Source organism: Homo sapiens, chromosome 17, assembly GCF_000001405.40.
Source record: "Homo sapiens chromosome 17, GRCh38.p14 Primary Assembly".
In the NCBI taxonomy this organism is placed as follows: Eukaryota; Metazoa; Chordata; class Mammalia; order Primates; family Hominidae; genus Homo; species Homo sapiens.
In genome coordinates, this window is record NC_000017.11 from 80,459,003 (window position 1) to 81,535,508 (window position 1,076,506).

Genomic DNA, 1,076,506 nt, shown 5'->3' on the forward strand with positions numbered 1-1,076,506 from the left:
ATGGGGACAGCACTTTACAGGTGACAACCTGGGGCACCTCTTGGCAGCTGGGTGCCTCCCTGTGACCTCAGCTGTGACCTCAGCAGTGACCTCAGCTGTGTCTCTCTGCCCTTCTTGACCCCATCACCTCTTTTCTTCCCCTAACTCCTGGTTCCATGGGCTCTCACCTCCTCTCTCCCAGGATGTCTGAGAAAACCACAGTCCCTCTCACTTTTTGTCCAAGCAGTCCAGCGCTCTCTGCCCTTCACCTTCTCCTCCGGCCTGGACCCCTGAAGGCAAGGGAGAGGGTAGAGATCACCTCTCAGATCCAGAAGATCCAAAAACACCCCTGGGGTGTAGGAGTCATGCTGATTCCCTCGGCTGTGAAGCAGTGCGTTCTTATCGCAAAGAGCACTTCTGTTTTTTTCTTCTTTCTACATCTGTGCTAACATTCTGTGATTCTTAGAGAACGAAAATTCTGAAGAGCAAAGCCCAGAGCCAAGAATGTTCAAGCCAGAAGGGATTTCTATGAGGAACAAAACAGACAAGGCCTCTGCCTGCAGGGTGCATATCCCGAGTGGAGAGATGGGGCTGTACAGACCCAGAGAGCGTGGCTCGCCCTGGAAGGGAAGGTCAGGTGCGACGGGACAGAATGGCCAGGAGGACTAGTTTATACTAGGGGGTGAGGGTCAGGGATGAGCAGGATTTAGTGAAGCAAATGATTTCAAACATCAAAAGCACAGGAAATAAAAGGAATATAGATCAGACCTCATCCCAATGAAAGCCTTCTGTGCATTAAGGACACTATCAATAAAGTGAAAAGACAACCCATAGGGTGGGAGAAAATACTTGCAAATTATCTACCAGATCAGGGATTAATATCCAGACTATATAAAGGGCTTCTACAAATTCACTAACTACAAACCTGATCCAAAAGGCCAAGGATGTGAACAGACATTTCTCATGAGGAGACACACAAATGGCCAATGAGCACATGAAAAATTCTCACCATCACTCACCACCAGGAAAATGCACATCAAGACCACAATGAAAGGCCGGGCGCGGTGGCTCACGCCTGTAATCCCAGCACCCTGGGAGGCCGAGGTGGGTGGATCACCTGAGGTCAGGAGTTTGAGACCAGCCTGGCCAACATGGTGAAACCCCGTCTGTACTAAAAATACAAAAATTAGCCAGGTGTCGTGGCAGGTGCCTGTAATCGCAGCTAATCGGGAGGCTGAGGCAGGAGAATCGCTTGAACCCAGGAGGCGGAGGTTGCAGTGAGCTGGGATCACACCACTGCACTCCAGCCTGGGTGACAGAGTGAGACTCCATCCCAAAAACAAACAAACAAACAAAAAAACACACCACAATGAAGTACCAGTTCACACCCATTAGGACGACTACTGTCTAAAAACCAGAGAATCACAAGTGTTGGTAAGGATACGGAGAAATCGGACTCCTGTGCACTGCTGGTGGGAATGGCAAACAGTGCAGCTGCCGTGGAAAACAGTTTGGCAGCTCCTCAAAAAGCTAAACATAGAATTTTCATATGACCCAGCAATTCCACTTCAGAGTATATACTCAAAAGCAAGGACACCAACAGACATTGGTACACATGTTCTTAGTAGCATTATTCACAACAGCAAAAGCTGGGCATGACCCGTGTGTCCCTCAACAGAGGAATGGACAGACACCACGTGGTTTGTATACACAGAGGAATCTTATTCTGCTGTGGGAAGGAATGAAACACTGGCGCTCACTGCAGCACGGATGGACCTTGGCAACACCATGCCGAGTGAAAGAAACCAGGCACCAGGGCAGACTGTAGGATTCCACTGCTGTGAGGCGCCCAGAGCAGGCAAACTTGTAAGGAGAGAAAGTAAAGTAGAGGTTCCCAGGGGCTGGGCTTTGGAGTGGAACAGGGACTTAGTTACTGCTTCATGGGGACAGAGTTTCTCTTTGCAGTAATGAAAAAGTTTTTGAAATAGACGGCGGTGATGGTTGCACAACATTGTCAATGTCCTGAATGCCACTGAATTGTACACTTAAAAATGGGTAACATGGTAAATTTGGTGTTATTTCTATTTACCACAATTTTAAAAAATTAGTACTGTACTATAAAAGCCATGGAATCGCACGCTTTCCATAGGTGAATTGCATGGTTTGTGAATTATGTCTCATTAGAAGAGGAGCATTTAAAAGAAAGAGGGAGGCCAGGCACGGTGGCCCACACCTATAATCCCAGCACTTTGGGAGGCTGAGGCGGGCGGATCACCTGAGGTCAGGACTTTGAGACCAGCCTGACCAACATGGTGAAACCCCATCTCTAATCCCAGCTACTCAGGAGGCTGAGGCAAGAGAATCGCTTGAACCTGGGAGGCGGAGGTTGCAGTGAACCGAGATCACGCCACTGCACTCCGGCCTGGGTGACAGTGAGATTCTGTCTCAAAAATAAAGAAAGAAAGAAAGAAAGAAAGAGGGGCAGCAGCCCCCACATGCAGCCCCCATGCAAGAGCCCCCAAGGAGAGGCTTGATGCATCAGAGGTGCTGGGTGGTCTGGCAGGCTGGAGCCAGGCCACTGGGGAGCTGGGAGCAGAGGGAAGTGTGTGGAGGGCAGCCCTGCCCCGGGTTCTGCAGCAGCCCCCGCCTTGTCTGCCTGCACTGCTCTCGGCTGGTTCTGTGCTGAGCGCAGCCTCTCCTTGGAAGCCAATTTTCTGCACAGTGAAATGTTTTTTTTGTGCCCACTTTAGCAGATGGCCCCCCACCTTGGCCTGAATTGGGAAGCACAGAAATGCAGCAGGGGACAGACGGCTTCTTTGGCAATGTCTTACAGGCACACGAGCACGCAGACTCATACCCGCCCCCCACAACTCGCCTTCACGGACTCTGGGCTGCAGCCGGCCTCCGGAGACCTCTCCTCTTCTGCTGCCGACCAGCTGCTGGACGCCTGGCCCAGGTGCTTGCTTGGGATGGATGCAGATGACTGCATGTCTCCAAGGCCGGGACCGGGGCGCTTCCTCTCCTGCACCCGCCCCTCTCGGCCAGTCCCTCCACTCCCCCTAATGGGAGAATGCTGAAGGGATCCTGGCAGGGACTCCTGACCTCCAGTGTGGAGACCCCGCCCCAGGCACCTGTCTCAACCCCATTTACAGGGTAGCTGAGAAACTTCTGGGGAGACAGCCTGACCTTGGCCCACCACTGGAGTCCAGACCTTAAACCCACTGTGGTCAGTAGGCAGGAGTCTGGCCTGAGGTTTGAGGAAGGGCAACAGAGTCTCCAGTGGGGAAGTCGCCATTGAGGAAAAGTCTAGTGAAAGCAGATCCTAGGCCCACGGGACCAATGGTGTGTCAGGGCCGAGTTCCAGGGCCAGCAGGGAGGAGGGGGCTGGTGCAGGGAGGGTTGGTAGCCTCCACAGAGGGATGCCACCGGTCCTCATGGGTTGGAGCCAGCCCTTGGGCACCAGAGAGAGCCTGAAGGGGCTACAGAGACCATCTGATCCTACCCTGTTGTTCTAATTTTTTTTTTTTAAAGACGGAGTCTAGCTCTGTTGCCCAGGCTGGAGTGCAATGGTGCAATCTCGGCTCATTGCAACCTCCACCTCTCAGGTTCAAGTGATTCTCCTGCCTCAGCCTCTGGAGTAGCTGGGATTACAGGTGCTTGCCACCACACATGGCTAATTTTTGTATTTTTAGTAGAGATGGGATTTCACCATGTTGGCCAGACTGGTCTCAAACTCCTGACCTCAAGTAATCTGCCTGCCTCAGCTTCCCAAAGTGCTGGGATTACAGGCGTGAGCCACCGCGCCCGGCCCTAACCTATTGTTCTGTGCTGGGGTGGGGTGGGGAAGATGGAGGCTTGGGAGGCCACTGCCCACTCCTCATGTGACCAGGTCAGTCTCAGGAAATGTAAGTGTCCTTCTTAGAGGAACTGGGAGACAAAGGGATTTTCAGGTTTCGTTTTTGTTTTTGAGACAGGGTCTCACTCTGTCACTCCAACACACCTCAGCTTGCAGCTGTGTCCCTCCAGCCTCTGACTCCATCATCACAGGGCCGTCTGTCTTCCTCTGTGTCTCTTCTTTTTTAAAATTTTTTTGTTTTTAAAATTTTTTTTAGATGGAGTTTCACTCTTGTTACCCAGGCTGGAGTGCAATGGTGCGATCTTGGCTCACCGCAACCTCCACCTCCTGGGTTCAAGCAATTCTCCTGCCTCAGCCTCCCAAGTAGCTGGGATTACAGGTGTGTGCCACCACACCCAGTTAATTTTTGTATTTTTAGGAGAGATGGGGTTTCACCATGTTGGCCAGGCTGGTCTCAAACTCCTGACCTCAGGTGATCTAACTGCCTTGACCTCCCAAAGTGCTGGGATTACAGGTGTGAGCCACCACACCTGGCCTCTCCTTTTCTTATAAAGACAACACATCTGCAAAGACCCTGTTTCCAAATACAGTCAAATTCACAGGCACCATGGTTAGGACTTGGAGCTGTATTTCTGGGGGAAACAGTTCAACCCATAACAAACCAATGTGGGGGTACTTTTTTTTTGACACAGGGTCTTGCTATGTCACCTAGGCTGAAGTGCAGTGGTAGGATCATGGCTCACTGTAGCCTCCACCTCCCTGGCTCAAGGTATCCTCTCACCTCAGCCTCCACAGTAGGTGGGACTACAGGCACGGGCCACCACTCCCAGCTTTTTGAAACTTTCTGTAGAGATGGGGGTCTCACTATGTTGCCCAGGCTGGTCTCGGACTCCTGGACTCAAGTGATCCTCCAACCTCGGCCTCCCAAAGTGCTGGGATTATAGGCATGTGCTTCCATGCCCAGCCGATTTCCAGGTTTTAAGGGTCAAACTGTTGGAAACATTTATTTAAAAATCCAGTAGGAGGGAAATGTGTGACCAGTGAGTGCAGAGGGAGTCTGTGGCATTTCCAGGAAGCACCCCAGGCCAGGCCTTGAGCATCTGGGAGAGGAAGGATGTTCAGGCCACGGGGCAGACGTCTCCACAAGCCGAGGCCACAGGGACTTAGCTGTGCGTGAGTGTGGGTGTGTGAGCAGCCAGCTCCTCGAGCTGAAGGAGCTCGTGTGCCAGCGAGAGGGTGCTGCTGGGGATGAGCCCACCCCCGGCTACCTCGTAGGGAATGGGCACAGGGAGAAAGCAGGACTCCCTCAACTGGGATGCCCCTGCTCCAGGAGCCCACAGCTGGGCTCAAGGCCGTACACATGCCCGGCTTCCTGGAGCACCAAAGACAGGAAGAGGGCAGCTGGGGGACCTGGAGCCGGATGCCCTTTCCCAGGATAAATGTAGGGCTTCCAGAGGCCTTGCATTTGCAGGGGGCCACTTTAAGCCACATCCCCAGACCTTCCAGGGCTTGGTCCAGCTTCCCCTGCTGCTGCTTATGGGACCTGGGTGGGGGATTTGACAAGTCCTGGAGCAGCTCAGTGGGTGGGGAGGGAGAGATCCAAGGACAGGTGGCCTGCAGTCCTGCGTGGGGGCGGGGGACGCAGCCTTCAGGAGCTGAGAAGGGGACCTCCAGACATCCGGAGCTTCCTGGTATGGATGACATGGGAGGCACTGGAGTCCGAGGGCTGCAGCTGGGGTGCCCCATGGCCCAACCTGAAGGCAACATTTCCCAGCTCCCCTTGGTTCTTTGGCATCCCAGGAGGGACTGGTGCATGGGGAGGGGCCTGTGGGCAGTGGGGGCGGCGTCCGGCCTTCAGGAGAGGAACCTGGAGGAGGGTATCCTGGCATGGCAGAAGGTAGTGGGGTCTGCCCCCAATTGTACCTGCTCGCACCAGGCCCTGTGCATATAGCTCCTCATCCCATCTTCACGGCCCTGAGAGAGAGTACTGCCAGCCCCACAGCACAGGTCAGGACCCTGCTGTTTAGCCAGGCCAGGCGAGAACACTGAGCTGGGAGTCAGGAATCCTGGATTCTGATTTCTGGATGTCAAGCTGTGCAACTCTGAATGAGCCACACAGCCCCTCTGGGCCTCGGTCCCCTCATCTGAACAGTCGGGGAGACAGACTAGACGACCCTCAAGGTTCTCCAGGCCCAGACATCCTGCAGGTCTTGGACGTAGCATCTCTGTCCATAGCGACAGAGACAGAAGTACCCGCCATGCAGGCAGGCTGCCCCTGGCCCAGTGCAATTTGAGGAGGCTGCTGCATGGGGGCAGAGCTGGTGAAGACTGAGGGACCCCCGTCTTCCTGTGTTGGGACAGATGGGCAGGAGCTGTAGCTCAATGCAAGGAACCAAGCATGAAATGACAGAAAAAGAAGAGACGGGAGCGCAAAAGAAAACTTGCCGATAGTCAGAGCCGTCTGAAAATAGGACAGACTACCTCTCTGGGGTAATGAGCTCCACATCACCAGAAGTGTGCAAGCCGAGAACAGTTTCAGGCACCTGAGAGGCTGCTGAAGTTAATGACTTCCAAGACACCCTCTGGCTTTGACTTCTTGCGCCCGTGTCCCGCTGCCCAGACTCCCACCTCACTCCACCGAGCTGCAAGGCCCGTGGCTTCTTTCCAAGCAGCTGTTCTTAGCTCCACGGCCCCCTGAAGGCATTCATGGATGAGCCAAAATCAGGCGTGAGAAGTGCAGAAAGTACTTTGCATCTAATGATAGTTAAGAACCCAAGTGTTTGAATGAGCTCTCACATAGAGATTAGAAATGTATGCGTGACGTTATCACAGACGTAACTCTGCACTTTCTTGAGTGGGAGGTGTGAGGCGGTGTGTCCATTGGAGCCACTGGAATCGGGCATAACCCTGGGCCCGACCGTGAGCGTGCACCCTGGGGTGAACACCACCCAGCGAGAATGGCTCTGGGAACACAGGCCAGGGGCCTCCCGCCTGGCAGGGCCTCTGTCTCCCGACCAAGGCTCTTCCTGCAGGGACACAGGGGGTTCCCTGCCTGCTTTGCTGAGGCCAAACCTTCTCCCTCCACACCATCCCAGGTGACAGGTGGCTCACTCACACCCACTAAACCCCCGCTCCTGAGTCCTGGGAACACCAGAGCACCGGGCAGAGAATCCCCGGGCGATGCCAACAGGAAGCCAGAGTGACCAGTCCCTTCCGCCAACCCAGTGTGTGTGTGTGTGTGTGTGTGTGCATCTGTGTGTGTGAGGTGGGGGGCACCAACCAAACCACCGGGCAGGTGATTTTGGCTCCATGTCCCCTGACTTCAGGTTGTAAGTGTGCTAGAATCACTCACCCCAGGGCACTTGGGTCCTGGTTACTCTGTCCCTTGGAAGGAACAGCTCGCAAGCTCCAAACACATCCAGAGTCAAGCCAGGTCCACAAGGGGGACAGGGAAGTAAGCTCAGCCCAAGGCCCAGCGTTCCCATGGCTATTTATCCCTTTGTAGGGACACTCTCAGACACTCTCAGACAAGTGCAGGGAAGGGGCCTGGGACTCTGAAAGCGGGAAGGCAACCACACGTGGCTAAGGCCCCGCTAGCAGAGGCTGAGGCAGAGAACTGCCAGAGTTGCTTGGGCACGACAAGCCCGGGCCACCTCGAACCCGGACCCAGCTGTGGACCGCGAGTCCACCCAGGAGGGGAAGGGGAATGCGGAGTGACCCCACATCCCAGGCCGAGTGGCCTCACTGAGTTGGGGAAACACTGGGCCACTCTCTGCCTCTGCGTCAGCTGCCCCTGGGAAATGGAGACCCCTCCACCCAACATCCAGCATCACCAGACGGTGTGGGGTTGTCAAAGGGCACAGGGCAATGCACAAGCGAGGCACACACCCCCTGCAGGTGAGGGTCACCTGCACCTGGCTGGGGAAGAGGGGTGGCTGCAGGGGGAGGTGGCATTGGCAAGCCTCGGAAAAGAAGAGACATCCTGAGGAGACCACAGTCTTTCTCCACTCTTTACTGTGTAAAAATAAACTCAACAATTCATGTCATTTCAGCAAGAAAATGAAAAAAAAAAAAAAAGCAAGAATACCAGTAGAAATAGTGCATTTCCAGAATTGCTGATGGGAGGTGGCAGGTCCCATGGTTTTGACCCATTTGATACCCAAAAGGCTGCAGATCATATGAAAAATGTACAGCTTTGGTTAGCAAATAATGAAAAAGTGAGATACATCGATTCTCTTTCATATTATACAGTATATACATTATAACAATATCAACCATAGGGGGTTTGCTTTTTTTTTTTTTTTTTTTTTGGCAAATGAGACAAAATTGGGACTCTAAGTATTGGGCTTTTTTTTTCTCTTCAATGACTTGTTCCCTTTCAACAAATTGCACTTCAGTCCACTGTGTACAGAAGTAATACATTTCCCATCGTTAGTTGAATAAATTTACACACTGTGTTTAAGAGATGAAACCACGACTTCGTCAAGCCACATTTGGTTGCCATAAGATTCCAAAGGATTCTATCCTCTTAATGTGAACCACATGTAACCCAAGGTTCTTCTATCAAGGTTAGAACTGATATTCAAATCCTCGGCTCATTCCACTTAGTAAGTCAGCTCCAAGACACAGGTTCACCATAAATGGCCAGTTTTACCTCCTGGTCCCCAACATGCTTTTGAGAACAGGTGGCCCCTCTTTGGAGCTCACTGGAATGACTGAACCTCATGCCAGCCTCTCCTCACCCCCTCACTGCCCACAAGACACCCCCTTGGTCTCAGGTCCCAGGGCTGGTGACAAAGTGATCTTTGCAGTCTTAGAAAATAAACTGGGAATCTACAAAAGGAAAAGAAAGCATACAAAATGTATCTCTTTCTTCCAAAATACATGCTTTCAGTTCTACGTTTTGGTGGAGCCTGAAAGTATTTTCAAGGGAGATATAGGTTGAGTTAATTTATAGGTTTGTCCTTTTCTTTCATAAAAATACTCTTGTTTGGTAATAAACTTTTTCTTCTACAGTAAGAGAAATAATACTGTGTTATCAAAAGCAAGAAGGCTTACGACTCAAGTGGGATCTAAGCCCCTGAGGGCCCGGAGAGCTTCTGTCAACAGCTCTCCCACCCCGGACACCCAGGGAGCTGTCGGACACCAGCTCGGCAAAAGCAAACACTGCCTCAACAGTGCTTTTTATCTTCTTGTTTTATAAAATGGCTTACCTGAGAGAGGCATGTATTATTCAGTGCAAGAGGGAACATCAATCAGATTAAGGAGTAAATGGGAACTACGTGGATTAGATTTGCGGCTGTGTCATCGACCTTTCTCGGGGCCAGCAAAGTGCCAAGTGTCAACACAGTGAGGGAGTCGAGGGGCTTGGCTCAGACCCTAGCAAGGGGCAGGAGGGAGCTAAAGGTCAGCTTCGGCCCTGGCACCATGGGTGGGTCAGAGGAGGGGTGAGGAAGGTGAGCGGGCCAGGAGGCTGCAGGGGTGGAGGCGTAAGCACTGGGGTGTGCTCTGCCCCTCGCTAGTCAGGGCAGAGGATGGCTCATGGTCCTGAACGGACAGCTCCCACCTGGCCCACGGGGGCAGAAGGTGGTCTGCGGTCCAGTAGATCGGCAGGGGCGGGGCTGGCCGGAGGTGCTGGCAGGGGAGCACCCCACACAGCCCGCACCGGGCGTTGCCTACACAAGGGCTCCGAGATGGCTGGAGTGAGGGTGGGGCTAGATCTGGTCTAGAGAGGCGACTCCAAGCTCTCTTGCTGGCTCCCAGCTGTGGGAATCCTTTAGGCTTGTTCTCAACCTACACGTTAAAAATGCTTCTTGGTGTGTTTGGGGAGGGGGAGAGGGAAACTGAGCTCTCTCTTGACCTCCTCCAACACCCTTGACTTGCTTACCCAGCCATTTTCAGTAGCTACACGGGTGGTCACAGAACACTGGGCGGCACTCGGCACACAACACAGAACCGGGGCAGTCCATGCAGGTGCGGGAACACATGTCGGACCCAGGGAGCAAGGAACACGCCACCCCGAGGAACATGCAAACGGAGAAGATCCCTGCAGATCCAAGGATGCCACAACCCGACGGGCGCTGAGGAAGCACGATTATCTAAGAAAAAGCCACTGTTGAACAACAACGCGCAGCACGGCGCCTGATCTGCACCCCCCTCTGCGGGAGTGATGCATTGCAGAACGGCGGCCGGGTACCGTGCAGACACCCACGAGAACACTGACACAGAGACACTGACAGACACACACAGATGCACTAGGTTCTTGACACAACGTGGACCTGTGTTTAAGGGGACAGGTGGCCCTAGAAGGAACAGAAGACAGAAACACCTGCTCCTCCTGCAGAAATGTCTGCAGCTGCAGCTGAGCCAGGCAGTGCAGTAGAATTTCTAGAAAGACTTGTCAGCGGTTTGCTGATGAGACTCCTGGAGACAGAGTCGGGGTGCCCTCAGGGCGTGCGACCACCAGATGGTGCAAAGCAGGAAGCTCCTCCTACCCTGGGCAGGGCCTCCCGAGCCTGCTCTCTTTCTCACTTAGCGCACACACACACACAACACACACACACACACACAAATGCACATACACTTCTCTCCCCTCCTTGGAAGGACTAGAAGGAAATGTCCATGTTGCTTTTCACGGGGAACAAAAAAAGGCAAAAAGGTTCTGGACACTGCTCAGGTGTCAGTGTCGCCGGCCAGTGGCAGCTTGTGGGCTGCTGTAGGCCGTGAGCCCCATGAGATGGAGGAGTGGGTTTCAGGCCCCTGCCCTGGCCAGGCCTGGCTCCACACGTGAGGTCTCTGGAGTACCCCTGGAGGGGTCTGAACCAGCTCACCTGGCGCCTGGTGTGCTGGGAGGGATATGGCTGTCAAAGTCCCCCAAAAAGGACCTTCCCACCGATGGGCTGGGTTGAAGTCCCAGTGGCCCCATGTGGCCAGGTCTTCATCGAAACACGGCTTCTTTCCTTAAAAGGTCCCCTCTGGTCTGCACTGCCGGAGGCCAAAGGAGAGGGGTGCTGGGGCCCGGCTTCCCGGGCTGTGGGTGGCACGCTCCTCTCTCAGGGCCCTCTGGGCTGAAGCAGTGCAGCACAGCTCCAGAGGTGAGAAGGGAGGGGCAGACCCCAGCCTTGCAGGATCTGAGGAGGTGGGAAGGTCGAGGGCAGGGCCGTCCTGGGGCAGAGCTAGCTGAGCTGGGCACACAGGCCGACCTCCCAGGCCCCATGCTGCTCTCAGATGCAAACAGCAGGGATGGATGCTGTCTGGCCCTGGGGTAAGGGCCAGTGTCCTCAGCCATCCCCTCTCCTCCACGGGAGAGCACAGGGTACCATCCCAGGACGGCCTGCCTTCACCCTTCAGAGACAGTTCACTTCTATTACAAAATAAAAATTCTCTGTAGAGAGCCCCCGCCCCCGGCCTTTGACAAACCACTAAAAGACATTTATTACATCAATATAAAGATATGTCGCTCTGAGAAAGGTTTGCAAACAAAGACAAATGCGTGTACTGAGGTTGCACCAACCCCAAAGCACGCACGCAGCTAACAAAGTTGGCAAATATGAATTTTCATCATGAGATTTTTCCAAAGCCAGAAGAAAGAAGGAAATGAGGTACGTCCTCAAAGAAAAGGCCTCCCCCAGCCACGCACGCACACACGTAGACACACACATGTAGACACGCACACACAGATCCTCTCACCAACTTCTGCCTTGTTCAAGACGTTGCAGCACCCACTTCAGCTGTGAATGGGGCATGCCTGAGAGAGTCCGGGCTCCTACAGAGAAGTGGGGCTTCCTCAGGGACAGATGGGAGCAGGGGCTGCTTCGTGTGCATGAGGACAAAACCAGGCTGTGTGCGTGTGCGTGTGCAGGGGCGACGGCCTCGGTTCATTCCTGGGGAAAAGGGAGAGAAGAGACGCACAAAACAGATCATCGCCGCACAAGCAGGGGGCGAGGGCGGGCGGGCTCAGCCTGGCCTGCCGTGCTCAGTTGATCTGGCGACAGGCCTCGAAGGTCCACTTGGTGGCCCCTCCGTAGATCTCGATGTGGGATTCAGCCCAGGCGATGACATTGCCGGACAGAGCCTTGGTGCTGCAGGTGGCCAGGTTGTACACCTCCCCGGGGGTCAGCTTGCGGTCCCAGATGTTGAAGTGGGCCAGCTCACCCACAAATGCCTGGGTGGCATCAAACCCACCACCCAGAGTGTCCTTCAGAGAAAAACAGAGGATGAGAGTGGAGGGGTCGCCAGGTGGTCTGGGGGCCCATCCCTAGGCCGGGGATCTGAGTGCCTCTGTGCCTGCCCGATCACGGACTCTCACGGACACTCCTAGGTGCCGTTTCGTCTCCCTGTCCCTGACTCTCCAGCCCTACATCCATCCCTCCTCTGGGGGAGCCCAAGAAAAGGGATGGCACCGACCACCTCTGCCCTGGAGCTTCTCCTGGGGGGACCTGGACTCTGCCCCTCCTGCAGCTGGTCCCTCAGCCATGGACAACCACAGCAGCTGGGCCTGGGGCCCCTGCCCAGACATCACTCCATGCCAGCTAAAGCTGCCCAACAGGGACAGACGTCCCCGATTCTCCATCCCTTCGTCTTCCTCCCAGGTGCCCAACAGGAGACAAACCACTTCACGGGAACTAGATTATGCATCACTAAAAGCAGAACTGGCCTTCCCATGCCAAAGAAAGTGTTGCTGCAGCTCTGAGAGCGTTGAAACCAGAGCTCACTCCTGCAGGAAGTTCAAGTGCATGTCCACCCAGGGCACAGGCCTTGCCCAGCCTGCTCCCCGGGCTGCTTCTCAGGGGAACCACTTCTCCGGCTACCTCCCTCCCTCCTTGCTCCTCTTCCCCTTCCCAGCCTCTGGTTCTGAAGCTCTCTCCCCTTCCCCACCACATCCAGCACAGTACCTGCTCCTGGCCCAGCACCAGCACGCCCTGGGGCTTGATGGGGTGATAGGGCGCCAAGTTCTCGCCACTGCCACCCTGCGTGCCATCCTGGTAGGCCTCCCAGACCCCGTCCCGGGTGGTCCAGGTGACACAGATGTGGTGCCACTTGCCATCATTGATGACAAAAGGCAACTTGGCCACCTGGGAAGGAGAATGACAGACGCCAGCTGGTGAGTACAGGGGTACAGCCCAGAAGCCATAATCTTCACTGCCTCAGTTGTTCCTATCTCTACTTGCAAAGTAAATGTCAATAACTATTACTGAATTCTCACAGCACCTACTGCCCCAGACTTCAGCGTCTGTCAGCCCCGCCTGGGCGTGGGGCACAGAATCACACAGGAAATGTAAGGCTCTACCGAGGGAACCCCCAAGGGCCATGTGGGTGTGCAGTCTCTTCACTCCTACTCACCCTCCTCCCTCTTTGCTAGTCTACACAACAAGCCCTAGTCTACACCAGGGAGAGCCGTCCCTGGTGTCTGAGTTCACTGCTGCCTCTCAAGGCTCCGTGCGACATCTGTGCAGCCTCCTTGCTGGCCTCTCCTCTCTCTTCCGATGTCCCATCTCTAGCTGTTACACCCTCTCACTCTACAACACGGCAAGCTTTTGCCGAGGATCTGAGAGATGTCATGGAGCACGATGCCTTTTAAAGCTCAGACCAGCCTCCAACCTGGAATTTCACTCTCCCACTGCCATTCCAGGTCGGGAGGATGACGGTCCAGCAGACAGTGAGGAAAGAAACTTCACACCCTTTCCGCTTGGGGAAAGGGGGCCCAGAATGGCACAGCCCTTTGTGGGGAAGAGCAACAGGAACAAGGGCGTGGAATCCACTTCCCAGCCCAGGTTTTAGCCATTGACTACCACTGCTGGCCTGGACTTGAGACAGTTTGAAAGCTGGCAGCTAGTTCCATAGCTAACAGGGGAGGATGGAGAATGTTCACTAGAGGGAAAGGCTGCCTGTGCTGTCCTGTTCCAAGGGATCACACAGACCTGTCCTCCTCCCGAGAGTTAGGGGGCTGAGTGGGATAGACTTGGACTCAGGAAAAATCTCTAAGGACCCCTCACCCCGCTAGAGCATCTCTGGGTCCCTGCTATGGAGGGGCAAAGCCAGTTCCAAGGCCAGCTGGTGGAGGAGTCCAGATCACATCATCGGGCAGGGCCAGGCCCCATGGCTCGTTCTCCGCCATCTCCCGTACCCACCCCAGGAGGCATCCGGGAAGGTCCAGCTCTCCCTGCTCTCCCAGTACAGGTGAGGGGGCTCCTACCACTTCTCCTGGTCTTCACCCTCCCCCTCCCTCAGTCCCACCTGGCAAACACTTTCCTTGGGGCCCCATCAACATCTGAGGCCACCATAGCCCTGTCTCCGCATGCAACATGAGCTGGGGCCCTGGGGCCTCGCCCTGCCGCCCTGTGAGCCCGGGGGCTGCTCTACCTTGTCATTGATGAGGATCTCCATGGGGTTGTTGCCCCACTCAATGAGGACCAGCTCGTTGGCCTGGCCGGGCACAGCGTAGGAGAAGGGCGTGCCCACACCTGGCGTGGCGCTGGACTTGAGCCACATGCAGACAGTGAAGGCGTACATCTCTGGCAGGCTCTTCTTCACCTTGGCATACATATAGTTGGTCCGCAGTGGGAATGTGAGCTGGAACTTGTCTCCAGGGCGGTTGTCTTTCTGACCTGCGGAAGACACAGTCCTGACATCTGCACCTGCGTGAAGTGCTTATCGGTGTCTGAGTTGAGTTCGGTCCCCACCAAGCTCTGTGATGCGTGGCCAGGGCAGGCTCCGGTCTCCATTCTGGAGACGCAGAGCGGGTAGCTTCCCAGGTCAAGTACTTTGCCCCAAGGCACAGGGCCAGTCTGTAAAGAGCTGACCCAAGCTCTTCATGCTCCAGGTCTGGCCTGCTGTCACGCCCATGTGCTGGCATCCTTGGGGAGATGGGGGTGGGGGGCAGTGCCTGGTGGGCTGCTGCATCAACACTGGGCTGCGTGGTGGGCATGAGAAGGGAATGGGGACAGCCGCCAAGCCAAGTCAACCCAAGGAGCAGGGGTGGCTGCAGAGGAGGAACGAGGCTAGCTACCCTGAGAGTAACCGACCTGATTCCAGGATGGGGCGGGGCTCAGAGCCTCTCCTCGCTCAATCCCAGGCTCTGCTCCTGCCTCTCCCCACCCGACAGCCAGGCCCTGGTGCCCACACACTTCCCTCCAGGCCAGATGTGCCTCTGACCCACCAATGCCTCTTGGGTGTGAGGCTGGGCAGCTCCCCACCTCCAAGGCCCTTCCTTGGAGCAGGGACTCTGCCTGGAGCTCTGCTGAGAGGGCAGGGCAGCAAGGAGCTGGGAGTACTCTGGGCGCCAGGGCTCCCCAAGGTGACTGCTCTAGGATGCCGCCACACTCTCAGGTGAGTAAGTGTCCTCACAGCTCAGGTTCCAGGCCTGGTGGCCTCCCTTTCCACAAGGCCCACCTTCTCCCTCCCCACCGGCCACTTCTCCCGTAAGCGCCAACCCCCATAGCCCATCTATATACTGTGGCACCCTGGGTATGGTGTGACTGACTCCAGGCAAAACATTCCTGGCCAGCAATGGGCACAGTAGCAGGCCCAGAGCCCAGGAACACACACCCCTTGGTCAATCCCTGGGTGAGCAGCCGTGGTCCTGCCAGGAAGCCCAGAAAGAAACCAGTTCCCCAGGCCAAAAATTATTTCTAGAAGACATCCTGCCCGGTCAGCAACCACCCCCTCCTCTAAACCAACTGGCAGGGAGCAGAGCAGGGCAGGCCCCCTCAGTGCAGCACCCCAGCGGCTACCCCAACCCATTGAGGCCTGCAGTGGGGGATAGGGAGGGGCCCAGCCCCTGGCCTTTCTCCGGGTGTTTTTCATTCCCCAATCTCCGCTCCTTCCCTCTCCCTCCCTCCTGAGGTCCTTCCTTCTGATCTGTTTTTCAGTTACATAACAAGCCTTAAGATGGCACTGTTTAAATCTGTCCGGCACATTTTGCGGTCTGAGCAGGGTCACGTGGCCTTGCTCCGCACCGGGCACCCCCCCCCCTCCCCTTTTACAACCTTGTTTGATTTCTGCGACTTCAAGACAGAGCCTCCAGCGCTCATCCAGGCGCCCTGGGTGATAGACTGGCTGGCCTGAGTTGGTGACTGAGAAACCTCAGGGATTTGAAAGATGCCAGGACTTGGGTCACTCAGAAAAGAAAACCTCAGGGTAGGGGTTCAGGACAGAAGTGGGGAGGAGCTGGAGATCCTGAGAGGACACCGGGGGCATGGCAGCCGGGAAGAAACCTGCTTAACAGCCTCAGCGGCCCGGGGAACGAGAGCGCCCAGCCCCAGCCTGCACCCAGCTGTACGCTGAGGCTGGGGACCAGGGAGAGACAGGCTTTCTTAAGCAGGGAGGGTTTGAGCCAGCGACAGCCACTGTGCAAAGTTACTGAGGATTAAACAAATCAGACTTGAAAAATCCAGCGAGTGTGTGAGTGTGTCTGGATGGGGGAGGGGGCACTATGCAATCCCCTTTCCCAGAGACAGCCCCAGCCCAAGGCACCCAGCCCTGATAGAAACACCGACTAGAAGCCCAGAACCTGGGAAGGGGTGCGGGGAATGAGAAAGCGGTGCAGGGGTTGGGGGTAGCGGAGCGGCTTGAGGCTTGCACAGTGCAGAGCTGGGCTGTTAGGGATCGGGACCGAGGCAGGGTCGGGCAAGCAGGTGCAGGCAGGCAGCACGGCTCCCCCTGGCCCCAGTACCTTTCTCGAGCTCGCTGATCCGCTGGTGCAGGGAGGTCAGGGCGGTCTCGATCTTGACCCTCTCCTCGGTGTCGTTCCTGGGGCCCCCCTTGCCCTCCTCCAGGGTGTTCACCCGGGACAGCACCTGCCTCTCCAGCTCATCGATCTTGCTCTGCAGCAGATCCTTGAGGCTGTTGGTCTGGCTGGAGGAATTGAGGCGGCTGTACTGCTGCGGGGTGCAAGGGCGGGGGAAACCACACCGTTAGGCGAGGCGCGGGGACCGTGCTGGAAGGCCCGCGGCGCGGTCCCCTCTGGGCGACTGCGGGGGCGGCCTGGCAGGGAGCTGGGGCGAGTGGCCGCCGCGGGGCCTCGCAGGCGCGGGGAGGCACCGGCCGGGCACCCGCGCGGCTGAGGCGAGGGCGGGGGATGCCTGGCCGGGTAGGGAACGGGGTGGGGGAGGGCAGAGGGGCGAGCGAGCCGGAGGGGGAACCGGAGCCGAGGGCGCGCGCGGACCTCGAGGTTCTCCAGGCGGGTTTTGAGCGATTGCAAAGTTTGCCCGAGTTGGCTGAGCGTCTCGGCGGCCGGTGTCCGGGACAGGTCGCCCATGGTGTTCTTGCCCGAGCCGGGCTGCTTGCGGCCGCCGCCCGCCCGGGCCTCGCCGGCTCCGGGGTCCAGCGTGCTCTGGCTCTCGCAGCGGCCCAGCTTGGCGGTCAGCTCGCGGATGGTCTCCTTCTGGCTCAGGATGGTCTCCTTCTGCTGCAGCACCGTCTCGCGGAGCTGCAGCACGCTGCTCCGGAGCTCCTCGGCGCCGCCGGCGGCCACGGACGCGGCGCACATGTCGGCGTCCACGGGCACCGAGGTGCAGATGAAGCGCGTCGGCCCGAAATCCTGGGCCCCGGCGCCCAGGAGGCAGAGGGCGAGCAGCGCACAGGTGCGCGCGGCGCGGCCGGCCGGCATGGCTGCGGGCACCGGGCGCTCCGGGCCCGGCTCGGCTCGGCTGGGGCTCGGCTCCGGCTGGGACCCGGCTCGGGCTGTGGCTCCGCGAGCGGCCCGCGCTCTGGGCGCCGCGCTCTTCGGCCGCGCGGTCCACACCGCCGCGCTATCAGGCCCCCACTGCCGCCTGCGCTGCGGAGCCCGCGCCTTTTATGCCGCCGCGGGAGGGGCCTCGAGCCGCCGACGTCAGCGGGGGAGGAATCCCGCTTTAATTGTCCGCGGCCCGGGCCCGCGGCGCGGCGGGGGTCTCACGAGCGCGCCACCGGGGCTGCCTCCGCTCGCGTCCCCCCCGCCCTTCTGGGAGCTGCCGCGGCCCCCTCCTCCCCCGCCCCCGCCTGGGCCGGCGCTGCTGCCCCGAAGGCTCCGAGAGCTCAGGGGGAAGGAAGTCGGGCTCCGGCCCCGGACTCGAGGATGGACCACCTGCGTGGTGTCCCCGAACCTCCGACGGGGCTCCAGGCGGGCGGGAAACCACCGCGTCCGGGAGATAGAATTCGGTTCGGCCCTCCTGGCTGCACTGAACACCCTTGGGCCGGGGTCGTTTGGAGCCGGGCTGGGTGCCCAAGGACCCAGGTCGTCAACACCCGAGTGCCCGGTGGTCAACGGCTCGGAGTGGGGCCTCGCGGCGCCACTAAGTCCAGAGCGGGGGTCACCGGGCCGCCCCGCGTTTCTTAGATGTCCGTGTGCTATTGAGAAGCCGCCGGGCAGCCTGGGTACAGGGACTTCCCACGGGTCGGGGCCCCCGGCGCCTCCCCTCCCCCAGCTCCCGGGCTCTGTGGACCCGGCCCCGTCCCCGGGGGACTGTCAGTCCCCACCCCGTGCGGGCGGGGCGCTGGGGACTTCTCGGAGGCAGACCTAGCTGATCGAGCCTTTCCTGTCCGCGGCGCCGGCCCGATCGCGGGCAGGCGGCGTCGCCGGGGCTGGACGTTCGCAGCGGCGCTTCGGAAGGGGGCCCCGCGGGAGCAGCCGCCCGCGTCTCCAGCAGCTTCCCCTTGCCAGGCGCCGCGCGCGCCCGGTATCCCCGGGTGTCCACCTGTGCGTGGGGGGCTGTTTCCCGTCTGTCCAGCCGCGCCCACTTCTCAGGCCCAAAGGCCAGCAGGAAGGGTCCCGGAGGTGGCTGGGGGCGTCCACCTGAGAAGCTCCGCTCTCGCTCAGACACCCCACCCGGCACCCGCGCACTCGCGCCTTCATCTGGACCGCGGGGCTCGGCTCCCGAGATCGCGGTCCGGGTTCCGGCGCCGGGCTGGGGGCTCAGGACCAGGGCTGGCGCAGCCGCCCCGCCCCGCCCCGCCCCGGGGCTATCAGAGCGGTCAAAGCCTCGGAAATCCCTCCGTCCACGCTCCCGTGGTACAGAGAAGGAAACTGAGGCTCCGAGACTGCGGGGCCGGGCTACAGCCGTGGCCCCCCGACCCCTCCCCGCCGCCCCCGGCTTCTCTGGTCTCTGCGTTCTGCAGCCTTTCCCTGCGCGCAGCCGGGGGCTGGGGGTCCCCAGCCAGCAGGGACCCACGGGCAGTCCCGGGTGCCGGGATCGGGCGTCCGCCCCTCGGGCGGGAGCAGAGGCCGGCTCGATGGAGACCTTTTTGAGAAATGGCGGCCTCTACCCGCCCCCCAGCCCCCGAGCGCCCGCCGTCTGCGTTCAGCATCTCAGCTTTTAAGCCTCCCTGAGCCGGGGCTGCGTTCTCGTTGTCTCCTTCGGCCGCCGCTTCCTGGCGCCAGAGGGACCCCGCGGCCCGCACGGGCCTGTCCTCGGCTCCGCTCGGAGGGTGTGCGGGTTCCCGCTCCGCTGGCCCCGCTTGCCCACCACGGCGCGCCCAAACCCACGCGGCCCGCGGCCCCTTGCGTGCTCTGCCGACCCCGGGCCGCAGGAGGGGTTAGCCTCGCCGGTCCCCACGCGGGGTCTGCGCCGGCAGCGCCACGGGCTGGAACGCGCCTCGGGAGAAATTACCCGCGCGGGGTCGCGGCGTCTTCTGCCCCAACTCCCGTAGGGAGCCGCTAGGCGGGTGCCCTCCTGGCCCCAGCGCTTTGGCCTCGCCGCCCTCCCGCACGCGTCCAGTGGGGAGGCCGCGCCCGTCAGGCCTGGAGCCGGACCGTGCCCAGCCGAGAGCGCGCGGGCGCGGGAGAGGAGCCCTGCCCTGCCCAGGGCAGGCTGTTTAGACGGGGCGGGAACCCTTAGCCTGGCCCCGCGTCTCTATCCCCAGCAGCCGTGGAGCCTTCCTAGCCGCCCAAGGCCAGGGACCCTGCCTGGCTTTTCCTCCAGGGCAGCAGATCTCAGCGGCCTGGCACCTCGGCACAGAGGAGCGTGTCCCCCTTCCGCAGAGGAAGGGAGTGGACGGCGTCAGAAAGGGAGGGGAGCCTGGGGCGGTGTCTGGGGCTAGCGGGACCTCTGGGCACTGTGGGGCCCCAGGAGAGGAGACCCTCGGGTCCAGCCTGCAACTGTTGTGCAGGAGGCGCTGGGCGGGACACCTGCAGGCGCTGCACACACACGCGAGGGCCACCATGCCGCGTTTCTCCTTCACAAGACCCTGGGCAAGCGGAGGGTCGTATTTAGGATTCCCTCGGCCTCCCCAGTGTTCTGAAAGTATCTGAGAGGGAGGGAGCAGGAAAACGAAGGGCCGCCCTGCCCAAACTCATCGGGGTGTCTGGTTACTAGGTCGGAAGAGGGGGGATGGTGTTGTGAACAGCCAGTGATCCCGGCCCTGCCTGAGTCCCACACCCCAGATGCAGCTGGGGTGAGGGAGGCGATCCCGTAATATTCCCAGCCGCGTACATTTGTGGCTGCCTGTGACACGACCTCACTCATTGGGAAACCATGCACACTAGCACACTGTTATTTTATTTTTGAGACAGGGTCTTGCTCTGTTGCCTAGGCTGGAGTGCGGTGGCGCAATCACAGCTAACTGCAGCCTCGACCTCTTGGGCTCAAGCGATGCTTCCTGCACCACCACACTTCAGCTAATTTTTTTTGTTTTTTTCGTAGAGATGGTTGAACTCCTCTTGCCTTGGTCTTGGGACTACAGGTGCAAGCCACAGCGCCCGGCCTAGCACAATAGTACTTATTATACTACTCCCACCATAACGGTGCAATAGATGTGAATAAAACTCAAAAGCATAGACAAGGCTGGGCGCAGTGGCTCACGCCTGTAATCCCAGCACTTTGGAAGGCCAAGCTGGATCACATGAGGTCAGGAGTTTGAGACCAGCCTGGCCAACATGGTGAAACCCCGTCTCTACCAAAAATACAAAAATTAACCAGGTGTGGTGGCACACATCTGTAATCCCAGCTACTTGAGAGGCTGAGGCAGGAGAATCACCTGAACCTGGGAGGCAGAGGTTGCAGTGAGCCGAGATCGAACCACTGCACTCCAGCCTGGATGACAGAGCAATACTGTGTCTCAAAAAAAAAAAAGATAGACAATAGTTCAATGTAAGAAAATAATTAGAAAGTGATGAGTTTGTAGTATTTATTGCCCATTTAAAATATAATTTATTTAATTATAAGTTTACTTAGTTTAAAATGTAATAGTGGCTGTGTTTAACCATCGACCTGTGAAATTCCTGCAAATGCCACCATCAGTGGGTACTGGCCGGCTCAGCTCACTCCTGGTGGAAGGGCACGGAGAGGCCTGCAGAGGTTAGTTGGTAGTGGGAGGGGGAGTGTAGAGAAGGCAAAGGGGGCAGGTGTCCAGGAGAGGCCCTGGTTAGTGGCCAGTATGGAGAGGGTGGCCAGGCATAAGAAGACTAGACAGACCGGGTGCAGGGGCTCACGCCTTGAATCCCAGCACTTTGGGAGGCCGAGGTGGGTGGATCTCTTGAGCCCAGGAGTTTGACACCAGCCTGGACAACATGGCAAAATCTCATCTCTACAAAAATACAAAAATTAGCCAGGCATGGTGGGGTGCACCTGCAGTCCCAACTACTCTGGGGACTGAAGTGGGAGGATTGTTTGAGCTCGAGAGGTTGACGCTGCAGTGAGCCGAGACCACGTCACTGCACTCCAGCCTGGGCAACACAGCAAGATCCTGTCTCAAAAAAAAAAATTTTAAAAAAAGAAGGCTAGCCGGGTAGGTTGGGAGGTATTAAGAGGACCTCAGTGCCCATCAAGAGTCTTTACTCAGTGGACGGTGGGAGCTCATGCAGGGGTGTGCCTAAGCCTGGTGGGTGCCTGTGCCCCTTGCTCATCCTGCCGTATCTCCCCGGCCTCTCATCTTCCAGGCCATGCCTTGAGCTTATCTGGAACCTCCACCCTTAGCAGGAAGAAGGGTGAGCAATGGGTGGGTGCTGGGAGAATGCTGGGAGGGCCTGAGAGCACTGCGGGGTGCTAGGCAGAGGCACCCTTCTCTGCCCCACTTGCCTCAGCCCTTCCCGCATGATGTTCCATGCTGCCTCTGGAGGGGTGAGGCTGGGAGGGGAGGGTATGGTGGGGTGGGAGAGGCCCTGGTCCCCCACCCGCAGAAGAGAAGCAGGAGCCCTCGATGATCACAGCCCTGGGATAGACACAGTGCCTCAGCCAAGGGTCAGGTACATGCCCCTCTGGAGGACAGGCTGTACCCCTCGGAGACTCATTGCATTGGCAGCTGGTCTAGGATGTGGGACAGTCTGCGGTAAGGTGAGTGGCCGGGGTTTTAGTGTGTGAGATGTGCAACGCCATTTTCACCTGCATCTGAGTTTCCAGCAGCTCGCAGGGTACCGGCCATATTGTTTCTCTATCTGGGTGCTGATCTCATGGGGTGTTTGTCTTGTGACCATTCACTGGGCTGTCCAGGTGCAATCTGTGCACCTTTCTCTGTGGTTCTATGCCTCACACAGGGTGTGCAGGGCACAGCATCCGCAGGGTGTCCTGGGCAGAGGAGAGGGGCTTCTGGCCGCACCAGGGGAGAAGGCACAGGGACCTCTGGCAGCCCAGCCCTCAGGACACAGTCAGGCCACGTGACCTTCCCCCCAAGTGAGGCGCCCCTGGACCCACAGGGTTGGGTGTGGGGCTGCTCTGACGGCAGCCAGTCCCACGGGGCCTCTGAGTCACAGCCTCAGCCCACCTGTGCCTTGGAGTCACTCCTGACAGCCCCACCCACCAGCTCTGTGTGATAAGGGACAGGTCCCTGCTCCCCGGCTCTGCTGAGGGAGGCGCCCCACCCGAGCCTTCCCCTCTGTCCTCTACATGACACCCCTGCGGTGGTAACCTAACTGTGTCTTAAAAACAAGCACTTGTCCCCTTTCCAAGTCCTGGGTCCACATTCACGCATTTGCCTTTCAAAGGCACAGCTGGGCTCTAGTCCTCGCTCACCACAGAGGAAACACAGGGAAGCCCAGAGAAGCCAAGGTCGCACCGTCGCCCAGCGAAGGCAGAGCTGGGGCCAAGCCCTGGCCTTCGCACTCCATGTGGCCACTTTATCTCTGCCCAGCACAGGAGCTGCAAGGAAAAGACTCCAGGAGAGGAGCCCTGAGGGGACAGTGCCCCAGCCCACCCATGTCCAGTGAGTGGGCAGGGCAGGTGGGGCTGCGGACCCCAGGCTCAAGACCTTCTCACCAGCCATCTTCAGAGGAGAAGCCAGCCCTGCCTCACCGCAGGACTACGCGCTTCTGCCCACTATGCAAGTGTGGCGAAGCCTGCAGCAGCTGCAGCCAGGAGCTGATGGGCCGGGGCAGTGCCCCATTCTCCTGCGACAGCTGAGCTCCCACCCCAGATTCCCTGCTCCCACCAGGGGCTTCCCCACAGCAAGGACCACCTTCCTCCTCTGAGCCAGCCAGGCGGCCACTGGCCCAGTCTGGCTGGGGACAGGGCCCTGGGTGGTCTCTGTCCCCACCCTGCCTGTTCCTTCTCTTGGGCTGAGCCCAGTGCTGGGGTCAAGGATGGGGAATGGGTGCTCTTGAACTGCTGACTCACTGATCCCAATCAACAGGAGTTTGCAGGGGAAAGGTGAGCCCTTCCCACCTGGGGAAGGCGTGTCTTACTCTCCAAGTAGGCATTTCATGGCACCAGGCAGATGCTTGGGCATTTGCCATAGTGTAACTGTTCAGAACAGTTGCTCTCAGTTGAACAAATATTTCCAGAGCATCCACTGAGGGGCAGACCAGGTGTTGGGGCCAGGATGAGTAAAACACCATTCTCCGTCTCTGAGGCCAGGCGATCTGGCAGGCTAGACAGGGCTGAACACACCTTGGGTACCATGCGTGAGGGCCACAGGACGGGAGAGGTCCTGAGCCAGCACCAGGCGCATGGGTTAGGGTCCAGCCATCAGCTGGAAGGGTCTCCTGTGGAGGTGATAACAGGGGCTTGAAGAGTGAGCCAAGGGGGCTGGCACTAGCAATGCCAGAGCAATGAGGGGCAGGCCGTGGGGAGACGGACGTAGTTCATCCTGCCAAGAGTGAGCTGCAGGGGCCAGGGTAGATGTGGGGGAGTTGTGGGCAAGGTGGGCCAGGACCTTGGGGAGAACCCACAGTCCTGTGGAGGCGCTGTCTGGGAGCCCTTGGTGAGGGCGGAGCTGAGCAGGAGCAGGGCTTGCAGAAGAGACCTGGAGGGTGATGTCACAGGAGCCAGGGAGGAAGGGGACTGGGCTTGAGAGGCTTGAGGGCATTTGGGAGATTCCTTGGCAGGGGCTTGGTGATGGCTTGGGCGTGGGAAGTGAAGGAGAGGGAGGAACCTGGGAAGATCCCCGGCTTCTGGGCGAGGGGGTGGTGGTGATTCTGCCTGCAGAGAAGGGGTGGGGAGCCTGGGAGGGCCTGGAGGGAGGGAGGAGTCCACAGTTCACACTAGGACGCCTGGGTTTTCCAGTGGCTATCTGACATCCGGGAGGAGGCCAGAGCCCAGCACACGGAGGCTCTAGAGATTCCAAGACGATGAGGAGGCTGGTCCTGAGCTGACCTGAGCGGAAGGGGCCTGAGGGTGCAGAGGGAGGACGGGGCTGACAGCAGAGTCCTGGGAGCATCTTTAGAGGCCGTGGACCACAGCCAAGCCAGTAGGGAGCCCATCCAGGGAGGCAGTGGGTACAAAAACAGAAGAAAGCTGAAAAGAGCACCCTGGGACTCCGATATTCAAGGACCATTGTTTTAAGGTTTCTGATCTCCGCATTCAACAGTGACAAGGGCAGCAGACATCGGTACTCTCAGGCATTTGTACAGCACCTTCTGCACTTCAAAATGCCTTCCCTGCACCCCCAACACAGGGCTTGCAAATACAAAGCCAGGTGAGGAATGGCCCTAGGGCCCCCGTCCCAGCCCTCCCCAGTTTGCATTCATTTGGTTCCTGAGCTAGGACGCTCCCTCCAGCTACCGGCATCTGGCTGCTGAGGTGGGGGCCGGGGGCCTGCCAGCCTGCTGTGTCCTTGCCCATCAATTTTACCACCTGCGAGACGCCAGGAGAGGGCACATGAAATATAAAATGAGTTGAGGCATAAAAGTGTTTCGGAATAAAAATGATGTGTACTGGCAAGAGATTACAGTTATTACAAGGACCGTGCGCTGCCGCCATCACTCATACCTGGGAGAGGAAGAGTGTGGTCGCCTGCCGAAGGAGGCAGCAGCCACCGTGCCTCCTCCTCTGGGGACAGGGCCGCAGACTGCAGGGTGCCAGGCTGCAGGATGGGCTGAAGCCAGCCCTCCGGGAGCATCCAGTGCTCTGGGGGATGAATGACACTCCCATGTCACAGTTAGGCACAATGCAGGGCCGGGCGCCGTGGCTCATGCCTGTAATCCCAGCACTTTGGGAGGCCGAGGCGGGTGGATCACCTGAGGTCAGGAGTTCAAGACCGGCCTGGTCAACATGGCAAAACTCTGTCTCTACTAAACACACAAAAATTAGCTGGGCATGGTGGCAGGCGCCTGTAATCCCAGCTACTTGGGAGGCCGAGGCAGGAGACTCACTTGAACCTGGGAGGCAGAGGTTACAGTGAGCTGAGATCACGCCACTGCACTCCAGCCGGGCATCACAGTGAGCCTCTGTCTCAAAAACAAACAAACAACAAACAAAAACTATTAGGCATGGTGCAAATATGCTCCTTTTTCTGTTACATTTTCCAAGGTGTCTTGGACGTTTACCAGACGGCTTTGGCAGGTGGCATTCTTTTTTTTTTGAGACGAAGTCTCACTCTTTTCCCACAGGCTGGAGTGCAGTGGCGTGATCTTGGCTCACTGCAACCTCCACCTCCTGGGTTCAAGTGATTCTCCTGCCTCAGCCTCCTGAGTAGCTGGGATTACAGGTGCCCACCACTGTACCAGGCGAATTTTTGTATTTTTAGTACAGACGGGGTTTCACCATGTTAGTCAGGCTGGTTTCAAACTCCTGACCTCAGGTGATCCGCCCACCTTGGCCTCCCAAAGTGCTGGGATTACAGGCGTGAGCCACCGCGCCCAGCCGGCAGGTGGCATTCTTATGTTTGATTCTGCCCATTCTGCAGAGGAGTCAAGCAAGGCTCACTGTATGTTAGTGCCTTGGCCTAAGTAGCAATATTAATTCTAGTACTGCGAGTCTAGCCTTCTGAATTCCATTCATTCATTCATTCATTCATTCGTTCATTCATTGGATGAACATTCTTCCAGGCCTACTATGTGCCAGGAACTCTCCCAGATGGTAGAGACACAAAGATGTTTCCAGCTAATTATTATTATTATTTTTTTAAGACAGGGTCTCACTCTGTTGTCCAGGCTGGAGTGCAGTGGCACAATCTCGGTTCACTGCAGCCTTGACCTCCTGGGCTCAAGCAATCCTCCCACCTCAGCCCCCTGAGTAGCTGGGACTACAGGCGCATGCCACCACACCCAGCTAGCTTTTGTATTTTTTGTAGAGACAGGGTTTTGCTATGTTGCCCAGGCTGGTCTCGAACTCCTGGGCTCATGTCCCTATTTTTTTTTTTAAGTTGATGGATAGAATTTTCTTGGTTTTAAGTTTCTCTTTCATGCACTTTTATTAAAACATTGGCATCTGTTATCCGTAACTACATTAAGATCCCTCTAAGATAGTATCTGGCTGGGCCCAGAGTACCAACATTGAATGACCTGTGGTTTCCTAGGGCAGGATTTCGTGGGATTTTGCAGAGAGACCCCTCACCCCGGCTCTGGGCCACCCTGAATAACAATGTCAAAAACGATCTGGTGGGCACCCTCTGGAGCAGGGTAAGGTGAGTTGGGAGAGAACATGGCTCTCTGCAGCCAGACTCAGTGGCTCACACCTGTAATCCCAGCACTTTGGGAGGCCGAGGTAGGCGGATAATGAGGTCAGGAGTTCGAGACCAGCCCGGCCAATATGGTGAAACCCCATCTCTACTAAAAATACAAAATTAGCCGGGCTTGGTGGTGTGTGCCTGTAATCCCAGCTACTCGGGAGGCTGAGGCAGGAGAATCACTTGAACCAGGGAGGCAGAGGTTGCAGTGAGCCAAGATCATGCCACTGCACTCCAGCCTGGGCAACAAGAGGAAGACTCCGTCTTAAGAAAAAAAAATGGCTCTGTCTGCAAGCTCAGGTGTCTCAACGTCTGGTTCTACCACTACCGGCTGTGGGGCTCTGGGCAAGATGGGAACGTCACACCAGATGGCCCGGGGAGGCCCCAGGGGAGTACCCTGCTCACAGTGAGCACACACTCCACGGCAGCTGCTGTTACTAGGATGATGTGATGTTGTTGTGTTGTTGGTAGGACTAGGCCCATCCAGGGAGGGTCTCAAAGCTGGGTGGGGAGAGCTGGCGTGCCACTTGGGGAGCAAGGAGCTCCGTCTCTCAGCTGAGGCTGGACGTCTACCTCTCTGACACTGCAGGTGTGTGCGCCCCCTCCCTCCTGGGGATATCATGAGGATGAAGCAGAAGCACGCATTGTGTGTGTGCATGTGCAGGGGGCAGGGTGAAGAAATCTTACAATTTTAAACTGCTCAGGTGTCTGGGAAGTAAAGAAAAGAAGGAAGGAATGAAGCCCTCCTTTTGGGATGTCTTGGGGTCACAGAGACCCTTTTCTGGGAAGATTTTTCATTTCCCCATCTTTTTTCATTTATTTGAGACAGAGTCTCGCTCTGTAGCCCAGGCTGGAGTGCAGTGGCACGAGCTCAGCTCACTGCAACCTCCACCTCCCAGGTTCAAGCAATTCTCCTGCCTCAGCCTCCCAAGTAGCTGGGATAACAGGTGTGAGCCACTATGCCTGGCTAATTTTTGTATTTTTAGTAGAGACAGGGTTTCTCCATGTTGGCCAGGCTAATCTCAAACTCCTGACCTCAGGTGATCTGCCTGCCTCGGCCTCCCAAAGTGCTGGGATTACAGGCGTGAGCTGCAGCGCCCGGACTCCGCACCTATTTTCTGCTCTGCGTAGGGACAGCCTAATGCATTCTGCAGCAGGGAGCCATGGCAAATTGGTAACAAGCCGGCCCCTGGCCTTCATCCCACCCCTCCCCGTTCTCAGACCTGCCCTGTCAGCTGACAGTCCTTTGAGCCAGTCTCAGCTCACAGCTTGGCCTTGGCAGTGATCATCCCAGGCTCTGAGAAGGGCTGGCCCCTGCTAGTCTCGCAGGAAGGACCCTGCTGGCTGTGTGTGGTGTGCGCCGCGCTCACTGACCCCTCCGGGCCCCCTCCTTCCACCTCCCTTGCTGCCCTTCCGACGGGTGAGCGGGGAGAGCAAGGCATGAGCCCCCAGCGCGTTCTAGTCCTTCCTGCGTGGCTGTTTCCTGAGTGCTGCCCACTCAGCATGCACTACCCCCCCAGGCCAGGATGATGCTGGGCACACCAGGGAAGCAGGGAGAGAACCTGTCCTTGCCTTTGTGAAGGGGGAATCGTCGTAAGCAGGGAATGATTGCAACGTATGAGAGACTGTGGCATGGATTGTACCTGTCACCTCTCGGCCTCACCTTTCTGAGCCTCTGTCGGCCCTCAGGTCTATGCAGACTGCGCCTCTCCCTCCCCCTCACCAGGCAGCCAAGCAGCCCCTTGCTTCTTCGTCTGCCCTGGGGCCTCTTGGACCTCACCTGCAGGACGTGCTCTGCACAGTTTCCTGCACACCTGCAAGTGTGTGGGGGCCTATGCCTGTGAGCCACCCTTGAGCAAAGGTGTAAAGACCGAAGGACAAGGCCCCCCAGGCCCCTGCAAGTGGGTGGTTCATGAGCTTCCTTGGAAGGTCCCAAAGGACGGAGCTCCAGCCACCCCAGCAGTAGCCAGCTCCATGACCCCCGTTCCCTTCCACTCCTGTGTCACTCCCTATCCCTCAGGGGAATGCAGCTAAAGCAGCAGTGTCTGGGGAGCACCCAGCAGGGCCGTGACTCAGGCTGGGGATCAGGGAGGGACTCCCTGCAGAGGTGACATTTAAGCCAAGCTCTGAAGCAGGAATGGGAGTTGTCCGGGCAAAGAGGCATCCTGGGTGAGGAAAGCAGCCTGTGCAAGGCCTCGAGGTAGGTGAAGCTGCTTGGGAGTAGCAACGGCAGGGTGGGAGGAGTAGGCAGTGGAGAGGATGGACACGGTGGAGGGGAGGGATGTGGTGGAGAGGGATGGACACAGTGGAGAGGAGGTACATGGTGGAGAGGATGGACGTGGTGGAGGGGAGGGACGCGGTGGAGAGGATGGACGCAGTGGAGAGGAGGGACATGGTGGAGAGGATGGACGTGGTGGAGGGGAGGGACGCGGTGGAGAGGGATGGACGTGGTGGAGGGGAGGGACACAGTGGAAAGGATGGACACAGTGGAGAGGAGGGACATGGTGGAGAGGATGGACGTGGTGGAGGGGAGGGACACAGTGGAAAGGATGGACGCAGTGGAGAGGAGGGACATGGTGGAGAGGATGGACGTGGTGGAGGGGAGGGACACGGTGGAGAGGATGGACGCAGTGGAGAGGAGGGACATGGTGGAGAGGATGGACGTGGTGGAGGGGAGGGACGCGGTGGAGAGGATGGACGCAGTGGAGAGGAGGTACATGGTGGAGAGGATGGACGTGGTGGAGGGGAGGGACGCGGTGGAGAGGATGGACGCAGTGGAGAGGAGGTACATGGTGGAGAGGATGGACGTGGTGGAGGGGAGGGACGCGGTGGAGAGGATGGACGCAGTGGAGAGGAGGGACATGGTGGAGAGGATGGACGTGGTGGAGGGGAGGGACGCGGTGGAGAGGATGGACGCAGTGGAGAGGAGGGACATGGTGGAGAGGATGGACGTGGTGGAGGGGAGGGACGCGGTGGAGAGGGATGGACGTGGTGGAGGGGAGGGACACAGTGGAAAGGATGGACACAGTGGAGAGGAGGGACATGGTGGAGAGGATGGACGTGGTGGAGGGGAGGGACACAGTGGAAAGGATGGACGCAGTGGAGAGGAGGGACATGGTGGAGAGGATGGACGTGGTGGAGGGGAGGGACACGGTGGAGAGGATGGACGCAGTGGAGAGGAGGGACATGGTGGAGAGGATGGACGTGGTGGAGGGGAGGGATGCGGTGGAGAGGATGGACACAGTGGAGGGGAGGGAAGTGGTGGAGAGGAGGGACGTGGTGGAGGGGAGGGATGTGGTGGAGAGGATGGACATGGTGGAGGGGAGGGAAGTGGTGGAGAGGATGGACGTGGTGGAGGGGAGGGACACGGTGGAGAGGGATGGACACAGTGGAGAGGAGGGACATGGTGGAGAGGATGGACGTGGTGGAGGGGAGGGACACGGTGGAGAGGATGGACGCAGTGGAGAGGAGGGACATGGTGGAGAGGATGGACGTGGTGGAGGGGAGGGACGCGGTGGAGAGGATGGACACAGTGGAGGGGAGGGAAGTGGTGGAGAGGAGGGACGTGGTGGAGGGGAGGGATGTGGTGGAGAGGATGGACATGGTGGAGGGGAGGGAAGTGGTGGAGAGGATGGACGTGGTGGAGGGGAGGGACACGGTGGAGAGGGATGGACACAGTGGAGGGGAGGGACGCAGTGGAGAGGATGGACATGGTGGAGGGGAGGGATACGGTGGAGGGGAGGGAGGAGAGGGGAGGGACGCGGTGGAGAGGATGGACACAGTGGAGGGGAGGGACACAGTGGAGAGGATGGACACGGTGGAGGGGAGGGAAGTGGTGGAGAGGAGGGACGTGGTGGAGGGGAGGGATGTGGCGGAGAGGATGGACGTGGTGGAGGGGAGGGACACGGTGGAGAGGGATGGACACAGTGGAGGGGAGGGACGCAGTGGAGAGGATGGACATGGTGGAGGGGAGGGATACGGTGGAGGGGAGGGAGGAGAGGGGAGGGACGCGGTGGAGAGGATGGACACAGTGGAGGGGAGGGACGCGGTGGAGAGGATGGACACAGTGGAGGGGAGGGAAGTGGTGGAGAGGAGGGACGTGGTGGAGGGGAGGGATGTGGCGGAGAGGATGGACGTGGTGGAGGGGAGGGACACGGTGGAGAGGGATGGACACAGTGGAGGGGAGGGACGCAGTGGAGAGGATGGACATGGTGGAGGGGAGGGATACGGTGGAGGGGAGGGAGGAGAGGGGAGGGACGCGGTGGAGAGGATGGACACAGTGGAGGGGAGGGACACAGTGGAGAGGATGGACACGGTGGAGGGGAGGGACGCGGTGGAGGGGAGGGACGCGGTGGAGGGGAGGGAGGAGAGGGGAAGGATGCGGTGGAGAGGAATGGATGTGGTGGAGGGGAGGAACGCATTGGAGAAGATGGACACAGTGGAGGGGAGGGACGCAGTGGAGAGAGACGGATGCATTAGAGAGGGATGGACGTGGTGGAGAAGATGAGCGTGGTGGACAGGGATGGATAAGATGCTCAGCAATGGACGCAGTGGTCATCGGCGCCTTCTTGGCAGGCCACAGGGAGGAGTTTAGACTGCGCTAGGGCAAGGGGGAGCCACACAAGGGTTTGGAGCAGGAACTATTTTGGCCACTTGATGGAGACCGGATGCAGTGTTGGGGCCAGAGCAGGCAGGGAGACCCATTAGGAGGCTGTTCCGGTGACCCGGTAGGACGACAAGCAAGAACAACAGTGGGGGTGGGGAGAATACCCCCAAATTGTGCCATAGTCAGCTTCAGCATCTCATTCCGTGTGAATTACGAGGCTGGTCATGGTGAGTGTCGGGGCCTCCATGGATGCTCGGGGTGATTTCTCATGGATCCTGCAACCACGTCTCCCCTTCACAAGCCTCTTGCCAAGCCCTGCTGGCCCTGGTCCTCTGTGTTCTTGCTCCTTAGGTCAGTCTCAGACATTCCTGACACTTGTGCTTCGTGGCCCTTTCCCAGCCCTGGCTGGCATCTCGCGATGTAGAAGGGAGAGAGGCCAGAAGGAGAGCAGCTCAGCCCACGAGGAGGTGCCCATGGAGGCTGGCAGGGGCCCAGGGGCCCCCCTGCACTCTCCCCAGTTTTGAGACCTTAGGGCAGTCTCTCACCCTCCAGTCTTGGTTTCTCCACCTCTGAAAGAATCACTTTTCCTTCCTGCCAGGAACTGAAGTCAAAGGCACGGCATTATTGAGACACATTGGGGAGCAGTGGGCCCAGCACTGGGACCCATGCTGGGTGTCCCAAGAGCACAGAATGTTGGCAGGGAGGGGCGGGGGCCAGGCAGGGAGCTCCCTGCTGCTCTACGGCTGCCCCACCTGCAGCCCTTCCCTTCACCCCACGCCCCAGTTTCCTCTGCTCTTGGGTGGCCAGTCACCCAGGGGTGGTATCCAGGGAGGTTCTTGCAGGCCCAGCTTCACTGGCCTGGAAGGGCTAAGCTACCTGGCCCAGGGGTGTGTCCACTTTGTCCTGGGCAGGCTATGGGCATCCCACAGGTGGAGTCCCATGGCAGGGCTGGAGCCAGGGGGTAACTCGGCAGGACAGAGGCCCAGCCACCAGGAAGCTCGCCTGCTGATGGCCAAGCTCAGGACACCTTGCACCACTGTACCTGAGGACAGGCTGTGACTGATGACAGTGGCTTCATCCTCAGAGGGGAAGTGTCCTGGAGGGATGTGGCTGGAGGCACCCAGCCCTGCGGGAGCCCCTTTGAATGAGCAGATACCTCGGGAAGCAGGGTGAAGGGGGCAGAAACTGGGAACTCTGGATTTCAAGACTTGAAAGAAAAGTGCTGCATTGTGCGGTGGCATCTGCTTGTGGGGACAAGGGCTCCCTGGTGAGACCTCTCCATCCCCTCCCTCCCTCCCCCTCTGTCTCACACTCTTTCTCTCTCTCCCTGTCCTCCTATCTCGGCCTCGCACTCGGGTCGTGTTTGGTCTGTGATGTCACCACTCCCCTCCCTGTGGCTGCCATTCAGAGCTGGCAGTAATGAAAAGCACAGGATTCCCACTCACTGGGCCCCAGCAGCACTACAGAGACATGGAGCCCTTTGTTGCAAATAATTAACTTGGTCCCATGTTGCATAACATCCTAAAAAGCTTTCCTGAGCGAGCACCCGCCAGACACTGTGATCTCATCAATACTGCATCGCATCGGACACTACTGCTGTGTGATTTCATTAAAAATTTAATTTGTGTTTTAAATCTGCAGTGTTCCCTTTAAAAGGATGGCGAGGGCGGGGGATGAAGAGAGTGACAGGCTTGGGTCTGGGGGTGGGCATTCCAAAGCAGAGGAAACCCCACGCCCCACAGGAGGTGGGGGCGGGGCTTCCCACTGGAGCAGCGGCCCCTCTCCGATTGGCTGGGCTTGGTCTGTGGCCTCTCCTGGTGCTGGAGGGAGAGTGATGGACCATTGATGGAAAATGCTTTTCTGAAGCTTAATGGTTTTCCCTTTCTCTCGGCCACCTCAGGCAGAGGGCTGCTCCTGGGAACCCAGACACAGGAGGATGGCCAGGTGGTGGTGCAGGTGGTGGTGCAGGTGGCGGTGCAGGTGGCAGGGCAGGTGGCGGTGCAGGTGGCGGGGCAGGTGGTGGTGCAGGTGGCGGTGCAGGTGGTGGGGCAGGGCAGGAGTGCCAGGTGGCAGGGCAGGTGGCGGTGCAGGTGGCGGTGCATGTGGTGGGGCAGGTGGTGGGGCAGGGCAGGAGTGCCAGGTGGCAGGGCAGGTGGCGGTGCAGGTGGCGGGGGCAGGTGGCGGTGCAGGTGGCAGGGCAGGTGGTGCAGGTGGTGGTGCAGGTGGCAGGGCAGGTGGCGGTGCAGGTGGCGGGGCAGGTGGCGGTGCAGGTGGCGGTGCAGGTGGTGGGGCAGGTGGTGGTGCAGGTGGCGGTGCAGGTGGTGGGGCAGGGCAGGAGGGCCAGGTGGTGGGCAGGCGGTGATGCAGGTGGTGGTGCAGGTGGTGGTGCAGGTGGCAGTGCAGGTGGTGGGGCAGGGCAGGAGGGCCAGGTGGTGGTGCAGGTGGCAGTGCAGGACGTGTTTTCCGGAGACCCCGTCCTCTGTGCCCCTCCAGACCCAGTGCCTACAGTGGTCAAGACCAGAGCTGCAGCCTCACTCCTGCCCTCCTGGCTGTGTGACCTCAGGCAAGCTGCTTGTCCTCTCTGAGTACAGATCACTGCCCGGAGTGTGAGTGGGGGCCTTGCCTGTCCCCAGCTCCAGGTTGCTGACAGGAGAGTGTGAGTGAAGGGCCTTGCCTGTCCCCAGCTCCAGGTCAGCACCCGCAGTGTCACTCTCACCCCCGTGTGGCTATGGAGCAGGCAGCCATTGGTGACTGGGTAGCAGACCCTCCGGAAAGGCTGCGGTTCTGTTTTCTTTCTTTGTCTAGACTTCACTCTCTTCCAGAGAGGATTTAAGCTGGCCTTCATCATCGGTGCTGCCTGCAGACCCGTCCCTGGGATTTCGCTGCGAATGGGATCCTGTTGTTTCTAGACAGGGACCTCCATTGTGTTGGGGGGGGATTGGTTTCACTCCTGTTTCCAGTGAGCGGGGAGGGAAAGAGAGCTCAGGTTCTGGTTGGGGGAGGAGAGAGAGGAAGGTGAGGGGAGCACGGAGAAGGAGACTCTGGGGCAACTTCGTGATGCTGCCTGCCTGGCTCTGCCTGGGGACTCTTTGGTCCCGCCCGCCCTGGCCAGGCCAATTGTTTCCTGCGGAAGGCAGGGATTTGTGCATCTCCAACTATCTCCTGACAGTATGCCAGAGTGATTAAGCTAAGCCTCCCGGGGCCAGCAGAAGAGAGGGGACAAATTGCTTTGTGAAATTGATTTGCTGCTGTTAGCATTTACAGCTTGCCCTGGGTACGCCCACAGTGTGAGGCGGCTGCGTGGGCGTCCTGCTCCCCCTTCCCTCTCCCGCAGCACACGGGCTCTCACTTGGCACCTGCGCACACATCACCTGTCGTGTGTCACATAGCCAGGCCTCAGGACCTGGACTTCAGTACCACTCACCTCAGGGCACAGGTCCAAAGTGTCCCAAATGCCCATGGAGGCAGACGGCCACCCACAGCTGCAGCCTGCAGAGAGAATTGCCCCAGAGACTCTTGGATAGGTGGGTTTCCCCAGGCCAGCGTGAGAGCTGGGGCCACGAGATCTGAGAGGACACCTGGAGGCCCAGAGAGGAGGCGTGAGCTAGCCCTGGGCCAGGGTCTCCCCATCTCTTTTTTTTAAATTTGTTTTGTTTTAGACTGAGTCCCAATCTGTGGCCCAGGCTGGAGTTCAGTGGCGTGATCTCGGCTCACTGCAACCTCCTGCCTCAGCCTCCCGAGTAGCTCGGATTACAGGCGCATGCCACCATGCCCGGCTAATTTTTGCATTTTTAGTAAACACTAAAAATGATTTCATCATGTTGGCCAGGCTGGTCTCGAACTCCTGACCTCAAGTGATCCGCCCGTCTCAGCCTCCCAAAGTGCTGGGATTACAGGCGTGAGCCACTGTGTCCGGCCTCTCCCCACCTCTTGGGGGGCCCCTTCTGCCACACCGGCTGCCCTCCTCCATTCCAGGGGAAGGAAGACAAGGAGAATATTGCCCTGGTCAGCAACAGTTCTCATAGAAGCTGTATGAACTCAGGTGAGCGTCATGAACCCACACGCCTGGGTGCTGGGGCCATTCAGAGAAGAGGCGGTGCTGGGACTGGTGGATCCTTCCAGACAGAGAAATGTGGCTGAGCATCACCACCCAGGAAATAGAAAGCACTGACAATTCGCCCAGGTGGGTCCCACTATGCATTTCAAGAAATGCGTGCTTGGTAACGGAGGCAGCATGGCCTCGGTGCACCCCAGGAGATGGGAGACTCAGGCTACGGGCGCTGCTGGGTATAGTAGCCTGCTTTCAGGCTCTCCTTGGGCACCAGCTCTGAGCAGGCTCTAGGCATGACTAGATGGTGGGAAGGGGGTCCAGGGAGCCATGAGAGGAGCAGCCTCAGCGTCTCTCCTGGGCTGGAGCCAGGTCCATCGCTCAGCTGCTGTGTAACCTCAGACAGGTGACTTCACCTCTCTGGGCTGTGGTAAGGGTTACATTAGACAAACCCCACAAGGCTCTTAGAACAGTGCCGGTTGGTAGGCGGGGCACGGTGACTCACACCTGAAATCCCAGCACTCTGGGAGGCCAAGGTAGGCGGATCACCTGAGGTCAGGAGTTCAAGACCAGCCTGGCCAACATGGTGAAACCCCTTCTCTACAAAAATCAGCCGGGAGTGGTGGCACACACCTGTAATCTCAGCTACTCAGGAGGCTGAGGCAGGAGAATCACTTGAACCTGGGAGGTGGAGGTTGCAGTGAGCTGAGATCACGCCATTGCACTCCAGCCTGGGCAACAGAGCACGGACTCCGTCTCAAAAAAAAAAAGAACAGTGCTGGTCAGTGGAAGCATTTGGCAAATCCTAGTTGTGACTGTTGCTGTTTTCCCCTCCCTTGAGATGCTCAGATGTTTGTCATCATACAAGGACGTGAGGGTGGGGCACACCAGCAGTGCTTCTGAGGTTAGGGGGCTCTTCAGTCCCAGGCCAGGGGGAAGGAAGGAAAGTGGGTCTCTCAGCAGCACCACAGACTGGACCCTAGCACAGCAGGCACGTCCCTTTAAAAATTTAAATTAAAAATATTTAAATGGGGGTAAAATATACATAACATAAAATGTACCATGTTAACTGTTTTTGAGTGGAGCGTTCAGTGGCATTAAGCACATTCACGTGATTGTGGGACCATCACCATGAGTCCCCAGAACTCTTTTCATCCTCCCAAACTGAACTCCGTCTCCATTAAATACCAACTCCCCATTCGCCCTCCCCCAGGCCTGGGCACCCCCCCATTCTACCTCTGTTCCAGTTAAACCAGTGCCCAGCGAGACTCATGTAAGTGGAATGATACAGTGTTTGGCCCAGGAAGCCTTGTGTAAGTGGAATGATACAGTTTTGACCCAAGGAGGCTGGTGTAGCTTCTACCTTTCCTCTATAATGAATAAGACTGCTGTGAACACGGGTGTAGAAATAGCTCTTCAAGACCATGCTTTTACTTCTTGTAGATGTGTACCCAAAAGTGGAATTGCTGGATCATATACCTCCCTTTTAAAACAAATGCAGAAACTGAGGCTATACAGAAGGGCTCAGAGGTTTGCCGAGGGTCCCAGCCACCTCAGTGGCGGAGCAGGCAGCATTTCCCCACCCCAACTCTGTGGGTCGCTGGCACTATGCTCTCCCTCCCCAGCGTCTGTGTGGCCTGTTTTATTCCCAGGCTTTATAGAAGGCTCTCTGGAAGACATGAGCTGTGATGGATGCACCAAAGGAGGGTCATCACCATTCCTTCTTTTTTTTTTTTTTTTTTTTTCTGGAGACAAAGTCTCACTCTGTCACCCAGGCTGGAGTGCAGTGGCGTGATCTCAGCTCACTGCAACCTCCGCCTCCTGGGTTCAAGTGATTCTCCTGCCTTGGCCTCCTGAGTAGCTGGGATTACAGGCACCCACCACCACGCTCAGCTAATTTTTTGTATTTTTAGTAGAGATGGGGTTTCACCATGTTGGTCAGGCTGGTCTCGAACTCCTGACCTCAAATGATCCACCCATCTTGTCTTTCCAAAGTGCTAGGACTACAGGCATGAGCCACCATGCCCAGCTGAGTGTCATCACCATTCTGAACTAGTTTTACTCACACTCTGACACCAAATGTGTGAGGGTTTTTTTTTTTTTTCCTACATCGACCAGTTCTTCAACTTTCCAGACAGCTGGGTGGCCTACAACTCACTTCAATTCTTACACTGACTACCTGTAGTTAGCACAGACCTCACATTTAAGGGTCAGTCCCACAAGATTGCCCCCTCCTTCAGACACCAATGACAAGTCCCAGGTTGTCACCAGTTCTTCTGGTTGACTGGCTATAAATCAGGGTTCCCATAACCCCCATCTCAGGTTCAACAGTTTACTAGAATGACTCACAGAGCTCAAGAAAGTGCTTTACTTACTATTGCTGGTTTATTATAAGGGCTACAACTCAGAAACAGCCACAAAGAAGAGATGCATAGGACAAGATACGGGGGAAGAGGCACCAAGCTTCCATGCCCTCCCCAGCACCTTGACCTGTTCCCCAACCCAGAAGCTCTTTGAACCCCATGTTTAGGGCTTTTTACGGAGGCTGCATCACACAGTCGTGCTTGATTAAATCATCCGCAGTTGGTGATCAACTCAATCTCCAGCCCCTCGCCCCTGTCCAGAGCTCATTGAATCGGGAGCCTTAAGAACCCCCCACCCCCAGTTGCTCTTTCTCTTCCCTCTGGCATGGTGGCTAGATCCCTAGGTGATGAAGTGGAAGGAGGCCTCCTGCTGATCCACGATGAACCTACTGTGGGAAAGAACCAGAAAGAACAGCTGCCGCTTAGAGCAGGTGGTATCTCAAGCCTGTGTGTTACTGCAGCAAAACCTATGGCCGCCTGGGTCCTGACCACCTGAGGGGTACAGTGTTCTCAGGGGCGCATTTCTGCCTTCACGTCCCTGAGCCTGGGGAAGTCCTGCCCAAACTCGGTTCTCCTGGAGTCTCTTTCATCTTTGAGGCAACCACTACCTTTCCGTCAACTCCCTCTTCTGCTTCAGTTAACCACAGGTAGGTTTTGCTCCTTGCAACTGACAACCTGGGCTGATGGAGGAAGCTGTTTCAGCTGTTATCAAGCAACACCTCGAGCAGGTGAGTCTGTAGCTGGAGGCCTCCAAGGTGCTGGTGTCTGAAGCAAAGATAGGTCACTGGAAAAAGAGGTGGCGTGTGTGTGTGTGTGTTTAGAAACAGAGTGTAGTTGTGTGTCTGTGCATGTAGAAAGAGGACATGGTTGTGTGTGTGTGTTTGTGTGTGCGTGTATAGAAAGAGGATGTGGGGCCAGGCACAGTGGCTCATGCCTGTAATCCTAGTGTATAATTGGGAGGCTGAGGTGGACAGACTGCTTGAGCCCAGGAGTTCAAGACCAGCCTAGGCAACATATCGAGAGTCTGTCTCTACAACAAAAAATAAAAAATTAGCTGGGCATGGTGATGCATGCCTATAGTCCCAGTTACTCAGGAGACTGAGGCAGGAGGATCACTTGAGACAGGAAGGTTGAAGCTGCAGTGAGCTATGATCACGACACTGCACTGGGTAACAGTAAAACTCCGTCTCAAAAAAAAAAAGTGTTTTTTTGTGTTTGTGAGCATGTGTGTGAGTGTATAGGAAGAGGATGTGGTCATGTGAGTGTGCCTGTGAGTAATGTATATGTGAGTATACCTGTGTGTGTGTGTTGTGTGTATATGTGAGTGTGCCTGTGTGTGTGTGTTGTGTGTATATGTATGTGTTGTATGTATATGTGAGTGTGCCTCTGTGTGTGTGTTGTGTATATGTGAGTGTGTGTGTTGTGTGTATATGTGTGTGTTGTGTGTATATGTGAGTGTGTGCTGGGGCAGCATCACAGGAATTCGCCTGCCATAAGGCCGGGCTGCGTCACGGCTAAGGCCGCAGTTCCCCCACCGTGCCTGGGTTTGGATCCTGGCTGCTCCGGTCGCCTGCTGTGGGTCCTTGCACACATTAACCTCTGAACACCAGTGGCCGTATCTGAAATAGCGCGAGAACAAAACTCAGGATTGCTGGGGAGCTGTAGGAGTGGAATTATGCAAAGCATGGCATGTCGCCCGTAACAGACTTCCGGGCCACCGTGGTGGTGCCGACACAGGCCGGCCGGGGCGTGCGTGGGGTCTGGCTTTGTCTTCTTGTCTCCCTCTGCTCCTCCCTCCTCCCCTGGCCGAGGGAGCCCGGCCTGTCTTCCTGGCCACAGTTCGGGAGGCCGCCGTCCTCAAAGCTGGGCACCAGCTATGGCTCAGTGTCTCCAGCCTCCAGGATTCCTGTGGTCGGGATCCAGCGTCTCTTTATCGTTTTTAAAGTGTTTTGCTGCTGGGAAGCCTCAAGCCTCTCCGCAGAGGGACATAAATAAAGGCAGGAACTTGGCCATTAGTAGGCTTCATGTGGCGTTTCCACCTGGGAGCGCCCTGGCGTGCTGCAAGCTGCCCTCACTGGCCAAGAGCAGGGCGGGAGGGGAGCCTCTGGAGTTCTCCGGTTCTGGGTTAGGTGCCTCTTACTCTCTGGGCTGCAAACAGACGGGGGTGCCTGGCAATGTGCCCCGGGCGGAGCACCCCTAACAGTTGCAGTTCAAATTTGGAGCCAGGCTGACCCTGGTTCAAGTCCTGTTGCTGTGTGCTGGCCGTGTCCCTGGACGGGTGGCACAAGGTCTTGGTCTCCAGTGTGCAGATGAGAGATGGTGATTATCTACTCCTGGGTGCTGGGCTCAGAGCCGCTGGCACCAGCCCTGGGGGCTGCCAGACATATAGCCCTCGGCTCTGTCACGCCCGGAACTCAAACCTCGCAGGCAGTCAGGGGAGAGGTCTGTGTGTGGAGCTCAGAACTCAGTGAGCACCCCATGTGCCTGTAAGGCCTCGCCATCTCCTACCCAACCCAGATGAGGCTCCTGCTTCCCACCCCTGGCAGGGAGTCTGATCTCATCCTAGCTCAAAGGTGGAAACTGAACGTGGGCCAGGTGGCAAAGTTCCCCAGTGGGTTCAGCTTCCGCCGGGTGGAGGAGGTGGGAGGCATGGCTGGAGGCCTGGCATCAGGCTGGATGAGGTGGACCCCTCAGGCTTGAATCCAAGAGGGCTCAGAGGGTGAGTGGGGCCCCAGGCCACGTCTCCAACAGCTGCCCACCTAGCCTTGCGCCTCCGCCTTCCTTCCTTCCTTTAAAAATGGCTACAGGCACATTTTCTTTGATTACTTTTATACTGAATAACACTATCCTTTTTAAAGCAAAAAATACATGCTCATGATAAACAAATGGAACCGGACAGATCTTTATCAAGGCCCCCGCAATGTGACCTTGTGACTCCAAGACAGAATAACTTTCCATGTGTGTTTTCAAGAGGTTGTGGGGAGCCGCTGAACCTGGGAGCAGTGAGGGCACAGGCGAGAGCTGTGGCCAGGAGAGTCACAGGAGCGGCAAAGACGAAAGGGAGTGGGAGATGGGAGGCCAATCAGAAAGCAGTGCCCGAAGCTGGGTGAGGAGCAGCAAAGGCGGGGGTTTCCTTGAGGATACCTGAGAGCCATGCTAGGGTGGGGAGGTCTGGGGGGAGTTGTGGGCTGGCCTTGAGTTTGAGATTGAGGCCCAGGCTGAGAGCGTGGTGACCCCTGCACTGTGGGTCTGCTCGAGCTGTGTGCTTCCCAGGAGCAAGAGCAAAGAGGCCAGAGGGAGGGGGGCAGAACAGGCCAGCAAGGGAGCCCCCAGAACAGGACACGCGTTCCTTGGCCCTCCCCAGGCAGCCCTAAGAGGGAAGAGAAGCTCTGCCCCCTCCTGCCCCCTCCTGCCCTCTCCTGTTCCCTCCTGCCCCCTCCTGCTCTCCTCCATGGAGTCAGGGGGCCCCAGGTGGCCATGGCCAGCCCATTCAGGGATCTGAGCCCCAGAGCCTGCATGCCAGGGTGAGCAGAGCCAGCTTGACTGCAGCCATGCTGACCCCGCAACCTTCCCCGAGGTCTGAGGACACCACGCTCCCTTCCTGCCGGCAGGTTGTAATTGGGTTTCACACGGGGCCTTCTGGCGCTGACCTACATGTTCCGGTCCGTGCCTCCTTGGTTTCTGAGTGTGTGCCCCTGATGGTTCTGGAACCTCTGGGCGTGGGCCTCCTTCCCTCCCCGCCTCATCAGCTGCTCTGATTCCACCGGGCAAGGTCAGGCTGGCAAGGAAGGAATTGGAGCTGCAGTCTGGGCGCCAGGCCCAGAGTGTGCTTCCCAGGGGCTGCCTGTGGGGAGGCTCCCGATCTGCCCACTCCCGAAATAAGAAGGGGCGCCCAGAGAGGAGGAGACTCTGGATGCGTGGTCAGCAGGCACCGGCTGCCATCCCCAGGAGAGTCATTGCCTGTGAGGACGTTGACCCTGGTAGGACCCGCCTCTCTGAAGCTGTCTCGGGTGTGAGTGAGGAGGAACGGGGTCTCTGGGGACTGAGCCCTCATCTCCAGTGCAAAATGCAGAGGCATGGGAGGGAATCAAATGAAACAGTGTGTGTGGAACAGAAGGCGCCAAATGGGAATGTCCCCCTGCCTGTCCATCTCCCTCCCTCCCCCGCCTCCTTATTTGCAGACGGAGGGACTGGATATCCTGGCAGAGCGTCTTCCGTGATGCGTAACCTCCCAGGAGATGCATGTTCTGGGGTTCCCCACTTACAGTTGAGAATACAGAGGCTAAGAAGGGTGAAGGGACTGCCTCCGGGTCCCAAGGCTGTTCCAAGTGATCTAGGACTCAGCTTTGGTCCTCCTGCCCTCAGCACCCTTGGTCATCACCTCCACTCGGTGTGCAGGAGGCTCCTGCTGTAGGTGCCCAGATGTTCGGCAGCTTTGTACTTAGAAATTTCGAGGGGGCGGTCGGGCGCTGTGTCTCACGCCTGTAATCCCAGCACTTTGGGAGGCCGAGGCAGGTGGATCACAAGGTCAGGAGATCGAGACCATCCTGGTTAACACAGTGAAACCCCGTCTCTACTAAAGATACAAAAAAATAGCCGGGTGTGGTGGTGGGCGCCTGTAGTCCCAGCTACTCGGGAGGCTGAGGCAGGAGAATGGTGTGAACCCGGGAGGCGGAGCTTGCAGCTAGCCGAGATCACGCACTGCACTCCAGCCTGGGTGACAGAGCAAGACTCCCTCTCAAAAAAAAAACAAACACACAGAAATTTCGAGGGGGCAGAGGGTGTCCTAACCTTGTCCCTCAGCAGGTCTTCACCCTGGCACCTTCACCAGACACCCGCCATGGCTCTCGGCTCAGCGGGTAGCTGAGTGTGTTCTCTTTGGGTTCTGACAGGTTCCAGCTTGTTTTTTGAGACCTTGTCAGCGTGGGGCCTGCCGGGAAGCAGGTGCTTGTCTTTAATGGGATGCCTTATCCTGGGCTCCACAGGCTGCACGGGGCGTTGTTCAGGTGACTCCTACACGCCGAGGCGTCTCTAGAGGAGGAGCCTCAAAAGGACTAGCAGGGGGTGCAGATAACTTTGTTTTTAAAATGAAGCCAAAGCTTTCACCACATCTCAGAGACAGAGTGACCCGAATGTGGAGGTTTGGCTGGAACCAGGCAGGTACCATCCACTACGGCTCCCACCTCTCCTGCTCGGAATCCCCCGCTGCCCTCCCCCAGGCCCTGGTCTCTGATTTCAGACTCGCCTCTGCTCTGTTTCACGTCTCCTGCAAGCAGACAAGCATGAAGCCTGCCCTCCGAGGCTGCATGAATAATAGAACTGAAATCATCCCTAGTTAAAAATAGATACTCTTCTTAATAAATATTTTACATACTGTCTTTAGGATATACAGGTCCCCTGGCTGAAGACTTAAAGCAAACCCTGTTATCGAAACCAAAAGATGTAGGAAAGGCTCTGCCCGGGCTCTGCCAGTGTGTTCCTGCACCACGGCTCTTGCCTCAAAGCCACCCACTCTGCGGTGACGTCCGACGCAGACAGCGCACACACGGATTACGTTGGAACTCATAGCCAGGAGCGGCTTGGGAATTCTTGGGTGTATTAGTCACTTGTGAATTTTATGGAGGCAAATCAATTATAAAGTGCCCCTTGGTTAGTGAGGCTTGGAGTTCAGAAAACCCAAAAGCAGGTTCTTACGTTACTGCTGCGAGGCAAGGCCTTCACCGTGAATGGAAGCTGGGGTGTCTGGGGGCAGCTGTGTGGAGGAAGAGAAAATTCTGGGCAGAAGCAGTTGGAGTTTAAAGTGCTGGCCCATTTCTGAAAACTTTGCAAACTTTGCAAAAACTTTGGATCGGACGTCACTGCAGAGTGGGTGGCTTTGAGGCAAACAGAGCAATCTTGAAGGTCTCCATTAATGAAGGCATGGCGTGGTCTGGATGCAGCAAATGCATTTGAATGATCTGCAGGAAGGCCTCGTAGCCTTGCTCCCCCCACCCATGTGCTTCCCCAGGAAGACAGGGGCAGCTAGGAAATGCTGGGGCCTGCCCAGTGTGCAGACCGCTTCCAGGTGACCCCACGCTGCATGGCCCAAGGCAAAGGCTGGAGCGTCCTTATTTAACAGGAGAGGAAAGTGGATACTGGAAGGGCAGAGCGTGCTGGGGCTGGAACAGACAAGCCCCAGGCTGGAGGGCCCATGTCTCACTCCCTCTGCCCCACACCTCAGCTGGTCTGCCTATGTGGTATTCTTGAACTGAGTGAAGAGACCCTTCTCTGTCAGGGCCACCTGCCCCACAGAGGGGCTCTTGTCTTCCTTGTGCTCAACATACCTTGAGGACATTTTGCTTTAGCACCCAGCACCCTGGATGGCATGTAGGGGTCCAGGTGTGTCTCTGCTCCAGACAGTGAATCCTTGAGCACCTGGCTTAGAGCTGGGCCCCTGGTACATGTTGTTACATGGATGGGTGGGTAGGTGGATGGGTGGGTGGGTAGGTGGATGGGTAGGTGGGTGATATGATTTGGCTTTGTGTCCCCACCCAAATCTCATCTTGAATTGTAATCCCCATAATCCCCACGTGTGAAGGGAGGGACCTGGTAGGAGGTGATTGGATTATGGGGGGTGGATGGGTGGATGTGTGGATGGAGGGATGGGTGGATAGATGGAGGGATGGAGGGGTGGATGAATAGTGTGTATGGATAAGTGGATGGAGGGATGGGTGGATGGGTAGATGGAGGGATGGGTGGAGGGGTAGAGGGGTGGATGGACGGATGGATGGGAGCATGTATGGATAAGTGGATGGAGGGATGGGTGGAGGGGTAGAGGGGTGGATGGACGGATGGATGGGAGCATGTATGGATAAGTGGATGGAGGGATGGGTAGATAGGTGGATGGAGGGATGGGTGGATAGGGGGATGGAGGGATGGGTGGATGGGTGGATACATGGATGGAGGGATGGTGGATAGGTGGATGGATGGATAGAGGGAGGGGTGGGTGGATGATGGAGAGAGGGATGAGTGGATGGATGGATGAGTAGATGAACAGATGTGTGGATAAAGGGATGGGTGAATGGGTGGATGGAGGGATGGGTAGATGGGTAGATGGAAGGATGGATGGAGGGGTGGAGGGGTGGGTGGATGGATGGATGGATTGTTGTGTGTATAGATAAGTGGATGGAGGGATGGGTAGATGGGTGGATGTGTGGATGGAGGATGGTGGATAGGTAGACGGATGGATAGAGGGAGGGGTGGAGGGATGATGGAGAGAGGAATGAGTGGATGGATGGATGAGTGGATGAATAGATGGGTGGATAAGGGGATGGGTGGATGGAGGGATGGGTGGATGGGTAGATGGAAGGATGGATGGAGGCATGGAGGTGTGGGTGGGTGGGTGGATGGGTGTGTGTATGGATAAGTGGATGGAGGGATGGGTGGATAGGTGGATGGAGGGATGAGTGGATGGGTGGATGTGTGGATGGAGGGATGGTGGATAGGTGGATAGAGGGAGGAGTGGATGGATGATGGAGAGAGGGATGAATGGATGGATGGATGAATGGATGAATATATGGGTGGATGAAGGGATGGGTGAATGGGTGGATGAATGGAGGGATGGGTGGATGGAGGGATGATGGATGGTAGGGGTAGATGGGTGGATGGAGGGATGGGTGAATGTATTGATGGTAGGGTGAATGAAGGGATGGGTGGATAGATGGCTGGGTGGAAGGATGGGTGGATTGGTGGATAGATAGGTGAATGGATTGAGGGATGGGCGGATGATGGATGGTGGATGGATGGGTGGGTAGGTGGATCCATGGATGGATGCACAGAGGGAAAAAGGCACATTGTATCAGACTCCAAAGGGAGAATTAATTGCAGCATAAAATGGGAGTCCAGGACCTCTCTTATTTCAGAGTTCATCGTGTAGATGGGAACAGTGTTTAACCCTTCCCTCTCCCACTGCCCTCTGTCAGCTGCTTCCCAGTTCCTAAATTATTGGCTCTGAAAGTGGGGGCTGGGGGAGTGGGGAAAAGAGTGGAGATGCTGAGACTTTCCCATGTGTCCAGCTTCCAGAGGCTTCCAGGACAGACTGTGGCACCATGGTTAGTAGCCAGGAGCAGGTTAGGGCATTATGGTACCTCCCCAAACAAAGCAGGGTGCTCCAGCTTCAGGCAGTCAGGACCCCATCTGCTCAGTGAGTGTCTGGTCAGCACCCACTCAGGCCAGGCTGTGTGGCAAATACAAAAGAAGTTAAAAAAAAATAAAGACATTCCATTATTTCAATAGAAAGAATTTTTTAAAAATGTGTCACTGGAGGTACACTTGCTTTACATTTTTTGCTTTGGAAGATGTAGGGAAAAAAGTCATGAAATGTTTTCATTTCTCTGTGATTGAGCAGACTCTTAAAATATTAAACTATTGCTTAATAATTGATTAAAACTAATCTCTGTGGGAGCCAACCACCCATTTGGTAGGATCTCTTTAAACTTTTAGGGGCTTTTAGCTCCCCCTGGCCGCCTAACCTTTCTCTTGTCTGATTCATTCTGGGCTCAGCAGACGTTTGGTCTCTTGTGGATTGATGATGTCAGGATGCTTCTGTCGGGCCGTGGGATGGCTGATGAGGCTGGATTCCGAACAAGGAACATCCTAGGGACACAGTGTCTGGAGAGGCAGTGAGGGAAGAGGAAAGAAATGTCTGTGAATAATTGTACTGCAGCTTCTAAAACTCGGGACGGGAGTCAGAGAAAACAGCCCTGTGGCCTTCAGAGCCGCTTAAGTTGTCTGTGACTTGAGTTTTTCCACACAATGACAATGGTGCCTGCCTCTCCATTTTCCCAGGAACGCTAAGCCATCGAGCAAAGTGGTTTAGAATGTGGGCGCAGGCATCCGAGTGTCTGGCTTCAAAACTTCCCCAGCAAGTTACCGAATGTGTAACCTTGGACGCGCTTTTTATTTTCTCTATACCTCAGCTCCTTATCAATAAAATGAGGATAGTAATATTAATAGAAACCCTCTTCTGTGCAGATGAGGTGAGGCAATGCATGTAAAGTTCTTAGCACTGGCCAGGGCTGGGCAAAGGCAGGGCTCACTATGCATTTAAGAGCTCAAAGCCCGGGTGAGCTGGCTCACGCCTGTAATCCCAGCACTTTGGGAGGCCGAGGCGGGCGGATCACCTGAGGTCGGGAGTTCAAGACCAGCCTGGCCAACATGCAGAAGCCCTGTCTCTACTAAAAATACAAAAAAATTAGCCGGGTGGGGTGGCACACGCCTGAAATCCCAGCTACTCCGGAGGCTGAGGCAGGAGAATCGCTTGAACCCGGGAAGCAGAGGTTGCGGTGAGCCCAGATCACGCCATTGCACTCCAGCCTGGGCAACAAGAGTGAAACTCTGTCTCAAAAAAAGAAAGAAAGAAAAAAGCCCAAAGGAGACTCTGAATTTTAAAACAACTACTTTGAGGCCAGTCACGGTGGTTCACGCCTGTAATCCCAGCACTTCGGGAGGCCAAGGCAGGAGGATCACTTGGGCCCCAGGGTTCGAGACCAGCCTAGACAACATGGTGAGACCCCACCTCTACAAAAAATGTAGAAATTAACTGGGTGTGGTGGAACATGCCTGTAGCCCCAGCTACTCAGGAGGCTGAGGTGGGAGGATTGCTTGAGCCAGGGAGTTCGAAGCTGCAATGAGCGATGATCATATCACTGCACTCCAGCCTGGTGACAGAGGGAGACCCTGTCTTGAAAAAATAAATAAAACAAAAACAACTACTTTGAAAAAGGGATCATTAGGTGAACAACTGAAGCCTCTGAAACTAAACAGTCTCAGCCAGGTGCGGTGGCTCACACCTGTAATCCCAGCACTTTGGGAGTCCGAGGCGGGTGGATCACCTGAGGTCAGGAGTTTGAGACTAGCCTGGCCAACATGGTGAAACCCCGTCTCTACTAAAAATATAAAAAATTGGCCGGGTGTGGTAGCTCACGCCTGTAATCCCACCACTTCGGGTGGATCACCTGAAGTCAGGAGTTTGAGACCAGCCTGGCCAACATGGCAAAACCCTATCTCTACTAAAAATACAAAAATTAGCCAGGTGTGGTTGTGCATCCCTGTAATCCCAGCTACTTGAGAGGCTGAGGAAGGAGAATCGCTTGAACCTGGGAGGCAGAGGTTACAGTGAGCCAAGATGGCACCACTGTACTCCAGCCTGGGCGACAGGAGCAAAACTCCATCTCAAAAAAGAAAAGAAAAGAAACGAAGCAGTCTCAAAGAAATGTTTGTACACTTGTGTTTATAGCAGCACTATTCACAACAGCCAAAATGTGGAAACAACCCAGATGTCCATGGGCGCATGAATGGGTAAAGCAATGTGGTATGTACGTACAACGGGGTATTATTTAGCCCTGAAAAAGGAAGAAAATTCAGAGGTCGGGTGCAGTGGCTCACAACTGTACCTATAACCCCAGAACTTTGGGAGGCCGAGGCAGGAGGATTGCTTGAGCCCAGGAGTTCAAGACCAGCCTGGGCAACATGGTGAGATCCTGTCTCTATACAAAAAAACAAAAAAAATCAGCCAGATGTGGTGGCACATGCCAGTGGTTCCAGCTACTTGAGAGGCTGAGGTGGGAGGATTGGTTGAGCCCAGGAGTTGAGGCTGCAGTGAGCTGTGATCATACCACTGCACTCCAGCCTGGGCAAGAGAGCAGGAAAACGCCTCCCCCAGCATACACAAAGGAAGGAAATTCTGACTCGTGCTACAACATGGATGAATCTCAAGACATGCTAAGTGAAATAAGCCAGTCGCTGGCCGGGGGTGGTAGCTCATACCTGTAATTCCAACACTCTGGGAGGCTGAGGCAGGCAGATCACTTGAGGTCAGGATTTCAAGACCAGCCTGGGCAACATGGTGAAACCCTGTCTCCACCAAAAAATACAAAAACAAACAAAACAAACAAAACAATTAGCCAGATTTGGTAGCACATGCCTGTAGTCCCAGCTACTCAGGAGGCTGATGCATGAGAATCACTTGAACCCTGGAGGCGGAGGCAACAGTGAACCGAGATTGTGCCACTGCACTCCAGCCTGGGCAACACAGACCCCGTCTGAAATAAATAAATAAATAATAAGGCAGTCACAAAGGGGCAAATACTGTATAATTCCACGTCTATGAGGTATTTATTTTATTATTGTTATTATTTTTGAGATGGAGTCTCGCTCTGTTGCCCAGGCTAGAGTGCAGTGGTGCAATCTTGGCTGACTGCAACCTCTGCCTCCTGGGTTCAAGCGATTCTCCTGCCTCAGCCTCCTGAGTAGCTGGGATTACAGTAGCCTGCCACCACACCCAGCTAATTTTTGTATTTTTAGTAAAGACAGGGTTTCACCACATTGGCCAGGCTGGTCTTGAACTCTTGATCTCAGGTGAGCCACCCGCCTTGGCGTCCCAAAGTGCTGGGATTACAGGCATGAGCCACCATGCCTGGCCCTATGATGTATTTAGAGCAGCCAGAAAAATAGAGATAGAAAGTGGAATGGAGGTTGCCAGGGCTGGGGAGGGGAATGTGGAGTTGTCATTTAATGGGTGCAGAGTTTCAGTTTTGTAAGATGAAAAGAGTTCTGGAAATGAATGGTGGTGATGGTTGCATAACAACGTAAATTAACTTAATGCCACTGAACTGTGCACTCAAAAATGGTAATGATGATAACTTTATGTGTAGCTTACCACAATTCAAAATAATAAAAGGATGGGTGAGGTAGCTCACGCCTGTGATCCCAGCACTTTGGGAGGCCAAGGTGGGTGGATCACTTGAGGTCAGGAGTTTGAGACCAGCCTGGCCAACATGGTGAAACCCCGTCTCTACTAAAAATACAAAAATTAGCCAGGCGTGGTGGCGGGTGCCTGAAATCCCAGCTACTTGAGAGGCTGAGGCAGGAGACTCACTTGAACCTGAGAGGCAGAGATTGCAGTGAGCTGAGATCGTGCCACTGCATTCCAGCCTCGGCAACAGAGCGAGACTCCATCATCCTAGGCCTTGCACAGATGAGGTGGGGCCTTTGATTAAGAGCTCAGCGGGGACCACCATGCCCCCTCCCCACCTGCCCCGAGACATCCTCAGACCAGCCTCAAAGGCCCACAGCTGGATTGGCCAGCCTCAACTTTGCATGCTGTCGGTGGGCGTGGAAATGGATCCAGCCTCCTTGAAGGTGCCACTCAGGAGGATGTCCAGGAAATCTTAAACGTGAGTGAAGGCAAGAGCTCCTGAGTGGTGGGTTGGGATCTGAACACAGCCCCACCTGGTTCTAGCACAGCCCTGGTCCTCATTCTTCTTGGTCCAGCCAGGCACCGTGGGCTACATCATCCTAAGAAAGGGGAATAAAACCAGAGAGGGTAGAGTCAGGGCCTGGATCCACCCTGATTAATCTCCCATCCAGAGAATACGAAAGGCAATGCCAGGAAGATGTTCTAAGGTCAAATGAACCATCTATGAACTCACGCTTCCTTCTACAGAGCCTGTGGCTTACAAAGCACTTTGGCTGGGCGTATCTCTTCCATTTCCCTGGAGCTGCCCTGACCTGGGGAACACCAACCTCGTCTCCCTCTCTACAGACTTCTCCACTTAAAATGGCCAAGACAGGGGCTGCCTTTTCTGGGGGTTCTGGGGTATTCCTGGGGGAGATCAAGGCTGGGGGCAGGTTGATGGTGGAGGTGCAGGGTGCCCTGAACTGGGAGTCACACTGTAGGCTCCGCAGCAGCCGGAAGAGGGCTCAAAATACAATAAGGATAAATAAAACTCAGGCTTCCTTTCTCTCTCTGTCTCTTTTTTTGAGACGGGGTCTTGCTCTGTTGCCCAGGCTGGAGTGCAGTGGCACAATCTTGGCTTGCTGCGGCCTTGACCTCCCATTCTCAAGCGATCCTCTCACCCCAGCCTCCCGAGTAGCTGGAACCACAGCACATGCCACCACACCTTGCTAATTTTTTTCTATTTTTTGTAGAGATGGGGGTCTCACCATGTTGCCCAGGCTGGTCTTGAACTCCTGGCCTCAAGCTATCGTCCTGCCCTGGCATCCCAAAGTGCTGTGGCGTGAGCCACACTGCACTTGGCAGCCTTCGTTTTTTTCTTTCCTCTTTTTATCAGACCAATACAGGCAGGTGATTTTTTTAAAAGTCAGATTTTTAAAAAACCTGACAGTACAAAGAGGTTTATAAAGAAAAGGATTCCCTCCTGCTCCGCCTTTCTCATCCCCGGAGATAACCTCTTTTGACGGTTTCCGTTTTAAATCATGATGGTGGTCACCTCCTCAGGTCCAAATAATATGGCTACAGTGCTGTTGCTTGATTTATGGACCTTAGAAATGGCCCACCGATTTCCCGCTGCGATCGATGAGGACTCAGCTCGTCGGCACTGCCACTCCCAGCCCCAGTTCAGTTTCCGAGTCTACCTCTAGTTCGTCTGCTGCTTACTTGCTAACTTGGAATTCCATCTGAGACCCAGCCTGAGGCCGTCACCTGTGGGCAGCGTCTGCTCTCCTCCTTGGGGATGGAGGGTACCACCCTTCCTGGACCCTCCCATGGTTTCCTCAGCTCCTGTCTGCTTTTCTCTGCCAAAGTTGGAAGTTCTCTCATCCTGCTCTGCAGGGCAGCTGCCTCCATGCCTGGTGGGCAGAGCGGGTCTTTCACTCCACAGCGTGCGCTGAAGTGTTCGCAGCGGGTCCTGCACGGCCAGGCATGTCCTCCCCACGTTCCCAGCTGCGCACTGGACACACCCAAGTCACACTGGACCCTTCCTGATGCGCCACCGCCACGGAGGGTCCAAACCACTTCCGGCTTTAGATGGCTTTCTGCTTGGCCCACGCCTTCCTCATGCTCACCCCACTTTGTGGGGAGTAGCAGCTGTGGCCCTAATGTGCCCCGTGCCACCCTGACTTTAGGTCGTGGACTCTGTCCAGGCTTCTCCTCAAAGTTCACATCAGCATCTTCATATCTGGACCAAAACTTTCTGGCGCAGACTTTTGTTGTTTCTGGGTTTCTAATGGCCTTTTTTTTTTTTGGCGCTGCCTCGTTGGTTGTGCCCTGGAGTCCTGTCGCCTCGTGTACTTCAGCCTTCGGGTTGAGGCTGAGGTTCCTGTTGGACTGGGGGTGACTTTTGTCTGCCCACGTGGGTGGCAAGTGAGGAGCAGCATGGGGTTGGCTCTGGCCAGAGCCGAGATCTTCAGGGCAGTGGCCAAGCCCTGGGTGCAGGGGCCGCCCATGCCACCAACCTGACACCTCCACTTCCAGAAGGGGAAGCTGGTCCGAGTTTTATGGCCGTTGGCTGTCGAAACTGGACCCACAGAGCCAAGACCCTGTGCTGCGCCCGCTGCACCCTGAGCTGTCCAGAGGCCCAGCCCCTCCCTACACTGTGTCCTCCATGGCCCAGAAAGCACTTATGCACATGCTCACACAACACACACACCACACTCAATCCACACACATCACACACTACACTCAATCCATACACACCACACAGCACACACCAATCCACATACATACACCACGCTCAATCCACACACACTATACAGCACACGCCACACTCAACCACACCTCCCCCACACACACCACACACAACACTCATACCTCACATCACACAACACGCTCAATCCACACACCACACACACTCACACCATGCTCAATCCACACACGCCACACACAACACTCATACCACACATCACACACCACACTCAATCCACACACACCACACATCACACACTATACTCAATCCACACACACTACACAGTACACACCATGCTCAATCCACACACCATATGCACATCACACTCAATCCACCTTCAATCCACACACACCACATACCACACTCAAATCCACATACTTACACCACACTCAATCCACACACACCACACACACTCATACCACCCTCAGCCACACACACCACACTCAAATCCACACACATCAAACACATACACACAACACACACACAACACACAACATTCCTACCACACACCACACATACATACCACGCACACACACACTCACACCACCCTCAAGCCACACACACACCACACATCACACACACACTACACACAACACTCATGCCACACACATCATACACACCACTCAATTCACTCCCACACATTCACACACCACTTACACACACACCCCACACTCAATCCACACACACCACACACACTGACACACATACTACACACACAAACACACACACATACACGGCATGTGCCCCTCTCCCTGGGCTGGTGGGAGCGGAGGCCCCTCGAGAGGAAGGCAGGCCCTGTGCCCAGGAGCATCCCGTCTGCAGAAGGAGTCTGCCCTCCAGCGGGAGGAGTGAGGTACCGAAGCCAGGGCCCCGTGAGACCCCGGCAGGTGGGCGGTGAGCGAGTTCGCAGGTGAGGAGGGCGTGGGCACTGCAGGGCAGCGGGGACAGCCTGTGGAGCCGCCAGGAACCAAGGCAGCAGGCCTGGATGCCGGGTGCAGGGGCTTGGGCTTCATGGAGACCAAAAGGGCTCTCTGGAGGGTCTTGAGAAGGAAAGGGCTGAGGCCAGACTCCAGCCTTCTTAGAGCTCGTCCTGGCTCTGGGTGGAGAATGGGCCTGGCAGGTGAGGGAGCTGCCTAAAGGCAGTGTGCGCTGAGGCCGCTGGCCAGGGACCTGGACCACCTGCCATGGAACAGTGCGTACTGAGGCCGCTGGCCAGGGACCTGGACCACCCGCCGTGGACAGTTACACTGCTTCCCTCACCCATCCTCTGGTGACACATCCTCCGGTGACACATCCTCTGGCTGCTGTTAGAGATGGAATTTCACTCGGTCAGGCCTGGGGCAAACCACTCAGAGGACACAGGGGGCCAAGGGAGCCCAGGCAACTTCCTCGATTCGCACCTCTGTACGGGGGATCCAGGTCACTCTATTTTCTCACCATTTGAGGGGCCGGGTGCAGCCATGCCGCCGTTGCCCTGCATAGAGACAGGTGGCTGGGCTCAGTGGCTCACGCCTGTAATCCCAGCACTCTGGGAGGCTGAGGCAGGTGTATTGCCTGAGGTCAGGAGTTTGAGACCAGCCTGGCCAACATGGTGAAACCCTGTCTCTACTAAAAATACACAAATTAGCCGGGCATGGTGGTGGGTGCCTGTAATCCCAGGTGCTCAGGAGGCTGAGGCAGGAGAATTGCTTGAACCTGGGAGGCAGAGGTTGTAGTGAGCCGAGATCACACCACTGCACTCCAGCCTGGGCGACAGAGCGAGACTCTGTCTCAAAAAAAAAAATAGAGACAGGGTTTCACCACGTTGGCCAGACTGGTCTTGAGCTCAGGTGATTTGCCCACCTCAGCCTCCCAAAGTGCTGAGATTACAGGTGTGAGCCACCGCGCCTGGGCCCTTTCTAGTCTTCTTAAAATTCAGTTTTCTGTCAAGAGCAGCAACCCAACTGTAAATTACTGTGGTCAGGGACTAAGTCACCTTGGTGTCATCCTGGTGTCACCCTGATGTCACCCTCGTGCCCCAGCACCTAGCATGGCGCCAAATTGGTTTTTGCAGCAAGAATAAGTGAGTATGGCACTTACAATGGAAAAAAACCCAATAGACTTTATTTAATTAAAAACATTAACTTTCTCTGGCAGTCAAGGTTGGAGCCACCCGGGAGAGCCGGGCGTGGCAAACACACAGGCCCGTCTGGAAAGCTCTGCCAGCGGGGCTCCTGACCCAGGTCCAGCAAAAGCAGCTCAAGGTCAGCCTCAGGGCCTGACATCTCCCAGGAAGAATCCAAAACACCCCCGCTCCTCAGCAGCACTGTCCTCACTTGCACACCGTCCTCGCCTGCGCACCGTCCTCGCCTACGCACCGTCCTCGCCTGCGCACTGTCCTGCGCCCTCCCAACCTGCACTTAGCAAGGTCATGCCCTGAGGTTTCAGAACAAATCCAACTTTCAGGACAATTTGACTAGAAAATACAGGCCAAAAATCCACCCTGGGATCTTTGCTGCAGTATAGATTTTCTTGTTTTTGCCCTGAACGAGTCAGTTAACGATTCAGATTAACAAGAGATCTGAGCCTGGGAGTATCTGGGAGTCATAGAGAGAACAGCTACGGGCCAGGGCCATTAGCCAAGGGGCTGCTGATGCTGGGAGGCCTGGGGCAAGTGGACGGGCTCACAGGCCAGCTTTGAGGGGGATGGGGTGGATGACTCTGAGCCCAGACCAGACATCTCCCCACCTCAGGCGCTGTCTCACGTGCCGCCTTGTGGGGTTAACTTTGAATGTCAAAGCCCAGAATTTTCACTAGGGTCGCCTTCCATCCTGTCCCTTCATTTGAGAAGCGGAAAGCGAGGCACCTGTGTGGGACTGGCCCAGGCTGTGCAGTGGCTCCCCAGGTGTCCTGGTGGCACGTGGGGCAGGAAAGTCGCATCAGTCAGGGTTCCCAGAGAGGCCGAACCACCAGGATGTAACACACACAGGGATGGATTGTCAGGAATGGGTTCATGCACTTGTTGGGGCTGTAAACCCGGAGTCTGCAGGGCAGGCTGCAGCCTGGACACACCCGCGGGAGTTGATGTTGCTGTTCCTAGACTGGAGGCAGGTTCCCTCCTCTCCCAGGAACCGCAGTCTTTCCTCTTGAAGGCCTTTCTTGTTTTGTTTGGCTTTTTCACAGTGTTGGAATGTACATTTCCTTTTTTTCTTTCTTTCTTTTTTTTTTTTTTTTTTGAGACGGAGTCTCACTCTGTCACCAGGCTGGAGTGCAGTAGCATGATCTCGGCTCACCGCAACCTCTGCCTCCTGGGTTCAAGCGATTCTTCTGCCTCAGCCTCCCAAGTAGCTGGGACTACAGGTACAGGCCACCACACCCAGCTAATTTTTGTATTTTTAGTAGACATGGGGTTTCACTATGTTGGCCAGGATGGTCTCAATCTCTTGACCTCATGATCCGCCTGTCTCGGCCTCCCAAAGTGCTGGGATTACAGGTGTGAGCCACTATGCCCGGCCCTGGAACGTACATTTTCTTAGCAGAACTTATTAAGAACATAATTACAAAAGAATTTCAACAAGTCAATGATAGCATACAAAAGAAAGAAGGGAAAAAATATATATTTTATTGAGACAGAGTCTCTGTCACCTAGACAGGAGTGCAATGGCATGATCTTGGCCCACTGCAACCTCTACCTCCTGGGTTCAAGGGATTCTCCCACCTCAGCCTCCCGAGTAGCTGGGATTACAGGCACCCACCATCATGCCCGGCTACTTTTTGTGTTTTTGTAGAGACTGGATTTCACCATGTTGGCCAGGCCGGTCTTGAACTCCTGACCTCAGGTGATCCGCCCACCTCGGCCTCCCAAAGTGCTGGGATTACAGGTGTGAGCCACCACGCCCAGCCAAAAATATCTTTTAAAGTACTCATTATTTTCACTTTGTTGGGAAGGTAGGTATTTATATTTAATAGTTGAGGGAATATCGAATGTTTCTTTTTAATAGATGCTAAGCAGGATAGTTAGTAACCGACATGTTTAATATTCAAAGTTAAAATACTTGAGAACAAGTATTAGGTATATAGGAAAATGGAATGGAAGTTTCTCCACGTTTGTCTTTCCATAGCCAAAAGAGGCAGAAACTTTTCTTCTGAGTCTCTCAGAAGAAATTCCAAGAAGACTAGAAGCCGCTGGCATGAAGAGTAAACGTCTAACTATCAAAACCATGGCACGAAAGCCGGGGGCCCCTGTAGAAACTGCAAAATTTGGAGGCCGTGGAATTTGTGATAATATTGCCAGGTGAGCACATCTCAAAAATGATATTGGCAATTATATTTCAGTATAGGTTGTTATAACTAACAGAAATGAAGAAAACCCGCGAGCCGGGACCGCGGGGGAAGGTGTCCCCGGCGTTTGCCGCCTGCCGAGCGGTTCGGTTCTCGGCTCCCTGGCAGCCGGCCTTCAGGTCGGGCGTCTTCGTTGGTGACTTCTGCTTTGGCCCTCCCGGTGTGGCCGCTGGTTGGGCTGCACTGCTGTGACCCATCATCATCTCCTGAAGCTGCATCCTGTCCTGACTTGCCTCCACGCTTGCACACTGAGAAATGCAGCACGTTGATTCACTTGCTTAAGGAATGTCACACAAATCACAGCATTCTGAAATTTCTTGGTCATTGTAACCATCTTGATTGGGAGATGAGAAAATGCCTGAAGAAGGAGTACATAGAAAAGAGTTCTGGCCAGGCACGGCAGCTCACGCCTGTAATCCCAGCACTTTGGGAGGCCGAGGCAGGCAGATCACGAGGTCAGGAGTTCAAGACCAGTCTGGCCAAGATGGCAAAACCCCATCTCTACTAAAAATACAAAAAAATTAGCCAGGCATGGTGGCACACGCCTGTAATCCCAGCTACTCTGGAGGCTGAGGCAGAGAATTGCTTAAACCTGGAGGGGTGAAGGTTGCAGTGAGCTGAGATCATGCCACTGCACTCCAGCCTGGGTGACAGAGCAAGACTCCGTCTCAAAAAAAAAAAAAAAAAAAAAAAAGAGTTCAAGACCAGCCTGGCCAACATGGCGAAACCCTGTCTCTACTAAAAATTAGCTGGGCGTAGTGGTGCGCACCTGGAGTCATTCCCCAGAGCTGGAGGTGGGTCCTGAATCACCACAGGCCTCATGGATGTCCCGCTCTCCCCTGTGTCCTGAGTCTCTGACGGTCAGGCCCCAGCACCCAGCCAGGCCTCCTCTGAGGAATGGCCACAATGGCAGGTTTGGAAAGCGGCCCAGACATCACAGATTTCTGTAATAATTCGAGATCATTTGGGGTCCAGCTCCCAGGCACTGTCTCACTTCATTCCCGAAGTGTGAAACTGTGATATTAGGAATTTGAATACAGCCAGTCCCTCCTGACTGCTGGCGCCTGTCCTTTCAGGAGGGTGACGCAGGCCACTCCGCATCAGGGTGGATAACTCTGGGACCTGTTTTTTAACCCTTGATATTTACCGACTTTGGTCAGTTCACCAATCCCCAGTCTCAAATTTGCGAAAGTAAATGCTATGCCCTTTTCATAGAGCTGTCATCCATAAAAACTGCCACTGTGTTCCCTCACTCTGTCCCCCAATGAGCCCTGCAGCAGGTGGCCTGCTGCCACGCTGGGAGGTGCTCTGAGGACAAGCCCATGCGTGCTGGTGACAGCTGCAGCCCCTTCCCTCTGTGGTCCTGCCTGGCTGCTGGTCCAGAGCCCCTTCCCCAGCCCAGGATGGCTCTCCATCCCTTTGGGTGCCTGAGAGAGCAAACACCTGGTCTCATATCACCGGCAGTTGTGGACTGGCTGGACGGTGCTGAGAGCGGGAAGGAAAGAGGGGCAGAGGGCATCTGAGCCTGGATTCCTGCTCTTTCTGCCAGCTCTGACCTGGACCCACACCTCCTCCCAGCCCCCATCCAAAGCAGAGAGGAGGCACAATCAGAAAGGGAAAAGTAAAAGAGGAAAGAGGGGTGCAAGGACCAAAGAGGCACGCTTCAGGTACCACAAAGTGATGAGGCTGCACCCCAAACCCCATCACCATAATCATCTGCTATGGACTGAGCATGTTCATCTGTCCACCACTGCATCTGGCTCTCTGTATAAATTATCTCACATACAGAAGCAGGTCACAGCCCACCTTGTGCCTCCCCTCTCTTCTCTGCTGCCCCCTTGCAATCATGCAAACTCATCGTCCATCTTAAAAATACGGCTGGAATGGGGAGCATACCCCTTCAAATATCAGTCTCTTAATTGAAAGATGTGCAAAGACACAGTTCGTACTCAATGCTTCATTCTGTTAATTTCTGCATTGTTGTCTATTTGTAAAGTTCTGTGTTCATAACAAACTCTTTTTTAATGTTATGATTTGGTTTTTTGTTTGTTTGTTTTGTTTTGAGACAGAGTCTCGCTCGGTCACCCAGGCTGATGTGCCGTGGCACGATCTCGGCTCACTGCAATCTTTGCCTCCCAGGTTCAAGCCATTCTCCTGCCTCAGCCTCCCAGGTAGCCGAGATTACAGGTGCCTGCCACCACGCCTGGCTAATTTTTGTATTTGTAGTAGAGACGGGGTTTCACCATGTTATCCAGGCTGGTCTCGAACTCCTGACCTCAGGTGATGTATCTGCCTTGACCTCCCAAAGTGCTGGGATTATAGGCATGAGCCACTGCACCTGGACTTGTTTTACTGAAATCACTGCAGCAGGCTTTGAGTGCCTATTAGTGACTCACTTTCACTGAGCAAGAGGTAGATTTTAGGTCTGCAACACAGCACATGCCCTTGACAAGCTCACAAACTTGTAGGAGGGATAGGCCTAGACCTGTAGACCATGTGTAGGAGGGACCAGGCATAGCTCCCAGGGAGGGGGCTGCCCATAAGGTGGTCCTCTTGTCCAAAGTGAAATGGCTCATATGACGCAGCCTCCACTGTTCTGAATTCTGCCTCTAAAGAACCCAGAAAATGCTGTCCCGCAAGAGGATTCCTTAGGTAATGACTTGAGTCCATGAGTTCTCCTAGAAGCATTTCTCAAGTTAGACTGAAGAAAACATTTTCTTTTGAGCCAAACTTCCTTTCATTGGTATAATCCTATATAGGTAGCCAAAGCCCTTTTACTTGTATCATCTACTTTTATTCTTACAACAACCTTAGGGAGTGGGTAGGAAAAAAACCTACTCTCACCCCATCTCACAAATAAGGGAAATTACAAGGGTATTGAGTGGTGAATTTTGGGAAAGAAAATCTGTTCCTTGTCCAGAAATTCATTTATTCATTTATCTTTGCATCCATCCATGCATCCATCCATCTACCCACCCACCCATCCACCCATCCATCCACCCATCCACCCTTCCACACGTTCACCCATCCATCCATCCATCCACCCATACATCCATCTACCCACCCATTCATCCATTCAACCATTCATCTATCCACCCATCCACCCACCCATCCATCCACTCATCTATCCATCCATCCATCCATCCATCCATCCATCCATCCATCCATCCATCCACCTACCCACCCATCCATCCACCCACCCATTCAACCATTTATCCACCCATTAAACCATCCATCTACTCATCCATCCATCCACCCATCCATCTATCCATTCACCCACTCATCCACCATCCACATTCATCCAACCATCCATCCTCCATATATGTGTTGGGTGGGTCCCTATTAACCAGTCCCAGGGCTATATGCTGGAGGACGAAGGAGGCCCTAGCTTTCAGATAACTCCCAGTCTGGAATGTTTGGATCCTGGAGATTATGGCAGTGGCTCATTTTCTCCTTAACAACTCAATATTATTACCTTACCCAAATACAGTCTGAGGACAGGCAAAGCAGGAAGCAGATTCCTTTCGTTGGATTTGGGGTGTGGGTGCAGCTGCAAGCAGTAAGGCACAGAGAAGAATACTGGTGTCCCATAAGCCCCTGAGGGTCACCACACTAAGTGCTGGGTCGTAAGTTGTATCAAATGTACTGCCTGAGCCTTTAGTCAATCCTGTGAGAGGATTTCTGGTCTCTCCCTCAACACTAAGAGGTAGCAAATCTTCTCTTGATGGATTAATGGATCTAAGAGTCACGAGGGCTCCTGATTTATAGCCTGCATTCACGTCTGCCCTCTGCATAGCCTGGCAGAATCTTAGAGGAAAGTTCTTGGGCAGCAGGGTCAAGTAAAGGTTGTTATTTTAAAGAGAGGGGAGAACATTGTGTCAACACAGGAAGGATGTCATGAAGAATGGGACTTGGCAGTTCCCTGCGGCTGGGAGGAGGGTCCACATAGTACGACAGCTCTCTGCCTTCCCAATCCAGTCACTCATCCCTTTTAGAGCTCAGACTCTGGCAAACAGACTCATAATAACCCAACTCACAAGAGACTGAATGATGGCAATGTGCTTCTTCCTAGTAGGAGGTAGGTTCCCAGATCTGCAGCCAGGGCCTCTGGCCTGCAGTAGGTCATCCCCACTGGAGCCGAGCCAGGAAAGAAGAGCCTTTCATGTATGTTACCACATGTAAGCCTCTTACAGCCAACTCCTTAAGGAGCTATGACTGAGGTTCACTGAAGGGGCAGGAAGTATCCCAACGTGGCCCAGCTTGCCAGAGAAGAGCTGGACTTTAACTCAGGCCCAGGGCTATTTCCCGGCCTGCCTTCCTTCTTCTCTACCTGGCCCAGTGGCCCACCATAGCCTAGTTGTTAGACCCTAGAGGTCAATAAACCTAGTCTCTTCCCTGGAGACTGAACTGTAGTCCAGAATTGAGATTGTGCGTATGTGACATGTGATTCCTGGATACATAAGACAACACACAGAGCAGAGGGATTGATCCTTACATTTTCGCAGTCAGGGAGATGCTGAGCTGTGTCTCTGACGGTGAATATAGAATTGTAACCAAGGGAGCTGATGTTCTCAGGAGATGTTTGCAGCCGGGTGGAGAAGCTCAGTGCATGCTTTTGGGGCTACTTCTGGTTAAATAATAGAGAATAAGTGAGCCCACAATGTAGAGATAATGTGAGCGAGTGTTTTGTTGCGTAAGGATGTGAGAGTCTGAGGGTGTGTGGCGTGGATGCAGAATGTGAGATTATTGCAGAGAGTGAGGCTGAGGAGGCTGCAGCGCAGGCTTGGGGGATAATTGGAGGATGCAGTTCCCAGGGAGAGAAAGAAGGAGTCCAGTCATGGTTAGAAACACCAAATGATTGTACTCATTATTTCTGGCTCAGTAGCAAATTACTCCCAAACTTAGTGACTTGAAACAACTTTGGTTATTATGGCACAGATTTGGCAGGTCAGGAATCTGGCTGGGAGAGCTGGTCCCTCTGCTCCGTGTCCCCCCAAGGCCGTGGTCATCTCAAGGCCCCTCTGGGAAGGACCCTCTTTCAAGCTCATTCACACGGCTGCTGGTGGGTTTCAGTTCCTTGCAGGCCGCTGGACCGAAGCCTCCCTGGGTTCCTTGCCATGGAGGCTGCCCCGTAGAGCATCACACAACACGGCAGCTTGTGTTGTCAGAGCACGCAATCAGGAGGGCCAAAAGAGAGGGGACCAGTAAGGCGGAGAGTGACAGCAGGATGGAAGTCATAGCCATCCGTAACTTAGCCATGGAAATGGCATCCCATCAGCTTTGCTGCAGTCTCTTCCTAGAAGCAAGCCACTAGGTCCAGCCCACGCTCAAGGTATGAGCAGCAGGAATGGGACCACTGGGGCCTGTCAGAAGCTGCCTGGCAAAACGACTAAACAGGAATCAAGCATTTGCTGTGTGGTGGACACCAGCTAAGCCTTTTATGTGCACTCTGTGCTATGACCCTTCACAAAGCCCTACCAGGAAGAGGTCCTGTTATTATTCTCATTTCATAGATGAGGACATTGAGGCTCAGAGAGGTTGGGTAACCTGCTCAAGGTCACACAGCCAGAGAACAGCAGAGCTGGAACATGAACCCAGGCCTGCTGACTACAAAGCCAGGACCTCTCCAAAGCAGAGGTCTCCCTGTCCTCCCTTGCGAGCTTGGACAGGAAGTGGGGCGAGGTGGGGCCGGGAAAGCCGCCTTCCCAGCCAGCCTGCCTGCCCTCTGGCTCCACCGTCTCTGATCTTTTTCCACTGTCTTTGCTCGTTTGACTTTTCCCCTGTTGTTCCTACTTTCTTCATCCAAACAAATCCTGTCTGCTCACATTTCAATCTTCCAGCTGGGTGCCAGCCAGAGTCCTCCCTTCCCTTGAATATGCAAGATTGGCATGCCCCATGCAGATTTGCCACAAGCAGAGTGGGCTGCTGCCTCCGCATGGAGCAGGGGGCACCAGGGGACTCTCTTGCTGTCCCCAGTATCTCCCGAATGGCCTGCCCCCACGCCTGGGTGGTCACCATTAGCAATCGCTTCATTTGGGTTATAGCAGCGAGGATGCTGGCGGTTCCTGCTGAAACCAGGGGAGGCAGAAGCAGCAGGCAGGGAGGCCTTTCCCTACGCACACCTGAGACTCCCAGATTGCTTTGGTAGCCAACAGCCAGCTGGGAGCTGGGCCTCAAGGAGTTGGGATATAGGACAGGTCACTTTAAAAAAAAAAAAAAGTGTGGTAAGGGCCGGGTGCGGTGGCTCATGCCTGTAATCCCAGCACTTTGGGAGGCCAAGGTTGGTGGATCAAGAGGTCAGGAGTTCGAGACCAGCCTGGCCAACATGGTGAAACCCCGTCTCTACTAAAAATACAAAAATTAGCTGGGTGTGGTGGCGGGCGCCTGTAATCCCAGCTACTCGGGAGGCTGAGGCAAGAGAATTGCTTGAAACCAAAAGGCGGAGGTTGTAGTGAGCCAAGATCGCACCACTGCACTCCAGCCTGGGCAAAAAAGCGAAACTCCATCTAAAAAAAAAAAAATTGTAGAAACATACAAATAACATAAAATGTACCCTTGTACTCACTTTTGTGCACAGTTCCGGGGCATTTGGCTCATTCACATGATTGTGCAGCCTTCACCGCCATCCTTCTCCAGAGCATTTTCATCTTCTCAAACAGAAACTGTCCCCATGAAACATAAACTCTCCACCCCACCCACCGCCCCCAGGCCCTGGCAGTTTCCATTCCACTTTCTGTCTCTGCAAGTCTGACTGTGTTAGGGGCTTCATGCGAGTGGAAGTTGACAGGATTTTTTTTTCTTTGAGACGGAGTCTTGCTCTATCGTCCAGGCTTAGAGTGTAGTGGCTTGATCTCGGCTCACTGCAACCTCTGCCTCCCAGGTTCAAGCGATTCTCCTGCCTCAGCCTTCAGAGTTGCTAGGATTACAGGCGCCCGCCACCACACCCGGCTAATTTTTGGGTGTTTAGTAGAGACAGGGTTTCACCATATTGGCCAGGCTGGTCTCAAACTCCTGATCTCAGGTGATCCACCTGCCTTGCCTCCCAAAGTGCTGGGATTACAGGCGTGAGCCACCGCACCCAGCTCAGCATTTGTTCTTTTTTATTTGGCTTCTTTCGCTTAGCATAATGTCCTCAAGGCTCCTCTGTGTTGTAGCCTGTGTCAGTGTTTCACTGCTTTTCGAGGCTAAATAAGGTTCCATTGTATGGAGACACCAAGTTTTGCGTATCCGTTCACCTAGCAATGAACACTTGGGTTGCTTCTGCCTTTTGGTTGTGTATAAAGATGCCAGGAACATGGGTGTGCAAATATTTGTTCAGGACAAGTCACTTGGTGATGAACCAAGAAGGGGACAGGTGTGGAGGGTGGGGCTGCTGGAGCTGCCAGCCTTGGAGGGAAAAGCAGAGTGGGGGGTGGTGGGCTGGAGGAGGTCCGGAGCCTGGGGGAGGTGCAGGGGAGGGAGTAGGGAGTGGGGATGAGGTGGGCAGCAGCAGGGATATCTGTAGGAGACGCTGCCTTCCCATGATACCACCTGCCTTGGGCAGAACTATGTTTTCTCCGTAACTGGGGTCTCCCCAGCATTCCAAAGAGGTAGGGATATTTGGGGAACCTGAGAGCTGTCAAGAAACAGCTGTCAGGCAGCCGAACCTAGACTTGCTGGCCCATATTCAGGATTGCTTCCAAGGTCGGGATCAGCCAAGCCTGGCGGGAAAGAGGCAAATGCTGGTCACTGTCTGGCAATGCATGATGTGGCAAAGGGACTGGGCTGCTGTGATACAGAGCACTGCTCATATGCATGGGTCAGCTAATGCCTGGTAACAAACAGGACCTCAGGGGCTGCACTAGCACTCAGGGCTTAGCAAGTTTCTGTATTGGCCAGTTATTGGCACAATAATGATGAATGCCAAACCAGTCCCAAGCTCGGGGGCTAGCTCAGCATCACTGATTTCCTGGGCCTGTGGCTGGCATGGCTCTGCCTCACACCACAGATTGGGCTGGGTCTCCCACCCTCCTGGGCTCGCTCGGCTTACTGAGGCAGCTTCTTGTCCTGGTGACGGCAGAGGCAACAGAAGGCAAGCCCACCCACGCACGCACGTCTGCAAGCCCCTGGCTTTGCTCTGCCTGTCTTGCTGGCCAAAGCTAGCCTCAAGGCCACACTGGACGTCCAGGGTCAGGGAAGCAGATTCTGCCTATGTGGGAGGAGCTGCAAGTCACATGACAGAGGGCAGGGACACAGGGAGGGGTGGTGAGAATTGGGGCAAAGCTGCCACCTTTCTGGAATGTTCCAAAAGAAGATGGACGACTACTGCTCCTCGGCCCTGGAAGGGAGAGTTCTTTTTTCCCCACTATAAAGTTTTCTGATTCCAATTCCAAAATGCTATGACTCTTAATCAATGCCTGATGAACCATACTTGAGCAAACATAATTTATTCTCTGTCAAGATCATCCTGAGGGGATCGGGTGTCTTTGTTTCCCTCCTAAATCCCCTGCGAATTCATCTTTTTTATTCCAGGCTTACTAGGAAATAAAAGATTTTGTCTGAGGGCTGATGGGTATTAGCAGAGCTATATGGAGCTTGAGTTGAAACTTGGAATGTTTGTGGATCAAAACCGAGCTGTGCTGGCAGCGTCTGGGAGGAGGGTGCACTCGCTGAAACTCTGCCCGAGTTGTGGCTGTCAGCTGCCTCGACTGCCAGACCAGACTCGCTGTTTTGGGGCCGGGTGGGGGGGACGGCGGGGGGAGTGTTGTTACGGATTGTGCTGGAAGGTTTTCTTGCTCTTGGCTTTTTTGGTGAAGGGCCTGGATTACTGCAGAAAATCCAGCTTATGTGTCCAAGGGCAAAGCAGGCCTGTTTATCTTTAACTTTTACATGCTTCACACATCTCCTGAGGTTTGACTCTAAGCAGGATTTGTGTCTTCCCTGATGCAAGAAAACAGGAGGCAGGCGCTGAGCTTGCAGGAGGCCACACAGCCAGTGCACAGCTTGCCATATGCTTAACGTGGCTCTGAGAAGAGAGGGTTGTTTTTTTAATATTAAAAATGGCTATGGGAAAATCTGCCCTAATGCTATTAAGCAGTGCTGATATGAGATGTGTGTGGCTGTAACTTTCTGATTGGATTTGGGATCTAGGCTGCAGCCAGCCAGACGCTGGAGACACATTCCTGAGCCACCTCAGCCCTTGCCTCTTTGCCGAGCTGCGGCTATTCTTTGGGGCACGCAGGTAGATGCAGAGAGACTGAAGTCTTCAGAGGTGGGTGTGCACAGAAGAGTGATTCCCAGATCAGGGAAGACTTTGGCCCCCAGATGACATTTGGCAAAGTCTAGAGGCCTTTTCAATTGTCACAATTGGGAGGAGGGAGGTACAGTAGCATCTGGTAGATAGAGGCCAGGGACGCTGCTCGACGCCTACAGCAGATGGACTCACAGCCAAGAATCATCTGCCCCTAACATTATTCAGCCTTAACTTACAAAGGAAGGAAAGTCTGGTGCATGTGTGCTGTGGTTTGAGTGTGTCCTCTCCAAAATTCTGTGTTGAAACTTCATGTCCCTGTGTCCTAATTGCCTTAAGAGGTGATTAAGTCAAGAGAACGCCTCCCTCCATAAAGGGATTAGTGCCCTTATAAAAGGGCTTTGAGGCTGGATACAGTGGCTCACGCCTGCAATCCAGTACTATGGGAGGCCGAGGTGAGTGGATCACTTGAGCCCAAGAGTTCAAGACCAGCCTGGGCAACATAGTGAGACCCTGCCTCTAAAAAAAAAAAAACTGGGAGTGGTGTCACATGACTTTAGTCCCAGCTATTTGGGAGGCTGAGGCGGGAGGATCACTTGAGTACAGGAGGTCAAGGCCATGGTGAGCTGTGATTGTACCACTGCACTCCAGCCTGGGAAACAGAACGAGACCCTACCATAAAAATACTACTACTAATAAAAGAGCTTTGGTGAAGGGAGTTTGTCCCTCTTGCCTTTCTGCCCTCCACCACGTGAGGACACAGCGTCCCCCCCACCAGGAGGAGGCAGTGCTCCAAGTGCCATCTTGGAAGCCAGGCTGGACCCTCTCCAGACAGCGAACCTGCTGAGCCCCGGATTTCGGACTCCCAGCCCCCCTGGCAAAGGCCCGTGTTCTCTTCCAACATGGTCTAGTGGCTACATCTTTGGGAGGGGGCGAATGCTGAGGCCTCACATGGTGGACCCACTCCCTCTGGCCCTTTGATAGGGACCCTAATTCCATCCGTGAAGTCTCCACCCTCGTGACCTCATCACCTCTTACGGTGTCACCTCTTAATCCCATTACAATGGTGAGTAAATGTCAACATATGAATTTTTGAGGGGACACCATCATGCAAACCATGGCAGTGGTGCCGGCTATGTAAGTAGCTATGACTGTGCAGAGGTCACCATGGCCATCTCACATGCATGTCACTCAACCATCAAAACTCACCCAACAGCAGTTGCCCAAAGCCCCCCACCCTGCCCCACTTGTACCCACAGGCACTCCAGTCCCAGCTCCAAATTACATTTGTGCAGCCTTATTTCTCCAAGTGGCTTCCCACAAGCTTGAGATGCAGGTGGTCGTCAGGGAAGGTCCTCATCTCTCCCCATTGGCCAACTTGGTTTTATATCACCTGCCCTGAAGTCCCTCTGCCAGAGGAGAGCCAGTGACTGTGCCAGGTGCTTCCTTGGACACACCCAAGCTGCCGTCTTAAAGAATCACCCCGTCAAGCTCTGCCACGTTTTGTCATCCGGCCCCACATTTCCTTCAGCTGTATCTCCCACCGTTCCCAAATCCAACAACGGCGCCTGTGCGTGGCCAGGAGCGCAGAGAGGCAGGGGTGGGAGTTCCCCCAGAGCCTGGCTCCAGCTCACAGCTCAGACACCCCGTGGCCCTCCTGCCCTGGGCCCGGATGAGTCGGGAATACGGGACTGCTCTCCAAGGTCCCCCCTTCCCCGTCTGCAGCCAGTCAGCCTCTGAGTCCTTATCATCTGTTTCCCAAATAGTTCCAGATCCCTCCCTCTCTGCCCTTCCCCCCTCATGCCCAGGTTTGGGCCACTATTACAATTTACCTGGATTACCTCTGCAGATTCCCAGGCTGCCGTTGGCAACAGTGGAAGGTGCAGATGGGGGCGAGGAAGATGGTGGCGCACTGCCTCTGTCCTTCTCTGCTCTGAGTTGGAGCCAACCCCGAGGTCTCCTTGCCCCTGGCACGCCCAATCTCATTGTCATGCACCAGAGAAGTGGCCGGGAAGCTCCCCGGGGCCTGGTCACTCGGCTTAGTCGGCTCTGTCACTTCCCCCCCCGCACCTGCTCAGCCCATTGACTCTCTGACTGCACCTCAGCCCCTGCCCCCCGCCAGGCAGTCACCTGCACTTCTGCATCCTCCAGGGGCCTCTCTTTCCCACCTCAGGGCTCAGTGCAAACGGTGCCTTCTTTCTCGAATGTGGATAATGGAGGAAAAATGTTGCTTCCCCACGAAGCCTTCCCAACCGCCTAATTTGGATGCAGTGTCCCATCCTGGGCCCTTAGCCCTGTTGCAGTGCACGGTGGTTGACGGCCCATCATCCTTCTCCCCTCAGGACAGAGGCCATGTCTTGCTTGTGGACCCTTGATCCTGTGTGAGGGACACGTGCCTCCCAAATGCCTGGGCTCAGCCTTCTCTGGAGGCTTCTTCACTTTGTGGGGATCCTCTAGGTGTGTCGGCCACATGATTCCCCTTCACTGATTCATCCAGCAAATTCATTCCCCTCCACTGATTCATCCCTGAGCATTGACTCTGATGGGCACCAGGGCCGTAGCAGGCCCAGGCAGACCTCGCTCTCACTGGCCTCTCCTGCGGAGGAGAAGCAGACGATAAACAATGGCTGGGCTATGATGGGCGGTGGCGGCGCAGTGGAGAGAGATCAGACAGGGGGAGGGCACAGAGAGAGGCTGAGGGGGCTCTTTTGGGAGCAGCCATAGAAAACTTCTCTGAGTGACGACGTTAGAGACCTCAAGGAAGTGAGGGAACAAGCAAGTGTTGCTGGCGTTGGGAACGGCAAGCGCCGGGCTTGGGGTGGCCCAGGGAGAGCACGGGTCAGCACGCCTGGAGTTCAGCAGCGTCAGGGAGGTAACAGGGTCGGATCCTGTAGGGCTTAGGGGTGATGTTAAACACTCTGGAATCATCCTGCATGAGATGGGGTCATTGGACGTTTTCGAACCCTTGGGGTTCCTCCTCTGATTTAAGCTTTGAGAGACCCACTTTGCAAAGTTCCCGCTATACACTCTATCATTACATCCTCACAAATTGCCTGGGCACAGTGGCTCATACCTGTAATCCCAGCACTTTGGGAGGCCGAGGTGGATGGATCACTTGAGGTCAGGAGTTCGAGATCAGCCTGACCAACATGGTAAAACCCCGTCTCTACTAAAAATACAAAAAAAAAAAAAAAATAGGTGTAGTGGCAGGCACTTGTAATCGCAGCTACTCGGGAGGCTGAGGCAGGAGAATAGCTTGAACCCAGGAGGCAGAGGTTGTAGTGAGCCAAGATCATGCCACTGCGACAGAGTGAGACTCCATCTCAAAAAACAACAACAACAAAAATAAATCAACATATGGGTAATCTTTTCCCCATTCTACAGTTGAGAAAACTGAGGCTCAGAGAGAAAGGGTAGTGACTTACCTGAGGGTGCAGAGCTTGAGTGTGTTGAACTTTGCTGGAATCTGGCTCAGATTCATTCTAAAGGCCCCACTCCAGCTGCCCTGCAGTAGGAATGGCTTGACCACTCTGCTCCACAGGCCCAAAGACAGGATGGGGTCAGGGCCAAAATGAGTGGTGGTAAGGTCCAACTCGGTTCTTCGAGAAGTAAATCAGCTCCTGAGACGTCGATCTTCCAGCTGCACCCTGTCACTATTGAGACCTAGCCAAGCACTTGGGGGCAATTATATGGGTGGCTGTGGCTGTATTGGAAGGCCTGAGAGAGGAGGGAGTCACAGGTGACCCTCTTGAGCAGGAGACTCGGGCCCAAGATTCAGGGACTGCCACCTTGGTGACAGTGTCAATGTTGGATGATTTTAGGTAAATGATGCCTTCACAGAGGCCTTTAACCCAGCGGAAACCAGCTTGGCAGGTACATGCTTTTTTCCTTCCTTTTCGGTTTCATTCTACCAACCTCCCTGATTGGGTTATAGGTGGGGTTCTCCGAAGCTCCCTGGAAGGCCCCTCAGGCTTACTCGGGAGTGTGGAGGTGGAGGGGATTATTTGCTCACTCCCCAGGAGCAGAGGAGGGAGACTGTCCCTTGATTGGGGGATGCTCTGAGAGATGCCGTCTGCTGTGAGGCGGGAAGAGGAGGGGCTCCCCGGTCCTCCCGGCTGCTCTTCCCACCTCTTTTGGGAGCATGGGATGGAAGATGCATAAAAATTCAAACCATCCTGAAAATAAATGAAAGGAAAATATATATATCCAAGAAGGAGATAACCATAGCAATCACTTTCACTCAAAGGTAATAAAAATAAGGATCGTAAACATAAACTCAGAAATTGCAAGCTGCACTCCCTGCCGACGTTTGCTGCCATGAGAGAGCACATTCCGAGGGAAGGCAAGGACTTTCCAGACTTTCCAGGACACTCTGGACATGTCTCTCTGATTGAAACCTCCAGAAGGAAAAATATGGGAGGAAAATAGTGAGTTATGGGGGGGAAATAAGGACCCAAACTATAACAAAAATGGAGAACACAAATTATGTTTACAAACGTTTCCCTGGCTGACAGAGACTCTGCCTGGAACAGATCACATATCATAAGGTGGCCACCTTCCCAGGGGTGGGGGCTCCTGGGTGAGTACAGAGTGTTCTGTGAGTGACGGCCCCCCCTCCCTGCCCGCCCCCCTCCGCCAGCCTCATGGAGCTGCACTGGAGATGGCTTATTCTGAGCGTCAGCTGCCGCCTTCCTCCTCTGCAGCCATCAGACCGAAGCTGCCGCTGTGACAAGCAAACCAGACAAGATGGACCGCGGCAGCTGGGCTGTCTGCAGAGGGCCATCCAGGCCTCCTTGCTAGAAACATGCATTTTAGATGGACAAACGGAACATTTTGTCCTCTTTGCCTTCTGATATTTGTCTTCTGCCAGAAGAGAGCTAGGACCCAGGCATCAAACTACAGCCAGTGAAATGTTCCTAACTCCCTGCTTGGGTTGCATCCTGCGACGGCTGCTCATTGCCCGACAAACGCTTCGTCCTGCCTGGGCATCATCCTTCAGCTGTAACCGGCGATGCGATTCCCAAGCACTGTTTAAACTTTCCAGTCAAAAATGAGACACCACTGCTCACTTATCAGATTTGCAAAAATCAAGATAATAAAGCTAAGGAAGGCTGGGTGTGGTGGTTCAGGCCTGGAATCCCAGCACCGTGGGAGGCAGAGGAGGGACGATTGCTTGAGCTCAGGAGTTGAAAGTTGCAGTGAGCCGCGATCATGCCACTGTCCTGCAGTGTGGGTTACAGAGTGAGACCTTGACTCAATAAAATAAAATATAAAATAAAATAAAAAATAAATAAAGCTAAGGAGGAAAACCAAAACATGGCTAGTCAGTTTGGGGAAGGTGGGACGACACGGTGTCCTCATGCCGGTTCGTTTGCAAACTGGAATGATCTTTTCGGAAGGAATGTAGGAGTGTCTCAGGAATCTGTAAAAAGTTCACAGCCAGGCATGGTGGCTCACGCCTGTAATCCCAGCACTTTGGAAGTCCACAGTGGCAGTATCATTTGAGCCCAGCCTGGGCAACATGGGGAAACCCTGTCCCTACAAAAAATACAAAAAATATTTGCTGGATGTGGTGGTGCATGCCTGTGGTCCCAGATGCTCAGGAGGCTGAGGTGGGAGGATCCTTTGAGCCTGGGAGGCAGAGGCTGCAGTGAGCCATGATTGTGCCACTGCACTCCAGCCTGGATGACAGAGTGAGACTCTGTTTCAAAAAAGAATAAGTTCCCCACCTTGATTTGCTATGAGCTGAATTGTGTCCCCCAGAAATCCAGTTCCAAGTCCTAACCCTGGTGCCTGTGAATTTGACTTTATTTGGAAATAGGGTCTTTGCAGATGTAATTAAAGTTAAGATGGTATGTCTGCTGTCTTTATTTTATTTATTTATTTTTTCTGAGACAGAGTCTCGCTCTGTTGCCTAGGTTGGAGGGCAGTGGGGCGATCTCAGCTCACTGCAACCTCCATCTCCTGGGTTCAAGTGATTCTCCTGCCTCAGCCTCCCAAGTAGCTGGGATTACAGGTGCACATCTGGCTAATTTTTGTATTTTTTTTTTTCCAGTAGAGACAGGGTTTCACCCTGTTGGCCAGGTTGGTCTCAAACTCCTGAACTCGAGTGATCCGCCTGCTTCGGCCTCCCAAAGTGCTGGGATTACAGGTGTGAGCCACTGCACCCAGCCGTCTGCTGTCTTTATGAGAGGAGAGACACATAGGGAGATGGAAGGCCCTGTTAGGATGGTGCCAGAGGTAGGAGGGATGCAGCCGCAAGCTGAGGCATGTAGGAGGTTGCTAAGGACACCTTGAAGCTGAGAGAGGGGCACGAACAGATTCTTCCTGGGAGCCTGGAGGCAGCAGAACCATGCTGACATCTTGATGTTGGAATTCTGGCCTCCAGAACCGTGGAGCAATACACTTGTTGCTTTAAGCTACCCAGTTTGTGGTACTTTGTTACAGCAGCCCTAGCAAACTAAGACACTCTATTTTTATGTTTTTTGAGACGGAGTCTTGCTCTTTTGCCCAGGCTGGAGTGCAGTGGCACGATCTCAGCTCACTGCAACCTCTGCCTCCCGGGTTCAAGTGATTCTTCTCCCTCAGCCTCCCAGTAGCTGGGACTACAGGCTCCCACCACTACGTACGGCTAATTTTTGTATTTTTAGTAGAGACAGGGTTTCACCATGTTGGCCAGGCTGGTCTTGAACTCCTTACCTCAGGCGATCCACTCGCCTGGGCCTTCCAAAGTGCTAGGATTATAGGTGTGAGCCACCGTGCCGGGTTACAAACTAATACACTCTTTTTGGGCTTTTACTTTCACTTCTAGGAAGAAATATTGTAGCTCATTATTTTCCACATTTATTTTTATTTCCACATAGTCAGACTATATTTCCCAGTGTCCTCTGCAGTTAGCTATGGCCATGTGATCGAGTTCTGGCCAATAGAATGTGGCCAGAAGTGACATAAACGCCAGACCCGGCCAATGGAAACCTTGTGCTCCCGTTCGGGGGTCTGTGCCCCCAAGGTTACCCCCTAACACCTACTGAACTACTGTATGTGTGAAAAATGGCCTTCTATTGATGCTGGGGAGTTACTGTTCCAGTACTTAGCACAGCTTGGCTAATACAAGGAAAAATCAGAGATAAAGAAAAGCAAAGATTCACAGGCCAGGATGTTTCCATATTCCACATCATTTACTGGGGGCAGCAGCCGGGGCACAAGACAAACTCACTTTTCTTTTTTTTTTCCTTTTTTTTTGAGACAGAGTTTTGCTCTGTTGCCCAGGCCAGAGTGCAATGGCGCGATCTCGGCTCACTGCAACCTCCGCCTCCCAGGTTCAAATGATTCTCCTGCCTCAGCCTCCCTAGTAGCTGGGATTACAGGCATGTGCCACCATGACTGGCTAATTTTGTATTTTTAGTAAAGACGGGGTTTCTCCACTCCATGTTGGTCTGGCTGGTCTCGAACTACTGACCTCAGGTGATCTGCCCACCTCGGCCTCCCAAAGTGCTGGGATTACAGGCATGAGCCACCACCCCTGGCCACTCACTTTTCTTTTAATATTCAGGGCAGCATGACCCCAAGTCTTTGTCCTTTATATTTCTGGGCAGCCATTCCTTTTGGGATGTCATAGGGGTCCCTTTAGGCCCTCCCCAGATCAGCCTCCTGCCCCACTGCTCCCTCCATCTGGGGTTTATCCCATTGCTGTGGACAGAGAGAGTCGTCAGTATGCCTTGGGGCCAGTGTTCACTCTGGGCTGTCTGAGCTGTTCAAACTCTCCCTGCCAATGTGTGTTCCCTGCTCCTGTTTCTGCTTCTAGCAGTAGCTCCTTGGGGTCCTGCTCATTGGAGTCATTTGACAATACTGGGCCAGGCATGGTGGCTCAAGCCTGTAATACCAGCCCTTTGGGAGGCAGAGGCAGGCAGATCGCTTGAGGTCAGGAGTTTGAGACCAGCCTGGCCAACATGGGGAAAACCTATCTCTACTAAAAATACAAAAATTAGCCAAAAATCGCTTGAACCCAGGAGGCAGAGGCTGCCGTGAGCCAAGATCGTGCCACTGCACTTCAGCCTGGGCAACAGAGTAAAACTCCGTCTCAAACAAAACAATACTATGTGCCCACACTGCATACCAGGCGCTGGCTCTCTGCAGGGGGTAAAAGGGAGAATGAGACAGATATGATCCCTGTCTTCGTGGAGCTTCTATCTGGCGGGGCAAAGGGACATTAAAACAATGTTTAATTAGAATAGTGATTAGTGCAATGAATACAATGTATAGGGTCCCATGGGAGTGGATACAAGGTAGGGTGACTATGTTTTATCATCCAAATCAGAACACCTTTGAGAATGTAAGAGGACACTATTAATAATTATGCCAGAGGAATGAGTGAAAACCAGGGCTGCCTCAGGGAAGGCAGAACCTTTGGCCACCTAGGAGGAGACCAACCCAGTCCCCGACAAGCTGTCTCTGAGCAGCTCCCTCCCAGCTTTGGACCCAGCCCTGACCAATAGCTCGGGGGAGCCCACACAGCTTGGATGAGTTCTCCCAGGCTTGACTGAACCTCACTCTTCAGAAAACACCTTACCACCTCCTTCAGGGCCCAGGTGGGCTGGAAACAAGTTCCCTGTATGTGATTAACACAATGGTTGAGAATACAGGACGAAGCTGTGGGTCTCACAGTTTGCTACGCATGGACTCACCTGGGATTCCAGGCTGACTCTGGGCTGCCATCCCCTAACATTGTGATGAAATGGGTGCAACTGGGGCATCTGGAATTTTATTGATTGATTGATTGATTGAGACACAGTCTCACTCTGTCACCCAGGCTGGAGTGCAGTGGCATGATCTCGGCTCACTGCAATCTCCGCCTCTGGGGTTCAAGCAATTCCCGTGTCTCAGTCTCTCTAGCAGCTGGGATTACAGGCCCACACCACCACACCTGGCTAAGTTTTGTATTTTTAGTAGAGACGGGGTTTCACCATGTTGGCCAGGCTGGTCTCGAATTCCTGACCTCAAGTGATCTGCCCGCCTCTGCCTCCCAAAGTGCTGGGATTACAGGCGTGAGCCACCGCACCCGGTCATTATTTATTTATTTATTTATTTATTTATTTTTGAGACAGTCTCACTCTGTCACCCAGGCTGGAGTGCAGTGGCACGATCTCCACTCACTGCAACCTCTGCCTCCCAGGTTGAAGCGCTTCTCCTGCCTCTGCCTCCTGAATAGCTGGGATTACAGGCATGCGCCACTACGCCCAGCTGATTTTTATAGTAGTAGAGATGGGGTTTCACCATCTTGGCCAGGCTGGTCTCAAACTCCTGACCTCAAGAGATCCGCCCGCCTCGGCCTCCCAAAATGCTGGGATTACAGGCATGAGCCACTGCACCCAACCGATGATCTTTTATTTTCAAAATGTTTCAGAATAATTTTTTTTAAATGTCAAATAATTTTTAAAAACGTGGCAAAAAGAAAAGGAAAAAAGGAAATTCACAAAATCAGAACACTGATTCCTCTGCTTAACTTTTATTTTCTTCATTTTTGGGAACATTTTCCAATTTCCTCCAACAAGCATCTATTACTTTTTACTTTTAAAATTTAAAATAAAAATGGTCAAAGTATGACGTGATGCTGTTTAAAATGTCAAATGGTATTTCTGGGATCATAATACCAGTGGGTCCCTGGCCTCCCCATTTCTGGTCCTGTGACCCTTGGTCCACATGTCTGGGCAGAGTGAGATCCTGTCTTTAAAATACATCTCAGCATTTCTACACGTGTCTACGGTCTTTTTCTTTGCGTTTTAAAAACCAGGTTACAGGCCGAGCATGGTGGCTCACGCCTGTAATCCCAGCACTTTGGGAGTCCGAGGCAGGTGTATTGTTTGAGCTCAGGAGTTCGAGACCAGCCTGGGCAACATGGTGAAACCCTGTCACTACAAAATTAGTCGGGTGTGGGCTAGGCGCGGTGGCTCATGCCTGTAAGCCCAGCACTTTGGGAGGCCGAGGTGGGCAGATCACTTGAGGTCAGGAGTTTGAGACCAGCCTGGCCAACGTGGAGAAACCCTGTCTCTACTAAAAATACAAAAATTAGCCGAGTGTGGTGGCACACACCTGTAATCCTAGCTACTCGGGAGGGTGACACAGGAGAACTGCATGAACCTGGGAGGCGGAGGTTGCAGTAAGCTGAGATTGTGCCACTGCACTCCAGCCTGGGCAACAAGAGCGAAATTCCATCTCAAAACAAAAACAAAAACAAACAAGCGAACAAAAATGTGATTGTGCTACAGTATTATGACCACTACAGCCTCACTAGGTGATAGGAATTTTTCAGCTCCATTGTAATCTGATGGGACCACCGTGCTATGTCTAGTCCACCTTTGACCACAACTGTTCTGCCGCTCATGAGTGTTACTTACAACATCCTTATGAAATAGACACTGTTAGTTTCCCAATGTTACAGATGAAATGGGGCTGGGGTAAGTCCAGCTCCTCTCCCAGAGCCTCAGGGCAAGGAATTGACAGAGTGAAAACTGGAACTGAGGCCTGTGTGACTCCCAGCACAAGCAGGCGCTGGAGGGCCCCCGGCAGCCACTTGCAGGCTAATGGGTGCTCTTGCCCCATGCTGGGCACTGTGCCACACATTGCGAGGGTCTGCGCTTAGCATCAGGCAGCTGTGCTTGGAATCTTTGCCCAGACTTGGTCAGTGGAGAGATCTTCAGAAAGTTATTTCATCCTTGTGCGTCTCAACTTCCTTGCTGATACAATGGATCTAGAACACAAGCTCTTCCCAGGGGTTATTAGGAGGGTTACAAGTGTTAATTCTCAGGAAAAAGGCTTGGCTCCCCATCAATACTCACTAAGTGTTAGGATTATCCTATTTTACTTACAGGCATATTTCTCTAATCTCCCCTATGAAAAGCAGAAGCAATGGTTGGCCTACCTTTGTCCCCTCAGGATCTACTGTTCAGCTGAGAGCTTGAGAATCACTGATGTTATGTAAATAGTACATAAAATAACAAGTGGGGAGTTTAAAAAGAGACAGTTGGTCACATTCTTTGTATTTTCATAGATTATTAAAATGAAGGGTTACAAAAATTCATTTTGCATATTATTATTATTATTGTTATTATTATTATTATTATTGAGACGGAGTTTTCGCTCTTGTTGCCCAGGCTGGAGTGCAATGGCATGATCTCAGCTCACTGCAACCTCCGCCACCTGGGTTCAAGCGATTCTCCTGTCTCAGCCTCCCGAGTAGCGGGGATTACAGGCATATGCCACCACGCCTGGCTACTTTTTGTATTTTTAGTAGAGACGGGGTTTCAACATATTGGTCAGGCTGGTCTGGAACTCCTGACCTCAGGTGATCTGCTCACCTTGGCCTCCCAAAGTTCTGGGATTACAGGCGTGAGCCACCGTGCCCATCCAGTTTGCATATTATATATTGGATAATAAATTTTCTCAACATAGTCTCAATCATATAAACTTTCCTCCCCCACCCCATTTTTCTTTTTTTTCTTTTTTTTTTTTTGAGACAGAGTCTTACTCTTTCGCCCAGGCTGGAGTGCAAGCTCCGCCTCCCAGGTTCACGGCATTCTCCTGCTTCAGCCTCCTGAGTAGCTGGGACTACAGGCGCCCGCCACCATGCCCAGCTAATTTTTTGTATTTTTAGTAGAGACGGGGTTTCACCGTGTTAGCCAGGATGGTCTCGATCTCCTGACCTCGTGATCCACCCGCCTTGGCCTCCCAAAGTGCTGGGATTACAGGCGTGAGCCACTGCGCCCGGCCCCATTTTTCTTTTTCTTTTCTTTTTTTTTTTTTTTTGGAGATGCAAGTTCTTTTATTAAATTCTCAAATTACCCAATTTGTGTGGGCCATCTGTTTCCTACCTGGACCTTGACACATTCAGAAGTCAACAGGACACTGTCCGAATGGGTTTTGGTTAGTAACTTCCTTATAGCGTCTCTCACTGTGGCTCACCCATCTGTGTTGTTCTCCTCATCCATTCAGGAAATGAGATTTTTTTTTTTTTTTTTTTTTTTTTTTTTGAGACAGAGTCGCACTCCATCGCCCAGGCTGGAGTGCAGTGGCTCGATCTCGGCTCACTGCAAGCTCCGCCTCCCCGGTTCATGCCATTTCCCTGCCTCAGCCTCCCAAGTAGCTGGGACTACAGGCACCCGCCACCACGCCCGGCTAATTTTTTTTTAATTAATTAATTTATTTTTTTATTGATCATTCTTGGGTGTTTCTTGCAGAGGGGGATTTGGCAGGGTCATAGGACAATAGTGGAGGGAAGGTCAGCAGATAAACAAGTGAACAAAGGTCTCTGGTTTTCCTAGGCAGAGGACCCTGCGGCCTTCCGCAGTGTTTGTGTCCCTGGGTACTTGAGATTAGGGAGTGGTGATGACTCTTAAGGAGCATGCTGCCTTCAAGCATCTGTTTAACAAAGCACATCTTGCACCGCCCTTAATCCATTTAACCCTGAGTGGACACAGCACATGTTTCATAGAGCACAGGGTTGGGGGTAAGGTCACAGATCAACAGGATCCCAAGGCAGAAGAATTTTTCTTAGTACAGAACAAAATGAAAAGTCTCCCATGTCTACTTCTTTCTACACAGACACGGCAACCATCTGATTTCTCAATCTTTTCCCCACCTTTCCCCCTTTTCTATTCCACAAAGCCGCCATTGTCATCATGGCCCGTTCTCAATGAGCTGTTGGGTACACCTCCCAGACGGGGTGGTGGCCGGGCAGAGGGGCTCCTCACTTCCCAGTAGGGGCGGCCGGGCAGAGGCGCCCCTCTCCTCCCGGACGGGGCGGTTGGCTGGGCGGGGGCTGACCCCCCACCTCCCTCCCGGACGGGGTGGCTGCCGGGCAGAGACGCTCCTCACTTCCCAGACGGGGTGGCTGCCCGACGGAGGGGCTCCTCACTTCTCAGACGGGGTGGCTGCAGGGCGGAGGGACTCCTCACCTCCCAGACGGGGTCGCGGCCGGGCAGAGGCTGCAGTCTCGGCACTTTGGGGGGCCAAGGCAGGCGGCTGGGAGGTGGAGGTTGTAGCGAGCCGAGATCACGCCACTGCACTGCAGCCTGGGCACCATTGAGCACTGAGTGAACGAGACTCCGTCTGCAATCCCGGCACCTCGGGAGGCCGAGGCTGGCAGATCACTCGCGGTTAGGAGCTGGAGACCAGCCTGGCCAACACAGCGAAACCCCGTCTCCACCAAAAAAATACGAAAACCAGTCAGGCGTGGCAGCGCGCGCCTGCAATCGCAGGCACTCGGCAGGCTGAGGCAGGAGAATCAGGCAGGGAGGTTGCAGTGAGCCGAGATGGCAGCAGTACAGTCCAGCTTCGGCTCGGCATGAGAGGGAGACCGTGGAAAGAGAGGGAGAGGGAGACCGTGGGGAGAGGGAGCGGGAGCGGGGGAGGGGGAGGGGGAGGGTTCTTTTTCTTTTTTATTATTTTTTGAGATAGGGTCTCTGTTGCTTAGGCTGGAGTGCAGTAGCGTAATCTCAGCTCATTGCAGCCTCCACCTCCTGTATATAAGCAATTCTCATGCCCCAGCCTCCCATGCAGCTGGGATTACAGGCATGCACCACCACACCCGGCTAATTTTTTTGTGTTTTTTACATAGAGACGGGGTTTCGTCATGTTGGCCAGGCTGGTCTCGAACTCCCCACCTCAGGTGATCCGCCTGCCTCGGCCTCACAAAGTGCTGGGATTACAGGCATGAGCCACTGCACCCGGCCCCTTTTTTCTTTTTAAATCTGCCATGGGTACAGACCACATCTTTGTGATTCTACCTTTAGGATCTGGGGGAGGAAGGAAGGGACTCCCAATAATGGGATGTTTGACCTCCAACGGACACTGTACCTTCATCCCTTCTCCACAAAGAATCCGTAGGGCCGTAGACAGCAGCGTCTGATGCCGTAAAGCCTTGCAGATGGCTCCCCAAGTCCATCCGGACTCATCGGTCAGGGCGCCCAGGCTGGAAGGCCACCCAGCGGGGACTGGGCCTGGGCACCTGCTCTCCCAGCTGCTTTGCCCTTGTCTTGCTCCACATGGCAGGCGTCTCAGAGAGGCTCTTCACTGCCCTTCGCAAAACAGCCCAGGGTGGGAAGGAGAGGCTGGGGTGCAGGTCCCAGCTCCGTGTTGGGCTCTCAGGCAGTCCCCTCCCTGATGCATCTCCTTCTCGGCTCTGTCTTTGCCGTGTTTTCCTTGGCTGGCTTTTTAAGGCTAGGGCTATGCAAAAATCCTCACTTCTGAAGGAAGAAATGTGGACAGTGGGTGAAGTTTATTCAGTAAGAGGCACTTTTCACCACAGTCCCTATGCTACCCAGGGACCCTTTTAAAAATGGGAATAACTTTGTTTCTGCTAATTGATCTACATGCTTATTATATAAAAAAATGAATAAAATAGAAAGGTGTGCTGTAGAAGGTGAAAATCACATGCATAAATACCACCATATTTTTAGACGGGTGGAGAGGGGGAGACAGCCTTGCTGGGCTCCTGGCAGCCTCACATTCCCAGCTGAAGGCAATGCTGTGGCCGTGTTACCTCCTTTTCCTTCCTCTTCTCACTTCACTGTCAACAAAGCATCTGACCTGCAGGGGGGAGTGGCTCGGGTTTTACTAAAAACGGAGTCATGATGCTCAGACAAAAGCGACGTTCTTCATGTCTATTTTGGTTTCCTTTAAGTTAAGCATAGATTTTTCTGGAAAGGACCGGAGCTGGCTGTTCTCCCTGCATGGAAAACAACAGCTCAGCGAAGCACCTGGTTTTCTCAAGTTCCCTGACCTCCAGCCTTGCTCCTGATTCTTGATGACAAAACACATTCAGTGCCCTTGATTGATTTAGCAGAGAAGTGGCAATGCTGCCGCATGGAACGCAGCCCATTCTGCCTGTGAATGGAATGCCTCGGCTGTGATGGTCTTCTGTTTTGGGAAAAGATTAGGTCAGTTGCAGTGGGTCAATGCTGAGCTCGGAGACTGAATATCCAGCCACCTTAGTTCTTCCTGGTAAAGGCTATTTATCTGAGCCATTTATGCAACCCCCACCCCCTGCATTTCTCCCTGCATTCATTTCTGCCTTCTGTCATATTTGCCCCCCACACTCAGGTTTTTATATTTGTTCTCTTGCTCACTTTGCTGTATCTTTAATTCCATTTGTCGAACAGTCTAAGTTTTAGGGTAAGAAGGAGTCACCTGGTCTACCTTTACATGGTAGGACAAGGTGCCCCACTCTGTTCAAGCAGGTTATTCTGCTTTTTTTTTTTTTTTTTTTTTTTTTTGAGACAGAGTTTTGCTCGATTGCCCAGGCTGGAGTGCAGTGGTGCAATCTCAGCTCACTGCAGCCTCAAACTCCTGGGCTCAAGCCATCCTCCCACCTCAGCCTCCCTAGTGGTTGGTACTACAGACGCATGTCACCATGACTGGCTAATTTAAACAATTTTTTTTGTTGTTGAGGCCAGGTGTGGTGGCTCATGACTGTAATCCCAGCACTTTGGGAGGCTGAGGCAGGTGGATCACCTGAGATCAAGAGTTCAAGACCAGCCTGGCAACATGGTAAAACTCTGTCTCTACTAAAAATACAAAAATTAGCTAGGCGTGGTGGTGGGCGCCTATAATCCCAGCTACTCTGGAGGCTGAGGCTGGAGAATCACTTGAACCTGGGAGGCAGAGTTTGCAGTGAGCTGAGATCACGCCACTGCACTCCAGTCTGGGCAACAGAGCAAGACACCATCTCAAAAAAAAAGAATTATTATTATTTTTTTTTTGTCGAGACAGGGTTTCCCGGTGTTGCCTAGGCTAGTCTCAAACTCTTGGGCTCAAACAAACCTCCCACCTCAGCTTCCCAAAGTGTGGGATTACAGGTGTGAGCTACTGCGCATGGTCTGTTCCACTCTTTTTGGATCCTAGCTGGGCCTGGAAGCCCCTTCAGCCCCACATCTGCAGGCTGACGTTCACCACCAGCAGGAGGCTTTCGTGGCATGTGGTCTTACAAACACCTCTGTGTTCAAGTCTTGAATAAGTGACTGTAAGAGACTCATGGAGCAGGTTGTTGCCAACACCCTCCCCCACTTTCTTTCTTAATTTCTGCATTTTTTAAAAATTAAGATGGGATCTTGGTCTACTGACTAGGCTGGAGTGCCGTGGTGCAATCATAGCTCACTGAAGCCTCAAATTCCTGGGCTCAAATTCCTGCTTCAACCTCACAAGTAGCTGGGACCACAGGTATAAATATTAAATTTTTTTTTTTGGTAGAGACAGGGTCTCACTATTTTGCCCAGGCTGGTCATGACCGTTTTCATAGCTTGAATCAAACCAGGTTTGTGTGTTTTCTGAGATTCCTAACATTTTGTTTTTAAGATTAAAGTATTTTAGCTGGACACGGTGGCTCATGCCTGTAATCCCAGCACTTTGGGAGGCCAAGGCGGGTGGATCGCCTGAGGTCAGGAGTTCAAGACCAGCCTGGCCAACATGGTGAAACCCCGTCTATACTAAAATTACAAAAATTAGCCAGGCGTGGTGGCGGGCACCTGTAATCCCAGCTACTCGGGAGGCTGAGGCAGGAAAATCGCCTGAACCCGGGAGGCGGAGGTTGCAGCGAGCCAAGATTGCGCCACTGCACTCCAGCCTGGGCGACAAGAGCAAGACTCTGTCTCAAAAAAAAAAAAAAAAAAAAAGGATCTTATTTAAAGTCTCTGTGGACAATAGATGTCCTTGCTTGTGAAGAACTGGAGACATTGGAAATTGGAACTGCAGCCCCGAGTGGCCAGCCCACCACATGCCACAGTCATGGAATCACCCAGGTGAGACAAGTCAGCCCTTGAATTTCCAGGCTGCCATTACTCACAGATGCTCACTGCCTTTCAAAAACCTAGAGCCACTTCCAAATGCTTGGCTGGGACTTGAAGAGAATCATCCGTGACATACTAGAACGAGGTTTCTTTTAAATGTCAAGATGCCATAAAATGATTCAGGCCCATCCTTGAACCTTCAGGGTGAGAGCTGAGCAGTCACAAGCCCCTTTCTGGTCTTTACATGAATCACAGAATTTCAAACTGGAAGGATCCTTAGAAATTCGCCTTCTCCAAGTTCCTGATGTCACAGACGTGGAGACCAAGGGTGGAGGAGGGCAGAGGCTTTGCTGAAATCTGCAGGAATTGGTGGCAGGTTGGGGACCATAGAATGTGTGTGTGTCTTCATCCTCAGTCCAGGACCCGAGTGGACCCCTGGCTCGGGGTCACATGTGTTAAACAGTAGAGGGTGTGTTTTGTTCTGCTGTTTTGAGGAGAAGGTGAGTCTCTTTCTGCTTTGTCAGATGGAAGTCTGGACAATTACTTCATAGCATTCATTCATTTGCCACACATATTGATTAAGGGCCCAATATGGGACCCGAACTGAATCACTGCAGGAGACTTTAGAGCGAATATTGTCTAAGACCTCCAAGTCTGCCTGGCTGTGAACTATCCTCAGAGCGACCTGATTTAAGAATTCAGATTCTGGCTCTCTTCCTTGGCGCTGCCTATGGAGGGGGCAGCCATCTCCTCCTTGGCATCATGGCCGCCCTCAGACCCCCTGTGAAGCCCAAGATCATCAAAAAGAGAACCAAGAAGTTCATCCGGCACCAGTCAGACCGATGTGTCACGATTAAGCGTAACTGGCAGAAACCCAGAGGTATTGACAACAGGGTTGGTAGAAGGTTCAAGGGCCAGATCTTGATGCCCAACATTGGTTATGGGAGCAACAAAAAAACAAAGCACACGCTGCCCACTGGCTTCTGGAAGTTCAGTCTACAACGTCAAGGAGCTGGAAGTGCTGCTGATGTACAACACTTCTTACTGCGCTGAGATCGCTCACAGTGTTTCCTCCAGGAACCGCGAAGCCACCACAGAAAGAGCCGCCCAGCTGGCCATCAGAGTCACTGACCCCCATGCCAGTCTGCGCAGTGAAGAAAACGAGCAGACAGCTCATGTGCATGTTTTGTGTTTAAATAAAACTGTAAAAACTGCAAAAAAAAAAAAATGCAGATTCTGAATCCCGGTCTCCCTGCTCCCCGATCTGGGGCTCTGGGTTGGAAGCTGGGCATCCTGAATTTTAGTTTCCTGGGCGATTCTGACCACCTGGTGGGTTTGGACTTCAACGTGCTCACTGACACCTTCGTTTAGAATTTCAGATACGAAAAATGGATTTCCCAAGGTCACACACGTTATAGGTGAGGAAACTGAGTCTCACACAGATTCAGTGGGCTTTCCCAGGTCACAGAGCTAGTTAGGGATGAATGGGTTTAGCGTTGCTGCTTTTCTGTAACTGTGACTTCCTGCAAGAGCTGCTGGAATGCAGCTGTCTACAGCCACCGGAGGTGGGGAGCAAGGTGACAAGGCAGAGGACAGGAGTGATTTTGTTGCCTTCAGATGAGAACGGGGTCTTCCTAAGACCCTGCATCCCTGAAGCCTCTGCTGGTAACTGTGAGGATAGTCTCTGCCAACAGAGAGGGTGCCCTGAGTTTCAATAGGAGAATTGGCTCCATGGGGTGTAATAACCAAACGAATGTGCGGAATGACAATGATTTAATCCTGTAGCCTTTATTAAAGGCTTGCTTTGTGCTGGGTGAGAAAGGTCTGGGATTGTATTCTTCATTCTCATTTTGAAAGGAACACAAATGCCATCAAGATTTTGATATGGATGGCCACATGTGTCTAAGCCCCGGAAAACCATCCTGAGAGATCAAGACCATCTTGGCCAGGATGGTCTTGAACTCCTGACCTCATGATCCACCCACCTCAGCCTCCCAAAGTGCTGGGATTACAGGCGTGCACCACCACGCCTGGCCTCGTTTTATTCTTATTTATTTATTTATTTATTTATTTATTTTTGAGATGGAATCTCACTCTGTCACCCAGGCTGGAATGCAGTGGTGTAATCTCGGCTCACTGCAACCTCTGCCTCCCAGGTTCCAGCTCTTCTCCTGCCTCAGCCTCCCGAGCAGCTGAGACTACAGACGCACGCCACCACGCCCAGCTAATTTTTGTATTTTTATTAGAGACGGCGTTTCACCATGTTGGCCAGGCTGGTCTCGAACTCCTGAACTCGTGATCCACCCTCCTCGGCTTCCCAAAGGGCTAGGATTATAGGCGTGAGCCACGGTGCCCTGCCTACATTTGGTTTTATAGTCCACCTTACACAGTTCTCTATACATTGTAAATGAGCCAAATTTCCTGAATTGAAAAAGAGAGTCACACAAGAGGCTTGCCTCCACGCACAGACATGTAGTTTTAGATGTCTGCACGTGAAGCTATATCAAAATAAGAATAAACTACTGCTACCAAGAAGTGGGAAAAAAATTTAAAAAGGATAAACTGCTCAGAAAACGAAACAGATTAAACAAAAAATTGTATTAGATGAAATTTTTTTTCATCGAATCTTGCTCCAGACTCTTCTTCTGTTGCTTCAGACCCTTCTTCATCTGAAGAGTCTTGCTCTGTCTCCCAGGCTGGAGTGCAGTGGCACGATCTTGGCCCACTGCAACCTCCGCCTCCCGGGTTCAAGCAATTCTCCTGCCTCAGCCTCCTGAGTAGCTGGGATTACAGGCGCGCACCACCACGCCCAGCTAATTTGTGTATTTTTAGTAGGGACGGGGTTTCACCATGTTGGCCAGGCTGGTCTCGATCTCTTGACCTCGTGATCTGCCCGCTTCGGCCTCCCAAAGTGCTGGGATTACAGGCGTGAGCCACGGCGCCCGGCCTTTCACTTGGTTCTCTATGAAAAAATTAAAGAGAAAATCTGATTGACACTGTGGAGGACACTACACTCCAAAAAAAAAAGTACTATATTTTCTAATATTATCAGTGCTTTTTAATATTTTCTAATATTATCAGTGAAGCTTTTGCCGCTTTTTCAAAATCTGGAAGAAACAAGGCGGTTGATTCCTTTAATTTCAGGAGCATGTAACTTCATTTATAATGACAATGTTTTTGAAAAAATAAATTAAACCGACAGTTTCATTTGTAGGATTGACTTTAATAACACGCCTCTACTGAACAAATGGCGATTAACTGGGGAAAACGGAATTATGGTAACCGAGGTAACGGGGTCGGGGACTCTTTCTCCTTCGCTGCATGCTGGGTGGCGGGGAGAGACCGCTCTGAGGAGGTTTGGTCTGTCGGCCACGCCGTAGGCCGCGGTGCATTCTGGGTCCTGGCAATATGGCGTCCTCCTTGATGGGCTGATGAGATGAGTTTCACTGTAGCTCCAAACCAGAGGGCAAAGCTCCCATGACCCAATAAGCCCACATTGTCCCTTTCCTCCGTGGTTCCGTGTCGCCCGTTTCTCAGGACTCGTTCTCAGGCAGGAGAGAGCCTCGGGGCTGAAGGCCAGGACCAGCCAGGCCGCGCGGACCTGAGGTTGAGGAACCGGGTGCAGGCGAGCACGATGGGCCGGTCGTGGCTCTGGTTGCAGCAGCTCAGACGAGTGCGGGACCCGCAGGGCTGAGAGTGGCTGGAGGAGACCCAGGGCCCTTTGAACCCGATCCCTTGGCCGGAGACCTCAGCCCAGTCGGCCCAGTGGGCGAACCGGCACCAAGAGCGGCCTGCCTGTCTTCGGAACTGCTGAGGCGGTGGAGGCCGAGAGCAGGGTCATCGTGAGGCCTGAAGTCTCTTACGCTTTTGGCAGCTCCCCTCGCAGCCCCTCTGGAAACGTACAGCCTCAGGAGCAGCCAGTGGCTTGGGACCTGGGGTGGTGTGTGTCTGCGGAGCTTCTTGGGCTGCCCCATTTCCTAGCGGCCCCCACCTCCCCACTTCCCGCTCAGAGTTAGAGATAAGGATCTCAGACTTTTGCCTGAGTAAGGGTCTCCGCACTCTTTATCCATTTGGTTTTCGATTTCCCGTTTTTGTTTCTTATTTCACCAATTCTGGTACACGCTAGTTTTTAAGGCTGGAGGTTCTCGAGCGCTTGCTGCCAAGGACTCCCCCACCCCCTCCCCCACTGATGGAGTCCGAAATGCTGCAATCGCCTCTTCTGGGCCTGGGGGAGGAAGATGAGGCTGATCTTACAGACTGGAACCTACCTTTGGCTTTTATGAAAAAGAGGCACTGTGAGAAAATTGAAGGCTCCAAATCCTTAGCTCAGAGCTGGAGGATGAAGGATCGGGTAAGTGGATTCTGAAGGCACCCCTTGAACTTGGTAGTTTCCCCAACAAAGAAAGTTTACAGCCCGAAAAGTGTCCTTGGGAAAGCGCCGACATTTCCCCCTAGCCACACGTTGTAAGTCAACTAGAAAGCAAAAGCCATTTCAGACTGCAGTTTTTGGTTGAAAATGGAAAATGCTGTTTTGGTTAGTCATTATTCACTGGGTAGTGTTAATTCAATTCCAACTAAGTTCTAATTCAGATAATAAAAGTTAAGCAAATTTGAAAATAGAGCATTGCGAGTATTTACATGCTCTTTGGCATACTACTTAGTTCTGTAAACACTTAGAGGAAGGACAACGTGCGATATAATCTTTATACCCACATGATTAGTCTACTTTTTAAAATATCCAAGCTGGGTGAAGTGCAGAAGTCTGATATACTATGCTAGGAAATGAGATTACTGGAAAATGTTCAACTAGTAACAAATTAGTGCAAAGTTATTATAAAGTTACACTGAACTTCATTCTAGTCTTCTAAACAATTTCTCTTGAAGCTAGATTTTCCTCCTTTTATGTAGTGTCCTGTTGCTGTAACTTGGAAACAGGATTTCTTTAATCGTGAGTTAGGGTATGAGGCGTCGAGACTTGGGTGCAGGTTTTAGGGTGTCCGCATGGTGTTTGGAGTGTGGAGAGTGACTCACAAGCAGCTGGTAGGAAAGAAAACAGCCGAATTTTGTTGGATTTGTCCTTCATAAAACACCCATCTATTTCCTGGCCTCAAAAGCAAAAGGGTAGTACTGCTTCTCCTCTATGCACACTTATAATTTGTCTTTTTGTAAGTTATTTTCTCCCTCCAGGCTGCTTTTATTTGCACATTTCAGTGGTATAAAAGAGGAAGTTGGTGTTACAATGTTTGATTTTCTCTAGGCTTATGTATATGTTTATGGAATATTATTGTTTTTTAGTATATGATGTTGAACATATATAAGATTACACTTCTGGGCTGGGCGCGGTGGCTCACGCCTGTAATCTCAGCACTTTGGGAGGCCAAGGCAGGCCTCCCAAAGGCAGGCGGATCACCTGAGGTCAGGAGTTTGAGACCAGCCCGGCCAACATGGTGAAACCCTGTCTGTACTAAAAATACAAAAATTAGCTGGGCTTGGTGGCAGGTGCCCGTAATCCCAGCTACTCGAGAAGCTGAGGCTGGAGAATCGCTTGAACCTGGGAGGCAGAGGTTGCAGTGAGCCGAAATCGCACCATTGCACTCCAGCCTAGGGGACAGAGTGAGACTGTGTCTCAAAAATAAATAAATAAATAAAACTTCTGGTAACTCTAGTCAGTCAGTCAGTAGTAACCAGTTAGCTACTGACTTGGCTTACTTCTAAAAGGTTAGGAAAATTTGTTTCATCCAAAAGCATTTTAAGGAGTTAAATAAGTTAGTCATTGGGGGAGGTTGTATAAATTCTATCTTATGGACATCTTTAGTAGTAACTATATAGTTAAAAGCTTTTGTGGTTGCTATACATATATGAAAAGACTTTTTAAAAAATTCTTTGTGGAGGGCAGTTTTTTTGTTGTTGTTATTTTGAAATGTGGTTCTCTCTGCTGTCCTAAACCTATGTTCCAACAGTTTGAAACTGATTAATGGGTATACGTTTGACCTTTTAATTAAAACATTAATTTGTGAATGATCAACATTCCCTAATAAGCTTTTCACAGGTTGTTAAGAGAAACAAAAGTTCTGTGACTCTTAGTGACTACTGAGATTGCTGCTTAGAAAGGAGCTGGGGAGAAAGTTTGCTGTATCTGTTTTTCGGTGGAGAAAATCAGCAGCTAACATCTTCAGTTGAGTGTGTGGGAGTTTGGAATCTTGTCATCTCTTCCCTCTTCCAAAGGTCAGGTCCTTTGGAATCTTGTCATCTCTTCCCTCAAGGACCGTATCACACATGCTATAGGACAGAAGTTGCAAACTCAAATGATATTGAGTGGGGATGGTAGCATAAGAGAATGAAACAGGCCACATTTAAGAAGAATAATGGCATAGGTTCAAAGATAAAGACAAATGGCAGCTGACATTTGGCACAGTGTGTGTGACAGTTTCTGGAGGGTGGGAACAGGGGCTCCCTGATGCCATAACTGAAGGGGCAACTGGGCTATGGCCAGGCCTCTCTCTTTGTCTTTGAGAAGTCAGCAAACTTTTTTTTTCTTTTATTGTAAATATTCATACTAATTCAGATTTATTACCAAACACACTGTAGTCCAACACTGCAGGCTGAACAACCCCATTTGTGGAGTGTTTTTCTGTTTCTTTTTTTTTTTTTTTTTTTTTGAGACAGGGTCTTGCTCTGTCATCCAGGCTGGAGTACAGTGGTGAGATCACACGGCTCACTGCAGCCTCGACCTCCTGGGCCTGAGTGATCCTCTCACCTCAGCCTCCCCAGTAGCTGAGACTATAAGTGTGCGCCAGTGTGTCTGGGGTTGGGGAGTCTCACTGTGTTGCCCAGGCTGGTCTTGAACTCCTGGGATCAAGCAATCCTCCTGCCTTGTCCTCCAAAAATGCTAGGATTACAGGCATCAGCCAACACGCTCAGCCTGGGGTGGTTTTTTTTTTTTTTTTTTTTTTTTTTTGAGATGGAGTTTCATTCTTGTTGCCCAGGCTGGAGTGCAGTGGTGTGGTCTTGACTCACTGCAACCTCCGCCTCCCAGGATCAAGCTATTCTCCTGCCTCAGCCTCCCAAGTAGCTGGGATTACAGGCGCCTGGCTAGTTTTTTTTGTATTTTTAGTGGAGATGGGGTTTCACCATGTTGGCCAGGCTGGTCCTGAACTCCTGACCTCGGGTCGTTCACCTGCCTCAGCCTCCCAAAGTGCTGGGATTACAGGTGTGAGCCACAGCACCTGGCCCTGGGGTGTTTTTTGACCAGTGGGTTACCTACGTAAGAATCTCTGTTACCCAGGCCTCCAGGCCACACAGTCCCACTGTGCTGGACGTAGCCTCCAGTCTGGTGGAGCAGCATGTTTGTAAAGTGAAATGTGTGGGCGTGGTTGTTCTGTGCTAGGAGCTACATCAACTACTTCCTGGTGGCCACTGACTGTCCTAAATGCAAGCTGAGATTTTGCTTCTTCTTGTGGTTAATGTGCAATTCCATACGCTTTTATTTTGTACATATATTCATTAGTTCTTACTGGCTCCTATTTAGTAGCCTTGCTACAGATTCCTCAAATTGACATCTTTACCAAAGTTGACTGACTGATGACTCCCAAGAAGTTTTTTTTGCCACCCAACACTTGGCATCCTTCCAGAGCTACAGCCCTTGCCCGCTCTCAGTTGGGATTCCTGCCATCTTTGTTTTGAATCAGTCTTGGTTTTCAAATGCCACTTTTACCACATTTTAATTTCTAAGTTACTGTTACTTTAAAATTATTATCAAGTTAGTTTGTTGTTTGGTTAATTCTACTATGTATAGTGAATGAGGCATATATGTATCCATAGTGTTTTTAGCTTGCAATTTTCAAATAACTAGACATATATGAATTGTAGTTCAAAATGAATCATTCACAGACCTTTGGCTAAAACAGATACGTATATATCTCCCCTATTTGTGTTTTTGGCTCACTGCAACCTCCGCCTCTTGGGTTCAAGCGATTCTCCTGCCGCAGCCTCCCGAGTAGCTGGGATTACAGGTGCCCACCACCATGCCTGGCCAATTTTTTTCATATTTTTATTAGAGACGGGGTTTCACTATGTTGGCCAGGCTGGTCTCAAACTCCTGACCTCAGGTGATCCACCTGCCTCGGCCTCCCAAAGTGCTGGGATTACAGGTGTGAGCCACCGTGCCTGGTCTAACTGTGATACTTTATAGTTATCACAGAGTTCATTTTCCTACTGGAAAGTGGACAGTGGGGATAACTGGTCTCAGATGACTCTTTTGCCTGGAATATGTGGGATGGAATGACGGGTGCTTGAGAGCTATTGCTCTGAAAGTGTTGACAGACATGCTATGTCTACACACATGTAGACTGACAGACACTCTGTCTACATGCATGTAGCACCCCTGGCAGACACATTCTGTGTACACATGTGTGGTGTCATTGTCAGACACTATTTCCATGCATGTGTAGGACCACTGACAGGCATCCTATGTCTACATGTGTAGGGGATGAAACGGTTAGATGAAGAAGGCTATTTTGTAAACCATTCTCTAGACTCAGTTGCATTGCTCTGTAGCCATACTTTGCCCAGGTCATGGAGGAAGCAGAGTAGATCTGTTCAACTAATACATGGACTGCCAAAGGTTTATGCGGTCTTTTCAGCAAGGGTAATAGCAATCCTTCATAATCTACACTACCCCCTCTGCTTTCCTCACCTTGCGTCCTCTCCACATTCCAACTGTGCCCTGTTCCACTCCCCTGAGACTGGTCTCCATATGGCCCCAGTTTGTTGCTAAATCTAAAGTTCTCTTCTCTGTCCTTCTCTGTTCTTATTTCACCTCTCAGCAGCATTCCACAATGTGGACCATGGCCTCTTCATAAAGCTCTTTCCTCACTTGCTTCTGTGTCTCCACGAAACTCGGATTTTCCTCTTAGGTCACTAGTTGTTCCTTCTCAGACTCCTTTGCTACCTGACACCTAAATGCAGGGGCACCCCAGGAATTGATCTTGGACCCCATTCTCTGTTCTGGGTGTGCCCCTCCCTAGCAGATCTCATCGGGGCCCATGATTTTAAATAGTGTCTACATGCCAGTGATGCTTAAACCCCCAATCTTTAGTTCTGATCTGGCCTGAAATTTCTGTCTCAGATGCCTACTGCCTGCTTTTTCTTAGTTTTCTCCATCACCGCTTGCCACAACCACCATCCACTCAGTTGTTCAAGCTGTAAGTTTAGAGTTTATCCTTAATTCTTTCCTCTCCCTCTCTTTATCGCCCCATCCAATTCATTAGAACCCATCAGCGTTACTTCCAAAGCATGTCTTACATTGGCCTGCTTCATTTTGTCTCCACTGATGCAGCCCCAGTCCAGGCAGCCACCGTCTCTTGTCTGGACACTGCATTTGTGTCCTGACTGGTCTCCCTATGTCCATTCTTGCCCTACAACCAGTTTTTCACATAGCAGTCAGAGGGATCTTTTATTTATTTTGAAATGGAGTCTCTCCTTGTTTCTCAGGCTGGAGTGCAATGGCGTGATCTCGGCTCACTGCAACCTCCACCTCCCGAGTTCAAGAGATTCTCGTGCCTCAGTCTCCCGAGTAGCTGGGACTACCAGTGCATGACACCATGCCCGGCTGATTTTTTGTATTTTTAGTAGAGATGCGGTTTCACCATGTTGGCCAGGCTGGTCTTGAACTCCTGAGCTCAAGTGATCCTCCCACCTCAGCCTCCCAGAGTGCTGGATTACAGGCGTGAGCCATCACACCTGGCCAGAGGGATTTTTTGAAAGTGTGAAGGGGTGGGTTGCCCCTCCACACCTGTGGGTGTTTCTTGTTAGGTGGGACGAGAGACTTGGAAAAGAAAAAGAAACAGAGACAAAGTATAGAGAGAGAAATAAGGGGACCCAGGGAACCAGCGTTCAGCATATGGAGGATCCCGCCAGCCTCAGAGTTCCCTTAGTATTTATTGATCATTCGTGGGTGTTTCTCCGAGAGGGGGATGTGTCAGGGTCACAAGACAATAGTGGGGAGAGGGTCAGCAGACAAACACGTGAACAAGGGTCTTTGCATCATAGACAAGGTAAAGGATTAAGTGCTGTGCTTTTAGATATGCATACACATAAATATCTCAATGCTTTACAAAGCAGTATTGCTGCCCGCATGTCCCACCTCCAGCCCTAAGGCAGTTTTTCCCTATCTCAGTAGATGGAACGTACAATCGGGTTTTATACCGAGACATTCCATTGCCCAGGGACGGGCAGGAGACAGATGCCTTCCTCTTGTCTCAACTGCAAGAGGCATGCCTTCCTCTTCTACTAATCCTCCTCAGCACAGACCCTTTACGGGTGTCGGGCTGGGGGACGGTCAGGTCTTTCCCTTCCCACGAGGCCATATTTCAGACTATCACATGGGGAGAAACCTTGGACAATACCTGGCTTTCCTAGGCAGAGGTCCCTGTGGCCTTCCGCAGTGTTTGTGTCCCTGGGTACTTGAGATTAGGGAGTGATGATGACTCTTAAGGAGCATGCTGCCTTCAAGCATCTGTTTAACAAAGCACATCTTGCACCGCCCTTAATCCATTTAACCCTGAGTTTGACACAGCACATGTTTCAGAGAGCACGGGGTTGGGGGTAAGGTCATAGATTAACAGAATCTCAAGGCAGAAGAATTTGTCTTAGTACAGAATAAAATGGAGTCTCCTATGTCTACTTCTTTCTATACAGACACAGTAACAATCTGATCTCTCTTGCTTTTCCCCACAAAAGTGTGAATCAGATTCTGTTACTTCCTTACTGGTGGTCTCCATTGGCTTCCTCTGTGCTTAAAGTAGAACTCAGACTCCTCTTGCTGGTTCACAAAGCCTTCATGATTTGGCCTCTGCCTGCCTTTTCTGCTTCTTGGATAGAAACTCCTGGAATGCTTTTCTCTCTGATCTTTGCACACCTGGCCCCTTCTCGTCGTTCATACTTAGCATCTAGGTCCCTTCCTCAGAGAGGCCCACCATCACCCCATCTGAAGCAGCCACCCTGTCACTCATAAACCCTCCTGATGGCTATTTATTTCTCTGATATTTTTCTCCCTACTTCCTCCTGGAGATGTGAGCTTTTCATCATAAAGCAAGGACCTAGTCTAGTCTATGCTAGTCCATAGGGCAGTGCTTGGCACATAGTAGGGATTCAACAAAACTATACTGATACAAAATGGATAGTTTACAAAAGGCTTCCACATACATTATCTTTAAGGCTCAACAGCACCATAAATTACCTAGGGATCATTCTCTCCGTGTTACTGATGAGGTAACTGACGTTTTAGTTGAATGGCTTACCTAAAGTTACATAAGTAACATGGCTAGCAGTGAGAGGAAGTGGAACCTGTGCAGAGGGAGAAACAAAGTTTAGTTCAAAACAAAACAAAACAAAACTGTATCATAATGTCTCCACTGAAACATTTATGTTAAGAGGTCAGGGGGTTGAAAATAGCAGACCAGCAGACCAACATTCAGCAGACAGAGAAGGATGCTCAGTCTGCTCACAGCATGTGCCCTGTGCACTGGGGCTTCTCCTAGACCCTTGCAGGGATCCACAAGGTCAAAACTGTTTTCATAATAATGGAACACCATTGGCCTTTTCCACTCTGTTGATACCTGCACTGACAGTGCAAAAGTGATGAATCAAGACAGCGGTGCCAAGCTGTACTACTAGTTCCTGATTTCTTTGCCATGCACATGGAGAGAATGTCCTTGCTAATAAAGCAGTGAAAATGATGACTTTTACTAAATCTTGACTGTTAAGCACACATCTTTTTCAGACTGTGTGTGCTGCTCCTTCTCCTGCAGGCAAAGCCCAGTGGCTGCCTGGAGGAGGAGCATCTGCTGCCTTCATGGACGCAGCACGTCCCAAAGGAATCACCGACAGGCCGCCTCTGGATGTTGAGGCCTGTGTCCACGGCAGACGTGTTTTTGAAAATGAACTTAGTGAGCTGTCACTTCAAGGAATACAGCTGACAGTATTTGCTGCCAGTCATGAAATTTGAACCTTCAAGTGAAAATTGGTTTTGGAAAACTTGTATCTGCCGCTGTGAGCCTGGCAGCTTCCCAAGACTTAAAGATGTTTCTGGTGAGATCCATAGTGATATTAATGAATGGAATTAATGTTGTAGAATGAAATGTGCCCACATTTGGAACAGCTGCATAATTCAGTGAACAAATATTTCCAGATGACCAATCCATGATATTATAAAATCATCCATAGGTAAAAGATCCGTTCAATGTTAGACCAGTGGATTTTAATGTAATAGGGTACAAAAAGTTCACCAGAGGATAGGTGTTTTTTTTTCTTTTTTTTTAAGACGGAATCTTGCTCTGTTGCCCAGGTTGGAGTGCAGTGGCGCGATCTCGGCTCACTGCAACCTCCGCCTCCCAGGTTCAAGCAATTCTCCTGCCTCAGCCTCCTGAGTAGTTGGGATTACATGTGCCTGCTACCACGCCTGGCTAATTTTCATATTTTTAGTAGAGATGGGGTTTTGCCATATTGGCCAGGCTGGTCTCGAACTCCTGACTTCAGGTGATCCACCTGCCTTGGCCTCCTAAAGTGCTGGGATTACAGGGGTCAGCCACCACACCCCGCTTGATGTTCTGTTGTGTGCGTGTGTGTATATTTTTTGTTGTTATTTGTTTGTTTCACAGTTCACTGCATCCTTGACCTGGGCTCAAGTGATCCTCCTGCCTCAGCCTCCTGAGTCGCTGGGACTACAGGTGTGAGTCACCATGCCTAGATTTTTTTTTTGGATTTTTTGTAGGGATGGGGTCTCACTATGTTGCCTATAGTGAGAGTTTAAATATTTTATTCAAATAGATTGCAACAGATCTTTAAGAAACTACCACTTACTCAATTTTGTTGTAATATCAAATAATAATATTCTCAATTATTTGGATATTCTGATACTCCTGCCATTATGTATCTTTGTGAGGCCAGATTTTTCTCACATACTTCAACCAAAACAGTGTATTTCAACCCATTGAATGTGGCACCAAAAATGAGAATCCAAGGTGGGGTGCGGTGGCTCACACCTGTAATCCCAGCACTTTGGGAGACTGAGGCGGGCAGATCATGAGGTCAGGAGATCAAGACCATCCTGGCTAACACGATGAAACCCCATCTCTACTAAAAAATACCAAAAATTAGCCGGGCGAGGTGACGGGCGCCTGTAGTCCCAGCTACTTGGGAGGCTGAGGCAGGAGAATGGCGTGAACCCGGGAGGCAGAGCTTGCAGTGAGCTGAGATTGCGCCACTGCACTCCAGCCTGGGTGACAGAGTGAGACTCTGTCTCAAAACAAAACAAAACAAAACAAAACAAACAACAACAACAACAAAAAAAATGAGAATCCAGTTGTCTTCTATGAAGCTGGATATTAAAGAGATTTGCAAAAATCTAAAAAAAGCCACCTGAGACAAGTGACAAGATAACTGACAATTTTTGAAAATATAGTTATTTGTAGAAATGTTATTTATTTGAATATATAATAAGTTTGATTTTTAAGTGAATTCATAAATATATCAATTATGTTTTTCTGTTTTAACCTTCAATACGGAAAATGTTGATAAATGAAACTCATAAAAAAGCTCTTTGAGGGTCTTCAGGAACCTTTAAGACCGTAAAGGGGCCCTGCTGCCAGATGTTTGAGAGTTATTAGTGTAGTTAGAAGAAAGTGGGCCTCATCCTTAGGAAGAAGGGCTTGAGGATATCAGGTGGCTGGTCAGAAATGTCAGGCAGGGCCTTGAAGTGACATTAGATAAGAAACATAAAGGCCCTAATCTGTTGCCCTCTTTCCATTCGCTCTGCCTAAAGAACTGTTGAGGTCTCTGGACTTGGAGCTGGGAGGATGTTTGTGAAGAGCCTGTGTGATTGTGAGGGCAGTGGCCTTACATGTGGCCACCTAGCCCTCCATCAGGTCCTTCTATTGCTCCAGATTTCTAGTGTGTGTCCGGAGGGAGATGCACCACCGCCCACCCAGTAGCTCTTGTGCTGGGAGTGGAGGAACACCCAGTCTGTCTGGAGGAATGTCCACTCTGTCTGGCAAGGAGGAGGTGGCCAGAGGTTCAGCCAAGGTGGACAGCTCACGGGAAGTGTCCTGTCTCTCCAGGGCGCTGCTGCCTAGACAGACTGACAGACACGGTAGCACCAAATTACAATACGCAAGTATAGGTATCAATCATAGTAATTACAGGTGAGAATGACATTATTACGGGGAGCATCTTGATTTAATATTAAATAAGTAAATCATTTGCATTGAACTGCATTTATGAAAGAAATCATCCACATTGACCAGCATTAAACTCCCAGCAGCCAGTGACTTCATGTAGTTGGTGATGGGGAGCTGTCCCAGGATTCCAGCTGGGGAGTTGTTGTGCATAAATTTGTGTTTTGAAATACCTTATTGGCTATGGATGGAGTGGGGTGATTGGAGAGGGGCGAGACTGGAGGTGGGGGCACCAAGTGGAGAGGAGTTGTGCTAATCCAGGTGAGAAGCCCTGGGGGCTGGGCGTGGTGGCTCACATTTGTAATTCCAGCACTTCGGGAGGCTGAGCTGGGAGGATCTAAAAAGTTTTTTGTTTTTTTTTTCTTAAATCTAGGTAGATACTTTGTGGTTCCCGAGACTCACATGAGACACTCACATCAGCGCTTGTGTGATTGTAAGGGCAGTGGCCTTACATGTGGCCACACAGCCACCGTCAGGGCCTCCTATTTCTCCAGAATTCTGTCTCACCTCTCCAATCCCTCTACTCCATCCACAGACAATAAGATCTTTCTAAACACAAATTTATACACAACAATTCCCTAGCTGGGCTCCTGGGCAGCTCCCCATCACCAACTACATGCTGAGCCCAGGAATTTGAGACCAACCTAAGCAACAAAGTGAGGCCCTGTCTCTACAAAAAGTAAAAAATAAGCCGGACATGGTGGTGCGCACCTGTGGTCCCAGCAAATTAGGAGGCTGAGGTGGGAGGATAGCTTGAGCCTGGGAGGTTGAGGCTGCAGTAGTAAGCTATGATTGTGCTGGTGCACTCCAGCCTGAGTAATAGAGTGACACCCTGCTTCAATAAAAACAGCAAGAAAAGAAACCTTGGGAGCCACAAAAGAGGCGGCTGCAGTAGGAATGGACGATAGAGCATGGATCCTACTGATTTGAAGAAGGTAGAAATAGAATGTGAAGTGGATGGGTTCCAGTGGGTGGAGTTTGTGGGTGTAGTGTGGACTGGCTGGCTGGTACAGTTCCGCTCTTTTTATTTGCTCTTGAAATGGATATACTTTTCATTAGTGAGTCTCATGTGAGTTTCAGGAGTCACAAAGAGACCATCTACCCAGATTAAAAAAAAAAAAAAACTTAAAACATGCTGGCCAGGCACGGTGGCTCACGCCTGTAATCCCAGCACTTTGGGAGGTCGAGGCGGGTGGGTCACCTGAGGTCAGGAGTTCGAGACCAGCCTGCCCAACATGGCGAAACCCCGTCTCTACTAAAAATAACGAAAAATGAGCCGGGCATGGTGGCGGGTGCCTGTAATCTCAGCTACTTGGGAGGCTGAGGCAGGAGAATCGCTTGAACTCAGGAGGTGGAGGTTGCAGTGAGCCAAGATCTTGCCACTGCACTTCAGCCTGGGTGACAGAGTGAAACTCTGTCTCATTGTTCCATTCTGAAGAGCTGTGGAAGACTCTTGAGATGGATAAGAACATGTCCTCATTATCACCCTGTGGAGTTCTAGAGCTAGAGTTTTAACAAGATAGCATGTGGATTACACATAGGAGGTGTCCTCCAGTTTCTGACTCTATCCTCCTCTTATTCAAATGACTTTAAAAAGGAATTTTGAAGGCTAAGGTGGGAGGATCACTTGAGGAAAGGAGTTCAAGACCAGCCTGGTCAACATGGTGAAACACCCATCTCTACCAAAAATTTAAAAATTAGGCGTGGTCGTGGATGCCTGTTATCCCAGCTACTTGGGAGGCTGAGGTATGAGAATCGCTTGAACCCGGGAGGTGGAGGTTTCAGTGAGCCAAGATCATGCCACTGCATTCCAGCCTGGGTGACAGAACGAGACTTTGTCTCAAAATAAATCAATAACTCAATAAATCAATAAATACAAAAATAAGGAGGTATTTTGGTCATCTACAATACTTGTTTCAGGAGAGCTGAAGTTTGATACCTTTTTCTAAGTCTAAATATATGGAAAATGGCCAGGCACAGTGGCTCACGCCTGTAATCCTAGCACTTTGGGAGGCTAAGGAGGGCAGATCACTTGAGGTCAGGAGTTTGAGACCAGCCTGGCCAACATGGTGAAACCCTGTTTTCTACTAAAAATCCAAAAATCAGCCGGGCATGGTGGCAGATGCCTGTAATCCCAGCTACTCGGGAGGCTGAGGCAGGAGAATCACTTGAACCCAGGAGGCAGAGGTTGCAGTGAGCCGAGATCGTGCCACTGCACTCCAGCCTGGGCGACAGAGCGAGACTCCGTCTCAAAAAATAATAATAAATAAATACATAAATATATGGAAAATGCCATTCCAGTAAATATTTGGCATTGCAAATCAATGCTTTAACTGTGTTCTAGGCTGGGCACAGTGGCTGATGCCTGTCATCCCAGCACTTTGGGAGGCTGAGGCAGGTGGATCATTTGAGCTCAGGAGTTTGAGACCAGACTGGGCAATGTGGTGAAACTCTGTCTCTACAAAAAATACAAAAAATTAGCCGGGCATGGTGGCATGTGCCTGTGGTCCCAGCTACTCGGATGGCTGAGTCAAGGGGATGGTTTGAGTCAGGGAGGTCAAGGCTGCAGTGAGCTATGATGGTGTCACTGCCCTCCAGACTGGGTGACAGAGCTAGACCCTGTCTCAAAAAAACCCCTGAAACCCTTAAACTTGTCACATATTGGTGGGTGTGACTGCAGAGAATTGTCATGCCTTCAGAGGCCGAACAGGAAACAGCTGAAGAGGAGACAGTCGCCGAGAACAAGTTTGAATTTTACCCAGCTGTCGGTATATTTTTCAGGTGCGTTTATTGTTCTTGACTAGTACTTTTTGTATTTTAAAATGTTGATGTAATTTCAAACTGACGGAAAACCTGTAAGAATAGTATCATGAGCTTCCCTATAGCCTTTGCCCAGGTTTGCAGATTGTTTACATCTCGCCTTGTTTACTGTCACCCTCCATTTACATATTCAGACTGAGCTGGAGATGCTGTCCCCCTTCTACTCCTAAACACCGTGTCTGTCTCCTTAGAGGAGGCCATTTTCTTACGTAAGCACAGTGCAGTTGTGAGAGTCAGGACCTGTATCATGGATATGTGCTCCCGGCCCTCTGTAGTTCAGAAGGTCAGGTGTTGCTGCCTGCCCAGCAATGCCCTCATTATGCCCCGCCCGTCACCCAGGATCACACGTTGCATTTGGTGGTCGTGTCTGTGTAGCCTACCTTAATCTAAAGAAGTCTCTCAGTCTGTTTTAGACTTTCTTGACCTTGATTTTTTTAACTGTGAATTTACCATCTCAACCATCTTTCAGCACACAGTTTAGTGGCAGCAAGCACACCCACATGCTTGTGCAGCCACCACCAGCATCCACCACCAGCAGCCATCTCCAGCAGCTTTCCATCTTCCCAGACTGAAACTGTCTCCATTAAACACCAACTCCCCATTCCCCTTCCCCAGCCCTTGGTAACCGCTCTTCTGCTTTCTGTCTCTGAATGTTTTGGCCTTGCATGTAGTAGAATGTCCTGAATTTGAGCTGCCTAGTCTTTCCTCATATTCACACTGAGATGGGGCATTTTGGGTAATGATGCACCTTTGTCAGTGAATCCCATCAGGAGCACACGACGGTGCTTTGTCCCAGTACTGTCATGCTCATTTGATCCATTACCTTCAAGCCGTTTCTTGCTGAGTGGTCGCCTCCTGACTGATGCTGCCCTTTTGCCATACCTGTTTGGGAGCACGTCCTGACTTTCCAGCACAACCAGAGGGCCCAAGCTCACTCTGTGCCCTCCCTGCCCCAGTCCTGGAATTAGCCTTTTCTCCAAGGAGCCTGGTTCCTGTTAGTGGCGAATGGCATTGAGAAGCCACGAACGTGTGCATTTAGAGCTGGGCTGTGTGCTTTGCCCTTGGTGTGGCATGCGTCTCCCGTTGGTTGGCCCTCTGAGCAGGAGAGAGAGGATGGCGCTCTGTCTTGTTTACCTCTGTTTCTCTGTGTATGCTGGAACCATGGATGTGTAGAGAGAGCTCCAGTCCAGCTCCTCACCATGATATGTTCAGCCCTTCCCACTTTGCCTGCTACCACTCCCTACCCAGCCATGGGAAACCAGCTCCATTGTCCTCATTTAATCATGGGCTCAAAGCTGGAATGCACAGAAGGGAGCCTCGGAATGGCTAACGCTGGCCACTTGGGAAAGCAAATGCTGCAAGAGGTTGACTTCCTTGTTTTCTGAGGTAAACGTTACATATGGTGAAATGCACAGACCCCAGCTATCTGAACAATTGGCTCATGCTGTCTAGAAATGTCAGCATTAGTCAGTGTTTTGTGGGAAATCACTGTTGTTTTACATAGATGGCACTGCACGTAGGGTGCATGGGGTGAAGGGGACGGAAGACGTGGTCATGGCCCTGTAGGAATTTACATCTTATAAGAGAAAAACAACATCCTTACCCACAGCTGAGTGAAAAGCACAGTGCAGTCATGATCTGCCCTTGAGTAACAAGGTAGCGATTTCAGGAATTCTGCAGCTGGACATTGAGATGGTGTCTGTTCTGCACCAGAGACTTGGCTGAGCTCCTAGCTGGATGGGCTGTGGAGTCCATGGTGGCTGGACGAAGATCTGTGTGCTCAGGTGGAGTGGTTGCGGGAGCAGGGCGGAGGATGGACAATGAATTCACAAGTGACTGATGTATAGAATTTAGTCATTCAGCTACTATCATCGAGCCCCTTCTCTGTGCTGGGCACTGGGCTAAGTGCTGCGGATACCATGGGGAGTAATTCCTGCGTTGAAGGTGTTTTCCAGTCTATCAGGGCAGATGGATGACAGTGCAGGAGGCAGGGTGTGAGGTGGTGGTGGCTGGATGGGCCGGACGGAGAAAGGCCTTCTGGAGGTGGGAGCTCTAAGCCAGTAGCTGAAACAGAATGGAAGGGAGTGGGGTGGAAGGTTCAGCTGGAGGAACGGGGACGTGCAGGAGCTGAGAGGTGAGTGAGCAGGGTCTTCAGGGAAACGCCACTGGGGGCCTCCTGCAAGGGGCCTTCCCTTGTGCTGTGGGAGCCGCCTCATGCCCACCCGGTGCTCTGTGCCTGCCATTCCCTTCCCACACTGCCACTCCCCAGCACTTGGCTACGTGTTCGTTTTGTCTCCCCACTAGGATGTTGTATAGAGAACAGGGACTCTGTGTTCACTGCTGAGCCCGAGGCTGTTCCCGGGGTGACTGGCGGTCAATAGGTGATCAATAACTGTTTGTTGAGTCAAGGAAGGGAGCAGAGACCCTGAGAAGAGAAGAACTGAGAGATCTGTGAGCCGGGGGGCTGGACAGGACAGATCCTGACCGGCTTATAAGGCCACAGGAATTTGGATTTTATCTTAAGCACAAGTAAGAAAGCTTTTAAAGCAGGGTGGTGACATGTTCAGAATGGCATTTTATTTTATTTTATTTTTGAAATGGAGTCTCACTCTGTCACCCAGGCTGGAGTGCAGTGGTGTGATCTCGGCTCACTGCAATCTCCGCCTCCCGGGTTCAAGCAATTCTCCTGCCTCAGCCTCCTGAGTAGCTATGATTACAGGCACCTGCCACCACACCCGGCTAATTTATATATATATGTATATATATATGTATATATATATATATATATATATATTTAGTAGAGATGGGGTTTCACCATATTGGCCAGGCTGGTCTCAAACTCCTGACCTCGTGATCCGTCAGCCTCGGCCTCCCAAAGTGCTGGGATTATAGGCATGAGCCACGCACCCAGCCCTAGAATGGCATTTTATTTTATTTTTATTTTTAGTTTTTTTGAGGCAGGGTCTCACTGTGTCACTGAGGCTGGAGTGCAGTGGCACAATCACCGCTTACTGTAGCCTCGACCTCCCTGGTCTCAGGTGATTCTCCTGCCTCAGCCTTCTGAGTAGCTGGGACTACAGGCATGTGCCACCATGCCTGGCTGATTTTTGTATTTTTTTGTAGAAACAGGGTTTTACCATGTTGCCCAGGCTGGTCTTGAACTCCTGGGCTGGAGTGATTCACCACCTCAGCCTCCCAAAGTGCTAGGATTACAGACATGAGCCACCGCACCCAGCCCAGGATGGCATTTTACAAAGATCCCTGTGGCTGCAGACTGGGGTGTGTGAGAATGTGTATATGTGTCTGAGTGTGTACGTGTGTTTGTGTGTGACTGTGTGAATATGTATGTGTGAGAGACTGTATACATGTAAGTATGTATGTGAATATGTGTGTGTGTGAGTCTGTGTGTATGTGTGATTGTGTACATGTGCTTATGTGTATGCATGTGTGTTTATGTCTGTATGTATGTGTGTACATGTTTATACGTATGTATTTATGTGTCAGTGCATGTGTATTTGTGAGTATATGTGTGTGTTAGGGAGGAGCATGGTGTGGGGTGGGGAGTCTCTTGAGGGTAGGAGGAGATGAGGGTCTGGTGGCGGCTTGGGCTGGTAGTGACAGGCCCGGCAGCCCCAAGAGCCCCTGGAAGCAGAATTGCGACCCTTGGTGACTGCTTGGGTGCAGGAGGATGCAGGGTGACACGCAGCCTCCTAACTGGATGTAGGAGAGAAAAACAAGATACACCAGGCATTTGGAAAGCCAAAGAACACGTGTTTGCTTGTGAAAACTTAAGGAATGTTTTGGTGGGATATGTTGAAATTGTTGCCTAAAACGATCGCTGATCTTGTGCCCCTCAGTGTGTGGCCTTCGTTTACCCCTGCTTCCCCTCACTCCCCTGCTTGGGGGCTGGGTGGTCATGACAGCCTCCCCAGTACACAGTGAGCATCTTTTAGTTTGATGTTTTCTTGGAGAGCTTTTTATTTTATCCTTAAAAGTAGATCAGACAAGGCCGGGAGCAGTGGCTCATGCGTGTAATCCCAGCACTTTGGGAGGCTGAGGCGGACGGATCACTTGAAGTCAGGAGTTCGAGACCAGCCTGGCCAACATGGCGAAACCCCGTCTCTACTAAAAATACAGGAATTATCTGGGTGTGGTGACGCACACCTGTAATCCCAGCTACTAAGGAGGCTGAGGCAGGAGAATCGCTTGAACCTGGGAGGCAGAGGTTGCAGTGAGCTGAGACTGCGCCACTGCACCCCATCCTGGCAACAGAGCAAGACTCTTGTCTCAAAACAAAAAACAAAAACAAAGTAGATCGGACAAGCAGTTTAAAGATATATCAAAACAAAAGTACTGTGAAAAAGTTAAATCAGATTTTTCCTGCATTTTCTGTAAGTCCTTGCTGAGGTCCAGATTTAGTTTTCAGCTAGGTGTGACCGTCGCCTGCCTTGCTGCCGATGTCCTGAAGATGCTTCATGTTGGCACATGTGGCTTCATCGGGTGGGCTACCATCCTGCATCAATAGTGGGCCGTTTCCATGGTTTCTGGTCTGTTGCTGGTCTGGCTTGGCAGGTGGCAGAGCCTGGGTCAGACCCGCAGTTTGGCCTCAGGGCTCAGGCTCCAGAGAACCACTGTGCAGCCTTTTACTTCGTACACACAGCTCTTTTCACCAAGATGTGTTTTTACTGGGTCAGCAGGCATGAATGTTTTCCCTGAAGAGTTTTTTTTTTTAATTTTTATTTTTGAGACAGGGCCTTGCTCTGCAACAGGCTGGAGTGCAGAGGTGTGATCATAGCTGAGGAGGCTGAGGCGGGTGGATCACGAGGTCAGGAGTTCGAGAACAGCCTGGCCAACATAGTGAAACCCCGTCTCTACTAAAAATACAAAAATTAGCCAGGTGTGGTGGCGGCCGCCTGTAGTCCCAGCTACTTGGGAGGCTGAGGCTGGAGAATCACTTGAACCCGGGAGGCAGAGGTTGGAGAATTGCTTGAATCCAGGAAGCAGAGGTTGTGGTGAGCCGAGACTGCGCCACTGCATTTCAGCCTGGATAACACAGCGAGACTAAGTCTCCAAAAAAAAAAAAAAAAAGATAATAAATAAAAAATAAGGGAGATAAAGTTCTGTTTTCTTTTTTTGTTTTGAAATCAAGATATTTGTTTTAGTCAGGTTCTTTTGGTTGCAAAGAAGAGTCTCACTTAAATGTCCCTAAGCAACTATGTTGCCTAAGGATGCCCAGTGCATCTTAATTGCTGGATGAGTTGCCACAAAGTGAACACTCTCACAACCAGATCCAGAAACAGAACAGCCCCGCCTTGAAGATCCTCTGTGCCCCCAGTCGTGCCCACCCCTCCCCAGGAAGCTGTGCTCCTGATGTCCAGGGTTGTGTGACCTTACTTTTGCTTTTGGTTTCTCTCGCTCAGCATTGTCTGTGAGATTCATCCATGCTGCTCTAGTAGCCATGCTCATTCACCCCCTTGGACCGCAGTTAACTCACCTGCTGATGGACATTTGGGTGGTTTCCAGCATTTCGGCTACTAAAATTGTGCTGCAGGGAACATTCACATGTCTTTTCTTTTTTTTTTTTTGGAGACGGAGTCTCGCTCTGTCGCCCAGGCTGGAGTGCAGTGGTGTGATCTGGGCTCACTACAAGCTCTGCCTCCCGAGTTCACGTCATTCTCCTGCCTCAGCCTCCCGAGTAGCTGGAACTACAGGCGCCTGCCACCACGCCTGGCTAATTTTTTGTATTTTTAGTAGAGATGGGGTTTTACCGTGTTAGCAAGGATGGTCTCAATCTCCTGACCTTGTGATCTGCCCGCCTCGGCCTCCCAAAGTGCTGGGACCACAGCTCGCATGTCTTTTTGGGAACATGTATCTAATATGTCTCTGGTGTTGATTCCTAGGGGTGGAATTGCTGGGAGATAGAGAATACAAATGTTCAGCTCTAGGAGATACCGCCACACCCTTCTTATTTTATTTTATTTTTTCATATTAAAACAACATTTATTTTAGGTTTAGAGGTACATGTGCAGGTTTGTTATATAGGTGAACTCACGTCACAGTGGTTTGTGTACAGATTATTTTGTCAGCCAGGTATTAAGCCTAGTACCCAACAGCTTTTTTTTTTTTTCCGGATGTGCAGGTTTGTTATATAGGTGAACTCATGTCACAGAGGTTTGTGTACAGATTGTTTTGTCAGCCAGGTATCAAGCCTAGTACCCAATAGCTTTTTTTTTCAGATCCTCTCCCTCCTCCCACCGTCTACCCTCAAGTAGGCCCCAGTGTGTGTTGTTCCCTTCTTTGTGTTTGCATGTTCTCTTCATTTAGCTCCCACTTATAAGTGAGAACATGCGGTGTTTGGTTTTCTGTTCCCGTGTTAGTTTGCTAAGGATAATGGCCTCCATGTTCCCACAAAGGACATGATCTTATTTTTTTGTGTGGCTGCATAGTATTCCATAGCCTATATGCACCACCTTTTCTTTTCTATATGTTGATCTCTGGCATGTACCACATTTTCTTATCTGATCTGTCATTGATGGACATTTAGGTTGATTCCATGTCTTTGCTATTGTGAGTAGTGCTGCAGTGAACATAAGCATGCGTGTCTTTATGGTAGAAGGATTTCTAGCTTTGTGTGAGAGTCCCAGTTCCTCCACATGCTTGCCAATACCTGGAACGCATGTTATCTTGAAAGTTTTGTAGAAAAACACCTACAGTCCTTACCCTTGAGACTTGTACAGATAATACTAGGAAGTGTCTCTTACATGGGAGAGTCTTTTTGTAACTGTTGGATGACTGCGCCAATGCCATCAATGACTTTGTGAGGTTTGGTGGAATAAGGAGCTTGGTAGAAGCTGGATTGCTGCGGAATAATTGTTAAGAAGGCAAAGGGAAGGGGAGGTGGTGGTCACACACCATGGGGGGTGTAGGAGGAGCAAGGTGGGCTGGTGACTGAAGGAGGCCACAGTAAAACAATGTTTTCTTTGAGAAGGAGCCAGTGCAGGGGAGAGTCAAGGCAGGGGAGAATGTGGTGAAGCAAGCGGCACTGCTGAGGAGGGGTTAGAGCCCCAGGGCTGGGAGGCGGAGGGAGGCGTGCACTGCTGTGGAGGGGTTAGAGCCCCAGGGCTGGGAGGCGGAGGGAGGCGTGCACTGCTGTGGAGGGGTTAGAGCCCCAGGGCTGGGAGGCGGAGGGAGGCATGGGTGTGGGAGCTGTCTCGCTCTGTACTTTGTATCTCTTTATAATTTGCAAACATTTTAAAAGGTGGATTAATTTCCCTAATCCTGACAAAGGCCCTAGCAGGCTTATTTTGTTACAGTTGAGTAAACTGAGGCTATTTGGAGAGCACAGCCAACCTTACCAAATTCTTTGGGTGTTAAGCGGCGAGCCAGGAGCTGCATCTAGCGCTGGGACAGCTTTGGTGCCCGGTTTCTACACTGCTCTTGCTTAGTTTTGAGTGCAGCCTTTCTGGCAGTTTCTCATTGGTTTAAAGTCCCTCCTTATGTGGAGTCAGACAACTTTGATGGACTTGAAGAATTGAAGAGGCAACATAGTTTTTATCTAAGAGAATGGGATTTGGAGTCCCACTGACCTTTCTCCAAGCTGGTTCCACGGCTCTCTACCTGTCTGCTCCTGGTCTGAGTCTGAGTGTTTTCATCAATCAAGTGGGTCTAAGACTCCTCCTGCATAGCGCAGCTGTAGGGATTAAGCAGGATAATATTGAGAAATTCCCTGGGACTGCTTGACTGTAGTTTAAGAGCCCAATGTTTGGTGCCTGTCTCATGCCGTGGTCAGCTTCTGTGCAGCAAATAGAGATAGCGCGGTAACTCTGTGTGTGCTGTTATGGAGAGGTTTCCCAGATGTTACTAAGTAAAAACAATGCAAAACAAGGCACAGAACAGATTTTATGGTATGAACCTATTTGTGTTTTTAAAAAGGTATATGTACACATAAATAAAATAATTATATAAAAAATTTATGGAAGGTATACACTTATACACAGGTATGGGAGGTAGGGGTAGGTAGAATTATAAGAATGTATATTTTCCTGGCTGGGTGCGGTGGCTCACGCCTGTAATCCCAGCTCTTAGGGAGGCCGAGGCAGGCGGATCATGAGGTCAGGAGATCGAGATCATCCTGGCTAATACGGTGAAACCCCTCCTCTACTAAAAATACAAAAAAAAAATTAGCCCAGTGAGGTGGCAGGCACCTGTAGTCCCAGCTACTTGGGAGGCTGAGGCAGGAGAATGGCGTGAACCCGGGAGGCGGAGCTTGCAGTGAGCCAAGACCGCGCCACTGCACTCCAGCGTGGGCGACAGAGCGAGACTCCGTCTCAAAAAAAAAAAAAAAAAAAAAAAAAAAAAGAATGTATATTTTCCTGTACTTAATTTAAAAAACTTCTGCATGATTATTTTAGTGTTAGTTTAAACAGCAACAACAAAATATTACCCTTATGATATGTTCTCTATTAGCTTATTAGCTGTACCTCTTTTTTTTTTTGAGACAGAGTCTCACTCCATCACCCAGGCTGGAGTCCAATGGCATGATCTCGGCTCACTGCAACCTCTGTCTCCCAGGCTCAAGCGATTCTCATGCCTCAGCCTCTCGAGTAGCTGGGATTACAGATGCATGCCACCACATCTGGCTAATTTTAGTATTTTTAGTACAGACAGGGTTTCATCACGTTGGCCAGGCTGGTCTTGAACTCCTGACCTCAAGTGATCCACCTGCCTCAGCCTCTCAAAGTACTGGGATTACAGGTGTGAGCCACCATGCCCAACCTATACCTTTTTGTTTTATTTTATTTTTTTTTTTGGTGGTGGTTCTAAGATTTTCAATATTACATCTTTAAGTTATCACAGTGTACCTTCAAATGATATTATGCCACTTCACATGTAATATAAGAACCTTATAGAAGAAGGGTGTACTGCTCTCCCCCGTCCTTTTGCTATCAATGTCATACATTTTATTTCCACACATTTTAAACCCCACAGTACATTGTTATTACTTAAAAAAGGTCTGGCCGGGCGCGGTGGCTCACGCCTGTAATCCCAGCACTTTGGGAGGCCGAGGCAGGCAGATCACGAGGTCAGGAGTTCAAGACCAGCCTGGTCAACATGGTGAACCCTGTCTCTACTAAAAATACAAAAAAAATTAGCCGGGCATGGTGGCGGGCGCCTATAATCCCAGCTACTTGGAAGGCCAAGGCAGGAGAATTGCTTGAACCCGGGAGGCGGAGGTTGCAGCGAGCCGAGATCGCGCCACTGCCCTCCAGCCTGGGTGACAGAGTGAGACTCTGTATCAAAAAATAAATAAAATAAATAAATAAATAAATAAATAAATAAAAGTCCATTATCTTAGAAATAAATTTTAAAATAAGAATATCTCTTATATTAACCCACATATTTCTATTTATTTTTTCTTTTTTTTTATTCTGAGACAGAGTCTCACTCTGTTGCTTCGTCTGGAGTGCAGTGGTGTGATCTTGGCTCACTGCAACATCTGCCTCCCGGGTTCAAGCAATTTTCGTGCCTCAGCCTCCCAAGAAGATGGGACTACAGGCATGCGCTACTATGCCCAGCTAATTTTTTTGTGTTTTTAGTAGAGATGGGATCTTGCCATGTTGACCAGGCTGGTCTCGAACTCCTGGCCTCAAGCAGTCTGCCTGCCTCAGCCTCCCAAAGTGTTAGGATTACAGGAATGAGCCACTGCACCCAGCCCACATATTTCTGTTTCTAGGCTTCATTCCTTTTATAGCTCTGAGCTTGAATCTGGTATATTTTCCTTCAGTCTGAAGAACTTTAACTTTGCTTATAGTACTGGTATTTTGGTCACATGTTTTCTCAGCTTTTGTTTGTCTGAGGTTGTCCTTATTTCACCTTTATGCTCCTAGCACTTTAAGGATGTTCTGTTGTCTCAGGCTTGTCTTGTTCCTGAAGTCTGCTGTTGGTCTTACTTTTGTTCTCTAGTATGTAATATTCTTTTTCTCCTCCAGCTACTTTAAAGATGTTTTTGTCATTGGAATTTAGCAGTTTGATTACAATGTACCTTGGTGTAGTTTTCTTTGTGATTAGCCTGCTTATGGTTTGTTGACATTCTTGGATCTGTAGGATTATACTTTTCACCAAAATTTTGGAAAATGTACTGCCATTATTTTTCCAGTTTTCCTATCTCTCCCCTTGTTCCTCCTCAATCTTCCAGAGCTCTATTTACATTTATTTTAGATGCTAGATATTGTCCCACTGAGGATCCCCATTCCCTCCATCTTTTTTTCCTCTGTGATTCAGTTGAATTGTTTCTGTTGCAATGTCTTCGCGTTCTCTCATCTATTCTTCTATAGTATCTAACATGCTCTTTATTTTATTGTTACAGAGACAGGAGGATCTCACTATGTTGCCCAGGCTGGTCTTGAACTCCTGGGCTGAAGTGACCTCCCATGGTGTCAGGATTACAGGTGTGAGCTGCAATGCCCAGCCCTACCATGCTCTTAAGCCAACTCATCCGATGTATTTCAAAATTTCAGATGCTATTTTTTTTCTTTAAAAGTTCCATTTGGATTTCTTTCTTCGTATTCATGCTCTCTTTTAAATCCTTGAACAAATTTGTAATATTGTTTTAAAAATCTTATCTGTTATTTCCTCGTCACTCTCATTTTTGGGTCTAGATGGACTGACTTTCTTGTGGTTGTGGATCAGGCTTTCCTGCTTTTTCTTACCTCTAGTAATTTCTGATTGGATGCTGGACATAGGGAGTGTTACGTTGTTGAGCATCTGCGTTTTGTTTTCTGCATTTAAACAGTGTTGAGTTTTGTTCTGGCAGGAAGTTAGTTTACTTGTAGATCAGCTGCCTTCTTATAGGGCTTGTTTGCTGTCTTTTAAAAACAGGTCTAGGCCGGGCGTGGTGGCTCACGCTTGTAATCCCAGCACTTTGGGAGGCTGAGGCAGGAGAATCGCTTGAACCCGGGAGGTGGAGGTTGCTGTGAGCCGAGGTTGTGCCATTGTACTCCAGCCTGGGCAACAGAGCGAGACTCTGTCTCAAAAAAATGAATGAATGAATGAATGAATAAATAAATAAAAGCAGGTCTAGGTCAGGATTGGAAAACTATGGCCCCTTGCTTGTTTTTATAAATAAAGTCTTCTGGAACACAGTCCCATTGTTTGTGGATGGTCTATGTTGATTTCATGTGACAGTGGTAAAGTTGAGAAGTTGAGGCAAAATCTATATGTCCCACAAAGCCTAAAGTATTTATTATCTGCCCCTTTACAGCAGGAAATTTGGTGACCCCTAGTCTAGAGAAGCCTTTACTTTTGGTCTAGTTTAGCCCTGTGCCTAACGTTGTGGCCTTTCTGAGTCTCCGTGAGGGTCGTGGGTGCTTCATGAGGTCCCTTAATTCTTCCTCGTTGGAGCTTGAATGTTTCTCACCCTGCTCCGCTTCTCCTGCCCCTGTGGCTGCTCTTTGCCTGGCCTCCTGGAGTCTCACCAGCAGCACGCCCTGCCTTGCCTTCAGGCAGGGACTCAAGGAGCCCAGCTCCGTTTCTGCCTCCTCCGTGTGGCTGTCTCCTCCTTGTTACTCTGCCGCTCTCATTCTGGCTGCTGTGGCCATCATGAACTCAGACCTCTCTCTCCTCAGCTCAGTGACTGTCACGGTCTGCATGGGCCCCTGTCTCCATGCAGAAAGCTCCTGTGTCACGGGGCACACCTCATTTGTCTTCCCGCTCAGGGACCACGTTCCTGTATGACTCGTTGTTCAATGCCTGAAGAAGTGTTTTATGTATTGTGTTCAGTTTTCTAGTTGTGTATGGTGGGAGGGCTAGGCTGTTCCTACTTAGTCCATCTTTTCCTGGAAGTGGTAGTCCCCCCAAGTATGATATAGAAGGGGCAAATGAAAGAAAGTGCCAGATAGATGAATGATGCGTGACGGGATCACCTTTTATTAAGTAGGTTAGAGTAGCTGATGGTTGATTTTTTTATTTTTATTTTTTATCTTTTTGAGACAGAGTCTCACTCTGTCACCCAGGCTGGAGTGCAATGGTGCAGTCTCGGCTCACTGCAACCTCCGCCTCCTGGGTTTAAGCGATTCTCCTGCCTCAGCCTCCGGAACATCTGGGACTACGGGTATCCACCACCATGCCTGGCTAATTTTTGTATTTTTAGTAGAGATGGGGTTTTACCATGTTGGCCAGGCTGGTCTCAAACTCCTGACCTCAAGTGATCTGCCTGCCTCGGCCTCCCAAAGTGCTGGGATTACAGGCGTGAGCTACCATGCTGGGCCTGATGGTTGATTCTTTACAGTGAATAAGTTGTTATGTATTAATGAGTTGTTCTTTCACTGAACCTAATTATCCCCCCCAGTGGAGTTTCACTTTCCAACTTACACACAGCATTAATATTTAAGATTACATTGGTGTATCACATTAATAGTACAGATTAAAGTTTGGAAGAGTTCAGCTTTCATGATCCCTAGACAACTAATTTGCAAGGCTAGATTTAGAGTTTCTCCTTTCTCTGATAGAAACATTTGCATTTCACTTGGGCTTTATAACGCCAGGTAGGTCAGAGGTTGAAACTGAAATAATTGTTAAACACGTAAGAGGATTTAAGGATAAAATCCTCCCCTGTTTTGGTGTTACAGATCTAAATTGGGCACTCAGTCATGTAGTGCCAGAGTGCGGGATTTGGCTGGCTACCTTAAAGGTTTAGTTAATTATACAGAAATCCTCTTTCAGTGTTAATCATTGTTCATGTCCTATAGAAAATGGTCTAATTGTTCTTTTCATTTAGCTATTTTGTTTAAGAAGGTCCTTTCTAGTCTGATTTGATTTCTTTCTTTTTTGAAATTAGGAAGTAAAGAATACAGAAAACATCTATTTACAATTCCATCAGTATTTATAAAAACATCTGTGTGCCCCCAGCCCAGTCAAGATATAGAATATTTCAGTACCCTAGGACTTCTTTATGTGTTGCACCTTGATCCCAGTTACTCCTTTTCTTAAAGAGGCAAATACTTTTCTTCCTTTTGTTGGCAATAATTATCTCTTCACTTTTCTTTTGAGATCGGGTCTCATTCTGTCTCCCAGACTGGAGTGCGGTGGTGTGATCATAGCTCACTGCAGCCTCGACCTCCTGGGCTCAATTGATCCTCTCACCTCAGCTTCCCGGGTAACTGAGACTGCAGGTGCACACCACCACACCAAGCTAATTTTTGCATTTTTTGTAGAGACAGGGCTTCACCGTGTTGTCCAGGCTCCTCTCAAACTCCTGAGCTCAAGCAATCTGCCTGCCTTGGCCTCCCAAAGTGCTGGGATTATAGGCATGAGCCACTATGCCCAGCCTCTTCACTTTTCTTAATGGTTTTCCTACCTGTGCGTCTCTAAAAGTTGTACTTGCGTTTTCGTGTGTTGCTTCTTTTCTCAGTATCGTATTGATAAGAATCAGGTGGTTGAGAAAAACATTTAGGTATGCTGTAGGGATAGAGTAACTATTTTAAATTCTTTTAAACAAAAAAATCAGGTGCTTGAATATATGTTGTTTACTTCTATGTAATATCTCATTTCATGTGTACATCACAATTTACTTATCCATTCTACTGCTGAACAATGTTGAAATTAGCATTACATATTTATTTTAGAGACTGCGTCTCACTCTGTCACCCAGGTGGGAGTGCAGTGGCACCATCACGGCTCACTGCAGCCTTGACCTCCCACGGTCAGGTGATCTTCCCACCTCAGCCTCCCAAGTAGCCAGGACTACAGGCAGGTGCCATCATGCCTGGCTAATTTTTCTTTGTATTTTTTTGTAGAGATGGGGTTTTGCCATGTTTCCCAGGCTGGTCTCGAACTCCTGGGACAAATGAGCATTCTTATATATTCTGGTACACCTAAGCAGGCATAGGATATAAGATAATTATATATTTTCTTCTTTTTTTTAAAAAAATGCCTGTTCAAGTCTTTTGCCCAGTTTTCTGTTGAGTTGTGTTTTTCTTACTGATTTTAGGAGCTTTTATATATTTTGAATATGTATTATAAATACCTCCCAGCCTGGGCAACATAGTGAAACCCCATCTCTCAAAAACAAACAAACAAAAAAAGTAGCCGGGCATGGTGGTGCACACCTGCAGTCTCAGCTACTTGGGAGGCTGAGGCAGGAGGATGGCTTGATCCCAGCAGTTCCAGGCTGCAGTGAGTCGAGATCGCACCAGCACACTCCAGCCTGGGTGACAGAGTGAGACCCTCTCTCTAAAAAACCAAAACCAAAAACAAATCTCAAAATCTTTCCACTCGGAGGCTTGTTTTTTCATGTTCCTTATGGGGTCTTTTGACATTCTCCATTTTAATATGGTCTGATAATCAGTCTGTTCCTTTAAAGGTTGGTGCTTTTTTTGCATCTTATTTAGGAACTCTCTTTCTCCCTTGATGGCATGAAGTTAATCTGTATTATCTGTTAAGGCTTTATGCTTTTTCTTTCCTGTTTAAGTTTTGTATAAACTTTGTGTATGGTTTAAGGTGGGGATCTAGTTTCCCATGTGGATATCTAGTTGTCTTAGTAGATTTTTGTGAAAAGCTCATCCTTCTTCCTCAGTTGCAGTGCTCTGTCGTAGGCCAAGTAGGTCTGTTTGGGACTTGCTGTTTATCCCATTGATCTGCTGGTGTCATTGGTCAGCCCTAGCACCACTCTGTCTGCTTTAATTACTAGGGCTTTATAAAAAATGTGTGAAGGAAGCACTTGTTTTTCTTGAGAATGTCTTGGCTATTCTTGTTCTTTTGTTCTTCATATAGGTTTAACAATTAGCTTGACGAGTTCAAAGAAAGAAAATTTGGGGGGTATTTGATTGGGATTGCACTGAGCCTATACATCAATTTGGACAGATTTGATATCTTTTCAGAATTGAGACTTCTGGTCCACACACATGGCATATCTCTTATTTAGATAGGTCTTCTTTAATTTCCCTGAATTAAGTTATATGCTTTTCCCTGTAGAGGTGTTGCCCATCTTTTGTTGGAATTCTTTTAAGTACTTGATATTATTTTGATGCTGTCCTAAGAGGCAACTTTAAAAAATTTAAGTTTTTAGCCTGTTATTTGGTAGGTATATAAGAGTAAAAATTATTTTTTATATTGCTTTATATGCAGCATTCATGATATCTCCATGTCATCAGGAGCCCTGGCAGCCATGCACACAGCTTCCTGCCCCCTTGATCCTGAAGAGTGTGTAAGGCTGCTGGGGATCGGATGCAGTTATGTAAGGGGTGTGGATGCAGAGGAGCCAGCCGTGGTTTCATGCTGGTCTTGAGTGTCATTCTAATCATGAGGCCACCTTACACCCCTCTACTCCAGGACATCCCACAGATCAGAAGGCTCATGGGAACCCAGATGGAGAACCAGCTCCTAGCACTGGCCTTCCCCATTTATCTTAACTGGTGCATTTCCAGGGCAGCAGGGCTGCAAGAGTCAGCCCTACAGCTGTCTGCCCACATGCCTGGGTCGGGGGAAGTTTTGGGCTTCATGTCAATTCTTGAGTTCCCGAGAGTTCGTGTCCAGGTTGGGAATAACTTGTCCCACAAATGCCTGGTAGAACTTGCCCATAAGGTCATGTAATCCGAAAGTGTTGTTTGTAAAAAAATTTTTAAAGTTCTGATTTAAGCTTTTAAGATGGTTTTTTTTTTCTTTTTTCTTTTTTTTTTTTTTTTTGAGACGGAGTCTCGCTCTGTCGCCCAGGCCGGACTGCGGACTGCAGTGGCGCAATCTCGGCTCACTGCAAGCTCCGCTTCCCGGGTTCACGCCATTCTCCTGCCTCAGCCTCCCGAGTAGCTGGGACTACAGGCGCCCGCCACCGCGCCCGGCTAATTTTTTGTATTTTTTTAGTAGAGACGGGGTTTCACCTTGTTAGCCAGGATGGTCTCGATCTCCTGACCTCATGATCCACCCGCCTCAGCCTCCCAAAGTGCTGGGATTACAGGCGTGAGCCACCGCGCCCGGCCGGTTTTTTTTTTCTTTTTGAGTCAGTTTTGGCAAGTTACATTTTAAGAAGACTTTGTCTATTTCATCTAGGTTTCAAATTTATAGGCATAAAGTTGTTTGTAACATCCTCTTGTGATCTTTTTAAAGTCAATGGGACTGTAGTAATGTTTCCTTTTTATTCCTGACATTGAGATTTGTGCGTCCACTCTTTTTTGTTGTTGTTTTTTTGAGACAAGATCTTGCTTTGTCACCCAGGCTGGAGTGCAGTGGTGCGATCATGGCTCACTGCAGCTTTGAACTCCTGAGCTCAAGCGGTCTTCCCCGCTTAGCCTCCCAAGTAGCTGGGACTACAGATGTGTGCCACCAAGCCCAGCTTATTTAATTTTTTTTTTTTTTTTTGTAGAGACAGGGTCTTCTTATGTTTCTTAGGCTCATCTTGAACTCCTTGGCCTCGAGTGATCCTCCTGCCCTGGCCTCCCAAAGTGCTGGGATTACGGATGTGAGCCACCATGCCTGGCCCCCTAGTTTATTTTATATCTTATTATTTCCTTTTTTCTACTTTCCTTGGGTTTGTTTTATTACCTTTTCCGCCATTCTTGAGGGGGAGATTCTTGAGATGAGTACTTACCTTATTAGTTTTCAGCCATTTGTCTTTTCTAGTGTATGCACTTAGCATTTAGAAATGTAAATGCTTAATGGCATTCAACAAGTAGTAGTTTTTAAAAATATATTTATGTATTTCAGAGACGAGGTCTCCCTGTGTTACCCAGGCTGGTCTTGAATCCTGGCTCCTTCCGCCTTGGCCTCCCAAAGTGCTGGGATTATAGGCATGAGCCACCATGCCTGGCTGGATATACAGTATTTTTGTTCAGTTCAAATTATTCTCTAAATTTTATTTTGACTTGATCAATTTATTATTTAAAAGTGTTGTAATTTTTAAACATAGAAGACTTTTTCTAGGATTTATTTTTGATTTCTTAATTGCATTTTGATCAGTAGACGTCTGTCAGCAGGGCAGTAGCAGGTGCACCGCACGTCTGTAGGGGGAGCCATCCACACCGTTGCCATGTGCGAATGGCGCCCCCTCGTGTTGTGGATGGTGTAGGTTGCACCGCTGTGTGCACACGTGTGCATACATGCATGCACACGCTTGGAATTTCAGCTGCTCTGTCCCTTATAGGCCCGTGCGTGGTCAGTTTTTGTAAATGTTCCCTGTGTACTTGAACACGATGCGTGTCTACAGCTGTTGGTGCCACCTTTTATACGTGTCCATTAAGTCAAATATTTTATTTGTGGTGTACAAATCATTTACACTTTACTGATTTTTTTGACTGTTTCTATCAGTAACAGAGAGGTGTATTAACACTTCTCACCATCATTGTAAATATGTCTATTCTCCTTATTAGACATATTTAGATAGAATTCTCTGCCCATTTGTGCTTCATTTATATTTTGAGGCCATATTGTTGTAAAACTGTTGTATCTTCCTGGTAAATTGGAGTCTATATTGTTGTAAAGTGACTCTTTATCCCTAATAAAACTTTTTGCCTTACAGTCTGTTTTGTCTCAGGATAGTTACACCAGTTTTCTCTTGGTTAGTGTCAGTCTTGTTTATTTGTCCTTTTATATAAGTCAACACTTCTGTAGCCTTGTATTTTTCATATGTCTCCTATAAACAGCTTGTAGTTGGATTAAAACAGATCAGTCTGATGATTTTTGTCTTTCAGTTGGAGCACTTAGTCTACTTACAGCCATTGGGGCCTAAATCTGCCATCTCTTTTGTGCTTTCTATTTGTCCTTCCTGTAATGTTTTTTTAAATGCCTTTTTATAGATTGAAAATATTTAATTTCTTCCCTTTTACTATTTTTGAAGCAGTGCACTGTTTTTCTCTTGTAATGGTTTCTTAGAAATTACAGTAGGAATACTGAAAAAAGTACAACGTCCGTCATGACCTTTATTCTTTTCTTAGACAACCCAAGACTTAGGAAATTATTTAATCCGTTTGTTTCTTGTATGTGAGTATTGCTGTGTACAGTATTTTATTTTTAACATCCCAAGTTACCATCCTTGTTTTCGGCAGTCATTGTTCTTTCAGGCTGATGCACATGCTTTTGACTCTTCGCTCTCCTTTCCTTTAGCGTCTCAGAACTTTCCTATGGGGCCACCTACTTTGACTGAAAGACTTCAGAATTCTTTTCTCATGACGGTCTACTGATGCCACATTCACTTCGTTAGTCTGAAAATATCTTTTTTGTTTGTGTGTTTTTGTTTTTTTGAGACAGGGTCTCGCTCTGTTATCCAGGCTAGAGTAAAGTGGCATGACCTTGGCTCACTGCAACCTCCACCTCCTGGGTTCAAGCCATCCTCCCAACTCAGACTGTTGTGTAGCTGGGACAGCAGGTGTGTACCACCACACCCAGCTAATTTTTGTATTTTTTGTAGAGACGGGGTTTTGCCCTGTGGCCCAGGCTTGTCTCGAACTCATGGGCTCAGGCGATCCACATACCTTGGCCTCCCAAAATGCTGGGATTACAGGCGTGAGCTCCCATGCCTGGCCTCTGAAAATGTCTTTATTCAGTCATAATTCTTTTTTTTTTTTTTTGAGATGAAGCTTCGCTCTTTTTGCCCAGGCTGGAGTGCAGTGGCACGATCTCAGCTCGCTGCAACCTCTGCCTCCCAGGTTCAAATGATTCTCCAGCCTCATCCTCCCAAGTAGCTGAAATTACAGGCATGCACCACCATGTCTGGCTAATTTTGTATTTTTAGTAGAGATGGGTTTCACCGTGTTGGTCAGGCTAATCTTGAACTCCTGACCTCAGGCAATCCATCTGAACTGGCCTCCCAAAGTGCTGTGATTATAGGCATGAGCCACCACACCCGGCCTCAGTTGTCATTCTTGAAAGGTATTTTTCCTAGGGATGGAATTCTAGAGTGATGTTTTCTTTTAGACTTTGAGGACAGCTGGGACCTACAGGTGCATGCCACCACACCTGGCAAGTTTTACATTTTTTTTATAGAGCTAGGGTCTTCCTATGTGGCCCAGGCTTGTCTTGAACTGCTGGGCTCAAGCAGTCCCCCTGCCTCGGCCTCCCAAAATGCTGGCATTAGAGGCGTGAGCCATTGCGCCTGACTCTCCAGCTTATTTACAGTCCTTTCCACGGAAGTCACTGAAGAATTGGATAAGTGTACAGTCTATACTTTTCATCAAGCAATAGATAAAGAGGTAGCAGCAGGGTGTCATGGCCAGGGTGTCAAACTGTGTGGAAGCTGCAGTCCAGCTCTGGAGCTGGGCTTCATGCCCATCTCCAGTGCCATTCTCTTCGAAGGGCCTTGGACCTGCAGCCTTCCTGGAGGGAGAGGGTGAATAGCCAAGATGCAGAATGGGCTTTCTTTGTAATCTGGAAGACCTACGCTTAATGAAGCAGTGTCAGTTTGAACACTTCTTAGGCTTATGCAAACATGTTTAGGTTATTTTAGCTGATTGAAGGCAAAATATGGCCTGACGCTGTGATGTGCGGCGCAGTCAAATGCGTCAGACCCTGGCTGTGTTCACAGAGTGCAGCATCCAGACTGAGGGCGGAGATAGCCTCTCTGCTCATGAGCTGTCTCTAAAGAAGCGCCCTCTTTAAAAAGATTGCACGTTACATTGGAATTTATTCAAGGTGCGTGGCTGAGATAGTGAAGGGATGCAAACCGTCATCTGAGGAACTTAAGTCAGGGAGCTGGGTTGTTTAGTGTGGAGTAAAGGATCTTTCATGAGTGAGTGGTTGGGGGGGTGGTACATTTCACTCCAGATGTCAACAGTCATTGCGATGTTGGCACTGCTTTGGTCCTGAGTTTCAAGGGAGGAAATTGAAGGCTTGAGAGGTGAAGTAATTTGCAGAAGGTCCCCTGAACTCAGGCCTGACTGTCTCCAAAGTGGCGTGTCAGCTGAGGGAACACAGGGTATCTTGCAGTCGTGATTTCTGATCAACACAAGCTGTCCAGCTTCCCAACATGGCCAAACAACAGGACAGACGTGGCTGCTTTCCGTGGGCTCTGTTGCTTCTGATTTATGTGTGTCTTTTCTCTTTGAGTTGAAGCATTAGAAGGTGTATCCACCAAGATCCAGTAAAGAAGACAGAAAACACACCAGGTATCTCAACCAAGCGGATTTAGGTGGGGAACTGGTTTTACAGGCTTTCGAGGGGCTGAAAGGGCCAAAAGGAAACCTTGACTGAGACGGTAACTACAGGAGGCAGGTGCTGCTGCTAGGGCTGGGGGAACAAATAGAAGAGGCTGGAGTTACTTAAATCTAGATGGCTAGAGAAGGGACCCAGTGAGCTGGGGCTTGGGCCACTGAGGTAGGGACACAGCCTGGCGCTTGCTGGCACCGCTGCTAAGTGCACAGTGCAGGGGCCTGGGAGCAGAAGGAAGCAGGAGGGCATGGGGGCGGCCGGCAGCTGGGAAGGGAACCATCCTCCCTCCTCGCCTGCCAGCCTCCCTGGAGGGTGCTGGACAGGTTTGAACTTCATGTGGTAGCAGTAATTTTAAGGTTTTGTTTTGTCCCCTTGCAACTCTCCTTACTTGCTTTGTCCCCTTGCAACTTATAACTACCTTACACAGGTACTCTGCATTGGTACTCTGCACAGGTACTCGGGGTTATTATTTACATATGGGATCTGAGCCTCCTGTGCTTTGCCCGAGTTAGGGCCTCAAGGACTTTGTGGATCCCTTCCTGATCTTTTATTTATTTATTTGTTTATTTATTTATTTATTTATTTTGAGATGGAGTTTCGCTCTTGTTGCCCAGGCTGGAGTGCAATGGTGCGATCTCGGCTCACCGCAACCTCCGCCTCCCGGGTTCAAGCGATTCTTCTGCCTCAGCCCCCTGAGTAGCTGGGATTACAGGCATGCACCACCACTCTGGCTAATTTTGTATTTTTAGTAGAGGCAGGGTTTCTCCATGTTGGTCAGGCTGGTTTCGAACTCCCGACCTCAGGTGATCCGCCTGCCTCAGCCTCCCAAAGTGCTGGGATCATAGGCGTGAGCCACCATGCCCGGCCCTTCCTGATCTTTATGGCAAGAGGTTTTTGCCACAACAACACTTCACACCTGACTGAAGCCCAGAGAAGCCCACGTCACGATGGCTGGAGGCAAGGAAGAGGATCTAGTCTTTTCTCTCTCCCAGAGGCGGGAGCCTTATGTCCACATCACTGTGAGCCTGCTGGCCTTGCCCAAGGACTATTCTTTTAAACTAAGAGAGTAAATTAAGATATTTCCGAGGGGTCTGGGATCCATGTAAATGAAAAAGTTCAACCTTTTTTGTAAGCCATGTTCTTAAAAATCTGCATGTGGGGTAGTTAAGTGTCACTTACTAGAGTCGAGGATTTCAGCGCAGGTCTTTTTGAAGTTCTGAGATGAACTTCTCCTCCTCTTTATACTTCTCATTCCAAGGATGCTGAGTGTGGGATTATTCCTGATGCAGTGCTGCCTAGGGAGAGGAGCCTCAGCACGGCATCTATCATGGGCTGCTTTGCTTCTGTATTTAGAAAGAGAACTAGAATTTTAAAATAATTGACTTACAACTACTTAGAAAAGAAAGGGCCAAATACTATGTGCAATCATGGCTTCCTCACGGTCAGGCATGTTTCCTGATCTCATCTCCTTTTTCAGGAGACTCTTTGGAAATACATGCATATATTTCATTATTGGGAATTACCAATAATTTAACCACTTTTGTGCTATTAGACATTTAGGTTGCTTCTGATTTTTTAATATTATAACTCATGTTATGATGAGACAGTGTATAAATCTTTGTTCAGATTTCTGGTTATTTTCTCAGTATGGTTTCTGGAAGTGATAGAAATAACTGGATAAATAATAAATAACCTTTAGGGGAATTGGCACGTTTTGCAAAATTGCTGTTTGGGAAGTTTGTCCCATTTTATGTGCCCGCTCGTGGGGTCTGAGGGAGGCTTTTTCCTGGCTCGGCTGCCAGCCCTGGGCATTGCCATTTGAAAATACCTTTGCAATTAAGTAGACGCTTGACCGTTTCATTGTTTTAATTATACTTTTCGATTATTAGTGTAGTTGAGTATTTTTACATATGTTTATGGGTCAGTTTCATTATGTTTAATTGTTTATGCCCTTCGTCCACTTGTAAGTAAAACAGTGAAGAGTGACCCGTGTGGGGTTTTTTGTGTTTTGTTTTGGAGACAGGGTCCCACTCCGTTGCCTGGGGTGGAGTGCAGTGGCATAATCACAGTTCGCTGTAGCCTCGAACTCCTCAGCTCCAGCAATCTTCCCACCTCAGCCTCCCGAGTAGCTGGGACCACAGGTGCATGCCACCATACCCGGCTAATTTTTTATTTTTATTTTTTGTAGATACGGGGTCTCCCTATGTTGCCTAGGCTGGTCTCAAACTTCTGAGCTAAAGTGATCCTCCCATCTCAGCCTCCTAAAGTGCTGGGGTTGCAGGCATGAGCCACCATGCCTAGCCTGTGTGGCCTTTCATACTAGGTGAATCTGTGGCCACCCACATCCTGAGAATTGTTTTGTTCCTCTTCCAACCTAGAGGAAGGTCCCCTTGGAAGTGTGGCTTGGGGCTCTGTGATTGAACCTTTCCTATTCATCATTTTCGTCAGTGTGTTGGATACAGATTTGGAAGGCGTGATTACTGAGTGCTGATGATATAAAGCTGGGAAGGACAGGTACTAATGTAGATGAAAGACTCGTGATTTACTCCAATCTTGAAAGGATGACATGCTGGCAGATTGTGGTAAAATATAACAGAGATACTTTGAAAGTCCTGCATTTAGTCTTCCCTTTCTCTCCCTTGCTCCCTTCCTCCCTTGCTTTCTTTCTTCCTTCCTTCCTTCCCCCTTTATTTGTCCCATCAATTGCGTAAATGCAGGTAAACATTTAGCCATTCCTGTGAAAGCCGCTGTGTATGTGGTGGCCTTAATCATTGTCCATTTTTGGGCCTGTGGATCCCTGTTATTCTCTGCAGTGGAGACTGCACATCGGGCCAGTGCATGCCTGCTATTCTCTGCAGTGGAGACCGCACATCAGGCCAGTGCATGCCTGCTATTCTCTGCAGTGGATACCGCACATCGGGCCAGTGCATGCCTGCTATTCTCTGCAGTGGAGACCGCACATCGGGCCAGTGCATGCCTGCTATTCTCTGCAGTGGAGACCGCACATCGGGCCAGTGCATGCCTGCTATTCTCTGCAGTGGAGACTGCACATCGGGCCAGTGCATGCCTGTTATTCTCTGCAGTGGAGACTGCACATTGGGCCAGTGCATGCCTGCTATTCTCTGCAGTGGATACTGCACATCGGGCCTGTGGATCCCTGTTATTCTCTGCAGTGGAGACTGCTCATGGAGCATCTGATTTTCTTCTGGACCTTCTATTTTGAGCTGCATTCACAGAGCACACCTGAGAAATGGTGGCCAAGGGGAGTGATCTAGGACCCTGAGAAACCTGGAAGCAGCTCCCCTTAGGGAGAGTTGCAGAGGGCTGGGGATGTTGAAGGAGAGAGAAGGCTCTGGAGGAACTTGGATACTCCTTTCCAGGCTGAGAAGTGCTGCCCTGGGCACTAGAGAGGGAGAGCTCTGGCCATGGCTTCTGAGGGCCAGCTGCAAGTGGACACTGCCATGGGACAAACAGCCTCATCTCACTCATTGAACATTCCAGGAGGAACTAAATGACCCCTCTCAGGATGTCACGGGATTTCTATGTTGCTGGAAAGATGCTTGTGGTGGAAGCGTGGTTACTAGGTGGACCTGGATTCAGAGGACAGCTCAGCTGATTCCTGGCTTGTGGACTTAGATGGGTTGAACCTTTAAACACTCAGAACATCAGTTTCCTGTAAGGTGGGGTAAGAATGCGTGTGTACTGTGATTGATGTGAATAAAAGGAGCACTGTTGCCAAGTCCCTGAGTGCAGACCCAGCAGGTTGGAACCACTTCTTTTCTGTTCCCTGAACAATTGGACTGTGTGGACGCAGATCCTGCTTCCCTGAGCTGCACGGCCCTCTCTGATCGCACATACATGTGTGCATCTGACACATATGCTTGAGTGTGAGGGTGACAGCGGTCAGACAAATGGGCTTTTTTTTTTTTTTTTTTTTTTGAGACAGCGTCTTGCTCTGTTGCCCAGGCTGGAGTGCAATGGCGTGATCTCGGCTCACTGCAACCTCCGTCTCCTGGGTTCAAGCGATTCTCCTGCCTCAGCCTCCCGAGTAGTTGGGACTACAGGCGCCCGCCACCATGCCTGGCTAATTTTTATATTTTCAATAGAGACGGGGTTTCACCATGTTGGCCAGGATGGTCTCGATCTCTTGACCTCGTGATCCGCCCGCCTCAGCCTCCCAAAGTGCTGGGATTACAGGCGTGAGCCACCGCGCATGGCCAAATGGGCTGTTTTAAATCTATTAGAAAAATTTTTCACAATTTTTAGTCTCTATTATTCTTTCTTTTTTTTTCTTTTTTTTTTTTTGAGACGGGGTCCCACTCTATCACCCAGGCTTGACAGAGTGCAGTGGTGTGATCTTGGCTCACTGCAACTTTCACCTCCCAGGTTCAAGCAATCCTCTCACTTCAGCCTCCTGAGTAGCTGGGACCCCAGGCATGCGCCACCACGCCTGGCTAAATATTCTCAGTTATACTTTCAGTACACATAAAGGCAGTTGTCAACCAAGCTGTTTGTTAGAAAATGCTAACTGTGGTCCCTGTCCACTGCCTCTTTCCTGTTTTTTTTTTTTTTTTTTTTTTTTGAGACAGAGTCTTGCTCTGTTGCCCAGGCTGGAGTGCAGTGGCGCGATCACCGCTCATTGCAGCTTCTGCTTCCTTGGTTCAAGTGATTCTCCCCTGCCTCAGCCTCCTGAGTAGCTGGGATTACAGGTGGGCACCATCATGCCAGGCTAATTTTTCTACATTTAGTAGAGATGGGGTTTTGCCATGTTGGCCAGGCTGGTCCCAAACTCCTGACCTCAAGTGATCTGCAAGCCTTAGCCTCCCAAAGTGCCGGGATTATAGGTGTGAGCCACTGCGCCCAGCTGTTCACTGCCTCTTTCTGAGGCCTGTCCCACGTGGGACCTTGTGAGCTGGTGGAGGCCTCTTGAGGGCTGGCAGGAGCCTGTGCTACCTCTGGGCCCAGCACCTATGCTCCCGGGAGCCGTCCCGCCTCTTGCCTTCAGTCTTCATCTGTACTGTGAGGATCATCCACTGGCCTCCCAACCCGGTAGTGAAGGGGGAATAACAAGGACGTCTCTGGAAAGTGCTGCAGGTTCCCCTGAGGAAAGCTATTGTAGAGTAGAAACGAGAATGCACCCCCGGAATCAGCTCTCCGATGATATGCAGGTGCAGCTGCCTCCAGCCCTGCCGTTGGTCAGGAGGAGGCAAGGGGTACCTAATGTGCTCTTATTTGGCCCATGATGAGTGGAGAAAGAGACCTTTGCCCAGGTGTCCATGTCACTGAGGCAGTGGCGGAGGGTGTCCCCCAGCTCTGCAGTGGTCACCCTCTGCCTCCTGTCCTCGGGCAGCTGCCTGTGGCTGCAGGCGGTGAAGGTGCTGTTGGTTGTTTGCTCCCAGACCTGGCTGTGGGGCCTGCTCTGCAGAGGTCAGGGGCATGGCGCAGGGGGACCCAGCAGGGAGCTGGAGCCAGGCAGTGCGGGCTGAGCCAGGCCGAGGAGACCCCCGCTTTTATCTTGAGTGTTGTCATCTGATGCTGAGTTCTTTCTCAGCAGTGAAGGGGAATCAGTGTCCTGACTTGAATTGCACTTTGATGGGGTTTTTAGTTTCTGTGTGTTGGATTTTTACTGAGAGCTCTAGAGAAACTAGTCACCTGGGGGTTTCAGAGGAGGGTTGTGAAGTGCTGAATTTTTCTTTGAGCTTTTAAGGTCAGAACTCAGGGGAGCTAAAAAAAAATGAAAAAATAATAATTTAAACCTTATAAGGTGACTCATAAATAACTGCCTTTCAAGATGAGTGGAATTCTTCTGGGAAAAAGCCCTGTGGAAATTCTCCTGACCACCGAGAACAAAGAGGACCACTGCTATAAAAACCTCCAGAATCATCATCTGCGGATGGAGGGAAGACTCTGCCAGGAGTGCGATTTTTCCTTTATGTGTTACTCCGTTTACCATGTCTCAATAAAATGGCAGAGAAAGTCCTTTTCCTGTGTTTCATTTTTCCCACAACCTTTCCCCTTTTGACTTCTTTGGGGCTTCCCCTTATCTGAGACTGGCCCACCGCAGAATTCAGCTTCACGGGCCTGTCCGGATGGAACGTGGACGCCATCATGTGTTTACTGCTTTTATCTCTTAGCCACTTAGAAACATTGTTACCATGAGAAAATGGGAATTATGCTTTGATCCTTGAGTTAAATCGAGGCTGTGGTAGCTGGTGAGTTATGAGGCTTTATTAAAATAAATGATCTTGGATGTGTTGGGTATTCACTGGCAAGATGTTACCAGAACTCAAACATTTAAGATAAGCCACATATTATTTGTATGGATTCATAAAATATAGAAAGAGCGTGAGCTGGCTATGGCTGGGTTTTGTATCCTTTCCCCCAACTCTGTTACACTTTTCTGAAAGAAAATGAGACTTTGCTTTTATGTGAATAGCTGTAGAAAGCTAGGGAGGGGTGCCATTTGGAAATTGAATTAAAACCAAATTATGTAAGAATGTGGTTAGTTTTATAATATCCTGTTCTTGTTTCAGTGCTTTGGTTTATTATTATTATTATTATTATTATTATTATTATTATTTTTGTTTTTTTTTTTCCTGAGATGGAGTCTTGCTCTGTCGCCCAGGTTGGAGTGCAGTGGTGCGATCTCGACTCACTGCAAACTCCGCTTCCCGGGTTCAAGCGATTCTCCTGCCTCAGCCTCCTGAGTAGCTGAGATTATAGGCACGCGCCACCTCGCCCAGCTAATTTTTGTATTTTTTAGTAGAGACAGGGTTTCATCATGTTGGCCAGGCTGGTCTTGAACTCCTGACCTCATGATCCATCCGCCTTAACCTCCCAAAGTGCTGGGATTACAGGCGTGAGCCACCGCGGCTGGCCGGTTTATTATTTTTTCCTCAGTGCCGTGGAGGCGCACAGGGCTGCTGCACCCGTTAGGGTGGCCCTGGGTCCTACAGCCCCGGGCACACGGTGCACAGCACTTGCGTAGGGTGGTCCTGAGTGTGCACGCTGCTACGTCGCTCAGGCTTATGTGCCTTAAGCAGTTGCATAGTTTAGGCACAGTGCTGCTTCTCAAAGTGAATTCTACTTGGAGCCACTTATATATAGATTAGATTTTATAATGTGTAATATGAAGAGGAGCCTGGAGGTATACTTAATTTAGGAATTATATTATTTTTGGTTTGGGTTTTAAAGTATTTGAATGCCTGTTAAACCAATTCTGTAGTGGCTAGAGGTTCAAAATTTGTAGTATTTATGAAAAATACTCATTCTAAGTCTGCTTCCTTTTATAATTTAGGTATATACACTCTCTGTTCAGAATTCCTCAATACAACGCATTAAATATTGTTCCGAGGTCTTCTGAGCCCCGTTCTCAGTGGTGGCCGTGAGCTAACATTTCCACATCTGTCACAATGTTGTTTGCAGTTTGTCGGGAGGCGCTCTGCAGCCAGGCAGATGGAGGGGCCGCTAGGCAGGATGTTGCGAGTCTGTGAGGGCATCAATCCCCCGTTTCTGGCATAGATTTAATTGTTTGGTTCAACTGGGAAGCCATATATTAACTTCTACTTCAACCCATCCTGATCTCTCCACAGATGCTAGTTTTATACAGGCCTATTTTTCTCTGAAATTGAGCCTGAGAGACAAAAATCCACACTTGGGCTGTCATAGATTTTGGTAAATTGAGTCTTGTGACTGATTGGTGCCTCCTGCCTGCCCCGTGATCCTGTATGTAGTAACCACGTCGTGATCACAGGTCATGGATTGGGGAAAGTTGCCTCCAAAGATGTGGGTGTCTGTTTTTCACTCCACTTTCCATTTGGCCAAAAATTCAACACTTCAGTTTCTGTTTCAAAAAAGTAACAAAGAATTAAAAGGAAAAAAGCAGTAAGAAAGTTTGGGCCATGGTGGTGCTCTGGTACCCGCCTTCCTGTTTCTGCCTGTGTCGCTCTGGCTGGGCAGGGTCCGGGCATGGCAGCCCTCCCCTCTCTCCTCCCCCTCTGCCATGGGGGCCTGTGGTTCAGCTGCCAGGCGGGAACTGAAGAGCAGCCCCGGGCGCTGCAGCTTCCTGTCCTGCCCATCACGGTCAGGGACGCCGGTGTCCGTTCCTTCTACTCCAAGTCTGTCCCGAGTTTGAATGTTCAGATGCCACCAGCAGCTCTTTAGGGTCTGGACCAAACGTCTGATTTTTCCTCTACTAACCTGATATGTTTCTCATGGCCTTTCTCGCCTTTTTGCCATGTGTGATAGCTGTTCCTGTTCCTTGGACTGGATTTTCACGGGCTCGCTGGCAAGCAGGTCCTGCATAGCATGCTCAGCATGTAGCTGTGCTCCGCGTCTGCCGGATGAACACACGAGCCGGTCATGGGCCACGTCAGCAATGTTCTCGACCTTTGTAAGCTTCGAGAATGTGCTGTGTGTACAGAAGGACGCGCAGCCAAGTATGCGGTGGAATATCCAGAAACAACACGGGGCTTGTCGGGTGCAGACGGGGCGCCTCACCGGCCCGGCGCAGCCCCGCTCGCCCCTCTGGCCTCCCCCGCAGTTCCCCTTTCCTGGTTGTGCAGCATGCACTCGCTTGCCTTTTTCTTTTCTCACAGTTTTATCAACTGTTTGTGCATCCCCGAAATAATACAGCTTTGCCTGGTGTGGAAACGTATATAAACATTATCATAGTATCTGCGCTCTTTTGTGTCTTGTAAGACACCCGAGATCGATTCTGTTGCCGTGTGTAGCGGCGGTTATTCTTGCTGTTGTCGTGAGCCATTGAATACAGTGTCGAACACTTGGGTTGCCCAGTGTGTGTGTATGATGAATAGTGCTGCTATAAGTGTTTTTATATATGAATTTTGGTTAGCACCTGTGTGGATTTTCGGGAGGTAGTTGCCTAGGAGTGGAATTGCGTAGTAATCGGGTTGGGTTTTAGCTGAGGTTGTTTCTGCTGCACCACACTCCGGCCCACACTGTTACGCATTTTTACTGTGTTCATTCCTGTGGGTATGTATTATATCATGGCTGTAATTTACTTCCCCCTGGCCCCGACTTTGAAAAGTTGTATTTATTTATGAGATACAATGTGATGTTTTGATAGATATATACATTGGGGAATGATTAAATCGAGCTTATTAACAACCATCACCACACATATGTATCTTTTTTTTTTTTGGTGGTGAGACCATTTGCAATCTCTTTGCAATTTTAAAATATATAGTGTTATTAACTATAGTCAGCATGCTGCATAGTAGATCTCTGAACTTACTCTCTGTCCAACTGAAGGCTTGTGCCTTTTGACCAACATCTCCCCTACCCCTTCCACCCACTAACCTCTGGTGACCACCATTCTACTCTGCTTCTGTGAGTTTCGTTTTTTTAGATTTCTCATGTAAGTGACATCATGTGGTGTTTGTCCTTCTGTGGCTTATTTCACTTAACGTAATGTCCTCCTGGTTCATCCATGTTGTTGCAAATGACAGGATTTCCTTCTTTTTTTTAATGGCTGAGTAGTATTCCATGGTGCATGTATATCACATTTTCTTTATCCATTCTTTTTTTTTTTTTTGAGATGGAATCTCGCCATGTCGCCCCGGCTGGAGTGCAGTGGTGTAATCTCGGCTCACTGCAACCTCCGCCTCTCGGGGTCAGGCAATTCTCCTGCCTCAGTCTCCTGAGTAGCTGGGATTACAGGTGTTCACCACCACGCCTGGCTAATTTTTGTATTTTTAGTAGAGATGGGGTTTCACCATGTTGGTCAGGTTGGTCTCAAACTCCTGACCTCAGGTGATCTGCCCTCCTCAGCCTCCCAGTGTTGGGATTACAGGAGTGAGCCACCACGTCTGGCCTATCCACTCATTTTTTGTTGGACACCTTGGTACATTCCATATCTCGGCTATTGTGAACCACACTGCAATGAACATGGGTATGCAGATGTGTCTTGAACATGCCGATTTCAATTCCTTTGGATATATATACCCAGAGGCAGAATTGCTGGATTCTATATGGAAGTTCTGTTTTTCATTTTCATTTTCTTCATGACTAATGAAATTACACACCTTTTCATACTCTTACTGGTGATTTTGTTAGGATCTTTTGTGATGTACCTGTTGAGGATTTTTGCCCTTTTCCTGTTGTATTGTTTCTTATTGATTTGTAGGAATTCTTTAAACATTCTGGATAACGTCCTTTTAAAATGTGTTTATATGTGGAACATTTCTTGTCCTGTGAAACATCTCTGTGATGCAATATTTCAGTCTTTTTATGGTCTCTCTTGATAAACAGAAATATGTAGTTCTATTCTAGTTTAATGTGTAAGTGCTTTCCCTGTGTTTTATGCTTGTGTTGAAATATTTTCCAACCTTAAGGTCAAGATTTTGTCCCATAATGTACCCTAAAAGCTTCATAGTTTTGTTTTTTACATTTAGGTCCCTAACGAGGGTGACTGCCAGTCCCTGTGTGCCCAGGGCAGTCCTAGGGATGAATAATTACCATGTATTAATAATCACGCCAGTCTATGGCCCATCCGGCATTGGCTTTGCATATGGTATGAAGTAAGGGCCCAGTTTTGCTCTGTTGCATATGAATTTTAATTTGTCCCAGCTCCTTTCACTTGCAGGGACTATGATGACTCCTCTGCAGGCCGTCTTTGCGGGAACTAAGGGCTGAGACGCGCCTGGGTCTGTTTCTGGCCCTTTGTGCTGTTCCGGGGGTACTTCTCTCTGTGTGCCAGCTTCACACTCCTGTCTCTGTGGCTGCTGATGGTCTGAAAAAGCACATCTCCCCATTTGGATCCTCCAGAGTTTCTTGACTCCCTGTGTCCCTTTGCATTTCCATAGAAATTTTAAAATCGGTGGGTCAAGTTCACTGAGAGGCAGAAAAACATATTGAGGCTTTGATTGTGATTTAATCATATCTGTAGGTCCATAGATCATTTAGGCAGAGACTTGACATCTTTTCAATATTAATTTTTCTAATTTTTCATGTAGAAGTTTTTCACATCTTTTGTTAGATTTATTCTTAGATACTTTTGTTAGATATATTCCCAGAATTTTAAAATGCTATTTTGATGAGTCTTAGAAATTGTGTGTTGTTTGTTCTGGTGCATAGGAATGCAGTATACAGTTTTCGTTTTGTTTTTTTTCAATCGACTGATTTGTATCCAGCAACCTTACAGAATATTTTAATTTGAATATTCACATATTTATTTGGATTTCTATAAACACAGTCATGGTCTTCTGTAAATAATGACAGTCCCTCCTACCCCATCTTTATACTTTCTCTCTTTTTTCTATCTGTGCTACACTGACCAGGACTAGTGTTGAATAAATGTGGGGGCATCCTTAACTTTTTTCTTATCCCAAAGGGGAACACATTTACCCTATTAAATACGATTTTTTGAGCTAATTTCGTAGGCAATCTCCATCAGATTAAGGAAGGTTTCTTTCTTGCTTATAAGCGTTATTTCTTTAATGAGTGGTTATTGAATTTTAGTAAATGCTTTTTTGTGCATCTATCAAGATGATCATATGCTTTTTCTCCTTTAATTTGTTAGCATGGTAAAGTAGGCATGCAGGTATGCGCACATGCGTGCACACAGTGTCTTTAATGGTTGAGCTGTGTGTTAGCATGGTGAAGGAGGCATGCAGGTATGCACACATGCGTGCACACAGTGTCTTTAATGGTTGGGCCGTGTGTTAGCATGGTGAAGGAAGCACGCAGGTATGCGCACATGCATGCACACAGTGTCTTTAATGGTTGAGCCGTGTGTTAGCATGGTGAAGTAGGCATGCAGGTATGCGCACACACGTGCACACAGTGTCTTTAATGGTTGAGCCGTGTGTTAGCATGGTAAAGTAGGCATGCAGGTATGCGCACATGCGTGCACACAGTGTCTTTAATGGTTGAGCTGTGTGTTAGCATGGTGAAGGAGGCATGCAGGTATGCGCACATGCGTGCACACAGTGTCTTTAATGGTTGGGCCGTGTGTTAGCATGGTGAAGGAGGCATGCAGGTATGCGCACATGCGTGCACACAGTGTCTTTAATGGTTGGGGCTGCCTTGCATTTCAGGTATAATCTGTCTACACTTTTTATGCATTTCTGGGTTTGGTTTAATATTTTTGTAACTCTTTTTTTAAAGTAAGTGACCTGTAATTTTTTCCTGTACAGTTTTTGTTGGGTTTTAACACCAAGGTCATGCTATTCCAAAAATATGAGTTTGAGGAGTGTTTTTCTATTTTTTTTCTGCCTCTGGCTTTTAGCAAGATTTGTAGAACTTCCAGTTACTCATCTGGGTCTTGAGTTTTCTCTGTGGAATGATTTTTTTAAATTATGATTTGTTTCTAAAATGATTATCATGTCTTCTATGCCTTTATGAGTCAGTTTTGGTGAGTTGTGTTTTTCTAGTACTTGTCTTTTTCTTTGTTACTTAAAAAGTTTAGTGGCATAGAGTTGTTCAAAGTCACCTCTTGTCAATGTGGATAGTTCTCTCTTTTAGAATTCTGTACCGTGGTTTTGCCTGCCTGCCTGCCCAGCCCCCTCCCCTCCCCTCCCTTCCCTTCCCCTCCCCTCTCCTCCCCTCTCCTCCCATCTCCTCCCCTCTCCTCCCCTCTCCTCCCCTCTCCTCCCCTCTCCTCCCCTCTCCTCCCCTCTCCTCCCCTCTCCTCCCTTCCCTTCTGTTCCCTTCCCCTCCTCTCCTTCTTTCTTTTCTTTCTCTCCTTCTTTTTTTTGGAGACAGAGTTTTGTTCTTTCTTTCCTTCCTTTCTTTTTTTCTTTTTTTTTTGGAGATGGAGTGTTGCTCTGTCACCCAGGCTGTAGTGCAGTGGCGTGATCTCGGCTCACTGCAACCTCTGCAACCTGGGTTCAAGTGATTCTCCTGCCTCAGCCTCCCGAGTAGCTGGGACTACAGGCGCACACCACAACACCCAGCTCATTTTTGTAATTTTAGTAGAGATGGGGTTTCACCCTGTTGCCCAGGGTGGTCTCGAACTCCTGAGCTCAGGCAATCCACCTGCCTTAGCCTCCCAAAGTGCTAGGATTACAGGCTTCAGCCACCGTGTCCAGCCTTTCTTTCTTGATTAGTCTTACTAGAGCAGGCATGGGGATGATAGTGAAAATGTTGCTTTTTATGAATAAAGCACAGAAGTGTGTGCAGTGCACAAACAGAAACATCATATACCTGCGATGTCAACATTTCATGGGAGGGGGATTAGGGAAAAGATTAGGGGAAAGATTGGGCGATAATAAAATAGAGGTTGAGAGTCACTGCATGAGAGGCTGGTTCTTTTCAGGGAACCAGCTTGTGGCTTTGTGGATCTTCTTTGTTATCTGTTTGCTTTCATTCTGTCAGCTTTGGATCCTTCCTTCCTTTTACTTTCTCTGGGTCTGTCTTCTTGTGATGGATGCTTACTCATCCTCAGCTTTCTTTCTTCTCTTACATTTGTATTAATGGCTATACTTTTCCCTCCCAGTGCAGCTTTGCTTTTTCCCACTGGGTTTTATTTGTCTCTCTCATTTGAAGTAGGCTGGAGCGAGTGTGGCCTAGTTCAGAAATAGAAGGCTGGTTTGGCTGTAGCTGTGAGTGAGGAGGAGAGCAGTAGATTAGGTAGGAGAGAGAGGCCTAGACTAAATTGTGTCTGGGCTTGCAGACCTGGGTAAGGAACTAAATACAACTCAGGTGTGCTAGAGATCCGCTGTGTGGTTTCATGCAGGGGGTGTTGTGATCTGCTTTATATTTAAGAGACTAGAGTAAGGGATCGTAGGGGTAGGAGTGGAAGGGAGAAGAGTGCTCAGAGGCTGCTCTAGTGCAGGGGCAAGACGCTGGAGGCTTGCCCTGGGTGTGATGGCGGTGGGAGGACAGGTTCTGGATTTGTGTGCATCTGGGAAGGGAACAGGATATGACTGCCCAGTTCAGCAAGCTCGTTTAGGATACTTTTATTGGGCAGCTCATTAACTGTTCTCTGTGGCCCAGTGGATCTCAGTAAGCTGGAGCTTTGTAATTTTCACTTATCTCTATGATTGTTTAGTGTCCTAACAGAATGGGAGATTTATTTGGGTAAAGAGGGCCTAGAAACATTTAAGTATTCCCGTGATGCTGGCCATAAATACAGAAAATTTGGTGCAGTATGTCTTCACATTCCTACAAATTTAGTGTAGTTCAGTTCTCAAACCATGCTGGTAGTATCCTGGGGGTCTTCAGGACCCTTTTGGGGGTTTGTGAGGTCGGTTGCTAGGACAGGCCTGCGTTTCCCTGGCGCCTGGATCTGCACTGATGGCGGGCGCAATGGCGGGCAGTGCTGTCGGAGTCTTAGTGGCTCCCAGTTGACCCAGTCGTTGCATCCATGATAGCCTCATAACTGGCCGCAAAAACACACTACTTGTGTCAAATCTGGGCCCTTCTGCACGTGTTTTTACCCCACTGAGTGCCTTTGCACAGACTGCGATCTGCTGGTTGCTGAGGGACAGGCACTAGTGGGATCCGGGAGGGGCCTGTTGGTTTTCCCCGTGGGATGCTGCTTTTCCCTGAAAGAATAAGAGACAGGATGAAGTGAGCTTGTCACTTCAAGGAAAACAACTGATGGCAATTGTTGCCAGTGATAAAAATTGAGCTTTCAACTGTAAATTAAATTAGAATTTTAAAAAACCTGTGTCTTCCACGGTGAACTTGTCAGGTTACCAGCCTGTTCTGAGGCCTGTTCTGATGAGACCGCGGCGGCCATGCTGGGTGTGTTTGATGCTGCAGAAGAGCTCTGCACAGCTCGGTGAGCCCATCTTTCCACATGACCAGTGCGTGCTGTTACAACACCATGTGTGGGTAAAGAGCCACTTCAAGCACCAGCTAGGACAGAGGGTCTCAATGTAACAGAGTATGAAAAAGCTACTGAAACAGTTTCCTTATCCAACAAACCGCTTGTGGAGTTTTGGTGTGTATCAAACAATACTGACAATTATTTCAAAAGACTACGTATACATGTGCAGCTCCATATGTGATGCTGGATTTTCTTCCTGTGCTTCAGTTGAATCAATGTATTACAGCAGATTAAATACAATTGCAAAGGTGAGAATCCAGTGACTTCTATTCCTGAGCCAGACAGTAAAGAGATTTGCAACAATGAAAAACATTGCCACTCTTTTCACTAAAATTTTTTGTTTGGGAAAATAGTTTCATTTTTAATAAAAATGTCATTCATGTTAACCTGTAACAGGCTTTTTATTGTTAATTTGAAATGAATTAATACAAATGAGAAGACCCTCATTTCAATGTATAACATGGTAACATTTGGTAGTGATAATTGGGAAGGGGCGTCTTTGGACTCCTCCGTGATTCTAAAGAGTGTGAAGGGACCTTGAGACTGAAAAATCCGAGAACTACCGGTTTATAGAAGTGGAAGCATTTAGTGATATTGCCGTTCGTTCCTTTCTTTCCTTCCTTCCTTTCTTTTTTTCTTTCCTCTTTCTTTCTCTTCTCTTCTCTTTTCTCTTTTCTTTTCTTTCATTTTGAGACAGAGTCTCGCTCTATCACCCAGGCTGCAGTGCAGTGGTGCGATCTCGGCTCACCACAACCTCTGCCTCCTGGGTTCAAGCCATTCTCCTGCCTCAGCCTCCCGAGTAGCTGGGATTAGAGGTGCGTGCCACCATGCCCGGCTAATTTTTGTATTTTGAGTAGAGATGGGGTTTCACCATGTTGGCCAGGCTGGTCTTGAATTCCTGACCTCATGATCCACCCACCTTGGCCGCCCAAAGTGCTGGGATTACAGGCGTGAGCCACCACGCCCGGCCGTGCAGTTCTTTAAACGTAGGAAATGACCTTTGAGTTTTGAGTTCGATACCAGCGTTTCTACTATTAAAGGTGGACTTTCTCTGTCAATGTTCTTGGAATCTTATGCTTTCCACGAAGTCCTTGCACTTGTGCAGAACTGTATCCCCTTAGCCATGTGAACTGCACGGAGCAACGCTGTTGCAGGATTTCCTTCTGCCTCACTCAGAACATATGTGCTCTGTGTGTGAAGAAGCTCGTCAGGCTGTGAGCACAGCACAAGAATAAAGCCTTTAGAACTCAGCAGAGAGAACCAGCCATTACTGAAAATGGAATGTTTTAATTAAAAATATCCATCACCGGGTGGCTCTTCTTTTCCTTTATTTCTCAAGTGTGGCAAATGTTAATAACAGTGGCTGCACTGTGGCTCCATGGTAAATTGCCAGTTGGTGAGTAGGATTTCTCCCATGAAGCTTAGAGATGAACCCCTGCAACATCTGTTCTTGTGACAACGAATCCCTTTTTTACTTTGGCTTATGCATATTTCAGAGGTTAGAGACAGGAGGCTCCTTCTAAAAGTGTTCAGTAACTGCCTGGGCTGATGTGTGTGCCTGAGAGTCAGAGAGAGAGAGGGAGAAAGAGAATGGGGGCTAAGGGGAACAAGAAGGGAGAGAGAGAGAGAGAGGGAGAGAGAATGGGCACTAGGGAGAAGAGAAAGAGAGAGAGAGACGGGGAATGGGTGGGAGCATATGAATTCATTGGTAACCCTTTCACTTTCTTTTCTTCCTGTATTAATTGATGGGTTGACCTTATTAAGTGGGTTGATTTTGGGGTTTCTACTGCAGTGTAACAATGAGCATGCAGATGGATTTTCTGATTGTTTACAAGGAAATCAACCTTTACACTAGCTCCAGCTTTTTTCTTAAACATCTAGTTCTATTAGAAAAAAAGCAAAAGCACAGCAGATAGAAGTCTTGAAGCCTGCAGTAAAACACTGTGGCTTTCCATTGTGAGGACGTGCCTGTTCTTTATTACACACAGGCTGCTTCTGTGATCTGCTGAGTTGGGCAGTGTCATCTTAGCAGACAGGGTTTTTCCCCCCCCTTAGATGGGGTCTCGCTCATTCGCCCAGGCTAGAGTGCGGTGGCATGATCATGGCTCACTGCAGCCTCAACCTCCTGGGCTCAGGTGATCCTCCCACCTCAGCCTTCTGAGTAGCAGGGACCACAGGTGTGCACCACCAACATCTGGCTAGTTTTTAAAATATTTGTAGAGACCAGGGCTCTCTGTGTTGCCCAGGCTGGTCTCAAACTCCTGGGCTCAAGCAATCCTCCAACTTCGGCCTCCCAAAGTGTTGGGATTTTGGGCATGAGCCATCGTGCCCAGTGGCAGGAGGGTTTTTATGTACATGTGCTTGCCCTTTGTCAGGGGGGTGGGGTGTGGCTTTGGTTTTGATATTTTCACTGGTACTGCCAGGCTATTTTGATTCTTCTTATAGGAGTCTTGACCGTCAACCACCTGCCATGCTGTTTGGGATGCAGTGTTTTGAGGATATCCCTGGGGACTTTACTAAATGGACCTATACAAGTTGATAGGCCTTGACAACTTTTCTCTTACTGTAGTTTTTGTTTTATTACCATTTAAAACTAAAGGCTAGGGAGATGAGCCGTCCTAGATTGAACGTGCTTATTAGCGTGGATATGTTGTGAAGAAATGCACGTTGGAAAACATGGTCCTCCAGAAGCAATTAACTTGGCAGCTATTTTGTTTACATTTTCTATGATTAATATTTACATTTTATTTTAAGAAAATTGGTTTTTTGCTGCCTTGATCTCATGCTCACATTTTCCTGGTTGAGATTGGAACCAATAAGTAAAGAAAATTGACCTATCAACCCTTTTAAATGTTAGAAACCTAAGTCAGAGAGAACTGTGTTAAAAGAACTGTGTTTATCTTTTTGGTTAAACCTGTTGTAACACTGTGTGGTTAAATTTTCCCTTTGTGCTCTCTTCCCCTAATCGTTCAAAGGATAGTGGGCACTATTAGGTTCGACTTTTTTTTTTAAATGTTTATCTTAGTGGTGGGTCCTCTTATGGGCTAGTCATTTGTGGGCATAGGTTGGGGTGTGCAGGGTTTATGGCTAATTATAGGATCATATGTAGTGGTTCTCTGTGATCAGGAGAAGGATACCAAGGTTTCTATTTTACTTATTTATTAGGTTGTGTAACTTTTTTCTTTTATTCTTTTATGCTTGATGATGGTGTTGGTGTTTAGGAACCCCTGTTTAGAAAGCATTTTGGAGAAAACCTGATGCAATTTTAATTTTGATGATGTCAATATCTCATTAGATAAGGCCTTGATAAAATAACACCTTTTTCTCTTATTTCAATGGATCCAAAGAGAGGCTAGCTTGGAAGTGGAGTGGTGGTGATCAGGAAGGGACTCACCACCACGCCACAGGGTTGTCACATATTTTCCTCAAAGCAAAATGTAATTTCCTCTTAAAAGAGGATTTAGATCCTGGCATTTTAGCAGCTGTTTTTAAGGCCTGGAGCTTTGGTATTCCTGGCTGTTTTGGGAGGCAGTGCTGGACAGCCGATTCGTTCAGCAGGTGTTGATTGTGTGCTGACTTTTGTTTGGCAGTATTTGGTCTGACATGGGAGGGAGTTTGCAAGAAGCTTACAGCATCATTTCATATGGTTGGAACCCCAAGTGTGGGACTAGCACACCTAAAACAGGGACGCACAGAAAGGGAAGGCAGCTGTGATTAAACCTTGAAGCTCGTAGTACCAAGCTCAAGCCTCGGCATTTGGCAGTAGGAGAGGTGCAGAATGGTTGGGAGAGCCTCGTAGAGGGGATGGAACTTGAGCTGGGACTTGAAGAAGGCTGAGAGAAGGGACAGGGAATGCGGAGTTTAGGGAGGGTGTTCACAGAGATTTTGAGAGGAAACCGAGCATGGCTTTTTCATGGAACTGTGTGAGTGTCTGCATGGCTTGGGTGGGGATGACTAACTTGACTCAAATTACTCATCCCTGGGCCAGACTGCGGTAGCCTGGGGACCAGGTGAAGGAATCTCAACCTTATATTGTAAAGGCAATGGGGAGCAGTGAAAGTTTTAAATAGGTGAAAGATAGGCTTTGTTTTCTCTTTTCTTTTTCTTATCCTTTTTGTTTGTTTTTGAGACAGGGTCTTACCCTGTTGCCCAGGCTGGAGTGCAGTGCGATCTCGGCTCACTGCAACCTCTGGCTCCTGGCTCCTCAGCTACCTAGGTAGCTGGAACTACAGGCATGTACCTTCACACCCAGCTAATTTTTTGTTTATTTTTTGTAGAGACAAGGTCTCACTATGTTGCCCAAGCTGGTCTCGAACTCCTGAGTTTAAGCCATCTGCCTGCCTTGGCCTCCCAGAGTGTTGAGATTACAGGTGTGAGATGCTGTGCCTGGCCATGTTTTTTTTGTTTTTGGTTTTTTTTTTCCTAAAGATTCATCTGACTGTATGTGGTGTTTCACACCTGCAATCCCAGCACTTTGGGAGGCTGAGACCAGTTGATCCCTTGAGCCCAGCAGTTCAAGACCAGCCTGGGCCACATAGTGAAATGCCATCTCTACAAAAAAATTAAAAATATTAGCTGGGTGTGGTGGTGCACACCTGTAGTCCCAGCTACTTAGGAGGCTGAGGTGGGAGGATCTCTTGAGTCCATCAGGCTGAGGCCACCGTGAGCCGTGATCATGCCACTGCACTCTAGCCTGGGCATCGGAGTGAAACCCTGTCTCAAAAAAAAAGATTCGTCTGCTTGAGATGTGGGGCGTGTGGAAGGAAGTAGACCAGTGGATACGGTCACCCAAAGCATGATGGGAATTCCAGATACTATATGATGCCATTTCAACATGGAGGAGTAGAAATGGTGATGAAGGTAAAGAGACCACAGCAGAGAGGCGTCTAGAAAGAAATTAATGGCTCTGACAACTTATTTAATAGAAGTGGTGGGGTGTGGGGCAGCCCAAGATAACAAATGTAATTTTCAGGGCAATTCATGGATGGAGGAAGAATCAATTCAGATTTCTGGGTTGTACTGTTTTTGATATTGTATTCTAAGATGGTCATTGCTTCTTATTAGGAGACAAAAAGGTTTTTAAAAATGTGAAGGTCATCTGCAGTTTTTTGGGGTGAGAGAGTCCTCAGGAACGTTCGCATTTGCAGATGCCCAAGAGCCTTGAGTCCAAGTTGCTGATCTTTTGCGCAGGGTGGTTCTGCCGCAGTCTGCGAGGCTTCTGGAGGGCCTCGTGAGCTTGCAGCTCTGTGATCCTGCTGACAAACTGGTTTCTTTCCACATGTGGAATCTGTGTTTTCCCTGCATGGAGCAGTGAATGGGGATGTGAAAGGCACCGGACATGAAGCTGATACCGTCACAGTAGAATCCAGAAGAGCTGCTCAGTAAAACAGCTTATACATTAACTGTTCAGACGCTAGAAAAGGCTTGTATTGCTTATTGACCTTAAACTTTCTTGATTCTTTCTATCTATCTATCTATCTATCTATCTATCTATCTATCTATCTATCTTTTTGAGACTGGGTCTTGCTCTGTTGCCCAGGCTGAAATGCAGTGTTGTGATCACTGCAGCCTCAACCTCCTGAGCTCATGCAGTCCTCCCACCCCAGCCCCCCGGGAAGCTGGCAGATGGTGTTGTCCTCACATGGCCACAGGCAAGCTCTTCTTATAATGTGACCTTGACACTTCTGCCATTGTGAGTAGGGTCCCTGTTCCCTCCCGTTGAATCTGGGCTGACTCGGGACTGTAGACCAGGTTATAAAAGGCTCTCCCCTGGATCTGCTGGGGCGTGTGCTGTGAGGAAACCCCGCAGCCATGCGGTGAGGCCCTGTGAAGGTGAGCCACCATGCAGTGATTCCAGCCCCCAGAAGACACTCACCCCCAGACTTAAGTCTTCCCAGCTGAGGCCCCCTGAGACCTGTGGCGCCCTTTCCTAATTCTTGACCATGGGACCTGTGAGCATAATGAAATGATTGTTTTGTGCTGCTAAGTAAAGGGAGGTTTGTTAAGCAGCAGTGGATAACTTGAACATGTTTTGGAAGCTGGAGCCAGGTGTGGCCATAATCAAATCCCAATGCCTGCAGCTCTGGCTTTGGGATGGGGTGTTGGGCAGAAGCCTCCGGGCCTCCAGGAGAGTGCTGCTGGCTGCCTGAAGGGCCTCCTAGAAGGTAATAGGGTCTAGTATTTTAGCCTGTGGGTGGCACATGATGACTGTCCCTGCTACTCTGCCAATGTGAGAAGGCACTGCAGACGGTGTCCACCACATGGGTGCCCTGGATTTGGTCCTCAGCAGGCTGGGCTTGGCCTACTGGCTGCCTTTTGCCTACCCCGGAAGGAAAGGAGGGAACGTGTCATTGCACGCTGGAGGAAAGGGGCCCCTTGTTAGGTGGTGGTGGGAAGCCTGGTGTCATTGTTGCTGTGGGAAAGAGGAAAGTATGTGTGTATTTAATGAACTTGCTCATCTAGTTTAGGAGATTTCCAGGCAGAAAATTCAAAGTGCCACCTGGCTTCTCCTTGGTGTAAAGGAAGAGGACTTCCTGGGTTCAAAAATAAGACTGTTTCTCATTCCCAGCCTCTTCTCCAGGCTCCTCAAGTGAAGAAAGGGCTTCCGGCAAAATGCATCTGGACTGGGCTGTGAGCTCCGTTCCTAAGGCTTCAGATTGAGATCCAAGTGCAGTGTCTGGCCTTTCAGCTGGAGGAGAGGCCTGCAGATTCTTGCATTAAATCCCGTCTGGCCTCTAAGAGTCCAAAGGGCGTTGTCATGCCACAGCCTCTTCTGGGAGCCCAGGAGGTAAAGGGCTTGTCTCTTTATGGGTGTGGCTTGTCTAATGGAGGAGATTATGAGTTAATACACAAAAAGGCCACCAAGTGTTTTTAAAGAAATTATGTGTCTGCCTGGACTGAAAGGAGCAGAGGCAATACAAAATGAAAATAAGTCTTTGGGCCCCCAGACTTCTGTGAGGAGGAAGCAGGCTGTGAAAATCACCCAGCTGTAAATGTGGGGTACTTTTCATGGAAAATGAAGTATATCTGAGAAGGCGGAGCTGAGATCCCAGAAAACAAGCCCCAGGTACCAGGACAGAGCCCTGATGGAGGTGCTGGCGCTGTGTGCCTGCCTCGAGTGGCTGTCCTGGGTGGGACATTGTGTGTGGGGTGTGGGTGTGTCTGGGTCAGCTCTTTAGACCTGGATTGGGAAGAACGGGGATGGAAGAGGGGTGGACTTGAGGAACTGCATGTTCCTGCACACAGGCTTCTCAGCTGGGCAGGGTTTAGGTGACGAGACCCCAGACTTCAAGCTGATAGCAGTAATCGGACAGGCCTTGGGGGCCCTGGGGAGGTGTCAGGTTCATTTTGCATGTGGGAGGATGTGACGTGTGGTGGCCAGAGGATGGACAGTGGCAGATCGTATTTTCCAGAGATGACCGCAGCAGCATCTCCCGCCGCACGTGCCCTCTCTGCAGTGTAACTGTGAAACGCCTCCCAAGATGACCGCAGCAGCGTCTCCCGCCGCACGTGCCCTCTCTGCAGTGTAACTGTGAAACGCCTCCCATTGAGAGGCGAAGTTGCTGTTCTTTCCCTTGGATCTGGATGGGCTGTGACTGGATGGGAAATGGCGCTCTTGGCTGGTGTGCTGAGGACGACATACCGTTCACCTGGTTCTCTCAGAACCCAAGACCAGCCCCATCGGAGAGGCTGCCAGAGGAGGCCATGGGAGGAGGTGGTTTCTCATTAACAGCGACCACCACTGTCAGCCGCCAGATGTGTGAGTGGTGAAGCTTCTGGTGGTGCCAGTGCCAGCCACTGAGCCATCACCGGCCTTTGCATCTTGCCTGCTGAGGACCCGGACATTGTGGAGCAGAGACAGGGTGTCCCCTCCCTTCCCTTCCTGAATTCCTGCCCCTGCAGGAAGGAGAAAATGATTGCTGGCCATCACTGAGGGTTGGGGACCTGGCTGTGCAGCCGCAGCGCCGGCGGGCCGCTCTCCCACATCTCAGGGGCACGCAGGTTCCGTGCCAGGGATGGCTGGTCAGGCCCCGCAGATGGGCAGAACTTCTCATCCCACACATCCCAGCCTTCTTTAAACTTCCCTGGCAGATTATTTTATGGTTTTGCTGCTGTTGGTGAAGATGGTTCAGTCTTTTTTTTTTTTTTTTTAAATTTATTTTTTTATTGATAATTCTTGGGTGTTTCTCACAGAGGGGGATTTGGCAGGGTCATGGGACAATAGTGGAGGGAAGGTCAGCAGATAAACAAGTGAACAAAGGTCTCTGGTTTTCCTAGGCAGAGGACCCTGCGGCCTTCCGCAGTGTTTGTGTCCCTGATTACTTGAGATTAGGGATTGGTGATGACTCTTAACGAGCATGCTGCCTTCAAGCATCTGTTTAACAAAGCACATCTTGCACCGCCCTTAATCCATTTAACCCTGAGTGGACACAGCACATGTTTCAGAGAGCACAGGGTTGGGGGTAAGGTCACAGATCAACAGGATCCCAAGGCAGAGGAATTTTTCTTAGTGCAGAACAAAATGAAAAGTCTCCCATGTCTACTTCTTTCTACACAGACACGGCAACCATCCGATTTCTCAATCTTTTCCCCACCTTTCCCGCCTTTCTATTCCACAAAGCCGCCATTGTCATCCTGGCCCGTTCTCAATGAGCTGTTGGGCACACCTCCCAGACGGGGTGGTGGCCGGACAGAGGGGCTCCTCACTTCCCAGTAGGGGCGGCCGGGCAGAGGCGCCCCTCACCTCCTGGGCAGGGCGGCTGGCCGGGCGGGGGGCTGACCCCCCCACCTCCCTCCCGGACGGGGCGGCTGGCCGGTCGGGGGGCTGACCCCCCACCTCCCTCCCGGACGGGGCGGCTGGCCAGGCAGAGGGGCTCCTCACTTCCCAGTAGGGGCGGCCGGGCAGAGGCGCCCCTCACCTCCCGGACGGGGCGGCTGGCTGGGCAGGGGGGCTGACCCCCCCACCTCCCTCCCGGACGGGGCGGCTGGCCGGGCGGGGGGCTGACCCCCCCACCTCCCTCGCGGACGGGGCGGCTGGCCGGGCAGAGGGGCTGGTTCAGTTTTCTTTTCTTTTTTTTTGGTGGGGGGGAGTTTTATAACTTTATTTGATGTATTTGATGATCAGCGATTAGTTCTCATCCACATTGACTGTCTGTAGATTTTTGAACATGGTAACAGGTACATAGGTAACCAAAGTATAGAACTTATTTGGTGAATCTTCATCCTCATTACATTTTCTGGATAACCACGCACGGATGCGGTAGGGGACATTCCTTATTCCTTTGGCCCAGACAGCTTTGTTGAGCCTGGTGTCAATGCACACATCTGGAGTTGCCATCTCCTTCATGTCAAATTTCCGAATCTCTCTGAGTGCCCAAGGGGCACGCTTCATGAAGCCCACTCCGTGGACGCGCTGGTGAATGTTGATGGTGTCTTCTCGGGTCACCACCTCGCTGATTGCAGAATGGCCGTTTTTCTTCTCGCCATCCTTTTCTGCGGGAGCCATTCTGCCGGGTCCAAGTTGGAAAGGAAAAGGACAGTTGAGTTTTCTTGGGTTGTCCATTGGATGATCATCCCAGATGGGTTCTTTGTACTTCTCGTGTTCACATGGTTTAGGGATGTTTTTCTGATGAGTGGTGGAAAGTAGGAACTATTCATGGTGGCTGGATTTGGCGCCTGTCTCCCTCATCATGCTGTTTATTTTTGTCATGAAAAACATCTTTATCAATAAGATTAATCTCACTTTTACCCAGACAATGTAACCTGTAGACTTCGTTGAGTAAAATTGGAAATAATTTTAAATCTAATTTATCTTGTTGTCAAACCAAGAGAAACCTATCAAGAAACCGCTAAAGCAGTGAGAGCTCAGAATGAGGAGGTCGTGGCATAAAAGGTGATTTTTCTGGGAGCTTCACATCTAGGCGATGGTCTAATTTGTACTAAGTGCGAACACGCATTGAATTCAGGGAACTGGGAAAGCACGCGTGTTTGACCCTGCGCGCTTTGCAAGAAGCTCGTGGGGGTTGGTGCATCCTTTGAAGGGTTAAGGGAACGAGGGGTGAAAAGTTGATTATTGTTTGGTTGTGCAAATGTGGTGCTGGGTGGAGTCCCCAAGACCACTTCCTGCTTCCAGGATTTACTGGGAGTACTCACAGGACTCAGGATCTAATACTCATGGGCATGATTTATTACAGTAGAAAGATAACGAAGCAAAACCAGCTAGGCGAAAGGGTGCATGGGGTGAGGTCTGAAGGGAACCAGGCACAAGTTTCTGAAAGCCCCGCCCCCATGGAGGCTCACAGGAGGGGCTAATTTCCCCCAGAACAAGGTAGACCAATACAAGGTAGTGAAATGTTGCCAGCCAAAGAAGCGCATCCGAGACTTAGCCCCCAGGGTTTTTACTGGAGGCTGGTGACAGGTAGCCTTTGCCAAAATCCCAGCCTTCTGGCAGGAAAGCAGGCATTCAGCATAAACCATATTGTTGGAAAACAGTTGAGGCACAGCGAACCCCACTTACTAGTTAGGGTGGTGGGAATCCTCCAGAAATCCAAGTCCGCAGACCCCAGCCACGGGCCACCCCTGTAAGCAGGGCTTTGAAAGGAGGGCTGCTGGGGCCTGCTTTCTTAACCCTCTTCTGCACAGATACCAACTTATCCTTTCCTTTCTGATTAATGTCTCTCAAACACAGACGGGGGAATAAAAACCTGAAAACAAGCGAATATTGACATGTACATCACCACTTTCAATCAGCTATTTTCAACCAAGTGCTGAAGTATAATACAGTTGTAGTCACAAAGGGGAAGTAGCAGGTATGTTGCAAGAAAAAACTTATTAGAATTGTATGTTAACTTGGATAGAAACAGAACTTTTCTGAGCTTATGTGCTGTGCAGATACAGAATGCTGGCAGAGTTACTTCTGTGAGAACATCATTGAATTACAATTAAATATTAAGTACCTATAAAATATCTTTGCATTACAAAAGTGGTTAAAGTAACTTTCTCAGTCTTCATAAATGTAGATAGTATCTTTGGACAAAATAATGAGTTAGTCTTTTGATGGAACAGGAGAAGCAGGAGAAAATTGTTCCAGGAGCAGGGTTGCTGACGATGCTGTCCCTGTTGGTCCAGAAGGTAAAATCCTCCTGTATTAGTCTGTTCTCACGCCGCTAATAAAGACATACCAGAGACAGGGTAATTTATAAAGGAAAGAGGTTTAATGGAATCACAGTTCCTCATGGCTGGGGAGGCCTCACAATCATGGCAGAAGGTGAATGAGGAGCAAAGTCGCGTCTCACATGGTGGCAGGCAAGAGAGCTTGTGTAGGGGAACTCCCCTTTATAAAAACATCAGATCTTGTGAGACTTATTCACCATCATGAGAACAGCACAGGAAAGATCCATCCGCGCGATTCAATTACCTCCCACCAGGCCCCTCCCACGACACGTGGAAATTATGGGAGCTACAATTCAAGATGAGAACACAGAGCCAAGTCATATCTTTTTTTTTTTCCCCTTTTTTTTTTGAGAGGGTGGGTCTTATTATGTTGCCCAGCTGGTCTTTAGCTCCTGGGCTCATGTGATCCTCTTGCCTCGTCCTCCCAAAGTGCTGGGATTATAGGTGGGAGCCACCACACCTGGCTGATTTTCTCTTATGGGTTGGAGTAAGGTATGGCCAAGACGGTTAAGACGATCCATGTCCTGTGGGATGGCCCATGTTTCACCAGCACTCAGATGCCCTGGGGCTCGGGGCTTATGGGCAGTTTTGCTAATTCTCAAAGTTAAGTTTTCAGCTGGGTGAAGAAGGAAGAAAGGCTGTTTCGTTGAACTCAGTGTTGAGGAGAGCAGTGACTGACAGCAGTGGATGTGCTCTCATCCTCCTGCTTTTACTGGGAGAGGGGCTTTGTGATGGCAGGTGTATAACCTCTCAGGTTTTATTTCTTTTACATTAAGAAAAAAGAAGGTGGGGAGGTGGTGGGTGACAGAGCAGGTGATACGTGAGAGTCAGTGAAAATGCACTGCTGGGAGCTAGAGAGCCTGCGCAGGGTTTTTCCGTTACTGTGTCCGTGATGAGTTGAGGAAACCGTGTCTCAGTTCTGGACCATGGCCGAGAGGAAGTGCATAGTCTTAAGTCTCTTATCTAGTGATCATCAACACAAATGGGGCATACCGGCTGCAAAACAGAGTTGGGTACCAGTGAGGCCTAGACCACCTGGGCGTTTCTCTTCCAGAGCTACAGTTCCTAGGTGTAAAATAGAGCTGGTGATATACACCTTGCCAGGTTATTTGAAAATGCAAAGCACCCAGCACAGTGCCTGACACATGGGAGGCAGTCACAGACCCATCTGTGCTCAGTTGCTCATGACGAATGCCCGTTATGTCTCAGGCACGGACTAGCTGTGCAGTAAGAGGGAGCTCTGAGTCAGACGGAGGGTGGATTTGCTCTTTGGGCACTGGTGTAGCTCTGGATCTGATTGTCCTTCATTATCTAGGTTTTGGAAATGTGAGTCATTATGTAAAGCTTGAGGTGTTGGTAGGTGCTAGGTGAATCAAGTGTGGTGGTGGTGTTTTCTATGCGTGTCTCTTACCAATAGACTTTTGTTTTTGTTTTTTGAGATGGCGTCTCGCTCTGTCGCCCAGGCTGGAGTGCAGTGGTGCGATCTGGGCTCACTGCAAGTTCCGCCTCCCGGGTTCACGCCGTTCTCCTGCCTCAGCCTCCCAAGTAGCTGGGACTACAGGAACCCACCACCATGTCCGGCTAATTTTTGTATTTTCAGTAGAGACGGGGTTTCACCATGTTAGCCAGGGTGGTCTCGATCTGCTGACCTCGTGATCCACCCGCCTCGGCCTCCCAAAGTGCTGGGATTACAGGCATGAGCCACGGTGCCTGGCCTTTTTTTTTTTTTTTTTTTGAGACAGGGCTTTCTGAGACTCCAGGAGTGGTCTATCATGCCCTGCTAATTTTTTTATTTTTTGTTTCTTTTAGAGATGAGTGTTATGTTGCCCAGGCTGGTCTGGAACTCCTGGTACCAGTAAACTTTTTAGGAGGTTTCCGTTAGCTTTTGAAAATTTTTTACCTGATCTTTAAAAATGAATGCAGTTGTGTAGCAATTTTTAAAGTGATTGACAGTTTTTTCCCACCCTACCTTTTCTTGATTGAAGCAGTTGATTAAGGATTTTGGGAGTGGTCCTATTGTTTCTTGTATTTTTCTGATTTTTGTTTTAGTGATGACACTGTGGGAAATCATTTGTCAGGGGCAAATTTCAATCTTCTGTCTGAATGGATCTGTCTACTTATCTGTCCATTTATTTGTTCACTACTGTTTACCTGTCTGTCCAACCACCTACCTACCCTTCCGTCTGGCCATCCATCCATCCATCCATCCATCCATTAAAGTTCTTTTTGGGGGTGTGAGTATCCGTTTAATTGCACTGCATATCTACCTACAAGTCATACCTCTTAGCAATCAGCAGGCAATGAATCGGGCCATTCCCTGGTTGAAATTCAACTTGAGATTTCTAGAGGGAGCTACTCAGGTTAAGGATGCATTATCTAACAAGAAAAATGAATCTACAGTAGGTCGTATTACAGATGCAGCACATGAAGGCGCCCACACATTACTTCTTAGCAGCTGAGTGTGAGGTGCATGCATGTGAGGCTCAGACCCCACGGTCTTAGGGCATCCTTCAACTTTTTTTTTTGAAGAGGAGTCTCACTCTGTCTCCCAGACTGGTCTTGAACGCCCCCCTTGCCTCAAGTGATCTTCCTGTGTCAGCCTCCTAAAGTGCTGGGATTATAGGCGTGAGCCACCGCGCCCAGCTTTCTTCAACCTGAAAACTATTTAAACATTTTATTACTCTGTAGCTGTTGGCAGTACCAGATTTTATTTACAACTGAAGGTAGTTTTGGATCTAAAACCACAGTTTTGGTAATGTTCAAAAAATGGATCATTTAGTGGTTTTAATGTCATGTATCAATCGTTTTCAGAGTATCTTTTATATTGCTCTTCTGTATATGTTAGCTTACTAGTTGATTAGTGTTTCTGTAACCTGTCCTGCTTTCTAATCTAGCCACTAAGTGGTTGGATCAGGATTTATACTCAGCTATGCCTCCTTTAAAACTGATGTTTTGTCCCTCATCTCCCTAAAGTTTTTAATGGCATATATGTGTATATATGCCATTTATATATATATATATATATAATTATTTTTAAGTTCATTTTGCTTTTATATCTCCCCGATTTTTTGACATTGTTTGTTTAGAGAAATTTGGCCACAGTTTTTAGCACTGGGTGCTGCAGGATGAGGGCTGGACCTGCTGCTTGGAGCTGCAGTCCTCATCAGGTACCTGCTCGTTGTACCACCTGCACCACCACCCACATGCTCCCCAATTTTTTAAAGTTAATTAAACCCCGTACTGAAGGTAAAAATATGTATACATAATTTTTATTATAATGCTACTTAAACATATAAAACCCAAGGCTAGGCATAAATTCCTTATGGTTAGAGGAATTTTGTGCAGCTGTAAATCCCAAACATACAAATTCAGTCCAACTACAAAGGCAGTAAATGAACACAATTAATTTAATGTGACAAAAGGATGTAGTTTTGCTGACGGTGTATTGCTAATGTTGGGTTTCATGATACAGTGTATTTGTATTTAAGATTTTTGCTTGCTGTCACTTAATTCTTTTGATTTTGAGAGTGATAGACTCTCTCATTTTTCAGTTTACTGAGCAGGGTTCCCCCACTCCTGCCACCTGCCCCTGCCCGACGGCGCAGCACAGTGACAGCGACTTTTCTTGTGTCCATCTCCCACTTTGTTCAAATGGCAGCAAATAGGAATTTATGATCTCATTTCCCTCCTTTCCTTAGGAGAAAAGTAATATTCTATATGCATTATTCTGCAATTTTCTTTTTTCATATAACAGAATATTCTCGAGGTCTTCCCTATGAGTGCATGGAAAACTTTGTGGGCCATCATTGGAGTTGCCGTCTTTACAGCCGTTGTTTTTTCTAACAATGTATACTCTAATCTCATTAGAGGTTTGTCACCGATAATCCAGATTACGTCTTCTTTGGCCCTCAAACAACCCTCTGAAGTAGGTGGCGGTGGGGGTATCAGGAAGAGAAGAAACTGAGATTCAGAGAGGTTAACGGACGTGACTGAGGCGACAGATGGAAGTGTGTGGGGACGTGGCCCACCCTAGGTCTGTGTGCCTAGACAAAGGCTGGGTGCATTGCTGCCTTCTCAGGGCCACTGCCGCCTGCTGAGTCCAGCATGTTCGGGGCACTTTCCCCCCTTCTTGGTGATGGTGCGCTGAGGCCCACCCGCAGTAGCTGACCGTGTTGGTCTTGACCGTGTTGGTCTTCAGAGTCCTTTGGTGTTTATTGAGTGCCCTTGGGCAGATGCGGGAACAGGTGCTTCTGCGCGTGGTTCAGATGGAACCGCTATAGTCTGCAGATAACTGAGCACGAAGCTGAGGGTGGTCAGACGCCTATTAGTCGCAAAATTTGCTGACCCAATGTGAGAGTCGGGAATGAACAATGCCTTTTACTGACCTAGGAGGTGTTACAATGACAAGAAGAAGTCAGAGTGGGCAGGAGGCACTAGGCCAGGAGAGGAGAGAGTTGGGAGGAGGAAGTGGCCATGCTGCAGGTGCCCTAACAGATCCAGGGAAGCATGGAGAGCACAGCGCGACCCGTGTGGAGAGGGCATCACTAGCCTGCCTCGGGCTGCAGGGGGCGGGGAGCACATGCGGCGTGCAGACCTTTCCTTAGGTTTGTGCTGGGTGCTCTGCTCTCAGGCCCACAGAATTCTGCACTGTGAGCAGCGCAGGTCGGAAGAGGCATTTGGAAATGACACGCTCTGTCCAGGAACTGCAGTAAACGTTCTAGCTGTTAATATTCTTCCTTCTGGCAGATGGTGGGTTTCACACTGAGTTAAGTAGCTTCACGACTGCTAGTGGCTGGAAGCTTCCAGATTAGTAGTTTAAGCCAGAAAACAATGTTGATACGTCTTGAGATGTGTATAAATCATTTGATTTGGCTGGGCAGGGTGGCTCACACCTGTAATCCCAGCATTTTGGGAGGCTGAGGTGGGCAGATTATTTGAAGTCATAGTTCGAGACCAGCCTGGCCAACATGGTGAAACCCCATCTCTACTAAAAATAGAAAAATTAGCCGGGCATGATGGCGCACGCCTGTAATTCCGGCTACTCAGGAGGCTGAGGCATGAGAATCGCTTGAACCCAGGAGGTGGAGGTTGCAGTGAGCTGAGATTGCACTGCTGCACTCCAGCCTGGGCGACAGAGCGAGATTCTGTCTCAAAAAAAAAAAAAAGTTTAAGGTGTTGGTTGTGTGTGTGTGTGTGTGTGTGTGTGTGTGTGTGTTAAGAGAGCCATTGTAGGCTACATGCATGTGGTAATAGACTTTAAAGGGTAAATGGAAAATGGTAGCTTACAACTGACATTTAGCCAATTGAAAAGTGTAGGCCAGGGTGTAGATAGCACATTCCCCTGCAGTGCCTGCTGGGTCCTGGAACGAGGCCTTCCAGCAAGTCGGTTCTCACGTCAAGGGCATGTCCTGAGGGTTATGGGGCCTTGGCCATCAGGGAGAGAATAAGGTTTTCTCATTTTCGACTTCAACTAATGGTCATAGAGTTGCTTTTCTTTTCATTTATTGGTTTACTGTCCTTTCCTCATCCTCCTCTATCTCTGCGTCCTCCTTTATCTCCAGCTCTTCTCCTCCTCCTCTTTCTCTTCCTCCTTCTCCTTCTCCTTCCCTCCTTGCATTTGTTCATCTTTACCACATTCATTATACACCCAGCAAAATGTGAAACCTTTCATTTCCTGTTCCTGGTACATGCAGCAAAAGCTTGATTATACAACATTATGATGATATAGACAGAAAACACGTCTGAATTGTGTTCATGGAATATGTAGCATTCCCATGGTTGTCAATTACTGTAGCTCATTACGGTGAGCAAGTATGTCTTGTTAGTAAGAAGGTTCAGGGAGTTGAGATGACGGGGCTGAGATGCTGCCTGCTGTCTCCATGGTATGGGCAGGTAATGGTGCAGGGGGCGTTTATGAACTGGTGTGGAGGTGCCTAATAGGGACCCTGTGCTTGAGGAAAGGGCAGAAGGCTGATGGCCTCGTGGCTGTACTCCCGGGTGCTTCTTGCTGGGCGGCTCTCACTGAGTGGGAGTGAATGGGAAGGGAAACTTCCTGATGTGATCCTTCAGCTGAACCTAGGGATGATCTCCACGACAGTAGACCCTGAGGAGCACCCCGTGCCACCCACCAGGAGAAGCCCAGAGGAAGTGATACCCTCCCTGACTTGTTAGAGTGCTTCTCTTGAAGGAAAGAAAACCCAGAAAGTTCTTTTTGACTTCTGTCGTACTGAAGGTATCATCATCTTAGACACCAATTTAGCATGAAGGGAAGATAATGTGTCAGACACTTGAATATTGTTGCACGTCTGCTTTTCCAACTGAATTTTCGAGTGCAGATATATGTGCAGTCTGTTTAATATAATGGGTTTTCGATCTTGTCCTTTCTTGGAAAGTAAAATGCTTTTTATTACCTGGAAACTAATTTCAAGCAATAGATTGCATTTTTCCTGGGAGTCTTGTGGTCAGTTTTGTTTTTCCAATGCAGATTGCCTCCAAATCTTTATTTTGAAAACTTTTCACACAATTGGAAGACCTGAAAGAATGGTACCATGAACACCTCACACTCACCACTTTGACACAAGGCTTGTTTGCATTTTGTCGTATTTGCTCTTTCTGTCACACTTTTGTTTGTTTTTGAATCATTTGAAAGTAAGTAGCACATGTTATTATTATTATTATTATTATTTGAGATGGAGTCGCACTTTGTTGCCCACGCTAGAGTGCCGTGATGCGATCTTTGCTCACCGAAACCTCTGCTTCCTGAGTTCAAGTGATTCTCCTGCCTCAGCCTCCTGAGTAGCTGGGATTATAGGCACGCACCACCACACCCAACTAATTTTTTATTTGTACTTCTAGTAGAGAGGGGGTTTCACCATGTTGGCCAGGCTGGTCTTGAACTCCTGACCTAAAGTGATTTGCCCAACTCGGCTTCCCAAAGTGTTGGGGTTACAGGCGTGAGCAGGAGTGAGCCACCATGCCTGGCTAGTGATTTTCTTCCTGAATACTCCTGCACACATCTCATAAGAATTCAAACATCATTCACCCGTCTAACCATAATACCAATATCACTCCTAAGAAAATTGACCATACTTCCACAATATTATCTAAATAGTTCGTCTATATTGAAATTTCTTCAGCTGTTTCAATAACATCTTTTATAGCTGTTTTTTTTTTTTTAAAAAAAACAAAATCTACTCATTATGTTTGTTTCTTTAGTCTTTTCTAAATGCAGAGGTTTTTCCCCCCCTGTAAATGACACAGACTTCTTGTGGAAGGGTCCTGCTGCTTGTGTTGGAGAATGTCCCACTTAGGTTTTGCTGAGTGTTTCCTCATGGCATCATTTCACTTGTCTTTTCATTCCCTGCATTTCCTGCAAACTGGAAGTTCAATCTAGAGGTTTGATTGTATCCACATTAAGTCTTTTTGGCAAGAACGCTTCATAAGTGTTGTTGATGACTTCACATTGCATTACACCAGGAAGTGATCAGTCTTTAACTTAGAAGATTTGCTCTCACTCTAAAATAGGATAGTTTTAAAAATAGGCATCTTTTTTAAGGGAAGTGTTCTCACTCTTTCACCCAGGCTAGAGTACAATGGTATCATCATAGCTCACTGTAACCTCTAACTCTTGGGCTCGAGTGATCTTCACACCTTACCCTCCCACGTAGCTGGGACTACAGGTGTGCACCACTATGCCTGGCTAATTAAAAAATTTTTTTGTAGAGACAGGGTCTTGCTGTGTTGCCCAGGCTGGTCTTGAACTTTTGAGCTCAACAGATCCTCCCACCTAGACCTCCCAAAGTGCTAGGATTGCAGGTGTGAGCCACTGTTGGGCCTAATATATGAATCTTAATGTTTACTCTGTCTTCACACATAACTGATTGTCTAGTTATTAAATTCTGTGTTGTAAATCTGACTTGCTTAGCTTCCAGTGTCGAATTATCTGAAGCCATTCTGATTTTCAGCCTTTGCTTTGTGGCTCATTTGTTCTCTGAAGCCTGTGTCTTATGTACAAAGAAAGGTGTAAATACTCTTCTTCGACTTTTAATTGAAACTGATTTGGAAATCATTTGTCACAACCTGGGCAACATAGCGAGATCTTGTCTCTACAAAAAATACAAAAAAACTAGCTTGGTGTGGTGGCACCCACTTGTGGTCCTAGCTACTTGGGAGGCTGAGGTGGGGGCATCACCTGAGCCCAGGAGGTTGAGGCTGCAGTGAACCGTGATCACGCCACTGCACTCCAGCCTGGGAGGCAGAATGAGACTTTGTCTCAAAAACAAACAAACAAAACTTTTGTCAAAGATGTAAGGCCATAATGTGGATGGAAATTTTAAGGGGAAAGTAAAATATATAAGCGTGTATGTATAGTTATAAAAAGAACCTAAAGCATCTCAAAGTCCATAGTCCGTCAGCATCAGCGTCTGTCCACAGAGCCAGGGTCCCCCCTTGGATGCATCTCCTGTAAGATGAAGGCCCCCCTGCCCTGGTGTGATGTGTGGCCTTCAGTGATCATCATCATCCTGTCCGAGAGTCCTGCTGGCTCTGCTTGGAGAACCTGGCCACTTTCCTGCCTCTGCTCCTGGCAGCCTCCGTGGCCCGTCACTTCTTGTTTGCCTGTGAATTCTCTCTCCAGACTCGAGTGACACTTTGCCTTGCAAAGCTTTCCCCAGTGCTGTCAGACAGGGTTAGTTCTAAGTCTTTCCTGGGAGATCTGTGGCACTCTGGGCATTTCTGGAAGGAAACTTATGTGTGTCTCTTGTCCCTGGAAGGGACAGGGCACATCTTGTTCATCAGGGCACCGCAGCCCCAGGACCTGACTCTGATGCCACAAGCATTTAATGAAGACGTTCAAAGTGAACATTCAGAATCTCTGTCTCTTCATACTTCTTTTCTTGTGCTTATATTTAGTATGTAGTAACATTCATATATGGACACTTTCAAGAACTAACAGGACACAGGTGCTGTCTATGGTTGAATGACGCTGTGTTGGACTCGGGCTGGGCTGTGTGTTGTGTGGACACAGGTGCTCTCTATGGTTGAATGAAGTGGTGTTGGACTCGGGCTGGGCCGCGTGTTGTGTGGACACAGGTGCTCTCTGTTGTTGAATGAAGTGGTGTTGGACTCGGGCTGGGCCGCGTGTTGTGTGGACACAGGTGCTCTCTATGGTTGAATGAAGTGGTGTTGGACTCGGGCTGGGCCACGTGTTGTGTGGACACAGGTGCTCTCTGTTGTTGAATGAAGCGGTGTTGAGACTCGGGCTGGGCCGCGTGTTCTGGATAAGTGGCTGTGGAGCACGATGAAGCGTCTATCGCAGCATCATCTCTGCACCCAGATGTGGCCGTGCTGAGTGGATTCCTGCCCCAGATCTTGGGAAGAAGGTTGGCTTTCCTCCTGGTGTTGGTGGAAGGCCTCCCCGGCGACACTGCTGCACTCCACTGGGGCCTTTCATTGTCCTGTCCCTTCCTGACAAGGAAATGGCTGGACACTCTCTTCATGTCAGCACCCCTAGGTGCTGGGGGCTCAAAGATAAGCCAGGCCTGGAAGACCCACCCAGAGCCAGGGGAGCCCACCCCCAATACACATACTCACCAAGCCACATGCTGCGGTTGGGGGTCCCAGAGGTGTGCTCAGGCCAGCCTGTGGGGACAGCAAAGTGGCCTCCCCGAGAAGGGGGCCTGTCCTCAGTGTTTCAGAGGCCTCACCTTGTCTCATGCTTGAAATATTTCCTGAAGAATGCCATTTTTGAAATTTATTTTCTAAAGAAAAAAAATCCAAATATTGAAAGGCTCTGCTTGAATTTTTGTCAACAATTACTATATCAAGAAAATATTTCTGATTTAGGTGGCTCCTTCAGAATATCTGATTCCTGTGTTGGCTTCTGCGTTGCCTTTGCAGGCCTGTGTCTGTAGGTGAGGTTTTCCTGTTCAGATGGAGCTCTGTGGTGGTAAATGTGGCCTTCCTTGTTTTATGTTACGTGTTTCTCTCAACTTCATGAGATCAGACCAGATAGAGAATGTTAAAGAAAAAATATTTCGGGCAATTAGAATTGCAAGAATGTCAAGAAGAAATATGTGTAGTGAATAGCAGGCTGTAGAAACCATCTCACTGCTCAGATCTTAAAATCTGTAGCCAAGAGAGGCTTTGAAGCACCCAGGGAAGATGCATGTGCCACTCTGCATTTTGTAAAATTCTGAACCATGGACTTTATTGTAGTGCTCGCTTTGCCGACAGCTGCTTTAGTCGTCGATAATCCCCAAGGATACTTGCGTGTGCTGTTGCCTTCGTCACCAGGACTTGGAGGAAACTGCAGTGTTGCTATTTGTTATTTCACGTTGATATTTCCTTCCACCTTTGGCCTTGTCCTGCGGTAATTCCTCATTTAGGATTCCTTTGAATAGTTGGGTCATGGGGAGAGTTCTGACGTTATTTTACTAAGGTGAGGTTTGCTAAGCCATCATTCTTACGTAGATGGCAGAAAAAGCCATTCGGAGAAAATATCTGAGTCTGTTCCCGCCAGGTTAAATAGAAAGGGGATTTGCCAAGGATCTCCAGAAGACCCGAGAGCCGGTCCCTGACGTTATGGTAGGCTTCAAGGGGGCTTCTGTAGCTGCTGAGCAACTGAGACAGTGGAGGAGTCCTAGAAGACCTGCCACCGCCTCCTGAAGAGCCAGGTGCCTCTGCCACACAGCTCACAGGGTGCTCACCTCCCTGTGGAACGGGGGCCTCGAGTCTCAGGGTCTAGAATTGGATCTTGTAGGTGCATCTGATCATAGGAACCCAGGTCACATGCTGGCCCCTTAGCTGCAGGAGTCAGGACACAGTCTTTTTTTCCCCACCTTAGTAAGCTATGAACCGTAGCATAAGAAATTGTCAAATATATGGAAGGTGTTAAGAAGATTATGGGGAACTACAGATGGCAGATGTCTGCCGTGGTTCCCCATGGGGCATCTTAATGGACGGCTTATTACTAGGTTTTCAGCTGTGCAAGACCTTTGATTCACCCATGCCTTTCATCTCTGATACCCACTTAGCAGCACATGCTGTTACCTATTCTCTTTGAAATTGAGATTTCTTTCTTCCTTGTCCCATTCCACTCTTGCCACACCTAGCTCAGGCCTTCTTATTCCACCGTGACAGCTTCCTGGCTAATTTCCCTTCCTCCATTCTTTTTCTTCCCAAGTAAATGTTAGCCCTTGTCATTAATGTTAGACGTCATCTTCCTGAAAATATCCATTTAGCCAGGTTTATGCCGTGGCAGCTGCAGTGGGGCCCGGAGGCCTTTCTTCCAGGCCTCTGTTATTGGAATCCACCTCCCGCGTCTATTTGGAGCTATGGGGCCTTTGGAACGGCTTCATGAGATGCGTTGGCCCAAGCAGAAGGCTGGTACAGAAGCAGAACAAAGCTCTGAGCATTCTGAGAGTTTTCTGTTGAGAAATGCCATGGGCTTATGTCTTCAGCCTGCCTGGGAGCCCTGCATATTTTTACTTGCCTTGGGGTTGATTTGATGAAGCCTGTACCATGGGTAACATATTGCTGGATAATGAAGAGTGGAAGGAAAATTAGCCCTGAATGAATGACTCAGTCCCATGATAATGTGGCTAATTTTAATTTGCATCAGGAATAGTAAAGCTGTGGCCCAGTGTGTTATCAAATAAATCTCTAAACAGCCTTGAAATCAATCCATTTATTGAAAATTGAAAATCTTTTTTTTTTTTTTTTTTTTTGAGACGGAGTCTCACTCTGTTGCCCAGGCTGGAGTGCAGTGGCACGATCTCAGCCCACTGCAACCTCTGCCTCCCAGGTTCAAGCAATTCTGCCTCAGTCTCCCGAGTAGCTGGGATTATGGGTGCACACCACCACGCCTGGCTAATTTTTGTGTTTTTAGTAGAGATGGGGTTTCACCATATTCGCCAGGCTGGTCTCGAACTCCTGACCTCGTGATCTGCCTGCTTCGGCCTCCCGACGTGCAGGGATTATAGGCATGAGCCACCGCACCCGGCCTGAAAGTTGAAAATCTTGTTCCATGAAATAAATTTTAGAAAATTAGCCAGACATGGTGGCGCATGCCTGTAGTCTGAGCTACTCGGGAGGTTGAGATGGGAGGATCCGTTTGAGCCCTATTGAAGCAATAGGCTTCACTTTGTATCTTGAACTGGGAAGGAGTGGAGAAAAAAAAAATATTAGAGCCCTTTGCTATACTTACTTTACGAAGACCAATTATTTGTTGGTTTTTAAGGACCAGAGTTCCCAGGAGTAAGTGAAACACGACTCGATCTCTTAAGTGTGCCCAATACTGCCAGCACAACATTCCTCACACCGGTCCAGCTTGCTAGTTACCTTGGATACTCGCCCAAGCTTCAGCTGACTGCGCAGGTTATTTTCTATATCTTCAGGGTATAAAAACAGTTGTATAGACATACATGCACAACCATGAAAAAAATTTTTGACTATTGTGGTAAAGTCATTTTTATCCCCACTTCTGCCCCCCCATGCTTATAGAAATAACATGTTTATGGTAGATGGAAAGTGCATACACAGAAGGGCCAGGTACAAAGAAGAAAAGAAGAATCATCCACGTTCCTCTGAAGAGGTCAGAATCACTCATGACATCTTGTGTTTTCATTTGGTACGACCTTATATTTGGAATCACAGTTGTGGGTACAGTTTTGTACCCTCCTCTTTTCAGTTATGTTTGAGCATGTCCTGTGCCATTTAATATTCTTTGAGAACATATTTTTTAAACAGCTCTACTGAGATACAATTCACATACCCCAGAGTTCACCCATTTACCAACAGAGTTCACCAACAGTTGCAATCTGAAAGTATGTTTTTGTAAAGGACATATACTATTTTATCATGTAACACTGTTTAATATACGCCATTTAATTATGCCCTTCAACGTGGAATTTTAGGCTTCCATAGGATACAGTTTATCGTATTTAGATTTTATGCTGTTGAATGACTTGGAATTAATTTGTAAGTGTAGAGAAAAATGAATCCTAGGGCTCAGAGCACTGCAGCAGATCACGTATTTTTGCTCTGTGACAAAGTATTTTTATTTTCACTTTTTCTTTTTTTGTTAATTTCACCCCATAAGGTGTTTCGGGTAGAGGCAAATCCCACAAGTATCCTTGGGGATTATCGACGACTAAAGAACAGCAAAGAAATGGTTCCTAGCTCCTCACGCAGTCCTTGGTGGGCGGTGGGCTGACTGGCTGCGCACGCTAGGCCTCAAGGTAGAAGCGGTTCATTTAGAGACCCCCAGGCATAGTCGCATGGCTTCACACACCCGCACCAGGGCTGACCATTTGTTTTTGGAGGAACCACAAAAGGATTCAGTATGGAATTCCTTAAGAAGGGAGTTTCTTTAGTTTGCTTAAAATAGTTACAACTTTTTTTTTTTAAGACGGGGTCTTGCTCTGTCACCCAGGGTGGAGTGCAGTGGTGTGATCTCGGCTCACTGTAACCTCCGCCTCCCGGGTTCAAGCAGTTCTCCCACCTCAGCCTCCCGAGTAGCTGGGACCATAAGTGCGTGCCACCACAGCCGGCTAATTTATTTATTTTTATATTTTGTAGAGACAGGGTTTCACCACGTTGGCCAGAGTGATCTCAAACTCCTGACCTCAGGTGATCCGCCAGGCTTGGCCTCCCAAAGTGCTGGGATGACAGGCGTGAGCCACCATGCCTGGCCAAAACAGTTGCAGTTTCTATAATAAACTTTTTTTCCCCCAGAATAAAACTAGCACCTTTAAAGTGAGCTATAACGATTCCTTTTATGAAACTTATTTTGTATGCAGTTCTTATTTTGACTTTCAGAAATCTAAATTTCTCAAGGGTCTGTGATGTTGGAACTAAACTCATACCAAGTCCCTTGTGCAGTTTGCGTGGTGCAGGAAGGGGTGAGCCAAGTGAGGACTGTAGCACTCACGTGTGCGAAGGTCGCCGTGGGCGAGGCCTCCTCATCCCTGAGGCCGAAATTTTCCTCTTCTCGTTTCCTTTTGATCAGGATGTTCTACAGGGGTGGAGGCAGATTTTAAAAGCAGTGATACATAGACAGAATTTGGCCTAAAAAAAGAGTAGTACTTAAATCTAAATGAGGCCTCTGGCTCAAGGTAACGAGCTGAGCTCATAGATTCAAGCACCTCTCCCCTCATTCCCAATTCCCATTGAAATGAACAAAGGAATATAAAAATAGAGAGTCTCCCAAGCTAACACAGTTGCTGCTGGTGATGATGATCTTGTTTTGGACTGCAGGTTTTGGTTGCAGAAATTCAGTTGGATGTGCTTCCTGCGGGTTTGGTGCTCACTTTGTAGCAGTGCTTGGGGATGGAAGTGAGGGGCAAACTGGCTTTTCCTTCTCTTGGACAACTTGGTTACCCGCCTCCCCTTCCCTGCGAGGTATATCTACTCTCTTTGCTATGTGTTCTAGTTTCTGACTCTCTTTATAAATTATGCATTTGTGTAGCTTCGGCTTTGCTCCGAGTTTCTGCTTGATGCTGTGAATCCTAATGAGCGCTCCCGGGAATTGGGTGGCTCTGCCTTCAGACAAACCAGGGGATAGTGAATGTTGTGACCTGTGTGGCCAGCCCCAGTCTTGCTTTGTGTTTATTTTCCACAACTCTCAGTTGTTGATGTTGGGAGGATAAGTGTGAGCCACACTCTCAGTGTGGGGGACAGAAGGCAGTGATTGGGCTGCTGAACATGTTTAATTTCTTCATTCTGCATGGTGACTTAGGTGTCACTGCACGTCAGCCTGTGAATTTATACCCAAGCTTGTTTGTGCCACCTGATCACCTGTATCTTTTTAAATATATATGATTTTATCCAATCAGTTATGAAGGAAGACTCTAGTAAGGAAATCCCTTGTGATTTGCTTTGAATTCTTTGGGAGGTGACAGGCGTTAATAGGTTTTTCACCTGTGAGGTGACATGCTCTGAGCTTACAGGCCTTCGAGTGGAGGTGATCTGGTCTGCAGGCCCTGTGTGCAATTCTGAAACCCAGAAGCTCTGAACGCTGGATTATTTCCACAGCTCATTTGGTGGCAACGCTTGGCCTGAGCTGGGGTGAGACTGGACACTCTTGATTGATTCCATGGAGAGTGGAAATGTTAACGTGGTGAGTGTTGGGTGCTGCTCCAAACCCTCCTGGGTGTGTTAACCCTCCTGGGTGTGTTATGTGAGATGGGGCAGAGGGATCACATTATCCTTTCACCAAGCTGAACACTGTGGAATTTCAAAACCAAGCTGGCACCAAAGGAGCATCAAGAACACTGCCCAGGCTGTTATAATAACATCAGGACCCCACTGCTTGACGGCCCCCAGCCTCTCCCACCTGGAATCCAAAGTGCCGTGGAGATCTTTGAGCCGGGGCACAGGATCCTTAGGCGTGTGCTCCAGCCTTTAGTGGGTGCCTCCAGGATGGCTGGGAAGACCAGTCATGAGTCAGAACTTCAGAATCTGAAAAATCCTTAGCACCTGAGAGGTCATCTGTCTCCACCCCCTCACTTTAAGGATGAGGAAACTGTTCAGGAGGGATTGAAATTTACCGTCATGTCCAAGGCCATGCATTGTTAGTGAGCATTTATAGTTTTATAGTTTCTCAAAATGATACTCTTTTCAAATTCAAAATTAACCTATGGGGATATAACGATGTCATCTTAAATTACATTGCATTGGAGGAAAATGTCTTAAAGTCAAAAAACTTATGTAATATTATGCAGTTTTTGGCACATTAAATTTGATAGCCCTTACATTTTAAACATTCTGTAACTGTTATTAAAAAACATTAATCAAGAGTTTTTGAAACGAGGTTGCCATAGAAATGAAAATACAATGCCAAAAAGACATTTTAGGTATAGCTAAGAATTTAAAAACTTACTAAATTTGAGGCCAGGTGTGGTGGCTCACACCTATAATCCCAGCACTTTGGGAGGCGGATGCTGCCAGATCACCCGAGGTCAGGAGTTCAAGACCAGCCTGGCCAACATGGCGAAACCCCATCTCTACTAAAAATACAAAAAGTTAGCTGGGCATGCTGGTAGGCGCCTGTAATCCCAGCTACTTGGGAGGCTGAGGCAGGAGAATCGCTAGAACCCAGGAGGTGGAGGTTGCGGTGAGCCGAGATCGTGCCACTGCACGTGATCGTGGTCAACAGAGCAAGAGTCTGTTTCAAAAAACAAAACAAAAAACTTACCAAATTTGAAATTAGGCTCACAGTGTTAAAATCTGCAGAGGAGCAAGACGTATTTTTTTTGGCTTAAGGATATGTGATAGTACTGTCTTTTGCCCAGTTTTGGAGTTAAATTGGTAGCTAGATATTAGAGCTAACACGTTGTTCTAGTTCATGTGTGAGTGTATTCGCGAGGTGCTTTTCTTGTTTTCTTTAAAAGTATAATGCAGGATGTAGGGTTAGGTGTGTATTGTATAAACAAGATGAATGAAATTAATTTATTTCTTGTCTTCATTCTTGTCTTTGTATAGTGTAGCTACTTTCACACATTCCAGCTGAGGGCCATGCCTTCCTATTGCTGGCCTGTAAAGAAGTCAGAAATGGTCTCTCTAGGTAGCATTTGGTGAGTCAGGAAGACCACACTTGCTGACAGGCACAGTGAGGTGAGGCCCCTAGCCATCCCATGGGACTAAAGGATGATTCTTGGGCTTCTATTAATACTTTTGTGTAAGGGACTCAGAGATCTTCAGAGATACTTTTATAATTAACTAGAGCTACTCATTTGACTGAGAATGTTAAATTTTAAAAATTTAATTAGCTGCATTTGTAGAGGTGGAGGGAATATGACTTGTCTAAAATGACAGCCGAGGTAGCAGAAATAGGAATCAGTCAGAGGTGTTGGGAATGCCGTATCACCGCCCTGTGTCGGCCTCTGCCGCCTCCCCAGCCCCGAGACGCAGAGGAGGAAGCAGACCCAGCAGCCGCAGAGCCTCTTCACCCAGCGAGCTTGCCCTAGTCCTGGCTGCCCCACTTGCTCGCTCCCTGGACTTGCAGCCGCCCCTTACTCCCTGGATTCCTCGCTGGGAGGGGAACGCCACCACCTAGTTCATGTCCCTGTGGTGAAGGATGAAGTGGACTGTGCGTCTACACTGCACGGCTCAGGGAATAAGCACTAGCACAGGGAGTCACCATTGATCCGAAGTGCTGGGACTGAGTCCCAAACCTGGCTGTGAATTTCCCGGGGGCAAGAAAGAACAGGGTTGTGTGGGAAGTTACTGAGCATACATCAGCCCAGAAAAACAGCTCTGCCCACCTTTTCCTGGGGCGCACGGAGCATGTGGATAAACGGGGAGAAAGCACTGCCAGACAAGCCCCAGGGCAGCGGCGGTGGCACTTGGCCACGGGAGCAGCAGGTGGGTGTCTCAGATTCGGCCCGTTAATGCTGTTTCTTCCACGGGCTTTTGCTAGAGGAGCCTAACATCAGTTTAAGGCCTATTCTCTTTGCAGATTAGGGACAAGATAAGAAGCCAGTGGGGAACCAGTTAAGCTGTGGGGAAGCACAAGGTCTATTAGAAGGCTTCCCTTCCCACAGAGGGACCCTGCAGATGACTGTAGGCAAAGCCAGCCTCTTCCTTTAGGAAGCAACTTGGAACTTGCGCCAGGGTTTGAATCAATCCCTCTCCATATTACAGGGCATGAAAGGAACACCCTTGATTTAAAAGTGTTGTGAGGCAGGTGTTAACAGCTGTTCACCATGGCCACAGGAAGACCACAGAAACGTTTCCAGGAAATGTCTAGTTTTAAGCAGTTTATCCTCAAAGGCTGAGTTTGCTATACAATAATTGGGATTTGGGATTATGGATACTGATCACTTAAATATTGGAGGATGACTAATTAAATACAGTGACTTTTGTTGTTCTGATTTTTAGTGCTTTCTCCTGATAATAGATGAAGGGGCCATTTGTCTCTTACGCTTCATAATGGAGGCTTCTGTTACATGTCTGTGGGAAGACATTCTTCTCCTAGTATATCCACGGAGGCAGAGATGCAGTTCCTTTAGAAAGTGATATTATTGGCTGGGTGCAGTGGCGCATGCCTGTAATCCCAGCACTTTGGGAGGCCCTGGGCTGGTGGATCGCTTGAACTCAGGAGTTGGAGACCATCCTGGGCAACATGACAAACCTCATCTCTACCAAAAATACAAATAAAATTAGCTGGGTGTGGTGGCACACCCTGTGGTCCCAGCTACTCTGGAGGCTGAGGTGGGAGGATCGCTTGAGCCCAGGAGGTGGAGGTTGCAGTGAGCCAAGATTATGTCGCTGCACTCCGGCATGGGTGACAGAGTGAGACCCCACCTCAAAAATGAAACAAAACAAAAAAAGAAAGTGATATAATTAATAAATTTTTTTAACTGTTAAGAGAGGAGGCACTAAAATGCTTCCTTTTTCCTATACAACTTTAAATTCTGTTTTGAATAGAGAATCTTATCTCGATGTGATAAAGATTGTACTTAAAATCAGTCGCCAGCATCATTCTGAACAATGAAACATTTATGTCTCATGAAAATCAACTGCAAAGATCTCCACTGTCATCATTTTGTTATTATTAGTGTTATTTTAGAAGTTCTGGTCAATACGCTAAGATCTAAAACCGAAACAGGAGGAATGATCTATTGGAAAGAATGAGACAGACTTATTATTCTTAGATAATATAGCTGTATACTTTCAAAACCTGAAAAGAATCACCAAAAAGCAATTACATTTAACTAAGAATTTAGTAAAGGAACTAACCATTTTTCTTATATATCAGCAATTATCAATAAGAAACTGTTATGGGGAAATACATATATTTCCCTGAAACACTCATGAAATATCTGGAAATCTTAAAATTAAAAATTAAAAATACTTTTATTGGTGATAATTTTTTACATTCATATAATCAAATCAGAGTAATTGAGATACCTATCACCTTAAATATTTATCGTTTTCTTTTTTCTTTTTATTTTTTTTGAGATGGAGTCTTGCTCTATTGCCCAGGTTGGAGTGCAGTGGTACCGTCTCGGCTCACTGCAAACTCTGCCTCCCAGGTTCAAGTGATTCTCCTGTCTCAGCCTCCGGAGTAGCTAGGATTACAGGTGCACACCACCACGCCTGGCTAATTTTTATATTTTTAGTAGAGACGAGGTTTCACCATGTTGGCCAGGCTGATCTTGAACTCCTGATGTCAGGTGATCTGCCCGCCTTGGCCTCCCAAAGTGCTGGGATTACAGGGGTGAGCCACCGTGCCCAGCCTATCTTTTCTTTATGCTAGGAACATTCGAATTATTTTCTTTAGGTATTTAAAAAATGATTTATTCATTTATTTATTTTTAGAGATGGGGTCTTGCTGTGTTGCCTAGGCCGGAGTGCAGTGGCTGTTGGCAGGCACAGTCATTTCACACTGTACCCTCAAACTCCTGGGCTCAAGTGGTGCTCCTGCCTCAGCCTCCTGAGTAGCTGGGACCGCAGGTGTGCACCACCACACACTTCTAGCTGCTTGAAATGTACTCTCAATTAAATTAATGTTAACCGTACTGTCAATTAAATTAATGTTAACTGTCATCGCTCCACTGATTTATGGAACACCAGGTCTTAGGAATAATCCTAATAAGAAAGGCACAGGACTTACTCGTGAAGAAAACTATAAAAATGTTACTGAGAACAGTTAAAGGTACATTTGAATAAATGGAGAACCATATTATGTTCTGTATAGAAAAATAGAATATTATGAGGATGTTACTTCTTAACGTTAAGTTAAAATTAAACTTCATTGCAATTTTAGTTCAGTGCAATTTTAATAAAAATCCCAATGGGATTAAAAGATTGAAGAACTGATTAATTTGAAAAAGATAAGTGAATATAAATAGCTAAGTAAAATTAAAATTTGAGGGTGAAAAATGACCCTTCCAAGTATTATGAAATATAAAGATAAATTAGTTAAATTAATGTAGTACTAGTAGAAGTATTGGTTGATAGGTTAATGGGATGAATTTGATTACCCAGAAATAGAATTTTGTCTCTGTGAGAATTAATACATATATCTGTGCACACCTGTGAGTTTGGGGCAGATTATTTAACAGGGATTGACACAACTGGCTAGTTTTATGAGAAAAAATTAATCTTTATCTTGTATCATATACCAGAATAACATCCAGACGGCTTAAAGGGTCAATGTAAAACAGAAACACTGTACCAAAATACATGTCTTCCCTCACTCAGCAGGTAGTTAGCACCTGGTCCAGGCCAGGGTTTTGTTCAAATGAGTGGACTTGAGTCTCTAGCCCACTGAGGAGCATCCATGGGCCGGAGCTCTGCCGGGAGGAAAGGACAGGTGTGATCGCAGCGTTCCCCAGCTGGCTCCACCCCGATGGGGAGTGTGGAAGGTGTGTTGAGGGGTATCCAGAGAAGGCCTCCCCAAGAAATTGATCTTTAAACTGAGATCTGAAGAGAGAGTCAGAGCCGGCCAGGTGACCCGGGGGAGGGGAACTCCCAGCAGAGGGAACTGTGGATTTGAGGGCCGAGAGGTGAGTGTGGCCAGGCCGCAGTGTAAGTACGAGGAATGAGTAGTGAGTAGATGGTCCACGGAGAGTGAACAACGCAGGCAGTGAAGGCACTCTAGGAGAACCAGGCAGCATCACTGATGTGAACGAATGTAAACTAAATCAATACGACAGCTTTTCTCATTAAATGATTGATGGTTTTAAATAACAAGAATTTTACATCTGGTTTAATATCTGGTGGGAGTGTAAATTTGTGTAATTTTTTTTGCAAAGGAATTTGGCAGAATGTATTGAGTGCGTTAAAATGTTTATATCTTTTGATCAAATAATTCCATTTCTGGAGATTTATCATAAGGAAGCCTGAGAATAGCCCTTCCTGCCACGTCCCTCTCACCACCTGTCCCCTTTGCTGTGAAACCCTGCCTTCAAAGAAGGGCGTTACTCCTGCACTAGGGCTGGGGTAGCCAGGTGACAGGCGGAGGACTGGCTGGAGGGCAGGTGGGTAGGGAAGGGGCTCAATGTTCTGGGGGACATTTTAAAAGCTGGAAAAACACATAAACGAGTTCCATATTGAAATATTTATTTATTTTTTTCTGTTGTGTTTTCAGATGAAGACAGTCAGTGTTGCCTTAGTTTTGTGCCTGAATGTTGGTGTGGACCCTCCCGATGTGGTGAAGACCACGCCCTGTGCACGCTTGGAATGCTGGATCGGTGAGTATGCCTCCCTCACGCGCTGCCACAAAGGCCGTCTGGCCGGCTCTGGCCTGGGCGGGGCTCGCCAAGCCTGTGGTCTGGTCCAGGGGCCCGTCTCCAGCTGTGCAAATCTGAGGGGTTTTTCTTTCTGGAGTCACATCACCTTTGAGTAATTTCCGATGCGCTCACCTGTGATTGGTAGTGGAGAGAGTGTTTCCAGAAAAATCAATACAGTGATGATTATTGGCTTATATAATTTTCTACTTTATTTTTTTATTTATTATTATTATTTTTTTGAGACAGAGTCTTCCTCTGTCACCAGGCTGGAGTGCAGTGGCATGATCTTGGCTCACAGTAACCTCTGCCTCCTGGGTTCAAGCCATTCTCATGGCTCAGCCTCCTTAGTAGCTGGGACTACAGGCACCCGCCAACACACCCAGCTAATTGTTGTATTTTTAGTAGAGATGGGGTTTCACCATGTTCGCCAGGATGGTCTCGATCTCCTGACCTCGTGATCCGCCCACCTCAGCCTCCCAAAGTACTGGGATTACAGGCCAATTTTCTACTTTATTACACGCCCGGCCAATTTTCTACTTTATATTTGTTCTGTCTGGCACACATAGTATCTATGTACACTTAAAAAAAAAATGGAATGACTGATACCTGCATGGAAATGTAGAAGAGGTAAATGGAACCACTTCCAGCAAAGCATCACATAATGGATCATGGCCCATAATAATAATGGCCATCATTTGCTGAATGCTTGTAGTGTGTCAGACGCCACTGGAAGCACTTTACAATGCTCACAACAACCTTGTGTGGTAGGGTTTTTGCTAATCTCCATTTGAGAGCTGAGGAACATGAGACATAGAGATTAGTAATTTGCTCACGGTTGTCCTGTAGAGCTGGAATTTGAACCTATGCAGTTCAAGTCCAGAGACTGTTTTTTTTTTTTTTTTAATTGTGGTAAAACATAGACAACACAAAATACCATTCTAGGAATTATTATTATTATTATTATTATTATTATTATTATTTTTCATTCTAGGAATTATTAAGTGTACAATTGAACGACATGAAATAATTCATAATGTTGTGCAAGCATCCTCACTGTCCATCTCTAGAACCTTTTCACCATCCCAAACAGAAACTCTGTCTCCATTACACAACTCCTCATTCCTGCCTTCCCCTAGCCCCTAGTAACCGCCATTCCACCATCTGTCTCTATGAATTTGTCATTCTAGGGACCTCATATCAGTAGACTGATATTTGTCCCTTTGTTTCTGCCTTCTTTCACTTAGCATAATGCCCCCAAAGTTCATCCATGTCGTAGCATGTGTCAGAATTTCATTCTCCTGCCGCAGCCTCGCAATAACTGGACTTATAGGCACCTGCCACCACGCCCAGGCAATTTTTGTATTTTTAGTAGAGATGGGGTTTCACCATTTTGGCCAGGCTGGTCTCAAACTCCTGACCTTAGGTGATCCACCCGCCTTGGCCTCCCAAAGTGCTGGGATTACAGGCGTGAGACACCATGCCCGGCCAAGATACAATTTATATACAGTAAAGTTCACATTTTTTAGCTGTACATTTCTTTAAGTTTTGACAAATATGTACAGCCATGTAACAAATGCCATAATCAATGTATAGAATATTTCTGTCACACCAAGGAAGTTCCCTTGGGTCCCTTTGTAATCGATCCCCTCTCATTTCTCTGGCCTCTGGAAACCATTGATCTGATTTTTTCCTTTTACAGAATGTCATTTAAGTGGCGACATATAGTTTGTAGTTTTTGTATCTTGCTTCTTTCCTTTAGCAGAATTTATTTGTGATTCATCTGTGTAGCTACGTGCATTAGTAGTTTTTTTCCTTTATTCCATTTTTATGGCTCCCTCACAATTTGTTTATCCATTTACTAGTTGACAGACATTTGGGTTGTTTCTAGTTTTTGGCAATTATGAATAAAATTGCTATAAGCACTTGATCTTTGTGTGGACATATTTTCTCTGGTTAATATTTAGGACTGTGATTATTAGCTCATATGTTAAGCGTATGTTTAAATTTTTTTTTTTTTTTTTTGAGATGGAGTTTTGCTCTTGTTGCCCAGGCTGGGAGTGCAATGGCACGATCTTGGCTCACCACAACCTCTGCCTCCCGGGTTCAAGCGATTCTCCTGCCTCAGCCTCCCGAGTAGCTGGGATTACAAGCATGCGCCTCCACGCCTGGCTAATTTTGTATTTTTAATAGAGACAGGATTTCTCCATGTTGGTCAGGCTAGTCTCGAACTCCCGACCTCAGGTGATCCACCCACCTCAGCCTCCCAAAGTGCTGGGATTACAGGCATGAGCCACCGTGCCTGGCCAAGTGTATGTTTAATTCTTTAAGGAACTGCTGAACTGTCGGTTTTTTAAAGATCTTTAAAAATAATGAATGTCTTTTATATTTACCTTCATATTTATTGTTTTGAGGACCATTCATTTCTTTCCGCAGTTCCAAGTTTCTATCTGGTATCATAATCATTCTGCCTGAAGAACTTACTCTAACATATCTTGCAGTGCTGGTCTGTAGGCATTAAATTTTCCTAGATTTCTGTTTGGAAAATTCTTCATTTTGTCTTTGTGGTTGAAAGGTATTTTTTCGGGGTATGTAATTTTCTGTTGACTCTTTTAGCACTGTCTTTTAAAACAGTCACCTGTTGTGTTCTGGCTAGCAGTTTCTGAGAAGTCTGCTGTAATTCTTTGTTTCTCTGTATATTTTGCTTCATTTTTCTCTGGCAATCTTCAAGATGTTCCCTTTATATTCTCAGTAGCTTTATCTATAACCTATTAGTTTTTTGTTTGTTTGTTTTGGAATTTATTCTCCCCACCCTTTTTTTTTTCTTTTAGAGATGGGTGTCTCTCAATGTTGCCCAGGCTGGGCTATACTTGAACATCTGGGCTCTAGTGGTCCTCTTGCCTCAGCCTCCTGAGTAGCTGGGACTATGGATGCCCAGTACTGCACCTGTGAAATTTATTCTTTTTGGGTTTCTGTGAGCTTCTTGGATGTGTAGTTTGATGTCTTCATTTTTGAAAAGTTCCCATTATCTTTTCAAATATTTATTGTTTGTTTTCTCTCTCTTCTGGGACTCAGCTCTCTATGTATTGTGCTGTTAGACATTGTACCGCAGCTCTTCCATGTGTCTCTCTCTTCTGGGACTCAGCTGTCTATGTATTCTGCTGTTGGACATTGTACCGCAGCTCTTCTGTGTGTCTCTCTCTTCTGGGACTCAGCTCTCTATGTATTGTGCTGTTGGACATTGTACCGCAGCTCTTTTGTGTGTCTCTATCTTCTGGGACTCAGCTCTCTATGTATTGTGCTGTTGGACATTGTACCGCAGCTCTTCCGTGTGTCTCTGTCTTCTGGGACTCAGCTGTCTATGTATTGCGCTGTCGGACATAGTACCACAGCTCTTCCATGTGTCTCTGTCTTCTGGGACTCAGCTCTCTATGTATTGTGCTGTTGGACATTGTACCGCGGCTCTTCCGTGTGTCTCTCTCTCCTGGGACTCAGCTCTCTATGTATTGTGTCGTTGGACATTGTACTGCAGCTCTTCCGTGTGTTTCTCTCTTCTGGGACTCAGCTCTCTATGTATTGCACTGTTGGACATTGTACCGCAGCTCTTCTGTGTGTCTCTCTCTTCTGGGACTCAGCTCTCTATGTATTGCGCTGTTGGACATTGTACCACAACTCTTCTGTGTGTCTCTCTCTTCTGGGACTCAGCTCTCTATGTATTGTGTTGTTGGACATTGTACTGCAGCTCTTCCATGTGTTTCTCTCTTCTGGGACTCAGCTCTCTATGTATTGCGTTGTTGGACATTGTACCGCAGCTCTTCCGTGTGTCTCTCTCTCCTGGGACTCAGCTCTCTATGTATTGTGTTGTTGGACATTGTACCGCAGCTCTTCCATGTGTCTCTCTCTTCTGGGACTCAGCTGTCTATGTATTGTGTTGTTGGACATTGTACCGCAGCTCTTCCATTGTGTCTCTCTCTTCTGGGACTCAGCTCTCTATGTTTTGTGCTGTTGGACATTGTACCACAGCTCTTCCGTGTGTCTGTCTCTTCTGGGACTCAGCTCTCTATGTATTGCGCTGTTGGACATTGTACTGCAGCTCCTCCGTTTGTTCTCTCCCATGTCACAATGAGCTTTTGTTAGTCTGCTGATAAACCAGCCAAGGAAATTCTTTTTCTCTGATATTGGGTTTTTTATTTCTAGCATTTCCATTGACTATTTTAGTTTCCATCTCTAGGGGAAATGCATATTGCCTGCCTTTCCTTCTAGAGCCTCTGCTGTGTTCATCATAGTTACCTTAGAGTCCTTGATCTATAGTTCAGAAAACAGGGTCAGCCCTGAGTCTGAGTCTCCTAATTCCTTTATCATCTCTTGACTGTAATTTGCTTTTCCTTGCTTTTTTTGTGCTTTATAAATTTTAATTGCATGCTGGACATTGTGTGTAGAAGAACAATAGCGAATGAGGTAAGTTGCATAGTCTATAGTTTAGTAAGTAGTTAACTGGGGTTAGAATTTGTTGTTGTAATGGTTATACCCACTGCAACAGCACTCTTAGTTCTTAGAGTGATTAGTTGGTGCTTGTGTCAGTCAAGGTTCTCCAGAGAAACAGGGGCAGTAGATGTGTGCCTGCATGTGTGTATAAGTATGTATGTATGTATGCATGCATGTCTTGTGATCTTGAGGCAGAAATTTCTTCTTTCTCAGGAAAACCTCAGTTTGGCTGTTAAGGCCTTCAACTCATTGGATGAGGCCCCCATATTACCAAAGAAAATCTCCTTTACTTTAAGTTAGCTGATTGTGGATGTCACCACATGTATAGAGTACTTTCACTGTGGCACCTGGGTTTGTGTTTGATTGAATTGCTGAGTGCTACGGCCTGGCCCAGTGGACACATAAAGCTGACCAGCACAGTCCTCGTGCATTAGGGTGGGTACAGGCAGGCCAGGGGGTTTTCCCAGGGCTCCTGCTCCACCCCTAGCCTGAGCTGTGCCTGCCCACGTGCCTCACTGAGTGGTCCCTGGCTTTGCCTGTCTCCTGGCACAGGATTTCCATTGCTAGTTACTCAGCGCCAGGCTGTGGAGTGGTGGGAGTTCTCTGTGGTCCTGGTCTCTCTTTAGTCTTAGGCAGGCCCTGGGCATCTGGGCCTTGGGCGTAGTGCGGTTGCAGTGTTTTCACCTGTCCCCCAGTGATGGCAAACGTCTGCCTCGATTCAGTGTAGAATTCTGTGCCCAGGGCGTGTTCTGCTCCTATCCCAGGAGTAGGCTGTTTTGCACCTTCCCTCACCCCATCCTCCATGCTCTTCACCTGTGTCTTGGGACAGTGTGTTCTATGCCCATGGTGAGCAAGGTAGGTTTTGTCTGTACCTCCTCCCACTCCCCAGGTACAGGAATGTGTGCCTGTTCTTGTGGACTGAGGGTCTCCTGCTTTGCTTCCTAGGGGAGGAGGTCTCTGGGGGCAGGTGGACTTCAAGCCTCTCCACACTCTGTGCTGCCTCCAGCAGATGCTTCTCATGAAGTGGGGGTGCAGTGGGGGTGCATGCAGGAGAGTGTGAGTGCCCCTTGTGCCTGGACCCCCTGTGTTTCCACACGGATATGCAAGCGCACACTGGGGCCTCGAGGACACATTACCATCTTAGCTGGTTTCTTGTGCAGACCTGCGCTCTTCAAAGATGGGCTGTGCATGTGCCCGGGCTTTCTCGGAGAGGACGGGCCTGTGGGATTCGGTTTGTCTGCCCTGCGGTCTCAGCTCCCTTATGAGCTCAAGAAAAGTGATGATGTCAGTGATTATTCAGCTTTCTCATGTTGATAGGATTGGAGCCACTCTTTCCCCCCAGCTTTCTACATCCTAAGCAAAAGCAGAAGTTCCCTTTATTGCTTTAACAAAAACTACAAATTATTCTCAGCCTGGGCAGCATAGTAAGAGACCATGTCTCTACAACAAATCAGAAAATTAGGAGGGCAGGGTGGCTGATTTTGAGATGACAGGCATGCCTGTAGTCCCAGCTACTCTGGAGGCTGCAGCAGGAGGATTGCTTGAGCTTGGGAGGTCGAGGCTGCAATGAGCTATGATTGTGCCAGTGCATTCCAGCCTGGGCAACAGAGTGAGACCCTGTCTCAAAAAACCCCAAATTCTTCTCATCTAAATCTCATCTAATCTGAATTGGAAATAAATGTTGTTTTTCCTGCATTATTTGGCTGTCACACTATGTGAGGGTGTTTTAGGATGACAGTTCCCTCACCCCTTCCAGGCTGCTTGTCCCCCACACCCCATGATGGAGCAGCTGTGTTTTGTGGCTGATTTCTTCAGATGCTCTCTTGGCTCACTGCTGGCTCCCGGTGACTGTGCTGGTTGAAATTGACTTCTTATTAGCCACCATGGACTCTTTCCACTTCATCCGTCCCTCGTCACAGCTGAATGTAATCAGTTATTTTCTCTTCCTCTACAGCAATGCTTATGTTAGGCTTTTCGAACAAGCCTTCCTCATGCGGATCCCTGTGTGTGCTCCGGGGACGGGACGCGCAGGCCCTTCGGGGTTGTGTAGGTGTCATCTGAGGATCCAGTTGCTCTTCCCTGCCTGAGGAGCCTGAGCTTTTATCAGAGCTCACCGCCCTCTCCCACACAGTCTCTTTGATCAGTATTTACACAATGTTAATGAGAATGGAAAAACTCCATGCTTCTTTCTTGGTGTGAAAGATCCAGCAAATGAGATTTCTAAAACTTGAGTTTTAAAAGTTTTCCTGCAGTTTAGGAATATCGTCTACTTTCTAATAATTTCAAGTGAATTTTGAGTTTAGGAGGGCATGTGCTTTTTCTAAGTTGGAAAAATTTTATTTGGCCTTTATTAAAAAATGGGTAGGTTCCTGGTCCTGGTGATGGTGGTTTTAACAATATGGCATAAGAGAATAAGAAGCCTAGTGATTTGAATCAGCACATTTGCAGGAGTGTGTAGCAGCCCACTTTTATTTTTTAGTTTATTTACTTGAAAATTTTTATTTTTGTGAGATAAGACCTTACTCTGTTGCCCAGGCTGGAGTGCAGTGGCGTGATCATAGCTCACTGCAGCCTCAAACTCCTGGGCTCAAGCCATCCTCCTCCCTCAGCTTCCTCAGTAGCTGGGACTGTAGATGTGCATCCCCCACGCTTTTAAAATTTTTTATGGAGACAGGGTCTCACTTTGTTGCTCAGGCTGGTCTCGAACTCCTGGGCTCAAGTGATCCTCCCACCTCGGCCTCTTAAAGTGTTGAAATGACCGGCATGAGCTACCACACTAGGCCCATTTTTCATTTTGAAAAAAAAGTTCCAAAAGTTGCAAGTATAGTACTAAGCTGTTTCCTTTCTGATTCTCTGAGAGAAGGCGGCTGACATGGTGCTTCAGCACCTCTGAATTCCTTAGTGTGTAATTCCTGCCAGCCGGGAGTTTCTCTTTCCAGATGACAACGCAGTCACCAAAATCAAGGAGCATTCGCGTGGACGTGTGACTGCCACGTAAGCGTCCGCTGCATGCAGGTTTGCCAGTGTCCCAGGAATGTCCTTTGTAGCGCCAGGATCCTGCTCAGCCATGCGCCATCCTAACTTCCTCTCACTCAGTCTGAAGCAGTTCCACAGGCATTCCGTGACCCTCCTCACCCTGGCGCTTGAAGGTGGCAGTCTCTTTGTTTTGTAGAATGTCTCCGGTGTCTCCTAATGATTCCGTTTAGGTCATGCTTCGCTGGCAGGAGCATCACGCAGAGCTGCCTGCTTCACGCGGGCTGCACCAGGTGATGCGGGGCTGTGATCTATCCATTACTGGTCATGCAGATCTTCTCACCTGATTCAGCTGGCGCCTGCTGGACCTCATGTGAAATTCCCCTTTGTAGTTGATAGGTATTTTCGGGAAGAAGTGCTTTGAGATTGTGCAAATATTCCTTTCCTCGTGACTTTCAATTTCTTCATTTTGAACTCATGGCCTCCATTTTCATTCAGTGGATTTAGAATCCAGTGTTATCCTTTGGTGCCGAGCTTGTCTCCCTCTGGTTGTTGGGAACCCATTGGGCCGGCTTCTTTGGCTTCTGTCTTGTTTGCATCATTCGTGGAGCATGTGCTTACTTTGTCTCATCTAGTCTTTTTCCCAGCCTCATTCCTCTTAGTGGAATGTGGTGTTAGAAACTGAGATCTGGGTGCCAGGTGTTCTCTTTGAACTGGCGTGCTATTGCTCCCAGGACCTCTCTCGCTGGACAGAGCAAGGAAATGCATGTGTGTGCATACTATGTATGTGTGCATACTGTGTGTGTGCATATTGTGTGCGTGTGTGCATACTGTGTGTGTGTGTGCATACTGTGTGCGTGTGCGTACTGTGTGTGTGTGCATACTGTGTGTGTGCGCATACTGTGTGTGCATACTGTGTGTGCATACTGTGTGCGTGTGTGTACTGTGTGTGCGTGCATACTGTATGCGTGCATACCGTGTGTGTGCGTACTGTGTGTGTGCGTACTGTGTGTGTGCGTACTGTGCGTGTGCGTACTATGTGCGTGTGCGTACTGTGTGCATGTGCGTACTGTGTGTGCATACTGTGTGTGTGCATACTGTGTGCGTGTGCATACCGTGTGTGTGTGCATACCGTGTGTGTGTGCATACTGTGTGCATACTTTGTGTGTGCATAGTGTGTGCGTGTGCATACTGTGTGTGCATACTGTGTGTGTGCATACTGTGTGTGTGTGCGTACTGTGTGCATGTGCGTACTGTGTGTGTGCATACTGTGTGTGTGCATACTGTGTGTGTGTGCGTACTGTGTGTGTGCGTACTGTGTGTGTACTGTGTGCGTGTGCGTACTGTGTGTGTGCATACTGTATGTGCGTACTGTGTGTGTGCGTACTGTGTGTGCGTACTGTGTGCGTGTGCGTACTGTGTGTGTGCGTACTGTGTGTGTGCGTACTGTGTGTGTGCATACTGTGTGTGTGCGTACTGTGCGTGTGTGTACTGTGTGCATGTGCATACTGTGTGTGCATACTGTGTGTGTGCATACTGTGTGTGTGTGCATACCGTGTGTGTGCATACCGTGTGTGTGTGCATACTGTGTGCATACTTTGTGTGTGCATAGTGTGTGCGTGTGCATACTGTGTGTGCATACCGCGTGTGCATACTATGTGCGTGTGCTTCTCTCTGTACACATTTGTCTCAGCGTTTCTGTACCTCTCTACATGTACATTCATGCCTCCTATTCCACCTCATGGGGGTTTTCCATATTTGTAGCTCCATCTTCTGACAGTGACAACCTTGGTATCCTTTGTCCTTATTGTATTGGCTAATGTGGTGCCTCCTCCTGTGTGAACCCTCTTCTCCTCTCTGCCATTGCTGCTCCTCTCAGACCCGGTTATCCTTTGCCATTTCACCCCAATATCTGCCTTTCTCACTGCCCTGGTCCAACACCCATATGGTCACCTTTCTGCAGCCACACCTCTCCTTCTTCCTCTGCACGGGCTCAGGGCCCAGTCAGACTTGAGAGCTCATTCCAGGCCAGTGTGGCTCCCATCATCCTGAGACAGATGCCAGCTTTGCCCAGACCCACCTTGTGGCTTTAGGATTGTTGAAGAAGGGATTTTAGCATTTTCAACAAGTGCTTTAGGTTTCAGGCCTGGTCAGCCGAGGGAAGGATGATACACCAGTAACCAAGACTGGGACGGGAGCTGGGCTGGCTGGCAGATGGTGGGGTACCATTTCGCACATGGTGAGGTGCTTGTAGGAACCTCCAAGCGGAGCCACCATCCAGTGGAAAGTGGATCTGGTGGGAGAAGAGGGCTCATTGTAGACTAGAGGACCCAGGGGAGGTCAGCGCCTAGTACGAACTAGACCAGAGGGTATCGGGCAGAGGCAGGGCCCTGAGGGTGCAGAGAGGGGTGCCAAAGAGGAGGACCAGGGTGGTTCTGGATGAGTGCGTGGAGGAGCTTCTGGTCAGCATTGTCAAGGCTGAGGTGGTGTCCAGGCTGATTGTAGCAACCTGAAGAGTGAAGGCAGATGAGGTGGTGAAGCTTGTGGGGCAGCTTGGCCAGGAAGGTGAGGAGTGGGGTACTAGTGTTGGGGCTGGGCTCAGTGATGGGTTTGCTCTGCCTTCCTCAAGATGAGAATGACGGGGGCCATGGAGGAAGCCAAAACAGGGATTGGTGCAATCAAATTACTTACAAACATGTTACCGTTTAGAAGGCAGACCTCAGGATTTTATATTTGGTCTTAGCATTTTGAGGTCTATTACTAGAAATCGAGATTTTTGTGTTAATCAAGACTCCAGCTTTATTCCTTCCAGCTGTGCTACACATTTAACTGTTTTGGGCCTCAGTTTCCTCATCTGTAAAGTGGAGCTAGTGATGCCGTGTACCTCATGGCAGGGTGGGGGAATTAACTGGGAGCAGAGACCTGGTTTGGTGCAGAGACTGGTCCTCACCTCCGCCGCCCCAACTCTAGTCCCTACTTCTACCCCAACATCACAACACCTCAAACACCCCGACCCCTACGTCACAGCGCCTCAAGCATCCCGACCCCTGCAACACTGTCTTAGTCTGTTGTTGCTGCTGTAACAGAATACCCGAGACTGGGTAATTTACAAACAACAGAAATGTATTTCACGCAGTTCTGGAGGCTGAGGAGTCTAAGATAAAGGCACTGGCAGGTCTGTTGTCTCTTGAGGGCCCTGTCCATCTTCCAAGATGGGGCTGTAACACTGTGTCCTGTCACGGTGAAAGGGACAGAAAAGCAGAAGTGTGCGTCTAGTTCCCTCCAGCCCTTTTATGAAACACGATCGCCTCCTGAAGGCCCCATCTCTTCATACTACCACATTGGGCTTCCGTTCCAACACGTACATTTTTGGGGACATATTCAGAACATAGCACTAGCCCCAGTATCCCCACTCCAGATCACCCACACCCCCGCAACACGCCCCAGTACCGCCACTCCAGATCACCCACACCCCTCCCCAACACGCCCCAGTGCTGCATGGGGAGCAGGGGCCAAGGTGCTGCATGAGCTGCTTCCTGAATCCGTGCCTCTTCCGCTGCTTTCTGTAGGGCTGACTACGAAAGAGGGCTGCAGTGAACACACCTCACTGAGCCCCACTGCCGGGCATGTAGCCTTGCAGGACGGCCGCTCACTCAGGGTTGAAGGTCTCCAGCAGATTCTGGGAGTAGATGCACGGTGCTGCTTATTTCGTTTTACAAATTAAACATCCAATATGCAGGTAGCAATGTGTGTGAATCCCCAGTGCTTTATGTAGAACCCTGAGTATGGGGTTCATTTTTGGGCAGGGTGGGGTGGAGCGGAAGGTGGTCTGTGCTGATGTCAGAGGGGTCTGAGAAGCTTGAAAAATAAGGGTAACTGTGTGTGCCTGAACCATGCAGGAAGACAGCACTCCTTCCAGAGATGAGGGAGAGCAGACGTCATGTCTGTGAGCAAACAAGGGGCCCATGCCCAGCGTGGCTCTGGGTGTCATGGCCTCCCTGCTAGGTCATCCGGATGAAGCCTGGGGCTGTGGAGTCAGCTCGTGAGAAATGGGATCCAGGTCCTGAGCGTGCTGGAACTGGCGAGACGGGGTCACAGCACACACCTGCGTTTCCAGCCCTGCCCCTGCTGACGGCCAAGACCTCTTTTCCCACCCCTGCTCCGCCCCCCTCTGGATAATAAGTTGCTGTTCTAGTTCATAGAAGTGACACTTGTCCCTTTTCAGAGAAGCAGGGGAGAGGCTGTTTTGTTTTATGGCCCGACATTAAATACTACAACAGTAATACTAAAAACAATCCTGCTGAAGAGCTGCGCGTGCCCCACTCTTGGGGAACTCTGCTGTGGCAGCAGAGTGCGGATGAGCTGCATGCTGAGCAGGGAGTGTCATTTAGCGGAAATGGTTTTGTGTGCCAGCTAATGGTAGCTGTGTATCAGAAGAGGTGAGAATGCAAAGGTTTGTCAGATGTGTGGAAATTCTGTCATCCCAAGGGAACGTTTGGGAGGTCTTAGCTTTGTTTTTCTCTTCTTAATGCAAACACGTGAGCATTAAGAGACCTTGGGTAGATGAGCTGAAAATAGTCGTGATCGCCCTTGGCGGCGGCTCGTGGGTTTACAGAGCACTTGCACAGACTTCGTCATTGATTCTTGCAACCATTTGGGATTCATAGACCAGTCAAGTTGGTTAACAGATATTGATTAGGTGGAAACGTATATGTTAAGCATAGTGCCATATACAAGGAACTGTAAGCTGTGCTCTTGCTTTCAAGGCACTGATAGTACACCTGGGGAGGTAAGACTAGGATCCATGCAGTAGAACAGAGACCAATACGAGGTCAAGCTTGAACGGCCTGGAAGGCCAGAGAATGCTGCGGTAGAGACGTCAGGGCAGGCAGTGGGAGGCAAGAGCAAAGAGCTGAAGGAAGAGCATGAGCCCACACTCTGAGGTCCGAGGGGCTGGGTTTTCGCACACCAGCTGGGCTCCCTTTGGGCCTGGGGGGTCAGTAGCACCCGTTAGCCACGGCCAGTCACAGCCGTATGCTCTGTGCACACAGCTCTGTGCCCACAGCTGAAACCTTGGCTCTTTGGGGCTTATGGTTTAAAATGCTGTTTTCTTTTCTTCCTTTCTTTTTTTTTTTTTTTTTTGAGACGGAGTCACATAGGCTGGAGTGCAGTGGTGTGATCATGGCTCACTGTAGCCTCTACCTCCTGGACTCAAGCGATCCTCCCACCTCAGCCTCCTGAGTAGCTGGAACCACAGGCATGCACCAACACGCTGATTAATTAAAAAAAAATTATTGTAGAGACGGGGTCTCATTTTGTTGCCCAGGTTTAACATACTGTTTTCTCTGCCAGTTCCATTGGTGTCTCAAGGTGGTATCTCTGCTTCCCCTCTGAAGGAATCTGAAAGAAGGGGGTTAACTGCTTGGAGCCCACCTCTCTCCTGTATCTACTTTCCAAAGTGAGGACAGTTTTTTAAAACAGGACATGTTCATCCCCTCATATCTGCTGAAAATCCGTCTAGCTCTTGGTTTTTGTATAATACAGCAATAGGCAACACAGGAACGTAATTTTGTAGCTATGTGAGGAGTGAGGCCTAGTGTTAGAACGGGGCCAGACTGTAAAAGATCTCGCTCCTGTACGGCTCCCGTCCTAGTCCCACAGACGCTGCAAGGGCCGCGGGTCCCGGCCGAAGCTTTCCTGTCCCAGATGCCTGCAGCTGTGTGGCTCCAAGCTTTGCGCCTGAGCTGAGGAAGATCACACGCCTCTCACTGTATACAGGACTAATTATTACAAAATAGACAGGGATGGCATTATGGTTAGGAAAATATAGACTCATTAAAAATCATTTCTAATTTCAAAGTAGCCCCTTTGCTATTATGTATTTTCTCAGTCAAAAATGAGTTGTTTAAGGCTACACAACTAATGAGTGGCAGAGTCCTTGAAAACCACACAGAGAAATTTGCACTTCATCTAGTAGGCAGCACTCAATATGTCAATTAAAAATGTTTATTAAGTGTCTGCTAAATACACGGTACAAAGAACTACAAAGATTGTCCGAGCAGTGAGTGCTGGATGGGGCTTTCAGTGTGAACTTTTCACTGAAGGATAGCACACAGAGGAAACTGCACCTAACCCGGGTGTATCCTAAACTGATCATACCCATGGACCCCAGATCAAGGAACAAGATGACCATTGGCCCAGAAGTCTTATCTTGTCCCCTTTGGGTCCCCTCCCCCAGCTGCACTGCTGGGTCTCCACTCTTGGCAGCTTTCCATCTAAATGGAGCACACAGCCCGCACTGTGGGCTTCTGAGGGGAGGGGTCAGCCTGCGCTCATCTTCAGGGTGGACTGAGAAGAGAAAGACTAGGTCATTGGTGGCCCTGTCTGTGCCTGGGGCACCACTCTTTGGGGCCATTGGGCCAGATTGAGGAACCCAGCTGGGAGGTGGGAGAGTCTCAGTAGCATCGTGAAGGGCTGCGGATTGGGTGAACATGTTAGCAGTGGCTGGTGGAGTGCCAGCTCTTTGGAAGGTGAAATGGATAGGATGGGTAATCAAACTGGGTACATAGGAAGAAGATGGAGAGGTTTAAAAAGAAAAAGCTGCACCCCTTCAGGTTGGCTGAATGCCAGCACTATCAATAACCTTGGAGCAAGTCATTTGACTGCTTTAAACTTCAGCTTGCCCTTCTGTCCCATGAGGTGGGTTGGACCAAGTTCCTTTCAGTGTAAAGTTCTAAGTATCTTGAAATTCAGAGGGGTTATGCTGAAAATCTTGCAAATAGGAAAATTTATAAAGAACTAAAAGTTTTATGCAAATACCATTTACCATCTCCTTTTCCATCCACCTACCCATCCATTTCATTCATCAATTTACCCACACACTCACTCGCCGCTGAAGTTTCATTAGTTCTTTCCCAGATTCCCCTTAAATAGGAGCTCATAAAGGAATTAGAAGAGAAATGTTTTATAAGACACAACTACAGTTTTACATTTATGATCTGTCCACTTCACCCCACATCAGACTGATACTGTTGTCAATAATATCTATCGGGGAATTTAATTTTAGTTTATTTAAATTATACTTAATCAAATGCTAAATGCATCGTTTCATTTGACCTCATTCTTTCCCGTCTCTTCCTCTGCTTCTCATTTCAGCTCTCCCACCCACTGCCCTATTCTTGGAAGGGAACCATACAATTAACTGACCACAGGGATTCCCAGTGGATAGGCGGTTATAGTGCCATGTAGCTGGTCACGGCCTGGTGAGCAGCTGACAGTGGTTTCACCCCTCCTGGGTGGGCAGGTATCCTGACCTGAGTCAGGGCAGGGAGAGTGGGGCCCCTGCCAGGCTGTCTCTACTAACGAGGGCCGCCATGTCTCTGCAGGATGTTGTGAGGGATGCAGGGAAGTGGCTGCCTCCTGCCAACACTGGGGAGAGGGTGGGATGGGAGAAGGGCCTGGACTTTCCAAGGGGTGAAATCCAAGGAGGGGGTACTCCTTGAATGGGAACTCCCTCCCTTCTTCCTCTGTCCGTGGTTCACTGGAGAGCATGCATAGTGTGAGCCACCGCTGACCGTCGTGATGCATGGACAGTTTTCTGACCATAGATGACAGCCGCGGGCCGCGACCATGCTGGTTGCTGCAGTTAAGTATGGGTGACTGAACTCAACGCCTTCCAGCCAGCCCTGTGCGTTTACTTTGCTCCTCCTCATGCATGCGGCAAGGTCGCTCTTTGGCATCTGTTTGTTAAAGCTGTTTTTTGCTTTCCTTTGCCTTGTTTGTGTACTTCGTGGCCCCTATTTTTTGTTTTTCAGATCCCAATCCAATCCTATCTTGTGGGTCTGATCACAGCACAGTTGATTTGGGTCACTATGATTTTTTTGAGACCTTAGAACTTTGTTCCTGAGAGAAATGAAGACCAAACATGTAACGTCTGAAGTCACAGATTACGGATTATAACAAATTTACCACAATTCTTCCAGAGAAGTTAGATATTACCTGGTTTTTACCAAGCTTTTCTCAGCCAGAGGTGTCCATTGAATTAGAACCATTGAATTAGAATTTCCAGAAGGTTAGGGCCTGGCATCTCTGTTTTGAAAAGCCCTTGATGACTTTGACCTATCTATGGGCGAAGGCCCTTTCCAGTTGTAAAATCTTATTAACGTCATGATTTTTATTTTATTTTTTTATCAGAGTAACATACATATAGCTAAAAAAATAATAATTAAATAATGCCAAAAACTATACAGGTGGCTCTTGGAGATCCTGCGGGTGTGGCTCTAGACGACTGCAATAAGTGAGCTACATGAACGTTTTGGTGTCCAGTGCATATAAAAGTTACGTTTACACTGTACTGTAGTCTGTGAAGTGTGCAGTAGCATTGTGTCCAAAAGAACATACACACTTTATTTTAAAAACTGAAAAATGTTAATGATCACTGGAGCCTTAGCGAGTTGTAATCTTTTAGCATTTAATTGGCTGACGGAGGGTCCTGCCTCATGTGGATGGCCGCCAACTAATGGAGGAGGGGTGGTTGCTGAAGGTAGGGGTGACTATGGGAATTTCTTAAAATAAGACAATAACAAAATTTGCTGCATTGATTGGCTCTTGCTTTCACGCAGCATTTCTCTGTAGCATGTGGTGCTGTTTGATAGCATTTTACCCCCAACAGACAGACCTGGAGTAGTTGGCAGATGTTTTCTGGAAAATGAATGACATGAGCCTGTCACATTAAGGAAAACAACTGACAGTGTTTGTTTCCACTGATAAAATTTGAGATTTCAAATAAAAAAAATAAAATTTGGAAACCTTGTACCTACCACTATGAGCCTGGCAACTTCTTTTTTGTTGTTGTTGTTGTTGTCTTTGAGATGGAGTCTCACTCTGTCGCCCAGGCTGGAGTGCAGTGGCGTGATCTCGGCTCACTGCAACCTCTGCCTCCAGGGTTCAAGTGATTCTCCTGTCTCAGCCTCCTGAGTTGCTGGGATTACAGGCGCCCAGCTAATTTTTGTGTTTTCAGAAGAGACGGAGTTTCATGTTGCTCAGGCTGGTCTCAAACTCCTGACCCCAGGTGATCCACCCACCTTGGCCTCTCAAAGTGCTAGGATTACGGTGGTGAGCCACCACACCTGGCCGAGCCTGGCAACTTCTTAGTACTTAAGACATTTCTGATGAGCTCATGGTAATGTTAATGAGTGTGGATTCTTAAAAAAATATTGGGGAATGAAATATACAAGATCTGTATAGTTCAATGAGCTGATATTTTCCAGATGATCAATGCATGATGATACAAAATAATCTATGGGTAAAAAATCCACTCAAGGTGCAGCAAACAGCAGTGAATTTTAATGTCATAGCATACAAAAAGTTCGTTGATGTGGTTTCAGATACTACATCTCATATAATCTGAAGGAAATTACCACTTGATAATTTTTGGTGTAGTATCAAACAAAAAGAGTCATGATTATGTAAAATAGCATTTTAAGATACTCTTCTGTTTTCTAATGATAGATATATGTGTGAGGTAGGGGTTTCCACATATGCAGTCACTGAAACCATGAAATGCCACAGGCGAATGCAAAAATGGATGAGAGTCACCCATCCTTGATCAAACCACATATTCCAGAAATTCGCAAAAATATGCAAAAATGCTGCTCTTCTACTAAACTTTTTTGGAAAAAATAGTTATTTTTGTAATAAATATTTATGTTAAAATATAATGGGTTATTGTTTTTAAAATGAATGAAGAAAAATATTTAAAAAATCTTAGCTGAATTTCACATAGAGTAGATATTGATAGATTCAACAACATAAACCAAAGCTCTTTGAGGTTTTCAATAATTTTAGAGTGCAAAGGGGTCCTGAGACCAAACAAGTTTGAGAACTGCTGATTTAGAGTTAATTGCCCTGGAACCCACTCCTGAAATAAATGGGTAAATCCTGGACATGAATGTACATTTGTGAAACGGATTTTTTTTGTGGGAATACTGAGTGCAGATGAAAATTAATTAAAAAGTATCACTTCTTTGTCTTTTTCTCTCCTCCTTTTCCTGTACCCATGAGAGCCATAGTTTGAACAGGAGGAAGCATATGCTGTCACTGCAGAGCTGCCTTCTCAGAGAAAGCCTGAGCAGGAGCCTGAGAATAAAACAGTGCAAGTGCGGGAAAGCTGCAGGTGCCGAAATACAAATGAACGTGGGTAGAATAACAGCATTCACTTGCCCGTGATGTTAAAACACTGGCCTTCACGGCGTGTCAGCTTGTTTGAGCACCTTAGCTGTTCAGTAAATCTGGTTAACACTGATCAACCTTAGGCGTTGTGTTACTTTTAGTCAAAGGTGACTTTGAAGTGTGTTATATAAGGAGAAACTGTGGAAGAGAGGCCTAGCAGAGGAGGAAATGCAGACGTAAAGAACTTTCTCTTTTCCATTGCTTCCTCAGATCCTCTGTCGATGGGTCCTCAGAAAGCTCTGGAAACCATCGGTGCAAATTTACAGAAGCAGTACGAGAACTGGCAGCCAAGGGTAAGTGTGCTTCACTTGCTCTTCCCTTTCCTTCTTACAGGGAAACTCCAGTTCCTTGGTTTCCAACACTCTTTGGATCCAAGTGAGAATTCTGTGCACACCCTGCCCTTGTGTGGCATGGCGCCTGCGCACTGCGTTTCGTGTGCCTGCGTTCTGCCTGCTGGCTATTGGTGGCTGTGTTGTCTTGACAGCGTCCGCATTATTGTGAGTCTTGCATTGGACAGTCCAACTTATTTTGCTTAAGTTTGTTCCAGATTTTTAGAAAAGAAAAAGTATTCTTTTCGCTCTTAACCATGGTTTTAATTTTTCTCAGGAAATGTATTTTCGATAATTTTTCTGCAACCTCAACTAGTTAACGCTATTCCGCGTGTCTTCAGTTTTCACATAGTTGAGAAAAAAACACCCAACAGTCAAAAGATAACACTTATTATATGCTTTGCCTTTGATTCAAAAGATAAGGTTCTTTTTAGGGAGCCAGTTACCAATTAGTGTGTGGGTTTTTTTTTTTTTTTTTTTGGCTTATATCTTACAGTTTTTTGTTTGTTTGTTTAAAGAAAAGTGGCTTAGAATATAACTGTGTCAAATTGCCTTTAAGATCTTAAGTTACTTGTAATCCACCCAAAGACCTTTAGCCTTTCTTATTAACTGGTTTGGAGATTTAATAAATTTAATAAAAAACTAAGAATCTGGGCACTTATGGAAGTGCCCTATATTCAGCTTTGCATGATAGATGGACTCGAGTTACCTAAAGGAAATAATGAAGAATGCAGGTTGAGAAGGTGCGCGTCTCCTGCAAGTTTTACTCTCCCCTTTTGGATGAAAGCCTCATGAAAACACATGATTTATGGAACCTTTTGAACACTTATTTGGTTGGAATTTTGATTTGTGGATCATTTATCCACATGATGTGGGATTTAGAGATTCCTTATACATTATTTACATTCTTAGAGTAAGAGAACAGCCAAAAATGAATTTTTTCCTGCCTTTAAAAATGCCCTTAGGTCATTTCTGCTGTTGCTTCCAGTCATGAGCTAATTGTTAGGAAGCATCTCTGTGTCTTAGGGTGTACCTTTGTGCTTGCATTGCCAACTTGTCAAGTCAATAACAGCAGACTTTTGTTCTTTAGAAGGCAGTGGCTTCATGGGTTCTTGACTGATGCCTAATGGCTTGACTTTTTCCTCTCTTAAATTGGTTGCCTCTTGATGGTTTGTGTACACATGCTGTAGCCTTTTTCTTGAGGGCGCAGTGCGTTTGGGGATGGCATGAGGACTGGAGAGAGATTTGGATGGTGGAGTCCTGTAAAAATGTAGTTGAGATGCCTCGTGTTTTCCATAGATAATAGCTTCTTTGAAGACTTTGAAGGTACCCTAGGGTCTCAGCATGGTGAGACGGGCACTTGCAGGAGTGTGGGGCAGAGTGGCAGTATTAGAAGACATGGCCGTGTTGGCACATGGCATGTCGTTAACCAACACTATGGGAATTCAGAGGAATGCCTTTCTGGCTACTTCTGGCCATCTCCTGGGTTTGGCTTTGTACCTTTGCGTTTTACTAGATACCTTTGTTTAAAAAAGAATGTAACCCAATAAATTCAGATCTACCAATTGTGTTCTTTCTAGAATGAGTCTCTGCTATTAAAACTAGTTTCTTCTTTTCCAAGAATTATTAGATAAGGAAATATAGCCTTTCAGAATACATGTGTTTAATATTTCAAGATATTGTATGTGTATTCCATTTGCTCTGATTTACAATTGTTTTTTTTGAGTGCTAAGAGTTGATTTACTGCTGGCTTTATTATTAGTTTCGCTTGGTAGATATCAGCTAGTTGATGCTAGCTGACAGGAAATGGAATCTTCTAAAGTGGCATCTGTTATTTTTAATCTAAATTTCTGTCTACGAGCAGATCTCTCCATGGCATTGAGAAGCGGCATCATGATGTAGGGAAGGTGACCTTTACATGTAGGTCAGTGATGACAGCCAGAAAGATGACAGTGTAGACTCAGTACAGGATGGAGGATTCCCTGCCCATGACAGTGGCACAGTTGTATTCGGACAGCGAGCACAGGTGCAAAGGGGTGCAGTCCTCTGAATGATCTGTAGTCTGGGAAAATTTGTTAAAGTTGGCCAGATTTCAAGAATGGATGTGCAAAATAATTCTCTGAGTAAGAGATCGTTTGAAGGGCTGGTGAGATGGAGAATGTGTTAAGATTACAGGATGCTTCGGAAAAGGTACCAGCGCAGGCGGGATCCCATCTGGGCTGGTTTATAAAGTGGAATCTGGAATAAAGTATCCGCTGCAGCCTAGAAGGAAGCTGTTCTTGCACACAGAGTGGGATCTTTTGTCCCCATTCAGGAAGCAAAACCACAACAATGGACACCTAATATTTGCTTTTCGAATGCCAACACCATTGCATTCATTTTTTAGTACAATAAAAATGTTTAAAAATTTCCTGCTACTATCCATGAGCGGGCCTCATCTATTTTAGAAATTAGCCTAAGGTAACGGATGTCACAGGATACCTCTGACCGGCTCCCAGGTGTGAGCGTGGGGCTGTGCCATATGCACTGGGTAATAATAGCACTTGCCCCGGTGCGCGTGGCACACTGCTCCTCACAGCTTTCCGTGGGTTACAGGACAGAGGGAGGGAGGCCTGGCATAGATAGCGTGGCTCTCAGTGTGGGGCAGACCTCATGCTGCCTTCTAGAGTTTGCATGAAACAGGAGGCACTTAGCAAACTCAGATGTTTGTGTGCAAGGGGCCTGGTTCCTGACTGTAAATCAGGGTCCTTTGAAACATTGCAAGGCTAAACACGCACCACTTGATTGCACTCTACAGGGCTCTTGAGTTTCTGCAGTAATAAAGAGAGGTTGATGTGCCATCTGCAATAAAACAATGGGGGCGTTATTAAATTTCCCAGACCTTCAGTGGAAAGACCCATATATCTGGTTTTCTCTTTCTCTGTGTCTTTATTGCAAGAGTGGAAAACCTTGGGTCATTTAATGAAAATGAGATTATTTTCATTAAAGTTTGTCGGAGTCGTTGCCTCCACGCTGGCATGGATGGGAGCAGAGTAGGAAATGCCTGTTTTCTCAACGGTAGCGTCCATCCAGGAGGTGCAGAAAGCCAACCCCGGAACCCCCGTCGGCTGCACCAGAATGGTGTCTGGAAGCCTCTGATGATTTCCTTGCTGGTGCTGGAACGCTTGGACTTGTTCTTCATTTTTCTAGCTTTTGATATAGGTGATTCCAGTTCAAAAGGAATTGAGAGAAACCATGGTGATTATATTTTTTTCTGAAGGCTGCCAGCCACTATCTGGCCCGTATTTCCTTGCTTAGGCCCATTGAGCCCTTTTCTAAATAATTTATCAGTTTGCCACTGATGAAATGTTTCTTCTGATTAAATTTAAGGCTTTGCCTTATTACCTTGTAGGTGTATAAATTTGTGTTCTGCCAGAGATTGGAGGAAAATGCCGACCGTTGTTTCAGTGGAAAATTCTGCAGTAAAACCTCACTCATTCCATCATAAGTCTCAAATGAAAGTTTTATTGGGAAATGGGAGTAGGAGATTATTATAAAGCTGGGACCATACAGTGAAGAATTTATCTTTTTAGAGAATTTTTCTAACAAATTGGGGCTACTGGCAGTTTAGTACAGGATGGAAGTTAGGAGCTGGAGCCTGTGGAAAAAGACAAGCAGGAGGGGCCTCGCTCTCTGTGTCCTTCTTTCCCCAGAGAGAGTGGACAACACCAGAAGCAGAGGCCACACCTCTTTACTTGGGGTGAGCTTTAATTCTTCTGGTGCCTTAAAAATAAGTTTCTATGGGAATATCTATCATTTACTAAGGAAGATGAAACAGCATGGCGGTGCCTCCACTGACCAAGTCTGTCCGTCGGGCAGGTGTGTCTAGGGGAGGAGGCGGAAGGCGCTCCTCAGTCATGGAGCCACGTTGTTGTAGGAGCTCATTCTCATCTTGTCCAGGTCTGCGAGTAGTGAAGGCAGCAAGTCCTGTGTGGCGGCCGTGGGGCTTCCAGGGAGCTGAGCGGTCAGGTTGAGTCAGTTTCCATGTGGTGGACAGTTCTTACTTATCCATGCACAGCCCTGGTTTGTGGATTACAGTGAACAGATTTTGAATGTCAGCTTCCCTTCAGTTCACCGTGCTTCTCAGATGTGTCACAGTTAATTTGTGGTTAAGGGATGAAAGTTGGTTTTGCCATTAGATAAACATGTTTTTTATAGTGCCTAACCCCAAGCAGAGTATGTTCAAGGAGAGAACAAAACAGCTCCCAAGATCTGGTCCATTAGCCCAGTAGAAATTGTTATTGCATTTTAATGTAAATGACAGTCATCCTTTCGTGGTATTGATAATAGAGTTGTTTGTGTGCTTTTATGAGATGCTTTGAATGAACCGAAGCTGATGACTATACCTCCTGTTGGGAGGAGGGGGTTTGGGGAGCAAGGGGGTTGAGAAGGCCAGTGGTGGGCAGTTTTGGTTCTACTTAACAGGTGTGTCTTTTGGATTTTAGGCACAAGTGTTATTTGCAGAACTGAATGTTTATGTGTAATTCCATGTTGTTTAGGGGTTTGGAGTGAGGATAATTGGAATCCAGGCATCTTCTCCTTGTCCCTGAATGGGGCTGCTGCTTGACCTGTCCACCTCACAGGGAGTGTCATGTGGCCATGTGTGACAAACTGTGAAACCCTTGGTATTGAGTGCTCACACTGCTAGGTGTGGTGGGAGGCGCCTAGTCAGGCAGCCGGGTTGGCTTTGGGGAGCACTGCATGGATGGCTTCTAAGATCCACTTGTCTTCTTTCCCCTGGGATGATTAGACAGGCCTCTGCTTTGTGGGCAAAGCAATTGGTATCAGCACAAGTCACTCGCTTCCTTGTGCCCCCCACCCCCAAATGTTTTGGAATGAATTTTATAGATGGATGCTGATATGGCTTGGCTGTGTCCCCACCCAGATCTCATCTTGAATTGTCACTCCCACAATTCCCACGTGCCATAGGGGGAACCCAGTGGGAGGTAATCGAATCATAGGGGCGGGTCTTTCCTGTGCTGTTGTCCGTAGTGAACAAGTCTCACGTCCCTGCACGAGCTCTCTCTTGCCTGCCACCATCCATGTAAGATGTGACTTGCGCCTCCTTACCTTCCGCCATGATTGTGAGACCTTCACAGCCATGTGGAACTATAAGTCTATTAAACCTCTTTCTTTTGTAAATTGCCCAGTCTTGGTTATGTCTTTATCAGCAGCATGAAAATGGGCTAATACAGATGCAGTCAAGACGCATAAATCAGTGGGTTCTACCTTTTCTTAGGATTTTCAGGCTCAGATATGGATAATCGGGGAAGAAGCAGCTAAGTTGCCCTAGGACAGTACTCCACACCTGGAGGTGCTCCAAAGCTATTCATGGAACAGCCCAAGGTGGACCGTTACTCGCTGTGACTCCTGCTTGGGGCATTCACGTTGCGACATTAGTTCCAAATTGACAGTCCAGTTCAGCTGGTGAAAATGGCCCTATAATTGCGATTGGCAGCATCCCTTGGCGTGCGGCCCTGATGCCATTACCATTCCATCATCCATCCCGTCTTGCTGTCTGCCCTGCCGCCAGCCCTCCCTCCTCCTGCCCAAACTCACCTGACTTTCTTCTCTGTGGGTCCTAAGGTTGGGCTTCATCCACCTTGAGTTTCTGTGACAAGCTGCCAGTGAGGACTCATGGGCAAAGGCAGAACTGTGGGTGGATGGCTCACAGCTTGCATAATTCAGTACCTGGTGTGAAGCACTTTGCCTGTGTACTCATTAAATTTGCAGGACGGTACAGACAATATCTTCTGGTGGTCTTGGGGTTAACTGTGGTGCTTTGACAGTTTCACTTAACTGCTTACTGCCCAGAAAGTTAAGAACTGTTCCTATGATCAATGTTTTTACTTATATTTTTGCCTTGGCCTCAGCAGTGCTCTCCCACTTCGTCTTCCCTCCTTTCTAGTGCTTCTCGCCTGAAAGCTTTTCCACGTGCGTGCCGTGTTCAGTGAGAACTCTGATTCATGCTCTTCAGCCAGAAGCCTTCGTAGTCAGCCCTGCCCACGCACTTCCTGCCTTGCCCTGTCCCCAGAGGCCATGGTATTGGAAGCAGCTTCCTGGAAGCAAGCTTAGATTATGCGAAGCAGTTTATTCCGGACTCTTTAGACCAATTGCACCAGAGCATAAAGGTGTTGTCACCTACTGCTATCCCTCCGAATACCTTAGTGACATGACCTATAAATTCTTTTAGGCACACCAAAGACATTACAGAAAGAAGAATGAAAGAAAGGCATGGTTCTGCAGCCTCCTGGAGGATGGCAGCCTGTTGTGACTAGACTCCTCAGGGTTTCAGTCCATTAGAGCTGGTCCCAGAGGGGACCCCTGCTGGCCAGCCCTGTGTTGGACTCTTGCTCTCCGAGGCCACCTAGGGGATTCACTAGAGAGCCCATTTGGGATTGAAGAGCACGCGTGTTGACTAGAGTGGGTTGCAGCATGGGCCGCAGCCTGTTTAAACACTGCCTAGGGAAGATTGGTGGAGTCCGCCTCCTCCCTTCTGCCTCGTAGGTCCGCAGAGTCGTGCTGGGCTCACCGCTCCTTCCCTTTCTGGGCGGGAGCGCCCCTCTCACTGGTAGGGGAGCTCCCTGGGAAATGTGGTCTCCTTTCTACCAGTGCACTGAGGGGTGGGGTGGGGAGAGCTTAACTGTGGAAAGAATGCGAACTGGTTTAGTTCTGGCTTTGCCACTTCTTAGAAATGTAACTCTGGACAAATTACTATTTAAACTTTTAAAATTTGTACATGCAAATGAGAGTTAATGGACAGAATAAAAGTATATAAAGCATTTGCACCAGGGAGGCCATGGTGGTTGGTCATCAGATCCTTACTTCCCATCCCTTTCTGTCCCTTATCCCTTCCTCTCCCTCATGGTTGAGGTGGTGGAGGCCCCTCCCAGAACATTCTGCCCAGGAGTCTTGCTGCCTTAAGCCCCTCCCCATCCTGCCTTATCTCTGGTTTTATCCTCTTGCGGGGATAACTGCATTCCTGACTCTTCCTCTATTAATTGACCTACTTGAAGTGTAATACTTTTAGAGAGAAGTAGGGGCTTAACTCTGTCCTTAACAGGCCTCTCGAGGATATTATCTCTCATCATCATGTTCCCTTTAACAAGGGAGTTGTCTGTGTGTATGACAAATTGCAAATGAGGACCCCCCACCGTCAGGCTGGGGACTAAAACTGTAGCTCAGCTGTTGTCGTTTCACAGATCTCACGTGCCATGTGTGTTTCCTGAGTTAACTTGGGGACCGTGATACAGAGCGATGCGGAGATGGCTCTGAAGGACAGGCAGGTGCCAGGCGAGGGATGGAAGTGCTGCTTCTAAGTCAGAAAGTGGAAGGTGTGATGTGTTAAAGAATGGAAAGCTAAATTTGGAGGTGACGATGAGGAACCCACCGTATGCTCGCCATATGCAACTAGGAAGAGTTGTAAAATCCTGCTCCAGCCAAATTGGAAAGTGCTGATCAAGGGGGAAACGATCAATAACAGATTGGAGGGGGACGGCCACTTCAAAGTGTCTGCGGTACTTGATTTCATTTTGCAGGGGAAACCATATGTCACAGTGGTGTTCATGAATTTGGGTGTTCACAAGGGCTTCTGTACAGCTCCCTCCCAAATGTCCGCGATTTACTTGTTGGTATGACACATAATGGAGATTTTTTTAAAATGGACATACGAAGCACATAACGTCAAGTTCACCATTTTAAAGTGTACAACTTGGCTGGGCGCAGTGGCTCGCGCCTGTAATCCTAGCACTTTGGGAGGCCGAGGTGGGCAGATCACCTGAGGTCAAGAGTTGGAGACCAGCCTGGCCAACATGGTGAAACCTTGTCTCTACTAAAAATATTTAAAAAATGGCCAGGCACGGTGGCTCACGCCTGTAATCCCAGCACTTTGGGAGGCCGAGGCGGGTGGATCGTGAGGTCAGGAGATCGAGACCATGGTGAAACCCTGTCTCTACTAAAAATACAAAAAATTAGCCGGGCGCAGTGGCAGGTGCCTACTGTAGTCCCAGTTACTCAGGAGGCTGAGGCAGGAGAATGGCATGAACCCGGGAGGTGGAGCTTGCAGTGAGCTGAGATCACGCCACTGCACTCCAGCCTGGGGCGACAGCGTGAGACTCCGTCTCAAAAAAAAAAAATTAGCTGGGCGTGGTGGCGGGTGCCTGTAGTCCCAGCTATTCCGGAGGCTGAGGTAAGAGAATCGCTTGAACCTGGGAGGTGGAGGTTGTAGTAAGCCGAGATCACGCCACTGCACTCCAGCCTGGGTGACAGAGCGAGACTCCATCTTAAAAAAAAAAAAAAAAAGTGTACAACTCAATTGGCTTTTAACATCTTTGCAATCTTGTGCAACTGTCATAACTGTCATAACTGTCTAGTTCCAGAACACTTTTCTTACCCCAAAGGGAAACCCAAAGCCCATCGGCAGTCATTTCTCCTCCCCCAGGCCCAGGCAGTCACCAGCCTGCCTTCTGTCTCTGGAGATGCCTGTTCTAGGTACTCCACACAAATGGAGCCATACAGTATGTGGCCTTTTGCGTCTGGGCTCTTTCCTTAGCATCTGGAATGTTTTCAAGATTCCTCCATGCTATTGCATGTATCAGTAATTTAATCCTTCTTGTGTGTGCATGTGTAGAGATAGGGTCTCGCTTTATTGCTCAGGCTGGTCTTGAACCCCTGGCTTCAAGTGATCATCCTGCTTCAGCCTCAACTCTTTCTATAGCTGAAAAACATTCCATTGTATGGCTAGTCTACATTTCTATTTTATGGGTTCATCTGTTGATGGACACTTTCATGGTTTCCACCTTTTAGCTATTTGAATAATGCCGCTATGAATATGTGCATGCTAGTGTTTGTGTGGGCCCCTGCCCACTAGTGGGGTTGCTGGGTCATATGGTGACCCTGTATTTTACCTCCCTGAGGCACTCCCAATCTATTTTCCACAGTGGCTGTACTATTTGTCCATGTCTACTAGCAGTGTATGAGGGCTCCAGTCTCTCCACATCCTGGCCAACATTTGTCACTTTCTGTATTCTTACATTGTTATTATTATGATAGTCCTAGTGGGTATGAAGTGGAATCTCATCGTGGTTTTGGTTTTCATTTCCCTGATGATTAGTGATGTTGCCATCTTTTCATGTGCTTATTGGCCATTTGGAGGAGTCTCTATTCAAGTCCTTTGTCCATTTTTTAGTTGGGTTGTTTGTCTTTATTGTTGAGTTCTATGAGTTCAAAATGGAGACTTTTAAGTTGAATAAGGTATAATTTCTGTTGTGAGGACTTGTTTCCTTTCCAAATAATATGTGTGGTGTCTGCTGAGAGCCTCATGGTAACATTTAATTCTTAAAAGAGCCTTTGTCTTGATAGATTGGTTTCATAAAACTGTTAAGAGGTTCAGCCAGGCACCGTGGCTCATGCCCGTGGGAGGCCAAGACAGGAGGATCCTTTGAGCTCAGGAGTTGGAGACCAGCCTGGGCAACATAGTGAGACCTTGTCTCTAATTAAAAAAAGAAAAGAGGTTCTTTGACTATTGACTATACTGATCATATATATACTGTATAATTTAATACCAATCCCTTAAGATTCCTGTGTGTTTTTGTTAGGAGTCTTTTGGTTTTCTTAGAGCTGTGGTCTCTCCACCTGGAGTGTATGTCGGGAGAAAGCTCCTGTCGGGGTGAGTGCAGGCAGAGTGGCCGAGGAGCTGGGCCTCTGTGAAGTCTGGGTGCAGCTTGGAGGCTCATAGTGGACTGGGAGCTTGGCAGGAGGGGCGGTGCATGTCCACACCAGTGCCCGGTCTCCGCCGTGCTGCGGCCCTGTGGGTCTCTGCTCCCCACTCAGCAGTTACGCTGCAGGACGTTCCTTCCCCTCCCTGTGTGTGAGGGCTGGGTCCTTCCTTTCTGATGTAGTCATCTTTGATGGGACTCCATCTGCTTGGGCCCAGGGGTCCCCACAGGAGCCAGCTGTGTTCACATCCTAGTGGTCCCTGGTCCTAAACCACCTCCTGACTTTCCTCTGTTGCTTCAGCTTCAGCTCTCTGCCCACTGCATTGTGTCGCTGGATTTTCAAGATTAAATTCCCCCCACAAGAGTGTTTGATGCTTCCCTGGATGGCCAGGCTGTACGGCCAGTGTTAAAAGACAGACAAGTGCCACCCAGGGGCAAGGGGAGTGTGTGGTTCAAAGTCCCTGAGAACAGATGCCAGATGCCAGGCTCAGGTGGTGCCGTTTACTTCCAGCAAGAGGAGAGAGAGGGTGCACTTGATCCAGTGCCGGGTGATGGTGGCCCCTAGGCCAGGGGGTCGCACCCTCACTTTGGGCTACAGTAGAAGGAGATTCCCCCACCCCGTGGGGTCTTAAACACAGAAAACTGGGGGCATGCCTGAGGGCCACTGATGCAGGTGCTAAGGCACAACAGAGGAGCCATGGAGGCAGAAATCGGGAAAGACCCCTCCCAGGTGAGGGCTGCACGGGCTGTGGTGAGGGTGCTCCCCTCGGTGGGCTCTCGGCCCAGCACGTGGAAGACGGCGCAGTCCACTGCCTTCCCAACCCAGAGAGGCCGATCAGCTCCGCTTAGCTTCACGTGGTCCTCCGTGTAACTGGCCCATCTGTGGGTTGGTTCTGAGGGAGTGAGGCTGCCCTCTAGAATCACCTGTGACTGGAGGGCTGGGTGGCAGGATTTAAAGCGCATAGCAGAACCGGGAGGATTACCCATGGCTTGTATAAGGAAGAGTCTCTTCTAAAGGGTTGCATGTGTGGCAGGCTCCTTAATCAACATGCTGCTTACCCCGGACTGGAACATGCCCTGAAGTCAAGTCATTTTTGTGTAGAATTTTTAATTATAAGTTTTATTTTTATAAACAAAAATCTTAGCTGAAGTCCAATAAAATCCAAGAAGAAGGCACAGATAATCAGGGAGAAGTAACTCAAGATTTGAGGAAATCAAGAGTCATAAAAGAGTGCTTTGCAAAACTTTGCAGATAAATTGGAAAACTTGTATGCGATGCATAATTTTCTAGGAAAATATAAATGACCATAATTGACCTCAGAAAAGATAGTAAAGAAAAATAAATGGATAAACATAGAAGAAAGAGAAAGTTACCAAACCATTCCTCTTCTAATCCTCCTCCCTCTGAAGGATTTCAAACTTGAAAAGAACACAAAATTATTGAAGACTTCTTTCTGTTGTAGGAAGATCTCTAAAACATAGTTTCTTTATCTATTAATTTAGAGACAGAGCCTTGCTCTGCCATCCAGGCTGGAGTGCAGTGGCATGATGTTGGCTCACTGCAGCCTCCATCTCCTGGGCCCAAGTGATTCTCCTGCCTCAGCCTCCCGAATAGCTGGGACTGCAGGCACATGCCACCACACCTGGCTAATTTTTGTATTTTTAGTGGAGACAGGGTTTCACTATGTTGGCCAGGCTGGCCTCAAAGTCCTGACCTCAAGTGATCTGCCTGCCTTGGCCTCCCAAAGTGCTGGGATTATAGGTATGAGCCATATTTTTTGTTTTTTTTAAATTTATTTTTATTGATTTGTTTTTATATTTTTAGAGGGGTCTTGCTTTGTTGCCCAGGCTAGAGTTCAGTGATGCAGTCAGCTTACTGCAGCCTCAACCTCCTGGGCTCACGCTATCCTCTTGCCATATCCTTTTGAGTAGCTGGGACTACAGATGTGTGCCACCATGCCCAGCTAATTTTTAATTTTTTTTTTTTTTTGTAGAGGTGGTGTCTTGCTTTGTCACTCAGGCTGGAGTGCGGTGGTGTGATCATGGCTCATTAACCTCGAATTCCTGGGCTGAAGTGATCCTCCTGCCTCAGCCTCAGGAGTATGTAGGACTACAGGTGTGAGCCACAGTGCCAGCTTAAAATACGTCAAATTTAAAATGCAAAAGAAGAAAGTGTATTCAACAGGTTTAGTGTATGCACATATGACTGATGGAGTCAGCCGTTCCTGCTTGTCATATGTAATGTGTGTAGCTGGGTGTGGCATATGTGTACATGGGTGGGTAGATCCCTAGATAGATGGAGGGCAAGTCGGTGGATCTGCCCCTCCTCCACTCACTCAGATGCCTTAGAGTGAACACGGAAGGGAGACATCAGCCTGTGGCCTCCTTAGTCGTTCTCATTTTCCTTCGCCTCTTGGTGTCTTGCTGTGTTGACTGATTCTAGTTTTGAAAGCAGCATATTGGGTCAAAATACATTTTTTTTTCTTTGAGACAGAGTCTTGCTCTGTCACCCAGGCTGGGGTGCAGTAGCGCAATCTCGGCTCACCGCAACCTCTGCCTCCCAGGTTGAAGCGATTCTCCTGTCTCAGCCTCCCGAGTAGCTGAGATTACAGGCATGTGCCACCACACCCGGCTAATTTTTGTATTTTTAGCAGAGATGGAGTTTCACCATGTTGGTCAGGCTGGTCTCAAACTCCTTGTAGGTGAGCCACCCGCCTTGGCCTCCCAAAGTGCTGGGATTACAGGTGTGAGTCAACACGCCCGGCCTCAGAATACATTTTAAATCAGGTCTGTACTGACTTCAGAATCTAACTCCAGAATAAAATTTGATTCTAAGGGGCAACAGTACCACAAATGAGGCGAAGCACAGAACATCTGTCACCGTGACTTGGGGCAGATGCAGAATGGGACTTTCACCTTTTTACACAAAACCCTTCTATGTGCCTTCTGTTTTAAAACCATGATTTTTTTTACTTTAATAATAGGCAACTAATTTAAAATACCTATTCACCATGTGTCATCTCAGAGTAGGAAGGGGACTGTGAGGCAGACGGAGCCACTTGGGACTTTTGCCTTTGGGTTGTGACATTTGTCTGTAGGTTCTTTCACTTCTGTCCATCTCATTTGTTTCTGTGCCATGCGTGTGACATGATGAGCTGGAAAGACTTTGCATGGGGCCCACGTGAGTGCTCACATCGAAGGGGCAAGTGTTAATCACCCTCTAGTTGACAGAGCTGTTTCAGGGATGGCTAGTTCCTCTGTCCGGAACACTTGTATTGAGTGGCAGGGAGCCGCGGGGACACTGCCCATAGCGGTGGGAGAGCAAGCAGGAGGGGCTCTGCCCAGGGCTGTTTCCTTTGCCTTTGTTTACCAGCATAAAGTATTAAAACAGCTAAATTATCATGGGCATTTTAATCCAATTTCTCAGCGTTTCGTCATTTGAAGAATAGAAGTCTCTTTGTTTTCACAGCCCTGTTCTTGCTTGTTTAAATTTGAATATATTTCTATTCATTCAGCTGATAGAAATTCTTTACTTTTAAACTGAGGGAGAAAAAAGAACAGATTGACTAGGGATCAGAATGTGATTTCAGTGGGTCTTTATTGGGCCCTTGTTAGGGAGGGGTTTGGACCTGGGGACTTGGAGTCTACACTGATGGCAGAAGCAAGCTCCAGAAAAGAGCAGGCTCCAGCTTTGCAAGGTAAACCTTGGAGAGTGTAGTTAGGGTGACAGCCAGCACCTCTCCCTGCTGAGTGGAGAGGGAATCCAGATTTTTAGGATCTTATAACCTGATATTTTTCATGCCTTTGACTCCTGTCTTGGTCTGTTAGGTCTTGGCTTTTGATAGCCAAAGTAACCAGCTGACTTTCCTTCTTTTTTTTTGAAATCTCCTTTACTTTTTCACAAGGCTGTTTCTCAGTGTGAATATGTTGCTTTCATATTCCCAGAGCACTCACTGAATGCATAAAGGCTAAGCAATGCAGCAGTGATACTACTAACCAGCTCTTAGTTTACTGGGTGACCTTTGGCTGGTTCTGTCGAGTGGCCACTCTACCTCCAGTTTGCCCTGTCTGGAGATGCAGCCAGGACTGTAGATTCCCAGGGGAGGGCTGACTTACTGGGGCATTTATTTACTGGATAGGGGAGTTTTTAATCTTTTAGTTGGAATATTTAGTCCATTTACATTTAATGTAGTTATTGATACACTGTGTATCTGGGGTTAAATCCACCACCCTCCTATTTATTTTAGTTTTGTCTCACCTGTTCTTTATTTTTTCTCTTTTCTTGATTTCTTTTGCATTAAGCAGTTTAAAAAATTATTCCATTTTCTCCTTCTATTAGTGATGTATCAGAGAATACATAAGCTACATATTTGTTTCGTGGTAACCCTAATAAATTACTACATACCCTTACTGTGAGAAGTGTTGAAGTTAGCACTTGCACCACTTGGCCAGACAGTGCAAGAATCTTGATGCATTTAACCCTCCTACCCACCCCCCTTTACTTTGCATGGTGTCAACATCATGGGGTTGGAGTTTCTATGTGGATTTTAAACCCCACAGTATACAGTCAATATTTATTTAGATTTATCTGCTTCTTTACACTTATTAATGTTCTTTATTCTTTCCTGCATTTCTGTCCTTCTGTTCAGGGTCATGTTTCTTCAACCTGAAAAACATCCTTTAATATTTCTTTTAGGGTGAGGCTGCCAACAACAATTTAGTTTCTGCATATTTTACCTCTATTTCATTTTTGAAGGATATTTTTGCTGTGTGTAGAATTCTATGTCAACTTTTTTTTAAGTTTAAAGGTGTTTTTCCCTTCATCTCCTTTCTGTTAAAACGTCACACTGACTGTAAGTCTTAATATTGGTGCTTTGAAAGTTCCCTCCCCGCACCCCCCTGTCCAGCTGATTTGGTTTGTATTACTTTACGGAGATGTTCTTAGCTGTGGACTACTTCATATGTATCCTTTTTGGTGCTCCTTGAACCTGTGGCTTGATGTTTCTAAGTACTATCACTTAAGACACTGGTTCTCTGCCATTCTGTCTCCCCTGCTGACGCTCATTGGAATAGGTTAGACCTTTTCACCATGTCCTGTACATTTCTCATGTTCTGTTCCGAGTTTTTTTCTTGCTGTAGGTCACTGATCCTCTCCTTTGCTGTGGGGCACAGTCTGCTGTTTAGCCAACCTACCAAATTCTTGATTCCATTGTATTTTTCTATTCTGTGATTTCCATTCGATTCTTTATCAATTCCAGTTCTCTGGTGAAAATTTTCACCTTGTTATCTCTTTTCTTGTACACATCAGCTTTCAGTTCTAGCCCTCCTTACATCAACATCTTTGAAATGGGGGGTGTGTGTTGCCATCAGTCTGACTGCTGCTGATGGCCTGGACTCAGCTGTTGCTGTCAGCACAGTGTGGACTTGAGGGCATGACTAGACAGAGGCCAGTATTTGTGCCGAGAGCCACAGGGCTCACCCGTGGAGGGAATCTGAGTCCCGATTGTGGAATGGTGGTGGCAGCATCACGTCCTGCAGGCTGGAGCCCATGAGTGGTCCCCGAGAGATTGCCTCCGAGCGCTGTTAGGAGAGGGAAGAGCTGCACTCATGCACACAGGGTGACCCTGGGTGAAATGTAGGCTCCATGGCTCCGAGGGGGAAGTGGGCTCAGAAGAGTGGGCTTCTGATCTGAATCCAAGAAGGGTTAGGAATACCTTAGCCAGTTTCTGTGGCTGCTTTTTTTCTTTTGAAACAGGCTCTCGCTCTGTCACCCAGGCTGGGGTGCAGTGGTGCAATCACGGGTCACCGCAGCCTCGACCTCCTGGGCTCAAGTGATCCTCCCACCTCAGCCTCCTGAGTAGCTGGGACTACAGGTATGCGACACCATACCTGGCTAATTTTTATTTTTATTTATTTATTTTTTTTCAGTTGGAGTTTCTCTCTGTCGCCAGGCTGGATACAGTGGCACGATCTTGGCTCACTGCAACCTCTGCCACCTGGGTTTAAGCAATTCTCCTGCCTCAGCCTCCCAAGTAGCTGGGACTACGGGCACGCACCAGCACACTCGGCTAATTTCTGTATTTTTAGTAGAGATGTGGTTTCACCATGTTGGCCAGGCTGGTCTCAACCTCTTGACCTCGTGATCCGCCCCTTGGTCTCCCAAAGTGCTGAGATACAGGCGTGAGCCACTGCGCCCGGACCATCTGGCTAATTTAAAAAATTTTTTTGTAGAGATAAGGTCTTGCTCTGTTGCTCAGGCTGGTCTCAAACTCCAGGGCTTAAGCAATCCTCCTGCCTTGGCCTCCCAAAGTGCTGGGATTTGAGCATGAACCACCGTGCCTGGCCTGCAGGTAATATTCTTTTGTGTATATATAAGAATTTAAATGAGGCCGGGCGTGGTGGCTCATGCCTGTAATCCCAGCACTTTGGGAAGCCGAGGTGGGCGGATCATCTGAGGTCAGGAGTTCGAGACCAGTCTGGCCAACGTGGTGAAACCCTGTCTCTACTAAAAATGCAAAAATTAGCTGGGCATGGTGGTGGGCGCCTGTAATCCCAGTTACTCAGGAGGCTGAGGTAGGAGAATTGCTTGAACCCAGGAGATGGAGGTTGCAGTGAGCCGAGATCGCACCACTGCACTCCAGCCTGGGCGGCAGAGCGAGACTGTGTCTCAAAAAAAAAAAAAAAAAGAATGATAAATGAGAAACATGTCTGAGTAAGTTGATAATAGCTCTTCTTACTAAGTATCAGATAAAAATTCCAAAGAGAAAGTGTTGTGTCGTGTCATGTCATAGTTTAATTGGCAGTTTTTTCCTTAGTGACATAGAAGACAGTGATGGATCGTACAACCTTTGGCACCTTAGAGTTTATGAAAAAGTAGCATCTGTTCTATAGAAATTATGGCCACACTCTGAGGAGCAGAGTTGGGGACAAGAGTGGAAGGAAGAGTCTGATGGTGACACGGTCTCCTGCAGGTCTTCCCAGAGCCCCATTCACCACCCATGATCACTCCCTGCCCCGTTTCCCATTTTCTTTATATTCTACCCTTTTGCGGCAAGGGACTAACAAGGGCCATGCATGCCTGGCAACACAGGCGGTCCCATCCTTCGCTCAAGCCCTAAGTGACCCCTGCTGGCCGCACTCAATGGTAACTGACTGCTGGAAGGATGGTCAGCCACTGTCCCCAATGCAGGCAGCCCCTTGGTCCCCCCATTCCCATCGTTCCCCACCCCATCTCCCCACCCTTCTCTCAGCAGGAGCCTCCCCCATACCACCCCAAGTCAGCTTCCTAAAATGCCCTGTGGCTCTGGCTCACCTGCTGGAAACAAGGCAAGGTCAAGGTCAAGCTCCAACCCCCACCCCCAGCCCAGCTGCCCTTGGGGGTTTTCCTCTCCCTCTGCTGCGTTTCCTTCTCTTGGGCCTGCTCATCTTTCTCGGGCTCTTTTTCTTCTTTGTCTAAGTCTTACTGCCGACCTACCACACTTAAGGTTCTCTTCTGCTGCCATCTTCTGTCGGCCCTGGCCCCTGAGCACGGGACCAGGATTGGAAGTGGCAGGGGTTGAGGGAGTTGAGTTAGGGTGTAAGCGTGGCTGACTTGGTGAAATCTTAAGATTTGGGGGAGATCTGAAGTGCCTTGCTCTCAATGTCAGTATTGATTGTGGATGGGTTAGGAGGAGGAGAAAAATTCCAAGTCTCAGCACAAGGCGGGTGGCTGTGAGGAGCAGATGCAGTTCACTATTGCAGAGTCGGAGCCGGAGAGGCAGAGGTGGAGGCCGCTGACGCCAGGCCAGCTCTCTAGGTCTCAGCAGAGGAGTCGCGCGGGAGCCCCAGGACTCACTCTCCTTGCTCCTAGCAGGCCTCAACTAACAACCCTTCTCCACCACGGTGTTGAGCCGTTGATGGGGGTGATATGAGCTTGTAGATGAGTTGGGGAGACCTGGTGTTTTGCACCCGTGGCAGTGGCACGCTTCTTGGGCTGTTCTGCTCTGCTTTTTATGTCCGCCGATAAGGTCGGAGAGTCTCTCCCCGGCGCTCCTATGCACATCTTGTTAAGTTTCTTCTTAGAGCTTCTGTTGCTGCTGGGAAAGGGATCCCCCACCACCCCCCGCCCCCTTTCTTAGTGGGTTCTTAGGATGGCGCATGAGAGAGTTGCTCTTTATTGCCTCCTGGTTCTCCCAGTATGGGTTTTTATCCATCCAGTGGTTCCAAGACAGTGGCTGTGATGAACGGAGTTGCCGCGAGTCTCGTGGCATTTGGACCCTGCACCGCTCGAGATTCACTGCGCTGCACACCAGGGCCTCGGTAATTCAGTCAAAACAACAGATTTAGAGGTGTACAGAAAGGGCCATTCTATTTTCCATTTTGTATATTTCATGTCTCTTTAAATCTCTTAAAGCTTAGAACACCCGTTTTTCATATGCCTTTCTAAAAACTTTTTTCCAGGCGATTTTTAGATGCTATTTATGTGTAGTAAAATGCGTAGATCTTGAGTGTTTAGTCTGATGAGTTTTGACAGTTGTATCCTCCTGCTTAATCACACTCAAAGCAAGATGGAGATCATTTCCACTCCCCAGAAAGCTCCCTCAGCCCCCTTTCCAGTCAGTTTCTCCTGGCCGAGGCCAGCCGCCTTCTGCCTCCTATCACCAGAGGCTAGTTTTGCCCATGGAACTGAACGCCCCGATGAGTTCGTCTTGTCTGCTGCACAGACAAAACCAATTCACGGAGGCTGCAATATTGTAGTAAAGAAAGAATTTAACTCAAAGCCTTGCAGGTGGAAGGACGGGAGTTTTATTATTACTCAAATCAGCCCCTCTGAGAACTCAGAGACTAGGGTTTTTATGGATAATTTGGTGGGCGGGGCTAGGGAGTGGGTGCTGCTGATTGGTTGGGGGGTGAAGTCATGGGGTGGGGAAAATGGTCTTCTGCACTGAGTCTGCCTCTGGGTGGGGCCACAGGATGGGTCCAGGTGGGGTCAGTTGGTTGCCAGAACGCAAAACTCTGAAAAACATCTCCAGTCTTAGGTTTTGTAATGTGTTGTTTTCTACAGGAGCAATTGGGGAAGTCGCAAATTTTATAACCTGGCCACGACTCCCGAGCAGCAAGGAATTATAGAAAGGCAAGCTAGGGATGATGGCTGGGTATCATTAGTGACATCTACATCTTAGCAGAATTCAGGCCCCTCACATAATCCTAATCTCATGGCCTTTCATAGTCTTACAAAGGTGGTTTCAGTCCCTGAACCAGGAGGGGACCAGTTTTAGGGAGGGACTGTTATCATCCTTGCTTTAAAGTTCAACTGCAAACTAAATTCCTCCCATGGTTAGCTGTGCCTGCATCCGGGAATGGGTGAGGGCAGCCGCCTGTGAGGTTAGGAGGGAGGTGGAATCAGCCTTGCCAGCCTTTTCTCCCTGTCATAATCTTGCCCAGGTGGCCTCACTTATTTTTTACCTTTTTCTACAGTGACCACATGTGATGTATTCTTTTGCTCTTGCGTTTGGCCTCGTTCACTCAGGGTGAGGCTTCTGAGACTCGTCCGGGCGGCAGCTCATTGCTGGGTGTCCCGGAGCCTGCACATCCACGCAGGGTGCATCCACCCTCCCTCTCCCACAGGTTCACGCTGCACCTGTTTCCAGTGACTGGCTTTTAGGGATAAAGCTGCCATGAGTGTTGGGGTGCAAGTCTTGTGTGGACCATATATTTTTATTTCTCTTGAGTGTATGGGATTGCAGGTCATTGGGTGGTTGTATGTTTCCAGTTACATTTTGCAAGCCACTCTAAATTGACAAAAATGACAAAAATCATCTCTTTCTTTGCAAAGCCAGGCAATCTGCAGAGGAATCTTTATTTACAGTTTCCTCCAGCACTCTGGAGACATGGAAGCGTAGGCATCAGTGAGCTGGGAGGTATTTGGTTGTCTTTGAATGAATTATTAGGTGAGATATTGACATTATTTCCCCTCAAACAGTCCACATTCCTGAATGGCAGGGAGTGAAGGCAGCCTGTGCTTATGTTTGTGCTTATTATGGAGTGTGCACGTGGATCTATTTACCGTGTGGAAAATAATAGAATGAATTGCTTTTACACATTACTGGGCTTAAGAAATGGAAGGTGACATAGCCTTTGAAACCCCCTCTGAGCCCCTCCCCAGTCACAGTCCCCTCTGTCTTCCTGAGCTCACCCTGTCCTGATTGGGCCTTGTGCCTTCCTCTGCTTGAGACTGGTTCTGTGCGTGTGCGTGTGTGCAAGCAGGTGTGTGCACAAGATGGGCTGGCCTGCCCTGCTTTGGCACGGAAGCATCCTCCGCTGGGTGTTTGTTCTGAGGCTCATCTCACAAGGATCTGGGTCCTCAGGCTCCCACTGCTCTGCATCTTCCCCGTGACAGCCGCGTGGGCATTTGCTCTTGACCCTGTGGTGGCTGAGACAGAAACCTTGGAGGAGTCACTCACTTCTGTTGGAGCAAAATGCAGGCCTCCTCCAGGGCTGCGTCTGGGAGGGACTTGGGTGGTGGAGTGTTTATGACTTAGCGCAGAGGGCTCTTACGTGCAAACCATCTTGGCTGTGGAGCGCCCTGTTGCCTGGAAGGTCTGCCTTCTCATGGGGGCTGGGCTTCCAGACTCCTGAAATGTGCTGTGAGGCTTCCTATTCTTTCTTAATGATTAAAAATACGATTTCTTCTTTAATGCCCAGCACAAATGCATTTAGCTGTGTTTATTTTTTTCCCTAAGTAACAGAAGCAATCCTGAGAAAATAATTCTTACACTCAGTATTGATTCTCTGCTTCATGTGCTAGGGTGTTCCCCCTCCCACTGAAGTTGCTGCTGCTTCACCCTCTCCTCCTCGATGGCCTACCATCCTGCAGCCTCGCTCCCTGCGCCTGCCCCCTTCTCCTTCTCCTCCTTCCCCTTTCAGTGCTTGCTCTTCCCTCCTTTCCTTCTTCTCTTCCTCACCCCACTCTTCCCCCTTTTCTCCTCCTGCCTCTCTTTCCACCTCCTCCTCCGTCCCTGCTGGTCTCCTAAGAAGCACTTAGTAGCACTCAGAATCCTTGACCTTGGCAGGCTTGGGAAGTGTTGGTTAATGAAGGGATGTGAAGACGAAGGGAGTCTGAGTCTCCAAAGGAATCATGGCTGTTGGGAGTTTGCTTGATTAGGAGATGGGCCGTTTATTACAATGTGAGTTGTTAACTCTAAAGTGCCTGAGATAAATTTATAGTGTTTATTTGCTTCAGAAGGAGTTGGATTTTTTCTTACAAAGTGAAATATACTTTTCTAAATTTTATGTTTATATAAACATAATTTATGTTGTTATAGTTTTAATCTGCATTACTCCTCAAAAGGAACAAAAATGTTTTGGCTTTTTTCTCCCTGAGCTGCAGAGACCTTTTTCTCCTGCTTCTGTCCTCTGTATTCTCCCCACCCCTTTCTCCCTCCTTTCTTCCCTCTTTTTAATCTGTCAATTAAAATATTTGAAAGGATATCACTGAGATCTTTGGGCAAGGACTTTACCTGTTTTTGCTGTTGTCAACCGAGGGTGCGGTGGCTCCTCCCACCTGCTGTCTCTGGTTTTTACTGGGCTTCCTCTCCATTATCCTAATTAGGTGGTTTGCCGGTTGTTACACATCAAAGACCTGAGTTTCCTGGCGAGGAGGGAGGGAGGCATGGGAGCCCCTCATTACCGGCGTGCATCCTAACCACACTGCTTGTTTTCTTCTTGAGAAAATTTTTTTCTTTTCTTTTCCCTTTCCTTTCCTTTCCTTTCCTTTCCTTTCCTTTCCTTTCCTTTCCTTTCCTTTCCTTTCCTTTCCTTTCCTTTCCTTTCCTTTCCTTTCCTTTCCTTTCCTTTCCTTTCCTTTCCTTTCCTTTCCTTTCCTTTCCTTTCCTTTCCTTTCCTTTCCTTTCCTTTCCTTTCCATGTCCTTTCCTTTCCTTTCCATGTCCTTTCCTTTCCTTTTCCTTTCCCCTTTCCTTTCCTGACAGAGTCTCGTTCTGTCACCCAGGCTGGAGTGCAGTGGCGTGATCTCGGCTCACTGCAACCTCCGCCTCCCAGGTTCACGCCATTCTCCTACCTCAGCCTCCCGAGTAGCTGGGACTACAGGCGCCCGCCACCATGCCCGGCTAATTTTTTTGTATTTTTAGTAGAGATGGGGTTTCACCGTGTTAGCCAGGATGGTCTCGATCTCCTGACCTCGTGATCCGCCCACTTTGGCCTCCCACAGCTGGGATTACAGGCGTGAGCCACCGCGCCCGGCCCCCCAAAAATTTTTCTTTAGAAATGATATAAAGTATGAAGAACTCTTGGAAGATCTTCGTCGGAAAGATGAAGGAAGTCTTGTTTGTCTCGTAACCCTGGAGGCCACTGAGTATCTCTCCCTCCCATCTGCCTGTGCCCGTGTATCCTGCGTCTGTTGTGAAATGTTTACCATGCCTTGACTGGGACTTGTGGGCTGAGCAGGGAGGACAAACGTTTTATTTTTAGTGACTGTCCCTCAAAGAGCTATACTTTCGATGCCTTTCAATATGAAATAGTAAAAATCTTGCCATTTGATATTACCTAAAATATTACTCTTCTCCAAAGTTGGTTTGCCAAAATAAATTATGTTTATTATCTACTCTTTCTCCTTGATATTATCTAAAATATTATTCTTCTCCAAAGTTGGTTTGCCAAAATAAATTACGTTTATTATCTACTCTTTCTTCTTGCTATGAGTTTAAGAAGACTCTTGTTCCCTCTCCCTCGATCAAGCCTGCTGCAGACACAGAAGATGGAGACTAGAAGAAGTGCTAGGACAAGCTACCGCTGTCTTCAGGGTGACCCTGAAGAGTTAGGTCCTTGCCGTGAGTATAGGTGAGGCCGAAACAAGTGACCCGGAATCTAATCACAGCCTGGGCAGAGTGTAGGAAGGGCGCAAGGATGAAAATGACTGCTTGGTTGGACGCAGCAAAATGTTGATTATTGGCCATATATGCGTCACTTTGCTAGTTGCTGTGGATATAACAATAAGTGATACCTCCTACTGGCAAAGAATTCTAAGTCTGATAGGGAAAATAAACATCATTCATTCATTCATTCAGCAAATGTTTATTGGGATTCCACTGTGCTTCAGCCTCTGTGAGCAGCGCCCAACATTGCCCCTGCTGTAGTGGTGCAGAGCCTCGTGGGGAGATGGGTGGCCGAGCAGTCCGAGAACCCACCTAAGGAGTGGATGGTAAACTGAGGCAGCGCCTTGAAAGGAAGAATGCTGTCTGTGAAGGGTGATGGCGAGTTCTCTTGACCAGAAGCCATGCGAATTACTGCCCGTGTCCTCTGATCGAGCCTTCTAGGCCACTACCGTATCCTCAGAGAAGGCTTTATAGTCCAGCCAACAGCACTCCAGGAATTGTCTACTCAAGGAATGCAGTAGGTGGCACTTGTTGAGTGCATTCTGTGTGGTTAGGACACTGATTCATCAGGGCCTGGATTTTCCCAATAACCCCGGGAGGAAGGCGTTCCCGTCTCCACGTCCCTTTCCCAGCGTGCCAGTGCTGATGGTAGGTTCTGCTGGATCCCTGCCCCGGTGCATGTTGATCTTTCCAGTACAGCTTGTTGCCCCCCAGGGAGGCAGGGAAGTAAGTCCATACCACATTGGAAGAGTTAGACGGGTCTTGGAGAGGCTGGAGGGGGACAGCCGGGGGAAGCTCCATAGAGGTGGTGACGTCTGAGCTGGGAGCGAAGGGAGACCAGGGCTGGGCAAGGTGGGCAAAGTGTGAGCAGACATTCCAGTGGAAGCCAGAGGAGCAGGCTGGACTCTGCATTTGTTCCTACTGGAATAAGGAACAGGTGTTTGAGTGGATACAGAATAAGGACTTGATCGCCTTCCTTGCTGACAAGTGCATCGTGAGGTGCTCTTTTTTCTACTCATCCCACTTTCGAAGTTTCTTTTTCTTGACTATTTTGACTTAAGATGCCCAGAGTTAATAAAGTTGCATAATTTATCTTCCCATTTAAAAGATGTCAGTGGAAGTCATAGCAAATAGTAAGCCCTTCGCACCCATGACCTTTGTTTAGCTGAGTCTCTTGGGACAAAGATAACAAGTTGTTGACACACGGGAGAGAATGTTAGTATTCTTTGTGGTTTCATGGGACAAATATGGAGGCTCCTTCATTTGCTTGATACTAACTGCAGTTTGGACTTAAGCCTGCAGAGGTGATTGGAAAGATTTTCAGTGAAATGAGTGGTGTAATTGTGATTGTGATAATGCAGGTGACTGCTTTTCATTCATTCGGTTCCCACCGGCAGCCTGGCATTTAGAAAAAAGTTAACCTTTCTGTGAAATCATTTTAGTGGGAAAATCCACAAGGGTCTGCCATTCTGTCAGCAACAAAAATGCCGTGGGCAGAACGACCTTCAGATGGGATTCTGGAACCACAGGGGGTTTAATGCAAACAGATGACATGGAAGCTGCACAGAGGAAACGTCTGGTTTCAGGCGCGGGCATCTAACCTGCCCTGTTCTTCAGTGCAGGTTTCAGATACCACAGCAGTAAACAGTTACCACATTTCCCTTAGTGTAGCAGGCCTGAGGGGTAGCGGAGAGGCAGGTTGGGCCTCCACTAGACAAAGTTTATCCTAGTGAGTTCTTTTGGGTTCAACTTGTCAAGGAGGGTGGCTACTGAGAGGTTGCCTGATAATCTCCAAGTTTCTTCCATCTCCATCCATTTTTACTCATTACTAGCCTTTATAAAGTACAGAGTGAGATAATTTTCATCATGTTCCTAGGCTGGCAGGCCTGGGTTCTAAGTATTACTTGAGGTCATAGAGCAGGCTTGTGTTCTTTGTAGAAAGGCCTTTGATAGGTGGCCGCAGGAGGTCTTCGCGCCCTGTCCCCTCAGCATGCACTTGTTCTCCCAGAGTCGGCCATGGCCATTCTTCCAGGCTTCTGGAGAAAGGACCTCCTCACAAGCAGACAGCAAAATAAAACAATGACCAGTGTCAGAGAAGATGACACCCCCGTCTCCCATGTTTGCACGCCTCAGCAGTTCTCAGCCGTATGCCTATGCTTTTACAAGTGAAAACCAGCTCTTTAGGTCACTTGCGTCACAGGGATCTCCTCTTTTCTGTCCAGCTACCTGGCAGTCATTATTCCTCATTGTTTATTGTTAGAAACCTTTTGTTCAGCAGAGCGGCTGCCCCAGGGATCACAGGCAGAGCGGGTCCTGCTGGAGTTTAGTCTCAGGACAGCGGCTTGTCCGCATTCGGGTTTGAGCATGAGAATGTTGTTCCCATGATTTCAGAGAAGAACAACTGTTTTAAAGGTCAGATTTTATTCTGTCCAGTATTCTGTAAAGGACGAGTTGAATATCAATGAAAGAAAGAGCTTTAGTAGCTGTGGCAGTGCTGTGGGTCTGCTGCCTCCCGGGTGCTTCTCACACCACAGAGGCTGGAGAGCCAGGTGCCCCTGCAGCCAGGGCTTTGCTCGGGGACACGCTTGCCGGAGGCCAGGCTACCCTAAGTGTGCACCGAGGGAGGTGGTGGGACCTGCCCGTTCTGCTGGCTCAGCAGGAGCAGCCAGGGGCTGGGGGCTTCTGGGGCTTTCTAGGGCGTGGGAATGTGGGTAGGGGGCATTTCCCAGCTGCTGCACAGGCCACTGGTCCTGGCCTGCCTTCCCTGAAAGCTGAGTCCAAATTCTTCTTCTCTTGCCCTTGCACGGAATCTGTAAGTCACAGAACACCCGGAGTGCTGCCCTTGCTGCATTAATAGCACCAGTGGTTTCTGGGGAACTTCCCTGACCTCATCCCTGTTGCATACAGTAGTTCATTCTTTCTTTTTTTTGAGACGGAGTTTCACTCTTGTCGCCCAGGCTGGAGTGCAGTGGCGCGATCTCAGCTCACCGCAACCTCCGCCTCCCAGGTTCAAGCGATTCTCCTGCCTCAGCCTCCCGGGTAGCTGGGATTACAGGCGTGCGCCACCATGCCCGGCTAATTTTGTATTTTTAATAGAGATGGGGTTTTTCCATGTTGGTCAGGCTGTTCTTGAACTCCTGACCTCAGGTGATCCGCCCGCCTTGGCCTCCTGAAGTGCTGGATTACAGGCGTGCGCCACCGCGCCCGGCCCAGTAGTTCACTCTTAAAACGCCTTGTTATGTTTCTCCCCTGCGCTCTGGTGACCCCCAGACCTCTCCATGGAGGGACAATCTTCTGCACCAGGAGCTCTTCCCCTCTGTGGATCATCTCTCTTTCCTCTTCCCTTCCTTTTTTTCCTGATACTTCTGATACTTATTCAAATAATTCATTTTTTTTGTTCTTCAGTCGTCACTTTCATGTTTGATTTCTGAATGCCTCTTTAGGCCTGGCCTCTGTCTTTGCTCAAATTGTGTATTTGAGACAGTCTACAACATCACTCAGGTATCTTTAGATTTGTCTTGTCTGAGTGGAATTCATCCTAAAATTGGAAGCTTTAGATGTACAAGAGATCTGAATAATAGTTTAAAACCATTACCCTCATCTGAAAGATAAGGTGGTGGGGCTGGGACAGAGAAAGTGACTTGCTCAGTGAAATCGACTGCAGACCGGACTCCGGGTTTCTTGGTTTCTTGTTCACTGTAAGGTTTGACCTTAAGCCAGTTTCTTGTCACAACTGTCTCATTTCCGACCATAATACAGAGAACATCACCTTTAAATTGTCCCTCTTTTATCACCATCCACTTAGTCACCAGGTCCTACCCGTCCCTTGTCCGTGTCGGGAATTTGCGCCTTCCCTCTCCTTTCCCACTCCTTGTTCTAATTCTCAGTCTTTATACTTAAGCCTCACTGTCATGCCACTGTTGCCATTAGATTTTCTGCTTCTGACCTTTTTAAGCCTTTTAACCATCCGGAGCGTTGCTGTCAGCACTCGATTTTGACATGACGCCTGCCCGCTGCTTCGTCTTTTTCTATTTGTACCCTATTTTTTTGATGGCACTCGCTACCTCTCACACACTGTGCAGTTTTCGTATTTATTGTGTTTAGGGTCTCTTCCCCACTTGACTGTGAGCTGTAGGAGGCCAGAAATTGTAATCCATTTGGTAACAGATGTACCTACAGCTCCCGGCCAGGTGGTCATCCGCAGTCCACACACGCATTCAGCTCTGGTATACGATAGATGTGTAGTGTAGCAGCACCTGGCGTTTGCCTGTAGACGACACACAGTAGTTGTTGAATTTGTGGGACCCTTGATAATCAGCCCCCCAACTCCCCCCCACATTCATTTCTGATTACTCTGAAGCATAAACCCTCCCCGGTAGCCACAAGGGTCTCCTCGGTCAGGGGAATGGATTCTCCCTGGTCCTAGGGGAGCACACGCTCGTCCTTGTTACCCTCTCTGTGGTGGAGCTGGGTTGCACACTGGAACTTATCCTCGCCGGGGTCAGTGATCCTGGAGGTCGGTTGCCTCCATATTGAGCCCCTAAAGCACCTGGCCCTGGGAAGAGCGTGGGCCCTGGAGCGTGGCCCAGTATTTCCTCTTCTGTTTTGCTGTATCCTGAATTTCTCTTCTTTTTCTTTCATTTCTCAGAGTCCAAGTCACATCCTGCTTCCTCTGGGCTCACCATCTCTGCCGTGTTGCTCCACGGGCCCCTCCTGGCCTTTAGTGCCCTCTGCAGCCTGTGCTCTTCGTCCTTGTGCTGCCCGGCAGCCGATGGCCTTTCCTCCAGGCTCGGCACAGTAGGAAGCGCCAATGTTCCTGATAATCAAATTTATGGGCGTGCGTGTGAGAGAGAGAGAGTGTGTTCCTGCTGAAGCATCTCGGTTAAATCAAAACACTCTGTAATTATTGGGTTCTTCTTTCCTCTTGCCAGAACACTCTCTAATTATTGGTTTCTTTCCTCCTGCTCTTGACATTTGATGTGTCTATTTGCCCTCTCTGTCAATAGTGCTGAGTAGAATACTGCAGGCACAAGTCATGTTTTTGTAACGATTTTCGACAGATTAGCATTCCTTTAAAAAAGAACTTAAGTCGGTTGGGGAAGGGGGTCCACTCATATTACAAGGGGGATACTTTCAAAAATCCTTCAAATAATGGTAAGAGAAGCAGCTTTGCATAGTTGTGAGGGAACCTGGGGCTTACTGGAGAAGTGAGCACACTTCTCCAGGCATGCCATCTGCAGCCTTCCTTTTCTTTCTAGGCTGACCTATGGTCTTCTGGTCACTAGTCATTCCATTTGGCAGTAGAATCACCTTCTCAGTTTTGAAATAGGTGTAACCAGTAGGGGAAAAGGATTGTGGTGTGCGTGGTGTTCTTTGCGCACAAAGATGACCGTGGAATTTTTGAAGGAGGCAATTATTGTCATTGTTTAATATATAACTGGAGGCTTAATTTCCAAGTAGCTGTTGTAGCATTAAATGTCCCTGGCTAGGTGCCAGTAGCTATTTCCATTGTACATTGAATCTATTGCTTCTTTTTAAAATACAATGGTTCGTAGGTTGATTTATCTTTATTTTAAAGAAAGGGCTAATATCACAAGGTAAGTTTTTGAGCAGATACTATATTACGAAGTGTTCTGACTCGGATACTGGAGAGGAACAGTGGCCCTGGATACCTCCTCTGTGAAGGTCAGGTTAAGATCTCTTTATGCTCACAGTATAAAGATTAGGTTTGGCTGAGAGTTACAGGGGAGAGGAAATAACAATTGTGTAACTCAAATTAAAGTTTGTTCACTCACATTAAGATTCCCTAGAAGTAGTCATTCCAAGGCTGTTTAGTGCTCCAGCATAGCAAGGCCTCGGGCTCCTCCTATGTTTACTTTGCTGTGCAAAGGTTCTTTTTTTTTTTTTTTTTTTAAATGGTTACCTCATTGTCCAAGATGGCTGCTCAAGCTCCAGCCATTGCATATATGAGGGGACTTCAAAAAGTTCATGCAAAAAAAGAATTAAAAGATAAAAATAAAAAACAAACTTCTCAGCCAGGCGCGGTGGCTCACGCCTGTAGTAATGCCAGCACTTTGGGAGGCCGAGGCGGGCAGATCACGAAGTCAGGAGATCGAGACCATCCTGGCTAACACAGTGAAACCCTGTCTCTACTAAAAACAGAAAAAATTAGCCGGGTGTGGTGACAGGCACCTGTAGTCCCAGCTACTTTGGAGGCTGAGGCAGGAGAATGGCGTGAACTTGGGAGGTGAAGCTTTCAGTGAGCCGAGATCGCGTCACTGCACTCCAGCCTGGGCGACAGAGCGAGACTCTGTCTCAAAAAACAAACAAACAGACTTCTCAACATAAGGTCTAACAAGATCAAGACACTTTTGTAAATGACGATACCACCCATTTAATCTGTCCCTAAAGAACGGAGGGTTCTAGGAGTTTAACTGTGTCTATACAGTCTTTTTACATTATTTTATTTTTTGAGACAGAATCTCATTCTGTCACCCAGGCTGGAGTGCAGTGGTGCAATCTTGGCTCACTGCAACCTCCACCTCCCGGGTTCAAGCGAGTCTCATGCCTCAGCCTCCCACGTAGCTGGGATTATAGGCGTGTGCCACCACGCTTGGCCAATTTTTATATTTTTAGTAGAGATGCGGTTTCACCATGTTGGCCAGATTGGTGTCAAATTCCTGACCTCAGGTGATTGGCCTCCCCAAAGTGCTGGGATTATAGGTGTGAGCCGCCACGCCCAGCCCTCTTTTTACATTATTAACAGAAGGAAAAATACGTTTCCTGTAAAGATTTTTTAAAGATTAGGAAACAAACAAGTCAGAAGGAGCCAAATCAGGACTGTAAGGCAGATTTTTAATGATTGTTTCCCATGAAAACTGTCACAAAGTTCCCCTTGTTGGATGCTTGTTTTGGATGCGAGCAATGAGCAGGAGCACTGTTATCACTGTGGAGGTGGAGGGGGCTCCCTGGTGACACTTTCCTGGGCATTTTTCTGCTCAAGCTTAGGCTTTCTCAAACACTCGTAACAAGCAGCTGTCATCGTTGTTTGGCCTCCAGAAAGCCAACAAGCAAAATGCCTTGAGCATCTCAAAGAGCGGTTGCCGTGACCTTCGCTGTCATCCAGATTGCTCTTGCTTTGATGGAGCCACTTCTTGGTAGCCGGCGCTTTGATTGTGGTTTGTCTTCAGGATCTGCTGGGAAAGTCGTGTTTCATTTCCTGTTTCAATTCTTCAAAGAAATCCTTCAGGGTCTTGACCCCATTTGTTTGAGATTTCTGTCTAAAGCTCTGCTCTGGTCTGCAGCTCATCTGAGTGCAGCATTGGCAGCCATCAAATGGAAAGTTTGCTCAACTGTAATTATTCAGTCAGAATTGTGTAAGCGCGATGGAGAGGTCTGTGATACTGGCTGTTGTTTGTGTTGTTAATTGTCAGTCCTCTTCACTTAGGGCATGAACTAGATGAAGTCTTGCCTTGCAAATTGGTGTGGTTGGTCTGCCACTGAGAGTGTCATCATCTTGGCCCTCCTTAAAATTAATTGTCCACTTGAAAACTACTGATTTCTTTGGTGCATTGCCCCCATCAACTTTTTGTAAAGCACCAATGATTTCACCATTCTCCCACCCAAGGTTCATTATAAACTTGATGTTTGTTCTTGCTTCAATTTTAGCGGAATTTGTGTTGCTCTGATAAGGGCTCCTTTCAAACTAATATCTTATCCTTCTTACTGTCTCAAACTAGATCCTGTTTACACATGTTATGGAACAAGTTAGTATAAGTTTATTTTGGGGCAAAATGTTTTTTGAAGTACGTGCATAGTTTTTTTTCTTGAACATGAAAACCCTTTGTACATTTCACCTTTCCGGAAAGAAGAAGTAGGGAAGAAGACCCCACTGTTTTCCTTTAAGGATGTTTCTTAAAAGTTACACTCAGCACTTTCACAGGGAGGCTGGAAAATATCTAGGTGACCCTGTGTGCAAATGAAGAACTGGGGATTCTAGTTATGGAAGGGTGGGGTGGATACTGGGGAAAACGAACAGCCTCTGGCATAGGCGCCATCCTGGCTGATGCTGAGTTTCTTCTTTTCTACCTGAGCTTAGCTAAAATCTCGCCACCACGCCCAGAAGAGAATGCATTTGCTTTGGAGTTTTCTGTAATCCTTCTGAATTGGTTCTAAATTGGTGGCCGGCGCCTGTAGTCCCAGCTACCTGGGAGGCTGAGGCAGGAGAATGGCATGAACCTGGGAGGCGAAGCTTTCAGTGAGCCGAGATAGCGCCACTGCACTCCAGCCTGGGCAACAGAGCAAGACTCTGTCTCAAAAAAAAAAAAAAAAAAAAAAAAAAAAAAAAAAAAAACAACTTCTCAACATAAGGTCTAACAAGATCAAGACACTTTTGTAAATGACAATACCACCCATCTTGGGATATGATCAAATATACACTAAGAATATGGAAATGAATCGTCCTGACGTGGAGGTAGAATACTCAGGTGACCAGTTGCTTCCAACTAGGACTCAGTCACCCCTGGCTTCAGAAGGGCAGGAGACACGCTGTGAGAAGCTGTGAGAGTGTTGGAGATTTAGGATGATTCTCAGTTCGCAGATTCTTTGTTCAGCTATGTCCAGTCTGTTTTGAAGCCTTTCCATTTTCATTTTAAGTTGTTTTTTTTCTTACAAATTCTGTATAGTTATTTATTTCTGATTTGGATGTCTGAAGTCTTTTTGTATCTGATTCAGCTACAGTTTTTGTTGGCTGTTCGTCATGGTGCCTGTTTCCTAATGTCCTTTTAAATTTTGACAGTTATTTTCCTTTGAAATTGAAGTATGTGAAATCTTTGAAGCTTGGGATGAAGTTGGCTTCTTTTAGGACTATGAAGTTTGCTTCTATCAAGTGCTTACAGGTCCTGACAGTCTGAGGTTTTCTATCACACCCGGGTCAAGGCCAGCCATCCCTCCTCTCTGTTTATTACTAGGCTGAGGGGCAGAAACTTTTCCTTGCAGTGCCCCGGTGGGGTGGGTTTACTTTCGGGTAAACCTTGCTCTGCGTCTGCAGCCCTCTGCACACCCACTCTTCTGGAGGGATGCCCTCCCTCAGACACCATGCCAGCACGGGCCTTGGGCGTTGCCTCCTGCCCCTCAGGCCGCCCATGACTGCAACGCCCCACTCCAGTTCATGGGCTCAGGCCCGCGGAACCCGGCTGCTCTGCTCACCGGGCTCGGGCCCGCAGAACCCGGCTGCTCTGCTCACCGGGCTGGCCCCAGCTTCACTGCTCTCACACCAGCACATCCGTGAATTTCAGAACGTGCCCCTGCCTGCTTGTCTGCCCCCCACCTCCAAGCATTTTCACTTGTTAGTGAGAGGAACCTGGAGCCTGAATCCACCACATTGCTGGACATTTTGTGCTTGTGGTCTTTTTATTACCGCAGATGTGATTTCCTTGCTTGTTTCTTCAAGAGCCTACTCTTAAGAGGTATGATGAAATACTTTTGAGAGTGTGAATTTCACTAAATCACAAAATCTGAAAGGTGTACAAGCAGACAATTCTGAAAGAAATAGAAAATGTAGCTGAGTGTCTAGTATCAAGTGTAGCCATTTCTGGTGATAAATTATTATACGCATTAGGTGGATAGTTTTGTTTACTAAGAATTGAAGGTAATTCTGGAAATTGATAGGTCAGCAAGCCTTTGCTTAGTGTGAGGCTAAGGAGTTTGTCGTGTTTATGCAAAATGGTAATGTCCTACTGCTGCTTTATCGATATGGAAAGTTCCAGTAGGTTAGAAGTGGTTAAGTAAAGATGAATGGCGAATGGGATTTGATTAAATGTAAAAGTTTCTGAGGGAAGTGAATCACTGTGTAGATGGAGTCACCCCCGGCTATTGATTTAAATGACAGTTCAGAAATAGTATCAAAAGAAACAAAATGGCCAGCGTGTCAAGAAACCAGCAGCTCTTCTGTTCCGGGGTAGCCAGCACCAGGCATCAGGGCCCCCGGGACCTCTGGACATCAGCGCTGTGGGTCGTCTTGGAATTGACACTTGAGGGCAGATGAGGCAGCACCAGCTCCTGGGTGCCTCTGCACCCAGTGCCCTGTCTCCGCAGTGAGTGAGGCTGGACCGGGTGTGCCAGCATCTGGAGGGGTCTGCAGGGTCGGAATACTGCATACAGTTGGATTTTGAGGTGGAGCATTAGCTAATTAACTGCAACCAAAAGTAAAGTAGCAGGGTGGCTGCTTCTCCAGGCCTGGAAGCCTGCGTGGTGGCTGAACTGCGGTCCCCACTGCAGCAGAACCGGGCAGGCCTCAGTGGCCTCAGGCTCTGTCCCTGTGTATTTCATGGAGAACAGAGTCAGGGAGGTGCAGGGCTCATCGCTAGCCAGGGCACAGCGGGACCAGGCATCCTGATTTGCAGCCTGGTGGCCTTTACCTAGTGCCGCCTCATCTGACATAAAGTCACCCGTGTGGGGGAGAGCTGTATTTTAATAATCAGTTTCAGGTAGATCCCGGAAACCCAAACATATAGAAAGGTGAGGGACTTCGGTTCCCACCTCCTGAGCAGGTACTGCCTCGTGCCAGTGGACCTGGGAGGGCGGGAAGGCTGCTCTCAGGGGCACGCTGTTGCATTATGCCATGTTGTTCTTTTGGTTGTTTATTGTGATGAGCTCTTATTGTGATAAGAAAAATAATCATTTTCTCATCTTTAGCAGTGAATATACCTCTTTTTTAACTGCCATGTTAACGTTTGCCTTTGACAGTGTGCTCTGAGAGACACAATCTATGCTTCAATTCTATGCTCTTCAGCTGTCATAACTCTTCTCCATGTCTTTGAAGTGCAGTAAAGAAAGTGTAACCCAAAAACTGAACAGTAATTCCTAAACTTGGCACTTGCTCTCCACTCTGGAGACATTCTAGGTTTCATTTGAGAGGGATTTTGGCCTGCTTAAAGCATTTTAACAGCTTTTCGTTGGCCCCAGTACAAAGTCTAAACTCTTTACCTGGGAGGAAAAATTGCTTTTGATCTGGTCCCTGCTCTCTACCACAGCCTCACCTCCCACCTTCCCTCCCACCAGACTCCAGCCTCACCTCCCACCAGACTCCAGCCTCACCTCCCACCTTCCCTCTCACCAGACTGCAGCCTGACTGCTGACATTTCAGTGTGTTCCACCTTTTCAGGCGTTTGCTGGGCAGTTTTCTCTTCCTCAACTTGTTAAATTCTATTCATGCATCGAGTCTTGCTGTTGATGTCATTTTCTTTGGAAACTGTTCCTAAATCCTTAATCCTTTCTACCTTACAAAAGAATAACAAAATAAACCCCAAGAAAGATCTACTCCTTTATTCTTTCACAGGATATGATTCCTACTCCATCATTGTCTTCAACTGTATGGTGTGTTGTTGCGATGATCGTGGTAGCAGGATTGATATCAGTATTGCTCACTGGTCTCTAGTCTTCTAGAAAATAAGGGATGGGGACTTCCAGGTAGCTGATGAAATGGTTGTGTCTTAGGTTCCTGTCTCCAAAGTATTTCCTCCAGAATAATGTAGAAGAACAAGAAGGAGAAAAGTAAACTTTGTAAAAGCCATGTCCTCAGTGTGAAAGACACAATATACTCCAACTTGAAAATCGTAAAAAGAGGTAACACCCAATCCAACATGGAATTCCTGATGTTCTCCATCTCCCCACTACCACAAGGCTCTGTCCACCTTGGGTTGTAGGTAGTTGACAGAAAATTATAGGTACAAGTTTGCAGCAGAAAAAGACAAAAAGGAAGGAGAAGGACCTTTTGACATATGGGTGGATGGCGAAAGGAAGAAGAATCAGCAGGGGAAATTTAGTGTCCTGTAGACAGGGACAACCACAGGTTGGGTGTGGTGGCTCATGCCTATAATCCCAGCAGTTTGGGAGGCTGAGGCAGGCAGATGGCTTGAGCCCAGGAGTTCGAGACCAGCCTGGGCAACATGGCAAAACCCTTTCTCTACAAAAAACAAACAAATAGTATTGTACAAATGAGTTTCTGGTCTCGTTAATTATACTATTGTTATGTAAGACCTAATGGTCGGGCATGTTGGGTTAAGGCCATGTGTACTAGCTTTGCAACATTGCTGAATATCTAAAATTATTTCAAGATAAAAATTAAGAAAGGAAAGCAGTGGTTATGCCTGTTTATACTTGAGCCAGAGCAACGCCTGACTCAGAATAGACAGTCACCCATTCACGTTTTCTAACTTCAGATTGTGCAGTTGTTTGTTGGTTCTTGGGTTTTTAAATAATGCATGAAGAAGGTGGAAGGAGCGGCGCCCTGGGATTGCAGTATCGTGGTGTTGAGTCACTTGCGATCTTTCCGGTTCAGTGACTCCTCAGTGTGCGTGGATTGGGGCCCTCCAGAGATGCTCTCTGTCTGTGTGTGTCATCGCAGCCCTCTGCTGTCCATGCCCGACAAGCCAGTGGCTTTCACTGCTGTGTGGGGTGGGGGCGATGTTTGTGTTTGTTTTATTCCAACAGTGGCTTCGTTTCTCTTCCAGGGCATTTCTCTCGCTCTTCACAAGAAGTGGCCTCTGCTTCTTCTGATTATTCACACTGTCCATTATTGATTACTCCTTATCCCCTTTCTTTCCTCTGCATGAAAGGCAGGTCTCTGCCGGGCGCAGCGGCTACCTGTAATCCCAGCTACTCGGGAGGCTGAGGCAGGAGAATTGCCTGAACTCGGGAGGCGGAAGTTGCAGAGAATGGCCTGAACCCCAGAGGTGGAGGTTGCAGTGAGCCGAGATTGTGCCACTGCACTCCAGCCTGGGTGACAGAGTGAGACTCCCATCTCCAAAAACAAAAAAAGAAAGGCAGGTCTTTTGTGAATTGACGGCTAGGCTCACTTCCTGGAGGGCAGTCGGCTGGCTCAGGCACAGGGCGGGAGGAAAGAGGCTTCCGCACAGCCACGTTCTCCTCATTCCTCACCTCGTAGAAAAGATTTTTGGGGGGTGGTGGTTAATCATGTTACTCTAAGTTTTCGTTTCCTTTTTACTCGGCTCAGGAATAGTAAGATGCCTTTACAGGCCCGTTTGAATGCATTTAAACTTAAGAATTTCTGTCATTTTTCCCTCCCTTTTTGTTTCTCTTAGCTTATTTTTTGAGCCTGCAAACTTTAAATTTTTATTATTCTGAGAATAGCTTATTTACTAACTTAAATCCTGTTTTGAAAAAGGCAGGTTGTGAAAAAGTAAACCATAAATAGTTTATAGCTGTAAGGAGTTGAAGTGTCTTCAGAATTAATATTTATGTATTTATTTGAAGCTCAGTTTAGCTGTTGTCATTCAAAGTTCTGCCTCAAGTATGCCCAGATCTTGTCAGTTACACAGCCTTCCTTTCTCTGCTTTCTCTTCTTCCCAATTCTTCCAGCATCTCAAGAGGCAGGGTTAACAATTCCACTCCCAGGCTGGGTGAGGTGTCCTCTCCACGGTTCCCCAGAGCCCAGAGAGGCGGAGGGAGCCCCATGGTCCCTGTCCTGGAGAGGAAGACCTCCCCCAGAGTCCAGAGAGAGGGATGGAGCCCCCATGGTCCCTGTCCTGGAGAGGAACCTCCAGTTCTCGGTCAGGGCCAAGACCCCCAAGTGGGTCACAGTTACTTGTTTTTCCTCTTGCCCTCCTCAGCCTGCTGGCTCTTCTGTGCAGGACCTCAGACTGCCAGGCTCCTGCTCTCTTCCTCCAGGCACATCTTCTCACCAGAACTCCAGCCCTGCACCTCAGACTCCCTGTTCATTGTCTCACCTCAGCCCCATCTCAAGTCTAGAACCCCCTTTCTTTCTTGTTGACTTATTCCGTTCTAACTGGAATCCTAGAAGAGAATGACAGGATGATGGTGCTGTGCCTCTGAAGGGGGTTTGTTAAAATACTCAGAATCAGCAGGGCACGGTGGCTCAAGCCTGTAATCCCAGCACTTTGGGAGGCCCAGGTAGGTGGATCATGAGGCCAGGAGTTCAAGACCAGCCTGGCCAAGATGGTGAAATCCCATCTTTACTAAAAATACAAAATTAGCTGGGCGCAGTGGCAGGTGCCTGTAATTCCAGCTACTCAGGAGAGGCAGGAGAATCGCTTGAACCCAGGTGGCAGAGGTTGCAGTGAGCCAAGATTGAGCCACTGCACTTCAGCCTGGGCAACAGAGTGAGACTCTGTCTCAAAAAACAAACAAACAGACAAAAACTCAGAACCATGCCTAGAAAATACTCAGGGCTCCCTGTTTGTTAGATAAATTGTTAGATCAGCCAATGAGTGACATATTGCATCTTGTATGCTGCATCCCAGGGGATTTAGTTAGTGACAGAGGAGAAATACAGCTCCTTTGCAAGTGGTCCTGCGTGCCGAGGCAAAGATCCGCGTATAAAATCCCACGTCGCACGTATGTGCTGGGCTCGTCTGTGAACAGGTTACATGGACCCTCTCTAGACCCAGCAGATGGGCTTTGAAATGTGGCCTTCGTGTTCAGCTGGCATTTGGTTTTCACCAGGAGACAACAGCAAACACACAGGCGGAAGAGGAGAGGGAGCCCGTGAGGCTCATTGTCAATACAGGGGAGACAGCCACTCAGGACGGGGCTTCAAGGCATGCATGGGTTTGACAGAGGTGAGGGGCCTGGCGCACTGGAGTCCAGGCTCATGGAGGGAGGGGTTGGTTTGGCATCTTCTCTTTAGCACCTGCCACGTGTTCTGCGGAGGCCAGTTAGTGTCAGTCAGCAAAACACCACCTCCAAATGCTGGCAGTGGAGTGTCTCGCTTTATTTTTTTATTCAGATCGATAACTCCTAGGAAAAGAGCATCTTTTAGAGTCACCTGAAACTAAATAAAGAGCAGAGTGCCTGAGTTGTGGAAACACTGGTGCTGTCTGGGCCTCATGGCAGAAAGTTGCGGGGCCGCGGCTCTCGTTCCGTCCTCACACTGCCCTGCTAGAGTGCGTGCGTGCTGTGTGCATTCCTCATGCCGCTGCTGTCCCTGGCAGGTGACAGTTCAGGGGCACCTCGCGCTGTGGGTGAGTTCTCGAGTGCTGCGGGGAGTGTAGGGAAGGCCGGTGGTGCGGTATCGAGGACCAATTCTGTGTGTGTGGTTCAACATTTCTAGTTCTCTTACACCTTCATGAGGTGTACGTCTCTTACACCTTCATGAGGTGTACGTCTCTTACACCTTCATGAGGTGTACGTCTCTTACACCTTCATGAGGTGTACGTCTCTTACAGCTTCATGAGGTGTACGTCTCTTACACCTTCATGAGGTGTACGTCTCTTACACCTTCATGAGGTGTACGTCTCTTACACCTTCATGAGGTGTACGTCTCTTACACCTTCATGAGGTGTACGTCTCTTACACCTTCTTGAGGTTGAATTTCATTTGATTCTTAAATATTTGGCTGAAAAATTAGATAATAAACGTAGTTACAATCTCTCCTGTCATGAACACTGAGGAAGAATGAATTTGTCTAAATATTCTCTCGGTGTATTAGAATATTGGTAAATGATGTGGAATCTTCCTGTATTTGATGTGATATAATCTTATCAGTTCTTTAAAATGATGTAGCAGGCTGACCGTTGGCCCCCCAAAAGATTAGCCACATCATATTTTCTGGAACCTGTGAATATTACCTCATGTGGTGAAAGATGTGATTAGGTCCCCCCCCCCACCCCAAACAAAGTCTCGCTCTGTCATCCAGGCTGGAGTACAGTGGTGCAATCATGGGTCGCTGCAGCCTCGACCTCTTGGGCTCAAGCCATCCTCCCACCTCAGCCTCCCAAGTATCTAGAACTACAGACCTGCGCCACCACACCCAGCTAATTGTTAAATTTTTTTGTAAAGTCAGGGGTCTCCCTATGTAACTCAGGCTGGTCTTGAACTCCTGGACTCAAGCCATTTGCCTGCCTCAGCCCCAAAGTGCTGGATTACAGGTGTGAGCCACTGCACCCAGCCAGGTTAAGGTTGTTGAGAGGGAGAGCTTATCTTGGATTATTTGAGTGAGCCCTAGATGTAATCACGGGTGTCCTTATGAGTGAGAAGCAGAGGAGCTTTGAGTCAGACAGAAGAGAAGGCCATGTGAAGACTGAGGCAGAGCTGGGAGTGATGTGGCCACAGGCCAAGGAACACCGAGGCGTGCCCACGGCCACCAGAAACTGGAAGAGGCCGGAATGGATTTGCCCCAGGGCCTCCAGAGGGAGCGTGGCCCTGCTGACTTAGTGATTTTGCATGAATACTTGAGTCTATAGAGTTTGAGAACAAGGACTTTCTCTTACATAACCACAGTACATTTATCAAAATTAGGAAATATAACATTGATTCAGTCCTGTGTTCTAATTTGTTTCCTTTTTTTTTCTTAAAAAAAAGAAAAATAGCGTCTTGCTGTGTTCCCCAGGCTGGAGTGCAGTGGTGTGATCCATCATAGCTCACTGCAGCCTTGAACTCCTGGGCTCAAGTGATTCTCCTGCCTCAGCCTCCTGAGTAGCTGGGACCACAGGCACGTACCACTACACCCAGCTAATTTATTTATTTTTTGTAGAGATGGGGTTTCAACATGTTGTCCAGGCCGGTCTTGAGCTCCTGGGAACCAAGCCATCCTCCTGCCTTGGCCTCCTAGACTGCTGGGATTACAGGCGCGAGCCAAGCGCTCAGCTGATCGAATTCATTTCTTAGCCAGTTGTTTCAGCTCCGTCTGTGGCAGCCTCCGCACTGGCCTGGGAGCGGACCCCGGACTACACACGGCTTTTTGATGGCACTTCATCCTCCTCAGCTTTGCTTTCTCAGTCTGGCCATTTTTGAAGGATGCGGGCCAGTTCAGTTCTAATCCTCAGTTTGCGTTTTCCTCCTGTCTTCTCCCGACAAGAGCAGGGCAAGCATCTGTGGCAGGAGGGCTGCAGAAGTGATACTGGGGCTTCCTCAGGTGCTGTCGGAGGTGCTGATGGCATTTTGTCCCATGATTGGCCATACTCATTTTGACCTTGATTAAGATGGCGTCCCCACATTTCTCCGCTGCGGAGTTGTTTTCCCTTTGTAAGTAATAAGGACTCTGGCTCTGTGCCTACCCTGTTCCTTGTGCTGGTTTTGCAACCATGGATAATTCTTGCCCACATCAGTTATGATCGTGATGGTTGCCAAATGCTGGTTTTCTGATTGTATGTTTTTCTTCCCTTCGCCCCCATTCATTCCTTCATTCATTCCTTTATATCATTCTAAAATAAATTCTTATTTTATCCCATCAATCATCTGCTACTGTCATTGTTTATTTTGATGCTCCAGTTGTCCCTGATTTCGCTGCCACCCTCCAAGCTCACTCCTGTCCATGTGTTTTATGTGTTCTCTTCACTGTTGAGCAATTCCTTGCTTTCAGGCACGACAAGGTGGAGCAGCCTCATATTCTACCCGCATGGCTCAAGTCCTGGCATCAGCCACGTTTCCAAGGAGCCCTGGTTCCTTTTCTACAGAATGGGACTTAGAAGCCAAGATGTCGGCTCCTGGCATTGACTCCCTCATCCTCAACATGCCGCTCAGTTGCCTGGTGCCACAATACACAGGAAGTAAATTCAGAATTGCCGTCTCGTACCATCGTAAACAAACTTTCTCACGTGAATTCACTATCTGTTCCCAGTTATTTTCTGCCTGTGGACTGAGGGGTGGAGTCAGGTGTAGATGCCATGGTCAGAGTTACTTGGGTGGGCTTTGTCCCCTCTGTTCCGGGCTGTTATTTGCACTGTACTCAAGTTCACGTGTTTAGTTTGTATTCTGTTCCGTTGCAGGGCTCTCTTATCCTTGCTTATTTCTTCTTTTATGAGTATGTAAGTTATTAATGTGGTTCTGCAAGTCAAAACTGTATAAAGCTAGAGTCATGTCATCTCCCCAATCCTGTTTCCAGGCTGCCTTGTGTTTCATTACTTTCAGGCATATCTTGTCTTTCTTTTTTTTTTAAATAAGGAGATACATGTTTATTTATTTATTTATTTATTTATTTATTTATTTATTTATTTATTTAATTTTTCTGGAGGCATAGTCTCGCTCTGCCGCCCAGGCTGGAGTTGCAGTGGTGTGATCTCGGCTCACTGCAAGCTCCTCCTCCCGGGTTCACGCCATTCTCCTGCCTCAGCCTCCCGAGTAGCTGGGACTACAGACGCCCACCACCACACCCGGCTAATTTTTTGTATTTTTTAGTAGAGATGGGGTTTCACCGTGTTAGCCAGGATGGTCTCGATCTCCTGACCTCGTGATCCACCCACCTCGGCCTCCCATAGTGCTGGGATTACAGGCGTGAGCCACTGCGCCCAGCCATGTTATTTTCTTATATCCTGCTCTTACATGGCAAGATAGTATACTAGGTATGCTCCTCTGCACTCTGCTTTTTGCCACTACACAGCGTGTCCTGGAAATCACTCCATGTCAGTTTCTAGGGACTTTCTCTTCCTTTTTTGAGAGCTGTATGGCACTTCATTACGTGAGTCAACATCTTAACATTGTAACATTTTGCAATTACAGATAATACCGCATTGTATAACCTTGTTCAGATGTATTTTGTATTAAGGCTGTATCTTCAAGGTAAATTTATAGTATCACTGGGTGGAAAAATGTGTATGTAGTTTTTTTCTAGTTATTGTCAAATTCCCTTCCTACCTCAGGATTGTATACCCTTTTCCATTCCCCTCGGCAACATAGGAGAGCGCCTCATTCGGAGTCGCCCCTCATTCAGGGTCGCACCTCATTCGGAGTCACCCCTCATTCAGGGTCGCTTGTTGCGTTTTCAGTGTATGCCAGTGTGTGCAGTCTGGGAGATGAGAAATGCTCTCGGTGTAGTTTTAATTTGAATTATTTTTATTGTAAGTGAGTTGAGGTATTGCTCTGTCTCCCAGGCTGGAGTGCAGTGGTGTGATCTTGGCTCACTACAGCCTCGACCTCCTGGGTTCAAGTGACCCTCCCACCTCAGCCTCCTGAGTAGCTGGGACTACGGCCGTGTACCACCATGCCCAGCTAATTAAAACATTTTTTTTTTTAATGTAGGAATAGAGTCTTGATATGTTAACTTGAACTCCTGGGGTCAAGTGATCCTCCATCCTTGGCCTCCCAAAGTGCTGGGATTACAGGTATGACCCACTGTGCCTGGCTAATATTTTTGTATATTCAGGGCCATTTCCATATATATATATATATATATATATATTTTTTTTTTTTTTTTTTTTTTTTTTTTTTGCTGTGAATTATCTGACATGTCTTTTGCCATTTGCCTCATGGAATGATTTATATTTCCACGACTTTTAATTCCTAGTGACAGCTGCTACTCCCCACATCGTGGGGTGCTTCCTTTGAGCTTCTTCCCAGCTGCCTCTGGCTGTTGAACTCCCTCTAGTCGTAAGCGTAAGATGGACCCCCAGAGTCGTCCTGGGAGCAGCACTCGGAAATGCCCGACAAGAACCCTATTTCTCCTCATCAGGTGGGGGCACTTTCCAGTCCTCAGAGCTCTTCTGACAGTGTTGGTGGCCTCTGCAGAGGGCAGGGTCATCCTGTGCCTGGAGGGACATAAGCATGGTTAGAGGCTTTCTAGAAGGGATTCAGGCCTCCGACCCATCTGGTGCTGTTCATTTTTGAGATTACGTGTCTCTAAGATAAAGGATTGGGAGGATGGGCCATGGTTTATAGAGCACTGGTCACTGAGTCTTCCTGTGCCCAGATGTGGGGCTCAGCACTTGCTATGCATAAACTCACCTGAGCTTCATAACAACTTTTTTTTTTTTTTTTTGAGACAGAGTCTCGCTCTGTCGCCCATGCTGGAGTGCGGTGGCACGATCTCGGCTCACTGCAAGCTCCGCCTCCTGGGTTCACGCCATTCTCCTGCCTCAGCCTCCTGAGTAGCTGGGACTACAGGCGCCCGCCACCACGCCTGGCTAATTTTTTTATTTTTAGTAGAGACGGGGTTTCACCGTGTTAGCCAGGATGCATAACACCTCCTTTGAAGTAGACGCAACCATTGTTCCCAGTTCACAGATTAGAAAACTGAGACTTAAGTGCGTCACTGTCTAGTGCAGTTCTACCCTCACGACAAAGCCATGTTTCTTCCCCGTGAATGAAGAGAAAGGTAAATTTACAGTATTTGCCTTTCGGGACTCATTGGTATTCTCTCTTGAAACACTTCTTACTGCATAATTCAGAGTTCTCGGCAGCGTATCCATCTCTTAGAAAGGGCTCTTCCTGGGAAGGCTGGAAAGAAAGGCTCTCTTCTAACGAGGCCGGTGTCTCAAGCACTCCACTAAATATGAAGAGGTACTTGCTTGATTTTTACAAAATCAGCTTTGTGAGAGGATGAGTGGTCCAGCCCCTCGCCCAGCTGTGTGAGTCCTGAGCACCTGCGCTTCAGAGTAAGGCTGTTGGACCTGGGACCCTTCCATGAAATTTATTTTCAATCTTGAATGAGATTTACTTTAATGGGAGGCCTTAAAAGCAGATGCCATGCGAGTTAAAATCACACAGCTTATTGCATCTATCAGTTCCAGTCAGAGCTGATGGCAAACTCTTGTTCTTTCAGTTCAGTAACCAGAGAGTGGAATCTGTCTGTCTGTGTCTTCCATAACCAAAATACATCACCCCACGCAATGCCTCCTAATAACTGGGGCTTTGTGGTCAGGGTTTTTGCAGGGCAGGCCCCTTTTCTGCAGGCAAAGTGCTAATGGCCAGCGCCTACACTGCAGGCCTCTGGCGCATTCTCTGCCGAGAGTTCTGTCCGTCCCACTTCTCCTCACTGTCTAGTCTTCTTCTGACCCTCCCAGCCTGGTTCACGTTTGCTCTTCGTTACCCTCTTCCTGTTTCTTTCTCCTGTCTCTCCTCCCACCACACCATCCCTCACATGCACCATGGGGTGCTCCTTCAGATTGTCATCTGATCGAGCCACAGTCCCACTCAGCCCATGTTTGTCAGGACTCTGCCACTGGTCACTTGTCCACAAGGAACCACTGTCTTTGAGCTTCTTCCTCCGGTGCTCTTAGCATCTGCCCACACTGTATCTATCTGTGTCCAGGTCTTGTTTTCTGTGTCATTGTTTGATGAAAGGCAGGGACTCATTCGGTGAGTGGGTCTCCCCTGCCTCTGCCCCACACCAGCACACTGCTCTGCCCTTGGTGGGCACCCGTTGGTGTGTGTTGAGCTGGGTGTTGTACCTCGGTGTCTGCGTGGAGAAATGCGAACAGTGAGTGCCACAGCACAGCCACGGAATGGTTGTCATCGGCTTCAGAAGGGGAATGAAAGGGGCAGCACCGTGGGTGTTGATGATCTCCGAGGCTGCCTGTTTAGAGCGTCCCTTCCCTGAGATGGAGGCGTAGCTTCACCGTGTAGTGTTTAAGCTTTAAAACGTGAAATGCAGTGAGGCCGACAGTGAGTTGTAGGAAGCTCAGAAATGGGATGCCCGCACTGCCTTCAATTCACCCTCCATTGTCCATCGCCGCTGGCATACCCAGGTCAGCGCCTGCAGGCCCCTGTCTCAAAAGATGTGGCCGGCTTCTTGTCCCGGTACTGCCTGAAGCTTCACCTCAGCACCGCTAGCTTCACACTGGCCACACCCACCTCCACTCAGCAGTCTCCATGCTGTAGCCCAAAGCATGTAGTGGCGGTTGAGTACCTGAGTGGGGGAAATAATTAACTGGGATGCTTTTATTGATAAGTAGTCAGATGCCTGTTAAGTGACATTTATGAACACTCACGTAGCACTGCTGCCTGTTAGCCAGGCACTAGTCAAAGGACTTTTGATGTATTAGCTCATTTAATCTTCACAGAAACTAGAAGTTAGACACTATCCTCTCCACTCCCTTCACCCCCAGCCCCAAACACACACAATTTTATAGCCGAAGAAACGGAGGCACAAAGAAGGTGAAGACTTTGCTAAAGTCACAAAACTGGTATAAGCATGGGCTTTGTGTGTGTCCAAAGTTCATCCCTCAACCGTTTCTCTCTGGATCAATAATTAAAAGGTTTATCAAGAAGTCTGAAGGTAAATGGTTCAGTATTGTCAGGTTCTGGATAAGTTTCTCTGTGTTCTTGACTTTTCCCTCATGATGACAAGAAGGCTGCCACCACTCCAAACATCACAGCCTCACAGTTGTGCTCAAAGGGAGAAAGAAGAAGGGACGGCCGTTCTCCTTTGAGCACACTGTTTCACTGGCTTCCTGTGGGTTCCACTGGCCTGACTTGATGCCTGGGACACTTTAAGCATCTCCGGTGCTATGCGGGCTGGGAAGAAGTGAGCTGTAGAGGCAGCCAGTGTTACTCTCTGCTCCATCCCTTTTTTGTTAATTTTGCGGTTACTGTTATTTAAACTAGATGTATCTCTAGGGCAGTGGCAGGAATCGACTCCAAGGACACTGACCAGCTTGGGGCTGCTGCCTGGCCCAGGCCGGCGCATGTTGGAACACAGACTCTCTGCCCTTCCACCCCAAGCCTGGTGGGCGAGTGAGTCTGCCCAGAGGGAGTGCCTTTTTCTGCTTTACACAAGGCACCTCAAGGGGTAGAGGTGGCCTCTCCTGCAGAACGGCAGCTGCCCTGTTGCCGTTCTGATAAATTGCAAGATAAAACTGAAGTGCAAGGAAGGGGCATTTTTGATTTTGGATATGACTTTGCCTAAAAATGGCACCTTAAGGTGTTTTAAACATTTATCAAACGGTTTCATATGTATGGAGTATGTCTGTGCAGCATTCTTAAAGTGACAGGACTACCTTATGAAGTCAGTAAATCCTTTCATCTCCCCAGACAGCCAGAAGCTAGTCAGCAGATGAACACATTCACTTGTATGTTCCCCTTGGCAACATTATTCCTAGAGAGGTTGCATCTGCATCTTGGAGTCCGCATGATAAATCATTTATGTACTCACAGAAACCATGCACTCCCCCGTGGGAAGAGTTCTAGGTGTAGCAGGGGCGGAGGACGCCACCTGCTCCCTGACATCCGTCTTTCCGAAGCCATCGCTGGAGCCCTCTGCTGAGTGTGGGCAGTGAGGCCTCGTCTTACGCATGTGGTCAGAGGAGATAATGTGGCTAGAAGTGCTTTGTAAGCGCCAAGGATTGCTGTTATGAGGAATTTACTAGATTTCAGGCTTTCATCAGATAGTTAGCGAGGAAGCGCAAAAGCACAGCATGGTCTCCATGTTTGCTGACCTGCAGCGAAAAGTCAGAAAGCTAATTGGAGGCCATTCATAGGCTGATTCTACCTTACACCATCATTATACTTTTTGTCTATAAGACTGGAGAAGATCTTTCTGAGACATATCACTATCAGTGTTTTACGCGTATGAAACATATTTTTCTTTCCTTCTTTATGTTCATTTTTAAAATTTTTGATCAGTGCCCTCAAGCATTCTCCTATTCAATAGAAAACATATTTTTCTAGGTATGATAATCTTTCAGATTTTTGGTATGTGTACCTTTGCTAAAAACACATTTAATATTTCTACCTGTCTGGACACCTTTTAAAAATGTCTGGCTGCACCTTGGAGAAACGCTTCATGCAAGCAGATTCTAATTAAAGTAGGAAACTTTACTTTACCATTAAGTTATATGTAAAAGCATTCTAGGGGAGAGTCTTTTAATCATTGAAACATTTTCAAACGTGTTTGCTCATTTGCTTCTTTATTTGTTTTTATGGCTTATTCATTTGTTTATTTTTAAACTTTTTATTATGAAAAATTTCAACATATACCCATCATCTATCTTCAGTCATTTTCAGCTGCCAGTTCCAGTCTCCTTTCATCTGTGCCCCCACCCAGTCCCCCCTTCCCACTCCCCTGGCTGATTAGGAAGCAAATCCCAGACTTCATGTAATTTCACCTGTCAATATTTCTGAAAGAAATATTTACTTTCTCTAAAGATAAGTATGCTTCTAAACACACACACACACATACACACACACACAATGTTTGTTTGAATCAGGATGCAAGTGAGATGAATGTATTGTGAGTTACTTCATCTATTCTGTTAATCCATGTAATTAATCCAAAAGTCAGTCCCTCACCCCAGCACTCTCTGTGCACCTGTCTGCCTGTCTCTTTCTGCAGTTGATTGGTTGAAGAAACTGGATCATGTAGCCTGTAGAATTTATCGTGGTCTCGATCTCGTCAGTGGCTTCTCCCCCCTTGCCCTGGGTGAGCCACACTCACCTCTGCTCCTTGGATTTCCTCTCGGTGGTGGACACAGCCGGGCTCCCCTAGATTCTGGTTCAGTCAGGGAATGTTTCATGTGTGGTGCTGTGTCCTTACTTTAGGATATCTGATAGTCCCTCTGTGATATTAGCAGCTATTGATGATCATTGTCTGGATCTATTTATTAGAGATTATGAAAAGATGGTGTTATTGTTTCATTCCTTTTTTTGCAACAGGGGATCTCACTTGGCCACCCAGGCTGGAGTGCAGTGGCGCAAACATGGCTCACTGGAGCCTCAAATTCTCGGGCCCAAGTGATCCTCCCACCTGAGACTTCCAAGTAGCTGGGACCACAGGCACATGACACTATGCCTTGCTAATTTTTAAATGTCTTGTAGAAACAGGGTTTTGCTATGTTGCCCAGACTGGTTTTTAATTCCTGGCCTCAAGCAATCTTCCTGCCTCAGCTTCCCAAAGTGCTGGGGTTACAGATACGAGCCACTGTGCTTAGCTGTCCTTATTTGTTAACTGGAGTATCTCTATATAAAGAAACCCTCTCATCAATTATTTGGATAGCTCAAGGTACAGTCATAGAGGAAAGCCAGCATCAATACTTACTTTCCTTTATTAACCAGTTTTCAAAATCGTGTGTGGGCTTCTCTCAAAGGTGACTAGTAAGGGGTGTGTGGGTGTGATATGTGTGTGTGCATGTCGTGTGTGTGTGCATGCACGTGTGTGCATGCATAGGTATGTGTGTGGTGTGGTGTGTGTGGCCACCCTGTTGAAGGCACTACCTACTGTATTCGTTTCTCACTGCATCTCTCAAAGGTGACTAGTGTGGGGGTGTGTGTGGATGTGAGTGATGTGTGTGTGTGCACGCATGTCAGTGTGTGCGCATAGGTGTGTGTGGTGTGGCGTGTGTGGCCACCCTATTGAATGCATGACTTACTCTATTCGTTCTTCACCGATGTCCACGTCGTTCCATCTTTGTGTTGGCCCCTGAGCCTTGTGATGCAGTTCTCGCGGTCCTCAATTGCTTCATTTTGATATGGTATGACAAGCCAGCATGTTCTGTGCCATTTTGTACTTCTTCTACCCTAGGCCTGAAATCAGCCACGTGTCTGTCTCCAGGGAGTCTTGGTTTCCTTCCATGGGAAGTGGTATGGAGAGCTTAATCTGGGCTCCAGGGCTGCTCATTGACCCTTGTTCAGCCCCCTTTCTCTATGGGTGTTTCAAAGATAAAATACGAAGGCGCTCTTACACATCCAGGTTCAGGTCTGCAAGGTCTGCTTACTCTCATGGGTCCTACAGCTGTATCTGCTTCTTTCCACATGGAGTGCTCAGATTGTTCATGAACACCAACGTAATTACCCATTCTCTTATCCTGCACCACACCTGGCAGTTTCAGAAAGCAACACCAGCACTGCCACTGACGCGGTTACTGAGAGCCGCTGCCGAGGCATAGCCGCTGCTGAGGCACTCGCCCTTCCTTCTCAGGTTAGGCACAGATGTCGAGTGACATTACCCTGTATTTTTATTTATTTATTTTTGAGACAGGCTCTCACTGTGGCCCAGGCTGGAGTACAGTAGCAGAATCATAGTTCACTGCAGCCTCAACCTCCTGGGCTCAAGCCATCCTCCCACCTCAGCCTCTCAAGTAGCCAAGACTATAGGTGCACGCCACCATGTCTGGCTACGTTATGTTATGTTATGTTATGTTATGTTATGTTATGTTATGTTATGTTATGTTATTTTTTTGAGATGGAGTCTTACTCTGTTATCCAGGCTGGAGCGCAGTGGCATGATCTCGGCTCACCGCAACCTCCACCTCCCAGGTTCAAGCGATTCTCCTGCCTCAGCCTCCCAAGTAGCTGGGATTACAGGCACATGCCACCATGCCCAGCTAATTTTGTATTTTCAGTAGAGATGGGGTTTCTCCATGTTGGTCAGGCTGGTCTTGAACTCCTGACCTCAGGTGATCCACCTGCCTTGGCCTCCCAAAGTGCTAGGATTACAGGCGTGAGCCACCGTGCCTGGCCTAATTTATTTATTTATATTTTTAGTAGTGATGAAGTCTTCCTATGTTGCCCAGGCTGGTCTTGAACTCCTGGCCTCAAGTGATCCTCCTGCCTCAGCCTCCCAAAGTGTTAGGATTATAGGCATGAGCCACTGTGCCTGGCTGGATTACTTTTTAAAAAAATTAATTTTGCTTTGTAGTTATGTAAAATATTTCATGAGTCCAAAGTTAAATACACAAAATGAAGTTTATTGAAAGGAGCCTGGCTGCTCTTCCTGTCCTGGTGAGCCTATTTTATCTTTTCTTCTGTAGGTCACCACTGAAATGTTTTAATAATATGTGTACCACATGTGATGACACGTATGCGTAACCTTGGGTACATTTATATACGCACACACGCACACAGTGTTTTCTCTTTAGGGAAGTGCTGTATGTTGTACATGGTTTCTTCTACCTTGCTTCTTGTTGCTGTATTAGACTGGAATCCACGTGTCCTCATTGGAATCAAAGCTTCATTGTTTCCTCTAAAGCAGAGTTTCTCCAGCTTGGCCCGATTGGCATTTGGATCAGCTAATTCATGATTGTGGTGGTCGTGTGCTCATGTGCTGTGCGGACAGTCACAGGATGTGTAGCAGGTCCCCAGGCCATTGCCATCAGATGCCAGCAGGGCCCACTTCTCCCAGCAGTGCCGACCGAGCCTGTCTGCAGACAACACCAGTGCCCCCGAGGGCAGAGTTGCTCCCAGCGGAGATGGTGTTTCTCGGGTTCATTGGGGGGATTCTGAGCACCCATTTCAGAAGTGGATTTGGCCCCATCTGGAAGCAATAGCTTTTCTTTTTGGACTTTGAATAATAAACCAGCTATTCTAGTTCTTGTCTGCCTCTTCTGCAAATTAAGGAAGGAAGGAAGAATTGTTACTGAATAATACATAAAGGAAAGAGTCGATGATTTTACAAATTTCACGTAACTCTGCCCTTACTGGGCAGACACGTGTTGAGAACATTACGAGTTACTGTGACCTTGTAGTCCCTTTGGGTTCGGTGTACGCAATTTCCTACTCTCAGCATCTGCCAGCCCAGACTCTGGCAGACTTATGCCAGCCCTGGGTGCTGTAGGGTCAGCCACCCCCTTCCACGCAGGGTGGGCGTCCAGATGGTGCTGTGGGAAACAGCGTTTTGCCAGGGGCCAGAGAGCTGACTCAGATAGTGACCTGGAAAACAGACTGTGGATCAGGTGGGCACGGGCCTGGAACAGGGTCCCTGAAACACCCAGCAAGAGGCTGGGGAATGTCTGGAGAGCCCGGCATGGTCCGGAGCGTCCACGCAGCCAGCAGCTCACATCCTCTTGCTCCTGGCGGCCGATGCTCTGCGCAGAAACGGGCTTGGTCTGAACGGAGAGGGACATTGTGAACTTGAAATGAAATCTGACAAGAAATTAGAAATTTCTTCAGAAAGTAAAGAGCGCTGTCAAGAATGCGAGCTGAAGATTTGCGTTTACAGCTGTAGAGCAAATACAGGCGGCTCTGACATCTCAGCTTTTGTTTGCCACTGCTGCAGCCTCAGGTGCCTCATCTGGGGCTTCATTCAGAGTGGGTGGGGAGGCGACAGGTCGAGGCAGTTGCCCCGTGCTCACGAATCCCTGACACAGCTGGTGACCTCTCCAGGTGACCTCTTCAAGCCTGGTCCCAGGGGCAGGCATGCCCGGGCATGGCCCTCGCAGATGGCTTTGCTGGCCTGGTCTGGCAACCGTTGAATAAATACTGATTTCCCACCCAGGTGAGGCGCATGGTAGATGTTTGTTCTGTGCATTGCGTTGGTCGGCCTCCACAGTCGCACAATCTCTCAGTGGAGTGAGAGTGTCTTCCATATGTGGGGCCGTGGTGCTGAAGGCTTGTGCGTTGAGTGCCTCCTTTCCCGTGAATGTGTTGGTTCTGGTGACCAGGGTGGAGCCTCCCTGCGCCCCTTCCTTCCATCCAGCATCAGGTTCCCAGTTCTCTGCCTGCCAGGCAGGCGTGCACATATGGAGTGTCTGGGAACCTGCAGCTGTTGATCACGGCTGGTGGTAGCTCCGCACTTAAGTAAGGAGGAGTGATTTTCCCGAGGAGATGTGGTATTGGTCGGAGTTGCTGGGAAATCAGCAGCACTGAGTGATCAGGTTGTCGTGAGCTCCTGCCTCCATCCACCCCATTCTGGCGGTTCCTGGCTTCACTGCCTCTTGAAGACAGCCTCTCTGGCACTCATGGGCATGTTGGCCTTCTCGAGGGGAAGGGGTTGAGTAACTCATGGCCTGTTAGTGTGTGCCAGAGACTCAGCACCACGGGCAGACACAGTGCCACGGGCAGCTATATCCAAGGAGGGTGAGGGTGCTCCCCAGAAGCCTCTGGGCCTCCGTGGGTGTCATCAGGGTAGTGAGCAGGAAGCCTGGGGGCTGAGCTGGGCTGCCTGGCTTTGACATGGGCCTGTGCGGGGCTGGCTGTGTGGCCCCGTGAGGGTTACTGAACCTCTCTGTGCCCAGCCTCCTGTTTGTGAGGCAGGAGCGATGGCAGTGCCCACTGCATGGTGGTAAGAGTGAGGCGGGTAGAATGCATGTGCCCAAGACAGAGGCTGCCCCGACCCGTGCTGTGCGGGTCACTCACCCCCACATTGTCTGCCACGGGGGCCCGAGCATTTCCACACGAGACTTTCACATCAGCCACCCGGGCAGGGCCCGCGTTAGTTTAGTTGTTTGTGGAGGAGAAAATTGAGGTTTGGTTTTGTTCATGACGTTGCCAGGTCGAATGGCTGGTGAATCATTGATTTGGGGCTGAGACTTAAGTTTCCCATCTCTGGGCGGGACCTGTGCTCTCTCCCTGTAACAGTGGCCTCTGTTACAGAGGGGCAGGTGGGTGGCTCACGTGTGGGCTCACCTGCGTCACTTCTCTCCAGCTCACCTCCACTGCGAGAGTGCCTGGGGATGCCTGCCAGCCACCCAGAGCCAGCGTCTTCCCAAGCAGCTGTTTTACAGGAAACAAAGCAGGATGACCTTGGGCTTCCTAGTCTCTGCACGTTACCCCGAATTCCAGAATAATCGTGAGAAGGAGCCAGTGGAGTGGTGTGACTTTTGTATTTATAGACTTCTTCCAAAGGTCACCTCTTTTATTTCTGAAAAACAAGTCGCTTGAGGCCCATCTTTACAGAGTGACAGGAGCTCAGGATGCAGAGGCACCAAGGCCAGGGAGGAGCGTTGGGGGTGGCTGGAGCTGGTGGGCCAAGGGCCGCAGACCACTTTTGCCCTGCATGGCCTCGTGGCTGCCTTTTCTACCTGCGTGAGCTGGCTTTGATCTACCCCGGACCCATCTTTCTGTGAAGAGTTTGCAGAGGATGCTGGTTACATCTTAGATGGAAATTGGCCGTGTCTCTGCTGTTTCTGAGTGTGCGACTCTCAGAGCCAAGGTGGCATCTGGCGACTGGCCTTGTTCTTGTGAGTCCCTGTAGGGCAGGATAGATTTTTCCGGCAGGGCTGCAGCCTGGAGTTCAGGCTTCCTCTCCCTTTTAAATTTCAAAGACTCAGGGTTCCATTTAAACAGACAAGATAAGTGGCAGCTTTGTTTTGTTTTGTTTTTTCATTAAGAGATTTTGGAGGGGGAGGAAACCAGCCTTACAGTGATAGCATCAGGAAAAGATTACACAGAATGGCATCTTATTATGAAATATTGAAAACATTTAAAGAGCAAATAAAATATGCAAATAGAGTGGGACAGAATTTGTACTGCACAGCCTCTTGCCCTACATCTTTCCCAATAAAAATTTAACTCTGAGGTCCATGTTGGGACAAAAAAAATGATACTGGGATAGTGGAGCTCGGCTTTCGTTAGTTCAAAGCGAGCAGCATATTAATCCAAGTAAGCAGAATTCCCATGTAGATTCATTCCACAGCCTTTTCTTGGGTGACGACTCTGTGCCCAGAAGCAAGGGGCTGACTGGGACCTGAGAGGCCTCTTCTTAGTGGCCATGGCCTCCCGGGGCAAGGCCGGCTGGTGCGTCAGAGCCTGGATCTCTGCAGTGGGCGCAGAAGGGACACAGGAATTTTCTCTTGGCCTCTTTGCTGGACTTGCAGCAGGGATGCCGCCGAACTCAGCCGTTTGCAGGCGGGAGCACGTGAGTGAGCGAGTGTGGGATCCAGCCAGCCCCCCCAAGCACCAATACAGGAGCAAACTCCATGCGGGGCCCACAGCCAGACCAGGTGTGTCACCTTGAGGGGAACACGGTGGCACCCAGGCAAGGGTGCCCATGACCCTGAAGCCCCAGAGTGGGTGTTAGTGTGCTCATTAGCTCTTTTAGTTCTTCCATCCACAGTCCAACAGATGGTGGCATGTTAGCAGCTCCGTCGCCCCCTGGCCCCATCACGTAGGGTGGCTGCCCTCTGCCAGCAGGAGCAAAGGGCTAGTGTGACAGTCTTTCTGGTACCAGCACTTGGTGGGTCCTGAGCTCTTGTCCAGCATCCAAGCAGAATGCAGATGTGCCTACAGTCAGAGAGTGAGCAAGGTGAGGGGTTTTACTGAGTGATGAAAGAGCTTTCTGCAGAGAGGGGACATGGGGGCGGTCCCCCCACCCGAAGGTGGGAAAATCCCTCCAGTGTGTCTTAGTCTGGGGCTTTTGTGGGCTCAGAATAGGGGAGGGGCAGGCTGTAGGTAGTATTGGAAAAGGCAACATTTGATTGGTTAAAAGGCATTATTCAGAAAGAATCAATTGGGAAAGGGTGGGCAAACGGGAATAGGAGTTTTGCTCTGGGTCTTGGGTTTTATCCAGGACCTGCCGTCTGGTCTTTCAGCCTTCAGGCTGTTATTTGGCTTGGAGGTAGGTTTCACCAGGGACCTGCCCCTGTCTGCCTAGGCATTTGACTACCTCCCATCGGTATCAGAAGCACCTTGTGAGCCCCAGGGAGCTGGTGAGGACCTTGTAAGGGAGGAGGAGGGCGGCGTGATAGGTGCAGGTGGCGGCGTGATAGGTGCAGGTGGCACCGTGCACAGCCACGTCAGGGACTTGGGAACGTCTGGGCCAAGGAGCCACCTTGTGCAGAGGCATGGAGTCATGAGAGATTAGCCACGGTGGGAACGTGGTGAGGACACTGGGCTGAGCAGAGGGCTCGCAGGTGGTGCTGGGCAGGGAGCCTGTTGACCCACCCACAGAGGGTTTGTCTCAGGGGCCGGTGGCCTGACTGCTGTGCGTTAAGGAGGAAGGCTCTGACAGAATGGGGGGACTTGGAGAGGGGTCATTTTGGAGGCCTGAAGGTGGTTGGGGTGTTTGACTCCCATGAAGGCAGAGGTGGTACAGCGAAGTCAGAGGGACACATTCCTGTGACCCACTGGGCACCAGGGAGATGGCAGGAGCAGGAGCTGAGGGTAGTGGTGAGGTTTCTGCTGGCAGAGTTTGGTGGTTGAGTTTCTGCTGGCTGATTTGGTGGGGCCAGCGAGTAGACAAGGATCCCAGACGGGTGGGTGCGGGGCAAGGTGGGGAATTTGACCAGATTTCTCTTGAAGGTGCCCTATGGGGAAACGGTGTTGTGAAAGTAGGAGGGTGAGGAACGGAGGCGACTGAGGGTCCACAGAGGAGGATGGGCCAGAGGCAGAGGTGACAGGCCAGGTAGGCCGAGTGAGCAGGGGAGCCACGTGAGGCCAGTGCGGGCGCACCAGGCACTGGGCCCCATGCAGAGGGGCTGCCGCCCCACCCCCACCCAGGCCTCACTGACTCCTGTGGGAGCCATCTAGGTACAGCAACCACGTGGAGGATAGCGTGAAAAGTGACGGGACGGAGCAAAGAAAGACACCAGCTCCTCGTTTGCAGAGGTTTCTGCACCGTTGTCACCAGCATGTGGTCATGGCCTGCTCCCCGGGGGCCATTCCAGCCATTGATCCACATTGTCCTCCAGCCAAAGGAAACAAAGCGGGAAGTGGAAAGAGCTGGAGTTACGTGGGGGCACCTTCCATCCTAGGCCGGCAGCTGGTCAACCTCCTCAGCCTCGTCACCGTTTAACATCCTCCCTTTTGTTCTTTTCTCCTTAATCTTTATGTTTGGAAAGATTTCTATAGACAAATGTGCCGCTGCTTCTCCATAGCCTTATCTGGAACAAAGGAAATGTCTTTTATTACCATTCATGCAGGTATAATCCGTGAAAGACAAGCCTGTTCTGCCAGTCACCAAGTCAGTCCTTTTCCTTCTGTCTTGCTCATGGAAGGCTGTCCCGGCCCTCACCTGACTAGTGGTGCAGCTCTTCAGGGGGTAGTGCCCATCCAATTCCTGGGGAAACCCAGGCGAGCCTGCTGGCCAGGAAGCGCCAGCTTGTGTCTGATTGCTAGGTTACCCTGGGTGCTTCCTGGATGTTCAGGCGCCCGTGATTCCCCCAGCATCTGCCTCGAGCTTATGTGCATGGAGCAGCAGATCCCTTTGTCTGGGCAGTTAGATTGTCTGCTAAGGAAAGTGGGTGTTGGAGCAAAAGCCTTGCTTCACTGCTGTACTCCAACCCATCAAAATGGAATTGTTTAAAATGCCCTCAAAATAAAAATAGAGACCCCAAGCTCTTGATAAAACAGCTTTCTCTGGAGAAGCTCATCGGGCTGTGTAAACTCCAATAGGAAGTATTTATTCATCATTTGTATGTGCACAAATATTTATTTAATGTCAACTGTGAAGGCTGATGAGTAAATCAGCAGGTAGAGTCCAGTACCCTGGTGCAGTGATGGGGAGCTAGAGGTGCTGTGCACAGTACCCTGGTGCAGTGATGGGGAGCTAGAGGTGCTATGCACAGTACCCTGGTGCAGTGATGGGGAGCTAGAGGTGCTATGCACAGTGCCCTGGTGCAGTGATGGGGAGCAAGAGGTGCTATGCACGGTACCCTGGTGCAGTGATGGGGAGCTAGAGGTGCTGTGCACGGTACCCTGGTGCAGTGATGGGGAGCTAGAGGTGCTGTGCACGGTGCCCTGGTGCAGTGATGGGGAGCTAGAGGTGCTGTGCACAGTACCCTGGTGCAGTGATGGGGAGCTAGAGGTGCTGTGCACGGTACCCTGGTGCAGTGATGGGGAGCTAGAGGTGCTGTGCACGGTGCCCTGGTGCAGTGATGGGGAGCTAGAGGTGCTGTGCACGGTGCCCTGGTGCAGTGATGGGGAGCTAGAGGTGCTGTGCACGGTGCCCTGGTGCAGTGATGGGGAGCAAGAGGTGCTGTGCACGGTACCCTGGTGCAGTGATGGGGAGCTAGAGGTGCTGTGCACGGTACCCTGGTACAGTGATGGGGAGCTAGAGGTGCTACGCACAGTACCCTGGTGCAGTGATGGGGAGCTAGAGGTGCTATGCAGCCTTTGGCATGGCTTCCTATCCAGTGTCTGGAAGAGCATCCAAGAAGGATGCTTTCAACATGATAAAAGACAAGGGACATTTAACATGATACTTGAAGAATGAATAGAAAATGACCAGGCAAGACTTGGAATAGGACATGGAGAAAAGGTAGGAAGAAGGTTCTGGGCAGAAGGCTGGAAAGTAGGTTAGAACATAATGAGGCAAAAGGCTTAAAAGATCCTTTCTTGTGGCTGAAGTGTAGACTCTCAGAGATTATGTCTAGTGATCAGGCTGGAGATCTTGCAGGGACTCGTAGGTCTTTCTAAAGAGTTTTCAAAGTTAGTGGGAAGACATCAAAGGTTTCTAAGCGGGAGAAGGACCTATTGAGTTTTGGAGAATGGATTTGGAGTGAAACAAGGCTGGAGGATAAGTTGGGAAGTTACTCCAATGATCTAAGAAATAGATAAGTGGTGGTGGTGATGGTGGTAGTGGTGGTGATGGTGGTGGTGGTGATGGTGATGGTGGTGGTTATGATGGTGGTGGTGGTGATGGTGGTGGTGGTGGTGGTGGTGATGATGGTGGTGGTGATGGTAGAGATGATGGTGATGGTGATGGTGGTGGTGGTGGTGGTGATGATGATGGTGGTGGTGATGGTAGAGATGATGGTGATGGTGATGATGGAAGTGGTGGTGATGGTGATGATGGTGATGGTGGTGGTGGTGGCGGCGATGATGGTGGTGGTGATGGTAGAGATGATGGTGATGGTGATGATGGAGGTGGTGGTGATGGTGATGGTGGTGGTGATGGTGGTGGTGGTGGTGGTGATGATGGTGGTGGTGGTGGTGGTGATGATGGTGATGGTGATGGTAGAGATGATGATGGTGGTGGTGGTGATGATGATGGTGGTGATGGTGATGGTGGTGGTGGTGGTGATGGTAGAGATGATGGTGGTGGTAGTGGTGGTTTGGTAGTGGCTTGACCTGGGTATTGATAGCACGGATAGAAAGAGGTGGATGGACTCAGTCAGGATTGAAGAGGTAGACTCAACAGGATGCAATGATTGATGACATAAAAATGGAAAGGGTGAAAGACAAGAAGGTGTCAAGGGTGATTCTTGGGTTTCTGTTGTCCAGCTGGGTGATTCTCAGGTTTCTGTTGTCCAAATGGTTAGTGACCCCATCCATATGGATTGAGGAGAGAGGGGAGCAAGCTTAGGAGGGAAGACACAGAAGATGTGCACTGGACAATTCCTCTCTGCTGAAAGGCCTCAGACACACTGATGGATTGCTTCACATCTGGGAACAAATGCTGTGAAGTCTCTGTGTCCTCAGCGGCTCCACCTGGTTGCACTAGGGTGGAATCATGGGAAAGGGCACAGGTTATATATTCTTGCCATTTATTCTCACGGAGACCATAATGCTCATTCCATATCAACCGAAAGGTAGCATTTGCCATCACTCTTTTTGGCTTTTGTTTTGTTTCTCTGTATTTTACTTGTTTTTCATCCTAACACCCTTAAGGGTGAGGGTAAACAAGGGCTATAGGAGGCGAGGCCTTCCAGGGAAATGCCGGGCAGGGAAGAAGGTCAGGTCCGCCTAAAGGTCCCTCCTACCAACATTTCCCTGGAAATCTTTGCATCCTACTTGAGAAGGAGAGGGGTAGGGTGAAACTTTCACTAGACCCCAGATGGGGCCAGAACTGGCCTGAGTCCTGAAATGACATTTGTTCCTCCAGGACAGTTCTGAGAGTGTTGCAGGCATTTCGGTTTGTTGGATCTAAACTTGACCTGCTATTCATTGCTATAGGATGGGAGGATGGCAGCGATATCACTTGTACTCACAGACCCAGCCTAGTACGACGCCAGTGTCTTTGTTAGAAACTCTACAGATGTCTATGTCCAGCCTGCCCCAGCGGCACAGGGCTACCCCTGGTGGGATTTTGTCAAAGGGGAAGACCCACCAAGTAGAGCCCCTGAGCCCCTCCTCTTCCCAGGTGGCCGTCTCTCCTTGATCCACACCAGCGGCAGTTTGTGCAGCTTCACCAGAGCTTCTAGCGGGACCATGCCGCCACGAGGGCCACTGGGAGCAGAGTCCCTCCCATGCTCAGGGCTCTCCAGGGTCTGAAGTCTGCACTTGTATGAGAAGGAGCTCCAATACCAATAAAAGTCTACGTGGAAAATGCAGAATCTGATTGCAGTAGCATTTCTTAGGCCTTATTAGCATATAAATTTACCAGGTGTCATTTTAGGACAAGAGCCCGTCACTGAGAAGGAAATGAAATTTGGAGCTGCATTTTCCTTCATTAAACCAAGGGCCCATTTTTGTTTTGTTTTGTTTTTTGTTTTGTTTTCTTTTCTTCGGTTATTCATTCTTTTATTATCTTCTGCTGTCACATCCTCCAAAACTCCTGTGCATATATTTTCTTGCACCTTGAGATTTGGCATTTCAGGAAAAATGCCTAGCACAATAGGCTGTAGTTTAGAGACTTGCTTTGTCATTTTATATGTCCAGCAGAAATTGTCGTAACTCCCCCGGATGATCAGATGCTCCCGTGCCTCTCCTGTCTCTCAGACCACACAGCTATTATCCCTGGCATTCTAGTTGTGAGACAAAACCTTAACACAATGTGGTGACATTTAATTTAGTGTTTCTCATTTCAAAGCCCTTAAAAATATTAATTAATTCCCATGAAGCCCCAGGAGGCGTATTATTAATATCTGTGGCGCCTTTCATGCTAGTCCATTAATGTGCCTTCTCTACGCAATAGGTAAGAAAATGAAGCTAAATCCGTTTTTCGCAGCCCCATGGGATAAGACCTTCACAGAGCCAGGGTCAGAAATGATGAATCCTTAATTTTATTGGTGTCCCTGAATAATCTACCCCGTGGCCTTCTGTGTGGCGTGGAAGAACAGCACTCCTGTTCAGGAGCAATCTCAGGAGACAGCGAATGATTTTCCTGTGGAGCTGTGACTTCAGCAATCCTAGTTCGATAGCTGTGTTGAGGAGAGTAGAATTGAGAAAAACTGCCGCAGCAGTAATGTAATAAGTGAGATGGAGCAGGAGGCACTTGACAATTTCACTAGAAAATCTCCCAGCGATCTGTGGGCCCTGCAGTGAACCCAGCCCCTGCAGATCGATGGGCCCGTGCTCCAGGGAGACAGATGTGGAGATCAGCACCGTGGCTTGTTCTTATTTTGGGGTGCCTTATCTTTCCGTGCCTTTGTTCTTCACCACTATGCATGGGGGATTTCTGTAGCCTTAGCAACCAGAAAGCAGGGTGGATCTGTGGAATTAGACTCCGAAATCTCGAGTTTAGTTGACAGCGCTTTTTCCTTCCTTCTGATTGCCTCGCCGTCTGGCAAGCTCTGCATGTGTTCTTTTCTCACCTGTATCTGCAGCCCATGACTCCGGAAGTCTTTCTGACTCTGAAAAACATATCCTGTGTTCACTAAGGGGAAGTGGTTTTAATGTGCATGAAAAGAGGCTGGCAGGCGCTCACCCCACCTGGACCCTAGACCCTGGAGAAGGGGTGGGAAGTTAGCTTCAGTGGACGTTCCTGATAAACGTGAGCTCAGGTGGCTCACTTCCCCTGGCCTGACTGCAGACTTGAGCCAGGAACACCCATTCCGCCTTGTGTGTGAGACCCAGGAGGATCAAGGAGATATCCTTTAGCATCCATTAAAAAAAAAGTTTTTTTTGAGTCCTACCTCTCCATTTTTGCTCTTCCCTACTTGAGCTGTCTTAAAGCATCCCTGGAGGTAGGAAAATGCATAGACCCTCCTTCCCAGGGCCCCAGTACTGCCGGAGGAGCCTCGGTGATGGCTGCACCTCTGCCCTGGGGCCTGGAGCTGGGCTAACGCTTTCTTGGAAAACCTCTAATTGTTTCTACCAAGTTAGCCAGGACACTTTTTAAAAAGCACTTTCATTAAAAATGCATAGGTATTTGTTTTAATTTACATAACGGCCCAGACCAAAATGGGATGTGGCCTGCTGCTTAGACTGGCCATTATCACGCCTCTGATTCAGAGAAAAACCTAAATTTCATGTTTATGCAGGTCTTATAGCTGATGCGTTTGGTTTGAAGGAGCAGGTGAACTAGGTCCTCTCCAGGACTTGGTGCTTTTTTGTTGGGTGTGGAGAGACATGGGCGAGATGGGGCTGTTGCTGCTGCGCTGATTTGAAGCCATCTCTCCAGACTGAACCCGTCCTACGTGTCCGCCATTCTTTCTACCTATCCACCTGAAGACGGAATGTCTAGCTACCTCTACTTCAGACTTATTTTCTAATTTAGAATGTACTTACTTGAGTGGATGTGGTTTTGGAGGGCCTGTAGCCAAGGTCGTGACAGCTGAATAAAATGTTTCCTTCTTTGCCCCCAGAACTGCGCTTTCATTTATCAGCTGCCCTTGGTGTGTTGTATGGGATCAGCCAACATTCAGGTATTTAGAACATTAAGACTCAGTGGCCTGGTTCTGTCTCACCAAGAACACAAATAAACAGTTGATGAATCCATCACATCAGTGATGAATCCAGAATGTGTCCATCATTTTCGTAAGTCTTAGTATGCAGAGAATCTCAGATAGCAAAGCAGAAAGGATGATGTCACAGACGCCTTGGGTACCCAGCACCTGGATGCAGCTGTTTGTACACACATACTTTCTGATATTATGTTGACAGTGACTTACACCACTTCAACCTCAGGCAGGATTCTATCAGTTTCTTTACTACAAATTGATTTGTTTCTTTAATAATTATTGTAATTACTGTCAGTAAAAATCTGAGTATGACTCAGCAATTAGTTGCTGGTAACTGAGTGTGTTGTAATGCTGGGGAAAGGATATAAAACTTGTATTTTGAACAGAAAGGCACACATGTGGGTGAGCAGTGTTTACCACCACAGAATTTACCGTCTACACAGAATTGAGATAGCTGCACATGAATGTATAGTGAGCAGTGTAAGTTAATTCAGAGAAAGAAAAAATTATTTCCTGCTGAAAGGGTTCAAGAAGGAATTTTGTAGGAGAGCTGGGCATTGAACAGGCTCCTCCAGAACATGTGGGTCAGATTGGCCACCGCATGGCTGGGGTCCCCCATGGGCCAGTGATGCCCACCTATGGGAGCAGGTGACACGCTGCCTCCCAGGCCACGCATCGACACCCCTCCTGTCACGCTCCGTGCTTCTCTGAGCACTTCCTCCTTCCCTGTGGCCCTGGGCTCCCTGTGGGCCAGCCCTGTCCTGGCAGAGCCCCCTGTGCGTGTCAACGCACATCCTTCATAGATGAAAATGGACTTGAAGATCCCGCGTTATCAGTTGGTTAGCTCTCTCTCAAGTCTCCTTCGTGACTCTGCTTTATTTTTCGAGCAGCATTCTGGTTCTGAGCGAGGAGACACTGAGAGGGGAGACCACTCTGTGGCTCTAACCCCGCCTCAGACCAGGGCTCCGCACTGTCCTGCAGTGGCACAGGGTTGCTAGCCTTGGATTAGCTTTTGGTTCTCTAATGGGCTTTGCTTGCAGGTACAAAAATTTGGGGGAACCTGGAAAAACTCTTAAATCTCCTCATCTGAAAGATATTCATACATCTACTGATGACTTCCAAAGTACAAGGTCTAGAATACCAAGAGGTTTTATGTTGTCATAAATTAGAGTTTTAATGTATATAATTAGGTGAAACCAAATGTGTATCATATACAACAGAGTAACCGTGTTGCAGGAATTGGGCCTCGTTTTCCTGTTGTTTTCCTCACATCTAATTCTTTTTCTCTGGAAATGCCAGGGAACCTTTCTTTATTTTCTTTATTTTTATTTTTCAGTAGAGACGAGGGATCTGACTATGTTGCCCAGGCTGGTCTTGAACTCCTGGCCTCAAGTGGTCCTTCCACCGTGGCCTCCGAAATGCTGGGATTCCAGGTGTGAGCCCCCGTGTCCGGCAGGGGAACCTTTCTTAAGCATGAATGGTGTGCCCTCCTCAGGGTGTGTCCTCTCTGCTTCCTTTCTCAGTCACATCAGCAGGTGCTTCGTGTGCATCTGTGTGCCCAGCCTGGGCACAGCGGGAGCCCAGGCCTTCCTTCAAACGCAGCCTCCCCTGCACGTTCCAAACACTTACTGGCATTTTTCTTCAAGTGATGATCATGGCATTGGCCTTACTTATTTTAGTTGTTTTTAAAAGAAAGTTTTAAAAGTTTATCAAAGTGATGAACATACACATCACTTTTTAAAAACATAATCCCCACCCAGAGGCAAACCCTTTTAGCTATTTGTTCTAGTGGCATATGTTGGTGCTGCTTTGCACTGACTCATCAACTCAGGGCATCTTCCCTGACTGCCTGGTGTGGCCCCAGCACTTTCACACCCGTTGTTCCCCTCCCCAACCCCAGAAGGTCGTAGATTTACTCTGTCGGTTCTTCTTTGTTGGGAGTTCACCATGAAAAGTACTTTGCAGGAAAAGAGCAATGATAGAACTGGAGTAGCTCCTCGCATGACCCACCTGTGCCCGTTTTCCAGCATCCTGCCACCCAGCCAGGTCTGTCTCCTCCTTGGCCCGTTCTCCTCACTCAGGTTCTCTGGAAGTTGGCACAGTTTTACTAAAATAAAATCAGCATTCATAGCATTAGGACTATGTAAACACTGTTCTCAAGCAAGCCAAGTCATGTGTACTTGGGTCTGATTCTGGACTTTGTGTGTGAGTTCCCTGGGCTGCTGGTCTCCGTGCCCCCAGCCTCGCTGTCTTAATGAGAGGCCCTAGGGGAGCCTGCAGTGTCTGGCAAGGCCAGGTTGCCCTCAGGGCTTTCTGCTGCCATGATTTTCTGGCCCTTCGTCCCTGTTTGTTTTTCCCTGTGACCTTCAGTAGCAGCTTAGCTCCTTGGGGTATTTACTGGGAATGCATTGAATATGTGAATTAAACGAGCGAGAGCTGACATCTTAAGAATGTTGACTCAGCCCACCCAAGCAGGGAGCATCTTCCCATTTGTTCACGTCTTCTGTGTTTTCCAGGAGAGCTTTGAAAATCTTCCATGTCTGTGTTTTGCACATTTCATGTTAAACTTATTCCTATGCATTCAGTCTGCTCTGTGGCTTTCGAGATGGGGTTTTCTTTGCCATGATGTTCCTTTGTTTATTATTTGTGTATATCAAGGCTATTGATTGTTCTCTGTCAGTTTTAGATTCTGCTCATTCAGGGTTAAGGGCCCAGGCAGGAGGCGGAGGGAGGAGCTTTCAGCAGGGCGATTCCTTACTCGGTCTCTTCACTCTTCTGCCATTGCTGCCATGTGTACATTGCAGGCTCCTTCATTTGAGCAAATTCTCTCTTCCATGCTCCAGATGTTTTCAGAAGGACCGCGTACTTCTGAGAAACACTTGGTACCCCAGTGGCAGCTGCGTTTGCCTTGGTGTTGCCATGTGACAGGCATTACTTGTTTATCTCATTGTTGTTCCTAGTAGTTCTCAATGTTTGTTGAATGAATATTTATAACCATCATGTGTGGCAGTTCTTATGTAGTGTTTTGATTTGTTTTTTTGAGACCATCTCACTCTGTCACTCAGGCTGGAGTACAGTGTTGTGATCATGGTTCACTGCAACCTCAACCTCCTGGGCTTAAGTGATCCTTCCACCTCAGCTGGGACTACAGGTGTGTGCCACCACACCTGGCTAATTTTTTTTTTTTTTAATTGTAGAGATGGGGTCTCATTCTGCTGCCCAGGCTGATCTTGAGCTCCCGGGCTCAACCAGTTCTCCCACCTTGGCCTCCTAAGCTGCTGGGATTTTCGGCATGAGCCAGGGTGCCTGGCATTACCTGGTTTTATAGATGGAGAAACTCAGAGCCATGTGTCCAGGACCACACAGCTATTAACTGCAAACCCAGAGGAAAGGGTAGGGGATGAGTTCCAAGCATTCCCTGGAGTCCGTGGTAAATTTCTTCATTTCTTCTCCTGCAACAGGCCCGGTACAAGCAGAGCCTTGACCCAACTGTGGATGAAGTCAAGAAGCTCTGCACGTCCTTACGTCGCAACGCCAAGGAGGAGCGAGTCCTCTTTCACTACAATGGCCACGGGGTGCCCCGGCCCACAGTCAACGGGGAGGTCTGGGTCTTCAACAAGGTGGGTGTGCCTTCCAGCTTCCTTCCCGTTTCTGCCAAAAGCCATGCCAATTGCGGTGGTCGGAGCAGGTCCTGCCCATCCGTAGCTTCTGTTAAGCCATTGATGTTTACTGTGTTTCAACAAACCCAAATGCCATAACTGAACGGACCAGGTAGTCAGGCACAAGGAGGGGCTGTTTCTGTGGCAGAACGTGTTCATGGAATGACTGCCTTGAAGTGTGGTGCGTGTGGTTTATGTTCCCTCTGTAAGACCAGCAGTTGTTTGTAATTCTCCGAGGACAGACCTCGAGAGTGTCTGCCTTCTAGTTTGAAAAAATTGCACAATTTCTCAATTTCGTTAGAATCTTTCTTTAAGCATCGGTGATTTTCTTAGAAAATAAAGTGTTTTATATATTCTAAAGGGCTAATTCCAAGCTGCCCTGCAGGTGCAGGCTCTGGGCTTCCCTCCTCAAGGTCAGAATCACCAGCCTTTTGCAATTCCGTTGCCCAGGACCAGATGAAGTGCTTGCTCCCCTTCTGTAGCTGTTGCTGTGGGTGGTGGGTGCTGACTGTCATCCCCATCCTCCAGGGTGTGGTGGGTGCTGACTGTTGTCCCCACCCTCCAGGGTGTGGTGGGTGCTGACTGTCTCCTCATCCTCCAGGGTGTGGTGGGTGCTGACTGTTGTCCCCACCCTCCAGGGTGTGGTGGGTGCTGACTGTCTCCCCATCCTCCAGGGTGGGAACCTTGGTCTGTCTCAGAGCAGCCAGCTATGGGTCTCACTGCGCTCTGCGTGATGCATGAAAAGCAGTTCTTGGAGGGTGCGGTGGCCCCATATGTGCCTGAGCGTGTCTATGAGGGCACTGATTTGGAATCCAGCAAATCCGAGTCCCAGTTTCGGTTGTGCTGTCAGCCTCCTGGGCTTCTGCTTCCTTAGTGTGGACACCGCCTCCTGCCATCATAGTGAGGACTCTGACTCCGTTTCTTCACACACTGAACTCTCGGTTCCCGCCTACCGTCCCGGGTTCGCAGCTAGCATTCGGCACAGGTGGTGAAGCAGTGTGGGCCCAGAGCAGAGACCTCGAGGAAGGCTTCTGACCCTGGACACTGAGGAGTAGCCAGCCTCGGAAGTTAGAAAGGTATCCACCCAGCTCCTCCCGCAGGGCACAGGGCAGTGCCATCTCTCCCCGTGTGTATCTGGATACCAGCTTGATTTTAATTCCTTTCGTTAAATATTGAGTAAATTCAAAACGATCGTTGTGAAGGAAGTAGGATTTACAGAAGCAGGATGTAATGAACCACCAGGCGTGCACCACAGGCCCCTGGCGTGTCTTTCTCAGCTGCAGTCTCTCCTTTCCCTGCCCTCCCCTGTGGCGCCTGGCACAGTGAATTTGAATTTGTCCTTCCCTGGCTCTCCTCTGTGGAGCCCCCGGTGTGCTGGCTCTCAGGCACGGCGAATCCGGGAGATCGCTGCTGATACGCTGGGCGGACGCTGGCGCGCTCTTCCGCAGTGCGCTTTGCTCACTTGGTCGGAGGCTCTGCAGATTCATGCCACCGACCCCAGGGGCCTGCAGCCCTGCCTCTTCCCACATTCGCTGTCCCCTGCCGGGACCCCGCCCTTCTCAGTGCCTTCCCTGCAGATGGGCATTGGGCTGGTTCCCATCTTGTTTCTGCTGTAAACCGCGTGAGTGTTTCAGCTGCCCACCTTTCTCTCCAGCACTGGGTGTTGTCACAGGTTTTTTTTAATGATAGACTGTGGTGTGCTCTGATTTTCTCTGATAACCATTAAGATCGCGCACCCTGTGTCCGCCCGCCGGCTCCCTGCTGCTCAAAGCGCCTATCTGCTATCCACTTCTCTCTGCAGTGGGTTGCCTTTTCCTATCGGTTTGAGGGAATTCTTTGTATTCCAGACAGTAATGATTTTTATGAATTGTGTCTCTCTTCTCAGAATTTATGATGTGATTTTTTTTCTTCATCTTCTTACACTCCTGATAACTTACAAAACTTTTTTTTTTTTTTGAAACAGGGTCTCTCTCTGTCACCCAGGCTGGAGTACAGTGGCATGATCATGGCTCACTGCAAACTCTGCCTTCTGGGCTGAAGCATTCCTCCCACCTCAGCCTCCCAAGTAGGTGGGACTACAGGTGTGCACCACCACACCTGGCTAAGTTTTGTATTTTTGCTAATTTTTGTATTTTTTGTAGAGCCAGGGTCTTGCCATGTTGCCTAGGCTGGTCTTGAACTCCTGAGTCCAAATAATCCTCCTGCCTCAGCCTCCCAAAGTGCTGGGATTACAGCGTGAGCCACTGCGCCCCGCTCCCAGTTGTGCTTTTTATTTGTCCTTCTTGTCTTGGTGTGCTGGCCGATGCCTTCAGTGGAGTGAAGTGGGGACTGGGTGGGGAGCGGGGAGGGAGGCATCTTTGTTTCTCTTGTCCTCGCAGAGGGAGAGTTTCTGTGTTCAGTGTATGATGTTTGCCCCAGGCTTTTTGTAAAACAAAAACAATCACCATTATCGAATTAAGAAAGTACAATTCTTAATTTGGTTTTTTAAAAAAATTGTGACTAGATGTTGATTTGCCTCCCTTGGTTATTTGTATGTGTGTGTGTGTGTGTGTGTGTGTGTGTGTGTGTGTGTGTTAAAGTGGTCACAGTACTTTTCTCCCTTAGGCTGGTGCTACGTTGAATGATACTGTATGACCATCTCCTGTTATACACACCTTTCTTTTTGGATTAACCTGTGTTATGATGAATGATCTGTTTCATGCATGGCTTATTCAGTTTGCAGCCATTTTGTTTCATATATTAAATCTGTGTTCGTGAGTGAGATTGGACAGGGATTCTTCTTTGTCTTGCTGTCCTTGCCTAGGCGGAGTAATCAATAACTGTGGCCTTAGAAAATAAGCTGAGGAATGTTCCTTCTTTGTATATATACTTGAATAGTTTTTGTGATGTTTGAAGTATTTGTTGTCTGAATGTTGTGGAACTTACAAAGAAAGCTCTCTGGGTGGTATTTTGTTTGTGGAGAGTTTTTGACTTACTGATCTAGCTTCTTTCATGGTTAAAGGGTTTTTCTGTTAGCTTTGCCAACTGACTTTTGCAGGACCTTGTCCATTTCTACTAAGCTTCCCGATGTGTTGACATAAACTGGCTCACAATACCCCTTTAGAAACTCACCAGTATCGGGGGTATCTGTGAGTGAGGTGCCTTCCTTTGCTCTTGGTGCTGGGTATATGTGCCTTCTCTCTTTTCTTGTTGATTATTCCTGTGAGGAGTTTATGTACCTTTTATCAGTCTTTTCAAAGACCCAGCTTTTACCATTGTTGACCCTCCAGAGGATGGAAGGAACAGTAGGATGAATACCTTTATACTGTTCCCCTGTTGCCAATTTGACACTTTTTTTCTTGTCCCCTGAACCATTTGAAAGATGCAGACATCCTGACACTAAGAACGAGGATGGCTTTCTGTATCACCACATTACCGTCAAATTGCTCAAGAAATGGAACATCAGTTCTGTGTCATTTACTATAGAGTCCATGTTTGTGTTTTCCCAAGTGTTTGCAAAATGTGCACTAAATTAGTAGGCATTTTTTTACTTGTTGATTTTGTTGTGGACCCAGAATCTAATTAAGGTCCATGCATTGCATCTGTTCCTTATGCGTTTTTAGTTCCTCTTGCCTTTCATGTTATGACATTGACTTTTTAAATGACTTTTTAAAATTTAAAAATTTTGTCTTCTTTTGGGAAGTTAACATATAGTTATACATCAGTCTTTTTTTTTTTTTTTTGAGGTTAAGTCTCCCTCTGTCGCCAAGGCTGGAGTAACAGTGGCGTGATCTTGGCTCACTGCAGCGTCCGCCTCCTGGGTTCAAGCAATTCTTCTGCCTCAGTCTCCTGAGTAGCTGGGATTACAGGCGCCCGCCGCCACGCCCGGCTAATATTTGTATTTTCAGTAGAGACGGGGTTTCACCATGTTGGCCAGGCTGGTCTCCTACTCCTGACCTCAAGTGATCTGCCTGCCTTGGCCTCCCAAAGTGCTGGGATTACAGGCGTGAGCCACCGTGCCCAGCAGTCTTTTTTAAAATAATAGACATCATTTTTTTTAAGAGCAGTTTTAATTTTACAGAAAAATTGAGCAAGTTTATTGAGTTATATACTTCCTTCCCCTCATTTTCCTCTATTGTTAATATCTTGCTTTGGTTTGTTATGTTTTTTACAATTGGTAAACTGATAATGATGTGTTATAATTAATGATGTCCATATTTACACTAGGGCTCACTCCTAGTGATGTACATGCTGCAGATTTTGCTGAATGTGTGATTTCCTGCAACCACCGTTAGGTTGCCACACAGAGTAGTGGTGTCCTTCAAGTCCTCTGTGCGCCCCCTCATCTTCTCTCCCCTAGCATTTGGTCTTTTCCAGAATGTCCTATAGTTGGACTCATATAGTATGTAGCCTTTTCAGACAGGCTTCTCTGACTCAGTAATATACGCTTAAGACTCCTCCGTGTCTTTTTGTGGCTTGATAGCTCATTTTTTACAATTACTGAGCAATACTCTACTGTGTGAATGCAACACTGCTTCTTTATCCATTTTCCTATTCAAGGGCATTTTGGATACTCTGAACTTCTGACAATTAGGAATAAAGCTATTATTAACGTGTGCAAATTTTTGTATGGATATAAGCTTTCCATTCATTTGGGTGAATACCTGGGAATGGGTTTGGTGGATGATTCGGTTAGAGTATGCTTAGCTTTATAAGGAACTGTGAAGCTGTCTTCCAACATGTCTACGCCGTTTTGCATTCCTGCCAGCACTGAACGAGAGTATCTGTTGCTCCACATGCTCATCAGCATTTGATGTTATCAGTGTTTGGATTTTAGCCATTCTGGTGGGTATGTAGTAGGATCTTATTGTTATTTCATTTTCAATTTCGTAATGATGTGAAATTGGGCGTCTTTGCATGTTCTTATTTGCCGTGTTATATCTTCTTTGATGAGGTATCTCTTCAGGTTTTTTGCCCATTTTAAGAATCAGGTTGTTTTTCTTGTTGCTGAGTTTTAAGAGTTCTTTCCATATTTCAGATGCCAGTTTTTTGTTTTTGTTTTTGTTTTGAGATGGGGTTTCGCTCTTGTTGCCCAGGCTAGAGTACAATGGCGTGATCTTGGCTCACTGCAACCTCTGCCTCCTGGGTTCAAGTGATTCTCCTGCCTCAACCCCCGAAGTAGCAGGGATTACAGGCACCCGCCTCCACGCCCGGCTAATTTTGTATTTTTTTTAGTACAGGCTGATCTCAACTTCTGACCTCAAGTGATCCACCTGCCTCGGCCTCCCAAAGTGCTGGGATCATAGGCATGAGCCACCACACCCGGCCTGGATGCCAGTTCTTTATCAGATATGTGTTTCGCAAATATGTCCACCCAGTTTGTGGCTGCTTGTTTTCTTTTCCTAGTAGTGGATGTTCGCTTTTTGACGAGTTTGGACCAGTGATCCTCCAGGATGTCCCACATTCTAGTTTAATTTCTTCGCTTTTTCACAAGTTTTTGTCAAACCAGATTAAAAAAAAGCATGATCAAACCTTGTGCTGTCCATAGTAGATGTATTTTAAATACAAAGACATATGAAGTTTGAGAGTAAAAGAAAGGGAAACGATATACTATGCCAATACTAGTCATAGAAAACCAGTGTGGCTCTATTAATCAGAGAAAATAGACTGCAAGATGAGGAGTATTATTGATGATAAAGAGGGCCATTTCCTCATGATAAACAGGCCAGTTCATGAGCCAGGCACACACCATCCTGAGTGTGCGTGCGCTTAATATCAGAGTTTCAAAGGACATGCAGCAAAATGAACAGAATTAACAGGAAAAGTATGCAAATCCATAATCATAGTTGGAGGTTAGAAGATCTTCTTTTAGTAATTGATAGATTAAACTGATAGTTAAAAATTATAGACAAAATTGATAGTTAAAAAATTTTTTTTTGAGATGGAGTCTCGCTTTGGTTGCCCAGGCTGGAGTGCAGTGGCGTGATCTCGGCTCACTGCAACCTCCACCTCCTGAGTTCAAGCTATTCTCCTGCCTCAGCCTCCCAAGGAGGTGGGACTACAGGCGCCCACCACCACGCCTGGCTAACTGTTTTGTATTTTTAGTAGAGATGGGGTTTCACCATGTTGACTGGGCTGGTCTTGAACTCCTGACCTCAGGTGATCTGCCGGCCTCGGCCTCCTAAAGTGCTGGGATTACGGATGTGAGCCACCGTGCCTGGCCCTGTAATTAAAAACTTTCTTATTGAGAAAACTCTAGGCATAGTATATTTTTTCTAGTCCAAAGCAAAAGCCAGTATTAATGTAAAAGACCTAGCAATATTATCAATCACCCCGACTTAATTAACATTTATACAGCCGTCCACACAACTGTAGAATATACATTCTCAAGTGCATGTGGAATGTTCACCATATGCTGAGCCATAAAGATGTCTCAATAAAGTTTGAAAGATTAAAATCATAGAGTATATTCTCTGTTCTTGAAATTCAAAATTATGGAATATCTGGAGAAGCCCCAGATACTTGGAAATGAAATACCACATGAGTCAAAGACAAAATCATAAAAGAAAATAAAAAATAATTCAAACCTAAAGATAATGAAACTATGACACCCAAATTTATAGGATTTAGGTGTAACAGTGCTTATGGAAATGTACAGCTTTAAATTCTTACATAGAAAGATACATTTTAGAAATATATTTAAAATGAAAATCTGTTTTTTTGAAACGGAGTCTCTCGCTCTGTCGCCCAGGCTGGAGTGCAGTGGTGCCATCACCACCCACTGCAACCTTTGTCTCCTGGATTCAAGCAATTCCCCTGCCTCAGCCTCCCAAGTGGCTGGGATTACAGGCGTCCACCACCGTTCCCAGCTATTTTTGTATTTTTAGTAGAGATGGGGTTTCGCCATGTTGGCCAGGCTGGTCTGAAACCCCTGACGTCAAGTGATCCTCCCACCTTGGCCTCCCAAAGTGCTGGGATTACAGGCGTGAGCTACTGTGCTCAGCCTAAAATCTAATATTCTGCCTTAAGGAAACAGAAAATGCTGAGCAAATTAAACTCAAAGCAGAAGGAAAGAAATAACAAACAGCAGAAATCAATAAAATAGAGTACAGGCAACAGAGACAACATAGCTAAAATGTGTTTTTTTTGAAAGGATCAGTAAAAGTTGACGAATCTCTACGTAGGTAGATCAGTGAAGAAAGAGAGAAAACACTTTATCAACATCAGCAATGAAGGAGAGGATATCCCCACATATCCTATAAGCATTAAAAAGGTAAGGGAATATTATTAATTTTATATACATTTAAATATGTAATTAAATGGACAGATGCCTTAAAATACAACTTACCAAAACTGACCTAAAATGAAATAGAATATCTGAATAGCCCTATATCAATCGGCTTCTTTCCAAGGCCATGCCAGGCATTTAATCCCTGTGAGGCCAGGGGCTTTTTATTTTGTTTACTGCTACATTCCAAGCTCTTAAGATAGTGTCTGTTACCCTAGCAGGTGTTTGGTAATTGTCAACCACATGGGTGGGTAGATGAATGGATGTTTTTATTTTTATGTTTTTTTTTTTTCAATTTTTTATTTTTCCATAGGTTATTGGGGTACAGGTGGTGTTTGGTTACATGAAGAAGTTCTTTAGTGGTAATTTGTGAGATTTTGCTGCACCCTTGTAGTCTTTTATCCCTCGCCCCCTCCCACCCTTCTCCCCAAGTCCCCAAATTCCATTGTATCATTCTTATGCCTTTGTGTCCTCATAGCTCAGCTCCCACGTAACAGTGAAAATATACGATATTTGGTTTTCCATTCTTGAGTTACTTCACTTAAAATAATAGTCTCCAGTCTCATCCAGGTCACTGTGAATGCTGTTAATCCATTACTTTTTATGACTGAGTAGTATTCCATCATGTATATATACCATATTTTCTTTATCCACTCATTGATTGATGGGCATTTGGGTTGGTTCCATGATTTTGCAATTGCGAATTGTGCTGCTATAAACATGCGTGTGCAAGTATCTTTTGTGTATAATGACTTATTTTCCTCTGGGTAAATACCCAGTAGTGGGATTGCTGGATCAAATGGTAGTTCTACTTGTAGTTCTTTCAGGAATCTCCACACTGTTTTCCATAGTGGCTGTACCAGTTTACATTCCCACCAGCGGTGTAGAAGTGTTCCCTGATTACCACATCCACACCAGCATCTACTGTTTTTTGATTTTTTTATTATGGCCATTCTTGCAGAGGTAAGGTGGTATCTATTGCATTGTGGTTTTGATTTGCATTTCCCTGATCATTAGTGATGTTGAGCATTTTTTCATATGTTTGTTGGCCATTTGTATATCTTCTTCTGATAATTGTCTATTCATGTCCTTAGCCCAATTTTTGATGGGATTTTTTTTTCTTGCTGATTTGTTTGAGTTTGTTGTAGATTTCCGGATATTAGTCTTTTGTCAGTTGTGTAGATTGTTAAGATTTTCTCTCACTCTGTGGGTTGTCTGTTTACTCTGCTGACTGTTCCTTTTGCCGTGCAAAAGGCCTTTAGTTAAATTAAGTCCCAGCTATTTATCTTTGTTTTTATTGCATTTGCTTTTGGGTTCTTGCTCATGAGATCCTTGCCTAAACCAGTCTCTAGAAGGGTTTTTCCAATGTTATCTTCTAGAATTTTTATAGTTTCAGGTCTTAGATTTAAGTCCTTGATCCATCTTGGGTTGATTTTTGTATAAAGTGAGAGATGAGGATCCAGTTTCATTCTCCTACGTGTGACTTGCCAGTTATCCCAGCACCATTTGTTGTAAAGGGTGTCTTTTCCCCACTTTATGATTTTGTTTGCTTTGTTGAAGATCAGTTGGCTGTAAGTATTTGGGTTTATTTCTGAGTTCTCTATTGTGTTCCGTTGGCCTATGTGCCTGTTTTTATACCAGTGCCATGCTGTTTTGGTGACTATGGCCTTATAGTATAGTATGAAATCAGGTAATGTAATTCCTCCAGATTTGTTCTTTTTGCTTAGTCTTGCTTCGGCTATGCAGGCTGTTTTTTGGTTCCATATGAGTTTTAGAATTGTTTTTTCTAATTCTGTGAAGAATGATGGTGGTATTTTGATGGGAATTGCATTGAAATGAGTGGATATTTTTACTGAAATGTCATCTGATCACCAGATGTGGCATGCACCCCTCTCCTTGACTCTTTAGTCCTCCTGGTGTGGTCTGTTTTTCTCCACAGCTTTTTCCCAGTCTTATGTATATTGTCTCTATGTCACCATTAAAATGTGAGTTCCAGGATAACAAGGTCTTTGTTCTATGAACCGCTTTATCATGGGTACCTAAAACCAAGCATCTCAGAACATAGGAAATGGTAATTCAATGTTCACTGCATTCTACGCTAATGTCATAAAAGCAACAGAATGATCCCTAGAGCCAAGTCTTTCTTGGTTGTATTTTCCCCCACTGTGTTATTCCATTAGTTTATCCTTTCATAGGTTTATTTTGCACATCACGTGGCATGCCACCGGAGACAGGCGCGTGTTCTTCCAGATCTAGACAGCCATAAGCTGCACTGTAGAGCATGCAGTCCTGTTGCCGAGTCTTTCAGCCTTCAGATAGGCTCCCTCCATCAAAACGAAGCCTGCAGCATTACAGATGATACACTGTCGGTACACAATGTAAGATTTAAAAACATTTAAACATGCTAGTTTTAACTATACTTTTCTTTTTGTTTAATCACCATTTATTCTGTTGCTGGTTGTTTTCTCAGCCTCAGCAGAAAACTGAGGTTCAGGCCTTAAGCAAAATCCGGGCTCAGATTTTCCCCATGCACCGCCCTCCCTTGCATTCCCCTGTCTGTGTTTCAGGCAATTAGGACTGGCAGCTGTAGCCATTAAGAATTCACGTAGCGGAACGTTTATCGGGAGAAGGATTAATCCACTACTCGAATACTCCCAATTAGCTTTTAGACCCTGTCTGCCTTTTCTTCTTTGCAAAAGGAGAAAGGTTTTTCCCACTTGATACATTTTTTTTCTCTGCTTTTTAGAGTTCCATTGTGACCAGAAGCTATTTCCACCCTTTGCTGTGTACCTAGGCACAAAGCTACAAGGCTTTTCCCTGTGTGTACAGCTCATGGTGCCCTCTCTAGGTAGGATGAGCTTTGCTCCAGGTTACCTGCCTTTCCTTAATTTACTGAACATAAAGTTGGAGTTTTATGTGGTTTTGCATTTTTGGTTTAGGATAATTTTTAATTCTTCGGTGGTCTTCCTGTGGTGTTTACAACCTAACCCCTACCCTCTGCCAAAATCATCCTCAAAGGCCATTTTTGTCTTGCACTATGTTCTACCCTTACCCCTCCGGACATTAAATAGGGACATAAAATGGATCTTATCATGGAGAGCACAGACGGAAAGCAAAGACTGTTTTGTTCTGATTGTTGGTTATAAGTCTAGCTTAAAGCCGAATTGCATGATGATGTATTGTGATAATGTAGGGAAAATATTGGCCCCTTCAGAGAGAGAGAGAGTTGTGCCAGCCCAGCCATGGTGGGCAGGCAAGGTTGGAGGGGGCCTCCTGGAGAAGGCGGTGCTTGCTCGGGCTGAGTCTTACAGAAGAGAACAAAGGCAACAGTTGTCCCTGAGAGGGGACTGGAGGGGATGATCTCAGAGGAAGTAGATGATATAATAAACCAGCATGGTATTCATTGGAAACTACAAGCAGTTCTGTGCTATGGGAGCCTGGAGCCTGAATTGGGTTTCAAAAGAAAGAAGGCCAGAAAGTGTTCCAGGCTAAGGCATAGAGCACCTCGCAGACTCTTAGGGATGTGGGCTTAGATAAATCCTTTTGATGCCGTGTGAAGCCTGGCTCTGGGGAGAAAAGACTGGCTAGAGAAACTCCAGGTAGAAGGCCGTCGTATACAAGAGGCCAGTGGCGGCACCCTGAGTCAGGCTGGTGGGGCGACCCTCAGGACCTTCCTAGGACAGGTGGAGGTTGAGTTAGAGGGAGCAGGTGAGACCTGGACTGTGACCAGGCACCAGAAGCGAGAAGAAGGAGCTTGTGGGCATTTGTTCTCAGGTTGTGAGTAGGCCGGAGGTCCATGAGTATGGGGTCGTGAGAAGTAGGGGCAGACATGCTGCGGGCGGTTCCCAAAATACAGTTTCTAGAGCCGAAGAAGGCCAAGAGAGTGAAATCTGGGGAGCAGAAGAGGATCCTGGCAGGTGATGGGGAGGAGAATTGGGAGAAAATGGCATGGGGGAAGCCGGGAAGGGTACCTGTCAGCCCGGGGGAACAGAGATGGAATTGATATCCATTATTCCAAGGAGTCTGGCCCTTTAGCAAGAAGAGCACTTTATATTCCAAGTGAAGCAGTCCTGTTCAAAATAAGCAGCTCCCCATTTCTGAGAAGATGCTGAGTACATCTTCTGCCAGAGAACTCAGAATGTGAATCAGAATTCTCAGCCCTATTAAAGTGGCATCTTCTCAGGGCTCGTTCCTGTAAAGCCCCTTAAGGGCACAGCCTTCCTTTAAACTCTCAGCCAGGAACTGTGGTCTCATCTGGATTTGCCGCCGCAGCTTTCCCTGGACTAAAGATGGACTTGTGCCACCATTCTCAGAGGAGGGCAAAGGACAGGGGTCAGCAGATTCCTCCTCCTCCTGAAGGGGGTTCTTGAATACATATCATCCAGAAGCAGGGGGTCGTGGCCCCGAAAGGTCAGGAGTGGGGGGAAGCGGTACTTGTGAACAGACAACTCGGGAGTATACATCACCAGTAAACCCCAGTCCCGTAAAATCCGTAAGGCTGCAAGCTTATTGTCATTGGTGGTGGTGTTTTTGGTACTTCCTCTGCCCTTCTTTTATTACAGTTAAATAATTATTCCATGAGCAATTCTAAATAAATATTATTTAATAGGATTTATTGGTTTTTTGTTTTTTTAATTGGGATTGTCATTATCAAATAGATGCCTCTTGTGTTGGTATACAGTTAATTGTTGCTTCTGTTGAAAGATGGATCATGGGCCGGGCACGGTGGCTCACGCCTGTAATCCCAACACTTTGGGAGGCCGAGGCGGGCGGATCACCTGAGGTCAGGAGTTTGAGACCAGCATGGTGAAACCCTGTCTCTATTAAAAATACCAAAAAAAAATTAGCCATGCATAGTGGCGGGCACCTGTAATCCCAGCTACTCAGGAGGCTGAGACAGGAGAATCGCTTGAACTGGGACTTGGAGGTTGCAGTGAGCCGAGACCGTGCCATTGCACTCCAGCCTGGACAACAAGAGAGAAACTGTCTCAAAAAAAAAAAGATGGATCATAAAGCTTTTGAAATACACTATTATCAGAAAAATACGTGATTTTTAAAAAGTGATATTTATGTCAGACCACAATTATCATTTGTTAAAATTGTTACTTTATTCGTCTTGAGAATCTAGCGGTGTCCAAGAAAAAGTTTTATGGTAAACTTGACCTTTCTTTTCTGAGAAATTCTAGCATTTTGTGTTTGCTTACAGTAGTAGAAGGCCATTAACAAAAACTCCATTTCTTTGGGAGAAGTGCTGGAAATGTTTGGAGTATTTCTTTATGAGAGCTTAAACTTTAACAAACAAATGATTTCCTTGATGCCAAGAGATACAAAACCTGAGAGTGCAGCTGCACTGACTTCGCGGGTGCCCTGCATTTAAAACCACGGTCATAGCGCTGCGGTGCCCATGCTTGAGTGCGCCCAGCATCACCTGCAGGCTCACGGAGCCACAGACTGCCAGGCCCTCCCTGAGCCTCTGCTTCTGTGGCCGTGGGTGGGGCCTGACGATTTGGCTTTCTTGGGTGTCCCACAAAATTGCTGCTGCGGCCGCTTCTGCTGCTGTCTGGGTTGTCTGCCTTTGAGAACCCCTGGTATGGACAGTGTGGTGTGAGAGGCAAGCAGGATATTCATCTTATGGTTTGGGGTCACTCTGCTTCTTACGTGTCGGGAGAGACACTTCCCCGACCCCTTGTTTTCCATCTCTAATTTTAGCCGTCTAGGGCAGAAACAGTCCCGGGTAAACACCAAGGCCTCGTGGGAGGCACCTAGGAGGTGAGGAGGGGCTACGTCTGCCGGGTCTCCAAGCAGGAGTGAGAACCAGCTAGACAAGGGGAGGCCTGGGAGTGCGAGGGGGCTCTGGTGACAGGAAGTAGTCCCCTCTGACCCGGTGACACCGTGGGGAGCAGGTGATGTGGTTCCAGTGCTCTGTCATCCTGGGGTCAGTAGGATGAAAGATGTCGTAGCAGCACAGGCAGCACTGTGGAAACTGTTCTCACGACTGTGAGTCATTGAGGCTCCTGGACGCGGCGGAAGTGCAAGCGGGAAAAAGGATGGCAAGTTGAGTAACCTCAGGGGTAAGCAAGGAGGTGTGAGAATCACTCACTTCCTCGGCAGGGCCTGCACGCACCTGGTGCAGGAGCAGCAGAAGCCATGCTGGCTCTTCCTGCTGCGTGTGCATCTGGCCCTGGAAAGAGGCACACCCAGCAGCGGGCTCTCCTGGCTCACCCGGGGCCGTCAGGGCGCTGCAGTTTGCAGGAGCATCCTTTGGGCTCTTACCTCAGTCGGTGGGGCTGGGCAGCTGGGTGTCTCCAGCCCATCATGCTGGAACATGCTGGAAGCTTCCTCAGGGTACTCGGGCTTATTTTGGTAGTCATACACATGAAATGCACTTTGGGGGAGAAGGATGAAATATTTTGGTTAATCCACTGAAAAAATGAATGTTGAGGAACACAGCCAGCTTTCCTGTTATTTATTAATAGGCTTAAGATAGCCAGAAGGACATTTCTGCTAGAAAGTTATTGCCAGCTGAAAAAGAACAAGTCTTCATTATTATCCAATTTGGTATATATATATATATTTCAGGTTTTTATGAAGCTAAGGGCAAAGGTCAGCTGCTTCCTATTCCTTGTGGATTGTGCTGCTGATGGGAACTTCCTTTGACTTCACAAATACAAGGGATTGGAAGTGCATTCTTTGTTATCTCATATGTAAGATGAGGCTTTTAACACGATTTTCTTTTAGTTAATTTTAAAATATTTTATTATAAAATTCATTTTTTTTCAAATGGTGCAGATAAGCATAAAATAAACAATAAAAGTTCTTCCTTTCCTTCCCTCCAAGCCTTTGTGTGGCACGTTCTTGGCATGTTGCAAAGTGCCGTCATCATCATCATCATCATTGAGTTTGGAAGAGGAAATGATAAGTTTTATTTTTCCCTTCTCAAATTTTTGAATTTGAGGTGTCACAGGCAATCAAATGAAAATAACCAACTCTCTGTAGAGGTGGTAGTTGCAGCTGAACATTTTTGGGACTTCAATGTTTAGGCAGTATTTAAAACCAGGGAGTTATATTTGATTGCCTGGGAGAAGATGTGGAATAAGAAGAATGGAATAGGCCCCTGACGATAAGTTTTTAAGGGGAGGGTGGAAGGGAGGGGTCCCAAGCTGGGAAACTTTGGAAGAATGAGCTGAGGCAGCCGGAGACCTGGGGAGAGAGTGTGTGTTTGAGGGGAGACGGCGCATAGATGTCAGGTGGGGCAGGAATGGAAGAGACCATGGGATGCAGCATGTGAAGAGGTGACTATGTGTTCAGTAATTTCTGGAGAGCAGTTAGGATCAAAACTAGGTTTGCATTTTTAAAAAACAATTTGAAATAATTTTAAATGTACACGAGAGTTGCAGAGGCAGCACAGAGAGTTCCTGTGTGTCCTTCATCCAGCTACCCAGTGTCAACCTCTTACATGACCTCAGCACAGCGATCAAATCTAGGAAACATATGTTGTTACAGCACTGCCAACCACACACAGCCTCCTTGGTGCCAGCAGCCTTGCCGCTGTAATCCTCTGTATGTCTTGTGGTCCAGCCCAGGCCCCCACCCACATTGGCTGCCTTGTCCTCTGGTCCTCCCAGCCTGGGATGGTTCCTCAGCTGTTCTTGTCTTTCATGACCATGACATTGTAAGATGCTGCTCAGGTGTTTTGGAGGATGTCCCTCACTTTGGGTTTGTCTGATGTGTTCTCATGATGAGATTGAGGATCAAAGTTTTGGGAAGAATAATGCAGATGGGTTATTCTCAGTGCATCAGGTTTGGGGGTGCGTGGTGTGTGTGATTCTTATTACTGCAGATACCAACCTTGATCACTAGGCTGAAGTGGTGCCTTGTGTGTTTCTCCAATGTGAAGTTGTTATTTTCTTTATAATTCATAAGCATTTGAAGGAGATACTTTGAGAGTATGCAGATATCCTGTTTCTCCTTAAACTGCCATGCCCTAATTCTAACATTCATGTGTAATTACTATCCTGGTGTTCTAATGGTGGTGCTGTACCTCCCTATTTCCTTCCACGTTTAGTAACTGGAATTCTTCTGTATGAAAGAATTGTTGCTTCTCTTGTTGTTTATTTACTTGGTTGTTTGTTTATATCCATATGGAGCCACTAATATTTATTTTACTTCTTGGGTTATAATCCATTATTATTATCATTATTTATTTTGTTACTGAAATTGTTTCAACTTTGACCACTGACACACCTTCTAGCATTTTCTCTACCACAGCCCTGGATCAACCATTTTTCCAAGGATCTTTGGCTTTTTTGAGAGTGGGATTTAGAAACCAAGATGTGGCCTCTTTGTGTGCTCGTTACTACTGGAGCATTAGTGTTACTAGGCCTAGGCCCTCTCCGTGGACTTAGCTAAGTGATGCATTTGTGTGTAGTAAGCTGTAAACACATGCATATTGATTTGCGTATCTATGTACAGGTGTGGAAACTAGATTTTAATGACTAAACAGGAGGTAAGGGACTAGGGACTGGAATAGACTAATCTTTCCAGAAGTTTGGTGATACTACTGAATAACACTGTTTTTTCTAGCTTTCTCTGTAATACAATTTTTGCAATAAATACATAGAGAGCATGTGATTAGAGGAGCCTGTCTGTTGGGGAGACCTCGAAGAAAGAACAAGGCTAAGCAGGGATGTTTAGTTTCTGCAAGAGGTAACTTATGTTTGTAGATAGGAGAAAGGGGGTTGCTGAAGAAAGTATAAATCAGTGGAGTAAAGGATGAGAAATGGGAAGGTATGAGAAGATTAATTCAGGACAGAGATACAGCATTTGACTTGGCAAGCCCAAGCACTCTTCTCTGAGACGTGGGAGGGAAGGAGAGGTGAATACAAATGTGGTGGAGCTTTGAAGCTGGACATGAGAGCTGGTTCCCCTTGGAGCCTGTCTCCTGTTAAGTGAGAAGCCAGGCCATGTCCTGAGAGGTGGGGGCCATGAGTGCCAGGATGGAAGGGTCAGGAGAGAGGAGACATGGCAACCCACCCCTTCCTCATGTTTACTGCCTGGCATAGTTGGCATTTTTCTTTATGTTGAGGAAAATGCTGCTATGATCTGATTAGTAGGTGCTAAATACCCCAGTTTGTATAAAGTAGGATGGTATCTTTGCAGGGCTAATGAAATGGCCAAATCAGGTTTGGGTAAGGCCACCTGGAGATCCATGTCCTTCAGCTGATGGCAGTCTTCCTGTGTATCCCAGCTATCCACAGAGATGCTTGCGAGTTCTACCATCGCAACAGCGGCGAGGCCAGGTTCTCCCATCCCAACAGTGGTGAGGCCAGAAATTTCCAGGCTCATCACATCTACCTGCTCAGCCTGTGGTGGGTTGGAGTTGGGGTTGGGACACCCCACCTGCCCTTCCAGAGGGCGACTGTCTGCACCTGCCCAGTGTGCCCCCCGTTCCCTCCTCTGCAGTGTCAGAGCTGCTGTGCCTGGATCTGAGGAGGGGCCGTGGGAGAAGAAGCCGCCCCCACGACACTTGCGCTTGCCTTTTCAGCTGGAGCACGGGGTGGCGGCACCGTGTCGTTCTGCCCACCTCACCCACTGGGATGCAAACTTGCTGAGGCCAGGGCTTCTTCCTGCCATGCCTTGCCACCACGCCCCTTGCCTCCCCTGGGACATGCCGTTCTCTTCTTTGTACTCATCTGTTTGGTATGTGAGGGGTTTTGCGTTTTGTCTTCTGCTCTGTAATTTAAAGGGATAAAACGCTCACATTTAACTTAAGCCAAAACCCAGTTTCAGTCTTTCCACCAGAAATCCCTGAGATGTAGAATTGTGGGAAGCTCCTTGGAGGCTGGCGGGCTGCTGGGCTGCCCCTCTGTGGGAAGACAGCCTGCAGGCTTCAGTGGGCTGGGCTCTCCCGGCCATGGCTGCCTTGGTGGCTAACTCAGGCTGCGGCGACAGACTGGTGAGGCAGGCGGACTCTTCCCCTGATGTTTAATATAACCTGACAGATAAAGTGGATTGTAATGAAGAAATTATCTAAAACCCATTTCTATTTCTTTGTTTGAAAAGAAAACATGGCCTTGAATATGATTCTTGGAGAAAAAGAAGAGACGCTTTGATTAGGAATTATTCTCTGTACTTTTAGTTTTGGATCAAGAAGAAATGAAAACCATTGGCCACAAGCTCTTGAGTGTTCCAAGCAGCCTTCCGTGTATACAGGGGGCTTTTCAATTCTGGGCTGGTGTGGGTTGGTGCAGTCAGGATGACAGAGGAATATTCCACAGGACAACGAGGAGTGACTCTACTGTGGGCGTTGTTTCTGCCCCTGCAGCCGGGGCTGTGAGGCTGCAGGCTGCCCTTTGCTGGTTTGCAGGGGCCATAATTCTGGCCTGGAGCTTGACAAACGACCCAGGACCTCTGAGATGGGAAATGAGGTCTGCATCCCGTGTTCTAATCAGGATTCGCTATCAAAGGTCATTTTCCACACTGTGGCTTAATAGAGTTGGTTTTATATTCCCTGAGGGATACAGACTTCCAAATTGTTGCAGTCTCACTAACTGTAATGTATACAGCTCATGTTTGAAAGGAAATCGCCTCTCCTCCAAGGCAGCGGTTCTCAACCAGGGAAACTTTTCCCCTCAGGGGACACTGGGACATTTGGCAATGTCCAGCAACCTGGAGATTGTCACATCTAGGTGTGGGGGTGGCTGGGTGGTGCTGCGGAAGATTGTGTGGTGCACAGGGCAGCCCCACAAGGAGCGGCCCGGCCCCAAATGGCCCTGGTGCTGAGAGGGACAGACGCCGCTCACAGAGAAGCGACCACAGAGGCCCACATCCAAGCAGGCTTCCCAGAGCAGGCGGGGCTGGGAAAGCTGTTCTGTGGCGCAGCATCCCAGTGGCTGTTACGGGGTGAAAGCCCCTCTTAGAATTTAAAGTCCTAGAGCAGAGACCAACTGGGGCCATCCATGGCCCTGTGCCGTGCTGCCTCCTGGACGCACGCTAGGAGGTGGAGATGGTCCAGCCCCAGCAGGACTGGGCCACGAGGACCCTGCCGGTAACCTGGTGCTCGCCGCCCACAGATCACGGGGCGTGGAGGGAGAGACTGCCAGTGCTGTCCTAGTGCAGCAGTACCTCATGGTTATGACGGATCATCTTCCTGAACTTTGCATCTCAGAATTTAAAATGGAGATTTTGATTTTGATTTTGGCAAATGTGGAAAATAGATTTCAGCTCAAAAAGCAAGACCTGAGAACATGGTGTGTTAAAATATCTTTCATTTCATGCCACTTTGCAGCCCTGGGACCCTCGGGGTTGTACCTAGAAGGTAGTAAAGATGACAGCAGCCCCCGTTTCACTGATGGTGGCGCAGAGGACGTTGTGAGGTGGCTGTAGGGTCAGGTGGCTGTAGGGTCAGGGCTGGGCAAGTTGTATTCAGATGCTGTTCGCTAAGCCCAGAACATTATAGGAGGTAAATAAATAGCACGCAGTGTTCTGGGGGTAAAAAGATACACCCATGTCCCAGGCTGCTGCCAAAATCCTTTCTCCTGTCAGCGTGGGGGGTGATCCTGCCCAATTAAAGGACGTCTTTTGGCCCTTCTTTCCCTTGGCAGCAGCATGGAAGTGGGTGGGGGAGGAGAGGAGCATGCTTCCCCCAACCCCTGGGGACCTGTGAGCGCAGCCTGCAAGCTCCGGCTCCAGGAGGAAGCGTGCTCAAGTGCACCTCTGACCACGTCACGCTGCGAGAACGTGGGCGCTACACCTCCGACCACATCGTGCTCCGAGAACGTGGACGCTGCACCTCTGACCACGTCACGCTCCGAGAACATGGACGCTGCACCTCTGACCACTTCCTGCTCCGAGAACGTGAACTCTGCACCTCTGACCACGTCACGCCCCGAGAACGTGGACACTGCACCTCTGACCACATCATGCTCCGAGAACGTGGACGCTGCACCTCTGACCACATCATGCTCCGAGAACGTGGACGCTGCACCTCTGACCGCATCATGCTCCGAGAACGTGGACGCTGCACCTCTGATCATGTCACACTCCAAGATCATGGACATTGCACTTCTGATCATGTCATGCTCTGAGAACATGGACGCTGCACCTCTGATCATGTCACGCTTCAAGAACGTGAACACTGCACCTCTGACCACGTCACGCCCCGAGAACGTGGACGCTGCACCTCTGACCACATCATGCTCTGAGAACGTGGACGCTGCACCTCTGATCATGTCACACTCCAAGATCATGGACATTGCACTTCTGATCATGTCATGCTCCAAGAACGTGGACGCTGCACCTCTGACCATGTCGCGCTGGCCAGAATTTGGCTGCAGGACAGACTTCACTGGAAAGGAAACTGGGCCATGTGCTCAGCTACAACTGCTTTAGAAGAGAGAGAAAATCAGATATTAGCCTAGCAGTCTCTACCACACTGGCATTTAGATAATTTTCAGCTTTTTTTTTTACCAGTCAAAACATCTCATGTACAAATGCAAGTATTTCTATAGGATGGATATCTAGAAGTAGTCAGAAGGAATGTGCCTTTAAAATTTTTGTTAAGTACTTCCCAATTGCCTTCCATACAAGCTTCATTAATTTACATTCCCACCATTGATGGATGAGTGCCCTGCATCCTCCCACAATGGGGCATTATTCACATTTTATCCTGCTTTCCACTTTGCTGAATAAAAACAGAATGGATGAATGAATGGATGGGCGGATGGATGGATGGATGAATGGATGGATGGATCGATAGGTAGATAGATAGATTCTCATTGTAATTTGCATTTCTAATAAAGAGCATGAAACTTAGAATCATTTTTGATTCATTTTTCTTCTGTGAATTGCCTGTTTGTATGTTTTGCCTGTTTGTTTTCGTTTTGTCCCTTGTTGATCTGCAGCAGAAGTTTATATAGACACATCTAAAAAATTCTCTGTCATGTACTGTGTACCTCCTTTCTTCTAAAATTGCTAGTCATTGATATGTCTTTATTAGAATTATAGATTTTTTTATCTTACTGTATCAGTCAGTCTCAAGACTTATTAGGTTTTGTGACTTGCTTAATTAAGGCCTTTCATATGCCAAAATAAATGAAAATTTTCCTGTGCTTTTACATTTAGGTTTTCAGTCCACTCTGGGGTGTGTGTGTGTGTGTGTGTGTGTGTAATCTCAGATAGCAAAATACCAAATGGCTGGTTAGAGTTTCCAGCATCAGTTATTGAATTGTTAATTCCTTCTTTGCAGATTTAAAATGCTGTCCTCATTAGAGTTACGTATGTGGGTCTATTTCTGGACTCTCTCTTTTCTGTTGATTTGTTTGTCTCCCTCACTAATACCATCCTGTAATTACCATAGATTTATAGTATCTTTAATATCTGGCAGTGTGAGTCCCTATTCATTATTCTTTATTAATTTTTTTTTGCTCTTGTGCTTTTTTTTTTCTCTGTACTATATAATCATCTTGTTAAATTCCGTGAATGGAAAAAACCCAGAAGGTATTTTGATTAGGCTTGGACTGACTTTCTGGATTCATTAGGCAAGAATTGACATCTCTAGATCCTTCAGTGGGTTTATTTACAGAGAGCATTTCCAGGTGTTCTATTATAGAGCAGTGATTATAAACAGTCCACCAAACGCGGACAGTTTTAACAACATGTTTGGCAGAGCACAGGTAGAATGGGGTCCTGCCCACGATGATGTACGTGTCTCCACACACCCCCCACACATCTGCGTCGTTGGTATACTGTATCATCATGTCTGAGATATAACTTACGTCTGAGATGTAGCTGATGTCTGAAATGTAACTTTTGTCTGCTTCTTTGCTGTGCACGGACAAAGCTTCTGCAGGCTTCCTGCACGCCATACTTCCCCAGGCTTTGCTGGATCTGGCCTTCTGTCCCTTTCCTCTTGAGTTATAAACAATCCTGTAGGCAGTACCAGCGGCAGGATATGTGGCTTAGCTGCTAAGAAATAAACTCACTTTTACTGTGACTTTGATTTTTGCCAATTTCTGGGAATTTGATTTCTGCCACAGCTTCACTACTTACACTCTTGATGTCCAAGGAAAGGTAAATAATGAACGTGTTCTGTGGAGAAGAATTCCTTAAAAATGTTAGCTTTGCGTTCGGATTGTAAGTGTTTCTCAAGTGAGATGAGAACATTCTCCTCTGCATTTACCAGAATCACTAGTGTCTGTTCAGGCGCTGAACAGTATGGTGTGTTCTGAAAAATGTTTCACTCAGCAGATTAGTGTTACTAGGTTATTGTTCTGTGACTGAAATAAATTTATACAGCCAAACCCACTTATACCCCTTAAGTATGATCTTTCAAAAGTCATCTCAATGACAAAGTGCTTATGGACCTCTCTGAAATTAAAGGGACAGTGGCATGCAAATTTGAGGACCCGGCCAACTCTTAGAGCTCCCCTCCCTTGTAAATGATGTGTGTGTTGTGTTATATAAACCCAGAGATGTGACAGAGTTAAAGGACAAATGGAGACACGGAGTGAAGAGCACGTGTGTGAGACAGCTGTGGGTCCATGGAGGGAGGCCCCGCGGCGGGAACTGAGGCAGCCATGGGGTACATGAGGGAAGCCCCACAGTGGGAACTGAGACAGCTCTGGTTCCATGGAGGGAGGTCCCGCAGTGAAAACTGAGACAAGTTTAAGGAGTTGACCAGCAGCTGAACCCAGCGGCAGCTGCGGAGGAGCCTGGGGCTAGGGATGATGACTTTGGCAGCCACCTGGTGTGGGCGCTACTGGAGTAAAGCAGCATCAGAGGAGATGTGGAGAAATTCAGTTTGATGGTTTTTGTTTTTTGAGACTGAGTCTCGCTCTGTTGCCCAGGCTGGAGTGCAGTGGCGCAATCTTGGCTCACTGTAACCTTCGCCTCCCGGGTTCAGGTGATTCTCCTGCCTCAGCCTCCCAAGTAGCTGGGTTTACAGGTGCCCTTCACCATGTCTGGCTAATTTTGTATTTTTAGTAGAGACTGGGTTTTACCATGTTGGCCAGGCTGGTCTTGAACTCCTGACCTCAGGTGATCCACCCATCTCAGCCTCCCAAAGTGCTGAGATTCAGGTGTGAGCCATTGCGCCTGGCCAGTTTGCTGTTTTTTATAGTTTTGTATAAAGGCTAACTCAGCGTCTCTCCAGCCACCAGGCTCAATGTGTGTGCCTTTTGTAACGGTGCAGTACTCACCAGCAGCCCATATTCCTGAGACGCACATGTAACGAGCGCACTTTGTGTGTTTTCTAGAACTACACGCAGTACATCCCTCTGTCCATATATGACCTGCAGACGTGGATGGGCAGCCCGTCGATCTTCGTCTACGACTGCTCCAATGCTGGCTTGATCGTCAAGTCCTTCAAGCAGTTCGCACTACAGCGGGAGCAGGAGCTGGAGGTGAGCGCTCTGGTGCTTGGAGAGCGGTGCTGGGTTTGGTTTTGTTTTCCCTGGGGGTGGGGTTTGGGTGGGGAGGTTGGGAGGTGTTGGACATCCTCTGAATGGAGCAGGGCTCAGAATGCCAAGGGCAGGATGGCATATTCAATGCTGTTGAGCTAGGGAGGCACTCAGCACACTTTATTTTTGAAACATAATCTTGTTCTGTTGCCCAGGCTGGAGTGCTGTGGTGCCGTCTCCAGTCACTGCAATGTCTGTCACCTGAGCCCAAGCAATCTTCCCTTCTCAGCCTCCTGAGTAGCTGAGACTACAGGTGCACGCCACGCCACCATGCCTAGCTAATTTTTGTAGTTTTTGTAGAGGTGGTGTTTCGCCATGTTTCTCAGCCTGGTCTCAAACTCCTGGGCTCAAGCAACGCGTGTGCCTCAGCCTGCAAAGTTCTGGGATTACAGGCTTGAGCACTGAGCCCGGCCCAGTACAAACCTACAGACTTATTTTTACATCTCATTTTACTCAGTGTCATTTTTAATCCAAACATTAATTGATAACATTCATAGGGTCGATTTGTGCCCCAGCAGTCTCTGCCTCCAAGATAAATGTGAAAATAAAGCAGACACATTTATTTTAGGAGAAATGGACCCACAGCTTCAGTTCCACCAGTGCCTTTGTTCCTGCCCCGGTTTCTTTTTCTGTTGTGTTAAAAAAAAAAAAATCCCCGAAAACCACTAAGCTAAAATGATAGAAAACAAACGAAAACAGCTACTGTTGTAGCGCCCACTTCAAAAAGCGGAAAGCCTGTGCACCGCTCTGCTAATGAAGAGACATTTTGCTTGGTTGTTTTAATTAATATTTGATGTTTGAATTAAACAGTGAATTCTGAGGACAAATTGAAGAGGCAGTTTCGATTAAGAGGCCTCCATCTTGTGGCCTGCACAAGAGTGTCAGAATGAAATATTCTGCAGCCTCAAGGGGGTCATGAGTTCTACTGGTTGCAGTATAGGAAATTCTCAATTTAGGAGCAAAAATGATCTTGAGTATGTTTCCTCAAGCCTTTTTGAATATATTCAATTTTAATGTATTATGTTTTCACATTTCATCATAGAAAAATGCTGAAACAATCAGTAACAAAATTTGAAATTCTGTTTGGTAGATTTTCACATTAACATGTGTACAGTTGAATATTTTATAATTATTAATTCTTTATGTGGAACACCGCAAAAGAGTGACTGATAAGTATAATGTGGTTTATCCATGAAAAAGGATCCACATGCAACAAGTTTGTTTGTTTTGTTTTCTATGATAAGGGAAAGAAAGATCAAGGTTTGTATCATCAGATTTTTCCCTTGCTTTCAGGCATTTCATCTTGGTTTACCCAGGGGATAGGTTATCTAATGAGCATTAAGAAACTCAAAGCATTGAGAGGTAATTTATTTTTCCTTGCATCAAGTAATAAATATCGCAAAAAAAAGGTGATTTTTTTACATTTATAATATGTAAATAAAAATGCCAAAGAATCCTGCCTGAGTTCTACACCAGATTTATGGGCTGGAGAGTGGTTAAGGGAAAGACCAATACATCAGCCTCAGTTAATTAAAACATGTTAAATAGAGACCCGCTCCCCTTTCAGCAGAAGACCAGCACCTCCAGCTCATGCATAATACCAAATGCTTGCATTCCAGCGCTTTGAGCATGTGCTCCGGCAGTGCTGTGTGTGCTCTCTGTGTGTTGCCAGGGATTAATCAGCCTAAGACACTGTTCATTTCATCAAGTGTAACAGAAAAGATTCCCATGCATCTTTTTTAGGAAAAAAAAATGTTTGACTCATTCCACATGAAAGAGATCAGATGAAAAATATGTTAACTGAGTTGGCGAATAGATGGCAAGGCAATGCGATACCGTATGTCTTTAATTAGCTCTGATTTTTATCTTCGTTCTTTAATTACAATGTAGATCAGTCTTGTGTGTTTCTATTACACTTACTATTATTGGCTATTGTTCACTTGGTCTCTTATAAAAACAGTGGAAATTAAAATGATAAAATTAGCTCCTAGCTAATAGCTTAATGTTCATTTTAGTAATTTCACTATCTGCTAGAGAAACAGCAATCCTGTGTAGCCTGTTAGGGTTTTTCTTTTAAAATATTCTTTGCCTCTTTACAGCTGGTCAAATTCTTTGTAAATTTACAATATGTTTTAATACTTTTTATTGTATAACATGTGAGCTGAAAGAAATTGACAGGTGAATGATTTGTTCCAGGGTTTAAAAAATAAACAATTGATTAAATATAATGCAAGAAAATGGTTATTTGGACCAGAAAGCCTCCAAATAATAAACATTAACACAAATATGAGTGACATAAATTTTAAGAGATGGTGATCAGCTTTCATATTCTTAGTGGCACAGTGCTTGTCCTGGGACCAGGAGGTTTATTTATTGTTTACTTCTCTCTCAGAGGAGTGCTGTAGGTAGAGTAGAAGACGACTTCATCAAAGCACAGATACAGTATTGCACACACTTCAAACCATCAGAGCCGGAAAATGACATATCTGTCACTCAGTAATCCTTCTTATATTTTTATTGTGTCATATTTCTTTGTAATTTAAAAATTAAGGATAATATTCAAGTCTCTCCGCTTTCAGTCTTCTTTTATAAATAAGTATATTTTACCAAATTAGTATATGCCATGGTTTGAAAAATCAAATAATACAGAAGGTTTATGATGAATAAAGTAGTCCCTGGCCCCACGCTTTCTCTGCTGAGACTCTATGACCAAAGGCACCTCCTTCCCCTGTTTCCATTTCTAGTTCTTCTGGAGGGTGTCTCCTTCCCTGTAGATGACATGCTGAGACCACTGCTTCTTGATTTGTCGTTTTTAGATTATCAGTGGGCTTTGTCTTAGGGTACAAACCAAGAACAGAGCTGCCATTAAGTTCTGTTTAAAGAAGGGAGAAACGATGTGGAAGCCTGTTAGCAAAGAAGTCAATTATGTGTAGATTACATGCTGGTTTAAATTCCTATGTGTTATTTGTATTCAGTAGTGAATTCTAAAGAGAAAATTCTAGATTGAAGAGGCTGCGTCACTCACGACGCCTTCTTGCGTTCCCTCTTATTCACTCTATTGGGTTTCTTTATACTTTGTAAACTTTGTGGTTTCAAGTAATATCCTTATGCTTTTATTTCTAGTTTTATCAGTAATAGCTCATTTCTTCCATTTTCAAGGCTCTTAGCTTCCTTGTACTTTCTTCTGCCTTTTTTCTTTTACAGCTTCTGTTATCTGCACTTTCTGTGATTGTCTTTCGTTCTCTGACCACGATTAACACCTCTGTGCTTGAGTGGAGATTGATTCTATAGGAAGACAAGCATTAAACCTTGTACCTGATTATGACCACATAAATATTGCTCGCTCAGTGGCTAGAGTACTGTGATTTCCATTTTTATAACTGTTTTCGTTTGTTTGCTTTTCCTGGACATTTCCTCTTTTCTTCTTGAATTACCTATCGTTACCACTTCCTCCACTGATAGATCCACAAGGAGAGCGGAGAGCACAGAAGGCGCCCTCTCCCCTCACATCTTCCAAGCTCTCCTGCCTCGCTCAGCCGATCGTGCCTGTGGCCTGCTCCCCGGCGTCAGCTGGCTCCCCTTTGTAATTCTCCAGGATCCGTCCCTGTGTCTAGATCCCACTTCTTCCCCTCTCTCGATTTTCTCCTTTGTTCTCCTAGGGGAAATCCTCAAGCACTGCCCTAAGAAAGGATGTTTGGCAGTCTGAGACCATCAGTATTTGAAGCAGTGGAAGTAATGAAAAATCTCATTACTGGGTTTTAATCAAATAGCAGTTTGTCTTTTTCACTAATAAGGTCTCTGAGGCAAATGATGACTTTTCAGCAGTGCCACTGGGGACCAGGCATCCTTAGCCGACTGGCTTTATCCTCATGTTTGCAATATGCCCACCACATCTGCAGGTGTTTCATCTGCTTGGGAGGCAGGAGGAAATGGGGAAGGGGCAGTGCTGGCCACAGCTGTCTCTTTATAAGGAAGAACAGCCCGCCCTCTGTATCTGTGGCTTCCACATCCTTGGAGTCAACTAACTGTGGCTCCAAGACATTCGGGGAAAAAAAATTGCATTGTACTGGACATGTACACTTCTTCTCACCATTGTTCCCTAAACAATATAGTATAACAACTACGTTTACAGCATTCACATGGTAGTAGATGTTATAAGTAGAGATGATTTGAAGCACACCAAAGTCTGTGTGTGGGTTATATGCAAGCACCACACCATTTTATATCTGTGCATTGGCAGATTTTGGCATCCATGGGGGTCTAGGAACCAATGCCCTGTGGATATTGAGGGATGACTGCAACAAGCAGACTTCGCTTTAGACCGAGTTGGCCAGAGCCAGGTCACGTAGCACCCCAGGTGTGGTTGAGGGGTGACTAAAGGGAGTGGACTTGGGGGTGGCTGTGAGATGATCCAATGAGGACCATCAGCCACATTACCTGGGTAATGTCATCATTCTAACCACATCCATTATCGATAGTGTAGATATGGAATTTTAGGCAATTTTCACTCTTCCAGTGGTAGCCCTGTTACTCCTTGCAGTGGATGAGTAGATGTTCTTGATAAGTCTGCCACCTCCATCCAGATAAATGCCATAAGAGGAATATTTATAGTCATCGTACACAGTATATGTATTGACTGAGTTGGAGAGAGAGAAAAAAAGAGAATTCAAATGTTTTTTAACAACTTTTATCTGGATACTAAATCCTTAGCCTGTAAACTAGAAAGGAAGGTGAAGTCTTAAAGAAACAGATGCTCTTGGAAACGGAGCCCATGAAGTCTTGTCCGTCAGTTTCTTCTAGAGGATATTTCTCAAGGGCAGTCACAGCTCACCGTCACTGAAGACGGCAGTCAAGCCCGGAGTCAAATCTAGGCGAGTTTCTCCTCTTTTTAATGGGAGGCCAGTAGCGAGTTGGGCAGGCGGTAAAGATAATAATGCCTTTCTTCTGCTGGGACAGCACGGGCTCCACTGCCCCAGTAAGTCTTGTTCTGCACATAGCCATCTGCTTTTGGTTTAGGGCTGGAGCATAGGCAAGTTTTTGGTGGGAGCCATGGAAATAGCCTGAGAATGACTTCCTGGAGAGCAGGTTGCTGTGTGTCAGAAGAGTCTTGTATGAAAGTTCAGCCCTGGCCGGTGCGGTGGCTCACGCCTGTAATCCCAGCACTTTGGAAGGCCAAGGTGGGCAGATGGCTTGAGTTCAGGAGTTCAAGACCAGCCTGGGCAGCATAGCGAAACCCCATCTCTACAAAAAATACAAAAGTTAGCCAGCTGTAGTGGCACGCATGTGTCATCCCAGCTACTCTGGAGACCAAGGTGGAAGGGTCGCTTGAGCTCAGAGCTGGAGGCTGCAGTGAGCCGTGATTGTGCCACTGCACCTCAGCCTAGGCAATAGAGTGAGACCCCATCTCTTAAAAAAAAAAAAAGTTCAGCCCATGGATCATGGGCACAATTCACTTCTCCACTATTCCCCCGCACTCTGCAAGGCTTTTCTCAGGATGCTTCCGAGTAACTCGTGTTTGTGTGGTGTCTCTAAACACAATTGTGTGGTCCAGTCCTGCCACCTGTAGCAGTACACTCCCAAAGCACAGAAACCTGTCCGACGGTCACTCACTGCCACAGCGAGAAGCTTGCTTGGGTCCACAGCCTCCCCAAGGCTGCAGTGACTTAACCGCCCCCCGCCCCTACCAATGTGAAAACCTATACTTAAACTGATAGGTGATACATTGGCCTCCTGCACTGATCCCCGTAGCTAAATTTTATGTCAAATAAATATTGTAATTCTGCCAAAAATGACTAACGTCTAGAATCTTCAAGTTTCCTCAAAAATATTAAATGCATATCTCACAGATCTAAAGTACTCATGTTCTGAAATCTTCTTCATTTCTTTGCTACTCTTGTAGACAGGCACACTGCTTGGCTGGCATGGAATTCTGCAGCAAAAGGCAGTTCTCCTGCTGAAGGTTGTGGTTGTAGTGATTGCTGAATACCATCAGTTAGTTCTTTGGGTACCTCTCAACAGGTGTGTTTCTTAATCACTGTTTCCTAAATTGGAATTTGTGTGTGTGAGTTTGCAAATCTTCTCCACGGACTCACCGTCGTCATGGCATTTGTGATTCAGAGGAGGGATCTGCGGTGCCGATTCCACAGGAGCTCAGGCTCGCCTGTATTTCTCTTTCAAGCAATGATTTTCATAAGTGCTTTCCCCTGTAATCTCATAGTTTTGTCATTTGTAGGCAGTAGGGACGTGAGCTGACATGTGTTAGGTCACAACTTTATTAATTTTCAAGTGATATTAATTTTTAGGTTTGAAGAAGATGCTTTCCCCTTTTCTAAGTTGTCTCTGTTTCCTCCAGCATAATTTTTTTTCCTTTGGTTAATTTAGATTATTCTCTGTCATACTGGAGGTATGTGGTGATTTTATTGTTTGTCATATTTAAGAATGAAGAGAAGCTGCCCATCACTGCGTGTCTGTGACAGGAGGCGTTGGCTAGAGGGCCTTGCTCGATGGGAAGTAGGGGGCGCTGGCTGCTGCGCTGGGGACTCATGGATGCCCCCATGCCGAGGTCTTTATTTCTCTGGGCTCTAAATGACTACACCAGCTGCCTTTAATTTTCCCCAGATATGTCAGTAACTCTCTTTAGAGGAAAAAAACCCACCACCAGCCTGAGTGCTTTCCGGCAGGGGGGCGGTGGTGGAGGATCATTGCAGAACACCTGGCTTCAGGCACACAGGTGAGACGCCGGCTGTCCTGATGGCAGGTCTTCAGGTAATCTGTGCCTTCCAGCCCGCACCACTCCAGGCTTGGGCATGGGGGCTGCCTTCCACTTCCCTTCTCTGCATGTGCTCTGGACACTTTCAGTTCCTCTTTTTTAACAAAAGTTGGCCAAAGTCAGTTTTGCGTACCTTATACTTTATTTATAGTAAGCTGTAAGAACCCATACTTGTGAAGGTTTTCAAAACATTAGAATATCTGCTCCCTGGTGTTAAGAAATGTGTAATATAGTTGAAGCACATATATTCATTCTTTCTCTCTCTTTTTCTCCCCCGCCCCCCCGCCACACTCACTCCACCACCACCACAATGACCAAGGAGAAGTGCATTTTTCATTTAGCAGAAATGCTGCCATTTCCACTGTCTATAGCAGAAGGGGAGTTCGTCCAAAACATACAGTAGAAACCCCTTTAATTGGAATCCACAGAACGGCCATCCCCAAAGCCCCGCTGGGGAGAATGAAGCCACTGTGAGAGGTTAAGAGGGTGGGGGGGCAGGGCTGGCCCTTGGAGTGGGCTGGCGAGCTGACTTGCCAACCAGAAAGGAAATAGGTCACGGGAGAAATGGGGGGAAACACAGGCCCATGGAGGATGAGGTCCACGCCTGCCAGTGGGTGCTGGGAGGGCAGCCCCAGGGGGAGCAGGCAGCAGGAGATGCCCAGCCCGGCCCCGTGTACCTGGCAGGCCTCAGCCTGTGGACACCCTCGCCTTTGGTTTGTGTGACATTTCACAGTTGGTGGGACATTTGTGCCGTTTCATCCATCTTTAGTCTGCGCAGCTGAGCTGAATGTGGCCGCCAAAGCTTTTGCTGCTTCTCTGTGCCCATGCACCATCCCTTTCTGTGGTTTGCACGGGGAGATAAAGGTCTTTTTTGTTGGCACCTTTCGTAACTCCGAGTCCTAGAATTTGGAGGCTTCAGTAAAAAGAAAAGTGATTTCTCTGCATAAAAAATTTAAGAACCCTTACCGCTGATGACCTTAAATGAATTTCACAGACACGTGTCATTAGCACAGGCAGCTTCCAGGGTGCAACTGAAGTTCCCCTTTCTTCACAAATGCTTCCCCCAGCCTGAAATCTTCCTTGGCTGACCACATACGGCAATCTCCTACACAGCGGCCTTGACAATCATGTGTTGTCTTGTAGCCTCTCTTCTACTGTCATAAGCTTACTTTACATTTGTTATGTAAACCTGTCAAGAATGCCTCACGTTAAATTGATGCTCAGGAAGGATCTATAGATTTGGCTTGATAAATACATATTTGAATAAACTACCTTTAGTTGTCTTCTTTAGATGTATCCATGATGCATTAAATATATTTGATCTTCAATTGATTTGTATGAAATGTGAGAAGAAACAAAGAAAACTTGATTAGCCATAATTCATGAAAACGATACACTGTTTGCAGTTGTCATAAAACTGGGAGCTTTCCCAAAAATTCTTAGAGTTTAACCTTTTTTTTGTTTCTAATTTCATCTATTTTAAAGTATTGTCTGAAATTGCTTGATATTCTGGACCACAGATGATGGCCAGCACCATGGGTTGCAGACTGGGGCACTGTGATCCCAGCAGGACCCATCTGCCTGGCCCTGCTTGCTGTCGCGGGAACACCTCTGCCGCCACCACGGAGGCCGAGGGGCTCGCCCCGCCCCGACGCGGAGGCAGATGTCTTTCACAAAGGATCCTGGTGGCACAGGGCAGTGGAGTTTCTGGCTGAAGGTGGAGCCTCATGAGAGGAGAGGGGCAAGTGGGAAGTAAGTGCTTTCACTGAACACTGAGGTCAGAAACACGGAAGAGGTGTTCATTCTCACCCATCCTCTCCAGCATCACACGATAAGTCCGTCTGCGCAGAAGGCAAGGGCAGGAAACAGGCATAGAGATCAGAAAAGAAGTTAGGCCATCTTTTCTTGAAGTGATCACCTGTGTTGAAGTGTCAGCTGTTAAGTATCACAGTGGGATTTACAGGATACTCCCTCCAGCAGCAGCCAATACACACACTTTTCCAGCGTCCATGCGGCATTCATCAAGGTCGGTCACATCCTGGGTCATAAAATAAACCTCAACAAGTTTTAAACAGCACAGCGTGTGTTCTTTAACCACAAGAGAATCAGCTACACGTCAATAAACACGAGAAAAAACTGTGAAAAAAATTAAACAACGTATTTCTAAATAATGGGTCAGAAGCCTCAAGGGAAATTAAAAAAAAATACATAGAGTTAGATGAAAATGAATATACAACATATCTGTATTTATAGGATGCAGATAAATCAGTATTGAAAGAGAAATTTATAGCACTAAAATCTTATGTTAGAAAAGAGGAAAGATGACAAATTATTGATATAAATTCCTACTTCAAGAAATTGGAAGAGTAAAATAAACTGAAAGCAGTCAGAAGAAAGGAAATAATAACAGAAATCATTAAAATTGAAAACAGAAAAACAATGGAGAAATATTAAAAGCTGATTCTCAGAAAAAAAATCAATAAAATGGATACATTCCTAGCAATACTAACAAAATAGAAAAATCAAGAGGGAGATGGAAAAACCTCTACAGATCCTGCAGCCATTTAAATAATAATGAACAACTTTACACTCTTAAATTCAGCAACTGAGAGGAAATGGACCAATTCCTCGAAAACCCCCAGCTACCAAAATCCAACCAATTGAATATTCTGAGTATTATCTGTTCAGCAATAGATAATCTGAATAGTCATAGAATCATGAAAGAAATTGAATTTGTCATTTAAAATTGTCTGAAACATAAATCTGCAGGCATACATGGTTTCACTGGAGACTATTGCCAAATATTTAAAAAGAAGAAGCAGAACACCGGTTTTGTACAAGCTCTTCCAGAAGATAGAAGGGTTGGGAACACATTTCAACTCATTTTATGAGGCCATTATTATCCTAATGCCAAAACCAGACACACCGTTCAAAAAAAATAAAAAACAGCAAACCAATATCTGTCACAAACTTAGATGCCAAAATCCTCAAAACAATAATAGCAAATCAGTTCTAGCAATTTATAAAAGGAATTATACGCTGTGACTTAGTGAGTTTTTTTACGGGTGTAGAAGTCTAGTTCAATGTTTAAAAATTAATTAATGTACTTCATACCAACAGACTAAAGATGAAAAATCATACGATTTTACCAATTGATGCAGAAAACTCTTTCATGCGAGAGAAAACAAACAAAAAAAAAACTTTCAGTGAACTAAGAATAGAGAAGAACTTCAATTTGATTTTTTAAAAAATCTGTAAAAACCTAACAGCCGTCCTTTTACTTACTGGTAAAAGACTGAATGTTTCCCCCTTAAGATTGGAAGCAAGGCAAGGATATCCATTCTTATCACTGTTATTCAACAGAAGTACTGGAAGTTCTAGCCAGTGCAATAAGACAAGAAAAAGACATCATTGGTTATCAGGGAAACGCAAATCAAAACTACAGTGAGGTGCTACCTCGCGCCACTAGGGTGGCAGCAATAAAACAGATGGGTAATAACAAGTGTTGACGAGGATGTGGAGAGATTGGAATCCTTGCACACTGCTGGTGGGAATGTAAAATGGTACGGCTGCTTCAGAAGATAGTCTGGCAAGGTTCTCAAGATGTGAAACTGAGGGTCTCCCCGTGACCCAGCAGGAGAGTGGCATGCACTCTAGAATAGCGCTTGGCCCACACTGGGCACTCAGCTGACCCCTGCTGGCTTGGCTAATGAGCAGAGTAAAAACACTCCTCCCTGGCAGTGTGGGGGCCTTCCGAGTGGAGGGTGGTGCTGGTGTGGGGGCCCTCCAGGTGGAGGGCAGTGCAGGAGGCCATGGCAGGCAGTGGCAGTGCTTGGACTAAGGTGGTAGATGTTGGCAAGGCAATTGTTTGCATCTGGGGTTCGTTGTGAAGGAAGAGTGATTCGCTCTGGATCAGATGGAGGACTTAGGCAAAAGGAGTTAAAGGCAACACCAGTGTTTTGGCCTGGGTGGAATGGAGCAGCTGTCTCCCGAGCCAGGAGGACCATGAGGCTGGAGGGTGGATGGAGGTCTTGGGGTGCAGGACACAAGAGCTCTGCTCAGGCAATGTGGGGTGTGGGGTCCTATCAGAGATGTTTGTTCAGCATCTCCTGTAAATTAGGAAGGGTGACAGGGCATACAGCAGCACGCAAGTGGACAAACCCTGGCTCTACTTTCCTGAGAATGCATCAGAAGGTGGTCGGTGTCATCCTAGAACAGACAATGGCTGAAGCCACGGGATGGTGACGAGCCCCCATGTGGTTCGTGTGGCTGGAGAGGAGAGGCCAGTCGAGGCCTGCGTTCGGTGGTGTGTGTAGAGTCTGGGAAAAGGAGAGGCACTGACAGACCAGACCAGAGAAGTAGCCAGGCAGTTGGAGGGTAACCAGGCACTCGTGGCATCAGGAAGTCAGGAAAAGCCTCAGGAAAGCCTTCTAGAAGTAGGGACAGTTAGCTGATTGCTGTGCTGTTGAGCGGCTCACACGAGGAGGACTGAGGATGGACCGTTGTATTTGTGCACACGGGGCCATTGCTGGATTTAACAAAAGCAGTGTCAACGCAGGGTGGTGGGCTCTCATGTGATTCTAAACTGTTCAAGAGAGGGTGGGCGATGCCATGTGGAAGCTCCTGAGGGAGGTTTGTTTTCGTCACATGGACATTATGAGAGCATGTGTTTGTGCTAATGGGAGTAACCTGGCAGAGAGGGAAAAGCTGATGTGTGGGAGGGAGAGAGAGCTCCTGAGGGCGGCCCTTAAGTAGGTGTGAAGGGAACAGGATCCATTACACAAGGGGAGGAGCTGGCTGGAGGCGGAGCATCGACGGTGGTCATTCCAGAAGGGGATGGCAGCACATGCATGCAGAGGCCAGGTTTGGAGGAAGGATGCAGACGCACAGCACAATCAAGTTTAGGAGGAGCAGGTACACACACACACACACGTATATAAGCACATGCACATACAGACATGTACACATACACATGCACATAGACAACACATGCACACATGTACACGTATACTCACCTACATTTACATACATGTATGCACACACATAGACATATATGCATATAGACATGCATAGATGCCACACACATACACACGCACATATACATACATGTCCACACATATAAACACATGCACATACACATACAGCCATATACACAGAGACACACATAGACACCATAGACACACCCACACACATACACATGCATGTGCGCACACATACATGCACATATAGACACGCACATGTATACATGTGCATACACACATGCACACGCCTATATACACATATATACATGCCCACCTATACATACATAAACATACACATATACATGTGCACACAGAAACATGGACATATACACACATGCACACATACACACAGGTACATGCTCATACATGCACATCTACACACTCACCTATACACACACACACACACAGCTTTTGGTGCCATGCCGCAGCACATTCCTAGTGCTTCACATATGTTCCTTTCTAATTGGTGTTTGTTTTAGAAGGTGGAGTGAGTACACGTGTCTGGATCCAGCCTTATTAGATTGTCTTTGCGCACTGGGAATAACACCCACTTTATGCTCAGCTCTTACTAGTGTCTCCAGCTTTCCCTCTCCTCCTTGTTAACAGAATTGGAACCCTTCCTGTCTTCCCGTCTCTCTCCTGAAATTAGCCAAGGCTCTCTCTCTTATGACTCAGTTCATTAGAGAAGTAAGCAGAAACACAGCAGCTGATGATGAACAAAATGTTTCCGGGGGTGAAGGCACCCATCTGGCAGGGGGCAGGGCGCTCTTGCAGGTTCCGCCGTGCAGAGAAGAAGCCACAAGGACCGAGGGAGGCCTGAAGGAGATGTCTAACCTGAGCCGTAGAACGTAAGAAGTTGCCAGCATAAAGACAGGTAGGAAAGGCATGTCAGTGACAGAGGCAGGAGAACACGTGACCCACTTGTGTGGGGAGCTCCAGCAGCGCGTTCGGAGTGCTGGGCATTGCCAGGTCTGAAAGAGGTCATCAGTTCTTGGGAAAGGTGCCTGCGTGGGCTAGAAATCATGGAACAAATCATAAAGCCAAGTAGTAATTTAAACCCAGATGCTACTTTAATTAACTCACTTTGCTACTTTGCCCTCGGCAGCAAGGGTTGAGGGCACAGCCCTGGCTACTAGCACAGCCCTGGCTACTAGCACTGTCCTGGCTACGAGCACAGCCCTGGCTACTAGCAGAGCCCTGGCTACTAGCACTCTCCTGGTTACTAGCAGAGCCCTGGCTACTAGCACAGCCCTGGCTACTAGCAGAGCCCTGGCTACTAGCACAGCCCTGGTTACTAGCAGAGCCCTGGCTACTAGCACAGCCCTGGCTACTAGCACTGTCCTGGTTACGAGCACAGCCCTGGTTACTAGCAGAGCCCTGGTTACTAGCACAGCCCTGGCTACTAGCACAGCCCTGGCTACTAGCACTGTCCTGGTTATGAGCACAGCCCTGGTTACTAGCACAGCCCTGGTTACTAGCACAGCCCTGGTTACTAGCACAGCCCTGGCTACTAGCACTGTCCTGGTTACGAGCACAGCCCTGGTTACTAGCACAGCCCTGGTTACTAGCACAGCCCTGGCTACTAGCACTATCCTGGTTACTAGCACAGCCCTGGTTACTAGCACTATCCTGGCTACTAGCACAGCCCTGGTTACTAGCACTGTCCTGGCTACTAGCACAGCCCTGGTTACTAGCACTGTCCTGGCTACTAGCACAGCCCTGGTTACTAGCACTGTCCTGGCTACTAGCACAGCCCTGGTTACTAGCACAGCCCTGGCTACTAGCACAGCCCTGGCTACTAGCACTGTCCTGGTTACGAGCACAGCCCTGGTTACGAGCACTGTCCTGGCTACTAGCACAGCCCTGGCTACTAGCACAGCCCTGGCTACTAGCACTGTCCTGGTTACTAGCACAGCCCTGGTTACTAGCACAGCCCTGGCTACTAGCACTGTCCTGGTTACGAGCACAGCCCTGGCTACTAGCACAGCCCTGGCTACTAGCACTGTCCTGGTTACGAGCACAGCCCTGGCTACTAGCACTGTCCTGGTTACTAGCACAGCCCTGGTTACTAGCAGAGCCCTGGCTACTAGCACTCTCCTGGTTACGAGCACAGCCCTGGCTACTAGCACAGCCCTGGCTACTAGCACTGTCCTGGCTACTAGCACTGTCCTGGCTACTAGCACTGTCCTGGCTACTAGCACTGTCCTGGCTACTAGCACTGTCCTGGCTACTAGCACAGCCCTGGCTACTAGCACTGTCCTGGCTACTAGCACAGCCCTGGTTACTAGCACTGTCCTGGCTACTAGCACTGTCCTGGTTACGAGCACAGCCCTGGCTACTAGCACTGTCCTGGCTACTAGCACAGCCCTGGTTACTAGCAGAGCCCTGGTTACTAGCAGAGCCCTGGCTTCTAGCAGAGCCCTGGTTACTAGCACAGCCTTGGTTACTAGCACAGTCCTGGCTACTAGACACCTCTGCTAGAGACTGCCCAAAGAATATGCCATGAGTTAGCTCTTTCTCCCCCTCCTGCCACTGGTCAGCTAAGCCTTCCCCCTAAAAATCACTTTTTGATATAGAGGGTGAAGAATTTCCAGTATCTCCTTTAGTTGACTGTGAGAGAAATTAGTGTAATTTCTAATTGACCATCTTCACAGAGTTGTAGAATGATCACAGAGCATTTAGAAGCTGTGGGTTGCTAATAGCTAAATGGCTTTGAAATAATGAATGCTTCATTTGGGGGAACTCGGGGTAACTGTGACAAACCGTTGTTATGAAGGGGCTTTAGCTAGCCTTGGAAGGGCAGGCTGGAGGCTTCTGCACGTCCTTGGAAGTCTCCATCCACCAGAAGGAGCTCCTTCTGCTCTCTCAGCCTGGATGTGATAGTTGCCAGCAATAGGCGCAACTTGGTTTTTAAATTAAAATCTAATATTTGATATACATAATTCTATCAACAATATATTAAAAATATGATTTCTGCTTTGCATCTGCTCTTTTTGGTACACTGTGTGTCACATGATAGATGCCACATTAATATCTTTGACTATTAATAGAGTTGGATAAGTAATACACTGACTCCTTTAGCAGCCTCAGCCTTTCTTTGAACTTTGCAAACATGGCCATTGTAATTAGGTGTTGTTGAATTGAGAATAAAAGTTACTTTAAGGCAGAGCTAAAAGTGTTACCGAGGAGATGCTATTTTCAGAAATTACTTGGTAAAGACTCCTCTGGAGTTGTTAGTACCGTATCTCATTATAAAGATGCCTCTTATATGTATTTGAGAAGGGAAAGAAGGAGCCCAGTGTTGACGTTTTATTTAGAAAATGTGAGGCCGGGCGCGGTGGCTCACGCCTGTAATCCCAGCACTTTGGGAGGCCAAGGCGGGTGGATCACCTGAGGTTGGGAGTTTGAGACTAGCCTGGCCAACATTGGTGAAACCCAGTCTCTACTAAAAATATAAAATTATCCAGACGTGGTGGCGCATACCTGTAATCCCAGCTACTTGAGAGGCTGAGGCGGGAGAATCGCTTGAACCCAGGAGGTGGAGGTTGCAGTGAGCTGAGATGGTGCCATTGCCCTCCAGCCTGGGTGACAAGAGCAAACCTCCATCTCAAAAAAAAAAAAAAAAGTGCAGTGCAGGTGATCCCCACCGCCCCCACAGCGGTGCTTTCTGCGGGTGATCCCCACCGCCCCCACAGCGGTGCTTTCTGCGGGTGATCCCCACCGCCCCCACAGCGGTGCTTTCTGCGGGTGATCCCCACCGCCCCCACAGCGGTGCTTTCTGCGGGTGATCCCCACCGCCCCCACAGCGGTGCTTTCTGCAGGGAGCGGACGGCAGGCCTGGGGCGTGCTGCCCGCTTACCTCATGAACTGCGCGTGCACTGACTCCACATTACCCACACGTGGGAACAATGCAGCAGATGTCTTTTTTGGATCCGGTTGCTGTGTATCGCATCGCAAGACTTTTCTGGATCCTTCCCAAATCCTCCAGAAGACTCTGGAGAGCATTGGAAGATGAGAGTCTTTCTTGTGTTTGAGTCCCTAGGCTCCCCGGAGAAACCCCTTTGGGTGCACGCTCACCTTAGGCTTGCTGTTTGGGAAAACCATGGCTCTGGGCTGGAATTGGTCACTTTTAGGCCTGGGCACTGTTCACAAGCTTGGCCAATCACAAGCACTCAGCCTTACACGCAGGCCTGTTTCTGAAAGATAGTTTCAATTACGGGGTCAATATCTTAGGTAGATGCAAAACCAAAACAGTGTATAGGAAATAACTCATCTGTTGAAATAGTTTTTTTTTTTCCCTTGGGTTAGCAATCCTGAAGAACGTTCATTGGCAGAACCCTTTGGCTTGAATGTCAGGATGTTTTTTAAAAATGCTAGGTTCTGGGTGGGTGCGGTGGGTCAGGCCTGTAACCCCAGAACTTCGGGAGGCCGAGGCAGGCAGCTCACTTGAGGTCAGGAATTCGAGACCAGCCTGGCCAACACGGTGAAACCCTGTCTCTACTAAAATACAAAAATTCGCTGGGTGTGGTGGCACTCGCCTGTGATCCCAGCTACTCAGGAGGCTGAGGGAGGTGAATCGCTTGAACCTGGAGGTGGAGGTTGCAGTGAGCCAAGATTGCGCCACTGCACGCCAGCCTAGGCGACAAAGCAAGACTCCCTCTCAAAAACAAAAACAAAACAAAACAAAACCTGTTGGTTCTAATACCCCTAAAGCAAAGAGCTCTCCTGTGTACTCGTCCATGCACCCAGTAGTGTGGTGGGAAAGAAGGAATTCAGCATGCTTCCTCCTGGGCCTGGCAGACAGGTACCAGGTGAGTGGAGCACTGTCATTGCCTGTCACTTGCTGTTGGAACCTCTGCAGCCAGAGGGCATGTCTTCTTGTCTATACATCAACGTACTTTGGGGGGCTTCTTAAATAGGTGGGGTTTCTGTCAATGATCACACTGAATGGGGAAATGAAGTTTCTAGTAGGCATATTTGGGATAAAGCTCTTTCTACATCTACCTGTCCGACTGCTCCCTCGGCAACCACAGAATGCTTCCAGTGTCCAGTGTGCTCCAGGAGGCATTGGGCCAAGCGCCCGTGCATCTCAGGGTGCAGGCTGAGATAGGCACGGCAGATGCAAACCCAGCAGCGTCTGGACCACGGGAGCTTTGTCTCTCCACCGGACAAGACACAGACTTCTTGGTCCCTAAGGAAGTCCCCTTCAAACCTGCTGAGTTCTCATGTGGCTCCTGTACACTGGAGACTCGCCCCACCACCCCATGCCATCCTATGTTCTAGTGCTGACTTGGAAGAAAGGTGGGTTGGTATGAAAAGTGTTAGATTTCAGAAGCTTGGCACAAATGGTTGGCAGCGATGGAGGGACTGCAGTGTTTAGAGGCCATGGTGGGAGGACCTGTTGGATGGAGGGACTGCAGTGTTTGGAGGCCGTGGCGGGAGGACCTGTTGGGTGGATGGAGGGACTGCGGTGTGTGTTTAGAGGCCGTGGCGGGAGGACCTGTTGGGTGGATGGAGGGACTGCGGTGTGTGTTTAGAGGCCGTGGCGGGAGGACCTGTTGGGTGGATGGAGGGACTGCGGTGTGTGTTTAGAGGCCGTGGCGTGAGGACCTGTTGGGTGGATGGAGGGGCTGCGGTGTGTGTTTGGAGGCCGTGGCGGGAGGGCCTGTTGGGTGGATGGAGGGGCTGCGGTGTGTGTTTGGAGGCCGTGGCGGGAGGGCCTGTTGGGTGGATGGGGGGGCTGCGGTGTGTGTTTGGAGGCCGTGGCGGGAGGGCCTGTTGGGTGGATGGGGGGGCTGCGGTGTGTGTTTGGAGGCCGTGGCGGGAGGGCCTGTTGGGTGGATGGGGGGGCTGCGGTGTGTGTTTGGAGGCCGTGGCGGGAGGGCCTGTTGGGTGGATGGGGGGGCTGCGGTGTGTGTTTGGAAGCCTTGGCGGGAGGGCCTGTTGGATGGAGGGACTGCGGTGTGTGTTTAGAGGCCATGGCGGGAGGACCTGTTGGGTGGATGGAGGGGCTGCGGTGTGTGTTTGGAGGCCGTGGCGGGAGGACCTGTTGGATGGAGGGACTGTGGTGTGTGTTTAGAGGCCGTGGCGAGAGGACCTGTTGGGTGGATGGAGGGACTGCGGTGTGTGTTTAGAGGCTGTGGCGGGAGGACCTGTTGGGTGGATGGAGGGGCTGCGGTGTGTGTTTGGAGGCCGTGGCGGGAGGACCTGTTGGGTGGATGGAGGGGCTGCGGTGTGTGTTTAGAGGCCGTGGCGGGAGGACCTGTTGGGTGGATGGAGGGGCTGCGGTGTGTGTTTGGAGGCCGTGGCGGGAGGACCTGTTGGGTGGATGGAGGGGCTGCGGTGTGTGTTTGGAGGCCGTGGCGGGAGGGCCTGTTGGGTGGATGGAGGGGCTGCGGTGTGTGTTTGGAGGCCGTGGCGGGAGGGCCTGTTGGGTGGATGGAGGGGCTGCGGTGTGTGTTTGGAGGCCGTGGCGGGAGGACCTGTTGGATGGAGGGACTGCGGTGTGTGTTTAGAGGCCGTGGCAAGAGGACCTGTTGGGTGGATGGAGGGGCTGCGGTGTGTGTTTGGAGGCCGTGGCGGGAGGGCCTGTTGGGTGGATGGAGGGGCTGCGGTGTGTGTTTGGAGGCCGTGGCGGGAGGACCTGTTGGATGGAGGGACTGCGGTGTGAGTTTAGAGGCCGTGGCAGGAGGACCTGTTGGGTGGATGGAGGGGCTGCGGTGTGTGTTTGGAGGCTGTGGCGGGAGGGCCTGTTGGGTGGATGGAGGGGCTGCGGTGTGTGTTTGGAGGCCGTGGCGGGAGGACCTGTTGGATGGAGGGACTGCGGTGTGTGTTTAGACGCCGTGGCGGGAGGACCTGTTGGGTGGATGGAGGGGCTGCGGGGTGTGTTTAGAGGCCGTGGCGGGAGGACCTGTTGGGTGGATGGAGGGGCTGCGGTGTGTGTTTGGAGGCCGTGGCGGGAGGACCTGTTGGGTGGATGGAGGGGCTGCGGTGTGTGTTTGGAGGCTGTGGCGGGAGGACCTGTTGGGTGGATGGAGGGGCTGCGGTGTGTGTTTGGAGGCTGTGGCGGGAGAGCCTGCTGCTCAGTTCTCAGGACTGGTTAGAAAGTAAATTTAACGTAGGAGCAACTTAACAAAAAGAAAAGCTTTTCATTTTGGGGGCTTTTTTTGTTTGTCTTTAGAGATGGCTTTGCTCTGTCACCCAGGCTGGAGTGCAGTGGTGCCACCACAGCTCACTGCCACCTTGAACTCCTGAGCCCAAGGGATCCTCCCACCTCGGCCTCCTGAGTAGCTGGGACTGCAGGCATGCACCACTACACCAGGCTGATTTTAAACAACTTTTTGTAGAGACAGGGGTCTTGCCATATTGCCCAGGCTGGTCTCAAACTCCAGAGCTCAAGCAATCCTCACACCTCAGCCTCTTGAGAAGCCAGGACTACAGGCATGCACCACCACACCTGGCTAATTAAAAAAAAATTTTGGAGTGATGGGGTCTTTCCATCTTGCCCAGGCTGATCTTGAACTCCTGGGTTCAAGTGATCCTCCCACCTCAGCCTCCCAAAGTGCTGGTATTACAGATGTGAGCCACCACACCTGGTTATATAAAAAGAAAACCTAAAACTAGTAAACCACACTGATATTTTTTGCTATATTTCTGCTATATACATGTCCTTTTGAAAAGGAAAATAGGAATATTGAACTTAGTTTTTGCGTAAAGGGCCATTTCCTCCCACTTAAAGTTGTTTCCTTTTTAATCCTCTGCCAGCCATTCTTACGTGGCCAGTGGTAGTGGTGCTGATTAAAATAACACAAGTCTGCCAGCAGTCCCAGACAGACATCGCAAATGGCGCCTTCCACAGTTCAGGACTGTGTGCTTCACTCCACGGAGGTCTGCCTCAGATGCCTCCCTCCCAGCCCCTTTCCGGAGGCCAGGGAGAGTGCGTTTCCACCAAGCGCAGGAGTCAGCACTTCCTCATAGCCTTCCCGTGCCCTCCCAGCACCAGGCACACATGGCCGCTCCCACCTATCCCATCCACCTGTTGTGACGCGGGTCTGAGTAGCTGCAGGTCCACGTCGTTCCTGGACCCATCATCTGGCTTAGTGGGCCTGTCACAGCAGACCTGGAAACTAATTTTCTGTGTACAGCAGGTTGCATTGCCGATGCTATTTTAGCTTATGGAGCCCAGAGCCCAGGAAATGGTTTTAAACATGATTTTGCCTTCCCTCTTCCCTCTTGTTTAAAAAAACCCACTCCTTGGTGGTTCTTGGTGATTGTTGCGTGGCATGTAAATATCCCTAATGTCACCGAACTGTACATTTGAAACAGTTAACATGGCAAATTTTATGCTACAGGTAATTTATCATCATAAAAAAAACCTCATTCCTCTAGAAATTGCAGTTTTTATTGAAAAAGTTAAATTATATTTATTATTAAGTATATGAGAATTTGATTTGTACTCTGGGTTTAATGTTCCTGTGGTAGAATGGGTTATTAATAAAACTAGCAGTCATTAGTACCTTCCAGCTGAGAAATTTGAGATGTTAAAAACAAAGTTTGTCAGAGTCAGATGACAGTGCGTTCTGTACCATCACCGTGGTGCGAGGTGGCTGTGAGTGAATACAGCTCTGTGTGTATTTCATTCCGAAAGCACTGGGCGTGCTGTCTGGAGAGGGCTCGGCAGCTTTCGTGTTGGCGTCGTAGGTGCTTGGTGGAGATTCAGAAGGACCCAGATGGGATAATGGGGCAAAAGCAGCCCTAAAATCAGGGGCAGTGCCCGGCACTCTGGACGCATGTGCTGGCCCAGCTGCAGGGCAGTCCGTGTCATCTTTGGGGACTCTGTGTCCTCGTCGTCACAGCTCTTTTAACATGGAGCTGAAACCTCATGGGGTTGGTAAAAAGCAGATGAAATAGTATATGTGAAGAGCCGTGAGAAATACTAAGAACTACGCAACTAAAAGTAAGGAGCAAGGAAGGAGCAAAAATGCAGACACAGACACATTCTCTCCCCGTCAAGCCGGGGAGCGCATCGCAGCCCTCGGTGATTAAAAGCCACACACTCTGGACACATCTCACCCCCACCCATATTCATCGTCACTTACAATATTCATTTACAATAGCGCCTCCTCTTCATGGAGGCCTGCCACAGTCTGAGTAAACAAAAGTGATCTTGTCCCTGTGGTATTCACAAAACAAGCCCTAGGAATTGTGTAAGTCACAAACAGCGTCCAGGCCCTGGATCTGGGACGACCAGTCTCTGTCATGCGATGCTCCAGCCCTCATGCTGACCGCTTGGTCCACGACCCCGCATTAGCAGGTGGCGCTCTCAGTCTGAAGCCTCATTCTGTACCTTGTTGTTCCACATCCCCAGCCTAGATGGGCAGATGAGGTTGGCCCCTACAGCAGAATGCTTTCCATTACAGCCGAATTATAGGTATTTGTAGACACGTGAATGAAGGAGTTCTGCAAGCTGTGTGGCCCGGTATGATCGGCATTTTTGGGGTTTTCTGTTTTCATTCCTTTAGCTATCTACATGACATGCCCAGGCATCACATTTCAGGGTAACTGAAGAGAAGGCAATGCAGATTCCATCTCACAGCCTGTGGTGTGTTCTTCTTGTTTTGTCTGTTCCCTGTCTCTTTCTGTCCCTTTGTTTCCTGCTACCCTTTCCCCTCTCCCCTCTCCCCACAACAAAGGACCAGCCTTGATGATAGTGCAGGAGGGACTTTGCAAGCCAAGCTCTCCCAGGGCCCATGGGGCCTCCCTTCCAGCAGGTGGGCCCTGCATGCAGCCCACAGTGTCTGAGGACTCTGCATCCCCGGAAGGGAGGCATTGCTTGTGCGCAGCTGCTGTGCCTCCCCCAGCTGAAAGCATTCTGTTTGGTGGAACTGGTTCTGATATTTTCCAGCTCTTCTCAATTATTTCCAGGAGCAGGCAGAGCAGTGTGTGTACATAATCCCTCATGTGTTATACTTATTAAATTTTACTGGCCAAAATGCCAGGAATTCTTGTGAACTTCATTATTTCTGAAAACGACAGCAAAACCTCTTGTGGATTACCGAAATGGCCACATGCAGGCAACGTAGGTAGCCAGGGAAAGGAATCACAATCTCAGTGCTAGTATAATTAGTCCTTGGTGGTATAAGGATCCTGTTTTGTTGAATGCTGTGGTTTTTTGGTAAAACAGGAACCCACCTGGTATCCATGGCAGGGTATAGCAAACTCGTGTATCAGACAGTCCTGTCATTTTTTAAACCTTTGAATGTAATGCATTATTTAAAAAGAAGGAAGAGTTACACTTTCAGTTAGATTTCATTTGGTAAAAAGTGAAATTTTCTGTGCATTTTAGTAGTAAACAACAATTCACTTAGTGCCTTTCTTCCTAAAATGGCACTGTGATATCAGCTTCACATATGATACTTTTACGTGACAAGTCTCATTGAAATAAATACCAACCGGCATTACTATCCCTACTTTAAAGAGAGATTAAATTTTGAATTCAAAAACACCTCACCTTTCTCCCTGATTACAAAATTAATGCACATTTGTTTGTAGAACATTTAGAGAAATCCGATGAAGATGGGAGGAGATAAAATCCCCCTAATCCCCCACTCGGGGATGAGTGCTCGCTCTGTCTGTTTTTCAGTCTCTTTTGATGGGTCGCTTTAGTCAGCCCACTCAAACTCACATTTTGTGGTTTGCCTTTGTGTTGGTGATGGAGTTCACATCATATAACCTGAACGTCTTCCCATGTCATTAAACACAACAAAATAAGGTTAGGATAGATTAAGATTGAACGTTTAGGCCGGGCGCGGTGGCTCACGCCTGTAATCCCAGCACTTTGGGAGGCCGAGACGGGCGGATCACGAGGTCAGGAGATCGAGACCATCCTGGCTAACACGGTGAAACCCCGTCTCTACTAAAAATACAAAAATTAGCCGGGCATGGTGGCGTGCGCCTGTAGTCCCAGCTACTCGGGAGGCTGAGGCAGGAGAATGGCGTGAACCCGGGAGGCGGAGCTTGCAGTGAGTCGAGATCGCGCCACTGCACTCCAGCCTGGGCGACAGAGCGAAACTCCGTCTCAAAAAAAAAAAAAAAAAAAAGATTGAACGTTTAAAACAAACCGTAAGACACCATGAAAGACCTGGTGGACAGTGATACAATCCTGGGGTAAGTAGGGTCCTGCAAAGAGGAAAACCGGGAAGAAAACAGAGTTGACAGAGACACAACCAGGCTGTGCCATCAGAAGGGCCTTGGGAATGAGACGGCCAGGTTTCCAGGCTTACAGTCTGTCTCTGGAGACAGTTCAGCAGCGACGCCTCTCTCCAGAGGACTTTCCAGTGAAAACTCACAGCCTGAGTTGATTTATTCTTTCCTTCTGTGTTACAGCTGCAGCTTACTATTTGGTTGTGACCAGCAGCTAAATCACACTCTCTTTTCCCGAATGTTCTGCCCTTCAGGTAGCTGCAATCAACCCAAATCACCCTCTTGCTCAGATGCCTTTGCCTCCGTCGATGAAAAACTGCATCCAGCTGGCAGCCTGCGAGGCCACCGAGCTGCTGCCCATGATCCCCGACCTCCCGGCTGACCTATTCACCTCCTGCCTCACCACCCCCATCAAGATCGCCCTGCGCTGGTGAGTGGCCCCTGCTGTGCCCCTGGGACCCACTCAACTGGGCTCTCCCGCAGGGACCCCAACCCATGTGGGCCCCAGGCATTCACCTGGTCCCAGGAGCCCACGTGACAGACATGAGTGTCCCCGCCTTCTTTTTGTGTCATTCGGGATTCCAGGTGGAGGTTTGGGTTCTACTCTTTGAGAGCTCAAGATCCTTCTTCCTTCTGATCTGTTCGTGGGCAGCTCACTGCTTTGCGATTTCCAAGAACACCCTCTCCTTACCTTTGTTCACTGCGGAGGCGTCTTAGTACCAGGATAGGTCATACTGGAAACTGGACTTTCTTTCAGGGGAAGAAAAGGCTGTTATGAAAAAGGAAGTCATTTAATTCCTTGCTTGAGTTGAAGCGTAATCTTTCAATGTATTTTTAGCAATGAAAAAAGAGCCATGATTTTTCTGTCTCCATCCTTTTTAAGTTATAGCCGTCGGGAACATAACTGAAGAAATGTGTGTGATATTCCAAGATGGTAGAAGCCGCATTTCAGCCCCAACATCCCCAGCAGAACGCACAGTGGGATATGTGTGTTTCCTGCCTCCAAATCCAATATTCTCCCCTAGACCATCTTGCCAGTCTTTAATATCTCCTTTCCCATTTTATGTTTTGCTGAAAAGCTTATATGTCGTGGCTGTTACCGGCTAGTAGATAAATACCTCTCCCTTGAGGTGCCGTGCGAATGGTGCAGCTGTGCAGCAGACACCGTGCTGTCGGCCGAGGACACTCTTGAGGCTTCTGTCAAGATGGCCTAACACTCTAGACAAGTCTCCTGCCTTCTCACCCACAGCCCTGGGCGGACACGGGGAGCTAACAGCACAGCAAAGTAAGGGCCCCCAGGGACACCCTGGGAGGGGCCAGAGGGGCAGGGCAGCCTGAGGGGGGAGGAAAACTTGGCCTTCCTGCTCTGCCTCTGCAGCCAAGTCCAAATTGATCCCAGACCCCAGGGCTGGGGGTTCATGATGTTGGGGTGACTGCAGCGCAGCCCTCACATTAACTGTCCCTAGGCCTCCCCACCAAACTTGAGGGCTACAGGTTTCCATTCAGGGAGAGACCTCCTTTTAGTGTTACTCACCCCAAAATAGTTGGAGATGAAGGGAAGAGGGCTGGGTGTGGTAGCTCACACCTGTAATCCTAGCACTTTAGGAGGCTGAGGCAGGAGGATCCCTTGAGCGCGGGAGTTTTGAGACCAGCCTGGGCAACATAGGGAGACCTTGTCTCTAAAAAGAAAATAGAAAAATAGCAAGTGCAGTGGCTCATGCCTGTAACCCTAATGCTTTGGGAAGGTGAGGCAGGCAGATTGCTTGAGGCCAGGAGTTCGAGACTAGCCTGGCCAACATGGCGAAACCCTGTCTATACTAAAAATACAAAAAAATTAGCTGGATGTGGTAGCACATGCCTATATTCCCAGCCACTTAGGAGGCTGAGGTACTAGAATTGCTCGAACCTGGGAGGCAGAGGTTGCAGTGAGCCAAGATTGTGCCAGTGTACTCCAGCCTGGGTGACGGAGCAAGACCCTGTCTCAAAAAAAAAAAAAAAAAAAAGAAACAAAAAAAGAGGGGAGAGGAGCTGTCTGGAGGGGGCAGCAGAGAGGGATCTGCAGTGTTTCTGCTGTCCAGCCAGTACCCCCACCTTACCTGGCTGATGCAGACTTAGCCTGAAAGGGCCACTGTCCTCTGCACCCAGCGGAGCAGAGCTCACTTGGCAAAACTAGACACCTGAGTAGCACAGCCACTACGCAGAGAGAAAGCTGAACCAGGGTTATTGTAAAACAAGTGTAATACATACAATCAAAGAAATAAAGGAAGACACCTGTAACAAGATGTGAGAACAATGCTACAGTTTTAATGCCTTCCCCCAAATGTATGTGCTGGAAACTTAATCCCCCACGCAACAGTGTTGGGAGGTGATTGCATCATGAGGGCTCTGCCCTCACATTTAGGTTAATGTCACTGTCACAGGGGTAGGTTAGTTATGTGAGAGCAGGTTGTGATAAAAGCAAGCCCAGCCCCTTGTGTTATCTTGCCCTTCCACCTTCTGCCATGGGATGGCACAGCAAGAAGGTCCTTGCCAGATGCCACTCTTTGACCTTGGACCTCCCAGTCTCCAGAACTGTAAGAAAGAAGTTTCTTTACTTAGATGAAGAGAAGCTGCTTGAAAAGTCCAAGAATACAGTTAAGTAGGAGGAATAAGTTATAGTATTCCATAGTAGAGTAGGGAGATTACGGTTAACAGAAATAATTTATTGGATATTTCAAAATAGCTTGGAGAGAAGAATTGTAATGGCCCCAACACAAAAGATAGAAGGTGGAGTGAGATGGTGGAATAGAAGCCTCCACCAGTCTTCCTGCAGCAAGGATACCAATGTAACAACTATCAGCACACACAGAAAGCACCTTCATACGAACCAAAAATTAGGTGAGCGCTCATAGTACCCAGTTTAGCTTCATGTTGCTGAAAGAGGCACTGAGAGGTAGAAAAAACAGTCTTGAAAAGATAAATGTTTGAGGTGATGTATGAGTTGGATAGATCCCAGTTACCCTGATTTGATCATTACGCATTGTATGCACGGATCAAAATATCACATGGAGCCCCAAAATACATACAACTATCATATATCAATTTAAAGAATACAAAAAAAATTTGTTATAAATTACTCAGTCTGTCGTAGTCTATTATAGCAACACAAAACAGACAGACAGACAAGAAAAAGTACTATAAAAGAAGAACAAAGCAGAAATAGGGGTAGGTGCACTGTAATGTTTGAAATAAAGAACACAGTAGACAGGACCCATAGCAGGAGAGACACTGCTGGAGCCAAATGAATGGCCTGGAAGACTACAGTGGGGGCTCACAGGAGGCCATGGGAAAGGGTCGAGATGGGAAACAGAAAAGCCAGGAGATGCAGAGAAGGGAAATAGAGGCCCCAGTATGCAGACTGGGGGCATCCCGTGTTGAGAGAACAAGAATATGGCAGAGCTGAAAATACCTGAAGATCTCGGAAATGCACTCCCCAAAATTGGGAAAGCTGGAAGCCCTCCAACTGAGAGGGCTTGTGCCAACCAGAAATTAATGGGAGACCTCCGACCTCAGCACATCCAGTGAGGCGGAAGACCCTCTTGAGGGCACCTTCCCTGACGCCACGTTGTTTCTGAACTGCTCTCCATCCTTGTTTGTTTGCTCTGTAATGTCGAAGTCCTTTCTGAACGCAGATCTCTTTTCACGTACCAGTTTATGAGGCACACGTTACAGTGTGCCTACCTCTATTTCTGCTTGTTTCTCCTTTCGCATTACTTTCTCTTGTTTGTCTTAATCTGTTTTGGGTTACTATAACAGAATACAACAGACTGGGTAATTTAAAATGACAATTTTTTGTATTCTGTAAATTGATATATCATAGTTGTCCATATTTGGGGGGTCCATGCAATATTTTGATACCTGTATACGATGCATTAATGATCAAATTGGGGTAACTGGGATATCCATCACCTGAAACATTTATCTTTTCTTTTTAAGACTGCTGAAGAGACGGTCTTTTGGGGCCTCTGTTTCTCTTCTCTGCATCTCCTGGCTTTTCTGTTTCCCACCTCTGTCCTTTCCCACGGCCTCCTATGCGCCCCTCATTGTAGTCTTCCAGGATATTGTAGGGCTTCAGCAGCCTCTCACCTTTATGAGTGTTCTTTTTAACTCTCTGTACTGTATGTCTGATCCCTGTCCAAAGAGGCTTATGAGTGCCCATTTCACGTTACCCCAGGAAGAGATTGGTCCACCTGACTCAGGAGTTCATCCATTCATTGCCCAAAAACTAATTTATTCAGTCCCGACTGTGTATGTAATAAGACCCATGCTAATCACTATAGGAGATCCTAAGAAGCATATTGCCCTCAACAAATGTCTCCTCTGGTTGAGGAGATAAGATGTGGCTTGAAAATTCATGATTTCAATGGATGCTTCATGCAAGATGAAAATCTGAACCCTTCAAGGCAATGTGTGATCAAAGACCAAGTGACCTTATGGCACCAAGGGCTGTTGTGTTCCCAGAGGACAGAGAACCATGGCTAAGGGCCACAGGGTTTGAGAAAGCTGCTTGGAGGAGGTGGAACCTGAGAGGAAGGTTTCGTCAGGAGTGCGGTTGAGCTCAGAGAGTGGACTGAAGTCCAAGTCCATTGTGGGGTGCTTTGAATGCTGCCCAGAGGACCTTGACTTCTCCTGGGACTCTGGCACAAGAGAGCCCCTGAAGCTGTTTGGGTAGAAAAATGACTTCATCAGAACCGTGTTTTAGAAAGAGGATCCAAGTGATGATAGGGAGACCTTGGTGACCATTAGGCCATTATCATATCAGTGCGGTCTTGAGCTGGTAAAAGATTAGGGCAGAAAGATAGAAAATCACCCAGGGGCCTGTAGGCTGGAGCTTCTGTAGACGCACAGTGGACACTGCCGAGAAACAGGCCTCATTTCTCCCATGTTCCCGTCCCCGCTCCCGGTTTCCTGCATGACTGCTTTGGTGCCCCCTGACTCCAGAATCAACACCACACCAGCTCTGCCTTTAGACTCTGCCCAGAGGCTCTGGGCTGGATACTGTATTTGGTGCGACCCTCTGGGGCATTTTTGCAAGTTTTCAGGCAGATGGGTGGGGGAGCAGTGAAGGAAGGAGGAAAAAAGACAAAGCACAAGGGGAACCGGAAATGACATCGCTACCTTCCTGTGCCTTCCCTGCCGCCCCACTCCAGCTACCTGTCACTAAACCCAGTGCACTTCATCTAGTTGACGGGTTTCTCTCAGGCATTTTGTTTTTCTGCCATGAGTGGGAAGGACTTGGCTTCCCTCCGCGCACAGCTGTGCACTCCCAAAGACGCCTGGGCCAGATGTGGCAGTGCGTCCTGTAGTCCCAGCTGCTTGGAAGGCCGAGGCAGGAGGATCACTTGAGCCCAGAAGTTTGAGACCAGCCCTGGGAACACAGGGAAACCCCATCTGTAAAAAAAAGTAAAATAAAGAAGTATGCTTTCACTCTGAGGGCTGCTGGCCTCGTTATTTCTAAAATGGGTGCCTGCCCTCTGAGTAGGGAATGTGCTTTCTCTCTACCAAGGCATGATGTGTCATCCCAGTAGCCCCTGAAATCCTTGTAGGAGTTAGGACATAGTCAGATTTTTAAAAGTAAGCATTTAGTAGGAAGTGCAGTGAAAAACAAACTGATACAGTTACCATAAGAGGGACTTTGAAATCAATATGCCACAGTGGCAGACAGTGGTCATCAGATAACCACTGCCTGGAACAATTGAGCGGTGTCTCAGGTGGCGGCTCTTTTACAATAAACTGCTTTCTCCCATATTGAAGTGCTGAAATTAGGTTGAACATGACATTTTGCTAGGTGTCTATGGCCTGTGAGTGGTAATGGACTATATTCATTAAAGAATTATCAAGTGAAATGTGTAGTTTTGTGTGAGCTAAGTTAAAAACCACCAGGGTTTTTTTTTTTAATGGAAGAGTGAGATAGTTTGTCAGACAGTAATTACGTATGTTTTTAGGGTTTTAGTTTTATTTTTTCATTTTGAAAAGTCAATTTTTCTAATTAAAAATGAAAGATACATTCTTTTCAGAAAATTACTAAAAAGTTAAAAGTAGAAAAAAATCATCCAAGATTTTACCATCTAAGGACAACTAGTGTTCACTTTTTGATGTATTGCCTGTTGGTCTTTTTTCTGTGCATGTACATTTTGCACTGATGTAAGTGGACAGAATTTACGATTTCATATCCTTAACCCTTCGCATTATACTAGAGTTCCCTGCCCTAGATCATTAGAGACTCTTAGTAAGTATCATTTTATATTTCACTATGTTGAAGTTCCATGTTTTATTTAGCCGGAGCGTAGGGCTTTGGGATTTAGGCGCCAGGAGTATGCGGGTGGGAAGGTTCAGCCTGGCACTCTGATGGGAGTCGGCAGACCTGGTTCTGTGAAGGGGCAGACGCACTTGGGTTAGGCTTTTCGGGCCACACAGTCCCAAGTCTGCTGTTGCAGCACGAAAGAGCCACAGGCAATATATAAACAAATGAGCATGGCTGTGTTCCAGTCGAGCTTTCTTTTTTCTTTTTTCTTTTTTTTTTTTTTGAGACCGAGTCTCACTGTTGCCCAGGCTGGAGTGCAGTGGCGTGATCTCGGCTCACTGCAACCTCCACCTCCTCGGTTCAAGCGATTCTCCTGCCTCAGCCTCCCGAGTAGCTGGGATTACAGGTGCCCACCACCACGCCTGGCTAATTTTTGTATTTTTAGTAGAGATGAGATTTTACCATGTTGGCCAGGCTGGCATCAAACTCCTGACCTCAGGTGATCCGCCCGCCTCAGCCTTCCAAAGTGCTGAGATTACAGGCACGAGCCACCGCACCCAGCCTCAGTCAAGCTTTCTTTAAGGAAACAGGCAGTTGGCCAGATTTGGCCCAGGAGCTATAGCTTGGCACTTCCTGCTCCAGAAAAGGGAACTAGGATTGGGCTGCAGATGACGGCTGTGCGTGTCTGCCGGTCTGCAGGTGACCTGGAGAAGGGCGATGCTCGGGAAGGTGGATTCCCTCCCTCCCTCCCTTTACTATGTAAATAAGAGAAACGGTTTCTAAGCACGCTGCCCTCATTATGCTGGCACAGCTGCTACAGAATGCGGTGTGCTGGGTAAACAACATACAGCTTTGCTTCATTTGGACAAAATGTGTACATGTGTACTTGGTGGCAAGCGTATTTATGAATCTTATTTGATGATGAACTTGTTGGAAGACATTGTTCTCTAATTTTTTTTCATTTTTGCCTGTCTTTTTCATTTTTGGAAACTGATTTCAATAATTCCAAAATGAGCAATGACATTACTTTCCACATAAATGATTATCTTACTCACCATATACATCAATACACTGTAAGAATCCAAAATATATTTTTTCCCTTGGCTGTTTTCTACTTCTTTGATTGAGTGGCATAATATCATTTTAGATTTATTACGCGTCTATTTGTATACTACTGAAAATTATAACCCAGTGGGACTTCATTTGCTGTGGGACTTGCTATAAAACAGATTGATGTCTATTGCACTGTGCTGCATGCACTAGTATTGTCTATTAATGAAAATGATAAACATTATTTTGGATTGAATAGAGGTCAAAAAACTTACTTCCTTTCTTTCAATTAAGTTGAAGGATTTCCAGGACTATAAATGTTAATGATAGAGCATTAACGTGTATTTGTCAGCGTGGAAAGTTTCGCTCCTGCATTGCCCGCAGGAGACGGAAGATGCATGGGTTTCCTGGCGCGCAGGTTGGGTGGAGGCTCAGCGTGGCTCTGTCTGGCCAGGCTAAGTGGTTTGCAGTGCCTGTCTCATTTCAGACATTTGCTGTGACATTTGCTTCGTATTTTTTCCTGATGACTCAACCAAGAATCATTCAGAATTACCTTTAGAAACATAAATTCTTGTGGTTTTGATGATAGAGTTAACCATGTGTTCTCCAAGGAGTCTTCTAAAATACATCTGCTTTGCCAGAGAACACACTTTCTTCTGCCCGTTCAGTGCTCTCGGGTCTTTTGCCGCTTCCTTTCAACAACAGTCCGATGACTTTGTCTTCCTGCATATGTGCGAAGGGAGAGGAGCTCACTGGTCCTCCCAGAGGGTGAAGTAACCGGGACACATTATTGAATAAAATGCTCTTTTGTAGTATCCCACTCTGTATCTTAGACCTTAGTCGTAGGCAAGTTTAATTTGGAATTTGCGTCTGGAGAAACGGCTTTATGACGTTTCCAAGTAGAGCCTCAGTATCATGGATCTCACACAGTCCCCGCGGCAGCTTCCAGGCCGTTTCCAGAGGAAAATATTTTTTCTCCCCAAACAAGACAGTGTTCTCTCACTGTTCCAGTCTCTTGACATATACTCAATTAAGATGAATATCATAATGTATTGTAATAGAGCTCCCGTTTTAAAAGATGACGTGTAAAAACCACCTGATGGATGCGGTAAGAAAGGGAATTGAAGCAGATGGAGGGGCACGGGCTGCTGACTCCCCGGCTGAACCCCGTCCTCGGGTGCTGCAGGAAAGAGTGAGATTGATGATCCTGGAGGGAGCCCACTCAGCAGCACAGCCGGAGACTTTGCTGGTCCCTTGAGATGGCTGAGTCCCCACTGGGGGCTGGGGTGAGGGGTGAGGCCGGAGGAGACAGTGGAGCTGGCGAGGGCCCCAGGGTGCAGGCAAGGCTGAGGGCACTCGGCTCTCCTCCCACTGCCCTTGATAGGCATGGCCTGCTGTGCTGTGTCTGGGGCTCAGAAAGATGGAAAATAAGAGGGTGGAAAGAAAGAGTTTGTCCTACCGCCCTTGTGAAAAGAGAAGTAATCCAATAATAAATAAAAGTGATAAAAGACAATTGGAAATATGAAGAAGAAACAGGAAGAAAGACCAGTTGGAAGCATTAAGTATAAAAAATATAATTGGTGAAATAATTGAAGAGATGGATTGAAAAGCAACATTATGGATAGAGCCAAGAATAAACCAGGAAGCTGAGAAGCTTGTTTGAGGAGTTCCCACCAAAGGGATGGAGCTAGAAGGAAGGGGAGAAACATGAGAGGCAGAGACAAAGTTTAAATATCTAGGAAATAACATTTTCTTCTCTCTAAAAAAAAACGTAGAAAAGGAGAAAAGACAGGCTTAGTAAATAGAAAGTGTGAGATACGATGGCTAAAATGTTTTGAAATAAAGTTGTAACTGTAAACGAATTGAATTCACCTCTCAAAGGGCCATGATTCTTGTGTTGGTTAAAATCATGATACAGCAGTCTCTTGTCCATGAGACACAGATTTAAAGCAAAACGTTTAAGCCTGGGCAAAACAGCACGACCCTGTCTCTACTAAAAATTTAAAAATTAGCTGGACATGGTGGCTTATGCCTGTGGTCTCAGTTCCTCGGGAGGCTGAGGCAGGAGGATCAGTTGAGCCCAGGAGTTCAAGGCTGCAGTGAGCTGTGATTGTGCCACTGCACTCCAGCCTGGGTGACAGGGTAAGACCCAGTCTCTAAAAAAAAATAATAATAATAAAAAATAAGAACATGTATTTCAAAGGTTGGAAATCAGAAGATGAAAAAGAGAAATACGAGCTAAAAGAAAGCTGGGGTGGCCAGTCCCAATATGACTTAAAGCAGAAGCTGAGATAAATTATTGAGAGGGGCAAAGAAAAATGTTGTATTGTGGTAAAACGAACAGGAAAGCAGGAAGGTATATACTGATGATGACTGTGTGCACCTGACAACGTGGCCTCGAACGAGATAAGATGGGAGCTGAAGTGTGGATGGAAGCAGATGAATGAGAAGTGTGCTTAGATACAGAGACACCAAGTACAGACAAAGGAAGCAACGTAAATACGACTTTTGTCACCGAATTAATTAGCCAGACCTCACAGAGGCACACAGGACCATACATCCAACAGGGAATGTGGACATATGTGGACCATTCACAAAAATAAATCATGCGCCCGACTACAAAGAAAGCTTTACTAATCCGGAAGAATCAGCATCGTGTGAACTCCGTGGCAGACCACACGCAATGAAGCTAGAACTCAGTAACGAAAGGACAGCTTTAACAAAAGTCTGAAAACTAAAATCTTAAAATCCTTGGATTAAAGAGGAAATATTTTATATTTTTTATTTTTTTTTACATGTACACACTTACACATTTATTTGACTTCATTGTAGAACTTTGACATTAATCCCAATAACTAATCTCTTTATACATATTGTTTCATCCTGACATCAACCTGAACAGGGAAAATTGACTTATATAAGCACATAGCTACTATAGATGTCTTTTTAGAAACTGATTATTGATATATAGCAGAGAAACCTAAAATCTCTTTAACTAACTTGAAGTCCTGACCGTATGACTTCTTTTGTTATTTTATTTTATTTTATTTTATTTTATTTTATTTTATTTTATTTTATTTTATTTTATTATTATACTTTTAAGTTTTAGGGTACATGTGCACAATGTGCAGGTTACATATGTATACATGTGACATGCTGGTGTGCTGCACCCATTAACTCGTCATTTAGCATTAGGTATATCTCCTAATGCTATCCCTCCCCCCTCCCCCCACCCCACAACAGGCCCAGAGTGTGATGTTCCCCTTCCTGTGTCCATGTGTTCTCATTGTTCAGTTCCCACCTATGAGTGAGAACATGCAGTGTTTGGTTTTTTGTCCTTGCAATAGTTTACTGAGAATGATGATTTCCAATTTCATCCATGTCCCTACAAAGGACATGAACTCATCATTTTTTATGGCCGCATAGTATTCCATGGTGTATATGTGCCACATTTTCTTAATCCAGTCTATCATTGTTGGACATTTGGGTTGGTTCCAAGTCTTTGCTATTGTGAATAGTGCCACAGTAAACATACGTGTGCATGTGTCTTTATAGCAGCATGATTTATAGTCCTTTGAGTATATACCCAGTAATGGGATGGCTGGGTCAAATGGTATTTCTAGTTCTAGATCCCTGAGGAATCGCCACACTGACTTCCACAATGGTTGAACTAGTTTACAGTCCCACCAACAGTGTAAAAGTGTTCCTGTTTCTCCACATCCTCTCCAGCACCTGTTGTTTCCTGACTTTTTAACGATTGCCATTCTAACTGGTGTGAGATGGTATCTCATTGTGGTTTTGATTTGCATTTCTAAAGAGGAAATACTTTAAAACTGATAAAATACTCACAGCCAAATGTTAGTAATAGCACATTTGCTGTTTGTGGGGTGTATGTAGCCAAAGCAGGCGAGGATTTAATACATTTAGTCAGAAAACAAAGATTAAAAAAACAAGAAAAATTAAATGTTTGCCTTAAAGAGCCAGGGGAAAAATGCAATAAACAGATGAAAAACAAAATGAAGAGAGCGAATCTGAAAGATACAGGCAGCCCTACGCTGTCCGTCGCATCTCTGCATCCATAGGGTCTCTGCTTCATTTCCTGGGAGTCCTGCCAGTGTGGGAGGGGGCGTCCAGGGCCTCTGAACACTCTTCTCACAGATTTTCATCTGGGCACTTGCTCTCAGTTCTTCTTTTCAGAGAGCCAGTTGTCTCAGTTCTTGATACTTGCTGACAGCAGGCTTTGGGAGGTGAGTGCTTCATTTTGACTTTGCACCGTCCAGGTCAAAGGCTTCACTTCTCTCACCTCTGCTGAGCCACTTACGCTTGTCCAACTGTTTCTTAACGTTTGGTTGACATTTTACAGTTACAGGGATAACAGTAGCTAGCATTTGTCGAGCGTCACTGGAGCCATTCCACTAATGCACTCATCTAACACCACACGCCTGTAAGGTTTGGACTGGCGTTAGTGCTGCTTTCAGGATGAGGAAGTTCAGGTTGCTTGGAGAGTAGCTGGTGGAGTCAGGATTCAAAGCTGGGTGCCCAGGCTCCCGAACTGACAGCCTCAACTCTGTTGTTCCGCCTCTCTCTCTCCTGCCCAGCGTCTCTCATTTGCCATGATTTCCTTCCTGGGGCTCTCCGTCCTTGTCCTGTTCTTTTTCTCTCGTTATGGAGGAAGTTGAGATCACTATCATCTATAGTCTGTCACGTCTAAATAGAGGTTACCACGACTTACTTAACGTGGTAAAGGCTACATCAGAGCTCTTCAGCAAACCAGCCTAGTGGGGAGACTGGAGACGTCTTCCCTTCGAAGCTGGGAACAAGGCAAAGATTCTCTCTCGCACTAAAACAGTATTAGAATTCCTGACCCCCAGTAAGATAACTCCATAACCAGCAGAAGGAATGTGAACATTTGTAATTATCTGTTTACAGTAAGGGCCATCTAACATAGTTCACTGATTCTAGCATGTACTTTTTAAATTTTTTTTAAGACGTGATCTTGCTTTGTCACCCAGGCTGGAGTGCAGTGGTGTGAACACGGCCCACCGTAGTCTCAACTTCTCGGGCTCAAGCAATCCCCCCACCTCAGCCCCCCAGGTAACTGGGACTACAGGTGTATGCCACCATTCTGACTAATTTTTGTATCTTTTGTAGAGACTGTGTCACCATGTTGCCCAGGCTGGTCTCGAACTCCTAAGCTCAAGAGATCCTCCCACCTCAGCCTTACAAAGTGCTGGAATTACAAGCATGAGGCACCATGTCTGGTCCTTTTTTAAAAAATAGAGACAGGGTCTCTCCCTTTTACTTAGATGGGAGTGCAGTGACACAGTCATAGCTCACTGCATCCTTGAACTCCTGGGCTCAAGTGATCCTCCTGCTTTAGCCTCCCAAAGTGCTGGAATTCCAGGCATGAGCCACCACGCCTGATCCCAGCATGTGCGTTTTCACACTTAACATATCTGGGGTCCAGAAGCATCTTACAATAAGTAACATACCTGTTTAGTTGGCAGTTCTTTTCCTTTGTTAATAGTGTATAGAAATGCTTGCAAAGGTCCACCTAGAGGTGTGCACTGTACCCTTTCTTACTGCTGTTTGTAAGCTCACTGTTTGTCACTAGGGAAAGAAACAGGCACCATTACTTAACTAGGTGTTCATGTACCGGCAATAATTGATCTCAAAATTTAATGCTATTTGTAGTTTTTAATTAAAAAACTCTCAAATGTATGGTCTAAGTTTTTCTTTAAGTCCAGAAAAAAAAGAATACATTAAACCCTAAGTAAGTAGAAGAAAAGAAATAATAAAGAGAAGAGCAAAAATAAACAGAAGTTGACCCCAAAATTTGTAAAAATTCATGAAACTAGTTGATAGTTTTTGAAAGGTTCATTAAAATTGTCAAAACTTTTTCTAGAGTGCTCAAGAAAAATAGAAGGAAGATACAAATGACTTTCATCAGAAATGAAAGAGGGCACATCCTTACTGATCCTACAGATGTTAAAAGAATAAGGGGCCAGGTGCGGGGGCTCATGCCTATAATCCCAGCACTTTGGGAGGCCGAGGCAGGTGGATCGCTTGAGCCCAGGAGTTCAAGACCAGCCTGGGCAACATAGCAAAACCCCATCTCTACAAAATATAAAAATTACTCGTGCGTGGTGGCATACGCTTGTAGTCCCAGCTACTTGGGAGGCTGAGGTGGGAGGATCACTGGGAGGCATTGAGGCTGTAGTGAGCAGTGCAGTGATCACGTCACTGTGGTCCAGCATAGACCACAGAGTGAGACCCTGTCTCCAAAAATGAAAATTATAAGTAAATAAAAGGAGAATAAGGGAATCATTTTAATCATGAAGGACCATATGCCAGTAAATTCTTCATCTTAGATGCAATGGATAAATTCTGTGAAAGACACAAGTTATCAAATCTGACAGAAGAATAAAAAGAAAATTTGGATAGGATATATCTGTTAAGTAAATTAAATTTCTGGTTAACAACCATTCAAAGACAACCCCGCACCCAGATATCTTTACTAGTGAATTTTACCAAACCTTTAAGATGAACAGAATAGACAGACAACCTTTGTGAAATGTTTAAATATCTGCTGACCATATTAAGTTGCTGTCCCAAGGCTCGGTGTAATTAGTAATGGTAAAAGCTAAGAAAATCTTTACAAGGTTACTGCCTAACTGTTGACTAATTTGACCAAATTTTATGCACCTGGGGCCTTTTACAAATCAGCTTACTTCCCTAAGAAAAAGTGTTACTTGAATTTTTTTTTTATGATTTTATTTTATTTTATTATTTTTGAGACAGAGTCTTGCTGTGTCGCCAGGCTGGAGTGCAGTGGTGCAATCTCAGCTCACTGCAACCTCTGACTCCCTGTTTCAAGTGATTCTCCTGCCTCAGCCTTCTGAGTAGCTGGGATTACAGGCACGTAACACCATGCCTGGCTAATTTTTGTATTTTTAGTAGAGATGGGGTTTCACCATGTTAGCCAGGATGGTCTCGATTTCCAGACCTCGTGATCCGCCCGCCTCGGCCTCCCAAAGTGCTGGGATTACAGGCGTGAGCCACCGCGCCTGACCACGTGAATTTTTTTTTAAGAGCAGCTTGCCTTTATATTTTTGGTTCACGTTGGGACTTACCTTCTAGTCATTTACTGTTGGCTCACATTTCCTCTTCTCCCATGTCTGTCTAACGGGAGAACCATGGAGTGCGTGATCTCACTTGGGGTCTCAGTAGGCCGCTTAGTGAGTCCCAAAGACTTTTGTGAGAGTTTGAATGCATCCGTGTGTAATGTATCTGGAGGACTCAAGGGTAGCAAGTATACACAGAGTATCCTTTTAACATAAAAGGAGCATTCAGAAAAGAATTAAGACTGTGCAGTTCAGCCCACAGTTGGGCTCTCATAGCTACTGAGTTATTCATGTAATCCTCGGAAATCAGCTTGGGTGAAATACTGCACGGGAAAGAGTGCTCAGCCCCGGCCTCACTCCTGCCTGTCCCAGGCCTCCTCACTGTCCGTGTCTCATGGGAAGAAAGTCATTTGTTGTCTCCTGCTTGATGTCATCATCACTATGTTCCAGATTAGCTTCAGGACTTGTTTGAAATCATACCTACTAATCGACTGACTTATATCCCCATCACACGGTGACATATTAACTGCTTATTTGCCTCTTTGTATCTTCTTCTTAAACTTCTGGGCATTTTAGTGGCAGTTTGGCTTCTTGTTTGATTTATGTGCCTAAGCGTGCTCATGCCTCCATATTTAATCAGTGACGTTAGGTCACATTGCATGCAAAAACTGTCAGTGCATTCAGCTCCGTATTTAATAGCAGGCATTCATGACCCTTTTTTAAATAAAAAAGCGATCATTTGATTTGTGCTAAACTGGACAGTATATTGCGGAAGCCATTTTCATCCTCATTTTACTTGTGCTGAGATCGAATCGATAATGCCTCTTGATGGCATCATTGTTGGAACGCCAGAACCGTGCTGTCACATAGACCTGTATGGAGGGTGGCATGTGTCCCACGCCAGAGCCATGCCATCATGTAGGCCTGTGTGGAGGGTGGCATGGTGTCCCACGCCAGAACCAAGCTGGCAAGTAGACCCATAAGGATGGTGGCATGGTGTTGCCAGCCTTGTTGTAAAATGGTGTGAATTAATCCAGGAGACGTTAGCCTCTTCTTTGGTTTCTCGTTATTTGTACTGCTAAGTAAATGTTGTATATGTATGTTCAGTACATAGAACAATTTAAACTGGATTCAGAAGCCATTTCAGTGCACTCTGAGACTGGGCATTAAACCTTGCTTTAAGTACTGTCACCACAGTCACTGAGAACAGCCCGAGTGCTGCTTACTTGCAGGTTGAAAGGACTCTGTGCAATGAGAACTTCTGAGTTCCCATCCTGTCCCAGGTAGCCAGTAAACACCTAAGTCATGAAGGTTATGAGACACAGTCCCTGTGTGCCCGGAAAAGAGGGTCTCCAGGGAGAGGTGCTCCCTCTCATCAGTGCTCTTCTTGGAGACAGAGGAGGGAGTAGGGATACTCCTTCTGCTTGCCTTGGAGGCAGAGGCGGCATCACTGCTGTTGGGGTGTCCTCGTATCACCCGCTATGATGAGTGAAATTTCACCAGCAAGAGGAGGTGGAGAAAGGCATTGTGAGGCACTCACCCTGACCTGCTCAGAGGCCTGAACGCATCTCGACCAGCAGCCCAGTGTGGCATCTGAGTGAAGGATGGTGGCCAGGACACGAGAGGGAGGGCGGGGTCCGTGACCATGAAGCTCGAGCTGGAATTTCTTCTGTTGGCAGTGCCTTCTTTGTGGTAGGTGCTGTGCAGCTGCAGGGCTGGCCTGGCCTGCAGAGCCAGTCACACGGGGGTCTCCACCCTTGTCTCAGCCCACTAGTGCTGCTGCACAGGCCCCTGAAACAGGGTAATTTATAAAGAACAGAGTTATTTCTCCCGGTTCTGGAGGCTGGAAGTCCCAGGTCAAGGCATCGGTGGGTTTGGCGTCTGGTGAGGGCTGTTCTCTGCATTCGAGGTGGCGTCTTTTCCCGTGTCCTCCTGGGAGGACTGCTGCATCCTCACATAGCAGAAGGCAGAAGGCAGCAGAGGCTATGTTCCTCCAGCACCCCCGCCTTAAATAAGGTTGCTAAAATCCCACTCAGGATGGCGGAGCCTTGGGATGTAACCGTCATCTAAAGCCCACCTCTTAGCACTGTCACTTCGGGTCCTCAGATCCAACAGGAATTTTAGGAGGGACGTGCCTTCTCAGCGTAGCAGCCCTCTGGGAAATGAAAGCCTGTTTGAGAAGACATGTTCGTATCTCAGCAGCAGCGTGGTCCGGGCTCTCCTGAGGAAGGTGCCCAGGGCATTTGGGGACACAGAGGAGCAAATTTCATCCAGCAGGGGCAGCTCACTGTGTGGGTGAGGCTTAGAACTGGGCATGGCGGTGGCTGTCGGATGGACATGCAGGTTCAGGATCCAGGTATGTCTGTCACCTACCATTTCTAATGGAGGACAACGATATCATCAGTTGTGAACACATCTTCTCTGTTACTGTTCAAGAAGCCATGCTGTTTGCATTCTCTAAGAGGAAAATCGCACTGCTGGTAGCACCTTCAACCTGCAATTCCTACTTACCCGCCTCAAACGCTTCCTGTCTTCACTTTTGCTGTCCGCAAGATCCCCACCTTCCAATCCACAAATGTTTGTACTCAAATTTCCCCAGCAGAACCAGCAATAAAGCACAGAAAGCAGCTGACCTAAGCCCACCCACCTCTTTCCTTAAATCGGGCATCTTCCCCTTAGACAGAGTGTCTGGTTTGCGCTGCTGTCACCACTCAGCTTCTCCCAGCATACAGCGTGTGCTGCCTCTCCTGGCCCGGGGCAGTCCCCTGCCTTCCTGCCATTCCAGCAGCTCTCCCGGAACCATCGAGGTGATCGCTGCCTTCTGAGCCGTCAGCCTCACTGGCCTGTCCCTAATCCTTGCCCCTGAAGAGTCCGCTGCAGAGCTGAAGCAAGGGACACCCCCTTCAGCACCTCCTTCCCTGCCCTGGGGTCTGCGGCTGCCTCTCTGAAGCTCCCACTCTCTGGCCAGCCTCTCTTCCTGCACTTGGACGTATGTTCTCCCACGGCTGTGTTCTTGGCCCTCCTCTTGACGTACTTCTGCCTGTGAGAAACTGCAGCTCATCCAGCGATCACTATCCTGACCCCTCTGAGATAATCCCTCCTTCCTCACGCTCTCCCTCTGCCAGCGCTTTCCTCGTCATATACACCTGCATAAACCTCTCATGCCTGAAACAAAAGGTCCACCCCAGCAAGAGGGCACTCCCGCCGCCCGCTGGCCCTCCTGGGCCTCATTGCCTAGTTCTTTCTCTCCAGGTGCAGTTAAGCTTCAGGACGGAAGGGGGTACCTCCCAAGCCTTTCTGCCCTTCCTGTCCAGCCCTCAATATTGTAATCAGGTCTCCTCAACCTAGAACGCCCCCTCTCCTTCCCAGCCCCAGGTGTTTACCCTGGTTGTTTGTGTTTCTTGTTTTTCTGTGTAATGGAAGGAAGGTATCACCTGAGAGGCCTTAGGAATGACACAGGAAACCCTGCTGCCTCCATTCAGACTTGGGTGGGGTGGGGGTGGGTGGAGGCCAGCTGGCATCTCCCAGGATTTCTGAACCCTCGTGTCCCTCAGCCAGCCACCGCCATGCCCAGCTCCAGGCCTCGCCCCCGATATGGGGGAAGCTGTTGCTGCTGGATCTGACGTGCCCGTCTTCTCGCTCGGGCACCCCAGCTGGTGCGTAGCGAGGCAGTCACAGCTCACTGCAGCCTCGACCTCCTAGGCTCAAGTGATCCTCCCACCTCAGCCTCCCTGGTAACTGGGTCTATAGGTGCACACCACCATGCCTGGCTAATTTTTCACATTTTTTGTAGAAATGGGGTCTTGTTATATTGGCCAGGCTGGTCTTTAACTTCTGGCCTCAAGCAGTCCTCCAACTGCAGCCTCCCAAAGTGCTGGGATTACAGGCCTGACACTAATTTCTGCACATAGAGGTGAGGAGGCACCTCGGGTATCAGGGTAGTGAATGAGTGCCTGGACCACACAGGCCAGAGTCGAAATCTGTTCACCTGCCTTAATCTGCCACTGTTTGGCTGCTTTTAAAAAATAAATGTACATCTTTGTCTTGGATTGTCTTCCTTAATATCACATCCAAAAACTCAATACTAGCAATTTTTCAGAAGACCTCGATGTTTTGGGCAGCCCTTAGACCTCCCTGTCACTTGACCCAAATGGTGCTGGGTTGACCCCAGTCCAGCAGGGACCACCAGTGCTGTCCCCAACATGACTGGTTCCCCCTGTCTCTCCCCCCACATGCCTGGACCCCCTTCCTCTCCCTCCACATGCCTGGACCCCCTTCCTCTCCCTCCACATGCCCTGTTCCCCTTCCCCTCCCCCCCACATGCCTGGTCCCCCACCCCTACCCTCCCCGCCCTTGTCTGGTCTTCAGTGCCTCCCTGATGAGGGGCAGCTGCCCCCATTCTCCTGCGGCAGCTTCACCAGCCACACGGCTCATCCAATGGCTTGGACCTTGTTTCATTCACTAAAGCACCAGCTCTAGCACTGTGAGGTCATTATTGAGTTTGTAAGCAAAAATCTTCTTAAGGAACAGACTAATGTGTATTTAATTTTCATTATGTACCAGGTACATATTAAGACTTTTTGTTTCTTTTAATCTCAGTAATTCCTGTTTTATAGTTCCATTATCCTCATCGTGTAAGTGAAAGGTAAGTGGTGGCAGCCGGACATCAAGGTGTGAACTCGCCTGGGGCTGTACAGGGGCAGAGCCAGGGCTACGATTTGAACCGGGGTTTTCTGACCTGAGCGCTCTTCTCTTCATTACCTTCTGCCTCCTCCTTCTCACCACTTAAGTGGCTTCATGCATGCAGGGCTTTTAAAATGAGATTTTCTCAAAGAGCCGTGTGTCTGCAGGTGGCATGCGCTGGCACTGGGCTATTGGGAGGCACAGAGTTGTTCCTGGGTCTCTCCCACTGGAGAAAGCAGTGTGTTTGGCTGAGCCAGTGACACAGGGCTGCCCGGGAGCGGCACCACCACTCTTGGGACAGGTGGGCAGGCGCTGTTGATGTCCCTGGATGTTGTCCCTTCACCTGCAGTTTGTCACCAAAGCCCCGAGGGACTGTGGTAGAGACACAGCTAGTGGGGACTTCTCTGTTCGCACAGAGACTCTGCAGTTGCAGCTACATCACACTCTGGTAAATAGCGCCTCTGGCAGTGGGTTTTAATATCCACGTTGGTTGTTGAAGCAGTATATTCTAGGGGTGCCTGGGAAGACAGTCGTTTAAAATGTCTCTGCTTTTTATAGGTCAGTTTTTCTTCTTCTTTCTCACTCCCTTGCCAATTGTTGGACTTAAAGTTTGTTGGAAAGGCCCTTCCTTTATTTTGATTTGTGCCTGTGCTTTGCTCCAAGGCAGGCCACTGGGGGCATTTTTTACACCGAGGACTTGGTTGGAACCGTTAACCAGTGGCTGGCTGGTCTGTTTGTTTACAAGGCAGCCCCGCAGCCTTGTTCTGAGCTGGCTGGCTCCTAGATGTTATTTGGATTTGCTTCCTCTGGCACCAGGCCCTCCTCCAGGCAGGCGCTTGGGCAGGCTGGTGGGACTGATGGGTAGCCTTGCTGGGGACGTGTAGTCACTGTGGCGCTGCCAGCAAACTGTTCTTTCTGGAAGAGGAACGCTTGGTGCCTGGGTGTGTTCAGTGTGTTCTGTTGTGCATCAGAGCTCCCTCAGACGTCGACCGCTTCTGATTCCCTCCAGACAGCTCCCGGTGGACACGCAGGGCTATGCGGCCTGCCCTGGGGGCTATGGTGCTGAATCCTGACAAAGGCCCTCTTCTCGGGCTGTCAGAAAGGACGAGGCTGAGTCAGGCTTTAATGTAAACCATCACTCCCTGTTTTTCTATTTCTTCGTTGAAAGAAGCACTGATCATTGTGTTCACTAGAAACACCTCAAGTTTTTAAAAGGCTCCTCTCCTGTTGGTGTGACTCGAGGGCGCTGTGACATCCTGAGAAAGCGGGGACTCTGGGAGTCTGGATGTCAAGCTGGTCCCGTCTCCACCCGCCTTGAGTTCTCGGTTCTCGACAGCGCCCGTGTGATGATGATGCTCACGCTCCGGTGTGACACAGACGGCGCGGGAGCTGCACGGGAGAGTGCTTTGGAAGTGGAAGCCGCAATGTCATGTAAGCTGTTGAGTATGAATTGTATCATATTTCACAATCCACAGAGTATTCTCCCTTATGGTGTCACATTTGCTCTTACTAATAACCCAGGACTTGTCAAAGCAGACGTAGTGCATAAAACATCACTGTGTTACTGATGAGGTACCAGATGCTCCGCGTGCGGCCGTCTGGGGTGGACAGCTTCATTTATGGCAGAGCCAAACAGGAGCCCGGATCTTCTGATCCCAAATCCCGTATTATTTTCACTATTCCATGCTGCCTGCCTTCACCAACGTGAGCTGAAGTTATTACATGTTATCACTTTACTTGATGCCGTGCCGTACTTTACACGAGAACCAGCTTCCCGTTGGGGACTTTACAGAGCTTTCGGCAGGGACAGTAATGGGGGCGGCCCCTGGGAAGCTGTGCAAAGTAGCATTTGCGGCGCCACATCCCGCAGTGTTTCCTGAGGACTCGCTGTGTGCAGGGGACCGTAAGATGCCACAGAGAAATCAAGGAGGCTGCGGACACAGTGTCTGTCCTCAAGTCATTCATCATTCCCTTTCTCTGCCCCTCTGCCGTGGAAGGTTTTCAAGTAATTAAGCTGCTTGCTTATATGCAGCTTTCCTCCACGGGCCCCGCCTGTGCGTAGTCGTGCTCTGGCAGAGTCTCTGCACCTTCCTCCCTCGGGCTCCTGGGCCTGTGTCTGTCCGTCCTCCACTGTCTTGCTGTCTGCATCTTCATGGTGTAAGTCTGGCCCCTCAGCCGCCCCACAAGCCTGGCCCGGGGCCAGGCTTCCAGCCGCTGCTTCAACCCAAAGGTGGAACACCTGTTTCCTGCAGTGGAGAAGATGGGAAAGCCTTTTCTGCAGGGCTTTTACTCCCACTTCCTTCTTGTTTTCAGCCATTTTCTCTGTGCTGTTTTTCTCCTTTCTTCCTGAGACTTTCCCCTTTGACTTGTTCTTAGTCTTCTTTCTTTCTCTTTTGAACAGGTAGCGGTCTTGTTATGTTGCCCAGGATAGTCTCAAACTCCTGGCCTCAAGCGATCCTCTCGCCTCAGCTTTCCAAAGTACTGAGACTGCAGGTGTCAGCCCCATACCCAGCCAGTCTTCTCTTTTCTTTACTTTGAGTTTAGGCTTCTTGAGTTGTTTTCTTCTTCTCAGATGCTTCAGGGGGTAGCTGAGAATGTTGAAAATACTAAAGTGCAGCAGAAGCAAGGAGGCAGAGCCAGCCCTGGTTTCCCACTGATGATCAAATTTCTTTTTAGCTCAGAAATACTGGCTTATGCCTAACCCATCAAAGGTGCAGCATTGTTGGGCACAGGATGAAAAACAGACAGCCCCCACGTTTGGCTGTCAAACCACATGACCCAGAAATAGCCATCATTGTAAGAACCCCAGAGGGAGCCTTTGCTATCTTTTAATTTATTGCACAAATAATATTATAACAGTAAACAATGAAAAGGAAGAAATGAAAGAAAAATTACCCAGAATCCACTGTTTTTGCTATTCCATATTCTTCATACATTTGTCCATATATGCACATAATTTTACTTACTTGGAATTAAATATATTTTGTATTGTTTTTAATTTGAAGATCACTGATTTTATATTGCTATTGATATTTTCAAATTTAGTATTCCATCACATTTATAGACAGTATTACTTAATCATTTCCCTCTCATAAAATTATAGTGCTTGCAAGGAGTTTTTTCCTGTTCATCTTTGCGGTACATAGAACCTTCCTTAGCTGTCCATGGTAGCATGCAGCTGTAGTCTCAGCTACGTGGAAAGCTGAGATGGGAGGGTCACTTGAGCCCAACAGTTTAAAGTTATGATGAGCTATGATTGTGCCACTGTACTCTAGCCTGGGCAACATAGCATAGAGTAAGATCCTGTCTCTTAAAAGAAAAAAATAATAATATTTTCTTATTTTGGACTATTTCTTAGAATATGTTTCTGGGAATAAGATCAGTAGGTCAAAGTATATAGCTCTTGATATCTTTTGCCAAACTTCCTTTTTTTTTTTTTTTTTTTGAGATGGAGTCTCACTCTGTCTTCCCAGGCTGGAGTGCAGTGGCGTGATCTCGGCTCACTGCAAGTTCTGCCTCCTGGATTCAAGCGATTCTCCTGCCTCAGACTCCCAAGTAGCTGGGACTATAGGTGTGCACCACAATGCCCAATACTAATTTTTGTATTTTTAGTAGAGATGGGGTTTCACCATGCTGGCCGGGCTGGTCTTGAACTCCTGACCTTGTGATCCGTCCGCCTCGGCCTCCCAAAGTGCTGGGATTACAGGTGTGAGTCACTGTGCCCGGCGCTGCCAAACTTCTTTACTAAAAGGTTGCTCTAATTACACGGCCCCAAATCACACATATATGAAAGTGTCATTTTCAACACAACATTATTTTCAGAGAGAAAATGTTCCTTACTTTGCATATTGCAGGGGAAAGACTGTATTCTGCAGGTCCTGTACGTGACTGCAAGAAAGGACCAGTATTACAAGGCCAGAGACAGAGAAGGCCCCACAGTGACATCTGGACCGACCAGTATTACAAGGCCGGAGACAGAGAAGGCCCCACAGTGTGACATCTGGACCAAATCTTTTTGGTGAACCCAAGTGCTGAGTTATTGATCAGGAAGTGAAGGGGGAGGCCGGGCGTGGTGGCTCACGCCTGTAATCCCAGCATTTTGGGAGGACGAGGTGGGCAGATTACCTGAGGTCGGGAGTTCAAGACCATCCTGACCAACATGGAGAAACCCTGTCTACTAAAAATACAAAAATTAGCTGGACGTGGTGGTGCACACCTGTAATCCCATCTACTGGGGAGGCTGAGGCAGGAGAATCGCTTGAACCAGGGAGTCGGAGGTTGCAGTGAACCAAGATGGCATCATTGCACTCCCAGTCTTGGCAACAGAGCAAGACCCTCTCAAAAAAAAAAAAAGAAAAAAGAAAGTGAAGGGGGAGCGGAGGCCAGTGTGGGAGGAAGAGACAGGAAAGGTCATCTGGATAGTAAAGATCACCTGGTTTCATGTTATTTCGAAATTTACGGATAATTTTAGATATGTGGTTGAAAACTATTAAAAACTTGAATATTCAAGCAGGACTAGAGAAAGTGTCTCTGGTATGTCTTCATTCCAGCCGTCCTGCTGTGTGTGAAGTGGTATCTCACTGTTCCGCTTTGCATCTCCCTAACGACTAATGACATCAGGCATCTTTTTATGGGCTTATTGGCCTTTGTTGTTTTTTTTTTTGAGATGGAGTCCTTTGAGGTGGGAAAGTTTTATTTTATTTTGGTAAAGTCCATCTTATCTATTTTGTTGTTGCTGTCACCTGTACTTTTAGTGTCATGTTTAAGAAGCCGTTGCTTAATCCAAGGTTATGAAGTTTGACGCCTGCGCCGACTCCAGCACTTTTATAGCTTTAGCTGTTACGTCTAGGCCTTTGGTCCGTTTTGAGTTAATTTTTGTAAATGGTGTGATGAAGTCTTAAATAAGCATAGCTTGGACTTTTGGATCTATTTTTAACTTTGAGAATGTTTTCTGCAGGAATGGCAGAAATAGATGTATTGCTGGAGTGACTTTGGAACTGTATAAAGAAAAGGTGAACGCCAGAGGCTGAAGAGGGAAGGAGCTCTTTCCCTAGCAGGTTTCTGTGTAGCGAGCATCCGTGGCTGGGGTTAAAGTGTTATTTCATTATGCAGTTTATCAAATGGGAAAAGACAAAACCTAAGGGCATTTGTATCTACTCCATACCATAAAAGTTTGCCATTTTACTTTGATCATATAACAACTCTGAAAAATACTGTTTTTCATGGATTAATCAAATTACCAACATTACTTTAAAATCACACCGAGTCACTCTTTCTGTGCCGCAAGGTGCTAGGCCAGTGACATCTCTGATCTTGGGAGCCGCTGTTAGGAGCCTGATGTTAATGACAGATAAAAATTGATGTCAGATAGAAAATTAACCTCCTTCAGGGTATGTGAAACTGCTTCCCCTAATCCTATGTTCTTCCTTAGCAAACCGAATGCAACCCAGGAGCTCTGAAGAAGGAAAATGATCAGCTGTTTATCTGCTTGGCACCCTTTGGAACAGTCATTTTCCCATCTCATTTGAAAGCAGCAGTTAGAAAAATCACAAAGAAATAGTCTTTCTAAAGTTTTCCTTCCATTTTAATTCTTTTGTGTTTTTCTTCATCACATTTTCCATACACCCCACACGATTAAAGAATGGTCATTCTGCGTTTCAAGGGGCCCAGGCGGGAGGATCACTTGAGACTAGGAGTTTGAGACCAGCCTGGGCAACATAGCAACACCCAGTCTGTACCAAACTTTCTTCAAAAAATTAGCCTGGTATGGTGGTGCGCCTATGGTCCCAGCTTCTCGGGAGAAGGAGGCAGGAGGATGACTAGAGCCCGGGAGTTCACCACTACCGTGAGCTGAGATCATGCCACTGCACTCCAGCCCACACAGCAGAGTGGGGCAAGACCTGGTCTCTTAAAAGAATAAAATATTGACTGAGGATCAGGACGGTAAAATCACGAGACCTCAGAGAAGGAACAACTGTCGTGGCACCTCATGTGCGGTGTCTGGCCGCGGCGCCTGCGAATGGGTTTTGCTCTTGGTTGTCTTGGAACCAAACATCTGTGTGCTGGCATGGACTGGACATCGCCAGGTGTTTGGACCATATCTTTGTGGTTTAGCACAAAACCAAGACATACAGTTTGTACCTGTCATAGTCACTGGAGAAGCCGTGCTGTTAATTGATACAGAAACACAGCCGTGGGCTGAGATGCACCTTCTGAGCCCATGGCTGTCCTCAGCCTCATCACAGACCCCAAGCTGAATGGTCCTGCCGGACTAGGCATGAGGGCTGGAGCTCATGTGTGCGCCCGTAAGCTGGCTTTCCATTCAGTGGTTTCAACTTCTGCCTGTAGAAACACCAAAATTGTCCATGAGGTAAATGAAAATACATCCCAGGACACTCTCACTGTCCTCCCATTGTCTGGTGTCTTGTTGAGGGCTCTGGCCAGGTCAACAGGCAACTGTTTTGTCCTGTGAAAGTGTGGCGCCTCCGTGGCTTTCTGGGAGAACCGAAGAGAGAGACTTGCAGTCGGCGAGGAACTCCTTGGCGCAAGCAGCGTGCGGATCTCCTCATGCTTCTGCCGTGCCTACGTGCACTGACGTCGTCACAGGTGGGGGATAAGATTCCGTCGCGGTCGGAGTTTTCCTGTGTGAACATTGAGATGTGCAATTCCGTGACCGCAGGCACTGCCCCTCCGACACAGTGGGGTTCATCTGCTTGCGGAAGCCTCTTAAGGGCGGTTGGGAGAGACCCTCAGTGGCGCATGTCTGGAGGCTGCTGACCTAGCGTCGCAACCATAGACCAGGAACACAAGCAGATAAAAGCAGCAAGTGGGACAGATTGAACCAGCTCTTGGCATAGTTTCCCACCCCCCAGCTAGTTCAGGAGTCTGTGGACAAACTGTGTTTCAAGCATGTTGAACAACGCAGTGTGCATTTCCAAGTTCATTGGAAAATCTATGTGAGTTCACTTGTTTGCCACCAGAATGCCAGGAGTGAGCTCCGTTCTCGGGGTGCTCTTCCTTAGCCCCCAGTTTTTGCGGTGGCTTAAGGCTCTGCAGGAGTCGGGGGTACCCAGGCTCCACTCCTTGGCCCGACTCCATGCTGTTGCGGCTCTCATCTGCTGTGGGAAACTCGCTCCTCGTGGACATTTTCCACGCCTCTGGCTGGATTTCTGCTCAGTAGCCTTCAGCCAGCGGTGTTCTCATCGTGTCCATCTGCTTCTATTAAGTTAATGGGCACAGACACACGGCCCATAAAGCAGCTGGATCAAAAGTCTGGTTCTTATCAGACGACTTAATTGATAAATGTCGCAATCACAAGAAGCTGAAATGCTGTTGTGCAATGACTTCCAGAATGGTGTTCTGGGCACGTCAGCTTCCCTAAGTACAACTGGAGCCGTCGGTGGAGAAGAGCGGAAAGGGAGAGTTCAGTTGGTAGGAGGGAGGGGTCCAGCGAGAGACAGGGATGTACACGAAGTCTGTTTAACTTTACATATTGGGTGCAGAAACCACCACGGTTTAAATGCTTAGGAAGACAACTGGATAGACGGTGGTTTGTTTCTAGCCCTGATTCTGAACTCATCTGTCCTGAAAAACAGTTGCTGACACCCTCTGACCCTCAGAGGCGGTCCGGGCTAGAAGGGGATTAGTGGAGGACATCTCGGCAGGGCTGCTGTAGGCGGATGTTGTCCAGTCAGAGCGGAACCGTGACCTGTGATACGTATACTTTTCATTTTTGCCGTTTATGCTATTTTTAGATTGTCTTTATTTTACATATTAGGAATTTGCACACACGTCAGGTGAGTCGTAAGAGTCACAGAGGAAGTTCCTTCTTAGCCTGTGGCAGGGTGGATCCTGCAGCTCCCTTCCCCCCTCACCCTCCCCCCGGGGGGCCTCACTCACACAGCCCCTCCGGCTCCCTTTCTTTTTATGAGCTTTCACCTTACTCTGTTTTCCTCTTTTCTTCCTGATTTCCCTAATTGAGTTTGAGTCAGTGCATTGAGCGTGCGCTCTCAGTTGTCAGGGGTACACACTTGTGTGTGATTTTTTATGTGGCTGAGATGCACCAGGATCCTGTTGCCTCAGCCCACTGTGGTCTTTGGGTGCAGAGGAGGGTTCTTATGCCCAGCCACTTAGCCAGCAGGGTAGCTGGGGGTGAGTTTCAGAACCTTCTGAACCTCAACTGTCTCCCCTCCAGGGCAGGAAGGATAATAACACACATCTAAGCGGGGAGGGTGATAATTGTGCCCATAGTCTAAATCTTTCTCAGATCCTCCGGTGACATTGCCGGGTGGCCTGAGCTAGGAGGAAGGGTGAGGACTTAGGCAGATGGAGGACTGTGCATTTCAGTTTTTTGTTTTAATTAATTTTTTTAACTGACAAGATAACTTAGAGGGATTTTTTAAATTGGCAAATAGAATCTTCAGCTTTGCCTTCGGTTCCCTCATCGTAGGGTCAGCTCGTGGCTGCCACCCCAAGACAACACTTCCTCCCCGTGGCCGCCCTGCGGTTCCCTTCTTCCCGGAGGGTACCAACGAGCTAGGCCTGGTGCTGCCGAAAAGGAACTCAGGAAAAGGTTCCAAAATTTTTAATAGGAAGAATTTCCCAAGTCTAAAATACACAGAACTTACTCAAAAAGGGCCCCTTCTTGTGGATATTTTTAAGAGTACATTTTGCCACGCTGTCTCGCGTGGGGCCTCTGCAGCAGCTGAGACGTTTGGCAGTTTCTTCAAGACTTGGAGTAAAACCTCGCCTGAGATAGAATCTAAATACACTGGGCTTGGATCGCCCATTTGACTAAATTTCGATCCCAACTCTAGCTTTCAGAAACCTCCTTATAGGGAGAGACCTATTGCTATGGGAAGGCAAGAGAAATTAATGTCTGCGTTATTCCAGCAAAGCCCCTGCACTGCGCTGGAGGGACTTTTGTTTGCGTCTTTGGGTTGCAGAAGGGGCTATGATTGTGCGTGGCTTATCTTGGTCTCCAGCCCAGTTTAGACCTCCTTCTAGCTGATCTCTTCTCTCACTTGTACTTTGGAAGAGAGTCAGGGCTTGGCTTTGGGTCACCAGGCGTGCAGCCATGTCAGAGCTCTGGAGCCACCTCGGTTTTGTCCCTGTCACGGGGATTGACTGATTCTTAAATGATCTGCGCGAGGCGGCCCTGGAGCCTACAGCAGCACCGTTCCCCCAGGGTATCGCTGGCCTGTGTTTCACATAGGGTCAGCTCTTCGGGGGTTGTCACTGAGTAGTAAGTGCTGAGCCCTCCTGTCCCTGTTTGCAGAGGCAGCGGCTGGTTTCTGGCTGGCCAGTGATTCCTCCACCCTGTGAACACACGTGGAAATTGACACGGTGGACTCTGGGATGTAGGGGAAGGCTCTGGGTCAAGGGCATGGCTTCTTTATATAGAAAGAACAAGTCAGATGGCAGGAAAGATATAATGGTGGGTCATTTAAGTATTGGTTCTTTGTAATTTAAAAGAATCACTTTATTTATTTATTTTTTTATTTTTATTTTTTTTTAAAGAACTGAGTTTTATGGGTTTGCCACAAAGCCATTCTACATCCCCGACAAGAATAAGAATAGGTGAGGACCCAGCAGTCGCATGTGAAAATAAACGGTGTATTTAGCGGGAAACTAATGCCTCTTGCAGCCATCAGGCACTGTTTTCCCTTGATCCTGGAACACCTTGGTTTCCGGGGATCTCAGCCCCAGCCGTTGCCCCATAGCTGTTCCTCAGCACCGCAGTCGTGGAAGCCCTGTACTGAATTAGAACCGAGCAGCCCTGGCTCTCAAGGGGTCACGGGGTGAGAGGACCAGAGTTCTGCAGGCATTTTCACGTGAGAAACTCCAGTCCTCTGTGGCTGTCCCACTTCCTGACAGCTTGGCTTCCTTCAGGCAGCCTGAGTATTATTCCCATCTTAGCTCTGTCGGTATGTAGTATAAACACAGTCCATGTTATTGATAGTTTCTTAGGTAAAAACACATTAATATTTGAATCGGGCCAAGGAGCACGGAGAATCTGAAGTTGTCGCAAACAAGCTGGCTGTAAATGGGCTCCTCCAGGGCAAGGCACACCCCAGAGCTACTGGGGGAGGTGGAAGCTTGCTGTGTGTTGTGTGTGTGTTTCCTGTGGTTGATGCTCATAAGCGTTACCTCCGTGGAAGAGGTTTACCTTTTTAGGAAAGAGTTGGTTTTCTGCTTTTGCAAATTTGTACCAACTGTTGATCATCTCAAGGACAGTGGAGAAGGGACAGGCAAGGAGCCTCCCTTTCAGTCTTGGCATTCTTCGAAAATAGAAGGTGGCTTCCTTAAATGATTTCCCGACTTGACTCATCAATGTAGGAATGCCTGTGTTGACACTCTCTTCCCCCTCTCTCTCTCCGTCTCTGTCCCCATCCCTTTTACTTTTTATTATAGGACAGTTTTCAACCATTCTGTGGAACAGTTGAGAGGATGATAAAGTGAACCCTGTATATATTAAATCACCTACATTTTACAATTATTTGCTCTGTTGTTTTGTTTTTGTGGGTATGTTTGCTAAATTACAGACAACATGATGTTTTACCACCCAAATACTTAATCATTTCTTTTTTAAAAAACTGACATTTTTCTTATAACCAAATTATCTTAACTTTTTAATGTCTTTTGAACCCAAATGGCAGAGCCCTTGCAATTAGCCTTGTTCCCGTGGAAGGTGTATTCCATTGCCGGCCAGGCTCATGCATCCAGCAGGCGCCTAAGGGGCTCCTCCGATATCCAGCCAGCTCTGACAATGGGGCCGTAGCCCAGAACAAGGCAGATGGGATTGGCTCATTATGTGGGTTGGCAGAAAGCTCCGATGAGGTGTTCATCTGTATTTCTCTTACCAATGGAATAATTGTTTTTCCTTTTTGCTAGCTTGCTTCTGTAGCACGGAGGGCCACTATGAAATAGCAAACTCTTGCACTTAATTTGTATCTTGTCCTGCTTACCGGCCTAGAAGCTCCTAAATAGAGTAAACTTTTCTGTACATTACAAAGTGCAGCTGTTTAACGTTTGCAAGTTAGGAAAGTCGCTTCTACTTGGTTTTCTTCTAATAATACTAAAAGGCATACTTTTTTTTTAAGGCAAAGGATCTCACTGTCACCCAGGCTAGAGTGCAGTGGCACGATCATAGCTCACTGCAGCCTTAACCTCCTGAGCTCAAACGATCCTCCTGCCTCAGCCTCCCGAGTCCTCTGACCATGCCCAGCTAACTTATTTGTGGAGATGGGGACTCAACTGTGCTGTCCACGCTGGCCTCACACTCGTGTCCTCAAGTGATCCTCCTGCCTTGGGCTCCCAGAGTGCTGGAATTACAGGCATGAGCCAAAAAAAAAAACACATACTTTTAAATTTAGTTACAAATATCGCATGATTTGGCACATTAATTTCATGTGGGGATGTTTAGTTCTTTGGGTTTTTTTTAACCTGCTGGATTAAATGAAATGCTGAGAGTTGAAGAAATTGGCTTATTTTCCTTTTTCTTTTCTTTTTTTGAGATGGAGTTTCACTCTTGTTGCCCAGGCTGGAGTGCAATGGCACGAACTCAGCTCACTGCAACCTCCGCCTTCTGGGTTCAAGCAATTCTCCTGCCTCAGCCTCCCGAGTAGCTGGGATTATAGGCACCCACCACCATGCCCAGCTAATTTTTTGTATTTTTAGTAGAAATGGGGTTTCACCTTGTTGGCCAGGCTGGTCTTGAACTCCTGACCTCAGGTGATCTGCCCACCTCAGCCCCCCAAAGTGCTGGGATTACAGGCATGAGCCACTGTGCCCGGCCTATTTTACTTTTTTTTTTTTTTTGAGACAGAGTTTCGCTCTTTTTGCCAAGGCTGGAGTGCAGTGGCGCAATCTCGGCTCACTGCAACCTCCGCCTCCCGAGTTCAAGTGATTCTCCTGCCTCAGCCTCCTGAGTAGCTGGGATTACAGGTGTCCGCCACCACGCCTGGCTAATGCTGGTTTTTTTTGTTGTTGTTGTTTTGTTTGTTTATTTAGTAGAGACAGAGTTTCTCCATGTTGGTCAGGCTGGTCTCGAACTCCCAACCTCAGGTGATCCACCCGCCTTGGCCTCCCAAAGTGCTATTTTAATTGTGTATTTATTGCCACTCTGAGCTATATTTGAAAATTCCTTTTGTGAAAAAGAATATTTAAAACCAGACACCTCCAGCAGTTTGCTGTATCTCTGTATGACTAGGTTAAAATGCACAAGTCTGTGAAAGCTTCAGTGACACCTTCATCAGTGTAAATTCTAGAGACTTCACGTGCCAGCTAAGGTGAAGTAAGCCACCTACAGCCTCTCTGTCCCGCTCATTACAAAGAAAAGCTCTGGTCAGGATACAGAAAAGCAACTACCAAAGGCTAAAAATGAGCAGGGATATTAGGGACTGGAGTCAAAGTCAGATAAAATATAGTGATGAATCTCTAAATGTAAAACATTTTATTTGGGAAGCAAGATTTACAGTCGAAGGCATACAGGCAGACCAGGTGGTCTTCAGTATATCTTGATGAACAAATAAAAGGTTGGCAGTTTTAAAAAGAGGAGAACTGTTTCGTGTTGCTCTTTGAGAAGGTTCTTCGGCACTAGTGAGGTTTCTGGGGAGCTGGCAGGTTCCCGACTGGTGAGTGGGTGAAATGAGTCCTCGAATCACAGCAGGTTGTGTCGGTTGCCATTAGTGAAAACTGGTTTCAAGTGGCAGCAGGCAGTTTCCGCGGCCAGGCTGGCAGAGAACTACATTGCTGGAGGAATGTTTTGTGGCCCGAGTGCTTTCCCCCGGCCCCTTGACTCTGACTGAGTTGGGTATGACAAGAATGACCCAGTTTGTATGATCAGCTCTCACAGTGACAATGACAGTCATGATGGGGATGTGTTTTGAGGGCCTTTTCCTCTCCTTTGCCGAGGAACTGCACAGGGAATGCTGATGGCGAGACCTCCAGGGAAGCCACTTATGTCTTCACCACTAGAGAAGGGGGGACTCTGCATGTTGGCGAGAGCAGGGGGGTGCCACACTCCAGCACATCGTGTGTTCACCTTCTAACCGGGAAGCTCTCCTTGTTCAGGAGTTTTCATAGAGCGTCTGTCCATGGGGAGAGGAGTGGCTAGGTGGGGTGGGTGGTGGTGTCCCGGAACCAGTCCCCCAGGGATACCCAGGGATGACTGTATATGCCCGGACCAAGTCCTGAAGGTCATAGCAGAGGCCGCTTCTGCACAGTGGGGTGGGAGAGTGAAAGTTAGACTGACGCACTTTTGCGTGACACATGTCTGTATGATTTGGGTTTTTATAGTGACCGCCATTTGCTTTTATTCTAAAATAAATCAGCATGATTCAGTGTTGTGTAAAAGATAAATATGAAAATGCTAAGCTATCTCAACATGGTGGGTTTATACAAATTTTTCACTTTTTTATGGTAAATACATGTGGGTTTTTTTTTAATTAGGAGGAAACAAAGGAATTTTCATTCTCAAAAATGAAAACAGCATTCAATAGTTATTTGTATGATATTTGACAAGGTTACCGAGCTGAACATTAATTTGTTCTTCATTGTTAAAAGAAAACTCTAGGCAAATTGAATACAACAGAGTTTAATTGAGCAAAGAACCATTCTTGAATCAGGCAGCCCCAGAACCAGAGTAGGTTCAGAGTGACACCGGCACTGCCATGTGGCTGGATACCATTCATGGGCAGAAACGAAAGTGACTCCGGAGAATGGAAGAGCCGCAGCAGCTGGATTGGCTACCGCAGGGGGTCTGCCTTGCTTGAGCCCAGTTCGAACAGTTGGCTGCCTGTGGTAGTCTGAGACTCAGCTGCCTGTCACAAGACCAGGCTGTTTATACATCAGGTTGGGTTACAGTTCACCATGTATATGGAACCATTAGGCCAAACATAAAACATGTACGGAGGCAGCCTTTAGGCGAAACTTAATTTAACATCATAAAAATCTTGAAGCCACTTGTTTGCGTACCCAGCCTGGATCCGTCACAATTCTTGCTTCATGCCACACTCATCACTAGTCCATATTTGGCCTCCTTTTAAGCAGTTAATTAACAGGTATTTTTATAGCATAATGGGTTTCCTCAAACCACCACCCAACCAAAACCCAGCCCTTGATGATGACCTGCGCCCACCACGCAGGGCGCCCTTGATGCACACGCACCTGCCGCCCCCGCCCTGTGACCACCGCCCTGAGTGCCGGGCTCATCATCCCTTCCATGCCCTTTCTACATTGCTACTATGCATCTGTGTGTATTCATTAAGACCATTACTTTTCTTTCAGATTTTAAATTTATTAAAGGCTTTAGTGCTGAATGTGATTTTGAGGACTCTTTTAAAAAAATACTTTTGGTTGGAATGTGGACATTTCCCACTTAGCATTGTGTTGCTCATGTTCCTCCATATTGATGTGTGTTTAGCTAGAGTACCCCCGTCTAACTCTGCGAATATGCCACACTGTGTGCACCTGCTACTCCTTAATGGACACTTGAGCTTTTTCAGCTTCTTCCTTTATTTGTTTGTTTTGCTTTGCTTTGGTGTATTGTATTTTATTTTTGCTATTACCAACAGAGATACTTTGAACATTCTTTTCTGTGTGTTCTTTTGAACACATGCAAGAATTTCTTATATATTGAAAAGCAGAGTTGCCGGATCATAGTGTATAGGAACATTCAGTTTTAAGGGATCATGGTAAGGTGCTTTCCCAGTGGTTGTGCCATTTTACACTCCTACAGTGGTGATGGAGACAGCCTATGATCCACATCCTTTCTAGTTCTTGGCATTGCCATTCTTGTACATTTTTGCTGAGTAGGTTTAGAATGATATCTCGTGTAGCCTGGATTTGCGTTTCTCTCATATCGCATGATGTTGAACATTTCCTCACGTTCAGTGGCCATAGTTATGTCCTCATCTTTGAGATGTCTGTTCATCCATTTTTCTATTGGATTTTTAATGCTCTTGTGGATTTATATCTAGGTTTTCAATCCTGGTTATGATGGATATTGCCCCCACCTTTTTGCTTTTCATTTTAGGACGACTACAAATGTTAACAAGTTTGTGTGTCATCATTACTTCATAGATCCCCTTCAGCGTCTCTTGGAGTTTTCTCCCCTCTAACTTTAGCTTGTCATCTGAAAGTGTCTTCCTCATGAGTCTTTTTGTGACAAGTCTTCTGAGGCCATATGTGCCTCTGAGAGTATTTTTGTCATGCTCACACATTTGAATGACAGTTTGGCTGGATACAAAATTCTAGGTTTTAGCTTCCTTTTCTTCAGTAAATTAAAAACACCAGCTGGGGGTGGTGGCTTACACCTGTAATCCCAGCACTTTGGGAGGCTGAGGTGGGTGGATCACCTGAGTTCAGGAGTTCGAGACCAGCCTGACCAACATGGCAAAACCCCACATTTACTAAAAATATAAAATTAGCCGGGCATGGTGGCGGGAGGCTGAGGCAGGAGAATCACTTGAACCCAGGAGGCAGAGGTTGCCGTGAGCCAAAATCACACCACTGCACTCCAGCCTGGGTGACAGAGTGAGACTCTGTCTCAAAAATAAATAAAATAAATAAATAAAAATAAAAACACCACTTCATTGTCTTCCTGCATCCTGTGTTAATCTGATAAAAATAAAAACACCGCTCCACTGTCTTCCTGCATCCTGTGTTAATCTGGTTCTTGTTTCTTTGAATGTGATCTACTCTTTGTTTCTGGAAGCTTTGTATGTATTTTCATTGTCTTTTTAATATTCTTGATCTTCACTATGATGTACCTAATTTATGATGTTCTTCCTCTGTATATCATAAGACCTCACAGAATGTGACGATTAAAAAAATCAGTATAAAAGACAGAACAATGGTCGCCAAATAATAAGCACTAAATAAGCAACAGCTGTGTTATATTATCATTATATTCAGCTTTGTGGGTTTTTTGAGCCATTTTTATTACCTCTGCCTTTGCCCACTCTTTGACCTTTCATTGCTCAGCAACACTCTGATGTAGGTGAATGAAAGAAATCGTATAAAATGTGAAACCAGTTGTTAGCAATTCTGGTATAAAGAGAATTTACATTTTTGGCTAAAATGAAGTTTGCATACTATCAGTGACTGATATATCCATGCTACGCTTATTCATATAGCCATGCTATAATAAAGTTGCATGATATTCCCATTTTAATTTTTTATTTAAGGGAACATTATATTTTCACTGAATTTATAATATGCTTATCTCCCAGCCAATAATTATTTTTATAATGTGTAAGTCTCTGTGTACTAATTCCAATATCTGGCCAACTATGAATCTGTTTTTATTGACTTTTTTCTCTTGATTTTAGATAGTATACTATCTGTTGTGGATGAGGCATTGTAGACATTCTAGATTCTGTTATTTTCTTTTGGGCAATTACACTGATCTTGTAGAGGCTTCGTTATAGGACTAGGCTCTTTTGGCTTTGATCTTAGTTCTAAGGTGTGGTTCATAATCCCTCTGGGGTGTCCATGTCCTCAGATGTGATCAAGCCCTGTAGTTTGGCAGGACCTGATCTTCTCTGTCTTCACAGTGGCAAGCAGATGTCAAAATCTCTACTCTGCGTTTTCAACCTTCCTGCTGTCCTCCACGGGGATCCTGGGAATATTATCCTGTGTGCGTGCCCTTCAGGAGCCAGCCTCCGACTCGGGGAAGGTTTACATGAGGGTTTTGGCTCCCTTCTTCCTAGGGCTTTTGCCTGCAATATCCAGGCAGCCTTGAGCATGGTCTCAACCCAGTAAGGCTGCTGCCTTTCAGTCGCATGCTAACCCCCACATGACTTGTGAGTGAGGAGCACCCTTGGGAAAAGCCAGATGAAAGTGATTCATGCAGAGTTACTCTCATTTTCTAAGGGTCACGGCCCTTCCATTTCCTGCCTTCCTGCCTGCATTTGTTTGTTGTTCAGAATTTTCAAATGGCTTTTTAATATTTTGTCCAGAGCTTATCATTATTGGCAAAAGGATGAGTCTGATATAAGTGATTCTGTCATTACTGGACTCTAGAAATCCCAATCAGTAAGTACATTATGGATAAAAAGACAAAGTAGCATGGTTCGCATAGGACTCAGATTTGAAAATGCATTTCCTGTAGATCATTTTTATCCACAGAGAAATTCTGGTTTGCCTGGGACCACCGTAGGAGCTGCATGTGTCTGTGCTGGTGCAGAGGTGTCTGGGCATGGCTGAGGAGAGCATCTGCAAGTGAAGCCAGCAGAGGAGACCACTCAGAGTGGCACTGACTGGCTCGGGGAAGCACTGGGGCCACACGGGGCACTTGATGCCGTGGGAAAGGGCTGCTCTGTAGCTTCAGGCAAACGTGGGCCTCACTTTTATTTTCTCAGCTCTTTGAACGATAAAACACTGACTACTGCAGCCACAACCAAGAATATAACTTCCTCTCTGCTGGCTGAGCCAGGTATCACTTCTTGAGAGAGTGAGTGTGGCTGGCAGCCATGCATGGGGTCCAGGATGACCAGCTCAGCCTCCCCTCGCCCTGCAGGGCTGCAAAAGTGAGACTGTCTTCACACCTCTGGCTCGTTGTCTTCCTGGTTCTGGATCTCTCAGTTCCTCTGTGTCTTTTTCTCCCATTTCCTATCCCACTGCTATGGGTACCCTCCTGGGTCCACCATCCCCCATAGAGGAGTCACTGCCACGTCTCCCCCGAACGTGCCTGACCCTTGCACTGCACCCTCCCCTGGGCCACTGTCCTTCTCCATCACTCACTTCCAGCCAACACTTCTGCCATCACTCACTTCCAGCCAACAGTCCGCGAGTGTGTTTTGGAGATGTGCATACTTGCTCTGCACCTGCCATTATGTTTTTAAGGGGTGTTATTTGTTCTTAATTTTAAAAGTAGGTGAATTAAACATTTTGCATTTCTCCTACTAAAAATACTGCATTGCCTTTTTACTCTGCTGCCTCGATTCTGCCCACTGTATGCCAGTAGCCCGGATGGGAGGAGAGATGCTTTCCTACCTCCTGTTGGCGCCACGTTAGAGAAAGCCTGTCCGGCTCCACACGCGCTCCTAAGGATGGACCTGCGTCAGACATGAACCCAGCTCTGACCTGTAGGATTTTATGATTATGAACATGATATAATTGAATTTGCATTTCTTTTGTGTGTCTTGAGGCTACTCATTTATTCTACTCCAGCAGTCTCCCCAGCTCACTTCCTTAAGAAGGAAAGAAGTGGCAGGTCCAGTCCACTCCAGCATCTCGTTTGGAGACTGAGCTTTATTAAGCATCTCGGCGCTCCTCTCCAGGGACCGGGCTTCATGTGGCTGCAAACGGCTTCTCTCCTTTCTCCTGACAACTCACTGTGGCAGCTCTGTAGTCTCACGCCTTGACAGAATGGCAATGAGATTTTCTTTACAAATCTAAAAGCTGCCGAATTAAGGAAATCTGAGTGTACTTGTTCACCGTGGTAGTCCCTGTCCCCACCTTTAACTCTTCCCTTTTTCTGCAGGCCTGTTGAATTTCCTGGGTGACTGTTCCATTCATGCCGTTCACATTCTTTTCTTTCTCTGCAGGTTTTGCATGCAGAAATGTGTCAGTCTGGTGCCTGGCGTCACACTGGATTTGATAGAAAAGTAAGTAGGATTTTTAAGCTCTTGTGGCTCTCTGGATCTGATGAGTTTCTTTTCCTTTTTGAAGGCTCTTGCTTCTCAGAAGTACTTTCTATCAACATGGCATGTTCCCTTTCATGTGGCTGTGTTCTTTTGTTCTCTGATTAAGGCTGTGTTTGTGATTGTCACACTGGGGCTTAGTGCAGGAGATAACCAAACATGGGCCATATGAAAAGAAAAATAATAAAAAGCTGAATTCCTTTGAACATTTAAAAAGTCTCCAGACTTTAAGCCAAAGCAAGAACATACCACTTCGCATACAAATCATTTCTGCTGCCACTGAAATGATAGCTAGATCATAGCTAGCTCTTACCTTATTTTCTGAAACTGTCCCTTTAATATTCTGTAACTTTCCATCCCCTCCCCCCCTGTCGCCATCCAGTTTCCATTTTACTATCTCAGGGCAAACTGATTTCAGAACCTGAGCGATGAAGTGACGGGATTTAGTCAGGCCTATGAAGAGTCAATGGCACTTGCCTCCCATAATCCTTCCAGTCCCATTGGCCAACCCGTCTGTCCCTCGCGTGATCTTTTTGGATCTGAAGTGGTGTTTCAGGACCCGGAGCGTGGCCTGCACTGCCTTGTTCTGTTTGTTTGTGCACCGGATTCATCGTGACTCATCCTGAGTCATCCAGGCAGTATGGAAGAACTTTGGAGTTATTTTAAACCCTTTGGCTCAGAACCCCATTTCTTCTAGAATTAACATGCAAGATAATTGTTTTCTACATCTTAATATACAAAGTTATATCTTAATATTAGGGCCTGAATTTACTAAATTAGGCAGGAAAAGCAACCCCACTTCCAAGTTTCTCTTGTAAAAACGTGCTTGCCTTGTGTATCAGGGGAAAAATGCAAGAATATTATGTGTAAACGTTCATGAGGGCACGGTGAGCTCCGTCGTGGTTCACTCCCACCGTGGAAGGTGGCTGTGTGGCCAACAGGAAGGCCGGGGAAGCGACACTGGTCCTGATGTGGAGTGGTCTACCAGATGTGCTAAGTGAGCAGTCCTCAGCATGGGTACCTAACAGAGCTCAGTGCCCAGAGGCTTTCCAAACAGTGCAAGCTGTGACTTAGAAGACTGTTTCCAAAGGCTAAACAGATAGTGGAGGCTCTCAGAAGCATCACGTGGAAAATAACTTTAAAAAAAAAATGGGACTAGATGATCTGTGCTCCCCTCCCCTTCTGGTTGGTTTGGTTCCCTGACGAGACTGCAGTTTTGCGAAGCTGTTCTTGAGATCTGTTTACTGGTATTGCTGTGCGCTTTCTTTGGGGCTTTTATTTCCCCCTCTGTTTTCTGAGTTTTAGAGCTCTCTATTACCTGTAACGTATATATTGCCCCCGCCACCCCTGCGCCCTCCCCACACACACACCGGATGCGTATCCCAAATCTAAAAATCCAAAATCAGGAATGCATCAAACTGTAAAAAAATTTTTAATGAATTAAAAAAAAATAGGGCATCTTGCTGTATTGGCCAGGCTGGTCTTGAACGCCTGGCCTCAAGCGATCCTCCCACCTCCGCTTCTCAAAGCGCCGGGATTACAGGCGTGAGTGATTCTGGCCGTGCCAGGCCAAAATCGGAAACTTTTTGAGCACTGATGTGCTACTCAGAAACAATGCTCTTTGGAGCATTTTGGACTTCATGTTTTCGGATTAGTGATAAATCCAAAAAACTTAACTGGTAAGTATAATGCAGATATTCCAAAATCTGAACAAATTCGAAATCCGAAACGCTTCCGGTTCCAAGCATTTCAGATAAAGGGACACTTAACCTGTGTATATATATTATATATCTAATTTCTTAAATAAACCATATCCATTAATATTTCAGCAGTTATATTTTATCCTTGCTGGGTTGGCTTATTCAGGCAGCTCTTGGGTGAAAACTGTCTTGGTGTTTTCTGTTTGTCGTGCCTCCCTGTGGCTATTTCCATGGTTTCCTCTGGAGGTGGGAGGGCCGCAGTATCCTTTCTCCTCCGCCTGGTAGCAGGAGCCCAAGCCTTACCCACGCCTCCATCTCCGTGTGGGACAGTGTCTCGTCTCCATCCTGGATGGCTGCTGTGTGCTGTCCCATCCCCCCTGGTCACCTGTGTCTGTGGCTACTCCGGACAGAGCCCCCCGGTCACCTGTGTCTGTGGCTACTCCGGACAGAGCCCTGCCAGCGCGTGTTGAGCCACATGAGCTCAGACAGCGCCACAAGCTCCACATCTCTAGAGCAAAAAGGTCTGTTAAAAATCACCTAGTGATGACAACAAAAATTTGTTTTAGGTTATTGAGTCAAACTACCTTATTTTACTGAGAGAGAACCTGGTATTTAGTTCACTTCAGCTCCTGGGTGGCCTTTTCTGCCTGGTTCGGGCAGGGCTGGCCTAGAGCTCAGGTCTCAGGACAGCCCCACTGTCGTCTGCCCAACACACGGAGGTTTTCCCTTGAACAAGATTTTGGTGTCAGAACAACCAGCTGCCTCCCTGTTTCTTTCCAAAACTTAAAATGTGCACAGCAACATGACATCCTAAGCATGATTCACAAAAGAAAAAAAATTGGTAAATTGGACTTCATCCAAATGTAAAATGTTTACTCTCTGAAAGACACGCTGATATGAAAAGACAAGCTATAGACTCGGAGAAAATATTTGCAAGTCACATATCTGACAAAGAACACATGTATCCAGAATGTATAAAGATATCTCAAAACTCAAAAATAAGGGGGAAAAGAAAATTAGAAAATAGACCAAAGACATGAAGAGACACTTCACCAAAGAGGATTTAGGGATGGCAAATATGCTTATGAAAAGATCCTGGAAATCATTAGCCATTAGGTAATGCAAATTAAAACACAGTGAGACAGCACTGTCCCTATTAGAACGGATGACATTTAAAGACTGACCAAACGCAGTGTTGAGAACTCACATCACAGCTGCTGGGAATGCAGAATGGTGCGGCCACTCTGGAAGAACTGTCGGTTTCTCATAAATGTCCATAAACCTGCCAACATGTCCCCGCATTCCTACTCCTGGATATGTACCCTGGAAGAGGGAAATCTTAGGATCACACAAAAACCTGTGCGTGAATGTTTACGGTAGCTCTGTTCATTACCCCAAGCCGGAAGCAACCAAAATGTCCCTCCCAGGGCAAATGAATTCAGACTGTGGTGCATCCGTATGATGGAATTCTGCTCAACAGGAAAAAGGGACAGGCTTTCTATATACACCGCCATTTGGGCGGTTCCCAGAAGTATCACACTAAGTGTCAGAAGCCCATCTCCAAGGGTGGCGCATGGTCCGATTCCCTTTCTGTGACCTTCTGGGAAAGACAGAACATGGGGCCAGAGAACAGATCAGCTGTTGCCAGGGATTAGAGGGGTGGAGAGTGTGGCTGTGAGGGGCTAGCGGGAGGGGCCTGGGGGTGATGTCTTGATGCTGGTGTGGTTCCACAGATCCACCCACACGTTCCAATCCATAGCATGTGTACCTGCAGAAGTCATTTTGCTATTTGACAACTGAAGTAAAAGTAATACATAATGTAGGGGAGGAAAAAAACACCACGAGAGTGAGCAGGCCGGAGAGTGCAGAGCAGATGCAGCACACGGCTGGCCACCGCTGCGGACAACAGGCCATGGGCCTGGGGAGCGAGGGGTGCAGGGAAACAGAGACCTGGATTTGGGAAAGGAAGTGGATTCTACAGCAGCATGCTCTGTTGTTTCTGGGAAGATACCTTCACTCTTATTATTAAAATGGGATTGAGTGAGGATTGAAAAAGAGAAGCAAACACCCTTCCCCATCCACCGTGGGATGTTAGTCATTTTCATCAGACGCCCTTTCCCTAAATCACGATGTTAGCGTTTGCAGCCACTCGTGTTCTTCCCAGAACCAGTGCATCCCCTCCCTCCCCAGCACCAAAGGCCCTTCTCAGCCAGTGCGATCAGACAGCTGGAGGTTAGGGCAGTGTTCTCGTCTTTCTTCCATCTCCCCTTCTCCTGTGCCAAGTGATGCTATGAAGGTGGCTAAATGCTAAAGGTTTATTTTTTTTTTTTAATTTAAAAGAGACAATTAACTGTTAATAGTAGGCAGTTTTCAAAACACACCCTGATTAGGGATTCGGGGTACGAGGAGGAGAGTGTGGTGGGAAGAATATGGACGTTGGAGTCCGAGCAGCTCCATCTGGCCCTCCTGACCCCTTCTGAGCCACACTCACTGGGCACCTCCTTGCCTCTGGGTCTGTCTCTGTCCTGCAGAATGGACACCACTCGGCTCTCATCGGGCAGCAGCAGTGCCGAGGGCATCACACATCCTGACACGACCTTGGCTCTCAGCCCGTGTCCGCCTCCCGCCAGACACTTCTGCCTTCTCAGCACTTCCCAGAGCTGCAGCTTGGATGGTGGCTGCTGTCACTCCACATTCCTGTAGTTCTGTAAGCGTCTCCCACGCCTCTCCATCTGCCATCAGCTGAGGCACCTACGACTCCCAGGCATCGTTGCCCTGGCCCCACCACAGTTAGAGAGAGATGGCAAGGCGCCAGAGAGGCCGTGCTCTCGAGGCCCATTGCTGAGACAAATGGCTTAGCAGGCTGTTTTAGTCCATTCTCACACTGCTGTCAAGACACTGCCTGAGACTGGGTGTATTAGGGTTCTCTAGAGGGACAGAACTCATAGGATAGCTATAAATATAAAGGGGAGTTTATTGATTAATATTAACTCACACGGTCACAAGATCCCACAATAGGTCATCTGCAAGCTGCGGAGCAAGGAAGCCAGTCTGACTCCCAAAGCTGAAGAACTTGGAGACACTCAGTATTAACCATCACACTGGGTAATTTATAAATAAAGGAGGTTTAACTGAGTCACAGTTCTGCATGGCTAGGGAGGCCTCAGGAAACTTACAGTCATGGCAGAAAGGGAAGGGTAAGCAAGGCATGTCTTACATGGCAGGAGAGCGAGAGCACACCAGGGAAGGGGAAGTGCCACACTTTTAAGCCATCGGATCTTGTGAGAACTCACTATCACGAGAACAGCCACTCCCATAATCCAGTCACCTCCCACCAGGTCCCCGCCTCAACACATGGGTATTAGAGTTCAAGATGAGATTTGGGTAGAGACACAGAGCCAAACCATATCACAGTCGCTGTAGCCACCTCAGTCTTTATTGAGAATAACTTCTTAAAGTGTGTGGATTTGGGTCTGAGTCACTGTTCTCTGAATGCAGTTCAGCAAAAGCACCTGTTTTAGTGTCTTTCACTAAGAATCCACGTCAGCACTCACAGGGTGAACTCCCGTGGTGCCTCCGCCTCACAGTGTGACAGAGGTTAAATTGCGGGTGGCTGAATTATATTTACATTTTTTATGCCAGGACAAATTCCAAACTTTAGAATTATACAGCAATGGAGAAATCCAGATCTTTGCTCCAAAAGGTGCCCAGCCACAGCTGCCATTAGCTCTATTTCCAAGTGGACGTCAGTTTTTAACTTGCATAGACACAGTGACTTCTCCGCTTAAAAACGCTATTTTTATGTTTTTTTAATTTTTGGATTTTGTTCCCCAATTATGTTTAAAGTCTCATAAGAAAAGTTTTTTGTTTGTTTGGTTGTGTGTTTTTTGTTGTTGTTGTTTTTCCAGACAGGGATTCGCTCTGCTGCCCAGGCTGGAATGCAGTGGTGCCGTCTCAGCTCACTGTAGCCTCAACCTCCTGAGCTCAAGTGATCCTCCCACCTCAGCCACCCAAGTAGCTGGGACTGCAGGTGCATGCCATCATGCCTGGCTAATTTTTATTTTGGGTTGTTTGGTTTTTTTTGTAGAGACAGGGTTTCTCTGTGTTACCCAGGCTGGTCTTAAACTCCTGACCTCAGATGATCTGCCTGCCTCGGTCTCCCAAAGTGCTGGGATTATGGGCATGAGCCGCTGTGCCCGGCCATGTCTTTTGCATATTGTATTATCTACAAAGGACATGAGTTACTTTTTAAATAAGTGATCTTGTTAATCAAGTGATCTTCCTGCCTTGGCTTCCCAAAGTGCTTGGATTATAGGCGTGAGCCACCACGCCCAGCCAAAGAAAAGTTTTTAATAAGTAGATTTGATTTTGCAGTTACAAAGTGAGGCAGAAAATTCAGCACATCTATGTTTAATAGTGTCTTCCATGCCGCTGTGGTTTTTACAGTCAGAGGACACTCCTATAAAAAATACCTCGTTATTTTTATACTTTATCATTTTCTGAAGATTTATTCTTGAAATATGTTGATCTTGGTTACTGTGACCTCTGTGGCTCAGACCCTCTTGGCCAGCCTTTCTACTACCTCAGGGCCCCTTTTTCCCACGGGGGTCCCACCAACATATGTTAACTCCCGTAACGCTAGCCCACGTGTCAGGGGAGACAGATCCACTCGGAAAGCAGCCGTGCGGTACAGTTGAGAGACAAACAGATCATCATCAAGCTCTACTGATGAATGCGGCCCCTGTGTTCCAGGCAGCCAAGACTGAGTTCCCCCTTATTTCCCTTCACTGAACATGTCAGCCATGTTTGTGATGTTCTTGTGTGTCCCTTGCCCTGAGTTGACGCTGGGACCAGGGTGCTTGAGGATGAGCTCCCAGCAATTCCAGGCTGTGCCTGTCACCAATGTGCCCCGGGCAAGGGAGTCACCTCTCTGACATGGAAGCCCAGAGGTTACCTTCTGGAAGCAAACCCTGTAACCAACTTCCCTCCTTACAGGGCTGGAAGCGTAGCAGTGTCCACCATCTGTGGAATGTCCTCTGGAGCCGCCTTGCCCATGCCACACAGAAGGACACCACGGTTAGGGCACCCATGCGTCACAGCATGTGGCCAGCAGGGCCACGCCACCTCCCAGGGAGGCATCTGACATGCACAAAACCTTTTGAGTTTTTGTATGTTTTTTTCAACACTTTCCTAAAATGCAGTGATCAAAAGTTAGTTGCCTGCTCCTGCTTGGGACACCAGTCCCTCAGGGGGTTTGGGAATTGTTCCTCCCAGACTCCGGGGCTGACATTTGGAGGGTCACCGCCTGACCCCTGCTCCAGAGTCAGCAGGATGGCGCTCCTCCAACACCACTCCTCCCATCGCATGTGGGAGCAGGAGGGGTGTGGTCTTGGAAGCGACACCCTATGATGCGCATTCACCTGAGTGGCCTTCCTGGCCACAGGGCTGAGCCAAGGGGGGGCCAAGGCACTGCCTCCCTCCAGGCAGCACGTGTGTCTAAAAAATTTATTTATAAGTACCCAGGGAATATTTAAAAATATATAAATTTTTGAATAGTTGAGAGATTTTAATAAAAACGTTTGTGCATTATTGGCAGAGCTGTCAGTGGGTGCTGGGTGAGAGCCACACGGTTGTCTGGGTGACACCCCCGTGTCCCTACACACCATGACTGTCCTCCTGTCCACCTGAGATGGAACTCTGGGTTCCCTGAGTCACACCTACATTAAAACGTACACAGTCATCCATCACGTTCACATCTGTGCCGGCATGACCTCCCTGGGGAAGCGTTTGCATTGCTGCCCTTTTTGCCAAGACCCTCCCGAGCGTGATATGACCTTTGAACCTAGAGCCAGAGAACCTGCTTGGGCGTCCCTGCCTTCGTTAAATGAACTGATCTTGGATCCAGGTTAATGGTGAGATAACTTGTTTTTAATTATAGTTTTAAGACCAGGCAGAAACAGGCTCTCGTGCTTAGTCTGATTTCATTTACGTTTTAGCAGTTCATTATTGTAAACAGAATCCTAAGGACTGTAGACCGGGGGCGTGGAAACCCCACCACAACACAGCACCTAGAACACACGTGTGTGACATCTCGAGTGACGCACATTCGGAACAGATCGTGTGGATGTGCAGATGTCAGGGAGTCTGCAGTACCTGCGCATACACTAGCTGGGGCTGGACTTGATCTGCTTTTAGCTTTTGCCAGCTTTTTAGGGAGTCTGAAGACCTAGTTTAGCTGTTTCATTCTTTTGTCTCAACTCACCACATGGAAATTTCTTGCCCTTGAGAATACCTCTCTTGCCACTAAGTGTGAGGACGACGTTGGTTCCTGGGTCCCACCTGACTAGTGTGACGAGTCACGTGACGCAAGGAGAATAACGGGCCTGTGTTCTCGGGCTTTTTGTTTCCGTCAAGCTTCATGACCTGCAGGAAGTAAAACCAGGTCTGCCTCACGCTCTGCACACCCCTCCCCTCCCTGGCGGCCGCCCTGCACACCCCTTCCCTCCCCAGCGGCCGCCCTGCACACCCCTTCCCTCCCCGGCGACCCTCGTTGGGAGCGTGTGAAGGATGGTCCTGAGTGCAGGCTGCAGGTGCCAGGTGGTGATCGGCACATAACGTGACAGATGGGCAGGTGTGTTTGTCACGCACAGACCTGCATGGTAGGCACCTGCCCCATGCCCATGTGTCCTTGCCCGCTGCCATCTGAGAGGATGTACCCTCATCCTACAACAGCTGGCCCTTGGTGTGCCAGGTCTGCCAGGCCAGAGCTCTCTAGGGGTCCGTGTTGGGTAAGTGCACGGCAGGTGGCCCCCTGGCCGAGAGCCTCAGGACCCCGCTGTCTGGGGTTTGGGGGCTGAGTGTGGCACAGCACCACTTTCATGCCCTCTGGAAGGCTTGGCTTTTGCGACCTGGCCTCCTCACCAGCTCAATGGCAGTTTCATGGCATAGCGTCCCTGCTGCCCCCAGACGGTCAGAAATCCAACCCGAGTCATATCATTATCCTCGTCTTTGTCGGCACTGGAGACGTGGGGAGGTTTCGTTCCTCAGAACTGCTGCACGATATGTCTTCCAAAATAAATGCGGTTTATTTCAAACAGCAGCACTCAAAATCAAGGCTCCTCAGGAAATCCAGTATTAACCCCTTCCGAGCTTTCGCCGTCCTTGTCAGATGGGCAAAACACGTTGTTTAGCATCTCAGCACAAGACTGGAGAGAAGATCGGGCAGTTTGTGCATAATTATTTAGCAGTCTTTAAAACTAGGAGAGGAATCTGTTTTCTAATTAAGCTGCTGTGTCTGGAAGTAAATTATAGTGAACCTTCCTCGAGCGACCCCCCCAGTTTCTAATTATCTATGCTAACCTAGCAGCCTGATGAATAAGCTGTTGCTGCTGCAGTACATATTTATATTCTGAATCCTTTGAGAGAGTGGCAATAAGATCCGTGCCTGGAAATTAAGGGACATTTTTCAGCCCTGAAACAAAGTAATGCAACACTTAAACAGTGCTAGAAATATTAGGGTTTTCAGAAAGCTCCGGGGAACCTGAGAGATGTGAACCTGTTCCACGAGGCTGCTAGTTAGTATTCTGATCACTGGAGGCTCAAAGCGTACCCAGAACTTACTCGTGATTAACATTGATTGTGTACACAGCATATTTTAAACCGCTAACAATCCATTGTCGTGAATAAGTGAGTCTCTGTGTGCTGCTGCTTCCGAGGCTCTGGTAGCACGGCTGCCCCGTGTGGCCCAGGGACAGCAGGTGCGGGGCTGCAGCCCCACAGCCCTGGAGCTTGGGTTTGACTCTGGCTCTGAAACCTTCAGCATTGTGTTAGCTGATCTCTGGTTCCCATCTGTGGGACTTCCGTCTCATCTGAGCCTGGGGATGCAGTGCAGAAAATGTAAGGAGACCTGGGAGCTGCTGCTTGAGAGCACGTGGCTATCCGTGCTTCCTGGGGAATGATAGTGACCGTAGGAAGCATTTACTGAGCCCCCATGGTGCCAGGCATCGTGCTGAGGCCTTTACAAACATTACCTGTAAGTCCTCCCTGGAGCCCTTCAAGGGTGGGTGCTGTTGTTATCTACCTTTTAAAAGATGGGGAAACTGAGGCACCCAGCAAGCACAGGGCCTGCCAAGCACCACACCATTAGGACAAGCTGGGACAGGGATTTGCTGGCAGCCTCCCTGGAGCCTGCATCTCCTTCCCCTCGGCATGGGCTGTGTGAACAGAGCACGGGCTCCTCAACAGGAGCCCAGACCTCTAGAAGGTCTGCACAGGGTTTGGGGGGGCAGCACTCGTGTCAGAGGCACAGCGGCTGTGATTAGAATTCACTTCATCGAGGGAAGTCATACACATGGATTATGTTTGAAAGGAAAACTATCAAAAGATCCCAGTCTTGATTCAAAAAATACCTTTCTTTCCAACATAAATATACAATATTGGCTGGTAAAGGTGAAAATCAGTAATTCATTAACGTCTGCCAGTCACTGCTGAGATGAGTAACGAGGCACTAGACGCTGATTTAGAAATGAAGAGGTGGAAGCAAAACCCGAGAGATCGCCGAGCGAGGGGGAGGTGAGTGATTGGCGGAAACGGGGGACCGCCGCCACCTAGCAGATCACCCCTGCCTGCCCGAGCACAGCCACCTCAGCGTTCCCGTGCGCGCCACGCCAGGGCGCACGGTGCTGCACGGGGGTCCTTATGCCCGGGCGCCTCTCATTAAGGTCCCCCCACGGGCAGAGGGAAGACGGGCACCGGGTCCCCTTCGTGTTCGATGTGCACCCCAGCAAGGCCTCCTTAGCTCATCCGGATTGGTAGGGGTGGAGGAGGCTTGGTTCTGAGATGAAATTGCAGACGTGCAGCCAAGGGGGAATGTGAGAGGTTCAGAGGCCACCCCAGGGAACCTGCACACAGCACGGAGATCTTCCGTTTCCTTCACAGTGGTACCCAAACCCTGGTATTTGTCATCAAAACAAAGGCCTGCGCCACAGAGCACGGAGCTGTAACATCTGTGGCATTCGCTCCACCTCCTCACGGCTCTGCACCTCCCAGCATCCTAAAGAAAACGTGGGCTGGGCGCAGTGGCTCACACCTGTAATCCCAACACTTTGGGAGTCTGAGGCAGGCGGATCATGAGGTCAAGAGATCGAGACTATCCTGGCCAACATGGTGAAACCGTCTCTACTAAAAATACAAAAATTAGCTGGGCATGGTGGCGTGTACCTGTAGTCCCAGCTACTTGGGAGGCTGAGGCAGAAGAATCGCTTGAACCCAGGAAGCGGAGGTTGCAGTGAGTGAGCTGAGGTCATGCTACTGCACTCCAGCCTGGCGACAGAGTGAGACTCCATCTCAAAAAAAAAAAAAGAAAAGGAAAAGAAAATGCATGTGTCTGGATATCTCTAAAGGAAGCCCTCGCTCTGCGGAGATGCAGGAGCACAGCTTGATTGGAGGGCAGCTTCCGTTCCTTGAAGGCAGGCTCCCAGGTGCAGAGCGAGGAAGAGGCCGCAGTGAGGCTGAGCGTGTGCCTGGTCAGTGCCCCTTGGCCGTCCTTTCTGATGTTGGCCTTTGCTCTTGTGTAGGAGTCATCTCAGACGGCTCAGTACCTATGGAGGCACACGTCACTGCGGTCGCATAACCGGGATGAGGCTCAGCCCCCATTGATGCCTCTTCTCTAGACGCATCGTAGTTCAGCAGGTGCACCTCCCTCCGTCCAGTCTGCCATTTCTCCTTAACCTTCCCTGAGAGTCTGTTGCTCCAGCTCCATTGCCCGCACGGCCCTTCGGTTCCTCACAACCCCTGGTTCTGGTGGGGTGCCTGGAGTGCCTCCTCTGGCAGGGGTGCCTCCTTGGATCTGTTTATCCTGCAGGATTCAGTGCCCTGCCGTTGTTCCTATGTGCGTGGCTGCAGACTTGCAATCGGTGATAAAGCAGTGTGGCGTGAGGCGCCAGCATAACCGGGGACCCCGGGTGTGTGGTGGCTTTTCCGGTGCTCATCACAGCCACCCGGCGAGCAGCCTCTGAGGCCATCTCCATTTAAACTTCTGGAAACCGAGGCAAGGGAGGTGGAGAGACTTGCTCAGGGTCACAGAGAGTCACACGAGGGTCCCCTGTCGGTGGCGGAGCCTGTGTCCGCCCCCACCCGTCCTGCTGTGTCTGCCCCCAGCCGCCGCTGCTGGCTTCTCAGTTTGCTGCTCCGTGCTGCACAGTCCCCTCTGTCAGAGCCTGGTCGCTGTGCCCTGTGGCCCTTCAGAGAAAGGCCTCCCCGTTCTGATGTGCGTGTGTTGTCTTCTGACCTCGATGCCAGTATGTTTTGCGTGAGTGGCCAGCTCGTCAGCGGGGCCTCGGGTTCCAGGCTCGAGCGCACTTTTCAGACCCCGCGTGTGTTTCTCAGCACGTTTGTTCATTCACCGTTCATTCAGCAGACATCTGCTGCGGACTGGCTGTGTGCTAGGGCCTGTCCGAGGCTCTGGAGCCAAGTCCTTGCTCGTTAACTTACATCCTGATCAGGGGAAGAAACGCACATAAGAGGAGTGTGAATGTACCAGGAGAGCCATGTGATCGCACACAAGAGTGCCTGGATGCTTCTTTGATTGGGCAGCCTGATGAGGCCCATGAAGAGGCAACACTGGAACTGAGACCACCTGGCCAGACGGGAGCAGCCATGCCGGGACCAGGGGCAGCGTTCCAGACGGGGAGCCCCACAGCCTCTGAGCCAGGCACGAGCTTGGGCTGTGTGGCAAGGGCCTTCTTTGAAAGAGGCATATGTAGCTTCAGTATTTATAATTAACACCGCTAACCTGGCAGCACTTAATGGGTCTACAGGGGCCTGTGTGAGTCTGACTCAGACCACTGCATCAGATGGGGAAACTGAGGCACTTAGGAGCTTGATGGCTACCTACAGAGGACATTTTGCTCCATGAATCAGTGGCGTGACCCGCAGTGGCCGCAGAAGGGGCAGTGGCACAAGCCTGACTAGTGGCTCCGTTTGCAGAGGGGGTGGGGGCGACTGACGGCCAGCAGGAGGGCCGTGGTGTTCTCACCTGAGAAGGCGGGCGAGCACTCCTTTTGCTAGAAGAGGCTAAGAGATCTCTACGATTATTTCCATGGATGATGACCCAAACAGATTTAGTGTGGCTGCGTGTGTAGCTGCTGTGTCTTCTAGCTGTTTCTGGAGACCAGAATGTGCCTCCCCGAAATATGAAGAATTGTTGGGCTGAAGACAATTAAGAAGCAAGTGCAAGAGAGCTCCTTTCCTGCCTTCTGTTTCCCTAAAGCAAAACATAGATCTACAGAGACAAAGGCATCCTGTCCCGCCCCGTCCCAGGGAGGACAGCAGCAAGCCCCGAAGACAGCTCCAGGCCCACGCGAAGGTGTTTCCTTCATTTTCTAGATGAAGTGACTGAGTCTCAGAGAGGTTAACTCACCTGCCCAAAGTCGCACAGCTAGGAGTGGCCGAGCCTGGAGGACAGAGCCGGGTCTGTGTGATGCCACCCCCAACTCTGCATCGGCTGGCGTGTGGAAGGACGTCCATCCCTTCACGTCCCTCTGCGTGTTTGTGAGTGCGATTCTGAGGAAAGTGGCATGAGTTTTCTGCATCAAGATGCCTGGTCTCAAAGGGCGGGTTCCATGTGGACCTGACAAAATGAGGGGATGTGTACAGCATGGGAGGAGAGACCGGTTATTTTGACCCAAGCCCCGGGTGCCCAGTGGTAGGAGGAGTGCTGACCTTCTGTGTGATGCATGCCCACCAGGAAAACCTCAGAGGATTATCCCAGAAATCAGGCATAACCACACAAGGCTGCCTGTATTTGGAAACTGTCTTTCCTAGGGTGTTTTAACAAATTCACAGGAAGACACAATTTACAACCAGGCTAGGAAGTGACTCTGGGATTTCAGCATCTTTTCAGAGACAGAAAGATCCAGATGAGCTCAGGACAGTCGGGGGAAGGTGGTGGCAATCTCTGTCAGAACCGTGGAGTGTTCGTTGAAGATACTTCCACAGCAGGAGAGCTCCACGCCCCATCCTGGAAGCTCACCCTCCTCCCCTCCCACCCTCTTTAGGCCAGATTTTTGCAGAGAAGCTCCCTGATGAGATGCAGCGTGCAGGTGAGAGTGGCGTCTGGAGACAGCCTGGAGGCGGCCAGTGCCTCCGGAGGGAAGTGCTCCCCAACCCCGGCTCTGCTGGAGCCCGTCCTGCTTCCCCTTATTTTAGGAGCTGCTTTTCTCGATGTGGCAGGCCTTTCAGCAGCTTCTCAGGAGACTCTGCTTGGAGGTGGCTTCTCCCATGTGACTCCTGCAGCTGCCTCTCAGGAAAGGTCTGTCTGAAGGTCGGCCCTGACACCGGGAAGCCCACAGAAAATCTGTTTTGCAGAAGTGCTTCAAAAATAAACATGGGCTCAGATGTCTTTCTGATGGGCTTTGGAATCTGCCTGTTTAATAAAAAAGAATCTGCTTTTCATTATGTCATCAACATGTTGAATAAGAAAATGGGGAATTACCCCTCGCCTCGCTGTGGCCCCATCTCTCCCTGTGGTTTTTGTTTGCAGCCTCCAGAGTGGCCATTCCTGTCCATTGTTGTTGTTGACTGACTCCAGGAAGGGGCAATAATTTGTCGTTCTATAGTAAGTCAGGTAAAAGGTGAATTATCTCCTGTAATATTAACTCTGCTTACTGTTAAGTCAGGGAAACTTCCTCCCGAGTTCAACCCTACATTTACTTCACAAGTAAAGATGAGCAGAAGTCTGTACTAGGGGAACCATTAAATACGGAAGGACAGGATCCAAAGAGATGGCAGCACTGTGCATATGAACCATGTGATTTAGAAACCGAGCAGAGATTTTTAAAAATCATTAAAAAACAAGCCGCCTCTGGTGGTTTTTAAAAAGCCAGTCAGCTTATGCAGGGGTGGAATTATGGAACTTTCTAGTTTCTATTGTCTCTCGGGTGCCATGTTCACTCCAAACCATTTCGGTAACCCTGAGCCAGTATATCCTCCTGGAGAAATTAACAACTGCTTCCTTTAAGTCAATGTTTTTCAAAGTTCAAGTCATGGTTGATTAGTGGCTATGAAACCAGTTAGGTGGGTCACAGCCAGCATTTTAAAAAAGAAGAAAATGTCATTGTTTTCATAGTAAGATAAGTGTTCCGTGGTCCTGTTGCTTGAACATGTATCTCTTTTTTGGTTTGCTTTTTTGTTTCTGTTGTTTGGAGGCATGGACAGGGTACGAACCTGTGAATATGTATCTTTATATGTGGTTGTGTATGTGTGTTTGTCTGGTCACCAAAAATATTCCTAGGGCTCATGATCAAACAAGTTGGAAAGCTTCTTATTTAAATGATCTCTACTCTTATGTTAATTGGGGACCTAGACACACTGACCACCTTAATTGCCTATACTTTAGTTACCATCAGTGTTGTGAATACTTAGTCGTTTTCCAAGAACAACCTTGCCCCAAATCCCTGCTCTACCATCATCAGCCTTGTGCCATATTATGGTTTCCTATAATCTGTCCCATTTTTAATTAGGAATATTGCTTATACGTATATCTTTTTTCTTTGATTTTTTCTTTTTTTTAAATTCTCTTTTGCTTATACATATATCTTAACAGCCTCTTCTTTTCTTGTTGAAGAAATAATTTTGACAAGTTTTTACATTTTACTTTAAATTAAAAACTCATTTCCCTTTTGACCACATGCATTAACCCTCAGAACTGAAGAAGGCCAGATTAACCGTACCAACTCACCCTTCTTGGGAGAATGAAGCAAACCTTTTATCATCAAGATATGTCACCCTTTATCTCTGGTAATGCCTTTTGCCTTAGAGTCCACATTTTTAAAGTATCGTAGCTGAACAACTGTCTCTTGGTTAGTGTTTGCAGAATGCATCTTTTTTATCCATATGTATATAAGGTAGATCTCTTTTTGGCAATATAGTTAGCTTTTATTTAGTTTTGTTTTAAAATAGAGACAGAACATTTTTGGTTTTAATTAAAGTATTTAGTTTGTTTACATTTAGTGTAGTAATTGATATATTTGGGTTTAAGTCTGCCTCCTACTTGCTTCATCCTTTTTTTTTCCTGTTGCTTTTTATTCTAGCCACCCCACCACCCTTTTTTTTGGAGCGGGGGGAACGGAGTCTCACTCTTGTGGCCTAGGCTGGAGTGCAATAGCACGATCTCAAGCTCACTGCAACCTCCACCTCCCAGGTTCAAGTGATTCTCCTGCGTCAGACTTCCAAGTAGCTGGGATTACAGGCACACACCACCACACCTGGCTAATTTTTTGTATTTTTAGTACAGACAGGGTTTCACCATGTTGGCCAGGCTGGTCTTGAACTCCTGACCTCAGGTGATCCGCCCACCTTGGCTTCCCAAAGGGCTGGGGTTACAGGCATGAGCCACTGTGCCCGGCCAAGCCCCTTTTTTTTTTAACTTTTCTTTTTTCTCCTCCCTTACCATCTTTTGAGTTGATTTAGCAATTTTATTACACCTTTCTTCTCTTCTGTTGGCTTGTTAATTTTATATTCTTTACTATACTTTGAGCATCCTGTTTTTTCCATTAACTGCCAGATAGTATATGCCTTAGACTTTGCAGGCCATGTAAGGTCTCTGTCTCATAGTCTTCCCATTGTTACAACTCTTTAAAAATGTAAAAACCATTCTTAGCCTGGGGGCCTTAAGAAAACATGCTCCTGGCTGGATGTGGTCCTTGGGCCATAGTTTTGGTGACCTGCTTTAGAAACTATAACGTGCATCCTGCTAAAAACTAATCTAAGCCTGGCACAGTGGCTCATGCCTGTAATCTTAATGCTTTGGAAAGCTGAGGCAGGAGGATCACTTGAGGCCAGGAGTTCAAGACCAGCCTGGGCAACATGATAAGACCCTATCTCTACCAAAAAAAAAAAGTTAGGCATGATGGTGTGCACCTGTAATCTCAACACTTTGGGAGGCTGAGGCATGAGAATTGCTTGAGACCAAGAGTTCAAGACCAGCCTGAGCAACATAGCAAGACCCCAGCTCTACAGAAAAAATTAAAATCAGCTGGGCCTGGTGACATGCCCCTGTAGTCCCAGCTGCTTGGGAGGCTGAGGTGGGAGGATCACTTGAGTCCCAGTGGTTGTGGCTGCAGTGGCTCGTGATGCACCACTGCACTCCAGCTTGGGTGACAGAGCAAGACCCCATCTGCTAAAAGAAACAAAAACAGAGTACCCTTTAGTACAGATCTGCTGGGAAAAAGTTCTCATTTTTATTTGTTTGAAAATGCCATCATTTCTCCTTTGTTTTCACGTTTTCAAATCAGCGTTCTTGAGGTGCATTCAATAAAATATACCCACTTGAGCTGTACAACTGATGAGTTTGACAGACCACTGTGCCCGTGGAGCCACACCACAGTCAGCGTATATCCCGTGTGTCCCCTTGTACCTGTCCCAGTTAATCCCTCTCCTTATCCCTCAAGCCCAGGCAACCATTGATCTGGGTTTTCTCACTATACATTCGATTTGATGTTTCCAGAACTTTCTGTAAACAGAATGATAAAGTATGTGCTCTTTTCTGTCTCTTCCTTGGCTCAGAATCATGCCTTTGAGATGTCTCCTTGTTGGGAGTATCAGTAGTGTGTTCCTGTTCATTATAAGTAACAGCCCGTCACCCTGTGTGTCACAGTTTGTTTCACCTGTTGATGCGCGTTTGAATTGTTCCTGTCCTGACTGTTATGAACAAAGCTGCTGTAAACATTCATGTGCAAGTCTTTGTGTGGGCATATATATTCATTTCTCCTGGATAAATACCGGAGAGTGAATTGCTTGGTCATATGGTAGGTGTGTGTTTAACTTTATAAGAAATTGTCCAACTGTTTTCCAAAGTGGTTTGCTGACCTGAGTTCCTGCCAGTAACAACAGCGTGCCAGTTGTGGCGCATCCATGTCGACACTTGGCATTCTGCCTTTTCGGGGTTTTTTTTATTTTATTTTTTGAGATGGCGTCTCACTTTCTTGTCCAGGCTGCAGTGCAGTGGCACAGTCTCAGCTCACTGCAACCTCCGCCTCCCGGGTTCCTGCAATTCTCGTGCCTTAGCCTGTTGAGTAAGTGGGATTACAGGCGGGCGCCACCACGCCCAGCTGATTTTTTGTATTTTTAGTAGAGATGGGGTTTCACCATGTTGCCCAGGCTGATCTCGAACTCCTGACTTAAGTGATCCACCCACCTCGGCCACCCAAGTGCCGGGATTACAGGCGTGAGCTACCGCGTCCGGCCATCTTACCGAAGTATAACACAATATCATTATTATTTTAATTTACATTTGCCTAATGATGACAGAGCAGCTTTTCCTATGCTGCTATTGGCCATTAATTTATATTCTTTAATAAAATGGATGTTCAAGTCTCTTGCCAATTTTCAAATTGTGGTGTTTGTCTTCAAGAGCCCTTCATGTGTTTTGGACACAAGTCTTTGTCCTATCTATACATTGTGAACATTTTTGCTAAGTCTGTGGCTTGTGTTTTTATTTCTAAAACAGTCTAGGCCAGGTGTGGTGGCTCACGTCTGTAATCCCAACACTTTGGGAGGTCGAGGTGGGCAGATCACAAGGTCAGGAGATCGAGACCATCCTAGCTAACACGGTGAAAGCCCGTCTCTAATAAAAATACAAAAATTAGCTGGGTGTGGTGTCACACACCTGTACTCCCAGCTACTCGGGAGGCTGAGGCAGGAGAATCGCTTGAACCCGGGAGGCGGACGTTGAGTCCGTCCAGCAGTGAGCTGAGATCGTGACACTGCACTTCAACCTAGACAACAGAGCGAGACTCCATCTCAAAATAAATAAATAAATAAATAAATAAATAAATAAATAAATAAATAAAACAGTCTTTTGAAGAACAGAAGTTTTTCATTTTGATGAAGTCCGATTTCATCATTTATTTATTTTATGATTTGTACTTTCTGTGTCCTACCTAAGAAATCTTTGCCAACCCTCGGGTTGTGAAGATTTTCTATTTTTTTCTAAAACTTTTAGTTTTAACTTTCATGTTTATGATGAACTTAGTGAACTATGATTAACTTTTAAGTCTGCGATCCGTTTCAAGTTGTTTTTTAATATAGTCAAGAGTCAAGGATCATTATTTTCCATATAGATACCAAATTGTTCCAGCACTGTTTGTGGAAGAGGCTATCTTTTTGTCATTGAATTTCCTTGGTGCCTTTGACAAAAATCATTTGACTATAACTGTATAGTTCTATTCTATTCTCTTGATCTGTGTGTCTATCTTTATTGGCATAAAGATAGGAATACCACATTACCTTGATCACGGTAGCTTTATTGTAAGTCTCTGTTTTTGTTTTGTTTTGTTTTGTTTTGTTTTGTCAAAATGGTTTTGGCTACTCTAGATCCTTGCATTTCATATGAATTTAAAAATCAGTTTATCAGTTCTAACGAGAAGCCTGCTGAGATTTTGACTGGAATTACATTAAATCTAGATGAATTTGAGGAGAATTACCATCCTAGTAATATGGAGTCTTCTGACCCATGCACATAGTGGCTTCATCTTCCATAATCATCACATACTGATTTAGTTGTCTTGGTGCCTTGGAGCTTTATCTGTACATATCTTGCAAATATTTTGTTAAATTAATGTCAGTTTAAAAATTATTTAAGACAGCATATAGAAATGTAATTGATTTTTGCATAGTGACCTCATTTCCTCTAACTTTGCTACATTCACTTATTGGCTCTGGGAGCTGTTTGAAAGGTTTCTTAAGATCCTCTATGTGTGTAATTATGTCATCTGAAAATACATACAGTTTGACTTCTTTATTTCCGATGTTTATGTCTTTAATTTCTTTTTCTTGCTTTGTTGCACTGCGTAATGTCTCCAGTATAATGTTAAATGGACGCAATACAGCTGGGTGTTGAAGCCCTGATCTGAGTCAAGGATCAATGACAGGGAACATTTTATCTAAATCTACTAAGTATAATATGTGCTGTGAATTTTTCATAGATACCCATTATCAGGTTGAGGAAGTGCGCTTCTAGACCTAGTTTTCTGAGAGTTTTTCTCGTGAGTTCTTGTTGGAATTCGTCAGCGGCTTCCTCTGTGTCTGTGGAGGGGATCGTACAGCTGTTCACCCTGTTCAGATGGTGCATCACATGAATGATGTTCAGATGTTAAACAGTCTTGCATCCCTGTGGTAAACCCCAGCTGGTCATGGTATATTACCCTTGGATAGATTGCGGGATTTTACTTGCATTTCATTGAAGATCATCTCACATGTGTTCTTCTCTACCTGTGGGAGACAGCCACGCCCTCTCCAACAAGGCCTAAACCTCACTCTATCCACAGAACATAGCCACGCCCTCTCCAACAAGGCCTAAACCTCACTGTACCCACGGGACACAGCCACGCCCTCTCCAACAAGGCCTCAACCTCACTGTACCCACGGGACACAGCCACGCCCTCTCCAACAAGGCCTAAACCTCACTCTACCCAAGGGACACCGCCTCTCTCCAACAAGGCCTCAACCTCACTCTACCCAAGGGACACAACCACACCCTCTCTAACAAGGCCTAAACCTCACTCCACCGGTGGGACACAGCCACAGCCTCTCCAACAAGGCCTCAACCTCACTGTACCCACGGGACACAGCCACGCCCTCTCCAACAAGGCCTCAACCTCACTGTACCCACAGGACACAGCCACGCCCTCTCCAACAAGGCTTAAACCTCACTCCACCCGTGGGACACAGCCACAGCCTCTTTAACAAGGCCTCGACCTCACTGTACCCACGGGACACAGCCACACCCTCTCGAACAAGGCCTCAACCTCAGCCCTACCTGGGGCCTCCTCCAGGTGCTGGGATTACAGGCATGAGCCACTGTGCCCAGCCCTTGATTTCTTAATATACTAAATTTTTAATTTCCAGGGTTTAAAAAGAATAGCTTCTAGTTTTCTTCCAAAATTGTTCACTTTGTCCTTTAATTCCTTATACATATTAAGTAAGATGATTGTCAAGTCTGTGCCTGGCGGCTCCATTATCCAAATCCTCTATCTCTGTCTTGTCAGCTGCTTTTCTTGGTTTCAAACATATATACAGTTTTCCAGTAATTACCTGTTTTTTTTTTTAATTGAATGCTACAAATTGAAAACGGAAATTGTACAGGTATTTGGGGTGATTTGAGGCTGTGAAGTCTGAATTGTTTTGAGTTTCTTTTTCCTCCTACGCGCCTTTTAGAGTCTCAGCTCAACAACTGAGGAGTTTCCCCAGATCTGCTTCTCCTTGGCAGTGCATCACCTCCTGCTGTTGTTCCCCAGCCCCATGAGCCTGCCGTGATCTACTCAGCGTCCCTGCTGCTGGGTCCCTTTTTTGGAGTTGCCAGATGCTTCCAAGAGAGGTGGCCCCAAACGAAAGCTCAACCCCTGGCTTCCCCTCCTCGAGTCTTGGCCCCATAATTTCTCATAGCCTGGCTGCCTTTCCTTGCTTCTAAAATATTCCCGAACATACACACAGCCTTTCTAGCTGTTCTCCAGGTGAGAATGGTCTGAATCACCTCATCTGCCGTTACCCGCAAGGGAGCCCGTGCTGTTCTCAAAACCCTAAACCTGTGGGAACCACACGCCCCCAGATTTGTGCACGTGATTTGGAATCTGGTGGGCTCAGCTTTTTAGATAATGCCCAGTGGCTGCACGTGAGGGTCCGCAGGCACAGAGTTGGACCCACGTCCCCAGCCTTCCATGTCCAGCTGGGACTCTATGTGGCTCTCTTGTTCCCGTTCCTGTCCCTCTGCCCTCCAGACTATAGCACTGCAGCCCAGCTGACAGAGAGGCCGCTCCTCTACCTTTAAGTTGCAAACTATTCAGACCAATATCGTGTATTATAATTTGTAAACCATGGGTTTTATGCACGCTAAAATGGACTTTAATTATGATCACTCAAAGTCTGTAAATGGCTATAATATTGGGCACTGTGTAGTGAGAACATCAGGTAATGTTACAGAGCGCTGAATTGTACATCATTTTAAATAAAGAGAGGCTGGACGAGAATATCACAGGAATGCACGTTTCCTTGGTTCAGAGCAATATTAGCTTAAGAAAAAGTATTTTCACTGGTTTCACGAAAAGTTATCACCTGGTGCATTATTTCCTGATCTTCACTTCGAATTGTTTTCTTTCCCCAAAGAGTTGTATTTTTACAATGACCGACATGTGTGTGTGCTTTATGTGTAAGGTTTCAATGCAGCGTTCATTGAGAAGCTGGATGAACTCATCACGCTTTTGCACCTGCTCAGATTGCTTTCAGTAACTCTCCTGTTACTCCAGCCCCCACTGTGGAGAACCACTGGTCTGAGATAGACATATATAGCTTCCCTCTTACTAGCAACCTAGCCATTATGCACTGACCTGGATTTTCAAAAGAATTATTTCAAAAAAGAAATTGCTCAGTTCACCTCCCCTGACCTTGGCATGGAACCTTTGTAAGTAATTAATTATTTGCAGTAAGTAAGTGAACCAGCCCAAGCTTCTCTACACCGTCATTTTCATAGTAGTCATTTAAATTTAAGTGCGTGTCCTTCTTTAACTGAATTTAATCTGAGATGATATAAATTTTTAAAATCATACAGTTTTGACTCGGTACGGTGGCTTATGCCTGTAATCCCAGCAGTTTGGGAGGCCGAGGCAGGTGGATCACCCGAGCTCAGGAGTGTGAGACCAGCCTGGGCAACATGGTAAAACCCCATCTCTACCAAAAATACAAAAAATTAGCTACGTGTGGTGGCATGTGCCTGTGGTCCCAGCTACTTGGGAGGCTGAGGCTGAGGTGGGAGGATCGCTTGAGGCTGGGAGGTGGAAGTTGCAGTGAGCTGAGATCAAGCCTGTGCACTTCAACCTGTGTGACAGGGAGACCTCATCTCAAAAAAATTTTTTTTTCATAAGACAGTTTTGAAATATCTTCCCTTTTCAGGAAACTTGCTGTAGCCTCCTTCTTATTTAAAAAAAGGGGGGAAAAGTTTTGTTTTCCTTTAATACGTAAATTGTATGTTTTCCGTGTAGATTATTAAGCACATAAGCAAAAAGAATTAAAATCATCCATTTTCTCCAGCATGCCGGGATAACCATTATTAACACTTTGTGTATACCCTTCCAGACTTTTGTCTAAGTGTATTCTTGGGTATTTTTTTGATTTTGTGCCCAAAGAGATAATCTAGGGGAATGGCCACCAGAGCGTTTCACGAGCTTCTTAGATGATGGAATTTGGGATGATTTGTATTATCTTGTTTTCTTTTTTATCATCATTTGAGTACTTTTAGTGAGTTTGTCCTATTTCTTGGAAACCGTAGTTTTTCATTTAACATTTTGTTTACATACAGTTTGACAATCATTCAGTGGGGATTCACCCATTGGCTCATCGTATGTATGCGGCACCTGTTCTGTATTCAACGTTTCATGCCATCAAATATGTACACGGCATCTGTTCTGTATTCGACTTTCACGCTAAGCATCGTAACAGCAAGATGAAGAAAGAATGTAGTCCTCACTTTCAGAGCGCTCCAAGCCTCAGCTTAGACACAGCCTAGGCAACAGTGTCTCAGAGACATTCACAGCTCTCTGGGCAGGCATCAAAGGAGCAGCCCCAAGCAGGGAACCCCTGGGTTGGTGTGGGAGAGACCCCAGGGGAGTGTCCTGAGAGGAGGCCGGACTTGAGCCAAATGATAAAGGATCCATAGGTGTCCCCTAAGCCAAGAAGACAGGAGGGTGGTCTGAGCAGAGCACACAGGATGTTTGAGAATGACAAGTCTGACATGGCTGGAAAGCGATGTATTTGGTGAAATAGAAAGATGGGGAGGAACAGAAAATAGCACCAGGAAGGTAAACATGCTTGAGTTACTCAGCCTCCACCATGGCAGCCGCGTGACTGTGCTGGGGAGCAGACACTAGGCAGTTAGGGGTGCACAAGGTTTGTTGGATGTAACACCTGGCAGAGGCCAGGACAGAAGCTGGACCTGATGTACACCTGGCCCAGGCTCTGCTGGCCCCATAGAGAGAGAGCTGTCGCTCCAACTCAGAGGTGGCCCAGCCTCTGCAGGCCCCGTGGAGAGAGAGCTGCCACTCCAACTCGGAGGTGGCCAGACTCTGTAGCTCAGCTGTGCTACAGGGCCACCCAGAACAGAGAAAGGCCTCATCTGAACACTGGCCCAGTCCCTGTGCGTACCAGCTGGGACTGTCCCTGTACCGCGCTTTTTCCTGCCAAGGGCCCAGCCCCGTGTCCACAGGCAGCAGACAGCCATCGGCATCAGTGGGAGCAGCTGTTTTTTAAGTGGGGAAGTGACATGGCCCAGGCCTGTGGACTGTGGAGATCACACCATGTGCTTAACGAGCTGCCGGGAGCTGTGAGATTGATTTATGTCAAGGAAAACAAGTCATTATCCATGGGAATTTATCTAGCTACACAGAAAATTAACAGTGGAACAATGGCGGGTAATAAAAGAAAAAGAAAGTAAGGGATTCGTTGAGCACCAAAGAAATTTAGAGGAAGATCTCAGCTGTCATCCTGTGCTGGACAGTCCGTCACGTGCAGAGCATCCTCCCGACTGGCGAGGTGGCTTCCACGTGCCCCGTCAATCAGGGCTGGACAGTCCGTCACGTGCAGAGCATCCTCCCGACTGGCGAGGTGGCTTCCACGTGCCCCGTCAATCAGGGCTGGACAGTCCATCACGTGCAGAGCATCCTCCCGACTGGCGAGGTGGCTTCCACGGAGCGATTCTCGAGACCCGAGGGGCGTGGACACAGCTTCTACGCAGGCAGTCGGAGAGCCACTGGGCTCTTGGCCCTCACTCCTCCAGCCAGAGGAGTTTTGCTTTCCTTTGTCCTGCATAAGATTTTGTTTGAGTAGCTAAAAAGTAATGGAAAACCACCACAATGATCAGTGGAGAACCTTGTATGTTTGGGGGCCCAGCTGTGTGTTAAGAGCCATCAGCCTGTGTAGCGTGAGCCAGGGCAGAAGGGCCTGGCCCGAGAATGCTGTCTGGACGCCTGGCAGGCCTGGCTGCAGGGTGCCGCAGAGGAGGTGGGAAGAGGCATCTTTGGGAGGCCTGGCTGGCCCCAGTGCAGGACCAGAGAGCAGCTGAGGGCCTGGGGCCTCCGGGGTTTCGAGCCTCAGTGAAACGCGAATCCACAGGGACTCTTGGAGTGGGGACCAGCAGTGGAGAAGATGGAGGCATTGCACTTGATTTTACACACGTTCCGCTTGAGCTGTGATGCCAGGCAAGCCGAGGGTGAAGGGAAGCGCCTTGTCGTGAGACCTGGAAGGAGCAGGGCTGCCGCTGGAGCAGATCCTGGGGTGTGAAAAGAGCTGGCGACGCAGTGCTCCCAGAGGTCACTAAGGGAGGAGCCGGGTGCCAGGGGAGAGACAGTCAGGATTTGCAGATTCAGCAAATGAAGAAAGGCAAGGCTGGCCAGCCACTGGAGTGAGGGGGCTTGGGAGGAGGTGGCTTGGAAGGGCGGTGAGGACAGAAACCAGCTTTCGCATGGCAGGTAAGAGGAGCCTACGGGGGCCAAGGAGAGCTTAGCTAGTGCCAGCTTCAGGGCCACATGGGTTTTCCCCAGGGTAGACAGGCATAAGGCCCCAGCGGCCACTGCATGTTGAGCCCCAGCAGCCAGTGGTCTCCCCGGCCCATCCCTGGTCCTCCCATTCCTGCGAGGCGGCTGCGGGGTCTGGGTCTGGTTTCTGCCACTTGTCTCTAGTGGAAGACACACCCTCATAGAGCCTCAGTTTCTCCATCTGAAAAGCAAGTGAACATAAGACCTGCCTGGCGTGGGCATTGGGAAGGAAGTCTTGGTGGACTTGGCAGGTGGGTGACTTGGGGGCCTGGGTCCACCGAGCCGCACAGCGGGAGGCACGGCATGAGTGCCCAGCTGGCAGCGGTGGTGGAGGTAGTGTAAATGTTCATGCTGAAGAAAATCCAAGCCTCTGAGAGGCTGGGCAGCTAGTCCACAGTCACAGAGCCAGTCTCTGGCCAAATTCAAGCCCCCGTCTGTCTGGCTCCCAAGTTTAGGCCTGGAAGTGAAGGAAAAGGAAGGCTGGGGGTTCTGCAGGGGAGACATCCTGATGACCTCACAGCCCCTTGTCCTTGTCCTCTGCATGGATGGGGCCAGGGACGGCAGTGAGGCGGCCACCCCATGGGGAGGAGATCATGTGTTGCGTCTCCTGAGTGCAGACGGAGCTGAAGGCGCCCCCGAGAATCCAGGTGAGAGCAGGAACCTGGAGAGACTGGGAGGCAAGCACCTGCCACGTGGGCACCTGTGAGTGAACCGGGGAGGGACAGGGCCCCAAGGAGTGGGTGGCACCTCATGCTGGAAGTGGGGAGCAGGCAGAGTGATGGGGCAAATGACAGGGAGCCGGGCAGGTCCGGGAGAAGGGGTGGGGGAGGGAGCACCCTTGGGAGAGTGACTGTGATGGGCTGTGATCCCTCAGGCATCTGGTGGAGAATCAAAGGCGAGGGCTGGAGACACAGCAGCTCTTGTTGAGTGACAAGTTCCCAGCAGAGGGTGGTGGTGGGGACAGCCAGGGGTGTCAGGGAAGAAGAAGGGGCCTTAGGGGAAGGGCACCTGCTTGGCATTTCGGAGCTGGCCTGGCACTCTACAGTGGTTGCACAAATGGGGTGTGGATGCTGAAGTTCTGCCAGAGTCTAGCAGGGCCGGGGTCATCATGATGACCTGGATGTTGCAGTAAGGAAGATAAATCCTGGCAAGAAACCGCATGCCACAGGTGAGCCCGGAAGTGTGGGGGAAGGTGGAGATAAACCCTCCTGCCAATGGCAGTGAAGGAGAGTTTGAGGAGGCGCGGGCCCTGTTGGGGGGCCACCCCGGCATCTGCCACATCTGTTGTTGGAGTGTCATCTGTTTTATTTTAGTCGCCATTTTGCATCAGGGTCAGCTGTGTTGACTCAGCAGAGAAACAGGTACCACGAGTCATCCAGCCATAGCACGGCTGGGACCAGCGCTTGAGTTTTCTTGTCTCCCAATTCAGGAGTCTTTTCCTGAACTGTAGCTTTTTACAGTTTTCACATAGAAGTCCTTGATTAACACTCTGAATTTAAATTTTAAAAGAGCCACCTTGATCATTAACCCTTTGAGGGTTCAGAGAAACTTCTAGAATGAAACATGGTCTGACATGGACAACATACACCAATAGGCTTCTTCTGTGGTCCCCTCGTGATCTCAGTGGCCTCCCGAGTTGGGCAAGACTCAGCATTGGTTAGGATCAGGTACAGAAAGGAAATCAGAAACAAATCGTTTCTGCAAGGATTTAATTTTATGTGACGTGAAAAGTGAGGGATGCTGGACTCGGTTCCACCTTGTCACCCCCAGTAGGACCAGGCCTGCTGGATCAAGAAGCCTCATCAGCTTTTGCTCACTGGATGGTTGGTTCATCGACTTGAATGATTTCTGGGTCTGTCTGAAGTCGGCTGGGCAGATGACTCTGTCTGGTTTCACGATGAGCTTAGGGAAGAGACCAGTGGGATTTTCAGGACCATGTTGGGAGAGTCTAGCTTTGCATTTATTTACTGGTGATCATCACAAGATACCAATTTGTAAAAACACAACTAAGTACACACTGGTCCTATCTGGCCTCCGTTTATCTTGATGGCTTGGCCATCCAGTGACAGTGCTGGGGTGTGGGACCTCGTGGGAAGCTCTTTGCTGCTCAGAATGCAGCTTTCTGTTAACCAGTGGTCACAGACTCGGGAACAGCAGGGGCTCTATGAGCTTCAGTCGATTCAGGATACGTGGGCTCACGTTAGGGATGTGTTTAGTCCTGGTTTGCAAACAGCCTGCGGGCAAATGGTCTGTCTGTGCTTGTGATGGTCCCTGCACTTCTTCCGGAATGCAGCCCTGGCCCCCGCCAGCTGCTCGAGCTGTGCTGCACCCCTAGGCTCCCTCCCCAGCATCACCAGGGCCAAGGATGAGGAGATGCAGGAGCCAGGGTTTTGGCAGTTCCCTGTTACTCAGGTGGGCACACTCATTGCAGTAAATGTTGATGTATAAAGACAAGGAAGGGTATCCCCATGATCGCATTTTGAGGTTTTTCCTCCAATTGTTTCTCCTTGCACATGTTTGATGTAATCGTGACTATAGAGTATTTGTCTTGCTTCTTTACTTAATGTTATAAAGCATTGTCCCATATTATTGAAATATTCAGAACAGTTTAACTGCTTGTAGCTGCTGCGTCGTGGTTGTTGCGTGGTTTGTTTAATCATTTCCCTCTCATTGGTTTCGGAGCGAATTTTGGGCTTTCTGCAATGGCAGATGACACAGCACCACACACCCTACATCCCATTTCCCCATCTTGCTTCCGGTTTAGGTATGGTTGGTTCCTGGAAGTTGATGTACTGAGCTATGTAGATTTTTCCGACTTTTACATGTGGTAAAGAAGGTAGTGCCAGCGCACGCTCGTACAGGATAGAAGTGTTTTTGTTTAGGGCAGGGACAGACACATCCAGCTGCCTTAGAATGGGGGCTCTGCACACCAGAAAGACCAGCTGTGTAACGTAGAGTGTGGACTTTGAGTGATGCAGTATCAGTCACTCAATCGGTCTTGTCTGTGTGACTCTGAATACACAGACTCCGGGCACTTCCCAGGCTGGCAGTGCTCCAGGCACGTTGTTACAGTCGTGCTGGGAGGGTAACATGTCTGAACCCCATGGAGCGAGGACCTGAGCTCTGCAGTTGGTGTTGGGCCCCACCCTGCCCTGGGCGCCTCTCTTCCTGAGGCTTGGGGACGGTCCTCTGCCCTCATAGTTTGACTAACTCCAGATATGTTGAGAGAGGAGAGAACCCGTGACAGGATGCTGAAGATCAGCAACTCCCGTGTCCTCCTTCCTTGCACAGTCGGGCCACTTATGTGTTTACTGATCCTAGGCCACAGAGCTTCGGCGTGTGGTCTGGGCGCTGTCTGTCCTCTGCATGGCTTTGGTAAGGAGGGCAGGCAGCGCTCGGTGACAGTCCTGCAGCTTGAAAGAGGCGGTGTTTTTGCGGAACAGTTATTGACGATCTTGTCAGTCATTTCATTAAAACGGTTTTCAGCATATGTGTTTCTCATCTGCAGGTGTGGGACCCAAGACACAAGTGTGTTGGGGCTCCATGTCCACCCCACGATGCCCCCCGTGCCCCTTCTCCGTGCTGTTTCCTAGGGCTGTGTCCCGGGCAGCCACCCCTGTTCGCGCTGGCGCTTGAGGGCTGAGATGAGCAACCTGGTAAAATGAGTTCCTGGATTGTTTGCTTGCATTTCATAAGGAAATGTCTTCTCTTTGGGAGGTGTGCCCCACCCTCACATTCCTCCGTGGGGCCAAGCTCTGTCGTAGGTTGTTAGAGGGTGGGCACCTTTGCTTTTCCTCACTCCCCTGCTCGGAGGTCGGAGGGCAGGCAGCCTGGCCATTCCTCCTGCGCACAGTGGACATGCTTGTTCTGAAGCGAGAGCAGACTGGGGAGAAGGAGGAGGGGCTGAGACGAGTCTCTGCTGTCCTTGTGCCGTGTGTTCGCCTCCAGGCCTGGGTTTCTTTTAAATGGTGGGAATCCTTCATGATGCCTGCCCTCCACCACCCACACAGCTAATGAAAGGGGCTTCTCCGTCATCCCCGTCCTGGCCAGCAGCCTGACTAGAAAACCCTGATGTTGGGTAAACTGGTCTCCACTGTGGAGGTCGAAATTTTTCTTGAATTTGGAAATCTTTGTTTGAGACTTCCGGCATTGTTTGAGCAGCAGTGCTGCTTTAGAATATTATACTAACTTCTCAATTTCTCCTTTTTCTTGCCCTATCACTGAACCTATTTTGAGGAAATAAGACGTTATTTTCTGTTCGTAAAGGAAAGAAAGAGCATGTGTTGAAGAATTACATTAAGAAGCTTGCTTAGGCTGGGCATGATGGCTCATGCCTGTAATCCCAACACTTTGGGAGGGTGAGGCGGGAGGATCCCTTGAGCCTAGGAGTTCAAGAGCGGCCTGGGCAACACAGTGGGACTCCACTACAACAGTTTAAGAAAAGAAGTTCACTGAACTTAGCTACCCTGTGTTACTGATGCATAGCCTCTTTGAATATTATTCTGATGAAGACGGTGCCATCAGATGGTTCCTGCAGTGGGAATTGCTGATCAGCTAAATCTTTTTGACAGCGGGATCATGCTTATGGCTCTGAACACGTGGCATTTGGTTTTCCATTCCGAGTTACTTCACTTAGAATAATGGCCTCCAGCTCCATCCAAGTTGCTGCAAAAGTCATGGTTCTGTCCTCACGGCTGAGGAGTGGTCCTTGGTGCTGCCTGCCCCATGCGAAATGGCAGCAGCCTCATCCCCCCGCCCACTCTCTGTCGTATTTGTCTCTGCGTCATCTGCCGTCACTTGCCACCTCTAATGTGTGCTTGTTCATTTGCCTGTTACCTGTCCTTCCCCCTAGACCCTTAGGACAGGGCCTGGGCGCGCGCTGGCAATCCCCACATCCCTGTCGCAGGTATCAGCTGCGTGTTGAATACACGGGAGCAAAGTAGACCTTGCGGGCGAGACTCCTCCCAGCATGGACGGTGTACTTCCACAGCGTTCGGTGGCTGAGGTATAACCCTGCAGAGCATGATGTGGACTGCTTTCAGCACGTGCCACAGACTGCCCTTGGGGTCCAGTCATCGGTCCATGGGAACCATGTGTGTGACCAGCTGGGCTTGGTCTGTAAGTCTGGGGACACCAGAGGAAGAAGCTGTTTTGGAGATGTGCGGGAAGGAGGAAAGCTGCAGATGGAGGTTGAGCTCTGAGCTGTGAGCTCATGGAGAGTTTGATTCTCCCTGCCGTGCGCCAAGCTTCTGCTCAGAGCCTTCCTCCCTCGCTCAGAGCCTTTCGCCGCCCGCGCCCTTTTTTCTTGCAACCTCTCTTCCATTCCCTGCTCTCAGAGCTGTGGCATCACTCATGAGAACGCCCCTTGTTTTCTAGGATCCCTGGCCGCCTGAACGACAGGAGGACGCCCCTGGGTGAACTGAACTGGATCTTCACAGCCATCACAGACACCATCGCGTGGAACGTGCTCCCCCGGGGTGAGGCGCGGGCCGGGCCTTGGGGAGGGAGGCTATGGCCTTGAGTGCGCGGGGAGCCGACTCTCGGACATGAGAGGAGTCAGATAGGATCCGTGAGTGCCTCCCTAGTGAGGAAGACAGTGGGAGGGGCTGAAAAGTAGAAGGCGACCACCTAAGGAGGTGTCTGCGAGGGGGTGAGTTACTGCACGCCAGGTTCTCAGAACGGTGGTGTGGAGAGACTGCGTGTCAGCGCTGGCCCTGACCGGTGCACAGCCCTTACTGCGCACCGGCGGCTTATCTTCAGAGTCGTCGGCATTATTCACACTGGCTGGAAACCAGAATTGCTGTTGTAAGACTTGTTTGTATTTTTTATTGATTGGTTGATTTGGGGTGTTTGTTCACATGTACGTATATGTGCACTGTGTGTGTACATGTGTACATGTGTATGCATACACGTGTGTATATGCATATTTGTGTGTGTGTATTTGTGTATGTGTACACCTGTATGTGTGTGCGTGTATTTGTGTATGCGTGCCCATGTGTAATGTATCTGTATAGGTACACACCTGTGCACACACATGTATGTATGCATGTGTGCATGTGTGTACATTTGTGCACGTGTGTGTATGTTTAAGTGTGTGTACGTGTGTGTTTAAGCGTGTGTGTGTGTTGCTGATGGGAGATATGCATATTAGTCCCAACTTTAGTAATTTTTGATAGAAGTGAATTTGTGTATTTGGCTTTAAATGCTAGACACAAGTCACTGTAGACTCCTTTTTATCTTTTATCTGCCCTCAGATCTCTTCCAAAAGCTCTTCAGACAGGACTTGCTGGTGGCTAGTCTGTTTCGAAATTTTTTATTGGCGGAAAGGATTATGAGGTCGTATAACTGCACTCCCGTCAGCAGCCCGCGTCTGCCGCCCACGTACATGCACGCCATGTGGTGAGTGTTTCAGGATCCTCCAGGTGCCGTGCTCCCCCGCCCTCCGTGGCACTGTGATGTCATGGAATTGCACGGAGCTGGGCAGGGAGGCCCCACACCTAACTTGGGGACCCCGTGTAGCATTAACAAGTGAAGCTAAATGCAGGGCTCCCAGAGATCTCCACACAGAGGAGTGGGGGTCTCCTTCAGAGGGCAGAAGCCTTGGAGGGCCTTTTAGGACTGCACGGGAGCAGCGGCCGGCTGAAGCCTCACAGCTCTGCAACTCGGGAGGGTAGCACTTTGCAAGAGAGTTTCTAACCTTTTAGAAACCAGTAGTGAGAAAATAACTTGCTGACTTGAATTTATGAAGCACATGCAAGATCGCTCTGGAGAATTAAACTGTTGGGCTCATGATCAATTAGTTTTTATGCTTATTTCTCACACACACACACACACACACACACACACACACACACAACGCTCATAAGTGTAATCCTTTATGACTATTGATTATAGTTCTCTCCCATTGCTGAGTTGCTACTATTTATACAACTCCTATTAGTAGTAACAGTGACAATAATGTGATTTGTTTTTAGTCTAGACATTATATTTGAAGACGTTTGGTTTCTTTCTGTTCTGTGGCTGTCCTAACAAGCAGGTTTGGGCAAATTCTAAAATGGTATTAAAACAAAGGAAAAATATTTCTGTTCATCAATGGGAGAAACCCTAACAACACAAATATTTTTAAAAGAGCGATTAACGTATGCCTAGCCGCAGAAGCCATCATGTGGCGTATTTTCATGGCCAGGTTTATTTTAGCTAGTGTTTTGTGTTTTCTTTTTAAACGTGTACAGGACCACTTTCCCTCAACCCTGGAAACCCAGAGAAGCAAGAAGGAATCTAAACTCACTACCCATCACCCACTCCAGAAAAGTTAGAAATAATCTAATTTTTAATGTTTATAATAAATATTTATATGCGATAGATCAAAATACATTATACCCAGCATAGCACTTGGACTTTAAACAGCAAAAGTTAAAGCATGCATGATCTGTATCCTTCTTAAGACTCTGTAAGATAAAATAGAGAACCCTGATAAGGAGAAAAGGAAATTGAAGTAAACCATTTAAATAATGTGTAAATAAAACCACCGCACATTTATTTTTCACGAATCCATGAATAACAGAGCTGTAAAAGAGACAGGTGTTTGAAAAGCCTTTGCAATACTTAGAATAAATATTTAAAATGAACATTTTTTAAAAATAAATACTTAGAGCATTTTTGAAAGAGTATATTCTCAAAATGGCCTTATTCCTTTAAGAAAAGTAAGGCCTTAAATCCTGTCTCTATTTCCTCTAAGACAGGTTATTGTAATACATTTATTTTAAAAGAGGAAGGAAAAAGAAAAAAAAAGCTGAAGGGGTCAGTGCCACATCAGATCCTGGATCAAAAACTAGTTCAGCACTGGGAGCCGGTTGAGCACTCGGAGCGGGGTGGGCAGGGCCTCCAGACTTGCAGGTTCCCTTACCAGGAATCAGTCCATGGAAACCTTTTTCCTTCTAGCGTATGTTTTCTCCAGATGTAAAAGCACCTCCTATCTGATGTGCTCAGCTGCGCAGAGTTAAAGACAGTGACATCACATTGGAGTCCGTGGTCAAAGACCAGAGCCAGAGCACAGAGAGGAGCCAGGAGGGATGAGCAGGCGAGGACAGGTGCAGGGAGGGGCATGTGGCAAGGCCGGCGTGGGGCAGCCACATCCCACCTCTCCATCTAGAGGCCGCGTGGCGAGGCCAGCGTGGGGCAGCCACATCCCACCTCTCCATCTAGAGGCCGCGTGGCGAGGCCAGTATGGGGCAGCCACATCCCACCTCTCCATCTAGAGGCCACGTGGCGAGGTCAGCGTGGGGCAGCCACATCCCACCTCTCTCTCTAGAGGCCACGTGGCGAGGCCAGTATGGGGCAGCCACATCCCACCTCTCCATCTAGAGGCCGCGTGGCGAGGCCAGCGTGGGGCAGCCACATCCCACCTCTCCATCTAGAGGCCGCGTGGCGAGGCCAGCGTGGGGCAGCCACATCCCACCTCTCCCTCCAGAGGCCGCGTGGCGAGTTCGGCACAGGGCAGCCACATCCCACCTCTCCATCTAGAGGCCGCGTGGCGAGGTTGGCACAGGGCAGCCACATCCCACATCTCTGTCTAGAGACTGCTTTCTAGGACTGGCCCCTCAGAAGTTTTCTGAGTGCCAGCATTTATATCAGTGCTGCTTTATAGAAGGTCCTTGTCTAGGCCTAGCTGCAGCCTCTCCCAGCGTTGCTGGGGCTGCCCTTCCCTGCCCAGAAAAAAGGCCAGCTATTCTGCAGACTCTGCTCCCTGGAGCCTCACAGAGCCAGCCCTCACCTGTGCTTATCGGTTGCACTAGAGAATCATGAGGTGATGTCGCAATCCACAGAGGCCCAGAGAGCCTGGGGACAGCATCACAAGGGTGCCTCGCAGCCCCTCTTCCTGACGGTCACTGTGGACACTCCGGCTTTTCTCCTCTCCTGGTTCTGACCTCCCTGAGTGTGTCAGAGGCTCCGCTTGGGCTAATGTGCGCCTTTAGTGATCCAGCCCGCATGGTCCATCATCCCACCACAAGCAGCCTGCGGTGTCGTGTCCTCCCGCTTCCCTTTCGGGCGCGTTCTTCTCCTGGTTGTTGCAGGGTGGGCTGTCTGGGAAGTAGACGGAGACGGAGGCTGGTGTCATGACACTGCTCGTGAGTGGAGCAGCCCTGGGTCAGCGGTGGAGGGGTGGGCGGAGAGAAGTCAGGCTCACCTCCGCCGGCCCTGGGGAGCTCTGAGGATGGGATGGGAGGTGAGTGGGCCTGCCTGCATTCTGCGTTGGTTGTCAGACATAGGCCACCCAGAAGAGGGCCTGACAGCCGTGAGCCACCTGCCTGTGGTGCCCCCAGCAGCTGGGGCAAGAAAACCTTGATCCTGAAGGGGATCCCGGCCCCTCCCTCACAGTGTCTTGCTGTAAGAGAAAATCTCACCTGCCTTACCTGGGGCTGCTGTTACCCCAGCCCCATTTTGATGGGGCCCTTGGGAGCGGAGGAAGCGCAGTGCAGAGGAGCTCTTCCACAAGCGCACAGCCCATTTGCAAGAAACATGTTTCCTCTCCTCATCCGGGAAAGTGACACTTCCCGGCCGGCTGTGCAGAGCTCGTCACCAGGCCCTGCTGAGGCCTGTGGCAGTAACCGCAGGTCTGGACTAGAAGAGAGCAGCCAGCGGCACCCGGCCACTGTAGCGGTCACTGGTGCAGCCACTGCCAGCAGCCAGGGCCTCCGGCCCAGCCCAGGTACAGCGGAGTGAACTGTGTTCATGTAGAATCACAGCGGCGATGCCCTTAATTGCTAGGCTGGGGCAGGGAAGCACCGCCCTGGCCTCCTCCTGGTCCCTGGCACCCTTCTGCCGGGTGTCACTGTGTCCCCATGGTTGGGTTTGACGGACATCAGGGATGAAGACTGAAGAAGAACCAGGCCAGGAGTGGTGAAGGGCAGGGCTCCTCCAGTGGGGTGCACAGGGTGGGCCCCCGTGCCGTCACCGCTGGCCACTGGGCACACCTGTGGGCTCCACCAGCCACACAGCTAGAACTCGCCCTGCTGTTGCCGATGGCCTGGGTGGCTTTGGGGTTTCACCTTCAACCGGCAGAAGAAACATTATGCGCTTGAATTTTTTTCCTTTTTCTTTTTTAAACTCACACCTGGGCACGCATCTGCGTACTGCCCTGGCGACTGACGTGAGCATGAAGGGAGCTTTAGTCAGCCGCTCGGCCCGCGGGAAGGAAGAGGCGAGCAGGAGTGACTCACACCAGGCTCGGGCTCCAGGCTTCCTGGCAAAGCAGTGAATGTGAACACCCAGGGGGCAGCTGTGCCAAATTGAAGCTGATTTGTGCTGAAAGAAGAAAACCTCATTCACAGATTACAGACCAGTCATGGCCCTTCTGGTGGACGCGTCTCCCTCTGCTTAGTAATAGGAGTTCCTCCAGCGCCACTTGTGGGAAATAGAATTTGAAGGTGGAAACAGCACTAGGGAGGGCACTAGCCATCTAATCCTGTGTGACAGCAGTGTCGCTGCAGACTTGGCAGCTCAGAACAGCACGTGGCCTCCAGATCCAGTTCCTGTTGTGGGGCTCAGCCAGGTTCTCTGTGCAGGGTCCCATCAGGTTAAGGCTGCCTTCGCAGTTGAGACCACCCGCCGTCCCCACCAGTGGGGTCCTTAGCTTGGCCTCCCACCACTCAGAGCCAGCGCAGGAGCCGGGTGCTGCATCCTCACCTAGTGCCACACACAGTCACAGCAGCCATCACCGTTGCCATATTCTGCTGGTTGAAAGCAGTCTCAGGTCCCACCTGCACCCCCAGGGAGGGGCCACACCTGGGACAGGGGTCCTGGGGCCACGTTCAAGCCTGTCCACCTCAGCTGGTGAACTGTGCTGGGGTTTGGAGAGGGTGAGAGTAAAGTCGCAGAGCCCAGGGAGCAATCTGACCACAGCTCCCCTGAGGCACACCAGTCGCGGCGGGTGACCACAGGTGGTCATGTAAGAATAGGAATTCCAGTGACTGACTGATTAAGCGCCTGCTGCGTGTTGGGCTTTACAATTGTTAGGCCATCTCCCCCTCACAGCAGGTACTGCCGCAAAGCTACGATTTTTACTATCAATATGCCCATTTTACTGATGAGAAACTGGGGTGTGTGAGGACCTGCATGGTAGGGCCAGGCTGTGGCTCTAGCCGTCTAGTGCCAGCCTGCCCCATGCTGACTTAGCGGCGTACGTGCTGAGTCATGGGATGTACGTGCATGAGCTTCTGTTTCAGGCGCATCCCTGGGACAGGAGTGCACCCAGGCAGAAGTGGTGTTTAACCAGGGAGGAAAGCTCTTGTCACCTCTTGTTACACATGGCCACTGTGCTGGCGGATCACAGCATCGTTGTCAGCGTGAGGAAGCTTCCCCGGTGTCTGAACGAGTCTGATCAGGCAGAGACGAGCAGGGAGTGGCACTTAGCGACCTGCTGTAGTCATGCTCCTGGGAGCATGCTCCTGAGACCATGCGAGGTCTCAGGAAGGATGTGCGCCTCATATGAGAAACCCGTGGCAGGTGGCATTCCTTGCATTTTGCAGTCAGCTGCATCCCACCTACAGAACAGAGCCCTGGGGTTTTCCCTCCAGCTGGACATGAGAAGCTGCTGGGGAGTCAGCAGCCCTGTCCTGGGATCCGAGTCGTCTTGGTGACTCCCACGCTTCGATGCCTGGCCGAGACCCGCCTGGCTTGGGCCTGCCCTTGGTTGGGACCTCACTGACCTGAGGCCCCTAACCCCGACCCCTGCCTTGGCTTTACGGCCTTTACAGTGCTGGCCCCGGTGGCCACCCACCTGCCTGCCCACCGTGCTCACCCTGCCTTTGAATGCCCAGCCTCTTTGCCCCACAACCAATGTGACCTGGCTTAGGAGCATAGCTGAAGCAGGTCGCTAAGGAAAAACCAAGCAACGGGACTAATGGGATGTTCTGAAAGACAAGGACAAATCAAGCCATTTGTCAGAACATTGGTTATAAGAGGGAAAATTTGGGAATAACTCTACTACCTAACAGAATAGGAACGTAAATTCAGAACGGATACTTAAAAGAAAATGTAAGCAGTCTTAAAATTTTATTCATGAGTATGCAAAATATATGTTAAATGAGAGAAACAGAACACCAAATTGCATCAGCAATATAGTTAATATCTATGTTAAAATACATAGTACACACAGCAATAAAACACTAAACAGATTTATAAATAAACATTAATGATGCTTGTGCCAGGGTGGTACAATTGGAGTGATGGTTCTCCATTTTAAAAATTGATAGATATTACTTTGGTTAATTAAAAGTCTGCCTGTAGATTTTCTAAGCCTTCGAAGCACTAAAAGCAATTTTTAAAAATAGAGTCTTTATGGCTAAGGCATTATTGTTCATAAATTCAGAACTAGAGACACACAGAAGAAATCATTACATACTTCTTTACATGAGGAGAATCATGACTGGTAGAGTGGCCTAAGAGGCAGGCGTGGGGGCTTTCAGACAGCAGAAAGACGGGGCTGGTGTCCAGGAGGGCGCGGGCATGGGTAGGGCAGCGCCCGGGCTGTGCTCAGTCCAACCGGGGCTCTGCGGGGCGGTTTTGGCCCACAGTTGCCAGTCATAGAGTAGCCAAAAGTTCATATTTTCATTTTTAATTATCTGATTATTAGATGTTGATATCTAACGTGGCATTAAAAAACATTCTGCGAGCCCAACCAGACACATCCAACCCGACACATCCAACCAGACAGCGGCCTGTAGCCTGCCTGTTCCAAGCTGGGCCATGAACCCCTAGGGACAGAGGCTTCAGTGAAGCCCTCGGTGCCTCGGCTCCCAGCATGGGGGGCGGCCCGTAGACATGGCAGTGCCGCGTGCATGGAGAGGGCGGCGTCCACGGCGACTTGTGGCCGAGTCTCAGGATGCTTCCCCCACTCTTCTTCCTCAGCCCCTCCTGTGCGTGTCCAAGGGTCCTCTCTAGTTAGGGATATTTTCTGCAAGGTCTGACATCGTGTCTTCTTGTCTTTCTATGCTGGGAAGTGCCAAATAAGTAATATTAAAGGGTTCTTTGTACAGAAATCAATGATGATGTGAATTCAGGGAGAATCACTTGCATTTTACACATGTTCTCTGGGGTAGGTTTTCAGCAACAAGGATGCCAGCGTGAATCTAGAGCTAAAAAGTAAACACGAGTCAGTTCCATTTAATGCTGAAAATTATATCATGAGCCAACTTTGATAGGGAATTGAATGTAAAAATTGGGCTTTAGATTTGGAGAAGATCCTAGATCCTCGTAGGAGAAGAAAGACTGGAAATGTGGTCTGGCTGGTCAGGAGCCGGGACAGCAGGTCCCACGCTATAGGTGTACACAGATTCTCCCCGCTGGCTTCTCTGTTCTGTGGCATCTTCCTGGTTTCCTGGAGTCAGGGCAGCTCCACTGGCCTCAGTTTCCAGAGAACAAACCTGACTGAGGTGGACTTGCCACCTTGGCCACTGACCAGTTCCGACCCCGCCCCGCCCCAACTCCAGCTCCACCCAGTTCTCTCATTTCCTCTCCTCTCACTGCCACCAAAACATTATGTCAAAAAATGGGGGTTTCTCAGTCTGTATCAGTTCACTATGTGTGCAGAAAATTTATCGGAATGACTTTAACGGTAGTAGACCACCCCCCAATTCTGAGTGCTGACAGTTTGTAAAAGGCCCTTTCCAGGTGCTCTGCCAAAGCCACTCACGCACGGCCTTCTCACGGCGTCGGGCTGCTGCGCCCCACGGTGCCCCCGCGCTGGGCCATCTTGCACGGGCCGCTGCTGTCCAGTGGCTTCGAAAGGAGTTTGGTAGTTGAGGTGAGACCGCAGGTGCGCTGCTCCAGTGGCTTCGAAAGGAGTTTGGTAGTTGAGGTGAGATCGCAGGTGCACTGCTCCTCAGGAATGGCAGAGGCTTCCCATGATGGGGAGCATCATTTTCATCTTTTTTTTTTTTTTCGGAGGCGGGGTCTCGCTCTGTCACCCAGGCTGGAGTGCAGTGGTGTGATCTTGGCTCACTGCAGCCTCAACCTCCCAGGGTCAAGCAATCCTCTCACGTCAGACCCCCAAGTAGCTGGGACTACAGGCACACGCCCAGCTAATTGTTTTGTATTTTTTGTAGAGATGAGGTTTCACCAGGTTGCTCAGGCTGGTCTTGAACTCCTGAGCTCAGACAATCCTCCCACCTTGGCCTCCCAAAGTGCTGGAATTAACAGGTGTGTGCCACCGCGCCCAATAGGGAACATCATTTTAAAGCAGCTCTTTGCTTCCCAGCGGAGATTCCATAGCAGCCGTGTGTTGTTCCGATGTGTGTTTTCCCAAATGCGCTACACAATTAAGGTGCTTAGGAGGGAGGAGAGGCAAGCACAGAGGTTTGGCTTGCACTAGCTCCACGTCCTTCCCGGGTTTCAGAAAGGCATGTACTTGCCCTTGCACTGCCCAGAGACCAGGCCCCAGCACTGCCTCCTCTCCATTCCCCACGGAGGCTGAGACGATTCCTCAGTCCATGTCACCCTGAGAAAATCCCCCTCCAATAAGGCATTTGATTCTGTGGAGTCCGTTATTGCAGAATTTTACCTCCACTCTGTCCTAGGCGTGTTAACATTCGAAGTCTAATTCTAACTCTTAGACACTCTCACCACGTCCTTAACACGAGTGAGTTTACTAGTCTGGACACAGGAGGGAGGCTTCTGGAAGACTGGGAAACCCCAGGCCTTCTTAGATATGAGCAGTCCTTGCTGCTCGTGATGAATTTCATGCATGACTTTATCACTGTCCATCGGAATCCCGCCGAGGCTCTGGAGGCAGAGATGTCAGATCTCTGATGACAGTGAACTTCCACAGAGGGCAGCAGCATCTCCCTGTGTATCCTTGTGTATCACTATGTATCCCTGTGTGTCACTGTGTATCCCTGTGTGTCACTGTGTCACTGTGTATCCCTGTGTATCACTATGTATCCCTGTGTGTCACTGTGTATCCCTGTGTGTCACCGTGTATCCCTGTGTGTCACCATGTATCCCTGTGTGTCACTGTGTATCCCTGTGTGTGCCTGTATGTCACCGTGTATCCCTGTGTATCACTGTGCACACAGTAAAATTTAACAAGAAGCCAGTCCATTCCACCATGTTACCATGTTGCAGATTTAGGGAGGCGTAACCACACAGACTTGGTACTGGTCTTGATTGTGGAGGGCCTTTATGCTGAGCCAGAGATGAGGAAGATGTTGGTGCCTGGCTATAAGGGCTTGAGCCAGGTGGATACGGAGGGCATGCAGCCAACACCGCTCTTGAGACACCGGCTGGGTTAGTGTGGAAAAACTCCATTGAATGGTTTGCCTTTCTCCCTGGAGGTAGTTAGGTGTACTAGTTGAAACACCCATTCATTGGGAACCCGTGATCCAGGGGCTTTACAAATGGGCATGTGTGAGCATAGGCAGCATAGGCTGCCGTGGCCCCAGGTGTCAGGGTGCAGGCGGCTCCTGTCTTGGAGGCTTCCATCCCCCGTGGAAGCTCGTGCTGGCCACTGGAGCAACATTCCCGCAGGTGGGAAGGCCGCGAGGAGTGGACGAGGCAGCTCAGGCCTGGGGGACAGACTTGGAGCTCACATGCCCATCGCCCCCCTGTCCTGTGGCAGTGTCTGGTCCAGCCTCATCCAGGGAGGGAGGGAATGTGGCCTCCACCTTGAGTGGCATGTCCCAGCTCCAATGCTGTTCCTTAACAAGGGCAGGGAGGGAGGCACAAAGGAGTGAGGAGTGGTTTCAGACGCTCAGACGGAGAACATTCGGCTCAGAAACAGAATCGTGCTCTCCTCTGTTACTAGATTTTGCCAACTGCAACTGAGGACTGAGCTGCTGTGGAGGTGGGCTCCTCACCATGGGAGCATCACCGGGGGCTCTGCAGGGCTGTCTGCCACGAAAACAATGCCCAGAGCTCTCTCCTCCCCTCATCAATAGACCAAAGTGTGTACATCCCCAGGGAGCACACAGGAAAGATAGCAGAAAAGAGCATTTGGAATAAATAATGTACAATCTAGCTATTATACTCCTTGGGTGGTGATGGAGAGGTTGAATTTTTAGCAAGAGGAAAGAGGGAACAAAGCCTAACAAACATTGAGGTTAAAACATGAAGTCATCTGCATTTACACTTTGCTTCAGGCCGCGGCAGTAATGAATACTCAGAGCCGGCTTTCTGTTTAATGTTTGATGCAAAGTCACCGGGGAGTCATTCTCCTTCACTTTCAATTTCAGGGGTCCTGAAACCCTGCGTTTCTCTGCGGTAATAACCCGTGCTTTCCGTTCCCGGGGCGGGCGCGCTCTGACTGATCAGCGCAGATGGAGGCTGTGCGGACTTGGACTTGGACGGTTTTCCTCCAGCCCACCTCCTGGGCACCCGCCATCTCAGGGCTGTTTCCTGAAAACCCAGCTCTTGCCTGGATGACATGTTTTCCAGGCGAGTGACTCATCAGAACAGCCAACAGCTTAGAAAGTCCCTCTGCCCCCAGCTGCTGGGGGGGAGGAGCCCACGATGCAGATGAGCTGGTCACAGCTAATCACAGCCTCCTCCCCTCAGATCTGCACTCCAGCACTCCAGCCCTGCTTCTCCAGGCAGCTTGATCGCAGGCTGTGGGAAGTGCTAATCCAGACACCTTCCCGGTCCCCTCCCACCTTCTGCTGTCGTGTGCTGCCAAACCTCACAGGGCTGGCTGCTGCCGCCGAAGCCCACCACCATGGCCTCTCGTGTGTACGTAGGACCCACTTTCCCACTTGTCTTTAGCTGGGAATCCCAAATTAGAGCTGCAAGTGTGTGTTGATTTTACCGTAGAAAATGCAGCCAGTTTTAATCAACAGATAAATGTTCATTAGAGAATACCGTTGTTCTGCTGTTTAAAAGGTTGCCGTGCAGGCCGGGTGCAATGGCTCACGCCTGTAATCCCAGCACTTTGGGAGGCCACGGCAGGCAGATCACCTGAGGTCAGGAGTTCGAGACCCGCCTGACCAACATGGTGAAACCCCGTCTCTACTAAAAATACAAAAATTAGCCAGGCGTGTGGCACATTCCTGTAATCCCAGCTACTCAGGAGACCGAGGCAGGAGAATCACTTGAACCCGGGAGGCGGAGGTTGCAGTGAGCCAAGATCGCACCACTGCGCTCCAGCATAGGTGACAGAGTGAGACTCCGTCTCAAAAAACAAAACAAAACAAAAGGTTGCCATGCGATTTTAGAATTTAATGGGTAATCTGGCCCTGTAATTTGGTTAAATAAATAAATAAATAAACCACCCACGGCCCCGAGAGGGCCTCTGGCTTGCTCAGCAGGCGGTGCCAGGGTGCAAGCTCCTCCCAGTACCTCCGTCTTCCCTGCCTTGCTCTGAGTGGGGCTGTCCTTCGGGCCCAGGCCGAGCTGTGGCTTGAGGTTCAGGGCCGCTTCACTGTGTGCTGATAATCGGGTTCCAGCGCTTGTCTTTCAGCGGTTTGTAGGCGTTCTTTTACATCCTTTCTTCTCATTAGTACTTGAACAAAGTTATTTTCCTCCTCTCATGTAGACAGCTCTGCCTCGAGTCCACAGCCCTGGGTAGCCGGACGGCCCCGAGCAGCCTCCGTGCATCGTCTGGGCGCCGAGCCACAGCCCTTCCTCCTGGGCTTTGTGTCATCCCCGCAGCCTCCTGAGCCTCTGTGCATCAGTGAAACCAGAACCATCTGGGGCTGCTTTTCTGGTCTGAAATGTGGAGCTGGGTCAGTCCCCGCCTCCCACCCCGGGGCTGGATCCAAGTGGGCCCCCAGCCTTTTAGGAGCACATGTCCCACTGCAGCAACATGGGTCACGTGTCCGAGAGAGATTGTCACCCGTGGCTCTGACACAGCTTTGCTGGGCGGCATCCTGTCCGGTGTGCTGAGCGATGTCTCCAGTGCAGTTCAGGCCTTCAACACCAAGCGAGGGCCTTGGAGAACGTGCGAATAGGCTTTCCGGGAGGCATGGTTCCAAAGGCGCCTTGCCCAGCACTGACCGAGGCCACACCAGGTGCCACGCTGGTCTGCTCGGCCCACGGCCCGGACACCCTCTCTGCCCTCCTCTCGCCTCCACCTCCCCTAACTTGCACACACTTTCTTCTAACTCCTGAAGCAGAAACTTTTTATTTGATTAAATTCGAGGAATCTTTATAGAGTTTAATTGCAATAATTGACTTTGCTTCTGTCTTAACAAAGAGTAAAATCTCCCTCAATGCTGCTGAATACCATTTGCCTGCAGCTGGGGATTTACTGGGCATATGGGAGCTATTTATTGCACGTACTTTGAGGCCTTTTGATTATCTCCTGATTGCTTCTTAACTCTGTTGGCAGGGGAAGGGCATGTTTGTGCAAAGAGGGCCAGTCTTGGGAAAATTGAAATATATTTCATATATTTGAAAGTGAAAAATTGCTCTTTAGTCCCTTTGTTCATCTTAAACTTTTACTTTTTTTTCTGGATTTTAACATTTTTCATTCTCATTTTGGTCCTTTACTAAGACATTGAGAAAATATGCCCTTTGACACGGCAGCACGGAGTGTCATTAACCTAAAAAATAACACAGAGTCCTCGAGTCTCTTAGAAAATTACCCAGGAGAAGAGAGCGCAGTGCTAGAAGCAGAATCCAGTATACTGATCATCACTCGGTTTCCACAAGGAACATATTTCTAGCAGAAAGGGAGAGTAGGGCTGAAGGGATTGCTGTCCTTCCTCCATCCCTACGACGAAGGTTGAGTGTCCCTAATTCAAAAATCCAAAATGTTCCAAAATCCGAAACTCTGTGAGGGCCACCACGCTGCCACAGGTGGACAGTTCCCCTCCCGACCTTGCGGGCGCAAACTTTGTTTCATGCACAAAATTGTGTAAAATTCGCTTCAGGCTGTGTGTGTAAGAGGTATATGAAACATACATGGAGTTTACTCTTAGACTTGGGTCCCATCCCCTGATATCTCATTATGTATATGCAAATATTCCAAAACCTGAAAATATCGGAAACCCAAAACACTTCCGGTCCCAGGCATTTTAGAGAAGAGATACTCAACCTGTATCCGCGGAGATCAAGACTGTGTTCTGTGGCTGTGCTGAGAGCGAGGTGATGATTCACTTCCAGTTGAGAGTTCATGTTGGATGTTGTGGCGGGGCCACAGCAGCTGCCTCCGACTGACCCCTGCTTTGTGTCAGCCGCTCTACGAGGACGCTGTGAGGGAGGCATGATCATAAGCCCATTTCACAGATGGTGAAACGGATCCTAGAGAGAGAGCCACGCGCCCAGAGCCCCAGAGCCACACGCTGAATTTCACCAAGCAGCCTCCCACACGGGCTCCCTGGTCAGGCCCTCATCCTCCGGGCGAGGCAGCGAGGCAGGCAGGTCAGCCGCTCCCTGGGCCGGAGCTAGTGGGTAGCAGAGCTGGGAGCAGAGCCCAGGCTCATGGCTCCCGGTCAGATCTTTTCTTCCCTCTCTCCTTCTCGAAAGTCACACGGGGCTGCTCATGCACAGAGGGTGCTTTCCTGCTCGCCCTCACTCTCATTTAGCCAATGCATATTGAAAGCCTGCTATGTGCCTGGCACTGGGAAAGAAGTTGGGTACGGCTGGATGCCAGGGCACCTGCAGGATGTCTGTAATTCAGCGTGTGGCTCTGCGGCCTTGGGCGCGTGGCTGTCTCTCTAGGGTGAAACAGTCTCATGATCATGTCTCCCTCACAGTGTCCTTGTAGAGCAGCTGACACAAAGCAGGGGTCGGTCAGAGGCAGCTGCTGTCCCTCTGCCACAGGGCTAGAGATGTCAGAGGTGCTGGGGTGTGCCAGGCCTGGGGTACCACGAGAAGGCCAGAGCCACAGAAAGGCTTAGGGGGGCTGTGTTAGAGCCTCCGAGAAAGCTCACAGGGCAGCTGGCCTGGAGGGAGGTGCCGGCAGAGGGGCCCATTGGGAGGGGGCTGTTAGGACAACACCGAGGCTCTGACAAGGCCATGTCAGGAAAGTGGCGATGGTGGCTGGGGGTGCCCCATAAGGCTGTTGCCTACACCTGGGAATCCCAGGAACTGGCCTGGAGGTGTGAGGTCCAATTCAGACTGCCGGCTGTTCCTACAGTAGAATTGGGGTGTGGAGCTCTGGGGAGAGGTGTGAGGCTATTTTAAATAGCGTCTGGGGGTGTCGGTGAGCAGGTGGCATTGGGCGCCCTGAGCAAGGATGAGAGCAGGCAGGGAAAGGGCTGTGGAAGCTGCAGCAGTGCGGCCCTGAAGGACGGGGTCGGGAGCCCGGGGAGGAGGCTGTCTCACGTTCACCGTGACGGGAAGGAGGCCGGAGGAGAAAGCCTCATAATGTCCAAGGGGGAGAACTCAAGAGGGACAGTGTGGTCGGTTACTGTGACAAGGGGTCTCGACAGGGGAAGCACATCACCGGGGTCATCTGTGGAGCCACTGTGGCTTGGGGGGAGCAGCTCTATGCATGGTAGGAGACCCCAGACTGCAGGGTGCCTGGTGAGACCCACAGGGAGGCAGCAGGAACTGACTGAGCAGGTGGCTGTCCACACCAGGGAGCAGCAGGGGGGAGGCAAGGGAGGGACAGGGAGGGGCCTGACGGCACCATCACAGCGCAGAGCTCAGCCCTGACCGCCAGGACTCCTTTCCCTGACTGCATGCCGACCCCTCCTGATGAGGCACTTTGGGCCTGGCCCTGGTGTCTCTCCCGCGTCCCTCCAGGACGCTGCCCCATCAGAGCCTGCGCAGGGACCACAGCTGCTTAGAACACGTGGGCTGCCAGTACATGGGTTCAAGTCACAGTCAGAAGCCACAGCAGAAAATGGGAAGCATTCCTTTATTTTTCCAGGCTTTTTTTCTTATTTTATTTTAAAGAGAAAAAATGTGACAAAATGGTGAGGATGCTGGCAGCGCCAGCGTTCCCGGCCTGCACTCTCTCCTGGCCTCCCCTCGGACGTCTTCTGCAGCCCAAATCTGAACAGCAGTGAAACCGTAAACATGCCCCCCACCAGCTGCCGTGGCCTCCGCCCAGACCCTTGCTGCCCAGGCTCAGCCGGCTCCTCCTGTGCCCTGTGAAGTGGCCTCGTGTGGAAGCCCGTCCATAATGCTCAGTGGATTTCCTCTGTTCTCTCCGCAGGCAAGCCTGGGACCTGGCTGTTGACATCTGTCTGTCTCAGCTGCCGACGATCATCGAGGAAGGCACTGCGTTTCGGGTGAGTCCCTCCAAGGGCACCCTGTGCATCCGCGGCGGCAGCCACTTCTCTGGGCACCTGGACTGCAAAGCCCCCAGACTGGGGGTGGTGCCCAGGACTCTCGGGTGTCAGATTTTGTTCACCTGCCTGGAAAAAATGTAGTTGCCAGAGTTTAAAACATCGAGTCAACCAGGGTTTAAAGTTAAACTTTGAAAGAATCAACTTTTAAAACAGTCCTATCTCAAAATTTTGCTATTACAGATCTACTTTTCTTAATGCGGACTCACTCCCTGTGAGTGGTGATCCTGTTACACTTTCTAGCCTTTTCACCACAGACGCGTTGTGGATCTCCCCCAGGCCTCTGACTCTCAGCCCTGTGGGACAGTGACCCACGGGGGGTTTGGTGCTGAACCCTGGAGGGCGTTCTGCCCCCGGCCGCACTGCACGGGCGCTGGAGAGCTGAGCCACCCTACGGCGGAACCTGGGTTTAGTCGCCGCACCTGCAAGTGAGGGTGGCCCCGGGCCTTCGCGGCAGCTCCCTAGGACCCCCTCGTGGTTTCTTAATGAGCTTTTGCCTTACGTGAGGCGCCAAGTCTGAAAATAGATAAATAAGACGGAGGCCCTGCCCTCCAGAAACCCGTGAGGAAAGAGGAGCCTCTCACATCTGTGCAGAATGCAAGGGAGCAATCGGCAAGAGGGCGCGGCAGACACGGGGAGGCCAGGGATGGGGGAGGCGGCAGCCTGGGCAGAGGCAGGAGGGGACCAGCATCCCCGCCTCCCGTTGGGGCCACACCTGAGACACCACCGTGTCAGGCTCCAGAGCCACAGAGCCTAGCTTTGCCACCGAGGGCAAGTTTGGTCGTCTCCTCATTTAAGGGAGGGATTATGGTGGTATCCAACCCCAGGGGTGCTGGAAGGACAAAGGGAGTTAATGTAAGAAAAGTGCTTTGGACAGAGCCCAGCACAGGGCCCTTGGGAATTCATGTGCAGGCACTGCCCCAGAGCCAGCTGTCACTGATGTGAGGATGCCACCCTCCAGCCCAGGGCAGGGGCACCGATGGTCAGGAAGGTTCCGTCCACTGCACAGACTTTTAACTTTCAGTGCACACCACAGCCGTCAGGGAAGCTTTTAACACATGCAGTCGGGAGCCTGGGTGTGCCTGCGTGCGTGCGTGTGTACGCGTGAGTGGGTGTGCATGAGGTGTGTGTGATGTGCCTGTGTGGGGTGTTTTAACTCCTCAGATGATTTTGACATGTCCCACGGGTGGGATGACTGGGAAAACGGCCTTTTAAGAGGGCTTTCTTTTTTATAATCTTCTGTTACCCTCCCATTATTGCTTGATTTTTTTGGTAACATTTGATTGTGAAAATTTTCAAACCTACAGCAAAGTTGGAAGAAATTTACAGTGAGCACCCCATGCCCACCACTTACTTCTACCCCATCTTTGTATTCATGGGGTATTTTCAAGGGCATTGCAGACCGCCCCGCATTTTACACCGTGAGGCGGAAGCCAGCTCCCCGTCATGTGCTTGGCATCAACACTGGGCTTCTAGACAAAGGCCTTCCCTCCCTTCCTGCTGGACCACAAACCTTGGGGGGCAATGACAGGGTCTCCTGCAGAGTGGCAAACCTTCACAGACGCCAGCTGTCCACCCTCAGCCTGCCAGAGCTGCTTTCAGAGTGCCTGCGCTTTTCCGAAGAGCTCTGGGCCTGTTGCCGCAAACAGATATTTGGAAACCTTCGGGAAACTGGCCTTTCTGTACTCTGAGCGTGGCTTCACTCGGTACTTTTAAGAGATCAGAATAATCTGCTCTTATATAAAATAATGCAGTTTCTATTTGCATGTGTGCTCTTTCTAAACGAATACTTAGGTTTCTGTGCCAGGTATCTTTGCCAAGTTTCTTTTCAAGGATTTTACTCTATCTATGCTAAACAACTAGAATCAATATTCTGCATTTGGGAATGATTTCACCATGTTGGGGTGTCAGGACAAGCCGGGGATAACTGACGTGGACCACACACTAGGTTCCTTTTGTTTTTAATCTTATTGGAGGTGTAACTTACATATAGAAAAGTGTACACATCATACACATACAGCTTGGTGAATGTTTCAAGCTGCACATACTCGTGTAATCACACCCAAATCAAGCAGCCCCATGAGCCCCCTCGGCGCCCCTCTTAGCTCCTCCCTTCCCCAGCAGTGGCCGCTTTCCTGCCCAGTTTTGTGCTTGGATGCGTGGAGTCACGCAGGGTGTAGTCTTTGTGCCTGCCCGCTGTCACTCAGCATTGTTTGAGTAAGCTCACTCTCTCTGCACCGCAGCTCACACTCACCGCACGGCAGCTCACTCTCACCGCACGGCAGCTCACACTCACCACACGGCAGCTCACTCTCACCACACGGCAGCTCACTCTCACTGCATGGCAGCTCACATTCACCGCATGGCAGCTCACTCTCACCACACGGCAGCTCACTCTCTTTGCACCGCAGCTCACGCTCACCGCACGGCAGCTCACTCTCACCACACGGCAGCTCACACCACGGCAGCTCACACTCACCGCACGGCAGCTCACTCTCACCGCACGGCAGCTCACACCGCACGGCAGCTCACATTCACCGCACGGCAGCTCACTCTCACCACACCACAGCTCACTCTCACCGCACGGCAGCTCACTCTCACCACACCACAGCTCACTCTCACCACACGGCAGCTCACTCTCACCACACGGCAGCTCACACCACACGGCAGCTCACTCTCACCGCACGGCAGCTCACTCTCACCACACGGCAGCTCTCACCACACCGCAGCTCACACTCACCGCACGGCAGCTCACTCTCACCACGCCGCAGCTCACACTCACCGCACGGCAGCTCACACTCACCACACGGCAGCTCACTCTCACCACACGGCAGCTCACACTCACCACACGGCAGCTCACTCTCACCACACGGCAGCTCACTCTCTCTGCACCGCAGCTCACACTCACCGCACGGCAGCTCACATTCACCACACGGCAACTCACTCTCACCACACGGCAGCTCACTCTCTCTGCACCGCAGCTCACACTCACCGCACGGCAGCTCACATTCACCACACGGCAACTCACTCTCACCACACGGCAGCTCACTCTCTCTGCACCGCAGCTCACACTCACCGCACGGCAGCTCACTCTCACCGCACGGCAGCTCACTCTCACCGCACGGCAGCTCACACTCACCGCACGGCAGCTCACTCTCACCGCACGGCAGCTCACTCTCACCGCACGGCAGCTCACTCTCACCGCACCGCAGCTCACTCTCACCGCACGGCAGCTCACTCTCACAGCACGGCAGCTCACACTCACCGCACGGCAGCTCATTCACCGCACGGCAGCTCGCTCTCTCTGCACCGCAGCTCACACTCACCGCACGGCAGCTCACACCGCACGGCAGCTCACACTCACCACACGGCAGCTCACACTCACCACACGGCAGCTCACTCTCACCACACGGCAGCTCACACCACACGGCAGCTCACTCTCACCACACGGCAGCTCACACCACACGGCAGCTCACTCTCACCACACGGCAGCTCACTCTCACCGCACGGCAGATCACTCTCACCGCACGGCAGCTCACTCTCACCGCACTGCAGCTCACTCTCACCGCAGGGCAGCTGACACTCACCACACGGCAGCTCACTCTCACCGCGCCGCAGCTCACACTCACCGCACGGCATCTCACTCTCACCGCACGGCAGCTCACTCTCACCACACCGCAGCTCACTCTCCCCGCACGGCAGCTCACTCTCCCCGCACGGCAGCTCACTCTCACCGCACGGCAGCTCACACTCACCGCACGGCAGCTCACTCTCACCGCACGGCAGCTCACACTCACCGCACGGCAGCTGACTCACCGCACCGCAGCTCACTCTTACCGCACGGCAGCTCACTCTCACCGCACGGCAGCTCACACTCACCGCACGGCAGCTCACACTCACCGCACGGCAGCTCACTCTCACCGCACCGCAGCTCACTCTCACCCCACCGCAGCTCACTCTCACCACACGGCAGCTCACTCTCACCACACGGCAGCTCACACTCACGGCGCTGCAGCTCACATTCATTGCAAGGTGGACACCATTGAGTGTCCCAACATTCATGTGTCCCTTCTAGGGCCACTGGGCATTTTCAGTTTTCAGTCCTCACTAACAGTGCTGGCTAGAGCCAGACTCTGTCACATCAGAGCCTGAGACAAAAGGGAATTCTGTGATATTGGTCCTCCCTTTGAAATGTCGATATCTTCTTCAGTATGGATTTTTGTATTAATTTTTATTTTTGTAAATATTGCACTGAAATATCATTTGTCTTGATTACTGATTTTTTTTTTTGGTACCCCACCTGCTAGCACCAATTCTGTGCCTGAGGCCAAGGCCTCCCCTTCCTGGCTGGCCTCCCGTTCAGGGGCTGCTCCCTCCTTCACATTTCTCGGAGTGATCCTTCGGGGTCCCAGGGTTTGCCCATATTCAGCTTTAACAGATGGTGCCAGAGCACTCTGCAAAGTGGCTGAGTCAGTTTACACTCCTGCCTGCAGCATTCGAGAGTTTTAGTTGCTATGTATTTATTTGGCTATGATGGTTCAGTATGAAAAGGTATTTCCTTAAGAGCTAATCGTGTATTTACCCGATGGTTAATAGAGCATTGTTCTATACTTGTACTGGCCATTTATGGTTCCGGCTTTTGGTATCCTGTTTTATGAAACCTTTATTTCCTCTGAGATGAGCATTCTGAGCAGACGCTACGCTCTTTGTCAGCTAGCAGCTTGTGTGTTTCCCTTTCACATCTGGACCTGCATCTGCTCACATTTCACGTCCCCCGTGAATGCTCGGCTTACTGGTGGTGTTTGCACTGAGGACCGTGTCCGCGTGGCTCCCTCTGTTCCCTCCTTTGCACCAAGGGCCATGTTCACATGGCTGCCTCTGTTCCCTCGTTTGTCCCTTTGCTCACTTGTTCTTTGCACCAGGACCACACAGTTGTAATGACAAACTCTACGTGACACTTTCTAAGCTGGTAGACTAAGTCCCACAACTTCGTTTTTTTCCCCGAGTTTGCCTCAGTTACTTTTGGTCCTTTGCATTTCCATGTGAATTTTACCATCAGTGTGTTAATTTCTGCAAAGAACCTGCTGGATTTTTGTTGAGATTACAGTTAATCTACAGATTGATTTGGGAGAAGTCACCACCTCTATAATATTGAGCCTTCTCCTCCCTCAACGTGGTTGTAAATGGTATTGTTTAAAATTTCACTTTCTGATTTTTCTCTACTAACAGTGACATAGAACCCTATAAAAATTGAGGTTTTCAGAGGCTGAGGCAGGAGAATTTCTTGAACCCAGGGGCAGAGGTTGCAGTGAGCCAAGATCATGCCACTGCACTCCAGCCTGGGCAACAGAGTGAGACTCTGTCTCAAAAAAAAATTTTTTTTTTTGGTTTATTGAGATAGTAGGAGAAGCCAGAATGATTCCCCTGCAGTAGAAAGCTCGGGCTAATTGACTTTCTTAGGGGTGTTAAAGAGAACCCTTCTGCAAACTGAGCAGCCGTACAGGGGGATAGAATGTCCCTACAGAGCCGTACAGGGGGGTAGAATGTCCCTACAGAGCCGTACAGAGGGGTAGAATGTCCCCTTGGCAGTGAACTTTAAGTCCCCTCTTTAAGCAGCAAGCTTGTCGTAAGTGGCAAATGTATTGTGCCATTGTCAGGACGGAGAGTAGCCATCTCAGAATGTCCAGATGGTGAGAAAGGCGGCAGGTATGCTCAGGTTGTTGGTAGCAGAAGTCCAGCCGGACGGGCTCCACTTAGGTGTGACTTGGAGGCTCCCAGCCTCTCAGCCGGCCTTCCCATTTTCAGTCTGCTGCCCCTGTTTTTAGAATATGTCAAACTGCCTAGCACACAGGCTGGCAACAGAGCAAAACTCCTGGCATCCAAATCGCCCTGGGAGAGCCAGGTATGTGGTCCTGGCCGGGCAACCCAGACGCTCAGCCCAGCAGGACCTGTGAGCTCTCTGTCTCGCTGAATGGACTTCGCTCCCCTGCACGCAGGGGCCAGCTCAGGAGCTCTTCATGGGGTGGAGAAAATCTCAGAGATTTGGCCCAAAACATCAGCCCTGTGAATCATGGGTGGAGACACGGGCCGCTCTCGAGATGTTTTCCGGAATATCATATAAAGTGTTGGCCACTCTTCCGCAGGCGCTTGCTCTAATTCGTCAGCCTCCCCGTGGCTTTAGGGAGCTTCACGGGCTTCACCGCGCACCTGCCAGGCAAAGGTGTGCTTTTCCTTTTTTGTCAGTTTGAGGTGAATAGTCAGGAATTTTTCTCTTTCTGCATGGAGTAGTGACTCCAGCAGTGAGGAACATGTGAAAATCCATCAGGCAAAGCTAATGTGATAGAAAGAAGAGGTGTAACTATCTGAATTACCTGACTTCTGTTCACAGACTCAAGCCTTCTCTAACTCAGGAGAATTACGTTCTCGCGGGATGTGGAGGAGGGGGTACTTAACGAGATTTTTTTTTAACCAATTTATGAATAATTCACACTTGAAAACAGGAAAATCACTCTGGGGGCTCCAAGCCAGCTCCACAGGTTGCCCTCCAAGTGTGATTAACTTTCTGTAAGCTGGCTGCACAGGAGCACGGATTCCTACGTGGTGAATGTTCTCGGCTGACTTTTTAAGTCGGGCCACGGGGCTCTGCCCGCCAGGCTCCTCTGTGGAGGCTGCCGAGAGCGCTCCTGGACTTGGGCGCACGGAGGCACCCTGTCCTGCTCCTGGCGTTCGCCTGTCCACATGTGTCCACATTCACTGGAACCCGGGGCACAGCCGACCCCGGCCAGATGAGCGGAGGGAGGGTTCCTCCCGACCTCCTCTCAGAGACACGCACCTCCACTGCGGCCACCCACCTTCCCCCCGAGCAAAATCAAACAACGTAGGGAAGAGAGGATAGTGGATGGGAGAGAGAGGCTGGTAGTTGTTTTTTTTTTTTTCTTTAATTCTTTGTATCGGGGGCTCAGGGAAGGCAGAGCTGTGTGTTAAGTGGAAGTGACTCTCCGTGGAGGGAATCAGGCCGGACTGCTCCTGCCTGGCCGCTCAGTTCCGAGACCTTCCAACGGCAGCCTCCCCTGCAGCCTTCACGCTCTCCAGCCGCAGGCCCAGCAGCCCTGCTGCCCACCTGCTCCATGGCACCCAGGCGAATCCCCCTCCACTCTGTGCCTGCACTCACGTGGCTGGGCTAACTGGGAGCTCGGGCCCACCCGGTGTGGCCCACGGAGAACTCGTGTCACCCCCTCGAGGGGCCCTGATGCCGCCTGACATTCTGACCCCAAGCATTTTTTTTGGTCTCCCTCACCCGCGCGCCTTCTCTGTCCAGCTGCAACCCCTCCTCCCGCCCTCACCCCAGAGAGTACCCTCGTTTCCCATTTCACTGAGGAAACAAGAAGCAGTCGCATGACCGCCTCTGCCGGGTCCTCCAGCCCTCCCCCTGCTTCTCTGCATCTGGGCCCCCTTGCTTTGCCGCCTGCCTGGTTCCCCTGGGGAGCAGCCCTGCTCTGCCAGCCCAGCCTGTGCTTCCAGTCCCATCCCCCAGCCTGCCCGAGGATGCCCTCCAGCAGCCTTTCCCCACCCTCCGTGCCCCCAGCTGGGTCTTTCTCACCAGCGTCCTGTCCCCATTACTCCACATCTACAAAAAGCACTTCCTGACCCTACATCCCTCTCCAGCCACCACCTGTCTGTCTTGTTCCCCTTTGCAACCAAAACCAAATTCACCCTGTCTCGAAACCCCTCTGGCTGCGCTTTTGCCCAACTCCAGAGCGTTCTTGCTGCTGATCCGGGGCCCAGTCAGCTCTCCATCCTTATCTCGCCTGGCCCGGTGCTGGTTTGTGGCTCTGCCCTGGACGTTGCTCCCTGGCGTCCAGACCTTTGAGCTCTGCTTTCCCTCCACTGCCGGGCCCTCACCGGCCCCAGCGCGGCCCCAGCTCATCTCCTTGGTCTCCATAGCAGAGGCTCTGTCCTGGGCCCCTTTCCTTTCTCACTTAACTTGAAAAAGATTCACACACCATGACTCCCAAGCGTGTCCCCAGCCAGACTTGCCTGCTGATCCACACACTCACGGGGTCCCCTGCCCCCGGCATCTTCACTCCCTTGTCCAGCCACTGTCGTGAGCACCACATGTCCACAGCTGGTTCCCAGCACGCTCCTCTTGCGGCCCCAGCTCGGTGCCCTGGCCAAAAGCCTTGGAGTCATCCTCAGCTGCTCTCTTCTCCTGCCTGCCTCTGGTCCCTTCGTGCACCCCGCAGGCTCTCCCTCTTTGGCATGCCCAGAGCGCCCGCTTCTCAGCCGCCTGGCATCCTCGCGGCCCTGCAGGGCGGGCCCTTCGTGAAGGCTTGGATGCCCGGCAGGTGGCAGGGGTGGGCAAGACCAGGCCATCTGGGAACATGGCCCTAACAAGCACCTGTTCTGCTTGCCCCGCAGCACAGCCCGTTCTTCGCCGAGCAGCTGACCGCATTCCAGGTGTGGCTCACCATGGGCGTGGAGAACCGAAACCCACCCGAACAGCTGCCCATCGTCCTGCAGGTGAGTTTCTTCAGACCGGGCCAGACAGCCGAGGTTCCTCAGGAAGGAAGCCAGATGCCTGTACAGCCCCGGGAGTGCCTTCTCTCTCCCTGAGCCCTGTGGGTCTGTGACATCCCAGCCCCTCTGCCCCGAAGATGATGGTGCATGGGCAGGTCGCATTCGGGCAAACGGATCACACAGATCCAATCAGGAGTCACTGGGCTGATCGCACATTCATTCCTAAAGGGTTTCCTCTAAAGCCATTGATTTCCCTCCTCCACCCTCAGATAAGTGTAACTTTGGGACTGGGGAGTCATCAGCCAGTCCATCATCCCCCTCTCCCCTGGCTACCATTTCCACTTTAGGAATTGCTGAGATTCAGCTACAGATGGGCTTTGCTTCAGAGCAGGCTCTCGACACCACTGCCTCCTTCTCTTGGGAAGGACAGGAGATGGCAGTGAATCCGGGAGAGGAGGGAGGAGGCTCCCTGAGCGGATACTGACCGGCGAAGCGGGCAGAGCGGCTTTGTGGCCCAGCGCCGTAGGTTATGCACTGAAGCACACACAGATCCGGAAGCCGGCAGCCCTTCCCTTGCACGGGGCTGTCACAGCTGCTGTAACAAATAGGCCCTTTTGGGGCACGTCCTTCAGATGCCAGTGCCCACGGGGCCCGTGTCATGTCAGTGCTGTTCACGTGCAGACCATGACCTGTTCATGGGTTGGGAGGTCAGCATCGTGGGTCCTGCTGGCTGGTTTTTGGTCACTGAGATAGGATGGGAGGCCATGGAAATTGAGGAGTTCGTCACAGGTAGTGAAGTTAGAAAGATTCCACAGAACTTTTGTTTCGGTGAATGTGTGTTTGTGGGGAAGTGTGTGGGCTGAGTCAGAGTCAAAGGAGTTTAAAATCCACTGGTCAGTGTAGATATCAAGGTCTAAGAACTCACTTTAAAAGCTGGAAAAGTGTTTTTGTGATTGGGGTGGTGCAGTTGGACTTTGGCGAGGAGCTGTGCATGGCCGTGGGGAGGGGCTGCCCAGCAGCAGGCAGGGAATGAGCAGGCCCCGCCCTTTTTGGTTTAAAGCTGGGTGACTCCCCCCACACACAGGAAGAGCCCCACCTCCGGGTGTGGTGCTGAGTTCTGAGAGTCGGCAGAGTTGGGTCCTCGCCTTCCTAGAAAGCAGATCGGGTGGTGGTACCTCCATGGAGAGGGGCGTGAGTGGCGCCGCCCACCTGCCCTTCTTCCTTCCAGAGCTCGTGCTTTCTGGTTAGGGCCGCTCACCACACTGACAGACAGCACACCAATCTTCACTAGACCAGGTGTTCATCCCACCTCTGAGAGATCATTTAGAAAACCGGGGCCAGTTTATCTCTGTCACGGCCATGGCCTCAGCAGCCTTCCCTTCCGCCGTTCAGTCTGTGCTGCAGCAGTGGCAGCCAGCGTCGCAGGCGTGCTGTAGGACTGAGGCTTCACCTCGTTCAGGACTTTGCCCCAAGAATCTCAGCCAGAGAAAGAGGAGTTGGGAGAAGGAACAGTGCACATGGACGTGCTCAAGACAGTACCGCCGGCCTGTCCTCGCCGGCATTGTCTCAGGCGGGCAACAAAGAACCAGTGTGCCAGCCGGCTGCCCTGGTGTTATGATCCCAGCTCCTCAGTAGGCCAAGGCGGGGAAGGATCACTTGAGCCCAGGAGTTCAAGGCCAGCCTGAGCCACATAGGGAGACTCCATCTCTACAAAATAAAATAACATTGTACCACATTTCACAGTATATATTTCTGCTGCTGTCAGTATATTATGACAGTTGCTTTTTGGACATTGCAAAAAGAATGCAGACGTTATTACTGTTCTTCCTGTATGTACCTAGATTCGTTTAAGACTATCCTGAGATTACAGGGTGAGGTGTAAACAAATAAACCAGCTCATGTTCAAAACCAAGAACACGCAGTGATAGCAGCAACGCAACCAAACAACATTTGACAGAAGCCCACGTTTTCCCTTCGTGCGACTGTAGAAAGGCAGCTGGCTGTGTGGCCACGGGTGACCGGGGGTGGCCACAGCGCAGGTTGCCCATGCTGGGCCCCACGGCTCCTGTTGGTCATCTGGGTTACCAGGATGTCCCTCAGGAGACACTGGCTCTCTTACTGGCCTTCCTACTATTTGAGCAATGTGATGGAGTAAAATCGGCCCTCTCCAAAGCAGGACCCGATGCCAAGCACGTTAAATCCAGTTCTTTTGGGTCCAGCAAATAATCTTTTTGTAAATGGCCTTCTGTTGATTTCTTTCAATGTTCCCTTGGCCACCCACACTCCCTCAAGGAAGGAGAAGACGTGCTGGAGGCAGCTTTCTGATGGTGACGTATGCGAAGACAGCTCTGGTCGGAGCGTGGGGCATTTCCCACATGATTTTCCAGCAGGTGTGAGTGGCAGGTTCCTCCTCCCTCTGGAGGGTCTGTTTCCTGGCTGTGCCCAGCCGGGATCAATGGGCGGACCTCCACCTAACACAAAAGTAGGGAAAGATGAAGTGTAATGGGGTATCGGCTTCATTTGACGTACCCCCCGGGAGTGGCTTCTTTCTCGTTAACTCGGCTCACTTCCCCGCGCTTTCTCTTAAAAGCCTTTATTTTTGCCAAAGCCTGGGCCCTGTTATCCTTAAATTATTCTCTAGTGCCTTGGCAAGTCAGAAAACATCACTTAAGGGAAAGGGAGTTTTCTCACTCGCTTCCGGTTTTCCGAATCCCTGCCACTTCATCCCTAAGCCAGAGGCAGTGGCTGGTGGCCCTCCAGGGTCACGCACGGTGTCTCATCAGGTCCGGCTGATTCGCAGCCCCTCCTGTAAACGTGAGCATGGAACAGGCCCTTCCTGCTTTCCAGCCTCAATATCCTCTCTGCCTTTTAAAAATATAAATCAACAGAGGAACAAGAAGGAAGATACAATGTTTAAAAAAATTGCTGTTTTGCCCAGACCCTTGATTGATGGTGTCTATTTTTTTGAGATGGAGTCTCACTCTGTTGCCCAGGCTGGAGTGCAGTGGCGCGGTCTCAGCTCACTGCAACCTCTGCCTCCTGGGTTCAAGCAATTCTCTGCCTCAGCCTCCCAAGTAGCTGGGATTACAGGCACCCGCCACCATGCCCGGCTAATTTTTTGTATTTTTAGTAGTGACAAGGTTTCACCATCTTGGCCAGGCTGGTCTTGAACTCCTGACCTTGTGATCCACCCGCCTCGGCCTCCCAAAGTGCTGGGATTACAGGCGTGAACGACCGCACCCAGCCCTGAACACCGTCTTCTCACGAGGAGCTCTGGACTCTCGTGGCCTGTGGGGTGCGTTTGCCCTCTGGCTTCGGCAGCTCGCCCGGAACTCAGTGCTGTGTGCCCCCAACAGGTGGCTCAGGAAGCCCAGGCAGGGGAACGAAGAGCGCCTAGGTTATGGAAGAGAGGGGAGAAAGTGACTTTTCTTCTTCTTTCTTTTTCAGGAAAAAGGTGACAGTGATATTTATGTGTTCATTTATTTACTTGGCCCTTTTTCTTTTCAATAGATCCAGGGTATACGGGTGCAGGTTTCTTGCATGCATGCACTGCGTAGTGGTGAAGTCTAGGCTTTGGGTGAACCTGCTACCCACATAGTGGGCATTATACCCCATAGGTAATTTCTCAGCCCTCAGCCCCTCGCACCTTTTGGAGTCTCCGGTGCCTGTTATTCCACCTGTGTGTCCCTGTGGACCCGTTGTTTAGCTCCCACTCACTTATACATGAGAACATGCAACAGTTGGTTTTCTGTTTCTGAGTTATTCCACTGAGCATAATGGCCTCCTGTTTCACCCATGTTGATGCAACAGACACGATTTCATTCTTTTTCTGGCTGAGTAGTATTCCATGATGCACAGACGCTGCAGTTTCCTCATCCAGTCCTCTGTTGAGGGGTGATCTCGGCTCACTGCAGCCGGAGCTCCGCCTCCTGGGTTAAAGTGATTCTTGTGCCTCAACCTCCAGAGTAGCTGGGATATCAGGTGTGCACCACCGCACCTGGCCAAGAGTGATTTTATAGGATGAAGTTTTAGTCCCTTTTCCTAGATGTCACAGATCAGTGTGAGCATTTCATTAGGAGGTCTATTTGCTCTCTCTCCGTGCATCATTTTTTTTACAAATAGAATGTGGGGTCTGAAAGTACAGGATTGTTATCAGGTGACAGCAGAATGACAAACTAGAGTGATGTTATACATACCATGTACATCGGGGACTCCAAAACCGCCCTGCTCATCAGGTGCCCGAGGCACCCTGGCCTGCAGCACCTGGCACTCCAGGGCTGGAACTGGAGAATCTTTTCTTATGAAGCAGCTCTTCCAGTATGCCTGTCTGAGCACTCTCTTCATATACAAGGCAAATGAAATTTGATAACCTTAGCAATTCTGTTTTAATTTGGTCGCCTCAGCTGGAGTGCAGTAGTATGATCATAGCTCGCTGCAACTTCCAACTCCTGGGGTCAGGCCACCCTCCTGACTCAGCCTCCTGAGTAGCTGGAACTGCATGCATGTGCCATCATGCCCGGCTCATTTTTGTATTTTTTGTAGAGACGGGGTTTCACCATGTTGGGCAGGCTGGTCTCGACCTCCTGGCCTCAAGCGATCCTCCAGCTTCAGCCTTCCAAAGTGTTTGCATTACAGTATTGAGCCTCTATGCCGGCCACCATGATTAATCTTTAGTTTGGGCTACCACAGGTGGAAAATAAATCTCAGTAACTCATTCAGCTCACCATCATTTACTTCTATAATTTCCATAGATCGTGGGATGGTCCGGAACAGGAGGTTTTTGTTTTGTTGTTTTTAAGTACAGAAACAACATTGGCTTTTTTTCTAAAAGCCAATCCCATTTTAAAAATAACTTTGCTTTATGTTGGCTTCAGTTTTTAAAAATCGTAAATCAACAAAAGGTGGCAGGAAGATGATGTAATGTTTGAGAAAAAAAAAACAGTACTTAACCTTTCCGCCAATACTCTTTATTGACGATGTTTCTTTGCAAATGAAATAATTGTAGCACCAAATCCCATGCTGCCCAAGGACCTCCGACGCCGACTCCCAGGCAGGTGGGCCCCCGAGGCCCCCGCGTGTGTTTCATCAGCACCTGCAGCTCCTACAGTGGGACACTCGGGACCACATCACGGTGGTGATTGTGAACCAGCGTCCCGCTTGCTTTTGTTGTTTGTAAGGAGCACATTCTAAGGAGACCTTTATTGCTGGGCTAGTGTCCTGGTAAAACAGTAACAGGAACTGGCCTTGATTAGACCTCTTCGCCCCGTCCTGCCACTTTTTCCATTTGTTCTGCAACTATTTACCTTAGAAACAGCCTTGTCCTTATTTACAGTGTTGGAAAAAAACAAAAAGAATCAGAAAACAATCTTTGTAAGCTTTAGATCTGATGATGTCTTTGATTTCTGACGATTGCAGCCATGGCGAGACCTGCCTCCTCTCCTCTCCCTGGGTCATCTAGAAACTTGAGCCTCAGGCAGCCTAGTGTTCCCTACACACAGAGAGTCAGTCCTTAAAACCTTGGGTGGTGGAGACATCTGGTAGCCGAACACTATGATGCTGACTTTACATCCGCTGGACACCTTGGTGCACACAGCTTTGTGCTAGACGCTTTACGGACTCTGCCTCATTGAACTTTGAGAATAAGCCCAAGTCAAGTACTGTTGTCTCCGTTTTTCTTGATAATGATATTGAAGTTTCCAGAAGTTAGGAATCTAAGCCAATTATTGGGCAGAGATGGAGGCAGGGTTAACATCAGGTTAGCCGGCCCCAGAGCCAGTGCTTTTCCTCCGACTGGCCCCTCAAACCTGAGTTCCAGGCAGCAGTGGCATGCGACAGCCCCCGAGTTAAGCATAGGAGAGGGATCCGGTTCCAGTTCACATATCCTGCGAGCAGTCCCACGTTCCTTTCCCAGCCTCTTAATCAGAGACTCTCAGCATCACCAGCACGGGGAACCTGCCACTCCTGGGTCCATGGTGAACCCAGCGTGGGAGCTGGCTCCGGGCACATAGAAGGGAAGTGAGGCCACATTCCCACTGCTCTTTCTCTGCCCCCAAGGCTGGACATGCTGGGATCCCCTCCATACCCCATCTGCCCCTCCAGCCTGGCTAGCCACCTCCTCTTGCTGCCACCTGTGACCTTCCCTGTCCCCCTCATCCTCCTGCCAGTGCTCTTCTCCCACCACAGGGAAGCTCCTCCCTCTCCACGGCTCCCCAGGGCCCATGCTCCTGACTCGGTGGCTCCTCCGTGGAAGTCGTGCTGGCCGACCCCCAGGAGCTTGACCCAGGTGGCCGCCATCTCCTCTCCCCTCCCCCGATCCTCCACCCTCACTGGCCTCCTCGTCCCTTTCCCCTGCCTCTCTTGAGGGTTTTCAAACTCATCCCAAACCTTCTTTTCTAGAGTTTGCTTTCCTTCACCCCTTCTTCTCTCAGCCTCTGGCCAGTGCTGCAGTCTCCTCCTCCCCATCTCCGTATTGGCACCCTGGTCAAACCCACCCCCTTCCACTCGCCTCCCCGACTTCCAGCCTCTTGCCAGGCCTGTCCCCAAAGCGAGCACACTGGACCAGTCACTGCTGCTTAACGTCGGCTGGTGGCTTCTGGATCTCAAAACAAACTGACCTCTCTGCATGCCGTCGGCGGGGCCTTTCCCTATCCGGCCCCTCCCCCATCACTGACCTCAGTCATACTGGTAGCCCGTGCATCCTCAGACACCCGGGCTTTTCCAGCCTCTCCACCTGCAACGCGGTAACCCCCTCATGTCACCTCCAGGACCCGCTGCCCAGCTGTGTCCTGTGCATCTTCTCCTGGGGGGAGGGAAAACCTCCGAGGCCTGCAGCGAGGCCAGGTCAGGGGCTCCCAGGGTCTGTGTGTTTAGGCATGGTGATGGGGCGGTCATTTGTTTAATGTCTGTCTCCCAGGCCACATGAAGGATGGGTGAGGTGGTCCCTACTGTCTGTGGTCACTCTCCTAGCACCCAGCGCAGCACCTGCCCCATAAACACCCCTTGGATGACTGGGGCATCGTGGATAGAAATGCTGTAGGTTGGAGGGAGTCGATGCACATGCCTTCCAGCATAGCCACCATTAAGGAAAAAATCAAAAGAAGTAATGCCATTAAAAGTGTAAAGCTTGGCCGGGCACGGTGGCTCACGCCTGTAATCCCAGCACTTTGGGAGGCCAAGGCGGGTGGATCACAAGGTCAGGAGATCAAGACCATCCTGCCTAATGCAGTGAAACCCCGTCTCTACTAAAAATACAAAAATAAATTAGCCGGTCATGGTGGCAGGCGCTTGTAGTCTTAACTACTCAGGAGGCTGAGGCAGGAGAATGGCATGAACCCGGGAGGTGGAGCTTGCAGTGAGCCGAGATTGCGCCACTGCACTCCAGCCTGGGCGACCGAGTGAGACTCTGTCTCAAAAAAAAAAAAAAGTGTAGAACTTTAATATAACAGAAAAAGTATGTGCAAAACCTCTGGCAGAGCCCACTCTAACTTATAAAGAACTCTGACATGTCAATAAGAAAAAGCCACATTTTGAAGTAGAAAACTAAACGCATGCAGGGCAAGTTTACTGGGGAAATGGCCCATCAACCTGCAAAATGTACTCCCCTTGAAATCCAAGAAATCCAGATGAAAAGGATGTATTTTCACCTGTCCTTTTGGCTAATAATAGTGTAATATGGGCTAGTATTGTCCCACAAGCTTTAAATTTATTATTTAATTTAATGAAACCCTTGTGGGCAGGTGTTGTGTTATATGTGTTTTATGAATTAATAAATCAAGGCTCAGCGACGTTAACTTGCCCAGAGTCACACCGCAGTGAGCGCTGCTGGGTGACCAGCTCAGGCAGCAGGAAGCTGGTGCCCACGTGCGTGCCGTCGAGAGTGTGAGTGGGTTCAGCCTCAGGGTCATTTGGTAACTTAAGTATATATGCTCCGACCTTACCTTTTTAATACTCACATTTATCTTAGTGGAAAAGAATCATGTACATGTGCCGATGTACCCATTAGGATATTGATCACAATCTTCTTTATCAGAGCAGCATTTTGGCCAGGCATGATGGCCCACGCCTGTAATCCCTACACTTCGGGAGGCTGAAGCGGGAGGGTTGCTTGAGCCAGAAGTTCAAGACCTGCATGGGCAATGTAGTGAGACCCCCATCTCTATAAAAAATACAAAAATTAACCAGGCATGGTGGTACATACCTGCGGTCCTAGCTACTCAGGGTTTGAGGTGGGAGGATCACTTGAGTCCAGGAGGTTGAGGCTGCAGTGAGCCATGATCTGGCATCTATACTCTAGCTTGGGCAACAGAGCAAGACCCTATCTCAAAAATAAATAAATAAAAATGGTAAAAGTAGGAACATTTTGATGATAATTTAAATATCTATCACTGGGGAAGTTGTTTAAAAGAATTGTGTACATTTGCATAACGGAAGTACTGTGCCGCCTTTGGGAATAATATGGTCAGTACATACCTACTGATATGAACAATGTTCACAGTGCATTGTTTAGTTTAAAAAGGAGCTGAGAAATAGAATCACATATTATCTAGTTCAAGATCAGTAAGAGAAGTGTGGACATAAAGAACAATGTCTGAGTTCATATACCTAAATGTCACCAGTGGGTTAGCTTTTTAAATGCAATTAAAGCATGTTTGTTCTAGTATTTTCTACATTGAGCATCTTTTATCTGTGTAATAAAGGCATAAAGCGTGTTTTCTTCACCTGTCTAAAAGCATGAACTTGTAAGGAAAGGAGCACCAGCTCTAGGTAACTGAAGCAGCAGACAGATCTGAACTGTGGTCAGACCGCTCCAAAGCTGGCAGCTCATGCAGCAGCGTTTCGGGGTTGCACACCAGTATGGTTTGCAGTGATACCATTTTCTTCTTGTTCTTCCAGGTGCTGTTAAGCCAAGTGCACCGGCTGAGAGCATTGGACTTGCTTGGAAGATTTTTGGACCTGGGTCCCTGGGCAGTGAGCCTGGTGCGTGCCTTCCGCATTAACCTGGGGGCTGAGGGAGGTGGGACAGAGATTAGGCTCCGTGTTTCAGTCTGTGCACGTATTTCATGATCCAGAGCCACCCCCAGCCGTGAGACCCAGGGCGAGTGTGTCCACCGTGTTGGTGTCCTGTCACTCCTGAGGCCCTCAAGGAGCCCACTCTGTACCCGTGCAGCCTGCAGTGCTGCCTGGCGTTTGGGGGTCTGGGGTTGTCGCCCCTCTTTATGTCTGATGTTAGACATAGGAGTGAGTGTGTTGTCGGCCGGTCACCTTTTCCTGAGCCGCCCCCAGCGCTGCGGAGGAGCAGGGCGCCCCTGAGCCTGACGCAGCACCCACCTCGTGGTGCTGCTTCCCCCAGGAGGAGTCTGGATCCTCAGCACTGTCTGCTCACCATCATGGCAGGCACAATTCGGAAACGCTCTTCTGGTTCCTCATTCTATAGCAGAGTAGTAATGGCCACTAAAAACACCCTGGCAGAGGCAGGATCAAGAAGCGACGTGCGTTTAACAAATAACTCACAGGGAAAGTAAAAGGAGGCTGAGAGGGAACCACAGAGTCAAGGAAACTCGAGAGACCTATGGCCAGCTGCCATGTACAGTAAACCTTACTTGGTTCTGTTGAAGTTCCAAAAATGAATACTCATAAAACAATTAGAAATTTTACAGGTGCTGGATTTATGTTATTCAAGAATCATTGTTCGTTTTTCTTGGGTGTGGTAACTGGATCATGTTTTTATAAAAGAGACCTAATTTTTTAGAGATAGACACTGAATATTCACCAATGAAATCACATGACATATGAGCCTTAATTTACTGTGCTTGGGAGCGGTGCGGTGGGGCGGTGGGTGCGGAACCGCTGTCACTAGCTGGGTGGTGAGTACCTGGGTTTGGTGTATTTAAGTATTTTCATCAGATAATGTTGACAAAGAGTGGTAATTGATAGTCCAGCACTGAAGGACGAGAGAAAACATCCAAAACTTGGAAGAATCATTCAGCACTCACCACTGGGCCATTTTCACTCCAGGTGCCTGAGGCCACAAATAGCTTGTAACAGAGTCAGGGCCTGAGTCATCGGAGGAAGGCTGGCGTGACTCGGTCACTTGGTGTGTGCGTGGTGGTGTCGCTTAGTCATCCTGGAAAGGCCTGCGTGGTATTGCGTGCACTCTAAGAAGACAGGAAGCATGTATTCATAACAGTTTAGAAAGAGTTTCATTTTTAAGGTTAATTTTTTAAAACCAGTTTCTTCCCTTTAAAGAATTAAGCTTCTGCTCATTGGAAATTTGCCTAATACATGAATCGAGGCTGGATAAACGAGGTATTTTTACAGGTACAGATTTTGCCTCTCAGGTGAGGGCCCAGCCACCCGAACCAGAGAAACTGCTCATACCTTGTTAAATGTGGCCTTTCACAGGGAAGGGACCCAGGCCTAGGTCCCACCACCACCTCCTGTCTTGGTTACAGGGGACCTCACTTATTGGAAGGTGATACCTTTAGGATATCTTTGAAATTCCAGCAGCTTTGAGATAAGGACACAGCAGAAACCCCTGGCTGTGGAGTGCAGCAGTACTTTGCCAGGCATCCTCCACACTGCAGTGCCCTCCACGCCCTCCCTCCCCTGCCTCTGAGGGCAGAGAGTCCCCTGAGAATGACATGGCCAGAACTGGGCGCCAGTGAGCCCCTGGGCAACCCCCGCTCCTCCCTGCCTTTCCCAGGGCAGGCATCTTTCTCCCAAGGTGTATCTGAAGTGCAAACATGAGTGTTGAGCAAGCTGGCCGTGCCGTCACGGAGAGGTGGCCGTGGTGTCACGGAGAGGTGGCCATGCCGTCACGGAGAGGTGGCCGTGCCGTCACAGGTGGCCGTGGCTCGTACGTGAGCAACACAGTGAAGGTGCCTGATGCTCTGCTGCCAAGAGCAGACGAGGCCACTGAGGGCAGGCAAGGGCCCCAGGCGCAAGCAGCCTGCGCCTCCACAAGGAAAAGCTGCCACCCGATTCATTCCAGTCTCTTGACACCAGTCAAGGCTGGCAGTATGTGGCAGCTTCTAGGAATAAATCAGAGATGAATAAATCTGGAGGAAGCCCCTCTTTACTTTAAGTGAGGCCCATTCATTCCTGTTGCGTTTCCCATATGTGCTGAAGATAGCACCGCAGCTGGTCCCGCGTGGCACCCCTGCTGCTGCCCGTTCCCTTGCTGCGGCACAGGTGCGCTGACGCCCTCCCTCGCCCCCAGGCCTTGTCTGTCGGCATCTTCCCCTACGTGCTGAAGCTGCTCCAGAGCTCGGCCCGAGAGCTGCGGCCACTTCTCGTTTTCATCTGGGCCAAGATCCTCGCAGTGGACAGCGTGAGTATCCCCGCCCTCCTCCCCAGAGTGATGTGAACCTGCCGGCCCTTCTGGGGATGCCGAGCCCTGCGTTTCCAGCCTGCCCTTTCTCCAGCCTCGCTCCCTCTCCAGGCACCGCCGTTCCCTTCCTCTCTTCTGGGGTAAAGTGGGACGCGCCCGCCTCGGCAGCCACCTCTGGGTCGTGGGGGCTGTCACCTACCTGTCCTGTCCCTGGCCTTCCCCTGGTACCCTGCGCTCAGTCCCCCCACACCGTCCTGTCCCTGGCCTTCCCCTGGTGCCCTGCACTCAGTCCCCCTGCCTGTGTCTGACCCCCGTAAGGCTGTCCCCGTGCTCCTGACCCTGACTGGAAGCAACCCCGCCATGGCATAAACTTGGCCTCTGCCTCGCCCAGACCCCGCATTGGCTCTCCTGTGCCCACCATTGCATTTCTCCCCCTCCTCAACCCTGCACAGGTGGTCTGGGCCAGGCCCCGAGGTGTTAGGGGCCACCCCCTTACACGGGGCTGTCCAGCTCTGTCCTCTCTGACGGGCATCAGCCCTGGCCCTGCAGCCATGTGTTCGCCCCTCAATCATCTAGGCCAGGGACCCATATTTAGCTATGTTAAGAGAGACACAAGGTCAGCTGTCCCTGTCCCCAGCGGCTTATGCTTGGGTGCTGGCAGGGGTTGCAGGTGACACCAGCCCTGTTGTGAGGCAGGGTCACCTCCTGCAGGAGCTACCAGCGAGATGGGTCAGAGGAGTGGGGCTGAGAAGTCGTGTGGGCGAGACCCGGCCTATGCTGAACTGGAAACGCCAGGAAGGGCCTTGAGGGGGTGGATGTCGGGCGGGGGTCCAAACATGGAGGTGGCAGGGAGGGCTGGGAAGACATTTAGAGGAGGGCAGGCCACTCCCTGTGGCTGTGTGCGGGGACACGCAGGGAGGCCCCATCCACGCAGACGGTGCACGGTTCCCGGTAGACACAGTTGAACTTCATTTAGCAGGCATGGGGATTATTACAGATTTTGGAACAAAGACATCAAAGAATGAAGCTGTGGTTTATAAACATTGCCTGGCCTCGGTGTCAAGTGGATTGTAGGGAAACACGGGGTGGAGAGCATTTTCCTCCAGGAGGGTGGGCAGAGGAGGTCGGGCTGCAGGGCTGGGAGGGCGGCACCAAGCCTGGGTTGGGAGAGGCGACTCGGGCTGAAGCCTGTGTGGCCGGCTGGGGCTCGGGGAGCCTTCCAGAGACAACTGGTCAGGAGCCCTGTGCGGCCTAGGAGCAGGGCTGGCCCGATGCCAAGACTGGGGACCTCGTCTACCCAGTGGTGATGGCAGGCGAGACCCTCGAAGGAAAATGTGGAAGGCTCAGCTGCGGGAGAACTCTCGAAAGCTCCTCGTGTGACACAGTGGAGAGGAGAGCTGTACAGAGTGGTGCAAAGGGTCTGGGAAGGGCTCATTTATAGAACGTGAAGATTCTAGAACAAAGGGTGTGTGCTGAGAATGGAGTTGGGGGATATGTTGCCCTCTGCAGGGTTGTTGGGGACAAAGATTTCCCAGAGATGCCTTTGCCTTTAGCTGTCCGTGTGCGGAGGGGCACACGTGTGTGATACAGAGCTGGGCTCGGAGCCAGGTTGGCAGGGAGCCCCGGGAAGAAGCCAAGTCAGTCTTGCTCTGGGGGTGCCGCCACGGGTGAGGAGAGCGGGACGGAGGAGCCGGCATCAGGGCAAGGCTGGCTTTGCTCCCTGCTTGGTTTTGAAGCAAACCAGCCCCAGCAACTCATTAGAAGGCCTGTAGGAGCAGGTCCACGTTCCCCCCGGACTTCGGCCAGCTGCTGTGTGCACGTGTGTGCGGGGGTGGTCATGTATGTGGGCGCTTGTGCGTGCATGTGTGTGTGGCGCCCTGTCAGGCGGCTTTCATATGCAAAGTCTCTTAATTCCTAAGTCCCCTGTGAAGTTAGCTTGAATTTGCAGCCTATTTACTGGTGAGGCGCCGCCCACAGGAGGGAGCAGGGGCCACATAGCTGCCATGCGAGGGGCCGGCACCCCACTGGGCCCCTGCGCCGGGTCTGGAGCTCCTTGCCCACACAGGGAAATGGAAGGTCTAGCAAAGTCACAGAGCAAGTACAGGAGAGTGCCAAGAACACCTTGGAGAGGCCATGGCTTGGAGCCGGGGAAGACCACCCTTTCCTTTTCTGTGTGGCAGGTGAGGGGAGAGTGGACGGAGCTTAAGCCCCCGGGGCTCCTGCCTGCTGCCCGGCGCTCCCCAGGCCACATTCTGTCAGCTCCTCCGTCCAGTCACTGGCACTGAGACCCAGCCTCATCCTTAGCCCTGTCAGCCATGTCGCACTGGCCACCAGGACCTGCTGTGCTCGCTGAAGCTGCCCTGTTGGGCTTTGTTCAGCCAAATTCACTGACCCTGTTGTCCAGGCACTGGCAGGCACCCCGAGCCACAGGCTCGTACCCCGCACTGTGCGCTCTCACCCGTCAGCCCTGCACACCCCACACAAAGCCACTGCTGTGTCTCCCACCCACAGCCGCTGCTGATTCAAGTCCAGCCCAGGCCATCAGGTCCCCAACTGTGCTGCCCACGGACCCCTGGGCCCCTGCTCAGCCCTTCTGCTCCCTGCACCCAGCCCTGACCATAGCCTCCCCACACCCCAAGTCCTCACGTACTACTTTGGTGTCACAGCTGAAGTCAGGGGGCAGTGGGGAGGCTGCTGCCGAAGCGGACGGTGAGGGCTTCCACCTTGGAGGCAGGCGTCAGTCGTACCCAGCACCAGTTGACCTCTCGCTGGTTCCGCTGATTCTTGTAGATTCCCTGGGATTTTCTGCTAGTTCACTGGTTCTTGTAGATTCCCTAGGATTTTATGTATATGCTCTCTCCAAGCAGAAGCAGCTTCCAGCCCCTCTTCCGGTTCTGGGATCTCTCACTCTTTTTCTGGGCCTGGGGCACTGACCATGGCTCTGCTGGCACGGGTCGGCTACCGTGCTTGCCATCTCTCCCAGCTGCTCCTGATTTCCTGAGCTGGATGCGGGGAGCTGCTGCTCTTCCTCTCAGCACAGCTGAGGTTGACCTTGACCTCAGTTCAACCTTGAACCCTCCTGGGCCCAGTGCTCTGCACCTGGCTGTGACCAGAGAACGCTCCATAATGGTGACCTGAATACCATATATTTCAGCAAAATATTTTCCCTGCTACCCATTAAACTACAGATAAAGAATGACTGCTTTGAAAGATTGGCTAAAGCACTGGATTTAAGGTTAAAACCCTGAGTTTGATCCCATCACCGCATTTGCTCTTACAAGTCATTTTCACTTCCCTTGGCCATGATTTGCCTCTGTAAAATCATGAGCCTTCGGCCGTCTGCCTTCAGCCACAGTTCCAGAGCTCAGAACCAGGACGTGGAAAACTGCTGTGTAAATTATAGAGGAACAGGAACAGGACCAGGAAGGGGCACCACGTAAATCTCACATCTCTCCTGCCTGTCCCTGTTACACTAAAACCTTTTCTTGCTAAACAGAAAGCTTGGCTTTGTGGATCAGGACGCGAGAGGTGTGGGTCATTTCTATTTTACTCTTCTTCAAATTCACTGAAGAGCCACATTATGTAAACAAAGGGTGTTTGGCAGGAAGTCATTTTGAAACGTGGTTTCTGTCCTACACCCATATCTTCGTCATCTACATGGACACACTTAGAAATATCTTGGCACCTGGCCACGGATGAAGGACCATGTGTAGGGGCTCTGGGATGCACAAAACGGTGACCCTCACATGACACAAAGCCCAGGGTGAAGGGAGGAAGAGATGCCATCTGCATGCAGAGGTCTGGGATTACGGCCGCCTGAGCCTGCTCCCCAGCACCGCCAGTGCTGCAGGAACGTGTCTAAGCCAACTTTGATTCTCAGACTTCGTGTTTTTAGTACCTTTTAGGACCTGGAAATTGATGATGTCTTTATTTTTAGTCTCAGGGGTGGCTCTTGGTGAAAGGGGACAGCCTTCCTCGTACCTTCCTCGTGACATTCTCACTGCATCCACAGCCCATCATGGTATTGCAGTGCAGGGCGTCTTGTTTAAAACTGGCTCTTGGTCCCGTGGATCTCCCAGGGCCTGTTGCTCTCGAGTGCCCCAAATGGCAGAACGTGGCCATGAGCACGGAGGCTGCAGCGTGCCTTCGTTTTACACCCTGCTCCAGGCAGATACCAGGGCCTCGGGTTTATTATTCATGCTGCTGAAGGGGTCATCTGCTCAGTACTGCTTGGGGAGCTGTTCCCACAGCCAGCTGGGCATGCCCTTGCCTGCAGTGTTCTTGTAACTGCCTGCAGGCATCACAGGCCTTCCTGTGAATTAATTTCTTAACCAGCTTGTTGCACCTGCATGTTTAAAAGCAATCATTCCACTGAGGGGCATTTTGAAGTGTTTCCGGTAGAAACTGAGCCTCGTCTACCTCACCTGCCTCGCCCTTCCTTCCATCGTTACCCTGGCGATAACTTCCCAGAGATGAAAGTTCCCTGTGTTTTTGAGGGGTCATTCCTCTACTCCCTTCCCCTCCCCACGTCTGGCCATGGATGTTGCTGGCGGTCCTCCGGATCTCCACCCCTACCCCCCCATGATGTGTGCACCCCCTACAATGTGTGCATGCCCCTCTGTGTTGGTGATGGTCCTCCGAAGCTCCGCCCACCATGATGTCTGCTCCGCCCCCTCGTGTTGCTGGTGGTCCTCTGGAGCTCCGCCCACCATGATGTCTGCTCCGCCCCCTCCTCGTGTTGCTGGTGGTCCTCCGGGGCTCCGCCCACCATGATGTCTGCTCCGCCCCCTCCTCGTGTTGCTGGTGGTCCTCCGGGGCTCCGCCCCCACATGATGAGTGCCTCCTGCAGCCCTCAGCCGTCCCTGTGACTCCTGGGGCTTGCCATTGTGCAGATCGGGGTGCACATGGTGTACAGACGGGTCCACCTGTGAAGATCGCAGAGCCTGCTCAGAGGTTCAGAGGTGCAGACAGAAGCCAGCCACTCCCCCAGTGTTCTCAGCATCCCCCTGCTGCCGCCAGCCGGCCCTCAGGACACACTTAAGAGTTTGAGAAGGATCGGAGCCCACTCAGGCTGGGCCCAGCGGAAGGGCGAGCCTGGGACCTCCCCTCATTTCCCAAGCACCTTTGGGGCACACCGTGTGTCCCATTGTGCCAGAAGCTCTGAGGGATTCATGGGGAGGCCTTAAAGAAGGTGGGCTCGGGCGGAAGAAAAGACGGAAGAACACCATGTGCCACCGGGGAGAAGTGTGTGCCGTTTACATGAGACAGAGCAGGGCACAGTGGTGACACTGATCTGACACAGATGGTACCGCACAGGACAAGGAGCACCAAGGGGGGCACATGAAGAAAGCCGTCTGTCCAGGATTCTCCCAGGACTCTGATCCCAGAGGGCCTCCCCCAGCATCACTCCCCATGCCAGGTTACACTCCACTTCACACTACCAGCCAGAAATTACCAGGCAGATAGAATCAGGAAAATATGACCCGTAATGAAGAAAAGGAAATCAACCCATTAAAACCTGCTCAGAACTGCTGCAGGTGTTATCATTAGCAGGCCAGGACATTAAAAAGTTAGAAGTCTACTCTACATATTCAAAAAGTTAAATTGAGACACGGAGAATATAAAAAGAACCCAACTTGAATTTCTAGAGATGAAAACTGCAATATGTGATGGGAAGAAATATACTTGATGGGATTAACAACCAGTTAAGCATTGCAGGAGAAAACAGTACACGGTTAGGCACGGGGCTCACGTCTGTAATCTCAGCACTTTTGGAGGCTGAGGCAGACAGATCACTTGAGTAACCAGGATTTCAATACCAGCCTGAGCAACATGGTGAAACCTCGACTCCACATGAAAAAATACAAAACTCAGCCATGCATGTTGGCGCGTGCCTGTAGTCCCAGCCATTCAGAAGGCTGAGGCGGGAGAATCGCTTGAGCCCGGGAGGTCGAGGCTGCAAAGAGCCGTGATTGTGCCATGGCACTCCAGCCTAGGGAACAGAGTGAGGCCCTGCCTCAAAGAAAGAAAGAAAATAGCAATAGAAACTAACAAAAATGAAGCATGGTAAGAAAAGAAAAAAAAATTTAATTAAAAGAATATTATTCCATTGCGGGACAACGGCAAGTGACATAACGTACTATTTGGGGGTCCATAAAGGAGGCTAGCAGAAAAAGTATTTGAAGAAACAATAGCTAACATTTTTTTGAATTTGATGACAATTATAAACCCACAGATCCACAAAGCTTAGCAAACCCCAAGCACAAGAAAACTACACGAAGGCATATCGCAATCAAATTACTTGAAAAACAGTGAGAAATTCAAAAGTCTAAAGGCAGCCAGTAAAAAGCCAGTAAGGAGCAAAGGTGAGAATGACGGCAGGTTTCTTCTTACAGATTTCCTACAGATGGAAAAGGTGAGAGTGACGGCAGGTTTCTTCTTACAGATTTCCTACAGATGGAAAAGGTGAGAATGATGGCAAGTTTCTTCTCACAGATTTCCTACAGATGGAAAAGGTGAGCGTGATGGCAGGTTTCTCACAGATTTCCTACAGATGGAAAAGGCAGACAGCGGAACAGCATCTTTAAAGCAGAGAGAGAGACAGAGAAAGAGAAAAAACTGTCAACCTAGAATTCTATACCCACTGAAAATATATTTCCAAATGGAGGCAAAATAAAGACTTTTAAAGACATACAAAAGATGAAAGCTTATCCCCGGCAGATCCACACTACAAGAAACGTGAAGTCCTTTAGCCTTGAGGAGAATACTCTTCAGAGGGAAACACGGTTCTACACAAAGGAATTCAAAGCAGCAGAAATGAGTACTATGTGGATAAATATGGGATTTTTTTCTTTTTATTTAAATCTTCTTTAAAAGATAATTGTTTTAAGAAAAATAATAACAGTGTACTATGAATTTTTTTCAATAAGCCTTTTGCACTCTTAATTTTTTTTCCTTACGAGACAAGGTCTCATTCTGTTGCCCAGGCCTGATCACCGCTCACTGTAAGCTCACACTCCCTGGCTCAAGCCATCCTCCTGCCTCAGCCTCCCGAGTAGCCGGGATCACGGGCACAAGCCACGGCACCCCACAGAATGTATAACATTTGTAAGAGCAAAATGCATGCTAACAGTAACAAAAAGATGGGGAGGAGAGAGAATGAAGAAATACTATTGTAAGATTCTTGGACTTTGTTTGAAGTGGTCTCATATCACCTGCCTGAAGATGAACTGCAGTAGTCCATAAACCCTAAAGCTGCCACTCAAATTTTAAAAAGAATTACAGTTAATTAGCTGACAACAGAGATGATATGAAGTCATAAATATAGACAACACGGAAGGAAAAAGATAACCAAGAGTAGATGTAACAAATAGAAAAAGGCAGGATGATAGATGGACACCTAATCCTGCCCGTCACTGCAGTGTGGAGACTGAACGCCACAATGAGAAGGCAGAGGCCACCAGGTTGAAGAGCAAGAAAAAACCATACCATGGCTACAAGCAATGTACTTTTGGCATAAAGACACGAGTAGATTGAAGGCAAAAGGACGGGAAGAGCTCTGCCATGCAGGCACTAAGCAGAGGAAGGCTGCAGGGCCTATGTTAATATCAGACAGAGGAGGTTTGGGAGCAGAGAACGTTGCTAACAATAAAGATAGACATTTCATAATGCTACGGAAGTCCATTCATCATTCATCAAGAGAACGTCGCAGTCCTAAATGTCTATTCACCTAATAATAGAGTTTCAAAATACATCCAACAAAACTGATGGAACTGCGAGGAGAAGTAGATAAATCCGTAATTACATTTGGAGGTTTCAGTGCTCCTTTCTCAGTAACTGACGGAACAAGCAGAAGAGAAATCAGTAGGAATAGTGGGGACTTGAGCAGCACTCTCCAGCAGCTGGGCCCTGACGTTTATAGAACACGCCACACAGCAGCCATGCAGTGCACAGAGGCTGTGCCACGATAGGCCCGACCCTTGGCCAAATAAACCTCAACAAATGTAAAGAACTGAAGCCTTACAGGCGTGTTCTACAGCCACAGTGGAGTCAAACTCAAATCAATAATAGATAGTAGGAATGTCTCTAAGCACTTAGAAACAGAAACTTTTAGATAAATAAATGATTTTCATTTCATTCCATAAAATTTTAAGTAAATTAATATATATGTGCTTAATGCAAAATAGAATATAAATATGTAATATTAAGATACATAGATATTATAAGTCGTGAATAACAAAGATTTATATAAAATATTTATTACTATAAGTATGTATATATAATATATAATATAATGTACATATAATTATAAATACTTGCATTAAATAAATACATTATATAAACATGTATATTAAGATATAAAATAAATAGGTTGAGTATACGTGGACCCAGCTCTGAACAGTGCTGAGAGGGGAGTGTGTAGCAGCTGCTAGACAATGCATTGGAAAAGAGGGACGGTCTCCAACCGGAGATCCCGGCTTCCACCTGAAGAGGGCAGCGTGAGTGGAGTAAACCCAAAGCTGTCGGCCAAAGGAAATGATACAAATCAGACTGGAGACTAATACGAAAGAAGACAGTGAAACATCAAAATCTGTTGAACAAAACATTTTTTTAAAAAACACATGAATAAAACTGTGAAACACCACCCTGACTGATAAGGAAACAAAGAAGACACAAATTCCAGCATCAGGAATGATAGAGGTGACATCATGAAAGATTCTAGGGATATTAAAAGGATGATAGGCAAATATCATGAGCAACTTGATGGGAGAACATTTGATAACTTTGATTCCTTGAATGACACATACCACTCACTGAGGAAGACATCATTAATCTGAATAGCACTATGCTTCTTTTTTTTTTAGAGACTGGGTCTCACCACATTGCCCAGGCTAGTTTTGAACTTCTGGGCTCCAGCGATGCTTCCACCTTGGCCTCCCAAAGTGCTGGGATTAAAGCCTGAGTCACTGTGCCTGTCACTACAAGTGGAATTTGTAGTGAAAACTTTTACTACAAAGAAAACTGCAGGTCCAGATGACTTCGCCAGTGAATTTTACTGAACATTAAGGAAGACGTATTTGGATGACATCTAAGCACCTTCCCATATTGTTCTATGAGGCCAGCATTACCTGATACCAAAGGTTAGACACACGTTACAAGAAAAGAAAACTACAGATAAGTATTCTCTTGAACACAGGTACAAAAATGCTAAATAGAATTTTTGCAAATTAAATTCAATGCTATTTAAAAACAAAACATGATCTAGTGGGATTTATTTCAGGGATGCAAACCTGTTTAAGGATTGAAAAATCAATGGATGCCTCTTCAGATTATTAAAGAATTATTTTTAAAGAGAGAAAAGTCCATGTAATTTACCATATTAAAAAAAGATGAAAACCATATTACCATCTCAAGAGATGCAGGCAAAGTATTTTAACAAAATCTGAGATCCACTTCTGATTTAAAAAAAAAAAACTCCCTGCAGACTCCTAATAGAAGGGAACTTCGTCTACCTGACAAACAGCATCTCCACAAACTTACAGCCAACACCATACAGTGGTGAAAGACTGAATGCAAGATGAAGCCATCTGTTCTTGTCACATCCCTTGACATTGTACTGGAAGTTCTAGGTAGTACAGTGAGTCAAGGAAAAAAAGGCATTCAAGTTCAAAAGGAAGAGGTTTAACTGTATTTTCAGACAGCATGATTGTCTATGTGGAGAATCCAGTTTAATCTATTTTAAAGTGCTACTAGAAAAAATTTAGTAAGTTTGCAGGTTATAAGATCAATATACAAAAATCAATTTATGTATATACACTAGCAATCAACAATTCGAAGTTGAAATTAAAATAGAGAACATTTACAATACCACTAAAAAAAAAGAAATACTTAGGGATACATTCTGACAAAAGGTGGGCAAGATCTGTACACCAAAACTACAAACCATTGTGAAAAGAAATGAAGGAAGACCTAAATAAATGAAGAGATCGTCCGTTATCTTGATTTCTGCTTCTGAGATCCACATGGAAATACAAAGGACCTACAGCAGGCAAAACAACTTTGAAAAAGAAAAACACAGTTGAAGGACTAATACTACCTGATTACAAGAGTGACTGTAAATCCACAGTACTCAAGATCGGAAATAGCTTCAAATGGACAAACAGATAATGGAACAGGAAGAAAGTCAGGGAATAGACCCATACATATAAACACCTGCCCTATGATGACATGGAGAAAATGAAAAGGCAAGACACAGACTGGGAAAATATTGACAAATCGTTTTTCTGTTAAAAACTTGTGGCAAGAGTATAGAAAGAACTCTCAAAAATCAATATGAAAACAAACACAAGCAGACAAAGAAAATTGGGCAAAAGGTTTGAGCAGACACTTCACCAAAGAAGTACAAATGGCAAATCAGCACATGAAACAATGCTGAATATCATTAGTCACCAGAGAAATGCAAACTGCACCCACAGTCTTATACCACTGCACACCAAGTAGATGCCAGAAATGCAAACTGCACCCACAGTCATATACCACTGCACACCAAGTAGATGCCTAAGAAGCTGCTGTTATCAAGTGTCGGCAAGGCCGTGGAGGAACTGGAACCCTCGTATGCTGCTGAGGGCAGTGCAAAGTGTGCACTACCACTTTGCAAACTTATTTCACAGTTTCTTATAAAGATTAGCACACACTCAGCATACAATCCAGCCATTCCTTTCCTAGGTATTCCCCAAGAGAAATGGAAGCATGTCCACACAAAGGCTTGTACATGAATGTTCCTAGCAGCTTTATTTATAATGGCCAAAAACTGGGAATAGCCTAAATATACATTAACAAGCGGATGAATAAGCAAACTGCAATCTTTCCATGCGATGAAATCGTACTCAACAATGAAAAGGCATGAACTGATCTCAAAATAGTTAGATTGAGTGAAAGAAGCCAGTTTAAAGAAGGGTACCTGCTGTATGGTGCCATTCATTTAAAACTCTAGAAAATGCAAACTACAGTCACAGAAAGAAGATGAGCTGCTGCTGGGGGCAGGTGAGGGTGGGGGCACAGGGGCAGAAGAAAATGTCTGAGGGGCCAGACCCCACCTAGACTGTGGCGGTAGCTTCACAGGTGTAGACGTACGTCCAAAATCTTCAAATTCCGTACTTCAAATTTATATGTCGCTTATACATCAATGAAGCGGCTAAAAAACTTCTCATTGTGGGACAGTCTACAAAGAACTGTACTGTTCCCTTCTAGATTTTATTTTGTTTTTTTATTTTTTCTGAGATAGAGCCTCACTCTGTCGCCCAGGCTGGAGCGCAGTGGGGCGATCTTGGTTCACTGCAACCTCCGCCTCCCGGGTTCAAGCGATTCTCCTGCCTCCGCCTCCCGAGTAGCTAGGACTACAGACGCCTGCCACCATGCCTGGCTAATTTTTATGTTTTCAGTGGACGAGGTTTCCCATGTTGGCCAGGCTGGTCTCAATCTCCCGACCTCAAGTGATCTGCGTGCCTCAGCCTCTAAAGTGCTGGGATTACAGGCGTGAGCCACTACACCTGGCCCCCCTTCTAGATTTTTAATTCAAGAAACACCCCCAAAAATGTGGGGGGATTTATTCTCAAGACTAATGTGTATCAGCTAAGTGCAGTTCCTAGTTGGATCCTGGATCAAAAATCAGAGGCTCACAGAGGACAGTTGTGAACAATTGGGAGGAATTTGACTCTGGACTGCGTGTCAGGCAGCAGGATTGGGAGGAGTTTGACTCCAGACTGCGTGTCAGGAGGGAGGACTGTGTCGCTGTCACGTGTCTGGAGTGTGATCATGGCTTTGTGCTCATGGAAGCAAATGTCCTTTTCCTTAGGAATATTTCTGGGCAAAGCGTCATGCTATCTGCAACTTTCACACAGTGCAGAAAAACACAGGGGATCAGGGGGCAGAAAGCAAACATGGCAGAGTATTTTTTGAAATTGTCCTTAGGGTCATGTGATGGGACCAGAGCTCAAGAGCAGCAGAACTTCATGATGAGAAAGTCCAGGAGATGTGGCCACAGCTGTCTTCCGCTGGTCACACTTTGCAAGGATGGTGGTAGTGGTTGTTTTAATAAGTTCCTCAAGCCTGCTGTTAGCATTTGTGTATCTGCTAATTAGCAAGATTAAGGAGGGGGAGAGTTAATTAAGGACTCCCGTAGGCAAGGTTCCAGTTAATTGAGGGTTTTTCATAGATAAAATTAATACTCAGTCCAGACTGACCTTCTGAGTTATAGTTAATAAAGTTGTGGTTATGGTACCACCAGGGAACTCCAAGAGCGTAATGTCAGTGGATCTGGAAAGATGCTCTGTGATGGTATTCATGAAGTAAATCCAGATTTGGAAATTCAAAGAGGCTTCCCACTGGGAACAGGCTGCTGTGGTCCCCGGAAGGAACCCGCACTATGAAGAAAAGGCAGATGAGAGAGTCATAGAATTTTGTTTCTGCAGCCCCCACGTCTGTGCTGGTTCTCCTACCCGTGCTCAAATTCTCTACTGTTTTCTCTGCAAAGTCGTTTCACCACAGTTCGTGTATGCTGGCGTTGATAGCCTCTCCTCTTCCTGCTTCTCCACTTTTCCCCACTCCCCCTTCCTCACACACGTACACGCAAAACTCAATTCAAAAAATGTGCAAGGTTAGCTTTCTCTGTCATCCAGCGATGACTCAGTCTCACCAAGGGGGCAAGAGAGTGCCATCTAGAGCGTGTGACCCTGCTGGTCCCACAGCAGAAGGCAGTGCCCTGGTGGGGGCTAGTCTAGTTAGGACCTGAGCAAACATTTTACTTGTGTCCCGAACTCTTGTTCCTATAGTTTCTATCTTAACAAATTTTATTTTTTTAGAACAGTTTTAGATTTACAGAAAACTGGAAAAGGTAGTAAATAGAGTTCTCATGTACCCTACACCCAATTTTCCCTGTTGACATCTTCTATTAGTACAACATGTTTGACACAACAGTCAATGAACTTATGTTGATCAGTTATTAACTGCAGTTGATACTCTCATCAGATTTTCTTGCTAATGTCCTTTTTCTGTCCCAGGATCCCACATGACATTGAGTCCTCGTGTCTTCTTGGGCTTCTCTTGGCCGTGACAGTTTCCCAGACTCTCCTTGTTTTTGATGACCTTGACAGCTTTCAGGGGTACTGGTCAGGGATTTTGTAGACTGGCCCTCTGTTTTGATTTGCCCAATTTTTTTTTCGTTTGAGACGGAGTCTCACTCTGTCACCCAGTCTGGAGTGCAGTGGCGCGATCTCGGCTCACTGCAACCTCTGCCTCCTGTGTTCACGCCATTCTCCTGCCTCAGCCTCCCGAGTAGCTGGGATTATAGGCGCCCGCCACCACGCCCGGCTAATTTTTTTGTATTTTGTTTAGTAGAGACGCAGTTTCACCATGTTAGTCAGGATGGTCTCGATCTCCTGACTGCGTGAGCCACCGCTCCCGGCCATGCCCAATGTTTTTGTCCTGATTAGATTGGGATTTGGAGAGGAAGACCACAGAGGGGAGTGCCCTTCTGGTCCCGTCATAATGAGGGTGCATGCTGTTGGAATGGCAGATCCCTGGTGGCGCTGGCCTGGGTCCCTGGCTGAGGTGGAGCAGACCCGGCTGAGGTCAGGCGTCCCCCGGGTGAAGCCGCTGCTGCCGCCCCTTCCGGAATGGGCTGCTCTTTGGAAGGAAGTCGCTTGGATGTGCTAGGCTTTTGTTGCCTAAACTGCTTTATGTCTGTGGTTAACTTATTCCTTCCTGCAGTTTCATTATCTTTTTAGGGTCTAAATATAGTTCTTTTAATTTCCTCTTGTTATTTATATAGGCTTACTGTATAAGGCTTAGTCTTGGAGTTGTTTTATTTTATTACATTTTGTTTTGCATTTCTGGGATTTTTTAGTATTCCTTCTTTCAGTTTGCCCCTTCTTGAGCTAACCTTCCTGCAGTACCATCTTCCAGCTGACTGTCAGTGGATGAGGTGGAAACAGTTTTACCCTTTCTGCAGGGAGCTTTGCCAGTTAGGGACCCTTCAGGAGTAGTCAGGAACGCGCCTGTGCCCACAGTTGGGTGAGTCCCAGGAACGGCAAAAATGTCACCTAGCGTTCCCCCTGCTCATCTAACATAGTTTAATTGCCTTGATGGTCCATGGAATTTCCAAACTAGAGGTTGTGATATGCAGAAAATCAACAAGATTGCATTGCTAGGGAGCACGTTTGTGAAGCTGGCGTCTTCCACAGAAGCTGTCATCAGCGAGGAGGGGCTGTTGAGGGGACACATTTGTGAAGCCAGCATCTTTCACAGAAGCTGTCATCAGCGAGGAGGTGCCGTTGAGGGGACTCCGGGTGATGCTTTCGTCGTTTGGAAAGTAGCACTGCTGTGCAGAATGGCCTCTTTTTAGCCATCCTCCTAGTTCCATGTGGAGCCCTCAGAATGGGTTTTACTCCGGGCAGATTCCAACACACCCTCATGCTATCCCGGGAGAACTGCGGACCAGGAAGGCAGAGGCCCCTTCCTCCCACCCCCATGGAAGCCAGACCACACGAGCTGGGCCACCCAGCTGTCCCAGCACTGGGTCGGTCCTGGGAGACCACCCACCCCAGAAGAGACCAGGCTAGGTGACATGCACATTGGTGACAGGCCAGGCTGCAGGGAACTGGGTCTGTCGGTGCCCCCTGGGAAGGTGGGAGGTGTTTGGCTGGAGGGAGACAGTTGTATCAGCTGCCTCCGGGTTGCCAAGAATGAAATGAACAAAAGAGAGAGGAACCCGGAGGGGGCTGTCTGCCCAGCCATCCCAGTTCCAGGCTCTTTTCGCCTGCACCCAGGCAGACTAGACCGAGCCCTGGCAGGGGTGACGGCTCGCCCTTTGCAAGATGGATGGGCACAACGGGGCCCTGGCAGGTGGAGGTAGCACGGCAGGCTGTGCCGAGGGCGACCACAGAGGCTGTCTCTGTGTGGCAACTTCAGGGCCCCATGATTGATGGTTAGGCTGCTTGGAACCTGATCAAATCTCAGCTCAGCCTGCTGGGTGTGAGCAAGGGAGAGGGGATGGGGAGCCTGGTCAGCCTAGAGCGGGCCCCCCACCACTGAGGAGGCCCCGGGGGGGACCCCCAGCCTGACTTCTCCCTGCTCATGGCTGGCTCCTGTCCCACACTCTTTCGCTACTGTATTTCCTCTTCTTAGTATTAGAATTTGGATGAGAAAGGCACCACAGTTTTGACCTGAGGTCAAGGCTGGGTTCGTTGCAGGTCCAGAAGGCTGCAGCTCAGACACCTACTCTAGCCAGAAATGCCCGGGGCTCTGTGCGGTTCCAAGGGCTCCTTTGCCAGCCCTGCCACTGGGCACAGGGAGCCCCTCCACTACTCACCGCAGACAGAGCAGCTCTCCAGTGGGAAGCAGGTCCTGGGAGTGATTGGCATACGTGATCTGGAATTGTGATGTTTCTCCACAGCCCAAACATGGGTTCTTTTATTCATTCATCCAACATTTACTGAGCGCCTAATAGGAACCAGGACGTGCTGCCTCCTGGGACTAATAAAGACTAATAATGCATGTTTTTGTCCTCACAGAGCTGAAATCTAGCCCGGAAGGTGGAGGGTGGAAATGGCTAACTCAAATGCAGCAGCTTGGGAAGTGCAGTCCAAGTCCCTGCAAAGGGTGGGGAGAGAAGCCTTTGCAGAGGCTGTTGCCCGGGGACAGGGCCCCAGGCGGAGAGGACAAAGGCCCAGCAGGCAGAGGGAGCTCACCACATTCCCAAAGCCGCAAAACAATGAGCTCGGTGTGCCCCAAAGTCTGAGGAGCTGAGGAGAAAGGGGAAGATGAGTTTCTTTGTGCAGAGATGTTTCTCAGTCACCACTGTCACACTGCTGGGTTATTGACACCAGAATGTGAAGAATCTCACTGTCAGTGCCACATGTGGGAGGGCATTGCTTACCATGACTCAGCGTGGCCTCAGGGACAGTGCGTCAGGCCCGGCAGGACAGCACTCGGTCTGTGCTGGGGAAGTCGTGCAGACGTGCAGAGATACAGACATGTGGACCCAAGTCAGCCCCGGACTGAGCAGCGGGTACCCCAGAAGGGATGGGCAGTGGAATAAGGATTACATGTAGGGGCAGAGGACGTCTCAGTCTGTACCTGTCTATAGCATTTTAATGTTTGAGCCTTGATACCTACAAATTTTAGGACAGGTTTGAAAAAGATTGAAAAAGATGGAAAGCATGCCAGTGATTTTGCTATGGACATCAGATGCAGCATTCAGGGCCACTGTAGACGTGGGTATGTCTGGCCTGAGAATAACTAAAGGGCTTTTTTTTTTTTTAGACAGTCTTGCTCTGTCACCAGGCTGGAGTGCAGTGACATGATCTCAGCTCACTGCAACCTCCACCTCCCGGGTTCAAGCGATTTTCCTGCCTCAGCCTCCCAAGTAACTGGGACCACAGGCGCGTGCCACCACGCCCAGCTAATTTTTGTGTTTCTAGTAGAGATGGGGTTTCACCGTGTTAGCCAGGATGGTCTCCGTCTCTTAACCTCATGATCCACCCGCCTCGGCCTCCCAAAGTGCTGGGATTAGAATTAACCATTTACAGAAAATCAATGTGTCTATATTAATATATATATTTATGTTGAAATATCTTGCCTCACTTGGCGAGTGGGGAATACACTGTGCCTGGGGGTGAAGGTCTGAGGCGGAAAGCTTGTCTTGCACTGCTCGGTGGATGTTCTGCTGAAGTCGTGAAGAGCAGTGAGCTCTTGTGACCGGTAAACAGAAATCCCTGCTTCGGTATCATTTCCCCAGGCATTAGCAGTTTTATTGGCACCCACCATTGTGAAAACGCTGCACATATCAACATCTCAGCACAGCCCTCCATCTGCCTGCAGATGACTTCCCCGGTAGCATCCTCACGTTACGGTAACACACCACCGAAGGCTCACTCAGGAGCTGTGTTCTTGTTGGAAACTTTTTTCCTTCCCAGCACCCCGCTCATAACAAGGGCTAAACTCTTCTACCCAGTGGACATGAAACACGGCCCGTATCTCTGTGATTGTCTCTGTGTTCACGTCAGAACGCACGTGGTAGGGTATTTGCGTGAAATCGCGCGTGGTAGGGTGTTCGCGTGAAATGGCTCAGGGCTTGGCTCATCATCCTGCCTCCTTATGCCTTCCCCGTCAGGCACGGTGGTCTGTTAGCCTGGGCGTAATTCTTGTGTTCCTGCTTCTCCATAAAATAATCCTTAAAATCTTTGTTAAGGAGAATAAAGGGAGGGTCTCTTCCCATGGCATCTTTTGCCAGAATATTCAGAGGAAGAAAGCCCGCCCCGGCCTTACGGGTGCACCTTGTAGAAGGCAGGGCCTTGGCCAGGGGCTCCTCCTGGTCTCTGCCCCATTGTCGTGTCTGCTTGCAAACCACATCTTTAGTTGCTGCAACAACAAATACATGCTTGCATCTTCCCACTTTGTGTTTGCTCTTCTTCTCTTCTTCACCTCCCTTTTCCCCATTTAAAAAAATATAAGTTCCTGAAACCTGAGACACAGAAGAATCAAAATTGGCTTCAGTGTGTGGTGAGGGAAGGGGGCTTGCTCAGGAAAAAAAATGTCATGTTCATGCTCTTCCCACCTGCTTTCTACTCTGGCCTTCACATGTCACCACCATAGCTTGATCTGGGAGAAAACAAGCACAGCAAGATGGAGCCTGTTGAGAGGGCGGCTTTGGCAGATTCACGCTGCCGGCACCGTGCTGTTCATCTGAGCCCCGAGTCTCTGCCGGGTCTTCCACCAAGCCCCTCCGCCCAGGATGTGTGTGTCGCCTGCCGGGTCTTCCACCGAGCCCGTGCCACGCAGGGTGTGTGTGTCGCCTGCCGGGTCTTCACACCGAGCCTGTGCCACGCAGGGTGTGTGTGTCGCCTGCCGGGTCTTCCCACCGAGCCCGTGCCGCCCAGGATGTGTGTGTCACCTGCTGGGTCTTCACACCGAGCCCGTGCCACGCAGGGTGTGTGTGTCACCTGCCAGGTCTTCCACCGAGCCCGTGCCGCCCAGGATGTGTGTGTCACCTGCTGGGTCTTCACACCGAGCCCATGCCACGCAGGGTGTGTGTGTCACCTGCCAGGTCTTCCACCGAGCCCGTGCCGCCCAGGATGTGTGTGTCACCTGCTGGGTCTTCACACCGAGCCCGTGCCACGCAGGGTGTGTGTGTCACCTGCCGGGTCTTCCACCGAGCCCGTGCTGCCCAGGATGTGTGTGTCACCTGCCGGGTCTTCCACCGAGCCCGTGCCACGCAGGGTGTGTGTGTCGCCTGCCGTGTCTTCCCACCGAACCCGTGCCACGCAGGGTGTGTGTGTCGCCTGCCGGGTCTTCCACCGAGCCCGTGCCACGCAGGGTGTGTGTGTCGCCTGCCGGGTCTTCACACCGAGCCCGTGCCACGCAGGGTGTGTGTGTCGCCTGCCGGGTCTTCCACCGAGCCCGTGCCACGCAGGGTGTGTGTGTCGCCTGCCGTGTCTTCCCACCGAGCCCGTGCCACGCAGGGTGTGTGTGTCGCCTGCCGTGTCTTCCCACCGAGCCCGTGCCACGCAGGGTGTGTGTGTCGCCTGCCGTGTCTTCCCACCGAGCCCGTGCCACGCAGGGTGTGTGTGTCGCCTGCCGTGTCTTCCCACCGAGCCTGTGCCACGCAGGGTGTGTGTGTCGCCTGCCGGGTCTTCCACCAAGCCCCTCCGCCCAGGATGTGTGTGTCGCCTGCTGGGTCTTCACACCGAGCCCGTGCCACGCAGGGTGTGTGTGTCGCCTGCCGGGTCTTCCACCAAGCCCCTCCACCCAGGATGTGTGTGTCGCCTGCCGGGTCTTCCACCGAGCCCGTGCCACGCAGGGTGTGTGTGTCGCCTGCCGGGTCTTCCACCGAGCCCGTGCCACACAGGGTGTGTGTGTCGCCTGCCGGGTCTTCCACCGAGCCCGTGCCACACAGGGTGTGTGTGTCGCCTGCTGGGTTTTCCACCGAGCCTGTGCCATGCAGGGTGTGTGTGTCGCCTGCCGGGTCTTCCCACCGAGCCCGTGCCACTCAGGGTGTGTGTGTCGCCTGCCGGGTCTTCCACCGAGCCCGTGCCATGCAGGGTGTGTGTGTCGCCTGCTGGGTCTTCCCACCGAGCCCGTGCCGCCCAGGATGTGTGTGTGTCGCCTGCTGGGTCTTCCCACTGAGCCCGTGCCACGCAGGGAGTGTGTGTTGCCTGCTGGCTGCCGTTCTGCGCGTGTGTGGTTTCAAGTCTTGTTTCCTCTTCTGTTTAACGAGGCCCTTGGTCTAAGTGTGCTTGTAATTTGGGCGAGTGAGCAGCAGCCGAGAGAGTCCACCCCAGTCCCCCTAGCCAGCGAAGTGGGAGCTCCCAGGTTCCTGCCTGCGGGGAGGGTGGGGGCGGTTTGAGTTAGTGAAAATGTGTGTATTAAACAGATATGTAAATGACCCCTGCCGAGCGCTGAAAATGAAGGTATGAAAAGGCATCATCATCCGTGGTTCCCACCTGGCATAATGACCGTATCAGAACAGACATCTGGTAGTATACACCACATAGTTGCCAGACTCCGATACCAAGGGCACATCTAAGTTCTCCCACCCTGATTTGCATGCCTCAAATTCAGAATTAGTGAGATTTGAGTCAGTGATGCTTCATTACACTCTCGTGAGACATGTTTGAGGAGCTTCACCGTGAATGTGTGGGCTTCGATTTGACTTGTGGAACCTGTGGTTAAAACAAAGGAAGGTGCCTTCATTCTCAGAACCCAGTGCTTTTTCTGTTGCCCTGGCCCTCTGGGCTGAGTCTTTACGTGGACGGCGGTCGATGCATCTCAGTTTATTTGTCAAAACCTTCAGCTAAAGCCAGTTGTTGCTTGAAAACTGCCTGCTTAATTGGCCTCCTCAGCTCGGGGGAGCAGCTTGCAATCTGAGGCCGGCGCCTGGCTCCCTGACCACCCGCTCCCCATCGTGCTCAGCTCTCATTCCAGCAGCCCAGCCCATAACCCGCCTCATCAGTGTATTGATGTGAGGCAGAAACACCTCATTGTAAGAGCACCCCTGAGAAATGGCGGGGTTAGGGGCTTCTGGGCTGCATAACCAGCAGATTCCCTCTGCAAAACTGCTCCTGCCTCAGTGGGAAAGGGCCAGCTGTGCAGGGCTGCACTGGAGAGCCGTTCTCTTCTTGATCCTCAGGCATCCAGTTCTTAAAATTCCGGCCCTCTGTCCTTGCATGGCCTTCGTCCTCTGGAAAGGAGCATGCTGGGAGCTGGCAGAACGCACGCCTCACTCTGTCGATGCAGTGTCTGTCACTGCTCAGTTTCTAGGTATTGATCCTAGAAACCCATGCTCTGTGGGTCCCTCTCCAAGAAACACAGCATCCATGATTTGTACATCGCACTGCAGTTTCAGACTGCTTTCACATGCGTGGTTTCATCTCTGACTCCACGACCTGAGCACAGATTTTTTTTTTTTGAGACGTAGTCTTGCTCTGTCGCCCAGGCTGGAATGCAGTGGTGCGATCTCAGCTCACTACAGCCTCCGCCTCCCAGGTTCCAGCGATTCTCCTGCCTCAGCCTCCCGAGTAGCTGGGACTACAGGCACGCACCACCACACCCTGCTAATTTTTGTATTTTTTAGTAGAGACAGGATTTCACCATATTGGCCAGGCTGGTCTCGAACTCCTGACCTTGTGACCCGCCTGTCTCAGCCTCCCAAAGTGCTGGGATTATAGGCATGAGCCACCACGCCCAGCTGAGCACAGATTTTTAAAACTTTACCTGGGTCCCTGACTAGTAAGAGGGAGAACCTGGACTTGAAACTTAGTTTTGTTTCAAATCTTGCCCCTTTTCCTCGGGTTTTGGGCAAATACTTCCCGAAGTATTATCGTTACCCCTGAATATCCAAGGCAGGATCATTTTATTCCCTTCCAGAGCCAGCACTTGCAGAAGTGTCCCCAAGTTAGGCAGCCTGGTGTGGCTTCCGGTAACACTGCCAGCCTCAGAGCCGGCCTGTTTCCTCCAGGACGCCCACAGGACCCTCGGAAGCCCCTTCCTCTAGGGGCCCGTCCCTCCTCCTTCCCCAGGCCCCGTCCCCCGCCTTGCCCTCTGAAAGTGGTCTTCAGCACCACCCGATAAGCGGTGACTTCTCATCTTAGAAGCCTGGCTTGGGTCAGGTTCTGCGTTTCGGCTGTGCGCGCCCCGGAGCAGCCCTGCTTGTGTCTCATCATCGATGCCTCAGCTGCAGTGTGCCCCACTGTAACCCCTCCGGGATGAAAACGCAACCCACCTCTTCAGTGGGCAGCCCTCCACTTGGATCCTCGCATCCCTGGCATCATCTCCGTCCTCTGTCCTTGCTGACCCAGCTCCAACCCAGCCTGTCTGACCCGTAGCCCACCTGCCATGTCCTTCCCGGCTGCAGCTCCTGCTGGGCTCTGCAGCCCCTCCTGCCCAACGCCACCTGCCCCCGCCTGCCCTGCTCCTGCTTGCCCTTCCCCTGCCCCTGCCCCCGCCTGCCCTGCCCCCACCTGCCCTGCCCCTTTCTCCTCCCACTCCCACATCCCGGGCCTGGACCTGCCATTTCCTAGCAGCAGGAGTCTTTTCCCTCGATCCCACCCTTCCCCTTCTTCCCTCACTGCCCTGGACAGTTCTGTCTGCTCATCAGCGTAAAGAGGTCTCCAAAAAGTACAAGACCCTCCCTCTCCCCGCTTTCCAAGCACCCTATGGTGCCTCTCGCTGCTCCTTCAGGAACTGTGAGCAGGGCACAAATACCTAGTGCTCAGCACCCAGTAGGCCCTCACGACTGTGCCGAGCCATGGCCGTGTGGCTGTGATTGTGCTGACAGCACACAGTAGGTCCTCACGACTGAGGCGAGTCATGGCCACGTGACTGTGAATGTGTAGACAGGCACAGAATGGCCTGAAGCGTGGGAAGGTCGCCTGCCTGGCAGCAGCTTTAGCACCAGGAAACCTCCCACCTTGGGGCTGCCCCTGAGGGTGAACAAGTGGGGCCAGTGGGAAGCACCTGCTCAAGTGGGACTGTGCACACAAATCACTGGGAATTACTGCCTCACACACGATTGGTTTTCAGCATTTTGTAAGTCCAAGCAAACCCCCAAGAAAAGCTTGAGCGGGACCGGGTCTGCACCAACAGGCTGGTTCTGAGTGAGTGCTGGATGGATGTGCTCCAGTGTGGAGGGCAGAGGGAGGGAGCGGGACCCCTGGAGAGGAGCGGGGTGCAGGCAGGGGCTGCAGGGCACTCCCCAGCAGGTGCCCGGACGTTGTGAAAGAAAACGTCTGGGAGCTGCTTTCCTCTGGGCGTTCGTGGGATCCCTCCCCTTCTTAGCCAAGGAAAGCATGTCTGCAGGCACCGGCTGCAGCTGTTTTTCAAATGAAAACTGGGCTTGAAAGGAGGAAATAATTGAGGTATAAGAAGTCCCTGCCCTTATTCGTTCACGCACCATGAGAAGCTTGTGGCATCTGCGGGACACTGCACTCACTGCCTCTCCTCTGTCTCTTTCTGTCCAGTCGTGCCAAGCGGACCTCGTGAAGGACAACGGCCACAAGTACTTCCTGTCGGTCCTGGCGGACCCCTACATGCCAGTAAGGACGGGGCAGCACGCTCTCCACGGGCTTGGGACTCAGCACTCGCCTCTGCCCACACGCTGCACTGCGGTGGGGCCTTTTGACGGGGGCTACAGGAGAAAGGTCAAGGGTCACAGCAGGGGCCACGTCCACGGGGTCAGCAACTGCTTCACGTTAGACATGGCCCTTTGCTTACTACCATGAGCGCAGCTGTTATTTCGTGTCTGTCTCTAAACAAGAGCTCAGTTAACCCGGACACATGGGTGGTTTTAGTTTATTTTAGTCTCTTTTCACTGGGACTTCTTTGCAAAATAGTCAAATCCACTCTCCCTGCTGTCCGCCGCGTTAGACTAGTGAGCGCCGCACGTCTGTAATATGAGAGTTCAGGCGCCTGGGAAGGTCTTGGAGCACAAGAAGATATCGAAGCACCCCATTTCAGGAAGGAAGGGAGAGAGGAAAGGAAGGAAAGAAGGTTGTTTGAAAGTTTAAATTTTCAGTATACTTTATTGTATTAAATTGTTTGAAAATTAGTAATCCATGAATAGGGTGTATAGTTATTCTATAAATGTTTCATAATGTTTTAATTTCTAACTCCCAGCTTAGTAATGAGAACAAAATAGATATATCCTAAATAATTCTTTAACATAACTTAATATTGCCAGAATATTTAAACATATTAGCTAGTTTACACAGTGTTCGGTGGCTTTGCTGTATAAAGGAACTTTTGTATGTAATTTCACCCCCTAGTTGGTTTTCTAAGCTAAAGGATTTTTTAAAACACAAAACAAACAGGACTATTTTCCAAAAGGTAAACAGTATGTGCACTTTGTGTTGTATTGAAACATCACAGGCAGTTAAAGTTGATACTTTGTATCAGTTTTGGAAACCATCACTTCCCATTCTTAAGAATAAGGAAGAAAGCAAATCCCACATGAAGAAGTGAGGAAGAATGCTCACTGGCGACTTGGGCGCGAGGGTGAGCTAAGCTCACATGAACGGCCCCACCTCAGCCACGAGCCTGCGGAAGTTTTGAGGACACAGCCAGGTTTGAAAGAATGAAAAGGAGGCTGGGTATGGTGGCTCACACCTGTAATCCCAGCGCTTTGGGAGGCCAAGGCTGACAGACTGCTTGAGCTCGGGAGTTCGAGACCAGCCTGGGCGACATGGTGAAACCCCGTTTCTACCAAAAATACAAAAAAATTTGTCTGGCGTTGTGGCACACGCCTGTGGTCTCAGCTACTCAGGAGGCTGCAGTGGGAGGATCGCCTGAGCCCGGGGAAGTCAAGGCTGCAATGAGCTGTGACTGTACAACTGCACTCCAGCCTGAGCAACAGAGTGAGACCCCGTCTCCACTCAATAAATAAATAATATAAATATTCTTAAATGACTGACTAGAAAGAATTTGCTATGATTCTGTCAAACCATCAACCATTGTTTTGTTTCTTCAGTGCTTTGTGCCTGTTATGAGAAAACATTCAGTGCTTCCTACTCATCCTCAGAAACGATTGATTTTTCTAAACTCATAAGCAGATCTGAAAAAACAAATTGAAGCTGTGAAAAAGAAAAGACATGCACTGTTATTGAAAACTCTGGAGATGAATTAAATCACAGAACAGACAGCCAAGAAGAGAATTCATGAAGGAGCCACCTGGAGCGCCGTCCATGAAGCTAAGCGAGAAGATATGAAAGCCGGGCTAAGAGCCGGGCTGGGAACGTTCACCATGTAGCCAGCATGGTTCAGAATGAGAGGAGAATAAGTAGAGAAGCAGTTTTTGATTAGATAGTGGCTGAGAATTTTCCAGATTTGAAGAAAGGAGAGTTCCGATTTTAAAAGCAGGATGAATCCTGAGAAGGTTAAAGAGAAACAAATTCGTACATAGACGCATCATAATGAAAACAGCAAATATCGAAGGCATAAAGACAAACCTTAAAAGTCCCCAGAACAAACGTTATTAGCAAAGGAGGAGACAGCACCGGCCCCAACAGCAGACCTCTCATCAGCAGCGGCTCTCGGCCGGGGACAGGGGAGCCCTCGGCGTGCGAGGAAAGCGACCACGGTCGGGTCACCTGCACCCAGCTCAGTCACCACTCAGGAATGGGGGTGTAGTAAGCAGCGTTCAGACACCAACAGTTTACTCCTTCCGAACCCCACAGACCATGGCTAGAAAGACCACATGTCAGCGAGGAGGAAACGGAACCAGGAGGGGAAAGCAAGATGCAGGACACGGCAAAAAGCCAAGAAGTTGGCACACGTGTTGGCACATCTATAGATTTGTAAAAATGAAGAATACTCATGGCGAATTGGAGGGTTAAACAAGAGGAGGACTCAGGTACCCTGGGAGCCCTGCAATAATCCAAGGAGCCCTGCAATAATCCAAGAGGCGCGTAGGACACTAGACCGCGCGACGTGTGTGTAAAAAACTAAGGCACCGCTAAAAAGTTACAAATAGACTCTGGTTTCCAGGTCAGCGGAGGCACAGAGGAAAGGACAGAATGAAAATGAGTCACAGTAGAGCAGAAAGGAGAAACCAGTGAAACCTAGAGCGCTGCCTCCATGCCTTTTGCTGCCAAAGCCCCTGATTGCAGGACCGTGTGCTCACAGAGTGCTGGGCAGGCTGGGGAGGTGAGGTCCGGGTGCTTCATACCGACAGCCACGGCTGGCCTGTGACAGAGGAGGCATCCACCAGGTCTGTGCCCGTCTTGCAGTGTTAGGGCTTCCAAGGAGCAGTCTGTTCACTCCGGGAGGCGAGCCTGGAGCTCTAAGGCCTTTGAAAACAGCTGTTCTTTTTTGTAGAGTCCACGTAAAATCCAGGAGTAAAGCTGGCTCTCGTTACTTTAATTATGCGCCACGCGTGTCATGAAGATTCCGAAAGGATCACGCTGTTGTACTTTGGGAATGAGAGTTTCCACTGAGGGGAGACGACCAGGACTGGTTTTTGTTTTCCAGGCTGAACACCGGACCATGACGGCTTTCATTCTCGCCGTGATCGTCAACAGCTATCACACGGGGCAGGTGAGCCCCCCAGCCACCCCCAGCCCCAGAGCTCACCCTTGGCATTGCAGAGGAGCTGGGCCCACTGTGAAACGTGGTGCCACATGGGGGACAGGGGGTGTCCAGCAGAGGCTCTGACCCTTCATCTAGCCAGCCATTTGCAGGCTGAATATGAATCAGAGGAATCTAAAATGGGGAAAATTGAGCAAATCAAGGCTTCCCAAGAATGGGTGGCCACCGTTGTCCCGTGCAGGTACCCACCACGTGCCTGCCATTGGCAGGCAGAGGCCAACCTGTCTGTGGTCCCGCCTCTGCAGGAAGCCTGCCTTCAGGGAAACCTCATTGCCATCTGCCTGGAGCAGCTCAACGACCCGCACCCCTTGCTGCGCCAGTGGGTGGCCATCTGCCTCGGCAGGATCTGGCAGAACTTCGACTCGGCGAGGTGGTGCGGCGTGAGGGACAGCGCTCATGAGAAGCTCTACAGCCTCCTCTCCGACCCCATTCCCGAGGTGAGTCAGGCGGGGGCTCAGAGTCCAGTCCTCCTGGCTGCCGACTGCGGGGGTAAGGCAGAGGTCTGCTCGCGTGCGGGTGTGGCCGGCCACGTGTCCAGGAACTTCAGGGGCTGCACGCTAATAAGAGTAGGACAGTGGGACCTTGGTGAGAAGAGAACCACACCACTGGGGATTTTGCACCCAGGCCCAGAGTGCGCTCCCGGGGACAGTGGCACAGCTGCAAGCGGGGGTCCCAGAGGGAACCTCAGAGGCAGGGGTCACGTGCTCGCTGTCCGGGTGCCGCTCTGCGTCCTCACTGTGGCCTGCAAGGCAGGGACCACTAGATCTCCACTTTACGGGCAAGGAGTCAGGCCAGTGGCTCGTGCCTGGTGCAGCTGGGAAAGGTGCGGGGCACTGCCCACAGAGTGGCCGCGGGCTGGAACTCTGGGAGTTTCATGCACCATTGCCTTCACTCTTCCCACCGGCCTGTGCAGTGCACAGGGTGTTGCTCATTTTTAGAGCTGAGGAAGCAGACTCAGGGACAGTGACTTCTCCCCAGGACCACATGGTGTCAGAGGCAAGGGCTAAGCCAGGGTCCCCGGACCCCAGGGCCAGCACAGTGTCGCTCCCCTGGCTGAGCCCTGTGTGCTCAGTGCACTTCAGGGCCCCCATGCCCCTCTGCGTCCAGGAGTGCCTGCGCCCTCCCCTCTTTCCACCCTCCCACGCTCTGTGGCCCATCCCAGCCCCCTCGTCTAACTCCTGCCTCGTTCATCAGCACATTCCCTGGTGCCTGGTTTGGTGTTTCAGTTCCCGGGGCAATGCAGCTCCCGCCTCTGCAGTCTGAGCTGCCCCTGGAGCTGGGCGGCTGCCCCTGCTGCTCCCCACCTCCTTCCCCGTTGCCACTCTGATAGTGCGAGGAGAGCCTTGGGCCTGGAGAGCTGTTGAGCAAGCGCCTGTGGGGTTGGATTCACCTGCACACACAGCCCTGGCAGAAAGGCAGGCTGCAGCATGGCCCGGTGTGGGACATGCCTGTGACCCCCCGCCGCCTTGCAGGTCCGCTGCGCAGCGGTCTTCGCCCTTGGCACGTTCGTGGGCAACTCTGCAGAGAGGACGGACCACTCCACCACCATCGACCACAACGTGGCCATGATGCTGGCCCAGCTGGTCAGCGACGGGAGCCCCATGGTCCGGAAGGTGCGTGAACCCCCAGCCCGGCAGCAGCAGGGCACCCAGGCTGGACCCCGTGACACCTGGGGCCAAGCCCGCATGGCCCTGACCACAGCAGGGAGCACTCAGTTTCCACTGCGTGTCATTGCGAGAGCAGATCTTTACATGTTTCATTCTCTTCAAGTTGCGTTTCTTTACCAGACACCCATGGGTTTGCTTCATTTAAAGGCATCTAGCAGGCTGCGCCTCCCGGCAGCTTGTGTAGTAGTCTCCTTCCTGCCTGGGAGCAACACACACAGGCACCACTGCGATTCCAAAGAGACGCAGCCACCCACAGATGGCGGGAAGGTTTGTGTGCTGGGTCCCCCCCAACACCCCATGTACGTCAGCGACTGAACAAAACAGTTTTATGTTTTGTTTTGTTTTGTTTTTGTTTTTTTGAGATGGAGTCTCTCTCTGTTGCCCAGGCTGGAGTGCAGTGGCGTGATCTTGGCTCACTGCAAGCTCCGCCTCCCGGGTTCATGCCATCTCCTCCTCAGCCTCCCGAGTAACTGGGACTACAGGTGCCCGCCACCACACTCGGCTAATTTTTTGTATTTTTAGTAGAGATGGGGTTTCACTGTGTTAGCCAGGATGGTCTCGATCTCCTGACATCGTGATCCACCCACCTCAGTCTCCCAAAGTGCTGAGATTACAGGCGTGAGCCACCGCGCCCGGCCAAAACAGTTTTATAAACTTGAAAACTTACTTACCTGTTTAGATGTAGAAATATCACAGATGATCGTCCAAGGTTTCACACCCTCAGATTCCCCACCCACCCCAGCGCAAAAGGGGCGTTTAGGAAGACACTGGTTTCCTGATCTCCTTTGCTGGTGAGATGGAAGGCTGCTCTTGCAGAGAACTCATCTGACAGCTGGAGCACAGAGCTGCTCTATGGGCAGGGAGTGTGTCTCCCCGTCAGGTGGCGTTGGCCACCCTCGTGCGTTCCCGTGCTGGCTGTGTGTGGCTCCCTCTTGGAGATGGGCTTTATCATGAGACGGGCCGTGGTCCAGGGGCCTGGGGGTTGTTTGTCTGGAGAGCAGCTGCCGCTGCTTTACTTGGGAGGGACGTGACCCGGACAGGTTTCCCTCAGCCAGACGAAGTGTGGAAAGTCACGTTCTATCGTGTGTACCCTTCTAGAATTAGCCCAAGTCATGAGTATGCTACATTTTCTAACGAAATCTTGAAAATAGGAAGTGAGGTTCCGGGCTGCCTTTTCTGTTGGTTCTGACTTTGTTGCCATCACGTTCTCCTCGTGGCCGGGTTTCTGAACCTGGCTTCTTTTGGCCCCTGCTGAATTCTTTTTCCCACATCAACTCACGTTTGGTGGACATCACTGATCAAAGCAGCAAATCAGCGGTTTGTCTGCTAAAATTCTTTTTAAAGTAAGGAAAGCTTTGTTTCTTCTTTACAAAAACGATATGAAAATAGAGAGGACGTTAGCTGTGAGGCGTTCCCCAAGAGCCATCCCGTGGCCGGGCTGTGGCCCTGTGGTGTGGCCCTGGCTGCTGAGGCACTGAGACGAAGCTCCCCCTCCACCGGGAGCGGTCCGGCGTCACTCGCCTGCACGGCTGCCTGCTGAACCTGCATCCTGGAGATGTGGCCCGCGAGGACACCGTGGGGTTCGGAGGAGGTGCTGCCAACCGGGACGCAGCTGTCTCGGGGATGCTGGGCAGGGCGTGTAGAGGGGGATGACAGCCCCTGCCCTCCGGGAGCACGTGGTCTAATCAAAGAGGCAGATACAGATAAGGTCATTACACCAGAGCCTTGTGGAGAAATACTGCCTGGAGTGCTGTGGAGCTCCTGAGGGCTGTGCCTGTGCCTGCATCGGAGCGGGAAGGGTGTCAGCAGAGGCTTTTGTGGAGGGGCAGCTCTTACCTGGTTATGGAGGGTGAGCAGGAGAAGCAGCCAACAGAGCTGATAACGCCAGCTGGCAGGGTGATGTCTGGAGGGAGGAAGGCTAGCGAGGAGTCAGAGAAAGACACCGTCACTCACCTGTGACCAAGCGGGCTGCACTGGCGCGCAGACTCCGGAGGTGCGCTGGCTCTGAGGGGCTGTGCTGACTCTGGGGGGTGCCAGCTCGGGGGGTGCGCTGGCTCTGAGGGGGTGTGCTGACTCTGAGGGGTGCCACCTCGGGGGGTGCGCTGGCTCTGAGGGGGTGTGCTGACTCTGGGGGGTGCCAGCTCGGGGGGTGTACCGACTCCGGGGGTGTGCTGACTCTTGGGGGGGGTGCTGACTCCAGGGGTGCGCCTCCATCCTCGTCATAGAGTCCTGCCGCATCACAGCTGGTTTTCTCTTCTGTTTACTAACCACCATGGGCAGGCACGGTGCTCTGCAGGGGACTTGGGCACAGGTGCAAGCACCAAGGAGCCTGGCGGCGTGGAGCCGGCCCCATTCTCGCAGCCTCTTCTCAAGGACCATCCTGAGCCCGTCCTGAGCCTGCTGTGGGGCTGGGGTTGGGGAGTAGAACTGGCTGAGAGGCTCCTGGCACCCTCTGGGGTGGGAGAGAGGAGGGTGTTACTGCTGCTTTTCCATAAAAGCAACGTGTACTGGTTACCAAAAAGGTTACATCCATCCTACTTTTTAATAATAAAAGTGTCCTCTCCTGTGTGGGGTGATAACGATGGCCGAGTAGGTTTTGTTTGTTGACTTGTTTAATGAGCTTACTTGACAAAATTTAAAAGTCAGCAAATTCAGCTTAGCCCCCAAATTATTTTGAACTTCAACCTGTCTTTGAAGTACAAAACCTGCAGTCAGCAGCCACCCGTCCCTTGTCAAGAAGGGCCAGGCCAGGGGTGCGGGGCTAGAACCCCCAGTGTCACCCCAGCCTCTGCCTGGGCCGGGCTGGGCAGGAGCCGCACACAGGGACGGGCTCAGCGGGGCTTGGATGGGGGCTTACTCCCTCCCTGTCATGGCCTCGGGAGGAAATAAGGACTGTTCAGATACTATTTTATTTTATTTGTTTTATTTTATTTTGAAACAGAGTCTCTGTCACCCAGATTGGAATACAGTGGCACAATCTCGGCTCACTGCAACCTCTGCCTCCCGGGCTCAAGCGATCCTCCCACCTCAGCCTCCTGAGTAGCTGGGACCACAGGCGCGTGCCACCATGCTGGGCTAATTTTTGTATTTTTTGTAGAGATGGGGTCTCGCTGTGTTGCCCCAGGCTGGCCTCAAATTCCTGGGCTCAAGTGATCCACTCTGTAATCCCAGGCCTTGGTCTCCCAAGATGCTTCCCAGGACGCTGCTCGGGCCTGCTGTGGTCACAGGAGCTGAGTTTTATGATGCCTGAGCACAGGTCACAAGACAAATATTAGCCAGTGCTGTGTTGTTGGAGCGGAGTGGGTGGCCCTCAGGGCAGGTGGGCAAGGGGTAGAGGCGAGGTGGGCCAGTAGCCCATGGTCAGTGCAGCCGTGTCAACACTGGGAAGTGTGTGGGCCCCCAGCGGGGCAGGACATGTGTCCAAGAAAGATGTCCTTGAGTCCTGGCACCAGTTCACGGTTAGAAACTAACCATGTGCTACAGACGACACCCCTGCAGGGAGGGCTGCACCCACCCAGAACACACTTGTCAGGCACGTGCCACGTGCCGGGCCGGCTGGGGCCTCAGTGACCCCGCAGGGCACTAACCCTGCCTCTTCTCTCAAGAAAGTTACCCCTGGAGCTGGGGGAGGGGCTGGGTGTGAGAGTGGTGGGCCGGGGTGGCAGCTGAGCAGAGCCAGTATGGATGGGGCTGGGGGCACAGGGAGGCCTTGCCACAGGGAGAGGCCCAGTGCAGGGGCTGTGCCCATCAGAGGGCGTGGGCACAAGAGGCCAGGAGGGCAGTGGGGCAGGTGGCCCAGCCAGGCACAAGCCTTGTCGTTCGTGATCAGAGGCCTGGAGGGGTTTGGGGGCAGGACCTCACCTTCGGCTGCCCAGGTGAGAGGGGCCGCTCGCCCAGCTGCAGGGACGGCGCAGGAGGGAAGAGGCACCAGCACTTTGAATGCGGAGCTCACAGCACTTGCTCACAGGTGGAGAGGGTACGAGAAAAGAAGAGGACAGGGAATCCTGGGGGTTTGGGTCTGAGCAACAGAAGAGCAGAGTTGCCCCTCGTTGAAGGGGCCAGCCATGAAGGAGCAGGTTCCAGGATCACGCATGGACTCTGAAGGTGGGGAGCCGACAGGAAGGGCTGAGCTGACAGGTGAAAGTATGAGTCCAGGCAAAGCTGCCTCCCTTTCGAGGAAGGCTGCTCAGCCCCAGCCAGGGAGCAGGAGGACAGACAATGGCTTTGACAAGCGACCGGTCAGAGGACCTGGGAAGCCTGGCCAGTGTGGAGCCCGTGGCCACTAATGTGGCCTCCCCGTCTGTGTGCTGCTGGGGAGCCCTCAGGGGGAAGGGGTCACATGACAACACCAGCCAAGCTCATCTTGCAAAAGCTGAGAGAGAGGGGAGCTCCCACACCCCTGGCTGAGCACCTCTGCCAGACCCTCTGATGGGTTCTGCATGAATATCCTAAAGAAGGCCAGTGCGTGTGTGTGTTGCTGTCAGAGCCCAGCTCCATTCAGGAAGGGCAGGAAGGGTCCAACGCAAAGGAGAGCTCTTTGCTGTGTGCCAGGCAGCAGCCTCCAGAGCGAGGCCCGCCATCTCCAGCAGGATGTGCGGCCTCCAAGGGAGGCCCCCGTACGCAGCAGGATGTGCGGCCTCCGAGGGAGGCCCCCGTATGCAGCAGGATGTGCGGCCTCCGAGGGAGGCCCCCGTACGCAGCAGGATGTGCGGCCTCCGAGGGAGGCCCCCGTACGCAGCAGGATGTGCGGCCTCCGAGGGAGGCCCCCGTACACAGCAGGATGTGCGGCCTCCGAGGGAGGCCCCCGTACGCAGCAGGATGTGTGTTCGGGAGTGAGGGAGGCCCCTGTATGCAGCAGGATGTGTGTTCAGGAGTGAGGGATGTGCGGCCCCCGAGGGAGGCCCCGTGCGCAGCAGGATGTGTGTTCGGGAGTGAGTGCTCTCTGGACATTCCCCTTGAATAACAGACGTGGCCCCTGTTGGCCTCCCCTGAATCGAAGGGCCCACCACCTCGGTGCACGTTAATCCATGCCAGCTCCCAGCTCTGGCTTTTCTCACCTGATGTCAGAAGGAAAGGGAAAAAAATCGGTGCTTTCTGAAGACAGGTGCAGCCTTGATCTTCCCTGGAAGGGGCCCAGTGGGTGTTCGCTTTGTCGGAGGCCCCGTCTCGGCAGTGCCTCACTCCTCTTGCACAGGGAAGGCAGCGGGGGTTCTGTGGTTTGCCAGGGGAGCCTGGGACAGTGACTTAGGCAGTTGGAGACGAGCGCCAGAACCGGGGCGTGGGCCATGGCCGTGAAGACGCACACTGGGCCATGGCCCTTGGTGCCCAGCAGGGTGGGAGGGGCGGGTGGAGGGTGATGCCAGGGCTCCATTCTGAGCAGTGAGAGACTTGCAGTTCCATCGGCGCAAATCAAGAGGGCGCTGCAGGCTGAAGGGAAAGTAGACGGTGCCCGCAGTTCATAGGGCAGGGAGAGTTTGGGGTGCAGGTGAAGAGCCGGCAGCTGGACAGCCAGCCTGGACCTAGGAGAGTGAGGGGCCGGCATCAGGGAAACCACAAAGCATGATAGGAGGAAGCCCGGGGCATGTAAGGCTGGGGTGGGAAAGTGCGTGTACAGAGAGTGCGTAGACGGAGAGTGGGGTGGCCACGAGAAGACCCTGGTCCCTGGTGGGCGCCCATCCAGAGCCTGCTCATCCAGCCGCTGTGGAGACAGGGGCGTCACGCGACTAGCAAGGGGTCCTCTCACAGCGCTTGGCTTTCTGCTAAGAATCCGTATTTTTTCTTTTCAGAAAAAAAAAAGGCAGAAAAAGTTGTCGTAGGGAAAAAAACGTTCTTTCCGCTTTTTAAACCTACATCCCCCTTCTGTTCCCCAGTGACTTCTAGGATCTCCAGCTGTTCCTGTCACAGCACTGAACTGTCCTAAAAGAGAGGCAAATTGTGTCTGTTCCCTTGGACCAAGGCATTTGGTCCTAAAGATGATGTTTTAGTTCTACAACTTTTCCCGTTCCCTCTTAGGGACTAGAAACATCTACCAATGAAAGTTTCACATGTGTTGAAAAGAGCAGGCTTCGGCTTGTCCGCTGCACTCGGCCCTGGGGCGCTCAGATTCAGAAAGGCCGCCAGCCATCGGGTGTGATCTAGAGCGGCGTTTTCAGCCAGGGTCCCAGTGGTCACCGTAAGCGAGAGGCTGTGAGGCCTCCTACCTTTCCCTCTCTGGAGTCCTGTGACTCACCGTGTCCTTACGAGACCCCCGATGCGTCGTGCGCCTCTAGCAGTGGGGAGGATTCTGGCAGGCATTCTGGGCTTCCCCCGTGAGCCAGTGGCCTGCCGTCTCCCAGCACTCTGCTATTCCAAGGCCTCTGCTCTGACGGTTCGAAAAGGGATGGTCCCTGTTTCTGATGCCAATTGCACGGTTTTGTCTTAACCTTTCTTTTTTCTGTTGGTGACTCAAGTCTCACTGCTGCTCCACAATCATTTTCCAGCCCCAGTGACTGTTATTGTCCCTTCTCCCTCTCGGCAGGAGCTGGTGGTGGCTCTGAGTCATCTTGTGGTTCAGTATGAAAGCAATTTCTGCACCGTGGCCCTGCAGTTCATAGAAGAGGAAAAGAACTACGCCTTGCCTTCTCCAGCAACCACAGGTATGGCGTCTTCTCCTGTGAACCCGCAGAGCACCTCGCCTGGCGGTTCTAGTGCAGGCCGCGGCCCAGTCTTGCTCACCCTCGCAGAGTCTAAGCGCAGGTTTCTCAGATACCTGCCGCAAGGGGTCCCTGTTTTTCTCATCTTTTTAGGCACCTGCCAGATTTAAAAGGGCAGGAAAGAGGGCCACACTGACCCTCTTACATTTTTCCTTTCTTTTTACCCTTTTTGGAAATTAAACTCACAGAGACCTTGAAGTATGACAAAACTTCTGCAGTAGGAGCTTGCGGAAAAGCGCAGGGGCCGTCTTCCTGCGATGAGTAATTTCATCACACTGCTCTTGGCTCCGTGGCTCGGTGAGTCATGTCAGGCGTGCTTTCTCACACGTGTCGTTTTGACTGGAGAGTACAGTTCCTATCTCATCGCTGCCGGCAGCCCCTCCCGCTTCCACACAGCCGTCTCTGCCGTGCAGGGGCTTGTCATCAGCAGTGAGGCCTCACTGCTTCTAGGAAGCCCAGGAGGGGAGAAGGGTGAGCCAGACTGAGTGTGGACGGTCATTGCTCTGCTGCGGCTTCCCGGGGAGCACGGCTCACGGCCCACGTCACCATGCACCTCGTGTGCACTCGGACAGGCCGCAGCCACCAGCCTCTCCCCTGTTGTCTTTTGTAATTTAATATGCACAGAGCCACAAGCGGTTGTTGTTTGTCCAGTGCTATCCCGCAGAGCCTCCGCTCACGTCTGAGTCTCCCTGAGCTGTGCAGCCCCTGCTCTGACATTTGTTGCAGCACAGGTAGCAGCTGCCGTCACCGAGTGTCCCAGCTGCTGAGTGTCAGAAGACACGCTGGCCTCCACCTGGAAGCCCATTGTAATTTGTCTTTCTCCTTCTTTCCCAGAGGGAGGGAGTTTGACCCCAGTGCGAGACAGCCCGTGCACCCCCAGACTTCGTTCTGTGAGCTCCTATGGAAACATCCGTGCTGTCGCCACAGCCAGGAGCCTCAACAAATCTTTGCAGAACCTGAGTTTGACAGAGGAATGTAAGATCCTGGAAATCGGGTTATTGGATTGGGAGAGATTGGGGTTGTTTTTTCTGAAACACTGTATCTGAGTAAGCACCACTCTGCCCCTGCCCCTTCGTCTAAGTGCGTGCCCTGAAGTCCCATCTGCCAACATGGTGATGAGTCACCCTTCCAGACGTGAGCATGGCAAGGAGGCGTAGGCCAGCCCCCAGAATAGCCAGCGGGCCCGTTACCAATGCGGCAGGGAGCTCAAGCGCAGCCGCAGTTGAGGCGGTGGCTCCTTGGAGGGCTGTGCCCTGCCCCCGTCTCCCAGTAACCTGTGGTCTGCGGGTGGGGAGCTTGGCTCCCAGGGAGATCAGTGAGTGCCTGTGCCTGTGTGTGCGCCGGGGCGTGTGTGCCAGGGTGTGTGCGCCAGGGTGCGTGTGTACCAGGGTGTGTGTGCGCCGGGTGTGTGTGTGCGCCAGGTGTGTGCGCGCGCCAGGTGTGTGTGCGCCAGGGTGTGTGTGTGCTGGGTGTGTGTGCACAAGGGTGTGTGCATGCCAGGGTGTGTGTGTGTGTGTACAAGGGTGTGTGTGTGCCAGGGTGTGTGTACTGGGTGTGTATACGCGCCAGGTTGTGTCTGTACGCGCCAGGGTGTGTGCGCCAGGGTGTGTGTGTATGAGGGTGTGTGTATGTCGGGTGTGTGTACATGCCAGGGTGTGTGCGCACCAGGGTGTGTGTGTACCAGGGTGTGTTTGTGCCTGGGTGTGCTGAGCTTTATTTAGAAGAAAATATGTATCTCAGTCATGCCATTAACTGTAAGACCAAAAGGAGGGTCCCGGGAGCACCCCACTGACCCCGTTGCGTCTCGGGCAGCTGGTGGCGCGGTGGCGTTCTCCCCCGGAAACCTCAGCACCAGCAGCAGCGCCAGCAGCACCCTGGGCAGCCCCGAGAATGAGGAGCATATCCTGTCCTTCGAGACCATCGACAAGATGCGCCGCGCCAGCTCCTACTCCTCCCTCAACTCCCTCATCGGTGAGTCCGCCTGCCCCTTTCTGCTTCCGAGGGGCCCCGAGGGTCTCCTCCCCACACAGAGCAGCACAGACCTGTGTCTGCATCAGGTCAGTGGGTGTCAAAACTGTCTGTTCAAAAGAAAGAATAAAGGTCAACAGGACTGCGAGGCAGGGAGAACGTTTTGCTGGGGCAAGCGGGAAAGTTGACATCACTGTTGTGTTGGGGTAGTATTTTACAGGCTGCTCCGGAGCCATCGGAGCTGGCCAGTTTGGCTGGGTGGGAAGGCTGCCAGAACCTTCCATCTTTGTTCCATAGACGGGTGAGAGTTCTTCATGGTGCTGGACACCCTGGTGATGCAGAACGGTGGTTCTCAGCCGGGGGTGGTTTTGCCCCCCACGAGCAACTGGGGTACAGTAGGGGTGCTCCTTGTCCCAGTGGGTGAGGCCAGGAAGCTGCTCACATCCCCTGGTGCCCAGGACAGCCCCCACACAGTGTCCGCAGTGAGAGGCGGAGGGCCCTGCGGTCGGGCTGGGGGCTGTCATCCCCGCCCTGCTCACCTGCGGAATCTCCACACAACTTTCCCTCCATCCCAGCAGCTTGACGCAGCACTGCCTGGAAATGGAAATCTGACGGAAGGGTCAGATTCTTCTCTTGTTCTGCCATGAATGGTGTGTGCCTGGGTCCTACCACCAGGATTGCTGTTGTAAAACAGGAGAAGCAGGAATTCACCGTGTTTTCTTATTGTGTAGCTATGTTCATCTTCACACTGCTGGTAACAGATTTAGGGCTTAACCAAATGAGCCTCATCTCCTCTTGTTCTGACTATCCAGAGTGGCTTACCGGCTTCATTTGAATTTTTTTCATGTTAAGGAGCATTTTAGCCATGTAAAAATTTACAGAGACTTATATAAGAGCGCTGCGTGTGTGTGTGTGTGTGTTGTGTTCCCAGCTTAAGGAATTACAGAGGTCGAGCCCCAGACCCTACCCCGGTCCCATTCCCTCTGGTGACATTACACTTTCCCTCCCTGGCCATGAGCCCTGGCACACACGTGGTGCCCACTTAGAGGCCTTTACCTCCTATTGGCGCCGTCGCACGATGCGTGGCCCGCAAAGCCCGTTTCTTTGGCTCTGACTTCAATATGTATCTTTGATGGTCATCTAGGTTTTGTTCCTTCACCTCCGCGATCTGCCGTGACTCCATTATCCATTCTCCTGTCTGGGGACAGTGAGGCCGGTTCTAGTTTCTTCTTGCCTTTTGTTCCTTTTCTTAATAAGCAAACTCAGAATTCAGCCCCTGCCACCATGGAGCCCCACATCCAACACACCCTCACTCGCTGCACCCAGCTCTGCTGGGCCCCAGCCTACCCGGCCCCCAGCCTGGGCATCGGTGGGGAAGCTCTTCTCCGGCATATGGTGGCCGCTCCCCTCTCATTCAGAGCCCCCATCTGGCAGCACCTTCCCAGAAGCCTCCCCAGCCCCACGCCCCACCTGGAATCAGGCTTCCCCAGCTGCCCTCTGACCCTGCTCCCTTTTCCTGCTTTATTTTTCTCCTGAGGACTGTGGACTGCAGACGTGCTGTACGTGTAACTTGTTCATTGGCCCGGCCCATCTCTCTCCCCTGGAGCTTGAGAGCCGCACGTGCAGGAACCCAGCCTTGTTAACCACTGTCTCCTCCCACCCTGTCCACACCCAGTGCCTGGTACGCAGTAGGTGCTCAATACACATAAACGGGCACGTGTGTGGTGCGTGTTCTTCAGCGTGGATACACGTGAGTGCCTCTCGCCACCTTGCCTCAGAGTGAAGCTGCTGCGTGAACGGTGCCTGCACCTTCAGCTTTTGTAGATGTCGCCCCAGGCCTTCCACGGGATCCTCTGTTCTAAAGCGCAGGCGCCCCCATCTCGCCACTCTCTACCACGCCGGTCTTGGCCAGCCTTTGTCTGTCTGATAGACACACCTGGTGTCTCCTTGTGGCATGAATTTGCATCTGCCTTGATTGCAGTGAGGTTACAGCCTTGCAGCCTTACAGACTCGCCTTGTGTCGTTTATCTTTCTCTGAGTAGTTTGTAATCAGCATTCATCACAGTTCTGGGTGCTGATTCCTGGCTGAATATATCCATCGAAAATGCATCTAATCTATGACTTTTTATGATGCCTTTGGTGCCACACAAGCTTAATCTTTTAGTTTCTCTTTTTCTTTATAACTTGGGCCTTTTGTGTCTTGTTTTTCCTATTCTCAATGTCCTAAACATATTCTCCTACATTTTCTTCCAAGATTTAAAATTTTCCTTTTTTGTGTTCATGTCTTAAGTATATCCTGAACCACATTTTGTCTCTGTGGTGAGGTGGGGATCCAGGTTGTATTTTTTCTTTATGCCACCCCAGACCCTTCATCAGACAGCCCGTCCTCCCGCCAGTGCTTCTCAGCGTCTCCCTGGCCATCAGTCCTTAGGGTCTGAGTGGGGGCTCCATTCTTAGCAGCACCCATCCCATCCACGGCCGCGCCGACACCCCACACAGCCGCCCCGACACCCCACGCGGCCTCGCTGACACCCCACGGCCGCAGCAACACCCCACACGGCCTCGCCAACACCCCACGGCCATGCCGACACCCCACACGGCCGCACCGACACATCCCACGGCCGCACCGACACACCCCACGGCCGCACCGACACCCCGCATAGCCACCCCGGCACCCCACGGCCGCGCCGACACCCCACACAGCCGCGCCGACACCCCACACGGCCGCGCCGTCACACCACAGCTGCGGGGGCAGCACCTTTGAGCCCGCTCCTCAGTTCGTTTCTCAGAACTGTCTTGGCCGCTCTTAGCCCTTTGCTCTGCTGTATACATTTCACAGTCAGGCTTTCTGTGTCGACAGCAGCCTCACTGGGGTGTTGTTTGAATGGCGCTGAATTGGTGGATTTCCCTGGGATGACTGACTTCCTTGCATCATGAGTCTTCCTGCTCCTGAACAGGGTGTATCTTTCCATTTACTTAAGTCTTCTTTATGTCTTCAAGACAGTCTAACTTTCTGCATAAAGGTCACAGGCATGACGTTACCTTTCAGTTTTTGTAATTTTAAGTAATATCTTTTTTAAAACCTGTTGCTGGCAAAAAAAGAAAGAATGCCAGTGGGCTGGGCACGGTCCCTCACGCCTGTAATCCCAGCACTTTGGGAGGCGGAGGCCGAGACGGGCGGATCACGAGGTCAGGAGATCAAGACCATCCCGGCCAACATGGTGAAACCCTGTCTCTACTATAAAAAAATTAGCCAGGTGTGGTGGTGCGCACCTGTAGTCCCAGCTACTGGAGGAGAATCACTTGAACCGGGGAGGCGGAGGTTGCAGTGAGCGGAGATCACACCACTGCACTCCAGCCTGGCAACAGAGCAAGACTCCATCTCAAAAAAAAAAAAAAGAATGGCAGTGGACATCTGTGTTTCTCTCTTGAGAGTAAACGAAACCTTTCTAACCTTTTACCTTTGATACGACATTTGCTGTAGATTTTTTGAGTGGGTGCTCTATATCAGTTTATAGAAATTCCCTTCCCTTTGGTTCACTCTTTTTATGAGTGCAAATTCCCATTCTATTCTAGTTAGTTAAGAATTTTCCTGATAAATGGAATTAATTTCTTTGAATGTATTTTCTGCATCTCAGAATGACCCTGTGCATGGCTGTTTGTTAGGGTAGGGAATTACATGATTGAATTTCTTGTGAAATATCCTTGCATTTCTGGGGGCACCCAGCGTGGTAATGTCCCCTGACATCGCTGCCTTACGCTCACCAGCTATTTCTTTGGGCGCTCCCCATTGGCATTCACGAGTGGGTTGGGCTGTGACTTTTCTTGTCCTGACCTGGCTGGTTTAGACATTGAGTCTGTACCTGCCTAGTAAAACTGGCTCCTCCGGGCATGGTGACAGGTGCCTGTAATCCCAGCTACTTGGGAGGCTGAGGCAGGAGAGTTGCTTGAATTCGGGCAGCAGAGGTTGCAGTGAGCCAAGATCACGCCACTGCACTCCAGCCTGGGTAATAGAGTGAGACTCCATCTCAAAACAAAAACAAAACAAAACAAAACAAAACTGGCTCAGGAGTGTACCCTCATTCCCTGTCCAAAAAAACTGGCTCAGGAGTGCGCCGTCATTCCCTGTCCTCGGGGGCAATTTTTATAAGACAAAGATGATGTGTTCTTTCGGTGTCTGAGTAGAATTTGCCCCTGAACTGTCTGGGCTAGTGTAGTGTTGTGAGGGTGGGTTTGAATTCTGTATTCCATTTCTTTAATGCTGATAGGATTATTTACATTCTCTATTTCTTCATAAGCTAGCTTCAAAAAGTTTTATTCTTCTAGGATTTTATTCATTTCAGCTAAGTATTCTCATTCTTTCCCTTGAGGCTGTCTGCAGTATTCTCATGAGTCTCTAATCTCTGCTGTCTCTTTATTGTTTTAGCTGCTTTTACTGATATTCCCAATCTGCTGCCTCTTTAGATATGTCCCCGTTTATTCCTATTGTTGTTTATTTGCCTTTTCCCCTTTTTCCTGATTAATCCTCTAAGATGTTTGTTCATTTCTTTAGTGTCTTCAAGTTCTAACTTTTAGGCTTTGTGGATTTACTGCATTATTTTATCTTTATTTTTCTATTCCAGTACTTTATTTTGTTTCCTTTCTACTGTTTTCTCTAGGTTCACTCTCTTGTCCTGTTACAGTTCTCAAACAGAAAATAAAAACAGCTCATTAACTTTGAGTTTTTCTTCCTTCCTAATGTGTGTGTTCAGGTCTGCGGGACCCCTGCCCCGGCTCCCCCAACCCCTGCCCCCGCTCCCCCCCCGCTCCCCCCACCCCCCGCCGCCCCGACTCCCCCCGCCCCGGCTCCCCCCGCACCTGCTCACCCAACCCCTGCTCACCCCGCCCCTGCTCACCCCGCCGTCTCCGTCTAGTGAGTTTTGATGATGGGCTTTTCACTTGTGTTCAGCTTCAAGCTTTCTTTCTACTTCCATTGTGGTTCCTGGGGATGGCGGTCCAGCCACAATGACAGCAGCGCATGACAGGAGCCCAAAGACCCGAAACAGACGCAGGGCATCCGCCAAGGCAGTTCCCACCGGGCAACCCTGTGGGTGTGCTCCCAGCCTTGGCCAGCTGCTGCCTTGAGCACCTCTGGATAGAACGAGTCCAGAGCTTGCACCATGCCCTCCAGGGTATGGAGAACTGAAAGGTTCACTACACAACAACCCAGACACGCCAGCTTAGCCCAGACACGCCAACTTGTTAATTTTCATTGAGAAATAACGTTGCAGCTTTGTGCATTTGGCTGTCCACTAAAATATGCCAAGTGCCCAGAAAGCGCAGAGTTGACTCCGTATATTCGAGTATAAATCAAGGTATTGCCAAGTCACCAATGAAATATATTCTAACGTCACTTGTAAGATGTTTGTTTTGAACTGGAATACACTTTTTAAATAGAATTAATGTTACATATAGTGGTTAGGTTTCCAGGCTAGCCTGCAAGAGTCTTTTAAAACCTGTCTGCAGAAATTCTACTTATAAATCTACAATGAAAAAAGGTATTTAAAAATTTTTTTTTAAGTACTAGAAAATGTAAATTCATAGTATTCTGTTTTGATTACACATTTCCCCTGGCCCCGGCCACAGCTCCTGTGAATAGCTCTCTAGCGCCTCCAGCAGGTTAGTGCCACCTCTGCCCCAGTTCACGCTCATCAAGGTCAAGGTGATAGCTCCCTTCCGTCACGTGTAGGTTAGAGCAGGAGTCTGCAAACTCTTCCTGTGAAAGAGCTTTGCAGGTGGGACTGCCCCTTGGCACTTCCCCAACACTGCCAGTGTGGTGCAAAAGTAGCCAGAGACCGCGTGTAGGTGAATGAACTTGGCCATGTTGCTATGTAACCGTGTGGACTGAAGTTTGAATTTTGCGTAACTTCACATCACAAAATATTGTTCCTTTGATTTTTTTTTCAACCACTTAAAAAGTATAAGAACCATACACAGGCCATAGAAAAACAAGGCTGAGTTCAGCTCAGAGAGCCTGACAGTAGGGCACACCCTGCCCGCACCCTGGCCTCCAAGGATACTCCTGTGAGTCAGAGGGCTTGGGATTCTCCCACGGATTGGACAGATATTTTGACAGTGCCCCCACTGTGCATGCTGGGGCACAAAAGTACAGAACAGGCAAACCCAATGCCACCTGTGTCGAAGCCAGTACCATCGGCTCTGGGCATCTCCCACCCCTCCCTGCAGAAGTGGGCGTCCTCCCTCTGCAGCCAAGGGGACCGGCGTTTACTCAGGTTGACTCCTGGCCAGGAGTCGGGGACTCCTCTTTGTGCCCCAACACATCCTTCTCTCAGCCGGGCATCTGTGGCCGTCTCCTCCCCGCCTCGCAGCCACCTGAGCCAGCAGCTCTGGCCTGGTGGTCGCAGCTCTCTCCCGGGTCTCCCTGCTTCCACTGTGGCCCTCCTGGGGCCGTGTGCTCACTGTGGCCTTCCTTTTTTTTCTGAGATGGAGTTTTCCTCTTGTCACTCCAGCTAGGGTTTAATGGCGCGATCTCTGCTCACTGCCTCCCGGGTTCAAGCAATTCTCCTGCCTCAGCCTCCCAAGTAGCTGGGATTACAGGCGCATGCCACCACACCTGGCTAATTTTGTACTTTTAGTAGAGACAAAGTTTCTCCAAGTTGGTCAGGCTGGTCTCGAACTTCCAACCTCGGGTGATCTGCGCGCCTCAGCCTCCCAAAGTGCTGGGATTACAGGCATGAGCCACTGTGCTCGACTGGCCTTCTTCTTTCACAGGAAGCGACAGCAGCATCACCCCTCGGTGCTCACCTGGTGACCGTCTGCCAAGGGCCTGGTGGCCCCGCCACCCTACCTGGCCCATGCTCCATGGGGTTCTCGGTTCACTCTCGTCCCTCCACTCACACGTATCTGGCCATCAAGTAAGAATCAAAATAAAAAGTTGCACCTGGCCTGCAAGTGTGCAGAACCGCACCTTTTGTTGATCCAGGAAGCTCAAGCCAGGCAGTGTGGCGCTGGGTCACCATGGCACCATTGAGAGCTTCCGTCTGCAGGTCCCCACGCCCACAGCACCTCCCTTTCCCCCTGGGCATTTGGATACCACATGGGCATCTCCCCTTCTGCTGGCGAAGGCTACAGAAAGTTCACAGCTGTGGAGTTTCCAGGTGGCTGAACTTGCTGAGGCTGCTGTTTGCTGTGCGCGTGCCATGCCTGAGGCCCTGGGTGCTGTCCACAGGCAAGAGGGACTGCGGAGGCCCCGCCCAACTCCTGTGTGAAACTTAGCTCTTGTCTGTGATGAGTGAATGCCGTTGTTATCCTCGGTACTGGTCTCGGTGGAGTACAGGGCGAAGAATCGCAGTTTCATTTGAGGGCCACCCAGACGGGAAGCACACAGCAGCCTGGGGCCCGGACACAGGGGCTTGGCCTCCATGAGTTTTCTCCTCTGCCGGTTCTTTCTTTTCTGTCTTCTCGAAGGAGCTGGACTCCCCATTCCACCATCCTTCTTATACAATGTGATTCCTGACTTTTTTTTTTTTACTGGAGAAAACTGAGTTTTATTCGTATATCATTCAAATCTTAGGAAATTTGACAGGAAAGAGTTTCACAATGAGCTGGAGTTTAGGAAGGAAAGAAAACAAAGTCGCCCCTGCAAAGCCAGCCTCATTCATATTCAGTGAGGTGTCACTCACACCACCTGGAAACCACCGTGCTTACCTAAGTGTTTAGAAGTCATAACTTACACAGAATCCCATTGTGCACAGCACTTCCCTGTTTCCAGCCAATTTCTTCTTTCATTTCAGCCAAAGAACAGCAATCTCTTTAGTCCTTTCAGTGAAGATTGCAGAGGCTTTCAGAACCATGGCAACCTGGAGAGTCCATGTCTCCCCATCTTTCCTGGTGCCCCAGAAGCCCTGCCCCAGCGCCTCCCCATCTTTCCTGGCCCCCCAGAAGCCCCGCCCCCAGCGCCCTCCCTGCTCTGCCTTCCCCAGAGCACTTGCATTCTTACACCCTCAGTCACGTGTTTCCTTTCTTCCCCGTGGCAATGAAGCCCCTTGGCTGGTACTTGGCTTCCTTTGATCGCTGATGGAGCCCAGGTTCCCCCAGCAGTGCCTGGCCCTGGTGGGGCAGGATAAATGTTTGTGAAACTAAATGGGAACCCAGGTCTCAGCACTGTGTCAGGTTCTAGAATCTTCTTTGATGTCTCCATCCTGCTTGTTTCTCACTCAGCCCTTCGTCTGGCCTGACATCCACAAGAATCCCCTACCTCAATCCCTCCTATTTCCAGTGCCCCCATCCCACCAGGCCTCGTTGCCCTGGGTCTTGCTCTCTGCAGACCACAACTGGGCAGGCCCTCTTTCACACCAGCTCCTCACCACCCTCCAGGTGAAGCCTTCGTTAAAACCGCATTTTCTGTAGAGGCCAAACCATTGTCTGACATTCAAGGCCTTCCTTCAGCCTCCTGCCCCCCGTCTCAGCAGCAGCCGCTCCACTGCACCTGCCCGCAGCACCCCTGGCTGGCCCCTGGCCCGGCCCCTCTGCCATCCGTGCAGCTCAGAGCCAGGTGGTCTTGCCGGGAGGTTGCCTGGCCCACCGCCAGGATCCCCATGTAGGTGCCTGACCCAGTACATCAAAGCATGATGTCGCCATTTTTACCACCACAGTCCTATAAAGTTGTTTCTTGCTAACGCATGGATGTGTGGACACAGGCCTCACCTGTCCCGGCCCCCAGCCCATGCGTCTGCCCTCTGCACTTATCTGTGTTCCTGACGGCCACAAGTGGCCGTGGAGCTGCTCAGGATGGAAGGATGGCTGGAGACGGTCTGTGGCCTGTGTCCACATGTCCCGGGACCCAGCCTGAGGTGCCCTCCTCACCCCCAGACACCCATGCATGTGGCCCCACACCATGTCACTCCCACGCTCATCCGTCCAGCCCCAGCTCCCAGCTAGAGTGCAGTCCCATGGGGGACCACGCTGCTGTGTGCTCCACCCGCCTTCCCTCCCGAAACCCTGCGTCTCGGCCAGAGTCCAAGCACACCCGTGCTGAGAGGCGAGGCGGGAGTTAATTCTGCTCGGGACTCTGGTGGCCTGAGAAGGCTCTTCCCGCAGAAACAGCCTCATCCCGAGAGCGCTGGCAGGAACGCAGATCAGAGGCCTGGGCTAGATGGGACCAGTTTTCACGACTCTGCTAGATACGGTGACATTTTTTACGGTTTTGAAAATGAGTTACCATAGAAATGGATCCAGGATGGACTAATGCAAGGGAGGGGAGGGCGAGAAAGGAACACAGCCCTGCGGAGCCTGGAGCCGGCCCTGGTGCAGCTGTGGCAAGCGCCCTGCTCACCCAGAGGAGGAGCTGGGGGCCCTGGCCAGCGGCAGAGCCAGAAGCCCCGCAGGCCGCCTGTGCTCTCCACACCTGAACACGGGATTCTGCGGGAGAGCTGGTGTCAAGTCCTGACCCCTCTACTTCGTTCCGAATCTGGGAGCCAGAACTACTGCCTTTGGAGGAAAGAGGAGCCCGGAGACCCGAGCCCAGAAACTGGGGCACTGCCCGGCTCCTGGGAGGCCACAGAACAGTGGCGGCCCCTGCACCCCAGGCCTGCCCAGGCCTCTCAGCCGCACACATTGCGGCCGGCTGCACTGCGGCATCATTGGTGTTCACAGGACGGGCCATAGCAACTGCTTCTCCCTTGGTTTATTTTTTAATGTTTCTTAAAGACGGGGTTTCGCTGTGTTGCCCAGGCTGGCCTCGAACTCTTGGGCTCAAGCAATCCTCCCACCTCACCTTCTTGGGTACCTAGAACTACAGTTTCCTTCCTTTTTTCCAAGGCATCGAGAAGCTGAAAGAGTCCTTACAAGCCCCGCGTGCAGCTCCAGAGACCCCCAGTAGTGAGTTCCGGCCAGGCCTCGAGGTCTGGGTTTCAGGGCAGAGAAGGTATTGGTTTCTGCCTTTGCAGAAAAAAAGCCTGGTGCTCGCTCAACCAAAAGAAAAGCTAGGCAGGGTTTTTGCCAAAGGAACTGTGTAGGTTTGGAAGGAAAAGGCTTCACAACCCAGAAACTGGAGTTACTCTTGTCAGAAGACGGTGGTGAGAAAATGAACAACAGTTTTCCAATGCTACAGGATTATGTTTTTAGGACAAAAGTCCTTAACTAAAGGCCATTATGATGTTTGTCTCGTAGGGGTACTGAATATGCTGAGAAAACGATGCAGACGCACCGCCCACCCGGCCCGGGAGGTGCTGCGTCTTCCCTGTGGGCAGCTGCAGGGCCCACGGCTCCGGCCGGCCCAGGAGGAGGGAGGGCGGAGCGGCTGGTCAGCGTGATTCTCGTAACAGCCACACCGAGTTGTGGGTGCAGCCCCTGAGGGGTCAGGAGGGGTCACAGGAAAGGGGCCGCTGCGGAAGCCCTCGGCCTGGGGCACTGGTTCCCCAGGATGGCAGAGGGTCTTGGCCATCACAGACTGGGTGAGCACATCAGAGGGCGTAACCCGCTCTGCCAACCCCTCAGCCTTGGGGTGGCGGCTGGCAGCTGTCACCTGCAGGAAGACTCTGTCTTCTCTGAACTGCTCCGACAGCCGGGGAGCTTCTGGGATTCAGAGTCAGCCAGAGCTCTGAGTAAATTTCCCCGCCGTGTATGCTATTTGGAAAGCTGTGGCCATTGGGCTCTGAACAATAACTTCTAAAACCATTCATTATGATCTTTTATTACTTTTAGTCTAGACATGAAAATAGGTTCTCCGTGCTTACAGGGAGTTCTGTGAGTGCCAGCAGGGGCCCTTTCTAAGCTCAACATCCCCGGTCCCTGACTCCCTGCCGGGCAGGACCCAGGCAGCCCCACCTCCTTCCTGGTGGACTCGAATCCGATGGGAAGTTCTCTGCGGTCTGTTTTGGGGACTGGCAGATTTTACAACAGGACAGTTCATACAACGGAGCCTGAGAGAAGATTGTGGCCAAACCAGGGAAAGACGTGAAATAAAGACAGCAGTTCCGTGATCACAGCGTCATACTTTTTACTAGTACATAGTTATAAAATCCACTGTCACTAAAAAGACTGGCAAAAATTAGATTTTTTTTTCCCCTGTTGAGTCGCAAACAGTATTTCGACTTTGATATAAGTGGAAGTCTGCACGAAGGTCGACAACAATAGCGTTGGCCCTCGGTACGCGTGGGGGACTCAAGGGCCCAGGGCCCACGACGCTCAGTCCTGCTAGGAAAGGCGTGACAGCTGTGCATCCCCCACACACATCCCCCATCGTGCTTGCATCTTCTCTAGTTTCCTTATAATGCCAAACCCAGCACAGTGTGTCAACAGTGGTTATGCTCTCTTGTTTTTTTTTTTATGTGTATTACTTTTTGTTTTGTTTTCAAATATTTTCGATCTGCGGTTGGTTGAATCCATGGATGTAGAGGGCCAACTGTAATAAAAATCTGTTTTTAAAAATTAGATGAAAGTGGCCAGGCGCAGTGGCGCATGCCGGTAATCCCAGCACTTTGGGAGGCCAAGGCAGGTGGATCACGAGGTCAGGAGATCAAGACCATCCTGCCTAACACGGTGAAACCCGTCTCTACTAAAAATACAAAAAAAAAAAAAAAAATTAGCTGGGCGTGGTGGTGGGCACCTGTAGTCCCAGCTCCTCAGGAGGCTAAGGCAGGAGAATGGCATGAACCCAGGAGGCAGAGCTTGCAGTGAGCCGGGATCGCGCTGCTGCACTCCAGCCTGGGCGACAGAGCGAGACTCTGTCTCAAAAAAAAAAAAAAAAAGTTAGATGAAAGTAGCAGCTAATACATCTCACACACACCCCCACCCCGCCCTGCACATTGCCAGGGTCCTTACCTGGAGTGTCCTGTGGAGCCCTGACCTAGACCCCGGGTGTCCGCGTCTGTGGCCCCCACATTGTGGGTGAGGCTTGAGCAGCCACCAGCCTGCACCCTCCTCGCAGTCTGCCAGGGCCGCCGGGAGTGGGGGGCCTCCTGCCGTGCCTGCCCTGGGTTCCGGGCTTGCCCAGTGCCCTATTCTTCACAGTGGCCTGGTCCTCACCCCCGGGTCTTGTGAGGAGGGTTCTCATATAAGGCCAGCTGCCCCTCACAGCCCCTTCACGGGGCAGTCGAGCCTCGTGGGGAGCTGCTTCAATGCCTCACTCAGCTGTGGGGAGCCCAGGACCCCAGAATAATCAAGGGGAGTGGGTCTCAGGTGGGCAGTCATCAACGGGCATCTTACGGGGCCATCCTGTCACCCATGTTAGAGAGTGTCGTGGAGCTAGGCGGTAGCGAACTTCGCCAGTGAGGCCGCATCTCCTCCTCACCAGGGCCTGTCGCGGGAGGGAATTCAAAGCCAAATCTCCTAGCCCACCCACCCACTCTAAAAAAAAAAAATGAGGACGCAGCCATCGCCGATGTCCTTGTGTTGCACGGAGCAGTTCCTAGGAGCCGGCTCCGCTGGGGTAGAGGAGACTCTAGGGATGTTCCTACAGTCTGGACCGATTTTACATTTCCGAGACTTGCTTGTGGATCTACACGGCTATCGCAGAGCTGTGCAATCTGAGAGCTGGAAGGCTTCGGTTCTGTCCCAGTACACGCGGTGCAGGACCACGGTTGAGCAGAAGGTGCATCTGCGTGGCACCGTGGCGCTGAAGTCCAGGTGTGCTTGGGCCCTAGGCTCCCAAGACGTTCCCACTGCCTCCTCCTGGGCACAAGGCTCAAGCACAGGGACCGCCGGCCAGGCACACATGTGTATGGGCAAGACCCGCAGGGGACGTGTCCCTGGGAAGAATGCTTCCTTTGGTTGAAGGCTGTAAACTCGCCCTGTGAGGTGAGACATGTCAGCTCCCAGAAAAGGTCCCAGCCTCTCATGATTCACGCCAGCACAGGCAGCACAGCAGCAGAGCGTGACCTCCTAGATGGCAGCGTGACCTCCTAGATGGCAGCGTGACCTCCTAGATGGCAGCTGAGCTCAATTCCACACGGCTCAGTCCTGGAGACAATCACTCACTGCAACACGCATTCCTCATGGGGGCCTCTTCAGGAGCCACGGGCATGGGGCTTCCCTGACCTCTGCACTCACGGTGGGGGCGCGCACAGCAGGGGTAGACACTGGCCCGCCATATCTGGAGCTGAAGTAGAGCCCGTCTTGGGCTCGCTTAGCGGAGACCATAGGTGGAGGTGAGCCAGTGGCCTCAGGCATCTGCAGAACCCACGCACACATTGACTTTCGCACCCGCCTCCATCTCCGTGGACTTGACTGTGTCGTGCAAAACCCACTCCACGTGCGCAGCTGTGTTCCTGCAGTGACACGAGGCCCTCCACTGGCTTTCGATGCTTCAGCTCTTTCACCAACAATCAGGTGGACTGGAATCACACCTCACTCGAAACCCTTTGAATCTCTATTTAGTGAACAAGCACTTGCTTCTCAGCAAATTGTCTAGCTTCCCCAAAAATAAAGAAGATGGAGTTCTGTGTGGCTGGATCCCTTTTCAGCTCCCAGCACTGAGGGCAGGGCCCTGTCTGCCTCCGCCTCTGGGTTGAAGCCTGGCAGTAAACTGGCACTCCTGGTGCCCGCAGGCAGGGGAGGCAGCGCCTGGCCCCGCTCTGCCCTCCACGCTCAGCGCCTCTGGTCCTCGGCCCAGCCCTTGCTGGACATGCAGCCTCTACCAGGATTGCTGCTTCCCTTCTCGGCCTCTCTGGGTCCAGCGTGGCGTGGACAACAGTTCGGCAATGCCTGCTCCATCAGCCTCCTCCCTGGCCTCAGCCAATGCTGACTGTGCCAGGAGCCCACATAGCCCGTGCCTGCCCCCCCTTCTGGTTTCCAAGTGCTCACAGCCTCCACCCCACAATCTCTGATTGGCTCCTGCAGGCTTCCGTCAGGTATCCCCCAAGGCTCCGCGTCCCCATCACCTCCGTGTTTTATTGTTCAATGTCTTAGATCTTGTTTGTGCTACCCCCTCTCGCTCCACCCCTCCTTTGCCCAGAGAATGATCCTCCTTCCCTTCAAAGCCCAGCTCCTTCGTGCCTCTTCCACCAGGCCTTCCTGGCCTTCACTTCCTAGCCCACTGCTGACAGAAGGAGTCACTCTCGCTCCTTCCTGCATCTCCCTGAGGCCGCACGCTGTCGTGGACGTAGCATGGCTCAAAGGTTTGATGGGTGTGCGTTCACATCCTTCATCCTCTGGGCCTCACCTTCCTTGGCGACGCTGGGGGTAACACCTGCCTGTAGGATTGCTGGGGAATTAAATAGGACCGAGCAGCCGCACCGACGAATCCTCACCGACGAAGCCTCAGCGCTTCCCTCCATGCCCACGACTCACCAGTGTTATTTATAAATGAGTCTGAGTCCCTGCTGGGTCCTGCCTTGTCTGTCTTTGTATCCGAGTATGCAGCACAGAACCTTGCATTGAGTGTTGGGTGAGTCGGGAGAGGCTTAGGGACAAAAGTCACAGCACATCAACCTTTCGTGAAGTCCTAGCATCTCAGAGCAGGGCCAGTGCCTGGAGGTGGACAGGAAGCACGTGGAGGTGGGCAGGAAGCACTCCCTGGGTCACAGTGCACAGCAGCACGTGCTGAACTTGGTGCAGTGCAGACGTCCATGCCACATGCACCACTACCCATGGGCTGCGGCAGCTCCTAGAAATCTAGGATGTGACATCAGACGCTCCTCCGGGAGTGTGGTCATGCCCTCCGATCCGCTGAGGCATTTCAAGGAAAGTTACACCCTTTCCAACGCAGTTTTCCTTTTAGAAAGATTTGGCCTCAGTAGATGAATCCATGTGATCAAGCCTAGTGATCAGCTAGGATTCTTGAATCTCGGGACCCGTTGCCAGAATAACAAAATGGGGGCTTCCTGTAACCTCGGCTCTTTAAAGCAACACTTCTGATACCAGGGTTAGGGTTTCAGAAAATGCAGCCGCCTTAGGAGCCTCATTGGCAGCTACTTTCCACTAAAACATCTTCCATTTCTCTCTCTCAGGAGTTTCCTTTAACAGTGTTTACACTCAGATTTGGAGAGTCCTGCTGCACCTGGCTGCTGACCCCTATCCAGAGGTCTCGGACGTGGCCATGAAAGTACTCAACAGCATCGCCTACAAGGTACGTGCCGGGCGCTCCCCACCGCGCTCCAGCTGCTGGTTCTCGGTTACGAGTATGCATGCCAGGAACTCCAGGTGTGCCCGGGTCCACACCACAGTTTAGAAAGTAACAAAACGAGCTTCAGCAAATATCTTAAATCTGGAGATGTACACAGTACACCCCAAACTGTGTCTGTGCAGCTCCCACGTGGGCAGAGGGTGCTGGATTTACTGATGCCTGTCAAGGCAATTAGGGGAGGACTGACATTATCTTTCAGGATCCTCTGGTGTCTGGGTGAGCTACAGTGCTGGCCCTTCTTCCATTTTTTTTTTCTTTCTTTACTTAATTATTTATAAGAGATGGGGTCTCCCTGTGTTGCCCAGGCTGGTCTTGAACTCCTGGGCTCAAGGGATCCTCCTGCCTCAGCCTCCCAAAGTGCTGGGATTACAAGCGTGAGCCACTGCACCTGTTTTTTGTTTTTGTAAGACAGTCTCACTCTGTCCAGACTAGAATGCAGTGACCTGATCACGGCTCACTGTAGCCTCCAACTCCTGGGCTCAAGCAATCCTCCCACCTCAGCCTTGGAAGTAGCTGGGACTACAGGTGCACACCACCACACCCGGCTAATTTTTAAATTTTTTGTAGAGACAGAGTCTCAGTGTGTCGCCCAAGCTGGTCTCTAACTCCTCAGTTCAAGTGATCCTCCTGCCTTGGCCTCCTGAAGTGCTGGGATTACAGGCATGAGCCACCACACCCAGACTTTTCTTCCCTTTCTGATAGCAGTAATTTTTGACTCATTCAAAACCCTTCTAGTTAATGGTTTCTTATTCATGGCCATTCTAGCTCAAGGGAACTTTTCAAAGAATCAGTTTTTGGTTTCATTGGTTTTTCTCTGTTGTTTGTCCATTTTCCATTTGATTGATTGAGCTTTCATCAATAAAGCTTGCTTTCTTCTGCTTACTTTGAGTTTAATTTGCTCTTCTCATCCTAGTTTCTTAAGGTAGAAGCAGAGGTCATTGATTTTAGTCCTTTCTCTTTGGGGACTGTAAACTCTTCTCAGTCCCTTTTGTGAGCTCTGGGCATTTGGCCTACCGCCTTCCCGCTGTTTTTTCTCTGCCTCATGGGTTGTCACTCTACCCTTGAGCAGATGAATACTTAGTCAAAGACCCCAGGGGCCTCTCCTGCAGACCTTGGAAGCTTTCCCCTCTCCAGTGCTCTGTCCTGCAAATTGTCACCACCTCAGCCTCCCTGGAGCCCCAGTCTCTGTCTCCTGTTCCCTGAAAGTGCTGGGCTCCCCGTCTCTGCACTGTGGCCTGGGACTGCCTGAAACTACCTGCAAGCCGGACACAGGGCAGCTGTTTATTTCCGTTCTCTCAGGGATCACAAGCCCGTGACACCCAGCACCCAGTGTCCAAAAACAATTGTTTACGGTATTTGTCCTGGTTTTCTAGTTGCTTATGGAAGTTGGATGATTTATGTGGAATTAGAAGTCACTCATTATAGCACTTAAAAATTTTTTGGTAACTTTTTGATAAAACTTCAAAAGCTTACAGAAATGTTGCAGGAAGAATGCAGGGAAAGGCCACACTCTTGCAGCCTCTGTGGTGTTCTACGTCTTCATCTGACCTCGTCACGGCTATGGCGTTGCCTCGGGTATCACTCAGTGCCAGGGTCTGCAGGGTCGAGGAGCCACGGCTTCCCATCCTAGTCCATCGCTTTTTCCAAATGAGCTATCGAGTCTCCCCCTCTCATTTGCTGTGGCCTTCTGGGTCCTGGCCGGCCATCGAGCCAGGGTTCCTGCAGCTCCTCAGCTCCTTTTGCTGATATTATACTTCTGTGGCTTTCGGTTCCTTCAACTAAGTTATTTTCTGTTGGTCTAGTTATATCTTAGATGGAAATCACCTTACCGTCTGCAGTTGGTTCTTCTTCAGTTCTTTTTTTTTTTTTTTCTCTTGCTCTGTTGCCAGGCTGGAGTGCAGTGGCACAATCTCAGCTCACTGCAGCCTCCGCCTCCCAGGTTCAAGCAGTTCTGCTGCCTCAGCCTCCCAAGTAGCTGGGACTACAGGCGTGAGCCACCACACCCGGCTAATTTTTGTATTTTTAGGAGAGACGAGGGGTTTCACCGTGTTGGCCAGGATGGTCTCGGTCTCTTGACCTCGTGATCCGCCTGCCTCGGCCTCCCAAAGTGCTGGGATTACAGGCGTGAGCCACTGCGCCTGGCCTGTTCTTTATGGTATCACCGGTATAGTCACAAGTAGCCTATTGGCCAACTTGGAAAGGTCCAGATTGTTTAATTCTGCACCGGCCTCCCCTCCTGCAGCGGACTCTGCCACTTCCTTCGTCACCGCATCCCTGCAGCGGATTCTGCCACCTCCTTCGTCACCGTGTGGTGTGGCCAGCTGCACGGGCACCTGGAGACGTTCATCCCCAGGCAGCAGGCCATCTCCTCAGGTTTCTTTTATGTGCTACTGGCCTGTTGAAAATAGCCAGTCAATTAAGTTAATGTTTTCATTATGCGGTAAGAAAACTAAGAAATAATATAATTATTTGCTTTTAAACTAGGAATAAGATAAATACAAAAATAAACCTCAGGCTGGGTGTGGTGGCTCACACCTGTAATCCCAGCACTTTGGGAGGCCAAGGCGAGAGACGATCACTTGAGCCCAGGTGTTTTGAGACCAGCCTGGGAAACATAGTGAAACCCCGTCTCTACAAAATAGTAGCAAGTTAGCCGGGCACGGTGGCAAGCACTTGTGGTCGCAGCTACCCAGGAGGATGAGGCTGGAAGATCCCTTGAGCCCAGGAGCTCAAGGCTGCAGTGAGCTATGATTGTGCCACTGCACTTCATCCTGGGCGGCAGAGTGAGACCGTGTCTTTTAAAATAATGTTTAAAAATATATGTTTGTTACACATTATGGTCTGAGACCAAGAAGGGGAGGCAGTAAAGCAGACAGGAAGGAAATAAGGAAGAAAAGAAAGTCATAAGACTGCACAAACACCCCTGAGGAAACCACCCACGGAGGCCCCAGACCAGAGCAACCGGTCCCGAGGCCTCTCAGATGAGCTGACGCTCTGGAGGATTGGGACTGAAACCGTCACATCTGCCTGCTACGGATTAGGGAAAATCAGTTCTTACCACTTACCACTGCCCTTTTAGACTCTAAATAGCCTCTACCACTTTTAGTTTAAGATTTCAAGGTTGGGTTTTAAATAGCCGTTTTCACTAAAATAGTTGTAAAAGCTTTTTACGAACATTAATAAATGGTTTAAGTTTTTAGAATTGATGGCCAGTTCGCGTCTCTGCTGGCAGTTCTCTGACACACAGGAGTGTCTGGTGGCCTCTTCTTTTCTCTTGGAGGCACAGGATGGCTGTGGCCATGGACCACCCTTGCTCTGTCCTGACTGCACAGTTGGAGGCCAGCGCTATTTAGGAGGTTTGATCGTTTTCCCCCAATTAATTTAGCTTCTTGGGTATTTTGATCATGATGAAATCAGTATTCAGCCTATTTAAGTTTATTTTTCAGTGGCTTTTGTGTATTTAACCTTACTGAAAAATTAGCCTGAATTATTTTAAACTGTAATCCGAGTGCCTAATCTTGAAATATAAGGACTATTAAGTGCGTTCCTGTGGACCTGGCCTCCAGTTGTTAAATAGCTCCTCTTGGGAAGCTCTCGAGCCTGTGTAGCACAGAAGCCACTGCTCTCTGCTCTTCAGCAAACGTCCCAGCACAGCCTCCACAGCCCAGCGCCCTTTTGGATTGTGTGTGACATGTAGTGTAGCTGGACGGCCCGCCCCCCTCTCCCACCACGGTAAGGCAGTTAAGCACCTGCGTCTGCCTTTCATGTTAGCAGGTTATAGCAACTCGAACACACGGCTTTGTCGTGCTATCCGATTGAGACCCAGAAACCGCCATAAAAGTGGCATTTGCCTTCTGTGCCTGCTTTGCCGTTCTAGAATGACACAGAGACCTTAAGGCACATGGCCATCACTCCAGCAGACATGCCACAGCCAGAGGGGTGGAGAAGGTCAAGAGAAGGCCTCTGCTAGAGACCTTGCTATGCATAGCACAATGCAGCATGAGCTTGTGTGTGTGTGTCTGTGTGCGTGTGTGTGCACGCGTGTGTGTGTGTCTGAGTGTATATGTGTGTGGGTTTAAGAGTAAACATTGCTACTAAAGCATTTGGAAGCATAAATCTTTCTTGTCTTCATTTTAATTTCAAGAAATGCCTTATTTTCCTGCTCTAGGAACTGAAGGGATTACATTTCATTTTACAGAGAAACGAGCCTATTTTAGATATTTAACTCTGAAGCCAAATTTTTGTTCATCAGAGTCTAAAACAGCCTTATTACTATGGAATGCCCTGTAGAATTCTATATTCAAATACAGAAATTGCCACCAGCTCTGTATGAGAGAACCCACACAGCTCCAGAGCTGTGGTCTGATTTCATGTATTTATAATATATTTCGATTCCCATTCCATGGGCTTGGGGTTTTCATTTTGCTTTTAGCTCCCTTTTCTCTTGGTTTAGTTTTGGGGGTGTTGTTTGTTTGTTTTGTTTTGAGACAGGGTCTCACTCTATCACCCAGGCTGGAGTTCAGTGATCCAGTCACGGCTCACTGCAGCCTCGACCTCCTGGGCTCAAGCGATCCTCCCACCTCAGCCTCCCAAGTAGCTGGGACTACAGGGGCGCACCACCATGCCTAGCTAATTTTCGTATTTTTTGTAGAGATGGGGTTTCACCATGTTGCCCAGGCTGGTCTCAAACTCCTAGGCTCAAGTGATTCACCCACATTTCCCTCCCAAAATGCCAGGATTACAGGCATGAGCCACTGCACCTGGCCTGCTTTTAGGTTTTTTTAAGGAAAATTTCAGACTATGTAGAAGTAGAAAGAAGAGACTGATGCCCCTCAGGAGCCTGCCTGTGGCCCCAGCAGTTCTCACCTCAGTGGTTTTAGGACAATGCCAAGAAAGAACCTTCAAGCCACAGGTGGTCACCTGTCAGGGCACATGTTCTCATGATCACTGCTTATATTATAATTTATGAGAAAACGTGTGAGCATAAATGCACAAACTCACCTAGAAGCACCGCTGCAGCCTCTTGATACTGTGAAGAGTGTGTGTGCATGTGCGCTGGCCGCTGCCTCTGTTGCAGGACTCATGCATGCAGACGGAGATGAGAAAGGGGTGTACTTAACGAAAGGTCAAATTGATGGCAGTGGCAGCCAGTCTGGGAGCGGCCACTGCCATGATGCCAGCTACAGCTGGGGAGGTGTGGCCAGGGCCGTGTGCTCCACAAAGCTGGCAGGAGGCAGGGACCGGTGGAATCCCACCCCCTTCCAAACTGGCAGGGTGGGAGCCTCATGCTCCCCAGGTGCAGCTACAGCCACCCAGCCACAACTCTGGATCCAGGCATCTCTGTGCTCTTGGGGGCCGGGAGCAGGCAGGAACCCCACCCTCCCAGGCACAGCTGCAGCCACCCAGCCGTGGCTCCAGACCCAGCCATCTCTGCTCTTGGGGACCAGGAGCGGGCAGGAGCTCCACCCTCCCAGGTGCAGCTGCAGCCACCCGGCATGGCTCCTCTGTGCTCTCAGGGGCCCAGGAAGTGCCCCTACCCCTGCAGGCTTGGAAGCGTCTGCTCCCGCTCCCTGGCCTCTCCCTGCTCCTGGCACCCACTTCAATCTCGGAGCAAAGTTGAGGCTGTACCCAGGTGCTGTTGCAACCAGCCGGCTGTGCACACGCTCGGGGCAGTGCTCACATGCCAACCACCTGCTATGTCAGCCCCCTCTGGACTTTGGGCACCAACGAGCATGGGAGGGAGGCTGAGGGTGGGGACTGAGGGCAGTTTGGCACTGGCCTGCAGGTGCCCCTCGGCACAATCAGCCTGGGTGTTATGGATGATGGCAGGAGGCAGACAGGGTCCTGGGCAGAAAGGGGCAGGTCCCCAGTGAAGTGCCACCTTCAAGCCAGGGACAGCCTGAAGCCTGGGGGCTGGGCTGATGGACCAGAATGGGAACTTTTAGTGCTTTTTCCAAGCCTGCCCATGGCTGCCCATGAATCAGTCAGCACATACTTCCTCCCCTTTGAAGCCCATAAAAACCCTGGACTCAGCCAGACTCAAGGAAACGATGGCATAACCTGCCTTCAGAAAGGAGCTACCCATGCCGGGGTCTCCTCTCTGCTGAGAGCTGAGCAGACGTTGGGAAAACCAGCTGCAGAGAGGAGCTGCACACTCCAGGGTCTCCTCTCTGCTGAGAACTGAGCAGACGTCGGGAAAACCAGCTGCAGAGAGGAGCTGCACACTCCAGGGTCTCCTCTGCTGAGAGCTGAGCAGACGTCGGGAAAACCAGCTGCGGAGAGGAGTTACCCACTCCAGGGTCTCCTCTCTGCTGAGAGCTGAGCAGACGTCAGGAAAACCAGCTGCAGAGAGGAGTTAACCACTCCAGGGTCTCCTCTCTGCTGAGAGCTGAGCAGACGTCGGGAAAACCAGCTGCAGAGAGGAGTTAACCACTCCAGGGTCTCCTCTCTGCTGAGAGCTGAGCAGACGTCGGGAAAACCAGCTGCAGAGAGGAGTTAACCACTCCAGGGTCTCCTCTCTGCTGAGAGCTGAGCAGACGTCGGGAAAACCAGCTGCGGAGAGGAGCTACCCACTCCAGGGTCTCCTCTCTGCTGAGAGCTGAGCAGACGTCGGGAAAACCAGCTGCGGAGAGGAGCTACCCACTCCTGGGTCTCCTCTCTGCTGAGAGCTGAGCAGACATCGGGAAAACCAGCTGCAGAGAGGAGCTACCCACTCCAGGGTCTCCTCTCTGCTGAGAGCTGAGCAGACGTCGGGAAAACCAGCTGCGGAGAGGAGCTACCCACTCCAGGGTCTCCTCTCTGCTGAGAGCTGAGCAGACGTCGGGAAAACCAGCTGCGGAGAGGAGTTACCCACTCCAGGGTCTCCTCTCTGCTGAGAGCTGAGCAGACGTCGGGAAAACCAGCTGCAGAGAGGAGTTAACCACTCCAGGGTCTCTTTTCTGCTGAGAGCAGAACACTTATCAGGACAGTCTGCCTCCGGAGAGGAGCTACCAACTGTGGGTCTCCTCTGAGCTATTCTGTTGCTCAGTAAAGCTCCTCTTCAGCTTGCTTAACCTCCACTTGTCCGTGTACCTCATTCTTCCTGGATGCAGGACAAGAACTTGGGACCCACCAAATGTCAGGGCTACAAGAGCTCTAACACAAACAGGGCTGAAACATGCCCCTTGCTTGCCACTTTGCAGATGACAAGAAGGAGAGAAGAGAAAAGGAGAGAAGAGCTGCAGCCCTTCAGGGAACCCAGACCTAGGAGCTCCCTGAGATAGGGCTGTGATGCCATCTCTGGGGCTCTGCAGTTCCTGGCGTCTCCAAGCTTCCAGGTGCCACCACGTTCCCCAGTGCCAGATGTTGAAGCTGCTTGTAGTACACCTGGCCCAGCCACAGCCTTGCAGGGAGCAGGCACCCATGCCAGTGCCTAGAGCTGCCCACCCCCCTGCAGCCAGCATGCATGGCTGCGCACAGTGGCTGGACCCCACATTCACTCTCACACCCCTCACCACTCTGCGCCTGGCTTGCCTTTGGCAGGTGTGAGATGCGGGCCAGCAGTGTGAGCCAAGCGCAGCCTGCCAGGCTGAATGGGCATAACAAGCCCAGTGGGTCCAAGTAAAAACTCGGGCAAAGGCGTCACCAGCCACAGAGGTTTCTGGCTGGCAAAGCAATACCCCAAGGATCCCATGACATTTTGATTTACTTATAAAATGAAGACCTAAGTTACTGATAAAGTAAATAAACATTGGCCGAGTGCGATGGCTCACACCTGTAATCCCAGCACTTTGGGAGGCCAAGGCGGGCGGATCACTTGAGGCCAGGAGTTCCAGACCAGCCTGGCTAAGAGTCTCTACTAAAAATACAAAAATTAGCTAGGTGTGGTGATGCACTCTTGTAGTCCCAGCTACTCAGGAAGCTGAGGCACAAGAATTGCTCGAACCCAGGAGACGGAGATTGCGGTGAGCCAAGATCACACCACTGCACTCCAGCCTGGCAACAGAGCGAGACTCTTATCTGAAAAAAGTAAAAGAGAATGAAAATAAAGATTGAGATATCCAGGAAAGCATATTCCAAAGCACCAAACATCCTAAGCCTGATGCCTGGCTTCATGCTTTCGTAGCATGAGTTACTTATGGATAGGTTTCATTTTTTTTTTTTTTGAGACTGAGTCTCACTATGTCGCCCAGGCTGGAGTGCAGTGGCGCGATCTCAGCTCACTGCAACCTCCATCTCCCAGGTTCAAGCAATTCTGCTGCCTCGGCTTCCCATGTAGCTGGGATTACAGGCACGCGCTACCATGCCCAGCTAATTTTTGTATTTTTAGTAGAGACGGGGTTTCACCATTGTTGGCCAGGCTGGTCTTGAACTCCCGACCTCCAGTGATCCACCTGTCTCGGCCTCCCAAAGTGCTGGGATTACAGGCGTGAGCCACTGCACCCGGCCATGGATACATTTCTTTTAAAATCACATTGTCATGCCAGAATTTTCTCTCCTCCTACTTGACAGCCTCTCTTAGAACCCAGAGAGCCCGGTCTGTGTCTCCCTACCCTCTGTTCTCTCAAGCTGCCTGAATCGTAAGGATTTCTTAATTCAGCATGTTTGCAATTAACCTCTAGACCAAAGTAGTTCTGCACTGCTAAAACTGTCTTTACCTCTGAAATTCTCTGAAATTTCTCTTCCAGTGATCTCAGCCGATCTGCATATAGATATTCTGATTTCTTTTTAACCTCGTCAAATGGCATTTCCTTAACTGAGACAGACAGTTCTCTGTTGCCACCGTGATCCCTCCCTCTAGAACTGCACCTCTCTGAAGCCATTGGACTCTCTCCCAGCTCAGGGCCCCTCCGGGAATCGTGAGCTCTACGTCCAGCCCCTGAAGGCCGTGCTGCCCATCCCACCCCTGCCTGGTTTCAGCGGTGGCCTGCTGTGTGGAAGTGTCTGACTGCCTCTCCCACCAAGCCACGGGCGTGCACACCCTCTGCATCCTCAGCAAGCGTTCACCTCACCTGTCTTAGTTCCTGCACCTCCACCACAAGGATGGATGCTCAGAACAGTGGGATGAGCCGCCCCAGGAATGTGGCATGCCAGCAGCACTAATGAACATGAACAGCCTGGACACATGTCACACCTATGGCTTGAAAGCTTGTCATGCACATGCTCATTCCCCTCACTGCAGACCTGGGGAACGAGGGCAGCATCAGCCTGGACTAGCATAGCTACAGAATCAGATGTGGCCCTGCCTTAGAGCCACGCTGCCCAATGCTGGCCCGTGGGCCCCTGCCCAGCTAGAGCAGAGGCACCCCTGGATCGCCCATCCAGACAGAGATGCCCTGTTCCCCTGCGGAGATGCAGACTCCAGGCTCTGGGGTGGCGGCCGGGAATCTGTTCTCAGTGAGACAGTACTGTGCAGCTGCAGGCAGCGGCTGCCCCACGAGCACCCTCGCGGGGGTCATAGCCACGAGCACCCTCGCCGGAGTCATAGCCACGAGCACCCTCGCCGGAGTCATAGCCACGAGCACCCTCGCGGGGGTCATAGCCATGAGCACCCTCGCGGGGGTCATAGCCATGAGCACCCTCACGGGGGTCATAGCCATGAGGCACTAGGTTGGCTCTTGGAGCCTGGGGCTCCTTCAGGCAAGGACAAGCACCAGCTTTGCCCTGAGCCCCATTCTAGTTCTGCTAGCTTTCAGCCAGTGACTTCATGCCTCTCAGCTTGCATTTCTCCTCTATAAAACTTAAAACTGGGATCATTGTATGACTCCCACCCCCTAGGGCTGTGGTAAGAAAGGCAGAGCCCCGTCCCTGTGCTGCCTGGGTGCAGCGGGGGCTCCATACAGCAAGCTGCATCGTCAGCACTCGTGTCTGTGTCCTGTGCCGCCCAGGTGCAGAGAGGGCTCCACACAGCCAGCTGCATCATCAGCACTCATGTCTATGTCGCCATCAGCTCCTTGGCCATCTCACCATCCTCTGTGGAAAAGGGGCCACAGCAACTCCAGAACCTCCCGAGCCTTCCCACACACCCGGGTCTGAGGAGGGAAGGAGCTGGTGGGCTGAGACACCTCGGCCTCCACTGACGCGGCGTTCTCTTCCCGCAGCGCCTAGGACTGAGGGCACCGTGGCCCCAAGTGAAATTCCTTAAGGCTTCCTTTGTAACTAATGGGCATCTTGTTAAGAGTCACCACGTTGCTTTAATGGAATAATACCTAGGACTTACTTTTCCAAAAGAAGAGTTCGTAGGATTTATCTAGGAAACGCAGTTTGCAGGAAAATGACTTGAAGAAATAGCAGCACACGCTTTTGCAGGGGTTTCTTCTCCCCCACCAAGCAGCCAGCGGCCTCTGCGCTATTCTTAGCCCAAAAGTGCCTCTGGATAATCCTCTGGGAATCCCTTTTTAAGAGTTTCTCACACATGAATCCAGATCCTCGATATAAAATTAACAGGAACATTTCTGAAATACTCCACTTCCTCCCAAGATAGAGCAGCCAGAAGCTGACGCTGGCATCCGCAGCCCTGACTGTGTCAAGATCCAGTGGGAAAATTCACTGTCCAAGTCTCTGAAATGTACGGTATTTTCATCTGCATTGGATCAGACGCCCCCGTGTCCTTGTGAGGTGGCGCTCCCGGAACAGGAGACAGGGTGGGTCTCATTCCAGTCCCCGCTTCAGCAGCTGCAACAGTCGGGGGTGGATAAAAGACACCTGCACCTCCATCTTCCAGGCGTGTTCATGTGCGCACTGGCCCAAGAGAGTGTCTGTGCTGAGCATTCGACTGTTAGCAAAGTCGTATCTGCCACCACCGAAGGTTGGCTTGGGGAGTGGAAGAAAGGCCCTGTCTTGTAGCCGGGACCTTGACCCTCTTACAGCTGCCGTCCTCTCTGGACGCAGACCTCCCTAGAGGGCATGTTTGCACACCCTTGACCTCTGCAGGCTGCGAGTGAGCCGGGGCTCTGGGGGTGTACATGCTGAGAAGGGCGCCGTGTCCTCCAGGCAGGCCTGGGCCCACAGAGGCTGTGCGGGCCGCACTCAGCCCTCCAGTTTGCATCTCCAAACCCAGCCTCTGCCATTGCCGTGCCCTCTCTGTTCACCCTTCCTGGTGCTGCGCTCTCTAAGATGGTGGCAGGGACCAGCAGAAAGGACTCTCCCTGGTCCTCTGCCTTTGCCCCTGCCCCAGCCAGCTCTGCAGCTCCTGCTCGCTGCGTACCCTGTCCTCACACCGACACCGCAGGCAGGCAGGTCTGCCAGGTCACCTCTGAGGGACACGCTACTCATGTTCACAATCTTGGCCCCACACCCAGCGCAATCAACGCTGAGTAAATGTTGAACAAATAAGAAGTGCACAGCTAAAGAAAGCTCCCTCCAGGCCAACCCCCTGTGGTCACTACACTAATGGGGGTGGGGGGGGCTCCTGATCCAGGTGTGTGTCTGTCTCACGAGATTTCCAGAAGTGGTGGAAAATTAGTTTTGTGACAGCAGCCCCAGGTACAAGCCATGTGAAAGCAGGATGGTCTCATCTTATAACCCCAGGGGCTGCGAGAATTCATGCCGAGGCCCGGATCAGTTCCCTGCCTGGAAGAGTGGGCAGAGCAGAGGGTTCGTCACCACGGCTCCATGCGGTACTCCCACGGGCGCTTCCGTGCAGGGTGGCAAGGCGGGAGCTGCACAGACCCCAGGCGGCTCAGCGTGACGTCCCAGGGCTCCTGAGTCACCGGCCCCAGCCCAGCAGCGCCTGAGCCTTTGTGCTCCGTGAGCGTCTGAGCATGTGTGGGTTTTGCTAAAGGCTTCATTTCAACTCCAGAAGTTTTCTGTCTTCCCCGTCACCTCCCACTGTTTTTCCAGACATTTTGAGAAGGCACATATAAAGTTCACAGTCGAAAACTTGCTTTTCTCTTTTTAGACTTTTGAAGGGATCATATGTCTGGCAGGTTCTGTGGGATGGTTGTATGTGTCTAGGGCTGGCCGAATAGTTTAATACCAAAACAAAACAAGCTCAGAAAGAACATGTATTACTCTTGTCATTTAAAAAATAGGAACGTTGCTTAAAGACAAGTTATGGTTCCATTTTCTTGCTATTTGCGTTTTGAAGGAAAGGACAATCTGGGAAGCGTGGGTGTTACATGAGTGAAGACTTCAGGATCGTTTTGTTTTCCTTGGTGTTCTGTTGGCTGAATTGCAGGTTCAAGGTTCCTAAATTCTAAGTGAATAATTAAAAGCATGAGACATTGCAGGCTCCACGCGGATGCGGACCTGAAGGACAGGGTTCTGTCTGGCTGGAGCGCAGCCTGGGATGGGCCGGCGCTCAGGGAATGGCTTGTGCCTGCGGGATCAGTGGGCACCTTCATGGAGCAGCTGGCCCCATCCTCCTGACACAGATGAGGTTGCCCCAGCACCATCAGGCCCCTTCTGAACGCGCACAGCCTCTGGAGTCCAGAACCCAGCGGGACCCGCATTCCCCCCACTGAGCAGTGTACTCAGAACAAAACCACCCCGAAGCACCTGGGCCCTCGCGAGGTCATGTCGGTGGCCGGGCAGCGCACGCCCTGCCTTGCGTGGTTTCTCACGGCTGCTCACTAACGCCGACAGCTGGTCTCCAGATCCACAGAAAACCCTGCTTTAAAAAATAAAAGCAAAACCTCTTGCCTCCTGAATGCCAGGGCTCAAGCTGGTACAAATCTTTTTCTGTGGTAGAATTTCAAGCCCTGCAGGTGTCTGTGGCAGGAGGCTCTCAGAGCCCAGGGTCTTGGCTTCATCCACAGACGGCTGGGTTGAAGGGGTGGTTTGGAGCCTCATGCTGCCCACTAGGCTGTGCCAGCTGTGCACCACCCTGCTCCCCACCCTCCGGGAGCAGCCATCCCCTTCCCCTGCCAGTGCGCCCCTCCCCAGGGCAGGTTTCAGCCATGTCTGCCCTGGAGATGAAGGTTCCCCGTCCATGCAGTGCACCCAGCACCACCTGCGTGCGCCCGTGGGAAAGGATGACCACAGCCCCTCGGCCAGGAGGATGTTAAGGGCGGTCTTGAGTTCCAGGCCCCGTCACAGTCCAGGCAGCAGAGCCCATTTTGCCACTGGAGAGAGCCCAAGCCCCCTGCAGTCATTCTCTGACAGTTTCTGTGGCCTCCTGAAGCACACGGGGGTGTAAACAGTGGCCTGCGTGGAGGCCTCAGGCTGCTGGTGGCTTTCCACCCCGTGCCCACCGGCCAGGTCCCGGGTGGATGAAGCACTCCCTGACCCTCCGTGAATGCCACATCGCCCGGCTCCGGAAAGAGCATGGCTGGTGGATTCTTCCCGGGCCTCAACTCGCAGCCTCTGACCCGAGAGCTGAGGTGTTGGGGAGAATTGGACTCAAGGCTGGGACAGTGTGGAGGCCCAGCCTCAGGCAAGGGGGAGGACACTGAGGCCGCCAGGAGCCGCCCCTCTGGCAGGGAAGGTGAGGAGGGTGGGCCGTCATCCATCTCAGAGGCTTCAGGCCCTGACCCCTCAGGAGCCTCAGGCAGAGCTTCCTCCCCAGACATCCCGGCTCACACGGCCACGCCAGGGCTAGCCCAGTGGATGCATGTCCAAGAGTAAAGAATACCACTTGAGCTTCAGGATTGCCTTTGCGGGGGATCCAGCTGGGGCCTTCCATTGGTGTTGGTGCTTCCTCGGCCAAAGGCCTTTTCTGTGATTCTGAAGCGGCTCCACGCCAGCCTCTGCTTCGTGTGGCGGCCTCCGCGGAGCACGTCCCGTCTGACCTTCACACCCCCATTCCTTTGCCCCTAGGCCACCGTGAACGCCCGGCCGCAGCGCGTCCTGGACACCTCCTCCCTCACGCAGTCGGCCCCCGCCAGCCCCACCAACAAGGGCGTGCACATCCACCAGGCGGGGTAAGTGCCGCCCGCTCAGCCTGCAGGTCCGTGGTGGTGACCGGGGCCCCACGGGCTGAGCTGTCCCTGAGCCGGCCTCCCCATCCTCCTCCTTCCCCGCCCTGTCTTGGCTTCGTCTCCTCCCCCCTCTCCAGCGGGCGTTCTTTCCCTCTCCCTCCCGGACACCCCGGTACCCGCCTGATCTGAGCCCTGCCTTGAGCTCTCCCCATCTTGAGGAACCCTTCATGTGCACATCATCTCAGCAAAAGTTGAATGAAGCCTGGTCTCTGTGGCCTTTCAGAGTTTGTAAGAGGGGATCTAGATCTCCAAATGGGTAACCAACAGGTGTTTGCACCTCAGGACGTGGCACTGCTGTGTGCTGAGCTCGCACATCCCGGCCCACTCGACTCTGAGCTGGGTTCGTCCTGTCCGCGCCACCTCCCAGGGTGCTGGAGTTCAATGAGGGACAACCCTGCCCCCTGCCAGGCGGGCAACCGAGCAGCATGGACTCGGCACCAGCAGCTGGGGTTCGGGAGCCATGATGGCATGCTGGGTGACTGAGGACACCCCGGGCCCTGGTGGCACCTGGGAGGGTGCAGGTGGCCCAGGAAGTTGTTCCATGTTCCCTCTCGAAGCCCCAGACTCTGCAGAGGATGCAGTGTTTGTTTTTCTTCCAATGGCAGGGGCTCCCCTCCGGCGTCCAGCACCAGCAGCTCCAGCCTGACCAACGATGTGGCCAAGCAGCCGGTCAGCCGAGACTTGCCTTCTGGCCGGCCGGGCACCACAGGCCCCGCTGGGGCGCAGTACACCCCTCACTCCCACCAGTTCCCCCGGACACGGAAGATGTTCGACAAGGGCCCAGAGCAGGTACGGGAGCCCGGCTGCCTGGTGATCTGGACACTGAGAGCGTTGCTTCTCAGATGGGGGCTCATGGCCTCAGCCTCAGGCTGCTCACATCACCATGGGATGGGGCAGGACCCACCCTGCCGTCCTGGGTCTGTGGGCCACTCTCTGCCTTTGCAGACCCGGGTGCTGGTCCTCACTCGTGCACCCCTCTGCCTGCACTCCTTAGGAGCACTGCTGGGTGTGTCCCGGTCCCTCTGCCTGCACTCTTTAGGAGCACTGCTGGGTGTGTCCCGGTTCTCCGCCCCTGGTTCTGGTTTCACCATTCTGGGCAGCTTCCATGTAACGAAACAGGAGCACGGAGTTACCTGGCTCTGCCCTTCCTGGGCACACAGCACTCTGCGTCCGCTTGGGGGCAGCTGCACTGCAGAGCATTTGTTCTGAATGTGTTGTCTTTTCTGTGAACATCCAAGTACGCTGCATAAATAGGTACACTCTCTTTGCCTTTAACTAAGTTGAAAAAGATATTTCTGGAGAGAGGAATGCCTGCTTTGTTTTGCCAGGGTTATGAGAGTGGTGTGAGGTGGCAGCTGGTCCGGAGACCTCGGCTGTCTCGTCCAGGTGCTGCCACTTTGTCAGTTGAGGGCACCTGGGCTCAAGAAGGTGGTTCAGGGCGCACCCAGCACACCCAGCTGCTCTGGGTGCTGACAGCATGATCATCTCAGCAATGAGTGGGGTCCGGGGCTCGCTTGGTAATCCAGTGATTTTAAAAGAAGTTAGCGGCCGCCTTGCAGGATGCCCTGGAGCAGGAACGGCCATGTTGGGGTAGAAGAGCTGTCACGGCAAGAGCGGACAGGTCCCCACAGGTGCTGCTCAGCCCCAGCCCACCTGGACTTTCCGTGTCTCGGCAGAGGAGGAGCGAGAATCACCACCGAGCCCCAAGTGCAGGGTCAGCCTCCTGGCCAGGCCCTGGGGAGCAATGCTACCGGCACGTGCAGCTCACCCACCCGACCCCCCGGGGTGGGGGGGATGCACCTCTCACTGCACCTGCCCTGAGATCATGGGGAGCTCCCTGTGCCAAGACACAGCGTGAGAGACGCCAGCAGGCCACATGGCGTGGCACAGGAGACCCCTGGTGCCCAGCCTCACTCCACAAGCACACACAGACTCTGACAGCCCTGGCCGCCACAGGTTCCACAACAGGAAACACCCAAAGCTCAGTCCTCCTCAGCTCCACATCCTCTTTCTCCAGTAGCTGGGAGCTCCAGCCGGCCTGCAAAGCTGTGCGCTCCGTCCAGGCCACTTCACATGGGAGTCCCCGCTCTCAGTCTGGTGTCACGGGGCCATCACAGGAGCTGTCCTGGAACCAAGCGGCAGAGGCTTTTTGGGGGTTGATAAACCAGCACACATGGACGCACGTGGCATTGTCTGAACAGTCAGTTAGAATTGACTTGGGAGCTGTGCTGGGTCGGCCCTGGGGATGGTGGGACCGACGTGGCTCACACTTCACAGCCCGGGCCCCTCAATCCCTGGCCAGACGTTCAGGGGTTCTTGGTCACCAGGATACGGAAGTGAGCAGAGCACAGAAGTGCCGTCCTTAGGGGCAGCCCGGTGCTCCCGGCAGCGCCTTTGTCCCCAGCTGCAGCTCTTTTGAGCTCAGGAGTGGCATGACTGACTGGTGTTTCTTTTTCCTTCCAACCCTCCTGCTTAAACCCTGAAGACTGCGGACGACGCGGACGATGCTGCTGGACACAAAAGTTTCATCTCCGCCACGGTGCAGACGGGGTTCTGCGACTGGAGCGCCCGCTATTTTGCCCAGCCCGTCATGAAGGTGCGCCCGGGGTGTGGGGTTCAGAGTAGAGTCCTAGCGAACATGTGTCTGTCCCACTTCTTTGAGCATAAACGCTCAAGGCTTGTGGCTGTGGGAGCGTCCCATTGTGGTCGTGGTAGTGATGGTCACGGTTGAGGTAGAACCGCAGAAGAAACAAACTTCACTTACCTTCCTGTCGCCAAACGAAAAGAGAAAACCTGCCTCGCTGGAGCTTCCCAGTGTGACAGGTGTCACTTTGCCTTAACTGACAGGGTCACCACAGGCCTTCCCACTCCCTAATGGTGAGGATCACTCGAGGCCCATCCCAAGGCCACGCTTGCGTGGCTCCGAGGTCTGGGGACTGTTAGACGCAGCCTGCTGCAGCCAATCCTAGCGCATTTGGGGTTACACCACAAGACCATCTCTGAGGCTCAACCCTGACACAGCCCTAACAAGCGCCGTGTGCTGTGGACGCAGTGGCTGTGTTCCTGCAGGCTGGGGCAGGGCGGCGGCTCTCGGCCTCTTCGAGGAATGGGGCGGGAGCTGCTTTGTCAGCACAGTCCCAGTGCTCATCTCTCTGCCAGGGCCCAGCAGGGACTCGTGGAGATTTTCTATAAATCTAAAGTGCATTCTGAGCAAACCTGCCTCTTCCCTCATATATAATTGAAAGCTGAAACTCTCAGCTTATTCTCGATTGTATATCAAGCTTGCGTCTTAGTCATCTCTGTGAATGGTATTTGGACCCCATGACAGCTCAGTCCCTGTGGTCCTGTCTTCATAGTGAATGCTGATTTCTGTTCATAAAAACAGAACCATCAGGCAGCCCCTGAGGCAGGCAAGCCATGAAGCTTGAACTACGGAGCCCCTTTACTGCAAAGAGAGAGGAGTTCGCCTCCCTCTTCTCACATGAACCTGGGTGGACAGTGGCCTGGCTGTTCTAGAAAGCGTCTTGCCGGGAAGCATCAAACGCCTTAAATAGCCGTTCCCTTTGACCCAGTCATGAATCTGCTAAAATACTGTCTTGAGAAAATAATCAGAGATGTAGATGACTTCCGTGTTGTTTCTAAGAACGAAAATTGAGATTCACTTAAATGTCCACAGAGGGTGAATAGTTAAAAAGTTATGAAATATTTGATGAGATATTATTGGAGCTACTGAAAAGTTAAACATTAAAAATAGTGTCCTAAGGAAGCGCTCATGACAACATTCCTTAAAAAGAAAAAATGCAAAATGCAGACCAAGAAGCCAGATTTACAGAACAATCACAGCCGTGCTTCTCATACAGACACAGATGTGCATACGACGGAGACCAGCAGAGCCCGCTCCTAACTAGAGATTCGCAAATGGCGCCACCCACGACTGCACTGAATTGGGCTTCTTTTGTGCCTCTTCTGCAGTTTCTACACTAAGCACGAAGCACCTTTAGAGTCGGGGGAAAAGAATCAAAGAAACAAACCCCAGGAGATCATTGAGGCTGGTGGATTCAGTCCTAGTCAGAAGCCCCTCACCAGGCCCACCTGCTGGGCTCACCGCTGCTTACCTGCGGGTGGCATGAGGGTGGCGGCCCCTGCAGACAGAGGGAAGTGCCCCTTCCCATCACTAGGAGGCTTCTGGTTAGGAAAGGAAAGCATACACAAATCCTGGAATTGGATGCAGGAAGCAGGAGCCACCCAAACTCTGAGTGAGCCAGAGCTGGGAGGTGGCTGGACACTGTGCCAGGGGTGCCAGGCCGTCCTCTAGAACTGCGGCCCAGTCTGTTGAAAAGTCAATGGAATTTAGTCTAATGTTAACAAGCTTGGTGTCCTTGATGCGGTCTCGTGCTTAAGGCAGACAAGGTCAGGCGACTAAGAAACCCACATGGTCTGGTCTTCGCTCTTGCTGGGATGGCAGTGGCTGTACATGTTGGTAATTTCTTGGTGTGATAACGAGAGGCTTTTCTTGAAGTCCTTGAAAAATGCCTATTCTCAGTCATCTATCCTATGATGAAAGAGGAATGGCATAGATAATCCAAAACTCATTGCTCTTAAACTTAAAAATGAATTTGACTTTTCCCCAAAGGATTTGCTTTCCTTTCCTAAGCATTTTTAAGTACACAGCAGCTGATTGCAGGAGGAAGTTCCCCAGAGGCATGTGGAAGGCCGTGTGTGTGTCTGTCTGTCTGTCTGTCTGTCTGTCTCTATGTGTGTGTGTGTATCCCTGTGTCTGTCTGTGTGATGTGTGTGTGTATCTCTGTATGTGTGTATGTGTATCTCGTGTGTGTGTCTGTGTGTTTCTGTGTGTCTGTGTGTGTGTGTCTATTTGTTCCGGTGTGTGCAAGCCCCAAGCCAGCGTCTCCTCTCCCTTTCTTCAGATTAGCAGCCCCTCCTCCGCCTGCCCTCATCTCCTCCATTTGCACATCTGAGAATTCCCGCCCGCACGGAGGAGCTGGAGGGTGTCAGCCTTGTGGTCTGGCCCTGCCAGCAGGTCCTGCTGTGTGGACACTGCAGAGGAGATTAGTCCAAGGGGATCCATGTAGGAGCTGCCATCACACAGGAGGTTGATCAGGAAACGGTTGCTGAATGAGTAAATGATTGTCTTCCTCTGCCCCTGCCAAGTATTTGAAAACAAATGCTCACTTGGTTGTCGTTGAAACAACAGGCTCTGGGTGTCATGATGGAAAAGAGCGCCGTGTTGTGGTCGGCGTCGTCTGTAACTCCTGATAGCAACTGCAGTCTTAGGAGTGTCTTTAACATTAGAGACCTTTTCCAAACTTCAGAAGAGGAAGCAGGACGTGTTTTCTCTTGTTTAAAAAAAAAATTGTTTTCCTACTTTTTCTAGGTGGTATTCATAAAGGTATTCTTTTACTGATTTAATTCATCATCTAATGACATTTGTGTAACGAGCTGCATTAGGAACTTCTTGTTATTAGCCTGCTTCACATGTAAACTAAAAATAGCTCTAAGGCTAGGATTGAACCTAAAAAAGAACAGAAGAACTGCAAACCCGAAACTGCTTCAAGGTATATAAGAAACTAAAACAGTTACCAGGTCACAAAATAATGACCAGTTTACACTGACATGCAACTAGCGATTAGCAGGATGAGCATCCAAGGACACCGTGGTAAGGACAGCGTCTGCTAACGTTTTTATTAGTTCACCGTCAGATTTCGTACAGGTCCGTATGACTAGAAAGAGCCGTGTTCTGTCTGCGGCTCACCTTTGATTGGTGAAGCAACCTCCTTTCTTCCCATGTTGGTTTACGGAGCTCGTGTCTACATTAGAAACCACAAAAGAATATTAAAAATGGTCTGCCGTGTGCTTAAGAAAGAAAAAGATGTATTGAATTGTGTTCTGATTACAAAAGTCATACAACTTTTTTCTTCTCTCAGTTGGAAGGTTTCAAAAATTGATTCTATCCAGAGAATCAATCCCTACAAGGCTGTAGGGGCATGTGAACTCTCAGACACTGTTGGTGGGTGGGTCCAGTACTCCCTTTGCTTAGGGCAATTAAGCAGTAACTGTCAGGATTAGAAAAGGGTATACCTGCAAAGCCAGCAATCCTGCTAGGAGGCATATATTCTTAAAAACCACTAATATACATGTCCATGAAAGGGTTCTGCCCGGAGATGTTCATGATAACATGATTTGTAATGGGAAAAAGTTGAAAAGAATCACTTAGTAGGAGAGTTAATTTAAAATGATGGATCCATGGGTTAGAATACTATACAACCATTAAAATTCTTTAAGTTGTATCTTTCTATGAGGACTTGGTTGGATGTCCTTGATCCAAAAGGTAAAATAATCAAATTGTACAAAATGCTTGCACGAGCTCTGTGCTTCTGTAGACTGGAACAAGCACGGGAGGAGGCTTGGCCAGTTACACAGCAGGCTGGCCACACAGTGACTTCTAGAAGGTGGAGTTGGAGCCAGGCAAGGGGACTGTTCTTTTTTTCATCATTTACTTCTGGATGATTTGAATTTTTTAGAAAGAACAGTTATTAGTTTTGCAATTTAAAACAGACTAAAATACCATTTTTAATTATAAAAAGCTTTAAGAGTCGATACGCTGTTGGGAGGCATCACACGCAGAACCCAGTTTATTTCACACAGCCCTTAAAGCTACAGTGGGGATTTCCGTTTGGCGGCTCCGCAGAGCATGGGGATCTTGTTTTGCCCTGAGAGCATCTGCTCCTCTAGGGTGGATGCGGAAGCTGCACTGCCCGTCATCAGATCTGCGGCTGTGCAGCTGGGGTTTCAGTGCACCATTAGAAACTCAGGCAGTGAAGGAGCGACTTGAGATGGCCATAGTCCCCACGCAGGGTTCCCTCCCAGCACTGGGGTTGCCCTGCCTGCATGGCTTCCGGTCCCGCTTTTCTCACTATGCAGTGAACATTGAGCATCCTGTCATAGATTCTCCCACAAAAATGACTTTTTCTGTTTTGTTTTGTTTTTCTCCTCTGAGAATGACACTCTGTGTGACATTCTTTATATAAACCTGCAGCAGGCAGAGCCTGAGAAGTCCCCTCGTGCCACCCTCAGCTCAGTTCATCCTTGGCTCATCCTCGGCTCATCCTCAGCTCATCCCTGGCTCATCCCCAGCTCATCCTCAGTTCAGTTCAGCTCATCCTCATCCCCAGCTCATCCCCAGCGCATCCTCAACTCATCCCCAGCTCATCCTCAACTCATCCCCAGCTGCTCCTCAGCTCATCCCCAGCTCAGCTCATCCCCAGCTCATGCCCAGCTCATCCCCAGCTCATGCCCAGCTCATCCCCAGCTCATCCTCAGCTCATCCCCAGCTCATCCTCAGCTCAGCTCATCCCCAGCTCATCCTCAGCTCATCCCCTGCTCATCCTTAGCTCATCTTCAGCTCATCCCCAGCTCAGCTCAGCTCATCCTCAGCTCATCCTCAGCTCATCCCCAGCTCATCCTCAGCTCATCCCCAGCTCAGCTCAGCTCATTCTCAGCTCATCCCCAGCTCATCCTCAGCTCATCCTCATCCCCAGCTCATCCTCAGCTCATCCCCAGCTCATCCCCAGCTCATCCCCAGCTCATCCCCAGCTCATCCTCAGCTCATCTTCAGCTTATCCACTTCAGTCTGCTGTGGGCTTCACCCGCCTCAGGAGGACAGCTGGCTCCACCCCAGCTGCAGCTTCTAAAATGGGTGCTTCCTGTTCTTTCCTGGAAAGTTCAGAAGGAAAGCAAATGGATAGGTCGATTCCCCTCCAGGAAGACCAGAATAGAATAAGTCGTTGGTTTTGGATGGAAGCTGCGTGAAGAACACACTTGGTGGGTGGAAGTGGGAGACGTAGCTTCTCTGACTTTGTTTCCACTCAGCCACCACCAGCTGGACTCTGGTGCTCGCAGTCTCCGAGGCAGCAGGACAGCTTCCTCCCACAGCTGGGGCAGGGACCGTGCAGTGCCATTCTGCTCACCTTTCTCCACACTTGGCTGTAGTGCCAGCGCCTGTCTGGTAAATTACTGCTGAGTGTTAAACAGTCAGGGGTCAGGTTTATCAGCCAAGTCAGACAGGCTTGTTTTAGAGAACACTGTGATTATTCAGTGTTGTTTAAATTAAATACGTGGTTATTCTAACCGTGCATTCTTAGAGAGTTTCATCCTGGTTTTGCTTGGCTGCACGTGCAGAGGGTCCTGTGGGCAGTTCCTTCGGCCTCAAGCGTATGGGAAATATTGCTCTGGTAAAAGCCGCAGCCTGGTTCCACCTCCGCCTGCAGACAGCTGGAAAGAGCACCACTCCCACCTTGGAAATAAGAAAAGGGCAGAAAAGCTATAAAATTCTGACTTTTCCTGAACTCATCAGAGAGCTGAGGTGGCAGGGGAAGTGAGTTGCCCAGCAGGGAAGGGAAGAGGTGCCTCCAAGGAGAGCCGGACCATGAGCACCAGTTCCCTGCAGCAGAGCAGAAGGGGCCAGCAGGGAGAAATGCTCACCTGAAATTGGCAGTGGTTTGCGCAAGGCTAAACCTGGACCAATGGAGAATCTCAAACCTTTGGGAGCCACAGGCTGCACAGGCCATGGACGTCCACTGGGCCCTCACCCAGAAGATTGAGGTGGGACACGAGAAGAGCCCCTCAGAGGTGTGGGCCCGCAGCAGGCTCTCCTGTGCTGCTCCCCACAGAACATAACCTGCAGCTCCTGATGAAAGACAGCAAACCCTGTCGCCCCCAGAGCACAGGCGAAGACCCACTGCCACAGAAGAACTGCAAAAGAAAACCTTCCATCTCCAGCAGGGCGAGGACCTGCCACGTGTGGCACACTGCAGGGAGCAGGACAGAGTCACTGAGAAGGTTCCACCCTGAGACCCAGAGACACAGGCCCTGCCTCAGTCAGAGTCTGGGCTAGAGCAACAGAGAGCCCTTCGGACCCTTCCAACAGGCTAGCAGGCTCCAGGCAGCAGGCACAGCAGTCGAGCTGTAGCAGGGGCACAGGAGCATAGAGAGAGAAGCCCCCCAAGGTGCAGACACACGAGGAAAGCCAAAAACCAAGGGAGGGTGGGGTGGGAACCCTGGCAAAAACCCTCCCGAAACCCAGGCCCTGCTTGAAGCATGAGGTAGTGTGAGAGGAATCCGAAGCTGGCCACATGCTGAGTGTCACCATGGCAACAGTAAAACCCAAGCCCATTTCAGTGCCTCGCTAGATTGACTGAACTCTTTAACAGTCTAGTAATAGAGGCACACCCATTTCCAGGCATGCATATATATATATATATATACACCTTAGTCTCTGCTGTTCTACACATGAAGTCTGGAATTCATTCAGAAATTAGGAGAGGCTGGGCATGGTGGCTCACACCTGTTATCCCAGCACTTTGGAAGGCCAAGACAAGAGGATCACTTGAGCCCAGGAGTTCAAGACTAGCCTTGGCAACGCAGCAAGACCTCATGTCTACTAAAAAGAACAAAGGAAAAGTATGAGATGCCCCCAAAAATATAAGACAAACACGCCTGCCATCAAGAGACAAAGCAGAGAAAGACCCAAGGGCAACCCAGATGTTGGAACTATCAGAGATGGAGTGGAAATAACCAAGATTAATATGACCTAAAGGCATTGACAGCAAAGGTAGACAACAAACATGAACAGATGAGGGATTTCAGCAGAGAGTTGGACACTAAGAAAGAGTCAAGTGAATGCCCCCCAGAGGCCTATCTGTGACCTCAAATAGCCAAGGAAAAAAATCAGTGAATTTAAAGACAGGTCTATAGAAAGTACCCAAAATGAAGCACAAAGACTACAAAGAGTGGGAAAAAAACAAACAGGATTGCAGATCATCTGAGAGCTTCAGGACAGTACAAAGCAGTCCAACATCTAACCACAGATCCAGCAAAGATCCCAAATCATGGTATATACAGACACACACATGCACGTGCACACACACATATACACACACAGCTGGACACATATCTAAGCCACCACAAACCAAAGATAAAGAGAAAACCTTGAAGACCTCTGGAGCAAAAGGACACATTACTTACAGGGGAACAAGGACAAGAATCACCACAGACTTCTCATTAGAAACTGTGTAAGACAGAGATAGTCCAGTAATATCTTTAAAGTGCTGAAAGAAACTGTCAACCTAGAATTCTGTACACACAAAAATATCTTTCCCAAAAGAAGGTAACAAGACAAACATATCCTCTCTTGCCACTTGTCTTCAACACTGAACTGGAAATTATAGCCAGGGAAGTTAGGCGAGCAAAAGAAATAAAACATATCATATTGGAAAGAAGAATAAAGCCATCTCTGTTCACAGATGACATGATCCTGAATATTGAAAATCATTCAAAATCCATTTTAATAGAGTATCAGAACTTAAAAACCAATGCAGCAGTATTGTACCCACAAGCTCAATATCCAGTAACCATTTGTATCAGAATCCCCTACACTAGTAATGAAAACCCTAAAAATGCAATCAAGAAAACACTTTCATTTATAATCATAGCAAAAATAATAAAATGCTTAAGAATAAACCTAGTAAAAGAAATGTAAGACTTGTACTGAAACATTATTGAATGATACTAAAGAAGACTTAAATAAAGGGAAAGAAATCACACATTCATAGGTCAGAAGACTAACATTAAGTTGGCAGAACTCCCCAAATAGCTCTACAGATTCAGCACCATCCCTGGCAGCCTTTTTTGCAAAAATTGACAAGCTGATACTAAAATTTGTATGGCAATATAAGGGACCCAGAATAACAAAAGAAAAATGTAAGAGACAAACATACTGAACAACTCACGCTTCCTGATTTCAAAACTTACTACATAGCTGCACTAATTAAGATACCATGGCATTGGCTTAAGAGCAGACATATAGGTCAATGGATTTGAATTGAGAGCCCAGAAATATACCTTCCGTCACTGCTTTATGCCTATAAACTCTACAATTTAGGCGAGATAGACAAATTCCTTGGAAGAGATTACTACCCAGCGTCATTTGATAGCAAAGAGATAACCTGAATAGTTCCTGTCTATTAAAGAAAATGAAGTTTTCTTGCTTTGTTTTGTTTGAGATGGGGTCTCATTCTGTTGCCCAGGCTGGGGTTCAGCGGTGCAATACCTTCCATCACTACTTTATGTCCATAAAACTCTAAAATTTAGATGAAATAGACAAATTCCTTGGAAGAGATTACTACCAAACGTCATTCAGTAGCAAAGAGATAACCTGAATAGTTCCTGTCTATTAAAGGAAATGAAGTTTTCTTGCTTTGTTTTGTTTCAGATGGGGTCTCATTCTGTTGCCCAGGCTGGGGTTCAGCGGTGCAATACCTTCCATCACTACTTTATGTGCATAAACTCTAAAATTTAGATGAAATAGACAAATTCCTTGGAAGAGATTACTACCAAACGTCATTCAATAGCAAAGAGATAACCTGAATAGTTCCTGTCTATTAAAGAAAATGAAGTTTTCTTGTTTTGTTTTGTTTGAGATGGGGTCTCATTCTGTTGCCCAGGCTGGGGTTCAGCGGTGTGATCATTGATCTTTGCAACCTCAATCTCCTGGACTCGAGAGACCCTCCCACCTCTTCCTCCCCAGGAGCTGGGACTACAGGCATGCACCACCAGACACAGCGAATTTTGAAATTGTTTACAGAGATGGGGACTCGCTATGTTGCTCAGACTGGTCTCAAACTTCTGGGCTCAAGCAGCCACCTCAGCCTCTCAAAGTGCTGGGATTATGGATGTGAGCCACTGCATCTAGCCAAGAAAATGAGTTTTTAACTAAAAACTCAACACAGAAAACTTCTGACCCAGAAAGTTTCGCTGGCAACTGTACCAAACCTTTAAGGAGGAAATAATACCACTTCTGCACAACCTGTCACAGAAAATTAAAAGGAGTGAACACTTCCCAACTCAGTATATGAAGGCAGCATTTTTCTGATATCAAAACCAAAGATATCACAAGAATAAAAAACACAGATTCCCAAGTCCTCAGCATCGTATTAACAAGCTCCAGCCAGGCACAGTGGCTCATGCCTGTAATCCAGCACTTTAGGAGGCCAAGGCAAGGAGGATCGCTTGAGTCCAAGAGTTCAAGACCAGCCTGGGCAGCACTGCAAGACCCTGTCTCAAAAAAAAAAAAAAAGGCATTATACAAAAATCAGTTGTATTTCCATATGAGCAATTGGACATTGAAATTTAACATCAGTACCATTCAAAATAGCACCAAAATACATGAAATACTTAAGTATAAATCTTTTTTCAAAATATGTGAAAGATATGTATTCTGAAAAATATAAAACACTGATGAAAGAAATGAAAAGGTCTAAGTAAATGGAGACCATGCTCCTGGTTTAGAAGACTCAATAATATTAAGATTCCAGTTCTCCCTAAATTGATACATAGATCAATGCAACCCCAATCAAAACCCCAATAGGATTTTTTTTGGTAAAAATAGAGAAGTTTATTCTAAAATTTATGGGGAAAAGGAAACTAAAATAACCAGAACAATTTTGAACTAGAAGAACAAAGTTAGAAGCCTCACACTATCTTATTTCAAGACTTGCTATAAAAAAAGTAATCAAGATGGTGTGGGATTGGTGAAAGGTTAGATGCGTAGATCAATGGAACAGAATAGAGAGCCCAGAAATTGGTCTACACAAATATGTTCAATTGATTTTCAACAAAGGTGCAAAAACAATTCAATTCAATGGAGAAAGGATACTCTTTTCAACCATTGGTACTGGAGCAATTAACAACCAGTTGTCAAAAAAAATAAAAAGAAGAACCTCGATCAGTACTTCACACCTTATACAACAATTAACTCAGAGTGAATCATAGCCCTAAGTGTGAAACCTAAAACTATAAAACTTCTAGAAGGAAACAGAAAAAAAAATATTTCTGACCTTGTAGGTTAGGCAATGTCTTCTTTAATAAGATGCAAAAAGTACAAGTCAAAAAAGAAAAAAACGATAAGTTGGGCTTCATCAAAATTAAAAACTGCTTTTTAAAGACAGTTAAGAAAATGAAAAGACAAGTCACAGACAGAGCGAAAATTATAAAACACGTAAGATTAAGATCTTGTGGCTGTTATACATAACCCTCAAAATTCCATGATAAAGGAAATAAGCAGCCCAATTAAAAAACAGTGGCGAAAGATTTTACAGACACCCCACCAAAGAAGATATACAGGTGGCAAATAAGGACATGGAATGATGCTCATTGTTAAGGATCTTAATCACGGGAAAGTACGGACCCCTGCAGTGAGATCCCACTACACACCTGTTAGAATGTCTCGAATCTTAAAATCTACCAAGTGTTGGCAAGGGACACGGAGCATCTGAAACCCTCATTCTTGGCTACTGCAACTACAAGATGCTACAGACACCTTGGAAAAGGTTGTCAGTTTCTTACAAAGTTAAACGTATGCCTACCATGCAACCTAACCATTCTACTCCTGGATATTCACCAAGAGAAGTGAAAACATGTTCATTCAGAAACCTGTATGTGAATGTTTATAGTGACTGTATTCATAGTCACCAAAAACTGGAAACAACCCAAGTTTCCTTCACCTCGTAAAGAGAGAAGCTGATACAACCATACAATGAAAGACTCATCAGAACAATATTTAAATAAACTATTGATAAACGCAGTGGCACAGATGCATCTCAAGTGTATCATGCTAAATGGAAGAAGCTGCTCAAAAGACTGTATCCTGTATGATCCATGTATACAACATTCCAGGGAAGGCAAAACTGTGTGGAACTGTTCTATATCTTCCACATTTATCAAAACTCCGCCTGTACCTACAGAGGGCGAAATTCACTGTACGTAAGTTACATCTTCATCAACCTCATGTTGCGGGGAGAAGAAACTCTTTTCCCTCTTGTGCTGAAGTCACATGAAAGATGATGTAAATGCCTTGTTGAGGAGTGAACGTGCATAGCAAGCTCCGAGCTTCATTCAGAGCTTCTCCCCCCTCCACAGCTTGGCGATTTGTGGTAACACAAAGGCTGTGTCCTTGGACGTAATGTACACGAGACACTGGCAGAATCAAATCACCTCTGTTGCCTGTGGACTCACGACGCACACCACTACCTCTTCCGCCTCTTCCTCTGCTGCCTCTGTCCACGGAGGGGACTTTATTGTTCAGTGGGGAGGGGATAGTTTGTTGCTAAACCGTGGGGAAAATAATAAAAAGCGTCAAGGGGAAAAGCACATCACAGAGGCAAATTTGCCCTCACTTCAGGTCATCAGGAGCTAAGCGGGTGGAGAGGGAGGGAGCTGGCAGTGTGAGCGTTTAATGTGTTAGCGATCTTTTCCCATGGGTGCCTCTCCCCTTTTGCCTTCACCCAAGTCTTTCTCAATCTTGATAGTCATGTACCTGTTTTGAATTTTATCCCCTGCACCTTGAACCTTTCTAAATTCAGAGGGATTGAAGATAAGACTCAGCTCTAAGGCTCCCAGATTCCCCGGATAAGAATTTATCCCAAAACTGCCCCAAACTGCTGCTTTCCCGTAAGTCTTCTGGGGAACCTCTAATCTCCCTTTATTCCTGAGCCCCAGGTTTTTCTTTGCAACAGGAAAGGAGTTGTGTTTCATTGGCTTTCAGCTGAAGCCTCTGTGGGAGGCTTCAGAATCGTAATTGGTTTCTGTCTGAGTGGAAGCCAAGAGGTACAGGAGTGTCAAGATCCTCATCATGTAACAGGATCAGCGGCACCCACAGCCTCCAGGAGCTCTGTTTACAGGGAGGCTCAGCCTGCACTGGGCCTGGGCCCTTTTTTACTGAAAAGCCTTTATTCAGCCTGAAGAGAAACAGGTGGAGAGGAGGCGACAGAGCCGATGATGAAGAGCTGCGGTGTCATTTGCTGCCTCCGTGCTGAGCGGCGGTCACATCCTAGTTTCCCAGGGTGGGTGCCCGCATCTTCCACGGCATCTCTGCCTTCCCCTGGCCTCTCCATCCACCGCTCTCCCTCCTGCCTCACGCCGCACCTCCACTTCTGCCCATGCTTGTCCTGTGACCCTCGTGGTCATAGCTGGTTGTCCTGACACAGACACTTGGGGTGGTTCCGGAACCGCGTCCCGTTCAGAAAGTCTCTTCCCAGCCCAGCAAGGGCTGTAAAGGAAGGCTGTGGGCTCTCTCCTAGAGCTCAGATTAGGGAAGTGGCGGCCCCTACCCCTACAGGCAGAAGCCCCTGGGCCGGGAGAGGGCCCTTGCAGTGCCGTGGCAACAGGACAAGTGTGGGGCCCCCTGAAACCCCTCAGCTCCTGTCTCCGGGCGTCCTGTGCCCCTCCCTGTTCTGGCATGGGCCCCCTCTCAACCTTGCAGTCGTCTTTGTTGTCTTTGGAGCTGAGGCTCTGAAGCCGCCCCATTTCTACCCCCCACGTCTGGATTCTTTGCCTGAGCTCAGGCCCAGGACCATAGAGTGCCGGGCCAAGGAGCTGGAATTCCCATCAGTTCCTCTCCCTTCCCACTCGAAAGTTCCTTCTAGACTCTTCCTCTAATTTATTCCCAGAGAAGCCCGAGTCTCATTAAAGTGCAATGTCTCTGTTCCTGCACAGCTTTGAGTCTTTCCACCGCGGGTTTTTTCTTATTACTGTTCTATGTTATTTACCATTTGTCATTTCTTTTCTAATAAGCTCAGGATTGTCGTCAAGTGAAACTGGTTGCTAAGAATCCACAGTCTATCCCATTTGCCGTTGCGGGATTATTTCTAAATCAGAAAATGTGCGGAGGGAGCCATTTGACACCTTTTGTGGTTACTGTTTCCGGGTTTGGATGTCTTTTTTGCTGTGTTGTTGCTGTTTTATCGAGTGTGGTTTTGTGACTTTTAAGAAGAAAAAGAAGGAAGCAGAGCAATCAAATGCTAGGAACTGAGCCACAGCCACCCATGAGCACGGGGTCAGACATGAGGTTTGGGGCTTGCCTGTTTCTGTTTTGTAATCAGAGCTGACACAAAGCATTCGAGGAAGAGACACAAAGAATGCTCTGTAAGCATTTGCACATGATAACCACCTACAACGACCGCCTAAAACTCCACACGGAGAAACCGTTTTCTTTCTCCGCCACATTTACGTGCAAGGACGCAAACACGGCCATGCGCCATAGTCTTTATTCCCATTTCTTCTATCAGAGAAAGCGACTTTTTAATAACTAATGCAGGCTCTCTTTTTCCTTTGTCGAGACAGAGTTGCTTTTAGCCAAAAGGAATTAGGGTTCTTACCTTGTTTATTTCATTTATTTTATATTTTGGGTCTTCACAAGTCTTAGTTTCTTAGCAAGGAACAGAATTAGCCAGATTGACTGGACGGCATGTATGCTTAAGGAAATGCATCTGCGTAACCCAGACAAGTGGCCATCCTCCCGCGGAAAGTCAATTAAATCCTAGTTAGTATTTGCCAAGTGTGGACCTCTCCTAGACGCTGAACGTGCACACCCCAACCCACATGTGCGTGCACACACACAGACACATGCACGCACTCGCACACACGCACACACACGCATGCACGCAAAGGCCCTGAAGTGAATGAAGACCTTTGCTCAGGGAAGAGAGGGCAGCAGCATGTCTAGCGTCTGCATATTTCAAGTGAAAATAAACTTGGTCTTTCTGAAGCTGTCTCATTAGGGAAGGCACTGAAGTTCTCACGAGTTAGTTTAACCCCAGCCAGGCTTGCAGCTCAGCACCCTCCTAGCTCTTCCACCATCAGGAGCCCAGTGGCACCCCCTCTGCTGCCCAGGAAGGTCCCACACTCTCTCGGGGCCCGGCCTGGCCTCTCATGAGGCTGTCTTCCTTCTGTCTCGTAAGCTCCCTCATCTTCCAGCCAGCTGCCTGGTTCCCTTTGGCATTAGAGAGAGAATAAAGGCAGTGTCTCCTCAAGCGCACCTGCCTCCTGATTGTGTTTTCAGTGTTTGAAGCGGCATTCGGTGCCCCCCTGCCCTGCTGCTCAGTGCTGACCTCAGTGCCCCCCATTCCCTGGGGAGGCGTTTCCCAAGGCCCTGGTCCCCATCATACACCTGTCAGCCTCACAGGCCACTCACTCAAGGGTCTCAGAGCCCCCACACTAGTGAACACAGGCGTGGAGAGCGCCTCTCCCAGCTCCGGGGAGGGACCAGCGATGTGTTTTGTAGCAGACACAGGACCCACAACAGCCCGTGCCTCTGGTGCACTGGCCAGACGAGAAGCCCAAAGCCTTCAGCCTTTGAGAAAGAGGTGCCTTCATCTGAAAATAACTACAGCCAACCCTCCATGTCCACAGGTGCTGCATCCGCAGATTCAACCAATTTTGGATAAAAAAACAAATGTAAATAACAAAAATAAATTTAAAATAACAATACAACAAGAAACAATCCAAATTTTAAAAATACGGCATAGCAGCTATTTACACAGCGTTGACACTGTGTCGGGTATGGCGGGCAAGCTAGCGAGGGTTTGAGGTGTGCCGGAGGATGTGTTCTGCTTGTACGCAGATGCCACACCCTTTCGTATTGGGGACTGAGCCGCGCAGGTTTTGCTATCCGAGGGGTCCTAGAACCCATACCCCATTGATACCAAGAGACAACCCTGTTTCATCGCTGGGCTTAACTGGGTGTTTTCTGTTGTTGAAGATCCCAGAAGAGCACGACCTGGAGAGTCAGATCCGCAAGGAGCGGGAGTGGCGGTTCCTGCGAAACAGCCGTGTCAGGAGGCAGGCCCAGCAAGTCATTCAGAAGGGTAAGGGCACCCGCACAGCCAGCCAGGGGCTCATTCCGGGGGTGGGGCCTGGGGCGAGGGTCCCCTGTGAGCAGGCCCCCCGCGGCCCACGCACAACCTTCTCCAGCCATCCACTGTCCCACGACAGACCCGCCCCGCACCCCACCTCCCTTGCAGATAAGCACATCAAGGCTGGTGGAGATGAAGCTGCTGCTCCTCAAGGTTCTGCAGCCCAGAGTGGGGAGGGGAGGGGCCGGGTGGGAACCCAGCCACCGCCTGGGAAGAGGGCTCTCCCGGGACCCTGCCTCTTCCTCTGCAAGGGCAGCCCTCAGCCCTCGGGATTATCAGCGCAGGTGGAACTCATGGAGGCGGAACTTTGCATGTTGACATTTCCGGAAGGGAAGGCCTCTGAGAGCCCACATCTCCCCACCCGGACAGGTGTCGTTGCGCCAGGCCCTACACATGGCGCATCCTTCCCTGGAAACAGGAAGTGAAAATGCCAGGCCCTGCTTTCCTCAGCTGGCCTCCACTTGTCCCTGAAATGGTGGCCAGCTCTGTCACCCCACATCTCAGTCATGATTTTCCTAAACCTTCTCCCAGATTTGCCACTAGATGCCAAATCGCTCCCTTCACCTACCTTGTTGTTTGCTCTCCCAGCTGCACCCGGGGTGGAGGGGCAGGGAGCAGCCCTGGAGGGGGCGGTGTCTGTTGCCGCAGACAGCGGAGGGAGCTCCTTGCGGAAGGGATCCAGGCTGCAGGCGGCCCCGGTCACAGAGACTGTGTGGGGAGCAGGGAGGCCCTGAGAGTCAACACAGCAATGAGGGTGTCAGGCAGCCCCATCCCAGGGACCCTGGCCTCTCCCCAGGATCCAGGAGAGTACAGGGGCCCAGGCCCAGCCCTACAGCCCCACTGAGGGCACGGAGCAGCAGTGGTGTCTCCGCACTCCTCCCCCTGCCCTCGCGGCCACAGGCTCCCACCACTGAGCCAGCTCTGGCTGGGGGACCTCAAGCTGCCCCCAACCAAATCAGCACCATCAAAAGTCAAGGACTCTGACCCCAGTCTGCAGGTTTATTGTTTTGACCTTGCATCTTTGTCCTGTAAAATTCTGGAGATTATTATGGGTTACTTTCTGAAGTTGAGGTTGATGACCCGTAGGACAGATGTCCTCCCTCCTGCCAAAGCCGAGGGCCCTGCCCGCAGGCAGCACAGGCGCCATGAGCGCGTCCTCAGCGAGCGTGCCTAGGCCCGGCTCACACCTCTGCTCTGCTGATCACCGAAAACACTGCTGACTTCTGGTACCAGCAACGTTTCTGAAGCGCATTCCCACGCAGCTCTCTCTGTGAAAGACTGCGGTTCATCTCGCATTAACGCAGACGGTGGCTGTTGTGCTGAAAGCTAATTGTGGTTGTTTGTAGCCCTCTGTGCATCTGAAGAGCTGGCGGCAGACCAGGTTTAAAGCATCGCATGTTGCAATCCGGTGCGTGCTGCCCCGGCGGCCGCCGCTGAACCTTGCAGCCAGGGTGGCTTTCTCCAGCAGAGAGAACAGACCCTGCTGGATGAGCGTCTCCAGGTGGCGGCGACAGGAGGCTGTTTTCCTGGAGGTTAGCGATTCTCTAGGACCCCAGCCTGCTAGCTGGGATGGCCAGCACACGGGGGCTGCCTGCTGCCTGAGACAGGCTTGGGAGCTGAGTCTGCCTCACACAGTTCAACATCTGAAGATGAGCTGGCCCCTGATGGCCAAGGTGATGCTCTGGCCTGGAGCCTGTGGTCAGAATTGAGCAGGGTGCGAAACAGAGCCGGCATTCGAGACCCAAAACCGAGATTTCTAGACCAAAAAAAAGAATATATTTGTAAACCAGAGTTTGTCCAGACACACAAAGGAGGAGCTGCTGAGCCGCTGGAGACACCACCAAATGAGGCCTCAAGACACAGGGGATGGTGCCAGCAGGCGTGGTGCCAGCAGGCGTAGTGCCGGGAGTCACTGAGGAGTGAGGCCGCGCCCTCCTCCCAGTCCTCTGTCCTCGGAATTCGGATTCGGTGCAGGCGTTTATTTTCATTTAAGGAGCCAACTGTGTGCTGGGAAAGATGTGAGCATTGAGAAAAAGGAGGAATTGATGCCTGTAGATGGAAGAGAACCAGAGAAGTCGGCGTCGCCCAGGAGACGGGGTTGGGAAAGCCCTGTGTCACGCAGGCCCCTGCCCGGCTCTTCAGCCTTCTCCTGGGCAACATTCACGACCTTGGCTGTCACGCACTGATTTTCAAACGTACCAAATGCGTGGGCTGGGTGGGGTTTCCCTTTGTCCTTCAGTGCTTAGAATTATGCCCAAACTCCGTCCAGAACTCCCTGCAGCTGGGAATGGAGGCACCACTAGGGTAACACGGTGCTGCCGCCGCACCAAAGCCTTCGGGCCTGCCTGCCTCTGTGAGTGCAGCCTCTCCTTGTATAACGTGGCATTCATTTCCTTTCCGTGGTTCTGGGTGTTTGCTGGGGACTGACATTGTTGGAAACAGTAGCTCACCCGAGGTGCCGAGCACACACCAGGCATCAGTGAGGCTTCAGCCCGCAGACTCCGTGGCCCTGGTGCCACCTGGACAGTGCCAGGCACAAGCGGAGGGGCTGTCAGCTGCTGGAGGTGGGCGGCTTTGGCTGTGCTTAAGCCCAGTTCAGAGCAGCCTGCAGCAGAGTGCCCAAGTCGCGCGGCTTTGACCTTGCACCCCGACGGTAGGCTCCTTCTGTTGTAGGACTTTTTAATTCAGCTAAAAACAGGGTCTTTGTCACATGACCATGAAAAATTAGGCTCCCAGACACTTTGAAGGGTGGGAAGGGCAGGGTTTATTGGGTGAGAAGGAAAAAACGGGAAACAGGGCCTCCCCGCAAAGCCGGAGTCCTGCTGGTGCACTTCCCGCCTCGCAGATTGGATCCCAGGTTCTACCCCAGATCGGGAGGCTGGGCTCCTCCTGCTGCAAAGGGCGCCAACTTCTGTGGCTCCCCCCGTTGTCCCAGTGTGCAGGCTGGTGGGAGTTTCTCTGGGGACCCCTTTATACTTGGCTATCTCACTTCCTGCCAGAGCACAAGCCCACCACTCCCCACAGGGAAGACTGGAGGCGGGCAACGGTCCTCTGAGCCAGACCAGAAGTTCAGGTGAGGACACGGTTAGTAAGAGCCAGTCAGGTGAGGACACGGTTAGTAAGAGCCAGTCAGGTGAGGACACGGTTAGTAAGAGCCAGTCAGGTGAGGACACGGTTAGTAAGAGCCAGGCGGTGTCTCTCTGCACCACCTGGAGCTATGTCTCTGGCTGAGGAAGGCTTGGGGGTCCCCAAGACACCCTCCTGGTTGCCCAGAGGCCACACAGGTGACCGCAGCCAAGGCCAGGAGGCAGCCCAGCTTGTGTCCTTGGTGCCACAACAGACAATGAGGCTTATGCACCCACAGATCCCCAGCTGCCCTTTCAGTCACCAGGATGTGTTGGAATCCATCTTGCGCCCTCTGCATTTTTAGCTTCCTTTTATGGTTCCTTCTAGAAAAAAGCCTTTTAGAGTCACAAGGGACTTACTTCCTAGTGCTCGTGTTTGGGGGCCTGGTGGTTAAGTCCACGTTCCCCTCTTCTGTTAAATCTGTGATTCTGTAATAGATCCCTCAGTCAAGGAAGTTCATAGTTACCATTCTAGACTGAAAGACCCCCGGACTTTGGCTGCAATGTGGATCCTGGCGACCACACCCATGTCTCCTCCTTAAGTCTGTTACGAATCAGAGCCCTACCGAGCTTATTCTGAAACTTTAGCACTTTCTTCATATAATCTGACCCAGATAAATTTGTACAAACCTGACCACTGCTGACAAGTATTGGCTGAATGCTTCCACATGTCCAGCTCGGCATCAGGAGCTTTGGGGGTTTTGAGCAAAGGCATTAACCCTGCGGCCAGGGCCCCTGGGCCCTCATTCTGGGTACTCAGTGGCTGCCGTCACCCCAAGAGCCCAGATGTGCCTGCTCCTCAGCAGGTGGTCAGGCCCCTCCCTTCAGTCCCTGCTTTTCTTCTGCTTCCTTTGTGCCTCTCCAAGTCCCCAAGGTATTGACGTCGGCCATGATAAGATACGTCGTGAATATTTATTGTAAATTAAGACTGGCTTGCCGGGCATGGTGGCTCACTTCTGTAATCCCAGCACTTTGAGAAGCCAAGGTGGATGGATCACTTGAGGTCAGGAGTTTGAGACCAGCCTGGCCAACATGGTGAAACCCCGTCTCTACTAAAAATACAAAAATTAGCTGGGCGTGGTGGCGGATGCCTGTAATCCCAGCGACTCAGGAGGCTGAGGCAGGAGAATCGCTTGAACCCAGGAGGCAGAGGTGGCAGTGAGCCAAGATCACACCACTGCACTTCAGCCTGGGTGACAGAGCAAGACTCCATCTCAAAAAAAAAAAAAAAAAAGACTGGCTACTGGCTGGGCGTATGCCCATAATCCCAACACTTGAGGAGGCCGAGGCGGGAGGATCGCTCGAGCCCAGGAATTTGAGACTACCCCGGGCAACACAGTAAGACCCTGTCTCAACAAAAAACAAAAAAAAGTAGCCAGGTGTGGCGGTGCGCGCCTATGTCCCCAGCTACATGCAGAGTTGAGGCGGGAGGATCACTTGAGCAGGAGGTGGAAGCTGCAGTGAGCCATGATCACACCACTCTGCACCCCAGCCAGGGCGACAGAACAGGACACTGTCTTTAAAAAATAAAAAAGGGGCCCGGCGCGGTGGCTCACGCCTGTAATCCCAGCACTTTGGGAGGCCGAGGCGGGCAGATCACAAGGTCAGGAGATCAAGACCATCCTGTCTAACACGGTGAAACCCCATCTCTACTAAAAATACAAAAAATTAGCTGGGCATGGTGGCGGGCACCTGTAGTCCCAGCTACTCAGGAGGCTGAGGCAGGAGAATGGTGTGAACCTGGGAGGCGGAGCTTGCAGTGAGCCAAGATTGCACCACTGCACTCCAGCCTGGGCGACAGAGCGAGACTCCGTCTCAAAAAAAATAAATAAATAAATAAGGGGGAAAAGATGCTGGCTCCTGGATCCACTCTTGTGTGTTTCTTTTGACAGGCATTACGAGATTGGACGACCAAATATTTCTGAACAGGAACCCCGGCGTCCCCTCTGTGGTGAAATTCCACCCCTTCACGCCGTGCATCGCCGTAGCCGACAAGGACAGCATCTGGTATGCACCGCGCTGGTCAGGCCTCCCTTCCGGCTGACCGACAGCCCCAGCGATGCCCTGTTCTCCCCCGATCACCACTCCTCTTCCTTGAAAAGCAGATACAAGGCACTCACCCCGAGGCCCTTAGCACTGTTTCCTGAGAAACGGCCCTACTCACCTTCTCCTCTTTGACCGAGCCCCACCCACACCTGCCCCGGGCCTGGCCCTGTCCTTGTCACTGAAGGACAGTCCAGAGTCCTGCCTGCAGGTCAGAGGGGAGTGGCAGGGACTCCCCAGTGACACTTGTAATAGAGGCGTACACAGGGGGGCCAGCTTGCTGCCCTGCCCGCAGAAGCAAGCATGTGATAGACAAGCAGTAAGAAGATGCTAGGTGCCCCAGGAGAGAAGTGAGTTTAACTCACAGCAAATATCGCCCTTAGAGATGGAGAGAGTACCCACTTCATGGGGGAGGGCAGTGGGAGGGGGTTCCTTTTAGAGTTTAGAGTTTATAAAATCTCTGTGGTTCACACCTCCATTTCTTTTTCCTCTTTTTAAAAATTGTGGTAAAACATACATAGCCTAAAATTTGCCATTTTAACCGTTCTGAGTGCGCAGCCAGTGGCATTCAGCGTATTCACATTGTTATGCAACCATCACCCCCATTGGTCTCCAGAACCTTCTCATCACACAAAACCAAAACTTGGTCCCCATCAGACACCAGCTCCCCATTCCTGCATCCGCCTGAGCCAGTGTTTCACTTTCTGTCTCTCTGAAGTGGCGCACGCTAGGAGCCTCATACCAGTGGAGTCACCCGGGATTTGGCCCTTTGTGCCTGGCTTATTCGGCTCAGCGCAGTGTCTTTAAGGTTCCTCCAAGCTACAGCACGTCAGAATTTCCTTTTCATGGCTGAGTAATATTCCACTGTGTGGATGGACCACACTTTGTCTTATCATTCATCTGTTCATGGACACCTGGGTTGCCTCCACCTTTTGTCTATTGTGAATAACACTGCTGTGAACATTGGTGTACAAGTATCTGTTCAAGTTCCTGCTTTCTGTTTTTTGGGGATACGCCCAGAGTGGAATTGCTGGACCATATGGTGATGCTCTGTTTAATTTTCGGAGGAACCACCAGGCTGTTTTCTGCAGGAAATCCTCTTCCCTTCCCACCCGCACAGCCTGTGGCTCCAATTTCCCACATCCTTGCCAGCACTATTATTCTCTCTTTGTTTGTTTGTTTGGAGACAAGGTCTCACTTTGTTGTCCAGGCTGGTCTTGAACTCCCAGGCTCCAACAGTCCTCCTGCTTCAGCCTCCCAAGTAGCTAGGATGACAGGTGTGAGCCGCCGTGCCCGGCTGTGGTGTGTGGTTTTTTGATAGCAGCCCGGTGGGTTTCAGGAGGTATCTCACTGTCATTTGGGTTTGCAGTTTCCTAATGACTTTTTTATTCCTCTCTTCTTCCCTTAAGCTTTTGGGACTGGGAGAAAGGGGAGAAGCTGGATTATTTCCACAATGGGAACCCTCGGTACACGAGGGTCACTGCCATGGAGTATCTGAACGGCCAGGACTGCTCGCTTCTGCTGACGGCCACAGGTGAGCGGGGTTTGCACAGCCAGGATTGGAAGCCAGGGTCTGGAGGAGTGGCGGGGAGGGTGTGTGATCCTGAGATGTGTTTGTACATCTGTCTTACAGAAAGCCCTGCTCACACGCGAGGGCCACTGTCATTCAGAAGTGGGGAGGTTTATGAGGGAAAGGGCTTCAGCAGCAGAGACAGGAAAGCAAAGATGACCCCATCCTTGAGGGTTCCAGGGACTTGTCTTCTCATCTCAGTCCTCTAGCCCTTCCAGCACCAGGAAAAGCCTCTGACAGCCTCTGTCCTTAAACCCCTGTGAGAGACCCGGTGGGTCCCACGTGACACCCGAGAATCAGGGAAGGATGCCCCAAGCCACAACACGTGCCAGGTCCTCCCCGGCCAGGGTCTCCTGGCATCGCTGGCTCATTTGCCAGTTGCTGTCCCCACTGGGAGCTGGCACTCACCCTCCTCCAGTCCCGTCCTGCACCTGAAAGGACATCGTTGACCATCATGGTCGCTGACCAGTGGTTCATTGCCGTAGTGGGTCTCACTCAGGTTTTGGTTTTCTTGGGTTTTCGGGGGGTTTTTTGGAGGGGTCCGAAATGTCTTAGTTTCATCTTCACTTTGGAACAATCGTTTGTTTCCATGTCAGTTACCCCACGTTGACAGTCATTTTCCTTTAGCGCTTTGAAAACACGTGTCCATTGCCTGTTGCTGATGAGAAGTCGCTGTCAGTCCCACTGCACTTCCTGTGGAGACTAGAGAGCGCTGGGCGGGAGGCAGGCGGGGGAGGCCAGCACGGCTGAGAGAAGTGAAGGCCGACACCCGGATCCCACCCAGCCTGTCCCTGTCGGCCGCAGCCCCTGGACACCTGAGCCTCTGAGAGTGTCGAGTCGGTTGTGCTGACAAGTGCGCAGCCCTCTCAACGCGGTTGCGGGCTCCTGGTGAGGGGCGTGGCCATGGGGACGTGTCCTCGTGCAGCCCCTCCTCCGAGCGCTGCCCCCTCAGGACCAAGTAGCATCAACCGATGTCGAAAGCCCGTCTTTGTCCCTGTAGCTGTCAGACGTGACCGGGAGGAGATGCATAGTCGGGGCAGGGGCCGGTGGGGGCAAGGGACCAGCCAGGCTCAGCCAGCGGTTTCGGAGAGACCAGATGTGAGCATCTCCCAACACCAGAGGGAGAGGGCAGTTCCTTGGCTGAGAGAGCGAGCACTGGAGCAGGGCCAGGGTCCTTTGCAGAACGGGCTCCAGACAGCAGTAGAAGGGCTCCAGCTCCAAAACCAGGAACGTTTGGTGTATGCGATGGAAAGCAGAGAGCGGGACAGGCAGGTGGGTGGAGGTGAGGCCGTCGTCCACCAGGGCAATCAGCTGGGGCTTGAAGAGCGCCTGAGGGTCACGCAGGAGGGGCTGGTGAGGCCAGGGGGTGCGGATGTGGTTCCCGGAAGGCTCAGAGTGCCCGCATGCTTTCCCCACACCCAGGCCGACCTCCCTGCCTGTCTGCTGGAGGATGCAGAGGGCCGTTTCCTCCATTCTAAGCCCTGAAGAGCAGGGCAGTGCGTCCCTGCCCACGTCTTAGGCGGAGAGCCCAGACGTCTGCATTGTCCCTTCAAGTCAAGGCTACTCTCTCTGTGGAGCACAGAGAGGAATGGGGCGGAGGGTGCTGGTGTCCTCTGTGAAGCTGGCCTTTCGTTCTGCTCCCTGGCACAGGCTGGCTCACCAGAGGGTAAAACGCAGCCCCACCCACCCAACCGAGCTTCACCCGCCTGCCTCCCTCCAGGGAACCCGATGCCCTGGAGCTGGAGGGAGGAAGGGCAGCCCCGGCTCCCAGGGCAGCCAAACCTCAGAGTTGAGCTCTGTGGCCAGGGTGGGACAGGATTGTGGTCTCCCATCCCCTGGGCTGCGACTCCTCCTGCTGGCTCGCCCAGATATGGATCTGAGGACAGAGTCCAGTCGGTGGGCACCCAGAGATCTGGAACCACGGGTAGTGAGTCAGGCTGGCCGCCCAGGGTCACTGCAGCACGTCTGCCAGGAAGGGCTCTTACCACCACGCACAGAGCACAGGCCAGGCCATCGAGGGGCCTGGTTCACATCCTTTCCTCTCTCCCTCCCCAGACGATGGTGCCATCAGGGTCTGGAAGAATTTTGCTGATTTGGAAAAGAACCCAGAGATGGTGACCGCGTGGCAGGGGCTCTCGGACATGCTGCCAACGACGCGAGGTGGGTCCGCCCGGCTCCTCCCCAGAGCAGAATGTGTTCCCGGGGCTGCGGACGCACTCGGAATTCCAAGGCCCTTCTGGGGCTGTCTCTAAACAGGCTGCTCCACCTCAGAGTCCCCAGAATCCTAAAGCAACAGCTCCCCGCCAATGTCCCCGAAAGCGTGAGAGCCCCAGGTCCCTGAGTGCACTGCCTGGCTGGAGTCCCAGCCCTGGGCATGGTCTCAGCCACTCGTGGGTGCCCCTGTCCCCAACCTTCATCCTTGGCTTGCAGACATGTGCTGCTTGGGACAGCATCACTGCTGGCAGGGCCTAAAGGGCCCGCATCACGGGGTCCTTCTTTGGACCTAAAATTAGGTCTGCTCTTTGGACCTAAATTTAACTCCTCCTTGGGGGTCGGGGTGCACATGGCCATCTGGGGCCTCACGCGCTCGCTGGCATGCCTGGGCTGGTGGGACGGAGTGGCTGCAGTGCCGGCTCTGGGTACAGTTCTGCGTGTTGCCTGCACCGCTGCACGGCCTGGGTGCGGGGCGAGGCGCAGGCCCACAGGTCCTTCTGGAAGGACTCAGGCAGGAGTTAGGAGGCTCCCGGGGTCAGGCTTCTGGGTCTAGATTTCCAGAGGCCCCTCTGCAGCACCAGGCATTCGCCTCTAGGAGTCATCGCTCTTCAGCGGATCCTGCAGCCCTTGGCGATGCTCAGAGTGAACGCGTTACCCCGCCAGCCCCCCTCTGCCGGCTCCTGCCGGTTTGTGATTTCTGTGTCTTCGTCTGTGGCCTGTGGATGTGGCCTTACACCTCGTGGTCAGCCTTCCGTGTGGGGCCTGCCCTGGTTCTGCCCTAGGTTGCATGGCTCTGTCTCCGCCCTTCTGTCTGAGCACCTGTCCCGGGAGATGCCAACCCTCACGTGCCTCGGGACGTCATGGGGGCAGCTCCAGGGTGGACATTGCCTCGAACGTTGGATTTTTTTTTTTAATGTAGCCATGTTCTTAAGTTTCATCCAGCAAAAAAAATCATCCACACCCCGCACTCCGTGGGGGCCCTTTCCTGTTGCTTCTGTCCTGATCTCTGGGCTCTGCTTCCCCTGCGAGGCAACCCTCTTCTGGGGTATGACAGCTTCCCTGGGACAGGGCAGGAAAAGTGAGCCCCAGCCCGGGGCCCTGGTCCAGGAGGGGTCCCGGGAGACAGCTGGATGGCCAGCCTGGGGGTCAGGCCACTCACCGGCCATTGTGTGTCTCTCCAAAAGACCAATTTTGGTGACACTGTGTCATTTGCTAGAGAGGAAAGATCACTGTTTGATAGGCTTTCCAGGCTGTTTTTCTGGGGTCGCTCAGAGGCAGTGGTGCCATGGAAGGAGCTGGGCTTCAGCACGGGAGCGCCTGGCTGAGCCCTGGCTCTGCCTTGCCCTTTCTCTTGTTTGCTTTTGTGAAAACTTCCCTCCCTGTCCAAGGCTCGGACCTGCCGGAAATGCAGTGCTGGAAGGACACACCCGTGGCTAGCCCCGGGGTCCATGAGACCCCCCTAGAAGCATCCACATGTCCATGCCCAGCTGGCCCCGGGGTCCCTGAGACCCCCCGGAAGCATCCACACGTCCACACCCGGCTGGCCCCAGGGTCCCTGAGACCCCCCAGAAGCATCCACACGTCCACACCCGGCTGGGCCTGGGGTCCCTGACACCCCCAGAAGCATCCACACATCCACACCGGGCCACGCTGCAGGAAACAAGACTTGGTGGCCTGTGCTGCCCCACGGGCTCTCAGTCTCTCCGGGTCAGGATGGCAGTGCCCAGCTTACATATCAGGAAGCAGCACTGACGAGAAAAGCGGCCTTCTCGGCCCAGACCCTCCAGTGCTTCCTTCAGAGTGGGAGCCTGTGCTGCACTTCAGGGGTCTCGGGGTCAGAGAACGAGGCTCTCACTGCGGGGGAAGGCAGCAGAGGCGTCTCGCCAGACGTAAGAGCTCCAGGCCCCAGTCCCCGAAGGCTGTGCCAGCTGTGGGCTGGGGCACCAGGCACAGCTCTGGGCTCCCTCAGGTTGCACAGGACATGGGAAACCTGGGTGTGGGCAGCAGGCGGGTGTGTCACTGCTGCTGCGGCTTTGCTATGTGTCCAGGACTGGTTCAAACCAGTTCACTCGGCATCACAGAATCTGAACTGAAAAAGGACTTAGGGTTCACCTGACTATACCCCTCCATGGCAGGACGCTCGGGCCGAGGGACAGCTGCCCAGAGCCTCTGGTTCAGATGGACACCTGAGGCCCAGGGTCGGGCTGTGCCATGTCCCCCATGCCGGCATGTCACTGTCCTACCCGGGTACGTCGGCCTATGTGCTGGAGACAGGGCCTTTACAGAGGTGATTAAGGTCAAACCAAGTCACCAGGGTGGCCCTAACCCAATGTGCCTCGTGTCCTTACAAGAAGAGGCCACCAGGACACAGACACACGTGCAGGGACAGGTGGGCGTTCCTGGGACGCCGGCTCGGCACTCACCCAATGAGGTCACGGTGTCAAGGGAGGGCCCGAGTTCCAGCAGGTTGCTGGGGGATGTCTCACGGGCCTGAGGGTAATTATTTGTCATCGATTGGAGTCACACTGCCTAAATCCAGAGCCGTGAATGCTGACCACAGCACAGCCACCACTCTTCTTGAAAGTCACAGTCACCAGGACCCAGTGTTGGCATTTGATAGATTAATGGTATTAGCAGGTTGGTTTCCCTCCGCGGTATTACATTTAAGGGAATAAACAACTCACATGAACGGCCAAGGGCTGAAGACAGAAGTGGTGCTCTCCATCTTCGTCAGGTGCTCACGGAGGGCCCACAGCACATCTGATCTGGTCACCACGGGGATCCGTGGAGCCGCAGAGGTTTCATCCTCCCCTGGAACTGAGGAGCTCAGGCCCTCCGCCAGCTTCTGCTGCAGGGAGCCTGCAGGAGGCCCAAGGCGTGACCTCCGCTTGCCCCAGCCCCCACTCGCCTCTCCCGGACCCGCTTGCCCAGTTGGGCACACCCAGCTCAGGCACACGCAAGCCAGGCTCCCCACGTCACCCCTGAGACTGGTGCTTTGGAGGCTGTTTCTTGTTTTCTGGCATCTTGAATGTTCTCCATGTGCTCGTTCTCACCTTTTCCCTCTGTTTGTTCTGCTCGTGTCACTGCTGTTCCCAGGGCACCTCTCTGTTCTTCCCGACCCAAGGTGTCGCTTCCTGGCAGAGTCACCAGGAGGATCGTGCCTGGGACGTGGCTGCTGCCCCCCAAGTGACCATGCAGTCTAGAAGTGCAGAGCCCAGACCCATGCATCTCTCCCTTCTCTTTTTCTTTTCTTCTTTTTTTTTTTTTTTTTTTTTTTTTTTGAGGTGGAGTCTCGCTCTGTTGCCCAGGCTGGAGTGCAGTGGCGTGATCTTGGCTCACTGCAACCTCCGCCTCCCAGGTTCAAGCGATTCTCCTGCCTCAGCCTCCCAAGTAGCTGGGACTAGAGGGTCGCACCACCACGCCTGGCTAATTTTTGTATTTTTAGTAGAGATGGGGTTTCACCATGTTGGCCAGGATGGTCTCGATCTCCTGACCTCAGGTGATCCTCCCACCTTGGCCTCCCACAGTGCTGGGATTACAGGTGTGAGCCACTGCACCCAGCCTGTGCATTTTCCAAGTTGTGCAGCCACCACCTTTATCTAGTTCCAGAAGATTCTCACCACTCCAGAAGGCGGCCTGCTGCCCATTAAAGCAGTTTCTTCCCATAGATTCTTATTTATCTATTTTTGAGACAGGTTCTTGCTGTCACCCAGGCTGGAATGCAGTGGCACCATCACGGCTCACTGCAGCCTCGACCTCTCAGGGCTCAGGCAGTCCTCCTACCTCAGCCTCCTGAGTAGCTGGGACCACAGGCCCATGCCCCACACCCAGCTCCCATAAGTTCCTCACTTAAACAGAGAGAAACTTAGAAAATGTCTGTGCCAAGCCAAGCCCTCTGTGCTTGTGGATCTGCCCCAGGTCTCAGAGTGGGGCCTCAGGGCCTCCTGGCGCAGCCTCCGGATGGCCGTGCCTCCAGGCAGGACAGCACTGAGCCACTAAAAGGGATGCACCAGGAACCCTGGGCGGTGTCCTCCTCGGTCACCCAGACGCCACTTCCCAAGAGCATGTCCGGGTGGGCAGCAAGCATTCTTTGTGATTAATGTAGGTAACAGCATATCCTGAGGGAGGGGGCTCCAGTTCTGTGTCCTCAGGCTCTGTTGGCTGCACAGCTGCAGCAGGAGCTGGGCTCTTCTGGGCAGAAACGGGGAAGTATGTGCCCTCCCGCCCGGTTGCACACCGGCCCTCACTGTGCTCACAAGGCCTCCCAGCGGAGGAGCAGGGCTGCAAGTTGAAAGCCTGTGATCCACCACGGCGCTCGTGCTTCTGACCTGCTGGGACATTTCTTCCTGCCTGGGTTCAGGTGTATCACAGTAGAGGGACTACACTTCTTTTTTTGTTTGTTTGTGTTTGTTTTTGAGATGGGGTCTTGCTCTCACTGCAGCCTCAACCACCTGGGCTCAAGCGGTCATCCCACCTCAGCCTCCCAACTAGCTGGACCACAGGCGCACACCACTGCAACGGCTAATCTTTTTTCTTTTGAGACGGAGTTTCACTCTTGTTGCCCAGGCTGGCGTACAATGGCGGATCTTGGCTCACTGCAACCTCCACCTCTCAGGTTCAAGCAATTCTCCTGCCTCAGCCTCCCAAGTAGTTGGGATTACAGGCACCCACTGCCACACCCAGCTATTTTGTGTATTTTTAGTAGAGACGGTGTTTCACTATGTTGGCCAGGCTGGTCTCGAACTCCTGACCTCAGGTGATCCACCCGCCTCAGCCTCCCAAAGTGCTGGGATTACAGGCGTGAGCCACTGTGCCCGGGCTACATTGGCTAATCTTTTATTATTTGTAAAGACAAGGTCTTGCTATGTTGCCCAGGCTGGTCTTGAACTCCTGGGCTTAAGCAATCCTCTGTCTCGGCCTCCCAAAGTGCTGGGATCACAGGTGTAAACACATCTGGCCTGGGACTGCATTTCAAAAGTAAAATAAAGAATGTATGTATGCCAGCAATTAACAACTAGAAAATGTAATTATAAAACATCATGGGCCAGGCGTGGTGGCTCACGCCTGTAATCCCAGAAGCCGAGGCAGATGGATCACCTGAGGTCAATAGTTCAAGACCAGCCTGACCAACATGGTGAAACCCCATCTCTACTAAAAATACAAAAATTAGCTGGACATGGTGGCAGGTGCCTGTAATCCCAGTTACTCAGGAGGCTGAGGCAGGAGAATCACTTGAACCTGGGAGGCGGAGGTTGCAGTGAGCCAAGATCACACCACTGCACTCCAGCCTGGGCAAAAGTGTGAGACTACATCTCAAAAAAAAAGAAAGAAAGAAAGAAAGAAATCATAGACAACGGGAATAAAAACTGCAAGATACCTAGGAATGAATCCAACAAATGCACTTTCTTCACAGATCAAAGCATAAACTCTAATTGAAGACTATAAAAGGCACATGCAGTGTTCATGGCACCATAGCCATGGATGAAAAGACTCATCATTGTGGAGATTGGCAGTTCTCAAATTAATCTGTGGATTTATTAATACACTTTTGATTATATTCCCAGGAGAGATTTTTATAAAATGCAGACCAGCCAAGGCAATATTGAAGAGGCGCAGACGGCATTAAGAAGCTGCAATTGCAGGGCAGCCAGGCCAAGAGGCACCAGGGCCCTCAGCGCAGCAGTGAGCCCAGAAGGGCCGCAAGTGGCAGGGTACCTCTGCGCACTAGGGAAGGAGCCATGTTGCTAAATGGTGTTGGGACAGCTGATGCCATATAGAAAAGGATGCAGTGATACCCCTACCTCACACCATGCACAAAACACATCACAGTGAGAGACCTAACCTGTAAAAGCCTTTCAGAGAAAAATCAAGAGGAAATCTTCCTAACAGTGAGGAACAAAAAGACAGATTGAACAAGAGATTGAGGGTAAAGACATCAATAGGTTTGACTCTACAGACTTCTTCATGACCACAAGAAAAATGTCACGGTTGTAATGTAAGTGGCAGAATAAGAAAAGATATTTGCAGTATCTACGAGTTACAGAATATATATAAAAATATGTGCAACTGTCTGTCGTGAAAAAAAACGGCAAACACCACACATCGATAAGGATTTGGGGACATTGGCTTGTGTGTGTCCTGCCGAGAGTGTAGATGGTCACCCATTTGGGGAATGAAATGGCCTTCCCTGGGGAGATCAGAGTCATGCAGGATACATGACTGGCAGTTCCGTTCTAGGCGCTTCCTTCTCCACCCGCAAGGACACGTGAAGTTGTTGACTGTGACATGGTTCACAAAGCCAGGGGCAGCTCAAATGACGGGGTTAGTTGTACAGTGGAAGGTAACGCAAGATTAAATGAGTTAACCAGAGCTGTGTGTCTTGGGCCAGATAAATCCTCAAAGCCTAACATTAAAGAAGCAAGTTGCTAGAAAATAGGCCCCATTTTGACACTGAAGAGGTTTTTTGAAATGTGGAAGGCATGTTACGTTGTTGATGAGCGTGCGTAAGCAGGAAAACCTCAGCAGCCCCTGGGAGGCGCCCTCAGCCCAAGGGACAGCCCTCCCAGGCAGGCGCAGGGGCAGACGATGCTTTTACTGTGTCTAAAATTATGCTTCTCTATGAAAAAAAAAAAAAAGAGCAAACAATGGTAAAATGTTAGCAAAGTTAGAGCTGAGTGGTGGGTACAAGGATTACTATGGTGTTCCTTTCTGTATCTTAAAATGGTTATCATTACAGTTTTAGAACTGAATCTGGTTTTAAATACAGGCCGTCACGTGAGGTGGGGGTTGCTCTGCTCTGTCTAATCCCCACACAAAGGGCAGCCCTTGCCCCATTCTCTCCGTCCATCCCTTGCTGACGCCAGCCGTCGGGAGTCAGCCCCTTGCTGTCTGAAGGCTGCCGGCCCGTGGCCCATGCCGAGCTCCTGTTTGTCTCAGAAGAACCGGCTTCCTCAAGCTTTGATAGGGCCAAAAGGAGGACCCTCATCTTCAAGCCTTAACAGCCTTCCTAAAGTCACCCAGACCTGCCAGTTCTGCCCAGGCGTCCAGACGGCAGGCATCTTAGACGTCGCTGCAAGGGTCTGCTCCAGATGGTGAGCACCTTAGACAGACGTTGCTGGAAGGCACTGCTCTGAACGGTGGGCACCTAACAGACGTTCCGGGAAGGCACTGCTCCGGATGTTGGGCATCTTAGATGTTCCTGGAAGGCACTGCTCTGGACAGTGGACACCTTAGACAGATGTTCCTGGAAGGCTCTGCTCCGATGTTCCTGGAAGGCTCTGCTCCGAACAGTGGGCACCTTAGACAGACGTTCCTGGAAGGCTCTGCTCCGAACAGTGGACACCTTAGACAGATGTTCCTGGAAGGCTCTGCTCCCTCTAGCGATGCCTGGGGCATAGTCGAGTCAGGGGAAGACTCAGAGTTCCAGCTCAGAATTGTCGCCCCAGCCTGGACTTGGGAGTTCCAGCTCAGAATTGTCACCCCGGCCTGGACTTGGGAGTTCCAGCTTAGAACTGTCACCCCGGCCTGGACTTGGGAGTTCCAGCTTAGAATTGTCACCCCGGCCTGGACTTGGGAGTTCCAGCTTAGAACTGTCACCCCGGCCTGGACTTGGGAGTTCCAGCTTAGAATTGTCACCCCGGCCTGGACTTGGGAGTTCCAGCTTAGAACTGTCACCCCGGCCTGGACTTGGGAGTTCCAGCTTAGAATTGTCACCCCGGCCTGGACTTGGGAGTTCCAGCTTAGAACTGTCACCCCAGCCTGGACTTGGGAGTTCCAGCTCAGAATTGTCATCCCGGCCCGGACTTGGGAGTTCCAGCTCAGAATTGTCACCCCAGCCTGGACGTGGGGCACACCAGGGTCCCTAGCGGGAGCTCATATGAGGCATATGGACCCACCAGATGGGCTCGATGGTGGCAGGGGTACCTTGTAGCTGCTGGCCAAATTGCTGCCCAGAGCAGGCCCCAAAGCCTGCCCAAGGCAAGGGCCCATGGGGTGATGCCATGTCCCACTGTATCTCTCCAGGAGCTGGGATGGTGGTGGACTGGGAGCAGGAGACCGGCCTCCTCATGAGCTCAGGAGACGTGCGGATCGTCCGGATCTGGGACACAGACCGTGAGATGAAGGTGCAGGTAACCATGCAGGTGTCCCCCAAGCCCTGGGCCTGTGGGGCAGTGTGTGCAGGGCTGGTCCTCGTCACAGAACCCAGCAAAGTGTGCGGTGAGGCCTGGCCATCCCAGGGGTGGAGTCAGGGCCTGGGAGGACAGTGCCGGGACAATGCTGGGAGGAGACGTGGGCTCCCTGAGGCCTCTGGATGAAGGTGAACTGCAACACCCAGCCCTGCGCTGCAGTATGGCTCAGGCTGCGCCAGCTCTGAGTGTTTGCAAGTAGTGTCTTCTCTCTGCAAATTAAGGAATGTCAGAAATCAGTAGGGTGACCAATTGTAAATTAGAATGATTAATTATTTGGAGGCGTTTTTTTTTTTCTTTTGAGATGGGGTCTCACTCTGTCACCCTGCGTCACCCAGGCTGGAGTGCAGTCGTGCAATCACAGCTCACTGCAGCCTCAACCTCCTGGTCCAAGTGATCCTCCCACCTCACCCCCCCCCCCCACCACCAAGTAGCTGGGACTACAGGCATGCACCCACACGCCTGGCTAATTTTTTTAACTTTTTGTAGAAACAGGGGTCTCAGTATTTGCCCAAGCTGGTCTCGAATTCCTGGCTCCGGCAATCTTCCTGCCTTGGCCTCCCAAAGCACTGGGATTATAGGTGTGAGCCGCTACAGAAGACAGAAGATTTTTGTTTCTTTTTTTTTTTTTTTTTTTTTTTGAGACAGAGTCTTGCCTTGTCGCCCAGGCTGGAGTGCAGTGGCGCGATCTCGGCTCACTGCAAGCTCCGCCTCCTGGGTTCATGCCATTCTTCTGCCTCAGCCTCCCGAGTAGCTGGGACTACAAGCGCCCACCACCACGCCCAGCTAATTTTTTTTTTGTATTTTTAGTGGAGACGGCGTTTCACGTGTTAGCCAGAATGGTCTCTATCTCCTGACCTCGTGATCCGCCCACCTCAGCCTCCCAAAGTGCTGGGATTACAGGCGTGAGCCACTGCGCCCGGCCAGAAGCCTCTTTGCTTCTTAAAGCATCTGCTATTTTCAGTTTTGACAAAAAGCGGAGTACATTGGTTTTGCCCAAGACAGCCTGGAAAAGTGGTAGAGACCTAAGCAGGCCGCGCTCAGCAGAAATCTAACTGCATTGACTTCATTTGGAGCAGAGGCGAGACCACAGATACTGTGAGGGGCAGCGCCTGAGGTGGCTTTAGAGCCAGTATTCCCTTCCTCTGGGTCCCCAGGGAGAGGTGTGGCACAGAGGCCATACCCAGCCTCTCTCCCGGGCAGGCCATCTGGTGTCAGGAGGGATGGCTCAGCCCTGCTGCCGTAGAGGGCGGTGTGGAGCAGGCCCAGCAGAGGGGAGGCCTGGGCACCCTCAGCTGCTCGAAGCTGCTGTGGTTGCTCTGGGCAGCAGCAGCCCGAGAACCTGGCCCAGGCCTTCCCGTGTGGGCAGCCTCCCCTCTGACGTGACCGTGGATCCCTCGAGGCACCAGCAGCTTTCATGGCACCTTCTTTGGGGTGGGGGGGTCTTGCACCTGTCTGGAGCTGTGGCTCCACACGAGACGTAGCCCTCAGGGCACAGCGTGGACACCCTGATCCTCAGGGTCTGGTCACCAGTGGGGGCTTAGAGGCCCAGGTGGCCTGCGGGGCAGGTGCTGTTCCTGCAGAGGTGGGTGGAGGCACAGAGCGCAGCAGGTGCTCCCAGAGCCGGCTCTGCCCCTCGCAGGGGTCTGGCCCCATCATCCCCACGCCTGTGTTTCCTCCTGGAGTGCACAACCCAGCACCGCCCATCGTGCGTGGAAAGCGCTCTCCCTCTCGTGGCCCTTTTCCTCCTGCGTCCCTGGCAGGTGCCATCGCCCCCGCCCCCGCTTCTCCAGCACTTAGAGCCCCCGAGGGAGCCAGATGACCCCTCCTGGACTCGTCCCATAGCTCATTAGAAGTTCTGAGACGCAGCCAGTGAGGAGTCCTTGCCAAAATGTGCTTTGCTTTCCTTTTTAGGAAACAGAGAGAGGTTGGAAGTTTAATTGGCACTGACAGCCAGTCCTTCCCAGAGGCGTTTGCAGGCCTCCGCTCGGGGTGGGGCTGGCCTCTGCCTCACTGGCTGGGTCCCAGGCGCCTCAGGGCCTCAGGGCTGTCCCTCCAGGGCCAAGGGATAAGGGCGTGACTCATTGTCCTGCCAGCCCCTGCCTCTCCCTGGGACTCCTGGGCTCCCCAGGCCTTTGATGCTTCCCTGGATAGAGAGAAAGGCCCCTGCAGCCAGGGAGGGTGATCCCCACAGCCAGGCAGGCAGCAAGAGGGGTCCTGGCGCTGCAGGACAGCAGGGAGGGTGGCTCGGTGCCCCGGTCTTCACCGGGCTGCCTGTGTTTGGCTCTAGGACATCCCTACGGGCGCAGACAGCTGTGTGACGAGTCTGTCCTGTGATTCCCACCGCTCACTCATCGTGGCTGGCCTCGGTGACGGCTCCATCCGCGTCTACGACAGAAGGATGGCACTCAGCGAATGGTACCTTGACCCTGTCCTCTCCCTCCCCGAGTGCTGGCAGGGTACCTTCCAGGTGGTAGGGCCGTGTCACTGCCATTTGGTTGGGTCCAGGTTTCTCAGTGAGATGCAAAGCTTCCCCAGGAGCCTGCAGTGGCGTATTTAGGCCAGTCCTGGGCTCCCCAAAGCCGCCAGGCCCGTCCCACTGAGGCCCATCCCACAAAGGTCTGCCCCACAGAGGTCCACCCCACAGCCTATGGAGGAGCACAGGGGACAGGCCATGTGGGATGAGCCAGTGGACTGGAGGCAGAGGCTGTCGGGGTGAGGCAGGGCCGCAGCCAGGCACCTGCCACCTCTGAGCTCACCTGAACAGAATACTGCCACTGCCTGCCACCTCCTGGGTCATGCAGCAAGTGTCTGGGGAGGGATGTCTGAGGGCACACACGTGGGCACAGCAGCCCTGGGCACTGCCTCCACTGAGCACCCCTGTGGGCAGGTGCTGTCCGCGTCTGGCAGAGGACAGGGTACACGCATGGGCACAGCAGCCCTGGGCACTGCCTCCACTGAGCACCCCTGTGGGCAGGTGCTGTCCATGTCTGGCAGGGGACAGGGCACACGCGTGGGCACAGCAGCCCCGGGCACTGCCTCTGCTGAGCACCCCCGTGGGCAGGTGCTGTCCGGGCCTAGCAGGGGACAGTCCGTCTTGGCCCACACGGCTCATGCAGCAGAAGTAAATTTCACCCAGCACAGAGCGAGGATTCCCAGAAGGTCCTTGTGCCTCCAGCTTCATCAGCTTTAGGTCTGGGATTCTCATTCCTGACCCTCCAGTCTGCACAGATCGGGGAGACACAATGAGGAGTTTTGAGGGAAGCAAAGCAAAGGGTGGGCAGGGCCTGGGAGCGCTGCGATGGCCGCCTGGCCCCCGTCTCTGGGCAGCTTCCATGTGGCTCAGACAGTCCTCCAGCGGCCTGACGGTGACCTAGGGCCCAGCCCTGAGCCAGCCTGGGGAGGACACAGGGGGTCTCTGCTGGAGCAGGTCACCTGGAGGGGGCTCTGACCCTGCGTGAGCACTAGCCCCTCGTGGGGAGCGGACGGGCGAGGGCCTGCGGACCCGCTGGCACAGGCAGACCTGGGCAGCTCCCGGTGAGAGCCCCGAAGGGTGGGGACGTCCTTCAGGGAAGCCCCACGCTGAGCGTGCCCCCTCCCCTACAGCCGCGTCATGACGTACCGGGAGCACACAGCCTGGGTGGTGAAGGCCTCCCTGCAGAAGCGTCCCGACGGCCACATCGTGAGTGTGAGGTGAGGAGCGCCGATATTTAGCAGCCGTTCTGCTGTAAAAACATTATTTTCCCCTCCATTTAAAATACGTCCTTGGTATTTAAACAGCTGGAAGGGGATGGCATTTCGGGCAGTAATTAACTCCTGCCCTGGAACTGGCCAGAAAGATCAGGCGCAGCCCGTAGGGGCCCAGGGGCCACAGCTGCTCCCCTGCTGGGGGACACCTGACCTGCAGGCGCTTTGGGAACTTTCCTGGGCTGCCAACTGCGGAGGGTTCCGGGGGGAGTTGGGCAGCTGCTCTCCCTCCACGGGCAGGGGTGGCAGGGTGGCAGGGGCGGCGCGTCTGCCAGGCACGTGGCAGTTGTCTGCACATAAATTCAGTTCTGCCTCTTGGTAAATACAGCACCAAGAGCAGGGAATATTTATTTGCCTATTAAAGGAAGAGCAAGATGTAATTTATGAATGCAAAGCCAGCATTTCTTCAAAGAGATGCTCTTTTCCCCCTTGTTTGTGATATAAAAACCAAACATAACTCTTGGGATGGACGCCTGCTGGGGGTGGAAGGCAGGAGCCACGGGGCCTCAAAAGGGCCAGGCCATCCCTCTCTCGGGCCACAGCCTGCCATCCAGGCTCTGTCTCCCGGGACTGCAGGCCCCGGTTGCATGAAATCTAATCTCTAGCTGGAAATGAAACCAGGAGCTCACAGCCTCCTCCCGCATCTGTGCTCATGGTCATTTCTCTAGGCCAGAAAGCTCCGCGCCTTTTCTGGCTCTGAGAGAGCTTGTGGGGGACAGCCTTGGCCCTGAGACCAGTATGGGTGCATGTCTGGGCCCCACCTGGGCAGCCCTCACTGGGGACGCTGAGCATCCAGGCAGCTTTTTCCTTGAGCAGTGTGTGTGCAAACAGGTGTGCGACCCCACACACCTGGTTCCACCGTCCCCCTGGCCAGGCCCCTCATGGGGCCTCCGGGAGGAGGTGTCACTGTGACCCTCTCTTGGCAGCGTCAATGGAGATGTGCGCATCTTTGATCCCCGGATGCCTGAGTCGGTAAATGTGCTTCAGATCGTGAAGGGGCTGACGGCCCTGGACATCCACCCCCAGGCGGACCTGATCGCATGGTAGGCGCCACCCACCTCCCTGGCCTGCACCGCTCACCCGCCTCGGGCCTCTGTGCAAACGGGAGGCTCTTGTGTTCCTGCCCCCAGGAGCTGAAGGAGGGCAGGGGAGGATTTCACTGCTGTGGGGACATAAAAACAAAAGATGTCTGCCCACCACATCCTCCCAGGATAAACTCTCAGGGCCCTGCCAGGCCCGAGTCCTCAGTGAGAGTGACCAGAGGGTCACACCTGCCCCGAGCCAGCCTGTCCCCGTGGTCTAGCCGGCCTGTCCCCGCGGTCTCGGCATCTGCGCCCATCTTCCATCCTCAAAGAAGAGGGCAGTGATGCCGGGACCCTTTCTCTCCCCACAGTGGCTCCGTCAATCAGTTCACCGCCATCTACAACAGCAGCGGAGAGCTCATCAACAACATCAAGTACTACGACGGCTTCATGGGCCAGCGGGTCGGCGCCATCAGCTGCCTGGCCTTCCACCCGCACTGGGTCAGTGTGGCGGTGGGTGGGGGTCGGGGGTCGGGGGCTGGGGTAGAGGGATGGGAGGCAAGGGGACAAGGCAGCAGGGGTCCTGCCTGGCTACCCCACACCACAGTGGGGCCCATTGGCTGCCTGAGGGAGGGACTTGCCTGGGTCCCAGGATCTCTAGGGCCCCTGCCCCACCCTGCACTCGCCCCGGAAGCAGAGCCCCAGTCCCGTCACTCCGGGAGGAATTGACACACAGTGGCTGGGGCAAAGCTCCTGCCCTCAGACCCTGCACTAAAGCCATCCCTGGGGACCTCCAGGAGAGTCGCTCGGGGTGTCCATCCCTGTGCGGCCCTCACCCCGTCCCCTGTGCGGCCCTCACCCCGTCCCCTCTGCGGCCCTCACCCCGTCCCCTCTGCGGCCCTCACCCCGTCCCCTGTGCGGCCCTCACCCCGTCCCCTGTGCGGCCCTCACCCCGTCCCCTCTGCGGCCCTCACCCCGTCCCCTCTGCGGCCCTCACCCCGTCCCCTGTGCGGCCCTCACCCCGTCCCCTGTGCGGCCCTCACCCCGTCCCCTCTGCGGCCCTCACCCCGTCCCCTCTGCGTCCCTCACCCCGTCCCCTCTGCGTCCCTCACCCCGTCCCCTGTGCGGCCCTCACCCCGTCCCCTGTGCGGCCCTCACCCCGTCCCCTCTGCGGCCCTCACCCCGTCCCCTCTGCGGCCCTCACCCCGTCCCCTCTGCGGCCCTCACCCCGTCCCCTCTGCGGCCCTCACCCCGTCCGCTGTGCGGCCGAGTCCTCACCCTGTCCCCTGTGCGGCCGGGCCCCACCTGCACGGCTCTCTGGCCTTGGTTGCAGCCTCCCCACGTGGCTTCAGGCCGTTGTTTTTAGATTAGGATTCTGCCCACCTGCCGCCTTGTGTTGTGAGGCTCCAGGCATGTAGCTCTGCTGACACGTGTGACATTGGATCCCAGAGCTGCCCCGTGGGGCAGTCCTGAAAAAACCACGCAGGGCCCGGGGCAGCGCCACGCCCCTCACGGAGTGCACCATGCATGGGCCCTGCAGAGGACTGGTGGGACCGGCCCGGCATTTCCGGGCCTGAGGTGGGCGTGGGGGTTCCTGAGACCCCGGCAGGAGCTGCCTAAGGATGCGGGTTGGCCTGCGCCCCCCCGCCCCCCGCAGTGTCTGCCCGCACCTGAACCCCTGCTCACCCCTTCTCTCTCCTTGCAGCCTCACCTGGCCGTGGGAAGCAACGACTACTACATCTCCGTGTACTCGGTGGAGAAGCGTGTCAGATAGCGGCGTGACCCGGGCCCACCAGGCCACGGCCGCCTGCTGTACATAGTGAAGCTGTCACTCGCCGGGGCACGGGGCGTCGGCTGCTGCGGCCCCGCAGTGTGAACGTTGGCTGCTGCCTTAGCTGCTGATGACGGCAGGAGGGCCCTGCTACTCGCTTTTGTCTGTCTTCGCTGTCGTGTCTGGAATGTCAGGGAAGGGGAGGGCTCGGGTTGACGGTGGCTTCCCACTGAGCACCAGCATCCAGGTGCACCCCCGCGGCCACGGCGCCTCTGTCCCTCTCCTGTTCTGTGTTTCTCTGAGACGCTGAAAGGGGAAACACCTCACTTTATTTCCATGTAATCAGAGCATTAGCTGCAGAAAAACCCCCCGACAGAGCCCTGGCGGAGAGGCAGGCGCTGGGGCTCCTACGGGTCCCTGGGGCAGCTGTCCCCATCAGGCCAAGAGCGAGCGAGAGGCGCTGCCCCAGCCAGGCCCACCACCTCTCACAGTCAGTGCACGCAAGCAGGGACATTTCCTAGCCAGCTGGGGGACACTGGAAATTCGGGAAACCAAGAGAGAGGAAGAAGGAGACGCCCCTCCAACTGGCGGGTGTGAAGGAAGCCGCCCAGGGGTCCGGGCTGTCCTTGGCCGCTGGCAGCATCACTGAGCAGGAAGCGCACAGCCCACCCTCCCCGCACCTCCAGGTCTCTGGACTCCAGTTTTGGCCCCTCTCACACAGAGCTGTCAGCAGGGGCCGCTGTGGCGGTGCACAGGGGAGGCAGGTCCTTGGCGAGGTAGCCCCTGCCTTAATCCACGGGGCTCCTTTCCCTCCGAAGGGCTGCTCTTCCCCACAGGCGCGGGGACAGCAGCCCGACCTGTGGTCTCCATGCCTGTGCCCTCACACAGGTGTAGCACACGCATGTGCAGATGGCACCACGGCCGGCACCTGGGGGCACACACATGCAGGCGGCGTGGTCTCCCTGCTCTGTCCCCACACGTTCCTCACATACAGGCAAGAGGCACTGCCGGGTCCCGGACGGCTCCGGGTGACACCAGCCCCGTCTCCAGCCTTGAGCCGCCCATGCTGATGCGACCTCGGCTGACAGCTGGGCCTGTGGTGCAGACAGGAGCTGTGTGGACAGTCCCGCCCAGGAGGGGCCGCAGGGCGTGTATGAGCAGTTTTGCAAACAGAACACAACCACAATGATGGTATTTTGAAAAGTGTTCTTTCCGTGTTCGTCGGGAATCAGGATTATTGAGAGGTGAAGGAGCCAGGTGGCTTCATTCTGGCGGTGAGAGGCCCACGACCACGGGAGTGAGAGCTGGTGTGGCGAGGCCCGGCTCTCCTGCGGTGTGGCTGGTGGCCTGCCGTGGCCAAGAGCATCTTCTGGGTGGATGGAACCCTGCCTGGTCACATTTGGCCAGAGACACACCTGGCCCTCAGGGGGCTGAGCTGGAGACTGAGCTGGGGCTGGCCGGGACGTGACAAGGCAGGACAGAGGCGGCCCCTCCGCTGCTCCTTTTTGGAATGCGAGCTCCCACCAGAAGAAGGTTCCGGCACGAATCCCATCCCCACGTCTGGGCCGAGAAAGCAGCCCGGGTCCGGAAGGTGTAGAGAGTCCCGGCCTCACTCAGCTCACAGGGCGTGCCAGGCGGCAACACCAGAATCTTCCAGAAGCCCAGCTCCACCCGCACACGCAGCTTCCCATCCAGTCCTTCAACTCAATTCTTACCCAACACGCGTTTCTGTTTGTTTTGAGACAAAATCACCACCTGTCAAAAGGCAGGTGGCTCCAGAGGGGTCAAGACCCCCCCCCGCCCCCGCTCCACCCTGGAGCCCACCCCCATGGGCACCGCGTGCCGCCTGCACGTGGGCTGTCTTCACAGGTCTGATGTGAAAATTCAATCACGACGTTAACCGGCTCGAGAGAGCGCCGGCCTAGAGGCTCATTATCTATTTATTTTACCAAACGCGAATTGAGACGGACTTTGACAAAACACGAAATGGTAATGTGAAGCTAAGAGCAGAGAGTGACCAACAGTAAACAACACGCGCAGACTCCGCGGCTGGCGGCTGTGTCTTTAAGGAAACTGCCCACCCCACCTCAGGGGGGCATCGGTCAGAGCAGAGCTCTGGGGGGTGGGGGGACGTTGCCCGGGTCCCCCCTGCTGTCCCCAGGGCCACCAGCAGCTCTGCGTCCCGGGTGCTCTCCAGGCAGGCACTGTGGCCACAGGGGGCCTGGCACGTCGAGTGTGCAAAGGTCTCGGTCCTTTTCTCCCAGGCAGTGCCCCCAGCCCTGTGGCGCAGACCCCACATCAGGGAGCGTACTGTGTGGCAAGAGCCATCTTGTGACGTAGGCCAGACACGTGTCTTTCTCTTTAAAATGACGGTTATCCTCTCACGGTTAGAGGCCCCATTCAAGTCTGCATTGAAATCTGGGCCACGTCAGAGTTCCTGGGGGAGAAGCCGCTTCCCCGCTCCTCCCCACTTCTGGAGGCCCCCACTCTCCTTGGCTCGTGGCCCCTTCCTCCAGTTCAGGGCCTCTGACCCACGCCCACCGTCACCACTTCTCATGCAGGCCAGAAGTGTTTCCAGGCCTAGGGGCCGTACCCACCTCGGGCTGTGTGGGTCCTTAGCCCTAATCACATCTGCACATCCCTCTGGCCAACTCTTTTTGGGTTTGCTTTTTGTTTTGAGATGGAATCGCACGCTGTCACCCAGGCTGGAGTGCAGTGGCACGATCTTGGCTCACCTCAACCTCCACCTCCTGGGTTCAAGCGATTCTCCTGTCTCAGCCTCTCAAGTAACTGGGATTACAGGTCTGTACCACCACACCCAGCTAATTTTTATATTTTTGGTGGAGACGGGGTTTCGCCATGTTGGCCAGGCTGGTTTCGAACTTTTGACCTCAGGTGATCCACCTGCCTCAGCCTCCCAGCGTGAGCCACCACGCCTGTCCCCGTCTGGCCAATTCTTGAAAGGCTCCCGTTTCCAGATCACACTCTGCTCTGCAGGTCATGGCCTGTCCCTTGAGGTTTTTCCCAAGCAGCAAGGTCCGTGCAGGGATTGGGAGCCAGGGGGAATGTTGTGGAAGCCACAGCAGAGGCAACGGGCCTGGGCATGGTCCTGCGGGGCGAGTGGGAGGCAAGGGTCCGTGGGGATGGTCATGTCAGCCACACTGCACCACCTCAGGGGCCTGACTTCTGGAGAGCTTGGGAACAGGCTCTTGTCCCCCCGGCCCCTCTCACCTGCCGACCAGAAATTGGGTCTCGGGCACTGAGTAGCTTGCCCAAAGCCCTGCCTGTTGGGTGGTGGCAGGGACTGGGGTCCTAACCCCACCCCAAGGCCATGTGCGGAGACCTTTACTCCACCACTTGGGCTGGGGGGTGTGTTGGGGCTGGGGGAGCCACGCACTCGGGACCTACAGGTGCTGCTTGTGCAAGCCCCGCCCCGCCCTAGAGCAGGCCTGCAGGAGTGGCAGCTCGGGACTCGGATGCACCAGGGCGATATGTGGAGCAACCAGCCCCGCTGCGCACACAGAGGGGGCGCCTGCTACCCGCTGGGCCCCCACCCACCACGGCCTCATCACCAGGGCTCGTGGCTCCTTGAGGACGTCCCCTCTCACTCAGTGCTGCACTGAATGGCCCTTCGGGGCTTCCCTCGTGTTCATGTCATTCCTTTTTCCAGGATAGATTCTGGCACCCACTGCAGCCTGGGCCCTCCTCACTGAGCCCGGCTCGCCTGCCTCCCTCCTCCACTTTTTTTTTTTTTTTTTGACAGGGTCTCACTGTCACCCAGGCTGGAGTGCAGGGGTGTGATCATGGCCACTGCAGCTTTGACCTAGGCTCAAGCAATCCTCCCACCTCAGCCTCCTGAGTAGCTGGGACCACAGGCGTGCACCACTACACTCGGCTGATTTTTGTTTACTTTTTGTAGAGACAGGACTCAGTCTCACTATGTGGCTCAGGCTGGCTTTGAAGACTCGGTCTCACTTTGTTGCCCAGGCTGGCTTCGAACTCCTGGATTCAGGGGATCCTGCTGCCTCGGCTTCCCAAAGCTCTGGGATTGCAGGCGTGAGCCCCACGCTGGCCCCTCCTCCACTTTTAAGGACCTTGTGATTACACTGGGCCCCCCGGGATGCTCCAGGGTCACCACCCTAGTTTAAAGTCAGCTGATCCAACCTTATTTCATCTGCAACCTGGATCCCCCGAGCCAGGTAGTCACAGGCTCCCACTAGGATGTGGACATCGATAGGGAACACTATGCTGCCAACCAACCCCTGTCTACAAGCCAAAGAGCATCCCACCAGGTAGAGCCCACGAACACTCAGGGGTCTTGGGCAGGAGGTGGGTGGACACAGGGCGGGAAGGAGATGCTCAGTGGGGTTGGGGGAAGCACCGGCCGCGATGGGCCTCCCAGATCTCAGGGCCAAGGCATGGGAAGCTGGCACCATGTCCGGGTCCTTGGGGCTGTCGGTAAACAAGTGGATCCCCCATGACACAGCAGCTGCTCCCAAGCCCCAGCCGGGGCCGGAACACAGGGCACGTTGCCATGGAATCCTGGAATCCTGCGCTGAATTGCAGTTTGTTTCAGGCAAGGACGCCCGGCACTCACGCAGCTGTGCCAGGCGGGCTCCTGTTGAGAGAGTCATATTTTTCCCATTAGCACCAGTTTTTCTGTCACCGAGATGAGTACAAATCGAGTTCTTGTAAACATGGGGATGGGCACGCTGTAGAAGCCAGCCTCAGGGGAGGCCAGGGCTGAGCCAGGCCCACACCTGCCCCTGCCACTGCCAGACCCCGTGTGGTTGTGGTGAAGGGGCCAGGCCTGGTGATGCCATGTGGAGGAATGCTCAGCCTTCTGGCGAGGGGCCGGTGAGGGCCAGGGGTGGCCATGGGGGCTCCTGCTCAGCATGGCTCTGCTGGGTGAGACTGCAGGCACCTGCCAGATGGGCAGCTGTGGCCTCCAACACACGTCTGTGCCTGGCCCCCTTCCAGGAGTCTTGGCGGATAGCCCTCGGGAGGCGGCAGAGCAGTTGGCCTCTGGGGGTCTGTGTCTCAGACTCAGTTACCGGGTGGTCCGGAGCCCACACGTCCCCAGACAGGACAGAGCCTCAGAGTCAGGCACAGACCAGGAAGGAACCCTTGAAGGACACAGGGCGGGCGGGGAGGCCAGAGTGGGGGCCGAGCAGGACCTCCCACATCCGCCTGCGGAAGCCCCAGTGCCCGGAACCCCTGCACCCGGGCCTGCGGCTGTATTTGGAGACAGGGCCTTTGCACGGGTGAGTATGGTGAAATGAGGTCACCAGGGTGGCCCCAATGCAGTAGGACTGGTGTCCTTATAAGAAGGAAGATTAGGACACAGCTGTGCACAGAGGGACGGCCACACGAGGACACAGCCTACCTGCCAGGGAGAGTGGTCCCGGAAGAAGATAGCCAAGAGGCCCCTCTGTCTCCAAGTCCAGCCTCCAGACAGGGCGGGTGGAGAGGGAATACAGGCCTGCCGCTCAGGCTGCCGGGCCCACGGTGGTTTGCTTGGTGGCCCTGGGACACTGGCGCCACCATGGCACCTCCAAGCCCCAGCCTGTCCCTCACTTTAATGTGGGGACAGTTACTGCAGGCATGAGTGCTGTGAGCACCAAACAAGACCACAGAAGCTTCCAGAACAGCACTGGCACCAGGGAAGCACCCAATGGACACTGTCCGAGGTCACCTGAGGACTTCACAACTGCGGGTGCCACAGGGCTTGGGAGCTGGGAAGAACACAGCTCTTTGCCACAGCTCAGCCGATGTCAAGTCCCAGGGCTGCACGGTACCCGCCTGGACCATCAGAGGAGAGCAGACCCTGAGCTGGGCCTGGTCACCTGGTGCCACCCAGCTGAGGCCATGTCCTGTCGGTGGCTCCTGAGCTGGAGGAGGAAGAGCCCAACCACATGGGCCCTGCCTGTCCTTCCCCCTCCTCCACCTTGGGAAAGAACCTCACTGCAGCTGTTGCGGCGGCTTCCCTGCCCATCCCATCCTCCCTCCGGTGCCCACCCCGTCCGCCTGACTGCCGCCTCCTCTACATAATGAGCTAGAGGGTCCCTCCTCCTGAGCTCCACAGTCCCTGCGCTGGCCCTGCCGTCCCAGGAGCAGGAGCAGCCACAGGGCTCCTGGGGCTCTGAGGCTCCATCCGCTGTTGTGTGACCCAGGCACAGTGTCCACGGAACACAGGACGAGAGTTACACACCCAGCCCCGCCACACCACTGTGAGGACAGAGAAGGCATGGCGTGACCTGCCACCTGGTGGAGGGCTGCGACCATGGAGGGTGCTGGATGCACCTACCCTGCCCTGCTGCCTGGAAGGGGGTCTCTGCTCCCCAGGGCCGGGGGACCATGAGTTCACCTCTGTCATCAGTGTCAGCATGACAAACCCCACTGGTGCCGCTCACAGCAGGATCCCACATCCCAGGCCAGCCCCCTCTGCCATGCCACCTACCTCACAGCCAGAGGTGGGAACAGCAACTCTGGGGAGAACTGAGGGTGCTGTGGCCACCGGGTCCCTGAGGCTCACGGAGGAGAGTGAGGCGAGGAGAACCATGGAGCTGGGCCCTGCCTTGGGAACCAAGCACTCGCCCTTTGCAGCTGCAGAGCCGTCCTGATGGGCAGGCGGGGGCGGGGTCGCTGTGTAGCTGTGCAGAGAGCGCTCCGAATGGGGGTCTGTCACCAGCTCCCAAGCTCGTGGGTTCTCTCAAGATTCTTGTGGCACATGATTCATTGCCTTTCTTAACAGCATCGCTGAAAGGAGAAAAGGCCCTTTGGAAATTGATTGCAGTCCCTGGATGTGTCTCTTGGAGCACATGTCCCTCGGTTCCCACTTGGCAAACCAGGCTTCATGTCCCCAAGACAGGGCCAGGCAGCCCATGCGCTCCACCCCCTCCCCCGCCAGCCTGCACATCCTCCCCCATCGTCCATGCAGCCCCCCAGACGCCCGCTGTCCCCGGCCCTGGGTCCTGACGTGGCGGGAAAGGCAGTTCAGGACCCCCCATCTCCCACCTCCCTATCCGAAACCCAGCCCTCACTCCCCAGAAGGCCATCACTGCAGCGTCCTCCAAACAGCCTGTGGCCCCACAGGCATGCTCTGAGTTTGCTTCCAGGGGCCAGGAAGTGAGGAGCCCCCAGTGCTGAGGCCAGGGACACTCATGCAGGGCTCATGGCCACCAGCGACAGCCACCAAGGTCACTGCCCAAGGCTGCTTGAGCCATCCTGCCAGGTGGCCTCCTGGGCCCAGAAGGCTGATGTCACCCACGGCTCAGCATCGGAGGGCAGATGCCATCTGATGAGGTCAGAAGAACTGCCCAGACCCCAGGACCCCCACTCAGATCCCCACAGCCTGGTGAGGTACAGAACCACAGCCGCATCTGCAGGGGGAGGCGCAGGAGTACTCAGAGCTGTGGGTTCCCCTCTGGCCTCCCCTTGGAGGCTCTCCCGGCTGCCCTCCAGGGTCATCCACCATCCACCGCAGGCGAGCTGGAGGGGTGGATGGGAAGGCTTTGCCTGAGGGTGTAAGCCCCCAGGGCCCTCCAGGGAGGACAAGCTGCGCGGCCGGGAAGCTCCGCAGCCTCCAACCCAGGGCTGGCAGGAGCTGGGGGCTGGGGGCTCCCCACATGGGGTCCCAGGCTCACCTCCCAGCAGGGGGAGGCCCAGAGAGCTGCCCGCACACCCTCACCAACTGCTCCCCAGTCCTGGCCCCTGCCTGGCTCACCGTGGTCAGTTTGCCCCCACAGAGAACCAGCCCCCAACTGCCAGCTGCTTCCACCTTCAGCAGCTGCTGGGGGCCAACCAGGTTCCACCCTGTAGCCAGGGGCTCCTCCAAACCCAGCGATGGGGGAGCCAGCCCTGAAAGCACCAGCCCCAGGGCAGCACAGGGCCTGTCACAGGCCCCCAGCAAGCAGCCCGGGATCCAAGGTGCCAGGGAGTCCAAGAGCAAGGCACACTGGGTTTACCAACCACAACCCCCTCCATGCCCTCTGTGTTAGAAAAAGAAAGAAGAAAAGGCAGCAAACTCAGACTGTGGAGCGGGAGCAGCCACCACCTGCATGGAGCAGAGGCCCAGGTGGGCATGGGGATCTGGACCAGCAGAGCCTTCCTGGGCTGCGCACCCCATCCACGTGGGAGACAAGAGCTTAAGGGCTCCCAGAAAGGCTCCCAACCATAGCAGCAAGGAGGGGCTGGATGCAGGAGAGCCACAGAGTTTGTCGCTGGTACAGTGGCATGACCTGCCTTGCAGGAGGAGGTGCCTGTGGGCGGTAACACAGCCGCCCCCATCTTCATACTCTGAGCCCAGCTTCTCCCCTAACTGGAAGACCCAGATGAGGCACTGCTGTCAACCCAACTGGCTATGAAAGCCCTGACCACGTGCAGGATGCCCATCCTCACAGCCTGTAAAGGGAGGAGACCGTGCCGGGTGCAGTGGCTCATGCCTGTAATCCCAGCACTTTGGGAGGCCGAGGCAGGCGGATCCCGAGGTCAGGAGATAGAGACCATCCTGGCTAACACGGTGAAATCCCATCTCTACTAAAAATACAAAAAAAAAAAAAAATTAGCCGGGCATGGTGGCGGGCACCTGTAGTCCCAGCTACTCAGGAGACTGAGGCAGGAGAATGGTGTGAACCCAGGAGGTGGAGCTTGCAGTGAACCGAGATCGCGCCGCTGCACTCCAGCCTGGGCGACAGAGCAAGACTCTGTCTCAAAAAAAAAAAAAAGGGAGGAGACTGACCACCCCCAGGCTCTGCAGGGAAGGTGACAGAGGCCAACAACCACAATCAAAGGCAAAGTGGGACCCACATGGGTGGTTTTTTGGGTTTTTTTATTTTTTTGAGACGGAGTCTCACTCTGTCGCCCAGGTTGGAGTGCAGTGGCGCGACCTCCGCTCACTGCAAGCTCCACTCCCGGGTTCACGCCATTCTCCTGCCTCAGCTTCCTGAGTAGCTGGGACTACAGGCGCCCGCCACCATGCCCGGCAATTTTTTTTTTTTTTTTTTTTGTATTTTTAGTAGAGACGGGGTTTCACCGTGTTAGCCAGGATGGTCTCGATCTCCTGACCTCGTGATCCGCCCGCCTTGGCCTCCCAAAGTGCTGGGATTACAGGCGTGAGCCACCGCGCCGGGCCTTTTTTTTTTTTTTTTTTTTTTTTTTTTTTTTGAGATGGAGTCTCACTGTCACCCAGGCTGGAGTGCAGTGGCGCAATCTCATCTCACTGCAACCTCCGCCTTGCAAGTTCAAGCGATTCTTGTGCCTCCACCTCCCGAGTAGCTAGGATTACAGGCGTGCGCCACCATGCCTAGCTAATTTTTGTATTTTTCGTAAAGACGGGATTTTGCCATGTTGGCCAGGCTGGTCTCGAACTCATGACCTCATGATCCACCCACCTCAGCCTCCCAAAGTGCTGAGATTACAGGCGTGAGCCACCACGCCTGGCCACGGGTTTGTTTTTGTTTTACTTTTAAAAACTTTTTGGTCTGGGAGAAAAATGACACACTAGCAATGAACAATCTGAAAAGGAAATTAAGAAACCAATTCTATTTACAATAGGATGCAAAAGAATAAAATATCTAGAAACAAATTTGACAAAGGAAATGAAAGACTTTGACACTGAAAACTACAAAACATTGCTGAAAGTAAGAGGCTCTAAAGATGGAAAGAAATCCCACGTTCATGGATTGGATGACCTAATATTGTTAAGTTAGCAATACTCCCCACAATGATCTACAGATTCAAGGCAATCTCTATCAAAATTCCGATGGCCTTTTTCACAGAAATAGAAAAACCAGGCTAGGTATAGTGGCTCACACCTGTAATCCCGACACTTTGGGAGGCGGAGGCAGGTGGATTGCTTGAGCCTAGGAATTCAAGACCAGCCTGGACAACATAACCCCCATTCTACAAAAAATACAAAAATTAGCCAGGCATGATGGCGTAGTAGTCCCAGCTACTTGGGAGGCTAAGGCAGGAGGATCACTTGTACCCGAGAGGTTAATACTGCAGTGAGCCGTCGTCACACCACTGCACTCCAGCCTGGGTGACAGAATGAGACCCTGTCTCCAAAAATAAAAAGAAAAAAGAAAAACCAATCCTCAACTTCAAGGGGCCTCAGAGAGCCAGAACGATATTGTAAAAGAATTATAATATCATAAAATAATATTGTAAAATAATTTTCTTCTTGCAAAAGAAAAAAATTAGCCAGGTATAGTGGCTTGTGCCTGTAGTCCCAGCTACTGAGGAGGCTGAGGTGGGAGGATCTCTTGAGCCCGGGAAGGGAGTCCAGCCTGGGCAACATAGGAGACGCCATCTCTAAAAAGTAAAGAAGAAATAGTGTTGGTGGGGGGAGGAAGAAATTAGAGGATTCACATTTCTCAATCTCAAAACTTACTACAAAACTATGTGGTACTGGCATAGAATAGACGTACGGAGCAATAGAATAAAATAGAAAGCCCAGAAATAAACCCGAAGATCTAATATGACTGATCGATTTTTGCAAGGGTGACAAGACCATTCAGTGGATAAAGGGTAAAGAATGGCCTTTTTAACAAATGATGCGGGGGCAGTTGGAGATTTACATGCCAAAAGCAATGACGCTGGACTCTTACCTCATACCATGTACTGAAAACTAATTCAAAGTGGATCAATGACCTAAATACATGAAATAAAATTATAAAACAGCTAGAAAAAAACATAGAAGTCAATTTTAATGACCCTGGGTTTGGCAATGGATTCTTAGATTTGACACCAAAAGCACATGCAACAAAAGAAAAAATAGATAAATTGGACTTCATAAAAATGAAAAACTTGTGCATCAGAAGACATTATCCTGCCAGGCACAGTGGCTCAGGCCTGTAATCCTAGATCTTTGGGAGGCTGAGGCAGGAGGATTGCCTGAGCCCAGGAGTTCAAGATTCAAGACCAGCCTGGGCAACATAGCAAGACCTTGTCTCTACAAATTAAAAAAAAAAATAGCTGGTTGTAGCGTCACGTGCCTGTGGTCCCAGCTACTTGGAAGGCTGAGGCAGGAGAATCACTTGAGCCTGGGAGGTTGAGGCTGCAGTGAGCTATGATCACACCACTGCACTCCAACCTGGGTGACAGAGCCAGACCCCTGTCTCAAAAAAGAATGTGAAAAGACAACCTACAGAAATGGATTAAACTATTTGCAAATAATGTATGTGATAAGGGTTTAATATCCAGAACATATAAGGAATTCTTACAACTCAACGACAAAAAGTCAAACAACCCAGGCCAGGCGCAGGAGTTCACACCTGTAATTCCAACATTTTGAGAGGCCAAGGCAGGCGGATCACTTGAGGCCAGGAGTGCAAGACCAGCCTGGCCAACATGGTGAAACCCCGTCTCTACTAAAAACACAAAAATTAGCCAGGTGTGGTGGTGGACGCCTGTCATCCCAACTACTCAAGAGGCTGAGGCAGGAGAATCGCTGGAACTCAGGAGGTGGAGGCTGTAGTGAGCCAAGATTGTGCCACTGCACTCCAGCCTGGGTGATAGAGCAAGTCTCCATCTCAAAAATAATAATAATAATAATAAGCCAGGCACGGTGGCTCATGCCTGTAATCCCAGCATTTTGGGAGGCCGAGGCAGGCAGATCACAAGGTCAAGAGATTGAGACCATGATGGCCAACATGGTGAAACCTCATCTCTACTAAAAATACAAACATTAGCTGGGCATGGTGGTGCGCACCTGTAGTCCCAGCTACTCGGGAAGCTGAAGCAGGAGAATCACTTGAACCAGGGAGGTGGAGGTTACAGTGAGCCGAGATCGTGCCACTGTACTCCAGCCTGGTGACAGAGTGAGACTCTGTCTCCAAAAAAATAAAAATAAAAAATACAAATAAAAAAATTTTAAAAAGACAAGCAACCTAATTTTAAAATGGTCAGAGGATTTAAATACCTTCTCCAAAGCAGGTGAACAAATGGCCAATAAGCACATGAAAAGATGCTCATTACCAGTCATTAGGGAAATGGACATGAAAACTACAATGAGATTCCACTTCACACCTTCTAGGATGGCTTCAATTTAGAAAGAAAACCAGCTTTTGGCAACTCCCTTCAGTTGTCCCGAACCCTGGTTCATCTGACACCAGCTGCTTCACCATGCTCTGAAGTTCCACCCCAACAAGAGCAAAGTCGTACACCTGAGGTGCAGCGGGGGCAAAGTCGGTGCCACGTCTGCACTGGCCCCCGAGACCGGCCCCCTGGGTCTGTCTCCAAAAAAGGCTGGTGATGACATTGCCAAGGCAACCGGTGACTGGTGGTCTGAGGATTACAGCGAAACTGACCATTCAGAACAGACAGGCCCAGACTGAGGTGGTGCCTTCTGCCTCTGCCCTGATCATCAACGCCCTCAAGGAACTGCCAGGAGACAGAAAGAAACAGAAAAACATCAAACACAGTGGAAATATCACTTTTGATGAGATTGTCAACATTGCTCCACAGATGTGGCACTGATCTTTAGCCAGAGAACTCTCTGGAACCATTAAAAAGATCCTGGGGACTGCCCAGTCTCTGGGCTGCAATGCTGATGGCCTCCATCCTCATGACATCATAGATGACATCAACAATGGTGCCGGGGAATGCCCAGCTAGTTAAGAAGCACAAAGGAAAATATTTCAATAAAGGATCATTTGACAATTAAAAAAAAAAAAAAAGAAAACCAGAAAGTCAGAAGGGTTGGTGAAGATGTGGACAAATCGAAACCTTCCCGCATTGCTGGTGAAAATGGAAAATGGTGCAGCCACTGGGGAAAATCGTTCGGCGGTTCCTCAAGAAGTTAAGCACGGGATCAGCGTTGGACCCAGCAATTCCACTCCCAGATATATACCCAAGAGAAATGAAAACATGTCCATGCAGAAATTTGTACAGGAATATTTATAGGACATTATTCATAATGGCCAAAAGGCAGAAACAACAAAAGGTCCAACAATGAATGAATGGATAAACATGATGCAGTATATTCATACCATGGAATATTACGCAGCCTTGAAAAGGAAGCACTGAAGCTACAACGAGGATGCCTCCTGCAAACACACGGAATGAAAGAGGCCGGATTCCAGAGGCCATATTGTGCAATTCCTTTTATATGACATATCTGGAATAGGTAAAACCAGCCCAACTACAGAAAGGAGACTGATGGCACCAGGGGTGGGGGGAGAGGAGGAATGAGGGGTGCCACTTGGTATTTTTCTTTTCTTTTCTTTTTTTTCTTTTTTTGAGACGGAGTTTTGCTGTCATTGCCCAGGCTGGAGTGCAATGGCGTGATCTCAGCTCACCGCAACTAATTTTGTATTCTTAGTAGAGACGGAGTTTCTCCATGTTGGTCAGGCTGGTCTCAAACTCCCGACCTCAGGTGATCTGCCTGCCTCAGCCTCCCAGAGTGCTGGGATTACAGGCATGAGCCACCTAGCCCAGCCCTTACTGAGTATTTTTCTGGGGTGATTAAAATGTTTTGACACCAGATAGAGAAGGTGGTTGTACAACATTGTGAATACACTGAATGCCACTGAAATGTACACTTTAAAATGGTTAACGGGGCTAGGCGCAGTGGCTCACACCTGTAATCACAGCACTTTGGGAGGCCAAGGTGAGCGGATCACCTGAGGTCAGGAGTTCAAGACCAGCTTGGTCAACATGCCGTCTCAGCTAAAAATACAAAAATTAGCCAGATGTGGTGGTGCATACCTGTCATCCCAGCTACTCGGGAGGCTGAGACAAGAGAATCACTTGAACCTGGGAGGCAGAGGTTGCAGTGAGCCAAAATTGCACCACTGCACTCCAGCCTGGGCAACAGAGCAAGACTCTGTCTCAATAAATAAATAAATAATAAAATAAAATTTTATTTTATTTTGTGGTGGCACAGACTGTAGTCCTAGCTACACGGGAGGCCGAGGTGGGAGGATTGCCTGGGCCCAGGAGTTGGAGGCTGCAGTGAGCTATAGTTGCCACCGCACCCCAGCCTGCGTGACAGAATGAGACCCTGTCTCTAAAAAATAAAAATAAAATAAACTAGTTAATTGCAGGTTATATGAATTCCACTTCCATTCTTTTTCATTGACAAAAATACAAACTGACGCCAGAGAATGCGGCTCCGGTCATGCCTTTGGTCCCTCCAGGTTCAAGCGAGAGGATTTGCTGTGAGAAACAGAAGTCTCTTAAGAGTGTTAAGAGTGCAACCTGAGAGGGAGGGTGCCCACTGTTGTGGTCTGAACATCGTGTCCCTCCAAAACCCCTGTTGGCACCGAATCCCCAGTCTAGCGTATTAAGAGGTGGGGCCCTTCCGGGTAATTGGGTCATGAGGGCGCCTCCCCTGTGAGTGGGATTAAGGCCTGTGTAAGAGGCTTCACACCTCAGCTCCCTTTTGCTGTCCTGCCTCCCGCCATGGGGGGACACAGAGCTCAAGGCGCCATCGTGGAAGCAGAGAGCCGCCCTCCCCAGGCACGGGAATCCAGCACCTTGACCTTGGACTTCTCAGCCTCCAGAACTGCAAGAAAGAAATGTCCATTGTTCATAAATTACCCAGTCTCCGAATTCTGTTACAGCAGCATGAACAGACTAAGACCCAAGAACTCGCCAAGGACCGTAAGGGGCCCGGAGTCGTGAGACACAAATTCAGGCCTGGAACAGCCCAGAGAAACAGGCGGACATCAGGCAGCCCCAGGGACCCGCTGCTCTCATGGTCACGAGGCTAGCAGCCCGGCCTCCAGCTCTGTAATCCCCTCATCTCTGGGGGAAGTCACCTGGAGGGGCCCCTGTGGCCAGGACTGAGGCCTCCTGCCCACAGCCACTCAGATGAGCATGGAGGCGACTCTGGCAGCCTCCCAGGCTTGAGATGAACCCGGCCAGCAGCTGAGCTGCAGAATTCTGACTCCAGGGGCAGCCTGTGCCACACACATTCATCGTCTATCACACGCGAGAAGTGACCCAAGGACTCAGCAGCTGAAAGCAGCCGACATCATCCCACACACTCCCAGGCCAGGAGACCGGAAGCGGCTCAGCAGGAAGCCGGGCTCAGGTCTCCCGGGGGTGGCCATCCAGCTGTCAGCCAAGATGGAGGCCACCGTGCCATTAATGACCCAATCTCAAAAGTGACCTGCCATCACTCTCCTCTGCCCTTGGTCACTCAGACCAACCCAGCGCAGTGTGTGTGGGGACGCAAGGACCGTTTGAGGGCCTGTGGCAGCCTCCTGTGTCCGTAGCTGATGTGAGCTCATCCCACCTCCCCGGGCTTCTTCCTGCCCCAAGCCTGGCCTTCTCACCCCCTTCCTGGCTCTCTTCAAGCCATCCCACCCAGCATCCTTCCTGACCTTCAGACCACAGGCATAGCTCACCCAAAACACACCCTCCAGGCCTCAGTGGCCCCCCTCCTGGGCGCTCATGTCCCCTCAGGCGCGTGAGCCTCCCAGCCACCTGATTCCGGCCACCACCATCACTCCCGGGGGGCCGCTGCAGCTGCCTGCCTGGCAGTTCCAGCTCCACCCAGCACAGGCCGCTTTACTCCTCCCTGCCTCAGTTTCTCCCGTGGAATGCAGACGGTCCCCCATCCTCCTGGAAGGCTGGCTGTGTGGGAGCTGGGGCAGTAGTGTGTGTGCAGCCTGTGACCCCTGGGTCGGCCGATGTCATCTCCCAAGTGGCGCCACGTCTGCCCAGGGGCTTAGGCCAAAGGCTGACCTCGCCTTCATGCCCCTTCCCCTCAGGGCCGCTCCTGCCCATCCAGCAGCTCTCACCGGGTTGACCCGTGGCCTTCAAGCCTGTTTCCCACCGCGACCCCTTCTCCCCAGGGGGAGCAGCCAGGATGAAAACCCAAGTGAGGTCAGTCCCTCCTGGGCAAGGGCCAAGCGCTTCCGGCTGTCCGAGAACAGGGGCGGACCAGCCCCAGGGCTGCCATGCCCCACCCACCATCCAGTCCTGGCACTGCACTGTCACCCCGCTGTCCTTCTATCTGGGGTTCAGGCTCCTGAGATCAGATGCCACATCCTCAACTACCCACCCAACATCCCTCCAGCCCAGCACCACCTCCATTCCCCTGTGTCCCTTGTCATATGCAAACTCCATGACAAAGGGACTGCAGTTCTCAGAGCAGGGCCTGCCCATGGTAGGCGCTGAAGGAATGAATGAATATGAATGAGTGTATGAGTGAGTGAGTGAGTGAGCGAATGAGTGGGTGAAAAAGTTAATGAGCAAGTGTATGAATGGGTGGGTGTGTGAGTGGGTGGGTGAGTGGGTGGGTGAATGGGCGGATGAGTCAAAGAATGAGTCAGTGAATGAGTGTGTGAGTGAGTGTGTGTGTGTGAGTGTGTGTGTGAATGAGTGGGTGAATGAATGAGTGTGTGAGTGAATGAGTGGGTGAATGAGAGGATGAATGAATGAATGAGTGAAGGAGTGGGTGACTGAGTGAATGAGTGAGGGAGTGGGTGAGTGAATGAATGAATGAGGGAGGGAGGGAGTGAATGAGTGAGTCAGTGAGGGACAGAGAGACGGAGTGAGGGAGTTAAAGAGTGGGTGAATGAGTCAATGAGTGAGAGAATGAATGAGTAAATGAGTGAGCCAGTGAGGGACGGAGGGAGTGAGTTAATGAGCAGGTGAATGAATGAGTGAATGAGGAAGTGAGTGAATAAGCGGGTGAATGAATGAATGAGGGAGGAAATGAATGCGCAGGTGAATGAATGAATGAATGAGTGAAGAGGGAGGGAGGGAGCAGGTGAATAAATGGATGAGTGAATGAGTGAGGTAGTGACTTCATCAAGCCCCGCAGGTCCCGCAGCCACAGGGCCTCCCACTCCCCGTGCCCCCGCCCCCGCGCCCCCGCGGGTTTCCGGGACCCCAGTCTCTGCTGCCCTCCGCGCAGGAGCCTGCACAGGGTAGGGGCCCGCGAGGACCCCGGGGCGGCCTGCCGAGGTCTGGGGGCCTCCCTTAGGGGTCTGCGGGTCTCTCCCCCAGGGGTGTGGGGTCCTGCCTCCTCCGGGCTGAGGTCCTCCCACCGGGGTCCGGGGTCCCGCCTGCGGGGTCCGGGGTCTCTCCCACCGGGGTCCGGGGTCCCGCCTGCGGGGTCCGGGGTCTCTCCCACCGGGGTCTGGGGGCCGCCCCAGCTGCGAGGGCCGCCGGCTTCCCCTGTCCTGCAGCGCCACCGCGTGGCCGCCGCGGCCGCTGCTCCTTCCCCTGGCGCGGGGGTCGCCGCTGCCAGCCGGGGCGGGACAGGCTGCTGGGACGTCAGCCCCGAGGCCCCGCGCCACCCCTTCCTGCCCCATTTCTACCGTAGCTCTCAAGCACCCAAAAGATGTCTTCGCCCTTAACCCCCTGCAGCCCAGCGCCCCCACTCCACGGGTCTCTGAGGGTCCCCAGCAAGCAGGGTCTTCCCTCTGGGCCACCCGGCCCTCCTCTGGGAGCAGCCCACTTCTCCCCGGCGCTGCCGCAGCCCCTCCGAGGACACCTTCTCTTCCCTAGGCCGCCCATTGCCGCGCCCCAGGGAGTGTCTGCAGCCACGGGTCCCTCCAACCCCGCACTTGTGTCCAGCACCAGCACTTTCTGGGCTCTCGCCCATTCCTTGAGGATTTGCTTCTTTTGACTTGCTCCAGAATGTTCGTCGGGCTCATCATTTTCTCTGCTCCCTGAGTCACCGCTGCTTAGTCTGACCCTGAAGATCCCACCAGGAGCGTGGGAGCCCCTGCCTGGACACTCCCCCGGCCCATGGAGAAGGTGGCAGCTCTCCCACATCCGCTGGGCCCCACCGACGCGGGGCACCTGCAAGGAGGGGTGCAGCCCCCAGTTCATGATCTCAGGGTCTCCTGGCCCAAGCCAGGCGTCAGCACGCAGCCCAGGCAAGTCACCTGCAACACGGCAAAAGGCCCTTTCCCTCCCTGCATGCCTCTCGGCCCCACCTTCCCTCCCTCCCCACTAGGCATGGGCTCAGGTGTGGGTGTGACTCCTGGGCCAGGCAGCCGTGGGTCTTCACCCACCATGGCTGCAGCTGACCAGGCTGGGACTGGAAGGCGGAGAAGGAGGGCTGCCCTCTCCACCCAACGGCCCTCCAGCCCTAGGAGGAAGCTGGCTGCGTGGTCAGGGAAGAGATGAGGGACAGAGAGTGGGGAGGGCTTCCTCCACTGGTGACTGCATTGGTCAGTTCCTGCACCCAGAAGGCCTAGGGCCACCTCTGTGGAGTGGAGCCACCAGCACGACCCCCAGAGGCTGGTGGACACCTGGGTGGAGGGACCAGCTGGATGATGATGTCATGTCCACGTCATTGGTGCCTCACAAGAACCACCTTTTCTCACCGGCTGCCTCTCCATTCGTGTGTCATTTGAAGGCCACCCCAAATGTCACCTCCTCAATGGAACCTTCCCGGATCCCCACAGCCTTCCCATCCCATGTTCCAGGCCGGCTGTGGGCAGCTTGGCCCAATGCTGCCTGCTGAGGGATCCCGGGTGAGTGTCCCCAGCAGGAAGGGCCCTCGTGAGACAGGGGCGGCGGGAGAGGAGTAGAATCTGTGTCCTTGTTCCTGGGTCTGGCCCATGTGAGGTCTTGCCGTGGCGGGTGGGCCTTTTCACGCTGGTGCTGGCGGCAGCTGTGGCCATCACCAAGGGTTTCCTGCGGTCCCTGCAACCTCCCGACTCTAAACACTCGCCATGTCCCCGAGATCCAGGGATGGGACTCCCCGGCCTTCATTCCTCCAACTCTTAATGATTTTTGAAGCACTTGATCCTTTGTATTAAATACCTCCCTCCTTGAAATGCCCAGAGGGGTTCCTGCTTTCCAGGGCAAACCTCAGGTGATGACCTCATTGCTAAGTTAAGGGCGGATTGTGCCTCCCCAAAACTCACAGGTTGAAGTCCTACCCCCTAGCGCCGCAGAATGGGACCTCAGTTGGAGATGATGTCATTGCAGATGTAATTAGTTAATGTGGGTGGTGTTGGGGCAGGTTCCTCCATATAACATATTGTCCTTATAAAAAGGGAACATTTGGCCAGGCGCGGTGGCTCACGCCTGTAATCTCAGCACTTTGGGAGGCTGAGGCAGGCGGATCACAAGGTCAGGAGATCGAGACCATCCTGGCTAACATGGTGAAACCCTGTCTCTACTAACAATACAAAAAATTAGCCGGGCGTGGTGGCAGGCGCCTGTAGTCCCAGCTACTCGGGAGGCTGAGGCAGAAGAATGGCGTGAACCCGGGAGGCAGAGCTTGTAGTGAGCCGAGATCGCACCACTGCCCTCTAGCCTGGGCGACGGAGCGAGACTCCATCTCAAAAAAAAAAAAAAGGAGGAGGGGAACATTTGGACACAATCATAACACAAGAGAACACGTCGGGAAGATGAAGGCAGAGGACGGGGGGATGTTTCTACAAACCAAGGGACACCGACGCCGCCCACAGTCACCAGGGGCCGGGGGACACATGGGCCGGATTCTCCCTCGGAGCCTCAGAAGGAATCCTCCCTGCTGACTGCAAGGACCGGGGCGGGCCGGCAATTTCCGACAGCAGGGGAAGGATGACATCTTTAAAATCACACACAAGGGCCCTGCAGTCTCAGTTGAAGTCAGAGGGAGAAAATCAGAAAACAAGGAGGAACAGTGAAGAAAATCTTCTGGTAGCAAGACCACGGCATCCGAAAATGATTTCCCAAGTTTTACCCTACGGCTCGGAGGATTACAACGGAAATTAAATTCTCAGCCTCCCCAGGTAACCTGTGTGAACCTTAGAGCAGAGCGGGGGGAAGTGGGGATGGAAGGACCTGAGGGGTAACCCTGATCCCCTGCCCAGGGAGTCCCACTCAGCCTTGCTTGCCGGCAGAAGCCACCCTCCTCCCTATCTGAGGCAGCTCCCACACTGGGAGACCTCACCTGAAGCATCTGCCTGGGGCAGGAGGCTGATTCCCCTCGAGACCCAGGCCCGTCACCCCTGGTTGCCTCTAACCCCATAGCTGGAGTGAGATCCCAGCTGACTCCAGGGAGAAGAATAAAAACCTGCCACACCCCAAGATCATCAAGATTTTGCTAATTCAAGCTGGAGACTAGTGGTGAGCGTGGATCCCACTGTCAGGGCGGCTGCACACTCCAGGGACTCTGAGCTCAACTGTCTGCCTGAGTATCTGTGAGAAACTGGAGCTGTTCGCTCTATTTGTTGCTGGAAACTTGGACTTGGACGGGCGTGGTGGCTCACACCTGTAATCCCAGCATTTTGGGAGGCCAAGGCAAGTGAATCACCTGAGGTCAGGAGTTCGAGACCAGCCTGGCCAACATGGTGAAACCCCATCTCTACTAAAAATACAAAAAATTAGCCAGGCGTGGTGGCAGGCGCCTGTAATCCCAGCTACTCAGGAGGCTGAGGCCGGAGAATCGCTTGAACCCTGGAGGCAGAGGTTGCAGGGAGCCGAGATCACGCCATTGCACTCCAGCCTGGGCAACAGAATGAGACTGTCTCAAAAAGAAAGAAACCTGGACTTAACAGTGGCCCAGCTGAGATTCCAGGATTTCCTCAGTAGAGCACAGAGAGAAGAATCCAGCAGCGTAGAGAGCCAGGAATGCCAAATGGATTCGTCAGATGCAACCCATTGGCTGAGTCCCTCATCACCTCCCCAAAACATTCCTTACAAAGGCCTGCAACTTGCCCACAAGGAGGCTCTGAGCTCTGCCGCCAACAAGACTGTGTCCCCTGATCTCTCACGTGACCCTGGAGTGGCAAAGACCGAGAGTCTGAGATGGGACAGGCTCGGTGACAGAAGGAGCGGCCAGCTGGGAGCAGAGAGTGCCACAGGGGTCAGGGCCCTTGGCTAATGGGTCAAGCATCCCCAGAACTGAAAAAGATGGACAGTCTATGAAAGCTTAAATTGATCATTTTTTTAAAAACCAGGTCAGGCGCGGTGGCTCTTGCCTATAATCCCAGCGCTTTGAGAGGACAAGGACTGAGGATCACTTGAGCCCAGGAGTTCGAGACCCACCTCGGCAACATAATGAGAACCCTATCTCTACAAAAAATACACAGATTAGCCAAGCATGGTTGTGTGCACCTGTGGTCCCAGCTACTCGGGAGGCTGAGTGGGGTGGATCACCTGAGCCCAGGAGGTCAAGGCTGCAGTGAGCTGTGACGGCACCACTGCACTCTAGCCTGGGCAACAGTGAGACCCTGTCTCCAAAAAAAAAAAAAAAATACAATAACAAAAACAAACCCAGATCTAGGCCAGGCGCAGGGGCTCACGCCTGTAATCCCCGCACTTCCGGAGACCAAGGTGGGTGGATCACCTGAGGTCAGGAGTTCAAGACCAGCCTGGCCAACATGGTGAGACTCCCATCTCTACTAAAAATACAAAAAATTACCCAGGTCTGGCGGCTCATGCCTGTAATCCCAGGTACTCGGGAAGCTGAGGCATGAGAATCACTTGAACCTGGGAGGCGGAGGCTGCAGTGAGCCAAGATCACGCCACTGCACTCCAGCCTGGGTGACAGAGTGAGACTGTCTCACAAAAAAAAAAAAAAGAAAAAGAAAAAAGAAAAAAACCAGATCTGCCATGAAATACCTTAATGGAGAGTGGCGATCCCTCACCAGTTCCCCGGCCTGACCAGTCCCAGGACTGGGCCCCCAAATAAAGGGGAGAACATGCCTCTCCGTGGAAGGGCAGACACCAACACCTTCAAGTCTCCCTGCTGCCTTCTCTAAGCACCTACAACCATTGCTCTGGTCATCTTTTGCTGAGTAACAAATCACCCCAAAACTCAGTGGCTTAAAACAATAACAAACACGTATTTTGCTCACAAATCTGTGATTTAGGCAAAGTACACCAGAGAAGGCTCGTCTCTGCTCCGTGTGACATCAGCTGGGGTGGCTCAGCGGATGAGGGGACTAGAACATTTCCCTTCTAAGAAGGCTCATCCCATGGCTGGCCAGGTGGTGTCAGTGGGCGGTTCCTCCCAGGGGCTGCTTGGCTCCTCCTGACTTGGTGGCTGAGTTCCAAGAACGAGAGTCCAGGAGACACCAGGTAGACACTGTGTCTTATTTTAGTTTAGTTTAGTTTAGTTTTTTGAGATGGAGTCTCACACTGTCATCCAGGCTGGAGTGCAGTGGCATGATCTCAACTCACTGCAACCTCCGCCTCCCAGGTTCAAGCAATTCTCCTGCCTCAGCCTCCCAAGTAGCTGGGACTACAGGTGTGCACCACCACGTTAGCTAATTTTTGTATTTTTAGTAGAGACAGCGTTTCACCATGTTTGCCAGGATGGTCTCAAACTCCTGACCTTGAGTGATCTGCCCGCCTCAGCCTCCTAAAGTGCTGGGATTATAGGTGTGAGCCACCATGCCTGGCCATCTTTTTTTTTTTTTTTTTTTTTTTAAATAGAGATGGGGTCTCACTGGGTTGCCCAGGCTGGTCTTGAACTCCTGAGCTCAAATAATCCTCCCACCTCAGCCTCCCAAAGTGCTGGGATTACAGGTGTGAACCACCACACCCAGCCTTGTGTCATCTTTTGTCACCTGGTCTCAGAAGTGACATGGCACCACTGCCGCCATAATTAAAGGCTCAGCGGTGTGCCACTGTCACCCCTCAGCTCCAAATCCACCCTTCCTAGGCCTGTTTGTGCTGGTGGAGCTGGACCCTGTAAACGTTTCTCCTCTTCTGGCCAGCTCAGCCTGAGGCTTTGACGGGAGAGGGAGCTGGAGGTTGCAGCGAGGCCTGGCAGAGAATGGGGCCTCCCTGTCTGACCCCTTCCTTGCTGCAGCTGCCAGTGGCTCCGTGTGCGGGTGACTCCTCCGTGAGTCTCTGCCACCCATGGGCTGCTTCTCGCAGACACCCCCCGTCTGTCGTGCTCCCCAGCAAGATTCTCAAGCACCTGGCAGGAGTTCCTGTTAGAAAAGCTCTGGCCCAGATGCACCCCTCAGTGAGTTTCTCGGCCAACTGGCAGGCTCCCCACGGACGGCTAGGCTCTCACCCTGCAGTAACTTCCTCCACCACGGGCAGGGACAGCCTGCAGGGTCCAGCAGAGCCCAGGGCAACTTCCTCCACCGCGGGCAGGGGAAGCCTGCAGGGTCCAGCAGAGCCCAGGGCAACTTCCTCCACTGCGGGCAGGGGCAGCCTGCAGGGTCCAGCAGAGCCAGGCCCAGCCTTGAGTTGGGATGTTCTTCCAGGTTCTTGGTTTCTCCTCGTGTGCTCCCTGTCTGTCCTAGAAACACACGCTGCTTCTGGCACTGCTATTCCTGTATTCCTCAGAGTTCTCTTGTAACCTTTTAATAGTGAAACCTCCTTTTCTAGTTTATAATTCTTTATATTAAATGTTCCTGTTCAAATTACTGGTGTGGTTTCTGTCTCCTGCCTGGAACCTAATGGTACAGAGTTAGCACAAGGAGAGGTCCCAGGAGGGCATTTGGGGACTGTTTGCATCGTCCCTAGGGTGTGAATGCCTGGCTGAGTTTCCTGCCAATGGGAAACGGGGTGCTGGGCCCCACTTTGCAGTGGATTTGCTGTGGCCTCTGGTTGGGTAAAAAAAAGGGCTGGGTGAGACTGGTGCCGGGGTGCCCAAGCGGCTGCTGCCCTTCAGAGCAGAACAGCAAGGACACCCCAGGACTGTGGACTGGGGGTTCCTGCTCCACACACTGGGCGTTCACAGCAATCAGATGGCTGGCAGGAGCAGCTCCTCCCAGGCCTCGGGTCAGCTGAGAGGCAGAGAATGTTCGTGGCAGCCCTCACAGGAGCTGCTGTTTGTGGTCCCTACGGGGCTGACATTGCTGGAAATCAAACACAATGTTCAGTCCCGCGTGTCACCTGATCACAGGGTCAGCTGAGCGCACAGCCTTGCCCGTGTCCTCACTTGAGAGGCAGAATGCTGACAGGACAGCACCCCTGACCCAGAGTGGAGGCAGCGCCCGGAACCCCGTGGAGCTCACAGTCGGCTCCTGCCAGGGTGCCCCGAGGCTCCCTTGCCAGTGGGAGTGGTGGTGGCTGAGGTTGCTGGTGCTCCTGAGTTTGAAAACCCTCAAGAGCCCACCGTTAAGACCCTTGTGAGAGGTTGCCGTCCTCCCCAAGCCAGCACAGCCACCTCCTGTTGCCTACAATTAGCATCAGATCTTAGGGATCCGGGACAGCGTGACACAGAAGACAACAGCTCATGCTGGGACTTGGGAATTTTTTCTGTAAGAGAACAAACAGCACCCAGGCACGGTGGCTCACGCTTGTAATCCCAGCACTTTGGGAGGCCGAGGTGGGTGGATTACCTGAGGTCAGGAGTTTGTGATCAGCCTGGTCAACTTGGTGAAACTCCTTCTCTACCAAAAATACAAAAAAAAATTAGCTGGGCGCGGTGGCAGCTGCCTGTAGTACCAGCTACTCAGGAGGCTGAGGCAGGAGAATCGCTTGAACCTGGGAGGCAGAGGCTGCAGTGAGCTGAGATCACACCACTGCATTCCAGCCTGGGTGACAAAGTGAGACTCTGTCTCAAAAAAAAATAAAAATAAAAAATCAAACAGTAAATATCAGGCTCCGTGAGCCACATACGGCCTCTGGCCACCTTGCTCTTGCTCTTCTCCTTCTCCCTCCTCCATTCCTCCTCCTTTTCGGTGTGTGTGTGTGTGTGTGTGTGTGTGTGTGTGTGTGTGTGTTTTACAATCCTTAAGAAATGTAAAATCCACTCTTAACTCAAAGGCTGTACAAAAAAATAGATTCCAGGCCGGATGTGGCCCGCAGGCTGTAGTTTGGCAAACCCTGGCTTACATGCTACAAGAATTCAGAGATATTTCAGATAGATATCGCGGGGAACCTGGGGAGAACCTGCGGGAGTGGATTCGGGGGGGTTGGACCGGGAACACCGAATCGGAACACTAGAGGGGGCTGAAGTCCCTGATCTGGGGGCCTTGATCGCTCTGCCGGGTCTGCAGCTGCAGCCACAGCTAAGCGCTCCCTCGCGCGACGGCTGAAGCTCAGACCCAGAGGCCCGCAGGTCACGAACCCAAGACCCCAGACCCTCCATGGCCTGCTGTGGAGGAGAGAATCCGAAGGTCCACGGACAGGCAGTCCGTGAGTGTGACCTGCACGCCCACACCCAGCCACGCCCTGCAGGCTCAGAAGCACCACCTTCCCGGACGTGAGGAACACCCGGGCGAGGGGAGCCCCTGCACCCTGAAAAGTCCTGCTACTGCTCTCCTTCGTAGGCCAAGTGTGACCGCGGGGAGAGGGGTGCCCCGGCAGAGATGCGCTCCTTGATCTCCATGGGGTGACACATCCCAGAGCAGCAGCAGGACAGGGGGCAACCGCCGCCGTCAAGTCCCACGCGGGCTGTGTGTGCCAGCGGCGGCAGAAGGAACTGGCGCTCGGGATGCCGTGGCCTGCAGGGTCCTCCGGCGAATCACAGTGCCCAGGGTGAAACAAAGGGTTGGCAGACCAGAGTGCTGTTTGTCTTACACAACAGAAACAAAACTCTGGGTCTGGTGGCCAAACCTGACTTGAGTCACCACAGTGGACAGCCACGGCCTCTCACCTGTTTCCAGGCTGAGCCAATTCACAGACCTGGAGCCCTTGAGTTGGGGGCCAGGTTCCTTGAGGGAGACCCCTGAAGCATTGCTGCAAGGAATACAGCAGCAAAGCCACGGGAAGAGTCCCCCAAAGGGACCTGTACCTGTTTACCAAAGTAACTGTGTAACAGAGGGAGGGAAATACTCAAGCGTCTCAGGAATGACAAGACACTGGCATCAAATGGATTCCAATTCCTTTTCTTTTTCTTTTTCTTTTTTTGGAGACAGAGTATCACACTGTCGCCCAGGCTGGAGTACAGTGGTGTGATCTCAGCTCACTGCAACCTCCACCTCCCAAGTTCAAGCGATTCTCCTGCCTCAGCCTCCCAAGTAGCTGCGATTACAGGTGCATGCCACCATGCCCCACTAACTTTTGTAGTTTTGTAGAGACACGGTCCACTATGTGAGGCCAGGCTGATGTCGAACTCCTGACCTCAGGTGATCCACCCACCTCAGCCTCCCAAAGTGCTGGTATTACAGGCGTGAGCCACCACACCTGGCCAGATGGAGTCTGCTAGAGTCTCGGGGATTTTATAGGGACAGGATGGGGGCGTGGCAGGCCAGGGTGGTCTTTGGAAATGCAACATTTGGGCAGGAAAACAAAAATCCCTGTCCTCACCTAGGTTTGTGGGCACAGGCGGTGGGGGGATCCCTAGCCAAGGATCACGCCTTCCTCTACCCAGCTCTTCCTTCCCCCTTCATGAGGAGCAGGGAGTAGCAAGTCTTTTTTTTTTTTTTCCTCAACGTCCCCATGGACACCAAGGAAAAAAGTACTTCAGATGTCTTGGTGAGACAAATCAGAGGGTGGGAGATGAACCCCACAAAAATTCAGGGGCCCCCTCACCTCAGTGAAGGTTCTGGAGTCCAGAGGTTTGGAACAGGTGATAATTATTCTCCTTTTGATGTTATTTGTTATATTTTTTGTAGAGACGGGGGTCTTGCTATGTTGCCAGGCTGGTCTTGAACTCCTGGCCTCAAGCCATCCTCAGCTGAGTGCTTTTCTTTGACACTTAGTGAATGCTCAGGAACCACAGTCAGGATACTCAGGCGGGAACCGGGGTGGCTTCTCCCTTTTACCCTTTATCCCCATTCATGTGTTTCTTAGCCCCCCAGGGAAGAATGCTTCTGTGGGGGACGCAGCCACGATTCCTTGGAAGGAGAAGCTGAGCCCAGCCATGCTGGTCTCCTCCTGGCACTGATCTACAGACAGGGAGCAGCGCAGTGGAAGAGGGAAGATCCCAGGGCTGAAAGGCTGGGTGGAGGGCGCTGCTGGTCGCATTTCAGGGAACATTTTAAAGTGCAAAGCGGGCCGGGTGCGGCGGCTCACGCCTGTCATCCCAGCACTTTGGGAGCCCGAGGTGGGTGGATCAGAAGGTCAGGAGCTCAAGGCCAGCCTGGCCAATATGGTGAAACCCCGTCTCTACTAACAAACATTAGCCGGGTGTGGCAGCAGGCACCTGTAGTCCCAGCTACTCAGGAGGCTGAAGCAGGAAAATCACTTGAACCCGGGAGGCAGAGTTTGTAGTGAGCCGAGATAGCGCCCCTGCACTCCACCCTGGGCGACAGAGCAGGACTCCATCTAAAAAAAAAAAAAAAAAAAAAAGTGCAAAACGTTGGATATCACATCATTAATGCGGCATTTTGTGTTCAGAGCCAGTGGGACAGTGATTCCTGCACAAGATTCCTGAAAGCCTGGGGAGACTGAATTATGTTAATCTAAAAGGATCCCACCTAATTAGGAGATAAGAAATTTTTGCCTTCACCTGCACAGGAAGGGTGCACGGAAACACGTCATTTAGAACATCCCGGGCCCGAACATCGCGGGCCCTAACATCCAGGTATCCGTGCCACTTCTCCGTACCGGTCCAAGGAGGCCGCGGTGTTCGCGGCGGTCGCCGAGACCGGCGGGCTGTGGTTTCGAACCCGCGGCAACGGCGCGCGGCCGGAGGCGGCGCTCGGCCTTCGCGTTCCGCGGCGCCTGGCCCGGCGCGGCCGCCGTAGCGGGAGGACCCGAGCTACGGTGGCCGCGGGGCGGCGGTGGCGATTGGACTTGGTGGGTCCCGGGCCAGGGGCGGGCGCCGCCATGGGTAACCTGTTCGGCCGCAAGAAGCAGAGCCGCGTCACGGAGCAGGACAAGGCCATCCTGGTGAGGGCCCGGGCCCGGGGTCAGGGCTGGGGCCGGGACAGGCGACGGGGCCGGGGCGGGCGGCGGGGCCGGAAGAGCCCCGCGCCCTCGGCCCCCCGCGTTCGGATGGGGAAACTGAGGCGCAGCGCGCAGCCGGGCCCCTCGGTCTCTCCGCCCTGCGTCCCTCCTCGCCCGCGGGGCCTCGGGCCGGGGTCTCCTGCGCGGCGCCGTGGCTGCCGTCTTCCCCGGGGCCCGCGCGTCCGCCTCTGCGAGCCCCGCCGGGGTGGGCGCGGCTGGTGACTGCGGGATTCGACGCCGGCGTTCGGGGCTCGGCCACAGCCTGGCGGCCCGTCCGTGGGGTCCGCGCGGCGCTGGGCTTTCCCTGGCTCTGGGCCCGCGGGAGCAGGTCCCGGCTCTCCCGGAGTCGCTGCCCCCGCCCCCGTCCCGCGGCTCATTTGCCTCCTGGTGCCCTGGGCCGGAGCCCCGGCGGTGCTGCCGGCTTCGCGAGGCAGCGCGGGGCATCCCCTCTCCCTCACCCCATCCAGGCCAGGACTGGAAGGAAGTCTGCCCTGGTCCGAGGAGCGGCCGACAGGTGCGCCGAACGCCTGCCGGGGTCCTGCCGGGGTCCTGCCGGGCTTCCGCAGCGCCTGGGTACGGGACCACCGTGTTTGGCGCGTTTGTTTGCGGCGACTCCAGACTGACCCCCCGGGGCACAGCCGGGCCGGTGGTGGTGCCTTTTCCCATGTGAAAGTTAGCTTCTGTAGGAGGAGGAATCGCCTGGCATGTCAGGGACAGGGCGGGTTAAGAATAGTCCATTTTTGTAACGAGATAAACGTGTCACGAAAGAGACCCCGAAATGAAAGCAGGGCTAGCTTTTTCGGATGCTTTCTTTTCTAAATTTTGTGCAACAGAAATAGGTTAATTTTATACTAAAAGAGAAGCGAATGTAAATGAAAGAGGGAATCTTACGTTGGCATCTGAGTCCATAAGCTGTGAAAAGAAACAACGGGCACATTTGTCCCTAGAGAAGATGGGCACAGCGCTGGGCACCGTCCCGAGCTGCCTGCAAGACAGCTGGACCCAGCCTCCATCGTCCACCTTCCACCTACCCTGCCAGCCCCAAGGCACTCCCTCCCCTCTCTTTAAGGACTCAGCTCCGGTTTCTCTTCAAGCACAGCTTTCCACTTGCCAAGGGTCACTGTGGGCTCTCGGCTGTGCAGACCCGTGTTGCGGGCTGCCGTAGGTCTCCCTGGGATTTTGGGTGCTTGGGAACAGCATCCTTAGCACACACTAGCACAAATGATTGCTTTTTTTTTTCTGTTTTTCTAGGATAACAGGTGTTCCCCACGTGGCCTGTGACCCTCCACTGAGACCTTGTTTTACAGGGGGGCAGCCTGGCCACACCTGCCTGCCTTTGGCCCCTGGGTCTCCCCAGCAGTGGGGCTGGGCAGGGGGCACCTTTCACTGTAGCAACGAGAGGACCCACAGGCCTTGGCACGGCGAGGGGGAGACTCCGTGGGTGGAGGGAACCGGGAATGAGCCCTCTCAGGTAGAGGGAGCACTGGCTTCCCATGCGGAGTCTTAAAGAGGCACACAGGCCCTGACTGAGCTAATTCTCCTCAGCCTCCTGCCTTAAGGCCATAATCCCTGTGCCTGCACGGGCTCAGCATTGTCTGAAGTGATGACGTTTGGAAAACTTAAGGACCTGATAGAGCAGGACTGGCTGAAGTTCCTCAGTGGCCGAGTGCCCTCTCTGGGACGGCACACAGATGAGAGGCGGTCAGCGGGGCCGAGTGGGTGTCCCTGCAGCCGGATGGTTGGCAAAGGGGCAGGGAAGCCACAGGCATCTCATGCGGCTGAAGCGCAAGGAGAGAAGCCGGGGGGATGTCTGAGCCCTGTCCTGGCCGTGTGGCTGGTGGCACTTGGGTACTCGCCACCTGCATGTTCTTGAGTCGGAACTTTTTTTTTTTGAGATGGAGTCTCACTCTGTCACCCAGGCTGGAACACAGTGGCATACTCTCGGCTCACTGCAAGCTCTGCCTCCCGGGTTCACGCTGTTCTCCTGCCTCAGCCTCCCAGGTAGCTGGGACTACAGGCACCGCCACCACACCCGGCTAATATTTTTATGTATTTTTAGTAGAGACGGGGTTTCACCATGTTAGCCAGGATGGTCTCGATCTCCTGACCTCGTGCTCCGCCCGCCTCGGCCTCCCAAAGTGCTGGGATTACAGGCGTGAGCCACTGCGCCCAGCCGAGTCCAAACCTTTGAGGTCCTGGCAGCTGCTCCCTGACCTGAGCCTAGAGTGCTTGTACCGCTGGCAGGCAGCCTCGAGGGTGGACCCACAGCAATGCCACGGTGGTCTTCCCCATCCCTGTGATGGGCTGTGGAGTCCGGGTGACCCTCTGGTGGGGCCGCCTCTTGTGTGGCAGGATGTGGAGCTGAGTCCCTGGCTTCCACCCCCAGACGTGTCCAGACAGCACCACCTGTCCCCTGGAAGGCAACCCTGCCCCATGAAGGACACTCACGGAGGGCCGCCCGGCCTCCATGCCTGGCGCTCAGTAGCGTGGCCAGGGCTCCCAGTGTGGGCTCGGTGACGCCAGGCCCTCTCTCTCTTGGCAGCAACTGAAGCAGCAGCGGGACAAGCTGAGGCAGTACCAGAAGAGGATCGCCCAGCAGCTGGAGCGCGAGCGCGCCCTGGCCCGGCAGCTGCTGCGGGACGGCAGGAAGGAGTGAGTGGGGCCCGGGCAGCGTGGGCACCCTGTCGGCTGGGGTGGGGGGCCCGGGCAGCGTGGGCACCCTGTCGGCTGGGGTGGGGGGCCCGGGCAGCGTGGGCACCCTGTCGGCTGGGGTGGGGGGCCCGGGCAGCGTGGGCACCCTGTCGGCTGGGGTGGGGGGCCCGGGCAGCGTGGGCACCCTGTCGGCTGGGGTGGGGGGCCCGGGCAGCGTGGGCACCCTGTCGGCTGGGGTGGGGGGCCCGGGCAGCGTGGGCACCCTGTCGGCTGGGGTGGGGGGCCCAGGCAGGGCCACAGCGGGTCACTCTCGGGCTTCCCTCTGCAGACGGGCCAAGCTGCTGCTCAAGAAGAAGCGATACCAGGAGCAGCTCCTGGACAGGACGGAGAACCAGATCAGCAGCCTGGAGGCCATGGTAGGCGGCCGGGTGCTTCGCCCTGGAGTGCAGGTGCAGCTGGAGGCAGCTCCGCCCGGCTGCGTGGACATCAGAAATTTCTCCCGAGAGCTGAAAGCTCCTCTCAGATGCCTCGGGCTGAAGCTGACCTGAAGAGGGGCGGGCCTGGAATCCCGGGGAGTCTGCCAGGAAGCTAATGGTCTTAAGAGGCTGGGGGGCAGGTTGGCTCTCGCAGGACTGAGGTGGGGAAGGTTGGGCCACCCCTGGGTGGTGTGGGTAGGTCAGGGGTCTGCATGGGGACTGAGTGTCCCTGGTGTTAGGGACCCGAGCGGCGTGGTTCTGCTCTTTGGTAACCAGAGCTACTAACAAGCAACCAGCGGTCCCCTGAGTGTGTCCCTGGCACCTGCTCAGTCCTGCGCATCCCCACCTGGCAGTGGGAGAGGACAGGGAGGAGCAGGTGTCAGGAGTCACCCTCACGCCCAGCAGCACCCGCCCAGCAAGGGTGTCATCCTGAACCCTGCCCCAGGGCCGGGAGGAGGGCACCCCGGATCCTCAGCACCTGCGTCTGCTCTGGTTTCCTTTTCAGGTTCAGAGTATTGAGTTCACCCAGATCGAAATGAAAGTGATGGAGGGGCTGCAGTTTGGAAATGAGTGTCTGAACAAGATGCACCAGGTGAGTCTCTGCAGGGCCAGGGGCATGGAGGTGTGGGGAGCCCATTGGGCTGGAGCTGGGGATAGGGCGGGGGGCTTGTCCCACGGTGTTCGTGTCAGACACAGGGCAAGAGGCTGGCAGGGGAGATGTGTTGGGTGCTGCCAGGCAGGCAGGGATGCAGTGACCGGGTGCAGCACAGGCTGGGAACTGTGGGAACTGGGTCCCCAGGCGCCGAAGTGACATAGAAGGGAAGTCTGAGGGTGGGGAGGGGGCTGGCAAACTAATCACAGAAGGCTTCCTGGAGGTGGCGGGTGTGGTGGCTCACACCTGTAATCACTTTTGGAGGCCAAGGCAGGCAGATCACCTGAGGTCAGGAGTTCGAGACCAGCCTGGCCAACATGGTGAAACCCTGTCTCTACTAATAATACAAAAATGAGCCAGGCGTGGTGGCAGGCACCTGTAAACCCAGCTACTCAAGAGGCTGAGGCAGGAGAATCTCTTGAACCGGGAGGCAGAGGTTGCAGTGAGATGAGATTGCGCCACTGCACTCCAGCCTGGATGATAAGAGCAAAACTCCGTCTCAGGAAAAAAAAAAAAGAAGGCTTCCTGGAGGAGGTGAATACCGGCCTCATCTCAGGCCGGGCATGGATGTGAAGCCCAGCGTGGCCATACCACGTTCCCCCACCAACCCCATCACACTCCTGACATGGGGGCCAGTAGGTGGGGCTAGTTGGAGAGCCAGGGACTCACCTGGCGGGAGGTCTGGCTGTGCTACTTTTCCAAGTGTTTGGTGAGTACTGGTGGTGTGTGCCGGTCAAGCACAAGTGGCCCTTTGACCTTTTGCCACTCAAAAGAAATCAAGTCACCTGCCCAGAATGTTCTACCTGTTGCTTGTTTTTACTGGCGGCTGTGAGAGCTGACTCAGGGTGAGAGGGGGCATCGGGCGCCAGGGCAGTGCAGTCGTGGCCTCTGAAAAGACTCATCAAACGGCCCCTGTGGCCTCAGGACAGGCCCATGCCTGGGACACACATGTCCTGGCCTCATTTAAACAGGGACAGGAGCTGGGTGTGGTGGCATGCACCTGTAGTCCCAGCTACTTGGACGGATCGCTTGAGCCCAGCCTGGGCAACACAGCCAGACCTTGTCTTTAAAAATAAATAAAAATAAACAGAGGGGTGAGGCCATGGCCCTGAGAGCCCAGGAGGCCTCTGTCGGGGGTCTACCATTGGCCTCGCGACAGGGGTCAACACCCATCACCCTCGTCCACAGGTGATGTCCATTGAAGAGGTGGAGAGGATCCTGGACGAGACGCAGGAGGCCGTGGAGTACCAGCGGGTAGGTGGCACCCTGACCGGCCTGCCCCCAACTGTGAGAACCCACAAGGCCACCCTCGAGGGCCAAACTGTCCCACATCCTAGAGCGGCCGCCTTCTCTCAAGGGGACGAGACCCAGCCACAGGCCATCTCCTTCCTCCCTGAGGGGCCACCTCCTCGCTGCTCTCACCACCGCCTGTCCTTTTGCAGCAAATAGACGAGCTCCTGGCAGGAAGCTTCACTCAGGAGGATGAAGACGCCATCCTGGAGGAGCTGAGCGCAATCACTCAGGTAACGGCCCCCCCGGGACTGAGCACAGTCACTCAGGCAGCGGGACCCCCAGAGCTCAGACCCCCAGGAGGCCCTGCCCATGGTGATCTCGTATGTGGTGTCCTTTAAGTAAATAGTCTGCGGTTTGTGACTGGTTTTCCTACCTGAGGTGACTCTGTTTTCAGGGTTGCTCACCCAACGGTCTGGTGCAGGCAGGCTGGCCCCGTGCCCTGGACAGAGCGGGGGTGCTGGGCCTTCCTGGCGCCTCGGCCCCTTTCTGTCCCCGGCTGTCACGGATGTGGTGCTGGCTTTCCCCAGCCGTGGCTGCTGACTCACGTCCCACATAGGCCCTCGCTGCGGGGGCCGCGTCCTGGCCCCAGGCTCACATCCAGGCTCTGAGTCTGTATTCACTCCCCGACACAGGGGTTGTCCTCTCTGTGGGCCCCTGCCTCAGTCCGCCAAATTCTCATGGTGCCCCCAGAGCCGGCCTCTGCCCCAGCCCTGCTGCCAGCTGCCCCGGCGCCCTGGTGCTGTGCGGCCCATGGTGCCTGCACCCACTTGCTTGTCCAGTTACTTTCTCCTGAGGGTCCGAGTCCTCCGGGGCCTCCAGGGAAGGCCAGCTGAGAGGCAGAAGCACCCGTGCTGGCTTAGGCAGCCAAGCTCGCTGGGACAGCGTTGTACCGCAGCCCACCCCGCAGTGGTGGACACCAGCGTGACCTGGGTGTCTGTGTCACCCACCCCTCGGTCCCTGAGAGCCAGGGTCTCTGGGGCACACCCAGGACGTCGCCTCCTTACAGCCCCTCAGCGCCCCAGGGTCTGTTGGGAGGAGCCTCCATGGTAGCGGCTGCGTCACCACCTAGGGGATTCTGGTGGCACCAGAAGCCGGGGCGGTTGCAGACTTGGGTCTTCTGAGCAGCACGTTCCTGTCCGCTTTAACTCCGGCTGAGAGCGGCTGACGGACAGGATCCGTGTCCTCTCGGGGAGGCCCAGGCAGCCCGGGGCAGACCTGTCACCTGCTCATAGCCTTACCCTTTGCTTCTTGCAGGAACAAATAGAGCTGCCAGAGGTTCCCTCCGAGCCCCTTCCTGAGAAGATCCCAGGTATTTCCATGTTTGATTCTTTTGAATGGTTGGAATTCGCAGGAGAAAAGTGGATTCTAGAAGGGAACAAGACAGAATGCTCCCAGGCCTTCCTGGGCCGTGGGCAAGCCCTGCTGCCTGGCTGTTTGGCTTGGGGGCGTGCGTGCCTGGCCTTGGGGTTGGGCTTGGGTTTCCCAGGGGTTCGGTAACTGGGCAACCTCATAAGAGAGCCATACCCCATTCAAAGAGACACATTCAGAAATCAGAACTGGGGAAAGGCTTCTTTAGCAGCACCAGCTCATTCCCAGGGTGTAGCCCAGGATTAGCCCTCAGCCAGGGATGGCTCTCCCCGTGGCACCATTCAGCACAGGCTCTCCAACCTGCCCACTGGGAAGCTGACTTTAGAACCGTCCATCCACGTTTGTTCTGTTCCTTTACCCATCTTTGGGGCTCTTCTCCTCTCTGAGTCCCGCTGGGAGGGGCTGTGCTTTCCTGGCCCACTGTCCCGTGTCCCTGGCCCTGTCTGTCAGCCCCATTGGCTTCCTGTTTGTCACTTGCCTCCCCCAGAGCTGGGCGTGCCCTTCCCTAGTGCGAAGTCCCCGGAACTGGCCCTTGCCACCCCTGTGGCCTCGTCCCTCTCTGGAGGTCTCTGCCTGTGGGTCTTTGGCGTGTCATAAACATCTCTGTTTCCTCCACAGAAAACGTCCCTGTCAAGGCCAGGCCCAGGCAGGCGGAGCTGGTGGCAGCTTCGTAACGTGGCCTCGTCTTGTGGGACTCACGGGGATGCCCCAGGGACTGTGGCCCACAGAGAGTTTGGGTCACGGCCAGCCCCTGACCGGGTTCCCTGGAGCCCAGTGCGCACGGTGCTGAGCAGAGCTGCAGCCACGCAGGCGCATTGCAGGAGGACTCCAGAGCGTCTCCTGGAGACCTTGAGCCTGAACGCACTCAGGCGCCACTGGCCTGCTCTCAGTCCGGATTAACTCTCGACCGAGCCCAGCTTCTGCCGGTTGTGGGCTCCCCCGGTGGCCGAGGCCCAGGCCCAACGCCTCTGGTGCTGTTCCCCTGCAGTCCCAGCCCCGCGTGGCTCGCGCTCGTCTGTGAGGAAGACACCTCCAGACCTTGGGGTCCCCGCGCTTCCTCTTGCTCCTCGCTGCTCCCATTAGCTGGTGCAGGCTTCCGTTAAGGGGTCCCTCCCTTGGCCTGGCTTCCCGGCGCACCTCAGCTTCCCTGCTGGTGGGGGGATCCCCAGGAGACCAGCATGTGCTGAACCTCTCTGTGCCTCTGCCTCCGCACCCTAGACACCCACCTCCAGTTTGAAGGTGGCGGGCCAGGGGCTTTCTTGCTGAATTGACGACTCCGAGAGCCCTGACTCCCGCCTTGCCACTCACGGCTCTGTCCACTAGGGCTCAGCCCTGCTGAGAAAGGACCTCCGATGCTTGGGAGACGCTGCTCCGGCAGGTGCAGCCCCGGAAGTTTGTCCATGGGGGTCCCCGCGGCTGGGGCTCATGGAACTGCGAGACCCGGGACCCTCCTGCCCTGCGGGTCCCCGAGCCACCAGCAGCCAGGACTGGAGGCTGTGGGGCATGGCGTGACTTCTCGTGCACAGGGCTGGTTTGGTTATGAGACGATCTCGCTGGGACCGCCCCTGCCCGTGGAAAGCCACAAGGACAAAGGGAGCGGCCACCTCGACCCCCAGACAGGCCGGCCCGTATTAAAGTTGGCCCTGCACGCCCACTGCCTCGTGGACTTGGGCGCAGTGGGCACCTAGGCGTGGCTCCCTCTGTGGGAGCGTGGGTGGGTTGTGTGCGGCCCCTCCCCCACGGTGACCCTGACCAAAGCCCAGCCCCTTGACCAGCATGGGGACGCTCACTGGAGGGCTCCTGCCCAGTCCGGCCAGGCCTGGGCTCTGCACACGTGAGATGGAAGCTCTGGGCCCTGACGGCCACCTCTGGGCAGCTGCCCTCCATGGGGGCCAGGGTGCTGCTCTGAGCAGGCTGGCAGGCTGTCTCCCTCGCGTGGCTGTGTGTAATCCTGGGCCCAGAGGGTGGTGGGTTTGGGGTCCTGGTGCCCAGGCGGGAATCTTGATGTGCAGGGAACACGATGGGCAGGTGACCCCCAAGGGGTGGCTCCACACCCCGCACCGGTGGGCATGGGGGTGCTGGCCCTGCACTGCCGGGTCTCAGGACTGAAGAAGCTGAAGACCTGGGTTTGGGGGAAAGTCTTGTTTCTCCCCGTGGCGGCAGCTCTCCTGCGGTGCACGTGTCAGCTGGGGTTGAGGGGGTCTTCCAACCACCCTTGCAGGGATTCTGCAGAAAACTAGTTGGCTGGCGCTCCCCCTGTCTGTCCCCAGGACTGCCAGGCAGCCTGGAGGGCACCTCGTGATGAGGCTCCAGCCCCATGACCTGCTCCCTGCAGCAGTGCGTCCCAGGCCTGTGGAGCACCGGCTCTGGGTCCCAAACTGCACGCAGGGTGCCAGGAGCCTGCGTTGGGAAGCTGCAGGTGTGGCTGGAGGGGCCCTGGCTACTGTCAGTCCCAGGCCTCAGTCACAGCCTTTACACACCCTGCCTGTGGGGCAGGTCCCTCCTTTCCCTCTGCCTCCATTAGAACCCAGGGGCTTTTGCCAAGAGAGGCCGGGTGTTCTGGCGGCATTTTGTGGCAGGACTTTGCTCTCAGCCCCAACCGGAGCAGCTGTCCACAGTGCCCTCCCCCTTGTGCCAAGTTCCTGGTCAGGGCCCAGGAGGCCATCCAGGGAACGCCAATAACCATCCATCCCTGCTACAGCACAGCCAGGAGTGGGGTGGGGTCCACGTTCCCTCTGACTATCCAAGAAGTTAGAGCCTGACTACTACTCAGCCGTGTTCTGTGTACCAGTGTTCCTCCCTGGACCTCGCAAGAGTCTGCCCGGACAACCCAGAGTGACCTTGAGCTGATTCCCAACTCTGGCATTGGTGTGTCCTGGCTGGCCGGCTCCTGGTTATGTCGGGCTGGTGGCAGCCCCTCCTGCCAGCAAGGTACAGAGCCCAGTGCTGGCCGGAGCCTGACCAACCTGATCTCCTAATCTAGGTTGGGGACACAGGAGCATGACAATCACAAGTCAAAATTAGGTGTGGAACCTCAGGGCGGAGCTGGTGTCCTGCCAGAGATGCCTGGGGGCCGGCGGGAGGACTTGGAGGAGGAGAGGCTGCAGAGGGCAGGGACACAGAGTAGGGGGCCACACAAAGGGTGGCTCAGAGTGGAGGAGGGGCATAAAGGAAGAGCCATACATAATCAGCAGCTTTGAAGGGTGTTGGAGCCTGCCAGCCACAGAGGACTTCCCAGGGAGGGAATGGGGCATAGTGTGGAAGTGGTGCCCTCATTTTCAGAGGCTGCAGACACTTCGCTGGAAGGCACACTTGCCACGGGGCAGGCAGTGTGGCAGTCAGAAATGTGTGGGATGGAATGGGCGCGGTGGCTCACGCCTGTAATCCCAGCACTTTGGGAGGCCGAGGCGGGCGGATCATGATGTCAAGAGATTGAGACCATCCTGGCCAACTTGACGAAACCCCGTCTCTACTAAAAATACAAAAATTAGCTGGGCATGGTGGAACGCACCTGTAGTCCCAGCTACTCGGGAGGCTGAGGCAGGAGAATCGCTTGAACCTGGGAGGCGGAGGTTACAGTGAGCAGAGATCATGCCACTGCACTCCAGCCTGGCAACAGAGCGAGACTCTTTCAAAAAAGAAATGCGTGGGACAGAATGGCGGGTCCATCCTGGACGGGATGGGGCCCCTGACCCCTGTGTGCCTGCGCTCTGCCAGCTCCTGCGCAGAGCAGGTACTCGGGGGAGGGAGGATGGTTTGCTCCAAACTCAGGTCCCAACTGGTGTCTGACTTGGCCGCAGAATCCTTTGGGTCCTGGTTTCTTCATACATGCAATATTGGGGGTTTGGCCTTGGGGGTCTCTTCCAGCTGAGTCCACTTCTGTCCCCAGCCTGTAAACTGTCTGCACCTATTGACTCTTGATGGTCTCTGAGGGACTCAACTTTAGGAACTCTGTCCGTTTTGTGCTGCTGTCACAGAGTGCTTGAGACTGGGTAATTTATAATGAACAATCAACTGGCTCACGGTACTGGACAGGTGCCAGCATCTGGCGAGGGCCGTCCAGCTGCGTCATCACATGGTGGAAGGCAGGAGGGGAGCCACCCCACCCTTTTATAACCAATCCCAGCCGTTAGGGCGCAGCCTTCATGGCCTAACCACCCTCTGAAGGTCCCACTCGATACTGTTAAAAGGCAATGAAATTTCAACAGGTTTTGGAGGGGACAAACATTCAAACCATGGCAGAAAGTGTGGAAGGAGCAATAACCACACTGAACAGAATGACCATGGTAATTAAACCCCAAGTGAAACCATGACCTGTTTTACATCATCCTGGAGAGAACAGTGCAGCTCCAGTACTTGCTGAGCTGCAGAGACAGGGTCCATCCAACTCGACAGCATCCAGCAGCCACTCCAGGCCGCCAGCAGACAGATGTTGGGAGCAGCACTGATAGTTTGGGTTTTCGTTTGTTTTTTTAAGACAGGGTCTCACTTGCCCAGGCTGGAGTGCAGTGGTGTGATTATGGCTCACTGCAGCCTGGAACTCGGGCTCAAGCGATCCTCCCACCTCAGCCTCCTGAGTAGCTGGGACTACAGGTGTGTGCCACCAAATCCAGCTAATTTTTGTTACTTTTTGTAGAGATGGGGTCTCACTATGTTGCCCAGGCTAATAGATTTTTTTAAATGATCATACAGGACGGCTGGGTGCAGTGGTTCACGCCTGTAATCCCAGCACTTTGGGAATCCCAGTACTTTGGGAGGCCGAGGCGGGCAAATCACCTGAGGTCAGGAGTTTGAGACCAGCCTGACCAACATGGAGAAACCCCGTCTCTACTAAAAGTACAAAATTAGCCGGGCGTGGTGGCGCATGTCTGTAATCCCAGCTACTCGGGAAGCTGAGGCAGGAGAATCGCTTGAACCCAGGAAGCGGAGGTTGCAGTGAGCCGAGATCGCGCCACTGCACTCCAACCTGGGCAACAATACAAGACTCCATCTGAAAAAAAAAAGATCACACAGGAAAACAGAAGTTCGATTTTACGTCGTACACTGCTGTAATTTCAGCACATGTGGACTCGTGTAACCAACACCATAACCTTCCATCACCCCTGAAACTCCCTCCCGCCAGCCCTTTAGGGTTGCCCCTCCCCCCGAACCCCACCAGCCCCTGGTGACCACTGATCTGTCCTCCAACCCATAGTGTTTTTCCGGGAATGTCACAAAAACAGAAGCCGACCATGGGTCACCTTTCTGGCGCCTTTCTCCCCGCACAAAGTCTTTGTCCTTGTGAAGTTGTCACGTGCCAAACGCTTGTCCCTTTTTCCTGCTGGGTAATACTCCCGGTGCCGCCCTTGCTGTTCGTCGATGCACATCTGGCTGCTTTTCGCTGGCTGCGAGCGGAGCTGCTAGGGACATGGCCACGGGGCTGTGAGAGCGGAGTTTCCTCTCTCCGGTGACCCTGAGCTGCGCCTTTCTCAGCCGCCTCCCGAGGCCCCAGGCGCTCTGCGGGGGCTCTGGCGGGGTTGGTGGGGGTGGGCGTTCTCGTTGTTTCAGCGGCGCTGCCCCAGGCCCTGCGGGAGGGACCGTGGGACCCGAGACATCCCCGCCTGGCCTCCGCTCCCCACCCGGGAGTGGGGCTCGCACCCCCCCAACCTCGGGTAAAGACGCTTCTGGAAGGAAGGGCGCCCCGCGGACCCCGCCCAACCCTGCCCAGCCCAGCCCAGCCCAGCCCAGCCCTTCCCGGGGCGGCGGCGCGGGAAGCAGGCGGCGGCGCACGGGCGTCGTCATGGCAACCCCACCGGCTCCGGGGGCCGGGACCGCTGCCCCCTCCGCCCCTCGACCCCCGCCCCCCCGCCCTTCCTGGCTGCGGCTGGACCCGGCTGCGCGGGGCGCGAGGCTGCCTTTCCCGGGATCACCAGGGACCACCCGGCGCGCTCCCCGGGAATCCGCACCCCTGGCCCCAGCGCTCCGGAGCGACCCGGGTCAGCCCCTGGCTGCCTGCAATGGGCCCCCGGGCGAACCCCGGGCGGACCCAGGAGTGAGCACCCGGTGCGCGGCAACGATGATCCCGCAAGGGAAGCTCACGGGAGGCAGGAGCTGTGGCAGCCGCCCCAGGATGGGGCGCGGGGAGCGCGCTGAGCTGTCCTTTCCCGCAGCGGCCCCGCGGTTGAAGCGTGGGCTTGGGTTTTGGTTTTTCTTCTGTGGCAACAGTTCTGTTGAGATATTACTCGCCTGCCATACAACTCACCCATTTTAAAAGTACACCTCAGGGGTCCTGCGTGTATTGACAAACCCGCCGCCGTCACCACAGCCAATTTCAGAACATTTTCATCTCTTCAAAAGAAACCCTGTACCCTTCAGCTGTCACCCTCCTGGTCCCCATCCGGTCCTCGTCCCGCCCTCAGCAGCCACGCACTGCCTGTAAAGTCCCCTGTCCTGCCCTGTAGGTGGAATCTATACCTTGGGGTCTGTTCTGACGTTCACCTAACAGCCTTTCCAGGCTCAGCTGTGCTATTGTATGGACCAGGGGGTTGTTTTGTTTTTGTTGTTTGTTGATTGTGTGTGTGTGTGTGTGTGTGTGTGTGTGTGTGTGTGTGAGCCTGGCGTGGTTGCGGGCGCCTATAATCCCAGCTGCTCAGGAGGCTGAGGCAGGAGGATCACTCGAGCTCAGGAGTTTGAGGCTGCAGAGTTGATCATGCCACTGGACTCCATCCTGGGCGACAGAGCAAGACTCTGTCTTTTAAAAAAAAAAACGGGGCTGGGCGCGGTGGCTCACGCCCGTAATCCCAACACTTTGGGAGGCCGAGGCAGGCGAATCACGAGGTCAGGATTTCGAGGCCAGCCTGGCCAACATGGTGAAACCCCGTCTCTACTAAAAATACAAAAATTAGCTGGGCATGGTGGCGGGCGCCTGTAATCCCAGCTACTAGGGAGGCTGAGCCAAGAGAATGGCTTGAATCCGGGAGGCGGAGGCAGAGGTTGCAGTGAGCCGAGATCGTGCCACTGCACTCCAGACTGCAGCCCTGGTGACAGTGCGAGACTCTGTCTCCAAAAAAAAAAAAAAAACAAACAAAAAACAATAAATAACAAGGTCGGCTGAGGTGGCTCACGTCTGTAATCCTAGCACTTTGGGAGGCCGAGGCGGGTGGATTACCTGAGATCAGGAGTTTGAGACCAGCCTGACCAGCATGGAGAAACCCCGTTTCTACTAAAAATACAAAATTAGCCAGGCGTGGTGGCGCATGCCTGTAGTCCCAGCTACTCGGGAGGCTGAGGCAGGAGAATCGCTTGAACCTGGGAGGCAGAGGTTGCAGTGAGCCGAGATCATGCCATTGCACTTGCAGCCTGGGTGACAGAGCAAGACTCTGTCTCAAAAAAAAAAAAAAAAAAAGACTCAAAAAAAAACAAAAATCAGCCAGGCGTGGTGGTGTACACCTGTAGTCCCAGCTACTCTGGAGGCTGAGGCAGGAGAATCGCTTGAACCCATGAGGCAGAGGTTGCAGTGAGCCGAGATTGCGCCACTGCACTCCAGCCTGGCAACAGAGCAAGACTCCGTCTCATATAAAGAAATAAAACAAAAATAAACAAATTTTAAAAACAAACACATTCCTATACAGGTTTCTGTGTGGACAGCGTCTGCTCTTGGGTCTGCACCTGGGAGTGGAATTGCTGGGTTGTGTGGTAACTGGATGTTCACCCATAGGATGAACGACCACACTCTTTTGCACAGTGGCCGATGGTTCTGGTCTCTCTACAGCCTCACCAACTCTTATATTCTTTTTGATTACAGCCACTCTAGCAGGCATGAGGTGGTACGTCATTGTGGCTTTGACCTGCATTTCTCTGGTGTCTAATGGTGTTGAGCATTTTTTCGTGGGTGTTACTGACCATTTGTATATCTTAGAGAAATGTCTATTCAGATAATTTGCCTATTTTTAATTGGGTTCGTTGTCTTTTTATTGAGTTGTAATACTTTATTCGGGATACTAGACCCTTATTAGACACATGATTTGCAAATATTTTCACCCATTCTTTGGGATGTCTTGTTAACCTTTTTGATGGTGTCCCTTGAAGCACAAAAGTTTTTAATTTTGATGAAATCTAATTTATTTTTGTTGTTGTTCCTTGTGCTTTTGGTGTCATAGCTAAGGAACCCCTGCTTAATCCAAGATCATGAAGATTTGTGTCTATGATTTCTTAACAGTTTTATAGTTTATTTATATTTATATAAATATGTTTTTGAGACAGGGTCTCACTCTGTTGGCGAGGCTGGTCTTGAACTCCTGACCTCAGGTGATCTGCCTGGCTCAGCCTCCCAAAGTGCTGGGATTGCAGCCGTGAGCCACCGCGCCCGGCTTGACTTCTTCCTTTTATATGTGGGTATTTTTCTGTCCCAGCGTCATTTGTTAAAAAGACAGTCCTTTCTCCGTGTAATTGTTTTGGCACCGTGTGGAAACCCGCTGCCTGTAGCCAGGAGCTTCTTTCCAGCCCTCAGTTCTGTCCCATTGCTCTGTGTGTCTATTCTTACGTCCTCATGGCAGCCTTGTAGTAAGCTTTGAAATTGGGAAGTGTGAGTTCTCCAACTTTGTTCTTCTTTTTCAAGATTGTTTTGGCTATTCTGGGACCCTCAAATTTCCATGTGAATTTTTAGGATAAGCTTTTCAGTTTCTGCGGAGGAGCCAAGTGAGATGTTGATAGGAGTTGCGTAGAATCTGTGGATGTGTTTGGAGAGTGCCGCCGTCTCCGCTACATTAAGTCCAGATCCGTGGATTGAGGGTGCCTTTCCATTTATTTTGGTCTTCTTTACTTTCTTTCAACCAAGTTTTGTAGTTTTCAGAGTATAAATTTTATACTTGTTTTGTTCAGCCTATTACTGTTTTATTTTTGGTGCTATTGTAAATGAAATCTTCTTAATTTCAATTTCAGATTATTCACTTAAATATACAGAAATACAGCTGATTTTGTATATTGAGCTTGTCTCCTGCAATGTTGCTGAACTTGTTTATTAGGGTTTTTTTAAGTGAAATCCTTAGGACTTTTTATATACAAGATGAGGTCACTTGTAAAGAGAGATAGTTTACCTCTTAATTTCCAACCTGGATGCCTTTAATTTCATTTCCTTCTCTAAGTGCCTGGTTAAAGCTTCAGTACAATGTTGATTAGAAGTGGGTATCTTAGGCTGGGCGCGGTGGCTAACACCTGTAATCCCAGCACTTTGGGAGGCCGAGGCGGGAGGATCACGAGGTCAGGAGATCGAGACCATCCTGGCTAACAAGGTGAAACCCCGTCTCTACTAAAAATACAAAAATTAGCCGGGCGTGGTGGCGGGCACCTGTAGTCCCAGCTACTCGGGAGGCTGAGGCAGAAGAATGGCGTGAACCCGGGAGGCATGGTGGTGCATGCCTATAGTCCTAGCTACTTGGGAGGTTGAGGTGGGAGGATCATTTCAGCCCAGAAAACGGAGGCTGCAGTAAGCCATGATCGTGCCACTGCACTCCAGCCTGGGAGACAGAGCAAGACCCTGTCTCAAAAAAAGAAAAACTGTTCTGAAGCACAGTGTAGTCTAGTACTGTGGCATTCCCACCTGTATTCCTGCTTGTTCCATTTACTTGAGAAACATTTTTTTCATAAATAATATGAAAACATATCCATCCCAGTTTCTGTACATTAATTCCAGACTAAGAGCATTTAACCTGAGTTTAGTGGTAGATTTAAGGACACTCATGAGAAAAACCTCCATTTATACAAGAGGAACAGGACCCTTCCTTATCTCGAGGATGATGTCCCGCAGGAGACGCCTGCTCTCCTCCAGACAGGCTCTAGGGCTGTTCATCTGACCTGCCTTGGAATGTCTCACGTGGCTGCGACGCCAGCCTTTCAATCGTCTCCCATGGATGAAGCCATCGTGGGTGTGTCTTTGGTATGTGTCTCTGTTGCTTGGTCTGCCCTCTTTTTTTTGAGACGGAGCCTCACTCTGTCACCCAGGCTGGAGTGCAATGGCCCAATCTCAGCTCACTGTAACCTCCGCCTCCTGGGTTCAAGCGATTCTCCTGCCTCAGCCTCCCAAGTAGCTGGGATTACAGGCATGCGCCACCACACGCAGCTAACTTTTGTGTTTTTAGCAGAGGCGGGGGTCTTGCTCTGTTGCCCAGGCTGGTCTCAAACTCCTAGGCTCAAGCAATCTGCCCACCTTGGCCTCCCAAAGTGCTGGGATTACAGGTGTGAGCGACTGCGCCTGGTCCAGGAAGGGAACTTTAACACATAATGGATAAAGCTGGACCCTCAAGCAAAATAGGAATATTTAAAATCCATTGTTTTGGATTAACTGCAGCATCTCCAGATTATCTTTCCTCCATTTTAAAGTTACCTACAAAGGGTCCATACCTTGATGGTAGCATCAGCCCTCCACAGCCCATCTCTTTCTTTCTTTATTTTATTTTTATTTTTTTGAGACGGAGTCTCGCTCTGTTGCCCAGGCTGGAGTGCAGTGGCTTGATCTCGGCTCACTGCAACCTCTGCCTCCTGGATTCAAGCGATTCTCCTGCCTCAGCCTCCCGGATAGCTGGGATTACAGGCGTGTGCCACCACACCTGGCTAATTTTTGTATTTTTAGTAGAGACGGGATTTCACCATGTTGGCCAGGCTGCTCTCAAACTCCTGACCTCGGATGATCCGCCCGTCTCGGCCTCGCAAAGTGCTGGGAGTACAGGCATGAGCCACCACTCCCGGCCAGCCAGCCCATCTCTTTCACTGTTACAACTAACAACTCAAATCCAGGAAAAACAAAGCACCCCCCGCCCCCGCCACCACCGCCCTGCCACTGAGGACTCTGCAAAGTAAACCAGTAAACCAAAGCTGTGGAGGTGGCCCCTGTGGGGAAGCCGTTTCCTGGTTTTATCTTCCCTTTTCTCTCGTAGCTTTGCCCCAGGATGGGCCTCAGTTACGGAACTGCACAGAAACACGGAAAGCTAAAACTCCCATAGAAACCTTGTCCTTTTGGCAAGAGAAATTGTGAACAGGGGCCACTGAGGTCCAGAAAGCGTGTGGTGGGGGAATCCCAGAAGGGAGCGAGTGGGAGAAAGAGGCCTTGGGACTCTGAGGAGGAACCAGCAGCAGCCCCGGCTCCCCCACCCGAGCTGCACCTGTGTGGGGTGCACTCAGAGAAGCAACAGGAATTGGCTTTGAAAGTGGAACCTCGACTGGAGCAGAGGCAGCAGAACTTTGTGGTTGGAACTAACCAGGTTGATGGGCATTTAAAAAAAAAAAAAATCAACATTCTCCAGCGGATTGTTGCGGAGTCCACCCAGCATAACCGTCAAAATGTCCAGTTCATGGCCGGGCGTGGTGCCCACAGCTGTGATCCCAGCACTTTGAGAGGCGGAGGCGGGCAAATCGCTTGAGCCCAGGAGTTCGAGACCAGCCTGGGTAACCTGACAAAAATCAGTTTCTACCAAAAAATACAAAAATAAGCTGGGCGTGGTGGCATGTGCCTGTATTCCCGCTACTTGGGAGGCTGAGGTGGAAGGATTGCTTGAGCCTGGTATGCAGAGGTTGTAGTGAGCTGAGATTGCACCACTGCACTCCAGCCTGGGTGACAGAGCCAGACCTGGTCTCAAAATTTTTTTAAAAAGCCCAATTCATAATCCCAAATTATGTGACATATAAAAAATCATGAGAATGTGACCAGTTTCCAAAGGAAAAGTGATACAGTTTGGATATTTTTCCTGCCCAAATCCCATGTTGAATTGTAATCCCCAGTGCTGGAGGTGGGGCCTGGTAGGAGGTGACTGGATCATGGGAACGGGTCTCTCATGAATGGCTTGGGCCACCCCCTTGGTGATAAGTGAATTCTTGCTCTGAGTTTACATGAGATCTGGTCATTTCAAAGTGTGTGGCACCTCTTCCCTGCTCCTCCTCTGCCTTCCACCATGATTGGAAGCTTCCTGAGGCCTCCTCAGAAGCAGATGCTGCGATGCTTCCTGTACAGCTGTAGAACCATGAGCCAGTTAAACTTATTTTTCTTATAAATTATCCAGTCTTAGATATTTCTCTTTTTTTTTTTTTTTTTTGAAACAGTCTCGCTCTGTTGCCCGGGCTGGAGTGCAGTGGCCTGATCTCGGCTCACTGCAAGTTCCACCTCCTGGGTTCACGCCATTCTCCTGCCTCAGCCTCCCAACTAGCTGGGATTACAGGCACCTGCCACCACGCCCAGCGAATTTTTTGTATTTTTAGTAGAGACAGGGTTTCATTGTATTAGCCAAGATGGTCTCAATCTCCTGACCTCGTGATCCGCCTGCCTCAGCCTCCCAAAGTGCTGGGATTACAGGCGTGAGCCACCGTGCCTGGTTGCTTAGCTATTTATAGCAATTGCACGAATGGCCTAATACAGAAAATTGGTACCAAGGAGTAAAGCATTGCTATAGATACCTGAAAATGTGGAAGCAGCTTTGGACCTGGGTAATGGGCAGAGGTTGGAAGAGTGTGGAGGGCTCAGAAGGAGACAGGATGATGAGGAAGAAGAATTTGATGAGGAAGAATTTGGAGCTTCTTAGAAACTGGTTAAATGATTGTGACCAAAATGTTCATAGTGTTGTGGACAGTAGAGGCCAGGTTGACGAGGTATCAGCTGGAAATGAGGAACTGATTGGAAACTGGAACAAAGGTCATGTGTTCTTTGCTAAGGTTTTGGCAGAGAGCATGGCTGTATTCTGTTCATGCCTCGGGATCCATGGACATTTAAACTTGAGAGTCATGAGTTAGGGTATCTGGTGGAAGAAATCCCTAAGCAGCAAAATGTTCAAAAAGTGGCATGGCTGCTTCTAACAAACTGTACTTAGATGAGGGAGCAAAGGAATGACTTAAAGTTGGAACTTATATTTAAAAGAGAAGCAGAGTGTAAAAGTTTGGAAAATTGGCTGGGTGTGGTGGCTCACACTTGTAATCCCAGCACTTTGGGAGGCCAAAGCAGATAGATACCGTGACGCCAGGAGTTCAAGACCAGCCTGGCCAACATGGCAAAACCTCATCTCTACTGTTGGGAATAACGCTCAAAATCCTAAGGTGATCGAACACTCAAACAAAGGATTCTTTTTTGTTGTTCTGTTTTGTTTTTGTTTTCGAGATGGAGTCTTGCTCTGTCACCCAGGCTGGAGTGCAGTGGCACTATCTCGGCTCACTACAAGCTCCACCTCCTGGGTTCATACCTCAGCCTCCCAAGTAGATGGGACTACAGACACCCGCCACCATGCCTGGCTAATTTTTTGTATTTTCAGTAGAGACAGGGTTTCACCGTGTTAGCCAGGATGGTCTTGATCTCCTGACCTCATGATCCGCCCACCTCAGCCTCCCAAAGTGCTGGGATTACAGGCGTGAGCCACCGCGCCCAGCCTCAAACAAAGGATTCTTAGCAAAGCAATTTTACTTCTGCGTAGACAGGTGCTTCTCCTTGGCCAGTTGCCATGAGAGCACACCTGAACAAAGGGGCATGAGGGCCTTTATTTCTGATGCAAGTCCTGTCCCTGTACCCTTTCCCCATTGGCCAGGGTTGGGTTGCACAAACTGAACTAATCCCAGTTGGGTAGACATTTGAACTTTCTTTAGATATGGTGGGCATGTAAGGGAGAGAGGGAAAGAAGAAGGGGAAGGAGCGTTTGCAATGAGCTAGAGACTAGTCTCCTTTCCAAATAAGGAAAGGAATGTGAGCTGGTACTGATAAGCCTGGTCCTGTGGCGTGTCCAGGCATCTAACAAAGGCAGAAAAGAGAAAAAGGAAAAAGGGGTGGGGGAGGTACTATGAATTAAGGAAGAAAGGATTGATCAGGCTATTTGAAGAGAAACCTCATCATATCCCACATCTACTAAAACTACAAAAATGAGCCGGGTGTGGTGGAGGGCACCTGTAATCCCAGCTACTCGGGAGGCTGAGGCAGGAAAATCACTTGAACCTGGGAGGCGGAGGTTGCAGTGAACCAAGATCACACCACTGCACTCCAGTCTGGCGACAGAATGAGACTTTGTCCGCCACGCAAAAAAAAAAAAAAAGTTTGGAAAATGCGCAGCCTGGCCATGTGGCAGAGAAAGGAAAAGCTTTTTCAGGAGAGGAATTCAAGCAGAGTGTGGAGGAACCACTTCTTAGAGATATTTGCGTGTTTGAAAATGAGCCGAGAGGTGATGACCAAGCCAATGGAATGATGACCTTCATGACAGCCCCTCCCATCACAGGCCCTGAGGCCTAGGGGAACGAAATGGTTTTGTGGGCCAGGCCCAGGGCCCCACTTCCCTATACAGCCTCAGGGCAGTGCTCCCCATATGGCATCCCAGCAGCTCCAGCTCCAGCCTCAGCTCACAGGGGCCCAGGTACAGCTCAGGCTGCCACTTTGGAGGTTGCAAGCTGTAAGCCTTGACAGCTTTCACATGGCATTAAGCCTGTGGGTGCGCAGAATGCAAGAGTGAAGGCTTGGCAGCCTCTGTCTCGATTTCAGAGGATGTATGAGAAAGCCCAAGTTCCCAGGCAGATGCCTGCTGCGGGGGGCAGAGCCCCCACAGAGAACCTTTACTAGGGCAGTGCCAAGGAGCAATGTCCACAAATCCCCAAAATCCCATCTGACTAATTGAGAGAGTTGGAGCCCCCACACAGAGTCCCCGCTGGGGCACTGCCTAGTGGAGTTGCGAGAAGGGGCCACTGCCCTCCAGAATTCAGAACGGCAAAGTCATCAGCAGCTTGCACCCTGCGGTTTCACAAGCACTCAACAACCTGTGAGAGCAGCGTTAGGGATGGAACCTGCAAAGCCCCGAGGGCGGAGCTGCCCAAGGCCTTGGGAGCCCACCCCTGGCACCAGTGTGCCCTGGATGTGGAGCATGGAGTCAAAGGAGATTGTTTTGGAGCTTTCAGATTTAACACCTGCCCTGCTGGGTTTGGAACTTCCATGGGACCTGTAGTCCCTTTCATTTGGCTGATTTCTTCCTTTTGGAATGACAGTACTTACCCAGTGCCTATATTCCTATTGTGTCTTGGAAGTAAATTACTTGTATTTTGTTTTACAGTCTCATTGGTGGAAGGGACATGCCTTGTCTCGGGGGAGACTTTGGACTTTTGAGTTAACGCTGGAATCAGTTAAGATTTTGGGGGATTCTTGGGAAGGCATGATAGTATTTTGCAATGTAGGAAGGACGTGAGATTTGGGAGGGGTCCCGGGTGGAATGATATAGTTTGGATATTTGTCCTCACCCAAATCTCATGTTGAATTGTAATCTCCAGTGTTGGAGGTGGGGCCTGGTGGGAGGTGTTTGGGTCATGGGAGCTTGGGCCATCCCTTGGTGATAAGTGAGCTGTCTCTCTGAGTTCACACGAGATCTGGTCATTTACAAGTGTGTGGCACCTCCCCCATCCCCCCACTTGCTCCTGCCTTTGCCATGTGATGTCCCTCCTCCTGCTTTGCCTTTGACCATGATTGGAAGCCTCCTGGGGCCTCTCCAGAAGCAGATGCCGCTGTGCTTCCTGTACAGCCTGCTGAACCACGAACCAATAAGCCTTTCTTTATAAATGACCCCGTCTCAGGTATTTCTTTATAGCAGTGCAAGAATGACCTAATACAAAAAGACAATCAACAGGCCGGGAGTGATGGCTCATTCCTGTAATCCCAGCACTTTGGGAGGCTGAGGCAGGCAGATCACTTGAGGTCAGGAGTTCAAGACCAGCCTGGTCAACATGGTGAAACCCCATCTCTACTAAAAATACAAAAATTAGTCGGGCATGGTGGCGTGCACCTGTAATCCCAGCTACTCAGGAGGCTGAGGCAGGAGAATCACTTGAACCCAGGATGGGGAGGTTGCAGTGAGCCAAGATCACACCACTGCACTCTAGCCTGGGCAGCAGAGCCAGACTGCATCTCAGAACAAACAAGTAAAAGGATGGGGAAAATATATCACAGAAACCCTAATCAAAAGAAAGATGGAGTAGTTGTGTTAATATCAGGCAATGTATATTCAAAACAAATATCAACAGGGATAATGAGAGACATTACTCAATAATAAAAGAAGGCAAAACAATCCAAATTGTGTATTCACCTAACAATAGAATTTCAAAACACATGAAGCAAAAACTAACAGAAATGAAAGGTAAAACAATTTCTTACAGTTAGAGACTTTCACCCTCCTCTTTCAGTATTTTGTTGTTGTTTTTAGTCAGGGTCTTGCTCTGTCACCCACGCTGGAGTGCAGTGGCACAAACATGGCTCACTGAAGCTTCAACCTCCTGGGCTCAAGTGATCCTTCTGCCTCAGCCTCCCGAGCAGCTGGGACTATAGGTACATGCCACCACACCTAGCTAATTTTTTTTTTTTTTGAGACAGAGTCTCGCTCTGTCGCCCAGGCTGGAGTGCAGTGGCGTGATCTCGGCTCACTGCAAGCTCCACCTCCCGGGTTCACGCCATTCTCCTGCCTCAGCCTCCTGAGTAGCTGGGACTACAGGTGCCCGCCACCTCACCCGGCTAATTTTTGGTATTTTTAGTAGAGACATGGTTTCACCGTGTTAGCCAGGATGGTCTCGATCTCCTGACCTCGTGATCCGCCCGCCTCGGCCTCCCAAAGTGCTGGGATTACAGGCGTGGGCCACCGCACCCGGCCACTAATTTTTTTATTTTTGTAGAGACGGGCTCTTGTCATGTTACCCAGGCTGGTCTTGAACTCCTGGGTTCAAGTGAACCTCCTGCTTTGGCCTCCCAAAATGCTGCGATTACAGGCATAGTCTACTGTTCCTGGCCCCTCTTTCAGTAATTGAGAGAATAAATAGAAAATCATGAAGGATATAGGACACCTGAACACTGTTAACTGGTTTGACTCAGCTGACATTTATAGAACATTCCACCCAGCAACAGCAGAATACACATTCTATTCAAGTGCATATTGGACATTTACCAAGACATATCATGTTCTGGACCATGAAATAAACCTTAACTAATTTAAAGGAATTGAACTCACACAAAGCATGTTCTCTGACCATAATATCAATCCAAAAGCCAGTAACAAAGAGCTATCTGGAAAATCCACAAATATTAAATTAACCTGTGAGTTAAATAGAAAATCACAAGGGAATTTAGAGGCTGTTTCTAACTGAAAGAAAATGAAAACTAAACATATTAACATTTATGGATTCTTGCTAAAACAGTGTTTAGAGGAAAACTTAGAATATTAAATGCTTATGTTAAGGTAGAAGAAAAGTCTGAAATCAGTTAGCTAAACTTTCACCTTAATTAATTCAAAAAAGAAGAGCAGATCCAAAGCAAGCAGGAGAAAAGAAACAATAGTGAGTGGACATCAGCAGAAATGAAAACAGAACATCAGAGAAAAATCAGTGAAAGCAAAAACTGGTTATTTGAAAATATCAATAAATTTGAAAAGCTTCAAGCTAGAGTGATCAGGAAAAAAAGAGAAGATACAAATTACAACATTAGCAATGAAAGTGGGAACACCACCCCAGACCCTATAGACATGAAAAAGATATTAAGGAAATATTACAGCTGGGCACGGTGGCTCACGCCTGTGATCCTAGCACTTTGGGAGGTCGAGGCGGGTGGATCACAAGGTCAGGAGTTTGAGACCAGCCTGGCCAAAATAGTGAAATGCCATCTCTTCTAAAAATACAAAAAAAATAGCCGGGCATGGTGGCAGACACCTGTAATCCCACTTACTTGGGAGGCTGAGGCAGAAGAATCACTTGAACACAGGACGTGGAGATTGCAGTGAGCCACGATCACGCCATTGTACTCCAGCCCGGGTGACAGAGTGAGACTCCATCTCAAAAAAAAAAAAAAAAAGAAAGAAAGAAAAAAGTAAATATGAAATATTACAAACAGTTTTATGCTCATAAATTTGACAATTTAGATTTAATGGGAAAATTCCTTGAAAGACTCAAACTGCCAAAGTTCACTCAAGATTAAATAGGTAAACCAAATTGTCATATGTCTATTAAATGCTACCAAACATTTAAGGAAGACTTAATACCAATTCTACACAAACTCTTAAAGAAAATAGAAGAGGAGAGAACACTTTGCAATTCCTTTTATGAGTTCAACATTACCTTGACCCTAAGACCACATAAGGCCATTACAAGAAAAGCAAACAGACCAATATCCCATATGAACCTAGATGCAAAATCCTCAACTCATTATTAGCAAATAATCCAGCAATATATAAAAATGAGTCTTTATCCTGAAGTAATCTATTTATTCTGGGACAAACAAAATGAGGTTTATCCTGGAAATGCAAGGTTGGTTCAACCTTCAAACATCAGTATCATTCATCGTATCAACAGACTACAAAAAAAAGAATCTTATGATATCTCAATAGATGCAGGAAAAGAATTTGACAAAATTCAACATCCGTTTGTGATAAAAACTCTTAGCAAACTATGAATAAAAAACAACTTCCTTAACTTTTCAGAAGGCATCACAAAAACCCTACAGATAACATCACACTTAATGATAAAAGATTGGATGCTTTCCCCATAAGGAAGGAAACAAGGCAAGGGCGTCTGCTGTCACCACATCTATTCAGCATCATACTGGAGGCCCCGTTCAGTGTAATAAGCAAGAAAATAATAAAATGAACACATATTGGGAAGGAATAAATACACAACTGTCTCTATTTGTGGACAGCATGACTACATAGAAAATCTCAAAGGAGTCTACTAGAACAAATTAGAACATCACAGAATACTAGGTCAGTGTACAAAATGAAATGTGTATTTCTATTTGCTAGCAAGGAACAATTGGAAACTGAAATTAACATTTTATTTATTTTTATTGACTTACATTTTTAGAGACAGAGTCTTCCTCTGTTGCCCAGGCTGAGTGCAGCGGCATGATCACAGCTCACTGCAGCCTCAAACTCCTGGGTACACGTGATCCTTTGGCCTCAGCCTCCTAAGTACAGGTATGTGCCACAATGGCCAGCTAATATCTTTTTTTAGAAACAGGGTCTCACTATGCTGCCCAGGCTGGTCTTGAACTCCTGGGCTCAAGCGATCTTCCTGCCTTGGCCTGCCAAAGTGCTAGGATTATGGATGTGAACCACTGCACCCAGCCTATTTTATTTTTATTTTTTTAGAGATAGGGTCTTGCTCTGTTGCCCAGGCCGGAGTGCAGTCATGCAACCATAGCTCATGGTAACCTCAAACTCCTGGGCTCAAGTGATCCTCCTGCCCCGGCCTCCTGAGTAAGTGAGACTACAGGCATGCACCACCATGCTCAGTGCATGCCTTTTTTTTTTTTTTTTCTTTAAGGTGAGGTCTCCCCGTGTTTCCTAGGCTGATCTGGAACTCCTGGGCTCAAGTGACCCTCCCACTTTGGCCTCCTAAAGTGCTAGGATTATAGGCATGAGCCACTGTGCGTGGCCTGAAATTAACATTTTAAACATGGGGAAACAGACTTCTACTTCCAAGTAGGATGGAGTGCAGCAGATCAAGGCTCCCACTAAGAACTAGAAAGGCCAGGCAAAAATATAAAAATCATCTCTTTAATGGCATCAGAAAGCTACAGAAGCAACAAAGACTAAAGGGGTTAAGCCTCAAAAGAGGAGGGTTCCGTAGGATAAGCAGACCATCTGCAGCCCGCAGTTCCCAAGTGCTTGTTCGTGCTGGGATTAATGACACACGGGAGATTCGAAGGGCAGCTAATCTTGGCAAGAATGAAGACGCGAAAGCTGATCTCTTCTTCAAGACTGTGGCAGGACTGGAAGCTGCGTGAAAACGCTGGTTGAAGAGCTAATTTGAAACTTCCGGAAGGCAGAGCAGAATTGTTTACCTCGCTCAGGGCTAAGGAAGGGGAGGGCTCTAGTTGTCCACAGCAAACTGTCTGTTAATTTCCTGGAGGATTAGTTCCTAGAAACAAGCAACACAGAGATAGGCTCACCGAAAGGGCAGCTTGTCCTCAGCTCAGCTCAGTCCCTGATTGGAGCGAGGAGGTCACCCTCCTTACCGAGGAAATGGGGGACCCTCTCCGCCGGCTGGAACACAGCGTCATCCAGAGCAGGCTCTGCCCATCTTTTCCTTAGCCGGGTAGTAGAAGTGGCCTCTGCCTACTGAACCGTGCTGCTGTAGGGCACACGCAGCCACAGAGCATCTGTGAACAAATGGGCATGGGTGTGTTTCAATACGCTGCGTTCACAAAAGCAGGCGGCTGCCCCCCGCTGCAGTTTGCTGACCCCGGATCTGGAGTCTCCAGGCTTCAGCGCATGACATCCAGCATTCAGAGACCACAGGGCCAAAAATCAAGAGGAAAAATAGCCCGTGGAAACGGATGCACACAAAGCCAGAGAGTGGAAGTCGCAGCAGAGAACCCCTGAACTCTCTGTGAGTTTTTGTTTAGAGTTCGAACTCTGTGCGTTTTTGTTTAGATGGAGGAAGCAAGGGAGAAAGTAGATGAAAAGGTGGAGATTTTTCAGCTGAGAACTGGAATCCATATAACACAAAACTTTTTTTTTTTTTGAGACGGAGTTTCACTCTTGTTGCCCAGGCTGGAGTGCAATGGCGCAATCTTGGCTCACCGCAACCTCCGCCTCCCAGGTTCAATCGATTCTCCTGCCTCAGCCTCCCTAGTAGCTGGGATGACAGGCATGCGCCACCATGCCTGGCTAATTTTGTATTTTTAGTAGAGACGGGGTTTCTCCATGTTGGTCAGGCTGGTCTCGAATCCCCGACCTCAGGTGATCCGCCCGCCTCAGCCTCCCAAAGTGCTGGGATTACAGGTGTGAGGCACCGCTCCCGGCTTATAACACAAAACATTTAAGAATCTGCAAACCCCAAGTTTTCCTGCCATGGCAGGTCTGAGCACAAGGCAGCCGGGAGAGGTTTAATCCTGGGTGAGTCAGGCCGAGTTCCAGTTATCACACTGAGAATCACCCAGTAAATGAAGCTGCTGTGACCAAAGTGACCAAAGGCTGTTTAGTACCTGAAGGTCTTGGGAGGCCCTGGACCTCATGGAGAGAGAACCATAGAGCGTGGGGAGGTGGGGGCAGAGGCCCCCTGGGGCTGAGCCTGTTCTGAGCAGTTCACGGGGGTCTCCTTTTTTATCCTTCTCCTGTGTGCCTGCCTGGGGGGCTTACTGTCAGCTAGCGTGTGGGGGCAAAGGGCAGACAGGTCCACACAGGTGTTCAGCCTCTTGCACAGCCCTGGGGAAGCGGGGATCTTAGATTCTCACCCCACTCCGGGGAGGCGGGAGCTCTGTATCACATGGTCACTTCTGCCCAGCGGGGCCAGTGGCTGGAGCTCAGCGAGGGGACTTGGGTGCAGGCTGCTGTGGAGGGACTGAGGACCCAGGTCTTTATCCTTGGGGCAATGGATGTCAGCACAGGGCTGCCGCAGGGGACTTCAGTCAGATCTGTACTTGGAAAACCTCACTGAGTATGGAGACGGGTTTGGACAGGCCAAGGGCTTCTGGGGATCAGGTAAGGGGCCTTTTCCCAGGTCCGGGGTGGAGGGGTCCGGGGCCCGGAGGTGGGTAGACAGATTCAGGAGCTCAAAGTTGACAAGACATGGGGGCTAGGCTGGGGGTCAGGGGAGGAGAGTGAAGGAAGAGGAAACAGAAAGGGTAACACCAAGGTTCCCAGCTGTATGTGTGGGGATACGGAGGGACCATGGCCCGAGGCTGCGACCTGGCAGGGGGTCTGCTTGGCGACTGTCAGGTAGGCGGTTGGAGCCACAGATCTGGAGGTTAGCGAAGAGGTCTGGACAATACATATTAGTGGCTGGGCACGGTGGCTCACGCCTGAAATCCCAGCACTTTGGGAGGCCGAGGCAGAAGGATCGCTTGAGCCCAGGAATTCAAGACCAGTCTGGGCAACATAGCAAGACCCTATCTCTAGAAAAAAACTTTTAAAAAAATTAGTTGGGCATGGTGGTGCACGCCTGTAGTCTCAGCTACTCAGAAGGCTTAGGCGAGAGGATTGCTTGAGCCCCGGAGGTTGAGGCTGCAGTGAGACCAGATCACGCTTGGGTGACAGAACAAGCAAGACCCTGTCTCCAAAAAAAAAAAAAGAGAGAAATACGCATATGAGAGCCATCTGAGTCTACAGGGGAGAGTGCTAAGCTCCACCCTACCTGTGCCAGGGCCCACGGCTCCTGTTGAGAAATGGCCTTAGGAGGCCTGGGGCTTACTGAGAGGGGCAAGCTCGTCTAGGAGATCCAAAGTTTAAGGACATCACCTGAAAGCAGTGTGTGCTCGCGGGCACTCAGGCGCCCGTCTGCGGTGCAATCGTGGACAGGATAGCCTGGGCTCCACCGTGCTTGGTTAAAGGGGCCGAAGGAGGCCCCAGGAGGTCAGCTCAGGGGGTTCCAGCTTGCCCCTCCTGGGGGGGGTGGTCTTCGTTGAGGTTTGGTGGAGATGCTCCTGGAGGTGCACCTTTGCTCCACAGCTGAGGCTGGGCCTCACGTTGGGAGCAGCCGGCAGCATTGAGAGCTGCATTTGGGGGGCGGGGAGGCAGTAACAGCAGCCACACCCAGGGGCAGAGCCAGCTGCACCCCAGCCAGCACAGGGCCTGCGGTTGGACTAAAGGCTGGTCCTTGGGCCAGGCTGGCTCCGGTGTTTCCCTTCAGCTCTCAGGTTCTCTCCAGCCTTTCCGGAAACCTACTCATCTCCCAGTTTCCTGCCAAGAAACCCCATTACTACTGAAGTCTCAGACTCTCGACTGCCAGGCCTGGTGGGTGAAGCTGCCTCCAGCCGGGAAGAGGCCTTGGAGGCGCCGGGAGGGCCCAGCTTCCCCGTGCCCGGCCGCGTGGCCTTGGGAAAGCCCCTCAGTGCTCCGGGCCTCCGTGTCCCTTTCCACACCATGAGGCTCCTGGCATTTCTCCTGTGGCCTGTGGGGTGTCACTGGGGCAGGAGTGGGCCGGCTCCCTGGCTCCCGGCCACCACCCCTCAGCATGGTCTGCTTGGCAGCCAGGGACAGTCTGGGCTTCCACCCAAAGCGTCTGCAGGGAGCAGGTGGGGACGTCCATCCACTGTGCTGTGTCCAACCGCGTCTGTCGTGTTTCTCCACGGAGAGCACCGGGCAGTCGAGGGGGTGCAGGGACTGCGGGGCCTCCCTACAGACACAGTCTGGGTGCCTGGCAGCTCAGGGACCTCCTTTCACACCCTCTACCACCTGCAGATGCCCCCCACATGTGTCTGTCCTCGCTGCTTCTGAAACTCCCCTTGGGCCAAAAGGTGCCCCTGGGTTGGGTCCAGGGAGGCCCCATGTAGCTGAAGGAGCTGAGATTTGGGCCAAAAACCTGCAAGGGGAAGGCAGGTGTAGGGTGTGGACTCCACGGCGTCCTCCAGGCTCACTTCCCCGATGGAAACTGAATGGGAGAACTGACATTTCTGGGAGAATTCCGGCTCCTTTGAAAAAGGCGGCACGCAGAAGACGCTCAACACCATCGCCACCAGGAAATGCAAGTCAAAACCACCAGGAGGCTGGGCGCAGTGGCTCACGTCTGTATTCCCAGCACTTTGGGAGGCCGAGGTGGGTGGATCACCTGAGGTCAGGAGTTCAAGACCAGCCTAGCCAACATGGTGAAACTCCATCTCTACTAAAAATACAAAAATTAGCCGGGCATGGTGGTGGGCACCTATAATCCCAGCTACTCTGGAGGCTGAGGTATAAGAATCGCTTGAACCCAGGAGGCAGAGGTTGCAGTGAGCCAAGATCGCAGTACTGCACTCCAGCGTGGGCGACAGAGCGAGACTCTGTCTGAAAAACAAACAAACAAAACCACCAGGAGATCTGCCTCACACCTTCAGGATGGCTAGAATTAAAAAAACAAAAACAAAAAACAGAAAACCAGTGTGGTGAAGCTGTGAGGAACTGTACCCTGGCTGGCAGGGAGGTAAAATGCTGCAGCCGCTGTGGAAACCAGTTTGACAGTTTCCCAAAAAGCTAAACATGGAATTTCCATAAGAACCAGCAACTCCACTCCTAGGTACAGACCCAAGCAAGTATCCATCCACTGCCAAATTGAGAAACCAAATGTCAGACATCCCTCCCATGGGGAGCTATCCAGCCATCAACAGGCGGGAAGTTCTGATACAGGCCACAGCGTGGATGAACCCAAGGACATCATGCTCAGTGGAAGAAGCCACATACTGTGTGGTTCCAGTCCCACGAAATGTCCAATGGGCCAGTGCCCAAGGACAGATGCAGGGGAGGGACCACCAGGGCGGGGGAGCGGCCACCAGGGCAGGGAAGGGACCACCAGGGCGGGGGAGGGACCACCAGGGCGGGGGAGTGGCCACCAGGGCGGGGGAGGGGCCACCAGGGTGGGGGAGGGGCCACCAGGGCGGGGGAGGGGCCACCAGGGCGGGGGAGGGGCCACCAGGGCGGGGGAGTGGCCACCAGGGCGGGGGAGGGGCCACCAGGGCGGGGGAGGGGCCACCAGGGTGGGGGAGGGGCCACCAGGGCAGGGGAGGGGCCACCAGGGCGGGGGAGGGGCCACCAGGGTGGGGGAGGGGCCACCAGGGCGGGGGAGGGGCCACTAGGGCCAGGGAAGAGCCAGTGATTGCCAGTGGCTGGGGTTTCCTTTTGGGGTGATGAAAATGTTTTGGGGGCCGGGCACGGTGGCTCATGTCTGTAATCCCAGAACTTTGGGAAGCTGAGGCGGGTGGATCACCTGAGGTCAGGAGTTCGAGACCAGCCTGGCCAACGTCGCGAAACCCTGTCTCTGCTAAAAATACAAAAATTAGTGGGCGTGACGGCAGGCACCTGTAATCCCAGCTACTCGGGAGGCTGAGGCAGGAGAATCGCTTGAACCCAGGAGGTGGAGGTTGCAGGGAGCCAAGATCGCGCCACTGCACTCCAGCCTGGGCGACAGAGCAAGACTCCATCTCAAAAAATGTTTTGGAACAAGGTGGAGTTGCCACTGTACATCATGAATGTGCTGAATGGCACCACATTGGACTGAACAGAACACTTTAAAATGGGTAATTTTATGTTATGTGAATTTTACCTCAATTTAAGAAAAAGATGTCGTAGGGCCGTTTGAAACGCACATCAGAAGGAGCGAATTTCCTGCAGAGCTGAGCCTCCCAGGGCGGCCACACCTTCCCCACACGTTCCCTCGGCAGGTTCCAGGCGGAACACACCGCTCGTCTGCAGGCGCTTGGTGGTGGAGCTGTTTCACACGCGGGAGCTTCTCTTCCCCGCGCCAGCCCAGGAGGAGGGTGTCACTCCTCCCTTCCAAAGACCAGCGACAGGACAGGAGAAGCTTCTGTGACTTTGCCGGGATCAGAGAGAGTCCAGGATTCCAGCCTAGTCCTATCAACCCTGTATCTTGGTGCTCCACCTGCCAACCACCCAGATGCAGGGGCCAGCACAGGACGGCCACTATCCGAGTCTGTGACCTCTCCCTTGTCCCTGATGTCACACCCCACTTGCTGTGGCCTCTCTATGCTGGTCTCCACAATGCTCAGCCGTCTTCGTCCGGGACACTGCACCCCTTCCGCCGCGCAGCCCACCAGCTACCACTCCCAGGCTGTCCACCAGGTGGCAGTGAAGGTCACCGATGTCAAGTTCGTGGCTCACCCTCCCAGCCCTGCACCCACCCTGGCTGCAGCAGAGTGGTGGGGGCCCAAGGAGCCCTCCAACCTCGTCAGGCCAGGGGGCTGGGATGCCAGGGACCACTTCTCCTGCACAGCAAAGCTTATTATAAAATCCAAATGCGGCTGGGCGTGGTGGCTCACGCCTGTAATCCCAGCACTTTGGGAGGCCGAGTTGGGCAGATCGCCTGGGGTCAGGAGTTCAAGACCAGCCTGGCCAACATGGTGAAACGCCGCCTCTACTAAAAATACAAAAATTAGCTGTGTGTGGTGGCGGGCACCTGTAATCCCAGCTACTTGGGAGGCCGAGGCAGGGGAATCGCTTGAACCTGGGAGGCAAAGGTTGCAGTGAGCCAAGATCGTGCCACTGCATTCTAGCGTGGGCGACAGAGCAAGACTGTCTCTCAAAATAAATAAATAAATAAAAATATATAAAACCCAAATGCAGCCAACACCGTGGCTCATGCCTGTAATCCCAGCATGATGGGAGGCCAAGGAAGGCAGATCACTTAAGTCCAGGAGTTTGAGACCAGCCTGGGCAACATAGCGAGACCCCATCTCTACAAAAACACAAAACCTAGCCAGGCGTGGTGGCGCGCATCTGTAGTCCCAACTACTCAGGAGACTGAGGTGGGAAGATCCCTTGAACCCAAGAGTTCAAGGCTACAGTGATCCAAGATCTAACCACTGTCCTCTAGCCTGAGCGACAGAGAGAGAGCCTGTCTCAAAACAAACAACTCCGGCCGGGTGCAGTGGCTCATGCCTGTAATCCCAGCACTCTGGGAGGCCGAGGCGGGCGGATCACGAGGTCAGGAGATCAAGACCATCCTGGCTCACATGGTGAAACCCCGTCTCTACTAAAAATACAAAAAAATTAGCCAGGCATGGTGGCAGGCGCCTGTAGTCCCAGCTACTCAGGAGGCTGAGGCAGGAGAATCGCTTGAACCCGGGAGACAGAGTTTGCAGTGAGCCAAGATCGTGCCACTGCACTCCAGCCTGGGCGACAGAGCAAGACCCCGTCTCAAAACAAAACAAAACAAAAAACACAACAAAAAAACTCCAAATGCACCTGAGTCCCAAGTCCAGTCTCCCAGGCTTGACGCAACAAGGGCAGGGCCCCTTCCAGCCAAGCTAACCCAGCCTCTCCTCCAGCACCTCCAGCCTTTTGGAGACCCTGCCCTGCCCAAAACCACTTGGAAATCACCAACTCAACTTTCCTTGGAACGCACCAGGGCACTCCAATGACGCCGTGTCCTAGCTGGAGTGCCTCGGCTTTTGCAATCCTGTGCAGAATCAAGGTTTTCCCTTGAGCCAAAGAATGAAGAATTACGGCTGAATCCAACACCACTGGCTCCAGGGCCTCTGAAAGCCGAGTCCTGAGGCCGCACAAAGGACTCTGTTGGCTCCTGCAGCCGCAGAGAAAATCTCAAAATCTGAGTGAGAATTAGCGGCAGATTCCAGGGATCAGCAGCCAGCTCTTCACACCAGCCTCGTCTCTGGGCATTGGAGCCACGCCGGCAAAGGTCACGTGCAGCCAGTTGGACGAGGGGTAAAATGCCACCCGAATCTGTTTAGAGTAATTGTTTTCCCCCAGTGGATGGAATATTCTTTTCATCTGGGCAGCTAGGAAACAGCTAAAGTTTTCCATGAACCTCTACAAAGATTTCTGTGTCTTCCAACTTTGTGAGAAGAAAAAGAACTTGCTGGGGGAAATGATATTCTCGAGCTTAACACTCAAATCATGTTTTCTCGAAATCATGTTACTTTCTGGCCAAGTATGCCGGCGAAGCCACTGAGACACGCTCCGCACATCTTTAGAACATAAAGGCCCTGGCAGTAGCTTGCGGCGCTCTTTGGAAAACTGCTTGGCTCTCACTGGAAACACAGCCACGCCTCCTCTGGGCCCCGGTAGCTCTGGCGTTAAGTCGGCTGGAGACTGGCTTGGCCACGGCCGCCATCTCTAGCCAGCCCTGGGGCAACTGCCCCCGGCTGCGTCCCACCCTGCCCGCCTCCTAGCCCCTAGCCAGAGGCAGCTGTGTGGCTCCGTGGCTGGGCTGGGGCGCTGCGGCTCTGCGCACGATAAGCCAGGGAGCTCCTTCCTTAGCACTACTGGCTCCAGGAGCACCTATTTAGGTAAACTCCATTCCTGCAGGTGTCCTCCCCGCTACACATCCAGCCTGGCCCCTCGGCCAGTTTTGCCTTCACCCTGTGCAGTTCATCAAGACATCCCCCTTTCATCAAAGCTCTTCTAGCACATTCTGAGGCGAGCCATAGAGGGACATGAGGGTAGTTACGTCTCATCAAAGAGAAAGGGACCTCATATTTCTGGAGCACCTACCATGCACACGGGCTGACTGTGGGCTCCCATGGCCGGTGGGACAAAGGGCCCCAGCTGCTGTGTGGTCTGATGCTGTGCAAATGAACATCTGTGCGAGTGGCCACGCTTCCCCATCGGAGCAGCCCTGTCGGGTCAGCGCGGCCAGAAAGCTGCGTTGCACTTCCCCTGTTAGGGTCTAAGGTGGAAGACCCCTTCCAGATGTCCTTGGTTTCTAGATGGACAAGAAGAAATAGCGTGTGGCTCTCAGGTTAGGAGAAGGAAGCAGAGTGCCAGGAAGAGCCGGGAAGGAGGAGGCACCAGGGCACCTGAGGCTGTCACTGTTCCACCTCCGGGGGTACACGTCTGGACCACTCATGACAGGCCCCACTGCATCACGACCCCAGACAGGAGACGGCAGGGCAGCCTCAGACTCCCCTGCCTAAGTTCAACTCCGAGCACCGGGGCAGGCGTGCTTCCTGCATGTCACTGGGGAGGCCATGCTCTCTCTCGTGTATCTGGACTCACGACGTCCACCCGGCTCGTCTGTATTCCGTCTGGGTGGACGTGACACTGGGCTGCTCCACTGGGAAAACACTGACCAGTCATCGGAATGTTTACGGAGACAGTGTCAGGCAGCGGGCCAGGGAAACTCTGTCCTCGAAGTCCCCCACCCTCTAGGCACCTAAGTGGGGTTTTATAGGATCTGCTGCAAGAAGATAAAGTGAGATTTTAGGGCTGAAGACAACATTTCAAAATCTGGCTTTAAATAAACATGGAATAAAAGAGAGAGAGAGAGAGCGCGAGCAAGAGTGAGAGCGCGGAGCCTCCAGCAGCTGAAATTAGAAGCAGCCAGCCCCGGGCAGGGAAGCCATCTGCGCGGCGCCCAGCAGCATGGAGACGTCTGGGTCCTCCCTGACGGCATGCGAAGCGGCACCCGCAGGTACAGCTCTGCTGTCTCCTGTCTGCAGGGACCTGCGGGAACACACTGAGGTCTTGTTTTCCAGGTGTCCTCCAATTTCAGATTCTGAAGAACAGATTCCCTCCGCTCCCATCCAGAAATACCTTTCAGATCACTTTCAAGGCAGTTTAAGTCATTTAAGAAGCAGAGTGATAAGAAAACAAAGACAACGTTTCAGGCGGTAAATGAAGACTAATTATACTGAGCGTTAAGCAAAGTTCGTCTTTCTTCGTCTTTGCTCAGGGAGGTTGAGCCGAGTACGGCCCCCAGTGCCAGGAGGGGCCAGTGCTCAGTGTCCTCACACAGGTCCGTCTTCCTGCTCACCCAGTCACTGGCCACTCTCACCCCATGCTGGGTTCAGAAGATGGCGAGTGGGCCTGGGACTGGGGCGGGCTCCCACTCCTGCCCGGGGTGGTGCTGCGTTGTGGGCACCCGTGTCCCTCCTCCCCCTCCACCCTGCCCAGCTCCAGACGTGTGGCTGAAGCGGCCAGCTCGGCCAGTTCGTCCCGGCGCCACATGTGTCCTTCCTCCGGCCCCAGACCCCAGCCTCACCTGGGCCAGTGCAGGAGAGCCCAGCTACGCTGGGTGCGCTTCAGGCTGTCACCTGCCCGAGTTATTTAAATCCACATTGTCAGCTAATGTATTCTAATAAGCAAGTGGGTGACCGGGCTGGCAGGCTCCGGATGACGCTGACATATAGCAAGGGGGGGAGGAGCACGGAGCGAAACTCTGAGACTCACTTGCGCCCCGGTGCTCACCCCCGCACTGCCTCCCACAGGCACCTGGAGTCACGCCACGCGATGTGAGCTGGATTATATAAGGGGGCTTGTTGCTGGGGAACCTCTCCCCGCCCACCCCCGCCAGGGCAGGCTCTGGAGGGAGGCCACATGTCGTCTGTCCCCACCACCCTCAGAAGGAAGCCCCTCTGGCCTTTCTGGCCTGGTCTGTAGGGAAGCTCTGTCTGTAGGCCGCCTCACTTTGAGGGCTGAGGCTGGACCACGGCAACACAGGGTCAGGAAGGGCCCGAGAGGCCATGCCCACACTCCTCTGCCCATGTGTTGCTCAGAGCAGGCAGGGTCTCCCTGCCTTAGAGACAGTGGCCTCATCCTGTCCTCCAGAACTTCCTCCCCATCACGGGCCACGTACTCTCTGCGAGAGGAGAGAGGGGACATCAGATGCCCGGATGGGCAGCAATGCATCTCCCTGGCTATGGCCAGAAGTCTGGCCAACACTATGGCTGCAGGACAGCCATGAGCCACGCTGGGTTGTGGGCAGCAAACCCAAGGCACCATCTGCCAAGGAGGCCAGGTGAGAACCACGTCTGGGGTGGCAGAAGGGCTGAGCCGTCAGCAGGACCCTCGCGCCTCACAGCCCCAGCTCCACTGCGGGCAGTCCAGCCGCAGCCACAGACGGGGGAGGGGGCGAGGTGGGGGGCGGGCCCACGTGCCTGTCCTCGGGATAAGGGGCCACTCCACAGGGTGCTGGCCCCCTGGGGCTCTCTGTGATCAGCAGCAGCAGACCACAGGGGCAACAGCTCCATCCACTGACCCCAAGGTGGACAGAGTGGGGACCTGGGGGCCAGGACGAGATTCCAGGGTGAGGCACAGGTGACGCCTTCGGACTCCTGCAGGTAAAACTGGAGGCCTGTGCAAGATCACTGCCCATTCCCATGACAACCTTAACTCTAGCACATTTTTCATTCATGCAATTGTTACAAAGATACCGCCACCCCCCCATCCCCCCAGCCCAGTTTTCCCTTTGGTGACATCTTGCATCAGTACATGTGTTTATGATGATCAATGAATCAATGCTGCTACATTATTATTAACTAAAGCCCATACTTTATTCATATTTCCTCAGTTTCCCTCCAATGTCTTCTTTCTCTCCCAGGACCCCACCCAGGATCCCACGTGACATTTAGGGATCAGCTGTCTCCAGGTTCCTCTAGGCTGTGACAGTTTCTCAGACTTTGCTTGGTTGTTTTTTGGTTTTTGGTTTTTTTTATTTTGAGACAGAGTCTCATTCTGTCACCCAGGCCAGAATGCAGTGGCATCATCTCAGCTCACTGCAACCCCCGCCTCCTGGGTTCAAGCAATTCTCCTGCCTCAGCCTCCCGAGTAGCTGGGACTACAGGCGCCTGCCACCACGCCCGGCTAATTTTTGTATTTTTAGAGATGAGATTTCACCATGTTGGCTAGGCTGGTCTCAAACTCCTGACCTTGTGATCTGCCCGCCTCAGCCTTCCAAAGTGCTGGGATTAAGGTGTGAGCCACCGCGCCCAGCCCACTTTCCTTGGTTTTGATGACTTGGGAAGTTTTCAGGAGGGCTGGTCGGTTTTTCTGTAGAGTGTCCCCCTGTTGGGATTTGCCTAATGTTTCTTTTCTTTTCTTTTCGAGACAGGGTCTTGGTTTGTCGCCAAGGCTGGAGTGCAGTGGTGTGATCACAGCTCACTGCAGCCTTGACCTCCTGGGCTCCAGTGATCCTCCCACCTCAGCCTCTAGTGGCTAGGACCACAGGCATGTGCCATCACGCCTGGCTAATTAAAAAAAAAATTTTTTTTGTAGAGATGGGGTCTCACCATGTTGCCCAGACTGCTCTTGAACAATCTTCCCACCTCGGCCTCCCAAAATGCTGCGATTACAGGTGTAAGCCACTGCGCCCGGTCTGCCAGTGTTTTTCTAATACTAAGACAAGGGTTATGGGTCTGGGAGGAAGAGCCCAGTGGTGAAGCGCCCTGTCACATCTGCCCGTGTGACCTCTCGGTGATGGTGCCAGCCTTGACCTCTGGGCTGAGACAGTGGGTCGGGCTCTCCACTGTGGAGACGCCTTGCCTACCTCCCACTCTGTGCTCTCTGGAAGGAAGTCACCATGTGCAGCCCACACAGAAGGGGCACGAGCTGGGGCCCCCTCCCTGTGCCCCTTACTTTTATTTATTTTGAGACGAAGTTTCGCTTGTCGCCCAGGCTGGAGTGCAATGGCACAATCTCGGCTCACTGCAACCTCTACTTCCTGGGTTCAAGCGATCCTCCTACCTCAGCCTCCTGAGTAGCTGGGATTACAGGTGCCCACCACCATGCCTGGCTAATTTTTTGTATTTTCAGCAGAGATGCGGTTTCACCATGTTGGCCAGGCTGGTTTTGAACTCCTGACCCCAGTTGATCTGCCCGCCTCAGCCTCCCAAAGTGTTGTGATTACAGGCGTGAGCCACTGTGCCCGGCCGGGCCCCTTCCTTTTAAATGTCAGCCTCTGGAGTGACCATCTGTGTTGGCTGGGAGCTCTTCGGAATGTCCCATCCAGTTGCTGAGGCTAATGATCACCTCTCAGGTGCGCTGGTCCCATTCTCTGCGCTGTTTATGTCACTTTATGCCTGGACTCCTCCCAACAATGTTCTGTCCTCCACTTAGAGGGTGCTCAGAGAGGCTGTGACACCTGCCCCCAGCAACCAGCCAGTCATCTAGCCCAGTGGCCCCCGGGCCCGCCTATGCCAAATGATGCCCCCTCGGTGCCGCCCACCCCTAAATGCACACCATGCCTGCAGACGTCAGCACTCGCCCTGTCCCACTTGCCCTGGTGGGAAACAGCCTGCAGTGAAAACGTCGCTCTGCCTTTTATGCTGGACAAAGCCGAAGTGTGCTGGAGGTGGCTGAGCCAGGCTTCCCGCGGCAAGGAGCGGGACTCCTGACCCCACAGCCCTGGCTCCCACCCTCGATGTGCTCCTGCCTTTGCCTTCTTGCTGGTAACGCTGCCATTGGTGCTGGTAACGCTGCCATTGGTGAAGAACACGGGAGCCCATCCAGCCCATCCAGGAAGCAAAGAAACGGTGCTCCAGACACCATGCGGATAGCTTCACCCGCCGACCCCGGCCAGGCCCAGCTGCTCCCACAGCACCTGGCATGGAGGGGGAAGTGAGCAAGGGCAGGCGGGGAGAGAAGAGGCTCGCCCTCCTGGCTCTGCCCCAGACACCCGTCCGATAGCACTCCAGTGCCTTCCGGTCTCTCCCGCTCTGGAACTTTCTGGTTACTGATTACAAGTGCTTTAATCCAGGAATGAAAAGGAAGAGGAGTTCTGATTGGGTGGACCCTTCTCTTGGAGAGAAGGCAAAGCTGCCAGGCAGAAGGTGGGAGGGGGAGGAAGAGGAGAGAGGAAGCTCCCTTGACAGGCATAAAACGTCCCTGTGATTGCGGACAAGTGGCTACTCTCAGGCCACATTCAGCCGAGGCTGGGTGAGGCTGGTCGGGAAGAGGGAGACGGAGGTGGAAGCGGGTTCAAGTTTTGACGGGTGGTCACCTCAGAAAGGGCTCCTTCTGTTTAGCAAAACTCCCCAATCCTTCGCCTGGCTTGCCAGGAGAACAGCTTGCTTGAAAAGCAAAGGCTGTCATCCTGTAATTAAATCTGAGACCCCCCCCCATGTGACGTTGAGATGAAGCCACTTACATAACGCGACTAAAAATAAGCTGATGAAGGCTGCACACTTACACTCTCTGCCTCCAGCCCTCCTCTCCCCAGCGGCCCATCGTGCTGGCTGACCCAGGGTCCGCGTCACCGGCTGTGGCGTCGGGTTCCTGTCTGAAGTCACTCTTGCCTCCGGCCCCGCTCGGCGCCCTGTGTGCATGAGGGCCCATCGCTGGTGCCCGGGTTGCAGACCCCTGGCTCAGAGCTGGGGTGCTGAGGATCCCCCAGCCCGCCCAGGCGAGGGTTGACGCTTATGAGAGGAGACCTGCTGGGTACCAGCTCCATCTGCCTCCTTCTCAGTGACTCCTGACGAGCTGCTCATTTACACACACCTGCTCCCACCCCCACCCCACAGTCTGGATTGCGAAACCTACCGCACCCCACCCCCAGTGCAGGAAGAAGGTGACCCTGGTCTGGGGTGGGGACAGAGAGTCTGGGAGGGGGTGGTGGCTGGCAGTCTCGGTGGCTGGCGACGCCTCTTCCGCTCTTCCTTCCTGGGAGGAGGCGGGCAAGGCGAAGCCTCTCCGCTCAGTCGATGGTTTCCTTCAGGACGTCTCATAGAGGTGTGGGTGAGATCCCAGGTCTGGGCCGCAATTTCTAGCCACGCTGCCCAACCTTCAGGCAAGCAGTCAGGTTCCACAGCTACCCCACCACACTCTCAGAGTCGAGGGGAACAAGAAGAGGGAGTGGTCTGTAAATGCGTCGGGACAAGAGTGCCCTCCTAACTCCACCTGGAGCTGGCGTCAGGGCGATCTCTGGATGCCCAGCCCATAAGCCTGGCCTGTCTCTTCCTGGGACCCTTGGTACTCAGCACCCCCAGCCCCCAAGCCCCCTAATACCCTTTAGAAAGGCTTCCCCATCAGTGTGAAAGACCTCACAGGACGCTGGTGAAGGCGAGCACAGAGTGCCTGGGGAACATCCTTGGTGGAGAACTTCCTGGAGGCCACTGGTGCAGGGCAGATGCCAGGCGGGCACCGAGTTTCTTGCCCTTGTTCTGCATTCCTAGGTATGAGGACCTCACCACGTCCTGCTCTGCGCCTGTCATCGGCCGCGGTGTGTCTCCTCAGGTGCCGAGCTGGTCACTTCCATGTACAGCATGGATAACCGTCTTCTCAGGGAAGGCCTCCAGCCCGCATTCAGCCACCTGCCCAGCCGCCGGGCGGAGGGAGCAGGCTCAGGCACCGAGACTGCTGAGCCACTGGCCACCCGGGAAGCAGGCTGCGTTCTGAGTCGGTCACCGAATATGTCCCCCCTTGGACGGGAGTAGCGCAACGATGTGCAGGCCAGCTCAGGAAGTAACGCTGGGAGCTTCTAGAAGGTGGAGCGGGATCCAGGACCGTGGGAGCTTTTCCGGAGAAGCCTACCTCTCCTGTGTTGCAGCTGATGGGAGCAGCAGGGCCTGGAGAAGAACTGTCCCCAGGCTGACTCCCCTCTTGGAGTGAGGAGGCCTCCCGTGTTTGCCTGCCAGCCTCCATCTGTCATCTTGGTTCCAGCCATTCAACTTTCCTCCAGGCGAGCAGAGCTGCTCTACCCCCACCTGCTCCGTGTTGGCCCCAGACCCAACTCAGGCCAGTGGACGTCTGTCCTAGGGCTGCGTGTGAGATCGGTGGGTGCAGGGAACACAGCAGGAAGCTGGCCTAGAAGAAGGGGGTCAGGGTCAGTGGAGATGCTCCTACCTTCAGGTAAATGCCCTCATTTGTTAGGGCCAGTTTGAGCGAGCTTTCTGTCATTTACCACCAAAAGAATCCTAGAAAATAAATACACAGGGATCTACCCCCAAACACTGGAGACAATAAAGAAAAAGGAAGCAGCCAGGGCCAGTAGCTGGAAGGAAATTCAGCCGGAGGAGAGGAGGCGCGGGGCTGTGGTGGGAGGGAGGCAATGCTTCCTGAATCTTACTTCCCTGGTCTTTCCATCGGCCTGAGCCCGTGCCAGTCTGGGGATCTGCCGGCCAGCCAGCACAACTGCGTCTCCCCCAGGGGCCTGACTCGTTGAAGGAATGAATGAATGAATGATTTTGCAGGGATGGGAGGCTGGGAGACTGAGAGGTTTCATTAAACGGAAACGCTCAGATCTGGTGTTTCACAACGTAAAACAAATAATTCCTCTATGTTAGCCTAATTTATGTAAATATTTCTCCACGGGAATTGTACCGGGAGACCTGTGTGCCAACTCGGCCAGCTTCCCCGGCAGAATCTCCCCTTGGGAGGACCCTTAAGCAGGACCCTTCCTAAAAATTGGAGGCAGCTCTGACTCCTCCATTCCTCCTACAAGGTTCCCCCACCCCCTAGGGCTTTCCACCGCATGAGAGTCCTCCGGGCCCCTCGTTTCCTACTGCCCTCGACCCTTCCTTCCCGAGACCTCTCTCTCTCAGTAAACTGCCTCCAACGAGAATCTTCTGACGGCAGGAGGGTCCTCCCCGTCCCTAAGGGTCGCCCTGTCCCCAGGCCTTCCAGCAGGACACTCCCCTGTCCCCTCTCCAGATCCTCCTTCCCAGGGCCCTCCTCCAAGATCCTCTTCCCCAACCCTCCTCTCCCAGGGTCCTCCCCTCTCCAGAATCCCGGCCCCAAGCCCCCAAGCGCTGTCTGCCTGTCTGGGGTCCTCCCCAGAGTTCACCTTCTGCAGGATCCTCCCTCCAAGTCCTCTCCTCACGATGCTCCCCCGAAATCCTCCTTCTCCAAGTCGTCCCCCACTCCAGGGCCGAGCTCTCTCCAGGGTCCTCCTGCAGCACCCCCTCCCCCAGGGTTCTCCTCTCTGCCCCGAGGGGCCGGCCGGGGGGTCGCCGCCCGCCCGGCGGGCTTACCTGCGAAGCGGCGGGGTCGGGGCCTCTCCCACCTGTAAGCCCGGCCCGCGGCGTCCTGCGTCCGAGCCGCTCCCCGCCCCGCAGCGCCAGGCCGCGACCCGGCGGGCCGCCCGCCCCGAAGTGCCACTTCGCGAAGTGCCGCCTCCACGCGCGCTGCCGCCGGCGCCCCCCGCTCTCCTCCCCGCACCTTCTGCTCCTTCTTCCTGCGCCACCCCGCCCCCGCCTCCCCGCCCCCAGCCCGGCTGTTGCCCGGGCCCCCTCAGGCTGCTCCCAGGGCCCCAGCCCGCGCCGCGCCTCCCCTCTCCTCCCCCAGGATCGACGCCGCCGCAGACCAATCGCTGCCTGGAGTCGGCCACTAGGCCCCACCTCCGATCCCGCCCCCCTCCCCCTTCTCCGGAACCCACCAATGGAAAGGGCGGTGCGGGGGCGGGGCCTGGCGGTTGCCTAGCAGCGGCAGCGCCGGGCGGGGGCGGGTGGTCGGGGGCGGTGATGCGGGCGCAACGGGGGCGGGACGCAGGGGCGGGGACTGCCGCGGGGCGGGGCCTGAGGCGGCTATAAAGGTGGCCGCCGCCGGACGCCGGGCTCTGTGGTTCGGGTCCGCTTTCGTCTCCGTCCTGCTGCCGTTACCGCCGCTGCTGCCGCCGCTTGCGTCCCCCGCTCCGGTCTGTGGTGCAGCCGGGACCCAGGACCATGTCTCTGTCTCGCTCAGAGGAGATGCACCGGCTCACGGAAAATGTCTATAAGGTGAGCGCCCCCCGGCGCCGAGCTGAGCCCGCTCCGTGTGCGCCTGGGTCGCGCGCCGCCCGCGCGCCCGAGCCCGACCAGGGCGGCCCCGGGGCCGCGCGCCGGGCCAGGAGGCTGGGACTTTGGGGGTCTTCCCGGCGCGGCCACCCGGGACCCGGGCTGCTGGGGTGGTGAGCCCGGCGCCGGCCGCTCACAGGTGGCCACCCCCGCCCGGGCCCCCCCATCCCATGCGCGCCGCGGCCCGGTCAGTCCCCAGCCCCAGGCCCGGGGAGCACTCCCCGCTCCGACGGCCCTGCTCGGCCCCCGCGCGCTCGCCTTGGCGTCGGCGGGAACGGAGCCGCGCGCCGGGCCCCGGAAGCCCTCGGACCGGTCGGGGTCGTAGCACACCCGGGCAGGGCCGGGGCGGCGGGGGCGGCGGGCCCAGGGGTTGCGGCGGCCAGGACGGCATGGGGGCTGTCTGAAGGCCGCGGTCGGCGCGGTGGCACCGTGGGGCTCCTCCAGGCGCGGTTGCGCGAGCCTCGGGCACTTCATTCTCAACAGGCTTTCCCTTCCCACAACTCCTGCCCGGCGCCCATGCTGGGGCCTAAGGTGGGAGGTCGGAGCGCGGGCAGGCTGGATGGGTGGACGGATAATCTATCATCTTATGTAACCGCGGAGAGAGAAGACTAATTGTGTAGGAGGCTGACGTGCCTGCCTTTGCTTCAGATGTGTTAAGAGTGGCATCCACGTTCTCGTCTGCGAAATGACAGGTTCACATCCAAGGGCCGCAGAGCACCGCTGGAAGCCTCCCCTGCCGCCCCCTCCCCAGTCGTTTTTGTGGCTGGGATACCGACAAACAGGCCCTTGGTTTTCTCTTTCTTCAGCATCCGTTCTCGGTCCAGACCCCCACGCCTGAGCCCGGCAGCTGCCGGGGAGCATTTTCTCAGAGGAGAAACCCCTGCTCTGGGTGTCCCTGGGTCCTGGGCGATCTCTTACAGATGTGCTTTGTTTCAAAACTGTCTGCAGGTTCAGTGACAGGCTGGGCGATGAGTGGAGTGGGTATTTACCCGGCAGTCGCTGGTTCATGTTTCCTAACCGGCTTGCACCCTGCCCGGCAGAGTAACTGTTTCTGATTGTGGTAGGCGGCCAAGGCGTGCCTGGCCAGGGGCCTGGGAAGCCCTCTTAGCTCTCAGGCTTGGGAGAGCCAGATGGAGGCTTCAGGGGTGGCCCCTCTGGTTCCAGCTGGAGTGCAGGGGGCCGATTGCACTTGAATACAGCTTTCAATAAAGCTTGTGAAGTTGGGGCCGCGTCAGTCTGGAAGGTTTCTGAAGGCGGGTGTGCGGTCGACTAGATGAGTCCTAAAGCCACGTCGGAGCCACTGGGAAACAGGATTCAGGGTGACCTGAGGAGTCGGCTTGGGAAAGGCACAGGCCCTGGGGTTGTTAGGTTTGGTTTCACAGAGTCTGTGGCATACGGTTCTGGCCTTGTTGCTCTGTGGAAGCACATGTTGTCAAGGGAGGGAGGTTTATTAAATTATTAGTCATTAGCTCCATTACGACTTGTTTGTGATTGCAGAGGGTGGAAGAGAAGTACCAGCGGAACCTTTTTCCTATTTTTTCTCCTTCTGCGCTGAAACCAGAAAGCAGGAACTTTCGTGGTGAGAGTTGGCAGGGGGTGAGTACATGGAGTGGTTTTGCTCTGGGGGACCGACCCCGTGATCGTCCTTAATAAAACTCTCCTAACCGGGCAGTAGGCCTTCACCTAGGTGAAGCTGTAATTTATCTGCAGGTCTAAGTGAAATCTGCTGGCAGGAAAACTCTTAGGACTGAGTGTTTGGGGACTTTGAGCCCCTGTGGACGCAGACCAGCTGGTCTGGAGCACGTGAAACACACAGGTTCTGCGTTTTGTCTTCCACGGGTGGGTTAATTGGTGATTTTCCCAAGTGAAGATGTGGCGGTTGATGATTTGATTTAGCACGGCAGGACGCGGTGGGCCGCAGGTGTCTGAAGGGTCGATCCACTCTGGAAAGGCTTTGCCCTGGTGACAGGCTTGCGCTGCTGCTGCTGCACACAGGCGGGGTTGGTTTTGTAGGTAGGTGGCTCCTGCTGCCACTCCGGGAGCCTGACTGCTGAGTCTTTGAGACCTTTTTGTGCTTTGTCACTGGGGAGCTCAAGGTGCCTTGGTAGTGCCGGTACTGGTTGGGCAGCTTTTGGCAATGTCAGCCAGGCAGAAACTCAGCCCACATGGAGACATAGTCAGGAGACCGCTGAGGCCACCGGTGTGCACTCCTGGGCCGGTCCAGCCGGTCCAGGCAGTGCTGAGCTCTGTCCTCTCCTGGGACGGTGCTGCCTCTGGCATCCCTTCCCGGGGCCGCTCCTGTGCCTGGGTTGGCGGCTTGCAGAGCCCTGGCAGTGCCTCTTGGAACGGCTGTGCTGTGGCCTGCTTAGTGTCACCCGCGATGCGGCTCAGCTGTTTGGTTTGGTTTGGACATTGCATCGCCTTAACTGCAGTTCTGAGTGGTGTTTGCCTTGGCAAAGGAGGACGCTTGTCCTTGGCCTTGGTGATTAAAAATGCGAGAATAAAAAGTGCAGTTTTGATTTTCTTCCCCGTAAGAATCCGTAACGCAGACTTTGACCTCTTTTCTGGTGGCTCCATTCCCTTGGGAGCTGTGTCCTCGGGGAATTTCATGGAAGATGAAGGGGAGGGGAGTGGAACGGCTTCCCGGTGTTTGCCGAGAACATAATCTCAGACCTTCTGGGGGCACTGCGTGGGCTGGGCCCTGCAGGTGTTGGGAGGGCAAGGCGCGGAAGACCCCTTCCTCCACAGGAGCCCGGGCCCAGCGCTTGCTCAGGTTGCCCTGGGTAGTGGCCCAGATGGAGGGATGGAGTGCTGGAATCTGCCTCCCCCGGTGGCCTTTGGAATTAAGGCTACTGAAGCTGCAGCCCTCTTGGGGAAGCCCCGTGCATCCCTGTGTGCTGAGGGGCTGGCTCCCTGGCTGGCTGTGTCTCCTGGAATGCCAGGAGAATGTCAGGTGGGTGTTTTCCTCAAGGTCTCGTGTCCGCAGAGAAGCCCTGGCTCCCAGGTGACCCATGACCTGGAGTGTGGCGGCTCCACCACCTTCTCTGGGCATAGTGCCATTGGCCCACAGCCTGTCCTAGAATATGTGAGGTTGAGAGAGCATCTGGGGAGGAGGAGGAGTCCCTGTTGCAGACGTGGCCATGGCCTTCCTTGTGCCGAGGCTCTTGGCCCTGGCTGGTCACTCTAGCAGCTGGTGGGGAAGCCAGCCTGGCGGGGCCGCAGCCGTGCTTCGAGGAGACGGGTGCCACAGGGTTCCTGGAGCCAGGAGCCAGTTGGGTTTGCCGCCTCTGGTGTGATTGGTAAGGGCTGGCGCCAGGTGGTGGGCGTCATGTGCTGGGTGGCAGGGAGCACACTGCCGGCTTTTCTGCTCCGTGCCCGGCTGCCCGGGCCTGGCTGTTCCTCTCTGCCACATCCAGCTTCTTCCTGGGGTGTGCAGAGCTCACCATCCCCTCCATTTGGAGACGGTGGGGGGTGGTCTCTGACAGGCACCTCCTGCTGACAGGCACCTCCTGGCATTGGAGTCGCCTTCCTGGGTGGGGGGGGCAGCAGACCCGGCACCTGAGGAGGAGAGAAATCACAGTGCTGGACCCAGCTCCGTGCGCGTGTACATGTGTATGTGTGTCCGTGTGTGCACACGTGCATGCAGTGCTTTGTGTTTAAGGATACTTCCTGGGGTGGCCCCCATGGGCACCATCTTGCCGCAGGGTGGCTGGGTCTGCTGTCACTGAGTAGACCTGGCCTGCATTTTCTCTACATGTGCATGTCTGTGTTACCCGCCCTCGCCACCGCCAGCCTTTAGCAGGGGGCACGTCTCCCAGGAGCAGTGCTGATGTGGTCCCCTTGGTGGGGTGGCCAGGGCACAAAGACCGGCTGCCGTGTCATGCTGCCCTCTGGGCTGCCCAGCCTGTGTGGGCTTTGGCCCCAGGCACTGTCCTGCCGGTTGTTGGCTCCAGGGTGTACAACCCTTCTGCTGGTGCTTGCTCAGCGTCCCATGCCTGCTGGCTCCAGGTGGCGTCCAGCGTTCGCTTGGTGTCCCATGCCTGCTGTGCCGTTGGTGGCTGCATGAAGTCCGTGTCTACCGATGGATGTGGCCAGGCGTTCTGGGATGTGGCGCTTGTGGAGTTGTGGGCTGCTTGGGGGAGAGTGTCCTGCCCGTGCCTGCTGTCCCCACAGCCTTGCCTTGAGCAAGTATTCTTCGTTGGGGAGATTGGTTGGCTCGTGGTACTGCCCGAGTGGACCTGAGGTTCAGGATTAAAGTGAAGGCTGGTGCTGCCCTGGGCTTTCAGGGGCCACCGTTAGATGGGAGGGCAGTGGGTGGGGGCTGCTGGGAGCTGTGTTCCTGTTGCTGCCTTGTCTTCGACTGAAGCTTCCAAAGGTGGAGACCTGAGGGCCAAGACCTGTCTGCTGGCTACAGGCACCATGGGCTGAACTGTCCAGGATAGGTGGTCTTGCAGGGGAGGGCTGGTGTGTGACCTGGCCATTGAATAGGAGGGGCCTGTCCTCCTTCCGAGCTCCAGGAGGCAGACTGGCCGGGAGGCTGAAGCCCGGTTCACCCTTCTCCCCAGTTCACAGGTCTGGGCCCTGGTCAGGGGAGCAACCCCAGCGTCACTGCAGGAGTGGCAGGTGGTGAGCAGAGCTGGACATCACCACTTGTCTCCACCCAGCCTTGCATGGCCCTCTCTGCCAGCTGCCCTGGGCTAGTGTTGCCTGTGGGTGCCACCATGGGTGGGGACACTCGCCACCGTCTGTGGAGGCGGGGTGCCACTGACTGCTGGTTGAGGCTGGCTCCTGTCCTTCCTTACATTGAGCCAGAGTCTGCCCTGTGTTGCCTTCCCAGCCACCTTGTCTGGTGACTTTCTTTGAGGCCCCAGGATAGGGAAGCATCTTTGTGGCTGCACAGAGCCCGTGGTCCCCTGGAAGCTCTGCACTTGGGCGGCCGGCGCCGTCAGCCGCCCCCCACAGCCTGCGCTAAGATCCCTAGTAATTACAGGCAGGCGGGGATGGTGCTGGCACCGGCCTCCAACGCACTTCCACCTCCCCCGAGCGCTGATTCATTCCTGGCCCCTGGCTGTGCCTGTACAGCTGCACAATGACTTGAGGGGCCTCAACCCAGAGGCAGAAAGGGAGGCCGAGAAGGGACCCGTTTGGCTCTGTGACTGCAAGGGCTTGATCTGTCCTGCCCACGGATTCCTCCTTTGGGCATGGAACGGCGGCCAGCCTGTGAGGGGCCCATCGGTATTTGGGAATGAACACATCTTGTTTCTGGATTCTGGAGCATTCATGCTTGAATCACTGTCCCGCCTTTGCTGAGGGTTTGCTCCCCGGGCGGTGGCCTGGGCCCTCTGAGAGCTCCCTGGAGGTGGTGGCAGCTCACACCACATGCAGTTGGAATCCCTGTTTCCCAGGGCTGTGGGCAGTGCAGGCTGAGGAGGTGGCCCTGGTGTGGGGCTGGCCTAGGCAGGCTGAGGGCTATTTCTCCTACTGTGGCCCAGGGGCTCTTGGTGTTGGTCCTGCAACAAGGGGACCAGAAAGCCCAGGGAGCAAGAGTGGAGGAGGCTGTGGAGATGGTGGGGAGGTAGGGCCTGAGCCCATGCTGTGCTGAGGAGTCCCCTCTAGGGGGCAGGAGGCTGGGGATCTGCCTCTGGCGGGGGCCCGTTTCTGCCTGTCAGGCACAGTGGCGCCCCCAGCACCTCCCTCAAGTTAACCCCCATCTGCCCCTGGTCTTTTTGACTCACGCTATAGAGCCTTGTCTGCTGGCTCTTGGTTTGGTCACCCCTGAGCTTTGGAAAATGCTGCCTGGTCCTTGGGCTTCCTGCCAGGCCTGCCGGGAGGAGTCTTGCCTGGCCAGTCCCCTGGCCATATGACCTTGGCCAAATCTTGCTCCCTGGGCAGTGGGTACAGCGGGCAGGATGCTCCCAGGGTCCCTGGAGGCTCTGGGGCCTGTCCCAGGTCAGGTGGCACCAGCCTTGGTATCCTCAGTGCTCTAGTCCTCACTCTGATGGGCAGGGGTGGGATGCACGCGGCACCATGAGATCTGATGTCCTGGGCCATGAGGTGCTGGGGACCCCTTGTTGGGGGAAAGGCTGTCAGTTACAACAGGGTGCTTTTGCTCTTGCTTAGAGTTTTTATTTTATACTTACTGGAACAGTTGTCTTATAATTGGGTAGTGTTTTTTCGTTTTTTGTTTGTTTTTTGTTTTTTCTGTTTTGTTTTTGTTTTGTTTTTGGAGACGGAGTTTTGCTCTTGTTGCCCAGGCTGGAGTGCAGTGGCGTGATCTCGGCTCACTGCAACCTCCGCCTCCCGGGTTCAGGTGATTCTCCTGCCCCAGCCTCCCAAGTAGCTGGGATTACAGGCATGCGCCACCACGCCTGGCTAATTTTATATTTAGTAGAGGTGGGATTTTTCCATGTTCGTCAGGCTGGTCTCGAACTCCCAACCTCAGGTGATCCACCCACCTCGGGCTCCCAAAGTGCTGGGATTACAGGCATGAGCCACTGCGCCTGGCCCTGTTTGGGTAGATTTTTCAATAATCATATATTGAATTCATGTGAAGTAAATTGGTAGGGTTTTCTTAAAACTTATTTTTCATGAAGAGTTTGACTTCTGAGTCACATTTCAGCTCTGGGCTGTCAGTGTGCTTGTCCACTGGGCACCTGCCCCTGAGCCGTCAGGGGTGCCAATGCCAGAACACCTCCTGAGTATGTCTCTGAGATTTTCTTCCAAGCCCCTGCTCTTCCATTTTTGTTACTGGCACTTTTTTTTTTCTTTTCTTTTTTCTTTTTTTTTTTTTTTTGGAGACAGAGTCTTGCTTTGTTTCCCAGCCCGGAAGGCAATGGTGTGATCTCACCTCAACTGCAGCCTGAAACTCCTAGGCTTATACAGTCCTCCTGCCTCAGCCACCTGAGTAGCTAGGACCACAGGCGTGCCCCACCTGTGTGCCTGGCTAATTTTTTTTTTTATTTTAATTTTTGGTAGAGATGAGGTCTTGCTATGTTGCCCAGGCTGGTCTTGAACTCCTAGGCTCAAGCAGTCCTCCCACCTTGGCCTCCCAAAGTGCTGGGATTACATGTGTGAGCAAACGCACCCTGGTGCTTTCTTGATCAGCAGGTTTTCAGACAACGGCCAGGCCTCCTGTTCCTTCTTCGGATGGTCCTTATGTGTTTTGTACACTGAGCTGTCCAGGCGTGCCCCTGCCTGGTTGTGGCAGGGGACAGTCAGCAGGTGGGCCATGCCAGGTGACCGCCTGCTTGTCATGGCTGCCCCAGTGGGAGTCGCAGGACGTGAATGGTGGAATGCGCTGGGGTAGCACAGGTGCCTGTGCCGGAAAACAGCGACATCTTGACATTAGAATGGGGGTGGGGATGGTGGTGGGGGAGAGGGTGTCCCCTAGCCGCAGGAGCTGGAATCTGTCCAGTAGAGGGTTTGTCTCACCCAGAGCCAAGCTTGGTCTGGGTGGATGCTGCTAGTGGCGGGCAGAGTGGCCTTGCTGCTTCCAGGCGGGGCTTTTATTTTAATTTAATTTAATTTAATTTATTTAAGACAGAGTCTTGTTCTGTCACCCAGGCTGGAGTGCAGTGGTGTGACCTTGGCTTACTGCAGCCTCTGCCTCCTGGGCTCAAGCAATTCCAAGAAGCTGGGATTACAGGTGTGCGCCACCACACTGGCTAATTTTAGTATTTTTAGTAGAGATGGGGTTTCACCATGTTGCCCAGGCTGGTCTTTAACACCTGGGGTCAAATGATCCTCCCACCTCGGCCTCCCAGAGTGCTGGGATTACAGGCGTGAGCCACTGCATCCGGTCTAGGTGGGGCTTTTAAACCAGTGGGTGTGGTGGAGGCCGAGATGCCACCACCTGAAATGAAGTGGACCTGGGTCCCCCCATACCCGTTTTTCCAGCCCCCTCTTCCGTGGCCGACTATGTCTGCCAGAGGAGGCCTGTGTCCATCTCCATTTGCCCCACCACGGAAAGCCCGTCCTCACGCAGTCCAGGCATGGATGGAGCATCAGCCTCCACCTGTCCTGCTCCTGGGCTGAGACTCCAGGGCCTCGGTGGCCCCAGGCCGTGGAGCAGAGCTGTGGGCTGCGGTCCGACCGGTGGCAGGAGTCCCATCTAGGGATGTGGCTGTGAAGCTGGGGTGCTGGGGCCTGGGCGGTGTCACTGCTGTCTCATGCTCTGGCTCTGGGGACGGCTGGGCCCACAGCGTCCTGGCACCCGGGAGGCCCTGTCACTGCTCACACTGGAGCGTCCTGGCACCCGGGAGGCCCTGCCACTGTGCACACCGGACACTGCGCTGGACATTCTCTGTGCTCAGCCTCGTTACTGTTGCTTCGTGTGCGGGTCCTGGGTGTCCCTGCCTGACAGGGGATCCTCGGTTCAGGGAGAAGTGTGTCCCCGCCCGTAAGCTGGAGTGGCTGAGCTCATTGAAACTGCAGAGCCAACTCCAGGGCCCTCTGGCTCTCCAGCCGCGCGTCTGTCCTTCCGTTCGGGAGTTCGAGGAGTTCAGGAAGGCGTTCTCGCCGCGGGGTCTCTGTTTTCTCATTAATTCAGTGAGACGATAGCGTATTTCCTGGCACAGAGAGTACTGGGTAAGTGGTGGCCACGATCGCTAGCTTGTGGGACAGAAAGTTCTTCAGAGATCAGAGGTCAGTGGTCCAGAGCAGGAAAGCCCCGCCCCGAAGCTGCTTGCCACTGTCTGCTTTCCTGGGATCCTGTGTTCCTGAGTGTGGCCACAGCCCCCGGGCTGGCACCTCCCACCTGCCTGACCTGAGGTTGGCGGGAGGTGGGGCCGTACAGGCATTCCTAAGCTGCCTCCCTGCTTGCTCAGCCACGGTTGCTCCTCCAGCCGTGAGCCCAGCCCGAAAGACCGGCCAGTGCCTTCACAGGGAGGGGATGGATGGGGCAGCGGCCTCGGGGATTCTTGCAGGCCAGGCGGTGACCAGACTTGGGTCTGCGATTGGCGGTAATGAGTGACCTAGTGACCGGGCCTTTCCACGTTGGAGGGGGACCAACACGGCGCCACAGACTGGTGTGCCCACAGGACGGCCGTGGCACCTGGCTCGTCCCTATGTTATCTGTGCCCTCTTTCTTGTAAGGCGCTGGTCCTATGGGATTAGGGCCCGCCCTAGTGACCCCAGTTACTTTTATCGCCTTCCTAAAGACCCTGTTTCCAAACACAGTTGCACTGCGCGATGCCGGGGCTTAGAACTTCAACACGTGCATCTTGGGAGGGGACACAGTTCAGCCGTGACACCCAGCGGACCCCACCCGTGACGGAGTGCAGTAGCTGCTGGAGGGGCCGAGTCTCCCATGTTGCCTGGAGGTGACCACCTGTCTGTCTTCAGGCTGATTGTATTACGAGCCTATGATGGTTTTCCCTTCCAACCTCAGTCAGATCGCAGCCCGCAGTTTATGACAACAGGAAGGTTTCCACGGGGACAGCTGATTCTATTGGACGAGCAGTCAGCTGGCAAGGCGCCAGCTCAGTGCTGGCCACAGGCGAAAGGCAGCCGGAATGCACCGTCCCGTGTGGGCCGGACACCCCGTGAGGCTGAGCAGTTGCTAAGTTCTGTGACCCGGGCCAGGGTGGCTGGACATTGGAAGGTGTGTGTAAGGGGCTCTGTCCCCATTGAAGCTGGGATAGGCAGGATGTGCCTCTCGGACAGGAAGGAAGTGGCCAGACTGCTTGGTGCTGTGTTTGGACTTTGCTGGGCTGCGGCTCCTCCTGCGTGGGCCGGGTCATGGTGTCCTGCGTGCAAGGCCCCACGTGTGGCTTTTGCCCTTGTGGACCTCTGCTCCTTGGGACCTCGTTCAGGAGGGCTCAGACTTGGGGCCCCTGAGAGTTGAGGACGCCAGGGGAAAGCTCGCAGAGGGCGTGCAGGTGTCCAAGGCCCATGGAAAGGGAGATGCTGCTGCAACCCTGAAAGGGAAGCAGGGCCCCAGGCTGGGGCTGGGGGCCCAGGGGAATGGCCGTGTGGCCCTTCCCACAGGCGGAGGGCAGAAGCGCCTGGCTCAGGAGCTGACCTTAGTGTTGGCATTTGTCCCTGTTGTTTTTAGCTGCAGCATTCATGGTCCCTGTCCTGGGACCTCCCAGGAGCCTGGCGGGTAGGGCAGGCAGCATGAGGGAAGGAGTCCCTGCACCTCGGGCCCCTCCTGGCGGGAGGCCACCTGCTCCTGGTCATATCTGGGCACCGTGCCAAAGACACAAGGAATCACTTTATTATGATGTGGATGGCTTTTCTGTGGGTGCTCCTGGAGGCTGAGAACTGGAGCTACCACCTTAGGGGACATCCCAGCCCCTCACGCTGATCCCACCATGACCCATGGCCAGGCTGCCCAGGGCCCTGCAGGAGTCCCTGGTATGCGTGGGACCTGGGTGTCTCCCTTCGGTCTTCCAGGAGGGGCTGGGGTGTGCCCTCCATCTGTCTGATCTGAGTGGCTCTGGGGGAGTCTGGGTCAGCCAGGCCACGCCGAAGCTGCCCTTGGAGAAGCCTAGTGGCCCCTCCTGACCCCCCGGGGAAGGGTGGGGGACCAGCCCCCTCTGTTGTGGAACAGGCTGGCCTCTTCCTGCCTCCAGAGAGGTGCCTGCTTCCTGACACCCAGAGCCCTCTGCGGGGTCTCATGGCCTGGGGGGGCTCATGGTGGGGGCCCCTGGCACGGCAGAGGGGTTTGGCCACCCAGTTTTCTTCTCCCCTCGGCTGTGGGGACCCTATTAATACTCACAGGGAGGCAGAGCTGCCGGCTCCTGCACGCCCAGCTGCAGGGGGTAAGGAGGAGGATGGTGTCTCTGCCTGGTTTGTCACCGTCCCCCTTGGGATCCCGTTCTGCAGGCTCCAGCCCACCTTCAGGCCCCCGTCCTAACCCTGCGCGCCGTTTCCTCCCAGAAACTTCCATGCATCCCCTCGTTTCCTAAATCCGTGTACATGTGTTTGTAGTTTGTCTCCGACTCAAACCAAGTAAGATGCAGTTCAAGATCTGCCTCCTCCAGGCAGCCCTCCCAGCTGTGCTCCTGGAGTTGGTTTTCTTCCTTCAGGAAGGATCCTCCAGGACAGATGTCCAAGTGTTTAGAGGGGACAGGACTGTCCACACCACTCCAGCCAGGCTTCCTTCACACCCCCACAGCCCCCACTCCTCTTGCCCTGTGAGCCAGCTCCCAGGCTCTGGAGCTCATCGGTGCTCCTGTGTGTGGGGTCAGCAGTGGCCCGCCCTGGAGGACGCTGCCACCTTCCCGATGCTCTCTGCCCACAGAAGTCCCCCAACCCCCCTGGCAGCCAAGGGAACTGAGCCTGTGGCCCCCGGACAGCAAGCTCTGAGGTGTCCTCCCGCGAGGACACTGTCCACTGCTGCAGGGCCCCTCCTGTACCTCCCTAGTCCATGCTGTACATGTGGCCGGGGGTTTCCAGGCTTGGCTCTGTCCCGTGCGCCCTTCCCTGGAGCCTGGCATCCTAGGCAGAGTCCCGTCAAGTCTACGTGGACCAGAGTCGTGGGTGCTGTGAGGTCCGTGTCTGTGTGTGGGGTCCTCATGCTGTGGCTGTGGTGGCACAGCGGGCTGGGGGAAGCCCCTCTGGCACTGCCGGCCCCGCAGCTGCCACCGGCTTCTGCCTGTCGCGACAGAGGTGGAAGTGAGGGCGGTGGTCCAGTGGGCAACAGCGGCCTGGCCCCTCAGGAGCTGTGCTGGTCCGTGGGCGAGGGAGTGGGTGGGCAGGGCCCCTCCCCTCAACAGTCAGCCACCCTGGGCATTGGCCCTCCTGGGAGAGGCCAGGTGGATCGAGTCACCCTTTTTCCTGATATTACTGGAATGTGGCCTTTGGGAGCATGTCAGGTGCAACACCAGGACCAATTGGGAGAGAGGGACCGGGCTGGCTGTGTGGTCAGCAGGGTTGAAGCCAGGACTCTGGGCTCCACCAAGAGCTGACAGGCTGGCCCCTGCCTTCCTGAGCCTCACTTTCATCTTGTCCAGTGTAAGATGGGACAGTGACTCTCATGGAGGGGCTGGGTGAGGATTAGGGTGATGAGGGTCTAAGGCAGCCGGAGAGGGTCCTAGCATCGACTCTTTCTCTGTTTGTTCTTCTGAGTAGATAGAAAACACGGCTCAGCCTGGCCACACACAGACACATGTAGCACACACACAGGTCCACGTGTGTCCAGCACACGCATGAGTGCACATGCACAGGTAAACACGTTCATGCCCACAGCACACACATGGGTCCAGCTCATGCCCACAGCACACACGGGTCCACGTGTGTCCAGCACACGTGTGAGTGTACACGCACAGGTAAACACGCAGCTCATGCTCATAGCACACACACAGGTCCATCTCATGCCCACAGCACACGCACGGGTCCACATGCGTCCAGCACATGTGTGAGTGTGCATGCACAAGTAAACATGCAGCTCATGCCCACAGCACACACACAGGCCCAGCTCATGCCCACAGCACACACAGGGGTCCACATGCATCTAGCACACTCGTGAGTGTACATGCACAGGTAAACGCATGCAGCACATGGCCGCAGCACACACACGGATATATGTGCATGCATGGGTCCATATGCACGCAGGCCCTAGGGGTGTGGCCATACGCGCCCACCCTGGCATCTGCCTTGAGGGGCTGGAGGGAGGTGGGGGACACTCTCTGTCAGCAGAGAGACTGCTTTTGTTTGTGGCCATCCTGCCAGGAAAGCGCTGGAGAGGCGGCCAGCGTCACAGGAAGGAGAGCCAAGGGATAAACAGAATTCCTGGCCGGGAGCAGTGGCTCTCGCCTGTAATCCCAGCACTTTGGGAGGCTGAGGCGGGCGGATCGCTTGAGGTCGGGAGTTCGAGACTAGCCTGGCCAACATGGTGAAACCCCGTCTCTACTGAAATACAAAAATTAGCTGGGTGTGGTGGTGCACACCTGTAATCCCAGCTGCTCAGGAGGCTGAGGCAGGAGAATCACTTGCTGAGAATGCACCACTGCACTCCAGCCTGGGCGACAGAGCAAGACTCTGTCTCAAAAAAAAAAAAAAAAAAAAAAAAGAATTCCTGAGCAGACGGAAGGTGGACCCCAGCACGGCCCAGGAGTGGGCAGGAGAGCAAAGTCCTTTGGCAGAGGTCCTTTCTGTAAATGTACTGGCCACTCTCCCTTTGTTCCCCAAGTTGGGAGGAGGTGGAGATGACGGGGGTTTTGCTGCTGCCTTGTGCCCACACTGGCCAGGCCGGCCCGTAGCACTGAATCATAATGGCCATCAGTCTCCAGGCTGGCCAGCAGTGTCCAGCAGCTCGCCAGCCAAAAGGGCTCCCTGGGCTCATCAATGTTCTCTGACGGCCACCTCTGCAACTGATGGACACGGCCCTCCCATTTGTACCTTCAGAAATGCATAGCTGGGGTCCCTGGGGGCTGTAGTAGGGACAGCTAGGGTCCCTGCTGTGGTCAAGGCCTGGATTCCATGCGACTCCAGGGCCACTGGGACATCCGTCTCTGTGGACGTCCCAGCAGGAGGGCAGCCAAGCGTGCGGGCATCCCTGGGCAGGGACCCCTCCTCTCCCGGCACTTCGCGGCATGCGTCCTATGAGGGGAAGCCTTCCATGGCGTGTGTGGGAGCCCCTCGTGGGCCGGACCGCCTTCATGGGCAGGACCCCCTTCATAGGCAGGCCGGCCCAGGACCCCCCCTGGGGTGGGAAAGGTGTTCCCTGGTCAATAGTGAATGAACAAACGAGGAACTGGAAGTCCGTGCCGGCCCGGGAACGCGGCCCAGGGAGCCAGTGCGTGGTCGCCGGGGGCACAGCAGAGCTCTGCACGCGCCGGGCTGCGTTTGTACTGCACAGGTCCTGGAGTTTGAGGAGTGTGGTGGTTGCTCATGGTGTAGGATTTCTGTCCTGGCAGGGGGGCATGGGGTCACAGAACGTGGGCCCCTGGGGAGCTCTCTCTGTGCCTGTGGCCCCCCAGGAGTCTCTCAGTTTTGCTGTGGTCTTGAGGATGGCACAGCGTGTCCCTGAGCGCCCTCAGTGTGGACAGCTGGGCTTCAAACTCACTTCAGAGCCGCCGTGTGGGGGTGGCGCCTCTGAGGGCTTGAGGTTATTTTCTTGTGCGGTTTCTCTCTCCTGGCCTAGGTTTTTCTGGGTTTTTTGCACCTCTTGGTGTTGATAAGAAACAAGCTCCCTTCCCCTTTTAAAGCCCACAGACTTTCCCGATCTCCTCCCCATCCCCTGCCCCAGCACTGTCAGGGCGTCTGGGCGTCTGAGCTCAGCTCCTTCCTGGTGGCATCCTGCAAAAAGATACACTCGCTCAGTGACTCGGAAAAGCCACGTCGGTGTGGCTGAGAACAGAGTTCTTTCCACCTGGGGCCGCTGCTGTTGGTTTTCATTCCGGAAGAGCTGGAGCTGCCTGTCACTGGCTCCCCTGCCCCCACCTGGGGACCCCCAGGCACTGCAAAGTGCCTGTTGGCTATGGGCCCCCGGACCAGGACCTTGGCCTGATTAGGGGAGCCGGAGGTGGAAGTGGAGGCGGGACTGGAGTGTATGCCCCACAGTGGGCTCTCCTCAGGCTGGGGACTTCCACACGGGCCCACTGGGTCAGGATGGCCCGTGCCTGTGTTCTAGGATAATGGGATGGACTGGTTCGGAGGCTCAGAGAGACGCCTGACCAGACGCCTGACTGGAGATGGTCTCCCAGCAGAGGGGCTGGGCTCTTCAGGGGCCACTGGGCTCCTCCCGTGGTTCCTGGGAGAGGGAGGAACCCGGAGGAGGGGTGGGTGGCACCTACAGTGCGTGCCTGAGGCAGGGCTCCACAGAAGGCCTCTCTGCTGGCCCAGCGGCTGGATGCAGATGCAGAAGGAGGAACTGGCCCTTCCGCCCGCCCGGGAAGGGGAGTCCCCCCTTACAATGTTGGCTCAGTGGGATCGATGCCTCTGCCATTGCCTTCGGGCCAGGACAGCAGCACTTGCGTGTCCCGGCCGCCGCCCCTCTCTTGCAGATGGAGGCAGGGCCGTGCCCAGGTGTCCTGGTGGCTGTTCCCTGCCCGCTGTCTCCTGCATTCCTTCCGTGTGAGCTCAGCTGCTGCACTAAGGAAGCGAAACCTTGGTGCTGCCCCGTGCGTCATGCGGTAGGCATGGCCGCCGTGCTGACCCGCCGTGGTTGGCCCTGGGTGGCTCCTGGCCTGTTTCTCCTGCTGCTCAGGATGTTAGTGGAGCTCACAGGGCTCAGGTTGAGCCTCTTCCACCCGGGGGCCTGTGGGGGTCATGGTCCTGGAGCCAAGCGCGTGGGGCTCTTGTGAGCAAGGGGTCTGCTCTGGCACGCCCACCTCCGTGGTAGTGTTTTCATACCTGTGTCACACAGGGTGAGAAACATGCTTGATGCTGCAGCTCAGCACACACACGCACACAAATGTGCACATGCACACGTGGACACACATGCACACATGCATGTGTGTATGCACACATGGGCACAGATGTGCATGCAGACATGAGCACACGCACACCAGAACACTAGAGTCGGCCGCATCCTCCTCACTTGGCTGATGCCCCCTTCTGCTTGATTTCATCACAAGAAACGCGCATCCGGCAGCATTTCCCGACCGCCTTCACCGCCAGTCCCGGTCTGCATGGTCAGTTTGAACCAGGCTGCCGAGAGCGCACCAGGTCCCAGCATTCTCCTCTCTGCTGGTAACTCTTCAGGCATTGTCTCTGGCTCACGTTCTCCTGGGCGCCAGACCTATCTCACCCCACTCCCGGTGTGGCCTCCCTGCCCCGGCTCCCAGGCACTCCTGGGAGTTAAAGTGTCCAGGCTCCTGGTTCATTGCTGAGTGTTTAGCTCAGTGCTAACGCTGCTGTGCTCCAGCATCCCCGTCCCTTTAGGACAGAGGCCTGCGTGGTACGTGCCTCTCTGCTCCAGCATCCCCGTCCCTTTAGATCAGAGGCCTGCGTAGCACATGCCTCTCTTCCCCTCTGACATCCCAGAGCCTCTGATGGGTCTCCCAGCATACGCCAGGGCCCTTGGCTAAAATCTAGTCTCCTCTGAGCAGCCAGAGGGATCTTCTCTTTTGTTTGTTTTGTTTTTTTGTATTTATGTATTTTTTTGAGACAGAGTCTCACTCTGTTGCCAGGCTGGAGTGCAGTGGCGCAATCTCAGCTCACCACAATTTCCGCCTCCCAGGTTCAAGCGATTCTCCTGCCTCAGGCTCCCAAGTAGCTGGGATTACAGGCGTCTGCCACCAAGCCCGGCTTTTTGTATTTTTAGTAGAAATGGGGTTTCACCACGTTGGCCAGGATGGTCTCCATCTGACCTCGTGATCCGCCTGCCTTGGCCTCCCAAAGCGTTGGGATTACGAGCGTGAGCCACCGTGTCCGGCCTGTTTTATTTTTTTTAGAGACAGGGTCTCACTCTGTCACCCAGGCTGGAGTACAATGGCACAATCACAGTTCACTGCAGCTTTGACCTTCCAGGCTTAAGCAATCCTCCCACCTCAGCCTCCTGAGTAGCTGGGACTACAGGCATGCACCACCACACCCAGCTAATTTTTAAATTTTTAGTAGAGATGGGGTCTTACCACGTTGCCCAGGCCGGTCTTGAACGCTTGGGCTCAAGTGATCTTCCCGCCTCTGCCTCCCAAAATGCTGGGATTATACGTGCGAGCCACCGCATCTGACCCAGCGGAATCTCTTAAATGTAGCTGGCCCATCGTTCTGCTCAGACCCTCCTTAGCTTCATGCAGCCGGGCCTCAGGGGCTATCCCATTAGCACATCCACCTCTTCCTCTTCCTGCCTCCCCTGGGCCCCTTCCACCCTCACGCCGGGTCCTGCTTTCCCAGGAACTCACCATGGGCCCTGCCTCGGGGCCTTTGCCCTGCCCTGGTCTGCCCACTGCTCTCTGGCATGGAAAGTGCTTCCCTGCCTGCCTTCCACGTCTCGCTGAGCACGCCTATCCCACTTCTGCGGAAGCGCTGGCCCTCCTAGTCCTGCCTTCCCTCGGGAGATGTTGGCTCTGTGCGAGCAGGGCTTTGCGGCTGGGTCGATGCTGCATCCCCCACCCCCGTGCACGTGGCCTCTGGGCTAGCACGCAAAGGCGCCCTCACCCTTGCTGCGTCCTGGAAGGAAGGAGCACCTGCCCTGGAACTTGGCCGGGTGGCGTTACCACCGGAGGGTCCAGTATAGGCAGGACTGAGGTGTACCCGGCCTGCTGTGAGCCCCGGCGTAGTGCAGAACTCGGGGCCTCGTTTCCCAAGAACACACACCCTGGCCATACCTCAGGGCAGGGGATGGAACACTCGTCAAATAGCGGGTTTTCTGGAGGCAGGTCCCGTGGTGGGGAGTGGCTTCCTTGTCCCTAAATGCCCTTTCTATCTGTTCTCTTGGCTTCGGAGGCTGAGGCCAGGTGCTGGGAGAGGGGGTGGGGGATGCAGTTGCCCTTCCCTCCCCACTCTCTAGCCCACAGGTTGGGGCTGGGTGGGTTGGGGCCCCACAGCCTCCTGCTTGTCTGCGACAGGGCTGGGCGGCTTCCCTTCCTGTGATCCTCAGGAAAGATCAGGATCACATCATAACAAATGACCGGAAGACACGGGAGGTGGCTGAGCTGGGGGTTTCTGCTGGAGCTGCTCCCTGGGCCCTTGCTGGCAGGGGCTGGCTGTTGACAGTCAGTGTATGTTATGCCGGTAGAATTCTCATTTGGCTGTTGTTTGTGTGTGCCTGTTTTTATCCCTTGTAATTAAAACATTTATTTGGCCTTCGCAGTGAAAATCTAATTTCTTGAGTCTAAGAACTGCTGATCTTGGCACCGAGATGCCCGTCCGTCGGGCAAACAGACCCAGAGCCGTTGGATTATTCATAGCACGGCATCTGCAGATCAGGCTGCAGTGGTGCTAATCAGAGCTGAGGTTTGGTAATTGATGTGTTGAGCAGGATTTTAGTGGGAGGGGGGTGCCGGCGTCGTTGAGCGATTGTGTATGGCCGGTGGGGGGCCCTTCTGGGCTGACTCAGCCGCGCCAATGGGAACGGCACCTCGGCAGCGGCGCGTCTGAGCGCCAGTTGTATTCTGCCTGCTGCACCATGCAAATGCGCTCCTTCAGCCCGCAGACACTCCTCTGCGGCCGGGTTTCTTCTTACCCCCTTTGCACAGGTGTGAAAACCGAGGCTCAGGAAGGTCATTTTCCCAAGGACATTGATCAGGGGCATGGCTGGGATTTGAACTTGGGAAGCCCACCTTGAGCATTTGTGGTGTCGACCCCCAGGAGGGGTGCCTGCTCTGGGTTTTCTCCTCTGTGTTCGGACCCTTCGGAGTCACCAGGGTGACCTCTGCCAGTAATGCTGTTTCTTCTCTGCTTTCTTCCAGACCATCATGGAGCAGTTCAACCCTAGCCTCCGGAACTTCATCGCCATGGGGAAGAATTACGAGAAGGCACTGGCAGGTGGAACTGCGCCCGGGCCCCGTGGGGTGGGAGCTGCCTCCTGAGCTGGTAGAACTGCGCCCGGGCCCCGTGGGGTGGGAGCTGCCTCCTGAGCTGGTAGAACTGTGCCCGGGCCCCGTGGGGTGGGAGCTGCCTCCTGAGCTGGTAGAACTGTGCCCGGGCCCCGTGGGGTGGGAGCTGCCTCCTGAGCTGGTAGAACTGTGCCCGGGCCCCTTGGGGTGGGAGCTGCCTCCTGAGCTGGTAGAACTGTGCCCTGGCCCCAAGGGTGGGAGCTGCCTCCTGAGCTGGTAGAACTGTGCCCGGGCCCCGTGGGGTGGGAGCTGCCTCCTGAGCTGGTAGAACTGTGCCCTGGCCCCAAGGGTGGGAGCTGCCTCCTGAGCTGGTAGAACTGTGCCCGGACCCCGTGGGGTGGGAGCTGCCTCCTGAGCTGGTAGAACTGTGCCCGGGCCCCGTGGGGTGGGAGCTGCCTCCTGAGCTGGTAGAACTGTGCCCGGGCCCCTTGGGGTGGGAGCTGCCTCCTGAGCTGGTAGAACTGTGCCCTGGCCCCAAGGGTGGGAGCTGCCTCCTGAGCTGGTAGAACTGTGCCCGGGCCCCGTGGGGTGGGAGCTGCCTCCTGAGCTGGCAGATGGACTTGGGCACAGCCTGTGGGGCCTGGTCAGGAGCGAAAGGAGGTCTTCTGTTCCAGCAACAAAGCTGGACAGCGGCTCTGAGTGAAGGTGTAGCCCATGCATTCTGGACTGGGTCTGCTGTCACTGTGGCAGCACGCCCCTGCCTGTGCGGGCTGCTCTTGTCCTGTGGCATCTAGAGACGGGAGGGGTGCGGATGTCAGTCCCTCAGGATCATGTAGAAACTGTGGGATCAGGGCTGGGATGAAGCTGTTGGTAACTGCAGCAGCTTCGGGTTTGAGAAATGAGCGAACGCCCTGCAGCTCCTTCTCACAAAGAGCCGGGACAGAGGGTGTGGGGGACTGGTGGCTGCAGGGACATTCCATTCTTCCCACTGTCTCCCTGAGACGCTTCCCATCGCCCCCACCCCACCCAGGCACTCCACTGCGGGGCCTTGGGTGCACCTGGGTCTTTCCGTCCTGGTGGGGAGTGGCTTCCTTGTCGCCAGATGCCCTTCTCACCTGCCCTGTTGGCCCCGCAGGTGCCCTTGGCTGAGTCCTGCCATGGATGGGGACTTGCTATTCTTGGACAGTGACCCCCGGTCTCCCTGTACCCTCTACCGTGTCTGTCCCTGTAACTGCAGCATCTTCATGGGCAGAGTCCACATCCCCAGCAGGGAGGAGATCGTGTGTTTTCCGGGACACGTGCTGCGTCTCTGCCGGCGCCCCCGGCTCCTCCACCGCTTCCTGGTGTTGCGGCACCCATGGGTTGGGTGGAGTTGGTTGTCCAGTTTTGGTGCCAGGTTAGAGGTGTCAAGGACGGGGCAGGAGTTGGTCAGCCCTCGTTCCTTTTTTACCACCTTTACTCCGTTGTCACCTGGGGAGAAAGCACTCCAACCGAGCACCTGGCAGAAGGCCTGTCCCTGGCACTGCCCTCCTTCTCAGCTCCCCAGGTGGACCAGTTGTGCCCGCCTGCCACATCTAGTTGGGGGTGGCCTTCATGTTTCCTTGTGGGCATGAATGGGACAGGGAGCTCCCTTGGGCCACCTCCTGTTTGCACCCGGCACCCTGCAGGGGCCCCCATGGCTGCCCCAGCAGCAGCCTTGTTTCTCTCCACCCTGCCCCTCCTCTACATCCCTGGGCCCGGGGTTGCACCCGAGGGACCTGCTCATCAAAATTGTCTTAAAGAGCTGTCCTTCCTCCAGCGAAAGTCTGCAGGGTGTTTTGTTTTTTTTTGAGACGGAGTCTCACTCTGTTGCCCAGGCCAGACTGCAGTGGCGCTATCTTGGCTCCCTGCAAACTCTGCCTCCCGGGTTCACGCCATTCTCCTGCCTCAGCCTCCCGAGTAGCTGGGACCACAGGTGCCTGCCACCACGCCCGGCTAATTTTTTGTATTTTTAGTAGAGACGGGGTTTCACTGTGTTAGCCAGGATGGTCTCGATCTCCTGACCTCGTGATCCGCCCGCCTCAGCCTCCCAAAGTGCCTAGGATTACAGGGGTGAGCCACCGCGCCCGGCCGTCTGCAGGGTTTTCATGACAGTGGAGATGCTTGGGCTGTGGCAGTGACCCCCGTCCCCCAGCCAGGAGCTTCTTGGATGAGGTAGTGGAGGTCGGCAGCAGAGCCTGTGGCAGCTCTGAGGGTCGGCGTGGCCTCCTGGTGGAAGTTGCACCTGGTTTGCTTCCCTATGGTGCACCCCAGTTGTTGGGCAGCTTCATGGGGGTCCCAGGGAGAGCTGCCTTTGCCTCTGGCCTGAAATGTTGACGCTGGAGAGAGGCTCCCGAATCAGAGTAGGAAGGCTGAGGCCCGGCTCGAGGTGGGTGCAGAGGGCTTCCAACTGTGGTGACCCCATGATCTCTAGGCACAGCACACGATGTCCAGATTCTCCGGGCCCAGCTAAGTTCCGTGCCCTGTGAATGAGACCAGTTGTTCATCTCTTCCTGGCTGGGTCTGAATCTTGGCCATTACAATGAGAATCCAGAGTCCAGATGATCCCACCCCTGGAGATGGGGGCTGGTCTTGCACATTGCAGACTGACGATGGCTTCCTTTTTCCAGAGCCACTCGTCTGTGGGACACTTGGTGACCTCATCTACGGTAGAGTCTTCCGTAGCCCTCACGTGGCTCTCCGAGGTGTGGGTTTCTTCCCCGTCGTCCGCACACGGGGAAGTGGTGTGGATGCCGCTTTCAGTGGGTTGCGGTGGGGGCCGGGGCCTGTGTTCCCCTCCTCTGGGTGAGCAGGCACTTCGGCCCTTTGATGCCACCAAGGCGTGGGTTCCGTTCGGGCCTTTCCGCTCCTGTTTGGTTCCTCATGAGGGTGGCGGGGCTGAGTGTGGAGACTTGGAGCTTTACTTCCTGCTCCTGCTTTTCTTGATGGCCTGGTGGGAATGAGCTCGGCCGTCCAGGCAGCACCGCCACCTTAGCCGCAGCCAGCCGCCCTGGAGTCTCACTTCTGCTGTTGCGTTTTTCTGCTGTTGCGTTTTTCTGCTGTTGCGTTTTTCTGCTGTTGCGTTTTTCTGCTGTTGCGTTTTTCTGCTGTTGCGTTTTTCTGCTGTTGCGTTTTTCTGCTGTTGCGTTTTTCTGCTGTTGCGTTTTTCTTTTGTTCGAGGCAGCACACCCGTCCCAGGCACAGGCCTTCATTCCTCTGTGGACGTGGTCTTGTGCCGCAGAACAAATTGTGCGCTTAATTGAAAAGTATATAAATAAAATCTGATAAAGTGCCCAGTTATAGGCCCCTAAGTGGGTTCTGTAGAAAACGGATTAGAAATTGTAATTACACTGCTCTCCGGGGCCCTGCCCCGCCCTTTCTGCGGCCTGGAGGTCAGGGCGGGGCTCCCTGTCAGGTGGAGGAGTTTGCCAGGCACTCCCTGGAGTCCCTGAGGAGGAAGCCCAGGCTCTTCCAGGAGCCTGCTCCACCCCTGTGGCTGTGGAGGAGTTCAGCAGGCCCGGAGCCCTTCACACCCACTTCTGATTAGATCAGACTCTGCCTCTGAGATGCTGGGAGGCCCCTCAGGCGGCGGCAATACCAAGTAATGCCTTTAGCCTCCTTTGATCAGCTGTGACGGGCGTCCTGGTCTGAGACTGTGAAGCAATTGGAAATAGTTCTCCCACTCCAGGCTCAGCTTGGGGATCTGTGGGGAAATGGCTTCCTACTGCCCAGCTCTGCAGTTTCCTTGCCCAGGGTTGGTTCTTTGTCTCATGAAATACAGTTAGTACAACACTCCCTCCCCCCGGCCCTGCCTGGTAGCACGTGATAGGGATCAGCTCTCTGCAATTTGACTTGAATAGCTCAGGACCTGAACTGGTACGTTGTGTTCTTACGAGTCAAGGGAGCTCTCATGATTGGGGTGAAACAAGAATATCAACAAGAGATGGGTTCTGTCCAACCCAGAAATCACAGCGAGTCGAGTATTCTCCCAGCTTGTCTGGGCAGGAGACAGGGTTGGGCCTGTGCGTGCCAAGACTGCCGTGTTTTTGCTGGGGGTCTTGTCTGTCCCTCGTGGAGGAAATAACTGCTCCCTTTTCTTCTCTCTCAGGTGTGACGTATGCAGCCAAAGGCTACTTTGACGCCCTGGTGAAGATGGGGGAGCTGGCCAGCGAGAGCCAGGGCTCCAAAGAACTCGGTGAGACCCCCCCCCCCCCCCCGCCTGGTAGTCGCCTGATGCCCTCAGGCAGCTCTGGGGCCCTGTCCTGTGTCCAGCCGCTTTTTGATTTGGGATCAGGTTTTGCCTGTCAAATAGGAAAATATTTTAATGACAGTCACCCTGGGAGCTGCCTTGTGGGGCACACCCTGCTGAAAGTGGGTGCTGGGTCCCCGTCCCCTGAGGCGTGCAGCCTGGGGTGAGGACAGCAGGCAAACCCACGTTTAAAAGTGTTCCCGGCAAATTGGAGCGGCTGACATGGGGGTCTGTGTGCTTGGATGATGGGATTAGATGGCGTGGGAATTCATTCCTGGTATTAAAATGAGTGAAAAAGGATGCAAGCCCACGTGTGGTGTGGCCCTGAGGAAGACACCCCAGCAGCGTGAGTGGGTGGATTTCCTGGAGGGCAGGTTATGTTATTGATGCTTTGTCTGTGTTTAGCAAATTTTCTGTGATCGCTCCTGTGACGTCTATGTCAAGGGACACAGGGTGAAACCTGGAAATTCAGGGCCCACGTGGTGGTGCTGCAGGCGTGGCTTAGACGGAGTCCATGCTTCCACAGTCCCCTCACCTAGCAGGGTGGTGCTGAGGTTTCCTCTGCCCGCCTGGGAGACCCCGGGCCGGCTGCCTGTGCTCACTTGCTGCTCCCAGAGCGAGCTGTGGCCGGCAGAGCGGCCCTTGACGCACAAGGAAGCCTGAGTCGCTGGAGAAACCACTTGGATTCCTCTTCCCTCTGGTCACGGAGGACAGGCTGCGCTCACTCTTGACCGTCTCCCCGTGGCCGCCAATCTGGGAGGTGGTCTGCAGGTCTGGAGACCCTCGGATGGGGAAGAGTCACTGTGACTGGCCCTGTTCCCTTCTTTCTACTTTTCTTCTCGGGGACTGAAAGCCCCCTTGACTGACAGAGGCCCTGGCTGAGTCGGCAGGCGGTGGGCTGGGGGGTCGTGGGTTGCTCTGTGTCACTTCCAGCTCCCAGAAGAGGCTCCGTCTCCCTAATGCTGAGGCTCTGGGGCTGGGACCCCAGGAACCCAGCTTTGCCTGTCCAGGCCCCGTTCTCTCCAGTTCACTCACGACGTCCTGCGCCGGGAGGCAGACCTGCCGGCCGCACTTCGCAGCCCCCTGCGGACCCTCATCGGAGCCCCCCCCCCACGCCCCCACAGGCTGCTGCCTTGGGCAGGCCCGCTGGCGTGTTTGCTGCAGGTCTGGTGATGCCCGGGCGGCTGGAGTTTCTCGAGGCACCGCTGTGCTGACAGACTGGGGAGGAGAGGAGGAGGCACTCTGGGCGGGGTCCCCGGGCCTCCGCAGACTCAGCCTGGAGGATGACGTGTGAGATGCATGGTGTTAGGGTGACGGAGGCTGAGACTCCAGTGCAACCAACAGCAGCCTGCCTTGGAGCTCCTGGGCCCTGACCGGGTCTTCAGGGTTTGGAGAAGGGCAGAAGCAGTGGGTGTCTGTGAAAGGGGCATTTTCTTTTTCATTAGAGACAGGGTCTTGCTCTGTCGCCCAGGCTGGAATGCAGAACTATCGTGGCTCACTGTGGCCTTGAACTCATGGGCTCAAGTGATCCTCCTGCCTCAGCCTCCCTAGTAGCTGGGACCACAGGCGTGCGCCACCACGCCCAGCTGATTTTTTATTTTTAATTTTTTGTAGAGAAAAGGTCTTACTGTGTTGCCCAGGCTGGTCTTGAGCTCCTGGGCTCAAGTGATCTTCCCACCTTAGCCTCCTAGACTGCTGGGATTATAGGCGTGAGCCACCACGCCTGGCTGAAAGAGGCATTGTCTTACCATAATTAACCAGGTGTTGAGGAGATGAGGTAGAGGACCAGGTGTCTTCGCCCCTTGGTCGCATGAGGGTCTGCCCGTGGGGAACTCCAGGCTCTTGTGGCCCACAGTGAGGGGTGGGTGGGTCCGAAATGGGTGGGATTCCAGAACTTCCTGTTGGCGGAGTCCCTGGTGGTTGACTGCAAGAAGGCGCTGAGCCCACATGGGCACAAGGAGGAGGAGGGAAGCTTCAGAAGAGAGGGAGACGTGAGGGCTCTTACTTGGATCAGGGAGCGTCTGTTTACCTGTGGCCTTTTGGAATCTCTCCCCGGGCTCCTCCTGGAGCGTGGAGCCCCGCTGTGTGCATCTGCAGAGGGCCAGCCACATGTCAGCCTTGCTCTGGGAGTCAGGTTTTCTTCCCGGTAACAGCTTGATTGACAGAATTCACATGCCATACAGTTACCCCATTAGAGTGTACAGTTCTGTGGCTTAGTGTATTTACAGTGTGCAACCATTGCCCCATCTAACTCCAAAGCATTTTTATCACCCCAAAGCGTTTTTAGCACCCCAAAAAGAAATCCCATACCCCTTAAGCAGTCCCTCCCTCATCCCCACGCTCCCAGCCCCTGGCAGCCACACCACTGTGTCTGTCTCTCCGGACTGGCCCATTCTAGACATTTCATATAAATGGAGTCATACGGTGTGTGACCTTCTGTGTCTGACCCTTTTCCCTGAGCACATGTTTACCGTCCCTCTGTGCTATAGCCCGTGTCAGGGCTTCATTCCTGTTTGTGGCTGAACGATGATCCATTGCACAGGCAGACCCATTTCATTTATCTGGGGTTGCTGTCACCTTCCGGCAGCTGTGAGCCTGTTTTCATCTCTCCTGGGCATGCACCGAAACTGGAATTGCCGGGTCAGATGGCTGGGAGTTGAGTTTTTATGAAAGCAACACATCCTTGTTTCAAACAAAGTCAGCCACTTCCCACCCTCCTAGTGTGGCCAAGTCCTACTGCACAGAGGCGGCTCCCTCGGCTGCGTGTCTAAGAGGGCAGGTTTATGCCATTCCTCCTCCTCCTCCTCTACCTCCAACAGGGCCGGGCGCGGTGGCTCACACCTGTAATCCTAGCACGTTGGGAGGCTGAGGCAGGTGGATTGCCTGAGGTCAGGAGTTCGAGACCAGCCTGGGCAACATGGTGAAACCCCCATCTCTACTAAAATACAAAAAATTAGCCGGGCGTGGTGGCATGCGCCTGTAATCCCAGCTACTAGGGAGGCTGAGACAGGAGAATCGCTTGAACCTGGGAGGCGGAGGTTGCAGTGAGCCGAGATGGTGCCATTGCGCTCCAGCCTGGGAGACAGAGCGAGACTCCGTCTCAAAAAAAAGTTTAGACATCATCGAAAGGATTCTTATTACGGAAGATGTGGACTTAGCCTTTTTATGCTGTCCCTTGCCCCACCCAGTATAATTATCACAGTATTTGTTTAAACTCATGTACGGTGTTATCTGATGATATAAATTCTTTTCATGGCTAAGGCAGACGGTGTATTATGATGACTGTTTGTACAACTTCATCGAGGTGTCTGAGTGTCCAGTGTGATGAGTTTTGACGTGTGTACACCTGTGAAGCTGTGGCCACAATCACAATGGTGAACTTGTCCGTCTCTCGAAGAGTCCTCGGGCCCTCCCTCCCCATCTCCAGGCAACCACTGATCCGCTTTCTGTCACTGTAATTTAGCATGCATTTGCTGGAGTTTTACATACATGGAACCATACGGCGTGTCTTCTTTTTTTGTCCAGCTTCCTCGGGTGTGCGTGGTTATTCTGAGCTGCCTTCCTGCTGCGCGCGTCAGGAATTTGTTGCATTTCGTCGCTTGCAGGGTCCTGTTGTGCGGAGGTGCCACAGTTTGGCCGTACCCTCATCTGTTGATGGACACCTGGGTGTTTTTAGCTTGGGGCGTTCCTAAATTTTCATTTCCTTAATTAACTGATGTTGTGGAGCATCTTTTTGTGTTTTTGTTCACCACTGATCTCTCTTGGTGAAGTGTGTGTTCGAATCTTCCCCCTTTGTTTCACTTGGCTTTTGTCTTCTTAAGTTACGAGAGTCCTCTGTATACTCTAGATGGAAGTCCCTTGCCAGGAATCTATTTTGCACATATTTGCTTTCAGTCTGGTGGGCCTTTCCTTTTTGTAATAGTGGTTTTAGTTTTTTTTGAGACCGAATCTCACTCTGTCACCCAGGCTGGAGTGCAGGGGTGCAATCTCGGCTCACTGCCACCTTCACCTCCCAGGTTCATGCGAGTCTCCTGCCTCAGCCTCCCAAGTAGCTGGCATTATAGGCACCGGCCACCACACCCGCCTAATTTTTGTATTTGTATATTTTTAGTGGAGATGGGGTTTCACCATGTTGTCCAGGCTGCTCTCAAACTCCTGCTCTCAAGTGATCTGCCTGCCTCGGCCTCCCAGAGTGCTGAGATTACAGGCATGAGCCATCGCACCCAGATCTGTAATAGTGTTTTTAGAACAAAAGTATTTAATTTTAATGTAGTTCAATGGACTGATTTTTTTTTTTTTTGGTATTACAGTTTTTTGGTATTATAGCTCATGGATTTTTGTTATTATGACTCTGTGGTATTTATTATGACGCCTTTGCTTTTCTGGAGTTAATAATGGTCTCGCGTCTTGGTTCGCTTCATTTTCAATGCGCCATCACGAATTTCTCCCCACAGCCTCAGCTGCACCCTTGCACTGGCTTTGCTGTTGGCTGGGAGGTCAGTCTCTGTTTCTTCTCCTTTTGGAGCCTCCCTGCTCCCTCGTGGGCTGCTCGGCCGTGCAGAGTCAGCTTCTCCTCCTCCCGGGTCAGAGCCCCGTGTTTTCTGGGTCCTGTGTCTTTACTGTTCCTGTATTACTCCCACCATTTGGGGAATTGTCTTTTTCTTTCCTTTTTTTTTTTTTTTTCGGTTAGGTTTCTGAGTGGGTGAACGGGGAATGTGTTTGAGCCAGTACGTGTCTGCCATTGTCTCTGCTGGTGGCTTAGCTGGTTTGGAGTTTGCAGGTGGAAGATGCTCTGTGTTCAGAGTCTGAGGGCCTCACACCGTCGTCTTCCAGCTCCCACCGCTGCTGTGTTCAGGGCCACCTTGGTGCTGATTTTATGTGAGTGTTACTTCCCCCCCGCCCCCCCGCCGCCCCCACCAGCTCTGGAGATGTTTGTGCTGGGGTGTTAGGAATTTCCTGCCGATATCTTTCCTGTGGTGGCAGGTCCTGAGAGGCTTGTGAACAGCATCACTCCATGATTGAGAGTGGTGTGCAGCCTCCAGGGCCCACAGGAGCGGGGACCTGAGCGAGGAGGACTGCAGGGGTTAAGAGGAGGGGTGAAGGAGAGGGGCAAAGGGTGTGTCCAAAGGTGTGAGGTGGACAGAAACAAGAGGCTTTTGCAGAAATGTGAAAGGTCTGGAGCGTATGAGGGGGTGAGGCTGGGAGGGGAGGCAGGGCTTTGAGGAGCCCAGGGCCTTGTAGAGATTCCAGGCTTGGTGCCACAGGAAGATGGATTTGTGCAACCTGCCTTTCTCACTGTGTCTTAGGGTCCATCTGTCATCTGTGTTCTTGCCACACGCGGATGCCTTCGTTTTCACTGCTGTAGAATATTCCATAAACGTGTAACAGTTTCTCTGTCCTCCTCGGTGAGCAGTTGAGTTACCCCTGGTGAGTTTTTCTGGATGAGCTCGAGGCCCAAGGGGCCCTGAGGCTGAGCTCTCCTGCGGGATGAATTCCACAAGGCCCCGTGGGGTTGTGCGGCAGCCACTTGGGCAGTAAGTGAAGGAGGCGTTCGTCTCACTCCCCAGGCCGGGGGCTCAGCAGTTGCCCTGGGAGTTTTGCTTTCTGTGTTTGCAGGCTGTGTTATTAAGTGCGTGTGTGTGGGTGTGCCTTCCTGAGCTGAGCCCTATTATCGCAAGGTGGCTTGCTCTGGCCCTGAACAGTCTTATTTTTGGTTCGTTTGGTTGGGTGTTGAGTTTGTTTCCTGTTCTTCCTCTTCAGCCCCGGGGACGTTGCTCATTTCTGGTCACCTTCTCCTCCAGCTGTCCTTGCTGCCCCAGGATGGGAGGATGGAAGGTGCTGTCCCTGCTCTCTGGGAATGAGCCAGGCCCTCAGTGGGTGGAGCCCCTCCCAGGAAGGCAGAGCCCTGGTCTGTGCTGGGGTGGAGGTGCTCAGCTCAGACCAGCCCCTTGCTTGGCCGGGAGGTGGTTTTCAGTGATTTGGTCCTGACACCCGGCCGAGCAGGGCCCCAGCCTGTCCTCTCTCTGCTGGCCTCCCACCCGGGCCCCTCTGGGTGTGGCCTTGTGGCCATATGGGGCCAGGGTTGCCAGGCAAGCAGTGGTGCCAACCCTGGCTGCCCTTCTTCCTCCTCTTCTCATTCCTTCCCCACTTTCATTCTTCGCACCTTTTCTTTCCCATGTGGCACCTGCTCTACTCACAGGGCAGTCTGCCTTTAGTCCTGTGGGTCTCTCTGTACCTGCACCTCTGGCCCTGTAGTGCCCACAGCCGGGGAGGTGGCCTCGGGCTATGTAGCCCTCACGGGGAGGTCCTGTCTTCAGCCCCGTCAGGATGACGAGGATTCGGCTGCACTGACTCCCGGCTAATCACTGTGGATGATGCTGCCCGCTCCCCCTTTCCCTGCAGAGCCCTGAGCTCTGTTCTTCCTGGGAAGAGTGAGGGTCCTGGCAGCACCCCCTCACTGTAGCCAAGCGTGCTGCTCCAAGTGAGCCCCAGGTCTCCGGAGCCGGGAGCCAGCCTTGGCCTGCGTGAGCTTTCATGCTTCTGAACCAGAGCCTGGCCCAGGGGTGAAAGCCCAGAGAGTCTTTTTTTGCTTTAAATGAGCAGCTGGGGCTGCCCCTTTGTTCTCTCTCCTGGAGTGAGGAGTGGCTGGGTCAGAGCCGGCCTTTGGTGATGTGGGTCTTTCTGTACCTGTGGCTCTGGCCGTCTGGCACACAGCTGGGGAGGCAGCCTCGGGCTTTGTGGCCTGCAGACCTCACAGACGGAAGGGCCTCCCGTCTTCAGTCAGAGACTGTTTTTTCCCTGCAGTGAAAGAGTTTCTGCAGTTAACTCTCAGGGCTTTGCTTTGATATGGCAAGCGCTTAGTCAGGGAATGGAGTGGCAGCTCCAAGTTCCGGAAGCTTCTCACAGCCCTTCTAATCCCCTAGCCGGCAGCCACCCACACTTGGCTGTCTGCTGGCTGACTGGTTTTCCAATCCCCGCCATGGTGTTTCTCCCTTCCAGCTCCGGCAGGCGTGATTCCGGGGCACACCCACTGCTCTCAAAGCCCCTGAGCCAGTGCCTGGGTTAGACTTTTCCCAGGGGCGTCTGCTCCTCATCCTCTTGGGCTTTGTGCTTGGGTTGACTGGCAGCTCGGGGAGACTGGAGTGGCCGGCTGGATCTGAGTCCTGTAGGCCAGTCCTGGCATGTGTAGACACTCAGTGTCCCTGTGGCCCAGGAGCAAGCCTGGCAGGTGACCCGAGGGAGGGCGGGCCCAGCCTGGTCACAGAAGCAGTGCTGTGCCCGTCCCGGCCCCCTGCAGGGGTCCAGGGTCCTGAGCTGAGAGCCTCAGGAATCTGGGGAATTTGCTAAGATGTGTGAGTGGCTCCTCCTCTGTTTTGGGCACCTCCCTGGAGGCTGGCACCACCAGGGGCTGGTGTGGAGACCCAAGGGTGGAGGGCAGGGCAGGTGCTCACCATGCCGCTGGGCCGTGTGGGTGCCTGGGTGGACGTGGCACTGGTTCTTTGTGCGGGTGGAGGACAGCTGTCCAGTCTGCCTCACCGACAGCTGTGGTTTGCAGTGTCCTGTGACTGCACTCCTGAGCACACCCCTCCACCCCCTTGCTGCTGACAGCTGCCTATGGCCCAGGCCCTCTCGCTCCCCCACCCGAGGCTGGGCGCACAGAGCTGGGCTGAGCCTGGGTCTATGCTGGCCAACGGGAGAGGCAGATGGGAGGAGCAGGCCAGAGTCCCAGTGACCTGGGGTCCTGGTACAACGTGTACACCTGGGCAGGTGGCTCTAGCACTGTGTGCCAGAACCGTCTGTATGAAAAGAGGGTCACGTAGCTGCCCTTTGGCCTGGCTGTGCAGGGAGGCTAAGGTCTAATCACCCTGTAGAGAGTTGTCGGCTCTTCAGGACGGTGCCCTGTCTTCAGTGAGGGGGGCTGTCATTGCAGTGAGCGGGGCCGCAGCCCTCCCCAGCAGAGAGCACTGCACTTCCTTTGTGTGGTCAGACCCGCATGTCCAGCCTGTCTATCTGGGGCCCTGAGCCTGTTGTGTTTCTTGTCCAACTGCTCTGTGGCCCTGCCACGGAACACCTGAGCCAGGCTGTTTTGCTCAGCCCTTTCCCATCTCTGGAGGCCTCTGGTGTGTTTTTGTCCTTTGAAGAGGCCGCTGTGTACCCGCTGGTGCCCACAGCATGCTTGTTTGTGATCACAGGGCGTGTGTGTACCTGCTGGGCGCACTGGGCCTGTCCTCTGCCAGCTGCCCGGCATCCCCAGGTGCCCGGGAGAGTGGCAGGAGCTCCCTGTTGGGCCAGCCTCAGAATGAGGATGTTAGCTGGCAGGGGGCATTGTCCCTGCCTGAAACTGTGGGCTGGATTTTGGTCACTGAGTCACTGAATTAAGGTGTGGCCTGGAAACTTCCCATAGCTGTTGGCTGCAGTGCACGCCTCGTTGTCCAGAGTGAGGCAGGTGTTCTGAATGCCCACCTGGGAGAGCTGGGGCCTGGGGCCCCCACAGGTCAGGTGGTGCCCCTCCTGTCCCCGCAGGTGTCGGCCTCCCTCTTAGAGGCACTGAGTGGCTCCCTCCGTGTGTGCGGCATCTCTGCGTCTCTGAAACGTGGGGCCCTGTGCAGAAGGGAAGGTCCTTGGTCATGTGAACCCCAAGGGGACTTCGGGGCTGTCCCCAGTGGCTCCCGTTGGCCAAAGTGGCTCGGAAGCACCATCTCATGTCACTCACCTGGTAGGGCCTCCTGCTCTCTGTGAGGCCAGGCTGTGTCACGGCCCCTCTGGGCTCAGGCGGCTCCATGCACAGTGCACCCAGGGGCCCATGTGTCCCAGCCTCCTCCTGCAGGTGGAGGCCGCAGCCTCCCTTTGGGCCAGTGACTGTGACAGCAGTGTATGGGCATGACACCTGCTTTCAGGCCCTCACGGCAGGGCCTTGCCTTGTAGGCTGCCAAGTCTTCCTGACAGACACCATTTGAAGGCCTTAATTAGATCAACCTTACATCCCCGAGGGGGCCTGACACGGAGGTCCCTGGTTGGTCCCGGACCTCCAGCACAGCGGCGCCTGCAGATGAGAGGGAAGCGAGATGCCCCTGGCCCAAGCCCAGCCTGGGGGCTTCCCTTCCAGAGCCCAACCGCTTGCTCCGACCTGCCTGTACCTCCCTTCCCCCCCACACTATTCCTCCCTCCCTACAGTAGGACTCCGGCAGGGGTGCTCCAGAGACAGCCACCTGAAGAAGCCACCAGGATGCTTGGGAAGGACGCTGCCCTGGGCCCTGCCTCCCGCCCCATGGGGATCTTTCAGGCCCCCACCGCCTGTTCGCAGAGGCGCGTGCTCCTGCTGAACTCTGTGGGGACCCTCCAGCACCTGAGCAGGGGAAGGGGGCGGGGGGGCCTCATGGTGGGCGGGTGGAGGGCCTTGTTCCCCTCTGGCTGTGGCTGGGGATGGCCCAGCCCTGCCCGCCTGCCAACAGCTTTGCGGTGCAGGCTGAGCTCTGCAGGGAGATTAGCAGCCGTCCTGATTGGATTGGCCGTGTTGCAGCCGCGGCAGCCAAGTGTGGGCCCCTGGTCTGGCTGCTCGTGGTTTGATCCTGAGCCGTTTCCTGCTGGTGATCAGTAGCTCCGAGCGTCACCCACAGAGGGGCTGCTGGAGTCTCACTCAGCAAGAGGCTCTGAGGCCCGGCCAGGTGTCCTCTGCCGGCGTTGCTGCTGCTCCCTTTGGCCCAGCATCGCAGCGGGGAGGCACCCTCCCTGAGCGCTCACGCCACAGCGTCAGGCCTCAGCCGGCCAGAGCAGGGAGGACAGCTGGTCTCTCCCCTGAGATGCCGGGGCTGCCTGTCCCCCGGTTGGGGCACAGCTGATGGCACCTGCCGTCCCTCGGTACTGTCACCAGTGCTCCCTAGGGAGGGAAAGAGAGGAGCCGCTCAGCCTTCCTCCTCAAGCCAGGAGCTGCTGAGGTGCTGGCTGCCTCCGATGTGGCCCCACACAGTGTTGGCCGCAGGCCGAGGGGCCTGGGGGCACAGGTGCCGGCTCAGGAGCCTCTGTGGGCAGGTGTCTGCATCTCTGGGGTCCTGGGGGACGTGGGTCCCATGCACTTTGGGTGGTGCCAGTTGGCAGAAGGGTGGGCACGTCAGGCCTGGCAGACACTGGTCGCAGCCACGCAGGGAGATGACGGCCGGTGCTCTCAGGGCGGCCTCTGCTCCTGTTTGCATCTTGTAGGGTTTGGAGCGAGTCAGTGGCTGAGAAACTCTCTCCCAGGAGCAATGTTCCCTCCTGGTCAATAATCAGTGAGCACAGATAGGCGAGGCTGGTTAGGAGCAGACCACGCCCATGGCAGGGGTCTCCCCCTCGGGCACGCGTGAGGAACTGGAGGTCTGAATGGCTTCTGTCCCCTGCAGAGCAGCTGTCTGAGGGGGTCTGTCCCCGGAGGCCAGGACCCTGGTCAGTGCCATCCGGGTCACGGGTGTTCTTTTGGCCCCAGCTGTAGGAGGGCAGCGATGCAGGGCCCAAACCAGAAGCCGCTCCTGAATCCCTGACCCCAGGATCAGTGTGAAACAAAGCCCACGACCCAAGGACCCCGCAGTCAGCAGCCGCACAGACGGAGCCAGCACTGGAGCCCGTCTCAGGTGGCTCCGCTCTTGTGTCCCCTGTCCCCGCTTCCCTGCCCTGGGGAGGGTGCCCCCAAGCCTGGTACTGCAGAGAAGGCCACCTCGGTGGCTCCTTGGTTGTGACATGAAGTCCTGCGGGAGGGCCTGGGGGGACTCCGGTCCCAGGGAGGTGTCTTTCTCAGGATGGGGGGCCATATCTGGTTGCCAGTGTCTCTGTCCAGCCTTGCGTTCCTGGCTGTGGGAGGTGCCAGTGGGTTCCCTTGCCCACAGTGTCTGTGACCGTTGTCCCAGACATGCTCCTGTGTGCCCGCTGCCGAGCTCCAGCTGCTCCAGGCTCCTCCACTCCCCAGTCACACATTTGACGACTTGTCTGGCACTGGGCCCCGTAGAAACAGACAGGACAGGGTCTCAGCAGCCCCAGGGGTGATCCCGGTGGCAGGGGCTGGGCTTAGAAGGATGCGCTGGGTCCTCCGGCTGTCCCCACTGTGCTTGTTTGTTTAAACGTCTGAAGGGCAAACGGCAGAGCATCAACTTCTGGTAGCTCCGAATGGTGGGTCCACGGGCATTCGTGACGGTCTCCTAGGTACAGTTTATACATTGGAAGCATTTTTGTAATTGTTACCAGCAGTCACATGCAGGCGGTCACATCACTGCAGGGCCAACTGGACTGTGTCCCGGGCAGAGACTGAACACGTGCACACACCCAGCCAGAGCACGCACGCGGGCACAGATAGTCCTGGATCCAAGTACCGAGGGGCGGCGCTCATGCCATCTCCATGGAGTGCTGGAGGGGTGACAGGGAGAGTGGCCCCTGGCAAGGTGGTCAGAGAGGCTGGGGAGTGGTCCACGGGGCGGCCGGTCTGAACTGCCCACCTGGCTTCTCGGCGGCCCCCGCTCATGCCATGGGACTCTGGGCAGCTGGGGTCCAGGGCTGGCTTCAAGGACGCCTGCTGGGAGTTCTCGAGTCTGTTCCCTGCCTCTGCAGTAGCCCCTTCCTTTTCGGGAGGTGTAGTCTGCGAGGCCCCTGGAAAAGCCTGGCGGGGGGCGTGGTTCTCCATCCATGGCAGCTCCCTCTGCCCACTCGGGGGACTCTCCCCCGCCAGGACTGTCCACTCACGAGCTCAGTCTGGCCAGTACGTTCCTAGGCAAGGTTCAGTTCGCCTCCCAGCCTTCCTCGGTGGACACCTCTGGTCTCGCCGGTCACGTGGGAGCCATGCCCAGGGCACCTTGGGAGGATGCTGTGCCGTGGGACCTGAACAGGCAGCAGAGGTGACCAGGGTCTTTGGAGATGCACTTGTTGTACCCAGGAAGATTGGAGGGTTTTTTGTTTTCTTGGTTTTTTGTTGTTGTTGTTGTCTTTTCCCCCTTTTTGGAGACAGAGTCTCACTCTGTCACTCAGGCTAGAGTGTGGTGGCGCAGTCATACATAGCTCATTGCAGCCTCCTGGGCTCAAGCGATCCTCCCACCTCAGCTTCTGAGTAGCCAGGACTACAGGTGTGTGCTGTCACGCCTGTATACTTTCTAAACTTTTTGTAGAGACAAGAGCTTGCTTTGTTGCCCAGGCTGGTCTCGAACTCCTGGACTCAAGTGATCCTCCTATCTCGGCCTCCCAAAGTGCTGGGATTACAGGCGCGAGCCACCGTGCCTGGCCAGAGGTTGGTCTTGCAAGGCAAATTTGCCCATGAAGAAAGGAACAGGCCCTGCTCCAAGCTGTGGCCTGGGTCTGCCCTCCACACTGAGCGGACGTCCAGGCAGCCTTCGGGCTGGGTATTGAATGTGCTCTGCCGGGCAACCTTGGTCACTTGTGGCCAAAAGGGAGGTGGAAATGTGGAAAGAAACCCCTCTGCCCCGTCAGACCTTAAACCTCCTTGCGGACACTGGGCAAAGGAAGAGGCAAAAGGTGCTTTGGAGGGAGGAGAGAGGCACAGGGAGGGTTGCTGCAGAGGGGTTCCTAGTGGACGCGGGGGCAGGAGAAGGCCCTGGCGTGCCTGTCCCGCTGCAGCTGTGGGAGCTGGGCTTGGCCAGGTCGCTCAACCCGTGGGGAGAAGGTGTCGGGTTAGCTCAGCCCCCGCAGAGCCTCATCTCCACCCCTGTGTGTCACGTAGGGGCCCTCTGCAGCCTCCACTCCAGCCACCCCGGGTGGATGGCCGCTGACCCGGGAGCCCCCGTCTGCCTGGGACGCTGGGAGTGTGTGAGCAGATTTGGTGCCAGAGGCCCGGGCAGGCCTGAGGGTCCTTGATCCCAGCGTGATGGTGCGTTGCTGGTCCAGGGCCCATCCTTGGAGCCGGCGGGTTGGAGTGGTGGCTCAGGACAGTGGGGGTGGATGACAGAAGGCAGCCTCGGCCTCTGCTCTCCCTCCACCCCCATGTCCAAGATCTGAATGCTGACCCAGCCTTGACACCAAGGTGGCTCTTTGGACTTGCTTGGTTTCAGAACTGTGTGTGGGGAAGCAGCGTCAGCTACCGTCATCACCATGGCAACACAGACATTGATTTTTTTTTTTTCCCCCATTGGTTACCCGCTGGCCACATTCCATTTTTGCCTTTTTTGTAGGTGGGAGAAGAACTCTGCTTCTCCCAAGGAGAAGCTGGTGGCTGGAGGGCAGCAGAGAGAAGGGGCGGGATTGGGAGTCACCCCCGAGGTGGCGTCCTTGGGCTTTGGGTCAGCACTGGATCTGGTCCCCTGGCCCCTGTGGGGGCTCTGATAGCAAGATGTCCTGTCAGCCCCCTGGCCATCTGTCCTTCCCCGTGATGAGGGCGCTCTGTTCGAGCCCTGCCCAGGTGGGTGGTGATGAGCTCTCGAGGTGCCTTTGGGCTCTGGAAGCCACCAGGATAATTGAGAGTTGTGGATAGCTACTTCAGAAGGCTCTGGAAGGTGATGCATGCTCACAGCCAGCTTGGAGCAGCTGACCTCTCGCACAGAGCCCCTCTTCCACCAGCAGAGAAAGGAGAAGAGTTCCAGTGCCTCCGGAAGCAACAGAAATATCCAGGAAACGAGTGTTTCTGTGCCCTCAGTGTCCACTGGCCAAAAAGAGCACCCTGACCACTCGGTAGCAGCGCCCGTCCGTCCCTGAGCCTCTGTTTGAGGGACTCACGTCCAGCTCCCGGCAGACTCAGCGCGGGGGTCGGATGCCTTCTCCGCACCATCCCGCACCGCCACGAGCTGCTGTGGCTCACATTCTGCCATCCGAGCTCTGTCCAGGAGGCAGCCGAGAATTGGAGCAGTTCCCACGCCAAGTAGGGCCTTGTGGGTGGCCGGTCCCCTCCTCCAGCGTGGCACGGAGGCGCCGGAGCATGCAGGTCTATGCCTCTGCAGAGTCTGGGGCATCTTGTTCCATTTCCTTGCTGCCTCTCCTCTCGTCCGTGATCATCCCCCCCTCCCCCTCTGCTTCCGGCCTCCCCGGCCTTCCCAGTCTCTTGGGCCATCATCGTGGTTGTGTTGGTCCTGTTGCTCCTCCTTCGAGCGCCCACGTAGGGCTGGGGTTCCCTGCGGGCTGTGGGTGCCGTGCCCTCCCCGGCTGGCTCCAGCCCTCAGAAGCTTGGGGAGGGTGGGCTGGGCCATCTGCATTCCACCTGCCCAAGGGCTGCCACTCCCTTTTCCCAGATGGCTGGAGTGCCCCAGGGCAGCGTTGGGAGACCTGCGCAGGCCCCACCTCAGTCCACAACAATGTTCCTTGATTCCCTCCGGCTTCCTGCTCCTTCACCTCCTCCTGCGCAGCCCGGCCTGACCCATGTAATCAGGGAACAGGAGGGGCTCTCCTCAGTGTCCCTATGTCCATGCCTTGTGGCCACCTGAGCACTTCTCAGGGTCCAGTGGAAAACTCTCCTGCCCTGTTTGACGCCCACACTCGTCAGTTTCACCTTGGTGCCAAGAGCAGACGATCTGCTCCAGGCCCCACTTGGGCCACAGCCTCACAGCCGTCTCCACGTCCCCACCCGAACCTGGCATTTCCTGAATTCCTGGCCCCTGTCCGAGAAGGAGGCTAACCCTCCTGGGAGAGCTCTGGCAGGTGCTGACCCAAGTCCGTGGGGTCTTCAACCTTTGCAGACACCTGCGCCCAGAGGCCACGCCTCCCACTCTGAGCACAGGCGGGCGGACGCTGTCTGGCAGGCTCTGCCTTTCTTTCATTTTTCCTGACCTCTTCGCCCAGCGTCCTCTGCTTGGAGGTGGGTGTATGAGAAGGGGCCATTGGTGTCAGAGTGGGGCTGTCTGCTGAGCAGGTGAACACACCCCCAGTCCTTGCTCTGGGGCCGGGCTGTCCCGTGGGCCTCACGGACCTCATTGTCTGTGGTCATGAGCCTGCATCTTACTGATTTAATCCCGGGTGCCGGGTACAAACATGCACGCTTCCCTGATGAGAAAATGGCATCTGGCCTGGAGCCCCTTCCCACAGCCCTGGGTATTGGGTGCCTGTCACCTCCAGGATGACCCCCAGCCAGCAGACAGGTAGCAGGTGGAGGGTACCTGCTCTGGGGCCCTGGTGGCCCCAGTGGGTTGAAGCTCTCTTCGTAGGTGGCGTGGGGCCTTCTGTCCCCATGACCCTCCAGCGGCCCCTCCCCATGCCAGGGCTCAGCACCCCTGCTCCTCAGAGATCGAAGCCTCCTTCTCGGACCTTCCCCACCACTGTGGTCCCAGCTTCCTGTGCAGTCTCTTGGTTACCCAGGAGTTCAGAACTTTTACCACCTGGGGTGCCTTTCAGATACTCGGACCTCTTGGTTTGTAGGAGTACCAGGCCGGGGTGGGGAGGTGGAGGCTGTGCTGCTCCCCTCACCCTGGGCTCAGCCAGGGCCGCCAGCCTTCTTCCTGGGAGCAGTCACCAAGCTGGTCTCGGGCCGTGCTTTGGTAGAAATGATCTTTTAACTGACTAAGCAGAGTGTTAACTGAAATCATCATGAAATGCTGTTTATGCTCCATTTGGGATTCGGAGTCAAGCATTTGGGGACCCTCGGGCAGGGTCTGAGCTGCTGTTTGCCCTCGCAGATGAGGACGACGATCTGCACAGATCTGCCTCCAACCCTGGGCTGAGAGCATCCGAGGCCCAGGCTCTTCCCTCCCCCAGTCTTTTTCACTGTCTCTGAGATTCACGCTCTCTCTCAGGTTCTTGTCACTCGCAGACTATAAGAACACGTTGTATTTTCTGGAGTAAAAAAAGGCACAAATCTTTAAAATGTCACTGTTGTGAAAGCCGAAGTGTGAGGGGCTCTTCTAGGTTAAAGGACTAAAGATGCCCAGCGCCCCAGAGGAAGGGTGAGAGTCCTCTGGGAGCTGGCAGGCGCCAGTTCCTTGTCGCTCACGGTTAAGCCCGTGTATCACTTATTTGTCTCAAGTGCTTATGGAGCAGTCTTCCAATAGGTGGAATGCTGATTTGTTTTCCTAAAATGAGAGAGACTAAAGCCACGTGCCAACGCAACACAGCGGGACCCTTGATGAGAACCTGGATCAGGGAGGAGCTTGTCAATGGCATCGTCGGGCCATTCAGGAGCATGGTGTGTGCTGTTGATGAGAGGAGGATGCGTCTGTGGTAACCTTCCTGTGTGTCACAATGGAGGCGTGATGAGGCAGAGAAGGTCCTTGCTCTTAGGACACAGCTGCAGTATTGGGGGCAGGGGCAGCATCACATTGTCTGATGTCTGCAGTTGAGTCTCAAGGGGCTGAAAAAAGTGCCTGTGTGTCTGTGTGCATGCATGGATACGTGTGAGTGCCGGTGTGTGTGCATGCACGGATACGTGTGAGTGTGCGTGCACTGGTACATGTGTCACTGTGTGTGCGTGCACGGATACGTGAGTGCTGGTGTGCGTGCATGGATGCGTGTGAGTACGTGTGTGTATGCACAAATACATGTGAGTGCCAGTGTGTGTGCATGCACGGATACATGTGAATGCCTGTGTCTGTGCGTGCATGGATGCGTACGAGTTGCCTGTGTGTGTGCACGTGCACAGATGTGTGAGTGCCTGTTCGTGTGCGTGCATGGATGTGTGAGTGCCTGTGTGTGCGTGCACGGATGCGTGAGTGCCTGTGTGCGTGCACGGATGCGTTGAGTGCCTCTGTGTCTGCGTGCACGGATGCGTATGAGTGCCTGTGTGTGTGCATGCACGGATGCGTGTCTGTGCGTCTGTGTGCGTGCACAGATGCGTGTGAGTGCCTGTGTGTGTGCACGGATGCATAAGTGCCTGTGTGTCTGTGTGCATGTACGGATGCGTGTGAGTGCATGTGGGTGTACCTATACATCACAGAAAGAGTGGTGAAGCGATTGTGGCAAAGCACACCGCCAGGGAACCTCGGCGAAGTGAATGGGTGTTTGCTCTGCTATCCCTGCAACTTCTCTCCAGGTTGGAAAGGTTGGGCTGGGAAGAGAATAATGTAGTTCTGTTTTCTAAACCACAGGGAAGAATGGGCTTGGCAAAGCCATGACTGACAGTGCTTTCTGTCTCCTTCACCTTCCCACTGTGTTGAGCCAGAGCCATTCGTGGGAACCCCTGGGTGTGGTTGTGAAGCCAGCCTCGGCTCAGCTCACCCACAGAGCTGTCTCCAGCCACATTTGCATTCCGGCTGTGCCCACATTTGGCATTGGGGGAAACTTCCTGGTGCCTGTGATTTCAAGCCGGCGGCCAGGTCTGCGCCTGTGCTGGGTCTGGGGCATCTTGTGGCACTTCCTTGCTGCCCTCTCTCTTCCGGGACCATCCTCACCTCCCTCCCCATCCCTTCCCCTGTGCTTCTGGTCTCCCCAGCCCTCCCAGTCTCCTGGGCTCAGCAGATGACCACCCAGGGCATCCCCGGTTTGGCCTCAATCTTTGAATCGTGTGAAGCGATCGGAAGGAGCTCGGCCGTCGCCTCAAGTGGGCCGCCTTCCGGTGGGCTCCCTTCCTGTGGGCCGCTTGCATGCCGTGCTGTCTTCAGGGATGAGCAGTTAATCCTTCTCGTTCATCTGCTCACTAGACGCGGCTGTGTCAGAGCAGTGCCTGCCTCCTTGTGGCCCTAACCTTGTGGGGTGCTCCTTTGAGAGCGTCCTGAGTGACCCTCTCCAAGGACCCTACCTCCACCTGTCCACCAGCCCTCCTTGCCTTTAACCCTTTCAGTGCTACGCGTATCACCACACTCCCTCTGTGCCCTTCTCCCCCAGGTAGGGGCCACTTAGAACACTATGGCAGCCTTTGGTGGGCCTCAAGTCCTGCTCCTCCCCTCCGTGGGCACATTGGGGCCCCCAGTACTGCCCAGCCTTTGCACTGGCCAGCCACAGGCTCCATATGAGGCCAGCTGGGCACTGCCATCTCTGTCCTGGCACGGAGGTTCTGCCAGGGTCTGTGTATACTTTTTTGGGTCTGCTGGGAATTTTTTTTTTTTTTTTGTAGTGGTGATGAATAAAATGCATAACGCAGAGAAGCAGAAGTGCCTGCACCCGGGTGTTCCCTCTTGCTAGTAATCCTGAGGTTTGGTAGAAGCCAGCTCCTGCTGGGGTCAGGGGCAGTGAGGCAGGGGCTCCCCAGAGTACAGCCTGAGAGGCCTGGCTGCTTGGCTGGGGGGAGTGCCGAGTCTCAGGTCCTGCCGGGAGGCACAGTCCTTCCAGAATCAATCCCTGTTACCATCTGCAGCTTAACTCATTTTAAGCTTAACCATCTGCAGCTTAACTCATTCTTGCTTTATCTTCCCTGTGGACCAGGTCTAGCCTGGGGCAGACAGGAGATGGCAGATGGACACCTGGGAGGGGCTCACTGAGCTCCGCCTCTCCATCAACGGAGGCCCCGTCTAGGTTGTGGAGGATGCTTGAGAGAGCCCTGATGTTCTGACCTCCCAAAAGGTCAAGGGTGCTGGCAGCCGGTGAGACGCCGCAGTTTGCTCTGCTCCCCGGGGCTGTGCTTGCCAGGAGACATTTCGGCTATAAGCAGGCGAGAATACCTCCAGAACACACATCAGGAAGACAGATGGTGTGCAGGTGGGGCTCAGGGCTGTCATCCCCTGAAGCTGCTTCTGAAAGAGCTGTTCTTGCAGCAGCACTGTTACAAAAGGCCACATGGGAAACAGCCCGCACCTCTCAGTGGATGCCGGCAGAAACGCCTCGTGTATCCATAGGGTGAAGTTGTATTCAACCACAAAGGACAGGCTGGGTGTGGCTCATACCTGTAATCCCAGCACTTTGGGAGTCCACTTGATCCCAGGAGTTCAAGACCAGCCTGGGCAACATAGTGAGACCCCATGTCTACAAAAGTATCTTAAAAATGATCTGGGCATGGTGGCACACCCCTGTAGTCCCAGCTCCTCGAGAGGCTGGGGCCGGAGGATCCCTCGAACCCAGGAGTTGGAGGCAGCAGTGAGCCATGATTGTGGCACTTCACTCCAGCCTGGTGACAGAGTGAGACCCCTGGCTCTAAAAAGACAAGAAGGAGACTCTGAGGCAGGCTGCACCATGGATGGAGCTTGAAGACATTGTGCCCAGGGAGAAAAGCCAAATGTAGAGGGTCATGTGTGATTGCAGTGATTGAAGTGTTGGGAATAGGCCGCTCCACAGAGATGCCGTGAGACTGGTTCCCGGAGCTAGGGGGCAACTCCTGGTGGGCGTGGGTTTCTCTTCGGGGTGATGAAAGTGTCCGGGCAGTCAGCTAGCTCAACTGGTGAGCGCATGATGCTGACGATGCCACAGTTGTGGACTCGATCCCCACACCGGCCACAGTCCCAATTTCTTAGCCGGGCATGGCAGCTCACGCCTGTAATCCCAGCACTTTGGGAGGACGGGGTGGGTGGATCACCTGAGGTCAGGAGTTTGAGACCAGCCTGGCCAACACGGTGAAACCCCCGTCCCTGCTAAAAATACAAAAATTAGCTGGGCGTGGTGGCGCACATCTGCAGTCCCAGCTACTCGGGAGGCTGAGGCAGGATAATCACTTGAACCCGGGAGGCGGAGGTTGCAGTGAGCCGAGATAGTGCCACTGTACTTCAGCCTGGGTGACAGAGACTCTGTCTCAAAAAAAAAAAAAAGTAAAAATGGTGAATTTTATGTTATGTGAATTTTTCTCAATTTTAAAAAAAGAGCCTAATGCTGGGAGGACGGATGCTTGGGCTTCCCGCCCGTCCTGAGGCTGGTGGTGCTGAGTATGCGGGTGGCTGTGGGAGCGGGTGCCGTCTCAGGTGCGAGCCAGACACCGTGGGTGCGGGTGCAGGTGTGGGTACCGTTTTGGGTGGGAGCCGGGCGCTGTGGGTGCAGGTTCCACCTCGGAGCTGGGTGCTGTGGGCACAGGTGCGGGTGCCATCTTGGGTGGGAGCCAGGCACTGTGGGTGCCAGTGCCATCTTAGATCTGGGCACTCTGGGTGCAGGTGCCATCTCGGAGCTGGATGCTGTGGGTGCGGGTGCCGTATTGGGTGGGAGCCGGACGCTGTGGGTGCAGGTTCCACCTCGGAGCTGGGTGCTGTGGGCACAGGTGCGGGTGCCATCTTGGGTGGGAGCCAGGCACTGTGGGTGCCAGTGCCATCTTAGATCTGGGCACTCTGGGTGCCGGTGCGGGTGTCGTCTTGGGTGGGAGCCGGGCACTGTGGGTGCAGGTGCCATCTCGGAGCTGGATGCTGTGGGTGCGGGTGCCGTATTGGGTGGGAGCCGGATGCTGTGGGTGCAGGTTCCACCTCGGAGCTGGGTGCTGTGGGTACGGGTGCCGTATTGGGTGGGAGCCAGGCGCTGTGGGTGCAGGTTCCACCTCGGAGCTGGATGCAGTGGGTGCGGGTGCCGTATTGGGTGGGAGCCGGGCGCTGTGGGTGCAGGTTCCACCTCGGAGCTGGGTGCTGTGGGTGCGGGTGCCGTATTGGGTGGGAGCCGGGCGCTGTGGGTGCAGGTGCCATCTCGGAGCTGGGTGCTATGGGTGCGGGTGCCGTATTGGGTGGGAGCCGGGCGCTGTGGGTGCAGGTGCCATCTCGGAGCTGGGTGCTGTGGTGCGGGTGCCGTATTGGGTGGGAGCCGGGCGCTGTGGGTGCAGGTGCCATCTCCGAGCTGGGTGCTGTGGGTGCGGGTGCCGTATTGGGTGGGAGCCGGGCTCTGTGGGTGCAGGTGCCATCTCCGAGCTGGGTGCTGTGGGTGCGGGTGCTGTCTCGGGTGGGAGCTGGGCGTGTTTGCGGCTGTTGGTGTCATCTCGGGTGGGAGCTGGGCGTCTGCCTTCCTGTACTGCAGCCTCCGCTCCTCTCTGGCTGTGCTCTCTGCTGCTCCAGGCTGGCAGCAGATCTTGAGGATGCAGCCTCTGGAAGCTCTCAGGGCTCCTGAGTTTTGGGGTGTTTGACCTCCAGCCTGCTCAGCCCCGAGTCACCTTTGAGCTGTGGGGGTGTCAGGTCTCTCCCCTGCAAAGTGGGGTGATAGTCCCATGCTGGTTGGGGTAAGACCTGGGGGGAGTGAGACCAGGCTCAGCCTGCAGGAGAGATGGAGGGCAGTTGTGGGGTCTCACCGATCTCTGCTGGGATTCCAGAAAGGAGCTGGGGACTCAGCAGATGGAAAGGGCCCTCTCCGCCAGGTGCTGCGCCCAAGCAGAACCAACCCGAGGACAGAAAGATGCTGGCCGGGCATGCCTGGGGCCTGGGTTCCTCAGCCTCACCTGACTCAGGTGCTGTTTTCCTTGCTGGGGAGCAGGGGCCCAGCCGGGGTCTTGAGGCAGCCCTGTCCCCATCAGCTGCGCTCAGACCTGTCCACAGGAGGCTGGGCTCCCTGGTCACAGGCAGTCCCGTGGAGCGGGTTTCACTCTTAGCCTGGCGACCGCCCCGTCTGAGGTGGAGGTAGAGCTGGTGGGGTGAGGCCCACGGTGACCCCAGTGTGGACCGGCTGCTGCTTCACTCATCACGGTGCATTGGTAGGTGGTTGAAAAGAGAGAGGCCTCGTTTTCAGGATGACTGTGTAGACACATCACCCGTGACACCCATGTGTGCCCCCTTTCTAGCCCTCCGATGCTCCTCCTCCTCCTCACTCCCCAGCATCCCTAGGCAGCCCTGGGCTGGTGGGGTGAGCTGCCCAGAGTTGGCTGACCCATCAGCCTGGGTGCAACGCTGCTGCACTCCCACACCTACATCCTGAGGCGTGGCCACCTGCTTTCCATCACCCCCAACACCCCAGATCCCCGGATCCTTCTGATGGCGACGGCTCTGCCGGTCTGTTCTGGCTCATGTGCTGTGTGCCCTGGCCCGCTGGCACTCAGCTTACATTTGAACCTCGTCTTTAGAGTTAAGGTCCCACCTGTGCTGTGGACCAGACGTGGGCCTCCCAGTGAGTGGGGGGCATCTGATAGGTGAGGCTGCTTAGGAAGCCTGGCACACCCTGTCCCTCAGCAGGGTGGGCCTGGGTAAGTCTGCCCGCCGCATGGGAGGGAGTGTGGAGAGATGAAGAGATGAGGGAGCCCGAGAACGCATGGCCTCACGTCTCACCCCAAGGGAGGCTCTCAACGGCTGTGGAGCCCTCGCTACTCCGTCTTCAGGCCCCTGAAGGACACAGGCAACCGCGGACAAGACTTAGTTGCTCAGCGGAACTCACTGCCCCTACCGGTGCCTCTCACTGCTGATCTTAGGGTCTTGGCATTCCTTAGGGGCCTGGTGCTCCATGTGCCCCGTCCTTCCAGCTGGCACCTCGGGGGTTAAGCGCTGGTGGCTGCACACACTCATGCTCCCGGCTGGGGCGCCTGCGGCACCCTGGGGGTTAAGTGCTGGTGGCCGGACACATTCACACTCCATGCCCACGTGGTTTCCTGCAGCTGCCTGTAAGGTGCAGTTTAAAAATTCAAGGCATGGGATGATTTTGTGCAGCCGCCGCTCGAAGCTCAGGGCGGGCACACGCCTGGTCTGTGCAGCTTTGCCTGGACCTCCCCTGTGTGTGCGCCAGCCGCACATTGTGGGGCTGGGGGCTCGGGCTGGCGGGGATGCTGGGGTGCACATTTGAGTGCTGCAGCTGCACGGGCGGGTGGTGATGACCGTCACCTGGCCAGAACCCCCTGAGAAGCTCCACATACTCTTTTTCTTTTTGGATTCAGCAGTCCCTTTTTCAAAGGATTTGTTGTTGGCTGTTGTCTTCCAGATGTTCCTCTTGACTCCATTGTGTGTAGCCTTTTAGGGGAACACGTGCTTGTTATCTGGTCTTGACATTCACTTATAATTTGGGGCTGCAGAATGTGGCGGGAACCAGGCACGGTGCTGCATGCCTTTGCTCCCAGCTACTTGGGAGGCTGAGGTGGGAGGATCACAGAAACCTAGGAGTTGGAGACCAGCCTGGGTGACATAGTGAGACCCCATCTCAAAAAATAAAAAAAATGGGATATGGCAAGAGCCGTGAAGAGTTCAGCTGAGTTGTCTTGGGCCTTTTGCTTCACCTCTTTGTGAACTTGCTGGCCCCCACGCCAGGATAGGGGGCCGGCGACCTCGCAAAGGCTGGGTGCGTGTGGACACTCCGGGGCTGAGGGAGCACTGGCCAGGGCACAGGCTTGGGTGGGTTCCCCCTCTCAGGCCAGACCTTGTGCCTGTTGTCACCTGCCACCCCAACTCGGCTGAAGCCAGTTCCCAGTGTCCAAGGGGCCCGAGAGCTGGGAGGTGGATCCAGGATCCTCAGTCACAGGAACACCATGAAAACCGCAGGACAGTTCCCTGGAGGCTTCCTGAGCCCAGAGGTCGTGGTGTCCATCCTGGGAATTTATAGGATGCCAAAGAACGCCGAGAAGCACGAGGAGCCCTGGAGCTGCCTCCCCCGGGGTCCCACCGTCTCAGGCTTCCTGATCCTGCTCCTCAGCACAGGGCAGTCTGCCCCCGGCCTGAAGCTTCCTGCGTCTGCTGTCCTTGGCTCGTAGGATGGTGTCCTGCCAGGCTGGCAGCATCTTGGCCACCCAGGGTGGATGGTGGAGGGGCCACGTGGCTGTGGGCCTGTGCCAGCCCTAGCTGGGGTTCCCTCTCTTGTGGGGTCTGTGCTGCTGGCCGTGCTCCCGTCTCCTCCCCTGCCCTGGGCAGCGCCTGCTCACGTCCAAGTGGCTTCCCTTCAGCCAGGCTCCTTTATACCAAATTCTGTCCTCTTTGTCCTTGATCCCTTCCCTGCACACCTTGAACCCTAGGTCGAGTGAGCCTGGGGTAGGGCCCATGTCCTCTCCTGCCGAGGCTGGTAAACCTTAGACTTGCCCCCACCCCACCCGTCTGTGTGGTTTGCCGCTGATCCCCAGAGGTCTCGACTTCATCCCGACCGTGAGAGGCCACCGCAGTGGTGCAGCTCCCTCCTGACCGCAGTGCAGCCCCAGGGGGCCATCGCTGGGCCCTGCCCCACTCCACAGGGCCACACAGCAGGGACCAGGCAGTCACACCCATGGTTGGAGCCGGTGGAAGTGATTTCCAGGCAGGGGCAGGCCCCTGGGCCAGGGCTGGGGCTGGCATCCGTGGAGGTACTGGGTGTGCCAGGGCGCGTCTTAGGTGGTTTGTGTGTGGCAGGGCCTGGGCTCTGGGGTCTGTGTCTGCCTGTCCTGCTCCCTCCTGGCCCCGGGGCCAGCGTGGTCCTGGAGACTGATCCAGCATGACCTACCTGTCGTCCCCGTGAGCCCTGTGGTTGTGGCCAGAGTGGGTAGCGGCATCCAGGGCGGCTGTGAGAGTGGAGGGAGACTCGGGTCACGGCCAGGCACACACAGCCACACACACATGCTCACCCGCATAAGCACACCCGTGTACGGTTCACGCTTGTGCGTGCCCACTCACATAGGTAGACATGCACGCACATATGTGCTCATGCCCGCACACATATGTGATACCTCCCCGGGGTCTGCAGTGCTGCTTTCCTCACGCTGAATCCCTCTTCACGGTGGCCAGGCCCAGGCATGTCATCTTCGCAGGCAGAGGGTGAGCAACTGTGTGCCAGGCAGCCCTTCCGTATCTTCCCAGAAAGGGAAGCCAAGCCCGGGGCTCTGTGCGTCCCCCACCCCTGCCCTGCGGTGGATGGGATCCTGCCAGCCCTGGGCACTGTTCTCTGGAGAAGCAGCCAGGCCTAGCACTACTTTTAGCGGGACACGTGTCACAGGAGCCAGGTGACTGTCACCTCTGGGTCCCCTCAGGGGTGCATGAATCCCTTTCCTCTTCTCCCTCCACAGAAATCTGTGCCCCTGACACGGAGCGTTCGGCTTTGGGAACAGGCCTAGCAGTTGCCAGCATGAGGGCGGGAATGACTTGGGAGTCTGGGTGGCCAGGAGGTGCCTGAGATGCCTGGGATAGCTCGAGAGGCAGCCCTGTGTGTGCTGACCCGGGAGGAGGGCATGGCTGTGAGGTGGAGGCTGGCACAGGCGGTTGGGCCCTGGCTTTGCGGCCACTCACCAGCCGCTGACGTGGCCTACTCTGTCTGCTCATCTGGGCGGCCTTGTGGGTTGTGCTGATTAAAGGGAGGTACATCTGTGAAGCACCTGGCCCTGGTCAGTGCTCAGAGGGTCTGTGGTCATGGTGAGAAGAACCCCGCAGCTCCTGGAAGGGCGAGAGGACCCGGAGAGGCTTCCTCTGCCAGACTCAGCTGTGCTTTGAGGAGGGGAAGTGACCCAAGGCCAGCCCAGCCGTGGTCCTGGGAGGCAGCATCGCCCGGTTAGGGCTTCCTGCGTGTCACCGGGGGCCTTGCTCTGGTTTCTGGCTGAACTTGTTGGGCACTGGGCGATCCTAGTGGGGGTTCTGCTCGCTGGAGCGAGAGGACCCTCTGGGGCGTGGGACCGGCGGTGGCCTGGACGTCAGCAGAGGAGGAAAGTCCTGCTTCAGGCAGCCATTCAGGGAGGGACAGGAATCACCCGAGAGTGACCTGCCAGCAGCAGGGGCGGCCCTCCTGCTCTGTTTGTGTCCGCAGCACGTGGTCAGTGCCTGGCACTGGAAACAGTAGCTCAGCAAATATTTGTCCGTCAAAGGAGTACGGGGGCCGGACCACCCAGTTCCGGCCCCTCCTCTGCAGACCAGGAAATGGAGCCATTTGCCGCAGGGGTGGGTCTCTCGTACCAACTCCAGGGTTAGCGGGAGGACAGCCCTGAGGGGCTGTGGCATGCTTCTGTCCCATGTGGTGCTGATGGGGGGTGGGTCTCGGGCTCTGCTGATGAGTATCAGGGCTGGGTCCTGGAACCCAGGCTGGCTGCACTCTGGGGGCGCTTCTGGGGACGGCTAGCCAGCCCCCTGGGCTGATGGTGTGGTCGCACCTGCTGGCCTTGGCGGTCATGTCTCAAATGGGATCACAGCTCCGAGGGAGCTTTGGCAGAGGAAGGTGGGAAACATCTGGGTGAAAAGGAAGTGGGCCGTGCTCCTGTGTCTTCGAGGCCTCGGCCCCTCAGCTCCTCTCTCTGTGCCCCTCTCTTTGGTGGAAGCAGGTAGGGATGCAGCAATGTGGTGAGGCCCTTACAGAGTGGGGGACTCAGACCCACATCAGGGTAGCCCAGACACCTGCGCCCCTGGGGCTGCCCCCCCGCAGGTGGACTTGAGCCGGGTCTCGTTGATGTCCAGGCTGCAAAAGGCCTCTGACGGCGCTTACCCTGTGCCGCCACGATTTTGATTTCTTAATCTGCATTTTGCACACGGGCCGAGGAGACATCAGTGTCCCCAAGCGCTGCCCGTGTGTCCCCAGGGCCCTCAGCGATGGCAAGGCGAGCCCAGGCCAGCGTGCACCAGGGTGGCTGCCTGGTGAGCCTATCCCATGGGGCCAGGTCTCCTCAGACCACCGCGCTCCTCTGGGGCTCAAAGCGGAGATGTTGGGTGAAGGTCTCAGAGGTGCTGTGGGTCTGCAGCCTGGGTAGTGAGGTGTCTTGGAGTCAGAGAGGCTTGTGACCAGCGTGTGCCCATGGGTGTCCCCCAGAGGAGGTTTGTGCGCTGTGGTGTGGGGTCAGCAGACTGTCCACCTGGCCTGAGGTAGGAGGTTCGGAGCTCTTGGGTCTCTGCGAACGACAGCCGGATGCGTATGAGGACGCGTGTTTGCGCTCACTGTCACTCACTGTCACGCCTGGGGTGAAGCACACACGGGCTCTTCCTGTCTCTCGCCTTTGCAGAGACTCAAGTTCCCTCCCAAAGATGCCAGGCGTGCTGTGCATTTGAGGTCTGGAGTCCCTTCTCATTCTAGAATTTTCTGTTTCCTTTTGGTGTCCCCTCTCCGCCCTCCCTTCTGGCCCTGACACCCCGGGGGCCCTGCTGCCTGTGGTCACAGGGCTTCCCTGGGTGGCTGTCAGCCCAGAGTGGGATGACGGTGGTGACTGCGAGCACCTGACTCCCTCCCCTTCCTTCTGCTGTTCTGCTTCCCAGGAGACGTTCTCTTCCAGATGGCTGAAGTCCACAGGCAGATCCAGAATCAGCTGGAAGAAATGGTGAGTCCACCCCCAGCGTGGCCCTGCGAGGAGGGGCAGGTGCGACGGGAGAGCTGGCGCCACACCTTGGCCGTGTGTCCACTTGGGAACAGTCCCAGTTGTCCAGCCACACTCGGAGGCAGGGAGGGACCCTGGCTCAGCACACAAGCCACACTCGAAGGAGGACGTCGGAGAAAAGGGCACAGGCCAGACCGCGGCCGCATGTTTCACTGGCTGCAGTGGCAGCCATGACACGCTGGGCTCCAGGGAGAGTCCTGATCGCAGCCCCAGCCAGACCCCACTCCTGGGGTTCACAAGGTTGCAAGGCACACTTCCCCTGGCCTCTCCGACTGTAGGCAGAGGCAGACCCCACACAACCAGAGCACGTTGCTGGCGGCTGGTTTGCAGCATCCTGTCTAAAGCCAGGGGTCTGACCCTGGTGTCAGTTCAGGCCCATGGGCCCTGCGACCTCTCAGCCTGTGTCGCAGTGATCCCCAGCATGGGACAGCAGAGGAAGGAGGGGATGGCCGTTTGTTTCCCTTGTGGCTGTTTGGAGGCGAGATTGTCCGACGTTCCAGACTCCTGTTCAGCACTCGCTCCTGGCTCCAGAGGGTGCACACGGGCATGCGGGGCCACAGCTCATCAGTCAGGGGGAGGGGGCCCCTCCTGCACAGCCGGGACACCCGGTGTCTCGTGCCCATCCGCTCTAGCCCTGCCCTGCCTCCTGTTCCGGGTCCATGTGTTGGAGCTGACGGCTGATGTGTTTTCTCTCCATGTCCAGCTGAAGTCTTTTCACAACGAGCTGCTTACGCAGCTGGAGCAGAAGGTGGAGCTGGACTCCAGGTATCTGAGTGTAAGTGCACCCTGGCCGTGCCTGCTGGGCCCTGTGCCTGGGCTCCGGCTCTCCCAAATGCCTGCCACTCCTTCCTCGGCCTGAAGGCTTCCCACTTCCCCGAGCTCCCCGTCCACATGGGCCCCAGCTCTGACTTTATTGTCCATTTGGGACCGAGTGCCCCTGGTGTGCCCCAAATGCAACCTGTGGGTGAATCCGTTGCCTCTGACGCCCCACATGCCTGGTTCCATGCCCCGGCTTTGGCCACTTGCGGTGAAGCTGGTGCCTGACTCTGCTGCCGGGGAGTGCAGGAGCTCCTTCTCTGGCCTCTGCAGTTCCCTGGGCTCTCGGCCCGTCCTGCCCCACCGCCACTCCTGTCCGCTGGCAGGAAGGCTTGGGGCTGAGGCACTGCTTGAGGGTTTGAGGGTCACCTCTGGCTCTCAGTGGTGGGCGGGAGGGGTGGGCCTCGGCCACTTTTTCCAAGTGTGATTTTCATCTTGGGCGACCAGAGAGCTGCTATGGGGTTGGGTGGGGTCGGGCTGAGGCTTCATTTGGGCTCTCCCCAACTCTGATTTGCAGCTGAGCATGCACGGCCAGAGAGCGAGCCAGGAAGGGAGTGGCAGGGCTGGCAAGGGGACCCCGTTGCGTTGGGCTCATGGGCCTCGGTTTTGCTGCCAGTGGTCCGCGCTGCGTTGGGTTCATGGGCCTTGGTTTTGTGTTTTATTGTTTGAATCTCAGGCTGCGCTGAAGAAATACCAGACTGAGCAAAGGAGCAAAGGCGACGCCCTGGACAAGTGTCAGGCTGAGCTGAAGAAGCTTCGGAAGAAGAGCCAGGGCAGCAAGAATCCTCAGAAGTACTCGGACAAGGAGCTGCAGGTAGGCCCGCCACCCCCGCTGTGGTGCCTCTCCTGCCACCTTGGGACTGCTCACCCCTCGGCCCCCCTCGTCCACAGGGAGTGGACAGCAGCCCCCCAGGTGCGATCAGACAGAGGCAGGCTGTGTGTCCCTGGTAGACCTCGGGAGCGGTGGGCCTGACGCCCCCAGGCCGGTGGGATGGTCGGCTCACCTGTGGGGCTCTGTCCTGCTCTTGCAGCCTCCCAGGGTCACTGAAAGGTTCTTGGCTGAAGGAGCAGAAACCTAAATGGAGTCCTCCCCTCTGTTCTCCCCATCCCTGCCCGGGAGTCCGGTCCCAGTTTGTTCCTCTAAGCGGTCGTGGCCTCCGCCTGCAGGGCTGGCCACTCGAGGGAAGGTGGTACTTCAGGTTCCTCGAGGGAGCGGCTTCGGTGTTGTTTCTCTCACCGTCCCGCCGGCGTCACCGGTGCTGCGTGCTGAGTGGGCTGGGACGTAGGAAGGCCTGGCCGATGACAGGCACGGCCTGATGTGTGTACACCAGAACCTGGATGGTGGCTGACACAGGCCAGACCCAGAAACCCCTCGCCCACTTGCTGGGGTCATAGTGATACAGAAGAGAAAGAAACACAAAACAAGATGCCCAGTCGTGTGTAAAGGAAACATCAGGAAAACCCCTGGCCAGTCACCCAGGTAGAAGCTTCTGGGCTGCACCCTGGGGTGGGCAAGGTGTGGCTGTGGGTGAAGCCCGGGCCTCCAGGCCGCACCCTTCCTGCTGGCAGTCAGGTTTTCAAGCCTTGGCAAGCCCCGCACACACCTGCCCGTGTGCGTGTGTCTGCGTGTGTGTGTGCGACCGTCTCCTTGGTGCCGGATGTGGGTGCTCATGAGTGGCTGTGGCCTCGCCCTGGGACTGGGAGGCCGGTTCCTGCTCAGAGCCTGTGCCCCCGCTCCCTGCTTAACTGCAGGGAAGCCAAGCAGGTCTGCCCACACCCTGCAGACCAAGCCAGAAGATTTCCAGTGTGGGGTCGCCTGGTGGAGCTGGATCGGCCCCAAAGGAGAGGACGGGACTAGGCCAGGGGCAGATGAGAAGGATAAGTGAGAGTCTGTGGAAACAGCCATACGGGGGAGCTGGGGGTCCCTCGGGTGCCCGCTGCTGTTTGCAGCCTCCCACTCAGGCATGCTTGGTGCACAGTTGCAGGGACGCAACTCAGGCCGTTCTCTAGGGTGCCCTGCCCTCTCCAGCCACCTCTTCCCGTGTCCCCAGCCTTTGTTTTGATCCTGTTTTTCACTCCAGGTAAGCTGTGATGGGTCTTTTGATCCTTTCCGTTTTGCACTCCGGGTAAGCTGCCATCATGGGTCTTTCTATGATGGGCCCATCATGGTGGCCTTAGTATTCCTGCCTGAGGCTGCTGCAGCGAGCCGTCCTCAAGCTGTTTCTGTGAACAGAACCTGAGCAGTGGGCATGGGGAGTTGAGGAGGAGAAATAGGTATATGTTGGTAGACACTGTGTCTGTTTTTCTTCTTCCTCCCACCGTGGAACGTTTTGCTACTTTGCTTTCTGAAGACAAGCAGCGGACGGCACCCCTGCGGCCTGGAGGGCCATAGCCGCCTCCGAGCAGGTCAGGACAGTGCAGGTGTGAGCCAGCCCTGAGCACCGAGGCCAGGTGTGAGAGCTTGTCTTAAGGGGGACTTTCCTGGGAATGTCCCCAGCTTGGTGTTCTGGGGATGGGGATACTGAGGCCAGTTCACTGAGGGCTCAGCTGCCTGCTGGGGGTCCAGGAGCTTGAGCTCCCTTCTGCCCTCGAGGCTCTGTGGGTTTTTGCTAACAGCGTTTTTGAGATATAATTCACATCACCAGCAGTTCACCATTTCACGGGCACAGTCCAGTGGTTATGAGTGTTTGCAGCTGTGTGTCCATCACTCAGTCCGTTTTAGAGCATTTTTCAATCAGCAGTCACTCCTGGGCCCCTGGCCCCACCAGTCACCAGCCTGCCATTGGCCTCCGTAGACTTGCCTGTTATGGACATTCTGCGTAGCTGGAATCCCACAGTGTCCGGCCTTTGGTGCCTGGTGGCTCACGTGGCACGGAGGGTTCTTAAAGCTCATCGTGCCGTAGCCTGCGCCAGCCTCCTCCCCTCTTACTGTCGGGGGTCAGCCTTTCTTCCTTTTCATGGCTAAATCGTGTTCCATCGTGTGGGTACCGGAGGCTCCATCCTGCTCAGGGCCAGGGCCGTCTCCCTGGCACGGCCGGTACTGCCCTGTGGCTGAGCTCGCTGGGAGCTGGAGATCGCGGCGGGGTAGCATAGGGCCGGACAAAGGCAGAGGCTGGGGGCTGTCGGAGCCACTCCCCCTCCCTCCTGCAGGCTGGAGCCAGAGGCCTGAGGCCCCCACGCAGTCACTGTGGCCCTGCCGCACCAGCTCCCTGGTTTTCAGGTGCCCTGCCTCCCACTGCCAGGCCTCTTCAGGAGGGCCCTGACCGCACACCTGGCCTCTGCCTGCCCTCCGCGCTGCTCTGCCGTGGGCCCCGGGTGGTGGGATTTACTCCCGAGGCTGTGTGTGCACAGCTAGCTCCTCAAGCCCATCCCACACAGGGGTTTTGGAAGACCTTCTCCTTGCTGATGGCTGGTCTGTCTGTTTGCTGCATGTCCTGGCACTTTTGAGGTCTGTTGGGGGACCATGTTGGTGCCTCAGGGGCCCTGGAGGCAGGTCCCATCTGTTCTTCTCATGGGGGCTGTGAGCCACCTCCAGTGCCTCGGTGGACCCTTCGTTGACTGGCCCAAGGGTCACCTGATTCGCAGCCACAGGGGGCTGGACCTGGCGGTGACTCGAGGGGCCTTGGCCCTGCCTCAGTGCTGTGGTCCACGGTCTGGGCAAGGGGCCGCTGCTGGGTGCCCCAGGGGCTGACTGAACCATTTGGCAACAGAACTAAGGTGGCTGGTGGCTGGGCCCGTCCTGGGGCCCCTTGAGTGCCCTTTCGTGGTAAGCCAGGTGACCCAGTTTTGGGAGTAAGCCACAGCACCTGTTTCCCAACGGCTGCCACAGTCGTCACAAAGCCCCCCTCGTCCGCAGGAGGGCAGGCGGAGGGGGAGAGGGAGGGGGTCGTGGCCTTACAGGCTGTCTGCGTCCTGATGGGCCAGACCCCGGAGCCCGGCAGGGTCAGGAATGAGGGCAGCATTCCCATCTGTGGCTGCTAGTTGCCGAGGCAAATGGTCCCCCTAGCACCTGTGAGTGGGTCTGGGCGGGGACCATGTGGGCGGAGAGGGCAGGCAGGGCCCCGAAGCGCATGGTAGGTGGAGGTTGCAGTGGGTGTGAGGTGAGGGTGGCCCAGCAGCCCCCTTGGAAAGGCCTCTGCCACCCGGTACAGAGACGCTTGGCGAGCCTCATCTTCTCGGCCTCCCAGGGCCCCTCCTGGGAGATGTGTGGTGCTGGTCTTTCTTCCCAGGTCCCAGGGGCCCTGCTGTGGCTCCCCAGCCCTGGCTGAGCAGCCTCCTTTCTCTAGAACTTGCAGCTGCTCCTCCCCACTCACCAGGGGACCTGTGGGTGGCCCCAGGCTGGACTGTCCCCACCTGGGCACAGCCTCAAGGCCCTGGTGTCAGGCTTAGGCTTGGATCTGGCTCTGTCCCTTATGGGTCATGTGGCCGCAGCAAGCCCCAGAGCTTCTCTGAGCCTCAGTTTCCCCATTTGTGAGGGGGAATATCCTGGCTTTCTCCCTCTTCTGAGCACTGACGGGAAGGGCTGTAGAGCCAGGATGAGCCGACATCAACCTTCTCACGGTGCCTGCGTGGGGGCTCTCCTGGACGGACCTCCGCCTCTGCTCCTCCCCATCCGCCTCCTTCCTCTGTCAATGGGAGACGGGGCTTCAACTCTTAACCACACAGGTGTTTTATTTTTGTGGTTTTTCCCAAGTCACCGAGTTTCTTCAGGAAGGGCTAGGTCTCATTTCTCCTGCGTCCCACTTGGTGCCAAGCACAAGCTGGTCACGCAGCAGATAGCTAGTAAGTGCTAAGTGGTTTCGAAACAACATTTTGGGGTGGGAAACAGAGGGAGCCACACCCCGGTGTGCTTTCTGCTCCCCAGTGGCCTGGAAGCCCAGGAGGCCAGGCCTCGGAGCCGTCAGCATCCCCAGCCCCACATCGGAGTTTGAGGGGGTGGGGCACTTGGTATGTGGCTGCGTACGCGCCCCCCGAGCTGCGGGGAGGCTGCGGCCACCATCCTGGGGTGAGTGCCATGTGGCTGCCTGGCTGGGATGTGCTGCCGGCCTCGCTGCTCCAGGCCCCTTGCCCCACCCAGGGCTGTTCCTGCTGGTTCCCATTGCCTTTGCAAACCCGGCCAGCGGGCTCTGTGGGACTTCTACTTTAGGGTGTGGCCGCTGGGGGCCCAGCTGTTGCATGTCCTCTCCACTTCTGAAGAGAGGAAGCACCCTGGGCTGGGGAACTGGGCTGGCTGGCCCCGCCTACTCATGTGCAGCCCCGCCCCTCCAGTGCATTCCACCCCGCCCCCACTTGTGTGGACCCGCCCCCACTTGTGTGCCCCGACTTGTGTGGTGCAGGAGGCCCTGCCCTTGCTTGTGTGGCCCCACCCCTTGGTGCAGGAGGCCCCGTCCCTCCAGTGCACCCCACCCCCATTTATGTGGCCCCACCCCACCCCACCCCACCCCACAGGCCTCCTAGCTGTCCCTAACTCCTGGCTTGCCTCGCGGGGTCTACTGTCCTGGGGCCTAGGTTGTCAGCGAAGTCCTGCTGGTTGCAGGGAAAGGGCCTGCTGGAAGTACTCTTGGGGGAAGCAGAGACCTCTTCACCGGCCTCTCCATTCCTAAAGCGGTTGGTTGCTTCCCAGCTGTTCTACAGACCAGCCCAGCAGCTGCACCCTATGCTGGGGGCAGCCCGGGGGTGTCTACGCAGAGAGTATAGTTCACGGTGCCCCCTTGAGATCCCTGCCTCGGTCCCTGGACCTGCCTGCCCCCAGCTCTTCTAGCTGTCTCCAGTGTATGCCCTGTGGGGTCACTGGCGACCATAGCAGTTGTCCCCAATCCTGAAGACCCTGAGAGAGGCAGGTGTGCCCACACGTCGTTGGAGTGCAGGGCAGGAGTCTGGCCCATTCGGGCTCCTGGGGCTGCTTTCTTGAGCGGGCAGGAGGGGGCTGCCGGACTGCCGGAAGTGGAAGTGACCCCACGCAAGGGTGGCCTGAAGCCAGTGTCCAGCCAGGGGCGTGAGTAGCAGAGAAGCAGATGCCTCCCTGCGGTTCCCAAGCTGCCCCTGCCACAGAGGCCTTTCCCTTGGAGACCCTTTAGTGCCTCTGGGGTCTCTGGCCCTGCATGTCCCTCACCTGGCAGCCTAGAGCTGGCCGGGGCCTGGCTGGTGGTGCAGCCATGTGGGTGGTGCATGCAGGTGGAGGCTGTTCAGGCAGCTCCACGGGCTGGACGGGCGCCCCCATCTACAGGGCCCCCCACCTCAGCTGCCGCTGATGAAGGGGAGGTGGTGGCTGGTGCCTGACTCTGGTCTTTGGGGGTGTAGCATGCTGTGTCATTGTCAGATGTGGGTTCCCTCAGCGACCCAAGAGCTGGGTGTCTCGAAGTGATTGCCGGGGTCTCCAGTGGGCTCAGAAACCTGGCGCCAGCTGCACCCCACCTGAGCTGCATGTATGCGGAGCACCAGGCTCCTGGGAGCTGTGAGGCTGCTGGGCAGCGAGGCTGGGCCCATGGCACGTGTGAGGGGCGGCTTCATGCTCCAGGGTGCCTACGAGGCCGAGGCCCCCGATGCGCACTGCCCGCCTCCACTGCCGGGCTCATTGTGTGGCAGCGGCCAGGCCTTCAGCCTGAGCTGAAACAGGGACACACCACACCAGGCCCTGGGGGCAGAGGTGGGGCTGCAGGGAGGGGTGGGCGTGAGGTTGGCCAGGCCCTGCCCCAGAGAGGCAGGCAGAGTGGATTTCTCTGTCTGCCTGCCAGGGTGCCCTTGAGCGGGGCTGGGCCCGGGGGCCTCCTGTTGTTCAAGAACTGCTTGTAATTGAGATGGTGTTTTGGGATTTCCATGAAAAGAAGTAATTTTAGTTATAGGTCAGGGCACTGGGGCTAGGAAGCATTTGGGGTGTTTGTTAACTAGGACGGGAGAGCTTTACGTAAGGGGCCCGGCCCGGAGCACCGCCCTGACGGCCTTGGGCAGCGGCACCTTCACTCCCCAGGACCGTGGTCGTTGCCACATTTGCTGGGCCAGGTGCTGACAGACGTGCCCGTCTGCCTGGAGGGAATGTTCTCCACACCACGCGGGGCACGGTGGACATGCTGGGGCAGGGGACACCTTCTCTGTGGGTTTATCAGTGTGTCCGCGGGGCGTGGTCACAGCCTGGTCCAGCTCCTCCTTAGAACAGAGGGGTGTGGCTGTGTCCACAGGGCCCGGAATGGGGCTGAGAGCAGAGCCCAGCCTGTGCCCACCGCTCGGGGGCAGGGAGCAGGGCCCGGGGGACGTGTCCACATGCCCCATCCTGCATCTGGAACCCAGGGTGGGAGGCGAGTGGCCCACCCACTCCCTGGGCTGGGCTGGGCTGGGCTGGGCTGGGCTGGGCTGGGCTGGGCTGGGCTGTGGGCACGAGGACCTGAGTGTGAGGAGGGAGCCCCGGCCCGCTGGATGCAACTTGTCCTTCCTAACCCATGTGCACTGAGGGTGGGGCAGCCGGGCCCCTGCTCAGAATCGCACTGGGCATGGGCTCGACTTGCTGGCCCTGGGACGACCCTGCTCAGCCAGCTCTGGAGGCTTCCTCAGCGGCCTGAAACTCCTGCTGCAGAGGAGGGTAGCATTGCCCTGTCCACTCACCACCTCCTGGGGCTTTTCTGGACAGAGATGCCCGGGGCTACAAGGAGAGCCAGGGTTTCTGCTGGGTTACCTTCCCCTGTTCCCTTTCTGAGATGATGGGGGAGGAGGGAGGTGAGGCAGGTGCAGCCCTCGCTGGCCGGTCGTGAGTGAGGAGGGAGAGATGGCCCCGCATCCCTGGGGATGCTGCCTCCCAGAGACCATGGGGGCTCCGTAGCACCGGCAGGATCATCGTGGGGGTCCTGGGAAGCGGCACTGGTGCTCTGCTCACTGTAATGCAGGGGGCTGGTGGGGGGCATTGGTGCCCCCAGGATCCCCCCTCCGGCTGCCCCCCATCTCTGGGTGTGCGAGGCCTATAGCCTGGATTGAGGTCTGAGAAAGGGGAGAGATGCGTGCTATTTAAAGGGTGTATAATTAACACAGCAGAGACAAAGCACCCTCGTTCAGATCTTCAGAGAAGATAATAGCAGGGCCGGTGATCGCCAGCGTGGAGTCTGGCGACGTGCGGGGGGTGTGAAGCCCATCCTCGTTTTCACAAAGCTCTTCAGGCTAAGGCTGTCTGTGGACAACCCCTCCCCCCCACCACCCCCGTGAGGACAGCCGTGTGGCCATGTTTCTCTGGAGTAACATCTCTGAGGGGTCCTGACCAGGAAAAACAGGAGTGTGAGGAGCCAGGAGCCACGGAGCCCTCTCAGGGCTTCTGCATCCGCAGCTGACACAGGGACCCTCAGTGTCCCCGGGGCCAGGGCAGCCAGGGGTCGGGCACTCTGCTTCCCCAAGCCTCAGGGCTGGGCCACTCGAACATCTTAGCCCCCACTTCTCCTGCATCTTGCCAACCCTTTGCTGGCTCTTGGGGACAGCTTGGTCTGTGATCCTCTAGCCTGTTTGTGTGTCTAGCCCACTGGTGTGGACAGAAGCGACCTGCTGTCTCCTGTGCCCGTGGGCATGTGCTCACCAGACTGTCCATCCCAATACCAAGCTGTGGGTCTGTTGGGACCTGTTGTTCCTGGGCACCCCTTGCCAATCTGCTGAAAGCTCTGGGCCTTTTTCCCAGGAAAATGGGGACCGTCAGGGCTCATGGATCCCTGATCCTGCCAAAGTGGCACTGTTCCCTTCCTGAGGATCTTCCTGTAATGCCTTCCTTGGGGAGCGGAATGACCAGCTCTTCCACCTGCCACCGGGGCCAGAGGGTGCGGCTTACCCTCTGCTCAGCCCAGCCCGGGTCTTGCTCAGAGCACGTGTGTTCAGCGTGAGATTTAAGGGTCCTCCCATCTCCTTTTAACCACCTGCCATGCTGCCCTCCCTCCTCTGCCTGGGTACCGTGCCCATCAGCCTGGGAGGCCTGGTCAGTGGGTTTTAGAGCAGCCACTGGCTGCAGCCTGCAGGTGGCCAGTGACCATGTGCTACTTGGGGCACCTGATTCTCACCCCACACACCACAGCTGACCGGTCCGCAGCCGCATCCTTTCGAGTAAGTGTTACCCATGGTGACAGCTGAAGGCCAAGAATTACGTTCTCATTCATATGCTGCAGGGGACCTGGGGGGTTAAAGAACGTGGGAAAGCTGCAGCAGCCGTGGCGGATGAGGTAAACCAAAGCCGCCTTGGTTTTTTCTGGAATGCCCCTCCCCCACTCTGAGTCACCGCATGCTGCGGAGAGGAGAGATGTGTTCTGATCACTTTTGTCTTCTCTGATCACGGGGCTGTTCAGCCCAGGGTGACTAAGTGGGAGCATTCTGTGGGTCTTAAATGCTTTCAGCTGGGTGTTTCCATAGTGCTGTCGCCATGGCACCCAGCTAAGCACGCAGCCGGTGGCTCAGCGGCGGGCGGGGACTGGAGGGGGCCAGCCACTGGGACTGCCTGCCCATGGGGCAGGCTCAGGGCCGTTGTAAATGGCCGGGCTGCCAGGTAGGAGGTACAGACCAGGCCGTGCTCTGTCCCCTGCACTTTCCACACAGCTCGGACGTGCCCCGTATAGGTCATCCCCGTCCAACAGCAGGTCACAGTTGGCCGGGCCCTGCAGTGCTGGCCGCCACCTCCTCTCCTCCCCGTCCCCGCACCGGCCCCTTGTGTGGTGAAGCTCCTGCCTGGCCTAGATTTCCAGGATCTGCCCTGTACAGTCGTGGCCTCTCTGTATGAGGAGTCAGTGTCCTGGAACAGCAGGTGAGGAGAGGCAGCTGTCATTCCTAGACAGAGTGGCAGCCGCATGTCATGCGCTGACTCAGGCTCTGCCATAGCCAGATGCTCATGTGGGGGCTCCAAGGCAGGAGGTGTCAGCTCCCCCCGTCCTTCGGGGGCTGGCCATCCCTGCCTTGCTGCTCTGGGAACATCTCTCCTCCCTGTCCCCAGGATCTGGAGGGGCCCCGCCAGAGCACCGTGCAGCCGTACTTTCTGTCTCTCCCCCGACTTCCCCTGGGTTTCTCTTGTGACCTGTGTGCCACTCCCAGCCATTTACGGGGCTCCTTTGAGTAAGTGGAAGACTTAAAAATAAAACACCAACTCTCTTCCCGGCCAGGGAGGCTGCCGTACCCTGCTAATGAGGCCAGTACCCCTCGCTGTACTCTCCCCTGGGGAACTGAGCATGAGCGTGAGAAAGTACCGTAGCCTAAAAACCCAGAAACCGCCTGTAGGGTGGGCAACCGGAGCAGCTCCAGGGGCCTTAGTTTGGAAGGTGCCGTTCTCAGGGTGAGGAGACCCAGGGGGCCCTGCAGCCTAGTTTACACTGCTGTCCTGGGGTGACCACTCCAAGCAGCACCTTCTCTTCCCCCGAGTCCTATTCAGACAGCAACCAGTGTGGAGGCCGTGGCTCTGGGCAGCCCCCTGGGCCTGCCTTTTCTCAGTGCCTCAGTTTCTTTTGCCAGGCGTTGGATCTCCTGCTGAGTGCTCTCTGGCCCTGAGCTCTCTGCCCACCATGCTTTCCGGGCCGGCCACCGCTGGAAAAGTCCCCAGGGAGGGCACAGAATCCTCATGATGGGGTGCGTTGGGGGTTTCTCCATGGAACCTCACACACATTCCTGAGGCTGCCCCACTTAAGGGATTCTGGGCACCGAATAGCTCCCTCCAAAGCAGGCACCCCCATCACAGGCCACTCAGAGCCTGGAGGCGCACCCCAGCATCCCTGGCAGTTCCCTGCGGGAGGAGCGGGGCAGGACCCTGCAGGCGGCCTTGGAACAGGCCTGGGTGTTGGTCTGAGTGGTGTTGCAGGGGCATGGGTGGGTGCTCATCTCCAGGCCCCTCCTTGTGCACAAGCCCACTTGTTTCTCGGAGCACACCCTCCCCACCCAGTCCCTTTGATCCTGAAGGTCAGGAAAGGAGTCCAGCAGCCAGGCTGAGGCTGGAGCACAGCGGGCTCAGGTGTCCTCCTCCATGGCTGCAGTATGTGGCGTCCTGGCCACGGCCATCATGCCCTCCCCAGGCCCCAGGGTACCCCTGAATCTGGCTGTCGCACTCTACCCCTTCCTGGAGAAGGAGCCTCAGAGGTCACTGGAGGTTCTTGGGAGCAGGAGCAGGAAGCCCTGGTAGGTGCATGTTGCATAACCAGAGGAAAAGTACTTCGCGCTCCAGCTGTGGAGGAGGAGGAGGTGGAGGAGAAAGTAGAGGAGGAGAAGAAGGAGAAAGGAGAGGAGGAGGAGGAGGAGGCAGCGGCAGTGGGGGTGGCGGCAGAGGCCTCAGCATGGAGCAGAGCTTGCTGGAAAGTCTGCTTAAGGTTGCCTTGCAGGGCCTCTCACCTGTGATCAAACTTCTCACTTCCTAAATGCCATCTCAGGTCCCCTTTAGGTGACCCTGTGGCCAGGCCCTACAGCGCCTCTGGAGGGTCAAGGCCTACTGGGGATAGGAGTAGCAAGCCCGTTGTTTTGAGGGGCAGGTGGGGTTTAGTGTGGGAAAGCAGGGTGGGCTGCAAGGGCAGGGGAGCGCCGGGCTCCGTGTTGGGGGATGTGGCTGGGCAGGCTCTGGCCTTGGGGACAGCATGGTCTGCTCACACTGGCCAGCAGGCAGAGCCAGTGCCCGGTGGTAGTGCTGGGACCGACCCACACCCTGCCAGGCTGGTTCTCACCCCTGTAGTGGAGGCTTGCGGGGGTAGGCAGCCAGGGAACAGGCTGCTCCGCTCCCCTCCCCGCCGCCCACCCGGCCCGGCACTGCCCACCCACGCTGAGTCAGAGCTGTAGGCGGGGCGGCCGCGAGGCTGAGTCAGGCAGGGGAGGCCGCCCCCTTGCGGAGGCCGCATCTTCTTAAGAGCCGATTCTGAACTGACCACTCCTTGACGGGCAATCCCGGTGGACGGGGGGTCTGAGTCCTGCTGTGGAGGGTCTGCCTGAGGCCGGTAGGGGCTCAGCCCAAGGTAGGTAGGCACAGGAGGAGAGGCGAGACAGAGGAGAGCTGGAAAGACCTTCCTGGCAGAGGAGAAGCTGGCTCCCTGCTGAAGCAGCTAGCCTCCTGCGGCCTCCCAGGAGGGGCCTGGGTGTGTCCCTGGGGACAGGGTCTGTGCCTCGGGTGCTCCTCCCTTGCCCTCACCAGCCACCCACAGCCTCATCAGCGTTTTGGGATGGAAAGTTTCCAGCCTACAAAACCGGAGAGCCCTTGACATCCAGGGTCCCAGTCGAGCCCTCCCACTGTCGGGCTGGGGTTCTGGAATCGGGAACCCCGGGTGCCGGGTGTCAGCTGTGCCATAGGGCTGTGGTGTCACGCGCTACCCCAGACCTCAGGCACATGATCCCCAGGCCAGCTGGGGTCATGGAGGGGCCAGCGGGGGGTGGGGAGGCATGCTCCTCCCAGAGGGACAGAGGCAGAGAGCCCTGGGGTTTGGAACTGTCACTTCCACCTACAGCCCTGTTGGTCAGGTGAGTCATACAACAAGCCCTGCACCCATGGGCAGGCTGGGAGGCGCCTCTGCCCAGGATGGGAGCACAGTCCGGGGCCTGGGAGGCAGCGGCCGCCCTCAGCTTCTTCGCCACTCTCTCCCCCAAACTCCCCCTCTCCAGTTTCCTCCCGAGGCTCACGTTGGAGAGGCCTGGGCTCAGCTACAGTTTCTTGGTCTGGCTTTGCTTGCACTACTTCTTTTAAAGTTTTTTTTTTTTAAATTGTGATAAAATACACGTAACTAATACAGTTGACCACGGTAACCATCTTTAAGTGCACAGTTCAGCGGCATTAGCGCATTCATGGGGTTGTGCGATCACCACCACCATCCATCTCCAGAACTTTCCATCTTCCCAAACTAAAGCTCTTAGTACCCTCCGTCCTGGTGTGTTCAGAATCGGTAGCTGGATCTGGAAGCTCTGTCAGGTTGAGACTCAGTTTTCCTTTTGGGGAAATCATTTTGGCTGGAGCAGCTTCTGTCGTCTTTGCTGGAACCCTTTCTGGGCCGACTGTGTGTCCACCAAGAAGCACAGAGTGGCCAAGACGTGACAGCCGCCATGGTCAGAGCCAGGGCCACAGACGCAAGGGCTGCCGAGCGGCTGACCGCCGGGTCAGGGTGGGGACCGCCTGCTGGCTGCCCTGGTTCTAGGGTCTGGCTTGACTACCTGTCTTTCCTGTGCCCAAGAGCACCTGCCAGGGCTGAGGGTTTTCCAAAGCTTCCGCGTTTGTCTGGGACACATTCTCCCCGTCCCCCCATCCCCCCATCCCCCCATCCCCCCATCCCCCCATCCCACGGGGACACCCGGGTGGGCACTCAGGCAGCTCCAAGGTGGAAGGGCAGCAATCAGGCCTACTTCTCATTCCTGGTTCCGTGCTGGCCCCTCACCTGGGCACACCCTGTTCCGAAAGGCGTGACCTGTGGATCTGATCTTGCTGTCCCCGTGGACGCTGGTCTTGCTTTCTGGGCTCCCAGTCTCCGCTCGGTGACCTCTTGTCTGATCCTCCCCACGAACTTCCTTCTCACGTTCTCCCTTGGTGCACGCTTATCCGGAAACCAGGCAGCCAGGTGTCTTAGCGTCCCGCTCCCCGTCATTCAGAGCCGGAGCCGGGTGGGAGAGGAGATGAGGTGCGCCCGGAGTCCCCTCTGCAGCAGAGGGCTTCCCTGGGGTCCTTGGCCACTGTCCTGGGCTCCAGCTCTCCTGCCTTTCGTGCTGGGGCTGAGATGGCTGAGATGGCTGAGATGGAGGGGCCCTGGAGGCAGAGGCACAGGTGAGAGTGCTCCAGGCAACAGGGGGAAGGACCAAGAAGCTGTCCTGGGGCCCATGGAGCTGGGGCGCATCCACACCCAGGCTTCTGTGCCTTGGCCACAGGGAGGTGCACGCGACCCCACCCCACAGCAGGAGCCCTGAGATGAGGCTGGCCCCCTGCCAGAGCCTCCTGCTGGAGGCAGGACCCTCCACTCACCCAGAGTGGTCCCGGGGCAGGGAAGCCTTCTGGGGATGTGGCCATCGGGCATCTCCTGAGTGGTCCCGGGGTAGCTGAAGCCTCCTGGGGGCGTGGTTGTCTCCTGAGTGGCCGCAGATGCTGTTTTGTTTCCAGCTGCTCTGCATGAATGAGACGTGTCCTTTGACTGAGTCCGTGGGGCTGCCCCAAACCGGTCCTGACAGGCGTCCTTCCATCGCTGGCTGAGCCTTTCTCCCTTTCCCTCCACAGTACATCGACGCCATCAGCAACAAGCAGGGCGAGCTGGAGAATTACGTGTCCGACGGCTACAAGACCGCACTGACAGAGGAGCGCAGGCGCTTCTGCTTCCTGGTGGAGAAGCAGTGCGCCGTGGCCAAGAACTCCGCGGCCTACCACTCCAAGGTGAGGCGGCTGGGGGCTGCGCTGTGCCGGCGCTGGGCCTTGCTGGCAGAAATGACCCAGGCCCCTGCCCCAGCCCCAGCCCCGTGAACACACCGGGGCAGTGTCCAGGCTCGAACTCTCGTTTATTTCGGGTTTTCTTGGGGGTGAAGTTCTGGGAGAATTACCAGGTCACAGGGTGCAGGCATTTTGAAGACTCACATTAGAAATTGCCACCTGCAACCAGGGAGAGTCTGATGGGCTTTCAAGGCCTTCTAGAACATTCTTCTAGAATGTTCTTGGCTCTTCTGCCACAGCCATGTCCTGGGCAGGTGCAGGCTGACGCCAGGCAGGGGACGGTCATGCTCCGTGCTGGGTGCCGGAGTCCCGGTGGGACACCTGGTGGGTGGCCTCTGTGTCCTCACTTGCTCTTCCTGTGGCCCCTCTATCCACAGTCCTGGGGTACAGCCTCTGGGCTCATGGCTCTGCTCACCCGAGGCACTGAGGACCCCCAGCCCCAAGCCTGGGTCCCCAGCCACCCAAGACCACTGTGCCACTGGGCCCCTAGGCCACCCAAGACAACCATGACACTGGCCCCAGGTCCAGCAGCTGCCATAGCTCGGCTGTCGTACGTGGACCTGCCACCCCTCACCCAACCCAAACCTGCCCTATCTCTTTGCTTCCTGGGTAGCCAGGGGCCCTGCCTGGCTCTCAGGTGGCCTCCCCAGTCCCTCCCTCACTGCTCCAGAGTGGCCTCCCTGGGACTCAAACCTGGTCACAGGGTCCTCCCCTGGCTCCCAGGCTCTTGGTGACCTGTGCCTCTACCACCTCTGCCTGCACCCCTGAGCCACTGTGGTCCCAGGTGGGGCCTTGGGTGGTGGCCACATGCTGCTGCCCTCGTGACCTCTGAGAGACCCCTCTGCCCGTCATCTGTTGAGGGCCCCTCCTTGGGCCGGTAGACTCTTGGCCCTGTGTTTCCCGCTAGGCGTCCCCCGGCACAGTCCTGCGGCCCTGTGTCTCCCGCTAGGTGTCCCCCGGCACAGTCCTGCGGCCCTGTGTCTCCCGCTAGGCGTCCCCCAGCACAGTCCTGCAGCCCTGTGTTTCCGGCATCCCCAGCCTTGTCGTTCCTTGTGGGGGAATCCCGCCCTGGGATCCGCCATGTCCCAGGACCAAGCCTGGCCCTGCTGAACCAGGAGCGAGTTCCTCAGGGACGGGCTGCAGCAGCCCCCTCCATGGATATCCTGAGCCCCGATGTGAGCAAGGGGATCCCCTCCTAGGAGGCTGACTTAGCCCCCAGAGCAGGCAAGGCCCAGAGGCCAGACTCCCCACCGGGAACAGGCAGGGCCAGCAGGCCCCTGTTCACCCATAGTCCATGGGTAGGAGTTGGGATGGGATCACATGTGTCCCCTGGAACATTCTGGAACATTTCAAGAGTTTCGAAGATGTAGTTCCGGAGCCAAGCCCACCAGGGAGGCCCTGGTCATGTCTTTCTAAAATAAAGGGTTGCAGGGATCCACGGGCTATACCTTGACACTTGTTCCCCCCACCCACCACACTCTCATGTACGTGCGCGTGCGTGCACACACACACACACGCACGTGATACAGAACCAGTGCTCCAGTCCCCACAGCCTGGGGACAGCCAGGAGACAAGTGCTCTTCCCTCCCTGGAGAGGCCCCTCCTGCCGGCCTGGGCCTGCTGGGCACTGTGGGCAGGTGCAGGCAAGGACAGCAGCAGCACCTTTGACCCCTGGAGGCAGCCTCGCTGCTGAAGGACTCAGCGGTGACAGGCTGTGCTGCCACAGCTGCCAGGCAGGGAGCGCTGTGGAGCGCAGGCCTCCCGCCTGCTAGACCCAGGACAGTGGCGGGCGTCTGCGCCCTCTGGCGGGGGCCAGGCCCCATGACGGGGCCAGGGAGTGAGAGCGGGGCTGTCAGTGGCTGGGGTGCTGCCTGCAGGGATGGAGGGCGGGGAAGCCAGGCTGCTTGCCGCAGGTCTCCCAGGAGGGGTTGCGGGATGTGCCTGCGGTGGCAGCAGCTGACCTCCTGGGCTCGTGGGCCCCCGGGCGTGTGTGGAAGAGGCCTGTGTCCCACAGACCCACTTAGAGACGAGCCTCTGGGCTGGGGGCCAGGGTGTGAGGGCAGCCTCCCAGGGCAGTTCGTAGTAGCTCCCTGGTGCTTGGGTTTGGGCCTGCCTCGGGGCTCTCAGGGTGCGGGGGTGACGCTGGCTCGTGGCCGCTGTGTCAGGGCCGTGCCGCTGCGAGGTCGGTGTCCCTCGGCCGTCTGCCCTAGTGCTGGTCCCTGCTGGCCTCTCCGCGCCACCCAAGACTCACTCCTCTACCACTGATCTCAGCCAGGGCTCGGCAGACGTTCTGAAGGGCCACAAAGTTTGTGCTTTTGGCTCTGTGGGCCGTGCCGTCTCCAGCTCTGTTACTGCAATGTGAGGGCAGCCATGAATGAATGATTCACAAATCGATGCACAGCTGTGTTGCAATAAAACTTTATTTACAAAACAGGAAGCCAGCCCTCGGGCTGTGGTTTGCTGACCCCTGGTCTGAGCCAGCAGCAGAGGGGTAGGGGTGGCATGGGGAGGACTTGCTCAGAATGGCTGTCGTCCAACATCCTCCGTGGGTCCCCAGCGTGGGTGCCCAGCCACATGTAGAAGGGAACGGGGATGAGTTGGGGGGAGCAGTGAAAGCCGGAGAGGCCCCCAGAGGTGCCAGAGACATAGCAGTTCTGGCCCACAGCTTAAGGGTCTGGGGGTCCCGGGAATCCAGGCCCTGCAGCCTGCTTAGGCCAAATGGCCAGGAGGGGCAGGGGTTACTTGATTAGCTCCCAGGACCCAGGCCCGGCCGGCTCCCAGTCCCAGAACCTTTCTCCATGCCTGTGGCTTCCTCCTCCTTTGTCCCCACTGTGCTCAGCTGGTCTGTGTCCAGCAGGCCGCAGAGTACGCCCGAGGGAGCGCGGGCTCTTGGGCCCAAGGGCAGTGGTTGGAGCAGTGAGCCTCAGTGTGTCTGACGGGGCTGCCTTCCTGCCCTCGGCAGCCAGGCCTGACCCCCACTGGGCAGCACCACCCCCTCCCCCGGCCATCTGGGGCGCCTTCCTGGCACTTTGGGGTTTGCCCACCGGAGTTTGACCTTGTGCGTCCCTGTCCGTTCCTCCTTCCTCCAGGCCCTGATGGGCCCCGCGGGCGTTGAGCCTGGGTTTGCTCTCATCCCTGGAGGTCCCCCGACTGCATGGCTTGTGGTCCATCCCCGGCCCTTTACCGGCAGCCGCTTCTGTGGGTTGGGGTCAGAGGCTCACGGGTGGCCTGTCTCGCCGAGAGGTACCACCTGGTGAAGAGCAGCCTCCAGCCCCAGAGAGTGCTCAGGGAGGGCCCTCAGCGCTGTGCCTGGCTGCAGGAGACTGAGCCGGCCCTGACCCCTCCCTTCCTGCTGCTTCCACTTCAGGGCAAGGAGCTGCTGGCGCAGAAGCTGCCGCTGTGGCAACAGGCCTGTGCCGACCCCAGCAAGATCCCGGAGCGCGCGGTGCAGCTCATGCAGCAGGTGGCCAGCAACGGCGCCACCCTCCCCAGCGCCCTGTCGGCCTCCAAGTCCAACCTGGTCATTTCCGACCCCATTCCGGGGGCCAAGCCCCTGCCGGTGCCCCCCGAGCTGGCACCGTTCGTGGGGGTGAGTCTGTGGCCTCTGGAAAGCTTCACGGGTGTGGGTGGGAGGGCAGCTTGTTGTCAGGGCGGGGGGCCGCCAGGGTGCAGAGTCCAGGGGCCCCTGCTGAGGGGGCGGAGGGTTCTCTTTCCCCCTGGTCTTGCCCGGGGTGGGCTCCAGCAACAGCCTGCTCTGCCTGCTTCCCTGCAGCGGATGTCTGCCCAGGAGAGCACACCCATCATGAACGGCGTCACAGGCCCGGATGGCGAGGACTACAGCCCGTGGGCTGACCGCAAGGCTGCCCAGCCCAAATCCCTGTCTCCTCCGCAGTCTCAGAGCAAGCTCAGCGACTCCTACTCCAACACACTCCCCGTGCGCAAGAGCGTGACCCCAAAAAACAGCTATGCCACCAGTAAGGGCTCCGCTGGGGTGTTGGGCTGGGGTCCCTGGACGTGCCTCCTCAGACCCTACAGTCATGCCACAACCCTCAATAGGGGCCTGGGAGACCCTGAGGCTCACAATTATGTGACCGTGTGTACCTACATGCATGTGGTACACACACGTGTGCCTGCCCAGCATCCAGCTCCCTCTTGTCAAGCCTCTGGTGCTCAGTGGGGGCATGAGTGGGGTACAGGGTTAGGCTCATGCAGGCAGCAGCCACTTGGGAGCAGGTAGCTGCTGCTGCGGAGAGCTTAGCCAGCCCACTTACCCACCTGGGGCACAGGCGGCTGTGCTCTCAGCACCTCAACCAGACTCCCTGGGCTTTGCTGCCCCGCCAGCCAGGGGCAGTCCCCTTACCTGTCCCTTGTCCCAGCAGCCGAGAACAAGACTCTGCCTCGCTCGAGCTCCATGGCAGCCGGCCTGGAGCGCAATGGCCGTATGCGGGTGAAGGCCATCTTCTCCCACGCTGCTGGGGACAACAGCACCCTCCTGAGCTTCAAGGAGGGTGACCTCATTACCCTGCTGGTGCCTGAGGCCCGCGATGGCTGGCACTACGGAGAGAGTGAGAAGACCAAGATGTGAGTGTTTCTCGGGGGCGGGCTCCAGGCAGCCGCTGCCTTCAGCAAGTGTGTGGGGCAGCGACACTCAAGTGCACTGAGACCTTGTGTTTAGAGTGGCTGTGCAGGTTGCGGGTCCTCGCCGTAGAAGACCTGGGCAGTGAGAGCAAGCGTGACCTGGGGTCTTCGCCACCAACAGGCGTCTTCTCCCCTGGCAGGGGTCTTCGCCCCAACCACCTCCCTGCAGGGGTCTTCCCCTACAGGAGGGATCTCCCCCCAACAGCAGGGATCTCCCCCCAACGGCAGGGATCTCCCCCAATGGCAGGTATCTCCCCCAATGGCAGGGGTCTTTCCCCATGGCAGGGGTCTCCCCCCAATGGCTCGGGTCTCCCCCCAGCGGCAGGGGTCTCCCCCCAGTGGCAGGGGTCTGCCCCATGGCAGGGGTCTTTCCCCACGGCAGGGGTCTCCCCCCAATGGCAGGGGTCTCCCCCCAATGGCTCGGGTCTCCCCCACATGGCTGTTGTCTTCCCCCATGGCTGGGGTCTTTCACCACAGAGTCTAGTGACCACCTTGCTCCATCGCCTCCCTGTGCCACTCAGATTGCCGCAGGGTGTGGCATCCCACACGTGTACACACTCAGCACGTCCAGCCGAAGCCCTGTGGTGGGCATCAGTTTCCCACAGTTCGCAGGTGCAGAGCAGGGCTTGGCCATCCTGAGACCGCAGGCTTTCTGTGGCTTTCAGCTCTTCCACATGCCAGACGGGCTCTCCAGTTTGGAGTTCTAGAAGTCACCTATGGAGTCAGATGGGCCACACCTCCTCAGTTTACTGAATGCTGTTGCAGAGAGGCTGGGCCAGGGTGCCACCCTCGCTGGACCTGGGGGCTGCATTCCCAGGGCTGTGTTTGTGCGGGTGTGTCTCTTGGCAAGATGGGAAAAGGCCCTGACATTTGTGCCTTCCTAAGCTTGGCCTTGCAGCCATCACTCTGAGGAGGGGGCCGAGGGCAGGGGGTCTCCCAGGAGGCTGCTCCATCTTTCTTCCAGTGGCCACTCCAATCTTGGTGCCATCCGTGGCTTAGCGTGACACTGGGGCTGCGAGGCAGGAGCAACTGCTCTGCCCGGGCTCTGGGGCCTTGCAGTTGGGTCTGGTGGGGCCGGCAGCTCCCACCAGGTTGAGGACAGCCCGGGCCACCTTGCCCTTGAGGCTGAGCACACAGTGGGAGCGGGCTGCGGTCTTTGTCTCCCTGGAGCACTGTCTCTGTTGCTCCAGAGACAGCCGCGCAGCCATGCTGGGGAGCTAGAGGGACTTGTGCATGGATGGTGGTCGGTGGGGGATGGGGAGCCTCTGGGCTGAGCGTGGCTCTTACCTGGGGCCTCTCTTCCAGGCGGGGCTGGTTTCCCTTCTCCTACACCCGGGTCTTGGACAGCGATGGCAGTGACAGGCTGCACATGAGGTGAGCTCTGGGCCCAACGGGAGTGTAAGATCCCCAGCTCGGGAGAGGGGCTGTGATGACACCAGGTCCCTGGGCTTGGATTGCTCGGCTGGGCTTCCGGCTCCTTGTCTGCTACCGCAGGGCCATCCCCAGTGGCCCTGAGAGCTGGACGCTTGAGGCCTTCAGGGTGGAGGCATGGTGGTGCCCTGTGCAGTGGGGCCCGAGAGCCCTGGGGACACCAGAGCAGGCAGCAGGTGCTATGGGGGCAGCTCCTGGGGGCCAGGTGTGCAAGGACCTGGCTGTCCCAGGTCCTCCAGGTTCTCCCAGCCTTCAGAGAATCGCAGCTGAAAGCGGGGTACATGGCTACTGGGAGGGTCAGGGGTTGCTGTGGCAGCCCAGCCCCTCTGGAGTCCTCCCGGCTTAGCTTCATGGCCAGGAGGAGGAAGGGAGGCCAGACTGGCCCGGCCCATGGTCCCCAGGGCTGCCGCCTTGGCCTGAGAGCAGCCTCCCCGCATGTGGCGTGGGCTAGGTGAGGGCGGGCAGTCCAGGGAGCCACAGGGTTGTGGGGTGTTGGGGGCATCCGGCCTGCTGGGCCGCCTCTGAGTCCCTGTCCCTACAGCCTGCAGCAAGGGAAGAGCAGCAGCACGGGCAACCTCCTGGACAAGGACGACCTGGCCATCCCACCCCCCGATTACGGCGCCGCCTCCCGGGCCTTCCCCGCCCAGACGGCCAGCGGCTTCAAGCAGAGGCCCTACAGTGTGGCCGTGCCCGCCTTCTCCCAGGTCAGTGGGCGGGGCCGGGGCTGGGAGGGGCCCGCAGGTGGAACAGTGGGCTCAGCCTGCAGTCCCCCGTTGGAGCCTCCGCTGAGGGGCGGGGCGCCTGGGGGTCTGGGTCTTTGGACAGCCCTGGGGTGAAGGCTGCATGATTTGGGAATGTGTACACACCCCTGCTTCGGCCTCAGGCTGCCCGCCTCGCCGCAGCAGGCTCCCTGTGTCGGCATGCTGGGGCTGGGGTCAGCCTGTCCCTCATGGTGCCCTCAGCCAGCCACGGGCAACTCACTGCTCTGTCCAAGGGGGCAGCGTCTGGGCTGGGAAGTGGCTGGCCTAGAGGTGGGCCTGGACGCCGCCGCCTTTTGGGAGAGCCAGGGGGGCAGGATCTCTTCCGTGAGAACCACGGGGCTCCCTCAGTCACATCCATGAGATGGGAGTGCTTGCTGCTCAGCCCTGGCATGTGGCTGGACCCCTTCCAGTCAGTGTGACCCTGGATTTGGGCCATCTGGTGCCGGGAGGCCAGAGGTGGAGGATCAGGGCCTGGGTCCTAGGCCCTGGTGTGGGTTCTCGGAAACCCGGGATCATGGCGGTCCTGGTATCTAGGCTGGGGCAGGGTGTGAGCGTGCATCTCAACTTGCCGGGTTCCAGCCCGCTCCGTCCAGGGAGGCTCCTGGGGTTGGAGAGTTGGAGACCCCTGTCTGTCTGGGGCTCCTCAGCCAGAGGTCCAGTTTGTGGGATATTGGCTGGGCTAGCAGCTTTGTTCCCGGGGCCGGTCTCCAGGGCTGGGCCTCAGGCAGTGAGTAGAGAGAAGAAGAGAACCCACCTTTTTCCGAGATAACAGGTAGCCTGGGTGACTACTCAGCTATTGACCCACAAGTGAGGAGTCCCTAGATTGACAGCCTGAGCTGAGGCCGCAGGAGGCAACCTGGAGAGGTTTGGGCTCTGGGCCGTGGGTGTTCCACAGGTCAGCCTCTGGGGTGGGCTCAGTGCTGGGAGAGCCAAGGAGGGGTCTGCATCTGCCCTAGGCCGCGGGCCAGGCCATGCTGGCAGATGAAGGGCACAGCCAGCCCCAGCGCCACACCTGGGCGCTCCTCCCAGGCAGTGTCACCCTCCCAGGGGCCGGGATGGTACATGTGACAAGTTTCCAGGAAACTGCAGCTGGGGTCTGGGTCTGGTCCTGGGTCCTACAAGCAGGCGGAGGAGTCCCAGGGGCCCGCCCAGGCATGGGTGAGGTGCTGCAGGTGCCCTGCGGGGGCCTCGGCTCCCTGGGGGCAGGAGGAGGGGTCTCAGGCGGCCAGTCTTGCATCTGTTTGGGAGTGTGCAACAAGCACACAAATTGAGGTGGCCGCTGGCTGGAGGAGGTATCCCCTTTAATTTGGGCAGTCATTACTTTACCACTGGGACCAGGGCTCCAGGCAGGTCTCTGAGTGCTGCAGCCAGGAGATGGGGAGCCTTCCAAAGGAACACGGTTTGAACCTTGTCCAGGCAGGATCACCATTTGTGGGTGTGTACAGGCAGCGGGTGGGGGTGACCACAGGCCCCGTCACCCGGCCTGACATGTTTCTGCCTCTGCCCCCAGGGCCTGGATGACTATGGAGCGCGGTCCATGAGCAGGTAAGGGGACTTTCAGACCTGTCTTTGGGACCGTGGGTGGGTGTGAAGAGGCCGGGTGGGGCAGGTCCCTCTGCTAGGACCTGGGGCCACCTCTTTTCCTTTAGGGCCCAGCCTGGCCCTTCACCCCTGTCAGAGCCGGGGATGTCCCTTAGGGCGTCCTGCTTTCTCCGAGTGACACGGGAACCCCCCTGGGCCCTGCCCCTCTTTCATCGCATCTGGCCGGCCCCATCCATCCCTGTCAGGCAAGGTTGGGGAGGGTAGCTGAGGCTGGCATCCATGGCTGGGGCTGCAGCCTCCTCTGCCCCAATCTGTGCTCCGCCCTTGTCCTGGGTCTTCCTGGAGGGTCAGGAGGCCAACGGGAGCTGCTGAAAGGGGCATTGCTCGGTGCTGGCGGACTCGCCGCCTGTGGCTGGGCAGCGTCGTGCAGCCAGGCAGCCGTCCTGTGCTTTGTTTCACAGTGGCAGCGGCACGCTGGTGTCCACAGTGTGAGGACGCTGACCCCGGGCAGCCGCTGCTCTGAAGAGCTTCCGCGCCTTCCCCCTGGTCTCGTCCGTTTTCCTCCTCAGCTCTCGCTGGTTTGTTCTTGGGTTGTTTTTCTTTTCCACCTGCCCCATGCCTTTTGGTTGGTGACCCCAGACTCTGTGATCCCCCAGGGTCCATGGTGCTGCTCCATCCGCCCCCCCTCCCCTGTGTTTACGCGCCCCATCCTGTGTGTCCCAGCCTTTTGAGCAGAAACTGCCAGGCAGGACCTGCTGGGCCGTGCGGGGCACCCTCGGCCTCACCCTGCAGTGTCTGTGGCACTCACTGCTTTTCTAAGGCTCGCCGTGAGCCAGGTCTAAAGTTTGAAGAAAAAGAAAAATCTTAAAAAAAAAAAAAAAAAAAAAAAGAAAAAAAGAAAAACAGGAAAAAGGACTTTTTTTTTCCTGAAAAACAAAAACCGATCTGCATGGACTCCGGTGTGCGCTGTTATCTCGCATCCGACTTCCCCGGTGCGATGGCCTCTGTCCGGACAGGGAAGGTGCTGGGGTCCCTGGCCGCCCCGGCCCCTGTGGAGGGGTGCACAGAGAAAGGGGGCTCGTGCCAAGCTCGAGGGGCCTCCTGAGGAAGCCGGCCGCTCCTGTGAGGGAGGCCGGGCCCGGGCACCTGAGGGCTTCTCCCTCTGGACACTGCGGGCCAGGTGTACATAGAGCAGCGCGGCACAGTGGCCTCACCTCCCGTCGGGCACTGGCGGGAGCAAGGTCGGGGGCAGGCGCTGCCCAGCTGGCCGCACACGGACATTCCAAAGACCTCCAGAGACCACCCCACCCCCACATTCCTTTGACCAGCCTTGTGAGGGCATCGATGCTGCCCCGGGCTACCTGGCTGCTCTGGGCAGGGTGTGCGGGCCGGGCCCGGCTGGGGGAGGGCAGCTCTGGGCACGCCGCACCCACGCCCCCCACCTGGGGGAAACAGGCGGTTCCTGCCCGGTTCTTCCTAAACGCTCTCGTCTTTTTGTGTGTCTTGGTGACTTTAGAAACAAACACAGTGGACTCAGTGGCTACTGGTATTGTCTCTTCCCACACTGAACTCTGGGGAATTGAGTGCAGGGCACAGCCCGGCTCAGCCTGCCCGCTGGTGGGAGCCCCTGGGAAGCTGCGGCGCTCCTTTATCTGATGTGGTTTAGTAAAAGCCTCCCACACACCTCCCCGTGGCCTGGGACGTGGCTGGTAGTGTTTGTGTGGGAAGCAGCTCAAGACGCGGACCGCGTGACATTAAGGAGAGCTCAAGGGCGGACCGGGCCCTGTGTAGAGACCCTTCCGCGCCGGCGTTCCCGCTCCGCTAAAGATTTCAAATCCAGGGGATTCCATGCTCAATGGATGAATGTAGACACAAAACAGCAACACTTGTATGAAGATGTAAAGTGCTGAACATATTTTTTTCCTGTTTCCTTTCCTTTTTTTTAAAAAATCTGAATTGTGCCCTGTACTGCAGTTACTTGTTTGAATAAAAGTTTTATTTATTGCACGAGTTGGGTATGGACCTCCTTCCGGTTCCCGGCGTGCGTCTTTGCCGTGGGGGCCCCGCCTTGTGCCCACCTCTGCCAGGTATTTTCTCGGCACTCAGTCGCCTGCTAGATAACCTGGGCTTGCACACGGTGCTGGCCCCAGTGACAGTCGCTCACTCTGCCCGGGCTCTGCGGGGGGCCGTCTGCAGCTGAGGCAGGCTCCTGGCTCCCTCCAGGCCCGCAAGTGAGGCAGGCTCCGCAGGCGCCGTCCAGGGAGAGCCAGAGCCCCAGCTGTGTGCCGACTCCGAGTGCTCCAGGGTTCTAGGTCTCCTGGCAGCTCGCCCGTGGTCCCCCCTCCTCTGCACCCCCGAGTCCTCAGACCCCATGCTGCCTCCAACTGAGCCTTGTGTTTCCTTGCAGCGCCGATGTGGAAGTGGCCAGATTCTGAGCCGCCTGACTAGAGTTAGTAAGTTGCCTGGCGTTCTCGTGCAGTCACTGGCCTCTCCAGTGGTTCTCCACGGGCCCTCTGGCCTCAGTCACGCAGCCTGGGTGGGGAGGGCCCGGCTGCATGGCGGGGCCAGGGGTCCACTGAGCCTGCCTCTCACTCTGGGTGCTGGGCCTTCTCTACTGGGTCCCCTCCTTGGGTTCATGGTATCTTTCTCCCCTCCCGGAAGCTTGTGGGCTCTGGCTGGCTGTGCCCGGGGCTCCTCTCACTGCTGGGTGTGGCTCTGGCCCTGACCTTCTGTGTGGTCCTCTCCTGCCCTGCTGGGCGCTTCAATTATAGTCAAAGGGTGACCCCGGCAAGCAGCTGCAGCCCGGGCCTTTCCCGCCTGACTCGCAGCGCCAGCTTGGGCTCCTTCGGGTGTGTGTGCCTTTGGGGCTGACAGCCTTGTGGGGACTGGAGGTCAGGGTCCTGGGGAGAACCCTGGGGAGCTCCATAGGCACTGGAGCCAGGTGTTGGGCCCACTGGGGACCGGGCTGTGCTGTTAGTCTGACCTTGCCTCTTCTGTCCCCCAAGCCCCACAACGTGGACCCAAGACACTGGCTCCATCCCTAGTGTGGATCTGCAGACCTGGAGGGCTGCTGGGTCCAGGTTTGAGCTGACGCTCACTCCGGGGACCACAGGGCCATTATGGGTCCAATTCCAGTGGGACTCTGGAGTCCGGGTCTGAGTCCATTTCCTCACGGGTTGAGTGGGCCACTCCCCTGGTGCCTGGTGTATATTTGGGATGTGCCAGGGTGTCCAGGAGCAGGCCCTCTGCCCTCATAGGGGGCCCTTGCCCACACCTTCCAATCGCCTACACCTGTGTCTGGGCGGGTCCTGCTTCCCACCACCCTTCCATCCCCAAGTTGCTAGGAGGGCGGCTCTGCAAAGCCAGTGCCTGCATCCTTCACAAAGGACGTTGGTCCCTGTGTCTCCCTGGTGGTCACAGCAGGCATCCTGGCCCACGGGCAGCCAGGCCACAGGCAGATCATGGATCTGTCTTCTTTCACTGCCTTTCTGTTGTTGATTTTCGGCAACAAATTCTGGAAGATTAGGTAGAAAAATGCTCCTGAACTTTGGGGACTGGATGGAGATGCTCTGGGTTGGCCCTGGCCACCACCTTGCCTTCCGCCTCCATCTTCCTCCCTTCCGAGACGCTGTTTCTGGGAGGCCTCCAGACCCCCCCACTCCCCCAGGTCCCTCTGAGCTGAGGGGGCTGAACTGCCCTTACCTGGTGAGGCTTGGAAGGGGTGAAGGCTCAAAGATGAGGCTGGCACAGCCTCTGTCAGGGACCACGTCCCTTGGAGGGCAGAGACCCTGGGTAGCAGTGCCGGTGGGGCAGTGGTGCTCAGCCCCAGCACCACTCCACAGTGCCAGGGGCCAGTTTCCCGGCCACGCAGTCTGCCTGGTCTGACAACTCAGCTGGGATTGGGGGTGTCGAAAGCCACTTGCAGTTGGCCAAGAGACTCCCCAATCCCATTGCCACCCTGTCATGCCCCAGCTTTGGGCCCTGGGAAGGGGGCCTTGGAATGAGAGTGGAGGGGCGAGCGTCCCTGGCCGCTGTCCATACTCGTCAGCGGAGGCCCAAGCGCCCACGCTGGACCCGATTCCAGAAGGGCCCACCTTCTGAAGACACGAAGAAACAGCTGACGCGAGAAGACAGAAAACAGGTGCTGTCCGCCCGGCTCTGGGTCTGGAGTCACCCAACTGGTCGAAATGCATTTGTGACGGCTCCGTTTCTTCTCGGAATCCTTCTGCTTCACATTCAAGTCATTGGTGAAGCTGCCGCTTGGCCGAGCGCCGTGGCCCACACCTGTAATCCCAGCACTTAGGGAGGCTGAGGCGAGAGGATCTCTTGAGCCCAGGGGTTCGAGATCAGCCTGGGCAACCTAGGGAGACCCCCATCTTGACAAAAAAAAAAGTTAAAAATTAGCCAGGCATGGTGGCACGCGTCTGTAGTCCCAGCTTCTCAGGAGGCTGAGGTGGGAGGATTGCTTGAGCCCAGAGGTGGAGGTTGCAGTGAGCTACAATTGCACCACTGCATTCCAGCCCGGAAGACAGAGCAAGACCCTGTCTCAAAATAATAATACAATTTAAAAATTAGAAAAGCCACCGGTCTCCCCTGCGGCCTTGCTTAGGGGCCTCTGAGGGGAGGCTCTCTGTGAGGAGACAGAGCCCAGGCCTCTGCATTCTGAGGCCAGCGCCCTGCCCGCCCAACAGCTCCCCCACACATGACGCAGGCCCTCCTCAGGGTCCTCCGCTCTTGGACACGTCTGGTGACTTTCCTTTGCTGGCTGGAGAGGTGCTGGTGGTGTCATTGGGTAGTTCGTGGCAATCGCTGCCCAGGGCCATGTCCTGCAGGAGGTGGGGCCTGGCACGTGTCCTCCGGCAGGGACCAATGTCTGTGGCTAACGTGTGGTGACCTTGCAGTGGCCTTGGGCTGCAGACTTTGTCATATTCTATTGGCTCAGTTAGGCCCCCACTCAGCACAGCGAGCTCCCCGCCGGCCTCCTGGGCGCGTCTTTCCCAGACAGCTGGGGGGTGGGGGCCAGGGTGGGGAAATAGGGACGCCCAGCCCCTCCTTGTGGGCCTGCTGTCCCAGCCAGCCTTGGGCTCTGGCCTGCGCTCTCCCCATCCCCGCCGACCCCCCTGCCCCCGTCAGGCTGAGATTGGACACAGCATTTGCAGCCCCAGCCCCAGGGTCCTCAGAGCCACCCAGTGTGGATGGTTCAGCACGCTCCACCTGGTCCCACTGTTCTGGGAGACAAGAAGAGAAAAATGCAGGTTAGAGAACAGGCCTGCACCAGTGGAGGGCTTCCTACCCCTGCAGCTCCCCGTGGGGTCCAGGCAAGCGATGTGCCTTTGCCACTGACTTTCTGATGAGAATCGGCTGTGATTCGGGGCAGGAGTGAGAACCACGCGGCTGCACTGCCCTCGGCTGTGGTCTGGGCCAGATCTAGGACCCTTCTCTGGGAACCCACTTTTTTTTTTTTTTTTTTTTTTTTGAGACAGGGTCTTACTCTGTCACCCAGGCTGGAGTGCAGTGGTGGGAACACAGCTCACTACTGCCTCGCCCTCCTGGGTTCAAGCGATCCTCCCACTTCAGCCCCCCATGGAGCTGGGACCACAGGCATGCACCACTCTCCCGCACCTGCCTAATTTTTTTTTTTTTTTTTTTGTAGAGACGGGTACGCTTTGCTGCCCAGGCTGGTCTTGAACTCCAGGGCTCAAGTGGTTCCTCCTGCTTTGGCCTCTCAGAGTGCTGGGATTCTAGGCAGGAGCCACTATGCCCAGCCAGCCCCATTTCTAATCTCCCCAGAGCTCCCTCCGGACCCTGGGCCTGCGGAGGAACTCGGGCCACAGAGCACTTCCTTAGGAGTGGGTCTAGCCTGGCAGGCAGACAGGGCATGGGCAGACATCAGTGATGGAGGTGGAATCCTCACCAGCGGGCCCCTAGGCAGCCCCTACCCAGGCCCCAGGAAGGGCAAAGCTGCACCGATCAAAGCTGAAAAAAGCCGGGGATCCAGCAGACCCTGAGGCTCCAGCACGTTGAGAGTAGATCAAAAGATCCTTTCAGCAGGGTGCCAATGCTTAGACGCCATCTGGGAGTCTGGGAGCCTTCCGCAGACCTGTCAGTCTCTTCCACGTACTTTATTCTCTTAAAAACTCAGTCTGTAGTGTTTCAAGTTCTTAGAAAACACAAAGTCCTCAGGAAAGCTTAGGGAGCTGCCTCTGCCCTGTGCCTCTTCCTGGGCAGCTGGACGGAACCCTGCCTGCCCACCCCAGGGTTTGCTTCCGGCTGCCTGTGCCTCTTCCCGGGTAGCTGGACGGAGTCTGCCTGCCCGTCCCCAGGGTTGTTCCCGGCTGCCCGGGCTCTTGTGGACCCAGCTGTGCCAGAGGTGATTCTGCTCCAGGTAATGGCTCCAGAGTCCAAGCACAGCTTTGCCAGAGCACAGTCCCGTCCCTGCTGCGTCTTCATGTCCACGTGCCATCTGTGCTGTCACCCTTGGAGCTGCCTGACATCCCCCATCCTGTCCTGTGCTGTCCCCTCCGGGGGTGGGGACTCCAAAGAGAAAGGCTCAGGCATCCCTCTCATCCGTGCTCATCTTGTTCCATTTCAACTTCTTGTCTTGAGTCGTATTTGTGCATCAGCTGTGGCCCCGGGGATATGGGGGAGGGCGCGGCACCCCTCGGGGGACAGGTGGCTGAGCCCACAGCAGGTGAACCACTGTCTGGCCCAGGGGATGGCCAGCTGCTCTGCAGGGCCCATGGGTGTCCATCTGCAGCCCTGCGGGAGCCGTGAGCCTAACCTGCCTTCTCTGGATGCCCCCATGCCAGGGCTGGGCTGGACGCTCTGCCACGCTGTGTCCCTGGGTGTGGGCCTGGCCTGGTGGGGGAGCCACCAAACTGGTGTGTGCCCGGTTCAGGCCTGTCTTGAATCCCCAGCCTCAGTGGTGATGTCCGCCCCTCACTGGGAGGTTGTGGCTGGCCTGCCCCGCCCCACCCCGCCCTGCCCTGCCCAGCCCACACTGCTGGGAGGGTGATGGATCGGGGTGGGGGCACCCTGCCTTGTCTAGGGCACATAGTGGACTTGGGGGTCAGGCAGCCTTGCAGACAGCGCCTGGTCCTCCCTGCCCCGCAAAGCAGCGTATATTGTCTGTGAGCTCTGTGCCCTGAGATCGGACCGTAGGCATCCAGCACTGGGGAATCCCTGGGGCATCGGGCAGCCCAGGTGGCACAATTCACCCATGGCTTCCGCCCTAAAAATTAAAACCACGTTTTTCTCTTTCAGGAATCCCTTTGCCCACGTCCAGCTGAAGCCGACAGTGACCAACGACAGGTCTGCCCCCCTCCTCAGCTGATGGCCACATCTGCAGTGCTGCCCATCTGGTGGCTTCCCCCGCCCTTCCCATGTAGCCTGTTCTGTCATCATCTGTGCGTTCCTGTGTAGAGAACATCCAGGCCCCGGCTGCCTGGTCTTGCCCCACTTGAGTCTGGCCTGGACTGGATCCCAGCTGTTCTAGGCAGGGCCGGGCAGAGTGGGGCGCAGGCCCCTGAAGGGCGAGACCCAGTGGCTGGGCTGCCCAGGGCTGAGGGGCCGCCTCTTGAGGGTACACGCCTCTGGTCACATGGCCATGGAGCCTTGGGTACCCCTGAGTTAAGGGAGGACATTTGGCCAGCTGGTGGCTGGGAGGGGAGCCTGGCTGCCCTGCTGCTTCTCCTGCCTAATAAACAGGCTTCTCCTGCACCAGGTGTGATCTGTCCGCCCAAGGGCCAGAAGGCCGGGAGCACGGGGATGGGAGCGCCCGCACCCTGGCTGGAAGATGAACTTCCCGTAAGCACGTAATTCCCTGCAGGTCCGGCAGCTACACCTGGAGTGTGGGGCCTGGTCCCTCCCCATGCCCCTCGGTGGGGCTCTCCTGGGCCCCTCACTCCCACTGGCAATGTCACAAGGGCCTCCCCAGGCCCCTCCTGCCTCGGGCAGGCCCCAGCCCTCCTCCTTACCCAACCTCCCATCCAGAACCTTGCTGCCAGGGCCTCCCAGCTCGCTCCTGCGGCCAAAGGCCAGCTGTCAGGTGCTATGCGGGGTCACCAGCAGAGTGCCCGCTGGCAGGTGGGGGCTTCCCCGCTTCCGGGGTCTGCCCCAGGACTCCTGGGTGGACCTCCCCCCCCCACCTCCGCTGACTCCTGCAGGCACTGGGGAGCTCTGCTGGAATTGGGGGTTTTAAAACTTCATTAGCAGATTTGTGCTCTTCCATACTGTTTGTTTGTTTGTTAGGTGAAATACAGTGTGGTGAGCTGCACTGGTGACAACAGCCCTTACCTGGCTGGGGAGGTGTCTCCAGCAGAGCTCACTCCCGCCTACAGCCACTCACACCCCGGGGACAGGAAGCTGTAGAGTTGGCGGGCCAGGAGGGCAGTTGAGAGCTGGCCAGCGGAGGGTGCAGGGAAGCCCAGCTGTGCTCAACTCTCCTGCCTCCGCCTTCCACCCTGGGCCCAGGGACAGACAGACATTGCCCTCAGAAGGGCAGGGAGGAGGCTGTCCTGGAGAGGCCTGTAGGTCCATTCTTCACCCGTCCCTACCAGGCCAACTCGGCCTGCAGGAAGGGAGACCTGCAGGGCGCTACCCCTGCGCCCCCACACACAGTAGGGCCAGAACACCATCCCCTCCACCGGGGTGTGCCGAGGACAGTGGGGAGGAGAGGAGAGGGGCAGCTTCCTCCTGGCCCCAGGAAGGGCTGGCATCGGGTTCCTGGCACAGCCCCTCCTGTCCAGGACTTTATCATCGGCAGACCTCAGAAGACAACACACAAAGGTTTCTTTTGTCTTAGCTTCATTTCTCTTAAAAAACAAGGAACAAGAAAACATTGCACCAGCGTTCTAAGCCTCAAACAAAACACAAAACAAATCCCCCTGCGAAGCAACAATAAACTTTACATCTCTTTGGCAACAATAACTTAAAATCACCCAACTTCCATTCGCTCCAACCACAGCAGTTAGTTAGTTACAAAAATATTCCCTGTGCTGCCCTGCCCCCAGCTCCACCCCTTCCCCACCATCCCTCTCCCTGTAGGTAGGAGCCCCCCAACACTGACTGCGGGGCATGGCCCCCACTCTCCTTTGGCAGCTGGGGCACAGGACCAGATACTGCCCCACAGAGGGGAGCTGCCTGCACGGTCCTGCCAAGGGCACCTCTAGAACGGGGCCCACGGGGCAGGAGTACAGCCTGGAAGCCCCTCCACCCCTGATCTTTTGGGCTGCCCACCGTGGCCACAGCGGGACCCAGGTGGGAGCAGCCTGTTCCCTGTGGGAAGGGTGGGCTTACGGGTCTAGCTGAGTCAGTGAAGGGGAAACAGCCACGGACTTTGAGATAAGGGCAGCGGAAACAGGACCGACACGGGCGCCCAGGGCCACTCCTTGCCCTGAGCCACCAGGAACCAGGCAAGGGTGGGGGCACAGGGGGTGGGAAGAGGCTCACAAACCTGCCAGTGTCTCGGGGCCATGCCTCGTCCTGGTTTAAGTGTCCTGTGAGCACACCGGAGGAGCTGCCGGATGGGGCATGCGGGTCCTCCGAGGCCAGGCAGGCAGGGCAGAGGGTGGGGGCCGCCGTGCCCAGGGGCACTGGCCCCTTTTGAGTGTGTATGTGTGTACAGACACCCACTGTGGCTCCAGGCGCCCCCAGGGGCTAGCAGCAAGCCTAAAAGCCCAGACGAATTCTGCCTCTGGGGCGGAGCATGGCCGATCTACCATCCAGGGCCTCTCATCCCACGGGCTTCTCCAGGACACCGCGTGGGGCAGAGGCACCTGAATCTGCTGCCAACAGCCACCAGGACGTGGTCCCCACCTTCTCGGTCACCATCCTCGCTGCTGCCTGGCAGGGGCTCCGGTGACGCCAGCCTTGAGGGGCAGGAGCTGCCCAGGTCTCAAGCCTCTTTACTCTCACCCCCGGCACCAGCTTCAGGTCCTGGCAAGCAGGACAACAAAGTGAACACAGGGTTCTGAGACACCAGGGCTGCCTCCCCCGCAACTCCCACCTGGCCTCCATCCCTGGCCCACATACAGGCCGGGCCCCTTCCCTGCAGCAGATCTGGCTGTGTCTAGGTGAGAGATGGACCCATTTCCCCCACTCCTGTCACTGGACTCAGGCCAACAACTCTCAGCAAATGCCTCCGAGTCCTGTTTTACGCATAAGGAAACTGAGGCCTGAACAGGAAGGGGATGGCCAAGGTCATGCAGTGGCCTCCTGGTGACCTGCCTGCTTGTTCAGCCACACAGGGGGCACCCTGCACCAGGGGTGAGGCTGACAGGCCCTTCCCCCAGGGCTGCAGCCACAGGCCAGGACAGCTAGGGAAGAGGAAGCTGGCAGGGGGCCTTCTCCGAGGAGGTGGGCACTTGTCAGGCACGTGGGCAGAGGCTGTAGGGGTAGGGACACCTGGCAGAGATGAGCCCAGCCTGGGGTGGGGCGGATAGTGGAGGGCCATGGCCGGGAGCGGTGGCTCAGGCCCCCAGCAGGGCTCCACCTGGGCACCGTGGGGCCGGGGCACCGTGGGACCTGGGTCTGCAGGGACTTCTGGCTGGGAAGGTTCCGGTGAGAGGGCCTGCCGCAGGTCTGCGGGGTAGGGTCAGGCAGAGGAGAGCCGAGTGCAGGGGCCAGGTGAGGGCCAGGTGAGGGTCAGGTGAGGGTCAGGTGAGGGTCAGGTGAGGGTCAGGTGAGGGCCAGGCGAGGGCCAGGCGGGGTCCAGGCTAGGTCTGGGGCCGGGAAGGAGCGGGGCCGGGAAGGAGCGGAGCGGAGCGGAGCCGGGGCTGGCCCGGCCCAGGACCTAGACGGAGGGGCCCCACCCTCGGAGCTCCGTGCCCTGCCTCCCGCGTGCCCTTCTGCCACAGCCCCGCCCAGGCCTCACCTCTCTTGGACTCGGCGTCCGAGTCAGACACGTGCGTGATGGAGAAGCGGGACGTGGGCGCGGGCGACACCGTGAAGCGCGAGAAGGGAGCGGGCGTGGGCGTGGGCGCAGCCGGGGCGGGTGCGGCCGGGTCTAGGGCCATGGCGAAGGCTGCCTTGGCCGTCATCAGCGGGAAGTCGTCGTCCCACGCGAACCCACCACCTGCAGCCCAGGTCGCGGCGTCACTCGCGCTCACAGCCTGGGACCCCGGCCCGGCCCCGCTCCCACAGTCACGGGCCCAGGCCCCGCCTCCCATCATGTCACGGGCCCAGGCCCCGCCTCCCATGATGTCACGGGCCCAGGCCCCGCCTCCCATGCAGCACGGACAAGGCCCCGCCTTCCGTGACGTCACGTACCAGACCCGCCTCCCATGACGACACGGGCCAAAGCCCGCCTCCCACGCGTCAAGGACCAGGTGCTCCTCCCATGATGTCACACATTAGGCCCCGCCTCCCACACAGCACGGACCAGGCCCTGCCTCCCGTGACGTCACGGGCCCAGCCCCGCCCCTGCTCACCCTCTTCCGCTGTGGAGCCATTTGGGGAGCCATCAGCCTGCTGCGGCCGGTTGGGGGCGCTGGGAGAGCCGGGGCTCCCCCTAAGGAACGTAGGGGGCGATTCCTTGGCGCCCGGGAAGGGCTCCCCGAGCTCCCGGGTGGGGCTTTCCTGGAGGAATCAGAGAGCACCAGGTAGCTCGGCCGCCAGGAGCCGCGGCCGCTCCCACCCCTTCCTGCGGGAGCGCGACCCCCAGCCCCGGGCAGACCCCGGGTGGCGGCGGCCCACCTGGTCAAAGAGGTAGACGGTGACGTCGTCGAAGAAGGACACGGCCTTCTTCTTGCGTTCCAGGTCCTCGCAGAAGGTCTCGGACAGCAGGCTGGGCATCTTGAGCAGGCTGCGCAGGTTGCGCGCGCTCTGGCTCTCAGCCACCACCACGGGCACCGCCGGCGCCTCCTCTTCGCTGTCCTCGCTAGGCTCCTGGACGCTGTAGCAGCGGAGCTCCTCGTCAGACTCGTCGCTGTCCTCACTGTCCTCCTCCTCCTCCTCCGGCCGGCCCTCCAAGGCCGCAGGGAGGCCGGGCAGAGCCAGGCGGAGTGGGGCTCTGGGGGTGCCTGGGCCCCCCATCCGCTTTTGTGGGGCCGGCCCTGACAACAGTCCTGGGGGCCCCTGGAACTCAGAGCTGTTGCCTTCTGATCTCAGCGGAACCGGGGTCAGCAGGAAAAACTGGGAGCAGCTGGGGCTGGGCCCAGGCCGCACCTTGGCTGGGCCTTGGGGCTCCGGAGGCTCTGGGACCAGGCCCGAGGGGCAGGTGCTGGGCTCTGGGGAGGACCCTTCAAGCTGCAGCAGTGGGGGCAGCACCTCCCCGGGGCCAGAGCCTTGTGCCTCCCCGGAAACCCCAGGCCTGAGACAGACCTGCTCAGACGGCTGCCCAGTGCTCGGCAGGCCCAGCTCTGGCCCGGGGGCTCGGTCCCCGCCGCACTTCTTCTCTGGGCCTGAGGTGGCCTCGGCCTCAGCCTCGAGGTCTGAGAAGTAGGCAGAGTCTCGGTAGGGATTCTTCTCGTTGAGGCCACTGAGGGAGGTGGAGAGCCGTGTCTCGGGCCCGGGGCCCTCACCCTCTGAGGCCAGCTCCGCAAAGGCCTGGGGCTCACACCCTTCCTGCGCCTCCTTGAGCACAAACTCAGGGGACTCATAGTTCTCGGTGTCATAGCCACTGTCCAGCGCTCGCGGCTGCCCTCCAGAGGGGCCAGTGGCCGACGGGCTGAAGACCTCATAGCCACCATCACTGGCTGAGGACGGGATGTCCAGGGAGTCCAGGGAGTCGGGGGTCCCCACCTGCTTCTGCAGAGAGCGGAAGGCTGGCACCACATCCGGCCTCCTGGCCTGCAGGCCGTCGCTGGACGTGTCGGTGAAGATGCCTGAGGTGGCCTCGGCCGTGTCCTCATCCTCACTGCTGGGTGCCTCCACCTCGGGAGAGCTGCTGCTGCCATTCAGGGCAGAAGCCAGCTTGATGGCAGACACCTCGCCACCAGTAGCAGGCGTGGGAGAGTCAGGCAGGGCATCAGGGGCGTCGGGGGCACTGGCCTCCTCCGAGGGAAGTGGGGCTCCCTCCTGGGATGGGGAGGGGACGGAAGGAAGGGGCAGGCGGGGTCCGGTAGTGCCCTCAGCCTCCGTGGCAAGCTTGGGCTCTGCCTGCGGGTGGTCACCCCCACTACTGGCTGTCTCTGTCCAGGAGGGTGTAACCAGGCAGGGAGCAGGTGCCAGGCCCTGGGCAGAGCATAGATGAGGGAGGCCGGGGCAGCAGCCTGGCTCCTGGGCAGAGGCTGCCTGGAGCCCAAGCAGAGGCTCTCCAGGGTACCCCGGCTCGGGGGAGGCCCGTGGGGTCTGCTTTGGACTGGGGCAGCCCTCAGCGTGGCCGCCCGCAGAGACGGGGTCCCAGGACTCTGGACAGCGGCTGCCGCTGTTGTTGTTGGCTGACACGTTGGAGCGCCAGTGCCCGCGCTGGGCGGCCCTCCGCGCTCCCACCTCCTCTAGCTCATCCTCGCCAGTCAGCGGCAGCGGGGGCGCCCCTGAGCTCCCCAAAGGGGACGTGCCCAGTGGGTCCTCGAAGAAGGCAGGACAGAAGGCGGCCACGCCCCAGTCTGCATCCTCCGCTCCTCCCTCCGCCAGACTCAGGGGCCCCGCCGAGGGCGAGGGAGAGCGTGAGGGGCAGAGCGGGTCCCGCGCCAAGCTTCTGCGAGGGTAGTGGTCGCCGCGGCCCCAGGGGACGTCGACGGGTGGCCCGTGGCCCAGCAGCGGCTCCATGGCCAGCGAGGCGGCGGTGCTGCCGTCAGAGTCGTCGTCCTGGTCCGCGGTGGCAGGTGGACTGGGGGCGCAGCCGGCGCAGTCAGGGTCGTGGCCGGCGGCGGGTGCGGCCTCCTCTAGGCGGATGAAGTACTCGCTGCCCAGCGACGGGCTGTGCGCGCTGAGCACCGGAACCACGCCCGGGGGCGCGCCGTCGGGGGCGCACAGCTCCTGCAGGCGTGCGGTGCGGCCAGGGCTCAGCGTGGCCGGGAAGGCCTCCGCGCCGCGGCCCGCCTCCCACTTGTACTCAAAATTGAGGCCTCGGCTGGTCTCGGTCACCGTCAGCACGTCGTCGCCGTCCGCGTGGAAGCCGTCGCCCGCGAACTGCTCCAGCAGCGGGAAGGACGAGGCAGCGGCGAGCTCCACCACGCCGCCCAGCATGGGCCCCGCCGCACCGGGCCCGGGCCCCACGCCGCCCCCGCCGGGCCGCAGAGAGCGCCAGCGCCGTTCAAACTCCTCCTCTGCTTCGGTGGCGCCCTTGGCACACAGGTAGGACAGCAGCAGGTGCACCTCCTCGGCTGTGGGCCGCTGCTCGGGCTGCAGCCAGCAGAACTGCATCACCTCGTACCTGCGAGGAGGTCCCCCGGGGGCCACGTCAGAGGCAACGCTGGCCAGGAACGCGTCCCTGGAGCAGGGATGGGGGTTCCCCTAACTCCCAGTGTCTTGGGGGCATTAAGGGTATCTCCCACTTAATTGACACCCCAAATCTGCCAAGGCAAGCCCAGCAGCGTGGGAGCAGGAGGTGGGCTGGGCACTATCCTTAAGCCTTCCCTCCCTGTACACAGGGGTGCAGAGGTGGCGGGTGGAGGCCCTACCAGAGGGGAGGGGAGACCAGGCAGGGCTGGAACGCCAGGGGGTCAGGGTGAGCCGCCTCTGCCTGGGGATCAGGATACCCCATCTCGGCCTGGCTGTCCGGGACAGGGCAGTGGGGCCCTCACCAGCGGTCCGACAGGGTCAGCTGCAGCTGGGGCTTGGGCAGCTTGAGCTGCTGCTCCCGGACCGTGTACGCCAGCACCTGCTGGTCCGAGTGCTGGGGATAGGGCTGCGTGCCCAGCTCAAAGAGCTCCCAGATGGTCACGCCCAGGGACCTGTGGGGCGACAGCCGTGAGCCAGGGCTGGGCACAGCCTGCCACAGCAAGGACCGCGCAGGATCCCCGGGGCGCCGAATGGGGCAGCTCCCGCCATCACGCCAGTGCCTCAGGACCGGGGCCTGGTACCATACCAGCCGCCCCTCCCTGAGGACAGCGCGTCCTTTCAGCAGGCAATGTGCACCCTGCCAGGCCCAAGCCCAGCACCTGTGGAGCCTGCACATAAAGGCCGGGCTGGCCGAATCCATCTGCTTGTCCACTCATTCATTCATTCACTGATGCACTGAAGACCAGACACTGCCCGGTGTGGGAGCTGCCCTGGGGGAGCTGGAGGGCGGGCGTGGAGCCCAAAGCGGAGTAGGGCCCGCACCAGCAGGGGGCTGAGGGAGGGGGAGGGAGGGGGAAGGAAGGGGAGAGAGGGGACGCCTCAGGCCAGCATGGGCAGGGCTGGGTAACAGGCAGGGGTGCACAGAGCGTGCAGGCGGGTAGGGTAACTGGGGTCTCCTTCCCCGTGGGCTGTGGCTTCACCCAGCCACTTTGGTCCCTGGCTGTCCCAAGAGGCTGCAGAGTGAGACAGAGGTGATTTGGCAAGACGTCACCATGACCTTGGCCAGAGCCCTGTGACTGGAGACCCCAGCCAGCGTGCAGTGGGTGGGCAGGCCAGGAAGGGGCACCTTGGTGGAGAGGTGAGGAGGGGACAGTGTCCATGATGGGGCAGTCAAGTGGCTTAGGGGAGGCCCCAAAAGCTCAGGGAGGGGGCCTGGCCCGTGGGATCTGAGAGTTCCCCAGAAGCAGAAGGCGGCCAGACCAAAGCCCGGGAGTGGTGGGGGCGGTTGGGGAAGCAGCAGAGGTGAGGCAGGGAGGGGCGCCCACCCCGGGGCGGACCACTCCCCTGGCGGCTCGGCCCTGCCCCTTCCGAGTCTACACCAGGTGTGAATGAACGCTCCGGGCTAGGCACTCAGGATAGGGGCTTCCAGGCTGCGGCCGTGGGAGATCCCAGCACCACCGTCAGCCCCTCTGCCTGGCACGGCCCGACCTACGCTCCCGTGAAGGCAGCCAACACCCCACCCAGACCCTCTCCCCAGGGACAGGTACTCACCAAGGCCCCCGTCTCAGGACAGACCCCCCGGCATGCTGAAGACGGGCCGTTGGCCCTGTACGTATGCCTTGACCCCACCATGGGGTCCCTGGGGCACCCTGTCAGGGTGGTATCTCCCCCGGTGTGGGGTCGCCACCCAACCAGCCACTTGGGCTGCTGGCGTGTGGCCACTACAGGTGGCTCCGGCAGCCCCCTGACCTCACTACTCATGGCCATGATTTGACATGGGTGGGCAGGTGGCACTCGGCCTCGGCCCCTCACGGTGCCACCAGGGCCGCACTCACCACACATTCCCGCTCTTGGTCTGGTCCACGACGAGCAGGTTGCTATGCACCTCGTCCACCAGCTCTGGCGCGATCCAGCGCAGAGGCACCCACAGCTGGTCGGCAGTCACGAAGTAGTCCTCCTGTTGGCACAGGGACGGGTCACCCCTGCCGGCGCAGGCCCTGCCCCTCATGCCCAGCCCAGCCCACCCCACCCCACTCACTCTGTACTTGCAGTGAGCCAGGCCATAGTCACCAATCTTCACCGTCAGGTCAGCCGTGAGCAGGCAGTTCCGCAGGGCCAGGTCGCTGCAGGCAGGGGCAGGGGCAGGGGCAGGGTGAGCAGGGTGAGCAGGGTGTGCCGGGTGGGGGCAGGGGGAGGGTCAGTGGGGTGTGCCGGGCGGGGGCATCCAGCACAGGGTCCTTTGCCAACACTTGGATGGCTCACAGTCCAGGCTGGAAGGGGCGTTGGAGACACTGCCACCCCCCATCCCTGCCCAGGGCCCTACTCTGTGCCCAACCCTGAGACCTGGGGAGGGACTGTGTGCGTGGGCCTCAAATGTTACAGTGCAGAGGAGAATGGGGCCTAGAGAGGGTGAGAACCTGCCGGAACCCACCCGGACCGGTCCACGCTTCTCCAGGACCCTCTCCTCCTAGCTCTACTACACTATCACTCTCGGCTCCCCAGGAGGTGGGAATTGATGGGGAAACTGAGGCCTGGAGTGTCCCAGGGGTCCTGCCGGCTGCCGGAGTCCAGTTTTAGGGTCCAGCCCTGCCATGCCCACTCAGAGCTGGAGCTCACTCTCACTTGAGCCACCACTGGCCCCAGGGTTGGGTAGGGTCTGGAAAGAATGCAGGTTACGCCTGGCACTACCTCCAACCCAGCCTGCCTTGGCTGCTGGCTTTGAACCCTGCCTGGCTGGTCACGTGGGTGTGAGGAGGCACAGGGTACTGGGTAGATATTACCACAGCTGCCGTATTACTTCTGTGCTCAGGACTCAGGGTGGGGACAGAGGCCAACCCAGCCTGTCCCTCCCCACATAAAACCCATGTCTGCGTGCCAGGGGATCGCTACAGGGCCATGTGTCCTGGGCCTAGGGGGTGGAGTGGGGTGGGTTGGGGTTGGGGGCAGGGCAGCTGGGGCCCGGCAGGCAGGTCGGGAGGCTGGCAGCTGCCCTCTTCAACAAAATCACTGATGCTGGAGTCGCCTGAGTCATCACTCAGCACCAGGATATTGTTGGAGAGGACAGCCGTGCGGCGTCTGGGGCTGACGGGGCCACGTGTCCTTCGCCACTTCTTCCAGCATGTCCCCCCGGGGTCCCCAGGGGCTGGGCATCCTGGCCCAAGCAGGACAGAACCCTCCCTCCAGGGTCCTTCGAAGCAGGGTCTGTCTCCCTCAAGCCCCAAAGCGAGGGCTTAGCAGAGTGTGGGGTTGGCGCGGGGCTGCAGGGTGCTGGCTGACTGCCTCGGGGACAGAGAACAGGCCAGCTTGACAGTACGCATCTCTTCGTCTAAACCTGCAAAGTGGGTGTCAAACCATTGTCTTCCCAATTTTTCAAAAACGTCATAAAATCCCTCTGCATAGTGGTTGTCTGATGCTGCATGAGATGAACCTGGCCGGTCCTCGCAAGCCCCCTGAGGCAGGACCCGCCCTATGCCCTTCCTTCAGGGGAGGGGCCTGGCCTAGGGCTTCCCGGCCGCTGGCCCGCGCCCGCCCTCACCTGTGCACGAAATTGTTGCGATGAAGGTGCAGGACGCCACAGGCCACCTCACAGGCCATGCGCTGCAGGGTCCGGGGGTCGGGAGCCATGGACTCCGCCACCCGGCAGCTCCGCAGGTAGCCCTTGAGGTCCCCCTGCAGAAAGGGGGTGTGGCGCAGTCACCAGCAGGCTGGGGGCTGGCCACCCTGGGAGGTCCCCACCTACCTCCCCAACTCCTCCACCCCTACCCACAGCTGAGGGACAGCAGCTGCCCAGAGCAGCCTCGTGCCCTGCACAGTGGCCAGCACCCAGCAGTTCCTGGAGGGGGGCCGTGTCCCCCAGGGCTGGGCTGGACTGAAGGCTTCCTCTCCACTGCCCCTCAGCCAGCCCCGGGCAGCAGGAGTCCCTTGGCCTGTGGTAGAGAGAGAAACACAGGGCCCAAGTGGATCTGCTTGATGGAGTCTGGGGCTGGTGGTCGAGGGTTGGCCGGCAGCCCCTGACCTGCCGAAAGCCCAGCCCCGGGACGGTCAACGTCAGGAGTCCAGACGCCAGTGTGTGAGGGCCCCTGTCCCGAGGGAAGCCAGCAGGGGATCCAGCCCAGCCACAGACAGCCTCGGCTCAGTGCAGGAGCTGCATATGTGGAAGGGGGTGGGGGGCAGGTCTCGGGGGAGGGGGAGACGGGTCCCCGGGGCAGGGGGGCGTTGATGGGCAGGTCTCAGGGGGAGGGGGGGACAGGTCCCCGGGGCGGGGGGCGTTGATGGGCAGGCCCAGAACTCCAGGCAGCCTGGGGAAGTGGCCAGGCCCAGCCCCCCATGGCAAAAGCAAGCCTGAGTGAGGCCGTGGAGCCCAAGTGGGCCAGTGCCCCCCCCCAGTTGGCCCAGGATGCCTCCTCCTGAACCACAGGGCACACAAGCAGGTGACCAAGCAGCTGGCAGCTCCCCAGGGGTGCAGGGAGCCCCAGCCCAGGCCTGTTCTGTGCCCAGCCCCCACAGTCCCTCCCTGGTGAGGCTAGGTCTCCCCATCGCCTCCTCTGGAAGGTGGTGGGGGCAGGGTCCCTGGGTCTTGGCTTTAGGGAGGATGTGAGGCCCCCAAGGAGGGGGTGGCACCAGACACTGGCAGGGCAAGGGAGGGCCCCGGCTCAGCAAAGACCCCAGCATCCCCCCGGGCAGCAGCTCACCAGTGGGCAGAACTCCATCACCAGCAGGTAGGGCGTCACCTCGGCGCACTGGGCCAGGCACTGGAGCAGGTTGCTGTGCTTCAGGGCCCTGCGGGAGTGGACAGGCGGCCCCTGACTTGGGAGGAGGTGGGGAGGGGGAGTCGGGCCGAGCAGGGGAGGGAGAGGAGGGGGCCGCACAGCACAGGCCTTTGTGCCCGGTGGCCTCCCACCTGTAGGGCTGCACCTCCTCCAGGAACTGCATCTGCTCCTGCACGCTGGCACTAGCCTGCAGCTCCTTCACCACCACCTGGGCACTGCTGATGCCAGAGTTCACCTCCCCCAGGAACACCTGTGGGACAGACAGCATCACCCACGGCTGCTCCGCCTCCACCGGCCCCGGCTTCCAGGCCTTACTCTTCTCCCACCCGCCCCACGCCGGCCCCCAGGACAGGACACTTCTCCTCCTGTGCCCCGTCCACTCATTGCAGCGTGAGGTATGGCTTCCGGATCCCTCCCGGCAACCCTCTGGCTGTAATATTCTGAGTCTTTCGTGTTACTCTCCCCACAAGGTCCCCCGCTGCCCTCTCTCTCTCTCTCTCTGGGGGTTTGAAGTGAGGAAGAGGGACCCAGGTGTCTCGTTTAGGCCAAGGTCAGGGGAAGGCCATGAGCAAGAGGCTGCTCCTCTCCCTCCCAGGGCCCCTCCCCAGGTACCTCTGACCCCAGGACCCCCTAGGGAGAAGGGGATGCAGCCAGATGCTGAGGACCTCCCTGGGGAAGGGTCCAGCAGGGCCCAGAGACTGAAGAAGGGACCGTCGGGGCTGGGGTGGCTCCTAGGAGGAGCAGGTCTGCAGCCCTGTGTCCCTTCTGCCTCCCAGGCGGGAGTCCTCCCTCCCAGGCGGGACACGTACCTTCCCGAACCAGCCACGGCCGATTTCCTTCAGGTACAGGAGGCTGTGCCGGCCCACGTCTGTGGACTTGAGGAGCTGCACTGTAACCAAGCAGGGGGTTCAGGGACCCAGTGTGGCCTCCGCACCCCCCAGCTTCCTCACCCGGCCCCTGGAGGGGCTGCCCGCTTGGCCTTTTCTGGGAAACTGTCCTGAGTCCCTAGCACCAGCTGGCAACCTTGGGGCCACCATCAGGAGCCAGGGTCTCTTGAGAGCAGGGGCCGCTGCTTCCCAGAAAAGCCACGGAGCTGCAGGATCCATCCGGGCATCTTTCTGGGTAGGTCTGGAGAAGGTGCCTGAAGCCACTGGGATAGCCCGGCCAGGGACAGCAGGGCCCGGAGCTCGACCCGTCACATGGGCTGCACCAGGCAGGCAGTGTGGCTGAGCAAGAGGCTGGGGCCACGGCACAGAGAGGGCACTGGAGCGGCCCACCCCCACCCTGCCGCAGGCTGGCATCCCACGCCGGGCGCACCAAAGGCTCCTTTGTTGGGGGCTGCTTGGCACGGCCCCGCACGGAGCACACTGGCCCATTCTCCCCGAGGGCCAGGCCGGGTGAGGTCAGCGGGAGGAAGGGTCAGTGAGGCCCGGGACGAAGGGGCCAGCGCTGGCAGAGCCCACTCATGCCTGCCCACGCCCCGAGGGATTCCCCGAATTCTGCTCCCACGTCAACTGCCCAGAGGGCTGACAGGCCTGGGTCTGAGCCTGGCTGCCAGGAGAGCCCAGGGGGAGGGGGCTCCTTCCAGGGCCTGGAGACCCAGAGAATGTAGAGGCGGGGCAGGGCAGAATTGAGCGTGTGGGCCCACCGGGTGCTGTGTCCTGAGCCCAGCCTGTCTGGGCGGCCCTCTCTCACCCTGGGGCGCCCAGGCCCACACTGTCCCTGAGCAAGTGTGGGGGTCCTGACCATGGGTGCTGAGACAGTTCAGAGGCCCTGGGCACTGCCGGAGGCAGCAGGCAGCCGTCCTTCTCTGCGGTCCCCAGCGGGTGGGGCCATTGCCCAGGTTTCTCCCCGCTGACCTCTGGGGCTACTTTTCTGACCTCACCCCAATCTCTCTCCTCCCTAGAAGCACATTCCTCCCCCAGAAAACTGAAACCAGAGCTGCAAAAGTAGAGAGACAGGTAACCAGTGCCTTCTTTCGGGCTCCTGTTCGCCAACCCCAGTCCCCACAGCAATCCTCCAGAGGTGGCTCTGAGAATCTTCGGGGGCCAGGCACACACCTGCCCCTGGACCCAAGGGCAGTACCCCCTCGGATGGTCCCTGGCAGCTCCCAGCAGGGTCAGCACAGGGCTCAGGGACCCCCACAGCCATCCGGGAAGGTCCGAGGGCCTCACGCTCTGAGTGGGTGGCTGCAGTCCTCCGCGCCCGCCCACAGATGTACTCGAGCTCAAGTGCCAGCCCTGATTCCTGCCGAACTGGGAACCTGTCCTCCAGGAGATGGGGCAGAGTAGGACAGGCGTTGAGGCCTTGGCTCCAAAGCTGGGGGCTGGGGGCCCTCTCTAGGTCCCAGACCAGTGCCTTGGGCCTCTCAGCCCACGATGAAGGCTAGGCTCTCAGGGCCCAGCCAGGCACAGTTCATAGCCAGCTCTCAGGGTCCAGCCAGGCACGGCTCAGAGCAGGTGAGGTGGCCTGCATGGCACCGCAGTAACAGGCCCTGGTGCCAACAGAGCCCCAACAGGGCTGGCAGGGGCCCCTCCCACTGGCCTGATACCCCTCCTGCCTCTGTGTTCCCAGAGGAGCTGGGGGTGGGCAGTGATGGGGGAAGCCTCAGGCTGGAAGCTTCCTGGGAGGGGGCTTGAGATCTGATAGCTCTGGAGGGACCCGCACCCACCACCTAGGCTCCAAGACAGAACTGGGAGGTCCTGAAGCCTGGCCATTCACCCCCAAACTCCCCAGCACGTCCGCCCCATGTGAGTGGTCGGCCTAGGACCCTAGGATGGGGGCAGATGAGGCTGTGGCTGAGGCCCTGCCTGCACCTGCACTCCTGGGTCAGCCCCACCCCTCGGCCCCTCCTCGCAGCCTGAGTGAAAGGCTAATTCACCACCCGCCCACACGGGCCCCACCAGCGCCCCTCCTCCTGCCATGCACAATGGAACCCGTGTCCCTGAAGGGCTGGCGCTCAAGGGGGCAGGAATCTGGGGTCAAGCATCCCTGGACTGCAGAAGAGCCCCTGCCCCCAGCACATGGCCATGTCCAGGACCAGAGAGCCCGCACCCCTGCCCCAGTGCCCACCCCTGCCCCGTGCCCACCCCTGTCCCTGTGCATAGCAGCCCCTTGGGCAGGGGAGGCTGGAGGCCGAGGGCTGTCCTGGACCCTGCCAACCCCTGGCCGGCCCCCAGGCCCAGGAGAAAGAGGTACATGCACCTTTGGCCCCACAGTGCGGCCTGTGACGCAGCCACAGGGAGTCCAGGGCTGCACACTGCGTCTACCCCACAGGCCACTCCCAGCCCTGTGCTGCCCCCACTCCAGAGCTGAGTCTTCCGGTCTCCCCAGATCACACCCAACGCCCAGCACCTGGGCCCCGGAGGGAGGCCACCCCATCTCCCCACCCAGCCCTCACCTGAGCGCCCAGGCTGCTTGGCCATGGGCAAGGAGACCTCCGTGAGTGGCAGGACGTACACGTCGGGCCCGTTCTGTGCTGCCGTGGCCGGGGAGCCCTGCGCCAGGTCGGCTGCGTACTCGTCCCCCTCCGCATTCTCAAACTCCTGCGGGCCGGGCCGGGCATGAGCGGGGCTTCTCGCAGGTCAAGGAAGGGTGTGGCTGGGCCTGGAAAGGCCCCTTTCTTCCAGGGCCGAGCTCCCAGGGCAGGGCAGGAGGGGGTGCTCGGCCCAGAGTTGGAGCCACCGCCCCTGCAGGCCAATGGCCCAGCACCCCTGCTAACTGCCCTTCCATCTGTCTCCTCTTGCTGACCCCCACGCCCCCGACCAGAGGCTCAGTTGTTCCATGAGGGGCCAGAGGCAGATCCCAGAGCCAAGAGGACCCATCTCAGACTCCAGAAAGGGCGCGATGAGCTGTAGGCACCAGCGCCTCAGCCTGGCCTCAGTTCCCCCATCCCTCCCTGGCGGGCAGCCCAGGCTGAGCCCCACCTTGGGGCCTGAGGGTCTAGAGGCAGGGAACCAAGGGACAGAGGTGAGGGCACTCAGGCCAGCTGGCCCTGCCCATCCAGAATCAGCCCCCAGCACCTCTCAGCCACCCACATCCCGAGCAGCCCCTCACCCCGGGCTGTGCCTGGGGTCCCACCCTCCCATGGCGCAGCTTCGGGGACAGGAATTCCATCACCCCCTGCCCCACAGTCCTGTGGGAGAAGCAATTAAGTGCCCCCACCCCTGCCGGGACAAGGAGCATTCCTGGATGTCTGGGAGCCCAGAGCCAACCGGCCACCTTTACCCTGGGCAGCCCACCTGCCACCGCCATCTGCCCCAGCAGCCTTGGACCTTCACCTGGTGGCCACACCACCTCCGGAGCTCCCAGAACTCCTTAAGAGCCTGGCCCCGTGCAGCCTAGGGCTGGGCCACTCCCTGCCAGGCTGCTATTTTGAAATGTAGAGGCTGCACCTGTATAGGGGATACCCCACCCCCAAGTCCAGGGCACATTCCTGCGCTGAGAGCCAAAGTCTCCAAAGTCCTGGGCCCAGCTGAAAGCAATTGCTCCAGGCACACAATGACAGCCCCAATCCCTGAGCACTTGGTACAGCCTTTCTGTCCTTCCTCACAACCCCCAGTGCCCTGGTGGGGAAGCTGAGGCTCAGAGGAGTCAAGGGACTTCCAGCTGGATGCTGGCCAGCACCCGGGCTGGTGAGTCCGAGGACAGGCAGGTGCAGTGGGAGGGGAGGCCTGGGCTCCTCAAGTACGACGTGTGACCCTGGGGACGCCTCCCTTCCCTGGGCTGCAAAGAGAGGGGCAGGTGGCTCTGTCGGTATTCCCGCAGGCCAGGCCCAGCCTGCCCTTTCGGAGCACACAGCCACTCAGGGATGGGGGACGCAGGTGCTGCGTGGGCAACTTCCCCTCCCCGGGACCCAGAAGACCACCCCAGAAGCCCCCTCTTGGGCCCTCCAATCCCAGCCCCGGCCTGGCCCCACCCATCTGGGCTTTGTAGAGGGGCCCAGGACACAGATGCTGTCTCTCCCTGGGGTCGGGCCCGGGCTCCAGGCATTACCTGCTGCCCGGGGGCCAGCCGGGTCCTGCCGATACAGCGTGCAATCAGGTAGCACAGGGTCAGCATTGGGGGCCTGCCCAGCCCCTTCCCTCAGCACAGCTCCCCACCAGGGAGCCCAGCGCAGGTCCCCAAATCCCAGGAGGGAGCCCAGTGTGGAGGCAGGACTTCCCAGGGGCACACTGGTGCTGGAATGTTCCGGGCACCATGTTCCCAAGGAGGTGAGGAGGGCGCAGGAGGAGGAGCTATGGCCAGCCCTTGTTTGGGGCCTTGTTCTTACAGTGCCCCAAGGAGGGGCCACTTATACAATAGCCCCACTCGTCCCACCCAGGCCCCACCTCCACTCCTGCTCCCGCCAAGACCTTGAGGCTCTGGCCTCGGGATCCCCAGGAAGGCGCCTGCGCGGCCTGGCCTGGCCCCTGGTGCCAGCGGGTCAGGGGTACATCCCAGAGCAGGGTGGGGGCTCTGGGCAGGAGTGCAGACCCCACAGCCTGGGGCCACAGCTTTGCCCCCCAGGCACGCAGCTCCTCACTGGTTGATGGGGCCTGTGGCCACTTCAGAGGGCTCTGGAAGGTTGAATGGGCTGGAAAATGTGGCCTTTAGAAAAGGCAAAAAGGCCACATCCAGCACCGTCACCTGCCAGGCCAGCGGGACAGGTGGGCAGAGCCAGCTCCTTGGCCCATTCTGCGTCATGACATACCAGGGGCAGGGAGGACTCTGGGACTGTCTCCCAAATGGGGGTGGCGCCAGCTGAGTCATGGGTCACTTAGTAGGAAGGCACCCTGAGATACAGACAGGGTGCTGTGCGCGCTGCAGAATGCCTCCTCCCACCCTCCTCCCTCCCTGACTTCTCCTGGCGTAGGAATCTGACCTCTGGCCCAGGGGTGGGGCTGACCCCCGTGGGCGTGTGAACCACCAGAGGTCCAGGCCAGGGTGTCATTTGCTCATCAGCAGGAATGGGACCCATGGAGACTCTGGGAGGGGGAGGCGATGCTGGCCGGGGTTCCTTCTGCCTGGCCCTCCCTGCTGCTCAGAGTTACAGCTGGAGGTGGGCTGGGGGTTTGCAGGGGGAGGAGCAGTGCTTGGCACCTGTCCTTGGCCAGGGGCCTTGGCCTCCAGAGGGGCAGCCTAGTGAGGCCAGGCCTCACCCTTGGCGGGGCTCCCTAACCAGCAGGCTGGGCTCTAGCATCACACATCGTCCCCTCCAGAAGGCAGAAGATACCCCGCGCAAGGTGACTCCAACTGGCAAGAAGGTCCCTGTGCCGGGAAGCTTGTCTGGGCAGCCCGGACTCCCCTTTGCAGATTGAATTCGGAGGGACGTGAGAGCCCCTTGCAGAGGCAGCTCCTCCACCAGGAGTCGGGCCTCTAGGGAGGCAAGCCCCCTCCCACACCAGCTCCAGAGCCCCCGACGCCCCCTGCAAGGCTGTCCTCAGCCTCCGTGAGTGCTCGGGCCCAACCCCAGGCTGGAGTGGGAGCGTCAGACCACGCCCCCCACAGAGGGCCTCAAAGTCGAGGAAGCTGGGGCAGGTCCCTGAGGAGGAGCTATGGAGTCCCTGGGCCAGGGTCCACGTGGTCCCCAGGTGGCCCCACAGCAACTACGGCCACCCAGCAGCCACCTTGATGGCCCCAGGAAGGAGGGAAGCTCAGGGTCAAGTGGACGCTACAGGCCTTGCCTGCGGGATCCCACGACAGCTCCCGCGGCCCCCAGGCCTCACCTTGAACCCGATACCGCCCTTCTTACAGCACAGGCAGGCCAGCATGAGGACGATGACGGCGAAGAGCCCGGAGAAAGACACAGCCACCACGGCGAGGGAGGATGGCCAGGACAGCTCGCTGAGCGGGGCGCCGTCTGCGGGAGAGCAGTGTGGTGAGAGTGGCCATGGCTGAGGGCCGGCCAGGCCCCTGCCCCTGCTCTGGGCTCCACAGCCCCACCTGGACTTGCTGCATTCCAGGCTGGGCCTCAGCACCCTGACCTCTCACCCCAGACCCCACACCTCACAGTGTGGCGAGGAGGTGGCCAGAGCCTGCAGTCCTGCAGCCAGCCACTGGACACCACCCTGGCTTCGCCAGGGGGACATAGGGTTGGCAGAGTGACCAGAGCCTGCCCAGTTCCCAATTCTGGGGTTCAGATACCCCTGAGAGGTCAGGGTCTCAGGGGCTACAGGGGGACCCCCATCTCCCTCCCAGATCCCAGTCACCCCACCTTGCCCCTCTGGGGCTGGGAAGGGAACATGGACTCTGTCAAACACGGGAGACCATGTTGCTGGCTGCTATCTGCTGGCCACACACCAGGCTCTGGACAGCGGGGGCTCAAGGCCCTTCCAGCCTCTGAGGTGCGGGGACCTCACTGTCCCTGAGAAGGTGGTGCTGCCTCTGCCAGGCAGCAGGGCTCCCGTGTGCCACCTGCTGCCTCGAATCCGTCCCCTTGCCAAACCCACTGCCAGGCCCCTCTGGTGCTGCTTCTGTCCTGGGAACCATGGGGAAACCCCGTTCTGCAGCTGCTGGTCCATGGAGCCCCTCATCCCAGAGGGGAACTGACAGTACAGCATCCCTCCCAACTTCGGAGTATTGAGCTGAGCCCGGCTTCCAAATCAGGACACCTGAGCTGAGCCAGGCTTTGAGGAAGCTCGGTCCATCTGCTGCCCACAGGATGGCATGGTGGGGGCCAGCCTTGGTGTCCCCTGGGCAGGGGAGGGCACACTGACCCGCTGGCTCTATCCCCTGGGCCTGCCCCGTCCCACCGCACCCAGCTCCAATCCATGCCCTTCCCTAGGAGCTTTCTGTCCGGCTGCCCTCCACTTGGCCCTGGAGATTTTCCGGCCACCCCCAGTGCCTTTTGCCACTGAGCACCTGCAACTTCTCAGCTCCCAACACCCCTCAACACCCCATCTCCTGGCCCAGCACACCCCCAAAGGTGTTGTCATCTCTACCCCACTGGACGAGCCAAGAAACAGGGTCAGTGTGGGCAGGGCTGCCCGAGGTGGCACAGCTGACCTCACCTGGCATGCTCTGCCAGGGCTGCAGGCTAATGGGGCATCTGGGAAGGCTGCCTGGAGGTGGCGTGAGCTAGAAGACAGTGAGGGCAGCCTAGGCTTCCTGCTCAGGTCTCCAGGTTGTTCCCCACACACGAGGAAGAGGGAACCAGGACGGCTTGGAGTGAGGACCAGACAGGGCCGTGGGGACAAGGAGGCAGGGGGCGGCCAGCAAAGCAAGACCTGGGTCACCGGGGAAGGAAACCAGCTCTGCCGCATGTGGAGACGAGCCAACGGGTAGGGCCGTGAACAGATGTCATCCCAGGCGAGGTTTCCAGGATGTGCGGGCGTGCGTGTCATGCGTGTAAGGACACCCTGCACACCGGGTAAGCCCCGCTGTGTTCTCATACCCGAACGGCAGGAACACAGGCAGGGGCTCACGAGGCACTCAACAGGCCCCGCCCTCCAAAGCAGCCAGCGCTCTTCGGAACTGCAAGTTGCCATGGTGCCCATCTCCCAGGCTCCATCTGGTGCCCGCCTGGCATCAGTCCACACCCCTCTAACACCTTCGCCCATGCCCTCCTGGCCCCTCTCCTGGCGGGCCCTTCCCTCATGGGACACACTGGATGAGTGAAGGAACCTATCTGTGGCCTTTTGGGGCCAGGATCTGGCCTCCTGTCCTCAGAGCCAGCAGAGCCCTGGGGCTGGACAGGCCACCTGCTGGGCAAAGAGCAGCCCCAGGAGGCCCGACCTCAGCCTCCCCCTCAACCTCCCCTTCGGAACCAACCTCGGCCACCCTGGGCTCCCCTCCCATGGCCCCATCCCTTCCCTGGTCCTCCCCCGAATGGAGGCAGCTGGCCTCAGCCTTCCCACCTCCAGGACCCCACCTCAGCTACCCTGGGCTCCCCCCAGCAGGACGCCATCCCATGCCTGGTCCTTCCCCGCACTGAGGCAGCTGGCCCTGGGGCACAGCCCTGCTGTGAGTTCCCCCTCCCCTCTAGAAGGCCCAGGTCCCAGTGCTGGGCGGCCATGGGGGGTCATTCAGCACCACGTGCTGACTCAGTGGAGGGCAGAGGTGGGCAGGGGCACCAGGCAGGCCTGCCCATGAGCACAAGGTTGTGTCCCTGAAGGTGGATGTGTAGGGGTGGGGGACTGTCCACACAAGCCAGCCAGAGCCAGAGGGTTGCAAGGAGAGACGGCACACCTAGGCTTTCAAATCCACAGAAGCGGTCAGTTTCTGGAGCCCCTACCAGTGCCCAGAGCAGCAGAAACCACAGCGGTTCCCATCTGAGGGTCAGAGCGGCTGTCCGAAGCTCCAGAGACCCTCCCTCATCAGAATCACTACCACCCTTGCCGGGCGCGGTGGCTCATGCCTGTAATCTCAGCACTTTGGGAGGCCAAGGCAGGTGGATCACTTGAGGTCAGGAGTTCGAGACCAGCCTGGCCAACACAGCGAAACCCCATCTCTACTAAAAATAAAAAAATTAGCTGGGTGTGGTGGCACAAGCCTGTAATCCAAGCCACACAGGAGGCTGACACAGGAGAATTGCTCGAACCCAGGAGGCGGAGGCTGCAGTGAGCCGAGATTGCACCATTGCACTCCAGCCTGGGTGACAGAGTAAGACTCCGCCTTAAAAAAAAAAAAAAAAGGAATTACTACCACCCCACTTTGCAGATGAGGACACTGGGTCCCGTGGAAGCGAGGTGGTTTGTCCAGGACACCAGTGCGCCCAGCCCTGTCCTCGTGGCCACGAGAGGACCCTGGGCAGAGGAGGGGGGGTTCCCACAGTCTCTCGGCCGCAGGCTGATGCCTCCCTCAGGCCCACCTGCTCTCGGCCACCCTGGCACCCACAGCCGAGTGCACCCACCGCCGCCTCTGCATTCCTGGAGCCTTCTCTGTGCCCTCATCAGAGGCACCTGCTACCTGGGCCCCGCTGGCTGTCAGCTTGTAAGACAGACCAGGCTCTGACCCCAGATGCCAAGGGCCAGGACTAGTGCCCTGGGAACCATGACACTTGTTGTAACAATCCAGCACACAAATGCCCACGTATGTGCATGCATGAAAACACATGAAACACACATGCACACACACCTCATGACAACGCGAAACATACATGCACACGTAGCATGCATACAACCATACGTGTGACCATGTGCACACACTATACACAGGCCAAGACATGAACGTTCATGCACAGACATGCACACACACATATGCATGTGTATATATCACACGTGTGCACACCCATACCCGCACAGGCATATACCCACGTGCACATACACACGGGCACACGTGCACACAGCCACACGCACACATCCACACGCACGCACACATCCACACACACGCAGACACCCACACGCGTGCACACACCCCCACACACGTACACGCACCCACATGCACGCAAACCCACACCCACGTGCACACAGACCCACACCCGTGCACCCGGACCCACACCTGTGTGCACACACGCGGACACATACGTGTGCACACAGACATACCCCACACACACATGCACACATACGCGCACGCCCACATGCACACACACACTTACCCACACATGCGTGCACACACACACACACCCCCACATGCACACATATCCACCCACACGCACATACCCACACACATGCACAGAGACATACCCACATGCACGTGCACACCCACCCACACATGTGCACACATATCCACACACGTGCACACATACCCACACATGCACACCCACACATACCCACGCACACACACTCCCATGGACACACGGGCACACGTGCACACACACCCCCACACGTGCGTGCACATACCCATACACATGCAAACACACCCACAGATGCATGTGCACACACACCCACCCACATGCACACATGCATGCACACACACCCTCGTGCAGACACAATGCACCCACACACGTGCACATACACGTTCGCGTGCACACACGTGCACACATACCCCCACACGCACATACCCACACACGTGCACACCCACACGCACAACACACACACATACCCACACACATATCCACACATCCACACATACCCACACACATATCCATACATGCACACCCACCCACACACACCCAAGCACGCAGATACCCACACGCGCAAACCCACACATGCGCGCACACAGATACCAACACGCGCATGCACACCCACATGCACGCACACACCCATGTGCACACAATACCCACTTGCGCGTGCACACCCACGTGAGCGCACACACACCCCCACGCGTGCAGATAACACGCACACATGTGCACACATACCCATACACGCACACACATATAACCACACATGCGTAGACAGATACCACACGTGTAGGCACACACACATGCACACCCCCCACACGTGCGCGCGCACCCACACCCACACGTGCGTACACACGCATGCACGCACCCCACACACCCACACGTGTGCACACCCACAGGCACACACACCCGCACATGCAAACATGCACACACATGAATGCACACATGTGCACACACATCCCCTGGCTCAGTCCCCACTACTGGCCTGCTCAGTAGGTATCATCATCCTCACTTTACAAGTACGAAAACTGAGGCTCAGTGATGTCACAAGCACACCCAAAGGGTGGCCTGGCTCTGCCAGCTCCACTGCCCTGCTCCAGATGCCATGCCTGCCCCTCCACAAGCCACGTGGGAGGCCCCACTTATCTCCTTGGGACCAGCCCCCACTAGCAGGTGGGGAGGCCTCTGTAGGGTCTGCTTGCCTGTCCCTCTCATTAATGCCGCACTCTTCCCAAATACGAGAAGGGGTACCTGGGACCTCAGCCCAGAAACCCGTGCCCAGGAAGACACAAGTTGCACACGGCTTTGTTTCTGAAACTTCTTGAAAGCCCATTTAAACCAGCATCCCACTGTTCAACCCTCTGCTACCACACAAGCTGCATGGTGTCCCCCAGGCTCTTCCAAGCCCGGCCCTCTGCTGCCACACATGCTGCGCGGCCCCCAGGCTCTTCCAAGCCTGGCCTGGCCATACCGCGGTCCCTGGTCCTCCCGCAGGCCTTATGAGAGCCCAAGTAGCTGCACTGAAAGGTCACTTCAAAGCACACCCTCCAACCCTGGTGACCCCTGCTGATGCCCCAGCCCTCCACTGCGCTGCTGAGGCTGTGCCCCTGGCCATGGTGAGAATGGGGGCAGTTCTGCCTCCTCTGCAACTGGGCTGGAGGGTGCCTATGTGAGCCTGCAGTGGATACACCGTGACACCAGCATGCACACACGTGTCCAGGCTGTGGCTTCTTAGGCCACTGTCCACACAAGGAACCAGGGCCTCACCCATGGTGGGTAAAATGCACCAGGACTGTCACAGCCCATGAGTCCTCTGTCCACCAGCCTTGTCCACTGGCCCTGAATCAGCCACCCTCAGGACCCCCAAAGGATGACTCTATTTCTTTTTGTTTTAGAGATGGGGTCTGTGTTGTCCAGATGGGAATGCAGTGGGGTGATCACAGCTCACTGCAGCCTGGAACTCCTGGCCTCAAGCAGTCCTCCCCGCCCAGCCTCCCGGGTAGCTGGGATGATGGGTGTGACAGGCACGTGCCACCGGGCCTGGCTGGTGACTGTTTCTACTGTTCCTGCTGCGTCTCCTGGTGTGCACTCTGCCGTGAGGGAAGGCAGGGCCTTCACCCCCACTTGCTTTTTTCGTATCAGTGCTCAAGACACTATCATTCCCATTTATTTACGTCACACTTAGGCACTCCTTTTCATTCCAATGAGCTGTAATGTGTTACTGTAATTGTTTAGTTTGATTCTCAAATTGCCCCAGATTTGGTAAGGGGGCACCTGGTGTATGCAGAACAACGGCTCCCAGAGCTGTCCACCTCCCGATCCTCGAAACTTGAGACTCTGGGTGCCTTGCATGGCAAAAGGAGCTTTGCAGGCGGGATTTAGGTAAGGACGTGAGGCGGGGCCATTAGCCCGGATTGCCAGGCAAGCCAGGGTCATCCCGAGGGTCTTTGGATGAGGGAGGCAGGAACTGGAGATGAGAGAAGTGACTGCAGAATCAGAGACCGTGGGGCCGGGGGACCGTGGGGCCGTGGGGACCATGGGGCCGTGGGGCCGTTGAGCTGTGGGGCGGTGAGACCGTGGGGCTGTGAGCCGTGGGGCCGGGAGACCGTGGGGCCGTGAGCCGTGGGGCTGTGGGGCGGTGAGACCGTGGGGCCGTGAGACCGTGGGGCTGTGAGCCGTGGGGCCGGGAGACCGTGGGGCCGTGAGCCGTGGGGCTGTGGGGCCGTGAGCCGTGGGGCCGTGGGGACCGTGAGCTGTGAGCCGTGGGGCCGTGGGGCCGTGGGACCGTGGGACCATGGGGCCGTGAGCCGTGGGGACCGTGAGCCGTGGGGCCGTGGGGACTGTGAACTGTGGGGCCGTAAGCCGTGGGGCCCATGAGCCGTGGGGACCGTGGGGACCATGGGGACCGTGAGCCGTGGGGCCGTGGGGGCTAGGAGCCGTGGATGCAAGGGGCTGGAAAGGCCAGGGGTGGACTCTCCCCAGAGCCCAGCCTCCACCACATTGACTATAGCCCATGAAAGTGACTTTCGGCCGGGCGCGGTGGCTCACACCTGTAATCCCACCACTTGGGAGGCCAAGATGGATGGACCACCTGAGGTTAGGAGTTCAAGACCAGCCTGGCCAACGTGGTGAAATCCCGTCTCTACTAAAAATACAAAAAACTAGCCGGGCATGGTGGCGTGTGCCTGTAATCCCAGCTACCTGGGAGGCTGAGGCAGGAGAATTGCTGGAACCCAGGAGACGGAGGTTGCGGTGAGCTGAGATTGAGCCACTGCACTCCAGTCTGGGCGACAGAGACTCTGTCCCCCCCAAAAGAAAAGAAAGTAAGTGACTTTCAATTTCTGACTTCCAGAACCTACGATAATAGACTCCATGAAATCTGTAATCAGTGGCCACAGGAAACTCATGCAACAGCCCTTCCAAGGGGCTCCCCAGCAAAGCCTCTGTGGTGTCTGCCCCCAACCCCTGTGCCTCCTGGGACACAAGACAGGCCCAGCAAGGGTGGGGGTGCCATGGAAAGCTTGGTGGCTGGGCAGGTCCCCAGAGGGCCGCCATCAGTCCTCAAAGACATGCTCAGATGCAGTGGCTCAGGCCTGGCACCAGCTGGTCCCAAGGTGGGGTGGTGAGGGTACATCTGCTGTGCACACGTGGCTGGACGCGCTGGGGGCAGGTCCAGGTCAGCTTCAAGGACTCTGCCCAGGCTAACCCTAGAGGCCTCTAGTGCCAGCAGTTACTTACTTTTTTTCTTTCTTTCTTTTTTCTCTCTCTTTCTCCCTCTCCTTCCTTCCTTCCTTCCTTCCTTCCTTCCTTCCTTTCCTTCCTTCCTTCCTTCCTTGATAGAGTCTCACTCTGTCACCCAGGCTAGAGTGCAGTGGCATGATCTCAGCTCACTGCAACCTCCACCTCCCCAGTTCAAGTGATTCTCCCACCTCAGCCCCCCAAGTAGCTGGGATTACAGGCACCTGCCACCATCACCCTCGGCTAATTTTTGTATTTTTAGTAGAAATGGGGTTTCACTATGTTAGCCAGGCTGGTCTCAAACTCCTGACTTCAGGTGATCCACCCACCTTGGCCTCCCAAAATGCTGGGATTACAGGCATGAGCTACCAGGCCCGCTCTTTTTTTTCTTTTTTCTTTTCTTTTTTTTTTTGAGACAGAATCTTGCTCTGTCACCCAGGCTGGAGCGCAGTGGTGCAATCACGGCTCATGGCAGCCTCAAACTCCTGGGCTCAAATAATCCTCCCACCTTAGCCTCCCAAGTAGCTGAGACCACAGCCTTGCACCACCACACCCGCTAATTTTTACATTTTTTTGTAGAGACAGGTCTCACTATGTTGTCCAGGCTGGTCTCAAACTCCTGGGTTCAATCAATCCTCCCGCCTTGGCCTCCAGTTTCAAAGTTAATGTCTATTTGGCCATTGTCCAGCTCTGGAGCATTGGCTCTGCTGAGAGGTTGGGGTGGGAAGAGGCAGAGCCAGCCACAGGGAGCTGGCAGGGGACCAAGAGCAGGGAAGAGAAGGAGGTGCTTGGGGTGGAGACACCCCCACAACAGGCTGCCGGCTTTGAGTCAGTCCCACCCTCCTGGGAGTGGCTTCTCACCTGTGAGCCTCCCTGAGCAGTAAGGACCCAGCCCCACCCCCGCCCCAGCCAGCCAGCCTCCCTGTCCCCGTCCCCCAAAGTCCACTTGACTTGTAACCACCCTATCCACGGAGGTGTGGACGCATCATCGGCGTGACCCTCACGCCCACCAGGTGGCACTCTCAGCCATTTTACACACGCAGTGGAAAGGACAGGAGGCTCCTGGGACTCTGGGCCACACACAGAGGAACAGGGAGGCCAGCTCCAGGCACAGCGTGGCCTGAGCTCAAAACACAGGCGTGGTCCAGGATGGCGCCTACTCAGCACAGAGCTGGGGGATCCCAGCTTGGGGTGCTGCCGTCCGCAGCGTTGCCGGCACACGGCCTTCCCTCGAAGGCCACGGGAGAGTTCCGAGAGTGGCCTGGCTGAGCCTGAGAGTGGCCCCACAGCCCAAGCCCTTGGCCACACCTGGCTCGATGAGCCCCCACCCCCGCAACGTGCACACGTCCCAGGCGGAAGCCGCCTGCAGCAGCCCCAGGTCCCAGGCAGCCTGTGCGGGACCCTGGAGTCCCAGGACACGTCACCTGACCTGGCCCAGCTTCTACAGGGCTGTCCCTAGGACCGGGTGCTCACTGCAGCACAGGGTGGCCCTGGTCAAAGCCAAGAGCTAGTAAGTTTTCTGTGTTGGGTCCAAATGCACTTCCCCTCAACCCCATCCAGCTCTGCCTGGGGCCATGCAGCCCCCACCCCTTGTGTCCACGCAGCCCCTGCCTCCCGTGTCCACGCAGCCTCACTTCCCCCAGCCATGCAGCCCCCACCCCCCGTGTCCACGCAGCCCCAATTCCCCCAGCCATGCAGCCCCGCCTCCCGTGGCCACACCTGGTCCTCCAGCCTCCTCGACCCCTCTGGCTTCACAGCCTCTCTCCTCAGCACGTCGCCCCACAGTTAGCAATCCCCACCCCTGATGAGGCCAGGACTGTGTGGAGTCCAGGGGCCCCACGGTGGGTGGCCATGGGGTGTGATCCCCACGGGGTAAGGCGAGGCCTCCACTCTCTCCACCCACACTGCCTCTTCTGGAACCTTGGGCCCTGCCTGCCCGGGGCTCCAGGCTCTGCTCACCCGTCGGGTGTGCCTGGCATGCATGCCCCGTGGGTGCGGGCGTGACCCCCACATGCTAGCTCAGTCTGAGGTTCCAAGGCTCCCAGCCATTCCCCCCACAACAGCAGGTGCACCCAGGGTGAGCACGGTGCCCAGGGTTGCCCCTGCATGCTTCCTCCACCCAAGCTGCCTTCCTGCAGGGACGGGTGGCCAGGGTGGCCAGCACATAAGGTGTGGCTCTCTGCCCCCACCCCTGTCCCCGCTCGGCCCTTCAGGAAGCTTCCTGCTAAGTGGCTAAGTGCACCCCTCCAGGAACTTGGGGCTCACTCCCCTCCCCGAGGCAGCCTCTTTCACCTTTTGTGGCACCAACAGCCAGCGTCTCTTGCACAGACCCAGCCTGGCCCACACCTCCCAAAAATGCCCCCAAAATGTCCCCAAATCACACAAACAAATGGATCAGGATCAGCAAAGCTGCAGATAGGAGCCTGGGGGTAAAGGTCAAGGCCCCTTGTCCCAGCCCCACACTGCCCTCCCCATCGCTCTGTGCTGGTCGGGTGTTCACACCTGGGGCAAGGTAGCCAGGACCCTGGGGAGAGGGTGGCCACATCATCAGGGAAGAGCAGGCCTGTGGGTGGCCGAGAGGACACAGTGGCCCCTGGAGGCACCCCCAGGCGGGGCCGCTGCAGCTGGGACAATGGAGGGGCAAGGGGGCCGGGCAGGGGGCCCGCAGGAGCCCACAGGGCTCCCTTGAGAGCCGCCCACCCACTCTCAGTGCCGCACCCCCGGCCATTCACATTTCCAGCGTGGGAGGAGTTCGCCTTCACTGTTACTAAAGCTTCTGTCTTCATCAAATCCACACCGGAGAGTGTGGCAGAGTCTGAGAGCCCAGCTCGCTCCTGTGAATCACAAGCTACGAAGTCCAGCGTGCTGGTGCCCATTAAAGACACTGCCTTAGATGAAGCTCCCGGGTGAAAGAAGCTAACAGCGTGGAAAAAGAAAGCACAGACAGGAAATCTGCCCTTCCAGCGTCAAAAGCTACAATAATTAGAACCTCACAGTGCTGGGGCACAAACCCACCAAAATCTGGGCCTGGCCACGCAGAGGATTCCACACTCCATGAAAAGCCTGACTTCAGGCCGGGCGCGGTGGCTCACGCCTGTAATCCCAACACTTTGGGAGGCCGAGGTGAGTGGATCACTTGAGGTCAGGAGTTCGAGACCATCCTGGCCAACATGGTGAAACTCCGCCTCTACTAAAAACACACAAATTAGCCAGGTGTGGTGGCAGGTGCCTGTAATCCCAGCTACTCAGGAGGCTGAGGCGGGAAAATCGCTTGAACTCCCAAGGTGGAAAATGCAGTGAGTCAAGATTGTGCCACTGTACTCCTGCCTGGGCTATCGATAGAGTGAGACTCCATCAAAAAAAAAAAAAAAAGAAAAAGAAAAAGAAAAAAGAAAAAAATAGCCTGACTGCATAACTTCAGATTAAATGATTCTAAGATAGATTACAGCATCTTAAAAGAAAATAGGTAAATATTAGATTTCTGAATGGAGAAGGATTTGTAAGCTAAAAGCAATGGAAGGGATCGCAAAAGAAAATATTGAAGGCTTTGGCTCCGTAAAAATGTCTGTTCCGGCTGGGCACAGTGGCTCACGCCTGTAATCCCAGCACTTTGGGAGGCTGAGGTGGGCAGATCACCTGAGGTCAGGACTTTGAGGCCAGCCTGACCAATATGATGAAACCCCGTCTCTACTAAAAATACACAAATTAGCCAGGCGTGGTGGCATGCTTCTGTAATCCTAGCTACTCGGGAGGCTGAGACAGGAGAATTGCTTGAACCTGGGAGGCGGAGGTTGCAGTGAGCGGAAATCGTGCCATTGCACTCCAGCCTTGGCAACGAGAGCAAAACTCCATCTCAAAAAAAAAAAAAAAAAAAAAGGGTGTTCGATAAAAGCCCTCAAATTAAAGGCACACAGCGAACCGAAAAAAGCAATTTACAGAAAATATGTCGAAGAGCTGATGTCATGACTACACAGAGCACACAATCAGTAAAAAATAACAAATACGTTAAGACCCCAAACATAAACAAGACTGAGCGCGGTGGCTCACACCCACAATCCCAGCACTTTGGGAGGCCGAGGCAGGCGGATCACTCGAGGTGAGGAGTTCGAGACCAGCCTGGGCAACATGGCCAAATCTCTTCTCTACAAAAAAATACAAAAATTGGCCGGGCGTGGTGGCGGACACCTGTAATCCCAGCTACTTGGGAGGCTGAGGCAGGAGAATGACTTGAACTCAGGAGGTGGAGGTTGCAGTGAGCCAAGATCACACCATTGTACTCCAGCCTAGGCAAGAGAGCGAGACTCCATATTAAAAAAAAAAAAAAAAGAAAAAATTAGCTGGGCGTGGTGATGCACACCTGTGGTCCCAGCTACTCAGGAGGCCGAGGTGGGAGGATCACTTGAGCCCAGGAGGCGGAGGTTGCAGTGAGCCAAGATTGAGCCACTGGACCGCAGCCTGGGTGACAGAGAGAGACCCTGTCCCAAAAACAAAAACCACAAACAAGCAAACTACGTGAAGTCAGCTCACAAATGAGGAAATACAAATTGCCCAACCCGGCAGGGCACGGTGGCTCACACCTATAATCCCAGCACTTTGGGAGGCCGAGGTGGGTGGATCACTTGAGGTCAGGAGTTTGAGACCAGCCTGGCCAACATGGCGAAACCTTGTCTCTACTAAAAATACAAAAATTAGCCGGGCATGGTGGCAGGTGCCTGTAGTCCCAGCTACTCGGGAGGCTGAGGCAGGAGAATGGCTTGAACCCAAGAGGTAGAGGTTGTAGTGAGCCGCCCAGATCGCACCACTGCACTCCAGCCTGGATGACAGAGCAAGACGCTGTCTCAAAACAAATAACAACAAAAAACCAAACTGCCCAATCCGTGAGAAAATGTTCAGCCTTGATCATAAAGAAATGCAAAATTATAACATGTCCAGTTTCCAGACAGCGGGAGTTTGTAGAAGCCAGTAAATCAGAACCGGCTGCCCAGGCCGTTTGGTGGATGTTAAATCAGAACAGCCTGTGGACCTGCCTTCTCTCCAGCCAAGTAATTCCATGTCTGGAAATTTACACTAAGAAAATAACCTAGAGGGCACACGCATCCAGAATAAAAATAAAGTAAGGAATGAGAAAGTGAACGCCGCAGACGGAAAAAGCTATTTGCACAAAGATGTTCATTGCAGTGGTATTTATAAGAGCAAAAAAGAGGCCAGGCCTGGTGGCTCCCGCCTGTAATCTCAGCACTCTGGGAGGCCGAGGCAGACAGATCACGAAGTCGGGAGATCGAGACCATCCTGGCTAACACGGTGAAACCTTGTCTCTACTAAAAATACAAAAATTAGCCAGGCGTGGTGGCAGGTACCTGTAGTCCCAGCTACTCGGGAGGCTGAGGCAGGAGAATCGCTTGAACCCGGAAGGCAGAGGTTGCAGTGAGCTGAGATCTCACCACTGCACTCCAGCCTGGGTGACAGAGCGAGACTCCATCTCAAAAAAAAAAAAAAAAAGTAAAAAAGAGCCTAAATGTTCAACAGTGAAAGAATGATGAAATAAAAACAATGGTATATCTGCAAAATAAGCCATAAAAAGTGAATTTAAGACTATGTTTTAGGCCTGGTAAGGTGGCTAACATCTGTAATCCCAGGATGCCAAGACTGGCGGATTGCTTGAACTTAAGAGTTTGAGACTAGCCTGGCCAGCATGGCGAAACCCCATTTAAAAAATAAATAAATAAAATTAGCCAGGCATAGTGGCACACACCTGTGGTCCCAGCTACTCCGGAGGCTGAGGTCGGAGGATCGCTTAAGCCCAGGTGTGGAGGTTGCAGTGAGCTGAGGTCATGCCACTGCACTCGAGCCTGGGTGATGGAGCAAGACCCTGTCTCAAAGAAAAGAAGGTGTTTTAAACAAACGGGAAGATATCAATGACGTTATGCTAAGGAAAAGAAGCAGGACGTGCAGGACTCCCAGGACCAGGGCATGAGGGAAACGTGTCATCGTGACTGTAGGGCCTGGTGTATAGACAGATGTGCATATACATATTTGATGAGCTTTGACGTCTCATATACAGATGTTAGAATTAGTGAAATTACACACGGTCACCATGCGCCGTTTGGTTCTCTTCCTTCTACCCTCAGTAAGGGTAGAAACAAGCAGGACATATAACTATTTACAAATCCTGATCACAACTTTGTCAAAAAAAAAAAAAAAAAAAAAAAAAGAACAGAAGAAAGCTGGGAAAAAATACCCCAAAGCGTGAAGAGTTTGTCTTGGGAGGTAGAAATCCAGCTGGTTGCATCCTGTACTTGCACGTTTTCTACAACAAGCATGCACTGCATTTAGAATCAGACGATGTATGATTGTATTTGATTATCACTCAAACCTGATCCCATCACTGCTGCCCTTACAGAGCCGCGCTGGACGCAGAATGGCCACCTGCCCTGGGGTCTCCGTCCACTCTCTGCTGCCCCCACCACGCTCAGCCTCCCACTTGCTCCTCCACCCTGACATGCTGTCCCAACACCCCCGGCATCTTGCAAAGCGCCTGATGTGGTCCTTGGAGGAGCCCACCCCCGTCCACAGGGACCCTTCCTGCTCAAGACCACAGCCCAGGCCAGCTCACAGGGAACGTCCGCTGGACCAGTACCAGCCTCTAGAACGACCGGCTGGACTTGAAGCCACACATGGCTCCGGGATGAGGTACCTGGGGATGAGCCCCGGGGGTTCCCCCAATGGAAGGCACTGGATACAGTGTGGGAGGGGACACCAACGCCCTGAGGTGCCTGCGGCACACCTGGGGCAAGGGAGGGAAGGAGCATACAGACACACGGGCACACACTTGCACACACACACACACGTGCTCTCAGACACATGCACACACACAAATGCACACGCTCCCACTCACGCTCACTCATGGAGATTCGCATATGCACACACTCACGCGCACACTCACGCACACACCCTTGCCTGTGTCCACAGTCCTGCTCTGAGCCAGCGGGGCCTACCCGAGTGTCCAAGGAGCAGATGACCCTGCTAGTGAGGAGCTTGGGAATAGCCCCCAGTTGGGCAGTTGGCGAGGTGTCCCCAGGTGAGGGAGACACGGAGACCGGGGGTGGAGGTGCCTTGGCCAGGCCAGTGATGGGGCAGCGACCCAGGCTCTGTCCTGGGAGCACCCTGGCCGAGCTCTGGGTTGAATGCGTCCCATGACTGGTGAGCAAAAGGGATGGCCATCCCGAGAGCTGCATTCCGGGGCCGGGGCAGCCCCGCCAGCCTCCTCCAGCTTCTGGGCACCCCCTCCATTGTCCGCAGCCCACCCATCCCGGGCTGGACCCTCCTCCCCTGAGCTGGTGCAGGTTCCCTTCCCTGACCCCAGCACATCACCCACCACCACAGCCTCCAGCCCCGTCACCAGGCCCAGTGGCCACCGCCCACACCCAACACCTCCATCGGACTGCCCTGGAGTTTCCCAACCACACACAGCTGAGGCTAGTTCCCCATGCGGTCCTGCCTCCTGCCCTCCCCGGCCTGTGGGAAACCTAACCCCTTCCCCCACCCTCACACCCCAGCCCCCTGAGGAAACCCAACCTCCAATCCCTTGTCTTCTCTCCACATCCTCCAGCCCCTCACAGGCCTCCAACCTCCACCCCAAGGCACTAGCCCAGGAGGACCCTGCTCACGCCTCCCCGGGGATCTGCAGCGTCACCCACCATGGCCATTCCTGACCTAGATCACAGCCACTTCTAAAAGCACTGCCCGCGGCACCCCCAGCCCACCCTGGGCTTGGCTCCCATGGCCGTGGGCTCACAACAGCCCTGGGTGCCTGGAGCCTGTGCCCCCATGAGCTCTGCCCCCTGCTCACGCCTGTCCGGGCTCTCTGCTTGTCCAGGGTTTCTTCGGAGGCAGGGCCCAAGGCACAGGGTACTCAGGAACCCCCGCTGCAACGGCAGTCAGCCCCCATCAGCCCAGCCTCAAAATGCCCGGTGCCTCAGTTTCCCCAGTCTACCTGGAGGGGCATGTCCCTCTGGTCCGACAGCTCAAGCCCCTGAGGAAGGTGAGCAGCTGACCCATGAGGAGGGCCATGATTTTTTTAATGGGAAATAACAAGTGAGTCCTCATGCTGCCGTGGGACCACTGCGGACCAGCCTGGTGCCTCTGGCGGGGACAGCACACAGCTCTGTGGATACTCGGTGTCCAGACAGGCAAATCCAGACACAGAAAGTGCGTGGGTGGCTGAGGGGAGGGGGATGGGGAGGGACCACTGATGGGTGCGGGGCTTCCTTCTGGGCTGATGAGAATGTTCTGGAACTAGAAGCAGTGGTGGTTTCCACACCTTGGTGAATGTTCTACAAGCCCCTGAGCTGTTTGCTGTAAGATGGTTATTTTGTGTTATGTGAATTATACCTCAATACATTTTTTTAAGTGAACAGTTTGACATCCCTCTGTCAACGCTGGGTGGGGACAGGCGCCCCACTCCCACATTCTAGTGCTCCCCCCCAATCCTAGGACTCCCCCATCCTAGTGCTCCCACCCCATCCTAGGGCTCCCCCTGATCCCAATGCTTCCCCCATCCTACTCCTCAGTACCCCCGGCAGCTCACTGCCCATTCCCCCAGACCTCCTTCGTGCTCTGCCACCAGGGATGCCCCCTCTGGGAAGCCGCCCAGATCCTCCCAGAACAGGGACTGTCTCCACAACAGGCTGTCCTGGGGAACTCCCCTATCACAGCCAGAACCCTCCACTGCTCACACCATGAAGAGCTCATTCCTCATCCAATGTCTCTGGGGACCTGAGGCTCCCCCTGGCACTGCCACGTGGAAAGGTGCGGCACAAGGGGTGCTCAGCAGGCTGGAAGCGGGCTCTGGCCCCTAAGGCAGACAGACAGGGGCCTCTCTGCCTGGGTGGCCAGCAGGTGGGCCTCGGCAGGGCATCTGTGGACCTCCTGGCACCAGGGTCCCCTTTCCCCCGTCTGGTGATGCAAACAGGATCCCGTGCAGGAAGGAACTGGCGCAACCCTGGCAGGCGTGCCGCTGAGTCAAGGGCAGACGGTACTGGGGGAGTCAGCATGTCCAGGGGTCAGGCCAGTGTCCCTGGGAAGCCCAGAGTGGTCCCCATTGTCTGTTACGAATACCCCTACCTCTCAGTTGCAGGCTGAAGTAGTAAGATTCTTGGGGTTCCTGGGACAGGAGAAGGGAGGAAGGGGTACTCTGTGCCCCCCTACGAACCACTGTGAGGCAGACAGAACTTTGTGGGCTGGGGAACAGGATTTCCCTGCAAAGGTTTGCACAGGCGCCCAGACACAGAACATTCTGAGGAACGGAATTCCTAAGCAGAGACACAGAGTCACTTTTCCAGGTGGAGACACGGAAGCCGGGTGTCAGCCAAGCCCCACCTGCACAGAACCCAGGCCCAGCCCCACCTGTCTCCCCCACCGACCCCTCCTGTCTCCCCCCTCACCCCTCCTCCCCCACATCCCCCAGAAATGAAAGGACAGACCCTGTGCCTGGGATCAAGCATTAACTTTTCTATGACGCAAGGCTCCTGGGGCTGGGGGGACCGTGGCCGGGGACGCGTGCACACACTTGTGGCTCAGACGCATCCGAGGGGCAGCAGGCCACCTGACGCCAGGCCCCCACGCGACCCAGTTCTTCAGAGGCCCGGCCTCCCCCATCTGGCTGGTCACTTGGGCCCATCTGCCCCCAGCCTCCCAGGACAAAGGCTGTGTCCAAAGGACACCCTGACCCCAAGAGCTGGAACTGCCCTGGGAGTGATTAAGGAGGGGCTTGGATCATAATCCCAAAAGACACCGTCTCAACACCATCATCCAGAATATGCTGAAATCCCTGAAATCTAAAATCCCCAAAATCACAGTCACCAGAGGGTTGCATCGTGTTAGGCAGAGCTGGGACCCTGAGGTTGTCTTTATTTGGAAATTAAGTGTGCTCAAGGGAGATGCACATGGTGGCCAGGCTGACAAGGGTGGCCTTCGATTTGGGTGTCAACTTAATCATAGAAGAAGTGAAAACACAGGCAAAAAATACAAATCTCCCCACCAAATTATTCAATCACGTGAGACTTCCAACCCCTCACAGGCAGTGCCACGCTTGCCTTCAAAAAAACAGCCTTTGGGGCGGGCACAGTGGCTCCCGCCTGTCATCCCAGCACTTTGGGAGGCTGAGGTGGGCGGATCACTTGAGGTCGGAAGTTCGAGACCAGCCTGGCCAACATGGTGAAACCCCATCTCTACTAAAAATACAAAAAATATTAGCAGGGCGTGGTGGCACTTGCCTGTAATCCCAGCTACTTGGGAGACTGAGGCAGAAGAATCGTTTGAACCCAGGAGGCAGAGATTGCAGGGAGCCAAGATTGTGCCACCGTACTCCAACCTGAGAAGAAAGCATGACTCAGTCTCAAAAAAAATAAAAATAAAAAATCCTTTGGCCGGGAGTGGTGGCTCACACCTGTAATCCCAGAGCTTTGGGAGGTTGAGACAGGAGGATCACTTGAGCCCAGGAGTTTGTCACCCACCTGGACAACATAATGAGACCCCGTCCCTACAAAAATTTAAGAATCATCCAGCAGTGTGACTCGAACCTGTGGTCCCAGCTTGTTGGGAGGCTGAGGCGGGAGGATCGCTTAAGCCCAGGAGGTCAAGGCTGCAGTGAGCCACCATTGCACCAGTGCACTCCAGCTTGGGCCACAGAGCAAAACCCTGTCTCAAGAAAACAACAAACCACAACAAAAGTCCTTTGTCAGAGAAGAAGAAGAATTCAACCAGGTCAGCAACCTCAGAAACAGACGCTTGCTGACACCAATACTCCTTCCTGTTACAAAGCACACTCGGCGGTGAGCTGAGCTATCCTTGGGGATCTGATCACCAGAGAAGATGGATTCTAATATTTAGTATTAAATCTAACAGAAAACCAGTGCATGCTTCACTTTGCCTAATGGATGGCACCTTCAAAACCAGCCCTGCTGAATTTTTTTTTTTTTTTTGAGACCAAGTCTCGCTCTGTCACCCAGGATGGAATGCAATGGTGTGATCTCGGTTCACTGAAACCTCTGCCTCCCAGGTTCACATGATTCTCTCGCCTCAGTCTCCCGAGTAGCAAGGATTACAAGCGTCCACCACCACGCTCAGCTAATATTTGTATTTTTGTAGAGACAGGGTTTCACCATGTTGGCCAGGCTGGTCTTGAACTCCCGACCTCAGGTGATCCGCCTGCCTCGGCCTCCCAAAGTGCTGGGATTATAGGCATGAGCCACCGCACCTGGCCTCCATCCCCACTGATTTTTATCAGCTATATACAATTCATGCCCCTGTTGGATTAGGAAATTCCAGAGCTTTCCTGGCTTGTTTCTGTATTAACAACTGGGAAAAGTACAGCACCTTATCAACATTTATTTGAAGATGTGGTGGACTTTGTGGAAGAAAATGGATTTCAATAGAGTCCCCAAACCATGACAGATTTGGAATTAGGTGTGATCAAGGCTTCTAACAGTCAATTTGAAGATGTCACCAATAAAGTTTGTCTTTTCTGTTCAGCCCAACACACTGGGCGGAAAATTCAGATGAGACAGGAACTTCCGTTTAAAGATGCGTCATTTGCCTGCGTGGGTGTTCCTCCCAGCTGATGACACCCCGGAGCGTTCAGGGAATTAACAGCTGCATTTGCCCTAAGAAGCCGGGGAAGTTACTGACTGGCTCGAAAATACTCGTGCGTATGGCAGGATGAGAGGATGCTTTGTGATGGTGTTGTTGCTCCGTCACCAGCACTATTTCCGCCAAATCTGCGGTCTGTGTATGAGGCCCATGCGCAATGGACCTCCCGTACCCCAAACAACACAGAAGCGTGGCACAGAAGACAGGAGAATCTAATAGGAATGCTCATGCAGTACGGGCTGAATCACAGAAGAATTTCAAAAAGAGCAGTGACAGCTCACGCCTGTAATCCCAGCACTTTGGGAGGCTGAGGCAGGTGGACCACCTGAGGTCAGGAGTTCGAGACCATCCTGGCCAACATGGTGAAACCCCGTCTCCACTAAAAATACAAAAATTAACCCAGCGTGGTGGCGGGCACCTGTAATACCAGCTACTCAGGAGGCTGAGGCAGGAGAATTGCTTGAACCTGGGAGGCGGAGGCTGCAGTGAGCCGAGCTGAGATCACATCACTGCACTCCAGCCTGGGCAACAAGAGTGAAACTCCATCTCAAAAAACAAAACAAAACAAAACAGAGCAGTGCCATGTAGAAGATGAATGTGAGCGTCTTCTCCAAGGAGAGCCACAGCCTACGAGAAAAAAAGCAGCTACTCGTCGAAACGCACAGCCTCACCATGTGGTAGTGAGAGGCAGCCAGCTCTTAGGGACTGTCTCTGTGCAACTGCCCGTCACCTGGCCCTGCCATATACCCTTTTTCATAAATCCAATTTTCTTTTTTCTTAGTTTTTTCTTTCTTTTTTTTTTTTTTTTTTTGAGATGGAGTCTTGCTCTGTCACCCAGGCTGGAGCACAGTGGCACAATTTCAGCTCACTGCAACCTCCGCCTCCCGGGTTCAAGCAATTCTCCTGCCTTAGCCTCCCAGGTAACTGGGATTACAGGCGCCCACCACCATGCCCTGCTAATTTTTGGATTTTAGTAGAGATGGGTTTCACCATATTGGCCAGGGTGGTCTCAAACTCCTGAGCTCAGGTGATCCACCCACCTTGGCCTCCCAAAGTGCTGGAATTACAGGCGTGAACCACCACACCCAGCCTTTCCTACTATTTTATTTACTTATTTTTTGAGTCAGAGTCTCGCTCTGTCGCCCAGGCTGGAGTGCAATGGCACAATCTCGGCTCACTGCAACCTCCACCTCCCAGGTTCAAGCAATTCTCCTGCCTCAGCCTCCCAAGTAGCTGGGATTACAGACTTGCGCCATCACACCCGGCTAATTTTTGTATTTTTAGTAGAGACGGGGTTTCAACATGTTGGCCAGGCTGGTCTCAAACTCCTGACCTCAGGTGATCTGCCTGCCTCGGCCTCCCAAACTGCTGGGATGACAGGTGTGAGCCACTGCGCTCGGCCCTTTCCCACTATTTTAAATGGTCAGCATTACTTCTTACAGCTCGCTGTGCTCTGTGCTTCATCTCCAAATCATTTCCAGTGCTGGAGGTGTGAACTGCGTGGAGACCTTTGGAGGGTTCTCATTCATCTTTGCACTTTTTGCGTGTTTGACTCCACGGATGTGCATCACCACGGCGCTGCGCTCTGCACGGAAACCTTGAACTTCCTCAAAAAATGAAGAGATGTCCTGTTCGTACATTCGCATTTGGGCAAGATAAAATTTCTCAAGACCCTGGCTCTGTGGGCGACTGCACGTGTGGCGGTGACCATCAAGGTTTCTGACGGATCTTGTCAAGAGACTTAAGTCATCGTCACAGTATTTCAGACGAACGCAGTGATGTGGCCAGGTGCACATGCTCACCCACCATAGTAGCACGGCTTCATATGTCTCCCTTTTTAATACATTTTACCTATTATTATTATTATTATTATTTTTTGAGACGCAGTCTCACTCTGTCGCCCAAGTTGGAGTGCAGTGCGTGATCTTGGCTCACTGCAACCTCCGCCTCCCGGATTCAAGTGATTCTCCTGCCTCAGCCTCCCGAGCAGCTGGATTACAGATGCCCGCCACCATGCCTGGCTAATTTTTGTATTTTTAGTACAGACAGGGTTTCACCATCTTGGCCAGGCTGGTCTCGAACTCCTGACCTTGTGATCCATCCACCTCGGCCTCCCAAAGTGCTGGGATTGCAGGCATGAGCCAGCGCGCCCGACCTATAATATTTCTTTTTTTTTTTAATAAGGTCTCACTCTGTCACCCAGGCTGGAGTGCAGCGGTGCCATCACAGCTCACTGCAGCCTCGAACTCCTGGGCTCAAGCAGTCATCTCACTTCAGCCTTCCCAGTAGCTGGGGCTACAGGTGTGTACCACCATGCCTGGCTAATTTTTTATTTTTTGTAGAGATGCGGTCTCGTGTTGCCCAAGCTGGCCTTGAACTCCTGGGCTCAAGCAATCCTCTTGCCTCGGCCTCCCAAAGTGCTGGGATTACAGGTGTGAGCTCCCCATTTATTTATGAGCACAGTTCATCTGCTCATAACTGTATGTAACCTGAGCAGCCTGAGGGTTTCCGCAACAATGTATGTTACCATGTTATAATGTATGTTACTATGTTACAATGTATGTTACAATGTATGTTACAATGTATGTTACTATGTTACAATGTATGTTACTATGTTACAATGTATGTTATCATGTTACAATGTATGTTACTGTTACAATGTATGTTATCATGTTACAATGTATGTTACCATGTTACAATGTATGTTACTATGTTACAATGTATGTTACCATGTTACAATGTATGTTACTATGTTACAATGTATGTTACTATGGCCTGTGTTATTGTGTGAAGTGGCCTCTGAAGTTTTTATTTTTATTGAGTTTTTATGTTTTTCAAATAAATCCCTTTTCAAATGCAAATAAATGTTTTTTGTTTTGTTTTGTTTTTGAGACAGAGTCTTGCTCTGTCGCCCAGGCTGGAGTGCAGTGGTGCTTCTCGGCTCACTGCAAGCTCCGCCTCCCGGGTTCATGCCATTCTCCTGCCTCAGCCTCCCGAGGAGCTGGGACTACAGGCGCCAGCCACCACACCCGCCTAATTTTTTGTATTTTTAGTAGAAACAGGGTTTCACTATGTTGGCCAGGCTGGTCTCAAACTCCTGACCTGGTGATCCGCCTGCCTTGGCCTCCCAAAGTGCTGGGATTACAGGTGTGAGCCACCGCGCCCAGACTAAATGTCTTCTAAAGAATCTTTTAAATCATTTTTTTCCTGAATTCGGTTTTTGGAATTTTGACCTTTTGGGATTTCCACACTCAGGATGATGGCACTTGGGATTGTGTCTTTTGGGATTCAATCAGCTCCTGCTACAGAGAGCCCAGTCCAGCAGACCCCTCCTCGGCCCTGATCGCCAGTCAGGCACGAAACTGAGGACCCCCTCCCCAACTCAGAAGCAGGGCCCTGGGCGGGGTACGGCAAGACCCCACAGGCCTCCCGACACAGGGGAGAGAGGGCAGGAGGAGCCTCTGGGACAGCAACGGTGCCCCCACAGGCCCTGGTGGCGGCATCGTGCCCAGCCCTGAACCATCCCCACAGTCACTCCCGAGACCAGACAGATGTGGGCACCATCTGCCGCGTGGGATTCTGGGTGGCAGGTGAGGACAGGGCAGGGGCTGTAAGTCACAAGACACCGCCCCCGCCAAGAGAGGGGAGCCCGAATGTCCACGGATAAGGAGGATGCAGGCCAGCCACGGTTATTTTTAGGAGAGGCCACATAAAATGTAAGCTTCCGGGACAAGCCCAGGACATGGCAAGGTCCACGGGCCCGGGCCGGGTCCATCCGACACCGCGGGCACCGCACCAGCCCATGCACACGCTCGCCTCCAACCTGGGGCTGCACTTGCTCATAGACGCACACGTACCCCTCCACGCACATGCCTGCCGCACACGCTGGCAGCCCCAAGGTGGGCATCCGGCCCTCCCCCAGTGCTAGGACCAGCCCTACTCTCTGCTGCAGGGAACCCCCGCACAGTTCCCGGGGGTTACCACCCCAGCATCTCTAAGTCCGCCTCTCCTGCCCCTCGACAGCCAACCCTGCAATCAAACATGGGTGCCCAGCCCAGGCCAGCCCAGGGACGGAAGTGAGTTCCACCAGCTGGACACTCACAAGGAATGTCCCCTCTGTTGACACAACACACAGCCCAGGCCCAGCCTGCATCAGCATCAGATGCCCCAGGGCCTACCCCAAGGCTGGTCCAAGGGTGGGAAGGGCACCTGGAATGCCCCCGGTTCCCCAGGAGGCTGATCCCTGACAGTGGAGAAGCCTCCAAGGGGCAGGCAGCTCCAGCTAAGGTCCCACAGCCCCCATCTCTTCGCTCCTGGCCTGTCTCTGCTCGACGCACACTGTCCCCCAACACCTTGGCCCTCGGTCCCGCTCTTCGTGGGGGCCTACCCTCCTGTGCGTCTCAGGACCCCGGCCCTGACACAGCCGGGCATCCAGCTGGCCCCCTACAGACCTGCACGGACTGAGTCCCTCCCTCAGTGCTGGCTGGGCAGCAGCAGGGGGCTGCTGGGCTCAGGCTTGCCAAGGAGGAAACGGGCAGGTCCATGGCCAGGGCGGCCGGGCGTCGCGGATGCATGCCGGCCACGGGTATTTCTAGACAAGACTTGCAGGGCCGCCCGTCACAGAAGGAAAAATAAAACAGTCTGACGCGCTAGTTCAGGCTCCAGCAGCAGCCAAGCATCTCGCCAGACCCCGCGGCAGAGAGCAGGGCGGGGCCCAGCCTCCAGAGCCAGGGTCCGAGCAGGGTCCGTCCTCCCCGTCATTCATCCCTGGGGCCAGGAGCTGCTTTCAGGGACACCTGCCTCTGGGCCACAGAGATTCCAGGCAGCTTCCCAGGGAGAGAAGGTGCCTGAGCCTGGCGGTGTGCTGGTCAGTGTCTGCACCCAGCTCCCTGGGAAGGAAAGCGGGGCGTGTGCCGGCTCCTGCCGCAAGTGCTCTCACCTCGGCCCATTTCAGGGTGGAAGCTGCTGGTGCTCAGCCCTGCACAGGGTCACGGGAAGTGAAGCAGCAGGCCACCTGCTCACTGCGCACAGACCTGAGGCCTTGTGTCCAGGACCTGCCCACTGCCCCGAGCCTGGCTCCCACAGGCCAGCTGGCCAGGGCTGCCCGACACCAGGTACAAACCACCAAAAAATACCTCCAATGGGCACTCGCTTGAGGGGCTCAGAAGAGCTGGGCAGGACCTGGAAAGGCTCCTGACATCTTTCGCCACAGAAAGGCAGACAAGACCACCATGGGCAGCCCCCACATGCTCACGAGCCCGGGCGTTATAAAAACAGCAGCCAGCACTGGCGGGAGGGGAAGCCATGGAGGCGTTCGTCCATGGGGATGGGGGCAAAATGGCACCACCTCCTGGAAGCTCCCTGGACAGTGCCCCACAGTCACACACCAGCACCCCTGATCCCTGGGGCCGCTATACACACAGCGAAAACCTCAGGGCCCAAAGAGGACAAGGCCACAGGACCCTGCTTATGAGACAGACGTCCAGGCCAGGGGCCCAGAGACCGAGACAGATCGGTGGCTGCCAGGGCTGGGGGCAGGGGATGGGGAGTGATGCCCTCGGGCATGGGGCTTCTGTCAGGGGCAGGGATGCTCCACAGCTAGCCGTGCCATGGCTGCACTCTTGGGAATGCAGGAAAGCCCCAGCTGCTCATTTGACACAGGTGGGTCCTTGGTATGTGAGTTACCTCTCAGTAAAGGGGCCCTCACTCCAGCGTCCACGATAGCAGCCCACGGGACAGCCCACAACTGAGCATCATTCACAGAGAGCGAGCGAGATCCCCAACATGGGGCAGCTGGGAGGGCGCCGGCGGCCTGCGAGTGACCGGCCAGGTAGCAGTCCTGGGGGCAGTGGCGGGGACTCTCGGGGGCTGGGCGTGCTGCCGCGCGGGTAAATCCAATGCGGGGAAGCCCCGGACCCGCACCCCGGAGGTCAGAGCGCACTTGTGTGTGCCGTGGTCACTAGGAAGCCACACGCCTTTTTCGCAGGGGGTTCGAGGAAATTCCACGTGGGCCTCACAGCGGAGCCCAAACCCTAAGCAAGCCCCACCGGCTGCAGAATCCGCAGGACCAAGTACCAAGGGAACCCAAGGCCCCTTGTTCAGAGTCACTAAGAATTCCCAGAAGCAGAGCAGAAGGGAAGCCAGAGGGGCCCCACCGAGCACCAGGGCCTCGTCGGAGGATCCTCACACCGAGGACGGCATCCCCAGCTCCATCCCACAACGGCCTCAAGCCACAGCCTCAAACCGTGGCCTTGGCACAGAGGTGACTCGGCAGAGCCCTGGTCCCGGACCAGCTCCCCTGCCCCCCAGCCTGGCTCCCCCAGGCCAGCTGGCCAGGGCTACCCGATACCAGGGACAGGGAGGGGTCTTCCTGGGGACCCTGGCAGGTGGGTAGAGCCAGATTCCTGTCCCTCAGCAGCAGGGACCCCACACCCTCCCCGAGGGTGAGATGGGGATAGGCTGGCCACGCCCCGCCGTGAGAGGTGGCCTTGAGCAGCCCTGGCTCGGGGTAGCATCCTGCCCCTCACTCCCCCTGGGGCAGGTGGCCCCGGCTGCCCAGAATCGCCCACTGCAGAGGCCCTGCCTGCTCTGGCACGGCCACCTCCGCTGGCAGGGTCCCTGCAGGAGCAGGAGTCTCCTGGCCACGGCCCCCACCCCCAGGCTGGCAGTGGGAGCACAGCCCGCATCCTCCCAGAAACCCCCACGTACCAGGCTCTGGGTGTCGCTCCCGCGTGGCTCTGACCGTGGCTGTAACCCCAGAGTGACCCCCGGGAGGACCCCAGCCCGCCCCAGCCCCACCCAAGGCCGCAGCCCCCTGACCCCAGGCCCCGGTCCCTGCGGAGGGAGGCTGGAGACCCGGCGAGGACGCCGCCTCCCGTGACAGTTCTCAGAGGTGCCTGGGAACTGGCTCCGGCCCCGTCCGCTGCCCTCATTTCCTCTGCCGGCTTCCTCTGCGGGGGGGCGGGGAGGCCAAGGCCGCCGGTCCCGCGGGCGCTTGTTCCTCTGTGAAAGGCAGGGCAAGGCCCAGGGGGGCCCAGACGCCAAAGCCCTCCTGTCACTGTGGCCTGCGGAGGGGACGGGAGTCTCCCCACCACGGACACGGGCTCCTGGGCCCCTGGATCTGTGCCACCAGGGACAGGACCGCAGGCCGAGGCCCCACGGCAGGTGCTTTGCATCAGGCTCCCACCCAGGAGTGGTCGAGTGGGCCTCCCGTCAGCCTTGCCCTGGCGTGCACAGAGGGGTCAGGTGGCCCTCGAGAAAAGCCTACCCCGGAAGAACCCCGTGAGCTGGAGACAGGAGGCCGGTGACAGCAGAACAGCGTGGTCCCAGGCTCACCGCCGACACCACATCCGAGGAGACACCGAGGTGCTCCGTGGACCCTCTGCCTCCCCCGTGGACCGAGGAGGAGGCAGAGGATGCCACGCAGCTGTGGCCCCGGCCTGCTTCCTCCTCACACCCAGCCAAGCGCCCTGGAGGGTTCTGAGGCTGGGGGCTAGCACGTGGCCTCATTTTCTTCCAAGGATAACTCTTCTCAGGATGGAGTCAGAGGCTCCTGATGTCTCGAGGCAGCTGTGCTCACCCCTCAGACCCAAGGAGACCCCCAGATGTGTGTCCTGGGACCACGGGCTGCTGGCCCAGACGGCAAGGAATGGATGTGCTCACAGTTCTGGACAGTGGAGGAGGAAAGCACGGCATGGGCAGGGCCACTCCCTCGAGGCGCTGGCGGGATCCTTCCTGCCTCTCCGGCACAGCGGCCCCAGGTGCTCCTGGGCCTGCATCACTCCAGCCTCTGCACGTGGCCTCCTTCCCGCGTGCACGCCACTCCTCCTCTTTCTATCAGGCCCCAGTCATTGGATTCAGGGCCCACCCTACTCCGGTCCGACCTCATCTTAACTTGATTACAGCTGCAAAGACCCTAGTTCTAAATAAGGCCCCATTCTGAGGTACTGGGCGGGCATGGGTTTGGGGTGACATATTCCACTCAGCACATGCCTCCAGGGGGCACAGGCAGGAGCACAGTTCCCAGGCGGCCGGGGTGGTGGGTGAGTGCAGAGAGGACGTGAACAGTCACCAGCCCTGGAGCTGCCGTGACGGCCCCCGGGTTCTCTCAGGAACCTCCTGGAGCGTGGGTGCTGCCGGACCCCATTTCAGAGGTGAAACAGACACAGAGAAGTTATGAGACCTGTCCATGGTCACACAGCAGGGCCCGGCCCAGGACACCAGCCCACGCCAGAACTCTCCCGTGAGGCAGGGTCAGGGTTGGGAGCCGGGGAGGCAGAGGGCATGGCGGGGAGTCGATGCATCCCAAACATGCAGGGTGGCACAAGGCAGACCTTCCAGCATGTTCCACACAACACAACAGCTGCCAGCCCACCCCAGCCAGCTCTGGGGCACTCGGGCCCACAGGGTGGCCACTGCAGGGGCCGGTCCTCTGGGTCACTGCACCACCCCATGGAGGGAAGCGCACAGCCTGGCCTCCTGGAGAATGTGCCGGAATGAGAGAAATGTTCTCCCTGACCCATGCCTGGGAGTGTGGGGCCTCACACCCACCCCCTCCCCGAGTGCCGACACCCACACCCTCCCCGAGTGCCCGCACCCATGCTGGTAGGTGGGAGCCGGACCCGTGCCCAGGGCCCACGGCCTGCGTGTGACCGCTCCCCAAGGCCACTGTCCACACAGCCTTCCCATGGGACCCTCTCCAAGAACCCACCTCGGCCTGCACACCTGCAGCCTAAGGGTCTCGGTGGGAGACCTGAGACCTGAGAGGAAGTAGGGGGATGGGCCGAACTCATGGGCACAGCTTCCTCTGGGGCATCCTCTGAGACCCCGGGGGCGAGAGGAGGACAGGTAACTCCTCCCAGGGCAGGTGCTTGCTGCCTGAGCCTGAGTGGTCTGGGAGACTGAAGCAGCAGCTGCCTTCAAACAGACTCCACACCTGGTGCCCGGGCAGTGTCAGCTGTGGGGCACCTTCCAAGGGGAGGACTCCCGGGGACCACCCAGGCCCATGGCCTCCTGCTCAGCCCCTTGAGCCCCTGAGTCCAGCCCTGCCCCTGCCACTGAGGCCATGCCTGGCCCGGGGCTCGCTGCCTCCTCTGCCCTCTCCCCATCAATAGGCTCATCCTGAGGCCCAGCCTGCCCAGCCCTGTGCCAGGTGTCCGGTTCACATGAATGCTGATAGAGCGAGCACCGTGGCCAGGCACAGGCACTTCTCCCAGGAACCCCCCATGGCGCCTGGTTCAGGTCAGACACAGGGAGAGACCTTGGGCAGGAGACAGGGCGTGAGCTGAGGGACAGGGGAGAGGCGGGGGTTGGGGGGTGGCAAATCCAGGCTGCCACGTGTTCCGAGAACTTCCACAAACTCCAAGCCCTGCCCACTGGTCAACAGTGACACCTCTGCGTCAGGGATCAGCCATGGTAGGCACTGCCCAGGTACCCACCCTTGGCTCAGTGCACCACTGCTGTCCCTTCAGACCTGGCCATCACAGCCATTCCCACCTTACAGATGACAAAACAGGCATGGAGAGCCAGTCACAGAAGGGCCCCTCAGCAAACCAGAGGTGGCCCCAGGGCAAACCCCTGCTCCTAACTGTGCAGAGCATTTGACCCCCACCCTCAGGCTGAGCGCGCCTCTCCAGAAGCCGGAGCGAGGCGGTGTCCCCATGCCCACTTCCAGCCTAGGACAGCTCCAGGCCCCAGGGCTCAGGACGACTAGAAATCATGACGCCCTGAGGCCGCACCAGGGAAGGTGAAGGCTGGGGAGGGTGAGCAACAAGGCCAGCCCCCTCCCTTGGGGCACTCAGGTAGAAGGGGTGACCTCTGCTCGCTCAAGGCCATGCCACCCCCTTCCTGCCAGCCTGGACCCGGCCATCCTGCCCATGTGTCACCCCCATCACCCTGCTTTTCCTGGCCGCCATGCCCACACTAGTCTCCCCAGAGCAAGATTTCACATGTGCAGAACGGATCTCAGAGAGGCTGGGTGAGTAGTCCGAGGCCACACAGCACAGAGGCTGGAAGGCTGCAGCTGCCAAGAAATCCCCCAGCCACGCTCCCGAGTGTCAGGGAGATGGGGGAAGAGCTGGGCTCCAGAGGAGGCGGCTCTTCCTGGCACTCAAGCAGGCTCCTGGGCCGGGTGCCCCCTGCCCTGCCCGCATCTGCCTGGTGCGGAAGGTCAGGGGCCCAGGCAGCCCACAGTCTGTGCCCACAGCCTCCACTCTCAGGCCCTGCACTATCGGGCGTCTCTGCCCCCTGTACCACCACAACTGCCGTCACCTCTATGGAGACTGGCACCAGTTCCTGCGATGAACAAGGAGCCGGCCCGGCAGCGGGGCAGGGCCTGGCAACTGAGGTGAGACCCCCATGTCAGGTGCTAGCACTGCCCCAGATGCTGAGTGACACACAAGCCAACTGCCAGAGCCACAAGCGTGGGCCCCTCCCCTCTGGGTGCCCCCCCACAGACACAAGCAGCCTCAGAAGGAACCAGCTCGCTCCAATTCGGGGATGGCAAGGAGCCAGCCACATGCTGTAGGAAGCTTGGGCCCTGGGGGTCTCTGTCCCAGCACCACCACTCCAGCACAGACAGCCAAGTGCTCACCAAGCACTGAGCCCACCCGGGCCTGCCACAGGTACTGTCGGCCCATGTCATAGATGGGAAAACCGAGGTTCACAGAGGCAAGGCCAGGCAGAGGGACTGCAGCACAGGACAGCCAGGCTTGGAAGGCTGGGCTAAGTTTAGCGGGAGGGCAGGAGACCCCTCTCTCCTCCCTAACCCTCTCATGGGGGCTGGTGCAGAGCCTAGACCCAGCCCCTTAATCCGAAGGAGGGTCTCCTTCCTCACCAGCACCAGCACCTTGGGCAGCCCCTCCTGGTAGGTGGGCCCCAGAGCCCAGCAGGTGCCTGCAGCTCTGGCCCAGCATCTTGCAGAGGAGAGACGCCCCTTGCCTCCAACAACTTCTTTTCCTCTAAGTCATTAAACGGACACATTAGAATTATTCAGATCACAGCTGTTTACCCAGAGAAGGGCAGAGCCGGTGCTGCTCGAAGGCGGGGGAAAGGGCCTCTCATGGCCAAGGACAAGGCTGGGCCCCGAGGCAGGGTATGGGCCGAGGGTCCTCTCTGTTCTGGGGGCAGAAAGGACCAAGCACCGTGGGCCACGCCTGGCATGGAGATGTGATGAGGACCTGCCCCAAGCCTCCTCCACCCCCTGCCCTTGGGCCGGGGAGACATTACAGCTGTTGCCGTGGCTGTTGGGCTCTGAGCCTTCACCTGCCCACCCCACAGGGACTTCCGAGCCCCAGGGGTCACTACAGGAAGTCATTTCTGAGCAAGTGACACCCACAGCCCTAAGCCCAGCAGACAGACCTCCCACCAGCTCCCTTCCTCCAGGGAGCAAATGCCTTCAGACCGAGATCTGCCCCGGGGACCCCCGTGCCTCCCTGCCAGGCTGCGTGCACTGGGCCCTGCTCCAGGGAAGGAGACACAGGAGATCACGTCACATGCAAACAGGCTTTGTTTGGGCTGGCTCAGCCTGGTGCCAGAGCCCCAGTGACGTGTGGGTGGGACTTGGCCCTGGGGCCATGGATGGCACAGGGCAGGGGGATTATCTCCCACTCAGGCCAAGCAGGGGCCGGATCTGGAGAAGCAGAGGTTTTAGAAAGCCCACTGCTTCCTGGTGACAGATGGGGCTTCCAGCTGTCCCCAGCCCCCTCTGCCTATCCCAGCTGTCCACCACAGCCAGGAGGCCAGGCAGCCATGGGTAATCTCGCCCTGCCCGGTGCACTGGCCATACGGGGTAAGAGGCCTGGCCTCAGGTCCCCTGCAGCCAGCTTGACAGCGTCACCTCGGGCCCCCACTGTCAGGGGATCTGGGCACCCACCAAGGCCCCTCTCTTCTGAGCCTCTGCCCACTGGGCTCTGTAATGTGGACTGGCCCCTGCTCCCCCCACATCCCCCGCCGGCTGCTGGTGGCTGGGCAGGGCTCTGAGAATCGCTCCCAGCCTGGGAAGAAGCCTCCCACGCCAGGGCCCCGGACCCAGGAGAGGCCATGGAAAGCCTGAACCCCAGCTGGCTGACACCCCCCACACCCCCAAGGGCCCTTAGTCTGAGACCAACTCTCCTGGACACCAGGGGCCCACGCAGGCCCTCCGTGCCCCAGTTACCTGTGCCCTGGAGGCAGCCACGGAGTCACGACCACGCGGGGGACGCCAGCCCACAGGCGGAGGCCGGTTTGTGCTGGGGCCCAGGGCCTGCCCCTCCGAGATCTGGGGCCGCCAGGGGGTCCGGCTGCTTCTGCTGCTGGGCTCGGGGCGGGGAAAGGGTTAATTTCCATGCAAACCGGGAGCCGTGGGGCCCAGGGGCATCACGTCCGCAGCGGAGGGAGGCAGCGGCGCGCAGGCCGGGCCGCCAGGGACTCACCGGGGTCGAAGTGCGAGCTGAAGGCGAAGCTGGGGTTGAAGAAGGACGACGACATGGCCGGGCCAGCGGCCGGCGGGCATCCCGGGAGGGCGCTGCGCTCAGGACGCCCGCGGCCCCGGCCCGAGCCGCCGCATCACCCAGCGGCCGCCGCAGGTGCGGAGCGCGCCGGCCCCCGCGCCCCGCGCCCCCCGCCGCAGCCGCAGAGCCCGCACCGGTGGGGGCGGCGGCGACAGACGAGGCGCTCCGCCCGGCCCTGGCGCCGCGGGGCTCCGCTGGTGCAGTCCGAAAACGCGGGCGGGAGCGCGCGCGGAGCGGCGCGGGGGAGGGGGGGGCCCTCCGCGGCCGGGGTGGCATGGGGGGAGCACGGAGAGGGGGACACGGAGGGGGAGACAGAGGGGAGCACGGAGTGGGGGACACAGAAGGGGGCTTGGAGGGGGGACACGGAGGGGAGGCATGGAGGAGGGGGGACGGGGGGCCGTGCACGGAGCGGGGATGGCACGGAGTGGGGGGATGGTCCGGAGCGGGAAGCACGGCGGCCTGGGGCTGAGGGGGGCACGGAGGCTGGCGGGGGGGGGGGAAACGGAAGTCGTGAATGGTAAGTCGTGAGTGGGTACGGAGGGAACGCCGGGGTGGGGGAGGGGGTACTCCTAGGTGGAAAGGTTCAGGGAGACAGGTGGGGGAACCCGGGAGCACACCCAGGGCGGGTCTTGGTGCTCAGGGGCCCTCGCCTCACTTGCAGGTTTCGAGGCGGCTGGCAGCCGCCCCCCCACCCCATGCCCTTTGGGTGGCACCTGTGCTGGTGGAGTGGGGGTGGCTGGCTTTGCACACAGGCCTGCTCCTGTACCGTGCTGCGACAGCCATGAAGGAAGAACCTGGCTGAGTCTCCACCTGCCGTGGACTGTACCAGGTGCTTAGGGCAGCAGGTTGGCCTGGGCGCTGAGGGGCCATCCCTTCCCCTATGTTTCTCCCAGGATCCCCCATCCCCGCCCAAAGTGCCACCTTGCAGGGTTGGGGCGGGGCAGGGTCCCCCCAGCCTGCCCCCGTGGGAGTCGGGAGAGTTAAAGTTCAGTGGAAGCTGGTCCCAGTGGCTCATGCCTGTAATCCCAGCACTTTGGGAGGCCAGGGCAGGCGGGTGGCTTGTGCTCAGGGGTTCCAGACCAGCCTGGGCAACATAGCAAGACACTTTCTCTACAAAAATTAGAAAAATGAGCCAGGCATGGTGGCGCTCACCTGTAGTCTCAGCTACTTGGGAGGCTGAGGTGGGAGGATCACTTGAGCCTGGGAGTTAGAGGCCGCAGTGAGCCAAGATGGCACCACTGCACTCCAGCCCGGGTGACAACAAGATCTTGTCTCAAAAAAAGTGTCCTGGAGACTTGCAGTTGAGTTTGATGCACCCTCATCCACTCATTCATTCACTCACTCATTCATTCACTCACTCATTCATTCACTCACTCATTCTGGGACCAGATGGCTAAGCCCCTTGGCAAGGCCCAGTTGGGGTTGGGGGCTGTGGAGCAGGTGAGAGGCGCCCACTCCAACAGGGCTCTTAGGACTTTAGGGAGAGAAAGGAGCCTGTTCCCGGCAGAGGGACCTGCAGAGACCAGGACAGGATGCTTGGGCCACGGGGCAGATGGGCACCAGGACCCACCCTTCTTTTCCTAAGGGGGTCCCTCATGTAGGAAGTTTCCTCCTAACAGGCAAAGCAAGGGGCCTCCACCCTGTGCCCTCAGACCTTAGGGGTCCCTGGCTGTAGGAGACAAGACACCAACTGCACCTGGGGCAGAAGGAGACAGGGCACCCAGAGCCTTCTTCCTGGCCCTGATCATGTGGCCAGCCAAGGTTCTAAGGGGCGCTGCCGCCAGGCTGCCGTTGCAGGTAAAGAAGCCGCGTGGGTAGAGTGGCTGAAGGGGGCCTTGCCCGCAGGAGGCACTCAGAGGCCTTGGGCCACCTCGTTCAGTCTGTGTCTTCAGGGAGCCCAGAGGGCTGGGAGGATCAGTGCCCACCCAGTGGCAGGGATGGTTGGTGCCAGCAGGCTGTGATCCTGGAGTGCTCCAGTGTGAGGGACAGAGGGTATGGCATACCCTCATGAGTCTCCACTCTGGGTCCCCTGTCAGGGCCTCCCCTCCCCAGCTCAGGAGGGAGTGCCCTCCTCTGCCCAGCCTGGAAGGTGCCCTAGACACCTGGACCTAGGCAGGGGGAGGTGGCCAGTGGCCGTGGGTGGTTGCTGGTTGGCATGTTGGGGAGAGTTTCTGTCCAGAACTTCCATGCCCTCAGTGTCCCTGCCTTGATGACCAGGGCCAGAAACAGCTTGCTGTGACCAGGGGCTGGCTCCTCTCAGTTTTGCCTGTGAACACACACATGTACACTTGTGGCTGGGCCACAGCTCAGGGGCTTCAAGCTGTGGATCTTCTTGGGGCTCCAGGAAGGACAGGGGAGGAGCTGCCCCTGGGCTCCAAGCCAGCACTCCCACCCTACGTAACCAGAGCGACACCCCTTCTCCAGGAAGCACAGGGCCCTCTGAGATTTCGCTGGAACCAGGAGTTCAGATGCTTCCACTGACCGTGACCCTAGTGGGGCCCCCCAGGTGCTGGCTTTTGCCCACGCTGGGACAGGATCAGTGAGCACCTCTGGGTAAGAGGTCCCTGAAGACATAGCTGTCTGCTATCCCCCGGCCTGGGGGAAGGCATGATCTCCGCCCCTGGGACTCTCTAGAGCCCAGAAGGAGCTGACCGAGGAGCCCAGATTGGCTGGGAGAGTGTCGGTGCAGAAGCATTGCCCGTCGAAGAGGAAAAAGGCCAAGAACCCAGCAGGAAGCCCAGGTGTGGTGGAAAAGAGGGGGCAGGGGCAGGAGAGAGCCTGGGGGTCTGGGGATTAGAGACCAGAGTGAGGAACGCACCTCAGGAGCAAAGTTTAGGGGGCACCCAAAAACTCAGCAGTTATGCCCATCCACAGATAAACCATCAACAGGATGTGATCTGTCCATACGATGCAATGGTATTGGTCCATACACAGGACCAAAGCTCTGACCACACTATAACATGCATGACACATGCTACCACATGGATGACACATGAAAATATGCTCAGTGAAAGACACAGAAGGCCACAGAGTGTGTGATTCCACTTGTATGAAATGTCTGGAACAGACAAATCCACGGGACAGAGCACAGGTGGAGGGCCAGAGCCGGGAGAGGGGCAAGTGGGGGCAGTGCAGAAGGGGCACAGGGCGTCTTCCTGGGGGGAGGAAACTTCCCTGAATTAGCTAGAGGTGATGGCTGCCCACCCTGGTGAAGATGCTAAAACACTAAGCTGTACCCTTTAAAGTGGTGAACTTCATGGCATGTGACTTATATCTCAATAAAATTGTTAAAAACAGTAATCGGCCGGGCGCAGTGGCTCACGCCTGTAATCCCAGCACTTTGGGAGGCCAAGGGGGGCGGACCGCGAGGTCAGGAGTTCGAGACCAGCCTGGCCAACATGGTGAAGCCCCGTATCTACTAAAAATACAAAAATTAACCAGACATGGTGGCAGGCGCCTGTAATCCCAGCTACTAGGGAAGCTGAGGCAGGAGAATTGCTTGAAACCAGAAGGCGGAACTTGCAGTGAGCCGAGATGGCGCCACTGCACATATGTCTGTGCATATGTGTAGATGTGTGTGTGTGGGCGGGGTCGCCCCCTCCAGATGCTCCAGGGGAGGGTCCTTCCTGCCTCTTCCGGCTACTGGTGGCCCTAGGCCTTCCTGGGCCTGTGGCTGCGCAGCCCCAACCTCTGCCTGCATCGTCACATAGTCGTGTGCGTGTGTGTGTACGTGTCTATGTGTGTGTATGCATGTGTGTCTGTGCATATGTGTAGATGTGTGTGTCTTGGTATGTATATGTGTGTCTGTGTGTGTCTGTCTTGGTAGGTATATGTGTGTGTGCATGTTCAGTTGCGTGTGTTGGTGTGTGCATATGTGCATAGAGGTAGGTGTGTATCGGTTTGTGTGTGCATGTGTGTCTGCATATGTGTAGGCACGTGTGTCGGTGTTGGTATGTGTACATGTGTGTGCATGTGTGTGTGTTGGTGTGTCTGCATGTGTATGTGCATATGTGTAGGTGTGTTGGCATGTGTGTGCATGTGTGTTGGTGTGTATGTGTGTGCATATGTGTAGGTGTGTGTTGGTTTGTGTGTCTGCATATGTGTAGGCATGTGTGTGTTGGTGTGGATGTGTGTGCATATGTGGTGTGTGTGCATGTGTAGGTGTGTGTGCATGTGTCTTTGCATATGTGTAGGTGTGTTGGTATGTGTGCATGTATGTGTACACAGGTGTGTGTGCATGTCTGTGCATATCCATAGGTGTGTCTGTGTGTGTTGGTATATGTGTGTCTGTGTTGGTATGTAGGGGTGTGTGCATGTGTGTGCATATGTGTAGGTGCGTGTGTGTCTGTGCGTGTGTGTGTGTCCGTCCTCTCCTCTCGTTATCAGGCCCCAGTCATTGCATTAGGACCCCCTGCTCCAGTCTGGCCTCCTCTTGATCACAGCTGCAAGGACCCTACTTCCAACTGAGGTCCCAATTCACAGGTATCAGGGTCAGGACTTGAACATATTTTGGGGGGACACAATTCAACCCCCGATGGGAGTGCAGGGCATGGGAGGGAGGAGGGAGGCAAAGTGGGGAACATGCAGCTGTCAGGACAAGGTCAGCACCTTCCCAAATTCTTCCTGCAGATGTCTGAATCCCAATTAGCCAGTTATAATAGCGTTTCTGCAAGTGTAGCTGCCGGGACTCAGCACCCAAATCTGCCTGCTGGGCACCACAGTAGGCACTGCAGAGCCCCAAGGATGCCCCTGCCTGGCTGGGCCTCACCCTGCAGTGGGCACCCCCCCATTCTGCCACATGCCCCTCCACCATCTTGGCCCTCTTAGAGGCATCTCTAGGGTGCTTGGGCCCCTCCAGCCCCAGCCCCAGCCCTGTACCCACAGGCACCCAGGAGGTAACAGAGCTGGGTGCTCTTCCAGGCTGAGGCAGCAGGGCCCTCAGGCAGGAGGGGCAGCTGGTGCCTCTTAGCCTCCAGCCCTGGCCTCCCCCTTGCCCCGCAGTTGTTTCAGGCAGGAAGGTGGGCAGTGCCAACCCTGCGGGGGTCAGTGAGACCTGAACCTCCCCAAGGGGGCAGTGCCTGTCTAGTGCGGGGACAAGGGGCATAATACTGTCATCCAGAGCTATGAAGTGGTCCTTGTGGCCCTTCCAGGCCGGCGTAGCCCATAGTCGGGGCCAGTGACCTGGGGGCAGGGCTGGAGGCCAGGAGGGGCGGCTCTGAACAGAAATGAAGCCGAAAGGGCCGCCCAGGGGACAGGCCATCTGTCAGCTCAGGGCAGGTGCTGGTTCCGGGAGCTTTGGAGAACACTGCATCTGCCAGCCCGCCCTCCAGCCCAGAGATCCCACGCCAGGCTCCCCAGGCCTTGTGGCCCAGGCGGGCCAGGGGCAGGTCCCCAGCCTGAGCTGCTCACACTGCAGATGCTTCCAGACGCTGGTTTCTTTGGGTCTCGTTTTATTAAAAGCATGATTTCCCACTCCACATATTTCCTTTTTTTTGAGATGGAGTCTCACTCTGTTACCTAGGCTGGAGTGCAGTGACGCCATCTCGGCTCACTGCAAGCTCCGCCTCCTGGGTTAACGCCATTCTCCTGCCTCAGCCTCCCAAGTAGCTGGGACTACAGGCGCCCACCACCACACCCGGCTAATTTTTTTGTAGTTTTAGTAGAGACGGGGTTTCACTGTGTTAGCCAGGATGGTCTCGATCTCCTGACCTCGTGATCCGCCCACCTCAGCCTCCCAAAGTGCTGGGATTACAGGCGTGAGCCACCGTGCCCGGCCACATATTTCCTTTTTTATTGAAAAAATTCACATAACATAAAATGAATCGGCTTGAAGTGAACAATTCAGTAGCATTTGTATTCACAACATTGCGCCCCCATCTGGGTCCAGAACATTCTCACCATCCCCAGAGGAAACCCCAGGCCCCTCAGACAGCACCTGCCCGTTCCCTTCTCCTGAGCCCCCACCACTCTGTGTTCAGTCCCCATGGACCGGCCCATTCTGGACATTTCATAAAAATGGAATCACATGGTATGTGGGGGCGTCTGCCACGCTTCCCTCAGTGGGATGTTCCTCCCAAGGTTCCTCCTCACTCTGGCCTGCTGGTGCCACATGCCTTTCTACAGCTGAGTTACGTTCCATTGTGTGGACGGACTGCAGTGTGTTTATCCGGCCACACCCTGAGGTCAGGGCTGCTTGCTGGAGACAGACTGCAATGTTATTAGTGTTAGGTGTGGGGTGGGAGCACCCGGGACAACCCCACACAGTGGGAAAGCTTTAGGGTGAACCCCACACAGAAGAATATGGCAGGACCATGGACTCTTCCACCTTCTGACCCGCTCATTCCACTAACGTGAACATGGCCAAGGAAAGGGAGGGGCTTCTTGGACAAAAACACTCACTGCAACATTATATCTAATGACAAAAGAACCCTGAAGCTTCTCCTGGTCCAGCAGCAGACGGCCAGTCAAGAAGGTTGCTGGGGCCAGGCGTGGCAGCTCATGCCTGTAATCCCGGCACTTTGGGAGGCCGAGGCAGGAGGATCACTTGGGGTCAGGAGTTCAAGACCAGCCTGGCCTATATGGTGAAAATACAAAAATTAGCCGGCGTGGTGGTGGGCACCTGTAATCCCAGCTACCTGGGAGGCTGAGGCAGGAGAATCGCTTGAACCCAGCCGGGAGGTGGAGGTTGCAGTGAGCCGAGACCGCGACACTGCACTCCAGCCTGGGCGACAGAGCGAGACTCTGTCTCAAAACAAAACAAAACAAAACAAAAAGTTGCTGGACCGTCCTCAGCTCCCAGGCACAACACGGAGTCATCTCCCATCGTAACTGCAGAGTTGTGGAGACGTGGTAAGATGTGACACCGAGAAAGCGGATACTGCAGTCATCTCAGCTCTGTGTAAGAACCAGAGGGGCAGAAACCCGCACGAAGGAAAACCTGTGGTTTCAGGTGGAGAAGCGGCGGCGTGAGGCCTTCTTCACTGTCGTTATTGGGGTATCAGGAAACAAATGCACAGTGAAGCGTCTCCTTCCAGACAGCCCGTGGCCAGGGGAGCTCCTCGGTGATGTGTACCTGTTCTGGTCTCACCCTGGTGACAGCCCTACAAAGGCCCTACCCTATGAGAGATGCCGGCGAGGGGAGAGGTGCTCGCAGAAGCCACCTGCCTCATAGAGATCCCTTCTCCTTCCAGGGCCCTTATTTTAGGAGCTTCATGAGCCGGGCCCTGGCATGGTTCCCTGGCCCCTGCAGTGACCCATGGACAGACAGCTGCTCAGGCCTGGCCACTGGAGGAAGCCAGGTTGTCTGGTGTCTTCTGCTGGCTTCTCAAACACCCTGGCCAACCTGCATGTCCTGGGAGACGCTGCCAGGCCCAGTGGGCCACCTCCATGGACCCTCGCATTCTCCCCTACAGCCCCCATGAAGCAGCAGGTGGGGTGGGAGCTCATGCTACACACAGATGCCCCGAGAGAACCGACTATGTGGCTTGCCCAAGCTCACAGCTGGAAAGCCAGGCCTATATCATATCTTGCTCTATAGGAAAGCACTGAGAATTGGACACATTCCAAGAAACACACTATCTACCAAGACTAAGTCCCAAAGAAATAGAAAATCTGAATAGATCTGTAATGAGTAAGAAGATTGAATCAGTGATCAAAAGTCTCCCATCAAAGAAAGGCCCAGGACCTGATAGTTTCACTGGCGAATGCCACCAAACATTTAAAGAACAAACACCAATTCCTCTCAAACTTTTCCAAAAAACTGAATTCAGCCACTCCTAACTCACTCTATGAGGCCAGCATTACCCTGACACCAAAGCCAAAGAGACTACAAGGAAAGAAAAGTACAGGCCAATATCTCTCATGAACACAGATTCAAAAATCCTCAGCCAAATGCTGGCAAACTAAAGTCAGCAGCATATGGAAAGGATTATACACCATAATCAAGTGGGATTTATTCCTGGAATGCAAGGATGGGCCAACTACAAAATTTGATCAGTGTGATACACCACATTCTCAGGAGAACAGAAAACACGTGATTATCTCAACCAATGCAGAAAAAGACAAAATTCAATACCCTTTCATGATAAAAATGCTCAACAAGCTATGAACAGAAGGAAACTACCTCAACCATCCATGGTGATAAAAACCATCCATGAAAAGCTCACAGCAAACATCATACTCAGTGGTGAAAGGCTGAAAACTTTTCCTCTAAGATCAAGAAAAGCGTGTCCACTCTCGCCACTCCTGTTCAACATAGTACTAGAGTTTCCAGTGGACCAATTAAGCAAGAAAAAGAAATAAAAGGTATTCACATTGGAAAGGAAAAAGTAAGGCTGGGTGCGGTGGCTCATGCCTGTAATCCCAGCACTTTGGGAGGCCAAGGCAGGTGGATCACCTGAGGTCAGGAGTTTGAGACCAACCTGGCCAACATGGTGAAACCCCATCTCTACTAAAAATTACAAAAATTAGCCGGGTGTGATGGCACGCGCCTGTAGTCCCAGCTACTCAGGAGGCTGAGACAGGAGTATCTCTTGAACCCGGGAGGCAGAGGTTGCAGTGAGCCAAGATCACACCACTGCACTCCAGCCTGCACAACAGAGCAAGACTCCACCTCAAAAAAAAAAGAAAGAAAAATGTCTAATTACCTCTGTTTGCCAGGCGCGGTGGCTCACGCCTGTAATCCCAGCACTTTGGGAGGCCAAGGCGGGTGGATCACAAGGTCAGGAGATTGAGACCATCCTGGCTAACACAGTGAAACCCTGTCTCTACTAAAAATACAAAAAATTAGCCGAGCATGGTGGCAGGCACCTGTAGTCCCAGCTACTCAGGAGGCTGAGGCAGGAGAATGGTGCGAACCTGGTAGGCGGAGGTTGCAGTGAGCAGAGATCACGCCACTGCACTCCAGCCTGGGTGACAGAGTGAGACTCCGTCTCAAAAAAAAAAAAAAAATTACCTCTGTTCACAAATGATATGATGTTATATGTAAAGAATCTTAAATATGCCACAAAAAAACTGCTAGAGCTAATTAATGATATCAGCAAAGTAGCAAGATACAAAGTCAACACCCAAGTATCAGTTGCATTTCTATAAACTACCAATGGATAACCTGAAAAGGATTATCCAATTTGTCCAAAAAAGACAAAAACAATTCCATGTATAGTACCATTGAAAAGAATAAAATACTTAGGAATTAACTTAGCCAAGGAGGTGAAAGACTTGCACAATGAAAACTACAAAACATGGCTGAAAAGAAATTAAAGAAGACATAAATAAATAGAAACACAAAAATAAATAGAATCCTATGTTCATGGATTGAAAGACTTAATAGTGTTAAGATGTCAGTATTTCCCAAAGCGATCTACAGAGTCAACACAATCCCTATCTAAATCCCAGTGACTTTTGCAGAAATAGGAAGCCCATCCTAAAATTCATATAGAATCTCAAGAGACCCAAGATATCCAAAACAATCTTGAAAAAGAAGAACAAAGCTGGAAGACTCCTACTTCCTGTTTTCAAAATTCACTACAAAGCTACAGAAATCAAAATGGTATGGCACCCACAGACAGACAGACATATAAACCAGTGGAATAGAACAGAGATCCCAGAAATAAACCTTCACATAATATGGTCAAACGATTGTTGACAAGGGTGCCAAGACCATTCAATGGGGAAAAAACAGTCTTTCAACAAAGAGTGCTGGGAAAACTAGATGTCCACATGCAAAATAATGAAATTGGGCCCTTACCTAACACCATACATGAAAATAACTCAAAATGGATCAAAGACCTAAATGTAAAACATGAAACTCTTAAAAGAAAACAGAGCAAAAGCTTCATGGCATGGGATTTGACAGAGATTTCTTGGATATGACAGCAAAGGCACAGGCAACAGAAGAAAAAAATGGACAACTTTGATTTCATGATAACTAAAAAAATTTGTGGGTCAAAAGAAAATATCAACAGGCTAAAAACGCAACCCAAAGAATGGCAGAAAATATCTGCAAATCATCTGAAAATAGATGAATAACCAGAAATTTAGAGAGAACATATGAAGAACTCCTAAAACTTAATCACAAATAAACAAAATTCAATTCAAAAATGGGCAAAGGACTTGAATAAATAAGACATTTATCCAAAGAAGATATCAAATGCCTAATAAGCCCATGAGAAGATGCCGACCATCACTAATCATGAGGGAAATGGAAATCAAAGCCACAGTGAGGGCCGGGCACGGTGGCTCATGCCTGTAATCCCAGCGCTTTGGGAGGCCAAACTGGGCGGATCACCTGAGGCCAGGAGTTCAGGACCAGCCTGGCCAACATGGTGAAACCCCGTCTCCACTAAAAATACAAAAATTAGCCGGGCATGGTGGCACATGCCTGTAATCCCAGCTACTCAGGAGGCTGAGGCACGAGAATCATTGAACCCAGAAAGCAGAGGTTGCAGTGAGCCGAGGTCATGCCACTGCGCTCCAGCCTGGGTGACAGAGCAAATCTCCATCTCAAAACAAAAAAAAGGAAACAAAACACAATGAGATGCCACCTCACACCCCTGAGGATGGCTGCTATTAAAAAAAAAAAAAAACCTCCAGAGAATCACAAGTGTTGGTGAGGACGTGGGGCTATCGGCCCCTGTGCGCTGTTGGTGGGAATGGAAAACAGTGCAGCTGCCGTGGAAACTCTACGGCAGCTCCTCAAACACTTAAATCAGAATGACAGTATCATCCAGCAATTCCACTTCTGGTTATCATCCCAAAAGAACTGAAAGCAGGGTCTCAAGGAGACATTTGTACACCCATCTTCATAGCAGCATTATTCACAATTGCCAAAAGGTGGACGAAAAATCCAGGATCCATGAACAGGCAAGTGAATACTCAAAATGTGGTGCAACCATGCAATGGAGTATTAGTCACTTTTTTTTTTTTTTTTTTGAGACAGAGTCTCCTTTTGTCACCCAGGCTGGAGTGCGGTGGCGCGATCTCAGCTCACTGCAACCTCTGCCTCCCAAGTTCCAGCGATTCTGCTGCCTCAGCCTCCCAAGTAGCTGGGACTCCAGTCTCGCACCACCAACGCTGGCTAATTTCCGTATTTTTAGTAGAGACAGGGTTTCACCATGTTGGCCAGGCTGGTCTGAAACTCCTGATCTCAGGTGATCCACTCGCCTCGGCCTCCCAAAGTGCTGGGATTGCAGGCATGAGCCACCGCACCAGGCTTGAAACTCCATCTCAAAAAAAAAAAAAAAAAAAAAAGGCAGCCGGGTACAGTGGCTCACGCCTGTAATCCCAGCACTTTGGGAGGCTGAGGCAGGCAGATCACCTGAGGTCAGGAGTTCAAGACCAGCCTAGTCACCATGGTGAAACTCAGTCTCTACTAAAAATGCAGAAATTAGCCGGGCGTGGCGGCATGCACCTGTAATTCCAGCTACTTGGGAGTTTGAGACAGGAGAACTGCTTGAACCCGGGAGGCGGAGGTTGCAGGGCCGAGATCACACTATTGCACTCCAGCCTGGGTGATAGGGTGATAGAGTAAGACTCCACCTCAATAAAAAAGAAAAAAAAAAGGCAAAGATGGTAAATTTATACTATGTGAATTTTATCATGATAAAAAGCACGCAAGAAAGAAGAAAAGCATTAAGGAAATGGAGGAAAAGGCATCGACCGAGCCTGGACATTCTCCAGCATCAAACGTGTGTTCTGCAGGTGACTTTACCTCCACCGTGTTCATCTACATATTCCAAATGTTCTGTAATAAACCTGATTGCTTCATCTCATCCAAAAGCTATTACAGATAATATTTCAATCACCCTAATTAAAACAATCACATGCCTTTAAAGGCCAAAGTTGGGCAAGAATTTAACTGGCCACTAATTGCTGCTGGGGCCAGGGAGGGCTCAGCCCTTTGGGAAAGTGACCTGGCAGGACCCACCAGTGTCTCCTTCCCTGTCTGAGCCTGGACATCTCCCTGATGTCCGACCTGAGGCTCCAGGTGGCCCTGACCTCTACACCTGGCTGGGACGGGTGTAGACTGGATTCGTCTCCTCATCTCCTGGGGTCTCTTGAAGAAGGAGGATAATGCAGCCTCCCTCAAGAGGCTGCTGAGACCCCTGGGGCCCCGCCAATGGCAGATGACACTGTTATTACATTCATTGTCACCTGTCACATATCATGACCGTCACCTTCATTAGTGAGGACAATACCCTCCCACCTCCAACATGAGCAGAGGCTACCACGGCCTATGTAAGAGGCCCGGGCAGTCCTGTGGCTTCCAGTAGAAAGCCAGGCCCCCCCGACCCCGGCAGACAGCCCCATCCCTGGCTTCCTCACAGGCCTGCGGTGCCCAGCATGACCACCCCACAGGGGCAGGGCTGTTGGCACCACCCTCCCTGGCAGAAGGTAACCGTGCCCCTGGTGTATTCAGAGCCAGCCAGGGATCACCTTGGCCCTCCCTGCTCACCACCAGGGGAGGGTGGTTTGGGAGGAGGACGTGGCTTGGATAAACTTTGTCCCATATGAACTTGGAGCCTCCCCACCCCCACCGGCCTGCAGGCTGTGCTGTGCCCCTTCCACCCGGCCCAAGCCCGCAGGCTGGGCCGCAGCACCCACTCGGCTGCCCCTTCAAACCCCACTCACATGTCTGGCCCTGCAACCTGTTTCCTGCACCAGAGCTGGGGGGGGCAGGGTCCCCAGCCTCAATCTCCCTGCACCACCCCCACCGCCCGCAGCCCCTCCCACTGTGTACAACCCGCTGCACTGGAGGCCCGAGGCGTGGGTTCCAGCACCATGACCTTGGGCAGGTCCCTCAGCCCCTCTGACCTCAGGCTTCCAGCTGCTGTCTGCCCAGCTGGCCTCGGTCACCTGCTCACTGGCTCACTGGTGCCCTCTCTTCCTCCCTAACCCCGCCCCAGGTTTGGGGAGGCCAGGCACTGCTAAGGGTCAGTCTGCCCAGACCAGTGTGGACACACCAAGTGCCTGCGAGCCCCTGGGAGCTGCCCGTGCCAGGCTGGAGTGCCGGGGAGGGGCGAGGACAGCTGCAGCCCCGAGATGTAAACAGGCTTGCAGGTATAAAAGCTGGAGCCCCTGGGCCTCTCCACACCCCAGCCTGACCCACCTTCCAGAACTCTCGAAAGAAGCCAGGCAGAGGTAAGCCCTGCCAAGGAGGGGGGTGTGGGTCTCTGGCCGCTGAGGTTATCCGAGCTGGATGGTGGGAACTTGGAGGCCTTCTCTTCATCCACAGGACAAGGGTGGCCCTGGGAGACCCCAGGGGACCCAGGGGAGGTGGGGAAATGGGGTGGAAACAGAAGGAATGGCCCTCCCTGCCAGCAGCACCACTACAAGCCCCAAGGGGGCCCCCGGATGGAAGACAGCTGCAGGTGCCTGGTCCTGCGGGGAGCACATGTGTGCACGTGTGTGCTGGCACGAGCCTCTGTGGGCACGGCTACAAGAGGCGGCTGTGAGCTGGGGCCTCTGCATAGGGAGCTGGACCTGCTCACTCTGTCCCTAGGCCCCCAGGCTCTAAGTGGGGATGGAGATGGGGTGGGGCTGGCAGGGCAGCGAGTCCAAGGCCTCTGGCCCCCGGACTCCAGCAGGCACACAGAGCCGGCTCTGGTCCCCACACTCTGCCCCTGACCCAGAGGGACCCCACTGCCTCTATCACCCCTTCCCCCGAGAGGCCTCTCTCATCTCAGCATCTGCCCTTGGAGACTGGGTGGCAGAGGCTAGTTGCTGTGGGCAGACCACAGCTTCCGAGAATGGAAGGTCGGGAATGGCCCGGAGCAGGGCATCCCAGATGTAGCAATGCTGGGGCGGTGTGTGGTCTGAGGGGTCTTAGCCCAGCCTGGAGGCTCCAGGATCTCTAGCTGTGGAGGGTGGGTAAAGGGAGTGGGGAAACAGAGGCCTTTTGGCAGGGCCTTTCCTGGCACTGAGGGCAGCCCCCAGAATCTGAGCAGGGCCCAAGGACAGCTTGTGTGGCGTCCCGCAGCCTCCCCCGGCCGGACATCCCAGCTCACTGGGATCCCATTAAACTCCAGCCCGGGCCGCGGATGCACGAGCTATAAATAAACCAGCAGCCTGGAGCTCCAGGCCTGCCTCCCACCCTGTCTCCAGCCCGGATCTCGGGCTCCCCTGCCTTCGTTGGGGGCACCCCTGAGAGCAGTGGGATTGGGGGTGGTGAACGAGCCCAGCCCAGGGGCACCCCCAGCACTGGGCAGATGGGACATTGGTTCCTGGCTTGGCCACATTTAGCCTGGAATTCGGCCCAGCCCCTCCTCTGTAAAGGAGGTGACATTGGGCCCGGGGCCCCGAGTGGTAGGTGGGTGTTCCCTCTTCCAAAACAGGTCCCCAAGATGCCAGGGTTGGGGAAGGTGAGCCAGAGTCCCAGCTCTGAATGAAGTGGGGCGGGGCCTGTCCTGAGGGCCTCCGAGGCCCAGTCCTGCCCCACATGCCCGCTCACCACCACCCTGCTGGCTGGGGGAATCAGCCACTGCAGGGGCTGTGGGGGCCCAGCTCCAGCCCCACAGCAGCGGGCAAGCCCATTCCCCACCATCTCCCTTCCCTCCTGGCTCCTCGCACAACCCTGTGAAGGGGCAGGCGTCTCCCCACATCACATGGCAGCTGGAGGCACCGAGGGTTGGGGAGCAGGACCTGGTCCAGGGGCTGCAACTGGCGCTCCTCACACCTCTGGGGCGCCAGGGTTGGGTTGCAACCCTTGACCTATGGCCTCTCTATCCAGAGGAGAGCAGAGATGCCTCTGGCCACTGCTCAGCCCCACTCGAGAACACAGGCCGCCCCTCCTGGCAGCAAGAGCGTTCCAGAAGGCTCTACCACCCTGTGAACTTTCACGAGGGCCAAGAAGCCCAGGACACCCGCTTCCCCTTGCGCTCTGAGATAGCTGCTGTGCTGAGCCCCAGAACCCAACCCCCCCTGGGGACGGCAACCTGAGAGCCCAGCAGGTCACAAGGCGCTGCCGTGAGGCGCACAGGATGGCCCGGCCCCTCCCGCTGACCCCTCTGCCTGTGCCCAGACCCCCACCTGCCTGGCTGGGATCCCAGCATGTCTCGGGGCCCTGGCATGACCCCAACACTGTGACGCCTGTCACCATTCCCACTTTACAGCAGGATCCAGCACCACGCGGCGTCTACGTCTGCTCTGGCCCAAGCAGCACCCCCAATCCGTGCGTGCACCCCACGAATTGACTCCCTATCCACCCAGGACCAGGATGGAGGAGGACTTCTCCTCCCAGATGAAGAAGATGGCCTTGGCCATGGGCACGTCCCTATCAGACAAGGACATTGAGCTGCTGCCCACAGACATGAGACACCACGGTACAGCATGCCCCCGCCCGGCGCGGCCCCCCGCCCGTCCAGCCCCGCTGTGGTCAGGAGACCTCATCCCTTTTCTGGGGCTGATGGGTCCAGGACACCAGGACCTGCGGCGGGCGGGGACATGGGGGTGCAGGACCCGGCAGCCCCCATCCCAGGGCGGGGTCTTCCCTGGAGGCCCAGCTCAAGTGAGGTGGGCCCCTCCGTGAGCCCCGCCTGGTTGCCCCAGGGTCCTTCAACTACCTCAAGTTCTTCAAGCACATCCGCAAGCTCCACGCCTCGGGCCAGCTGGACGACGCCATCCACACGGCCTTCCAGTCCCTGGACAAGGACAAGAGTGGCTTCATTGAGTGGAACGAGATCAAGTAATGGCTGGCGGCCACGGAGGGGTGGGGCCCAGGCCACCCAGACCACGCCGAATGCCCACATGGCGGACCCGGCCTTCCCCCACCGGGTCCCCGCTGGCCTTGCAGCTGGCAGGGCTGGGCCAGAACCAGCTAGAAGCCCAGGAGGCTCAGAGGCCCAGGCTCCCGGCCCGAAGTGCCCTTGCCTACAAGGTGGGGGGCGAACGGCTCGTGAGTCACTGGGCACTGGCCGGAAGCCCCTTGGCCCTGACTCGAGCCCCCTTGGCCCCAGGTACATCCTGTCCATCATCCCCAGCAGCGGGCCCACCACCCCGCTGACAGACGAGGAGGCCGAGGCCATGATCCAGGCGGCAGACACACACGGGGACGGGAGGATCAACTACGAAGGTGGGGGCAGCACAGCCGGGGCACCCTCAGGACCCTCCTTCCCCTGCTAGGCCGCCACCCTTGCCCATGGCCCCGCCCCGAGGGCACTGGCACACAACTCACAGATGAGGAAACCCAGGCTCAGGGGTCTGGGCCGGGAGTCTAGGTGCTCTTCCCTGGGCCAAGGGCCCCACTGCAGAGAGGTGGCCAGGAGGGCTTTGGGAAGGCCAACTGTGGCAGAGCCAGCGGGTATGGGGTCTCAGAGCTCGGGGTGCCATCTTCTGGGGGACCCACGGTCTTTGAGGCTCTCCATGGCTGCCCTGAGGTCTGGGCCATCTCACCCCCACACAACCCCAGTGGCTGGCCACAGGCCTGGAGGGTGGAGGGCACACAAGGTGGGCTGGGCCTCCAGACACCGCTTGCCCAGCCACCGGCCGTTCTCATCTGCCTGGGTCTAGAAACCCCAGCAAACCTGGCTTGTGGCGGGGGGGTCACAAGGCTTGACAGGCATCCTGACCCCTCTCAGAACTCAGGCCCCCCAGCTGCTCCGTGCCTCAGTTTCCCCACTGAGAGATGATCATCAATGAGCACCTGCTCTCAGAGGGTCTGGTGGGAATTCCTGAGAGTCTCTGCAGAGAGCCAGGCCACTGCAAGCCCCCAGTCCCCAGCTGGGGTCAACTTGTGACGACCAAGCAGCTGGGCCCAGGACAAACAGCTCCAGCGTGGGGCCGCCCCCGGCCAGATGGGCTGGAGGCCTGGTCCCTGCTCAAGGACTTGGGGACAGGACCCCCTGGACTGTGTAGTCCAGGCACACTCCCTCTGCCTCCTCTGAGAGTTAAAGGGCCTACAGGAACTGGGGGACACAAAACAGGGGTACTTACTTTAAATTGGTCTCCTGCTCTAGAATTTTCTGAATTGATCAAAAAGGAGAAAATTCCAAAGAAGAAGTAGCACCATGACTAGCCCTGGCCAGCCAAGGGGCTCCCATGGGGTAACCGGGGTGACCACGCACCTGGGCAGAAGCCGTTGGGGCCGGTAAGAGGCGGCAGCCGTGAGGGTGGACCCAGCTTTTGAAGGAAAATGGAAGAAAAGCAGCATTAAGTGAATGACGCAGCCTGGTGTGTCTGTTGGGGATGCTGGTATGAACTGGGGTGGGGGCAGCATCAGGGCCATGGGTGACAACGGCTGGGGGGCAGGGTGGGCGTGTGAGGGTGGGAATGAAGACGTCTTCTCCCATCTCCCAGCCCCACCTGGCTGTGGGCAGCCCCCAAGGGCAACCCTGTAGTGAGATTCCATCCGGGTGGGCCTCCGGTCAGCAGGGTGCACAGTGCTCTCTGGGCCCAAACCCCTGAAGGGCCCCTTCCCAATCTGCAATGGACCTGGCCTGAGGCCACGCACTCCCAGTCCATACCTGAACGCAGTATGGGGACACCTGCAGCCCCTGGGTGCCCCCGGCAGGGGCCTCGTTCCAGGCCAAAGCACCCAGCAGACCCTCCACCTCCATCTCTTGCCTGCTCAGGCCCCCGGGCCGGGCCCTTCTATCTCCTGGCTGCGTGTCTCCCTCCATGGTGCTCCTCTCCCCACTTAGTGCTTCCGGCAGGACCCCAGCCCAGTCCTTGGTCCTCTGTCCCACCCACACTCACCTGCCTGGAACCCCCTCATCTGGTGGCTTAAGGGCCTCCAGCCCCGGCAGTTCCCAGCCCCCAGGTCCTGTGAGCGGCAGGGGTCTGGGTCCCCTTGGTGCCATTAGTGGGTGTGGGTGTTGCCCTCCAGCTGCTCACTGGCCACACAGGACTCCAGGCCCTCTGGGCTGGTGGCACGGAGGGTGTTGGGAGCCTGAGTCCCGGCTCACCCCAGAAGGGAAGACACCCGCCCATCAGGGGAACCCTTGCTGGACTTACGGGAGTGAGAACACAGCCATTCCAGGGGCGAGTGTGGCAATGTCAGGGTCTATTTGTCGCAGCAGCAAGAGTGAGGCTGATTCACACACCATCCTCACAGCCCACCTGCGTGTAACTACAGGCTCCGTCGTGAAATACACACAGAGCCCACTGCCCGCACCACCCTGGCCATGGTCACTCTCGCCTGGGCAACCACCACAGCCCCCTGGTTGGTCTCTCCACCTCTACCCTCTGAAGGTCCTTCCTCATCTTGGTGTCTGGAGGGCTCTCCCCTCACATAGGGTGACTCTAGGGGCCTCAGGCACTCTGACTCCCACTTTCCCTCTGACCTGAGACCCCCAGGTCCTGCCCCTCCTGATGCAGCCACGTGGCCCCCTTGCCTCCTCAGCCAGGCGCCACCTTGCCCTGGGGCCTTTGCACCTCCAGCCCTCAGCCTGGCATGCTCTTCCCTAGACATCCGGCTGCAAGACAGACTCTCTCTTCTTCGATGTTTTCTGCAAATGTCGAATCCCAATGAGGTCGTCTTTACCTGCCCTGTTTGATATTTCACTCACCCTCGCCAACATCCTGCATCCCCCTAGACCAGGTCTTTTCCCCAAAGCATTCCCCATCCCCTAATATGCTATGACATTGGCGTATGCACGCGTTTATTATGAGCAAACAAAGCAGGGGTGCTAAGATCCAGAGCAGGGGAGCTCTGAGAGGTGAGTGCAGGCGGTACAGGCTGCCCCATCGGGCGTCTGCCAGTCAGCAGTGGGACTGAGAGGGCGCCGGGCGGCCTCCTGCTGTCCAGGGCCTGTCCGGGAGGAGGGGCTTTGGCTACAGCTGCTATGGGCTACCCAGTGGGAGTAAGAACAGCAGAGAACCCGACCCGACCTCACCAACTGGAGGCTGCCCTCACCGTCAGTGCAGAGCCCAGAGCTCAGCCCCTCCCCTCCCCGTCAGCCACAGCCACAGTGAGCCCACCGGACAGGGGGTTGGCAAAAGTCAGTCCCAGGGCCAGATCCAGCCCAACACCGGCCAAACCTGGTTTTGGACTATCTGGGGCAGCTTTCGCGCTGTGCTCAGAGGCCATAGAAAGTTTGAAAATAAAAAGAAGGGGCCGGGTGCGGTGGCTCATGCCTGTAATCCCAGCACTTTGGGAGGCTGAGGCAGGCGGATCACCTGAGGTCAGGAGTTCAAGACCAGCCTGGCCAACATGGCGAACCCCTGTCTCTGCAGAACGCACATTATTTTTAAATATGTAAAGCATTTACCAAAATTGTCCAAATGCTGGGACCTAAAGTGAGACTCAGTCAAGTCAAAGGACTGAAATATTATGGAACATTCTCTGACCATAGAGAAGCTAAGTTAGAAATTTAAAAGATAAAAAAAGCAGCACAGTTCTAAACAGCCTATGGTTCAAAGGGACCATCCTGCAAATTTGGAAATGTTTCCCACCAAAGAAGAATGAAAATACAACACGTCAACTTGTGGCTGCCGCTCAAACGGTGCCTTGAGGGAAACTCACAGTCTTAGACGCACAGACTCCAAAGGAAAAGGGCCTGGGAATCAATGATCTAAGCATCCTTCCCAAGAAGTTAGGAAAAGAACAAAAAAGGAAGCTCGCAGGAGGGGACAGAAATAAAGGTGGGCATTGTGAAATGTTAAGTTTCCTGCTTTCTGTCCGTCTACCCTGCTGGAACATAAACCCCTCGAGGGCTGGGTGTGGTAACAGGCACCTCTAGTCCCAGCTACTTGGGAGGCTGAGGCAGGAGAATTGCCGTACCCCAAATTCTAGGCCTGGCATCGACAGCACGTGGACTTAGATGATTTGGTTGATGCTGTGAACTGTCTCAAAGAAGCAGGCTCTGCCAGGGAGAGAATGGAGCCCATGAGGGCGGCGAGCCAGGTGGGGTGGAATGAACCCCGGGCAGAGTCCATCTGTGCTTCTAGGGTCTGGCCCCCGCCCCGAAGCCCTCCCCCCACCCCCAACTGCCCATCAACCTAGACAGGGAAGTGAACTAGCTGGGGGGAAGGGAGCCCAGCTTTCTCAATGGTAAGACTCGGGGTGCCCCCCACCGTGACTCAGAGACCCCTCCAAGCCCCTGAGGACCTCCACAGTGTCTTGCTGGGTGAAGCCCACCTCTGTGTTGCTGTCTGTTGGGCACTAGAACTACCTGGAGCAGAAGCAGCGGGAAGGCTCAGGGCAACAGGTTTGACCTGGGGCCTTTCCCGGAAGGCTGGGGCCTAATAGCTGCCCCTGGAGCATAGAGCCGCCCCCTTCCCACCCCACTCCCAGCCTCCCGCACTCCACTCCCCACAGGGAGGAGAAACGCCATCTCAGCCCCCTTCCCCAGGCACCCCTGTCCAGGTGAAGCCGCCTGGCAGACAGGCCCTCCCCTCAATGTTCCAGCCTCTCAGGGACACCTTTCTCATCAGCACAACACGTGAGGCCACGTGACTGGAGGGCAGCAGAGACAGGAATGATACGCAGCCCCAGTCTCTTCATCTAAAATTTGAATTAAAACCCAACAGGCTGGGCATGGTGGTTCACACCTGTAATTCCACTTTGGGGTGGGGGTGATCACTTGAACCCAGGAGTTTGAGACCAATCTGGTCAACATAGTGAGACTGTCCTCAAAAAGTAAAACAAAAGTAGTTGGGCATGGTTTCCCACTACCAGGTAGTCCCAGCTACCTGGGAGGCTGAGGCCCCAGGGGATCACTGGAGGCTAGGAGTTCGAGGCTGCAGTGAGCTATAATCGCGCCACTGCACTCCAGCTTGGGCGACAGAGCAAGACCTTGTCTCAAAAAATAAAAATTAGGCCAGGCGCGGTGGCTCATGCCTATAATCCCAGCACTTTGGGAGGCCGAGGCGGGTGGATCATGAGGTCAAGAGATCGAGACCAGCCTGGCCAACATGGTGAAACTCCGTCTCTACTAAAAAATACAAAAATTAGCTGGGCGTGGTGGCGGGCGCCTGTAGTCTCAGCTACTTGGGAGGCTGAGGCAGGAGAATCGCTTGAACCCGGGAGGCGGAGGTTGCAGTGAGCCAAGATCATGCCACTGCACTCCAGCCTGGGCAACAAGAGACTGTCTCAAAAATAAATAAATAAAAATAAACAAATAAAATTAAAATTAAAACAACAACGAGAAACAAAATCCAAGAGATGCAACGATCCAGAGGCGGCCCCAAATGCAAAAGGCCCTCCACACGTCCTTGTGAGCCAACAAATGAAGGACTCAGGAATGAAGGAGAAATGAACGAGCAAATGAAAAACCCATCAAGCAGGGGCTGGGAAGCCGGGGATGCCCCCAGCTGAAGGCCACACCCGTTTCTCACTCCTTTTCTGGCCATGAGTGTCCCAGGCCTCTTCTCACCATCTCTGTGGAGGTCACCCTGTGTGTCCTGCCGGAGACCTTGTAAACATACTTAGTTTAGTAATTCGCAGCCATTTCAATGATAAAAATACCTTTTCTGCGGCCAGGGCACCCGAATGTGAGCCAGAACAGAAAGCTTGCTTTCCCCGCAGAAAGCTTGGCCCTGCACTGCTCCTGGGAGCCGGTTCCTGGGGGCTTCAGCTGCGGTGACGGAGGTGTGGGGCTCAGGACTTGAGATCCACAGGCCCCCGTTCTCAGAGCCCGCCTGGCCAGCTGAGCTCACATTTGGGTGAAGCTCTGGAGTTAAAGCCCAGCTGAGTGACTCAGCTCTCAGCACCCTGCAGCCAGTGTCACCATCGTCCCTGGGGGCCACTGCCCCCACACAGGCTTTGGTGAGGCCTCCGGAGCTTTGTCCTCAGCATGGGGCCTGGCCAACAGCAACTCATCATAAGGGACACGGCTGTCATCCTCGGCTCCTCTCTGCAGCCTCACCAAGAGGTGCCTGGGTCTCACCCTGGCCCGGGAGCAGGCCCTGGGAGTGGGGTGGCCCCTGAGCTGAGCCTGAGTGCCCAAGACAAGCAGGGCTCACAGTGACCTAGGGGATGGCAGAAGCCGCCCCTCCCACCCCCTAGGCTCTGTCCCTGCTGTGCGTTTCACCTTCACACAGGCCTGGCCCTGTCTGCAAAAGGGGGAAGGCCCAGCAGTGGTTCTGCGTGACCAACCACGACCCCGGGGACCCGCACTGCCCTGTCCTGTGCTCTGGATACCGAGCCCAGTGCCACACACGGCTCCAGGCCGAGCCTCCAGCTCTGATTCCAACATCCGGATGCCCACCTTTGGGCCTCCCGCCACGCCCCAGGTCCACAAGCATGATTTGCACACAGTCCCCTGAAGCCACATTGCCTGGGCCCTGTCCCTGTTAGGGGCGTTTTCCTAGTTCACCCCTGAGGTCCTCAGCTCCTCCTGGCTTGGGCTCCCCGAGGCCTGGACCTGGGAACCTGGGGGGTGGTGAGCGAGAGGGACCCACTGCCCTGCACCCCCTGCCGGGTGGGGGACCCACACCAGATGCAGGACAAGGCCCATCTCACTCACATCCCTGGTCACCGAAGCCCGCAAGGGGACCAGGGACGATGCCACCTGGAAGGATAAAGACGTAAGGACCAGGACATGCCTTGTGTCCAGGGCAGTGACTTGGCCAGCAGGATGGCGCTGGGCACGAGGACCTAAGCCTGGCCAGCCCCTCCTGGGGGAAAGCAAGCCTCAGGCAGGGTGTTGGAGCAGGCCTGGGTAGCCAGCAGCACCTCTGTTCCACAGGGGGCTTCCCAGGACCCCAGGCAGCTGCTGCGGCCAGGGAGGTCCTAGCCATGCTGCAGGTAGGAAGACAGGCTCGGGGGCGATGGGTCTACCCGGTGCAGACGCCGGGACACTGTGGTGTGGCAGCCTGAGCGACCCCAAAGCCCGGTCCCAGGATAGTGCGGCCTGCTTGGAGACCCTTGTCTGCCACCAAGCGTTCAGGCGCGGCTTTGGACCTCCCATCCCAGTGAGATGGCATCCAACACTCACTTCCTGGTCAGTGTAGACGGAGGTGGAGGGAGGGCTGCCCCCCTGAGGATTTGGGGCAGGTTCTGAACTGACCAGGCCAAGCTGACCTGGGCTGAGAACCAGGCTGGGTGTGAAGAGATGCTCTGGGCCAGTGGTACCCTCTCCTGCCTGGGACCTTCCCCAGTGCCCCCATCCTCATGGGTGGGCCCTGTCCATCCCCATTTCTTGAGAGCTCCAGACTGTCACACCTTGACAGCGGGGAGGGTAGGGCTTCCTGTCCCTCTGGAGTCTCTCCAGCCATAGGAGCACGCTGGCAGCCATGGGCTTCCAGCACCTGCAGGGCCACGGCGGGGCCCTCGGAGCTCCTCCCAGGGGGTGAGTTCTGCTGAGTTCCTCCTGCGCCTGGCCAGGAACGGGGTAGGGAATTCCCTGTGCTTGGGACTTCCAGGGTCCAGGGCAAGGCAGGGAACAGGAACTTGGGGGTTGGGTTGAATGCTGGGGAGCTGAGGGCTGAGTGCAGGGGGGCTGCTGGCTGAGTGCTGGGGGCTGCTGGCTGAGTGTTGAGGGCTGCTAGCTGGGGGGCTGATGGCCAAGCTTCGTGATTTCCTGGTCAGCCTGCTCAGGCTGCGGAGGGGAGTGGGAGGAAGAGAGCCAAACCCACGCCTGGCTGCTCTGGGGGTCTTGGGCAGCCTCTAGCCCAGGAGAGAAGACAAGGCAGTCACTCAAGGCGCTGAAAACAACGGCCTCCTTTACTGTTAAAATGCAGCCACAGGTGCTTAGCCGTGGGCATCTCAACCACCAGCCTCTGTGGGGGGCAGGTGGGCGTCCCTGTGGGCCTCTGGGCCCACGTCCAGCCTCTGTCCTCTGCCTTCCGTTCTTCGACAGTGTTCCCGGCATCCCTGGTCACTTGGTACTTGGCGTGGGCCTCCTGTGCTGCTCCAGCAGCTCCTCCAGGTGGTCGGCCCGCTTCACCGCAGCCTGCAGCACACCCACAGGGTCAGGCCTGCTCCCAGCCCCGAGGTCCAGCAGGGCTGGCCACAGGGACTCACCTCATGTTGTGTCCGGAGGCTGCTCACGGCCTCCTCCTTCCTCGCGAGGGCTGTCTTCACCCTGTGGGTAGTACATGGTAGGCTTCAGTGTGGCCCCCGCCCCATGTCCCCAGAGTGGCCTGCAGTGCACAGGGTGCACGGGGCAGCCGCCTGGTCAGCCTGGTCCCAGCCCTGCTGACCACGACTCCTGTGGCTGGCCCAGACAGCTGTCCAGGCAACCCACCTGCTGTGAGTCAGGACCCAACACAGGCCACTGGAGTATGACCCTGGCCACACCTGGGGAGGCCTGGTACCCAGATGGGGTGGGACACCTCGCCCACACCCACCTCTCAGCCTGTGGCAGCAGATGGCACAGGAAGGATGCAGGACCCCCGTGGAGGGAGCTCGCTGGGAACCTTACAGTGCCCCAGCTCTTTCAGCGCCTGTCCACCCAGCCCAGGGCCCCGGGAGCTGACTCCCTGGAGAACTCGCCAGGCCCAGACCCGACCCACTCGGGTGCCCCAACAGGGATGGCCGACACCCTAGACTAAGCACCAGGGAGGAAAACAGATCTAGGTCTCCTGGGCCCCAAACATGGAACCCACACCAGCCTCTGTCTACAGGGCCCTGTCTCTGCATCTCCTGGCCTTCCTCAGCCACAGCCTCCTGGGGCTTGGAGCTGCAGAGGTCCTGCCCGCTCCCCTGCCCCGCCTCCGTCTCCAGCCCTGCAGCCCCCGCCGCCCACCTCCGGTGCACCTCCTCCAGCTCCAGCTGCTGGCGGGCCTGCAGCGTGGCCAGCTCGGCCTTGGCCTGCCGCGTCTCCTCCTCAGAGGCTGCCAGCCGGTCCTCGAACTCCTGGCGGATCACCTGGGCCAGGTTGCTGCGCTCGCTAGAAAGCTGCTCGTTCACCTGGGTGGGCACAGAAGGCAGTGAGCCGGCTGCCAGCGACTGGCTGCGTGCATGCAGGAGGGGCCTGTGGGTGCCCACTGCCCACCTGACACCCGCCCACTCACCGCCTGCGCATCCTCCAGCGCCCGCTCCTTCTGCCGCACAAGGCCCTGCAGACGCAGATTCTCGCCCTCGGCCTCCCCAAGCTGGCCCTTCAGCTCCGAGCACCGCTCCTGAAGCTTCCGCTCCGACTGCTCCAGCTCGGAGAGCTCGGCCTCGTACTTGTCCCGTAAGCGCTTGATGCTGGAGGTGGGGGGAGGGCAGGGTCACTCCAGCCCAGTCACACACGGGTCCTTGCGCCTCAGCTCGTGGGCCTCCCCAGCTGGTGACCCAGCCATGGCGGGTCCTTACCGGCTCTCGGCAGCCTTCTCACTCTCCTCCTTGGCCAGCGCCATGTCGGCCTCCAGCCGGTGAATGACCAGCTCAATCTCCTTGTCCCGGCCTTTCCGGATTTCTTCCCTCAGCTCCTGTTCCCGGTTCAGCAGCCACGCCTCCTGGGGGGACATGCGCTGCCTGGGGGTTGCCACCCGGAGCCGGCCCGCGGGGCCAGGGCCAGCCTCAGGGGGTCCTGGGGGGCTCCAGGCTCTGAGCCACAGGGGAGCAAGGGGCCTTCCCCCTCTCCAGACCCCTGTCCAGGGGTGCGCTACGTCCTGTTGTCAGGACCCAGTGTGGGCATAGGCGTACCAGAGATCGTCATGATGCACAGCCCACGGTCCCCTCCCTCAGAGACCCACAGCCCATGACAACCTGAGGCCACCTTCTGCTACCAGATGGGATGGGAAAGTTGGACTTGCGTGTTGCTGAGGGCGGGGCCTGGGCCCCCAAGCCCAGGCATTCAGAGCCTAAGCTGGCAGCCTCCTGGAAGCCTCTGAAAACTCCCAGAGTTTCATCTGTCCAGCCCTGGGCCCCACAGGGCTACGTCGGGAGCATGCTACTGGGCCCAGAGGCATCCACTGCCAAAGCCTGCCTGGCTGCTCGGTGACATCCCAGCCCACCAGGGTGTGAAACCAGGTGACGGGCACGGTCAGCCTGGACTGTAGCCTCGCGGCGGGCATGGGTGGTGAGAATGTGTGTGGGACTGTCACCGTGGCAGAGTCCACCCCCCACAGAAGGCCCCAGAGGCTAAGGGGGGAGCCCCTGTTGTGCGTGTCCCTCTCGGTACATCTGAGTGTCAGTGGGCTGGTCGTGGGGCGCAGGGGTGTAGCAGCCCCTAGCGAGAGGGGCAACGCCTGTTCTCGGACCACAGAGGATGCGCTCCAGGCACCCTTGATCCTTCCAGAGCCCACGCAAAAGATGGGCTGAAAGCAACACACTCAGCGTCAGTTCAGACAACAACCCCAAGCAGCCAGATGTGACTCCCAGAAACGAGCCCCCAGGATGCCACAGCAGCAGCAAAACCCACCTGGGGCAGCCCCCAACTCCTGCCCACGCAGGGCAGCCCCCAACCCCTGCCCACCTGGGTGCCCAGGCCCCCACCTCCTTCCTGGTGCGGCCGGCCTCCCACGCCTGCCTCTCCAGCTCCAGCTGCTGCTTCAGGGTATTCAGCTCCATCTGGGGGGCGGACATAAGAGGCCAGTCAGTCCCACCCCGTGCAGCCCCCTGGCCAGGCCCAGCACAGCCCTCCGGTGGTAGACCTGGTGCCGGCGCTCCTGCTCCTCCCTGCCCTTCTCAAACTCAGCCCTCAGGGCTCGGGTCAGTGCAGAGCTGCTCTCCTCCAGCTGCTGCCTCAGCTCTTCCAGCTCCGCCCGCTGCCTGCGGCCAGGGAGGAGTCAGCAGGTGAGGGGTCATCGAGTAAGGAGTCAGGGATGGGAGAGGTCAGCGGGTGAGGGGGCGGGGGGGAGGGGTCAGCCAGCGAGGGGTCCCTGGGAGAGGGCGTGGTGCCCCCGGGCGGCACCTGGCTGCCTGCTGGCCCAGCCGCTCCCTCTCCTCAGCCACCTCACTGTACAGCCGCTGCCGTTGCTGCTGCAGCGCCCACTGCTCCTGCTCCAGGTGCTGCTGGAACCTGCGGGACGGTCAGGACTGGCTCTCGGGGGCCGGGACGGGCGGTCCCAGGACCCACCCACCGCAGGGGCACGGGCCGACCACAGGCCTGACTCACAGCTGGAGAGCAGCCCTCCGGGGCCCTGCCCCTCCCCCTCGGCAGTCAAGGCCCCTCAAAGCCACCGCCCGGGGGCAGGCAAGGCCACGAGGAACTTGCCCATCAGCCAAGCGCAGCAATTCCCTGAGCTCCAGGCCCTCGTGGCACTTTGGGAAGTGGCTGTGGAGCCGCGTCCAGGCCCCCTTTTCCCTCAGCCCGTGTGCCGGCCTCACCCTGTTCAGCATTGCCCCACGGGCATGGAGGGCGGGAGGCAGGTGCCTCGTGGGGCCTTATCCACCTCCCCTGCCTCCGGCCTGAGGGTGCCAGGTGCCTGGCTCCGTGACCTGAGCAAGCTCGCGCCAGGGCCTCGTCCTGACCCCACCTTCGAGGAGAGACTGGGGGACCAGCCAAGCTGCATCTGGGGAGGACCAGCCACGACAGGCAACAGGGTGGATAGGAGAGGGTGGCTTCCAGGCTGTCCTGGTGGCGCAGACAGTGCAGGAGGGGCTGCCACTGCCCCCTGTGGCCCGCAGATCCTGACCACCACTGGGCACGTCCCCAGCCCCCAGGGCTCAGGACGCAAGAGCAGCAGTCACCCCTCAGACCCCAGGCCAAGGGAGTGAATGAGAGAGACCGTCCCTGGGCCCCAAGGTCAGAGCTGGAGGGGCCTCGAGGCCGCCTATCCACGGGTTGCTGCTCTGGGGCCAGTTGTGAAAGAGTGGATGTCTGGTGGGGGTTCCCAGCCCTGACCCTGGGAAAACACCCGTGCACCCATGCAGAACCTGCAGACCTCGGCGGGCATGAACTGCAGACACAAGCCCGAGGACACTGGCCCGGCTGAGGCTGGGCCCCCAAGGGCCACTCCAGGGCCAAGGGCCCTGCGTCCTCCCTGCATGCTGCACTAAGACCCTCGCCCACCTCTACATGGGAACTCCACTCCAGCCTTCGAGGATTCCGACTCCCCGCCCTGAGGGTCCTGGCCCCACCGGCCTGGGGCCACCACCCACCGCTGCCGAGCACGTTCGCGCTCCTGCTGGCCCAGCGCCTCCTTCTCCCGCTCCAGCTGCTCCCGCAGCTCCTCGGCCTGGCGCAGGCAGCGCTGCGAGGCCCGCTCATCCGACTGCAGCAGCTCCGCCTCGTGCAGGCTCTTGAGCCTCCGCACTTCCTGCTTGTGCCTTGCAATCAGCTTCTGGATCTCGGGCTCCAGACCTGGGGGCGGGGCACCAGCTAGGGCCACGTCCAGCTAGGGTGGGCCCGGGAAGTCCAACCCTGGCACAAGACCAGCCTGTCTCAGGCCCAGAGGGGACCCCGCCCACCCAGGGCCTCCTTGGATCCAACCCGAAGCACAGCTGAGTCTTGACGCCCACGAGGTGGGGAAGAGACCCCCACAGGGCCACGGCGCCTCTCCCAGCCTGTGGGGCTCAGGGCTCCTGACACTCCTGGTGCTACCACTGACGGCTCCCAGGCACCCTGGCAGGTGTCCAGAGCGAGAGGACCAGGCCTCGGGGAGCCCTGCACATCACCCAAGGGTCCGAGGCCCCTTCAGACCACAACACCCACCAGCCTCCTGCCCCATCCGCCTGCCTGCCCCTGCCTCCTCCTGTGGCTCACTCTGCTTCCCGTGGCAGGGCCCACGTGCCACAGTCGTCCACAAACTCCCAATCTCCCCTAGCCCAACCCTGAGGAAGTGAGGCACTGAGCCCCCTCGTTTCAGGCAACTGCCTAGATGCTGGGGGCTGGGCCAGGCTCCTGTGTGGAGCCCACCTGCCCCCCGGGTCACGGCAGAAGCCGCAGCGGAGGCCGTGACGGGGGTGGTTGGGGCATGAGTGTTCACCTCTGCCCAGGAAGGTCTCGGACTACATGAATGCCTGAAGTTATGGCTCTCTCAAAAGAAGCCCTGGCCGCAGCACCCACCCCACACCTGGCCGGCTCATGGGAGGGGAGGGCCCACCTCGGACAGTGACCTCCTTGATCTTCTTGGTTTTCTCACTGATCCACTTCTCCCGGCGGGCTTTCTCGGTGGCGCTCATTAATTCTTTGAGTTTTTTAATCTCCTACGAGCAGAACAGGGCAGGAGGAAACGACACGAAGGACACCCCCGTCCCTTTGCCACCCTGTGGGCACAGTCAGGGCCGGGCTTCCAGGTCCACCAGCACAAGGCCGGCACTCATGGTTGGGTGTGCTGCCCCGAGACAGAGCCACTGCTGCCCTCCCCAGCGCCCGGGGCCAGGCTGGAGGCCCAGGCCCACCCTGCCACACACCTTGGTGGCCTGAGACATGGGAGGGCAGCCATCAGCCTGCAGAGGCCTTGCCCCAGAGAGGGGTGCTGCTGCCTGTCGGGACGGCCCCAGAGCCTGCATTCTTCCATGGGACTGGCAGTCCTCAACCCCGGCTGTCAGCCACAGTCACGTGCAGGGATTTTAAAATGCCAGTGCCAAGCCCCACTCCAGAACCTGGGCTCGGGACCATCACTGCCCAAGCTGGTGGGAAGCATAGCCAGGGAGGCTGAGGCCCCCAGGGAGCTCACACAGCGGGAAGGGGCGGGGAGTCAATGCTCCACCGACACCTGGTCAGTAGAGAGAGCAGGTCCCATGGCCCAAGGACCTGGCAGTGGGGCAGACCAGGCAGAGGCTCCTGGGTCCACGGCTACCGTGCTGTGGCCGGGCAGGGACTGTGCGTCCACATCTGTGACAGCAGGCCCACGGCCCCGCCCCAGAGCCTGGCAGCTAGAGAGGCAGGAGTGGACCAGCTCGGTGCCACGGTGCTCCCCCAGACAGCCCCACCCACCGCTGTGGCCCTGACACACCGAGACAGGAATGAGGACTCCAAGTCCGGTCCTGTTCTGGGGGCTGTGCCAGCTGAGCCTGGCCTGTGAGCCGGGCTTGGGACGCCGTGCAGTAGGGAGCAAAGCCTCACCAGCTCGTGCTGCGCCTGTGCCTGGGCCACACGCTCGGTGCATCTCTGGTCCTCCTGCTTCAGCTCGGCCACCACAGCCTCGCACTTTTCACTCAGGACCTTCTTGTCCTCAATCAGCTGTGTTGGGGACCGGAGGTGAGGTGCTACACCAAGGCCCCAGCCCAGCAGGACCCCTGATGGAGGAGACCCTCCCAGCCTCCGAGGGAGGCTAACAGCAGCCCTCCCCTGGGGCTGCCCCTCCTAGGTTTGTGGATGGACCCTGGGGCCAGTGGGGGGGCACGTGTGCAAACACGGGCCCAGGCCTGCATCCGCCGTCCTGTCCTCAGCTGGGGGACCCGGCGAATGTCAGAGAAGCCCCAGCCCACCCCCTGCAGTGATGTCAGGGTCTTCCTGGGATGAGGGTAGCTCTGCCGAGGCCATCACCCAGCCCTGGAGGAGGCTCACTGTCTGCCAAAGGGTGTCAGGACCACACCAGCCTCACTGCCGGCCCCAGGCCAGACCCCAGGTCAGGACACACCTGTGACAACTATCAAGCAGCCCTGGAGGCCCCTATTCTCACACACCCCAGACCAACTCTAGGTCTCTTCTCTTCAGAACAGGAGCCAACCGGGGCTGCGACTGAGCTGAGGGGCCGGCAGGACACCCCACTACACTCACACGGGGCGGCTCTGGATAAAGACAGGAGTGCCCTCTCCAGGGCATGCATGGCTGGGAATGGCATGGGAAAGGCTTGGAATGCGTCCAGCGGACACCCGTGTGACACCCAACAGAGGAAGAAGCTCCCTGGCAGTGGGAAGCCCCTGGCTCTGGAAGTCTCCATGAGCCACGCGCTGGGTCCGGGCCTCTGCGCTCCCCGGGCCGCTCACCTGGTCAATGAAGGCCAAGTGCCGCTGGATGGTGGCCTCGTAGTGCTCCCTCTGCCGCTGCAGCTGCCGGCTCAGCGCCTTCTCTGTCTCCTTGACCCGCCGGGCCGTGAGGTCTCGCTGCTGCGCCTGCAGGGTGTGGGCAGAGGAGGGAAGCGCTAGGACCGGTGGGCCTGGCCTCAGCAGGTAGGAGGCTAGCAGGGCCCGGGATTAGCAGTGCCAGCAGCGTTACCAGCGCTCTCTGCAGCAGCAGCATGGCCTGCTTCTTCTCCTCCACCTCCAGCTTCAGCCGCATCACAGACGTGCTCACCTCGGACCCCAGCTCCAGGGGCCCCGGCCCCGCCTCCGGCACCCACCCCTGCAGACACAGCCGAGCGTCAGGCGGAAGCGGCAGAGGACGGGGGGCAGCCAAGGACCTGACACGATGCCCCTGCGGCCCTGCCCTCTGGGGACAGAGGGGCTGCTGCACACGGGAGCCCGTGGGAAGCCGGAGGGCAGGTGGCAGGCGGCCCAGCAGAGGTCGTTTTCATTGCTCAGTACAGGAAATGGGGGCCGTGGCCTCAGGAATAAAAAACAAACCATTTAAAAAGTTCTATGCTGCCCAGCTTCCTGCCCTGTGACAATAAAGTTCACGTCACTGCTCCATTTAGCCTGGCCGCTAGTGTTCACCCAGGACAAACCAACCCAGAGGACAGCAGGGCTCCAGAGGGCTGAACTATCCACACATATGGGCTCGTGGAGGCAGCTCGGGGCAGCGGGTAGGTGGGGGCAGTATGGGGAATGCGGGCCCTGCCACCTCCACCCTGAGAGACCCGTGGGGGGTGCTGCATAACTAGGTGGGTACATGGTGAGGGACCACCTCCTGCTGGGGGCCGGGTGGGGGCTGGCGAGAGACCTCCTCCCCCTGGGGGCCAGGTGCGGGCTGGTGAGGGGCCTCCTCCCCCGAGGGCCAGGTGCAGGCTCGTGAGGGGCCTCCTCCCACTGGGGGCCGGGTGCGGGCTGGTGAGGGGCCACCTCCTGCTGGGAGTCCAGCTGGTCCTGCCCAGACTTCTCCATCTCGTCCAAGAAGCTCATGATGCTTTGTAGCTTGGCCTCCGATAGCAGCGTCCCATCCTCAGGAGGTTCGGGGAACGCACTGAGTTTTCCAAATTTCTCCAAGTTGTCAGCTGTCAGAGAGCTGGCGTCATCCTCCTGTGGGACAGGAGCCCAGCATCGGGGGCTGTCAGGGCAGCCTGAGGACTTGGGTTCCCCAAAGGCAGAGGTGGCAGCTGAGGCTGGGCTCTGGGAGGGAGGGTTGTGACTAAAGCCAGGAGGAGCCTGTGGCATCCCCATTTTCCCAACCCCCACAGCCACCGCATGCTCTGTGTGAATGGCGTGGGTGGACAGACTGTGCAGGGCGGGCGCACACCGTGGTCACCTCGCTGGCCCAGGCGTATCTGCCCCTGTGATGGGTCCTGGGGCGGGGCAGCACGTCCGGCTCCTTCTCCAGCAGCTGCAGTGTGTGCAGCAGCTCCTCCAGTGGCCCCCTGGACTTGGCGCTCCCCCTGCTCGGGGCCATCATCTCCAGGTTGTCCCCAGCTGCATCCTGGGCAAGAACGTCCTGCAAAAGAGCAGGGAGACAGATGCAGCAAGGCTGCTGGTAGCTGAGAGCAGCCCCCACATAGGAGGCCAACCGCAGAGCCCCAAAGGCGCCGCGGGAGCTCCCCAGTCCCGACATTCAGCCCCAGGAAGGTGAGGCCAGGGCTCAGACCTTCCCACCCGGTCTCTGCAGCTGCTCAAACCCAGAGCAGCTCCAGCCACCAGGGGACTCCTCCCAGTGCCCCACTCCAGGAAAACAGGAGTGCAGCCACCTGGCCCCACCATTGAGCAGCCTGGGAGCCTTGGCTGTCAGGTCACCCCTCAGAGCCGGAAGCTCCTCTTTTGTGGATGAGGATGCAAGGCCCCCCACCCCAGGACATCTGCAAAAACCCAACTGGATCCACCCCAGCAAAGGCTCCCCAAGAGGCAGCCAGCACCATGCATCAGAGCAAGAAGACACCTCCTGGGTGGCCTCTCTGAGCTTAAGTGGCCCCTAGAGCAGAGGAGGGGCTGGGAGAAGCTCAGCTCAGGACACCCCTGGCACAGACATGGCCCTTAAAGCCAAAAACCATGATGGAGTGAAGGACAGCTGTGCTCAGACCTGCGTCCTGTCCTCTGGAGGCTGCTGTGGTTCTGGGGATGAGTCGGAGGTGGGCAGGCAGCGGTCTCCGGGGCCTGCAGCAGGGAGGCCACCACCTGCACAGCAGAACACAGCACCATTCCACAGGGAGCATCCCGGGGCGGGCAGCAACTCTGGAGGCACCCCCGGGAAGGAGCCAGGCATGGGGGAGGCGGAGGCGACCCCAGAAGCAGAGGAGCCGCTGGGGAGCCACGGCCTTCTGGGTGTGGAGCTGTGGAGGATGAGTGCCACCCCTCCCTTCCGGGCCTTCTACTCTGTAGGGATCCCTACGTCCAGGACCATTTGATTGTCAAGGTCTCGGCACCCTCGTCAGGTCAGCTGGGGGCCAAGGCCCCTAACTCCGAGGACTGGGGCCGCCAACATGGGCAGCAGCACAGGAGGCCGAGAGGAGGTCCACAAGGGCTGCACTTCCTTCCTGGCTGCAGTCCACCCCCCAGAGCAGGGCGGGCGTGGAGCCACTCTCACCAGTATTGTTGGCCTTGAGGGCCTGGTGGGCAGTGCCGCCTGGTGTGGGGGACAGCTCCTGAGCAGGCTGCCGCATTCCTGGCACTCTGGTCTCCCTGGGATTCTCAGGTGGCCCACGCTCGGCAGTGCTCGCCTTCTGGGCTCTCAGGGCTCGTTTCTGTTGCAGCTCCTGCAGTGGGAGCATCGCTGAGCACTGTCCCTGGGAGAGGACGACCCCAGGCTCCACAGCCAAGCTGCCCTGAGGCTAAGTGTCCCGGGGCCCAGGGAGCCCCAGCAGCAGCCCCGCACGGTCAGGCCTGGGCCACGGTGCTGCTCAGTGGTCCCTGCGCGGTCAGCACCTGAATGGCTGCTCGCCTGGCTTGGCGTGCCTTCTCCTCCCGGGCCTTCCTCCTGGCTGCCTCTTTCTGCTGGTGCAGGTCCAAGAGGGTCCCCTCGCCTGACCGCTGCCGCTGCTCCTGCCAAAGAAGCCGGTGCCATGTGGCGTTTACATCTGGAAGACGGAATCCAGACCCAGACCAGAGGTTTCCCCACAACGCCCTGGAGTCCCCTAGAGTTCGTGGAATCTCAGGGCCAGCAGGGAAAGTGAAACCCCACCAGGACCTTGAACCTGCCATTTCTCTGCTCTACAGAGGATGAGCCCTACGTCGCAGGTGGCCAACAGTTCTGGCGTGGGGGAGACAGCTCTGCCCCCACAGAACGTCCTCCTGAGACTCTCCAGCCTGGGATGGACCCAGCAGGCGTTTCCTGACACCCAGGCCCTGAGGACCGCCAGTGAGGACCACCCTGACTGTCCGCGGGGACCCAGGGTCAAGAAGGATGCTGCACCCAGAGACGGGGCCCACGAGCAATCCTAGGCTTTGATTCCACCTGTCCCAGAAACTCAAACCCCTGGGATTCTGGGCCAGACCCCCCGGGGGAGCATGGAGTGACTGAGACGCCCACACTGACCTCCCGCTTGGCCTGAAGCAAGTGCTCCAGGCGGGCAGCTCCTGCTCCGCGCCGCTGCACCTGGTGCCGGTACCAGCGCTGGATGGTGACAGTGGCCTGGTTCACCTGGTGGATAAACCTGCCCGGAGAGCAGGACTCAGGGCCAAGACAGGACCAGCGCCCCGGCAGGACCCAGCTGGCTGCTGGTGGAAGGTCGAGCCGGGGAAGAGAGAAGCCGGCGGCTGCACTCAAGTAGCCCTTTTCACAAGGCAGGACCAGCCCACCTGGACCATTTTCACATGGCAGGACCAGCCGCCTGGACCAGCTCCACTAAAACCCAAAACCTTCTTCCTGGGAAGGTGCCCAGGGGAGAGGAAACGCCTACCCACGCAGGCCTGTGTGGCCTTATTTACAATTGCCAGGAAGTGGGAAGAGTTCAAATGCCCATGACCTGGCTACAGCGTGAATACTGGATGGCGGGACCCTACCCACAGGCAACAGGCCCGGGACTCAGGCCAGTGCAGACCACAGGCCGTGGCTCCACAGAGAGGGTGGTCGGAACAGGCAGGGCTATGAGGGAACAGACTGGTGGCTGCTGGCATCTGGGCGGGGAAGGAGCTCGAGGGAAGCCTGGTGGTGCTGGGCCGTTTCCTTATCTTGGTCTGCTGTGTCCACAGACAGCACTATACACCCTGGTGGAATCTCATGGAACTGCACACTTACAATGGGCACCTTCTATTGTATACAAATTATACTAAGTAAAACTGATTAAGCAAAAAAAAAAATGCTTCACCTTGGCTCTCGGGACCATGTGTGGATTCTCTCAGCAAAGGCACTAACAGAGAACCCAGAACGTGTGAGCCCTAGCTCGGGAGCAGTCTGCCCCGGGCAGAACTGGGGGGCTTCAAGGGGTTGCGGGCTTCTGGTCCCCCTTCCCTCGTGCCACCCACCGCGTCTACAGGCCTGGTCTCCCTAGCCCTAACTGGGCGGTAGGGTAGGTGACGGCTCCGCCAGGAGCAGGCTCCGAAAGTCCAGGCAGGGAGGTACCCCCGCGACTGTCCTGACAAGAAACGACTGTCATGGTCACAGGAGGCTCCGCCCACAGCCCCTCCAGCTCCCCAGGGGCAAGCGGCAGGGGCACAGCCCCCAACAGTCATCATCACAGGAGGCTCCGCCCACAGCCCCTGGAGCTTTGGGTGTTGTTGGCTTTTTTCAGTTCTGTATCTTCTTTGCCTTTAATGTTGTTTTAATTAACAGTTTTACTGAGGTACAATTTCCATACTATAAAATCTACCCATTTTCAGTGTACAAGTCAATGATTTTTAGCAAATCTAGAGTTGTGTGACCATCAGCACAGTGCAGTTCTGGAATGTTCCACTGCCCCTGGAGGAGCCCTCTCTGCCACCCCTACACCAGCCTTCGACCTCCTGTGATAAACTTGCCTTTGCTTGGTGTTTTATGTAAATAGAACCACACCACATGGGGTCTGCTCGGTCTCAATATTTTAAAACAGGCCGGGGGTGGTGGCTCACGCCTGTAATCCCAGCACTTTGGGAGGCGGAGGCGGGCGGATCACGAGGTCAGGAGATCGAGAACATCCTGGCTAACACGGTGAAACCCCGTCTCTACTAAAAATACAAAAAATTAGCCAGGCGTGGTGGCGGGCACCTGTAGTCCCAGCTACTCGGGAGGCTGAGGCAGGAGAATGGTGTGAACCCGGGAGGCAGAGCTTGCAGCGAGCAGAGATCGCGCCACTGCACTCCAGCCTGGGCGACAGAGCGAGACTCTGTCTCAAAAAAAAAAAAAATTAAATTAAAACAATTATTAAATGGAAATTTCTATCCTCGGAGGTGTGAGCCCCCCAGACCCTGATGCCTGCCCACCTCTGTGTTCTAGGCTCAGGCCCCCCCCCACCGCCCCAAGATCGGTCACCTCTCAGCCTCCTCCTCCGTCACCTCCTTCCGCCTGGGCAAGCCCGTGCTGCCCCCAGTATTGTTCCGGGCTGAGTGGGTGGCACTGGAGACATTCTTCGGCAGCTTCCCAAAGCCGCTGCTCTCACTGCCCTCACAGGTGGCTGCCTTGATGATGTTGCTGACAGGTAAGAAGAAAACACCCTCGTCTCACCGCCCAGGGGAACAGCTCTGCCCACAGGCAGCAGGTGCCCACTCCCGGAAGTCCCAGGACTGAGCCTGGAAGTGGTGCTGGCAGGCTGGCAGCCGGGGCAGAGGGGGACAGCGGCAGGTGCGAGGCCGGCTCTCCCGTGCCACATCCTGGCCTCTGGACCACCTGTGCCCTGACAAGGTCCCACTCACTGGTACCCAGGATAATGAGCTCTTTGCATTTAAAAACTTCTCACTAAAGTTACATTGAGAGGCTGGGTGCCCTGGCTCACACCTGTAATCCCAGCACTTTGGGAGGCCAAAGCGGGCGGATCACCTGAGGTCACGAGTTCGAGACCAGCCTTGCCAACATGGTGAAACCCCATTTCTACTAAAAACACAAAAAAATTCGCTCGGCATGGTGGCGGGCACCTGTACTCCCAGCTACACGGGAGGCTGAGGCAGGAGAATCGCTTGAACCTGGGAGGCAGAGGTTGCAGTAAGCCGAGATCATGCCACTGCACTCCAGCCTGGGCAACAAGAATGAAACTCCATTTCAAAAAAAAAAAAAATTCCATTGAGAAAGTTCCCAAAAGTCACAGGAGTCCAGAGCCTGAGGGACCCCTGAGCAACCCCAAGGCCATCCCCAATCCCCGCAAGACCATGTGGTGGTGGACTCGGGGGCTCCTTTGCCCCGCTCGGTCCACCCCCGCTGTGACGCCTTCTGGGCTCTGCACAAGCCTTGGCTTCCTCCTGGGGGCCCCACCTCAGGGTGAGCCCCAGACCTCACTGTGCCACATCTGGGCTGTTTTCTCTCTGTGGGAAGCTGCCGACCCAAGAACAGAAGAGGGCGGCGGACGTGGATGGGGAGCCCGGTTCACAGCTGCTCCACGCGGTTTTACGTGCACTGACCACGTGCCCTGACCGAGGTTGGACCCCATGCACACTGACCGCATGCCCTGACCAAGGTAGAACCCTGTGTGAACTGACCGCGTGCCCTGACCGAGGTCGGACCCCAGGTGCACTGACTACATGCCCTAACTGAGGTCGGACCCCGCAGCCCCGCGGCCTCCCCAGAAGACCTTACTTGAGGGAGGGGGCAGTCTGGTTGGAGCTCTTGAGCGGAGGCGCCCTCTCCGAGGGGGTGTAGCGGTTGTGCACCATGGTGGTGACGCAGTTGCCCACTGCTCCCTTGTTGCTCCTGCCAGGCCGGAAGAGAGACAGGAATGGTCAGGCCTCTGGAGGGGACGCCTGAGATCTCAGAGCTACACTCGCAGCACGGGCTGGGAGGGAACAAAGGCCTTCAGTGCTTGCTACGTGCTGGCAGCATTGTCGTCCAGTGTCCCCAGGCCCCTTCCACAGCCTGCGCCCTGATGATGGGGTTCTTCCCAGGACAGGAAAGCTGGACCAGGGGCTCCCACGGGGCAGGGGATAGAATCGAGGCATGAACGCTGGACGTGCCCAAGACGGGGGGAGCAGCTCAGGCCAGCAGCTCACAATCAGCTTCCAGAGCAGACTCACAGAAGCGAAGCCCCATCCCACACGACGGATGGAAGCCACATTCTCTGCCTCTGCCCCTCCGCAGACCCGCAGGAAGGCGGGAGGACAGGACCAATACCGAGGCTGACAGGAGGGATGGGGAGACTGCAGGAAAGGGGCATCTGCAGACCTGGAGGATTAGAAACAGAAGGGCCAGCAGAGAGCAACTGGGACACAAGGGAGGGTCCAGGCATTGTGGGGAGGGAGGGCGAGGAGCTGGCAGGTCCCGTGCCCCCACGGAGACACACTGTTCTCCCACAGGCATGGACAGGCTTTGAGGCAAAGGGGAGAATCTGGCTGCTCGGCAAAGCCCCTTCCCTCACTTGAGCCGCTAGCATCCACCCTGCCCTCCCCAGCTGGCCCTGCAGGTGGGGCAGAGATGGGTGATTCACCCAGGACAGCCACCGCCACCCCTCCCCAGCAGTGCAACCGGGCAGCCAGGACTCGAACCCTGGGGCGGGCTGGGGGTTTGTCTCTGGAGAGACTCAGCCTGTGAGGAGGGTCCCACAGACACTGGTAGGTGGGGATACTCAACAATGCCTTGCTCTCTGCACCAGTGCCCCGAAGTGAAGCCACCAGGCAATAGGCTTCCAGCTAACTCCTAGGGCCTCCCTTTTAACAAGAACCACCAAGACATCTGGGCAAAGACCAACATGTCAGAGGCCCAAAATCAAACCAACAGAACATGATGGGAATGAGGATAAGCAGAGAGCAGAGCAATGCACGAAACCTGCTCCTGCACCAGCCTGCACCTGCACCGGACCACACCTGCACCAGCCTGCACCTGCACCGGACCACACCTGCACCGGACCACACCTGCACCGGACCGCACCAGGCACCAGCCCACGCCCAGCACCAGCCTGGCCTGCACCTGGCACCAGCCTGCACTCACAAACGTTCAACAGCTGGTTCTTGGAGCGCGGCTCATCTGCCAATTTGGGTGGTGTGAATAACCTACCAGGACTGATTTTGAGCTGTTCAGGAATGAGCAGCATGGCATGTATTCATAAATGTTTTCAATAAAACACTAAATGGCCGGGCGCAGTGGCTCACACCTATAATCCTAGCACTTTGGGAGGCTGAGGCGGGTGGATCACAAGGTTAGGGGTTCGAGACCAGTCTGGCCAACATAGCGAAACCCCGTCTCTACTAAAAATACAAAAATTAGCCTAGTGTGGTGGCACACGCCTGTAGTCCCAGCTACCCAGGAGGCTGAGGCAAGAGAATCACTGGAACCCGGGAAGCGGAGGTTGCGGTGAGCCGAGATCACACCACTGCACTCTGGCTTGGGCGACAGAGCGAGACTTCGTCTCAAAAACAAAAACAAACAAACAAAAAAACACCAGAAGAAATAGCTTGAAAAGATGCTGCTCCTCAGGGGCAGGCGCCAGGGGTAGGAGGGGCGGCAAGAGTGTGGGTAGGAGGGGCAGCAGTGGGGTAGGAGGGGCAGCGGGGCAGTGGGTGGGGGGTAGGAGGGGCAGCGGGATGGGGGTAGGAGGGGTGGGGGGGTAGGAGGGGCGGCGCGGGGGTAGGAGGGGCAGCGGGAGGGGAGGTAGGAGGGGCAGGGGTGGGGAGGGTAGGAGGGGCAGCACATTTTAAGCCTATGGTGCTGTTTGACATTTTGGCTGTGTATGAACATATAACTGATAAATACTAAGGTAAATTTTAGGACCAGGTGTGGGGGCTCAAACCTGTAATCCCAGGGCTTTTGGGGAGGTCAAGGAAGGAGGATTGCCCGAGCCCAGGAGTTTGAGACCAGCCTGGGCAACACAGCGAGACTTCATCTCTACAACAAATTTAAAAATTAGCCAGGAGTGGTGTTGTGCACCTGTGGTCCCAGCTGCTCCGAAGGCTGAAGGGGGAGGATCTCTTGAGCCCAGGAGGTAGAGGCTGCAGTGAGCTATGATCGTGGACTCCAGTCAGGGTGACAGATGAGAACCTGCCTCTAACTTAAAAATAAATTAAAAAGCAAGAATTGAGCTGGGTGCAGTGGCTCACGCCTATAATCCCAGCACTTTGGGAGGCCAAGGCGGGTGGATCATGAGGTCAGGAGATCGAGACCATCCCGGCCAACATGGTGAAACCCTGTCTCTACGAAAAAAATACAAAAATTACTCGGGCGTGGTGGCGTGGTGGCACGTGCTTATAATCTCAGCTACTCGGGAGGCTGAGGCTGGAGAATCGCTTGAACCAGGGAGTCAGAGGTTGCAGTGAGCCGAGATCATGCCACCGCACTCCAGCCTGGTGACAGAGCAAGACTCCATCTCAAAAAAAAAAAGGCAAGAATTCTTCCTGTGCCAACCCTGGAGAATAACCACACGGTCTCTCCCCTGAGACTATTCCCTTGGCAAAGGCTCTAAATGCCGGAGGAAAAATGTGTCCCCAATCCCTTCCACTCATGGGTCCCCTGAGGCCTAGCCCAAGGAGCCCACACTCTCCTTGAAGGCTCAGAGGCAGCTGCCTGGAGTCTATTTCTTTTGGAGCTTCCCCAGGACCCCCTACAAGCCTCCTCAGCCAAGGCCCCTCCCCAGGCCCCACCCTCTCAGCCCCATGTGAGCCTCCCCAAGGCCTGAAACTCTTTAAGAGCAAAGCCTGGGCCGAGAGCCCCTTATGTGCAAGACGCCACCTGGCAGCCTCCTGCCTATGCCCTTGGGAATGAAAGCCATTCTTTCACTCACTCACTCATTCATTCATTCCAAAGCACCCTGAACGAGCCATAAACAAGACAAAGACACACACAGTCTCCACTCCAGGAGCTTCCCACTGGTGCCCGTCGTGGGCACCTGCACAGGTCGTACCTGTTGTTAGCAGTGAAGTTGGGGGCCAGGGCCACGGTGCATTCTTTCCTCCGCGGGCCCGCTGGTGAGTCAAGGGCACTGGAACTCCGGGCATTGGATGGCAAGGTGAAGCCCCGGGGCTGGTCATCCTGTCAGACAGCTCAGCCCATGACACCGCCCGCACACACCCAGACACCCCATCCCTTCCCTGCCTCTCCCACAAACGGGAGGAGCCACCAACTTCCCATACAGACAGGTGGATGTCCTGGGGTCTGCCATGTCAGATCTAAGCTTGACACCCTCCCTGCAGTGCCCTTTTGCAAAGGCAGTGAGAACAAATTAGGAACCAGGCCACAATCCCATCACAGAGACCAGGACGTGGGGCCGCATGCACCACCTTACCAGGACGTTCCAGGTGGCTCCCTTCTCGCTGGGGGCTGTGCTCAGGCTGGCAGGCCTCTTTTTCCCACTGGGGCTGCCCTCGAAGAGCATCAGGAAGTCTGTGGGCTCCGTTGGCCTGCATCCGAGAGAGGGCGGCACACAAGGAAAGAGTCACCAGCCGGGAAGCCGACGCTAGGCACACAGACCAGGCAGGTCCCGCGAGGACAGAGGGGCTGAGGCACTAGCAGCAACTCTGTTTCTAGGCCCAAAGCCCCCATCTGACCACTGTGCCTGGCCAGGGTTCCTCAGTGGAGCTGGGCGTTCAGGGTGAGCTTCCATCAGAAGCTTCATCAGTCACACCGATCACAGTTTCTGGGGACAAGGGCCTTATTTGTTTTTTCTTTTCTTTTTTTTTTTTTTATGTTAGTAGAGATAGGGTTTCGGCTATGTTGCCCAGGCTGGTCTCGAGCTCCTGGGCTCAAGAGATCCTCTCACCTTGGCCTCCAAGAGTGCTGGGATTGCAGGTGTGAGCCTGCACACCCGGCTGCCCACCGAGGGCCTTAAATACCGTGGCTGCCTCTGCTGCCACCCTCTTCCCTGTGAACCAAGAGCCACACCTGCTGCTGCTCAGAGCAGAAGGGGAAGCACAGCTGGAAGGCATGGGCTGGTGGCCAATCCCCACTGCCACCCTGCCCCATGGGAGGCCACAGCTGCGCCGAACACAACTGATCAGGTGGGATCAAAACCGTGGCCTGGCTGAGGGTGGTGACACACCAAACACACCACACACACACATACACCACACACACCACATAACACACACACCACACACCATACACCACACACACCCCATACACACACACACACCACACATGCACCACTCACAAACCACACCCCAGACACACACCACTCACACCACACACCCACACACCACACACCCCCCACACACACCACACTCACACCACACACCCACACACCACACCACACACACACACTTATGCCACACACCCACACACCACACACATACCACACACACACACCAGCTGGCCTTGGCAGTCCCTTGCTTGGTGGGACTCCACGAAGCTAGTTGCTGAGCTAAGAGCGGCTCCCGGAGGCTGCACTGGATAGGGTGTGGTGGCCGCAGTTCTTGGTCTTCCCAGGAAGGGTCCACCCGGGGCCCTTGGTGACCCAGAACTCAGCCTTCATTAGGTCCACGGCCCCACAGGAGCACCCTGCTCGCTCGGGGACAATGCCTGGTGGGAGGTGGTGTCAGGACCTCGCCCACCACTCTGGGCTAGAGGATGTCCCCCCGGAGGCTGCTGGCCACCACCGGCTCCACTCCCCACAACACCCCCACTGGGGCCATTGAGGCAGCTCCTCCCCAGCCCGCTGGTTTGGAGGCCGCAAGGGACAGTGGCAGGGTTTAAGTGGGCAAAGGTGGGAACAGGGGCGCACAGCGTGGGGGTTCAGAAGGGTCACAGTGCTGCCCCTCTCGCAAATGACAGCTTTTGACATTCAGAGGGCAGGTGGAAAGGGCTTCAGCGGAGCCCTCAGGCAGGGTCCCAGCAGCCGCCGGGACAGCAAGGAGGAAGGGAGGGATGCAGTGCAGGAGAGTGTCTGCCTCAGGCCTCCCGCCCCAATGCGAGAGGAGGCCTGGGACACAAAGCTGGCCCGTGAGGTCACTCCAGGCCTCACTAGCCAGCAAGGGCCCGGGACCCAGGAGGCTGGAGGAAGGGCAGAGCAGAGGCAGGGAGGAGCAGGCCAGGGTGGGGCACCTGAGGTCCCGGGAAGGGGCCAGGGTTATCCAAGGGCCTTAGGGGTTACCTGGGGGAGCCGCTCCGAGGCTGGCTGACCTGCGTGGTGCTGTTGGATCTTCTAAGGTTGTTGATGGCCTGGGAGCCCCCAGGCCCTGTGGCCTCCTGCAAAAAGGGAGAAAACAGTTAATTATGCAGCAAAGGCTCACTCACCAGTTTGCTCAGCCTCCGCCAGCTTTGGAGAAACGCAGTCAGAGAACAGAGGGGTGGCCCTAGGGTTACAGGTGGCCCAAGTGGCCTCAAAGGCAGTGGGTGGTCAGAGGGGCAGGAGCACTGGACAGCAGGGCAGCGCGAGGGGGGCTCAGGCCCGACCTCTAAGAGCTTCCCCGTCCCCGCATCAAGCAGGAGCCCTTCACCCCTGGCAGAGGGAGGGCGGGAAGGGAGCTGCTCACTGTCACCCACCAGCTCCCAGGAACCGCGAGCTCCCACCTTCAGTGGATGAGAACCCCTGGGGACCCTTCACCCCGCGGTCTCCTCCGTCAGCAGGGTGGGCACCCAGAGCGACTCTGTGGGGTCACGATGAGGACTAAGGAGACGCAACCAAGACCAGGTGCTGCAAGACCTGGTAGTGAGTGCAGCCAACTGCCCAGCGGTTCCAGGTCCGTGGAAAGGGGTGGAGGGGAGGCTGCGCAGCAGACACTAAGCAAGGATCAGAGCGCTCGGAGAAGCGGACGCTAAGCGAGGATCAGAGCGCTCGGAGAAGCGGACGCTAAGCGAGGATCAGAGCGCTCGGAGAAGCGGACGCTAAGCGAGGATCAGAGCGCTCGGAGAAGCGGACGCTAAGCGAGGATCAGAGCGCTCGGAGAAGCGGACGCTAAGCGAGGATCAGACCGCTCGGAGAAGCGGACGCTAAGCGAGGATCAGAGCGCTCGGAGAAGCGGACGCTAAGCGAGGATCAGAGCGCTCGGAGAAGCGGACGCTAAGCGAGGATCAGAGCGCTCGGAGAAGCGGACGCTAAGCGAGGATCAGACCGCTCCGAGAAGCGGACGCTAAGCGAGGATCAGAGCGCTCGGAGAAGCGGACGCTAAGCGAGGATCAGAGCGCTCGGAGAAGCGGACGCTAAGCGAGGATCAGACCGCTCGGAGAAGCGGACGCTAAGCGAGGATCAGAGCGCTCGGAGAAGCGGACGCTAAGCGAGGATCAGAGCGCTCGGAGAAGCGGACGCTAAGCGAGGATCAGAGCGCTCGGAGAAGTAGCGCTTGGGGAAGTGGCGCTCGGGAAAGTGGCACTCATAAGTACCTTACGCTACGCTCCCTGACTTTCCTGTAGGCTTAAAAACCCTCCAAATCGGCCAGATGCAGTGGCTCACGCCTGTAATCCCAGCACTTTGGGAGGCCGGGGTGGGCAGATTACCAGGTTAAGAGATGGAGACCGCCGGGCGCGGTGGTTCACGCCTGTGATCTCAGCACTTTGGGAGGCCGAGGCGGGTGGATCACGAGGTCAGGAGATCAAGACCATCCTGGCCAACATGGTGAAACCCCGTCTCTACTAAAAATACAAAAATTAGCTGGGCATAGTGGCGGGTGCCTGTAGTCCCAGCTACTCAGCAGGCTGAGGTAGGGGAATTGCTTAAACCTGAGAGGCGGAGGTTGCAGTGAGCCGAGATTGGGCCACGGCACTCCAGCCTGGAGACAGAGCGAGACTCCGTCAAAAAACAAAAACAAAAAACCCTCCAAATCAAACATTTCAGGGGAAAGGGCTCACAGTCCAGTGGGAAACGGTCTGGGGAACACCACCGGATGCCACTGGATGCCACGGCGACCAGTGATATAGATCCTGGCCAGGTGCCCATGCCACCACAGGATGGGACCTCGGGTCTCCAGTTTCCCAGGAAAAGAGACCTATGAACTTTCAGAATTATTTTTAAATCTGAATCCTTAAGCTGAAAACAACCCAACTTCAAAAAAAGACCAAAAAAAAAAAAAAAGGCTCCAGGAAAGCAGCCACACACATGCACCCCACCAGGACACCCCAATCACTTGTTACGGGCATTTCCTGGTCAGGAAACCATGGTCTAAAATAGCTGAACAGAAAGTGCAGGCAGGGAGCCCAGCTCGGCGGCAGCAGAGCCGGTTAAAGGAGGCCAGACAGAGGCCACTGTGAGGTCTGGGGGTGGAAATCCCACGAGCGCGTGGGCGCCACCATTCTTCCAGAGAAAGTACTCACGGGCTTGGTCATACCTTCCAGACCAGGCTACAGACAGTGACTACCAGAGAGCAAAAGCTAACACCCAATACAAGACACAGCCGCCGCCCCGTTCTCCACGCTGGGGCCACAGAGGCCCTGTGCAATTCCTCATTCAATCCCTGCTGGGCTGTGCTCCCAGGGCCCCAAACTGGGCGCTGGAAAGGTGTTCGGGAGGTCAGAAGGCAGGGTGTGGGGAGCACAACAGCAGGAGAGGAAGGGCCCCATGGAGGCCTCCATCCTTCTAGGAGAAACAAGATGCCTTCTGGGAAGCCTGGGCAGTGCCCATCAGACAGCAAGTGCCCAAAAGAGAGACCCTGAAAAGGGGTCAGTGAGGAGAGGATTGACAAGGGGCTGAGCACAGGCTTGGTGACCTGGAGGCTGCTGGAGGAGCTGAAGAGACGCAGAAGGGGCAGCAGGCAGAAGCCACCCATGCGGCAGGGACTGCAAGCCCTCCACCCCTGGGAGGCAGACGCCAAGTCCCTGAGGAAAGTGCCTTTGTTTACCAGGGGCCTTGGGCCAGCCTGAGGGTCTAAATACGTGATTTGTGGCCAGGCGTGGTGGCTCATGCCTATAATCCCAACACTTTAGGAGGCCAAGGCGGGTGGATCACTTGATCCCAGTAGTTCAAGCCCAGCCTGAGCAATATGGTGAAACCCCATCTCTACAAAAAATAAAAAAATTAGCCAGGCGTGGTGGCATGCACCTACAGTCCCAGCTACTCAGGAGGCTGAGGTGGGAGGATCACTTGAGCCCAGGAATTAGAGGTTGTAGTGAGCTATGATAGTGTCACTGCACTCCAACCTGGGCAACACAGTGAGACCCTGTCTCTGAAAAAAAAAAAAAAAGAAAAAATAGAAAAATCAGCAAAGAACATGGACAATTCATAGAAAAGGAAATATACACGGCTCTTAAAAATATGAAAAGATGTGGCCGGGTGCGGTGGCTCATGCCTGTAATCCCAGCACTTTGAGAGGCCGAGGTGGGCGGATAATCTGAGGTCGGGAGTTTGAGACCAGCCTGGCCACCATGGTGAAACCTTGTCTCTACTAAAAAGATATATATATATAAATTAGCCGGGCATGGTGGCACGCACCTGTAATCCCAGCTACTCAGGAGGCTGAGGCAGGAGAATCACTTGAACTGGGAGGCGGAGGTTGCAGTGAGCCGAGATTGCGCTACTGCACTCCAGCCTGGGCGACAGAGCAAGATTCCCTCTCAAAAAAAAAAAAAAAGAAAAGAAAAGAAAAGATGTTCAGCCTCACTCACAGATGTTAAGTTAGAAATAAAATCAGAGGTGGAGGGCGAGGTGCTGTCCAAGCAGCCCTGGACAGGAGTGGGGCCCGTGCAGAGGGACTGTTCCGAGTAGCCCCGGGCAGGAGTGGGGCCTGTCAGCCTAAAGGCAGAGGGGCTCTTCCTAATAGCCCTGGGCAGGAGTGGGGCCTGTGCAGAGGGGCTGTCCCGAGGAGCCGTGGGCAGGAGTGGGGCCCGTGCAGAGGGGCTGTCCCAGAGCATAGCACAGCATTGGTGGTGTTCTTCCCATGGGGTTTGGGTTATCCACTGTGACACCACCTTACACACCTTACACACACACAGGAGCTAAACCAGGGACAGCAGACGATGGGGCCGCATCCTCACTGCAGGAGGGGAGGTTACAATCAGCAAGCGTCGGGGGGGCGAGAGGTGCCACTAGCGGCAGAGACATCAGTAGGACGCACAACACCAATGGTTACTAGGTAGGTTACTATCTATAGACAGTGTGTATATTACACACCAACTGGCGTACACTACATACTTCCTTGCTCTGTTGGCTGAGAAGACCAGAAACAGCCCAGTAGGGACAAGCACACCCAGCTCCCAGACCTTGGTCTCTGAGACCACTCTCCAAGAAAAAGAACCGGGGCTTCTTGAAGAAATGGCTGATTCTAGGACTGGAGGAGGAAATAGACAAGATGAGGCTGGAGCAGTTTATAGGGCCAGAAATAAGGACGTGCTCAGAAGACAAAGTGATGGGCAATGACACAGGGACCCAGGAGCCACCTGAAAGTTCCCAGTGGCCAAAGCTGTGACAATGAGAGCAACAAAATAAGCAAACTAGCATTGAATTATAACTTGAAGTGTAAAATAAATATCCACGAGTCCATTATAATAAATGATTGAAAAAATTAATAAGTGGGGCCAGGTGCAGTGGCTCATGCCTGTAATCCCAGCACTTTGGGAAGCCAAGGCAGGAGGATCACTTGAGGTCAGGAGTTCGAGACCAGCCTGGCCAACATGGTGAAACCCCATCTCTACTGAAATACAAAAATTAGTCAGGTGTGGTGGCACACGCCTGTAGTTCTAGCTACTCAGGAGGCTGAGATAGGAAAATCGCTTGAACCCGGGAGGCGGAGATTGCAGTGAGCCAAGATTATGCCACTGCACTGCAGCCTGGGCGACAGCGTGAGACACTGTCTCAAAAAAAAAAAAAAATTATAAATGAGGGTGAACAGACAAATCTCCTGTGTAGAAGAATTCCAAATAACTTCTATAGATGCTCTTCTCTAAAGGAGGGGGAGCAAAACTCCCCACCCCTTCCATGTGGGCTGAACAAAGCGACTTCCTTCCAGAGAGCACAGGGGATGGGCGACCTCACAGTGGAGAAGCCTGACCCTCCACCTTGGCCAGGGGACCAAGGCCAGCAGCATCACCAGTGAGAGGTCACATGGACAGTGTGGACCCCAGACAGGATGGGGTGAGAAGAGTACTTTACCTCTGTGGCCTTCCTCCTAGAACCCATCCACCACCCAGTCTGATCACGAGAAAAATATCAGGCAAGGGCCAACAGGGGGCCATTCTGTAAAATCCCTGACCAGCTCTCCCCAAAACTCGAAGGTCATCAAAAACAAGGAGAGTCTGAGAAACTCACAGCCCAAACAAGCCTGAGACCCACAGCCCAAAAATCATGTGGGATCCTGGGACAGAAAAGAAAAACTGCAAAAATACAAATCAAGTGTGGACTTTAGTCAGTGATTTACCAATAATGACTTGTTAATTGTACACGTCCCATCATAATGTAAGATATTCAAATAGCAGAGACTGGGTGCGGTACAGGGGAACACCCTGCACTTTCCAATTTTTCTATAAATTTAAAACTATACTAACATAAAAGGTTTATTTTTAAAAATCGTACAGTCACGCCGGAGGCTCACGCCTGTAAGCCCAGCACTTTGGGAGGCCAAGGCGGGCGGATTCACTTGAGGTCAGTAGTTTGAGACCAGCCTGGCCAACATGGTGAAATCCTGTCTCTACTAAAAATACAAAACTTAGCCCGGCATGGTGGCAGGCGCCTGTAATCCCAGCTACTCGGGAGGCTGAGGCAGGAGAATCACTTGAACCCAGGAGACAGAGATTGCGGTGAGGTGAAATCACACCATTGCACTCCAGCCTAGGTGACAGGAGTGAAACTTCATCTCAAAAAAGAAAAAGAAAAAAATAAAATAAAAAGTAAAAAGTAAACTAAAAGGTAGTACAGTCAGATATCTTTTGTTACATATGGATCCTGTAAAGGCCAAAACTGTGCTGCACGTGTGCCAACCAGAGCACGAGGGAGCAGGCCCCGTGGCACCCTGTGATGCGAGTGTGACTTAGGGCAATGATCTTTACGGACAGCAACTTGGCAATGCCTATCAAAAAAAAAAATTTTTTTTGAGACGGAATCTCGCTCTGTCGCCCAGGGTGGAGTGCAGTGGCGCGATCTCGGCTCACTGCAAGTTCCGCCTCCTGGGTTCACGCCATTCTCCTGCCTCAGCCTCCCGAGTAGCCGCGACTACAGGTGCCTGCCACCACGCCCGGCTAATTTTTTTTTTTGTATTTTTAGTAGAGATGGGGTTTCACCGTGTTAGCCAGGATGGTCTCAATCTCCTGGCCTCGTGATCTGCTTGCCTCAACCTCCCAAAGTGCTGGGATTACAGGCATGAGCCACCGCGCCTGGCCAAAAATTTACAATTTAGTTTTAATTTTAATTTTAAAAGATAGAGTCTCACTCTGTTGCCCAGGCTGGAGAGCAGTGGCATGATCATAGCTCACTGCAGCCTCAAACTTTCTGGGTTCAAGCCATCCTCCTGCCCCAGCCTCCCATGTAGCTGGGACTACAGGCATGCACCACCACACTCGGCTAATTTTTTAATTTTTTTGTAGAGACAGGGGTCTCACTATGTTGCCCAGGCTGGTCTCAAACTCCTGGCCTCAAGTGATCCTCCCACCGCAGCCACGCAAAGTGCTGGGATTACAGATATTGGCCACCACTCCCGGCCCCCTTTCAAATTTTTTTATTTATTTAATTTTTTTTGAAATGGAGTCTCGCTGTCACCCAGGCTAGAGTGTGGTGGTGCGATCTTGGCTCACTGCAACCTCCAGCTTCCGGGTTAAATCAGTTCTCCTGCCTTAGCTTCCTGTGTAGCTGGCATTACAGGTGCCTGCCACCACGTCCAGCTATTTTTTCTATTTTTAGTAGAGACGAGGTTTCACCGTGTTGGCCAGGCTGGTCTCGAACTCCTGACCTCAAGCAATCTGCCCACCTCGGCGTCCCAAAGTGCTGGGATTACAGGCACGGGCCACCGCACCTGGCCCCCCTTTCAAAATTTTAAATGGACTTATGCTCTGACCCAGTAGTTATCCTTTAGGATTTATTCTACAGGCGTATTTACATGTATGCAAAATGGCAAAGACACAGGGTATTTGCTGTGCCACTCTTGGTACTATGATAAGGAAAATCCAGAGGAGCACTGGGTGAAGTTCTGGTGCATCATCTGATGAACTATTGTCAGCTGCTACAAAACAATGTAAGGAAAGCGGGAGCAGGGTCAGGTGCAGCGGCCCACACCCGTAATCCCAGCACTTTGGGAGGCCGAGGTGGGAGGATCGCTTCAGCCCAGGAGTTAAGGACCAGCAACCTAGTGAGACCCCTGTCCCTACAAAAAAATTAAAAATTAGTAGGCTGGGTGTGGTGGCTCACACCTGTAATCCCAGCACTTCGGGAGGCTGAGGCAGGAGGATCACCTGAGGTCAAGAGTTCAAGACCAGCCTGACCAACATGGCGAAACCCCGTCGCTACTAAAAATACAAAATTAGCCGGGCATGGTGGTGCATGCCTGTAATCCCAGCTTCTTGGGAGGCAGAGGCAGGAGAATCCCTTGAACCCGGGAGGCAGAGGCTGCAGTGAGCCGAGATCTCACAAATGCACTCCAGCCTGGGCAAAAAGAGCAAAAGTCTGTCTCAAAAGAAAAAAAAAATTAAAAATTAGCTGGGCAGGGTGGTGAGCACCTGTAATCCATGCTACTCAGGATGCTGAGGTAAGAGGATCACTTGTGTCCGGGAGGTGGAGGCTGCAGTAAGCTGTGGTTTCTCCACTGCACTCCAGCCTGGGCAACAGAGCAAGACCCCGTCTTAAAAAGAAAAAGAAAAGAGAATGCAGGAGCCCCACGCAGCTGACGGATACGGCACTTGTTCCAACACATCTCCAGCATCACTGATGCCTGTGTGCCCAGAGTAAGTGTGGGTGCAGGAGAAACAGAACAGTGGCCGCCTAGGAGAGGCCCGCAAGGTCGGGCAGGACAGGCTCACTGCTCAATGAGCCCCCTTTTCCCAAATGGTGGGTGTGAATGGCCTATTCAAAACACATGGTAGGAATTTTGAAATCATCCCCCAAAATGGCACCAGTCATTGCATCAGGGCCATGGGATTATGGGTGCCCTTCATCCTGTCTCCATTTTCCTGGGGTCAGTTTCGCAGCCTCCAAGAGGAAGATAAGGGATGTCAGGGGAGGGATGAAGGGGCTGCCACTCACTGACGGACACCACGGTGGAAAGGCACCACTCATGCTCAGATGGTAAATCAAGTCATGGACTAAAAACCCTAAACTCCACCTGCAAGAAGGAGGCAACATCGCCCAGGGAGGGGCAGGTGGCCCCCATGGCCATGACACATATGCACAGTGATGTCTGTTCCCCAGTGAGCTTGTGCTCTTGGGATTTAAAGACCTCTTTTCTTTAAGGGGAAGGGAACCAGAGTGAATAATGATCTAGGGGGCTAGAGGATCAGGTGGGCACACAGCTGGGGCAAGGAAGAGGGACCCTCTACAGTCTGGCACCGACATCTCTTGAGCCAGAAGACCAGCAGGAACTGCAGTTACATCCTGGATGGGGAATCCCGGGACAGCAGGCCGTGGACGCAGGAAGATCTTTAGAGACAAGGGGTAGAGTGGAAACCCCAGGCCAATGGCCACCGAGAAGGTCTCCGAGCCAGGGGACAGCACCCCACCCCACCCACAAACACCAGGAGGAAGAGAATCACGTGCCGCCTTGTACAGGTGTGAAGCCATGCCTGGCCAAAACAAATGCTCTCCAGGAATCCCGATGAGACTGAGTGGTAGCAGGGCAGGTGGCCGAGAGGATGGGGACCGGGCACAACAGAAACCCCTGAGGTCACGTCACACACTGGCGGGGGTTCCTCTTCCACCAGCAGTTCCCGAGCTCCCACCATGGGCACAACAGAAGGCAGACAGGCATGCAGGGGTGGGGCCGTCTCGGATCGAGCGAGGGCCTCAAAGAATTGAAGTGAACAGCTGGAACATTCCATGAACGAGGGGACTGTTAGCAGTCGCCACTCAACACTGCGGGAGCGGGCAATGGTACCAGCCGAGGAAAGGAGGGATCGATATGAGTAGCGCTCGCTGTGGCTTTGAACCTCTACTCAGCAACAGAACATTTCCCAGCAGAAAGGCTGGGAGTGTGGTTAGGTGCCTGGGTCGGCCGCGGATAGAGCCTGGCCATGCCGCCGAAAGACCATCTACTAGAAAGCCCGGAAACTTTTACAACAGTCTCCACACAACAAGAGAGCTGCAATTTCTTTCTTTCTCCTTCTCCCTCTCCCTCTCCCTCCCCCTCCCCCTCCCTCTTTCTTTCTTTCTTTCTTTTTTTGAGACAGAGTCTTGCTCTTTCGCCCAGGCTGGAGTACAGTGGCATGATCTCGGCTCACTGCAGCCTCCTCCGCCCGGGTTCAAGCAACTCTCCTGTCTCAGCCTCCTGAGTAGCTGGGATTAAGGGTGCGCGCCACCACGCCCGGCTAATTTTTGCATTTTCAGTAGAGGCAGGGTTTCACTATGTTGGCCAGGCTGGTATTGAACTCCTGACCTCAGGTGATCCACCCGCCTCAACCTCCCAAAGTGCTGGGATCACGGGCGTGAGCCACCTCGCCCAGCCCAGATCTGCGATTTCGAGTGCGTCTTCCCCGCCCCATGTGCCATGAACCTAGGGCTTTAGAAACAGCGGGAGGGGCCAAGGCAGGTGGGCGAGGGGGTCAGTGACGCAGGAGCAGGGCTGCGGACAGGAGAGGCAGCAGGCTCAGAGACGGCTCTAGCCCAAGCTGGTTACCCCTCTGCTAAAACAGTGCAGCATATTTTTATTTTCACAGCTTACGTCTGTAAATGCCTAGAGGCGTACCACATCTTTAGACAACCTGCCGGCCACAATGACACATCAGGACATCCCGGGTCCCCGCCCTGCTGGCCCAGGCTTTGGGAACCTGCTTGGTCCAAGGGTCCGCTACTGGCCCGGCTGCCCTTACCCCGGAACTCGGCTAGCCGTCTGGCGGGCCACACCCTGCCCACCTGGGGGTGCTTCTAGGGCAGACACAGGAATAACTTTTTCAAGGAGAAGGGGGAGGTCCAAGCCTTTTATTCACAGTGGAACCCTGGCCTGGGCCTGCCAGGGGTTCCTGTGGGAAGCCTCAACTGCCCTCCAGACCCCTTCTCTCTGCCCTGCTATGTTGCCTGGCACGGACCTCAGGCAGGGAGCCCCAGACCGGCTGCCGCATGGAAGCCAAGGCCCCCAGGCCCTTGCTATTCGGAAGCTCAGGCCAGACTCTGGTCAGGCTCTGCCCCAACCCCCACAGAGCGGCTCGATTCCTCCCTTGCCCCAAAGACTGGGCCTGGCAGACACCAACTCAGGGTGCAGCAGGCCCGGCCTGCCTTTCACAGCCCCCATCTGGGAACCACCCACCCTCCTCCCTACTCCCAGAGGTGGGCAGGAAAGGCAGCTCTCACCCCGAAGCTCCCACGGCTGTCCTGCTGCCCACACACCCACACACCCGTCTAGGTTTCTCCAAGGCCACCAGGAGCTCATCACCCCTCCCCACAGGTCAACCCCATTTCTTTCTTTTTTTTTTTTTTTTGAGATGGCATCTCACTCTGTCGCCAGGCTGGAGTGCAACGGCACGATCTCGGCTCACCGCAACCTCTGCCTCCTGGGTTCGAGCAAATCTCCTGCCTCAGCCTCCCGAGTAGCTAGGATTACAGGCATGCACCACCATGCCCGGCTAATTTTTTTTTGTATCTTTAGTAGAGACGGAGTTTCACCATGTTGGTCAGGCTGGTCTTGAACTGCTGACCTCAGATGACCCGCCTGCCTCGGCCTCCCAAAGTGCTGAGATTACAGGCGTGAGCCACCGAGCCCAGCCAACCCCATTTCCTGAGGATTCAAACAAATCCAAAGGGCGGTGGCACAGGAGGCCTGGGGCTGTTGCTGAAAGAATCCAAGCTCTGGCTTGACTTTCTAGTGATTCAGCACCCACGCCTGTAAGACTCAAGTCCTACCTGCCTCCTGGAACAGCCACGAGGATCCAGCATGTCCAGATGTGAGGCACTTGTTCACCTGTGGAGCTGGACCCAGGGGTCAGATGCCAACTGAACAACAGCCCTCCAGGAGGCAGGGGCCCGGACTCCTAGGCCACAGTACTCACCAGCACCTTCCTCTTCTGCTCGCTGCCTGTGACCACGGAGACAGAGCGGACGATGGGCTTGGTGGTGGCGGCACTGCCAGGACGCCGGGACACAGGCGGAGGGAGACCTGTCAGACTCAGGTCCACACCTGCTGGGCTGCGCTCCGGGACGCTGCCGATGGCCCGGGTGCCTTTCATGGTGGACAAGGCAGGTCCTGAGCGGGGAAGCAAGAGCTGCAATGAGATGCCGTGGGGGAACTACAGTCCCCTGCACCCACCATCTCCAGCCCAGCCTCAGCTGGGTCCACTGGCCACCAAACTTCCTGGGAAGGCCTGTCACAACCTATGCACCCCTCTGGCTGGTGGCAGGCTCCTCGACAGGAACATGAGGGAGCTGTTCTGAGCCCAATGTCAGTGTATGCCAGGGCAGGAGGGCCCTGGATGATGGACAGGTGGGTGGCGAGGGCAAGGCCCGTGGGTGGGAATAAGCCAGCAGCACCCCAGAGGGAGCCTGGGCCACAGGCCATTGTCGATGTGAGCCAGGTTCTGCCATCTACCCCACACCGTGATTCTGAGAAAGTCACTGCCCCGAGCCCCACTGTTTTCTTCTGTAAAAGGGACATTTGATTTATTTTTTATTTTATTATGTTTTTGAAACAGAGTCTCGTTCTTGTCACCCAGGCTGGAGTGCAGTGGCGCGATCTCGGCTCATTGCCACCTCTGCCTCCCGGGTTCAAGCGATTCTCCTGCCTCAGCCTCCTGAGTAGCTGGGATTACAGGTGCCCGCCACCACGCCTGGCTAATTTTTGTATTTTTAGTAGAAGTAGAAACGGGGTTTTGCCATGTTGGCCAGGCTGGTCTCGAACTCCTGACCTCAGGTGATTCGCCTGCCTCGGCCTCCCAAAGTGCTGGGATTACAGGCATGAGCCACCGTACCCGGCCCCTAAGTAAAAATACACATTTTAAAAAGGGGTTGCGTGTTGGCCGGGCACAGTGGCTCACTCCTGTAATCCCAGCACTTTGGGAGACCAAGGCAGGCAGATTGCCTGAGCTCAGGAGTTCAAGACCAGCCTAAGCAACACAGTGAAACCCCACCTCTACTAAAAACTTCAAAAAATTAGCCGGGCGTGGTGGCGAGCGCCTGTAATCCCAACTACTTGGGAGGCTGAAGCAGGGGAATTACTTGAACCTGGTAGGCGGAGTTTACAGTGAGCCAAGATCGTGACACTGCACTCCAGCCTGGGCAACATAGCGAGACTCCATCTCAAAAAAAAAAAAAAAAAAAAAACGCGGGAGTGGTTTTGTGAGGTCCAGACAAGATGCTGGTCTCAAGGCCTCAAGGCTGCACCGGGCAAACACTCCCTGGGTAATGTGTTATTCCAGCAGGGGACGGGGGTTCTGACGATCGATCGAGGGGATTAGCTTGGGGATGCTGGCTTCCTTACTTTGGAACTTCTCAGAGCAAACCCTGCCGGCCCCCAGCCCGTCCCCACATGGCACCTCTTTCTGAACGAGTCTTTCTGATCTTTCTGAACGGGTCTCAGCTCGTGCATGTGCCCCTGCCAAAAACCCTGCAACAGCTTCCTAGGCACAGAGAATAAAGTCTACACATCCAACTCCTGCAAGATCTGGCCCTGTACTCTCTGTGACCTCGCCAGCTCCCCTGCTGTGCCCCTTTGTTGTGGCTTTAGCCAACACAGCCTCCCTGGTTCTCCTCAAACTCAGCCAGCTTGGCCCCGGCCAGTCCCCTGCCTCTAGGTCTCAGGACACTCCCTCCCTGCACTCAGAGGCCTTCCTTGAGCACCCATCACTCTTCACTCCCCATCCGGCTCGGACTCCCTTCCTGTGGCCGCACACAGTTGGTTTATGAATTGTGTGGCTCCTGAGCAACCCCAGCACCTGCAGGGAAAGGCACTCAGCTGAACCCGTAGATGAACGGGAGAAGCTGGCGCCAGGGACCAACCTCGAGAATTACCTCCCTGCCACGGTGGCCTCCAGTAGGCCAGCAGGCACCCAGCCTATCGCCCAAGGTCACCCTGGGCTTCCTTCAGCCCGGCACCCCACAGCAGGTCCCCCAAGGTCCCTTCCACGGAGCGATGGATACCCCTACTCCCTAGAGGCTGACCCTGCCACTGACCAGGTCCCAGTCCTCAGTTATGCACTTCCGGCTGTGCGGAAGAAACTTAACACCCTCCTCCTGCAGGGCACTGTCCACCCCTGGCTGGACCCATGCAAGCCCTTGGAGCCCAGGACTCTGCTCTCCCAGCCACACTTGCAAGCGGCTCTGGGATGGCGAACGGGGCCTCTCCATGGAAACCTCCAAGCCAGAAGAAGGGAGGCCTGGGAGGCCACTACATCTTGGATAAAACTGTGTCCCTCCCAGGACCTGAAGGGGCGGGGACTGATGACCAGCGCCAGGACCTGGTTCCCAGGGTGGGCTGACCCTGACCCTGACCCTGACCCTGGACAGAGAGGCCAGAGCCCACGCGCAGAGCAGAGCCCTCCACTTGTCCTCAGGGCAGCTCCCATCTCCCCATTTTCCCCAGGGCTTAAGGCAGCCGGGCCAGAGATGCCGGGACTGGACTCCATGTTGTCCTGGGGACCGGAGGGGAGTGGAGGGAGGTGGAGAGGGTGGAGGGGATGGAGGTGGGGACCCACACCCTCAGGCACGAGCCTGTCTTCACCTGCGCGGGCCCCGGACCTCCCTCACCTGTGCGCACCCTGGATCCCCCTCACTTCCCCCGGATCCCGCCTTCAATTGCGCGGGCACCAGATCCCCCCACTCACCTGTGCGTGCCCCGGATCCCCATCACTTCATCACTGGACCAGGGCCTCCCACCTGCGCGGGCTCCGGACCCCTCCAACCTCCGTGCGCCCTGCAACCCCCTCCCTTGCCCGGGCCCCCCTCACCTGCGCGGGCCGGGGGCGCAGCCGCGAAGCCTGCCTGGCGCGCGGGGCCTGCAGATTCGGCCGGCGGGGAGGGGATGCGGAACCAGTCGCGCCCAAACCTCGGGTCGGCGACCTGGCGCCCCGCCACCCCCAACACTGCCCCGAGGCCCGGTGACAATGAAGCGGCCGGACGGCCGGGGTGAGCAGCGGCGGCAGCTAGCAACCAGCCTGGCACCACCTCCCCAGCCCGTCACGCCGGCCCGCCTTTCCTGCGCGCGCCGACTCCGGATTGGCCCTTCACGCTCCCGCTCAGGCCGTCCCGGGAGCTCATTGGGCCGCTCGGCTGTCCTTCGGGAAGTTCAAGCGTGGGAGGAGCGGCGGATGGCTGAGGGACGCGACTACAGAGAGCGGCCGATTGGACGCGGCTGGAAAGGGGCGGGTCATATAGGGGGCGGGGGACCGAGGGCGGCGGGAGGAGCTGGCCGGGCAGGGGCGGGGCCCCAGCGGTTGTGGGCGGGGCGTGAGGTGGGGGTGTGATGGGCGAGTAGGGCGAGGCAGATGTGGGCGGGGCAAGGCAGGTGTGGGCGGGGCACGCAGGGCCTGGGGAGGAGACACCAGGGAGGGCGCGAGGAGCACGCGGCCTCGGCTCGGCTCCCCGACACCCCCAGGCCGCCGCACTCCCGCGGCCCGGGGCTCCCCCAGTGTCCTAGGCCGCTCTGTCCCCACCCACGTGCGCGACTCCCCTCGTTACTCAGTACGACTGCGAGGGCGTGTGGGCGCCTTGCTAACCTCCCTGACCTCCTTCCCTTCGCGCTGCTTTGTTGTTTTTTTTCCTTCTCCAAAGTTTTAACGCTGCGCCCCGTGCGTAGCCGCTCTGTGACTCCCCCTCTCTCCGGGAGCCCTGGGGATTCCGCCCAGGTCCTCTCCAGGGAAGCCATCCTTCCCCTAAAAGTCACAGCACACTGGTCTCCCCTGCCCCCGCTTTTTAAAAAGTCCAGTGCTCTGTAAAATAAAAAGTTTGGTTTCAGTAAAATCCACATTTTTTGGTGTGCAGTGGAGTTGTGTAACTTTAGTTACAGAACATTCTCCCTCCGGATCCCGTACCTGCTGACTGCTGGTGGCGGCTGCTCAGTTCTCTCTGTTCTCCATCCCTAGAGGCAGCCTTTTCCAGAATGTCACACAAAAGGGATGTCGCGCAGCGCGCCTGTGGGTCTGGCTTCTACCACTTCGCATTTTGAGATTCATGCTGGTTCCTCTTTATTGCTGAGTGGTATCCTGTAACCGGTGTGAACCACCGGTTCAGATGGTTTTATTTATTGATGGTTTTATTCATCAAATGAAGGACGCAGAGATTGTTCCTGGTGCTTGGCAATTATGAATGACGCTGCCATAAACATTCACTCATCGGCTTCTGTGTGGACACAACTTTTCATTTCTCTTGTGTAAATACCCAGGAGTGGGGTTGCTGGATCAAATGATTGTTTATAAGAAACTGCCGGCCGGGCGCAGTGGGTCCCACCTGTAATTCCAGAACTTTGGGACACTGAGGTGGGCGGATCACCTGAGGTCAGGAGTTCGAGATCACCCTGGCCAACATGGCAAAACCCCGTCTCTAGTAAAAATACAAAAAAATTACCCGTGCCTGGTGGCGTCTGCCTATAATCCCAGCTACTCAGGAGGCTGAGTCAGGAGAATCGCTTGACCCCAGGAGGCAGAGATTGCGGTGAGCGGAGATCACCACTGCACTCCAGCCTGAGCGACAGAGCAAGACTCCATCTCAAAAAAAAGAAAAAGAAAAAAAAAAGGAAACCGCCAAGCTATTTTCTTTTTCTTTTTTTTCCTTTTTTTTCCGAGATGGAGTCTCCCTCTGTCGCCCAGGCTGGAGTGCAATGGCATGATCTTGGCTCACTGCAAACTCCACTTCCTGGGCTCAAGCAATTCTCCTGCCTCAGCCTCCCGAGTAGCTGGTATTACAGGCACATGTCACCATGCCAGGCTAATTTTTGTATTTTTAGTAGAGACAGGGTTTTGTCATATTGGCCAGGCTGGTCTTGAACTGCTGACTTCAGGTGATCCACCCACCTCGGTCTCCCAAAGTGCTGGGATTACAGGCGTGGGCCACCACATCGGCCTACTAAGCTATTTTCCAAAGAAGTTGTACAGCTCTACGCTCCCACCAGTGCCACAGGTGTTGCAGTTGCTCCCCATCCTCCTCAGCTCTTGGTATTGTCAGGGATTGGTTTTATTTGTTTACTTATTTATTTATTTATTTATTATTATTTTTTTGAAACAGAGTCTCGCATTTTTGCCCAGGCTGGAGCATAGTGGCGCGATCTCAGCTCACTGCAAGCTCCGCCTCCCGGGTTCACGCCATTCTTCTGCCTCAGCCTCCCGAGTAGCTGGGACTACAGGTGCCCGCCACCACGCCTGGCTAATTTTTTTGTATTTTCAGTAGAGACGGGGTTTCACCGTGTTAGCCAGGATGGTCTCGATCTCCTGACCTCGTGATCCGCCCGCCTTGGCCTCCCAAAGTGCTGGGATTACAGGCGTGAGCCACCGCGCCCGGCCTACCACATTGTCTTGATTAGTGTTTTTGTTGTTGTTGTTGTTGCAGAGATGGGGTCTCACATGTTGCCCAGGCTAGTCTCAAATTCCTAGGCTCAAGCAATTCTCCCACCTTCACCTCCCAAAGTGCTGGGATTACAGGCATGAGCCACTGCACCTGGCCTAGAGTCAATCCTGAAATCAGGTTTTGAGTCCTTTGTTCTTCTTTCTCCAAATTACCTAGGCTATCCAAATTCTTTTGACTTTTCCTATAAATTTGAGTTTCAGCTTGTCACTATCTTAAAAAATATCCAGCTGTGATTTTGATGGGGATTACATTAAATCTGTAGACCTGTAACCTGGAAGAATTGACACCAGAATTTATGAACATGGTATATCTCTCCACTTATTTAGATCTTCATTGATTTCTTTCATCAGTACTTTGAAGTTTTCAGCATACACATCCTACATATATCTTTCTAATTTATACCTAATCATTTCATTTTTGGAGTGCCATTACAGATGGTAGTTTTTTATGGTTTAATTTCCAATTGTTTATTGCTATTACAAAAGTGTAACTGATGTTAGTATATTTACCCTGGAGCCTGTGTCTTTGCTAAACTCACTTCTTAGTCTTAGGAAGTTTTTGGTAGATTTCACGGGATTTTCTACAATCCTGTTTTCTGTGAATAGTATGTTTTATTTCTTCCTTTCTAATGTGTCTGGCTTTCTAGTTTTTTCTTGCTTTATCGAACTGGCCAGGGCTTCAGTGTAATGCTGAACAGAAATGGTTAGCATGCACACCATGGCCTTCTTTCCAATCATAGGGGAAAAGCATTCAGTCCTTCAGCATTAAGTATGATGTCAGCTGAGGGGTTTTTGCAGAAACCCCTTGCCACCCAAAAGATCTCTTACATTTCTAATTTGTCAAATTTGGGAGGGTTTTTGGGTCATGAGTGAATGTTGAATTTGTTTCTTGTTTTTTCTGCATAAAATGATCATGTGATTTTTCTTTACTGTTAATATGATGGATTGAATTACACTGATTTTCATAGGTTGAAACAGCCTTGCATTCCTGGGATATATTCCACTTATAGTGATGTATTACACTTTTTATATATTACTGGATTCATTTTGTTGTTTTCTTGAGGAATTTTGCATCTATATTCCAGAAGGATATTGATCTCTAGTTTTCTAGACCAAGTGTACATGGAACATCCACCAAGATAAACTATATTCTTGGCCATAAAACAAACTTTAACAAAAGTTTGAAATCCTTAACAAAAGTGTGAGGCCAGGCACAGCAGCTCATGCCTGTCATCCTAATACTTTGGGAGATTGAGGTGGGAGAATTGCATGAGGCCAGGAGTTGGAGACCAGCGTGGGCAACATAGCAAGAGCTCCATCTCTACCAAAGAAAAAAAAGGCCATGTGTGGTGACTGAGGCATGAGGATTGCTTAGGACTGCTTGAACTCAGGAGGTTGAGACTGCAGTGAGCTGTGATTGCACCACTGCACTAGGTGACAGAGCTAGAGTGCAGTGGCACAATCATGGCTCACTGCAGCCTTGACCTCTGGAGTTCAAGCAATCCTCCCGCCTCAGCCACCTGGGTAGCTGCGACCATGCCTGGCTAATTTAAATTTTTTTTTTTTTTTTTTTTGTAGAAACGGGGTCTTGCTATGTTGCCTAGGCTTGAAATCTTTAAACAATATAACAGAAATCATATAAAATATGTTCTCTGACTATATCAGAATTAAATCATAACACAATATGCTTTAAAATAACCCATTGGACAAAACGGAAGTCTCAAGATAAATTTGAAAATATTTTGAGCTGAATAACAATTTAAATGTACCAAAATTCATAGGATGCAGCCAAAGCAGTGTTCACAGGAATGTTTATAGCATTACAAGGCTCACATTAGAAAATAAAGGACATGATAAATAATCTAAGCTTCCACCTTAAGAAACTGAAAAAGGCTGGGCGCTGTGGCTCATGTTTGTAATCCCAGTGCTTTGGGAGGCCGAGGAGGGTGGATCACAAGGTCAGGAGATCGAGACCATCCTGGCTAACATGGTGAAACCCAATCTCTACCAAAATACAAAACATTAGCCGGGCATGGTGGCATGAGCCTGTAATCAATCCCAGCTACTCGGGAGGCTGAGGCAGGGGAATCGCTTGAACCCGGGAGGCAGAGGTTGCACTGAGCCCAGATTGCGCCACTGCACTCCAGCCTGGGTGACAGAGTGAGACTCTGTCTCAAAAAAAAAAAAAAAAAAAAAAAAAGAAACTGAAAAAATAAAAATAAGCCCAAAGCAGAAGAAAGGAAATAATAAAGAACAGAAATTAGTGAACTAGGAAACTGAAAAACAGAAATTAGTGAAGTACAAAAAAAAAACACCAAAGTTTGTTCTTTGAAGTAACTAATAACATTAATAAACTGTCTGACCAAGAAAAAGGGAAAACAAGTGACCAATATTAGGCATGAAAGGAAGAGTGTGATAGTGTGACTACAGCCCCACAGGCATGACAGGAAGAGTGATAGTGTGACTACAGCCCCACAGGCATGACAGGAAGAGTGATAGTGTGACTACAGCCCCACAGGCATGACAGGAAGAGTGTGATAGTGTGACTACAGCCCCACAGGCATGAACGGAAGAATAAAGGACTACTACAAAAAACGGAATCACAAATTCAGCAACTGATATAAAATGGACCAATCCCCTGAAGACACAAACTGCTGAAATTAGAAATAGATAACCCAAATAGTCTATTATTTATTGAAGAAACTGAATTTCATAGTTTAAAACCTTGCCATTAAGAAGGTGAACTGCAAGGACAGTGCCAGTGGGAAGTTCTACCAAACGTTTCAGGAACACCGCCTGTCCCTCCTTTGAGGAAAGCAGTCCTCTGTGTGTGCCCCTTATTGATGGTATTTTCATTAAAATGCACATACACAAAAAAAGAAAAATAAGCGGCCCAGGTTCATGTAAACAGTAGTGTTTATTCAGAAAGCATAAACCCCAGCGCTCTTGGAAGGTTTTTCTGAGATGGACCAGAGGCTCCAATCAGAGGCTTCGTGTGTAGGAAGCAATTACAGCCTAAAGGAGCAGGTGAGAGCCAGGGAAGGATCACGTAGGGATCTGAGACTTGAAATGGCCTCAGGCCAGACAGCACAAGGCAGCCCGGACAAGACACCCTCAACCCACATGCACCAAACCCAGCCTCAGCACCTAGCCCACCCCGATGGGACGGGGGAGCAGTGGCTTGTTGCTGCTCATGACCTCCTGGGGAAGGAGGGAGCTGAGATCAAAATGAAATAAGGAACCTGGTAGTCGCTTCCGCATTCATACAAGAAACCTCATGTCTGAGAGCAAGACAGGCAGGGACTGCCCCCTGAGAGCCCTGAGATCGACATTTCTGAAGCCCTGCCACCTGCCATCCCTCGTAGGGATTCAAGTCCAAATAGCCAGAGCCTCTGGCAGAGGAGATGGGGGAAACTGAGGTAGCCCTAGGGTCGTCCTCTCAAGTCAAGCTGCCTGGAGACTGTAGCAGCTACGGTTGAGGCTGCTCAGGAAGCACAGACCGCCCCAGACAGCAGCTGAAGCTGAAGACTCCAGGGCCAGGCCATCGGGTCAGGCGTTCAGGAACGCGAAAGCTGACGGCTCTGAGCCAGGAGGCTCTTTGGCTGCTGTCCTCTGGGACGATGTTTGGGGGGCGCGGGGAGCATCAGGACAGGACTCTCCCGCAGCAGCCCCAGCCCCCACCAGGCGGGGACAGGCCACCAGCTCCATGCCAGCAAACAAGGAGTCGCGGCTCCACGCACAGCTGCTGGGGCCTCTCTTTGGGCTGTCCGTGCCCCCTGGGATCCGTTCAGGTCTCCACCGCCTGCTTTCTGCCAGTCTGGCCTCGGCCTCGCTGGGGTCTCCGGGGGCTGGAATGGGGGAGGCATCTGGGGGTGGGGTGGGCACAGGGCTGGACGGCATCCCAGATGAGGGAGCAGGGCTCCGGGACGAGACCGGGGTTGAACTCAGAGGCTGCAGGAAGACCTGGCTCCCAGGGAGAGGCACAGCGTCGGTCAGCAGGTCAGATGGGCCTGGGAGGGCGGCTGTGGGGCCAGGCTCAGCTGAGGTGCCCCGGGCAGGGGACAGCTGCCCACAGGAGGCCTCAAAGTGCCTCAGGATCTGAAAGAGGAAGGAGGAACCAGGGAGGTTCCTATGCAACCCTGGGAAATGTGGGGACCAGGGCCCGCTTCTCCCTAGGACCTCCTCAGTCCCTCCACCCAGAGGGCAGGGCCACCTCTGGGCAGGACACCGGCTGCTGGGAGGGGCTGGGGCAGTGCACCCAGTTGTCATCCCACCGAGAGCAGCTGCTGGGCTGGTGCTGGCGACACGGGGCAGGTGTCACATACACACCTCGAATCTTGCTCCTTTACTCACTACTAGACAAATGGACACCCTCCCCGTCATAACCCGCCAGGCACTGCCGGAGGGAGTGAACACGTGGCCTGGCACATCTGGGCATTTCCAACTGTTGGACGCAGGGTTCTTCCAGCATGCCCGTTTTAGAAACCCCACTATGAGGTTCGCCTGCGGTGGTGCGAACCCCAGGCTCACTCGTCGCTCTGACTGAAAGGTGAGCTAGCAGATGGCCAATGACAGTTAAGGATGACTTGGGGATGGGTGACTGAGGACCTGTGTTTCCAGCAGCCAGGGAGAAAACAGGAAGAAAGAAGCTGGGAATGCCCACAGGCAGAGGGAAGGTGCCAGGGCCTGGCGGCCGGGAGAGGCCTCCCCGTGTGATTCCAGTGGCCGCCAGGCAGTTCAGAGTGTTCAAGTGCACAGAGATGAATGGAACCATTTCTGCCCTCCGGAGCTTGGGAGTTGAGCATGAGCTGTGTCATGGGTGGCAAACTGCATGTGCAGTCAGGGAGGGCTTCCTGGAAGAGGTAAGTGTGAGGCCAAGACACAAGGGCAGGAACATTAAGGCAGCGGAGTCTGGGGGCTTCCAGGAATAGGTAGAGGCCAGTGTACTGTGAGTGCTGCAGAGTTTGGGTGGAAGGCGGGAAGGCAATGGGGAGGTGAGGACCCTGACTTGCTGCTGCTCCCTCTGCCAGCGGGACAGGGACTTGAGAGGGGGTCCGGGAAGGGCTGACCAGGCGCCGGGCAGGGACGGGGTGGCCGTGGACTGCAGCGTATCTCCCACTGTACCCTTGGACCCCGGTGTGCGTGTGGCCTCCGCAGCTGCCCACCTTGGTGGCCTTGTTGGTCACAGGTCCCGGGCTGCCCATGCTGAGCTCCTGCAGCCACGGCCGGGTGCGGAGGAGGATGTGCTCCTGGGGGAGGAGGTCGCTGCTCCCCAGGGAGGCGATGGCACACAGCGCCCTCTGCGGGTGAAGGGAGGGGACATCAGCACCCATGGGGCAGCAGGTCCACGCCAGGGAGGCCTATTTGGCCATCTCTCTCCCTCTTCTTCCTCCTCATCAATGACTGGAGTGCCAGGAGGCCCCAGAGACAGCTCCACCACAGCCCTGTCCTCACCGCCTTACACCCCGGATCCCAGACACCACAGCCCTGTCCTCACCACCTTACACCCCCGCTCCCAGACACCAGAGCCCTGTCTTCACCGCCTTACACCCCAGCTCCCGGACACCAGAGCCATGTCCTCCCCGGCTCCTGGACAGACCCCAGCGAGAAGCACGTGACCTGCTGCCCCGATTGCCTTACCTTCATTCCTCCGCACGCCCCCCGACACACGCACACACGTGTCCACACTTTCATGTGCATGCACACACACACAGGCACATACATACACAACCACACACATGCAGTCATGTACACACACACACAGATGTGTGCATACCACACACGTGCACAAGTGTGTACACACCGCACACATGCACGAGTGTGTACACACACAGGCATACATACACAGGCATACACACCCACACGCACACACACAGGCATGTGCGCACGCACAGCCACACAGAGGAATGTTCACACACAGGTGTGCACACAGGCACACGTGCACACACACGCACACGCACACACACGCACACAGGCACATGCACACAGTCACGCCCTCCCGCCCGCGTGTGCAGCTCACCAGCTGCGTGCATTCACTGGTCCCACGCAGGTGGCAGGTCAGCAGCTGCAGCACGGCCTCACAGTTGAGCAGTCCACACCTGCACAGAGGGGACACCTGGGTGGCGGGTGCGGCCCGTTCCCTCCTCCCTCGCCCACGGTTGGGGCTGAGGCAGAGCAGGGCGGGTCCGGGCGCACTCACGCTTTGATGAAGTGCTGTGCCTCCTCGCGGCTCAGGAAGGCGCGTGGTCCCCGAGTCACAGTCCTCACCAAGCTCAACTCCTGCTGACAGTCACTCAGGGCCACCACCTCGACCCTGCCAGGGGGAATGGCCGGGTCAAGGGTGAGTGGAGGCCATGCCCCCACTCCTGTCTCGCATGGGGGAGAACCTGGAGAGCAGGAGCCGCGCTGGGAGGGGGACAGTGTGGTGCCTCCGAGACCTCTCCCACATATCTGGCAGCTCCCGCTCACCTTTCTGCCAGGTCACCCGGCTCCCGGCTGGCCCCTGAATGGCTGTCGCTGCCGGAATGACTGCCCGAGTCCGAGACCCTGCTCAGGTCGCTGTTCTGGGAGGAATTCTGAGAGCTGGGGCCGCTGTCCAGCTCATCCCAGCCCCCTCCGGCCTGCCCAGGCTGATGCCTCACAGCTGGAGGAAACAGGACAGCCGGTGAGATCCCTGGGGCTTCAGGCCAGCCCCATGCCCACCTCCCGGGGCCCTGGACCAGGAGGCCTCGGGGGCTGAGTCCTGAGCTGAGGATGGGTGGCCACCTTGGCTCCAGCTTCAGCAAACACCAGCCCCATGGGCATGTGCTTCCGCCGCGGGTCCCACCCCTCCTGCTGTGTGGGAGGCCCTGGGATTTGCCTCCGTGGCCGCAAAGCCCCAGCGGTGACAGGAAGGAGTGACCCAGACCCCAAGGGGAGGAGCCCTCGCCTCGATACCTCGGGGACCTGGAATGGCCCCGGGGAGTAGGTTCCCCAGGGTTGGGGGACCGTGGCTGGCTGAAGGCATCATGGCAGGCTGGTAGGTGTCACCCCGCGGCAGGAGCCTCCGGGTACTGGGACTCTCGGGCCCGGGGCGCATGGCGCTGGCCACCACCTCTGCGGCCTTCTGGATGGTGGAGAGGAAGGCTTCGCCTGCCGAGCCTGTACCCGAGGAGAGGGAGATGGGACGGCCGCCCAGTGCGGCCCCCACCCGCGTTCTCTGGGAGCAGGGTGCCCGCATCGGCTCCCTGCTCAAGCTTGGAGAGGTCGGGGTACATGCTGCAGGTAGGGAGGCCTCCTGGTGGGCCCCAGGCCCTCTGGAAGCTCCCAGTGGACTCCGCTTTGGCATTCCCACTCCCAGTGGGCCTGGACACCAAAGCTCACTGCAGAGTTATGCCTCCGTCCCTCTGTCCTCTGGGGGTGAAGGTGTCCTAAGGGGCTTGGGCTTGGCCTTGGCTCAGGGAGGGTGTGTCCAGGGCTCGGGGAGGGGCCGGCCTTTCCTGTGTGAGTTCCCTGTAGAAGCTGCCCCGACACCAAAGTGTCGGCAGGAGCCCCAGGCTGTGCGCAGGACGGCGTGACACAGCCTAACGGTGAGCAGCTACACACCGCCCAGGGCCCGGCAGCAGGGCACAGCTGGGCTGGGGGCTGGGTCCCAGCCGCAGGCAGTGGTGCCACCTGTGGCTCTCCTGGCGCTGGTGAGCAGTTGTCCACTGGTACTGCCCCACCTCATAACAGCTCCACACGGGACTGCCTGAGTCACCTGCACCACAGCCAGGGGCACAGCCCTCGGCCCCTCTCAGAGTGGGACTCACCCCTGCCACGGGGCCCAGCCCTGACTTCTTGCTCGGCCTGGTTTCTCTCATCTGTCCATAAAGCAGCCCTGGCCACACCTGCCCCACCCCCACGTCAGCAGCCAGAGAGAGACAGTGGGGACAGCCCCAGGAAGGGTTGAGGCCATGTAGGGGAGGGGACGGGGGACAGCAGCTACTAGATGGGGCGGCATGGTCCGGCCCCCACCACCTCCTCATCCCCACACCCTGAGATGCCAGAGCCCATGCAGGCCCTCCCCACTCACCCGTGCGGCCGTGTTCCTTGCTGTAGCCGAAACCCTGGAGGGTGCTGTGCGGCCTGGCCTGGGAGCCCATGCCTGCAGAGGGTCCTCCGTTAGCAGCAAGCCGGCCCCCACCCTCGGCCCTGCCCACGGATGGCACAGACACCCAGGACACTCAAGGAGGCAGAAACCAGGTGCCAGAGCTGGACACGGTCCCCTCAGTCACCTACCTGTGGCAGGCGGGGTCCCCAGAGGCTGGGAGGGAGCCAGCGGCAACACGGTGTCCGAGAACAGGGTGCTCCCCAAGTCCTACAGGGGGAGGCGAAGGCCCTCAGTGTCCTCACACCAGGGCCTGCTGTACTCACCCTGCCACCCATATCAGCTCCGTTCTGTCCCCCGGACACTTCTCCTGAGCCACTCAGCTGGACACAGGCTCTGTGTCCACCAGCAAGGAGCAGAGGCAGGGGTCCCGGATGGGAGAACTGCAAACCCCCCAGCTGACATCCTGGCCCCAATCCCACCCCTCTACAGGAGGAGGGGCACCCCGCAGAGCGACACTGCTCCTGGGCTCACCTGCGCGGCCGCGCGAACCTTCTGGTACAAGCTGTTCCCGTGCAGAGGATCTGGGGGCCCTGCAAAAGCTGCAGAACAGAAAAGGCAAGTCGGGGGCAGGGCTGAGCCTGGCACCGCTGCTCCCTGTGGAGCACGGTGCCCTGGGCCCACTCCAGGGTGGCAAGTTCCTGCCACCAAGGCCCTTCTGTCACAGCCAATGGGATGCCCTCCTCCAGGACCCTGCAGAGGCCACACCTGAGCAGACCCTCAGCTCCCCCTCACCCATGCCCCACAGAGGCGAGACTCTCTCCACAGCAACCACCTCGTCTCCCCCAGGGTCGGCAACCCCTGGTGCCTGAGCGGGTGTGGCCTCCCCGAAGCCCACTCTCCCTGCCCCAGGTGCACCAGGGACCCCTCAGAGGCTTCCGGGGCCTGGAGGGAGAAACCAGCGTTCTTATCACAGCCTGAAAGCTCCACCTAGCCCCACCCAACCCCAGTCTCAGCCGCCTCGAGCTCCCCTGCTCTGAGAGTTCCTGTCATGATGAACTGGGGCTTCTTTCCTTAAATCTTCCGGCCCCAGGGCCCCCCAAGCCTACACCTGGGGCCGCGGCATCCTTTCAGGGCTCAGGCTGAGAGCTGTGCCTCTGAGAACCCCTCGAGAGCCTCTGTCACAGGCGAATCCACTCACGCCCCTCGGCCGTCTACCTCCACCCTGGCAGGCTGGTCCCGTGATTCGGAGACGATGCTCCTGGCTGTCCCTGGGCCCAGGGCTGGCGGCCACAAGCTGAGTCAATGGCTGGATGAACTGACACCCTGAGGCTGCCATCTTCCCTGCAGGAGCCCAGGGCACCCACCTGCCACCCCACGCTGCCCCTGCTCTGTGACAGAGCAGGAGCATCACCATCTTGGACAAGCCCCTCATTCTAAAGTTCACCTTAACCAAAAACTGCCTAAATCCATAGGGCATCAGCCTAATGGCTAAGGTCAGCACGACCATGAACCACAAATAACATCTCCAACCAGAAACATTCCAAACTCCTCCCCAACCAGAGACATGCTAGCCCCAAGATAACCCTTCTCCAGCCGGGAAGATGCCAGCTTCGAGAAAACCCACCTCCAGGCTGAAAAGATGCCTGCCCCAAGATAACCTTCCCTCCTTCCAACCCTGCCATAAACTTCTCCACACACATAAACATTCCGAGCTTCTGATAAGCCCTCTCATCCTAAAACCAACATTCAGTCTGTAAGATAAAGTGCTCCTGACCGCAATCGGCTGGGGGTGCCTCTCAGGTTTTAACTAAAGAAAATCTGTCTGTAACTGCCAGCTGCGTTTTCTTTCCTCTTTCTGACGCTCTGCGCGCGTGGGGCAGGCCATCCTCACTGCACACCCACCACCTGGAGCAGGGCGCCCCGTCTCTCACGTGTGGCATCTGGCACCCACTTTCCTCACAGGGCCTGTCCTGACACCTCCCACAGCCTGTGTGTCACCCAGGGCCAGTGTCCAGGCACGGCAGGCAACAGCCATCATCCATAGCTGCCTCTGCACAGGAGAGACTCTGGTGCCGACAAGAACCCAGGGTCTGAAGAAGAGCCTTTCCCATCCTCAGGTCCTGCTGTGCCCCATCCCCCTACCTGCTGCAGCCCCCACCCCAGGGCGTGTCCCCGAGACCACTGAGGCCACGACGTACATGCACCAACCACAGCCACGGGAGTGGCCTGGAGCCCGGGGCCCTCTGGCCCGCTGAATGGTGAGGATAAATGGCTGGTGCTGCCTTGGCCCCAAAGCTGTGAGGAGCTCTGTGAGGATGGCGAGAGCACCCCCGCACTGCCGTCCCCTCAGGGGCATCTACTGCCTAAGTCATGTGTCACAACTGTCTATGGCGGCCCAGGGCACTGGCCCCTGCGGAACACCTAGAGCTGCATGCCCACTTGCCATAAAGTGGGACAACACTGGTTTCGACACCGGTTTTGGGGTGAGCCCAGTGGATGGTACACCCTGAGGTCTCCACAAGCAAGCAGTGGCACGAGACAGACTCAGTCTCCCTCCCCAGAATTCCCCACTCAGGGGCTGGGGTGGGGTCCAGACATGGTGCGCCCAGTGACCACCTGGAGCCAGGCCTCCCTCCACCCCATGGAAGATCTCAGGCCAAGCCCCCACAAGTCCTCATTAGGCAGAGGCACATGGGACTGCCCCCAAGCCTGCGGGGACAGCTCCCCCAGACCCATCTTCTGCCTGGACAGACCGACTGGCCGGGGCCCCGCCTCTCCTGCCTCCCAGCTCCGCCCTCCCATGGCCTCACTCTGTCTTGGGCTCCGAGGAGCAGCCCCAGAAGGGGAACCCACAGCCTGGGAAGGATGTGTGAACAGGCACTGAGTCTGCTATGTGTGGGCACTGGGATGGAGGGGGAAGACCCGTGGGGCACACAGAGAAACAAACTGGCACCCGGGGCAGCAAGCGCAGGGACAGACGCAGCCAAAGGCCCAGGGACGCATAGGAGGCACGGAGGACCCAGCGGAGGGAGGGGGCAGGGCGCGTCAGGGGAGGCCGAGCCGGCCAGCTGGGGTGAGGGTGGGCAGCAGGTGGAGAGGCCAGAGATGGGCCAGGATCAGCAAGGCGGGGCTTTGATCGGGACCCGGCCCAGGTGAGGGCTCTGGCTGAAGTCTTCCTTCTCAAACCTGGAGGATCCGCCACCCTCCCCCATTCTCCAAAGCCCTGGCTCTTCCTGAGCGCGTGCGCGGCCCCTGTACCTGCAGCTTCCTGGATGAAGGCAGAGTTGCGTTTGAGGATGAGCAGGAAGAAGGAGGAGCCGTGGCTGCACAGATAGAGCAGGATCTTCAGCACCTGGGGAGTGGGGCGGTCAGCAGTGCTGGGCAGGCCGGACACGGGACACCCAGGGCAGGGCCCGGGGGCACCCCAAGGGCACAGAGCTGCCTGCCACCCTGGGCCGCTCGTCTGCTCCTCCATCCTCACCACCGTGGGCCGGGCCTCAGGCCTGACCCTTGACCACCCAGGGGCTCACCTTGAGCTTCCCGTGGCCGGAGCTGCTGTGCAGGCGGCTCAGGAGGTACTCCAGCAGGCACTGGCTGCTGCCCGGAGACTCGTGGGAGATTTCTGCGGCACGCTCGGGTTAGGGAAGGGCGAGATGATGAGGGCTGCGCCAGGCCGCAGGGAGACCAGGCCATGGGGCCTCTCAGTTCACGCTCCCTGGAGGCGCCTACTGGAGGCTCTGCCATCAGGAGCACCTGGGCTTCTAGGGTCCCCTGTGTCATCAGTATTGCAGCCTTCAGACCCCACCCATGCCTGGTTACAATAATAAAGGAGCCGTGCATCCCCCTAGGGACAGCAGAATCCCCAGGAACCCTTTGCACCACTCTGGGACCCTGCCATCCGCTCTTTCCACTACACGGGGACATCAAGGAAGGATACTAGCAATCTCTTCAAACAGGTAGCCCGGACACGGGACATCATCATCGGACGTCCCCTTCAGGAGAATCGGGAGCTGAAAGGGAACAAGAGCCCCTACCATGATGAGGTGCCATTTCCCACAGGGGTGAATCCGCAGCCCCCCAAAGGGGATGGAAACGACCCACCTCTCACTGTTGACATGGCCGGAGAGAGGACTGGGAAGGGATGAGAACTGTGCTACTGGCCACAGGGAGGCTGCAGCAGGGTCCTCTCTCAACAGTCAGGGATGAACAGCCTCGGAGAAGAGGCAAATCAATGGTGGTTCTCCACGGAGGAGCTGCGCCACTTGGGTTAAGAAGGGACACAGCCCCCAGCCTCCCTGCACTTACCAGCATGTAAGGCTATTTGAAGGTACCTCTCCTGTACCTACCTACTGACTAGCAAAGCCAAACAAGGCCCAGGCAAGCCCCTTTTCCACACAGGGGACTATGAATCGTTCCACCTCCCCAGAGGCCGGAATGGCAGAGTGACAGCCGCTCAGCGTGACTAGCTCCATCGCTCCCCGAGAACCGACTGATGTCGTGTGTTTTACGTTCGCTTAGCGCAGACGTACTTATTTGTTTCATGCTTACTTACTGGCACAAAGATGTACGGTTTATAGGGATGAAAACTGGAACCACCCATTCTTGCATTATTCAGTATCAGGACAGAATAGAGTTCAAGAGTATTTAACAGGACAAGCATGGGACCCACCGCGTGAGGTGCCGAAGCCTTTCGGTCGGAAGGGCCGAGATCTAGTGACAACATACGAAAACGTGGACCTGAAGTGTTTCCCGAGGCTGTGGACACGCATCACTGACACTGTTTGCCCACCACGCCCTAAGGGGAGCTGCTGAGGTTTGCAGGTGACAGCTGACAACTGCAGAACGCAGCACAGAACGACTATGTCGAAACCTTGCACTGAGAGCCTTGACCAACCCTAGCGTGGCTTCTGGCAGCCCAAGGTCGCGCCCTGGGACCACCCAGCCCCCTCTGAGGTCCAGCCCAGGAAAGCTCAGGGCTGACAAAAGAGGGCAGTTTGCTCAGGACGACACCTGGGAACTCGCCCCGGCCTCTACTTCTCAGAGGGTTTACTAAGAGGGGCTTACAATGGTGCGTCCTTCTCTGTCCCTTCGAGACGTCTGTGTTCTCTGCAACCCAGGGGTGCCTCTCCAGGACCGGAGTCCTCTGAAACGCCACCGTCAGGGAGGACGGCGGGCTGCCAGCCCACCTGGGCGCCAGCAGCACGGACACAGCGGCTCCACGTCCACCGGGTCCGCCGCTCCTTCCCTCCCGTCGGAGGCCACTGAATGCTGGCCGAGGCCTGTTCGTTCCCCCAGGGTCTGGCTGTGCCCATCGCCCTTGCGCTCGGCGGGTCCGGCTTGGAAGGCCCGGCTTGGAAGGCCCCGGGACGGCGCGGCGGGCGGGCAGCTCAGGGGCGTCGGCGCGGGCGAAGGGGCCAGGAGCAGCTACCCGGCGCGGAGACGCAAGGTCAATGGCTCCGGCCCGGGGCGAGTCCGGGGAATGCGGCGCTCGAGAGGAGCCGTGGGACCGGGGCCCGGGCGGACCGCCCTCACTCACCCGGTGTAGAAAGCTCAGGCGGTCCCGTAGCGGCGGCGCGGCAGCCATGATCCAGGTCCCCTCCCGGTCTGCCCCGCTTCCGCCAGGCCCGGGCCCTCCAATCACTGCGCGGGTCTGGGTCCGCCGGCCAATCCCTCACGGTAGGGCGGGCCCTGAGGTTGGCTTCGTAAACAATTGGAGCCTAGGCCAATCCGAAGTCCCAGAGCACAGACAGACTAGGACAAGAGCCAATTGCGGGGGCTCGAGGCCAGGCAAAGCCTGGCCAATTAAGAAGTTCAGGAAAGGTTATGGGCGGAAGCGCCGACCTATCAAGCTGTTTGACACCGGAAGAGGACGGACCTAAGATGGCGGCCTCCAGGGGGCTGGGAATAGCCGCTCATGTCGGCTAACGGAGCGGTGTGGGGCCGCGTGCGAAGCCGCCTCCGCGCCTTCCCCGAGCGGCTGGCCGCCTGCGGGGCCGAGGTGAGGAGCCGCGGGCGGGCCAGTGCTGCGGGGCAGGAGGAGCCGCGCGGGGAGGTGGCTGGGAGGGAGGACGGTGACGGGGTCAGGGGACCCCACGACCCACGCCCGTCCTTTCCGCAGGCCGCGGCGTACGGCAGGTGCGTGCAGGCCTCCACGGCCCCGGGCGGCCGCCTGAGTAAGGACTTCTGCGCGCGGGAGTTCGAGGCCCTGCGGAGCTGCTTCGCCGCTGCGGTAGGTGGGCGCGGGCCCCTTCCCCCCTTCCCAGCCCTTCCCCTCCAAGAGCCAGCGGGCCCCGGCTTTCCTTTGCTTTCCCGTTGGTTCAAGGTTTGAGCGCCTGCCGCGTGCTTTAGACGCCGGCTGACAAAATCACCGAGCCATCGACGAGCCCGCGAAACCTCGGCCGTCCTGGGCTTGTCCCTGCATGTTTGTAAAGCGGGACTGGCACCAACCTCAGAAAGGATGGGAGATGTGTGCAAAAAAGCGCCTTGTAAAACGCGTAAGCTTTCGTGTTAGCACTGCCGCCGGGGGGTGTCATGCCAGGATTGACCCAACACAGGACTCCCGGAAAGTGCCCAGCACCTTCCGGGTCTTCACCTCCCTGGCACTTGCAGCCCCTGTGCACCTGCAGTGGTGGATTCCTTCAGCACGTGTCCTGCGGGGAACCCCCAGCCACCCTCACAACTGGCACGATAGGGCTTCTTGCCCGTGGGGCTTTAAGTCATTCTGAGGCTGGTTCCCTAAGTGTCAGCCGCACCGGGTACCACCTCAGTGTATCTGGGTAGGCCTTGATGCCAGTGCTGACTCTGTTTACTGGGAGCTGTTAATCCGGAGATTTGGACCAGAGAAAGGGTATTTGAACAAGAGTTCCACGGCCTTCATCCCTACCCGGCCCCAGCAGCCTTGGATCCAGGGGTGGACAACTCATCAGAAGTTGCACTTTTTGCTGGGTGTGGTGGCGCGTGCCTGTAATCCTACCGCTTTGGGAGGCTGAGGTGGGTGGATTGCTTAGGCCTAGAAGTTTGAGACCAGCCTGGGCAACATATGGAGACCCCGTCTCTACAAAAAAAAAGAAAAAAAAAATTAGCCAGGCATGGTGGTGTAGTCCCAGTTACTTGGGAGGCTGAGGTGGGAAGATCACTTGAACCTGGGAGGTGGAGGTTGCAGTGAGCCGAGATCACGCTGCTGTACTCCAGCCTAGGCAACAAAGTGAGACTGCATCTCAAAAAAAAAAAAAGGGGGGGGGCTCCTGCTTTCCCTCTATGAGAGCTTGAGACCAAATGTGGCATCTCGTGGGGGCTCAGAGGAGGGGGCAGCAGTGAGTTCTGTGATAGTGTCATGAGGCCCTTGTCCCGTGGACAAGTGACCCAGAGAACCTGCCCATGGGGCCCCAGGCTCCAACCAGTCGAGCCCCCACCATATGCCAGCACCCAAGTTCTCTGTAAGGTATTTGGTAGAACACAACGTGTGGTGTGGTAGCTTGCTTTTGAGGCGTATCTAACTTGGAAGCAAGCCATTCAGACAAAACACTTTATCTTGCAGGCCAAGAAGACGCTGGAGGGAGGCTGTTAGGAGGGACTCTGAGCTTCACACCTGTCTGCTGCCATGGGTGCAGAGCCCTAGTCCTGATGGCCCCTGGTGGCACATATCGAATGCCTAGGGCAGAAAGGAAGTGGGAATGGCGAAGATGTGACATTCCTCGGTGTTAGATCCTGTTTTTTCTTAACAAGTTGAGGCGTGGGTAGAGCAGGAATTGGTTTTCCAGCATTGTGTCCGTAAACCTGAGTTAGAATAAGATGTAACGGAAGCCACGATAAAGACTCGGTCAAATCCTGCAGCCTGGGGCTTACTGTGTGCAGACTGCAACATGTGGGTCTTGGCCTCTCTGAGATGGAATGGGGCCCAGAGCCTTTCCCCCAAAGCTGGCAGGGCTGGGACTTGGGGACACCCTGCCTCAAGGTCCCCGTTTTAAAACACTCTCACTAAGGTATTTAATGTGAATCTGGTGAAGCCTGCAGACCTTGCTGTGGGTATACAGCACACACCAAAGACAAGGACGTCAGCACCACGAGGGGACACTCCATGGGGCAGGGTCCTCGCAGGTGGCTTTCCTGGACACGGGGCAGGGCGGAGGCTCTTCACAAAAGGGCCTGAGTCTCCGAGAGGGGCCTGCGTAGAGCACCAGCAGCCAGTGCCCCTCCTGTGTGGGGTTGGTCGCCCCCTCGGCAGCCCAGGTACTTCACCGATGGCGCCTGCCCTCTCGTTCCCCCTCCCTATCACATCACTTGACCTAAAACTAAGGTGAGAAGGGCCACATCCTGACTCTGCCCGGGCACTTGTTGATGGTGAGACCCCGGAGTCCATGGGGCCTGAGCGCCACCTGCAGGGCGTGGCGGGGACTGCTTTGAGAGCCCCCCTGCTCCGGGGTGCAGAGGCTGCACTTTCCTGGGGCTGCAGCCTGCGCCTGCCCCCAGGCCCGTGCTAGCGGCTGACCCCGTGGGCTGAGGTCTGTTCCTCCATGTTTCCTCCTCCAGATGCTGCCCCAGAATTAACCTGGTTTCCCCTAAGGGTCTGATCTGGGTGGTGGGTCTGCAGGAGCCAGGCCAGAGTGCTGGATTTTGTCCCAAGGGCCAGGATAGTGTCACATCTTGGGAACCACGGAAATCCAGACCAGACTCCTGGGGTCAAGCCACCGCAGTCCATCCCTGTGCATGCCAGACTCAGATGCCCTGCGCTGGCACAAACCACCCGACCCGCCTCCCCAGCGTGCAGGGCCGGCTGCCCCCCACCCCTGCCTTCCTCCTTCTTGTGCCCAGCACTCATCCATGAGCGAGCCTCAGTGTGCAGACGTCCTTTTCTTAGCCCTGTCACGCCCTCTCCGTTCTCTGGCAGCTCATTGGCAGAGCTTCCTGCATCTTCTCCCTCCAAATCCAGCCTCCCATCCCACCCACAGACCTGTCTTGCCAGCACTCCCCCTCGCTGTCCTTCACCCTGTGTGTGAGGTGGTGACAGACCTGCCACTTCCTGTGGCCCAGCGTGGCCCACACCTCCAAACTCAGCTCTCAGGCCTCCGGGGTACACCCTCTTTTCTGCCACCCCAAATTTCCTTGCAAACCTCCCACCTTTGCTCTGCCCTTCCTCCCTGAGTGACTGGATTTCAGCACCACATCGATTGACAGCTCAGGAAGCTGGGCGGGTGGGGGGGGGGGAGGCGGGGGGGAGGGGGAGGGGAGGTTGTGGGGGTTCTGCTGTTTTCGCACCGCAGGGACAGTGTGGAGCTCTAACTGCTTCAGGTGCCCTTGGGCCGTCCCTGCTGCCCTAACAAAGCACCTGAGACTGGGTGATTTACAAAGAACGGCCTGATTTTTCACAGCTCTGCAGGCTGCGAAGCCCGAGATCCAGGCATTGGTACTGGTGTCTGGGGAGGGCCTTTGTGCCGTGTCCTCACACTGCAGAAGGCGGAGGTGCAGCCTCTTTTATAAGGCTCTTAATCGTACGAGCGAGGAAGGAGCCCTCGGCCTAGTCACCTCTTGATACTGTCACTTAGGCAACTCCTGAATTTTGGAGGGGACACATCAAACCACAGCAAATGCCTTGGCTCTCAGGAGATACCCAAAGTTCTTTGAGGGCTCAGCTCCGCTCAATCCGTCCCTGGGCCAGCGTGCTGCGCAAGTCTGTTCCCGCGCAGAAGTACACACCGGCGACGGGACAGCGCTATCCCTGCTCTGGAACTGAGCCCCCAGAGGCAGACTCCACAACCCAGCGACCTGCACCAGGACTGACCAGACAGGAGCAGCCTGTCGTCAGAAAGCGCAGCCTGGCCCCGGGGCCCCTCTGTAACATTCTGAGAAGCCCCACCCAGGGGTCTGCGAGGCTTCTGGGGAAAGAAGTTTCTCTTTCCTTCCCTGAGGGGCTGCCACCTGGGCTGGGGGGTGGGGGTGGGAAGGAATAAGGAACCACATGTGCATGGGAGCAGGTGACCCTGTCTGTGGCTGGGGGTGCAGGGACTCCGGGGTGCAGCGGGGTGGGCGACAGCAGAGGCACGGCCGTCATGGATGCCTCTCTGTGCCGGCCAAGGGCAGCCCGCTCCAGCAACAGAAAGCGGGGAGGGTGGAATAACCTCCAGAGAAGGAAAAGAAAACTGGGTCACGGTAAGATATTTGGGGAAATCCAGCCGGAATGAAAATCCCACTCTGAGCAATTTAACAAATGGAGTTCCAATCCAAGGGGAACGTCCAGAAGGAGTTTTACCACTGAGCAGTGGTTCATTTGGAACTGGTTTTAATTGAGAATGAAGGACAGAAATGACCAGGACTGAACCCCCTTGGCGGGGCACCTCCCAAATGCTGAGTGGTGCCCCTGGCCCCACAGCCCCCTCCCAGCCTCCTCCCAGCCCCCTCCCAGCCCCTGGCCCCGCAACCCCCTCCCAGCCTCCTCCCGGCCCCCTCCCAGCCCCCAAGGCTCGGCAGGAGTCACCACTCAGCCTCCAGAAGCTTCCCTCTAGTTAATTTCCAGTCTTCAGGCCAGGTGCAGTGGCTCAAGTCTGCAATCCTAGCACTTTGGTAGGCTGAGGCGGGTGGATCACAAGGTCAGGAGTTCGAGACCAGCCTGACCAACATGGTGAAACCCAGTCTCTACTAAAAATACGGAAAAAAAAATTAGCCGGGCGTGGTGGCGGGCGCCTGTAGTCCCAGCTACTCGGGAGGCTGAGGCAGGAGAATGGCGTGAACCCGGGAGGCGGAGCTTGCAGTGAGCCGAGATCACACCACTGCACTCCAGCCTGGGTGACAGAGCGAGACTCCGTCTCAAAAGAAAAAAAATTTCCAGTCTTCAGGCTGCCCAGTGACATCCTTCAAGGGAAGAAACTATAATAAAGAGCCAAAAGGATATCAAAAGGTGCAGGAAGACACCACCAGAGGCTGAGGCCGGCCCTCCATGCAGGGACCCTTCGCCAACACGGGCCTCCCCCAGACCCAGGCCCTGGTCCTCTGCCCTTCGTGGCAGGGTTTCGTGGCAGGGTTGGGGCGCAAGCTCCCCAGAGGACGAGCCAAAGCAGACTCGGATGCTGTGGACACAGCAGCACCTCCTCTCTCCCGCCAGGTGAGAGGGCTGTGGAGCGTGTCCTGGTCACGAGGCAGCACGCCCGTCAGCCTGGCCCTGGGGGCTGGACCACCTCCTGGCACCAGGCGGCTCTGCCTGCTCACAGGGTCTCTCTGGGGCTGTGCTGCGTCTAGTGTCCAGTCACTGCGACGCTCAGGTCATGGCGCCGTTCCCTCATGACCTCTGGCCTCTGCTTTACACATCTGGAATCCTGAGCCGGCCTCAGGCTTTCCTTTCAGTCACTCCCCCAGGACCAACTTCACTAATCAGGTTATCAGTGGTGTTTTTTACTTTTTAAAAAAAGCCACAATTGGATTTTGAAAAACACAGACAATGGAGGGCTGGGCCAACCATGAGGAGTGCAAAGGGCGGCACCGGCCAGTGCCCCTGGACACCCGGCTTGTCTGGCCCCTGCTCCCTGTGCTTCCTGGACACCAAACAGCATCCACCGAGGCTGGGTGAAGGCAAAAGTGTTTATTCAAGACTTTCTACCACACTGTGGGAAGCATCGATAAACAGTCATAATAATTATCATTCTGAGTCACTGCAAGCGTGGGGTTGGATGCTGGCTCTCACAGTAGCCTGTGTTGGGACCATGAGCAGCCATGCGCACCTCCACGCACGGCCGAGCTCAACCCGAAGACCACGCGTGCTCCCTGGCAGGAGCAGGAGGCCTGACCACAGACGCAGCAGCTCCCCAGCCTGAGCCTGGGAGTGCACCAGCCAGCTCGCAGCGGAGGCCGTTTCTCCTCACAGGCTGGAGTGAGCTCAGAGTCTAGAGGTCAGAGGACCTCAGACTAAGAGCTGCAACAGAACGACAGCAAGAACATTCTGGAAACGATGCCACAGTGAATCTTTTATACTGTCACTCACACTTGGTGAGGGCCTCAGACATGAAACCCTGGGGAGAGGCGAGTGTGACCTCCAGAGTTTGGCTGGGATGCGGCTGAGACAGACCTGCTGCTGGCCGAGGAGGGCAGTGGCTGGCGTGGCCCTCATGGCCAGCAGGTGCTAGGACTCCTCTGGAGGCCCAGGCGCCTGTCTAAGCTGCCGGCTGTGGACCACCTGCAGAGCTCCCCCCGCAGCCTGGCGGAGCTGGGCATCCAGGGCGCCACGGAGGTCGTTCACCTGGACATCAGGCAGGGGGTTAAGGCCAATGATGACCCCATCCCTCGGGGCCAGCTGACCCTCTGCATGAGGGCCAAGGTCCCGCCGTCGCCTCCGGAGGTCGGAGCCAGCCTGCAGTTTCAGGTCCCGGTTGGGCTTGGCATTGTCCGGCCTCTGGCCCCCCGGGACAGCTCGTTTGAGCCCCAGCTCTGGCTCTGGCCTCTGCCTGGGCTCCTGGACAGCAGCGTCCTCCCCGCCTCTCGGCTGCTCGTGGGACACAGGCACATGGTCCCCCCCGCGGGCCTTTCTCATCTCCAGGTGACCGCCATGGTCCAGCCGGTGGCCCTGCTGTCCACCCTGCTCGCCATCAGAGATGACCCGCAGTTCCGGCTGGCGTAACACAGCCTGGGGCTGTGCAGCTGCTCCTTCCGCCCCACCGGGCAGGTCCGCTGCAAGGCCCAGGTCTCGGCTCACTTGCTTGGGCTTCATGCGAGGGTCCCCCGTCTCTGCTCCTGGCCCTGCCACGAGCCAGTTGGCTTCCTTCAGAATGCTGGTGCCAGTGGCTGCCACCTCCTTCCCAGGTTTTTTCCTGTCTTGGGAACCGCCAGTAACGTCCTGACTTTGCCCAGGGAATTCCTCTGCGAGGCGCTCCTCTGGGCCCCCGGCTTCCCTGGCGGGGTCTGGCACGGGCACCTGCTCCGGGCCCTTGGGGAGCTCCTTCACAGTGCCAGCTGCCCTGGGGGCGGCATCCTTCTGGCCATCTCTCAGCTTGGCCTGGGCTGCCCGAGGCTCTGTGTCAGGGCCGCCGTCAGGAGGGCCAGCAGGGTCTCTGCCCACAGGCCCCTCAGAGTGCTCCAGGGAGCGCTGGTTAAGGTCCTGGGATGGAGCAGGGCGGCCCCCAGGAGCTCTGAGGACAGGGTCCAAAGGCAGGGGAGGCAGATTCTCCACCGTCTCCCTGGCCTTGCCTTCAGGGGCCTCCTGGCCTCTGGGCACCGCTGCCCCGGGCTCTTGATGCACCTCCACTGCAAATGAAGTCGGTCATCAATTTAGCCACAGCACTGTACACAGGCTGCCAGTGGAGGGGCTCAGAAGAACCAGCAACAACAGCATTGGGAACCAAAACCAGACTCACGCTCAGGTCTAGAGGCCACCGAGCCTCAGACCCAGCCGCATGAGGACAGCAGGAGACCCCCTGCCTGGCCCCACCCCACTCCATCCGCCAGCCCGGCCTACCCTGCCTGGGTTTATCCTCCTCGTCCTCCTGCCTCTGCTGGTGGATCTCCTTGTGCTGCTCCTCGATCACCGCCAGCAGCTTCTCCTGCTGGTCCAGCAAGCGCTTTTGCTGCACCTGCTGTTCTTTGATCACCTGAAGCAGGACGGCGTGGTCCAGCATCTCCGCCCTGCCAGCTTCTGGGTTTGGAAAGCACACAGTCAGAGTGCCCGGGCTGCTCATGCACCGTGCTGGGCCAGGGACGGCGCGGCCCACAGCAAGGCAACGCACAGGTCACCTGCAGGGAGTGTGCCCGAACACTGGCCACTGGTGACACCCATCATGACTGTGACCGTGAAGCCCGGACAGCTCAGTGATGCACGCAGGCCTGAGGGCCCGGGAGAGGCTGCGCCCTGACTGCCCCTGGAAGCCCACCCGGGATGGCCTCTCCCGCACAGCCAGCCACTGTGCCGCATCAGTTCTCCCACTGGCTGTGCCCCAGGCGCACCCGGCAGGACCCCAGCAAGCCTGCTCGTTGCCCATGGAAGTGAGTGTCCAGAGCAACAGTCAAAAGGAATGTGCCAGAATGTCAGAGATGGTTATCTGGGCTGGGTGGGGTTTTGTTTTTGTTTTTTCCACTTTACACATTCAGTTGTTCTAGGACAAGCACGTAAGAAAATAAGCCTGGGCACGGCGGCTCACGCCTGTAATCCCAGCAATTTGGGAGGCGGAGGCAGGCAGATCGCTTGAGCCCAGGAGTTAGAGACCAGCCTGGGAAACATAGCAAGACCCCCATCTCCACAAAAACAAAAAAAACAAAAAAATAAAAATGATCAGGGTATGGTGAGAGGCGTCTGTACTCCCAGCTACTCGGGGGGCAGAGGCCAGAGGATCATTTGAGCCCAGGAGGTCGAGGCTGCAGTGAGCCGTGATCACACCACTGCACTCCAGCCTGGGCAACAGAGCAAGACCCTGTCTCAAAAAAGAAAAAAAGAAAAGAAAAACTGTAAGCTATGTTTTGAAAAGAATATTGGTACTTCTAGAAAGTTTCCTCCGAGATGAGAATTTTAAAAACAAACAAAAGCTGTCTTTTTTTTTTTTTTTTTTTTTTTTGAGACGGGAGTCTCACTCTGTCACCCAGGCTGGAGTGCAGTGGCGCGATCTCAGCTCACTGCAAGCTCCGCCTCCCGGGTTCACGCCATTCTTCTGCCTCAGCCTCCCGAGTAGCTGGGACTACAGACGCCCGCCACCGCGCCCGGCTAATGTTTTGTATTTTTAGTAGAGATGGGGTTTCACCGTGTTAGCCAGGATGGTCTTGATCTCCTGACCTCGTGATTCGCACACCTCAGCCTCGCAAAGTGCTGGGATTACAGGCATGAGCCACCGCACCCGGCCAAAAGCTGTCTTCTAAGGGGAGCATGGGAGCTGGAGCGTCAGTGAGGCCCCCGCCAGCCATCCTAACCACCGCTCCTGAACACCATCCACTGTGGAAATTCTGGGCAGGTCCTGCGTGATGGGGAGCCCCAGTGCACCCCGTGTTAAGAGCTGGTGCCTGCAGCAAGGGCCAGAGGACAGGCCTGCCCGGGTTACGGCTGGCACACACTTGGTGCAGGAGCACCCGGTCTGACTCGCTTCAACACTGGCCAGTTATTTGCCGCAAGCGGCTGTGACTTATGTCATTTTTACAAGATGTTTTCAAATTATTATAGGAAGCTTTGAAAAATGATGGGTTAGGGCTGTGAGGCATAAAAGTTCAATCCAGGAGCGAGAAGGATGTTTTGTGAGTGGTGAGAGCAAATATCTCAGGGACGGCCCTGCATGCCAGGCATAGACTGACGTGCCGGCCCAGCCTCCCCAGTGGTGACACCATGACCAGCCAGAGAAGTGCAGGGTCAGCATTCTCCCAGGAACGCAGCCCTGGGCCTCGCCCAGACCCCTGGATGTGGGGGACAGGGCTGGCTCCAAGGAGATCAGGGCCATGGGGCCGGCCCTCAAGCAGCAGCCCCTGCTCCCTGCTAGCACCCCGGGCCAGACGCCTGCCTGCAGGGAAAGGCCATGACGGGCAGAGCAGGTCTCCCGCACACCTCCTTTCACAGGAGGAAGTGCAGGTGGCAGACCAGCCACCTCGGCCGTGGGCCACGTGCTCGCCCTGGGTGCTGCGGGGCTCAACCACGGAATGTCAATGGTACAAGGACGAGATCCCATGTGCTGGTGACACCTCCCCATACTCCAGGGCAGGGTTCCGAAAGAGCAGGCACCATGGCCTCACTTGCTCCTCAAAGGACTAGCCCTGGGCCTGGTGCTGGGAAGAGGAGGAAAGAGGAGACAGAAGGGAGGAGGGGGAGGGGGAGGAGGGAGGGAGAAAGAGGAGGAGGGAGAAGGAAGGTGGGGGAAGAGGAGGAGGGAGGAGGAGGAAGGAGGGAAGAGGAGGAAGGAGGGAAGAGGAGGAAGGAGGGAAGAGGAGGAAGGAGGGAAGAGGAGGAAGGAGGGAAGAGGAGGAGGAGGGAGGGAAGAGGAGCAGGAGGGAGGGAAGAGGAGGATGAAGGAGGGAGGGAAGAGGAGGGAGAAGGAGGGAGGGAGAAGGAGGGAGGGAAGAGGAGGGAGGAGGGAAGAGGAGGGAGGAGAGAAGAGGAGGGAGAAGGAGGGAGGAGGGAAGAGGAGGGAGGAAGGAAGAGGAAGAGGAGGAAAAAAGAGGGGGAGGGGGGAAGGAGCCATGCCACGTCCAGCCAGAAGCCACGTGGGACACATGTGAAGCACCGTGGAGGAGACAGGCTGTTCCTACAGCCAGAGCCCACCAAGACCACGGGGACTGGGCTGCAGAAGGCACGAAGCCACCCACCTGTTGAGACCCATGCAGATCTGTCAAGGTGGCCCATGAGGCAGCAGTGCAGGCAGCGTCCCCCCTTGGCTGGTGCCCTAAGCAGCCTGCACTCAGACGCTTGCAGAGACCAGCTGCCCTCTGATGACAGGCAAGGCCACAGCAGGGCTGAGAAGGACCACGGCATTTGTAACACAAGGGAGCAGAGTGGGCATCGGGACCCTGCCTGAGGGGCTGTGGCTGAGCCTGGGTGCGTGCGCAGGTCTGGGGCCTGACACGTGTCCCCATGCAGGGCTGTCCCTGGGGCAGGTGTGCCACCGAGGGGCTGCGCTCAGGTCTGTGGCCCGCCAGACAGGCTCTTGACTTCAGCACACTCCTTTGGGTTCGTACCTGCTACTATCTTTTTAATTTCAGCTGCTCGTCCCGTTGAGAGGCATACGGAAGAAAGGCAGAATAGGAAACCGTGAAAAGTCTTTTTCAGAAAGAAGAAAATCAAAAGAATCAAACAGGTTCAGGTAACAGAGCATAGGAATTGGAACCAACAAACATGGCCAGACTAAAACCGGAGACAAAACCCCACATGCCCGAACTCCTGAAGTGGCTCAGAGCTCCGGGAGCCCAGGGGGCGCCTTTTGGCTCTGCCTTCCGCGCTGCAGGTGCAAGGAGGGCGAGCTGCACCTGGAGAAGCCAGGCCGCAGCGACTGGGACGTGGCTGCTGCACCTGCCCTCCCTCGGACCGGCTGTCCTGAGGCCACAGGGCAAGATGCGCGGGCAGGAAGCGTGTGTCTTACGAACATCCTGGGAGGTGCCCGTGCCAGGGCTGGCCCGGAGCTCCCACACCTGCTCCCAGGGGCTTGGCACAGGAGGCTGGAGCGGCTGTGCCCTGCGACCCCCACACAGATCCCTGGAACAGACCCTCTCAATGCTGAGGCACACGTGGACCCCGCATGGGGCAGGGTTGACCATCTTGAGAGAAGGCTTGGACACTGCCACCAAATGCACGTGACTTTTGGTGAGCGGGGGCCCAGCCACACACCCTCAGAGGGCGGGTGGACCCCTAGCCTGGGAGAGGACATGGCACAGAAGCCTGTCCCCAGCAGGCTCACAGACGGGGCTGCTGCTACCCAACTGCATGAGGCCACAAGGAGGGGTCGCAAAAAGCCAACAGCTGAGACCCAAGGGGCGAGAAGTTTGGAGGAGGATTCAGAGCAAGTTTTATTCTCAGGAGAGCAAAGGCGTAAGGAGCTTTCCTGGAGGGACAGGTGACAGATCCCTGTAGATGAACACAGCCGAGCTCCGAGGCCCGAGGGTGTGGGAGCAGTGCTCTGGGCCAGGGCTATGCTAGGACCAGGGCGGGCACAGCCACCCCCAAACTGGGTCCCCTTGGGGCACAGCCTTAAAATAAACCTCCACATCTGGGTGCAGGCACGCCCACACCTGGCTGGCTTTAAATACTCCGAGTGTTAAAACTGTTAACAAACCTGCTTTAAAGACGAAATGGTAATCACAAGCCAAGTGACAATGCCGCAGGTGTTTTAAAGGGGAGCAAGGGAGATAAAACGGTAATCACAAGCCATGTGACGATGCCGCAGGTGTTTAAAGGGGAGTAAGGCAGATAAAAGGTTCCCAGAAAGCAAGCTGCTGATGGGAAGGGAGCAGAAAGCTCTCCGAGGGGTCTGCTCAGCAGGCGGCTGGAAAGAGAAGGGGGGCCTGGCAGGGCTCCCGAGGATGACCTGGGCATCACCCCAGGGCTGGGGGAGGGGGCTGCCGCTCCCTGGGCCTGAGGCAGGCGGCTGTAGGGCGGAGGCCTTACCCTCCAGCTGGCTGGCCGCCTGGTTTCCACCCGCTCGCTCCACGTCCCTCTGCTCGCGAGGCTCGGGCGGCAGCCCAGGCCCTGGAGCCGGCTTCTCCGCTGGGAGGGGAGGCTTCCCACCTGCACACACGGTGAAGACTCAGAAGGTTTTGCAGGAAAGTCAAGGGAGGGTTTGGGGGGTTGGGGGACAGAAGGCAAGGGCGGGACAAAAGGAAGTGGCAGATGTTTCTAAAGTGACACCCCCGTCAGCACAGTTTATATTCAACCTGATGATTACTAGCGAAGCAATAAAAAAATATTTAACAACCTCATAGGCTTGTGGCAATGAGCCAATGGTAACTGCCTTCGCAATTAAAATGCAAGAACTGTCCTAAGCAGCTCTTAGACGGGCACTTAACAACGTGTTACCTGTCAGGCGCCCCCCGCGCCGCCCCCCGTGTGCGCCCAGACACACGAGCACAGCGCGGCACCTGACATTTAGTGGTCTGGCAAACAACTGTGTGACAGATATTACAGTAGCTGTCAGCCACCAGCCTCTTCCTGTCCCCACCAGCTGCCGGGGCCCGCTCCATTTGCATGCTAATCTGGTGCAGGGAGAGAGACTGGGGACTGAGGGAGGAACCATCGATTCTGCTGCCCCTGCCCAGCCTCCCCAGCCCAAGAGGGGAGTGTCTTCCGACACGAGCCCAGGCTGACACCCACCGTGGTCGCTGTCCTCTGCGGGCTGCCCTGTGTCCCCGGCGGCGTTGCCTGGCGGCGGTCCCCCCTTGGCCTTTTCCCCTCCACCCACCGCCAGGCCGTTCTGCTGCTCAGACAGCACTGCCTGGGGCCGAGGATGCAGGCCCCTGTCTCCTGGCCCCAGGTCCTCCTTTGCAGGCTGGACAGCTGGCTGACCATCTGCTTCTGGAACTTTCTGGGGATCTTCAGGAAGATCACCCGCCTCCTCCAAGGCCTGGGCCTGTCCAGGCCTCTTCCCAACCTCTCCCTGCTCCGGCTCTTGTTTCTCTCTTTCTGAGTCGGGCAGAGGCGGCGCCATCTGGCCCTGGACCCCTGGAGCCTTTCCGCCCGCGTGTCTGGATGGAGGTTTGTTCTCTTCTGGCACCTCTCGGTCTTGGCCTTCATCTACCACCACCTTGTCGTGAGGAACAGGAGGCTCGTGGCGGTGGGCCTCGCCCACAGGCACAGCAATCCCTGCAAGGGCACGGGGGACAGATGGGGTCAGGCTGAGGCCCCTCCTTCCCTTCCCAGGGAATTAGAACTGGGTTCTTCCCTGGGTTCTGGCTCCCAACAGTGTGACACAGGCCAACAGATACCACCTCCCCTGCCGGCCTCCCTGCTGCCTGGCCAAGCACAGCTGATGCTAAAGTTCAACAGGGGCAGCTGCAAACAAGTTGCTCTGGGAGGGGCAGGACATTCATCTGAATTGAAAGACAGAGAAAACAAAAAGGACCAGAACTTAGGCTGGGCTGAAGGGAAAAAGATACACACAGCCCTGAGAGCCACCCCGCAGGGTGTCCAGCCTGCAAAGGAGGACCCGGGGCCGCCCTTCCCCATCCGCACCCCCAGCCAGTGCCCAGCACCTTGCCCAGGGCGATCGAGCTGTGCCTCCTCCGGTGCCTCCTTGCCATCTTCCCGTCCAGGCACATCCACGGGCCCCTTGATCTGGGCCTGCTCCAGCTCCTCTCTCTCCTTCGGCAGCTTCGGCTTCTCCCGGCCATCCTCAGCCACGGCCACAACCGGATCCTGGGCTGGGAGCAGGGCACAGTTAGGGAACTGCACTGCCAAGCAGCTCCAGGAGCGGGGCAGCTCTCCCTGGACTGTTACCATATTTTCCAGCCAAATGGCAGAGTCAAAGCAGTTTCTTTTTCCTGTTCGATCATTAGCAGCTAAGTAGCACAGAAAACTGTCATTTTTCATGTGTATTCACAACAAAAATATGTCAAAATGCGATTTACACCTAACTGGGGGCAGGGAGAACTAGACTCCATGTAATACTCAGTCATTACCACCAGATGGCGGCACGAGCCCACCGACCCACTCTCCCACAGTCCCCTCCATTACCATCACCTCCATCATCACCGTCATCACCGTCACCTCCACCACCACCACCACCATCACCGCTATCATCACCATCATCTCCATCCCTACCACCATCAACATCACCATCATCACCATCATCTCCATCCCTACCACCAACATCACCATCATCACCATCACCATCACCATCATCACCATCTCCATCCCTACCACCATCACCATCATCATCACCGTCACCATCATCACCATCTCCATCCCTACCACCATCACCATCATCATCACCGTCACCATCATCACCATCACCGCTATCATCACCACCATCTCCATCCCTACCACCATCACCATCATCATCACCATCACCACTACCATCACCACCATCACTGCCAACCCTACCATCATTGCCATCACCTCCATTATCGTCATCACCACCACCATCTCCATCCCCACCACCATCGCTGCATCATTGCCACCACCTCCATAATCATCACCTACATCACCGTCACCTCCACCGTCACTGCCATCACCTCCATCATCGTCGTCACCTCCGTCACCACCACCACCACCGCCATCACCACCTCCCTGTCCCAGCAAGGCCATATGTCCACTGAGACAGGCGCTGCAGCCGAGGGGGACTCAGGTGAAGCTGTCTGAGGAAGAATTCACACAGAGTCCAGTTCAGAGCAGCAGATGGGGCCTCACCAGCTCCCATAGGAGAAGAAAATGGGGACAATTAGCTTAGCTTTCTACCAGCCTTCTAAGAGCAGCCTGATATGTTAGTCTAGGGAAACAGACAGTTACACTGTTGTCAGTTTGGAGTTGAGAGTCCTAGACAAACTGTAGAGGGAAGGTACCACCCTACTGGGTAATAAACTAGTTAACAGAAAGCAGACGCTAGGCTCTACAGTTTAGTTAAAGTAACAAATTCAACTTTTTTTTAAGATGGACTCCTGCTGTGTCGCCCAGGCTGGAGTGCAGTGGCACAATTTCGGCTCACTGCAACCTCTGCCTCCCAGGTTCAAGCAATTTTCATGCCTCAGCCTCCTGTAGCTGGAATTACAGGAACCTGCCACAATGCCTGGCTGATTTTTGTATCTTTAGTAGAGACAGGGTTTCACCACGTTGGCCAGGCTGGTCTCAAACTCCTGACCTCAAGTGATCCACCCGCCTCATTCTCCCAAAGTGCTGGGATTACATGCGTGAGCCACCGCGCCTGGCCCAAGTGACCAATTCTATAAGCGTATGGCCACCCGCCTGAGCAGGTGAAAACATACTGGTCTCCATCACACGATTAGGCTTCGGCAGAGGCCCCATGCGGAAACAAGCCATAACTGTCAATCAAGAGGGCCTGTCCAATGGATTACTAAGTGAAGAAAGGGAGGCTGGGGAGGGGAAGGGAAAATATAGCAAAACAAAGGAAATCTCCGTTGTCATAGGACAAGTTGCCTCAGAGCAGTCATTTTCTCAGCAGGAGCAAAATTCAGTTCCTCAGGCCGTGAATGACCAGTCTGGGGCTCCAGGGGGAGCTCTGTGTGGGTGCAGGAGCCGCGGGACGGGAAGTGAGCACGGTGAGCCGGGAGCTGCCCCAGAGGTCCCTTTGGAGAACCTCCCGGGAACGCCACGCCTCTCAGCGTTCTGCAAGTGTTGCTGGATTGCACGGGCACCTGCAGGAAGGCTGTGCGAGTGTCCTGGCTCCCCGCCGCCTGCAGCAGCTGACCAGCCAAGGGCTGCACTCACAGCCTTCATGCCCGGCGCTCTGCAGCTGTCTGCGGGCAATGCACACAGCCTTCTCCACAACGGAGCCCATCTTTGCGTCAGGGACAGTTTGCCGGCAGTGCCTCTTGGCTGCAGTAAAACTAACACAAAACTTCAAAATCAGCAACTGAAAAACGTCCGAGTGCTGCCAGCCGCTTCCACTCTCAACATGAACACAGGTTGCGCAAAGACAGAAAGGGGCCCTGTATGGGGAGTGCCCCCGCCAGCTCACGACTGAGCTCCTCGGGAGGGAGGAGATCTCTGGCATCCGAATTTCTTCTCCTAGAAGGCCAGCAACACACCCGGCTAAGCCACAGTAGAGGCGGCCACGGCCAAGGGGGATGGCTCCACGCACGCCCCCAGGAACACCCAGCAGAGGGTGCTGCCGCAGGGCAACCATCCTCCCTCATTTGGCTTCAAAAATCGCCTCCAGGCCAGGCATGATGGCTCACTCCGGTAATCCCAGCACTTTGAGAGGCCGAGGCAGGAGGATCACTTGAGGTCAGGAGTTCAACACCATCCTGGCAAAACCCTGTCTCAACAAAAATACAAAATTAGCCGGGTGTGGTGCCGCGCCTGTATTCTCGGCTACTCAGAGGCTGAGGTGGGAGAATTGCTTGAACTTGGGAGGTGGAGGCTGTAGTGAGCCAATATCGTGCCACTGCACTCCAGCCTGGGCGACAGAGCGAGACTCCATCTCAAAAAAAAAATCATCTCCAGTCACAAGAAACCACGACCCGTGACCATCATTGGCACGTGGTGCCAGGAATGCTGTGTTTATGCTGTCCCAGCGGCTCCTCACTGCCAGGTGCTGACGCAGGTTCCCAGCTCCTGGCACCCACAAAAACACACACCTTCCTAACAAGTGACAGAGGCCACAACTCAGCCACGGCGGAGGCGGATCCCTCAGACTTTCCTCCCTGCTGTCTAGTCGGGCATGGAGGCCCCAAGGCTGCCAAGGCCACAGCTCAGGGCTCGGTCTTTGGAGTCAGACATGCTCGGGGACTTGGAGGTGGTGACCTGGAGGGGAAGGGGCAACATCTAATGCATCCCCAACCCCACATTCAAGGCTGGCGTCCACCCCAGACCGGAGGCCAGCACGGACGGGCGGGGAGGCCAGCGACGCTGCCGTCCGGACCCCAAGAGTCGGCAAGGTGGCTCTGCGGGCTGCCGGCTTGGACCCGCCATGGCTCCCTCTGTGCACTTTGTGATCAGTAAAGGTGGAGACAGTCACATCAGACGGCCCCCAGACGAAGTGACTTTTAAACACACTCCCGGCATCCCACGGACGGAGTGCCTCATCCACTCAAGTGCCGCCCCAAGTTCAGGAGGAGGCTCGGGATCCCAGGGCGCCACACTCGCAAGAGGTGAGAACAATGGCCGCTGACGTGACTTCAAAGCTAGTCCCTGCTTTTAGGCAACTTTTCTAAGAGCTGATTTCTGACTTTCCCTTGATGCTGCCATGAGAAAGTATTACTCATGAAGGGCTTGGCTTTACAGCCCAATCTTGAGCACACAGCTGACCAATGACCTCATGGTCTGATCTTTGCGAATGTGAGGGGGAATCCCAGGCTATCTGGCTCCTGGTACCCGGGTGTCTGGGCTGGCAACACAGCCAGGCCCTGGTACAGCCTCCGGCAGGCGGAACCTCCTCACCACTGCTTTTGCCTCCGCCGTGGCTGGCACCACTGCTGTCTCCTGGGAGGCGGGAGAGGCTCCCAGTTCCTTCCACAGAGCACCGAATGGTCCGTGAGAAACAGGGCCACATGCTTCTCCCTTCTCTCCTCTGACTGTGGGGACAACGCCACCCTGCTGGAGCTCTCCTGCATGCCCTACTGAGAAAGTTTTCTTTTTAAGAGACAGGGTCCCACTCTGTCACCCAGGCCGGAGTGCAGTGGTGCCATCTCGGCTCACTGCAGCCCTGACCTTCCAGGCTCAAGCGATCCTCCCACCTCAGCATCCAGCCACCATACCCAGCTAATTTCTGTATTTTTAGTAGAGACAGGGTTTCACCATGTTGGCTGGGCTGGTCTCAAACTCCTGACCTCAGGTGATCCTCCTGCCCTGGCCTCCCACAGTGCTGAGATTCCAGGTGTGAGCTGCTGTACCGGCCCGGAGAAGGCTTCTGATAGCTCCTTTGCTGTGTCCCCCGCGCCTCTCCTCCTCTTATAATTTTGTGTCATGTTTCTGTTGCTGTCCTGAGATGGCAGGGAGCTGATTCCATTGTCTGAGATCACCCCGCCATCCGTGCAGGACCTGGCCGAATTCCGAAGGGCCCTGCCTCCTGCAGCCTCTGGCCTGTGTTGAGCCACGTGACCTGCCTCCACGCATGGGGGCTGTGTGTCCCCGCTTGGGCCTGAGCACACAGAACTGTGGCCATCTCTGCCCCCGCACCAACACACACGACCCGTCGACACCCAGCAGACCCTCCTTCTGTCCCACATCACCGCATTCTGGGTCCCTTCTCAGCCAGGCCCCTGCCTCATTTTCCCACGGAGCGGAAGTGCAGCTGTGCCTGCCCCGCTGGGGGAGCGGGGACGAGGGTGCCCGAGGGGTGCGGGCCCTGCTGTGCTGCCCCATGCAGCAAGGGAGGGGCGTGCAGGCACCGGGAGGACAGGGGACCTGCAGCTCCAAGAAAGGAACAGATGTCACAAAACCCGAACCCAGCCCTAGCCTTCAGGGTGCTAGAGAGAGCAGGTACGAACGGCCCGACTCCCAGCTTTCAAGGTAACTGTCTTCATGAGCCTTTGCAGGGACTCAGCCATGCTCACAAAGGCCTGTGAAGCCGTGCATGGGGCCCCGGCTGTGCGCGTCTAACCACGACACATGACATCTGCATGAGGATGGGATTCACGGCCACAGCCCAGGGCCACGCAGGACTCTCACCCAGTCAGCAGGTACCATCTTTGGCCTCTGCAGCATCAAAGAGACCAATAAAACTCCGCTCAGCAGTCTGACAGGGAGCGCACATCGGTGCAGGACCCTCGACCCCAGCTCAGCCTCAGCCCGGCAGCCCATCTATCACGGGGGAGCCGGGGGCTGGAAAATCAGAGACACGCTAAAAACAAGCAGCATGTGGTTCTGAGAGGGGCCATGTGTTTTGTTACAGCCTCGTGGAAGAAACAGAAACCAGATGTGGCCTCGGAGGGCACCAGGTGAGCCGGAGGCCCACGGCCCGCACAAGCCTCATGACGGGATACAGCTGCTTGCACCGGCCGCAGGCAGAGGCGGCGCAGTGCTAAGGGGACGGGGAGCCTCCTGCTGGCTGGCACCGAGAAGTCCACTCCCCGGCAGCCTGCTGGACGAGGGCGACACCCCTCACTGCCCAGGGCTAGGGTCTCAGCACACTGGACTCTAGCTCCCAGGCTACCACAATCCCACCGACAGCTCCCATGTCAGCGCCCAGTCTAGCCCAGAGGCCTGGACAGCAGTAAGTGGCCCTGCTCAGGCAGGACCGAGCCTGGGGCACCAGCTGAGGTGGGAGCAAAACACCCACCTCCCTCTCCAGGTGGACGTTTTTCCAGTCCGAATTACCAAATCCAACGCAAGGCAGCTCCACCGGCTGCTTCGGAACACTCCCAGTTTCCTTCTCTGGTGACCCCTACTGTCCCCAAGCACAGCCCCGCCAGCTGCACGGAACCCAGAAGGCAGGGCTCCCCTGCCCACCTTCGCCATCCGGGAACAGTCATCCTTGGCAAATATGAGCACAGCGGATCCAGGAAGACCCTCGGAGAGTGTCCCTCGGGGCAGTTTGTATGAGGTGACAACGCTGGGAAGGAGCTTTCCAGGCACAGGAGTGCGGAGCTCAGAACAGAGATGACAACAAGCCCCAGGGTCACGGCTGAGATGGCGTCCCCACGCACTCAGCCGACGCCAGGGGCTCCCTTCAACGGACCTCTCCTCCTGTCTGTTACAGAAGTGGAGGCCCCTCCTGGAGGCGGAAGTCACTGGCCAGCACCTCCATAGCCGCCTGAGACCCCCAGCCAGAGCCGGCACTGCTCACTGGGGCTCCTCGGGTGGTGGGCAGATGACGCCCAGCGAATCTGACTGAGCCGGGGCCTCTGCAGAGGGGTGTGTTGGATATGGTCGGCACACGGGCAGTGTGGATGCATAAACCCAGCTGTCGTCAGAGGCAGAAGACCCCAGCGTGAAGGTCATCGTGGACAGCACCTACCTGCCCATCCCTGCCTGGTGCCACTCAGAGCTCGTGGGAGGGCTGGCCTGGGGAGGTCTGCTGCCTGCAGGGCCGCCTTGTGTGGCACTCCCTCTCTAGGCCTGGGAGGGTCAGGGAGGCAGTAGCCACCCAGGCCACGGAGCTGCGGCTGCACCTGGAAAGCCACACTCAGGAAACACGCATCTCTGCACCCCGGGCTGTGCCACAGACGGAGGCGTCAGGGTTATGGGGCGCTGCGGCCGGGACTCTGCCACAGACGGAGGGTCGAGGTTACAGGGCGCCACGGGGCCCCTCCTGAAGCGGCCTGCAGCTAGCTGCCTGAGGGCTCATGGTCCTAACTCCACCCACGGTCCTGGTGAACAAATAATAAATAACCTGAAGCAGCAAACCAAACTGAGGCCTGATCGCCGACCCTGTCCAGGAGAAAACTGGAGAAACTTACATCCTCAAATGAATAACAGCACGTGAGCAACACTCAGAAACGTACACCCCACCTAGCCCACCGAGTGGCAGGCATCCAGGCCAGCGGCCACTCCTGTCCCATGTTCCCTGCATACAGGTGGCCACTCCTGTCCCATGTTCCCTGCACACAGGCAGCCATGCCACAGCCAGCCATGGTGCACAGAGCATGTTCACAGGGGAGGCTGGTGGCCCCACCCTGCTGGCTGCACCCACACAGGACAGAGGCCACTGAGCAGGTAAGCACAATCCTCGGACCAGACCCAGGAGACACCCAGTGGGCACTTGCCCTGAGAAGGCTCAGAGAGCCAGGGTGGGCATACCTGAGAGCCGCGCTGCCTCCACCTTCATCAAACCCTCGGCCTCTCCAAGCCGGCCGCCAGGGGCTTCCTCTGCCAAGTCCTCGGGGACCTCCTCGCTCACAGACAGTGTGGTGACAGTGCTCACCACCAGGACGCCCAGGCCGACCCACAGCACCACCTGAGGAGACAAAGACCCCAGGGGCGGGAGTCACAGCTGGCCCCCGCCCCTGCCCAGGGTATAAAACTGGCCTGGCAGAGAGGCTCAGGGACGGGGTGAGGCACGAGGAGAGTGGACATGACAAAGTCCCCCGAGGACGGGACAGGCGTGCAGTCGGCCCTGCCTGAGGACAGGTGTCCACTCCCAGGGAGACGGGCCCACCTGCCCGCGAAGCTCCCGACCACTGGGAGAGGGCTGAGCCCTGATGCGCCGCTGCCAGAGCATGGCAGGACTCCTGGCATCCAGCCTGTGGCTGACGTGCCCTCCATGCCAGCTGGGGTCATGGGCCAATCCTGTCAGAGCTATGCCAGCCATTCAGGACGGAGCGGGAGGGACAGCGGCTTCCAGAAGCTGAAGGTACGTGACGAGCCTTAGGGGAGCAGAGGCTGAGCACTGCCCAACCTGCCTGGGAGAGGAACAGGAACCTCCAGGCAGACTTGAGCGTCCCCGTCCATGCTGTCCGCAAAGCGAGTGCTCCTGCACAACCCGCAAGGCTGGCCCCGTGCAGCAGACGCAGGCCCGTGCGCATGAAGGGCTTGCCCCAAAGTCATCACAGCTGGCACCATGCATGGGCACGGGGGACAGAAATGGCCTTCGCCTCTCCTTAGCTGTGGTGTGGTGCCCACTGGGGTCACCCTGTGAGCTGACCTCCAGGCACTCTTTGCCGAAGGCTCTCCCTGTGTGACCTAGTCCTCCCTCCTTCCCCCGCTCCCCGGCCAATCGTAAGCATCACACGTGCCGCCTCGGTGACTCTGACAAACTGTACACTGCTTGGCCCGGCTCCTGCCACCCCGGCTCCCGCCACCCCGGCTCCTGCCACCCCTGCTATGTTAGCGAACACACTGGGCCCACTCCTCCCCAGTCATTCACGGGGCCACGGCAGCGGGTGCTGGTTTCTGCCTGGCCTGGCCCAGCACAAGCTGCTCTCCCCAGGGAAGCGCTAACTCCCGGTTGGGCAGAGCCTGTGTGCACTGGCAAGGCGGACTTCTGTAGAGCCAAGGGGCTGTGCCATTCCCTCTGTGGTCTCAGAGCCAGAACTCAAAATCCTTTTCTGAAAGGTATGTCGATTCTTAAAGAAAATCAGTTCAGAAGAACTGGTGAGACCTCCCTGGTCCAATACAATTAGAGAAGAGGTCTCCCCAGAGGGAAGGACTCGTGCTCTCCGAAGCTGGTGGCAGCTGAAAAAGACAACCTAGTGGAGAGCCCGCTTCCTCTACTTCCTTCTCTGCCACCCGGAAACATTGGGCTGGTGTCGGCATCTCCGGACGCCAGGTGCTGCTGAGGCTCTGGGGTCAGTGGGCTCCGCCGAAGGGAGCCCGGCCGCAATGTGCCTCGGGGCTTGTAGGATGCCCAGGGAGCCCAAAGCCCCTCTGGCAGTAACCACAGCTGGCCGGAGCAAGCGGTGACGGCAGGCCTGCCCCAGGTGCACACGGGGACACTGTCTGATGTACGTTCCGGAGGTCCGGACGGGGCCTGCAGGCTCGACGGCCCACAGAGCTCTGCCCCGCCCTGGCCCCGAATGTTCTCCTCCATTTGTAGATGCCCCTTCAGCCATGTTACATCTTCCTTGCAGTGAAGGGAAGAGTCCCAGGGCAGTGGTGGTGTCTGGAAGGTGACCAAAGCAGTCTTAAGATAATAAAAAGAGGAAGAAACCGGAACTCTCGCGAGGCTGCCCGATCTGTGTAGGGAGCAGGTGTGGAACGGCCCGCCCAGTCAGTGGGTGGTGTGGATGGCCGTGGCTTAGAGGCCTGAGGCCGGAAGGAAAGGCCTTGCCTCTTACAGCCCTTGTGACCCCTCCTACGCCAGAGCTGCCCCGGGACCTCCATCTTCAAGGCCCTGCCCTCCCATCGAGGCCTCTGCCAGCCAGCACAGGGCAGAGACCAGGCTCGGGCTACCTGGGGTAAAGGGTCCGGATGGAAATTCAACCCGACCCACCAGGAAGCTGCCTGGACAGGAGACTGTGTTGTCTGGAAGCCCTGGGAAGCTCCTCTCAGTGTGGGAATCCTGCCCCGCAAGGCAGCATACCCTCGCCTCGTCCCGGGTGGATTTCTCTAACTGGGCGTGTGCTAAGTGCATCTCACATTTCTCCAGCTGAGGGTGGACAGAAATGACCTTGCAGAGAAGCTACAAAAAAAAATTTATCTCCCTACTTGGACTTCCCATAACACCAACACGCTAATTACGGGATCTTGGTGAGAGTACCTAAATGGGAAGGGAAAGCACCTTTGCCACCGGCTGGTCAGGACAGGAGACTCCCCAGGTGGGAATCCCAGGAGCCCAGAGTTTGCCATCCGCCAGGGAGCACAGCAAGACCCGGCCCCTCCAGGCCTCAAACGCTTTAGACCCAAAGATAAAGACATTGGTTGGTCATTTTATGTCAGGTTATTTTTAACGGGGACCTCATCTAAAACATCCATGGAGACTGATGGGCCAAAGAAACATCTCCATGACTATAATGATTTATTTCAACCCCCAACTTTCTGAGCTTAAAAATCACATGCAAAATCAAAACCATGAACTCACTCCATGCTGGGAGACAGCAAGCTTTCCAGGAAGACCCAGGACCGACGAGCCTTGGAAAGGACACAAGCGCAGGGAGGAGAACACGCTCGACCGAGGCCCTGCAGAGCGCCCTGAGTGCGAAGCTGATCGGCAGGGGAGGGGGGCTCCCGAACGGCTGCACAGGGACCCCCACCACCTGCCACCTCCCAGGGCAGTACCTGGGGACCGAACTCAGCCCCAAGTCCAAGAACATCTCGAAACACACTGTGGAGAAGTGGAGGCTTGAGGTCACCGTACACAGGGAGCCTGCATGGAATCTTTGGGCTGGGACAAGGGCGGGACAATTCCAGACACGCGGGTCCAGGAAGCAGACCCAACCCCGCCCGCTGCCACGTACACACCTGCTGCCACCTCCTACCCCAAGGCGTCCCCATCAGGAGAGCCATCCCTGGGCCCCCACAATGCACCAGACAGCACATTACTGCCGGCGAAACGCCACTCGGGACAAGCCCCCGGCGTGAGGGCAGCAGAGTAGCCCTGAACACTGAGATGGTGACGCCCCGGGCGCACCCCTGCCGGCTGGAAGGCTCCATCCCCTCTTTGCTGAGACCCCTCGTCCTGGCTCGCTGACTTTCAGGCTGTCAGGCTCTGCGGGGCACTTGCCGGTGACCACTGCCTTGAGCACAAGCAGCCGCTGGCCCGGCCGACAATGCCACAGTCCACATGCCCAGGCTTTCCTTTAAGACACACCCTGGCAGAGACACCAGCACTGCCCAGCTTGAGGGGACCCGTGGGAACGAGGAGGCCGCATGGGCACTTGTGATAGCGCCTTGGGTCCATGCCTCATCCATGAGGGGGCAGCGCATGCAGTGACCAAATCCCAGTCTGTGGCTGCCACGTGCCAGGAGTGTGTGTGAGCACCTTTCACTTCTGTGCCAGAGCCAGGGCGGGAACACGGACCCAGCAGCAGCAGCGGGCACTGGGCATGTGGAAGCAGCACAGCATTCACTGAAGTCCCCAAGGCAGCTGTGAGAACTCTGCCGGGGACTGGGCCACAGACACCACGGAGTGGACGCCGCAGTCCCCGAGGACAGGGTGGGTGCCAGGCTCCCCCGTGCTTGTCCTGCCACTGGAGTGTGGGAATCCAACCACGGGACGTGTGACATAGACAAGGGAACGGTCAGTAGTTCCCTCGGAATCCCGAATAAGGGCGTAAGTGGAGTTCTGCACAGACGGGATGGCCGGGAACTTGGGGGGCCTGTGGGGAGCACAGCGGCTGCCCAGCCTCAGTGGCGGGGGAAGCCCACGGAGCCCCAGCCCAGCCTCCAGCCCTGTACTTCCAGCACAGCTTCCTGCACAGCCTAAGAACTTCCTTTGAGGACGCGGTCATTCAACGGACCAGCGTGCCAGACACCTGGTTTCAGAGCACCCCGTGACTTTCATTTCGGCAGTTATCAGATCAATACAGCCGCAGAACCGGCCAGCAGGAGGAATGCAAGCCCACTCCAGACGTCTCACCTGAGCTTGGAAAATCCAGGGGCCTGACCAGGGGCCGCGCACTGCCCGGATCGTAGCACCCTCCCCCGGAGAAGTGATCAGGGCCTCCAGACACACAAGGCGTCGCTGACTCAAATGCAGAGAGAAGCACCAGGGGCAGGGGAGAAAACACTCACTTTCACTCCACACATGTAGAAAGTGCACAAGTCCACGCTCTGCACTTCAGCCATAAAAAGCACAGCTGGAGGTGGGGGCTCTGGCTGCTCTGCACCACGCGCCTCGATTTGGGTCTCAGGGCAGCCCAGCTGGCATCCAGGCACCACCCAGCAAGGCCCCGAGCCTCAGCAGGCCTTGGGGGTCCTCTCTGGTTACAAGCAGATGCCCCGCTGGTGGCTCGTGTCTGAGAGTCGCAGTGTGCATTTCACTGCATCTTCCAAGAGCAGGGGCCAGCTTTCAGGCCTTTCAGGGACTGCTGCCCTCTGGGCGCACCCGTGAGGCAGCCTCCCGCGCCCCAGGGATCTGTCCTCTGAGTGGCCCTCAGGCACCTTCTAAGCCACCTGCTGCTACACTCCCTCATGGTTCCAGGGCAGCAGGACCAAAGCCCCAGCCTCACTCAGGACTGGAGAGACCCTCAACTTTCTGACTTTCAAAATAAAGAACCAAACAGGGCGGGCGTGGTGGCTCACACCTATAATCCCAGCACTTTGGGAGGCCAAGGCGAGTGGATCACCTGAGGTCAGGAGTGTTCAAGACCAGCCTGGCCAACATGGTGAAACCGTGTCTCTACCAAAAATACAAAAAATTAGCCAGGTGTGGTGGCGCACGCCTGTAATCCCAGCTACTCGGGAGGCTGAGGCTGGACAATCACTTGAACCCAGGAGGCGGAGCTTGCAGTGAGCTGAGATCACACCACTGCACCCCAGCCTGGGCGACAGAGCGAGACTCTGTCTCAAAAAATAAAAAAAGAACAAAACACTTGGTGGCAAATGTATCTTTTCGATTCCCTCAGGGCCGACCTATTTTCCTGTCCCCTGGTTGATCTTCTGAGGACGAGCTGGAACATTCCTTCTTTTTCACGTCTTTCTCCAGCACAGCCTTGATTCACCTACTACACAGGTGTCCCCACTTCCCTGTCCACCCCAGCATATCACCAGTTGTGGCTCTTCCTGAGGTCCCTGGGCTGGGTACAGGCACCATATCGCTGAGAGTACTCAGACAGGCCAAGGCACAGATCCAGGCCTGTGCCCCTCCGTGGGCGCAGCCGGAGCCCCTGGGACAGTGGCCACGCCGAGATGTGGCGCCACAGGCCCAGGGTACGGCCTTGCGGTGCTGACATCTCCGTACCTAAGGAAACAGGGCATGCTGAGCGGATGGCACACGGTGGTCCGCTGGCCCCACGACCTACTGCGGAGCCGTAGGAGCGCTGGGGACAGGACGCACCAGACCCAAGTCAGAGGGAAAAAGAAACCTCTCCGTCTCCTCCACGCACAGCCAAACTGCGGTGAATGTGATTCAGTGCGCTTTCTAGCTTCCAAAAGACATGGCAAAGCAGGCACAGAGAGATGCTTCTTTCACCCAATTCTGTGTGTGTCTACACATGTCTACACACCAAGTCAAAAGCCGACACTGGGCTAACGGGTAAACACTAGAAGCCATCCCAGAGTCAGTGACGCGCCAGCCACTCACACCAGCAGCGCCGTGGCCACAGGTGTGTGACGCCACACACGGGCAAGAGAGGAGGAAGCGCTGCAGCAATTGGAAAGAGGGAGGCGACATCATCATTAGCTGCAGGTGAAAAGCCAAGAGATCCAGCAGGAGTACAGTAAGGTGAACGGGCGAAAATGTCACCTATGAAATCTCTAACTTCCCTTTACACAAACAGCCACTTAGAAAATCCAGGGGGAGGGCCGGACGCGGTGGCTCACGCCTGTAATCCCAGCACTTTGGGAGGCCGAGGCGGGCGGATCATGAGGTCAGGAGATCGAGACCATCCTGGCTAACATAGTGAAACCCCGTCTCTACTAAAAATACAAAAAATTAGCCGGGCATGGTTGCAGGCACCTGTAGTCCCAGCTATTCAAGAGACTGAGGCAGGAGAATGGCGTGAACCCAGGAGGAGGGGCTTGCAGTGAGCAGAGATCGTGCCACTGCACTCCAGCCTGGGCGACAGAGTGAGACTCCATCTCAAAAAAAAAAAAAAGAAAAAGAAAAAAAAAGAAAATCCAGCGGGAAAAGAGATCCCAGGATAGCATGCAGTGCAGCCAACAGCCACCTGGGAAACAGATGGGAACGAAGGACCTACAGTGAGGTCTGGATAAACCAAATGCAGTGCCTTCCTGCTGAGCAGGAGAGTTCGCAAGGACATCTGCACATCAGCTACAGTGTAAAGACGGCAATTCCCAAGTTAATCTATAGTTTCAATAAGCCCAGTTAGACCAAAAAATAAAAAGCAGGACTAATTTTTTGTTAGAGTCAGATGGGCTGATTCCAACATTCATACAGAAAATAAAACAAAGACTATGCAGAAAATGTATTATTAACAGCCAAGAGGCGAGATGAGAATTAAAGTGTTCCAAGAGCAACAAGTCACAACTCCGTGAGTGTTACCAGGGTGTGGCAACTAACACGCAACTAACATGCAACTAACATGCAACTAACACAGTACGGAAGGGCAGACCAGCCAATAAAGTAAAACACAGGTCCCAAGTTAGGCCCGAATACATATAAGAATTTAATCTACAATAGCACTAACATTTCCCATCAGTGATGGATTATTCAATAAATCATGTCTGACGACTAGGGAACCATCTAGAAATAAACTGAGGATACATACTTTGTTTCTTACACCAAAATAAAATACAGGTAGATCAAAGATTTAAATTAAAAAAATGAAGTCATTAAAGTACTAAAAAAATGAGGGAGGAATTATTTTAAAATAATACTGGAGTGGGGAAATTCTAACTATGGCCCTCCCCCTCCTTCTTCTTTTAAAATAGTACTGGAGTGTGGAAATTCTAACTATGACTCTTTCTTTCCTTCCTTCCTTCCTCCCTCCCTCCCTTCTTTCTTTCCTTCTTTCTCCTGCTAACTCACAGAACAGATGTTTTTTCTAAGGAAGCCCAATGGACTAAAACATGGGACCTGGCATAGCAGGACATGTGCCATCTGATGAGCAGAGGCTGAGGCTCTCATGCTATCTTAAGCTCCTAAAACTCACCAAGAAACTTCCTCATCAAGCTATGGCATAATAGCTGGTATCAAACTGGTCTTCCTATTTAAAACAATGGTAAAAGCTGAATAAAAACAATAAAAACACCCAACCAAAGACACTGGTAAACAGCTCTGTCAGCTCAGACTTGAGAGGTCCAGATCCCAGAGGACAGAGAAAAGCCCTTAGTCACAGAGAGGTCAAGCCTGTTGCCCTTGGAGACTCATCGATCATTGGGACTAAGCAGACAAGACAAGAGAGCACAACAGCCTAGAGCCTGGGCACACTCACAGGGCTGGGCACCGAGAAGCAAGAATGAGGGCGCTCCAGCAGCCAGAGCTCGAGGGAGAGAAGGAAACCTCGGAGAAGGACGCCACTCCACATTCTGTGTGCAAAAATCTCCCCCAAAGCACTTGCCAGCTATCAGCTATGCAGAGAGGAGCCAGCAAGATGATGAACGCCAAGCAGAAGATGAACGCCAAGCAGAAGATTCACCATTTGAGGGTGTCACTGCCCAGCTGAGACCCCAGAAGGGCTGTACCCTAGGAACAAGGCCAACTGAAAACACATTTGCCTCAATGGGACACAGGCCTTCTGCCTATCCCCTGTATGATGGATGAATGACAATGTCACCCAGAACTTCTACGATTTCTCAAACACAACATCTGCAAAATACCAGGCACACTAGAAAACAAGACCCCAGGACAAAAAAACAAGAAGCCACAAAGAATCAATATCAATACTTTTTTCTTTTTCTTCTTCTTTTTTTTCTTTTTTTTTTGAGACGGAGTCTTTTGCTCTGTTGCCCAGGCTGGAGTGCAGTGGTGCTATCTCGGCTCACTGCAACCTCCACCTCCCGGGTTCAAGTGATTCTCCTGCCTCAGCCTCCCAAAGTGCTGGGATTACAGGAGTGAGCCACCATGCCTGGCTCAATAATTACTATTTGAAACAACAATAACAATGTCTTGTGGAGTTTTAAATAAGGGTTGATATCAACTGCCTAGTATAATCATTAGAAGAATAGAAATGTACCAACAAGCCAAAAAAAGAGTAAATATTTAAAATGTTTGATTGATCCAAAGAAAGTAAAAGCAAAAACAGAAAAAGGACATATGAGACAAATAATAGGACATAAGTTGAAAGTTTTCCCTCAAAAATCAGTTATTATATTAACTGTAAATAGTCTTAAATACTCCCATTCACAGACTGAATAAGAACAAGACAAAAGTCAACTGCATGCTGTTATAAGAGACATACCATGAATATAATGGACTAGAGAAATCAAAAGAAAAGGGATGAAACAAGCTATCCTGTGCAAATACAAACCCAAAGCAGAACTAAGTTAGCTACAAAGCCAACTTTAAGGAGAAAAGTATTTCCAATGATAAAAAGGAGTATTTAACACGATAAAAGACAATTCAACAAGGAGATATAACCAACTTCAATCTGTCTGCTCCTAATAACATGGCTTCAAACTAAAAAGCAAAAAGTGATGGAACTAAAAGGAAAAATAAACAAATCTGCAGTTACAGTAGGAATTATCATACCTTTCTCACAACTCATAAACAAGATGATTAAAAAATCCATAAGGGGCTGGGTGTAGTGGCTCACGTCTATAATCCCAGCACTTTGGGAGGCTGAGGCGGGTGGATTATTTGAGGTCAGGATTTGAGACCAGCCTGACCAACATGGTAAAACCCTGTCTCTACTAAAAGTACAAAAATTAGCTGGGTGTGGTGGCACACACCTGGAATCCCAGCTACTCAGGAGGCTGAGGCAGGAGAATTGCTTGAACCCAGGAGGCAGAAGTTGCAGTGGACCTGAGCCAAGATGCTGAAGAAGTGGCTGACACACGTGGACGTGTATTCTAATGTACACTGTAAGAATCTATTTACCGCAACTTGAAGACAAGGCAAGATCATTCCAGAATGCCGGAGGACCTTTGGGGTGGGGGTGGATGTCAGTGAGGCATCCATAGGGAGCTCTGGGGTGCCGGGATGTCCTATGTCTGCTCTGGATGGTGGTTCCACGTGGTTCACTTTGTAAAAACTTATCAGGTTGAGGCCGGGCGCATTGGCTCACACCTGTAATCACAGCACTTTGGGAGGTGGAGGCGGGTGGATCACCTGAGGTCAAGAGTTCAAGACCAGCGTGACCAACACGGAGAAACCCCGTCTCACTAAAAATACAAAATTAGCCCGGCGTGGTGGCTACTCAGGAGGCTGAGGCAGGAGAATCACTTGAACCTGGGAGGCGGAGGTTGCAGTAAGCCGAGACTGCGCCACTGCACCCCAGCTTGGGCAACAAGAGTGAAACTCTGTCTCAAAAGAAAAAAAAAATTATCAATATATTCCAGTAAGAAAAAGCTCAACAACTCCATAAAAAGTGAGCAAAGAACACAAGCAGTTCACAGAAAAAGAAACGCAAGTGGCTTCTAAACCCATGAAAAGACACTCAAGTTCCCGCCAGAGAGGCCAAGAATGATGAAGCCTGGAAGGTCCTGGGTGCAGGGACAGAGGCCTTGAGCCTGGCTGGGAGTGACGCTGCAGGCACTTTGGGTAGAGCCACCACATTTACAGATGCTCACACCCCTGACACAGGATTCCATTTCTAGAAGGCTTCCTACAGACGCGTGCTCAAATACGTCGACATGCTCATGAACACAGATATTCATCGCGATTCTGTCTGCAATAGCAAGACTGGAGAGGTGAGTCCTTCGGAGACTGGGATTATGGAATCTTCCTACCACGGAACCCATGAAACGGCTAAAAATAGCGAGGCAGCTCTGTGCCCACGGCTGTGGAGCAACCTGACCTGCACAGGGTTTTGAGCAAAAGCAGCAGGAAGCTGTGTTACAGTTAAAGAAAAACCCACAAGCACGCACATCTCCGTGGGAGGGTCGCACCAGGAACAACGGTGGGTGGTGGCCTCAGGGGTGGGCGGCTGGGGAGGGGACTCAGAGGTGGCAGCAGGTCCATGGGCAATCAGGCATCGCAGAAACACCATGGGGAAAGCGCTTACGACTCAGCTAAGTCGGCTCTCAGGAAAACCCGATGCACAGCTTGAGCAGCTTAGTGTGGCCCTGCTGGGCAAAGACCGTGCGTCCTGGTGAACCCAGGGTTCCCCAGGCTGACTGGACCAAGTCCCTTTTGTGGGTTTTAAGTTTCTTGATAGAACCCATCTGAAAACGCTGAACCAGGGGCTTCCTCCCGCCTCCACCTCTCCCCAGCCCAGACCCATCAGCCCTCGTCCAGGCCACCCCACGAGCAGCACGCACCTGGGAGGAAAGTGCGTTCTTGTGGATTTTCTTGTAGATCAGCGCCGGGCAGATGAAGCAGATGAGGCTTCCCATGGTCGCTCCTGTGAGGCCCAGGATGGTCTCCACTAGGATGGAGAAGTGACAGGAAGGGATGAGTGGGGAAGGGCTCTGGGAAGGAGGGGACCTGAGCTTTTGCCCTGCACACGGGTGAGCAAGCCAGCATTGAAGGAAATGCCGTCTAGGCGTGAGCCGGGAGCAGAGACGCCCTCTGTGCCCAGAAAGCCTGACAACCGCGGCTGATTCCTCCAACAGTGCATTTAGGCCCCGGGGTGAATTCTCTGATGGTTCATCTTTAAAGAGTCAGACACTAGGGACCTCCTGCCGAAACCAGATGCTGGCTGCGCACGGCACGGCTCCTGCGCCGCCTCTCCTGCCTGCTGCTCCATGAGTGGCCCTAGGAAGGCAGGACCTATCCTAGGGCAGGTGTAGAGGCCAGGGCCTGGCGGGTGCTGCCAGGCTGCAGCCCCTGCCAGGAGCCCAGACAGATCGCCTCTAGGGCTGTTCCCTGGGGAGAGTGCGTGCGAGTTCCCCTGTGATGTCATCCTCTGATGACAACGAGCTCTGTCTTGTCTGCTAGGGAGTGGGTGCATTTGGGTAACATAAATATGTTCAGAGCCTTCAACGCTTCCCTTGGTAATGCATCACCAAAATCAGAAGTCAAAAGAATCAACAGGACAGCATGCGCTGTTCTAGAATAGTTGGTTCTACAAATTGAGCCTGTGTCCCGGCACTGCAGTCTCTCTCTGCCCAGGTGTCAATGGGTGCCTGCTGTTCCATCAAGCTGACAGATTTTTTTTTTTTTTTTTTTTTTGGCTGGAGTGTAGTGGAGCGATCTCAGCTCACTGCAAGCTTCGCCTCCCAGGTTCACGCCATTCTCCTGCCTCAGCCTCCCAAGTAGCTGGGACTACAGGCACCCGCCACCACGCCCGGCTAATTTTTTTGTATTTTTAGTAGAGACGGGGTTTCACCGTGTTAGCCAGGATGGTTTCGATCTCCTGACCTCGTGATCCGCCCGCCTCGGCCTCCCAAACTGCGGGGATTACAGGCGTGAGCCACTGCGCCCAGCAAGCTGCCAGATTTTTTTTTTTTTGAGACGAAGTTTCTCTCTTGTTGCCCAGCCTGGAGTGCAATGGCGCAATCTTGGCTCACTGCAAACTCCTCCTCCCGGGTTCAAGTGATTCTTTTGCCTCAGCCTCCCAAGTAGCTAGGATTACAGGCATGCACCATGACGCCCTGCTAATTTTGTATTTTTAGTAGAGACGGGGTTTCTCCACATTGGTCAGGCTGGTCTTGAACTCCCAACCTCAGGTGATCCACCCACCTCAACCTCCCAAAGTGCTGGGATTACAGGTGTGAGCCACCGCACCTGGCTCAAGTTGCCAGATTTTATCCCCTGCCTTTCTCTGTGGGCCAGAGAAAAACTGACAAAGTCTCTAGACTTTTTTAAGAGACCAGAGAAGATGGTCTCTGTGCAGGTCTCGTAACTGTGCAGGTCTTGGTTGATGCCGAAGCCCCGGGTCCCACTCCCCGGCAACAGGGCAGCCCTCCCGCCTTACCGTTGGGGATAAGGATGCCACCAACCATGGTTCCAAACACCACAGAGAGGGTAAGTGCTTTAAACCGGAGAGGGGGCATGTAGCCCCCTGCTGCAAAGGTGCCATCTTTTTGCTGTACAAAAGAAAAACAAAAGGTTTTGAAATGACTGATTTCCTCCACCACTCTCCTAGAAAGCAAAGCCTGAAAGGGCTCTGCCAGGCACACCAGGCACATCTCCACGTGAGGCCGGCCGCGCACTCACCTGGCAGGTGAGCCTGACCAGCACAATCAGATCTGGCTGAGCAACTTAAACGGGAACCTGCAGCATGCCAGGAAGGCACGAGGGCTTCTCACCCCAGGCACAGACCGTACATTTTACAACTTCCTTTTGAAATGTGAGTATCGAGTCCTTCCGTTTTCCTTTTTGCTTTTAGAGCAATACCACGAGAGTTTTTTAAGTGCCAGGAAGTATGGAGAGCAAAACACAGGCTGCACAGCGCCGCTCCTGACAAATGCCCCAGGACTCTCCTGGCCCACAGGTTTCAGGGTGCAGGCAGAACCCCCCCAAACACACGCACACATGGCCGTGTTATCTCCAGCAGATGTGCAACAAGCAGTGAGCAATTTCAAAGTCCAGGAAGAAGAAGAGAGAAGGGCACGATGAGGCCCTAATTTCAAGTGCCTGTTTTGGCCCCAGTGTGCAGCCAGGACTCTACTGATCTGCACCGGGATGCCAGGGCCATTCATTCCGGAGGAGGCGGCAGAGCCAAGGACGGATGGCCTCAGACGCCACCTGCCCCAGGACCCCCAGCTGTGGTCTCTAGTACAGGACACAGGAGCCAGACCACCTGGCTCAAATCCTTGCTCTGCCACTCACCAGCCCCACCTGTGTGTCCCTAGGCAAGTGACTTCTCGGTGCCTCAGTTTCCTCATCTGTCAACAGAAGCATCTCCTCATCCAGCCGTGGTAAGGACCAAATAAGTTAACACACAGGACGGACTGGCCGTGATGACTCTCCCTGGGCTAGGAAACAACTGCAGAACTTTCTAGAACTAGTTTTGAAGCATGCCATTTTCAGAATGGACTTTTACATAGGATGGACTGTGGAAGACGGAGCCAGAAGTTCCTATCGGCCTCAGGGCGGTAATTTGTATACAGGCCATGGAGGTGGGGGGTTAGGTCCATCACACAAGAGTCCCGGTCCTAGAACTTTACCTATGACATAGACCCAGAGAAGGGGAGAGGGGACTTTAGCACGAAGACTGTCGTGAGATGGTTAGCCACGAGAGGTCAAGGGTGAAGGAGCAGTGCACCCAGGCCCCCGCAACAGGTGGAGAAGCAAGGAAGCAGAGCCCCTGCAGGCTTGTAGGGACCGTGGAGAAACGCTCACGGCACATGGGCCGAAGACAAGAAAGCAGGTGGCATGGCCGCAGCCGCACCTCCGGGAAAGGAGCAGCCACGGGCGCTGACGGAGGAAACAGCCAGGTCCACCTTGGGATGAAGGGGGTTGCGTAAGCTTTCCTACTTGAGTCACAATACATTTAACGCCATTGTCAATTTTTTAACAAGATAAAAATGGGTCACGTACAGAAATACAGATGCTGCTCAGGTACAAAACATCAAACACTGAAAGTTGGCCTGGCCAGATGCGCGGAGGGACCCCACGGCCATATGACGGGCTCTGGCCTTGCCTCCTCGATCCTGCCTCACCCGTGCCCAGGTGCCTGAACTCCGCAGAAGAGAGGAGCACCAGCACGTGGGGGAGGCACCCAGTCTTTGGTGCTTGGCCTCTGCTGCGAAGCCAGAGGCACGTGGCTGGTGGAAGTCTGCAGGAGGCTGTGGTGACCGCACACCTGGCCACATGGACAGTGAGCCAATGCTATCGTTCCCAAGGCCCAGGGAGACCCACCGCCCCCAATGTGGCTGCTGGACTCTCCCCTGGATTCTCTGAGACCACTCAACCCGCCTTGGCTGAAACAGTTCAAGAGGAACGTGTGCCTCTAGCCACCAGGAGTTCCAGCTGAAGGGACATACCAGGCTCACAGATCTCAGGCTGCGGGACAGAAGATGGATGGGCCACCGGGCAGAGCTCCCAAGGGGAGGCAGGAGGGGAACCTGGACGGGGCAGGGCTCCTCCAGCACTGCAGAGTGGCGTCTGCACCCCCATGCTCGGAGCGCAAGACAGCACAGCGGGCCTTTCATGGTTCACTCTGCCGCAAGGAGAGAACCAGGACAGCCCCACGCTCGGGGCGAAAGACAGCGCAGCGGGCCTTTCATGGTTCACTCTGCCACAAGGAGAGAACCAGGACAGCCCTCTGGTTTCAACTCCTACAGCTGAAAGTTTCTTAGAAAGAACTAAGTAGCTGCCTGGCCTACATGTGTTACAGTGAAAAAACCCAGCCTCACTTTTTATTTTTCTTTCTCTTTTAGACACAGGGTCTCACTTTGTAGCCCAGGCTGGAGTATGGTGGAGCGGTCATGGCCCACTGCAGCCTTGAACTCTTGGTTCAAGTGATCCTCCTGCCTCAGCCTCCCGAGTCACTAGGACTACAGGCATGCGCTGCCATGCGTGGCTAATTTTTGTTAATTTTTTGTAAAGATGGAGTCAAGTGATGTTGCCCAGGCTAGTTTCAAACTCCTGGGCTTAAGCAATCCTCCCACCTCGCCCTCCCAAAGTGCTGGGATTACAGGTGTGAGCCACCATATCCAGCCTATTTTTAAAATGTGTTTAAAGACAGGGTCTTGCTCTGTTGCCCCAGCTGGAGTGTAGTGATGCATTCACACTCAGCCTCAACCTCCTGGACTCACACAACCTCGCCTCAGCCTCCTGAGGAGCTGGGACCACAGGCACCACCAATATGGCCTACATCAAACTCAGCCTCTCTTATGGTTCAAAAATCTGCTATATTGTTAAAATTTTTCAAAGTTACACAAAAGTCAAGAGAACTGTGCAGTGGGCCGGGCGCGGTGGCTCACGCCTGTAATCCCAGCACTTTGGGAGGCCGAGACGGGCGGATCACGAGGTCAGGAGATCGAGACCATCCTGGCTAACACGGTGAAACCCCATCTCTACTAAAAATACAAAAATTAGCCGGGCATGGTGGCGCGCGCCTGTAGTCCCAGCTACACGGGAGGCTGAGGCAGGAGAATGGCGTGAACCCGGGAGGCGGAGCTTGCAGTGAGTCGAGATCGCGCCACTGCACTCCAGCCTGGGCGACAGAGCGAAACTCCGTCTCAAAAAAAAAGAGAACTGTGCAGTGAACGCCATGTGCCCATCTCCAGACTCTGGCCATTATCAGCTCCTGCCCATCAATCTGGTTCCTCTAGGCTCCCCCAACTTCCGCCCTCCCGGGACTCCTCTGACGCAAATCCCCACTTTCCTGCTATATCTCTGGTTCGGGACAGCTGGGGGCTTATGGGAAGCGAGCCTGACCTGTGCTATTACGATCCGGAGAGTGCCCCGAGGGTCTTACCTGCTGCTCACACAGCAGCGTGCTCAGGGCCTGCCTGCATGGCAGGATCATCATGGGGAAGCCCACAGCCACTGACATCATGAAGCCCACACGGAGCATCTCCGTCACCAGGTTGGAGGGAAAGTGCATGAGCACGTTGCCGGCCGTGGCCTCGGTGAAGCTGACGTAGCCGAAAAACCCCACCTGTTGGAGAATAAGAAATGGCAACGTGGCAGACAGACATCCTAGCCGAGTGGCACCTGTCACAGTGGGCAGGGCATGGGGGGGACCTGTGCCCTGCCCCCCAGAATGGCCTTCAATCCACTTCATAATGAAGCTTCTGCAAGAGATGGCCTTCCAGGGGCAAGGCACCATTTCGCCTCCTCCTTCTAAAAATCTCTAGTTTCTGTAAGAACATGCCCATTTCTTTCTTTTTCTTTCTTTTTTTTTTTTTTTGAGACGGGGTCTCCCTCTGTAGACCAGGCTGGAGTGCAGTGGTGCGATCTTGGCCTCGGCGTACCTCTGCCTCCCCGGTCCTGGTTCAAGCAATTCTCCTGCCTCAGCCTCCCGAGTAGCCGGGTTTACATGCACGTGCCACCATGCCCAGCTAATTTTTGTATTTTTAGTAGAGACAGGGTTTCACCATGTTGGCCAGGCTGGTCTTGAACTCCTGACCTCATGATCTGCCCACCTCGGTCTCCCAAAGTGCTGGGATTACAGGTGTGAGCAACGGCGCCCGGCCGGAACATGCCCATTTCTACAGAGAATTAACAGAGGTCTTGGAGAGAGAGTAAGAGTGGCTCGGATAAAGGGTTCTGGGAGCAGCCCTGGTGCCCAGCTCCTCAGGTCAGGAGAGCTTCCTGGCCCAGGGTGGACCCAGGCTCACAGGGCTGGTCCTGGAATGATGGAAGCTGATGGAGCTGCCCCAGGTCCCCGCGCAGCCTCCAGACACTGGGATGGGAACAGAGAGAAAAACCCAGCAGCACACAGGGCCAGGGCCATGCCTGTGGCAGTCCCACGGGGCACCACGGCACATCATGCTGGCATGACACAGGGGCGGAGAGGGCGTGGCAAGGCTCTTACCATGACGTAGAAGGTGGTGACCACATTAAGGGAGGAAGCAAATATGGAGCTCATGGTTTTCACTGACGGCTCATCCAGGCTGTCGTAGGTGGGCAGCACCTGGCTGTATAGAAACAGGCCATTTCACAGCGGACCTGAGAGAGGCACGCCCTCCCCAGCGGCTCCACTTCTAGGACCTCTCTGCAGCCCAGTGAGAGTCTCTGACCTTCCTTCATGCAACATTCTCTGCACACTGGAAGTCCCAGCGCTGAGGCCAGGACTTGGTGTTGCTGAGGACAGGAGCGTTGCAGCAGCCCCCACTCAGGACACCCCCCAGAGCGTGCACCATGCGAACATTCCCCAAGGCTACAGAACGACAGGCTGCTGCTCCACGCCAGGGAGCGGGTGCTGAGAGTCAAAGCAGCCAGTTTACAGGGCAAGCAGCCGGAGGAGGCTGCTCAGAGAATCGCTGTCAAGAGGAGGGAAAGTTAAACAAACACACCCTGGCCTGGGCGGCCGGCCCATCTCGGCGCCTCCATCTCGGCGCCTCCGCACAGGCATGATCAGAGTCGGCACAGACAAGGAGGCGGCCTGGGGCGCGATTCCCCACTGCAGCCTCTCACTTGTGTGATGAGAAAACTGGCTTCGGTCCCACAGCCTGGTGCCAGGAGTGTGGTGCTGCTAGGGGTGGGAGGGACCCAAGCCACCAGCCAGGCAAGGACATGACAGCCCTGCACAGGCAGCAGACGCATCCGAGGGACCTGCACAGGGACCTGGGCCTCTGGAAAGGGGTGGGCGAGACGACAAGGGAGAGGCTGGGGCCATGGAGCATCTGTGTGCAGCCGGGGAGAAGGGAGTTGGGCCAGGCACACGCCAGAGCACAGGTGAGAGCTGCTCTGCCATGGGGCTGAACGAGGACTCTGGAGTGGGAGTCCAGGGGGGTGCTCCTAGGGTGTCCAGGTGGCCATGGCCATGGCTGTCCCAGGGCAGGGGCTCAAGGGCACAAAGGAAGCTAGGTGGGCCGGGGGAGGGCGGGATGCAGAAAGCCAGCAGCCAGTAAATGGACCAGCACAGCGGCCAGCGGAGCCAAATCCCAAACCGCCTTGAAGAAAGTGAAAGAAAACACAGGACATCACCAGCACAGCGGCCAGCGGAGCCAAATCCCAAACCGCCTTGAAGAAAGTGAAAGAAAACACAGGACATCCTGACTTTATTAAAAAGCAAACCAGGCCAGGCACAGCGGCTGACACCCAAATACCAGCACTTTGGGAGGCCGAGGCAGGAGGATCACTGGAGCCCGGGAGGTCGAGGCTACAGTGAGCTGTGATCGCATCACTGCACTCCAGCTTGGGTGACACAGCAGGACCCCATCTCCAAAAAAAAGAAAACCCAGCAGACTGACAAGTGAGAAGGTCCTGCCAGCAGCTGCTGGTGTCCCGTTGCCCAGGTCCTAGCACACCATCCCATCAGGCCGCCCTCAGCATGGAGTGCCATCAGCAGCAGTCAGGGGACCCCGCAGGACATGAGCCTTCCCCTCGGCCCAGGCTAGAAGGGAGCTAAGTGGCCAACGCCTGTGCACACAGCCCCAGGAGGCTGGCAGAGAATCAGGAGAAACACCCAAGAGGTCTCCACGGCCCTAGACCCACAGCTACAGAAGAAGGCCATGTTGCGGCATGAACTTCCCAGTGCTAAACTGTCCTCTCGCCACAGCTGAGTCCACACCAGGGAGTCTTGGCTTGAGGGGACCAGCGTTGGTGCCCCATGACACGTGCTTACCCCCAGCCCCCAATACACCCTGTGGGGAGTGACCCCCAAGGAAGCCACGGACACTGTGGGAAGGGGTGTCCCACGCACACGGGGTGGCCAGGGTGGAAGGCCAAGCCCCAGGCTCCTCTCCAATCCTGACCACCTACCCCAGGGACCCCCGGGATCATCCCTGGAAAGAAACAAGGTAGGAGCCACAAAACCTCCTGGCCACCTGCAAAGGAGCTCCACAGATGGGGGACATGCTGAGCGCTGGCCCATGGCCCCAGACGGAGCATCCCTGGCCCGCCCACCTTGCAAGGCAGCCTCTGAGCCTCAGGGCCTACCAGAGTCAAATGGAGCCATCCACATGCAGCTCTTGGGTGTGTGCCCCTCTGCCCTACTGTGAGGATGGGGACCCTGGTCTCCAGATAGACCCTGACCTCCAGGGCCTCCTGGGCTCAGTGCTGCCCGGCTGCTTCTCTGGGCCTAGGACAACCATTCTGCATAACCAGGTATGCATTTACCAAAAACGGCCAGATAGTGAAGGCACAAGGGAGACCTGGCCCCAGCTGGCATCCAGGCCAATCACACAGGCAGGGGGCGCGGCCCGCCACCCAACAGGGACAGGCACTCTGGTGCAGTGACGCTGTGGGAGGGAAGAGATGTCTCTGCTCTCAGAAAACATTCCTGGGTTCAGAGGTGGGGAGGTCAGCACGGCGGCCGGCACAGGGGTGGGGAGGTCAGCGCAGCGGCCAGCACAAGGAGGGATGTCCCTGCTGGGGAGAATGTCAGGTGAATCCGTGGGCCTGCACATCCTCAGGGCGGGACAGAAGGAAAGCTGCACTTGTTGAGCCGCACGCTCCAGCGCTTCAACCCAGCACCTGACTCCGGAACCAGACCCGAACGAGGTGCACCGGCTGCTACGTGGCCACCACCAAAAAGCCCCAGCTGCAGATTTATTTCTAAATATGCAAACACGCAGACACAAAGGGCAACTGGTAACTAGGTACGTGGCGGAAGAATGCGGCTTCTGTCACCGATCATAATGGGATATTAAACAGCAAGACTGGGGCGCGTTCTGGTGGAGATGGAGCTGCCAAGAGAGACGCTAAGTGGGAAATGACGATTTGGATCTCGCATGTGGGTGTAAACACAGCGGTATGAACAAATTTCATCTGTCACATTAGTTTACGATTGGCTCAATGCATGCCCACTAACGCTACAGGGGCCGCTCTGCCAGCCCCCCGCATGCCGATGGTCTTTTCCCGTCTGCGCCGGATTTACGCCTCTCTTTTCAGCCGGTTACCATGTTCCAACCGGGCACGAATCACTCGCTCTTGTCATTTTGGTGGAGAAGGTAATGCTGCTGGAATTATGGAAGAGCCCGATCCACATTTACAGAGCCCTGCGTGCCAGAGAGAAAGCAGGCTCGCGCGCACATGCAGGCCTCCAAATGCATCCAGCAGCCGTCTGAAGTCAATGTTTGTGCCATTTCCTTTTAAATATTCTCAGAACAGCTAAATTCTGGCGAAGCGCTCGACTCTGTGCAGTCAGATGGCTGGGTTGCTGCTGCATCCCCCACAGCCAATGCTCTGCTTGTGGGGATCTGGCAAACCAGGGACTCTCACCAGCTAGTCCCAAACATGTCCCAGGAATGAAGCCGATTTACCTCCCGATTAAAATATAACTATCTCCCTCAACCTGGGGCGGGAAAGGTCATCACTGAACAAGACATCACTCTTTAGCAGCCAGCAAAGAGCGATCACAGTAAACGAGAAAGAGAGGGTCCCGTCTCCCAGCAGCTCGCCCTCCCCGTCACAGAACTCCACCACAGACCACAGCAGGACACTTACGACTGGCAGGCGAAGGACATGCCGAAGATGGGGATGCAGCGGAAGACGCCCTCCCAGCGGACGTAGCTGACCCGCCGCAGCCACTGCCCACTGAAGAGGCCGTGCTTGAGAGAGGAGAGCACGATCTGCAGAGGGAGAGGGGAGAGAGCACGGGGCAGGTCAGGACGCAGGCGGGACTCAGCATCCCGGCCCACGCGCCGCTAGGAAGGAGTGGCAGGAGAGTGCAGCTCTTCCCACCCACATCCCAGCCCCCCACCACCCTGTGCCGCCCTGTGCCGCCTTGTGCCGCCAGCTGGAGGCAGGGAGACCCCGCGCCTTTCTGGATTCCCAACCCCTGCCTCAGAGCACCCTGGTTCATCCCGCGGGCACCAGAGCAGCTGCTCTTGCAAGGGGGCTGCTTGGCGCAGACGGGAGGAGACCACTGAGCATGCATGGCCCCAGTTTCCGTCGGTTACAGAGGCTGGTTTCCCACGTGGGCAGGTCCCTCCCCATCTTGTACTGTGTTAGACATGGACATTTTCCAAAAGACTGGCCCACCAGGACGCGGCTGTCTCAAGAGTAAAGAGGTAGCTGCCACTGGGCTGGCCCTCACTCGGAGAGCTGAGGAGCACTGGAGACCCTGGCTTCAATGACCACCTGGCCTCGTCCTGGTGCAAACCCGCTGTGAGACACCCAGGTTCCAGCCACTCAGGAAGGGTCATTTCTGACCTTGCCAGGGAACAGGAAGGTCCCAGGGGCTCGGGTCCTGGGGCTCCTATGGGCAGGGGCCTGGCAGAGAATGGAGGGTGTGCTGGGGGCTCTGGGTGGTATCCGTGTTCTCAGTGCCAACTCCACAGCTGGCCCCTAGTCCATCCTATTATAAATTCTCATTTAGAAAAATAATAGCGGCCGGGCGTGGTGGCTCATGCCTGTAACCCCAGCACTTTGGGAGGCTGAGGCGGGTGGGTAACAAGGTCAGGAGTTCGAGACCAGCCTGGCCAAGATGGTGAAACCCCTTCTCTACTAAAAATAAAAAAAATTAGCCAGGTGTGGTGGCGGGCACCTGTAATCCCCGCTACTTGGGAGGCTGAGGCAGGAGAATCACTTGAACCCAGGAGATGGAGGTTGCAGTGAGCCGAGATTGCGCCACTGCACTCCAGCCTGGGCGACAAAGTGAGACTCCGTCTCAAAAAACAAACAAACAAACAAACAACAATAGCTTGCCACCTTGTGTCAAAACACTGGCACCGTGAGCCTTGGTCACAAACCCTACATAAGACATCTTTGCATAAAGCAAGTGGACTTGGAGTTTCCTTCACCTTGCCTGGACGACATGAAACCAGCCTCAGAGCCACCCCTGCCCTGAGCCCCAGCCTCTCCTGCCAGCCAACCGCACCTGGGTCCAGCCAGCCCCGTCTGCCCCATGGTGCCCAGGGACCATGAGATGAATGGCACTTCCTGGTACATCCTGCTACTTCCAACACATTCCCAGGAGGCAGCAGGCGGCCACACCAGACCTGGGCACGAGCCTGCTGTGGCCACAGGAAAGAATGGGCCAGGAGCAGCCTTTCAGCGGGTACCCACGCGCGCTGCCGACTCACCACGAACATGAACACGGTGTAGAAGAGGAGGGCCATGGCGCTGAAGGACTGGATGGAGGCCATCATGTTCCGCTGCAGGCTGAGCGGGAGCACGATGCACAGCGACACGGCGAACAGCAGGAACATGCGGAAGGTGCCGCCCACCTGCGGGGAGCCGGCAGGGGGTCTTGGCCACAGCCCGTGCCTGCTCACCACCGGGCTCTCTGCACTGACAGGGAGTGGGAGCGCCCCGAGCCCGAAAGCCGACGGCATCCAGGTGAATGACGCCGGCGGGTCTGAGGCTGGCACACTCGCCCGAAGCCGCTCTCACAGCCACTGTGCCGTGTGCAGCCTCGGACACTGGGTATTTCCCCTCCCTGGAGCCCAGCCCAGCCCCACAGCGAGACCAGCCAGAGCAGGACAGCAGCCCCCCTAACACGGGAGGCAACACAGTGGCTGTGAGTCGGACTCAGCTGCCCTGGGCGAGGGGTGGGAAAGGTGCAGACTGCCCTGTGGGCAGGACGGGCCCAAAGCTCTAGCTACAAAGGCCACTACGAAGCACGGAAAACGGAAGGTCGAATGGGGAGACAGAGTAGGGGACCTAGCTCCCTGGATGCTCCTTGGAACTGTCTCTGACAAGGAGCGAATCTGGTACATTCCACTCCTGGAGAGGACACCCCCGCCTCAGTGGCCTTTGAAAGCCTTTCTACGCTGTTAGCACCCTAACGTGCCGTGATGCCTGCCCTGCCCAGTGAGGGGCTCTGCTCCCCGGCAGCGAGGGAAAGGTGTGTGGGCCCGTCAGGTGGGCCTCTCTGTGGTGGGGGGCAAGCACGGAGGAGGCTACCCCAAGGTCCCTGCAAGAAGTGCTGAGTCCACAGCCCCCAGAAGCTCTGGGTGACCATGGAGGCCGGGGATGCCTGAGGGCCTGGCCGCCTCTGCCCTCCAATGGGCAGCCCGGGCTGGCAGAGACTTGCTCTGCACTGTGCCCGGGTCTGAGGCTCCCCCACCCGCCCCTCATCTACATGGTGTCAGACTCTGCCTGGCTTGCTTCCTCGCGTGTACCTCTCACAGACGTGACCCAGCAAAGCCCCCGCACTCCACCAAGCCCCTAGAATGACAGCAGGCTCGACAGAAGCTTCTCCCGACCAGCACCCAGGTCTCGGTCCTCGGGAGGATCCCACAGAGGGCCTCAGAGCAGCCGTCAGCATCTGAACAACCCAGAACCCTGAACACATCCTTACCTGAAACCCGAACAGCCGGGCAAAGAAGTTGGACCCCAAGTCGCCGATCACGACGTAGAAGGCGATGCAGGTGCCCAGCATCAGCCCGATCATGCTGCACAGGGACGGGGGGTACGGGAAATGCCATCAGGGCAAGCTGGCACACACCTGGGCTGCCGCCAGGGACTACCCCAAGGCTGGGCTGAATGACAGATGTGATTTCTTTTTTCTTTTTTTTTTTTTTGAAACAGAGTCTCACTCTGTCGCCCAGGCTGGAGTGCAATGGTGAGATCTCGGCTCACTGCAAGCTCCGCCTCCCAGGTTCACGCCATTCTCCTGCCTCAGCCTCCCGAGTAGCTGGGAGTAGCCGAGTAGCCACGCCCGGCTAATTGTTTGTATTTTTAGTAGAGACGGGGTTGCACCGTGTTAGCCAGGATGGTCTCGATCTCCTGACCTCTGTGATCCGCCTGCCTCAGCCTCCCAAAGTGCTGGGATTACAGGCGTGAGCCACTGTGCCTGGCCAACAGATGTGATTTCAAACGCGCCCCAGTTCACAGGGCGCGGGCAGGTTCTGTGGCGCTCGCTATGTCACTTGGCATGCACACCAAACGACACTCAGCTTTTCTCAGCCTGGTATTATACTCGCCCCTCTGCGGAGGCTCTAAAAGTTACAAAAATCTCCATGATGGGCCTGGCACAGTGGCTCACGCCTGTAATCTCAGCACTTTGGGAGGCCGAGGCAGGCGGATCACCTGAGATCCGGAGTTCAAAACCAGCCTGGCCAACACGGCAAAACCCTGTCTCTACTAAAAATACAAAAATTAGCTGGGCCTGGTGGCACGCGCCTGTAATCTCAGCTACTTCGGAGGCTGAGGCAGGAGAATCGCTTAAACCTGGGAGGTTGCAGTGAGCCGAGATCACAGCATTGCACTCCAGCCTGGGTGACAGAGCAAAACTCCATCTCAAAAAATAAAAAAATTGAAAAAGCCCCACGATGTTAGTCAAGTTAAGAGAACAATCAACTGCTTTCAAAAAAGGCTGTTCGTTTGAGTTTACAATTCCCTAATTTAGAAGCCTAGAAGTGCAATCTCCCAGCGATTTTTTCATCTCATAAATTTTTTCATCTCATGAAATTTTATGCCAAAGGAAGAAAAATATGACATTTGCAATGTAATGCCACCTTTATGCAGCGGTGTTTGAGGGGTAGGTGAGGTGCTGAGGAATGGTGTTGAGAGACTACAACTGAGGGAGGACTGTTTACCAGGTTCTTGGAGTTTTCCATACATAAATTTTTCTTACAACACTGAAGGGTACAAGTAATTGGACTTTCATGTATTTAGCGACTCTTCAGAAACCTAAGTTACAGGTGAATCTGGGGATGAAACTGCCGCTCCCACCGGGAGGGTCCCCAGTGTCTGGGTGCGGGGGTGGGGGGCAAGCGCAGCGGCAGGGCGGGGCTTACCTGGTCTCCACCAGCATCTTGCCTGCCTTCCCGTAGGCGTGGAATGCTAGTGCAAAAGAAAAAGGAACACTCAATCCAACAGCGTGAGAAGCTCGTCCAGAACAAAGGTACTGAGCCAAGCTGTCAAGGGCGATTTCACAGAAACCCACGGGCCCAGATTCTCCGGGGCATGAGGGGTATTTCAAATTCTGGCTGCCAGGTTATTTTTGGATCTACTGTCTGCAAATGAAACTACAAGAAACAAAGACAGAGCAAGGGAAGGACAGGAGGCAGGTTCTTCTTTCACTCAATCAGATTTTTTAACAGACAAAGAGACAAGTCCCTGCGATGCAGTCCTCCCACCCGGTGACCACTGGGGGCCGGCTGGAAACAGCATCCCACAGCCCAGCACGGCCGAACCCCGTGCTGCTGGCCAGAGCTTGCAGGTCCCCAGAGGGTTCAGTGCCGGTCCCAGGTACCCGAGCGCCACAGCCTGCACCAGAGGGACTCTGACGGAGGGCTTTCATTTTCACCCTTTGGTTGGGATTTATAGAAACAAATGGAGACTCCTTTCGAGCATGGTGCTTCAGGAAGGGAGGGGACGAGAGCCCTGGGCTTGTGGTGTCCACGTGGACAGCTAATGAGGAGCCTTGCCGATGAGGAGCATGCGTTCCCGACGGGGCGGCCGAATGCGGAAGGAGCCGCCATTCTCTCCGCCCTGACCGCGGGATTCTCTGCAGCAGATGAGAAACGGCGCTGACTCAGCAGGGTCCCTCCCAGGCCCCGAGCGGTCATCTGGTGACCCCCGCGCTTCCCCCACGGCCCAGCCGGAGAAGGGCAAAGGGAAGTCCCGGCTCCAAGGCGCACCCAGAGATGCGGTGCATGTGGCAGGATGGCCCAGCCCCGTCGGCAGCCCCAGCTTCCTGCCCCTGGTTTCCTTCCTCCCACGGGCTACAGGCCTCTGATGAGCTTTGGAAAGCAGGAAACACACAGGCTAGTAACTATGAATGGGTCCAAAAAACACTCCTTATTACTTTAAACTACTTAGGAAGAAGCACAGCGTTGCCAAACGCCAGAGCCCGGGAGCAGCAAAGACCCCACCTCCAGGGCTCACCCTGGCCTTTCCTGGACCTGCCTATGGGCTCGCTGAAGAAGCCTGGCACCCCTTGAGTTCATCCCACAACACGGAAACCCGAGCCAGGCCCCAGAAGCTGACCTGAGGCTGTGGAGAGTTTCAAACACTAAGAACTCCAGGAGCCCCCTCAGCAGCCCACAGCCCAGGGCCCTGCTGTCACCAAGGAACGCCCTCCACACCCCTCAGTGACGGCACAGCCCGGAAGCAACAAAACACGGCGCTCCAAACATGAAGTTGCTCCTGGCCATAATGTGCCTTTTCATTCTCCAAAAGGAAGCTGAGTCTCTACAGCATATTCCAAACACGAGCGCACCTTGCCCAAGAAGGTTCCGGAATATGCCTGCCACTGGCAAGGGAAAATGGGAGGCTGTCTAGGAAATCAGGGCAGCACTCTCTTCTGGTTCCCAGGACAACGTCCTGAGAGCCCACCACGCTGAGACACGGCCCCACGCGCCTTCTTTTCCCCACCTGGGCCAAACCCTCACCCGCCATTCCCAGTGTCAATCCCTCGGCAACTTCTCCTCCCCAGGTTCAAACACCAGCCCCAGTTGGACTGACCCCACTCCTTCACATCCTGCGTGGACTGGCACAGAGAAAGGGAGGAAGAGGCTGAAGCGCCCAGCAAGGTCCCGGGGACCCAGCCCTCCCCCGAGTGTGGACTCCCAGTGCGGGCCCAGCCCCTGCCAGGCTGGAGGTATCTGTGAGCGGCGAGCTCTGAGGGCGCGGCCTCCATGCAGGGTGTACCCTACCCCAGGTGCAGTCAGATCTCCCCCAGAGCCAGCACAGGAGCCACAGAAGCCTGGACCACCCAACGAAAGGACGCGGGCAGCACTCCTGACACCGCTGCTCACAACCGAGAACTCAGAGGCCGCGTGGGGGCCAAACAGTCCCTGCTGCTGGGGGAGGCGGTTTCTAGCCCAGACCACGCATGCCAGGGTTCAGGCACAACTCTCAACAGGGCAGGGTCTGGGGCTCAGAACAGCTTCATGAGAAGCCGCGACAGCTGAAGGAGGCTGAATGACTGATGTATCTGTGTGTCTTCTGAAGAGGGGATTTAGAAAAGTCCATGTCCAAGCAAGACACGCAGGGCAAGGAAGCAGCAAGTGAGAAGGTGACGAAAACGACAAAAACCACCTGCAACCAGCAACAGCAAATAGGACAGGGAAATATACAAACACCAACAAAAAACGACACCTCTCCAGGCTGGCACATGGCACTGGAGGACAGCGGGGAGGGTAAAGCGATCAGCGGCCACCTCCCCAGGCTAACCAACCCGAGGAACCATTACACCGCAAACCTATGCCTGGGTGGGGGCAGATGCCATTCGGAGGAAACCACCCAGCCGTCCCAGGGAAAGTCAGTCTGTGTGCGAGGACGGGACCCAGCCCGGCGCCTCCTGAAGACTGCAGTGTGGAGCTGCTGTCCACTCTGCACAAGGGCCTCGCCTCAGCTCCAGGAGAGTCTCATCTTACCCTCCCCAGGGACGCCTCTCCCAGCGCGGGTCTCCCCACTTCTAAGACGAGCCAGGGCACACTGCAGCTGACGCGGAGCAGCTGGGCCCAGGGGCCTCTGTCCGGAGCTCACGCAGTGGAACCACCGTGTTTGGTGTCAAAGGCATAACCTGAGACACACTTGGTGTTTTGGAATCTTTTTTGTTTCTGGCAGGCAGAAGTGGACTGCGGTCACCCCATGCAGGTAAAGGTTGGAAGCTCAGGCAGGAGTTCCAGGCAGCACAGAAGAGCACCCACCCGGCAATTTTCTTCCAGTCCTTCACATGTAGCCAAACTGGTTTGACTTTTCAGGGACTTTGAATGAATAGACAGCTGGCTATCAGAAATGGGGGCCTCCCCAGCCCTGGGTCACCGGTCTTCTTCCAGGACACAGCCAAGGACTGGAGTTGGGGCCTCTGCTACAGAAACCCTATACAGAGACCTCAGTGAGGAGAAAAGGGTCGCCCTGCAGGCCACAGCTCTGCAGACCCAGGAAGGGGCCCGCCCAGGCACGGTGCCTCCTGGCATCCGGTAGGCATCTTTCAGCCCAAGTTGCATTAGGCCATCTCACTGTGGATCAAACTTAACAGTGAACTTCACTTCCTCAAATAACAACAAGAAAAGACTCTGACAGCACCATTCTCATCAGGAAGGGAGGAGAAGGAATACATCCCCTCCGGTTCTGAGGGCCGAAACGAACGCAGGACTCTCTGTGGCAACATGAAGGGGACTGGGAGGAAGTGGAGGCTGGGAGGCCAGGACCCACGTGTGGACCGTGCAGGTGTTTTTATTTTGTTTGGCCCCCTGGACCCCTAAACACCATTTCCTCTCCCGCCACCTCCTCACTCTGCCGCGGGAGCTGTGAGCCCGGGGGGCAGGATGGCCTTCTGCAGGGAGGACCTAACATCCCAGCCGCACACTGGCTGGAAGGTCCAGAGCCTTCATCACAAGGCCAGAGTTTTCACCAAAACCCACAGGGCCAACTCCTGAGAACACGGATGCTGGAATTTCAACACCCAGGCTGGATGCCCCCAGAATGGAACGTGGAGCCGAGAGGTGCCGAGCCTGTGGCGGGCAGGGAGACAGCGCGGGCCACACAGCCTGTGGGCAGACGGGAAGGTGAGGGATGGCGCCCTCGAAGACAAACAACGTAGAAAATATTCCACACTGAAATGAAGCAGAAAGCGCAGCCTTCTCTCCTGGCTGAAACAGCATTAAAGCAAGAAAGAACTAAGGGAAACAAAACTGCAACCAACAGCATCAGGGGAAGGACACAGCCACTGGGAGAGGAGCCACTGAACTCCAGCAACAGCCCAGGCCTGAGGAGCTTCCTCCATGGAATTCCGAGTTGGGGAGAACAGCAAGGCTCTCTGCAGGCAGCTCCGCAGGAAGGCATCTGGTGTCCAGGAGAGACACAGAGAGAGCAGGTCTGCACCAGCACGGTGAGGACGGCTGTCTTGGTCTGAGTTTAGAAGAGGAAGCTTGTGTGGACCTGCATGGGAGCGGGCAGGAGGGCATGGTGACAGGGAGACCTGGCGCCTCATACCCTTCTGTGTCACTCCAATTTTGAAGCATGTGATTATAACAGGTTTTTCTTTTTTTTTCCAGACAGAGTCTCACTCTGGCACCAAGGCTCGAGTGCAGTGGCGTGATCTCAGCTCACTGCAGCCTCCACCTATCGGGTTCAAGAGATTCTCTGGCCTCAGCCTCCTGAGTAGCTAGGATTACAGATGCCTGCCACCATGTCTGGCTAATTTTTTGTATTTCTGGTAGAGATGGGGTTTCACCATGTTGTCCAGGCTCGTCTCGAACTCCTGACCTCAAATAATCCGCCTGCCTCGGCCTGCCAAAGTGCTGGGATTACAGGCACGAGCCACCACGCCCGGCAGGTTTTTTTTTTAACTGCATTTTTTTTTAATTTGATTTTTAATTCTTTTGAGACAGGGTCTCGCTCTGTCACCCAGGCTGGAATACAATGGCGTGATCACAGCTCACTGCCACCTCAGACTCCTAGGCTCAGGTGATCCTCCCACCTCAGCCTCCCAAATAGTAGCTGGGACGACAGGCACGTGCAACCACACCCGGCTCATTTTTTTGCAGCATTACATTTTAAAATAAAAAAAACCCTGCTATCCAAGGAATTCTTGAAGAATCAAGTAGAGTAAATAAATAAATAAATAAATGGAATAAGGCCCCCGCCCCAGGTCCAGAGCCACCTTGTGGAGAGGGCGCCTCACCCAGGCCGGCGTAGGTCCTCCGCTTGCTCAGGCTGGCCGACTTCACCAAGAACATGCACGACTGGTGCGTCATCCATGAGCAGAAGACCAAGAGCAGCGCCCCCAGGACGATGCCGCACTGCAGGGTGGAGACAGGAACACATGTTCACAGCAGCAGGTGCTCCCCAGAGGCCCTCACCCCACACACGCGGCTCATGAGGACCCTCTTCACCCCCAGGCCCCGCTCCATCCCAGTCTCCTGCCGAACGCGACACTTCCTAGCACTGAAAGGGCCATTTCCTTGCTGTGGTGGCCGCGCGCCTTGTCCAGGGATGAAGCTGTATGCGCAGAGCACAGGGGTGCCATCTCCTTCCCAGTCCCCACCTCAAGTCTTCATGGACAGCGGGGTGCTGCCAACTAATACCCCCTTGTTCTCTGCACACACCCTACATGCACCATCTTTAGCCACTTAAGTCCACAGCTACAAGTAATGAACACATTCTGGAAGAGATTAAAAATGCCATTTTCCCCGTTCTCATAAGTTAAATAGACACTTACTGTGTGACCTGGGGATTAACTGCACCCCTAGGTATTCACTTACCAAGAGGAATGAAAACGTGTTCATGAAAAACCTGTATGCCAATGTTTACAGCAGGTTTATCCACAACCCAAAAATGGAAAAACAACCCAAATGTCCTTCAACAAGCGAATGGATACAAACTGTGGTCCATTCGAATAAGGGAATATTAGTCAGCAGGAAAAAGGGATGACTACTGACACCCACCATGACACGGATGGGACTCAAACGCACCATGCTGAGCAGAGGAAGCTGGACTCTGAATGCTACAAACAGTGTCATTCTGTTTACAGGAAACTCAGAAAAGGCAAACTTTTAGGCCAGGGAACAGCTCAGTGTTGCCAGGGGCTGGGGGTGTGGAGATTTGGCTGATGACAAAGGGGCACATGGGGACCCTCTGGGGGATGAAGCTGTGTGTTCTGTTTGACTGTGGTGGTTACACAGCAAGCCCATGACCTGCACCCTAAAAAGAGTCAATCAGCCGGGCACGGTGGCTCACACCTGTAATCCCAGCACTTTGGGAGGCCGAGGTGGGCAGATCACGAGGTCAGGAGATCGAGACCCTCCTGGCCAACATGGTGAAATCCCATCTCTACTAAAAATACAAAAATTAGCTGAGCATGGTGGTGTGTGCCTGTAATCCCAGCTACTTGGGAGGCTGAGGCAGGAGAATCACTTGAACCAGGGAGTCAGAGGTTGCAGTTGAGCCGAGATTGCGCCACTGCACTCCAGCCTGGCGACCGAGCAAGACTCCGCCTCGAGAAAATAAAAAGAGAGTGAATCTTCCTGCATGTCCACTACCTCCATCGAGGTGACACTTAAAACACAAGGACCGCCACACTAGTGCGAGACGTCAGTCACGTGAACCTAGCTGGACGGTGAGGGGGGCGGGGGCGCTGCACTTTCCAGTCTGTTGTTCTGTAGACTTAAAACTGCTCAAACACATAAGTCCGGCTGGGCACACTGGCTCACAACTGTCATCCCAGCACTTTGGGAGGCCGAGGCAGGTGGATCATTTGAGGTCAGGAGTTCGAGACCAGCCTGGCCAACATGGTGAGACCCCCACCTCTACTGAAAACACACACAAAAAATTAGCCAGGCTTGGTGGTGGGCGCCTGTAATCCCAGTTACTTAGGAGGCTGAGGCAGGAGACTTGCTTGAATCTGGGAGGTGGAGGTTGCAGTGAGCTGAGATTGAACCATTGCACCCCAGCCTGGGTGACAGAGTAAGACTCCATCTCAAAAAAAAAAAAAAAAAGTAAGTCTATTAATACCAAAAACTCATGAGATATCACCAAGCACTCATCAGAATGGCTCCAGCGGAAAAGACACGATACCCAATGCTACCGGGGATGCGGGCCGGCATGTGCACCACTGCACCCACATGGCAGCTCCAGAGCGGAGCACACGCACCCTGGGGCCCGGCCACTCCACACAGGCACGCACCCAGCAGAAACCACCCCCTGCCAACGCCTGTCCAACTCCTCAGGGCATCACAAGAGCTCCCAATAGGAGACACCGTAAATGCCTCACAGGGGTAAACTACACACAGACACGCATGGCGGTGCAGCGGACACCAGAACGCAAGCCAGACACTCGCACTAGACACCTGCACAGCAGGACCCACCCACCTCAGTTCAAACCAGGCAGCACCACCGTGGCACACTAGGGGTCAGCAGTGTGCCCCGGGTAGGCCGCCACGGCCACAGAGTACGCTCCTTAATTTGGGAGCTAGTCACACGGGTTTGCTCGTCATATGAAAATTCATCAACAGCACATCTAAAGAAGTGTGTACACATTTTTGTATGTCAAACTTCAATGTTTATTATATATATAATCTATATAGATCTATATCTATATCTATCTAGATATAGATATAGATATATATTTTTGTTTGTTTGAGACAGAGTCTCACTCTGTTGCCCAGGCTGGAGTGCAGTGGCGCGATCTTGGCTCACTGCAAGCTCCACTCCCGGGTTCAAGCGATTCTCTTGCCTCAGACTCCCTAGTAGCTGGGACTACAGGCGCCTGACATCGCGCACAGCTAATTTCTGTATTTTTAGTAGAGATGGGGTTTTATCATCTTGGCCAGGCTGGTCTTGAACTCCTGACCTCGTGATCCACCCTCCTCAGCCTCCAAAAGTGCTGGGATTACAGGCGTGAGCCAACACGCCCAGCTATGTATATATATAAATATATCAAAACTACTAAAACAAAAAAAAAAACACTAATCCAAAGTTTTTCAATGCCAAGGCTGCCAAACACTAAACACACACATCCCCAAATCGCCTGCTGGCGTCTCCCTGCGCCCCAGTCCAAGAAGGCTGCCGTGGAGGAGACGCTGCGGCCAGATCAGAGCAACTGGGCCTCCCTCTGGGCAGCCCTCAGGACTCAGAAGGACGTCTCTAGTCCTTCACTTCCTGACAGGTCTGTGCAGATGCCCGGCTAATCAGCACATGCTCTGGCAGGGGCCTAATGTCCACCACATGGCAGGTGGTCCAAGGCTCGAGATAGCTGGATCGTCTGGGCCCTAAGATGTACTTTCACAGGTGTCTAAACCAGAGCCCCTTCCACGGTGGCACTTCACCGACAGGCATCAAAGATGACAGCATTTGGGGCCAGGCACGGTGGCTCACGCCTGTAATCCTAGCACTTTGGGAGGCCGAGGTGGGTGGATCACCTGAGATCAGGAGTTCGAGACCAGCCTGACCAACATGGGGAAACCCTGTCTCTACTAAATACAAATAAATAAATAAATAAATAAATAAATTAGCCGGCGTGGTGGCACATGCCTGTAATCCCAGCTACTTGGGAGGCTGAGGCAGGAGAATCACTCGAACCCTGGAGGCAGAGGTTGCAGTGAGCCGAGACTGCACCACTGCACTCCAGCCTGGGTGACAGAGCGAGACTCCGTCTTGAAAAAACAAAGATAACAGTCTTTGACTTGCAGGAGAAGGACCAGCTACTGCTCCACATGCCAGAATGCAGTTCTGCTGCCAGGCAAGTCACAGTGGACACTGGGACATGGAGTCAGTCCAGAAACACCCAGAGGTGGCTGGCAGAAAGCTGGGATTCTCCACGCCCAGACCAGATGCTGCCCGGGGGGCTCTGGAGGCATGTAGCCCTGTCTTCCCCTGACAGGCTCACCAACCATATCAGGCAAACAACTCAGACACAACAGCCTGGAGGGCTGCACGGGAGGGTTTGAAAATTCCTTGATCAAAAAAAAGTTGTTTTTTTTTTAGAGATGGGGTACTGTTGTGTTGCCCAGGCTGGAGTGCAGTGGTGCAATCATAGCTCACTGTAATCTCAAACTCCTGGGCTCAAGTGATCCTTCTGCCTCAGCCTCCCGAGCAGCTGAGACTACAGGTATGCACCACCATGCCCAGCTAACTTTTAATTTTTTTTGTAGAGACGGGGTCTTACTATGTTGCCCAGGCTGAAAAAATTTTTTGGATATTTTTATTCCAAAGATAATGAATATGAAAAACACAGTGTTTGCTAAGCTAATCTAAAATTAAACTACTGGTGCCACTTTGTTTCAAAATATACATGTTGTTTTCATTTTTCTACCTACTTGGTAACGTTTCAGTCAGCCTTTCTTTTCCAAAGCACTAAATGCTTGTTTATTGTAGATTAAACAGATGACACTTAGAAATGGCCATTTTCTTTCATGTGTTATTCAATGCTGGAATGACGCTAAACTTTTTGTATTTGAGATTTTTTCCAACTGTGGTAACGTCTGCACACATTAGATCAAATGTGCAGTTTTTTGTTTTTGTTTTTGAGACGGAGTCTCCCTCTGTCGCCCAGGCTGGAGTGCAATGGCGTGATCTCGGCTCACTGCAACCTTCGGCTCATTGAAACCTTCGCCTCCCAGGTTCAAGCTATTCTCCTGTCTCAGCCTCCCAAGTATCTGGGATTACAGGCATGTGCCACCACCCCCGGCTAATTTTTGTATTTTCAGTAGAGATGGGGTTTCAGCATGTTGGTCAGGCAGTTCTCGAACTCCTGACCTCAGGTGATCCACTCGCCTCGGCCTCCCAAAGTGCTGGGATTACAGGTGTGAGCCACCACCCCCTGCCAAATGTGCGGTTTTTGTGAAACGCAGATCTTAGGTGTATAACCTGGTGGATGTTTTTAATCACCTTGCAACCAAGGTCCCTATCTAGTGTCGAAGCCTGGGAGTGGTGAGTTGTGTGCTTCTGAAGACAGGTGCAGTTGGGTCAGAGTTTTTAAAAACACGATAAAATGTAAAAATACGGAGTCCCACCGTTCCCTTCCGATTCTGGAGGATCATTTTGCTTTGTTACACTTTGCTTCGGTATCGAGTTTTTGAGTGTGGGGAACTTTCCGGCCCGGGCTGACAAGGGCTGCCAGGGCCAACGCCGTGCGCTTCTCATCCACGGATTCTCTACGGGAACTGCGCCGGGACCCAGAGGGTCGCCCCGCCCGCGGCCGCCTGCACCCGCCCAGCGAAGCCCTGCCCCGGCGGGAACTTTAACCAGGACGACCCAGCCAGACGCCCCCTCTGCGGGGGAGGCGAGGGCGGTGATCTCCGGGCCCACCGGACTCACCTGTTTGAAGCAGAAGGGCATGGTGAGGACACTGACCCCTACGATGCTGTTCACGATGTTCGTGATCAGCCCCCAGTTGGAGGCGGCGGCCGCGGTCATAGTGAGAGGTCTAGGGGCCCGGGGCGAGAGGCCTCGGGGGTCGCCGGGCTGCGGCCGGCTTTGGAAGCCCAGCCCGAGGCCACGGTCACAGGTCCCAACGTCCGGGACGCCGGTGGGGAGGGGATGGGCAGCCTGAACACGGGAGCCTGAGCAGGCGCGGGCGCGGGCCCCAGAGGCTGCCTGGAGGAGGCAGCCTCGAAGGCCGGCTGCGGGGGCGAGGTCAACCTCCGGACCCCGCCAAGCCCTGCGGCCGCCTCAGGGCCATGCGTCCCTCGCTCGGCCTCGCGGGCCGCCTGTGAATCTCCGAGCCCAGACCCGGAAGAGCCGCAGAGCCAGCTAGGGACACCTCAGCCCAACTCAGCTGCCGCCGCGGCGCTCACACTTCCGCCTTCCACGGGCTCCGTTGCCCGGAAGTGACGGCCAGGGGGTAGGGTTTGGTGGGACGCGAGCCAATGAGAGGCGGGCCCGGAGGGGCGGGCGGAAACTGGGCCGGTGGGCACCTGAGGGTCTCGCAGCTGTCCGGTTCGCCAAGCTGGTCCAGCCGACCTGTGCCCGGGGCCCCAGTTCAACGAGCTGGAGGACAAGGGACTCGCCCCGCGAGGCCTCGGTTTGGATGGGCAGTCGCGGGCTGGAGAGAAGGGGAGGCGCTGTGCCTTCCGGGGAGGAGCGGGTTTAAGGGTTCCTTTTTGACCTTTATTCCCAGGACCGATTCTGGGGCGAGTGCTTGGCGCCAGGGCACGGGGGCGGGGGCCCTGACTGCCTCAGCCGAAAAATAGTCTGTTGTGAGGAATTAGCACCTAGGAGGTAGGAATGAAACGCTGGGCACAGAGAGGCTCGGCCACTCCGCTAAGGCCACACAGCTCCAAGGGGAGGCGGTGCCCTGCCGAACTGCGCCCAGATCAGTGGCAATGTTGAACTTCACCTTTTCACACGAAAAGAGCAAGGGACATTCCTGGAGGGGACAGGAGAGGTGGAGGCTTACATGAACAGGGAAACCCGGGAGGGCTTCCAGAAGGAGGTGGCTTCTAGGCTGGAGCTTGAAGGACAAATGAGAATTCCTCGGGTAGAAATGGAGACCGGGGAGAGGAGAGAACAGAGAAGGGTCCCGATAGATCTGTGGATTCCTGGCACCTAGCTGCTCACTCTGAGTCTAATGAATGAGCGCGTAGACCGAATGGCTGGGAAGCAGCAAGTGATTCCAGGCTGCTGGGGGAGGACGGCGGAGGAAAGGAGGCCGTGTCTGCAGCACCTGCAGGACCAGGTGTCTTAGAACAGAGGCCCGTTCCTCAGGCACTGGCAGTGCAGCCACCAAGTAAGGCTGTGCCCCACCTTCAGGAGAACAGGAGGAAATGCCTGGGTAAAGACTAATTAAATACGCAGGCAAAATAACAAATGCCTGCGTTCTTTTTTTTTTTTTTCTTCAGTCAGAGTCTTGCTCTGTCGCCCAGGCTGTATATGCAGTGGTGTGATCTTGGCTCACTGCAACCTCCACCTCCCAGGTTCAAGCTATTCTCATGCCTCAGCCTCCCAAGTAGCTGGAATTACAGGCTCCCGCCACCACACCCGGCTAATTTTTGTATTTTTAGTAGAGACCAGGTTTCACCATGGTGGCCAGGCTTGCCTCAAACTCCCGACCTCAGGTGATCCGCCCACCTCGGCCTCCCAAAGTGCTGGTATTACAGGCATGAGCCACCGCACCCAGCCCATTTACTTTTATATAAATGAAATGGCATACACATTCCATAACCTCCTTTTTATTATGTAATTTTCATCAAATGTTATGCATGCGAGGTAGGCTGGGCAATTTACATGTATGTTTTCACAAATAGCAAATACCATGGACCCGCTATTGAGCTTTAAGAACAAAATATTACCGAAGACTTAGATCCTCCCTTTCAGTTCCTCCCCAGTTCCAGCACCTTCTTCCCCTCTTCCCTGCTATCCTGAGACATCACAATCCAGATTCCATCAATTCATTACTTTTCTTTAAAGGTTTACCATATATGGATATATCCCTAAACAATTATGGGGAAGACTATTTGTCTCTTTTTTTTTTTTTTTTGAGACAGAGTCTCACTCTGTCACCCAGTCTGGAGTGCAGTGGCACAATCTCAGCTTGCTTCAGCCTTTCCCTCCTGGGCTAAAGTGATCCTCCCACTTCAGGCCCTCAGTAGCTGAAACTACAGGTGTGTGCCACCATGCCCAGCTAATTTTCACTTTTTTTGTAGAGATGGGATTTTGTCATGTTGTCCAGGCTGGTCTCAAACTCCTGGGTTCAATCGATCTGCTCACCTCGGCCTCCCAAAGTGCTGGGATTACAGGCGTGAGCCACTGCGCCCAGCTGACTCTCTGTCTCTTAATATTCGTTTATTCCATTTTCCAAATTAATAGGAATTGGCCTGCACGTATGACTGCCTAGGATAAAAAATACACTTCCAGCCGAGCATGGCGGCTCACACCTGTAATCCCAGCACTTTGAGAGGCCGAGGCAGGCAGATCACGAGGTCAGGAATTTGAGGCCAGCCTGGCAAACATGGTGAAACCCCATCTCTGCTAAAGATACAAAAAATTAGCCAGGCGTGGTGGCGCGCACCTGTAATCCCAGGTTCTTGGGAGGCTGAGCCAGGAGAATCGCTTGAACCCGGGAGGCAGAGGTTGCCGTGAGCCAAGAGCGTGCCATTGCACTCCAGCCTGGGCAACAGGGCAAGACTTTGTCTCAAAAAAATAAATAAAAGACTGGGCGCGGTGGCACACGCCTGTAATCCCAGCACTTTGGGAGGCCAAGGTGGGTGGATCACGAGGTCAGGAGATCGAGACCATCCTGGCCAATATGGTGAAACTCTGTCTACTAAAAATACAAAAATTAGCCGGGCGTGATGGTGTGTGCCTGTAATCCCAGCCACTCAGGAGGCTGAGGCAGGAGAATCGCTTGAACCAGGGAGTCGGAGGTTGCAGTGAGCCGAGATCGCGCCACAGCACTCCAGCCTGGCGACAGAGTGAGACTCCGTCTCAAAAAAAAAAAAAAAGAATACACTTGCCAGTGTCCCTTGCAGGTAGGGCTGGCTATGTGACCAAGTTTTGGACAATAAGAAGCAGAAATGACAGGAGAAACTTCTAGGTCATTTCTTAGGAGGGGGTCTGCCGCTCCTTCATCATGCTGTTTGGAACCTAGACACGATGGTAGGAAGCCATCTCGGACAGTGCAGACAAGGGTGATACCGTGGCAGAGTGGAGCACCAAGCTAGAAGGATCCTGGATCCCTGGACAACTCATGGAGCCAAGCCACCATGCCCATCCACGACTACCTCCTCCCAGCTGCTCTGGGAGGGAGAGACAAACCTGCTCCTTGCGCTCACCATGATTTTGGACTCTGTTTCATGAACCCAAAGCTGTAGCCTACCTAGTTCAGTAGTGTATTGGGATGGGGCACCTTTGCATTTTGGACTATTGTAAGAATTGAATTACATATATGTGCTATTCTGCAACTTTCTTTTTCACTCAACTTTGTCACACTTAAATTTCTTTTTTTGTCTTTTTTTTTTCCTTTTTGTGGAGAACGGGGTCTCACTGTATTGCCCAGGCAGGTCTCGAACTCCTGGGCTCAAGCCGTCTTCCTGCCTCTGCCTCCCTGAGAGCTGGGATTACAGGCATGAGCCACCACACCCGGCCAGTTCAACTTTGTTCACAAGAATTGCCATCATGTTGCATGTGCTCTGAGTCTCATTCTTGCTGCTCTGTGGAACTCCGTTACTTAAATAGCCCAGATCCGCATCCATTCTCCTGCCGAGGGCACCTGAGTTGTGTCCAGTCACTTGCCTCAGAGACAGTGATCCAGTGAACAGATTTGTCTCCTGAACGTGTGTTTGTTCAAGTCTCTCTAGGGTAAACACCTACAAGTGGAACTGCAGAGTATGCGTATGCATACCTAAATGACTTTACTAGATCTTGCCAAATTGCTCTTCAAAGTAGCTATAAGAGCTCTTCCTGGTTTACAGCAAAGGTTGGCAAACTTTCTATTAAGAGTCAGACAGTAAATATTTTTTGCTTTGCGGGCCTAATGGTCTCTCGCAAATATTCAGTTGTGTCATTAGTCTCTCGCAGTGCCAAATGGTCTCACAAATATTCAGTTCTGCCATGGCAGATCAGAAGCAGCCAGAGACAATATGTAAACAAGTGGGCATCTCTGTGTTCCAATAAAACTTTATTTACAAAAACAGCAGCTGGCCCAGTGCGGCCTCAGGGCTTAGCTTGTGGGCCTCTGCTCCAACATTTGGTTATTGTCAGTTTGGCCAGTCCGGTGAATGAAATGGAATCTCTTTGTGGCTCTAATTTGTTCTTATTACAAATTAGGTGAATTATTTATTCATATTTTTATTGTCCATTTTTCTTCTGTGAAATGCTTACTCATTTTTGCTTGTTTTCCTATTTAGCCGTTCTGAGGAATTTCGGTGCTCGATAATAACCAACTCTGTGTCCTTCGATGCGGGTTTGATGTCTCCTCATTGCTGTAGTTTTTCATTAAACAAATTACCACAAACTAAGCAGCTTCAACAACACAAATTCGTTACGCATGGGCTCTGGAGGTCAGAAGTCCAGCACAGATCGAGGTGTCGGCAGGCTGCCTGCCTTCTGGAAGCTCCGGGAGACAGCTGGCTTCCTGCTCTTTGGTTGTTGGCTGAGTCCAGCCCCTTAGGGTCGCAGGACCAAGGTTCCTGTTTTCTTGCCGGCTGCCCCCTGAAGCTGTCCCCAGCTTCTGAAGGCCTTCTGTTCCCTGGCTCACAGCCCCTTTCCCTAACTTCCCCATGGAGAGGAGCCAGTCCTCCTGTCCCATCTCCGGCCCAGCTGAGGAAGGTTTTCCAACCCTAAGGTTTCGTGCGATTAGATGGAGCCCATCTGGATAATCTGGGATCATCTGCCATCTCAAGGTCTAACCTTAATCACATCTGCAAAGTCCCTTTTGCCAAGTGAGGTCACATTCACGGGTTCCGGTATGAGGGGTGCACACCTTAGGGGGCCGCAATGCTGCCGGCCACCGTCACGCTGAGATTCAGGCCATGTGTCCCTGTCACAGAAGTGAAGCCTTTTGGACACTGCATCCCATCTGTGGTGCACAGTGGCCGTGGGACCCAGGGCTCTTGAGTTTCCTGTCGCCTGCTGGGCTAGGCTTCACCGCTGCAGCCACCTCTTCTGTGGACCTGGTGAATGCTTTGTGGGGATGGGGGTGTCTTCCACGCTGAGTATCCTGGGCCTTAGTGAGCTTTCGGTCAGCCTCCAGCAGTATGGGCTCAGGGTTCCTATCTTATTCTGTGGGTCAGGACCCCTGACTCACTATTGAGATGCTCAGGGTATCCCAGGCTCGGCCTTGTGGGAGCCCTATCGGCTGGCCCCTGGGTCCTTCCGTGTGTCCCTGATGTGATCCCAGCATTCTTGCTTCCCGGCTCCCTGGGATGTTCTTGTGCTTTTCCTGCCCAGGCTGGGCTCGCCATTTCCCCCAGGAGCCCTGGTTTCTGGGAGAGGGAACCTCCTGAGGGAGGGGGAGTTAGCGGCCGAGATCTGGGTGCTGGGTGTGCTTGTGGCGCCTGGGTTCCCTCTGGACAGAGCAAGAAGAGATGTTGGGGGTGTGTGTGTATGATGTGTGTGTGGTATGTGTGGGGTGTGTTATGTCTATGGCGTGTGTGTATGATGTGTCTGTGGTATGTGTGGGATGTGTTATGTCTGTGGTGTGTGTGTATGGTGCATGTGTCTGTGGTTGTGTGCGTGTGTGTGGCATTTGTGGGGTATGTATAATGTGTGTGTGTCTATGTATAGTGTGTGTGGTGTGTATGGCCGTGTATGATTGTGTGGTGCGTGTGTGTGTTTAGTGTGTGTGTGGATGGTGTGTGTGGCGCATGTGTGGGTGGATGGTGTGTTGCACGCGTGTGTGCGTGGGTGGATGGTGTGTTGCACACGTGTGTGGTGCGTGTGTGGGTGGATGGTGTGTTACACACGTGTGTGGTGGGTGTGTGGCTGCGTGGTGTTTGCACGTATGTGTGGTGCATGTGTGGGTGGATGGTGTGTTGCACGCATGTGTGTGGTGCATGTGTGGGTGGATGGTGTGTTGCACACATGTGTGTGGTGCATGTGTGGGTGGATGGTGTGTTGCATGCATGTGTGTGGTGTGGGTGGATGGTGTGTTGCACGCGTGTGTGCGTGGGTGGATGGTGTGTTGCACGTGTGTGTGGTGCGTGTGTGGGTGGATGGTGTGTTGGACGCATGTGTGTGTGTTTACCACACATCCACCTCTAGCTCTGTAACTCTGCATCTGGCTACGTGCACTGAGGCTTTGCACCAACACCTCCAAATACCTGTAGAGGTCCCGGCACGGGGCTCCTCCTGGTGCTCCCCCTTCCTGGTTTGTAACTCCGTCGCTCCCACCTCCCTCGGGCTCCTGCACCCAACCCTGGGCTGCCCCCAACCGTGCCCAGCCTAAATGCTTTGGGATGAGGTGTGAGCAGGAGGAGGGGAGGAGAAAGGAAGCGCCGTGGCCGTCTTCCAGCCAGCACCTTCCAGCTTCAATGCCCACACGCGAGTGTGATCGCCAGAACTGACGGGATATCACTGTCCCACAGGAGCCGTGCTTGGCTTCCTGAGCACCAAGACTATGTCACCCAGGCATGCTACGGAACCTCTCTGAGCCGGCTCCGCGGCTCCCACCGCCGACATGGCTGCTGCAAGGGCAGCAACTTTCCATTAGGTCACAGGGGATGACAGCCCTGGGCACCGTCTGGGAAGAGGGATGGAGGGCTGGCTCGGACCTCTGCAGTCTCTGGGAACCTCAGTCTCCAAGAGCATGGGTCTGCTGCACCCGCTGCACGTCTGTGGTGAGGCTCCTCCTCCTCCCACACCGGGCACCCAAGCACCCTCTGCCCCACAACTCCCACCAAAGAAATGCGGGGCCCCAGCTGCGGTGGAATCCCCTACAAGCCCTGGCCTGCTTCAGGAAAGAATGCCTGGGGGAGGTGGGCGGGCTCAGGAACGCCGAGGTGGGCAGAGCTTGGCCCACGGAGCCGCATGGCCCAGGTGCCCTCGACAGCCGAAGCCTGGTTTTTTTGTTTTGGTTTTTGGGTGGTTTTTTGTTTGTTTGTTTGTTTGTTTGTTTTGAGATAGAGTCTCTATCTGTGTGTCCCAGGCTGGAGTGCAATGGCACGATCTCAGCTCACTGCAACCTCTGCCTTCCGGGTTCAAGCAATTCTCCTGCCTCAGCCTCCCGAGTAGCTGGGATCACAGGCACCAGCCACCACACCCGGCTAATTTTGTGGGGTTTTTTAGTAGAGACGGGGTTCACCATGTTGGCCGGGCTGGTCTTGAACTCCTCACCTCAAGTGATCTGCCCACCTTGGCCTCCCAAAGTGCTGGGATTACAGGCATGAGCCACCTCGCCGGCTGGAAGCCTGTTTAACCCTGGTGTCTGCCGTGCAGTTTCTGGGAGGTCCTGTGTAGGGGCCCCAGTGAGGACTGGCCCCCCTCCTGAGCACTGCTTACTGGGCAGTCCTACGCTCTCCCACCTGGGTCTCCAACTTCTAAGCTGGGGGCGTGAGCAAAGGCCAGGACGGCCCCTCGGAATCCAAATTGGGGCCCCAGTGGGCTTGGGGAGCTGGGGGAGCCTCAGGGGGGCCTGGGCTTTCACCACCCCAGCAGGCAGGAGTTAAAAGTTCACCTGGGCTCGGGTGCCGAATTGTCTAGGAACTCTGGTTCCCATCTCCCTTTCTCAGCGGACTCCCCACCTTTAGAATCACCCAGGGTGGTATCCCATGGAGGGAGGGGAGGGCCCTACCTGGTGGCCTCTCGTCCAGCCCACCCTGCCTCCTGGGGGTCTCTTCCCCGTGTTTCTATAACCCCAGAGCCATAAAACTGACAACAGGTCCAGCAAAGAGACTGGATTTTATTTAGATCCATAGCCCTTCTTAACGCCACAGCCGGGGCACAGCCTGCGGCCGGGGTGCCACCATGTCACCTGACACAGAGGAATCCACCAGCGCCCGCCCATGTCTCATGGCCACACGGGGGCCATCTAGGCTCCCACAGAGGGCTGTGTTGGAGGGGCAGCTGAGGCTCCAGGAGGAGGGACAGACTTTGCAGGGGGCTTCAAGCTGTTCCTGACCCTGCCCCGGCCTGGTGCTCTGGGCCGGGCAGGGGTGTGCTCAGAGCCCATCCTTGGCCAGAGCTCCAGAAGCCGCTGCCCCAGGGCTTTTCTCCTCCATCTGACGCATCTGCTCCCCGGCACCAGCCTGGCTCAGACACCCTCCAGCCCGTGTGTGTGTTCCCGTGGTGGCTCCCATGCTAGGCCAAGGCTTGGGTGGGGCTGAGGCCCAGGGTGTGCTGAGCAGGCCGGGCACCCAGGCACTGCCTGTCATGACTGAAGAGGGCCTGGAGGAACCATGGGGGGCCGGTGGAGTCTGTGCGGGGCGGGGATGGGGGTGCCTTTGAGGCTTTCCCGGTAGGTTACCCCTTGCCTCCAGAGGCCTCTCCCTGGAGCCAGGCAGCCAAAAGACCCTTGTTGGAAACACCACCAGCTGCAGCCCCAGCTCCACAGACTGACGGTCCAGTCCCCTGGCGGCCACCACTGGGGTTTGGGGACTGGGGAGACGGCGCAGCTGAGAATCCTGGGAGGCCTGGAGACCGCACCACCGGGCCGTGCATCAGGATGGGGGACACCTGGCAAAGCCCAGCTGTTCTGTGCCAGCCCTGAGAGACCTGCAGCCAGCTGGCCAAGGTAGGGGGTTGAGCCTCCCCTCCCCAGGTGGCTCCGGGACCCAAGGAGAGAGCCCAGGAGGGCCGGCTCCGCCCACCCTCCCCCTTTCCTGGGAGGTGGGGAACAAGAACAAGGGGCTGGGTTGGGCCACCCACATCTGCTCCCCGGCACCAGCCTGGCTCAGACACCCTCCAGCCCGTCGCTCGCTCCAGATGAGGAGGGCCACAGGGTATTTTCCACGAGGAATTTAGAAATAGCTGTCGGCAGAGCCTTGGTAGGCAGGCTCCCTGTACCCAGGACCCTCACACCCACGTCCCAATTGCCCCACCAAGGGGGCCTGTGACTTCCCAAGGGACTTCCCCCCAGGGGGACTCCACGCCCCCCTTCTCTCTCTGCATGCCAGGGTAGAGTTGTGGCCCCCAAAATTCACATGTTGAAGTCCAGGACCTCAGAATGGGACCTTATTGGGAAATAGGATCACTGCTGACTATACTTAGTTACGATGAGGCCGTGTTGTGTGGTGGGCCCTATCCTCGACGACAGTTGCCCCACAGTAGAAAGGGCAGATCCAGACACCAACATGCACACAGGGAGGACCCGTGTGGACATGAGGGCAGAGGTTGGGCGAGGCGGCCGCAGGCCAACAGACGCCAAGGATGATCTCAGCCTGTGGAAGAGGGGGCGGCCCAGGACAGTCCGGGCTCACGGCCTCAGGGAGCCACCCCGATGGGCTCTGGCCTCGGGAACTGCGAGGCAGTTTCTGTTGTGTGAAGCTCCCCAGTCTGTGGACCTTGTTCCTGCAGCTCGGGAAACTCACACCGCACATCCTGGCGCGCAGGCCAGGCCGCCGCCCGGGTTTGAGGCCTTGCTGCTCCCTTGCTGCCCCCAGCCACCCGCACACTCTCACGGAGCCCAGCTCACGACACCCATGTAGTGTGCGACACTTTTGGAGAACCACAGGAATGTCCTTGATTAAAGCGTGCGCAGGGAGAAACGTGGCCTTGTTCCCACAGATGCCCACCAGGGTCCCTCACCTGCTCCCCCTTGGCGCTGGCCTTGGCCCCTTCCAGCCTGCCCCACCAGGCGGCCGCTCTGGTCCAGGGGCCTGGGTTTGGTCCCTTCCTTGGGCACTTGCAGGCGCTCTTCCTGGCCTGTCTGCCCTCTGCCCTCCCCTTTTCCTGGCCTGTCTGCCCTCTGCCGTCCCCTGCGGCATCCCCCAGCCCCAAGGGCGGTGGTCCCATGGCCAGACGGGATTCCTGTTGGGCTCCCGAGCTCTGGAAATGCGGCCGCTGCTCTGCAAATGTGCCTTCTCTGGGCCCTTCCGCCCTTCGAGTCCATCTCCCTCCCTGGCCTCCACGGTAGGTCCAGGTGAGCAGGGTCCCCTGTGGCCCCCACAGTCCCCTTGTGTCACCAGGCACCATCTGTCCCAGCCTAATTGCTGGAGCTGCTGACATCTGGGCCGGCCACAGTGCCTTCGAGGGCCTGGTTGGTCTCTGAGGCACGGCATCCTGCAGCTGAGGGCCTTCCCTGACGGCTGTGCCCTCCACCAGCCAGGGCCCAGGCACAGCCCCTGAGGCAGGGTGTACATCCCTGGAGGCTGCGGTTGGGGAGGTGGTGGGATGAGCTGCCCTGTACCATGGCTGCGTGTGGGAAACAGCAGGAGGCCGGGGGAGCAGTGAACGGAGCTGGGCCCGCTTCAGGGATCTCGGCCTAGGGCAGGGGGTAGAATAAGGGAACAGAACCAAATTTGTCAGGGGGTGTGAAAGCTGCAAAGGGCTGGTCGGACAGGGAAAGGGGTTCTGGAGGGGAGGGTTTCTTTGTGTAGTGGGTGGAATGGTGGCCTCCAATATGTGATGTCCAACCAGAATCTCAGAATCTCAGAATTGGAGCAAGGGTCTTTGCAGCTGTCATGGAGAGGTTATCTGGAGATGAGGTCATCCCGGATCATCCCAGGGGGCCCTAAGCCCAACGACCCTCATCCTTATAAGGGATGGAAGAGGAGGAGAAACTCACATGAGATGAAGGCAGAGGCCAGAGTGATGGGGCCACAGGCCGAGGAGCACGGGAACCAGGGGGAGCTGGAAAGGCGGAAGGGCTCTGCCCAGAGCCTCTGGGGGCAGCAGGGCCCTGTGGACACCTTGGTTTCAGGCTCCCGGCCCTGGGAGCTGTAGGAGGACACCTGTGCTGTTGTGAGCCTGCCACCCTGGGGTCCTCCATGTGGCAGCCCAGGACCCCAGTGTTCTTTGTTCAGTGGTTCTGGGGTCTCCGAGGTGCTGGGAAGCACAGGTGTGGGGGACCTCAAGACAGGTGGGGCTTTCCCAAAGGAGCAGAGGAGGCACCTGCAGAGGGGCCCAGAGAGCACACCCGGGTTCAGCAGATGGTGTAGAGGGCGCCCGGGCAGAGGATGCACGGGCAAAGGCCCTGGGTTGTGCAGGGCGTTTATAGACGTGCATGGAGTCGGGGAGAGGAGGGCCGGCCCTGGGGGCCGCCTGGGCAGGGCTCCTGCCCGCAGACCAGACCCAGACCTGGCCAGTCCACTCTGGGAGAGTCAGGGTCGGGGGAGCAGGAGGGGGATCCGCAAGCTAGAAGGGTCTCGGGGCTGGCCAGGCTGAGGCCGCGCAGCCTGTGATGAAGGGGGCCGTGAGGGGCTCTCTTCTCCTGAGAGAATTCTAGAACCAGTGGGTGGCTCAGGCCCTGAGACTGGGCGTACTGGGGTGTGTCCATCTGGGACCCAACATGGCAGCCTCCCAGGCCTCAGGAGCTCTCTGGCCTGTGCCACGTGTCCCCAGTGCCCTGGTGGGCTCTGTCCCTACACAGCAGCTTCTTGGGTAGTAGGTGGGCTGCAAAGGGATATCTGAGTTGGGGGTCAGGGGCTGCAGCGACTTGAGCTCAGCCCAGGTGCATGGTGTGAGGAAGCTGTCCCTCTAGACGGCTCGGGGCCCTGAGCTCAGTGCTCCAGGCCTGCCCCCACGGTCCCTAGAGGGAGGCAGGTGGACAGGACATGCCTGGACAGGACAGAGCCTGGGCTGGCAAACACTTGGAGGGGGCTGGGGCTCCCGCCTGCCTCTCCCCAGCACCGTCTCAGCACAGGTGAGCAGAGAAACCAGACCCTCCCCCTCAGCCTGTTGGAGGGCAGAAGTGAACACCCCTGTCCCCCAAATCCCTGTCATGCTTTTTTGAGCCCCAGGAGGGGACACGGCATTGTCCTGGAGCCACAGCATTGGTCTGACTCTGACTCGCATTCGATGATGGTGGACCCGTGGGCAGGTCACGCTCCTCCCTGGGCCTCAGGAGCCGCCCAGTGCCAGAGCCGGGGGCACAGCATGGCAAATGTCATTCCCAGCCTGCCTGGCTGCCTGGCAGCTCTCGAGAGAAGCCCACAGCCCCGCTCCTGTCTCCCTGCTTCCTTTGAGTGAGGCCCGGCCTGGCCCTCTGCCGTGTTCAGGCCACCAGCACCGGCTGCACAGCCAGCGCCCACCAGAGTTGACTCCTCGGGCCTCTGAGCACCTTCCCACTGCCTGGAGTGGCCGGCTGACCAGCGTCCATGCACTGCCTTCCCCACCCAGAGGCATCTCCCTGTCATTGTTGAGTGCGCAGTTCCCAGCTAGCAATCACCTCCCCATCCTCACGAGCACCGGGCATGGTCCTGTGACTACAACCTGAGCAATATAAGCAGAAGGGCTGGGCCGACTTCATGGCTTGCCAAAAGACCCTCCCCCTCCCCCTCCTCCTTCCCTTTCTCTTCCCCCTTCCCCTTCCCCTTCTCCCCCTTCCCCTTCCACTCCTCTTCCCCTCCCCCTCCCCCTTCCCCTTCCCCTTCCCTTTCTCCTTCCCCTCCCCCTTCACTTTCCCTTTCTCCTTCCCCTTCCCTTCCCCCTTCCGTCCCCCTTCCCCTTCCCCTTCCTCTTCCCCTCCCCCTTCTCTGAATCAGGGTCTCACTCTGTCACCCAGGCTGAGGTACAGTGGTGAGATCATACCTGGGACCACAGGTGCACATGGCTAATTCTTGTATTTTTTGTAGCGACAGGGTTTTGCCATGTTGGCCAGGCTGGTCTCAGACTCCTGGGCTCAAGTGATCCACCAGCCTCGGCTTCCCAAAGTGTTGGGATTACAGGTGTGAGCCTCCATGCCCAGCCCCAGCTGAAAGCTTTTCAGTAGTCTTTTACCTTCCCTCCTTTCTCCTTCCTGCTGCCTGGAATGCAGATGCAATGGCTGGAGCTCCTGCGGTTGCTATGGAACCATCCTTGACTTCTCCCTTTCAGTCACACCCCTCATCCAATCTATCGGGAAATTCTGTTGAGTCCATGTTCAGATATCCACAGCTTGGACCACTTCTCCCCACTTCCTGTGTCTCCACCACGATCCGGGTTATCTCTCTCCGGGATCGTCATGTTCTCCTCACTTCCGTCCTGGCCTCCCCATGGTCTGTTCCCACCCAGCAGCCAGAGGGTGAGACCATGTCAGCCTCTGCTCAAACCCACCCTCAGCCCAGGTCCTCACAGGCACCCTGCAGGATGCGCCCTGCCTCCCCTCGGGCCCTCCCAGCACCCCCTAGCTCACTGCCTGGCAACCCCACTCCTGCTGGTGGGCCTACAAAAGCTCTGTAGCATTTGCTGAGGAACAAATGAAACCTGGACCCCAGGGATGGAGGCCGTGGTGGGGGGGCACCATGGAGAGGGGGAGGCACTGTAGAGGTGGGGACACCGTGGAGATGGGGGGGGCGCCGCCCCAGCCCGGCTGCCTGCCCACCACCCATTGAGCAAGCCTCTGGTATTTAAGCCACTGTTTGATTTAGGGCCCAATGAACGAAGCCAGCCAATAGCAATCTCTCACTGTTACCCTCTCCATTTTATAGATGGAGAAACCGAGGCTCAGAGAGGCAACGCAGTGTGCTCAAGGCCACAAGACTTCTAGGTGTGGGCCTGGGCTGCATGCAGGGTGAAGGTTATCATGACCCCCAAGCTCAGGGCACCCCAGGGATGCAGCTCTGACCCCTGCCCTGAGGATGGGACACTCCAACCCTTTCTCTTTTTTTTTTTTTTTTTTGAGACGGAGTCGCACTTTGTTACCCAGGCTGGAATGCAATGGTGAGATCTCAGCTCACTGCAACCTCCGCCACCTGGGTTCAAGTGATTCTCCTGCTTCAGCCTCCGGAGTAGCTGGGATTACCGGCATCTGCCACCACACCCAGCTAATGTTTGTATTTTTAGTAGAGATGGGGTTTCGCCATGTTGACCAGGCTGGTCTCCAACTCCTGACCTCAGGTGATCCGCCCGCCTCAGCCTCCCAAAGTGCTGGGATGACAGACGTGAGCCACCGCACCCGGCCAAACACCCCAACTCTTTCTGCTGCATTGAGTCCAGCAGGGTGCCCTGAGGGACTGGCCCCGGGGACATTTTCAGCCACTTTAGGGAAAAGAAGACGTAATGCTCACACTAACCGCCCCACACCCGACTCCAGGCTGGCCTGGCGCCATACCCTCGGGGTCTCCAAGAGAGGCAGGGCTGGTCCCCACCCACCACCTCCCCTCACCTTGGTCTTGGTGTGTGGAGCCCTTGGCCAGGTCCCAGGCAGTCGTGGGTAACACCGCAGACGTGTGTTACCCAGGGCGGGGCCCCTGAGAGCTGGGGTGGTTCAGAGCCCGTCCCCACTCCGGGAGCAACGTCAGGGCGGGGCGGGGCTGGACGGACAATGTGACCTTTGCAATGTCCCCGAACAAGAACTGCAGATGGTAATCACGGCCACCAGGAGGAAACTTCCTCTGAATCTTCCACTACCGTGGTGTAACTAGGGAGGGTGTTGGAGCATTCAGCGAGATAAAAAGCCTGCTTTTGTCTACACTTTTTCCGTTTTCTAAAAATTCCAGACACAAGGGGAGAGCTGCCCAAACACAGAGGTGGAGAGGAGCCTGTCCGGACACAGGGACACAGGCAGCTCCGGCAGTGACCACTTGGGCCTCAGAGAAACTCACAGGTGGCCACTACTCCTGTTTGGAGCTGGAGGCAGATCATCTGGGGCGCCTCGGGGTAGGGAGGAGCTGGTGGACAGCACGCCCCACTTCTTCCCCAGCCCCTCCAGGGGGAGCTGCCATTCCGCAGCTGGTCCACCCAGCCCCAGGAAGGGGGAGGCTCCCCAGGACAGTAGCCCAAAGAGCAGAGGGTCTCCCCGAGAAGGTGCACCCCAGGCAGGGCTTATCCACATACCACTAGGCTGGGGGCCCTGCTCCGGGGGGTTGGGGTGGCTGGAACCTTAGATGGTCCCATCCTGTTGGGGGGCTTCCTGGGCCGCTTTGCTGCTCCCAACTGTGGAAGGTTCTCTCTTGCCTTCCCTTTCCTGCTGTTAGAAGCACCCCAGCCCCTCCAGGCAGCCCCCAGGGCCCGAGTGATGAATCACTGACTTCTTGCCAGGCTCCGGTCGTGATGCGGGGTGGCAGAGGGATGTGGGCAACGCAGCTGGGAGTCCCGGGGCACAGCCGGGCTCTCTCCAGGCTCCCCATCCAGCAGCTGCGCACCCCCCCAAACACACGCCGGGCTCCCCGCACCCGGAAGCTGCCCACAACCGGCAGGACAGGTCGGTGGGCCCCGGGGAGGAATGCAGGAATGCTGCGTGCCCAGGCGAGGGGCCCTGCGCCCGCCCAAGGGGCTCTCCAGCTGCGCAGGGGCCGGGGCGGATGGAGCCGGGGTAATTAAAGCTGGTGACAGCTGAGGAGGGATAGAGACAGGAACACAGGTGGGGTCCCAGGCCCCTCCGCTTGCTCCCCAGGCAGAGGGCTGGAGCGGCCCCCAGGAGAGTGCCACCTTCGTGGGGCAGGAAGAGAAGGTTGCAGGGGCACTGGGTGTCAGTGGACATTGAGGTCTAGGAGAGGCCAGCTCTCAGCTGCAAAGGGCAGGCAGAGTCACCATGTGCCGGGCCTGGCCGGGCCCTCCCAGTTCCCATCCAGACACCCAGACACCCAGACACCCAGACACTGGTCTCGTCCAGGCCATCACGTGGTCAGGAATGGTGTCTGCCTTTGATAGGTGAGGACCCGGGTGCTGTAGGATCTGCTGCTCTAAATGAAGGCAGGCGGTGCTGCCCCAGCGGGAGGACAGCAGCTCCAGGCCTGACAAGGCTCTAGGCCTCAGCTTCCTTATCTCTCCCGAGCCCAGGTTGACATCCCTTTCCCACCTTCCACAGCCAGAGGACTAGACAAGTGTCTTCACCGGAGCCTCGTTTCCTCATCTGAAATATAGCGCTAACCACCCCTCCCTCCCGTGGCTGTGGCAATAAATTAAATGAAGCCCACAGAGGACCTAGCACACAGTACGTGCTTAATCAATACAGAACCCCTCCCCCAGCACTGCCCGCCCTTCCCCTGGAAGCAGCCACGCTTACCTCCACCACCTCCTCTCCATGGTCATCAAACACTCGTGACAGGCCGGCCTCCCCCTGCTGAGACCCTGAGAGGTCCAGGCCTCTGCTCCTCGTCTCTGCCACGCCTGGTGTCATGAGGGTGAAACAGGCCCTTGGGGGACGTTCGGACTGGCTTCCTGTGATGGCCGCCAGCATTAGTAGCGTTGTTACTGCTGCCTGGACACACACAGACGCCTCACAGAGCAATGCAACATGTGGGTGAAGTTTTCAGATAAAATCGGAGATTTAATAGAATTCCCGCAGGGTGCTGAGCTCCAAACCCAGGCCACACATGGCACACGCAGGGCCTGTCAGGGCTGGGGCTGATGACCAGGGTCAAGGGGATCCCAGGGCCCTCCAGCTCTCCCCCAGCTCCTGATGTGGAGGGGAGGGAACTCCCGCTCACCCCCAGAGAGAAGGGAGTCCACACACCGCATCTGAGCTGGCGGTGGGCAGGGTACCCACCTCGGTGAGCAGCCTGGGGTGGGCCTGGGGTCAGGCTGAGGTCCCGGTGACAAAGGCTGGGGAGGTGGATGCAGACAGCCTCCACTTTCACCATGGCCTCCCTCCTCTGAGGCCAGGCCTGGGATGCTTCTGCCCCACAGCTCCGGTCCACCTGCCAGGCCTGTCCGTCCTTGGATGAGGGCAGGGAGAGGTGGGGTGGCCACTGGCAAGTAGAGACTTCAAAAGTGCACGGTGGCCCTTCCACGCCCTTTGCTTCTTAGCCCCCAACCCTCTGCCAGGCTTTCTCCCTTTTTCCCACGCCCCGCACAGACAGGTATCCTGCCCTCAGCATCTCACAGGGGTGAGTGGCAGCCAGGAGCAGCAGCAGATGCCTGTGGGGAGATGAGACGCCCTCAGCTCCCAGGCCCCGCTCCTGGGGAAAAACAGGGCCCCAGGAAGGTGCCCCAACCGTTCCTGGGGGCCCCAGCCCCGAACAGGGGGTCTTGAAAGGGAACTCTTGTGTGGTGAGTGCCCCCTGAGGGCTGAGCCACAAGGTCACCTTGATTTCTCAGCGGACGGAGGCTGAGCTGGCTAGGGTTCCAGGCTGGGTGTGGGAGGGTCACCCCAACAGGCGATGCCCGAGAGGTGTCCGGGCCTGGCTTTCCACGAGGAAGAACCAGTCCCCTGTGCCATCTGCAGGGCTTGCCACACAATCTGGGGACCCGGTGCAGGAGGAGAATTCCTGGCCACTTGTTTAGGAGGCAGGAAAAGGGCCGGGCGCGGTGGCTCACACCTGTAATCCCAGTGCTTTGAGAGGCCGAGGCGGGTGTATCAGGAGTTTGAGATCAGCCTGGCCAACATGGTGAAACCCCGTCTCTACTAAAAATACAAAAATTAACCGGGTGTGGTGGTGCACTTCTGTAGTCCCAGCTACTCGGGAGGCTGAGGCAGGAGAATCGCTTGAACCTGGGAGTCGGAAGTTGCAGTAAGCCAAGATCGCACCACTGCACTCCAGCCTGGGTGACAGAGCAAGACTCTGCCTCAAAAAACAACAACAAAAACCCGCAAGTTCAGAGGTAAAATGATTAAGAATTTCAGGACAGCCTTAGCCACAGGCCCCTCTGATGCCAGGCCCTGGGCAACTGCCCTCCTCACCACCCATGCAGCCGGTCCGTTTCTCGGTAAAGACTTTTCTAGAAGTGTCAGCTATGGGTCAAGGCTTGGGAGAGGGGCCAAGAGAAGACCTAGCGGATGGCAGGAAGAGGCACCTGCTGAGCTTTGGGAAGTTCCCTTAGGGCTGATGTGGGGGCTTCCCTGCTGGGCGGCAGACCACATAGCTGTGCGGGTTCTTCTTCAGCCAAGAATCATGCATGGCTCCTGCCACTGTGTGGGACGGAACCCCGTGACCAGGAGTGGGGTCTCCTGGCAGGCAGCACACCCCACGATGCCCCCCAGGAAGCCGAGTTTGTAACTCCTCCTGTTAAGGGAGCCCTGTGGTCAGGGCCAGGACCCTCCCTCCTCTTGAAGATGCCAGCAGAGCCCTGGCTTGCAAGAACTTGATGTGTGCGTTTGCCTGACCGGGAGTCAGGCGACTGGTGTGTCCTGGACACCTGCGAACCAGGCAGACGCTTCTTCACCGGGAGCTCCGGCCCCGGTGGGGCTGGGGCTGGGGCTGGGGCTGGCCTCCCACCTGTTTGGTAGCGGTAGCATCATCTCAGCCAGCACTCAAGTACGTGACAAAGTCATGCAGAGCTGGCAGGGGAGGCACAGGAAGACCCTGTGGTCCCGGGCTACCAGAATTCTGTTTGGGGGATATGGGGTCGCTCCTGGCAGAGGTGGGGGGCATGGGAAGCTGAGCTGTTTTCCCTCGAACGTCTGCTGAAAGTTTTCTGAACAGTTCCATACCTCGTTGTAAGATCAGAGCTTGCCAGCTGAAAATGAAGGACATTCACTGTTTCAGGAGGTGGCCGGGGTGGCTGCTGAGGCCTCCGACCTCCCTCCTGCAGAGGCCACAGGCTGAGTGGGTCCCCACATTGGCCCTGTCTGGCCCTGTCTGCACCGGTGATCTGAGGACCCTGCCACCGTCAGGAGAGAACTCTGAGTCCGAGAATCTAAAGTTGACTTAAGAGGTGAAAAACACGATGAGGAGGAAGAGATGGCAGTCACCTCCCTCTAATCCCTGCACCCCGGCCCCACAGCCCCTTCATCCTCACCACCCCGCAGGCTGCCAGCGAGAGGGAGGAGGGAACCAGGTGCAGCCCCCCTGCAAGAAAGCCAGACTGCCCCCAGGCAGGCCCTTCATGTCTTCGCCTTCTTATCTTCATCTCACAGAGGCAGCTGGGCTCAGCACAGTCCCCCCAAGGAGACCGAGGTGGGGACCCCTGGGGAGACGTCCTCGGGCCCTGCAGCAGGGTGGGGGGCCGGAGCCAGGCTGTGAACAAAGACCAGGTAAGGAGATAAATCAGCTGCCCGATCACATTTCCTGCCCTGAAAGCTCCTGTAAAACATGAGAGAAAATTGACCTGTCAGGGGAATAGATGGGCCCAGATAGTGGCCGCCCGCCCCGGGCCAGCTTCCCTCCACCCATCCCACCTGCACAGAGCGCCCCTGCCCGGCCTGGGCAACCCCAGAGGGAACCCAGGCCCGGGGAGAGGTGGCCCCCATCCAGGCCTCCTGTGGGGGCTCTGCTCCCAGCCCCCACCCTTTGCATGCCCCTGACAGACGAGGCCCAGCTGCTCAAGCCCATCAGGCTATAAAACGGATGGAGACCAGGGGCGGTGTCAGCAGACAGCTAGAGTACCTTTTAAAAAATGTAATCTCTTTTTATTTCCCTCCCCTGCCCTCCCTCCTCCCTCCAGACCATAACCTCCCCGCCACCCCTCCCCTCTTCCTGCGCAGCCCTGACCTTGGTGCACAGACCTTGGTGTGGGGTGGCCGGAGGCTTCAAGGACGCCCTCCTCACCTTGAGAAGCATCGGGCTCAGCCAAGCTAGCCTGTGGGGGCAGGGAGAGAGGGAAGCAGAGCTGATGTGGACAGGCTGTACCCCCCCCAAGGTGACCCCACCACCTGCAACTCCCCCAGCACCGGGGTGGCCTGGGAGTGCCAGACGGGGCCCCTGCCTGAGGAACAGGATGGGAGGCCTCTGCAGTCAGCTCCTCCACATGACGGAGGGGCACCTCTGGCCTCCCGGGGCCGCACAGAGCCAGGCTGGCCTCCAGCTCAAATGTTCCTCACCCAATCCCGCCGCAGAGCCTCCACTCTCTCTCAGCCCATCTTATGGCTGAGGCCAGGGAGGTCGGCAGGCTCGGGAGACTACCTGGTGTCCTGTTAGTGGACACCATGCAGGGCCTGGGACCCCAGCTCTGCCTGGTCCCCACGCCCAGGCCCTGCCAGCCCTACAGTAGTACCACGTTAGAGCCCCGGCCTGCAGGGGCCATGCTGTGACGGCGGGTCCTCAAGCGGAGGGCTCCCAGCTGCCGCCAGTCAGAGGCATCAGGCTGCCTCAGGGAAGTCCCTTCTCCAATGCCTCTTTGGCCGCACAGGGAGCCCCTGTGTGTCCCCCGCCCCCCAGGGTCTCTGCTGGACAAGAGGCTGCAGCAGCCGACCGGGGCCAAATGCATCTTCTTCATCCTCCCTCAGGCTCAGCTGGGAAGGAAGGTGCTGAGAGGAGGGGAGGTGGCCTCTGAGCTCACTCAGGCCTCCCCAGCCACCCAACACTGCCTCCAGGTCCCGTGGGCTGCCCAGCTGGCCCCAGGGGACAGCCGAGTCCATCCACTGGCACACGCCGGAGTCTGACCAGTAACCAGGCCTGACCAGCCGACCCTTCCCCTCCATCCCCTCCTGAACAATGGCTCTTTCAGCACATGGGCAAGAGGCCACTGGCCAGCAGGAGCAGGCAGATGACTGACAGGGCCAGAGGGAGTGGGAAAGAGGCTGGAGCTCCAGCCCAGGGGTGGCGGGCAGCCAGGGAGGGCAGCCACGCGCCATCCTTAGGGCTGGGGGCCGACAGAGGGTCCCTGAGGGTTGGGAGAGTAGGGAGGACCCAGGGCCTGGGGTGGTGACAGGGCACAGGTTGAGGAGCGTTGCGCAGGGCAGGGTTGGGTTGCACCCACGCTCTCCCCAGCACCTGGCAGCTCCCCGAGGCTGAGGCCTCTGGGGCCCCAGAGCTGCCCAGGTCTTCTCGGCTTCCCGGCCTCAGCCTCCCCTCACCCTGCCCTGCCCTGCCCCAGGCATCACTCCCTCTCCTGGGACCTCCCAGACCTTCCTCTGGGCTCCACACGTGGCAGGGACTCTCCTGCCCCAGGATCCTCCCCAGGCGTTGCCCGGAGTGAGGACTGTTCTAAGCAGCCTCACCATCCACCTGGGAGCACAGGCTGGGGTCCGGAGCCTCCCCTGAGGGTCTGGTGCGGGGGACAGTAAGAGTTGAGGGTATATCCTTGTCTCTTACGTGTGTGTACACATGTACACACACGTACTCACATGCACACCTCATGCACGTGGTCTTTTCCCACCTGCCCCCGTCAGTCTGCTGTCCCAGACCCTCACACTGGGGCTAAGGGTGTGCTTGGCTGCGAGGGGAAGCGGGGACTGTCTGGCAGCTGCATGGGCTCTGCCAGTCTGGGGCGCTGTGCGAGGGATGGAGGCTACAGGGGCTGGAGGACAGGCAAGTGGCAACGCGGAGCCATAGCCCTGCAGGAGCCGGCCGGAGGGGGTCCCTCTGCCTCGGCTGCCTTCTCCGTCCTCCCTCACTGCTGTTCCTACAGCCCCTGGCAGGGCCGGCGGCCTAGGGACCCTGAAGGGCAGGCCCGCAGGACTGGTCTTCACACTCTGCCCGGGGCAGCCCCACCCCCTGAGTCCTGTCCTGTGCAGTCCTCTTGCTGCGTTGGTGAGATGTCTCAGAAGGCAGAATGGGGCAGATTTGCTTTCTTCTGTTTTGTGGTTTAAGCTTCATCATGCCAGCCCTGGCTCCCTGGCCCTGAGCCCTGGAGGGGCCCTGGCTCCTGCCTCAGGGTCCCTCCAACCCCACTGCTCAGCCCAATTGTGAACTCTCTGTTCGTCCATCGCCGTTGGGTTTATAGTCTCTGGCCGCTGACCCTGGCCAGGTGGCCCTTGGCATTCTGTCCAGGACACCTGTCTGAGGGTCCCCTCCACACCCCAGCCCTTCCTCCACCTCCACTCTGCCTGAAATCCATGATATTAACTGCTCAGTCCCGTGGGGCCCAGGTGCAGACTTATGTAGGGCAGGCCTGGGCTCCCCAGGGCCCGGCTGACGGGGAAAAGCAGGTTACAGTCACCACGCCTCAGGGCTGGGCACATTTATAGAAGCAGCCAGGAGCTGCTCATGGACTCTGGGATTTCAAGGCCTCCCTGGCATGGGCAGGGTGATCCGCGCTTGAATAAGTGAGTCATGCCCAGTGTCACTTCAAAGCCCCGAGTTCCAGGGACTCACTCTATGCCTGCAAAGGGTGGTATGAAGAATAGGCATCAGGCCGGGCACGGTGGCTCACGCCTGTAATCCCAGCACTTTGGGAGGCTGAGGCAGGTGGATCACCTGAGGTCAAGAGTTCGAGACCAGCCTGGCCAACATGGTGAAATCCTGTCTCTACTAAAAATACAAAAATTAGCCAGGCATGGTGGTGGGCGCCTGTAGTCCCAGCTACTTGGGAGGCATGAGAATGGTTTGAACCCAGGAGGCGGAGGTTGCAGCGAGCTGAAACTGTGCTACTGCACTCCAGCCTGGGTGACAGAGTGAGACTCTGTCTCAAAAAAAAAGAAAAAAAAAAAGGATAGGCTTCAGACATACCCCTAGGTAGTCCCCCATTCTGATGTGTTTTCATACAACTTTATTTTTCCATATCTCCAAAAAATTAAGTTTTCTAACTCTAATGGAACCAAGAGAAACTCATGAAGCCAGCAAGGTTAGGTTCCCACATGTGGACTGGCATATTCGGGGCCACCCGTCTGGGGGTGTGGATAGAGTAGGGAACCATCTGGAGATAAATATGTCATGGGGACTTAGGAGCTTGGGAACAACCAAGTCCCTTGCTGTCCCTGGCTGGGCCCTGGTCTTGCCACACCTGGGAGATCCCATGGCTCCTCTTCCTCTCGCCCCTCAGGACTGGCTTGCCGGAGCCTGCCCCCTGCACGGGCCCTCGTGGGGGCTCCCTGCCTGCCTACGCCTGACCCCCATCCCCCGAGTGGAGCCGGACAGGGCTGCCTGCAGCTCTGTCTTCCGAAACACACCTCTCTCTCCCACAAAATAATTTAATGCAGTTTAATGCCTTGAAGTTGATGTAAAAATTACAGGCGTGTGCGGGTGGGGTGGGGTGGGGGCCTCGTAAGAAATTCTTTTGAAAATATAATTGAGTTAATGGAGCCATAACTATGTCTCATTTTGGGGGTAATTGGCCTGCTTTTTGTCACCCTGTCCATTTACATACTCCTGTTTTCTTTTTGCTATTGATTTTTTCTTTATAAAGTGGGCCACTTTACTGCAATTTTTAAAGCCCCGGTGATGAATAAAACCTCATCTTCCCACTCATTAAGACACAAGAATTAGCCGGGCTCAGGGCCCAGCCAGTCAATTTGTTTAACAATCCCAGGCTGGCCGTGTTTTGGTGGAGACCAGGGGCTGCCTGCCGCAAGAGGGGCTAGAGCCGCTGCCAGAAGGTGGCCCCAGGCGAGGGGTCCCCCTCAGGGGAGGAGTCTGCCGCCTCCGCCTGCCCCGGGACCTTGACCTTGGGACACCCCTCCCTCTCCCCATCTCCCTCCCTTGCTAAAGGCTTCAGCAGCCTTGGACCCCTCGGAGTTGGCCTCACTGCGGCTGTGATCCAGAGGCCCCACCCACCTGCCTCTCAATGCAGATCAAGGTCACACTTCCTATAGAAAATTTTTTTTTAATTATAAAATCCATGCACACACAAAGCAAATGAAGCCAATGGCACAATGAGATTTAAAGCAAAAAGTAGCAAACCCCTCCCCCGGCAGGCTCCAGAGAGACGTGTATGAATGGCTGGCTCCTTATTCCCCTCCCAGGCACTGTGCATGCGGAGAGGTCCATTCTACACGCATCAAATCCTCACACAGTTCGAATCCTGCCATACCTGCCACTCGCAACTTGGCGTTCCGTTTAATTTCATTTACTGTCACATGGACATCGTCCATAGTAGTACCGAGACCCACACGCCATGTTTCATGACTTTGTAGTATTTCTCTGCCTGTCCACTCTGTAGGGTATTTGGAGTCACCAGCTGCCTGAGGGCTCTAGGGGATTAAAGAGTTTCCCAGTGCCGGCCGGGCATGGTGGCGGGCGCCTGTAGTCCCAGCTACTCGGGAGGCTGAGGCAGGAGAATGGCGTGAACCCAGGAGGCGGAGCTTGCAGTGAGCCGAGATCGCGCCACTGCACTCCAGCCTGGGCGACAGAGACTCCGTCTCAAAAAAAAAAAAGAAAAGTTTCCCACGGCCTGGGGTTTTCAGTGCTAATACCGGGATCGCCCTGGGCAAACTGGGATGGCTGACAGCTTATATGTATTTGCCCAGTTGTACTGTTGGACATTTAGGTTGCTTCTAATTTTTCAACATAACAAAATGTCACTGCAAAGCACACCTCTGTTCATGTAGCTTTGTGACCTTATGCAAGTATATCTGGAAGATAAAATTCCTAGAAGAACAAATTACCAGGTGAAAGCCACGCAGATTTCAAATTTTGATTGATGTTGCCAAATGGCCCAGCAAATGCGTGCCAATGTGCACATCCCTCCTGCCCAGGGATGAGAACCTGCCTGTTTCCCTGCATCTATGGCAAAGCAGGATATTGTAAGTCATTTTGATCCTTGTCATCTGATAGGTGACAAATAGAATGTTGGATTTTAATTTTAATCGGCTTTATTGAGATATACTTTATTTTTTAATTTTTAAATTTATTTTTATTTTTATTTTTTGACACGGAGTCTCGCTCTGTCACCCAGGCTGGAGTGCAATGGCATAACCTCGGCTCACTGCAACTTTTGCCTCCCGGGTTCAAGCAATTCTCCCTGCCTCAGCCTCCTGAGTAGCTGGGATTACAAGTGCCTACCACCATGCCCAGCTAATTTGTTGTATTTTTAGTAGAGATGGGGTTTTGCCATGTTGGCCAGGCTGATCTCCAACTCCTGACCTCAGGTAATCCACCCACCCCAGGCTCCAAAAATGCTGGATGACAGGCGTGAGCCACTGTGCCCAGCCAAGATGACACTTTAGATACAAGAAAATGCATCCATTTTAAGTGTACAGTTGGAAGAGTTTTGACGAATGTTTACATTTGTAGAACCACCACCACAATCAAAACACAGAACACTAGCTATTTGGGAGGCTGAGCAGGGAGAATCACTTGAGACCAGGAGTTTGAGGCTGCAGTGAGCTGTGATCGCACCATTGCACTCCAGCCTGGGTGACGGAGCAAGATCCCACCTCTAAAAAAAAATTAAAAAAAAAAAAGACACAGAACATACCCAGCACCTCAGAAAGTCAGAAAGTTCCTCCAGGCTCCTTTTCAATCTCCTACTGAGTTTCAGTCCCAGGCAACCATGGGTCTACTTTCTGTCACTATAGGTTCGTTTTGCCCTTTCTAGAATTTCATAGAAATGGAGTCAGGCAGCACACTCTGGCTTCATTGGCTCAGCACTGCGATTTGAGATTCATCCGTGCCATTTCATGTACCGACAGTTCTACCTCCCAGCTGCCAAGCAGCCCCCGCAGTCTGGGTGCCCCCCGTGTGGCAGCCCCCGCAGTCTGGGTGCCCGGCGTGTGGCAGCCCCCGCAGTCTGGGTGCCCCGCGTGTGGCAGCCCCCGCAGTCTGGGAGCCCCGCGTGTGGCAGCCCCCGCAGTCTGGGTGCCCCGCGTGTGGCAGCCCCCGCAGTCTGGGTGCCCCGCGTGTGGCAGCCCCCGCAGTCTGGGTGCCCCGCATGTGCACCCTCACCTGCTGGTGGGCATTTGGCTTGTTTCTTCCAGTTCATAACATAGAGCTGTTATGAACACTTGTGTATGAGGCCTTGTGTGAATCGTGTTTTCACTTTGGGGTAAACACCCAGGAGTGGAGTGGCTGGGTCACACGGTAGGTGGATGTTTAATTTTTTCTCTCACTGCCAAACTGCCTTCCAAAGTGGTTGCACCATTTACGTTCCCACCACAGTATGAGAGTTCCAGTTCCTCTACCTCCTCACTAGAACCCGACAGTGTCTGCCCTACTGATGTTAGTTACACTGGAAGGGGTGCGGTGGTATCTCACTGTGATTCTAATTTGCATTTCCCTGATCAGTGTGTTGTGTTTTGACGTTTGCTAAGAGTGATCTCTTTTGGCAGGGTGCGTTGGCTCACACCTGTAATTCCAGCTCTTTGGGAGGCCGAGGAGGGCGGATCACCTGAGGTCAGGAGTTTGAGACCAGCCTGACCAACATGGTGAAACCCCATCTCGACTAACAATACAAAAAAGTTAGCTGGGCATGGTGGCATGCACCTGTAATCCCAGCTACTCAGGAGGCTGAGGCAGGAGAATCCCTTGAACCCGGGAAGCGGAGGTTGCTGTGAGCCGAGATCGCACCATTGCACTCCAGCCTGGGCGACAGAGCAAGACTCTGTCTCAAAAAATAAAAATAAAATAAAGGATGATGTCTTTATCATGCAGAAATGTCAAACATTTTGTGTAATACACTTATTTCTGGTTATGGCTTTTGGGTTTCATCACAGTTTCCTTTAGTACCCCAGTGACGGCCAGGCGCGGTGGCTCACGCCTGTAATCCCAGCACTTTGGGAGGCCGAGGCAGGCGGATCACGGGGTCAGGAGATCGAGACCATCCTGGCTAACATGGTGAAACGTCGTCTCTACTAAAAATACAAAAAAAAAAATTAGCCGGACGTGGTGGCGGGTGCCTGTAGTCCCAGCTACTCGGGAGGCTGAGGCAGGAGAATGGCGTGAACCTGGGAGGCGGAGCTTGCAGTGAGCCAAGATCGCGCCACTGCACTCCAGCCTGGGCGACAGAGGGAGACTCCGTGTCAGGAAAAAAAAAAAAATACCCCAGTAACAATGGCTTAAGTCCCCCATTTACTTTTAGGAGTTTCCAGTGCGATGGAGCCAGCGCCCAGGCTCATGACCCCCACCCCAGCTTTCTTCACTCTGGCCACATGGCTTGTCTTCAGAGCTTTGTGGAAAGCTGTGCAGACAGGCACCTCTGTCCACCTGGGGCACCGATGCCATGCCAGGGCCTGTCCTGCAGCTACTGGGGTCACAGCCCTCCAGGAGTCTGGGCAGAAGACAGTGTTTATGCTGCACCTGAAACCGCTTTGCCTGTTTCTCACTCACAGAGCTCCCCTCCGGTCAAAAGCTCTGGAACCCAGGGCATGAGCCCACATGCAGGAAGCTAGGGCCCAAAGGGGAGAGAGCTGGCTGCGGGGAGAGGCCAAGGCCGCCCAGCAGGGAGACAGAGCGACGTCTCACCCTGACCAGTGAGCCCAAGCTACTTGTCCCACCGGGGCTCAGGAGACCCCATTCGTTGTCCTTCTTCCTGGGTGCAGGGCTGCCTTTCCCAGCACTCCCTGTGGCCCGGTGCCTAAGTTATGGACAACGGATTGCAAACCAGTGTGGTGGGAAAGGGGACCACAGGAGCCATCTTGGAGGCTGCTTGAGCACCCGGCCAGCCTGGACCCCCAGGAACTGACAAAGGTGAGGGAAGGGCACCAGCAAAGCCAGGACACCATGGGCTTCTTGGAAATGATTTGATATTTGATGGTTCCAAACAGCATCAAAGTAATCAATGTGGGAGCAGCTCAGACCTGTGCCGAGGGGGTGGGCACCAGTCGGCACTCCCCACCACCCTTGCTGGGACCTCTCCCCGCAGCCTGGCTCCCGGTGCCCACCCGCCTTCTGGAGGCCCCAGTCCCGCCTCGCTTCTGCCCGTCGCTCTCACCACAACCCTCCCCGCCCCGGTGTCTCACTCATGCCTCACACCTGGACTCTCCAGTGGCGCACACCTTAGAGGGTCTCACATGGGAAGCCCCATGGTGGGCCCAGCCGGGTTCAGCACGTGGGCCTCCTGGGAGCCGCCCCACACCTGCGCTTCTCAGGGGCGCCCGCTGTGGGTCCTGCTGTGGGTCTGCAGACCACACTTTGAGAGCAGGCTCCCCGGGTGGTGGCCGACGCCTGTCACCTGTGGCCCCGCTTAACCCACCCTTCACCGGCACTGAGTCCCCCCGCACAGACCCCGGGATCCAACCCCCACTATGCGGAAAGGGAAGCTGCACTTGGGGTGACAGGAGCAGCAGGTCAGGGGCCCTGCACCAGCTGCTGCCACCGGCCCCTCCACCTCATCCTAGCTGCCCATGGAGGGACTCCCCCGAATCCGGCCCTGACCCAGCCCCTGACCCTGACCCTGACCCCCCATCCTCACCCGCATCCCCATCCCCACTGGACGCCCCAAAGATCACAGCGCCCTCTGCTGACACCGGAGTCCCAATGCTGAGAAGGCTGATTGGCCCAGCTCTGTCAAACCCAGTCACGTGATCAGAGCAGGGCCTCCTCTGATTGGCCATCCTGGGGGCACTGTGAGTGGCAGCCTGCCAGGCCTTGCTTTTGGGTGGGAGCCGGGTTCCTTCAGCCCCTGCACGCTAGGTGCAAGCCACGACTCCCGCTGCAAGGGATTCTGGGTGGTGCTGGTGTCCGGGCCTCGGGGGAGCCCTGGACGGAGCCCTCGGTGGTTGAGCTGGGCCCAGAACACCTGGCCTTGGCTGTCCCCTCTCACTCTGGGGTCACCGGGTCAGGCTCTCCCTCCTACAGGATGCAGTGGACGCAGAGGGGGCTGTTGGCTGAGGAGGGGGTACTTGAGGAACTCTTCTTTGGGAGTAGAGACAGAGACGTGCTGAGACTGGCTTGGGGGTCGTCCATCCTCAAAATCCCACATGGGCCCCCCAGGTCGCCCCCTCCCCACCTGCCCTGGGAAATCTCCCAGCAGCTGTTTTCTGGAACAACTGACGGCTGAGGTCAGCTGGAGGTCAGAAGGAGGGTTTGGAGCCCAGGTGGGGGTGAGGATGGGGAGGCCCCAGGAGGGGTGGGGGCGGCCCGGCCATCCGGGAGCCACAAAGGGCAGAGAGAGTGCAGCGCCGCGGCCAGCAGCCAACGGGGCCGCCAGCAATGTGGTTTCAATCTAATTGTCCCAAAATATTGTTACAACACAAACCACGTGCCATCCACTCACCTGCAACTAATCAGCAGCAAAGCTACCGAATAAATCGGTTCCACACCCTGGGGCCGGGCAGCCCAGCACGTGAACCCGGGTGCCCGGGCTCGGACAGAGGCCAGGCGGCTTTCTGCCGGGGCCTGTTTCCTGTTGGGGCAAGAATTGTCAGGACAAGTGTGGGTACGACAGGGGGCTCCTCCTCTCTTTGTGACGCCCCACTTCACGCTGGAGGCAGAGCCAGAAGGAACAGTTCCTCATGTCACAGCTGGCCCAGGCCCGAGAGGGTCAGCCAGGGAGTGGGGGGCCGCGCCGGGGGTCTGTCCAGGGTCTGACTGTCCAGGGTCTGACAGCCCAGGGAGTCCTCAGTGTCCTCTCTCCACCCTGATCATTCTGTCCTGAGATGGTGACCCCGAGGGTCTTCACCCATGCAGGAACATTTGCACGTCCACCCACAGTGACGGTAAGACCGGCTTCAAGGCCACCGAGGCCTTTGGTGATTATGATTTGAGTGATTCCTCCAACACTCAGAAGAGCTAAGGAGGAAATGGAAGCTGACTGAAGGCCCTGGAGCCTGGACCCCAGGCCTGGTGCTGGCAGGTGGGGCCTCCCACACTCGGGTCCCTGCCCGGCAGCCTGTACACCGAAGCCCAGCCGGGGTGGAAACAGGCCCTCCTCAGGGAGCCCGCAGCCGGGCCCAGGCCTCCAGGGACAGCAGACATTCCACCAGTAAGTGTGGGGGCAGCAGGCAGCCCTGACTTCTCCCGGAGCCTGGGGGACCCCATGGCGGCCTTTCAGCTTGGCCTTGTGGGTAAATGGGGTGCCCACGGGCAGGAAAGATGGCATAACACTGGTTCCACACCCACATGGGCTTCACATATGGTCACAGATAAATTCCTTGTGAGTTTGAGGATGGCCCAGCATCTCCCAGCATCTGCCAGAAGGAAGGGGCCTCATCAGCTGAGGTCGCAAGTGTGTGCTGGTGCCTACAACCTCAGCACAGTCGGGGGCGTGTCGGTGGCCGCCGCTGTGGAGGGGAAGCCAGTCCCAGGCTTTGGAGGGTGCACAGGCCCCTGCCGCCCTTCCCTACCTGGTGCCTGGGCCACCTGTTTAGTGAGTCTCTCTGAAATCCCAGCACCCACTAGCCACTCAGCAGTAGTGACTCGAGTTCCCGCACCTGTGCCTGGTCCTGCAGCAGTGGTGGGGAGAGTGATCTGTGAGTGCCCTGAGGCTGCCATGACAAGTGGCCACCAACCCAGTAGCTTCAAGCAGCAGACCTTTATTGCCTCACAGGGCCACAGGCAGAAGCCCACAGTCAGGATGGCACATAGCTGGTTCCTTCTGGAGGCTCGGAGGGAGATCTGCTCCTGACTGTCTCAGCTCCTGGGGGCGGCTGGTAGTTCTTGGTGATCACTGGCTTGCGGCGGCGTCACTCTGATCTCTGCTGTCCTCGAGAGACCTTCCTCCCTGATGTCTCTCCCCTCTCTTCTGAGGACACATGTCATTGGATTTAGGGCCTACAGTAATCCAGGATGATCTCAACTCGAGATCCTTAAGTGAGGATCAGAGATGTGAAGCAGCCTGCCCCAAGGAGGCTTAGCTGGGAAACAGCCGAAGAGTAAAACCTGAAAGGCCACAACAGGTGCCTCATGACAGCGGTCAGATGCTTTGTGGCATGGCCAGGGACCCGTGCTCCAACCAGGAGTCGCCACAGTCTGAGACTCCCCTCTACAGCGGCCAGCCATGCTGCCCACCCGACTGTGCAGAGGTGGTAGGCACCAGGCACACCCCTGCAACCTCGGCTGATAAGGCCCCTGCCTTCTGGGGGACCCTGAGATGCTGGGGAGACTGGAGACTCTGGGCCATCCCCAAACCACTGCTGTCACTTGAGGCTTAGCATTGCAATGCCTGGGCATCCCTGAGTGCCACCGTGAGCCTGTGTGTCTCGTGACACGTGTGCAGATGTTATTCCCGGCACAGATACTGAAGGGCGATGCGTGCACTCAGCAGCCAGGAGGGTTGCAGGGCCAGTGGTGAGAGGACCAGGTTCTGGCTCAGGCTCACACTCTGAGGCCCCCAAAACCCAAACCACGAACCAGGCAAGGCTTCATTCTCAGCCACAGGGGAGGCCACGCCCACCAGCACCTGCCCGACGCCGGGGTCCACCTCCAACAGGTTTCTGGCGGTGGGAAAAAGTGGAAGATGCAGGCCAGAGGAAGGATGCTGCCTGACCGACCACAGCCAGCTCTGCCTAGCAGCCCCGAGAGCAGGCAGAGGAGGGAGCAGGAAGAGACCACAGCTGATCCCAGCCTTCCTGGCCCTGACGATTTCACCTTCCCCATCCAACCTTTGAATGAGAAGCAAAGTGGGCCAGGCACCATGGCTCATGCCTGTAATCCCAGCGCTTTGGGAGGCTGAGGTGCGAAGATTGCTCGAGCCCAGGAGTTTGAGACCAGCCTGGGCAACACAGCAAGACTCCCGTCTCTACTAAAAATAAAAACATTAGCTATGTGTGGTGACACATGCCTGTGGTCCCAGCTACTTGGGAGGCTGAGATGGGAGGATCACTTGAGCCTGGCAGTTTGAGGCTACAGTGAGCCACGATTGTGCCATTGTACTCCAGCTTGAGCAACAGAGCAAGACTCTGTCTTTTAAAAAGAAAAAAGGCAAAGTACAGAGGCATTGCCTGTTATCCCTGCTGCCAACGGGTCTGGCCCTCAGAAGGGATGGGTTGCCAGATGACGCAGGTGGGCCCCTCCTGGCCTTGCACAGGGTCCCCCCTCCTTTTTTTTTTTTTTTTGAGACAGAGTCTCACTCTGTCACCCAGGCTAGAGTGCAGTGGTGTGATCTCGGCTCATTGCAACCTCTGCCTCCCGGGTTCAAGCGATTCTCCTGCCTCAGCCTCCCGAGTAGCTGGGACTACAGGCGTGCACCACCACACCCAGCTAATTTTTGTATTTTTAGTAGATACAAGCCTCAGGCTTCAGGCCTCTAGAGCCACAAGAAAACGAATTTCTGTTGTGGTTTTTTTGTTTTTTTGGAGAGTCTCACTCTGTCACCCAGGCTGGAGTGCAATGGTGCAATCTCGGCTCACCACAACTTCTGCTTCCCAGGTTCAAGCGATTCTCCTGCCTCAGCCTCCCAAGCAGCTGGGATTACAGGCATGCGCCACCACCCCCAGCTAATTTTTTGTATTTCTAGTAGAGGCGGGGTTTCACCATGTTGGTGAAATTGGTCTCGAACTCCTGACCTCAGGTGATCCACCTGCCTCAGCCTCCCAAAGTGCTGGGATTATAGGCATGAGCCACCTCGCCCGGCCCCAACGGACCCATCTTCAAGTGTGTAATTCAATGGCATCAACTCCATTCACGATGTTGTGCAACTGTCACCTCTATTAATAGTTCCAGAACATTTCATCATCCCAAACAGAAACTCTGTACTCATTAAGCAATATCCCTCCCACCCTCCGCCCCCCCGCCAGTCCCTGGTGACCCCAAATCTTCTGTCTGTCTTTGTGAATGGCCTGTTCTAGAAGTTGCACAGAAGTGGAAGCACACACCACGTCCCTTTCTGTCTGGAATTCCTCAGTTAGCATAACGTCCCTGAGGTCCATCCACGCAGTAGCGGGTGTCAGATTTCCTTCCTTTTCCAGGCTGAACCCTGTTCCACACGTGGCTAGACCACAACTTGTGTGTCTGTCCACTCATGGGTCGACGGCACTTGGGTGCTTCCACCTCCTGCTGGCCGTGACCAGGGCTGCTGTGGACTCTGGCGCTCTCGTCTGCACCAGCTGCTGCCTTCAGTTCTCTGGGGTCTGTAGCCGGAGTGGCATCGTTGAGTCACGTGGGAATCCTGTGCTCTGCTTTTTTTCTTTTCTTTTCTTTTCTTTTTTCTTTTCTTCTTTTCTTGAGACAGAGTCTTGCTCTCTCACCCAGGCTGGAGTGCAGTGGTGCGATCTTGGCTCCCTGCAACCTCCACCTCCCGGGTTCAAGCGATTCTCCTGCCTCAGCCTCCCAAGTAGCTGGGATTACAGGTGTTCACCACCACGCCTGGCTAACTTTTGTCTTTTTAGTGGAGATGGGGTTTCACCATGTTGGCCAGGCTGGTCTCAAACTTCTGACCTCAGGTGATCCGCCCACCTTGACCTCCCAAAGTGCTGGCGTTACAGGCGTGAGCCACCGCACCCGGCCTATGCTCCACTTTTTGAGAGGCCAACAAACCCCACTTGCTTTTTCAATCCAGATTTTAACCTTTGAGGGAAAAGAAAGATTTTTGTATCTATTCCTGGGCCGGGGTAGGGGGGCTGTTGGGTGAGGAACACCCAAGAACGGCTCAGGTGAGAGGGGTGGCCTCTAAGACCACATGGCCTGGACACAGCCTGGCAGGCAGACCGAAGCAGCCGGGGCTGCCTGGAGGGCCTCAGTTCTGCTCCTCCCCAGCTGCAGGATCTGAGCAGGAGGCCTCCTCACTCTGCGCCTCAGTTTCCTCATCTTTATCTGGGGACGGAGCAGCCTCTACCTCTCAGAGCTAGTTGCGATCATGGTGGCAGCTGAGGCCCAGCCCTGGTATGCAGTGAGGGTTCAACTGAGCCAGCCCCCACTCGCCACAGGCTTGCCTGGGGAAGACAGGTGCATCAGCCCCGGGGTCCATTTCGCAGTGGGGCTGATCCCAGCCCACCCTCACCCGCCCGGGAGCCTCGCCCTTCACCCCATGCATCTTCTCCCCTGAATCACCCCCAGGGTCTCCAGGGCAGGAGCAGGGCTGGCAAGGGCAGGGCTCACAGCCCCATAGGGAGGACACAGTGCCCGCAAGAGGGACTGGGCAAGAGGTGGACAGGCAGGGGGTGGGGGCATTCTGTGTGCCCCAGAGCCTGAGTTCGCAGGCTCTCAGCAGCCCGTGCTGGGCAGCAGTGTGGGCGTCTCTCCCGCAGGGCACCCTCTGCACTTTCCTGCAGACCTGCAGCAGCCCTTTCCTGAGGGACACCTGGCTCCGGGCCCAGGGTGGGGGCGGGGCCTCGCGTGTCTCCCCCTTGATTTGTAAGAGTCCAGGGCTGTCGGCCATGGCCACACTGAGCACCCCTGGGAGCCAAGGCAGCTTAAGGACAAGGTGTGTATGAGGACGGCGGGGCCCAGGGAGGAGAGGCTAGCCCAGGGCTACCCGGGTCCCCGGAGTAGGGGCAGGGGACTTGAAAATGAGCCCCCAAGGGGCTCTGATGGGGGCAATTCCAGGAGAGGCGTGGGCAGGTGTGGGGCTGGAGAGAGGCCTGTCCTTTTTCCCTTGCCCTGCACACTGTCTGCAGGGTGGCAGACCCAGGCTGCCTGGCGAGGCTGCTTCTGGAGGCCTGAGGAAGGCTGGGCTGAGGACTCCGCCTCTCCTCAAAGCCACAGCCTCCCTGCTCTGGGGCTACATGTCGGGAAAATCCCTGCCTGGGTTACCCCAGCTGGGGACTCAAGCTCTCTTTGGACCCTACAGAAAGAGCTGGCCAGCCCCCAGGCCAGAAGGGCCGTCCGTGACCCACAGATGGCCCCAACACACTGTAAAACACGCATGATTTATTTTAGTGTGTGTTAGAAAAATAAAGCCAACACATCAAGCCTGCAATTTCGCAGATACTAACACTTCGGACCAGGAAAAAAGAAGCCCATGACATGGCACAGCGCTGTGGAGCGAGCGAGATCTGGGATGCGTAGGCCTGGACGGCTGAGGCTTGGAAACCCCTCCCCTCCCCAAACTTTCCCACCATGCAGGGGCCCAGCAGGCCCTCAGCCCACTCACCCCGCCAGAGGAGGGAGGAGGGAGGAGGGTCCGGGCCAGGTGGGAGCTTCTCCCCGGAGGCCTGAGGCAGCTTCCCTCCTCTCCCAGGAAGGGGCTGGCCCAGGCCCAGCTAGGATGCTCCCAGCCCAGCTCCTACCCGCCGGGTCTTTCCCGTTTGTCAGGCAGGCCGGCAGGCTGGGCTGGTGACTCATGACTGGCTGGGCCATCTGCCCTGCACCCCTGCCCCGGGCGAAGTGAGAAACCTGACCGGGCTCCAGCACAGACAGGAAACCCCACCCCAGGGCCTGCAGTGGGACAGGTGTGGCCGCCCTCCACCCCCACACAGGCCTCGGGGAGGGTGTCTGAGGCCGGCCTGGCCCTCTCTGCAGCACTGAAACACCAGCTGCCTCTCCCCAGCCCGGAACTGGGGATCCAGTGTCCTCCGCACTGACCCCAGGCTCTGCTCTCCCTGGGAAGCACCCGCTTTGACAGTGGGGCCAAGGACTGGGGTTCCCACCCTCCTCTGCCCAGTGGACTTTGTGGCCCCAGGCAGGTGGCATCAGCTCTCTGGGCCTAAGCTTCTCATCTCTGCAGGGTTCATCAGCTCAACAAGCATTTGTGGGTTCCTGAGACCTGAAGGCTCCACTCCCCCACCTAAGCACACAACAGTCCAGGCACCACCCACATCTCCCTCTTACCTGGAGCAGAGGGGCGGGTGTTCGGAGCCTTGGGGCCCAGGGTCATTTGCACTGGAGGGGGCCAGGAACGCTCCCAGGAGTGTGGCAGTCCCTTCCTAGGGGGCCCCTCCTGGAGCAGCTGCCTTGAGAGCCCAGCCTACAGCAGAGCCTGGTGGGGTGGCCGGGCTACTGCTACCTGGCTTCACTGCTTTCTTCTGCCATTCCTCCCAGGCTACCCAGGAGGACGAGAGGGGCAGGGTACTGGCGGCAGCAAGAGAGAACCCGCCCAGGAGGGCCCAGCACGGGAACTCCAGCCTCCAGAGCCAGCAGAGCCACGGGAACAGGAGTTCCTCCTCACAGAGGAGGCGCTGTTGGAGGGCCAGGAGCAAACTCCCAGCAGAGCAAAATGCAGAGGTGACCAGCCCAGGGCACACCAGCCACTGAAAAACCCAACAGTGGGGGCTGCCGTGGGGATCCAGGGTTGGGGGACTCTCAGACGGCCCCCCAGGCTTGTCCCCATGCGTATTCTTTGAGCTGATGGGGACGCAGTGTTCACAGTCCTGACAGGAGGCAGGCGTGACCCCAGTCGGGGAGTGGACTTGGCCCTCTTCACACCCCCAGGGCAGAAAGCCCTGTTCAGAGGTACCAGGGAGCAGGCACAGGCCAGGGTCCGAATTCGTAACAAGCATCCGGGACTCCACATGACGCAGGTCTGAGAATCGATCCCGGGTTCCAGCCCAGCCATCATTTTCAGAGAATACGGGCCCTGTCCCGAGCCGCCAGCCATTGCCAATGGCTGCCCGGAGGAAGGGAGGAAGGGGTGCCCCCAGCTTGTGGAACCAACAAGGGCTTAATGGTAGGGCACGCCCAGGGGCAGACGCCAAGAAAGGAGAGGAGGGGGCGGGGGCTCCGGCCAGGGAAGCCGTGTCCTCTGCACCAGGCAGAACAGGGGGCTGGGCCGCCCTCAGCCTGGATCTGGCCAGGGCTGGGATGCCAGCTCTGAGAACAGGGCCCAGCCCTCACCTGCTTGGTTTGCCTCTTGCCAGGGGAAGGGGCTCAGGAAGGTTTCTGAGCTGCCCCATGCCCCTGCCTGGAGTTCCTGACCCTCGGGGGAAGCTGAGGCTACAGAGAGCACGAAGTGCAAAAGGCCTGGTGGTTGGACCCAGAGCCCCTGTCCCTGGGTCCCCGCTCCTCCCCACCACCCCGTCCCAGCTCTCCCACGCTCCCACGAGGCCACATCATCTTCTGCTCCTGCTGAGTTCCCCTTCACGCATATGAAAAGCAAATTACAGGAGGGAGAAGGCAAACCCGGGGTGAACGGGGGCCTCCTGGGACTCCTTGGACCCCCGGGAGAGCCTGTGAGGGCTTCTATGGGCCGACTGGGATCTCAGGAGCAAAATAGGGGCCCCTAGCCCACAGCGGAGGGCGACTCTAATCAGCAGAGATCGCCCAGCATGCCTTATCCTCAGCAGCTCAGGGCCACCTGTGGGGCAGGGGGAGGGGGCCTGGCCAGCTGGGTCGGCCGCCCCCGGCAAAGCCAGGGGACGCCAGGAGCGGAGCTGTGTGGTGCAGAGCAACTGTGTCCCAGGGGAGGGGGGGTCTGTCTCCGCTCCTCCCAGCTGCAGGCCCTGGGCAGCCGCAACCTCTCAGAGCCTGCCTGCCCCTCTCCTGAGGTCTGGATTTTGCCAGCACAGAGCAGGGACCTCAGCAATATGCCCAGCCTGGCGCAGGCCCAGGGCAGGCCCTCTATCCGCAGGGCATCCTCTGGTCTACAAGTTCTGTGACGACGTGGCTGGCACCAGGGTCTGAGGGCTTTGATGCTGGGGAACGTCCTTGCGCCTCTGCAGTAGATGTGAAAGTCTGTGGAGCCCGGGGACCTGGAGCAGGTGGCCTGGGTGGGGCTGCTGCCTTCTGGGCCAGGACCAGATTCCACTCCCTGGCTGGACAGCCCTGGGCACAGCGTTTAAACACCCAACACTTCAACTCTGCTCTGTGAAACGGGGATGATTCTAACAGTGCTGGATCACGGCATGGTTGGGAGGCTTGGGTGAGGTCATGTGTTCCATGATCCTGTCCACACGAAGGTCATGCAGCCTTGGGGGGCACTGGAGCGGCAGGTGTGGTTTTGGGGACCTGCCACGGGCCACAGCCCTAGACCAAGCCGGACCATCGGGACTCTTTTCCTGGAATTTGAATGCTGAGCCGAGGGACACTGGGCTTGTGCTGGGGCCACTCCCGAGCCGCTGCTGTTGGGGCCTGAACAGCGCCTTCCCCCTGCCCTCCCTGCTGCAAGCTCCAACCAAATACCTGCTCCCGGCTTCAGTTAGTCAGAGTCCACTTCTGGCACCTGCAGTCAAATTTATTGATTGATTGATTTGAGAGAGTCTTGCTCTGTTGCCCAGGCTGCAGGGCAGTGGTGAGAATAAGGCTCACTGCAGCTTCGACCTCCTGGACTCAAGCGATCCTCGGCTTCCCAAGTAGCTGGGTCTACAGGCACACACCACCACGCCTGGCTAATTTTTGTGTTTTTTGCAGAGATGGGGTCTCACTATGTTGTCCAGCCTGGGCTCAAGCAATCCTCCTGCCCTGGCTTCCCAAAGTGCTAGAATTACAGGCATGAACCACCATGCCAGCCGAAAGTGTCTCTGCACATCTGCACAAATAAAATGTATTTCTGTACGTACACTGATTTGTACCCAGAAGCCCTTTTAAAAAATATTGTGTCACCTTGGCTTCCTCTCTTACTTCTTGCTCCCCCTTTATGTAAAACTGCTGAATCTTTTGAGTGTCAGTTGCAGACACCTTGACACTTCACCCTAAATACTGTAGCATCAAATGTCTAAGAACACCTGCCTGCCTCCAGCAGCACGCCTGGGGAAACGCAGTGCCACACAGAACGATGCACGGCCCCGTGGCCCCGCCTGCTGTGTGTAAACTTCCCAGTCAGCTCCACGGCCCGCCAGAGCAGTCCCACCCCAAGCCTCGTTCAGGATCCTATCCAGGGTCTCCCGTTAGCCTCCTCTCATCTATAACACGCACCGCACCCTTTTGCCTTTTTAAAAACATTGCCCTTTTCTGAGCATCCGGAGAGGTGATTCCGAGAATGCCTCCGGATCCGACTCCCCTGTGCTCAGTGCAGGTCAAGCGTCCCAGGCAGGAGCATCACTCAGGGGCTGCTGAGCCACCCGAGGGAAGGCAAGCCTGGGAGAGGCAGTCCCGCAGCCGTTGTCCTGCCACTCGGGGGCCTCTGATGGCCTCTCCTCTGGTGCCATCTCCCACCCCAGAGCTGGACAGCAGGCCTGGGGAGTGGCCTCTCAGATCTGTCCCTTTGGTGGTCTTGGGGCTCCTACGGGGGCACCTTCCTCTTGTTTCTCCCCTAAGCAGGCAGGAGGTGGCTGGCGGAGAGCAGAGGGGACCCCTGATGGCTAGAAGCGAGGGGGGCAGTGCAGAGAGAGCACAGCTCGAGATGGAGAACTCTCCCTGGGCGTCTGGCCACTGCCTGACCCTCAAACCAAGGGGAGTGTCCGAGAGTCAGGCAGGAGGGCCAGGTGCAGAGGTGGGCCAGGTGCAGAGGCAGGCCAGGGAGGCATCCGGACGGGAACCAGCCCCCCTTCTCCTGAGAAAAGGCTCACGGAGATGGCAAGCGTCCCAGCCGAGGCCCCTTGGGGCATGGGGCGGCCCTGTGGTCCAGTTGGGTACAGGAGGAAGGTGGGACCGGCCCTCAATCCCCCCCGGCAGCCAGGGGTGCTGGGAGACAGAGGGTGAGGCATCACCGAATCCCAGGGTGGACTCCTATCGGGGTGGGTGGAGGAGAGGGAACCCTTCCTCTGGCAGGGCCCTCTCATCTTGTCTTGGAGCCTCCGCATGGGTGCGGGATCGCCACTTCGCAGCGGGCTCTGGCCATCAGGCAGTCCGTGGTTTGGAGCTGTCAGGACCCGAGGAGGTGCCCCAGCACGTGGCAACAGCAGGGGGCCGTCACCTCCTCAGGCAGGGGGTGAGGAGAGAAGGTGCTGCTGGAACTGGTGAGAGGGGCCTTGAGCATGGGGGCCCGAGGTGAACGTGCACGCCCTCCTCCCTCCCCCCTGCCCTCAGGCTTCCCTCGGGCCCCAGTGCCCAGAAGCCACCATTAGGCACAGGCACAGGGTCAGCCTCCAGGGTCTGAGCAGGGTGGGGACCTGGGCCATAGCCCCTGCCTCTCCAGCCCAGCAGCCACTCCAGCCTGGCCCCTTCACTCAGATCAATAAAAAGTGTAGGAATGAATTCCACTTCGGTGAAAGCATCAATGAAGAGCAGATTCCCAAGCCCCAGGATTGGGTCCACGGCCAACTCTGCAGAGCTTAGGGCCCCCAGTGGGCCGGCTCTGGCACCTGTTAGGACCCGCCCAGGGGAAGGGGAGGAGCTGTGGGCCTCCTGCTGTCCACCCTGGCTCCCAGGTCACCCTGCAAGGCCAGCACCGCCCTTCTGATCCCCCCAGGGCTGTGGCCTGGGAATAGCCACCCCCAGCCTGGGACAGAGCAGGTAAGGCCCGGGAGGAGGGGACCGCTGACCTTCCCCAGGAGTTTGGGAACTGCTCACGGCTTGTCTCAGTTCTCCAGCTGGCTGTGGACCTAGGATGGACGAGAACAAGGAGGGAGCCAGCCAGGGGTCAGGGAGGCTGGGGACAGGGTGGAGCAGGAGCCCAGTGTGACACGAGAGACCTGGAGCTGGAGAAGCAGTGCCAGCGGCAGGCTCAGCAGGACTTGCTGAACCCCAAGGGTAGGGTGCGGACAGGGAGGCCACCCCGCTCGGGAGACAGCAGCCCCCCTCTGCCATCCACGCCCTCACTCCACATCCCACAGGACCCCTGCTGGAATAGCTGTCTCTGCAAAATGCCCGTAAGTCCACAGAAACCGCCAAAGCTTTCCTGAGACTGGGGACATTATCTGCAGCAATGGGGACCACATCTGGTGTACCGAGGTCTCCAGTGCTCGAGCGGGGAGGCACGTGAGAGCAGAGGGGATGGGAGCCCTGAGTTCCTGAGCTAATGCTACAAAGTCAGCACTGGACTAGCACATCAGGTGGATCTAACCAGGCCCCAGCGAGGCTCTGCAGAACGTGGAAGGGGTCAGAACTCACTCTTCCCAGCAATGTCCTAGAGGCAGTGGCCCCGCTGCCCTGGCCTGATGCGGGCTCCAGAGCTGTGGGATGCAGTGTGAGCCCTTGGCCCTGAGAAGCTGTTCTCCCCAGTCTGCCTCGTCTGGGAAGCCAGGTCAGCTACCTGGCTGAAGGCCATGGGCACTATGCTGGGCAGGAGCAGGGATCTGCCATGTGCCCTGCGGGATGATGATTTTCATTAATCTGCAAAACATTGTGTCTTAGATAAGGGTAGGCTTCTTAGTCAGACAAACCTAGCTCCAATCCTGCTGTGTGGCCTTGGGTAAATTACTGACCCTCTCTGTGCCTCATCTTTAATGTGATTTCCATGGCAGGGCAGTCATGGGGACGCCAAGTGCTAATGCTATAAACAGACCAAGTACAGGTGCTGGCCTGTGCCAACTTTCTCTTCCTTCTCCTCTCCCTTCCTACCCCATGTCCCTGTGGCCAAGGGACAAGGTGGTTGGCAGTCTCCATGAGGTGCCTGGGGCTGGCGCTCTTGGCCAGCATAAGCCCACCAGGCTCTGGGAAGGGTCAGCCCTGCTCAGAGTGGGCAGATGGGTAGGCATGGCCGAGGGCACGAGGTGGTCACAGGTAAGCTGCCGGCAGCAAAGGGCAGCCTCTCACCTGGCCTTTGGGCAGAGAAGCCCCGCCCAGCTGTGGCAGTGAGCTGGGAGCGCATCTGTGGCCCTGCCCTGCTCTTTCCCCTAATGTGAGCTTCACCCCCGCCCTCCTTGAGCATGCCCAGCTCTTCCAGACTCACGCAGTCACATTTCACAAGTAGAGGAATGCTGGGGGGCCGGGGCCGGGCCAGGCTGCACCCAGGGCCACCCACATGCCCCCACCCATGAGAAGCAGCAGGAAGTCCCCTCCCCCTCCTCCACCCCTGTCTGTCCACCTTCAGGGTTTGGCTCTGATCTCTGGCTCTCCAGGGGAAATTTCCTTGTGGAGTTAGTGGAGTCAACTTTGCTGACAACAGTGGGGCCTAGAATGGGCTAAGGACATTATCTCTGCACCTAGGAAACCCCCACCATTCACTAGTTATTCATCCATCCACCCACCCATCTATCTATCCACCCACCCACCCACCCATCTATCCACCCCCCAACCCACCCATCTATCCACTCCCCAACCCACCCATCTATCCACCCCCCACCCACCCATCCACCCATCCAACCATCCACCCATCCACCCATCCACCTATCCACCCATCCACACCCCATCCATCCTATCCATCCACCCATCTGTCCTTCCATTCAATAAACGCTTCATGAGAGAAGAGACCCACCCTCCAGAGCTGACCCTGTAGCCCAGCCCAGGCCTCCTGGCACGGTCATTGGACTGCCTGGGTTAGATCACATGGGGTCCTGGTGGACACGTCGACTCTACTCTCCAGGGCTGGGCCCTGGCATCTGCATTTTCACCGAGGTCCTCTGAGGACCACATACTGATGCTTTTTTCCACAGGCTCTGAAGGCCCAGCCAAGGAGCTGACAAAGCAATGGACGGTGGCGAGGTTCTGCCAGGGGCCCAGCCATGGCTCTGGGGGTGCAGAGACCTGAGCAGAGGCCTCTAAGCTCCACCCATTTCCCACCAGCCTGACACAAGGCCCAAGAAGGCCAGAGTTCTGGAATGTAGGGGATTTGGGGCTACACTTCCTTATAGGACAAGGGAGTCCTGGGGACAGGGTCCCCAACACTGTGCACCCTTTGGTGGGCTGGCACTTGTCTCCAAAAGGAGGGCTCCAAAGTCGGGGCGGGTTGCCTGGGTCCCAGCTGGGCCCTGCTCTGGACTCCTGGCTCTCCTTTCAGGCTCCTTCCCCAAGGGCGCATCCCCCGCCCGGCCTGAGCTTCAGTCAGGGCTCACACCCTTCCCTGTCTCACTCAAGTGGGCCTTTCCAGGGTCAGTGAGAGACCCTGGGGACCCCATCCAGCCCAGGCCACACGGCAAGAGGGGAACTGCTTGCCTAGGCCCGGGTGTGGGTGTGAGAATGGCTGGAATCCTTCCAAGGTGCCCTTGCCTTCACCCTGTGCCCCCCGTGCTCCTGCACCTGGGCACTGGGGCTGCAGAGCTGCTGAATTGCAAGGGGGACCCCTCACCCTTAGATCTTGTTCATGCTAATGGCTTTGCAGGGGTCCTCTGATGCACCCAGGCCCCCTCCTCCCAGCTGGCCTGATTAGCAATGAGCGCAACTCCGGGAAAATTATTAATTTCTATCCCTCAAGTTTACTTCTGGGAAAGTTTGCCAATTAACTTGGCAAGCTGAGGCTCCCAAAATAAAAGGCAAAGGGAGGGAGAGGCACTGGGACGGTCCTTGGTGGGAGGGGCAGCAGGTGCAGACTCCATCCTCAGGAGTGGGGGTGGGGTGGCCTCGGACAGAGCCGGGGCCACTGGCTGGGAGTGGCCTGAAGTGGAACGAGGAGGTACCCTGCAGCGGCCCCGCCCACCATACCAAGGGTGGCCCCACGCAGGGCTGCACCGCATCTGGTTGAAACTCGGGAGGTCTGGGCGGGGGATGCAGGGGCGCCTGGGGGCCCTGGCTCTGACAGTGTCCACATCTGCACGCGGAACACACAGGCTATTGATGGGTCTGAAATAAAAGGGGCTGAGGGCAGCGGGCAGAGCCTGGGACCACCGCGGCTGGGCATCTTCCCATCCAACAGTCCCCAGCTCTGGTCCTTCTCACTTTCTTCTGTTTGTTTGTTTGTTTTGTTTTTTTGTTTTTATTTTTGCGACAAGTTCTTGCTCTGTCTCCCAGGCTGGAGTGCAGTGGCATGATCACGGCTCACTGCAGCCTCAACTTCCTGGGCTCAAGCAATCCTCCTGCCTCAGCCTCCTGAGTAGCTGAGACCACAGGCATGTGCCACCAAGCCCAGCTAATTTTATTTTATTTTTTGTAGAGATGAGGGTCTCCCTATGTTGCCCAGGCTGGTCTCAAACTCTGGAACTCAAGTGATCCTCGATCCTTGGCCTCCCAAAGTGCTGGGATTACAGGCATGAGCCACCAGGCCCGGCCCCTTCTTTTGTGCAAAGCCAGGCCCCCCCCACCCCCGATGCTGGGCTCCACACTCCCCCAGAAGGCCTTCCCCCTCTCTTCCCCCTCTCTGACCATGCATCTGATGCGGTTTGCTTTGGCTCAGTCACTGGCGGTGAAATGTTGCTGTCACAATCTCGGCTCCTGCCTTGCTCTGAGGTCTGTGTGTGGGTTGGGGAGGGGGCAGCAGGATGGCGCCCCTTCCCAGCCAAGCAGCCTCTGCACAGTGGGTGTGCAGCCTCAGGGAGGCAGATGCCAGGTGCAGAAGGAAGCCAAGGAGACCCACCTGGAGAGGCTTCTGGGCCCTCAGGCCTTGGCACTGACTACGGGGCCCTGGCTGGGCAGATAGCGCCAGAAGGGACACTGGACCCTCCCAAGGCTAGAAGAAATAACCAATCCCCACTCAACGAGGCTGCTTCCTCTGTGGCCAGATCGAAGGCAGGGCTCCTGATGAGGGGGCCAGAGGCACTGGGCCAGCTGCTTTTGGACCCAAGGGACCTGCCCAGATGCCTGTGGGGGTGTGGGGAGTGAGGGGAGCCACCGTACCCAAGGTCGCAGCATCCCTGGGAAATGGTCCTGCCCAGCAGGCTTCCGGATGTCTGGTTCAGGAATGTCTCCCCAGGCCCACTCTGTAGTGGCCAGAGACAGAAGGGCAAGGCCATGGCTTTTTAAAAGGCAGCCAGAACATTCGTCTCCTGCCAGAGTAAGGCCATGGCTGTGCCCTCCATGTCCCCGGCACTTCCCGCCACCCCAGGCTTATCTCATCTCCGGTGCCTCCTAATGGAGGCGCTGTGGCCCAGCCCCTCCAGCAATGTCCCAACAGCCCCCATCAAGCCCCAGAAGTACTCAGAAACATAAATTAAAACAAATTGCATTTAAAAATTACAAATAGGGGCCATTTTATCGTTTTTTATTACATAACAACCATTAATAAAGTGTAGTCCCTGCACCTTCATTGCCTGGAGACTAAAGTTCAATTCCTGTCCTCCATGCAGGCTGGGGATGCCATTGTCACAGCCACGTACCTGGGGTAATACAAGTGTAAATACATTTATGGGCAGGAAGAGGGGCTTAGGAGGAGGGCCCTGCCGCCCACAGGGCAGGGCGGGTCCTGGAGCTCTCTGCTGGGAGGAGCCACTGCCTTCCTCCCAGGATGATGATGGGTTAGGGGATCCTGGGACCAACTGGACATGAAGAGGCCACTCCCACTGGGGTAGAATGAGGTGGGGGCTGAGATCCTCCTGCCTCCCCTTCCTGATCAAGGAGGGCCCATGCAGGAGAAGGAGATGCAGGCGCAGGATTGGCTGTATGGTGCACACACACACACACACACACACACACCCTGGACCCCCGTGACAGGGAAGCAGAACAGGAGGCCAAGACCAGCCACACACTGCGAGACCAGCGGCCAGGCTGCCCAGAGCCCTTCCTGGGTTCAGCCTCTTTCCTGGGCTTCTCGTCCCACTGGAGGAAGGGCCAGGAGGGCAGAGGTCCTTCCTCTTTCCACACTAAGCACCCACAGTCTGCAGGGATGTGTGAGCCAGAAGCTGGGGTCACCCCTGTGCTAAGCAGCCAGGGCTCCCCAACTGCCCTTGCCAGACAGGTGGGCCCAGCAACTGCTTCCCACCTGAACCCACTGCACAGCCTGGCAGGTGGGGGCAAGCTGGAACGCGGGCAGCAGCACTGGGGGGGATGGGCTGTGTGCAGAGCCCAGCAGCCACTTGGCTGCCAGGGAATGGCCCAGGAATCAGGCACCACTTGTGCTGCAGCCCCTTCCCCTCCCCTCCCCCTCCTCAGCCTCCTCTTCTACCCCAGGGCCCAGGCCGGTTAATCTTTAACTGCTTCTGGACTAGCACTGACCCCAAAAGCAAACACAGCAGGATTCCTGGGGAGGAGACATGTCTTCCAAGTACGGCTGGGCAGTGGTGTCTTTTTTTTTTTTTTTCAGATGGAGTCTCACTTTGTCGCCCAGGCTTGAGTGCAGTAGTGTGATCTCGGCTCACTGCAACCTCCGCCTCCCCGGTTCAAGTCATTCTCTTGCCTCAGCCTCCCCAGCAGCTGGGACTGCAGGCGCCCGCCACCACTCCCGGCTAATTTTTTGTATTTTTAGTAGAGACGGGGTTTTACCGTGTTAGCCAGGATGGTCTCCATCTCCTGACCTCGTGATCCGCCCGCCTCGGCTTCCCAAAGTGCTGGGATTACAGGCGTGAGCCACCGCGCCCGGCCCTTAATTTTTATATTTTTAGTAGAGATGGGGTTTCACCATATTGTCCAGGCTGGTCGCAAACTCCCGACCTAGTGATCCGCCTGCCTCCCAAAGTGCTGGGATTACAGGCGTGAGCCACCGTACCCAGCCTGCAGTGGTGTCTTAAAGGAGGCACTGGGTGAGGGTCACTGGCTCCAGGTGGGTGGGGTGTCCAGGCCTCTGCCTCGTGCCCCTCAAGCCTCATTCGTGCTGGAGACTATAAGCTTCTCCCCAGTTCAGAGCTGCAACCTTTCCCAGGCGTGACCAGGGGCAGGGACGGCAAGCAGAAGGGGCCCGCAGGACCCCAAGGCCACGTACTTAGGAGCCTGATGTAAGGCTCTGAAGGCCGGGGAGGGGGCTATAGGGCCAGAGCAGGGGAGGAGGTCCCCACTGCAGCTCGAGGGCAGAAGTGTCCCCGCAGAAAGCAGAGGAGGGGGCGCTTCCTCCAGAAATCCGCCAGGCCATTGTTACACTTTCTGAGGCCAGGGAATTTTTCCAGGAGGTTGTGACAACCAAAAATAATAATAACGCCCCTCCCCCAGCAGCAGGGATTCTGGAAAAAACAGCTGCTGCAGTTATCAGGGCCGAGGAAAAAACAAGGTCAGGCACTGCGAAGATTTAATTTCAAGCGCGTCCCCGCAGCCCGCCGGCCACGCACCGCACGCACGCGTCCTCCCCGCGCGGGGTGGCGGCCGGCGGGAGCCACGTGGAGCAGCCGCGGTGCCTCCGGCCACGCCTGGCTCCCGATGCCGCGAAGGGGGTCTTGGGGCAGGCCCCGCTCCCCGAAGCTGTCGCTGCGGCTCCTGCCAGCCGGGAGACGACGAGGGGAAGGGGTGGGCCGCGCTGGGCCTTCCGTCCATCCGTCCTTCCCCAGCTCTGCGGGGGCTAAATCCGTCTTCAACAAACCTCGCGAAAAAGCCGAGGGGGGGACGCGCCGTTGCTGGAGAATAGGTCAGAAGTGACAGCAGAATGGGCCGCTGAGACCCCCGTCCCCGCCCCGGTCCTCCGTCGGCCTGGCGGGCGGCGACGTGGGGAGGGGCCGCTCAGAAGCCGGGGTCGCCCGGGCCGGGGAACTTCCTCGCGCCGACGCCCACTCCCCACGGGCCGCACTCGCCGAGGGGCCGAAAGGGGCTCCAGTGGAGGACGCGGTGGGAGCTGGGTCCCGCTCTAGCTGCCGACGCCGGCGGTGCCCGGGTCTCCGGGAGCGCAGTTTTTGGCACAAAGTAGCGCCGAAGACCCTGCCGGGTGTCCCGCCGCGGCTGCCGCTGTGCCCGCGCAGGGCCGGCTCGTGAATGCGTGCGGGGGCTTTCGAGGGCGCTTCCTCTACCCTGCGCGCCCGGGGGAGCTGTCCGGTCGCCGCCGGCAGGCAGAGGCTTCGGGCCCCATGGGTGCCCCCGAGACCCCGGATCGTGCGCTGAGAATGTCGACGTTTCAAACGAGCCAGCAGAGCGGGCCGGAGCCTTGGTCGGGAACCGGCGCCGCGTGCGCACTGGCCGGCGAGGCCTCTGGCCCGCCGGGGAAGGAGCCCAGAGCGCCTGTCTCCCCGGTAGAAACCAACACACACAAATAATTATCCGTATTTCCCACACTGGGGGATTGGGAGTAAGGAGCAAGGATAGGGGAGGGGACAGGATCCAACCCGCTGGTTTTTTACTTTAAAAATTATATATTTTATGTCACGATCGCTTTTCGTTAAGACCACAAACATCCAATTTGGCTTGGCGTAATAAAATCAGCCGGAGCTCCCTTAAACGGAGCCATTCCGGTGAATTAAGTTGTGAAATCTAATCTATTATATCCATAAAGGAGAATGCTTTCATTGTAAATTCAGGTTACAAAGAAACTATACCTGGGCCGCCGGCCTCCCTTTCGGATTTACTACTTGAAGGCTTATCAAATTACTTCAAAATGCTGGGCTACCCCCTCCATATCTCATGGCAACAAAAATTAAACGTGGCAACATTTCTTTTAATAGTAGGAAAGGTCAAAAACAACCGCCACAACAAGGGGATATAATTTTTAAAAGACATCCTTCCCCACCCCGGGATGTCTTCTCCGCGTTTGGAAGCGCCCTTCCTATTTTCCCAATTAATTCGAGTTTTTAAAATATCTAAACGCGCCACGACTTCCTTCAGGTTCTCCCCCGCTCCACGAGGCGTCTGAGGCGCAGCTCCCGGATGGATCGCACGTGGGGCCGCAGACCCTGGGCGCCCGGACGTCAGCCGGAGGCGCGGGGATCTCGTGGCTCCGCTGCGAACCTGCGCCCCACCGCGGCCCGCACACCTGGGCCGAGCCGGGGCCGCCTCGGGAGCCCCTCGCTGGCTCCTGGGCGCCCCACTCGGCTCAGCAATGTCCGGGCCAGACAAAGGAGTCGCCAGGGAGGGGTTAATCCGCCCCTCACCCTTCTCCGTCCTTCCTTCCGCCCCCTTCTCAGGCGGCGCGGAGGAGAGAAGATGCGGCCCCTAATAATGTGTTTGGTTTAACCTGCGGGGTGTGGGTATTTGCTGCGCTTTCTTGGGTGAGGGTTGGGCCCCTTCCCTTCCACCTTCCTCCACTCCTGTGCATGATACCCTGGCTGGGGCCTGGGGCGTCCTGCGCTGGCCAGAAGTCAGGGTCACCAGGGACTCTCCGTTCTCGCTCCCGAAGAGGGGACTTGCGCGGACGGCGAGGAGGATCGATGCGTTCCTGAGTTCCCAGGGAAACGAGGCCGCGGCTGTTGTCACGTCGCGAGGAAGATTTATGAGGCGCGGGCCGAGCATGGCCCGGCCCGGCGGAGGCCGCCCGCGCACCCAGGCTAATCTTTGATTTCCATCTGATTATTTTTTTTTTCCTGCCATCTCCAAGTCGGCGTCCGGAAAGGCGAACAAAGGGAGGAGGATGGGGGATGGGGGCGCCAAGCGGTGGCGAGGGCTCGGTCCGGCAACCTTCCTCCTCAGTGGGGGCCCTTGGGCGCCCCAGGCTCGCGCCCAATGCGGGGCCCAGGAGGGCGCAGTTTGAAAGGTGACCGGGCTGGGGCTGTCGGAGACCCGCTCTGCGGGGTGGCCCTTCTAGCCGCTAGGCCCACGACAGGACTTCTAGGGAGGGGTCCCTGCAAATGCCCTTGGGCGAAGAGAGGACGGAAAGAATATTCTCCCTTAAATTGCAATTAAGGGTGTGCGGGGCGGGGGTGCTTGGGGGGTGCTGCGGCAGGCCGGGTTCGCTCAACCGGAGGCAGCAGCTCAGCCCTGGGCCGATAAGGCCGAGGGAAACGGGATTTCTTTGCTTCCCGCACGGAAAAGATCCATCCAAGCGGGTAAGAGGGAAGCGAAGCTTGCATTTTTTATGTTGAAAAAAAAATTCAAAATGGAAAATCATTTTATTGGTCACCACCCATAAGTAAACTAAAAACAGGGATAATTAGAGTGTGGGGATTTGGAGGGACCATAAATCTGCGGCGCCTTTTCCACTGGAATCAGGAGCCTTTATGGCTTGTTGTTTTATTTTGAGAGAAATGAGATCCCTGGCTTTGGTGCAGGCGGGTGTGCGCTCCGAGCGTCTTTCGGCGGGGGGGAGGGGGGAGCAGGAGGGGCGAGGAGACTTGCGCAGTCAGGGAGCCGCGAACCCCGAGTCTCGGTCCTCGAAGGCGGCAGGAGAAACCGCGCGCTGTGCCCCGACCTCTCTCGCCCTGGCCAACCGCGACTTGGGACGAGCTGGAGGAGCTTCCCCCGGGCTCCGGACGCCCGCGCCGAAAACCGGGCCATGGGTACCAAACCCGACTCTAGGCGGTCATTCACTTTGTCCCCACCCAAACTCTGATGAGCTATTTGGGAGTGCGCGGGGACTGGGAAGTGAGGGACTTTTATAACATTCTTCTTTCGACTCCGGCTTCCGAGCCCACCACCCATCTTGCCTCCTTCGCCTCCGCCCTTTGTTCTAAACTGGGGAGGGGGGAGGGGGGAGAGAAAAGGACACAAAATCACCGCCCCCCCGTCAAATCCTTAAATTTCCAATCTTCCGCAAAATGGCCTGGAATCCATTTCACTCCATAGGGGTTCTATCCCCCACCGGGTGGAGGCCAGCTTTCCAATCTCCCACACAAGCAGGATCCTTTCCCACTTCTGAAAGTCTTCAAACCCAGTCACCCCAAATGCAAACATCGTGTGAAACCCCATTAATCAGGTAAGAAAGTAGGGAGAGCTCTGACTCAGCTGCCTCTAATTTTGGGAGGAGAAAGAGAAAGTGAGTTTCTCTTTCATCAAGTACCCCAAAATAACAGCGCTCCTTCCCTTCAGCCCGCTCCAACCGCAGCCTTGCCTTTGTTGAAAGACCCCTGTCCTTCCTAGGAAGGGGGGCGGGGAGGACAGGCTCACATTCCGAAGAGTTCTGTCCCCAAAACTGTTCGAAGATTCTTTTGTTTGACGTGCACATGGGGGAGGGGAAGGAGCCCGCTCAGGCCACCCGGCCTCCTCGGACCCCGCTCAGGCCACCCGGCCTCCTCGGACCCCGCTCAGGCCACCCGGCCTCCTCGGACCCCGCCCAGGCCACCCGGCCTCCTCGGACCCCGCAGAATACCCCCAAAGCCCATGGGCGTCTCCTAACCGTGTAAGTCCGGGGCTCCGGGGGCTAGGAGGGGCTGCTCCAAGACAAGGGAAGCTGCCCGCCAGATTGGGGCCAATATCGGGCTTTCCCAACCCAAGCTTCCTCCGAAAACAACCCCCTCAAAACTGAGCATCCCTACTAGAAAAAATCCGCATTTTCCAGGAGGACGGGGTGGGAGAGCTTCGGGGAACAAAGCCCGGTCCTCCCAGCTCTGAGGCCGAGGCAGGGCGCACCTCCTCCTGGGCGAATTCAATCGGAGCTGCAGAAGAGACAAGCATTTCCAAACTGGCACCCGCTCCGAGCCCAAGGTGAGGGTGGAGAAGGGTCCCTGGTGGAAGCTGCAGGAACACTTTGGGCCGGGGTCTACCCCGCGTTCGGCGGCTCCCCGAATCCCGCAGAAAGACACGTTTGCAGCGAAAGGCTCTTACACACCAGCCGGGATTTTATTCGTTCCCTACCGAGAGTGCGCTCTGGGAGCGCGGGAAACAAGGAAAACGCACGTACCTGGCGGCGCTCCGAGGGCGGCCTCGCGGGCCCTCCGCTGGCGAAGGCCCCCAGAAGCCACTCCCCGCCCGGCTGCTCGCCCCACGGCCAGTCCCTCCCTCCCCGGCGACGCACCCCGCCGAGCCAGCTCACAGGAAGCGCCAGGAGCCGGAGACCTGGCTCGCCTTTCCGGGCGCTGCGTCCGTCTTCGACCGCCAGGGCCCGCGTCCTCTCCCCGGCCACGGCCCACCAGAGGGACCCCGCGGCGGGTCCTGGCTCGGGCGCGTCCTTCTGCGTCCGAGTTCCCAGGTTCCCGGCCGAGCTGCGGAGACGGACGCGGAGCCCTCGGGGAAGACGAGGCGGCGGCGGCCGCCGTCCGGGCAGGAGCCCCGGGGCGGGAGGGGTGCAGGGCGGAGGAGCGGGCGGGATCCCAGCGCCCCGCGCCCCGCGGCCGCCGCCCTCCGGGGCGCCCAGCCCCACCCACGTGGAACCGCCCCGCCCCCGCCGCCCCGCCCCCACGAGGGAAGGCACCCGAGCCTCGCCGCACACCCGCGCCTCCCGGTCCCGGGCCCGAAACACCGCGCCCCTCCCCCAGCGCCGTGCTCCCCGCCTCTCCAGCGCGCGGCTCCCGCCCGACCCGCGCGCCCGCCCGACCCGCCCCCAACCCCGCCCAATCACCGCCCTCCGCGGCTGCTCCCTTTGTCTGAGCCCCCGGCGCAGGCCAATGGAATCACGCGGAGGCGCGGGCGGCTTGGCCAATGGAAGGCCCAGGGGGCGTGGCTGGCGGGAGGGGCTGCGGGCGGCCGGGTTCTATGCGCTGAGACCCGAGACTGCGTCGCCGGCGGGTGCGCCCAGGTCGCCCAGCTAGAGCCGGCAGGATCCCGCCGCCGGGTTGTGGGTTTTTGACTCTCCCTCCGCTGTCGGGAGAAGCGCCTGAGTGGGGAGGGAGGTGGGAGGAGGTGGCCCCGCGTCGGGGGTGCGGGGAGCGGGACGGCGGCTTGGATGGACACGGTCAGCCCCGGGCCGGAGAGGGTTCGGCTCAGAGCAGCCTGGGTTCTGTTCAGAGCCCTACTGTGCACGTTTCCGCGAGGATCTGCGGAGAGACGTGCAGGCGACGCAGGCCCCGGGAAGGAAGGAGGGTACCTGGGCTCGGACGAGCGATAACGCTGTGTTCTGTGACTCCGTACAAACGGATCCTGGAGTCCAGGGAAAGCGTCCCAGGCCCCCAGCCCGGGCAGGGTTCGTGGGATTGGCGTCCGCTGCCCCAGGCTTACCCCGAATGGAGGAGTGACCCCTGTCCCCTGAGCTGGGTCGCATTGAGGGGAAATGCCAGGACACCCGCACCAGGGCCCAGGCACTGAAATCTGGAGCGGAGCACAGCCAGGCGGCTTGGCCTGTGCCCCGCGCCCTCCCCAGAGGGGGTCTTCTTCCAGGCTGGAGCGCACATCTCCCCTGGAGCAGGGGGTGAGGGAAGGGCCTCCTGTGCCCTCAGTCAGGCCCTGTAGGGCAGCAAGGGTGGAGAATGCCTGGACCTTCTTATCTTGTTACCCCGATTGCCTTCACCACGGCAGGGGAAAAAGTGACAAAACTGCCTTTGGGATGCCAAAGAGCTGGTGAGTGTCGCTTTCTCTGTAACAGAAACATGTAAAGCGGGTTGTCTGTTTCTAGGTGGAGGACTTTGGTCCGCTGTGTCCTGCATCTTCTTTAAAAGTAATAGACACAGTCTTAATTCACTGAGAAGGAGGCACATATGGGTGTCAGCAGTCCCAGGCCTCAGGGAACGTGCTTCTCACATTTTCCTAAGTTTCCAAACCTTGTCAAAGTGAAATCACAAACTAGAATAAAAACAGAGGCAAAGCAGCCCCTGGCCGTGAGATTTCAAAGGGCCTCTCCCTGCAGGGTCCAGTCCATCCCTGCAGGGTAAGTGGAGCCCTGGGCATAAATAAGGCACAGCATGGCAGAGGAGCCAGCACCAGGGAACACAGTCTTGTCACAAACATCCCAGGATCTGCTGGAGTCCTGCCGGGCCAGCATGGGCCTTCTCAGTCCTCAGGTCCCTGGCACTGTTGTCACCAAAGCCACGATCCCTCAACTGTTGTTGCCAAAGCCACTAGACAGCAACTTTTAAGACTCCACCCTGGGGTTCCCCACTCCAGGGGTCACCAGAATTCTGAGGCGGGCACTCTGCTGTGTCCCCTGAGGCCCACAGCAGCCCCAGGGTCTGGGGGACTCAGGGAGGACCTCCTAGCATCCTGACCTCCTCCAGCCCTGGTTGCAGCCCACAGACCCAGATCAATATGGCCTTAATGGTGTGGCTCCCAGGGATTAAGCAGCCAAGGCCAGAGACCTGAATGGGTTTAGAGGCTGAGAAGGGATTTAATCAAGGTAGCCCTCCATACAGTTCCTCCTGACACCCTCCTCTCCTGTTTCCAGTCCCTGGAGATGACAAAAAAAAAAAAAAAAACTGAGGCCAGGCACAGTGGCTCATGCCTGTAATCCCAGCACAGCACTTTGGGAGTCTGAGGCAGGCAGATCACCTGAGGTCAGGAGTTCAGGACCAGCCTGACCAACATGGAGAAACCCCATCTCTACTAAAAATACAAAATTAGCCAGCCTTGGTGGCGAATGCCTGTAGTCCCAACTATTCAGGAGGCTGAGGCAGGAGAATCGCTTGAACCCAGGAGGTAGAGGCTGTGGTGAGCCGAGATTGCGCCATTGCACTCCAGCCTGGGCAACAACGAGAGTGAAACTCCATCTCCAAAAAAACAAAGAAAAAAAAACTGTAAGTCCATTACAACCAGCAGGGACAAGATGGGTGCCCTCCGTGGCCCAGAAATCTGGAGGAGTCCTGGGGAGATGGGGGTGGGGACGTTGCTCTCGCTGGAGGGAAGAAATGACAGCCTTGGTGCCCAGAAGTGAAACCTGCTGGCAGGTGATGGCAGCTCCCAGAGGAGCCAAGGGGCCCTGGGACAGTGGGAGGGGGATGGCTGGGGTGTCTGTGGGAGGGCAGCCTCACCCTTGGCTGAGTACACTCAGCACAGGCAGTGGACAGAGAAGAGATCCCATTGTGGAATAACACCTGGAGGGAGCGGGGAGTCGTGGGCTCTGAGCCGTCAGCCACAGTTGAGGTGTCTGACCACGTGCTGCTGATGGACAAGCAGGGATCCCACACAAAGCTGGGATCACCAACCCCAAGGACGCACCACAAACTGAAGAACTAACACGAGCGAACTAACTAGCGCAGAGCCGGCGCTGTACAGCGAGATTGGGTGCCCCTCCTCCTTGGCCTGGGCTAGACTGAATCTGCCAGGTTCCCTGGCAAGGGGTGTGGCCAGGTGGCCACCTGCAGTGGAGGTGACAGCAGTGACGTGTGCCTCTCCTGTGACTGGCCCAAAAGGCCCTCCATTAACTTTTCCTTTCCCAGGGCCTGGCAACAACCAGGGTGACACAGGAAGCTTCGCTTGAGGACAGCAGAGTCACCCTCAGCCTAGGGCTCTGAGTGACTGCAAGAATCAAGGCCATTGTCAAACGGAAACCCTGCCATGGTTGTCAAGAGAGAAATCCACTTCTCTTTTGTTTAGGCATTTACACCAGCGTCTATGCCTCAGAGCAGTTTAACTTACAATTCAATTAGCAATTTAATCATTGGTTTTTCACTCCCCCGTAGCAGAATTTTACATCCGTCTGCTTGCTGTGGTCTCTAGGTGGTGGGTGGGCTCTCCTCCCTTGACTTTGGGCTTGGCGAGTGACGTGCTCTGGCTAGTGGGAAGGTAGCAGATTTGAAATGGGCAAAGGTTTGGAATGTGCCAGCAAGGGCAGCCTGGTCTTCCTGCTTGCCAGGGACCCACTACAAGCAGGCTGTGCCCCAGAGAAGAATGGAGAACGCAGATAACTGACGGGGGCTCCAAGAAGCGAGAAACCTGGGCGGACCTCAGCCCAGCCCACATCCCAGAACCCGGAGGCCAGGGGCTTGGCCAGGTGGAGGTCGGCCCTAGCCCTGTGAGCGTGAGACTCGGCCACCAAGCTTTAAGGTCGTCGTTATGCAGCACTGTTGTGGCAAAAGCCGACTGATACACCTGCCCTGGCACTTGGGGATACAGGGAAACGGATGTGGTGAATTGAAGATGATGCCACACGTCCCCTGGTGTGCCGAGGTAAAGGCTTGGGAACGCTGGGAAGAGGGAGGAAAGAGCCAGAAGGTTAGCGCGAGGCACTCATTCCCTGTAGCTTGACTACTGTTTCCAGAAATTGAGGGCCGGTTTGCAATTAGAGTTACCCCAGAAAGTTGGGACTCCCAGGTTGAAAAAGCCACTGTTTATGCCTCAAACAGTAGGAGAAAAGATGGTGGCTGTTCAAGGCCTGTCACTCAGGCAGCTCAGTCCAACAAAAGTGTGCAGGCCTACGGCAAAGATCAGATGAAGGCTCAGGTTGCGGGGGGAGGGGAGCAGATGGCTTAATGAATCATCTGTCAGTTGGACCCGGAAGACAGTCATCGGGACCCACGGAAAGGCTCTGCCCATCCTAGAGAGGCAGGCTTTGGGCTGGGTCTTCTCCCTGGAGATGATGGTGACTTTTTCTAACACGATGTGTGGAGGAAGGGTGGGTCTCACAGATGTCTGGAGGCCAAGGGCTGGCTGGCTGCCGTCCGGCTGTCCAACAGAAGCCGTTACCCCTTCTCATGGGGCCCCTGGCTGGTCTGCATTCCCAGGCTCCCTCGCAGTAGGTGTGGCTGGGTAACCGTGGTGTCCAACAGAATCTGGCAGAAGCAGTGTGCACCAGTTTCAGGAGCAGGTCACCCTTCCAGGAGGCTTTTAGGGTTCCCCCTTCTGATGGCTGAAATGGGCACATCAGAGAGACTGTGGAAGACAAATGTGCAAGATGACAGGGCAGCCTTCAGCCTGGGGCCCAACCAGGCCCCACCCCGCAGGAGCACTTGCTTGGGCAGGTCAGGGATAAATAAGCCGCGGGCTGGCATGGGCAGCTACGTTTGGGGTCTATTTGCTACAGTTGTGTAACTTGCACTGAGCAAGAGTTTCAGAACACACAGTGTTCAAAAACACCAGTAATAGCTTCAGAGAGAAAAGAGATTTTGTTCTTTAAAAAAAGAATCTGGGGAAGTGAACTCAGATTTTTGCTTCCTTCCTCATAATTTTAGGTAGTATTCAAAAATTTACAAGAAGATTCAGAAATAATAACCAAGAAAACTGCATTCATGTGAACAAATAAAAATAAGCTTTGGGGCTGGGCACAGTGGCTCGCGCCTGTAATCCCAGCATTTTGGGAGGCCAAGGCGGGTGGATTGCTTGAGGTCAGGCATTTGAGACCAGCTTGACCAACATGGTGAAACCCTGTCCCTACTAAAAATACAAAAATGAGCTGGGCGTGGTGGCGGGTGCCTGTAATCCCAGCTACTCAGGAGGCTGAGGCAGGAGAATCACTTGAATCCGGGAGGCAGAAGTTGCAGTGAGCCAGGACTGCGTCATTGCACTCCAACCTGGACAACAAAGTAAGACTCTGTCTCAAAAATTATAAAAAATAAATAGAGGCCGGGCACGGTGGCTCACACTTGTAATCCTGTATCTGGAATTGGTGGGTTCTTGGTCTCACTGACTTCAAGAATGAAGCCGTGGACCGTCACGGTGAGTGTTACAGTTCTTAAAGGCGGCGTGTCTGGAGTTTGTTCCTTCTGATATTCAGATGCGTTCGGAGTTTCTTCCTTCTGGTGGGTTCGTGGTCTCGCTGGCTCAGGAGTGAAGCTGCGGACCTTCGCGGTGAGTGTTACGGCTCTTAAGGCAGCGCGTCTGGAGTTGTCCTTCCTCCCGGTGGGCTCGTGGTCTCGCTGGCTTCAAGAGTGAAGCTGCAGACCTTCGGGGTGAGTGTTACAGCTCATAAAGGCAGTGTGGACCCAAAGCGTGAGCAGTAGCAAGATTTATTGCAAAAAGCGAAAGAACAAAGCTTCCACAGCGTGTAAGCAGACCAGAACAGGTTGGCACTGCTGGCTCGGGCAGCCTGCTTTTATTCTCTTATCTGGCCCCACCCACATCCTGCTGATTGGTAGAGCCCAGTGGTCTGTTTTGACAGGGCACTGATTGGTGTGTTTACAATCCCTGAGCTAGACACAAAGGTTCTCCACGTCCCCACCCGATTAGCTAGATACAGAGTGTCTACACAAAGGTTCTCCAAGGCCCCACCAGAGTAGCTAGATACAGAGTGTCGATTGGTGCATTCACAAACCCTGAGCTAGACACAGGGTGCTGATTGGTGTGTTTACAAAACTTGGACTAGATACAGAGTGCCGATTGGTGTATTTACAATCCCTTAGCTAGACATAAAGTTCTTCAAGTTCCCACTAGACTCAGGAGCCTAGCTGGCTTCACCCAGTGGATCTCGCACTGGGGCTGCAGGTGGAGCTGCCTGCCAATCCCGCGCCGTGCGCCCACGCTCCTCAGCCCCTGGGTGGTCGATGGGACTGGGCGCCGTGGAGCAGGGGGTGGCGCTCGTCGGGGAGGCTCGGGCTGCACAGGAGCCCACGGGTGGGGGGCGCGGGGCGGGGACGGGAGGCTCAGGCATGGCAGGCTGTAGGTCCCAGCTCTGCCCCACGGGAAGGCAGCTAAGGCCTGGCGAGAAATCCAGCGCAGCGCCGGTGCGCCGGCACTGTTGGGGGACCCAGCACACCCTCCGCAGCCGCTGGCCCGGGTGCTAAGCCCCTCATTGCCCGGGGCTGGCAGGGCCGGCCGGCTGCTCCGAGTGCGGAGCCCGCCAAGCCCACGCGGAACTCCAGCTGGCCCGCAAGCGACGCACGCAGCCCCAGTTCCCTCTCGCGCCTCTCCCTCCACACCTCCCCGCAAGCTGAGGGAGCCGGCTCCGGCCTTGGCCAGCCCAGAAAGGGGCTCCCACAGTGCAGCGGCGGGCTGAAGGGCTCCTCAAGTGCCGCCAGTGGGAGCCCAGGCAGAGGAGGCGCCGACAGCGAGCGAGGGCTGTGAGGACTGCCACACGCTGTCACCTCTCAATCGCAGCACTTTGGGAGGCCGAGGCGGGTGGATCACGAGGTCAGGAGATCGAGGCCATCCTGGCTAACACGGTAAAACCCTATCTCTACTAAAAATACAAAAAATTAGCCGGGCGTGGTGGCGGGCGCCTGTAGTCCCAGCTACTTGGGAGGCCGAGGCAGGAGAATGGCGTGAACCCAGGAGGCGGAGCTTGCAGTGAGCCGAGATCGCGTCACTGTACTCCAGCCTGGGTGACAGAGCAAGACTCCGTCTCAAAAATAAATAAATAAATAAATAAAAAATTGGGCTCGTTTGGTTTTGTGGAGTGTTTTGAGACAGGGAGTACAGCAGCAGGGTCACTGTAGTACAGCACAGGAGTCACTGCAGCCTCCACCTCCCAGGGTCACGCAATCCTCCCACCTCAGCCTCCCAAGTAGCTGGGACCAGAGGGTTTGAGCCACTACACCCAGCTAATTTTTCATGTTTGCTTTGTAGAGATGAGGTCTTGCTATGTTTTCCAGGCTGGTCTGAAACTCCTGGCCTCAAGTGATCCTCCCTCCTTGACCTCCCAAAGTGCTGGGATTACAGACATGAGCCACCTCACCCCGCCCCACTTTCTTTTTTTTTCTAATCAGCCCCAACTCATTATTTATTTTCACTGGTCTCTAACCAAAATTTGACATTTCCTTCAGTGATGAATGTATGACATAACTAAAATAACTAAAATGACTCAAATCATGCTGCGATTGTTGCAGATATCTTTTTTTGGAAACGGAGTCTTGCCCTGTCGCCTAGGCTGGAGTGCAGTGGCGCCATCTCGGCTCACTGCAACCTCTGCCTCCCGGGTTTAAGCGATTCTCCTGTCTCAGCCTCCCAAGGAGCTGGGACTATAGGCGCACGCCACCACGTCTGGCTTATTTTTGTATTTTTAGTAGAGACGGGATTTCACCATGTTGGCCAGGATGGTCTTGATCTCCTGACCTCATGGTCGGCCCACCTCGGCCTCCCAGAGTGCTGGGGTTACAGACGTGAGCCACCACGCCCAGCCAGCCAGGCTGGTCTTAAACTCCTGATCTCAAGTAATCCACCTGCCTCGGCCTCCAAAGTGCTGGAATTATAGGCGTCAGCCACTGCAGCTGGCCACAGATATCTCAAAATACTGTTTCTGTTCATCACAAACACATGTATTGCATGTACCAGAACTTTTGTGATGCATTAATATGTATAATTAATATGCATTAATGTGTACAAGTATAAAAAATATATGCAGGGGCAGGGTGTGGTAGCTCATGCTGTAATCCCAGTGCTTTGGGAGGCTGCGGAAATAAGATTGCTTGAGTCCAGGAATTCAAGACCAGCGTGGGCAACATGGGGAGCCCCTGTGTCTCTACAAAAAATTTAAAAATTAGCTAGGCATGGTGGTGCGTGCCTGTAGTCCCAGATACTTAGGCGGCTGAGGCAGGAGGATTGCTTGAGGCCAGGAGTTCCAGGCTGCAGTGAGCCATGATTGTGCCACTGCACTCCAGCCTGGGCAACAGAGCAAGACCTTGTCTCAAAAAAGAAATTAAGAAAGAAAGCAAGACAAGAAAAAAAAAAATATATATATATATATATATGCAAACTCATATACATTTATTATTGTATTGCAGTGTAATTGGTTCTCTTTATAATCCTATATACTTTATTTTAAAAAACACTTTTCAGAAGGGGTCCTTAGACTTCATCAGTGCCAAGTGGGGCCCGGGTCAATCACGGTGACCATGGTCACAGCCAGGATGGGTGGATGTGGGGCAAGAGTTGCACGCTGGACACAAGGGCCGTGTGCCCCAGGGCTGCTGAAGGAGATGCTCTCCCCTTCCTCTGGATCCCCCGGGTGTAAGTGGGACGCCTGCCTCTGCCGCAGCGCCTGTCAGCTGACTTGCTCCTGTCCTGAGTCAGAGCTGAGAGGTGGAAGGACTCAGGACCAGGAGGCGCTGGGGCCTCTGAGTGCTGCCCCTGCACCTGCCCACCTCAGTCTTGTGAAACGTTCTGCTTCTTGATCATGGAGGCCCGTTTGAGGCAGAGGCTCTGTGACCTGCACACACCTCCCAGTAGAAGATACTGCAGAAACACTGAAACTGGAAAGAGGGAAAAAGTCACCCCACACAAAGGTCCTGTTTTTTGACCTAGGTGTAGGCTGCACGGGTGTGTTCATTATGTGAGCATTCACAGGGCAGTATATTGAAAATAGGCGTACTTTGATATATGTTTATTATCCTTCAATAAAAACAGACAAATGCTAGCAAAAAAAGAGCAGCTATCGTAATATTAATAAAAGACCCAAAGAAATAAAGACCAAAAACATGGGATGGGTAGAAACCTATATGATTTCCGCTACAACCCTCACAGAGATACGCCAGCTGGATGGGCTGCTTCTGTAACCGACCAGCTGCAAATGACAGAAAACTTCCCAGCGCACGGGTTTGTCTCACGCAGTGCAATGGAAGGGGGTAGTAGTCCAAGGTGAATGCAGCCACTGGTGACATCATCTCAGATAAGGGTTCTGTCTCTTGGTGGCTTTCGGCTTCTGTCCTCGTGGTTACAGGATGGTTGCCGCCCCCCTAGTTATGATATCCTGTTCCAGAAGAAGAAGGAAGAGCTGAGGCAACAGGCCATCCCCACAAAGCTTCTCTCTTTCTGCCTACATCTCCTTGGCCAGAACCAGGTTATGTGGACACCCCTATCTGTGAGGGAGACCAGGAATCTGGGCATTTCCCTTGAGTAGAGAAGAGGAAGGCAAAGAGAAGGGTGGGAGTAGGTGACAAGCCTCTTTCTACAGAGTCGGCCACACCAATTGTGAACTACTGTGGACCAACCAACATATCTTCAAAACAGAGCAAAAAATTATAGAAGTACACTATTAATAAATCCACATTTGGTCTCAGACATTGAGACACCAAGCGGACCCAAAGCAATTAGGGATATAATAGATTTGAAAAGCACAAATAGGCCGGGCGCGGTGGCTCACGCCTGTAATCCCAGCACTTTAGGAGGCCAAGGCGGGCGGATCATGAGGTCAGGAGATGGACACCATCCTGGCTAACAGGGTGAAACCCCGTCTCTACTAAAAAATACAAAAAAAAAAAAATTAGCTAGGCATGGTGGCAGGCGCCTGTAGTCCCAGCTACTCGGGAGGCTGAGGCAGGAGAATGGCGTGAACCCAGGAGGCAGAGCTTGCAGTGAGCCAAGATTGTCCCACTGCACTCCAGCCTGGGCTGCAGAGAGAGACTCCATCTCAAAAAAAAAAAAAAAGAGAAAAAAAGAAAAGAAAAAAAAGAAAAACAAATAACAAACTTGATCCAACAGATCTATATAATGGAACTTTATAATCAGTGAACAGAGACTATATTATTTTCACACATAAATCAGTCCCCAGAATTGATCATTTATTGGACCACAAAAGAAATCTCAGGTCGGGTGTGGTGGCTCACACCTGTAATTCCAGCACTTTGGGAGGCCACGGCTGATGGATCACCTGAGGTCAAGAGTTCGAGACCAGCCTGACCAACGTGGAGAAACCCCGTCTCTACTGAAAAGAAATACAAAATTAGCCAGGCTTGGTGGTGCATGCCTGTAATCCTAGCTACTCGGGAGGCTGAAGCAGAAGAATCGCTTGAATCCGGGAGGCGGAGGTTGCCGTGAGCCGAGATCGCGCCATTGCACTCCAGCCTGGGCAGCAAGAGTGAAACTCTGTCTCAAAAAAAAAAAAACAGATAAATCTCAATAGGTTACAAGCAGAAACCATACCGTTCACATTCTTTGACTATAATGAGATCACTTGGAAATTAAGAGTAAGAGCCAGGTGCAGTGGCTCACGCCTGTAATCTCTCCCAACACTTTGGGAGGGCGGGAGGACTGCTTGAGGCCAGGAGTTCAAGACCAGCCTGGTCGGCCGGGCGCGGTGGCTCACGCCTGTAATCCCAGCAATTTCGGAGGCAGAGGTGGGTGGATCACAAGGTCAGGAGATCGAGACCATCTTGGCTAACATGGTGAAACCCCATCTCTACTAAAAAACCAAAAAATTAGCCCAGTGCAGTGGTGGGCACCTGTAGTCCCAGCTACTTGGCAGGCTGAAGACAGAGAATCACTTGAACCCGGGAGGCGGAGCTTGCAGTGAGCCAAGATCACGCCACGGCACACCAGCCTGGGCGACAGAGCGAGATTCCATCTCAAAAAAAAAAAAAAAATTATTTGAGACCATGTGGGCCTGGTGGCGTTTTTTTGTTTTGTTTTGTTTTGTTTGATGCATGCGCCACCACGCCCAGCTAATTGTTTGTATTTTTATTTTTATTTTATTTTTTGAGATGGAGTCTCGCTCTGTCACCCAGGCTGGAGTGCAGTGACGCCATCTTGGCCCACTGCCAGCTCCACCTCCCGGGTTCACGCCACTCTCCTGCCTCAGCCTCCCGAGTAGCTGGGACTACAGGCGCCCGCCACCACACCCGGCTAATTTTTTGTATTTTTAGTAGAGACGGGGTTTCATCGTGTTAGCCAGGATGGTCTCGATCTCCTGACCTCGTGATCCGCCTGCCTCGGCCTCCCAAAGTGCTGGGATTACAGACGCGAGCCACCGCGCCCGGCCTGTTTGTATTTTTTTTTTTTTAAGACGGAGTTTCGCTGTGTTACCCAGGCTGGAGTGCAATGGCGTGATCTCGGCTCACTGTAACCTCCATCTCCCGGGTTCAAGTGATTCTCCTGCCTCAGCCTCCCAAGTAGCTGGGACTACAGGCATGCACCACCAAGCCCAGCTAACTTTTGTATTTTTAGTAGAGATGTGGTTTCACCATGTTGGCCAGGCTGGTCTCGATCTCCTGACCTCGTGATCCGCCCGCCTTGGCCTCCCAAAGTGCTGGGATTACAAGTTTGTTTGTATTTTTAATAGAGACGGGGTTTCATCATGTTGGCCAGGCTGGTCTCGATCTGTTGACCTCGTGATCTGCCCGCCTCGGCCTCCCAAAGTGCTGGGTTTACAGGCGAGAGTCACTGCGACTGGCCAATTATTTGTATTTTTAGTAGAGACGGGGTTTCGCCATGTTGGCCAGGCTGGTCTCGATTTCCTGACCTCGTGATCCGCCCGCCTCGGCCTCCCACAGTGCTGGGGTTACAGGCGTGAGCCACTGTGGCAAGCCTGGTGAACATGTTTTGTTGTCAAATTGCTACATGAGGGAAACGTTTTCTGAATTTCTGTCACTCTGCGGCAGAGTCCAAAGCCCCAGGGGCGAGAGTCACGCTGCGGAGACTCCTGTCCACAGGTGGGATTCTTCTGGGAGAGCTCCTGTTAAATTCTGATTCCCAGCCAGGAAATTTGGTTTCTTCACTTGGGGTGGGGGCCCAGGAAGCTGGCAGAATAGGCTCCCTTAGTGATTCTGGTGCAGGTTCCTGGGGAACCTTACTCAGAGGCATCAGTGTAACTTTCTCCTGGTTTTCCCAGTGTGTGAGTGGTCAAGGCAGTGCGGGCTAAAGGGCAGCAGGGGCGTGGTGGAGGCAGTGGCGGACAAAGAGCCACTGCTCCGTGCTCTGCTCCACGCGGGGCCACTGCTCACCTGCTGTGCACTTGAGGTCCCTTCCTGGAGGTCCTCACACCAAGCCTTGGTAAGTGAGGGGTGAACAGGTGATGATTGGAAACTGGATCCCAGGTTCTGGCTGGGTGTGGGGTGATGATGAACTTGGTCTGAGCAGGGGTCCCATGAGAGTAAAAGACAGCCCCATGCGGTTGTGGCGGGGGTGGGGTTGCGAGGCATGGGGGATGGAAGCTGGGGCTGGGGGGACTGTGGTCCCTGGGAACTGGCCTTGCTTCCTGGACTGTCTTTGTGCACCAACCTCGTCTGCGTCCCCTCCTAGCCTGGGAGCTGCACGTGACAGCAGGTCCCGCCTGCTGTGTATTCCCGGCTCCAGCCCAGTGCCTGGCTCCCAGCACATTCTCAAATAACAGAAGTGGAATTGCAGTGGGAGGTCGTGGCCTAGTGGAGGTGGAGGACTTGGGAAGATACGCATCTTCATCTTCTCTGTAGACCCGGGAGTTCTCCTGAGCATTAGTCTCAGAATCGACTTGGGAATTTGCCAATAGGCAGAGCCTTGGCCAACAATATGTAGCAATTATGTAAAATCACACACGCACACACATGCACGTGAACACGTGCACACACACACACAAACACACCAGGATTTTTTTGGTAAGCTTTTTCATTTGGAATAATTGTAGATTCACATGCAGTTATCAGAAATAACACAGTAGGCTGGGCATGGTGGCTCATGCCTGTAATCCCAGCACTTTGGGAGGCCAAGGCGGGAGGATCACCTGAGGTCGAGAGTTTGAGACCAGCCTGACCAACATGGAGAAACCCCATCTCTACTGAAAATACAAAATTAGCTGGGCGTGGTGGCACGTGCCTCTAATCCCAGCTACTCAGGAGGCTGAGGCAGGAGAATCGCTTGAACCTGGGAGGCGGAGGTTGCGGTGAGCCGAGATTGCACCACTGCACTCCAGCCTGGGCAACAAGAGTGAAACTCCGTCTCAAAAAAAAAAAAAAAATAGAACTAACACAGTGATCCCACATACCCTTTTCCCCATTTCCCCCAATGGTAACATCTTGCAGAACTGTACTACAATGCCCCAGCAAGGATAGCGAGGATACTGGCATAGGGATCGCCAAGACACCCAGGCTTTCCATCGCCACAAGGGTCTCGGTGTCACCTGTTTACAGCCACACCCACCAGCCCTCCATCCTCTCCTGAGCCCCGTGGTGGGATGGGCTGTTTTCTCTTAGCATAATTCTCTGGAAATCCATCCGGGCTGCGGTGTCAAGAGCCCCTTCCTTCCTTCCTTCCTTCCTTCCTTCCTTCCTTCCTTCCTTCCTTCCTTCCTCCTTCCCTCCCTCCCTCATTCCCTTCCTCTCTCTCTCTCTTTCTCTCTTTCTTTTTGAAACAGAGTGTCACTCTGTCACCCAGGCTGGAATGCAGTGGCGCTATCTCAGCTCACTGCAACCTCTGTCTCCCGGGTTCAAGTGATTCTCCTGCCTCAGCCTCCCAAGTAGCTGGGACTACAGGCACCCACCACCACACCCGGCTAATTTTTGTAGTTTTAGTAGAGATGGGGTTTTGCCATATTGGCCAGGCTGGTCTCGAACTCCTGACCTTAAATGATCCGCCCGCCTCGGCCTCCCAAAGTGCTGGGATTACAGGCGTGAGGCACCGTGCCTGGCCAAGAGCTCATTCATTTCTTTGTTGAGTGATATTCCAGGGTGTGGAGGTACCACAGTGTCTTTGACCATTCACCCACTGAAAGGCATCTGGGTTCTTTCTGCTTTCAGCTCTTATGAACAGAGCTGCTGTGTACATTGATGTTCAGGATTTTGTGTGAACATAAATCTTTGCTCTGGGACAAATGCCTAGGAATACAATTGCAGGGCTGTTTAGTAGTTACAAGTTTAATTTTTTTTTTTTTTTTTTTTTTTGAGATGAAGTCTCACTCCGTCACCCAGGCTGCAGTGCAGTGGCGCGATCTCCACTCACTACAACCTTCGCCTCCCAAGTTCAAGTGATTCTCCTTTCTCAGCCTCCTGAGTAGCTGGGATTACAGGCATGCACCACCATGCCGTGCTAATTTTTGTATTTTTAGTAGAGATGGGGTTTCTCCAATATGTTTAATTTTTAAAGAAACTGCCAAACTATCTTCTGGAGAGGTTGTGTCATTTTACATTCCCACCAGTAACACACAAGTAATTCGGTTTCTCCACATCCTTGCCAACATTTGGTTTCATGACTATTTTTTACTTTAACCATCCTGATAGGCGTGTGCTGGTATCTCACTGTGTTTTTTAGTTTGCATTTTCCTGACCACTGATGATGTTGAACATCTTTTCACGTGCTTATTTGCCATCTGTATAACCTCTCTAGTGAAATGTCTGTTCATGTCTTTAGCTCACTTTCCAATTGAATTGTTTGTTTTTTCACCTTTGAGCTTTAAGCATTCTTTACATATTTTAGATACTAGCCCTTGGTTTGATATCTGTGGTTTACAGAAATCTTCTTCCAGTCTGTACTTTGTCTTTTCATACCTAAACAGGGTTTTGTTATTTGTAGCTTCATGCTTTTGAATGACTTCCAACTTACAAAAAAGTGGTTAGAATTGTACAAAGAGCTGCTAGATCCCAGTCACCCAGAATCGCCAAGCGTTCATATTTTACCACCTTTTTAAATTCTCTGTTTTTGTTTTTTTGCTTGTTTGTTTTGTTTTTTTTTTTTACGGAGTCTTGCTCTGTGGCCCAGGCTGGAGTGCAGTGGCGCGATCTCGGCTCACTGCAACCTCTGCCTCCTGGTTCAAGCGATTCTCCTGCCTCAGCCTTCTGAGTAGCTGGGACTACAGGCGCCGTCACCACCCCCGGCTAATTTTTTGTATTTTTAGTAGAGACAGGGTTTCACCATATTAGCCAGGCTGGTCTCTAACTCCTGACCTTGTAATCTGCCCACCTCTGCCTCCCAAAGTGCTGGGATTACAGGCGTGAGCCACCGTGCCAGGCCCACTTTTTTTTTTTTTGAGATGGACTTTCACTTTTGTCACCCAGGATGGAGTACAGTGGCATAGTCTCGGCTCACTGCAACCTCTGCCTCCCGGGTTCAAGTGATTCTCCTGCCTCAGCCTCCTGAGCCACTGGGATTACAGGTGCCTACCACCATGTCCAGCTAATTTTTTGTATTTTTAGTAGAGACAGGGTGTCACCATGTTAGCCAGGCTGGTCTCTAACTACTGACCTCAGCTGATCCCACCTGCCTCAGCCTCCAAAAGTGCTGGGATTACAGGTGTGAGCCACCATGCCCAGCCATGCCAAATGGAAGTTTTCTAATTCCATTATTCCTTCTGCTGCACCCCCCATTTATGTATAAATTTTTCTAGGTTTCGCCAGAGGGAAGCCCCTTGAGCCATCTCTTGCCTTTTGACACATCTCCATCTTTTATTTATTTATTTATTTTTTATTTTTATTTATTTTTATTTTTTGAGGTGCGTTGCCCAGGCTGGAGTGCAGTGGCACGATCTCGGCTCGCTGCAAGCTCCGCCTCCCGGCTTCACACCATTCTTCTGCCTCAGCCTCCCGAGTAGCTGGGACTACAGGCACCCACCACCACGCCCAGCTAATTTTTTATATTTTTAGTAGAGATGGGGTTTCACCGTGTTAGCCAGGATCGTCTCGATCTCCTGACTTCATGATCCACCCGCCTCGGCCTCCCAAAGTGCTGGGATTGCAGGCGTGAGCCACCGCACCCGGCCTCTTTTATTTATTTATTTTAAGATGGTCTCACTCTGTTGCCCAGGCTGGAGTGCAGTGGTGCAGTCTTGGCTCATTGCAGCCTCGACTGCCCCAGCTCAAGCGATCCTCCTGCTTCAGCCTCCCGAGTACCTGGGACCACAGACATGTGACACTGATATGGTTTGGCTGTGTCCCCACGCAAATCTCATCTTGAATTGTAGTTCCCATAATTCCCCTGCATGGAGGGAAGGACCCAGTGGGAGGAATTGAATCATGGGGTTGGGTCTTTCCTGTGCTGTTTTCATGAGGTAGTAAATAAGTCTCACGAGATCTGATGGTTTTATAAAGGGGAGTTCCCCTGCACACGCTCTCTGCCTGCCTCCATGTGAGACGAGACTTTGCTCCTCCTTCACCTTCCACCACGATTGTGAGGCCTCCCCAGCCATGTGGAACTGTGAGTCCATTAAACCTCTTTCCTTTATAAGTTACCCAGACTCAGGTATGTCTTTATTAGCAGCGTAATAACAGACTAATACAGACCGTGCTCAGCTAATTTTCTGTGTGTGTTTGTTTGTAGAGACGGGGTTTTGCCATGTTGGCTAGGCTGTTCTCAAATTCCTGGGCTCAAGCAATCTTCCCACCTTGGCCTCCCAAAGTGCTGGGATTACAGGCATGAGCCACCACGCCCAGCCTGTTTCCTTGGGTGCTTCCTGACTTTCTGGCACAACAGGATATCCCAGGCTCATCTCAAACATTCCCTGCCCCAGCCCTGGATGTAGCCTTCTCTCCAAAGAACCCCTGTTCCTGTTAGTGGGAAACGGAATTTAGATCTGGGCAGGGCACCGGGTGTGCACATGACTACTGAGACTTCATTGTTTCTGGGTCCTTCTGACAGGCAGAGCTAGGAACTGTGCACACACACACACACACACACGCCTCTACCTCGCTATATCCATCTACTATATGAAAAAGCATGAAGCCGGGCATGGTGGCTCATGCTTGTAGTCCAAGCCACTCAGGAGGCTGAGGAGGGAGGATCAGTTGAGCCCAGGAGTTGGAGGTTACAGTGAGCCTTGATCCTGCCACTGCACCCCAGCATGGGCAACAAGAGTGAGACCCTTAAAAAAAAAAGAGAGAGAGAGAGACTGGGTGCAGTGGCTCATAACTGTAATCCCAGAACTTTGGGAGGACGAGGCAGGCAGATCACAAGGTCAGGAGTTTGAGACCAGCCCTGGCCAACGTGGTGAAACCCCGCCTCTACTAAAAATCCAAAAATTAGCTGGGCGTGGTGGCGCATGCCTGTAATCCCAGCTACTCAGGAGACTGAGGCAGGAGAATCTCTTGAATCGGGAGGCGGAGGTTGCAGTGAGCTGAGATCACGCCATTGCACTATAGCCTGAGTGACACAGTAAGACTCCGTCTCAAAAAAAAAAGAAAAAGAAAAGCCACACGCATTCGCACCAATACTGTAACTGTAGTCCAGCACCAGAGAGCTGACTCCAGCCTCCTCCTTTCCATGTCTGGTTAGGACCCTCATCCCCACTGACCAACACAGCCAGGCGCCTCCTTCTTTGTGACCCCCCTCGCCCATGGGAAGAAGCGGCTCCACCTCCCCAGGATGCCTCCTCCCTGCTCCCCTGATCGCATGCCTTGCTCCCCGACCTCCTATCTCTCCTCCCACCATGCAAGGTGCTAGCTGGTTCCTTGGCTCCTACTAAAGGGAAGGGAAGGGAAAACGGGAGGGGGTCGTATGCATGTCCTGCGGCTGCCGTACCAAACCACCACAAACTGAGGGCTTCAAACAACAGAAATTTGGCCGGACGAGGTGGCTCACGCCTATAATCCCAGCACTTTGGGAGGCCGAGTCGGGTGGATCACCTGAGGTCAAGAGTTCGTGACCAGCCTGACCAACATGGAGAAACCCCATCTCTACTAGACATACAAAAAATGAGCTGCGCGTGGTGGCGTATGCCTGTAATCCCAGCTGCTCAGGAGGCTGAAGCAGGAGAATCACTTGAACCTGGGAAGGAGGTTGTGGTGAGCTGAGATTGCGCCATTGCACTCCAGCCTGGGTGACAGAGCGAGACTCCGTCTCCAAAAAACCAAAAAAACCACAACAGAAATTCATTTTCTTGTGGCTCTAGAGGCCTGAAGCCTGAGGCCAAGATGTCGGCAGGGCTGGTTCTGTCTGAGGCTCTGCAGGAGAACCTGGCCCAGGCCTCTCCCCCAGCTCCTGGTGGCTCCCAGCGACCCTTGTGGACGCCACTCCCATCTCTGACTCCATCTTCACGCAGCCTTCTCTCCCCTCCAAGTGTCCCTGTGTGAAAATGTCCCTCTATAAGGATGAGAGTCACTGGATCAGGGCCTTGGTAATAAAACGAAATTCTCTTCCAGTTCAGCTGCCAACACAGCCGCAGGCAGGTTCTCTCATCTTCACTCGGTCACATCTGCAAAGACCCTGTTTCCAAATAAGGCCGCAGTCTCAGGCGCTGGGGATCAGGACTTCAGTGTACCTCTTGGGGGGACCCAGGGCCGGTCCACAGCGGGTGGAACCGCATCTGTAACAGGCCCAAGGTGCTTCCTCCTGCACCATCAATCCCAGACACCTGGGTGTGGTGTCTGAGTTCAACAGCCAGGGAGGGGCCTGGACCTGCACGGGGGCAGCCAGGACAGGGGCTGTGTTGGGGACAGGAGGGGCTGCTGGCAGCGCCACAGACACAGGACAGGGCAGGGGTGCAGGAGCCCTGCCCAGGGATGATACCCCCTCACCTCGTGACAGCTAGGGGACACTGGCTTGGGGACCCTTTCACGACACCACCAGCCTCCAGCCTCAGCCCCAAGAGAGGCTCCTGTCTTGCTTCTTCTGACCTCAGCACCGCAGTGGCCTGAGGTCTCGGGTCCAACAGGCTGGGAAGGCCAGAGCGGCTCTTCCTGGGCTGCCCAGGAGGTCTGCGAGGGGGCTTCCCCCAGTCCCAGCGCTGCCCGCAGTGTGAGCTGAGTAACCCTGAGTGAGAGCCAAGAGCTCCCAGGCTCAGTTCCTTCATATCCAGTGAAGGGGTTGACCAGAGGCCCCCACCTGAACGGGCACCTGCAGGCGCCCCTGCCTGGAGGCCGCCGTCCCAGCTCTGCCGCAGCGTGGGGCCATTTAGAAACCTGTGCTGGGCTTACAACTTAAAGCAGCGGTCCCCAACCTGTTTGGCACCCAGGATGGGTTTCGTGAAAGGCAATCTTTCCATGGGCAGTGAGGGTGGTGGTGGTTTCGGGATGAAACTGTTTCACCTCAGATCATCAGGCATTAGAGTCTCATAAGAAGGGTGCAGCCCAGATCCCTCACACACGCAGTTCACAATAGGGTTCTCAGGTTCCGCGCCTATGAGAATCCAACGCCACCGCTGATCTGACGGGAGGCGGAGCTCAGGCGGGGACGCTTACTCACCCGCAGCTCACTTGCTGACGTGCAGTCCGGTTCCTAACAGGACACCAACAGGTCCGTGGCCCAGGGGTTGGGGACCCCTGACTTAAAGGACACTCCCCGGCCCGATAAGCACCATCGCTGAGCACAGGCTGGCACGGAGGCCAGGGAGGGCTGCCCCCTGGGTGTTGCTAAGCACGCCGCCCCAGGAGGGAACCGGCTCTGGAAGCTGCTCTCACAGCAGGGTCAGCTGGGATGCTGTCGGGTTTTAGCAGGACTGGGTCAAAGCTGGCGTCTGGAACTCAGAAGGGAAATCAGACATTGCCGGGCCAATCATGGAAGCGGCCTCTCCCCAGAGAGCTGGGGAAATTGAGGCCCAGAGAGATGTGTGGAGTCACTGGTGGGACGTGACCACCTGCCTGTGTCTGCTCCAGACCAGCCCCCGTCTCTGCCCCGGGCATGGTTCTGTTTGGGGCCAGAAAGACACGGGCCTGGAGCTCAGGGGAAAGGCTGGAAAGGGCCTTGGTCCTCCCAGCAGAGTGGACGCTTATCTCCACCGGAGCGCACAGAGGCTGGACGCACACCGCCCTCTGTGCTCACGGGTTCATTTGTTTGATGAATTTGTCATAACTTGAAAGGCTCTGGTTTATATGCTAACTTCCTGTTCCAGTTCAGTGCCAACATAACCACAGGCAGGTTAATTGCGTGTCCATCAACACGCCTGGGGAGCGAGCCAAGCCCTCCCTCCCGCCTTCATGGCCACAGAGTCCTGCTGCCAGAGCGCTCCAACCCGTGGGCAGGGGCTGTGGTGAGTGCCAGCCCCACAGGAAACCCCGTGTGCCAGGTGCCACAGCCAGGCCTGCCCTGGGCTGCAGGCCCCCCGTTCTTCAGTCCTTCCTGTGAAGTCGTCCAGCTGGGGGTGGGAAGGGAGGTGCCTGTGACTGCTGGAGAGACTCATCCAGCCACCCTCAACCAATAAAATGCTCTTCACCCAGCAATTCTACTTCCAGGGATCTCTCCCACCACCGAGTCCCACCAGGGTGCCACGATGTAGAGGCAGGACATTTGTGGGAAGGTGCCGGCGGCTCCTGGGGCTGGACACAGGCTAAATGCCTGGGAGGGGGCGGCTGGGTAAGGGAGAGGTGAGCCGAGGCCATGCAGCCTGGTAGCCATCGAGAAGAAGGAGATTACGTGGACAAGTGGTTAAAGACTTTCTAGGTGCTGCTCCGGGACAAAGGTGAGGTGCCACCCCCATGCTGTGTGTGGGACTTTGCTAAAACCAGATGGGAGGGGAATGGTGCCTGGAGGGTCCCTGCACTGTATAACCTTCTATGCCTTTGAGGTGTAAAAGCAGTGTTGTTTTACCTTCCTAAACTGCTGTCACAAATTTCTACAAAGTTGTTCATGTAAAACAACAAAATTCCATTCTCTCACAGGCCTGGAGGCCGCAAGTCCAGAATCAAGGTGCCTGAGGGCCGTGTTCCCTCTGGAGGCGCCCGGGGAGGCGGGGTTGGGGGAATCCTTCCTGGTCTCTTCCAGCTTCTGGGGGCCACAGGTGCTCCTGGACTTGCAGCCCCGCATGGCTCCAGCCTCTGCCTCCACCTCCACGCGCCTTCTCCGCTCTGGGTCTCAGTCATCCTCTGGCTTTCCCTTTCTCCGATGCCTAAGTGTCATCGGATTTAGGGCCCAGCCTAAGTTCAGGATGACCTCATCTGGAAATTAGATGTCAATCAGAAGCTGGAGGTTCATGGGGCCCCCACTCTATGAATGCAGGGTCTATGTCCCGGAAGGAGGTGACAGTCCAAGCAGGACCTGGACGTCTGGACACCTGGGAACCCAGGCGTCTGAACACTTGGAGCCTGGACATCTGGACGCTAGGACACCTAGACACCCCCACAATGCCCCTTTCCCCAAGCCCAGGCTTCCCCAACTGGCCTCGAGTCCAGGGCCCACAACGAGGAGCGGGTGGTGGTAAGAAGGAAGGTGGTGGAAACCACCACTGAGGCATCGATGTGTATTTGAGACCTCAGAACCAAGTGCAGCCGAGCGCGTGGACCATGCAGAGACCAGCCGGCCAGGCCATTGGTCCCAGACTGCACCCCTGGGGAGGCCCCGCCCACCTCGTGTGGCACTTTCCCACGTGGCAACCCCAAAGCCAGCAGGTGCAGTGTTTGAGTCAGGCTGCCTGGGCTCTGTCCACAGCTGGGGGGCCTTGGACGAGGGACCTCTGGTGCTCATTTGGACAGCAGCATCATGGTGGCTGCCTCAGGGCTGGTGGGATTACCTAGCAGGACAGCCCAGGGCTCACCTTTCTTTCTTTCTTTTTTTTTTTTTTGAGACGGACTCTCACTCTGTCACCCAGGCTGGAGTGCAGTGGTGCGATCTCAGCTCCCTGCAAGCTCCGCCTCCCAGGTTCATGCCATTCTCCTGCCTCAACCTCCTGAGTAGCTGGGACTACAGGCGCCCGCCACCACGCCTGGCTAATTTTTTCTATTTTTAGTAGAGACGGGGTTTCACCGTGTTGGCCAGGATGGTCTCCATCTCCTCACCTCATGATCTGCCCGCCTCAGCCTCCCAAAGTGCTGGGATTACAGGCGTGAGCCCCCGTGCCCAGCCTCCTTTTTTTTTTTTTTTTTTGGAGATGGAATCTCGCTCTGTCACCCAGACTGGATGGAGTGCAGCGGCGCGATCTCGCCTCCCGGGTTTAAGCAATTCTCCTGCCTCAGCCTTCCTAGTAGCTGGGATTACAGGCGTGCACCACCACGCCTGGCTAATTTTTGTATTTTTAGTAGAGATGGGGTTTCACCATGTTGGCCCAGGCTAGTCTCCAACTCCTGACCTCAAGTGATCCACCCTCCTTGGCCTCCCAAAGTGCTGGGATTACAGGCGTGAGCCACCACGCCCGTCCAAGCCACCTTTCAACAGACGGCCCCGGTGGCCGTTCTCAGGTGGGACTGATCTGGTCCTGCTGCTGCCTTCACTGAGCAGCATCGGGAGAACCAGGTGGCCGCTGTCCAGGCTCTGCGCTCCCGGCCCTGCTGGGTCTGCTCTGGAGTTCAGGGCTCGTGATGGTGTCCCAGTGTGTAGGTCTGCAGAACGAGGTGGTGCAGGAAGGGTGGGCCCTGGGTCCCACCGACCAAGGCTCTGGGACTTCCTTCTCCATGTTGGACGCAGGCTCAGGCTGGAGCTCTGTGATGCACCGGTGCCCTGCTGGGGGTGGACAGGGAGCACAGAGCCCCAAGGTCCAGGGGCAGCTCTGCTCTCTGTGCCCAGTGGGCCCATGGCAGCCTTAGCGGGGAGGCAGGGTACAGAGGGGTGGCAGAGGACCCTCGCCAGAGCCCAAGGTCCCTCGCGCCCCCAGGCCTTCTCTGGGGAGACCAGGAGGCTTGGAGGTCCTGGGGCAGCTGTGAGCCCTTTCTGGGCTGGCTCTTCACATGCACAGCCTTGCTCTGGAGCTTCCCGGCCATGATCTGCCTTCACAGAAACCCTGGGGGGCCGGATGAGAAGGCTCCAGAGAAACGGGCCGTCGAGGAGCTCGCATCCAGATGGGGGTCCCTCGGCCGACTTGGCGAGGACACACAAAACACAAGAGAAATGCCCAGAGGGTGTGTCTTGTGGTCCCCAGCATGGGCCTGGTGGACCTCAGTGAGCCCTTCTTTGACCCTGGCGTGGTGGCCGCCAGTGCCTCCTCATGGCTGGCCCTGCTCCCGGTCACTGCTGGGCACCGATGACCCCCTCATTCTCCCAGGCACCCCCTGAGAGAGACTCATGTGAGTCCAATTTTCTTCTTTCTTTGTTTTTTTGAGATAGGGTCTCACTCTGTTGTCCAGGCTGGACTGCTATGGTGAGATCAGCGTTTAATGCTGCCTCAACCTCCTGGGCTCAAGCGGTCCTCCCGCCTCAGCCTCTGGAATAGCTGGAACTACAGGTACGTGCCACCACACTCAGATAATTTTTTGTTTTTATTTTGTAGAGATGGGGGCATTACATTGCCCAAGCTGGTCTTGAACTTCTAAGCTCAAGCAATCCTCCTGCCTCGGTCTCTCAAAATGCTGGGATTACAGGCATGTGCCACCGTGCCCGGCTTAGTCTGATTTTCTTTTTTTTTTTGAGACAGTCTCACTCTGTCGCCCAGGCTGGAGTGCAATGGCGATCTCAGCTCACCACAACTTCCACCACCCAGGTTCAGGTGATTCTTCTGCCTCAGCCTCCTGAGTAGCTGGGACTACAGGCACCTGCCACCACGCCTGGCTAATTTTTGTATTTTTAGTAGAGACAGGGTTTCACCATCTTGGCCAGGCTGGTCTTGAACTCCTGACCTCATGATCTGCCTGCTTTGGCCTCCACAGTGCTGGGATAACAGGCGTGAGCCACCCCTCCTGGCCAAGTCTGATTTTCAAATGAGGCTCAGCAGGGCCGGGAGCTACCTGGTCACCCAAGGGCACAGGCAGATCTGGGAGAAGGTGGTTTCCTGTGGGGTCCCGGGACCTGTTGCAGACAGAGCCTCTAGCCCTGCTCCTGGGGAGCCTCGCTCTAGATACCTGGGGAAGTCGCTGAGCCTCAGTTCCTGGGCCCCTGGTCCCTGACACCCCAGAGCCTGCCTGGCCTCCGACCCTCAAGCCTCTTACCCTTTCTTTTCCTCAAGGCTCCTCTCCTGTTTTCTAAACCTTCTCCTTCAAAACAAACCCTCTCAAGGCTGGGTCCCAGAGCAAAGATCCTCAGGGTTGGCCAGGCGCGGTGGCTCATGCCTGTAATCCCAGCACTTTGGGAGGCCAAGGTGGGTAGATCACCTGAGGTCAGGAGTTCAAGACCAGCCTGGCCAACATGGTGAAACCCCGTCTCTACTAAAAATACAAAAATTAGCCGGGGATGGTGGCACATACCTGTAATCCCAGCTACTCGGGAGGCTGAGCAGGAGAATCACTTAAACCCGGGAAGCGGAGGTTGTGGTGAGCCGAGATTGTGCCACTGCACTCCAGTCTGGTGACAGAGCGAGACTCTATCTGAAAAAAAAAAAAAAAAATCCTCAGGGTGCCCGGGAACCTACTGGAGCCAGGGACAGACACATCTGGATGGAAACTGCAGTGCCCTATGGGGTCAGGCACATGCTAGAGGCAGCCAGGTCCTAGGGGAAGAGGAAGGAGAGGTGGTGCTGGCCTAGGGGGCAGGGGTGCGGGGGACAGGGCTAAGCCAGCCATCTCTGCCAGAAGCAGGCAGCCCTTCCTGAAATGGACTTTGAGAGTTTGTGATATCATAATTGACGTCGCTGCCTGCCAGAGTCAGGAACCGGCCCAGAGTGTCATCCATCCCCTTCACTCCAGCCTGACTCAGAAGGTGGAATTGTGCCCCCCAAATATGTCCAAGTCCTGGTGCCCTCATATCTGTGAATGTGACCTTATCTAGAAATAGGGTCAGCCGGGCGTGGTGGCTCACGCCTGTAATCCCAGCACTTTGGGAGGCTGAGACCGGCGGATCACCTGAGGTTGGGAGTCTGAGACCAGCTGGACCGACATGGAGAAACCCCCTCTCTACTAAAAATACAAAAAATTAGCTGGGCGTGGTGGCGCATGCCTGTAATCCCAGCTACTCGGGCTGAGGCAGGAGAATCACTTGAACCCAGGAGGCAGAGGTTGCGGTGAGCTGAGATCACGCCATTGCACTCCAGCCTGGGCAACAAGAGCAAAACTCCACCTCAAAAAAAAAAAAAAAAAGAAAGAAAGAAAGAAAAAGAAATATGGTCTTTGCAGCTATAATCAAGCTAAGATGAAGTCAGACTGGAGTAGAGTGGGCCCTAATCCAGTGCCTGGTGTCCTTCTAAGAGTGAGACACTGAGGACGGGCGCGGTGGATCACACCTGTAAATCCCAGCACTTTGGGAGGCTGAGGCGGGCGGATCACGAGGTCAAGAGATTGAGACCATCCTGGCCAACATGGTGAAACCCCGTCTCTACTAAAAATACAAAAATTAGCTGGGCATGGTGGTGTGCACCTGCACTCCCAGTTATTCAGGGGGCTGAGGCAGGAGAATCACTTGAACCCTGCAGGCGGAGATTGCAGTGAGCCGAGATCGTGCCACTGCACTCCAGCCTGGGTGACAGAGCAAGGCTCCGTCTCAAAAAAAAAAAAAAAAAAGACACTGAGACAGTCCCAATGCCAATGAGCCGTGCACTTAAAAATTGTTAAAATGGTAGATTATATATATAACCACAATTCAAAAAATAACCAGATAAAATTTTAGGAGCCTGAAGTTATGGGGCGTGTATACAGTGAGGGACCGCACCGCCCGCCGGCAGCTTTCATCTGTCAACTCCTAGTGAGAAGAACACTCACCCACCAAAAAAAGGAAAAATTGAAAATGGTGCTGATTTCGAGGGTAAGTGCTAGCTTGCTTGCAGGGCATTTGAATATATGAAGTCAAATGGACAAATTCAAACCTGGGTCTTGTTACCAGGCAAGTTACTGAAATACTTCATTCAGTTTCGCACCTGACAATATACAATTTTAGAAAGAATATGTATACAAAAAAAGAGTGAGGCAGAGATTGGAGACCACCTGAAGCTGGGACAGAGGCCTCGACAGGCCTCCCCGCAGAGCCTCCAGAAGGATCCACACCACCGCACGTCGGTGGCCAGCTTCTGGCCTCTCAATCCATAAGAAAAGAGCTTCCTGCCATTGAAGCGCCCAGTCTGTGGCCATCTGTTGCACAGTCAAGGACACCAAGGCCCAGACCCAGCTATGTGTGTGTCCTGGGGAGGCACAGGGTGAGGGGGACTCTCTGCTCCCAGGGTCGGTGCTTGGGGGGGGTCTCCCAGGAGCGGGATGGGGCAGGGCTCCTCCAGTGCAGGCTGGGAGGCCTCAGGGGATCCACCCGCCAGGAATGCCCATGGGCCCAGAAGGCACAGGGTGGGGGTTCCCTAAACTCTCTGGAGGCTGGGGCTGGGGGAACAGGCTGTTCCAGCAAGGGGCCCTGAGGCTGTGGCCACACACGGGCTGGGAGGGATCCGGCCTGTGCCTGGGCACTTAGCCTGAGTGTGGGGGGGACCAGGGCCTGTGCAGGTCACGTGGCCTCCACGGTGTCAGCTCCAAGGGACACTGCTCGGCCTCCTCTTAGTCAACCCAGGGACGACTCCTTCCTGGTGGGACCTCCCTTCTTGAGGCTTCCAGGAGGCACTCCTGTGTCTCTGGTCTCCGCTTCCCGGCCCCTCCTCCCTCCTGAAGCTCCATCCTGTCCCCAGCGTCCCTGAGATGACCTCACCCACGCCAGTTTCCCATTCCATGCTCTGCGGCAGGCTCCGGAGTCCACATCTCCAAGCCGAGTAGGCGTCCCTCACATGCTCCTGCTCGAACCGGCCGCCTGACCTCCTTGAGCCCAGCAGATGGCCACGCAGAGCCCTGAGTTGCAGTGGAACCTGCTGGCCCTCTGGCACCCATCTCATTGAGGGGCCCCCCCACCCCAGGAGTACAGGCCTGTGGCTGTGTTCCTATGTGGCTTTGCTCCCCACACCCACAAGAACACGCACAACAGATCCTGGGCGTCTTCAAAATTCAGGCAATGTCCAGCTCGGGCCTTCCCAGCCACTCGGCTCCCTCCCCAACCCAGCACCTCCTCCCTGGCCCTGCATCCCCTCCACTTGGACCTCCTCTGGTTCCCTCCCTGCAAGCAGCCCAGGCTCCAAGCCCTCCACGGGCCCCCCAAGGCACAGTCCCAGAGCCAAAGTCTTCCCCTCGGCCTTCCAGGACCTCTGGAATCCAGCCACTGGCTCGAACCCTCTGACCCCATCTCTCCTCCCCTCCCCATTTCCTGCCCCCACTGAAGGCCCAGTGGCCTCCTTTCCTTCCTGGAAGCCCCAGGGCCTTTGTACCTGACAGTCTCCCAGTCAGAAATGCCCCCCAGTCAGGGCGCGGTGGCTCACACCTGTAATCCCAGCACTTTGGGAGGCTGAAGTAGGTGGATCACGAGGTCAGGAGATAGAGACCATCCTGGCTAACACGGTGAAACCCCGTCTCTAATAAAAATGCAAAAATTAGCTGGGCGTGGTGGCTGGCGCCTGTAATCCCAGCTACTCAGGAAGCTGAGGCAGGAGAATTGCCTGAACCTGGGAGGCGGAGGTTGCAGTGAGCCGAGATTGCGCCACTGCACTCCAGCCTGGGCAACAGAGAGAGACTCCGTCTCAAAAAAAAAAAAAAGAAAAGAAAAGAAAAAGAAATGCCCCCAGCTGTATGCCTCCTCCTCGCCCGCAGTACTGTACTCCAAGGTCACCTTGGCTGCCCCGTTGAACACTGCAGCCCCTCGAGCCGCTATGCGCACCCTCAACAACGCAGGCGCCAGCGCTTGGCGTGTCCCAGCTCCTGTGCACCCATGCTGGCCCTGTGTGCCCATGTGGTGACTGAACCAGGCGGCCAGCTGACCCATGGGGTGCCCCTTCCCTGAGAGCTGCTTCCTTCCTCATCCACAGGGTACTTGGAGACTGGCCCCGGGCTGGGCCCCTGTCTGGAGCGCCGAGGCCTGCCTGTCGGCCTGGGATGACTGCAGAGGCTGCTGTCAAGGAAGCTGTGCTCCATGGTCAGGACAAGCAAGCCGACCTAGGGGCCCAAGAGACCAAGATGAGCTCTCCAGGCCCCACAGCCCGGCCCTGAGCCTCCTCTGCTGAAGCCAGCCCGTGCGCTGACAGCGGTATGGGGCCTGCATGATTGGCGCAGGAATAAGCAAAGAGACCCTGGACCCAAGGGCGGGTCCAGAAAGCGGCCCCTTCCCCACGCCGATTTATAACAAAGGCCCCTGCAGAGCAGGGGGAAGAGGTGGCCTTTCCCTGCCACGTGTCCAGTATCAGTTGGACACTGACAGAAAAAAGTGACCCCATCCCCACAATTAATTTAAAATGAGTCACAGAGCAGGCTGGGCACGGTGGCTCACACCTGTAATCCCAGCACTTTGGGAGGCTGAGGCGGGCGGATCACTTCAGGCCAGGAGTTCAAGACCAGCCTGGCCAACATGGTGACACCCTGTCTCTACTAAAAATACATAACTTAGCCGGGCGTGGTGGCACACTCCTGTAATCCCAGCTACTCGGGAGGCTGAAGCACAAGAATTGTTTGAACCCAGGAGGCAGAGGGTGCAGTGAGCTGAAATTGCACCACCGCACTCCAGCCTGGGTGACAGAGGGAGACTCTGTCTCAAAAAATAATACTAATAAATGAAATAAGTCATAGAACAAAGTGTGAAAAATAAGCCCCAAAGCTTCTAGAATAAAACATAGCAAAATCTCTTCAAGACACTGTGGTCAGGCCAGGCACAGTGGCTCACACCTGTCATCCCAGCACTTTGGGAGGCCGAGGTGGGCGGATCACCTGAGGTCAGGAGTTTGAGACCAGCCTGGCCAACATGGTGAAACCCTGTCTCTACTAAAAATATAAAAATTAGCTGGGTATGGTGGCGCATGCCTGTAATCCCAGCTACTCGGGAGGCTGAGGCAGGAGAATCACCTGAACCTGGGAGGCGGAGGTTGCAGTGAGCTGAAATGGCGCCACTGCACTCCAGCCTGGGCGACAAAGCGAGACTCCGTCTCAAAAGAAAAAGAAGAAGACACTGTGGTCAGCAAAGATTTCTAACATAGAACACAAAGGGACTCGACATAAAAGACTGGGCTTCCTTAAAATCAACAACTTTGAGACACCATCAAGAGAGTCAAAAGGTAAGTTGCAGACAAATGTACCGTTCGCCTCGGTGTGTCTTAATAGATTCTACACCAAGGCCTTCTGCCCAGAATATATCAAGAACTCCTACAAATTGATAAGAAAAAGATAAACAAACCAATTTTTAAAATGGGCAATACACTTGAACAAGTACTTCACAGACCTGAAGTGCATTGAAAGGGCTAAATGCAGTGAAAAACTGGTCAGCCTCATTAGTCACCAGCGAAATAAGCATTTAAACCATAATGAGATGCCACTTCATGCCTTCACAAAGGCTAAAACTACAGAATGACTTTTCTTTATTTATTTTTTCTTTTTTTGGAGACAGAGTCTCATTCTGTTGCCCAGGCTGGAGTGCAGTGGCGCGATCTCGGCTCGCTGCAAACTCTGCCTCCTGGGTTCAAACGATTCTCCTGCCTCAGCCCCCAAGTAGCTGGAATTACAGGCACGCACCACCACGCCTGGCTAATTTTTGCATTTTTAATAGAGACGGGGTTTAACCATGTTGGCCAGGCTGGTCTTGAACTCTTGATCTCAGGTAATCCACCCACTATGGCCTCCCAAAGTGCTGGGGTTACAGGTTTGAGCCTCTGTGCCCGGCCCGGCCAAAGACTGCCTATTCTAAACGTTGCTGAGGACGTGGAACAATCACAGCTCTCCTCTCTTTCCAGTGGGAGTTTAACATGGCACAACCGCCTGAAAACCGTTTGGTGATTTCTGTGAATTCCTATGCCTTCTCTATGACCCAGCAATTCCACTCCTGGATGGAGTTAACCTGTGATGGTTAATTTTCTGTGTCAACTTGTCTGGGGCACGGGGTGCCCAGATATTTGGTCAGCATAATTTGGGCTATTTCTTTGAGGGTGTTTCTGCATGAGATGACCCGGTGCTCTGAGTGACGCTGACTGCCCTCCCCAGTGTGGTCTGGCCCCATGCACTCAGCTGAGGAAATACTAGGATAGAATAAGAAGTCCCAGGAGTCAGAGGGCCAGCTCTCCCAGGGTCTCAAGCCTGCCAGCTTTCAGCCTGGAGTGGTGGTATCACCCTCAGGGGTCTCCAGGGTGCCAACCGTGGCTCTCGGGACTTGTCAGCCTCCATCATCACAGGAGCAGATTCCTTCTCATCGATCTTTTTCTCCAGATACAGAGATGGGTGTGTCCCCTGCTGGCTCTGGTTCTTTGGAGACCCCGGCTAACACACACCTGAGACGGAGAAGGGCTTCTGTGACCAAGGGACACAAACAGGAACCTGCCGAGCAGAGTTCCTCATCACAGCCCTTGTGTGTTTCTTTAGGGATGCCGTAACAAAGTTCCCCAGTCAGGTGGCCTAAAGCAACACCATTGCATTCTCTCACAGTCTGTAAAGCCAAGGCCTGGAATCAAGGCGTGGGCAGGATTGGCTCCTTCTGAAGGCTCTGAGGGAAAATCCTTCCGGCACCTCTCCCCAGCTTCTGGGGACAGCAGCAATGCCCCCCGGGTATCTGTGTCTAGTCTCCCTCCACCTCGCTCTTCTAAGGACACCTGTCGTTGGATTTAGGACCCACCCAACTCCAAGATAATCTTTGTAAATGTCATTAATTAATTTGTAAATGTCACCTGAGACCAAGAGTTCACGACCAGCCTGGCCAACATGGTAAAACCCCGTCTCTACTAAAAATGCAAAAATTAGCCTGGCATGGTGGTGCATGCCTGTAGTTCCAGCTACTTGGGAGCCTGAGGCAGGAGAATCGTTTGAACCCAGGAGGCAGAGTTTGCAGTGTGCTGAGATCGCGCCACTGCACTCCAGCCTGGGCAACAGAGTGAGACTCTGTCTCCAAAAAAAGAATAAATAAATAAATAACAGTCTGTAATTAAATGTCATTAATTAATGACATTTACAAAGATTATTTTTCCGAAGAAGTTCCCTTTCATAGGATCTGGGTGGACACATATTTTGGGTGCCACCATTCAACAAGCCCCAAACCAGAAATAACCCAAATGTCCATCAGTGGGAGGCTGGGTCAGCGTGCGTGGTTTATTCCTACAACGGAATATAATTCAGCAACAAAGAGGAGCCACTGATGCACGTGGCAACTCGGATGAATCTCCCAGGCATGACGCCGAACTCAAGCAGCAAGATAGGACCAAGGCCTGAGGAAGGCGAAGCTGCCAGGTGGGCCTCAGCAGCGGACCCTGGTCAGGGCTTGGAGTGCCGGTTGAAGACCCAAGGGCTGCACGAGAATCTCATGGGTGAGAACGCGTTGAGCTGCAGCCCAAAGATGGGAGCATTTATTTATTTATTTATTTATTTTTGAGATGGAGTCTTGCTCTGTCACCCAGGCTGGAGTGCAGTGGCACAATCTCGGCTCACTGCAACCTCCGCCTCCTGGGTTCAAGCAATTCTCCTGCCTCAGCCTCCTGACTAGCTGGGATTACGGGCATGTGCCACCACGGCCAGCTAATTTTTTTCACCATATTGGCCAGGCTGGTCTTGAACTCCTGACCTTGTGATCTGCCCGCCTTGGCCTCCCAAAGTACTGGATTACCGGCATGAGCCACTGCGCCAGTAAGTGGCTGATGGGAGCATTTTACCGCCTGGATGTTGTACCTTGACTGAAAAGGGAACCCCAACCAAGCCCTGAAGCTGGGGCGGGTGCAATTTGAGTTTGGGGAGGGTGGGAGCAGGTGCTGGTGGGGCTGGGGGAGTTGGGGGGGCTGGGGGAGTCGGGGGATCTGGGAGAGTCGGTGGGGCTGGGGGATTCCGGGGGCGCTGGGGGAGTCAGGCACTCACTCCACATCTCTAAGCATCAGTTTCTCCATCTGTCAAATGGGCGAGTGAGCCCCGCCTCAGATACCGCAGAGAGTGCCAAGCCAGGCAACTTCTGGGGGGCTTAACGAGCGTTCGTCTTAGTCCATCTGCCCCGTGGGCAGAGCCCACTCCACAGGGAGGGAGCCAGGCTGGCCTCGTGGCAGGAGGCTGGAAGCAGCACTTGCAGGTGTGTGCATGAGCAGGCCAGTGTGTGCTGACGCACGTGTGTGTTCACATGAGCACATGCATAAATATCTCAGGTGAAATTAACATCGGGAAGAGTCCACCAGAAATGAAATAATGCACATGGACTGGCTCAGTATTTTTTTTTTTTTCAGATGGAGTTTTGTTCTTGTTGCCCAGGCTGGAGTGCAATGGTGTGGTCTCGGCTCACCGCAGCCTCTGCCTCCCTGGTTCAAGTGATTCTCCTGCCTCGGCCACCCAAGTAGCTGGGATTACAGGTGCCCGCAATAACATCCAGCTAATTTTTTGTATTTTTAGTAGAGATGGGGTTTCTCCATGTTGGTCAGGCTGGTCTCAAACTCCTGACCTCAGGTGATCCGCCCACCTCGGCCTCCCAAAGTACTGGGATTACAGGCATGATCCACCACGCCGGGCCCTGGTCTTTTTTTTTTTTTTTTTAAGAGAGAGTTTGCTCTGTCACCCAGGCTGGAGTGTAGGTGGCACGATCTCGGCTCACTGCAGCCTCCACTTCCCAGGTTCAAGCAATTCTCCCACCTCAGCCTCCCGAGTAGCTGGGATTACAGGCGCCCACCACCATGCCTGACTAATTTTTGTATTTCAGGGTTTCACCATGTTGGCCAGGCTGATCTCGAACTCCTGACCTCAGGTGATCCACCTGCCTCGGCCTCCCAAAGTACTAGGATTACAAGTGTGAGCCACCGTGCCCTGCCAAGACTGTTTTGATGTCAGAAAAAATACTGAATGCCACAATCTGGGCTCATGGTGTGTGGGCGGCTACACATCAGGGTTCAGCATGTATGTTGAGGGGTCTGCCTTGGCCCCTCTATTCCTGGGCCCAAGCAGATGGGGTAGCAGGTGGGGAGGGGTCTCAGTTGTCTGGGTGGGCTTTCTGGCCCACCCCACTCTCCCCCTCACCCAGGATGGGGCGTCCTGCTGGGTCAGGGAGTCTCAGGGCTCCCAGGCAGTCTGAACGCTGGAACTTGGGCATCACTGCACTGGGTCCCCTCCCCAGGGTGCAGCAGGCCCTACATCATAGGGCACACCCACCCTACCTCCCCTTCAATCCCACTCAGTCAGGCCAGGCCCTGCCCAGGCCCCTTGGGGCTGCAGTTTCTCAGGGAACAGCACTGCCCAGAGCGCCTCCCCTACGGCAGCCACTGCCCACCCCGCCCTAGGCATCCCTCTCTGCGGCCCCGCAGGGGCATGAGAGTGGCAGCATGGCGGCAGGCTCCCTGTGCAGTGTGCTTCCTGCCAGGGAACTCGTCAGCCTCCTGCTGGTGTCACACATCCCTGACCCTCCCTCAGGGTCCTCCCAGGTTTCCCAGGCCCGGGGCAGGGGGCAGAGCAGCAGGAGACAGGAGTGGTGATCCACCAGGCAAGGGGCTGGGCTGGTGAAGGCATCCTCTGGGATCCCTGGCCAGGCTGGGGCCAGGAATGGGAGAGGCTCGGGGGGATGCTGGGGCAGAGCCCAGGAGCTGGAGGGGAAGCAGGCGGGGAGAGAGCAGAGCCCCGCTGAAGGGAGCCACAGTGAGCCCTGGGCACAGGTGGGACAGGCCTCGAGTCCTCCTTGGCCAGGAGACTCCCAGGAAGGATGGCACGAAGGCAGGGGTGGGCCGCCAGGAGCCTGCGGAGCCCGTCCACATCTGCCAGGCACCGCCTGTACGACAGGCCAGCTCCCAGCGTGGTTGAGGTCCCAGGTCCCTCCGGCGCCCAGCAATGCCCGGGTCCCAGACAGGACAAGTTCCTGCCTCCCTCTTACCAGCAGGACCTGCCGGGCATCTGAGCTGCCTGGGGTGTCACAGGTGAGCCAGCAGTGGCGGGTGGGAAGTGACGTGTCATGGGTGAACAGCAGTGGAGGGTGGAGCTGTTGAGCCAGTCCTGGGCGGCGTATGGCTGGATAGGAGGTGTCCCAGGCCACACTTCGAAAAGGACAAATGGACTAGGTCGCTGCCCTGGACCCATAACATGCACCTGGCTGTGCCCCCCGCTCCCCCCACACCCCGCTCCCTACCCCTCCACCCCCTGCTCCCCCCCACTCCCCACACCCACACCCCTCCGCTCCCCCCCCGCCTCCCCTCACATCCTCCCCACTAGCCCCCATCCCCCTGGCTCCCCCCCCCGCTCCCCCCACCCCCACCGCTGCCTCCCATCCTCCCGCTCCACTCCCCCGCTCCCCCCACTCTCCCATCCCCCCCGCTCTCCCCCCACTCCCACTACTCCCCACCCCCACTCCCCACCCGCCCTGCCCCAGGCAAGCCTCAGGGGTGGTGGCTGTTGACTGCAGGAGCAGAGCCAGAACAGCTGGCGGAGACCAAACCTGGTCATCCTTCACAGGCTGTGTGGCCATGGGCAAGTCACTCTACCTCTCTGGGTCCCGGTCTCCACATTTTCAGAGTGAGGGCAGTTTCTCTGTGCCCTGAAAGTGGCTGGGAGTCTAGGCCAGGTGACAGCTCAGGGCAAGTTCTCAAGGGCCCCAGAAGCATCTGGGGTGCAGGGGAGGTTCCAGGATCCCCAGTTCCCACCTTTAAATGAGGTGACTCGAGACCCTCTGAGATGAAGGGACCCTGAACGTTGATCATTTTGACCTCCCATCTCTAGGAGCATGTCCAGAGTCTGCCATTCCTTCCAGAAAGGAAAAAGGAGAACTCACATCAAGATCTCCCTTGTTTAGCCAGGGAGGTGGGAGTGGGGCCGGGGGGCAGCCAGGAAACATGAGCACGTTCGTCATGGAGGGCAGGGGCTGCACGGGCGGCCAGGCAGTGTGAGCCCATGGTCAGCACCAGCGGCGAGCTGTCATCTCCCTGTGCCTCAGTTCCCTTCCCTGTAAAACAGAACTCTGCACCGCCCCCGACCCCATGCCAAGGTGCTGGGCAAAGCTGCAAAGGTGCTGGTGCCCGGCCACCCTCAGTCAAGGCGGCAAGAACCCCTCGGTGAGTGGACGTGGCCCCACAGGGATGTAGAGGATGAGGCAGAACCCAGGGCTCCCCGAGTTCCAAGTCCACGCTCCCCTGCACACGGGCCCACCGCCGCCCTTTCCAGAGAGAAAAAGAAATTTCTGTCTAAAGTCAGTCAGAACACCCCCAGACTCCACACTGGTGACGTCCGAATCCCCCCGGACACCGGTGTGGCCTCAGTCCTTCCTCCCAGCTGGTTCGCTCAGCTCTTGCTCCCTGCCAGCCCCCAGGTCCTGGTCCTTCTGCCACAGGCTAGCAGGCACCCCACAGCCCGATGGCGGCTCAGATGGAGACTGCGGTACTGGATATCCTGGGGGTAACATCACAGCCACACCCTCCGCCAGGCTGGGGACAGCTGCCCATGGGCCGGGCCAGGCCAGTGCTGGGATTATGTCTGGGGCCACCCAACAAAAGACCACAAATGGGGCAGCTGCAAACAACAGAAGTCTATTTTCTCCGAGTCCTGGTGGCCGGAACCAAAATCAAGCTATCGGCAGGACTGTCCTCTCTCTGCAGGCTGCAGGGGAGGTTCTTCCCGCCTCTTCTGGCATTTGGTGGCCCCAGGTGTCCCGTGGACGTGGCCGTGTCATTCCCATCTCTGCCTCATCTTCACGTGGCCTCTGTCGCCTCCCTCTCAAATCTCCCCCGACCTCTGTCTTCTAAGGGCCTTTGTCTCTGGACAAAGACCCTTTTCCCAAATAAGCCTGTCGTGTTCACAGGCTCCAGGTGGACCGATCATTTGGGGGCCACCACTGTGCCCACTGCAGTGGAGTCGGGGACGGGGCCACTCATGGCCATGAGGCCACAAACGGGTGTGGGGTCTGAGAGCAGCAGGCAGGTCACCCAACACCAGACAGGAGCAAGCCCAAGCAGGGGTGGCCGAGAGAGCCGGGAGGGTGATCGGGTGAAACGCCTGCCCTCAGAGGAAGAGACGGGACATGGCCCACGGCGGGGTCTCACCTGCGGCCTCTGGTTCTCCCCGTGCTTTGGCGCCGCTCCCGCTCCATCCTGTCCCTTCACTCCCCTGTTGGAGAGGGTTTTCCCACAATGGCCTGGACATGGAGGGCTCGGGAGGTGGGTGACCTTCCCAGTGTGCCCAGCTGGAACTGGTCGACTTGGGCCCAGGTCCATGTGAGTCCCGGGCCCCGCTGCCTCCTGAGACCAAGGAGCATTTCCCTCTCTGGCGATGGGCACGGGAGCTCCTGGCAGGACGGCGACCGTCCGGTGGGCCCGGAGAGGAGGCAGCTGCTGCACCCTCGGCGCTGGCTCTCAGGGATGGCTGGGCTGTTAGGCCCGAACTAGACCTGCTGCCGCCGTGTGGAGAAGAGGTGGCCCCAGGAGCCCACTGTCTCGGGTGTGGGCCATCTCCATGCCTGTTCCTGTCCCCATCACACACCAGGCAGTCCCCACCAGCGCCCACATCCTCACCAGGGCTCTCCACGTCCCCTCCTCTGGTCCCCACCCATGTGTCAGCTCCTCACAGTTCCAAGGGGCCACCCAGCATCCCCGGGGCCCAAGCCCTTAGAGGATGTGGTCTGGGAGGGTGGGACAGACACTTCTTCCCCAAGTCTGCCTCTGATGTGTCACCCAAACCTTTAAACTTTGCACCTCAGTTTTATTTATTTATTTATTTTTATTTTTTTTGAGACAGACTCGCTCTGTCGCCCAGGCTGCAGGCTGTGGGGTGTGGCGTGATCTCAGCTCACTGCAACCTCCGCCTCCCAGGTTCAAGCGATTCTCCTGCCTCAGCCTCCTGAGTAGCTGGGATTACAGGTGTGCGGCACCACATCCAGCTAATTTTTGTATTTTTAGTAGAGATGGGGTTTCACCACGTTGGCCAGGCTGGCCTCGAACTCCTGACCTCAGGTCATACACCCGCCTTAGCCTCCCAAAGTGCTGGGATTACAGGCATGAGCCAATGCACCTGGTGGGACCTCAGGTCTATAATGATCTAAATCACCCAACAGGAGGAGGCAGCAAGACCTGGCAGCGAGGGCCAAGCAGGAAGGCCATCTGCCTGCCCCCTGCCTGTCCCCTCCCCACCCCCAGCTCTCCCAGGCACTACAGCCTGGGGCAGCCCCTCCCCCAGGGCCCCACCCTCAGCCTCCTGTGCAGGTGAGCAGGAGCGGGCAGCCTCACTGGAGCCCAGATGACGGAGCCGGAGCCCCTGCCCCACCCCACCTGCATTTGAGGGGTGGGATCTGCTTCTGGCCATGAGGGAGGACAGACCCCCACACTCTACAAAGCCTGCCCCTTGGCTGCTTGGCTGTCTGGGCCAATTCTGGTTGTCCTGAACCAGAGGCCACCAACGGGCCCCGTGGAGGCTCAGAACCAAAATCCCACATTCTCAGAGGTTCTTGGGGTCCTCAGGGTTGGGTAGTGCAGCAGCGTGCAGGCTGGGAGGGAAGCCTGGGATCAAATCCTGGCTCCCCTTCTTCCCGTTTGGTGGCCTTGACGGAGAGTGAGGGCTTCCTGGTGACTGAGCCTCGCTTTCCTCGTGTGTCCTGGGCTCGGAGAAGTCCTTTCTGGAGGAAGGAGGGTCCCTTCCTCTTGGTCAGGGCGGGAAGAAATGTGCCCCAAGGAGGGATGGCAGCGCCCACTGCGCCCCTTTCCTCCTCCCCCCACCCCGGGCTCCTCCTCTGATTCCGTTTTGGGGACTCTTTCCTGCCCCTCAGAGTCTGAGGCTTCTAGGCCTGCGCTGTTCATACCTTGACCCCACCCCAGCCCCCATGTTCGCAAGCCTGTGTCCCCTGGAGCCTCTTGTCACAGAGGACCCTCTCCTGTGGAGTCCCAGGGCTCCACTCGCCCCCATGGGGTTTCCAGCTTGCAGCCTGGGGTCCTGGGACGGGTGCAGGGAGGCAAGTGGCCCCCAGCCCACGGAGCCCCATCATGCAGAAAATTCGGCAAAACCCAGCTTCCTCCGAGTGAGGCGGCTGTCCCAGGGCAAGCTCGGGGAGGGCACTGTTGCCCCGCTGTCCCTTGGCCACGGCAGGGTTAGGCTGTAGCATGGGCAAGACTCAGGGACACAGAAATCGGAAGGGGAGTCTAAAAGGGGGTCCAGCCCTGCCCAGCAGCCTCACCACCTGGTGGCATCACCCCCACGCTGGGCGAGCTGCCCCCTCTCCAGGGCAGGGCTCCAAACCGCTCTGGGGGAAGCTGGCCTCAGCTGGGTGTCGGGGGGCCTGGGCCCATTTGCCTGGACGCTGCGGGCACCCTGCCCCTCTGGCTCCCCGGGGTCCTGGGCCTCTCGCGGGCAGGAATGCCATCTGTGCCATCTGACCAGGGCTCCCCTCACTGTGCACCCTGGCGTTTTGGGGCGTGGGAAGGCGTTCAAGGCTGGTTTCTGTTTCCCCGTCAAGCCCTGAGTGGAGTGCGACCGGAGGCTGGCCAGTGGCTCCCCGGGCACCTAGGGGAGGCTGGGGGCAAACTGAGGCAGTCTAGAGCCTACAATCACTCCAGGGGCCTGTGGGGCAGGGACAGGGCTGAGGGGACCTGGCACCCTGTGGGTTCCCCAGCAGTGTGGCTGGGGACATGGGGACAGAGCCCACCTTGCAGCCTCTGATCTCTGGGCCTGGACATTTGTTTGGAGTAGTGTTCACTGGTTTGTTTTGTTTTCTTTTTTTTGAGACAGAGTCTCTCTCTGTTGCCCAGGCTGGAGTGCAGTGGCGCGATCTCAGCTCACTGCAAGCTCCGCCTCCTGGGTTCGAGCGATTCTCGTGCCTCAGCCTCCCAAGTAGCTGGGGCTACAGGTGCCCACCACCACGCCTGGCTAATTTTTGTATTCTTAGTAGAGACGGGGTTTCACCAAGTTGGCCAGGCTGGTCTTGGACTCCTGGCCTCAGGTGATCCACCCGCCTCAGCCTCCCAAAGTGCTGGGATTACAGGTGTGAACCACCACGCCTGGCCTGTTTTGTTTTCTGATTGCAAAATGAATACATTTCAAAAGGGAAATTTGAAAAATATAAAAAATCCTTAAAAAGAGAATAAAACCCACCCATCAACCCATCATGCTATACCCAGGAACACTACCTCCAGCTTCCAGGACCCCCAACCTCAGCCAAGGGTCTCCACATACTTCTCTCTTCTGTAATTGGGTCTTCCCGCGGAGGCTGGGGCCTGGGCGGATGGATGCCCAGGGTGGGGGCTACCTCCTCTGGACTGCCGAGACCTCCCCAGCAATGAGGTGCCAGACCAGGACCGGGGTGAACTCACCATGAGCTTCTGTTGCCGTCTGGGCCTGGGCTGGGAGCAGGAATCTCTGGGGAAGGCCAAGCATGTTTCAGAGTCATCGGGATCAGGGCCACCCTCTCCCTCCCCCAGTGTCTGCAGCCATTTTCATAGGAAAAAAACTGGGTTTAACAAAGCTGTTCCAGACCTCCTGACCTGAAACTGATTTCTACCCTTCCGTGTGGCCCTAAGGCTCCCAGGCACGAGGCGCATAGCTAGGGGAAGACAGTGCCTCTGACACCCATTTAAGAGTTAACTGAGGCCAAAAAGCCGCTCTGCACGCCCCTCTTGTTCAGAGGCCCACTGATCCCCTGGTCCCGTGGTCACCACGGGGTATGGGTGCAGACAAAGCCGTGTTCATGGAAGCTCCGGGCCTGATGACAGTGGCACAAGGACCCCATTCTCTGCTGTCTCCAGCTGCATCCCCTCCCCCAGCCGGCCTGACATCAGAGACAGCGGGTCAGACATCCCGGGATCCCCCACTCCCACCCCAGGGCGCAGGCTCAGCTGCTGGGGCTCAGGGAAATGCACAAGAGGGCCTGTGCTGGGGAGACAGGGCGTGGATGAACTGCCTGAGTGGTGCAGACAGCTGCAGCTTGGCCCAGCAAGTCTTCAGTGGGAAGCTGCCTGCATTTTTACAACTGATTTTTGAACCTGAAAGTGGAGGTTCACATCCAGCCTGTTCAACGTAATCTTGTTGGTTCCAGTCCAACGTGACCTTTTGGAATCTGGTTTCCAGACTCTTGCCATATATTAGCAGTTCCTCCCGGCTGCAGGCTGCGATCTGCCTTGCTGGGGCCTCATCCCAGAGAAACAGGCTGGCCGGGAGCATTCGGAGGGGCTTCCCAGGAAGAGCTGGACCCTGACACATCTTTCCGTGGGTGCTGTGGCCAAGACGCCCAATGGCTGGTCATGAGGCCCATTTTGTTCTGCTCCTGGTCTACAAGGCAGAAGTCGGGACGCATCATGTCTGCCCCAGCCAGGAGTCTTAGGGTTGTCCCAGGCCCAAAAGTCAGCCAACCCTAGTACTAGTTTTCCAGAAGAATCCAGAGCCTACGCACCCAGGCCCTCAGTGTGAACAAGGGCACGTTATTTGCTCTCACAGTCTCCTTCTGCTCATCTGTAAAATGGGCATGGCCACCATGCCCTCTGTGTCCCAGGCTGTCTAGAGGGTTGAGCAGGCAGGGTAGGATCTGGTACCCACCATGCCCCCGATGCCCACGCAGGCCAGAGAGGGGAGAAATGGAGTTGGCTGAGGCCTGGCCCTCCAATGCCCTCTCTGGGCTCTGAACCAGGGCTCCGTCCGTCCCCTGGGGCTGCCTCCCGCAGGCCAGGGCTCCTTTATCCTCCCCGTTGAGCACCTGGGGCGCGGGGATGACAGCCTCATTTCCCCAAGCAGCCCCCACAGGGCTCCCTGGATTCCTCTCTGACAAGCACATGCGCCGGCTCTGGTCTTGGCTCCGTGTGCCCCAGCACGACAGAACAAGTGCGGCAAGACCCAGGCCTGCAGGGCGGCGGCAAGTGCCCGGAGGGGCGGAGGCGGGGGTAGGGGGTATGCCGGCGCCCGGCAGTGTCGCTGTCCCCGCGCCACCGACCCCACCCCGGCGTGACCTTCCCTGCCGCGCGCCCAAAGGCCAGCAAAGCAGGCGGCGCTTTTAAGGACGCGGCGGCGCGGCGGGTTCGGTGCCAGGAGGCGCCGGGGGGCGGAGGGAGGGGGCGCTCGAGGCCAGAGGAGCGACCCCCGGCAGCCACCCAGGCGCGCCCCGCTCGTCACTCGCTCTCTTCTCCCACTTGCGCCGGCCGGGGGCGGGGCGCGGCGGCGAGGGTGGGGGCTGGGCAGCCGGGGTCCTCCCTCCCCCGCTGTGCTGGAGGCAGCGGGGCGCTCCCCGGAGCTGGGGCGCGGAGGGAGGGCCGAGGGCGCGTCGGAGCCTCATCCGGCCTGGGCCCTCCGAGCGGGAGCGACCCGGGTGCGGGGCCCCACTCTGCCTGGTCGCCCCGAGCGCGTGGAACGCGAGCCGAGGTTCCGCCCGAAATGCGGCCGGCGAAGGGGTGCGGTCCGGGCGGGGTCGCGCGCCCCCAGCACGCTGCCTGGGCTCTGGAATCTGGGAGAAGCCTCCAGCACGGGCTCCCGAGCGCACAAACTCAGGGACGCCCTTCCTCCCGTCCCTGGTCCCCTCCCCGAAAAGCGAGGGGGACGGGCCTGGAGGGAAACGGATTCGGTTTCGCTCCGCTCTCGTCAATTTTCTGTTTAATGTCACCGGGCCCCACTGTGGGAGTAGGAAGCGCGTCACCCGGGCCATAAATTTGCGGTGATGGCGCCTCCGGCCGCCTCCCCAGACGGAGGGACAGGGCCGACTCCGGAGCAGGTGGGGCCGCCGAGACTCGACCTCCGCGGTAGGCGCTGCGCGGCTTCTCCCGACGCGGGTCCCGGGCGCGCTCGGCCGCCCCTCCCGCCGCATCCGCCCGCGCCCGGCCCCGCCGCGGGATTTCCAAAGGGCTTTTGTTCCGGGCTTGGATGTAGAGGCTTTGATTTTTTTACCACCCGCCTCAGGAGACTTTTTGCTTGGAAAAGTCCTGCTATTAAAACAAAAACAAAAACCAATCAATTCCGGAGGGAAGAAAATGCCTCCAGTGTGTGTCTGCGCTTCCCCCGGGCCGAGGACGGTGGTCGGGGCTGCGTATTGCCCGGACCCCGGGTAGGGGAGGCGCAGAGACCCGGCCCTAATGGACTTCGCTCGGAAAGGCCCCGGCGGAAGTGGCCGGGAGAGCGGGCGGCTGCGTGGGTCTGGGCCCTGGCCCGGGGCAGGCTCCTCTGGCCTGCCTGCCTTGGCTGCTTGGAAAGGGATTTCTGGGGAGTCTCCCTTTGGGGGCACTTTCCCCGAAACTCCTCTCCCGCCTGGGGAATTACCCCTGCAGCGGGTACTGATGCTTCATGAATTGAGATGGAATACGTATTTGTTCAGGCCAGAAAAAAAAAATGAATCTATTGAATGATTTTTAATTTAATGGATCAACTGTCCTGTTAACAAAAGAGGCGGTGGCCGTGTTTGGCGCCAGGCGGGAGGCAGCAGTCAGGTGGTCCAGGGGCTGGAGGTGAGGGCTTTGCCGCAGGCGCATGCTGCTCTGTGAGAACTCCGAGGAATAACTCACTGGAGGGCTATAAATGCTGAAGGTAACCAGGCCAAGGACTCCAGTGCCCCCAGAAGTCGCAGGGGAGAGACAGTCTGTCCCCTCTGGTCCAGCCCAGGGAGGGCCTGCAGCCTCCCCATGGGAGCCATGGCCAAGGGGGAGAAAGGTCTCCAGGGCTGGAGGGCAGGTGGGCGGTGGGGCTCATCTCAGGGGCAGGGCGTGGGGGTTTGTGGGCCAGGACCCACCCAAGGGCTGGGTCTGGGAGGTGCTTGGGGAGCCCAGGGCGACCTGGTGTGTGCCCTGCGGGATGCCCCGAGGGCTCCTGCTTGTGTTGCCAGCACCTGCCCTTGGGAGCCGTCAGCTGGGGCCACGATGCTGGCAGGGTGAGGCCTGGCAGGGTCTGGGGCTTTTGGAGGGTGGGGGCTAAGGGAACCCCTGGTGGAAGCTGCCTTCAGGGTTCCTGCCTGCCTTGAGGATGGGTGATAAGGGGCTGGGCCCTGCCCTCCTGCTGCCTGGGCTCTGTAACTGATGCTCAGAGGACCGGGTGGAGTTGGGTGGGAGACCTAAATGCTCCACGGTCCTGTAGGTCTCAGCTGGCCTGGCCCCGCCACCCAGCCCACACCCTTCCCCTAGGGCCCTCTCACCAGTGTGAGAATAGGCCTGGGGAAGTCTGGGCCCGGGAGGCCCCCGACCCCCACTGTCCAGACACCCTGACAGCGACACGTGTAAACACCGCCAAACAGTGGAGACAGGCAGCCCTGCCGCCCCTCCGCCTCTGCAGCCAGGCCTGGTCTGGCAGGGAGTGGAGGCAGGTGTCCTTGCAGGGAGGGCCCGAAGCCAGGCTCTGCCTTGGAGGATGCTCCGGAAGGACCACATAAGCAGTGCCCTCGTTTGGATTGGTCCTGCCTGAGCATTGTCCCCAAGCAGGGCAGTTTCAGCCACTAGGCCCTCCCAACCCCCATCTGTCTGATCTGGGCTTTCTCTCCCGGGTCTGGCTTCCTGTCCTCATCCTCATGGGCAGGAAGACGGAGGGCTGTTTCGGGTCAACCTCCTGTAAGGAAAACCGATTACTCTTTATTCCAGCAGATCCCCAAAGCGCATCCCTTGGCCCAGAGATTCCCAGAGAACCCTGCCCCTCCAGGTCCACCCCCAGACTGGCTGCCTGGGGGGAAGGAGCCGGCCTTTAGGGAAGGCAGCCTGGCATGGTGGAGGTTCCCTGGGCTCCTGGGCCTTTCTCCAGCCCTCCAGCCGCAGAGGTGACAGTGACCAGGGGGCTGGAGGGGCAGCAGGACAATGGTGAGTGGAGGGGGGCTGGGAGGCTCCCTCCTCAGCCTGGGGGTCCCTGGCAACTCCCACCTTCCTTGATCCCCTCTAATAATTGCAACAATAACACTGTCACTAATAAAAAGGCAGGGGAAACCAGGCAAAGGGGCGCTTCTGCCCTTTATGAAAATCACTTTAATTTAACCCAGATGGGTCTTGTTGATAACCTCATACAATGAGCACCCTGAATTATACTTTCCGTGAGAACACACTAGTTATATTTAGCCACAAATTACGACTCTGTGTTTAACAAGCAACTTTGAGAGTGGGGAGGGGGCCGGGCAGCCTCCTGACCTGGTTGGACAAAACCGGCAACTGCAGCAATGGAGACCCCCTCGCTGGAGGGGACGCCGAGAAAGCCGTGCCACGGGCTTCTGAGTCTCTCTTCTCTGCTGCTCTAGTTTCTTTAAAACACTTACAACCTCGTCCGAGGTCTGTCGAGGAGACTGTGGCCTTCAGGTACAACCTGAGCCTCCCCCAGGATCCCTGGGACTTCTGCCTTCCCACACCCCCAACCTGGCTCCCTGCTTGGGCTGGAGCCGGGGACCTTCTGGGAGAGCCCAGTTCGACAGGCTGGGGGGCTGGGGGCCGTGTGTGCCTGGAGGACAATCCTCCTACCCAGGTCTGGCCCCTGACAAGTCTTGCTCCTCTGTGGCCTGCCTCAGCCCCCTTACCCTGGGCCTCAGCCCAGGCCTGGTCGGGAGGGGGCAGGCGCTGGGGACGAGGGTGAGGGCACTCCCTCCATGCAGCCCCCTCCCCTGCCACCTCATCCCCTGGGTCCTGATAAATAATGAAGGGGCTGTGACTGGAAGCTTCGTTTTCAGTGGGGGCAGCCCCCTTCCCTTCGGAACCTTCGCCGTCCTCTTCCCCTCCACAACAGTTCTGCTCCTAGGAAGGGTAAGCCTCCAAAGGCAGAAGCTGTGGCAGAGAAAAGGCTGTCCCCCCACTCCAAGGCACGGACCCTGGGGCTTCCCGATCCTCCCCAGAGCCAGAGGCCACACCGCTGAGCAGGGGAGGTGAGGGGGGAACACACAGACCTTTCCCCCACACCCTGTTCCCTCCAGGCACCAGGCAAGGCCCTCATGAAAAGAACTCGCCCCAGTCGATAGCAGAGGGACCCGTACAGGCAGATGGGTGGGGTGGGGGGTCAGGACCTCTTCCAGGAGGGAGTGGGATTGTTCCTAACCCCCTGCCCCCAGCTGTCCTCTGGAACACTGATTCTGGGGTGGGGGTGAGCTGCTGCTGCCCTCCAGTTGAGGGAGGTCTCTGTGCTGTGAACCATCTTAGATCCCCCACCTCTACCCCACCTCTACCCCGCCTACCCCTCCTGCCGCCAGCCCCAGCCTCAGGCCTGGCCTCTGGACTTGTCCCCCTGCGCCTCTGGTGGGAAGAATTAAGAGTCAATTTTTGTCGTCAAGAAATTGTTTCTAATTTGCCCTTTGACTAATGGCCCAGGGAACAATGGAGAGATACCCAACACACGATTATTGGGGGCGCAGCGGGCGCAGCGCGGCTGCTCTCGGGCCGAAGCAGGCATTTATTTGGAGCAGCGGCTAATTCACAATTTCATGGAACTTGCCTGACACCCCCACCCCCTTGTATTAAAAAATGATTATTTATATGATGATTTCAGACAGAGCAGCATCTCAGAGGTTTGGGAGCCGGGAGACCTACATCTGCTGCTCTTGGGGAGCGTGGGGGTGGGAGAGGAGTGCTGGAGGGGGCTCCAGGGCTGGGCCCGGTTGTGGGGGAACAGGGGCCCCTAGGCTGAAAGGGAGAAGGCAGTTCTCGGGAGTGCTTCTGCGTGTGTGATATGCCTCTGCACACATGTCTTGTGCATGTGGGAGTGTCACATGCTGCACGAGGCTCACCTGTCTGCCCATCTGTGCTGTGGGTTTGGTTTTGTGTACACTTCCAAGTGATTCACATGTGGGCACATGAGTGTGTGCAGGCAGATGTGTGGGCACACATTCAAGACTGTGCACAAGTGTGTGTGTGAATATAGTGTGCGTTAAAGGGTGATGTGAGCCGGCCTGCTAGGTGTAGGAGCGCAGCTGGTTATGTGGGGCGGGGGGTTATCTGCTCCCCAGGCCAGAGGGCAAATCTGGAGTGGTGTATGCCAGGCCCATGGAAGTGACTCCAGATCCTGCTGGAGAGGGATCAAGGTGGGGTTCAAGGCCACTCCTGGCACTGTTCCAGGCCCCACTGGGTGTCCACAGGCCTAGCCTCACTTGCAGCCCGCTCACCTGCAAAGCTGCAGGAACTTCAGAGACCTGGGCCCTCCAGCATCAACACTGACCTCGGGTCTATTATCCCCTCTCCTTTCCTCCCCCTCTGTCCCCTCGCTGGCCCTCTCCCCAGTGGAAGGCAAGTCTGCAGATCCCCACACCATGTTCCTCTGAAATTAAAAACATTTGTTAGCTCTGGACAGCAGGAAGAGTAAAAAAGGAAAGTAGGGAGGTTTCCTCTGAGCAGATCGCCAGCCTGAGCTCCCGGCGGCCCAAGTCTTCCAGGGGAACTCGGGAGCTTATTTTGGTATTGCGGGAGCTGCCCAGCGGCCAGGCGCCTGTGCTGGGCAGCTGCCAGCCCCTCTCCACCGCGTCCAGCAGACCCGTCTGCAGTTATTTGCTGTAACAACTGTTTTGAAACAGTATTGAAAAAAAAAAAGCCCACTAGAATTTGCTTCAAGTGAACACTGGGGGAGGAGGAGGCAGAAGTGGGGAGGAAGGAGGAGGGCAGGGAGCTTCCGCACTGCCCTGGAAGGCGCACTCGACGCCTCGGGGCCTTTGCCCACGCGAGCAGCCTCTTTCGGGGACACGAAGGGACCAGCACTTGGGGGATTTGAAGCCAGTGCTCATCCTAGGAATCTGGTGAGGCTGAGCCAGAAGGGTCTAAACCAGCTTGAGGAGATAGGGGCCACGCACCCGCGAGCTACCCTCTGCCCTCCCATGTCCCTGGCAGTGGGCATTTCTCAAATGGTGATTGATGACTGGGGATGGGGGTGGGCAAGCCGAGGGCCCATCATTCAGGCTCCAGGACCCTCGAACAATCTGCCCACGGGGGAGGGGAGGCTGGTTTAGGGGCTCTGAGGGGCCTTTCCAGCGGCTGTCCTTCCAACACACTCTAGAGGAGACCAGGACTCCCAGGGGCTTGGGGCCTCCCGTTCCCCCACAGGGCGGTTAGAGGTGGAGCACCTGCCCTGATGCGAGGAGCTCAGAGCAACTTCTGGGACACCACGGGTGGCCACGGTGTTCTTTTTGTTGCATCCAAGATTTTTCTCGTATACGTATTTTCCTATATTAAAAAATTCAAATGAGGCTTTAAAAATTAACTTGAAAAAGGTTCCTGATCCGGAAACAGGCTCATCGGAGGCAGTGATGGGAACTCGGTTCCTTAGGAGAGTAGGAAATGCGCCGTCTGCGAGGGGCGCCCTGCGTGGACCCGGGGCCTCGGGGCGCGTCCACTTACCCGAGCCAGGAGAGACTGGGCCCCACGGTGTTAGCCCCGCGCTCGGGCTCGCGCGCCGCTTCCAGCTCGCGCCTCCTCCATCCCCGGAGGGCTCCGCGGGTCCCCGGCGACGGGTCCCTGCCCAGGGTCCGGGAACCTTCCCCTCCCCTCCTTTCTCAAGCGCCATTTCTCCGGAGCCGGGCCGGCCGTCCTCGGTGTACGCGGGAAGCGGGCAGCCTCCGCCTGCACCCGCGGGGCCGGGACCCGGAGGCACCCGCTTCCCCGACACACTCGCTGGGGCCGCTGCTCGCTGCTCCAGCCTCCCGAGGCCACGGCAAGAGCCCGGGGGTCGGCGCCACACACCCCCAGCCGGCGACCGCGCCCAGGGACCTAATTCAATCGCCCCCAGCCTAATGAATAGCCGCGCGCTAATCGGATCTCCGCGCGCTTCGGGGATTTACGCTTCCCGGCTCTCCCCCTCGTGCCCCGCGGCCCGCCAGACGTCGCTTCCGAAGGCGCCGGCCTGGGGCCTGGCCAGGGGCTCGGCCGCGGGGGGTCCCGGCCGCCGGAGCCGGGAGACGCCGGAGACGGGAGCCGGGCCCGCGCGACCGCCACTCCCGAGCCAGCCGGGGTGGGCCCCGCGCCTTGTCCTGCGTCCCCGGCCCGGCCCGCGGAGCGCCGGTGCTTACCTGCGAGCCCCGGGCTCTCCGGAGCTCCCCTCCGGGCCGAGCCGCCCGAAGCGGGCGCCGGCGTAGGCCCCGACTCAGGCAGGCGGGAAATCCCGGAGTCCCCGCCCGCGGCCCGCAGCCCCCCACCCCAGGTCGGCGTGGCCTGCGGGGGGGAAGGCCGGCCGGGGCCGGCCGCCCGCTTCCCCTTTCTCTCCAGATTCCTTTGATCCGCGGGCTCTCCGCCGCACCTCGGCTCCCGGGCTGCCCCGGTCGGCCCGCGGGGATCCTGGAAACGGTCCCCAGCTTATCTCCTTTCATCAAGCGGCCTTGGGCCGCCTTGAAACCGCGGAGCCAGTAATTGCTTTTTTCAGGAGGCCCAGTGCGGACTGGACAACAGCCAATCAGCGCCTTGTTTACACTCGGTGATGGACAGTCCACTGGCGGAGTGCCAACCAATCCCAGCGGTCCCGCGGGAGCGGGAGTGGGGGCGGGGAAACAGAGAGACAACAGGCTTTGAGTTTAACTCTTTCGTGTCCCTGCCGGAATGAGACGGTGGAGAATTTCGAATGCGTGTGAATCTGTCAGTTGGCTCCTAGTTTAAATATCCTTTTTTCCCCCAGAGGGGGAGGCAGAGATTCACATGGAGAAAGAGGAGCAAAAATAAATGTATCCATCGCCACTAAGACATCACCTCGACTCCCTGAGAATAAATAGCATTTGGGTGGGAAACCAAATTCTAACAGAAATATTTGTTTGCGGAATATTTTAGAAGTGGTTTGCATCTGATTACGATAAAAATTGTTCAGTGGCTTGCTTTAGTTGGAGTGAGGATTTAGCAGATAGGCAGACAGGGAGCAGCATTGAGAAATACTATACATGGTTTACCACACCATACCCGCTTCCCCCATTACCAAACTGAAAATATTTTCTAAATCTAGGTGTAGATGAAGAAAGGGCAATCCTTGTCTTCTCAATAAATCCCTGATTTTCATTTTAGTAGCTGCTCTGTTGCAAAGTGTGGCAGAGGGAGATAAAATTGAGAGCCAGTAATGTAGACGGCTGGAGACTCAGAACTCACTTCCCAGGGTCTGATCCCCAGGTCATGGGGAGGAGAGAGCCGGACGGGCTATTCAAAGCTTTTGCTGCCCAAGCAGCGGGCGTGCGTGCGTGCATCCGCGAGCTCGGGTCCGGGCAGGCAGCAGCTTCAGAGCGGTAGATGGGCCAGGCAACCTGGGGAGGCCTCTGGGCTTGGAGGTCTGGCCTACCTGCCACCTGCCAGACAGATTCCAGGGAGAAAAAGCAGCTACTTTTAAGGGGTGGTGGTGTTTCTTCCCTTGGCCTTCTGTGCGGCAGAAGCCAAACGTTAGACCTGCTGGATTAAACATATATGTGTGTGTGTGTGTCTGTGTCTGTGTCTACGCCTCCCCCTCCGCCGGGACACGCGCACTCGCTCGCTCCAGCTCCCTCTCCCGCCCTGCGCCACCACATTCCCATTCAGCAGCAATGATCTGCGCAGAGGAGCTGCGCAGTCGCCGGGCTTGAATTAGGCGCCATCGGGCTTGGTAGTAGCCCCGCTGCTTCCTGATTGGCAGTTCCCTGGCCCGGCGCCAGCCTATTGGGAGGCCTGTTTACGCCGAATGAGTGGCACGAGCTCCCGGCCGTGGAGGGCTGCGCGGCCAATCAGCGCGCTGGCTGTTCCGGGCTGAGTGGCACGAGCTTATTAGTATGCAGGGCCCGTGGCTCGCCGCGCCAGGCTGCAGGTTTGAGAGCCGCTCTGGATGGGCTCGCTAGAGTCGTTGTTGTGGAAGCGGTGCATTTACAGTGCAACAGTCAGCACATTGAAAATACCAATAGGAATACAAAACAAAGTCACATTTACTGATTTAATTGTATTGCATTCAGTTGTATCCAGGAAACAGCCTCCAGTAAGTAACTGAAATTGCTTTCATTTTTTTTTTGTTTTTGTATTTTTATTATTATTTTATTTTTTATTCTGGCTTTGGGGTTTTACATTTTTTTTAGCAAAAGAAATTCAGGATTGTGATGTTAAGAAGTATATATCTTCCCTTTTAACAAAATCCGTTAAAATGTTGAGGCTTTTTTTTTTCTTAAAAAATATGGACTATGAGCGATTTTTTTTTCTCTGAAAAATCTTATCGATCGGTTTAAAATTACCCCCGTAATGCATCCTTGCTTTGCTCTGAGCGCTTGTTGTCTCGATCGACACCCAGCATTAAAAACAAATACTCGAAGACAGGACAGGGACCGCCAGGCTGCGTCTGGCGCGAGCCGCGCGGGTGGCACCGGGCGGACAGTAGGCGAAGTCCGGGCGCCGCCAGCGTGCGCCCAGTTCTGGGTGACCCACGAACGAACCCCAACATTCGCTCCCCTACCCTGCTCCCCTCCCCGGAACAGTCCTGGGTTGGCCCTGCCCGGTCGGTCCGCGGCGAGGGGAACTGGCCGGGTCGTGGTACCCACGGCCGCTGCCCTGAGGGGCCTTCCGGGCCGAAGCTAGGGGCCGGGGAGGGGAATGGTCATGGCGAGTTTTTCGGGTCTTCGTTCCCAATTCAGAATTTTTTTTTTCCGGAGAAGTGGGGGTGGAGGAGGGGGACCGAGCAAGGCCGGCGCAGCGGGGCGTTTTCACCGCGCGCGTTCGGGACGGCGCGCGGGGCTCGGGTCACGGCCCGTGTGGCGGGGTCCGCGGGCTGGTTTTCTTCGGGCGCGGGGGTCAGGCGCGACCCCAGTTCTCATGACTCTCCCAGGGAGCGGGTGCGGCTGTTTCGCAGGGAGCGGGTTCTGCGGCGACGGCCGAGCCACTCGCGCCCCAAGGCGCGCCTGGTCCCAGCCCGGCCTGCAGGCCCCACCGCGCCCGCGCTCCCGGAGACGACGCCGGAGGGAGGCAGACGGGCCAGAGTCCTGGTCTCCGGCAGGCGGGCGAGGAGAGAGCGGGTTTTTAGATGCAAAAGCAGGAAACAAAGCAAACTTGTAGAAGCTCCAGATCCTGGAGCGCGCCAGCCACGCCTGGGGCCGCGGCAAGAGGGACCGGCGGCTCCAGGGTCACGCCCTGCCTTCCCGGGAGGGAGCCCTGTGCTCCTAGGTTCAGTTCCTTCCGAAATGCCCTCGTCAGCGATTCTCCGCCCGCCCGGGGCCCTCTGCCCGCCGCCACTTTTCGCTCCATTTCCTCCCTTACCTCAGCCCGACCTGGCGCTGCGGCGCCGTCCTCGCGGTCCTCCGGCGCGGCCTCTCCTGGAGCTGGGCTGGGAGTGGGCCCCGGGCCTCGGCACTCGGCGGGTGGCGGCGTCGCCGCTGCGGGACTGTGGGACTCCCAGCTCGGGCCGTGTGGCCGCCCTTCCTCGCCCCACTTCCTGGCCGCCTCAGGCTCCCCAGGCCCCCGAAGCCCGGCGCGGGCAGACGCGGAGGCGCGGCGCGGCCTCTCCCCGGGAGGAGAGAACACAAAGAAAAGCTCTCTCCAATCCGGTCAGAGCCGTGGCGGCGCAGGCAGGCGACAGTAATCCACCTCCTGTTTGCTTAAAAAGTCGAGCAGGCTGGTGAGAAAGGAACAATCGGGCCTGCGATCCGCCCGCAGGGGGTGGGAGATTAAAATTGTTGCTTCGTAGCCGAGCCCGCGTCCCGAGAATCGCCGGCAGCTCGCGCTTTCTCAACTTTGAAATTTCTTATTGGAGAGAAAAAAAAAAAAAAAAACAACCACAAAACAAAAGCACAGCACACACGACTCCCTGGAGGCCGCCAGGAAGCCTGGCACCCCCGCGTGCGCAGCCCCCGGCCCCTCTCCGGCCTTCGGCGCCTTTGAAGCTGCAGGTTTCTGACCTCCCTCCCTTTCCTTCTTTCCCTTTGTCCCGCCCGGCGCCCTCCGGGGCTCGGGAGGCGCCGGCCGGGGCTGGGGGCCCCCACGTCCCTAGTCCAGCCCGGGCAGCCCCTCCCCTGACCCCTGCGCTCGCAGCCCCCTCGCCAGAGCACTCTCCGGGCCCTGGCGGCCGGGCGCTCGCTTTGCAGGCCGGGATCGGGGCTTGGGAGCCGAGCTATTTGTTAGACCCGGGGAGAGAGCTGGCGATCCCCAGAGGGAAGGGAGCCCCAAACGCCTTTGTATGTAGTTGCCAGACAAAGAGAACTCTTTGTGTAGACCCATTTATTTACAATGCAAAAGCTCTCCGAATAAATATTAAAAAAGCTTATCAGCTGAGCAAATATGTATTCACTTAATACATTATGTTTTCGGTTATAGATTAAATCAAACACAAAATAGTCTGCAAATAAGACGTTTTAGAACCCGGACCATAAAATATCGCAATTTAAAAAGGTATTCAGTAGATGGAAAACATCTTAATCGCTTTGTTGTCATGGTGGAATGGCTACAAAAACACAAGGTTTTCCGCAAAGTTCCTAATTAGGAATATCAAGCCTATCCATCTCCCTTTTGTTGGAGGTGATAAACATTAAAACAATACGTATTTAGAAGATGAGGAGTAATATGTGAAGTGCGTCCAGGGAGCGCCTTCGGAGGGACGCCTGGGAGCACGGTGGTGCACGCAGCTTCTATCACTGGCTCCGACCCTCCGCACCCAGAGTCTAAAATTGTCCCCAATTTCGCCTGAGTGGATGCTCCGCGTTGGGTGGGGGTGGAAGAAAATGGAGGTGAGGGTTATTTTAGGTGGCCGAGGTCCGGGCAGGGTCTGCTGGCAGAAGGTTGTGCTGGGCCGGGCCCACCTTCCCCGGCTAGAGGGCCGAGCTGGGCGCCGCAGACCCCGCGTACCCAGGCCGCCCGGTACTGCCCGGAGCGGAGACCGGCCTCTGCTCGCGGTCCCCGGCAGGCGCTGAAGGAAGAAATCCCAGGGCCGATTTGGGCCGTTGAGAGAGAGCATTCTGACTCTGAAAGCACCCCCCCCACACACACCCCCAAGCCCCCAATCCGCAGAGGAAGATCCTGGGCGAATTTGATTGGGGGGCGGGGTGATTGTTACAGCCTCAACAGGAAGCTCCCGGCTCCGGGACAGCAGGCCGGGCACTGCGGCGTGGCGGCCCAGGTGATGCCGGTGGCGGTTGCGGGCCTCCGGGGCTCTGAGGAGCCGGCCTGGGGTCCTAGCGCGATGCTGGGGACAGGAGCTGGTCCCGCTGGGGCTGGGGAGGGGGGACCACGGTGGATTCAGAAGAATGGGCCGAAAGATGCATGAGGGGGATGGGAGTGGGGAGAAAAGGAAGGTTATTAAAAAAAAAAAAAACTCTTGAGTTACAATCAATAAAATTACTCGCTTAATTAGCATGGTTATTCGGTTAAGCGGAATGCAGTAAAAGCTGGACCTCGGCATGAGGTGGGGAGAGGGGGAGAGCTAGTGTGGACCCCAGGCCTTTTCCTCCGAGACACCTTTGGGCAGCGGGGGAGGGGAGAGGGTGTGCGTGTGAGTGTGTGTGTGTGTGTGTGTGTGTGCGAGTGTGCGTGATGGCTTCGCAGATTTGGGTTTTTATCACCCAGCAGAGCCAGCAGCCTCTTCGCCGCGGCGCCCTAGCTGCAGGGACCCGCGGGGACGAGAACGGGAGGCGGCGAGCAGTGCGGCTGGGTTCCCCCGGCTGCCCCGGGCCAAGCGTGGCCGGGACGGTGCGTGCGCGCGCGGGGCCCCGGGTGCTGGGCTGCGCGCGCGTGCGGCGGGGAGACACCGAGCGCCCCGGCCCCGCCACCCGGCCTGGCCGCCGCTCGCTCGGGCCGGCGGGGGTGGGGGGTGGGGGGAGTGGGTGAGCGGGCGGGGCGGGGACCCCCGGGCGAGCCGAGCCCCCCAGTCACCCGTGTCTCCTCTGCTTTTGCCTCCACAGACCATGGACCCGCACAGCGGCCGCTGGCTCGGTGCGCGGCCGCCCGCCGAGAAGCCCAGTCCTCCCGCGTGCTGACCGGCCCCGCCGCCACCACCGCCTGTGACCCCGGACGCCGCCGCCTCTGCGCCGCCCGCGCGCCGAGCCGCCCCCGGGCCCCGGCCGCGCTGCTCCGAGGAAGCGGCGGCGGACCGGGGCCGGGGCCCGGCATGGATGGCCGCGACTTTGCGCCGCCGCCGCATCTGCTGTCGGAGCGCGGGAGCCTGGGCCACCGCAGCGCCGCTGCCGCCGCGCGTCTCGCCCCGGCTGGGCCCGCCGCGCAGCCCCCCGCACACTTCCAGCCGGGAAAGTACTTCCCGTCGCCGTTGCCCATGGCTTCGCACACAGGTCAGTGCTCGGCCGGGGCGGGCGCGGGACGGGAGCGTTCGAGAGCGGAACAGGGCGCCCACCCCTCCGCTCCCGGGAGCAGAGAAGCTTTGGTTTCATTTCCCGGCCCCGGCCGCGGTGGCTGCCTGGGCGCTGAGCGGGGCCGCGCGTCCCGCCAGCCCCCCAAGCTGCGTCGCCGCGGCTTAGAGAGGCCCTTCCCTGGCCACCCTCCCCCGGGGGTCTCGGAGGGGCAGCCCCGGAGCCGGCTGAAATTAAAGCCTTTCCGCGCCTCGCCACCCTCCCCCGCCCCCTCCTGCAGATCTAAATTCCACGGAAACCTCTTTTCTGCATTCTGCATTCACCTCCCTAAGACGTTCCGGGGCTGGGACAACGAGGCGCTTTCTGCGGAAACAAAACGGCTGTTGTGGCGGGGGGAGGGGACCAGGGTACGCCGCGGCCTCGCGGATTAGAGTGGTGTGTGCGCCGGGCGAGCGTTAATAGGGACTGCTGGTGTAAGACGAGCAAATCCTGTTTCTATATAAAGCCTTAAAGTGTCAGGGCGAGAATGGGTTTGCAGGGATGCATTTGCCTTAACGAGTGCCTCTGGTATCCCGCTAAAGCCGGACAAAGCGTGGCCAGAGTGCGGCCCAGCCTCTCAGCCTGCGGCCCGGGGAGGAGGGCAGCGCGGGCGCGGGCTGGGGGTGGCGCGGGGCGGCGCTCAGGATTTCGGTGCAGGCGAGAGTGCGGCGGATTTGCTCCAAGAGGAGAGCGAGGCGGATTTGCTCCAAGAGGAGAGCGTGGGGCGCCGTGCTGGGCCTCGCAGGGACGGATCCTCTCGGGCGGTCCCCTCTGACTCCCTGCCCGAGAGGATCAGTCCTTGGCAGAGCGGGCCCAGGCCTCCAGGGCAGCCCTCTTCCCGGTGGCTTTGATATGAGTGTCGAGGGAGGTCAGGGTAGGGGCAGCTACCACGCCTGAAGCCCTAGAGGTCACCAGGCGGCGCGGGTAGATTCGGGGGAAGCGCGCAGGGCTGCGCTAGGGACCCGCCGGGTCACCCTGGTACATGGGTGGCTTTTGTTTACAGTTTGTTCTAAACATCAGAAATGTTTGTCGCTTTTAAAAACAAAATTGGCAGTAACAGTTATTATTGGTAGCTTGATGAACTGTGAATACTAATAAAATTATATCTGCTTTAATGGGATTACAATTAGTGTGTGGATTAAAACGGATGGCAGAGACGGGGCTAGAAAGGAAAACGTCGGAAAAAGGGAGGGCACTCAAAGAAAAACGTACATTTTCTAGAAAAAAACAAACTTGAAATTGCTTAATTGCTAACGGGCTTCCAGCATTTGCAGCGCCAGGAGATTGGAATGGGGGAGCCGCCCAGTGGAGGGGTCTCCCCAGCACTTCCCGGGTTGGCCCACACCCGCTTCCCTCCCTGCCTGGGCCTTTGGCGAGGCTGCCCTTTTCTCTCTGTTGCCCTTCCTTCTTTTTCTCCCTTTCTTTTTTCTCCTCTAGATTTGTAACTGGAAAGAGAAGGAGAAAAAGCACTTGCCTGAGCGATGGGTGATTTAAAAATATCTCTTCTGCTGTCCCTGTGGTTATCAAGCTTGTCTTCCTGCCCCTGCATGGGAGCTGCTGCCCACCCGGCTCAGGTGCACGGGGCGCTGAGGCTGGGGCCGCCCTGGCAGAAGGGACAGCTCGCCAGCCTCCCCACCAGCCCCTCTTCTGGCTGAAGGCTGGTGGCCCCCACTGGGGGTAGGGGGATTGTGTGCACCCCACCTCCACTGTACCGTGCCCTCCAGCCTGGCAAGTAACAGCACGACAGAGACAGGGGCCCCTGACACTGAGGCTTGCATGTTGGTGCACAGGCAGGCTGGGGCTGTCCCCTCCGGGAGGCAAGGCCAAATTCCCCATCAGGTCAGGTCAGCACTCTCCCTGACCCCATGCCCCAGCTCACATCCTGGCCAGGTCCAGGCCAGCTGCATTCTCCCCCTTCTGCCCTTACTTCCAGGTCTAGGCAGCACCCGGGTAGGTGGGCGCCTGGTCGGGTGGCCTAGCCCTTTGTCTTGCTCATTCTAAGTTTGGCCACGTGGTTCTTGGCGTGTAGGCCCCGGAGGGCTGTGAGAAACGGCTCTGGGCTCTGGCCTGGCCTGTGTCCTCCCTGCTTCTTCTTGATCCCAGGTCCTCCCAGCCTCCCCAAGCGCAGGGTGCTCTAGAGGGCGCTGGAGGCCCCTCGGGGCTGCCTCTTTCAGGGTCTGAAGGGTCATGTGTCCCCGTCCCTGGAGGCCCCATTTCCTCCCCCCTGCGGACCGAAGAGAACGCTTGTGCTCGGAGATGTTCAACCCATTTGTGATGGGCAACTTGGTCATGCAGACATCCAGCTAGAAGCATCTGTAGCTGAAAGAAAGCCTTTTGAAATTGTTAAGAGCCAGAATATTGTATTGGTTTTTAAAATTTAGCTGCATGTATTTTTTTAAAAAAAGAATTATACCCCAGATCACTTTGCTTTGGTCTGTGTCTATATATGATCTAGTTTAGAGAGAAAAAAGCATAATTACGTTAAACAATTTTTTTGCGTCTTGTGTGCGGACTTCCACATGGCTGGTTTGGCTGCCTTGCTTCCCATTTTCCTGGATGGCTTCAGTCCGCAGGCCACAGCTGCAGCCAGCCCGCCCCTCCCTCTGCTGACTGCCCCTTGGAAAGGAAAATTGACCCGGATTCTTCCCGCCTGTCTGGGAGTAGAATCCAACCATCGGGGATGGAGGCCCTGGCCTCCATGAGGCTGCCTCTTTTTGCTGGGCTGCTCTTCCTGTGCCTGTCTGGCCTGGCACTGCCACCCCGGCTGGACTGAGGCTGTTCCTGCTGGCTGCCGGGGCTGCCTTTCCCCAACCCCACCCAACACTTTCAGAATGTCAGTCTGAGGGGCCCTGATGGGTGGGGACATGGGGCTCCCAGGCTTCTTCCATTGTTTTTCTAAAAATGAAAGTGCTGGGAGCTTTAGACTCGGGCCGCAGGTTTTATGGTAAAGTGCTGTTCCAGTAACCTTGTCACCAAAAGGTGCAATTAAAATGTTTGGAATCATTATTTTTAGTTCAGTGTTAGATTTTGTCTCTAATACAGATGGTCCGGAGGCAAAGCTGTGAAATCTAGGGGGGAGAAAAGAGAAATCAACAAGAACCAACCCAAGATTTTTCATCAGTGCTACTGCCTGGAGCCACTGGGGCTGGCGCCTCTGCTGGGAGTGTGTGTGTGATCCGAGGCAGCCCCGGCCTGGGGAGAGGCCCACATAGACAGCCCCCCGTCCTGGCTTCTGGCTGGGCCCGCTCCTGTCCTGGTCTGTACGCCTCCCCTCTCCAGGGGCCAGGGCTCCACCAAGGCACTATTTCTCATCTTGGTTTCAATAATCTGCTCAGATTCCCCTCCCGCCCCTTCTCTTGTCTTCTTTGGGGTGTAAATTGCTGAAGCCTGGGAAACCAGGTGCTCTGAGCCTGGGGTTATTGTGGGAGAAAGGCGAAGGCTCCTTCTGGTGGGAGAACTGCAAACTACTTCTTTCCTGCTGAAAAAGTGCTTCCTACCGCCAATCTCAAAAAAAAAAAAAGAAAAAGAAAATACCAAAAAACACAACCAAAAAATACCCCCAACTTGGCAGAGGAAAAAAAAAGATAATTTCCTAGTGTGAAAAGACCCCATCACAGGCTCCTCTCCCTCATCATGTGATATTTTTTTGTAAAGAAAAAAATACATTTTCTTAAATACCTCATTAACTCCATGACACGATGGAGTGTTTCTGCAACAGTTAGCAACATTAAGTAGGTGTGAAAAGAGTTACTTTCCGAAGACGTCACCCGTCCCGCTCCATAAGTGACAGAGTTAGACATCAAAGTTGCCGCGAGCCCAAAGGAGCTACGGGAATCCGGGAATGTGGGGCCGCGTGGACCGGCGGCGGTGGCCCGCCACGCCCGCCCCGCCGAAGCCCTGTTTGGAATGTGGGTTTCCCCCAGTGGGGCTCGTGCTGCCACCACGTCTGATTATCCCGGTACGGAGCCGCCGCGCTTTCTGTAGGAATATCCAGGTCACGTGAGTAATAAGGCAAATTAGTGAGCCAGGCAGAGAACGGCGTTGTGCAAATAGCACATCTCCCCTGGAAAACGCGCGTCCCCCCAAACGTTCCCCGGTTATTCTTAGAAATCTTCTCTCATCTCCCTGTGAGACAGGGTTCAACAGCCCCCACAGACAGGACAAAATGCATAGGAGGCTGTTAGAATAACATGGATGAGGCTAAAAATACCCCTCAGAAACACACATAAAAAAGCCAAATCCAACAACAGAACGAGCTAAAAATATTCCAGGCTTTGGCAAAGAGCACAGAGTTAAATAAATTATACAAGAGCCATTCATGGGAGCAAGTTGACTTTCTCTCTTACGGGAACTTGGTTCAAGCTAATAAAAATAATAATTTACTAGCCACTGAGCTTTGCATGAGTTTAAATTTAATTGGTGGGGCTTCTGGCGTTTGTCACTTCTTGGCGATTAGTGGTCTTGCCCTGGCCTGGGCCAGAGTGGGGAGGGGATGCCGAGGCTGGGGCTCCTGGCAGCAGGGTCATTGTCCCCTGAGAAGCAGGGCCTGGGTGCAAGGGCAGATTACCCAGGAGGCTGGAGGAGGATGGAGACTATTGGGGGTTCCATCCAGGAAGGCAGAAAAAGAACTGGCAAGGCACGGCTATTTTAATTTGATAAATGATTGTACACCTTTAAGAGTGTTTTAACAATCAGGATACACTCCAGCAAGTTGATAGGATGTTCGCTGTCAACTTACATATGTCATCAGAGCTGGCTGTGAGCATAAATAATGTGCGAGCGCTTGGGACAGCTGCAGTCTCTCCTGGAGGCTGAGGCGTGGCAGGTAGCACCTCTGTCCCCTGGCGGGCACCTTTGTTCTCCTTCTCTCTGTGTGTCTGGAGGCAGGGACCGGAGAACAGTCGTGGGGAATCACTGAATGCTGCTTTCATCCTGGGTGGTTTGGTTGGGGTGCCTCCTCTCTGCGGACTTTTTAGGTCTCCCCACGAAAATAAGAGTCCCCAGAACTACTTGACCAGAAAAGCCACTGTGGATATGATCTGAAGCTAGAATAGTAGCATCGTCTGGTGTGTTTTGTTTTTGTTTTTGTTTTGTTTTTGTTTTTTGAGACAGTCTGGCTCTGTCTGCCAGGCTGGAGTGCAGTGGCACAATCTTGGCTCACTGCCTCACTGCAACCTCTGCCTCCCTGGTTCAAGCCATTGTCGTGCCTCAGTCTCCCAAGTAGCTGGGATTACAGGCATGTACCACCACGCCCTAATTTTTTGTATTTTTAGTAGAGACGGGGTTTCACCATGTTTCCCATGCTGGTCTTGAGCTCCTGAGCTCAAGCAATCTGCCCACCTTGGCCTCCCAAAGTGCTAGGATTACAGGTGTGAGCCACCGTGCCCGGCCTCTGGTGTCTTTTGAGGCAGCAGATGTTTATATATAGCCACTTCCCAGGAGTTTTAAACATCCACCCTGGGGTTGGAGTAAGGGTAACTCCCTTTACTCCCTCCTCTTCCTTGGCTGTTTCTTAACTCAATCTGCCTCCCCCGCCCCCAATCCTGGCAGGGCCTTCTAACTCCCAAAGGACTATATTTCCCAGAATACCCTGATCTAGCTCCAGGGTCTGAGCCCGAGACTGTCCATGTCCCTGGGCTGGGAATTCCCAAGCACAGATAGAGTTCAGCCAGTGCCGCTGGGAATAAATACTTTCCTGGTGGAAGAAAGCCTTGCTCCATCGTGCCCCCCTGCCCTTCCTTCTGGAAGAGGCTTCTGGGCCCCCCGGTCTGGCTTCCTCCCTACCATAAATACCTGAATATAGGCCCATAACAAATGGGACCTGTCCTCTGTCCTCTGCCCTCTGGATCCTGTGAGGCAGCTACTGTGATTGTCCTGGCCAACGCCCCACCGGAGAGTCTCCCCCAACCCCCTGAGCTCAGTACATGGCATATGCCCTCTTTTGGAGTGGTCTTCTCAGAGGGGCCTGGTTGCCCATCAGCTGCTGTGGAAGCGATACAGGGACTCCTCCTGGGTAGCAGCAGGGCCAGCCTCTGCCTAGGGAGTCCCTCGAGAAAATACCGCCCAGCCTTTGGGGTGCCCCCTTGCCCTCCTGACACCCTCAAACAACAGAAGCTGCCTGCCTTCTTAATGGGTTCATCCTGAATGAGAGGTTTCCAAAAAGAAGCCCTCCCTCAAGACAGGCACTGCCTTGTTCCCCTGAGGAGGGAGGCAGGCTCGTCCTGGCCTGTCCAGGGGAGGGTCCGAAACCCTTGGCTCCTGGACAGCCTCCTTGAGGGGAGATGGCCTCCCCTTGTGTCCCCCACCTCGCAGACGTGCTGTGAATGGGCTTGGACTCAGAGCACGCCCCTGTCTGTTGGGTAGGTGGGTTACTTGCTCTGCATTCCCCCTCCCAGCCCCCGCTCCCCGCCCACCTGGGAACGGCTTCCCTGGGGTTCCCCGGTCCCCATTAACCTCTGGGACCTCATTTCCCCTCACCGAAGACACAGTGTAACAAGCAAAAAAAACATCAGAGCCAGCGTGCAGTGTCTGGAAAATCACCCGCAGCCCAGGCCCTTCTGCAAAGGATGGGGCCTGGAAGGGCCTCGGGCGTGGGACCGCACTCCGCTCGGGCTCCGCCCGCTGACGTTTTTATGGGATAATATACCGTTTCGCTCACGCAGGCCTATTTGTCAGTGGGCTGCCCCTGTTTGTTGTAATCTATAATATTACTGCCTCCCGTGGCCCCAGAGCAGCTGCCGCGGGAGAATCCAGGGATGGTGGGCGCTAGGTGTGCGCTGAGGGGATGTGGTGGCAGGCGCTGGGGGCAGGCGGCGCCCAGGTCCTGGTTATGAGGTCGGCGCGGGGTTTGCAGCGAGCCTCGGGTCTGGTGGGGAGGCGTCCAGCGCCCAAGCTGGGAGCCAGCCGGGCTGGCATGCTGCAGCTGTCCACACGATTAGGTTCCCGATCGGATCAGCCAGGAAGTGGGTTTTTTTCATTCTGACCTGCTGTGGCGAGGAAGGGAGGGACAAACAGGTGGGCTGGGTTCCTGCCTTCCCTTCTCTCCCCTAGGATCCCCCAAGAAAAAGTCCAGTGTCTTGAGATGCGGGGACTCTGAGGCTGGCCGGAAGTGCTGCCCCTCTCCGGGGTCTGTGGGAGACCCACTGTCACTTGCAACTGTGAGGAACGGCAGAGCAGCCCCTTGCCCCAGCTCAGTGCAGGGACATGGTTTTCCAGTGGAAATTTCCAGAAATGGGGGATGGGTGTGCTTCCAATAGGGTCCTCTGAGCAGCAGGCTGGGCTCCCTGAAGCGGAGGGTGACATTGGGGGGCAGTGCCTTCTTGGGGTACCCCACCAAAAAAGAGAAGCCTTAGCCATATTAAGTAAGAAAGAAACCAGCCTGCTGGCGTCTTCAAGGGAAGTCGGGTCTCAGTGCGACTCCCTCTCTCTCCGGTCCTTGGAGCACAGTTGAAGCTTTGCTTTCTTCCCCTGAGACTTCTGCAACCAGGGGCGCCTCCTGTTCTTAACACATGGCATGGGTGAGAGTGAGCAGATCCAGGGAAGAAGAGATGGGGGATGCCCAGACCGGAGACCCAAGAGACCTGAGCCCAGGATGGGGGTGCCATGGTGGGTGGGAGAAGGGGCTGCGCTGTGGGGCAGGTCCCCTCTCAGGCATGAACAGACATTGCCGCCTGGCAGGGGTTTCCTGGCTCTGTGGACGTAGAGCTGTGGCCCCCTCTTGGGTGAGGCCCACTCTGCAGACCCCAGTAAGGATATCCCAGCGGGGTCTAGCCACAGGTTCACTGACCAAGCTCACAGCTGCTCACACTCACAGATGTGGCAACATACACCTGCTCCTGTGTGCTCACACCATGAGGCAGGTGTTCACCTGCACACACACACTCACACTGTTCACAACTGGCCCACAAGGAGTCCCACTCCAGTGGCCCCTGGGAAAGCCAGGTTGCTTAGTGACTGGCACGGGCACCTGTCTGCCCCCTACGTCCTCCCCAACTGCTCCATCCTCCGTCTCCTGGCTCCTGGTTCCTGGCCACCTGCAGGAGGGAGCAGAGCCCCAGATCCACATGACCCTCTGTGGCTCAGCCTCCCTTCAGCGCCTTCCCCGGCCCCCTTCCTCCTGCTGCCCCTGTGTGGCTGTGGACCGTGTCCTCGGGCTCCAGCTGAACTTGGCCTTGCCCTTTCCTGAGCTCTTGCTCGGCAGGAGGAGGACATTCCCGTCAAGATCAATTCCAGTGCGTGGCGAATGCCTCGGGGCCAGGTCTGGTCCCGGGCCTGCCCTGAGGCTGTCTGGTTGTCCTGGAAGCCGCTGCCTGCATGGGGCACTGCTTCCTGTCCTGTGTGGCCACCTCCACCCCAGGCCTCTGCGCCTGGGGTCCTAGAGGTTCCTAGATGCTCGGCTACCCCAGGCCCCACCTGCCTCCCACCCCCCAGGCTCCCACCCTGCACCCCCACCTCTCAGCTGCCCTCAGTACCGTCTCTGCCCACCGTGCCCTGCCCCTCCTGGGGCCTACCCCTGCCTGGCCCTTTACTTGGGCAGCTTCTACAATCCCCAGTGCCTGCCCCTGCCACCCTGGAGTTCTGATCCCGGCGTCACATCCTCTCAGAGCCCCCGTGTGACTCTGCCTAAGTGGAGAGGGGTCCCCGACTGCTCCATGCCCACCTCTCCTTTCCTCCATGCCCCACACCAGCTGAGCTGTTCTTGGCCTGCAGCCCTTCTTGTCCCCTTCTATGACCTCCCAGCCCTGACCACCCACCTGGGTCTGTCCCACAGAGCCTGGCAGCAGCCCCTGCCCAGCCCCCCTGGCTGGCTTGTTTGGGGCCAGTGCCTTTCCCCTGATATCAGCCACCTTTCCTGGGAGACTGCAGGCTCCTGAGTCTGGGGGTGGAAATGTCCTTCTGTCCCTTCCTATCCCCAGAGCTGGGCTGAGCCACACTGGCCTCCGTCTCCTGCCCCAGTGCATAAGTGCCCATCCACGCTCAGGTGACGCGCACAGGCACGCGTGTGTGGGTGTGAAGAGCTCTGCTTTTCCCCTAGGATTTCACCCCCACACCGGAAAAGATGAACGATTAACTCTGGGAAAACTAAGTTAGGAGGTGGCAGTGGTGAGAGACCCAGCCAGGGTCTCTGGTCTCTTTATTAAAAATCAAGGTGTTCCCCCCACACTGGACCATGGCGTGGGGCCACAGGCTGCGTGGGCACCTGCCTGGGGGACATGGCAGCATCCCCTGGCCTTCGTGTAGCATCTTCAGTTGTCATGGCGGCTCCTGAGGCTGTGTGCGCTACACCTTAAAGGGTGTCAGAGCCCAGGGGATTGGCAGATGGCGCTGTCCTCTCCTGATTAGCGCCACACGAGGTGGTGGGAGACAGAAGTGGGGGTGGGGCTCCTGTCCCCCGAAGGCTGGAGCTGCGCCGGCTGAGTGGCCTGGGGAAGGGGGGAAGTGCGTGTGAATGGAGGGAGGCAGCCCACAGCTGTGAAGGAGGGTTCTGGAGGGCCAGGAGCGGGCTCAGGGTGGGGGCCAGTTCCTTTTCACCTCGTGGCCCTGGCTGGGGCTGTGAGGCGACTCCCTGATTGTCCACGCGGGGTCGCGGGGGTGCAGCTAGGATTGGGAGCAAGAGCCAGTGGCTTCATCTGGGTCATAGAGCACTAGTGGGTGAGGAGGGACACCTGGGGAGGGCTGCCTCTCCCCGCCCAAGGGCCTGCTCCCCTTGCCACTGACCAGAGGGAAATCGGGCCCAGGGAGAAGGCCGGGTGTGAATCAGCTGCCTCACCCTCTGCGACGTCTCCATCCACAGGCCGGCCCTGCAAGCACCTCCCCAGCAGGCTGGGCTGTGCCAGCGAGGGGGAGACCATGGCCCTGGGACTCATGTCACCAGGCAACAGCGCTGCCTCAGGCCCTTCACATTGTGGGTTTTGCCTTCCAGTCTTCAGGCCCGGGAGAGCACCTGGCCTCAGCGCCTGCCCGAGCTGAGGGGAGCGTGTGTAATGGGGCCCTGCCAAGCCACCTTGGCTGCAGCTGCCCCGGCCTAAGGTGGGGATCGGTGGCCCCTGCTCTTCCCTCCCTGAGTCTAGGCCTCCTACCTCTAAAATGGGCAGTTGCCCTGCCCTGCTGGAGGGTTGAGTGGGACTGGGGGATGCAGTTGTGGCCCCGGTGCCCTCCCAGGAGCACTGTGGCCGTCCGTGTCACCTGTGGGGGTCCTAGGAGCCTGCACGAGCTGCCGGAGGCACATGGCCTGTGCACGCCCCTTCCCTGGCGGAGACTCAGAGGCCTGGGGAGGAGGCGGCTGTACCTGGGACCCTTGGTGGGGCCTCCCCCCTGGGCAGCAGGCAGCGAGACTCCTGAGGGCCCACCTCATGCCTCAGGCCCAGGCCCTCTCCTCTGTGTCCATCGAGGGATTCTGTGGCCTTGAGGCCTTAGTCTGGCCGTAGAACTAGGAAACCTGGGCCCTTGGCTCCTGTGCCCTGGCACGGGGGTCCAGCTGCCCCACTTACCCCTACCTGTGCAGGGGCTTGCATGGTTTTGGTGTGAAGGTGGACGCCCACCCTCCAGCATGTCCTGGGGCGTTGGATGTGACTGGGATGGGCAGATGTGGACCTGCTCTGAGGCACCACGGGTCGAGGCACCACGGGTCCTGGCACCACGGGTCCTGGCACCACGGGCAGTGCAGACGCTCTGGACCCCCAGGTGGGGCCCAGGTGCTGGGGGGCCTTCGTGGCCTTCCGGGTCTACTGGGCTCTGGGACTTCAGAGAGCTTCCCAGTGGCAGAGGGGGACTGGCCCAGGGGAGACACCAGCAGATCATGTGGGATGGGACCACAGAGCTGGAAGAGCAAAGATGTCCCCGTATCCCCCCAGTCTCGGGGCGGGGGTGGGGGCTCTCTGCCTGGGGTTGGGGGACAATGAAGCAGGCTATGCTTCCCCGGAGTCCAGGGGTGGGGATGGCCGCTCATCAAACACTCTGCTCCCCCAGGGCGGGTCTCAGACCTCTCTAGGTCCCTCCCATGAAAGGAGGGCTTCGGAGCCGCACCTGGGTCTTTGTTGTCCATATGTCTGTGTGAAGGCCTGGGGCCCCCGTGCGCCTCCCCTCGGGCCTGAGGGGTCCCTCTCTCTGGGGTCACGCTCCCTTGTTCTCAGTCCCGCAGCCGTCCTCTGCGTGAGTCCATTCATCACGTGCCTGCAGGTGCCTGTGTCCTGTCTCTGCCCCAGGCTGAGGCCGAGGGTCTGCGCCACCTGGGCATGCCCAGTGGGGCCCCAGGAGGACTCGCCACCCCCAGTTGAGCAGCTCCCCTTCTCGGCAGCTCCCAAACCCTGACCCCAGACAGGCAGCAGGAGCTGGACGTGCCGTCAGCCCAGGCCCCTGAGAGTGAGGCTGGAGAGACGGGAGGCACCGGTGCCCTGTGGGTGGGAGCACTGCTGGCTCCATCCTCCACTGCATTCAAATTGATCAGGGAGGGTGGGGTTGGGGGGGAACAGGGTCCTTGAGGTCGTCAGCCAGCCCCACCCCTGCCTGCCTGCCTGCCTGCCTGCCTGCCTGCCTGCCTGCCTTCCTTCCTTCCTTCCTTCCTTCCTTCCTTCCTTCCTTCCTTCCTTCCTTCCTTCCTTGAGAGGCCTCTCTACCCAGCACCCACGAAGACGGGTGAGCTGCTGGCCACCCGAAGAGGGTGTGGGGTGGTCAGGTTTGGGGCATTCCAGACCTGAGGCCCTCCAGGCAGCTCCCCTTCCACTCTGCCCAGCCCACCCTGCCAGGGAGGCCTCAGCATAGTCCTTGAGCTCTGGGGGCCCCAACCCAGCCTCCCTGGGTCTCTGGGCCTTTGCCTCTACCCACACCTGCACGCCTCAGCAAGGTCGTTCCCGACAAGCCCCTCACCGCCCCGGCCCCTGCCCCTCCACACCCTGGTCACTCTTCCCTCCAGCTCAGCGCTTACCATCGTATCCCTGCATCCGAGGGTAGCTTTGCCACAGGAAGCATTTGCATTCAGCGAGACACACAGGCGCACAGGGACTCAAGTGTGGCCACGATTAGGGCAGGACCAGGGCCCCGTGGCCTCCTGGTTTCTGGCTTCAGCTGGTGACCCCCAGGAGGCCTGATGGCAGGTCCCCCGTCCCTGGCCGGTGAGCTGGCTGTGGAGTGGCAGGAAAGAGCCCAGCTCTGTGGTCCCCCAGGATCCTCCGGATCTCCGTAGTGGGACAGCTACCCCATCCGGCCAGCCCTGCCGTGGGCCCTGGTCACTCCAGGCCAGCAGGTCGCCTTGTGGGCAGTTTTCCTGGAAGCCAGTCCCCTCTCTGAGAGTTTTCATATCCCTTTGGGTGTCCTAAAAATAAACTTTTAATTTATTTTAATTGAATACCAAAATTAACTTAAATTGTAATGCATTTTTGGGCTAACTCTTAAAAAGCCCTTAGTGTGTGTAAATACAGATAAAATCAAAGAAAATTCAAAAAGTGTATGTGAGGCCATGCCATCCTTCTAACAAGTTGAGAGTTTGATGGTAAATACTTAGCAGAAATCCAAAGTGCCTAAGTCTGGAGGGCCTCAGGTGGGAGGCGGCTGGGGGTCAGAGACCCCTTGGGGCCCGTCGGCCAGGGCAGGGAGCAGCCACCACGCTTCAGCCTGCGTTGCTGACTCGTGCACGAGGCAGGTCTGTCTGGAGTCACCGACTCTCCCTCCTGGCCCTTCCCGTACCTTCCCGGGGGCTCTTTCCCCGTCCGCGCCCCCCGCCCCACCCTGTGGCTCTGTCTCTTCCCTGCATGAGTAGCTGGGGCTCTCTCCCACATGATCTCACAACTGGGTAGCTTAAAACAGCGAACATTGATTATTTCACAGCTTCTGTGAGTCGGGAATCTGACTCAGGGCCAGGTGTTGGCTGGGGCCTCGGACATATCCAGACCCAGCTGTGGGGAGTCCCCTCCAGAGGCCACCCTCCGGCTGTCGTGGGTGTGGGAGTGTTGCCGGCTGCTGGCTGGAAGGAGAGAGTGAGAGAGCGCAGGACGGAAGCTCGGTGCGGGTGCGGCCTCACCTTGCGGGGGCAGTGGGTGGGTGTCACTTCCTCCACATCCTCTTTCTAGAAACGAGTCCAGGTCCCGCCCACACCAAGCGCCAATTACATAAAGGTGAACACCAGGGTCCAGGGTTATCAGGGCCTTCTCTGAGGCCCCCCACAGCAGCCATACGCTCCCCAACCCCAGAGTGGGCCGTCGGGACCCCACCCGTGGCTGTGGCTGCCTCCCCTGTGCTGACCATGCCCCCCCCGGGCGCTCGCTGCTGGCTGGGGGAGACCTGCCCTCGGGGGTTTGTGCCTTTCCTCTGCCCCATGCCCTCGGCCTCCTTCCCTGTGACTTGGCCAAGCGTAAGCCCCGGGCTCACTGGAAGCCTCGCTCCTTCTCAGCCTCTGCACCCCCGTGCCAGCCTGGTCCTGGACATCTGAGGCGAGGCTGGCCCTGTTCGTCCCTCACCCCTCTTCCTCCCCCTTCTGTCTTCCCCCCACACCACACCACCGCCTCCACTCTGGGCTGTCCCCTCCGCAGCAGCGGGCCCCTGGATACCCGTGGACCGTCCCCACCCCAGCCAGGGCAGTGCTGTCCACGCAGGTGCAGTATCGTCTCAGCACCTGTGGGAGGTCCGTTCCCAGACGTCCTGCCTTGGTGGAGTGAGCAGACCCCGAAGCAGCCACAAGGCCGCGGGGGCTGCAGCAAGGTCCCAGGGCCCATGCGGGAGGCAGCCCGCTCGGACCACCTGTGGCTTCCCTGCACTCCAGGCTGGGCTCAGGGCGCGGGTGCGTGACCCTGGCCTGTCATGGGCACTCAGCAACTGTTCGTGTACCAGCCGGGTTAAGGTGTCCTTCTCTGGATGGGGCGCAGGGCTCGCTATGGGGTGCTGGGGCGGCTGTGTCCTCTGGTCTGGGCAGCGCTTTCTCCTTCCGTTTCTGCATCAGCTGCCTGCCTGGGTGGGGTCCGCAGGTGCGTCAGCCACCCCGGGGGCTCCCCCAGCCCACCTTGAGCTGACGCTGGCAGCCCACCTGGGTGCCCTTGGGATGGGGAGCTGGCCCTGGACCTGGCCTGCTGGATCCATGTGGTCTGAGCGTGTCTCTAGACTCTCCTCTGAAGCTGTGGGGGTGCCTTCTGAGCCCTGACCCGTGCCAAGGAGCCCCCGCACAGCAGCCCAAGCCACCTGCCCAGGACCAGCCGTGGCCCCCTCGATGTCCGCCTTGGCAGCAGAGCGGCTCCTCCCATGGCAGGACCTGTGCTGGGGCAGGGGCAACGGTGTGGGGGCACCTCCTTCAGCGAGGGCCAATGCCTGGCGCCCTGGCCTCTGGGGCAGGTCTTGTCTGGGCAGCAGAGGCTCAGGAGGGCGCTGGTTCTCCCAGTGGTCCGTGAGGCCGGCAGGGCATGCAGGCGGCCAGCATCACGGCCCGGACCCCACAGAGGCGGAGCTCGGGCTGTGGGGTTGGGTGCTGAGGGCACTAGGAGCTGCCGGACCTCACCAGGGCCTTTTCTCCCTCGGACCTCCCGTCTGGGCCCCAAACCCCCTCGGCCAGCCCCATCTACCCCATCCCAGAGGTCCCTGCCTGAGCCACCCACCTCGCCCGCTCCCCTGCAGAGTTCCTAGGAACGCCGAGTTTTTACCTCAGAGGCTGAGGTGAAAAGTAAGATGAATAAGATGAACGTGTGTGTCGTGAGGACGTGGGTCCGTGCGGCAGGAGCGCTGGCCGTCGGGAGGGCCTGGTGTGGCCGTCGGGGGCAGGAGGGACCGAGGTTCCCCGGGGTTCGTCACAGCCTCACCACGTGTCCCCAACCCCAAGGCCCCGGGACGGGGTGAGGCTGGGGGCGGAGGCGGCAGGCACCCCCTGGGCCCAGCCGTGCCCACTCCCCTGATCGCTGCCACGCTGCGCTGAGAAGTCCTGTGTGTTCCCTGGATCCCGGTGTGGTCTCCGTCTCCCACCCCGGCCTGTCGCATCCCCACCCGACTGGCCATTACCCGCCACGGTGTACTATCCTCGCCAGCAGCTGTTACCCGCCCCGGCGTACTGTCCTCGCCAGCAGCCGTGCACTCTGCACGTTTGCCCCCTGGTTCCCATTGGAGCTCTGCCCTTCCCGCCCCGGCCCCTCTTCCAGGGCCACCAGATGCTGCGCGGGGGGCTGGGGACGGGCCCGGGCGAGGGAGCTGGAGGAGGGCACCTGGCCGTGTGACCCCCACCCTCTGAGACCCGTCCGCTGGCAGCTTCCTGGTTCCTTCCTCTCCTCCACCCATCTTCCTGGACCCTGGGTTTGCCCATGCCTGGCTCGGTGCCACACAGCAGGGGACAGGTGTGCTCAGCCTCTTGGGGTCGCAGCAGGGTGCTGCCTGGAGGGGAGTTCCAAGGGGGACCTTCGTTGTGAAGGAGGGCAGGCTGGGCTTTTTGAAGGTGGCTGGGTGTGAACCACGCCTTGAGACACAGAGTTTGGCAGGGGGCATACGTCCCCCTGGAAGGGTAACGCGAGCGCGAGGCCCCATGTGGTTGGAGCCAGCTGTACCAAAAGCAGTTGGCTGGGAAATAACAGAAAATGGCACTTTAGTGGGGGCCGGTCCCTGCCCTTTCAGCCTGCAGTGACCTGTGCTGGCCCCAGCCCCTTCCTGGGATACTACAGCCTGAGCCAACCTCGTTTTGGGAGTCGGGCTCTTGGCACCTGGTCCTTCTTAGCACCAGGGGCAGGAGTGACCTGAGTCCCCTCGGTGGGAGGTGGAGCTCTCCCGGCCAACATAGCCACCTCCATGCTGGATGTGGTGATCACAGCGTGCGAAGCTGTCCCTGCTCCCTGACCTACCCCCCAGCCCTGCTTAAGCTGACTGACACAGACCATAGTTTCTCTCACCTGGGTGCGGGGACCCCAGCTCTGGGGGCTGCAACTACCCACAGAACCATCGAGGACGGCCCAGGATGGCTGTGGGCAGAGCGCCCCACCCTGCCAGGGAGACCATGGGCCTCACACCTCCAGGCAGGCCAGGCTGGGAAACAATGTGTGCGTGTGCGTGTGTCCATGAGGATGGGTGTATGCGCGTGTGTGTGTGTCCATGAGGATGGGTGTATGCGCATGTGTGCGTGTGTGTCCATGAGGATGGGTGTATGTGCGTGTGTGCGTGTGTGTCCATGAGGATGGGTGTGTGTGTGTCCATGAGGGTGGGTCTATGCGTGTGTCCATGAGGATGGGTGTATGTGCGTGTGTGCATGTGTCCATGAGGGTGGGTGTATGCGCGTGTGTACGTGTATGTGTGTCCATGAGGGTGGGTGTATGCGTGTGTGTACGTGTGTGTGTCCATGAGGGTGGGTGTATGTGCATATGTGTGTGTCCATGAGGGTGGGTGTATGCGTGTGTGTCCATGAGGATGGGTGTGTGTGTGTCCATGAGGGTGGGTCTATGCGTGTGTCCATGAGGATGGGTGTATGCGCGTGTGTACGTGTATGTGTGTCCATGAGGGTGGGTGTATGTGCGTGTGTGTGTGTCCATTGAGGGTGTGTGTGTGTGTGTGTGTCCATGAGGATGGGTGTGTGCATGTGTGCGTGTGTGTCCATGAGGATGGGTGTGTGCGTGTTTGTGTGTACATGAGGATGGGTGTATGTGCGTGTGTGTGTGTCCGTGAGGATGGTGTATGCGCGTATGTACGTGTGTGTGTCCATGAGGATGGGTGTATGCACATGTACATGTCCACAAGGATGGGTGAGCACACAGGAGGGTGAGAGCCTGCCCCCCTGGCCATCCCGAGCCTGCACCTGCCTCCGCCCACCTTTCTTCAGCTGCTCTGGCATGGAGCCTGTGTCATTGACGTCGCCTGTTTGGGCCAGGTGGCAGGAGTTAGGAGCACGCTCGCAGCCTGTGGCTGGTCCACTTGGAGGATGGGAGAGGCTGGCCAGCAGGGCCACATGGCTATGTGGACACAGGGCCAAGAGCACTAGAGTCTCCCTACAGCCCGGCTCTGTCGGGGCTCATCCTATGGCTGCTGTGCCCAGGGAGGCCTTGCACCCCCATCCGTTGCCGTGTTGTCCCCTGCATGTCCACAGCTAGACTGGACATGTCCAGGGTCAGGGCAGGGGGTGGGGGCTCCGGTTGAGAGGCCGGAGTGTAGGAGGGCAGGTGGGTGTCCACGTGGCCTCCCTTGCTCTGCAGGGACCCGAGGGCCAGGGTGGATTCCTGGGCTGGGGTGTGCGTGCGTGTGCCCCTGACATCTTCACCGGGGTGTCCGTCTCCCCGCAGCTGGCTGTCTCAAGATGGTGGGATGGGAAGCGTTCAGTTTGGGGCGAGGAGACTCATCCAGCTGCGGGGGGCGGCGCCGAGGGAGTGGCGCTGACCACCCTGGTTGCATTCCCACGCCCCTGGCCGACCGCCCCACAGCCCTCCAGAGTGTCTTAGGGGCAAGGGGAGGTCCTGGCCACCCGCCTGCCCAGGAGAGCGGGTGAGAGACATGGGAGAAGGTGTGAAGAATTGGAGAAGCAGAGAGGGAGCCTGCCTGTGCCCCACCCTCAGTCCCCACCATGGCTGCTCTGAGTCACTTGGCACAGAGCTCTCAGGGGAGGGAGACCGAGGAGGGACGCCATGGGGAGCGTCGGCCACCCCCCCCCCGCCCTAGCCAAAGGGCTAAATTTACCCTTTTAATAAGAACCAGACTTATATCCGATTTTCCTTTTCTTTTATTAGTTCTGGGCTGTCGGTGGCTGAGCCCATCCTGTCATCATCACCTCCGGGCCGTTTCCACGCTGATTGGGTTGGGTACACAGCAACCACAGAGTTTTCCTATTAAGGCCTGAGAGACGCTGCCTCTGGGCCAGCGCAGGCTTCTGGAAGGTTCTCCTGAGCCAGCCAAGGGGCTTCCCGGGTGACGTGCTCCTGTTCCTGGGCGGGCGCCCCTCCCACAGGCTGCTGCAGGTCCCGGGCTGAGCCCATGGCTGCATGCTCTTGGCCTTCCCTGCAGCCCCTCCCTCGCTGCCCCCACACTGCTTCCCATCCTTTCGCACCTCGTTTTTCTCTGTTACTCCTTTCTCCCTGTGCCCGCCTCAGTCTCCACTTGTCCAGCTGCCTTCGTGGAGCCACAGGTGGTGGGGAGGTTTGGTGGCCCCAGGGGGCCAAGGCACCCTCAGACACTTCCAGGCTGTGGGGGCAGAAGAGGCAACAGTAAGCAGGGCGGGCCCCGTGTCCACCAGGTGTGGAGGGAGCAGTGCTGGACAGACGGACATCTGGTGGCAGCAGGTGTGCAGTCGGGACAGAGCGCCGCCCCGAATCTGGACAGTTTGCGGGCCCTGGAGAGGGCTTCAGATTGGAGAGGGTTCCAGGACAGCCCGAGAAACATTGGGTCCTGCTTCTCCACCACAGAGGGGAGCTGGGCCTGGCCACGTGACCTGTTGGCTGCCCGCCAGAATCTACAAGACTCCCAAGGGCCACTTTAGGGTCTGGGGTCTCACTGCCCCAGGAGACGCAGCTCAGAACTGAGCAGCTGTGCCGGGTCAGGGTCTGGTTCCCATGCAGCAGTGGGCTGGGGGGCTGGAGCTGCAACTTGATGGAGATCTGAGGCCCCCCTCTACCACCAGTGGGCCGGGACATGCCCCGACCCAGGGCAGCTGTTCATCCCGGTGCCGCTTCAATGCCACCTTTTGCACAGCGGAGGCCAAGAGCCCTTGCCAAGGTTCAGGTCAGTAAGTGGATAAGTCTGGTGGAGGCCTGAGCCCTGGGAAGCAGCATCTTTGAGGACTTGCCCAGCTGTGTGGCTCCCATGCCCGAGAACAGAGTCTGCCAAGGTGCGCACACCCACAGACGTGTGTGTGTGTACGTGTGTGTACGTGTGTGTGTACGTGTGTGCGTGTGTGTGTGTACGTGTGTGTGTGTGTGTGTGTGTAGCCACTCATCCCAGACATGTAGCACAGTCAGACCTTGTGTGTACACCCATAGTCACGTGCATATGCCCAGAGACAGGTTTGCACAGACACACCCCGTGAGTCACACACAGTCCCTCCCCTGCCTCTGTGCAAGTGTGAGTGTGTGCAAGTGTGAGTGTGTGCAAGTGTGAGGTGCACCCCACATCTCGAGTCTGGACCACTAGTGATTGCAGCCAGGGTGGGGGAAGCATCACTGGGTTGTATCTGGGGGTTGAGCCTGCAAACACCTGCACACCCAGCATGCACCTGCCTGTCTCCCAGCCACATCTGCACACTGGGGTGGCATGTGGCTGGGCCTCTAGCCCCTGCCACAGCAGCTTCTGGTCTCCTGGTGCGGGCGGAGGTCCCAGAGTGGCCTCTCACCCCAGGCAGAGCCTGGTCTCCCCACCCCGTCCCTCATTCCTCTTTCTGGGCAGCCAAATGGTCAGATGCTACACCCCTGCCTCCAAGCAGGCTGCACCTCCCCTCTGCATCCACGCAGGAACCTGTGCAGGGCGGCTTCCTCCCCGCGCTTTCCCGGAATGAGGAATGTGGGGCAGGGCCAGCAGGGGGGCTGCTCCTCCTTCCTGCCTCCCCTCCCGTCCTGCACAGCTCCCTTGGGAGCCTGGCTCGTGGGAAGTGTGCTTGGGACCGCCCATCACTCCGTTCCCAGCCACTCCTGGTGTCCCCCGCCTGGGCGGGCCCTGTGGGGAGCGGGGAAGGTGTGGAGCGGAAGCCAGTGCCGAGGGAAGAGGGGAGCCTGAGTGGGTGTGGGTCGGGGGTGGGAGCTGACGCAGGCGGCGGGTGCAGCCGCCAGACTCGGAGCCGGGGAGGCCCATGCCAGCAGCCCGGCAGCTGGGCTTCCGGAAGCAGCGGGAGCCGGGAGCCTGGGAAGGGCCTCGCTGCTTCTCTGGAGCTGCCGCCATCTCAACGAGGCGTTTTTTTTTTTTTTTTTTTTTACAACCCATTTCACAGTTTCCAGAAAAGGAGGATGCTGTCTCGGCGGCTCACTTAACTCAAAACAAATGCTCGCTCTGCCGGCTCCGCGCCCGCCTCTCCCGGCTCCCGGGCCCTGCCGTCCTCTTGTTCCGTCTGCCTTCAGTCTGGTGCCACAGGGCGGAGCAGGGTCAGCCTGGCAGGAGAGTGGGGTGGGGCACAGTGGGCACCTGGCCATCCGATTGCCCAGGCCCAGCCTCTGCTGTGTGGGTCCTCGGGACCCTGGATGGGGGCTGCTGGCACGGCTGCTGGACCGACCCTTACAGAGGGAGTGGCTCTCCGGGGAGTCCTGGGCTCCAGGGCCCCAGCATGCTCTGTACCCCTCAGGCTGCCCAGCATGTGTTGCCCTTCTTAGCCATCCATGGCAAGGAGCCTGGAAGACAGGTTGGCAGGAGGCAGGCTAGTTCCCATCGGCTGTCCTGGCCACTTAGGGCCACCTCTGCTGTAAGCCCATGTGGCCAGCTCTCACCTACTGTGTGCCGGCCTCCCCACACAGCACCCCTGGGCCGGGGCCAGGCTCACTGGGCACCGAGACTCCAGCCCAGCTGTTGTGCAGCTGTTCCCCAGTCTTCCCGCTGCTGGGCCACCCTGGGACAGCAGGTCCAGGCACAGCCTGCCTCCTGGTCTAGTTGGCTGGACCTTGGGCTCCGGGTCAGACTGGCCTCCCAGGGATGGGGCTGTGCCCGAGGACCTGAGCCACCTGGGGGTGGCCACAGCCCTCCTGGTGTTGCTGTCTCCCGAAACCATTTCCTCAGCTAGCCGGCCGCCCAAGCCAGGCCTCTACAGCATCTTGGGCAGAGCTGAGGTGGCCCTGGAGCTGGGGCCAGAGCCCGGTCTGGATCTAGAGCTGCAAACCCGGCCTGGGCCGGCTGGGCAGTGGGGGCAGCCAACTGGAGGCCAGTGTGCAGTCCTCGGTGGCCCCGCTGACACCGCATCCCGCTTACTGTCCCTTCCCCAGGAACATCCTAAACTCATGCTGCCTCCTGTGATGAGAGCTGATGGGAAGCCTGGCAGAGCGGCCCCAGGCAGGCTCTGTGTGGGGCCAGGGTGCCCTGACCATGCACGCGGGTGGGGACAGGCCGTGTTCAGCCCCCAGCGGAGCACTTGGGGCTATGGGCCTGGACCAGCAACTTAGACTTGGTCATGCTCCATCTCTTACCAGCCCCATGGCGGGCCCACGACCGACCTTGGGAGCATGATGGCACTACGTCACATGAGTCTGAAGCCCCAGGTAGGGGAGGTGCCACTGCAGGCAGTGCCAGGATGGGGCACTTGGTCTGAGGAGGTCTAGGTCAAGACCCCCTCCCTGGCCCCCAGCTGCCTCCGCCTGGGCTGGTAACCACAGCACTTCCTTTGCCAAGAGGAAAGAGCCCTCAGCCCGGTTCCCGGCTGGCCTTGGCCCACACGGTCTGGCCCTGGCTGGAGCCCAGGCTACACTCGGCTCCCAGGCAGCTGAGGCACAGGCTCTGTCTGGGGTTGGCCACTGGTCGGCGGGGGGGCTGGGGAGGTGGCAGCCTGGTCTGCCCACGGCTCTGCTGGCCAGTCACGGTGCCATCCCCAAACACCGGGAGGCGGGGGTGACAGTAGAGGCGTGATGCTCTGTCCTGGGGTTTCCCGGGCTCCTCGGGAGCTGAGTGGGATAGGGAGGGCCTCAGGTGGCCGGCAGTCCCGTCCCCCACACTCGCAGGGGTCACCACAGTAGTGACCACCTGGCAGGGCCTGCAGAATCTGCTTCCAAGTTTCAAGCCAAGGCCAGGACAGTGGGGGAGAAATCCACGCCTTTAGAGTAAGCATCTGAGAGCCCCCAGCCGTGTGCAGGGCCCCTGCTCACGGGGCAAGGGGGATGCCGGGCAGAGGCTCTTCCCCTGCCTGGTCCCGTCTCCGAGGTGCTGGCCTGCTGAGCAGCCAGTGAGACGCCCTGGCAGCAGCTGCCGCCAGAGCCAGGATTTCCAGAAGCAAGAGGCCACCCCAGTCCCTTGGGGGGGATGGTAGGGTCTCTCATGGTAGGCTCAGTACGCAGGATGCCTGGGCACGGAATTGGGGTGCAGCATGCGACCCCATGTGATACTGGAGAAGGGTATTTGCAGCTGTGCCCAGAAGTGGTCCCAGAACGCTCATGCGAGGGCCTCAGGGCCGGGGTCTCGGGTGACTCCGCTTCCTCTCGTGATTTTTTTTTTTCTTGGAGGCGGAGTCGCACTTTGTCATCCAGGCGGGAGGGCAGTGGAACAATCTCTGCTCACTGCAACCCCTGCCTCCCAGATTCAAGCAATTCTCCCGCCTCAGCCTCCCAAATAGCTGGGATTACAGGTGCGCACCACCATGCCCGGATAATTTCTGTATTTTTAGTAGAGACAGGGTTTCACCTTGTTGGCCAGGGTGGTCTTGAACTCCTCACCTCAAGTGATCCACCACCTTGGCCTCCCAAAGTGCTGGGATTACAGGCGTGAGCCACCGTGTCTGGTCTCTCTTGTGCTTTATTACCTGAGCTTATTATGGTGAAAATACAAAGACATAATGTTTGTATGACAAGGAGACAGCAATCCAGGTGGCCCGTTTCCAGAATGAAAGGGAAAAAGAAGTGAAAGAGATCCCCAGATCAGCAGCCCTGCCTGACTCTGGGCACAGACAGCACTTTGGGACCCCCAGCTTGGTGAGGCTGGTCAGGTGCAGGGAGGGGCTAGGCTAGAGCCCCCATCCCCTTCCCTCTCATTCCCCAGACTGTGGGGCCGGGGACCCTTCCTCAGTGGGCTCAGATAAGGCAGCACAGCAGGGTCCCCCAAGTCCGGAGACAGGCTGGTTGCCCACTGAGGGCCCCGTGGGACACCGGGGAGTGTCCTGCCCCCACCTGATGTGGTGTGGGAGAGCTCAAGGTACAGGGTTCTCAGGCCAGGATCCTGGAGAAATCCCTTCTCCAGACCCAACTTTTGGACTTAGTTGCTTCCCACCATCCCGAGGAGGAAAAGGCGGGAGGGACTTCCCCAGGAGGGTGTGGGGGTGGGAAGGCCTGGGGGACTCGAGGCGGGCCTGGGCGAGGCAGCGGCAAGCTTCCAACTCCGAGGGGAGCCCACACTCACCCCACAGGCATGCCCCAGTGTCCCCAAGCAGGGGAAGCCAGCACTTCCCTTCCCAACCCAGAGTCCCCTCCCTGGCTGCCGGGCCTGTGGTCTGGCCCCGGCCCATGGCAGTCCCAGCCTTGTGGTCCGGGAAGCCCCTGGCTCGCGGGCACCTTCACCCCCTGCCCTGGGCCTGGGCCTGGCCCTGCTCCACAGTCCCTTGGGCCGGCTCTTCCTCTCCACCCGCCCACCCGCCGCAGAGGCCAGCTCACAGCCCACGTCCCCCACCAGCACTCACAGACCCCTCCTCTGCTGCCATGACTGGGAGAGGCCCCTTGAGTCCACATGGCTGCGTTCGCACACGAGAGGGGAAGGGGCCTTGGGGGCCCTGGGCTGGGAACTGGCTCAGCACAGCAGGAGCCTGCCAGGGCCGTGCAGGGCAGCCCCCGCCGCCCCCCTTGCCCCACCGCCTCTGCTGAGTCACCTCATGTCTGGGAAGTTCCCAGGGCCAAGCCAGGCTGGATGAGGCATCAGAAATTCACAAATTCCCCCTGCCTCCCGGGCAGGGGAATGGCTGTCCTGACTCACCTCGGGCTGGGCCCCCGCAGACCCCACTATCCCCACGCTCAGCCTCATACCCCTCTTTCCCGAGGGGGCAGGCCCCCCGCCCCAGGTTCCTGGAATGGTCCCAGGCCAGGCTTGCTGCCCGTGGGATGGAGACGACAAGGTGCCAGGGTGCCTGGCTGGAGTGGGGGCCGCTCAGTGACAGCCTCAGACCACCCACGGAGCAGCAGGGCCACCGTGTGCAGAAATCTGTGTGTGCTGTGTCCTCCGTGTGCAGGAGCCGATAGTCATGGCAACTCTGGGAGGCTCCCTCGGGCTGGCCTTGGCCACTGGACTTGGGCAGAGGTGGGCACAGCTGAGGGGCCACAGGCAAGCATGCAGGCGGGCCGATGGTCCGGGAGAGCTGGGCTGGGCGGGGCCTGGGGCGCTGGGGGCTCACCATTTCCCACACTCAGGCTGCCAGGAGAAGTGCGGGGTATCCTGGCGGTGCCCAGGAAGGAGCCTCTCGCGGCCTCCACCTGACCCAGAGGTGAGCGCCATCCGCAGCTCTGTGCCAGCCCAGTCGGGGCCCAGCCCCAGGAATCCTGAAGGGATTTTAGAAGCAGATCCGTCCTCAGCGCCACCCTTCCTTCCTCTGTCCCCCGCCCTCAGTCTTCCCCCTGGCTCAGTTTCTCCCTCTGCTCGCCTGAGACTGGGGCACTCCTGTCTGACAAGTCAGTTTATTGGGCCTGGGTAGAGGGATGAAGACCCCACTCAGGAGAGAGAACAGCTCCTCCCAGTGCTGCCTGGAGGGGCCGAGACTGTGGGGCCCGTGGAGCTGACACAGGGCCTATGGCTGGGGCCCCGCTGACCCTGGTGCCTCATGTATCACCTTGACCTTTTTGGCAAGTTCGCCAGTGTGTGAGAGGCCTTGGAGCTGCCCACAGCTGTGGGCTGGGAGAGTCAGGGTGCTCTCCCTGTGAAGAGGAGGCCCATCCACAGACCCTGAAAGTTGATTGGGCACAGTACCCAGCACCCACCTGGGTGGTAGTGGTGGTGACAGTGATGGTGGTGGTGGCGAGTGATGTGGTTATTGATGATGATTGGTGATTGATGATGATATGGTTGTTGTGGTTGGTGATGGTGGTGGTGGTGTGGTTGTTGTTGAATGTGGTTGGTAATGGTGGTGGATGATGTGGTTGGTGGTAATGGTAGTGGTGATGTGGTTGGGGGCATGGTGGTGGAGGTGATGTGGTTGGTGATGATAATGTGGTTGGTGTTGTGTGGTGGTGGTGATGGTGATGTAGTTGGGGTGGTGTTGATGTGGTTGGTGGTGGTGGGTGATGTGGTTTGTGGTGATAGTGCTGGGTGATATGGTTGGTGATGATGATGTGGTTGGTGACAGGTGATGTGGTTGGTGGTGATGATGATGGTAGGTGATGTGGTAGTAATGTGGTTGGTGGTGATGTGGTTGGTGTGATGTGGTTGGTGCTGATAGTGGTGGGTGATGTGGTTGGCATGATGTGGTTGGTGTGATGTGGTTGGTGGTGATAGTGATGGGTGATGTGGTTGGTGATGATGTGGTTGGGGGTGATAGTGGTGGGTGATGTGGTTGGTGGTGATGTGGTTGGTGGGTGATGTGGTTGGTGGTGATAGTGGTGGGTGATGTGGTTGGGGGTGATAGTGGTGGGTGATGTGGTTGGGGGTGATGGTGGGTGTTGTGGTTGGTGGTGATAGTGGTGGGTGATGTGGTTGGTGATGATGGTGGGTGATGTGGTTGGTGGTGATGTGGTTGGGGGTGATAGTGGTGATGATGTGGTTGGGGGTGATAGTGGTGGGTGTGTAGTTGGGGGTGATAGTGGTGGGTGATGTGGTTGGGGGTGATAGTGGTGGGTGATGTGGTTGGTGGTGATAGTGGTGGGTGATGTGGTTGGTGGTGTGGTTGGTGGTGATAGTGGTGGGTGATGTGGTTGGTGGGTGATGTGGTTGGTGGTGATGTGGTTGGGGGTGATAGTGGTGGGTGATGTGGTTGGTGTGATGTGGTTGGTGGGTGATGTGGTTGGGGGTGATAGTGGTGGGTGATGTGGTTGGTGTGATGTGGTTGGTGGGTGATGTGGTTGGTGGTGATGTGGTTGGGGGTGATAGTGGTGGGTGATGTGGTTGGGGGTGATAGTGGTGGGTGATGTGGTTGGTGGTTATGTGGTTGGTGGTGATGTGGTTGGTGGTGATGGTGGGTGATGTGGTTGGTGGCGATGTGGTTGGTGGTGATAGTGGTGGGTGATGTGGTTGGTGGTGATGTGGTTGGTGTGATGTGGTTGGTGGTGATGTGGTTGGTGATGATGTGGTTGAGGGTGATGGTGGGTCGTGGTGGTGGTGGGTAATGTGGTTGGTGATTTGGTGATGATGTGGTTGGTGGTGGTGGTGGGTGATGTGGTTGGTGGTGATGTGGTTGGTGGGTGATGTCATTGGTGATGTGGTTGGTGCATGATGTGATTGGTGATGTGGTTGGTGGTGATGTGGTTGGTGGTGATAGTGGTGGGTGTGGTTGGTGATGATGTGGTTGGGGGTGATGGTGGGTGATGTGGTTGGTGGTGATGTGGCTCGTGGTGGTGGTGGTGGGTGATGTGGTTGGTGGTGATGTGGTTGGTGGTGATAGTGGTGGGTGATGTGGTTGGTGGTGATAGTGGTTGGTGGTGATAGTGGTGGGTGATGTGGTTGGGGGTGATAGTGGTGGGTAATGTGGTTGGTGGTGATGTGGTTGGTGATGATGTGGTTGGTGGTGATAGTGGTGGGTGATGTGGTTGGTGGTAATAGTCGTGGGTGATGTGGTTGGGGGTGATTGTGGTGGGTGATGTGGTTGGGGGTGATAGTGGTGGGTGATGTGGTTGGTGGTGATAGTCGTGGGTGATGTGGTTGGGGGTGATAGTGGTGGGTGATGTGGTTGGTGGTGATAGTCGTGGGTGATGTGGTTGGGGGTGATAGTGGTGGGTGATGTGGTTGGGGGTGATGTGGGTGATGTGGTTGGGGGTGATAGTGGTGGGTGATATGGCTCGTGGTGGTGGTGGTGGTGATGTGCTTGTGACAAAGATGTCGTTCTTGGGTTTGCAACAGCAGGAGAGTGTCAGTACCAGGACACCTGGGGCACCAAAAGACTCAGGACTCTGAGTGTGGCAGTCAAAGGCATATGGGGGTAACCTTTCCCATCATCGGTTTCTTGGATATTGAAAGTCAAAGGCTCTGGGGGAGATTGGGGCCTGAGAGTCCCCTGTGGAGAAGGGCTGTGGTGTTGCCCCTGCCCTGCCTCAGGCCACACCCTGGGAGCTGCCCCCAGAGTCACTCTTGCCCTGTGTCCACAGCCAGCAGCCGCCTGATGGGAAGTTCTCCGGCCTCCTCGTTCATGGGCAGTTTCCTCACCAGCAGCCTGGGCTCGGCAGCCTCCACGCACCCCAGCGGCCCCAGCTCCTCCCCCCCTGAGCAGGCCTACCGTGGCTCCCACCCCACCACCTCCCAGATCTGGTTCTCCCACTCCCACGAAGGTAAGTTGGCGGACTGGGCTCCCAGCGACACCCTGGTGGCCAAGAGACTGACCCTGGTGCCCGGGCCAGGGGCAGGTGAGGGGCTCCCATCGTGGCCGTGGGAACCTGGCCGGTGGACGGTGACAAGCAGGCTCGGGTGAGGCTGCCTCCCTGCCGAGGAAGCCCCGGGGGAAGTGGTGATTGGTTGGAAACAAGGGCAGCCTGTTCGGCAGTGGTCCTGGCCAGATGTGTGCTCCAGATGGGCAGCAAGGGGAAACAGGGGGGCCAGGAGGGGCTCTGGGGAGCTGAGAAAATGTGGAGCACAGCTGGGCCGGCCGGGCTGGGCTCACCCTCACAGTGGCCGTGCCCCACCTCCCCAGACGCTAGGAGGCGGGCTCCAAATGTGCCAGCTGGAGGAGGGGGCCGGGGCGGGGAGAGCTGTCAGCGCACACAGGCTGCCACCCAGGGGCCTGTCCCAGGACAAAGAGTTCCTCCCAGGCCACCTGCCTCCCCGTGGGACACAGCCCTGGACACACAGTAGGTGCCTCGCGAATACTGGCTACTCTCAGGCTGCCTGGCCAGCAGGAGACTCCTGGAGGCCCCCCTGGCCTTTCCGTGGCAGGGCACCCCTGCCTGGATCCCCGTGCTTGCTCAGACCCCTTGCCCTGCAGCCTAGGAGGCGGCCCTGGGCCCCCATGTCCTTGGGCCCACAGTTGCTGGTATTCCCTCGGCCACCCCAACCCTACAGCGTGGGAAGGGTTAAGCTCCCCCCGCCCCCCGCGGCTGGCACGCAGAGAGGTAATTGCAGTTGGCAGCGGGCACACAGGGCTCTCCGCTCCTGGCACCCAGCACTGCCGTAACTCAATGACTGCTGAGCGGCGGGCGTCGTGTTTACAGAGCGCCGCGGACCCACACACCACGCCACCGCCCCGTTCCAGGCAGGGAGATTAGCACCCGGCACTGCTGGAAGCAGAGAAACCTCTCTTTGTGCAACAAGAAAGGGGCTGTTTTCCAAACAGAACAGGTGACGAGTGAGGGACAGTTGCTGAAATAATCTGGGCTTTCGGCTCAGGGCGCACATGTTGGGCAGGCGATAAGGAGTGGCCTCTTCCTGGGTGCAGGGGAGGCCGCTACCTTGGGATGCGGTGGGCAGCATGGGGTCCTCGGTCCAGACTCCCCTGCCCAGACTCCCCTGCCCCTTCCTCCCACCCCTGCACTACTAGCGGCCTCCTGGAGGGGAGACCAGGCTGGCCATGGCTCCTGGGCTGGCTGTGGGGGCCCCGCCTTCCTGGCTCATATGCCCCACCCCGCCTCAGCCTTTTGTGTCTGTGGGCAAACGCCCCGGCCAGCCACAGCATCTGGCTCCCAGGATGTCTGTGGGAGGGAGGAGGGTGGCCTGGCACCGGGGGAGCAGGAAGGGGAGGCCTGCGGCAGCCGTGGTGAACCCCCCACAACAGACGCAACGGCCGCTGCCTGGTCCTGGCCCAGCCACAGGTGCACAGATCCACCTAGGACCACTGACTTGGTTTCCCCTCCTGGCAGTGGTGGCCCCTAGTCAGGGCCCAGAAGTGGCACCAGCCCATCCCCAATGCTCTCTGCACCAGGAGAGAGCTCCTACCCCACTCCCTCCACCCACCCTGGGGGACCCCAGCAGCAAGGAGGGCCGTTTGTGGGTAGCACCACCTGCCTTGGAGCCCCCGTCCCGCCCCTCTGGGGGCTGCTCAGAGGGTGGGTGTGTGGTGGCCCACAGGCAGACAGCACCCACAACGGCCTCTAGACACTCACTTCCCCTTGTGCCAACGGCTGCCTGGGCGGAGCTGCCCACATCCCACCCCGGGGACCCCCACCACTTCTCAGCCCCTCACATGGGGCCCGGCATCGGTGGGTTCCATCTGCTCCCGAGCCCTTGGGAGTCCCCCTGGCTGGGTGGGAAGCCAATGTCCTGCCACAAGTGTCGACGTGAGCCCCTGGCGTCTGGGCCTCTGAGCCCCTTCTATCTGCGTCCCAGGGAAGTAGCTCCTCCAGGCGGGGGTGGCCTGAGCCGGAGGAGAGGACAGTGCCCACAGTGGCCCTGGCTGTGTCACACCGAGGAGGTTCACCTGTCCACCCTGCTGGGCACCTGGCACCCTGGCTGGGCGAGACGCATCTCCCGCTGTCCGTGTCAGGTGGGGGTGGGCACGTGTGCGGGACAGTGGGCTGGGTGGACCAGCACGGGTGGAGGCGGGACAAGGGGGTGCAGGGCGTGGCCTCTGAGCCGCCCGCCTGGGCCCCAGAATGCAAGGCCCACCCGGGGCTGAGGATGGGTGTGGGTGCCCCCCGAGGGTGGCAGAGCCTCCAAGGCCACACACCTGCGAGGCCCGTGCTCCAGCTTGCTGTCCCCTGCTCTGCCTTCAGTTCAGTTGTCCCACCCCCCGGGATCCCCTCCCCTCCCTGCGGGGGTTCCCTGCCACGCAGCCGTGCTCCCCGACAGACCACATGGAGCTGCCGCGCTGTGAGCTGAGCGGCAGAGGCCAGGGCCGGCGGGCCAGGGTGAGAGGCTGGCTGGCTGCCCGGGCAGCATGCCTGGCTGCTAGTTTGACAGGGTGCCAGCTGGCTCCCCGTGCGCCGGGCCTGTTTCTCTGCCGTGTGTGTTCATGGGGGAAGGGGAGTGAGGTGGGTGGGGGGCACGCGACTCGGCCGGAGAGTGGGGGCCAGCAGGCACAGCGGGCTGCCTGGGCGGTTGGCCTTGCCCACGTTTCCTCCTAGTGGCCCAGGATGGGCAGGAGGCAGGTGCCTGGCCAAGCCAGCTTGCCACCCCCTCCCCAGCCCAGGGCTTTCGTTGAGGGTAGGTAGGCCAGGGTGGGGCAGGCCACCAGGAACCCAGGTTGGGGTAGCCCCAGGAACCCCCCATGCCAAGCGGGGCCTCCTCTCTCCCCATCTGCAGGGCAGCCCCTCGAGCGGGCCAGGGCTTCCTGCTTCCCCGGGGGAGCAGCTGGGGGTGCAGCAGAGGCAGCCCGGAGCTGGAGGAGCCGCCCGGAACATCTGGCCTGGGCAGAGCCTGTCTGTTCAGCTCCTCCCGGCCCGCAGCTTACCCGAGGCTCGCGCTCCCACCAGCGGTGGGCCTCTCTGGGGCTTGGGGTGGGGGCGGGAGGCGGAACTGGCCAGGGGCAGAGGTGAGCTCCTGCTGGGCAGCCTGTCCTGGGTGGATGAGGATGAGAGCAGGGGTGGGGGCACACACAGCTGGCCCTATTGTCAGCAGGCCTGGTCCCCTCCCTCCCCACCGCGCCCCCCAGCTGCCTGGCCAGGACCACCCACAGGGCCAATGAAAGAGGATTCTGTTCCTGGGGGGCTCAGCTGGGAAGGGGTGGGGGCAGGGGCTGCTGAGATCCCCACTGAGGCCACTCGTGGTCTCTTGTGCCACCTGGGGGGAGCCATGGGGGCGGCAGGCACACACACGCGCTGGCTCTCCGCCTGGCCGGCCTCTTGGTCAGAACCACGCCCCACCAGCGGCCACTTCTCACTGGGCCTGGCCAGCTCCTGGGGGTCCGGGGCTACGCATGCCGAGCACTCCCTGCCAACGGAGCCCCGCAGCTTCCTGCATCCTGCCAGCTGCTCCTCTGTCCCCTTCGTCCCCTCTGAGGTCTCAGGACTCGCTGGTGCTGCTGGGAGTGAGCAGGAGCTGGGACCACATCTGTTTAAGGGACAGAGGTCCCACCAGCGCCCACCCACCCCGAGTGTCCTCAGAGGTACTGGGGCCCCAGCTCCATCCTTCCTGTGATGCCTGCCAGGGACCTGCTGCTTCCTCCCAGACCCCTTCAGCTCCTCCTTCCTCTCCCGGCCTCGGTTTCCTCGGTGGCTAAAACAGCTTCTTGGTCTGTCTCCCACAGGCCCGCTGACCACCCCAGCACTGACGTTTCTACCACATCTATGTGGGGGGTGTGGCCCTTGCCCTGCCTAGACCTGCTGTCCCTGCCCATGTGCGAGGGAGAGTTGGGCCAGTGGGGACAAGCTGGCTCCGCTGGGATGCGAGGGACAGCGTGGGGGTCCCGGCGTGGGGGTGGAGGGGACAGCGTGGGGGTCTCGGCGTGGGGGTGGAGGGGACAGCGTGGGGGTCCCGGCGTGGGGGTGGAGGGGACAGCGTGGGGATCCCAGCGTGGGGGTGGAGGGGCTCTGCTGGGCCGGCTACCTCCCGCCAGCTTCTCTCAGCCAGAGGGCGGCTGCCCCATCCAGGCCTATGATCCCCCCTCCGGAGGTGTCCTATGGCTTTCGGGAGCCAGCCCTCCCATACCCTCGGCCCCTCACCGTGGCCTGCCCTGGCCGGCCACCCTGCCAGGGTCCCAGCCTCCTGTCCCCACTGGAGTCTGCCCTCAGGCCCTGGCAGTTCCCAACCCCCAGCCCGCTGAGACTTTATGCATAGCCTCATGTTCACGGCCTGGCTGAGTGCTGCCAGTCACTGTTGAGTGCAGGGGTTTCATCCCGTGGCCATGGTGACCAGCACCCAGGTCCACACCTGGCAGAGGGCTGTATGGAGGTGGCTAGGGGAGACACAGACTTGGGGAAGCCAGGATAGGGACATCCCAGGTGGCAGAACCTGAGCCCCAGGGAGGTTGGGGAGAGGGCCACCCCTGGTTTGGATAAAGGGCCTGGTCCCTGCAGCTTCAGGGTTCCCAGGACCAGCCCTGGCTTGAGGTTGGGCAGGATGACTGCACTTCTGTTATGAGCCTGGCCCTGGGATGGCACCTGCCTCCCCCTGGCAATGCTGCACAGCACAGTGGTGCTTGCGCCCATTTTACAGCTGAGGAAACTGAGGCTGAGGATTGTGTGTGACTGAGAGCCTGTCCCCTCATCCCCTCCCTGCCCTCTGACCTGCCGTGCTTTGGAGTAGGTGTACCCTCTGCCCCGCAAGCTCCTGCTCTCCAGGAGCCAGGGACTTAGCCAGGGACTTGGGCTAGAGGCTGCTCTGGGACCCAGGAGGCTGCACCCGAGCCCCTGCGCACACCCAGGCACCGCAGGACAGGGCAGGACTGTGGCAGATGCGGCATGGGCCCCTGCTATGTGCAGGGCAGGTGGGCAGGGCAGGGGTCGTCACAGACCCAGAGCTGTCTTAGCTTCGAGTTCATATGCCCAGCCTCAGTTTCTCTATCTGCCACACCCATGAGAACAGCTGTCCAGACCCCATGTGATACAGACACAAAGAGCAACTTCCCTCCCGTGTCCTGCAGCGGCTGTCCACTGCTGGGGCCAGTGGCCTTGGTCACTGGGGATGGGGTGCGGCCTTCCTAGGCTGACATCCCTGGATCTGACCGATGGTGCAGCCGCCCCGGCAGGTGCACCGTCTCCTGTGTGCCTGTGTGTGGGGCTGGCTGGTGTCATGCCTGTGGCCCCGGTACAATGACCTATGTGTCAAGGACGCTGCCTGGGGAACGTGAGGAAGGTCCTGGTGGACAGGCGGAAGGGAGTTCCCTGGTAGCCAGAGCTGATGTCCAGGGTGCCGGCGAAGGTTTTGGGGGTCGTGTGGTTGCTTCTAGCTCCACGCTCCGAGAACTGTCCATTGCCCCCTGTGGCTTGAGGGCGGCCCCAGCCTCGGACCCACCCTCCCACCCATCACCAGGCCCACCCTCCCTCCCATCGCCGGGCCCACCCTCCCCTCCAGCCCTGGACCCAACCTCCGTCCCCAGCCCTGGACCCACCCTCCCGGGCCCACCTGTTCCCCTGAGCCCCAGACCCCATCCCTCCCATCCCCGGGCCCACCCTCCCCCGCATCCCCAGGCCCACCCTCCCCGCCATCCCCAGACCCACCCTCCCCCCGAGCCCCAGACCCACCCTCCCTCCCATCCCCAGGCCCACCCTCCCCCCACATCCCCAGGCCCACCCTCCGCCCCATCCCCAGGCCCACCCTCCCCCCCCATCCCCAGGCCCACCCTTCCCCCCATCCCCAGGCCCAACCTCCCCCCCCATCCCCAGGCCCACCCTTCCCCCCATCCCCAGGAAGGCTGCGCTCCTCCCTGTGGGGTTGGTGCCTGGATCCTGGGCAGGCTGCCCACTGCGTTCATTCTGGAGGCTCCCATGGGAACCTGGCACCTGCTCCCGCTCTTAGCTACCTTGCTCAGCCTGGGAACAGATGGAGCTGGCCCGGCCCGCCCCTGAGGCAGCTGTGGGTCACCACTTGGGCCAGTTCCCTGCAGGCCTGTGGATGGGGAAGAGGCTGAGCTTCTGAAGCCTCAGGGGGCCCCAAGGATTGGGCACTCCAGCTCCAAGAACGAATCTCTTGCTGTGCCGCCCCGCAACCACTCATGTCCCGGGAGCTGCACTTTGAAACACAGCCTGGACACCCGGGGGCCTGCCCACCTGGGGTGAGGGGCCGTGTGTGGGAGCAGGGGTGTATGGCAGAGAGCAGACAGGACTAGGGAAGGGGCCGCTGCAAGGCTGTAGGCCCTTCCGGCCCTAGAGTGGGAGTGGGAACTGCCCATAGCTGCAGTCACTGCTGAGGCCCCTCCTGTGCCCAGGGCTGGAGTCATCAGTCCACCGAGGCCCCTCCTGTGCCCAGGGCAGGAGTCATCAGTCCACCGAGGTCCCTGTGTGCCCAGGGCAGGTGTCATCAGTCCACCGAGGCCCCTCCTGTGCTTAGGGCAGGTGTCATCAGTCCACCGAGGTCCCCGTGTGCTCAGGGCAGGTGTCATCAGTCCACCAAGGCCCCTCCTGTGCCCAGGGCAGGAGTCATCAGTCCACCGAGGCCCCTGTGTGCCCCGGGCAGGTGTCATCAGTCCACCGAGGCCCCTCCTGTGCCCCGGGCAGGTGTCGTCAGTCCACCGAGGTCCCCGTGTGCTCAGGGCAGCCATCATCCGTCAACTACAGCACTTTGTGTGCCGCATGCGGACAGGGTTTCAGAATCTGTGTCAGCCCAGCACTCGGGGCCTGGCGGTCATCGGGTAGACCCGTGCACTGCACCTGAAACCCACTGACACCCTGAGTGACGGGGGTGTCCCGTGAAGAGCCAGTGCTGAGTTGCGGGCGGGTGGAGGCCAGGCTGAGCCTCGTGCGTGTGGCTGCACGGCAGGGACGTCCTGCGTGACAGGGACGATGTGCAGAACCTCAAGAGGAGCAGGGACCACTTGCCAGGCCAGGGGTCTCCCGGGACTCCCCTGGGGTCACTGTGGGGGGAGTAACAGGGGATCTGGCAGAGTTGGCAGGAGGTGGGGGAGGGGTGTCTGCTTCTGAGCCAGGAGGATGGGCCCTCGCTGGACAGTGGGTATTTGAGACAGTGCCCACAGCCTCCCACGTTCCCCAGGGCCTCCCAGGCTGGCTGCCCACGTGCACATTCCAGGCTCGGGGCCACGCCCAGCTGACTGCATGACCCACTGCCCGCCCAGCCAGGCGCATGTGGGAGCCGAGGTGGTACTGCAGTGGGAGACAGGTCGAGGCTCAGCCGTGGGAGGCCAGCGTGGCAGACCTTCCCCCAGGGAGGAGGCACTGCCGTTTGTCAGGATGGTGGGGTGTCCGCTGTAGAAGGTTTTGTCCTCAAAGGCGTGCGGGCTGGGGCAGGGCGCTCGAGGTGTGCTTCAGCACCCCCAGAAGTTTGCTGAGCCTGCAGCATCCTGGCCCTGAGCTCTGTGGCCCCAAGTGGGGCTTCCTGGGTGACCCTGCAGTGGGAAGTCCCCTGACCCCCCAGGTGATCTTGGTCCTTCTGCTGGCTGGCGTCCCTCCCTCCTAGACCTGGCCGTGAAGATACCCCAAGTTCAGCATCCTGAGAGACCCAGGAGCAGCCCCTGGTTTTCCACGGCAGGGATGCTCCCTGGAAGGGCAGCCTGGGGGGTGGGTTGTGGCCACCTCCCCAGATCTGGCAAGAGGAGGAAGGCGCAGGGCTGGCCTGGAGAGGGCAGGGCCTCGACGTGCGGGGCTGTTGGGAAAATGTGCTGTGTCAGAACGCAGGAGGGATGAGGGGGATGAGGTACCTGGAGTGGGGGTGCCCGTCAGGCAGCCAGGGCTGGTGCACCCTGGGTGGGGGCTCCTCCTCCCTCCCCAGGGGTGAGAAGCCACCAGGCCTCCCTTCTCCAGGTGGGCAGGAGGAAAGGAAGGGTCCCCTCACCCCTGGCCGTCCCCAGCCCCCATTTCTCTGCACGGTGCCCTCCCACTCCTCTGTCCTTCAGCCCTGCCCCAGGGGCACCCCCGACCCCCACTGACTGCCCACTCTCTCTCCTCCTGCCCACACCACAGGCCTCCTACCTGCAACCCTTGACCTCCCCAGACGTGGTGAGCTCAGGCCTGGGGGTGGTTGGGAGGGGTCTGGGGGTGTGGCCATTGTGTCCCCCGCCCAGCCCACGCGTGGCCCCCTGGCTTTACTAACCCATCAGGTGCCTGTGGCTTTGAGCCTCTGTCTCCTGCAGTCTGTCCCATCACAGGACTGAGTTTGGAGTCTCCTGCCCACCGCAGTAGCAGGGGCAGGATGTGGGGACCTCGGTGCGACCCCCACTGCCCCCAGGGCTCTTCCCCACGCTCCACCAGGCTCCGAGGGCACCAGCAGCCTGTGTCCTGACCACCTCTCTGGCGGTTCGCTTAGCCCAGGGCTTGCCCTTGTCTGTTGGGGTGATCATAAAAGCTCCCGTCTCAAAGGGGTCTGGGAAGGGGAGGTTCTGGAGCCCCGACGTTCTAGCAGGAGCTTGCAGTTGAGGACCTCTGGCTCTGGGTTCATATGGCCCCAGACCCTGCTGGCTGAGCCCTCTTGGTCTCTGGCCCCGGAATGTCCCCTCCCTGCCATCTGGGGCCTCTACTGTCCCCCTGGAGCCCTCCCCAGGACCACCACCCCCACTCCTCAGTGGCAACCCCTTCCAGGATGCCTGTGTGTCCCCGGCCCGGCCGCAGCAGCCCTGCCTTCCCCCACTCCTCAGTGGCAGCCCCTTCCAGGATGCCTGTGTGTCCCCGGCCCAGCCACAGCAGCCCTGCCTTCTGGCTTCTGGCCTCAGAACAGCTGCTCTGATTCATAAAAATCATTTTTAAATTTTCTTTCTCAGTTTTGAGAGTATGGTCTTATTGGGAAAAAGAAAGGGGCTTTCTGTCGCTGGGCTGGGAGGACCTTTTCCCTTCCTTTCTCTGCCCCCTGCCCAAAGATGACCCCACCCTGCCGACTGGGCCTCTCCGGCACCCAGCCCCTCCCTCTCTGCTCCCCGCCCCTCCATCCCATCTCCCCACTCCCTCCTCCTTCCCTGGCTCCCTAACTTCCCCTCTGGGTCCTCAGAGGTGGGGACCCAAGCAGGCAAGGATGGGGGCACCAGCCAGGCCTTTGGTCTTCGGGCCCTGGCCAGTGCTGCCCTGCTCACCAGCCCAGGGGCCACCAGCCAAGGCCCAGCAGCTGAGGGACACGCATAGCTGCCCACCCGCAGCTGCCCCCAGAGGGGACCGGCGGGAAGGAGCCCACTCCTCTGCCAGCTGACTGCCTGCTCCCCGCAGAGAGCGGATGGGCTGGAGGCCTGGACCTCTGGAGGGGGGACCGGGGCTCCGTGCCTGGGAAACGGTGTCTGGGAAGGAGGAATTTACAGACTTCTGTTTACCAAAATGAGGCCTCGTAAAACATTTAACAGCAGCCAATTAAAGGGGGACAGCTGTGGAGGTTTAACAGTACCCCCCAAGGCCCTGCCCCTTGCCCTGCCACTCCCCTACCCCCGCCCCAGGTCGCTCCCACCCCGTCCCTCTCAGCTTTGGTCGAATCTTCCAGGATTGGAGTTTAATCTGGTAAACAGCTGCTCCAGATGCAGCTCCCACACAGACCAGGCCAGTCGGCCAGGCTCGAGCCTCAGCCCCGTGTCCTCAGCTGGAGGGCAGCTGCAGGGCTGCACCAGGGCCAGGGCGCCCTCCCCAGGTTCCCAGACTTGGCCTGGGATGTGCGGCCTCACAGGGAGATGGGGCTTCACCCTGTCAAGCAGGCCTCCGTGTCGCAGGACTTCCCAGGGCCTTCCCTGTGCTCACGCCCTACACGACTCCAAATGGGACGTGTGTGGGGTGCATTCTTGGAGCTGGTGACCCAGAGCTTGGGTTTCCTGGAGCATCTCCTGGGGCTCAAGCTCCACAGATTTCCCTGGGATCCACTGAGCCAGAGAGGATCGAACAGTGCCTGCCACTGCTGGGGGACCCACTGGGATTGCGGTGTGGGGTGCCCCAGTTGGACTAGGGGGCCTGTTTTCCAGGGAAGATTCAGAGCAGGAGTTTTAGAGGGTGAGGGCCCCCCGCCCTGCCCCGCCCAGCTGCGTTCATTCCGGCAGGTTGAAGCTGTGGGTTGCCTCAAACGTCTTCTCCTCAGGCCTACAGAAGGCTGCCAGACCCCCAACCACAGCCAGCCGCTCGGCCCTCACGTTCAGGCAGCTGCTAAGGCAGGCCGGCCGGCACTGGCACCACCTGCACTGCACGGAGGGCTGGGGCTGGGGCTGGGCGGGTCTGAGTCTCAGAGCTCTGCCAGTGGCCTGGGGTCTTGCTGGGGAACCAGAAGCCACACTCCTTGTGGCTGGTGTCCCTGGTGTCCAGCAGACATGCTCTCTGCAGCCCCTGGGCTGGGTTCTGGTGCCTGCAGGCCTCCCAGGCCATGCTCAGCCCTGTCCTGACCTGCCAGCTGTGCTTCATCCCTTGGGTGGGGGCAAGTGTGCCCCACACAGCCAGAGCTGTCCCAAGGCCCAGGGCCAGCCGCGTGGGTGGCTGGGTGTGGCTGGCTTTCCTGTGCTGGGCAGGGGCAGGCCGCTCAGAAATGTGGCTGCCTTGAGGGACAGACAGACCCCTTAGCCAAGAGAGGGGCCTGTCTGGCATGACTCGGAGTCACCGCCTGGGGTTTTGGGGCTGGGGCCTGTGCAAGGAACTCTTTGCCCCCGTCCCTTCCCCACCCTGTGCAGATCTCAGAGCCGGAAGAGGCCTGGCCATGGTGGGAACTCGGCGTCGGATGGACACACCTGTGACCTCCAGCCAGGGTCGGGGGAGGCTGGCCACACCCCAGCAGCACTGGCCCCTGGCCTGGGCTGTCCACTGGGCCCTGGGGCCTGCCTTGGGGAGGCCAAGTCCGGGCCTGGTTCTCCTTTGGCCAGGGCCTTGGCGCAGAGTCTGTCCACCGTGCCCCCTCCTCCCACAAAACCTCCCCAGAGTCCCTTTTGTTGCCCAGCCTGGGAGCTTCCGCGATCCTGAGTGCTGCTAGGAGGGAACAGAGGCCCCCTCGTCCGTCCTCCCCTCTCCCCAGCCCATCAGCAATTCAATTTGTGCCGCACCGGAGGGATGGCATTAGTGGAGTCAGAGTTAATATGATGTATTGATGGGTTGATTTCCCCCCGGCGGCTGCGTGCTGGGCTCTGCGGGACATCGCTCCTGGGCTGCCTGCCGGCTTCTTGCCTCCCTGGGGTCAGGGCGAGTGTGGGCCAGGGGGCTGGGAGTTGCCTCTGCAACTGGGTCTCTTGCTTCTCTAGCTCCGGGGTACCCCAGATTTTCGGGGAGTCTGGCATCCACCTTCCTACCCGTGAGCCACTTGGATCACCATGGAAACAGCAACGTTCTCTATGGGCAGCACCGTTTCTATGGAACCCAAAAAGGCAAGTGCAGCATGGGACCGGCGTGGGGAGCAGGCATGCTGGAGGTGGGGAGGGGGCGCAGGAGCTTCTGGGGCACAAGGGAAAGGCCAGCCTAGGTTAGCCCTCCCACCAGGTGTCATCGAGGCCAGGGTGGGGGCTAGAGGAGAGGGTGGGCCTGCCCCTCAGGATTTAAACCCAGGGGCCCAGGACCACCCCCAGGCGCAGGTTCAGTTCCCAGGTCACGCTGTCTCAAGACCTCTCACTGCTCAGGTGGGAGCAGCTGAGCTGGTGCCCACCTTCCTCATCACCCTAGCCCCACCGGCTTCCTCAGGACCTGGCCTTGCCCTGCAGCCCCCAGCAGCCCGGGGATGGTGGGGTGGCTCAGGAGGAGGATGCATCCTGTGGGGGCTGGAGGAAGCCCACAGAAGCCCGCACTTCCTGGCTTACACACCCGGTGGCCTCGGCTAGACCTGGGCTGCACGAGGCCCAGCCCCCAGCCCCCAGCCCCCCAGCCCCGTGTCCTGGTGGACAGAGGGGCTGCTCACCCCATTGGCAGCAGGCATCCCTGAAGAAGGGATGCAGACTTTGTCTTTGCTGAGAAGTCAGAGCCGGTGGGGCCTTGGGGAAGAGGAAGCTCAGGCCCAGCAGAGCCGAGTCCTGGTGCCAGCGAGTCCCCTCAGGGTACCGGAGAGGGCCTGGCTGGAGGTGGGATGGGTGTGGGTCCTTATCTCCAAGTTGGGTTTCCTCTGGTAGGGCGACATCTCATTTGCATTTTAAAAAGTTCTCCTTGGGGTGACACCAGGAGGCTGGAGCAGGAAGCCATCGGTTAGTTACCAGGTTCCAGTGAGAAGCGATACAGGTGTGGGGCCCCACAGGGGCCGGCATCGGTGATATCTAGGAGGGAGATTGGGGGCAGGGAGGGATAGAGGGGTCTAGGTGGCCCCCGGTTTCTGGCCTGGGCTATGGGAGGGTGCACCTGGGGAGCAGCAGTTGGACGGTGGGGTGAGTTCTGCTTCAGTGCAGAGGGGCTGGGGCGTCTCCCCAAGGGGATCCGAGAGGTGTCTGGACACACGGGGTGGGGTCAGTGGGGAGGGGTGGACTGGGAGGTTGTCCCGACTGTGGAGAGGGACGCCCAGGCTGTGGGGGATGAGAAGGGAGGTGGGGACAGATGGTTTCCGCACAGCTCCTGGGAGCCCGGGAGCCCAGGAGCCCTGGCGTTTAGGGCTGGAGCTCAGGGTGGGGGCAGAGGAGAGGCCCAGAAAGGCCCCCACAGGGCCTGGGAGGCGGACTAGACACCCTGAAGGGAACAGAGGGAGGGGACCCCAGTGAGCCTGTGCTCATGAGTGGCCATGATGACCCCAACTCTGAGTGTGAGCTGTGGGGTAGGGACCCGAGGCCAGTCTGCCCACCCTCTCTTGGCTGCCCCTCAGCCCCTTCTCCCCACCTCATACTCACTCCAGGACCTCTGTGTGGCCTGCACTTCCTCGCCTGCAGGAGCCCGAGATTTGCTAAGGCTCAGGAGGGCCTTGGCCTTGCCCTTGTCAGCCAGCTGCAGGGGAGCAGGCATGGGGGCCAGGAACTCACCACCAGCCCCACCCAGGGGATTCAGCTCTCACCCAGGACAGGCACCCAAACCGGTCTCCTCACCCCACACCCCAGCTCCTGTGGACGGGCTCTGCTGCCCAGAGGACAGCCCCGCAGGCCCCGTTCCCCTAGAACCGCGTCAGCCCCAGCGCGTGCAGTTATTTTGACAGTGTTTGTCAGGGGCGGGCAGGTGGCGGGTCCCAACCCCAGAAACCCAACCCCTCCACCAGCACAGGGGACTCCCTCTGGGCAGTGGGCCGGCCAGGCCTCTCGGCTTTCACAATATTTTGGTGGAGCTGTGTCCAAGAACAGTATTTGGTTTTGGAAATGGAGCTAATTAGGTTTCGCTGGGGCTAGCCCCTTCCCGCTCCCCTTCCCCCTTGTTTCTAATTAGCAGGAAATTGACAAGGAATTTACATGCCTGAGGACAATTTTACAAGTTCCAAATGTTTCTTTTGTTTCTCCCCTTGTCAGCTCCCTCTGCTCTTGGCACCACCCTGCTGCCCACCCACCCAGCTGGGTGTGGAGAGGGACAGCACCCCCAGGGTCCCCAGAGGCGGTGGCCTGGCCCCCTCTGTGGGGCGATGGGTAACCCCAGGGCAGCCGGGAGTGTGGAGAGCTTGGGGCAGACCCTAGCCGGGAAGGGAGGGCCCAGACCGAGGGCCCAGGCTGGGCAACCGTTTCAGGGACCCCAGACACTCACCCCCCACCAGGCAGGGTGAGCACAGCTGCTGCTCTCTGCCCCCGGAGCCACTGGCCTTTCTCCATTTCAACATATTACCCTAGCCCCAGCAGCCTGAGACACCCAGATGAGAGGCCGAGGGGCTGGGAGCTCCCAGGGTGTCCAGCAGGTGGGTGAGCCCTTCCTCCGCGACCCACCCGTCCTTCCTCGCCTCTCCTCTGGGGGCGCCAGGAGCTGCGCCTGCCACCTGTCCCTGGTTTCCAAGGTCTTGGTGCCTGTTTGTAAAGACCCAGCAGAGATGCTCTGTAACACTCACTGCCTGCCCCGCGTCCCCCGAAAATCCACTGCCTGCCCCGCGTCCCCCGAAAATCCCCACTGGCACTGGGCCAGGCAGGGGAGAGACTGGCCTCGGGTTTGCATCTCCCATCTCTGAGGTGTGGGGAGCTGAACATGGGGGCAGAGGGTGAGTGTTTCACGGGGACAGAACTGCGGTTCGGGGAGGTGAGAGGTTCTGGCCATGGATGCTCGTGACGGCTGCACGGCAGGGGGAGTGTGCCCAGTGCCCCTGAACTGTGCACCAAAAATGGGAAATTTTATGTTACCCATATTTCACTACAATTTTATAAAAACAAAAGCAAAAACCAGCCCGGCGCTGTGGCTCACGCCTGTAATCCCAGTACTTTGGGAGGCCAAGGCGGGTGGATCACGAGGTCAGGAGATCGAGACCATCCTGGCTAACATGGTGAAACCCCGTCTCTACTAAAAATACAAAAAGTTAGCTGGGCCTGGTGGCGGGCTCCTGTAGTCCCAGCTACTCGGGAGGCTGAGACAGGAGAATGGCGTGAACCCGGGAGGTGGAGCTTGCAGTGAGCCGAGGTCACGCCACAGCACTGCAGCCTGGGCGACAGAGGGCAGAGCGAGACTCCGTCTCAAAAAAAAAAAAAAAAAAAAAAGAGCAAAAACCTTCCCTAGGCTGTAACCTGGAGTCAGTGCCAGCTGGTGTCCGGGAGGCACCTGGAGCACCTGTCTCAGGGAGTCTTTCTCCAGCCTCACCCCTAAGGCCTCCCATTGACCTTGGCTCTTTCCCACACAGATAACTTCTACCTGCGCAACCTGCCGCCCCAGCCCACGCTGCTGCCGGCCAACCACAACTTCCCCAGCGTGGCCCGGGCCGCCCCTGCCCACCCCATGGGCTCCTGCAGCCGGGATCGAGACCGGGGTGAGGCAGGCTCCCTGCAGAAGGGCCCCAAGGACTTCGACCGCTTCCTCGTGGGCAAAGAGCTGGGCAGAGAGAAGGCGGGCAAGGCCGCTGAGGGCAAGGAGCGGCCAGCGGCAGAGGAGGACGGTGGCAAGGAGCGGCACAAGCTGGTGCTGCCCGTGCCAGCCGACGGGCACTGCAGGGAGGGCGGCCCCGCACCCCGAGGGGCCTGCGAGGGCCGCCCCAAGCACCTCACCTCCTGCCTCCTCAACACCAAGGTGCTCAACGGCGAGATGGGCAGGGCTGCGCTAGCCAGCTGTGCAGGGGGCATGCTGGGGCGGCCTGGCACGGGGGTGGTGACCTCCGGGCGCTGTGCAAAGGAGGCAGCAGGCCCCCCGGAGCCCGGGCCGGCCTTCAGCGAGTGCCTGGAGCGGCGGCAGATGCTACACCACACCGCATCCTACGCCGGGCCACCCCCGCCCCTCAGCACAGCCGCCGGCTCCTTCCCCTGCCTGCAGCTGCACGGGGGCCCTGACGGGCTCTGCCCGCTGCAGGACAAAGCCCCCCGGGACCTAAAGGCCAGCGGGCCCACCTTCGTGCCTTCTGTGGGACACCTGGCCGACAAGGGCCGCCCCTTCCAGGCCGCCGAGGCCTGTGCCGTGGCAGGGGAGGGCAAGGACCGGCACCTGGAGGGAACCATGGCCCCCGACCACGCTGCACCCTATGGAGTCTCCTATGCCCACCTGAAGGCCGAGGGCAAGGGCGAGCGGCGGCCTGGGGGCTTTGAGGCGGCCCTCAACCCCCGGCTAAAGGGCCTCGACTATCTCAGCAGCGCAGGCCCCGAGGCCTCCTTCCCCGGACTCCCTAAAAGCGGTCTGGACAAAAGCGGCTACTTCGAGTTGCCCACCTCTTCACAGGACTGTGCCCGGCCTGGTCACCAGGACCCGCTGGGCGGGAAGGCCCCCCAGGCCTGCTGCACTTTAGATAAGACTGTTGGCAAGGAAGCCCCGGCCGGCCCCCCAGGGGCACAGAAGGTGGCCCGCATCAGGCACCAGCAGCACTTGATGGCCGCCGAGGTGGAGCAGGGGGGCATTGGGGCTGAGGCCAAGCGCAAGTCCCTGGAGCTGGCATCCCTGGGCTACAGTGGGCCCCACCTGCCCCCATGGGGTGTCCAGGCAGGCCAGGGCACCGCCATGGCCATCAGCGAGGAGCGCAAGGCTGGCGCCTACCTGGACCCCTTTGGCAGTGGCCTGCAGCAGGCGGCTCTTCTGCCCCAGGAACTGCCTGCGCCGCCGGACGAGGTCTCAGCCATGAAGAACCTGCTCAAATACAGCAGCCAGGCCCTGGTGGTGGGCCAGAAAGCACCCTTGGTGGGCCTGGGTGGCCTCAAGGCCAGCTGCATCCAGCAGGAAGCAAAGTTCCTGTCCTCTAAGGGCCCAGGCCAGTCGGAGAGGCCGGACTGTGCCCGCAGCAGGGAGCACGACACCACGCACGGCGACGGGGAGGTGCGGCAGCCCCCTGTGGGCATTGCAGTGGCCTTGGCCCGGCAGAAGGACACAGTGAGCCGGTCTGAGGCAGCCTACGGCACCAACACTGCGCGGCAGGGCCGGGCCGCCCCCGCCTTCAAAGGTACAGGCCCTGCACAGAGAGGGAGGCAGGCCGGGACAGTCTAGGGGGCCCAGCTGGCCCTGCCCTGCGCCCCGGCTCCCCAGCTCCCACACCTGCCCTTGGCAGACCCTCCGAGGCCCCAGGACCAGGGGATCCTCCTCAGTGCATCAGGCCCCCCAGCTCGAAGCGGGGTCACTGCTTGCCTTAGCTGGTGGCTCCCTGGCCGCCCCAACCCTCTCCCGTCTGCTGTCTCGACCCTGTGCAGGTGGCGGTGGGCCCCGTTCCACACACGCGCTGGACCTGGAGGCTGAGGAGGAGAGGACGAGGCTATGTGATGACCGCCTGGGGCTTGCCAGCCGCGAGCTGCTGCTGCAGTGAGAGCTGGGCCTGTGGCCCTGGAGAGTGGGGCTAGGCCTGGGCTTGGGGCTCCCCACTCAGAGCCACGTGGAGAAAGAGGGGTGGTCATGGCTGGGGCAGCAGATTCTATGGCCGGCCGTGGGTGGGGTTCTCCCCACCCCTAGAGCCTTTCTGGAGTCTCACCCGGGGTTGGGGGTCTCAGTTAACCCCTTGCAGCGGTCAGGTTACCCACTTTCAGGGGCCAGGAGATGGCCCCCAGTCAGCCCTGCAGAGCACTGAGGCTGGAGCCTGGGGTTTTCCCTGAGCCTCCAGGTCCCGTTCTCCCTCCCAGGTTGATGGCAGGGGGTGGGACAGGGAGTCAGGCATTGGCACCGTTGGTGGGGCTGAGCCCCAGGTCTTACAGAGACAACAAAGGGCCGGGGGTGGGATGGGGAGCTGGGCCTTGGCGCCGGCGGCAGGGCTGAGCCCCAGGTCTTACAGGGACAGCAAAGACCGCGTAGAGTTCGCCCGGATCCACCCACCGAGCAGCTGCCCTGGGGACCTGGCCCCCCACCTCATGATGCAGAGCGGCCAGCTGGGCGGGGACCCAGCCCCCCACACCCACCCCCATCCCCCCTGGCTGCCCCGCACCCGCAGCCCCTCCCTGTGGATGGGGGGGCACTCCTACGGTCAGTGATCCAAGGGCGGGGGCTGGCCTGGGGCTGATGAGGGTTCCCTCCTGGTCCCCGAGAGTGCGAGGCCTGACCACTGTGCCCTCTGCCTCCCAGGCCTGGGGCACCCTGCCCTGCACCAGAACCTGCCCCCCGGCTTCCCCGCCTCCGTGGCTGGCCCTGTGCCCTCTGTCTTCCCCCTCCCACAGGACGCCCCCACACAGCTGGTCATCCTGCCCTCAGAGCCCACACCCCACAGCGCCCCCCACGCACTTGGTAAGGGCCCCTGGTCCAGGCTGCTGTACTTGGGGGGTGCTGTTGGAAGGAGGGGCAGCCGGGGGTGTGCTGGCCAGGGCTCAGGAGGGAGCGGTGGGCTTGGTGGGCTGAGGAAAGGGTGGCGGGGAAGCAGCCCCGGAGCTGTCCCCTCCCCAGCCAGGCTGACCCCTCCTGGGCCCTGCCCACAGCGGATGTCATGGACCAGGCGTCACTGTGGCCCCCCATGTACGGGGGCCGGGGCCCCGCCTCTCACATGCAGCACCCGGGCCAGCTCCCTGTGTACTCGAGGCCGCAGCTCCTCCGGCAGCAGGAGCTCTATGCTTTGCAGCAGCAGAGGGCCGCCCAGTTCCAGGTACCGCCCCTAGCCACGCTCACCTGGGCCGGGCACTTCTCCCCAACCCTGCCTGGCCGGACCTGGCTCCAGGAGACCCCTGCATGCCTGGCCTCTGGCAGGATGAACCCAAGCAGGGGGCCCACTGGGGTCAGGGGATCCTGAGCCTGACCGAGCTTGCCCCCATCCCTGACAGCGGAAGCCCGAAGACCAGCACCTGGATCTGGAGGAGCCCGCCCAGGAGAAGGCCCCAAAGTCCACCCACAAGCCAGTTGCCTTAACCCCCACGGCCCCGGGCGCCCCCTCACCCGCTGCAGGCCCCACCAAGCTGCCACCTTGCTGCCATCCGCCCGACCCAAAGCCCCCCGCCAGCTCCCCCACCCCACCACCTCGGCCCAGCGCCCCGTGCACTTTAAATGTCTGCCCTGCCAGCAGCCCCGGGCCTGGCTCCCGGGTGCGCAGCGCCGAGGAAAAGAATGGGGAGGGTCAGCAGTCCACGGCCGACATCATCACATCCGAACCAGGTGAGAGTAGCCGCCTGGCCCGGCCCACTGTGCTCCGCTCCAAGCCCTCCCACCCCTGCCCGGCAGGGCTGCGCTGAATCCGGGCTGCCTGCAGGGAGGCGCCACACCTGCCCAGACCCAGGGCAGCATGGCTGTTCCCTTCCTCTCTCTTCCCTCTTCCCAGTCCTCCCAATGACCTTGGGAGAAGCACACAGTGCCCCAGCCGCCCCCTTCCTGGCCGTGGGCTGACGAAGGCGGGAGGAAGACGGGGTCCCGCTGGCTGTCGTAGGGGCCCTCCAGCAATGAAGGCGGGGCCTGCTGGTGGTGGTACTGGCACCCTGGGGGCACTGGGCATGGGACTTGACCAGGCTGCCATTCAGGGTCTCAGCAAAGCTGGGAGAGGGAGGGGCAGCGAGGCGGGGTGCCTGGGTGGGGGGGTCTCGGGCCTGGCCTCGGCCCCTGCCACCCGCCCATCCACTCCCCACCAGCCTATTTGATTCTCTCTGAGTGGGACTGAGAGGTCACACTGGAAACCGTGTGGCGAACATAAAACCCGTCCTAGTTTCACAGTCAGGAGATGGAGCTAGCAGAGGGTTTTTCCGTTTTTTTCCCTTCGTTTTTTTTTTCTTTTTTTTGCAGTTAATGGGACATGATGCCTCTGACATGCTGCCGGCTTGTTCTGGTTCAGGGAAAACCCTGATTAAAGCATCATGTTTTACAAATTCCCCCTTTTCTGGTTACCCACAGCATACCATGCCAGAGATGGCTCCTGAGGCCACCCCCAGCCCCGGCAGCCAGGGTTGTTGGGGGGAGCTTCAAGGCCACTCTTTAGGGGAATGAGGGCCTGGCCTCAGGCTGCTCACACCTTTTTTTTTTTTTTTTTTTTTTTTTTTTTTTTTTTTTTGAGACAGGGTATCTCCCTATGTCGCCCAGTCTGGAGTGCAGTGACGCGAACATGGTTCACTGCAGCCTCGGCCTCCTGGGCTCAAGCCATCCTCCCACCTCAGCCTCCTGTGTAGCTTGGACCACAGGCATGCACCACCACGCCCAGCTCATTGTTCTTTAATTTTTTTGTAGTGGCACGTGCTCACTCTGTTGCCCACGCTGGTCTCGAATTCCTGGCCTCAAATGATCCATCCACCTCAGCCTCCCAAAGTTTTGGGATTACAGGTGTGAGCTACTGCACCCAGCCAGGTTGCCCCCTTAATTAACGTAACCCTTTCCCCGCCACCAGTCTTGCAGACCTGCAGCTAGCCCAGGGCCCTTCCGCACGGGCTTGGGTCTGAGGGTTCGAGGCCACTGTCCTCCGTCCTATCGCAGGACACCCCCTCACCACCACTCCCAGCTCCCTGCTGACCTGTCCCCTCCTTTGCAGACCTGCCTCCCGGATACCTGCGCCCCATGGCTGGCCTGGGCTTCTCCCTACCCTCAGACGTGCACTCTTCTAACCTCGAGGACCCTGAAACTATGCAAACCACCGCCCCGGGGGCCCAGCCTGAGCCCACAAGGACATTCCTGCCTGGGGAGCCGCCTCCCTGCAGCCCCAGGAGCCTGGAGGAGCCCGGGCTGCTCTCAGGGGCCAGGGAGGCCACCCAGGACCTTGCCGCCACCCCCTACCCTACCGAGCGGGGACCCCAGGGGAAGGCAGCGGACCCCAGCCCACTAGAGGGGCTACAAGAACTGCAATGTGCGGCCCTCCTGGAGGCAGGGGGCCCCGAGGCCACCGGCCAGGCTCATTCTACTCAGGGAGGGGCACGAGAAGAGAGGAGCAGGGAGGAGGGGGAGCAGGGGCCCTCGTCAGGGGCCTCCTCCCAAGTCCTGGAGCAGCGAGCAGGGAGTCCGGGTGCCCTTGAGGACGAGGGGGAGCAGCCGGCCCCTGAGGAGGACGAGCTGGAGGAAGACGAGCTGGGGCAGCAGAGCATGGAGGACTCAGAGGAGGACTGTGGCGGAGCTCCCGACAACAGCCACCCACCCAGGGCGCTACCAGGCCTGGATGCCTTGGTGGCCGCCACCATCAACCTGGGGGACCTGCCCAGCGACAGCCCACCGGACCCTCAGCCCCCAGCGGCCTCTGGGCCCCCCAGCACAGTCCCCCTGCCTCATAGCTCAGGGATTCATGGGATCGCTCTGCTCAGCGAGCTGGCTGACCTGGCAATCCAGCGGCAGAGGAGTGAGAGGACTGTGCCAGGTAAGCCCGGTGGTTGCCGCCACCCCCCAGAGTCCCAGCAGTGGGACCCACACGCCTGCCTCAGGGTCACCTGGCCAGACGGCAGCCTTGGGCCCCGCTCAGTTGTCCCCAAAGTGTGGTAGGTCCCCTGGAGAGTGTCCGCCTCCCCTTGCCGTCCCTCGTCCATGGAAGTCCGAGGCAGGTGTGCCATCTCCGAATCTCTCCGTCCCAGGTGGGGCCCTGGGAGCAGGACTAACCTCCATGGTGGTCTCAGAGGAAGGGCCTCTCGGGCAGCACCTCCTGTTGGAAGTGGCTGAACAGGGGCTCGCGTCCTGGCAAGGGGAGAGGAGAGCCTGCCGCCTGCCTCCTGCTCTGCCAGGCCTCCACCTCCTCAGCCTCCACGGCTGCTACCCTGGCCTGGGGGGTCCAGTTCAGGAACCGTCGGCTCCCCGCTTCAGGCCCAGGGGAGGGGGCAGGAGGCTGGGGCTCCTGCTGCAGGGAGGCCTATGGGACTGGGAGCTCCTGGGCTCTTCCGCCCACCCAGGGGCCCCAAGGACAGCCGGACAACAGTGGGCGGGTCCAGAGCACCTGGGACACCCGAGGGCCAGGTGTCTGCTTCGTCCACCCTGGGCCTTGGTCCGGGCACTCCCTGCGGTCCAGTGCTCCCGGGAAAGCGCCCGCTTCCTGCCGTCTTCCCTGTGGGCCCCAGAGAAAGCCCCGGGGTGGAGGGCGTCCCCCAGCCGGGCACGGCGCCGTGGTTGTTGATAGCACGAAGCTGACAGTCTTCAGGGCTCGGCCGCTGCTTTCTGGATGCATAAAGCTCACCACCGCGATGAAGAGAATGTTCTCGAACAGTGCATTTCCCCAGGGGCCCGTGGTCACCCTGTGCTGGATGAGGCTGCTGGCCCGCACGCGGCAGGGGTGGTTCCGCAGTGCTGGGAGCTGCCTGCCCTCGGGGGTATCTGGCCCAGAGTCCCTGCTTCTGGGTGGGGCTGTGCAGAGGGTTTGAGGAAGCTTGGAGTCCTACCAGGGTGGGCTCCACCTGGACCCCCCAGAGGCCCTCCCTTGGGCCTCCAGCTGGCAATATATGAGAAGTTAGATAGGGCGAGGTGGAGGCACCTTGGGGCAGGGCCTGAGCTGCCAGGGACCCGCCGTGGGAGGGTCTCAGGGACCCTCACCTGGCAGCATGAGGAGGCGTCAGTAGATAGCAGGTCCCGTGTGTATGGCCAGAGTGGCCGGTCTGCCTGTGTGAATGCCTGCAGGACAGGAGCCCGTTCACTGCATGAATACTCATGTGTAGACCACGTGTCCCGGGTGGTGGGCCATGTGGCTTAACCCAGCATGGATGTCGTCACACTCCGGCCAGGCCAGGTGTCCCAATCCCCAGGGTGTGCAGAAGTGGAGTCAGGGCCAGCTCTGCCCTCCGGGTCTCCACCTCATGGTCCCCCCCTGGGCCCCCACCCCTGCCCCTGCCCTCCCCTTGTCCCCGTTAATGGGCAGGTCTCTGCAGCTGCTGGGCTCAGAGCTGATCCCTACAAGTGTAGCGATCACTTCAATTGAAATTAATTAGGAGGTTGGTTTTGTCCTGTGCCAGACAGCAAGATTTGCAGAGGGGGAAGTGGAGAAAAAGCCCCCACCATCGGGGCCGGGCAAGCATAGAGCCCCCAGGACTGGCAGAACCATCTGGGTGAGGCCACGTGGGAGCCACACGCCTGTAGCCTGCAAGGGCAGGGGAGGCACAGAGGGGCTTCTGGCCAACTGCAGTGACCCCAGGAGACCTGGGGCCTTCAGTGGAAGGGGCCTGCAGATGTGCCTCCCCGGCTGCTGATGGCAGCAGCTGCTCAGCCCACCCCCCCTCGGCCCTCTCTCCCCCTCCCATTCCCTGCGGATCCTGGACCCAGCAGCCTGAGTGTTCCCTTGGTCCCCATCAGATCTGTGGTCTCGGTCCAGAGCTTTGCACCCCAGCATCTGCCCCTCCGAGCACCTCCTGGCTTCTTAGTAATGACTTCTGGGGATGGATCAACCCTTGGTCTGGGCTTGTGGCCCCCTGGCCCTCCCCATACTTGAGGAGGGAAGCAGCCACGCACCATGGAGTGCCCCAGCCTGGGCGCTCAGGTCAGTGCCTTTGGTGGAATCTCAGGTGCGTGCCCCAGCTGTCAGGCGCTGATTTGTCCCATCGTGGATGGGGTTCTCCCGCACTCCTGCTTCTGGCTGAGATGAGCCATATCTCTGGGGAGCCCCGGTCCGTTAAGTGGAGCGTGGGGTTCTGAGGCAGAGACTAGGTTTGGGGTGCTCGTTGCTGTGAGGTTATCGTTGCTCCTGGGCTTTCCCAGGGGATACCAGCACCTCTACTCACCCCACAGGGGTTCCGCAGTTCTCCTGCCTTCCTGGCCATCACCACCCACCCCCACCGCAAGGTGTCTGGCTCCTGTCTCCTGCTGGATGTCCTTGTGGGATCAGCCCATGGGGACCCCGTTCCTGGTCTCTGTGGTCAGCCCTCAGGGCTGGCTTCCCCTACTCAGGCCCTGAGTCCCCAACCTGGGCCCGACCCTGCATGGACGCCAGCCTCTGCTGGCCCATGCTCTGACCCCAAGATGGGCCATCCCTTCCCCAGGCCACTGCCTGGGCTGTTGGGCTGCCGCTGTTCCTGCGGTCACTGTGAGGGTAGCTCCCCTGTCCCTGCCCCCAGGTTGAGGTCCCAGAGGATGCGGCCCTGGCAGCCCCTTCCTCCTGACCTGTGTTCAGCCCATGGCCCTCCTGCCTGCCCCAGGGCTGGAGCGTGCTGGAAAGGGCTTGGCAGAGCCCAGCACTGTGTTCAGAGACCGGGCAGGGGCAGGGATTTGGTGCTCTGAGGGAGGATGGAGGAATGGTGGCTGCTCCTCTGAGAAGGGTCACAGCAGATGAGACTGCATCCAGAAACCCCTGCCCGCTGCCCTCCTCACAAGGAATCGAGGGCCTGGGGTCCCAGCTACCCAGGAAGCTGAGGTGGGAGGGTACTGGAGCCCAGGAGTTCGAGGTTGCAGTGAGCCGTGATGGAGCCACCACACTCCAGCCCAGGCAATAAAGCGAGACCCTGTCTCAAATTTAAAGGTATCGAGGGGACTTGTCCCCTCCCTCTGCACTGACCACTGGCCTCCCTGCAGCCATTGCTCTTTAGGTGTCCACACAGGCGAGTGGACGGAAGGACTGATGGGCAGATGGACAGGCAATGGCAGGTCTTAGCTGCTGGGGGACGCCAGCCTCCACCACCTGGATGGAGTGATGCCCAGGTGCTGAAGCCCCTGGTTCCAAAGCCATCTCTCCGCGTGACTTTGAACTTGGTTGAAGCCACGTAGACAGACGCCTGTTGGAACCGCAGGCTTGAGCCACAGCATTCAACTCGGTTGAACTTCAGCAGCTTCCGTGCACGAGGCCTCAGTGGGCTCTCGTAGCACTGCCTGTGTCTCTGAGGGCCCCAGAGTATCCCTTCCCAGGGCTGCCGTTCGAAGCAGGGCCCCCCCGGTGGGGGGACACACAGGCGTTTCTGTTAGAAGCTGTAACGAGCAGATTGCTTTTACTTCGATGCTTTGGGGCCTGTCTTGCTCTGTGACACAGAGGACCCTGCCCCGTGGGTCCTCCCAGCTGGCCCTGCCTTACCACCAAGGGAGTGTCTCCCCAGCATGCAGCAAAACAGGGGTGCTGGGTGTCAGCCCTGGTGCCCACCTCACTCTTCCCGGTCTCCTGACCCTCATCCCGGTCTTCAAGGCTGGGTGGCTTCAGGGGGCCAGGGCTGACATCAAGAGCCTGTGAGGGGCAGTGTGTGCCCAGTTATGCCCATGCTGACCTTCCCATGCCGCACAGAGGAGGAAGAGGACGTGCTAGCCTTCAACCTGCAGCACCTGGCCACGCTGGCCACAGCCTGGTCCCTGGTGGAGGCCGCTGGCCTGGACAGCTCCACTGCCCCAGCGCAGCCGCCCACAGCCAACCCCTGCAGCGGCCCCAGGCTCACCCCCCGCATGCAGATCCTGCAGCGCAAGGACACCTGGACCCCCAAGACCAAGCCTGTGAGTGGAGGTCCCAGTGCCCACGTCGCCCAGTGCGTTGCCACAGAGCCCCAGCCTGGGCCCTGGCCCGGCTCACAGGCCCCTGTGCCCCCCCCACCAGGTGTGCCCCCTGAAGGCCGCCATCGACCGGCTGGACACGCAGGAGGTGGGGATGCGCGTGCGGCTGGCGGAGCTGCAGCGGCGCTACAAGGAGAAGCAGCGGGAGCTGGCCCGCCTGCAGCGCAAGCACGACCATGAGTACGCCTGGCGTGGCGGGGGGGCCTGGGAGGGTCGCAGCACCCCCACCCCCGGGAGGCGCCCACAGTGCTGGGGCCGATGTGGGAACAGGCCAGGATTGGGCTCTGCCCCCTACCTGTGGGCAGACACCAGGGTCCATCGGGGAGGCCCCCCAGAGGCAGTGGGGCCCAAGGAGGGAGGCATTCGGCCAGCAGCGAGACCAAGTGGCAGGGCCAGGGGTCTGTGGAAGAGCCGCTTGTCAGAGCCTGGTGTGGCAGGAGGCTGGCCGCAGGGTGGCGGGTGAGGGGACAGTGGCAGAAGGGGGAGTAGGGAGGACTGGGGGTGCTGTGGGGCCAGGGCAGAAGTTGGGGGATTCTCTGGGGGAGGGGACACCCCGCAGTTGCAACAAGGGCAGGGGCACCACCTGACCAGTGTGTGTGGATGGTAGGAGGTGGGGGCGGCGGGGGCCCCTGGCTGGCCTTGCCCTCTGCGTGAGGGGTCAGGCTCCCCAGGCCGAGTCTGGGCCGCATCTTTCCCCACACCCAGTAGCCCTCGAAGGCCAATGCCCTCGGCTGGAACCTTGTCGGGGAGCTGGGTTGTGCATGAGCCTCTGACCATCCCCCCTGCGGCCCCCAGGAGAGACGAGAGTTCACGGAGCCCTGCACGGCGGGGGCCTGGCCGGCCGAGGAAGCGCAAACACTCAAGCTCGCTGCCTGCCCCACGTCCCACGGGGCCGCTCCCCAGGAGCGATGGCAAGAAAGTCAAGTGAGTCCTGGGCACTGGCATGGCAGGGCGCGTGTGGCCGGCCCTGGGCCCTCGAGGCTGGGGAGCAGGGTCCAGGCTCCCCTGAGGCTTCCAGGCTGCTGGTGCCCCTTCACACCTACTCTGAAGGCCTGGCCCTGCCCTTCCTAGACCATCGAGAGTGACCAGCAGACAGAGCCCTGCTCCAGACAGGCTTTGCCCTTCTGGCAGCTCCCAGCACCACCCTGGCCCGGGTCCCCCTCTGGAAGTCACGGCCCCCAGGCCCAGCCACGCCGGCTCTGCACACCTGGCTGTGGCATCGTCCCCGCCCGGCCCCCCTGGAGTGTGAGGCGGTGTTGCGTGCAGGCCTCTTTATCTGCACTGTATAAAGTCGTTGGTCACGCTGTGGAGCTGCTCACGGCTGCCGGCGCGATGTTATTATCCATTACCCGCCCGGCGCAGTCGTTGGCGCACTCCCGGGCCTGGTATAATTGTCCTTCTCGGCTACAAATTGCCTCTCCCGGCAGGCCCATTTGCATAAATCCTCCGAGCTCCTCCAAACACGATTGGCGCGTGCGTGTGCGCACTGCATCAATCCTGATGATTTGGTAATAATAGTTAAATCGGCACTAAATGGTTCCTTCAATTAAGACAGGCAAAAAATTAATCTCAGGGCTTCATGTCACAAAACATTAGCAAATGCAGAGAAGGTTACGGGGAGGGGCTGTGTGGCTGTGGGCAGTGGAGGGGTCACCATATGGCTGCCCCCCCCCAGAGCTGCCCCTGCCCTGCCCAGGTGTCTCCTGGGGGGGGGTCTCCTGGGGTCTCCCTTTGAGAACCAGCCAGCACTGTGGGAACTGCTGGGCAGGACAGGGCCCCTGGAAACCAGGATCTGGCTAGAAGGCAGCAGCCTCAGGACAGGGAGGGAAACTGAGTCCAGGACCCCTCTTCCCGAGGGTCAGGGCCCCACCTCACCCTTCCACCTCCTGCCCTCACTCATCCAGGCAGTGGTGGCAGAGGCAGTTGGCCCCGGGACGGGCCTTCTACCATGCAGGAAGTCGGGGAGCGGGGGCCCAGGGGTGCCTTGTGGCCCATGGCTTCCTGCCTGGCCCCTCAGGCCTCAGAAGCCCAGCCTCCTCTGTGAGCAGGAAGGTGGAAAGGGACATCCGGCCACGCCAGGCCAGGGCCAGGCAGGGCTCTTTGTCTCCATCTGGGATTCATTTTCATGAGCAGCTGGGTATCCCTTTGCACCTGTGGGCAGGTGGGGGTTGAAAGGTGAGAGGCCAAGCCCCCAGCCCCTGTCTAGCCAAGAACAGGCAGAGAGACTCCCCAAGCCTTGGCTTCTCCATGTGAAATGGGGCAGTGGGAGGTTCTGGGGAGGGTGGGTCACCCACACAAGAGGGGGAGCCCAGGATGTGGGGGGATCAGGTGGGACCTGTTTTGGGGCATCTGGAGGTAGCTGCTGGGCCCATGTAGGCTGGAGTTGACTTCTGCCCCAGCTCCCAGCCTGGGGGACAGCACAGCTCTGGGGCATGGGGAATACTGAGGCTCAGCCTCCGCAGTGTCCAGGGCTCCATCTGGGAGGGGCCAGGGATGCAGAATTCCATCCTTAAGACCCGCGTGGAGGACAGAATGGGCTCCTGAGAGGGCCTGAGCCCGGCAACGGGGTCCCTGGGGACTCAGGGGAAAGCCCAGGCTTCTCTGGACACCGCCCCCACCCCACCCCACCCACCTGCCCCTACCCCCGCCCCTGGTGGGACTCCGGTTGGCACGTCCTCTTCCAGCTGTGGCGGAAATGTGGGTGCAGTTCTCACAAACCTGCCCGGTGCCTGCCCCACTCCTAAGGGTGGTAGTATCAGGCCCTGAACACCCGCCAAGGGCCGGGCCCGGCCTGCATAAGCCCTGCCCCAGACTCAGACAGGCACATGTGTGGCTGTCCCTTGTTCCAGGTGCCAAGGCTGGGGCTGCAGCCCCACTCAGGCCCCAGTAGCAGCAGAGCCCTGGCTCCTGAGCACTGGGCGGCCCCTCAGAGCCCTCACCGGCCCCAGCCCCCGACACCTGGCCTCTGGGTCACTGTGGCTAGGACCAGACAGCACTGCCAGGGCGTTCCTTCCTATCAGGCTGGAAGGATGGGATTTGGGTAACAGAAGCGTGCCCACTTCCAGTATAGCCAAGTGGGGGATGGGGCGGATTTGAGGATATAGGGACTGCTGAGGGCCGGTGGTTGGCAGGCAGAGGGGCTGGCTGCAGGCAGGTGCTCAGAGGAGGTCAGAGCTGGCTCGGCCCCCGGGGCCCCTCACCCCCTGCTCTGTCTGCCCGAGACGTGGGGCCCTTGGAGGAGGGTGACCCACAGTGTGACCCACTACAGAGACAGTAGGGGGACAAGGCTGGGGCGGCCGGGCCTGCATCTGCCCTGCACCCACCACCCCATGCCCCCAGGGCGGTGCGGACAAGCCTGGGTCTGCTGTGTGCGGAGCTGCGAGGAGGCAGTGGGGGCGAGCCTGCGAAGAAGCGAAGCAAGCTGGAGAGGAGCGTCTATGCGGGCCTGCAGACTGCCTCCGTGGTGAGTGCCGAGGCGCCCGCCTTGCCCCAGGGCCCTTCAGGTCCCTTCAGGTCCCTTCCTGGCAGGTAGCAGACTCTCCCCAGCCCTGTGCCGAAACCCATTGCTCAGATGAGCGAAGCAAGGCTGGGGAGCTCCGAGCGCCGACAGCAGGAGGAGGAGGGTGACCCTGCGGTGTAACACAGGAAGGTCTGACCGGGTGGCCCTGCCGCCACTTGCCCACGTCACTCCACCCTCCTCGTCTCACTCCAGCAGGAAAGCAAATGCCCAGGCTACACTCTGCTCACAGAGACTCCCTGGAACGAGGCCCTGCCTTTCTTCAGGTGGCCCAGGGCACACTTGGTGTGGCGGGGGCTCCTCCGGCTGCCGGCACCCCCTTTCTTCTTGGTGTGGGGGGGCTCCCCACGCTGCTGGCACCCTGTTTCTTCTTGGCGTGGTGGGGGCTCTCTCGGCTGCCGACACCCCTTCTTTCTTGGCACAACAGCTGCCTCCTGCCCCTCCTCTCTCCGTGGCCTCGGCGGGGCTGGTGAGACGTGGGCCCCAGCATACTTCACCTGTCTGCCCAGGGGGCTGATCCTTCTGCCCAGATGCTGTTTTATCCCTCCCTTTAGAAAAGCTAACAGCCTGGCCCCACAACCCACAGCCACTGGGCCCTCAGCCTCCTCCATGTCCCCTACGTGGGGTGGGCAGTTGGTGGGCAGTGGGTTGTGTGGGAAAGGCCGCAGCGTAGGCTCCAGGGGCAGGCCCTGTGTCTCTGGGCCAGACATCCCTTCAGCCCCTGTGGATCGAGGGCAGGGGCCTCGAGGTACCAGTTCTGAGCCGGGCATCAACAGAGAGGCACCTAACCGCCCAGGGGCTGTGGTTTGCAGAGGGCGCCCTGAGAGTGCAGCTGCCCCTCCCTGTTCACAGGAGAAGGCGCAGTGTAAGAAGAGCAGCTGTCAGGGCGGGCTGGCGCCCTCCGTGGCCCACAGGGTGGCCCAGCTGAAACCCAAGGTCAAGAGCAAAGGGCTGCCCACAGGCCTCAGCTCTTTCCAGCAGAAGGAGGCTACCCCCGGGGGGCGCATCCGGGAGAAGCTGTCCCGAGCCAAGAGTGCCAAGGTGTCTGGGGCCACACGGCACCCACAGCCCAAGGGCCACGGCAGCCGGGAGACACCCAGGTGCCCAGCCCAGCCCTCCGTGGCTGCGTCCCAGGAGGCAGGCAAGTTGCTGGCGTGAGTGGCCACTGCCAGGAGCCCCGGTCATGGTCGCTCGGGGGCTGGAGGAGGGGGCGGCAGGTTCATGGCCGCCACCAGGGCTGGGTCATGGCTTGTGGGGTGTGACAGGTCCAAGGAGACGTTTTCACTGAACAGGCTGGGGAAGGAGATGAAGGTCTCACGGAAGGAGACCCCCATCCCCAGGCAGAGCTCAGTGGCTCAGCATGCCTCACCCCCATGTCAGGGCCGAAGGGGAAGGAAGGACCCCCACTGGAAGCATCCAGGTTAAAAATAGCCCTCTCAACGGCCCCAGCCCCTGTGACTGTAGCATCCGGCTGAGCTGACCCTGAGGCGTTATCTGACCACCCCCCCCAGCAAACACGTGTGTCCAGAAACAGGAGCCTAGAAAAATAGAAGCTTCCTTTCTTCTGCCAGCCCCTTCCCCCAAGGTCTCAGATGCCTGAGAAAGAACAAAGGGAGGGCCGCTTGGGGCTGGGGGAGGGGCAGAGGGCCATCTGGGCGGAGGACAGCAGAAAAAGGGGAAGGGACTTTCTGGGGAGGGGGCCCCAGCCCTGCCTGGTGGGTGCCCTATTGCCCAGGGTATAAGAAAAAAACACCCCTCCCCACACCCATACAAATCCCTTCAGGCTGGAGGCCAGGACCTCAGGCACCTGCCCCCAAAGCAGCCCCACAGAGCGGCCCAGAGGGTGACGGTGACCAGCTCCACTCACAGCCCCGCCATAACCGCATGCCCAGAGGGTCACCTCCCCCACCTCTCAATGGCACAGCTTACCATCAAGTCATCAGGACCCCTCTGCCTCTCTCCCAGGCAGTGGCTATGACAGTGAGGACTGCGAGGGTCTCCTGGGGACAGAGGCACCACCCAGGGAAGCAGGGCTGCTGCTGCACACCGGGGCCAGTGTGGCCGTGCTGGGGCCCTCACCCTCCTCTGTGGTCAAGATGGAGGCCAACCAGAAGGCCAAGAAGAAGAAGGAGAGGCAGGGGTTGCTAGGTAACCAGGAGGGAGGACAGGGGTTGCTAGGTAACCAGGAGGGAGGGCAGGGATTGCTAGATAACCAGGAGGGAGGGCAGGGGTTGCTGGGTAACCAGGAGGGAGGGCAGGGTTTGCTGGGTAACCAGGAGGGAGGGCAGGGGTTGCTGGGTAACCAGGAGGAAGGGCAGGGGTTGCTGGGTAATCAGGAGGGGGAGGGCAGGGGTTGCTGGGTAACCGGGGGGAGGGCAGGGGTTGCTGGGTAACCAGGAGGGGGAGGGCAGGGGTTGTTGGGTAACCGGGGGGAGGGCAGGGGTTGCTAGGTAACCAGGAGGGAGGGCAGGGGTTGCTGGGTAACCAGGAGGGAGGGCAGGGGTTGCTGGGTAACCGGGGGGAGGGCAGGGGTTGCTGGGTAACCAGGAGGGAGGGCAGGGGTTGCTGGGTAACCAGGAGGGGGAGGGCAGAGGTTGCTGGGTAACCCGGGGGCGGGCAGGGGTTGCTAGGTAACCAGGAGGGAGGACCGGCACAGTCAGCCCAACCAGCCGGGTCTCTAGGATGGGGACCCCTGTGACGGCCTCCTCTCCTTCCCACAGGGGCCTGCCGCCTGTCCAGCCCTGAGAGTGAGGTCAAGATCAAGAGGCGGTCGGTGAAGGCCAAGGTGGGCACCACCCTGGAGCGGGCCCCAGGGCAGAGGCCCCCAGGTGCGCTGGGCAAGAAGAAAGCCAAGGGCAAGGCCAAGGGCAGCCTGCGGGCAGAGCCGGGGGCCACCCCCAGCAGGGACGCCCTCTTCAACCCCTCTCGGGCCTTCGCCTGCCGTGAGGAGGGCAGCCAGCTGGCCAGTGAGCGCCTCAAGAGGGCCACGCGCAAGGGCACAGTGCTGCAGCCAGTGCTGCGGGTGAGGCTGGGCTCTGGGGTGCTGGGCGGAGAGGGTGGGTGCCTGTGAGGAAAGGCCTTCCCCGCCCTCCCCCGCACGCTGGCCCCTGAGCTCTGGGTCAACCTGAGGCTGTCCCACCCTTGACTCAGCCCCTTCTCTGCCTGCCCACGCGCAGCGGAAGAACGGGGCCCTGTCCATCACGCTGGCCACACGCAACGCCAAGGCCATCCTGGGGAAGGGCCGGAAGCTGAGCAAGGTGAAGCACAAGGCCGGCAAGCAGGTAGCAGCCCCCCACTCTGGGAGCCCACTGTGCACCCACCTGCACCCCGCCTGCACCCCACCCAAGCCTGACTCCTCTGGCCCCCAGGGCAAGGGCCGGGCCGTGAGCCGCCTGCTGGAAAGCTTCGCCGTGGAGGAAGACTTTGAGTTCGACGACAACAGCAGCTTCTCGGAAGAGGAGGAGGACGAGGAGGAAGAGGAGGAGGACAGCGGCCCTCTGAGCGCAGAGCAGAGCGCCGCCCTAGGTGAGCAGGGCCAGGAAGGGTGCCAGCCGCCTGGGGAGGGGTGGTGGGTAGGCCGTGCCGGCCGCTGACACCTTGTGCCCACAGCGCGCTCGTGTGCCATCCACAAGGAGGACCTGCGGGACGGGCTGCCCGTGCTCATCCCCAAGGAGGATAGCCTGCTGTACGCGGGCAGCGTCAGGACCCTGCAGCCACCCGACATGTGAGGCCTGGGCATGGTGGGGCAGGGCAGGGGCCTGGAGGGCAACCGAGACCCGTGGCACCTCACATTCCCCAATGCCCCCAGCTATAGCATCGTCATCGAGGGCGAGAGGGGCAACCGGCAGAGGATCTACTCACTGGAGCAGCTGCTGCAGGAAGCGGTGAGGACCGGGCCGGCCCGCCCCGGGGAGGGGCCTGGCTGGCTTGTCCCAGGACAAAGGAAGGCCTTGGCCTGGGCCGCAGCCACTCCCAGGCCCAGGGACCAGACTCTCAGGCAGCCCTGGGCCAGGCCCCACCTGCTCATGGGTCGTCGCCCGCGTTCCTGCAGGTTCTCGATGTGCGGCCACAGTCCAGCCGGTACCTCCCGCCCGGCACGCGGGTCTGCGCCTACTGGAGTCAGAAGTCTCGATGTCTGTACCCGGGCAACGTGGTCCGGGGTAAGTTGCACCCAAAGCGGGGGCTGGGGCAGGCCCCTCTGAGACCCACAGGCTCATATCTGCCCCCAACAGCCTGGCTTCCGAGGCTGGCGAGGGCAGAACCAGCTCTCTGCTTAGACAGAGTACGACAATAAAATGAGCTCCCCAGGCGCCATGAAAAAGCACAGGGTGTGTGGGGAGGGAGGGTGGGGGCTCCGGCCTCCAGCCAAGCAGAGAGGGCCCAGCAGGAAGGGGCCCTGAGCACTGCTGCTGGGGGTCACAGAGTACGTCAGGGGGCACCAGCTCCCCTGGGCAAAACCTCCTGACTACAGGCAGGGGCATGTAGGTCCCTAGGGCGAAAGGCTCAAGGGTCCCACAGGCAAGTGGCCAGGTGGGCGGGAGGCGCCTCCAGGCGGGACTCGGCTGGGAGGTGGGCACGTGGGCGTCAGCACGTGTGGGGAGGTCTGGTTCTGGGCTGGGTGGGGTGACGGTGGCATCACATGGGAGGCACTGCAGGAGGTGGAGAGGAGGCCCCCGCTCCTGGGCTGCAGGGCGGCTCCACTGTCTGTGTGGTCAGGGAGCAGAACCCCAGAGCCCTCCCCTCACCCTCCCCACCGGCTTTGGCAGCCCCGCCTCCCTGTTTCGGGCGCCTACTGGGGGTTCCAGCTGCAAGCTCAGGTGTGCCGTCCACAGGGGCCTCCGGTGACGAAGATGAGGACCTGGACTCAGTAGTGGTGGAATTTGACGATGGGGATACAGGCCACATCGCCGTCTCCAACGTCAGGCTGCTGCCCCCTGACTTCAAGATCCAGTGTGAGCCTGGGAGCTGCACGGGGCAGGGCCCTGCCTGGGCTCCACTGTGTCCAGACGGGCTCCCAAGGAAGGGTTGGGGTGGCAGTCACCCCACAGCCATGGCACTGAAGCCCTTGGCCCATGCTATCCACAGGCACAGAGCCCTCTCCAGCCCTGCTAGTGTCTAGCAGCTGCCGGAGGACCAAGAAGGTATCCAGTGAGGCACCCCCGCCTAGTGAAGCCGCCACCCCCAGCCTGTCCCCCAAAGCACAGGACGGCCCCGAAGCTTTGAAGACACCTGGGAAAAAATCCATTAGCAAAGACAAAGCTGGTATTTTACCGGACTTCCCAGAATCCGGATCGGGGAAGGCACCCTCTGGGGGCTGGGGGAACCAGGAGGCCCGTGGGGTAGGCAGGGTCCGGGGAGGGGCAGGTGGAGGCAGCTTTGTGGGCCCAGCTGGGGCTGACTCTGCTGGGCTTTTGCCCTCAGGTAAAGCCGAACTCCTAACCTCAGGTGCCAAATCCCCCACGGGGGCCTCCGACCACTTCCTGGGCCGCCGTGGCAGCCCCTTGCTGAGCTGGTCCGCGGTGGCGCAGACCAAGCGGAAGGCGGTGGCAGCGGCCAGCAAGGGGCCGGGGGTGCTGCAGAACCTCTTCCAGCTCAACGGCAGCAGCAAGAAGCTGCGGGCCCGCGAGGCCCTGTTCCCCGTGCACAGCGTGGCCACACCCATATTTGGCAACGGCTTCCGCGCCGACTCCTTCAGCAGCCTGGCCAGCTCCTACGCGCCCTTCGTCGGGGGGACCGGGCCGGGCCTCCCCAGGGGAGCCCACAAGCTGCTGCGGGCTAAGAAGGCCGAGAGGGTGGAGGCCGAGAAGGGTGGGCGGCGGCGGGCGGGCGGTGAGTTCCTGGTCAAGCTGGACCACGAGGGTGTGACCTCCCCCAAGAACAAGACCTGCAAGGCGTTGCTCATGGGGGACAAGGACTTCAGCCCCAAGCTCGGGCGGCCCCTGCCCAGCCCCAGCTATGTGCACCCGGCCCTTGTGGGCAAGGACAAGAAGGGGCGGGCACCCATCCCCCCGCTGCCCATGGGGCTGGCGCTGCGCAAGTACGCGGGCCAGGCAGAGTTCCCGCTGCCCTACGACAGCGACTGCCACAGCTCCTTCTCGGACGAGGACGAGGACGGGCCGGGGCTGGCGGCCGGCGTGCCCTCCCGCTTCCTCGCCCGCCTGTCCGTGTCCTCTTCCTCCTCTGGCTCGTCCACCTCCTCCTCCTCAGGCTCCGTGTCCACCTCCAGCCTCTGCTCCTCCGACAACGAGGACTCGTCCTACAGCTCAGACGACGAGGACCCGGCTCTGCTGCTGCAGACCTGCCTCACCCACCCCGTGCCCACCCTCCTGGCCCAGCCCGAGGCCCTGCGCTCCAAGGGCAGCGGCCCTCACGCGCATGCCCAGCGCTGCTTCCTGTCCAGGGCCACGGTGGCTGGCACCGGTGCGGGCTCAGGCCCCAGCAGCAGCAGCAAATCCAAGCTCAAGCGCAAAGAGGCCCTGAGCTTCTCCAAAGCCAAAGAGCTCTCCCGGAGGCAGCGGCCGCCCTCCGTGGAAAACCGGCCAAAGATCTCAGCCTTCCTGCCCGCCCGGCAGCTCTGGAAGTGGTCGGGGAATCCCACACAGGTAGGTCCAGCGGGAGGCGGGAGGAGCTCCTGGTTCCCAAGGAAACCGGGGCGGGCTCATGCGCCCCTGCTGCCCTTCCCTCTCCTTTTTCATCTTCCTACTTGATTTCAAGTTAAAAAATGTGGAAAACTCAAGGGAAGAACAAAGACCCATCCATGACCCAGTGAGGCAGCCGCTTCCGCTGGCCCCTCGCTGGAGCCCGTGGCCTGCGTGACAGTAGAAATGGCTTCATGTCGGGCCGGGCCTGAGCTGCACTCCGCATGGTGTGGCCTCACTTTTCCACGTTGATAAGTGGCGTGGCCAGCTGGAGAGCTGTGTATCCCCGCACTCAGATGCCTGCGTCTGTCCTCACCAGGGCACTGCTCGGGGGCGCATGTGGGGCCACTCGTGGGTCTTTTGCCTTCGTAAATAACACTGTGGTGAACGTCTTGTCCACATGTCCCTGTCCCAGATCCAGTGTCCAGACGTCATGATTCCATGTGCGGGCTCCGTGGAGGCGTGGCCCCTGCTCCAGATCCATGGCTGCCATGGCCTTAAGCCGCGGTGCTGCGGCTTCCTGCCCTTGTGGGCGCCCTGCACACTCACACTCAGACTCACACTCACACCCACACCACACCCTCCATGCCTCCTGGCCGCCACCTGTCCCCACAGCCCCCCGGCCTCTCAGAGCCACCCTGCCCATGTCCCCCACAGCGGCGTGGCATGAAGGGGAAGGCCCGGAAGCTGTTCTACAAGGCCATCGTGCGGGGCGAGGAGACCCTGCGTGTCGGGGACTGTGCCGTCTTCCTGTCAGCTGGGCGGCCCAACCTCCCCTACATCGGCCGCATCGAGAGCATGTGGGAGTCGTGGGGCAGCAACATGGTGGTCAAGGTCAAGTGGTTCTACCACCCTGAGGAGACCAAGCTGGGCAAGAGGCAGTGCGACGGCAAGGTGAGGCCCGGACAGGTGTGGGGCCCAGCCCCCCTCGGGGCCCCAGGGAGGGGACACGACAGCAGCCAGCACTGTGCCCCAACACGGAGCACCTGGCCCCACCACACAGCCCCCGCTCAGCAGGTACCACGGCCCTGCAGGGAGCCGCACAGCCCATGGGCATGCCCTAGAGCAGGGCTCCCAGGTCCCTCCCCACAGTGGGGGGCTGTGGCCCACAGCAGTGCTCAGCATCCGGCAGGTCTAGTTCACTCCTGGGATGTGTGGCGGCCCCCACCCCGTGGGCCCTCCCTGCCTCCAGTGCCAGCCTGAGACAGAAATTGCACTCAGCACACCCTCTGCTCCTCTCTGAGAAGAAGCCATTTTCCAGACCATATGACACGTCCATCTTTCAGGGAAATTAGTATTTCTCTGACTCCGACAGCCCCCAGAGGGTCCCCGGCAGGTTCCTCGGCCTCTGGACAGACAGGGCTGCCTGGACCTGGTCCCTGGCAGGTTCCTCGGCCCCGTCTTCCGGCCACACAGAAGTCCATCCGGTGACCCTTACAGAGCATGGGTGGGCGGGTGGTCTTTCCTGGCTGGGCAGGGGCGCACTGGCCAAGGCCGGCCACTGATGCCCCGCGCGCCTTGCCCCCAGAATGCGCTGTACCAGTCCTGCCACGAGGATGAGAACGACGTGCAGACCATCTCCCACAAGTGCCAGGTCGTGGCGCGCGAGCAGTATGAGCAGATGGCCCGGAGCCGCAAGTGCCAGGACCGGCAGGACCTCTACTACCTGGCGGGCACCTACGACCCCACCACCGGGCGCCTGGTGACGGCTGATGGCGTGCCCATCCTATGCTGAGCCGCCCACCGCAGATGCCTCCCACGTGCGCCAGGGACCCTGTGTGCGGAGCCTGGCGTCGGCCAAGCCACCGGGCAGGAGGCAGCCCCGGCCTCCCAAGGGCGCATCTGAGCAAATATGCAAAAGCCCACAGGGCAAGACCCAGGCTTTCTTACGGTTTTCCCTGGAAAGAGCGCTCCAGGTGTCGGAATCCAGTCCCGTCCCATCCTCTGCGGAGGGTCGGGCTGTGGCCCTCATGGGTCCCCGGCCCGCCCCACCCACAGCGCCCTCCGTTTCCCGCACCGGCAGTTCACGGGAGATTTGAATCCAAGCCATATTCCCTAGTACCTCCGACTGTCTCCCACCAGGGAAAGCAGAAATCAGGTGTGTTGTCTATTTATTTCTCTATGTAAATATTGTATTTCTGCGGGGAAATTTTATGGTAAAAAGTGGAAAAGGGTTTTTCCCCATCCGCGTGACAAGGTGTGTGTGAGCGTGTATGTGTGTGCGCGTGTGTGGCGATTTTTGTCCTGGGGTTTCCTTTGGAAATGCACTGTTCTCAGCCCAGCTGGGTTCCAACGGGGGCACCTGGGACGACAGAGGCATCTCGGGGCAGGGGGCAGAGGCCACGGGAGGGTCAGGTGGGACCCTTGACGGCACCCTCTGATCTCTTGGGGGGACGACCGTGTAAGATGAAAGTCGGTCAAGTTTATTTGCTTTCAGTGCATCTCCTAGAAAAGAAGTGTTGGAGCAGGGGGTGGTGATGAGGGGCCCGTGGGGAAAGGATTCAAGAGGCAAAGCCCAGACCAGGGAGTGTGACAACAGCCGTGAGCATCTCACCTGTGTTCAAAACAAGACAAAGACGAACAAATATTTTAAAGTATTGATAAGAAAAAGCAATGTTTGGATTGTATCTGCTGAATCATATTCCAACCTATATCTGATTTCTGTTTCCGGGGCCAGTTGGTCTGAGGCCAAGGAGTCTGGCCTCCACCCAGAGCAGGGAGGGGCTGGCCCCTCGCCCCCCTCACCCTCGCCGCCCTGGCACACTCGGGAAGCAGGGCCCAGCTCTGAGCCCCTCCTCACCCCTGGGGTCCTAACTTTCCTGAAAGTAGTAGGTGCCGTGAGAAGGGGCAGTTTGGCCAGGTTCCTGAACTGGGCAGGGCTCGGGGCCTATGAGGGCAGGTTCACAGTCCCACCAGATTCTCTCCTCACCCCCAAGCAGAATGCATGCAAAAGACACCCCTTTTCCCACCCACCTTATTGGTGCCCCCAAACCCCTGGCCTGCTGCGTAGATGGTGGTGAGGCCAGGCCAGCAGTGCTGTGGCCAGGGGAGAAGAAAATAAAACGCAGGCCCTGCCCTTGGGGAAGGCCCCTTTCTGGGCCCCCTTTTCCACCAGCCAAATCTGCCTGGCCCTCGGACCCCTCTGCCTGCCCCAACCCCTTTGGAGGTTTCTCGGCCTTTTCTGTGCCACTTGGTGGGGCAGATGGCCTGATGGGCTAGTGCTTGGGGCATAGAATGAGGGTCCCCCTGACCACCTGAGCCCAAATCCTGGCCCCAGGTGCAAGCAGCACCCCTCGAGGGCTCTGCCCCAGTATCCCCAGGGAATTCACACCCCTCCCCTTCTCCCACAGCCAAGGACAGACAGGCTGCCTGGACCTGAGCCCAACAGCCTTCAGCCTCAGAAACGCATGGGGGGCCACACACTCCTTATATCCTCCCACACTAAGGTTCCCCTGGCCCCACGGGAGCTTCAGGAAAGCCCCCCAAGTTAGCCACTGCTCTAGGACGAGCTCTGTGTCCCCCACACCACAGGCCTCGAAGCAGGGTGCTGGTGGGTGCCCTGTACCCCAATCCCAGGTCCCCTTGGCCCCCTATTTTTCTCGGGCCCATTGGGGCCTGTTTCTCACCTGCTGGCTGGACCCCCTGAAGGGCCGTTCCCAGAGGCTCCCCAGGAGGCTCAAGGCTGGGGGCTTATGTTGTGGTCGGGGGTCCCCGCCTCCAGCCCCCCGCTCCCACCCCCGAGCCTACCCTTTGTCTCGCATGAGTGCAATATTTCATTCCCGGTGGTTGTCTGGGGAGGTGGTTGGACGAGGTCCTGCTTGAGGCTCGGGGATCAGAACGATGTCAAGTGAAGAAAAATGCACGGGGGCATGCTGAGCCACTGGAGTTCCAGAGAGGGCCGAGGAGGGTGCAGCCACGGAGGTTGGATCCTCTGCTCCGCCGCCTCGTCCTCGTCCCGCTTCTGCTGGGTTCCGCTTTGTCCCTGGTTTTTTCCTTTCTTTTTCTGTGTGCGTGCGAATGGTGCGGCCCCTCCCCTCTCACCGTGGTTAACGTGACGAAGGCACGATTCCTGTAAATGTGTAAACTAAGGGGATGGTTGGATTTTTTTTCAATGTAAACACTAAAAACAAAATGGACAAAAAAACACACAAAGGTTTTATGAACAGCAGACTCTATGTAAAGGCATTTTAGTATCAAATTTTTTATTGATAACTTGCTTAAGAATAAATATATGGACTATTGTACAGGTTTTCGGTGGTCCAGGGTCCTGTGTCCCACGGTACTCCTGGGGGTTCCCCAGGGCTCCGGGGGCTCAGCAGAAGCCTCTCGTTCCCAGAGCTGGGGCTTCTGGGCCAGGCCTCCCCACCGCCCCCTGTGTTGGCCCAAGTGAAGCCCCTCAGGCCAGGAAAGGGTCATGTGACCGGAATGGGCTCAGAGTGGTCTTAGGGGTGGGGTCCCTCCAGGAGGAGGGCCCCTTTCCTGGTTGCTCTCACAGTCCCTGTCCAGCCTGAACCAGTCCAGGGCCAGAGTAGGTTCCACTGGAGAGGACGAAGGGCAAGAGCAGTCTCCGAGCCGCCACGCTGGGCAGGGTCTCAGACGTGAATGACCATCCTGGGAGGGGCGGCCCACGGCCCGGGTGTGGGAACACAGATGAGTGCACCCCCAGCTGGAGAGAGCCCTGTTCATGAGGCTGCAGACCCAGAGGAAGCCGGATGCTTGCAGGGGGTAGGGGACCCTCCTTGTTCCCCCTCTGCCGCCGGGATCTTGGGAAGCTGCATGAAGTCGGTGCACATCTGTCCCAGTGGGCCCTGAGTGCCTGGTCACAGCTGCGTCCAAGGCCAGGAAACATGGTCCTTGGAGGACGGAGTCCCTGAGTCAGCAGTGCCTTCCTGGGCCGGTGAGTGCGGAGAGAGGTGCTCAGGGACCGGCCGTGCCTCAGGCTGCTGTGAGGGCAGGGAGCAGATGAGGCCCTGGCCGGGCCGAGCGCTGAGTAAGGGGGCTGCTGGACCAGGTTTCTGGGTCAGGGGTCCTCTGTGGCAAGAAAGGAAAGACGGGTGAGGCCAGACACTCCCTGTGGGCTCAGGAGACCCTGACTTCAGTGATCTCAGTGACTTTTTTCGGGCAGAATCCAGCCCGGAACAGGGAGGAAGGCCTGCGGCTGTTGCCCCGGTTCCTGGAGCCCTGAGCCAGGACTTGCTGCCGCCTCCTGCCCACTCCAGGAGCTTGCCTGACGGAGCAGGTCGCACGGAGAGGCCACAGGCAGCCGACAGGGACTCTGGGGCAAGAGAGCCGGATGAGGCCCAGGCCGGAGAGGTGACACCTGCCTGGGAAGCCCACAGGAAACCTCTGCCAGCAGGTCTCAGGTTCAAATCCTCCATTCACCCAGCACTGCCTGGTGCCAGCAGTGTACCAAGCAGTGAGCCACAGTGGAAGTGAGCGGCCCACGGCCCCACCTTCATGACAGGCAGATGGGAGAGACCAGAACAGTGGGGCCCAGCAGCTGCACCCGGGGCCACGCAGCTGAGATAACCTCACCCGTGGAACCCCAAGGTCGGCCACCCCCATCTCAGCCAAAAGTGTGGTATCGGGGCTGAGCCAGGCCTGGTGGGGCAGCACTGTGGCTCCCCGCCCCCCGCTGCATGTGGCAGCAGGATCAGCGGGGACTTCCGCACCTGGCAAAGCAGACAAAGAACTGACTGTCCCTGGGGTGGTCCAGGTGGGCTCCCTGGAAGAAGTAACACCTGGGCTGTCTTGGAAAAGCCCAGGGCAGGGCAGGGCAGACAGAGGGTAGTCAAGGAACAGCTGGGGTGGCCAGCAGGTGGTTAATGGGGGCGGGGGGAGGTAGGGGATTGATGTTAGAGCTAGAGGGTGACAGAGGCCAAATCTCAAGCCCCTGAGAGCAGCATGGAGCCTGTCTTCTCTCTCTGACAATGGGTGCCCCAAGGGCTCTAAGCAGAGTCTGCAGTCAAATTGAGGCACTGGTTCTGCAGCCTGGGAGTCAGGGTTGAAGGTCCCAGGCCAGCCAGGCACCTGGGGGTCAGGGTTAGAGGGGCCAGGTCAACTAGACACCTGAGGGCCCAGGCCGGCACAGGTACCTGGGGGGAGGGGCTGGCACCAAGAGAAAGGCTTTAAGGGTGGCACAGGGCCGGACTAGGGGTCCAGGTGGGGCTGAGGGCCGGAAACGGCCAGAGGGGAGGGGGCCTGGCTGAAGGGGGTGCCACCAGTGAGCCCAGGAGGCAGGTGACCCGGGCTTAGCGAGTGGGGTTGACGGCAGGCTTAGGTGGGCCCCCGACCTCGAGGGTCTGACCTCCCCAGGAGCCCTGCAGGGCACACTGCTGAATCTAAGGGCAGGACTCACGCCTGGCTCTGGCCCCGCAACACCGCCGTCCTACTCTCCCCCTCCATCACCTCTCTGCCCCTCGTCCTCCCACCTTATCTCAGACAGGGCCATCCTTGCCTTCCAGAACTGCCTGCCCCCAGAACAGGCCCTGGGCAAAGGGCAGGGCGTTGTGGGAAGGACAGTCAGTGGGGCTGGGCATGCACAGCTGCGGAGCCCCAAGGGTTAAACATGCAAGACTACACTTTGATCAAGACAAACGGGCCATTATGTGAAATGCTGGAGCAAGATGAATGCTGGCGCTGGGTGAGTGAGATCAATAAAAGTGATGTTTTATCAGGTAGAAATGACAACCTGGCTGATCGCAATTCGTTTTTAATACCACAAACCAACTGGGGACCAGGGGGCTTTAATTGTTCATCCCCGGCCTGGCGAGGTTGCTGGGGGTTGGCGGGGAGTGGGGGAGAGGCAGCCGCACCGCTCAGCCGCCGCGGGGTCACCGGGCACTGGAGCTGGCCGGACGCCCATGCTGGGTGGGCCCCTCAATGGTCTCCTGAGTCTGTACCAGGCAGGGTGAGGAGGGAACCGCCTCTGGCCCCTGGGTGCGGGCTAAGAAAACAAGCAGAGGCAGCACCCCAGGGGAATAACTCTGAACGGCCCCATCTCCCGCCAAGCCCCTACCAGGAACCTGGGCCCCTCGGCCTCCACTCTCCCCCCAACAGCCACCCTTTCCCGCTCCCCAGAAGTCCCAGTGAGAAGCCAGCACCTCCCTCCTTTAAGAGCCAGAGGACCCAGCCTTGAGCTTCCCGTGCCCTCCCTATCGGTGCAGCCTCTGTAACCCGCCTTAGGCTACCTGGAGCCATAATGGTGACGAGGACGCGTCTAGGGGAGCGAGCTTCCCACGGACGGGCGGGTGGGTTGTTCAAGGCCCAACCACCACTCAGTGCCCACCTGGGACCACAGCACAGCTGCCAGGGGGACCAGGCCTGCCCCTGCCTCAGGTGGGGAGCTGGGCCGGGCAACGGGTCAGTGGGGTAGAGGTGCGGCCCCGGGGCCAGGCCTGCAGGTGCAGCCTGACTTTGCAGTGGCTCGGACCTCAGTGTCCGTGTCTGTGAAATACAGACCTTGAGTCTCTTTCCCCACCTATAAGACCAGGATGAGGCTCACAGGTGGCCCAAGGGATTTCTGGATGGATGCACAGGCAGAGCCCAGTCAGCATGGGGGTCTCAGCCCCTTTCCCTTGGCCTACAACCTCAAGCCCCAGGCCTTGTGTCCCCACCCACACCCAAGGGAGGCTTGAGAGGCCCAGTTCAGGCAGAAAGAGGAGCAGGGCTGGCCTCCAAGCCTCCGCTCTGTCAGTGTCTCGTCACAGAGATCAGGTCCGCAGTCAACGCTTTTGGGCCACTTACATCACTTCCGAAGGCCAGACACACTTCCGCTTCCATTCAGCCCCCTGGACTCCTGAGGGCCTGAGCAAAGGCCTCCCAAAGCAGGAAGAAGCAGCAGACCAAGAGCAGACACTAAGGCTGGGCACGGTGGCTCAGGCCTGTTATCCCAGCATGGGAGGCCGAGGCGGGTGGATCACAAGGTCAGATCGAGACCATCCTGGCTAACATGGTGAAACCCCGTCTCTACTTAAAATACAAAATTAGCCAGGCGTGGTGGTGCATGCCTGTAATCCCAGCTACTTGGGAGGCTGAGGCAGGAGAATCGCCTGAACCCGGGAGGCAGAGTTTGCAGTGAGCTGAGATCTCGCCATTGCACTCCAGCCTGGGCAGTAAGAGCGAAACTCTGTCTCAGAAAAAAAAAAAAGACCAGACATGGACAGCCGCCACTCGGAGCCCAGAGCAGGGTTTGCCATGAGTATGCCACATGGTCTCGGGCCTGATGTCGCTGCGGAACTGGGAAAAGCATCTGTTTTCTTACATTCCACATCCCTCTGGTGTCTTTTGCTCCTTTCCTTTGCTGAGACTGAGTTCTCAGGCAGGCTCTATCCTGTGCTTTAGAGTAGCGGGGCCCACTCTGATGGGCGTTTCCTGTCTGTTTTTTGGAGGTTCCCGAGACTGACTGCACCCATTTACAGAAAGGAAAGGCAGGGGATTGACACAGCACCCTAGGCTTCCTGGGCCAACACCTACTGTTCAGGGAAAATCTCCAGTCCTGTCTCCCTGGACAGAGAGGACAGCAGGGTCCCTCACGATACCCAGGGCTGGTGGGGAAACTCAACACCTCCAGCCTATCCCAGATATCCTAGAATCTGTCATCCTGCCAGAATAGGCCTGTGATGTCCCTGTCCCATCAAAGCAGGGGACAGTGCATGCTGGTTCTCAACCCCTGATGACGTGATCTGTTCTTGGCAAGGCCACTTCTTGTTTCCTTCTCTGACAACCATTCCTGTGTCCATCTGCCCATCCATCTGTCCGTCACTTCAACAAGTATTAATACAAACTCAAGACCTACTGTGTGCCAGGCACCAGGATGCAGTGTTGAGAAGATTACACAAAGCCCACACCCCCAAGAAACTCAGAGCCCAGTAGGGAAGAAGGCCAGCACACAGAAGCCCTGGCACCCAGCACACCAGGAACTCCGAGAAGCCACACGAAGGGTACAGGACAGGGCCCTTCCTCAGTACAGAGCAGCTGCAAGCCAAAGAAGCTGGCTCCAGGCCCCCAGGGAGAGGAGCAGTCCTGCTGCCCTTCCAGGAAGCTCAGCCCCTAGTAGAATGCACTTCTGGGGGGCATCCACAGTTGCTTCCTTTAACTAGTTTAATCCGAAGACAAAAGTTGAGCTAAGGCAGCTTGCAGAGAAAGGAAGGACTAGAGGCTTGCTAGGTAGGACTCGTCTTCCACTGGCGTCACCTCAGAAAACAGTGACTCAGAGAACAGCCTCTAGGCCTGGGCCCTCAGCCCCAGGGCAGACTGGCTAGCAGGCCAGTGGGAACTCTGGTCTCACTGAGGCTGGGGCTAGGGGCTGGGACTTCACTGAGAAAAAGTGTTCCAGATGGCAGTGGGGTGGGTTAAACCAGACGCCTCCCAGAGCCCCTCTCCCCTAAGGTTCCCAGCAGTCAGGAGCCTCAGGCTCTCAAACCCTTCCTGCGGTGACGGAATGGTCTAGAAGCCTACTCACAATTTGGTTTGCTGAGAGGGAAAAGTTAAAACCGCCCTTTTTATTTGGGAGCCTTTGAACAAGTTTATGATCTTGCCCCTTGTCAGGAAATCTGTTTTCACTTACAAGAAACAGGCTGGCTCAGGGGCCGGCGGTGAGCAGAGCAGTGAGGGAAGACTCCACACTGACAGGCTAATTATATTTTTCACCACTGGCCCGGTTAGTCCCCACTCTGGTCCTGGGCAAAGCACCCCTGGCCTGGTGCTCCTGGAAGCCCCCACTACGGCCCGTCTTTTTGGGGGGTGGAGTTGGAAAGCCAATCTACAGCGAGGGTGCAGAAGGCCAGAGGTGATGTCGGGGGGCCCGGACAGGAAGGGGACGAGCGCCCACTGCTGCGCAACCAGAGCCCAGGCAGCCTCTGCTCTCGGCTGTGAGCACTGTGGAGCAGCCGGGGATTCTGAAGGATCAGCAGGCAAACAGTGCTGCCCCCAGACACGCAGGGCTCCGAAAAGCCAAAGCCCTCAGAGGGTGTCCGAGGCCACTGTCCCAGGGCCCCAGAAGCTGCAGGAAGAGCCTCCTCTGGGGCAGAGACACGCCATGCACGCACGTGGATCCGAGGACAGCCATGCCACTCTCCGGTCACATGACCCACGCCAGGCCAATCACAACACCTCTGCTTCCTCTGCCACCGTGATTGGCTTTGGGTCGGGCATGTGACATAAGCTGAGCCAATCAGAGTTCACCACTGGGACCCAATGAGCGCACAGCTTTTCCTGCGGCCTCCTGCAGCTAACCCGCCACGTTCTCTTCTCCCAGCGCTGGGCTCTCGCCGCGGCAGAACTTCGGAGTCCAGGATGGGGTTGTAGAGCCTGAGGTGTCATTCACATTGCTGGTGAAGAACAAGTAATTTGTAACAAAAGCATGTTCCATGCAATATCAGGGGTATGCTTATACTAAAAATTATTCATTCTTTATCTGAAATTTAAATTAACCTGACGTCCTGTTTTATTTGTTTAGAGACAGAGAGGGTTTCGCTCTGTCGCCCAGGATGGGGTGCAGTGGTGGGATCTTGGCTCACTGCAGCCTCCACCTCCTGGGCTCAAGCCATCCTCCCACCTCAGCCTCCCAAGTAGCTGGGATTACAGGCACGTGCCAAGCCCAGCTAATTTTTTAATTTTATTTTTTTGTAGAGTTTGGCGGGGGAGGGTCTCGCTATTTTGCCCAGGCTAGCCTCGAACCCTGGATTCAGCCTCCCAGAGTGCTGGTATTACAGGCATGAGCCCCGCACCCAGCTTTGTATTTTATTCATTAAATCTGGCAGCCCGCCTTCACAACGGCGGTTGACCTTGAAAGCCAGCTGTCCAACATAAAGTGGGTCTCCCCAGCCCACCTGGCTGCACGCAGCTGCACCCAGTCATCCATCACGGGGCAGAAAGAGCCCATGCAGGCCCTTAAGGCTCAGGAAGCTGCTGGAGGCCACTCCTGCTACACTGACCCTCCCTCACCTCAAACCCATGGCCTCTGCGAAGCCTCATCACCTGTTGACCGAGGAGGCAGCAGCCTCCTTTACAGAGCCAGCCCCAGCCCCAAGTGGATGGCTGCACCCTCACAGCCCCACCTTGCAGGACAACCCTCCCAGAGTGCAGCACATTGAGTGGACGTCTCCATGTTCAAGGCCGAGGCCTACAGAGTCCTGGGCAGTGCCTGGGCATCTGGCCAAACGTGAGGGACTTGGAAAAAACACAGGGCAAACCAGTCGGGGACAGGAGTTGGAGGAGTTCGAGGAAGAGGAGGGTCAGCAGGCATTTGGGCTGTGGCTGGAGGCTGAGCATGTGTAGGCCCGTGTGAGCCCACCAGAAGCCCCACTGCAGAAGAGTTTTTCAGAGTCAGGTGGGCACATGACCCACCCGGGGGTGCCCATCACCTCCCTCCCCCCCAGCCAATCTGCAGCTCACCCCACGGGCTCGCAGTGTGCAGAGAGGAAGGTCAAGCACAGGCACTCCCTCTTGAAACGGCCCTCCCTGTGGCTGGTCTGGATTCCCACTGAGGAAGGCTCAATTGTAGAAGCCACAACGGACCTGAAATCCCAGCAGGGTGCCATGCTTCACGGGCACCTGGCAGTGCTGTGGGGCACATTGATGACTTTGGTCCCTTCCGTTATGGCATGGGCAGCAACTTGTCCTCATCAGGAATAAGCTCTGCTCTGGATGAGGTCATGCCATGGGCCTAGAGAACCTCTAGACCTGCTCAGGGAACCCCACCCTGCCCCTGCAACCAAGGAACTCATTTCCAGGCACAAGCACAGCCAGGAGCTAAGTCACAGCCATTCCCCATCTCACCCTCTGTCCCTGGCATCTGCAGCCCAGGAGCCATGCAACCTGGTTGGTCTGAGGCAGGGCACCCCACAAGCCAGGAAAAGCTCCAGTCCTGGCTTCAGGAGGCAGGAGTTGGAGGAGGAGTTTCAGCCTCTCACTGTCACACTAGTGCCCTTAAGCTCTGCCTCCCGTCCTGACTCAGAGCTGCACTGGTCTGCCGTGCAGCACCCACGGGGAGACATCGTTACAGCCCAGGGATCTGGAGCCATTTCATGTTCCATGGGCCACAAGGTGAGTAGGAGAAAGAGGGTGTGTGGTTGCCATTCCGGCCTGCAGTTGGGCAAGGAGACGGGTGGAGCTGGGGACCTCAGAACGTACACCTACGACATGCTGATGCACTGGCGGGAGACCTCTGCAACCCCAAGAGGGCAAGAGCCACAGGGGCTCAGACACCCCAGGAATAAAACTGGGACCAGGCACAGTGGCTCCCGCCTGTAATCCCAGCACTTTGGGAGGCCAAGGTGGGCGGATCACGAGGTCAGGAGATTGAGACCATCCTGGCTGACATGGTGAAACCCCATCTCTACTAAAAAATAGAAAAAAATTAGCCGGGCCTGGTGGCTGGCGCCTGTAGTCCCAGCTACTCGGGAGGCTGAGGCAGGAGAATGGCGTGAACCCGGGAGACGGAGCTTGCAATGAGCCAAGATCGTGCCACTGCACTCCAGCCTGGGCGACAGAGCGAGACTCCATCTCAAAAAAAAATTTTTTTTAAAAGTTCGGTCATCCCACCAGGGAAAGAAGCCACCTGTGCGAGGCTCTTGCTGGAGACGAGGGCAGCGGTGGTAAGGTCAGGAGTGAAGGCAATGCCGATACCAGTGGCAGCTTGGGGCCCCCAGAGGAAAAGGAGGGCGCCTCGACTTTCTTGCCTGGGGCTATGTGCTTTCTATTTTATTTTCTTTCCTCTTCTTCCCCTGCTGTTGGGTGTCAGGTAGGTTAGCAGTGGGTAGTTCCAGCGTCCACTCCACAGCTGCAGACGCCCGGCAGACCCTCACCCGAACTCAGGAAGGTGGACATCCCAGACAGCAGGCACAGCTGAGCCGCCCAGCTCATCTCCTGGGGGGAAAGGGAGTGTTTTTATTGATCATCAGATGGCTGCACGGTGCCCTGGAGTCGTGGGAGTGGGTCAGGGGAAATGTGTGGCTCCCACGGGGGCCGAGTGTGGCCCCCGCTGCCGTGTCTGCCCCAAGGCCTTCCTGCCACCTTCTCCTGGTAACAGATGCCCCTGTTTCGTGCTGGAACTGCCCTCACCTGACCCACGTGGTTCTAGTAGAGTTGTTACCCGACCCCCGGGCCTGGACGATCACACGGCCGTGTCCCCTGGCCCAGGGGAGCAAGCCCTTTCCTGGAATGAGGAAGGACCCTGCACTCCTACTCGGTAGCCACACTGGAAGCGAGCCGACCTGGCCCTGTCTGAGCCATGCCCCCATTCTCCTCCCCTATTCCCCTTGAAGAATAGGGAAACACGTGTTTGCAGTGGAGAAGCAGAGGCCAACACACACAGGGAGAAAGAGCAAGGGACAGAAACACAGAGACAAGTGGAAAGACAGACAGAACCCTGACGACAGCTGGGTCCTCGGAGGCTCAGAGGCCCAGAGGCCCAGAGGCCCACGCCGCCCAGGCCTTTCCGGCCATAGCTTCCTTTTGTGCTGACGGCGTTTGAGCTGATTCCTTCAGTTAGAATCCTAAGGGTCTTGGTGCTCTCAGCCCCTGCCCTGCACAGAGTAGCGATGGATCCACTGCCCCTGGTGACAGTGTGTGCTCTGAGTGTCTCTGGGTTCCCGGGGCCCCACAAACACTGTGGTGGCAGGTGGGAACGACTGAGGCCTGACGAAGGGGGACGGGAGTCCTCCCCCCCGAGTACCCACAAGTACCCAACACAAAGACCTCCTCAAAAGACTGGACTGGACACTCCTCCATCAGCAGGGTCTACCTCACTGATCCAGTATGAATGACGGCCCAGCCACTCAGCCAGGGAGGTGAGCAGGGCCAGTAGCAGCACAAAACCCACATTCCGTCCTGTTCCATACGTGTGTGAGTGAATGCAGCCCTTGTGCATGCATAGAAAACGCTCTGGGTCGGGTGCAGTGGTTCATACCCATAATCCCAACACTTTGGGAGGCCAAGGTGGGAGGATCACACCCAACTCTGGTGCTGGGGAGGATGCTATCCTTGGGCCCAAATGGGGCTGAGGGCAGGATAGAGGGCAGTGGCAGGTCCAGCCTCTTCTCTCCTCGGCCTGGGCTTCTGCGTGAGGCAGGGGGCTGCCAGTGTTGAGGGCACACCTGGCCATCCAGAGCGTGGCCACCCTGTGGTGGGTCCCTGCTGTGCCTGCTGTGCTCCAGGAAGATGGGAAGGGGTCTGTGGCCACACCTGTGTGCTGCTTAAGGTGGTGACGTCACAGCCTTTTTCATCCAGGGACCCGGAAAGAAGGAGTGTCTCGGGGAAGACAGCAGTGGGGGCCTCATGGTCTGGAGCCCTCTCCCCACCAGATAGATGGAAGTTCTGGAATGTTCCTAGCCGGTTCTGCTTCTCTTGGCCTGCCTCTTGCTGTGGGCCCTCAGGCAGGCCACTGGCCTTCCTGAGACCTGATTTCCTTGTCCATGAAAATGACATGGAAGGTGACAGCAGCAGGATGGCTCATGGGAGACGTGGCTGAGCACTGGGCCTGCTGGCGCCTCTTCTCCAGCATCAGCTCTTCCTTTCCAGTTACCGGGGGTGGGGGGGAACTATATTGCCCAGTACCTGTCCCCGCTTTTTCCTCAGTAACAGAGCCCCAACTCGTAACTGGGCACCTGGCCATTAAGAGTGAAAATTACATTTCCCAGCGTGCCTTGCAACTAGATGCAGCCATGTGTCTGAGTTCTGGGCAACGAGGGTGAACAGCAATGTCACGTGCAGCAGAAAGTATCCTTAAACATAAGGCTGTGCTCTTCCTTCCTGCTAGTTGGAATGTAGGTGTGATGGCTGGATCCTAAGCAGCTATTTTGGATCATGAGAAAGAAGCCACAGTGAAGGATGGCAGAGCAACAAGCTAGAGGAGCCAGGGTTCCTGATGATCCTAGAGGCATCAGAGTGGCCCTGGAGGCCTTAAGTAAAAGAATAAGAAACATCCCCCTTCCTTAAGTCACTACGACTTCTGTGCTGTTTCTGTGAAGCCTGAATCTAATCCTGATGTCTATGTTGGTTACCCATCAGTCTACCCTCAGTCTCTTTGGCTCTTCTCTGTGACCAGCCCTGCTGGCCCACACCCAACATCCACTCTCCACTTCTCCCTGCTCTCGTTCTGCTGGGACCCCCCCTTTGAGGGTCCCACTCTCCACTTCTTCTCCCCCCCGCCGTTCTGCTGGGACCCCCCTTTGAGACTCCCAGGGCCCTGTGGTCTCTGAGGTTGAGGTCTACTCTCAGCTTGATGTTGCTGCCAAGCCAGCCCCTCTCACAGCACAGAGCGCTCAGCACAGCCTGTAATTATGTATTTATTGTGGGTTTATTTGATTGCTGCCTCCCCAGGACTGTCACTAATGTGAGGGCAGGGCCCCTGCCTGGTATTCACATGATATCCTCAGCTCCCGGCTGGGGGTCTGGGCTCAAGCAGGTACCCAGTGAACCCTGGGCAGGTGAACCTCGTCCTGGTGAGTGCTGACTCCGTGACCCACCACCCTCCCCACCCCTTCCTCGGCTACCCCGGCCCCAGCCACTCCTGTCCCTCTCTCTACCCTCCCCCAATGCCCAGAGTCCCCCTCCCAGCCCTTTTCTTCCACCCCATTGTCTTCTCTGCCCCCTTCCTGACCTTGCATTGAGGCTGCAGGCCTCGGGGCCTTCCAGTGACCCACACCCAGCCACGTTTCATTTTCTGAACTTGGGTTTCAAACATGAGGAAGGAACTGAGGCTGGTGTTCCAGGAGCGGCCCCAGCGCTTGCTGGTGGCTGTGTGGGGGCACAGGCCCCCCAGTAAGTCTCCCATCCACAGGGGCATCAGAAGGATGGAGAGGTAGAGTGTCTCCCCCACCCCCCGATTGGCCTATAGGAAAGGACAGACAGTCCCCAGTGCTGGCACCATGTGGGGCAATCAGAACCCACCCACACTGCGGGTGGGAGCAGCGGTCAGGACAGTGGCTTGCAGAGCTAGCAGTGTCTGCTAACATCCACCAGAAACCCCCACTGTCGGGCACAAGGAGACACACACTAGAATGTTTGTAGCAACACTATTCACAGACTTTGGAGATAATCTAAATGTCTGTCAACAAGAGACTTGGTAGATAAAGTGTTACATCCATACAATGGACTACAACACAGCAACGCAAGAGAACAACCACAGACACACGCAGGACGCAGCAATGCAGTGAGCACGGGCAGCATTGTGTGGCGTGAAGGCGCCAGCCTCGGAGAGGACGGCTGTACAGCTCTGCTGGCGCGGACTAAGGATCAGGCAGAGCAGTCTCCGGGATGGGTGGCAGAGCGCTCCTGGGCTTGCATGGGAGGGGGCACGAGGGAGCCTCTAAGGGCTGGGAGTTCTCTGGACCGGGCTGGCGGTTGCACGGATGTGCACGAATGTGAAAGTCCAGTGATCTGCAGCTTAAGATTGGTGCACCTGGCCAGGCGCGGTGGCTCACGCCTGTAATCCCAGCACTTTGGGAGGCCGAGGCAGGCAGATCACGAGGTCAGGAGATCCAGACCATCCTGGCTAACACAGTGAAACCCCATCTCTACTAAAAATACAAAAAAAGATTAGCTGGGCGCGGTGGCGGGTGCCTGTGGTCCCAGCTACTCGGGAGGCTGAGGCGGGAGAATAGGGTGAACCCGGGAGGCAGAGCTTGCAGTGAGCCGAGATTGTGCCACTGCACTCTAGCCTGGGCGACAGAGCAAAACTCTGTCTCAAAAAAAAAAAAGATTGGTGCACCTACTTCACTTTTTTTTTATTTTTTTATTTTTTTGGAAACAGAGTCTCACTCTGTTGCCCAGGCTGGAGTGCAGTGGCACGATCTCGGCTCACTGCAAGCTCTGCCTTCCGGGTTCACGCCATTCTCCCGCCTCAGCCTCCCGAGTAGCTGGGACTACAGGCACCCGCCACCACGCCCGGCTAATCTTTTGTATTTTTAATAGAGATGGGGTTTCACCGTGTTAGACAGGATGGTCTGGATCTCCTGACCTCGTGATCCACCTGCCTCAGCCTCCCAAAGTGCTGGGATTACAGGCGTGAGCCACCGCGCCCGGCCTTTTATTTTATTTTTTGAGACGGACTCCCTCTATTCCCCAGGGTGGAATGCAGTGGCGCAGTCACGGCTTACTGCAGCTTCTTCCTCCTTGGGCTCAAGCAGTCCGCCCACCTTGGCCTCCCAAAGTGTTGGGATTACAGGCATGATCCACCACCCCCAGCCCGGATCCCAGTTTTTGATGTCGGTGGAATTGGAGATGGCAGGCAGGGCCATCTGTGTGCCAGCTGTGGTTGATTAGCAGGGGCTGCCTGGAGAATGATCTGAGGGCCCGAGGCCACCGCTGGGCTCCGTGGGAGAGAGTGGCTGATGGATTAGTGATGTCTGCCACATGCGCTGCAGGAACGAGAGGCAGCCTCCATGTCCCTGAAAGACGGCCATCCTCGCACTAACCTCACAGCCCCCCACAGGCAGCTCACTCCAGCCAAGCCCACCACCACCTCCTCAACTGCAACAAATGCTTATAATGACAGCTCATGTATATTTATCGAGCCTGTAATTACCAAGACAGTGTGCTGCACGTCACCTACATCCCCTCACCCTGCCCAACAACCCTATCATCATCGCCATACCACAGGCGGAGAAGCCAGGGACAGGGGTGCCTCGCCCCAGCCTCCTGATGCCTGCGGCAGAGGCCCAGCTGTGCACAGCCACACTCCCCCGGATGCCACGTCCCTGATCCCCATGGTGGCACCTCCTTGCCCCCTGCTTTTCTTCAGCTTCTCCACCACTCCTACTCCTCCTTGCCCTTCAAAGCCACCTCAAGTGCCACCCCCTCTCTCCTCATTATCCAAGAGTCCTCCCCCTCCTGAGCCTCTCAGGGGACCTGGGCCCGAGCCACCTTATCAGGAACTTGTGCATGGCTGCAGTGTTGGGTCACACATGTCTCCAAGTCTGAACTACATCCTTTCTTCCTTGGGCTCCTGGGGCTAAGCCCAACCTGGCAGACAAAGGCTCCCCTGAGAAGGTTTGATGAGTGAATACATGTCCCCTGCCTCAGAGGGAAGCCCCCATCTCAGGCCTCACACGGGCAGATTCATCCTCCTTCCAGATACAGGCCCCATGAAGGGGCAACAGCAAACAGGATCAGTCCCTGCCCTGGGGAATTACAGTCCCAGCAGTGGCTTGTGACAGCTGCCAAGATGGGCAAGCATTGGAGCATCCAGGAGGACCCCCAGGAAGAGGGCCTGAACAACACCGTGCACGTGCGCTGACACGGGGCATTCCTCGTCCTCAGTCCTGCCTCGTTTTGTGACTCATCACTTTCAGGATGGGAAACCCTCCAAGGAAGGTCCCCTTGGCTCTGGGGTGGCTCCTAGTGGATCTGCAAGAGGCGGGGCCCAGCCTGGTCGTGCCCCATCTTAGGCTGCCTCTGCATGGGCTACACATCCACAAAACAAAGCAAAACAGCAACATTTTCTACGATGCTTTTATTCACACTTCAAAACAGGTGCTGGACATCTTCCCATTGCCCCATGCCAGCCCCTGCTCTGTGCCCCGGGAAGCTGACTGTAGGTACAGGATCCATGGGGCCTCGTTGCTCCCTGGCCTCCACCTAGTTCAGCCAATGCGTAGCCGGTAGACAAGCCAAGCGGTCAGGAGGGGTGAGGTCAGTGTACAGCAGCAGCTCCTCCCTGCCGGGTCGCTGTGTCCCTCTCCAAGGTCAGGGCTCCTGGAGACGGCCTCTCCTGTGGCTCCAGCTGCCCTCCAGGTCTCAGGGGGTAACAGCTCCCCTTTGTTGCTGGCCCTGGGTACTGCACAGCTCTCCTTTAATTCACGTATTTTCCATTTATTCAATTCTCCTCAAATACCCTGTCTGAGGGTGCCATAAAAATGTAAGACTGTGTCAATTGCCCATATCAAAAAACATGCTTGTACGTTCCACTTGAAGTAGTTTGGAGGGGAGACTAATGGAAACTAGGGGGAGGCTAGCCCCCAAGCCTCCGCTGAGGCCACCGCTGTCTGTGTCCCGAGGGCCCTGGAGTAGGAGGTGTCAATGACGGACTCAATGAATGAATGAATTGATCCCACCACCACCAGCGGCAGGCCCGCCTCTTCCTTCCACAGCCCACCTTGGCCTCCCCGCCTCGCCAGGTGGCAAGGCCTTCGCTCCTGGTCCCTGAGCGCCGCTCGCTTCCCTCCCGCGTGGGCAGGGGGCAGCCGCGACGCCGGCCCAGCGCCTCCGAGCCGGGAACCGCACAGCACCCGGCGATGGCCCCGAGCCCCGCGCGCCCGAAGCCACGGCGCCGCTCGCTGGGGGCCTCGGGACGGCAGGGACGGCTGGGGGTGGCGCGGACCGCGTCCCCGAGGCGCGTAGCGCGCGATCGAACCACGCGCCCCGCCCGCTGCGGTCCTCTAACAGCCCCTCGCGCCGCCCCACGTGGGGCCGCACGGGCTGGCGGCCCCCTCACCCGATTGGCCGCCGCACAGCCAATCAGAGAGCGGAGGCGATAGCGGCCGCGCCGATTGGCTGCGGCGGGCCGGCCCGGGGGAGGGGGCGGGACCCCTTTTGTTCTCTCCGCACCTCCGGGTTCGCGCGACTGTGAGCGCCCCCGCCCCGGAGCAGGGGTCCGCGCTGGGGGTCCGGAGGGCGGGGGCGCGGCCCGACGCCCCACCCCCAGCTTGTTCACTGCCGCCAGGGCCCAGCGCCTGAAGCGCGGGTCCTTCGCTGGGACGAGCGCTTTCATCTCCGTCCCTCAGTTTCCCTCCCCTTGTCTTCTCCCTGTGTCCTGGGAGTTATGGGGAAGCTCAGCCCTTGGCAAATGAGCTTGGGACCTTCCTAAAACCTAAGCCAATGATAGGCCCGATCTTGCCTGAGAGGGGCACGTGAGAGACCCCCAAGCTGGAGAGGCAGATGTCCTGGTAACTCTAACCTGAGACCGTTTTCAGGGTGAGCCTTCTCCTAATCACGGCTGGGGCGTCTTCGTCCAAGGTGGGGCTGGATGGGGGTGGGCAGAGGCCCCCACAGTCACAGCCTGGCCAGCTGTGCAAATGCTCCCCTAAACCGTCCCCCGCTTCAGTCACTCAGCCAACCAATCAATCGCAGGGGCCTCCCTCTGGGGTGGAAAGTGGTGGCCCCAGGGACCAGGGACCTTCACAGGGAGAGAGGGCTGTGGTCCGGGCAGGGGCGTCAGGGGTTCAGCCTGGGTCTCCTGACCTCCAGGCCCACGTCTTCCCTTAGACAACACCTGAGAGCATCTCCCAGCGTGGCTGTGGCCACACACATCCCTGGGAGTAGGACGGGCCACCGCGCTGAAGCTGTGGATGCAGGGCTCCCAATCTGTAGGCGAGGGGCCTCTCCCCTGCAGGGGACAGGATCAGGACCCTGGGAGCCCTCAGTCCCCCTCCCAGCACTGATTACCTGGAAAACCCCCCGAGCCCAGGTTGATGAAGAAGGTGGGACCCTGACAGTGAGTGGCCTGAGCCTGGGATGGTAGCTTGACCTCATCTCCAAGGTCATCCTCCCAGACCTGGGAGTCTAAAAACATTAAATCCTTCAGAAGGACATATTTGCATCAGATCACTGTTCAGAACGCCACTGGTGCCATTCACGGAGCAGTCCCTGGGCTGAAGTGGCTGCTCTGGTCTGGTGAGCGGGGGCACCCACGCGAGCTCCCAGGCCCAGAGGCCTCCCCCAGATCCTGGTGTTAGTGGCCCATGGAAGGACTCCCAGCCCCAGAGGCTTGGCAGGTGTCTGCGGCTCCCCAGGGGTGGGGTGCTGGGAGGCTGACATCTGTGGAGTGTTTTTACTGTTGAACAAATTGAATCAATTAAACAGGCCCCATCGGGGTGGCTGGGAGCGGTGAACAGGAGGAAAGAGGGGAGCGGAGCCAAGAGGACAGCCTGAGGGCGTCTGTCTCCCCAGGCGGGGTTCAGACGCACCTCTTTCCCTGAATGTTCCAGGGCAGGAGACCCCCCGTGTTGACAAGAGGGAGGTGAGTTAGTGGAGGGGGAGTGGGAGGAAAGTCAGTGGGGACTGTCCCTGTTGTGTGTCCCCTGAAAGCACGCCAAGGCCTGTGTCTCCTACCCAGCCACCTCTGGGCTTCTCAGCCCCCAGCCCTGTGATGACCCTTTGGACATCCCAGCCTCCTTTCAAAGACATTTTATTGCTCTCACAAGGAGGCCTCCGGAAGCTGGGAGGCTCCAGCAGAGAAAGAGAGGAGGCTGCCTAGGGAGGCTGGAGGAGGCAGAGAGGAAAGAGGAAACATTGTGGGGGTAATAGCAAGGGCCCCGGGTCACCCACCTGGAGCGGAAGCCTCCCCCTCGGGCAGGCTGAGAATGACGCAGGCGCCGGCTGCTCTGTGACCCAGCTGACCGAGGGACAGCCCCTGCCTGGGAGCTCCAGCAGCTGCTGCAGCGTCCCTCCTGCCCAAGCAAGGGCCGCAGGGCCACCCCTCCAATCCGTCCCCAGAGGTCCACTGCCGCTGCCTCTCCTCCAGCTGCCGCTCAGGGGAGCGAGGTTTCTTGAGTCAGGCCACCGGCAGCGGGCGGCCAGCCCCTCTCAGCATGGCGCTTGCCCAGGGCCTGGGCTCCGTCACATGCCAGGACAGTGGTCACCGTCACCCTGGACAGACCACCTCTGTCCCTTTATGTCAAGTGACCATTATTGGGCCCCCTGAGGCAGACGAGCGTCTCACCAGTAAGCTCCCAGGGAGGACGGCGTGGTCAGGACCTGCCCATCCGCCAGCACTCTGGCCTCTAGGCCCGCAGGCTGAGGGCACCGGCGGGCACCAGAACAGGGGCTGGTTTGGCCGAGGGACCTGCTTCTTGGGCAGCACCAGGAAACAGCCGGAGACCCTCCCAGCGCCCACATCCATGGCGTGAGCCCCGCGTGGGTGCAGCCCCTTCCGCAGCCCGAATTCCAGGCCAGCCGCTGCAGGAGGGACCGCCAGCCAGGGGCGCAGGGCAGAGGGTGGGGGAAGGCGTGGCGCTCGCGCTCTCGGCTCTTGCTTGGATGGCGCCGGCTGAGGACCCCCACACCTGCGCTGCGGTGCAGAGGTCTTAGGATCCGAGGGGGCTGCCGGTCTGGGCCGGCGCGTTCAGGCCCCGGGCGGTGGGGCGGCCTCGGCGTGCGTGGCTCGGTTGCCTGCAGGCAGGCACGCGGCGCTGTGAGAAACGAACGTCCGTGACTTAGCCCACGGGACCGTTTCTGCATTTTCACCCCAACCTGGAGAGCTGCAGCACAGCCGCGGGACAGGAAGTCGCCGCCAGGTGGGTCAGGACTGCGACCTGAACTCGGCTCTGCGGCCTCCCGCTCCGGCCGCCGGTTCGCAATCCTGGCGTGAACCAGCAGATCAACCTCCGGCGCCCGCCACAGGCGCCCTCCCGCGGGAACCGGCAGGCAGGAGCGGTGCGGGGGCGCCCTCCAGCGGCCGTGGCCGGGATGGCGGCCTCCTGCCAGGCTCCAAGCGTGGCCGCGTGGGCAGCGCGCGCAGCCCGCCACGGAAAGACAGGCGCTCCTCCTGGGTGGGCCTTGGGACCCCTTCGCGCCCTGTGTGGCCGCCTCGTGGTGAGCACCCCCGCCCCTCCCTGCAAGGCCGGTGTTCCCAGCTGGAAGGGCAGGCAACCTGGGAACCAGAGGGAGCTGCTCTGGTTGGGAGGAAAAAGCCAGCTCGGTTCCCGCCTGAGCCCCGAAGGGGCGGGGCTGGGAAGGGGGCCTGGCCAGAGGGAAGGAGCACTCTGGGTTGGGGGTGCTGGGGGAGCACAAAGGCAGGAACTGGGGAGCATAAGGCCAGGAGATAGGGGAGAACCTAGGCAGGAGCTGGGGGAGCAGCCAGGCAGGAACTGGGGAGCATCGATGCAGGAGCTGTGTCGCGTGTTATCCCCGTCACGTGGAGTTGTGTGTCCTGCGAGGAGCACAGCATTTCAGGGCCTAGAGCCCCTCTCTGTACTGGAGCCGCCTGTGTGTGTCCATTCCGAATGAGCCATACTTCCCTCGCAGCTCTCCCAGTGGGATTGAGAACTGTTAGGCACACACCTGGTGAAGCATTGCTGCCCTTTCTGTTGGGGAGAAGCGGCCTTCTAGCGCAGAGAATAGCTGCTTCCTGGAACTGAAATCCTGCCGCATCCAGACCAAGAGCATGCTTGGAGCAGGCATCAGTGCACACACTGCTTCCGAAATTACAGCTATAAATTTTAAAAAAATTTTTTTTTCAAGGCAGGGTCTTGCTCTGTGGCCCAGGCTGGAGTGCATTTGCACCACCATGGCTCATGGCAGACTCAACCTCCCTGGCTCAAGCCACGCTCCCACCTCAGCCTCCCAAGTGGCTGGGACTACAGACACATGCCACCACACCTGGCTAAATTTTTTTTTTTTTTTTTTTGAGACAGAGTCTCACTCTGTCACTCAGGCTGGAGTGCAGTGGCGCAAACTCTGCTCACGGCAAGCTCCGCCTCCCGAGTTCACGCCATTCTCCTGTCTCAGCCTCCCGAATAGATGGGACTACAGGTGCCCGCCACCACGCCCAGCTAATTTTCGTATTTTTAGTAGAGATGGGGTTTCACCGTGTTGGCCAGGATGATCTCGATCTCCTGACCTCATGATCCACCCGCCTCGGCCTCCCAAAGTGCTGGGATTACAGGCGTGAGCCACCACGCCCGGCCTAGTTTGGGCAAGTTACATTTTTTTTTTCTTTTTTGAGGCTGAGTCTTGCTCTGTTGCCCAGGCTAGAGTGCAGTGGTGTGATCTTGGCTCACTGCAACCTCCACCTCTCGAGTTCAAGGGATTCTCCTGCCTCAGCCTCCCAAGTAGCTGGGATTACAGGCACCCACTATCACACCTGGCTAATTTTCTTATATTTTTAGTAGAGACAGGGTTTCACCATGTTGGCCAGGCTGGTTTCGAACTCCTGACCTCAAGTGATCGGCCCGCTTCGGCCTCCCAAAGTGCTGGGATTATGTGGGCATGAGCCACCATGCCTGGCCCATAATTTTTTAAACTGTGATACATTTTGCCATTTTAACCATTTTTAAGTGTACACTTCAAAGGCATTGAGTACATTTACCATGTTGTGAGACTCTCAACACTATCCGTCTGCAGAACTTTTTTGTCATTCCAGAGACTATCCATTAAGCACCAACTTCCTTTTCCCTCTCTCCCCAGCCCCTGGCCTTGCCCTCTCCCCCCAACCCCTGGCAACCTCTTACCTACTTTCTGTTTCTGTACTTGCCTATTCTAGATGTTTTATAAGTGGAATCAGACAGACGTTGTCCTTTGTGACTGGCTCATGTCACTTAGCATAATGTTTTCAGGCCATCTGTGCGTGGTGTGCGTCAGAATTTCCTTCCTTTTTAACGTTAAATCATAGTCCATTGTATGGAGGGACCACATTTGTTTCTCTATTCATTTATGGATGGAAACGTGGGTTGTTTCCACCTTTTCTCTGTGGTGAGTATCGTTGTGGTCAACATTTGGAATAACTCGTGTTGAGCACACTGTTCGTGTTCCTGCCCCTAGTTCTCTGGGTGTGTGGCTGCGCGGAACTGCTGGGTAATTCTACCCTTCGCTCTTTGAGAACCGCTAATGTGTTTTTCACGGCGCATGCATTGTATGAGAGCTCCAGTTTCTCCACATCCTCACCAACGCTTACTGTTTTTATTATTGTTCTTGTTATACAGCTTTCATTTTTATAAAAAGCAATTTTTTTTTTTGAGACGGAGTCTCACACTGTCACCCAGGCTGGAGTGCAGTGGCACGATCTCGGCTCACTGCAATCTCCGCCTCCCAGGTGAAAGCGATTCTCCTGCCTCAGCCTCCCAAGTAACTGGGATCACAGGCACCCGCAACCACGCCTGGCTAATTTTTTGTATTTTTAGTAGAGGTGGGGTTTCACCGTGTTAGCCAGCATGGTCTCAATCCCCTGACCTCGTGATCCGCTCACTTCAGACTCCTAAAGTGCTGGGATTACAGGCGTGAGCCACAGCCCCCGGCCCAAAAGCAGTATTTTCGTACAAACAATATACTAACGCTAACTGAAATAATTAACAAATTACAGATTAAAAAAAAATTTTTTTTTCTTTTTTTGAGACAGGGTCACTCTGTCGCCCAGGCTGGAGTGCAGTGGCACCATCTCGGCTCACTGCAACCTCTGTCTTGCCCAGGCTCAAGTGATTCTCCTGCTTCAGCCTCCCGAGTAGCTGAGATTACAGGCGTGCACCAGCACGCCCACCCGGCTAATTTTTTTTTTCTTTTTTTTTTTTGTAATTTCAGTAGAGACGAGGTTTCACCGTGTTGGCCAGGATGGTCTCGAACTCCTGCCTGGGGTGCTGGGATTACAGCCGTGAGCCACTGTGCCCAGTCAAAATATTTTTTATTTACCTCCAACCCCACCACCTAGAGATGACCACTGCTCATTTTTGTTGATGGTATTTGGCAACAGGCTTGTCTGCTTTCTAAGCACTGTTGTTTTGTTTAGAGACAGGGTCTCCGCTCTGTGGCCCAGGCTAGAGCGCAGCGGTGCAATCACGGCTCACTGTAGCCTCCACCTCCCAAGCTCAAGCGATCCTCCCGCCTCGGCCTCCCAAGTGGCTGGGACCACAGGCGCGGGCCCCCTCCAGCCAAGCATTGTTTTTCTGACCCGCAGGATGGGAGCAGGGAGAGCGTGGCTGGCCGGGGGTCCACCGGGAGGCCCTGCGAAGGGCAGGCCCCGGCCAGGCGGGGCGCGGCTCCACGTCTCAGCCGGCGCTTCTGCGCACGGGCTCACTACTGGGGGCGGCCGGGATCACGGACTCGCTGGCCTCGTCTCCGGAGCGGAGGCGGGCAGCTTGAAGGAGCGACCCCGTGGGCCGGCGCATCCCTCCCCAGGCCCCGAGACCCGGCGGGAGACGGACCCTCCCCATGCCTCGCCGCGGAGGCCCGCGCCGAGCCAGGAGCCGCGCATCCATTGGCCGAGAGCGCGGCCGCCCGGGCCAATCACAGGGCGGCCCCGGCGCCCCCGGGCGCGCCGTGGGGACAGAGTCAGGCGCGTGCGCACTCGGCCCTCCCCGGCGGCCTCCAGGCGGGACGCGGCGTCGGCGCCTGAAGTTGGGGCTCCGTCCTGCCTCCCTGCGGGCCGGGAAAAGGGTCTCGCACGTGCGCCCCCCGCGGTCCGCGATCCCCAGCCGTCGGCCTAGCCCCAGGCGGGTCGATCCCGCTGTCCCCAGCCCCGGACCAGCCTCCTCCAGCTGCCGGGTGGAGAGGCTGGGGGGCTTTTCCCGAGGTCGGCGGCGAGGCTGAGAGCCCCGGCCCCGCCGCGCCCGAGGAGACAGCCCTTCGCGGGCTCTAAAGGCCCCGGGGCCTCCGGGATGTTCCGGGGCCGAGTTGTGCCTGTTGCCGTTTCCGGCGCCCGGGGCCTCCGGGATGTTCCGGGGCCGAGTTGTGCCTGTTGCCGTTTCCGGCGCCGCTGCCCTCGGGCACCGTCCCCTCTGGCCCTGCCTTGGTCTGGGAGGGGTCGCTAAGGGGGCGGAGGGCGCTCCTAGGGGGCCCTGCGGATCTCCTGGCCTCGGCCCCCCCGGGTGGCCAGAGCGGGGCTCTGCACAAAGGCCTCAGGTAGCCGCGGCCTCGGTTCCGAGAAAGCCCCTCGCACTGACCGGGCCTCAGCTGACCCGGGCAGCCTACTGACCCGACCCTGACGCCCGGGCCCTCCAGGCCTGTCAGAGCCTCCAGGAAAGGAAATGGGCTGCGGGGCGCAGCGAGGCTGGACAGCGGGCGCTGGCCCAGGACTCCCCTTGCCCAGAGGAGAAAATGGAGGCTGAGCCTCCGGAGAGCCCAGCTCGATGCCAGGAGCACTTTGCAGAGGGACACGGATGGGGGCTGGCAGCACTTCACCCCTGTGCGGTAACGGAGTAACCGGAGCGCACTGAAGTCAGCAGCACCCCCACCCACCCACCAAGGCCACCGCCACCTCCCACCATCCCGACCGTCCTTTGCTCCCTCAACCCTTGTTGCTGTGGGGCTTGGGGATATGTTGGATTCTCACTGGCCCGGAACTTTGCTCCCCGAGGGCCGCCTGGCTGTAGAGCAGAACCCCCAAGTCCTGGAGAGAAGGGCAGAGGCCGGCCGACCAGGAGCTCTGCAGAGGAGCAAACTCTGGCCTGCGGACCCAGGGCTCTCACCGGCATGTAAACCTCTGTGGTTCACGAGGCTTGGCGCACCATGCTCTCTGCAAACTGGGCCTCATACCACCTGTCTGCCCTGCACCTGGAGAACTGACAGCCTACCCGCCCAGCACTGGCAGCAGAAGCTAAAGCATTCCTGGAACCCACAGGCCCCCAGCTAGCCTGACCCCCTGCCCCAGCCCCCCACGGCCCTGGCCTGGCCTCCCTGCAGCTCCCGGAATGCACCCAGGCTGTGCTGGCCCCAGGGCCTCTGCGTGCCCATCCCTCTGAGGGCTGCTCTTCTTCTTGCTCTAGGCGCCTCCATCTTCTCCCACAAATCTTTGCTCACGTGTCTTCTCAGACAGCCCCCACACCCCTGTCTAAATGTTCAGTCCCCCTCCCCCGCTCCTCGGCCCCCTCAAGCCCAATTCTTGCTTGGGTTCTGGTAGCTGGTGCCCCCTTCCCTGCTGCTGCGGACCTGAGCTCTTTCTGCCCCTCTGTTTCCTGCTGCATCCTGCCTGGCTCCCAGGAGGCCTCTCTCAGCATTTTCTGACAACAAAGCCGGGGCTGCAGATCCCTGGTGAGATTCCAGGCTAGCATCAGCACTCCTCTCCCGCACGCACCACAGCTAAAGCACACAAGGGCACCGCTGAACGCCACCACTCCCAGCTGCCAGAGTGCCGCATCCGTCGGCAAGGAAAATGGGGACCCTTCCATAGAAAACAGGCAAAGACTGAACAGACATTCACAATGGCCCCAAACAAATGGAAAGAAGCTCACGCCCTCCAAAAACCAAAGAAATGCAAATTCACACAGCCAGGAAATGTCATTTCTCACCTTCCAAACTGGCAAACGTGGACCAGGGTGGTCCTGGGTGTTGGTGGGGATGCTGGCAAGGTGCTCTCAGGGAGGGAGGGCACAGCCCTGGGGGGCCATCTGAGCCTGTGGGGCACCTGTTCATGCTAAGGAATCAGGAGCCACGGCCCCCTGGGGACCCCATTAGCCTCGCTGTGGCCAGGCCAGGAGAAGCCCCTCAGTGTGAGGACACAGGAGCACTCAGCCCCAGGCAGACCCACAACCTGTTCCAGGGCCAGGACTGTTCCTTCCTGCCCCTAGCTCCTTCCCTGTCTCTCTGTCCCAGTGCAGTTAATACTGGATGTTTCTGAGTCACCAGCTGGAGGGAGTGTGGCCCTTCAGCCTGGTCAGGGGCCCCCCAGTTGGGGTGGGTGGCTTGGCTCATGACCTCGGTGGAGGGGCCCCTGGGCACCCTGCTGGTGGCAGGAGGAAGCCAGAGTGGCCCCAGAAACACTCCTTGAAGAGCCAATAAATCACAAGCCCCCTCTGCCTACCCCCTCCACATCGCCGCCTGACGTTTTTTATATTGATGCATTAATTTATCCTTAAAAATAGGCAACACTGCTTGTTTGATTTCCACAGAGGCCATGTGGGGCAGAGAGTGACAAATTATTTCCTGACCCTCGAGTAGCTGATGTAATGAGTCCCCCACACTGAAAGCCTGTGTGTCCCCGGCTCCCAGACACTCCTCAGTTTGGCTTGGGGCCACTCCCTGGTACTGGGATGTCACTAGTGCTGTCCTTGACAGGTGACCCATTTGCCTGAAGCCCGGGATGCCCATCTGTCTGGGACCTGTTTCAGGACCGCATGACCTTGCCCCCTGGGTCTCTCTTCCATGCCTTAGAGGGGGCTGGGGGCCAGGTGGGGGTGGGGGCACTGGCCCTTCCTGGGGCCTGACGAGGCTGTGACCTCGGCTCATGGGGACAGTTTGGATGCTGCTCATTCGTTTGCCTACATCGCCAGGACAGGCAGGATCTGGGAGCATCACAAAAAAGGGAGTTATTCGCAGCAAATATGAGTGTGTTCAAAAAGAAATCTGAAGTCAGTTTCCACGAGAATTCTGTCTACTCCGGACAGGCAGAGGCCACCTGAGCTCGGGACCTCCCAAGAAGGGATTCAGAGGAGCCACATTCCACTTTCTAGGTGTGACCCTCAGTCTGCTCCAAGTGGACTTGAGACATCCCAATAACAACACTGACTAGGTACTAAAACAAACACAGACAGGAGCACGTGTGCACCCCGAACACACAGCAGGGCAGCAGCCATCCAGGGTGGGCAGCCTCCCAGATGGCCCCACAGGCCTGTACCCCTGCCCTCCTGTTGGCCACGCCCCACCAAGGGAGGGTCTGTGTAATCAGTAGAGCAGGGCAGAGGCGCCAGCAGGCCAGTTTAGAGGGACACAGCACACAGCAGCTTCCGTCCTGGTTCTCTGTCTCTCTGTGTCTCTCTCCCTCTTTCTCTCTCTCTCTCTGCCTCTCTCCCTCTCTCTCTGCCTCTCTCCCTCTCTCCCTGCCTCTCTCCCTCTCTCTCTCCCTCTCTCCCTCTCCCCCTCCCTCTCTCCCTCCCTCCCTCTCCCCCTCCCTCTCTCTCCCTCTCTCCCTCTCTCTCCCTCTCTCCTTCCCTGCCTCTCTCCCTCCCTCCCTCTCTCCCTCTTTCCCCCTCTCCCTCTCTCCACCTCCACTCTCTCCCTCTCTCCCTCTTTCTGTTCCCCTCTCCCTCTCACTCCCTCTTCCCCCCCTCCCCCTCCCTCTCTCACCCCCTCCTCCTCTCCCTCTCTCTCTTTCTGTCTCCCCCCTCCCTCTCCCCCTCCCCCCTTCCCTCTCTCCCTCCCTCTCTCGTCTCCCTTCCTCTACATGGGGAGGAGCTCACTCCCTGCCAACAGCCAGGGGAACAAGCTTGGAAGTGGATTTTCCAGCCCAGCACGCAGCCTCGTGGAAGACCACCCAGGTGAGTTGCTTCCAGCGCCTCAGCTGCTGTGAGAGATGATAGATGCTTGCTGTAAGCCCCTGTGTTTTGGAGTAATTTGTTACACAGCTGTAGAGGGCCAACGCACTGCTAAAGCAGCAGCAGGAGCAGGTGTAGCCAGGCACCTAAGAGGAGCTGCTTATAAATGCCAGGGGGTGGCTCAGCCTGTAATCCCAGCGCTTTGGGGCCGAGGATGGAGCCGACCTGGACAACATAGTGAAACCCCGTCTCTACAGAAAATTAAAAAAATAAAACATTAGCCAGGCATGGATCCGATGCTTCCGTAAGGACTTTGAATCTCCAGGCAGGGACAGAGAAGACATCAGAGACTCAGGATCAACAGCAGCTGCACTGAGAGCTGAGGTCCTCGCGCTGGGTTGCTCCCCCTCCCCCACTGAGCCACTCTGAGTGCGGGCGACGCTTCCCTGGGTTCCTTCTCGCCTTCTGAGAAGGCTTCTGTCGACCTGTGGCTTCAGTGGGACCTGAGCTCATCCCCGAGACCGCCTTTTTTCACTTCGTTACCGAGGGTTGAGCGTCTGTTACTGAGGGTGGTGCGCGCCTGTAGTCTCAGCTATTCCAGAGGCTTGATGCAGGAGGATCACTTGGACGGTGGAGTTCCAGGCTGCAGTGAGCTATGATCACACCACTGCACTCCAGCCTGGGCAACAGAGTAAGACCCTGTCTCAAAAAAAAAGAAAAAAGAAAACAAAAGCGGGGAGGGGCCAGGCGCGGTGGTTCACACCTGTAATCCCAACACTTTGGGAGGCCTAGGGGGGCGAATCACGAGGTCAAGAGATTGAGACCATCCTGGTCAACATGGTGAAACCCCCTCTACTAAAAATACAAAAAATTAGCCAGGCTTGAAGAGAATCACTTGAAGTCGGGAGGCGGAGGTTGCAGTAAGCTGAGATTGCCCCACTGCACTCCAGCCTGGGGACAGAGAGAGACAGTCAAAAAAAAAAAAAAAAAAAAAAAAGTAAAACACAGGGGAGAGGAGACCTCAGAGTTGCGTGGCTTTCCTTTTCTGACCCAGGACAGCAGGGGAAGCCCCGCATTTGTGGCCAGAGCCCTGGGATAGATGGAGCCCAAACACCCTCCTCTGCATGTCTCCATTCCCTGGGGGCTGCAGGCCCGAGCTGTCTGGTCCTCCCTTCATCCATTGCACCTGGTGTTCCTTCTGCCCAGAAAATTGTTGGTCCTCCCATGTATCAGAAGCCACATGCTCACCTTCCAGGGCACTTCTGCCCACACAAGCATTTCCTCCAACATGGAAGGAGGGCCATCCCCTGCAGCAGGCAGTACTCCAGGCTTCAGGGAGCTGCCCTTCACCAGAGGGGCTGTCTGCAGACCCACGCACACGCCTGGCATATACCACGGCACTTAGTAAATGTTTGCTGACTCAGGGCATGCAGGCCAACTCTCTGGTCTCTGTTATGAACCAGAAAGTGGGGGCTGTGGTGGTAACAGGACTTATTTACACAGGTTAACAACCTGCCAATGAGGTAGGAACCTTCCACCACACTGATTAAGAAACTGAGGCACAAGGAGGTTGTATAACTCGACTCAGATTGCACAACTATTAAGTGGCAGAGCCAGGACACAATCCAGGTAGGCTGGCTCTGCATCTACACTCAACCACTGCACTTGCTGTTTTCCTGGAACAAAACCACCTGCTTGTCGGGTGCCTCCCTCCATCAGCGCCTGGACCAGGACATCAGCCATGTGCATGGTGGGCCTGGAGCTGCCCCACGCCCGCCAGCCAACCAGGTCAGTGCGGCCTCCCCTCCATCATGATTGGTTCAGGCAATCCAGGCCTCAGCCAATCAGAACAAAGCTCTGGTCCAGCTCGCCTGGAGCGCCTGACTTCTGCACTTTCCCAGCATGGCGGCCTGGAGATGTCTCACTCACTGTTGCCCAGGCTGGAGTGCAGTGGGGCAATCTCAGCTCACTGCAATCTCTGCGTCCCGGGTTCAAGCGGTTATCCTGCTTCAGCCTCCCAAGTAGCTGGGATTACAGTAGGTGGCTCACGCCTGTAATCCCAACGCTTTGGGAGGCCTAGGCGGGCGGATCACGAGGTCAGGAGTTCGAGACCAGCCTGGTCAATATGGTGAAACCCCGTCTCTACTAAAAATACAAAACTTAGCCGGGCGTGGTGGCGTGTGCCTGTAATCCCAGCTACTTGGGAGGCTGAGGCAGGAGAATCACCTGAACCCGGGAGGCAGAGGTTGCAGTGAGCCGAGATCGTGCCACTGCACTCCAGCCTGGGTGACAGAGCGAGACTCCGTCTCAAAAAATATATATATAAATAAAGGAGAAGTGAGAACCTCTGTTTGCCATAGAGCTTCGTGCAAATACACGCATTGATCCGCAGAGGCAGGCCCACGGGGTATCCAGGTAAGAACGTGGTGCTAGTGAGGAAAAAATTCAGATGCAAGCAGCAGAATACCCAACTGCAGGCGGTTCAATGTGTGGAGGCTTTTCTTCTTTTTCATGTAACTAGAAATCTGGAGGTGGGAGTTATCCCCATCGCGACCCAGACTCTTTCAGTCTTTCTGCTCCAACATCCTTGGCAGGTGGGCTTTTGTATGTTGTTTGTAGGGCAGCTGCTGGAATTCCATATACCACACACACCTCTACAGTCAAGGCACAAAGAAAGGATGGAGAGACAGGGCCAGTCACATCTGTGCCCTTTTAGAGGGAAAGACAAACCTGCCCTAGAAGCCCCTGCAGTGGATTCCCCCCAGGCCTCAACGGCCACCCATGATCGGGCATGCTATGAGGGATTCAGAGACGGCAGAGAGCCAGGTTGTCATGACAGCAATGGCCAAGCATGCTTCATTGCCAGGGTCTTGGTAGCCCTCCAAAAAGCAAAGTTCCATAGGCAGGAAAGAAGGGGAACAGATTTTGGTGGGCGGCAGGTCTGCCTGCCACAGGTGGGAAGACAAGACATGGGGAGGTTCACAGATTACGCAGGGGAGTGGGGATCAGATGAAGGGCTGCCTGGCCGGGTACAAAACCTGAGATCCTGCTGCACAGCTGGATGAGGGAAGAGCCCTGCTGCTGCTGCTGCTGCTCCAGCCCCCTCAGCAACAGCATGGATGTCACAGATGCTAGCCACCAGATGTCCACTAGCCTCACTGCCAGAACCGGTTCTATGCTGCTCCTGCTTATGGTGTGAAGACACCACAGGCTTCCAACTGAAGGTTGGAGGTGGATGCACCTGACTGGTGGAGCCTGGGCCATGTGACTGAGTCCTGACAGCAAGGGATGCTGGGAAAGTTAGTATCTACCGTTTTTCAATTTATACAGAAAGATGAGTCCTGCTTTGCAAACTGGAGATTAACTTTAGGTGAGAAGGAGATTCTTTATACATGCAGGGAGCATAAGCTGGCACAACTTTTTGGAAAGTAATGTGGCAATACATATGAGCAGCCTAAAAAAGGCTATAGCCTGTCACCCAGTAATTTCATTTTAGATAATCTCTCTTAAAATCGTAGTAGGGGCTGCCAGGCAAGGTGGCTCACTCCTGTAATCCCAGCACATTGGGAGCCTGAGGCAGGCCGATCACCTGAGGTTGGGAGTTCGAGACCAGCCTAGCCACCATGGAGAAACCCTGTCTCTACTAAAAAATACAAAATTAGCCAGGCATGGTGGCACATGCTGGTAATCCCAGCTACTCGGGAGGCTGAGGCAGGAGAATCGCTTGAACCTGGGAGGCGGAGGTTGCAGTGAGCCGAGATGGCACCATTGCACTGCAGCCTGGGGAAAAAGAGCGAAACTCCATCTCAAAAAAAAAAAAAAAAAAAAAAAGATGGTGGTAGGGGCTAGGCGTGGTGGACGCCTGTAATCCCAGCATTTTGGGAGGCCGAGGCCAGCGGATCACTTGAACCCAGGTGTTCAAGACCAGCCTGGGCAACAGGGTGAAACCCCGTTTCTACAAAAAGTGTAAAAATTAGCCAGGCAGTGTGGATCATGCCTGCAGTCCCAGCTACTTGGGAGGCTGAGGTGGGAGGATGGCTTCAACCCTGGAGGCCAAAGCTGCAGTGAGCTATGATTGCACCACTGCACTCCAGCCTGGGCAACACACTGAGACCCCCATCTCTTAAAAAAAAAAAAAAAAGGTAGTGGCTGGAGTGGTGGGAACCCTTTAACACTCATGTCATCATGACAGAGTTGATTATAACCCAATCATGTGGCAGCAACTGACTTGTCCAATGAGGAGAGTAAGTGAATCTCAGTCCAGCCATCCTACAATGAATATTTAATAACCCGGGGAAAAAACTTAAGTTCTAATGGCAAATGGAAAGATTAGGATATACCTGTAGTTGTCTTGGCAAAGTCTTACAAGGTATTATTTATTGAAAGCAACAAGCCAGTTGTGCAAACCTGCCTCATTTGAAATTACTTGGCAGGAATGTTTGGAAAATTCCTCCTATTTAAAAAAACTTCCCCTTGAAAATTAGGAAAAGCCTTAAAATGAAAATACCTGGGAGAAACCTAAAGATGGTTGGCTGAGAGCTTTGAAAATGTGGACATTCCCAGACAAGTTCATAATGATGCCATAAATAAGAATGCTTGCAGCCCGGCTCAATGGTTTATGCCTGTAATCCCAGCACTTTGGAAGACTGATGTGGGAGGACTGCTTGAGACCAAGAGTTCGAGGCCAGCCTGGGCAATATGGTGAGACCCCATCTCTACAAAAAAATTAAAAATTCACCGAGCATGGTGGCTCACACCTTTAGCCCCAGCTACATGGGGAGGCTTGAGCCCAGGAGGTCAAGGCTGCAGTAAGCTATGATCATGCCACTGCACTACAGACTGGGTGACAGAGTGAGACCCTATCTCAAAAAGAAAAAAAAAAATGGAGGCCGGGCATAGTGGCTCATGCCTGTAATCCCAGCACTTTGGAAGGCCAAGGTGGGCAAATCACTTGAGATCAAGAGTTGGAGACCAGCCTGGCCAAAATGGTGAAACCCCATTTCTGCTAAAAATACAATAAAAATTAGCCAGTTGTGGTGCCACATGCCTGTAATCCCAGATACTCAGGAGGCTGAGGCAGGAGAATCGCTTGAAGCTGGGAGGCAGCTATGTCAGTGAGCCAAGATCGTGACACTGCACTCCAGCCTGGGCAACAGAGTGAGACTCCATCTCAAAAAAAAGAAAAGAAAAAAAAATGAACCATGGACATAAATGTAAAATGCAAAATTATAAAAGTTCTAGAACAAAACATAGGAGAAAATCTACATGACCTTAAATTAGGTCATGAGTTTTTTTGTTTGTTTTTTGTTTTTGTTTTTTTTTTGAGATGGAGTCTCAATCTGTGTCCCAGGCTGGAGTGCAATGGCATGATCTCAGCTCACTGAAACCACCGCCTCCTGGGTTCAAGCAATTCTCCTGCCTCAGCCTCCCAAGTAGCTAGTATCACAGGCGCTCATCACCATACTCGGCTAATTTTTGTATTTTTAGTGGAGACGGGGTTTCACCGTGTTGGCCAGGCTGGTCTTGAACTCCTGACCTCAAGTGATCTACCCATCTCGGCCTCCCAAAGTGCTGGGATTACAGGCATGAGCCACTGCACCTGACCAGGTCGTGAGTTTTTACATACAGCACCAAAATCATTATCTATTAAAGAAAAAACTGAATTGATATTATTAAAATTTAAAACTTGGGCTGGGCACAGTGGCTCACATCTGTATTCCCAGCACTTTGGGAGGCCGAGGCGGGTGGATCGCTTGAGGTCAAGAGTTTGAGACCAGCCTGGCCAATATGGTGAAACCCAATCTCTAATTTTAAAAAACACAAAAAGTAGCCGGGCGTGATGGTGCACACCTGTAGTCCCAGCTACTTGGGAGGTTGAGGCAGGAGAATTGCTTGAACCCAGGAGGCGGAGGTTGCAGTGAGCCGAGATCATGCCACTTGCACTCCAGCCTGGCTGACAAGTGAAACTCCATCTCAAAAAAAAAAAAAAAAAAGAGCACGGAAATTCAAATTCCAACACACTCTGCACCACAGGTCCGCCTTGAGGACTGTGCGTTAAGTGAAATAGGCCAGTCACAAAAGACAAATCCTGTACAGTTCCACATGTAGGAGGGACCTAGAGCAGCTAAATTCATACAGACAGAAAGTGAAATGGTGGCTGCCGGGGGCTGGGTGGAGGAGAAGGAGTTGTTTGATGGGTACAGCTTTTTGGTTTTGCAAGATGAAAGTTCTGGAGATTTTGGCTGAACAACAGTGCAGATGCTCAGTGCCCAACTGTATGCTCAAAAGTGGATGGCTGGGAGCGGGGGCTCACTCCTGCAGTCCCAGCACTTTGGGAGGCGGAAGTGGGCAGATCAGCTGAGGTCAGGAGTTCGAGACCAGCCTGGCCAACATAGTGAAACACTGTCTCTACTAAAAGTACAAAATTAGCCGGGCGTGGTGGTGTGTGCCTGTAATCCCAGCTACTTGGGAGGCTGAGGCAGGAGAATCGCTTGAACCCGAGAGGTGGAGGTTGCGGTTAGCCGAGATCATGCCACTGCACCCCAGCCTGGGCGACAGAGCGAGATTCCGTCAAAAAAAAAAAAAAAAAAAAAGAACCGGGTATGGTGGCATGTGCCTGTAGTTCCAGCTATTCAGGAGGCTGAGGTGGGAGGATCACTTGAGCTTGGGAGGTTGAGGCTGCAGTGAGCTGTGATCTTGCCACTGCACTCCAGGCTGGGCGACAGAGCAAGATCCTGTCTCAAAATTTGAAACAACTTCAAAGAAGGAAAGGAAGCTATGCCTGTTGCATACAAGCAGAATCTTCCTCGCGGCTCGGCCTGCTCCAGCCTCCCGGAGGATGAGCCTCTGACCAGGGCCGGCCCAGGTGCCACAGTCACAGCCAGTGGCCCGCAGTTCTGAGGCCCCTGGCACCGCTGAGGCGTCCCTGGAGCTTCCTCACCAGCCTCACGCATCCTGCCGGGGTGGCGGGGTCAGGGCCCACCTCTGGGCACGGGAGGCGTGGGCCTCACGGGCCACGGATGGGAGCCCAGGGCAGGGGGCTGGAGCCCTCGGGGGTCAGAGCCCGTGCGCCTTCCAGGGCGGAGGCGGTCAGCCGATGGACCAGGCGGTGCCGCAGCGACAGAGGGGGTTGAGATCGGGGCTTTCCCCTGCGACCAGCTCGCAGCCTGACGTCGGCCTCGCTCTGGGGAAACCAAGGCACGGGCACGCGCGGGCGTGGCGCCAACGTCCTCGCTGCCGGCCCCGCCTCGCCCGGGACAGCGCCCCGGCCCTGCTCCCCGCTCTACGGCCCCGCGCCCCGGCCATCTGCGGCTCCTCTTGCTTCGCGCCCGCGCCGCGCTCTGCCCACGCCCAGCCCCGCAGCTTCTCTGTGACCCCCGCCTGCCGCACCCCGGCTAGGGGCTTATTAGCGCCACGGAGCTGAGCTGGACGTGTCCAGGATCTGGGGAGGGAGCAGCCCAGAGAGGGCAGGGCCTGGCCAGGCCTCCCCAGGCAGCCCTGCGGTCCTGCAGCCACGAGGGGAGGGGACGCCACAAATCCGGGTGCCGACCCGGGCCAGGAGAGTCGGGAAATGGGCCTTGGCTGGGACCCAGGCCGACTCTGATCCCGCGGGCCTCGTAGCCCCTCCAGCCCTCGGCCATGCAAAGTGGGGGTCCCACGGGATGAGCCCCAGTGTGGGAGCCCAGCTCGGACAGACATCACCCCTCAGTCCCCCGACCCTCCGCCCCAGGAGAGAAGCTGGACGCTTGCCTGGGCGACCAGGTCCAGGCCACCCTAGGCAGTGAGGAGCAGCAGGGGGCCATGGCGAGAGGACAGGGAGGGCCTCTGTTGGGCCTCGGAGGTGGAGACCCCACTGCTGAGCCACAGCTGGGGCATGCATTGGCTTTCTTCTGAGCATCTGTCTGGGGAACCGCCGTGGGAGGAGCAGAGCCCCTCGGGCACTGGTAGGGAAGCCAGGCTGCCAACAGCCCTGCCACCCTGGCTGCAGGTTCTGGAGCCGGGGACCCTCTAGGCTGAAGTTCTCCAAGTGGGTTGAGCCCAGGTATCCGTTTATCCTAGGTAGGCCTCCATGCCTGAAGGTCCCGGGCTCCTCTGGACCACCCGTCCTGCCAGGGGGCAGACAGGCCTCCTGTCCCTTCCTGTTCTGTTCTGCTCCCTAAACTCCAAGCTAAGTGTGTCCCTGGGCAGCTGGGTCTTAAGAGCCTGAAAGGCTGCATGGAGTCTGTTTGTTCGTTCAGAGGAATCTCAGCTATTTCCTGGGAGGCTCCATCTGAGCCTGGTAGGTCCCGGATGAGGGGTGGGTGGCCCGGTGAGCAGGTCAGCCTGTCCTCAGGGGCTTGCAGCACACCCGCCAGGGTGGCAATTATCCAAAATATAGAAAACAAGTGCCACTGAGGATGTGAAGCAACTGGAACTCTTGTCCACTGCCGATGGGAATGCAAGATGAGGCAGCTGCTGTGGAGAACTGTTGGTTCCTCAGAAAGGTGCACAGAATGACCCTATGACCAGCAGTCCACGCCGGCCACAGACCCCAGAGAACTGCAGGCAGGCCCTGGAACACATACTTCACAAGCAGAATGTAGTATAGACATATACTGCAGTATTTCTCAGCTTTAAAAAGGAAGGGCCAGGCACGGTGGCTCACGCCTGTAATCCCAACCCAGAGGGTGAGGCAGGTGGATCACTTGAGGTCAGGAGTTGGAGACCAGCCTGGCCAACATGGTGAAACCCCGGCTCTTCTAAAAATACAAAAATTATCCAGATGTGGTGGTGGGCACCTGTAGTCCCAGCTACTCAGGAGGCTGAGGCAGGAGAATCACTTGAATCCGGGAGGCGGAGGTAGCAGTGAGCCGAGATCGTGCCACTGCACTCCAGCCTTGGCAACAGAGTGACACTCCATCTCAAAAAAAAAAAAAAAAAAAAAAAAAAGAGAGACAGAGGTTGCAGTGAGCCTGAGATCACGCCACTGCACTCCAGCCTGGATGATGGAGAATCTGTCTCAAAAAAAAAAAAAAGGAAGGAAGGTGTGGTGGCTCACATCTGTAATCCCAACACCAACACTTTGGAAGGCAGAGGCAGAAGGACTGGTTGAGCCCAAGAGTTGGAGACCAGCCTGGGCAACATGGCAAGACCCCATCTCTATAAAATAAATAAATAAATAAAATTGGCCGGGCGCAGTGGCTCATGCCTGTAGTCTCAGCACTTTGGGAGTCCAAGGCAGGCAGATTGCTTGAGTTCAGGAGCTCGAGACCAGCCTGAGTGATACGGTGAAACCTCGTCTTTCCTAAAAATACCAAAAAATTAGCCGGGCTTGGTGGCATGCACCTGTATTCCCAGCTACTCAGGAGGCCGAGGTGGGAAGATCACCTGAGCCCAGCCAGTGACTGAGCTTGCACCACTGCACTTCAGCATGGGCAACAAAGTGAGACCCTGTCTCTAAAAAATAAATAAATAAAAGTAAATAAATTAAATTAGCCAGGCGTGGTGGCACACGCCTGTGGTCCCAGCTACTCCAGAGGCTGAGATGGGCAGATTGCTGGAGTCAGGGAGGTTGAGGCTGTGGTCAACTGTGATTATGCCAGTTCACTATGGCTTATGTTACACTGCAAGACCCTGTCCAAAAAAAGAAAAAAAAAAAAAAGGAAGAAAATTGTTGTTTAATAGATATAGAGTTTCAGTCGGCATGGTGGCTCACGCCTGTAATTCCAGTACTTTGGGAGGCCGAGGTGGGAGGATTGCCTGAGGTCAGGAGTTTGAGACCAGCCTGGCCAACATGGTGAAACCCTGTCTCTACTAAAAATACAAAAAGTAGCCAGATGTGTTGGTGCATGCCTGTAGTCCCAGCTACTTGGGAGGCTGAGGCAGGAGAATCCCTTGAACCCGGGAGGCGGAGGTTGCAGTGAGCCGAGATCGTGCCACTGCACTGCAGCCTAGTGACAGAGCAAGACTCCGTCTCAAAAAAATAAAAGAAAATAGTTGTAGAGTTTCAGTTTGGGAAGATGAAAGAATTCTGAACATGTGGTAATAGAGGCACAGCTTTGTGACGTAATGACTGTACACTTCAACACCATTAAAATGATCAATTTTGTGTTATGCATGTTTTACCATAATCTAAAACAAATTTTTTGGGGGGCTGGGCGTGGTGGCTCACACCTGTAATCCTAGCACTTTGGGAGGCCAAGGAGGGTGGATCAACTGAGGTCACGAGTTCAAGACCAGCCTGGCCAACATGGTGAAACCCCATCTCTACTAAAAATATAAAAATTATCTGGGTGTGGTGGTGGATGCCTGTAATCCCAGCCACTTGGGAGGCTGAGGCAGGAGAATCGCTTGAACCCAGGAGGCAGAGGTTGCAGTGAGCTGAGACTGCACTATTGCATTCCAGCCTGGGCAACAGAGCAAAAACTCTGTCTCAAAAAAAAAAAAAAAAAAAAAAGAAAGAAATTTTTTTTTAATCCTGCATATCGGGGAGGGAGATGGACGAGTAACAGAGGGTGGAAGTGGAGGAAGGCGTGCTTCCCGGGAGAGGACTGGGCTGTGTGGGGATGCTGTGGACGGCTGCACAGGTGGTGCACTGCACAACTGCAGGGGATGCCATTCACATAGACCATGATGCTGCATCATGTGTGAAGTATGCACCACGGCAGTCCTCTCTGGAGGGCACCCTGAGAAGGGCCGCCAGCAGGGAGCTGGACAGCACGGGGACACATCCTTTCCAGCAGGAAAGGATTCCAAACGACCACCAGCAGGCGGGCAGGCCAAGCATAGCTGAAGGGAGCCATGGGAGGCCACGAGGTGCTCTGTGTACAGCAGGCAGCCCCAGCACTTGGCCCACGTGCTGCACAGAGGAAAACACCTGCCCACAGCTGTCTCTGGCTCTGATGTTTAGGACCCACCTCCAACCAAGCAAGGGTCCTGTAAGTCAGAAAATCTCTCAGTCATCGGAGCCAGGATTTGCCAACGTGAACCACTGAACTTCCCCCTTGGTCTCCATCCTCTATGAAAACATGAAAGGGGTTTGAAATTGCATCCAATAAACACAATGTCCATCTCCTGCCGGGGAAAATTGGTCTGGGTAGAGGGATGCCGGTGGTGTGGACAGGCTCTGAAAGCTGCAGGAAGGCTCGGCTTGGAGAACATCCTCCACCTCTGCCTACCATCAGGACCCAGGGATCCTGGGGAAGGGGAGCCCTTTCAGGAGTGCCCTGAAGTCCCCCAGCACGTGTGACACTTCTCAGAGCAGGCATCCCTTCCAGAAGTTTCTGTTAACTAAGCTGAATGGCATTTAAGATATTGAAAACAGGCTGGGCGCGGTGGCTTACACCTGTAATCCCAGCACTTTGGGAGGCCGAGGCGGGCGGATCACGAGGTCAGGAGATCGAGACCATCCTGGCTAACACTGTGAAACCCCGTCTCTAGTAAAAATACAAAAAATTAGCCAGGCGTGGTGGCGGGCGCCTGTGGTCCCAGCTACTCGGGAGGCTGAGGCAGGAGAATGGTGTGAACCCAGGAGGCGGAACTTGTAGTGAGCCGAGATCGCGCCCCTGCACCCCAGCCTGGGCGACAGAGCGAGACTCCATCTCAAAAAGAAAAAAAAGGAAGGATAGAATTAGAAAACCATTAACCAGGCGTGCTGGTCCTAGCTACTAGGGAGACTGAGGTGGGAGGATTGCTTGAGCCCCTGAGGTCAAGGCTACAGTGAGCCTCTATTGCCACTGCACTCCAGCCAGGGTGACAGAGCAAGACCCTGGAAAGAAGAAAAGAAAGAAAGAAAGGAAAGAGGAAAGGAAGAAGGAAAGCAAGCAAGAAAGAAAGCAAGCAAGAAAGAAAGAGGAGAAAGAAAAGAAAGAGAGAAAAAAGGAAAGAAAGAAAAAAGAAAAAGAAAGAAGGGAGGGAGGGAGGGAAAGAAAGAAGGGAAGGAAGGAAGGAAGGGAGAAGAAAGGGAGGGAGAAAGGGAAAGAAAAGAAGAAAAGAAAAGAAAAGGCCAGGTGCAGTGCCTCATGCCTGTAATCCCAGCACTTTGGAAGGCCAAGGTGGGCAGATCACCTGAGGTCAGAAGTTCAAGACCAGCCTGGCCAACCAACATGGTGAAACCCTGGCTCTACAGAAAATACAAAAATTAGTGGGGCATGGTGGTGGGCACCTATAATCCCAGCTACTTGGGAAGCTGAGGCAGGAGAATCGCTTGAACCCAGAAGGTGGAGGTTACAGTGAGCCGAGATCACACCACCGGACTCCAGTCTGGGCAACAAGAGCAAAACTCCATTAAAAAAAAGAAAGAAATAGGCCAGGCGCAGTGGCTCACGCCTGTAATCCCAGCACTCTGGGAGGCCGAGACAGGCAGATCACGAGGTCAGGAGATCAAGACCATCCTGGCTAACACGGTGAAATCCCATCTCTACTAAAAATACAAAAAAAAAATTAGCCAGGCGTGGTGGTGGGCGCCTATAGTCCCAGCTACTCAGGAGGCTGAGGCAGGAGAATTGCTGGAAACTGGAGGCGGAGGCCGCACTCCAGCGGCGAGAGAGTGAGACTCCATCAAAAAAGAAAGGGAGGGAGGGAAGGAGGGAAGGAGAGAAGGAGGGAGGGAGGGAGAGGAGGAGAGGAGAAAAGAGGGAGGGGAGGGGAGTGGAGGGGGAGAATAATTTGTAACCACTAATGAAATAGCAGGTCCTGGCAGGGATTTCCAATGGCTGCTAATATCACAACATCAGGCTCTGTGGGACTCTTTCCCTCTCCATGAAGTTGCACCCACCCTGTGGTCATCTTCTTGCTAAAAAAATCAACCTGAATGAGATTAAACAGACCAGTTTGGACATTTACACCTAGAGCTAACTGACTATAGGAAATATAAGGGTTGAGGAACGTGCCACATCAACCACAAGGACGAAATCAGCAAAATCCAGACAGGTGGAACCCTTTGGAACAAAAGACCTGCCTTCTTCCACAAATAACCTGAAAGGAGAAAAATGAAAGAGGGTAAATCCCGCGGTTAAAAGAGATTTAAGAGACATAGTGGCCAAGTGCAATGATTGGAAACCAACCGTTAAAAGAAATTTAGGTGGGTCGCGGTGGCTCACGCCTGTAATCCCAGCACTTTGGGGGGCCGAGGCGGGTGGATCACGAGGTCAGGAGATCGAGACCATCCTGGCCAACACGGTGAAACCCCGTCTCTACTAAAAATACAAAAAAAATACAAAAAAATACAAAAAAAATACCCCGTCTCTACTAAAAATACACCAGCCGGGCGTGGTGGTGGGCGCCTGTAGTCCCAGCTACTCGGGAGGCTGAGGCAGGAGAATGGCATGAACCCAGGAGGCGGAGCTTGCAGCGAGCCGAGATCACACCACTGCACTCCAGCCCGGGTGACAGAGTGAGACTCCGTCTCAAAAAAAAAAAAGAAAGAAATTTAAGGCTGGGCATGGTGGCTCACACCTGTAATCGCCACATTTTAGGAGGCTGAGGTGAGAGGATCTCTTGAGACCAGGAGCTTGAGACCAGCCTAAGCAACATAGGGAGACCCCATCTCTACAGAAAGTTTAAAAATTATCTGGGCATGGTGGTGCACGCCTGTAGTCCCAGCTACTCAAGCGGCTGAGGTGGGAGGATTGCTTGAGCCTAGGAAGTCGAGGCTGCAGTGAGCTGTGATTGTGCCACTGCACTCTAGCCTGGGCAACAAAGCAAGACCCTGTCCCCCCAAAAAAACAGACAAACAAAACAACAACAAAAAATTTAAGACAACCAAGGAAATTTGGACATTAGATGATACTAAGTATCGATCAATAATTGGTGGGTGGGGGCATGATACTGTGATTTTTTTTTTTTTTTTTTTTTTTTTGAGATAGAGTCTTGCTCTGTCACCCAGGCTGGAGTGCAGTGGCTCAATCTCGGCTCACTGCAACCTCTGCCATGTGGGTTCAAGCAATTCTCCTGCCTCAGCCTCTGGAATAGCTGGGATTACAGGCGCACGCCACCATGCCTGGCTAATTTTTGTATTTTTAGTAGAGATGGGTTTCACCATGTTGGCCAGGCTGGTCTTGAACTCCTGACCTCGTGATCCGCCCGTCTCGGCTTCCCAAAGTGGTGGGATTACAGGAATGAGCCACCGCGCCCAGCTTGTGGTTGTTTTTTCAAAAAGAGTCCTAGGCTGGGTGCAGTGGCTCATGCCTGTAATCCCAGCACTTTGGGAGGCCTAAGCAGGAGGACCATTGAGTCCAGGAGTTCAGCCTGGGCAACATAGTGAGATGCTGTCTCCAAAAAAAACACAAAAGCAAACAAACAAAAGGCCATGGAGGAGGCCAATCCCCAGCTGTGCTGAGCCAGGATCAGATTCTCTCAGCCCCTTTCAGCAGCACCTGTCCTCCTCTGAGTCAATATATTGCTGTTGCAGCCGGGCGCGGTGGCTCATGCCTGTAATCCCAGCACTTTGGGAGGCCGAGGTGGACGGATCACCTGAGGTCAGGAGTTTGAGACCAGACTGACCAACATGGAGAAACCCCATCTCTACCGAAAATACAAAATTAGCTGGGCGCGGTGGCGCATGCCTGTAATCCCAGCTACTTGGGAGGCTGAGGCAGGAGAATCGCTTGAACCCAGGAGGTGGAGGTTGTGGTGAGCTGAGATTGCGCCATTGCACTCCAATTGGGCAACAAGAGCGACACTCCATCTCAAAAAAGAAAAAAAAAAGAAAGAAAAAGAAAAAGAAATATGGAACATAAAAGTTACCATTTTAATCGTTTAAAAGTGTACAGGCCAGGCGCAGTGGCTCACACCTGTGATCCCAGCACTTTGGGAGGCCGAGGCAGGCAGATCACCTGAGGTCAGGGGATCAAGACCATTCCGGCCAACATGGTGAAACCCCGTCTCTACTAAAAATACAAAAATTAACCAGGTACACAGGCACACGCCTGTAGTCCCAGCTACTCGGGAGGCTGAGGCAGGAGAATCGCTTGAACCCAGGGGCCAGAGGTTGCAGTGAGCCGAGATCACACCACTGCACTCCAGCCTGGCAACAGAGCAAGACTCTGTCTCAAAAAAAAGTGTACAATTGGCTGGGTGCGGTGGCTCACGCCTGTAATCCCAGCACTTTAGGAGGCCAAGGAGGGTGGATCACCTGAGGTCAGGAGTTCAAGACCAGCCTGGCCAACGTATCGAAATTCTGTTTGTATTAAAAATACAAAAATCAGCTGGGTGTGGTGGCACACACCTATAATCCCAGCTACTTGAGAAGCTGAGGCAAGAGAATCGCTTGAACCCAGGAGGCAGATGCTGCAGTGAGCTGAGATTGCACCACTGCACTCCAGCCTGGATGACAGAGCCAGGATGGTCTTGTTCTCCTGACCTCGTGATCTGCCAGCCTCAGCCTCCCAAAGTGCTGGGATTACAGGTGTGAGCCACTGCTCCCAGCAGTTTTTTTTTTTGTTTTTTTTTTTTTGAGACAGGGTCTTGCTCTGTCATCCAGGCTGGAGTGCAGTGGCTCAATCACAGCTGACTGCAACCTCAATCTCCCCAGGTTCAAGTGATCCTCCCACCTCACCCTTCTGAGTAGCTGGGTTACTACAAGCGTGTGCCACCAGGACAGGCTAATTTTTTGTATCTTTTGTTGTGGGATTTTGCCATGTTGCCCAGGCTGGTTTTGGACTCCTGGGCTCAAGCGATCTGCCTGCCTAAGGCTCCCAAAGTGTTGGGATTACAGGTGTGAGCCATCATGCCCTCACTGTCACTATTTTCCTTTTTTTTTTTTTTTATTTTTTGTGGCCATCCTACTGGATGTGAAGTGATATCTCACTGTTATTTTGATTTGCACTTCCCTAATGATCCCCTGATGATGTTGAGTATCTTTTTCATCTCCCGGTTGGCCATGTGTATATCTGCTTGGGAGAAAATAAAGTCCTTTGCTCATTTTTAAATTGGGTTCTTTTTGTTGTTGATTTGTAGGCGTTCTTTACATATTGTGGATACTAGATCCTTATCAGACATAATTTTGTGGGGTTTGGGGTTTTTTTGTTTGTTTTTGAGATAGGGTCTCACTGTGTCACCCAGACTAGAGTGCAGTGGCTCAATCACAGCTCACTGCAGTCTCAAACCTCAAACTCCTATCAAGAGATCCTTTCTCCTCAGCCTCCTGAGTAGCTGGGACCACAGGCAGGCCACCACCATGCTCAGCTAATAAAAAAAAAATTGGGGCCAGGCATGCTGGCTCACACATGTAATCCCAGCACCTTGGGAGGCTGAGGCGGGCAGATCACGAGGTCAGGAGATTGAGACCATCCTGGCTAACACGGTGAAACCCCGTCTCTACTAAAAAATATGAAAAGATTAGCTAGGTGTGGTGGTGGGCACTTGTAGTACCAGCTGCTGGGGAGGCTGAGGCAGGAGAATGGCATGAACCCGGGAGGTGGAGCTTGCAGTGAGCTGAGATCACACCACTGCACTCCAGCCTAGGTGACAGAGCAAGACCCCATGTCAAAAAAAAAAAAAAAAAAATTGGCTGGGTGCGGTGGCTCACGTCTGTAATCCCAGCACTTTGGGAGGCCAAGGCAAGCAAATCACCTGCGGTTGGGAGTTCAAGATCAGCCCGAGCAACATGGAGAAACCCCGCCTCTACTAAAAATACAAAATTAGCTAGGTGTGGTGGCGCATGCCTGTAATCCCAGCTACTCGGGAGGCTGAGGCAAGACAATCGCTTGAACCCAGGAGGCGGAGGTTGTGGTGTGAGCCAAGATCACACCATTGGACTCCAGCTTGGGCAACAGAGGGAAACTGCGTTTCAAAAAAAAAAATTTGTAGAGACAAGGTCTTGCCAAGTTGCCCAGGGAACCTGCACTGGGCAGTTCCGGAAGAGCTGCAGCTTTCAACGCTTCGAGAGTGCGTGACTGTCCCTGGTCCCCATGCCCTGGCCAGTGCTCAGAACTACCCATCTCCTGATTTCTGCTCATCTGATAGCCACAAACTGGCATCTAATTTGTTTTAATGTGCATTTGCTGATGCCCAGTGTCCATGAGCATCTCACAGTTTGTCCTGTAAGTGCAATGCTTCACAGGACAAAGAGAATTTCTATCTTTTGCAGGTATCAGAGTCGCTGAGAAGAGTCATGCTGTGATGTGAGGTCACAGAACAAGGTAGGGTGGGAGCCTGGAGCTCAGTAAGCTCTCTGCAATTTATGTTTGCCTCCACCCCGACCCCCACCAAGCTTGAGCCTCCTCTCCCCCATCCCCATATGGGAGGGGGAGCTAGGAAGCACCACCACCTCTGCTTGAGTAAAATCTCTTCCAACAGCAGAACGATCCCTTGACCCGACTTAACATGAAATAGTTCCAAATCTCTTTTCAACTGGTAGAGATCTTCCTTCCCTGTCCCAACCTCCAAATGACTTCTGCAGCTGTAAGCAGTTCAGAGGAGCTATGCATTGGACTCCCAATCCCATCTACAGAGGCTCTCCCCTGGCACCTGCGGGGAGAAAAGCTGAAGTACAAAGGGCACTGGCTGAGCCTCTTACACCAGGTGAGGCCCTCGTTATTGGTAGATACTGAGTTCCAGGATTCAGTAACTAGCCAACTCCATGACTGCTGCGCTCTTTACACAAAGTAAAACTATCTCATATCACACGTCCACCTGAGGGCTGGGGGGAAACTAAGGCAGGCCCCTGCTGATTCAGGTGGTTATTTTATGCCAAATATTTACCCAAGATGTCAAGTCATCTAGTTTTTCCTAAATAATGGAAAAAGCCGTCTCAGGACTTCCCTCCCAGCCTGCTTATGATGTTGCTTCAGTTATCTCCAACACCCAAACCCACTAGGCTGCCTTGTTCTTGCACTTTCGATTTGGAAGAAATCGAACTGCTCAGTTTATTGTTAAGCCGTTTTCTCACCAGCCCACGAAGCCAAGCTGAGCAGCACCCACCGCCCCCACCCCCAAGACTACCCAATACTTCCAGGTTGGTCTGTCTTTCCCAGCCCACTTGCTACTTCCCCAAACAGGAGCCATTCATTGGTTACGGCAGCACTTTTATTTTTCCTTACACAATGACGTGTTGCTGGGGCCTAATGTTCTCACATAACAGTAGAAAACCAAAATTTGTTGTCATCTCTTCAAAGAATCGAGAATTGCGTACAAAAAAAACCTTACATAAATTAAGAATGAATACATTTACAGGCGTAAATGCAAACCGCTTCCAACTCAAAGCAAGTAACAGCCCACGGTGTTCTGGCCAAAGACATCAGCTAAGAAAGGAAACTGGGTCCTACGGCTTGGACTTTCCAACCCTGACAGACCCGCAAGACAAAACAACTGGTTCTTGCCAGCCTCTAGAGAAATCCCAGAACACTCAGCCCTGACACGTTAATACCCTGCACAGATCAGAGGCTGCTGGCCACACAGACTCACCAAGCCACAGACTTGTCTTCCACAAGCACGTTCTTACCTTAGCCACGAAGTGACCAAGCCACACGTACTAAAGGTTGAACTCAAAGATATGTACAGGGTATTAAACAAATACCAAGGGGAACAGTTAACTTCAATACAAGGTCAAAATCAGCAACAAGTTCTACAATCCAGTGCTGATATCAGATACAAGCTTCAAGGACAATTTCTTTTCGAAGGCTTATTCCAGTTTCGTGAGGCTAGCATGAGGTGTGTGCATTTGCCAGGGGCAAATTTCTATTCTCAATTAACCCATGCAGCAAATGCTACGCATCTGCTGAGTCCGTTTAGAAGCATTTGCGGTGGACGATGGAGGGGCCCGACTCGTCGTACTCCTGCTTGCTAATCCACATCTGCTGGAAGGTGGACAGTGAGGCCAGGATGGAGCCACCGATCCACACCGAGTACTTGCGCTCTGGGGGTGCGATGATCTGCAAAGACAGCCAGGCACGGCTTCAGCTCACAGAGCGCCCCCCAGTCAGCTCTCCCGAGCCAGGCAGAGGGCCACCAACCCCTCGACTCACCTTGATCTTCATGGTGCTGGGCGCCAGGGCGGTGATCTCCTTCTGCATCCTGTCGGCAATGCCCGGGTACATGGTGGTGCCGCCCGACAGCACCGTGTTGGCGTACAGGTCTTTGCGGATGTCCACGTCACACTTCATGATGGAGTTGAAGGTGGTCTCGTGGATGCCGCAAGATTCCATACCTAGGGGACAGAGCCCTCCCTTAGTGATGCTGTGTCACCGAGGATGTAAGAGTAGAAACCTTTAGCTCACAACACCTACCCAGGAAGGAAGGCTGGAACAGCGCCTCCGGACACCGGAACCGCTCATTGCCAATGGTGATGACCTGGCCATCGGGCAGCTCGTAGCTCTTCTCCAGAGAAGAGGAGGATGCGGCGGTGGCCATCTCCTGCTCGAAGTCCAGGGCGACGTAGCACAGCTTCTCCTTGATGTCGCGCACGATTTCCCGCTCGGCCGTGGTGGTGAAGCTGTAGCCTCGCTCAGTGAGGATCTTCATGAGGTAGTCGGTCAGGTCCCGGCCAGCCAGGTCCAGACGCAGGATGGCGTGGGGGAGGGCGTAGCCCTCGTAGATGGGCACCGTGTGGGTGACCCCGTCTCCAGAGTCCATGACAATGCCAGTGGTGCGCCCAGAGGCGTAGAGGGACAGCACGGCCTGGATGGCCACGTACATGGCCGGGGTGTTGAAGGTCTCAAACATAATCTGAGAAGGGACAAGGGGCGGCTTAGTCAGGGACAGAGACCCACGGCCACCCCATGCTCACACGCCACAACATGCTGCATGCCAGTGTGATGTGTGGAGAAAAGAAAAGAACGCAGGCAGAAACCAAATGAGAAACCTGGAGGCTTCAGGGAGGAAATGCCGGGAGAGGAACAGAGCCTGGAACAGCGAAAGAAACACTTAAATGTCAGAAATCAAGCCGGGCAGAAAATGACTGGGGAAAGGACGGGAGGAGCACGGGCGTCGGCCGAGCCTCACCTGAGTCATCTTCTCTCTGTTGGCCTTGGGGTTCAGGGGGGCCTCGGTCAGCAGCACTGGGTGCTCCTCCGGGGCCACGCGCAGCTCGTTGTAGAAGGTGTGGTGCCAGATCTTCTCCATGTCGTCCCAGTTGGTGACGATGCCATGCTCAATGGGGTACTTCAGGGTCAGGATGCCACGCTTGCTCTGGGCCTCGTCGCCCACGTAGGAGTCCTTCTGGCCCATGCCCACCATGACGCCCTGCAGGGGACGACCCGTCAGCCTCGCCGGCGACACCGAACCCACCCCGCAACGCAGAACCCAGGAGCCCCGCGGCGCCATCCACTCACCTGGTGTCTGGGGCGCCCGACGATGGAAGGAAACACGGCTCGGGGAGCGTCGTCCCCAGCAAAACCAGCTTTGCACATGCCGGAGCCATTGTCAATGACCAGCGCGGCGATCTCTTCTTCCATTGCGACCTGCCCGGAAAAGGATGGACTCAGGCGGGCGCGTCTGTAACACGGTCCCCTCCCCACAGCCACCTAATGCCCTCCCGCGGGGAAGCCTCGGCCCTGCCCCAACCCCAGCGGCCGTGGCCTCCAAGATCGCAACCGCCTGGAACCGAAGGCCGGGCCTTTTACGTAACGTCCACGGCTCGGAAGTCTGCACTGCGGCCGGGCCCCGCCCTGGACCCCCGGCGCCCCCCCAGCCCCGTCCGCCTGACCCGGCCCACCCCGCCTTTTGTTCCCGGGGAAGGCGCGACGAGGCCTCGGCAGCTGGAAGCGGGGCCAGCCGGGGTCGGGGGGCGCAGGCCTGCGACGTCCAGCTCAGGCCCCGGGGCGGGGCGCTCACCGGCAGAGAAACGCGACGGCGGAGCGGCGGAAGAACAGAGTGCGAGAGCTGGCAGCGGCGACTGAGACCGACCGCGGCCTCCCCCGCCGTTATTTAAGCGGAAGCGGCGCGCCCGCGCGGCCCGGCGGCGCGCGCGGCCCCAGAACATGTCCATATATGGCGATCTTTCCGAAAGCCGGGCACCCATTGGCCCGCCGGGCAGGGACACGTGGGGCCCCGGCCCGCCCCGCCCCCAGCCCGCACCGCCTCCCAACGGCCCCGCCCGCGCCACCCCCGCGCGCTCGCGACCCTGCGCGGGCCGGCGGGCGGGTCTGAGTTGGGGCGCCCTCCGAGGGTCGCCGGGAGGGCCGAAGGGCTGACGGGCCTGGCCCCTCCCCGGGACTGCCGCGCCGTGGGGAGGGCCCTGCTGCGCCCCGAAACTGCCTGACCCGGGGCGGGGCCGCGCCGGAGCTGGGGTGGGTCCCCGAGTCCCCGGCCACGCTGCGGGGCTTTGCTCCCTGGGACGTCCCTTGCAATCTTTCCCCTCGGGCTCCACGAGGATCTCGGGCGCCAGTGCCGGGCTGAGGAAGGGGCGCGGCGGGGGTCCGCGACGCTCTGCGTCCCTGGGCGCGGGGGAGCTCTCAGGAGCCCTCACCTCGCCCCGGTCACCATAGGAAACAGCCCGCCCGTCCCCAAGCGCAGCCACCACCATGCAGGTCCCTCCACGGGGCGCCCTGCCCCGGATCTCCGTTCGTTTGAAGACCGAGGCCCCTTTCTACCCGACCCGACACATCCCTGCCCCTCAAATCACAGGCCTGATTGTCCCCAGGCGCGCGCTCCGGGTTGGGGCTACCCCGCCCCCTTATGTGCTGAGAAGGTGGTGTGGAGTGAGGCCTTTGTTTCATTCTGGTCACCTGTAGACATTATAGGGAAACTGAGGTAGACAATGGGAGCCCTGACTTTTTTGAAGGTCGGCTCCCCAGCTTCGGGCGGTCGGGGGGATACCCTCTTCTGTTTACGATGCTAGTTAAGAGCAGCGATCAGGGCTGGCGTGGGTTTAGCCACAGGCTTGTCCAGGGCGCTCACTCCTCGCCAGGAGCGGCGCCGGTGCTTTGGTTACACCCCGAGAGGCGCCCGGCACTACGGTTTCCTTGTGCGCTGCTGGAATTTTCAGGGTTGGAGCGCCGGCCGCGTAGGGGTGGCAGTGAGGCCGCGCAGTGAGGGGACGGACTCGCCCGAGGTCGCAGAGCGTTCAGATTGACTCGACAGGCTGGGGGGCGGGGCCGGGGTCCCCACGCGGAGTCCGGGGCCCTGCAACGTTAGCTCGCGACCCCGTGTTTGGGAGTGACAACAGCGAGTCAGGGCAAGGCGGCCGGCCCAGCTCACCTGCGGGCTGCAGTCAGCCCGGACGCCGAGACCCGTGCCTAAGGCCCCCGTGCCCCAGGCCTCCCAGGGGTGCTGAGCGCCCCCAGGCCCAGAATCTCCGGGGGCCCGGGCAAGGCTGTCAGGTATGTTCCCTCCCGTGGCGAAGCCGGGGCTGGGCCTCCAACAGACCCACCCGGACTCGCGTCCCTGGGCAGAACCACACAGCCTGCTCGACCCCCGGGTGAGGACTTCCACTTGGGGGGTCCCAAGATGCGACGTCACACACCGAGGGACACGAGGCGGGTGGGGAATAGCCACAAGCCCCTCCATCCTGCGTTCACCCCACACTACGTTCTGCTCCGGGCCGGCCGGGGACCCTGCCCCTCCGGGTCTCTGGTCTCCTCCGAAGCTTCTTTGTCTAGGAAGTGCGGGGAGGTGCCGGCCCCGGGCGCGCGTCCCCGTCCCCCACCTTTCTTCCCCACGTTGCGGACCCGAGGCCGCCAGGGTCGTGGGGGCGGGGGCGAGGCTGGCGCCTCGAGACCCCCGGGTTCCCCGCCACCCGCAGGGCCTGAGCCGCGGGGAGGGGCGGGGAGGGGACGCCGCCGCGGGCCGGGGGTGGAGAGCGACTTCCTCCTCCGCGGCCGCGTCACGCGGCAGGGGTCAAGGTGTGGCCCAGGTACGCGGCGGGGGGCGGTGGCGCGGCCATATTTGGCGACTTCGGCGCCGCCGGAGCCCCGCCCGCCTCCGCCGGGAAGCCCGGCCCGGGGCAGCGCCATCCCCGCCCGCCGCCGGGCCTGAGTCACGGCGGGCGGGGGGCGGAAGTAACGGACGGGGGGCGCCCGCCCGGCGCTCCTGGCCTTATTTAGTCAAGGAGGCCGCCGATTGGCGCGCGGGACAGAGGGGCGGCGGCCGGGCAGCCTCGGGGCGTAGGAGTGGCCCGGCGCCTCCGAGGGGTCGGGGCGGGAGCCGGGCGTGGGGGGCCTCGGAGCCTGGGGAGTCCCGGGACCGACGGCGGCGGGGATGCGGGTCTGCCTGTCCCTGGGATGCGGGCGGGCGGGCAGGGCGAGGCCTGGAGCCCGCGGGGCGCAGGGGGCTGGACCGCGCGCTGTGATTTTTCTGTTTAGCAGCGGGGCCTCGCCCAAGGTCGCGCGGGGCCTGTCCTGGATATGCTCTGGGAAGCCAGTGGCGCAGGGCAGCCGCCACCCTTCTGGAACCAGTGCCGGAGAGGGCCGGGCAGCTGGGCCTGGGGAGGGGACCGCATGGATGGAGCTGGGGGTAGCTGGGCGGCCTCCGGAGCCGGGAGAGTCGGCAGCTGCACTTCCGCCAGAGGTGGGTGTGTCCTTCACATTTCAGGAAGGGAGACTTGGGGCCTGGAGAAGCGATGTGATTTTTCTTTTCTAGTTCAGTGCTGGTTTTGATGGCTTTTTATCATGACCTTGTTATGTCTTATTTTAGTTTCGGCCCATTTAGTGGATACGACAACAGTGGCCCAGGGAGGTATGGCAGAGCTGAGGCTTAACCCAGGGCCTGCGCCCTCCACGGCCTGCACTGCCCCACCTCCAGCTCCTTGCCCTGTTCCTCCCTCTGCACCGGATCAGCCCCCGGACTCTGGGTCACCTCCACACCAGTTGACAGGGCCCCCCAGTCCCCACCGCCAACCACCTGGCCGGCTACTTGTCAGACAGACATGGGGGCGTGGGCATGGGTCCCCACCCCTAGCCTTTGCCTCTGTCACTCTACCTGCCTGGAATGTCTACTTTTTCTTTATATTTTATTTTATTGTATTTTTGAGACAGTCTCATTGTCGCCCAGGCTGGAGCGCAGTGGCGCGATCTTGGCTCGCTGCAACCTCTGTCTCCGGGGTTCAAGCGATTCTCGGGCCTTAGCCTCCCGAGTAGCTGAGACTACAGGCGTGCACCACCATGCCTGGCTAATTTTTGCATTTTTGGTGGAGACAGGGTTTCACCATGTTGGCCAGGCTGGCCTGAACTCCTGACCTTAAGTGATCCACTCGCCTAGGCCTTCCAAAGTGCTGGGATTACAGGCGTGAGCCACCTCACCCAGCCTGGAGTGTCTCATCTTCCACCACTAAATGAAACGATGGACCCTGAACAGAAAAAGGAACAGTGGTGGAAGAACTAGCAAAGCCCACAGCCTTGAGTTTGGCCGTAAGTATCAAGGTTAATCTCTCAGTTATGGCAGTTGTCCCATGACCGTGTAAGATGCCAGGTTAGGGGACACTGGGAATAGAGCATTGGGAAACCTTCCCACTGTCTTTGCAACTTTTCTGTAAGTTTAAAGTTCTCCCATAATAAAAAGCTAACTTGAATCCAAGGCAAGCAAAGCTTCCCTACTCTCAGCCCACCTCCCTCTTCTCCCACACCCTTTTGGACAGATGAAATGCAAGGTGATGGCCCTGTTTCCTGAAGCTCTTTCCAGGGCCTGGCTGGCTCCCTTGGGCAGGTCTGGAGTGGGCTCTGCCTCTTCAGGAACAGTGGTCCCAAGGCTGGTCCCGGTGGGCAAGGCTGGTTTCCTGCAACTCGGCCTGGCTGCCTCTGAGTTTTGGCTCAAGGGACAAGGCCAGGGTCCCACACTTCTGTCTCCTGGCTGGTGCCCAGCTTGGGGCTTGGTTCTCCTGCCCCACTGCGCAGACTGAAGCTCAGAAGGCTCAGCTGGCTGCCCCCCACCCCACCCCTGCGGAGTCACTGGGCAGCTGGCTGTGAGTGGCCAGGTGCTGCTTGTTTGGTCCCAGGACCAGGTCTCTGCATGTGTTGTCCAATTCTCACCTGGTCCCCAGACCAGGTCTCTGCATGTTTTGTCCAATTCTCACCTGGTCCCCAGACCAGGTCTCTGCATGTTTTGTCCAATTCTCACCACTGGAGGAGAGTCCCAGACTGTGGAGTTTTCACAGGGAGGGAAACTGAGGCAGTCTCCTGGGTCAGGGTAATTAGCCAGAAACAAGGTCACATTCTGGGAGGTCAGAAGGTTCTGGAGGGCGGTGTGGGCACTCTACACGAGGGTTAGGGGCTTGAATGCACACAGACACTCAGGCCGAGAGTCCCTCAACCCCACTCCCCTGCCCCGCCCCACCCCCGCTGCTCCAGGCCTTCTGGAGACAGGATCCCTGTTGCAGTTTACCTGAGGCTCCCCATCCCCGCTGTGAGCAGGAACCAAGGAGGCCCCTGGAAGAGCCCTGAGCTGGGAGTCGGACACCTGGGTTCTGGGCCCGGCTCAGCCCTGTGCCTGCCACGTGACCTCTCTGTACCCCAGTTCCTGTCAAAAAAGAGGAGAGGGCTCTGCGATGTGAGATGTGTGGCCCATCAGGGGCTCTGAGGCTGCTTGCCCTCCCGTGTGGACAGGAAGTCTGGGGACAGGAGGCCGTCAGGTGGCCCAGCAAACCCCCCAGGCGTCTTGCCTGACACCCAGGGGCTCAGTTTTCGGTGATGAGTAAGACGTGCTCAGTGCCTCTGTGTGTCGTGTGTGAGACCTGAGACCAGGGTGCCTGCTCCTCCCTCTGTTCCCAAGGGCATAGCCCCAGGCCCGTTTGTGACCCTCCACTGGGCCCGAGAAGAAGGCTCCTTTCCCCAGGCCTCATTCCCCTGTGGCCTCCCAGAGCCGCACGGAGTGGGGAGGGTCTGCTCTCCACCTGGCCATTGTGGACCCCACCCCAGGAGCTCCGGCCGCCCCCCCCCCCTCCAGTCCCACTCCTTCCTCCCCAGAGGCAGCGAGGCCTGAAGTTTGTGTTTCCCCTCAGGGTGGTTCTTAGCTGCGGTCACAGATTGCAGGGGAGGAGCCAGAAACGGAGATGAAACCGAGGAGCCCCCACCCTCTTCACAGGGCTAAAGCCAGAAACCACCGTCCCAGGCCACAGCCTGCCTCATGTGGCCATGCCTGCTCCCTGGCAGTGCGCGTCCTGCAACCCTTCCCACCCCAGGGCCTCGGCTTCCGCAATGAATCCCCATGTTTCAAATCCCCGCTGCTCCCAAGGCTACCTGCTGCCTCGGGGTAGAATCTAAGCCCCTTCCCCTGGTGCTGGAGGCCCACAGAGTGGGCGCTGCCTGTCCCTCCACTCCTTCAGCGCCCTGACCACCGTCTGGCTGTTCCTTTGCCCCCAAAGCTGTCCCACTGGCTGCCTCCTCCTGGCATGCCCCCATGCCACCCACGACCTCCCATCAACTCCTATTGATTATTAGCTTCTTTCACCCACTCTCTGCCCTAGAGCATTGGTTCTTGGGGCACAGCATCCTTGTCCTCCACAGTGAAGCTGGTGCCCCTGTACCTGGCATAGCCCCTGTACCTGGCATAGCCCCTGTACCTGGCATAGCACCTGCCCAGCAGCTGCTCGTGCAGGAAGCCCAAGTAGGGGTGGAATAGAGAGGGAGGAGTTCCCAGCCCTGGAGGAGGGAGCGCAGAGGAAGGCTAGGCCGATTCGCAGCTGCCTCCTATCTCAAAAACGTGGAAGGGGCTATAACTCTAGGGCTGGGAGGGAGGGGAGTCGTTTTCGCTGACTCTCCGCACGGACCCTCTCCTGCCCGCTAGCTGGTCAGCTCCTCCAGCTCTCCCCGCGGCAGCAGGCCGGGGAGCAGATGTCTTGTCCAGTGTGCGCGGGGCACCGAGGTAGGGAAAGCCTGTTTAACCCGTCCCGCCCCTCCTGCTCTGGCCAGCAGCTCGCCCAAGCAGCTCTGCAGAGCGACTAGGTCAGGGCCTCTCCAGGTGTCTCCACTCGAGGGACGGCTGGCGCCACGCGGAAAAGGGGAAGCGGGTCAGGGCGGGACAAGGGCAAGAGGTTACTGCTCTGGGCGCTGTGTCCTAAGGGCTGCCTCTTGTCTGCGGAGAATGGAGGGTGCCGGGGGTCAAGCCCGGACTCTGTCAGGGTACCCGAGTCTTAGCCACGCCATCCTTCCCCAGCGCGCCGCGGGGGCGGGCACAGCAGGGCGGGCGTGGCTGGGAGACCGGCTGTGCCTCGCCGCCCCGCCCGTCCCAGGCCGGGAAGCTGGGACTTGAGCTGGTCTGCATTCGGGCAAGGTGAGCCCCGGGATGTTTCTCAGGCAGGGCCCAGGGCTGCACGCCCTAACTTGGTGCGGGGTCGCGGCGGTCCAGCCCGGCTGCACGTGGTCGCGCGCTCCTTGCAGCTCCCAGCCCGCCGGCCCGCGCTCCTGCGCCCCCTCCCCACGCAGTCGACCTCTCCTGACCGCCAGGTGCACGCAGGGCGCGGGCCTGGGCCTCAGCTCCGCGCACTCCCCCCGGGACGCGGCACCGGGGCTTCGGGTGGGCCCAGGACCCGCACTCAGCACGCACTTCCCCCGCCGAGCACTGTCTGGCAGCGGGGACGCACCCCCAGGACCACGAGCTCGGAGGCCTGGGGCCGGGAGATGGCGCCCGTGGAGTGGGTCCCGCGAGAAGGCCGGGAATGGCGGGCCGCTGTCGTTCCCACCTGGGCCGCCAGGTGGGTGCCGCTATCGCCGCGAGGCCGCACCTGTCGCGCTGCCGGAGCCCGCGCCTGCCCAGGAGCGCCAGGAGGGACCCCCGCTCCTCCCTCCGCCACTGGGCGGGGCCGGTCGCTGAGTCACGGCCGCACACCGGACGGTGACAGAGGCAGGGCTGCCTGGGGAGGGGCCGGTGACCTCAGTCAGGGCTGACGCGGAAAAGTGGGATGGGGTCACCCGTGGCAGTGGATGAGGGGGTGGCCCGGGCCTCCACTCACTGCCCACGCTAGATGTCCGGGGTCCCTCCTGCGACCGAGGACAGGAGGCACCCACAGAGGACCCCAACACGAGGACCCTGGCCCTGGGTGCGGGGCGTTTTTCCCGCACTCTGCTCCCCTAGCAGATGGCCCCTGCTAAGCACCAGCTCCCAGAAAAGGAAAGGAAGGGGCTGAGAGGCTGGATCGAGGCAACCCAGCAGGAAAAGGTGGCTCCAGGGCTGGAGGGGTGGGACTCAGAGATCTCACTACATACACCTGCTGGGGACAGAGGCTTCTCCGGCCTTCCCAGGGCTGGGCCAGGCCGTGGCAGGGGCCGCCCCAGACCTGTGTCCCAAGGGGCCAGGTTGTTTGCGGCTGGGCTGGCTCCGGGAAAGTCAGAGGGGGCACTGCCGGACAGGGGATGTCCAGTGCCACACCAGGGCGGTCACACTTCCTCCTGGGGCCGTGGGGACACAGGAAGGCCTAGGGGAGGGGTGGGGGGAGAACACACTCAGGAGGTGACCCTGAAGGTGGAGAGGCCCGAGCTGGGGTCACACCATGCCCAGGGAAGGATCATGGTTGGCCCAACCCATGTGTCCACTTGGTCTGTGGGAGGGAATCACCCTGGGGAGCCCCCTATGCCTGGCCCCCACCCACACACACCTTGGGCTCTCTTGAAGGTTAACTGTGCCCAGCACCTTGACAAGCCCCATTTCCTCCAGTCCTTAGGACAAGGCATCCTTTGGGGGCGTCACCAAGCTGGGAAGGTGAGCCCCCGAGTCAGTGTTGAGTTTGCGTATCGGCAAGTGCCTTGAGCTCACACCCCTGGAACTGGCAGTTTGGTGAGAGATGGAATTTCAAGTTGAGAACTGGCCTGGGATTTTGAACGCTTAGTCCCTGTCTCTTGCTGGCACTGCTGCTGATGAGAAATGAATGTCACTGGATTCCTGATCCAGAGTCCAGGTGTTGTGTTTCTCTAAGAGCCTTCAGGCTTTTCCTTGCTGATCTAAAACTGCTTCATGTCCCTGGTGATGCTTTTGCATTCATTATCTTGGCTACTTCCTAGGCCCTGTTCTTGCTAATTTGCTTGTATTATTTCTTTTACAATTTCTTTCTTTTGTTTTCTGTTCTTCTGTTTTGGGATTTCTGTTAATTGGGCATTATACCTTCTGGATTTATTCTCTAATATTCTAGTTTTTTTCTTCTGTCTACTTTTTTAAACCTTCTGGGATATTTCCTTGACTTCTAACCCTTCAGCGGAGTTTTTCATTTTATTTATTATAGTTTTTAACCTTTTGGTTTTGAAATTTTTTTTTCTTTTTTTGAGACAGAGTTTCACTCTTGTTGCCCAGGCTGGAGTGCAATGGTGCGATCTTGGCCCACCGCAACCTCTCCCTCCCAGGTTCAAGCGATTCTCCTGCCTCAGCCTCCCTAGTAGCTGGGATTACAGGCATGTGCCACCACGCCTGGCTAATTTTTGTATCTTTAGTAGAGACAGGGTTTCTCCATGTTGGTCAGGCTGGTCTCAAACTCCCGACCTCAGGTGATCCACCCGCCTTGGCCTCCCAGAGTCCTGGGATTACAGGCATAAGCCAAGCCCAGCTTTTTTTTTTTTTTTTTTGAGACAAGGTCTTATTCTGTCATCCAGGTTAGAGTGCATTGGTGCCATCTCAGTTCACTGTAACCTCGACCTCCCAGGCTCAAGCAAACTTCCCACCTCAGCCCTCTCCATCCCCCAGCAGCCAGGACTACAGGTGTATGCCACCATGCCTGGCTAATGTTTGTATTTGTAGTAGAAATAGGGTTTTGCCATGTTACCCAAGCTGGTCTTGAACTCCTGGGTTCCAGCAGTCCACCCGACTTGGCCTCCCAAAATGCTGGGATTACAAATGTGAGCCACCACACCCAGCCTTTGTTTTGAAATTTCAAACTTACCTCGTTTTAAACATCTTGACACATTTGCTTATCATTCTCCTTCTATTTCTGAGCCCTTTGGAAGCAGGTTTCAGGCATGATGCCCTTACTATTTTAGGGTGTGTTTCCTAAGAACAAGGATGTTTTCTTCTATAACCACAGAACAGTGATCAAAATCAGGCAACATCAGTATCACACTGTTTATCCAATTGACAGGCAATGATGGCGTGGATCATACAACTTCGGTAATGACACTTGTCCCAGAAATGTCCTCCGTAGTGTGTTTTCCTCATCTAATCCAAAATCACGTTATAACGTTTTGTTGTCATAAACTTTTTTTTTTGAAACGGAGTCTCACTCTGCACTCTGTTGCCCAGGCTGGAGTAGAGTGGCACGATCTCGGCTCACTGCAACCTCCGTCTCCTGGGTTCAAGCAATTCTCCTGCCTCAGTCTCCTGAGTAGCTGGGATTACAGGCGTGGACCACCACACCCAGCTATTTGTTGTATTTTTAGTAGAAATGCAGTTTCACCATGTTGGGCAGGCTGGTCTCGAACTCCTGACCTCGTGATCCGCCTGCCTCGGCCTCCAAAAGTGCTTGAATTACAGCCCGGCCAAACTATCATACTTTTAATTCCCAAGGCCTCTCTTGTTCTCTGCACCATTTCATTAACTATAGGCAATGAGACTTTTTTAGAAAGCAGACCAACTTGAATGCATGGAGCTGAGTGGCGTGGCGTTGTCCCCAAGGGAGCTGGGTGACACCACGATGGTGACCATGTGCAGAGCCCTTCTCACCGTAGAGTGATAAATGGTCCGTTTCTGTTTTGTCCCAGAAGTCAGAGGTAGAGTTAATTCCTTTCCTTTCCCCAGCACGGTTCCTGGCACACCTGGCACTCCCTAAGTGCCTGTGATGGTTGGTTCTTACGTGACTGAACTTGCGGGTGGACGTGGCATTACACGTGGGCAGGGCGTATGTACACCTGTGTGTGTGTGTAGATGCAGGTTCGCAGGGGCTGGGCAGAGGCCGCCACCTGCAGACCTGTGGGCTCGTTCACGCCAGGTGTCCATGTCTGTGGTGTGCCCCTGTGTGTAAGTCCAGCTGGGCTGTAGACAGCCATCTCTTCTCTGAAAGTTGATCTGTTCGTCACTCTAAGCCCCAAGCAGCCAGGGGCTCATGGGATTTTCATGAACACTCTCCTCCTGTCCCCTGCATGTGCAAAGGTCCTGGGGCTCAGGGGTTGGAGGCTCCATCGCCCCAGTGGTTGTGAGGCATCTGGGCTTGTCCAGACACCTTCGCTTCTGCCCTCGGGGTCCCTTTGGGGACTTTTGTCCTTGCTGGGGTCCAGAGTTTTCTGGCAAGGCCTAGAGCCCTCTTCCTCCCCTCCCCTTCCAGGCACAGCCCCCCACCAGCACCTTATGATTTCACAGAAGACAAAAGCCAGCAGACTGTGTGGGCTGTCTGCCCTGAGAGTTCCAAGGCGAGGCTCCGGAGCAGCCAGCCGTGAACCCCAACTGCAGTTCGGGAAGCTGCTTTCGGGGAGGGGCAGGGAGGGGAGGGGGATTCTCGGAGCAGGCAGGCAGCCACGCTGGAGAGCCCCTCCCCAAGCTCTTCATTCCAACCCTGCCCTGCCCCCTGCCTTGCCGATGGAGCCTGTCACCCTAAACCTGGCCTCAGTAAACCAACCCAGGCCAGAGAAAGAGAAGTGCGGCCCCCTCGCCCGTGTAAGTGGAACTGCAGCGGAGCCGATAGCTCAGCCATGAAAAAATCATGAGGTCGCCAGGCTGCAGGTCTGTGCTCAGGAATAACACCCGGGGCTGGGCCCCTGGGAGTAGGTGCTGGGCCAGGAGTGAGGACATCAAGGCCCGGTGTGCCCAGCAGGGTGGCCCTCACCTGGCTGCAGGGCCAAGGGGACAACAGAGCCTAGGCAGGGGCTTGGCACGGGGACAAGGGGGAGGGTGGAGTACCTGGGAATCACTGGAGACAGGGATGCCAACAGGAGTGGCAGCGGTCAGGGCCTGGCACTGAGGTGGGGGCTCCTCCGATGCCTGCAGGGAGGGCTGCAGGCACTGCTGGCCTGTGAAAGGCGTGGTCCTCAGCCGCGGGGTGGCCCCAGGGCTCCATTTCCCAGTTTTCAGGGCTCCAGTCCAGCAGGGCGAGGAGCCACCTCTCCCCCAGCTGCACACACGCAGGCCTGTGCCAGCTCACACCACCAGCATCAGCGTTGCAGGGCATCCAGCCTGGAGCACGTGCCGGTCACCATGGCAGCAGACAGCGTGCCAGCAGGAGCCCAGGCTGGGCTCAAGCATCCAGGATCAGTGGTCTAGGCATGGGGGGCTTGGGGTCCTTCCCCTTGGAGCACCAGACGGGCCAACTCGGGGAGGGGAAGGGGGACCCTGGAGCACCAGGACAGCCCGTCCACCAGCACCTCAGAAAGGGAACGATTTCCTAAGGGCTCTCGGGAAACCTGAGGGTGGACACCAGGTGCCGGTGGGGGCGCATGGCTTCCTGGTCCTGCCCAGCTGGCCCCGCACTGAGAGGGATGGAGGCCGAGGCTCAGGCCTCGGGAGGCTGCCAGGGGATTCTGATGGCTGAGGCATTCCTTGCCCTCTGGGCTCAGGTGAGGCCAGGAAGTCTGTCACAGCTGGCTGCTCCCTGGACCAGGGGGCTGGGGGTACTGCTACCCCAAACAGCCTCTCACTGCCCACCGGGACAAGGCACCCCCTCCCAGGTGCAGACCTCAGCTTGGGCCTCAGGCACACACTGGGCAGGGGCTTCCACCAGCCTCAGAGGTGGGCGAGGGTGGGGCGTGGAGCCCTCAGTGTGGCAGCGCCTTTGAATGTCGCCACAGTGCAGCCTGCACAGGTCAGGGTGGCAGGCACGTGTGTATCCCATGTGAGTGGTTGGTTGGCACCTCCGGAGGTGTGGCCACAGGGCTTGGTGAGGGTCAGTGGGAGGGGTGCTTCCTGTTGCCTGAGAACACTGCAGGGGGCTAGAGTGCCCCAGCCCACCATATGCTCTTGTGAGTTGTGTATGTCTGGAGTATGAGTGGGACCCTGGAAATAGCCTCCCTTGGGCAGTGTACAACCTGGGCTCCCTGCTGGGCAGCCCTGAGTAGGCTCTCAGGCTGGGATCCAGGATGACAGTCCCAGGGTCCAGAGTTGGCCCAGCAGGCGACTCTTCTGGCAACCTTTGCCCACCCTCATCCATGAGCACCTTCACACACACACACACACACACACACACCACACTCACACACATGCACAACGCTGCACCCATGGGCAGAGGCTCAGCCCATCATACAAGAACCCGGCCCTGTGCTGGGGTCCCAGCTGCTCAGGAGGCCAAGGTGGGAGGATCGCCGGAGCCCAGGAGTTCGGGGCTGCCACTGGCCAAGATAGCGCCACTGCAGTTCAGCCTGGGTGACAGAGCAAAACCCTGTCTCTAAGATAAATAAAAAGAACCAGACGGCCAGGCACGGTGGCTCACGCCTGTAATCCCAGCACTTTGGGAGGCCGAGGCAGGTGGATCACCTGAGGTCAGGTGTTTGAGACCATGCTGGCCAACATGGTGAAACCTCATCTCTACTAAAAATACAAAAACTAGCGGGGCGTGGTGGTGGGCGCCTGTAGTCCCAGCTACTTGGGAGGCTGAGGCAGGAGAATCGCCTGAACCTGGGAGGTGGAGGTTGCAGTGAGCTGAGATCACGCCACTGCACCCCAGCCTGGGCGACAGAGCAAGACTCTGTCTCAAAAAAAAAAAAAAAGGCTGTGCCTGGTGGTTCACGGCTGTAATCCCAGCACTTTGAGAGGCTGAGGAGGCCAGATCACAAGGTCAGGAGTTCGAGACCAGTCTGACCAACATAATGAAGCCCCGTGTCTACTAAAAAATACAAAAAAAATTAGCTGGGTATGGTGGCAGGCGCCTGTAATCCCAGCAACTCGGGAGGCCGAGGCAGGAGAATCACATGAACCTGGGAGGCAGAGGTTGCAGTGAGCCAAGATTGTGCCATTGCACTCCAGCCTGGGTGACAGTGTGAGACTCTGTCTGAAAAAAATAAAATAATTAATAATAACCAGACTCCCGACATCCAACAATCTCAGGCACTTATTAAGTACCTGCTGTGTGCCAGAAATTTTGCTGAGAATCCAGAGGAAGCGATCCTAGCAGGTGGCTGGGCAACAGCCTGGGGTCCTGAGGTGGAGGCAGGAGGGGCTGGAATCCCTGTAAACGGCCTCCCTCCAAGGAAGCCTGGCCCAGGCGCCCACCCTTCAGTCACCCTCCCCTGTTTAGCTCACACAGCTGGGTCAGTGCCAGGCAGCCCCACCCAACGTGGAGCTGTGGGGCCCTAGAACTGAGGAGCCGCCATCATTTCTGGCTCTGCCACCAAGAGGCTGCCCAGAGCCAGGCCCACTTAGTGCCGGGCGGCCAGGCTTCCCCCTGCTGAGCACCCGATGCCTAAGCGCCCTGCCAGCCCAGACAGCGCTAATGAGGCCGTCGTGCCAATCAGAGGGGCAGGCCGCCTGGGCTCCTCCTCAGCCTGGCTGGGCGTTGGGGTGTGGAGGTGAAGCCAGTGTCTGTGCCTGGGGTGGGGGGGACCATGGGCACAGCTGCCCCTCCGGCTTCCCCCACCGCTCACGGACCAACCGAGCTGTACCCTCAAAATCCAACGGGAGGCCGGGCGCAGTGGCCACGCCTATCATCCCAGCACTTTCAGAGGCCGCGGCGGGCAGATCACTTGAGGTCAGGAGTTCGAGACCAGCCTGGGCAACATGGTGAAACCCCATCTCTACTAAAAATACAAACATTAGCCGGGCACGGTAGCAAGTGCCTGTAATCCCAGCTACTTGGGAGGCTGAGGCAGGAGGACTGCTTGAGCTCGAAGGTTCCAGTGAGCCAAGATTGCGCCACTGGACTCCAGTTTGGGTGAGGAGCGAGACCCTATTTCAAGAAAAAAGTTTTTTAAAAAGAAGAGCCAATGGGAAAGTGAGGTGCAGGCAGCACCCTAGCTTGTATCCCTAAACCAGAGACAGTTCCCTGGCATCGGTGCTAGGCCTGTGTCCTCAGTCCCCTGGAAACTGTGGGAGAGTGTGTGTGGGCATCGTCTCTGGGAAGGGGGTGAAACCCCAGACTGCGTCTCCCCAGGATGGTGCCTGGCACGTGACCTGGTTTCGCACACAGTTGGTGCCTCATAAATGCGTGTGAATCATAGAGGCGGATGAGGCCAGCACACAGGGAGAGGCGAGAGCAGGCCCTGGCGTCGTGGCGTACGCTGTGCCCTGGGGGGTATTTGCATGTGGGAGTCTCTCTGCCCCCACCCTGGCCCCTGAGCGTGGGGACAGTGGGGACAGGTCTCCTCTTTTTCCTCCCCTGTGTCTGCAGGTGCCTGGCACGGTTGCTGTCCAGGGCTTAGAGGACAGAGGAAGAGCCCCTGAGTCTGTGCACACTCTGCCACCATGGCCCTGCCCACCTCTGGAGCCCACAGGTGCCCAGCCCAGGCCCCTTGCTTTTGGCTAGACTCCTGCCCTACGGGGACCCCCATGATGGCCACTCAGGAGATGGGCCCAGGAGGACAGGGGAGTGACTCCAGGCCATGACCGGAAGGGGCCTGTGGCCCCTGTTCCCAGTCCCCAGGGAGACGGGAGGGTCACACGCTGTTATGAGGAAGAGGACACCGGGCTGGCCCTGGCCCAGGGTGGCCAGCTCTGGTTTCACTACTTGGCCCCAAGCCCCTGAGGCAGGTGCAGGAGCCAGGCACGGTGAGCAGGGCCCAGTGCCCCTCAGGCTCTGGGGAAGGGGTACAGCCAGGTGGCCCAGAGCAAGGAGGTGCTGTAGACAGGTGTGACCACTTCCAGTCTCTCCCGGCCTGCTGGCCTTCATCCTCTCCCAGATTCCAAGGGCCACCGCTGGGAGCATGGGGTGGACATCGTCCCACCAGCCTCCTGGATCCACATCCGTAAAGACTCCAAAGTGAAGTGAGGCTGGCTTCACTCCAGCTCACAGCAGAGGAGGGGGCAGCCTCAGGGCCCAGCAACTTGCTCAGAGCGCACAGGAGTGCGCTGGGGCCGGGCCAGCCTGGCCCAGGGCCTCTGACTCTGCCCCCTGCCTGCAGGGCTGCACGGCCACTGTGTTCCACCCTCCAGCGTGGGTGGCAGTCCAGTGCGTCATTCTGGGGCCTGAGCAGTGTGGCCAGAGGCCGGTCTGGGGTGGAGGCGACCTGGGCTGCAGGTTGTGGCTGGGGTCCTTGCTATGCTTCTGGCAGCAGGAATCAGAGAAGCAGTAACTGGATCCAGCTGAGGGCCTGGCGGCCACCGAGGGTACGGGCGGCGATCAGGTTGCGGCCGAGCCGTGAGCGTTCCACTGGACGGCTTCTACATCCGGAAGGGCTGGGCCGGGCCGGGCCGGGAGCCCACACGGGGTTGGAGGAGGGGGGCAGGAACGAGAGAGGCCAAAAGGTGCAGGGCCGTGAAGAGGGGCGCTGGGCCCACGCTATGAGGAAAAGGGGATCAACCCTGCCCTCCAGCCCCGTAGGCCCTCAGGCCCTCGGGCTCTGGGCTCTGTGCAATCCGGGAGTGGCTGAAATCCAAGCTGAGGGTAATGAAAGGTGCTGCTCCTAAGCCGCACGTCTCTGATCCGCCCTCCCCGCCCGCCCTCTGCTGCCCGCGGGCCCTCTAAGAGCTGCCCAGGCTGCTGCCGCGGGTCAGAGGCGGGTCAGAGCAGGCAGGGGGTTCGTGACGCCGGCTGGGTCTGGGGGCTGTGGGCCAGCCGAGCCGACCCGGGCTTCTGGGGGACCGCGGGGGCCGTGAGCACTCAGAGGGCGCATCCCAGGCCCCTCCGGGGACCCGGCCAGCCTGAAGATGCCGACGAACGGCCTGCACCAGGTGCTGAAGATCCAGTTTGGCCTCGTCAACGACACTGACCGCTACCTGACAGCTGAGAGCTTCGGCTTCAAGGTCAATGCCTCGGCACCCAGCCTCAAGAGGAAGCAGACCTGGGTGCTGGAACCCGACCCAGGACAAGGCACGGCTGTGCTGCTCCGCAGCAGCCACCTGGGCCGCTACCTGTCGGCAGAAGAGGACGGGCGCGTGGCCTGTGAGGCAGAGCAGCCGGGCCGTGACTGCCGCTTCCTGGTCCTGCCGCAGCCAGATGGGCGCTGGGTGCTGCGGTCCGAGCCGCACGGCCGCTTCTTCGGAGGCACCGAGGACCAGCTGTCCTGCTTCGCCACAGCCGTTTCCCCGGCCGAGCTGTGGACCGTGCACCTGGCCATCCACCCGCAGGCCCACCTGCTGAGCGTGAGCCGGCGGCGCTACGTGCACCTGTGCCCGCGGGAGGACGAGATGGCCGCAGACGGAGACAAGCCCTGGGGCGTGGACGCCCTCCTCACCCTCATCTTCCGGAGCCGACGGTACTGCCTCAAGTCCTGTGACAGCCGCTACCTGCGCAGCGACGGCCGTCTGGTCTGGGAGCCTGAGCCCCGTGCCTGCTACACGCTGGAGTTCAAGGCGGGCAAGCTGGCCTTCAAGGACTGCGACGGCCACTACCTGGCACCCGTGGGGCCCGCAGGCACCCTCAAGGCCGGCCGAAACACGCGACCTGGCAAGGATGAGCTCTTTGATCTGGAGGAGAGTCACCCACAGGTGGTGCTGGTGGCTGCCAACCACCGCTACGTCTCTGTGCGGCAAGGTAGGGAGGGCACAGGTGGCGACCTCCTGAGGGGTGCTGGGACCCCCCTGCTTCAGGGAGGAGGCCGTGGGGGTCTCACGGGGAGTGGTATCGTGTCTGTGCGTTCACATGTCTGTTCTGGGCTGGGGGTCCATGTGGGACATGTGTGGCCACTCAGGGTGTAGGTGGGTGGGCCTCGGGCCATGCCCAGGCGACCCCCACTGAGGGGTGGTGGCTTCAGGGTCAGAGGCAAGGGTTCCTGGCCTTTCTCAGCATAGCTGGAGAATGTCTCAGCCAAGCCCTGGGCAGCTGCGGAGTCTGAGACTGGAGAGGTGTGGGCCAGGCGATGGGCAGTGCCCAGCAGGGGCAGGAGGCCCACAGCCTGGCCTGGTGCCATGAGGGGCATGTGGGCAGGAGGCTGTGGGGGGTCCATATCTCCCCTTCTTTTTCTCCACCCCATTTTCTGGACTTCATTTATTTATTTATTTTTTGAGACAGAGTCTCGCTCTGTCACCCAGGCTGGAGCGCAGTGGCGTGATCTCGGCTCACTGCAAGCGCCGCCTCACGGGTTCACGCCATTCTCCTGCCTCAGCCTCCCGAGTAGCTGGGACTACAGGCGCCCGCCACCACGCCCGGCTAATTTTTTGTATTTTTTAGAAGAGACGGGGTTTCACTGTGTTAGCCAGGATGGTCTTGATCTCCTGACCTTGTGATCTGTCCACCTCGGCCTCCCAAAGTGCTGGGATTACAGGCGTGAGCCACCGTGCCCGGCTGCATTTTCTGGACTTTAAAGGAAATTGGGGAGGAGCCCAGGGTAGGGCAGGGAGCTGGGGATCGGGCGGGGATAGCACCACCACGTGCCTGACCAGTGGAGCCTCGTGTCCTCAGGAGTGGGGGGGCTTAAGGTCAGCTCCAGTGATGGAGGACACGGTGGGCAGGCAGCTTTACCCGGGGCCTGGGCTCCTGGTGGGGAGGCACCTCCCTGCCCCAGTGGGGCGTGGCCTGGCTCTCCCCAGTTCCCAGGTCACCAGTTGCCTGTCTGTGTGACTCCCTCCACCGCCTATGGGGTGAACCCCAGCAGTTCCTCCTTCCCCACAAGCTGAGCTCTGAGGGAAAAGCCCTGGCCCGGGCAGTCACTACCCACCTGGGCTCCTGGCTCCATGCACCCCAGAGTGGCTCGGAGGTGGTCTGAAAAGGCGAGGTGGGGAGAGCCGGGTGCATGGAGCTCCTCCTCCCAACTCAGGTCCTTCCAGACCAGCATCAGCTGGGCAAGGAGAGCTCCCCTGTCTCCTGGCAGCTCCCAGGTGCCCACCAAGCCCCCACCCTGACGGATGTCCAGGCCCCCTGGGTACACTGACACTCTGGGGCCAGATGGCAGAGGCCCCACCCTGTGCATGGAGAGGGGAGCCCAGCCATGGCTATGGGGTCCTGCACCTGCAGTTGGCATCCTCGGGCCTGTCCCAGCAGTGACAGGGTCCCAGGAGTGAGAATTCAACTGTGGATGCACGGCCATGGCCCTTCCTTCCTATCACAGCCCACAGTCCAGCTGTAATGCCTGCTGGCCTGGGCCCAGGCCGGGCATGTGGCAATCCTTAGGTGGTTAAAGGGGGTAAGTGGGACAGTGGCAGTGAGAATGCTTCCTCCATGGAAGCCAAAGACACTAGACCTTTAGGCATTTGTATATGGACAGCTTGGAAAGCAGACTCAAAGTGGCAGTCATGGCCGTGGCCGTGGCATTGTGGTGTGATGTGCATGGTGGCGTGGAAGTGGAGGTGAGGACGGTGGTGACAGTGTGGTGGCAGCAGCGACAATGATGGTGATGGTGATGATGGTGGTGATGGTGATGATGGTGGTGATGGTGGTGATGGTGGTGATGGTGGTGATGGTGATAATGGTGATGGTGGTGATGATGGTGATGGTGATGATGGTGGTGATGGCGGTGGTGATGGTGATGGTGGTGATGGTGATGGTGGTGGTGGTGATGATGGTGGTGGTGGTGATGGTGGTGGTGATGATGGTGATGGTGATGATGGTGGTGGTGATGGTGGTGATGGTGATGATGGTGATGGTGATGGTGGTGGTGATAGTGATGATGGAGATGGTGGTGATGGTGGTGGTGATGGTGATGATGGTGGTGGTGGTGATGGTGATGATGGTGATGGTGATGGTGGTGATGGTGATGGTGGTGATGGCGATGGTGGTGATGATGGTGATGGCGATGATGGTGATGATAGTGATGGTGATGATGGTGATGGTGATAGTGATGATAATGGTGATGATGGTGATGGTGGTGGTGATGGTGGTGGTGGTGATGATAGTGATGGTGATGATGATGGTGATGATGATGGTGATGATGGTGATGGTGATGATGATAGTGATGGTGGTGATGGTGATGGTGATGATGGTGATGATAGTGATGGCGATGATGGTGATGATAGTGATGGTGATGATGGTGATGATGATAATGGTGATGATGGTGGTGGTGATGGTGGTGGTGGTGATGGTGGTGATGGTGATGGTGGTGATGGCGATGATGGTGATGATGGTGATGGCGATGATGGTGATAGTGATGGTGATGATGGTGATGGTGATAGTGATGATAATGGTGATGATGATGGTGATGGTGATAGTGATGATAATGGTGATGATGATGGTGATGGTGGTGGTGATGGTAGTGGTGGTGATGATAGTGATGGTGATGATGATGGTGATGATGGTGATGGTGATGATAGTGATGGTGGTGATGGTGATGGTGATGATGGTGATGATAGTGATGGCGATGATGGTGATGATAGTGATGGTGATGATGGTGATGGTGATGATGATGGTGATGGTGGTGGTGATGGTGGTGGTGATGGTGGTGGTGGTGATGATAGTGATGGTGATGATGATAATGGTGATGATGGTGATGGTGATGATGATGATGATAGTGATGGTGGTGATGGTGATGGTGGTGATGATGATGATAGTGATGGCGATGATGGTGATGATAGTGATGGTGATGATGATGATAGTGATGGTGGTGATGGTGATGGTGATGATAGTGATGGCGATGATGGTGATGATAGTGATGGTGATGATGGTGATGGTGATGATAATGGTGATGATGATGGTGATGGTGGTGGTGATGGTGGTGGTGGTGATGATAGTGATGGTGATGATGGTGATGATAATGGTGACGATGGTGATGATGATGATAGTGATGGTGGTGATGGTGATGGTGGTGATGGTGATGGTGGTGATGATAGTGATGGTGATGGTGATGATGGTGATGGTGATGATAATGGTGATGATGGTGATGGTGATGATGGTGGTGATGGTGATGATGGAGGCAATGGTGATGATAGTGATGGTGATGGCGATAGTGATAGTGATGGTGGTGGTGATAGTGATGGTGATGGTGATGATGACAGTGATGATGGTGATGGTGGTGATGGAGGGGTGCTGACAGAGTGGTGGAGGGATGGGGACTGTATGGACCATTTTTCAGTCTCTTGATCCTCAACCACCCTGCATCTGACCCTATCATCCCTTTGAGGGGAGAATCCCCTACTCAAGACCAGCTCCCATCTCCCACTTTAGAAGCAGGAAGCAGCAGCCACTCGCCTCCCTGCCTTCAACAGGGCTGAGGGTGAGGACCCAACCACCAGGTGTTTCAGGCTCTGGATTGGCGGCCAGGGCTGTAGGGAGCGGGACATGGCATCTCAGTCCTGGGGCATGGAACCTCACGGCTTCCAAGGCAGCTGCAGCGTGGGTGGTGCCATAGCATCACCCCTACCCGGCCTCTGTGGAGTGGCTACATGGCAGGCCCTTCATCGAGGCATCTCCCTGGCTGGGCGGCCCCTAACCCTCTCTTCCCCCCTGGGAGGGGAGTGAGCACCCAGGCTTGCATGTATCCCCCCCCATCGGCCAGAGCCTGCTCATTTCTGCCAACAGACAGCATGGCAGGCAGTGTCTGATGCTGCCAGTAACAGAAAACTGGCCACAGGCTGGCTCAAGCAGTGACACTGATCATCTCCTGAAACGGGAGTCCAGAGAGCCCTGGGCATGGTGGGTTCCCAGGCAGCCACTATCACCCGCTCAGCAGCTTCCCCGGAGTCCTCCGTTCTTACCTCCTCACCGAACCACTCTCCTGGGTCAGCTCTGACCTCAGCCTGACGCCCTCACGGTAGTAATGTGGCTGCTGGTATTCCAGGCCTCACATCCAGGCAGGACAAAGTCCAGAGGAAAAAGAGGCACTGGCTCTGCTTGTGTCTTCATAGGAGTAAGAAAACTTCTCCCCTAAGTCCTAGCAGACACTTCTTCACACTCATTTGCCAGAACTGAGTCCCCCAACTGCTCAGCTAGCCCCTCTGGAGGGGGGTAAAACCAGTGTTGCCCAGACCAAGGCGGACTCCACTCCTCTCCTATTTTGAGGCCATGTCCCCGGAAGCAGGTGGCTGAATGAGTAGCCCCAGACAGCATCCTGTCTGAAGGGGGTGTGGGGCAACTCTGGGGACACCAAAGTGCTGGCCTGGGAGGTGCAGTGGCGGGGGGAGCCCTGCGATGCTGTGGCTTCCTTCAGTGCCCGCAGGGACGGCGTTCCCACACCTCTCATGGGCCCCTCCTGCGGGCTCCTGCTGCCCCCGGGTACCGTGTCAGTGTTGCCCTCCACTGGGCCCAGGCAGCTGCTTTTAGTTCAGTATTTGCCAGGATCTAGAGCTGGTGGCAGTGGGGATGCTGGCACGAATACTCGGTCACAGTGCAGGGGACATGCCGGGTGCTCCTCTGCGTCTGATCAGTGATGAGTGTGAGGGAGATCCCAGCCTGGGGCGTGAGGGGCAGCTTTGGGGCTGGCAGAAGGCAAAAGGTCCCAAGCTGTCTGGCATGGTCACAGCCTGGCATCCTCTCCCCTGGGCACAGCGTGGGATGGGATCTGGCCCCACCCTCAGGCCCTGTGGGGGCTCTGCCCACCACTCCCTCCCAGTCCCCAGCTGGACAGGCCACCAGAGTCCCTGGGCCTTGTGGGAAGCTCCGCAATCTGACACACCACTCCCAGTGTCTGGCTGCCATGCAAACAGGGAGGTGGTTTGTGGGAGGAGCCAGGGACTTAGTTCACAGAAGATCCTGGGTAGGCTCTGGTGCCTGCTGTCCCCATGCTGGGCATGGGTGCCCCTCCATCCCCTCGCAGGAACCCCAGATGGAGCCCGGGGCAGTCTTGTCCTCCCCCAGGGGTCCTGGGAGACCAAGCACAGATGGTTGGGGAAAGCTGCAGAGGTGACAGGGACCAGCCCCTGGCTGGAGCCCAGGGGTGCCCCATCACCATCCGCACCATCCCCTTCATTAGGTCCTGCCTGTGCCCATCCAGCAGCTTAGGGTGAGTTATAAATAGAGGCTGGGGTAAGCCCTGGGTCAAGAGAGCAGGGCAAGGAGATTACCAGCTGATTACTGATTAGCAGAGAGTGGGGGCTGTGCCAAGCAGAAGGGCCTGGCTCCTGGGGGTGTGGAGGGAGGTCAGGGCTCCCTTGGGGACAGTGTGCAGGGTCCACAGACGGCACATATGGCCCTGGGGCAGGGTTCCCAGGGTCTCTGAGAGGTGCCTTCCAAATCTTCTCAAGTCAAGAGGGTTCTAGATGAGACCCACCTCTGGCTTCAGGGGTGCCCCCCAAAATATGCCCCCTCCCCTGCTCCCTACCCAGGAGAGGCGTGAGGGGCTTCCCCATCTCCTCCCTCCAGGGGTCAACGTCTCAGCCAATCAGGATGATGAACTAGACCACGAGACCTTCCTGATGCAAATTGACCAGGAGACAAAGAAGTGCACCTTCTATTCCAGCACTGGGGGCTACTGGACCCTGGTCACCCATGGGGGCATTCACGCCACAGCCACACAAGTGTGAGTGCACACATCCCTTCCTCCTCCATCATCCCCATCCCCACCATCACCATCCCCATCATCACCATCCCCACCATCCGCATCCCCATCTCCATCCCCACCACCCCCACCCCCACCAGCCCCATCCCCATGACCACCATCCCCATCTCCACCATCTCCATCACCATCATCGCCATCCCCATCCCCATCATCACCATCCCTATCACCACCATCCCCATCATCACCATCCCCACCATCCGCATCCCCATCTCCATCCCCACCACCCCCACCACCACCAGCCCCATCCCCATCACCACCATC

At 54.8% G+C, this 1,076,506-nt stretch overlaps 15 protein-coding genes, 18 long non-coding RNA genes, 6 other non-coding genes and 3 pseudogenes across 149 annotated transcripts in view, besides 209 other annotated features; 17 read left to right on the forward strand and 25 right to left on the reverse strand.

Moving 5' to 3' along the window:
• Positions 1 to 7,831: 7,831 nt before the first annotated feature.
• On the reverse strand, positions 7,832 to 17,605 carry NPTX1 (neuronal pentraxin 1). Its single transcript, NM_002522.4, has 5 exons — positions 17,001 to 17,605; positions 16,509 to 16,716; positions 14,198 to 14,442; positions 12,730 to 12,909; positions 7,832 to 12,032 (listed from the first exon to the last, which is right to left on the reverse strand). Exons 1-5 carry the CDS (start codon positions 17,442 to 17,444, stop codon positions 11,811 to 11,813), a joined length of 1,299 nt encoding a protein of 432 aa, NP_002513.2. The 5' UTR covers positions 17,445 to 17,605; the 3' UTR covers positions 7,832 to 11,810.
• Positions 8,923 to 9,647: an enhancer, noted in NCBI's record as "H3K4me1 hESC enhancer chr17:78441725-78442449 (GRCh37/hg19 assembly coordinates)". NCBI's record gives its function as "activates a minimal SCP1, AML or CMV promoter by ChIP-STARR-seq in naive H9 embryonic stem cells {active_cell/tissue: H9 hESC(naive)}" and the evidence as "EXISTENCE:reporter gene assay evidence [ECO:0000049][PMID:30033119]".
• Positions 16,059 to 16,592: an enhancer, noted in NCBI's record as "H3K4me1 hESC enhancer chr17:78448861-78449394 (GRCh37/hg19 assembly coordinates)". NCBI's record gives its function as "activates a minimal SCP1, AML or CMV promoter by ChIP-STARR-seq in naive H9 embryonic stem cells {active_cell/tissue: H9 hESC(naive)}" and the evidence as "EXISTENCE:reporter gene assay evidence [ECO:0000049][PMID:30033119]".
• Positions 32,507 to 32,801: an enhancer, noted in NCBI's record as "tiled region #3125; HepG2 Activating DNase matched - State 8:EnhW". NCBI's record gives its function as "activates a minimal TATA promoter and a strong SV40 promoter by Sharpr-MPRA in HepG2 cells {active_cell/tissue: HepG2}" and the evidence as "EXISTENCE:reporter gene assay evidence [ECO:0000049][PMID:27701403]".
• Positions 34,521 to 35,021: an enhancer, noted in NCBI's record as "H3K4me1 hESC enhancer chr17:78467323-78467823 (GRCh37/hg19 assembly coordinates)". NCBI's record gives its function as "activates a minimal SCP1, AML or CMV promoter by ChIP-STARR-seq in naive H9 embryonic stem cells {active_cell/tissue: H9 hESC(naive)}" and the evidence as "EXISTENCE:reporter gene assay evidence [ECO:0000049][PMID:30033119]".
• Positions 60,167 to 60,461: a silencer, noted in NCBI's record as "tiled region #6979; K562 Repressive non-DNase unmatched - State 21:Repr". NCBI's record gives its function as "represses a minimal TATA promoter and a strong SV40 promoter by Sharpr-MPRA in K562 cells {active_cell/tissue: K562}" and the evidence as "EXISTENCE:reporter gene assay evidence [ECO:0000049][PMID:27701403]".
• Positions 67,738 to 68,711: an enhancer, noted in NCBI's record as "H3K4me1 hESC enhancer chr17:78500540-78501513 (GRCh37/hg19 assembly coordinates)". NCBI's record gives its function as "activates a minimal SCP1, AML or CMV promoter by ChIP-STARR-seq in primed H9 embryonic stem cells {active_cell/tissue: H9 hESC(primed)}" and the evidence as "EXISTENCE:reporter gene assay evidence [ECO:0000049][PMID:30033119]".
• Positions 76,828 to 77,455: an enhancer, noted in NCBI's record as "H3K27ac hESC enhancer chr17:78509630-78510257 (GRCh37/hg19 assembly coordinates)". NCBI's record gives its function as "activates a minimal SCP1, AML or CMV promoter by ChIP-STARR-seq in primed H9 embryonic stem cells {active_cell/tissue: H9 hESC(primed)}" and the evidence as "EXISTENCE:reporter gene assay evidence [ECO:0000049][PMID:30033119]".
• On the forward strand, positions 83,148 to 83,653 carry RPL32P31 (ribosomal protein L32 pseudogene 31; annotated as a pseudogene).
• Positions 85,530 to 86,356: an enhancer, noted in NCBI's record as "NANOG-H3K27ac-H3K4me1 hESC enhancer chr17:78518332-78519158 (GRCh37/hg19 assembly coordinates)". NCBI's record gives its function as "activates a minimal SCP1, AML or CMV promoter by ChIP-STARR-seq in naive H9 embryonic stem cells {active_cell/tissue: H9 hESC(naive)}" and the evidence as "EXISTENCE:reporter gene assay evidence [ECO:0000049][PMID:30033119]".
• Positions 85,690 to 86,049: an enhancer, noted in NCBI's record as "active region_12937". NCBI's record gives its function as "activates an Ori minimal core promoter by ATAC-STARR-seq in GM12878 lymphoblastoid cells {active_cell/tissue: GM12878}" and the evidence as "EXISTENCE:reporter gene assay evidence [ECO:0000049][PMID:35858748]".
• On the forward strand, positions 85,836 to 507,366 carry RPTOR (regulatory associated protein of MTOR complex 1). 2 transcript variants are annotated; one of them, NM_020761.3, is made up of 34 exons: positions 85,836 to 86,789; positions 166,689 to 166,791; positions 184,726 to 184,808; positions 248,839 to 248,997; positions 271,558 to 271,704; positions 295,008 to 295,183; positions 332,448 to 332,507; positions 363,199 to 363,299; positions 364,077 to 364,221; positions 378,920 to 378,995; positions 387,471 to 387,572; positions 396,462 to 396,545; positions 398,788 to 398,898; positions 421,413 to 421,487; positions 424,417 to 424,482; positions 424,779 to 424,970; positions 426,006 to 426,146; positions 432,718 to 432,835; positions 433,727 to 433,867; positions 434,705 to 434,863; positions 449,809 to 449,927; positions 463,722 to 463,825; positions 464,488 to 464,671; positions 466,368 to 466,478; positions 481,494 to 481,599; positions 486,665 to 486,779; positions 488,225 to 488,349; positions 490,441 to 490,545; positions 498,622 to 498,728; positions 501,076 to 501,203; positions 502,392 to 502,478; positions 503,459 to 503,575; positions 503,926 to 504,055; positions 505,260 to 507,366. In NM_020761.3, exons 1-34 carry the CDS (start codon positions 86,628 to 86,630, stop codon positions 505,326 to 505,328), a joined length of 4,008 nt encoding a protein of 1,335 aa, NP_065812.1. In that variant the 5' UTR covers positions 85,836 to 86,627; the 3' UTR covers positions 505,329 to 507,366. The 2 variants fall into 2 exon arrangements, with proteins under 2 accessions (NP_065812.1, NP_001156506.1); NM_001163034.2 differs by lacking the exons at positions 421,413 to 421,487; positions 424,417 to 424,482; positions 424,779 to 424,970; positions 426,006 to 426,146.
• Positions 86,330 to 86,429: an enhancer, noted in NCBI's record as "active region_12938". NCBI's record gives its function as "activates an Ori minimal core promoter by ATAC-STARR-seq in GM12878 lymphoblastoid cells {active_cell/tissue: GM12878}" and the evidence as "EXISTENCE:reporter gene assay evidence [ECO:0000049][PMID:35858748]".
• Positions 86,330 to 87,183: a biological region, named in NCBI's record as "NANOG-H3K27ac-H3K4me1 hESC enhancer GRCh37_chr17:78519159-78519985".
• Positions 86,357 to 87,183: an enhancer, noted in NCBI's record as "NANOG-H3K27ac-H3K4me1 hESC enhancer chr17:78519159-78519985 (GRCh37/hg19 assembly coordinates)". NCBI's record gives its function as "activates a minimal SCP1, AML or CMV promoter by ChIP-STARR-seq in naive H9 embryonic stem cells {active_cell/tissue: H9 hESC(naive)}" and the evidence as "EXISTENCE:reporter gene assay evidence [ECO:0000049][PMID:30033119]".
• Positions 98,074 to 98,274: a silencer, noted in NCBI's record as "peak3025 fragment used in MPRA reporter construct". NCBI's record gives its function as "represses an SCP1 promoter by STARR-seq MPRAs in K562 erythroleukemia cells {active_cell/tissue: K562}" and the evidence as "EXISTENCE:reporter gene assay evidence [ECO:0000049][PMID:32103011]".
• Positions 101,469 to 127,959, reverse strand: LOC105371922 (uncharacterized). 3 transcript variants are annotated; one of them, XR_007065932.1, is made up of 5 exons: positions 127,822 to 127,959; positions 120,802 to 120,965; positions 107,079 to 107,182; positions 105,293 to 105,403; positions 101,469 to 101,556 (listed from the first exon to the last, which is right to left on the reverse strand). It is a non-coding gene; the product is annotated as an uncharacterized LOC105371922 (long non-coding RNA). The 3 variants fall into 3 exon arrangements; XR_001753038.2 differs by having other exon boundaries at positions 120,802 to 120,983; XR_001753040.2 differs by lacking the exon at positions 105,293 to 105,403 and having other exon boundaries at positions 101,504 to 101,556.
• Positions 116,347 to 116,641: an enhancer, noted in NCBI's record as "tiled region #3542; HepG2 Activating DNase matched - State 12:CtcfO, and K562 Activating DNase unmatched - State 8:EnhW". NCBI's record gives its function as "activates a minimal TATA promoter and a strong SV40 promoter by Sharpr-MPRA in HepG2 and K562 cells {active_cell/tissue: HepG2 | K562}" and the evidence as "EXISTENCE:reporter gene assay evidence [ECO:0000049][PMID:27701403]".
• Positions 143,505 to 143,953, reverse strand: RPL31P7 (ribosomal protein L31 pseudogene 7; annotated as a pseudogene).
• Positions 154,445 to 154,946: an enhancer, noted in NCBI's record as "H3K4me1 hESC enhancer chr17:78587247-78587748 (GRCh37/hg19 assembly coordinates)". NCBI's record gives its function as "activates a minimal SCP1, AML or CMV promoter by ChIP-STARR-seq in primed H9 embryonic stem cells {active_cell/tissue: H9 hESC(primed)}" and the evidence as "EXISTENCE:reporter gene assay evidence [ECO:0000049][PMID:30033119]".
• Positions 154,947 to 155,446: an enhancer, noted in NCBI's record as "H3K4me1 hESC enhancer chr17:78587749-78588248 (GRCh37/hg19 assembly coordinates)". NCBI's record gives its function as "activates a minimal SCP1, AML or CMV promoter by ChIP-STARR-seq in primed H9 embryonic stem cells {active_cell/tissue: H9 hESC(primed)}" and the evidence as "EXISTENCE:reporter gene assay evidence [ECO:0000049][PMID:30033119]".
• Positions 156,964 to 157,464: an enhancer, noted in NCBI's record as "H3K4me1 hESC enhancer chr17:78589766-78590266 (GRCh37/hg19 assembly coordinates)". NCBI's record gives its function as "activates a minimal SCP1, AML or CMV promoter by ChIP-STARR-seq in primed H9 embryonic stem cells {active_cell/tissue: H9 hESC(primed)}" and the evidence as "EXISTENCE:reporter gene assay evidence [ECO:0000049][PMID:30033119]".
• Positions 157,465 to 157,965: an enhancer, noted in NCBI's record as "H3K4me1 hESC enhancer chr17:78590267-78590767 (GRCh37/hg19 assembly coordinates)". NCBI's record gives its function as "activates a minimal SCP1, AML or CMV promoter by ChIP-STARR-seq in primed H9 embryonic stem cells {active_cell/tissue: H9 hESC(primed)}" and the evidence as "EXISTENCE:reporter gene assay evidence [ECO:0000049][PMID:30033119]".
• Positions 160,954 to 161,154: a silencer, noted in NCBI's record as "peak3026 fragment used in MPRA reporter construct". NCBI's record gives its function as "represses an SCP1 promoter by STARR-seq MPRAs in K562 erythroleukemia cells {active_cell/tissue: K562}" and the evidence as "EXISTENCE:reporter gene assay evidence [ECO:0000049][PMID:32103011]".
• Positions 178,087 to 178,867: an enhancer, noted in NCBI's record as "H3K4me1 hESC enhancer chr17:78610889-78611669 (GRCh37/hg19 assembly coordinates)". NCBI's record gives its function as "activates a minimal SCP1, AML or CMV promoter by ChIP-STARR-seq in naive and primed H9 embryonic stem cells {active_cell/tissue: H9 hESC(naive and primed)}" and the evidence as "EXISTENCE:reporter gene assay evidence [ECO:0000049][PMID:30033119]".
• Positions 201,904 to 202,404: an enhancer, noted in NCBI's record as "H3K4me1 hESC enhancer chr17:78634706-78635206 (GRCh37/hg19 assembly coordinates)". NCBI's record gives its function as "activates a minimal SCP1, AML or CMV promoter by ChIP-STARR-seq in naive H9 embryonic stem cells {active_cell/tissue: H9 hESC(naive)}" and the evidence as "EXISTENCE:reporter gene assay evidence [ECO:0000049][PMID:30033119]".
• Positions 202,405 to 202,905: an enhancer, noted in NCBI's record as "H3K4me1 hESC enhancer chr17:78635207-78635707 (GRCh37/hg19 assembly coordinates)". NCBI's record gives its function as "activates a minimal SCP1, AML or CMV promoter by ChIP-STARR-seq in naive H9 embryonic stem cells {active_cell/tissue: H9 hESC(naive)}" and the evidence as "EXISTENCE:reporter gene assay evidence [ECO:0000049][PMID:30033119]".
• Positions 217,210 to 217,736: an enhancer, noted in NCBI's record as "H3K27ac-H3K4me1 hESC enhancer chr17:78650012-78650538 (GRCh37/hg19 assembly coordinates)". NCBI's record gives its function as "activates a minimal SCP1, AML or CMV promoter by ChIP-STARR-seq in naive H9 embryonic stem cells {active_cell/tissue: H9 hESC(naive)}" and the evidence as "EXISTENCE:reporter gene assay evidence [ECO:0000049][PMID:30033119]".
• Positions 217,737 to 218,261: an enhancer, noted in NCBI's record as "H3K27ac-H3K4me1 hESC enhancer chr17:78650539-78651063 (GRCh37/hg19 assembly coordinates)". NCBI's record gives its function as "activates a minimal SCP1, AML or CMV promoter by ChIP-STARR-seq in naive H9 embryonic stem cells {active_cell/tissue: H9 hESC(naive)}" and the evidence as "EXISTENCE:reporter gene assay evidence [ECO:0000049][PMID:30033119]".
• Positions 234,703 to 235,902: an enhancer, noted in NCBI's record as "MED14-independent group 3 enhancer chr17:78667505-78668704 (GRCh37/hg19 assembly coordinates)". NCBI's record gives its function as "activates an origin of replication core promoter dependent on BRD2, BRD4, P300/CBP and CDK7 cofactors, and independent of MED14, by STARR-seq in HCT116 cells {active_cell/tissue: HCT116}" and the evidence as "EXISTENCE:reporter gene assay evidence [ECO:0000049][PMID:35650434]".
• Positions 235,171 to 235,788: an enhancer, noted in NCBI's record as "NANOG-H3K27ac-H3K4me1 hESC enhancer chr17:78667973-78668590 (GRCh37/hg19 assembly coordinates)". NCBI's record gives its function as "activates a minimal SCP1, AML or CMV promoter by ChIP-STARR-seq in naive and primed H9 embryonic stem cells {active_cell/tissue: H9 hESC(naive and primed)}" and the evidence as "EXISTENCE:reporter gene assay evidence [ECO:0000049][PMID:30033119]".
• Positions 237,725 to 238,252: an enhancer, noted in NCBI's record as "H3K27ac-H3K4me1 hESC enhancer chr17:78670527-78671054 (GRCh37/hg19 assembly coordinates)". NCBI's record gives its function as "activates a minimal SCP1, AML or CMV promoter by ChIP-STARR-seq in primed H9 embryonic stem cells {active_cell/tissue: H9 hESC(primed)}" and the evidence as "EXISTENCE:reporter gene assay evidence [ECO:0000049][PMID:30033119]".
• Positions 239,347 to 239,641: a silencer, noted in NCBI's record as "tiled region #1160; K562 Repressive non-DNase unmatched - State 19:H4K20". NCBI's record gives its function as "represses a minimal TATA promoter and a strong SV40 promoter by Sharpr-MPRA in K562 cells {active_cell/tissue: K562}" and the evidence as "EXISTENCE:reporter gene assay evidence [ECO:0000049][PMID:27701403]".
• Positions 245,993 to 246,112: an enhancer, noted in NCBI's record as "active region_12939". NCBI's record gives its function as "activates an Ori minimal core promoter by ATAC-STARR-seq in GM12878 lymphoblastoid cells {active_cell/tissue: GM12878}" and the evidence as "EXISTENCE:reporter gene assay evidence [ECO:0000049][PMID:35858748]".
• Positions 261,806 to 263,005: an enhancer, noted in NCBI's record as "BRD4-independent group 4 enhancer chr17:78694608-78695807 (GRCh37/hg19 assembly coordinates)". NCBI's record gives its function as "activates an origin of replication core promoter dependent on BRD2, P300/CBP, MED14 and CDK7 cofactors, and independent of BRD4, by STARR-seq in HCT116 cells {active_cell/tissue: HCT116}" and the evidence as "EXISTENCE:reporter gene assay evidence [ECO:0000049][PMID:35650434]".
• Positions 266,770 to 267,730: an enhancer, noted in NCBI's record as "H3K4me1 hESC enhancer chr17:78699572-78700532 (GRCh37/hg19 assembly coordinates)". NCBI's record gives its function as "activates a minimal SCP1, AML or CMV promoter by ChIP-STARR-seq in naive H9 embryonic stem cells {active_cell/tissue: H9 hESC(naive)}" and the evidence as "EXISTENCE:reporter gene assay evidence [ECO:0000049][PMID:30033119]".
• Positions 278,393 to 278,442: an enhancer, noted in NCBI's record as "active region_12940". NCBI's record gives its function as "activates an Ori minimal core promoter by ATAC-STARR-seq in GM12878 lymphoblastoid cells {active_cell/tissue: GM12878}" and the evidence as "EXISTENCE:reporter gene assay evidence [ECO:0000049][PMID:35858748]".
• Positions 278,493 to 278,542: an enhancer, noted in NCBI's record as "active region_12941". NCBI's record gives its function as "activates an Ori minimal core promoter by ATAC-STARR-seq in GM12878 lymphoblastoid cells {active_cell/tissue: GM12878}" and the evidence as "EXISTENCE:reporter gene assay evidence [ECO:0000049][PMID:35858748]".
• Positions 284,612 to 284,966: a silencer, noted in NCBI's record as "fragment chr17:78717414-78717768 (GRCh37/hg19 assembly coordinates)". NCBI's record gives its function as "represses an EF-1alpha promoter that drives an FKBP-Casp9 reporter gene in an ReSE screen in phorbol 12-myristate 13-acetate-treated (for megakaryocytic differentiation) K562 erythroleukemia cells {active_cell/tissue: K562(+PMA)}" and the evidence as "EXISTENCE:reporter gene assay evidence [ECO:0000049][PMID:32094911]".
• Positions 289,289 to 289,790: an enhancer, noted in NCBI's record as "H3K4me1 hESC enhancer chr17:78722091-78722592 (GRCh37/hg19 assembly coordinates)". NCBI's record gives its function as "activates a minimal SCP1, AML or CMV promoter by ChIP-STARR-seq in naive H9 embryonic stem cells {active_cell/tissue: H9 hESC(naive)}" and the evidence as "EXISTENCE:reporter gene assay evidence [ECO:0000049][PMID:30033119]".
• Positions 289,791 to 290,290: an enhancer, noted in NCBI's record as "H3K4me1 hESC enhancer chr17:78722593-78723092 (GRCh37/hg19 assembly coordinates)". NCBI's record gives its function as "activates a minimal SCP1, AML or CMV promoter by ChIP-STARR-seq in naive H9 embryonic stem cells {active_cell/tissue: H9 hESC(naive)}" and the evidence as "EXISTENCE:reporter gene assay evidence [ECO:0000049][PMID:30033119]".
• Positions 302,032 to 303,231: an enhancer, noted in NCBI's record as "CDK7 strongly-dependent group 2 enhancer chr17:78734834-78736033 (GRCh37/hg19 assembly coordinates)". NCBI's record gives its function as "activates an origin of replication core promoter dependent on BRD2, BRD4, P300/CBP, MED14 and CDK7 cofactors, with strong dependence on CDK7, by STARR-seq in HCT116 cells {active_cell/tissue: HCT116}" and the evidence as "EXISTENCE:reporter gene assay evidence [ECO:0000049][PMID:35650434]".
• Positions 302,527 to 302,576: an enhancer, noted in NCBI's record as "active region_12942". NCBI's record gives its function as "activates an Ori minimal core promoter by ATAC-STARR-seq in GM12878 lymphoblastoid cells {active_cell/tissue: GM12878}" and the evidence as "EXISTENCE:reporter gene assay evidence [ECO:0000049][PMID:35858748]".
• Positions 316,146 to 316,215: an enhancer, noted in NCBI's record as "active region_12943". NCBI's record gives its function as "activates an Ori minimal core promoter by ATAC-STARR-seq in GM12878 lymphoblastoid cells {active_cell/tissue: GM12878}" and the evidence as "EXISTENCE:reporter gene assay evidence [ECO:0000049][PMID:35858748]".
• Positions 320,471 to 320,971: an enhancer, noted in NCBI's record as "H3K4me1 hESC enhancer chr17:78753273-78753773 (GRCh37/hg19 assembly coordinates)". NCBI's record gives its function as "activates a minimal SCP1, AML or CMV promoter by ChIP-STARR-seq in naive H9 embryonic stem cells {active_cell/tissue: H9 hESC(naive)}" and the evidence as "EXISTENCE:reporter gene assay evidence [ECO:0000049][PMID:30033119]".
• Positions 321,488 to 321,687: an enhancer, noted in NCBI's record as "active region_12944". NCBI's record gives its function as "activates an Ori minimal core promoter by ATAC-STARR-seq in GM12878 lymphoblastoid cells {active_cell/tissue: GM12878}" and the evidence as "EXISTENCE:reporter gene assay evidence [ECO:0000049][PMID:35858748]".
• Positions 331,254 to 331,333: a silencer, noted in NCBI's record as "silent region_9110". NCBI's record gives its function as "represses an Ori minimal core promoter by ATAC-STARR-seq in GM12878 lymphoblastoid cells {active_cell/tissue: GM12878}" and the evidence as "EXISTENCE:reporter gene assay evidence [ECO:0000049][PMID:35858748]".
• Positions 342,638 to 346,630, reverse strand: LOC101928855 (uncharacterized). Its single transcript, NR_110852.1, has 4 exons — positions 345,965 to 346,630; positions 345,663 to 345,872; positions 345,279 to 345,506; positions 342,638 to 344,737 (listed from the first exon to the last, which is right to left on the reverse strand). It is a non-coding gene; the product is annotated as an uncharacterized LOC101928855 (long non-coding RNA).
• Positions 352,267 to 352,768: an enhancer, noted in NCBI's record as "H3K4me1 hESC enhancer chr17:78785069-78785570 (GRCh37/hg19 assembly coordinates)". NCBI's record gives its function as "activates a minimal SCP1, AML or CMV promoter by ChIP-STARR-seq in naive and primed H9 embryonic stem cells {active_cell/tissue: H9 hESC(naive and primed)}" and the evidence as "EXISTENCE:reporter gene assay evidence [ECO:0000049][PMID:30033119]".
• Positions 361,415 to 362,018: an enhancer, noted in NCBI's record as "H3K4me1 hESC enhancer chr17:78794217-78794820 (GRCh37/hg19 assembly coordinates)". NCBI's record gives its function as "activates a minimal SCP1, AML or CMV promoter by ChIP-STARR-seq in primed H9 embryonic stem cells {active_cell/tissue: H9 hESC(primed)}" and the evidence as "EXISTENCE:reporter gene assay evidence [ECO:0000049][PMID:30033119]".
• Positions 365,332 to 367,898, reverse strand: LOC124904076 (uncharacterized). Its single transcript, XR_007065933.1, has 2 exons — positions 367,236 to 367,898; positions 365,332 to 366,906 (listed from the first exon to the last, which is right to left on the reverse strand). It is a non-coding gene; the product is annotated as an uncharacterized LOC124904076 (long non-coding RNA).
• Positions 368,258 to 368,948: an enhancer, noted in NCBI's record as "OCT4-NANOG-H3K27ac-H3K4me1 hESC enhancer chr17:78801060-78801750 (GRCh37/hg19 assembly coordinates)". NCBI's record gives its function as "activates a minimal SCP1, AML or CMV promoter by ChIP-STARR-seq in naive and primed H9 embryonic stem cells {active_cell/tissue: H9 hESC(naive and primed)}" and the evidence as "EXISTENCE:reporter gene assay evidence [ECO:0000049][PMID:30033119]".
• Positions 368,949 to 369,638: an enhancer, noted in NCBI's record as "OCT4-NANOG-H3K27ac-H3K4me1 hESC enhancer chr17:78801751-78802440 (GRCh37/hg19 assembly coordinates)". NCBI's record gives its function as "activates a minimal SCP1, AML or CMV promoter by ChIP-STARR-seq in naive and primed H9 embryonic stem cells {active_cell/tissue: H9 hESC(naive and primed)}" and the evidence as "EXISTENCE:reporter gene assay evidence [ECO:0000049][PMID:30033119]".
• Positions 372,844 to 373,616: an enhancer, noted in NCBI's record as "H3K27ac-H3K4me1 hESC enhancer chr17:78805646-78806418 (GRCh37/hg19 assembly coordinates)". NCBI's record gives its function as "activates a minimal SCP1, AML or CMV promoter by ChIP-STARR-seq in naive H9 embryonic stem cells {active_cell/tissue: H9 hESC(naive)}" and the evidence as "EXISTENCE:reporter gene assay evidence [ECO:0000049][PMID:30033119]".
• Positions 374,083 to 374,392: an enhancer, noted in NCBI's record as "active region_12945". NCBI's record gives its function as "activates an Ori minimal core promoter by ATAC-STARR-seq in GM12878 lymphoblastoid cells {active_cell/tissue: GM12878}" and the evidence as "EXISTENCE:reporter gene assay evidence [ECO:0000049][PMID:35858748]".
• Positions 374,083 to 374,437: a biological region, named in NCBI's record as "ReSE screen-validated silencer GRCh37_chr17:78807023-78807239".
• Positions 374,221 to 374,437: a silencer, noted in NCBI's record as "fragment chr17:78807023-78807239 (GRCh37/hg19 assembly coordinates)". NCBI's record gives its function as "represses an EF-1alpha promoter that drives an FKBP-Casp9 reporter gene in an ReSE screen in HepG2 liver carcinoma cells {active_cell/tissue: HepG2}" and the evidence as "EXISTENCE:reporter gene assay evidence [ECO:0000049][PMID:32094911]".
• Positions 375,162 to 375,933: an enhancer, noted in NCBI's record as "H3K27ac-H3K4me1 hESC enhancer chr17:78807964-78808735 (GRCh37/hg19 assembly coordinates)". NCBI's record gives its function as "activates a minimal SCP1, AML or CMV promoter by ChIP-STARR-seq in naive H9 embryonic stem cells {active_cell/tissue: H9 hESC(naive)}" and the evidence as "EXISTENCE:reporter gene assay evidence [ECO:0000049][PMID:30033119]".
• Positions 396,243 to 396,774: an enhancer, noted in NCBI's record as "H3K4me1 hESC enhancer chr17:78829045-78829576 (GRCh37/hg19 assembly coordinates)". NCBI's record gives its function as "activates a minimal SCP1, AML or CMV promoter by ChIP-STARR-seq in naive H9 embryonic stem cells {active_cell/tissue: H9 hESC(naive)}" and the evidence as "EXISTENCE:reporter gene assay evidence [ECO:0000049][PMID:30033119]".
• Positions 396,775 to 397,305: an enhancer, noted in NCBI's record as "H3K4me1 hESC enhancer chr17:78829577-78830107 (GRCh37/hg19 assembly coordinates)". NCBI's record gives its function as "activates a minimal SCP1, AML or CMV promoter by ChIP-STARR-seq in naive H9 embryonic stem cells {active_cell/tissue: H9 hESC(naive)}" and the evidence as "EXISTENCE:reporter gene assay evidence [ECO:0000049][PMID:30033119]".
• Positions 396,775 to 398,534: a biological region, named in NCBI's record as "BRD4-independent group 4 enhancer GRCh37_chr17:78829770-78830969".
• Positions 396,968 to 398,167: an enhancer, noted in NCBI's record as "BRD4-independent group 4 enhancer chr17:78829770-78830969 (GRCh37/hg19 assembly coordinates)". NCBI's record gives its function as "activates an origin of replication core promoter dependent on BRD2, P300/CBP, MED14 and CDK7 cofactors, and independent of BRD4, by STARR-seq in HCT116 cells {active_cell/tissue: HCT116}" and the evidence as "EXISTENCE:reporter gene assay evidence [ECO:0000049][PMID:35650434]".
• Positions 397,487 to 397,781: an enhancer, noted in NCBI's record as "tiled region #3754; HepG2 Activating DNase matched - State 15:Elon, and K562 Activating DNase unmatched - State 5:Enh". NCBI's record gives its function as "activates a minimal TATA promoter and a strong SV40 promoter by Sharpr-MPRA in HepG2 and K562 cells {active_cell/tissue: HepG2 | K562}" and the evidence as "EXISTENCE:reporter gene assay evidence [ECO:0000049][PMID:27701403]".
• Positions 397,518 to 397,667: an enhancer, noted in NCBI's record as "active region_12946". NCBI's record gives its function as "activates an Ori minimal core promoter by ATAC-STARR-seq in GM12878 lymphoblastoid cells {active_cell/tissue: GM12878}" and the evidence as "EXISTENCE:reporter gene assay evidence [ECO:0000049][PMID:35858748]".
• Positions 397,604 to 398,534: an enhancer, noted in NCBI's record as "H3K27ac-H3K4me1 hESC enhancer chr17:78830406-78831336 (GRCh37/hg19 assembly coordinates)". NCBI's record gives its function as "activates a minimal SCP1, AML or CMV promoter by ChIP-STARR-seq in primed H9 embryonic stem cells {active_cell/tissue: H9 hESC(primed)}" and the evidence as "EXISTENCE:reporter gene assay evidence [ECO:0000049][PMID:30033119]".
• Positions 397,678 to 397,827: an enhancer, noted in NCBI's record as "active region_12947". NCBI's record gives its function as "activates an Ori minimal core promoter by ATAC-STARR-seq in GM12878 lymphoblastoid cells {active_cell/tissue: GM12878}" and the evidence as "EXISTENCE:reporter gene assay evidence [ECO:0000049][PMID:35858748]".
• Positions 398,535 to 399,464: an enhancer, noted in NCBI's record as "H3K27ac-H3K4me1 hESC enhancer chr17:78831337-78832266 (GRCh37/hg19 assembly coordinates)". NCBI's record gives its function as "activates a minimal SCP1, AML or CMV promoter by ChIP-STARR-seq in primed H9 embryonic stem cells {active_cell/tissue: H9 hESC(primed)}" and the evidence as "EXISTENCE:reporter gene assay evidence [ECO:0000049][PMID:30033119]".
• Positions 414,275 to 415,234: an enhancer, noted in NCBI's record as "H3K27ac-H3K4me1 hESC enhancer chr17:78847077-78848036 (GRCh37/hg19 assembly coordinates)". NCBI's record gives its function as "activates a minimal SCP1, AML or CMV promoter by ChIP-STARR-seq in naive and primed H9 embryonic stem cells {active_cell/tissue: H9 hESC(naive and primed)}" and the evidence as "EXISTENCE:reporter gene assay evidence [ECO:0000049][PMID:30033119]".
• Positions 418,323 to 418,372: an enhancer, noted in NCBI's record as "active region_12948". NCBI's record gives its function as "activates an Ori minimal core promoter by ATAC-STARR-seq in GM12878 lymphoblastoid cells {active_cell/tissue: GM12878}" and the evidence as "EXISTENCE:reporter gene assay evidence [ECO:0000049][PMID:35858748]".
• Positions 419,590 to 420,189: an enhancer, noted in NCBI's record as "H3K4me1 hESC enhancer chr17:78852392-78852991 (GRCh37/hg19 assembly coordinates)". NCBI's record gives its function as "activates a minimal SCP1, AML or CMV promoter by ChIP-STARR-seq in naive H9 embryonic stem cells {active_cell/tissue: H9 hESC(naive)}" and the evidence as "EXISTENCE:reporter gene assay evidence [ECO:0000049][PMID:30033119]".
• Positions 429,107 to 433,169, reverse strand: LOC124904075 (uncharacterized). The gene is made up of 2 exons (XM_047437253.1): positions 431,258 to 433,169; positions 429,107 to 429,446 (listed from the first exon to the last, which is right to left on the reverse strand). The coding sequence occupies exons 1-2, from the start codon at positions 431,740 to 431,742 to the stop codon at positions 429,422 to 429,424; spliced, it is 510 nt and encodes a 169-aa protein (XP_047293209.1). The 5' UTR covers positions 431,743 to 433,169; the 3' UTR covers positions 429,107 to 429,421.
• Positions 451,390 to 451,619: an enhancer, noted in NCBI's record as "active region_12949". NCBI's record gives its function as "activates an Ori minimal core promoter by ATAC-STARR-seq in GM12878 lymphoblastoid cells {active_cell/tissue: GM12878}" and the evidence as "EXISTENCE:reporter gene assay evidence [ECO:0000049][PMID:35858748]".
• Positions 451,740 to 451,929: an enhancer, noted in NCBI's record as "active region_12950". NCBI's record gives its function as "activates an Ori minimal core promoter by ATAC-STARR-seq in GM12878 lymphoblastoid cells {active_cell/tissue: GM12878}" and the evidence as "EXISTENCE:reporter gene assay evidence [ECO:0000049][PMID:35858748]".
• Positions 452,698 to 452,747: an enhancer, noted in NCBI's record as "active region_12951". NCBI's record gives its function as "activates an Ori minimal core promoter by ATAC-STARR-seq in GM12878 lymphoblastoid cells {active_cell/tissue: GM12878}" and the evidence as "EXISTENCE:reporter gene assay evidence [ECO:0000049][PMID:35858748]".
• Positions 500,385 to 500,902: an enhancer, noted in NCBI's record as "H3K4me1 hESC enhancer chr17:78933187-78933704 (GRCh37/hg19 assembly coordinates)". NCBI's record gives its function as "activates a minimal SCP1, AML or CMV promoter by ChIP-STARR-seq in primed H9 embryonic stem cells {active_cell/tissue: H9 hESC(primed)}" and the evidence as "EXISTENCE:reporter gene assay evidence [ECO:0000049][PMID:30033119]".
• Positions 505,181 to 505,730: an enhancer, noted in NCBI's record as "H3K27ac-H3K4me1 hESC enhancer chr17:78937983-78938532 (GRCh37/hg19 assembly coordinates)". NCBI's record gives its function as "activates a minimal SCP1, AML or CMV promoter by ChIP-STARR-seq in naive H9 embryonic stem cells {active_cell/tissue: H9 hESC(naive)}" and the evidence as "EXISTENCE:reporter gene assay evidence [ECO:0000049][PMID:30033119]".
• Positions 506,281 to 506,830: an enhancer, noted in NCBI's record as "H3K4me1 hESC enhancer chr17:78939083-78939632 (GRCh37/hg19 assembly coordinates)". NCBI's record gives its function as "activates a minimal SCP1, AML or CMV promoter by ChIP-STARR-seq in primed H9 embryonic stem cells {active_cell/tissue: H9 hESC(primed)}" and the evidence as "EXISTENCE:reporter gene assay evidence [ECO:0000049][PMID:30033119]".
• Positions 507,237 to 512,211, reverse strand: LOC400627 (uncharacterized). Its single transcript, NR_148968.1, has 2 exons — positions 511,786 to 512,211; positions 507,237 to 509,943 (listed from the first exon to the last, which is right to left on the reverse strand). It is a non-coding gene; the product is annotated as an uncharacterized LOC400627 (long non-coding RNA).
• Positions 510,812 to 511,617: an enhancer, noted in NCBI's record as "H3K4me1 hESC enhancer chr17:78943614-78944419 (GRCh37/hg19 assembly coordinates)". NCBI's record gives its function as "activates a minimal SCP1, AML or CMV promoter by ChIP-STARR-seq in naive H9 embryonic stem cells {active_cell/tissue: H9 hESC(naive)}" and the evidence as "EXISTENCE:reporter gene assay evidence [ECO:0000049][PMID:30033119]".
• Positions 511,618 to 512,422: an enhancer, noted in NCBI's record as "H3K4me1 hESC enhancer chr17:78944420-78945224 (GRCh37/hg19 assembly coordinates)". NCBI's record gives its function as "activates a minimal SCP1, AML or CMV promoter by ChIP-STARR-seq in naive H9 embryonic stem cells {active_cell/tissue: H9 hESC(naive)}" and the evidence as "EXISTENCE:reporter gene assay evidence [ECO:0000049][PMID:30033119]".
• On the forward strand, positions 517,397 to 517,988 carry RPL12P37 (ribosomal protein L12 pseudogene 37; annotated as a pseudogene).
• Positions 522,374 to 522,533: a silencer, noted in NCBI's record as "silent region_9111". NCBI's record gives its function as "represses an Ori minimal core promoter by ATAC-STARR-seq in GM12878 lymphoblastoid cells {active_cell/tissue: GM12878}" and the evidence as "EXISTENCE:reporter gene assay evidence [ECO:0000049][PMID:35858748]".
• Positions 522,753 to 523,252: an enhancer, noted in NCBI's record as "H3K4me1 hESC enhancer chr17:78955555-78956054 (GRCh37/hg19 assembly coordinates)". NCBI's record gives its function as "activates a minimal SCP1, AML or CMV promoter by ChIP-STARR-seq in primed H9 embryonic stem cells {active_cell/tissue: H9 hESC(primed)}" and the evidence as "EXISTENCE:reporter gene assay evidence [ECO:0000049][PMID:30033119]".
• Positions 522,783 to 522,962: a silencer, noted in NCBI's record as "fragment chr17:78955585-78955764 (GRCh37/hg19 assembly coordinates)". NCBI's record gives its function as "represses an EF-1alpha promoter that drives an FKBP-Casp9 reporter gene in an ReSE screen in phorbol 12-myristate 13-acetate-treated (for megakaryocytic differentiation) K562 erythroleukemia cells {active_cell/tissue: K562(+PMA)}" and the evidence as "EXISTENCE:reporter gene assay evidence [ECO:0000049][PMID:32094911]".
• Positions 530,195 to 530,384: an enhancer, noted in NCBI's record as "active region_12952". NCBI's record gives its function as "activates an Ori minimal core promoter by ATAC-STARR-seq in GM12878 lymphoblastoid cells {active_cell/tissue: GM12878}" and the evidence as "EXISTENCE:reporter gene assay evidence [ECO:0000049][PMID:35858748]".
• Positions 532,732 to 533,061: a silencer, noted in NCBI's record as "silent region_9112". NCBI's record gives its function as "represses an Ori minimal core promoter by ATAC-STARR-seq in GM12878 lymphoblastoid cells {active_cell/tissue: GM12878}" and the evidence as "EXISTENCE:reporter gene assay evidence [ECO:0000049][PMID:35858748]".
• CHMP6 (charged multivesicular body protein 6) lies at positions 532,839 to 541,131 on the forward strand. Of its 2 annotated transcripts, NM_024591.5 has the most exons (8): positions 532,839 to 532,979; positions 535,579 to 535,688; positions 536,017 to 536,104; positions 536,670 to 536,756; positions 538,005 to 538,070; positions 538,259 to 538,339; positions 539,364 to 539,418; positions 540,096 to 541,131. In NM_024591.5, exons 1-8 carry the CDS (start codon positions 532,917 to 532,919, stop codon positions 540,149 to 540,151), a joined length of 606 nt encoding a protein of 201 aa, NP_078867.2. In that variant the 5' UTR covers positions 532,839 to 532,916; the 3' UTR covers positions 540,152 to 541,131. The 2 variants fall into 2 exon arrangements, with proteins under 2 accessions (NP_078867.2, XP_005257725.1); XM_005257668.1 differs by lacking the exon at positions 540,096 to 541,131 and having other exon boundaries at positions 539,364 to 539,662.
• Positions 533,192 to 533,341: a silencer, noted in NCBI's record as "silent region_9113". NCBI's record gives its function as "represses an Ori minimal core promoter by ATAC-STARR-seq in GM12878 lymphoblastoid cells {active_cell/tissue: GM12878}" and the evidence as "EXISTENCE:reporter gene assay evidence [ECO:0000049][PMID:35858748]".
• Positions 533,352 to 533,541: a silencer, noted in NCBI's record as "silent region_9114". NCBI's record gives its function as "represses an Ori minimal core promoter by ATAC-STARR-seq in GM12878 lymphoblastoid cells {active_cell/tissue: GM12878}" and the evidence as "EXISTENCE:reporter gene assay evidence [ECO:0000049][PMID:35858748]".
• A 1,982-nt stretch (positions 541,132 to 543,113) lies between the features above and the next one.
• On the forward strand, positions 543,114 to 555,015 carry LOC124904077 (translation initiation factor IF-2-like). Its single transcript, XM_047437254.1, has one exon. It carries the CDS (start codon positions 545,257 to 545,259, stop codon positions 545,725 to 545,727), a length of 471 nt encoding a protein of 156 aa, XP_047293210.1. The 5' UTR covers positions 543,114 to 545,256; the 3' UTR covers positions 545,728 to 555,015.
• Positions 555,016 to 558,966: 3,951 nt separating this feature from the next.
• LOC124904078 (uncharacterized) lies at positions 558,967 to 561,916 on the reverse strand. Of its 2 annotated transcripts, XR_007065935.1 has the most exons (3): positions 559,670 to 559,772; positions 559,444 to 559,587; positions 558,967 to 559,346 (listed from the first exon to the last, which is right to left on the reverse strand). It is a non-coding gene; the product is annotated as an uncharacterized LOC124904078 (long non-coding RNA). The 2 variants fall into 2 exon arrangements; XR_007065934.1 differs by having other exon boundaries at positions 559,444 to 561,916.
• Positions 564,860 to 564,919: an enhancer, noted in NCBI's record as "active region_12953". NCBI's record gives its function as "activates an Ori minimal core promoter by ATAC-STARR-seq in GM12878 lymphoblastoid cells {active_cell/tissue: GM12878}" and the evidence as "EXISTENCE:reporter gene assay evidence [ECO:0000049][PMID:35858748]".
• BAIAP2-DT (BAIAP2 divergent transcript) lies at positions 570,131 to 575,717 on the reverse strand. Its single transcript, NR_026857.1, has 2 exons — positions 575,563 to 575,717; positions 570,131 to 574,396 (listed from the first exon to the last, which is right to left on the reverse strand). It is a non-coding gene; the product is annotated as a BAIAP2 divergent transcript (long non-coding RNA).
• Positions 571,514 to 572,122: an enhancer, noted in NCBI's record as "H3K4me1 hESC enhancer chr17:79004316-79004924 (GRCh37/hg19 assembly coordinates)". NCBI's record gives its function as "activates a minimal SCP1, AML or CMV promoter by ChIP-STARR-seq in naive H9 embryonic stem cells {active_cell/tissue: H9 hESC(naive)}" and the evidence as "EXISTENCE:reporter gene assay evidence [ECO:0000049][PMID:30033119]".
• Positions 572,123 to 572,730: an enhancer, noted in NCBI's record as "H3K4me1 hESC enhancer chr17:79004925-79005532 (GRCh37/hg19 assembly coordinates)". NCBI's record gives its function as "activates a minimal SCP1, AML or CMV promoter by ChIP-STARR-seq in naive H9 embryonic stem cells {active_cell/tissue: H9 hESC(naive)}" and the evidence as "EXISTENCE:reporter gene assay evidence [ECO:0000049][PMID:30033119]".
• Positions 575,785 to 576,094: a silencer, noted in NCBI's record as "silent region_9115". NCBI's record gives its function as "represses an Ori minimal core promoter by ATAC-STARR-seq in GM12878 lymphoblastoid cells {active_cell/tissue: GM12878}" and the evidence as "EXISTENCE:reporter gene assay evidence [ECO:0000049][PMID:35858748]".
• Positions 575,785 to 576,961: a biological region, named in NCBI's record as "H3K27ac-H3K4me1 hESC enhancer GRCh37_chr17:79008768-79009763".
• Positions 575,966 to 576,961: an enhancer, noted in NCBI's record as "H3K27ac-H3K4me1 hESC enhancer chr17:79008768-79009763 (GRCh37/hg19 assembly coordinates)". NCBI's record gives its function as "activates a minimal SCP1, AML or CMV promoter by ChIP-STARR-seq in naive H9 embryonic stem cells {active_cell/tissue: H9 hESC(naive)}" and the evidence as "EXISTENCE:reporter gene assay evidence [ECO:0000049][PMID:30033119]".
• On the forward strand, positions 576,149 to 658,432 carry BAIAP2 (BAR/IMD domain containing adaptor protein 2). 52 transcript variants are annotated; one of them, NM_001385129.1, is made up of 17 exons: positions 576,149 to 576,306; positions 577,861 to 577,959; positions 594,666 to 594,741; positions 598,879 to 598,965; positions 625,830 to 625,891; positions 626,652 to 626,723; positions 627,441 to 627,578; positions 640,926 to 641,078; positions 644,500 to 644,721; positions 644,905 to 645,106; positions 645,512 to 645,713; positions 647,076 to 647,144; positions 647,743 to 647,905; positions 649,473 to 649,507; positions 656,768 to 656,815; positions 657,228 to 657,310; positions 657,755 to 658,432. In NM_001385129.1, exons 1-16 carry the CDS (start codon positions 576,253 to 576,255, stop codon positions 657,301 to 657,303), a joined length of 1,758 nt encoding a protein of 585 aa, NP_001372058.1. In that variant the 5' UTR covers positions 576,149 to 576,252; the 3' UTR covers positions 657,304 to 657,310; positions 657,755 to 658,432. The 52 variants fall into 52 exon arrangements, 45 of the variants coding, with proteins under 45 accessions (NP_001372058.1, XP_011522495.1, XP_047291068.1 ...); NR_169579.1 differs by lacking the exons at positions 657,228 to 657,310; positions 657,755 to 658,432 and adding an exon at positions 649,966 to 650,082 and having other exon boundaries at positions 656,768 to 657,223; NR_169574.1 differs by lacking the exons at positions 577,861 to 577,959; positions 657,228 to 657,310; positions 657,755 to 658,432 and adding exons at positions 649,966 to 650,082; positions 651,912 to 651,957 and having other exon boundaries at positions 656,768 to 657,223.
• Positions 578,012 to 578,564: an enhancer, noted in NCBI's record as "H3K4me1 hESC enhancer chr17:79010814-79011366 (GRCh37/hg19 assembly coordinates)". NCBI's record gives its function as "activates a minimal SCP1, AML or CMV promoter by ChIP-STARR-seq in naive H9 embryonic stem cells {active_cell/tissue: H9 hESC(naive)}" and the evidence as "EXISTENCE:reporter gene assay evidence [ECO:0000049][PMID:30033119]".
• Positions 580,221 to 580,772: an enhancer, noted in NCBI's record as "H3K4me1 hESC enhancer chr17:79013023-79013574 (GRCh37/hg19 assembly coordinates)". NCBI's record gives its function as "activates a minimal SCP1, AML or CMV promoter by ChIP-STARR-seq in primed H9 embryonic stem cells {active_cell/tissue: H9 hESC(primed)}" and the evidence as "EXISTENCE:reporter gene assay evidence [ECO:0000049][PMID:30033119]".
• Positions 584,213 to 584,758: an enhancer, noted in NCBI's record as "H3K27ac-H3K4me1 hESC enhancer chr17:79017015-79017560 (GRCh37/hg19 assembly coordinates)". NCBI's record gives its function as "activates a minimal SCP1, AML or CMV promoter by ChIP-STARR-seq in naive H9 embryonic stem cells {active_cell/tissue: H9 hESC(naive)}" and the evidence as "EXISTENCE:reporter gene assay evidence [ECO:0000049][PMID:30033119]".
• Positions 586,941 to 587,485: an enhancer, noted in NCBI's record as "H3K4me1 hESC enhancer chr17:79019743-79020287 (GRCh37/hg19 assembly coordinates)". NCBI's record gives its function as "activates a minimal SCP1, AML or CMV promoter by ChIP-STARR-seq in naive H9 embryonic stem cells {active_cell/tissue: H9 hESC(naive)}" and the evidence as "EXISTENCE:reporter gene assay evidence [ECO:0000049][PMID:30033119]".
• Positions 590,495 to 590,544: an enhancer, noted in NCBI's record as "active region_12954". NCBI's record gives its function as "activates an Ori minimal core promoter by ATAC-STARR-seq in GM12878 lymphoblastoid cells {active_cell/tissue: GM12878}" and the evidence as "EXISTENCE:reporter gene assay evidence [ECO:0000049][PMID:35858748]".
• Positions 592,840 to 593,648: an enhancer, noted in NCBI's record as "H3K27ac-H3K4me1 hESC enhancer chr17:79025642-79026450 (GRCh37/hg19 assembly coordinates)". NCBI's record gives its function as "activates a minimal SCP1, AML or CMV promoter by ChIP-STARR-seq in naive H9 embryonic stem cells {active_cell/tissue: H9 hESC(naive)}" and the evidence as "EXISTENCE:reporter gene assay evidence [ECO:0000049][PMID:30033119]".
• Positions 593,649 to 594,455: an enhancer, noted in NCBI's record as "H3K27ac-H3K4me1 hESC enhancer chr17:79026451-79027257 (GRCh37/hg19 assembly coordinates)". NCBI's record gives its function as "activates a minimal SCP1, AML or CMV promoter by ChIP-STARR-seq in primed H9 embryonic stem cells {active_cell/tissue: H9 hESC(primed)}" and the evidence as "EXISTENCE:reporter gene assay evidence [ECO:0000049][PMID:30033119]".
• Positions 597,097 to 597,988: an enhancer, noted in NCBI's record as "H3K27ac-H3K4me1 hESC enhancer chr17:79029899-79030790 (GRCh37/hg19 assembly coordinates)". NCBI's record gives its function as "activates a minimal SCP1, AML or CMV promoter by ChIP-STARR-seq in primed H9 embryonic stem cells {active_cell/tissue: H9 hESC(primed)}" and the evidence as "EXISTENCE:reporter gene assay evidence [ECO:0000049][PMID:30033119]".
• Positions 597,989 to 598,878: an enhancer, noted in NCBI's record as "H3K27ac-H3K4me1 hESC enhancer chr17:79030791-79031680 (GRCh37/hg19 assembly coordinates)". NCBI's record gives its function as "activates a minimal SCP1, AML or CMV promoter by ChIP-STARR-seq in naive H9 embryonic stem cells {active_cell/tissue: H9 hESC(naive)}" and the evidence as "EXISTENCE:reporter gene assay evidence [ECO:0000049][PMID:30033119]".
• Positions 598,879 to 599,770: an enhancer, noted in NCBI's record as "H3K27ac-H3K4me1 hESC enhancer chr17:79031681-79032572 (GRCh37/hg19 assembly coordinates)". NCBI's record gives its function as "activates a minimal SCP1, AML or CMV promoter by ChIP-STARR-seq in naive H9 embryonic stem cells {active_cell/tissue: H9 hESC(naive)}" and the evidence as "EXISTENCE:reporter gene assay evidence [ECO:0000049][PMID:30033119]".
• Positions 604,327 to 604,934: an enhancer, noted in NCBI's record as "H3K4me1 hESC enhancer chr17:79037129-79037736 (GRCh37/hg19 assembly coordinates)". NCBI's record gives its function as "activates a minimal SCP1, AML or CMV promoter by ChIP-STARR-seq in primed H9 embryonic stem cells {active_cell/tissue: H9 hESC(primed)}" and the evidence as "EXISTENCE:reporter gene assay evidence [ECO:0000049][PMID:30033119]".
• Positions 605,542 to 606,148: an enhancer, noted in NCBI's record as "NANOG-H3K27ac-H3K4me1 hESC enhancer chr17:79038344-79038950 (GRCh37/hg19 assembly coordinates)". NCBI's record gives its function as "activates a minimal SCP1, AML or CMV promoter by ChIP-STARR-seq in naive H9 embryonic stem cells {active_cell/tissue: H9 hESC(naive)}" and the evidence as "EXISTENCE:reporter gene assay evidence [ECO:0000049][PMID:30033119]".
• Positions 630,729 to 631,230: an enhancer, noted in NCBI's record as "H3K27ac-H3K4me1 hESC enhancer chr17:79063531-79064032 (GRCh37/hg19 assembly coordinates)". NCBI's record gives its function as "activates a minimal SCP1, AML or CMV promoter by ChIP-STARR-seq in naive H9 embryonic stem cells {active_cell/tissue: H9 hESC(naive)}" and the evidence as "EXISTENCE:reporter gene assay evidence [ECO:0000049][PMID:30033119]".
• Positions 634,066 to 634,956: an enhancer, noted in NCBI's record as "H3K4me1 hESC enhancer chr17:79066868-79067758 (GRCh37/hg19 assembly coordinates)". NCBI's record gives its function as "activates a minimal SCP1, AML or CMV promoter by ChIP-STARR-seq in primed H9 embryonic stem cells {active_cell/tissue: H9 hESC(primed)}" and the evidence as "EXISTENCE:reporter gene assay evidence [ECO:0000049][PMID:30033119]".
• Positions 635,827 to 636,121: an enhancer, noted in NCBI's record as "tiled region #8367; K562 Activating non-DNase unmatched - State 5:Enh". NCBI's record gives its function as "activates a minimal TATA promoter and a strong SV40 promoter by Sharpr-MPRA in K562 cells {active_cell/tissue: K562}" and the evidence as "EXISTENCE:reporter gene assay evidence [ECO:0000049][PMID:27701403]".
• Positions 636,739 to 637,628: an enhancer, noted in NCBI's record as "H3K27ac-H3K4me1 hESC enhancer chr17:79069541-79070430 (GRCh37/hg19 assembly coordinates)". NCBI's record gives its function as "activates a minimal SCP1, AML or CMV promoter by ChIP-STARR-seq in primed H9 embryonic stem cells {active_cell/tissue: H9 hESC(primed)}" and the evidence as "EXISTENCE:reporter gene assay evidence [ECO:0000049][PMID:30033119]".
• Positions 637,629 to 638,518: an enhancer, noted in NCBI's record as "H3K27ac-H3K4me1 hESC enhancer chr17:79070431-79071320 (GRCh37/hg19 assembly coordinates)". NCBI's record gives its function as "activates a minimal SCP1, AML or CMV promoter by ChIP-STARR-seq in primed H9 embryonic stem cells {active_cell/tissue: H9 hESC(primed)}" and the evidence as "EXISTENCE:reporter gene assay evidence [ECO:0000049][PMID:30033119]".
• Positions 642,699 to 643,216: an enhancer, noted in NCBI's record as "H3K27ac-H3K4me1 hESC enhancer chr17:79075501-79076018 (GRCh37/hg19 assembly coordinates)". NCBI's record gives its function as "activates a minimal SCP1, AML or CMV promoter by ChIP-STARR-seq in naive and primed H9 embryonic stem cells {active_cell/tissue: H9 hESC(naive and primed)}" and the evidence as "EXISTENCE:reporter gene assay evidence [ECO:0000049][PMID:30033119]".
• Positions 643,217 to 643,733: an enhancer, noted in NCBI's record as "H3K27ac-H3K4me1 hESC enhancer chr17:79076019-79076535 (GRCh37/hg19 assembly coordinates)". NCBI's record gives its function as "activates a minimal SCP1, AML or CMV promoter by ChIP-STARR-seq in naive H9 embryonic stem cells {active_cell/tissue: H9 hESC(naive)}" and the evidence as "EXISTENCE:reporter gene assay evidence [ECO:0000049][PMID:30033119]".
• Positions 652,793 to 653,294: an enhancer, noted in NCBI's record as "H3K4me1 hESC enhancer chr17:79085595-79086096 (GRCh37/hg19 assembly coordinates)". NCBI's record gives its function as "activates a minimal SCP1, AML or CMV promoter by ChIP-STARR-seq in naive H9 embryonic stem cells {active_cell/tissue: H9 hESC(naive)}" and the evidence as "EXISTENCE:reporter gene assay evidence [ECO:0000049][PMID:30033119]".
• Positions 653,295 to 653,794: an enhancer, noted in NCBI's record as "H3K4me1 hESC enhancer chr17:79086097-79086596 (GRCh37/hg19 assembly coordinates)". NCBI's record gives its function as "activates a minimal SCP1, AML or CMV promoter by ChIP-STARR-seq in naive H9 embryonic stem cells {active_cell/tissue: H9 hESC(naive)}" and the evidence as "EXISTENCE:reporter gene assay evidence [ECO:0000049][PMID:30033119]".
• Positions 653,809 to 654,550: an enhancer, noted in NCBI's record as "H3K4me1 hESC enhancer chr17:79086611-79087352 (GRCh37/hg19 assembly coordinates)". NCBI's record gives its function as "activates a minimal SCP1, AML or CMV promoter by ChIP-STARR-seq in naive H9 embryonic stem cells {active_cell/tissue: H9 hESC(naive)}" and the evidence as "EXISTENCE:reporter gene assay evidence [ECO:0000049][PMID:30033119]".
• AATK (apoptosis associated tyrosine kinase) lies at positions 658,293 to 707,219 on the reverse strand. 2 transcript variants are annotated; one of them, NM_001080395.3, is made up of 14 exons: positions 706,936 to 707,219; positions 675,366 to 675,499; positions 672,059 to 672,203; positions 669,468 to 669,547; positions 668,790 to 668,908; positions 668,581 to 668,668; positions 667,425 to 667,558; positions 665,928 to 666,012; positions 665,725 to 665,846; positions 664,192 to 664,341; positions 661,199 to 663,821; positions 660,934 to 661,081; positions 660,378 to 660,578; positions 658,293 to 659,440 (listed from the first exon to the last, which is right to left on the reverse strand). In NM_001080395.3, the coding sequence occupies exons 1-14, from the start codon at positions 706,988 to 706,990 to the stop codon at positions 659,400 to 659,402; spliced, it is 4,125 nt and encodes a 1,374-aa protein (NP_001073864.2). In that variant the 5' UTR covers positions 706,991 to 707,219; the 3' UTR covers positions 658,293 to 659,399. The 2 variants fall into 2 exon arrangements, with proteins under 2 accessions (NP_001073864.2, NP_004911.2); NM_004920.3 differs by lacking the exons at positions 675,366 to 675,499; positions 706,936 to 707,219 and adding an exon at positions 672,900 to 672,952.
• Positions 659,449 to 659,992: an enhancer, noted in NCBI's record as "H3K27ac-H3K4me1 hESC enhancer chr17:79092251-79092794 (GRCh37/hg19 assembly coordinates)". NCBI's record gives its function as "activates a minimal SCP1, AML or CMV promoter by ChIP-STARR-seq in naive H9 embryonic stem cells {active_cell/tissue: H9 hESC(naive)}" and the evidence as "EXISTENCE:reporter gene assay evidence [ECO:0000049][PMID:30033119]".
• Positions 659,993 to 660,536: an enhancer, noted in NCBI's record as "H3K27ac-H3K4me1 hESC enhancer chr17:79092795-79093338 (GRCh37/hg19 assembly coordinates)". NCBI's record gives its function as "activates a minimal SCP1, AML or CMV promoter by ChIP-STARR-seq in naive H9 embryonic stem cells {active_cell/tissue: H9 hESC(naive)}" and the evidence as "EXISTENCE:reporter gene assay evidence [ECO:0000049][PMID:30033119]".
• Positions 660,524 to 660,673: a silencer, noted in NCBI's record as "silent region_9116". NCBI's record gives its function as "represses an Ori minimal core promoter by ATAC-STARR-seq in GM12878 lymphoblastoid cells {active_cell/tissue: GM12878}" and the evidence as "EXISTENCE:reporter gene assay evidence [ECO:0000049][PMID:35858748]".
• Positions 660,524 to 660,941: a biological region, named in NCBI's record as "Sharpr-MPRA regulatory region 11647".
• Positions 660,647 to 660,941: an enhancer, noted in NCBI's record as "tiled region #11647; HepG2 Activating DNase matched - State 18:Pol2, and K562 Activating DNase unmatched - State 1:Tss". NCBI's record gives its function as "activates a minimal TATA promoter and a strong SV40 promoter by Sharpr-MPRA in HepG2 and K562 cells {active_cell/tissue: HepG2 | K562}" and the evidence as "EXISTENCE:reporter gene assay evidence [ECO:0000049][PMID:27701403]".
• MIR657 (microRNA 657) lies at positions 666,274 to 666,371 on the reverse strand. Its single transcript, NR_030394.1, has one exon. It is a non-coding gene; the product is annotated as a microRNA 657 (primary transcript).
• MIR3065 (microRNA 3065) lies at positions 666,875 to 666,953 on the forward strand. Its single transcript, NR_036151.1, has one exon. It is a non-coding gene; the product is annotated as a microRNA 3065 (primary transcript).
• Positions 666,881 to 666,947, reverse strand: MIR338 (microRNA 338). Its single transcript, NR_029897.1, has one exon. It is a non-coding gene; the product is annotated as a microRNA 338 (primary transcript).
• On the forward strand, positions 670,156 to 678,115 carry LOC124904079 (uncharacterized). Of its 3 annotated transcripts, XR_007065937.1 has the most exons (4): positions 670,156 to 670,619; positions 675,394 to 676,605; positions 676,755 to 676,919; positions 677,044 to 678,115. It is a non-coding gene; the product is annotated as an uncharacterized LOC124904079 (long non-coding RNA). The 3 variants fall into 3 exon arrangements; XR_007065938.1 differs by lacking the exon at positions 670,156 to 670,619 and adding an exon at positions 673,043 to 673,292 and having other exon boundaries at positions 676,755 to 678,115; XR_007065936.1 differs by lacking the exon at positions 670,156 to 670,619 and having other exon boundaries at positions 676,001 to 676,605; positions 676,755 to 677,601; positions 677,847 to 678,041.
• On the reverse strand, positions 674,194 to 674,306 carry MIR1250 (microRNA 1250). The gene has a single exon (NR_031652.1). It is a non-coding gene; the product is annotated as a microRNA 1250 (primary transcript).
• Positions 683,789 to 683,838: a silencer, noted in NCBI's record as "silent region_9117". NCBI's record gives its function as "represses an Ori minimal core promoter by ATAC-STARR-seq in GM12878 lymphoblastoid cells {active_cell/tissue: GM12878}" and the evidence as "EXISTENCE:reporter gene assay evidence [ECO:0000049][PMID:35858748]".
• Positions 684,105 to 684,605: an enhancer, noted in NCBI's record as "H3K4me1 hESC enhancer chr17:79116907-79117407 (GRCh37/hg19 assembly coordinates)". NCBI's record gives its function as "activates a minimal SCP1, AML or CMV promoter by ChIP-STARR-seq in naive H9 embryonic stem cells {active_cell/tissue: H9 hESC(naive)}" and the evidence as "EXISTENCE:reporter gene assay evidence [ECO:0000049][PMID:30033119]".
• Positions 687,928 to 691,290, forward strand: LOC124904080 (uncharacterized). Its single transcript, XR_007065939.1, has 2 exons — positions 687,928 to 689,566; positions 690,486 to 691,290. It is a non-coding gene; the product is annotated as an uncharacterized LOC124904080 (long non-coding RNA).
• Positions 705,273 to 706,016: an enhancer, noted in NCBI's record as "H3K4me1 hESC enhancer chr17:79138075-79138818 (GRCh37/hg19 assembly coordinates)". NCBI's record gives its function as "activates a minimal SCP1, AML or CMV promoter by ChIP-STARR-seq in naive H9 embryonic stem cells {active_cell/tissue: H9 hESC(naive)}" and the evidence as "EXISTENCE:reporter gene assay evidence [ECO:0000049][PMID:30033119]".
• Positions 706,017 to 706,760: an enhancer, noted in NCBI's record as "H3K4me1 hESC enhancer chr17:79138819-79139562 (GRCh37/hg19 assembly coordinates)". NCBI's record gives its function as "activates a minimal SCP1, AML or CMV promoter by ChIP-STARR-seq in naive H9 embryonic stem cells {active_cell/tissue: H9 hESC(naive)}" and the evidence as "EXISTENCE:reporter gene assay evidence [ECO:0000049][PMID:30033119]".
• Positions 706,505 to 724,164, forward strand: PVALEF (parvalbumin like EF-hand containing). Its single transcript, NM_001354639.2, has 7 exons — positions 706,505 to 706,745; positions 707,675 to 707,842; positions 719,916 to 720,150; positions 722,121 to 722,330; positions 722,557 to 722,692; positions 722,964 to 723,079; positions 723,963 to 724,164. Exons 4-7 carry the CDS (start codon positions 722,225 to 722,227, stop codon positions 724,007 to 724,009), a joined length of 405 nt encoding a protein of 134 aa, NP_001341568.1. The 5' UTR covers positions 706,505 to 706,745; positions 707,675 to 707,842; positions 719,916 to 720,150; positions 722,121 to 722,224; the 3' UTR covers positions 724,010 to 724,164.
• Positions 728,685 to 729,256: an enhancer, noted in NCBI's record as "H3K4me1 hESC enhancer chr17:79161487-79162058 (GRCh37/hg19 assembly coordinates)". NCBI's record gives its function as "activates a minimal SCP1, AML or CMV promoter by ChIP-STARR-seq in naive and primed H9 embryonic stem cells {active_cell/tissue: H9 hESC(naive and primed)}" and the evidence as "EXISTENCE:reporter gene assay evidence [ECO:0000049][PMID:30033119]".
• CEP131 (centrosomal protein 131) lies at positions 730,594 to 763,963 on the reverse strand. Of its 20 annotated transcripts, none has more exons than XM_047435658.1 (26): positions 763,767 to 763,963; positions 760,878 to 761,071; positions 749,926 to 750,020; positions 748,123 to 748,237; positions 747,742 to 747,869; positions 744,492 to 744,605; positions 743,238 to 743,396; positions 741,327 to 741,444; positions 740,717 to 740,833; positions 740,379 to 740,547; positions 739,875 to 739,969; positions 739,113 to 739,295; positions 738,710 to 738,886; positions 737,928 to 738,053; positions 737,699 to 737,824; positions 736,833 to 736,949; positions 735,868 to 735,970; positions 734,924 to 735,125; positions 733,734 to 733,841; positions 733,474 to 733,591; positions 733,316 to 733,390; positions 732,191 to 732,330; positions 731,905 to 732,082; positions 731,637 to 731,800; positions 730,913 to 730,973; positions 730,594 to 730,841 (listed from the first exon to the last, which is right to left on the reverse strand). In XM_047435658.1, exons 2-26 carry the CDS (start codon positions 761,052 to 761,054, stop codon positions 730,767 to 730,769), a joined length of 3,240 nt encoding a protein of 1,079 aa, XP_047291614.1. In that variant the 5' UTR covers positions 761,055 to 761,071; positions 763,767 to 763,963; the 3' UTR covers positions 730,594 to 730,766. The 20 variants fall into 20 exon arrangements, with proteins under 20 accessions (XP_047291614.1, NP_055799.2, XP_047291615.1 ...); NM_014984.4 differs by having other exon boundaries at positions 732,191 to 732,333; XM_047435659.1 differs by having other exon boundaries at positions 731,648 to 731,800; positions 732,191 to 732,348.
• Positions 733,917 to 734,634: an enhancer, noted in NCBI's record as "H3K27ac-H3K4me1 hESC enhancer chr17:79166719-79167436 (GRCh37/hg19 assembly coordinates)". NCBI's record gives its function as "activates a minimal SCP1, AML or CMV promoter by ChIP-STARR-seq in primed H9 embryonic stem cells {active_cell/tissue: H9 hESC(primed)}" and the evidence as "EXISTENCE:reporter gene assay evidence [ECO:0000049][PMID:30033119]".
• Positions 762,324 to 762,994: an enhancer, noted in NCBI's record as "H3K4me1 hESC enhancer chr17:79195126-79195796 (GRCh37/hg19 assembly coordinates)". NCBI's record gives its function as "activates a minimal SCP1, AML or CMV promoter by ChIP-STARR-seq in primed H9 embryonic stem cells {active_cell/tissue: H9 hESC(primed)}" and the evidence as "EXISTENCE:reporter gene assay evidence [ECO:0000049][PMID:30033119]".
• Positions 762,995 to 763,664: an enhancer, noted in NCBI's record as "H3K27ac-H3K4me1 hESC enhancer chr17:79195797-79196466 (GRCh37/hg19 assembly coordinates)". NCBI's record gives its function as "activates a minimal SCP1, AML or CMV promoter by ChIP-STARR-seq in naive H9 embryonic stem cells {active_cell/tissue: H9 hESC(naive)}" and the evidence as "EXISTENCE:reporter gene assay evidence [ECO:0000049][PMID:30033119]".
• Positions 763,665 to 764,334: an enhancer, noted in NCBI's record as "H3K27ac-H3K4me1 hESC enhancer chr17:79196467-79197136 (GRCh37/hg19 assembly coordinates)". NCBI's record gives its function as "activates a minimal SCP1, AML or CMV promoter by ChIP-STARR-seq in naive H9 embryonic stem cells {active_cell/tissue: H9 hESC(naive)}" and the evidence as "EXISTENCE:reporter gene assay evidence [ECO:0000049][PMID:30033119]".
• Positions 763,665 to 764,555: a biological region, named in NCBI's record as "H3K27ac-H3K4me1 hESC enhancer GRCh37_chr17:79196467-79197136".
• Positions 763,696 to 764,025: a silencer, noted in NCBI's record as "silent region_9118". NCBI's record gives its function as "represses an Ori minimal core promoter by ATAC-STARR-seq in GM12878 lymphoblastoid cells {active_cell/tissue: GM12878}" and the evidence as "EXISTENCE:reporter gene assay evidence [ECO:0000049][PMID:35858748]".
• Positions 764,186 to 764,555: a silencer, noted in NCBI's record as "silent region_9119". NCBI's record gives its function as "represses an Ori minimal core promoter by ATAC-STARR-seq in GM12878 lymphoblastoid cells {active_cell/tissue: GM12878}" and the evidence as "EXISTENCE:reporter gene assay evidence [ECO:0000049][PMID:35858748]".
• TEPSIN (TEPSIN adaptor related protein complex 4 accessory protein) lies at positions 769,275 to 780,053 on the reverse strand. Of its 10 annotated transcripts, XM_047435391.1 has the most exons (15): positions 779,984 to 780,053; positions 779,512 to 779,871; positions 779,000 to 779,157; positions 778,385 to 778,457; positions 777,978 to 778,069; positions 777,706 to 777,799; positions 774,979 to 775,046; positions 774,636 to 774,714; positions 774,430 to 774,501; positions 773,313 to 773,516; positions 772,845 to 773,019; positions 772,576 to 772,689; positions 772,396 to 772,474; positions 771,542 to 771,676; positions 769,275 to 770,474 (listed from the first exon to the last, which is right to left on the reverse strand). In XM_047435391.1, exons 3-15 carry the CDS (start codon positions 779,105 to 779,107, stop codon positions 769,926 to 769,928), a joined length of 1,842 nt encoding a protein of 613 aa, XP_047291347.1. In that variant the 5' UTR covers positions 779,108 to 779,157; positions 779,512 to 779,871; positions 779,984 to 780,053; the 3' UTR covers positions 769,275 to 769,925. The 10 variants fall into 10 exon arrangements, with proteins under 10 accessions (XP_047291347.1, XP_005257123.1, XP_011522657.1 ...); XM_005257066.2 differs by having other exon boundaries at positions 779,512 to 780,053; XM_011524355.1 differs by having other exon boundaries at positions 777,978 to 778,075; positions 779,512 to 780,053.
• TEPSIN-AS1 (TEPSIN antisense RNA 1) lies at positions 769,705 to 773,207 on the forward strand. The gene is made up of 4 exons (NR_135654.1): positions 769,705 to 770,375; positions 770,736 to 770,925; positions 771,000 to 771,238; positions 772,856 to 773,207. It is a non-coding gene; the product is annotated as a TEPSIN antisense RNA 1 (long non-coding RNA).
• On the forward strand, positions 774,456 to 776,281 carry LOC124904081 (uncharacterized). The gene is made up of 2 exons (XR_007065940.1): positions 774,456 to 774,599; positions 774,937 to 776,281. It is a non-coding gene; the product is annotated as an uncharacterized LOC124904081 (long non-coding RNA).
• Positions 779,377 to 779,959: an enhancer, noted in NCBI's record as "H3K27ac-H3K4me1 hESC enhancer chr17:79212179-79212761 (GRCh37/hg19 assembly coordinates)". NCBI's record gives its function as "activates a minimal SCP1, AML or CMV promoter by ChIP-STARR-seq in primed H9 embryonic stem cells {active_cell/tissue: H9 hESC(primed)}" and the evidence as "EXISTENCE:reporter gene assay evidence [ECO:0000049][PMID:30033119]".
• Positions 779,743 to 779,832: a silencer, noted in NCBI's record as "silent region_9120". NCBI's record gives its function as "represses an Ori minimal core promoter by ATAC-STARR-seq in GM12878 lymphoblastoid cells {active_cell/tissue: GM12878}" and the evidence as "EXISTENCE:reporter gene assay evidence [ECO:0000049][PMID:35858748]".
• Positions 779,935 to 780,150: a silencer, noted in NCBI's record as "fragment chr17:79212737-79212952 (GRCh37/hg19 assembly coordinates)". NCBI's record gives its function as "represses an EF-1alpha promoter that drives an FKBP-Casp9 reporter gene in an ReSE screen in both phorbol 12-myristate 13-acetate-treated (for megakaryocytic differentiation) and untreated K562 erythroleukemia cells {active_cell/tissue: K562 | K562(+PMA)}" and the evidence as "EXISTENCE:reporter gene assay evidence [ECO:0000049][PMID:32094911]".
• Positions 780,203 to 780,422: an enhancer, noted in NCBI's record as "active region_12955". NCBI's record gives its function as "activates an Ori minimal core promoter by ATAC-STARR-seq in GM12878 lymphoblastoid cells {active_cell/tissue: GM12878}" and the evidence as "EXISTENCE:reporter gene assay evidence [ECO:0000049][PMID:35858748]".
• On the forward strand, positions 780,309 to 782,308 carry NDUFAF8 (NADH:ubiquinone oxidoreductase complex assembly factor 8). 4 transcript variants are annotated; one of them, NM_001353403.1, is made up of 3 exons: positions 780,309 to 780,445; positions 780,566 to 780,941; positions 781,985 to 782,296. In NM_001353403.1, exons 2-3 carry the CDS (start codon positions 780,905 to 780,907, stop codon positions 782,149 to 782,151), a joined length of 204 nt encoding a protein of 67 aa, NP_001340332.1. In that variant the 5' UTR covers positions 780,309 to 780,445; positions 780,566 to 780,904; the 3' UTR covers positions 782,152 to 782,296. The 4 variants fall into 4 exon arrangements, 3 of the variants coding, with proteins under 3 accessions (NP_001340332.1, NP_001340331.1, NP_001079990.1); NM_001353402.1 differs by having other exon boundaries at positions 780,566 to 780,680; NM_001086521.2 differs by having other exon boundaries at positions 780,316 to 780,445; positions 780,566 to 780,676; positions 781,985 to 782,308.
• Positions 780,393 to 780,542: a silencer, noted in NCBI's record as "silent region_9121". NCBI's record gives its function as "represses an Ori minimal core promoter by ATAC-STARR-seq in GM12878 lymphoblastoid cells {active_cell/tissue: GM12878}" and the evidence as "EXISTENCE:reporter gene assay evidence [ECO:0000049][PMID:35858748]".
• Positions 780,803 to 780,882: an enhancer, noted in NCBI's record as "active region_12956". NCBI's record gives its function as "activates an Ori minimal core promoter by ATAC-STARR-seq in GM12878 lymphoblastoid cells {active_cell/tissue: GM12878}" and the evidence as "EXISTENCE:reporter gene assay evidence [ECO:0000049][PMID:35858748]".
• Positions 783,427 to 783,721: a silencer, noted in NCBI's record as "tiled region #11657; K562 Repressive non-DNase unmatched - State 14:Gen5'". NCBI's record gives its function as "represses a minimal TATA promoter and a strong SV40 promoter by Sharpr-MPRA in K562 cells {active_cell/tissue: K562}" and the evidence as "EXISTENCE:reporter gene assay evidence [ECO:0000049][PMID:27701403]".
• Positions 785,681 to 785,800: an enhancer, noted in NCBI's record as "active region_12957". NCBI's record gives its function as "activates an Ori minimal core promoter by ATAC-STARR-seq in GM12878 lymphoblastoid cells {active_cell/tissue: GM12878}" and the evidence as "EXISTENCE:reporter gene assay evidence [ECO:0000049][PMID:35858748]".
• On the reverse strand, positions 785,809 to 836,305 carry SLC38A10 (solute carrier family 38 member 10). 6 transcript variants are annotated; one of them, XM_005257019.2, is made up of 17 exons: positions 835,821 to 836,305; positions 830,689 to 830,806; positions 825,848 to 825,893; positions 824,407 to 824,500; positions 823,187 to 823,330; positions 821,607 to 821,731; positions 818,029 to 818,131; positions 816,967 to 817,149; positions 813,514 to 813,625; positions 811,916 to 812,022; positions 801,236 to 801,392; positions 794,071 to 794,238; positions 793,193 to 793,681; positions 792,491 to 792,610; positions 791,068 to 791,091; positions 787,883 to 788,059; positions 785,809 to 787,671 (listed from the first exon to the last, which is right to left on the reverse strand). In XM_005257019.2, exons 1-17 carry the CDS (start codon positions 835,917 to 835,919, stop codon positions 786,554 to 786,556), a joined length of 3,384 nt encoding a protein of 1,127 aa, XP_005257076.1. In that variant the 5' UTR covers positions 835,920 to 836,305; the 3' UTR covers positions 785,809 to 786,553. The 6 variants fall into 6 exon arrangements, with proteins under 6 accessions (XP_005257076.1, XP_011522590.1, NP_001033073.1 ...); XM_011524288.2 differs by having other exon boundaries at positions 830,668 to 830,806; NM_001037984.3 differs by lacking the exon at positions 791,068 to 791,091.
• Positions 785,901 to 785,950: an enhancer, noted in NCBI's record as "active region_12958". NCBI's record gives its function as "activates an Ori minimal core promoter by ATAC-STARR-seq in GM12878 lymphoblastoid cells {active_cell/tissue: GM12878}" and the evidence as "EXISTENCE:reporter gene assay evidence [ECO:0000049][PMID:35858748]".
• Positions 786,161 to 786,250: an enhancer, noted in NCBI's record as "active region_12959". NCBI's record gives its function as "activates an Ori minimal core promoter by ATAC-STARR-seq in GM12878 lymphoblastoid cells {active_cell/tissue: GM12878}" and the evidence as "EXISTENCE:reporter gene assay evidence [ECO:0000049][PMID:35858748]".
• Positions 792,679 to 793,346: an enhancer, noted in NCBI's record as "H3K4me1 hESC enhancer chr17:79225481-79226148 (GRCh37/hg19 assembly coordinates)". NCBI's record gives its function as "activates a minimal SCP1, AML or CMV promoter by ChIP-STARR-seq in naive H9 embryonic stem cells {active_cell/tissue: H9 hESC(naive)}" and the evidence as "EXISTENCE:reporter gene assay evidence [ECO:0000049][PMID:30033119]".
• Positions 795,705 to 796,396: an enhancer, noted in NCBI's record as "H3K4me1 hESC enhancer chr17:79228507-79229198 (GRCh37/hg19 assembly coordinates)". NCBI's record gives its function as "activates a minimal SCP1, AML or CMV promoter by ChIP-STARR-seq in naive H9 embryonic stem cells {active_cell/tissue: H9 hESC(naive)}" and the evidence as "EXISTENCE:reporter gene assay evidence [ECO:0000049][PMID:30033119]".
• Positions 822,887 to 823,400: an enhancer, noted in NCBI's record as "H3K27ac-H3K4me1 hESC enhancer chr17:79255689-79256202 (GRCh37/hg19 assembly coordinates)". NCBI's record gives its function as "activates a minimal SCP1, AML or CMV promoter by ChIP-STARR-seq in naive H9 embryonic stem cells {active_cell/tissue: H9 hESC(naive)}" and the evidence as "EXISTENCE:reporter gene assay evidence [ECO:0000049][PMID:30033119]".
• Positions 826,491 to 826,820: an enhancer, noted in NCBI's record as "active region_12960". NCBI's record gives its function as "activates an Ori minimal core promoter by ATAC-STARR-seq in GM12878 lymphoblastoid cells {active_cell/tissue: GM12878}" and the evidence as "EXISTENCE:reporter gene assay evidence [ECO:0000049][PMID:35858748]".
• Positions 826,491 to 826,941: a biological region, named in NCBI's record as "Sharpr-MPRA regulatory region 13761".
• Positions 826,647 to 826,941: a silencer, noted in NCBI's record as "tiled region #13761; K562 Repressive non-DNase unmatched - State 1:Tss". NCBI's record gives its function as "represses a minimal TATA promoter and a strong SV40 promoter by Sharpr-MPRA in K562 cells {active_cell/tissue: K562}" and the evidence as "EXISTENCE:reporter gene assay evidence [ECO:0000049][PMID:27701403]".
• Positions 835,781 to 835,850: a silencer, noted in NCBI's record as "silent region_9122". NCBI's record gives its function as "represses an Ori minimal core promoter by ATAC-STARR-seq in GM12878 lymphoblastoid cells {active_cell/tissue: GM12878}" and the evidence as "EXISTENCE:reporter gene assay evidence [ECO:0000049][PMID:35858748]".
• Positions 835,951 to 836,220: a silencer, noted in NCBI's record as "silent region_9123". NCBI's record gives its function as "represses an Ori minimal core promoter by ATAC-STARR-seq in GM12878 lymphoblastoid cells {active_cell/tissue: GM12878}" and the evidence as "EXISTENCE:reporter gene assay evidence [ECO:0000049][PMID:35858748]".
• Positions 836,881 to 836,970: an enhancer, noted in NCBI's record as "active region_12961". NCBI's record gives its function as "activates an Ori minimal core promoter by ATAC-STARR-seq in GM12878 lymphoblastoid cells {active_cell/tissue: GM12878}" and the evidence as "EXISTENCE:reporter gene assay evidence [ECO:0000049][PMID:35858748]".
• LOC124904082 (uncharacterized) lies at positions 838,904 to 840,460 on the forward strand. Its single transcript, XR_007065941.1, has 2 exons — positions 838,904 to 839,919; positions 840,350 to 840,460. It is a non-coding gene; the product is annotated as an uncharacterized LOC124904082 (long non-coding RNA).
• Positions 840,531 to 840,703: a silencer, noted in NCBI's record as "fragment chr17:79273333-79273505 (GRCh37/hg19 assembly coordinates)". NCBI's record gives its function as "represses an EF-1alpha promoter that drives an FKBP-Casp9 reporter gene in an ReSE screen in K562 erythroleukemia cells {active_cell/tissue: K562}" and the evidence as "EXISTENCE:reporter gene assay evidence [ECO:0000049][PMID:32094911]".
• Positions 843,437 to 843,635: a transcriptional cis regulatory region, noted in NCBI's record as "candidate enhancer chr17.5937 targeted for multiplex CRISPR interference". NCBI's record gives its function as "positively regulates P4HB gene expression in K562 cells {active_cell/tissue: K562}" and the evidence as "EXISTENCE:mutant phenotype evidence [ECO:0000015][PMID:30612741]".
• Positions 843,822 to 850,246, reverse strand: LINC00482 (long intergenic non-protein coding RNA 482). Its single transcript, NR_038080.1, has 4 exons — positions 850,183 to 850,246; positions 848,628 to 848,842; positions 846,664 to 846,815; positions 843,822 to 846,360 (listed from the first exon to the last, which is right to left on the reverse strand). It is a non-coding gene; the product is annotated as a long intergenic non-protein coding RNA 482 (long non-coding RNA).
• Positions 850,610 to 850,669: an enhancer, noted in NCBI's record as "active region_12962". NCBI's record gives its function as "activates an Ori minimal core promoter by ATAC-STARR-seq in GM12878 lymphoblastoid cells {active_cell/tissue: GM12878}" and the evidence as "EXISTENCE:reporter gene assay evidence [ECO:0000049][PMID:35858748]".
• TMEM105 (TMEM105 long non-coding RNA) lies at positions 852,263 to 871,672 on the reverse strand. The gene is made up of 3 exons (NR_165247.1): positions 871,142 to 871,672; positions 855,406 to 855,479; positions 852,263 to 854,983 (listed from the first exon to the last, which is right to left on the reverse strand). It is a non-coding gene; the product is annotated as a TMEM105 long non-coding RNA (long non-coding RNA).
• Positions 859,186 to 859,724: an enhancer, noted in NCBI's record as "H3K4me1 hESC enhancer chr17:79291988-79292526 (GRCh37/hg19 assembly coordinates)". NCBI's record gives its function as "activates a minimal SCP1, AML or CMV promoter by ChIP-STARR-seq in naive H9 embryonic stem cells {active_cell/tissue: H9 hESC(naive)}" and the evidence as "EXISTENCE:reporter gene assay evidence [ECO:0000049][PMID:30033119]".
• Positions 869,441 to 870,012: an enhancer, noted in NCBI's record as "H3K27ac-H3K4me1 hESC enhancer chr17:79302243-79302814 (GRCh37/hg19 assembly coordinates)". NCBI's record gives its function as "activates a minimal SCP1, AML or CMV promoter by ChIP-STARR-seq in primed H9 embryonic stem cells {active_cell/tissue: H9 hESC(primed)}" and the evidence as "EXISTENCE:reporter gene assay evidence [ECO:0000049][PMID:30033119]".
• Positions 870,013 to 870,584: an enhancer, noted in NCBI's record as "H3K27ac-H3K4me1 hESC enhancer chr17:79302815-79303386 (GRCh37/hg19 assembly coordinates)". NCBI's record gives its function as "activates a minimal SCP1, AML or CMV promoter by ChIP-STARR-seq in naive H9 embryonic stem cells {active_cell/tissue: H9 hESC(naive)}" and the evidence as "EXISTENCE:reporter gene assay evidence [ECO:0000049][PMID:30033119]".
• Positions 870,585 to 871,154: an enhancer, noted in NCBI's record as "H3K27ac-H3K4me1 hESC enhancer chr17:79303387-79303956 (GRCh37/hg19 assembly coordinates)". NCBI's record gives its function as "activates a minimal SCP1, AML or CMV promoter by ChIP-STARR-seq in primed H9 embryonic stem cells {active_cell/tissue: H9 hESC(primed)}" and the evidence as "EXISTENCE:reporter gene assay evidence [ECO:0000049][PMID:30033119]".
• Positions 872,298 to 872,868: an enhancer, noted in NCBI's record as "H3K4me1 hESC enhancer chr17:79305100-79305670 (GRCh37/hg19 assembly coordinates)". NCBI's record gives its function as "activates a minimal SCP1, AML or CMV promoter by ChIP-STARR-seq in primed H9 embryonic stem cells {active_cell/tissue: H9 hESC(primed)}" and the evidence as "EXISTENCE:reporter gene assay evidence [ECO:0000049][PMID:30033119]".
• Positions 872,869 to 873,439: an enhancer, noted in NCBI's record as "H3K4me1 hESC enhancer chr17:79305671-79306241 (GRCh37/hg19 assembly coordinates)". NCBI's record gives its function as "activates a minimal SCP1, AML or CMV promoter by ChIP-STARR-seq in primed H9 embryonic stem cells {active_cell/tissue: H9 hESC(primed)}" and the evidence as "EXISTENCE:reporter gene assay evidence [ECO:0000049][PMID:30033119]".
• On the reverse strand, positions 880,181 to 886,993 carry RENO1 (regulator of early neurogenesis 1). 2 transcript variants are annotated; one of them, NR_186479.1, is made up of 2 exons: positions 886,614 to 886,993; positions 880,181 to 880,311 (listed from the first exon to the last, which is right to left on the reverse strand). It is a non-coding gene; the product is annotated as a regulator of early neurogenesis 1 (long non-coding RNA). The 2 variants fall into 2 exon arrangements; NR_186478.1 differs by having other exon boundaries at positions 880,181 to 886,993.
• Positions 880,242 to 881,190: an enhancer, noted in NCBI's record as "H3K27ac-H3K4me1 hESC enhancer chr17:79313044-79313992 (GRCh37/hg19 assembly coordinates)". NCBI's record gives its function as "activates a minimal SCP1, AML or CMV promoter by ChIP-STARR-seq in naive and primed H9 embryonic stem cells {active_cell/tissue: H9 hESC(naive and primed)}" and the evidence as "EXISTENCE:reporter gene assay evidence [ECO:0000049][PMID:30033119]".
• Positions 886,625 to 887,544: a silencer, noted in NCBI's record as "silent region_9124". NCBI's record gives its function as "represses an Ori minimal core promoter by ATAC-STARR-seq in GM12878 lymphoblastoid cells {active_cell/tissue: GM12878}" and the evidence as "EXISTENCE:reporter gene assay evidence [ECO:0000049][PMID:35858748]".
• Positions 886,760 to 887,048: a silencer, noted in NCBI's record as "fragment chr17:79319562-79319850 (GRCh37/hg19 assembly coordinates)". NCBI's record gives its function as "represses an EF-1alpha promoter that drives an FKBP-Casp9 reporter gene in an ReSE screen in K562 erythroleukemia cells {active_cell/tissue: K562}" and the evidence as "EXISTENCE:reporter gene assay evidence [ECO:0000049][PMID:32094911]".
• Positions 889,299 to 889,936: an enhancer, noted in NCBI's record as "H3K4me1 hESC enhancer chr17:79322101-79322738 (GRCh37/hg19 assembly coordinates)". NCBI's record gives its function as "activates a minimal SCP1, AML or CMV promoter by ChIP-STARR-seq in naive H9 embryonic stem cells {active_cell/tissue: H9 hESC(naive)}" and the evidence as "EXISTENCE:reporter gene assay evidence [ECO:0000049][PMID:30033119]".
• Positions 906,439 to 907,026: an enhancer, noted in NCBI's record as "H3K4me1 hESC enhancer chr17:79339241-79339828 (GRCh37/hg19 assembly coordinates)". NCBI's record gives its function as "activates a minimal SCP1, AML or CMV promoter by ChIP-STARR-seq in naive H9 embryonic stem cells {active_cell/tissue: H9 hESC(naive)}" and the evidence as "EXISTENCE:reporter gene assay evidence [ECO:0000049][PMID:30033119]".
• Positions 907,027 to 907,612: an enhancer, noted in NCBI's record as "H3K4me1 hESC enhancer chr17:79339829-79340414 (GRCh37/hg19 assembly coordinates)". NCBI's record gives its function as "activates a minimal SCP1, AML or CMV promoter by ChIP-STARR-seq in naive H9 embryonic stem cells {active_cell/tissue: H9 hESC(naive)}" and the evidence as "EXISTENCE:reporter gene assay evidence [ECO:0000049][PMID:30033119]".
• Positions 912,515 to 915,485, forward strand: LOC124904083 (uncharacterized). Its single transcript, XR_007065942.1, has 2 exons — positions 912,515 to 912,649; positions 914,733 to 915,485. It is a non-coding gene; the product is annotated as an uncharacterized LOC124904083 (long non-coding RNA).
• Positions 915,486 to 916,435: 950 nt separating this feature from the next.
• Positions 916,436 to 926,380, reverse strand: LINC03048 (long intergenic non-protein coding RNA 3048). 2 transcript variants are annotated; one of them, NR_164137.1, is made up of 4 exons: positions 926,127 to 926,380; positions 921,483 to 921,582; positions 920,720 to 920,879; positions 916,436 to 917,171 (listed from the first exon to the last, which is right to left on the reverse strand). It is a non-coding gene; the product is annotated as a long intergenic non-protein coding RNA 3048 (long non-coding RNA). The 2 variants fall into 2 exon arrangements; NR_164138.1 differs by lacking the exon at positions 926,127 to 926,380 and adding an exon at positions 925,944 to 926,123.
• Positions 919,883 to 920,482: an enhancer, noted in NCBI's record as "H3K4me1 hESC enhancer chr17:79352685-79353284 (GRCh37/hg19 assembly coordinates)". NCBI's record gives its function as "activates a minimal SCP1, AML or CMV promoter by ChIP-STARR-seq in naive and primed H9 embryonic stem cells {active_cell/tissue: H9 hESC(naive and primed)}" and the evidence as "EXISTENCE:reporter gene assay evidence [ECO:0000049][PMID:30033119]".
• Positions 920,483 to 921,082: an enhancer, noted in NCBI's record as "H3K4me1 hESC enhancer chr17:79353285-79353884 (GRCh37/hg19 assembly coordinates)". NCBI's record gives its function as "activates a minimal SCP1, AML or CMV promoter by ChIP-STARR-seq in naive H9 embryonic stem cells {active_cell/tissue: H9 hESC(naive)}" and the evidence as "EXISTENCE:reporter gene assay evidence [ECO:0000049][PMID:30033119]".
• Positions 926,988 to 927,556: an enhancer, noted in NCBI's record as "H3K4me1 hESC enhancer chr17:79359790-79360358 (GRCh37/hg19 assembly coordinates)". NCBI's record gives its function as "activates a minimal SCP1, AML or CMV promoter by ChIP-STARR-seq in naive H9 embryonic stem cells {active_cell/tissue: H9 hESC(naive)}" and the evidence as "EXISTENCE:reporter gene assay evidence [ECO:0000049][PMID:30033119]".
• Positions 928,941 to 929,500: an enhancer, noted in NCBI's record as "H3K27ac-H3K4me1 hESC enhancer chr17:79361743-79362302 (GRCh37/hg19 assembly coordinates)". NCBI's record gives its function as "activates a minimal SCP1, AML or CMV promoter by ChIP-STARR-seq in naive H9 embryonic stem cells {active_cell/tissue: H9 hESC(naive)}" and the evidence as "EXISTENCE:reporter gene assay evidence [ECO:0000049][PMID:30033119]".
• Positions 929,501 to 930,060: an enhancer, noted in NCBI's record as "H3K27ac-H3K4me1 hESC enhancer chr17:79362303-79362862 (GRCh37/hg19 assembly coordinates)". NCBI's record gives its function as "activates a minimal SCP1, AML or CMV promoter by ChIP-STARR-seq in naive H9 embryonic stem cells {active_cell/tissue: H9 hESC(naive)}" and the evidence as "EXISTENCE:reporter gene assay evidence [ECO:0000049][PMID:30033119]".
• Positions 930,061 to 930,618: an enhancer, noted in NCBI's record as "H3K27ac-H3K4me1 hESC enhancer chr17:79362863-79363420 (GRCh37/hg19 assembly coordinates)". NCBI's record gives its function as "activates a minimal SCP1, AML or CMV promoter by ChIP-STARR-seq in naive H9 embryonic stem cells {active_cell/tissue: H9 hESC(naive)}" and the evidence as "EXISTENCE:reporter gene assay evidence [ECO:0000049][PMID:30033119]".
• Positions 931,199 to 931,757: an enhancer, noted in NCBI's record as "H3K4me1 hESC enhancer chr17:79364001-79364559 (GRCh37/hg19 assembly coordinates)". NCBI's record gives its function as "activates a minimal SCP1, AML or CMV promoter by ChIP-STARR-seq in naive H9 embryonic stem cells {active_cell/tissue: H9 hESC(naive)}" and the evidence as "EXISTENCE:reporter gene assay evidence [ECO:0000049][PMID:30033119]".
• Positions 934,552 to 935,109: an enhancer, noted in NCBI's record as "H3K27ac-H3K4me1 hESC enhancer chr17:79367354-79367911 (GRCh37/hg19 assembly coordinates)". NCBI's record gives its function as "activates a minimal SCP1, AML or CMV promoter by ChIP-STARR-seq in primed H9 embryonic stem cells {active_cell/tissue: H9 hESC(primed)}" and the evidence as "EXISTENCE:reporter gene assay evidence [ECO:0000049][PMID:30033119]".
• Positions 934,552 to 935,167: a biological region, named in NCBI's record as "H3K27ac-H3K4me1 hESC enhancer GRCh37_chr17:79367354-79367911".
• Positions 934,898 to 935,167: a silencer, noted in NCBI's record as "silent region_9125". NCBI's record gives its function as "represses an Ori minimal core promoter by ATAC-STARR-seq in GM12878 lymphoblastoid cells {active_cell/tissue: GM12878}" and the evidence as "EXISTENCE:reporter gene assay evidence [ECO:0000049][PMID:35858748]".
• On the forward strand, positions 936,455 to 1,007,329 carry BAHCC1 (BAH domain and coiled-coil containing 1). Of its 5 annotated transcripts, none has more exons than NM_001291324.3 (29): positions 936,455 to 936,633; positions 940,532 to 940,915; positions 967,798 to 967,977; positions 979,368 to 979,490; positions 982,829 to 984,562; positions 984,807 to 984,915; positions 985,379 to 985,566; positions 985,666 to 985,824; positions 986,013 to 986,176; positions 986,352 to 986,679; positions 987,736 to 987,828; positions 988,034 to 988,846; positions 992,666 to 992,868; positions 992,969 to 993,105; positions 993,721 to 993,849; positions 996,265 to 996,388; positions 997,295 to 997,583; positions 998,408 to 998,590; positions 999,163 to 999,464; positions 999,619 to 999,723; positions 999,811 to 999,967; positions 1,000,052 to 1,000,166; positions 1,000,251 to 1,000,326; positions 1,000,494 to 1,000,602; positions 1,001,275 to 1,001,394; positions 1,001,528 to 1,001,704; positions 1,001,864 to 1,003,044; positions 1,003,738 to 1,003,974; positions 1,004,609 to 1,007,329. In NM_001291324.3, the coding sequence occupies exons 2-29, from the start codon at positions 940,738 to 940,740 to the stop codon at positions 1,004,813 to 1,004,815; spliced, it is 7,920 nt and encodes a 2,639-aa protein (NP_001278253.1). In that variant the 5' UTR covers positions 936,455 to 936,633; positions 940,532 to 940,737; the 3' UTR covers positions 1,004,816 to 1,007,329. The 5 variants fall into 5 exon arrangements, with proteins under 5 accessions (NP_001278253.1, XP_047292423.1, XP_011523365.1 ...); XM_047436467.1 differs by having other exon boundaries at positions 1,001,888 to 1,003,044; XM_011525063.3 differs by having other exon boundaries at positions 999,619 to 999,699.
• Positions 937,193 to 937,801: an enhancer, noted in NCBI's record as "H3K27ac-H3K4me1 hESC enhancer chr17:79369995-79370603 (GRCh37/hg19 assembly coordinates)". NCBI's record gives its function as "activates a minimal SCP1, AML or CMV promoter by ChIP-STARR-seq in naive H9 embryonic stem cells {active_cell/tissue: H9 hESC(naive)}" and the evidence as "EXISTENCE:reporter gene assay evidence [ECO:0000049][PMID:30033119]".
• Positions 937,802 to 938,410: an enhancer, noted in NCBI's record as "H3K27ac hESC enhancer chr17:79370604-79371212 (GRCh37/hg19 assembly coordinates)". NCBI's record gives its function as "activates a minimal SCP1, AML or CMV promoter by ChIP-STARR-seq in naive H9 embryonic stem cells {active_cell/tissue: H9 hESC(naive)}" and the evidence as "EXISTENCE:reporter gene assay evidence [ECO:0000049][PMID:30033119]".
• Positions 941,714 to 941,776, reverse strand: MIR4740 (microRNA 4740). The gene has a single exon (NR_039894.1). It is a non-coding gene; the product is annotated as a microRNA 4740 (primary transcript).
• Positions 942,790 to 942,969: an enhancer, noted in NCBI's record as "active region_12963". NCBI's record gives its function as "activates an Ori minimal core promoter by ATAC-STARR-seq in GM12878 lymphoblastoid cells {active_cell/tissue: GM12878}" and the evidence as "EXISTENCE:reporter gene assay evidence [ECO:0000049][PMID:35858748]".
• Positions 943,269 to 943,794: an enhancer, noted in NCBI's record as "H3K4me1 hESC enhancer chr17:79376071-79376596 (GRCh37/hg19 assembly coordinates)". NCBI's record gives its function as "activates a minimal SCP1, AML or CMV promoter by ChIP-STARR-seq in naive H9 embryonic stem cells {active_cell/tissue: H9 hESC(naive)}" and the evidence as "EXISTENCE:reporter gene assay evidence [ECO:0000049][PMID:30033119]".
• Positions 946,586 to 947,140: an enhancer, noted in NCBI's record as "H3K4me1 hESC enhancer chr17:79379388-79379942 (GRCh37/hg19 assembly coordinates)". NCBI's record gives its function as "activates a minimal SCP1, AML or CMV promoter by ChIP-STARR-seq in naive H9 embryonic stem cells {active_cell/tissue: H9 hESC(naive)}" and the evidence as "EXISTENCE:reporter gene assay evidence [ECO:0000049][PMID:30033119]".
• Positions 950,107 to 950,401: a silencer, noted in NCBI's record as "tiled region #9433; HepG2 Repressive non-DNase unmatched - State 12:CtcfO". NCBI's record gives its function as "represses a minimal TATA promoter and a strong SV40 promoter by Sharpr-MPRA in HepG2 cells {active_cell/tissue: HepG2}" and the evidence as "EXISTENCE:reporter gene assay evidence [ECO:0000049][PMID:27701403]".
• Positions 953,419 to 953,666: a silencer, noted in NCBI's record as "fragment chr17:79386221-79386468 (GRCh37/hg19 assembly coordinates)". NCBI's record gives its function as "represses an EF-1alpha promoter that drives an FKBP-Casp9 reporter gene in an ReSE screen in phorbol 12-myristate 13-acetate-treated (for megakaryocytic differentiation) K562 erythroleukemia cells {active_cell/tissue: K562(+PMA)}" and the evidence as "EXISTENCE:reporter gene assay evidence [ECO:0000049][PMID:32094911]".
• Positions 954,059 to 954,760: an enhancer, noted in NCBI's record as "H3K4me1 hESC enhancer chr17:79386861-79387562 (GRCh37/hg19 assembly coordinates)". NCBI's record gives its function as "activates a minimal SCP1, AML or CMV promoter by ChIP-STARR-seq in primed H9 embryonic stem cells {active_cell/tissue: H9 hESC(primed)}" and the evidence as "EXISTENCE:reporter gene assay evidence [ECO:0000049][PMID:30033119]".
• Positions 957,854 to 958,803: an enhancer, noted in NCBI's record as "H3K4me1 hESC enhancer chr17:79390656-79391605 (GRCh37/hg19 assembly coordinates)". NCBI's record gives its function as "activates a minimal SCP1, AML or CMV promoter by ChIP-STARR-seq in naive and primed H9 embryonic stem cells {active_cell/tissue: H9 hESC(naive and primed)}" and the evidence as "EXISTENCE:reporter gene assay evidence [ECO:0000049][PMID:30033119]".
• MIR3186 (microRNA 3186) lies at positions 992,102 to 992,186 on the reverse strand. Its single transcript, NR_036152.1, has one exon. It is a non-coding gene; the product is annotated as a microRNA 3186 (primary transcript).
• On the reverse strand, positions 994,892 to 995,873 carry LOC124904084 (uncharacterized). Of its 3 annotated transcripts, none has more exons than XR_007065944.1 (3): positions 995,568 to 995,873; positions 995,261 to 995,402; positions 994,892 to 995,076 (listed from the first exon to the last, which is right to left on the reverse strand). It is a non-coding gene; the product is annotated as an uncharacterized LOC124904084 (long non-coding RNA). The 3 variants fall into 3 exon arrangements; XR_007065943.1 differs by having other exon boundaries at positions 995,261 to 995,433; XR_007065945.1 differs by having other exon boundaries at positions 995,558 to 995,873.
• Positions 996,872 to 997,820: an enhancer, noted in NCBI's record as "H3K27ac-H3K4me1 hESC enhancer chr17:79422900-79423848 (GRCh37/hg19 assembly coordinates)". NCBI's record gives its function as "activates a minimal SCP1, AML or CMV promoter by ChIP-STARR-seq in naive H9 embryonic stem cells {active_cell/tissue: H9 hESC(naive)}" and the evidence as "EXISTENCE:reporter gene assay evidence [ECO:0000049][PMID:30033119]".
• Positions 997,821 to 998,769: an enhancer, noted in NCBI's record as "H3K27ac-H3K4me1 hESC enhancer chr17:79423849-79424797 (GRCh37/hg19 assembly coordinates)". NCBI's record gives its function as "activates a minimal SCP1, AML or CMV promoter by ChIP-STARR-seq in naive and primed H9 embryonic stem cells {active_cell/tissue: H9 hESC(naive and primed)}" and the evidence as "EXISTENCE:reporter gene assay evidence [ECO:0000049][PMID:30033119]".
• Positions 1,012,449 to 1,012,950: an enhancer, noted in NCBI's record as "H3K4me1 hESC enhancer chr17:79438477-79438978 (GRCh37/hg19 assembly coordinates)". NCBI's record gives its function as "activates a minimal SCP1, AML or CMV promoter by ChIP-STARR-seq in naive H9 embryonic stem cells {active_cell/tissue: H9 hESC(naive)}" and the evidence as "EXISTENCE:reporter gene assay evidence [ECO:0000049][PMID:30033119]".
• Positions 1,021,523 to 1,022,464, reverse strand: LINC01971 (long intergenic non-protein coding RNA 1971). Its single transcript, NR_184097.1, has 2 exons — positions 1,022,180 to 1,022,464; positions 1,021,523 to 1,021,923 (listed from the first exon to the last, which is right to left on the reverse strand). It is a non-coding gene; the product is annotated as a long intergenic non-protein coding RNA 1971 (long non-coding RNA).
• Positions 1,024,627 to 1,025,277: an enhancer, noted in NCBI's record as "H3K27ac-H3K4me1 hESC enhancer chr17:79450655-79451305 (GRCh37/hg19 assembly coordinates)". NCBI's record gives its function as "activates a minimal SCP1, AML or CMV promoter by ChIP-STARR-seq in naive H9 embryonic stem cells {active_cell/tissue: H9 hESC(naive)}" and the evidence as "EXISTENCE:reporter gene assay evidence [ECO:0000049][PMID:30033119]".
• Positions 1,024,627 to 1,025,978: a biological region, named in NCBI's record as "CRISPRi-validated cis-regulatory element chr17.6006". NCBI's record gives its function as "regulatory_interactions: RAC3".
• Positions 1,025,181 to 1,025,978: a transcriptional cis regulatory region, noted in NCBI's record as "candidate enhancer chr17.6006 targeted for multiplex CRISPR interference". NCBI's record gives its function as "positively regulates RAC3 gene expression in K562 cells {active_cell/tissue: K562}" and the evidence as "EXISTENCE:mutant phenotype evidence [ECO:0000015][PMID:30612741]".
• Positions 1,025,336 to 1,025,745: a silencer, noted in NCBI's record as "silent region_9126". NCBI's record gives its function as "represses an Ori minimal core promoter by ATAC-STARR-seq in GM12878 lymphoblastoid cells {active_cell/tissue: GM12878}" and the evidence as "EXISTENCE:reporter gene assay evidence [ECO:0000049][PMID:35858748]".
• Positions 1,028,917 to 1,029,196: a silencer, noted in NCBI's record as "silent region_9127". NCBI's record gives its function as "represses an Ori minimal core promoter by ATAC-STARR-seq in GM12878 lymphoblastoid cells {active_cell/tissue: GM12878}" and the evidence as "EXISTENCE:reporter gene assay evidence [ECO:0000049][PMID:35858748]".
• Positions 1,029,519 to 1,030,239: an enhancer, noted in NCBI's record as "H3K27ac-H3K4me1 hESC enhancer chr17:79455547-79456267 (GRCh37/hg19 assembly coordinates)". NCBI's record gives its function as "activates a minimal SCP1, AML or CMV promoter by ChIP-STARR-seq in naive H9 embryonic stem cells {active_cell/tissue: H9 hESC(naive)}" and the evidence as "EXISTENCE:reporter gene assay evidence [ECO:0000049][PMID:30033119]".
• Positions 1,030,961 to 1,031,680: an enhancer, noted in NCBI's record as "H3K4me1 hESC enhancer chr17:79456989-79457708 (GRCh37/hg19 assembly coordinates)". NCBI's record gives its function as "activates a minimal SCP1, AML or CMV promoter by ChIP-STARR-seq in naive H9 embryonic stem cells {active_cell/tissue: H9 hESC(naive)}" and the evidence as "EXISTENCE:reporter gene assay evidence [ECO:0000049][PMID:30033119]".
• Positions 1,034,369 to 1,034,870: an enhancer, noted in NCBI's record as "H3K4me1 hESC enhancer chr17:79460397-79460898 (GRCh37/hg19 assembly coordinates)". NCBI's record gives its function as "activates a minimal SCP1, AML or CMV promoter by ChIP-STARR-seq in naive H9 embryonic stem cells {active_cell/tissue: H9 hESC(naive)}" and the evidence as "EXISTENCE:reporter gene assay evidence [ECO:0000049][PMID:30033119]".
• Positions 1,040,891 to 1,041,614: an enhancer, noted in NCBI's record as "H3K4me1 hESC enhancer chr17:79466919-79467642 (GRCh37/hg19 assembly coordinates)". NCBI's record gives its function as "activates a minimal SCP1, AML or CMV promoter by ChIP-STARR-seq in primed H9 embryonic stem cells {active_cell/tissue: H9 hESC(primed)}" and the evidence as "EXISTENCE:reporter gene assay evidence [ECO:0000049][PMID:30033119]".
• Positions 1,050,969 to 1,053,797, reverse strand: ACTG1 (actin gamma 1). Of its 3 annotated transcripts, NR_037688.3 has the most exons (7): positions 1,053,732 to 1,053,797; positions 1,053,230 to 1,053,358; positions 1,052,901 to 1,053,140; positions 1,052,186 to 1,052,624; positions 1,051,925 to 1,052,106; positions 1,051,477 to 1,051,831; positions 1,050,969 to 1,051,327 (listed from the first exon to the last, which is right to left on the reverse strand). NR_037688.3 is itself a non-coding variant. In NM_001614.5 (6 exons), the coding sequence occupies exons 2-6, from the start codon at positions 1,053,350 to 1,053,352 to the stop codon at positions 1,051,688 to 1,051,690; spliced, it is 1,128 nt and encodes a 375-aa protein (NP_001605.1). In that variant the 5' UTR covers positions 1,053,353 to 1,053,358; positions 1,053,732 to 1,053,797; the 3' UTR covers positions 1,050,969 to 1,051,687. The 3 variants fall into 3 exon arrangements, 2 of the variants coding, with proteins under 2 accessions (NP_001605.1, NP_001186883.1); NM_001614.5 differs by having other exon boundaries at positions 1,050,969 to 1,051,831; NM_001199954.3 differs by having other exon boundaries at positions 1,050,969 to 1,051,831; positions 1,053,613 to 1,053,797.
• Positions 1,053,243 to 1,053,332: an enhancer, noted in NCBI's record as "active region_12964". NCBI's record gives its function as "activates an Ori minimal core promoter by ATAC-STARR-seq in GM12878 lymphoblastoid cells {active_cell/tissue: GM12878}" and the evidence as "EXISTENCE:reporter gene assay evidence [ECO:0000049][PMID:35858748]".
• Positions 1,053,553 to 1,053,722: a silencer, noted in NCBI's record as "silent region_9128". NCBI's record gives its function as "represses an Ori minimal core promoter by ATAC-STARR-seq in GM12878 lymphoblastoid cells {active_cell/tissue: GM12878}" and the evidence as "EXISTENCE:reporter gene assay evidence [ECO:0000049][PMID:35858748]".
• Positions 1,053,923 to 1,054,402: a silencer, noted in NCBI's record as "silent region_9129". NCBI's record gives its function as "represses an Ori minimal core promoter by ATAC-STARR-seq in GM12878 lymphoblastoid cells {active_cell/tissue: GM12878}" and the evidence as "EXISTENCE:reporter gene assay evidence [ECO:0000049][PMID:35858748]".
• Positions 1,054,543 to 1,054,822: an enhancer, noted in NCBI's record as "active region_12965". NCBI's record gives its function as "activates an Ori minimal core promoter by ATAC-STARR-seq in GM12878 lymphoblastoid cells {active_cell/tissue: GM12878}" and the evidence as "EXISTENCE:reporter gene assay evidence [ECO:0000049][PMID:35858748]".
• Positions 1,054,853 to 1,054,902: an enhancer, noted in NCBI's record as "active region_12966". NCBI's record gives its function as "activates an Ori minimal core promoter by ATAC-STARR-seq in GM12878 lymphoblastoid cells {active_cell/tissue: GM12878}" and the evidence as "EXISTENCE:reporter gene assay evidence [ECO:0000049][PMID:35858748]".
• Positions 1,055,033 to 1,055,222: a silencer, noted in NCBI's record as "silent region_9130". NCBI's record gives its function as "represses an Ori minimal core promoter by ATAC-STARR-seq in GM12878 lymphoblastoid cells {active_cell/tissue: GM12878}" and the evidence as "EXISTENCE:reporter gene assay evidence [ECO:0000049][PMID:35858748]".
• Positions 1,055,443 to 1,056,162: a silencer, noted in NCBI's record as "silent region_9131". NCBI's record gives its function as "represses an Ori minimal core promoter by ATAC-STARR-seq in GM12878 lymphoblastoid cells {active_cell/tissue: GM12878}" and the evidence as "EXISTENCE:reporter gene assay evidence [ECO:0000049][PMID:35858748]".
• Positions 1,055,443 to 1,056,668: a biological region, named in NCBI's record as "H3K27ac-H3K4me1 hESC enhancer GRCh37_chr17:79482073-79482696".
• Positions 1,056,045 to 1,056,668: an enhancer, noted in NCBI's record as "H3K27ac-H3K4me1 hESC enhancer chr17:79482073-79482696 (GRCh37/hg19 assembly coordinates)". NCBI's record gives its function as "activates a minimal SCP1, AML or CMV promoter by ChIP-STARR-seq in naive and primed H9 embryonic stem cells {active_cell/tissue: H9 hESC(naive and primed)}" and the evidence as "EXISTENCE:reporter gene assay evidence [ECO:0000049][PMID:30033119]".
• The window catches only part of FSCN2 (fascin actin-bundling protein 2, retinal), a 22,069-nt gene continuing 1,622 nt past the window's right edge, over positions 1,056,060 to 1,076,506 (forward strand). For 2 of the 6 annotated variants that reach the window (XM_011524587.3, XM_047435721.1), the window contains exons 1-3: positions 1,060,058 to 1,060,100; positions 1,068,055 to 1,070,355; positions 1,076,050 to 1,076,206. In XM_011524587.3, the coding sequence (XP_011522889.1) occupies positions 1,069,530 to 1,070,355; positions 1,076,050 to 1,076,206 (983 nt within the window). In that variant the 5' untranslated portion in view covers positions 1,060,058 to 1,060,100; positions 1,068,055 to 1,069,529. Of the gene's footprint in view, positions 1,056,405 to 1,057,033; positions 1,057,244 to 1,060,057; positions 1,060,101 to 1,068,054; positions 1,070,356 to 1,076,049; positions 1,076,207 to 1,076,506 lie in introns of those variants that run through there. The other 4 variants (NM_001077182.3, NM_012418.4, XM_011524590.3 and 1 more) reach the window with 3 other exon arrangements.
• Positions 1,056,233 to 1,056,282: a silencer, noted in NCBI's record as "silent region_9132". NCBI's record gives its function as "represses an Ori minimal core promoter by ATAC-STARR-seq in GM12878 lymphoblastoid cells {active_cell/tissue: GM12878}" and the evidence as "EXISTENCE:reporter gene assay evidence [ECO:0000049][PMID:35858748]".
• Positions 1,056,669 to 1,057,294: an enhancer, noted in NCBI's record as "H3K27ac-H3K4me1 hESC enhancer chr17:79482697-79483322 (GRCh37/hg19 assembly coordinates)". NCBI's record gives its function as "activates a minimal SCP1, AML or CMV promoter by ChIP-STARR-seq in primed H9 embryonic stem cells {active_cell/tissue: H9 hESC(primed)}" and the evidence as "EXISTENCE:reporter gene assay evidence [ECO:0000049][PMID:30033119]".
• Positions 1,057,403 to 1,057,452: an enhancer, noted in NCBI's record as "active region_12967". NCBI's record gives its function as "activates an Ori minimal core promoter by ATAC-STARR-seq in GM12878 lymphoblastoid cells {active_cell/tissue: GM12878}" and the evidence as "EXISTENCE:reporter gene assay evidence [ECO:0000049][PMID:35858748]".
• Positions 1,057,919 to 1,058,544: an enhancer, noted in NCBI's record as "H3K27ac-H3K4me1 hESC enhancer chr17:79483947-79484572 (GRCh37/hg19 assembly coordinates)". NCBI's record gives its function as "activates a minimal SCP1, AML or CMV promoter by ChIP-STARR-seq in naive H9 embryonic stem cells {active_cell/tissue: H9 hESC(naive)}" and the evidence as "EXISTENCE:reporter gene assay evidence [ECO:0000049][PMID:30033119]".
• Positions 1,058,173 to 1,058,412: an enhancer, noted in NCBI's record as "active region_12968". NCBI's record gives its function as "activates an Ori minimal core promoter by ATAC-STARR-seq in GM12878 lymphoblastoid cells {active_cell/tissue: GM12878}" and the evidence as "EXISTENCE:reporter gene assay evidence [ECO:0000049][PMID:35858748]".
• Positions 1,058,545 to 1,059,168: an enhancer, noted in NCBI's record as "H3K4me1 hESC enhancer chr17:79484573-79485196 (GRCh37/hg19 assembly coordinates)". NCBI's record gives its function as "activates a minimal SCP1, AML or CMV promoter by ChIP-STARR-seq in naive H9 embryonic stem cells {active_cell/tissue: H9 hESC(naive)}" and the evidence as "EXISTENCE:reporter gene assay evidence [ECO:0000049][PMID:30033119]".
• Positions 1,059,883 to 1,060,432: a silencer, noted in NCBI's record as "silent region_9133". NCBI's record gives its function as "represses an Ori minimal core promoter by ATAC-STARR-seq in GM12878 lymphoblastoid cells {active_cell/tissue: GM12878}" and the evidence as "EXISTENCE:reporter gene assay evidence [ECO:0000049][PMID:35858748]".
• Positions 1,060,573 to 1,060,732: a silencer, noted in NCBI's record as "silent region_9134". NCBI's record gives its function as "represses an Ori minimal core promoter by ATAC-STARR-seq in GM12878 lymphoblastoid cells {active_cell/tissue: GM12878}" and the evidence as "EXISTENCE:reporter gene assay evidence [ECO:0000049][PMID:35858748]".
• Positions 1,060,863 to 1,060,912: an enhancer, noted in NCBI's record as "active region_12969". NCBI's record gives its function as "activates an Ori minimal core promoter by ATAC-STARR-seq in GM12878 lymphoblastoid cells {active_cell/tissue: GM12878}" and the evidence as "EXISTENCE:reporter gene assay evidence [ECO:0000049][PMID:35858748]".
• Positions 1,060,923 to 1,061,032: an enhancer, noted in NCBI's record as "active region_12970". NCBI's record gives its function as "activates an Ori minimal core promoter by ATAC-STARR-seq in GM12878 lymphoblastoid cells {active_cell/tissue: GM12878}" and the evidence as "EXISTENCE:reporter gene assay evidence [ECO:0000049][PMID:35858748]".
• Positions 1,069,297 to 1,069,823: an enhancer, noted in NCBI's record as "H3K4me1 hESC enhancer chr17:79495325-79495851 (GRCh37/hg19 assembly coordinates)". NCBI's record gives its function as "activates a minimal SCP1, AML or CMV promoter by ChIP-STARR-seq in naive H9 embryonic stem cells {active_cell/tissue: H9 hESC(naive)}" and the evidence as "EXISTENCE:reporter gene assay evidence [ECO:0000049][PMID:30033119]".
• Positions 1,069,824 to 1,070,349: an enhancer, noted in NCBI's record as "H3K4me1 hESC enhancer chr17:79495852-79496377 (GRCh37/hg19 assembly coordinates)". NCBI's record gives its function as "activates a minimal SCP1, AML or CMV promoter by ChIP-STARR-seq in naive H9 embryonic stem cells {active_cell/tissue: H9 hESC(naive)}" and the evidence as "EXISTENCE:reporter gene assay evidence [ECO:0000049][PMID:30033119]".

Coding starts and splice junctions, on each gene's coding strand:
- NDUFAF8 (NM_001353402.1), top strand. CDS start 780,362: ATGTCGGCTAACGGAGCGGTGTGGGGCCGCGTGCGAAGCCGCCTCCGC. Junction 780,446..780,565: donor TGGCCGCCTGCGGGGCCGAG/GTGAGGAGCCGC, acceptor TCCTTTCCGCAG/GCCGCGGCGTACGGCAGGTG. Junction 780,681..781,984: donor CTGCTTCGCCGCTGCGGTAG/GTGGGCGCGGGC, acceptor TTTATCTTGCAG/GCCAAGAAGACGCTGGAGGG.
- SLC38A10 (XM_011524288.2), bottom strand. CDS start 835,919: ATGACCGCGGCCGCCGCCTCCAACTGGGGGCTGATCACGAACATCGTG. Junction 813,626..816,966: donor CGCTGCTGTGTGAGCAGCAG/GTAAGACCCTCG, acceptor TCTTTTGTACAG/CAAAAAGATGGCACCTTTGC. Junction 787,672..787,882: donor GGAGGATAAACCCAGGCAGG/GTAGGCCGGGCT, acceptor CTTCATTTGCAG/TGGAGGTGCATCAAGAGCCC.
- BAIAP2 (NM_001385129.1), top strand. CDS start 576,253: ATGTCTCTGTCTCGCTCAGAGGAGATGCACCGGCTCACGGAAAATGTC. Junction 625,892..626,651: donor AGAATCAGCTGGAAGAAATG/GTGAGTCCACCC, acceptor CTCCATGTCCAG/CTGAAGTCTTTTCACAACGA. Junction 645,714..647,075: donor GAGAGTGAGAAGACCAAGAT/GTGAGTGTTTCT, acceptor CCTCTCTTCCAG/GCGGGGCTGGTTTCCCTTCT.
- AATK (NM_001080395.3), bottom strand. CDS start 706,990: ATGTCGTCGTCCTTCTTCAACCCCAGCTTCGCCTTCAGCTCGCACTTC. Junction 675,500..706,935: donor CAGCTCGCACTTCGACCCCG/GTGAGTCCCTGG, acceptor GCTCTCCCGCAG/ACGGCGCCCCGCTCAGCGAG. Junction 661,082..661,198: donor CCGTCTACCTCTTTGACCAG/GTGGGCCGCCGC, acceptor TGATTCCTCCAG/GAAAGCCCCACCCGGGAGCT.
- TEPSIN (XM_011524355.1), bottom strand. CDS start 780,031: ATGGCTGCCGCGCCGCCGCTACGGGACCGCCTGAGCTTTCTACACCGG. Junction 772,690..772,844: donor CCGGGTGACCTGGCAGAAAG/GTGAGCGGGAGC, acceptor TCCCCCTGGCAG/GGTCGAGGTGGTGGCCCTGA. Junction 770,475..771,541: donor TGACCAACAAGGCCACCAAG/GTGGGCAGCTGC, acceptor TTCCTCTTTCAG/ATCCTGAGGCACTTTGAGGC.
- CHMP6 (XM_005257668.1), top strand. CDS start 532,917: ATGGGTAACCTGTTCGGCCGCAAGAAGCAGAGCCGCGTCACGGAGCAG. Junction 535,689..536,016: donor CTGCGGGACGGCAGGAAGGA/GTGAGTGGGGCC, acceptor TTCCCTCTGCAG/ACGGGCCAAGCTGCTGCTCA. Junction 536,105..536,669: donor TCAGCAGCCTGGAGGCCATG/GTAGGCGGCCGG, acceptor TTTCCTTTTCAG/GTTCAGAGTATTGAGTTCAC.
- NPTX1 (NM_002522.4), bottom strand. CDS start 17,444: ATGCCGGCCGGCCGCGCCGCGCGCACCTGTGCGCTGCTCGCCCTCTGC. Junction 12,910..14,197: donor AGATCCTCATCAATGACAAG/GTAGAGCAGCCC, acceptor TCTCCTTCCCAG/GTGGCCAAGTTGCCTTTTGT. Junction 12,033..12,729: donor TGGTGCTGGGCCAGGAGCAG/GTACTGTGCTGG, acceptor TTTTCTCTGAAG/GACACTCTGGGTGGTGGGTT.
- CEP131 (XM_011524555.3), bottom strand. CDS start 761,054: ATGAAAGGCACCCGGGCCATCGGCAGCGTCCCGGAGCGCAGCCCAGCA. Junction 739,970..740,378: donor CCTCAAGGCCAACAATACTG/GTGAGAGTGGCT, acceptor TCTGCTGTGCAG/GTGGTGGCCTCCCTGCTGCA. Junction 733,592..733,733: donor CTGGGCCAGCAGGCAGCCAG/GTGCCGCCCGGG, acceptor CCCTGGCCGCAG/GCAGCGGGCGGAGCTGGAAG.
- BAHCC1 (NM_001291324.3), top strand. CDS start 940,738: ATGGATGGCCGCGACTTTGCGCCGCCGCCGCATCTGCTGTCGGAGCGC. Junction 987,829..988,033: donor CCAAAGTTTTGGGATTACAG/GTGTGAGCTACT, acceptor CCTCCTTTGCAG/ACCTGCCTCCCGGATACCTG. Junction 999,968..1,000,051: donor AGAGCAGAGCGCCGCCCTAG/GTGAGCAGGGCC, acceptor TTGTGCCCACAG/CGCGCTCGTGTGCCATCCAC.
- PVALEF (NM_001354639.2), top strand. CDS start 722,225: ATGGAGGAGGACTTCTCCTCCCAGATGAAGAAGATGGCCTTGGCCATG. Junction 722,331..722,556: donor CACAGACATGAGACACCACG/GTACAGCATGCC, acceptor TGGTTGCCCCAG/GGTCCTTCAACTACCTCAAG. Junction 722,693..722,963: donor ATTGAGTGGAACGAGATCAA/GTAATGGCTGGC, acceptor CCTTGGCCCCAG/GTACATCCTGTCCATCATCC.
- ACTG1 (NM_001614.5), bottom strand. CDS start 1,053,352: ATGGAAGAAGAGATCGCCGCGCTGGTCATTGACAATGGCTCCGGCATG. Junction 1,052,625..1,052,900: donor ACAGAGAGAAGATGACTCAG/GTGAGGCTCGGC, acceptor GTCCCTTCTCAG/ATTATGTTTGAGACCTTCAA. Junction 1,051,832..1,051,924: donor CCAGCACCATGAAGATCAAG/GTGAGTCGAGGG, acceptor CTGTCTTTGCAG/ATCATCGCACCCCCAGAGCG.
- LOC124904077 (XM_047437254.1), top strand. CDS start 545,257: ATGGCAACCCCACCGGCTCCGGGGGCCGGGACCGCTGCCCCCTCCGCC.
- LOC124904075 (XM_047437253.1), bottom strand. CDS start 431,742: ATGCCGGCCCCTCACTCTCCTAGGTCCAGGCTGGCTGTCCAGCTGCCG. Junction 429,447..431,257: donor CCCTTTCCTTCTGACATCAG/GTGAGAAAAGCC, acceptor ACCTGTGCTCAG/GCATCATAAAACTCAGCTCC.
- RPTOR (NM_020761.3), top strand. CDS start 86,628: ATGGAGTCCGAAATGCTGCAATCGCCTCTTCTGGGCCTGGGGGAGGAA. Junction 86,790..166,688: donor GCTGGAGGATGAAGGATCGG/GTAAGTGGATTC, acceptor TTGTGTTTTCAG/ATGAAGACAGTCAGTGTTGC. Junction 398,899..421,412: donor AGATCCTCGCAGTGGACAGC/GTGAGTATCCCC, acceptor CTTTCTGTCCAG/TCGTGCCAAGCGGACCTCGT.